Raw genomic sequence first — 1,022,850 nt, 5'->3', positions numbered from 1 at the left:
AGAAGAATTCTTTTGAAGACCATCGGAAAATTCCATAAGTGTTCGAGAAGAATTCTTTTAGAGGTTTCTAGAAACTCCATACATGTTTGGGAAAAATTCTTTTTGGAGCAATCGATAGTAAGTTTTGTACAAAGAGCAGTATAAACGGAGTACGATTTATCTAAGAAACTCAGCCTTAAACACGACGTTTTTTGTTAATCGACAGCTTATTCGGACATAATTTATTCCAATTGTTCAAATAATCGAGTCTTGTTTAAGGTAGGGTCTGTTGTCTCGATAAAACTTTCCGAAGAGTCCAGATAGAAGTTGCAGTAGTACTCTTTATACAAAAGTGTTACTTTTTATTGCTAATTTATCGCGACATAATTACCACACAAATTTTTTATTTATCTACTTTGGTAAATTTGAGTTGCAAATACGAGCCCCCTTTTTTAATACGATTAAAAGGAATTATGATTCATTGTTCGAACGATAATTTGAAAGTGTACGGGGTTGTACAATTTGTACGGCATAGTTGTATCTGTCGCGAAGTGTATTGCAAATTTGAGAGGTTAGGACGAACCAATTGGATCGATTCTCCGTACGATTTCAGATCCGTGACAGAAACGATGAAGCGTGAATAGAAGCCAGGGACGCAACGATTTTTCGCGCAATAATTTTCACGCGCTGATACGACAGTTCGAAATATAATTGTAAAGCGTGGGGGGTTGCGCATTTTGTCGTACAACACGGCCATATTGGATTTGCAGCACGGCGCTATCGTACGAGTATCGTTGCAACTCGAGGCACGACTCATCGCGCAATAAATCGTTACATCTATGGCCTCTACGAGTTCTTCTCGTTACGGTCGAGTGTACTACTTTTCGACAAGACTCGTTGAACGATCGTCTCGCTAGAAAAGAAAAAAAAACGTACGATCGTCGGAAATGGGAAAAATTCTCATTTAAATACAAATTTAGAATAACGAATAAAAGATGGACTGTCCGTTACTCGTTCGTTCACAATTGCAATTCGAACAGCAGAATTCAATTGTATTTCGCGTCGTAGAATAAAATTTTATCTCCCGTTGGCCGAAAACACATTTCTCCGAATAAATTGTTACATTTTTATTCGTTGTTCGAGTAAAATTTTACCCATCTCCTGCATTTATCGCGTCGTACGATAAACGAATCGCGTCCGTGACCCGTATCGCGAATACGAAAATCGATACGAAAAACCAAACGGTCGTGGTCGTCATCGATGAAATTGCGTTTCGTGGTTCCCCGAGTACGCGCGTCGATCGAACGAGCGTTTCAACGATACGTTTAATTGTGTTCGTCGCGAACGTCGACTTGACCGCTTGCCTCGTTGTTTAATTCGTGACCGTGTGCATCACAGTTGGGAATTTCTCACGCGGCGGAACAAACGTCCAATCTGTCTTTGCCGATCTTCTGGAAACCGACGCAACGAAAAAGTGCGAAAAATAAAGCGCAACTCGTGGTACTTTACATTCGATTCGTAACAAATAAACACACCCCCTTAGAAGTCATAGAACACTTGAATTAAACATACTTTACAAAGACAAAAAACAAATGGAAATTGTTGAAACATTTAACGGGAATAATTTCTTTCAACATTCCACATTATTCCGTATGGAAGAAGAAATACGTGCAATAATTTGCACGAAACGTGTTAACGATAAGAAAACATCGTTAATAATAATTAAATCTCTTGTTTTCGCAATCAATTTTTTATAACTTCTTGATTAACACCGTTTCGTTCATAACCCTATGACTTTGAACATTTTCTTCCTTCAACGGTTAGAATACATTTTCCGTTACTTGAAACATTCAAACGACCAAATATTTCTTATCTATGCTAATATTGAATGTCCGTAAGTACGCACGCAAATAAAGAAAAATAATTTCAATAATTTACATTATACGATGGATTAAAATAATTTCAACAAGTCGCCATTACTAAATTTAATAATTTACATTATACGATGGATTAAAATAATTTCAACAAGTCGTCGTTATTAAATTTAATAATTCACATTATACGATGGATTAAAATAATTTCAATAAGTCGCCATTACTAAATTTAATACTCTACATTATACAATGGATTAAAATAATTTCAATAAGTCGCCAGTACTAAATTTAATAATTCACATTATACGATCGATTAACGATCGAGTTAAAGTGATTCGAATGATATAAAACAGACAATTTTGATCGTTTACATTGAACGATCGAAGTACGTTAAAACGAACAAGTGTCGAATGACTTTCCAGCGAGGGTGTGCGCCCAGATCAGAAGCGTGACTCGACATCGCGAGGCAAGTGGTTAAACTCGCGAACGTTCGAACGAGAATGGAACAGAGTACAAAACCAGCGTCGCGGTGCTGTAGGTTTCGAAGGGCCGCGCGCCACCATCGAATCGCGAGCTCTCTCGCGAGGGTACAAACCGTTGAAGAGGAGATCGCCCGATGGAGATCGATCGTCGTTTCGCACGGCGTCGATCGGAATTCCCGGCTCGCAATTCCCGCGTTGTTACGCGACACCGATCGGGACGCGTTGTCTCGCGGAGAACGTTCGCGACGACGACAACGACGATTCCTCGGCGTGTACACTGATAAGTGCCGTTAGAATCCGACCGCAGAGAACTACGAGGCGCGGAACGACCTCGAGTGCCGTAGCGAGGAGAACGGCGTGCAAAAGCGTGTTGCGTTTAGATTCGGTGCAATAAAAAAAGAGTACGTGTGCGTGTATAATTTAAGACGAAGCTCCCTCAGTTCCTAAATTGCGCGTAGAGCGAGTGAATTTACGAGAGATGAGCGTAAAACGACGCAGCTGGACGAAAGTGTCGCTCGCGTGTGACCGTTCGAACGCATTCGGCTGTAGGACGCAACGCGCGCGGCACCGTTACTCGCGCGAGTTTATCTCACCGTTCGTAGAATCCGCGCGAGTCGTTCGCGCTAACGGAGGGCACAAACACGAGTGAAATAAGAGAGAGAAAAGAAAATATGAGAGACGATGGAAAAGAGGAAAGAATATGGAAAGAAAGAACGGAAAGAAAGGTTCGTCGAAAACGTTTCGAACGGTCCGCGATTTTCCATCGTTGACCAATCGAACGACGATCAGTGGTGGGGGGTACACACGTGCGCGCGCACGCGCGTCAACTTCGACTCGTCACGCTTTCGTCGGGTTTCGCGGAATAATGGAACGCGGACCGTGATGGACGATGCGCGAACGGACTCGTGGCGCGAGAGAAACGAACAGTGAAATAGAACGAGCGAGCACCGTTTAAAGGGGACGACAAAAAAATGATGCAAAATGAAAAAATGGAAAGAAAGAGTCCGTAGAATTTTACTAGCCGTTACTAGTCTCGGTGCAAGCCACGGGGGATCGATCCGAGTGCACCGTGGACAGAGCGATCGTAATCCCCCGTAATGCGTGTACATATTGCACCGGGCCCCCTCCTGAACCCCCGTACCCCCCGACCCACGCCACCACCCCCACCTCACCCGCCCTTCCAAAAAAAACCCCTAGCACGTAAGCCGTAAATGAAGAAATCTGTGTAAAATACGATATTGTGATAAGAGTGTAAAGAAATGAGAACGCGCGCGAAAGAGAGAGAGAGAGAGAGAGAGAGAGAGAGAGAGAGAGAGAGAGAAAGAGAGAAGCCAGAAATCGTCTATATACATATAGGTTAACAACACGGCAGACCCCAATTTATCAATTTTATCGAGTACCCTTGTACGAATATAGATATTACGAGGACTAAAATACCTTAATTATGATTACTATTGTATAAAATATGAATAATAACTAATTAATTCAATTTAAATCGGCGACCGTGTCGGCCTTATTTCTCGTCTCTCCTCTTACATTTCCTTCCAAACCTGTCGGTAATTTTCTGGTGTTTCTTTTTGTGTATTTACTACGGGAAAGTAAAAGCTCGGATACTTTGATGCAAAAGAAACGGAACGAGATGCGTGTAAAGAACAAGAGATGCAGGTAAAGAAGCTGTTCGTTGAAAACTAACCTCACGGTACGATTCTCATCGAAATTGAAAAGAGTGAAGTGTATAAGAATACACAAGTCGAATTTACGCCATAGACAATTTCCACGGACATTTTAAACAAATTCTTCGTACTTGGTAGCGAGAATTCGTTTTCAGATTCTCTATCGCGCGTACGATTGTGCAGCGATAAGAAAAATCGAATAGTGAAATGACTGAAAAATATATAGAGCGAAATAAAATTGTTCGATCATCGTTTTGTCGGTTACCATCGATCCGGGGTAAATTGTATTTCGCGTTTGTCTTTTTTAACATCTTTATTACGCAAGTGCGGAGGTACGGATACGCGAACACGGGACAAAGAAAAGAAAAAATACGCGAATCGCGTAAGAGGCTAGCTACAGTGGAAATGCTGTTATTAAAACACAACTTCAACGTTTTTATCTTGTCTCCTTAATAAAGCATTTATGGGTTACGTTTACGCAACGTTTCTTTATCTCTGCTCGTAGAAAACGTCGACACAGTTTGACCGGAAAATCCCGTGGCACTCTGTATAATGATCCAAAGGAACCGCGCGAATTTTTAGTTATTTAATATTGAGTCATTTTGTAACATCGCGTCTTCTTTCTTCGAGTAGATTTTATTCGTGGAAAGTGAGCGTGCATACGTAAAAAGGCATCGTAGCCATCTTCTTGTACGATTGGAATAAAAATTGAAACAATCGCCTGCTCGTGAAAATTTTATATTCGTTGTAGACAATAGTCTCGGTTCTCTTCGGTAAATTATGTAATAATCTGTGACATCTATTTCGTATACATATATACATATTCAGCGTCGCATCAATTGCACCGAGGTGATTATTAGCGACGATTGTTTCATACTTTGCGATCAAATACCACCGAGAAGTATTATGTCTTTCAAAAACAATATTATCTCGTAAATTTCGCGATTATCGTTGAAAGTGTTTCGTAAACTTGGTTCTGGGTGGTCTTGAAATGTTGATACTGCAATCTCAAATACATTGTTCAAACGACGGTCACTTGATCATAAATTTTAGTTCTATAAGAAACCTCGATCGGCCGATATTATCGCTACCAGAGATAAGTGATAACACTAATAAAGTATTTTTAGTATTTATTTTTTTCACGCAGTAGTATATTTTTCGACGATATCGACATCATCAGAGACATTAACATAAAATAAAATTCTTTTCTCAGGAGTAAAATATTTTTCAATCGACATCAATGCTACCAGAGATTAATATACTATAAAATTTTCTCCCCTCGGATGTTCTTCTTTCTGTTCGACGACACCTTCGATAGAGTCAATGCGTTTTAATTATTTTTCTTTTTTCATTTTACGACTCCGGAGAATGAATTTTTAACGCGTTAATAAATGAAGCCAGAAACATAATTATCCAGCTGGAAGATAAATTACAGAAGACGACCTTACTTTACGACCCTGATCGCTCGCCTTAACTTCCCGACATGTATTTTTTTGCCCGTGAAAGAGATGCGACGAAACCCTCGATATCGTCAGTTTTTCAACAAGTAGCTGCGTTTTCGTGCGAGCCGCTCAATTATTCAATCATTTCGGAAGAACGAACGCCAAACGGACACAGTGTCCCAATGGTAGGTTCGAGTTCCTTTTTTTTTTCCTTTTCTCTTTGTTCAGCGGTAGCGGACACCACCTGCCGTTCTAGAGCCGGCGTACGCATGCTCTACTTTTATGGATAACTGTACTTCTATCTCGCTTAAAGCGAAGCCACCGGCTATCCCACGTCTTGCCGGGTGTCTACCCGGTGTCTTGGAAAAGTCATATCCGCGGGAAGTTCGCGGGGACCGTGACTCTCTAGAGTTTCCGCTACAAAATCGACAACGTGGACAATGGTGCGTTTATTGACGAACCGTAAGTATTTTATCGTACGAAAAATTTGGATAATTTAGCGATAAGTGGTACCGATTGAAAAAACGAGAAAATCGAAACTTGGAATATTCGTATCGATGAAGAAAAGGAAGATTGTCGAGGAGTAGAGAATTTTCGAAAAATAGAACACTTTTGACGAATTTAGTATTCTGAATTTGAAGTAAGTGTAGTAGATCATTCATTATTTATATCGATAGAGGGACAAGATACGCAACAGTATCTGCTACAAAATCGACAACGTGGACAATGTGCGCTCATCGACGAACCGTAAGTATTTTATTATCGTACGAAAAATTTGGATAATTTAGCGATGAGTGGTACCGATTGAAAAAACGAGAAAATCGAAACTTGGAATATTCGTATCGATGAAGAAAAGGAAAATTGTCAAGGAGTAGAGAATTTTCGAAACATAGAACACATTTGACGAATTTAGTATTCTGAATCTCGAGTAAGTGTAGTAGGATCTTTGTTATTTATATCGATAGAGGGACAAGAGTATCCGCTACAAAATCGACAACGTGGACAATGTTGCGTTTATTGACGAACCGTAAGTATTTCATTATCGTACGAAAAATTTGGATAATTTAGCGATGAGTGATACTGTTGGAAAAAAGGAGAAAATTAAAATTTGCAATATTCGTATTTATGAAGAAAAGGAAAATTGTCTAGGATTAGAGAATTTTCGAAAAATAGAACACTTTTGACGAATTTAGTATTCTGAATTTCGAGTAAGTGTTGTAGAACCTTTGTTATTTATATCGATAAAGGACAAGTGTATCGAGGGTTAGGGAATTTTCGAAGAGTAGAATATTTCTATTATTCTCAAATTATTTTGTATTTCGAGTAAAATATAAACGAAGTTTCGTTATACATATTAATAGGGAGATAAGAGTATCGACTGTTAGAGAATTTTTTTCACAGATTGATTATTTTGTATTTTAAATAAGTTAGAATAAAATCGCCATTATTTGTATCGACAACCAGGCAAGACTGTTCGATTAAGAAACTATTTAAGCAATAGAACGTCAGCTTTTCCAACATATATAGATTCTTACGTGTATTGGGTATTACTACCACAAACGTAAATAACAGAAATGAAAAAATAAGCGGAAATGGAAACCATTTTCTTATCGACTTACGAATATGGTATCGCTTGCTAAATGGAACGAGTTCTTTTCGCATATTTATTCAACTGTGTGAAATTAAATTTTATCCCGTCTTTGACCACTTAATTCCTTCCTTGGATACCACTAATGCTTCGAAGATTGTTAATAAAGATGTTTCTAATATCTGTAACCGTAGCTTTCTCGATATATCATACGTATTTGCTCGTGGTATTATCCATCGTTTAGGATGTTGTACTTGTCCGATTTCTCGTCACACTTGATCAAATAAACTGTAATCAGGTTGCGAATAATTCCGCGATAATAAGTTAGTACCAATCGGTAACGTTTAACGACAACTACATTTCTTAATGAATATAAATAATATTGTGACATAATTAGATACGATAAGATGAAACGAGCGAACGTTAATTTTATTTATTAGACCAATGACTCGTTTAAGTATTCCATGGATAAATCAGCAATTCGCAGTCCATCTTTCAAAACATTACACAGCATATGGCGCTATTTTCCTTGTTTCATATACCGACCATCTGTTTTTAAAAATTTCACAATTGTTACAGAGCTGCGAGTGAAATCTTTTAAATTACAATACTCTGCCTTAATCTATATACATCGATCGCTACTTGCAATGAACATCGTTGCGATATAATTCCACGTGTAAAAATATAAATCTCCACGACAGAACCCATTACTATGATTCGTTCAGTGTTCGACATAAAAATGTTACAAAATTTCTACCACTCCAATTCGTTTATTTTCCTATCAAAAATCAACGGTGTATCGAAAGAGAACCAAATCTAACGAAAACGATCTTTGTCGATCTTTGCATCGCTCTGGATTATTAATTGCGAAATTACACCAGCGTGGACACTACCTTCCCGCGAAATTATTCTTGAAAATCCGTCAACGTTATTCATCGAATCAACTTTACACAAAATTACCACGGAATCGGCCACGGAAATTATCCGAGTCTCCCCCACCCGGTGGAACAGCCGAGCAAACGTCTCGAGGAGGCTTTCGGCCGCGATTTAGCCAAGTGAATGCATCGACCGGGATGTTTCCATTCTTCGTTGGACGGTTATTGGCTCTGAATTTGAATTCAACGGCGGAACCTTTTTTTCTTTCTTTTTTTTTCTAGTCGACCGATGCCGTGGTAAAAAAATCGATCGCCGTTGATCCGAATGTACCGGTGATTCTGTAATGCGCGCCGTTACCACTTCTGGCCCGACGCTAATAACCGTGACAGAGCTTAATAAGGCGATTATCTATCCGGGTGATTAAATCGTTCGTTTATCTGGATATTGATTTTTCGCGAGACAAAGACCAACAACCACTCTTCCCGACAAAAGCGGCCATGTTCAACGGAGCTCCCGGTCGTTCGCTACGCGCGACTACGTCTGCCCGTCCGTGCGGGACCATCGGCAGAAAAAGGTGTACCGATGTACCATCGATGAATGCAGGCGTGCGCGCCTCACCGCGGTTTCCAAACGTAAACTTATACTCGGTGAAAAGGGAAAATAAAAAGAAGAAAAAAAAAGAAACGGACCGAGAGACCGAGAGAGGAAGAGAGAGATCACCGTGGCACGACAATGCAGCGGCACAAAGTCTCGCAAGACGCACGGGAAACCTCCTTTGCAACCGGGGGACAAAAACTTATAATGGACACAATGGCCGATGGATCTCCGAGAAGGCGCCGGTATTCTATCATCCTGGTACGAAAGATTACTTCGAGTGGATGTTTGCCGCTTTTCAATCGTCCCCTGGAATCCCCACTGTCGATGGATTCGATGTTGTCCAGGAGTTCGATCTTGATCGTTGTTGAGAGCTACAGGGGTGAAACTATTTCGATTAATTGTAGAATTTGTCCTTGAGTTTTCGTCGAACTTTGTGTACACTTCTGCTGGTAATAGTAGTCCAAACGTGACAATATTGTCGCCCCTTTAGGGTGCTCCAAAAAGAGGGGGCTGGATTTACGTTGGCTTGGTACGAGAGGATGAAGGATTTACGTTGGGTTGGTTTTGTTTCTTAGATCGTTTTATGTGTATAATGGATTTTCGAGGCAGTAGTTCGAAATCGTTTGCATCGTAACGACAATGACTCGTTGAATTTTTTGGTAGTAAGAACGGTATTATAATGTTACAAGGAAATATAATTTACCGTAACGTTTAGTTAACAGTGCAATTAATATATATTATTTTATTGTAATTTTATAGATATTACGTAGAGGGAAGGTTAAATGTAAAAATAATGTTTTTAAAATAATGTTATTGGTATTATAATGTTACAAGGAAATATAGTTTAACGTTTAGTTGACAGTGCAATTGATATTTATTATAATATGGTAATTTTATAGATATTACGTAGAGGGAAGGTTAAATGTAAAAATAATGTTTTAAAAATAATGTTATTGGTATTATAATGTTACAAGGAAATATAGTTTAACGTTTAGTTGACAGTGCAATTGATATTTATTATATTATGGTAATTTTATAGACGTTGAGGAATATTACGTAGAGGAAAGGTTAAATGTAAAAATAATCTTTTAAAAATAACGTTATTGGTATTTTTAAGCAAGAATAATTAACAAAGAATAACAACCATTTTGGTTCTTCCAATATAGCCCTCATTAAGTAAAAAGTTTCCTTTCTTTTCAGTCGCAGGTATAATAAATTTAAAACAATTTTCTTTCAATTCTTCTTTAAGTACAAATAAACTGAAGTAGCAGAGATTATGTTATCGTGGACAGCGAGAATATAATCGTTCAGATGGTTCTTATAGTAATTGGAAAAGGACGATCGTCTAATTTTGGAAACAGTTTATTTTATAATTTGTACCGATTATAGTCTCTTCGTTTACATCTCGTATGAAAACAATTTCTGAAACTATAATATTTTCTTGAAAACCTCACAGTAATGTTCTCAGACTCTGTCGCTTTGTTAACGTTTAAAAACTTTCCCACGTTGTAATCGTTTTCAGGGAAACTGCGTTTCCTTAAAGGGGGTCTACATCCGAGGTTGAAGCATCGAGATCGAAGGAAACTTCGTACGAAACCTCGATGTCAACGAACGTAGAATAATTTATCCGATGTGACCGCAAAAATGGCAGTAAAATATTGACTGAACGCGAATCCACGAATCAACCCCGAGGAGTGTGCAATTTTCCATAACAGTCGAGCCTGCGACGATGCTGACTTTCGTTCCTCAAATGTTACAATCTCAGGGACGAGTAACATTATTACCAGTTACGTCAGATTCTGTTATTATTTCTCGTGTTTCTGTTTTTGCGATAATTGTTTTCACGGAGTTTCTTGCTATCAATCATACGACGGTGTTTTAAATGCATAAAGCTGACCTTTACTTACGCGCAACGTTCGAAGGCTAAAAGGAAGTCACTCGCGTTGCACGAAGTAGAAAGTTGCGAACAGAGTTCGCCGTTAGATGTTAACCGAATACGTTTCGTTTATTTTTGTAAATACCTTGCGTGTCTCTTTTATCTTATATCTATAACACGAAATTTCGATGAAAAATTTCTCGATGAAAGAACCAACATTTGACTTTAAATAGGGAGATACATTTCGCCCTGCATCTATGCAAGATCTAAAGATCTTGTAAGACACCCTGTAAGATAAAATCACGATAAGTCGATCGTTCTCGTAGAAAAAGTTAATATTTGACTTTAAACTTCAGAACATATCGAACATTGATTAGCAACAATGCTAGTAAGATCGACGAGTGAGATTAGAAATGATCGAAGCGATATTAAAGAATGAATACTTGCAGCGAACTTGTGCAATACGCTGGATAAATGGAAAGCTTCTTCGAAGAGCAATTGAAATATAAAATCTCTTTAAAAATAAAATCGAAACGATATTCTCTTCGTTTCGATTCTAGGACTGTCTTGCACCGTCTTTATTATCGGAAAACTCGAAATATTGTATTAATTTTGCAGACACAGATATACCAGTAAGATCAGGTTTAACAAGTTCATCGATGCGATGTGTTCATGGCATATTATTTCATTACGCACAAGGCTCCGACAGCCGGTAAATTCGCGAGTACCTGAGTTTATGTCTTCCCGAGAGATCGAGTTTATGTCGTTTGCACGGGTGTATCGGTCGATTTGCACATCTCGAGTATCGTCGCGGGATCGACGTCGTTGAATATGCGAATTCCGTTGCGAGATAACAGTGAAAACGAATCGAAACGATAATGCACGGTGTCGGGAGTACAGCGATTAACTCTTCCGTGCTCGTTGGCGAGATATCCCGCGACCAGATGTTCGTTCGACGCTCGTTAGGCTATACACTGGGGGACAGAAGTATCGATATTTAACCTAAACTCGTTCTCCATTGAAGAGTCGAACACGTCCCGAATGTAAGGAACTCGTGTTTTTAATTTCATGATACAGTGTGACTATTGATGAAATGCAAGAATATCTGGTTACATCTATTATAGTAACTTTAATTACAGGGAAATAATATATTAGGAAGATGGGTTGAAAAGGACTTTGGAGGAAAAATATCCCGGACGTATGGAACTCGTGTTTTCAATTTTATAACACAACGAGAAGATTGAAGTAGTACTGATGTAAACAGTAATTATAGAGAAATAATATATTGCAAGAATGGGTCGAAAAAAAAATTGGTCGCAGCACTATAATGTATTATATTTATTTTTCGTTTATGCAAACGTTATTAAATTCCAACGACACGTTTCTCACTTATCGTTGTATTTTTACGAAATATTTTCGTCAATTTTTAAAAGCGACTAATTTCTTTCTATTTCATTTGCAACTTTTGAAAGAAAAAAAAAATTGTACAAGGTTTAACAAGGATTATTCACAAAGCGTTCTCCACTCCCCAATTTTGACAAAACTTTACAGATTTGCAGAGCGATCGAAAACACGGGGACTCAATTGTAAGGGATGACCCTTCCAAGTTTCACCTTCTAATATTTTGAAGACTAACGGAGATACAAGGAATCTTTTGAACAAATTCTTCGTAGTTTCTAACGGAAAATAATATCGGTGAATCAAATCGATAAAAATATCGAGGAATCGCTTTTACAGATGCGTTGTTAACTCTTTTAGTGTCGAACGACGATACTGTTCGTATCGTGAGAGAATTGTCTTTCAAAATATATTTATCAAACGTTATAAATGGTTTAATTTCATTGTAGAATACCGTGTATGGATTTAACTTTTTGTTATATTCTATGCTGGTTGTTGCCGAGACTACGTATACGCTAGAACGATATGATAGAAACTCGACACGGGCCATTTTCTTGAGTAAATATTAACAAATAATTGAGTAAATATTACAGATTTTAAGTAAGTATGAATGTTTACAATAATACTAAAATTTTATTTCAGTAACATTATACTAGCTACACCAATCACTTGCATTATGGAATTATCCTTTAGTTTTGTTGTCCGATATCAGTTATTTTGTTACAAATGATTGAAAATTCAATATCTATACTTCATACTACGTGGTCTACCATATATAAAACTGTATTGTTTATAAAAGAGAAATTAATTTTCACGTTTCTCATAAGGTTTTACATTTACGTTGTTCGTATGATTTTCAACAAATATTAAAATACAATAAGCATTACTTTATTCTTTCTTTATTTCGCAATACGCTTCTTTCTGAATTTCGTAAATATCATTCTTATTTGATTCTTTACAAACTTTCTCCCAAACCTTAACAAATCCGATTTATCCGATATTCTTTGCACAGGTATGCTACTTTCGTTCAGCAATCCAATCGACGATGTAGCGAATCGAATTTTTTTTTTAACTCGAAGGAAGAAAATGAAAACGCAACAAAATAATGGTTAATAAGTAGCAGGTTCGTTTCGAAAGTGGTAATTTCGAGCCGCGTGACTCACAGCGATCTCAACGCCCGGTGGTGTTCGACATCTTTGATTCTCGTTTCGATCGGGCTCGCGCGGGAATCCGTGTATCGAGCTTCCGAAATTTTCTCCATTGATTGTAGGTGAGAAACAATTGTGCTCTGGTCACGATCCATCTGCTATGTCGATTCACGTGTCGTTTGGCGGTTGTCTCCTCGGAGAAGAACCTCTAGGCGTTCTTCTTCGAAGTCCATCGGGCGTCCGGATCGAGGAGAGTCACGCAGCTCGAAATTGCTCTCTGAGAAGCGGGCACACCACCTATTAAACGTCATTTCGTTAGTGACGTTTTCTCCGTAGACTGTACAAACGTCTCGAACGAAATCTGCACAGTTTGAGCCATTTGTGATCTCGGAAAAAAATAGAATGATTTTGGTCGACTCGAAGCTCGGTAATCTTTTCTATAAAATAGAATAGTTTATCGTGCTAAATTAAAAAATCTATAAACGTCATTTCGTTAGTGACGTTTTCTCCGTAGACTGTACAAACGTCTCGAACGAAATCTGCACAGTTTGAGCCATTTGTGATCTCGGAAAAAAATAGAATGATTTTGGTCGACTCGAAGCTCGGTAATCTTTTCTATAAAATAGAATACTTTATCGCGCTAAATTAAAAAATCAAAAACGTCATTTTATTAGTGACGTTTTCTTCGTAGACTGTACAAACGTTTCGAACGACATCTGCACAGTTTGAGCCATTTGTGATCTCGGAAAAAAATAGAATGATTTTGGTCGACTCGAAGCTCGGTATTCTTTTCTATAAAGAAGAATACTTTATCGCGCTAGATTAAAAAATCGATAACCGTTCTGAAAGTGAAAACAACAGGCTTCGAATTCGTGCATACTCATCAACCCTCTTGTAACACGGAACTCTAAAAACACGGTACAAAATTGCGAGAATCCCCCTGTAATACGATATTCTATAGGTAACAGGTTTTCATACAGCACGAATGCGTCCATTGTACTGTTTTTGTTGCAATTAGGTTTCGTTTAAAACAATTAACCGTGTCGTAAGCGTATTCGATGCATAACTCTAGATCCCTGCAAGGTAGAAATTCTAAAATAACCCCTTAGATTTTTATTTCGATGTTTACTTGGAACAATTAAGTTCCATACGATCGATTGTAGGAAAAGTTCTGTAGGGTCTATCGCTCGTGAAACAAATGCTCCCTCTAATCGTGAAAAACATTTCTTAAAAAAAAAATATCAAACTAGACTTTAACATACGAAACTTTAATTATTTAAAATAAAGTACAGCCGGGAGCTTGAAAGGCGACTCCTGAATCAAAGAGAAAGTGGTATCGTATAAGAGGAATGTAAACAGCTTCGAGAAAATACTTTTTTAATTTAATTTTATTCCATTGACAATGAAACTTACATCCACGACGATACTATAACTTGGACGTCAGATCACCGAAGCAACAATATCGATTAATCTAAGGGATATCCTTATTCTAAGGATTCTAAGAGACTCGTTACTTCACTCCTTGTCTTACGAATTAAGTTTCGATGATACGTGTTATAATCAAAAACACGGTCGACCATAACTCTCACTGTCCTCGTGAGGACATGCTAAATTTTCTTCTAGAAGACAAGGTTCCCTTCTAATATTTAAAAAAAAATATATCCAAACTTAAAAATGTGGACAAAACTCACCTGTGGCTCTCATATTTCACCCGATTTCCTTACCACGAGTCTCTCACGATAGTGTAGACGAAGAGGTTAGAAAGAATGGTACCTCGAGATCGAGGACCGCGCGATCGTTTCCGTTTAATCGAAATTCGTGTCGGTTCGCGTTCCAGACGAATCTCTGGGTTTATAAAACCTCGTTTAATTCAACTTCCCTCAACATCCCCTATTCTATTAACCGCTCCTCTGTCCTTCCCTTCCTCTCTCTCACTCTCTCTCCTTTAATTGCGTTCCCGAAGATGAGATCCGAATCTTCGGCCAGAGAACAAACAGGAGGCGAGCAGAGAATTAAACTATTAAAGTGCTCGAGAAGTTAAGTATCGCGCGTCGCGATCATCTTGGCCAGGCCCCCGGGTACGTAGGCGAGGAGAAGAACGCGCGGACTTCGTGTAGTTTCCCTCTTATCGTGGTCGGCGATCGTGCCACGACCCGGCCACGCGGGGTTGCTCGACTTTAACCAATTAGCATTTAACCCACATCGGATTTCGCTTCGGCCTGGCCCGGAACCGAATTTGTCCGTGAGACGATCCCCGGCTCGCTGGAGAGAGTTACATCGATCACGCTCGCGATCGAGCTTCCACGTGAACACGTACACGTGTAACATATCTGCACACGGTATATAGACGTACACAGAAGCGTGAATACAACAGATGCGGTGTATTTTCGCGGTTTTTGTATCCTTTTTTGCGATGCTCCCGCGAGAAAACGATACGGGGTGGAAGACCCAAACGAGAAGACACTCACTTTGAGGATCGAGCGTAACATTGTTCTATGGTTCTTTTTATGGGCAAAACGTACATTTCTTGCTATTACATTTCTTTGGTTACCACTTGGAGAAATAATTTCTAGAGAGTTCAAAATCTGTGTCGTTTATCAATTTCGAAAAGTAGTTTTGAACGCTTCGAAGGAGCAACTGGTAACATTGTTGCACGATTTTCGATCAAACGCATATTTCTTGTCATTTGTTACTATTCGGTATTTTTATCGACGAAACGTACATTTCTTGTTATTTGGTTACCATTTGGAGAAATAATTTCTAGAAAGTTGAAAGTTTGTGTCGTTTATCAATTTCGAAAAGGACTTTTGAACGCTTCGAAGGAGCGACTGGTAACATTGTTGCACGATTTTCGACCAAATGCATATTTCTTCTCATTTGTTACTATTCGGTATTTTAATCGATGAAATCATTTTTGCGACGTTTAAATTTTGTATTATCGTTTACAGATTCACTAATTTAACGAAAGCGTTCAAAAAGGTGCTTTGAACACTTTTAAGAATCAGCTGGTAACATTATTGCATGATTTTCTTTATCGATAAAACGCATATTTTTTTATTATTTATTGCCATTCGGTGTACTTACTCGGTGAAATAATTTTCGCGACATTAAAATTTTGTATTATCGTTGAAAAGTTCGCTAATTTAAAGAAAATAATGAAAAAGCTATTATTGTCACTCATAAACGTCGTTGAATTACGATCGTTGATAGTTTCCACGGTGTTTCTTGTTAAGTGCAATATAAAGTGTCCATTTAAAGAATTATATTTTATTACGTCGATAACTAAAACATTGTAATTATAGCATTCTCTTTATCTTGTTTTATCTTTCGCCAACAAGAAAATCGTAGTTTTTGTTCTTTCGGTCGATTTGATATTCTTGACCGTTTTATACGAAATTGATGACACAAAAAGTTACTACCTTTTTTATCGTATTAATTGCACTTGTAACTGCCGGTTAGATATTTTTTGTGCGTAACTTTTTAAGCTTTATTCGATATTTTTAAGTAACACGGCTTAAGGTGACGGTAATTAGGTGGGTAGCGATAATTAGGCCTTTTATCGTAGCGCACCTTGGAATTCTTAGAGAATTTTCATTTTGTAACAGAAAGAGTTCAATACGTTGGTGTAATGGTCGAGCAGAAGAATCTCTAACCCCGTTTATGCCTACGGTAAGTTAAGAGAGACGAATACGTCGCAATACTTTCCATGACATCACTTCAATACTATTTTACTTCAAGATGAAAGCCAGAGGGCACACTTCGAGCCAAGTTTAACTTTGCATTCCTCAAAGACGAAAATTTATCACACGAAGTCTAACAAATAGAACGCGTTAACGGTCATTGTAAACAGTTAATCCGATTTTAATCGTATTTTAATTTTACATTGAAAAAAATTGACGTCAAAGATGGAATCGTTGATCTCAAATGGTAACCATTTTGTTACAGGTTATAGGTACAATAAATGAGAAAGTTGGACAAAATGGCGTCGTTTGAAAGTGTAAAATTCGATTTTCGACATTAACGTTTCAACGTTCGCCAGCTGCAAAATAAAATATCGTCGATATAGCGAAAGAGCGATGTCTTCATCGTACGGCTTTACTTTCAACAAAGCTTGAAACGTCTTAAGGGGGACCACAGTTGTATCGATTTATTCTACGATGACTCGTATGTCGAGTTGTAATAATAGTCGTCATTCAACAAGGCCACATCGAACGACAGGTTGTACAACAACCCCGCACACACTTTACTGTTATCGTTCAAGCAGTCGGATCAACAATGTACAAATTATTGTACCGAAAGTCGTTACCTCTGCGCTCGTAATATCGTTGCAATCCTCGACGTATTGTGCGTAGCTGAAAAGAGTGCATTTGAGCAACGTTCACGATGCGAGGAAAATTTATTGTTTCGTCTATAAATTACATTTTCACGACGAAAATTCATTGTTTCGTCCATAAATTACATTTTCACGACGAAAATTCATTGTTTCGTCCATAAATTACATTTTCACGACGAAAATTCATTGTTTCGTCCATAAATTACATTTTCACGACGAGAATTCATTGTTTCGTCCATAAATTACATTTTCACGACGAAAATGCTATTAACCAGTAGTTTGAGCGTTTAATTCTAATTGAAACTAATCTTTTCAAGATTTTCGATCTAGTGGTATTTTTTCCAATCTTTCTCTGTACGTAAACGATACACAATACACACGCGATAAAAAATTTACGCGATCGTAAATTCGTTATTTCGTTAAATTTGAATCGAATACTTCGACAACGTGCGTTTCCAAGATCTTAAATTATACAAAATTACAAATCGTTTCGTTACTTTGTCAAATTTTAATGGAATCCTTCGAGAACGTATATTTCCAAGGGAACTGTACAAAAGTACACGAGAATTCATTTTTACAGAGTACTGGTACGGAATGTCCCCTTAAATAAGCTGCTTCGTTATTTTGCCCAATTTTAATAATGAAATATTCTATCAACGAAATTTCCAGGATCGAAATTGCACGATAGTAGGATAGAATAATTTTTGCGAACCGCTGGCGTGGAATATCCCCTTGAATAACCCGTTTAGGCAGTTTCGGAGATAATCGCGTGTAAAAATTAAAATGGGACACCCTGTACGTGTACACGTATTCGTAGACGTATTGTAGAGCAGGAAAGGGAATTAGTATCGTGCAAGGGGTCAGGAAGAGCGAGCCACGGCCTCGTAAGACGGCGGACGATATCGAATAAACAAACGAACGAGTGGGAGTGCGGAGGAAGTGGCGGATATTAAGGTCTTCGTGACGGAACTTGGCTCGTATTATAGCGAGCTAAGTGAGGAGGCCTCCTCGTCTGGTCGAACTAATTCTATTACTACGTCCCTTCCTTCCACCACCGTGCGCGACGTTCTATCTACCGTGGATCATCGTTAGACGAGGGGCCTCTTTCGGTCGTCGTCGTTAGATTGTCTTTGGGACGGCACAGTTCCGTGACGGTCGGTGACAAGTGGCTGATAAATGTGTCCTTCGTTTCAATCGGCGAGCCCCGATGTTTCGGAAGGGCGGTCTCTCCGAGTCGGTGGTAAATACAAACGATGGAAAGTGTACCGAATCGATACCGTGAATACCGGCTCGTAAATTATAATCCGGTATTAGGGTTACCTACCGGTGCTCTTTTAAGAGTACGCGTGACCCAACTCTTCTACAAGTGATCGAACAACTTCTTATATTTATCGTATCGAAGTCGAAGCGATAAATTCAACTAAATTTATTGGATTACGTTTACTGTTCGTATCACCGAATTTATCCAAGTTCCAATTATCGATTTCTATCGTGTACGTTTATCGCTGTGTACACGGTTACTCGAGTACTTTATTCGCGATTTAATTTAATTTCATTCAATCTAATTTAATAACGATCGTAGGTCGATCGATTACAATTTTGTATTCGCAACGCTAAATTTTCTATTTCATCGCATTCGAATAAGCGATTTGAATAATATTGATAGAATGTTCGAGTATCACCGAATATTTTATCGTATTCGAATGGAGAAAACTATTCGTTCGATTAAAATGTTGTATTCGTCGTATATATTACGTTCCCAAGCATTGTTCCCTTATTACATTCCTTACTCAAACTTTCGAACGCTAATCGAATTCAGTTGACTCGATGTTCGAATCACCGAAATCGAATTTCGAATATCGAACACGAAAAAGTGATCGCTCGATTAGAATTTTATATTTACCTTCGTACACATTGTATTCCAGACAATTTTTAACTCCGTTACATTCGTTATTCAAACTTTCCAAATCTACTCGAATTCCGTTGACTCGATGTTCGAATCACCGAAATCGAATTTCGAGTATCGTACACGAAAAAGTGACCTAACCCAGACCTAATCCATACAATTTTTTACCCTGTTACATTCGTTATTCAAACTTTCCAAATCTACTCGAATTCCGTTGACTCGATGTTCGAATCACCGAAATCGAATTTCGAGTATCGTACACGAAAAAGTGACCTAACCCAGACCTAATCCATACAATTTTTTACCCTGTTACATTCGTTATTCAAACTTTCCAAATCTACTCGAATTCCGTTGACTCAATGTTCGAATCACCGAAATCGAATTTTCTATTTACCTTCGTACACATCGTATTCCAGACAATTTTTTACCCCGTTACATTCGTTATTCAAACTTTCCAAATCTACTCGAACTCCATTGACCCGATGTTCGAATCATCGAAACTTTCACAAATTCGAATACACATAGAATCTGCAAATAATCCCAATTGTATTTCAGTGTGGATCGTTGGTCACCATCGATGCTTAATCGCATCGGTCCCGTTATCGGTAAATGGGAATCGTGGGTCGATTCGAATTCGTCGATCGTGGCTCGCGAGCGGTGAAAGGGGTGGCGTTCGGCCGGCAGAAAAAGAGGAAAAGTTAGAGGCGGAAGAAGCAAGAGGCGGTCAGGTTGGGGGTGCCAATTTGCGATTCCACGCAGCAAGAAGGGCGTGGCGGGCTCGCGCATGGGGTGGCTCGTTCGTTTGCGCGACATTGTCGACCGACCCTAACCTTCTGGCCGCCCCTGCCATCTTTCTCTCGACGACCCTCGCGCGCTAATCCCGTAATTCTCTTATGTGGATGAAAACCAATGAATTCGCCCTTGAAGACCGCAACTCGAGGAAACGACGTTTACGAGCGTGCGGGAGCGACGGTGTCACAGTTGCTTTCGCAATTACAGGTATTAAACTAAACTCGACCGGCCGACAGAACTGATAAAAAGGTAGGACATCGTCTTAATAAACGACCGAGATGAATTATCTGTTCTCGAAGCCGAGTTTTCTTTTCGAAACGTTCGCGCGTTAATTGCGAAACGAGGACCGATCGCAAGCACGCCTCGACCTCGCTTTGCATTCGTTTTATTATACGGTGAATTGACCAACGACTAAATAATATTCGTCGAGGTCAAAATACGCTTAATCTCGAGGAATCGTCGCAAAGGTGATCGTTTGAAAAGTACCTCGAAATCCATGACTTGCCGATTTTTGCGATACCGGATGGTATGAATAAATTTTTATCTCTGGGACTGTAAGTTGTAGCGAGTTCTTTTGTATTTTATTTTCTTCGAGAAGAACCGGGATTTCGGAATGAATTTTCTTTCAAGCCGAACGAATGTTTTTACAACGTGAAATTTATAAACGAATTCTTGCCTCGTAAGTTTTGGATTGAAGTTCATTGGTCAAAAATCCACGAAAATGTGAGTCGATTTTTCGAAGATTTATCCACAAGATATGTAAGTTCCAAAGTGGGTATTTCGTAATTAACATCTTAATGAATTGTTAAATATGGTGGTGCTGCTTGTTCGAGGTAACTGACCCACGAGCTCGACTACTATATTGCCAGTGTTATATTGCTTCAACGAGGTCTACGATAAAATTGAAATCGGCAGGGTCTCGTAGCCTATATTAATTTAAACAAGGGGCGTACCGGGAATTGTCGATTCCGCGTAATAAAACGCTTTACGGTGAATTTACAGTGTTACCATTCCATCGTCTAGAATCTCCGCTATAGGAGTAACAAATTAAACGGTTGTCGAGACCTTATCTATATATTATCAAGTATCGTAACTAAATATTACTATTAATTGAAATAACTTTAACGCCGTCTATTTTGTAAACAACTTCGAAACCAGCAAAGCGATAATTTACACCCATGTCCTGGATTAAAAGAGTTGATCCATATAAATACAGATTCATAAATGTACTTTCTCCATTGATAAAAGTTTCTCGAATAAATGAAAATACAAAAACCGTGCAAATAAACACAAAACCACCGTTCTTACAATTAAGTGCAAGTACATTTTCCCCCTAAAAACGTTAAGCACGTAAGACAGTACATAATTCAATCAGTAAGAAAATTTGCTTCAAGCGGAGACCGTAAACGAAGAGAAGCGTTCAGAAAAGAGTGTTCTATTGTGAACTTTCGAGCGTGTACGAGTACCTACACGTGTTTCGAAAACGTACAAGTTTTTCTGTCAAGGTTCAACCGTATCTACGGTCTTCTCGAATCAAAGATTTAGTCACTTGTATCGCTTTTAACTTCGGGGCCCCCTGAATTCGACCCCGAAATCATGCCCGCTAACAACGAAACACCCTGTATAATGGGTCGAACGTCGAGACGCCTTCTGGACATCCAGCTGGCGAAGTTGCACGGCACAGGAGCACAAAGGTCGAAAGGAAACGAACGCGGAACTCCGCCCAGCGGATCGTTTGTCTCGCAAGGGTTGAAGCCACGTGGCGGAAAGACGTAGACGAGTTTCGACGAATTCAAACAGGGAGCTACGACACGATACGATACGACACGATAATCGAACTTGGCCGTTTTTTCAATCTCCACCGCCGAGATAATGTGTGGTAATAATAATCATTTATTTCTTACGGTCCAATATACGAACACACCCCCCTGGTACCAGTCGACACTTAGTAGCGATCGAAATCAACTCTCGTTTCAATTTAAAGGAGAAAGAAGTTAGTAGATAGTATACAGAGGTCATTGAGCAACGAAGAAACCACTAAGTGTATTATGTCTAAAGAACTATTCAACGAAAAACGAGTGAAATAAAAAAGAAATGATATTTATATAAAATTATATGCGAAATTTTATTTCACATATAAATGTATCCAATGCGAAGTCTGAGAACATGTACAATGCGCAAACTAAGAAAATATTAATTATTCTATGGTGATGTTTGTAGAAATAAATTTTAAATAATACTATTCTGTATTGATGTATGAATTATCGTAAATATGTTTTGGTAATATTTTATTAACATTATTATGATTAGAATGATAATCATTTAACGCGAATGTGTCCATTGTACTGTTTAGGTTTCGCTTAACACGATTTCACTCAACACTGTTTCGATACGACACTAAACGAATTAATCGTGTTACAGGTTTGTGCGTAGTTACTTTAAAATGTGATTTGTTCACTCGATTCCAGTTCGTGTTAAGTATATATTATGAAAGTATGCTTGGCATCCGTGCAACATAAATTCTTACAATATGTTACATTCAAATCTTGTTATAAGACAAGTTACCTACCTTGAGACCACTCAGACTGGATACTTTGACGAACAAAAAGAAAATAACTGATTATTTATTTATTTACAAGTATTTAATACCGTTGGTACAAATATTTAATATTCTATAATCAGGATATCATTCTTGTTAACTAATCTCAGATCCTATAACTAGGATATCATACTTGTACACTAATCTCGGATTTTGTAACCAGGATATCATCCTTATTAACACTTACAGCATGGAAGCAGATATTTTTCCCATGTATTTAACATTAAATTTACCACGTAACTCCAATATACCACGCCCTCTCTGACTCTCTCTGTTTTAATTTTTTCTTTCCGTTATTTCTTATTTTTTCTCGTCTTTCTGTGCACGGTAATTGCATCCCGGTGTATTTAGAATTTTCTTCCCTTTTATAATAATAACAATAACATTATTTCCATTTACCGATTTACCGAACGCAGACTCCGAACAGAACGAAATAAAAATCAATGTAAATACAGATCGATCGATTCTCCAAGAAAATACGATTCTCGGGTACGTTACAATTGCAAAACAAATTCGTCGTTACTGTAATGCACTTGACGGATACGTAACGCAGGCGCTGAAAAAATAGGCATAAAATAACAATAAAAATTCACGACAATTACCCGCGAGAGAATTATCCACGGCGTTGCAAAAGAAAACGGGGAAAAAAGATATAAGAATGTCGGACGAATCGACATAATACGGAGAGTATATCGGATAAATTGGTTTTTATTGTTCTCCACTGTCCACGGCGACGAGTTATGCGCATGGTGATCGTTAAGGTGATTAAGAAATCACGTGCCATTAACGCTCATTAAGGAGCCAGGGCTAATCCCGTCGTATCGAGTCTCGGTCCGCTTCTTATTACCAGCAAGTACTCGTTCCTCGTAAATTTTTACGTCTTTCCATCCTCGTAAAACGCTTGCGGTTTATCACATTTTTTATTTCACTTATACCGGTAGAAATCTGTATCGTTCGACGTTCATTCCGTGACGACTGTTTCCGTGACTCTTACGGATGCTAGGTTTTTCACGCGTCGCGTCGCCCGCGTCGCCTCGCGTCGACAAGAAATTACGGAACTACGCGACTCGCTTACGTTGCCCCGGTGCTTACATAAACAACGATACCGTAATACAGATCGTTTAGATTACTCTTTCGATGATGTGTCTACGCACAGTGTCGCGTACGAATCGCGCACGAATCGTGTACGAATCGCAATATCGGGGAAACAATTCAACATTTTCTCGATCGAAAATTTTCATCGCTGTTGACCATCGATATCCCAGAATATCGTGTTTCTCTTCTAAGAATCGATTGTTTATCTCGCTGTTGCGGAATCCAGCTGTGATAATGACCAAGTCACGAGCATTTACTTTAAATACGACGCCGCTGTTCATCGCAACTCCCGTCGAAGCAGGAATACTTGTGCGTTGAGTTTAACCGAACTTCAGGGATAAAAAGAAAAGTATATTTATATTTTTAAAAATGTTTTATTATTCCTGGTTAGCTAACTAAAGTTTCCATGTGGGTGCAACGTCGCTAAGTCGATATTTGAAGAACCATTTTTATTCAAATATTTTAAAAATTTGATAAATGTTTGGAATAATTTGTAGTAGTAACTTCGTTGAGTTAAAATGGAAATGAAATAGTTTTAGAGAATTATTTTAAACGAAATGACAAATCTCTTGTCCCTGGAGCTAGCACAAAACTATTTACTTCTATTGGTGTTATGTACTGTTGCTACATATTGTTAATGGGACTATTACTGTATATTTCAATCGTCGGGTTAACCTCACTTCCGACCCAGAGGTTTGTAATATAATCCGTTTTGACTAAAGTTTCTTGACGCATTTTCTCCTTTCAAAATGTCGCAGAATCTTAGGGTTGTGACATCATCCCCAAGAAATTCTAAGAATCGAAATTATTCGACTTTTTCAACAAAGTTTCGGTTTTTCGTACTTTGGCAATAAAACACAAAGTGCGAGGAAGTATTCATACTTCATAATTCACAAAAAGAAAAAGATTTTTTGATTTTCTTACTTTGGTATAAAAGATAATATATTTCATTATTTAAGGAGATAAGTGAAGGAAACAGAATATGATTAAAAAATACTTGGATTATATTTTATACATATTTTAAATGTAGATAATTCGACATTATTCTCTTTTCGAAAAGTTGTTGACCGAGGCAAGAACCGAGTAGGACGTGATATGTTTGCAAAAAATTCAATTTCAATGTCTGCTCGGGCTGTTAGCATAATTTGTAAGGAACGACAATCTTGCGCGTACTGGTAACGACAATCCCACACACCCAGCAAGGGGCGAGGCCTTTTACGTTCCCCCGAATTCGGGTGGTTGCTTCGAGTATGGTTCCAGAGACACCGGTTTTGACCTTGGACGAGCCACGAGTTCCCGAGGCCGGTACACCAGTTCGCGTGTCACCGACTCCCACAAAATTTATTGTCGAATGTCATCTGGAACGAAATATCGTAACACATCAAACATAGAAACGGTAATAAAAACTTAGAGTTTGGCTGAAGCAAGTACAAAGAGTTTCGTACAAACTTAAAACAATATTGTAATACTAAAAATGTTATACTAAAAACAACGCCAAATGTTTTCCTTACGAGAAATATATAATAATTTTCCTGCCAAAGATCAACAAATAATCGGTACATTACACAAATCAATATATACTTACAAACTTGTAAAGTTCGATTTTACAATTTACAATTTATTAGGTTGTTCGGGAAGTCATTTCGTTTTCTTTTTGATGAAAATGAAACACGATCTTTTTAGAGTGTATAAACATTTTATTAAATTATATATTCTCCATTTTAGAAAACGAAATTACGTTCCGAACAACCCGATACATTAACAGCTCCGCACTGAATAAATTCATAGGATTGCGAAAGACACCGAGAAAGGAGCAACAAGTTTTACAACCGTTCGTTTAATTAAACTAATTATCTCTTATTCCTGTCGTGCCTCAAACAGTGTCGATTCAATCTTCCTTGCACTGGAGCGTTATTGAAAGATTAGTGCCCCGAGCAAATAATAATAGCGGTTCCAATAAAAGGGTCAAGCGGGCCACGAAATCTAATGGATCGGATCGCGTATCCGACGCGACTGGGTTACGAAATACGAATCTTACGAGTTTCTCTACGTCCCGAGGGATTCGAGCCGGGAGTTCGAACCAGTGGAACCAATCGGAAGTCGAGAAACTTGTTCGCCGATTTCGTTTTGCGTGGCGGTGGAGAGAGGGGGAAATTGAAAGAGAGACAGAAAGAGAGAGGTAAATAGGAAGAGGGGAGAGAAAGATAAATATGTAGATAGGTAGGTAAACAGATTAATAGAAAGATAGGTAAAAAGATACATAGATAAATAGATAGGTAGATAGATGGATGGATAGATAGATAGATAGATAGATATATAGATGGATAGATAGATAGATGAATGGATAGATAGATGGATAGATAGATAGATAGATAGATGGATAGATAGATAGATGGATAGACAGATAGATGGATAGATAGATAGATAGATGGATGGATAGGTAGATAGATGGATAGATAGATGGATAGGTAGATAGATGGATAGATAAATGGATAGATAGATAGATGGATAGACAGATAGATAGATCTTAGATAGATAGATAGATAGATAGATATATAGATGGATAGACAGATAGATAGATCTTAGATAGATAGATAGATAGATAGATAGATGGATAGACAGATAGACAGATAGATAGATCTTAAATAGATAGATAGATAGATAGATAGATGGATAGACAGATAGACAGATAGATAGATCTTAGATAGATAGAAAGATAGATAGATAATCTAAAGAGCGAGAGAGAGAGAAAGTCGAGCTCGTCGAGCCGATCGGTCGACGTCTCCTTTATTTCCGACGTTAAGAAGGGTTAAGGGGATTAGGACCGTGGCTCCTCCGAACGCGAGCGGCTTCCAGAGGACACGAGGCCCTCTTTCGGGTGGACTTGAACGGTCCTACCTGTCGACCGAAAGCCGCGCAAAAATAAACAGATTTGAGTGGAAGGTTCATCTGACCAGGACGACAACGACAACGACGGTAGTCGTAAAGCCGGGTGAATTTAAAGCCCATTGGACAGCGGGCGCGCGTCCGACCCTCTGACCCACTCTCTCTCGAGTGGGGTCACTTCGGGAAAGGGCTGGTGACACTAATCTGACGTTAACGGGGCCCGCGGTGATCTTAGATCTTATCTGGCCGTCGGGCCTGAAACGAGGACGAAATTGAGGCCTCGATAACGACCAGCCTGGGGCCACACTCCGGCTCCTCGATTTATCGAGGGAACTCGATGAATTGACCTCTTCGAGGGCACCCCTTCGGAGAGACAGAGAGAATCCTGGATAGAACGATCGGGATTCTTTTGGAGAAGATTACTTTCTTACCGGTCAGAATTTTTTAAACGATAATATTATTTATTCACTCGAATACTTGAAAGCAGTTAGTCTACTATGGATCAGGATTTCGTGTCTCACGAACTAAAGATTGCTTCGACAAAGGCACATTTCACGAAGGAAAGTTGGAATTCTCTCACATTTATTACGGTGCATTTTTGTACTTTTTCGAATCTTTTCTTAATACGAATATATATTATAAATGTCTAATATTTCATTTGTATAGTTTACCGAGCCTTTTTCTGAACTTGTTAACTTTTCAAGACGAAATCTCCACAAAATCGAACTATTTTGTACGTTCGATACCTTTCTTCCCTTCATTCGCAAAAATTATTTCGTAAACGATCGTCCATACATACTTCTTTAAATCCAATAGAACGGTTCGTTGTTAGTTGAGTTAGATTGGCGGAGACGTCTGTTTGTTCTCCATGCATGTTTTAGGCGATCTAAACGAACGTTCTGTACACTATGCGTTTTTCTTATATCAATACTTGGCCTGTCGTGCAGGAAAGACCAACATTCCATGTATTATTCACTCGCAAAGTGGACGATGGCGATCATCTACTTGCGGGTGTTCTTGAAATTTTCTTATTCCTGAACTCTTCTTAGTCCATTGTTTACATTTATTACAAAGTTGTTGGATGTTGTTTCTCAGTTTATTTTTAAACAAGGAAACCAGCAATTCGTTCCACGAGATCGGTCTAGAAAATGTTACGGAAATTCTACACGATACGCGAAATTTTAATCTTCAGAGTCGCTAATTTCTTTTTTTCTTTTTTTTATCGATCCGCACAATTTGCTGACGATATCGTAGCCGTGGTCGAATCGAATGCGATAAACTATAGCAACACGGCCTTCGTACGACGTACGTTACTAAGAGTCCGTACCAGGATCGATATATATAGCGAAACTACCGCTCCTCGCTAATGTTGATCATTAGAAATTCGCATTAATTTTTGAACAAGTTCCATAAATATCAATAAAACTATCAGACGTTGCAATTTATTCAGCAGCAGGAAGAAAGGTCAACGTTTAAAATCGAGGGGATGGAATCGTAGCTCGTCACCCCTGCCTTTGATATTCTATACTCCCATAGAGGCACCCTAAGCGTCTTCGAGGCTCGTGCTAGAGCTCCCAAAGCTCCGTCGACTTGAAAATCGTACGTGGAAAAGAAGAAAAAGGAACGGAAAGCAAACGGGCGATTATACGCTAAATAAATGATCGTGGAAGTTGGAGTTTTCCTTGTTCGTTTTATTTCGTGGACAAAATCAAAGGAAAGGAGATCGAAGAAGACAATTACACGCTTTTTTTTGCGAGGGATGACCGTACGAGAAATCGAAGACGTCATCGTCTGGAATTATTATTTCAGGTGAGGAACACGAATTGATTGTAAAATAGTGTAGAGTGGGAGCGAATATACGAGCCTATCGCGATGGGTGAAATAGGTGGGATAAATTAGGATATTTGTAAGAATTGAGCAAGAAGGGAAACTGATTCCATCGAACGAGGAAAGTTGGTGGTAATGAGGTGACAAAGAGCAAAATTAAGCTCTAATGGTTTCATTTGATAATTACCGGAAAGTTACGAATGAGAATATATCGTAAGAATTCTTTTTTTTTCAAATATTAAATTACTCTTGTTCGCGGACTGTTCCTTTTCAATTTTATCGACACTGATATTTTTTGTAAAGTTACATTTTCTGTTTCGATGAATTTTAACAAAGATACGACAATTCGAAGGTTTCTCCATATTTTAAAATAGTTTTAACCAGGTTTTCGACATAAATACTCCACTGTGTCCCGTTTTCTTTCCATCTCCCTCCAAAATGGTTTCCTTTAAAATCGAACAAATATTAACAAAGATACGACAATTCGAAGGTTTCTCCATATTAAATATAAAATAGTTTAAACCAGGTTTTCTAAATACTCCACTGTGTCCCATTTCCTCTCCATCTTTCTCCAAAATGGTTTCCCTTTAAAATCGAACGAATATTAACAAAGATGTGTCAATTCGAAGATTCGTCCATACGTTAAAAACATTCTGGTCAGGTTTTCGACATAAATACTCCACCGTGCTCCGTTTCCTCTCCATCTCCCTCCAAAATGGTTTCCTTTAAAATCGAACGAATATTAACAAAGATACGACAATTCGAAGGTTTCTCCATATTAAATATAAAATAGTTTAAACCAAGTTTTCTAAATACTCCACTGTGTCCCGTTTCCTCTCCATCTCCCTCCAAAATGGTTTCCCTTTAAAATCGAACAAATATAAACAAAGACGCGACAATTCGAAGCTTCTTTCACATTTGAAAACTCTTTCGGCCAGAATACTCCACTGTACATCGTTTCTCCTCTACATTCCGGAAACGTGATGATCTAAAAAATGTGTTCTCGTTCGCAGAGCGATCCGGTGAAACCGTAAGGCGAATCTCGTGGAGCGATTCGCGCGCGCGCCGCCAGCTGGACGTGCCCTCGCGAACGCCAACGGTCCTTCGGGGCGCTTGTAAATGCGAAAAACGCCTCGAGGGCCAGTGCCGGCATCGACGAGTTCACGCCCCCGGTGTCTCGGACACAATCGCGATCGGGTCGCGGCCGAAAGAAAGGAGGGTGGAAAATAAAAAAGGAGACGAAGAAAAAAAGCTCGAGATGAAAAAGCCGACCGGTGTCGAGAGTGCAGGGGTACTTTACAATGTGGGAGGAATTCGTGCGCGCCCACTGAGTTTTTTTTTCACCCTGCCACGCACTCCTCCCCCTACTACTCTCCCTCTCTGTCTTTTCTGTGTTCTGTGTTCGGGTGCACAACCTTCCCCTCACCCCCTCCGGCAGTAAGTCGGTCGCTCGTTGCCGTACAGTACCGGGTGCTTCCGGTGTAACCGGATATCGTCGTTCGCATTGACATTAATTTATAAAATATTCCAGCCGACACCCCCTCCCCACCACCCCTTGCCACGCCCGCGTCGGATCGACCGAGATCGTTTCGAACTCTCTTGTCGGGCACGTGGTACACATCGTCTTTAATTTCTCTGTTTTCTCACCGGTTGGGAACTCGAGAAATCGAGAACTGGATTTGCTCTAAACGTGAGTTTCTCGGTAGTTACGAGACTTTTGTAATTTGGATCTAGACCAGGGGTAGTTACGAGACTTTTGTAATTTGGATCTAGACCAGGGGTAGTTACGAGACTTTTGTAATTTGGATCTAGACCAGGGGTAGTTACGAGACTTTTGCAATTTGGATGTAAATCAGGGGTTGGAAAGCTTTTTCAGCGAAATTTCATGTTGTAAAGTTCAGATTATAATATCTAGTTTATTATAAGGGATTTAGTATGCAGGGATCTCGCGTATCTAGTAGTATAGTAATTGTATATATAAATAAGAATATTAAGTTCGAAGAAATGCGTATACAGTGATGTGTCTTGATATGAACGACGACAGTGTCGTGTGGTCTTTCTGACTCTGGACTTGGAACTCGACTAAAAAGAAAAACCAAAAAGGAAAACTTCCGCGCCAATACGGAGACAGTTCTTAAAACTGACATCGATATCTGCCACCCTTAAGATCGTTGTTGCATTCATTCCAATATTTCAAATGAGTCGTTCGTTTTAACGTCGATAGTACAATGTTGCACTCGTTTGAATATTCTTAATAAGTAAAGTAAGGTAGTAAGAGGATTGTGAATATGAAAATTAGATTCTTTTCTTAAATGTCTGGAAATACTTAAACAATTGTCGGAGTCCTACATATCTCACCGTATTATATAGGTGATAAAATAATCATCGTAAAAATTGGTAAGTAGAAAAGAGGAGAAGTTTGGTAATTAAATGAGAGAAATAGAGAAGAAGGAAAACTTACGTGTTTTTTTTTTCTTAAACACACACGTGTGAATAAAATCTCGTGTCAAGACGAAACAAAATAGAACATGGAAAACACAAGTACGACAGAGATGTGTCCTTCGAAACTGATCAGATTGTTTCTCGGTATCGGATCGTCATCTCGGAGATAACGAGGTTTTCCGCCTCTGACCAAGTACTCTGTGCACTGTATTCTAATTAACACGTATTCGATTTAATCGTATCGCTGTCTAGGTGTCTTTCGGAACAACCTTGCATTTTCTAAACGCGGACTTAATTTGGTAAGCTCAAGTTCGTTCGGTGCGTGACATTTTACGCGTGAACGTTGTTCGACGTTAAGACCGAGGTGAAGCTGTAAAAATTTTCCTCGCGATCGCGGACTCGACGTTGAAATTTCACTCGATTCGAACCTGCTAAAATCCATGCTCCCGACGGTGTCAAAGTGCCAAATCCAGACATCTAACGTTACAAAGCTCACGCTCCAGTTAACCCATTGACATCAACAGACGTTCGAGGGACGACCGGAGCAGTTAAGTCCGTTTATCAACGATGCTCTCTCGGACGCTCGCGATACAATTATTGCTTCTTAATTACTTTCGCCCTCTTTACGAGGAAACGACGGTACGCGCGAATATATAATTTTGCAGTGTACAATATTAAAAATTTCATCGTAATTCCGTTTATCAGAATTTTACGTTTACACGAATTACAGTGTACAATTTTAAAATCTTCACCGTAATTCTGTGTATTAGAATTTTATGTTTACACGAATCACAGTGTACAATTTTAAAAACTTCACCGTAATTCTATGTATCGGAATTTTACGTTTACACGAATTACAGTGTACAATTTAAAAAATTTCACCGTAATTCTGTGTATCGACAGGAAAATAATTCCAAGAAAAAGAAAAGAAAATGATAAAAACACTCATTTTCATTATTTACATACGAAGAGAATGACGAGGAAAACACCTCGTCGTCACCATTTCTTGTCCTCTTTTTCCAGTTTCTTTCCTTTTTGTTATTCTGTAAAACGATGTTTGCAAATTTGTAAATAATCAACGAACGTGGTTCGCGGTCCACGGAAGGCTCGATATATTTCTAACGCAAATCTTCTTGCTGCGAAACCGACTCGTTGCGAATAAACATTGTTACGCGATAAACACGACTCGTAGATCTTCTTCTCGAATACGTTCTCAATGGTACGGACAATGAAACAAGATAGACGCGTCAATGGGTTAACATTGAGAAACCATCGCGAGCATCGTGCGTACATTCCGCCGTTGGACCTTTTCTTGGTTACTACGGTCGAGCTATTGTATTTAACGTATTCACACGGATGGCATACGTTAGCTGCAAACGAGCAAGCGTCGAACGAAAGTCACGAGCGTCCACATGCTCCTGCAGCCTTACACATTCCAGGTGCCCCCATCTTCGGATATTTCTGTCCAGGTTCTAACCTTCTTACGCGCGCAGACGGTGTTCAAGCGCGTCCGTTTATGCCCGTGGAGCTGATAAGGCAAGGTGCGTGCTCCGTGCACGGACGACATCGTGCAAACGAGTTTAACGTTCAAACGACTCCGGGGTCCCGCGTAAGATGAAAAATTAAGGGGCGTCGAATACAGGGATCCCTTCGTGCCGCCCCGATAACGAAACAGTCGGAACTCTACGACGACGGATCACCGTTTCAACCTATCATCGCCTCCGATTTCAGGGTTCGGGTGGCACGCGCCAACCCCTCTTACGCGGCGCCCTTCGGCCTTTGTCGGACACACGCATCGCGCGTTTTATTTTACAACGGGACCCCCCCTTGTACTGTTATTTTCGAATTTATCGGGCAACGAGATTAGCAACGACGCGCGACTCAAGACTCGTTAGCTAACGGCCGACAATGAAATTTCAGAGCGATCTCCTCCAAGAGGAGATTATTGGATCATTACTTCGGGTTTTGGCATCGCGAGAAATATTTAATTTGGAAATTATTGTATTCGACGTGTGACGTTTCCCGTGAAGTTACGAATTTGGAAACATTGCTTCGAAGGGGAATTACTTTGATAGTTTCTTCGGGTTTCAATGTTATAAGAAATATTTATTTTAGAAATTATACTTGGAGACATTGCCTCGAAGAAGAATTAAACGAATTAAAATTCTCGTTCTTAAAAGAATACTATTATTTATTCTCTTACTCCATTGCTTCTTTCACTTTACTCTCTAGTTACGAACTTGGTGACATTGCCTCGAAGAAGAATTAAACGTATTAAAATTCCCCTTCTTAAAAGAGTACTATTATTTATTCTCTTACTCCATTGCTTCTTTCACTTTACTCCCTTTTCGATTCCATATTTATTTTACCTATATTCCGTAACGGCGCAACGAAGTCGTTAAACGAGAATAAAACTAAACGGAGGACCCATCGAGGACGCGGCTCGTAAAGGCAACTGTAATAGAATTCAATTCTAACCGGAAAGTCGACTCGATGCGTAACTCTAAACGGTTAATATCGGTGACAAAGAATTTTACGACACCTTGGTTCATTATCGCGTTCATATTCCTGTTTAAACATTTACTTTCGAGCGGTGTTCTATTTCCACCTTCTCGAGACACGATGAAAAGAGAACATCTTAACTCCATCGCAGTCTCTTTCCTCTATAAAAAATATTTCTCCGTAGAATCGACCGGAGAATTCCTCCGATGAGACCCAACAATCAATAGATACAAACTATAGCAACAATAATATCGTTCTCGGACAACTGATCGTTAATATCGCGTCTCGGTCGAGTGCTCCTGTTTGTAATTCAGCACGAGGCGGGAATTCATTATAGCGAGGATATGTCGTCGAATTGAATTCGGCGCGCGGAGCTCGAGAGGGTTAATTACTACAAAACAACGCGTGAACTTCTTTACCCCCGGAAAGGCAGGTCCTGCTGTTGGCGAAAGACAAAACGGACGCGTACAGCGAAACGAGTAGCACGCGACTCGAATGTAATTGACGCGTGGTTCCGTTTGCAGAAAGCCACCCGATGCGGTGGCTCGGCTAAGCAAGGATGGGCCCCCGTTCGTTCCATAATACGCTTAATGAGGGACCGTTAATTACGCTAATGAATCCCAGAATCCCATCGGCTTATATACCTGGCCACGGTGGAGTTGCGCCTGCTTCACCGGCGAAGCAGATCTACTCTCCTCTCTCCGTCTTTCTCGCGCGTCGCGCCAGCCTATTATGATCCGTTTCTTTCGCGCTGCTGTTGCTCGCTTCAGTTGCGAAATGTACCTCGAAAGTCGCCATTGACGCTTCAATTATTTCTCCTTTTTTCGTTTTCGTTTCCTTTTTTCTTTTTTTTTTTTTCTTTCTTTCTTCCTTTCGTCGTCCACCCGTCGATTTTCTTATCGGCAGGTGGACGACAACGAAGCTCGAAAGGGTGCGCTTCGCAGCGTCTCCTTCGTTTTCGATTGTAGGTCGACGAGAAAGGCGCGTCCACGGTACTTAATTAGACCGCGATCGACCGGTTTAATAACGCGAGGAATCTCTTTTCGTCTTTTCCTTCGTTATCGAGAGAATTTTACAACGATGCGCGATGGCGGCTCGTGACGTTTCGCCGGTGATCACGGTGGTGATCGAACTTTCGAGGAAGGTGAGCTATAAACTTTTTAGGGGATTCGTTGGTTCGATAGTTTTGAGTATTGATACCTCTTGAGTAATATAAGAGGTGTGTCTTGCTTATTCTCGAAACGAGTAACGTTTGATGGGAACTTGAGATACCATGGTGGTAAATTTATCGTAAGTTTTTATGTTTGTTTCCTTCTCTTATCGTCCAGCATTGTTTCAAGTATTCGTTTAGAGCCTTCATTACGTTCTTTTATGCGATCCTTTTAGTTTAATAACGGTTTTGTAACGTCTTTTCAAGTATCGTAAAAACTAAGTTTGTACTTGAAGACTTGTACTTGAATATACAAAGAGGAAATCGTTTAAATGTAGCAATTCAATTTTTCTTCATAATCAACGGACGAATCGAAATTTTTTTCATACGAATGACGAGATTTCGAAGCACCTTCGAGGCGATGACGTTTAATCTTTCGTACGTTTTTTCAAGTGACGATCACCGACTGCATTTTTGTACGTCTACCGCGAGTTTAAATAAGTTCGAGTCCAAGATTACGACATCGCGTGTCATCCAGTTCGTGCAAAATTACTCGCTCGAATGTTTTTATCGTCGTATCGTTCCATTACGTAAGAAAATGCTTGTTTTTCAACTCGTAGAATTCGTCTCGATACCTGCTGGCCGGTAAGCGAACAAAATTGTAGGGTTACGAGGAAGAAAGTCGACGATGACCTTGAAAATTTACATAAGAAAAACACAAACGTCATCGTCTCGAAGGTTCTTCGAAATCGTGGCTTTCGTGATAAAAGAAATTTTGATTCGTCCTCTAGTTACGAAAAATATTAAATCGATCGAGTTAAGTGGGCCACCCTGTATACATTTCATCACATTGTACTTCTCTTCAGGTATAAATCTAATGTTTACGATACAAAATTAATAAATTACACTCAGTATTTACATTATGTTATATTATATAAAATTAATACAACGTTTTCTTTCGTTTTTCCTTGTCGAGTTTCTTTTTGGTAGTATTTCTCTTTCACTTGTCCAATATTTGAATTGACGAAAGTATATTTAAAATTTCTGTTTCAAATTTTAGGTATAACGCTATTCACGGTATCGTTTGTTTATCCAACCGAGTTAACTCGAGTACGACAATAAAGTGGTTAACGCATTGACCGGCCAGCGAATTTCGTATGCCTTGCTCTCCCCACCGCAGTGAAATATTCACCATTGTAGGCACGTAATGATAAAATATTATATAATATGATTGAATTAAACTATATCATCGTGCGTGGTATAGTTATCTCATTGAGAATCACCGGTGACCACTGCGGCGCACGAATGCGCCCAATTGATATTGCAGCGTTCTATTTACGTATGTACAGTTTGAAATTTTCAACCATTGCCATTCCAGCCTGCACGTTATCGTTATTGTGACTCTGCCTTTTAGAATTGTTAAATGATATTTCAATTGCATTCGGTGTATTTAATCCTATTATCCCTAAAGTAACAAAGAACACGAAACGAGAAGAGATTTCTCAATCGACGTATCCAATACACCACATTCACAATTTGCATACAAAACTTGTATCAAAATGGTACAAAAATTACTGCAACAATTACAATAATAAATTATACTTCGTGTCATAATTTAATAAAGCACAACGTACTATGAAACTTACTTCCTGTGTCTCCTAAAATAATGTATATTATTAACGATAAAGATATTTAATTCTACACTGAGTACCAACATTTTTGGGATTAAAGACTTCACAAGTGTTGTTTATTAGCAATTAGGAATAAATTCGAAATAATCTCACACATCTGTGTACCAAAAATCATATTTTTTATCTCGATAACTGAAACGGTTAAACACGTTCACGATCGTGAATATTTTCGAGGGATAATAATTCTCAACGATCACGAGAGGTATCGAAACGTACTGTAAATCGACCCTGTTTCTCGTTAATCGAACGTTTCCTGTTTATTCGATTTCGTTTTTACGCGATCTTCGCATCGAGCGAAATCGTCACGGGTACTCGTGGCATAATTACACGGGTGGACACAAGGCGGAAAGACAGGCAACGAAATCGAAATCGTGGGGTCGTTACGTCCACTTCCGTCAGGATGTGGTTAACCCCGAATAACCTGGAGTACCAAACACTTAGTTAGTATCAACTGTATGTAAAAATAACGCGGCCTTAGAAGGGTGCAATTTTCTTAAAATTCTTTGCTCAATTTGCATACTTACGCTCGCTGTTATTTGTACGGAACTAGATACGAAAAAATGGTCTTTTGAAATTTATATCGAGAACGAAAAATTTTGGAGAGACTTCTTGTAAAATAATCTTAAACTGTATTAATACGTTCGAATTGTTGAACGAGCTTGTTTGCGACGAGCACCATTGCGACGACTTAAAATTACGATGCATTGCGCATAGAACACTGCTTCGAGATTATGCTTGCAAAATTTCAATGGAAAATATTTGTCGTCGTTCTTTATGATTTTTCTAAAGTTTACGCGCACTTGTGACTTCTTACGGGACATTTAAATCCAACTACTAGGGGCACTATGGGTCATTTGAATACGATACAAATGAATCGATTAACTGTCGTATTAAATTATATGGGAGATCTGTACAGGGTGTCCCGTAATTTATAGGCTCCACTTCAGAAGTTGATTATATATTGGTGAATATATTATATTATATATTAATTTGAAACAGAAATTTTTAAATATACTTTTGTCAATTCAAATATTGTGTGACAAGTGAAATAGAAATAGTAGCAAAAAAAAACTTGACTTGATCGAATAACGTTGTATTAATATAGAACCTTATACCAAGGCACAAAAGCAACGAAGAAAGTTTATATAAACGTATGTACTATTCATCTTTGTTTACAAGATATAACAGACTTTATGTTATCGGAGTACTTTTATAAAAAAATATTCAAAATTACCACCTTCCATTTCCCAACAAGCAACCTGTTGTAAAGTTAAGATTGTAATATGTAGTTTATTATAATATGTAGGGATCTCGTGTATCCAGTAGTATAGTATAGATTGTACATATTAGAATATAAAGGGATAAAGAAATATGCAGTAATACAATTTAGTATGAAAAACGACACAATGGTGTGCTTTTTGTGATTCTCGACTTGGAACTGAATGGAAAAACCAAAAAGGAAAATACAGCCTAACCATTGACCTCGTAACTTACGACCTTTCTGCGCCAATATGAATACAGTTCTTAAAACTTAACACTCTCCATTTGCTATCGACATCTGGCACTCCCTAGATCATTGTTGCATTCGTTCCAACCAACCTCTTGTCAACTATCCGGTTATCCTTTCGATAGTCGTACAAAACATAGTCGTACAAATGGTCGTACAAAACACATCAAATATTATCTGTAAACAGATTAATTTCTTTCTTATAAAATATAACAATTGATCAAGTTTAACGAAGAGTCCATTCTGTTTACAAAATTTCTTATAATCTCGCGAACGAAGACCAGACAGCACATTTGTTTGTACAAACCATTTTATCGTTTTTGACTGTGCAACACTTCGAGTAGGTCCCATGAATTACAAGACACCCTATATCGATCCAGTAAAATCGTTAAAATTTGGATTCTCACGGATTTTTATTAACCGAAGAACGACCGTCGACTTTTACATAACACGAAACAACAAGGTACGCTCGTTGTTTATTTCCTCGGCGAGTTTCTCCCACAAAATCTGTTCTAATTTGCTTCCGTTTCGGCGCGCTTTTTAAAACGATACTCCTTAGCCGCGTTACGTGAAATATTTCGTCCGTGCACCGACACGGAGAAGGAAACACCGGCGGCTCCGTATCGTGCAGAAATGACAATGGCCGAAAGGCAAATTGCGTATGCGTGGCTCGGCACGAAAAGTCGGAGAGCCACAGCCTTGAGAGACCTCGCGAGTTCCTTCGGTAACGTGGAATAAAGGTGAGAGTAAAAAGAAACGAACGAACGCGATGCACAACCAGCGAGTGTGCACGCTACAATTTTTCCCGAGCGTTCATCGTACTCGCGGCTCCCTTTCGTTCCTCTCTTGTATCCCTTCGCAACTCCGACACTTTTTCTCGCGTTTCGTTCCGCCGGCTACGAACTATACCGAGAGAGGATTCCACGGAAACGCGGAGCGTTAACGATGAAATTTCGAAAATTCGAAAATTCGAGAATCGTGCAGTTTTGGATACGAAAGATCGATAGAGGGAATTATCGTGGAATCGGATATCGCTCTTTCGAAATCGATCGTTTATACTTGAAGATATTTATACAGTTTGGTGAAAATATAGATTAATGTACACGTGTAATTTGGAATCGAGAAGTTTCGTATAGGTTTGCTAATTCCACGGAAACACGGAGCGTTAACGATGAAATTTGGAAAATTCAAAAATCGTGCAGTTTTGGATAGGAAAGATTGACAGAGGGAATTATCGGATATCACTATGTCGAAATCGATCGTTTATACTTGAAGATATTTATACAGTTTGGTGAAATATAAATTAATGTACACGTGTAATTTGGAATCGAGAAGTTTCGTATAGGTTTGTCAATTCCACGGTAATGCGGGCCCTTAACGATAACATTTCGAAAATTCGAGAATCGTGCAGTTTTGGATACGAAAGATCAGTAGAGGGAATTAACGTGGAATTGGATATCGAGTTCAATTGTTCTCTTTCGAAATCGATCGTTTATACTTGAAGATATTTATACAGTTTGGTAAAATATAAATTAATGTGAATTTGCCAATTCCACGGAAACGTGGGTCGTTAACGATGAAATTTCGAAAATTCGAGAATCGTGCAGTTTCGGATACGAAAGATCAGTAGAGGGAATTATCGGATATCATTCTGTCGAAATCGATCGTTTATATTTGAAGATATTTATACAGTTTGGTGAAGTATAAATTAATGTACACGTGTAATTTGGAATTGAGAAGTTTCGTATAGGTTTGCTAATAAATATAAATATAAAATTCGAGACTCGTGCAGTTTTGGATACGAAAGATCAGTAGAGGGAATTATTGTAGAATCGGATATCGTTCTTTCGAAATCGATCGTTTATACTTGAAGATATTTATACAGTTTGGTAAAATATAAATTAATGTGAATTTGCCAATTCCACGGAAACGTGGGTCGTTAACGATGAAATTTCGAAAATTCGAGAATCGTGCAGTTTCGGATACGAAAGATCAGCAGAGGAAATTATCGCTTTGTCGAAATCGATCGTTTATACTTGAAGATATTTATAGTTTGGTAAAATATAAATTAATGTACACGTGTAATTTGGAATCGAGAAGTCTCGTACAGTTTTGCCGACAAAAAATCTCAATGTAGATCATTCTTTAGGATTTCAAAACTAAATGGATTTGACAGATTGAGAACAAACGACGAGTCTCCAAAATAGAAATTGTTACCATGCTACAATCCTGTCACTCGACAAGTATAATTCTCATCCCTTTTTTTTTATTCGCGTCGTTTCTTTTTATAATTTTACCGTACCGGTTCCAAATAGTTTTGATACATTCGTGGATAAATTTAATACAAATTAGAATACTTTGGTCCACGATTTCGAATATTTGTTCTCTTCGTTGTAATTGTACACACGCTCGATAAAATCAAATAAGCTGTACAGGCACGTTCGTTTAAAAATTTATCGCAACACGTGTGCTCCAAAATGGTGATCGAAATGAACTATCCCGAAAACGAAGCTCCGTGCACGTGTAAAAAAGATATCCAAAACCGTTTGAACGAAAGTGAATCGCTGAAAATAGTAACCGCGTTACGATCTATCGGCGATTCGATGAATCGATCGTACCTACGTGTCGTAACAAAGTTGATAACGAACGAAAGAGGTACACCATCCCCGCAGGGAAAGGTAGATGTAAATTTATGGAAAACCGTTATTTTTTTAATGAAAATTGAGCAACGAGACGCAATGTGCGGCATTAAACGGCCATAAAACTCTACCGAGTTGGAAGGAAACACGATGACGACTCTCCCTCGACGTAGAAATGCAAAAGGTTATCCCTCGGCACGTCCAGGGAGCAGAGAAATAATTGCGAAAGGAGAATGTTGCCTAAGCGTTACGTTTGATCTTTTTCTCTGGACAGTAAACCATCTTGAAAACGATTGACGAGAAAATTGGGTAATCGGTGATCGGTTAAAATCGAGCAAAACCTAAGTGTCACGCGTCCACGAACTTTGCATCCAAGAATGGCTTCCAATTTCCTTTTTTTCTGTATTTATGGTGCTTAATGATACTCTTCCTGTCATTTTCGCGCGTCTTGTATCGTTTTATAGACTCAGCCGGCCACGATTGTCTTAAACCGATCGTTTCGAATTGCTACATTCTCCAAAGGTTTCATCGATGGAAATTCACACACATTGATCACAATTTTCAATCGACGAAACATCGTTCAACGACAAAAGTATACATCGTAGATACTAGTAACATTTTAATTTCGTCGAGAGCTGGAATTTACAAATTTCTAATAAAGAAACATTCAGAGAACGTCGACTCGTTGAAACACTTGCGAAAGTTGCCGGTGGCGAGCAACAGTCTTCGTGAGAAACTTGCGGCAGTCGAAGTGTCAAATGATGGTCGAATTGTTCTGTTTGGAATTGTACGAAAAATGAACGTTCTCGAAGATCCTCTTTTCCGTCGGTTGCTCGCATCGCGCGCGGAACGAGCGGATAAGTCGATCGACGAACGTTAAGTAACGCTGTGTGTCCTTGCTTGTCGCGAGTTTCGCGGGAAAATATCCGTTCGTTCGCGGGAAAACCGTCTCTCGTGATTTCATCTGTGTTACGCAACCACGAACGGATTCTTTTCCTTCTTTCGTTCCCCCGCCGGTGGTAAGCGTACACGCGGGCGTTTGTGTGCTAATGCGATTACCCGTGGGGCACCATTAGAATCGATTCCTTACTGTATCGGGCAGGGACTAAAGGACACACCGGCTGACAATGATGGATTAGAATTCCAGGACTAATGAAGTAATTACAACGATCCCCGCGAGCTTCCCGGTGAAATAAATTATCGGTGATTGATACTTTCGACGTGTTTACGGGCGATACGCGTTCCCCCTCTCCTTCGTCACCACCTATGAAACGAGCGGGCAAGACGTTCGATAAAATATCGTTCGCTCGTTCAAGGACGAAAAATCAACGTCGAGTCTTATTGGTGAACGCCGAACGCGTTTATTGTGGCCGCAAACGGGATCAAGTTCGGTTGAAGACACGTATATGCGAATTCGAGTCAGTTCCGACATCTTCGGTTCGTTCGGTTCGTTTGTTACGATGTAACCTAACCTAAGATCGAGGACGCGCTCGTTCGCAATATCGACGAGTAATACAGTAAACGAAATGTAAGGTGTAAATTTTTCTGTCTTGGTTTTGTATACTTCCTAGGTGTATTGGTCTACGATAAGAGAAGACTGTGTAATAGGAGGGGGATAAGGAGAAATAATTTATCTATTCAAGTAGAATAAATCGGTGAGAATCTATCGGTAATATTTCATTTTGTATTGTACTTACGAACTAGGTACAAGCTACTTTTGAATCTTAGAAGGAGAACTTAGAAGATCATGGAAGTATACTTACAAGTACTTTGATACTTGAGAAGATGGAACCTCTTGCAAGTAGTTCTCATAGAAGAAACTATTCGATTTGGTAATTAAATAAATTAAATAGATGTCTTATTGATAATGGAGCAACATGGAAAATGTATTTCAATTTAGATTATCTTTGAAAAATCATCGTGGTACGAATAATTGGAAATATTATTATTATTTATTTATTTATGCAGTGTATTCTAATAGTGGACGAACAAGGGTAATATATTCAATCTTGTAGTATGAATTGAATGAAAGTCTGAGGAAAAACGTAGAATGAAATAGAGAGAATCTCTGTTGAGAGATGACAATTTGAAAAATATGACTGGAAAAATCCAAGGTAGAGGAGAAATAAATTCTCAAGTCCTTTACTTCTGTTATTGATGAAAGAATACAGTTATTGAGACAATAAGGACAAATATAAGATTGAGAACGACGGGAGGATCTCACGACATAGTATTTTTTAATACCGAGATCCATGTCGTTACTGTGACATCATTCGCAGAAAATATTCGATCGATATTCCACTCAGTTATGATACTTTTGTTCCTCCAAGTGGTTACAGAGTCCTTCAAACGCTAAATTCGAAGCAACTCGTAAAGTAAGTCTCTACACACTGGTTTCTCGAACCTTAGAACAAGTGTCTACAAGGTTACGAAAGTGTACTTACAAGTACTTTGATACTTAGACGAATCGAAGCTATTGCTACTCGAAGAATCAACACTCTTACAAGTAGTTCTCGCAAAAGTTTAGAACCTTTTGTAATTAAATAAAACTTTTGTCGGTAAAAGAATAACATAGAAAATATATTTCAATGCAAACCCATTTCATAAAATCACTGTGTTACGAATAAGTAAACACATGAAAATATTCCATCGATATTCCACTCGGTTACTATATTTTCGTTCCTCCAAGTGGTTACAGAGTCCTCCAAAAGCTAGACTCGAAGCAACTCGCAAAGTAAGTCTCTACACACTGGTTTCTCGAATCTTAGAACAAGTGTCTACAAGGTTACGAAAGTGTACTTACAAGTACTTTGATACTTAGACGAATCGAAGCTATCGATACTCGAAGAATCAACACTCTTACAAGTAGTTCTCGCAAAAGTTTAGAACCTGCTGTAATTAAATAAAACTTTTGTCGATAAAAGAACAATGTGGAAAATATATTTCAATGCAAACCCATTTCCATTACCCCCCAGTAGAAATATGAAAATATTCCACTCGGTTACGATATTTTCCTCTAACTGGTTACAGAGTCCTCCAAGCTAGATTCAAAGCAACTGGCAAGGTGGTTGATCCTGTCTCTGGTCTGGGCTACACGTCTCTCGCGTTTGTAACGGAGAAGCGACTCGCGGCCCGTTACTACTCGATCACCCAGTATTATCGCGTGGTGTGACCATCAGTTGCGTGGGTTCGCGTCTTTACAGGCCGCTTCCGACCTTCGTAACAATTAGCCGCAATTAAAGTCGTCGCGGCAAAGGCCGAACGCTGGTTGTCTTAATTTCTGAATGAACTTCCTGACAGCCGTTGTCGATCAATGCACACTCGAACCCGTACGCTCGAACCGCGTCGCACGAAATTTCCTGCGAACGTACGACGCACGAAATAATTAACGTATCAGCGAGCTCGGATGACTGTATCGCTTCGGCGAGGTGTTCGATGCTTGGAAACCTCCGACACGCTACACCGATTGGTTGCACGATAAATGTATCGCCATTGGGCCCGATGGAACGGCCCCGTCATTTTGGTATCGGCACTTCCCATAGCGATGGGACGATACCGAATCGATACCATCGATACCATCCTGTGAATTACGTTGGATCGAACGATAACGAACCAGCCGATTTATCTCGTCGAAAATATGAATATTTAACGAAGGGAGTACGCGATAATTGATCGCAGCCACGATCCAGAGTCTCGTTCCTCGTTCGTTCGAAAAACAAATTCTTATCGCTGAATTACGTGACACGGAGAAGGAAGACGGAGACCCGCTACGTCTTTGTCACGTAAACGTGCAGATGCGGGCAGTCGTGTATGCCCATAATTGTAACCTAACATTGGATAACATCGAACTAAGTAGGTAACAAACGATCTTTAAATTACTCGAGTATTGATACCTAATGGTATTCGTCTGCTTGGTGGATGAACCTTTAGATGAATATCATTTTGGACGGAAGTTCACAAGAAGCAGCTTTGAATAACCACAATTATAACCTAGTAGATAACAATTGTAATCTAAGTAGATATCAAAGAGTAGTGTGCACGGTTGACAAAAAGTCTCACGAAAGGTATACGGGTCTAATTGACTGGAGTATAGCAAGAGACGTACGTATTTTTGGTTGTGGCGTATTATTGATCAAAACTCAACACGCATACTAATTGTGAGCGATGAAAAAAGTATCGAAAGCGAACGAGATAGCGTAAGCGAGTTCTTGTATCGTCTCGAGGGAATTTTTATGAGCTGTGCACAGTACTTTGATATCGACTCGCTTAAATGTCGTTGATAGTTGATCATATTAGTCTCAGTACTGGATAAATGTTTGGATGAACAATCACAGAAGATAGATTTGGATACTCACAATTATAACCTAGCATTGGATAGTGTCAAACTAAATAGGTATCGAGCAATACTTGGTACCAAATTACTCTAATATCGTTCATACCTAATGCTATCGATCCCATTGAGGGATACATCTTCAGACGAATATCATTTAGAACGGATGTTCACACAAAACAGATGTACATACAATTATAATCTAAATAGAAAGGTCAAACTAAATAGAAGGAAAACAGTACTTTGGTGCTCAATGAATTATTTTCGATATCTAATATTATCGACTCTATCACTGGATAAATCTTTGGACGAATACCATTTAAGACGAAAATTCACAGGAAGTAACCAAGCCTGTCTACAATTATAACTCCGCATCGGATATTGTCAAACCAAATAGGTAACAAACAATACTTTGGTATCCAATTGACAATCGTCGATAGCTAATATTATCGATCCTATCGTTACATACATTTTTGAACGTGTACTATTTAAGACGAAAATTAAGTAACTAAGGCTGTCTACAATTATAACTCAGCATCGAACAGTGTCAAACCAAATAGGTAAGAAACAGTACTTTGGTATCCGATTGACAATCGTCGATAGCTAATATTATCGATCCCATCCTTAGATAAATTTTTAAACGTATACCATTTAAAACGAAAATTAAGTAACTAAGGCTGTCTACAATTATAACTCAGCATCGAACAGTGTCAAACCAAATAGGTAAGAAACAGTACTTTGGTATCCGATTGACAATCGTCGATAGCTAATATTATCGATCCTATCGTTAGATAAATTTTTGAACGTGTACCATTTAAGATGAAAATTCGCAGGAAGTAACTAAGGCTGTCTACAATTATAACTCAGCATCAAACAGTGTCAAACTAAATACGTAACAAACAATATTTTGTTATCCAATTGACAATCGTCGATAGCTAATATTATCGATCCTATCGTTAGATAAATTTTTGAACGTGTACCATTTAAGATGAAAATTCGCACGAGGCAGCTGCCTGTTGCTCCAAATTTTGTTCACCATCTTACAGTTCCTGTTCCGCGGACGATGTCACCGTAAGAACTCGAAGAGATCACGCCCCGTGCACCCCGCGGCGTTAAACTTTCCTGTATCCCCCCCTCTCTCACCACGGGGTTCCGGCAGAGCAGCACTCTTTCCCGTTGCAATGGATATGCACGGGGTAATCCCTTTCTATTGGGACCCGGTAAACATCGGCTATTGAGAAGGGCATCCGCCCTCGGTAAATCCCTGGGCGCGTTTAACGCGATCATTTCGAAAATCGGATTTAGCCTCCATTGTCCCCACTTAAGGGGATGACACCGATTTTACCCTCGACGGGTAAGCTACTTTCGTTTGGCGATGCATACCGCAACACGCCGCGAGAACCGAATACCCTTCAGGGACATTCCTAAGGACCAACGCGAACCACATGCCGCGATATTTAGACGAACTCGGCAGGGTTTACGAGACACCATCGCGAAACATAACAACGTATCGATGTGATTCTAATTGTTTGAATTTCATTTGTTTCGTTTGCGGGATTAATTCTTTCTATGTATAGAAAACTAATATTCGTAGGGTAACAGTATTTGTCTGTACTCGTTATCGCGAGTTCGATTATTAGATTAGTAATAATTGTTAGAAAAATGACAAAAGACGATTGCGCGTTTAAATGAACTACATAGTAACAGAAGTGATGAAACGTAAAAATGAATTAACATGTGATTTTAATTTTGATCGAACGTTTTTCAAATTTTCTTCCTCGAATTTACAGTATTGACCAATTTTAGATATTGGAAAAAGAGTACGTAGATAAGGGGATACCTGTAAATAGAAAGTTTGAAGAAACTAACCCAGCGATCAACGAAATCGAGAAAATTAAATCGATCGTTAGCAAAATTTCACAATCTTGTAGCAAGAGCAGTGTAAAAAAAACTCCAATACTTCCTGTTTGAAAAAGAAAGTGTGTTCGCAACGACTTTGAATAAGCATTAGAACAAATCGATTCCAATATTGCAAAACCATCGACAAAACCATTAACGATTTTAAATAAAAAAAATAGCTTCGGTCGAATGTCTTCCTTCTTCCAAAGTGTTTCGTTCCCTGTAGGTATCCATTTTCTGTATTTTAATTTCCACTTTTTCTATGATTAACTACGTTTCAAAATAGAAAATTACAACGAGTTTTACTTTATCGTTTCGTCTATACCCGTTAGGTTTCCTTGTTGTATATTTGAATCTCCATTTTTCTAAATTCGTTTCATAATGCTACAACTGTCGCATACTTTCCTACTTTTTCACCAACTTCTCGAAATATTCTACTTGAACGACGCTCGATGTTAATACGTTCGAGGAACGCGTTTCCCGCTTCGCGATTTAATCGTCGGCTTCGTTCTCCACCGTTTGAAAAGTCGGTCGTTTCTACCGATGAAACGTTATCATCCAATAGATATTTCGAGGATACATCGAGATTCTAAATGCAGGGAAGGCAGCGACGATAATGGAGCGCGGAGCGTGGATGGATATCGCTACACTTTCGAAAGAGATACACGGGGAATACTGTCGAGAGACGCGAAAGAGGCGAGAGAGCACTTTCGAAAATCTCGTGACTCGCCTCTTCCCTGTCATGGTAATACCATCTAGGTAGAAAGGAGAGACCGCGAGGACGGGAGGAAGGAAGAAGAGAGACGGTAAGAGTGGCTCGTAAAAGGAAAACGGAATCGAGGGTGAGCCAGAGCGTGGCCATTTTGTCTGTTTAGTTCCACACGGAGACACTCGATGTATGGGCTCCACGGTGCGTATAATCGCTAATGCTCAAACCCCCTTATCCATTCATGGGGAGGGTTGAGGCCGAACCCCCGCTAATCTCGTACGTGCCTCTCGCTCTTCCGATGGCACTGCGGACCCCGTGAGATTTTCGGAGACACGATCGGTTCAGCTCGTTTCTTTGGCCTCTGTGCTCTCTATTACCTAGCGACGAACTCTTAACTTCTAGCTAAATAAAACGAGTTAACAAAGTCTTCATCGTTGAAATTTCTTCAGAGATTTCGTTACATTTCGGAGTCACGATCGACTCCAACTTGTCTCTTTGATCTCTGTGCTCTCTTTAGTACGAAGTCTCAACTTCTGGCTATGTATGAAGAATTAAAAAATTCTTTAGCGTTCTTTTTCGATACAATTTTTGAAAACTGAACAAGAATAGACTAAGAACTCCTAGCTAATACTGACAAAAATATTAAAAACTGAGCAAGAATAGGTAAAGACTCCTTAGCTGAATAAAGTCTTCATTTTGAGTACAAGTTTCAAGAGAATTTCGACTATAGTACACATTTAAGGTGAATATCAATCGTCAATTATCAGGATAAAACAGGCACCGTTCTACGTGCCATGGTAATACAAATACCAATTAGCCTACTCTCTTCTTTCTTTCCTCTTCTAAAAAATACAAAACAATGACGTTCGTTACAAAGTGAAGAACCGCGCGAAATATTAACTTTCACGCTCGAATGGAAACGTAGAGATAAACGGTTCGCTGCAACAGTTTCGTCCTTATCAACGCGGTTCAAATAAGGCGAGCTACCCCTAATTACCGTGGACAACGAACTCGAAATTACAGGTTGGATGAAATCGAATCGACACCGGTCGGAGATTATACATGCATCGTCGATTGTTGAGCAAACCACCGTGTTTACAAACGGCTCAACTCCGTGATCGCTCAACCGAGTCTCGATCACCTCTTTTAGAATCTGTCAAAAACGATGTTCCCGATCAGCGATTTTGAATCGGCCTGTGGGGCCATTTTTTCCCGTTCCCCCGTTCCCCTTTTCACGACCGATCGTTGCGGCCATTTTGCGGTCTTTCTGTGGCCTTTTGTAAGAAACACGTTGCCCGAAAATCCACTTGGTTCGTGTCACAGACTTCACGGTCCATTGGACAGCTAGACGCTCTCTGGCCATTCGCAGGGTGGCGAGCCCCAAGGATCAGCCGAATTGGCATTTTCCATTTTCGCGTGGACTGTCCCGTAGTACCCGATCGAGAACTCTTCCCAACGAGTGAAACAAATAATCCTGCACGCACAAAAATGAAACGCGCGTAGTAGACGAAGACCAGCTGGGATATCTTCTAGTTCAACGAAAGTGCAAGTGATCGTGGATCGTTTCAAATTTGATATATTTTGACGATAAATAAGATTTCCGAGTCTCGTCGAATTAATTTTGAGGAATGAATTCGTCGAGTAATATTATAGTTTCAAGAGGGATATCATTTTTATGCCAATTATTTTTGCAGGCAACGGAGGAAAGGGGATACGAGAATTCAACGTAGAGAATTATTGAAAATGCATTCTGCAAATAACGTTTCTCATTTGTTTCTTACAATACACCTATAATACACTGTCATCCTGATCTAAACTGTTTACAATATATTGTAAGTATATTCACTCTGTTGAAATTACATTGAGCTCTATTTCTTATGTATGGAGAAACACGATGATAAAATTAAACATAGCTTATGTCATTACCAGTGTTAGAAAATGTGTCTAAATGTGTAAGATTATTAAAATTATATGTATGTGTCAGACAAACGTTTACATAATGATATTTAAGATTACTGTTTTCTTATCAATAAAATAACGTATAAGAGAGAGAGAGAGAGAGAGAGAGTAAAAGCATTGTCTTAATTGATTTAATAAATTTTAACAGAAAGACAGATTTTTTTAATAACGAACGAATATGCGAATGGAAAAGTATTCCGCTTAACATTGTAGTGTACGATGTTGTTGTTCGTAACATTGTTAAATACCTAATGTCGAAAGAATTAGGAAACTAGTAATTACCTTATCTTCCTAATAGCTTCCCCTTTCTTCTTATACTCCACTGGAATTGGGTCAATTTTGGTTAATTTACATAGTAAACATAGTACATCATCAAGGTTAGGATTCTCAGGCAACAAAGTCTCTTGTCGTTGATTGGTACGCGACGATGAAGATCGGATGTTTCTCGAAAGAAATTTATATTTTCGTTACGTTTGCAAGTTGCCGTATGGGACCAGGTGGAAAATATTTCTGAAAACTTCAACTCGATAAAAACAAGAATGAAATGAAAAATTGATTCGTTCAACCCCTCGTAGCGATATAATTCCTTAAAAGAGGATTTTCATTTGGTCATCCTGAAACTTCAAATCTTTGCAAAAAAAAAACTACAGAAACGATTGTTTGAAAATTTGTCACAATTATTCACCAATTATCGTAGAATCTTTACAAATTTTCTTACATCGATACGGTTAATATTTTATACAAAACAGTTAACAAACCTACACATGTATTTCAAAATATTGATTTTCAATGTTACCAACTCAAATAAAATACAAACAAACTTCCCTTCGATGCAAGCTTGGCGATTTCATCTCAGAACCATAATAAATGCATAGAATAAAATATTCACAAAGCAGCGTAATTTTAAAAATAAAATTCCAGTAAGAGTAACTAGAACCACTTCTTTCCGTATTAAAAACAAAAGAAGCATGACAAATATAGTTATAATTAAAATTCATCGGATGGACATATTTTCAGAGTTACTAAAACGTCAACTCGAAATCTTTATCGCGTTTCGAAACTGCTTCCACGAACAAACGGAAAAATACGCGGAGGGAAAACCATCATTTGAAATATTCTCAACTCTGTCAATTCTTCGAATTTTCTTTAAAACTTCACACCTGCGTCAACATCTCTTCGAACCCGTAATCTTCGAACGAGGAATGAAAAATCGATTTTTCGATCGCGCAAATGTAAAAACCACCCTTCGATCGTGGCTCTCCCCGAACACGATCACAAACGAGTGTTCTTGACCCGATGCGACTCGAAGCTTCGCGAAAGCGAGGAATTCGTCCACAAATATTCCGTCTTCCGAGCCGAAAAGATCCGAAGGCGAAGTCCCTCGGTCGATCCGTTTAGCCATCAGAGGAGTAGTAGGTACTCGTCTCTGGTCGCCGTCGGCCTCTGATTGTCCTTTATTGGGTTAAATTGAACTTCCTTCTCGTGATACGCGGCTCGCATCAACTCACTCGCTCTGAGTAGTTGCTTAGCTCTTAAACATCTGTGTAGGTACGGGGTGTTCTTGAAGTATCGCGATTTATCTTCGACGAGGCACTGCGGAGAGTTTCATCTTGGTCAGGAAAATCAAAAATCAACGATCGAGTCTCGTGATTACGAAATTCGTAAAACTATGTACCGAACGAGATTCCCTCGATGGTACTCGTTCCAGAGACTGTTTTCCACGTTTGTAAAAAGTAACGCGTTCTCGGTGACAAAATCGAACAATTTATTCGCGCGCGAAAATAGAAAAATTCTACACTCGGTGCAACACTATTGACAGTGAATACGTAGGTTGCGTGTTCGAAATCGAACGATCGACCGCGTAAAATCCCGTGAATCGAATCGTCGCGGGACACCCGTTAGATCGCTAGGCGGGCGAGTCATGCGAGCTTAAGAGTTAAGAGTTTGGGTTTGCGCTGCGCAACAATTCGCGAGGGGGCGAACCGCGGACTCAGGAATTCAGAGCGGGTAAATACGGTGGGCGTCTTATTCTTACGTGCGGAGAACGCGAATCCCGCGACCTGTGAACCAACGCTTAATGTCGTGCCATCGCGTCAAAGGCGTCGCTTCGTTCTCTCCTTCTCTCTTTCTCTCTGTTTCTCTCTCTCCATGTGTATGTCGGCCTCTCGCCTATCCACAGAGGACTCGGGCAAGTTTAACGACGTTAACAATGTCGGCACTTCGCCGAGAGGAGGCCCTGGCTGAATTGGAACGTTCTTGTTCCGGTGTACGGTTACGCGGATCGAGTCCTCGAATTCTCGTATCGACGAATATCGAGGATCGATACGAAATTCCGTTACGAAATTCGAAGCAGTGAGGACCAATCGGGGCGATCGTCGCGCCAACGAACCGCACCGGTGGTTGAGAATCCCTGCTTGAGGGAATCGTACTGATAAGAATGAATTATGCAGATGAATGTTGCGGCGATGTCGCCGATGTATCAAACCGCCTCAACTAGCTCATTCTCCTTCGTTATCTATTCGTTGACGAGCCCGACGTGCGCGACGTGATCGTGGACCAGAAATCCGGACTGTTCCCATGTTCCACTTATAGCATTTGGTCCAATCGCACGCGTCTGACTTTAGACGATGTCTGATAGCCCACGGAATCAACACACCCGGCTTCGACACATTCGCGAACATCCCTGTCGCGCGCTCGAAACATCCGCGGATGGACCGCGTTCATTGGTCTACGGGTAAAAAAAAAAAGAAAAAAAATGAAAAGAAAAACGCGCGATAATGCTCCAGATTCGATCGATCTCGTTCCGGTACGGTGAAACTTTCTTTTGGGACGAACCTCCGTTACCCGAATGCTCCGCCATCGGAACACCTCCGACGTTCCAGCGTTCTGTTATTCGCGTGCCCCCGATGAATATCGCTTCTCTGCGCGAGCTGTACTTACCCGACCATTGACTCGTACGCGCCGAAATACGTACTCATCGAGTGGATTTACGAGCCTTCGAGATACGAGACTGGAGGAAAAATTGTAAAAATACTCGCAATCCGGTTTTTTAAATTATTGCAAAGTCTTTCGCGATCTTGGATCATCGAACGTTCGTTGGATCATTTTGAAGGTTCACGAGAGAATTGGGTTTTACTTTTCCTGGTGTTTTTTCTTTCTACGTTGGAAAATATCGTAATATCGAGAAAAGTGTGCAATTGGGGAAAGCTACGGTTAGCGAGGTTAAAATATCTTTGTCGAGAATCTTTGAAAAGGAGACTGTGTAGTTTGAGATGGAAATAATCTCCTTTCATTAGAAAAGGAGACTGTGTAGTTTGAGATGGAAGAGAAAGTTTCGTTTTGGGGAGTGTGATATTTGGATAAATTTTACGCGATTCGAGAAAGGTTGAAAAAATCGTTCCCTTGTGAATGAGAAAGTGGAGCGAAGGAAGCCACAAGGCGTAAACTTTTGTTCGATTTGCTTCTCGGTTGTAAGTATCGCTCTCCGCACCGCATTAGCTCGTTTCCAAGAGAGTGGAATATTAACGAGCGAAAAGTTATATATACTTTCCTCGGAAAATGTAAGTCAAGAATCTGGCTATGTAATCAGTAAATATCTTGCGATCGTTATAATTATTGTATACTGTCTAAGCAGTGGACAGTTGAAGATAATAAATTGTTAAAAAGTAAATCGTCCTCTTAGATTATATTTTATTTTTGTTATTGATACAAGTCTGCCTCGAGACTCGTGTTACATGTCTTCGCTGTATTTTTAGTTGTAAAAATTGTACGCGAGAAAAACAAAGACACTACAAATATTTTCTTTTATGTTATTAGCCTAAATTTATTAAATATTGTTAACGGCAATGTCCCTGTCACATTTTGCTCGAAATAAAGGGAAACTTGTCGATCTTGAAACGAAATTGACGCGTTGCATTATTAAAAAATGTAATTCTGAATATTTATTTGGACCTTTAGCAAAGAAAATTTCCCAAAGAAAGAAAGTTTATTCAGACTTTAGAGAATAAAATTTCCTTAATCTCGTTTCCTTAGTGGTCACAGTAATGTAATAACTGCATATGCCAATTTCGAGTTTAAATTTGTTAAAGATTAAAGACAAAACTAATTGAACAACCCAGTATATTATTTTACCAAAAATCTCGGAATACTGGGTGTTCTACCATCCAAAAAGAAAGTTTCTTTACTCGATTTCGTCTTCCTAGTGATTAGAATAATTCAAACACTACGTGTCAATTTTCAGATCAATAAATTCATTAAAAACTTCAAAAAGTAACCTAATACACTCTTTTACTCGAAATCTCGTGTTCCATTATCCGACAAGAAACTTCTCTTACCCAGTCTCGTCTCTCTCGTAATTAAAACAAATCAAATATCTACGCGCGTGTAAATTTCCAGTCTGAATCTATAAAAGATTTACAAAATAATCTAAAATTTTATCCAGAGACTCGGAATACCGAGTGTTCCACTATCCGGCAAGAAAATTCTCTTACCCAGTCTCGTCTGTCTCGTAATTAAAACAAATCAAATATTTACGCGCGTGTAAATTTCCAGTCCGAATTTATGAAAAATAAAGAAAATAATCTAAAATTTCTAAAATAAATCAAAATAAATCAAAATTAGTAAAAATAATCTAAATTCCCTTACCTATTCACGCCTCTGCGATATAATCTGAACAAAGAACACTTCCACTGTCCTCAACGTCGAACGTTTTCATCGACGATGTTTCCATCGTCGTGGCGAGGAGATATCCGTCAGCTCGACGTAGCAACCGTCAAAGTTGCCTAAAATAGCTGGCGATCCATCGAACCCGACCGTGGTCGTTCCGTCCTTGATTCGTTTTCGACGAGGTAGCCGGTAACGATGTTCAAACAAGTCGTACGTCAATTCCCAGGTGGCCGATTCGCCGGCTAACAGGTGGAATAAAAGTAACGAGGAGCCAAAACGCGACGAGTTCTCCCGGCTACTCCCGTTCCTCGAACGGAAAAGGACATGGTAGGGGGAGATACGGGGGAGAGCCTGGAGGTGACGATAGACCATTAGGCCGGTTGACTCGGTTTAAGCAACGGTGGCTAATTACCCCGAGCGAGAGTTAATAACCCAGCGAAAGGAAGAGAAACGGGAGGTCACGAGCCCGGGCGTCGATATTCGATTCCGCGTCGGTTCGGGCAACGCGTGTTGCAAAAGTTCCGCGGCGGAACAGACGAAGAAGAAGAAGAAGGGCGAACGGGAAGGCGAGGAGGAGAGGTGACTTAATGATGCCGCATCCGGGAGTCGCCAGGACATTGTACCGCGCAAAAAAGGATCTTATAACGCGTTCACAGCTGGACCCGCATTCTACGTTCCCCGCGCTCGAATGGGAGACCCCGATCCATTAACGACCCGACGCAAACATTAATAATCCGCAGCTTCGCCTCGATTGCCCGACGCGAGCTGCAAGGTGGCAGCCTTGGCCAGGTGACGTAATAGCGGCCGATCTTTCGTCTCAGCTTCCTGGACTTGGCCGCCGATGCGGTGAGACCGTCTCCCTTTTCTTCGTTGCTTCTGCCGAATATCTACGATCGTTTCGTTCAATTTTCAGGAATTTACAAACAGGCTGCTACCGGACACGATCGTCGATTTCTAGTCATCTCGATTTTCGAGGGAACCGATACGAAACGGAACTTTTTACACCGGAGAGTTTCAACGGATCGGTACCAACCTATATCGCAGAGATGAGCAATATTTCATCGTAGCGATTAAACGAACGTATCGCACTCTGAATCGCGATACCGATTCCATTGAATAGTCGCGCAGGTTTCTAGTCGTTGAATATGAATTTTATTATAATTTTGTTCTATTTACGTCCCTTCGCCTTGTCAACGTGATCCTTATTAACCTCTTACGGACAGTTGGACAACGTTTTATAGGAATAATAGATGAACGAAGACGTTGTATTGAGAGTTATTCGTAATGTTGACTCGAGCTAGAACGCAGAATGTTCGAACGAATGGTAGATATAGACGCAAGTTGTTTTACTCGTTGAACGTGAATTATAACTTCGTTCTCTCGTTTGAATTTTAATTCAAATTACTTTAGGTGGGAATTTTACTCCGACGGAAGAAAGCCTTATCGAATATTATGGTACACTTTTGTATATTCTGGTAGATTTTCATGGTTACTTTTATTCGAAGAATTCTTTTCTTTTTTTTATTTCATTTAGACGAAGATATACGGCAACAGATACTTTTTGCAAAAGTGACACGACGACAAAGTCAAAACGTATCGAGTTCGATATATAATCTTTTTTAGACTGGGAATTACCGTATTGAGCGTTCAAAATGCTGTTGCTTTACTGCCACACATTTATCAATTCTTTTCTTAATATCGCGTCGGACAGCTGTCAGCGTCTGTACAGTTACACAAGTAACTACTTCCTACTAAGCAACACAGTCGTTACCAGACAACTAGTATTTGTCACAATATTTTAACTATACAAATGGATAATGTTATTCGTTTGTATAAAAAGCCCCGCTGAATCATGAAAGGTGGAAATAATTCGTGGCTAACTGTTTATAATTTTTGTTTGGTAATGCCTCAAGTAGAACACACTGTACACTCTCTCGCTAATACAATTCCTTTCTTTTAGAAATACGAGTTCCTCCGACCTAGTCCACATTTAAACGCGACACCGGACATTTTATTCTTTGGAATTCCGCGTTAAACGCTTACATGTTTCAGGTTAGATTTAAAAGCAGCGTTCAGCCTTCACCTTTACACAATTATGTAACTAATCTGGTACTGTGTGTACACATTACTGCGTACAACGATTATGAGGATACTCTTACGATAACATTTTCGTTACTCCGCATATAAATGAAATAGAATTGAACCGTGTAATATTAATAACAGCTGTATTACAAACGATACACTTTTTTCAGAGAGAAAGAAAAGAAAAAGAAATTCTGGGTATTGAAGATTCAGGAACAGATACGTATAAGAAAGATTTGGTTAAAAGAAAGGAGGATGATTCGGGATAATGGTTCTGCCCTTTTGTTTAAAAGAACAAAGCGTGGGGAGCGAAGGAATATAATCAGGTAAAAGATTGAAATAGTCAAGTGCAGCGTATGAGAAAGAACCGTGAAATTTGGTGAAGCGAAAGACTGAATGAATAGAAAGGATTCAGCTCGAGTGCAGTCGGAGTTGTTAGTGTGAAATTCAAAATTAAGATGTGATTACATTGCGTAGGATAGAAAATAAGACGAAAGTAAAAATTTGGAATATATTTACAGCAATTTTCGTATTCGAGTAACAAAAATCGAGTTCATAGATTCGCTCGAAAACGGGGTAGGTATCGATTTTGATATCGAGTCTATCCTCGCGTGGACTGTCCAATGAGGAAAGAAATAAGGATTCAAAGAGGTTCGCATTATGTGCACACAGTAATGGAAACTCGAAAGCGGGAAGTGAATAATTAATGTGGAATAATGATGTTTATACTTTTCAGATACGTTTATTAGAGTATTATCGATGGATTGGTGAAATTCCCCGACCAATATTGCCCAAAAGCCACCTTACTCGAACTATTTTCAATTGTACGTAATAGAAAGTTTTCTGAAAATTATTCGAGTAGAATATACATTAATTAAAACTACTTTGAATACTATTCAAGTATTCTTAACGAATAGGGGTAGTTCAACCGTTTCGATATTAACTATTTTAAATATTGTGCGTTCAAAAAACTCGCTAAACTTATAAATAAATATTCATAACTAAATTTCCCAATGATATATTACGGCAAAGTAATCGCAAGATTGAAAATTTGAAAATGTCAGGGATCAGGGACTAGTATTAATTTCTTTCACGAAACAGGATACACGTTTAGAATCGTACCTAGATAATTATTTAGAAACGATGTTTCAATTCTCTGGATAAAAGTGCCAACGCGTATGAAATACTTTCGAGTATCATCGTGTTCTTTAAAAACAGTATCGCTCGATGGATCTTTCGGTGCATAATTCGTTCAATGGAAACCACGAGAAGAATTACGCGATCGAAACGATACATAACCTCAAACGAATAGAACGTTGTCTATCACGAGTAAACAGTTGCGCGAAATCTTCTTTACTCGTCCATTGTTCGAGTAAATTCGTACAAAAGTCTCTGTTCGCGATACTGGGCGAGAGACGTGAAAACTAATCGACGAAACGTTCATTAACTATGGATATCACGAATACCGAAATTAGTTCCAGGCTCATGGGAACAGTTCCATCGTATCGTCGGCTCGAACCCGTGTGGAAAATCAACGAGCCGGAGTCGCGGGGATCGGTGGAGTCGATTCGGTTCGATTTCAAAAAAGCATCGGCCTCCCGCGGCGAGCATTCTCGTTCATCCATTCATCCAGCGGCGTGTTACGTTGTCTTCCGCCGCGCGTTGAAAGAGGAGGACGACGCCGAGGTAGAAGAAACAGAGGCGAAGGAGAATAGAGCGTACAATCACGATGAGTAGCGGCCCTGAGGTGCGAGCCGCGAGTGGAAAGGCTCCCGGGCTGCCAACCTAATAAAGCAATTTGTCACGGTTGTCGTCCGAATGCCAGCCATACATTAACACACAATCTCGCCTCCGAGATAGTCGACTCCGTCGTCCTCTTCCTTCCTCCGCTTGGACCCGGTCTCTTCCCTCCTGTTTTCCTCCTTTCCCCCGTCCATTCCGCGGCTTTCTTTTTCCACGACATCGGGCCCCCTTTCGACACGGCTCGAAAATCTCCAAGAATCTGGTGACCAAGTTAATCCCTCTCGGTAATAAAAATTAGTTATCGCCTCGCTTGTTCCAACCCTCATTTATCAATCGGGGCAGAATAAACGCATCGAAAGTCCTTTGATCGCGGCAACCAAAGATTCTTCCATTCCCTCTGTTGGGCGTAGCGCGAGAAACGAGGTCGGACGCGTGGGGGGCTATTTGGGCCGGTAATTACCAGAACGGTCTAAGCCGAGAATCTGGAAGAACCGAATTTATCACCGATTTCGTATTACTTCTATCGGATCGTTTAACGAGTCTGTATATTATTAAGTACCGTGAAAATATCGATCGTCCATTCGGTAACCATTTGCGCGAATCCTTGCGCGTTAATTTGTAACTACTTTTTGTAGAAATTTGTTTGCTATTTTCGAAAGATATATGGACACTATTTCTTGTCGTTGCGAGAGCTTACGATTAAATTCGAGAAGCAGAGCATGCTCAATGTAAATTTCTTTTACGTAGAACATGGATTCATCTTGGAGAACAGAACGCACGATTTTGATTTCTACTATGTATTGCCAAGGAATCGGCAGATATTGGTTACTTGGACAAAATGTAACGCTTGTGTCGTGATAACTGTTGATCATCAGTGATTGTGCTTAATTGAATAAGTTTCTACCATGTATAGATTTAAGAAACTAAATGTCTTGAGCAGAACGATCTTATAAGAACCGAACGAGACTGAAAGACTTACTTAAAAGATTAAGAGAAGAGTATCGATAAATATTAAAATTGATAGATATATTCCGTTCGATAAAACTTAATAGAACTTCCCGAATGAAATGTAATTAAGTCCAATACAACGATTACTAAACGGAACAAACTTTCGCCAAAATCCAAAATCCAATAATGGTATTCGAATGAAAGTTATCTTCTAAATAAAGATTCCTTCGATACGCTAGAATTTCGCTGTAGCTCGCATACTTGCAAAGCCAAGAAAGGGAAATTAAATTACCCAAATTTTCTAAACACAAAGTCGATGAAAATCAGATTCTTCTTAGACTTTTAAAAATCGACTTTTACCCAATACAGAGCAAGAACGTACAAGGTGTCTCGACCTAAGAATCACACCTATACAAAAATACACCTTTGTCCATTACGAAATAGCAACGAAAAATGAAAAGAAATTAGGAACAAATTATACTTCCACGTTAATCCTTTTCCAAAATCATCGAAATCGCCCCGTAAACATATTTCTTATCTCTAAAAGCAAAGATACCCAAGTGACTTCGAGACACCCTGTAGAATGCTCGCTGCGACCGAAGCGTTTACATCTCTACGCGATTCAATTTTAGATTTCTCGTATCCTCTAAGATCCAAATTTCCCCCGAAATTCGTACCGCGTGTAAAATCCGTGAAATTTTCCTCCGATCGTGAGTCACTTTCCAAAAAGGAACTTACGAACGCGGTATCGGAGGATATTTCCCTGCGCGGCGGCGCAAAGAAATTTCCAACCGAACGCCTCGAAAACCGAACGATATTATCCCGTTCTGGGCTCGGGGTACAACGGCCGATGGATTATTACGCGGTTTTTGCCCGGCGACCCTGGAACGACCGAGCCGGGAGGATGGATTCTGACTTCCTCCGCGACGTCGTTGCAAAAGCTACTACGGTTCTGCAGGTTCTTGCTACCGGCGAGAAACAGCACTCTCGAGGTGCGGGACATTCGTGATTGATGGATCCTCTCTCCGAGTGGTCTCCGGGCGAATCGGACGGTGTTGGTGCTCGGTCTCTCGTCTCGCAACGTTCGTTCTCCTCCCTTCTTCTTCTGTTGCTTCGCGTTCCTCGGTGTGTACGCCTTCGCATCCGATGAAGGCGACCGGCTTTCTAATCAAGAATTATTGGTCACACTCGGCCCCGCGGATCCCGGGGATAGGCGTTCTCCGCCGCCACTACCGCTTCTGTTGCTGCCGCTGCTGTTGCTGCTGCTGCTTCTGGTAACGCGACCGCAGCACGCGAAACCGCGCTCCGGGACCGCATGCAGATTCGCGGAACCGTTGGACGATACCGTGTAATACAATGTGGCGTAACGTGTAATTTCGTCTCCGGACATTGTATCGTTCGTTGATCGTTTTTTCGCGTTTCGAGATTCGCGGCATGAAGATATTAAACATGTTACGCGCCACGCCACGGTAATTCAATTCCCAGAATCGGCAACGTACTCTTTATCGGAGTCTGCGAAGAGATGATTGCACCCCAAAATCACGCGCGCCGTGGTCCAAGCCTCGCTTTTCTTGTAAACGTTTAAGGTACCGTACGAACGCAATCAACTCTCGTCTTCGTCGTGTACCGTCCGTGTGTAGACGTCGCCGTCCCCGAGACCGCCGATCGACTTCGTCCCGACGAACTCGCGTCGCGTCGCGTCCCGTCGAAATTGCCACGGAATTTCTTACGCGCCGAGGAAGGGAAATCGGGATCGATTTAGGCTGCCCGCGCGATATCGACTTTTTGCGACACCGGCTTTTGTTTTTACATACTTTTTTTGCCAGACAGAACATATCCGTGCTGAGAGTCAGATCACGACACGATGGGAGAAATATATATATATATAATATATTCTTGCGGTAAACGGGGCGAGATTTCGTTCGAATCTAAGACGACGTGAAACAAAAGCGATCTTCCAGGGTGGATACATTTTTATTCGGTCACTGTAAAATAGTTCTTTTATTCTTTGTTCGACGTTTTCATCGGGATACAAATTTCGACCATCTTCGTCTTACAGATGTTGAATTTCCGATGATCGACAGGTTAGGTTACTTCGAACGAAACTCGCTACAGTGTTTTCTGCGACGTTTTCTCCTTTTTCGATGCTCAACTTGCGTTACATATACGTATTGTCTTTTAAGACAAACGACAAGTAACGAATACCTAAATATGTAAATGGTTGCTCGACCATTGTCGTTAAATACGCCCATTGTGCTCTGCTCCGGACTAAACAGCACTCCCAGAAAGTCATTGACCGATCGGTCCACGCACGACTGTTTCGTCGATAGCATGCGCGTACCAATAGAATGGTGTTTTTTCCTGAGGAATTTGTTTCTCTGTTGATTTTCTGTTGTAGGGCAGTCGGGCGATTGTTCCTTCAAGAAGCTGACCAATCTCTGACTTATCGAGCCGGAGAGAAGTTGGAGAAGTATGCGCTCTTGAATATACAAAGTCTTTTTCCATATCGACTAAACTGTCGCATGACAGAAAGTCGACGATGTACATAAGTATACGTTTTTCTAAATAGTATTCGTCCGCAACAAGGAGGCAACCGAGTGTTTACATCCCCACTCTAGTTTACGATCTACCAATTTCCCTAGAATCACACCCATTGTCGCCAGTAGTCGAGGACGGTGAAGAAAATCAACAGTGGCCAATAACGACAACACGAGCAACGGTAGCGAGGATGTAAACATTAGCACGCATTCTTGTCACGGATGGACAGAACGTTCATGACTTTTGGTAGATCGACTGAACTGTCAAATTACAGAAACTATGCACAAGTATATCTTGACTAAACTGTCGCGCGACGAATAGTCCACAATGTACGCAAGTATATCCTCTCCGATATACGCTCGTGACTTTCAAACACATCGACTTAAATGTCGCGCGAAGAATAGTCCACAATGTACGCAAGTATATCCTCTCCGATATACGCTCGTGACTTTTTATATCTCGACTAAACTGTTGCACTACGAATAGTCCACAATATACGCAAGTATATCCTCTCCGATATACGCTCGCGACTTTCAAACACATCGATTTAAATGTCGCGCGAAGAATAGTCCACAATATACGCAAGTATATCCTCTCCGATATACGCTCGTGACCTTCTATACCTCGACTAAACTTTCGCGCGACGAAAAGTTCACAATATACGCAAGTATATCCTCTCCGATATACGCTCGTGACTTTCTATACCTCGACTAAACTGTTGCGCCCTAGAAATTCCACAATATACCCAAGTATACATCTATATACTCGTGACTTTCAACAACACGACTAAACTTTCGCGCGAAGAATAGTCCACAATATACGCAAGTATATCCTCTCCGATATACGCTCGTGACTTTCTATACCTCGACTAAACTGTTGCGCCCTAGAAATTCCACAATATACCCAAGTATACATCTATACACTCGTGACTTTCAACATCTCGACTAAACTGTCGCGCGAAGAATAGTCCACAATGTACGCAAGTATATCCTCTCCGATATATGCTCGTGACTTTCTATACCTCGACTAAACTGTTGCGCTCTAGAAATTCCACAAAATACCCAAGTATACACCTATATACTCGTGACTTTCAACAACACGACTAAACTTTCGCGCGAAGAATAGTCCACAATATACGTAAGTATATCCTCTCCGATATACGCTCGTGACTTTCAAACACATCCACTTAAATGTCGCGCGACGAAAAGTCCACAATACACGCAAGTATATCCTCTCCAATATACGCTCGTGACTTTCAAACACATCAACCTAAATATCGCGCAACAAATAGTCGACAGTGTACACCCTCTTCGATATACGCTCGTGACTTTCAAACACATCGACTAAACTGTTGCGCTCTAGAAATTCCACAATACACCCAAGTCTACACCTATACACTCCAGACTTTCAACATATTAACCAACCTCTCGCTCTTGGATACACCTTCGTGATTTTCAACAACTCGACTAAACCGTCGCACGACGAATAGTCCACAATATACGCGAGTATATCCTCTCCGATATACGCTCGTGACTTTCTATACCTCATCTAAACTGTTGCGCTCTAGAAATTCCACAATACACCCAACTCTACACCTATACATTTGTGACTTTCAACATATTAACCAAACTCTCGCTCTTGGATACACCTTCGTGACTTTCAACAACTCGACTAAACAGTCGCGCGACGAAAATTAAATCGATACTCGTCTCTCGTTTCGTCCGATCGAGGAACACTGAAGTATAGATTCTCGCCGCGCATCCGTCTATGGTTTTTCATCGCATCGATCGAACCATTGTGCAACAATCTCACGATGCGAGCTTTGTTCCGACGAGGAGGGAAGTTTCGTGCGAGTTGCACGCGTGGTTGCACGGGGTCGGGGGTGGGTTTCGTGCCGGCGATGTTGTTGGCGTGGATCCGCGCTGTCGTCCGGCGGTTTCGAGTTCAAGGTCACCCGGTAATCTAGGATGCTCGCATGTCCCAAGGAACGAAGCGACGACGTATCGGCGTTCGGTGGCCGGCCACATGGGCGAATTAAGGGTCAGCCCATTACCGATTTGACCTCCGATGACCCGACTGTGTATACAGAGCTGGTTGCGTGCTGCTTGATTCAATTAACCCCACGACACACAAACACGCCCGGGCTCGGTCGCACGCGCGCGCGCGCGCACCCGCCCGCTCGCTTCTCTCGTGCGCGTACACGCGTGTGGACGTTGTTCGCTCGGTCGAGGAGAACGAAGCGCAACCGATGCCCCGCGAGAAATTGCCGGGCCTCGTTGTCCTCTCCCACGAGGACAAGCGAATCAGAAGAAGAAGATTCCGCGAGGAATCGAGCGAATCCAAGACCGGCCGATTAGATCGTGGCGTCGAGTTTCGTTTTAAACGAGTCGAGAGTGCCCAACGCGTCGAGAACGTCGGTTGAACGAGTCGTAAACTCGTCCGACACCGTCGAGTATCGTGCATCGAATTAACGCAACGGAACCATACTGAAACGCAGGGCTGGGATTGCTCGACGAATCGCGCTATTCGAGTTGCCACGGGAAGGATACTCGAAAACAGCATCTCGATGCTGCCGAATATTTGGACAATATTTCAATTCCATTCGCCGAATATTCGAACAACATCTCGATTGTGTTCGGTAAATACTCGAATAGCATTTCGATTGTATTTGTCGAATTATTAGAGCAGTATTAGGATCGTATTCGTTGAATATTTGAACGGTATCTCGATCGTGTTCGGCAAATAATCGAATAGCGTCTCGGTTGTATTCGTCGAATTATTAGAACAGTATGTGGCGGCGCTACCCACGCTTGCCACCAGAGGGAAACTCACCACCAACCGTTTCCCGCAAGTTCCCGTACCTGCTCCGATCGGTATATATACGACCTCTTACCAATCTTCCAATGTCCCGGCGTATAAGGCAGGGCCTGCTAGGATGTCTTACCGACGAGTCCACTAGCAGGCCCGGGATGAAACGCTCTCCCCACTCCTATTATTTCCTCTCTCAAACATTTCAAATATAGAGCCGCCAAAAGTATCTCGATCGTATTCGTTGAATATTCGAACGGTGTCTCGATCGTGTTCGGCAAATAATCGAATAGCGTCTCGGTTGTATTCGTTGAATTATTAGAACAGTATCTGGATTCGTTGAATATTTGAACGGTATCTCAATCGTATTCACCGAATACTCGAACAGTATTTCGATTCTATTCTCCGAATATTAGAATAGCATCTCGATCGTATTCGTTGAATATTTAAATGGTATCTCGATTGTGTTCGGCAAATAATCGAATAGCATCTCGGTTGTATTCGTCGAATTATTAGAACAGTATCTGGATCGTATTCGTTGAATATTCGAACGGTATCTTGATCGTATTCGCCGAATACTCGAAACAGTATTTCGATTCTATTCTCCGAATATTAGAATAGCATCTCGATCGTATTCACCGAATATTCGAACGGTATCTCGATCGTATTCACCGAATATTCGAACAGTATTTCGATTCTATTCTCCGAATATTAGAACAGTGTCTCGATCATGTTCACCGAATATTGCAGGAGCATCTCGTATTCGCCGAACATTCAAACCATGGAAACGTCCGAATATTCGAATACGAGAAGCTTCGACGAGTTCCTAGGTCAAAGCACTTCGAGAACGTTAAACGTCGAACGTTAGAAGTTTGGGAACTAGTTTAAATTTCAATATATATATACATACGTATATGTACATATATATATATATATATATATATATATATATATATATATATGTATAAATTGTTTCGAATTAGCAGTTTAACAAACCGTGTCCAATGCCATTAACTAGAACGTTAGCGGTGGAACGCGGGTGTTAAGCAGATCGGAAAGTCGTTGGGCGGATCGATAAGGTTAAATCGCTCTCTCGTGTTCCGTCTGCAATTTGCGAAAGGACCTCTTAATTCGATGTGGTTTTCTGATCTCACCGAGCCGGTCGGCCGGCACGAACAACGTGTAAATATGTAACGAGTTCATTAGGCTGCCGGGTCCGACGAACTTTCGTGCCCGCCATAACGACGATCGTCCCGCTAATTACGGTTTCACCGAATTTCCTCGATTAACGGCCGCCGACTCTTTGGCCGTCCCTCGATGCCGGACATCGACGCCTCAACGACGAACTGCCTCCATAATGGAACTGATTAATCGTGCTGCTTACCCTCGACCCGTAACCCAGAATTAAATTTCGCGAAACGAGCGGACGTCTACCTTGTACTTATCCGAGGGAGCAGAGGGTTCAAAAAGAAGCCCGCGCACCGCGAGCTCGATTCGGTCACAATTAATCCGCGACGCATCACGTGCAATTTTGCGCAACCATAACCTTCGCGAACGATCGTCCACCGCGGCAGTCTGTTGCAACATTGATGAAAATTCACAAAATTCGACGCTCGATACCCCAATTACGTCGATAATGGCGATGCATCGGTGGCACATTCGAACGCTTCCAGCGAACGAAACAATTTTCTGGATCGGAACACGAAACGTTTCGCGAAATATTCACGATAAATACACCTTTGTACTTTTGCGCGCGGAATAACGAGAAAAATCGATCCACGCGAAAAGAAAGCGCGCACGGTTCCGTTAAAAAAGGAACAAGTGCAACATTTAAGTAAGTGCAATTGCACTTACGGTGCATTATTGTACTTTCGATAAGAGGACACAGGAATGGACCTTCTTGTACCGTACAATATTTCTTGTATCGTGTTTCGGAACGCACAGCAAAGAAGAAAACGCGGTGTGTCTCATCTTTGTACCCCAAAAATCTGTTTCGTACTTTGTTAATTAAATAATTAATACAACTTATCCGTCTTGTATTCGTGCGAATACATAACGTTCTCGATTTTGCTTCTCGCGCCGCGAAGCACTAGAAATATTTACAGTGGTTCGCGACGATGTTAAAATACTTTCGAAAGGTCCAGAAAATAAATTATGGTCGCTATCTTTGTAGTACTTTTATGTTACACACAAGCACCAAGATTACACGCGCAGAGGCTGACAAATTCCTTCAAACGTATCATTAAATACAACTTCGCGTTCTTTGTAGGTTTCCCAGTATCGATCAACGAAAGTTCGTAAAGTCGATCGCGTCAATCTGTGTATTTCATCGTGACAAATCATCCGCAATGTCTTCGATCTTACTACGTACAAACCTGACACTTGTACTACTCCTTCAAAATTCTACATTAATTTTCTCAAGCGTGAAACATTCGTATCGAAAGTGTTCGATTACAATTGGCGACCCGGTGTATCGCTCGGCCCACGTTGAAAAATATTTACCGACCTCTCGATTCGAACTGCGCCGATCCGCTATTTAAATATAACGCTTTGCCAACTGTGCGGTTCAAAGTTCAAATCGTACCTTGCGTTCAGTTATCTCCTCGGTTCTTGCGATACGTATCTCGTCGCGTGTGGCAGAACTGCGCCACACAAATCCCATGAAGACGTTTATTCGTCTCGATCCGTCATCGCCGCGGGTAGACGGATTTAATTCATTCGACCTCGCGGCTACCTACATACGTGTGCACCGAAGAACGCGGGCGACTCGTTCATTCGACCGACAAGGGTTCAAAAGGGAGTTCCTTTCGCGCGTAATTGTCTAATTTACGCGCGGACCCGCTCGTGAACGAGGGAAGAAAAGGAGCCCTACGAAAGGGCCGAATTTATCGCTCGAGAGACAATCGCATCGCGCAATCACCGCCGTGTTTCCCCCTTGTTCGTTCCCTTTATGCAACGTTAACGCCCAACAAATGGACCTCTCGACTCGTATCGCGTCAACGCGTTTGATAAGAGGCGAGGTCACCCGGTTACCAGTCAACAGATGCGACCAATTGCTCGGTCTAATGCCAATCCGACGTGACCGGCGATGAACGCGCGCAGAAAGTCTGGGTGTTCGTGACAGCGAGAAGCGATCCCTCGTTTCGATCCGCGAACATCGCCCGTTTAACCTCAAACCGTTCTTTCGTTGTACGCTCGAAGTCTGTCGACATAAATTAATTGAGAAAATATAGAAACATCTAGCTCTCTAGAATTCTAGAATAGATAGAACAGAGTTTCTTGTATTCGAACACTCTAACTTACGATAATTTGTGTAATTGATCAGGTGGTATTAAAATATGAATTCTTTCGATATTTATCGTCGAACTCTTCGAATAAATGAGCTTCCATATTGGAAAAGTTACTCTATTATCGGAAAAGTTACTCTATTGCTGGATGACTTGTGTCTACCGTCAAGAGATCATAAATTGGTCTTTTAAGGATACTTTTTATAAGTGTACAGGACAGGACATTAAAACGAGGTGTAACGATAGCTTCAGTAGGGACGTAGAGACGATACGAAGGTTGAAATCGTTCCTCTTTTAAGGAAACGATACATTTTCATTTTAGAAGTGAATTAATTTCCTTCGAACTTGGATTTCAGCGACTGTGAATTACTTTCATTCGTAATGCATTTTAATGCAAAGGAGATGCACAAAATTTGATTACTCGTCTTCTTATTAGAATCATCCGTATATAAAATCGATATTTATCAATCTTTTATAAACGATAGTGGCTATAAAATCAGCTCCATGGATGTACAAAAGTATCATTGCAAATTTTCTGTTAAGAACCGATAGAATGGTACCGACTCGAAGTTAAACCCGTTCGTTTGCAAGTTCCAGTCTACAACTGTTGTAGCATAGATTTCTCTTTGATAGGAATAATACCACTCAGATCGCCGTCAATTGGCCGCTCGAGACCACTCCCCGACTCTAAATCACGCTGGGAGAGACGAGAGCGGGGGTTGGCCTAACCGTGCAACGGGGATTTCCCTTCACCGGCCTCGAGCGACCGATAAATCTTACCGTAGCCCCTCTCGAGACTCGATTCTTCCCCAATATTTGCGTAGCGAGGAGAAAATTCGATCAGGAACGCGGTTTAAGTCGATACGGGGGGAAAAAGTGTCTCGTAATAATTTAATATCGGTATTCCACGGTGACGGGACTGGTCCGTTTAATTCGCGTTCCCGTTCAACGATACGCACTCGGCTATGCGCGCGAGTGCGTGCATTAACGTGTCGTACGTAATCCTGTTCAACGACAATCCTTGAGTGTAAGTTAACTTAACGCGCGAGGCACCCCAACGATATTAGGGAGCGCGCGCAGAGACGAAACGGAGCTCGACGGAGGCTGCGCGGAGCCACGTAGTTCGTCCTTCTTCCACGCACGCCTCGAGCATGCAGTGTACGCGCACGCATTTACGAGGCCCTTCGGTTTTGCACTTCAACCGACTGCCTCTCGCAACAGCACTCTCCCCATCGAGTCCGCGTTCCCCCTACCCGTTCTCCTAAACCCCCGTCACCTCCCTGGACCCCTCGTCGAACCACCTCGTGCCCTGATTGAATCTACTCCGCGCGGCTTTTATTTCGCGCCGTGGAAACCCGAGCCAATCCGTTCTCGTTCCACGAACTGCGGCGCGCCGAAAGTCACGTTTTGTTACTGGAGCGACGTCCGTCGAGATTTTTTCAATTAGGTGCGCGTATCCCCGCGCGCGAGTACAGTGGAGTGGGGATGCAGGGGCGGTGGCGCTTCTCTTCTTTTCCAGAAAGGTATTATTTTCCTGTTGGAGAAAATCGGGTAAGAATCATAGAACGAACCCGAATCGTGGATCAACCCTTTGGTGGTGTAAGGATATCTGGAAGAAACTCGAGGGAATACGGGGTTGAGACGGTTCGATGTGGACGAGATGCGACAAAGGGCAGGAATGCTGATTGTTATTGTACAGGGAACGTAGGCTTAGATGGACGAGAAACGTGTAAATTCACCCCTGCTGATTCGAGTGTTAACGGATCGATTGAAATACTTGTAGCGAGGATTATCGTGATCTCAAGAGACCCTTCGATGTGATAAGGTTTTTAGTATTATTTATTGGGAGATAAGGTCAAGGAACTGTAACGGTATGATCTTGAAACAGACTAGAGTAAGAGAATTCGTGTTGGTGAAATCGATTAAAATTTGTGTATTCGAGGTCTTTTGAAGGTTATATTCTTATAGCTCTGATATCTGATGTATCCAGGTCAAATAAATAGAGATGAAGATATGGAGAGATAGAGATAGAAATAGAGATAGAGGTAAAGATAGAAATAGAAATAGAGATAGAGATAAAGATAGAGATAGAGATAGAGATAGAGATAGAGATAGAGATACAGATAGAAATAGAAATAGAGATAAAGATAGAGATAGAGAGATAGAGATAGAGAGATAGAGAGATAGAGAGATAGAGAGATAGAGAGATAGAGAGATAGAGATACAGATAGAAATAGAAATAGAGATAAAGATAGAGAGATAGAGAGATAGAGAGATAGAGAGATAGAGAGATAGAGAGATAGAGATAGAGATAGAGATAGAGATAGAGATACAGATAGAAATAGAAATAGAGATAAAGATAGAGATAGAGAGATAGAGAGATAGAGAGATAGAGAGATAGAGAGATAGAGAGATAGAGAGATAGAGAGATAGAGAGATAGAGAGATAGAGAGATAGAGAGATAGAGAGATAGAGAGATAGAGAGATAGAGAGATAGAGAGATAGAGAGATAGAGAGATAGAGAGATAGAGAGATAGAGAGATAGAGAGATAGAGAGATAGAGAGATAGAGAGATAGAGAGATAGAGAGATAGAGAGATAGAGAGATAGAGAGATAGAGAGATAGAGAGATAGAGAGATAGAGAGATAGAGAGATAGAGAGATAGAGAGATAGAGAGATAGAGAGATAGAGAGATAGAGAGATAGAGAGATACAGAGATAAAGATACAGAGATAGAGAGATAGAGATACAGAGATAGAGATACAGAGATAGAGATACAGAGATAGAGATAGAGAGATAGAGAGATAGAGAGATAGAGAGATACAGAGATAGAGAGATAGAGATAGAGATACAGAAATAGAGATAGAGTTACAGAGATATAGAGATAGAGATACAGAGATAGTGGTAGAGATACAGAGATAGAGATATAGAGATAGAGATACAGAGATAGTGGTAGAGATACAGAGATAGTGGTAGAGATACAGAGATAGAGATAGAGATAGAGATAGAGATAGAGATAGAGATAGAGATAGAGATAGAGATAGAGATAGAGATAGAGATAGAGATAGAGATAGAGATAGAGATAGAGATAGAGATAGAGATAGAGATAGAGATAGAAACAGAGATAGAGATGGAGTCAGAAATAGAGCCGAGCAAAACGTCGCGCGGATTCCTCGGTGGGGAGACGAGCCAGAGCTTCGATTCAGGGTATTCAGGAGTCTCTCTCTCTTGACGAATCGCGGAGTCGGCAATCCGCGTACTCGGCCGAAGTTTTGATGTCACAAGTTTCTCCTGGATGTCGAGAGTGGTTGTTAAAAGGAGTGTCGCAATCGTCGTCGGCGAGCCACCGTGCGGCTGAGCCCGACTGCGCAACACGACGTCTTTCCGTAATCTCTCGAATATGTACGGGACACGTATTACGACGCGCACACAAGGTCGTAAAACATTGTACGTGTGCCCGAAACGCGTTATTGCGTTTTTACCTACTCCGCGCGCAATTATCATTTTCGTGGTTTACCGGTTGGGCGAGGTGCAACCGCGTCGTTCTTTATTCCAGCCCCGAATTCCATCAGCTGAATCTACCTCTGACGAATATTACGCGCGCAATCACGAAGGTACCTCTACGCGAGTAATAATATCGAAGCAATAATATCAAAAAGCGTTTCGAACACTTCGATATTATCTAGAGAATTTTTCCAATTTTTCTCCTTCCACTATAGACACACGATGCAATGGAGCAGTGCTCCGTATGCAAACATTTCGCCCGAATACATCAAAAAGTATCTTTCCTATTACTTTGAATTTCATTCGTTGAATTATCTTCATGAAAATATTATCGATTAATCTCGTTGAGGTTACCTCATTGAAAATGAATCCAAACACGACCTTATTTGGAATACTTTTATTTACACGCGTTTAAATGCTTTTCGAAAATAATTTGGTCTCATTTTCATCGGAAAAATCTCATCTGTCGATCGATAGAACTCTCATAAAGATACATCGAGAAATATTGAAGTTTTTAGTTTTAGGCGATTGTGAAACAAAGTTATTCTATAATAAATATTGTAAAAATATACCGACGTAATAAGAAGATTGAAACGATGTCCTTTTATATAAACAAATTTTCCAATAAAACCGTATTTCGCGTTTGCTATGTTGCTGGTAGCCTCCTCGGTGAAACTTGTCTAGCAACCCTTGCCCGATACGCAATTCCTGCTTGCTCAGATTGACTTTTATACGAAATTCATTTGCTTAATAAAACCTGCGGGGAACAGGTTCAAGCACTTAGCTGTCTACCGGTATCATTCAGAGGATGTAAATTTTACAACCATACCATAAAATTTATTTGGTTAAAAAACAATAAACGCACTATTTTATCCGTCGTAAATTGTGAAAACAAACATTGGTAATGGGCGTTAAAACCGGTGCACAATTTTTCGAGAATATAAACGATGCTTTTCTTCGAAGACAGTTGATTTTCTAATGAAAGAGCGTTTCGTTCTAGATCTGCGTGGATCGTTTGATAATTTTTTCAATCTGGCCCAGATATGTGAAAAAGCATATATTATACCCTTTATTTTTAAAATTGCGGTGAAGTGTCTAACGTTTCCTGTCCAATTATTTTCTTCCTATATTTACCGATAGCCAATAAATTATTCGATTTATGCAAATACTGCCACCACGAACCATTCAAGCAAACGTCAAATTATTCTTCTCGCACTACTGTATTAAAAAACAGAGATCCTAAATTCTCTCCCTTGCAAACACTGCCAACTAATATACCTTCGATTAAATTGTACGAACAAATCTTATCCAAACAAAAAAAAATAAAGCAGTTATATAATTTACATACAGAATAAACATTTACCGAATATCTATTATAATTCGTTTTAACTGTCAAGTACTCGTGTTTCTCTGGTAAAACATTTGTCGTTCGTTACCTCGTGAAAAAAAAATTCCTCGCTACGGACGACATTACACCCCCGTGAATTCGACTCGCGCACAAAGTAGCAAACAAACTCTTCGCTCGGTTGGTTCCCAATAGCAAAATCTTCGCGATGAATCACCGGTGAATGTTCTGAAAGCAGCCACAAGCCCGAGATGCGTCGCTATAGAAGTCAAATTGCAAATTAAGCGCGTTTACGCGGCGGTCCACTCGACGGGGTGCCGCGCGCGGGTTCACTCGTGCGGAATTGCGTCCTTTCCCTAGAGAATTGGTCGTCGTGGAAGCCAACGGATGATTCGCAGCGTCACCTTCGCGGGACAATTAAACTATCCGTTGAACGAGTCGACCACCCGATCCATCCGAGACGCATTCACGTTCGCGGAACTATGCGAACGAGCATTTCCCGCTCGAACGCGTGCACGTAATCGCACGTGCGTGCGAATCGGCTCCGTGCCCTCTCGCTGGTCATTTCGCTCCTTTCTTCGTACATCGACCGATTCGGATTCAATTACCATATTCATTAGAAAACGTTTTGCAAGCCGACCATTAGCGCGGTACCGAGCACTGCTCGAACGTTCCCTGAACGAAACGGAGAACCTACCGATATTCCGATATTTATTGGGCTAGGCCAATTTCGGGGAGAAAAGAACGAAAAAAATATTGTGTTCTCGAAGAAAACGACACTTTGTATCATTGAGAATAATGTGGAAGTGGTCTTGGAAATATCGTAAGTGTGACAAAAATATAACAAGGAGAAGGAACGAAAGACTGTTATCGAAATTTTCAAGGAAATAATATTTCTCTTGAGGATAGCGTGGAAGAGCTCTCCTTGAAAATATCATAAGAATGAGGAAAGTATAATAATGGATATACTTGTTCTGGACTATATGCGAAGAGAAAATAAATTCAATTATGGAAATTGTAACGCGTAAGTTAAATTTTAAGTATGTCTCAATGTCACCTTCGAGGCATATTCTTCCCCCTGAAGAATTTAATTTCTTTTATGAAAAATATAATAAAATATAATAGATATTTCCTACAGAAAATACGTACAAACAAATGTGCAAAGTTTGAGATAGCTATACCAATCACTATTTTAGTAAAAAATTCGCCTTAATTAGTAGCGTCGACTTGGCGAGTCGCTGGTCCCCTCTCGCGATTCCGCGCTCGCTCGCGGAAACGCAGAGAGGGGACCAGACACGGAATCCTCCCTGTTTGTCGCGAAAATGTCCCGCGCCGACCGCGATTCCGCTCGGAGATAATCCTCCCGACCCATAAAATCCTCAGCATCGTATTAGGCTAATGTACGTAAGCTTCGACACCGGGGATAGAGAAACGCGGGGAGTCGGCGAGAGAGACTAGACGAGAAGAGGGTGAGCTTTGATTGGTCCATTGAGGACACGTGCTGGCAACCCCGACGTGGGCCAGCCCTCTGGCTGTGCATCTCGTTACGAACTCATTCAGGAACTCCAACGTCGCCAATGACGGAATCAAGTGGGATTGTTAACGGGGGCACCGTAGGTGGTTGGGACAGAGAGAACGCGATAGAGATCGGGACCTAATGACAATGACAATATAATCGGATGGGATAATTCACTTTACACGATCGCCACGAGGCCCGGAGAGCTCATCCTGACGAGGAACGGGGTTTAAGAACCTGGAAACCTTTTCATCCTGGCCAGACGTCGCCCAAGTAACGAAGAGACACATTGAACCTCTGACAATGATTTTCACCGAGGAATTGATCGATCGTCGAGAAAACATTGTCCTTGCTCTAAAAATACACTATCGACGGTTTAGTCCAGGTGATACAGTCGATGAAACAAATACAAACATCTCGTAAAAGCTAGAGTGCTAAGGCAGTAGCTTGATTGACTGCAGAGGTATTGGACCGAAGAAACGCGTTGACCCTCTGATAAAGCTTTTCGCCAAGGAGTTGGTTGGTTGAAGGGAGAACACAGCCCTCGGGCTAGAAACATACTGTTGACAGTTTGGTCCAAACGATATGGTCAAAGGAGCAAACACAAACGTCTCGTGAAGACTGCAGGGTGCCAAAGCGGTAGCCCCCCTAATTGCAATGCATCGACGAATCAAAAGTGATCCAAAGAGATCCTTCTACGCAGCTACAACACGACGAATCCCAAGACGAGTTCGTCTCCCACACGCAGTAGAAACAGCCCTGTAGGCAGCCGACTGCTGTCACGAAGATGCGGTTTGCATCGAGGGTGTTGCTCAACGCTCGAAACTGACAGATTTTCACGAAGGAGTCGGGTTACGAGCAACGAAGGGAGAAACTAAAAGACTGCCTCGGGCTAGAAACACGCTATCGACTTTCCCTCGTGGGACAGTTTAGTCAGATGGTACGTGTCACTGGAACAGATACTAACATCTCGTAAAAACGACTGACTGGTAAAGCGATGACAGCCTGGATCTCAGAATATCGAAAACTCTGGGCCTGCCTGCAGAGTATCCACAACTCTGGACATGCAAAAATTCTTTCAGGTCGCCACAAGTCCAGTCCCAAGACTAACAGTAGAAGCAGTCCTGTAGCTACCAGACCGCTATCATAAGCGGTTTCCATCCAACAGATATCGCTCGATGAAACGCTCGAAACCGAGTTAAGTCACTGTACTCGTTCCATCATCGGTGATTAAAGGACATGGTCGATCAGGTACGTACACTTCCGCGCAGAGCCATGGTTTCTTTCACCATCCGAAAACTGTTGCCGTCAAAGTCGGTGGTACACGTTCCTAGCCTTAGAGGCGAACACCGGATGGGAACAAAGCGGTAGGGAATAGAAGTGAGAAAAATAGAGCGAACGCGAGAGGACGCAGAGATGGAGAAACGGTCGACGTTCCCATGTGTTCCTACGAAGTCGATCAACCTGGTTTGTTCGAGCGAGCATGTGGGCCAACAATGCCCACTTCGGGAGCAACCGCGACGCACTTCACTTCGTCCATTATTCCGTCCACGTTTCCATGTGGTCGGGGGTGCCGGACGGGGGCTAGGGTTGGGTGGAGAGGGGGGTAGTCCCCGTCGCAAGCGTTGCCAACAACATCGTACCGGAGCTGCAGGCCTCACGGTGTACGAAGGGTTCTCCACCGCACCGGCCACTGTTGAAAGACCCTGGAGTGCACTCCTCGAAATTCGCTACGCGGCAAGTAGCGTCGAGTCGCATGGCGCTACCTGCGTCCTCGAGCGGTGATGAAGTCGAGGGAGACCCTTCAGGCGGACAAGGGGGGGTTGGGTGACCAAATTTTTGGTTCCTGCCCAGACTCATCTCTACGTCGTGCTGTTCACTATTTATGCATATTCCTTCGGCCCTCCGAGCGTGAGTCGGATTACAAGATCGTCTCGGTTACGCGTTGCTTAAACATTCGTCGATGTTGTTACTCTGTCGATCGAAACGAGCACTTCATTCTCCGGACAGTCTCTTGGAATTCCTTCAACGCGAAAAGAAAAATATTACCCCGCGAATTGCTCAGAAATGGAAGCTCAATATCGACCAGAGGGAGGGTTCACCAAGGTTTAAGTCAAGAAGGGGAATCTTCGATCCTTGTATATTTTTATCAATTGCGTATATTCTTTCAGAAATTGTACATTAGAATTGAACAATCAGAATTTCAAGGTATATTGTCGACGAGTTAACCGATCTTGTCTACTGTTCCATGGTTGGTGTCTTGTTCTTTTATTTCTCCGGACCCTGAACAAGACGCAGAAGAGAAACTCGAATCAAGGGGTTCTTGAGTGATTGTTGATCGAAATAGTATCTCGTCGCGATTTTACGAGAACTTTCCGAAAGGATAGATCTTCCAATGTCGATAGGTTCCCCTCGTCTCTGATCCAACCGATCGGAGACAGGTTCGAGAAAGAGTACAAGCTTAACGCAAACGGGAATTCTCCTAAAGAACGATTAACCTCGATCGAGACTCATCGAGCGCAACACGACCTTTGATATACCCTAGAAAGTTCCCCAATAACCTGGCTAGAAGGTTCATCGACAGTCTGCTACACTCGGAGACGCTAAGTCTATTATTTTCGTTGCGAACCACTCCTCCGTATCTAGAGAGTATATTTTTTTTTGATCCGCAACGACAGTTACGTTCTTAGCGGGCTGCCCTGGACCCTCCGGTCTGGGCCTCCTTTAGGCCGGTTAGAGGTGCGGGTACGGATGTGAAAGAGAAACGTACGTATGTACATTCGTCGGTACCCGAACGAAGGGTGAAACAATAAGCGACGAACGACAATGAGGATTTAAGTGGCGACCTCAATGATATCAACTGCACGCTGGAATAGAATTAAATTGAATTGAAGGAACAGCAAGGGGGAGTCCTCCTCCTCCCCCCTCCCGTTCTGTCTCTCTTCTGGACAACGTTTTGTAAGCACTTCATCAACGTGTTTGGTGCTTTCCGTGTAACAATTCAACGACCAACGTGATTTTCAGCTTCGAGCCTTCTTTGCGGTCGCGTAGGTTCGTGGATCGTTTAAAATTTTGGAATATTGCAAACCAGTTAACGGGTTTGGTGATTCACATGCGATGAGACTCTTACAGTTTAGAACTACTGTAAGATTGCCAACCAACGAAAAGGTTGCGTAAAATATTCTTGGAAAGATGATAATACATAAGTAGAGTGGTAAATAATATTTTTATCCGAGTAATGTTAACGTAAATATAACATTTCAATCGAACGATCGAAACTTTCTATCGTCGTTAAAATAATAATTAAATCGCAAATTGAAATAGGTGTCCAATGCTTTTGCACGAAATATACACGAAAATGACCAATAATCAGAGCTTTCTGAAGAAAACCTGTATCGTGAGAATAAAATTCTACTCGAACGAATATTATATCTTAGATTGAACTTCGGTTAACGATTTTTTATTCTCCGTACAATAGTTGTAAAATTGTAAACACAAAGAATACCTTTGACCCTAACTTAGAATGTTCTTCCGTTTGACTATACACTCAACCTCTGGGACAAAGATATCTCTAATCTATAGAATTCGTGTTTTTAGACTTATGATAGTTTTCTCAACCAAGAATATACAGGAGCAATTGAGTCGTATCTATCGTAATAGTTTTAATTATAAAAAGAAGACCTCCTTAAATCTCCTTAGATTTAAGGAGATATAACCTCCTTAAAAAATTGTGGAGGAGGTATAACCTCTTTAATTATAAAAAGAAGCAATACATTGCAAAGTTGGTACGGGTCAAAAGGGACCCGAGAAACGCATCAAGATTAAGGGGATACTTGTCCATTTCCAGAAAAAATCAATTTCTCCAAAAGAAATTTTATTTTAATAAACGAGTTATTCAAAACAGATCACCTAAATAATTAGGATATTTTTGACGGTAGACGCGTAATGGGGATGTTATTCGATGTCAATAGTCTGTTGTGGACAACGTGCAGAAGATACAAAGGTCAATATCGTCCTTTTTTCAACCCCAATGGACCACAGATCATGGAGTTTCGATAAATAAGCATTCCCTTCGATTTATGGGAATTGAAACCCCGTTGACTCGTTTAGCAAAACATGGACGTCCAATTCCACGTTTTATCGTACACTTGTCCAGAATCTCCGATTATCGGTGGCCCAATTTCTAGGCATTTCTCTTTTCAGGAAACGTCATCCACCTCGGATACATGGCAATCCGGCTATACATTTCGAGCGTCAATCCCCCGTGACGCAACAACATCATCGTTTGTATAATTAATGGCACCGTTGATGCGTCCACGTATAGCTACAAACAGGGCTGGCATGTAGTTAATACGTCGTGTCGAGAGATCGCGCGCGATTATGATTTCATTGCTGGAAGTTGCGTACGCTTTGTCGAGTCGTATATAAGCTTTATCAGCCGTGTTATCCAGTTATTAGCTAAACGCACGCAAAAATAAATACCAGAGAAGCTCGTACAGGAAACAGAAACTATTCGCACGAACGTTTCGTCCAGTTGTACGTGTTAACCTCTATCTACGATTTTATAGCGACGATCATTTTTAATTGGATCGTTCCGAAATCCTGTCGCGCCGGTGTGCACGTACACGCACGTTAAACGATTGAAATTTTTGTTATCCCTATGGTTAATGTCGGGCAGCTCGTTAGCCCAACGTAGTACTTACTCGTTCAAGTACTATTTCTAATCTCTTCCACCATGACACGCGTAGTACCGTGGAAGATGTATCGACCGCTATGGTGGCGCCATCTCCCCAAGAAATGAGGAACCAAAGCATCGCGCGCGCCAGAATCGGTTCGTGCCGGCGGAACATCGCCTTTATCTCGCATAGAAGGTGGCTCGTAAAAATCGCCGAGCACGTATCGCGTACGATCGCGCGTGAAACGTATTACGGAGCTTTCACGGGTCCCCCGATTAATCGAGCCGCATTTTAAACGCCGCGAACAGCGTGCTAACGTGGCGATTTATCCACGTCAAATATGCCCGCGCGAACGCTCCATCCAACGAGCCCTGTTCACCGAAGAAGCTCACCTTAACTAATTGGGTCCCCGATTTTCAACTTAACTCCGCGTCTTAATGCACGAGCCGTCGGGTCGACGATTGCCTGCGACGACCCTCGTTAAATACTTCCCGTGGCATTCGGCACAGCTCGCGATTTATGACTGATCGCCAACGACGTTATTCGTTCCGCGTGTAATTGACCGGTAAACAGCGAACGGGTGTATTCGGTGGCCCTTGGGACCATAATTCGTGACCGGGGGCCCCGAACTCTGGTATTCTTCAATGAAAACTCTCTTTCCGCACTGTTTTCACGCCGCGAACGCGATCACGCGATCTTTTGTGAATATAGATTTCTTGGTTTATCCGTGAAGGATTGTCGCGCAAGAGGGACCCTCAGATACCCCATGTGATTTTTCAATAAATGCTTCTTTTCACATTCTTTGCACTCCATGAATGCGATAACGCGATCTTTTGTGAAAATAGATTTCTTGGTTTATCCCTAAAGAATTGTTGCGCAAGAGAGAAGAGGGACTCTAAGAGACCCCTTGCGATTTTTCAACGAATGCTTCCTCCGCACTGCATCTATCCACTCCGTGAATGCGATTATCTTTTGTGAAAATAGATTTTTTGGTTTACCAATCAAGAATTGTTACGTAAGAGGGGGACCCTCTTGGACCCTCAGAAACCCTGAGAGAGTGGGATTTTTCACACTCCCAATCAGAGAGTGGGATTTTTCAACGAATGCCTCTTTCCGCGCTATTCGTACTCCGTGAATTACTTCTTGTAAAAATAGTTCTCGTAAAAATAGTTCTTGTAAAAATAGTTCTCGTAAAAATAGTTCTTGTAAAAACAGTTCTTGTAAAAATAGTTCTTGTAAAAATAGTTGGTTGAAGAATTGTCGCGTGATAGGTGGAGGAGGTCTTGGAACCTAGAGACCCTCCGAATTTTCAACGAGATAAGTTACCATTTCTTTTCAAAGCTTTATTTTAACTCGAAAAGTTTAATATTTTATCGATGATGTTTACTGAAAATAACTGTACCGAACAATTGAATTATGGAAATATTCCGTATAAACTTACCGCTTTATAAAACACGGAAGATAATTACTTGTTACACATTTTTGCTTTATCAATCGATATTAATAACTTTATTCTGTTTTTTGTTTTAATATAGAAGTGAAAAATTTGAGTAAAAGTTCGTGTTTTGTATTCATCTAAATTTCAAGAGGAGTTGTCAATAATTCGGCATTGTTAATACAAAATTTATTATGTGAATTAAAAATTTATCATTAATACACGCGTATCGACCATTTGAATACAGTGATAGACTTTTGTGCGATGTTTTCAGAACGGAACGATTCGTTGGAAAATTCATCTCGGAGAACAAACGCGCGACTTTTCATTAAAAATGGAAGAAACGCTACAGCGAATTTGATGTCCACGATCCTGATAAAGAAACGCTACAATGTGGCGAGCTCGATCTCTGGAAATTGTAACAATCGGGTTACAAAGTTCCTTCTCATGCGCCTTTCTCAGCGGACCACTCTCTCACAGATTATCATCTATTTAGAAGCCTGGACAACTTTCTCGAAGAAAAGTGGCCATGTATGGCTTACGAAGAAAGCGTGGAAAATACGTTCTCAGAGTCAGTCAAATTCAAAAACGAAGATTACAAATTTTAGTTTCCATGAGAGAAAGGAGGAGGAATTTATGGAGCCAATAATGGAATAATCAGAGTTAGTCAAATTCAAAAACGAAGATTACAAATTTTAGTTTCCATGAGAGAAAGGAGGAGGAATTTATGGAGCCAATAATGGAATAATCAGAGTCAGTCAAATTCAAAAACGAAGATTACAAATTTTAGTTTCCATGAGAGAAAGGAGGAGGAATTTATGGAGCCAATAATGGAATAATCAGAGTTAGTCAAATTCAAAAACGAAGATTACAAATTTTAGTTTCCATGAGAGAAAGGAGGAGGAATTTATGGAGCCAATAATGGAATAATCAGAGTCAGTCAAATTCAAAAACGAAGATTACAAATTTTAGTTTCCATGAGAGAAAGGAGGAGGAATTTATAGAGCTAATAATGGAATAATCACTTCTTACTCTTAACTAATACTGTGTACAGTGTAAGCGATCGTACTTTGTTAAAGCATCGTGTTTCTTTTATTATGATACATCCGACTATAAACAATGTACACATACACAGAAATTAAAATATATTGCAATTTATGCTAATTACAGCAAATAAGTGTAACAGTATTTGATAAATTTATAATATCAAACGTAATAAGTTCTTATCATACGTCAGGTTGGATTTAAACGTACAATTCCAACCAAATTGTTTCCATATACACGATTGCAAATTGTAGATAAAGTTTACTAAAAAAATGAATACGTTCTTTCTAAAGGTACAGTATCGAATACGAACAATAACATTGACCATCTGGAAACGGTATTACGAATCGATAAAATGTGTCAAAACGATCAAAGAAATGTTCGACATTATCCAAGACCTGCAAAAACATTAAAACGTGTGTATTTAATACCGAGAAATATACCAAGATCGAATCTAGAAATATTTCATTCGAAACAAAGATACGAAATAATAATTTAAAATTTATTTTACTATTTTACTATTTCATACTTTAAAATTTATTTTACTTATTTACTATCTTTTTATTCCTCGCTACGGAAAAAAAATGTTTCTCGAAGTCTCGTGTGTAGATACTTAAGTGTTTCGATAACGTTGAATTGTCATCCCAATGATGTTTCGAGTCTTCGCGATGACTCGCATTCAGGGTTAATAATGTCATATCGTCTGGACGTTCTCGTCGCTAACGAACAAGAAGTTGGCACGACGTTGATCTACGTTTGCGAAGAAATAAGGAAACATCTAGATAAAGAACCAATATCGAATATTTCAAATACGTTGTAAATTACACCGCAGCTGCGTCATCCTAGACACGAAGCACGCGTAACTCTCTGTGACACCCGGGGGTGAGTTCTCATTTGTGTTTTTTACTTCGGTCCATCGTGAACTGAGAAAAGGCGTCGGCGCGCGCATACCGTAAAAGTCGAAAGCCGAGAGTACGCTCGTAACGAACCGGGGCGCTACTATTTCATTTTCGCCGTAGTTGAACCTCGTAAAGGTTAGTCGTAACGTGGCCCGAAGAATGTCAACCGTCGTCGTTTCACCTGAGCAGCGGAGTTACGCACATACGCGGCGCACCACACGACGAACGACGAACGACGACGAGCAACGACGAGTGACGACGACGAGAACCGCGTAGCAAAAGAGTTGCTGCACCGTAGCCGCGGGAGAGACACAGAGGCTCGACGCGCGCGGTCCGACGTCTGTTTAAGTCGTCCCACGGGGCACCTACGATCCTGTTGGAAAGGACCAATGACCGATCGGGGGCCCATGGAAGGAGCCAATCGTTGCCGTAGGAACGCACGGTATCCAGGACTCCCGGTAAAAACCATCAAACGAAGCCGCCGGCATTCACGGAAAGCACCGACCCTGCTGCACCCTCTCTTCGACCGTGTCCACCTTGCGTCCTTCCTGCCGCATCGACCGCATTTTTTCGCTCGGCATCGATCGTGCCGTTCACCGTGCGCGAAAAAGATCGTCTCGGAGAAGGGAAAGTTATCGCGACTCGGCGGGATCTCGTCAACGCGCGCGCCAGATTTCACGATACCCACGGACACTCGATCTCTCGACGATTTGCCTCGGCAAAAGTTACTTGTAACCGACTCTTTATCTCGTTAACATCCACAGTGGATTTTACGATGGCCACAATGCCCCTATTTCTCGACCGATTACCTTCGCCAAAGTTACTCAACGTTGACTATTGGGCGATCTACTTTGAGGCGTGTAGTGGATTGCACAATTCTCGATTTGTCCCAGACAAAGTTACTTGTAACCGACTGATCGTCTCGTCACCGATTTCACGATATCTGCGATGCCTTATCTTTCTACGATTTGCCTCGGCAAAAGTTACTTGTAACCGACTCTTTATCTCGTTAACATCTACAGTGGATTTTACGATGGCCACAATGTCCCTATTTCTCGACCGATTACCTTCGCCAAAGTTACTCAACGTTGACGATTGGGCGATCTACTTTGAGGCGTGTAGTGGATTGCACAATTCTCGATTTGTCTCAAAGTTACTTGTAACCGACTGGTCGTCTCGTCATCAATAACAACCGATTTCACGATATCTGCGATGCCATATCTTTCTACGATTTGCCTCCGCAAAAGTTACTTCTAACCGACTGTTTATCTCGTCGAGGTGAGCGTTACATACAATGTCGTATTTATCGACGATTTGCTTTGTCAATATTTATTTGTAAGCGACTGTTCCGGCCGATGGATTTCACTATGAGTTAACTTTGGACGTCTTGCCTCGGCAAAAGTTACTTGTAACCGACTGTTTATCTCGTCGAGGTGAGCGTTACATACAATGTCGTATTTATCGACGATTTGCTTTGTCAATATTTATTTGTAAGCGACTGTTCCGACCGATGGATTTCACTATGGGTTAACTTTGGACGTCTTGCCTCGGCAAAAGTTACTTGTAATCGATCGTTTACCTCGTCAACTTCTGCAGTGAATTCTACGATACCCACAATACCCTATCTCTCGACGATTACCTCCGTTAAGGTCACCTAAAATCAACTATGACGCAATCTACTTCAACGCACGTAGTGAATTTCACAATGCCTGATTTATCAACGATTTGCCCCAGCCAAAGTTACTTGCAACCGACTGTTCGTCTCGTCACCGCGCACAGCCGATTTCACGATACCTACGATGCCCTATCTCTTTACGATCTGCCTCCGCAAAAGTAACTTGTAACCGACTGTTTCGATCGGTGATTTCACGATACCAACGACCCGATCTTACAATTAGAACGATTTACCTACGCAGAAGTTACTTGTAACCGACTGTTTCGATCAGCGATTTCACGATACCCACGACCCGATCTTAGAACGATTTACCTCCGCAGAAGTTACTTGTAACCGACTTTACCGCGATCTCGTGAACGTGCAAGCTGATTTCACGATACCTGTGATGTCCAATCTCTCGATAATCAACTTCCACAAAAGTTACTTGAAACCGACCGTTTATCTCGTCCACTCGTCCGGCATATTTTACGATATCCACGATGTCCGATTCTTCGACGATTTACCTCGGTTAAAGTTACTTAAAACCGAGCGTGCCGCGATCTCTCGCCTCTCGCCACTTCTATGCAAATGTCCCCACGATACGTTCCGTGCTCACGACTCCTTAAACACACGGAAGAAAGTCAGATTTATTTCCACCATGGACGCGCCACGAACCGCTATAAAATGTTTATCGTCCACGGTTTTACTAGCTCCATTCGGCGCGGACGTTGTGAATTTGCAGAATGCCCGCCGTCGGTGTCGATAAACCGCAATTTCACCGGCGCCGGGAGAATTTCAGAAAGTTTCCTTTCACTTTCGATTTCCTCGGTTTCTGCCCGGGAAACTATACTGGCCCCCTACGGCGACGTCCTCCTTGGCCCCCCTCGACGAACACCAGGGAGGCCCCAGTAGCCCCTAAACGCGTCCAAAAGAGTCGATTACGAGATTCTTCAAACGACTAACGATCGATGACGAAAGTTTCGGGACCTGGTCGATGCTCGTGCGACTCTCAATGATCGATCGCGTTTACCCAAAACAAAATTTACATCGAGTAGGAAATTATTTTAAAGTGATTTAATACAAATTTAGCGAAAATATTGACTTTTTATTCATTTTAGTAGTAGTTTTCATAAAGAAAATTGTCACAGTCGAGCTGATTTGTTTGTGAAATTTTAGAATGTGTACAGGATGTCTTGGTCAAAGACTATCTACCCTGTTTTTAAAGATACGAAATATGTTTATGGCAGAATTTAAGTGGTCTCGAAGAAGAAATACCACAGAAGACGAATTCTTCTAAACGTTTTTTCGTTAAAGTCGTTAAAGTCAAAAATTTTTTTACTACGAAAGCATATATTTTTTGTTAAGGTATACTTAACTGTATACTTTGGTCAAGCCCTAATAGTGTTCGTAACGTTAAATATTTCGAAACATGCAGAAAGGATTTCAATTACCCAATGATATTATTTATTATTGGATAACTGAGATTTTCCACGTACATCTGCCGTGTTTGTTATATTTTCTGTTACCTCGTAGTCTAACGATAAATTGAAAATCCTGAAAATTTCAGCCACAAGCTTTTATAATTGGAAGACCTTCCAGTCATTGCTCACGGGACAGCCGAGATATATCTAAAAGATGTTTCGTGGTTTTATTCCACCGTTTCTTCTGTTCATAAAATACCGATTCATGGACCTGTCATCGTATCGCGAGCTTTCTTACCCGTTGACCAATTATCCGAGGAAGCTCAGGAAGCCAGAGACAAAGGCCCAAAAGAAGAGTTACAAACGATTTGTTGCGCGCGTTTCTTACTCCTTTGAAGCCTGTCATAAGGTTAATTTTGATTCTTTGATTTATTAAACGAATTTATGTTACCGGATCTCGTGTTACGAATCCACTTGGTTTGTCGCATTAAAATAAGTTTTTTCAGAACATTTGATCGTCTACTATTATTTTTTATTTTTATTAAATTCTTCTACCCCTCTTGTGTCAAGTACCTTCTCGATTACTTTCTTTTAATTTTCACACAATTTTACCTGTAACACGTATTAGTGGTTTTGTACGTCTTGTTGATACTTCTCCAAATACTTTGATCATTCATTTCTCTGCGACTAAATTTAGTCTCTCAAACATTAATGTTTTGCTTAAACTAAAAAACTATCATAAATTTATTACAATTTATTTTGAGTTACAAACGATGTCCCTTTTGTAGAAGTAAGTTCTGCGATTGCTTTTCCTTCTTTATTAAAAAAAAATAAAACGATACAATAAAAATATTTTTTACATTTATTTTCCGCACTTTTTACTTTCCCTCGACCCCTCTCCCCTTTTATAAATAATTACAAATCCGACGAGAGCTCCAAAGAAGGTTACCATCGACGACTTAAATTACCCTCTATGCGTTTCCGTAATTTCTTTATTCACTCGTACATATTAACAAGGATTTAAACATTTCCTAATCACATAGGTTTACGTACATCCTACACATCAATTCGGTGCGCAAGAAATAAATTCCATTGACCAAGAAGAGAAGCGAAAGTCAACTCAATTATAACAATGATGATTGATATTTAACCGTTATCGATGCTTCTTTTACCATATTTTCCACGCGCGATCCATCACTTTTCCCATTAATTAACGTTCGTGTACGGAAGATCGATAAATCACGTTTCGAGAAGTCCACGAGATGGTAGACGATCGAGAATTCGTCTCGGAGATCGCGAGAATACCGCGCGAGTACTTCCCCGCTAGCCCTGGGACGCGTTATAATTTATTAACCGAATTCGCGATTGTTGTGTAAGAATGCACACCGCGGCTCTTCTTGTCCCGGTCGACTGCATTCTTGCCGTCGCGTCCATCATGCCGTTTACCCGGAAAAAGCACGATAAAATGAAGACAAGACGACCGCCGAACCTTAATGTATTATTCTCAGCGTCGCGTCGCGGTGAATCGTCTTTCTTCACAAAATTCTTTACCCCAATGGGGGTCGCCGTTAACCCAATTTACACGGATTCGAATTAATTCGCGCATCAATTCACCCCGCTTCTGTTTCACGACGACCCTGTACAGGTAACGTCTCGATCGTCTCCGAATCGGAGGCCATTTTGAACACTCTTGTGGAAATGTAACGAAATATACGCATGGTTCTGAGAACATGTGAAGAGTGTTCGGGATAGACGAGTGAAGGTGTTTTCGAGGCGTGAAAGAAGAGTGCTTGAACAGAATGACAGAATGTTCGAAGTAAGGTGTGAAAGACGAAGGATTGTGATGGCGTCAGATTGAGGAATTTTTGGTGAACGTGACCAGATGCATGGAGTGAGAAAGGTTAAGGATCAGAATGAATGGGAATGAATGTGTGTGAGAATACAGGGCGCACTTGTGTGTGTATATTATGTATATTATGGATTGATACAACATATCGAAACTATCAATAAGTGTTCAATATTATTGTAACCCTGTCAATAGATCAAGACCTACTTCTTTAATCGACAGATTGTTCTTGTTAGATCGATTTATACAATGCAAAAACTCACACTCTTGACGTTGATGTCTGTGATTCGACCTCGCTTGCACAAATGTTTCGAAATGAAAATACTTTTCTCCATTTGTGAGAAAAGTCGTTCCAAAGATACAATCGAAGGATTCGATGGCCATGTGACAAATCTGGGTCCGAATAGATCATAGTATTGCACGACTAGAATGAAACCTTCGATGAATTCATGTAGCAGACGGTAGTCGGAAGTCTACGACGAACCGATTAGGATCTATTAACATTTTCGAGTCACTAGAAATGCAAAAGCCTTTTACATCTCGAAACAGAGATGGATGGACTTACTACGCACCACTTTCGTAAATGAACGGCTCGCGTTCTTCTCGTGTTCGTTTATTTGGAATTTTTTTACTCAGCAGGGATCGCCGTTTACGCTATTAACGCTGGACCACGCGAATTCGTTGACCCCGTTGCGAGTTTCGTCCAAAAATTTTGCACGCGGTTCGGCGAGCTCTTAACGCGAACCGGAACGCGAGGATTCACCCTAGCTGAAAAGTCTCTCGTTAGGGTTACCTATTATCTCGGACGTTGGGCTAAAAATCAAAAATGTCGATTATGGTCGAGACTCCAGAGAAAGAAATAGAGAAAGAGAGAGAGAGAAAGAGAGAAAGAAATAGAGAGATAGAGATAGAGAGATAGAGAGATAGAGTGATAGAGTGATAGAGAGATAGAGAGATAGAGAGATAGAGAGATAGAGAGATAGAGAGATAGAGAGATAGAGAGATAGAGAGATAGAGAGATAGAGAGATAGAGAGATAGAGAGATAGAGAGATAGAGAGATAGAGAGATAGAGAGATAGATAGAGAGATAGAGAGATAGAGAGATAGAGAGATAGAGAGATAGAGAGATAGAGAGATAGAGAGATAGAGAGATAGAGAGATAGAGAGATAGAGAGATAGAGAGATAGAGAGATAGAGAGATAGAGAGATAGAGAGATAGAGAGATAGAGATATAGAAAGATAGAGAGATAGAGAGATAGAGAGATAGAGAGATAGAGAGATAGAGAGATAGAGAAAGAGAGAGAGAGAAAGAGAATACTCCCGATCACCAAGTGGCGATCGTCGAATCCATGGTGTCTTTGATCTTCGTGGACTAGGAATCCTCGAGCCGTCTCCGGCGGACTGTCATTACGGGAAAACAAGTCGGGCTTTAATATTAGGGTTGCCACGGAGCTGGTCCGATTCCGAAATTCCCGGCAACAGAACAAAGAACGGTTGGAGTACGCGAACGCACCGAGACAAACAGGATGCAGCTAACAATTTTAAAAAGGAAGCTTTTAAATCGTGTCTCTTAGGTGGGGCGGTAAGTACGAAAACGTTTGAGGTTAAATGATAAATAATCGAGATATTTATCGCTATTCAGAAATTGAAACAGAAGCAATACAATTGTACAAAGTATTAATGGAGACTTATATACAAATATACTTTCTTTTGTTGAGTTCTACGATATATCGTTTTGTCGAAATTTCTCATTTCTTCGCTTCTTTCGAACGTTCAACTTTAAACGACTTTTTTAATGAGACATTGTATTAGAAAGAAACAGATATTTTCTTTAGGATGCTCGTAGACGACAGATACTTGCATATGATGAAATTTTTCTAAAAATTTGGCATTCGATACTAATTGACGAGAAATTTAACGAAGAATCAAGCGAATTGATTGAAAAGCACTAGGGGTTAGACTTACTTCAATGAACATTGATCAAAAACAGTAACAGCAACAATTTACTGACAAGTTCTCGAAAAGTTGCGAACCGACCGAATACGACAATTTCCAGTTTCAAGTGACAATTTTTACGCCGGTTTTGAGTAACAATTTTCACGCCGGTTTCAAGTAACGAAATCATTCCCACCATCACTGTGTATATTTATGTAGTGTGAACGACCCATCGATTCACACGACCAGTGGCCACCAAGCGAGAACGAATTTGATTGGTCGTAGTTTTCTATAAAAATTCTCGCCTACCCCGCTTACAAGCAAATTTGGCAATTTCGTCTTTGTCTCTTGAAAACGAGAACTCTGTAATTTTGACAATTATTCTAGCAAAAGGTAACGTACAGAAATCGCTCGAAATTTTTTAATTTTATAATTATCAATGTTCGATGAAATAACTCACGACAATATCAATAGATAATCATAGTAACGCGACAAAAACTAAGGTAACTATAAATCGGTGTTAGGGGTGAATGAAGAACGATCTGCTTGCCCTCGGTTCGATATAAAAATTGCTACCTACCCCGCTTAATTGGCATCTCTCTGAGTAGCAATTTCACCCCTCGTGCACCTGAGTGCATTCCATTGACAATTACGACACACCGACAATTACGACATTAGAAATTTTCACAACGTTAGTTGTCAGAACTACAGTAATACCCGCTTTCAAGAGACGAATACGGGATCGTTCGATTGACCTGTAAACACCAAGTCCCCCCATATTTGTCTCTCGAAAATGGGTATTACTACTTTTGAATACGGATCGCTCGATTGACTTATAAACGCCATATCGTCTCATACTCGACTCTCGAAAGCGGGTATTACCAGTTCTGACTACTACCTTACCGAAAATTTCTAATTTTATAAACGTCGGTTTTCAACCGTACATAACCGTATATATATACGTAAAGTGAAATTGCTACTCGTAATAGATGAATTATGGTAACAAGTGACGCGACGAAGGTCCAGAGAATGTTACACCATTCAGGTTCACGATCGAACGAATCCTCCAGTACCTTTTTGCCTTTTCGCGCTCGAAATTGCTCGCCGATAATTTACGATGAATCGAGGCTTACCACGGTACTCACTTAGCGCCGCTTACGCTCGCGGACGTAATTGCAGAGATCAATTAGCCGGCCCGTCCTTGCCGTTAATTTCACTCGGTATTAGCCAGCAGCGAGACTAATGCCTTTACGCTATTCACAACAATGCGTAACGATAATCAACGTTGTCGGTTCGTGACGTTCTAACGTCTCCATTCGTATCCCGGCGTGGCTCGGAAAACAAAAACACGACCAATTGTAACGGACAGCTTCAACGATAACAATTTACACCTAGTTCGTTGCCAGCGCACGCGAATTTGACGTAATTGAACGACAGACGACCTGTTATCGCCGCTTCGTTCCGAAATCGCGAAAAAAAGAGCGACGGTACCATAATTTTAAACAAACGTCCTCCAAAAATTGAGAGTCTCCGTGTCGAAGATTCACGAACAAATATCTTTCTCGCATTTATTGCATTTGACACTCATTGAATATACAATATTATTTAGCGAAACTTTCCGATCGAATAAATGCTTGAAGAACTCTTGAAAATAATATACAAATTGTTTTCACTCCACGTTGCGAACATTGCGAGACAAATTAAAATGTTTCGACTACAGAAAGAGCAGTTATTAAAGAAGACGAGTGAAACAATACAAGAAAGATACACTCCTACGATTGTATTCTAATATTCGATAAAAAGAATTATTCATCCAAATTTTTCTATGTCAAAACTTATCCAACCTGTTTCGGTTGTATAACAACCTTCCCCCTACTTTGGAAAAATATGATCGATCGACGACACAACTCTACGTTACGAGAGAAGCATATCCATTCTTCGTGAAAATTTCTAAATAAACAATTACGTACTGTTTCCAGTTACTCGTTGCATGGAATACGTTTCTTCCCAACCGGTGTATAATTTATCACCACTGGTGTTTCCAATGCACCTTTCAGTCTCGATATTAGAGGGCTTTTGTTCGTGGGGGTAGAAACGATACCAGCATTAATTCTCACCTGCTTCGGAGGACGTCGATGACTATCTCCGAGTATTGTTGGTGAAAATTTCTGAACAAACGACAATTACGCGAACATTCGTTTCCAGTTACTCGTTGCACGGAATACCCTTTTCCCCGAGCGGTGTATAATTTATCACCGCCGCGTTTCCGATGTTCGTTCAGTTTCGATATTAGAGGGCGGTGTCGGTCGTTCTCGTTATCCTCCGATCGTCACGTCGTTGTCGTCGGGCGAAACAATTTTATGAATTATATTGTTAGATCGTAGGTACGTACCGGGTGAAACGGCACGGTATCCCCGTGTCCGACTCGGTCATGGTAAATACACGGATGCGCAACAATGTTGAACCGCGCGTTAGTATAATTAAGATAACGAGTAACGAACTCCTAATTGGCGCCCATCGACGAAAATGTTGGCCGCAAAGCGACCGCCGGAGGAGATTAGAAAAGTAGAACGTTTACGACGCTCATTTCGAGTTAATTATCGCCAGCGTTGTGTAATAGCACGGTTCTGGGCCTACCGTGACGATTCGCGTTCACCTGTTACGGTTATTGCGGGAACGCGAAACTCATCGGCGAATATTATCAATCGTTCGACGAGATCGATGAATTCGGTACAACCGGCCGGTATCTTACAAATTGCTCGCGCTTCCTGCTCACAGTGAGTTGATCGTTTTATCATCGGTGTACGTATCGTTTTCGAAACGATAACCGCCCTGGCAACATCGTTGTACGTAACGACGTTGCACTATTTCTTCGCGACCCTTTTTACGTAACAGTGTAATCGCACGAGGAAAAATACGGCCAAGAGGAAGCGCGTGTACCGCTATAAATTCATGAAATCGAACGAGATTCTTCGAGAGTCCGCCACGTTTGAAAGGTCGCTGACGTTACTCTTTCCACGGTTGTTATTTGTATATTATGGTACACTGGTTGCTATGATTACAGGATAACCAGCCTGGACGTCTTTATCACGCAAAGTATACAATAATTTAACCCTCGTTTTCTGTTTGCTTTTAACCGACGCGAGACCATTCTTATTTTTGCGCCGATAGAAGCGACTATAAAATTCTATAGGATCTTAAAGTCCGCGAATGTAATCCAAGCTGCTCGGAAGTAGAATTCAATCGGTGGTTAATAACGAAGATAGCTTGGACTTTTTCCAATTTTTTTTTTTTATTTTTTTACCGAGGTCTACAATTCAAAGATTATGCTATCTTTGTACAGGAGGAACAGATATTTAAATATTCATGGGGGCAATGTAGACTTTGAGTCTGGGTCTAAATATACTCGATGTTTTGCATACTTTGTACAACCTACGCGTTTTGCATATCATCGTTTGAAAACGTGTATAAAAATATACACTTCGTATCTCGTATACGATTGTCAACTGAAACGAGATATTCAATTTTTAAGAATATTCACCGTTGCAAGGATTCCCGATGGAAGCCATTCTGATCGTTTCTCTCGGTACTGGAATTTTAATTGGTTGTAATGCGAACCGAAAGGTTTAAAACACTACTTTCGGACCGAACAAAAGTGTATCGTGCGATTCTAATTATTAGAAACTGTCTGGTGAAAATTACATCGAAGAAAAATCCATGCTCGAACGAAATAACAATCGAGGAAAATTTGGAAAAGTAAAACTACAATTGAGTTTATTTTACGTTCTGTTTAAATTACCCGTTGAAATATTTCTACATTTCTCTTTATACTCCACTTAAATACAGTTTTCGTTATCGGTTAATTAACAAGTAAATAAATTCAAAACCTTCGTGGTAATAAGCTTCTACGTATATTTCCATTCTGCGACCGTAAATTACCACAAAATTCTCCAAAGAACAATCCAGATCGGTTTGGCGATATTTGGAACCAAATTTTCGAACGAGAAAAAACGATATACCAAAGTACTCGGTTATTGACACGAAGGTTAAAGGACGATCTCCCCGTTTCTCCGTACAACCGTGTGCCCTGTGTTACTCCCGAACCCCACGTCCCCCACCTGAAGATTTACAGGCTCGAGTCGTATGATTCGCGTACGTCGCGACGCCACCACGGCGTGTTCGAGCGTCTTGATTCGAGATTTCCCGACACCCACCGAGTGCTTGCACGTTCCTTGCTCCTTTGTTGCGTGTACACTTTCTGTCTTCGCTCCCATTAATTAACTCCGCGGTGTACACGGTTGTTCTCCCGTTTGGAGAACGAGGAGCGACCCTCGGCACTGTATCGCCGGCCTACAACATCCGCCTTGAATTAATTGAATATGTACCGTCCGCGTTTACACGCGATACGACCCTGCCCCCGGCCACGTTTACCGACACGACCCCCGTGCCGGTAGCCGGCGATGAAATTAAAAATTCATTGGAAATCGCGCGTAGAACCGCCTCCCGGTTTCCCGCGAAACGTTGATGATCGTTGCGAGACTCCATCCCGCGCTGCACCCACATTCGTTCGGAAAGGACAGCAGAGTTCTTGGAAACGAATCCCCTGTAATTATTAATAAATTTCTAAGCATCGTCTTGGGAACAGCAATTCTCCGAACCGAAGCCCGGATTAGCCTCTGAAACCCGAGACCAGCAATGGGCACGTTCCAGTGGTTTTGTAATTGAAATGCATTCGAAACAGCGAATAACTGCATACGTGTCTCGGATGCTCGGAACAATTAACGTGTAACCTGCGCGTGGAAAATTTGTATCTTTCGAATGATCGCGATGGACAATATTTATCGTTGATATTCGGATTTTGGTCGAGATAGGAAATATAAATTTTAAGTATGCTTTTAGGAGTGATGTACACTGTTTTATGAACGTTTGAAGCATCTCTTGATTTTTATTTAAATAAAGTATACGAACGTGGAAAGATACGCAATATTTGTTGGTAGGTTTCTATCGATTACTATATGTAATACCATTGAAATTTGGATTTTCTTAGAGAAAACAAATGTAAATTTTAAGTAAGCTTTTAATATTGATATACCTACCGCTGCTCGAAAGTTTGAAGCATCGTTTGATTTTTATCCAAATAAAATTCCTTTACGCCTATACTTGTCTCTTCAAAAATTGTACATAAAAGACATCAATCGCAACGGAAGATAAGAATTTCACGTCGTGTATATTCTTCGGTAAAACACGACGAGTATTACAGACTCTCTCTATGGTGATTCACGACTAAGCATTTCTCGCTGGAATACTTTTACGGAATACTTTTGCTTCGGCTTAAAAACTAGAATTACGGAAAATTTAACCCGTCACACCTTCGGCCGGTTCTCTAAGGTAGCTCTCCAGTAACGGAATCGTGACGATCGGACCTTTACGTTCTACCGGGCAGTGTGTAGAACAACCGGAAACGAGGGCAGCTCTATTATCGCCCCGGAGGTTGTACGAGCTAGCCGAAGTTTCATCGCCGCGGAGTTCCAGGTACGGCAATATGTTGTTTTATGGTGCAATCATCGCCGCGGTAATAATCATTAAATCCGTTGGTCGAAGCCGAGCGAAGCTGCGGGCACCTCACGGTCACTCGAACGAGCTCGTCGTTAGGCGGAGATTGATTCGTTTGGTCTCGTTAGTGTACCGTTTGTAAACGATCGCGGGTTACGTTTGTTGGCGCATCGATGGGAGCAACGTTATCTTCGCTTTCCCGAAAAGTGATAAAAAGAACAACGTCGCTGTACGTCGTACACTGACGCTCGAAATTTGGAAACACAGTTGTTCAAAATAAATTAATCTCCTTTCGAAGATACAGGTACGAATGCTAGAAATATTTTCCTATTAACCGAGCATTACTCGAGTACAATTCGAGATACCAAAGTGATACGAAAGAAACCGTAGTTGATAGCAAATTAATGGAAGGAAAATTTGTAAATATAGTATTTAAAATTGATGGAGAGTATTTACAAATTTTCCTTTATTATTTGTAAATATAATATTTAAAATTGATGGAGAGTATTTATCAATTTTCCTTTATTATTTGTATGTATAGTATTTGAAATTGATGGAGAGTATTTATAAGTTTTCCTTTATTATTTGTATATATAGTATTTAAAATTGATGGAGAGTATTTATAAATTTTCCTTTTTGGCGGCGGTTTGAAGATGCTTAAGGTAGGAGAGAACGGAAAATAGGAAAAGGAGTGGGGATAAGCGTTTCATCCCGGGCCTGCTAGTGGACTCGTCAGTAAGGCATCCTAGCAGGCCCTGCCTTATACGCCGGGACATTGGAAGATCGGTAAGAGGTCGTATATATAGCGATCGGAGCAGGTACGGGAACTTGCGGGAAACGGTTGGTGGTGAGTTTTCCCTCTGGTGGCAAGCGTGGGTAGTGCCGCCACATAACCCCCTTGCCAGTGGTAAACGATACTTTGAAGTTCCGTCCTGATGTCCCAGTGGCGTAGGTATTTTTGTTCCGTTGTTCGGTGGCACAACAAGGCACAGGAGGAGGTTGTCTAGAGTAGTGGACGAGAGGAATGGTTCTTTTTCGTAGTAAGGCCCAGCTGCTGTCGATTACGAAATACGCATGGCGAGCCTTGTATGCTCAAGCCGCGATTTTACTTGTTGTCCGACGTTGATGCGTGAGCGTACCGGTACTTATGAAACGCATCCCTGTGGTCGGTGAATAATGTCGACTAAAGCTGCCTGCTGTCCTCCTGGGGTTGATCCTGATGGTTAGCCGGAAGTATAGCGTCATATCGTCGCTGGCAGGTAAAGGAGTCAACCCTCGGAGAGGGGGATTTACGAAAAATCGGCCTTTACACGTTGCGTTCCATCCATCGTCTTGTGCTGCACCTCTACTGCTGCTGTGCTGTTGTCCAGAAGGTTGCGTGTTACTAGACGGGGTCACCACTTTGGCGGCGGTTTGAAGATGCTTAAGGTAGGAGAGAACGGAAAATAGGAAAAGGAGTGGGGATAAGCGTTTCATCCCGGGCCTGCTAGTGGACTCGTCAGTAAGGCATCCTAGCAGGCCCTGCCTTATACGCCGGGACATTGGAAGATCGGTAAGAGGTCGTATATATAGCGATCGGAGCAGGTACGGGAACTTGCGGGAAACGGTTGGTGGTGAGTTTTCCCTCTGGTGGCAAGCGTGGGTAGTGCCGCCACACCTTTATTATTTGTAAACATAATATTTAAAATTGATGGAGAGTATTTATAAATTTTCCTTTATTATGTGTAAATATAATATTTAAAATTGATGGAGAGTATTTATAAATTTTCCTTTATTATTTGTAAATATAATATTTGAAATTGATGGAGAGTATTTATAAGTTTTCCTTTTCTTACCTCAATTGCTATGGTACCATTATTTTCTCCTTATACAAAATCAGACGTTTACCAAATAAGCAAACCTTCTTTGTACATACATGGTCGTTTCATTGAAAATATAATCTGCAATATTAATTCGGCATCTATTGAACTATATCTCTACCTCCACACTTTGTTGAACTTCCAAATCGTCGAACTTACCCCGTCGATTCACTTACCGACAAAGAACAACATATTAAATATTTCATTTGGGTACACTTCCTGTGTGCAGCTCCTGAGGGTACATTATACATTTTCTTAAATCGAGTTCTCTGTCTAGAAATAAATAATTAAAATTTGGTCCGTTTAAAGACCATTGCCCTCTTGAAAATACACGGTAACAACAATCGGACATTTTTCTTTCCGATCCAAAATTTATGCGAGCGACGATTGCCCCGAAACCCTTTTCCTTGATTCACTCCAGCAAGGAAAGAATACAGGGGAAGTCTAAAAATATCGTGATCGGCGACCACAAGGCGGGTAGTTAGTCGGTTATACGGTGACCATAATTGCGGTTTATTGTCTCAATAAATATATACGACACACGCCGGCTGAGTCAAGATAAAAGGAATCTTGATCGGGGATCCTTCCCGGGATTTGAAATCAAGCGGCTCGTAGACACGTGCGTAAGGGTGAGTGTTACGGACCTGATTAATATGGTTTATGGTGTTTTGTCCTGCTTACGTCGGCTCCCCGCGGAACCGGAAGACGCCTAATGATCCCCCGAACCGTAGGGAGACGAGAACCGAGAGATCAAATAACGCAGCATCGGTAACAAGAATTCGTTACCGTAAAATATTGTCGGCAGAAAATATAAATTAATCGAACCAACGACGCGTAACAATAGAACCTTATCCAAATGGACAACCTTATCCAATAGGAAGATTCGATTAAATAGGCGGAACGTTACATTTTCTTTGCATTTTCGTATAGTCGGCAGCTTAGATAAAAAATATCGCAAAGTAACAAAGATACAAAATAGAAGAGATTGGAATAAAAATTGTACATTATTTCCTTGAACGAAACTATATCTGTCCGTAAGATAGACAAACGAAAGAACACGCAAGTTCCAGAAAATAAGAAAGATAAATTGTAATTAACTTTATGCAGTGACAATGCTTGTAAGAGGATCAATCTTTTTCGTTCGATCCAAGTAAAAATACTGTTTCTTTACTCGAAGTACTTATAATGTGGGTTTGGATCTAGCTAGTTAGGATTCGACGCTCGTAAGATGCTCTCATCTCTAACAATAGATACTCGAAGCAAAATTTCGTGTCAAGTCGTGACGATAATATCGATAACTGAGTCACGATGAAAAAAAAGGTACAAAGACGATAATGCGCGTCCTTGTCTGTATTCCACACAGTGGATCGTAGAAATTACAATTGTAATCATGATTGCAACACAAAATCCAATGTGCGCCGTGTAACGAGGGTAGGAGTCGTTGCGAGTCAAGTCGTGTCAGTAATGCCAATAGATGGATCGCGATAAAAAACAAATGTACGAAGACGGTGAAATATATACATACGGCCTTGTATGTATTACATACAGTGGATTGTATGTATTACATACAGTGGATCGTAGAGATTACAATTGTAATCGTCGTTGCGAGAAAGAAACCGACGTAGACCCTGTAACGAGGATAGTAGTCGTTACGATTGTGTTCGCAATGTTCGATCGTTATCGTTGTTCATTTGAATATTTCGCGTTTGGTATTTTTCAAGAATCGATAAAAAGAATTTATTTACATCTAATTGTCACGATAATAAAGAACATAACCGAGTGAAGCAACGGGGGATGAAGAATATCTAGAGAACAAGGAATGTCAACTTGCACTTTAAAGCGACTCGTAACAGCAAGCGGTGAGAAAGAGTCGAAGCTGAACACGGCGTCGAATCGTCGCATGTTCGACGAAAAGACGATCGAGCTCGAACGGAATGACGAGAACTATCGCTGGAAACCAGAACGAAGAAACAGCAAGGAGGAACGAACCTCCGGGACAAGGTAAAAAGGAAGGGGGCCGGGTTTCAGGGGGTTGGGGCAATAGCTATCGTAGAAACGGGCGCAATGCCACAAGAAACTGACTAACTGGTAATTAGCATATTTCCAGAATATTTCGGCAGCACGCGATGTTCCGGTAACTCGCTCCGAAAATGCTCCCCATCGTTCGGATTCCAACGAAATAGGCCTCGACGAATGCACATTACAACGACGTCACACGACTCTATTTCTGACGGTCGAGATTATTACCAGGATTCCGGTTTAATCCGCGTGGAAATTTTATTTCTCCCCATGGCGAGGGCCTTCCTCTTACCTACCGCGTGTCATCTAGCGATGGGAACGATACCGAGTCAATTGTGGTGGACTACCATTGAACAATTTTTCATTTCTTATACTCTCGAAAGAAACTTCTATTTACGATCTGTTCACAATATACGCGTTCGATTACTCGACCTCCATCATACGTGTGTAAATATGTAAGGATAGAACTGAGATAAATTACTGTTGGGAAATTTTCATTTGAAAAAATGTAAGGTGTGCTCGAAAGTACTTTTGAACACCATTCGATATTTTATATAAAACTACGTGAATGTTAACGCGATGGTAGACCATCGTGCAAGATGGCTGCTCCATGGACGATTCATATTTTGTACGTATTGTATATATATGTTTCCTCGCGTACAATTCGCATAAAATATGCAACGACGTTCGAAATGACCTGGTAAACTTACTGCACAAGTACCCGAGATTTTGACACTATTATAATTTCTACCAAGCAACATAGTTGTGAAATTATTCGACTAACATCGATACTTTATTTCATCTTGATTTTGACACGTTCTGGTACTACCTGCAAAGTGACATTGCTACCAAATTATTCAACCAATTTGTCTCCCCTTGGTAACACTTTCTACCGACTGACATTAGCTTTTACCAAACTTACTCGACTTACGTCGACACTCAAGTTTATCAGTCCCATAGCCAGCGACGTCCTCGATTTTGTTCAGTAACCTTCCCATGTAGTAACATTACTACCAAATTATTCAACTAAAATCAACGCCTAAGATTTCTTCCCTTAGTAACACTTCCCAACGACTAACATCAGTTTTTACCAAAATTACTCAACTAACTTTAACACTCAACTCGATCAATCCTGTTGAACTTCCATATGGTCTAAAGTGATACAAAAGTCATCACCTGTGACTGTATATGTAATCTACATATATAAATAAGTCTTTATTCTTGTAAAACATCAATTCTACGGACACACAGCGTTTATTAAACAAAGATGAGTGTTCGTTACCATGTCGAACTGCGAATCACATTTGTCCTCTTCAACAGTCCTCACCTCCCAGAACAGAACAAAGTTTGATTTATCGATAGAAACTAAATATTGAACATTCATTTAACTGCACCCATGACCTTAAACTCCGATCGATTTCCTAGCGAACGACGTTCTCGATTTCATTTAATCGTTCGTACATTTCGCGATACTTGGCACGTACATAGTAACATTGCTACCAAATTACTCGAACAACATCGATACCCGGTGTTATCGGTCCCATCGCTGGTGTCATCTTCGGTTCTTTTTTCATCGCGTTTTCCGCTCGACGGATAATTTCCTCTGTAGATTTTTATCGTCGCAATCGATCTTGCAAAACCAGTCAAGGTCGGTGTTCTAACCGATCGCTCGGCGTGCAATCATTCTTTTACCGACAGTGGCCGATTATCGGCGTGGGTAATTGAGCGTAATTGGACACCGATCTACGTAGAGATCTTCGGGGCCCTGTGACGTATTTTCCCGCGCGACATCCCAGCGAGCGTACCGACGAGCGACGGAGAAAGAAATACGTGCAACGTTTGCACGACGCGGCGATTATTACGCCGCTCGTGACACGATGACTCAATTAGAAGGCAACGTCCAATCGGAATTCAGGCGCCTCGCGATTGTCTCTTACGCCCATTCACGGTCCACGGCGTCTTTCAGCCGCGTGCGCGATATCATTTTCTTCTTCGGTGTATCCTGCGCAACACGGTCCCGAACGTGGGCCGAGCACTGCCCGTGGTAGGAGCGTGGCACGAATCTAGCCGCGGCGCGCGCAGATCGTATCTAACATTATACGCGCGCTATTAAGATGATTAACGGTACTCCTGTGTAATCGAGTCAAGGGGTATTGTCCGCGGAGCGTCAACGTTGAACCTCGTAGCGGGTCCCCGATCGCTCGAGGTGCGACCCGAGCTTAGAATCCTTTCTCGTGGGCGCGGCCATCGTTTCCGACTCGGTTTACGTTTTGCGAAACTGTGCTCGGAAACTATGCTGCGTCAAGGGGATTTTCTACTGTAAACCACCGAAAAAATAATTTTCTTTTTTTTTTTTGCATCTTCTTTGAGGAAGGTCTTGGAAATACGTGTGCAGAAGCATATCGCCGAACTTGTGAAATTAACAAAGTTGTAGGTATTGTTCGAGCTGTTCAGTTTGTTGTTCGATATCGCAACATTGATCATACAATACGTGGAAAGCAAAGATAGATGAGACAGTTGACGAGTAGGACAGCTGGTAAGAAAACTATAAGGATACCTGCACTATAAATCGTACTGGTGGTGCTGGCAAAATGGAGATTGAAGGAAATGTTCATCTGAAATGAGGAACTGTATGGTGTTCAATAAGTTTTGACGCTTGTTCCATTGTAAAAATATACTATGGCATTTCAACTTTGAACAACTGTACGTATACGAATGAGTCGACAGATCTACATGAAACTTCATAGATGTTCATCGATCAGTAGTATCATCTTTAGAAAAATAAAACGACGAACCTAATAGGATTGGTCTGGAGAAAATTAATAAATGTGCACATTACATAACAAAAAATGGATTCATTTTTCAGTATGATAATGCTGTTATTCACCGTGCAAAAGTTATACAAACGTATTTTGAGCAAAGTATATCTATTTTACTATGGCCTGCACGCTCTCCTGATTTAAATATTATAGAGAATTGTTGAGGAGAGCTTACACGAGCAGTTTACAAAAATGGAAGACAATACCAACAACACAGTATTTAAAAAATCCATTATCACGAAATGGATCAATTTATTTAAAAATACAATTAATGCTGTTATTCACCGTGCAAAAATTATACAAATGTATTTTGAGCAAAATATATCTATTTTACTATGGCCTGCACGCTCTCCTGATTTAAATATTATAGAGAATTGTTGAGGAGAGTTTACACGAGCAGTTTACAAAAATGGAAGACAATACCAACAACACAGTATTTAAAAAATCCATTATCACAGAATGGATCAATTTATTTCAAAATACAATCCAACCTTTGTATAAATCATTACCAAAGCGAATGATCGAGGTAATTGAGAACAAAGCTTGATGTACACATTATTAGTATCAATATATAAACATGCAAGTTTTCTTTTAGTAAATTTTATGAGTGTGCTCTCACTTCGCCCCAATATTTTCTCCTGGTTAACGTGTCGTCCTTCGACTTTTACAGAATGTAGAAAAAAAGGATTCAAGACTTCAAGAGTTTACCCATTGAGAGAAATAAAAAGTGTCTAATCGATCTGGACTCTACAATTAATCATTTCGGTGTAAAATTAGTTCTTGTTGTTTACGAACATTCGATATCGTAAACAAATCTCTTTGCAGCACGTTGAATTTGAACAGAAATTGGTCCATTAAAAGTAAATTAGTTCAAGGACGTTCATGCAAGGTCATTAATATCGACCAAGATTACATACTTCATTGATCGTACTGTTATAAGTACCATTGTTATACCGTGTACCTACCGTGTTGCGCCCTTAAAATTAATTATCAAGCCAGATATAACAAAACAGATAACATAAGACGATCAAAACAGTTCTTGGCCCAGCTTGCATGGCTTTTCCATGCAAACCTCCATTTTGCAGTCAGGCTTTCTTTGTTATCGAATAATATAAAAGACTCTTCGAAAACCTTGGGCGTGAATTTTTAAGTTGTGCCCAAGAGCTATACATAAGGGTGAAAATCTGTCATTGTCATGTTTATTATAATAAAAAACCTCAATGAAGTGTCAAAAGATTTCCAAGTTGCACAAGTGTTTTATACATGACAGTACAAACCCTTTTTAGTCATTGTAGATGTTTGATACGTCTTCCTTCCATTTGAGGTATGTTGATCATCTTTGTGGTACGTTTTTTTCTTTGCATCTAGGAAATAATTCTTTGTTGGTATTAGTTATCTTGTATCGACAATCTTGAACCGATACTTCTAAACCAATTCCTTTGTTCATGAATATTTGTAAGTAACAGAAGTTAATTGGACGCCAAAAAGATCAATTGTAGTTTTAATCCCTTGACGAGCACTATAAGGATGTCCGTTAACACGTGGAAAATAACACAGATATGTATTTTGGATATGAAAATAAGGAAAGAAGCGCGTTTAAACAAATTTTCAATATGAGATTGTTTCGATTCTTGATGCAGACTATCGAGTTCCTTTAAATTAGAGAACTACTTGGTTTTTAAAAATAATATTAGAGTACTCTATTATTCGAAATTTAGTTGTAGCATTCGAATATTCAATTATTCGATCGGTCCCAGCCCTAACTAAAAGCACTCATAATATCAGGTTGCGACGTAATATCAGCTCAAAGAAATGTATACACACTTTGGTTATTAATAGCTCACGTGTACATTCTTTTATTTTTATCTTAACAATTGTATAACATGGAGCAATACGTTAGACTAGAGATTGGAAACGAAATCGATCAATTTCTTTCATTCTGGTGAAACAATTACCGACATCGTTGAACACTCGATCTGTAAGCATCGATTAACATGTTTGTTGTAATTGCGGAGCAATTGTCTTAGATTTCTTGCCCTAACTGTGCGAGCATTGTAGATTTCGTAGTATAAACTTAGTCTTTCAAATACCTTGTAAGAAATAATTCGAAAAAGAAACAAACAATCGAAGATATAGCGTTTCTATCTGAATGAAAAATAAACGTCCATTTTTTCAGAGCAGATGCAATTTTGTTAATTCTCCAACGAAGTACTCATCTTTTCTGCTTGAAACATTGTATTAATGTTAGATGAAACTCTTTCGTTCGCGTGTCTTATATTTAGAAGTTGTTCCGTGTATCATTTGCAACAGACATTGCGTCGATATTACAGAAGATTGAAAAACTCTCTCGTTTTGTGTATCTTGTATTTAGAAAGATGTTCGAAGTTGTTCGGTGTATCTTTTCTAACGGTACGATGAACACGTGCGATATTGGAGTTACTTCTCTTTACGAGTTTAAACTCGATCATTCTGCGGTCAAAACCGCACGTATTAGCTTCTGTGGAGGGAAGTGCCAATGAAAGTACCATTGTTCGTTGGTTTTCTAAATTTCCTTCCGGCGAAAACAGCGCCTTGAATACGAAAAGCACGCTAGTTCTACGAAAAGGATGAGAAACGAAGATTCGAGGAGTTCACTTCGTGCAAAAGAAACGGACATTTTAATTGTTAGAAAATGTATGTCGAGTATACGAAACTACAAATCTATCATCACTGTAGATACAAGAGACAAGTGTTTGAGAATTTTATTTTATCAAAGATAAAATTAATTATCAAATTATCAAATTATCGCTTTTGAATGAGTTTAATACACTTTTGTAGGTATTCGCTTTCTCTAGTTAGGGTAACATGACTCTTTTCTATTGACGAGAAAATAATGCTCTAAATGAAGTATTCAATATTCTAAACTTTACTCAATACTTAAACTTACTTAGTAAATTTTCTATGCTTAATAAAAATGTTTAGTAAAAATATTACTGCATTAACTGAACAGTTTCTTTCCTTGATACGTGGTTTATTCTTCCAAGCTGTCCAGAAGTATAATTCTCCAGTAATAAGTGTATATAGTCGCGTAGTATAACTTTGATCTTCGTCTATTATTCTTGAATTTTTAAATTCGAGGAAAAATCATTTTTCTCTTATCGGTATACGTAGCGGTTATGTGTCCCAGTATGATATCGTAATTCAACGATATAAATTATACTTGCTCTACAAACACTCAAGAATTTTATTTTTATCTTCATTATCCATTACATGAAAATTCATTTACAATACGCGTTTACAAAATAGATCTCTCTACAATATCCAATATTCGACGTTTTAAAATACAGTAAACTTAATCTGTAACCACAAAAGGATACGAGAAGTATTCCCAAAATTTATGACACTTGGATCACTGTTCTGTGCCATATACCTTTCCATCTTTATCGAACAATCATTATTCGAAAGTACAGCTACCTTTCGGTCGAAGAGCGTTTCAATTGCAATGTACATAGATGGTGTTACAGTGTCGAGTGTAAATTAAAAGAAATACAGCAACGTTACGTGTTTACTATATACCAGGTTCCATTTGTATCTCAACAATGTTACAAAACTAGAACGAAGCTCATCGATGACCGTTATACTCGAGCATCTTCGAAGAACACGGTTAATGCGTCGTTTCGTTTTGCAGCCACCCCGAAGAAATATGCAATCTACGTAGTAATAAATTGTTGTTCAAGATGAAAAGATTCCAGGTACCGTCGCTCCGCGGAATAAATGACATTCCTTTATTAAAACCACGTCAGAAAATAATGCACACTGGCGAGCTTTCATCAATCACCCGGCGCATTGCCCAAGGATGTTTCCGATGGAAATCTTTAAGTCAATGGTCCCGTCCGCGATTCTGAAGCAAGCCGAACGTCGTTAGGGTAATGCGGCGCTAAGCGTCGTCCGTGTATCTTCATTCATAATCTGGTAAATAAGCCAATCCAACGGAACACCGATTATTTGTATCCGGGCACGGTTTCGATGCTCGACGATCTATATAAAATAAATATTTACATCGACGAATAATAGCAACGACAATAATGCGAAAGGAAATTCATCCAACTTGTACAACCGTTCTCAACAATCCAACCGTTTGTTAAATTGAAATTAAACGTGTCATTGATCGTTGTGAGTATATTCTTAATAACCTACGTAGCTTTTGGATCATCGTAGCTTTAGATCATTGTTCCCTTCGGTGGTAGTAAATGGTAATGCTTAACAGGAATTGATACAATATTTTATAAATATAAAGTAAGGAGGAAAATGTAAGATGACTTGTTTTAACACGAGAAACGAAAAGTATTAATATGAAATTTGCACGAAAGAAAATGAATGAAAAATGAACATTTGAATGAAAGAAAAATTTAGAAGAACCTAAAATAGGTAGAGGACGTTTCAAGATTTTTCTTGTATTAGTTTAATTTTAACTGTTAGTAGATTACCATTGGTTTCTCCTTATATTAATTAACAATTGTAAGAAAAGTATGAAATCGTGACAAACTTCCCCTTAATATATTACAGCGAATGAGTAAGTCGATAATGTTTGTGTAATGAGTTTATGCTCGTTGTATTTACTGTTTGAAATCGTTGAAATGAATCATCCATGTTGTTTCTATTAGTAGTTGTATTATAACTATCGGTTAGTTGTTGTACAACCTAACTCCATTGTTCAACGATGTCAGTTTTGTATCGACAAGTATTGCCAGCAGTTTGAAACAGTAAGAATTTAATAGAAGCTACATCTATCATCTTCAACAACGTCAAATAGTGAACCCAACGCGAATAAATAAATTGCACAAGTATAATCAATTTATTCTTACGCTAAAATATACTAAAATAAAATATTCTTATTTCTATTCGTAGGTCATACTGGCAACGGTTGACCGTTAAATCTTGGAACACTTTGTATAGGAAATATTGTATCCGTTCCGTGTCAAGGATTATTAATCACTGCCATCGGAGAGAACCAAAATATAACGGTGAAAAGATACTAGGTTATCGAGGACATCGCGCATATATTTCCAGTGATGCAACTGGATAAAGTAAGTTCTTTAGGAAGACGAGAAACTATAATATTTGCGTGTTCAACGGTAAATTATTTTAACGGAAATTTAAACTCTAAGAAACAAGGATCGAATGTAATTTTTGATCAACGTTCGCTATTCGTTTCAGTTTTCCAACCTAAAAATTTGTAATTTTTATACAAGCTGTTGCGATGTCGTTTGGAAAGACTGGAATTAGATAATTACAGATCTTTGAATAAAGTGTTACAGAAATGACAGATACCCGAGTTGGTGCACTTTCGATGACTGATAAAAGAGCATTTATCAAACTCCTTCGTGTTAGTAATTTCTATTGGCAAAAAATTATTTACTAAAAAATAATACTAGTAAAAAGAATATATTCTAGTGCTACGAATTCTTAAGTTAGCGCAGTGTCGGCGACTAATAGAATTAATTCTCGTGTTAAAGAGAACAGATCTCGTGTTAGAAGTTTATCGAATTGTTTCGTGTTGGTAACTCGAAAATCACGTTTCTCGTTGCTTTACGAAAACACGTACGATACGCCTCTAACGACTAATAACCAGCGACGGACGTTTGTCCAATCTTAACTTGGAAGCAATTCGAAATTTTGTTCGGGACAGTGAAGATTCGAATCACACGGAACGTGTATAATAAACAGGTGTAATAGCAGGTGTAATTCTTTTCGGACGAGTTGGTACAACGTATTCTATTTCGGTGGTGTTTCTCCTTGCGAGCGAGTGAGGCTATTCGCTAGGCGAGAAACGAGATCCCTCGTTCCGATTTACAGGTCGATAATTTCGTGGCTCGCGCGCTCTTCTGGGAAAACCGCGGAGACCGACCGCTTTCACTCCGCGCCATTTACGATTGGTTCAAGGTTCTCCTCGGTCTCCTTTTTTTTTCCGTCCATGCGTCGGCGCTGCACCTGCAACAGAAAAGAACACGGAAACGTGATTGCCGTGTCGCCGTACCGCGCGCCATTTTTCCAATACCGACGCGCGACCGTAAAATACGGAATCGCGCGAAAAGAAACACTCGATACCAATCGAGGTAGCTCCACATCGATCGTCGCAATTATACCCGAAGAGCGTCCATCTTGGACCAATTCAGATTCGGTGATGAAAATTTTTAAAAATAGTTGCTTTAACTACGCTAGTCGGTCAAATTAGGTCGCTTTGACCGTGCCTAATTTCGAGGCGAGTCATCGAAACTTTGAATTTATTTCGTTAGGATTATCAACTGTTCGATGAGAGTCGTCTTTTGTGTTTATGTTTGTTATTTTTGATGAACTATGTACTTAGCGATTGCAAGCAATTTTGTTACAATTTTACAGCGAGTGAGAAACCTAAAGTGGAATACTCGGATATAGATATTACTAACCGAACGATTTAAATACAAAATAAACTAATAGATATTTTTCGTCCTTTACGAATTACTATTCCGGTATAGTAATGTAGGCGAAAATACCCAACGTTTTTAAATATCGTTGAAAGTAACACTTAGCGCAAAATGTGTCGATCGTAGGTACACTTGTCTTATTTCGTTATTGGTGAAAACTTCGAGTAACTAAAACCGGTAACATCGCTCTAGCTGGGAACAGATGGATTTCTCTCCCAACACCGTTCAACGGCATTCTTTGCGACTCCTCGTTGCAATTTTCGCAATTTTTCCCCGTTTTTTCCTCGTTCGCGTCGCGTACACGACGAAAAATAAAATTAATTGCTCGTGAACTTACAAACAAGCTCTAATCGGTTTCTTATATCGCCGGTGGAACACGCACTACGGGCCGGCACCCGCGTGAAAAATAAAGTATTACGCGAGTTTGAGGAAAAACGCGCGACGTACCGATAACATTGGTCTGCATCGGAAAGGAAGGTGGCAGGTGATGTGGCACGCGATCCGAAAATTACGGTCACATCGATCGATACACGCAAGAATCAACGGAAGGCGCGCGACTGCATCAATGGCTGCTTTTCTCCTCTTTCTTCCTTCGCTCGCGCGATCCACGCGTTTCGTGCAGAAATGCCGACGCGTCTTCTTCCTCGCGACCGACACCACGAGCTCTTAATGCGTTTGCTTCGGGATACGAGACACGTATCGTCTTTTCGTGTCTAACGCTGGCTTCCAGACATACGTACAACGAGGAATCGGTGATATTTCGAACGTAAATCTTTGAAAAGAATTTGGAAGATTTGCGAAAGAATTTGGAAGATTTACGAAAGAATTTGGAAGATTTACGAAAGAATTTGGAAGATTTACGAAAGAATTTGGAAGATTTACAAAAGAATTTGGAAGATTTACAAAAGAAGTTGGAAGATTTACAAAAGAATTTGGAAGATTTACAAAAGAATTTGGAAGATTTACGAAAGAATTTGGAAGATTTACAAAAGAACTTGGAAGATTTACGAAAGAATTTAGAAGATTTACAAAAGAATTTGGAAGATTTACAAAAGAATTTGGAAGATTTACAAAAGAAGTTGGAAGATTTACAAAAGAATTTGGAAGATTTACAAAAGAATTTGGAAGATTTACGAAAGAATTTGGAAGATTTACAAAAGAACTTGGAAGATTTACGAAAGAATTTAGAAGATTTACAAAAGAATTTGGAAGATTTACAAAAGAATTTGGAAGATTTACAAAAGAACTTGGAAGATTTACAAAAGAATTTGGAAGATTTACAAAAGAATTTGGAAGATTTACGAAAGAATTTGGAAGACTTACGAAAGAATTTGGAAGATTTACAAAAGAATTTGGAAGATTCACAAAAGAATTCGAAGATTTACAAAAGAATTTGAAGGCTTACAAAAGAATTTGGAAGATTTACAAAAGAATTTGGAAGATTTACGAAAGAATTTGGAAGACTTACGAAAGAATTTGGAAGATTTACGAAAGAATTTGGAAGATTTACAAAAGAATTTGGAAGATTTACGAAAGAATTTGGAAGATTTACAAAAGAATTTGGAAGATTTACAAAAGAATTTACTAGATGTACAAAAGAATTCGAAGATTTACAAAAGAATTTGGAAGATTTACGAAAGAATTTGGAAGATTTACAAAAGAATTTGGAAGACTTACGAAAGAATTTGGAAGATTTACAAAAGAACTTGGAAGATTTACAAAAGAACTTGAAAAACTTACAAAAGAATTTGGAAGACTTACAAAAGAATTTGGAAGATTCACAAAAGAATTCGAAGATTTACAAAAGAATTCGAAGATTTACAAAAGAATTTGGAAGATTTACAAAAGAATTCGAAGATTTACAAAAGAATTCGAAGATTTACGAAAGAATTTGGAAGACTTACGAAAGAATTTGGAAGATTTACAAAAGAACTTGGAAGATTTACAAAAGAAGTTGGAAGATTTACAAAAGAATTTGCTAGATTTACGAAAGAATTTGGAAGACTTACAAAAGAATTTAGAAGATTCACAAAAGAATTTGGAAGGTTTACAAAAGAATTTGGAAGATTTACAAAAGAATTTGGAAGATTTACAAAAGAATTTTTGACACAATTTTTCTTATCATCTTGGTTAGGATTTCGATATCAATGCGGAACTAATACGATATAGTAACGTTATTAGAATGAAAACGAAATTTATGAACGAAATATAACACAATTGGAATATAGATATAATTTATAGGCGAGATATAATATAATTAGAACGGAGATGTAACTTGTAGGTGAAATAATGTATTTTTATAACATTGTGAACCTCACTCGGTGGTACTTCTACTTTTTTGCAATAGGTACACTACTTTCGACGGATTTAAATGTAGTCGGAGCAATTTCAACTATCCACGATGCAAAAATTACGGTTGTTACAGAGGTGATCAGAAAAAAAACTCGAAGAACATGTGTATAACCTGTTGGTACTGCCGATTTTAATTAACGTACGAAATGAGTGAACTCTAGATGACCGCTACTTGTCTTATTATTCTCACTTGAGGAAAACAACGAAATGGCGTAAAGAATCCACGTTGTACTTGATCGGTACAGTTCTTCGAAATTGTTTTACGATAATGCTTCGAAACTTGATAAATATTTCACGATATATCAATTTTTTGCCAAGAAAAGTCGCGAGTGGCTCGCGAACGAACGAAGATATCGAGATTCAACCTTCGACATCTCGGTACAAGGATCGAGCGAACAGATTGTCTAAGAATATGAAGTTGCACACGCTGGAGAGAATAGCTAACCATGCGCTGGCATACTTTTCGCGAGGAAAACGGATACCGTATGGAAAGAATGTTAATTAGCGCACTACGAAAGGATTTTTATCGTTTCGCGTACCTTCACGATTGCTACAAGCTCTCCGTTAGTGAGCAACGAAAAGATTATGTTCCTCCGGTGTATCGAGAAGATACGACAGTTAAAAAAAGTAAGACGAAAATCAACGAGAAAGTTTACGAATCGGAAACGACGCAATTATATATTTCTTTGACTTTAAAGAGAGTAATGGTTGGAAATATGACATGCTTTCCTCGTCTCAAAATATCAGTCTATGGCTGGCCAATACGAAGCATGAAGAAGAATATACTTGAAAAGTTTCTAAAGAAAGAACGTCAAGTTTACAATACCTACTCGTGAAAAGAGTTTAGTATTTTAAGTTAGGTTAAAGAGAATATTCTAACAGCAGAGTTTGAAGACTTCTCGAAAGTGATTCGAGAGAAATGCATTAAGGGAGAAAGAAAAGCATCCTGCTGCAGCAGCCTCGTTGAATCGAGCCCTCGAACGGATCGTACGGTGGTAAATAAAAGCGTTGATTAATGCGCTAACGCTCTTGTAGCTAATTAATAATTAACGATATCAGCGCGGTCGTCCGTGTAAAGATTGCGGATTAATCGGACTTGGGATGGGGCACGCGAGAAACGCATTGTCACGTGATTGTTATTCAGGAGTAAACGACAGGATCACGCGATCGCTAGAGAAATCTGTCGCTCGTGTTTAACAAGTTTTTCGTATTTATAATTTAACGGAGATCACCATGAGATCGAGCGCTGTTCCGCGAATAGAACTGAACAACGTGGAAAACAAGAGTTACGGGTACGAAGCACGAAAATGATTTTCAACGAAGGTGTGATGTACAAAGAGAGAACGACATCCATGGTCATTCGTAATACATACTTTAACCGTGTAGGGTTGATCAAGTTCGTTGTTAAAAATATTCGAACAGCCAAATATTCGAACGTCAGTACTCGGATGTTTCATTCTACATGCGTGTTTAGTTTTCTAATTATTTTACATATCGTATCACTTAAGTTGCGAATACATATTTACGATTGCATTTCCCAATTGTGCAACATGGAAACATCGTCGCAAGTTTCACGTATATTTCAATATCATTTGTGTTGACACCTGATATATTCATAGATTCAATTCTCTACATAATCATCAACTATGCTCAAGATAAAAAAAGAAAGAAAATAAATCCAATGGTAACATCAAACGTACGAGATGGTTTCTCACTGTGGACGAAATTTCCGCAATATTCTCTCGAAACGTACGTACATTTCTAATCGCTTTCGCACTTCGTCTCGGATCTACTCATCGGTTTTGTCGTTAGTTGCTCGACTAATTTCCCATTCGTGGAACCTTCCAGTCGAACTTGCCACCGAGAAACACATTTATCACCGAGCATCTTCTGGCGTGTACTCGAAGCATTTTTCAACCGATAGCTAACACACATATATATATATACACACATACAGCTCTAGGTTTCTCGTTTTTTCAATAAAATTCCCCCAAGAAATCCGTTCGTCCGACGTCGCTAATTATCTGTAATCGACAGATCCGCAGCATCGACAATCCCGCGAGAGTTTCTCGGTCTTCGAGGAGCTCCTCCACTTCCCACGTCTTCGAACGTACCCCGTAATTTCTTCTACTCGAAAGGAATTGCGAAACGCTTTGTTCGGTATTGACAGAAGAGAAGGGTATTGCGCGCAGCGCGGTTAAGCAGTAACACAGAAGAATGTAATTAGAGTTCTCGGCGTATCGATGGCCGATAACCCGATTATTAGGACAGGAGTAGCAGAAGCTGCGAAGTTAAAATCCAACCCAACGGTAATACCGCCGTAACCAGATATCGACAGAAGTATCTTGTACGCGAAACGTTTCCCTCGTCGGCCAATTGCGACTGCGAATCAAACCGATGCACGGAATTATCCGGGTAGGTACCGGGTCTATCGGGGATTTATATCGCCTCCCGTGAGCCGTTCAACGGAATCTAAGATCGAGGATGTGTTTCGAAATATTCGATCGCGTTGCCTCGAACCACAGCTGGCAAATTGACGACAAGTATAGATCTTGTGCCAATAGAATGTGTAAAACACAGTGATCGGTCGTCCACGGGAGGCACCGAGAATAAGGATTGTCTTTAGAACCGGAGTCTCCAAAAGGCAAATTAACCACAAGTATAGATCTTGTAGAATTTGTAGAGCACTATGATCGATCTTCGGTGAGAACAACGATCTTCGAAACTGGAGTCTCGAAAAGGCAAATAGACGACAAGTATAGTTATATCTTGATGTCTAGAACACTGTGATCGATTTTCGGAGAGAGCAACGATCATCTTTAGAACTAGATTCTCTAAATTGACGACAAGTGTAGCTCTTAGACAATGTGCAAAACACTGTGATCCTTCCACGAAGAGGTTCGGAAAGAAGGATCGTCTTTGAGATTAGAGTCTCCAAAAGGTAAATAGATGAGAAGTATGTATCTCGTACAATGTGTGAAGCACTGTGATCGATCTTCGTGGAAAACGATGATCGTCTTTGGAGCGAGAGTCTCCAGGAGACAGACGACAGTATAGATCTTACACAATGTGTAAAACACTGTGATTCTTCCAAGAAGAGCTTCGAGGAGATTGATCGTTTTTAAGATGAGATTTTCTTCGAATCTTCAAAAATTCAAATTAATCACCACGATTGAAAGATATTCATCCGAGTTTTACATTTCTAATCAGTTGCGAAACGAAGAAGTACCTACTCGCTCCGAATTAATTGCCATGAACGAAAAATATCCAAGCGAGTTCTATATCTCAGACTAGCAGCCATAAAGACAGGTTTATCGAGTTACTCTATTTCGAGTATAGATAATATAGAGTATTCTCTAGAGTATAGATAATTCGAGTATAGAAAGAAAGACCCAACTGTCTTTACCAGAGACAGAAAACATCAAATCCAACCCAATAATATTCGAACACCCAAATATTCGAACGTTAGTACTCGGATGTTTCCTTCTATATGCGCGTTTAATTTTCCAGTTATTTTACATATTGTAACGCGAGAGCAATCACTTAAGTTGCGAATAAATATCTACGATTACATTTCCCAATTGTACAACATGGAAACATCGTCGCAAGTTTCACGTATCTTTAAATATCATTTGTGCCGACCCCTGATACATTTATGGATTCAATTCTCTACACAATCGTCAACTATGCTCAAGATAACGTAAGACAAGATAAAGTATATTCGAAGACTCAACTGTCTTCGTTAAAGACCGAAAACCAAAATTGGATTCGAGGATCCAAGTGTGTTCGTTGGAACCAGAAAACGAAAAGTGTCGCTCGAGTGTATCGACGAAACGTCTCGACGGTTCCATGAATCGAGTCGGGCGACCATTCCTTTGCCAGTGTGATATATACGATTCCTGGTAAAAGATATCCACTAGCGATAGCCAGCCCTCTCCTGGTAAACTCGGCTCATTTGTATTCGCGATAGCGGTTTACTTATCTCGATGTTTCGCGTTGCGTTCTCGTCCTAAAACGAAAGCAATGCTAAGTATACAGGGAACGCGGTGTATATACCCTTCTCGGGATCGAGGATCGGAAGGGCGAAGGAGGCGATGACGGAGCGATGAAAGAAGAAGAAGAAGAGGTGGAGAACACCGAGCGAAAAAGTGCAGGTACCGAAGAAGTAGAAGAAGAAGAAGAAGAAGAAGAAAAAAGGTGGAAGAGGTGGGGGCAGACGAAGAAGAAGAAGAAATGCCCGACGTCGATCGAAGAGTCGGAGCCCCACCTCTTGCAAGAGCGATGCCGTGCCGGGACAGGCCCGTCGAATGTTAAGGAGACGCGGGGAGCGAACATAACCTCACCTAACCTAACTTCACCTCCACTCTCGGGGGCCGCCGCGCGGCCTGCGATCCCGCGTATGATTTCCAGCCGGGCTCCCATTGGTCGGCTGGTCTATGCGCGGTTACCGCCTTCGCCATTAAATAAAACCTTGCGAGAAGAGAGCGATATTAAAAAACGAAGGGTCCGCGGGCCTTCCTCGATACGTTCCCGACCTTGCCCCGGCACTGTTTCGGTGCCTCCGCGCCAATTGTGATTTCCTCGCGACGCGTCTATCCACCACGCTACGCAACCCCATCGATCCGAGTCAGAAATCACCGACACTCGTTTTTCTCTCTTCATCGTTTTTGTCGAGACACCGTCAGTGGAAGGTCGATCGTTCCCTGCGTCCGAGGTGCACCGTGTTTCGTTATTCCGAATCCGATGGATCCGAGAATCGAGTATTTTAATCGTTAGGGCGGAGGTACTATTGGTTATGGAATCTCGAGCTGCTGCTAGTTCCGAACGAGGAGATAAGGGACGAATTTAACGCGTTCGTTCAGGATCCTTCGTTACGGATTCGAAACGAGTTCGAAACTTCGTATTACAGACTGTGATTCCACGGAAGTGTTCTCCGTGGTATGTTTTGGGATGTGGGGTTTCGATGTTTGCTACATTTCCAGCAAGTCGTGACGAGGTTCGATCAACGAGACGAGAATTAGACACTTGGACGATAGAAGGTATCGGTGAATATCGACGTTGGATAGAAGAACGCGGTGAGGAATTATTCTTTGGACGAGAGCTTTGTACTTCGTGTCACGTCGGATGAAATTCGCTACTGGACGATCCGAAGACGTGGCGTTGGTACCGCGATACAAGGAACTACAATTCGATCGGAGTGATTCTTCGAAAAGGTTGCTCTAAATTTGAAAAGGATCCGTCCACCGTTAGTCGCGAATCTGGTTACCGTCAGGCTCGATCACGAGAGTTAACGAGAGCGTCACGACGCCCTCTTCCGATGCCGAAGACAGCTGGCTAGCCGGAGAGGGTTCCTTGGTCAATTTTCTGGCCGACAGATTCGCGAATCCGCGTCGCCAATGTGCTCCCCGATCCAAAGCCTTCGGCCTCACCCTCTGCTCCGCTCTACTCTCTCTATCTTTCTCTCTCTCTCTCTCTCTTTCTCCCTGTGGCTGTCTTTTTTTCCTTTTCTCTCACTCCGTGGCCCAGACTCTCTCTCGCTTTCTCCTCCTGGCCAGTAATTGATATTATTATGGGCCGGTGAGGCCCTCCCATTACGTTATAAATGTTACACGGGTCGATTACCGCTCTTTGTTCCGGACATACTTACAATGTCCGCGAACAATGCTGGACCCTCTTCCTCCTCCGCCTCCTACGCCTCCACCTTCACCTCCTTCTCCTCGATCTCCTCCTCTACCTCCTTCGGCCCGGATTGCATCGTACGCGAAGGAAGGAGACGACAACAACGACGACGAAGAGTTAACCCTCGATTTAACCTACTCGAAGATACGGAGATAAGAGAGGCGATCGTTCTCGGTTCACCGTGATGGTGGCGCTACCTCCGACCACCCTGAAATTAAACCGCAAATGACGAACTTTCCCATAAATCGGGTCCCTTTCGAAGTAGAGCCGGCGACCGCGAGACCGGTTCGAAGTCGAATTACTTTTTCGGGGGAGCACGATGGAGCAACGGGTACTGTTCCGGCGGGACCAACGACGATGGGCTTTACACGCGGCCCCCGCTTCGGTTTCGCCCGCCATTTTGAGACGAAGCCAAGCCAGGACTTCCTTCTGCTCCTCTTTTTTTCCACGGACCGTTCGTCGTCCTAATCATTGTTATTACGACCGGTCGCCCGTTCGCACACGTGCTTTTTTCTCCTTCGTTCATCCCCCGGCATCCCTCTGCGCTCGTTCTGCTCTCCCTCCTCCTCCTCCTCCTCCTCCTTCTACCCGCGGTCCTACGAGCAACGGCGATAGATTTCGGTCGGGACCAATTACATTTTTTCCCCGACCGTGGAAGGAATAAAACTATGATACGGATCGGTATCGCACGTCCGTTCCCCACCTGCCTTCGTACCTATCGGCGTCAGCCTCAAAAGAACCCTCCCTCCAACCCCCGTACGGGCAAAAAAAAAAGAGAAAGAAAAAGGAAAAATTCGTAGGCGCGACGGACAACGCTCGATCCCCGATAATCATTCGGCCCTGCGCTCATTTTCTCATGACCCGGGCCGGGGGAAACTTTTTAATCCGCCTTCGTTGGTCGGCCACCGCCCGATAAACGTTTCGCGAAAACGACGCGGAAGATCGACACACGGGGGTGCCCCGATTGTCGGCAATTTGCAGTCCGAGCGAACAGAGAACCGCAATCTGGCCCGTGGCGGGTTCAAGGGGGAGGATTTTTTGGAGAAACACTCGAAAGCGTTACGATGGTCGAGAATCGAGATCGATAACCGTGTACTTTATAGCTATTATGTATCACTGGTCGTGTATCAATTCTTTCGTCGCGATGATAAATGTTTTGGTTCAAAGGATTTTGGAAATATAATTAACTATAGCTGTAGTTAAGTGTAGCTTAAAATATGATTGACTATAGCTAAGTATTGATCTGTATAGGCTTTATTGGAATTGTTCACGCGATGAAAAAAATGTCTTAAATTGCGATTTGACGATGCGGAATATGCAAGGAATACTCCGATCGTTGATAATTTGGAGCCAGAGAGAATCTAGAATTACATCTGAACCGAGACTGGCTGCAAAAAAACAATTTTTGGAATAATATTTGGGCCATTATAGACAAATAAATTGTATCGTTGGTCCAATATGCAAGGAATACTCTGATCGTCGACGATTTGGAGCCAGAGAGAATCTAGAATCATATCTGCACCGAGACTTGCTGCAAAGAAACAATTTTTGGAACAACATTTGGGCCATTATAGACAAATAAATTGTATCGTTGGTCCAATATTTTGCTTTGTAATGTGTCATTGGACGTAGACAATTCTTTTGTTTTGTTAACGCGTTCCCTGCTCCAACACTCGCTAAATATTCGCTCGTAGACGCTTCATCGACCTTATTTGCGCGAGAAAAAAAGAAAGTCTCGTTGAAATATAATTAACTTACTTTTGTATCGTGAAACTCGTTTTTCGAACGGTAAAAGTGTCGGAATGTTAGACAAAACTTAGTCGCGGTTTTTGAATTTTTACAAAAAGAGACACGAGCAATAATGACCGTATTTATCGTTAAGTAATATTCTATTGAATAACTTGTTCGTATTTACCGTTGCATTCAACCGTTATTGCATAGTGCATCACGGGTAATACGTATGAAAATCTTTTCGTATCTTTTGGTTTTCTAATTTTCTTATTATTTTTCTGACCTTGGAAGGAAATTTCCGTTTTGAAAACATTTTCTTCGATAAGATATAAAACCTTATGCAGTTTAATATTCTTTTTACAAACTAGGTAACGTGTAAGAGCGTACCATCAAAATGGAGCTCTTTTAGAAAGTTCGATATCCGAAGACAGGTCACCTTGGTGTAATTGTTTATCTACAACGATGCGACGACGTCTAAATTTTTGATTATTACCATATGAGTTTGTAACCATTTTTCTAGGATACTATTAAATTCTTCAGTTGTGTCTTTTAATATGTATGCATTTATCGAGAATACAGTTACATATCGTAAAAAGATAGCGAAAGTAATATAAATAATTGCGAAAGGTGAGAAAGATTCTAGTATATGAGACAGTAATAGATAAAAAAAAAAGTTAAATTTTCGTTCTTATAATTTTTCCTTTCCATTTTGCAAACTCGCATACGGTTCCTTTCGAATATTTCTACCACGATGATCATTTTTATTTAAATATATCTCAACGTTGGAAGCTACCTTGAGAGTACTTAAACTATTTCGCAACTATCCTAGGTTTTCTTGTGCATTTGTCCGTACTTCGACCGCGATAAATAATTCCTCTAATTTCGCTCGAATCTCCTCCTTTCTTCTGACGATAAATAGCTAACTTACACTACGCTGTAGCACGTCTTTCGTTCCCCTACTAATTTTTTGGTACATTAATACGTAGCACGAAGCTTATCTAATTTAACTGTAGTCGATTAAATAAAAGAAACTCGGGGAATTCGATGAGTTTTTGTAACGTCACTAATGCGTACGATTATTACCAACAATAGTCTCCTGCAACTTGTTCTTTTCTTCCAACGATAAATAGCTAACTCACACTCTGCTCCAACATACACTTACTCTGCTTTACCACACAAAGTAATACATAACACAAAGCTCGTCGATTTCAATTATTATTAAACGAGAGAAAAGCCCAAAATTCGTCGAGAATTTCTAACGTCAGCAATAATTGTACAGGTATTACCAGTTACTAATTATTAATTTCTCCTGTAATCCCTTCTTTTCTTCCAACGATAAATAGCTAACTCACACTCTGCTCTAACATACACTTACTCTGCTTTACCACACAAAGTAATACATAACACAAAGCTCGTCGATTTCAATTATTATTAAACGAGAGAAAACCTCAAAATTCGTCGAGAATTCCTAACGTGAGCAATAATCGTACAGATATTACCAGTTACTAATTATTAATTTCAACTGTAACCCCTTCTTTTCTTCCAACGATAAATAGCTAACTCACACTTTGCTCCAACATACTCTTACTCTACTTTACCACACAAAGCTCGTCGATTCCAATTATTATTAAACGAGAGAAAACCTCAAAATTCGTCGAGAATTTCTAACGTCAGCAATAATGATACAGATATTACCAATTACTAATTATTAATTTCTCCTGTAATCCCTTCTTTTCTTCCAAAGATAAATAGCTAACTACACACACTCCAACTCCAACGTACCCCTATTCTACTTTACTGCACAAAGTAATACATAACCCAAAGCTCATCGGTTCCAATTACTATTAAACAAGAGAAAACCCCAAAATTCATCGAGAATTCCTAACGTCAGCAATAATCGTCAATGATAAATAGCTAACTGACACTCTGCTCCAATATACTCTTACTCTGCTTTACCACACAAAGTAATACATAACCCAAAGCTCGTCGATTCCAATTACTATTAAACGAGAGAAAACCCCAAAATTCATCGAGAATTTCTAACGTCAGCAATAATCGTACAATCATTACCAGCAGTAGTTTCCACGCGAACGAAAACTTCCATTCGAACCTGAAGTACTCGTAACGTCGCGACGTTACGCGAGAGCGGCGTTCTCCTTAAAAATCTTCCAAACGTTACAACGTCGACGAAAAATCGGAACGATCGGGCTTTCTCTCGACTGGTTCGCTCGCTCCCGCTCCCGCGAACGCGCGCTCGCGCTCGATTTCGCACGAGCGAGCGAGCGAGCGAGCGATTCCGAGCACTTCTGGATAAAAGGAGGGTAGGGCGTGCCGGCGCCGTCGACTTTCTTGCAAAACGCGATTCCGCCGGCAAGAAAGTGGAGCGCGCTCGTTGCATATAATGTATTCACGCGATTTTCTGCCCGCGCGCCTTTTCCTTTCCTCTCCGCAACACCCGGGGATCGTTAAAAATACACGAGCGCAACCACGACGACGACAACAACGACAACAACCACGACGACGACGACGACACCGAACGCGACACCGTCGGCCGATATTTCGGCTTTCCGCGAAGTGCATTCGACGACGAACGACCGACACTCCGCGAGGCGAGCGCGCGTAAAAACCGCGCAAGAGGCGGGAGGGGAAAAAAGGCGAACGAGCGGCGCAGTTATGTCACTATTAAAAACGCATTAATCTCGGATTCGCCTTGGATCGGGCCGCGGTCGCTCGGCGTGCAACCGTGCGATTTAAACGCTCAGGTTTCCCGGACGGCGATTTCGCGCGCGTCGGACGCGCATTATTGCTCCGTCCCGTTTTTACCCCGCGTCGAGTCGGAAACGCGTGAGGATTTCAGGGAACGTGTCTTCTGCTGGAAACACTTAACGCCCGACGCCCGAGCTCGATGCAACGAAGAAAATACAATTAAAATTAATGGATCGCCGACGAGAACGACTTCACGGTGGTATTCGAGTTTAGAGCTTTTGAAAAATCGAGCTTTTTCATTCTCCCGCGTTTTCTTGCAATTTGCGGATTCGAAGGTAAGTCCCGCCGTGGAGCGTTATTTTCATCGCTCAGGGAGAGACGACTTCAGAGCGGTATTCCGGTTCAGGATTTTTGACAAACGGAGTTTTGTTTCGAGAGAAATTTTTTCCGATTCGAGGATTTGACAATACGCTGTCGAATGGTTTTGTTACGATTTTGTGTTAACGAGGTGTATGCAATTGTTTCAAGAGTTGTTGAGTATTGTACATCGAATGACGAAAGTAACGAATAATTTGAAATGTGTTAGAGATACTTACGTATGTGTTGGGTACGGAACGAGGAAGAATAATAATCGAAAAGTATGCTTCGATGATCTAATCTGTATAGGTAGAGGACACGTGCAGTTGACAAAGTAACTTTTCCATTTTTGAAAGTTTCTGCTCTTTGGTGATTTCTATTTGTAACGAAGAAATTTCCATTGCAAGTACATGCTTCTCCTTCCTTTTAATTTTCTCACTTGGCACTTTATCGATGAGAATTTTTAACGAAAATTAAGAAACACGATTTGGGAACTATTGAACTCTAAGAACCAATCTAAATGATTTCTTACATTTCGCGTAATTGCGATTCGGAGTCGTCTTTGTTCAGAGTAAATGCCATAAGTGTACCGTACACGTTGAAAATGCAATCGAAACTTGAATCGTGTTTTCCTGAAACCAAGAGATCTCAAAAACGACCGGATCGATCGACTTGAAATTTTGAAAAATAAAAATATCTCTGAACTCTACTCACAACATATATTCATGTACAAATACAAACTTCTCGAACGCACAACTCCGCCGCGATAAATGTTTTTTTTTTTTTCTTTAACGATCATACGAGACTTTCAACCGTAACTCCTCTGAGCTCTACGATCCTCGGAAGAATTTCGATTCGAGAGTCGCGAAATCGGTGAATCGATAAAGAAAAAAAGAAGAAGACAACGATTCGAATAACCCCTCGCGAGAGAATCAGGGAATGGATGCAATATCGTGAACGTCATTGACGATAAGAGAACAACGACCACGACGACATCGTGTCTCCGTACTCGAAAGCTCGGTGATGCAACGGCGGGGAAGCTGGAAGCTTCTAAAGTAAGTACTCGCCGCCGCCGCTAATGGCACTCCTCCAGCCAACGAGGGGGAGATTTTAAGCTCGTTTCGTGGAAAAACTGTTGATTTTCCACGAACGAGAAATTACTTTTCCCGCGCGTATTCTTCTCTCGGTTCGCCCCCGTTCGCTTGAGAATCGATGGAATCGGAGGGGACGAGCGAGGGAGGTTGGAGAATATTAAACATCGAGATGAACGCCGGAGAACGCGGTCTCCGCGAGTCGGGTCGATCCGGTCGAACAAAGAATCTCGTATCTCGAGAAAGAATCGCGGCGTTGTTCCACGCGCTCGGTGAATACTCGGTCCGTTTTCACGACACACGTTTTTCTCACCACGCCTATCGATCGCCCCGAAACGAGCGTAATCGGACCGCCAAACGAAACGACCGCGTCGCGTCTGTCTACCTACCCCCGCTTCTTTTTTCTTTTCACCAATTAGAAAATCATCCGAACGTAACGACGTCTCTGGTCTAATATCGGTGGGGGCACGAGGGACGACGCTTCCCTGAATCGTTTTTAATATCAGGCCGTGAAACAAGAGCGAGACGACGTGAAAGGGACCGAAAGGGGTTGTCCACAACGGCGTTACCCATACGAATCGCGGGCGTCTTCGACGCGTAATGATGCCCGAGCCCCCGTGAAAAAGTATCGAAACTCCCCGAGAAAACGAGACGAAAAAGTGACGACACACTAAGGAGGAGCGAGAAAGACTAACGGGAGATCTTGGAGAGAGAGTCAACCGCCTTCCTAATTCGATCGAAGGCTCATTATGATCTTAGAGCTCCGGTCTCGGTGGAACCTAGCATTAGTATAAACACGGATGGAGAGTACCATTAGCCCCGGCCGTGGCGGTGGCCCATTTTGAATACGAAAGGAGCAGAGATATTATGTTAATAGAGCCGACGATATTACAATATTACTATCGCCACCACCCCGGGGGCCGTTCCCCCGGACGAGACTTTTCGCCTACGTCTGGTCCGCGGTCGCACTATGCATATATGTATATATGTATGGCCCGACGTACGCTCCTCGCGCAATAAAACTTCGCGAAATATAATCGAGCGACTCCAGCTTGGACCAACCACTCGAAGAATCCCACAGAGAGCTTTCCGCTACGCTCGAAATGAACTCGCGACTCGCGAGAGCCAGCCTCATGAATATTTATACGGGCGAGACTTGACCGATTTCCCGATTAAAGCGGCGTTTTGACGCTTCGTTAGACACCCCGACAAAGGATCCAGACGATGGCCGCTGTCAACCGCGCCCTTTTTAACTCCTCGCCTAATTAGACGTCGTTAAGACCCATGCCCCGAACGCTTGTCCCTGTTCGACTTGTGTCGAACTTTCTCGCGCGATTCGAATTTATTATTTATATTTGTACCCGCCTGTGGGGTTCTGTTCATACGTGTGTGTACATTTGGAAAAAAAATGACGGGTGTTAGTCGTATTTCGATCGTCGATGAGAATATTCTTGCAGTCGTTGGAATTACGAGAATCAAGGAGAATAATGTGGCTTCGTTAACTGTGATGTGTGTATATTGTCGATTTGAAATTCATACCATCTTTGGAATTTTATGGAAATAACACTTTCCAAGCTTCTGTGCTTGAACTGGATATCTTACTTTTTTCTATTGTAAGTTGGGTACGACATAAGTGAAAATTGTGTTTCGTGAATATTTATTAGAAAAATAGGAAAAGTTTAGAAATTGAAAAAGGATGAAAACTCCTCTCTCTCTCTCTCTCTCTCTCTCTCTCTCTTTCTCTCTAGGAAAAACGATTTTGATTGCTTTGTGGAATATATTCTGAGTATTTATTATAGTTTCAATTGACAACGATGTGGTTTTATATAATATCTATAGCTTATCTTTATTAAGTGATACTTTGTATCGACGAATTTGTACCTTTTTGAAGAGGAATTGTTGAAAAGTCGTAAACAGAAGTATAATTTTCGTCTGAAATTAGTCCCAAGCAATGCCCAATTAATATGTTAGGATGGTATCTTTCGATTTGAATAATGTCCCGATCGTTGTAGATGAAGCGACAACAGCCTTCCGTTATTAAATTCCACTTTGGGCGCTGCCTACAAAGTAGCTACACATTACTGCGAGATAAAAACGGCCATAACTTGGAAACAAGGTTAAATATGGCATAGATTATGCGAACTTTTTTCATTGTAGATCCACCTACGCCTCGAACGCAAATTTTTGCGTCATGTTGTACAGTTTCTCGATCTTTCAAGAATTCTAATTATTTGTTGGCAGTCTTGTTGTATACCGTTTACGAATCTATCCCCTCTAGCAATGGATGTTGAATAAACAGATATTTTTAAGTGTATTTAGTATTATTTTAAGTGTATACATAAAGTATATACAACGTACAACATACAGTGGAACGTCTTTCAATAACTCCTGTAATTGATTATCAAAGAAATTGACATAACATTAACTCGTTAATCTCCCATTGAAGAAACGAGGTACGATTACATTATCGTCGATTATTTCTGCTCGTACATTTATACTGAATTGTTGTTAGCGATCGAAGAATAATATAAGTAAAGCAAGTAATAACAATATCGATAAGCAACATTTTAAGTTACGAAGCGTTGCGTACAATTTGATAGAATCAATTATACCGACTTTACGATTAAGAATACAAAATGGCGATATAATGTCGAAACGAGGTCAAACGGAGCACGCGTTGAAACGAAACTTTTTTATTGTTTTTCTGTCCCCAATTTATCGTCGAAGTTATTTCTACACGTTACGCAACGCCCTGTAAGTACATACTGCCGCGCAAAAGTTTGGAACACCTTTCGATCTTTAAAACGAACATCTTTTCTTGCAAACGCAGACATTCTACAGAAAATATCCTTATATATAAATCGGACATTACTCGAGTATAATTTAAGTTAAAAATGATAATCGAATGGGTATCTAGAAGTAGAGCGTATGTTAAATTTTTGGAAATAATTTTTTCCATGAAACAGCAGCCACAACTTTCTCGTTACTGGATTATCATTTATTTTTCAAAGTGAAAGAGGAGCGCATGTTACGCAAGCTGTTTCTTTAATTGCTACAGCGAGGGATAAAATATTTTTAAATTCTTTTTTAAGAAATGTAACGTACTAGACTCTCGAGAAAGTGAAAATTTATCGATGTCAACTGTTTCTTAACTTTACCCGAGAGAATACAGGGTCCAGTCGGACCTGTGTTCACAAATAGTCGAACGTTGACAGTCGTCTCGATTAGGTCATAGTGACAACCACCGTAACGACAGGAAGAGATAATTAAAGAGAAAAGAATCAAAGAGTATTCTACAATTTTTCGAAAGAGTCTCAGATGCTATATTTGCATTGGCAACCGTAATAAATACCGAGAAACTTGTAACGGATGTTCAGAGCATATTTCTAATATTTACGGAATATACAAAGCACGTACTCTGACGTGCATTACTACAAAAACCCATAAATGGTTTCAATATATTTTTAAACATTATATAATAATAATATTTCTAGAAATTAAGATTCCATAGACAGGAAAGCATAGAAATGTTATCGAGAAACTAGTTTGCAACGACCGAAACGATGACTTCTTCCTATGGGTCAGAATTGACCCTATGTACGCTGTACGGTCGCTGGACGATTCGTCGTTCAAAGTTTAACGACGTAAGTCTGTTATCGCGTGTCTGTAAAAATGTATATACGCAATAGAAACGAAATAGCAACGATGACAACGAAAAAGAAATTGGAACGTTTAAAGCCACGATTGACTGCAAACGGCGGCCAATCGTAGGGCCGCGTCTCGATCGATCGAATCGGGGGACGTCGATTTCGTCGAGCGGACGTTCGATCGTGGAGGTTCTCGCTTTCTTGGCGGATATTCCGCTCCGATCCCTCGAGAGGCATCGTCGAAACGCGTATCCTCTCATGAGAATTGCGTAGTGGCTGTCTTCGAGTTCGAGCGGATTACAGGGGTGGCAGAGTTGAATGAAGGGTGTAGGAGGGCTCGGCTACTGAGGGATCGTTGTTGCCATGGCGACACCAACCCCGTCCTCCGGCAGCTCACCGTTTCCCCGTGCGCCAGAGCGATCCCTCCGACCTCCGGGGAGAGCACGATCCATATCTGCTAACGCCGAATCGCGTTTGAATGGCCATTTTGAATTCGGATGCGAAAGAAGAGGTCTTCGAGCCGCTACAATGCCCCGAAGTGCTTCGTAACGCGCCAAAAGTCACTCTACGACATTGCTCGGGCCTCGTTTAAACCGCGCCTCGGTTATTTGGTCTTGTACCTTTTCCACATGGGAATCTCGCATAATCGATACTGAGAAATTATTGCGTTTGCCTTGAACAATTAAAATTAACCTAACGATCCACTGTTATTGTCTCGTATTCGGTCTCGTCGGAACTATTTTCTATACGGAACAATTGCATAACCGACTTGGACATTTTACAGTGGGTTTAACTTGAAATATTAAAATAGTTTACGCGCGCCTCGGTTACTTGTGTCTGTCGTGTACACGTATCTCGTATAACCTGACACTGAGACATTTGTTATTGTGTTTGCTTTGGAAAATTAAAATCAATGTAACGGTTCTCTATTATTCGGTCCCGTGTCTTTTCTCAACGGAACAATTGCATAACTGTGCCTGAGAAATTTTTTGCTGTATTTACCTTGAAAAATTAAAATTAATGTAACGCCCCTTATCTGGTCTCGTGTCTTTTCTAAGCGGAAAACACGCATAATTGACTCTGAGAAATTTTGTACTGTGTTACTTACCTTGATAAATTAAAATTACATAATGTAACGCGCCTCGATTGCTTGTTCTCGTTCCTTTTCTATAGAGGACATAATTGACGGTGAGAAATTTTTTACTGCGTTTGCTTTGAAAAATTGAAACAAATTGCGCGCGGCTCGGTTATTCGCTCTCGTGTCTTTCCTATGCGGGAAACACGCATAACTTCGTGACAATGAGAAATTTGTTGCCGTGTTTACTTTGAAAAATGAAAATAAATTATAGAGTTGTAGAGTTATGTAAAATTCAGGTATCGAACTGTCGCACAGGTCTAGTTGTCTGTCTCCTTTTCATATTTAAGTAAAGAAACTGGTCATGGTAGTCGATGCTAATTGCAATAAATATTGCAACACGAAAATGTTAATATACTGTATGCAAATTTTACGTCTATTCTATTCGTTTACATGTAATATCCAACACTTTTACACAAACACTGTTACGACGAAATTATACTTGCGTAAACTGATCTCTTAATCAAGCATTATAAGATTCGTCTTTTATTATTCAATGAATAAGCTCTGTTCAAATTATTGGGAAATGAACCATAGCACAAAATTATTCGAGTCTTCGTTGTACTAGGTTGCTACATATATTCTCTACGTTAATTTTTCGTTCGATAAAATGTGATCTGTGTTAAATAGAAGTCTTATTATTTATAAGAAAATACCACTTACGAATTTTTCAGGGTGTGAAGAACAGCTGAGAAGAATTATCTGTATGTTGAGATTCTGTATGTTGAGATTCTGTATGTTGAGATTCTTAACACTATGCTGCACAATATTATAAACTCACAATCGTTGCACAAATTTCTACTAAATTATGAGTAAAACTATAGCTTCGTGTCTGTAAAGCAATGTACATAATACAATACACTAAAGCAGTCTACATTACGAGATTAATAAAACAATTGTCTTTCAAAAGTAAAACCGAATCTTTTAATTATTTTTTAAAACGAATACAGTTTATTTGTATTGCAGTACTTTTTGAACATTTTTCTAACATGTTCATATTTCGATTCTGTCCATTGATAATCTTTTCAAATCACGACACATTTGTTACATCTGTACGAAATTGTTCGAACACAAGCATTTGTCGTCGCACTGAACTCCCTTTGCGTTAGAATATTTAAATAAGTCACGCACGGCCGTTAAGGTCTTAATCTGTCGAATGCCTAAACAGTTGTACGTTTCTCATGTTTGCCTGTCACTGAAGTTCGTTTTAACATTTAGCGTAATGTCACGCATTATTTTCAGCCGTGTCATTACGTCGAATGTGAACCCGTGGGAGAGAGTTGCATCGTTGAAGAGTCAAATAGCGGCGTGACAGGGAAACACGCCGGTGTATAAAGAGTACGGCATTGCGTTCGGATAATGAACGCATCGAAAGACCGAAGATAATGCGCGAGGACGCTTGGGAATGATATTTGAAACAAAGAACGTGGAAGCAACGGTTACGAACAATGTTGCATGCAACTTGTTGTTACGTGCACCCGCGTTTACGTAATTCCATTTCATTTGAGAGCTTACAATAGTGATATATGTTTAAGTTCCATTTAGAATATTTAGTTTGTCGAATCAAATTCGCGTTAGAGCCTCGGTAAGGTGCTAGTAAGTACATCCTTACGAAGGATAATGGGCACTACTATCTTCGTTTTGCATACTGCTGTCTCACATTATCAAAGACAGAGTGGTTCGGTACGGAACGAAGATGGACTTTTCATTTTTGTTGTTTTCTTCGCGAGACAATTCCTACCTGTTCTCCATCTTACCTCTTCAGCCCGATCTGTGGTAACTTGTACCGAGATAGGTAATATTTCATTCGAAGGACAGACGAGGAATCAGAACACTGTATTGTGATTTATTCCCGGCTTGGAATATAGTACTAAATATAGTACTATATTTACTAATTCTTATATTTTGGATTGCGTATTTTTTCATTCAATTCCGATATTCTACTCATTCTTTGAGAAATATATATTTACTTCTCGTTATTAGCGTTGCCATCGTAATTAAGATTATTTAAATAATCATTGTGCAGAAACTCTAGATTTCATCGATGTTGTGTCGCAAGAATGTATAATAAAATACACCATTTTCATAACCAAAGTATTTCTCATTCTATTCAACGATTACACTCCAGTCCGATAAGTGAATTTCATTTCGTTTACATTGACGCTCTTATAAAGAACTCAATAAAATTCTTAAAAACATTGCAACCACTTTTCCAAAAATCGTTCAAAAATTCTAACGAAAGAAACTCTTAAGAACGTGTATGCAAATTCTACTTACACCTCGTCCGTACATTACCCCGAAATTGCCTCTAAAATGAAACTTTCGTAACTTGTCTTTATCCAATTACCCAAGTACCAATTCACACCGGTATGAAGTTTCTTCGGATTCGTGTAAAACGTTGGGACAAATAAAGTCCAGAATTCCCATATCTGAACGAAAGTGACACGTGCGTTCCGTCAATATTTTCCGAGATCGCGAAAACGACGAGCGGAGCCCAATAACGAAGAGCAATTCTTTCCGAGGCATTAGACACGGGTCTCTCCGCGTTAGTCGAAGTGCTTTCGACGGTATCCCTAGGACCCTTGAACTCACCCCACATGTAACCCGGCGCCCTCTCGACGGTGCATAGGGGTGTACTGTCGCGACACTCGCGCATTGGTACTCGAGGGCCGATTTAAGAGTCACGGCCCTACAGTCGCTTGTAGCGTTAAGAGGATACAGTGGTCTGGATCGGTAATTAAACGGCAAGAACGGAGGGAACACTCGAGTCGCGCACCCGCGTCGATTCCTCCTCAACGTCGGAGGACGCGTAAAAAAAATCGACGATCTGCATCGCGTGTCCATCGTGTTTCCCTGATCAAAGGATTGCGGGTACGCGATGCAATTGACGTCGTGAGATTCGTCGATTCTTCCAGCGGTGACGTTTACACGCGTTTGGATTGAATTAAGACTGGGTCAGTGGCAAAACAAAATGGACGACCGGATCGAAAGAGGAAAGAAATGAAAAACTTGGAAAGCATCTTTGTGGTATCTGTATCGCTGTGGGTGGAACGCTCGGCATTCTAATTTCGATATTATTGTAATCGCGGGTAGGCTTACACCCTCGATGCCTGGAATTCAAAATGGAGGTGGTGCTCGCGCCCGTTCTCTCTCTTTCTCTGTCTCTCTCGTATACACACACGTTCCTCCATCGCTCGCGCATCCCTCGTCGAATTTCGGACCTTGGGGTCTACCTATCTCGTTCGTTCTCGTAATTATTTTTTCGCGAAATCTGGGGATCTCGATCGGGCGATTCGGCTTGCCCCTCGACGATCGCCGATTCGTCGAGGGGTGCGAGAGAAAGGGCGTACATACGTATATCCTTCCGAGACTCGGGGCTGAGCTGCGTGGCGGAGACCCATTTGCGATGCAGGTAACTCCGGGCACACCGACACCACCACCGACACCGCCCGTCGCCCCTTCCCCTCCCCCCGTTACCCCCTCCTCGCGGCCAACGAGCCCTCCTCACCCTTCTCACCTCCCTCCACGTCGAGGTATCATCCAGCTTCGGTGGGCCGCTTCCTGTACGTGTGAACACGCGCGCATCGGTACCGCGATGGTGTTGCGTGTCGAGGCGAGGGCCCCCTTCCTCCTCCTCCACCTCCACCACCACCACCATCCCTCTGTGTACGTGTACGTGTACGTGTACGCGTCTGCGACTGTGGCGGACGCCCGATGCACATGCAGACACCGGGTAAAACCTATCTGCCATGCACGATCGCTCGGTTGCATATAAGCCGAGACGCGCAGCACGTCATTACGCGGCCAGAAAGCAAAAAGACGATAGCCTGCCGGCCGGCCAATCGGCGTTCGCGTGCTAATGAATCCGAACCGAGCCGACCAATGGCGGGACCCGGGCGCGCTCCCGGTGAACCCGGTGTAACCCTCGTGGCGATGCCACGGCGGACACCAGGGGAACCACGGGGTGTGGTGGTGCGGTGGTCTGGTGGTGTGCCGGCCGCCCGATCGAGAAATCCTCCTCTTTTTCTGCGATCGGAATCTGCAACGCCGCGCCGCTGTGCGCTGGATTTTTCGAAAAATTTACGAATGGTTATTACGCAATGCCCCGCACGCGGCCCCCCACCACCACCGCCACCACCCCGTCCCATGGTTAATTTATCGACTGCGGCGAATCTCATCCGCGTGCGCGCCCGCGATGGAGGATCAACCCCTCGAGCGGGGAAACCGCTCTCTGCGCGATTATTTACAGGTTTGGAGCGGGCGAGGAGCTCGCTGACGGTTTTATGGAAAGTATTCGGATCTCGAATTTGAGAGTAGGTTCTAAACGGGAGCGAAGTGGCGCGTCACGGGGTGTAAATGCGTAGGTGGGGGTTGTAGGTGGGGTACGAGAGTTGGAACGCGCGAAAGATCCCGATAGGATGCGTTTCGCGATGTCGAGGGGACAGTTTGGGGATTAGTTTGTTTAGTTATTGTTGGAACGAGGAATTGCGAACCGAGGTGTTTTTTTTTTAGGAAAAAAATTACGAATGCTTGCCTTTTTCGAAAGTGGGAGAATTAGTGCATTTGGTATATCTCGATACGGTGGAATATTTCGCGAAGAACATGAAGGTATCTTCGTAAAATAAATTTGGTAGCGAGGGGGATTATGTAGTAGGAATGAGTTTGAAGGAACATCTTTTTTGTACGATGTAATAAGGCACTTTATATTTTATGAATCGTATGTTTGAATAATTTTTAAAGGTATCTTTAAAATGTAGTTTGTCGAGTTTTAACGAATCTAGCGGTTAGTTTATTCCACTTGTGTCTAGCTAAGGGTTTACCGCGAGAAGTTTGAAAATGATGCTTTTAAAACGAATGAATCGAATGCAGTCGCTAAAGTTTGTGCTTCATCAGAGTCTATTCAACGAAAAGATTTCAACGGAACAGAACCAAACGCAAACCTTCCCTCAAAGGAAACATTTACAGTGCTGTTGACTATTGCTCTCCGTTTCCGTACACATTGTACAAGAATACCGATTATTAATAAACAAAACCAAAAGAATTTAAGTTCGTCTTGTAAATCGAACATTGTTCTAACACTATCAGAAATGCGTCGAGTAATTTTAATTCGACAAAAACGAGTAGCTCGATACGATTCTCAATTCTTTCCAGGGCCTCCTTTTCTTTCTCTGTACAATACATTTGCTATACAATCTCAGTTTGAAAAGTATTCAATGTATTCGTAGATATAAAATATGTGTTGAAAAGTAAGTGAGAGTACAACGCGTAACTTGAGAATTTTTTGTACCGTCAATTTTAGAGAAAAAATTAAACTTCACGGACAAAACTCGCGCAGAACTCTAGCAGGAGAAGACAGAATATTAAAATCATATTTTAATCAAAATAAATTGCGGTGATCATCCATCGATGTCTCGGAAAAAAGAATTTTACACATTTCTTTTATGCATCTCTCAAATAGTTTCATTTCACCGAATGTCTTTTAGTAATACTAATTTCAATGGCAAAGAATTTTTATTTCATTTTTATTTGTCTCATTCCCATAAATACCTAATTTCTAGACTTTCAAACTTTAATGCTCGATTTATCAGAAATAACTATTTCTGTACATTCCCATTTTTCTCGATAGTCATCGTTCGTATACTTTCAACCTGTTATATTCTGTTATCTCTGGCGTTACATTTATTCGTTAAATAACTCGCTGTCAAAGGCTTCGTCCATTCACTGGTCAAAATTTCGCCATAAATCGAACGAGTGCGCATATCGCCGCAACCATGCGTAGCAATTTATTGACAATCTCGCTAAATTCATAGAGAAAATCACGGTACTTCGACGAAACAGCGTTCAAACTTTAAATCGTTACTAGTTTTTTTCTACATCGTCATCGTATTAACTGTTTGCGAACGCGTGTCGACATATATCCGACAACGTGCCTACGTTTGCTGTTCTCGACTCGCGTTGGAAAATGCTCGACAAACTCGTCGTTGAAATCACGAATCGACAAAAATTAATTTCCTCCGTGTGTACGCAATAGTTCATTAAATGTACATGAGAGAAAGTAACTTTTAGATATGTATTAATTGTCTGCCATTTACTTCTATATAACGTTTGTACTCCAAAATGTCAATTTCTAAAGGGTTAACTGTGAAAGTATTCACGCACCGATATTCGTATTGAACGATCAAAAAGTGTTCGATATTATCGAAATCCTGTCAATTCATTGATACGTGCATAGACAATATTGAACAACACACCAAGATGATATTGTATATACAAGATGGTTCGTAATTCATGGTATAAATGAGACCAGAGAGATTCTATGGTTCGAGAAAAGATGAAAATCAAAAATAACGAAATTACATTGAAGATTACAAACGTTTAAAGTGTTTCCTGTGCGTCTCAAGGATGCGTTAATAGACAAGCATCGAGAATAAAAACCGTCATTGTCATAGTGGAATCTCTAATGTCGATCATTGATGAGATCCAGAAATAATCGACTAATTTTCAAATCAATTTTTCTTGAAAACAATGCCTTTGATTTAATTTCAATATTCTAGATTTCCATCTTATTTCGAGCCATGAAATTTCCCTTGTCTGAATATTATTAATACAATGTCGTTGTTTTAATAATATTTATCAATACCTTAACCCCAGTGTTTTCCCTAGAGTCCTTTTTAACCTATCGTATCCTCGTACTCTACTACATTATTTTTCAAAAGCTCCTTAGTCCTTTCATTGTACGATAAACTACCAAAGAACCAATTTGTAACTCAATCGGGATCTCTCAAAGATCTCCTTAATGTCCTTCCTATTGTTATCATTATCATTAATCATCGAACATTATCTAATCCCAAATATGTATCGAAAGCAAAACATTGAGAAAAACGGAATACTCAAAAGAAGAAATAACAGAAGAAAACTTAATCGTTGCATCCAAGATATAAACAACTGCTTGAAAATGATAAAGAAACTCTAAACGGCGAAAATCTCCACATTTTCCCCAATCCACCCGAAACATCCACTCTCTCTAACGTTCCAACCCCAAAATGTCGATATCAAACATTCGAGCTTTCGTTCGAGTCAGTCTCGAGACGTCGAATGTCCCTCTCGGTCGAAAATCGGGAAGATCTTGTCTTGACCCCGAATTGTTTTCGACGCGGTGTCTGCGCCCGGTGTTAATCGGCGCGTTGCGGAACAAAGTCCATCCGCTTAAAGCGGGCCGACAATGTGTTAACTTTTGCGGGCTACCTATCCATTACGCCATTAAGCGAGCTCCGAAGCTCGCAAACAACGTGGATCCGAGCGCGTAATTCCGCGGCTCCGGCTCGTTCATCGGGAACGTCGGCAATTGGACGAGCGCGGCGCGGTACGGTTCTCGTATTCCTCGTAAATAAATAGATCTACCGTGCGCGAAGGCTCACCCCCCACCCGGGGCCTGTTGCCTCCTCCCCTCCCCTGTCCTCCCCTCCCCACCCTATCGGTGCCTCGGTCCGCGGGACGCATGCAACGCGCGCCGCGTGGGTAGCCGGACGCGAAACCGAGGTGCGTGCACGAATACGGGGTGGTGGATGGTTCGCGCGAAGAAGAGGGGAGGGGGCAGGAGGTTCCTGGAGGCGCGGGAGAGCCTCGTCCGTGGACAAGAAACGCTCGGGCTCGTTGTTTCCCTCCGCGTCTCGGGTGCACACGTTCTCGACCGGCGACACGTAAAGTGCGTGTGCACGCGTGCATGCGTGCATGCGTGCCTGGATGCCGTGCACGCTGGATGCATGTGCACACACGACGAGCCACGGCGAGCCGGGACCACCGCACATAGTCGTCGCGACGTGCACACCGCGCGCGGCTCGGTGCACCGTGTACCGGAGTCAGAGAGCCGCTCAGGGCTATTATTATGGCGGCAGTAGACACTCCCTCCTTATCGCCGGTTTCCAACGCCGAGTCCCGACCGTACGAACGAACGAACGAACGAACGAACGCTCGCCATCATTATATTTTCCGCGGCGAGAAAGGACGCGCGCACACGAGCAGGAACGCGCCCAGAATACGCGCGCACGTGTGTGCGCCCCGTCTCTCGTAAACCTGGCTGGTGAATCCGGTCACCAATCTCTTCTTCTTGCGTGCTGGAGCGCGTGCACCTCGTGACTCGCTTTGATACTTTGTAACCGATACTTTCAGATGAAACTGGATTAAACAGAGCGGGACCAACCTGAACGAGGTTTGCTGTCTTAGAGTTTTGTGGAAATATCGACGACGGCCTACGCCGCACAGAACGATCATCGACGAATGGCGATCATGGCGAACGAAAGGGACGATTCCAAGGAAAATTCTGTAACACGCGAATGGCAAACGGTGGAACAGGAGTGAAAGTCAGGGATACAATTTTTAATCGTGAACGAGCTGGTGTAGGTAGGAATGAGAGAGTTATTACAGTTAAAGGATATTTACAGTTAAAGGATCACATCAAGGGATAAAACGATCGTAAAGGAGGAGCTCTCAGGCGCGGGGGTCAAACCGTGAGAGAGAAATAAAACTAGGGGGATAAGATTTTGAAATTTTCATAATTGAACTGGTAACGAGTAGGAAAGTTGCTAGTAAAAATTATATCACAGGAGGATGATCGTAGGGGATGAAACGATCGCAAAGAATCTCTGAAGCGCGGGTGTCACACGATAAGATAGAATTAAAAATCGGGGGTCAAAATTTTGAGAGAAATGGGTAAATTGCTAACAAAAATTAATTCGTCAAAAGGAGTGTATTATAGAAGGTAGAAATAAATGAATAAAAATACTCCAAAAACATTCCAGGCGTATTCGCAATAGGTAGGCAATAAGCAATTCCGGAAAAAATTATGAGCGGAGCTCGTCAAACTAATCTAACAAATCGATATATATTAAATTAAAATTTTAATGTACGGTGCTTTAAAATCACTTTAATACCTATAATTATTCACTGCAAAAACAGTAAGGCAAATTTTAATCAATCGAAGAAAGAAAATACGATACAACGCTGTAGAAACTAACTAATAGAGTTCAGTATAGGTACGGTATAATAAAAATGAAATTTTGACCGCGATTTTCTAATTCAGAATCAGTGTGCGACAATTGGATGTTGGTCCCGCGCGATGGATGCCTCACTTCGCGAAGTACAATCTGCTTTTTTGTCGCGCTGTTTCCTGTAATCTGTTCTTTCGGCACTACCGGTTAAATCCCAACCGGTCTTGCAATGACGTTTTTACGGGTGAAGTCAGAGTTTCGCGAGAATGCAATTTTTATGTTCCTGGAAGACTCTTTACGGAATGCACAATTATTTACGCCGACCTTTTACGGATATAAACCATCGATCGATTATAAAATTAATCGCAATTAATTTTAATCGCGACTGAAAATGCATCGTTCAAATGCAATTAAGCAGTTACTCGTTGGTTTTCGATCGCGCGAAATAATTACATCTTTCTCAGCAATGGACAAAGGAGACAAAAACAAGCGTCGGTTAATTGTTACACAAACACGCCCATACGGACGCACACATTCAGCGTACGAAAATCTGCGAAAATAACGATACCTGTCGATTTCCTCGGATCGCGTCTCGATATAAACGATTTAAGCAGAACTCGAATTAGGCTACTCGCACAGTGTATGCTGGTTCGTGAGTTTTTACGAGCCAAGATTCAATGCAAGACCGTTCTTTACAATATGCGAACGAAGTTCTTGTACAAATGGCCCCGAGTGAATCAATTTTTTAGTCGTCAGCCACAATTCCGATTAATAATTGATCGATCGTAATGATTAATTGTTGCGCACATTTGTGCATTCGCATTATATGCGCAGACAACGAACACACCTACCGAACAAAAAACTCATATTCGACGCGCAGAAAACGCATTTCGCGCAAAAAATGCATCGTTTAGAAAAAAAATGCATTGCATACAAGGATCGTAAAATCATACTGTACGCATACCACGTACAATATTTAATGCATAAACGCAATAATGTACGAGTAGGTCCGTCACGGGTAACTTTAATTTCGCCATTTTTTATTGTCAATTGCGATTTGCAATTGCTGATAAATAATTAATTTTCACCGTTGAAGAAAGTTAATCGAGACTTCGATTAACGATCGATCGATTGTAATTGCTGTAGGTAACTGATGTTTGCGATTAAAGTTAATTGTCAATTGCGATTCGAATTGATCATTTTAACTGCAGTTGTCAATTGTCGCATTAATTCCATCTGGTTCGACAGTGAACTAGATTAGATTATTTATACAGTACGAAGATATCATTCAGATTTGGAATATTTGAATCAGTTATCGGGCTCTGCTTTTTTAAAAATGTCTCTGAAGAGACATTTTAAAATCTCATTCAACAACTAAATATCTGTTGATCTAAATATCTCCCTTTCTCTTTCTTTTTTTCTTTTCAGTCAATTCATGACATTAAAGCATTCTTTCGTTCGATTGTACGTTTAAAATCTTCGAGTCAAGAGTGTACCGAATGTATCGAAATTCGTGCTGTTAACTTTATAACACAAGTAGAGAACTAAGGAAACACACGAGCATCCATTTGTGCCTCTTATAGCTTCAATAAAATTAAAAAAAAATATAATGTGAAGACTCGATGAGTCGAAAAAGTCACGAGGAACGCATCAGAGTTAATACAGTCGCAATTCTCGTTTGCTATTTCAAACTCTTACAATCTGTACAGACTGTACCACTTTTGTATCCCAATACGTATATACTCGTTTAATAAATAAATAAAGAAATAATAACTCACGAAAGGAAGAAGAAACTTATTCGTGGAATGAGAATACAGTCGCAATTCTCCTTTGCTATTTCAAACTCTTACAATCTGTACAGACTGTACCACTTTTGTATCCTAATACGTATATACCCGTTTAATAAATAAATAAATAAATGAATAAATAATAACTCACGAAAGAAAGAAGAAACTTATTCGTGAAATGAGAATACAGTCGCAATTCTCCTTTGCTATTTCAAACTCTTACAATCTGTACAGACTGTACCACTTTTGTATCCTAATACGTATATACCCGTTTAATAAATAAATAAATAAATGAATAAATAATAACTCACGAAAGAAAGAAGAAACTTATTCGTGCAATGAGAATACAGTCGTAATTCTCGTTTGCTATTTCATACTTGTACAATCTGTGCAGACTGTATAATTTGTGTACCCTAATGCGTCCATACTCGTTTAATAAATAAATAAATGATAACTCGCTCACGAAAGGAGAAACACAACAGTCGGGATGGATTTATTCGTCGAACGAGATTACAAAATTTAATTACACCATCGTTTAAAAACAAACAACAGAGCCTGAGAACAGATGTTATAATTTCCAAGAAACGCAGGGGTTACGTTGGATCTCTAATCAACGTCGGTCGTTACGTTCCGGGGCAGGTAGTCGAGGACAGCGGACTTAGCGGTTCTTAACGAGCATTTCGTATTTTTATCGGTGATGAAATTGATACCCGGTTGTCTCGTCGCCTCGAATATTACGCGCATCCGTCGAATTTACGCGCTGGAATATCGACTCGCGTCGTTATTGCGATTAACTTACCGATAACGTTGGCATCTCGCTGCCTGTGAGGACGCAGGAGACCCTGGAGTCCAGGAAACGATCGGTTTTCAAACGACAATTAGCGGCCAACACCGCGAGTCGCGGATGCTGCGTCTCGATTGCTCAGCGAAGTTTCGGCAAACTTGGCGGGTCTCCAACGACTGACGCAGCTAAACGGAGATACAATAATAATCATACTCGTTCAGCCTGGTACAATCGACAAGAAAGAATCCGTTCCACAGAGAGTGTATCGGCGATATCTTGGAAAGTTGGTACCCGATATAAGGTAGGTGGTGAACATTTGAACGCATACGATCTTCTCGAGGATATGTTCACTAGAATTCTTTCAAAATTGTGTTACCGTAGAGGACAGAGATATCTTGGAAAGTTGGTACTCGATAAAAGGTAGATGGTGAAAATTTAAACGCATACGATCTTCTCGAGGATATGTTGGCTAGAATTCTTTCAAAATTGTGTGACCATAGAGGACAGAGATATCTTGGAATTCTTTCAAAATTGTGTGACCATAGAGGACAGAGATATCTTGGAATTCTTTCAAAATTGTGTGACCATAGAGGACAGAGATATCTTGAAAAGTTGGTACCTGATAAAAGGTACGTGGTGAACATTTGAACGCATACGATCTTCTCGAGGATTTGTTGGCTAGAATTCTTTCAAAATTGTGTTACCGTAGTGGACAGAGATATCTTGGAAAGTTGGTACCCGATAAAAGGTATGTGGTGAAAATTTAAACGCATACGATCTTCTCGAGGATATGTTGGCTAGAATTCTTTCAAAATTGTGTGATCATAGAGGACAGAGATATCTTGGAATTCTTTCAAAATTGTGTGACCATAGAGGACAGAGATATCTTGGAAAGTTGGTACCCGATAAAAGATACGTGGTGAAAATTTAAACGCATACGATCTTCTCGAGGATTTGTTGGCTAGAATTCTTTCAAAATTGTGTTACCGTAAAGGACAGAGATATCTTGGAAATTTGGTAACCAATAAAAGGTAAATGGTGATAATCTGAACATACACGGTCTTCTCGAGAACCCATTGGCCAAAATTCTCTCAAAATCGTATCACTGAAGAAACCAGAATTGTTCACAATGAATGTCACGTATGCAAATCGATTCGAAGCATGAGAATGGAAAATGAAAAATGGAATCGTATTGTCTTGGTCGTTCGGTTCTTCGATGCAAGTTCGATAGAAAATGTATTATCCATAATAAAGTACAAACGTAATGGAAAATATATTTCTGAATTAAGAAGTCCAAGAGACTGTATTGGACAAATATAGTATTATTTCTATCGTACGTTAAAAAATTGAGAGAAAGCACACGGAGGTTTCATTAAGCTGTAATTGCTATTGGAGGTTATTGGATTCGTTGTTAAGAGCGTATTGATGTTTTAGATGTACGCACAATCCGTGTAAAACTTGTTACAAATAAATTTATATTTATAGAGATATCGCCGACACGTTCTTGTGGGACGAATTATACATTGAATCGATGCACGCGAAATGGCCGATTTGTCGATTTCGCGAAAGGAACTACATTGTTTTATTACCTGTACCAGTACGTAGTACTTGTTACACACAAAATACAAGAATATTCGTTGCACATGTTCGTAATGGCAAAATCGAGAAATATATTAGGTCGCAATGTACGAAATGGCCGGTTTGTTGATTTCGCGAAGCGATCTACGTTTATTTATTACCTGTACCAGTACACGGTACTCGTTACACGTAAATTTAACACGTTAACTGCCGCGTGACCAGCCGGTAGATCGTGTTTTTTTATACTAGAAATTTGCGTCAGTGATCGATAATTCGTCAGTAGGCACGCAAAAGAAATCTACCAACTCTAAATGTACAGTCGAGTATGCACTCTTCCAATATTAAACTCTGTTTATTCCAATAGAAACGAAGAGAATAGACAATTTGTTTAAATACTTAAGAATCCTACGTTTTCACCATAGCTATATTACGTGAACAATCTTATATTAGATCATCAAGATATGGGAGGCTCTACTGCACTTTACTGAATATATTCACTCAAAAATACTCCAAATTGAATTTAGAATTACCAACAACTCTTTAGTTTGTATTTTATTGAAATGTTCCGGTGGTCGACGTATTCGAGCATTTGTTTATTCGCAAGTTTGTTCCTACGACGAATTGAAACTTGAATACAGCCACGGCAACTCGAAACTTGAACGCGATATTTGACAAGAGCACAACTAACGAACGAAGAAATGAAAAAAATACAGAAACGAAAGAAATGGAAAAGGAACCATAGAAACTGTTAAATTTATTTCTATTCAATTTACGCGTAAAAGATTACACATTCAACAGCCATCGTTAATCGTACAATATTCTATAATATCCAATCGATCCGGAAAATAAACCAGCTCCGATACAAAACATGTGCAATCTAATCACCAGACCTGTCGCCAACTAATTGTTTCTTTTCGAATTTGAATCGAAATTCTCAAAAAAAAAAGAAGAATCAAGGACGAAACATCGATCAAGGAAAGTCTTCTAACTCGTCGTCTCCGGTAAGTGAAATTTTTATAAAAACGTTTGGATGGAGAACCCGTACCCGTAACGCAACTACGAAAGTTTAAAGTCTCCCCGAACAATCGACCATTTCGTAGACAAAAAGCTAATAAAAAAATGCGTGGATTCGTGGAACGACAACGAACGTTCGACGAACATTAAACTCGGTAACGCGGTCACCTCGTTACCGCGAGCAGGTTACTTTATAAATATCTCGCTCACCTTAAACATCCAAGTATGCGTTTTCTTCCATGCCTACGTGCGAGTCACGTGGTGTCTCGAGCGACCGCCATATTCTTCTGCCAGCTCGATCCCGTCGCCCAAGGAACCATCGCATCGGCAAGTTATTTTTCACTATTGTTCCAAACACCATGCTCTCCTCTCGAACGATCTCCCCGAACGTCAATTTTCCATCGAAACTCGAAACACTGTTTCCATCTTGCAAACGTTCACACGACCGTCGGCCTCTTCGTTCGCACAAATCCTTTTTGATCCTCTCCAAATCTGAAATTCCTCTTACAATCGTAACCACATTCCCGTGTTCACAGTCTTTCTACTCCTTCGGTTCGACACTCGTAGAAGCAACGATTCGAGGCGACGAAACGTCCTCGTTGAAAATCCCCACTGAAAATCCACGCGATCGGAGGGTGTTGTCGATCGATAAGATCTAGCGAGGATCGCGAACGACACCGGTACGAGGAGCTCGTGTCGTAATTCGATGAGCGCGGGCCGTTCTCCGTTTCTCGAAGGTGTTTTCCCATCCCATGTTTCACGGTCCGCGTGCAACCGGGAAAAAGGATCCTTTTTCTCACACCGCGTCCCGAACGAAGTAAGGCCGGGACGAAGAGGAAACACTTTGCCGCACCGGGAGCATGTGACAATCCGCTCGCATCGAGGACCGAGGAGAGACTCTATAAGGTGGTTTCCATCCCCCAATAGCGGCTGGCGCGCTGGCGGACCCGACGCTGCAATCATTCCCCGTAATGATTGTCATTACCGGGAACGGGAGGGCGAGCGAGCGAGCGGGTGGACGAACGGGGCAGAGGGATTGGCCTGCATTGCGATTGCGTTTCTGTCTGGTCCCATTGGCCGACAAACTGCGACTACGGACGGAGTCCTCTCTGTTCCGGTAGACCGCGACCTCCAGTCCCGCGTTCCAGACGTAATTTCGCTCTTTTGGTAGTCCTTTTCCGAGCGTGTCAAAAAACGGTTTTCGGAATCGATCGAACCGATATCCCCCTTGGGGTACCAATTGCCGTGGACTCTCCGTTGCCTCGTTGTTTAATGGAACGATACAGGGGGCTCGAGAGCAAACTCGATAAATAGAGATCCGCGCGCGCCCGTTCGGGAGGCATCGTAATGACGTAGCGGATGATGGGCAGGAACTCGCGGCGGAAATTGCAGCGTGCACCGGTGATCCAGTTGGACGCACGAACGCGACGGCATTAGAAAATAAAACTCACCCCTTTCCCTTCCCTTCCCTTCCCTTCGCTTCCCTTCGCCAACCTCACCACCCGTGGGGCTTCTTGTTCCGCGTGGACATTCGTTACGCTGAATGCGACGCGCGCGAACCAGCGAGAACGCGCGCACATACACGCGCCCGATCCAGACGTCTGGTCGACTTTTTTCGCGAAATAGCTCGTTCCATTTAACCCTTTGCGTTCGAGGCAATGGGTTTTCCACCGGTCGTAACTATTCTCGGACGCGTGACGGCCGGTAAATGGTTTTTTTTTTTTTTTTTACTTAAATGTACAAAAAATTCAGCAATAACGCTCATGGGAGTGGTCGTTGTTACGCTGTGTCCGTGGCTAGTGCGTTTCGAAAGAAGGTTTGGAATTTATGGAATTTTCTTCATCTTTTCTTTTTATATTTTCGACAGGGGCGGTTGCATATGTTGGTTATTTTTAAGGAAGCTGGGGTTGTAATTTATTTGGTTCATATTCGGTTTCTTGTTGAGCATCTGGTTTTCTTTTTACTTAAATGTATACAAAATTCAGCAATAACGCTCATGGGAGTGGTCGTTGTTCTGCTTTGTCGTTGTTGGTGCATTTTGGAATTTATGGAATTTTCTTGATCTTTTCTTTTTATATTTTTGACAGGAGCGGTTGCATAAATTGGTTGTTTTTAAGGAAGCTGGGGTGGTAATTTATTTTTTCTTAAATAGTTTGTAAGGTTTGGCGAAGATTGAAAGGTTGTTGGAACGTTTTCTTACTTCATTCTAAATTTCAAGAAATTCAATTTACAGGAGATGATTTTTCTCTTTTTGATATTTTACGGTTAATAATTCTTGGAGAAATTTTTACTGGGTAATTTGTTAGGAGGACGTTTCATCTCTTTATTAGGAATGACGAAGGAGAATAAGGAAATTGTGTTACTACCGATGAAACTTTTAAACTCGAGAAATTATTTTAAATCAGGAGGAAAACCGTTATAAGAAATTTCTTTTCGAAACCATTAATATCAAAAGTGTCGCACGAAAGATAAATTCATCGTTGAAGAATGTTGATCCGAATAACAACTATAATTATCTAATAAATAAATTAGAATAATAGTTTACGAAACCAAAGCATCATAGATATGGAATTTTGTATTTATAAATACATTATTCCGTTGTTATCGAATTACTATTAAGAATCATTAATCATGGTTAGGTATTTGAACATTCCTGGTATTTTCTTAGGTTATCCGTATGTTAATTTGAATTTTCCGCCATTGTGTACCTAAGGTGTTGCATATTAGCGCTGCATTAGCACAGTTACATTATCTACGATCTGGTAATATCTTACAAACAAATTCCATAAATACTTGTAGGTAATTATTACCTACATTGTAGGTAATATTACAATGTGTTGTTTATCTTTAACGCAAAATAATTGTACTTACATTTCACCTAGAACATGCAATACCAATTATTTTAAATTAATATTCTCTTCCTAAATATATAGTATATAATACTAGTTCAAGGAGATTTCAATTTTTCATTTTATATCTGCAAATTTTATTGTTCCACATTTGTTCTACCTAAATGTTAAAATACTGAACTACCTTTTCATTGTTTTAACTCGCGATTGTTCTTAAGTACTGATACACATTCTTTACGTACTCAAACAAACCTAGATCTCCTACAATATTTTGCAATTCTCATATTGTAGAGTAACAGAATTTATCAAAATTGCACAAGCAGAGTTACACATTATCAGAGTTACGCAAAATATATGCTTGAAGTAACTCATGACGAAACGAGTTATTTTTATTAATTTTGTCCAGCAACCCGTTACACTCTAAAGTAACTAAGCCTACAATATCTTTGATAACAATCGTCCAGCGATCGATTGGTAAGATTAATAACGATGCTCTGTCGACTCTGACTCGCTTCGCAACGTAAATAGTAAAAATGTCCCAGCTCGGTTAAATATAAATCATCGCGCGTCGCGATAAACATCAAGTGTTTCGACTTTGAGCAAATCCATTGCACGGTGCTTACGTTTAATTACTCGTCCGGGGTTACCGTTCGAGTAGAAGGCACTTGCCTCTATTGAGATCATTATGTCATCCAGATCGTAATAAAGCGTCGATCGATGGAACCGGAGCACCGTCCGGCCTGTGCGTCGGTTCAAGGTTTGAAAGTGTTAGTGAAAAGAATGGATTTTGAAGCGAGAAGCCTCGGTGAGAGGACATCAAAGCACCAGATATCACGGTGGGGCCTTTCATGGCTGCCATTATCGCGTTACTTCCGCGTGGCCGAACGTCATTTGCCTCACACCCCCGTGATGATTTGAGGGCAACCGAGCCACCGACCCAACCCCTCGTGGCTTGTTGGGGCCATTATATTACTACATCGTGGCGGATCTGCATTCGAGTCGAACGTACCGATGCAGATTCCAGACGGGACGATACAAACGACGAAAACGAGCGTGGAAAATAACCATTAGAACTTTTTCACGTGTCGATTCGATCGCAATATTCCTAATTAAACCGAAAGAACACGGTGCCAACGTACACGAACGTCTCCTTGGCTCTCCCCATTTCCCTATCCAGAAGAGAAACCAATGGAAGAACCCATTCCCGTCACGAACCATCCAAACGACGAAAGCGAGCGTGGCAAATGTGTATTAGAACATTGCGGCGACTCCATTCGATCGAAATATTTCCAATTAAACCGAAAGAATCGAGGGCCGCGTAAACTGAAGAAACAGAAACGACTTCTCGAAGCTTTCGGTTTTATCATCGAGGAGAGGAGTCTGTGAAAGAACACATTTTCATTCCGAACGACACCAACGATGAAAACTAGGGTGACGAGTATGTAGTGGAACATTTTGGTAACTCGATTCGATCGCATTGTTCCCGATTAAAGGTCCATTTATATTACCAACGAGTCGAATTCGGAATAACTGCACCACCAAAACACGAGTCGATAGTGTTTTGTCATTATTTTCGATTGTGTATTTGCGCAATTCGGACAAGCGTAGTGAAAGATTCGTTAACAATGATTTTTCAACGAGCGCGTTCAGTCCTTATTCGGGATGATACAATTGGAAATAATGACGAAACATTGTCAACTTGTATTCTACCTCGACTTATTGATAGTATAAATGGTTTACCTTAAACTAAAAGGAACTAACTCCACGTACGTTGTTAACAGTAAGAATACCACCATACAGGATTCTCTGTTTCTCCATCGAGAAGAGAAATCTATGGAAAAAAGTTGACAACAGTGGATGTAGGTACACAGTGATCGTACTCTACGGAGAAACTAACAATGTTTAATTTATTGTTAATACAGCGCGAGAGAGAAGTAAGATGTTGGGGAAAATTACGATTTCGTTTTGCACGAAAGAACACATTATTTGCGCAGCCATTACAGAACCATTTCCATTGGCAAAGTAGAGAAATATCTGTTAGAAATTCTGGCGACACGATTCGACCGTGATACTCTCGATTAGATCTAAAACATTCGGAACCAATTTACCTCGATAAAAGAGGAATGTTTCGTATCGTCCTGTTTCCCCGTTCAAGAGAAAGAAAAACCCATGGAAGAACCCATTTTTACCTCAAATTACGCAAATGAACTAGACTGATATCCTTTGGAATCTTTGGCGACACGATTCGACCGTGATACTTTGGATTAAATCTAAAAAATCCGGAACCAATTTACCTCGATAAAAGAGGAATGTTTCAAATCTTCCTATTTCCCTATTCAAGAGAAAGAAAAACCTAGGGAAGAATTCTTTTTCGCCTCAAACAACGCAAAGGAACTAGACTAATATCCGTCGATATAGAGAACCATTTCCATTGGTTCGATATTCTTAATATCGATAAAAGAGGAATGTTTCAGATCCTCCTGTTCCCCATTCAAGAAACCAAGAGAGGTTTATTTCATAAACACGCACAAAAGAACCCATTTTCGCCTCAAACAACGCAAACGAGCCTGAAAAATATGGATTACAATTCTTCAGCGACTCGATGCAATGACAATATTCTCCATTGCACCGAAACAAGTAAACGCGAATGTCAGGGAAACAAGAACGGACAGCAGGTCGAGGCCCTCGATTCCCCCATCCAAGAGAAAGAGAAATCCATGGAAGAACCCATTTTCGTCCCGAACGAGGCGCGTCGCGCCTCTATTTACCGAGGAAGCGGCGGAGAGAAAAACAATTCGAGAACGTCACCGGCAGCAAGACCTCAAAGAACGCTCCATCATGAAGTGCACTCTCTTGATGACAGACGCTCGCTCGCGCTCAGCGGCGGCGGCGGCGGTGGTGGCGGCGGTGGCGGTGTAACGCGGACCAGTCCCGGAGGCGGAAAATCATTTCCTCGCGACGTGATTCGCGGTCCCATGGAGAATTCGCGCGGAAGAAAGCCGACGGTCGAAGATCTCACGGTCGATTATCTTTACGGGCGACATTACCGAACCATTAGGAACATCGTCGTCGTTCTCGTTGCCGTCAGCCAGCGCCGATGACGGTTCCGCTACGCCTCCGACGTCACCAGCCTCGAATTCGAGCGTGGGCGGGCACGTCGAAATGGCTCGTCTCCCTTCGTCTAAGAGCGTCCCCGCTACTCGCCCCAATCCTGGCCCGCGTCCTCCGCCACCTCGACGGCCACCGCCTCTCGCCTCCTGCATTAAGCACTTCGCAACGACAATTTGCGATACATTTGCAAGAGCGCCGCGACTTCGCGTTTCCATCCTACTCCGCGGAAAATTTCTGAAAAGCAACGACGCGCTATACCTGATGTCTGCATCCTGCTCGAGAGAACGAGAGAGACGAACCGAGAGAGAGAGAGAGAGAGAGAGAGAGAGAGAGAGAGAGAGAGAGAGAGAGAGAGAGCAACCTCGAGTCTTCGGAGAGAGTCCAACGTTCCTCGAGAGTTTCCGTTCGAACGATTCCACGGATGACTGAAGCCAGGTTTTGTTCCGACATTTTACGGCGTCATGGTTCTTTAATCGAGGGTCCTACTCCTCGACCGTGTATTGTCAACTTAATGTACAATTGATATTTTATACAACGGTATTCCACACCACCACTTCTATCTTGCGTTTAAAGGTGTCTGACTTGCGTACAACGTAGAGAAGTTATTCACTTGCTCCGTTTAGTAGATACGATTGTGCACAATTTGTATCGCGATTTCTTGAATTTTCTTAAAGCACCGGTATTATTTTCGTAATTGATTTCTTCGTAGATTCGATATTTTGTATTACGTATGCATTTTAGTAGTAGATTATTTTTAGTACGCGTTATTTACGTAACTTTTATCTAATTTCCTTTTTCAATTGTAGAGTTCCACTTGAATTTTTCTTGTTAGTTTTCGTCATTTCTTCTACTCTCGCTGTTTTTGTAGTATTTTAATCGTGAAACGTTCGAAAGAGGGCCTTCGTGCGGGCCAAAAACGTTAAACGCACCAATGAGTATTCACTGGCTACGTTAGACGAGACAATTTAATAAATTACTTCTGGTCGTCCAAGATACACGTTCTTGCGGTTACCACGGAGCCCCGTTCGCTTTTTTCGCAACGCGACCAAATACTCCAAATCGATCTGCTTCGAACGGGGATTGAAAAAATGCTCGCCGGGAGAGAAACGATCTAGAAAAATGGTAAAAGTAAATTCTAGGAATATTGGACCGCGAGAAGTATTAATTTATAATAAAGCTATTTCAAGGCTGGGTTATGAAGAAACTTTATCAGCGGTTGAATTACAGAACTCGTTTTCGGTGCACCGAACCGCGAACCCATGAAAGCGGTAATTTAAGCAACGAATGCGTCCGTGGATCGTTAATTAGGATCGTAACTTTCCAAGTAATCTGGAATCGCATTTCACGGTGTACCGATGTGCCGCGCACGAAGTCGATTTATCAGCGAAGCCAACGGTTGTCATGGGGATGCGACCCGCCCCCTTAAACCAGCTTGCAACCCCCATGCAAACTGCTCATGGAGTCTCGAAAATAGTCTTATTCGTCAATCCAGGAAAATGAAATCGGATGGAAAATTTGACCATCGAATTATCTCGAAAAGGGCTCTTTCTAACCCTAATGAGAGCCCTTTTTGGAAAGCATTTCTTCTTCGAGAAACTACGAAACAAATTGTATACAAAAGTGAAAATAAATGATGTTCATCATGGCGAAAAATAGTTGTGACAGTAGTTGTTTGACAGTAACCTATATTTACTGTTAGAATAATCGGTCATCGCATAAAACATACAACCCCGTGCATAAATCACCGGATATTTACTAATTGTAAATTCGAAGTAAGAACAAATTGACAACGTGCAAATGTATAACTTATGAAATAAAAACGAGACTCGTCCTGTATTTTTAACGTTCTTAAAATCCTTCTTTTCTTCAAAAATAACAAACAAAAATCGTATCTATATTTTAATTCTCACTTTTCAAGCTGAACGAATATTCTGTGACTTATAGATAACAATTTAAGTGTGTGACCACATAGCTATTTGTAAAGTGTATACTATTATAAACGTTACGAATACTTGTTACATCTGTTTCTTTTGTTTTCCTTTGTCCCAAGTTATAGCTCTATTGTAAGAATTTTGTTGCAGTAAAAGAGACATCTTGAAGAACTAGAATATGATTTTGACCGAATATGCTTACAATCCTGTCAGAACGCTGTGAAACAAGACTGAAGAAACCATTAAGCAACTTCCTGATTCGGACCCCAGTGTCTCAATAATAATACCTGTCCATCGAACGTAAATCCCTCGAACGTCTCTTTCGTTCGCCAAAAGAGAAGAGCGTACACCAACAACGAACGATAAGAACGATAACTCTATCTCTTGTCGTTAAAATGGTTGAAACCCAGTAACGAAACAGTTCGAACGCTTGCGAAAGAAATTTCGTTCCCAACGATACAAGGTACGGTAATTAAAGGAATATCCTTGGTCGTAGCATTAAAAACTCCCAGCGGTGAATCCTGGAAACGCTTCTGTCCGCGTTTAAAGGCTTCCGGACGCTTTCTCACGAAAGTCAACGGCTTATCTGCCGGTTAGGATCTGGTTCGCACGAGGATTTCCCAAGATAAGGATCTGAGCTAATCTCAATCGGTCTAAAAGTTCTGCCGCGGCCGAGCTGAAAACGATCGACGAGAGGCAGCCAGTCGACCAGCCGGCCAGCTTTCTCTTCTCTCCCGTTTGGAATTTCTTCTTTCCGATAACACGTGGATAAAGTAATCCACGATACGGGAGCACGCGAGACCACTTCCATGTCGAGTGGATGATGAATTGTCGAGGTAATTAGAAGCCGCGGTATGTGGAAATCGGGGGTAGGCCCCGTTCAAGCCCGATCGTTCGGATTTAATAACTCTTTCGCGAGCGATCATCGATCTACTCGAAAACCATCGCGTTTCGTTTAACCGGCGGTAATTGCAGGACAATCGTAAACCCGTTCGTGAAGCTAATCGTTTGCCTCCTGGTCGTGGAGAATTATTCGTTCCGTTTCTGGCGCGAAGGTCCCGCGATCCTCGCCTACGCGACGAAGTCTCGTACGTACCGAGTAACTCGTAACTGAACCGAGTTTCTCGTGTCTTGCACCGGGTACTCTCGCTCGGGAACGAAGAGAAGAAACTTCGACGACTTTGCTCCTCCTTCGTGTTTTTTATTATTTTTTTTTTCCACGTCACGTTACCGCGGCTCTCCCACGGACTCGGCCCCCGCGAAAGATATCCCCCCGCGGCACTCCCACTTAATTGTTGTTTATATCGAGCAATTTTTCCCTTACGAGCCGCCTCGATTCGACGTACGCGCGCGAAACACGCACGTCCAGCAACCACTGCTCGAGAGGAGACTCTCGCGATGGCGCCCTTTTGTCGCTGAGGGCCCCCGTATTTTTAACCTCTGAACCCCGAAGCGCTGACGTTCAACGCCACTTTGCGGCCCGACGTTTGCAAATACGCCACTCTACTCCGCGTTCTGTAATCTCCGTCGCGGCGAATGGAGTGTTTTCCTTTCTCCACGGCGATGCACTCGCCCTTTGTCCGCCTCTTTACCCCGTTCAAACGAACGCGCGACGTTCGTTACTCCGTGAGGGCCGTTTGTGAAATTTTCGCGGCCCTCGAGTGCCGCCGGATCGTTGCGAGTTCGACGCCATTACTTGGTTGTGCACCGCCACTCTTCAGATGAGGAAAACTGATTTTTGATGGGAATCACGCTCTTCAACGAAGGAGGAGAACATTTTTGTCGTTTCTACCCCGTATATTCTTGCTGTGATTCCGTTCATCGAATCTGAGAAGAACCGATAGTCGATGATCGATGAACGACGATCGACGAGGTGACTTTCGTTAGTACAAATGCTATTGAAGTCGAGATTGAAATAAAGGTACACCGATGTGGTATATAAATCGTAAAATAATATATATTCAGATACTTTACTATATTTATTTATACTGCTTGGAATATGATTTTGGTCCAATTCCTAAAATAAGGCGAAGGTATGTTTGTATACTATTGTGTAAGTGTATGTATGGCTAGTCCACTTTGATGGTTATGTTCTTTTAATTATTGAACAGATGACGGTATTGGTATGTCTTTTAGGATTTTGGTCATTTTCAAATTTACAGCAGTCGATTTTACTTTTGGACAGGAATCATTTTGAAAGGGGGACCGAGAAAACGATTTCTCGTAGTTAGAATAGTCGCGATTGCTAGGTAGGTAATTGTAAACGATCGCTGTAGTGGAAATCGATAGCTGTTGTATGGAAATTAGATGTAATTAGACGCAAGCGATATCTTTGTGTAATTATGTAAACTATATGTATGCTTTCTATAATGTTTTTTCGAACATGATGATTAACGTTTCGTTACATTCGAATTAGATATGAGATAGCCTTTGCGACGATTGGACGTACATGTACATATGTACTCCAAAATGTGATAAAAATAATGTCAAAATTATTCGCGTGTTATATTCCATTAACAATATATAAAATATAAAAAAATCTGAGAAGAGAGCATCATTGATAGCAAACGATGTCACTTTTGTCATTTTCAAATTCGCGGCAGGCGATTTTCATTTAAGATTGAAATCATTTCGAATACGCGATTAAAGAAAATAATTTCTCAACGTTGTAATAATCGCGACGGTTTCCCTTCTTTCTGGACGTGAAAACATTTTAACGAGTATTTGTAGAAAACTATGTTGTGAATTTTATTATTTTAGGATATCTAGAAAACCAAGATATACGAGAATATTTCGAAGAATTTCTTAAAAGAGTTTATTTCGATCTACAAAGACCATCCTACCTTATGGCAAATAGAAAAGTTTCTATAATTATACAAATTTGAAGGAAGAGGCAATAACGCTCGAAGTATTGAACTATTTCTAAAGATCGTATCTTCCTTTAATGTACGGAGCAATTAATGTAAGCAATTCATTAAATATTGCAACGTGCAACAACATTTTGAAAATCTTTCGATTTGTGGACTTCTAATTCTTTCAACGAGTTATATGCTCCGTTCAAAAAGTCACTGTTTCATTCACTTGCGTCTTTTTTCCCTTGTAAATGATAGTTCGTTCGCAAGGCCAACGATAGCGATAGATCTTTTTCTTATGTTCATTATACCGATGCAGAAACTGTTTTGTGCCTTGGTAATATACGAATCGGTGAATCTTCTCGAAGACTATAAATATTCGAGGAAAAATTCACTGTAAGAGGAATAACTGTCGAAAACGAATCATCTGTTAATGAACAACTGGAGAAATTGTATTTCTTTCGTATATTGAGAGGATAAAGTAACAGGAAAAAATTACGTAAAAATCAACGTAAAATTTTCAAATCGACAAACCGCAACGTAATTAAAATTCGTTTGATTTTATTGAAGAAAAGTAACAACTGAAAAGTGAAACACTCCTCGCGGAAAGAATGCTAGTGTAGATATTGTAAACGTTCAATCGTTTCACGAAGTCAAATTTGTTTCTAAAATGAAACACCAGTTCTTTGTTCTATGAAAAGAAAAATATATTGTTTCCTTGGGATCGCAGTACCAATTTTTAATCGATACCAGACATTTTATACTCGTCTGGCATGGCTCCGTCGGACTTCTCACTTTTCCTAAACTGAACAAATTTCTACCAAGACGATAATCTTTCTTTCTTAATTCATAATTATACATATTAACAAATATTACGACCGAACGATACGCGTTGTTTCAGTCCCGATGAGACATTATCGAGATATAAATTAACGAACATAAAATGGAACAACGTATCTCTTTGAAATCTCAAGAGTCGTCCAATTCCATTCATTAATACATCCAGTGAAACATTAGTAGAGCACAATAAAATATTATAAATATATACATCAATACAAACAGACACGTTTCGCACCAGATACGCTTGTACCCGAATTAATATTATGGTTATTTCTTAGTACACTTCCAGTCACGAAACTAAATTAATATCAGAATTAATTGTCATTCTCATCGATATGAAATTTCCTAAATTTTTCAATTCGACGTCCCAAACCCGAAACAATTCGTGCAAACACTCGCGGTAAGATTCTCTCGATTTTTTAATTTCGGAAAATTAATTTCACCGAAGAAACGATAGATTCGGTGCAAAGCTATTTCGCAATTCCTGACAAATCGTACTACACGAATCAGTAATTCCCCTTTCTCCTCGTCGACGAGCAATGTTCCATTAACGGAACATTGTGCACGCGTGTCTTTTTATGCGCGTTTAAAACCGTGGTCCCCGTTTTAAATCGAGCGTACTCCGTGATCGACCAACGGCTTCGAAGACATCAGCCGAGAGATACGTCTTCTCACCGAAAATGTAAAGCTCGAGCTGTTTATAAATACGTCACAGAGCGGATTCCATCAAGAGACACCGGACCCCCCGAATTCGGGCAAACGGAAGCGTGTTTCTTCTTTGAAATCGGTGCCACCGAACAGAGGTGAAAAGAACCCCCTGCTGCGTGTTGTCGGCTACTCGGCTACCTACCATTCCGCCGGTGAGGTCCGCCTAAGGCCCCGCATTCATCATCGGGGACCACCCCCGGTGACACTCGTCGCCTCTCCATTAACGCTAGATTTGACGTTTCGAGTTCTTTTCCAAGTACCACGGTAGCATCCGGACACTTCCAAGTACATCTAGATCGATTACAGACATTCTTGTACGAATAAAGACCAACGAAATTGATACGTGTCGATTCCAGGAAGAAGATCGTTTTAGCAATTACACCGAGATCTGATAACTTTGAGTAACTTGATTTGAACATTCATAAATAACCTAAAGCTTTAAACATTGAAAATATGATCTAGATCGATTACAGCCATTTTTGTCTGAATAAAGACCAACGAAATTGATACGTGTCGATTCCAGGAAGAAGATCGTTTTAGCAATTACACCGAGGTCTGATAACTTCGAGTAACTTGATTTGAACATTCATAAATAACTCAAAGCCTTAAACATTGAAAATATGATCTTTGGGAAAAGAGACACTGGATATTTTAAGTTCTTTTTTCAAATAGCATCTGAACGTGTACATGGACATCTAGATCGAATAAACATCAACGAAATTGATACGTGTCGATTTCATGAAGAAGATCACTCGCTTAGCAATTCTTATGAACAACCTACATCGAGGTCTGATAACTTCGAATACCTTGACTTAAACATTGACAAATAACCCAAAGCCTTAAACATTGAAAATATGATCTTTGGGAATAGAGACACTGGATGAAGATATTTTAAGTTCTTTTTTCAAATAGCATCTGAACGCGTACATAGACATCTAGATCGATTACATCTTATCGAATAAAGATCAATGAAATTGATACGTGTCGACTCCACGAAGAAGATCACTCGCTTAGCAATTCTTATGAACAACCTACATCGAGGTCTGATAACTTCGAATACCTTGACTTAAACATTGACAAATAACCCAAAACCTTAAACATTGAAAATATGATCTTTGGTAAGGGAGACACTGGATGAAGATATTTTAAGTTCTTTTTTCAGATAGCATCTGAACGTGTTCATGGACATTTAGATCGATTACATCTTATCGAATAAAGATCAACGAAATTGGTGCGTGTCGATTTCACGAAGATCATTCGCTCAGCAATTCTTATGAACAATCTACACCGAGGTCTGATAACCTCGAGTACATTGACAAATAACCCAAAGCCTTAAACATTGAAAATATGATCTTTGGCAAAAGTGACACTGGATGAAGATATTGTAAACTCTTTTTTCAAATAGCATCTGAACGCGTACACGGACATGTATATTGATTACATCTTATCGAATAAAGATCAACGAAATTGGTACGTGTCGATTCCACGATGAAGATCACTCGCTTAGCAATTCTTATGAACAATCTACATCGAATACACTTAATGACGTAACTTCGAATATCTTGACTTAAACATTGATGAATGACCCGGAGATATCATTTTCGGTAAAGGAGATACGGATAGAAAGTGCAAAAAATGGCTACCGAGTTGTCAAAGAGAACAAATTGCTCGTATACATGATCGTTTTAAAAGTAGTACAAATCCATGGAATAGAACTCTGGGACTGTGTTAAGTCGATCGAGGGAAACTATTAACTAAATAGTTAATCTATCGCGATGAATGCATTATATTGTACTGGCAATTATGCTATTCGTAAAGGTTTCAATATACATTAAGGTCGAAAAGTTTACAAATAACCACCTTGCGATAAGAAGATTATACCAAAAATGTCTTGGTAGCATACGATTGATTGTTAAGGTACTCGAATATTGACTGTCCATGAACAATTTTGTGGATCGATGCAATACATATATATATAATCAAATAATCTAAAATGTTACCAAAGTTCTGTCGATATATCGAGACCTGTAGACAGTAACATGCAAGAAACCAAAAAGGAAAATTGGAAATATTGTCTCGATAATATTAAACCTTCTGTAGGAACCTTCTCGATATTTTTTACACAATATTATTACTTGGACAATTTTGCCTCGATATTATTTTGCTTTGATAATATTACTTTATAATAAGGTTCCTGCTCCGACAATATTACTTTATAACAAGATTATTGCCTCAATAACGTTACTTTATAATAAGATTATTGCCTCAAGAATACTACTTTACAATGAGATTACTGCCTCGATAATATCGACCGTGTGCGAGTACCTGCAGTCAGAAGTTGCGCCTTAGAAACGAGGGCGTACTTAAGGGCGGCAAGAGCGTCTCGAGACCTCGACGAATACGATTGGTTAACCGCCGGATGCCTGTACTTCCATCGCCCCAAGAACACATCGCACGGTCGTAGTCGCACCGCTGTGAATCTAGTGACATCGATGGATGATTTCTCATTCCAGAGCCGCATACCGCTATACAATTTACTTATTGCGTTCATATTTCGCAAATCTCGAGGGTCAGCTTCGTTAATGACAATAATAAAAACCAAAAAAAAGGAAGAAAGTAAGAAACGAAAGAAACGAATTCCATTGAAAATCAAAGAACGACGAACACAGGATCAGGATGGATGTGCTCGATATTCGGAGCGCGATTCGCTATTCCTGGAAGGAACTTTTCTCAAGCAGCGTGTCTAATAGCGTTTAATAACACTGTCGATTCGCCTAAAAACCGGTCGGCGACATCGAAACGTACCATAGGCAGAGATTGATGCCGGACAACGTTGTTAATTCTTCGTTTTTCCCGGTGTATATCGTGTACCATCCCGTGTACTTACATACACGCGTAATCTCTAATATGCATAAATAAGATTGATGGGCCCCACGTGCACGCCGGAATTTCGATGGGACTTCCGCGCGCGGACGGACGCCTTCGTCCTTCGTCCCCTACCCTCTCTCTCCCCCCTCCACCGCCCCGTTCACCGAAGGATACCAACGGGAGACCCCGTGGCGGTCCCTGGAGGTGGAAATTAATCCTTCTTCCAGGATTTTTCATTGTCGTCACCGACCGTCTCGTTCGAGAACCCAATAATTACGAGAGCCCTCGATCGGCTCGACCTCGCCCGGCGAAACGACAGGCGTTACGTTCCCTCTCTTCGATCTTTGTTCGTTTTTCCTTCTATTTCGCGTCGCGGGGCCCGCATCAAGATACTCGGGGTATAATGGAGGAACTGACGGCGATCACCGTGAGACGCTCACCGACATCGGACAACGAATAAAGATACCGCCAGTTTTTCACCAGTTTTCCACACGACTCGCAACACGAGTCGCATAAAAACCCTTATTGGGGCAATTAAATGCCATTAATGGACGCGTTATTAAGCGCCATCGCCCGGCACACGCACCGTTATCGTTTAAAACGATTTTCGTTTCGGTCATACGCCGAGAAAACCTATCACCGATCGGAAACTATTTATTATCGATTTGAATAATTCACGAGACCAGACGTACATTACCGATCCCGGTCCTACGAGACCACCGTATGGATTATTTTATGGAAATTTGATAAGACGCACGAAAAGTGTCCCGTAAGTCTTAAATGATTTGTTTCGTTTTATCGCGAGCGACGCCTATAATAGTTCTCGTCTTTAACAATTGGTCTAGGGGATTTCTTTCGGAGAAGAGGTTTGATGGTTATTGGATGGTTTTGAATTTTTTACGAGTACGTTTATTTACATATTTATATAGTTTACGTATGCGTTTACTTACGATTCGACGAACTTCTGAAATTGCGTTGAGTACGAACGATCGAGTTTGTGGCGCGTGAAAAAGACTCGTGTTTGATAAAACGAATGAAATTCTCGTAAATGTAATTTTAGAGTATGTAGGTAAGTCGATTTAAAGTTTTCTAAGTTTGGTAATATTTCAATTTCAGTACGACACCTTACAATTATATTTTCGAGACTTTAAAATTTAAAGAAATGCAAAAATAGAAAATCGACCTTTTTATACCTCGAAACTATCGTAAATGAGCCTCGTTACTTGCTACCACCGGCATGAGTTACTAAATTACATTATTTAGTGCATTAAATATTCAAAATGGCACCATTCAGCAGTAATAGATACTCTCTTCGAAGTCATCGAAGAATTTATCTTAATATTTACGACAAGATGAAAAAAAGGAAAATACATAGTTCCGTGCAACAAAAGCAAGCTGGTCTTCGAAACTTAGAAAGTATTGACCTCGAGAAAAACAAACTTCCATTTGCGTCATATTTACACCTTATAATTATGTAAATTATATCGTTAACATTTTTCGATATCTTGAAAACTAATAAAGTAATTCAGATGTTCTCTGTCAAGTGGACCACCTTATATGTCATTTCGTACGCAATAAATCCCCCTGTGCGCATAATTGATGACCGTTGTTGAAAATAAAGTGGTATCATTTATAATACGTTCAGGTATTAAATAACACATCGATGGACACATCGTTTATACAAGAATAACATCATGTTTCTTGATAGACCAGGTGATTCATATATCAATGGCGGGTATTATTATCTAAAAATATGTGTCACTCGAAGTACAAATAAAATCGATATTTTATAGGATGACGAACACCATGGTGCGCTTGACTCGAGATTATAAATCTGTTATCGAAAGTCAGAAGGGAGTAAGTTTTAAAGTGGAAATTTACAAAACTATGGCGTTAGGACCAAAGAGATGGTCATGTTGGCCTCCAGTGTCATCTGTACGTATTTTAAACTTTATTATAACTATAATAAATTATTATTTATATTTATGTTTATATTGAGTGGGGTATTTAAGGCGGGTATAAATATAATTTACTTGGCACGCCATATGTCCATAAAATCCATTTTTACCATTACAAATGACTCGAGAAGTCACCATTGAAATAACAAAGACGTCAGTGTCGATACAATTGTGTAATTATATATTTGACTTTTCTCTAATTTCAAAGTTTAAACCAAAACACTCCGTTGTTAATCCAGACCGGAGAACACAAAAGTATAACTGTAGAATAGATTACCAAAAAGACTAAGTGCTAAAATTAAATAAATTGGGATTTTTTCATAATTAGGTGTTACGTACCTGCCATTATCCAAAAAGCGATTCGTCATCAAACGAACGTGATATGTTTAACGCTATTCCCTTGTTAAACATTCTTTAGTTGTTTCGTAACAGTACTTCATTTTAATCGAACGTTCCCTTTTCGTAATTAATGAACTCTCATTCGTCATTTCTACTCCACAGTCCTAATCTCGTCCCAGCGTGTTCAGTGTTCCAAAATATATACCAAGAGCAATACAGGTCCTCCAAATCCGATAACCACCGAGTTTAAGTTGGCTAAATAACCCTAGAAAAGAACGATCTGTCGCGTGAGATCATCAACACTGTTCCTTTATTAAATATTGTTTTATTTTTCAATTTTAATTAAACGTTTCATTCTCATAATTAACAAGCTCTAGTCGATCGATTCCACTTCACAACTCTAGCCTCGAAACAACGCGTCCAGTTTTCTAAAATACTTACCAAGAGCAAAGTAAGTGCTTCAAATACGATACCCACCGAGTATAAAAATTTTAAGTTACCCAAATAACCCTAGAAAAGAACGACCTGTCGCGTGAGATGATCGACACACTTCATTTATTAAATATCATTTTATTTTTCAAGTTTCATCAAACGTTCCCTTCTCATAATTAACAAGCTCTAGTCGATCGATTCCACTTCACAACTCTAGCCTCGAAACAACGACAGTTTTCTACAATACGTACCAAGAACGATGTAAGTGCTCCAAATACGATACCCACCGAGTATAAAAATTTTAAGTTAACCAAATGACCCTAGAAAAGAACGATCCGTCGCGTGAGATGATCGACACACTTCATTTATTAAATATCATTTTATTTTTCAAGTTTCATCAAAGGTTCCCTTCTCGTAATTAACAAGCTTTCATCGTTCACTTTCACTCGACAGTTCTAACCTGGTTCCAGCGCGTCCAGTTTTCCAAAGTACGTACCAAGAGCGAAGCAGGTGTTCCCAACCTGATGGCCATCGGTAGTAAAAATCTTAACGACGAGGGCGACGCGAAAGCTCGAAAAATGTGCCACGGGGTACACTTTATCTTTAATGTTTACGAATCACGAAGTGAACCGAGCAATCAAAGTATGCTTGAAAGTCGACGTACGAAGCCGCACCGCCGTCAACCCCGGGGCGGAATTCCGATTGCAATGGCACGGATTAGCTCCGAGACGCGCGACACAAAGTGGGTAACCGCGATTGAAAACGGGCCGGTCGGTAATAAACGCAATTACAAATTTAACGCGTTCGGTTGACGGCCGTGGAATCGAACGACGCGAGGCGCGTCCTTTTCTGCGGAATCGTCGAGATCTATACGCAAATGAACCGCGTCGAATCGCGGAAGAATCGAGCTCCCGTCGCGGTATCGTTCGGGGAAAAGTGCTCTCTTAGACGGGATAAGGAAGAAGAAAAAAGAAAAGAGAAAAAAAAAACGGGGGAGAAAAATAAAGAAAACGAGGAAAAAGAATGGAAGGAAGAAGAAACGTGGAACGACGGTAGGTAGCCAGGACGCTCCAGCAGCGGAGAACAAAAGAACGACGACTTTAGTTCCGCATGGACCTTTCACGACCGCCGCGCGGTGACGCTCGTTCTTCATCTTGTTCTCTTTCGTTCTCCTCCCGTTTCGACTCCTCGAGTCTATCATCCCGCGCTTCCGCCGCGAGCCATACCGCGCTGCCTGCAAAGAGATACGCCGATGATGATGATTAATCGTTCTACCTTTGTCTCGCGATAATGAGATTTTCGTTTGCGCAATGCGTCCACCTGTGAGAGTCTTTCATTCGGGGGTCTCTCCGCTCGTCTTCTCTCTCGCTATCTTTCGCTTTGGTTGTGAATTCACGAGCACCGTTCGCGACGACTGCTCTGCATTCCGCCGATAAAGAGATACGATCGAGATGGGACGATCCGTGAACGATGATCGGTTTCGATCGATGCGAAACGAAGAACGGAATGTTCGAGGTATGAAAGACACCAGTCGCTTGCAACGATATAATACAATACATTTCGATAGTTTCTTTTTTCAATGGAATAGTGTACAATGAGAAACTGTCGGGTGGTAGGTGACCATTATAGTCACGTTTGAGGAATATAAGACGCGAGTAGATTGTAACGATAAAATAAGTTTTGGTAGATTTTTGGAATAGAACTGAGAATGGCAAGTAGTGGGTGACTGTTATAGTTACGTTTGAGAAATAAAAGGTAGGAGTATATTGTAACGATAAAATACGTTTCGGTAGATTTTTAGAATAGAACTGAGAATGTCAAGTAGTGGGTGACTGTTATAGTTACGTTTGAGAAATAAAAGGTACGAGTATATTGTAACAATAAAATATGTTTCGATAGTTTTCCAAAGTAGAACTGAGACTGTCAGGTAGTAGGTGACTATTAGAGTCACGTTTGAAAAATAAAAGACACGAGTAGGTGGTAACCATAAAATATGTTTCGATAGTTTCTTTTTGCAGTAGAATGGAATACGATGAGAGATTGTCAGGTCATAGGTAACAATAATTTGATCGATATAAGTGAAATCGATAAGTACCTATTGTATGCAAATGAGGCGATTCAAGGTTACCAGTAATAGAAAGAACGACATGAACATTATTGTCAGAAATTTCGATAATGGTCGACACTTACGGACTAACCGGAACCATTTGCAAAGATATCGTTATCACCGTACGGTGGCGCCATCTACAACACGCGGCCTTCAACTTCTACAGTTTCGGGTATAATTAAAATACTGATAATTACCGAACCACTTTGCATATTATATCAAAACACTCGACGAACAGAAGATGACCTTCTCCCTGTGTTATAAAGTACACGAACAAATAAACTAAACATTTATAATTGAGAAGTATTTTGGAAAAAAGGCACACAAGACAAAACGATGAATCAAGTAGATTGCGTTGAAAGTTTTCGTTTCAGTCTGTTTCGACAGATGCTTCCATTTCAAAAAATTACTAAATAGCTCTAAAAGAACTTTGTCGTTTTCATGAATTATAAAATATAAATTTATTACTCCCAATAATGACATTTGATTTATTAAAGTCTCGTTTGAAAACTCATCTGCCTCTTCAACTGTGCGCACACGATTCAACGATAAGTAGTGCTCTAATCTTAATTGGTGGAATATTGAAACCAAATTTCTGGAAAAAATTCTTAGACATATGACGGTTAAAGACGATTTACTAAAAAGACTCAGTTCCAAACGGAAAACGAATATTCGAACGAATAATTGGCAAAATAACCGTTACAGCGATATTTTCGAGCAAACATACGGAAAAGATCGAAAACTTAAGATCGTTTAAACGAAATGGAATCGAATATCAGAAGCCTAACGCCGCGTGAAACAAGTGTATAGTTCCGCGACACGCGTATATGCCTCGAAAAGGAGAAGTCGCTTAGGGAAGCAGGCATGTACATATAGAGATACAATGGGGACGCAGACGCGAACGCAAGGGAGCGTGGAACATTTGACTACGGGCTGTCAGAGTGTCAGCCAAGCCCATCCTCTTTCACAACGTAGGAAATATTGTAATTGGCCGTGTGGAGTTTCCTCTGCGACATACGCCACCCGAACATTATCCGATTCGATTCCCAAGGGGTTCAGAAACCTCGTGCCCTTGACCAAAAATAATTTCAATGCTCTATCGTCGCCTAACCAGTGACCGCAAAAGAGTTCACAGTGTCGATGATCAAATTTAGAACCATCGAGCCAACTTGTACAAACCTTGGAAAACCTACTTCTATGTCACTCTAATTATCGCACACTGCAATAACATTTACATAATTTCCTGATCTTCTTGTAGTTTTGAATCGAACATTTCTTAGAGGAAGGATCATCTTCTTTTCTTGGGTGTATATAACAATCGGGTTCACGTTTCGTATCTTTTAGAATGTACAAATAATCCTGGATATTCTTACTAAAAATCTCTACGGAGAAAACTGTTTTGAATATCCATTGGATTTTCATAGAATTATTCGTATTGGTAATATCCTATCTCAGAACGTCAGACCGCAACGAACGAAACATTAGTACAGTAGAATCGTACAAAAGAAGTATGACAGTCGATGTATTAAACGATCAAGAGACAAAATTGAAAAATTTAGTAACGAATGACGCGTAATTTACTCCGAATTGAAGAAACATCGTTACTTTGTATATTGTAACATGGAGCCTCTAGAATTTTGAATAAACATTCGCGATTAAACTTCTCGATGAAATGAGAGAGAAACATTGTCAGATCATCGACAGATGATACGAGTAGATATTGGTATCAATGTTTGTTAAACAATTCGCCTTTCTGAAGAAATTACAGCGCCGTTGTATACACAAATGGATGTCAACGTCGACGAAGGTCTCGAAGTCGCATGGATAAATATTATAATAAAAAAGCGTGCAACGTGAATGGGTCGCTGTAAATGAACAATTTCTCGCAAAATGCTGCATCTTCGAACGACAAACTCCTTAAGGTTTCTTACAAAAGCGTGCGTTTTGTTCGTTCCCATAGACACGGGACGCTGCGGCCGAATCGCACGAAACGGGAGGCGAATAAGAGAGGAAAAAAGAAAAGGTGGAACGAAGAAAGAGAACGAAAAACACGGGAGAGAACAGGGAGGACACGAAGAACACGGAGTCCGCTTGTAGAGGCACGTCGCTTGCCCGATTGTTCTCTTCTTCCCGGCCCTCTCCTAAAACGGGCTCGCGAAGTTAAGAGATTCACCGGCTTGGCGGGCGCGAGCAAAGCGATTCCTTAAGCCTGCCGATCGATTGTCCGATAATATCGGCCTCATTTGTCAACCGCGGCAAGCCGTTTAAATGCAACTAGAGCAAACCGAACGAATATCCACGAAAACTCGCCAGGTGGAAATTAGAATTCGTACCCTGACGAGAGCCCTAAACCACCTTGACGTCGCGAACACGCGCGGAATTGATACGTTCGCCACCAGAATTGACCCAGAGCTAACCCGGACCACCTTGACGTCGCGAAGATGTCCCGAATTAACAAGTTCGCTGTCCAGACCTAATCTAAAGCTAATCCAGGGTACTTTGATTACGATTAATACGTTATGGAATTAACACGTTTGCTACCAGATCTAACCCAAACCTGACACAAACCACCCGATTTCGTTAATTAACGCGTTAGTCTCCTAACATAAATTTAACTTATGGTAGATCGTATAGATACTGCAAACATTTCCTGAATTGATAAGTTCGACTCCAGAATTAACCCAGACCTAATCCGGATCATTTCGATGTTGCGAAGATGTCTCGAATTAACAAGTTTGCTGTCCAGACCTGATCTAAAGCTAATCCAGGGTACTTTGATTACGATTAATACGTTATGGAATTAACACGTTTGCTACCAGATCTAACCCAAACCTGATCCAAACCACCCGATTTCGTTAATTAACGCGTTAGTCTCCTAACATAAGTTTAACTTATGTTAGATCGTCTAGATGCTGCAAACATTCTCTGAATTGATAAATTCGACTCCAGAATTAACCCAGACCTAATCCGGATCATTTTGACGTCGCGAAGATGTCCCGAATTAACAAGTTCGTCAACAAACTTGATCTAAAGCTAACTCAGACTACCTTAAAATATTGATTAACACGTTCGCTACTAAATTTAACCCGAACCACCTCAATTTTGCAAATTAACACGTTAGTCTCTTAACATAAATCTAACCTGCATCATCTCGATGCTGCGAACATTCCCCGAATATTAACACGTTTGACACTAAATTGAACCTAGACCACCACGATACCATGAACATTCTCCGAATTAACAAATTCCCCATTGCACCTTATATACACTCACGAATGAAAATTAAGAAACAAATTGCACAGATGCATAGTTCTAGTTACAGCGTGATTTCTTCAACAGAGTCTATTCGCACATTTATCAGATTTCGATAAATTTCTAACACGACATTGAGCCGAAATTGCACGACTCTGAAAGCGATGAATTCGAAACGCTGGAATTTTTATTTAAAAACCAAAATTTAGCATTTCTTAAGCAATCAGTTGATATCAAATTAAAGTTTTCCAGGCAGGAATACAGGATTTCACGAGTAATGAATCTTAGCTATCGAATTAGAGTCTTCTAAAAATCCATTTATTTAAGAAAATCGTTTAACCTACCAAAGAAGATTAATGGTAACTTTCATCTTATTTCGACAAAAATTCACTCTAAATATTGTTCCACGAAGTGACTGCGAATTTATACATACTGATCTACGTGCCAAACATTCTTTTAAGAACGATTTAAGATATTCAAACGATACATCGACCTCTCTTGTCGAATATCAAAGAGGTTCTGCATCGTTATTTCGAAGTATAAAAAATTTCATCATACCACTGAATTCTTCGACCATAAATGTCAAGATGCTACCTAGAGAGCCAATTACGCTGCTCTCACGAAATCTGGACACCTGTTCCCCGTTTCGTCCGTTTTAGACGACCTAGAAATGGCGGACGTAGAAAGAGACACGGCCATTGATGAATGGCCTCCTATAAAAATAATAAATTATCGCCTCCAGAGGGGGTCTTCGCATCAAAGACGGGCCGACATTGTACTCGGCGTGCACACGGCTACTGTTAATTATATTGTGCCGGTGCTGTGAGTACCGCTGCGTGGAATATCATGATTATTATTCGACGGTTCAAACATTCAGCTCAGTTCTTCCACGAACAACGGATCGCGTTATCCACATTAGCTAGAAACAGCACATTGTAATACACGCGTGTTCGTTCGAACGTTTTGGCATCGTTGAACGCAATTAACGTATCGAGACAATAATATCAAATACTTTGAAAGTTCGCCACGCTTTCGAAATTGGACAGAAAAATATTTCTGTATCGAATGGACAATTATTTCTTTCATTTTTGATACTTTGATTGTTTTGAGAAATTTTGCTTAACAAAAATATCGATCTTAAGAAACACTATTATCAAAGGAGACGCTAAGCCCTTTCGGTCTACTCTTAAATTGTTCAGATGTGAAAAGAATCACAGTTTGATCTCACATAAATGTGATAATACTACATTGTAATCTCATTTGACAATCTGATACAAAAGAAAACGGAGATTTAATACGTTACGAGTACTTATGCACGTACCTAATATTTCTCTAGAAGTGTCTTGCATCGTTGTTAAAATAGTCTCGTCTCGATGAGAGAGAAAAACGTCTACGATGACCCCCGGGTTCAACCGTGACAAAGATCGGTCGTGTCGGTTGAGAAAAACTAACGATAATCCGATTCCTGAAATAGGAAAATTCGAAAGCGTGACTCGCGGGATTCTGTCACCCGTCGTTTGTCACCGACACTTGCTCCCCTGGACTCATTGTTTCGTTCCATTCTGAAAACGAGGATTCGAAGAAAGGTCGATGGGTATGCAGATTTGTACCTGTGAGCGTTGCGAATTTCCGGTATGGCGAAATAGGTATCCTCCAAGTCGTCGTTTCTAGGGGCGTAAAAAATGTTGACAGTTACAGACACAATCTGTTTACATTCGCGAAACACTATAATGGACGAGTGTCGAGCTTATACGAGCAATTACAGTAATTTCCATATAAGAGGAAGTTATAAAACTTATTGTAACCATTATATTTCTGTCTTACTTTTAGTAATGTTTGGTAGACACGTTAACGAAGGAGTCCTTTAAATATTCAAATACAACCAAGATCTCGTTAAATTGTAGCTGTAAGGCTATCTACCTCTTTAACTCTTCGATTCTGATTCTTTGTACTTCACAATTCCCAACTCTTGTCATACCGATAAAATATGGTATCTGTGTTATTGAACGTTATCTAATACGTAGCAATAGTTGAACGTTGTTTCTATATCGATAGTGAAATTAGATCAAAGCTATGGAATTAAAGTTTTCCAGCTAGAAGCATGAAACATGCATCTAAGAAAGGTGTATGACGTATCGCGAAAGATTAATGACAGCTTACGTTTTACGTCCAGAACAATATATCTATTCTAAATATCCTCTCAAGAGTCATTTCAATTCCAAATACTTATCATTTGCATCCAATCGATCCACAGTCGATCCATCCAGTAACTGTTACAGCGATGTTGTCGATCGAGCAAACTTAAAGACTCGTTGGTTAGCTCTGAATCGATCCACAATGGATCCAGATGTGACAATATTATGGCAATATTATCTAACGCGTGGCAAAAATTGATTTGTCAATTTAGAATTTCATCAGAATTGAATCATCGAGCATTTTTTCAGCAATTAACACCACGAAGGAAAGGAACCTCACTCGTGTGGGCTAAATACACTTTAATACCATTTCGGTAGTTCATAACAATTTATGGCGACTAGGTTCACTACTGAAGTGATTCGATCAGAATTTAAACACAGATCTTTCGCTCTACAACTGTTCTGCCAATTACACTACAAATGATGAATTCATTCGTACAAAATGTAATTTTCAATAAACGTAGTTCTCTGTACAATCCAAGTTGAGAATCGTAGCAGCTCGAATCACTTCACCAGAGGTAGTTTCGAACTTAAAAAATTAGAGTTAATTTAATTATCGGATTCCTTATCCTTACTTTCCTTTCTTCGATTATTGACTCTTGCTTAATACATAATTTTCTTAATTATAACTATCTTGCCAGCATCTAAATTGTTATGTTGCATTAAAAGTTAAAATAATAAGAAATGTAAATATTCTAATGTATTACCTAAGGAATTGATATATGTGGATAATAATATAGTGCAGTAATTACTACCTTGAAATGACGTGACGCAAAAACAAACTTCGAACTAATTTTATTGCTCTCTTTCCTGTATAGGTATGCAATGTATAACAAGAACGAAGAATTAATTGGATTTTTCGTGCAAACGCAGGAAGCAAGCGTAATAGTAATTACTTATCGACAGCTATGACGTTTCGATCACGAGGGAGTATTATGCCGAGTATAATAAAAAGCTACAACATACACATATAAAAACAGTAACCAGAAATCAAGTTTAAATTCTTATACTTTCATATTCCATTTCGTTATAATAACTAAATTAATCGGATAAATAGATAAAAAATGAATAAAAATATTCCACAATATTCCAAATCGTTACCTCTCCACCAGAAACGAACAAAATCTACAGGAAAGTTCTCAGAGCAATGTGTTAAGGAACAATTATATTATCTCGAAACTATTTTAAGTCCAGGTCAGAAATTACCTTCTCCATTTTTAGTAATCAGTATTTGAATTCTGAAAACAATTCTTCCATAATGTTCCACGATGATTAAAATCCGATACAGTTCCACAGGGGTCTCGAATGACCCCCAGAGGCGGAACACTGGACAACTCGACCCCGGGGTGAAATTTACGTACACAAAGACGTGTGCGTAAAGGACGCCGGGAGTGTAGCGAGCGGAAAAGATGAAGTTGAAGGGAAGAAGGGAACGAAAAGGAATAGGAACTGGCAACGGCGGCGGCTCGATTGATTGCGCTGCAAGAAGTCAGGCCCTTGCCTTCCCAGCGATGGTACGGGTGGACAGATGAACGCACGGTTACGTGCTACAGGTGCTGCCCACAGTCGTCCTCTTTCCTGATCCCGCAGGAACGCGAGCTCCGCGATATCCTCTCGTACTGCTCCTATCTGGTACCGCCAAAGCAGGGGAAAGGGAGGACGTCACCGCTTTTTCTACGTCCCACATTCCGGCCACGTCGGGCATCGCCGAGGATTTTGCTTTCCGTCACTCTTTCGTGCTCCTTTGATCGACATGTCGATACGCACTCGTATCGCTTCTCGGCGTCCAAAACACATCTCCATCGAGGAACGCGGGAGGAACGATCGTCGATTCGAGAAGAAATTTTCACTTCGATTACGTTCCACTTGTTCTTTGAATTTTTCTTTTTTTTTTCTTTTTTTTCTCTGCACTCGACGGAGGAGACTCTCGATATATTCGAATTCGGAATTAACGACTCGGTTACGCGATGCAACGGGCAACGATGCAATTCGGTGAAACCTCGATCGTTATCGAAACATCGATCAACGAAACGATTATTATTCGAGAGATGTGAGAAAGAAGAGCACGGTATACACCGAGTGTTTCTTATCGTTCCGAATGTGCATTTATTTACTCTTGGCATTTATTAGTCGGATACTTTTGCCAAATCGACTCCGCTCGCATCGAGAGATGAGAACTCGTTGACTTATCGTTTGAAACGAAACACGAGATGATAAATAAATTAGAAAGTGGTGAAATGAGGATCGAATTGGTAGCTGAATATGGATTTCCGAGGGAATAATGAAAAGACGACTAGGAGTTAGGAACGAAGATCGAAGGAAATTGTAAAATTTGAATTTAACAGCATTTTGAGTAAACATTTGAATGCTTCGAAATATATGATCGATTTCGAGAAATCGAAGTTACCAGATCGTCCGAACAGCGTGTACCAGGATTAATTCGGATAATTGAGTCTCTACCGTTGCAATGGTACCAGTAAATGTTTATTGTAGGAGAATTGTGTGCCATATGAAACGAAATATCGAGTAAAAAGAATGTAATTCATAGAAGTAAAAATAAGTATACTTTTGCGGTGCACGGACGAGGTATATCCTATTATTAATCTAACGACGAGTCAGATATGTTAAATTAGAAACTTCCCTTTCCTTAAATTGAAATTTATCACGTCGTTCCTATTATAAGAATAAAGATATAATCTAACGAACAATTATTGTTAATACCTGGTATTGAGTGGCCCGTGTTACCGTATGCGATCAGAATTACTTGGAGAGGTGTCTTTAAATCGTTACTAATTATTACTCAGTTAAGCAAGATTGTGTCTAAAATAATAGACTACTTGAGTTACAAACCAGTGAGGTTCGTACATTCGTCGGAAATAACCGATTTCATGAATCGATCGGAACTCTAACTGTACATATCGGATAGAGAAGTATTTTTCTTCGGACGAAGGTGTTACATCGAATATTTCATAGTGTTTGGTCGTATCAATAGAGCGATAGTGTGAATTTAATGAACAAACAGTGTAAAAAATTAAATTTTCATACGTAGGACTTGGTTTTGACGTAGATAATACTCGTGGAGGCATAAATTTTTGATAAGTACACGTATCGTGTATTGGGAAATTGCCCAGTGCACAATAATACGATTTTATTTATATTGACTAGTAAATATGGATTAACTCGTGACCAACGATCTGTCATTGAACGTTGTCTATAAGTACCTAACGAATAATGCACATTTTAAAAAGAATAGAAATCAGTGTATATTGGAGAATCGAATGTTCATTCGTAAGAATATAAAATAAATAACAAATTATCTCGAAGCAAGTACGGTAAGCAACCGACGAAACGCATATGATAAATCTCGAAATGGAACATCACTTCGTTTCTCGTTTACATTATGCAAATACGACAAGGTGCGCACTCAATATACCTAGTATACTCTCGAAGAGAAATGTGAAACGCCATAAGTCCCAAAGTACTTACCAATTACTATCTCACCTTGTCAATATCATGCAAATACCTCAAGCTACATCCGAATTCACCTGGTAAATATCAAAGATGAACATCGAACACCTCGAGTTCCATATACTGCCCAATTACACGCGATAATTCTCCAAGAGGAACGTAAACCGCTACAAGTCCCAAATTACTGTTCAGTGACACGTTGTAATTCTCAAAGAAGACCATGAACTGTCATAAGTCCCAAAATACGTATCGTATCCCATCGCTCATCCTCGATGCTATACGGACGCAGCAATTTGCCCGGGAAAACTCAATTTAAAGAACTTCCACCACTCTGAGTCCCAAAATAGTCCGAAATCTCCATCGTTCCTCGTCAACCATCTAATACCAGATACTACACGATATATTCGTAACGCACTCGATAATTCCCGATAAAAGAGAGTCAGCCGCCCATAGGTCCCAAAATACTACGCGATTACACATGCCAATTTCCAAAGAAGACCATAAACCGCCGTAAGTCCCAAAATACTTATCACTTATCCTCGATACTAAACAGACGCAGCAAGTTGCCCAGAAAACTCAATTTAAGGAATCTTCCACTACTCTGAGTCCCAAAATACTCCGAAATCTCCGTCGTTCTTCGTCAACCTTATGATACCAGATACTACACGATACATACGCACTATACTACACGATACTACACGATAACGCACTCGATAATTCCCGATAAAAGAGAGTCTGCCGCCCATAGGTCCCAAAATACTAGGCGATTAGACATGACAATTCCCAAAGAAGACCACAAACCGCCATAAGTCCCAAAATACTTATCGCTCCTGCTCGATACTAAACAGACACAGCAAGTTGCTCTGGAAAACTCAATTTAAGGAACTCCCACCACTCTGAGTCCCAAAATACTCCGAAATCCCCCTCGTTTCTCGTCAACCTTATGCAGATGCGGCGCGCCGCGTACAGAATACGCTCGGTCGAATCTCGACACGGCCACCGCGGGTCCCGAAAAACGCTCCGCGATTCGCTTCGTCCCCCGGTCAACCCTCGGACCCACTCGGCTCGGAAGCATCGCGAAAAAATTCCCAGCGTCACACGGAAGGAGAGGGCGTCACACTCGGCCGCCGCGGCAGGGGGTGAAGTTCAGGCCCGCGAGGACGCCGCGGACACCGAGATGAATTGCGGAACGAAGCCCCCGTGAGCGTTGGTGCACCGGTACAAGGTAGGAGAGAAAGCGAAAGAGGACGTGGCTGCGCGGGTAGGACAACGGGAAAGAAAGAGGGAGAGCAGCGGAGCGAGATATAAAGGTATTCAGGGTGGCGAAGGTAGCGGCGGCGGCGGCGGCGGCGGCGGTGGCGGCGGCAGCGGCGGCGGCGGCAGCGGCAGCGGCGGCGGCCACATCAAAGCGTTCACCGACTGCCGGGCTTTGGCTTCGACTTTCCGCGCGTGTTCCCGCGTGCGTGCGTGTACGTGCCCGTGCATGAGTGCACGCGCTCCACGGTCCCTCGTGAGAGATCGAGCCGCGGAGCGGAGCGGACCGGCCGTGGCTTCGACGAGAGCTTCGATTCCGGTCGAACCGGTGCGCTCGGCAGGCCGCGTGCGTGCGATTCCGTGCGGCTGTGTCAGCGGCCGCGTATGCTCCTCCAACACGCTCGCGTACCGCTTGCATTCGTCGCCGTTGCCCCGCTACATGGAAAGGATAATGTCGCAGCATCCTTCCGAACACCGTGGAACGACCGTGTCGCCGCGTCTCTCCGCGCCACCGTTCTTGGGGGACCTCTCTCCCACCCCACCTCTTCCTTGCCCCCTCCTTGCCCTCCGTGCACCGTGGCCCCCTCTTAGACAAGAGGAGACCGAGTCTCACGACTTATACTCACCGTGGACGTCCGGGAAGGAGCGCTTCCAGGTGAAACACAATGAATCCGACCGTGGTATTCCCGGTATTTTTATCGACGTTCCGCGTCCACCGGTGCTCTTATCGTGCAGCGCCAAGCGACTAGTCCGAAAAATCGGCCGCGCGCGATCGCGGCCGTTAAGCGAATATCGAGCGGCAGTTCAAGGCTCGGGGCACCCATCGAAAACAGTATTTTCTCAACAATGGAAAACGATAATAGACATTGGTATTCTTCGCGACAGGGAAGGACATTTCGTGGAGAAAAGAACGCTGGTTTGGAGCGGTACGAAGGAATTTTTATCGGTTTTTGTACCATCACGGTTTTCTCATAGTTTTTTTTGAGAGGTTAGGATAGGGGAAAAAGTACGCGAAAATCGAGGGAGAAGTTTTCGAATCCGTAGTAGACGACCATAATTTCTTTAAGAATAGGTGTACACTGGCATTCGGTTTCAAAAAAATAGAAAAGACGCTAATTTAATAGAAAAGGATTTCCATCGTTTGATGTACCATTGTAATTGTTCCAAATTCTCTGTTAGCGGAGAGCGTACGATTCCTCTCGTATATCGAGAAGACATCAACGGGAAGAATGAGGCAAAGTTCAAAAAAGGTCCCGTGTTTGCGGGCGACGATTAGCGCTCCTTTGATTTTACCGAAGAAAAGTAACGACCGGAAAGATGACGTGCTTTTCTTGCGGAAAGTGTGTCACTGGCTGGCCATTCTTTCCGCGAGGAAAACGGATTCCATGGTGCAAAGAAGAAGATATCTCGCTGGTCAGCGCGGTACGAAAGAATTTTTATCGTTTCGACTAGCGTCGCGATTGTTTCGAGTTTTCTATTAACGGGACGAGATTGTGTTCTTCTCGTGTATCGAGGGGATACAGTGACAGGGAAAAACGACGCGAAAATCAACGAGAAAATTATCGAGTTAGTGGGTGACGACGCGATTGTAATTCCTTTGACTCTACCGAAGGAAAGTAATGACGGGTAAGATGGCATACTTTTCTTGTTGGAATGAATGCCAATATTGCACATCGCGCGATGTCGGATTGACTCGCGCGATACGGAAACGATAAATGGATTCGATTTCTCAAGAATCACGATTTCGAAGGTACGGTAATTGCGAAATATTACCGCGTAACGACTCAAATTTTATTTTCGCTATTAATGCCACGTTGACTTTTTCGGTGACTGTTTACCGTTCCAAGTGGATTTTCCACGGAATTAATCGCATTACACAGGTGAAATTCATCAAAGTGGTACACAGAACTACTAAACGTTTCGTTATCAAAGTGCATACAATTTGGAAAAGTTTGATGGTATGATACTGAAAAAGAACCTAAACCAGACCTAACCCTATTGAACGAGTCACGACGTCCAATCGACGAATGTTTCGAGATCGCGCCACATTAGGCTAACGGCGCCACCGGACACCCTTATTTATAAGTTTCCGACAGTTAACGTTTCCAGATAAGGGAAAATTCTTATTCCAACATCGTATAACAAAACAATGATTACGTCGGATCGTTCCATAAACAATGGGGAGTATATTTCCCTCTTCAAAAATGGGTCATTAATCATCGGTATATTTTCCCTGTTTTATACAACGATCCACCGATGCGTTCCTTTTATCGAAATTCTACGATATGTACAACAAACGAGGGAAACAAAAATTTATTCCAAGAAACTCTTTGAATACTTACGGAGTGTGTACTATTTTTCGAGGTCTGCAAAAGTCAATACATACACACTCCTAGCGCTGCCATCTTGTTCTTAAACTTATACTGTATGCTGAAGACTATTCTTAAGTATTTTTTCGATACTCGGCTACACAATAAAAAAGTAACAATATTAACGAAAGATGTATTTCGTTAATACATAAATAAAATACACAAATACATAAATAAAATTTCAAAAATTGCCCCCGATAGACAAGTAAATTCGTACGAAACGAATCACACTCCTAGCGCTGCCATCTTGTTCTTAAACTTATACTGTATGCTGAAGACTATTCTTAAGTATTTTTCCGATACTCGGCTACACAATAAAAAAGTAACAATATTAACGAAAGATGTATTTCGTTAAAATACACAAATACACAAATAAAATTCCAAAAATTGCCCCCGATAGACAAGTAAATTCGCACGAAACGAAGTTGCGTTGAACAGCGCGCGATTCGAAGCACTGCGATGCGCTTTTCGGGGTAACCGCGTTGCGTCGCTCTGCGACATCCCGCGTTCGATGAACGTCTAGTGAAAAAACTGGCGCCTCGTTTGGAAATATATTTCGACGGGGCGATTTCTCGGCTGGCCGTGCTCGTCAAGAATCACGGACACGAGTACGCGTCGGACCACGGCTAATTTGAATTTCACCCGAATTGAAAGGCACTGCGCGTCGCGCTACGCGTCAAAAAGATTACGGTTACTGGGCGCTGTGAAGCCGTGACAATAGTAATTTGCCGTAATAACTCGTCCACGTATAGAAACACTTCAAATAATGCCCAACCGTGGCCGCACGGCTGTTGGGAATCCTAGAATTTCCGTGGCACTGCGAACGCCGCGTCGGGGGCGCTATATTTTCTACAGCGGTGGTGATTAATGACAGGGCAAACATACCGAAATTGCCGCGGCTCGTTCGTTTATAATAAAATTCAGATACGTGCGTTTCACCGCGACGTTTCTACGTTTCCAAGCTCCGCTGAACATTTCGGGGCACCGTTGAACTAGGTTAGGTTCGCGTTTGCGAGGACCACGTGACTGTTCGCGACGGTTTGATCGTAATAGTAGTAGTTGGAATAATTGAAAATTAATTATCGCGCCGTTGGAAAATTTCAAAGAACAGAGTCACGGTTATTGACGATATTTGTAAAAATTAGATACGTGTATTAAAGCGTTTAGAGTGGGGATAAGGTGACAGGTGTCACAGTTTCCCTGTGAAAGAATTTTAAGAAAATTTGTCGTTCTTTTACACGTTTTATACAAACTAATAATATTGATGGGGAAAAGGAAGATTGGATCGGGCACTATGGAAAGGTGATGATTTATTTGAAATTTCTAGCTGTAACGCCGGTGAGTAATCAAGTTATTCGAATAGATGATTAATTGTATGTAACAGTCTACGCAGAGAAAATTCTACGAGATGCGTTAAAGTAATACTATACTCCTTCGGAAGTTCAATTTTCAGAATATTTGCGGAAATAAGAATAAAACAATATGGCGACGATTCATCGACCAACTACAGTCACCAGAGGGCTATGAATCAGGATCAGCTGTCGTTTTGTGAAAGCTATCGACGATTACCCGTATACGAGTGAATGTACGAAATGTATAAATTCGACTTCGTTTCCTGTTTGGGCCACGAAGTAAATCTCCAGCATTAATAAGGAGTACAACAAAAAATTGAGTTTTCAGTATTAACACTGATACATCTTAAATATAATTAATATATCGGTACTGAATCAAGATGTCTGAAATATCCTACCGTCGATTCACACTTTGATTATCGATTAATCGTGTCCTCGAGTCTAATTACATCTATAATGGTATCAATAACATCTATAAATTTGACTTTCACAATTTTATTTTTCTATCCCAGGTCTATTTGTTCTTTTAGTAACCGTATGTATGTATTTATGTACATAGTATATATGTACGTATTTTAGTAACCGTATATATATATTATATTTGTATGTATATACATTTCTATAACAGTGTGTGTATCTCCTTTGGTAAAATGCACGTTAAAAATTGTACAATTGTTCAAAGGAGATGCACACACAGTTCCAGGTTAAAGTTAAAACTGTTCCAACCTAACCTAGCCACGTACGCGCACGAAGAATTAACCTCAACTTTCAAGTTGCTCGGAACTTTGTCAAAACTGCTATCACGTGTCGCTAGTGTCGTCCCCCAAGTTGTATCGCAACAATTTCGAAGTTGGGGACGACGGTTGGTTCGGCAAATGGAAATAAATCCCACTTAATCGATCAGAGTCGGTGACAAGCGGGAACTGGCGAGTGAAACTGTTTATAAATTTATCCGCGGAGCGACACGGCGTGGGCGTACGCGCGCCTATCGTTAATTTACCGAAACGAGGAGAAAGGACGGCCGGCGGAGAGGAGAGAGAAGAAAAAGTGAACAAACGGGGTAGGAGAGAAGTGGATAGAGGAGATTGACGAAGAGGACGAGGACGCCGATCCTGACCACCGCGCTGGGTTACTCCCGATCGTAAAGTAACCGAGGCGCAGAAACCCGACGAAACGTGCAATTGAAGCGTCGAGCGAACGTGATTACCGTCATCAGCGAAGTTCAAATACCGGTGTAAACGCTTCGCACTTTCGACTCGCTTGGATATGCGATTGTACGAGATCGTGAGCAGCTCCACACTTTGATTGGGGTGGGCAGAGTAGGGGTGGGGTGGGGGGTATGGGGATAGGGACCCGTATTACGAGAATCGTTCGCAGCGCGGCGTCAAGAGGGGAAAGAAGAGAAATTGAAATCGCTTCGTAGCGCAAAATCATTTGCCACGTAGGTACCGATAAACCTCGGATAATCGGGATCTGTGCCCCATCGGGCGCAACGAACGTAGCGTCGCTTCGTGTTCCACCGTGGTGGTGTAGATTTAAAGAACATCCGACTGGTTTATCGACAACGGAACGGTGTTTCGTTGCCGCGTGTCCATCGAAATTCTAAGTTGAAGATCGCATGTCGAACACGAACGTGCGCATTTTCCACTCCGTACGTGTTACTTTAACAAGGATAACGTAATGCATCCGTTAAGAGCGTGGCGATCAACTTAAACGCCGCTCTAAATTACTCGAGTTAATTTTTCAGTTACTCCGCCGCTGTAATAGCACCGCGATAAGTAATAACGCGGCTGTGGTGCAAAAGAACCGTTCATTTGCTAAATAGAAGGCATCATTGTCTTTCATTATTTTTGTTTTCCTTTTTCCTTTCGCCTTCCACTTTAATCCGCGTCCCTCGGGTAGCAATTTCGCGTGTACATATTCATTCCACGTTAACGTAGTTTCTGTTATCGAGTTATCAATGCTCGGGGCTACCGGTTAGTTTCTTTTATTTCGTCTGTGCACGCGTGGAAAAATTTACCGTATTTTCGTCGTTGCTCGGTGTTCCTCTTCGGTGGTCGTTGATGAGATTGCGAGTATGCGGTACCGCCAGCGCCATCTGTCGGCTGGTTCAGTAAACGTAACCGTAAGGCGTGCATCGTGGCGGCCTCTGAAGGAATACCTTCGAAACGCTTCGTTGAGGTCGATGGGAAAAGTATTGACCTCGAAAGTATACTTCAAAGTATGCTTGACTGCGTTGTAACGACTTGTCCTCGAAGAGTGTGGTAAAAAAAAAAAAAAAACAAGATTCTCCGAACGATGTCTTGAACAACGTATCGCGCGTTTGCAGGTACGAAGTAAGGCGAAGATAATCAAACGAAGCTTTTATTCATCTTTAAGAACATACGTTGACAAAAGTTGTAATTCTTTTTATAAGCTACGAATTCGTCGACGATGATTGTTACGCTTATTTTGTAACACGGACGACGTACAGAAAATATACATTTGTCGAAACTATACGTCTACGGAACACCGAATCGAAGTACTATAATTTCACGGAGCAGGTTTACGAGGTTAAGATTTTCCAAGCTTCAATCTCATGTTTCGTGTAACAATCTGCCGATTGAAAGAAGATCAATTACTTAGCACAATTTACGATTCTAAACGATCGGTCTCGGTTTCCATTATTCAATTACGACCATCCACTTGCTTTCGGCCAAACGATTCACACGGGGGCACGCAATTAACGTCTGCAAGCTACTTAATAATATAACGGTCAATTTGTCACGATTAGCTACCGTAATGATAGCTCCCGCGGATAATTTATTGTTAATTATTCCCCGTACGGTTGTACGTATATATCCTGAGGCACGTCCATCAGGCGCCGACAACTAAATTGACAACTAATGGAAATATTGCACGCGCCCATAATCAGTGGAAAAATTATCTCGCCGTCGCCACAGTGCTAAAGCTTCGGGTGTACTTAAACTCCCCCTCCTTCTTTACGGCACATCGTAACAACAACTCTGCCTGATATTATGTAGTAATTAGGTTATCTCCGCGATCGTCAGTAGCAATTTGCTGCCGGCGTTAATTGTAGTAAAATTTAGTAGCTTCGGAATGGAAAAAATTGCAGCATTTAATGCGGCGCCACTGGAGATTCCATCTCCGCGTAGTCTTAACCTACAAAATCACGGTTGCAACAAAGTATACCGATCGATCTTATCTTATAATTAACAGCGTTAATCATTTTGATCGATCTATTGATATTTTTCTCTAACGAAATTAACCATTGCGATTAAAGTGTCTAAAGTGAAACAAGCTCGTAAAAACCATAAAAAAACAATGTAACATGAAAACGATCGACATTGATCTTAGGTATGGAAGTGCAACAGACCACGGTCGACAAAAATTCATTTATAAATTGAATGAGAAGAGAACAGTAACGCGCAAGATTTTGTGTATCTTCCGAGCATCTCACTGTGCACTTGTTAAACACATTAGCAGAGTGTCTGTATCATTTAAACAAAAGAATTGTTGCTGAAATTTACACAACCAGATTCAACCTCGTCGTCAAGCTATTCGTGTTTGTAAATCACTTATATTTTTATTTATTATGAAATATTCTTACTTTTTACATTAAATATTGTATTATTACTATTCCTAAATGTTTTACAAAATGTTGCTATACTAATGCTAGAATGTTATCTCTAAAATTTCGTAGATAAATTTCGTAGAAAAATGTAGAAAAAAAATATAGAACACAAGCCCAGTATTGCTAAGATGGAGTTTGCGTTTTTCTTTCGAAAACACGATAATCGTAAGAATCTTATTTATTTAGTGTATGTTATTCTAAGGGAGACTATACAACTACTTTATATGAATTTATAATGCAGTCGTGAACGTAAATAAGAAGACACTTATATACACTGACCTAACAGTAAGGTCTGGGTTAGGTCGAATTACACCTCCTTATACATCTACATATGTACTTACAAATTATATCACATATTAAATGTTTTTTCTTTCTTCGACGTTTCTTTTCGCAAAAGGATCACTCCAATGTCGAACTCCAATTTACTTTTGGTACCAACATTGTACACCGCACCTATGTACTCACACAACTGTATTTACGCGAAACTGACCGCGTAAACGGAGGACTTACTGTACACGATATCGTGGTGGCTGACAATCCGCTCGAGCAACCGTCTTCCTCCTCGCGCGGCGGTTTTCAACGGCGGTTCACCTTGAGAAGTACCGTCCACGCGATTCCTGAGGCTCTATAGCTGGACATGCCGCGTCATGACGACCGAAAAGAAGAAGAAGAAGAAGAAGAAGAAGAAGAAAAGAAAAAATGAAGAGGAGAAAAAAAAAGAAGAAAAAGAATATGCAGGAACTGGCATTACACGAGGTGCGCATAAAGTTCCATGAATTATCGCGTGGCTTGGCGTGCCCCGAGAGTGCGGGACTTACGTGTTCGGGGAAGCAATGCTCCTGGTATGGCCGCAAGATGGGCTAGAGTGGCCGATCTAACCTATACTTACCGTCACTGAGATAATCTAGCGCTAGGACTAACCCACTGTAATCCGAGCGCCGGCGCAGTCGTGTCGGGGACTCCTCGATCTTCTCTTCCTGCTCGGACCCGCTAAGAGTACTTCCAGCACGTTCATTGAACAAGAATTGGCAACACAGTGTCAGCCGTTTACAACCGAATTCGTTTTTAACCTTCATCTCTACAACCCACTCTACGTATCTAATTTAGGTTAAGCGCGTACTGCGCGTTCCATACGTAGCGCTCGCGATGCAAGATCATTCTCTCACCAGTGGACTCGAGGACACAGTATAGCTGTTCAAACACTCCGATGATAATCCAGCGAGTCTGGTTTTTAACTCACAGGCTAAACTTACAAATAGAACAATCTCCGTTACGGTAGTCGTCATCGTCCACCGATGACGCAATAGAGACATTTATTGCTTCATTGTTATATGCAAACACAAGATGGTATCGCTGGGGTGTTTACGCGGCGGCACTGTCTTTGAGTCTGTTGGCAAATCACCGTGGAGAAGCTTTCTCTTATCATCGTATTGATCTCACGAACAGAATTATTTACCCTGCAGCAACCATTCTCTGCCAGGTTTCCGACTCGGGCTAACCGATCCTCTCATCGTATTCGAATCATCGAAGTTGGGCACGGAGGATCCTCTAGTCTCTAGAAATTGCAAGGAAGTTTACTTTCGAGTCATTTTCGTCATTCAAGTTTAGCACAATTCGACGACAGTTTGATCCAAGCATGTCCACGAGTGATGCCCAACTCGTTCTTCATTTTATACGTCACTATCCGAGAAAAAAGGGATCGACCAAGTCGTGCGTTTCTATTAGATATTTATTTTACGAAATAAAAGAAGATTTATTAATTTTGATACACGCGTCATGGTAATCGTGATAAAGGAATCGAGCTGGAGAAGGTGTTCAAAGTAGACATGCTTGGTTTAGACGACGTGATATTAGCACAGGCCTGTTGGGAGTCTGCATACTTGTTGACTGCTCTTGGAGGAAACAATCAAAGTGGCAGTTGACTGTTGAGAAATCGTGAACGGTGCTTAACTCGACGAAACGGTTTAGTCGATAGTAGTATGCGCCTAACCTCAACTTCTTGCCTTATAATACCGAACTATACTCGTGGTTTATGCTAAAGTAAGGTCTTTCAGAAATCGAGAGGGTCCTAGGTCACTTACCTTTTAAAAACCTTCGATACATCAAACAGAAAGAACTTTTCATGCAATAATTCATATTTTTTATAGAGAGAAAAAGTTCCAATTAAACTTCTGTTTATCGTTATTCATTTCTCAAATTTATTTTCTATTCTATCTTTAATTTTCTCAATAAATACTACTGTTGTACAAGGAGTGTAGGACAGGTTAATGAATTTACAAATGACGAATAAATTATTTTTATTTCATTTCGGTGCATCTAGTACATGAAATTATACGTGACAATGGATTTTATACAATCTATAATCGGAAATAATTTTTATTACCGATCGTAAAGATTTTTATTATTATTTTTAAATTTTCTTGAAAGGTGAGCAATATGGCAAGGACATCATTGTTACGAAAAGAAAGTCTGAAAGTGATTTTGAAAATAAGGAAGAAGAAACGTTTCGAAATCCAAAGAAACATTAGATTGAGTCGGATGATAACTTCACGATACTCATCGACGAAAAACTTAGTTTAATTCCTAAGGAAAGAATTTATTGTTCGATAAAATGTCAAATGCAGTAAGTTTTTGTCTGCAGTTAATTTGTTCTAGAACTTTTCGTACAAGTTGAATCGTACAAATACAATGTGTTCCATGGGAAATATATTAACTCGTCGTAGTTTAAGGGGAATGTGCTACTATCGATAAGTAGAATTGGACAGTGACGAGTAATTTTCACCTACTCGCGAACCTAACAAAGGCTGACTAAAACGTCTGACCTAATACAACAGTTCTTTTCCAAACTGTTCTTTCTTTCTTTCTGTAATTCCTTTGGTATACGATCTTAGTCTCAAAAGCTAAACAGATCTGTATATAATTCTATATAAAAATAAGAAACGAAGATAAGAAAATTTTATTATAAAATATTGATCGTAAAGTGTGTATAAGAACATGACAAGTGCGAACACAACTACACATTTACGATTCCACGTAACTCGAGGACTTACTATCCTACCAGAGCTTTGTATGTAAAAGTATTACTATCTTTTGAACTAACAACATTTTGTCGTATTCAAAACTCTCCTAATAATGTAAGTCTATAAGTGTTTTTAGCAGTGTTGTATTAGAAGCTAGAAAAATTAAAGACTGTCCTCCATGTAAAATAATCAAGTAACTAAATAGTCTTTCCTCTTACCAATTAAGTGGACAATTTCTAAATCGATAGTATTCAAACTATATTTTGCAACTAACTACTAAGTGTGTCGTAAAAAGTAAAAATAGTAATATCTACAACGTGATTCACTAAGTAGCAATTCTCTAAAATTATCATGAGACTTTCAGTCTTTGAACGGTAACAATTCAACAATGATAAAAAGAAAGAAATAACAAAATTACGCTAAATCTTGCACTGATAAACACCTACAGTTTACACCTATTTCTCACGAATATACCCACAAGTTCATCTTTATGACAAAACTGATGATATGCAACGACAAGAAATCACCTACTATTCAACTCGTGCTTGCAAGTCCTGTTAAGGATGACCAAATAGTAAAAGTTTGTTTACACGAGTATATCGTACACTTGTAATAGAGTTCTTAAATCTCTGTCAACCTACACATTCAACTACAAACGAGATCATTATTTGGATCACGCTCCTATGTTTCATATAAATTTCGTTGTCGCGGGCCAGTCACGTGATCTACACTTCGAGAACACCCCGTATACTTGTAAACACGTACACGAGTCACCTTGTACGTAATTACAATTGAATCCTCGACGTTTGTCTTAATCCGTCAATTGCAAACGAGATCGTAGTTTCGGTTAGATTTCTTTCCGTAAGTTGTCGCGTATCGATCACGTTCGTAGTCTGTACTTCGAGGCCACCCCGTAGAATCTGACAGTGACCTGTACGGGGTCCGTGGACCGTGGGTGGTGTGGTATCCTATGGGTGAGGAGAGCTCAGCCAATGGGAATGGAACGTGGGTGGTTGTAGTGACCCGAGTTTTCTCAACGGCCTTACCTTTGCGTGGGTGTAGGTTGCACGGCTTGCAGGATGCACCATCTTTCAAAATGGTGGCCGTGTGCCCCCCCATCGCTTCCAAGTCACGCCGTTCTTTCTGTCCGATATGGCCGTCGTTTCTCGAATTCGCAACGGTATAAAATACCGAACCCGTGCACGCGCGATCGGCTACGAATATAATTCTCCACGGGACGAAATTGTTTTCCAAGAATCGGTATCGTATCGGGTTGCGACATCTACGAGTCGTGCGTACGTATGCACATACTCTCGCCATTGGGACACCCGTTTACTATGACGGAACGAGATAAAGAGAGAAAAAGGAAAAAAATATTCTCCAGCTGTAAATGCAACCGAACGGGCAATATTGCTTCCAGGAAACACGCCGGCGTTATTACGGCGCCATCGATTATCGATTTTTCCACCGCGAAGAGTGAAAATTACAATCGCGATGCACGCAGACGCGCGCGATAATGGAATCGGCGTGCAACGACGGTTGCGAACCCGCGGAACGTTCCGATCGATCGCGTTGTCCCTCGTTGGAAAATTGGAAAACGATTCGATGTATAGAAAAAAAATGTTGGGAAGGAAACAAAGAAACGAATCGTGTTACTGAAAACGCGAACGAACGTCTCGAAGGCATCATCGTAAGCAGCAACACGTCGGGAACGTGGTTGGTTGCAGGTTGATTACAGAGTTGCGCGACGGAGGTAACGATTTGCGCGACTCACTGCGCGGACAACGATTTAGCCCTAGTCGATAAATATATATTCAGTTTTTACTTCTTTCGTTGTCACGGCCGCGAGAATTTTTGCAATTAGAACCCCAATCGATAACCGTCCTCGTACATCCTTTTACGCGATGCATCGCGATCGATTACCTTCAACGCCTGAGAAAATAGATAAATTATTGGTCGGCAGATAGAATGGCGACTCAAGTGAATAACTAGACCACCGGTGGTAATTAAATGAGATCATCGTGGACCAGAGTCGCTGCGTGCCCGCCCTGTAGCGAAAATATTTCCCTCGAGCTGAAACTGGTTTCCAGGAATTTTTTCCAATTTTAATTGCACCTTATACGTATCACAGGTAGGCGCAGAAATAGGGTTCGGGATGGATAAACTCGCTATCTAGTACGATCATGATGTAACAGGTACGCGATGCAACGTACTATGGGCGTGCCAAGATTAAATGGGTATGCCGCCATTTCGGATTCGCGGCCTAAATTCTCGTTTTTCGATGTTCTTCGTATTTTCCGTGTCCCTTCCGTTTTATTAATAGCTCGCCGAACAGGAAGGGGCGACAGTCTATAAATATCAAAATCAACGGTAACTGTACTCCGTGCACGAGAATGTTTATTATCGACTCCAAAAGCTCAAAATCGATGCTACATAGGTTAGGATACTAATATCGTCTTATCGATGATGGTCTACTGCTTAAAATTTTGTTTTTACTCAAGTCACGTTGTTCTCTACGTGGAAGAAATTTGGAAAGAATCGAATTTCGAAACTGTTTTTCAACATCGGACTAGTTTTCCTATCGAAGATTTAAATAAAATGAGTGTAGCAGTCAATTGGGTAAACGAAAAAGAAATTAAAAAGAGGGATAGACGAACACGAAACTATTGTTTTTAGACTCGTTACGTAACACCCAGCATTCATGGAATACAGTACAAATTTGTATAGAAGATTTTGATTTCAATAATATTAAAACTATAGAATTTTCAGCACTGTAAATTACAGAAATGTAGCCACAATCCCTGACAGTCTTCACCACATATAATTGCTATTGTACAATAGTAAGTATTTTTAATTGGAAATACGTTCTAACGATCTCTAGTTAAGACTAGTACATAATACAACCGAAATTTCGTTGAAAATTATTTGAATAATAACGAACGAAAATCTGTGTACATACAAGTATATCGAGTTTCAGTTTGTACCCTGTTTGATATCGTTATTTTTTGTTCAAATTCAATTAGTACGGTCATTTCGCAATTTTTGTTCTGTCAATTTGTTTTTACAAATTCGAAACTTGCCGAAAACCAGAAGACCGAAAGAAAATATAATTTCTTTAAGTCTACATTCGTCTACTTTATCATTTTATAATTGAATTACAATTCAATTATATACGATGACTAGAAGAACAGTGCAAGTCATATTTCGAGATATTCGAAATAGTTTTTTGCACTCGTTGAACTCAAGGAATTACTTTTGCACTCTTCGTGCCAAAGTTTATCCACTTTACATATACTTTCGAGGAGATTTAAAAATTGCTAATTTTGAGCTCGTACTGTTTCTCGACTCATCGATTCAATTCTATTCTTTTAATTCGAATCGCACGTCCAGTCGACGAAGTAACCAATATCTGATCGAAACAAGATAGATAAAAAAACTATTCTTCTGCGATCGTTGCAAAATCTCGATCGGTGAACGACGATGGTAAATCTCTAACTGTGCTCGTAACCACATTGTGTATCGAGTTCCGCGCATAGTACTGATGGGTCTGGAAGCTTTTGCTTATCACCACATTGATTCGAAGATCACGAAGAGAATTATCTACACCAAGATCCATCCTCTGCCAAGGAGTCCGGCTTGGAATAACTAGCCTCTGACAATTGCAAGGAAGTTTACTCGTGGCCTATTTTTGTTGCTGAAGTTTAACACAACTCCATCGAGGACAAAACCCGGAGCGCGTAACCACAACCGCGAAGAGGGAAATTTTCAAACGGTGCGCACGAACAAAAACAGAACAAAAACGAAGGAGAGCTGCTTCTAATTTTCAATTCCATGCTTCACCGTGGACTTTCGAACCTACTTGGAAATTGTAATTTATCTAATACGATTTCTTTTTCTTCTCACACCTGAAAAAATGATTCGATGGAAAGAGATTGATGTGAAACGAAGTCATTGTCAAAAACAGATGCCTATTTCGGAGAGTTTTCGGTAAAACCTTCTTTTCAGATGTCTTTAAAAAGTTAGAATTTGCTAGACCAAGAACAAGGAGTTAAAAGGAAACTATGTTGAATAGTAAATAAAAAAATTTTGTTTAAACTCGTTTCTTCCCCTTGACACAATTACTTATCGTCGATCAGTCTTCTTCTCTGCGCTCTTCGCGCGAAATTCAAATTGCAGAGACGTAATTCTCGACAGTGTAGACGATTTTCACACGTAACAGAAGAAACAAAAGCCGCTTCTAATTTTCAATTTTGTGTTTTTCCGTGTATTATCGAGCCTGCTTGGAAATCTTAATTTATCTAATCGCGATGTAGATGTAACAGAAGCAACAAAAGCAAGGTCCGCTTCTAATTTTCAATTTTGTGTTTTTCCGTGTATTATCGAGCCTACTTGAATCTTCTTCTCTGCGCTCTTGGCGCGCAATTCAAATTACAGAGACGTAATTTTCGACGTTGTAGACGATTTCCACGTGTGTAGGTGTAACAGAAGAAACAAAAGCCGCTTCTAATTTTCAATTTTGTGTTTTTCCGTGTATTATCGAGCCTGCTTGGAAATCGTAATTTATCTACTTACGATGTAGGTGTAACAAAAGAAACAAAAGCAAGGGCCGCTTCCAATTTTCAATTATCTGTTTTTCCGTGTATTATCGAGCCTGCTTGGAAATCGTAATTTATCTAATCGCGATGTAGGTGTAACAGAAGAAACAAACGCAAGGGCCGTTTCTAATTTTCAATTTTGTGTTTTTCCATGTACTATCGAACCTGCTCTTGGAAATCGTAATTTATCTAATCGCGATCTACGCGTGGACTCACGCTCGCCGCGTAAGTTTCTTCTGCGGTCGTCCTCGTCTTCGTGTTCTTCTCAACGATACGTCGACGGAAACCCGAACTCGCGACACGGGAGCACTACTCGGAACGAGTAGATTAGAATCGCCCGTGGCGCTCATGACTGTGGCGACTCTATCGATGAAACGTCCTGTAGAACGCGGCCAACACTTCGACGTTCCCAGGCAAGGTCCTCGCCGTGTCGGTTCCTTGGAAACAATTACGCCCCGTGGCTTATAATAACGAGCCCGTTCTTCTGGAATCGTAGGTACATTCGTATACGTGCATCACTCACACAACGACGAGCTTTCCTCGCGTACACGCGCGGACTCGGCGCGCACTACGAAGACGGATAGCCTCGTAAATCTATTGGCAGAGCGCATTCTCTCGTTTTCGCATCCCGATAGTTTCTTTTTCTTCTCTCTCGATCTCTCTCTATCTTTCCTCGTGCGTCGGTACCACCATCAGGGCCCACCTCGTTTCGAGATTTATCGCCTAATGTCAAAACGCCGAAGGCGTCCGATTCAAAATGGCCCGGAATCAAGTCGCTTCACCCCTTTCCAGAATTCCGAAACATTCCGAGGCGAAACATTCTCGTGGACGAAGGTTTGTATACCGCTTACGAGACGTAGATTTTTAACTTTTTTAATTTTTCCGATTAACTAAAGATATTTTATTTGTCTCGTACAATGAGAAATAAGTTTCTAAATTCAGAGATCGATTGGTTGGTTCGGGTCGTTGGTATCCTCGTAACAATCGTAACGTTACACGTGAAATAATAAGTTTGATACTTAAATAGAGAAACTTATTTATTTATTTTTTGGATATCGTGCCCCTCGGAGGCTCCAAAGCCTAAGGAAAGAAGTTATTATTTTATTCCGAAGCATCAACTCGTAGAAAGATTTTATTTATACGAAGTGTCAGAACACTGTGCACACCTTTTATGTATTTCTTTTCTCGATCGTTGCTTATCGTAATTTTCTTCTATTTTGCATTTAAATTTTTAAATATTCGGCGAAACGTTTGACGGGGCTCCGTGACGTATACCTGCACATTTATCGTGAGTAGTTTACGAGTAATACATTCAATTGTTTTTTTTTTCTATACAGATTGTTCCAGTAATCGTAACACGACTGTGGACTATTAGTTGAAAGCTTCTTCTAAACTGTTGGGTACACGATACCATAGACAAAGTTTGTGTTCATTCAATCGAGGATTATAGTTCGATCGCTAACTTTCAATTATTATGTAAATTAGATATACGATAAATATATCAAATATTAAAATATTCACCGTTGCAGAATTACCATGTGGGTAAACTTAATATTACATTAACTCCTCGAAATAAGATACAATTCATAAAAGTTGACCACACCTCACGTTTGAAACACGTGCAATAAACAACGTATTTAACAACGTGGTCCGAATAAAGTCATCTTTCCCACAAAGTATCGAGCAAAGTATCTGGATAAACATTGAAAAATTCTAATTCAACCTGACTCGTTGTAGCATCCATCGATAGGATTGTTCTTCAAAAATGGCGCCCAATTCGTCGATAATGCTATTGTCAGGCATTCGAGCATAAACTATTCACTCGTCGGATAATTGGTGCCAGAGGGACAGCGATAAATTATTTATCCAAATATTTTATTGTCCGGTACATGACGCGCGTGCAATTCTCCGTTACTTTATTATTCTACAGTCCATCGGTTCCAACCGGTGTTTACCGAAACAACCGTTGTTTTAAGGAACGCGCCGCCATTATGGGACAATGTACTATTACGATAATGGCGGTTGACAAGGAACGATATAATCGGTCTCCTCTACCATTTTAAGAAGAAAAAAAAATTATTAGGATCCTACCGTTTCAATGGCGTATCCGTACACCGTCATAAGCAGCCTGTCACTCAAACGGACAATTGTATGTCGCGAACGTTTTTCGTAAAATATTGGCTGTCACTCTCAACCAACGATTCAGCCCGCTCGCGTTTCGTGGAAAAATACCCCCTTTCGATCGATACCGAACGAAATCAATTTTCGAACGAAGCGAAAATTCGGTAACGGTCTCTTGCGTTCACATTTCCGCTGAACGCGTGTACTTTCGTTTTAAATTCGAAAGTCCACGCGTCGAGTAGTGATTTTTAGCGCGCTGGATCGCGCCATCTTGAACGCCACGGAGATATCCGCGTGGCGAAAGAAATCCATACACCACGCGCTCGAACTTTTCTTACGCAGGATCCGTAATAACCCAATAAATCAGAGCAGCCTGCCGGTGCAATTACGTCCTATGGCTGAAACTCGCCGAAGCCAACCCTTCTCGTAAATATTGCCCTCCGCGGCGGCGCAGTATCTTTTCTGCGGTGTTCCTTTCTTTTCTACTCGGTCTTTTTTCTCGCTGCTCTCACGACCCCGGCGCAACCGTAGGATCTTCGTGTACCCCGTGGTGCGCCGGGGTTGTCGATGATGTCTGTCTTCCCCCGTCCCGTTCCCCGATGACCGCTCACGCCCGAGAGAACCTCCCCCCGTTTCCACCATTTCGGTGCTTTCCTTTTGCGTGCGCCAAGATCCGGGCACACATAGTGCAACCATGGGAACCGACGGGAGGCAGAGAGAGTTGCTCTTTGGGGGATTTAATTGCCACCGAGCGATCTGTTAATTCCCGAGTGTCAGCTCGTGGAAGCGGTACGAGAATGAAAAAAAAAGGTACGCGAGGATCAACCGCGATAAAGCCGGGCGGCTCACCGCTTTCGAGCGGCGCCGCTCCGTAAAAAATCGTGCAACTCGGTGCAAGTGTAAATACTTTCTTCCGCTTGACGGATAGCGAAAATTTACGATCGGGAGCAAGATACGTTGCAACCCGGCTCGTATCTAGACGGAAAATGCAATAAATACTGCGGCGTTATCTGTTCAACCTGTTACCACGCGAAGTAAATGAAGATCGACAACGTGGCGCTCGCGTCTCTATACCTGACGGTATAACGTCGGTTAAGTGACCAAAATTACAGAGTCATTACATTGCATTGTGACATTTATTGCCCGCGGATAATACCGTGTCATTTAACTGCCAATAATACCGTGCATCTTCCACGGCGTCTTAATACGTTAACTAACAATTTATCGCGCATCAACGTTACACAACTGACGAAAAAACGATAGCAAAGAATACCCGTGAACAACAAGATCGTTTCTAACGGTTTTTATATTTTCTAACGATCAACCACGGTTTGAACGAAGAAATAGAGAACGGTTGATCGTTTTCGGGACCAATTAAGTATTTTTTTCACCGTATGAAAAATGTTCACGCGCCGGTTACATTGTTCGATCAAATGGATTTTCGCCGAGAGCGCGTCGGCAGTGTCGGTCAACCTAACCTTAAATCGCGCTGCGTACGCCACGGATTTTGCACGCGGCAAATAAAACGAGCGGCAGTCGACATCGAAATTATACGTATAGATGGCATTGATGTATGGCCGAGCGGGTTTTGATAGACCGGACGGCCCTCGCGGCCGAGTATAATCGCGCCGCAGCGCATCGTTTTCTCGCCGTCTCGGCTAAGTCCTCCATTTTGAGTCTGGGCTCGGTAACCTCGACGTCACGGTCGTAAAGGTAGCTGATTATTGGCACTGGGTATTCTATCAGTCCCGATAGATGAATTTCGTCCCTTCGTGTATCATTATCATAGTCCCCCGTATATAAACCCACGTGTCTCCCTATTACACGGATGAAGAATTAGATCAAAACACAGAGTCTGTAAGACGCAAGTTCGGTTGGCGAGAGAGTCGGTTGATAGTACGAATTAGACTAAATTTTAACTACAATTTGTTAACTTCGATCTTTCTTGCGCGTATCGCTACTATTTTTAACAGAATTGTGTCGAGTATCCCTTTGTCGGTGCATATCTGCGGTAGTAGTTTAAAAATCTATATTCTCAAAATGTAATTTCATATTTTCATCGCTGTGCGCCACTATCACTCGGATACGCATTCATTGAATACAAAATTTACCTCGCAATTCAGATCCCATTATCGATGCTTCTATAGTACGCGACCGAATTTCAGATAAAATGTAATTTATTTAAGAATTTAACGAACATGAAAATTTATGAAAATAAAACGTGTAAAACGGAACTATTTTGCGATAGTTGCACGAATCTGTCGAGAGAATATATTCCATCGTGTTCTGGTAGTGCAGATACATTGTACGTCGATATGCTAAATATCGCTTTTCTACGGGATCATAGTAAGGTATGTTCAATCTAACAACATTGTGTATATTAAGTTGTGTACAACTTAATCTTTGACATTGTGTAATTATTTTCACGCAGAGTTTTAGTAGCTCAAATTAAATATATTACCGCAGAATGTTACCTTCTTGAAAAATTTAAAAGGATCGAAGTATATAAATATGTTGCACACATTTTACAAAATATATTCGGAATCTTTGATTTCGATTCTACGTGTAAAAGTTAGGTCCTGTTCTATCACGATTAAAACCTTTTTCAGAAATCAAAAATAATTCGAATTACACAACTTTGATTGTTTAACGAATTGGGCGAATGTTGCGCAAGTACCATTGGAAAAAATGCTCGAGCTATCTTTCGAATGTTTCCAATTAGTTAATAGCTCGGCGCAACAATTCTTAGTACGGCAACTGGGTTGGACAATACTTGAAATTCGAAGCGAAGTATGTTCAGTTGGCGTGCCTAACGCAGGTAACACTGGTAACGGGCAAGTCTGTGGAAGGAACCACGGCCTCGGGATATAAATCTTCCGCCGACAGATGCGCCGCCCTCAACGTTCACCATCGACCAACCAACCGACCAGAATTTCCGAGGGTAACGCCCTGAAAAACCAGACTCGCCTTGGATGCCCACTGCATTTGCATGTCATTTCGTAAGCGATTACACCCACCCTAAAGCCGCTGTAGTACATTCGAGAAACGCGAGAATCCCATTGAATCCTTAGATCTTACGTAGCTGGTCTTTCTATACTCTGACCGTTACCAAAGAACCATGGATATTAATTTCTAAACCTCCTCTGCGTAACTAGGTGCGCGAATAACACGTCAGTTAGCACCAATTCTAAATTCTATTTCGATAAAAATTGACGAAAATAGTATCCCGAACTGTACGATTTCTAGGTTTCGAATCCGAAAAGTGAGCGAGTAGCTCTCTTGGTTGTTTGGAATCGCGTGTGAACCACGCATTTACAAATCCACAGGGAAGGATAAGGTTCCCGTATATATATACAATAGCGTGCGTATTACACGCTGGTAGTTTCGCGCATAACGCGAACAGACATTGCTCCGATAATATTTTTCAACCGCGGGATACACACGCATCCCAGCCGACGAGCTATCACGAATGGGAGTATAACGAAGGCTGAGCTCAACCGCAGGGAATTCACGAATCACGCAACGCAACTTCGTTCCGAGGTTAATCTCCTCTTAGACCTATGATAATTTCATTACTCTCGTTATGGACGATATACGCGGAACGAGTTTGTCGGGACTCCAAAGGAAACACGAACTGCTCCCGTTGAGATCTAGCGGAAACTTCGTTCTTCGACTGTTTGCATTAGGTCGACACACGTTCCTACGAGCCCCACGCTTCTTTCGAGCATGCACTTCGTTGTTTTATTCATTCCCGTTTCCCCCCGCGGTACTAAATTTTCGCTTCCTTCTTGTACTCAGCAATATTTTATCGTACGTCTTATCTTTACGTTGGATTATGAATCTACGGTTAGGTTGCGAAACCTACAGCAATTCACCGAACCTCGCCTTATTTTTTTTTTTTTTTTTTTTTTTTTAACTTGCTCCGTCCACAATACTTTGCGATACGATTACATCTCCGTGAACACGAGCTTCGATTTTGTTCCTTTACGGCGGATAAACTCGTTGAATAAAATAAACAGAAATAAAATATCGCGCGGCTTCGGTCACTTTGCTTCTTGATTACCGAGTGAGCGTTTATTTGAGTTTTCGTCGTTCGTTTCATTCATCTTTGGAGGGAGTTGCGAAATGAAGGTTCTGGAAGCAAATATTATTCTACGATTGAAACTATAATTCAACCAGTTCAGACCATCTCGTGTTCGACTATCACCGCTTCCGCGCAATGGCGCACTTTTCAGAGTAGATTCAGTTTTGCACGTAAGAACTAAGTACGATATTAGAACAATCGAAGAAAACAACGAATCGTCTGCTTGAAATTACTCTTAGTTACGATCGTGACTTGATAAATTACCATTTAGAAATACGCGATATTTTTGGGTACCCTTGATATTCCCTATAATAACAGTAGTCATTAAGCTACCTAAAAATAATTACGAAAATACGTTTAAACATTTCTGCTCTATATTCTGCATTCCTTTTTTCATTTTACACTTAACAATTTCACTCACTGATTTCCTTTTTCACCCTTTATGATTTCAATGATTTTAGTCCGTTGAACACTGATGATGGTGTTCTCCAAGTTCGTTCAAGCACAGTGCTTACACAGTTAATAGCTCTATAAATGTTCCAGGTGCTCTATCAATAGCATCTCGTTCGTAGGACATAAAGTTGTTGCATCTAAGCAACGAATCGTGGCAATATCAACAATCGTTTATCCAACGAATCTAGTCCCTTCTCGCTCGATGCCTCTGTACGATGAGGCCACGATCAATGAATATTCAAGAGGCGAACGAGCTCGATCGCTTTAACTTATATGCATCGTCGAATTTTTCATTATACCGTGCTGTCCGAGATAAAGCACGGACGTACAGTTTCCTGGGCCATCTTGCCGTCATATTTCTCTTCCCCCTCAATGCCAACGTTGCGTACCTTACTTTTACATTGATGCGTAATTTATCCACGTTGTTACACTTTGTACGTCCATACACTCCTCTACGTCTTCCACCGATCCAGTCTTGCATTCGTTCCGAAGACCCACTGTGGCGTGGAGATTATTTTTTCTTACGTTCGATCGTAATTTACAATCAAGTCGGCAAACCGAACACTTTGCAAAACGAGCACGCCCTTTCGCGGACTGTGCGCCAATAACACGTTCGTAACGTAAACGTGTGCAATTTCTACGATACGAAGTTTAATCGCGCGACATTTTTAAATAATCGTCCCCCTGGAACGACTCAACGACAAAGTTTCTTGAAATATTATATACATTTAGCTCCCGACGGTCGTAAAATATCAAACAACGTTTCGTTGGCTACGGTTACATCAAATTCTTCAACGAGACTATGTTGCGGATAATGTTACCAATATCGAAAACCATCGTTCCAAACTAAATTAATCACAAACAACTATGCTTTCTAAATCATTTTTAAATAATCGTCCCCCTGGAACGACTCAACGACAAAGTTTCTTGAAATATTATACTAATATACATTTAGCTCCCGACGGTCATAAAATATCAAACGTTTCGTTGGCTACGGTTACATAAAATTCTTCAATAAGACTATATTGCGGATAATGTTACCAATATCGAAAACCATCGTTCCAAACTAAATTAATTACAAACAACTACGCTTTCTAAATCTAAAAAGAAATGATCACGAATTGTATCCAATCGAGATTCGAAAAAGATTAAAAGACTCCTCGCATTAATGCCACAAGTGATCGTTAAACATTTACGAGCAGTGTTTACGACCAAGGTTTACGGCCATATATGATTCTAGGTGTCTATTAATGTTATCTTTTGATATTAGGTTCTCTGAAATCATTGAAAATATACGCTTTATTCGATCTAGTCGATCGGTCGGCAACGTATTAACCGACAGAAAGGTACGATGTAACGCGTAATAATTCGAGACACCAAGGGGGTTCGCACCGTTCTAGCTACTTTTCCTAGAAGGGATTCACACTTTCCTCGGGTAAGTACGGTTCGGTTCGTGCCGGATCGTGTGCAGTTGCGGAATTTTCGTGCGCGCGATCGTTCAGCGGGAGCTTAAGGTCCAGCGTCGGGCTTGGAGGTCGTGCATCACAAGAGTCTGGCAGGATAATAGCTCCCTCCTTCGAGAAGTCTTATTGCCGGACCATGCGCCAAGTGATTGATAGGCACCGAACTATAGAGCGGGGCAACGTGATATTTCGAAAGCTGCGCACGCGGTTGAGAACCAAACCGAGGTGCATAACGTTGAAACGCGTGGCCTCGCGACTCCTGCACGCGGAAATTCGCGTGAGAAATCAGCCACGTTTCAGCCGACTCGACACTCGTACGTAACTTTCTTCGATTGGAGGACCACGTTCTTCCAACCGCGGTGGAAAAGCACGTTGTTCCGCCATTGGAAAAACGCGAGCTGCCCAACGGTGTGATCACAGTCGAGGTAATTGCGAGATTCGATATTGGGGTGTGACGCTTTGCTATTTTAACAAAATACTCGTACACTACACAGTGAGTCCTTTGTTACGAGGATTCGTAAATACGCGCATATAACTTGCACGGGGTTGCTATGGATAGTACTTATGTCCTTGTATATGTTTTAGATTCTATATGTGAGCAAGAACTCGCGTATTAAATCTAATTTTCTTTTCGTAAAGGAGTACGGGCCTGATTAATTTTAATTGGCTTTTGTAAGAAAGATTGTATAGCAAATATAGCCTAGGAAAAAGAAAATATCCTGACAGATCCTAATTGGATCTGATAATAATACGAAGAATATTTTTAAGAAGGAGTCTCTATATTCGGCAACAGTGATACCAATGCGAGTTATGAAATTTTTATAATTTTTTATCTCAGATAATTCGTTAACGATACATTTTTCGTCAATTCAACTAGAATGACTCCGCACGATTAACTATAACTTTTACATAAATCAACATTTTTGAATAAAATTTGAAGCACATTTAATTTAATGTGTACACTTTTAGATAATTGCTAAATATTTTACAAAATCACATATCCGTGTTGAAGAAAAATTTCCGAAATCTACCTTACTCTTCAGCCCGCCACTCTGGCAAAAACCAACTTACTAGTTTTTACAACGTCATTATAATTAAGTAATTGACAATCCGTTGACACAAAAGTTAACGAACATTACGTAAAAAAATAACCGTCCATTTGTTTATATTTCCACCACTCTGGCGTCGCCAGAAAAATAAAATAAAGCTACCAGAAATTTAATTACCGAAAGGAACACGTCGTTCTTTCTTTGCAAAAAAGCTTATTCTCTTTTCTTAGTCCCTAACCATGAACGTTTGAATATTCAGAGCATCGAAACGTAAAATACAAACGAGACAATGTCAAAGACGAACGTAATTCGCGGGAAAGAGTACGATCGGTAGGGCCCATTATTCCAGAATCGAAGTGTACGAGCTCGAAAGCGTATAATACTGAAAGGTGGACGTCGATTGGACAGCTGGTACCTTATTTCACTCTGTGCGCCAGGTGGAGCCACGCAACAGACCGTGTGTATCGCGTACACTTCGCATATCATTACAAAAATTGTATTCAAAAGGTGTAACCCGCGAATGCAATGACGAATTACCGTACATATGAGCGAATCGTACACGCGGTAACCTGACACGTGATTGAACGACAACGGAAAAAAAAAAAAAAAACAGGGAAAGAAGGTGCGGTTACTCGCGGGAAAATGCACGAAAATAATCCGTCGAATTCCCTCTGTGAAACACGGAAGTACCTTTTCGTGGACACGCGAACGTTAAACGCATCTTGCGTGCAACGAAGAAAAAAAGAAAGAAAAAAAGAAAAAGAAAAAGGAATGTTTATCTCGTCCAACCTTCGAACGTGTTTGCATTGGCTGGATATCATTACTATTTCAGGCTGGCACGCGTATCGACCCGGTGGATGTAGGCTCCGAAGCTAGAAGCTACCGCCGGAAACCATTCCTCCACCGACCGCCCTCTCGGTATCCTTTCCGGTGCGGAGACTGTAAATCTTTTCCAGCACGCCAACCGGCACGAGGTCCGCCCGAGTCCTCGAAACTGCCCTATTTTCATCGCGCTATCGTTCCTCGCCCTTCCTACCTTGAAGTGCTTTAGATCGCAGCAACGATCGGTGAAAGGTTAGCAGATACCGCGAAGAACTACGCCCTTCGAGCGAAAGCAGGGTGCTCTGTCAGTCTACGGTAAACTATACCGTGGTTAGACCGTTTCAGCCGGGGTGGTTATGAATATATTATTCGGTTTCGCTTTCGCTTCGATGGATCGGTTAATATCAGGTATCGCGTACAACGAAGGGTATTTCTAATTACACCACGCGAACTGGAACAGTGTTTTCTACGAGTTGATCGCCGAAGTTCGCTGAACACTGTTAGCATTCCGTTTAACGTTACTTCTCAACGGGGTAATTACAGAGAAGATGGTCTCGCACCTCGAGCACACTACGATTCCATCGAACGGAATCGTCGAAAGAATTATTACCGGATCGAAGAGTAGCGAGACGATCGAAAGCGAGCAACTCGGTCGTGAAAATTAATTCCTAACGGTTTTCACCTGGCTCGACCTCCTTTCGCCGTGATTGGATCGGCGGTGTCCCGATCTGCGGTCACGGAAATAGCCATGCATCGCAACCCCTCGCGAGTCGAATCGGTCGCATGCCTTGCGGTCGTGCGGTCCGCGAGAAATGCATACAGCCCGAGAAAACCGAAACGTGCCCGCCGGATCGATCCGTTTCTGACGCCAGACGCCACATAATGGATCGTTGGTACATTCTGAAAGTCTCCGGCGGAGCCAGCAGCGCAGGGCCTTTGTCTCCCGTTTCTTTCGTAGTTTACGTGGACGTACGGGTCGCGATGCCTCGCGGTGGCTCTCGCGCGTCTCTCGCCCGGAGGGGCCCCGAAAACCTAACCTCAAAACGCACGCGGATAATTGGGGATAATGCCGGGGTTGCCGGGGCCCCGTAATTGCACGAGGCCAGGCCCTTTCGAGGCTTCCCTTCCTTCCCCAGCCCCGAAACCCCCTCCCCCAACAGTTCCTCGTTCTTCGGCACGCTGGCCTCTCGCGCTAGCTGTCTGTCCATCCGTCCCGTCCTGCTACGTCCGTCTGTCGACCGCTTTCGCAGAACCCGATAGTACCTAATTCGTCGGTTTGTTTCGTGCTGCCGTGTTATTACGCGGTCCTGGCCCGTGTAGCCGGGCTTATGCGATCCGTTGGCCATCCACGATCCATCGCGAAAGACAGCCGGCTGTGACCTCGAAAGTGAACCTCCGAGACACGTTTCGGACATCGTGACTACAACGGGGCAATCGGATAATTTCAGATCGAAATATCCATTTTTCCTTCTCGCGCCGCCTTTTTCTAACGGAGTTTGGTCTTGGAAGTACGGTCTCGAGGAGATTGCAGCGAAATTCGAAGAATTAGCAATGTTCTGCTACTTGAGATCGAACTCTGTAGGTTCCAGCGTTGAACACCGAAATTGTACAACTCTGGGACACACCTAGCGACTACAAGTCGGATAATTTTGAATCGAGAAATCAATTTTTCCTTCTCCCGCGTTTTTCTATCGGAGTTTGGTCTTGGAAGTACGGTCTCGAGGAGATTGCAGCGAAATTCGAAGAATTAGCAATGTTCTACTACTTGAGATCGAACTCTGTAAGCTTCAGCATTGAACACCGAAATTGTACAACTCTGGGACACACCTAGCGACTACAAGTCGGATAATTTTGAATCGAGAAATCAATTTTTCCTTCTCGCGCCTTTTTCTAGGGGAGTTTGATTTTGATAATATGGTGTAGAAGAGATTGTAGCAAAATTTTAGAAATTAACAATATTACACGACTTTCAACCGAACCCTCTGTAGGAAGATTTTTAACAATGGACGCCGAATCCGTATAATTCTAGGACACATATCGTGATTATAAATCGGTTGATTTTGAATTAAAAATTCAATTCTTCCTTCTCGCGCCTTTTCTACTGAAGTTTGGTCTTGGAAGTATGGTCTACAAGAGATTGTAGCAAAATTTCAGAAATTAACAATATTACACGACTTTCGACCGAACCCTCTGTAGGAAGATTTTTAACAATGGACGCCGAGTCCGTATAATTCTAGAACACATATCGTGATTATAAATCGGTTAATTTTGAATTAAAATTTGAATTGTTTCTTTGTGCGCGTTTTCTGGAAGAGTTAGGTCTTAAAAGTATTATTCTTGATAGGACTGTAGAGAAATTTGAAAATTGGCAATGTTACGCAACTTTTGATCGAACTCTCTGTACACTTGTGAACACTGGAACCATAGCCGTTTTTCTGGAACTGACATTTTTCCGCGTAGCGTGCACGATATCTCGACAGTTACATAACCGATCAATGTAAAATTTGAATACGTTATCGAGAAGATATTTATCGAAAGAGTGAACCGCCGTCGACTCAACGTTTTATTTCCACTTTTGATCGATTCAAGAATAAGAAAAACAATCGAAATACTAAATAATTTTGCTCAGTGTACCATTTCCATAATTTGGAAAATTGTTACTTCACAGTGGCTCGTTCTTGGACTTTTATCTGTCAGATTAACACTGTTAAAGCCAAAGTTACCGACGCGAGGATACCGTGCATATCGTGGATGAGATCAACGCCATTTTGTTTGCTCGCGGGTAATACACACAAAAAAGATAACGTTTCGAAGCTTATATGTTTCATTCTTAGTAAAAATTCATTTCCATATAACCTATAGCATCGTAAAATTTGTAAAACCACCTTCTGTTTCGTCATCGAAGAAAGTAGCGCGACTCCTGAACAGTCTGGAAGATATCCACTCTAACGTGTTTATCCCTAACGTCTCCATCTTTGTTACAAAGCATTGTGCTCAAAGAAATAACCTAAACCGATATTATAATCGTATGAAACAACTTGTCTACTGAACTGATAACCAGTTACAGAAGATGTCTCTGCGAGGTGGACCTATGCCGAAAGCATGTTTATGGGGCTATCTTCTCGAAGAAAACGAAAAAGAAGGACAACTTCCGTCCGTAAAATGAAAGTTCGTGACTGATAATTACCGGTTCGTACCGAACTGAGTAAATTGCAACTATAAAACGACAGTCCAACTACTCCGGTGGGGTAAATTTTGTTAAAGAAGCAATTTTGAGAAATTCTGGTAGCTTCTGTATTTAAACGCGCCCCTTACGCGTCCACAGATTGCAAATTGCATTCCTGTTGCGAATTGGAACACGTCACGACGGGATAGAGCAGGTCGGAACGTGGGAAGCCACGCGAGTAATGCAATGTAGTTATTATTCCCGTAAATTATATTGAAATGTTATATATCAGTTGATTATGAGGCACAGATCTATTCATTGTTTCGTCGCGATTAGAGCACGGTGCCAAGATTGCATTCAACAACCTCAAATTACGTTGTCCCCATCAGATCAAGTTTGATACAATTATCCAATCCACGAACAAGACGAGGGTAAACATTAACCCCCTCTGCTCTCGCGCGGAGTTACTACCTACGCGTCTACGATGCTGTTTATTAACGAGTAAAATGGAACTTTGATGCTGGTGCTACACACAGAGCTGTTTAATCAATTTTTAAGTGTACCGATAAAAGTACAATTTTAAGAAAAACTCTAAAACACGAGGAATACCTTAAGAACGCTATTTAAATAACGTAAATTAATGTTTAATTGTTTCGTCCGATAGAAGAGTTCGGATCTACATCGAAATATTCAAAAAATTCACACATTTACGAAAACAAGATGCCACACGTCAGTGTGTAGAGCTGAGGATATTTGACATCGGAAGTCGACACCAATTAAATAATATTAATTAACGTTTAATTGTTTCGTCAGTTGAAAGAGTCCCAGATCTGAACGCAAATGTTCAAAATGGAACACACTTACGAAAACATTCGTCGGTGTAGAGAGCGAAAGAACTTGATACCAGAAGCCGTCGCAACGATGATTCTCGGCGTGTTCTAAGCAGGGAACGTTACAAATTAGCAGATAATCAATTAGCTGAAACTTCCGGCGTGCTTGAACAAACAAATGACAGAACTGAACGCGCGGCTCGTAAAATTTTTGGTAATTAGAGGCTGCTGGAGAGGCAGGGCGGGCTCGGGACCAACTCCAACGTCGCGTCCTCGTCCTTGTGGACAGAGACGGTTGTAAGTGCCGCGCGCAAAAAGACCGTGAACATTTAATTTCAACGTGAGATAGAAAACATACAGGTAAATCTGCATATAGATGGAATCGCTTGTATAATAGAGACGTTGGAACGAATTCTGTAAAGTTCCACACTTTTTATGGAAACTACGCTCGAGCGACGTTACTATTTTCGCTCGTGCAAAATCCTCGCGTTACGCGAAATGGCCGTTCGAAGAGTCCTTGCACGGAAAAGAATCATTCCTTCTTTCGTATCTCTCTGTACAACGTCCTCTTAGAATTAATGTATTTAAACCGACGAGACGCCAACGTAGTTATAGTCTCTTTACGATCCGACGCTTCGAGATCCGTGAAGTGGTTGAGTCTATTATTGGTCAATTCCTCGTTTGATGACAATGTACGCCCAGTGAAGAAGATTTTCTGTTTGGAGAACGACCAGAAGTCCGACGGGACCGTATCGAGCAAATATAGGGTGTGAATTATCAATTGAAAAGCAATTTTATGAAGATTGGTCGTCGCAAGTATGGGCACTGTTGCGACGAAACAATAGTTTCTTCCTTGTTAGAGTGGACTCGTAACAGCTAAATATTTACGATAGCGTTCGATTTGCAACGACTTGAACTATTTTTAGTCGAATATTAGTAGAATTTTCTACATTCTCGTATGTAGTTCGTGATTGTCTGTAGACGTTGGGCAGATCAGATTCAATGTGTACTCACGTTCAATACCCAAGACTCGTTTCACAGATCCGAATACCACTTACAAAAAGCAATGTTTCGTTAGCTGCACTCGGAATAATTTGAAAGGATTCAAGAATTTAAGTGCTTACAGATACTTCGATGCTCGAAAGCATCAAATCTCTTGCAATTGGTAGTAAAATCATGACGCGTAGTTCATTCTTCTTAATCCTTGCTACGTAAGAAGTAACCAGTACAATTTACAAGATACTAAACCTATCGAGTGAAGAGTATCGAACTTACTCGATGAAGACTCAGTTCTACTCGGATGTACCGTTCTCGTTTCTCAAGACACGTATAGAGATTTGGAATCTACTTGTAAGGTACTTGTCATCGTCAATGTTCGGTAACTCTGTCAACGGAGGAAATTCTGGAGACGTACACCCTCCAATGTTGATACAGTACCGTTTCATTCCCAAGTATACGTTTCATTTCAAATTCGATGCTATCGGCCATTGAGAGATCGAAATTACCGATCGATGGGACTTGGAATGACCCCAATGATACCGATCCCAGAAACCTGGATGCGTCCTTTTGGAAACAAGACACATTGCCACATTTAGGTTATCATTATCCACATCTGCGGCGGCTGTCCCACAGGATAGAGCATGGTCTGTAATTACAGTCTTAAACGATGTATATTCTTCCATTCTTACGTCTTAGTCTTTGTTTCCGCAGCTTGGGGGTCATCGTATCGTCGTTAGTGCCTTCTCGCGGCTGAACTAATTCAAAGGTGCCCATTTGGAATCCTGAAAGCGACTTGCGTCGCTGTAGGTTTCTTCGTATTACGAACGGGGAATTGCTCGGCGTTCTTTCCGATTTCGAGGAAACAGGACATCAGCGTGTCCTGTCGTCCCTGGAAACGGTCGAACTAATTCGGCCTCTTCTCCTTTTTTTTATCAACTCCGAAACAGAACAGAGGAAACGAAATCTTCCGACACACTGATACGTTTAGGCACAACGATGGACACATTCGAACGATCTTGTAATTCGAAAACAACTAAACACTTTACGCTTGTAACAAATGTTGAACGTTTTGTATTTTTCAAAGAAACGTCAGCTTCTATTTTGCGAACAAAGATCAAGTAAGTATCAAGATGTTTACGACACAAATACGTTGGTTAAAAACGTTTATTCAAACGTAACTATTCGATCACGTTTTTGTGGTAATTCTACACACATGTTGTATAGGTATATTCGTACGAAAAAAGTAGTTTTGTAAGGAAGCTTTCTCTATCTTTTGTTTTTGTTTGATATTTTTTATATATCAACTCCTCCACCGATAGCGTAAAACTTAAACAATACGTTGCACGACGTACAGTCATCTTTTCTCTTCTTCGTACACTTCTTTTTTTCTCGTATTATGAGCTTTCTAAAATACATTTATACAAATTGTATAACATTACGTACGAAGTACAACAAGAAAGAAGATCAAAACTTTGCTCCTTGATAAACGCGTTCAACCATTTTGACGAAGAAACATCATCGTGAACTAAATTGCTACTTGACCTAAACGACATTGTTTTCAAGCACAATGACCGCAAAGAACCTTTCAACATTCTTGTACTTTGAATTCAATCGTGTTGTCGAGAGTAAAGAACGCGTCAATAAAGTAGCAGTGTACCTAATAATACTCTTTGGTACACGAAAATATAAGACAAACTTAGTTCGCACGAAGAGAATAAAACAAACGAATAAAAGGATTTACTTTACTTACTCGGATATTGAACATGGCTGATCGTTCGTCATCCATTGGCGTAAAAATGATAAAATACTCGCGTGCACCGTATTCGACGTAGAAATCGAATAAAAATATAGTATTTTCAAGTATCCGACTATAGAACGATATACAAATTAATATTCGTCGTTCGAATACATTTCTTCAGTCTCTAATTGCTCTCGTATCGTCGAAATATTACGAAAATTCGTATACACGCGAGATGCGCCGATAAAATGTTTCGAAAAGCTCGCGGAAGCGTTCTGCCGTCGGACAACCGCAAAATTTTGCTCGATCGCGAATATATCACAATGGCGTGGTTCGAGAACACTTCGAAGAAAAGCCTACCGACGCACACACGGGCGATTTTTAAGAAGAAGCGTCCTTGTGGACGACCAAGGCCACATTTCTAAGGCAGAACGAAATGAAAAGGTGGAAGGATCGGGGCTCGCCTGCGGGAATATCGAAACCCGCGGACGGGTTCTGGTACATCGATCGTGAACGGGAGTCCGTTCGATAACTAGGAGGATCTTATCTCCGGGGCTCCCAGTTTCGACGGTCCTTGTACCTCGAACTCTTAAAAGGTGTACCCTCGAGGGGCGATCGTGCTTTGAGGGCGCCGCATCGCGCCAACCACGCCTTCTCCACCGTTATTTACCTCCGTCCTTTTCACCCTTGCGGTTTTATTGCCTCTTTCTTCCCCTTTTTCAACGTTGGTCCAGCAAGCCCGGGAGCGATAGATATCCTCGGCATCAATAAGGATCCGACGGCTTCGCGAATTCTGGTCGCCTGTATCGAGCGTCCTTTTTACACTTCGCGCGAAAGAAATATTGCGTTCTTTGGAATTTATCAACAATGACCAAACACGCCTGGTACCATTCTGTTGTAACGTACGAAACGTTCCATCGAGCATCCTCTTCTTACACTTTGTAAATTGTGCTTCAACACTTTGCGTCAAGAGATTACTCTACTTCTAATAATTTATCAACAACGATTAAACACGCCTGGTACCATTCGGTTGTAACACTTGTAACGTTCCATCGAGCATCCCCTTTTTACAATTTGTAAATTGTGTTTCAACACTTTGCGTCAAGAGATTACTCTACTTCTAATAATTTATCAACAACGATTAAACACGCCTGGTACCATTCGGTTGTAACACTTATAACGTTCCATCGAGCATCCCCTTCTTACACTTTGTAAATTGTGTTTCGACACTTTGCGTCAAGAGATTATTGTACTTCTAATAATTTATCAACAACGATTAAACACGCCTGGTACCATTCGGTTGTAACATTTGTAACGTTCCATCGAGCATCCCCCTTCTTACACTTTGTAAATTGTGTTTCAACACTTTGCGTCAAGAGATTATTGTACTTCTAATAATTTACCAACAACGACTAAACACACCTGGTACCAGTCGCTCGTAACGTGCGAAACGTTCCATCGTCCTTTTTATACCTTACGTTGAATAAATAATGTACTTTTCGGAATTTATGAAGAACGATCAAACCTAGACATCTCCAAATATAAAATATTTTTACATACTGTGTCAAAATAATATCGTGCTTCTTAGAATTCATAGACAAACACGCTTAATACAATTCCGTTGCAATGTACGGAACATCCGTTCCGTCGTTCTGCGTTCTTTAACTCTTTAACTACCTGGGCGAAACTGGTATATGTGTCACTCGGGCCAGATGTTTACAGAGGTGTACACATCACTATTAGTCGTGTGACATATTGAAGCACACGATGCAAAACGATCGCTTATTGCGTGGGCAATAAGGCATACACGGCAGTTAAAGTGTTAACACACATTAAGTATTAACACGTTGACTGTCACACCATGCGTACGTGCATGACACTAATGTTTCGGTTATTGCGACGTAATTTTTGAAGCATGACACCCGAGAGCGAATAATGTGTTAAAGTCCAATGGGCGTTTGACATTGCGTTCGATATTGGAGTATAGCGAAAACTTTTGGACAAATTGGACAAAATGAAGTAGAAGTTTTTGCTTCGCGTATAACCGAGTAATCTCGTAAGCTCTACAAGATATCTTAAAAGTAGACAATGGCGGAGCAAGTATTGTACGTGTAGAAAGAAATCTACCTAAACCACATCGATGTAAATAAACCATTGATCTCGTTCGTAACTGTGCTGTAACGGCAACAAAGATATAAAAATATATTTCGTAACTGTCACGCTTGTGCAAACTAGAGGTGTCTATCTGTATTGTGCTCAACTAATTTGATTCGTGGAATTTTGAATACACAAGTTCGAGTATTATTCGTTCAAGTAAATGTACGTATGAGTACACGGGACGAAGAGGTACAAACATAATTTATATTAATAAAATTAGCGGAACAAGTGCGAGTAATAATTACAATGAGTGAAAAGTAACCAATATTGAATTGTTTTCAGGAAAACTAATCTCACGTATTTGAATTTATACTGTACTCGTACAGAAAAGTAATAGCCAGCAAACACGTGTGCAGTAACAAATACAAACGTAAATATACGTGTATCTGTATACACGGAAAGTAAAATACATAATTACCCGTGTGTTAAGAATACAAATTTTTAATTTTCCTAATACACGTTTCACGAGTCTCGTGTACACGTGCATATACGTGTACTTCTTTGACTGTGGTTTCTGAGATAAAGTTATTAACTTAAAAGTATAAATTATGGAAACACCTAGAGCGATAAAAAAGGAAAAGCTTTGTGAAATCGGTTCGGTGGTCAACGTGCTAAGACATATATCGTTTGCCTGCGATATAAGTCACATAACGTTGAATTTTTTCAGTATTTTCCTTGTAACCGCACGATAATCAAGTCCTTTTTCTTCACGAGTATAAATTTTGCCGGAACCGCGCATAATATTAACCTATTTGTATCGAGAAGCGTAATGTCCACCGCATATTACCGGGTACGAAATAATCGGCGAGCGTCGATGCAGCTACCTGCATCATCGAATGGAGAAAATCCTTGAACAGTGTAGCGATAAAATGACGATAAATTTATTGGCGATACGGGCCGATTGTCAACCAACAGTTTGACTGGTAGATTACTTGTACAAATAAGTTTGAAAGGAGCCGTCGCTAGAGAATTATTCCATATTCGGTGATAAAGGTAATTGAATGCATTCTACTCGTCGATGAAAATTATTCATCGTTCATTTTCCAAAGTTTCTTCCAGCAATACCAATCTCGAAGACGAAGAACAAGGTAGATCTGCGAGGATGAGGAATGAAATTAGAATGGAGGAATGAAGATTCGAAAACCTTAATCGATACAGTTTCACACCAAATTGACATACAACTTCCAGAACATTTAGATAAAAATATCGTGGCACTTTCCAGGCATTTGAAAAGAAATTAATTAAGGAGCTTGAAAAGTAGATGCCACGTGAGTCGAACTAGGATTGAAAATATTCACTGCTCATTTTTGCATCGATAAATAAGACGAGATGAAAATAGGATTCTTTATAATTGTATCGAAAATCTACTCAATGTCTGGACTCGAACCAAACGGTCCTTTCAAAACTAAATTTGCATTCTAAGAAGATGATGTGACAGTTGGTAGTACATGACTTGTGTTGTTCGTTATCATTTTTTACAATAAGGACAATCAATTACCAAATATACTATCGGAAGTTTAATCGTACAATTGGACGTTTGTCGTGAAAAATTGAGGTAAGAATATTTGGAATTGGTGAACACCTATGGCTCCGTTCTCCTGTACAATAATCCGCGATCATGTATTTCATTGTAGTATTAAAAATGTTTAATGGACGAAAATACTAAGTTTTATCTATTCGCCAGATTTATCCCCTAGTGTACGCCATTTTTTTCCCTCACTTGAATAGCTTTCTAAAAGACAACGCCTACCCAAATCGAGAAGTAATAGAACGTGTTTGTTTTGAATTTACTGAATCCAAGAACCCATCGTTTTATGTAAATGGCGTTGCAAATATCACGAATTCAAATAGTGCACATCTCGATGGACAAAGTTATTGCGGTCAAAAGTAGAAGTTTACTTCGAGCGAAAAAGTTACAACTTAATGCGATACAACTTGCAAGAATTGTAGTAGAAGTCAAGTTACGACACTTATTCGTAGAATTTAAATATTATAACAATTTCTTTAATTTTTCAGCATTAAAGTAATTGGAAATTGAAGAAAATTGTACGAGAATATTACGTTTATTTTATATTGTACCAACGTCGTAACGTGAAATGTGGATTAACTTGTTCAATACCACTCTTGGGACACGTAACGTTATTCCGACTCTATTACGTTTAAATCTTTGCCCGTTGAGAGCAACACGAAGCGACATCTAGATAAATAAAGAAACAAATGCTTCAAGCAGAAAAGTGCATAGCGCTGCACGCCCGCGCAAGCATGTAGTTTTCGAAGAGTATAAATCTTTCGTGACAGTGATGTCTGTGCCCGGGGCAAGTTGGAGGAGTAGAAGAATTTATCTGAAGTATAAACCGAGCCAAAGAAGATGACAGTAGTGTGGTAGTTAGGAATTGGAAAATAAATTTAGCACCGTCGTAGTATTCCACGAAGCAACAATTGCGACACGATTAATTGATCCACCGTATCAACTTTCTATTATCGTGTTCGCTGAATTGTTCATTTTTCGAGTGTCCGATTATCGCACGGAATATGAAAAAAAATAAAAATTCGTCTATTCCAAATCCTGAACACTCACGTGATTAACATATTGGACATCTCCCGGCATTGTTTCACTTTTCTTCCAATGAAAAGTAAATACGTTATCTCGGAGAAGTAAATCTCCTTCGTAGAGTCTTCTGTGTGTTCAGCGATGATTCGTTCACTTGGAGCGTCACTGTACGTTGCGTAAAATCCGATATCATCGAGGGAAAGAATCGTGGTCACCAAAATGGCGGCTATTCACCTTCACAGTACGCATTTTGCCATATAATCGATCACTCGTTTCGGTAGCCCAAACGGGATGGAATTTTACAAAGGCACGAAATTCTTTAAACGCGCACGAAATATCACACGTACATGAACAAAGAAAACGAATGCACTTCCATAAATGCGTCACTTTCTATTAGGGTGCATACAGAGCGAAAGATCGAAAATATGTGTAACGTGGACTTCGAAGAAACCTTGGTCAAGGTCACCAAAATGGCGGCCATATAAACGAACGTCGATAGATAGAGTGTACGACACCGACGTGTTACCTTTCGGACTCGTAACAATGCGAAACCCTTTCGAAACGAAGGAGGTGACAAACGGAGCACTCGTTGATACAAAGTCGAGAGCGGAGCACACGGGACAGGCAGGTGTAACGCGCAGCGGCAGTAGACACCAACTGATCTCACATAACAACGGCCGATAAAATTGTTGCGTTTCCACCAAAAATTATCCTCTTTTTTTCCCTCGCGGTATAAAAAGTACAAAATTGTGGTAATTTAGTCCCCACCGCTGTGGCGGCGATGCTCCGCTCGCTTCAGCGGAGAGAGGCAACAAGCGCGCAAGAACGAGAAAGAGAAGCAGAAGAGGTGAAAGGGAAGAAGAGGGGCGGAAGAAGAGGAAAGCAAAACGGGGGCCTTTTGCTCGTGAATACGCCGCACTAACAACACAGGACAATTATGGTCCAATACAGCTGACGTTAATAGCAATAGCTGAAGTGGCTTCACACGCTCACGCGTATTCGTATTTCTCTCTCTCTCTCTTTCTCCTTTAACCCAAAGGAGAAAAAGTACCCTGCGTGAAATATATAGCGATCGTACCGCATCGCGATTGTATGCGCGAAAGGTGGTCAACATGTGTCACATATTAGGTGAAATGTTACGTGCGAACGTTTTGACGTGCAACAGTGACATCGATCGAACTCGAGCATTTCACTGTACCGACGTACACGAAATTACGTAAATAATATCAGCTTACGAATCATTATTACGACACTGGTATCGCGTGCACATTGAATTGTCTAATCGGAACCGTTGGGTCGGTGACTGTGTAACCGTACGATCAACGTGTCTACGTGAAATATTCGGTCGGGCCGGTATGTTGATGCACTGACGTTAACTACGGGCACACAAAATCACTGTAACGCACCTCGAGAGGAATCCTACGGACCGCGTTCGATTTCGCGAGTACGGATACTCTTGGCTTGTACTGCTGCTCGTGTGAACTCACCCAGTGCTTAAAGCCACCAAGAAGGGGTATACTATGAAATTAGTATAATCACGATCAAAATTACTCGCACCGGGCTGTGCTGGAACCACCAACCGCCGCTCAAATAGCCCGCCCCGTCATCGCCAATCAGCGATCGCGAGTCGGCGGCCATCTTGCGCAATGCAGTATGCGCGTCGGAAGCTACGAATTACCGCAAAAGTGGATAATCTCTGCTCGCGAGGTGCGTACTGTACCGGCGAGTACGTTTCGCAGCTTCGACCGTAACGTTTTCACGAACAGAAACATTTTCGAACACGATTGCTCAATCACCTCCCCCTCCCCCCTCCCTCTGATCCGGTGACACGTTCGTTCGATCCGCGCGATACATATTACACGTAAAACAAATGTAACCGCGCGAAGATTAAGATAAGATACGAATCGTTCATTTTCGGTGTTACAATGGGAGCCTCGGTTCCGTTCCACGTATATGATAATCTGCTCCATTAAGTTCCCTTTGTATCTTCATACTCAGTCATTGCCCAGAACCTTCCTTCTGCGTTGTTCTGTCGCGTTCAGAGAACGTTTTCCTTTACGTGTTTCGTTACAGGGAACGAAAAGAAAGAAAAAAAAAAGAAAAAAAATGAATAAACTGCACGCAAGCCGAGACCGCGAAACGCAATCGCGCTTCGAAGTCTCTCACGCAGGCCGCTACAAGGTTGTCGTCTTCCATTTATGGCCACAGTCGTGCACCGTGTAATTATAAGAACAAAATATTTAGACCGCTGTTACACCATGGCGCAGAAACGAAGAATCGTGCACGGTGTGGTATCAACGTCAATGTTCGCACGAATCCATCCCGAACTCCCGACCGTGCCTCGTCGTTGTCTTTGTTCCCGCTGCGAGATCCTCTCTCTTGAAATTAGTTAATAACGCAACACGCGTTAACGCGACCGTAATATATCACGCACCGTTAGCAAGACCAGTGGACGTATATCTCGTCACGAGGTAATTAGCGTCATCTGATAAGTTTGAACATTTTTGTTCCTTTTTTTTTTCGGTGTTTTCCACGTCGATACACCAAACGCGCGTGTGCAACACGCGCAACTCGTCGTTGTACGCAAACCGGGTGGATGTGCATTCATCTTAGTGCACACGCCTCACCCGCAAGGTATATCCGGAGCGCCATGTTACGTTTCGTTACGTTGCGTCACGTGGGCTAACCCCCTGATTATGGTCGTTAATTATCGGTGGCTGCGGCTCACCGAAATTAGAGGACTCGGGATCGCTACTCCTGTCGTATTAAACATTACAATGACAGATCTCTTATGGTTTACACGTTGTAAAAAGAAACATCGCTCGACAACCACACGTTTGCGCCTACAAAGTTCCGGGACTGATTTTTCCGAGAGAGTACCATTTAAACCATCCAGCACCCGTTCTTGCTCTTAATTGACATCCAAACTCAGTTTGCGCCAAGTTTCATCCGTGTAATTGCACGCGTTTGTAAGTAGCTATTCGTTGAACGTAACGTTGCAACACCGTGTTGTCGTTGATACGAAAGATTGGTCCTCATCATTCGTTCTCGTAACACAGTCGTTATTATGGAACTTTTTCAGTCCCAGAAGAGTGTTGCAAGTCGGTTAACCATCCCTCTTGTTCACCCTCTTGTTCACTGAGTTGAAATATCACTCGAGAGGACGTTGTTTCTGTTGTAATAATGCACTGCAAGAGAAGCGGTCTCGGAGTAACGAGAGTGAGTACTAGGTTGTTCAATCAATTTTGTCGTTTCTACCATTGTAAAAAAATACTATGACACTTGAACATTTGAACAACTGTAAATGTACGAACGAGTCGACAGATCTACGTAATACTTCGCACATGTTCATCAAACAGTAGTTAGCACCTTTAGAAAAATAAAACGAGGAACCTAATAGCTCCATTTCTTATCGAGCAACCTATTATTTACTCTGTATCAAATACTATTAAAGGAAGAGGTCGGTCGAATAAATGCAGTTTAACTGCAAATAAAAGTTACATCGAACTAAAGTCATCTGAGTTGTTACAGTTTCGACTCCGTTGAGAACAATCGGATCGATGTAACGTCCGAGTTCAATTTACTAGTTTCCAAGCGTCCGATACCTACAAAGGAATTCGGAAACTTCACGACCGTGTCATTCGATACATAGATCTAGAACACTATGCGAAGAACTAAAGAGAGACAAAGTTGTTCCCTGGAGAGTTCGATGTTTCGTTGACCCGATCCTAAAACTTCATAGACGCATCGTGTACCACAGCCGATAAGTTAACAACTCTAGAAAATGCTGTGGGATTCACTGTTATCGAGATAAATTCTGCGCAATTACAATTTTCGAAAACTGTAATCTTCAGATTCTTTCACTCAAACACCGTGTCTACGGTTTCTTCAAAAATCCAACCACTGGAATCCTTCTCGGCCCAGTGACATCTTGCTCACCAGTGACCCTACGATACACCAAAGCATATGCCCGTAAGCCAGGGAAGTTGAAACCAGTTCTCGCTTGTGGACCAGCGACGAGGACCGTGACGAATTACAAGCGAGTTTCACAATTTTTTAAAATAAATATCGACGTGGCGCACGAAAAATGTTCCGCCCGCGTTTCGTCAGAATCACGGAATACGCGGATTACCGTTGACCATCGGGATTTGCATTGCTAAACCGAGATAAGAAGAAAGCGGTGGATAGGGAGCAGGGCGTAGCATAGGAGATCCCTGCCAGTCCTTCCGCCGTTTTTCGAGGCATATACTATCTGTTACACCCGGGGCACGAATACGAATTAGGACCAAGTCGCAACAGGATCGAGCCCGGCCGATTTCGAGTATGCTGGCGCCTTGGGCAACGATAAGTTGCTGTAGCGGGTCTAGCCACTGCTCTGCCCTCTGTAATTATACCGTATACAACCGAGCGCTGGCTTGCTCTTTCTTTCTGCGTTACTTTCTCCTTCGTTTTCCGCCGTTCTTTCTTTCTTCACCGATACTTCTTATTGTTCAACGCGTGTTTCGCCGACCGCGGTCCCGCCGGGGGCGAAGGTTGCACTCGGACAGCCGTCTTCGAGACTTCCCTTTCCATCCACCTTGTCCGTTCCATTTGGCTTTGTTCGAGTTGCCCTGCTCTCCTTTTCACTGTTCGATAATCGTCGCCATGGTTCTCTCGTGAGCGTTTACACGAGCACGGTCGCGCTTGCACCGGCGTAATGACGCTCACCGAGAAAAGTTTCTTAAATTTGACATCGGGTTATTTATCAACACCGTTGATGGTATAATCGGAGCGAATTAAATATTCGCTCGCAAGCCCACCGATACGGGTATCGGCGATTGGATACTGTCACTGGGTTCGATCCACCGGCAACCGTGTTATTTGCATCCCCGATGCCCGGAGCGCAAGATGCTTCTTTGCTTCTTGGATAGTTGAAAGACGATAATTGGTTCGGGAACAACGTTCCGTTCACGCGATCGCATCGATACGTATCTCGACGCGCATCTTGAGCTCTGTTTCGCGATCGTGCCTTCGTATCGCGTTTATAATGTTCGCGAGAGAAAGAAGGAGTTCGCAGGTGGTTGGTCGCCGACGGACAGTTCCGCGACGACTACTCGAACCTTCCTTTTCTGCGTATTAGATTGTTCGGTGAGTTCGTTTTAAATTTTTTACAAGAATTTCAGACACGATATTTTATCGAACGTGTAACTTTATCGAATCGAACGCGCATCGTTTCGTTTCTCGACTTGGACCACCATCTTTTGGGTTGATACTTTTGTTTCGAAATGAAGGTTCTTTCGAAGAACAAATCCAAGTGACTTTCTAGAAGAAGTCTAAGCGGATTTAACAAGAAGCTCTTCCACGAACCTGAATATTTGAAGACAATTTTTTTAACGAAAGGAACAGACGGTAATCGAATAAGGCAAGATAGGTAGAATAAGACGGGTGAGGAACGTTCCGGTTAAAGTCCAGCAATTTCTTCCAAACGAAATAGAAGTAGAAGCCTCCGCATTGGCTTCAAACATTTGGTACCACTTCCAAATTATCTGCTAGGTCACACGGGCATCTTCATTTACAGAGATCATCTCACTCGATATCTGTGAAGTAATAAAACGTTACATTATTATTATTATTCACTTATTTATTAACGTACAAACAAGAGCCCTTATATATACATTATTCTAACACAATATGTACACATGGCTGCAGTGTAGAGACTGAGTGAAAAATAGCGAAACAGCACGTCGTTCATTAGTCGAGTAAGAATATACGAACGTGAGACGAAATTAGTAATATTATAGAAATAGGTGAAAATGTAATCAACACAACTGGAAATGAACTTCACGAAATTTGAAATGAACTTACCGCAACAACCTAATAATGTCCGGAGTAGTATTCACTCCCGACTGTTCGTTCACAGACCATGTCAAACACATCGCACTATTGGCCTTCGGACCTCTTAGTTTCATCGGAAGAATATCAACGCACTTCAAGAACCCTGGCACATTAAGAATCCTCTATAACGTTCTAATTCTTCCAAATCTCAAATACTGTTCCCTCATTCTGAGCCCTAGCCACTGCACCTACCTAGACTCCATTGAAAGAATCCAATATAAATTCCTACGTATTGTCACCTGTAAGCTAGGCAATCCTATTCCATTAAATTGTAACTACTACGGCCCAATTTTATCAAAATTAAGGTTTCTCGCACTGGAACAACGCAGAGCTTTCATCCGAAATGTTATTTCTCTATAAAATCTCCAACATTCGTACAAATTGTCCAGAAATTCTCATGCTCGAAGTGCTCCAGCGAGGACTACTCACAATACGCAATTGTTCCCTATTTCGTCGTGCAAATGTCACTATACGTCCAACAATTGTATCAATCGGATCTACAAACGAGCCAACCTGCTTAACCATTTACAAAATTCCTTCAAACGCTCGTTGTATTCGTTCAAAAAGCATGTCACCAACGTTGTACGCAGCTTACATCGAAACATACGAGATCAGACGCGACTACTCTCCACGTTACGTATTTGTTTCTCATCAAAGGGGGATTATGCATAAACGAATAAAGAAACAAAAGAAACACTTATCCCGTAAATTACGCGTTGTTCTTTTCGCGGGAGATTCTCTCGTAGGGACGACAATCGAGAATCATTCGAACGACGAGGACACACATCAAAGAAGACAGACACTGTGTCAATCGGTTTACCGGTTCGGTCGAATAAAACTGTCGGCCACCGCGGGGCTTCGTAATGGTCCCCGTGCCTACGGCAGCCTTGATAAATTGTAGTAATCCCGGCTAAACGCCATGACTCATGCGACGGGACATCATCGGCGAACATTACGTTGGGACACGAGTCGTGGCCGCGAACCAGGTTCTGTTACGTACGATGTTTACGTACATACGCGATGCGCAAACGCATTTATACGAATACACGAGCGTGGATATCTCCCGGCGCGTAGACGCGTGCACGCGCGCTCGCGCGCACAGATGCACAACCAATTGCACCGGGGCCCGTGTAAGTACCTCGATTTTCCAGCTATGTACGCTCGCTGGCCGCGAGATTTATGATTTGTTACGTAACGACGTCTCTGGTAAATTTCGTTTCGTACACACGCTCTCTCTGTATACGTACAATCATTTCACAGACTAGTGAACGCGCATTATCCCGAGACATCCGATAGTAGATAATGTACACCGTGTACGGAAGGATGGTGATGCACTGCCTGTTAACACGAATCCGAGGGTGCGTTAAATAATTAAACTCGAAACTTACCGGTTTAATGAATTCGGGACCAGTGCGCGCCATTTTTTTTCGAGCCAAGGAGCATCTCGTCCTTTACCGGGGAATATTTTTCACAGAGTCGTTGTTACCTTCGTACAAAGAGCGTTGTTATTTATACAGGATGATTCATAAATACGTGATCGGAGGATGAATCTACAGATTGAAACAAGTAAAACAAGTCTTACGAACGTGTATTCTGCATTCCTTGCTTTTACGAAGGATTAAAGACACTGTCAACGACCCTCGAGAATTGTTGCAAGATATGCTCTTAAATATCGCACAAAACTTGCAGTTTATAGACAATAGTGCCTCCATTTCCTTCAATGAAAATACTTTTGAACGACACCTTCGCAAATCGATGGACAGAGCAATATGGATCCGTAACTACCACGATCCCCCAATTTGGATCAGTTAGATTTTTACTCGCGGGTCCATTTGAAATCTATCGCGTACACAACACGAGCGAACAATATGGAGGATCTACGAGAAAGGATGCGTTGCGATTTGGGGTAATTCGGGAAACACTTGAGGTCTTTACGCGAGTTTGAAACTCAGCGGTAAGGTGAACAGCAACGTGTGTCGAGACACTAGGCAGACGAATATAAGACATACGTTCATAGGACGTTTTTTACCCACTTCACTGTGCAGACTCACCCCCGTGAAATCTAGATGTGCATTCGTGAATCACCCTGTATATTCCGTGTTCGACGTAGGCTCGAATTCGTCGAAGAAACCGCGAGCAGATCGCATCGCTGGCTCCTGGAAAAGATCGCACTATGACGCGTAGGTACGTACGTATGTATGTACAACACGATTCCCAAAGTGTTATCGGCCCACGAAAGGCCACTTTCAGGCGAGAAAAGGAAGAGCTGTGACCACCAACTCCATATAATATGCAAACAGTACGTCCATCACGACGTGCAACACACGAGAAGGTTTCGATCGCCGAAGGCTTGCGTGCCAGATACCCCGGCGATCAGACCTAGAGTGTTAGGAGCAGGCGTGATACCGCTTTTTGCGGGTTAACCGACGACGATACCACGGCATGCTAACGGTCATGCGATACAGTAGGTCACGCATACAAAATGAAAAAGAAAAAAAAAACTCGTCGCGCGAGTCCACGTGCATGCTATATATTTTTGCATTCGATATCGCGAATTCACCGTGGCTTCGAAGTATCGCTCTGTTTCGCTCAATTCGTCTTCATCGGGTGCCAAGTCACCAAGAATCGACTCGATTCGCGAAAACTCTTCTGTCTTGATTGCGGTGAACCATCGGGTCGGAAGGGTGCAAAGGTAATCCACTTTGCCCGTTACACCTCGCGCGCCATGCTCTGGAATTGATTTTGCATTATCGTTACCGATTGGCTGTCCTTCGCACGGTGTACGTGGAACACAGACACGAAACGCGATGTGCTCACGAGTGCACGCGTGTCCACGTCGATCCCCCGTGTTGGTGTTCGCGTACGTACGGAGGGAGCCGAGCTTTAACGGGGGTAGGGTGGTAGCACGCAAAGTCGAGGGCGGCGGCAACCGCAATATTAGATTAATGGCGGATGTACTTCAGTTTCGGGTGCCATACCGTTTCTCGACACGGATCCACGCGGAAATGAAACTTCTCGAGTAGTCATCGACCACTTGGCCGTGGAAATGATATCTCGTTAATCGAGCGTGGCTCGTCGTATCGTGACCGTTCGCACGATCGTCGACGTGGCGCGTCAATTAGCAAAAACTAACCGGTGTGATGTATAGGTACACCTCGTGTACCGGTAATTTATGTAAGAATTCAATTCAGGGAGATAGAAATTTCGAGACGGTTCCTTTTATCTCGGATCTGAGATCCGGGAGATACGGGATGCAGATGCTTCGCTAAATTTTAAGAGATCCACTGTACCGCACGGCGACGTATCGTCGCGCGGCATAAAGAAGCATAAATCAGCGTGAAAAAAGTAGAAAGTTATAGCCACCGAGACGTCGAGGCAACGTCTTTGCTTGAACAAGCGGCAGCACCGGGATGGCCTCGAGGGCTGAACGAGGTAGAGGAGCAGAATGGGAGATCCCGAGACTTGATCGTGATAAGATGCAGCGGCGTCATCGGTTGACAAAGGGTCGTAGGAACGCCCCCTCAGATCCGACGTGCAACCGCTTGCGGGGGCGTACATATTAAAATTGGACCCCCACCTCTGACCCTCTATCAACCATTCGCCGATCTTGTTTATTACTGGTACGTACAATCACGTTACCAGAAAATACGATCCCCTTTAACCGAGACATTCCTCTGTTTACATCCACGTCTTACATTCTTGTTTAACGACGCTCTCTCGATGCATTCCCAATCGGTGCGAGTACATTCGCTCCACGCGACATCTCACGTTTGCGAATATACACTACAAGCAGGTAGACACTAAAATCAAAGAAAACGTTAACAGACACTAGAACTTATCTTTGAAGGACATTTATCTTTTATCACATATATCGAATACGCGTGTATGTATACGAGTCCAGGACACCGTGTATATCAATTCACTTGTATACACACACTTGTTCGTTAGATGTAAATAATTGTAACGTAACAAACGCAAATCCAATACGAACAAATGATATTTCGAAAATTTCGAATGATAATACTGGCTGAAAACTGTATCGGTACGATCGAAGATATTACAATAGAAACAAATAGGTGAGGATACAATATGCGTTATTTTTTATCCGCGATGTACATAGGTAAGTGTGCGAGTAAGGTTACGCTTGTACGAAGGAAATATGTTTTACGAGGAAAAAGAGATAAGTAGAGCTTTTTTGTTACTTTTCACGAATTTCGTTGTACGAATAAACGATCGATCTTGTTTTTTTCGAAATTCTTTGTTTATTACCGTAGTTTATGTATTCACGACTTTGAGTTTCCGTGTGGTAATTGTTTCGTAATCGCTAACCCCAAATAATGTTGCATACTCGGATCAATATTTTGTAAAGTTACCTTTTACTTACTGAAAATTCTACTGTCTGCTTTAGTCACAATTATTTCTTGTAACAATACTTTCGTAAATATTCACACTAAGTATCGCACATTTGATACAGAATTAATAATACGTACCGTTTTATCGAAAACTCTAACCTCTGTTAGATTTACGATCTTGTATCCTTAATATCTTCTTTACACTATATTTGAAAGTATTACATACCAAAAGACAATACGTAATATTGTTTGTTGAAAACGCAATTTAGAACTAAGAAACAAAAATATGTTACTGACTGTATGAGCCTAGATACATAAGCATCTACGTGGAGGCTTTGTTTCTTCTTGTTAAAACATTATTTTAAAGAAAATAATATTAGAGAATAAATAAGACATAACATACAAAAATGAAATATATCTTCGTGCTCATTTGTTCCCCGGTGCTTTTTGAAAACAACCATAAAGTGAATATGTATATTCTTACCTGCTACGGGAACAAAACTTTTCCTGCAACGTAGAAATACGATGTGCTATTACGTAGTTCGCTAGTATACCGACTTGAAATTATATTCGAACTTGTACCTAATGCTGCCCTCTTTAGTCTGCTGGCCTAAACATCACATTTGTGAACCGCCGCGAAAGTGTATCGCTTGTTTTTACCGCGTTAACTCACGGTAGGTTGTTTACGAATGTTATAGTGTTAAAGTTTTTGAGTCCACTCGTCAAAAACGGAACGACAATGTTCCCGCAAAGTTCACAGAAAAGGTATTGGGTATTTAGCGATGAAAATGATTTGACAGTGCTGAGGGAGAAAACAAATGCCGAGTTTATCGAAAGACATGGTACAAACATGACGGTAAGTGATGCTACTTTTCACGTTGAATCATTATTTTTATTTTATATACCAATTTTCGAACGCATGTTTCATCGTACATCGTGTACTTAAAGATAGAATTTATTTTCAATTAAATATCGTTTCAGTTTTATAGGTTATACATGTTTTTATCTCCATCGATAAATCGAAACCTTTGTAGATCGAATTTGCCGGTACATACGTACACTGTTTTATATTATTATTTTCGAATCTCGTATTTCACATTGTCTTCCATTATGTATTTATTTTAAAACTAGCAATAAGTTTACATCATTGCTAGCTGGAGAATGGTAATTATAGTGTAGGTAAATATATTTTCCAAAGCCAGAGGAAAGGGAGGAATACTTTCTATCGCATACAGAGGAGCGTACGTTACTTCGTTTTTATGAATCGCAATTAAGAGATTTTTGTCGTCGCTTCAGCCCTCCGATGCCACGTGCTACTATAGCAACTGCATTGCATTACTTTAAAAGGTTTTACCTCAGAAACAGTGTTATGGATTATCATCCAAAAGAGATTCTAGTCACGTGTGTTTACTTGGCCTGTAAAGTAATTATTCTTTTACTTTTTTCTCAATCGGTTGCAAATTTATGCATCCTGTTACAGTGTTTTATTTTAGGTAGAGGAATTCAATGTGTCTATATGTCAATTTGTTGCTAACATTAAAGGTGATAGAGAAAAAGCATCCGATATTATACTTAATAACGAATTGCTTCTTATGCAACAGTTGAACTATAATTTAACGGTACATAATCCGTTTAGACCTGTCGAGGGATTGATGATCGATATCAAGGTATATGGTCGATGCCAGTTTATCGCAACTAATGTAGCATTTAGATAAATTCAACTTGTATACTTTCAGACGAGGTACACTTCTTTGGAAAATCCAGAAAGATTGAGGCCGTACATAGATGAATTTTTGGAAAGAGTTTTCTTAACCGATAGTGTTTTACTTTATGCACCGAGTCAAGTTGCTTTAGCAGCAACATTACATGCTGCATCCAGAGCTTCTGCCAATCTAGATAATTATGTGACCGATATATTGTTTTCAAAGGAACACTTAGGATGTATTATCGAAGCAGTAAGAAGTAAATATAGATCCTTTTGTTTACAGTACTTACAAATATTCTTGCGTTATATTGTAACTGGGATATCTAATAATGAATATTATAGAAATAAGGTCTATGGCTAAATGCGTAGAATCTCCTTCGAGAGATGTGGTAAGGGCTTTGGAAAAAAAATTAGAAAAATGTAGGAATCAGGAAAATAATCCTGACAGTGAGATGTAAGTATAGCTTTGAGACAGCTTTTTTATAATATGTGAATAAGTTAATTTTCAATTTAGCTAAGTTTTATATGTTATACAATTATAGATATAAACAAAGAATGCAAGAAATGTTGGACGAAGAAGATTTGCAGGATAACGAGAAATATGCAAAAATAATGCAGGACCAGGCAGCAAACGATGAAAAGATTTTGGGAGTCAGTAAAGTCCTTTCTCCTTCTGCACTTTAATAAATATTTCATCTAGTATAAGAATCCATCCGTATCATTCTCATACCTCGACCCATTGTATAGTTATAATAAATAATTTATTAGTTTATTTTTTATAATAGTATACAACAAAAAAGTTACAATATTATTTATTAATACTATTCGTACATTATTTGGAGATAAAAATGTATTTGTTCACTTTTTTCGTTAAAAACGGGGGTGTATACTTATTGTGACTCCTTATAATAAATGCAAATAAAATTTATACGATTTCTATGTTTCCCTTAAATTCTTATTGTAATTTAATCACGAATCTCGATTGCTCAGAGTTTCGACTTTCAAACGTGATAATTACTGTTTCAGTGACACCACATTTGGCACGATTTACGAACCGTTTCGAATCCATTGTCCATCCATACGATACAAAATTTGATAATTGAACGGAATTCCGAGTACTTGGAAACACCAACATAAATTACAGTACAAAGCGCTACGGCTAAAGTTTTCCAAAATATGTATCACACGTGATCCCAATTCTTCGTGATTCGATCATGCACCGTAATTAAAATCGAACATTTAGACTCGTAGGTTTCACTTAAATACCGACACTACTTGTTTCCGTATTTACGAGTCTTGATGCCTGAAGTCCAACCTTTGACTCAAATGATACGTTGGATTGTTCGTGGGTATATTTTGAAAAATCGATGTCTGCTGTCCCATTGACAAGTTACTCGGCAGTGGTTGTACAATAGGCAAAGCGGGTGGTAGAGGGACTGTTGTTAAATGCTGCGGAAAGATCGGTGTCGCCGGTTGTGGTTGTCCTGGATAGTTAAAGAACCTGCACAACATTTCCACTGTTTATGGTAGAGAAAATATGCACAAATAAAAAAAAAAAGAAGAGGAAAGTACATTCACCATAAACGGTCACCGACAAAAATCGGTCGCGGTGCAGGAATCCCCAAACTGGAATAATATTGTTGCGCCAATAACTCCACATCGTTTGTGTACTTTCTTTTCCACTTGGTGCGTCTGTTTTGAAACCAAATCTTAATCTGTGAAAAGAAATACAAGGATTTCTGACAAGTACGCGATGACAAGGAATCGTATTGGTCTTAACACAATACGTATACCCGGAATAAAGAAAAGGGATCGAATAAAACGAATAACTGGAGAAAAATTCGTCGTCGAACGCATCCCCTGTTCCTTTGCTACATAGAATATCAAAAAGTATTGCCCCGGGTGAGGATCGAACTCACGACCTTAAGATTATGAGACTTACGCGCTGCCTACTGCGCTACCGAGGCGCTTGCAAGCTCATTGCCCCAAGCATCAGAACAACGAACTCTGAAATCAATGCTTTCAGGGGTTGTGTGAGTAAATCAGATGATGCAACAATCCGATGAATACACCGTGAACGGGAAGCAATGTAAATTCGATGTGAATCTCGTATGGAAGTGGACAGCCACAACTGTTGGAGAAAACGAACGAACACGTGAAACGATCCGGGGGAAAAAATGATCTCGGAATTTTCTGAGGGCAAACCGGATTCGGAACATTCGAGCGGTAATATATCCTAATTAAAAAATCGACGCCTCTTCGGGCCGTCGCCTCGGGAGCATCCGTCGTCCGGGACGTTTCGTTCTTGTGGCATGCTGGAACGTACGCACGGATCGGAGAAACACCAAGAAGAAGGGGACTCCCGGAGTTGGCTCGTTAACTACGAGAAATATTGTGACATTTATGTCCACGGCACGACACGTCTCCTTCTTCCCTCTGATCCGTCGTCTGATCGTCTTCCCTTTTGCCGCGATCGCGAAGATAATTATCTGCCTCGTTCGCGGTCCCACCACGATATTTCTACCGTTCTGGCAATTACCACCGTTCGCAACGTTGCATGCCCGGCCGATTGCAACCCAACGGAACGAGAAATATCTAGGGCATTATCGTAAATTAATTAATTTAAAGCGTACGCGACCCCATAGCCGCGACACGCGCCACAAAGTGAATGGGTGGACTTACGCAACAGCCTTAATCTATTTTACAACGTTCGGTGCAGTTAACACGGAGATTACTTAAATCTTCGCTTGAAAACACGAGTTTCGAGTGCCAGGGTAATATTAGATACCCGACGAAATCGCAAAAAGATCCGCATAGTTTGGCGGTTCTCGTTGCCACTGGGAGCACCGAATAGGGATCGAACCTCCAAGTGGAAATCCAAACTCGCGCCGAGTGAACCTTACGCGGTTAGGTCCAGGTTAGGTTCTTTCAGACTCGAGGATTCAAATGTCTGAACGTCGTTTCGATCGATACTTACGCCAAAGAAGTACCATTTATCGATATTTATTTAAAATAAGCGAAACTGGTATCAATGAGGTGTCAAGATGTCCAAGAGAGTATCGCGTATTTAAAAATTTTCATTTATTGTTATTCAATTGGAATGAAAAGTAATTTTAAGTACGTTTGTCGTCTGCAAAGTCGTTCGATATCGTGTCGTTGTTGAATCACGCATGTCCGCCATTTGTCGGAAGAGATGATCATTGGACGAAGTTAGGTCTGGATTCTACACCGAGTGAATTACAGTTTTAACGAGAGAATTATTGGTTTGTTTCCAATAATGGCGCAAAAGCGGCAGAATTTCGATATTATCGGAACTCGTTCTAAAAATAAACGAAAACGAACAATGAAAACGCAAACAAATGCAAGATACACTTTCGTAATCAGCGCAGATAGAGGTTTGTTGATACATTTATATCGATAGACTGTTTTGAAAACAAGAGGAGGCAACGTAACGAAAGTAACGCGATACTTTCTGGGACATCCTGATACTATAGGGTGGTTACTCACACAATAACAGAGAATCTATATTAATTTCTACCGGTACTTGTCAAACTTTATAAAAATAGCTTGGAATTAGTCAGTGTAGTGTTTCACGTAGCCTTCTTCTTGTATTTCCATGTACCCTTCGTGTTTCAAAAGATGATAAGGGTGACAATATTGATTTTTTGATCTACGTTGATTCAAAGAATTTTTTACTCAGGTTAGGGAGTACTAAAGCTATAATTCGGATTATTTCGTAATTATGGAATAAATGTTTACCGTTTAGGTAAGTTTCATTGAATGTGAGCAATACAAGGTACATTTATCGAATCATCACTTAGGTTGTTCTGACTGGTCTAGTTTCATTGTTACACTCGTTTGAACAATATGTCTATGTCGATCAATATTTGCACGCAAATTATAATGACCATTGTAAAAATCGCAGTAAATATTTTAATACGAGCATTGTTAAAATATACTTTAACACAAGCATTGTTAAAATATATTTCAACACAAAAATTGTTAAAATATTTTGCCGAACTTGCTATTATATTTATGATTGCCAAAAAACCAACGTTTTTGTACCGAAAGAAAACAAAATTTTGTTTAACTTATCTTTGAATATTTAAAATTTTAAGAAAGGTAAACAACCGACGAACAAATATCAATGTTTTGCATTGCACGAGACTGATTATTACGAAATTACATCAATATAAATTGACACTACTGTTGACCAATTGCTGCAAGATAACAAGACGATTTAACAATATCTCGGTATTATTTAACGAATTAACTTTTTTTGAACCACCACAAAATTACAGACAGGACGAAGTTGTTAGAATTACCATTGTGCTTTTACAATCTAGAAACACATTTTTTAGCACCCCGTGTATTATTATTTCATTTGCGTGAGTCACAGTACAGAAATGTCGTGCCAAAGGGTAACAATTTGAAACAACCATTAAGTAAATCAGTCCTACTTAGGGGACACTCAAAATAACATTCTTTTTACCAGTAAATAATAAAATTTACTTAAAGATCGTGTGATTTTTAAGGTATGAAATTAAAACCCGAATAAAGTTAACGATATCATGTTCACAATTTTTTTTGTAATAGATTACAAAGACAAAAAAAATATGTTCAGCAATAATTGTCTTCGTTATACTCCACCTTCCCATTATCATGATTTTTCAATCGAAAAAATATTTCCAGAAGCTTAGTGTTGTTTTACACTATACGCTGTACAAGTATCTCGATATTATTAGATATTTTTACGTGTCAGTGTTCTATTTATAGAACACGTCGTAACTTAAAACAAAATGTTCTTCGTGAGAAAATTATTTTTCCTGTTTGTAAAATATTTTTGAACGCAACGTGTGAAAAGAAAGCATCGAATTTGAAAAAGATTAACGTTCGATGTTTAATGAGAAGAGAAACTTTCGTACGGGTCGCAAATGACCCAACTTTAGCCGTACAGAGTTTGGGAATTAATTACAAAATTTCTGCGAAAGATGAAGCAACCGTTTTGTCCTCTTATTCTCTCGTTGGTTGCGGTAAGAAAGGGCGTACAAGTGCTAATTGGTCTTAAAGGGCGATCTTCGCCCTATGGCGCCACGATGCGGCGCCTACACATATGGTGGGCCTCGAAGTCATAATTCAGAGGGCAGTTGATTATGAGGAACTCGGGTACATGGAACTTGAACTATTTCAGGTGGCAAAGCCTACGGAAGTCCCAGCGGACGTTATCGCGATTTATCGTGTGCAGTGCGTCTTGTTCGAAGCGACTTCCGTAAAACGTGTTTCTCTTCAATCTTAGGGAGATCTTGCTTCGTTCTCTCGTTATTATGAAACACAGTGAAGAACAAATCTGAACCGGTGATCACACTTCTTTCCGAGAAGTATTACCTATATTTGTAAATAATAGGCGATTGGAACAATAAACGTAAATAATATATCGCTATGTACACTTTCTTTGGAGAACTATTACCTATCTTTGTAAATAATAGGCGATTGGAACAATAAACGTAAATAATATATGTACACTTCTTTTGGAGAACTATTACCTATCTTTGTAAATAATAGGCGATTGGAACAATAAACGTAAATAATATATTGCTATGTACACTTTCTTTGGAGAACTATTACCTATCTTCGTAAATAATAGGCGATTGGAACAATAAACGTAAATAATATATTGCTATGTACACTTTCTTTGGAGAACTATTACCTATCTTTGTAAATAATAGGCGATTGGAACAATAAACGTAAATAATATATTGCTATGGTCACTTTACGTATTTGTTATTTTCACCTACGAATAACGGTTTTTCATCGATATGAATTTTGCATAGATTAGCGAAATCTTCACGTTTAATAGTCACGTCTGGTACATCAAGATGGAAAAAAACAAAAATAATAAGAAAAGAATTTTCACTAAGGGAATCGACTGTTCGACGTTTGTGAAAAACATTCGGAAGACATACTGTCTGTAGGAAATATCTACAAATGATATCGAGTTAAGATGAATGAAAAATTGTGCGATACCTCACGACCAATAAAACATCTACAACTGTGAACACTTAATGATTAAAACGTGTTACAAGAATAGAATTAAGCAAGTGGGTGGTTCAAAGATCCCTTAGAAAGATCAATGTAAAAGCTATTGAAAAGAAGAGAGAATCTATGCTTAAAAAAAAACAATATCGAAGTTTATGGTAGTATTTGCAAAAAGATACAAGACATCGATTTCTATGTGACTCGTTTGGTCGAATGGAGTCAAAATGAGTAGAAGTTCATTAAACGGATTTACACTATCTCCAATATGTTATAGAGATAAACATACGATATAGAACGAATTCATTTCATCCTATAGCAGATATTACGACTCTATAATAAATCCGTGGCCGCCATTGAAAAGACAAATTACCTACAATTAACCATCATAGTCGATCATGGAACCGTACACGAAAATCTCGGAACAACTGAAACAAATTTCGTTGAACTGTTATCAAAGTTTCAAAATTTGTTTGCTCGAAACACGGTATCGAGCTGAGTTTATCAGTTTCTATCGATAAGGGCGAATAAACGAACATTTGAAGTGTTAGAATATTCGAGTACACCGTGAGCGTTAGCAATAGTGAAACGTTAATAACGGTGCGACACAATTCTAACGTCAGCATTAGCGATATAATGGTATAACGTAATAACAGCGTTAGGGATAATATTTAATTTTTGTAAATAATGTTTACGGATTGTACGGTTATTAGTTCCAGTTACGCTCCACACTGCATAACGGTGGTAATTTTTCTCTCTCGGTGGTGACAGGATGTTTACTCATCGGATCACAGCATCCGTCGGTCGAGAGTCGAGGATGAATAACGACGCGTGCATTGCGCAATATATACCTGGGTTTCGGTCAGTTTCAGGCTCTTGCTGAGTTGCAACCTCTTTGCCACGATCAGGTATTTGTTCCTCTCGAATTCTGCCTCCAACGACTTAATTTGCGCCGCGGTGAACGCCGTGCGGGGTCTCTTCTTCCTTTCGTCATCGCTAATCGCGGCGGTAGTTTTTTCTTGAACGTCTCTGTCCACACCTGTCGTAGAGTTGGCACCGCTACTGCTGGTGCACGCTTCTGCAACACAGTAGGAAAAGAGACGAGTCTCGTTACGCGAGCCACGGAGCGGTAATAATAATTAAAACAACGTTTCCTTATCGTCTGATTATCAAATAATTGCGTCACCGTGGTCGTGTTACCTCACCGCGATTAAATCGAACGATACCGTGCCGTAATTGAATAAGCTCTAATAACACGCCCGTCAAGAGAGATTAAACGAGATGCAAATTACAAGCCGTGATAACGTTGTGTTTCGATGCTTAATCCGGCAACTAACGGAATTGGTTGTCATTAACCTTTGCGTCGGTGACGAAAATATCCACTGTTGTTCGATGTAACCTTGCTGTTCGATATAACGTTCTACGTAGATTTATTTGACATACAGCGATAACATACCAACCATATACTTTTCCTAATCCCTCTCTCGGTCTTTCCACGACACACAATGTACTTTTTTAAAGATTTCAGCGAAGAATATAACAAAAGTATAATCTATAATATTTTACTCTTCTCGAAAATGTTAAAATCTTCTAATCTTTTAGAACCTTTTTCCACTCTGAATGCGTTACTATGATCTTGACAAAGAATATAGAAACAATCAGCAGGTAAATTTATTTAAAAGACGAACGAGAACGAACGATCAGTTTTAATCGAGAATTTTACGTTTTGTATAATTTAATTACAAAATGTTTCTATATTTCTGTTTACAATCTAACTACAATTTTCTTTACACTTGCTTGAAAGTTTCTCCGTAAATTTTCACATTGAAACACAAATCGACGTTAAATTACCCAAAGACGAGGATCGAGAATGGTTTCCTTCGACGAAAATATCGAGAATTTTACATCTTGTATAATTTAATTACAAAATGTTTCTATATTTCTGTTTACAATCTAACTACAATTTTCTTTACACTTGCTTGAAAGTTTCTCCATAAATTTTCACATTGATACGCAAATCGACGTTAAATTACCCAAAGACGAGGATCGAGAGTGGTTTCCTTCGACGAAAATATCGAGAATTTTACATCTTGTATAATTTAATTACAAAATATTCTTATATTTCTGTTTACAATCTAACTACAACTTTCTCTACACTTGCTTGAAAGTTTCTCCGTAAATTTTCACATTGAAACACAAATCGACGTTAAATTACCCAAAGACGAGGATCGAGAATGGTTTCCTTCGACGAAAATATCGCGAATTTTACGTCTTGTATAATTTAATTACAAAATGTTTCTATATTTCTGTTTACAATCTAACTACAATTTTCTTTACACTTGCTTGAAAGTTTCTCCATAAATTTTCACATTGAAACGCAAATCGACGTTAAATTACCCAAAGACGAGGATCTAGAATGGTTTCCTTCGACGAAAATATCGAGAATTTTACATCTTGTATAATTTAATTACAAAATGTTTCTATATTTCTGTTTACAATCTAACTACAATTTTCTTTACACTTGCTTGAAAGTTTCTCCATAAATTTTCACATTGAAACGCAAATCGACGTTAAAATACCCAAAGACGAAGATCTAGAATGGTTTCCTTCGACAAAAATATCGCGAATTTTACGTCTTGTATAATTTAATTACAAAATGTTTCTATATTTCTGTTTACAATCTAACTACAATTTTCTTTACACTTGCTTGAAAGTTTCTCCGTAAATTTTCACATTGAAACACAAATCGACGTTAAATTACCCAAAGACGAGGATCTAGAATGGTTTCCTTCGACGAAAATATCGAGAATTTTACATCTTGTATAATTTAATTACAAAATGTTTCTATATTTCTGTTTACAATCTAACTACAATTTTCTTTAGACTTGCTTGAAAGTTTCTCCATAAATTTTCACATTGATACGCAAATCGACGTTAAATTACCCAAAGACGAAGATCTAGAATGGTTTCCTTCGACAAAAATATCGCGAATTTTACGTCTTGTATAATTTAATTACAAAATGTTTCTATATTTCTGTTTACAATCTAACTACAGTTTTCTTTACACTTGCTTGAAAGTTTCTCCGTAAATTTTCACATTGATACGCAAATCGACGTTAAATTACCCAAAGACGAGGATCGAGAGTGGTTTCCTTCGACGAAAATATCGCGAATTTTACGTCTTGTATAATTTAATTACAAAATGTTCCTATATTTCTGTTTACAATCTAACTACAATTTTCTTTACACTTGCTTGAAAGTTTCTCCGTAAATTTTCACATTGAAACACAAATCGACGTTAAATTACCCAAAGACGAGGATCTAGAATGGTTTCCTTCGACGAAAATATCGCGAATTTTGCAACGAAACACGGAAAAGTGTATCCGGTTCCACGTACAAGGGTTAATCGCGGGCGCGTTTCCTGCGGGACCGTTTCCCTTCGTTTTTCATTGCTTTTACGAAATCGGCTCGAGAGCAACGCGAACACCGACTCGTTCAGACCCGACGAGGCCCAATTACCCCCACGAAATTTTCCTCCTCATCAATCTCCGTACTTTTTTGCCCCCGTCGAAGTTGTTTATATTTATATTTATCCCGAGTGTACAAGCCGACCGTACAAGACGTCGCGTCTCAGCCGTGAGGAATGTCTTCGGAGTCTCTTTTAGTCGACTGGTAACAGAACCGCGCTCTAAGCAGCGGGGATCATCTTCTAATTATCTGCCCATTCGTCATCCGACGAAAAACCGTGGCACCGCGACGCTCGACTACTGGATATATGTCTGCTACTTCGGAGAAGAAGAAGAAGAAAAAAAAAGAAAGATACTCGCCGCGAAGCTGTGCCATCCCCTCTCATAAAACACGCATCCCGCGTGCTCCATTTTATCACCTTCGTGAGAATAATCCGAAGCGGGAATTAAACGGGGAATTGTTGCTGCGAACGTACGAAGTATATTAAATTGTCGCTTAATTTCGAACACTTTCGACATAATTCTTTCGACGAAGAATGATTCTCGCATTGTCAATTCCGACGAGGACAATCGAGGTTTCAATTTGAATCGAATTTATGAAAAATGAACATAAAGATTCTCGCGAAACGGAAACGGATATTTTGTTCATCGACACCAAAGAAGTTCTTCGTTCGTGCGATTTCACGTTGTAAAATTCCAAGTTTTTTCACTGGAGAAATTGTTCACTCGTAAAAATGATACCAGTTACCTGTTACGTAATTAACTGTAAACACAGTATTTTTAATATTACGCACCGTACTCTCGACGTTCCAATTACCATTGTCGGTTTGTAACCAAACTTCGAAGTAACAGTTTACACAATACTTCGATTTTGCAAATACCGAAATGTTAACGCTTCGACGTTCAATTTTTCTTCGACGAAAAAAGAAACATTCGTTACGAGAAAGTTTTCGTTCGACGAGAACAAAACGGTGAGGTCGAGCTTCATCGGAACCGAATAAATCACGGCCGGAGCTTTCGGTCGTGTAGCGTCGTTGAAATTTTCTGGGACACCGTAATATACTAACGGACGACGCGAAATCAAGCGGTTGGCTCGTGAATTTCGAACGATGCCTGCAACTCATCCGTCGAGCGATCAAACCTGAAGAGAGCATCGGTTATTTTAGCACCAATAAATCGATGAGTCGAAGCTTCCTTGTTCGCGAGGAGAATGGATCGGGTGGAGCGACCCTCGCGTTTCGTTGGGCAATAAATATCCCGAAAAAAGTATTTGCGGCGTGGTTACTGGGACCGCGGAGTGTCGTTTACCGGCTACTAATTGTCAGATGGCGACGTAATTGTCGCGTATCTCGCGCGTTTTTCGAGACTTCTCTTCAGCCCGTACTACCGAGTCGTCGGCTAAAACCGTACCGCCTCTAATTCACTCGACGTGAACACCACGTCATGAGACGTGCACGTTCGTGCACGTGTAAATTCAGGAAAGATTCCAACTCTGACGCTTGAATATCAGTGCCCGTGGATAATAATATCAAATTGTTCTACATGTTGCACATGTTTACGTTTCGTTGTAAAACGATAAACTGGCCGAAGAGAACTTTTCGCATACGAGGGTCCAGAATTTGTTTAACCAAAGCTCATTTAACTCGCGTGGGGAGTAATTTAACGTAATATATGTAATAAATACATAGTCTAGATAGTCTAGATAGTCTAGATAGTCTAGAATATAATAAAAGATTGATTGGATGGAGAACCTTTTCACATAGGAGGGTCCAGAATTTGTTTAACCAAAGCTCATTTAACTCGCGTGGGGAGTAATTTAACGTATTATATGTAATAGATAAACGATTGTCTAGAATATAATAAACGATAGTCTAGAATATAATAAACGATAGTCTAGAATATAATAAACGATAGTCTAGAATATAATAAACGATAGACTGTATGGAGAATCTTTTCACATAGGAGGGTCCAGAATTTGTTTAACCAAAGCTCATTTAACTCGCGTGGGGAGTAATTTAACGTAATATATGTAATAAATAAACTATAGTCTAGAATATAATAAACGATAGACTGGATGGAGAACATTTTCACATAGGAAGGTCCTATGTGATTTGTTTAACGAAAACCCAGTTAGCTCGCGTTGGGAAGTAATTTAACGTAATATATGTAATAAATAAACGATAGTCTAGAGTATAATAAAAGATTGATTGGATGGAGAACCTTTTCACATTGGAGGGTCCTATGTGATTTGTTTAACCAAAACCCAGTTAGCTCGTATGGAAAGTAATTTAACGTAATATATGTAATAAATAAACGATAGACTGGATAGAGAACCTTTTCACATAGGAGAGTCCAGAATTTGTTTAACCAAAGTCCTGTTAGCTCGTATGGGAGTAACGTAACGTACAGGACGAAATGTTGTATTTTTGTTACCGTATTTGTTAACTTTCGTCGAAGTCTGTTTGATGAGAAATTTAAAAGAAATAAAGTTAGCAAAGATGTTCGTTTCGCGAGTTATCAATGGAATTAAACAGTAAAGAACCGAATTGGATAAGAAACTAGTTAATGATTCTTTCGTGATCGCTTGTTACTAGATAGAAATTTAATATTTTATTTCAGAGTTGAACAATAATTGATTCAGCGTACGAGATTTCGAGCATCGATTCAGGGTTGCGTATGAAAATTTTGATTCACAATAGTAGTTTGTGAGAAAACAAAACAGCATTCGAGCATGTTGATTTTCCATGTTTGTGTTCCATATTTCCATAGTTCTGGGAACACGATTAATTCCATCTGTTAGTTATTAAATGCTTTGAACACATCGACCAGCTGAAAAATTGGCAAATTTTTCATAGTGTTCTTCGATCGGGGAATCTAGAGCAGCTGTGTACTCTTACGTATCGTGTTTTCTTGATGGCTTTTTTGTATCCTGTTCATTAATCACTTTTACCAGTCGAGGAAAGTGCTCGCATGATCCAATCAAAGACAAATTTAATATTTACTAATAAATTAACGTGCACGTTGTAGTCCCGCATATTAAGAAAACGTTTCTCTTTCTTTTCTGTTTGTACCTTATCTTATATATTGTATACTATTTCACGTATCAATGAATTTACATTCTTTCCATACAATTACTTATGGGTTAGGTTCAACATTCTTGTACCAAAGTGGATTCGAATCGTAAATCGAAACATTTAACTATTTAAACAAACGAGTTACAAACCAAGTTTAAACAATGCTGTGGAATCGTGTTTGCCTAGTCTTTTCTATGAAAAGTGTAATATTCTGATTAAAGTGATCGTTACTCTGGAGAAAACAAAGTGTGATATACTTTTTAACATGATCGTTACTTTGGAGAAAGAAAAGCGTGATATTCTTCTCAACATGATCTTTACTTCGAAGAAAGCAAAGTGTGATATTCTTCTCAACATGATCGTTACTTCGAAGAAAGCAAAGTGTGATATTCTTCTCAACGTGAGTGTTTCTTAGGACAAAGAAAAGCGTGATATTCTTCTCAACGTGATCTTTACTTCGAAGAAAGCAAAGTGTGATATTCTTCTCAACGTGATCGTTACTTCGAAGAAAGCAATGTGTGATATTCTTCTCAACGTGAGTGTTACTTCGGATAAAGCACAGCGTGATATTCTTCTCAACGTGACCGTTACTTTGAGAAAGAAAAGCATGATATTCTTCTCAACGTGATCGCTACTTTGGAAAAAGAAAAGCGTGATATTCTTCTCAATATGATTGTTACTTCGGATAAAGTACAGCGTGATATTCTTCTCAACGTGATCATTACTTCGACTAAAGCAAAGCGTGATATTCTTCTCAACGTGATCGTTACTTTGGAGAAAGAAAAACTTGATATTCTTCTCAACGTGATCTTTACTTTCAAGAAAGCAAAGTGTGATATTCTTCTAAACATGATTATTTCTTAAGACAAAGCAAAGCTTGATATTCTCCTCAACGTGATCGTCACTCCGACTAAACCAAAGCTTGATATTCTTCTCAACGTGCTCGTCACTTCTTCTAAACCAAATCGTGATATTCTTCTCAACGTGATCGTTACACCGTAGAAAGAAGTCGTAGCCAGGATCCATCGGCGCTACATTCTTTGCCGGAAGCGTCCGTAGCGAACGGAAGAGGAAAATATTTTCGGAGGGTGCCCGTTCTCTCGCGCTCCCGGCTCATTTGTCGTCGACTTTCTGACTCGGTTGCATTGACGAACGAGCTCCGCGAAGAAGGAAGAAAGGGTTAACCCCGTGGAAGTGAACGCCACGCAAAAAGGAACTCGAGCCGGCCGTGAAGCACGCCGTAAGAACCCCGATGCGGAGGAGCGACTCGCCGAACGCGTACGTCGCCGAAATAGAACACCACGCCCTCTAGTTTACCTAATTGCCGCGAGCAGCGGTGAACTTGTCTCCTAATTATTCGGTGATGAATGGCGGGAGCGCGGGCAGAAATGCGCGATAAAGCGTGGCTAATTTTCATTCGTTCGGCGTTGCACGATTTCACGCGCGCGGGGCCAAACTGGCTGCGCCCGGGACAATTAATTCGCGCGCGAGCCGCGACGATTGGTCAACCGGAGCTCGGGGGACAGAACAGATGACTAGGCCCTTTGTTATGATTTAAGATTAGCGGTTCCATGGAACGCACCACCGAGAAGAGACTTCAACGAAAACGGTGTCGGCCGTTTCAACGCCTCGATGAGCGAAAAAATTTCGACCGCTCCAGTTGCCGAAACAAGCTGACGCGAGATTCCTGTCGTCGAGAGGGTTCACGGTTTGCAACTGACGATCGAACACTACGAAACAGATTTATAATAACGCGAATTCCGCTCGAGAATTCCGTTCGAACGCGTCTTGTGGGATGATAGAAACAACTTCGAGTATCGTGGATGCGGATTTGCGGTGAAATGATGGTTGAGGCGAAAGTGAGTCAATTATTAATTTTGTGGAGTTACAATGGCGTAAGGAGAAAGCAAAGGTTCGTTTGTATTCTTATCGATTGTAGGGGAAATAGGAAGAATCTTCCGAAGAGTAAGTATTAACTGTGTAACCACGACTATACGAGTCGGAAGTTAAATTTCTATTGTTATGTATTGTCGTTAATTATTTTGAAAATAATTATAAAAGGGGTTGGTCCACCAACGGTTGAATTTAATCATCGTTTCTTTCCCTAGATTAATTGTCAGAGCGGATCAGTTAACATCTAAAGTATGATTTCTAGTGTATCCTCCAGTTTCTCAGGATCGTTGCATCAACGCATTCGAAAACGAAAATAATACTCTTAATGGTATTTTCCCGTAAATACGGAAATATCGGAGGTTAATATCGAACTAATAGGTTGGTAGGAAGAACCGCATCGTGCAAACGGAATTATTTAACGCGCGTCGCGATATTATTTTCGTTCTCCCGGCCGGCGAAGGTGCACGGATTTATGGCGCGCGCGATAAACCGAATCGTACAGAAAACAAACGGCTCATTAGAAATCAGAAAGCTGAATTCGTTTAAAAGGACAGCATCTTTTGGACGACTTTACTCGGTCGCGGTGCTGCTTCACGCGGAAGATTTACGGGTCGCGTTGACGGCTTTGTAGTTGGACGCGACGTCCCACATATCTCAGTCCGAGCTCATGGCGCAAACGAGAATTGTCCTTTCCTTAGATCTCGAATTTATCGCGGCGACCATTATGCCGTGTAAATCACGCAGACCGCGGGTCCTTGGAAATTAGTCGTCGGGGAACTTAGCCATCCCGGTGGAATGGAATTAAGTTGCGTGAGTCGTCGATAGTTGTCCGTAAATCGCGAACCGTTCTGTCAGCGTGTTGTAACGTTCGTCTTGTACCAGCGCTGAACCCGGCTGGAAGATGGACGATCGAAAAGTCCGTGTGTCCAACAGGTTTGCCACTTTTCCTCGTTCTTACCTTCTCCTATCGACCGAATTATTTCAACGTTTTTCACACGAAAACAAATAATTTTAGATCGTTTCGGATGTTGACTGCTAACCTACGAGTCGACTCGTAGTCGACGATTTGTCACCGGGCGTCGTCTACGAGTAATTAATGGACGTCGTTTGAAAGAATGAATATTAGTGTTCGCATTTGAGAATTAAATATTCGAAAGAATAGAATAAGTAACGCGTTACCTCGTAAGTAGCGTGGAATATCGTTTTGTTTAACAACACTGTGGCAAAGAGTGTGTCAAATTGGTGTTGTTCAAAATAGGGAACACTACCCTTAGATGGGGTGCAAGAAGAATCGTGAAAAGAAATTTATAATGGAGGAAAATGTGGAGAATTTAAGTATCTATTTCTATCGATACACGGATCATCGGAGTTTGATAACTGTAGGGGTAGTTCTACCTCGTATCGTTTTATTCCTTCGGGAATAAATTTTGTACAAAGTTTAGTACAAAGTAAACTAAAATTTTAACTTTGGCTCGTGTGAAACATTGCTGATGAAAAGCCAAGTTGCACCTTCTGTTCCTACTGAATTATCAAATTCATCTTCACCGAGCGAAGGATCAAACTAGTTGGTACTTTATTTATTGAGAATTTCATCGAAAAGATTAAATATCTCACTTGTGTCGTTTAATAGAGTTCGGTAACAGTTAAATGTACTATTCGCAACTGTAGTATATACTATAAACTCTAAAATAAACACCAATTGGACCCAACCTTTGAAAAAGGTTTCAATAATGGTTGCAACATTTATCGTATAATATTGTTCTTGAAAAATACAATGCTTTTCTGAATCTTAAAATGAGATAACAACTTTTTCTTGGTTTTGGAGCACGTGAGGTCCAAGGCGTGTGCATCTACCGTCTCTGAGATAATCTGTTACTACGAATTTACAAAAAAAGGTTAATTTATTTTAAAGATTGAAGAGTACTATTCCAATCTTTTGACAGTATATCTACGACACTAATATTTCAGTCACAGCGACATAATTTTCTAAAACGTACCGTGTAAATACCAATAACGTTATACAGAAATTCAATATATTTCTCCGAGCAGTCCTCAGTGCAAACTTCTGCTCAAATTGATGTCAAAATAACGATATTAATGTAACCCCAATTGAAGCTATCATAATACACACAACCCGATGTTTCTATATTCCCCATTTCCCTTCACTATTATTATAAACCAAAATCACGACTCGTATACATTCGGAGCAATTTCCACCCAAAAAACTTTACCGTACAGTCCAACCAAAAGTATCCATTACGACGAAGATTTTCACTGTTAAACGAACCGATAATAGGAAAGCTTCTATATCGAATCAACCGCAACTGAGTCGCAAATATCCATAAAAATCCATGAAAACGAAGAAGCGATAAATCGTCCAAAATCACGAACAGTTCGCGTAACCGGGTTTTCCTTCGACTCGAGTGTCCAGAATAATATTGTTGACCACGGTTACTCGAACGCGGCAGTCGAACGCTTAAAAGTGTAAATTACGAAGGAACATGGCGGCGACGTGCGCGTAAACTTGCACGAAATCGGCTCGGCAGTAAACGGTGCCCCGTGGCGTTCAAAGAAGCGAAATGAAATGAAGCAACGCGTAAGATGCCCGCAGAATGGTCTAGGTCCACGGTGTCCTTTTTCATTCTGTGCTAGGTACCGGGCGAACGCACATTTTGCTGCATTTCCATGGCAGAATTAGCAGGAGACAGATAAATAGTGGACGAGAAGCAGGAACATTGAGTGGGCGTGGACCCTGCAGGAAGTAATGGATCAAACTCACGGGGCAACGGTCCTCACCGCGAACTTACGAATTCGTTACCAAGTGGAGGGGGAGCACGCCGACTCTGTAACAATTACTCCCTTTCACGCCGGTAACAATATACGAATTAAGTGGAAACGATTACTCTTTATCGCGCACTATGTAATATAAACGCGGGCACGAAAGACTTCAAAGTGTTTGTCGCTTTTCCGCCGACACGTTGAAATACTCGCTACTCGCGGCGCTAACTACGATTGTTTTCCACAATTGACGAAATTTCGAACGATAGGGCGCGATCGGTTCAACGACGACTTCTAACCTCCCCCTTTCCAATAGTACTCATCTTTTACAATAGTTCCCAATAATACTCATCTTTTACAATAGTTCCCAATAGTACTCATCTTTTACAATAGTTCCCAATAGTACTCATCTTTTACAATAGTTCCCAATAATACTCATCTTTTACAATAGTTCCCAATAGTACTCATCTTTTACAATAGTTCCCAATAGTACTCATCTTTTACAATAGTTCCCAATAATACTCATCTTTTACAATAGTTCCCAATAATACTCATCTTTAACAATAGTTCCCAATAGTACTCATCTTTTACAATAGTTCCCAATAGTACTCATCTTTTACATTCGTGTTTCTAATAGCTCATCTTTTACATTCGCGTTCTTTTATTTTCTTCGTCTCGGTACTTGGTCCCTCTCCGTGGACAAACCTAGCGCAACAAAGACGCGTTACTATTCTTAACGCGAAGCATCGAATTATTTTCGGCGTTTATATGCGTATAGATTAACCCCTTACCACTCCTATGTCGACTATGTCGAGTGTGACTCGACATCGCGTTTCCTACACCAACTTTCAATATCGAGCTAGACTCGACGTTACACGACCACCTTACCCCTTAATATAAATGAGAAATATATACGACTACTATACTACTTAATGTAAATGAGATGTGTGTTTATTACACGCTGCTACAATGATGTGATACAACATTTTAGCGAGGCTCTCTTTTCTTGTCTATTTTGTAAATTGATCGAGGGGATGTTGATAAAAAAAAAAATACAAAATTAAGGGTTGCAGAGGGTTAGGGTGCCACGCAAACTGCAATCGCGAATATTTCATCGCGGCTGTTACTCGTAACGTTTATCTCGACGCTTCCTGCCCGATTGAGATACTTTTGTTAATCGAACGATTGAAAAAAATGCAAACACGGGACAGACACCGGCCAATGTCTTAATAGAAATTATTTCGCCAAAAATAACTTCATTGCGCGTCGCCATCGAATCCAAACACTTCCCGAGCCCCCGTCCTTGCGTTTCCTCTCGAGATATGCCTTTATTAACTAAGTAATTTGACAAAGCAAACACAAGTGCGGAACACCTGTATAATTTCAAAGTTCTGCACCGTGGTCTCGCAAAACATTGTACGCCATTAAATTCGATAACACAATAAAGGTTGTTTCGTCGCGTCGACGTTACGATGCTTTCTTCGTAACGGAAACGGTTACATCGAAAAATCAGGTTCCCTAAACGCGTTCATCGATACTCTCTGTCTTCGTACGTGTAACCGCGATCGATATCGACAATTTCAAGATCCGATCGGACTCACCGTAACACATTTCCGGTTCGCGCGATGTGGAGCAAACCATGTCGGAATCGTCGAACTCGACTTCCTCCGTGACAGACATCGAGGAATCTGGCGCTACCAGCTTCCGTCCCTCCGAGTCGTTCGCTGTTCAACATAATTAACGTGACTTTCACGACGATTTTTCGACTGATCGACAACGCTCCACTCTCTCTCTCTCTCTCTCTCTCTTATTCTTTCTCTTTACTTACATTCGTGACCGTGCAAATAGACCTCGTTCAGAACGGACGAACGTCCCTCGTCGTCCACGATTTTTTTGCTAGGCGCTAAAAGACTCTCGATGCTGAACGAGCATAATTTCGGATTTTCGGCCAACTCGGTCGATTCTTTTGTAGACTCGGACGTTTTTACGTGTTCCTCCGACATACTGGATTCTCTCTAAGGACGCGCGCCAGCGTCGTTTTAACGTTGTTCGATGTCCCGATCGAACCGGTCGCGTACCACCTTCGTAAGCTTTCGAAGGTGTGTTCAATTTTTGATGAAAAAAAAAAGAAAACTCGATCACGAACGAAACAATTTTACCAACTGATTCATGTTCTTGTTCATGATTCACTCGCACATATAGTTCCGGCACTGTCGCGTCGCGAACAACCCGGTGTACTTCGGTTCCCGTCGTTGAAGCGAGTTAGAAACTTGCTCGAGAGTTTCCGTTGTTGGAAAGATTATCAACGATCGTTGCAACGCGGGATCGATTCGTGGCATCGATACGGTTGGCACCCTGGCGATCCGTTCGCGGGATTAGAGTCGAAACCAGCGACTGTTTGTCGGGGTTGCTCGCCGATGTCCAACAATATTTTTTTTTGGCAGCCAAGTCAAATTCTTCGCTCCTCGAGGCGGTCTCGGTGTGCCACGTGCTCACGACGTCATTCAGCGGGCGGCCAATACCGCGCCGGCTTGGGCGGTTCTTGGCAAGCACGTGCGTTTCTGGAAGGAGCCCCCTAATGATCTCGTACAGTGCGACGGTAGCAGTCACTAAACGGTGGTAATGAGGTGTCCATAAATTTCTGTCACCGCCATGAAACGCTATTTAATAATTGCCTAGACAGCGACCGGTCGAGATTTTCGAAATCAATTTTCGATCTGTATCGCGCGCGCGCGCGAAACCAACCAGATGATCCGAGAGGGGGATTTCCCGGTTCTCGTCGATCGGGAATCCCAAGTTGACGGTAGGTAACGAGTAGGGAATATTTTTTATTCGTATTATTTATTTATATTTTTTATTCCACCTGTCGACGATCGAACTTTCTTTCCATTGATTCGTTACAGTAGAATGTATCGGGTACTCGTTAAAGATCGAAGTACAATGGCGGTGGGACGCGCAACGAGGGAACCGTTGATCGCACGCGCGTGTGTGTATACGTAACTTGTAAATTTGTAGCGCATCCGCTCGTAAAGGATGAAAAACTGAATGGTCGTGGATGTATTATTAGACGCTTAGCCAACGGTCCGCGTGGTTCGAATTCCTATGGATTCGTACAAAACCCTACGATGCGGTGAAGTTCGCGCGCGTTTCCACGACGCGGCGTACAGCGCACAATCGGCGGTAAGTTTAATGAGATTATTAGACGCACAATTGCGTGTATTAACGCGACGATGATAGGGATGACAGAGTGATACAAGAACTGTTGACAGATGTGGAACTTGGCTGCGATTATGCGAACTAGCTAAATACACTGCAGAAATTTGTTTCAAAGGCTTACGGTAGCCAAGTTGCGATTCTTCCGTATAAATCAGACCCGGGAACACGTCGGTGGCAACAATTCCACGCAAGTTCCAATTAAAATTTATTTATGCGCACTCGCGTTTGATTTATCGCGCCTCGAGTTCCCTGCCATTTTTTCTTATTCTTTCGAATCTGGGGATGTAAAGTTAATGTGGTTAATCGGACGATAAATGTGCAGCGTCGAAAATAGGGTGAGGATTGGAAACGTTGAACGTTACCCTCTCGTGTGCAAGGAACGTCATCGTTGAGCTAAGTGGACGATAGACGGTTGAAAGGACCAAGTAGGTGTGTCTGCGAGATCACGTTACTAGAACGACACTCCCTCTTCTCGCAGGTTCCGCGATACGTTACATTGCCAGAAAGCCGAAACCTTTGAAGGAACAAGTCGGCCAAAATGTTTGTCAATTTTACGCTTAATTGGTGCCACGATCGACAGTTCGTGAAATAGGAAGAGTGTGAATTATTGGTTCCCGCGGACGTGTCTACCGCAGAACACGAGGACCGAGACGTTTCCCTTGGCGTTTGTTTTCCCTCGCCTTGAACATATTTTCGGAGTCGTGTTTCGTCAGATGAAAAATCGCGCGACGCTATTCCGTGTTCTCACCGTTGTAATAAACCGTTTCGTATCGTCTCGTTTTCGGTGGACATCGTTCATCGTAACGTGCACCGTGCATCCTTCTTCGGGTGGGTTCGAACGCAACAGAGACCAGAATTGGTGTGAGTTTTTTTTTTTTTTTATATCTTTATTTATATATTAACAGAATAAAGGCCCTCTGTTCGGTGCATTTCGCCTTTTATTATAAAATAAAACATAATATATTTGCAATGCTCGATACAATTCTTGTTACCATCCATGATCGTATAGAGTACTTACTTCGATTAGAACGGTACGGGGTAAAATGATTGTTACGGGAATTATCTGAACGTAAATCAACTTCAAATTTCCGATAAGTTTCGACACTCGTCTAGAGATATGGGGTACACCGATCGAGATGTTTCCTTTCTTCGCGATGTAATTTTGTCACAACGCAGCTAGACGACTGCGTTTGGTCCGTATATCGCTTGTAACTTGTCGAAACAAGTTACCAAATCGATAAGGTGATATAGAACTGTAGAACGTTGATCGATTTTTCACCGTATATTTTCACGCAAATAAACGTTTCTTTTCGAATAAAATATTTAGTTGTGCAACTAAAATGTATTATCGTTGTTGCATTGTTGAACGCAACATTTGATTTCATTACAATGAAACGGAAAGTTGTAAAAGCTTAACAGAATACAGTTTTAATTAAAGGTAGTATATCCGTTGCGCACTAAAAATCCTCGTCAATTAAGAAATGTATCGGAACTTAAACAATCTGCGGTAATCTACATTTGTTGCGTTGAATTACCATTCCACGTGTTATTTTCATCATTATCATCCCCACCTGAATGAAGTTTATGTATATTCCCCTCCGCTTTGATGGTTGTCCCCCCTTGATTACCCAAATATCTTCTGACCAAACTAAATACCACAAATAATGTTTTAATAAACCCTATATTGATATTCCATTGATGAGAAACGTCTTCAAAAACGTTAGACCTACCCTGATGAGTTAGCAACATTTTGAAGGTTCTGTATATGTGTTCCGTCGGAACTACTCGCTGTGTCTCTATTTTCGGTAGAGTTGTTCTGCGGCATCTGTGTATTTATCTGTGTTTCTCCTGAGAAGTAACCTACTAGATAATTGTAAACACCTAAGATCGGTGCAAAAAAGGACCACATGAATCGTGACAAGAAACCAACGTCCGGTGTTGTGGTTACAGCTGCCGTGATATTAGACTGAAACCATAGATTAGGATAATGAAAAATGTGCATCGTGAGATTATTCCAAGTATATCTTTGAAACGTAAATTTTAATTACATTTTTTAGAGGCAGAATTAAAATCACAGCAGTAGGAACTAGCTCCAGTTCTAAGAGTGTTTTATTATCCTCTTCTTGTGTAAGATCTCTTCTAGGGAATGAGATAGACATTGCAAATTGACGGAATGGTAAATCAATGTTCTGAACAACATACATACGCAAATCGCGTAAAGTACTTGTCGATTCAAAATGTCCCATATGAGGACTGCCAGATGGCAATCTAAACTGAATTCGAGTTATAGGTGCATCATTTGCCACAGACACATATGGTTTAGGTACTTCTTGACCGGGTTGTTTCTGTATTTGCTGCTGCACTCGGTAAGGATAAATTTTTTTGATATACAAAAATATAACTCTAGCAATTGTTTTTGTTAAAAAGAAAACATACAAACCTGTAGGGCTTGTTCCTTTTGTTTTCGTTCTAATTTGTCTTGAGCAATTTGTTGTCTAACCTTTTCTCTAGCTGCTGCATCCGCAGCTTTTTCTTTCATTTTCTCCTCGTGAGCTTGTTTCATTTCCAAATCGTGCAACTTTTGTCTTCTTTTCTGCATATCGCGTCCAATTTTACGGCGCTCTATTTCTCTTTCTCTCTCCTTCTGTTCTTCTTCTTCGATACGTTGTTTACGTTGCAACTCTATCAATTGCCGTGCTCTTTCTACTTTTTCCTAAAAGTACATAATACGTTAGTATCGTTTCTTCAATATTGTACGATCGTAAGAAATCTATGGTGTAAACATACTTCTGGTGTCAATTCTTTGGTACCTGCGTCTTCTGTCTCGTTACTTATTTTTGGTGTTTCGGTGGGTTTTGAACTAGCAGCAGGTTCTACCTTTATACTGTTCGTACCTACATTGTCGCTCTCTTTTTCTGACGTTTGCATCAATACCACTTCTGCATTTGATTTTACATTATTATCGCTTTCATTGGAATTTGCACCAGAATTATTAACTGCATTGCTACTGACATTAACTTCTTTTTCTGCATCTATCAAATTGGTAGAAGAATTTTTATTCTTTCCTGCTTTTGTTAAAACTAAATCAATTTTAGTTAATAGATCAGCTGCTGTTGTTCTGCCAGCAATAATTTCCAATGGTATGCCATTTTCACCAATAAAGAATAAAGATGGAACAGGTATCAATTGATCTTATTAAAACGTTCAAGAAAATATAAAATTTCAATGAGATTTAAAAAAAAATTATTTTTAATAAATCACCTAATGGCTGTAGTAACTGCCAATGTATTATATAAAAGGATACAAATTTGGGCAAAGAACCTATAGGTCTCAGATCCACTTTCTAATCGAATTGCTACAAAATCTTCTTGTTCCAAACGACAAGAAACTTCCGAAGCATTGATTGCTTCAGCAACCTCTGCCGATGTGTCATCTTTTCCTATAAATAGGTTGCGATACAATTTAATTAGTAACATTAATAAAAAATAAAAAATAAATAATTGTTACGATTTAATGTTTTACTCTTATGCAAATACAACTGTGTGAATATAATTTTAAGCAACGGTATAAGTTGATGTCGATAGAATATAAGTAATAACAGAATGAATGAAAGCTTAACCTAAAATTATAAATATATACCTTCGACAAAAACGACGAAAATTGCTTTCTTCGATTTTGATGTTGCGACTGCTTCATTGATACTACCGTCGAACCACTTCATTTTTTTATGAAGTTAAAAATATTTGTGTTCTATTGTACTATCAATTGATAATGACGTAATGAAAAAGTAGTTTAATCACTAGAAATTTTTGTATAACTTGACGTTTCAAAATCCAAGTAAGGTTTGGATAGGTAACTTTGATCAGTGAATTAGTTCAATGCAACAAGCACAGTAAGCGCAACGAGCGCCTGTGATTCTATTAGGCTACTTTAAATTACCTAAATTATAATGGTGTAAATAACATATCATTAATAATGTTAAATAAATCGATAACACTATTTAATACATAATACAAATCATTATTGTATGTATACATTGTATATTTGTTCTAGATGCGTTACATTGTTAAATCGATGAAAATATAACTCATTGAAAGTCAGCCTTTACGATCCAAGGTTAAATAGGAACCAACGGATATGAACCATTTTAGTGTGGTTATGGTGTAAATTAGGATGCAAAGAAGAAGTTGAAGAAGACGTAAAACTTACGTGTGAACCAGTTATTGTCCTTTCCTTAAGAATAATATCGTTAAACAATGGCGCATCTTGTAAAGAAAGGTAAGTGTTCCTTGTATAATTTTTCACTTATTATTGTTAAATTGCATTTCTTTAAATATTGCAAGATGAAAGCGGTATATTGGATTATTTTGTTGGCCGCACTGTTTGTATCACCATGTTTCTCGTTTTCCGTTGGATTGTCATAAGGAATAGTGGAATAAAATGTGGTAATGGCGAGTGCGTCTGTTCCGCATATTTGATGTTGTGATAAAGTTGGGCGTACGCGTTCGCCTTATCAATTGTGACGAAGTTTTTTGTTTCGAATATGTTCACTTGATTTTGGCATATACGCTTTCTTTTTAAACAAGAATAACCGACAATAGAAAGATCAAAGTGTCCAGTGTACAATGTCGGTGATTCATTATCGGAATATGGAAGTACACGACAGATAATAGAAGATAATCGTACTATACAAGAAAAATTTACAACTTTATATATCTTGCAACACGTGCATTTATATCATTGTATACGTTTACTAATACAGTAGAAACAATTTTAAGCGTGTTACAACGTCACGAATAATCAATACGCGCTCGTAAACGTATAACACGATAATATGAAATCGGAGCGAACATGAAGGTGACTGTGTGTTTCGATAACGTTCGAGTGGTGGTTCCTTGCGGGGATGGAACCCTACTGGTTAAGGACTTGATGCACGAGGCTATTCTAAGGTATAAAAAAGCAACTGGAAAAAATGATAATGCATTGTCTATAAACAGCTTATCCTCCTTAACCGGAGGTGGTCTGTTGGATCCAGATGATAGGTTATGTGATGTAGCTGACGATAGAGAGCAGATTGTTGCTCATTTTGTAAGTACAGATACTACTCACGCTGGTGGTGATGGGGCAAGTTCGGTCGGGACAAACAGTCCTGACTTTTTTCACTCGGACGGCAAAGAACTATCTTATGCAATTGATACACATTCCTCCATATCTACCAGTAGTATTAAAAGGGAAAGTACGAAAAGATTGTCAATGCATGCTTTGTCGACTAGAGAACCTTGTTTAACCACGTATTCTGCTCAATCCCTTCCCAGAGAATCTCGACGTAGAGAACCACTGGGACAAGATGCCAAAGCGTCATTTGAATACGCAAATGCCAATATTGAACCTGGGGATCAGGGAGAAATTAGAGATATTGTGATAAAGAATGAAGCAGGACCACTGGGGCTTCATGTGGTGCCATGTTATGACTTATTGGGTAATGATCAAGGACTTAGAGTCGAAGGTATCGAGCCCAATGGTCGAATTGCTAGAGATGGACAAATTGATTTGCATGACAAAATCATTAAAATAAATGGCCACAATCTGTTGCATATACCATTCTCCAAAGTGCAAGAAATCTTTCGAACCTGTATGACCGAATTGTGTTTACAAATTTCAGTGGTAAAGCATAAAAAACCACGTAAAAAGTCGTTGCATAAAAATCATGGAAATACTAGCGGAGGATCAGAAAAAACAGAAACAGATGAAAATGTTAAAAGACTTCAATGTAGCAATTACAACTTATTACAAACTGCTAACACTCGTAAAATTGGACGTATGATAGAAATAGAATTAACTAAAGGAAGCAATGGTTTAGGATTTAGTGTCACCACGCGTGATAATCCAGCAGGAGGACATTGTCCCATTTATATTAAGAATATTTTACCAAAAGGTGCTGCAGTTGAGGACGGCAGATTGAGGTCTGGTGACAGGCTGCTGGAAGTAAATAATAAAGAAATGACGGGCAAAAGTCAAGCAGAAGTAGTTTCACTTCTAAGAAGTATACCACCCGGTGGAAAGGTGAGAATAGTGGTATCGCGCCAAGAAGAAATTTCCTCCAATGTTCCAGAGTCTCATTCTCATATTACCACTGCCAACCAAGTCACAGAAACTACAGACAATTCAAAGTATTGGAACACATTGAATACGTCACCGGTAAAAAAGAATACAGAAGTACAAGATAAAATTAATGCCCGTAATTACGATAAATGTACATTTAAGCCAGTCAAATCTTCGGAAGATGTTGTTTTATCACCACGTAAAAATCGTATGATATTAACCTTGGATATACCGGTGCACGATTCGGAAAAAGCAGGATTAGGTGTCAGCGTGAAAGGAAAGACTACCAATACGGATGAAAATACTAACATGGATTTGGGAATTTTTATAAAAAGTGTCCTTCATGGGGGTGCAGCTTCAAGGGATGGGCGGTTAAGGACAAACGATCAGTTGCTCAATGTTAATGGAGTATCTTTGTTGGGATTATCCAATTCCGATGCAATGGAAACCCTCAGAAGGGCAATGCTCAATACAAATAGCTCTGTAGCAGGTGTAATTACCCTCACGATAGCGAGGAGGATATCTTCTTACGATGGGAACGAAAAGAATCTTTCTGAAAATTTAACTCCTCATTGTAAATTGGAATCTGCTAACAGTATATACATATCCGATTCCACAAAAGCCAATGAGGGCAGGGTGAAAGAAAAGAATAACTTAAATTCTCAGGCAGATATCTTGGATAACGGTGGTTTGTTGTCTTGCGTGACGGCGTCTCCTTGGAATCCAGTCATTGATAGATTAACAGAACAGTATAATAAGAACAGTTTAAGAAACGAAAGTTATTGCATCGCGACTAATAAAACTTGGATAGAACCTGCCAGTAATGTGAAAAAGATCACCATAGGACAGCGCGACGATCGTGTAGAGCAAGTATTGCTAGAAGATTCCAGTGAACCACAGTGCAATGATACTAAAAGAAACACAGACGACAAAGACAGTCAGTATTCCGGGGACCCAACTTACGACAGTCAGTTATCCTTGGAGGAATTTAACTCTTCTTGCAATAAATTTTCCCGCGACGCTTTAGGTAGGCAGAGTATGTCGGAGAAACGGCACGCTGCCCTCGATGCAAAGAACACGGATACTTACAAGAGGAACAAGAAATTGCGGGAGGGACGCGAGAATAAAAATCAAGAACAAGCTAATCAAAAAGTCGCGAACCAGTTGACAGAGTCGGAGGATCAGACAAGACGAGGAGGCAAATCGGAAAGTTTCGAAAAGAATAAAAGCAAAAGTACCACCGATGGGAGCACGGCGAGCGATAGTAATGTAAAACGATACGAGAAGTCCGTGGACCCTACCCAGTCGGAGTACGTGTATACTATACCTGGATGCAATAATAAGTTCACGTCACCGCGAAAACATTGGCTCGTGGATGATGTACACGGCGAGATAACGAGTAGCAATAATTTTAAAGACGATCGCGAAGGTTTCCCAAATACTCGGGGAGACGTGAAACAGGCTTCCCTTAATTCAGCTTTAGATGTTCGATACAAAGGTTCGCGAAAGAAAGGGGGCATTCGCTCGATGCTCCGATTAGGAAAGAATAGGAAATCGCTCAACTTCGGTGACAGTATAGAAGCCCGGCACGAATCCAGCAATTATTGCAGCGGAACGATCAATTATATCGCATAATATTAGAAGGGTATTTATAACGTAGATATGGAATTCACGATATACATAAACGTACTTGTACATCTAGAAACACATATTATACACGAACACACATTTTAACATCCATCGCACGCTACGCGTGTACACGTACACGTACACGCGTCCATATAGTATATACTTACATGTATGATTTGTTCCAAAGTGCCTTATATCGTTGCAAAAAGTAATTAATTCTGTATATATAATTTTTGTACTCGTCCTCAATTCGTACCGATCATGTATCTATTTTTAAAATAAAAAAAAACGTGCACGTAATTCCTCCAATGTGTAAATTAAATAACCAATAGTTCCAAAACAGGAACTATTCCGTTGTTACCGATATATTTAGTTTCCCAGAAGATATTTTTACGACTTTGATAATATTGACTGACTTGTAAATTCTAATTTCTACACGAAAAAGCCTGCCATTGATAAAAATAGTGTGTACTGGAGCCCGAAAACATAATGGTAGGTAATTTAGCTAAGTAGGTAATAAATAAGTTTATTCTGTACGAATAACGTGTTTTTCTGTTTCAGCATTTCAGTTAACGCCAAATCAGTTGATGTACCAGCAGAAGCGTTACAGAGGCAAAATAAATCTTAAAAAACCGAAAGTGTTTTATAACAGGAAGGTACTGAACACACTTCTAACGCCATTCTTTGAAGATCCCAATAAGGATAAGACTTTGGCCGATCTATGCTTTAAACATGTGTTCGTAGAAAAAAAAGATGAACTTAACCCCTATGAAAAAATTATATCGAAAGACGTTCGTAATTGGTTCGTCAATTCGAAAATGGTTGCCTGTTTGCATGTAAATAGTATATGTGCGAACGATTTATTTGATGTTCGGGTTCCATTGAAAATGGCAAATATGTACTACAAGTGGTATTCGCCTAAGATTATACGCGCAGCAATAAAAGATTCATCTTACGAAAGCCTTGACCCGTTAATTCATACTCACACTGGATACGTGTTCAGTCCCGATATAAATGTAATTACTTTACAGAAAATTATTAAGAAGAGTTATAAATTATATGTGCTGGGTAAGTAACGGAAGTATTTCGTGTTAAACACGTTGATCAATTGACTTTTTATTTCAGGGGGAGTAATAGATGGGTATGTGTTGAAATATGATGATTTTCTAAAATACGGATCCATGGATATATTAGCGACGCAGTTCGGTCTAGTTCAAATACTACAAAATGCGAGTGGCGTTAATATAAATCGACAACTAACGCATCATCAGACAACACTGGTGAATCGACTGAAACAGATCGGTACAGATGAGACAACCTCGAAAAAGGACGAAGAACAATCGGTGCCTGTATAATTGCAAAACTACCTGTATCAATAATTTATTATACGTTTATGATGCACACGAAGCTTTAAGTAAAGTACAACTCATTTTTCCGAATCCTTATTTTCAGATAGAAAATAAGAATAATCGTTAGAAACCGAGGTGCGCACCTCTTTTATTATCTCATTACTTCCAATTCCAAGAAGGACGGTTCCGCGATAAGGTTAATCGTTGAGCAAGCAGCGTGTAACCTATACATGTAACATATCAGTATTAGTTTATCGAATTCAACATTAAACACATATCAAAAGTTTTGTGTGCTTTGAGTATTGGTTGAACTCGATACGCGAGTATTTGTTAACGATATACAAAAATTTCGCCCGGTACATATTTCTTCTATCGTGTACATTGTTGCACGTTATTGCAATAACTGTATCTTTTGATGGTTCTCCTCAGTGACAGTAATTGCAGCGTGGATGACACTTGACTCCATTTTCGCCGCATCTACAGCCTCCGGACGTGTCCCCTTTTCCCTGCAAAAAGCGAGAAAAGAACGATCAATATAGAAATAAAACGGTCAAGTAATTACCAAGTACATTAGTGTTTCAATAGTACGGATAACCTATCGATTACTCACTCCTGGACCCCAACGTGGACCTCTTGTTGCCCAGCATATCTCGGTCTTGCACATTGAACAACGTAACCAATCGCAACCCAATCTCTTCATCAGTACAACCGCACATGTGGGACACGCAAGGGCTTCACCTCTGTCTACCATTTCCTCGAGCATCGCCGCTGTTCTTCTTGATTCTTGATCCGTTTCTTTCGAGAATCTTAATTCTTGCTGGTACTGTTTGCAATTTTTGCCAGTATGTATTACCTACGGTGTGACAGTTAATTGGTAATCTTTATTAACACACGAGGATAACTAATTGCTACTAATACATATATATTACAGTCTTCGTGTTTCGTTTTCTCACCTGACAAGTGAGACAATTGTTTGCGTCACACACAGGACAAAGGAAATTATTCACGTCGTCGTCGTAAATGCACCAACCGGGGCAGTCTGGAGTTTTGCAGTGAAACGCATTGTTCCCAGCATTGTTTTCCGCTTGCGCGATCGACTTCGCAAGATGTTGCTGGTAGACCTCCGGCTCGACAAGCTAAACAGATATAACGTACTTAGGACCAAGAACCGATAGTTCTAGATCTCTGATTATTATGCGGGCAGGTAGTTTTGGCGATGCATAAAAAAACAAAGTAGATCGAAATGTTGAACATCATTTTCCCAACTGTACATTTATCGTGAATTACGGACATTAACCAAAAATAGGTTACCTCAAATTTTTATGACTTCTGTAATGTAAAGATTAATAACATGAAAGATTTTTAATAATTTTGCAGCGCTGTAAACACGCATAGGGTATTTCACGTTAAATCAATTATTTTGGTACTCAATGCCAAGGATTCGATTGAAACTGAAATATGTGGTTGCAGCCCATGTGAAAATTGAGTAGGAAGTTTAAGTTAGTATTTTACTGTTTTCAAAATTGTGTAAAAGATACAAAATTTTTGAGTCGGTAGTTTTCACTAATTTTTACGAAAATTGCCTTCGGAAAAAATACGTTTACTTTCGCAAGTAAGTAAATATATTTATATACATTATATATATTATTACAATATATACATTATATATGTTAAACATATATAAACTTCGATTTTTTTTTGTTCTAATTGCAAATGATGATCCTTTTCAACTAATTTTGTGTTTTGTTCATTTTTATTACAGATAAGTAATTTCTTCAATCCGAAGATATTAAAAATACTTTTATTTTGCAAATTTGATCTTCGATTCAAGTTTCAAATAATTTGAAAAATAGTTTCATATTTCGTGTTATACTTTCTCTTTTGATTGAGCTTTTTTTAGCTGTAAACAGTCTAAAATTATGATCAGGGCAGGCCGACAAAGGTTGCAGTGTTCGATGACTCAGGTAGGCGCGTCGGGCGTTCAACCTTGTACTTTGTACTATAAACGGTATTAATAAAACGGTACGGTAATACTATTTGACCTGAAGTTTTATTGGAGTTTATAGATTTGTAAACCATTTAAAAGCATCGGTATATATTGGTCCTCTATGTTTGGAAATTAGTCTTTGAGCAGCTCTTGTCGCGTTAAGTGCGGGATTCCAAAAAGTTGTTCGACGTTTCTGTTGTAATATTTTTCAACGACTCGAGTCAAATGTTACACAGGCTTCTTTGAGTTTCTTATTTTTACATATTTCTAAACAACATCATATGATCATCGTGGATTATCGATACTGCGTACAAAACGACACCAAGATCAGAAAAGAGTTTTCAATATCTTTTGTAATTTAAAAGTTACTCAGATACAGATAAAATGGATGGCGTTGATATAGAAGGGATGATTTCTCCCTTAAAGTCAAAAAGTAGCAACAACGAAATATGGCATATTTATTGAATTGGACCAATGAACATTTGTGCAAAGTTTTGTATTTTCAACGTTCGATAGTTCGCAGTCTTCCCTTGTAAGATAAGAGCGAACCGTTATGGTGTAAGAATAGCAAGAATTCGTTCGTCTTGTTTGAAATCGTCGATTGAGTTTAAACCGATTACGAGATAGAGTGCAAAATGGCGTAATTATGGTAAGGAATAATATCCTATATTACTTCGTGCGTTAATCGAATTTAATCCTACTATATAACATTGATCGTCCTTGCGTCTCATCACTAGCAGATTTTAACGATAAACTTACCACTTTGATCTCACGTTCCTGAAGAGTCGATTCGCAGGTGTACTCAGAATCTCTGTAAGGACATTTCACCTCGGCATCTTCGCAGTATCTAATCGTATTGGCAATACACGATCTGAAACGAAAATTAATCGAGTAACCGGTGCATCGAATCATAATTTAACAATGATTCTTCGTACCTGCAAAACATATGTAAGCAATCTCTCAATATCACGCCCTCACGTGGACCGTACGTGATAAAACATACGGGACACTCAATTGGCTCGGAATTGGGTATAACGTCACAGTTTTCTAAGGAGATCAATTCCTCGTATCGTTCCATTTTCACTTCCTCTGGTGTATCTCTTTCCCCTGTCTCCTGTTTGTGGTCATTTTATAAATGATATACACTATAAGTATTTAGCAAATCTTATTTCGAGCCAATTAACATTAACGTTCGTGACTTTTTACTTTTTGGGTCCATTGTAGAAAGTAAGTGCATCAGGATCCAAAATAAAATTTATTTAATTAGAGTAACTCAACGGAATTTCTATATGCTCACATTGTACAAATGTTTGGGTATAGAAGTACCTCTATGAAGGTACGCGTGTTTAAAATATGTTGCAAGTTGCATCGCGGTCCCCCAATTTTACGAATTTTATTTTTACTACTATTTTGTTTTAAACATTTGCTCAAAAATGGCGTTAAAATAATTTAACGACCTCACAATTCGTTGACTATTATCATAAGTAATTTACCGCAGGTGTTGCTTTGTCGGGATTCCATTGTTGGAACGATAGTTTCGGTGCAACATTCAGTTGTTTTAATTCCTCGGTGAGTAAACAAGAATGGCCATTCTCCGCCGCTCGATAAGAATATTCGAGTTCGCGTAGTGACGTTAGAGCAATGAAAGAGGGGGAATGATAAGAAGAACGGGTACATAGATAAGATAATGAGTACGCGTTGTCGAAGTCGACGAGGTACAGTCAGTTAGCAACAGATAATAGCTTGCTCGATAAGTTTTGTCGTCCCATAAAAAATGAAGCTATTAAGGCCATTTTATTTCTCTAAAGATGGTACTACTGTTTGATGAACACGTGTGAAGTTTCATGCAGATCTCTCGACTCGTTCGTGTATTTACAGTTGTTCAAAGTTCAAGTGTCATAGTATTTTTTTACAATGGAAAAAATGACAAAACTTATCGAACAATCTAGTATTCGTCCAGAGCACTTCGGTTTTCCATTGTATTCCATTGTATTTCTTCCAGTTTCTTGCGATCTGTTCTTTTGACGTGCTCGAGAAGCACTCGAGCTTTATTCGATGCATTGAGATTTCCGTTTCTGGATCGAGTGTTATTCGATATAAAGGCTACCCGGAGACCATTCCTTGGATTATCACTCGCTGATCATAAATGTTCGGATCGTTTTCTTCAAATCCTTTGACGTTGACGTTGCTTTTTAACATCGTCTGTTAATGTTGCCAGTGCGATGAATAGAAAATAACTATTGCACACTTGTGCAGTGGATGTAGCGTTACAGAAAAAGTTCATCAACTGAGAGACTGCACGGTGAATAAGTATTCACTATCAGCCACCGAGACTAGTTTTGCTTACTAGTACACTTGCTTACTAGTACACTTGCTTACTAGTGCACTTGCTTACTAGTACACTTGCTTACTAGTACACTTGCTTACTAGTACACTTGCTTACTAGTGCACTTGCTTACTAGTACACTTGCTTACTAGTACACTTGCTTACTAGTATACTTGCTTATTAGTACACTTGCTTACTAGTGCACTTGCTTACTAGTGCACTTGCTTACTAGTACACTTGTTTACTAGTACACTTGCTTACTAGTACACTTGCTTACTAGTACACTTGCTTACTAGTTTTGTTTACTAACAGGTGTTACTACACCAGGTGGAGATTCACAACCTCTGCTTGCAAGTGTTTCGTTCGAGGGCACTCTGGAAAGCATTGCATTCACCAGTAATAGAGACGAGGTTAGATTCGACTTTGTGCGCTTCTAGTCTATTGGACGCTTCTACGGAATTTCCGAAGCGTCGATAATACAGTCGACTTGATTACTTGTATGACGTAACAGCTTCCTCTCATGGTGCCATAACACTATGTCGTTGAGTGAACAAAGGACTGACGTCTAAGAACGAAGACAATTATTGCAATGTGTCGGTGTTGTCACCTCGACGTTCTTTTGCTACAGATACCCTAGACTTTAGAAATTGGACCTCACACGCAGAGGTTCCCGAAGAGAAACTTGAATTAAAAATACTAAACGATTGTCCTTTCCAAGACAATCAAAAGTGTGTTAATCGTACCATTGGTTTCTTTCGTATTATTTTTTCCTTTATGCGAGCCACCGTTTAGATCTCTCTCTGGACAATATTAATGCACTCGTGTTTCGCAGTTTTGTCTCAAAAGAAAAATTATCAAATACGTTAATGTTAATTGACTCATATTAGGAATATTGATATTATTATTTCGAGATTATACGTCATTGGCGCAAAGAAAGTACCGTTATTTTCGTTTCCAGGTGACAATTCCTGGAAAAATAGTACGCGAGTAAAAATAAAAATTTTTATCGAATCATCGTAATGGTATTGGCACTTGTATGACGAAGTTTTCCAAAACGATCTTATTCGAACTATTTTTAGTTGTACGTACAGTCGATTTCGGTTATAATAAGCAGGAAGTCAGAAAATGTCCACCATTACTGTGTCAGTAACGAATTAAATATACCTTCTACTTTTATTAATTCTTCATAACTTGATAAAATGATAACTAAATCTGTATTGAAATGCTTGCACAAATTATACTACTCTTAATATTAAATACAATTTATTTCTCCATAATTTCAAAATCTTAACGAGCAACGTTAATTCACAATAAAGACGATTTCGATAGAAGTTTTTACCGCGATTTTAAAATATTCGACGTTTGTTTCAAAGATTTCGTTCCGGTATTTCCTAAATTTGTTTTCGAAAAGGAAAACTTTCACGGAAATAAATCGTTTGCTTGTTACAACCGTGATCTCATTGTATCTGTCCTGGTTATAACAGAGTTCGATCGCTATTCGAATCACTTCTAAAAAAAACCTTCGAACTTCGTACAATTAAAAATAGTCGGAAGAAAATCGCGTTTGGTCTCATTTTCAACGCGAAAATCTTGTCGATCGGCTGATAATAATTTCACTAATCATACATTCACCAAAATTTCCAACTATTTATTTTACATCGAGCATCGACACACCGACACACGTACACACTGTACGCTTTGAGGTCACAACTATCGTGCGCGCGTGTCTCGTTCGCTCTCGATGTATTCCATCCGTTTTCTTCGTTGGGCGGTACTCGCGCGATCTCGACTCGGGTTAAAAATCGCTACCTACCCCGTTTTCGAGCGAATCGATACCGGTTTGGTCGCTCGAAAGCAAGAATTACCTCACCGCGTTACTAACGTTGCTATACCTGGAGTTCCACGATCGATTCGCGATCTTCTTTCACAGCCTGCAGCACTTCCTTGGACGAAGCTGCTTCGTCGTTTATCACATTTGGCAGTCTCTCCGTGCTACCTTTTTCCACTTGTGTCGCGTTCTCGGGCTTCAACTCTAAGAATCAAAGACGAACGTATACAAACACACGATACTGGATCTCGTTTCTCGATCTCATTTTTCTATCTCGATTCTCAATCTTTACCTGGGGCCACGAGATACAAAAATATCGGCGATCCTGGCTGTAACTCGGTCAGTGTCGACGCATCGCGATCGGCGAGGTTTTTACCGATGATCCATCGCTGGACGTTCGTCGGTATTTCGAATTCCGCGTGTATCTTTTCCTTGAGCTCGGCCACCGTCATCCTGCTCGGTAGCTGTTATCGTATCTCGACTCAGTAAATGCATCTAATATCAATCTTACGGAAGCGGGTACCTCGATTCGGGATAGGTACCGCTATTTACCTGAAGAGGTATGGGTCCCTGGTGAGCGAAATTGTCCTCAATGTACATATTGACTTTAATCAACTGATCTTTGAGACGGGTTGATCGTTGTCGAATCACGGAACAGTGGATCTTCAACCGGGCTAGCTCCTTCGCCAAACCGGCAGCTTGTTGATGATGGCCGGACGCAATCGCGGCTTCCAGCTTCCTGAGTAATCGGTTTATGGCCAGCGTGTTCATGTTCTTCTCCGTTGAATTGTCTTCTGTAACAAACGAGAGAAAAGAGAAAGATATATATACAGGAGGGGGGCATAAACGTTAGCGGAGTAATAGGGAAAAACGAACGACACCGTGTAATAAATTTAGGCGAGTGATTCACCCGGGGTCGTACAACTGTCCGCGTGGTTTGATTAACTATTTCGCGTTACCTTCTTCGCTACCCCGGAACGCGTCTTCGTTCGTGTTTAGCGTTCGTTCAGTCGCTGGAGACTTGGGCGTTAGATCGTCGTTACGAATCTTTTCGACGTCGTTGCTTCGCGGGGGATTGGCACGTTGTTTCGGTGACGGTGGAACGTGAGCGTTCGCGTACAACGATTGCTCGATCACATTCGCGTAAGTGTTCTCACGATGCGCGCCCCTGGTGGTCTTGGTGGCTTCGATCTCGGCGAAATCGCGCGGTCTGATCAGCTGGAAAGTGTTCTTCACCAGACCGGAGCCGGCGTTCCTTCCGGACGTTTTGTAGAGGACGTTCTCCTGGGTCCATCCCGAGGTGGATGGTCGATCCGCGGAGGTTGACGGTTGGTTCAATCGGCGTACGTTTCCACTAGTTTGCACCGAGCACGACACCTTCTGTTTGTCCGTATCGTAGTCGTTGCGCAGCGCGATGTTCTCAACCTTTGTCACCGCTGACACGAAGTACGTGGTTTTCTCCGCGTCGGGTGTCGTTTCTTTCTCACCGATCGGTTTCTCGTCATCGGGACGCGTCGCCACCTTGCCGGATTTCGGTCGTTTGGGCAACGAGTGTTTCATCTCCTTCAGCATCTCCTTCAGATCCGTGGTGATCGGATCTTCGACGGTGTTCAACACCGGGGACTTGGTCTTGGCCGATTTCGTCTTCGGGTCGGCCGAACGCCCTGCAATCGCTACCGGTATCGATTTCTCCGGCTGTTGAGCATTCGTCGTCTTCGTCTTGGCGTCCTTTTCCGCTTCTACGAGGATGTCGAGCACTTTGGTCACCTTGCTCGATATTCCGGCTTCCTCCTCGCTGGGAACTTTGTCCCTCTGATTGACGGCAGTTGCGTTCGCGCGAGTCGTCCGCCGATCGATGAATTTCGAGAATTCCTTCGTACGCAACTGCTTGTCGATCTCCTCGAATATCTCGGAGAACTCCTTTTGCACACCTTCCAGATGATGCTTGTCCAGTTTTCCGGGCTCATCTAGCGCGTTGGCCGTAGCGGCACCTTCACGGGAGAACAGATACCCCCTGGGGTCTTCGGTGTTCGGTTTGCTCCCTTTGTCCTTCCTCTCGTCTAGGACCTCCTGCCCCGATCGATTCTTCCCTTCCATAACAGTGTCCTTTCGCGTGGTCGTCGGATCGTTTGCTCGATTCGCGACCAGTTGGCTCTGCAGGAACGATATCCGAGTGGAGGTTTCCGTGGCAAGACGATCGTTTTGTTCCTTCACCGTGGGGATCCTTGTCGCCCCACCCGGTAGCTTCCCAACCGGATGCTCCGTTTTGCTCCTCGTGGACTTCTGTTGCGGTAGAAAGTACCTAGAGATGTCTTTCTCCGCATGGCCGCTGTAGCTGGCGACTGACGGAGCCGAGAATCTCGAACGATCCTTCGAATCTAGTTGCTCGAAGGGTCTGGCGTTCCTCACGACGTCCCTCTCGAACTTGGAGGCCTGTGGCTGCTGATCCCTGCCTCCTTTCGCGAAGAAGTTCGCGTTCACGGTGACCTTGGTGATGTTGCTGATAGCGTTGAACTTGGAGATCAGGGCACGGGTGCCCCGTCTCGGTGACGAGTTCTCCATCGCGGACGCCACGATGTCCTGGACGATCACCTCGTTCACCTCGTTCCTCTTCTCGAGCGCGTCGACGAACCGTGACGATTTCAACAACATGGAGGCACGAGCTCGCGCCTGTTCCTCCTGAACGATAGCGGCTGCTTCTTTGTCGAGCTCGCTGATGTTCGTCAATATCGACAACCCGGACTTTCGTTTCGCTTCCCTCTTTCTCTCCTCCGACGGTCCCCCTCGATGGAAGAAGCTCAGCCTCGACAAAGAGGCGTCCACGGAGTAGGAAGGCGAAGAGGCGCTCGTCGTCGCGCATTCTTCCTTCGACTCGAGCGTCGAGGTCGCGGGACCCCGGAGAACATCGCCCCGCCTGGACGGCCCGGAATCTCGGGAATGCTCGAAGACGCTCCGTTTGTACCAAGGTCGCGGCATCGCGGCGCTCAGAGTGGCAACGGCCGGTGCCGGAGTCGGACTGTCGCGAGGAATGGCGTGGTCCGACGCCGCGGTGCTCGCGTCCCTCGCGTGCTTCTCGCGCGCGGTTCTCGTCTCTCGTCTCGACAACAGAACGCCCCGTTGGAGCACCAGGGTGTCGTTGCTGATGGTTTGCGGGTCCTCGAGGTCTTTGGATCCAACTATGTCCATTCCTCCATCATCGGTGACCGGGGTCGTGTCCCGTTTCACCGGCGGTTTCGGGGCGCGACGTTTGCGTCGGTTACTGTTACGGGGTGTACCACGGGCGTCCAGATCGGCCGCGTCCACCACGGATACCGCTGGTGGATTCGGGGCGCGTCGTTTGCCCTTTACGTGTACCCTTCGGCGGGTCGAGGCACCGCTGCGACTCGGTCTGTCGTCGAGTCTTCTCACCGAACCCAATCGTCTCTCCGGAAAGGGTAGATTCCCACAGGAGGTGAACGTAGCCGACGGTTGCAACGAGTATCTAGCGGTGATGTCCCGTCTGCGAGAGTGAACGTTCGCCGGCAACGTGTACGCCACGTCACCTAGATCGTTCTCTTTGTTGATCTTGGAGGCACCAGCCGCGAACGGACCGACCTCGGCCGCCTGCTCGAGTATGTCCAACGAGAGACCGTTGCATCTGCCCACGGTGCCCGTGTGAAAGGCGAAGCTACGCACAGTGGTGGTGCTGTAGAAGGTGTCGACGCTCTCGGCGCTCGAGGAGACGCTAGGCGCGGGACCCTCGTCGTTTTCGTCGTCCAACCGGCGACACTTGTCGGCGTTGGTTTTTCGTCGTTTCTCGAGGCTCGCGTCCCGATTCCCGGACCGTTTGAACCACTTGAACAACGAGAACCTCGGGTTCCCGCGTACCTCGTCCACCGCGCGCAACACTACTCGGTCCACGCTCGCGTCCGTCGCGGCGACGACGTTCGACCCTCTGCCATCCCGGTCGGTGATCCGTACGCCATTGGGGAATGTGTTCGCCTCGACGCTGCATGCGGCCCGCTGTACCATTCTTACTCACCACGCATACCCCTCTTCGCCCCCCGTAAGCACACCCCGGCTCCGCCTCATCCGCTGCTCCTCCGCATAGTTCTTTATTTAGATTCACTCGAATGTGGTTTTAACTTCCTTCCAGTTCGTCTATAGGTGAACCTCGCCGAGAAACTCCGCACGGAGAGAAAGAAGAACCCCTCGAAGAATCTCGCGGTTATACTATACCGTGAGCGTGCCCCGTGCATCCGGCCGCGCTCTCTTCCACTCTAGTTTCTCGTTCGGGTTTCGAACTCGTCGTTACACCTCTCCGCCACCTCCTTGGTCTTCGAGACCTCTCGTCGTGCCCACTGCCTCTCTCGTCCACCTGTCCGACTACGATACCAGCCCCAGCTTCTCTAGTTTTCCCGATCTGCGGGCCAACGACGACGCGGCCCGCCACCACCGGGACCCGAAACTTCCACGGCCCTTGGCTTCTTCTCGTTCTACGATTCGTCTACCACGCGTACCACCTTTGTCACCGTTCACGCGCGAACAATGTATCGCGGAACGGTAAATCGACCGACGAATTTTGCTGCGAAACCGCGACGGGGACGCTGCCGAACGCACGACAAAGATACTCTCCGGTTCGCTATTAATAGACGGGCCTTCTCCTGCCGTCGGTTATTTTCAAGTCCACTCTCTCGGCTGTCTGCGCGCCGCTGTCCGAAATCAAAACAGAGAAATACGGGTTCACGCGGCCGCGCGCGTCTTTCAACCACCGGGAATCGGTGTTTCGTCGAGCGCGTACGCCGGAAGCCTCGATTCAACGGTTCAAGGGTCGACACGCTACGTTATCGTACAAAATATTTATTCTTTTTCAGCGAACGGACGTTTTTATCGTCGTTTATAGATGCTCGATGCGTTCAATCGAAGAACATAGTTTTCTCCGAGAGAGTTCTCCATACTTTTTTTTCAGATTTATTACAAGCGTTCGACTCATTTCTATCGTTAACGTACACGGGACATTTTGCTGGATATTATCACCAGAGAGTATATATACACGTGTGCGTTCACGTTGCGAATAATGGAGGAGAAAAAGATGACACGGTTAAATCGAGTTTTTTCAATTTTCTATTTTATACTTTAACGACGTCAAAATTGAGTGCTTTTTATTGTATTAACACTGCACTTATAAGTGCACTTACAACGTTGGATTTTTTGTATAATTTTAGAAGGTTTGTTCGATTTTTTGAGCAGGAACACTCAGGGTGACGATTAATGGATCCTTTGCCCTGTGCTCTTCTTGCTTCGATTCGTGACATCGATTTCGTATTCACGGTTCTTTCGTGTACGTAACAAGTCAAAAGAAAGAAATAGGTATGAAAGAATCTCAAGAATAGTTTCTCTAGCGACACTGGTACCCACGCGAGTGTTACGATTCGTTGCTTCAAATTTGAATCCAATTATCATGATCGTGAAACGAACGATATAGAAATATTAGTTTCTTCCAATAGATGGAGTTACAATAGCATACACTGTCTGCCAAAAGTTTGGGACCATCGCGCAAGATGAATATTGAACGTTACTTGTTTTATTATTTAAGACATTTTTCTTTATTTTGGCAAGGATATTCAAGGTGGAAAGAAAAAAGAGCTTGTAACTTTTAGGACGGATAGAACTTCCCAAATGGAGCAAAAATGGATAGAAATTCTAATATTTACAATCTTACGGACAGTTTTCTATTTTTGTTTAAGTAAGTGACTTTCTCGTTTCAGGAGCTGTTTTACCGTATAGAAACAATGGATTATTTGTCTTTTCATTCTACGTCCGTATCTTGACACAGGATTATCTTACTACGAGACGTTGCATCGCAATAGAAATGTTTTCACACGTTTCGGTGATGGAAAAGCTCCCGAAACAAGCAGTTACTTACTTAAATGGAAACAAAAAACTGTATTAATTTTTCGATCCATGTTTATTATAACTTCTTTGCTCCGTTTGGCGAGTACTATCTACCTTCAAATTTACGAACCATTTTCTCTTTTCACTCTGTACATAGCCCACGTAAGAATCGAGGCTGTATAATAATTTTCTGCCCATGTTTCCTTGAACAGCCTTTTCGTCGAAGTATCCTCCTTTGGACATCTTTTTATCGTTGAAATCATTTTAGGAATCCTTTGAATTAATTTTCCGATCTTGTAACCGATAACGTTCTTCCAACGTTCGTTTAGCAGCTTTCACGAGTATTCTTTTGACGGTGGTAATTCCCAATCGTCGAATATATGCTTTTGAGAGGATTAACCGCTCACACTGATATTTATGAACAAAACGAAGAATACACGAACAGGGAACGGTAACAAAATAATCCGCTCTGCAGATTTCTAGACGCGGATTAAAATAACGGTTGGAATTATCTGTCGGTGATTATGTTATAGATGATAAAAAAAGATAAGGAAGTTCCACACTTTTGGCAGTGTACACCCGAATGTGTCACAGACACTGTTCATCTTGAATATTCTTATTTATTTTTTGGTATCTTTGAATTCGTGAAAGTTGTTTAGTTTTCGAGCTTTCTTTCGTTAAATTGTACACTCAAAGTCTTCTGATCAAAAATATCTTATATATACGAAACTCGTGTTTGAACTTCATAGTACAACGAAAGGGCTGAGGAAATGCAGGAACATCGATGGTACCAGTAATTTTCAAGGTTTGGAAATAGCAATTTTGACGTAGATGATCGCGAACGCTTATGGTCAATTTTGTTAGAACGATAACAACCGTATTTTGGATAACGTGCCACAGAATCCTTACATCGACTTAGAAGATGTGGTGTGTGATTCAAAAATCTCAAGAAACGGTAACTTGTGATCACTTAAGAAAATTGGGAACAGAGATGAGTTTACTGCAACGAATCGGTGTGCGCTTTACTTTTAAATAAGAACTGACCTGTTTTTAAAGAATTTACAACAACGGGGAACGAAAATTGGATTCGGTATGAAAATTCGAAGCGAGAAAGTAATTGGTCTCGACGTGGTGTGAGTCCAACTACCACCGCAAGAACAGGTCTATCCCCTAAGTAGGTACTATTGAGCATTTGTTAGGATTATCGAGTACTTTTTCACGAATTTCTTCGAAACGACATCGATTCTGGAAAATACTGCAGCTAACTTGATAAATTGCAGGATACTCTCGTACAATAGATGCTTTGTAACAAAGTACGTGAATGCTTAAAAAACAAGGCGCAGCTGAAAAGGCTGTTATTAAAACCTAACCTCAATGCTACGAATATAAGCACGGAACAATGTTGGTACAACGACATCGACAATCGTATCTGTTTCGAATTTTCAAGTTTCTGTTTGTCCGATGCTTTGACCATTGACGACAAAAAACTTTCTAACGTGTTCTTAATTAATGAAACATTACCAGTAGCGTCGTTTAATTAATTTCAGCATGTAACGTGCTCGTTTCTTTTCGAAACTCACAGACCGGTGATGCTCTTCAAAGGACCACAGCTTGAGAAACACTGGCTCGGATTATGAAATCACGGCTATTCGGGTGTTTGTAAGTGTATGTGCGCCCGTCGTTGTATTTGTTATTCTTGATCAAAGGGATCGTGAAAAATCGCATAAGCGAGAAATTGTTTCGTCGAGTCGCGTTTCAGAAGTTAGTTGTTTTTATCGAGTGAACGCAAAGACAGAGGTTGCTGATACCGTAGCTAGTAACATAAATTTCGCCCGACGGAAATATTTAATAGACTGCGCGTTAGATTTACGTCCAAATAGCTTAAAGCGTCCGATTTACATCGTTGTGGAGATTTGTACCGCAGTATGCGCAAACACCGCTCGCCCACGGTATTATTTTGGGATTTGACTAATCCCGTGTGAGGGCATGGACCAGCGAAGTAATGACCAGCATCTCGTTACGGGTTAGACCATACTGTTGGCGACACTTATTCACCAGCGAATCAACGTCGTTTTGAAAACTGTCCAAAATACAACGTTCGATATCGAGGTCATATTCCGTGGTAATTTGATTGGAACGTTCGAGGCTTCGAATACAGGACTCGGTGATGGATAAATTGTGATCTTTGTGGTGCTCGGTGCGTGGTTTTTTTTGAATACTTTCTCGTGTAGGTATCTTCTTTGTTTATTGATTGAACTGGTGTTTAGATGGAGGGTATATGTTCCGTTTTGTTAAATATAGAGGAAAATTGAAAAATTTGAAAAATTGCTTGATTAATATTAAAGGTAAAGAGTAGCTGGCGTAATGGGTGTTTTTCTTCCACTTTGAAAAATAATCCAATAATGAGAAGGTAATTTATTATAATTTTCTACATCACATTGGCTCTTGTTTCAAAAACTTATTTTGAAAATTTGTAATGGCAGATATTTTAAATAACCCGCTCGCAGCGACTGACGTCGTGCTAGGTCTGAGAAGTTTTCTTCGAATCGACTACAAGTTTAACAAAATTTCTTTTTAACATTTTATCAGCTCTTCAAAGTTGAACCAATCTATATACTTCATATATGGATCACTCCGTATAAAATAATTCTCGCTTAGATGCACCGAAGTTACATCCGTCATTGTTATTTTTGATTTTTGATTAACTGGAATCAAATTTCACTTCTGAAAATTAAAAAATCTTCATTAATAAACTTTCATTTGCAAACGCATAAAAAGTACTAAATGTAAATTTTTGTCATTGGATGATTAATGGGCTATTAACCGCTGAACGCAAATAATCCGAGACTCGCTCGTTGTTGCTCTGTCTCGCTCACTCTCGGTATACTCTGCTCACTCTCCTTGTGAACGATACGTGCGAGCAGCGGTCTTTGTTCGAGGTAAAGAAAGCTCGGTGTCTATAAAAAAAGGTCCTACCCTCTACGAGTGTATCTAAACTGTCTGTTGACGTACAAGGGAGACTTATTGTACCAAACGTACAAAAAGTTGAAATTCATACTCGTTGAATTAAAATCGTTTCATAACTGCATCAATAATTTGTTTAATTCAACCTATAGGAACACAATGAAGAAAAAAAACGACATTAATTTATATTTAGTACCTCTTTATAAATGTGACAAAATATATTACACGAACGAATTTACAAGGAATACGTGAAGTGGATGGAAGCCCTTCGATAGCAAAAGGGCTCTTGGTAAACGGAGTTCGTTACAAATTCGATAGATGGCTTTCATGCATTGAGCATGAAATTTTCCGAAAATAACGCTCAGTCTGATTTTCCGCGATATTTACTATCGCGGTTCCTAAAAATAAACGAAACGTCAGGCTCGATTTTCGCGCGTTAAACGACACCGTTCGTTCTAAATAAACCTCCGGTTAGAAACGCTTTCGTTGCCACGACCTCTGCACTTTTAAGCTCGATTTCAACTAACGCTCTCGAAGATGCGACGCTCAGTCACGGTCACGCCACACTAGCGCCATATTCGTGATCACGAGACTTATACGGAGGTACGGAGAATACTTGCGAGCGATAATTGCGGTCATTCATTTTTTCGTGAGTAAATTTCTATTGGGTTGTAATAAATAATTCGTAGAATATCGCCAAACACGACATATGAGTTTCAAGCAAACCAAATCGTAAACCGTTTGTAGGGAACATTAGAAAAGCTAAACGTGTTCAATTTCCAGTATTTTTTTTTATCGTTTAGTTTCAAGCAAACCAAATCGTAAACCGTTTCTAGGCAACATTGGAAAAGCTAAACGTGTTCAATTTCCAGTATTTTTTTTTAATGTTTAGTTCTCGACCGATCTTCCACCCTCCAATGTTTTCTTATCCCTAACGATTTTCTCTTGCTTGGAACACCAAGCTTAAAGCAATTACTTTCTAGCTTTCGTACAGTTACCACCGTACTTTCGACAAATACGTTAAAACGTACAGTTTTTCAATAAACCATTGAGCATCATAAAGTATCATTGTAATGAATTTTCCTCGCGGACGTACATCAATTTCAACGTGGCTCTATTACATCAATTTATAGCAGAGACAGTGTATTTGCATCATAGCACGGTAGATTATAGTGTATCGAATGGATTTGTTATCCGAAATGATTCTCAACAATTCCATTTTCACGATACTAATGCTGTTAATTATTAATTTATGCGATACAAAATCCTGACCAACAGTGAAATAACCATTACTATCAATGGTAAATATTGTAACCGAATGACGTTTGTAACTTCGATAATTAACAGTCGGCCATTTCTATTTACCGACATATTCAATGAAACATTGATAGAACATAAAATATTATAATGTGTACAACATTATTTTTCCTCTTTTGAGGAGCGGTTGTTTTGACGTGTCGTTGACACAAGACATGTTGTGAAACATTTTCACAAACATACGTCCTCTTTAAATCCACTTCAGACATTGTATACCTCGGTTTCGTTCGATCGAAATTGGCCAACTTCTCGCTATGATAGACCCTTGCTCTTCCTCTTGAGTTTCGAGACACGACTTGTAAAGTCTTCTCCAACGGAACCGTGGCCTTGTCTTCCGCGACGAAACACCCTCTTCTCGAGCTAAGACCAACAGAGCGATTTTCGTAGAAGCTCGTACGCCTTCTTCTCGTTTCATTAATTTTTAACAATTAAATATTCCCTACTAAGTTCCAGCTTAATTCTAAATTCGGTTTTTTAACACTTCGAATAATGTCCCTTCAGCCATGGTATTAACGGATGTACGTACGTCGCAGGCTAAAATTCACGGTGAAAATTGGCTCGCGGAGATTCTATAACTCGAAATAAAACATTCTGAATAAAGTTAATGTCGAATAATGTCGAAAATAAAGAATAATGCAACTGCATCGATGGTTTTGTTTTCGGGAGAAAAATGCATTCGAAAATTAATCCGGTATGTGTGCACTTAACTGTATTTGTCCACATCGTGATAAAAAATTCGCGGTGAAAACGGAGTCAGGGAAATTCAATGACTCGAAACAAGGGAGAAATATGCGATAAAAAAAGTTTCGAATGCATTTCTCTCTAAAAATGCGAAACCTACGATGCAATTTTAATGTTCGATTATTTTCGTTTTATTTCGAGCCATAGACTCTACTTGCACTACGAATGCAAGTTTCATTTGGTCCACGGTGTATCACCCACACGAATGGTTAAACGCGGAATAAAAAGATCCCATCTTCAACTTCCGATCTGGTCTGTTCTCCTCACCCTGAATGTCTTTCTGTTGAGCGGGATTTGCGAAAATTTTTTCGGTGTTAACGTAGCTCTCCGCGCTAGGCACGCGCCCGCGCGCGACTATTTGGAAATTAACCGAGCGAGTATTTTTAATTACATCTGCCCCGCGAAGAAAGTCGACGACGAGAGGGAGCCAACCACCAGACTTCAACCACATCGCCCGAGTACGTTTCCACGAGAGTTACGTCGGCGGGTATCTCGAAAGGCAAAGCCCGTTTCTATAAACACTCGCGCGCGCAGCACGAAGCGAGCCCGTGCTCGCGCGGCGGAGTATTTACGCTCGACGCGAACCTCGATGATGCACAATAGCGTCTAAATCGCTTCCTAAAGAGATTCGCGAGGAGGGACAAGGTTCTAAAGAAGCGTCGGGTGTTTCTGTGCTTTATTTAATTACTCGTCGGCATTCAAAGTCGTTTTGCCTGGATACGTTGCCACACTCCGTTAAAGGGTTTCATTTAAACGAACCACGAGCCCCACGGTTTTTCTCAACGCCTTCAAAGGGGGCCGACCGTTGAACAACCCCGGTTGCACACCGGGAGTCGGCATTATTCCGGTTCGTCCGTGTTCGCATCTCCGTGGAGCTTTTAAATTGGCCCGCGGAGGGTTTCTTCTCATCCACCTGCTCTTTCTCTTCGTCTCTCTCGACCCGTATCGTTCATGGTGATCGATAACAATGACGCGCTGTTTGCCCGAGAGCTTCTGGTCTTATCGCTGATGGAATTGTGTTAAACTGCAGTAGCAAAAATGAGTAAAGGGTAAACAGCCTTGCAATGGCTGGAGACTTCCGTATACGTTCACGATGATACGATAAAAGACGAGAGGACTTGTTATTTTCAGATGGCTACTAGGGCTAGATGTATTCGGTTCGTGATCTTCGATCAATGGCTAAGTGGTTTAGGTAAACGTTTATGGTACTATCTCTGGTGGAATCGTGTCAAAGTTCAAAAATGACCCAAGAATAAAACATTCTTGCTGCTGAAATCCGGAGTCAAAGATCTTTCTTGCTCGTTCTTGATAATTCGATTGTGACGAGAGATCTAATTATACTAAGTCAAACATTTTTGATAAAGGTTACCAGGGTGTAGATATATTTAGTTCGCGATCTTCGATCAATGATGGTGTGGCGGTACTTTCCACACTTGCCACCAGAGGGAAACTAAGCGCCGACAAGTGCCCGTACCTGCTCTCATCGGTATGTATACGATCCTTTACCGATCTCCCAATTTCCAGCGTATAAGGCACGACCTGCAGAGTGCCTTACCGATGAGTCCACTAGCAGACTCGTGATGAAACGCTCTCCTTTTTTTTCTACTTATCTCCTATCTTCGCTACATTTTCAGCGCTCCAAAGTGGTAAAGGTTAAGTGGCCTACCATGAGCGCTACGCGCGGAACTCTTCGTTCACGTCCATCGAGAGTATCGTGCCGCCATATTGGTAAGTTGTATTACCGATATTTAAACGATAATTTATCTTACTGAGTGTAAACTCGATGGCCAAGTGTTATATACGAATTTAAAGCTTCCTTCTTCACAATCGTTTATTAATTCTCTGTAACAATACTTTTATTTTATAGGAAAGATTGCGATGCTTCAAATCGACCGAAATCAACATCTTCGACACCTGTTTGAAACATTTGTACCGTCTACGTGGAATGCTTCACGAACGAGACGAGGTTTAATAGGTGATATGCGTATTTTTGATAAATAAATTTGAAACAGTATCCCTTAAAGATTGATACGAGTTTCCCTATTTCTATAAAACCTCTACGAAAACTCTTACGATAAAAATTACACAGTCTACGTGGAATGCTTCACGAAAGAGACGAGGTTTAATAGGTGATACGCGCATTTTTGACAAACAAATTTTTAACAGTACCCCTTAAAGATTGATACGAGTTTCCCTATTTCTATAAAACCTCTAGAAAAACTCTCACGATAAAAATTACACAGTCTTTCGTACTTCATAAATTCCAAAAATGTTCGTACCGAAAGACCGAAAGCTGTGAAAATAAATTGTCCGAGCCAGTACGCCTCATAGTTCCTTCCATGGCTCTTCTTTTTAGCTACTTGGGATACTTCGATATGAAACTGCTCGAGTATCATTGATACCGGAGTATCGGTCCCATTGCTAAGTGTATATGTCTCTGATACACCCCCATTTAAACCCTCTACCCAACGTCCCCGTAAAAATTATCATCCGTTCTCGATTTCGTTCGATTATAGCGTGCAATGAAACGGCGAGTAGCGAGCGACGTCGCCAAATAAAGTCTCGGAAAGGGCGTCCTCGAGTGTTCCACGCTCAAACAGAGAAACGAGGCAGACAGTTAGTGTACGTTCACGTTCGAATGACGCCACGACGGACTCGTGTGAGTGGTCTTAGCTCACTTTTATTGTCGGAAGCCGAACTGGAGCGCAAGAGTCTACCCCGTGGACCCTGTTCTCGCTCTCCAACCCCGTTCTCCCGTTCGGGAGTTTATTTCGCGAATCCACCCACCGCCCCGGCTTGGCTCGAACCCTGTTCCACGCTACGTACCAGCGCCATATCGCGTCCTGAATACAAATCGCGATGTTTCCTTTCGCGAGTTCCCGAAGACTTTTAGAATGCGATCATTACCATTAATGAAGAAGTCAACGTTGCATCGTCGCTTCTTGCTTCCCTTTCCCCTCCATCTTGCTCGATCTTGCCAGCGTGAACGTAGCCACGAAGCTTTTCGATTTTCGGCCTATCATTGACTCCTCGTCGTCTTTATTTACTGTTAGGGACGGGCCTTCGTGAGTCTCAGCCGCGAGTTTCCAAGCAAATCGAAATTGTGGAGTTTCGTTGCGAATATTTTGAAAATGTAGAATATTTCGAATTCGTAGTTTCGTTTCTGATCTTTGAAAAGTTCTACGCTCGAATATTTTCTTTTAGTTTATTTTGTTTTATGTGATATTATAGAATAATTTTCATTCAATGTAGACTTTATATCTTCTCTGTACCATCTATACCTTCGATTTGCGACGAACTTTCGAGAATGTTGCTCGCAAGTTTTTAAGTAAGTCGAGATTATAAAATTTTATTGAGAATATCTTGGAAATGTTAAAAGTATCGTTTTCGATCCTCGAAAAGTTCTAGGCTCGAATATTTTCTTTTAGTTTATTTTGTTTTATGTGATATTATAGAATAATTTTCATTCAATGTAGACTTTATACCTTCTATATACCATCTATACCTTCGATTTGCGACGAACTTTCGAGAATGTTGCTAGTAAGTTTTTAAGTAAGTCGAGATTATAAAATTTTATTGAGAATACCTTGGAAATGTTAAAAGTATCGTTTTCGATCCTCGAAAAGTTGCAAGCTCGAAACGTATAATTTACAAGGTGTAAGAATTTAAGATTTGTACGAAAAATATTTTCTTTTAATTCCATGTTTTGTACAGAATACTTTCTACCGTGGAGAACACTCGTTCGGATGGAATAGAAATTGCTATTATGCGAAAAAAGTTTTCAGCCAGTTGCGATAACAGCGAGTATTTGGTATTAAAATAATGTGCTTCGGTTTGTCGAAGATATGGGATGCCAAGTAGTATGCTGCGGAGCGAAATTTTGTCGTAAATAAAATTTTAAACGCGACTCGAAATTTCAGCCAAACGTATAGTATGAATTCAGTTTTGGAACGAATTAGAATTAACACGATATTTGAAAAATTCATTTTGTAATGGCAAAATAGGGACCAAAAATTATAGAAAAAATCATGGCATTTAATTTTTAATGCCACCATTTCTTTAATACCACCGGGTCATTATTGATAACTCGTGTATTATTGGAGTAAATCACATAAAACAATTCATAGAACGTCTTCGCGAGTATATTAGAAAATTTAAACACTTTTGGTCTAATATATCGTCTAGCTTGCTTTAAAAAAAAAATTCCTAAAGATTACCAATTTCACGACCCGTGACACGAGGAACTTTCTTAAGGGACTCTTTTTAACTCAAGATATTGAAAAAAGAATCGATTTTTTTTATTCTCTGCACGTCTTCGAAGTTTTGGGCGTTAAAGGTACGTTTCCAAATGATCGGATTGAAGTTTAAAAAATTGACGAAATTACGGCAATTGGAAGGTAATGTGCAGATCAAAATCAAAATGCTGGTTGCACACGTAAGAGCTCGCTCGAAGTTTTAACATAAAGATAACTCAATTTATCTCTTACCATCCTTATTTGCATTTAGCAAAGGTCACGGTACGATTGAACTAATCACCGAACATCGTCGGTAAACTTTATCCAAAAATATAATATATACATACAGTTACTCGCGCGAATGGAACTCGAGATTCCCGACTTTATCCTCATATTTCTCAAAAAAGATTCTTCCTTTTCGATGTAATTCTTTTCAAAAAGTTATTTCACTCTTCCCCCATGAAATTAAACTTTTTTTACCCATTATAATTCCAGTGGCAGTGGTTACACTCGTACATGCCGGGAAACAATGGAATCTTTTAAAATTAAAAATGATGAATAGAATTTAAAAAATTTCTTACACCAGAGATGAACAAATTCTTCGTTACACCGATTCTCCACCATCGGTATATTTCTTCGCTGAATCGATACGTGTGTATTTCTCTACATCGAAAGATCGCGGTGTCTTCTCGACGAGCGCGTAAAAGTGGAAAGTTTGAGAAAGTTGTCGACGTGGAAAAAAATATTCTTAAAAAAAAAATGCCTCACCGTGAACTGTTCGTAGAGTTCGAAGAGGTCCGTTCGAATCCCATTCGACAACCTTCGTCCACACCCATGTCGGTGGATCTCTTCTTTCCGTGTAACTCACGGACCTCTATAGCTCTAGCACTCGCTCTCGAGCGGTAGGGCGAAGTTTCGTGGCCGATCGTAATGCACGATTATTCCCTCCGGTATCGAGCCACCGTTGCGGGTATATCCGCGATTTACAATTTTTATGCCAGATTCCCCAGCAGAGCGCTACAAGTCGCGCACGCCGCCAGGCTCCGAGTGTCGTTGAACTTTCGAAAGGTCGTGGCTGCGGCGCCGTGCCATTGCTTAAAATTTAGTTACTCCTGTTGGAACCGGCCGATGTTTTATTCAGCTACGCGCAGGCCCGTTCCTCCCCTCGTCTCGCCCGGTCCATTCCGTCCGCACTTGCAGGGACAGGATATAAATTAATCGTGATCCGGGACAATTTTTCCCTCCATCTTCTCCATCTCCTCCACCCACTGTCGGACCAAAAAGTTTTCCGGTATGTAAAACGGGATGTCGATCGCGGAACGACGCCGCTTCATTTAGACGGGGATCCTTCTTTTGGGATCTTAAATTGAAATTAAAAGCCCAGAATGTGGCTCTCGACGTACACCGTGAGCGTTTTGTCCCGTGTTCGGTGACCGGGCTGTCCGTGCGAGAACACTGATAACGCATCGTCCCGTATTATCCACGGAGGTGTGCAAATTATTCCACTCGACGCGATGTTTCCGTGTGTATGTTGGTCCACTGTTCGTATATGAGGAAATCGTGGTTAAACGGTACCGTTCTCGTTCATTAACGCGTACACGGTTCCCTGATCGTTGAAGCTTTTTCGAATGTACGTTGGGTGATCATATTATTACGAACACTTTGAAATTACTAGTTATTCGAAGTTTGGTCGAGAATGGAATCGAAGATGTTCTTGAAACGATACTTTGGTTTTCTAAAAATGTATCAGTATATTCGTAACGACATCTTACAATTATTTTAAAGCGTTTACATTAAATATATATATATTTTTATTTATTTATTTATTGCAGATGGATGCAGAGGGTGTGATCAAATATTCATACGATACATGTACAATACTTACGTGTGCAATAAACATCAACTGATTGAGAAAGATATATTCATTTGACATCACGGCCCGGAAAAAGTGTCAAAATTATAAATGAAAAAGTCCAATTCCATTCTTGACCAAACTTCAGGTAGGTAGTAGTTTTAGTGTTCATAATAATTTGACTCCTACTAAATATCGCGAGGGATAATGACGAGTGTTGTTCGAGAAGGTGTATTTATTGTTACGATGATTGATTAAACTTGATAAAGATTTGTGCAGAATTGGTGATATTTTGTATGAAAGTTGAGCTCCAACGTGTCTCTGAACGAAGCTCAGCGATATCAAACTTAAATCGTGCCAAGAATAAAAATTCGGTTTAAAATACTTGCACAAACGAAGATAGACTAACGGAACTAACCGGAGACGTATGAAAAATTAATTCTCCCAAAGATGGAAACTCAGTTCGAAATACTCGTACAAATTGAAAATGTCACGGGTCACTTGTGCGTTCGGTAAACAATAGAAGTGTTTGGTGGTTGGTCGTACTTCAAAGTTTACGGTACTCGCAAAGTATTTCACGGTTGACATCTAAGAGTATTCGAGTGTGCTCGAACTCCCAGGATATTTTAAAGTGTGTCGTTCGTTGGCAGTAGCGATTCAGTCAAAACGCAAGGTTATTCCGATCTTTTTTCATGAAACTCGGCTCGACCTGGTTTTAAGTGGAGGCACGTTAAGGCCAATGAAAATTGGGGCGGTTTCCTCGTTATGTAACGCCAACAAGTCCAAGTGCAATCGTCCTGTAAGAAGACTGCAAAGGGACGTTGCGCGGAAAGCTCTTTGTTCGAGGAAACCGTTTTGTGACGTTGCCATAATTCTTTCGTCCTACGGTGTGTCAAGTGGCGTTGAGAGTGGTACGACTGGACTCGTTCTCGGAGAAAGTTAGTCGATATTTTTCAACTGTACTCGAGTCCTTGAAAATATGGACCGATTCTGAATGTTAGAACGACGGTCCTAAAAACGACACAGTTCTCGTCGACGTAGGATGTAAACCCAGTCATATGACTTTAACACTTACAAAGGGAATATCGATATAAATTTTTACTGATTTTAAATTAGACAGAGTTATACGTTAGAGTGTATGACAATCGTAACGAGAATTTAAAACATTAACGTAAAGTTTGGAAAAAACTATTTAGCCAGATATACTAGAATAATAGAGCTTGGTAGTCAAACAATGGTAACTGTGACACAAAGAGTAGTAAGCGTAAGAATTTGGGTGAAATTCGTCGTAAAAATAATAATAATATAAGTGTTTAGTATTATGCATCACGAACGTCTTGTGTTAAAATATTACCAGACTTCTATGCTTTTTGTTTGTCACAGTTACTGTCGGTTAGGATACTCTATGACTCGAGTATATCCGACTAAGCGGTTTTTCCATCTGACGAACGGTAACTATGACGCAGTGCAAGCGACATAAATGTATATTAGACCAGGAATATCTTGCGCTAAAATATTACTAATCTTTGATTCTCTTAAACTTGATGCTTTCTCTTTTTATAATTAATTGGTTACCTACGACTACAATTCCGATTACGATCATCATAGACGTGAATCTATAAATGTGTCAAATTTCATTAAAATTGGTGAAAATCGGTATATAGATATTCTCTTTGTTAGCGTACCACAAATTAGTCGTTCTGAGAACAAGAATTCAATTCAAGTACAGACGAAGATGCTGAGACTCCTCAGAAGAACCAACCTGGGCGATACAAAAAGATTAATCGTTTCAAAGATGGAAACTCGGTTTGAAACATTTTTAAAAATGATTCTTCACGGGTCCAAGCCGATTCTAGACACAATGGTACGATAGAAATAACCTTATCGTTGGTTTTTGCAGTGGAAACTCAGTTTGAAATATTTCTAAAAATGATTCTTCACAGTTTCGAACCGGCCCTGGACATTCTAGCTCGATAGAAATGATTTTAACATTGGCTTCTTCAATAGGAATTCAATTCAAAATATTTCTACATACAATTCTTCTTCAAACCGACCCTAGACACATTAACTGGATAGAAACGATCTTAACGTTAGCTTCTCGGAAAGCTCAACACGAAATACTTGCAAAAATGAACCGTGTCGGATCTGAAACAACTTTAAATACATGTAGAACGGTTCGCGTTGGTTTCTCGAGATCGATTTTCACGCATTGGGAATATAAACTTTGTGCCGTTCAGAAAATTAATTTTTCACATTTGTTCGGGGGAACGTGTACTTATGTTGCGGCACGCAAAAATCGGCGCAGTCCGTCGAGCCCTACGTTTTATGGCGGGATTAGTGCGGGTGCCGAGCATGTCATCGGCGCACGTGCTATCCACCGTCAACTAACTACCCTACCTGGGTTCTTGGAAGGCTGCTAAGCAGCTGCAGGTAATTAAGGCGACTTTCGCCGTTTTCTGATTTTTAGTAATTTTGACTTCCAAGAACCCACGGTTTAAACTAACAATCCCACTCCTGGGATCCCTTTCCTGCACCTCCGCTGTCCACCTCCAAATTTCCTCGACCAATCACATCCTGAGCCGAGTGTATAAAACGGAGGGCAGTGACGCGAAAAGGGGCATTACACACTTGAACATTACACCATTACACTATTACAAGTTACAAGACTCTTACAAGTTTGCCACAAGTCACTTGATACCGTAACACTCGTACACTTCGCTTACACAAGTCAGACTTGAAATACAAGTTCGCCAACAAGTCAGGCACTCCAACTCAAAGCTTGAATTACAACTGTGCCAACAAGTTAGAACAACAATCTTCACCATCATTGTACAAATATATTATTGTTGAACCACATCGACAATAGTGCATTTTTTAATCACCAACCATCTCGAGACCTCTAACGAGCTGTCGAGAAGCGCGGACGACGAGAAGCTCCAACATCAACACCTCCCGTCGTCCAAGGCGCAACACTTAAATACAGTAGTCTAGGTTACCAGCTCGTCGCTATCACGAGGTACAGAAGTCGCGAACGGATATTTCAAGTTCCGATCGATCTTCCCGAGAAGCGTTACGTCGGAGGAAGCGGCGTTTCCTCGAGCGTACAGCTTGGGAACCGCGAAAGGGAAGCCACGTAACCTGCACGATCTGTTCATCTTAGCTCGAGAACAGAAGGACCTGCGATACGCGGGGGAAAGTACTTCTTAGACGGACTTCGACTTGCGCTTGGGTCTCGAACCCTTTGGCTATCTCCTTAGTTACAGCGTTGTTCCGTACGTGAGCAAGATAGTTAGATTGTCTTCCCGAAGTTACCTACCGCACGCGAGATTAGACCTCCGCTTCCCTCCGTGTCCATACGTAACGCAAGCTGCGAGAAACCAAGCTCCTGCAATATCCGCAGCCGCTCGCTGACGAATACACGCGAGCGTGTCAAGCGCGCGGTATCTGGCTCACGGCGCGCGGATTTGCGAAACGATCGCCGATACGCACCCGCCGAATTGCGTTCAAGCCGCAAAATTTGTATTGTCGCGACGCCCGCGAAGTAAATTACGAAACGAACGACGCGTTCGTTCCACGAAAATTCGATTTCTCCGCCGTTAATGTTGTCACATTCCGGCCGCGCTTATCACCAATTACCCCGATAATCGTAAAATTGAGAACACAATGGCGGCTTAACCGCCACGCGGATCGACGTTACTTTAAATCGAAATTATCGGTAATCGTCTTCGAAAGATCGTTTGAAAAATGAGTACACCTTCTTCGGAATCTTTTCGCATCTTCGCATCACTTCTTGCATTTTTTCTTCAGTTGTTCCCTTCAATAAATATCAGCGATGAATTTTTCGTCGAGTATACATACTGGTCTCATCGAGGATCGTTGAATTTGTCGAAAAGTTTCTTTTCGTTTCCCGTCGATAACGCTCCCATTTTTTAGGATCGTTTAACCACCTTGAACTTGCGCGATTTTTCATCCTACGACTCGCGTCGGTTCTCGCGTTCAACTATCCTGAACTCGCGCGATTTTTCATTGTACAACGATTCGCGTTCGTTTCTCGTGATCGATTTTCATGCATTGGGAGTATAAACTTTGTACCGTTCAGTTACGCGAAATTAATTCTTGACATTTGTTCGGGGAACGTGTACTTATTTTTCGAACGGTCCTTCGTAAAGTGTTATGAATCATTTCGGTTCCAAATTTCCGTGGATTGATTAAAAACGAAGTACGGTAAGCGCGAGATCGTAGAAACGAAAATCAATTATCGCACGATGAGAAAATTTCGGTTTCGATCTATATTCGTTGGGCAACTGTAAGAAAATTAAATACTTTAAACATTTTTATCGCGTCTGTATGGAGTCAATTTGAAGTTTCTCGGAAATTTCGCGAGGAATTGTTCATTCTGCGATCAGGTGTATTCTGTAGGATTTGGATTTTTCGATAGTTAATTCGTTGTGACACTTAAGGGATGCGATTGAAAAACTTTTCATTCGATTACACTCTGTAATTCATCTACCAATTTTCTGGTCTTCGATCAGTTGTTTATGAACGTTCGTTAATCGCTCGAAAGACAATGGTAAGGAACACTCGTGTCTATTGTATTTAATAAAATGACACATGTGATAAACTGTCTAATTTCTCGACTATTCTCTTGTAATAACATTTTTCTTGATCATTCATCAACGATGAATATGATATTCCGTGTTTCATCGAACACGAACAACCAGAAACGCGAGAAACTGTAGTAGAAAATTGTATTCGAAAATTTCAAATAAGAAGAGCAGTTCAAAATTTTCTTTTTCGCAGAGACAGAACTTACCCTGCACAAATTTTCCTGTTCGTTAAATAATGAAAATAATTTCTTAAATTTGTTCACCCTTACACAATCGATCTCTTTGCAACGATTCGACTGAAATCGATCGACGCGTCGTCCCGGTGCACCCACTTTTCCATCTTTCGTCCCTTCGCACGAATAATCAGATTTAGTAATATAATAACCCCTACAAGCGTAAAAAAAGCCTACGCGTAACGAATGCTCTATACGTTAATAATGCAACGCTATGGCGGACGAACGAGCTCTATTCCTTCTATCGAATAATGTAGCGAATTTTATCAATACACGGTGAACACAGATACTCACGAATACGCGTTACACGGGCGAGTAAATAATTCAAATAATTCACGTCGCCGGTGAAAATGTTCTCAAGTGTGAACGCAAGTACAAATTTTGGGCTTACCCCGGTAACGTATCAGATTCTGGCTAATTCCGGGACTGTTTAAATCCCCTCCCCATTGAATCGGATACTCCGATCGGGTATGAAATTGATTTCCAGTAAATCTTCCTCTTCAATTTCACAACACGCTTTAATGCGCTTTGCGTTCCACGCCGCGGATTGGTCGTAGTCTTTCGAACGCATTAACTGGAACGCGAGCGATCAACAGAAGGACGGATGGTCATTTATCAGAAACAGTAGTAAATCGATTCCGATAATCGTCGAGGAGCGCGCACGAGGTGGGGAACGGTGCAAGGGGTTGAGCAAACCGGTACGAGAGGGAGAGGTAGCGAGCGTAATCGCGCTTATCGTTGTTGTTTGTTCTATTTACCGATGAAAACAGGCCGGCTGCCTATTATTCCATCGTTTGTTACCGAACGGTGATACTCGACATGTCACGGATAATAATCGGGCCGAAAAGCGCGCTACAACCTATTACGTTGGCACACCGACATTTCGCGTCTGCAACGCAGAGCTATTCGATTCGCAAATATTCGTCTGTCCTCGAATTAATTGTTATCCGAACGCTTGTTGAAATCCGCCATCCTCCCCTCGTACGCGTCCTCCACTCGTTTCTCCGAATCTGTAATGAAACAAAATTTATGTCATCGCCAGTACTCGTTTCTTTTTTTCGCGAAACGAACGTCGTCACGTCGTCACGGTTTTATCAGCAGCGTCGATTCATTTATCGTACATTAATTAGCGTGAACGTTAAACGAACGATGGAACCGTGCACGGTGTTTCGTTTAGTCGAAGGTTAACAATTCGAATAATTTCTGTTCATTTTAACGTGCTTAAGCGGAAAGCAGCCGCGCTAATAACGTATCGGTACAGATCGGTGCGGTGTATAGGGTGATTTTGAATTGTTAATCTCGTAGATCGGTCCGATCGTTAAATCCAAATCCGTCGAGGAGTTAAAAATTCGAGAGGCATTGATGCAGCGGTACACGCGTACACAATTCCATAAGCTTTCTGTGAAACGAGATAATTCGGTCTCGTATAAGCGATCATTTTACAGAACGAAAATCAATTGACCGCTCGAGGTCTTCATAGCGGGCATCCCCATCCCATCGTTCGATTATCCGTGTTATTTTATTTCGTGTTTCTTCGCGCGATTGGAAGCTAGCGAGAATCATGGCTGTACAAACAGAGTCTTGGTTGTTTGAAATATAGTAGGTTGTTCGATAAGTTTTGTCACTTTTTCCATTGTAAAAGAATACTATGACACTTCAACGTTTGAACAATTGTAAATATACGAAGGAATCGACAGATCAACACGAAACTTTGTACACGTTCATCGAACAGTAGTATTGTCTTTAGAAAAATAAAACGACGAACTTAATAGTTCCATTTCTTATCGAACGACAATACTTATTGAATCGAGTGTTCACGTTCTTTGACATTCTTGAAATTTAAAGTTGGAAAAATATTTATCGTAAAGTTTCGATTTATAATATTCTTCAGTGTATTCGAAAAGAAGTACTCTTTGAAATAAGATTACAACGACTGGTCTCACGGGTCTATAAAGGAAACTTTGAATTCCTTGTGTAATATAGTATACTCTCTTTCAAGACCGAGTTTTTCTTGAAACTCAAGGTCAAAAAAATATTTACCCTAAAGTTCCAACTTAATTTTCAAGATATTCAAAGATAAATGCTCTTTGAAATAAGCTTGGAGCAACTGGTCTCACAGGTATATAACAGAAAGAAACTTTGAATTCCTTGTGTAATATAGTATACCCTCTTTCAAGACCGAGTTTTTCTTGAAAAGGAAAGTTTTTCTTTGACTCAAGGTCAAAAAAATATTTACCCTAAAGTTCCAACTTAATTTTCAAGATGTTCAAAGATAAATGCTCTTTGAAATAAGTTTGGAGCAACTGGTCTCACAGGTATATAACAGAAAGAAACTTTGAATTCCTTGTGTAATATAGTATACCCTCTTTCAAGACCGAGTTTTTCTTGAAAAGGAAAGTTTTTCTTTGACTCAAGGTCAAAAAAATATTTACCCTAAAGTTCCAACTTAATTTTCAAGATGTTCAAAGATAAATGCTCTTTGAAATAAGTTTGGAGCAACTGGTCTCACGGGTACATAACAGAAGGAAATACAGTATACCCGGTTTCAAGATCAAATTTGCCCCACGTATTGAACACACAGTGTTATCACTATTTATACCGTTACCGTGCAAAAGGTCACTGGAAAGAATCGATTAATCGAACATACAATCCTTGTATCTTTTAATGCATCTCTACAAGAGTATTACCAATAGATTTGTGAAATCGTTCCAATGAAAATGAATATTCACACGTGTCTATACCGAGCTCTTCGCTTCCAAGATCATTTAAAAATCACGATATCCTACATTATAGAAATCGTTTCAAGACCAGCTACATCGAAGTTAAAAGTAGACAGTTCCGTTAAAAATACAATGCTCTTCAAGTAACCTTGAAAATAACGTTGATTCGTTCATAAGATAATGTTCGTTCACTCGAACGATACAACTCCGCTCTAAAAATTGTTCCCCTATCTTCGTTCGTGAAACAAACGTGTCGTTTATGGATCCTAGTTTTCGCAACACATCTCGTGTTGCGTCGATCACCCGGTAGAAGCGTTCGTACATCGCGCGAGTTCATGAGCAGGCGTAAATCCGCGTATATCCGTTCGTGTCCTGTACGCGAAACCGATCGTTTTGCATATGAAATGCCGGCGTCGTTCGCAAATGATTATTAGAAGCGGGACGGGTCAGCTCGTACGTGGCATGTCCCTTCCAGCACTTCGGCATGAAATAATTGTATCCCGTTGCGGTGATCGAACTGAATTAATCAACTGAATGGACGTGCTGGATTCAATTAAGCTCCTCCGTTTCTCTTCTCTATCCCCACCCGAGATCCGTTCCGCTCTCTTTACGGTACACGTACAATCGTTCACTTTTCAGCTTCCACCGGCGTCGTTTGTACATTTGCCTTTTTTCTTGGTTTTTGCGGTACGGTAATTACGACTTGTTTGTTCGCGCACCGTCGCAAATCGCTATCCCATTTTCCCCGCTTCGGAAGATTGTTTTTCTATAGGAGAGACTCGTAGCGCTCATTTAAATCGTAACCACGCAAGTTCTCCGTTACCATCGAATACGGGGTATAATATGGGTAATATGGGTTCAGATGCGAGTGTACGAAATGGAACAATGAAAATTGCGAACGAAATCTTGACGGATATTTCATTTGGCTGTACAGGTACGAACATTTTGGAAAATAACGTAAAAATCACGATACAACGTTTTGCCTATATTTGTACAGCTTACGCGCGATGCAATTATTTATTTTTTAAATACTTTACGTTTTCATCGTAGTTGGTTCATCGTTGAATCATCGTATTGTAGGGATACTGTTGCATCGAATTAAAGTGAATAGAGTTTCGGATTATACGTATATTAAATATAGGAATAAAATAACAGCAACTCGTACAAATTATAACTATGTTGGCTACGCGGTACTTGGTTCGACGCTGGCCATGCAAACTCTCTCTTTACTCGACTCGACTCGTTTCGACTAATTTCCAACTAATAGTGCCTCAATTGTGCTTCTCTCGCACTCTACATTCTCACACGTATTAATTCTTGTAGGGAATGTTGTAAAGTTCAGATTATAATATCTAGTTTATTATAATATGCAGGGAACCTGTATCTAGTAGTATAGTTTTTGTACATATAAGAATACAAAGTGACATCCACGCCCTTCACGACGTATTGTTTCTGGGCCCATATTGGCCTAAATTGTGGTATTCCAACAATTCCATTTCGTTCTGATTCTTAATCTTTCTCACTGGATAAATCTGGTCACGTTCATCCAAAATTCCTTAGTTTGGTACCATCTCAATTGTTCGTCTTTCATACCTTAGTTCGGGCACCTTGATCCACTCAAACGCTCTATTTTCACGCCTCAGAAATACTTTGCTCACTCGTCTATCCCAAATAGAGTATTGTCTCGTTATAGATCGTCATTCTTGTTTCGTTGTAACTAGTCTTTCTATCCTCTTCAATTTTTGTAGTTGCCACGAGTGCAACAGACTGAGATCGAACGAAAGGGAACGTAATGGCGACAAACCATAAAGTTCCCTCGAGTCTTTGACGGTTTTGATAACTGATCTTATATTGTGACAATCTTTGAATTTCGTTAACTAAACTCTACTATTATTGAACGAAGACGATATCTCAATTTCATTTTCTACTACTTCCAATATTTTCTCTGTAATAATAAATCTGTGAGTGAATGTTTCATTGTCCCCTGTTCTGAAAACTATGTTTGAAAGCAGTTCTCCAAATCCTCAAAACTGCATATCCTTCGTTTTTTTTTTTTTTCATTTTAATTCACAGATTCCTTTAGCTACATAGCTTCTTAATTTACTTTCCTCACGTTGAATGTTTCGAACGTAATATTTTTCAAAATTTAAATAACCTTTTCTTTAAAAAAAAAAAACGATATTTATCTTCCTGTAACTCTATACGAACGAAACCGCTGAAACTCGAAACTTGATGGTTTATTACTGTCATTTACTATCTCGTTCACTAGCAGTCTGTCGCATTGTAAGTCGTACTTGTTCCTCAAGTGAACAATCTATAACGAAACAGTACAATACCTCCCATTCTCTCCTAACCACGCGCAAGACCATACGTTCCCACGCATTGCCACAATATTTTTCCAAAATTTATCGTAATTCGTAAATCGTATCGGTGATATATGTGTAGAGAACACGATGCAGAGTATAAAATGTACATTATGAGATGGTAAAAGCTGCGCGAGATTACGAAAGGAGTACAAAATTATATTTCCAACTACGGTTTATAAAATAAACGCAAATAAATTATTCAATAAGTATCAACATAGGTTTAATAATTTTCGAAGTTTTTATTAATAAAATATGTAAACGTCAATACGAATAAACTCGATTTAATCGATATTTCGACAACATTTAAACAATTACCGTGCGATTGACCCGGTCACGAACATGTACAGTTTACTAGCCTTCGATTGGCAAATCTCGATAACATTAAGCTTTCCGGTCGAGTGGGACAGGTTCAATCGGTGAATCGCCACCAATTTCGCAATAATGATATGGATAGGGTGTCATTATACTCCGTTATAGATAGCGAGTACCACGCTTCCCATCGATCGTAAATTCTCCTACGGTTAATAATTGAATGAATTTCTCAAACGATTAGCTACGCGTCGTTGGACCAACGTACGAAAGAATACCGTGTTTCTCCCTGTTATAATTTATCGTGGCTCGATTCTCCGATTTTTTCGCTCGCTCGTGCTAATATTGAACGACACATCGCGATTACTTCTCTGCAATTTATTTCCGTCGTTGTATCGAGTCCCGTGTCATTTGCAATACGAGGTATGGGGAATGCCGCCGTTCGTATTTCATTCGAGATACTTTAATGCCAGCCGAGATATCCATCAGGCTGCGCCACGTCGTTCCCGACATCTCGAGGCGTCGCGACGCGTAACAACTGGAATTTTTCTCGGTGCCATTCCACCGCGACCGATACACCCTCGCCATAAGCTTTCGCGATAACTTACCGTTGCGTAAAGACAACGTTGTACTGTCGATCCGGGAAGAAGTGTGACGTATCGCGGCAGTTTCACCGATACGTTGTGCAACGGACCGTTATAAATACGTTGTTCTCTTAATATTGGACAATACCCAGATTAATCGATTTGTATCCAGAAACGGAGTACCTCGAGTTCATTCGGAATAACGCGACAGTCTCGTTGAAACTTATTTGTGTCGGTGATACAAATTGAATTACACTATTGACCCGTGTCGTTTGACAATGTTACTTTTTCCAAATCATAGGTGTACGTATACCCATATATATACCATAAGAATTAGGACCTCTTATATTTTTGTAAAAAAAGGGTGAAAATTGATTCGAGAAAAGTATGATTCTTCTTTTCTTTTCCATATTATTCTTTTGTATCTGTGAAACAAATTTCGATCTTTCTCTTGTAGCAAAGGTGACGCTATAATATTTAATTCCAGTGAAGTATCAAATATCGTTTCGAGTCCTTCGATAAGTGTGTAACGGTTTCAGATACATTTTCCATAAATGTCCAAATATTTCTGGACAGGGTTGTAACTCAACACCTGCAAATTATTTCATGTCTGGTGATACGGCCCAGAAACCGCACGCGGAATATTCCGCTTTTCGATGCAAATAGGTTAAATGGATAGGAACCTCGTAGTGAGACTGTTGAAGTTCGCGCGGCAGCAGTAGTATAAGTCGTGTTAAACGTATCCAAAACGAGAGACATGCTACTGCCGTGGAGTGAACGTCAGTAGTGCAAGGCTTTTACTTTTGATGCTTTCAGACACGCTTTACCCGTATCTTCAGCAATTAACAACTCTGACGCGAAGCCCTAAACGTATATTCGTTATTCTTAATTTTCGTCTTATTTTGATACGTAGAATCACCAGTTAAGGTCTGACACCTGTTGCCAAACACCGTTGAGTATAAATGTGTAAAAGGCGTGGCGTAGCTGGAAACGTTTCATAATCTAAACTGAATAGAACATAACTGAATCGATAACGAAAAACGACGATACGAACAAATGGAAATACAGAAGTAGTGTATTTGGTCGTTGGATGGATGTGGTAAGATTGGAAAGTGCAAATAGCAGAAATAAATCTCACATTCGGGTATTGATTCATCAGGATGAGGTTAAATTAAATGTAAGTGGAAATATAGGAATGATACATGGAGTTTAATTTAAGAATAAGTAGAAACACAGGAGTAGTACATTTTGGTAGTTCTGATAGATTGGGAAATTAATTTATAAATCTGCAGGGGAAAGAATTGCACGAGAAAGACGAGCTTAGCTTTGGTTCATCATTTTTGCTGTAAGTGTAGATGACGTGCTGAACAATTGTATTAGTTGTTCCTATTGATACGTTTCTGTATAGTTTTCTACTAAATATTTCAATTCTCCTTTTTGACAATAGGTATCGTTTCTTGTAACGATGTACGATTGAAACAACACACGATCGAATACAGACATTTATCGACCGTCTAAGAATTCTAGTTTATGATGTTCTCGGCAATAATGTAATTTCTAACGCACGAGGGTCTTCGTTGACCCCGTCTGTTTAATTCGATCAGGAACAGATACAATTGCAACATCGTAGGACTTCACCGTATTCTCGCATAAATAGAAATTGAACTGTCCGCAGTGGTTGAGTATAGACCGAGGTTCGCGTTAGGGATTAAATCCGTTGGTTAAGCTTGGTCTAGTTTTGGTTGGATCTTTGTTGAACTTGGGTTACGTACCGGGTGGGTCCTGGTTAAGTCTTAGGTAGCTTTGGGTTAGGCGCTGGTTACATCCGGATTCTATAGACAGATGTACAAACAGATGTCCGAATTGGAGCTTACACGTGTATCAACAGTTGTTCTAGGGGCTGGTTTCGTGTAGGGATAAAAATACGATGTGCTACGGCTCGCTATATTTCGTTGCTCGCTTCTTTCACGGTTTCGATAACCAACCGAAACAAGTATTTGATCATCGAATGCTCTTATAAAAATAAAAACACACTTTTTGTGCGTTTAACCATTGTGCATTTACGTATTAGGGTATTAGGTATTACGTATTCGATTCTGGTTGTAGATCTTCGGTAAAATAATTCTATAAAATTGATACACGTTCAATAATTCTGTAGACAATAGGAGCGATATCAAATTATTATAAAATTGCTAATACTTTGAATTAAATATAACAACAAAATCAAAAGATTCTTTCTTTCGATACTTCGATTTGTTATCTATTTGTATTTTTGCGTAATGTCTCTTACAAGAATTTTATTACTTTTACCATTTACCAGATAGTCCAAGCTAGAAAATCACTGGTCGGTTGCACGACATTAATACACCTTTTTTATTGCTTAAGAATATTTAATTTTCTACGTATTAAAAATATGCAAAGTGATCTAAGTTCAGTGATTTTTCTCTCCTGTTCCCCCAACACCCACACTCACATACACACATATATTTATACATATTATTATACTTATATACACACATATATTTATACATATTATTATACATATACACATACATATTATTATACATATTATTATACATATATGCATACATATATTTATACATATTATTATACATATATACATACATATATGCATACATATATTTATACATATTATTATACATATATACATACATATATTTGTACATATTCTTATACATACAAACATACATACATATTTATTTATTTACATACGAAAATCTACAACGGGAAAATCGAAAATATTATTGTAAATTTATTTTTTTGTCTGTACACATACCTGACCGAGCTTATTTCAGACGCATCGTAGCATTTTCAAGAGAAGAAACGCTGACAATCGCATTAACTACGGGGGTAGGTAGCTGCGAGTTCTGTGTACACCTCGGGCTGCACGCGCATATTAATGTGCAGAGTTAAACGTAAGCAAACGCACATGCGACCCGCGTTAAATAACACGTTGAAGAGAGGAGGAGGGAAAGGTCCTGCGAGCGTGAAAGCAACACTGCCGGTCCGCGCGTGAATTTTTATACGTCGGATTTTATGTTCTGCTGAGCGTTTGTTTGCTAGGTCCCTCCGGCTTCGTACCAAGCATTTTATGGTCCGCGTATCCGCAATCCGGGTATTACCCGAGTATGGCGTTCCCTTAGGCTATTCGCGCCTGAAATTGTACAACCGCTTGCGCGCTTTTCCTCTTCGGGCCACAGGGCCGATTACTGCGGTTACCATTCTTATGTCTCGCGATATACATTACCATTTTTCCGGGAACACACCTGCTCTTTGTCCGGACTTATGGAAAATTAATTAGCGCTTTACTATACCCGAAGATTTTTCACGAATAGACACGAAAGACGCGATGAACGATCTAGGTAGACAACGAAAATTGAAAATCGTATATTTGACGTTGTATCATTGCGAGAATATTATCAATAGATTGTTAGGTTTCTCCCGATGAAAATGAGTATAAACACGACCTTATTCGGACCATTTATAATTATGTGTCATTTAATGGTTTTGGAAAATGATTCGTACAACGTGTAATAAAAATAGTTGAAGTATGGCCATGTTTGGTGGCGTCTTCACGAATTTACGATCACCCTGTATTGTAAAGTAGTGTTTGAAATATAGCAGTGGAAGTTGGAATTCAATTTCAATTCCTCCTACTGATAGAAGTATTAAGATTCACGATTTGGTAATAATAATACTGTCCGACACGATTTTACCTTCCAATAACCAGTCGGTGATCTTTGTACAGCAACACTTCCCAAATAGGAATTCGGAAGTCGAATTGTTGTATCACCCCCGGTTTTCGAAAAACAAGAGTTTTTATCAAAATCGAGAATTTTCGACACGAATGAGGTATTACACGAAAAGTAGAAACATTAGAAAGTACTAATTGGTTTTCAAAAATAGAGGAGACCAATTGAAACTTTCTAACATTTTTCCTTTTCGTGCAATACCTCATTATTGTTGAAAATTCCGGGTTGTTACAAAAATTTCTGTTTTTTGAAAACTAGGGATGATACAGCAATTCGACTTCCGGATTCTTATTTAGGGAGTGTGGCTGTACAAGCATCAGCAACTGGTTATTGGAAGGCAAAAAAAAGTTTCAATTTGTCGAACATCTATTTCGTTTGTCTCGTAGATTTTATTGATTATCCGTGCTCCTCTATTGAATTATTATTGTACAATAATTTATTACAATAATTATTTTGATTAAGAAGAGGTATTGAACTATGTTAGGTTACACAATGTTAATTTCACGTACGACACGTGTCAGATATTACATCGAACGAGAAACACTTGGTCCTTCGAGCCGGATTTGACACGATGCCGAATTTTCTCATTTAATTTTGGTCTTATAATTTGCATGATTTATATAATATAATACGGGATATTCGTGAACAATTTCTGCCAGTCTCCCATGTTGATGGAAGGGCTAAACCGTACCTTCGAAGTCTCTCAAATCAAGATTGACGAAGCGCGTCAGAAGCAGGAAACTGTGCCTCATCTACAAGCATCACGCAAGCTTTTGTGTTAGACCTGCATCACGTGAGTCATGCGACACTGTACGGTGAGTAATTATTTTCCATTGTTTACAGAATGCTGCACTGCAACATGTTGCGCTCAATATGCGCTTAACCCTGGCCCTAAAACACTAACAATAAGTGCGTTACACTTTCAATCATTGATGTACAATTCCCGCTTATATGTCACCGAATATGTGACAGTGTCTGTTCGTTGTTTCACATTTAAAAAATGTACCACTTTTTTTTATAGGCATAGATCTATAGTACGCTATTGTATCGTACTATAACCGAAATTTTCATCTACAGTAATGCCCGCTTTCGAGCAACCATAGTTGAGACTCTAGTTGTCCTCGTGTGTGTCGTTCGATGATAGAAGTGAATGGGACACATCGAGAGGGAGCGAGACAGAGCAACAGCGAGCAAGTCTCGCATTACATGCGTTTGATGATAAAATAACGTAAAATAAAAATGGTTCATAATATTCGTAAGAATATCACCAATAGATCGACGAGGTTTATTAGATTAATTTCAATTCAAACACAATCTGATTCCGATTATTTTTAATTGTACACAACTGGAAGTTTTTCAAAGCTATTTAAGATGACATATAATTGAAAACAGTCCGAACGGAGCTGTATTCGAACCTGTTTCCCTCGAGTGAACTTCGTTACCTCACTGGTACAATTTTCATGAAAATACATATATCGATGGATATAAACATTTTAATGTTCAGCAGCAAACATTCGATTCCGCGTGAATCCATGAGCGATATTTTTCGTTACTTTAACATTTGGAATTGATTTCCCGGAAATGTTGAATATTTTTGTACACACCCTGCGCATAGCAACTCTCCCGTATACGGTGCTCTTGTTTCAATAACGCGCCCGAGAGGATACGTCGATCAGAATGAAAGTAAAAATCTTGAAATATCGTGCCGGTTGCACACTGACAGTCCTAACCCCTGAACATCAAGTAACCAAGACTTCTCGCATAATCCGATTCCCGAATTGCTTCCATTAATTCTCGATTGCTTGCTCGATCTTCCATCGCAAAATTACTCGCGCGATGCAAAGTATACATTACTTATATCAGTATCGTACGTATCGTTAAAAAAACGCGATTCGTCTTTCTTACGCATCACGATAATTAAAATTCGTATCAGAGTACAAAATACACTACAATGAATAATTAAGGATCGACTTGTTCGTTGGAAACTTCTCGCACGATCCGATTTCCGAAGTGTTTCCATTAATCCTCGATCGCATGCTCGATTTTCGATCGCAAAATTACTCGCGCGATGCAAAGTATATATTATTTATATCAGTATCGTCGAAAAAACTCACGATTCTTCATTCTCGCGCATCGCGATAATTAAATCTCGTCCCGAGGTACAAAATACACCACCGCGGATAATTAAGGGTCGATTTGTTTTTTTTTTTTTTTCTTTTCTCCCCTCCTCCTGCGCATCGAGGTGAATCGCCAGAGCTTCGATCGAAGAAGATGGATGGGCTTACGAGTGTTTGGTCTCGAGATTGTGGTCGTTCGTGGGAGCAAAAATTCGCGCACGAAAGACACAAATAGAGAAAGGGGAAGATGGAGGGGCGGGGAGCGGAGGGAACCAAGAGGAGCGGATAGATAGCGTCTTCCTGTCCACCTCTCGCACGAATCCGGACATCCACATAGACGTTCCTTCCAATAACGCAATCGCGGAGGATCGATTTTCAATCCAATCATCAGAGAATGCAACGTGTAAACCGTGGCGGAAAGTGCAATATACTTTCATGAGTACCCACCTATGATCAGCTAGGATGTTGGGTAGAGGGGAGCAATGCGGATACGTACGTCGGTTATGCGGGACGTTCGGCCGGAGAGGGTGGAACGCTTGAAAATCGAATACTCGAACAAACCCTTGTACCAACCGCGGGAACCCGGTATAAACTCATAATCCCACATTTTTCCTTCTCTCGGTCGCTACCCTCTCCACTGCAATCCTTTCTATTCTTTCTCGTTTCATTTGTATCCCCTTCTGCTGCTTTCCCTTACCTTTCTCTCTCTCTCTCTCTCTCTCTCTCTCTCTTTCTCTGTTTCCGTATAATGTTATTCCAGATGATCTTACACACGTATATACTGTATTTGCAGTACGATTAATTATTTTCTTCGTCAGCTGAACTTCGATAAAAAAAAAAAGGAAAAAAATACACGAACTTTCGCGCACGCGAACCGTTAGTTACCAGTCATTCCCGGTGAGGTTATTAACAGCAGGTACGTATATATGGTTTCTCGCTTTGTAATGCGAATTTACGGTCACCTCTGTTTTTACGTATACAATTTTGTCCCAAGATTCGTGATTAGGAGCAATCCTCGGCACTGTTTAGAAAAAGTGTGTGTGTATGCAAAAATTAAGTTCTGCTGGTTGAATTACTTTTCAGAAAAATGTACGAGCTCGATCAGTGGCGACAAAACATTCTCTAGCCGTGTTTCGCGTATTGATAATCGGCGCTTCCGATCTTTAAACATTATATACGAGCTGTACTTAATGTCATATTGTTTACAACCGTGGTGCAATGAAGATGTGTTGTTATTATTATATATTTTATTTCCTTTTTCCGGTTACTTGCGAGGTGTACACGAGTTTCATCACGTGTTCCTTAATTTAAATTGTTTGGAATCTTTGAATATACACTATACTGTATATGTTCAAGGCGGTAGCTTCTTCCATTTCCAAGTACTTACACGTTTCGCGATACTTTTGTGCGATTTTAACAGTAGAACTTCTGTTACGGAGATTACTACAAGTGCTCTAAATAATACGAATTAAAGTTAAATGGTAAAACTGTGTCGTGTGGAAAATAGCATAACAAGGTATTGGAGAAGACACGTATCTTTGTAGAACATTCCATCGGTGAATAAATATGTTTACTAATGAACGAAGAAAATTATCCGGAAAATTATCCGAAAATTATCTGAAAATTATCCGAAAATTATCCAAAAATTATCCGAAAACTATAAGACCAAAAAAAGACCAAATTATATTTTTTATGTCTTTCAATGTTTTTGAGAAGATGTCGAACACGAAACAGATTTTACCCTTGTATATTTTATTTCTGTCTTATAAACATTTTGCAAACGTTTTATTAGTACGTGCCACTACAAGTCCGCGTATGAAAAATAAACACGGTGTAAACTAAGTTTGTTATTATCCTGGGCCAATGAGCATTTCTCAATCTATTTATCTACTCCGCTCGTAGAAACGTTTTACTTCCAAGTGCAATCACCGACGCATCAAACTGAATCTCTATGGATCCATCTGCGTCACCTATTCCGCGAGTGTTGACGTGCACCGAAGATCGAGGGATCGATACGTGCTCAATTTGACGAGTCGAGGAAATTGAACGACGCTCGCGCTCGCGACAGGAATTGCTTTTTTCATTGCGCTCGACCGTTCGTCGAGGAAACGCACGACGAAACAGAAACGTTTCCGGCGAGAGTTCGCGGACCGCGCGCGGTTAAAGGTGGAATTTCCTAGTCAAACGTGCACGTCCAACGAGAGTTAGAAAATGTCACTACTTCCGGAGAGTCAACTGGGTATACATCAGAGCTGGAAACACGTTTAGGTGATAACAGTGTAATTACTTTTGGGGAACATTCTTTCGAAAGCATCTTGCACCGATACCAAATATCCTAAATCTGACCAAAGAAAATACAGATACATTTATTAATTGAATATAATTTTTTATATACGATATATATAATATATACAATAATACAGTATATATATAATATATACAATTTTTTGAATGTTCATTAATTCACCTTGGCAACAATAGCATTATTACTTTCGGAGAGTATTCTTTTAAAAGCACTTTGTACTGGTACCAGATCTAAACTTGGCCAAAGATAAGACATATATATTTATTAGTATACTAGGTTGTTAGTATACTATACTATATAGTGTGGTACTGTTCAATAAGTTTTGTCGAACGACAAAAAACTCTCACCGAAGCTGAGAAAAAACCTAGAATTACCGACGATATACACACGATTCGAAATCATGAGCACCAGGGGGCCCCCCACGATCCGATTTCATATTCGCGAGAATCTTTCTCACTGTACATCGACGTCTAGGGATACTGACTTCTCTCACCGAAGCTGAGAAACACCTAGAATTACCGACAGCACGCACACGATTAGAAATCACGAGTACCAGGGGGCCCCCCACGATCCGATTTCTCATTCGCGAAAATCTTTCTCGCTGTACATCGACGTCTAGGGATAAAGACTCCTCTCACCGAAGCTGAGAAAAAACCTAGAATTACCAACGACACGCACACGATTCGAAATCACGAGCATCAGGGGGCCCCCCACGATCCGATTTCATATTCGCGAGAATCTTTCTCGCTATACATTGACGTCTAGGGATACTGTTTTCTCTCACCGAAGCTGAAAAAAAACCTAGAATTACCGACAATACGCACACGATTCGAAATCACGAGTACCAGGGGGCCCCCCTCGATTCGATTTCATATTTGCGAGAATCTTTCTCGCTGTACATCGACGTCTAGGGATACTGACTTCTCTCACCGAAGCTGAGAAAAACCTAGAATTACCGACGATACGCACACGATTCGAAATCATGAGCACCAGGGGGCCCCCCACGATCCGATTTCATATTCGCGAGAATCTTTCTTGCTGTACATCGACGTCTAGGGATACTGAGTTCTTTCACCAAAGCTGAGAAATACCTAGAATTACCAACGACACGCACACGATTAGAAATCACGAGTACCAGGGGGCCCCCCTCGATTCGATTTCATATTTGCGAGAATCTTTCTCGCTGTACATCGACGTCTAGGGATACTGACTTCTCTCACCGAAGCTGAGAAAAACCTAGAATTACCGACGATACGCACACGATTCGAAATCATGAGCACCAGGGGGCCCCCCACGATCCGATTTCATATTCGCGAGAATCTTTCTTGCTGTACATCGACGTCTAGGGATACTGAGTTCTTTCACCAAAGCTGAGAAATACCTAGAATTACCGACGATACGCACACGTTTCGAAATCACAAGCACTAGGGGGCCCCCCACGATCCGATTTCTTATTCGCAAAATTGTTCTCGCTACGCGACGCTTTCCAAAGACCCTAAGTTGTCTGGTCGACATTAAACAAAACTTGCAATCACCGATAACGTGCACACAATCCGAAATTACACCAGGGGGCCCCCCCATGGTCCGATTTCTTATTGGCGAGAATCCTTTCCGCTGTACATCGACGCCTAGGGATACCGACTTCTCTCACCGAAGCTGAAAAAAAAAACCTAGAATTATCAACGACACGCACACGATTAGAAATCACGAGCACCAGGGGGCCCCCCACGATCCGATTTCTCATTCGCGAAATTTATCTCGCTGGTCGTCGATTTTTCCCAAGATCATCGATTTCGCGTATCACCGGCAACGGGCGCGCGATTCGAAATTACGACGACGGGACCCTTGGCATCGCGGGGGCGGTGCTCGGAACAACCCCTCCCCTTCATCCGCGCGCCAGACTGCATTAAGAGCGGGTGCACACGCCATCCGTCGAAATTCCCCGGGATAATGAAAGAAAAGGCTGCGGAGACAGGCCGGGGTGAGAATAAAGTATGGATTGCTTTTAACGGGCTCGCGAAGAATGGAGGCGATAGATGGAATAGAGCCGAGCCGCGATAGTGGCCTACGAGGGGGCGGGGGGAAGAGTCCCGGAGGTTTGGCGACGCCAATGGAAGTGCAGGCCGAGGGAAACACGAAAGGAGGAAGAAGTACACGCACACACACGCCACGAACGCCCAAGGAACCCACGGATTGTTACACACAGACAACCCACGAGGAAGAGGTAGCAGCTAGGGGCCAGTGGAGTAGCGGGAGGTTCACCAACTGCTCGCCGCAGCCCCGATAAAACATTCAGTTCGAAAAATGCCGTTCCATAAAAATTCCATTCACTATTATGCCGCGCAATCTTCGGTTGGATATCGGTTACCGCTATCCAACGGCCGTATCGCAGCCCAGATTTACGTACGGACGCTTGTAATACACGCTGTTGCCCGTTGATTTGCCACTCGAACCCCGTTCGCGCGGCGTGGCTTGACGCGATTCGATCGTATCGTGTATTCCCCTCCTCCTTCCCCACTCGCCCGCCCCCACTCATTCGATCCTCGTGCCCCGTGTACACGGTCCGTTCGTGTCCGTAGATTTCACTTGTACGCTTCGATTTTTAATAACGCGTGCATATCGCCGGGGGATGGTTATTAACAATTTAATATCGCGTATCGACCGGTTCGGTCTTCGGACGATGCACGAGCGCGAAAAATATTACAGGAGAGAAATCTTGCTTCGGGTGTGGTGGAACGGGGCCCGAACGGGGGTTGACGTTGATATCGTAATGAGTGGAGGCATCAAAGGCCCTTGAAATTACCGGTTTAGCGGAGTCTCGATGAAACGTGAGACCGAGTACTCGGCGAATACACGTATCGACTGGTTAATCGCTGCTATTAACCCGAGTAATAAGTAACTACCAACGAACCCTTGCGTTGTTATCGATGAACACACCAGGAAGCGATAACGACGTTTTTCGTAGAACCAAGGTGTGGAGTACGGCTGTAAATTTGTCGACACTGCATCCAGTAACGGCCTGCATGACGACGATTAACGAGAGGTGTTTTTTTTTTTCTTTTTTTTTCCCCCACCGTGCTATTACACTCGTATAGTACCGGGACCGATCAAACGTCGTATTCATTAACCCTTGAATGACCGCGAGATTTTTTTTTTCCCGCGCGAAGTATCACGGCACCATAATTGAACCGCGATGGAAAACGTTACACGTCGACAGCTTTTTCTCGGCGATGCAAATATTAATATTAATGCGTTCGTTAGTCGGAGGCTTGTTTGTATCGTGACGAACAAACATTGGATTAATCGAAACATTGTTTATTGAAATTAATAATATTGTAAACATTTCGGGGGAAAAATATTTGTAGAAATGATAATACGCGAATGTTTCATGTACTCCGTGAGTTATTGAATGGTATAATTAACCGAATTAGTTTTCAGGAAATATAAATTGGGAATTATTATAAATATTGTGTAATGTTATAATTAATTTGAAAAGTAACCGTGTGAAAATATCGATTTCACCGCTACGTGCACAAGACGCGTTTCTCGAGCCATCGTACAATGCGTTAAATACAACATAAAGCTCAACGTGGGATGTTTAACCGACCTCGAGCCTAAATTATTTAGTTGCAGCCGGTTCAAGATAATCTAGAAACATGTAACGACAGCGTAGAATTAAAGAGATTAAAAGAGCGGATTATCTACAATAGCAACTATTAATTCAATTAAGTCAATGAATTATTAACGTAATAATGAGGTCGGGATTACGACCTTACCCGATGGTCTAAAAGTTAATACTGGTACGTATCAATTCCCAAGAATCGTGTTATCAAGCTTATATCGAGATAGTTTGTTATCAATATCAGTAAGATGTATTTGTTGGTATTCTTTGTACCATCGATACTATTTCAACAATTTTCGTAGTTTCCACTACGTCGAATATTCCGGAAGACATTGTAGATATTTTCGGTTAATTAAAACAACGCCTCTTTGATGTGAGTTTGTGTTTAACGTGTGTACCGGCACGGTGATTAGTGCTAAAAATTCGTACATAAAAAGGTAATTATAATTACAGCAACACGCTGGACAAATATCTACGTAGAAATCAACAGAATAGAAATAAAGGATATCTTTGGTTAGTCATAAATGAAATTACACGCATCGAGTAAAATTTAAATTAAATTAATATTGGTAAAAAAAGAATACGTGTAACATGGAAATGTTATTATTCTTGTTTGTAACTCCACTTTCCTTTATCGATATACACAAGCAAGGTTGCATAAAATAGAGTTAATAATAGTAAACAAGTAATTAAAATCGTTTAACAGCACTGTTTGTCAGACCCTTCAAAAGGGGTGGTCCTTTGGAAGGTATCGGTCGATACCAATGAAAATTTCTCGCAATATCTGAAAGAAGCAATTGATCCACGAATAATTAACACCTACTCTCGCAACTTTTTCACCTCCTCGTTATTCAGCTCTCAAATACTTTTCCGCGAAGCAACGGAAACAACGAGAACACGGCTCAATGAATCCCTTCGAACACGCTGGCCTGATTCTCTGAAATTGCAAACACCGTGGAGCGTGGAAGTTTTTTTACAATACGTGCGAACCAACCCAAAGGCCACACATTAAAAAGATATACTACAGTTAACGCATCGAAATTAAAGTTCTTTTCCAGGTGCTATAAAAACGAATAATTACACGGAAGATCTTAGTACTTCTTTTTCTTTTTATTAGAACAACGAACATTTGAGTATATTTTTCTCTTCAAAAAGTATCATAAATAATTTGTGGCGAGTTAAACTATACCAGGATGGAATGCACATTCGAAGTAATTTTTCAACGTTAAAAATTGTCGTAAATAATTTGTGACGAGGTAAACTATACCAGGATGGAATGCACATTCGAAGTAATTTTTCAACGTTAAAAATTGTCCTAAATAATTTGTGACGAGTTAAACTATACCAGGATGGAATGCACATTCGAAATAATTATTCAATGTTGAAAATTGTCACAAATAATTCGCGACAAGTTAAATTATGCCAGGAATTAGATAATTATGTAATTATACAATACATTAACGTCGTTCTCGTAAATAGGAAATATATTTTACAAATTTTTGCGTTTTATAATGACCACATTGAAGTTTCAAAAGAATATTGTTGAATAACGAAGGTGAACGAAGATCTTCGTAGAACGAATATACATATTTTTCTTTTCAAATAGCCACACAACTGCTACTACATGCTACTATCGTTACTATCACTAGTAAAGAACACGCAGGAGAAGATGAGTATTAGGTTAAGGGAACTATCGTCCGTGTTGCAGGGGGAATGTGAATGCAGCGCTTTATTTTTGTTAGTAACAGGACTTAGGAAGGCTGATTAGAACGTCTGACCCAGTACGACCTGCAATTTCTTTCGAGGTTCACCTTTCCAGCTCCCTGCAACGTTACTGTTACTGTTATCATGACTAAGGGAACTCTTATTAGCAGTGTTAGTTATTAGTACCGTCGTTATTTAGTCTAATAAGTATCTGTACTTTTCTCGGGCCCAGATTTTTGTTCGTGATCTTTTAACGAACCAGAAGCTATCCAAAATCAAACGAAATTTTTAAAAAATTGGGTATCGAGAGATGAAGGACAATGCCCCAGAACGCGTTGGAATTTTGCGGATTCCTGAAATGACGATGCCAGTTCCAAATGTTTTCATGAAATCGATAATGTCGGAATTTTCGAACCTTTTTGTTTTTTCGTACTCAGGAAATGTCACGGTACGCGAATTGGTATTTGAATTGCTCGCTTTCCTGAAAATCGGTTCGAAAAAATTGCGTAAAATACGAATTACCGGAATTCGTTTCAATTTCCGGGATTTTTAAGAAATTGATCGAGAAAGTGTCTAATTAAAAACCACACGAGATACTATAAATTTCTAACGTTTATTACATTAAATGTACATCGTGTATAGAGTAATAAATGGTTTGTATAAATATTTGTGCAACGATAGGTACATATTGTACGTTCTCGTAAATAAATATTGAGAACGTTTTATAGGCACACAGTTCGTCAGTTATACTTTCTATGGGTTTATAACTCGTTCAAGAGTTGAATGGGTCCCTGATATAAGCCATGCATCCTCGTAGGCCATCTAAAGGCTGGCTGATCACTTGCAGTGGCGTAGTTATTGGGTCTCGGATGATATTGTTTAGGAACCTTGTTTAGGAATATCGACACGTTCGTAGGAAATACGATTTCGGTGTCTGCTGGGCCTGTCAGCGTACTGTTTGTACGAAACGGTAATCCTATATGTACTAGTAACAGCAACCCTGCACACTCTGTAGCAGCGAAGAGAAAGGGGCTTTGTACGTTATCCAACTTATAGATTTCGGTGGCTGGGTAAAATACGATTCCTGATCTCGAACTTGATGTGTAAATTCGAACGAAAAATAAATACCTAAAACATATTTAAAAAGAAAGAAATTAAACCTTGAAAACTGGTCGTTGAATTGAAACTTTTCCCTCAAGTGACGCCATTTTGTAAATTCCCATTCTGTTTCCACAAACACGAGTTCGGTTATCGGTGTTTCGTACAGACGGTTAACCGACTCGATGATTTTCGAGCGTTCATCGAATCGTGGCCAACGCTAAAGACACGTTTGTCCAGTCGCGTTTCAAACGCGATTGTCCATCGATTTTCAATCTGTAAAAATCATCAAACCTTCTCCAACGATCTATCTAAACGTGCGCAAAATTCGAGGCAAATTCGTTTTATATCTTCCTTGATAAAAATTCTCAAAGACACCTCCCCGTGTGTCGTAAACGCTAGAGCTTGGAAGACGGAGAAGGAACGACGCCGGTCAGCCGTACATTTTTCGCGTCGCGACGCCGCCGCCATGGGAGGGGGTGGTTCTGTGGGTGCGTCAGTTGCGCGGTCGGGTTATGATCTTCCGCGAGGTCGACCGGAAAAATGAAAATTCCAGTATGTGCCAGGCTCTATTATGTTTGCTCCTGCCGGGGGTGCACGATACGCGGCCTCGGGGTCGGCTGAAACGCGCGTTAAGGTCCTGCTCGTAGCCCCGGTGCATTCTTGCCGTGGCGTTTTATGTGGTTTTTACGGCGTCGTTCTTTCTGGACGAATCATGCAACGTGATATCCTAAGGCATCTGCCTATCGTGAATGCGGAAAAACCTTTATTCGGGAACGAAGAAACATTGAGCTGGGTCTGGTTCCGTGCTAGGAGTCGGTGTGTGTAAGGCGTATCATTGAAGAAGGGTGGGTGCCGTGGGGGACCGAATATTTCCTTTCCCATACGGGAACCATTATCGAGGAACTCCGATATGATCGAAGATTGAAAGGGAGATACGCAAGGGAGAGCGCATTGTTGATATTGTTGATTTCTGCCGGGGATTCGGAATCATTACGTGCTCCAAATCTTGTTTACAGTTCTCGAAAAGGTTTATCCTCGATATACAACGGTGTTGTCTCTCTAGAATTTCTCTATTTCCCACCGATTCCCACGCGTTCCTTTTACCTGCCGGTTATGTCATTCTCGTTTGTAACGGTCGAGTGACGACGATTCCACGCTTTCGAAATTTAAGTTTCGTGACGAATATCAAAATTTTATACACTAAAGATTCGTTGGAATTCCTTTTCTTTATTTCTTGTATTTAATTCGGAGATTCTTGTGTTCAAATTTTTGCGCCTAACAGTCGAAGAAACCATGTTCTGCAACCGTTCAAAGAATGTACTGTAGATCGATGAAAAGATGACTTCGGGGATACACCTAGAAAGATGACACGTAAGCATTTTTCTAATTGATCGAATGATGATTTAACAACTGTAGTAACGCAATAATAGATGATACCAACTGAGCAATATTTGACTATAAACCACCTTTTGTGCAATCTTTCCATCGACTCACAGTACTGTCCGCCCATGACAAGAAGGCAAACGAGTGTTTCCATCCCCACTCTATTGGCCACTGTCGATATTCTTCACTGTTCTTAGCCAATAGCATCAATGCACGTTATGCTATGGAAACTGATAGTTTGTACACTAGAATGAGAATGGAAACACTTGCTTGTCTTCTTGTTGCGGACCGACAGTACTTAATTCTGTTAGAGGTTATGTTACACGTATTTAGCGATTTTACAGTATTGATTGTTTACATAAGGTAAAGGATCGTCATTTCAAAGGAAGATCCGTGCAATGTACCCGTCCCATTGTAGTAGTAACGATTATACATCACGTAGCATAACCATCAATTGCACGTCCTCCCTGAGGGACTTCTCTAACGATTCAGCACCAAAAACACACGTTCCAATCGTAGCATAATTTACAAGCATGAATCCGGCGTATCAATTGATCGGAGTTTGGCAGCAGTGGAACGCGTATAAACAATTTACCGTTGCGGTCAATCGAGCCGATTGACAGTTCGTTCAATCTTTGGGTTATCTGTCGTTGAGCGATCAATTGAAACTGTTCGTAGCACGATTGTTGGTATTTTAGAAAGTCATCGCTTTCTATGCGTGAATAACGACATCGAGTGTTACGATTTGCATAATTATATTGTCGAATAACGAAGTCCCCGTCGCGTGTTATTTTTACAATAGACGGTTACACGCTTTTAATTGGATCTCTTCTGAAAGATAATTCTTCAAGTGGATTCTCTCATTCGGGAATTAACCTTAATGCGTTTTTTGTTCGACTGCACGGTCAAGGTTTACGGTTAAAAAATATCTCGTATGTATGGAAGTCATGTTCTTCGTTTTATAATACAACGAGAGGTTTAAAGAAGCACAGAAGCATTTGTAATAGCTTTAATTGCAGAAAAGTAATATGTTACGATGATGGGTCGAAAGAGATCCGAGGAAGGCATTGGTGTTGAATACTCGTGGTACGTTCCTTGGGTCATTTTTAACCCATCGCGTCCTCATTGTATTATAAAGTTAAAAATACGAGTTCTACGTATAAAGAATATTTTTATTAATATATCTGAACTATATAGTCAAAAGTATAATAAAAAGGTACAGATGAAAGATTGCTTTATGGTTAAGCAAAGTGTTTACCATAGACTACAGAATTGTTTCGATGTTGCTCGGTCGAGACTATAAGACTGACTTGAAAAATGCGTAGACCTTTTAACGAAAATTAAAAATAGTAGGGTTGTAATTTGTGATTTTTATTTTTCGAATTCAGTTGGTCGATGGTGTGCACCAATTTTTGGGAACTGGGGATGCTCGAAGTCGTCATAGGGGTGCCAACAGAGGGATACGTGGGTTCTGTCAGGTTTTTCCACTTTTTTCCATTGTATAAGCGTTAGAGCTGTAAATTAATTACGTGCACGCTTGCCGTACGCGTCGCTCGAGATGGTCGTGCCAACGGTTGAAAGTATTCGCTTAACCTGTCTACGGGCTTTCACGTCGCAACAATATGAGATAGTCTTTCCCTGAATGAATGAAATGGAATCCTCCCTGCTACAGATGGTCTCCGACGTACGCGATATCGAATTTCATCCACCGGAGAAAATAAAAATTGTTATATTTGTCATTGTTTCTTTGTCAGAGGATCGCTGAAACCTTCCTGATGAAAATAAAGAAGTAGAAAATAAAGTAGTATAAATAATAAATTATGATTAAATTTCGGCTTCGAATTCGTCGTATTCCAGAAGAAACGGAAACTTTTCATTTACGTAAAAATGACACTTCGTGTTCGGAATAGAAATCAGGTACTTTTTACAATTATCCAAGATCACCGATAAATTGTTAATTTGGGAGGTTGTAACAATGACGTATTTTACATACTGTAAAATTGCTAAATATGAATTAGAAAGATGATACAGATATGTGGAAATATTCTCAAGGTTACAATTTTTAAAAAGGAGTATTCTTACTATATGAATTAAAAAGATAATACAGATATGTGGAAATATTCTCAAGGTTACAATTTTTTAAAAAGGAGTATTCTTACCCAACGAATGTGTAATATGATAAATTAATTGCGCGAATAAATATAAACCGATTAATCGGATTAAGAAAAATGAAATGCACGACGAAGGTGAAAAGGAAGAAATTATTTTCATAGAAAAAAAAATCATTTTAAAGGGAAAACAATTGCAGACTCATGCGTGACGAATAGCAGCGCGTATTCTTTAGGGACGAAGATAATATTTCATTGCAAATTACTCGTAATCACCCCTCTGTTACTCGTTACACCCCACCGTGCATTAATCGAAAAATTTTTTTTTCACGAACTGAATGAAAGTGTCGAAGTGAATGCAACAATGATCAAAAGAGTGACAAATGTCGATAGTAACTAATCGATGTTAGTTTCAAAGACTGTCTCCATATTAACACAGAAGGATCGTGATCAACAATTTGGCTATTTTCCTTTTGGCTTTTTCTTTTCAATCCAACACCAAGAGTCACGAAGAGCATACGACACTGTAATCGTCAACACAAAATTATATTCCTATAATAAATTGTTCAATAAGTTTCGTCGTTCGATAAAATATTTTATGAAAGATTATTGAATTCTTGAATTTTCCTCATAATTGAAGAACCTAGTATATTTCTTTACCTCAAATTTATATTCTTGTACGTAAAATTACTATACTACCAAATACACGAGATTCCTGGATATCGTAGTAAACTACATATCACAATTTAAACTTTCCAATACGGACAATTCGCCACTCGAATGTCGCGTACGCGGTATCGAGTGTTCGACCAGCCACTGTAATTTGTAATGCATCGGTGGTGTTGTAGGGGGGACAACGAGAATCGACGCGAACCATTTTTCCCGACGTACCTTTGATTAATAACCCGGGGAAATTTGACGCGTCCATAGTAGTTCGTCGTTACCCACCTTCGTGTCGATGCCTCGATGTCTTAAGTGTAATCAATTTCCCGACGCTGGTCTGCAGAGGACGGCGCGTAATTTTTTACCCCCCACCCCTCCTCTTCCAAAACCGATGGAGCTCTCGTTCCACCCTCGAGATCACCTTTTCCTATGCGAGCGTGACACCTGTGTCCGCCTTGCGATTGGGTTGCGGAGTCAATCGCAAAAAAGCTCAGATACCGAACCGGAAACGTCATCGGCTTCCTGCCAGAGTTCGTTCGTGTTTGCTTTCCTCGTTCCCGAATCGAAAAAAGAACGAGTGAAGAGGGACGATCGCGTTCTTGAAACATTGAATTATTATCCTCGTTTCCTATGAACATCAGCCCGACGAAACACTCATGTCCGGTTTATCCGGCTGCTCGTGGGAGGAAGAAAAAAAGAAAAGAGAACAGCGCTCTCGCCTCGTTAGAACACCGAGGAAAATGATGCTTTCCATCTGGCGCGCGAACATTTCCGTATGGCCGATGTCCTCGATCGTTTGCTCGTTCGTGCGTAGAAAATGGCCGCGGAGCAACGGGGAATGAAATTAAAGACGAGGACGCGAATTGGAACGGTCGCTCGAGGCGCGACGGCCATCTAAATCGTGCCTTTTCAATTTCTTCGTTATAATATCGCCATTAACGGTGAATAACCGGTGAACGAAAATTTCGAACGCAATACGGACACATGGACTTTGGATTTCGATTTGTGTGGATGGATTCGACCGCGTACGCGACATTCGAGTGGAGAATTGTCCGTATTGGAAAGTTTAAATTGTGATATGTAGTTTACTATAATATCGAGGAATTTCGCGTGTTCAGTAGTATAGTAATTTTACGTACAAGAATATCAAGTTGGGGTAAAGAAATATACGAGGTTTTTCAATAATGAAGAAAATTCAATAATCTTCAATAAAATATTTTATCGACACTGTATGGATTTAATAGACGTTTAATATGGGTTTTGGTACCATATTTGTGTAATTGTACCATACTTGCAAAATGTTTTTTTTTTCTTAATAAGCTTGCACAAGTTTGTAAAAGTATAATTTCGTTCGACGTTTTGTTTCGTGTTTATTGTAAATTCCAAGACGATCGATACATCATTTTTCACCATATTTATGCAACTTACAATAGTGTGTAGCTTCTTCAATAAGTGTCCTGACGTGCGGTGCGAAATAATTGCTCTGGAGAATGATGAACTTGGTGAAAGATGCTTTCTGGTATCGCACCACTTCACGTCGAGGAATTAATCGCAAGTGAATATTTAAAATAAATCAGTCGAGTTACAGGGTTGGTTAAATTTAATAAAAGTGTTTCGAACAACTGAGGTTGAATGTTACAAAAAATTGACAGCAATATTGATCGTTACGGTGGTTGTTGTTCTCTCTTTCTGGTCGAGTTTTTTGCACTTTATGGTATATATCATTTGGTGACCAAAGGGTGCACCAATCAGAGTTTAGTATTTTTCACTGAAGCAAAATGCCTAAGTTTTGGGTTTTTTCCAGAGCTCGCACGACCTGGAATTTACTAAATGTTATATGGAATATACTAAATATTTACTAAATAGCTCTGTTGAACCTAATACATAATTATGTATTTGGTTTATATAATCAAGTTTATATAATTACATAATTGCTCTTTTCTGCATTGAACGTTTCACTGTTTCTATGGATTTTACAATATGTTGTTATGCCGTAGCAATAAGCTAACACTTTTGTAAAGGTAGGTTCGATATAGAATATTGTACATTTGTGTTATGTACGTATGTATTACCATTGTTAAAAAGATTCAATTGGTATTTTATCGTTTAAAAGTTTTCACGATTTGTTTAATCGTGCCTCCAGAAATTGTACGACACCTATAGAATGCAAAGTGCATAAAATTTGCATCACAGATTTACGTGATTTATGAGCAAGCGTACGAAAAAGATACAAACTATATTATTGCTCGAACTGTGATTTGTGAAATAAACATAAATATCGTTATTTAGAAATTATTAATACACGTTGGCTTGTTTTCTATTTAGCATTCATAAAATATATCGTCATTGAAATCAATAAATGGCATTTAATGATTATTTATTGGACGTTGAGTTTATTTACGAATATGTGTATATCGTTATTTAATTATCATTATCGCGTATTGAACGTCTCTCGTATTTTTCAGTATTTGATAAAATATGTATTAACAAAGCAGTATGTCCTTTTCTTAAAAAAATATGTCCTTTCTCAATTTACCACATTTACCACTTTCAAACGAGATACGATTTAGAATATCAGTGGCTCAAATTATTGTGAATTAATTTCACCTCAATAATGATAGATATCTTTAAGATCGAGTTACAATTTCCAATACTAATTACCATACATTTTACCATCGAATAGAAAATATATGATAGAATATATTACGATTCCCATAACTCTCCCCTCGTAGCTGTGTCAACATCGTAACGTAAACCGGACGTGTATAATAAATTCATTTCTCCCTCAGGTTTTCGCTCGGAATTCGAAACGTACCACTTAATGTTAATATTAATAGACACGGAGTAGTTTCGGATACGGAATATTTACCCGGAATTGTTAATCACGACGCAATATTCCGTACTGGAGAACGGATCGGGTTCAGTAGAAAAAGGCAGCGAGTGGTCAGACGTTCGTTGTAACATCCGCGCACGAAGCTCGATTTTTGCCAGGTTTAAAGGGTTATTAACGCCGTTTCTGGAAGCGAATATTTATCTTTATAACTGTCCACACTCGACGTTGGTGGGGGTAGGATCTGCAATCTTCACTTTTTCTTGGTTATTTTAGTTTAAGTGGACCCTTCGCAAATACGTATTAATGGGAAAATTATACGAGAGTTATCTCGTACACTGATGCATGGTTTGCTGGCCTCTGGTTTGCGGGGTCGCCTCGTCGAAACGAGAATGAGAAACCAGTGAAAATAACCGTATTCTCGTATCGTTGAAGAAAGAAAGAAAAAGAGAAAGAAAGAGAGAGAGAGAGAAATATAAAAAAAAAAGGAATAAACGAGTTGCGCGCGCAATCGTGCAAATGAGAAGATCACGGCACCGCGGCGGCAATGGCTTCAAAACGAAAAAGCTATTAGGTCTTGCCAGAAGCGGCGCACGGGCTACGTTTTCGTTCGGGCAATTTCTACACCCACACGCCGCTTTACGATGAAAGTCGGTCGAGCAGTAAATCACAAAGATATGATTTTTTTCTACCGCCGGTGGAAGACGAGTATCCGACCGGAAGAGGCGAGAAAGTCCTTGCTTACTCAGCGACGTTAGCAACGCGCTAGGTGGCGAGTTTGCAGCGTTTTCCCTCAAAATGGAATGGCTTATTGCACGAAAATCGAGACAAAAGATTTGTTTAATGGACGGAGTGGTGGAAGTCCCGTTTTTGTATCCGTGAACACGCGACCTTTGAGTAAAAAAATTCAATCGAAACAATACCCACAACACCCTGAACTTTACGAGACTGCGCGCGCTCTCTTTTGAATGAAACTTTCCGCGATACTAAAATTTTACGAAGTGGATAAATTATTTTAGGTGCTCTTGTTTTTTCCGTCGCGTTATTCGGAAGTATAAGTTACTTTTGTCGGTGCCAGGGGCAGTGGAGCTTGACAGAAAATAGAAAAGACTCGGTCTCGAGTGCAGCCCGTATAACTTCAAAAGGGGGTAGTAAACTTAGTACGCGCATGAAATTTTAATAAATGAACGTAACAATATGCAAGTAACAAACGATGTACTGAAAAAAAACATTGCACAGTTGGTGTGGTGTACAGTACGCGAATGGAAAACTTCTGACGTCGTATAAGGAGTTCAATATAATGGAAAAATGTTCCGCTTATATTTCTGCGATTGTTATAAATTTGGAAAATATTTTTGTTTCTTCTTTTCAAGAATAAAGAAACAAAATATAACGAAAAGAAAGAAGGAGACCATTGTAAATCGTAATAGAATGTTCTATCAAGCGCTGAGAAAAGTTAGGTTATGTATTGAAAACCGTAGGAAAAGTTTCTTAAAAAAAGGGATACAAAGAATTTCAGAGAATTAAGGTAATTTTAAGTCCGTGTGATGAAGTATAAAATTGATCGATTAGGTCAAATGAAAGAAAAAAGATCGTTGGTATCTTTTCGAAGAGCGGAAACATTTTATCAAATGCTCGAGCGTGACCTAACTAAGCCTAGGCAGCTGGTACGTACCATTTATAATTATGATATGTTTGCGAAAATAGTTGTCAAGGGTAAACGTATATTAAGCTCGGTCAACGTCGAATTTCGAGTGTACAAACTGATCGTACAAACTGATACAAATAATTTGAATCCTAACTACGAGAACCTAATATTGAAATTCAAATCTGCCCGCGTTTAATATACGTTTACTCTTGGATACTATTTCCGTAAGCACATCATAATTACAGTTTACGCGTTTCGACCGTTGCTGGATCACACGATTGAATGTTTTCCCTCGAGAAGTTTATAAGTTATCCCAAGAGGATAAATTATAATTTGTCTGTAATACTGGTTTTTCTAGAAATTATAATATTTGTCGACGGTTTCATAAATCGATCCAGTATAAAGTTAAAACGAAAGAAATTCAAAGAACTGTTTCAACTTAAGACGAAACTCTGGTATCGATTTATTCGCAACGGTATTCGATCAAAGATAATTTCTTTGTCCATAATGTATTTTTTTTTCAAACGTATCGTTCGAAGAGATGTAATTCGATTCGTTTCAATAAAATAATTATTATTGCCTAAAATATTAATTTTGTAAGTTTTATTAAAATTACTCACACCAACTAAATCTATGTAGCCTTTAATATAAATTTACTACACGAATAGTATCTCAATTTCATCTTCTATGGTTTCTAACTGAAATTTTTACAAATAGTTCCAAAAGACTGTTCAAAAAAAAAAAAATTGGACGCCACTGTTGTTACGACTACACTCGTTTATTTTTGACAAAATGTGGTGGTAACCATCGACAAGTACAAATATTCCTAACCATCTTCTTGGTCGCAGAACGTACACTCTGTGCGGAAGATCTTTTCGCGTATCATGAACACGTACACGTTGAACACCCATAGGCCGTTTTGCCCTTGTCCAGGTAGTCGATGTAGATCACACCTTTTGAATCCCAAAAAACGGTGGCCATCAGCTTTCCGGCCGATAGGACAGACTTCACCTTCTTCGGAGCACGTTCGCCGGGTGAAGTCCACTGTTTCGACTGTTCCTTGGTCTCTGGTGTGTACCAGTGGATCCATGTTTCATCGACGGTCACGAAACGACGCAGAAACTCCTTCGAATTGCGCCTAAACAGCATCAAACACTGCTCCGAAGTGGTCTCACGTTTGCGCGTGTTGTCCGGAGTAAGCAAACGCGGCACCCATCGCGCCGACAGCTTTCTCATGCCCGATATTTCATGCAGGATACGACCCACGTGGTCTTTTCAGATGCCTACTGTCTCAGCTATCTCGCGCACCTTCGATCGGCGGTCTGCCAATACCAGATCGTGAATTTTGTTTACGTTATCCTCCGTGGTAGCCGTTTTCGGGCCACTTGGACGTGGCTCGTCAAAAACCGACCTACGACCACGTTAAAACTCGTTGAACCAATTTTTGACGGTCGCCATCGAAGGAGAAGAGTCTCCGTACACAGCATCCAAGCGCTCGTTGATTTCGCTGCGCGATTTCCCTTCAAAAAACAAGAACCGAATCACCGACCGATATTGCTCTTTTCCCATTTTTCTAAAATACACGGACACGCCGCTTCCACACGCGGTCAAAAAAAACCAAAAGTCCTATTTGGCTGAAATTTTGACAGTAGCTGTCTACAAGAATGTACTACAAGATAGTAAATTTTTCTTGCGATCGTGGTGACCATCGCGACCATAGTGTAGCTAAGTAATTATCGGATCGCTCTCGTAATACCTACCTATGTGGATAGGTAGGACGTGGGTCCCCAAAGGTTAAACGTACCTTCAAGGTAGTGGGCATTGGTAAACAAAGTCAGTCGATTCTAATACCATGGATAAACCCGTGTAGGTGTTAGATATGTATCACGGGGCACCGTTTGAGAAGACAATCTCTCTTCGTACGACGTCGTGGCACCCAGAGGAGTAGGGTGTACGTTCTCGTGCGTGTGAAATGTTTCACAGAGTGGCGATGGCGCGGGGTAGGGATCTGCGGGGTACATCGGCTCAAGCGCACGCGGCCTGGGATCGTCGTTCGACGTCGAAATGAATGACATTAAATTTAACGCTGCCAATTTGTCGAGCTGCACGCACCGGCGAATCCTGACGCGCGCACACGCGCCGCGTTTCCGCATGCATCGGCGAGCCCTACCCGAATCCAGCGGCGCGCACACGGAAACCTCAGAGACGTGCACGAACGATGCATAAAGCACGGCCGTGCAAACACGTAGGTATCATTTGAGGGGACATTCGATGTGCTGCATAATATATGGACTGCGGCATGACGCCATCGTAATTGATTGTAGCGCCCTGCGGTTTGGCACCCGCTGGTCGGAAGTGTTCGCAATTACTACAATGGAATCGCGCAAAGTTAATGGTAAAATATTCATTTCCGGCACAGCAGAGGCTCCCCGCTACCACCGTCGCCGTCTACCCCCGTGACCGCCGTCGACGATTCTCCCCCTTCTGTCCCCTCATCCCCGGGAATCCATTTTCGTCCGCGCCTTCTCGTGACTGCGCGGCTTCCACGTCGAAAATCCCGCCGGATGCAGCCTACGGGCGCGCGAAGCGCGTGTTTCCTTGAATTTTGATAGGTCGATTACCCGCGCGCTATTAAAATCAGGCCATCCACTTCGAACGGCGGTGGTGATTCAAACCGTTACCGTTGTGGCGTTTAGCGAATTAAATTGGCGTCGTGTCGATCGCGATAAGCCATCTCGTCTGGATCGCCACCGGAAATCGAATCCGATTCGATTAAATGCGCAAAAGTTGCTTAGTCACAACTCGAGGAGTCACTTGACTATTCTTGTACAAGAATTTCAGGTTAGGTCCGTCATTTTTAGAAATATATTGCGCGAGATTCGATTGATAGCTTCTGCGAATGTTTAAGGTTAGGTTGACAAGGTACGAGTATTTGAGGTTAGGTTAACAACTCGTACGAGTATTTGAGGTTAGGTTAGTATCTTGTATGAATATTTGAGGTTACGTTAGTAAGCTTGGCTGTCTGCGTAATTTGTGTACTTGTGTCTACACTATGCTCTGTGTAAAGTATCTAATTCAGAAACAGTCAACTAAAGTCATAGTCAAGTAGACTGTCAAGGACTTTGAGAGATCCACCTCTGCCACGTATCTGTCCCTTTGACCCGTATTCTTTATTCCTAGATCGCTTCAGAAAGAAATCACAAACCAGCAAGCACCTAGTTTCTTTTTACAAAATGGTGGATCTTTTGATCTCGACACCACTGATGTTGCAAGAAGACAGGAAGCAGAAGAGGACGGTCTTCGTCGGCAAAGAAGTGTCCTAGACAATCTACTTGACTACGAGTTTAGCCTTGTTGCGAGCTCGGGCACTCACCTGTGTCTCAGGGCAAGTCTCGAGCTCAATGTTGGCCAAGTGACGTCACAAAAGCGGAGAAGCAACATTGTGCATTTGCAATTTGACTGTGTATTAAAATATTACAGTAACGTCTCGGGTATCGATACAGCATCATTTTCTCAAGTTCACATCCGTTAATTTGGGTCAGAGATTATCTGTTATCGACTACTATTACGACCTAATAACCTACAAACTGTTTAATTCGTTTAAACGGTCTTCTCCGCTCTTACAACTGCACGAAATTAGTCTCAGTTTATTTTATAATAGCATTTTTCTTTTATCGTTCAAAATAGGATTCATTATTAATGTATACTTTTTATAAAAATTTACCTTATTTCATCTCAGTACTATTCTTCTATCGTCAATGTACACTTTTCGCAGGAGAGCGTCCTTCGCGTTGATATCGGTAAACTGTTTTATTATTATTACCATTATTATTATATACAATTAATGGTTGTAATTTTTCGAACATTAAACGAGGTAGTGACGTAGAAAGTAAGATTCCTAATCGGATTGAGATTTAAAGGTTTCGTCTCGACGGCCAACGGGTAGATATCGAACATTACCGGAGAAATTAGAACGGGTATAAATAACCAAGTGTCCGACATCGTGCGCTATAATAAATAAGAGAATATTCGCCGGTGTCGACGTCGACAAATAAAAAGGAATATTTTACAGAGCACCGACGAACGCCTCGACTGTAATCCGCGCGCGTGATCGTAGCGCCGTTTAAAATTTAAGCCGAACTTCGATTCAGTGTCAACCAATTACCAGCGGCGAATTGACATTAATTCCGTAGCTTAATGCGCGGATCAATTTTCGAACGTGGAGCCGCGAGTGAAAATTCTTCTGGGACGGATGGGCTTTTCGCGCCGTGAAAGCGTGTTTCGTTGATGTTTGCCCTGGCAAATGAATGTTCTTCAACGTTCGTAAACAAATTACCTTCTAACGCGCATTTCCAGCGAAACGTTTATTTCGATTTATGTGGAACTGCGTGATACGACGCGGTTGCTGGAGAAATTTGTTTTTTCAAGTGCTAGCTACTAATTCATTGCTACGGGTTTTCAGATCGCCAACGACGCGCTCCATGGTACACGATATTTTATTTTCTTGGACAGAAATTCCCGTCGATGATTAATAATTTAACGCAAGATAATTTGCGTTTTGTTTGATTTTTAATTTTCTATACCCTTGTTATACGTTTCAATCTTATTGTCAATTTGTGTATTACGTTATTTTCTACGGTACCATTTGCTTGTGATTTTACACTTCTTTCGAACGATTCCATCCAATGACCAACGTGAACCAGGAATAGATAAAATTTATATCCGGATAAAAATGATTAATAATTTAACGCAAGATAATTTGCGTTTTGTTTGATTTTTAATTTTCTATACCCTTGTTATACGTTTCAATCTTAACGTCAATTTGTGTATCACGTTATTTTCTACGGTACCATTTGCTTGTGATTTTACATTTCTTTCGAACGATTCCATCCAATGACCAACGTGAACCAGGAATAGATAAAATTTATATCCGGATAAAAATTTCCAACAACGAATAAAAGATGAGCAAGCTTTTTGCGTTATCCGCTGGATAAAGCTTAGAATTTGAACTGTACAATAGAATATTTTACAATGAACTAATAAAAATTTAACCGTCCAATCGAACATGTAGCTACAGATTGGTTTTATTTTCGATTTTCTATTGGAATAAAATTTTGCTCGTTTCTAGGCAAAGAAACCCATACACGATTGTATAAACGAAATTGTGCACAATTTAGTTCGTAACTTCAACGAGATCTCAATCATAAACCAAAAGGTTAATTATAATAAAGATTACCATACGATGTACTGGAGTCGGTTGAACGAGTTCACCGAGTTTTTGTTTGCAAACATCGTCGAGCGAAGTACTGTCTGCGTGAGAAAGTGTGGCAAACACATGCTCTGAGACGAGCAAACTTTCTCTGCCAGATGCTTGTGAATTATTCAGCCTAAGGGCGGTTATATCCGACAATAAACTGGTCTCAGAGGTGTTGAGGTAATCTTTTGCACTTTTCGTGTGATGACGTACATCGCGGCGTCAAAAACAATCCAACGCTATCGATTCGTTGTGTCGAAAATAAATGTAGAATTCTAAAATAACTTTCTGAAAAGGAACACCATTGTAATTAAAAACATAATTGGTCCAACTATATTCAAGTCAAAAGCCAGCAACATAACCACGACTGCACCGGTCGAAAGTTAAATTTCTAATTATCAAATATTTAAATTGAAAAAGTTTCTTGAAACTCAAAATAATTCAACACTATGATTGCCATCCATGTGACAGGTACATTGAACCTATTCGTTCTACCTTTCTCTAACATACCAATTTCCTTTTTTTCTCTTCTAACAAATTGTACTCACTGAATCCTATGGGTACTATAATAATAATAATCAAAATTCAAACCACTTTTCAACCAGTTTCTCTTTGAAACATTTTCAAGCATTCTAGTCAAAAGGGTCTGTATTAAAGTAACTGTGATTCGAACAATTTTGATTATTTTCACACGAAAAAAATTCTCTATTCCCTTGACACCTAGTTGAGAAATATATTTGTACAAATCCAATACAAACTGCGTTACTTTTTTTTCGTTTCGGGAAACACGTAAAAAATAGCAGCAGCCTAGGTTGCAATACCCCCTAAGATCCCCACTAGGGGGACGAGTTCGCAAAGATTTACAGGGAGCTCCCTGTTCTCGATTGTCCATTTCACGCTCGAAACACGCTCGAAAATATCGCGAGTCGATCGTCAAACTCTCGGCTTGGAATGCTACGGGTACGATTTTTCCCCCGAGTGGGATTGGCGGGAGAGATTCGGACGGTTCGGACGCATTAATCAAGATTCGAAATCCCCGCTTTCGCGTGGCACGGTTGCAGGTGCACGTGGCCATAACGCGGCTCGAAACTTCACCGGGAACTATTCGTTCGACGAGGGGAGCCGCGACAGAAGCGTTTAAACTTACGCCGGAATCCTTCGTGTTGCCCCGTGGGCCAACTCTGTCGCGCATAAATCAGCCAACTTTACATAACGTTCAACGCCGACGACAACGTCGTCGCCGTCTCGTAAAGTCGTTCCACGGAAGCTGTACCGCGACGTGCCTACGGCAACTTCGCGATTTTCAAGTTTCGCCTAATAAGTCAGCCAAGGGTTCCGCTTCCGACGGCGGGCCCCTCCTAACCCCCTTCTGTTCTTTTTCGCGGTGCCCTGAACGAAACATGTTCCCGGATGTCCGAGTCGAGAGATCCGTGAATCGGTTCCAGGTGTGATTCATTTCGATCACGATAGTCGATTTGCGCGCAATTCCGTGCTGACGCGCGCGGTAAATACGATAACAGTTCACACGACGCTATTAGGAGTAAATTTTCCCGTATTTTTGAAGTATTTTAGTATTAAGATGTTTCAATATTTAAATATCGTTGTTCGAATATTATCGTTCGAATGTGAAGATACTGCGTAATTTTATGGTACGAATAACCAAAGACTCAATGAGTGGGAAAAGAAATATTCGAATACTTAAGAATTCGTGTAATCGTGTATTAGGCTATTATTGTTCGAGTATTAATACGTTAATACTAAAAAGTAACAATACATAAAATGTTCGAGTATTGAGGAAATCGTGTATTCGAATATTATCATTTAAATATCAATACATCGCTAGGTACTGCATGGTACGAATAACCAAAGACTCAATGAGTGGGAAAAGAAATATTCGAATACTTAAGAATTCGTATAATCGTGTATTCGAATACTATCGTTCGAGTATTAATACGTTAATAGTAAAAAATAACAATACATAAAATGTTCGAGTACTCAAGAAATCGTGTATTCGAATATTATTATTTAAATATCAATACATCGTTAGATACTTATTTAGGTATCACTGATAACCAAATGCTTGATCAGTGGACAAAAGATAGGAGTACTCACTATTTGTGATCAGCATATTGTTCACGAAGAAAATAATCTCTCGTAAAAACAAAATTTGTTCAAAATGTTCGGCTTACTTTTGCGCGAGAAATTATCTCTCTACCTTTTGGTATCATGAATTTCACCGATAATATCGCTGTTCACCCAAAGAGCTGCATTAAATTATTTGGCCGTCTCTTAGCTTATCCGGGAGTTTGTTGCGCCGTGTCGTTAATCTGTGTTGCACCGCTTATACTCGTCTACGTATTCTATATTCTTCGTGTTAGCTTCTCTTCTCTAAGCTACTTGATTATCGCGATGTACTGCATGGTCGTTGTTTCTCTTCTTGTCTTGCAACCGGTGTTCAACGTGTCCAAACCGTTGCACAGTGGTTTCGACTCTGTTGTAAGCATCTGAAAATTGTACATTATAATAATGTTCGATCATTTATCGACTGCGTAAGTTTTGTTTTCCCAGAAGATGTTTGCAAATTATTGTAACTTCTCTTTGTAACTACTGAACAAATCAATTTTTTTTTATCATCTAAGATCAAGGTGAAGACATTTGATTTTTGTAAGTTTTCTTTTAAAGGTAGTACATTTCTTTTAAAGTAGTTAAGGTCACCTTCAACATCTGAAAATTGTACATTATAATAATGTTTGATCATTCATCGAGTGTGTAAGTTTTGCTTTCCCAGAAGATGTTTGCAAATTATTGTAAGACTTTAAAAGTATGAAAAGAACAAAACATCGGAAGTTTTACACACATATATATGTATACCAGGTGGACCATTTAACTTGATCGATTCAATTCTCTTTGTAACAACTGAACAAATCAATTTTTTTTATCATCTAAGATCAAGGTGAAGACATTTGATTTTTGTAAGTTTTCTTTTAAAGGTGGTACTTTTCTTTTAAAGTAGTTAAGGTCACCTTCAACATCTGAAAATTGTACATTATAATAATGTTTGATCATTCATCGACTGTGTAAGTTTTGCTTTCCCAGAAGATATTTGCAAATTATTGTAAGGCTTTAAAAGTATGAAAAGAACAAAACATCGGAAGTTTTACACACATATATATGTATACCAGGTGGACCATTTAACTTGATCGATTCAATTCTCTTTGTAACTACTGAACAAATCAATTTTTTTTTATCATCTAAGATCAAGGTGAAGACATTTGATTTTTGTAAGTTTTCTTTTAAAGGTAGTACTTTTCTTTTAAAGTAGTTAAAGTTACCTTCAACTTTTTTATCTTACTAAAAAAGTGTTTGTTTCTTAGCTCGTTGGATTTATCTCAATACCTACTAGCTACAGGTAAACCAAAATTATAAGTTAATGCATGAAAAAAAAGTTGAAGATGACCTTGAAAACTTATATAAAAAGAAGGTATATGAAAAATCAAATATATTTACCTTGACACCTTAAAGTCCCTTCAAAATCGTGTCATCTGTCATAATCAAAATTCTCATTCGTCCACTAGTTACGAAAATAAATTGAGTTTGTCGAGTTAGGTGTTATGATATCCTTTACCATAATTACGCGATTTTATTCCTTTTTAAATTCAACGAATAATCGTTCGTTGTACTCTTGTAACGTCACTCCAGTTACTTCATTCACGTAAACATTTATCCCAATTTACCTTACGTTCAAATTTCGAGTCTTGTATCCCATATGTTTGCATAATACTACTCTTCGAAATATATGCAATTACCTGTCTAACATTTTATCGTTCAAACATGCTGCCAATCCATTATCCTACTACACTTTTCCTAATGTTTCCACCTAATCTCGTTCATTCTTCTCGCTCGATATATTATTGAACCACTACAATTACCGTTTATTTGGATAGTCTAAGAATACATCTAAGGTTAGGCTGGAACAAAAATATTTCACACACTGGTATACTTCTTGGTTTATTCGTTTTTATATTCTATATTAATTTTCCTAATGTTTCCATCTCGTTAATTCCCCTTAAATATTTCATCGTACTACGACCGCCATCGCTGTTCATTCGCATAGTTCCAAGTATATCCTACTTTGTGTTCAATAACATTTCAACTACATCTCGAACGTCACACAGACTCTTCCACGCCCATTGATTTGTCAATTTTTTATTCTCGTGTATCCGTGGCTCCGTGCATTTGCGTAATAAAAAAGTTAAATAGAAAATGAAGCGGAAAGAAATTTTGCCGCGTCGTGCACAGTCTACCGGAAATGTTGCACTCTATGGCCGACAAATCAACTTCTAGGTCCTCGACTTCCCGTTTAACCGCGAAGTGAAATTTATTTGAAAATCGCTCGGTTCATAAACTTTTCCCCTCAGCTGGTTTTCAGGAATAGCGGTATTCCAGGAGTTTCGATCTCGCTGCATTCATTTTACACGTAAAATGTTCGTGTATCCAGAAAACACCCGGAGCGCCGTATTAAACGCGTATTTGATTTCGAAATTGTGGTCAAACGAGCAGCCGTCCCTGTGTAACTCGCCTCGGTTAATGATATCGATACATTATTTAAGCGTAGATAGCTCAAACGAAATGGGAGCATATTTGCGAACGTATCGTATCAACCGTACCGGGAAATTGATATCGTCAACGAGCGAGCTACACGCGGAGAGGGTTGCTAGGAAACGAACGCGCGGAATCAACTCTTTGCGGCGCGAAGTAGGCGGCCGATCATCGCGAAAAACTCTCGCATTCGTGAAATCGGTTCTCGGTGCTCGTACGTCGTGCACAGCGCGACCGTAAACTTCCCTGGATTGAACGAATAAAAAGGAAAAAAGAGTAAAATGTTCGATCGAAGAATTTATCGCTAAAACTATTCAATGTAGACCCCCTCCTCTACCTCGTAATGCAAGCTTCGCGATATCGGTGGTTGGTACAGGGTGTATCGTAACACCTGGGAACCACTTCAACCGATGTGGAACAAAAAATTAAAAACGCTCGTGTAAATACGAGTGGTAGGTGCGCCCTACTCGACCTTGTTTCCGAGTTAGCCATTTTTGTACTCCGGTAACGCGCAGCTACTTACCTTTGTGAGAAGTGCTCGAGCTACCTTTGGCCTCGATGCAAACCCGCGAATCTCGTATCGTAGAGTTTGCCCAATTTTTCGAATATTCCACCAGTTTTTTTGCACCCGATGGCACCCCTTTCGCGAACGTTGCAGAGGTATTTCAATATTGGTAATGGTCGTTGCATAAACAAACGGTTTCGAGTGGTCCGGCTAGAAATAAACGTCTGAGAGGATTTAAATTTGGGGAATTTATATATAAGAGGACTTATGTATAATTATGGACGGGTTGTAGGTCCTGCACGATACGTTCATCTGTTGGTGAGTCTCGTTGGAGAACTGTCTGGTTATTCGACTGAAATATTGCGGGACATCGTGTGTGGACTATGGGTAAGCATCGAGTGAGACTTCTTGAAGAAAGATGAATGGAATCAGAGGTTAGATGTCCCAATTACTGTCACTTTGAGCTTATTACGTAACTTGGTTTCATTATTTTAGAAGTCATCCAATCTAAAAATCGTTACAGATTGGAGCATAACACTGCTTAACGTCTCTTTTATTTTTGAAAATTTTGTTTACACGTTGAATCAATTAATCGAAAATTTACAAGGAATTCCAATGTCCTTATTATTGTCACTCGAGTGTTAGCGATCCAGTTTGTGTAACAGGTATCGGATAAATAATAAAATTATTGCCTTTGTTATGTTACAATTCCTATACTTCCTAGTTACATTAATTACGTCTTTCTTTGTGCTCAAATGGCACATTCGTCTGCCAATATTTATATTTAAGTATAAAGTATAAAAAAATACGCAATGTCTAAGCATTGTTAAGTGAAAACGAAGCTTAAATTTAGTATTGAAATTATTTTACTCACGATTCATCGTGTGTTATTCCGTTACTAAATAAAATAATTTGAATAGCAGTTACAAGGACACTGACAGTTATCGGCGAGAGAATCACCGTCTGCATTAAAGAGTTATCGAACAATTCAGGCAAATAGTAGAATCAATTACGTTAATTCGGGTCGAGGTTAACACGGATTAAAACAGATTAAACGGAGTAAGTGAATTTTAATTCACGTACACGTTTTGTAAACGTTTATGGCATCTAGATAACACCACAAAGGGGGGCACTGGATGTTGCGCCGCTGGCGTGTTTAGTGTTCACCCCAATCGCGTCAAAGGCAGGTCACCATGGGGGTTTTAGCGGGTAGTCTCCACACTCGGTGTATTTCAGACCGAGGGGAATCACACACGACTCTAAACCTCCCCCAAGAGGTCAAGAGGGTCTTTAGAAGATTTTTCTCGCGTGCTAAAAAAAGAAATATACCACTGGAGATGACTATACCCTTAATACCTACTTTCGCAGATTTATCGAACACTTGATTCCTCTGTAAGGTGTCCATTTTAGCTCGATACAGTGGAGTGTTTCGTGAAACGTCAAATATGTTTCTCAAAGAACATTATATGGTACAAATAATATGTTCGTACCCTTCCATACGAAATATCATTTGTAAGAACAATTTTTTGATACCGTCGGCTACCTCGTGAGATATTCCACCGTTTCTAGATAAAACAGACACTTTGCATTCGGTTCTATCGGCAGCCATCTGTTGTCGCTAAATTTCTCTTAAAATGTTAGAAAAAGAAAATGCAATGACAATATCATCTCCCTTATACCAAGACCGTGAATGTGAAAATGTTCACTTCCTGAGTAAAGATGCGCATCGAATATCTAACTTTGCACCGAAACGATAAATGCATACGTTGCATAACAATGTTGATTATACTCTAAGCTCGAATACATACATTGTTATTATCTGATTGCATTTTATGTCCAATCGCGAGTTTACAGAATCGATCGAATCGCACATTCATGATTCTGGTAGAAGGGAGACGATATGCATATTGCGGTGCAACGGTAGACTCGTAAGCCAGGTGAGATTTTTAAAAATTAGAAATTTATTTATAGCCTGTACCGTAACTTTTTGACTAATATGTCCTCTGACACATTTTTCATGTGTATTTAGTTCAATTAGTTCCATTCGAGGATTCAATGCAAAATATAAGATAATAGGTTGTTCAATAGGTTTTGTCGTTTGATAAAATTTGCACTTAACTAAACAGCAACATAGATATATACTAGGTTGTTCAATAAGTTTTGTCGTTTGATAAAATTTATCGAACAACCTAGTATATATCTATGTTGATGTTTAGTTAAGTGCAAATTATATTTAAGTTCTGTATTTGTATGTTCAATAAAGGTTAATACAATTTTAGCACTAGTTTTTATTCACAACATACGTTGTACTTTGTTCAACTATAGAAATAGAATAATTCCAAAAATGTTTGTATCCTCATTACTTTTTTATTACCTACTTCAGAAGTTTTTATCGAATTTTTACACATCATTCGCCATAATGATGCTGGAAAATTCAAAGATTGCACTATACGTCTAATAAGAAAATTAAAAATTAGATGGAAACAAACCCAATATTATTGTGACACTGTGTAAACAAAGCCTGCATATAGGTAATTGTTTCCAAAGATACGATACATTAGGGCACTTTAAACTACGAAATTAAGTGTATTATTAATAAATACTTTCGTTAAAATATCACCGATGCATACTTCTTATTCACAACATGCATTGTACTTTGTTCAACTATAGAAATAGTATAATTCCAAAAATGTTTGTATCCTCATTACTTCTTTATTACCTACTTCAGAAGTTTTTATCGAATTTTTACACATCATTCGCCGTAATGATGCTGGAAAATTCAAAGATTGCATTGTACGTCCAATAAGAAAATTAAAAATTAGATAGAAACAAACCCAATATTACTGCGACACTGTTTCCAATGATACGATACAATAGGGCACTTTAAACTCTGAAATTAAGTGTATCATTAATAAATACTTTCGTTAAAATATCACCGATGCATACTTCTTATTCACAACATACATTGTACTTTGTTCAACTATAGAAATAGTATAATTCCAAAAATGTTTGTATCCTCATTACTTCCTTATTACCTACTTCAGAAGTTTTTATCGAATTTTTACACATCATTCGCCATAATGATGCTGGAAAATGCAAAGATTGCACTGTATGTCGAATAAGAAAATTAAAGATCAGATGGAAACAAACCCAATATTACTGCGACACTGTTTCCAATGATACGATACAATAGGGCACTTTAAACTCTGAAATTAAGTGTATCATTAATAAATACTTTTGTTAAAATATCACCGATGCATACTTTTTATTCACATCATGCATTGTACTTTGTTCAACTATAGAAATAGAATAATTCCAAAAATGTTTGTATCCTCATTACTTCTTTATTACCTACTTCAGAAGTTTTTATCTATTATGGTCTTTTACACATCATTCGCCATAATAATGCTGGAAAATTCAAAGATTGCATTGTACGTCCAATAAGAAAATTAAAAATTAGATAGAAACAAACCCAATATTACTGCGACACTGTTTCCAATGATACGATACAATAGGGTACTTCAAACTCCGAAATAAGTGTATCATTGATAAATACTTTTGTTAAAATATCACCGACATACATTTGGAAAGTTCTTTGCGATCAAATTTACATTACGATAGTATTGTCAAGGCGTGTATAGTTTCTTTTCCGCAAACTTTCGAAACTTCTCGTTTACCCGAAAAGTTCCGCTCACAGAGGATTAAAATCCGTTTCAGCGCGGCGCGGCCTATTTTCCCTCGACCGGTTTCCGAGATAATTCTATCGCGAAAGTGGCGGTGTATCACGAGCCAAGTCACGGATCGCGAGTCTGTGCATCAACAAGCTTCGCAGCTAATAACACGTGTACATAACACCGTTTCACGTGGACCGAAGGTCCTCGAATCGTATTCGTCCTGAGGATAATCCGTTCTCGAGGGCCACCGGTTACCGTGTCACTGTGCTAAATTGAAGAAGAAGAAGAAGGGAACGTACCGTCCATCAGCTAAAAGAAGACACAGTTGTGTTTACATCTCCACTCCAGTTACAATACTACCAGGCGTTGTTTACTATTAGCCGAAGACGATGACGAAGATCAACGTTACTCGTTTGAAGATCCTACGAGACAGAATAATTCGCAGTAACGTTAACGTAGCCTTCGAACGAAAACATCGAAACAGAATGATTTCCTTACTATTACTATTCTATTACTATTACTATTAATATTCCTTACTATTATACTATACATTACCATCGAATCGGTGCTACTAATGAAAAAATGAATTTAATTCAACGTTCTTACTAATCATCGATCTTTTAAATTTATTTACAGCTAAAACAGTTGACTTGTACTCGTTGAAAATAATTGTACTCAGCACAGTTACAATTTACACAAAAACAACTTAAAATTGAAAGCGTCACTTTTACGTTTCCATTGGATGACAGCTTCTCGACGAATTGATAACGTAGGAGAATACAAAAGTTACCCTTTTAATTTCATCGCGACTTAGTTTTGCGTAAATTGTAACGAAGCGGGACGGTAAACATTTCTTTCCGCGGACGAGTCTTCTCGTCTTCCGTCGAGTCAATCTTCAAATCGTGTCTCGTCTCGTTTTTTTTTTCCCCATCCCTTGTGTTTCTTCTACACCGTTCACCGGGAACACGGATGTGTTTCCTCTATAGCTGTCGTTCTTCTACCGATTGCCCGCTAGTTGGTAATTGGATCTCTCGTTCGACCGAACATTTCGGCTAATGAACTGTAATCGCATTTCAATTTGATCAGCCCGTCGGTTCCCATCTCGTGGCCGACGAACGCGGTGCTCCGCCGGATCACCGAAACATTTCGATTATTCGATCGAACATGTGGATTATTTTTCCGATCGGTTACAGTCGCGTGCACGTTTATCACGACCGCGACCGAAATATGATTAGGGGTGCAAAGCAGTCCTCCGTGTTCGCTTGATCCGCGATCTGAAATTGGCTCGAATCGCGGGGCTAACAAGGAACGCGGAATATACCTGTCCTGATTTCGATGAAAGTTTGCCGAGCGTTTGCGAAACGGTCGAAATCGGCTGATACGTATTTTCGTTTGAGTATGCGGGGAGATTTGAATCCAAGGTATAGAAAAATAGAAATCTGACAGTAACGCGTCAAAATATAACGTGGCAAGAGACGTTATTTACCTGGTAGAAGGAGATTGGATGTTTAACTTCGAAGAAAATTTTATAAAGACTTTGATGGAAAATAATGTAATTTACACACGGGCAGAAAGAAATTAACGAACAACTTGTAAACGTGGACTGTTCGTTGTAGCTCTGGATAGAGTAATTAACAGTAATTAATATTAACGGTTTGGAAGTCCCACAACGAGATTACGATTATGGTAATAAACAACGGTGGATAATAATTAACGAAATTGAAGCGCGAAACACAGTAATTGATTCAATGGACGATGTATGGATGTGAAATCTTAATGGTTTCTATGGTTGTTGAATCGCTTGGGATTAATAACGGTGACGATCCTTTCAGAATTTCGCGGTATTCGTAATGGTGGTGAACCTTCCAGGATTTCGCGGTATTTATAATTCAAAGCGATCCGGGAACGAGATGGGTCCAGGTATCCCCGATTGGCGGAGAGTAAACCCTCGTGGCCGAGCTCTCGCGCTTTTATTTTATGAAATTTCCTTTGTTTTTCGAAATTGGTTTAGTGTAGCACCCTATTAAGGTGATTTACGGCGCGGTTTATTCAAAGTGGTTCCAAACCCTCGCGTCTCGATTCTGGGTGATCGATAATTCATCGAGCGGAGACGATCAATTATTACCAATCTCTGGGGCAAATTCTTTTTACGGAACTCGTGCGGTGACGTAATATTGACCTTTTCGTAAGAGAAGTAGTTCCTGAATGAAAATAATTTCAAAAGAAATAGAAAAAAAAAGAACAATATAATAACGTACTGTGCACGGTTTGTAAAACGACCTACGATACGGTACAAGGACTCGTTTCGAACTATCTCGATTGGTTTCTATACGTCTCATTTATTCTTTTCGATATCGTCAATTATCACGTGCAAGTATATTGATCGATAATAGGCGAGACGAAGTGTGTACCTTGCACTTTGACCAATTAAACTCGTATTTCTTTCACAGGACTTTTTCTCAATCGCACACAATACTATGGAGAACTGGAAAGACATCACCTGGCAAAAATTACGAATCTTATTGGGTCAAATGGTTTAGTGGACCTTTAAAGGCTTGTGACTGGGCAAATATTGCTCAATGTTGTTCACATTCTCCTTACACATGATGCATTTTCTTTAATCCAAGAGTCATCTTTCCAGTTCTGAACTATACATGGCAAGTGCAACGAATGTAACTTTATTTTGTACGAGTAGTAAATTTGGGATACTAAATACTAAATGAGTACAAATCAGTACTCATTTTGGGGTTCAGAACTGACGTTCTGATTGGGCTACGAATACCTGCGACTGAGCAAAAATTGTTCGACACTGTCCACATTCTCTTTACATGATACCTGGTTACTACATTCCCCTCAATTGTTTTCAAGTTCCCAACTGTATGTACTGTCCGTTTGCGACAAGAAGGCAGACGAGTGTTTCCCTCTCCACACTTGTTTGCACCTCATTAGTTCCCCTACCATTCCACATAAAAATTACAAATCGTATTGGGTCAAATGGTTTAGTGGATCTTTAAAGGCTTGTGACTGGGCAAATATTGCTCAATGTTGTTTACATTATCTTTACACATAACGCATTTCCCTTAATTCAAGAGTCATCTTCCCAGTTCTGAGCTATACTTGGTAAGTGCAACGAATAAAACAGCTCTCTATTGGCCACAGACGTTGAAGAAGATCGACAGCGACCAGTCGACATTGAGCACAATGGTAAACCATAAACTGGAGTGGGTATGGAAACACTCGCATGCTTTCTTGTCGCGGACGGATAGTACATCGCCCGACGAACCATGCGGGAAGAGTATAAACACGCGCGACCACAAATCGTTGACACAATTGAGTTACTCCTGCGACATTAAATTGGGCAAATGTCAAGTCCGAACTAAACGCATCCATCAGTGTCAATCCCGAATCTCGCGAAGGTTCCTCCTGGCCGCAACACCGAGAGTATCGAAACAAAAATCCACGCAGTAATCTCCACAAAACGTAAAAAATCAGATACAATGCTTTCTCGTGTTCGATATAACGCAACGTAGGCCCGGAATAATTTGTTTACGCTCGAGGATCGATCCAGCGCGTCGCTTTTCGCGCAGGTTGACCAAGGATCGGGGTGTGTTCCGAGCGATTCGGAAAGTAAGTCAATTTTGTCACGGTCTAAGTTAGCGCTGCGATAAATACGGATTATACGCGAGTGAAACTGTAACGGGACGTGCGATGATTACTCGCGCGAACGCCCCCGAGCATCGTGTCGAATTTACGGCCCGTAGCCAGGGGTGGGGACTAGGGTGAGCAACAGAGAGTAACCAGTTCGATCCTTAGGTTCGGCATTAAACGTTCCGAAAGTCGTTAAGCGCGAGCCGGGCCAACAAATTGCACGACGACAGCGAGTTGCAGCCGTAGCGACGGCAGTTTAATCTCACAATTAAGCCTCGCGTCACTCCCTATGCGCCTCCCACTCACCCCCCACTCCCACCGGTCCGGCCGCTGCGCCATTCAGGACACCGACCGATACGGACGACCGCGGACGAAAATTTTGGCGACGTCGAAGCATTTTTCCAGCGTTGCTCGAGGCTCGCGAACGAGTGTAAATAAAATATAATGAAAATAAACAAAACGAATTACCATGGGAATGGCGGACGACCGTTGGAACGCGGAAAGACGAGGAACGTCCCCCGTGGTGAAGGGAGACGCGTAACGGTGGTGATGGTAGTGGTGGTGATAGTAATGGCGATGGTGGTGACGGTGGTGGTGGTGGTGGTGGCACGATCGCGCGAAATACGAAAAAACAACTCGGTCAATATTGTTTCCCGCCACAGAATTTTAACGCACCACGAAACCCTCGTTACCGTTGACAGGATTTTGCCGGTGGGTTGCGCTCTTTGTAACGCAATGTAACGGAGACCGTGTTCGAGGGACGAGGCACCGAACCAACCCCATCTCTCCACAGACCTCTTCCCTCCATTCGTTCCTGCTGTTCCCCTGAACCTTTTCGGCTAGCACCGCCGCCCCCAAAACCGCCTACTCTTTGTGTTCGGGTATTCAACGATGCGAGCCAGGCACGGTCGCGCCCCCACCCCCTCCCCACCCTCGGTTCTCCACATACCCACACTCCCGACTCATCCTCCCGATCCACCGTCTCTACCGCACCCCTACAAACTCTCTCGCGGAACGCTTCATAACGCCGCGACGGGGTCCGGGTTTCCCTGTTGCGGCCGGGGACATCGCGACGCCGCTACTTTGTTCGATGCTCTCGTGTAATCGGTCGACTCCAACCGTCGATGCTTCCTTTGATCGGACGACGAGGTGCGAAATTTGTTCTTTGTTTTTTTCCTTCTGTTTTCCTATTCTTTGCCACTGATAGCGGTGTTTCCGGTGTTTCAACGGAACGTTCCCGGTGTTTTTGGTGTCCCGACGAAGAGAGAAACGACCGAGTTTCATTTCGATGAAGAAATACGAACCATCCTCGAAATAAGTATTCCGGTGTAACGAGCAGTTCGTTGATCATTCGAAAGGAAATTCACGAACGATTCGGCCCGCTTAGGATTCCTCTCGCGTTTCATCGATCGTAATGTTTCCTCGAAACTTGAGGGAAATAACTATTCGGGTATCACGAACGGCAGTTTATTCGCTCGACGAGGCGAAAATTGATTGCATTAACACAATGTGCTATAAAATTTATTTTATTAATACAATGTCCTGGGAAATTGATTGTATCAGCCAAGGACAATTTACTGTACCAACACTGTACGATATCGAATTTATTACTTATTTGTACAAAACGATGCATATTTTCAGTTTGTAGAATTGTTCGTAGCATTTTTTCTATGGAGAGAGTTGTGGTAATTGGACAATTGCTTACGTTACATCGGTTTGATTAACAAACACAGATTGCCTACATTCGAAAGTAAACGATGAAACCATCCAATTCGTCTTAGTAATTATTTATCGCGATTGGGAATTAGCAACAGCGTCACGTTGGTTTCGATGAAAAATTTAAATATTATAACGGATAAAAAGGTTCACAGTCGTTCTACCGTAAGTAACAAATCGTTATATCGTTGCATTGGAAAGTCCATTTATTCGATTCTATTCGATCGTTTTGTTTATCGACAATTTTATTACAATTTCGAATCAAGCTTGGGGTATATTTTTTCAGTTATTCGATAAAATTCCCGTTATTTCTATTTGCAGCGTATTTGCAAAATATGCCCATAAAACGAACACTGAAACTTTCTCGATCTATCCTCGATCGTATACCACGACACATCATAATACTCTCGTAATACTCCCGAAGGATTATTGTACGTTCGAACCATATGGTATCACTTGCTGGAATCAATTCTTGCTAAAATCAATATCAGCGGAGTTATGGGAGGTGGTTTCTGTTAGATAGAAATTTTCTCCGTGTATTTCTGAGCGTTTTCTCTTTTCATAAGTTTGTATCGAGCGGGAAATGAAAAAAGTTATATACGTTCAATATCGTAGTTCTCATTCTTAGCGAATGAATAGATCGAGATCGAATTCGGCTAAATCTCCGCCGCTGTATTATTATTATTATTATTATTTTTCCATTGCGAGATTACGGTCTCGCGTGCTTTTCGACAAATTATGCGGTTTTATTCGCAGATATCATGGCTCAAGAGCGACCCGTGTAATCTTATTACAGTGATACAGAGAAAGAACCGTGTACACGTTCTTCTTTTTTTTTCCGTTTCAGCTCAGCAGTGTCGGGTGACGTAATACGCCAAGGCTGAAATAAATTCTGCACGAAACTAGCGAGAACGAAGCTTCGTCCTCCTTAATCTTCAAGATTTGTCTTCATTTGCTTTCGAGATGACGAACAGTCGGATTCGTGATAGACAGTAGATAAAGACTGTATCGGATCAGACGCTCCCTTTATTCGCGAGACGTGGCCATAAATGGGTCGTTTCTACGTACCACTAGTTGCTGTTGTTTTATCACACGGTTGTTTTAGTATTATTACGATTGATTTATACGCTGATTAACCCCTCTGTTCCTTCTTCGTGGCATACAGCCTCTCTTCGTTGAGAACGATGCGGAGTAAATAGAGTCGCGCGTCTTTTACTGTGGACGTGAACGAAAAAAAAAAAGAAACGGCTTTCGGATGATGTATCACGTGTCTCTTCCTCCCTTGCCTTGAAAATCCATGATATACAGGGTGGGTGAACACGAACGATATAATTCGTCCAATGTTATTCTTCGCTGAAAGATAAATCGAAAATTGGGAAAGAAACTTTTGCACATCGTGTACTAATTTATTCTCTACTTTGATCGAGTCTAATAGCTTAGAAAATGGTAGGCGATATCACAACGTGTTTACAAATATCTGTGCAAGTGGAAAATACAAGTTGCATCGTATTCGATCGTACACGTACACGACGAATTTTTGAAATCAATTTTCTCGAAAACGAAGCCTCGTGCGTACAAATTTTATTCAACGTTTTCGATTCATTTTTACACGACGATTCGCTTCACGATCGATTTCAACATCTATTTTCACCCACGTTGTACAACAGTGTTCTCCAAAGTAGGGGACGGTTTATCGTTCAAGGTAAACGCAAAAGAAAAAGTTCTCTCGTAGAAAGATATGGGCAATTTAACCATTTATTCGCATTAAAACATTGATCATTGGAATGTAAAAATTACAGAGGTACATTGTTCGTGTAGCAACCTCTGTGTGTAATTGTAGTAACCTCTCCAGAGATAATGTAATAATCCCTTGAAGAACGAATCGTGCGGTATAAAGTAGAATACTTGTTCGTTATTCGAGAACATTTCTAATTCCGTCGATCGACCGCAAGTATAAATTGTCTCGAACCGAATCACTGTAGTATCGTATACCGTATTCGAAACATAAATCCTGCCTCGTGGCTCGTAGCGTATTTCAACGTACCCTTGCGTTATGAGGTAGCGAGGAATGACGCAATGAAATACAGGGAACGACATACTTGATTATTCCCTCGCTTACATAACCTGTATTTCGCGATTGCAGTTCCAAGAATACCGAAGCGTCCAAGTGTTTTACTATCCAGAAATCGTAAAAGTTGTACGGCTTATCGCGAGAAAGGAGCATCCCACGATACGATGTTTCGGAGATTAGGTTTACGATACGAATGTACGAAGCGTATTATTTTCGAGCAACGTCTGTGAAGAAAGTTTAAGGATCGATTAATTGAACGATAAACCAATTGTACGATTGGAAGTCGTTCCTTCGTTTCAAATTTTCCACGTTTCAATCGAGTACGAGAATACCTAGCGTTTGATCGTTTTGTTTCGATGTAGCGATTGACGGATCGTGAATTTTAATTTTTCACTATTGCGCGTGCATTATATCCTCGACGAACAACGACAGTTCTTTAACAACGACAGTTCCATGCTCTCTCTCTTTTTCGCTAGTTCTATCGCAAGTTTCCCAAATGATTTCCCGAACGAACGTTTCGAAAAGGATTGTCGTTCGAAGGAATCGAGAACGATACGCGTTAATTAGATTCACTCTAATCGGATCAATATTCCAGTCTTTACGGTAAATAAAATTTCTTAAAAAACGAAATAATTCTTTTGTATCTCCTTCTCTTTCAAATATCATTACAATTGATATTTATCAATTAGAAACTCACCTGGAAGAGTTACCGACTTCTTTACGTCTCTTTTATCCACCCAGGTAACTTACCCTCTTGTAAAATATTTATTTATTAGAAACTCTCCCGGAAAGCTTTCCAGTTTATTATTTATTTCCCTTTCACTTGGGTACAACTTATTCCTTCTTCGACGATATAAAATTTTAAATATTGTCGTCTTTAATATCTATCCATTCGAGATTTACCCGGGAAGCTTCCGAGAGTTGATTATTAATTTCTCCCTCGTTCCCCGTAACTCGTCCACTTTGACGATTTAATTTTCGGAATGTCCCGTCGTACGAACTGTCCACTTATTGAAAGTACCCGGAAAGGTTTCCGTGTTTTTTAATCTATTCCCGTAACTCGTAGTCTTTGACGGTTTAATTTTCCCCCCCGGAGGGGTTCTCAAAATACGGTATCCGGTGCAAAGCTTCGGAATTCTGGTCGCTCGTCGTCGCGTCGTTTCTCACGAACGAAGGAATCTCCAACGCGGTCGGTATTTCTTCGCAACTTCGGTAAACGATACGCCAACTCTTTCGAAACCCCGTCACCGAGTAAAACGAGCGAAAGATGGCGGCGCACGCGTCGCAGTTCGCGCAAGCTTAATCCCAAATTCCGCGAAGTTCTCCGTAATCTTGATGCGAGGCGGCGTTTACCTTCCTCTTCGTTCTTGTTGTTCCCGCTAGCGTCGATCCAGTGGCGACAAATCGTCGCCGGAACGTTAAATAACCGATAAAGTTGGCGCGCCGTGTGCCGGTCATAACTCAGGAGGTAGTGTATCAGAGGTGCCCCGAGGTTCCAGGATTCTCGAGGTTGCATCCGGGTCTGTTCACCTCGTCCAGGCTCACCTGCGAGTCGAGTCTCCGCCCCTTACCTCGTTCTTCTTCGTTCGAAGCTCCCGCCGTGGAAAGTCGCGTGTAGGGGGATCGAGGATAGGGGAGGGGACACGGAATAAAAAAGAGAATATTACGGGAGCCAACGTGGAATCGAGCCGCGCCATAAAACCGCCGTTACTTCCATATAAGCCGAGCACGACCGGCTCCTAACGCGGATCGATGAATAGAAATCACCCACGTTTCGCGCACACGTACTGCTCCGGGACGATGTCGCGCGACACGCGTGCAGAATATGGGAACCCATAAGGCGGCGTCGCGCAACCGAGTAAGACCTCCCCGACGATACGTGCTTACACGCGTGCACGCTGCGGAATCGGATGATTTATCCTGGTTACCCCTTAGTACGGATAAAACCGTCGCGACGACGATTTTCTTAGGATAATACGACGCGGGGGACGCAGTCTATCTTTCTATCTCTCTCTCTCTCTCTCTCTCTCTTTCTCTCTCGTTTTTTCTTCCGGGATTTAAAATTATTGGTCGAGGAATCGCGTCGCGTTTTAAGGATGCTACAGTTCAGAGTTAACGCGGGAGGGGACGACGTTGAATATTTAAATGTACGTCCTCAACATCTCGGACATTTTAAACGTTTTGAACGTTTTGATCTGTTGTAAAGTTTAGATTATAGTGTCTAGTTTATCATAATATGCAGGGATCTCGCGTATCTGGTAGTATAGTTTCTAGTAGTATCTAGTAGTATACTATCTAGTAGTTTTTGTACATATGAGAATACAAAGTCCGAAGAAACAAGTATACAGTGATATGTCTTGATGTGAACGACGACAGTGTGGTCTTTGAGGTACATCCTCAACATCTCGGACATTTCAAATGCCTTGAACGTTTTGATCTGTTGTAAAGTTCAGATTATAGTGTCTAGTTTGTTATAATATGCAGGGATCTCGGGTATCTAGTAGTATCTAGTAGTATACTATCTAGTAGTATAGTTTTTGTACATATGAGAATACAAAGTCCGAAGAAACAAGTATACAGTGATATGTCTTCATGTGAACGACGACAGTGTGGTCTTTGAGGTACATCCTCAACATCTCGGACATTTTAAATGCTTTGAACGTTTTGATCTGTTGTAAAGTTTAGATTATAAAATCTAGTTTATTATAATATGCAGGGATCTCGGGTATCTAGTAGTATAGTTTCTAGTAGTATCTAGTAGTATACTATCTAGTAGTTTTTGTACATATGAGAATACAAAGTCCGAAGAAACAAGTATACAGTGATATGTCTTCATGTGAACGACGACAGTGTGGTCTTCGTGACTCTGGACTTGGAACCGAATTAGAAAGAAAAGCCAAAAGGAAAACGGCCAAACCGTGGACGATCCTTCCACGCTAATACGGAGACAGTTCTTAAAACTGACATCGACATCTGGCACCCTTTAGATCGTTGTTGCATTCATTCCAACACGATCGTATTAAGTATTTTGAATTACTCGAATTACTCAAATTACTCGAATGACTTGAACGAGTAACGCTACTTGAATCTCCCGAGTGATCCAAAAGGCTCGAATAGGAGATTTGAAACTATTGGTCGAGTTATCGTGTCGCGTTTTAGGGATCCAACAGTTGAGAGTCCACGTGGAAGGAGACAACGTTGTATGTATCTTGAATTCGTTTCAAATTTCGCGCTCTTTCTCCTTTTCGCTAGTTCTATCGCAGGTTTCCCAAATGATTTCCCGAACGACCGCTTCGAAAAGGGATTATCGTTCGATGGATTATTCGGTCTAATCGGATCAATATTCCAGTCTTTACGGTAAATAAAATTTCTTAAAAAACGAAATAATTCTTTTGTATCTCCTTCTCCTTTAAATATCGTTGCAATTGATATTTATCTATTAGAAACTCACCTGGAAGAGTTATCGACTTCTTTACGTCTCTTTTATCCTCCCGGGTAACTTCCGGTATATCTATTCTATACATCTTGAACGTTTCGAACAACTTATATAAAATTTCTTAAAAAACGAAATAATTCTTTTGTATCTCCTTCTCCTTTAAATATCGTTGCAATTGATATTTATCTATTAGAAACTCACCTGGAAGAGTTATCGACTTCTTTACGTCTCTTTTACCCTCCCGGGTAACTTCCGGTATATCTATTCTACACATCTTGAACGTTTCGAACAACTTAACTGCCTCGAACGTTTCGAACGGATTAAATATCTTAAATGACTCGAATGACAGGATACTTTTGAATCTTTTTACCCGTGGATGAGCACTGGCGGTGAAATTACTTTCAATTCGGAAGAATTATACGGTCGTCGATTTCCTCGGGAGAAGCAGACGTGGTAGCTCAGTTTTCCGTTGGCCTAACTGTTGATCCAATACTCGAGTGGTTTCGTGCGCTCTCGAAATCTTATTAAATTTTTCCGCCCGCAGTTTGATAAGTCTCTTAAAACCATACCGGTTTCATCTGGAAAGTTTTTCTTCGTCCCTTTCGGTCGACGAGGCACATCGAGGGAAATAAAACCTGTAAAAAGTTTCGAGGGTGGGTCACCCCTCGTACCGGCCTTCCCCCGGGAGAAAGTCGCCTTGTTTACACACTTGGATGTAATCCGCGTTCCCATAAAGCTTCATCAAGGTCAGAAAATTTTCGATCGGGGAAAGGCCTCGTCCCGTAACTGCTTCTCCTCCCCCTCGTGCGTCACAGTGCTGGGGAAATTTTCCACCCCTCGGTGACACAAGTAAATTCGTGGAACCTGACAAAGTAATCCTTGTTATTCCGCCTCGAAGCGTATAACCTGTTCACTTGAGCAGCAAGAAATATTGTCGCGGGTGAGAACGAGAAAGGAAAAAAAAAAGAAAAGAAGAAGAAAAAAAGAAAAGAAACGACGTTTCACCTCTATTTTCTCTTTCCGTCCATTTTCTCCCGATCGGCCGTTTCTTCGTACGATTTCCATCTACCCCCTCTCTCTCTCCGACCGCAGTGACTTCGTTGTTTCCACGAAAACTCGTTACGTATTAAGGCACGGGGCCGGAGTTTCTTCTCCTTTATGTTCTGTTAAGGCATAAAAGAACTGCCGTAAAACGAGGTATCGTAAATAGAATCGAGCGTGGACCGTCTCGGAGAATGGTGCACCTTGCGTGTCCGAACGTTTTCGGTGCGTTACGCCGCGTTTTATGTGCGCGGACGATCGGATACGCCACGAGGATTTATTCGAAAGATTTACAACTAGCCCCTAACCGACTCCTGGTTCCCCGCTCCATTCGTGATAGTTGGTCTACCAGGGTAGGATCCAGCTCGTGATACTTTCCGAACTTAATTGTCGTATATGTCTTCGTGAAGCCGGTGGTCGAGAAACTGTAGTTTACCGCGCGATATGAGACAGAGCCGTAGACGGAAGTATCAATGAATCGGTATTTCTATACCACCCACTCCTCGATTACTCTTCGTGATCGAGCTACGGAGGTATTCGATTTCTTAGCACACCAGTCATCCGGACCGTGTGTACCGGCTGTAACGTTATTGAGTATGCAGCTGTGGTCGTGCGGCTTTTTACCGTGGCATCGTACGTCCGTGTGCCGCCAATAAAAAGGAACCGGAAGACGTGGATGGAGTGTAGAAGTGGCGAACGACAATACTTTCCTGCGGTCGCCTCTACCTGCCCCGTCGATGTCTGATACGCGCACGAAGTCATAGAAACTTTTTTTCTCTCCCCCATGCCTCGTATTTCGTCCACTCTTCCCCCACCCCACCCCCCCTGACCGAATTGCTCGATCCAACGACGATCGAAGTAACAACGCTCGAAACTTACTTATTTCCTGCTGGCGAGACTCCGGTAAATAATGCGGGCTCGTGTCGAAAAACGTATCGAGGAGTTTGCACTCGGACACTCGGCTGGAGATCACGGTCGTGGAGCTGGAAAAAAATCTGATCTGCGCGGGAGGGAGGGAGTATTGTTGTTGTCGCGGAGGATGCGCTCCGAACGAGCGTTGTTTTCACCCCGTTGGACGAGGGCTGGCAACAAGTATTATTATTCGCGCAAAGTTCCGGAATATAGATATCCGGCAATCGTTTTCGTGTTTGTAAGCGAGGCGGGATTGAGACGCGTGAGAAGGACGTTTCGCGGCACTCGATCTTAATGTTTCCAGGTACACCGAAAGGGACGAGCTGTTAACGACGATCCGAGATAGGCGAGTCGTATGAATTGACAATGACGATGCTCGGATGAACGAGCCGGTGAGAGACAAGTTCGAGCGGTGGGGGTCGGTAGGGACGATTTCGAGCGCAGTGAGGAGGTAGTAACGACCCAGTGGCGTCACTAAGTAGAATGAGTCGTTAGAGACGACCCAGTGACGCTACTAAGAGTCGCTAGTGACGACACCGTGACAATATTAAGTAGAACGAGTTGGTAGCGACGACCCAGTTACGTTACTAAGTAGAATGAGTCGTTAGAGACGACCCAGTGACGTTACTAAGTAGAATGAGTCGCTAGCGACGACACCGCGACGACGTTAAGTAGAACGAGTCGCTAGCGACGACACCGCAGCGGTATTAAGTAGAACGAGTCGGCAGCGACGACCCAGTGACGTTACTAAGTAGAATGAGTCGTTAGCGACGACCCAGTGACACTACTAAGTAGAATGAGTCGCTAGCGACGGCACCGCGACGATATTAAGTAGAACGAGTCGGTAGCGACGATTCTGTGACGATACTAAGTAGAATGAGTCGCTAGCGACGGCACCGCGACGACATTAAGCAGAACGAGTCGGTAGCGACGATTCTGTGACGATACTAAGTAGAATGAGTCGTTAGCGACGACACCGCGACGATGTTAAGTAGAACGAGTCGCTAGCGACGACACCGCAGCGATATTAAGTAGAACGAGTCGGTAGCGACGACCCAGTGACGTTACTAAGTAGAATGAGTCGTTAGCGACGACCCAGTGACGTTACTAAGTAGAACGAGTCGGTAGCGACGATCCAGTGACGATACTAAGTAGAATGAGTCGTTAGCGACGACCCAGTGACACTACTAAGTAGAATGAGTCGCTAGCGACGACACTGCGACGATGTTAAGTAGAACGAGTCGGTAGCGACGATCCAGTGACGATACTAAGTAGAATGAGTCGTTAGCGACGACACCGCGACGATAATAAGTAGAACGAGTCGGTAGCGACGATCCAGTGACGATACTAAGTAGAATGAGTCGGTTACGACGACCCAGAGTCATATGAGTGATAGCAGTGACATACGGTAGAATTGGAGAGTAGCGATAAAATTAAGTAGAATTGGTCAATAGTGACGACTCAGGATTGTACGAATTGCTATCGACGATATTAGATAGAATTAGCGAGTAGCAACAAGATTAAGTAGAGTAGGCCAGTACTGATGATACTAAGTAGAATAGCTCGGCAGCAGCGACACGGAGTCATACGACTCGGTAGCGACGATATTGAGTAGAATGTGTCGTTAGTAACAGTTTGAATAATATGAGTCGATACCGATTATTTAAGCAGAATAAGTGAGTTACTAAGTAGAATGAGTGGTTAGCGACGACACCGCGACCATGTTAAGTAGAACGAGTCGGTAGCAACGATCCAGTGACGATACTGAGTAGAATGAGTCGGTTACGACGACCCAGAGTCGTATAAATGGTAGCGGTGACATTCGGTAGAATTGGAGAGTAGCGATAAAATTAAATAGAATTAGTCAATAGTGACGACTCAGGATCATATGAATTGTTAACGACGATATTAGGTATAATTAACGAGTAGCAACAAGATTAAGTAGAGTTGGCCAGTATCGATGATACTAAGTAGAATGGCTCGGTAGCGACGAAACTGAATAGAATGTGTCGTTAGTAACAGTTTGAATGATATGAATCTATAACGATTATTTGAGCAGAATAAGTGAGTACCGATGAATCCAGGCTTGCACGAGTCAGACCAACGAGACGCCGATAAATAGGATCTATCGGTAGCGACAACTCTGAGTCGTCTAACCGAATACTGACAATTCCAAGTTAAACGAGTTGGTAACGACGACTTCAAATCCCAGAGGCAGAAATCGCGCGGTTCGACAGACACGATCTCGGCCAGCGTAGCGATGGTTAGCACCGACCCGAAATTCCGCGACACGATAGCTACGACCGTGGTAGCGATAACCCCGTCTTATACTAATCGATAACGACCGCTCTTCCTGTAATCCGGTAACGCAGATTGCAAAGTCGCGTGACTCGGTAGCGACTCGAAACTTTCTGCAATCGAATTCCTCGATTCAATAACACTTCCCAATAGGGGTTGCGAATATGTATACTTAGTTTTACATTTTTAAGGGTCGTTTCGGCGAACGTAATTTCCTCGCGATGGTATCGGTTCTGTAATCGTCGCGTTGTTTCCCTAACCGTCACATGCATCGTTGACAGGCATTCGTTCGCCCGATCTTCCCGCGTTACGCTAGCAAAATGCAAATCTTATCGCGAAATTTCAAGGGGAAATGACGAAGGGAGGGGGTGGCCGATACACAAACGGAAGTTACGTTTGATATCTGCGCCCGACGAGCATCCCGTCCAACTCATCCCCGCCTCGGGGGTTTTATCTTGGCGAGTGGATACTGGAACGCGCCGCGATAAATACCCACTCGATATAATGGATGGTACACGCATCCACCAATGGCGACAGCGGAATAAATCCTATTTGTTTCGCGAAGGTTCGCGTACAAGCGGCCCACACGAGTATCGATTGTGAATTCGTATCACCGAAATTGATATTAGTAATAAATTGATAAGCTCTTTGTAAAGCTCTACAAAATATCTCGTTCGACTTTTAATGCCCGACTATTTATTTACATTCGCGTTCGGTTCGTTTATTTTTACGCGACGATCGAACACGTAGAATCGCGCGCTCGCGAGCTCGGGACCGAGCTCCCTCCGAAACCGGTTCGTGCGCTCGTATTTTCGTTAATAAATTAACCACGGAAGATAAGCGATCGACGATCACGCACCAAATACGTTAACGATCGTCGACAGCCGGTTAATCGCGATACGCCATTAACGAATATACGTTCCAGTTACGTTCAATCATTTCAAGTTAATTCCGATACGGGGACGAAGTAGCGCCATGATAAAAAAGCTGGACAGCTCCAGTAAATTTGAAATCAATCCTCGGCCGCGTGTTTGCAACCGTTCTCGGTTACACGGCCGAATACCACGGGCCATTGAGTTTTCCATACGATCCCTCTACAGGGGCTGCTACCCCTCGCGAAATCCTTTCGAAATCGTGCGGTAAGTGATCCCCTGATCCACCCGTCGCGTACCAGACCTATAACTCTGCCAGCACGACTTGGCCGGTTTCCATTCGCGGAAACACCACTGCTGCCATCGTAGAACACCCTTACCCAGGGCTAGGGATCGTGAACTTCACGGTTAGTGTTGTGTTTTCACCGGACGGTTGCTTTACGATCGCGGTCAGCTCTGTCAGGTCGCGTTTCACATTTATGTTCCACCTACTTTTACACAAATCCGACCATGTAACGATTATTAATCAATTTTACGTTCCGTGACGTGTTCGTTTGTGTTCAACATCAACACGTTTGTGATCAATGGTCGTCTCTATTTTCTATGGTTTGAAATGAAATCACTATTCGTAGAGGTTTTGGATTATTTTTTAGAATCATTTTACCTAACGTTGCTCGAAACTCGTGGATCAATTTGTAGAAACATTTGTTAATAATTCCGGTTGATTAACTTTGATGGTTATCGTGTACAGTGATTTCGCAATGGCTACTTATTTAGTTTCTAGGAGATCGCAGAAAAACAAACAGGAAATAGGGGAAGTTAGAATTAGAAATGAAATAACAGTTTCTACGAATTGCCATGTTTGCGATATAATTTCCATCGCAAGGAAATGTGCACGATATCGTGCACGAGTCCAATGCCTTGTGCCTTCGTGTACTCCGCGCTACTTTGCTAAAAGCTCGCTCCGAAGATTGACATGAGAATTGAAATGTGGTTTAACATAGGTAGCGGGTTGTGCAATTGTAGATCGAGGGATAACCGTGAATGTATTTTTTATTCGAGGTTTGGTTAATAACAGCTTATACCTACACTTCGCTTTTGATACTTCGTGTTCATTCTGCGCAGACTTCTCTCTCTCTCTTTTTCTACTCGATGGTTTATTTCTTAATCCTACTGCAATAAAGATGTATTACTGTTATTAATACAATTTTATGTCTCGGTGGCAAAATATGTGAAAATTTCATGCAATACTCGTAGAATAGTCGGTGAAAAGATATTTCAAATAGAAGTAACGAAGAACTGGTTAAAAAAATATCAAATTTTAAACGTTGAGTTCTACACAGAACTTTTACCACAAAATTATTTATAGAATGGATGATGAATTATTACGAACATTTTAAAACAACTGGTTATTTGAAATTTGGTCGAGTATGGAATTGAAAATACATTCAAAACGATACTGTAGTTCTTAAAGTCAGCTTGTCACAAAATCAACGTCCAATTGCACAACAACCGAACAAATGATTCCTGCTAACACAGAAAACTACAATCGAGCAGAAGAAAACGTATATTTCACTATCATCGAGGATCAAATACCACCGAAAACGTGAAACGTGTATTGTTTCTAAATGTTCGTAACAATTTGATCACGCAGTGTAAGCCTCGAACTCTTCGAGTCCATCGCTGGCGTTTGGGAATTCTCGATGCAACGAGCTTTAAATTCACCACGGTGCGGTGTTTCTTTTTGTCGTGCTGTTCAATTTTCCGGAACACGAGACACGGGACTGAAACAACACCGAAACCCATGAAGTTTATACCGACGCTGGCTATAATGTAGAGTCGTCGTCGCGACGCGATATTACGTCTTGACTAGACGACTGGCTTATGATTCCAGACAGTCGCGTCTTGCGTGACGTTAGGTCTGTTTTCCCGTCTCTCCTCCTGGTACCTCCGCGCCATTAAACTCGGTCGTACTGAATCAGCGTTACGATTTTTTAATCGATTCACGGAAGTCCAAGTTTGCATCGAGTCAGTTGCGCGTAGAATAATTCAAGTCTCTCTATATATCCTTCGACTGTCTCTTCGTTCCATAAATTTTCACATTTCAGAATTTATGATAAATTTAATAACACAGGAAGGGGAGACTCGTCATCCGTAACGTGAGATACTCCCCTCGTCCATCGACGACGTATCGATTCATTCGCTCTATTTCGAAAGGATAATTAATTTGTAAGAATTCGTGCGCGAATATCTTAACCTGGACGCGAGAGACAATAGATGCATCGCGTGCTCGAAATACTTGGATGCATCGAGAGTCTGGGAAGGTGACTGGAAAGCTTTCGGAGCACGTCTGGTAGGTTACTTTGAATCGATGGGGTTGCGCGTATTATGGGTTTATTGTCATCTGTTATCGAGACACATATTGTTCGGTGCGGATGACAAGTGTGGCGATATACAGTGCGAACCAATGGAAACTGCCGACTGAAATTATATTTCATTCTATTTGTTCATTTCGCAAAATATTTAACCGTCGATAACTTATGTGTACAGAGGAACTTTAGCAACGCTGAGCATTATTTGGTTTTAATTATCGCGACATTACTTTCCAAACGCTGTGTTATCGATCGAGAGTCCATATGACACATTTGGTTCAGAGCGAATTGCCAAAGACACTGGAAAAGTTTCTCGGTTACCTCATGGGACAATCTGTCTTGTCTGTCTGAAATTCGAAGCTTCTCACCAACATTACAATAATTAAATTTCAACCGGATAAGAAAACTTTGGGATTCCTTAACAGCTTGACTATCGAGTCGATTTTATCAAACTTTCTTAGAGAGTTGCTCCAGGTTTCTGCCAGCTTGTACCTTTATCCCCATAAACATTCTTTACTAATTTTGTCAAAACTATCTTCAGAAGATACATTTTCAAACATCGGTATTTAAATCTCATCTCAAAAAAAAAAAAAAATGAAACAATATCTTTACGTAGGATCAAATATTTCGATTCTGATTTTAGGTCGATTTAATAAATCGAAGAATAAAAAAATACTTCAGCATGTATTGATCCAAATTAAGAATAAATTTTGAATTTCATACGATCCTTATACGTAAAATTAATTTCACAACCAGTTTCACTGGCAAGGGTGTATATAAATCAACGAACACTTTCTAGAAAAACAACACCTCGTAGACTTGTTAAAAAATTCGCCTGATAAATTAATTGAAAAGAAATATCTCGTTCGTTCGCGAACCACTCTCGTACGTGTCCATTTGAAGAAAATAGCGTCAGTTAGTTTTGCTACTTCTGGCACGAAACGCGATACAGGGAGTCTGGGTGAATAGCGTAGGGTATATGAACGAGATATTCATCGTTTATGAAGTGAACAAGAGTACGCGCGGAAAGAGCTATCTGCGTATCGAGAGCTCCGAACTCGTAGTAAATTGTAGTCGGTTGTAAATTATCAGGCACACTGGCCGTGCTGGTGATCACGCATTCACAGAAACACGACTCGCCCCGCTGGGGGGTTGTTCATAATATACGTTGCATCAAGTTCGGACAAATTAACTCCGCGCACGCTATGAAATTAGCGATCTCAACATTAACTGTATGACGCTCTAATCCGCCTAGTTGTGCACAATCGACCCCCAATTACCGAGGCGAGATTTAATTAACTCGTTCGGCTTTTGTTCTCAAGGAACGACACTCGTGAAATTATAACCACGATGTTTCGAGAGCTCGACTTCTTCTTTCGCGATAATTCCAACCAAAGGAACGTATCGACGCGCGAACAGACCCTGCAAAGAATCTGGTTTCTATCTGTTGCGCCTTTTTGTGTCGTCGATATACGCGAGACACGGGCGAAGTATTTCGAACGAACGGGAGCAAACTTTTATTCGGTACAAGTTTTCAATCGACCCTATCGATGCTTCGCGAAAACGAAAACGAAAACGAAGGAAAAAATGGTACGTGCACTGCGCGGAACTATAGTCGTATCGGGATCAATTGGACACTCAAGGTCTCTCCCTAGTATTGCGAGCCAAATCGAACGAGATGCGATGTTGCACCGTGCCTGTCTGAGAGAAAGCTTGGTACAGAATGGCGAGTGTAAACTCGGTGATTATTAACCATCGTCGATTCCGCTTATCGTGGAATTGGTGGTGCTCGCACGTGGCCGAATAATCGAAACAACATCGAAAACCAGCCAGAAGGATCATTACTATCGAGGAAACTAATGACGAAACGTTGAGAATGTTTCAAACGTTTCAAACGCAGTATAAATATCTTTGTTTCGATTCAACGTATCTGTGTTGTGTCACGGTAACCAAAAACTATATTAGTAATTGTAATATGTGTTGATTATATTTAATTACTCTATTTTTAATTATATCGTTCTTCTTATATAGAACGTTCGAGAATATGTAGTGTCAGAGATCGTATCAAGATAAGAGTTCGTATCAAAATAAGAAAGAAAATTTATGTGAACGTATACGAACTGGTACGATTGTTTTCCAGTTGTAACTATCTTCTTTATTCTCTGTTCGAAACGTGCGTGACGAGGTGCACGTAGTGGGGAGACGTCGAACTACCACGTTGTGGTGGGGGAAGTAACTCGATAGCCTTGAGCGATCAACGGATTCCGGTGCGACCTTATTCGCGACAATGTTGTTACAACTCGTAGATTACGATTTCTTTTTGACGAGCGTGATAGACTAAACGACAAAGCGTCGAAATACAAGCGAAGCATTCAACGATTGAGTACTTTGTGTTCGAGTTCCGGAGTCGGGTGCACCGTGATTGAACGCACCAGGAGATGTCACGCTTTGACGACCCGGGATTGATATAAAAGACATCATTACCGGCGATTTGCGGGCACAGAAACGATCCGGTGGAAGTACGTGCGTTTCAACGAGATCGAATCTCTCGTTGCTGCTATCAACCCAACGACGATATGACGTTTAATACTTCGATTGTGACACCGTTGACGCGCGACGGTGAAAGAGGAAGCGGTATTAACCGTGTTTCAGAGTTTGAAGAGATTCCAACTGTATCCACATTTTTGTGAAAACAATTTTCTCGATGGCTCCGGTCCGTTAAATTCTATCGCGCCGTGTTCGAAAATTTAATATTACGTAGTAATAGGTAGGCACTAAGCCGGACAGAAATTAGATACTTTGTTTAAAATTCATAGCGTCGCTTTTAAGTAACCGTAAAGAATCTGTTTAATTATGTAGGAACACGGGGAAACGAGAAATTATTCGATGAAATCTCCAGCTTCCTGTTACTTTTTCAACGATACGTGCGTAAATGTAACCGTGCCACGAATTCACAGCGGATAGATACAATTTTCTTTCGAACGAGAATAAAAAGTAACTCGTGTGATATAATGTTACAATTTTTAGTCGTTGCATCGGCGCGAAAGTATTTTTGATGGAAAACGGAGGGAAATAACTCCGAACGGGATCTTTGTAAATAGGAATATTTTTAATAACACGAGACCGAAAATTTTATAGAAACTCATTACGCGATTGGACTAATTTTTACCGGAGAAAACCACGTCGCTGCATCGATTATATTCTCACAAAGATACATCGTGCGTGTCTCCCTTCGCTGTTGTTTTATTTCTCTTGTTCTCAGTCACTTTTCGGCTGGAGACAAGAATCGCTGCTCGCGCTATTTTCAGCGCTCCCTAAACTGTTTAGTGATGTTCCATGTGAAATGATGTCTCCTTATTCGGTCGAAAGAAACGCAGATATGGTATGGATTTATTATAAATACAATGTCGATAAAAGATGCAGCAGAGTTAGGTATCAAGAAGAGTATCCAGATAAAGTACATCCAAATGAAAATACATTTGTTTTTGTGGCAAAACATTTTAAGGAAACAGAATTTTTGCAAAATAAGTGTCATAATCGGAAATCTCTTATTTCTAATGGTACGAAACTAGATGTTCTCTTACATTTTGAAAAAAATCCGAAAATTTCAATCAGAAAATATCTTCTATAAGCAGTGTTCCAGTGAGATCCGTTCGTAAAATTTTAAAAGCACTTAAGTACAAACCTTTTAAATATTGCACAGTACAAGGATTACAAGAAAGTGATTTTTCGCGACGGATAGAATTTTGTAATTGATTTCTTGTACTAAATAATAGAAACGATAATGACTTTTACAAAATAATTATTTGGATTGACGAATCATGTTTCGACAATAATATGACGAACAACATACATAATGCAGACATATGGTGTACTGAAAACCCAAAAAGAAAAAGAGAAACTAACTTTCAAATACAATTTTGTATAAATATATGGTGCGACATAATTAATAGTGTGTTATAGGACTTTATTTTTATAGTGATACATTAAATGGAAATAAATACTGTAGTATCGACCGTGGGCCTAAACAAGGCAGCACGTGCGGACAGACCTGGGTCAAGGTAAACATTTGGTGCAGATCTGTCCGTTAGCTTTTATGATAGGCCCGAGGAGCCCTTTACAGGGGGTCCTGCACGACGACCAGGTGTAAGGATGCATGGGGATGAAAGAGAGTAGATGTGGTGGAGAAAGTTAGGTATGCTTGGAAAAACGAACGATTAGGATGGCCGAACGTGACCGAGTGTCTGAAGTGAGAGAGACTGAGGAATAGAATGAAAGAGAATGAATGGGCATGACTATATAAAGTGCGAAAGGGACGGTTGACAGGACAGTATGTCACAGACGGTTGACAGGACAGTATGTCACAGACGGTTGAGAGGACAGTATGTCACAGACGGTTGACAGGACAGTATGTCACAGACGGTTTACAGGACAGTATGTCACAGACGATTGAGAGGACAGTATGTCACAGACGGTTGAGAGGACAGTATGTCACAGACGGTTGACAGGACAGTATGTCGTAGACGGTTTACAGGACAGTATGTCACAGACGGTTGACAGGACAGTATGTCATAGACGGTTTACAGGACAGTATGTCACAGACGGTTGACAGGACAGTATGTCACAGACGGTTGACAGGACAGTATGTCACAGACGGTTGAGAGGACAGTATGTCACAGACGGTTGACAGGACAGTATGTCACAGACGGTTGACAGGACAGTATGTCACAGACGGTTGACAGGACAGCATGTCACAGACGGTTGACAGGACAGCATGTCACAGACGGTTGACAGGACAGTATGTCACAGACGGTTGACAGGACAGTAAGTCACAGACGGTTGAGAGGACAGTATGTCACAGACGGTTGACAGGACAGTATGTCACAGACGGTTTACAGGACAGTATATCACAGACGGTTGACAGGACAGTATGTCACAGACGGTTGACAGGACAGTATGACACAGACGGTTGAGAGGACAGTATGTCACAGACGGTTGACAGGACAGTATGTCACAGACGGTTGACAGGACAGTATGTCACAGACGGTTGACAGGACAGTATGTCACAGACGGTTGACAGGACAGTATGTCGTAGACGGTTGACAGGACAGTATGTCACAAACGGTTGACAGGACAGACGGTTGATAGGACAGTATGTCACAGACGGTTGTCAGGACAGTATGTCACAGACGGTTGTCAGGACAGTATGTCACAGACGGTTGACAGGACAGTATGACACAGACGGTTGAGAGGACAGTATGTCACAGACGGTTGGCAGGACAGTATGTCACAGACGGTACAACACAGTGTGTCCAGAAGTTAGGACAGGACAGTGTGTCCTAAATGTAAGAGTACGACGTCGAGGGTATGTCCGGAGAGTGTGTCGCGGACAGTATGAGTAAGAAGACAATAAGACAATTAAAAGACGCACTAAGACGAAAAACCGGTACAAGACTTAAGCAACAAATACGATCAAGACGCGTGCCGAGGGCACAAAGACGGTTAGCTTAGTTCAATACGCGGTCGATCTACTTTAGTGGAAAGCGAAACCAATCTCCAACACTACGTTTAATACTAATATCACTGTAATATATAATATCCTTAAATATACTTCAATATACCGCACGAGTACAACAGTTATTTGGGGGCTCGTACGGGGATTAATAACTTCAAGATTCCTTCTCCAGTGATCCAAGGAGAAGGAAGAGAACAACAGTATCATCGTTTGAAGATCAGAAAATTATCAAAACTTATCTCGATCCGTAGATGGAAATTAAAGTTCCACGCGTAGGATTAAATCTCGTTCAAATTCTGAGAATGTCCACGGTGAATTTGGAATCGCAATCGTTTGACATTCGGTTGAAAAAAAAAGAAATTACGGCGAACAGGCCGAATGTTCCGTGAACACGAGAATGCATCCGTTCCGAAAGGCATGTGTGTCTCTTTAATGTCGCGAGGGTGTGTGCATTCTTATCGTAACGACAGCGGTAAAATAAATTCACGACTCTCGAAAATGTTGCTGCGGTGTACGGAACGTGGGTAGTCGTACGAGCAACTGCGTGGCAGCACGTACGCGGATCTAATTTGAATCGTGGCCGAAATATTAGGTGGATTTTACGAGGATCGTAGGTTCGTCCGGCTGTCGTCTTGGCCATTCGTTCATCCACCGTGTTACAGTTTATGGTATCGCCTTTACGACGCCAGCATCTGGTGTACGTGACACCTTCGATGTTCACCGGGTATTAAATCAACGGCTCGTAGCCCGTGTTTCAGGTATTCGGCCAGAAGAAACCGGTCGTCCAGTTTACAGGGTGGATACACACGTGATTCCGTGTCCAAAATTTCCTCCACGTTCATGGACACACACCCTCGGACGGTGATAGATTCCGTTCGACCGAACATACACATCCCGGGCCCAGATACATCGGTCCTCCATCGGGATATCTATCACCCGGTCACGGCGATCGAATAAAATAAATAATATTACCAATCGTATCTCAGTCGTGTTATTCGACAGTCGCGTTACTTATCCCGGTAAGGAATCCGGAGACTTCGAAGCTATTCTCAGGTGGTCAACGATGCTTGTTCTTCGTTTTCTCGCAGCACATACACAGGCTTAAATCTCACTGGCGTTTGAATCGTATCACGAACAGGATTTCGAATCAATTGGACTCTGCAACATTGCTGGGAGCAAAAAATCACCCGGCCGTGTTGCGCGACACCTAGGTGCTTTCGTTTGAAAGATACTTGGAAAATTCATGTTTAGCGTTTAAAAGATATATTGTATTAGCGAATATTGTATACTTTCGAACATTTAGTATTTGTAGGATTGATTCTGTTTCTAAAAACGTAAGTTCTTCGTGTCTGATTTGTTGATCCCCGTACGAGCCTCCAAAAATTTCTTATACCCGTGTGGTGTGTTGGTGTATATTTACGTATATTATATGTTACAGTGTTATTAGTATTAGACGCGGCATTGGCAATTAGTTTCTCTTTTCACTAAAGATGGATTGACTGTGTATAAGACTGAGCTAATCGTCTCGATGCCCTGGACACGCGTCTTTATCGTCTTCGTTGTTTACGTCTTTTTCAAGTCTCTCGTCTTAGCCCGCCTTTTCAACTCTCCTTTCTTACTACGTCTTTAATCGTGCTGTTACCCATTCACACTGTTACATACTCTTCGTTCTTATTACGACATACTACGACGTACTACGACATACTATGACATGCTACGACATGCTACGACATGCTACGACATGCTACGACATGCTACGACATGCTACGACATGCTACGACATGCTACGACATGCTACGACATGCTACGGCATGCTACGATATGCTACGACATGCTACGACATCCTACGACATGCTACGACATGCTACGACATGCTACGACATGCTACAATATGCTACGACATGCTACGACATGCTATGACATCCTACGGCATCCTACGACATGCTACGATATGCTACGACATGCTACAATATGCTACGACATGCTACGACATTCTACGACATTCTACGACATGCTACGACATGCTACGACATGCTACGACATCCTACGGCATCCTATGACATGCTACGACATGCTACGACATGCTACGACATCCTACGACATGCTACGACATGCTACGACATGCTACGACATGCTACGACATGCTACGACATGCTACGACATACTGTGGCATACTGTTTCCAAAACGTTTCTCTCGCACCCTATATAGCCACACGAATTCATTCCCTTTCATTCTAATCCTCAGTCCCTCTCACTTCAGACATCCGGTCACGTTCGCCCATCCTAATCGTTCGTCTTTTCCAAACACTCTTCATTTTCTCCGAACCACATGTATTTCCTTTCGTTCTCCTCCATTCCCACGTTCGGTCGTCTCGCAAGACCCCCTGTAAAGGTACACTCGTGCCTTCCAGGAAACCTAGCGAACAGATCGGCGCCAAGTGTTCACCTTAACGCAGGTCTATTCACACACCATATCTCTTCTAAGCCTGCGCTCGAAGCAGGCCCAAGCGAACACGGAAAATCCGATACCACAGATCACCATTGATCAGTGCTCACCCTTGTACATTTGAAAAATCTAAAAATAACCATCAATGTTACAGCAATAATCAAACTTTCGACTCACAATTTTCGTAATTTAGTTCGACCAACATTTCAACCGAAGTGAAAAGTCAAAAATTTCCGTAGCTAGGTTTAAACGCGATTTCCCTTGTTGAACTGCAGGCAGAATCCACGCCATCCGAGGATCCATAATTCTCGTGTGTATTCGCGAGCGGAGCATCGTAAAGCCAAGCTCGTATGCGCGCACGCATGAATGCACGTGAAAATGCGCGATAAGAATCGGTTCCTTTTCTTTCTTTCTTTTCTTTTTTTTTTTTTTCTTCTTTTTTTTCACTCTTCCGCCGCCGACGAACCGACCGTTGGTATTTTTCACTCGGAGAAACGGCTGCAGTAGTAAAAGCGTTTCTTGGTCAGACGTCGGTGGTTAGTTTTATGGAGAGACTACGCCACGTCGGCGCATTCGAGCGGATTTCATCGAGGTGCGTTTTCAGATTTTTTTTCTTTCTTTTCTTTCGCCCCGAATCTCGACGCTCGGCGTTTTACCGGGCGCACGAAATCATTTGCGTTATCGTAAAATTTCGGACAACTTAGCCAAAAAAGCACGAGAGAGAGAGAATTCCTCGGCCGGTGGGGCTCCTTTGTGCCGGCCACGTGATCCTTGATCTTTCCTTTCTCCTTTTTCGCCCTTACTTCATTCCCTCTGCAGTCCGGCCCTTTTCAATTGCTACTCCCCGTTTCTCTCGTCTCTCGGCATTCCTTCGCACATCTTCCCGACGTACAAAGGACTCGGATCCTTGTATAGAAAATACCAAAGCTTCTGTGGATTGCTAAAGGGCCGCGCTGAAAAGCATACCTCAGATTCAGGAGCAGTATTTACGCGCAAATAATATCTGGTGATTTTCCGGCACCCTTAAGGGGCTTTGCACGCCAAAGGAGAAAGTGTAATTGCACGGAAAACGTTAACAAATTGGTGAAATATTATCGATACGTCGAATCGAAATCGTGTTTACTTGTTTCTACAATTAAGCAACAGCCGCGTGAAGAACGACATTTTACGTAATTTTTTAAAATTATGTTTTTAATAACGAGAAGACAATAGGACTGAAACGCTGCTCCTCAGTTTTCGGGAACGAAAAGAAATTGTAACGTTACTTTTTTTAACGATATTGGTTATCAAATACAAGTGAACGATCACAAAATAATGGGCAAGTAGCAATTTGAGTAATTAATTGTCTGTACTGATACGGAGAATCTAAATTGCTCGCATATTTTTTTAATCTTAAATGAGTAACTATAAATTTCATTCTCGTTTCACGTTCTTACGTATCGTTGAAACCATGGCTCGAATTAAACGCAATATTCCGTGGATTAATATTTTTAATATTTTTGGATAATACTGTTTTGGTATCGGACACGTTCATCGTAGTACTTCACTTGCGCGTGTAATTTTACTTATCGCATATTTATTTAGGTTACACACGCATGGTGAATTTTACGGTAAAATAATAAATTAAAATAAATATGTACAGAAAATTGTACATGGTATCGCTGTCCCAATCGCTCGAATTGGTGGGGGGATAAGAGGAGAATTTTAAATAATATTCATCGTGTCTCTCTGAAACCGTCAAAGGATAACACGTTAAAAAATTTCATATTATATTTAATTTTCGATGGTGATAACAATATTAAACAATATTCCCTTGATTTTTGTCGCACGGAACTGTTAAATAAGAAAAATAAAAATAATTTCTCAAACATTCGTGAGAGTAAAGCAGTCCACACACTGACGATGCAAAGTATCTCAAATATGTACATTCCCTAAGTGAACCCTTTTCTAGTTCCTGTTAATATTATCTTCCATGTTTGTGTACAGTTAGTGTAAACATGTTCACAGTGTGTACTTGTAAGCACTCGATGCAATGTAATGTAAAGAGGTACATATATCTACTCGTTCAAGGATGTGTCATGAAACGTGTTAGATCTGGCCGATCTGTAGGCATGTATTAATATTCATTTCCCAAATCGGACAAACAAACGTCCGTTGATATATGGACGGCCGTTTGTATAGGTACGACAGTCACGTGTCTCAATAAGGTTCAAATTGTTTCTAAATATAACATAGAATTGATTCGTACAGGAATGTAAATTTCAAACGCAACGTTTCAATGTTTACTTAGTCCTGTACAATTATGTATCGTTTACGTTGAATAGAAAGAATATTACCAAAGAGGACCGAAAAAATTACACGATAAAAATGTTCACAATAATCGACACTACGTTGTTTCTAGAGTTCGCGAACTCGTAAATAAGGATCTAGCGTGTGTCAATGACCATTTATATCCTACAGCAAATTTTTTTAATTATTACACAAGAAGCTCCACTTCTCACAATTGAACGTGAGTCGAATGTAAGAGCGTGTCTTAACATTGCGAGTTGGTTCTTCGTTAGCACTGAAAGTGTTTTCTTTGTGTTCGATACGAGAGTTTTTACTCCGATCTGGTCTTACAGCAGTCTCGACTAGTCTTGCAAGAAAATGATACAATTCTTTCTGCACCGAGTATTAAATATTCATTCGTTGAGAGCTCGATTTTGACCTACACGCTAAGAGCTCGACGCTCTCCCAACCGTTTCTCGACCACCTCTGGCCTACAGAGGTCAGTGCGACATAAAACTATACAAAGTATATAGTTCTATAGTATATAGTCCTCCGAAGAGGACTCTGCGAAATAGTATTTTCGACGGACACTAATCCTGCGAATAGGATTTTCCACAGTTCCAGCGAGCGAGAGAGATTTCTAATCGGTTCGTTTCTCGAGGTAATTTATTTAGTCGGTGGTGAATTACAGAAAATTCCTCTTGCGGAGCAACGAATACACCCGCAAGTGTACAAGAATAGAGAACAAGAAAATCGAGTATGTACAGGCAATGTCGTAGCGCGCCCTTACAAAGCGCTACAACCAGCGACAGATGTTTCATTCGTGTTCACGATTTAATCGCAGACACGGAGCAAACGGTTTGATCGCGATAGTAAACCAAATTACGTGCAGGGACGGAACAGACTACTAAAACACATCTTGGCCTTGTCATTGCTGCCGGCAGTGATTCGTACTTATAACGTAGAGAAGTCTTCGACACCCCTCCTATGAACGAACTCGCTTTGGACAAGTTCTCGAAGCAACAATGATTCGGAGGAGTCCGTTGAAATACATATTACTAATACAGATGACTAATCGAGTCATCTGTCTACAGTCTAACCAATCCGTAACTTAATATATGTATATCCGTAAGAACCGTTTGTTGTGTCTTATACTCGGTCTTATTTCTTTCTTCTTGTTTCGGAAAATACAGCGATTGTACAGATTTTTGTACAGTTTCTAATAATGTACAATATTGTACTCTGGTGGTTATTAAAACTCGATGAGTTTATTTAAGCAAAATTGAACCGAGTCCACGATTCGAGTACGATTCGAAGACATGAAAAGTGGTCGGTTCAAAGGGAACCGTCGAGTCTTCTTTCGAATCGATTCGATTTTTCTTGTACAATTTCCTCGCGGCCGGAACAAAGAAATTTCCATTCATACGGGAGGAGAACGTCCACCGAGTCGCTGGACAAGCGGTAAACGCGTTAAGAGCCGGCACAAAGAAACAACACCGACAAACGTGGTCCCGTGTGGCTTCGAGTGAATTCCAGACGTGGTCACTTGACTCGAGGTATGCCCTTTATCCCACCGTAACACGTACAGAGACGAGCGGGCTCGAGTCCCGCCGCGTGCTTGCCACGAGCCGATCCTCGTTCCTCTTTCCTCGAACGATCGATCGATCGCGCCAGGAAGCAGACGGCCACTTTAGAATGACTGTGCCGCGACAAATTATTCAGTGGTCGCCGATGTCTCCTTGTTAACGATGTATGCGCGTTGGATATTTCAGCCATATGGCGGTTCCGTGGCGGTGGTTTTCGTAAGAATTATATCGAGAACGGAATCGACTGCTTTCGATCGTTCCCGTTGAACGGAAAATCTGATCACCGGAAGTGGCTACGGAACAGAGAAAGGAACATCGTACCTCTCGGCCGTGTAAAACTCATTGTGGCCAGTTTGCGATTCACCGACCACGATCGCAGATGCATTATACGAGTACGATTAATTTGAGACGAAACGAAATATTTCAAAGAACATTTTTTCGGTATACCAATCGTTGTGTAACGTTACGCGACGTGTGTATATGCGTGGAATCGAGGATATAAAATTTGTATTAACTTTGGAATTATAAATGTCAATTTGGTATATTTTAATTTATACTCTTATTACCGCAATTTTTCGGGAGAATTATTCAAATGGAGAACTAATTATATTCTCTTACTAGTTCTGATGTTAGAGAGAAATTGTTCTTTTGAATAACATTGTGTAATTTTTCTTGGCACCGATTTGCAGACACCAAGACCAAATATTTGAAGAAACGTGTGGTTAATATTATATGACGAAAAAAAATGTGTTTTAAGTACGCACTATTGGTTATTTTTAATTTAAAGCATGTTATTTCGTGAAAGAAATTTCTATTGAAACTTTTTTTTATTAAAACACTCCGATTGATTTATGAGGTACACAAATAATTAAGAATAATAAAAATAGACTGCAAAATTGAACACATCGTACCGTGGATTTAACACGCATGTCTATCCTAAGGGTTGAAACGGTGAAGATTCAATGCGTTGCAATTTGCTTACGGCGAATTGGAGCTGCGCAGATTTCGCTTTGTAAATCTGATATGCGTAATATTAATTTAGTCCTGATCGGTTATTAGTGTAATTACACGGTCATCGATAAAGGCGGTGTATGTAAATTTAACCGAATTATTGGTGCGCTGTACACACAGCTGTGTCGCTGTGAAACGCACACTGGTGCAGCTACGATGTGGCAATAATGTTCACGAATGTTTCTTGCAATGAATAATATACGTACCTTTGTGAATTATTAACGATGTGGCTAGCGCGCGTATAGGGTGATTTTTATAAAGTTACTCGTCCCAATGTCCGATGAGGTAATCAATTTCGGATCAATTTCTTTGTTCTAAATAATATGTGGTATAATTTATTATGTTGTAAATGATTAATACTTTGACAATAGCTGGATAACAGTAAATAACGCGACTACGATACAATTCTTTACAACGCTTCACGACTCTTTGCTCGATTTGACACTGCCCTTTCTTCTGAAAAAGAAGAGGCCCTTACCCTCTTTTTCATTGGGTCTGCTCAGACCCCTACTTTCTCTTTTATTACTCTCGATCGTTGCTCGTCAAATGCTGTCTTAAAGCTACGTTTTTCTAAACTTACAGTAAGCTAAAATTACGATACTACAAATATATACTTTTCAGTGTGTAAACAGATTTAGACAGTTTGTGAAACAAATTCGACGACCAATGGTACAATATTGATTAACGTAACAAGCACACCAAAGAATGATTGTAAAGTTACACGTACTGAAGAGCTAAAAGGAATTTAGCTAAAACCTCTGGATGGAATTCAGATTCAGTGACTAGAATTTTTAAACAAAGTCATTTTCCTGTCTGTTAGAAATTCGTATTATGTAAACTAAACGTTTATTAGCATTTTTTGAAGTTCTCTGTAGTACCTTTATATTATTGTCAGATTGGAAATTAAAATTTTCAGGTGTATGTATTTTCATCAATATGTATTTTTTAGATTACTTCATTGTGTTTGTATAATTATGAGAATGATATCACATCAGTACCAACCAGTTAATTAACTAGTATTAAAATATATCAAATATATCAATGCATTTTACACTTTTACAAAAATATCGATACATTGTTTATGAAGGGGATCTTTTAACGAGTCCTCGTATAATCAAGACATCTGATCCAATGCAGATCGTAATTCTTTCCAAAACATTTTCAGTTTTCCACTTTATCCATTTGATACTTTCTCAAAAGTATCGTTAAGTTTATATCGTGTACCGATGTGTTTTTAAAGAATGCGATACCTATTAAAATGTTACGTAATTATATATTTTAGTTACAAACGTTTCTTTCATCCATGCCGTGATTTTGTACCGAATAGATTTTTTTATTTATGTTGTTGCATTTACAATAGCATCTATAGCTACTCGGTATTGTATAATATAAGCATCGATCGATCGTTCATTAGGAAACTACGAGTATCCAAAATTGCTACCTTGTGTCCGATATTTCGACTCCTTTAAATACTCCCTGATAAATATTTTAGCATAGAATTGTTCGAGTGTCATCGATATCTAATCGTATCGGTTTCAGTCGTACATCCAATCCGCTAGAATATAATATCATAACGTAAACGCTACTGGATGGATACCGGATAATAATGGAGACGGCGGTATTGTTCTGGCATTAGTCATAACGTAATTGAACGATTGTCAATAAAGACGTTGGATTTCTGTGTTACCGTCACTCACTCCCTTATGTGTGAAACGGGCATTTATGTCACCCGTTCGGTGCAGTGTGTCATGATTTTGAATCTATTCGCGAACCAGTACTGTCGTTCTCATCGCTATGCAATACCTAACTCCGATTGTTCACTGTGGGTTCTAGTAATATCTATGCTTTAGGAGCTGTACGACTAAATGATACTGACAAGTGTTTCGAGCGACAAAATCGAGTAAATGTTTACATCGAGGTACCGCCGGCGAAAGAAGAGTAATGAAGAATGAATGGATTCTAATAATACACGTGACACGAATCAGAGATGGACAGAATTTCACCCGAATAATAGACGACGAATACAAGCTCTGCATAGCGATTTATCAACAAGGTTTATTCGATGGAACAATTATGAGGATAAGTTTTTATTTGTTCGACGTGAAACATAATTCGATCGTACGAATCAGATTGTAATTTTCACTAAACGAATATCTACATCGGATATCTTTCATCTTTAATCCTTGAACGAAATTTTTGTCCAGATAAGAACTTTGCAAGTCTCGGACACGAGTGCGCAAGATGTTCGAAAGTGCAGTGCAATCGAGAATCGAGAGCAGAGGATTAACCGAGAGTCAAAGAAAGAGTTAGTTGCCAGTTTAGGAGAGTCAGTAGTGGTCCGAGGGTTCTGGAGTGCACTGTCAGAGAGTTACAAATAGTTGTTCGACTTGAAATTTATTAAAATGTAGTTCAGGTTTGTCATTGTACATTGTTATCAAAACAAAAAAGTTCTTTTGCTCGAACCTGTCTACGAGACAAGCGTTTTTCTACATCACGAATTAAGGTCGTATATACGGACACTCGTATTTAAGTATAAAAACCTAAACTGTCGGTTCATTCTAGGCGGGGTTGGTAGCGATTTTTATCTCGAGCGACAGCTGAGCGTCACGTGTACTGTCTGACGAGGTAACAGAACACACCGAGAGTAAGCGAGATGGTGCAACATTAGACGAGTCTCGCATTACATATGCTTGTGGCCAGAATTTCAAAACGATATTATTCACACATATGTTGGTGTATCAACGTCTAATGTGGAATACAAATTTTCACGTTTCATTGTATTTTTATAATAATATCAGTAGATTGACACATTGTCGTTAAAAATGATTTCAAACACGACCTTACCAAATTATTTTTAACGGTACATTGCACAAATCATTTCTGTGCAATATTGCATTGAAATTTCGGTCGTATCCAATGCAAGACTCGCTCACTATTGCTCTATCTCGTTAACTCTCGGTGCTTTCTCACTTTCTTCTGTTTATAGCTACACGCAATACTTAATTCCAGTTTGAGATCAAAATCGCTACCTACCCCGTATTCGAGTAAACTTCGTTCCGTCGTTATCACTCGAAAGCGGGGTACAGTAATACGAAAATCATTTCAAAGGTTCCTGAACCTACTTACATTTACACAATGCTTTTTCCTTCGTTAAGCTAACTGCCACCAAAGTACGGCGGCTCTTCTTTGGGTACACACTGTACATTATTATTTCTCCAGTCCCCGTATTGGTTTAATATCGCTTCAGCAACGCGCAATAATTTGTCAGATGTGTACCGGTGCGCTCTCGGTGCTTCCGACCGATCCGTATTAATCCCCAATTACACTACAATTATAACGAACTAACCGAGTTTGCTTTGACTAGCGCTCTTCGATTAATGGAGCTGCGTGAAACGCGATTTCGCTATGACGAGGTAGATTCGTAGATAGAAAAGGCCACGAGTGGATCGCTCAATTTTGTCGTACGGGTTTCGTACGGTGTCGAAGCTAATAAATCCGAACAGTAACCCCTACCTCTTACTAGCTCTTCTAAACATCTGAGCCGTGTCTTCGTCACGACCTTGAACCGACCATTCCCGTTCATCACGAGTCAGATCGATGGATACAGGTGATGTCGGCTCGGGAGTCCTCGCGTCGTACGGTGAAGTTCTTTATCAAGCGTTTTCAAAAGAGTAAGGACTCGAAGAGATCCCAGGATTCTCTCATCCAGCCCTCCGTCCCCCTCCCTAGGCCGTTGGCTGTCTATCAAGCCTCCTTTTTCACCGCTTCCCTATCTGTTTCCGTTCGTTTCTCTCAGCTCGCCCTGCGAGAATTGGGGATTTGCGGTTTACCGGGAGCGTCGCGAGTGCCAGACGCAAAAAACAAATGAACGAGCCACGAAGGGTAGCGCGCGAAAGGGTGGCGCGGGGGTGGTGTAGGGGGGTGATGGAAGCGCGGGAGCCCGGATCTGGAAACTCGTATCGTCTCACTTCTTTCCGTTCCTTTTTTTCTTCGACCCCTCCTCCCTCCGGCTCGTTTCTTTCTCTTCTCGCGAACTCGCCCGTTCTTCCCCCTCCTTACCTCCCTCCATCTCAACGTCTTCGTGCGATGCAGGTTCGGTTCTCCAAGAAACACCTCTCTTCTATTTCTGTTTCAACTTCGACTCCATCCAACCACCTCCGCCGCCACCCTTGGTGCCTCTGTTTCCGCGAGTTATCGCCGCCGGCCGATAAATTCGAAACAAACGAAAGGAAAACAACGGCTGCACTTTGCAGGCGTTCGCCGCGCGCGCAAGGTTTAACAATTATTTTAATTTTATTCCTATTGTCGGGCCAACCGCGTTTAAACGACCTCCCGCTGAATCGTTTCGGCCCTCCTCAGAGTGTAGTTTCCATCGACCTTGGAGTCTTGGTCGAATGGTTCAATGGGCTGACTGTAAGGTTATTTATAGCTTCGAGACTTGACTCTTCGAAGAAAGCCGCGAAGAATTCGACAATAAATTCTTTCACGAATTATCGTGCAAGCGAATCGAAATTAAGGAACGAGCTGGTCGTTGCGTTTATGTTCAATATGAGCGTGCTTATATATGTGTGTTCTTTAATCCTTGATGTACCATTTCTGGGTCTTTTCGGACCCAGAGTTTTGCATTGCTCGATTATATTGATACAATTTTCTTTTAGGAAGTAAGAAAGTCACTATAAAGTGATCGAATTTTTGTTCGAAATATTTGCGCGAGTAAGATCAGGTTATGGGTCCGTTTGGACCCACGCGTGGTCTGGATCTATTGCGAGGATTAAACGTTTCGATCTCGTTTGGTTCACGGACCATTTTCAGTGACGATTAGGAACTCTAATTCGTAGTGTATCAATCACGATTTTAATCGGTCAATTAAATTCCTTTTCCCGGAGCTGACAACGCTTCCGAGCTGAAGGGATTAAAAAGCAAGGACGGGAGATAGGGAATTGCGTTTAGCTCTGACACTGTTATTGGATATGTCAGCGAGGATTTTCCAGCAGAGCTTGTCTCAGACGCCTGGACACTTGGTATTAGGGCAAAAGAGCTGTTCGAAGGAATCGGAGATTGCTCGAAAACTGCGGATACAAGGACTCGTGGAAAACGAAGTCGTTCTCAGTTTGAAGTAAATATTTCACGACGTGTAGCCTCGTTGCAGATATCGAACGTATTGAAGTAGAAATTTCGAAACCTTGCGTTGCTTCATCAACTCTTGTACCTCTTCCAAAACAGCTTTACAACTCAAATACTCGACATTCGATAGTCACTTCGGAAACCAGAAACTGTTCGCGTTTATTGCAAACTCTAGTCTATACTCGTTACAATGCTGCACCAGATTGTCACGATTTCTGTCTATCGGGAGTCGTGAACTTACCATTTTCCAGAACCGATGACTCACTGAAAGTATAATAAAATTTGTATATATTTTGCTTTGTAATTGTGAAATTGTTTTAATAGAATGGATCAAATTCTTTCTATGGAAATGATACTAGACGTAATCGTATTAGAATGTTTCTAATTTGAACGAACAATATGTAACTAGCAAAGGACCTGTGAGGTGTGTAATATATTTGCACAGATATAACATCTATGTAACCGAACGACGAATATACACTATGGACATTGTTATTAGTACGAATAAATTTTACCGAAATCTGTTAACCTTCGATAGAGACGTTTATCGATGAAAAAAGTTTGCGTCGAACATGCTTGTTAGAACTGCATCGTACATGTTTCGACAAAACTGGCGATTGTCGGTTCGGGATTGTTTTCTTAAAAAATGAAAATTGTATTCAATATTATTTTAACTAGAGAAAATTATATTTTATTTAGTAAGAGAAAATATAATTTATATATTGTATAATTTTTTCTTATTAACATAATACTGACATACTCAAATGTAGTAAAAAGTATCAGTTGTATAACCTTTCGCAATGAAGTTTAAATCAATTCGATTAACTTTATCTCGCTCACTGTTACTATTAGGTGGACCGGAATGTAATGTCGTTTCTGCGCATGTCACTATTTGATTGTCATTTGTCAGCTCATTGTGTACATTAAAGTCGTAGCAAAGACATTCTGAGGTTATAGTGACTTGTTTAGTTGTAAATAATTAAATTTAAAATTTATGTATTTGAATTTAATGTCGGGAAACGACATTACTTTCCGGTCCCCCTAATAAATATAATATTATAAATATAATATTAGGTGGACCGGAATGTAATGTCGTTTCTGCGCATGTCACTATTTGATTGTCATTTGTCAGCTCATTGTGTACATTAAAGTCGTAGCAAAGACATTCTGAGGTTATAGTGACTTGTTTAGTTGTAAATAATTAAATTTAAAATTTATGTATTTGAATTTAATGTCGGGAAACGACATTACTTTCCGGTCCCCCTAATACTTTCCACTCTCATTCTCGATGTATGAAAATTGAATTTTCAATAACGTAACCCTCTCTCGTAAGGTCACGTTTCAATGCCACGCCTGTGACAACCCGATTGGCGGTACAGTGTTTAGAAATAAACCCTGATAGAGGAGCATCGTTGTTGAATATTCGTGGAGCGTTTGTGCGTTGCTGGAAAGTTTTTCGACATTTTTTGGGAATCCGGTGCCTCAATCGCGCGTGACTCCAAACATGTTTTCCATACGGTGGCCTACGAATCGTAATACATTGAACGCGACCGCACGTAAACGGGTACGTGAGGATTCGCTGGCGGCCGTCAATGGACAAATATTTCCCCAGTGTATCCGATCAAGTGTCGTGCGGCAAACCGGTGAAAGGAAATTAAACAGAGCCAATATTAAAAACGGGTCGATCAATCTGATCGCGTGTCGCGTCGCAGCGTTCCAAGCTGGCGGAACAATCAGACTGACGGAACCGCAGGAGGACGTGGAATATTTCTATTGATTTTCGAACAAACAGAGAGATAAATGCGCGCCGTGTCCACGCACCGATAGATAAACTACGTGCCTACGTTACTGTACTCCTCCAGCATGCACAAGGTTTATTAAATTCGGACTTTTAACGAAACGTATCGTCCGAAGAAATGCAAAAACTTGGCGAGAGGCAACGGTTTGAAAACTACTTGAACCGAAACGCAACGATTAAAAATAAACCTGTACTCGATCAGAGTTCAAACGTTGATGTAAAAATTGGCGCATTCTCGTCAGCTTACAGCATCACTCGGTAAACACTGTCTCCTGATCTTATTCCGTTTTGCTTCCAAAATCCTGAAATTTCTCGGCATTTCCTCGATCCCCGATAGCCTATCAATTTATTTCTATATCGACGTTCAAATTCTAACAGAGTACACTCAGCCGATGGATTCTTGCCAGCTAAGTGGCGAATGGCTCTGTTCACGCTATCCCCATTCCTTCTAGCCGCGCGTTTGTGTTTCGCGCGCCAACGATGCGCGACACGGATGCGCGACGTTAACCTTAAAATGAAAGCGAAGTATGCATATGCAGAGTCTCGTGTATATTGCATATTCTATACACTTCGATGTATTCCACACGTTCGATTCTGCATATTCTAATACGTTCGATATATACAAACGTATCGAATACGTGTAGTATATTTGCGGGTGTATCGTTTAAGTAAAATGTGCAAAATATTGATATTGGAATTTACTCTCGAAACGAAACGTATTTCGAAAATAATAATTTAGTTAACGGATCTCTGATTTTCTATAGGCGATACGTTTTACAGTGCTTATTTTTAAACCGAAACTCTGAATTAACTGAAAATTGTTTCAATAACTGCAAATTGTTTCTGTTGCTGCAGAAATTCATGTTTCGTTTCACTCTTTACCGGAAACTGACCATTAGTCGGGGACTTATAATTGTAGGTGAGGTCGAAAATGCCGAGTTTACTAACAGCACGGCGAAAGTTCTGTCGGATGACTGTACGTCTGACGTAGGACGTCAGACTGTTTTTCGAACAATTTTCAACCACCGCCTATATTTAACATTCTCATATAAGTTAGTTGAAACCAGTTTCTCGCCGGTACAGAATAGGTACGATTCGAGTAACGTCGGTTAATATTTCACAGTTAATTGTCTTTGTTATTTCCAGTACAAGAACGGTTTTAATAGTTTATCTTTTAGTCATTTGTTGGGACCACGTATTCTTGAATCTACTGTTGTAATTTATACAAATCACCGTTGATCCAGTGTAACGTACTTGCCTGTACGGACTTTTTATCGTCAATATAATTATCCCAATCGCTTTAAACAACTTGAAAAACATGTTAGAAATCAGCCAGGACTCGATTGCAATCTCACAAAAAACACCGTGCAATTAAGAATGAAAATACACATAATGTGTTATTAGAAAATTGTTATTAGAAAAAGTTGAAGTGTTTCGAAGGCTACACGATATATGTTACATTTTCGTTCGCGAAAGTACCAAAGAGATTTCAAGGTCGTCAATTTCGTTTCAAAGAAATTTCAACGACCGTAGCCAATCTGGATCGTTCAAGTTACAGGTAACAATGTTACTAAAAACACCACAACTTCTTATAGTAACATTTTTCGATACAGTCGATATTTCTGAAAATATTCGGTCGCCTTGCTTCACGCGATCCCATTTCCCGACATCGATGTACTCGTTCATGGCGATCTGGGACACAACGATTAAAAATCGCTCGGGAATCGTCTCGCGGCGAGTTCCAGACGCTAGGAAACAACAAGAACTCGTCGCACTCGAAAACGTTTAACGTTGAAACGTCCGTTTCGAGTTTCCGCCACGGTGTGCGTGTAACCCGTTCAGGAAGATAGCGCAAAGTGGCAGAGAAACGGGAAATGGTTATTACTCGCACGCATTTTAGTCGTGGCCAGGTATCCTCTAGTAGGTAGGGTAGCGCGAGGGTAGGAGGACGACGGTCATAGCTTCCCGAGAGTACATCATAAAAATGGAGACGCTCATAAAATTGAGGGAGTGCAACGGCATTCATGAAACGGGATCCTGGGCTCCGCTCGGTTGCCCGGCCTTTCAGACAGACGTTCCGGAAAGCAACATCGATAAATACAAACGCTTTTCGCACCGGTGGCAATCGGCCTTTATGAAATCGGCGTCGAGGAATCGAGCGGTCCCTCCGCTACCATCACCACTCTCCCTCGCTCACTACGTTTCTACTACTCCTCCTCCTCCTCCTCCACAAACCGACGCTACGTGTGCCAGCACTCGGGGGCTCTGGCCTGCCTCGAGATTATCGATTCGACGGCGTTTTCTGGAATACAAACGACAGCCACTTAGTCTTCTATCTCTTACGTAATTCCTGGCGGCGCTCTTATTGGGTTATTACTTTGATTTGTCGCTTCTTACATGGTTCCGTTTACGGACCACCGCGTTGGTACGCGTTCTGCGGGGGTAACGGCAGTTTTGGCACGTGTCGCCACTCGATATCGGGACATTGCATGCTCGCGCGGAGAGCGTAATGATTTTTGCTGGAACGAGCCGATGTACGCGAAAAGTCGGTATATGGTATGGTATATACTCCATGGGGTATGTCAGGTAGGACGGGTGTAAGCGCTAGAGAGTCTTCATCTGTAAGAGTTCCGATCCTGGAGTAGTTGGTATCTATTGTTCACTTATGATTATTTATTAATGGTTCAACTATTTATTTTAAATTTTTGAACTTCGAAAATCGATAAGTTAATGTACGGTCGTTTAAGGGAGATGTCAGGTAAGATAAGTGTCAACGTTAGAGGGCTCAGAGTTATCGTTTGTAAGAGGGCCATCTGATTCTGAAATAGTCTTTTTATTGTCTATTATTTATCAATGATTCAAGTATTTAGTTAAAAGTTTGAAAACTTGAATATCAGAATAGTAATTTTTTGCTCACCAATACGCTGTATTAGCAGAGTTTCAAATCATAGAAAGTAATAATTATTTACTAAAGACGTTAATTTAACATTTGTTTTATTTTGATTTCATTGCTTTCATAAACTTTTACTTCGAATCTCGATCAAAATTAATTTCTGTAGTTTATTTAATCGTTAATAATGTACAAATAAATGCGTATTGCAACAATAACATTCGGAACGTATGTACATATTAATAACAATCGCGTTTAAAAACAGACATTCACTGAAACTGTACACCTTTCCGGATTTCTCAATATTTTGATGTTTATTTATCACAATTATTAACAACCGTCATTGAACCATTCAATGATTATTGAAACAATAGCCTATTACAAATAAATGCTTAAAAGCCATCAATTTGTTGAAACATTCATTGAATATTTGTTGAAACAAAGGCAGTCGAAGTAATGGTAAATCACCTCCGGGGGAGTATAAATAGACTCCCCGATTGCCGAGAGTTTCATTCTCTCGGGAGTCTCCGAGGTGGACGGACGTCTCCACTTTGGGCATCTGGGCCCTCCATGAATCATTTGTAACCGGTGCTAATTGCTGATAGGTGGTGGTCAGTACTGACAACCATTCTATAATTTTTTTTATCTTAATTTTCTGTTTCATTCATTTGTTTTATTTATTCAGACATATCTGTATTTATTTTATGATTTTAATTTGTACTCGTTTTTCCATGTTTATTTTTTCTGTTACTACATCAATGTATTTAACCATTAACTCACATATACTGTATTAACTTTTTGTTCGTGTTTTGATTTGTTTAATATGTATTGTATATTTAATTTGATCCTCTTAGCTAGGTGTATCAGGAAACAATGACCGAAGAGGACGAAACTTTGATTCCATCTTCATCTAGATCGAACCTAGTAGAACAATAATTCTTCGTTGCGAGTAGTACCGATCTAACTGACTGTGAATTTAGAATATTATATTAATGAAATTTTTGTTGATTGAAATTTATTAAGAAATGCATCGCATAGTTTGGTGATTGGTGCTTACAGAAATATATGAAAAAAAGAAACAGGACCTTGAAGTATTGAAAAAAAGTCAAACATTATTTACACAAAGTGGACGTCCCCATTAAACCCCTCCATCGGCGTTGGTTATGTATATCTACGGTCCTGCTGTATCGAAACGAGCGAACAGTGGAACACATGGCGGCAAATCGCTGTACATGCGTTGTCAATGACTATTTTCTCGGCCTGCTCGAAATGTAAGTCGTTCTGACAATTTTTCCGGGCAGTTCTTCTTCGGAAATATCCTAGGTAAAGAACTTTTTGTAAAAATACAAGAATAATTCCGAGAAACTACACAAATCGATACTTTTTTAAACTTTGACGTTACTTTATAACTATTTAGGACCAAAAACATTAATAAATTGTATAGCACTATATTTGAGAAACTCTCCTCTATTTTTGAAGACCAATTGAAACTTTCTAACATTTTTCCTTTTGTGTAATACATTATTGTTGAAAATTCCGGGTTTTTACAAAAACTTCTGTTTTTCGAAAACCGGGGATGATGCAGCAACTCGACTTCCGGATTCTTGTTTGGGGAGTGTGGCTGTACAAGCATCATCAACTGGTTATTGGAAGGCACAAAAAAGTTTCAATTTGTCGGACAGTGTTTGATAGTGAGCGAATAAGGTACAGTATTAAATGTTTGTTACAAATACGACGGATATCAGAAACTATAGCCCTCCTCGATTGGACAGAAAACTATGTGCAAACATAATATATATATAATAATTATATAATAAAACGTATGCATAATAATTGTCGAAAAATATTAACAAAGAAACATTAGGATATGAGAATTAACCTCAAAATGTAACGTAGACTAAGAATCTGTGTTGAATCGATGAAGGTGCACGAGATCAATAATGATTACGAAAATGAATGAAAATCCAGGAATTGGATCCATTATGGTCCGGATAGAGGAAATAATCTATTTCTGCTTTGCGTTTATGTTATCGATGTCGCTAGAACAATGGTTCAAATATTCGTTCATTTCAAACAAAATAATTTGTTCCCGAAGAGGATAACCTTTAAACTCGTACATAATCCGATCGAGTAAATTTTACCTCTTATTGTTTCTTTAGATGCGAGCATTCTGTAATTTCGGTACTGATGAAAGATAAAACTAAAATCAATTTGTTTCAAGTGTGAAATAATCGATGTTCGTACGTGACGAGGGGGAGAACAGGTATCAATCAATCAACGCGCCGTAAATATCCGGAACTGTTTCGAACGCAATAGTCTGTTCATTAGGAGTTCTATAACGAAACACGTTCACCCTTTCGTGTCTTTCTCCTCTTCGGCGTTTGCATTGGGAATTAATCAGGCCTTTTAGAGCGCCAATAAACAGCTCGTTCAACCGGTCCGTTTCTTTTTTGTTTTTGTTTTTTTTTTCGTTTAAATTAGAGAACGAGCCCAGGAGGGCTTTGTATCTCAGTCGCGTGGAATCGTTCCACTCGAAACGTTAATTCCTCTCGATTACCGGGAACGTTTCAATAAAAACACAAGGAAAATTCTCGGCAAACGGTCATTAGCGAGCACGCATGTATCATTCATAACTCGGTAACGGGAACGAGTGGCGCGACAATTAGCCAGCTCCTGGCGCACGATCTGGTACCTGGTTAACGAATCCCAGCACGTAGGAAACGAGCAGGTTTTAAGCTCCACGTGAGACGCTAACCGCGACGATCTAATTATGCAATTTAAATTTGAATCAACGCGCGCGACCGATGTTAGAGACTCGGCCCACCGCATCTACATGTAGCGACGCTCGCTCGTTTCTAAGTGACCATAACGTGGCTGTCTGCGGGTTTTTGAACTAAGTCGATTCGAAGAAATAAAATACCAATGTTTAACATCAACGTCTGCGCGATTAATTATTATTAAATGATCTGTAAAGTTGTTGGTCTATTTTCTTCGAGCTCTGAGAAGAGGACTCTTATTTAGTTATAGGTTTTTTCTCTAGTCAGAATAAAGCTTTGGTGCTTGTATAAGGTATACGAAGGTAGGAAAAGAAAGGGAGAGTTTCATATCTCAGGCCTGCTAGTGGAATCATCGGTAAGGCATCCCAGCAGGGTCTGGTTTATACGCAGTGATATTGGAAGATTGGTAAGGATCGTTTGTATATAGATCGAAGCTGATACTTACGGGAAACGGTCGGTTTCCCTCTGGTGGCAAGTGTGGAAAGTGCAGCCACAAACCGAACGGTTTGAAAGAACTTTTGGTATCTGCACTGCATTTCTTCTTTCGAGCCGCTTGGCTCAATTCGAAACGTTCGATTTCTCTCAAGTTGCTCGGTTTATTCGAACGGTTTGATCCTTTACGAACAAACCGAACATTATTCGGTCGATGGTGGTGGTCGTAGTAATAGCAGTCGTAGTTTAAACAGTGATTCAAAATAAACTTCAAAAGAACACAAAAATTATTTTGTCTAACTTATTTCATTTATTCCATTGATTTTTTCATTTTTATTTTATTTTATACTTCTTTAAGAAGTGATTATTCGAAAACATAATTTCTTTATTATGTGCGCCGTTGATTATACAAGTTATTTAATTGTAAGTCGAATAATTTGCATTACAAAAAATGACCATGAAATTTAGAAAAAATGTTCTACGTAATCAATGGGTCCGAGTATTGTGAAGTCGATCCTGATCTGATCACTCACTCGTCACGTGCAGTCGTTGTATTCTGTACCTCGGCTCATTGTACGAACTATACTTTTACCTCGGTTTCTTTTTCAACCGACGTGACAATTTTCAAAAACGCGAAATCGATCGACGAAATGATTGAGATTTCGATCAGCATAGTCGTAAAAGTAAGCCGAATTTCATAAGTAAGGAGTGGTGAGCACTGTGCAATAGAATGGACCAAATAACCAGTGTTCCTATTGTATTGTAACGAAGTATACTGTTATATCAATATATTATAATTATTATTATCATAATATAATCATGTTACACCAAGTGTACTAGGTTGTTCGGAAACTCATTTCGTTTTTTCTTGGTGAAAATGAAACACGATTTTTTCAGAGCGTATAAACATTTTATTCAATTATATATTCTCCATTTTGGAGAACGAAATCACTTTCCGAACAACCCAATAATTAAGTGTACAGTTACACCTTATACCTGGTATACCAATTGTAGTTAGGTATACTGTTACACCTTTATATTTGGTGTACTAATACAGTAGGTGTACAAGTTACTTTAGAAGTCCCTTAGAAGTTACTTTAGAAGTGTAGAAGTCCCCCTTCTCCTTACACATGGGATTCACCTTATTTTTTCAGCTACGCTGGTTACGATTTATTTCTGTTGGGATTTGAGATACATTTTCTATTTCATGCGAGTCGAGCAATCTAGCCTTGCACGGTATTAAGTGGCATGCATACTGGCTGGAGCGAAGAGAAAATAAACACACAATAAAGTTACAGCGTGACGTTCGAGGTTATGTGCGAGGCAAAAGCGATGTAACTCATGTATCTTCGTGTACAATTTGCTTTTTCATTTATAATTCAATGATAAATATTTTGCGTGCTAAGTGAGTGCCTGTTTCTCCTAACGATTTCCAAGTTTTAAATTGTACACGTATGCGAGTTAAGTTGAATTGTTTCGATTAACCCTCGCTGTACCAAACCTGGGTCTTTTCGGACCCAGAGGGACTTGCGCATTGCTCAATTATTAGTGCGACTTTTTTGTAGAAATTAAGAAAGGTGAAATTACGGATCTCTTTGGACTCAGAAGTTTCTCTTGAAACGTTGGTACTGCGTTTTAATCGTACGAGTACTTTTTTCTCGAGTCTTCTCGAGAAAGACGAGATTAAGCAATTCCTTTGGAACACGTCCATCGTCGACACATTTGTCCTCGTTTTCCATAATGGTGTTCACCGTTTGTGTAATGTTTAGAGACCACGGGATCCTGGTGGACGTTGTTGGATTTTTGCTCCCGCCACCGCACCGGTGCCCCTAAGATCGAATTTACGACATCGGAGCATACGGAGGTTCATGGGAAAAGAGAAGAAATGGGAATGGCGAAAAAGGGAAGGTGCCAAGAGTCATCGGTAGGGCTACAGCTCATGGTTCCTGTCCCAGTTACGAGCGACTGGAGGATTTCTTTTGGAATTTGTATTTATGCGAAGTAGAATAGGAACAAGTTGGTTGGCCAGGAACGTGACAGTCTGTCTACTAATTTTTCCTTCCTTCTTTTAGAAAAATTGTCCAATTCCGATGCGAAGAGTTCTTCGCCATGAAAAGTGGAGAGATATTGTTTGGTTGCGATACTGGCTGCAATAGTTTCAATTGTTAATAATAGGTTTTTGCATCGATCAGTGTATTAGGCTTCAGCGACTCGAAATGGATTATTGCTTCTACGTACCAAATTGATTTCGTGTACGACTACAATGTAAGCCAGCACACGATTAAAAATTGATGAATTCCACGATAGCAAAGAATGATTTACTTTTATTTTACCATGTATGTATGTCTTTATACATATTTCGTAGGAATACATGTATCTATATATTAAATAAAATTTGTCATAAAATTTATCAGACTGCATCTGCTCAGCTTTAATTATTTTTTTATATTTAAATTATATATATAATAATAGAATTATAGTAGAATCGTTATTATTATTTCTGTTCGAATTATTGGGTTGTTCGGAAAGTCATTTCGTTTTTTTTTCTGGTGTAAATGAAACACGATTTTTTTAGAGTGTACAAACATTTTATTAAATTAGATATTCTCCAAAACGAAATTACTTTAGGTACTATTGGAACAATCCAATAGTATAGAGATATGATTGTTCGGTTAAGGAAATTTTTGGATAATAAATTATTGATTTTTCTAACATCTTTTGTAAAATATGACGCTAACAGCTTTATGTAAAATAAGAAAAATAGTAATCATAAAATAATAAATCGACTATATTCTTAACAGCTGATGAATTTCGCCCCTTTTTGAAGTCTACTTCCCACAAATTTTTTCATTCGCGTGAAATTGCACTCGTTTTGTCTTCTCATATCTCGACCAAACTATAAAATCTTTCATGGATATAGCTCCCGGTTTCGCCTCTAATGTAAACGGTTGGCCATCACTTTAGGCAAAAATTGATAAATTCTACGATGGTGAAGAATGATTCGCTCCTCTTATTCTTTATACATAACTCCGTCGGAATATTACTTATTCAGAAGTTTGCAAAAGTATCTCCCTGGAACGGAGTTAAGTAATGTTGATGCAGTCAAAAGGTGTCTGGGTTAGGTCTGGGCTGAAGTTTTCGCATGAAAATTGAAGAATTTTTATGAAATCCGAATTGAGAAATTAGTAAACGGACGGAGAACCATTATAGAAATGTACATACATTTTTTTCATTCACTCTTTTCGAAAGTAGAAAAGTACTCTCGTTACTTGTTGACTGGTGGAAATTAGACTCTCGTAGAAAGATAAAGTTTGCTTTGCAATTTAAAGTAAAACGTCATTTATAGAAAATAATAACGAAAACGAAATATTTTCGGTAAACGAATTTTCAGTAATCGATTAATTTTCGAACGAAAATAAAAGTGTCGAATGTTCAAAGAGTAGGTACAATTTTTGTTATTAAATACAGTACCGATACACCAATACACCTAGCTACTGATGTATGTTGAAAGATACTGAATTTTTTCTTGAATTAAAATATATTAAGATTAAATTAGAAGAGTTTACGTCACATCTCTACTGATAATCGATTTTTTCGATAATAAGCTTTTTGAAATTAGCGTACTTCGGTTGGTAGATATTCTTGATAAATTTTATCGACTCTAACACATTTCGATCGTAGACATTGTCTACGTAAAATCATTAGATTTTATTTACTACAAAATTTTATCTACTACAAGATTTTATCTACTACAAGATTTTATCTACTACAAGATTTTATCTACTACAAGATTTTATCTACTACAAGATTTTATCTACTACAAGATTTTACCCTACTACAAGATTTTATCCACTACAAGATTTTATCCACTACAAGATTTTATCCACTACAAGATTTTATCCACTACAAGATTTTATCCACTACAAGATTTTATCCACTACAAGATTTTATCCACTACAAGATTTTATCCACTACAAGATTTTATCTACTACTTGTGTTGTAGATTTTGTACCAGTAGATTTTGTCGCGTGGCAAATTAGCCGAACGAAACGACGATTGCAGAAATTGCTTTATTGTCTGTAGAGTTACCAACTGGCCAGTCGGAAGACACATTTGGCCGGCAGATTTGGCTGAGCAACACGGGTCATTTTGAAGTTTAAGCACCGTTAGGCCATTCGCGCGGCGTCCGAGCACGCCAAACAATACGTTCGAGGAAATTTAGAAAACTTCCCTATCCAACTCCGCTTTACTTCTGTCGGGCGCATTAAGGGGAAATTCTCGCTTGAAAGCGTATAAAAAATGGACAGCTTTTATGAATTTTTCTCGTTCGTACTAAAAGCTCTAAATAATTCTTGTCTCTTACATTGATTTATTGAATACTTTATTAAGATTTTAACGCTACCATATTAAACCGTATTTGCCAAAATAGACGTACCAATATGCAGTTACTTCCAAAAATTCATTTTTCATGGTTGATGCGATCTACGTTCGTTGTCATTATCACAACTGAAATCTAATCTACCTTTATTTAGATTGGTAACTTTCCCTGTATATTTTTGGGTCAATTATTTTTTGAAATTGGAGGAAAAACTAGTAGCGGTCAAGTGTTAGCGAAAAATAGATTTTATACAAAATATTTTTTGTTTGATCCGTCGTGAAAGATGAAAATATTGTTGGTGGTTTTATAATACTTGGATAGTGATTTGACACTCAACAGTCGATTAATTAATGGGAAATCGTGTCGGCCAATTTGAAAAACGTAGTTTCGAGGAAATAGCGTTTATGATTTATTTGCACGTTTAGCTTCAGACTCGTCTAATTTTACTAATATTTGGAATATCTCAAACATTTTTCCGGGGAAATATTCTAGAATTTCTACAGTAACGGAAAATATAAGCAAATAAAATTGAAGCGAATATTTCCGTACGATATGAATTCTAGCAATCATACAGATGCAATCGAGATATAGTTTTAACTCAGAGAAAACTTGATATAGTTATATTCTGTAGTTTTGCAATAAATAATTCAAAACAGAAAACACGACGTGCTAGAAATGTCTTATCGATGACACATATTGAGTATAGCCATCTTGAGCAATATATATTTTAACGTTTCGATCCTCCGATGCGAGCCGTCTTCGGAATGCATAAAATATATTGAAATATAGATAGAAAGAGAAAATGGAGATAGAGAGAAATATAATAATTTCAATACATTATATAGTTTCAATGAATGTGAAATCATGTATTATTGATAATAGCACGGTAAAATATATATTTACTTTAATTAATTTTACCAATATGTGTTTCATCGACATTTCAACGAATGATACGGGAACAGATTCGAAATGAAATATAATTATATTTTTTTACTCTTAGCAGAAATATAAATAAATTAAAACCTCGCCCACAGTTTATACAAAATTTCGATTTTCGAATTTTGTAGTATTCATTCCTATTGATTTGATAAAAAATACTGCAATTTCTTCTTTTCAACAGTAAACGTACATAGTGTGTCGTTAAGTTTTGTCACCATTTTGTAGGAATTTGTGATAGTGCAATTAGAAAATGTTTCAGACAAAATTTTTTTAGTATTTGGGTCTGCTACATGTTTCCATATGCTCAAATCTCAAAAAATGCCTTTTACGAATAAAAAAGTCAAACCTTGGTTCACCTTGACTTCTTTTAATATTTTTGATATCATAGAATTATTGTTGACGTCAAAACGAATTGAACAGTTACAATTTGATCTTGGAATGACCTTAAACTCGAAAATTTAATATTCATGAGAGTATATGATAAATACATGAAGATAATATGGGAAACGATGAAAGTAAATAGAGAGGCCTTCTAATTTCAGAAACAACGAAAATTCTAACACAAAGAACAGAGCTCTGTATCATAAAAAATGGATCGCAATTCGAACATCTAATGCAATCTGATTCTTTTGTAACAAATAATTCTTCCTTAAAATTACGTTCGTACAAAATTGTCGAGTTAAGGTCGTTTCAAAATTATAGTATAAAATGTACCGTTCAATTTGTCCCGACCACAAGCCTCCACATCAAAAACATGTAGCGCTATTAAAAATAGTCAAGGTCACTTGATGATAAAAAAATTTTCTCTAAAACATTTTCTAATAGCACTACCATACTGATAGTTCCAATTGCACTATATACAAATCGTTACACAAAATTATAAGTTTGCTCGTATTGCTTCCTGCACTTCGATTTTCGAATCCTATGACATTCGATTCACAAATTATGTTATTCTCTCGCCGAGAAATCTTAGTTCTTCTCCATTTATCCTTCATTTAACGCGTTGGAGAACGATTAGCCGTCCCCAGCAATTCGATCGAAAATACCCACGGTGATTGACCCACGGCGTAGTAAAATCCAACGATTTTCCATCGGGTGTAAACGGTTGAGGAGGGTGCGGTGGCTTTTGATGGGAACGGTCGAGAAGGGACGAAGACGGAAACGAGTTGCGAGAAGAGCACGTTGAAGCTGGCGACGCTTGTTGTACGTTGGATGAAACGTGCAGATCCCCTGGCACAGTTCCGGCTTATACGTTTGACAGCTGAGGAAATTATATTTCTCAACTGCCATTTAAGTTCGTGCGTCGCTTCGTTCATCAGCTCGAATAGGCAACCGGGATGCCCCCGGTGGATTTACCCTCCTTCTTCCTCTTTTCGTTACGCCGACAGGCGTCCTTTTCATTCGTATTCACAGCGTCTCCGTTTTCGTTATCCCCCTCAGATCCCCAGCAATCCAACTTCGTAGCTTAATCCCTCGATGGTAACGCGATCCAGATCCAACGTTCGTGCAAGAGAGCGAGAGGACCAGTGAGTTACCGCGCAATCCTTGCTGTCGTTCGACCATGTTGTTACTGACAATCGTCTAATGTATCGCGAATATTCCTTCGCAGGGACGATATGCCCCGGGGGTAACCTACAGTTCGGTGTTCGATTTTACCGACTAACTTCGTTGCAACGTTAATTAATCGTTGATGGTTGGACGAAGTTGTCCGTTCTCCGCTATGGAAACTTTTTAAGGTGTAAAGACCTTAAAAGATTGTAAAGTTTCATTGTAGTGGACGCGATATCGGTGGATTTTCTACTGGGTAGTGTTTGTTTTTGCATTAGGAAGAGGTTTTGAAAATTGGCTGAAAGAAAGTGTGAACAAGAATCACCGATTTTGGATACAAATTATGCTCTCTTAATTTTAGGGCGTTGGGTCTTTTTCGATCAGTCGCGTTTTGTTCGATAATGGATGCAATTGAATCTTCTTGTATTTTGTTCGTCGAAAAGAAAATGTAATCGGTACAAGACAAATTCATTGACGGTAAAAATCTTCGAAAATTAAGTATAAGACACTGTTCTTGAAACTACGTAGTATTGTAATGTATGCTACATTCTTTGAAATCTCATTGGTTCGATGGGTATACGAATTTAATGATTCTTTGGAGTAAGTATCGAATACGTGTTAGTGGTTTTCGTAAAAACGTCAAATGTATATCGATGCTTTCCTACAAGTATCCAATTGGTATCGATTCTGTTCGATATTAACCTGTTCGATACTGCCCGACACTAGATTATAATTTACTGGTATCGACACTATTGATCCAGTATTATTCCCACAAGTAGTGTAGTCTACTATGTAGCATCTGTTGGAGAACCTGTTGACTAAACAGTTCATAGTAAAATAACCTACTTAGTCGGGTAGATACATCTGTGAATCTCTCACCCTTAAATTTAACCTGTCACCATTTTTCAATGTTTCGAAAGAACATGAAAGAAAATTATTTTTTCTACTGTTAAACCGAAGAGGAAATGCTTCTACAAAGGTGAACCGTGTCGAGAAAGTGGTCGATACTAAAAGATCGTTAACAATTACGTAAAAAACGTCGAGAATTAATTTAAAAGACCTCGAATCAAAAATCCAGTCGAATTCGTTTTGAAAGATCGTACGAAATACCAATAAAAAATATTTCCACTTAAAAAGAAACACCTCCATTGGACAATGTTTCGTAATTCTCGAAAGGGAGGAACGGTTTCATTTGTTAGAATTGCAGGTCTCTCGGTATACCACCTTAATTGAACAGATTTTCCAGTGTTATTTCTTCGTGTCTCCTATATCCTCGTAGGTACGAGATCTGTTTCAACGGTAATGAGACTGTATTTATAAAAGCTTTTATACGTTATATTTTTATTAATCAAGGTGATCCTCCTCAAAGTGGTTTCCTCGGGGAGTAACACACCGATGGAGACGTTTCTCCTGGTCTTTGAAGCCGCGCTGGAGGTCTTCGTCTTCCATGGCGTTTACTTGGTCGGTTGCCCGGACGTTTCGAATATTATCAACTACGTGGAAACGATGGCGTTGAGCGAGTTTTAAATTTTTCAAATTAAAAATTTCTTTCGTGCAATTTTAAAGAACCATTCGCGTTCAATAAAATACGTTTGTTTGCTAAAAATATTCGATCGAGTCGATAGACCTTCTCCATCATTCACAACCTATCATCCAAAGACAAACGCGGTACAATATACCATAAAAAGTAAGACAGTATTCTTACAAAAAATGGTAGACTTCAGAATTCACGATGCACAATATAATAACAATGTGGTATTCCTAAAAAATGAATACACCTTCTCTAGAGTTCACAGTACAACGAACAAAAGCAATATTCAAGCACAATTGGAAAATATTCTCCAGCAATCACAATGCACTACACAAAAATAATTCTATATATATAAAAAATTGATAGATCTTCACAGAGTTCATAATATAACACACAAAAGCGATGCAGTATTCTCGTACAAATTCATGTACCTTTAAAATTCACAATACACTAGAAAACAACAGTGTGGTACTCCTACCAAATTAATACACCTTCTCCAAAATGCACAATGCGTTATACGGAAAACAACGCGGTATTCGTACACAAATCGACGGACCACGTCGACCAAATCGGTCGTGAACCTCCAAAGTTCACAATATACGTAAAAAAGACACAATGTGTACAATCGCTAGGACCGTGTCGTGTACACACGTCGGTCCAGACCCACATAACCGCGCGTCCGATGAACACACACGGCGGTCGACCAGTTAACACTGTTCGAAGATCGCAGTGTCTCTCGCGTGTTGTTTTTAGCTGTACGCTACCGTGGACCCTACGAGTTATCGAAGAGGATTTTAACGAGTGATCCTACGTTAAAATAGTCTCGTTACTTTCGAAACGGAGCAAGCGCGGATCCGATCGCGATACCTTAACTTTTAATTTTCCAAACGCCGCGCGGCTTTACTGTCGGGCGTGGAATGCTCTTTTATACGATCTTATCAGCGAGGGAATTTGACGAGGCAACGCGGCAAGACAAGATCGAAAGACTGGCGCAGTCGGATCGTGACAGCGGCTTCCCCTCTACACCAGTGAAGTCAATCCGAAACGCCGACAGTCAGATCGTAACCTTGCCTTTTAAGGGTATGAAAGGAATCAGCATTGAAAGTGTCGTCGGATTTAAGCTCGGCTCGGTTTCCCTCCACTCCGTATCCCACGATTCACTCCCCACTCTTCACCGCTCTTCACCGGAGTATTCAGGAAGTATGGCGCGCGCTCGTTGTCTAGCGTTACGTGGGGTAAGGTCGAAAGGTGAAACGGGCCACGGGAGCCGATGCAACGTGAAACCGGAACATCTAACGAACTTGGAAAAGTACGTCGTAAAACCTTGCCATCCGCTGATTGTCCCGTGGGCTTCGGGTAAACCATGATGACCGATTCGGAATTCAAGATAGTGGCGATAAAGATTAAAGAGAACAACGCTGGAATAACTTATTCTCGTGGCTAGCCTGCAACTACGATGAAACAGGAACGGTCACGTAGCTTTTGAAACACTACTGGGATATTAAAGCTCGCTCGGTTTCTTCCTTGTTGCTAATTTCAACGTTTACGATCGCTGGGATTTTTGCGGGATTGTCGCTGCCGAATGTACGATCGCTAATTGTAATTTTTCGAACCGTCTTCGATCGTGAGATGCTTCTCCATAGTGATGGGTTCAGGGGAAATTTTGATTTTTTACGTAGAATCTGGGATCGTGAGAGTTATGGATTAAACGGTGATTCGTTTCGTTCGAAGACGTCCGGTATTTCATTCGAATAATAAAAGAATTATGCAAACATGGTACAGCGATTTATTCCCGATGATTGTTCCGTACAACAGTGTTCGAGATCGGCTTTTATTTGTTCCGTGACTCGAGTTGTCATTTTTGTCGAACAAAGAACGGACAGAAACAGATTCTCGATCTTTCATTCGGGTTTGGAGGTTTTCGAAATTCTACTTGTTCGATTTCGGTAGAATTTTTCGGATTTGTAGAGGTGCGAAAGTAAAAGTGATAATTGTAATCGTTAACGATGTTTCGTGAATTTATTTCAAGACAGGAGAACAATGAATCTAAATAACGCACACGAGCTACGTGTAAAATTGCAAAGGTATTGCAATTTGTGAGTTACTTATTACGATATGTAAAGAAAAATTCAATGGTAAATAAAGTTTTATATATATATTTCAAGAGAGGAAAACGAAGAATCTGAATTACTCAGATATGAAATTGCAAACATATTGCAATTTGTGAGTTACTTATTACGATATGTAAAGAAAAATTCAATGCTTAATAAAGTTTTACACATATATTTCAAGACAGGAAAACGAAGAATCTGAATTACCCAGATATGAAATTGCAAACATATTGCAATTCGTGAGTTACTTATTACGATATGTAAAGAAAAATTCAATGGTAAATAAAGTTTTATATATATATTTCAAGAGAGGAAAACGAAGAATCTGAATTACCCAGATATGAAATTGCAAACATATTGCAATTCGTGAGTTACTTATTACGATATGTAAAGAAAAATTCAATGCTTAATAAAGTTTTACACATATATTTCAAGAGAGGAAAACGAAGAATCTGAATTACCCACATATGAAATTGCAAATATATTGCAATTATGCTAACTCGTGAATCGTCAGTTACGAAATCTCCAAAAAGAAATTTGATCAGTAATATTATGTTACACATTTGTTTCGAGATAGGAATCTGGATGATCCACACGTAAAATTGTAAACATATTAAAATTACTCTAGCTTGCGTGTCACGTGTTACGCGACCATATCTCTAAAGAGAAATTTAATCATTCATCAATAGCGTCTTACGTATTTAATTCAAGTCAGAAGATCAAAGAACCCGAACGACGCACACGATCCACATATGCAGTTCTAACTACGAGTTAGAATTAATTCGCGAGTAACCTGTTATATCTCTAAAGAGAAATCGACCATCGACAGTGTTCTGTGCATTGATTTCGAGGGAAAAGTGCATAGAATCCGAACGACGTGTGCATCGTCCAGCACCGATGCGTCGATACAATGCATTTCGTGCATCCACTCGCTCAATTACGCGGCATTAATCGGGCGACGAGAAGACGCTCGACAATCCCACTTCACCGTGCAATCGTCCGCTTCGAAACGGACCAAAGATCAAAGCACCTCAGAAGGAGAGATAGAAGGAGGATCTCCGTGCCACTACACAGAGGAACACCTTCGTTATCTCGTTTGGGAATTTCCGTGGTCGGACGTTACCATTTTTCCCTTTAAACGTATTTTCCTAGCCGCGTGTTCGCGTGCTCCGAGCAGACCCTTCATATTTTCTGTACGAACACGACATGCTCGTTGGCTGACGTAGTAATTCATGTGCCCGCGGACCCACTACTGGCTCGTGTGCACGTACGACGCCAGCCTGAAAACCGAATCGTCCTGTTCAACGTCCACGTTGCAACGTTCCTCGTTCTATTTTTATTCGCGGTGTGTGGAAGGTGGGAGGATGGTCGGCGGTAGGAGACTCTAACGTCCACGAAAATATCGGATGACCACTTTTACCCGGACGAAAGTAGACGGGCAATTCCAATCCCCTTGCCCTTCCCCATATTCGTATGCAGAAAGGGATACGCACGCGTGCACTTGGTTCGCGCATATGTTACATGCTTAGCTTGCTGTCTATCTAGCCCCCGCTGCTACGGAATTCTGCGTGGATCTATCGGCCAGCTGGACCTAATGGTCATTTCACGGACGAACACGTATCCGTTTCGCGTACAGTTACTCTCAAAACTTCGTCCCTTCCCCCTGTCCCGTACCATCTACTCTTCCTCCTCGTCTGTCCCCTCCACGCTGTTCCACCTGTCTTGGGTGCCCGGCTGGCTTCCTAATCAGCGTGAAATTAACTGTCTCCGTTGGACCAAACTCTCGGACGCTGTTACGTGACCGTGAGATAGGATTTTAGCCGGAAATGGCGACCAGTTACGAGTCACGTTGCTCGGTGAAGTCCGCATTGAACCGGAGATCAAAGGACCGTATTATCACCTTCTGGGAAACGACGTACCGGTGATAGCCGGGTACCATTCCGGAAGTAGATTTCGCGGTGCAGAAGGCAACGAAAAGAAATTGCTCGTTGAGGAACTGGGAGGAACTCGAGGAAGTGCTCCGCGATCGGTCCCCTTTTCGTTTTGCGAAACGATGTTGCGCGTTCAGGTTTCTTTTTTGTACATTGCAGAGAGAGGGTAGACGCATTCGCCTTGTATTAAACGTTACTGGTGTGTCGGGTATTTTGACACATCGGTCCCTGATGACTCATCGCTGGGACGTTTTCGAGCCCGACGAATACGGTAGGATTAAATTGGAAACTTTTTGAAAATTGTAAAACGTTGGTACATCGTACGGGGATAACCCATACGGTTACAAGACGAGAGACGATTGAATATTGTTACGAAAATCGCTCAAATTTCCCGCGATTGTATTCGCGTTAATACGTTAATTCGCGATGCGGAAAACATATCGATATTATTATACGCGTTAATGATTTACCACGTTATCGATATTCGATCGAGTGTGACGATAAATTCAGACGGACAGCTGTTAGTCGTCGGTGGGGCAATTAATGAGATGTTTGATTGTCCCTCTCGAGATTCCAAACAGATACAATGTTTTATTCCTCGTTCACCGATTTATGTATCCAATAATATCGCGACAGGGTCTAAATAACGCGGGTTGTGTGGGTCACGATACGTTGCAGTAAGTCCTAGACTTAGCGGTTAATTCGTTCCTAAGCTTCCGGTGTAAGTTGCATTGTGCGAATACGATGTATGTAGGGAGAAGGAAAGATCAGTTACGGTTATTTCTCACTCGATCTCGATGTATCTGTACATACTCTACCGATCAAAAGTTTGGGTATGTGAATTAATATGTAAAATACTTTTTATATTTATTAGCAATTTAATATGAATGTTTTATTACATTTACAGACACAAAAATTATAAAAGTAAATATATATTACTAAACTTATTACAAAATAACTACTTTTCTTCTTGTTTAATATTTTACATAATTTGGGCATTCTCGAAACTAATTTTTGCAGATTTTCTGTTGGCATGTTTTTACGAACAAATAAACAAGTGTGGAAATGAATATTTACGTCGTAGACATGTAGTATCATAAACGATATTGGTTATTAAAACAGTTTATTTTGAGGGAAGAAGCTATGAATCTTCCTTCTGGTAATAGTAAAATTATACAAATAATGTATAAAGATTAAGAAATGGTAAAATTCAACCTTGTACTGTATATTTATACCCTTTAAACTGTATATAATTAATTTAATCTATATATATACTTTTATTTCATTTAAATGTATTATACATTTTGAAAGTAATAATGAAATTGAATATAGTTGAATTTAGTATGTATATATTATTTGCTTATTTGGAATATATTTATACGTTTAAATAACTATATTTAATCAAGTATCTTACATTTAAATACATGTATATTGAATCAAATATTTAAGATAATCATAAATATGATACATTATTGTATTAATTTAAACGATTACTTTGGCCGCTTTCGAATATTGCGGTGTTGCATCAGCGTTACGAATATAAAAACGAAAAAGAAAAAAAGAAACGTTTTCTCGATTTAAAAAGGTTATATATTTATCGTCGCGATAATAAAATACCAGATCGTTGAATGAGTTCTTCTCGATTCTGTATTTCAACTGCAAATAAACGTAGCTCTGTGACGAATATAAATTTTTAATTGAAATACGTGTCATTCGCTTCGATACATTTCCGTAAACACGATGCGTCTGCATCAATACTGCATAAAAACCAATTTTTTTGTAAATACTTTCAAACACGTGAACGCTTATTCCGCGACAGCACCGCTGATAAAAGTTTTCTTCGTCAAAAAATGATGCGCACATTTAAATGAATGGTAATCCAGGGGTCGTTGACCGTTAAATGCGCTAGGAGGGGTTAAACATTCCGCGTCGAATACATTTAACATTCGTAGAATTTTCTACGTTATGTTAAGCGGTGCATTCGTAAAGCACAATAGTGAGTGCATCGACCGTGAGCCAGTAACTTTTTATTACTAGCAAAATTTTAACTACCAGATATACAAATGGATATGTAAATATTTATTAACCGAAGATTATAATACCCTTCAAAGGCATTGAAAATATATTACAGACTCTTTTTCGAACCGCTATACGACTCGCTAGTAACTCGCTCGATCCAAATTTTATGGTGCCATAAACATGATTTTTATTACTCAATGTCGTTCGAAGATTATTTCTTCACGAGCTTCATCGTTGCGGTAATGGATATATATCACCTCGTTTAAAAAAGGTATCGATGACCATGAAATCTCGCAAAATGTGTCTTCGAAGAAACAAGTTTCGCTTATTGTGATATTTAACCTGTCAAAATGAATTTCTTCTTCGACTATTTTATTTCGCTTTATAATAAACGTAAGCGTATACACCAGTGTGAGGAAATACACTGAAACTATTGTTTCGACAATATTCGTCTGTCCGCGCAGCTCACTGCTTTTTAATATTATTGATAGATGCTTTAATAGTATCATTGATGCAATAGTATGATTCCAATAGTATTACTGTGGTAATGCGAGAGAATAAAAGGGACTGCGTGTTGTCTGGAGAGTATTTGAAGTGTTTGGAAGAGACGAGCAAGTGAAGTGTGAAAGAAGAGCGATTGAGATAGCGCCATATTGGAAAATTTTGAGCGTACGTGACCAGAGGCGTCGAGTGAGAGAGATTAAGAATTAGAATAAAAGGAAATGAATGCGTGGGAGGATATAAGGTGCGAAAGAATAGCGTTTGGGCCAGTCATGAGCAGTTAAGAGCAGTCAAGAGCAGTCAAGAGCAGTCAAGAGCAGTCATTGTTGGAAAATTGTCAAAGAGTGTCGTGTAAAGAAAGAATAACATAGTCAGTGTAGTTAGCGTAGTCTTTTTTAATGTTTTAATCCTACTACTAGGATTAAATTCGATACACATATATCCTAGAACATTCTTCACCTTCATTTCAAAATAACCACCGCCATTATTAGATAATTCATACATTACTAACACGATATTATCGTTCTGATAGTATTCTTAATACAATCTCATTACATAGATAATATTTCTGATCAGATATTGTTGCTTGGATAATATTCTTGCCACGCTATAATCGTATCAATAACATTCTCGTGTCAAGTAATAATTAAGGATTCGATAGAAAAACTGTTGATCTCCAATGAGAGATCGAACTCTTTATTATTTTCTTTTGTATTACACTTTAATTGCGGTACCGTCGGTCATAGATTCGTGCGGATTTAATCACGGGTCAAGACTGATCTGTCTCCTATGTGTCGGGTTTTTGTATCTGTTCTTGTCCCGAGTGTCCTGCGTTATGTAACGAGTGCGTCATTATGAGAACGGAAAGAGTCTCGTGAGTTGTTATGGGAACGTATGCAAAAGGAATTTCAATTATCAGGGGTCTGTCGTATGGAGTGTCGTGCGTTGTTACGAGAGCGGAAAGAGTCTCAGGCGTTGTTGTGGGAACGTGTACGAAAAGGAACGTTATCGTTTTTGGTAGGGTTACACTCGACACGATATTATTGTTTAACCCTTTGCGGACGGGACGGTTCAAAGTGAACCGTACAGTGGTGCCGAGCTCCTGCCGCGATAGTCATTTAAAATTGCCAGCGCATATTTCTGCTTAACCTCGGCCATCGACATGCATTTAGGTGGGACACATATATGCGTTTCTCGGCTCTATCAACTGTTTTCGCCAAACGCATATATGAGTTCTTCGGCCAATTTAATGATTTGCGTAAAACGCATATATGCGGCACTCGTCCGCAAAGGGTTAATTCACACTATCGACATTCCGTTTCACCGACACTTCCATCGAAACAAGTCAATCCATACTTTCCAGTACCCTTTCCGAAAAAGTGTCACCTTCGGTGTCCACACCTTGGAATCCAACGCTCACCGATCCCAAGATTTCACATTTGGTCCCCCTTTGTCGTTCTATTCGGTTGCACGATAACGCGTCGCCGAGATTGAACACTCGACGACTCGAACTACGTAGGAAACTCGTCCGGTTGGTTCTCCGTGGCAGGTCCCTCCCGTTAGGGACGAGACTTACGACCCTGAACTTGAGAGTTACGCGGTTCGCCCTTGCGGAGAATAAAACACAACGTCGTGGAGGGAAAGAGAGAACGAGAACGTCGAGTCTCCGCGAGCCTCGGGGAGCGATAAAAAAGTAGGCGTCGCCGCGCGATACCCTGGCAAATATACACCGGTTCTATTCTTCTCGGGATTGCTACGGTCCCGCGGCGCGTGCTTTATGAATCTCGTCCCTCGATCACGAGTCTCGATCGCTTTCGCGAAGGACGCGGTTCTGTCTGTCCGAAATGGCCCGGGCAACGGTGTTTAATGCGCTCCGTGTGCGGCCGTATTAGGGTCGTATTTTCGTTAGCCATTACGTTTTACGGGCCGTTATGTCGCGGCACGCAGCGTTCGGGGGACGATGGCGGCGTGGCGGTGACGGTGGAGGGCAGACTCGCTGGAAAAGGGGTTTCTCGGCTCTCCTCGTCGAGGCACGGGTTCGCACGGAGGGTTGCTCGGTCTGGCTAATGCGTCCCTCGCGCGAGCTTTCTTGTCCGGGAAATTACCCGTACCCTTCTGTACCTCGTATCCACTCCGTACTTCCCCTTTGCCCGGGTCTCGCGAACTTCACTTTTATCTCTTTTCGTCGCCTCCTTGTAATTGTTTCCCCCGTATATAAGGAGACGCTGCGGGGAATTTTTCGTTCCTGTACGACGGACCCGTGGTACGGCTACGTGATTCGTTTTTATCCGATGGTAAGGTGCGCCGGCCGCGTGAAACTTGTGCCGAATTAAACGCCCGACGAATACCCGCGGGGACAAACGACGCTCGCCCGTGCGGGAGCGCGACGTAATTAAACGGGTTCCTACGGGTGTCTCGGATGTTTCGGAAATGGCCGATTGGGAGTTTTCTGGAGAAGAAGGGGAGGAAGTACGCGACGGTTCGAGGCGAATAGTTTTTCTCGAGGGAACTTTTTTTTGGGCTGTTGAATTTCCATCTAGAGACGATACAACAAAAATCATCTCTAGTAGCTATATGGGTGTATGTGTATATATATATGAATATATGAATGTGTGTATGTTTAAATGCATGTGTATATTTAGAATATCTTTCTAAAATCTTCTAGAGTCTTCTGGAATATAAACGAATAGGCGAAGAGATCTTTATTATATATGCATGTGTATATATAGAATATCTTTCTGAAATCTTCTAGAATCTTCTAGAATATAAACGAGTAGGCGTACGAACTTTATTACTGAGTCGTTGTAGATATAATTCTCAAAATTATATCTCAAATTATACCATAACTCAAAATTCCAATAGGAACATTTTCCGGGGTAAGGAACAAGTGGTTGTTAATATTCAGGGGGATGGAAGGAAAGGAGCATCCTAATCAGTGAATATCATTGTGCCTTATTTGATAGTGAAAGATGAGAAATACAGTTATTTTAGGCGATATGTAGAATTTTTTGTTTTTTTTTTTTTAAAGAGAGGGGGTGAAAGTATGTGACAGTGTGAGACGAAAGTTTTTTCTCGTGCGCGAATTATTATACTTGCGAGGATACCTGGAATTTTTGGGGGAAAATTTTTCGAAGTAAAGAACAAGTGATTATTAATATTTAGAGGGAAGTGGAGGGAGGGAAAATAGCATCGTAATTGGCAAAGGTTATCGTTATTTAGTTGGCAGTTAGAAACAAAAAATATAGTTATTTTGTTGGAACTGGAAGAAATTGAAAAATTTTGAAATCGAGAAATTGAAAGGGAGGAAGTGGGTTTTGATCTATTTTTGGGACGTATTACCCTAATTTTATACCTTACTTTTGTACTATTTTATATGTAACTAAAAATCGTTGATTAGGTTCTGAGATTTTTCTCATGAAACATAAGAAAACACCCAACTGACATTGACTTTTTTACATTTTTATTAGAGTTTTATACGCGAAAAGAACATATATGGTGTTTGCTCGAAGACTTTGTCTTACATAGTTTCAATATGTACATATATTTGCTCTGTGTAGAATATTAAAAGTATATAACTTTTAGAACGAGGAAAAAAAAACTTCATTTTATACGTAGAATATGCATTCCTCATTGGTATGCATATCAAATAAACGAGTTATTACCATTATAATACTTCTTCGTTCGACGATATTATTTAAACATAATTTTTTATAAAACAGAGCACCAGAAAATTGATAAGTAATTGTGCTTTTTATCTACGACGCTATACCTTTCACTGTTCTCAACGTATTTCCCTTTTTCTTTATACAACTATTTTTACCACCTTATGTTTTTTTAAATCCGAGTAGCGCATTGTATTAATGTATCTCACGAACGATTATTTAATCGGTTAAATTTAATCGAATGATTTTATCTTAATGTCTACTAAAATCTAGGCCAAAAAAGAAACTGCAGCGGTGTAAGCGAATCGAAGACGACCCAATAAGTTTGAATCGCTCGAGAGACGGTTGAAGTAACGTTATTATTTTAATACAAAAGCTATCTTTTAGTCCTTGTCGATTTAAACTTTCTTTTTAAGATTATTATTGGTCTTATTGACAGCGCTCGAATCTTGAGTTTAATTGGTCTCGATCATTTCACGAGACTCTTACGTTGTATACCACTTCTTCGTTACAGTTTTTATAAAACTAAATCAATCGACTCAGATTATATTACAAGAATTTCCACAAAAGCATACTTTTCGTGTCGTCTCGTTTTTAAAGTTAACCACCGCTACTTAACTTTATCGATAAATCTGTTCGTTCTTTTAAATACTCGGTAGTATTTACGTTTACCATAAATCTCGCCAATTAATTTTCTGTATGGAAAATAAATAGCGGCCAACGACGCGAAAAATTAAACGTCGTCACATTGGAAGTTTTTTAAAATCGTATCATTCATAATCAAAAAAATATCGACTCGTTCACTAGTTACGAAAAAATTGAGTCGGTTAAGTTAGGTGATCCACTCTGTATAATTTATCATTTATAAATGTCTACGTACTCTTCTGACGACGTACTATCAGTACCCTGTATGTTATATAAAAGGACCTATTGCTCGTTATAATATTGAGCAAAACTTTATTTTTATCAAATTTGAATTTTAAAGTTAATCTACGAGCAAAGAATTAAGAAATGATCCCTCGAGAATCAGTGGAGAATCCATTTACTGGAGAATCATCGAGAAGGTATTTTTAATTGACAGAACAAGTGTAGGGAAAGGTTTGTTGTGTTTGACTCATTAATTGTCAAACTTTTGCGTTCAAAATATGAAACATTTAAAATTTGTTACTTTTAAAGACATTAGCTTACTACTGAATGACTAAAGTTGATGAAATTCATATTTAAATACGAAAAGAGTTCATCGACTTTTACGATATTCAACGAAAATTCGATCGATAACATCAATTTGTTACTTTTAAAGACATTAGCTTACTACTGAATGATTAAAGTTGATTAAATTCAAATTTAAATACGGAAAAGAGTTCATCGACTTTTACGATATTCAACGAAAATTCGATCGATAACATCAATTTGTTACTTTTAAAGACATTAGCTTACTACTGAATGATTAAAGTTGATTAAATTCAAATTTAAATACGGAAAAGAGTTCATCGACTTTTACGATATTCAACGAAAATTCGATCGATAACATCAATTTGTTACTTTTAAAGACATTAGCTTACTACTGAATGATTAAAGTTGATTAAATTCAAATTTAAATACGAAAAGAGTTCATCCACTTTTACGATATTCAACAAAAATTTGATCGATAACATAAATTTGTTACTTTTAAAGACATTAGCTTACTACTGAATGATTAAAGTTGATTAAATTCAAATTTAAATACGGAAAAGAGTTCATCGACTTTTACGATATTGAACGTAATTTTGATCGATAACATCAACGGTTCCCAAGAGAATACTTAAGAACAGTTCACACGGTTCACCCTGTATATCGACCCTCAGTCACGTTTCGATGAAATTGCTGAAAAAATTCGAATTTTAGAGGTAAACTACGAGAAAAGAATTAAGATGTCAACGGGTTACCAATGAGGCACGAGTCGTACGCGAGAGGATCCTTTCGAAATGGAAAGGATCTCGATCTTGGATCGATCAGCGCTGCTCGGTAATAAAGATCTCTTCGCCCACTCGTTTGCCGCCCCCGTCCTTATTATTATACGGTGGCGAGCGAATTTGCATTATCGAGTTTCACCACGGGCGAATTTCTAACCGGGTATCGATTATTCTTTAAAACGCTTACCGCGGCGTGAACGCAGCAAACGGGCAGCTGTTTCCTTAGTAACCAGTAATTTCGTAGATCCTCATATTGCTGCCGTTTATCGAGAAATTAGCGATTTTATTCTGTCCAGGTTGTAATTATTTTTCGATACCGATCGTTCGTTTAACGTTCGACTTTTTTTTGCCCCCCCCCCCCCCCCCCCCAAGCGTCATCGCAAGCACGGTCGTCGTTAGTAATGTAAATTGTTACCTCTCTTTGGATCTCTCTTCGGTCATCTGAATTATTTATCGTAGAACTCCGGTCTCGCGAACGTTTATGAATTTCCAAGTTGACTAATTTGGACAACACGACACGGTGGGTATATTTCATCGAGAAAGAAATTGTATATCGACGCGTCGGGAACCTATGTTCGTTCGAAATTCAAGCTTATTATTCGACGATATTAGTTCATAACTGAAATTAATTGAAATTGGTACGTTAATTGGTTCATACCGTTCCTCTGTTACCCCGTATCGTTTGCTTCCTTTTATTCCAGATCGATATATCGAAAAAGACCAGACTCGAAACGTTTGCACGATATTATTATTTTACACGAATATAGAATCGATTATTATTCTATTTATCGATGTCACGAACAGGTACGTTATCGATTTCGTTCAACGGTAATTATAAATTAATTGGTAAACAAGGAAACATTTATAGCCGTTGCGTCGAAAAATCTTGTTAATTGACAAATACCCATTGATGGCTGCTATTTGCTGATTATTTTTCATTGGTACTTTTTCGAAAGTATTCGGATCGTAAATCGGTCGATGTTTTCCGAACGCTTTTAACGACAAAGTGCATTCGATCGTTCACAATGTATTTGTATACGTTTAATAAATTGCGATATTTGTCGCGTTAGTTCGCGTCGTTATCATTCACGAATCGCATTCGCCCAGACGTCTCCTGTATCCCAAAGCGTCTTGAAAGACGATGCAGCCTGTGCCCCAGCATTATGTGGATATCGAATGTCGCAACTAGTGGTGGGATCAAGTTCAATACGTACTCATGAATATCAGTCTATTCAATACCAAAGTAACGTTTCTTTAGAATCGAGCAATACTCGTAAAAATAAACTCTCGGCCATATTGTGGTCTCCCCTTGATAGAGGGACAAAATTTTGTCAAGAGACTTGCATACTTCGAATGATTAAAATAGTCGATATACGAGTTCAAATTTTGAGCCGGTAATTTGATCATTTTCGTTTCTTCATAAAGTTCGAAAATATAATTATAATCCATTCTTGGTCATTTAGTTCCTTAAAACTATCTCATACATATGTAATAAAAGTTCTTGGTGAAATCGTTGTATACAAATTACGTTTCTAATATTGGTTCTCGATTCGATACTGTGACAATAGTTTTATAACTTGTTAAGTGTATATTGTGCACATTTGGTATTGCTATAGAGTTCACTCCTCACATATTTGATAGGAAAATAAATAAATGTACAAGGATGTCATTTTTCTATCTAATTACAAATCGTTTTTATAATTGTATAAATTTTCTGATTTTTATAATTGTACTTGTAAAGATTTTTGATACATTTACAAGTACGATAAATAGACTAGATATTTTTATATATTTTTAATTTTTTTACCAATTTATTACAAATTTATAGAAAATATACTACTCAAAATGTTTGTTCGTTTCGACTCATTCGTTTATATATACGAAACTTATGATTTAGGAAAAAGTTGCATACCAATCGTCACACTAATACCACACATTCGCGATATCTATTTAATAGTTTCATTCTCTAAGGCATCGATGGGTAGAACCATTACAGAATCGTTACGGGAACCGATATAACCGTTATGGGACCGATACAGAGGCGTAACTGGAATCGATATGCTTCCATTTTTCAATTCTCCATAACAGTTACTCCGAATAACGATTCTTCCAAACCATTTCCAACCTCTTGCTCCAAATTAATATTCAAACCTTAACGGATCTCGTCAAAAGCAATTCGATCATCTCCATACTCGGAAAACAAGTATCTGGAATAAAAATCGAACGAGTCAATTTACTATCTAATGGACAATAGGAAGCAAGAAATTAGCGTTTTAAATAAATCGACGAGTCGAAGAACCTCACGAGTCCGAAAACCACATTTTGAGACTTGAAAAAACAGTTACGTACAAATTCTTTGTATCAAACTTAACCGAAACACGGGTATAAGGTACTCCTTTTGTACTGTTCTCGATTCCAACGTGTGGTTCTATACATTTTACATTTAGTTTCCAGGTTATGCGAAAGCGGTTAAATTCCTACTTGTATTATTATTCGATACATCGATTCGATTCGCATTTACATCGTAGCTCCTTTCGATCCTCGTGTCATTTCCAAACGAGACCCTGAAACTCCTCTAACTTTCCTTTCATTGAACAAATTTGAAAGTAGTCAATTTTGGACTTTATATAATTCGATTCAATTCTATTACATTAGAGTTTCCTTCGGTGGTGTACCCATTTCCAAAAGAAACTCCAAAAATTCTCCAATCTCCTTTCACCGAAGATTTGCAATCGTCTAATTTACGTTCGAGTTTCCATCGGTCCTGTTTCGAAACTGGTCTCCAAAAATTCTCTGCTCTTCCCTCCATCGAAAATGTCAAATCTGTTCTTGCACCGTTCTCCAATTCATGGACTCGGTTTCTGTTTACATTCTAGTTCCCTTCGGTCCCCGGTACCATTTCCAAAAGAAACTCCAAAAATTCTCCAATCTCCTTTCACCGAAGATTTGCAATCGTCTAATTTACGTTCGAGTTTCCATCGGTCCTGTTTCGAAACTGGTCTCCAAAAATTCTCTGCTCTTCCCTCCATCGAAAATGTCAAATCTCTGATTCTCTCCTTGCACCGTTCTCCGATTCATGGACTCTGTTTCTGTTTAGATCCTAGTTCCCTTCGGTCGTGTACCCATTCCCAAAAATTCTCTAATCTCTTTTCACCGAAGATTTGCAATCGTCTAATTTACGTCCGAGTTTCCATCGGTCCTGTACCCGTTTCGAATCCAGCCTCCAAAAATTCTCTGCTCTTCCCTACTCGGTTTCTGTTTAGATCCTAGTTCCCTCCGGTCGTGTACCATTTCCAAAAGAAACTCCAAAAACTCTCCAATCTCCTTTCACCGAAGATTTGCAATCGTCTAATTTACGTTCGAGTTTCCATCGGTCCTGTACCCGTTTCGAATCTAGCCTCCAAAAATTCTCTGCTCTTCCCTACTCGGTTTCTGTTTAGATCCTAGTTCCCTTCGGTCCCCGGTACCGTTTCCAAAAGAGACTCAAAAAAATTCCTCCATGTTTCGTTTCGTTGAAAATTTTCGAGCAATCGCAACGAAACATTTCGCGTCTCACTGGTAGCAACAGCTCGTTCCCAAGAAAAAGTACCTCCTCCTGCGAGCGACTCGTGTAGGGGGGAGCAGGAAAACTAGCGCGTTCGCAGTCGGGCGCACGGGGCACCCGACGTCCCGAAAATTTAAGCAACCCGCACGACGCACGAAACCGACGAAATTGAAGTGGCGCATGGAAATGGCGGAGACACCCCGTGACAGAGACGCATATACACACAACAAGGGGTGGTTGTGGGGTGGAACGGTACGAGGAGAGGAGAGATGGTTCGAGTCGCGTGAGCGGTTGAACCCTATAGAAGGCAGCTTCAACCGAGGTTCGCGATCGATCGTGGTACCCGCGGCGGGGCGCGTCGCACAGCTTGGTACGGGGATGTATTTTATCAATTTTTACATTCGCCACGCGTTTCATCGCCGGTCTGGTCCCAATTGCGCCGTTGAATTTGCATGATTAATCATTCGACGTCGCGTGCTGGTAACACGGCCGACCGATCGCTCGAACGAATGACGAACGCGCTTACGATCCGGCTTGTATATCGAATCGAGCGTTCTATAATACGAACCCGCGCGACACAATGTTTCCCTTGCTGATATTATTCCAACGTTAAGCCTTGTCGTATCAAGGTGGGATCCAAGTATGTTTTTTTTTTCGTGGAATTTTGTATAATAATTGTCGGACAAAGCTTGCCATTTTTATGCGTGTTTTATCATTGAGCTTTATCGGTAACGGCGAAAACGGAAGTAATCGAGTAAAATGATTTTTGCGATAAACGTGAAAATTTAAATGTTAACCTTCATCCGTACCAAGACAGGGTGTTTCTACTTAAATATATTTTATCGATAACATTTTATCAATGTTGAAAATACATAGCTTGGAATTTTTCTATGTGTTTTATCACTACTTTCGATCGGTAAGGGCAAAAAAGAAAGAAATCGACTAAAATGATTTTTGCGATAAACATGAAAACTTAAATGTCAACCTTCATCCGTACCAAGACAGGGTTCCTACTTAAATATATTTTATCGATGACATTTTGTCAATGTTAGAAATACATAGCTTGGAATTTTTCTGTGTTTTATCACAAGTTTCGATCGGTAAGGGCAAAAAAGAAAGAAATCGACTAAAATGATTTTTGCGATAAACATGAAAACTTAAATGTCAACCTTCATCCGTACCAAGACAGGGTTCCTACTTAAATATATTTTATCGATGACATTTTGTCAATGTTAGAAATACATAGCTTGGAATTTTTCTGTGTTTTATCACAAGTTTCGATCGGTAAGGGCAAGAAAGAAAGAAATCGTCTAAAATGATTTTTGCGATCAAATAAAAAACTTACGAAAAAATCTCTACGATCTTCGTGTAGCGTGTTCTCTCGTGTTTCTTTCCTTTCACTTTTCTCGGTAACTGAGTTGTATCGGTAATAAGTCGAGATTGTATCGAAATAAACTAGCAGCACAGAGTACACAATGCGTATCTGCATCCGCACGTGCGATAACGAGTCATTCGATACTGCGACCGTTGCAGAAATCGTGGCAAGTGTGCAGGCATGGTCGATCGAAGGGCACTGCTAACCTAGTTTATTTAAGTGCTTCGTTTTAAATACTATTTCTTTAAAGAAATAGCGTACGCTTCTTAAGTATAGGTAACCCAAACCGTGTTACGAATCCCGACACGATATTGTTATGGTATTTGAAGAAAGGAAAAAAAAAACGAAATAGCATCTTAAAAATTCACCTCTAGACTAGAATATCCCGTTAAGGGTGGAACAGGAAGTGAACCGGGCCCGCCCAAGTACGGAAACCAGTAAAAGTAACGCGCGTGCCAGCAACGGGGGAAAAGTTCTGATTGGCTGGAGGTGTCTACCGAAAGTGTTGTAAAGGGACCGTTTTTCACCCCCTTTTTTTGCCCCGTGAAGTCAATCGGGTTCCTGTTTTACGTAAAACGTAATACTCGTGTCTCGCGTGACTGGCAGAAAAATTTAACGAACTTCGCATTCGTGCATGGATTGACCGTTAGCTTTTTTTTTCGACCGATCGATCGAATTAGAGAGATAACGTTTATTCGGACGAACGAACTGCTATTGCTCCGATTGAACGAAAGAATATTCGTCTCGACTCGAACCGTGCATTCGACGAGTCTGTGACGTTAATTGTAATTTTACTTCTGACGCGAGAAATTTTAAATAATTTATACTTTCGACGGGATTGACGTTAAATTACGGAGAATTGACAGAAGGTTTTTCAGTTGACCGAGAAAACATGGCGCGTTAATTTTTAAACTGTCGCATTTAAAATCGATCACGATTCAACATCGAGGTCACATTTATAATGATATATGTTTTTTCCTTTTTATGAACATTGCGTTGTTGTCAAAGCTTGGTGAATTTAAGTATCCTCCTGATGAAATTAATATAAATACTACATATGTATTTATAAAATTCTATACGGATCTTTTGTACCTCAATTATATTCAATCAGGTTATAGAATTCAACGAAATCCCTGTCTCATCGTTTGTAAATATCTTGAACTTTGTATAAGAATTATATGATAAATATCATTCGACAGGACTCTTTACTCGTGAAATTATTAAATACTTTAGGCGTTTATAAGATCCGCCGTTATTATATACAACAAGCTAATACAATATATTCTCTTTAACGCGTTTCGAACTATAGCTCCCAGCTATAGTCTGAGACGAGCGAACATAAGATGGGGAGCAAAGCGTGAAAGCTTCCGACAGGACCTGCCAACCCAGTCTTTGGAGAAGTTCGTGTTAGAAATTGGCGTCCAATGTGGGGCTCAAAAGAGAAGTTCGTGTTAGGAGGTTGCCTTAATTCCTGAAGTACAACGATGTCTAATGAATGATACTACGTGACAATTTTTACCAAGTCGTAAAATTCCGTTGATACGCGGTAAGTATAAAAATTTGGTCAGTTCAATTCGTAACCATTGCTCAAACTCGGCATTACGTACTATTTAAGTTTTTAATCGTTGTTCGAAAATTGAAACGAAAGAAATTATACAAAGCGTCATTACCAGTGCGTCACGATTTTATATATATATATATACGAAATTTCATTACAGAACTTTCAAAGTGTAATTATGTTTTCAATAAATGACATAATATTCGTTCTAGATTTGAAACTTCGATCTAAAGAAATTAGCAAACCTTAGCTAGAACGCTATTTAATTTTGTATAATTCTTTTATATCGGAGTTCCAAATCTGGAACGAATATTATGTAACTTATTGGAAATATGATTACGCCCTGAGAATTTTAAAATAGAATTTCTGGAATACTGTGTCACCAGAAAGTATGCTTGGGTATAGCTTTTCCTTTTAATTTTAAATTACTTTTTTAATAGAAATGCTTTCCGGTGTCCATACTCTTCTTTTCGAATAACAAATTATCATAATGTAAATTTTGGCTATTCAATCATCGAAACGGTTCGATTCGTCTAGCCTACTCTTCTGATAATTCCATTATTAGTATTTCTATTCCTTTTATTTTTCTTTAGCAAAGTATTTTTTTACACTTCTTCCAGTTCTTCTTGTCTTTCCATATTTTTCTAGTACTATAGATGAAATTGAATAGTAACTTTTTAGAGAAAATAGTTTGAAAAATTAATAATATAAATTTAATATAAATATGTAGTATATGTAATATAAATGTAATATAAATGTAATATAAATATGTAATATATGTAATATAAATGTAATATAAATAATGTGACCTAAAGCTTCATTTCCAAATGCTTGTCGACAATAACTATGAAAATCTTTCAGGTATAAATGCACTTCGCTAAGTGTACGTTTTGTTTTAATGAATTTCAGAATAGACTTTATTCGATTAAGCTGGTTTAGTAAATAAAGGTAAGAAACTTTAAGATTAATCTTGTCAAAGAATCTGTCTAAACTGTTATTATGTTTCTGCAAATAATATCGTATTAAAGATTTAAAGTCATACTCTTAAAGTTTCCTTTCTTGATTACCAAAGATGATACAAAAAAATGTTATTCTGTATTCTTTTTTTGATTAAAAAATAGTAAATAGAGACATTCAATCCATTACTTATATGCTACGGACAACACAAATAAAAACTGTTATATAAACACGTATATAATAAATATATCTTTGTACGGTTGTAACACGTATGTACATATATGTGTATATTGTCCAGGTGACCTAATTATCATATGGAACTGATTCTCGAATTCTCATCGTTGCTATAGAAATCGAACATCATAATCTTAGATGAAAGACATAATCTGCTCGGCATTGTTTAATAGCTACAAAATATGTAGGATGTCCTACATAACTTAATCACCTTACGTAATTCACTTGCTTTTGACGATCGAAAAAAATGTCAAATAAAAACATTTATTTGGAAGGGGAAAATATTATGATAAGCAAAAATTATTTTTTTTCAAGGTCATATTTTTCGAAATTTCAAGGTCATCTGTACTTTTTTTTACGAGACTATGTAGTTTTATCGTCAGCAGGATCTTTATGTGACTTTGAGTACAAAATATCTAAAAATGTATGAAAATGGACATAATTAACGATATAATTACGACAGTGTATTAAAATGTATAATAATTCGCTAACTTTGCTAATTTAGAAATGTATCAAAGTCTATGGATCACGCTTTAACCATTTGTTAAATAAAAAATGTTTTGTTCATTGTAATATTTGTCCCCTCCGAACAAATACTGTTTTCCTTTGACACTTTTCCCATCATCAAATACAAATGATATATTTAAGATAGTTCACTTAGGACACCCTGTATATATCGACCCACCTGTGACACGTTTTCACAAAAAAACAAAAAGAATCGCAAATTGCCATTATCGTTACAACAAGGATTTTCAGGAAGGATTTTCAATTTGCTCATTGTTGAGTGATAGCTGCAATTAGATCGTAATAAAATGCCTGCTGACATGCTCGCAACATATATATGTTGTTTAATTTTCCCAATTTTCACACGTAAAGAATCTCGAATTGCCATCACCGTTGAAAAAAAAAAATACACATCAATTGTAATCCTGGCCAAAGGATTTTCAATCTGCTCTTGTACAGTAGCTACAATTAGATCGTAACTAAATATATATTGGCGCGCACGTGACACATATACGTTGTCCAATTTTCCCAATTTTCACATGCTGGAAAATTCTCGAATACCCATCACGGTGGAAAAGAATACACATAAATCGTAATCCTGACCAAAGGATTTTCAATCTGCTCTTGCAGTAGCTAGAATTAGATCGTGACTAAATATACCTATATTGCCATCTTCGTGACGTATATTAACTAAATATATACTAATATACAGTAACATATAGATATTCTAGTTTGTTCGATAATATTTTGTCGTTTTCTCCATTGTAAAAAAAACCATGACACTTGAACTTTGACCAACAAGATCGAAGTTTCAAATCTAGAACGAATATTATCTCATTTATTGAAAACATAATTACACTTTGAAAGTTCTGTAATGAAATTTCGTATATATATACAGTCGTGACGCACTGGTAATGACGCTTTTGTACAAAAGTAAACATACGAATGAGTCGACAGATCTACATAAAACTTTGCACATGTCCGTCAAACAGTAGTCCCATCTTAAGAAAAAAATAATACGACGAACTTAATAACTCCATTTCTTATTAAACGACAAAACTTATCGAGCAACCTATTATTATATATAGCCAATTTGTCCAATGTTCGCCCAGAAAAGTTTCTCGAACCTCCATTATCGTTACAGAGAACGCAGATTAAAGGATTTTCAATCTCTTGTACGGGTAGTTACGGAATGGACACCTGTGTACCAACCCCCGTTTACAAGTTTTGCAGATGGCGGTGGTCTCGTACGTGAGAGAGACGTAGGCACGCATACCGCGGTGGAGAAAGGGACAGGGGAGGCGAAATGGAACGAGGTTTATGGCTTTTTAACGACGATCGTTAAGTCGAGGATCCTGGTGGGAATTCGGTGCGTTAGGATTGGCAATTGCGGGTCGAGTGTTCTTATATGTACGCTTTATACGCACGATGCTTTCGGTGCACGGCGGTCTACTTAATGGAGTGGTTGTTAGCCGCGATATCCGCACGATGATACACTTTGGCGCGGTAACGAGATTTCCCGCGCAAAATTCATTGCCACGGTCGCGTTCAACATTTTGACAATGAGCCCGGGGAACGTGTTGGTAACTCTCGCCGGTTACCGACCCCTCGCACGACAAATGGAATAAGTTAAAGAGCGACGAACGTCGTGGAAATATTCCGCGACAAAACACTCGCTGTTCGAGAGTTTGCTTAACTCGAACGAACCGTTTCTTTTCCCGTGGATAGAGACACTCTCCGGATTGAATTTTAAAAGCCCCGCGTTTTGCATGCGCGTCGCACAGCGCAGACAGAAATATTCACGAACGCGGGCTACGGGAATTTAAATATTTTTCGTGCTCTTTCTACTCTCGAGTCTCTTTGTATACCACGCTCGATGGAAATGTACGTATGTAGATACGCGTTTGCCTGTTTATCGAGACACGAAACGTCCCACGATTTTCCTAGCTGTTTCGCGTCGAATTCCTCCGCGTGCTAGCAAGACCAAATGTTTCCGCTCCGATGTAATATTCGACGCGCGACAAGATTAATCTCGGCCGATGAACAAGGATCGTAGAATTGTAGAGAATTTATGGAATTGTTATCGTTGTTGCAATTTATCGATATTAAACGTAAATGCTACTTAAGCAAAACCTATAAAGGGTAAACACGAAGGTAGACGACTGTCCGATAAGTAGTTTAGAACGTGAATTTTGTATTTTCGTTTGCGAGCTAATAAGAATAAAGTTGAGAGTGGTCGGTACAAGATTGGATTTACAAGTAAAGTAGAAATTGAGGAAAAGAGTCGTTAAATCGGTGTAAGGTACATTTGAAAAAAGGTCAAGGGGAGGTCAAATGAGACGAAGAAAAAATTTCACAAAATATTCAAAGGAAAATAGGTAAGGTTTCGGGATGCTCGAACGACGTTTCCTAATTTATAATCGTGGACCGATTTAAGGATCGTCGACTCTGTAGCGTCTGTACGATTTTATTGCATTTGAAGCGGTTTCGAACGTCTACACACGCGGAGGATTCGCGACGCGACACGATTCAACGTGTTGAAGGCGGGAGCTTGGACGGTATTATTTTAACGAGTCTGTTTAACGGACAAATGATTTAATTGGTCCATTACAGCGCGGAGTAATTTCGACGAAAGATACGGAACCGGCGCCAACTCGTTCGCGCGAGATTCTTTGAGAATAACTCGGCCACCGCGTCGTGGAACGCACCCTCAAGACCACGAGAATTGTTTTGGCTGTAAGCTCGCGGTTAAATGCTCACTCAACCTACATTCAGTAACTCCGCGAAGTAATTGCTACTCCGAACTGTCAAGGTCCTAAAGCGTTTCACGAAGTACCTGAGGAACTGTTGTTCAAGCACCGTGGGGAACAAAGGAAGATTGTTTATCGTAGAACTACTACATTATTATCGTTCCACGCGAACGAGCGAAACTTCACGATCAAACGGGTTATGATGCTCGAGAATAAAAGAAAAGTAGTTCCGGACAGAACTCGGAACAATTTGTACGTATCGCTTAGAAACCGTAAACTCAATGTTTGACACATCGTGTGACAATCGGTATTGTGCAATTGGTAAGAATTTGAAGAGAAAGATTCGGACGATTTCGAAAGTACGTGTTTTGTGTACTCGATAGTCGAGATTCGTAGGAAATAATTATTGTCGAAATATTGTAGTCGATTGTGACTTAATTATGGCTTGTGATCGCTTTGACTTTAAAAATCTTAGTCCAGTGAACATTTTCTGGTATATCATCGTTTTGATTATACTTCAGAGTTGATTGGATTATGAAATTAAAGATACAACCCTTCGAGTTGTATTCTGTTCTTTGACACATCCTTTGTGCGCGTATTTTCACTGCTAAATTCATTTCTCAATTTGTTTGTCAATAATTCTGCTCTACAAATATATGTACACGTTAGATAAAGAAGTAAAAGGTTTTACAGATCTGTCTAGAAAAGCTAATAAGTTTATGTACCCTCTGCTTTCTGTAACTCGAGTTTCTCAAAGGGCACCACATCATTTATTCCCATTGTAAATCGGATTGAAGAAAATTGAATAATAATGCAACATCATTCTTCCTCGACCTTTTATAAAGAAAAAGCATACGAAACGTACAATATTGTAGCTCGATCGAGTAGTAATAATATTCTGTTATATCGAGGAGCGTCTAATTGAATAAATAACCGATTCTTCTAATTACTTTCTTCACAATTTTCACAATTTTTTACCTTTGACTGTAAAAATACACTTTATAGACTGTTATATATGAACGATTGGTACAAATGAATAAAATTTCGTGTTGCACGAAACTTTTAAGCAAGTTCAATAATAATTTCGAACGTTCGTGGTATTGGTCTATCGAGCTGAAATTAAGATCAATATGTTCAATATTAACAGTTCAATATTAACGATTCGATAATCGTGGATTTAACACAATTATTTGTCGTATTTTCTATTTTATATTAACATCGTTATCCGAAATATCTTATAACGTAAAGCTACCCACGTTAGAAGTTTCAGCTTGCTCTTCCGCCAGTTTTCGAAATTCCTGAAATATTAAGCGAAAAATTGCATTTTAACCAGGCAACTACTGCAAATGTACTCGTATTCCTCGAAGTTTGGATTCTACTCTTACGATGTTTCCGTAACACGTCTAATATCCTTGTAACATACGTTATATTAACCCACTCTTACGATGTTTCCGTAACAGGTCTATTATCCTTGTAACATGTTGTTTCTCGATATATCAAAAAGATCGTAGCACCTCGTTCGCACCATTTTACACTTCCGTTGTAGGAACGAACGTGTGCACGAGTTTCGACCGTGATTACAATAGCGTTAAACAGAAACTAGGAGACCAAGTAATCTCCACACTTGGGTAAGGTTGAGTATATTTACGAGCCAACCAAAGAAGCTCACGGTAACTTGAAACGCAGGTAGTAACACAATTAATATGTCTGACAAAAAGCTAATTGTCGATACTTGCTAATCGTATTAAAAAGAATTTTTTTTCTGCACAGAGTTAACATTGAATTTTGTGCAAGACTGTTCAGAGATGGCATACCTTGTATTTACCGGGTTAGTGGAAAAGTTTTGTAATTTAAAGAAAGGATTAACATCACAAAGGTATTAAAAGGGTATTAAGTAATAAAGGGTATTAAAAGTAGTCCTTTTATATCATACGAGAAATGGATAAAATAACAATTCTTCAAATGACACGTTCTCTCTTTGTTTGTCTTCAATTGAACGGTAAAATTACCTATACATTTTAAAATACGAGAGAACTTTTCCAGCAATCTAATATAATAATGCTAGGTATAGTCACCTAATAGTATCGTACGAACAGATACAGTAATATCTTCGTTGAAGGGAACAAATAGAGTATCAATAGTTTCACAATTGTTAATTTCACTCCAGCCATTATAAAATCGCATTTGCTTGAAACAATTGCAAAAGAATAATGAAGGAATATTCTTCTGTCTGCTGAAACTTTTATTCGGTACTCAGGTGTCTTTACTGTAAACATCCAGAAACTCGTTCTCGTCTGTTTGTTGGTTCAACGATTATAATTTATTGAAGAAAAGTTAGAGCGATATTTCAAACAGCTGTGAGATGTGGGGTAACGTTTCCATAGACTGCGTTCGTCGAGAAAGGGTCTTATCACTGATGGAATTGTGTTAAACTCGAGCAGCAAGAATGATCCAAGAGTAAACTTCCTTGCAATTGTTGGAAACTGGAGTTAAGTGTCCGTACCCGTCCTCGATGATTCGAATCTGATGAGAGTGTTAAGCCCATGTGGCTGGTTTTGAACTGAATCGATGAGAATCGTGTCGTTTCAACATTGAGAATTGGTCTACGTTTAAAGGACTTGGGTATGGTTGGAAAATATCAGCTAATGTTCTTTAAGTTAAGGGAAATTAATTCTTAAATTAAGGGAAAGAATCGTACCACTTGACGCAGCCAAGGAATAATGGCAATGTCACAGGACGGTTTCTTCGAACAAAGGACCTCCTGTACAACGTCCTTTCACAGTCTTCTCGCAGGACGATTGTGTTAGGTCTTGTAGGCGTTACGTAACGATGAATCTGCCCCATTCTCATCGGTCTTAACATGGTCCCATAGTTAAATACACGTTCCTTCAAGAATTGGTGGGAGGGACCTGGACCTTGATCGGATCGAATCAGGTTTGAGTTTAACTGCGGCAAATTGGAGTACCCTAAAAATTCAAATACTATACTTTGCAATAGGAACAGATCGTGGATACTGTAAAATTTCAAATACTGTGAATCGATTAACACTTTCATCGTTTATTGCACGCAAAAGTTATCGGAAACATTGCTTTTCTAATTGTTTTACATTTATTTATTATTGTTAATAATTATTATTCGGTGACAATATAAGCTCCATTTGCTAAATAATCAGCTTGACGAACTTTGTGGAAGATAATAGTAGAGTCTAGTTAATCCAAGTTAAAGGTAACTGGTAGAGATAGCTACTAGGGGGTAGACAATTTTTAATTCTTAATCTTTGGATTAATATAATTAAAAGCATAGCGATTTAGGTACGTATGCCTGGGTACATGACGATCATCCACGATCCTCAGTAACTGTCTTTGATGTTTTGAAAATAATAAGAGTTATCAATTATACCAAGTTAAACTCTTGGGTAGTGATAGCTACCAGGATGTAGATATTTTTATTTCGTAATCTTTGTAGCAATGAAGTTAACGACACATCGGTCTAGGTACCCATGAACGCAATGCGCGGAAATCTTCGTTCCCTGTAATAAAAAACAAGTCGTATCTCTGACGCAGCGGTATTAAACTCCAGCAACAAACATCCTTACAACTGCTGAAGACTAAGGTATAGAGTAGATGAAGTCTTCCGTATCCGTTTTCGATGATTTGTAAATGACAGGTAGTTTAGTCCTTCAAAATAAAACACTCTGGTAGTGATGTATACCAAAATATTGATACTACCATGGTTCTATGATCAGTGGAGCTATGAACAAAAGCTTTGATACACATGGGCTACTAGAGGGTAGATAATTTTCATTCGACGAGACGATAGACCTCTTAATTCGTGAACGTTACAGTGTAGAACATTCAACAGTCAACACATACACTTTGCGTGTACCCGTGTCCTTTCACCAGAAGGAGAAAAATACACCTAAAAGTTTAAACAACGTGTGAATTCGCGCGAACGTATGCACTCTGGATTGTGCGTGTAACGAATGCCAGCGGAAACGAGCGTGTTTTCTTTCGCGCGTCCCTTTCTGCGTTTTATGGTTTATTAGCTCGTTGCGAGTTTGTCCGTGTCGTAACTTTTTCACGGTAATCCGTACGGTTCCATTTTACGGCTCTCTGTAATATCGTCGAGCGGAGTTCTGGCTGTTTCTCTGTTTTTTTTTCTCTCTATTGGTTAACTTATTTCACAGAGTGGAGGGGGTACCTGAATATTTTCCTCTTACAAGGAACTTGCAGAACCGTGCGGATAAGCCGATGGATTCTATGCAACGATATCGACGACACGCGACCATTACGTGCTATAAGATATCAGGGATAACGTGAAATCGTCTTCAGACTTGTACTCGATCGATCTCGGGTCATCGAATACGTATCGATAAGAGGATAAAAAGCCGAACGTCGTTCGCGAGATTATACCTCGATCGACTATACCGCTTGATATGTCCTACTTGTTGAGATTTAGCCCGTTTTGTTATTAACGACGAAATGTACAAACATTTTTCGCAGTTAGAAACGCGCAGTTTGTAATTATTCGTAAAATCATCATCGCAAATCGTCATTTTGCGGCATCCTCGTTAGCAAGTTTTCCGTTTGTGATTTTTAAACCTTCAGGTATGTCGTGGAATTCTATTTTCCCATCCTAGCGGTTGACGCGTGTATTGTATCTACTATCGAAGTGTACGTCTGTAATAGCATTATTATTATTATTAATACACGAATTAAGAGGTCGAATGAAAATTGTCGAATGAATATCGTCTTGTCAAATGAAAATTATCTACGCTCTAGTAGCCCATGTGTATCAAAGCTTTTGTTCATAGCTCCACTGATCAGAGAATTATGGTAGTATCAATATTTTCGTATCCATCACTACCAGAGTGTTTTATTCCGAATGACTAATTTGCATTCGATCGATCGTTACGTTGCTAAATTCGGTTTCCAAATTCAAAGATTCTCTACAATTGCTTACAATTTCGAATTATATCGCGGTGATAACTTTGTTTCTCGAAGCTGTGACTACGAAGCAAATGAGCTACACTTTGACAGAGTGTCTCGAGCCACGTGTTTTATGTACAGACAATTCCAAAAATTTGGCTATCTTGATGTACTGTCTGTTCGTGAAAAGAAGGCCAACTAAGATTGCCGACAAAATAATCTGAAACAAACATTGTTACTTAAACTTAGCACAAATATCGAGTTTCATCGATAACAAACTATCTTCATTCGTAACCAAGTTGAATCTTGTTATTTTGTCGCAAATCCTTGGCGGTTGAACGCATCTGGAACTATTTACTTCAACTATTTCTAGATGATCGACGTACACGGTTCAACATCATAGAGAACCTATCGTAGCCGAGTGACACTATCGGAAATTTTCCTGTTCGAGTGATGTGTACATCTATGTTTACACTTGCTAGAAGTGTTTTTAGGTTAATTTCGCAATTATGAGCCAAATATTAATTATTTCGAATATTATATTTGAAACACTTGCCTCCAAGAAGGCTAATCCTTGGAAATGAATTCTTGACTCCAATAAAGACCTCGACTACGTCTACACAACAGTTGGTACTGGACGTTTCGGTTTCTGTTCAACATTCGATTGAGCACATGTCGCGCAAAGATGATCTCCTCTTTTTCTACTAACGCAAAAATCCGATTTGTTCGCCCCACTCGTTCTGTCCCACGGTGAAACGCGCGGAGAACGAATGGGAGAACGAGTTCGAGGTGTTCGACGAGCGTTTACCTTCTCGAGAATAGCGTGAAAAATATTTCCGCGCGTCAAAGGACTGCTCGTTCGTAACGCTTTCCCAGAACGTGGGCGAAGCAACGACGCCACTCGATAGAAAAGTTTCCTGTCAGGAAATATCGAGTATCGTAACGCTAACCCCTTCTTCCTCCCTGCCTCGATTCCGCGGCGCGACTCGAAAACGGTGATAAAGCAAAATCAAATAAAACTCGAATAAGGTGAAAAGATAGAAGGACTTTTCTTACGAACCTCGGAGCCGTTTCAATAGCAAAACGATTGTCGATTTATGTGTTTCGCATATACGCAAGGTGTACCCGTGTAACGCGTACGAGTAGACGTCCAGTGATTCTTTGTGCAGAAAATGAGAAAAAAATATTGCGTGGAATTTTGTAGTCCGTGGCTTAGTTTTCGAGAAGATCGAGTTTCTAAGAAAAAAAATATTGCATAGAATGTTGTAGTCCGTGGCTTAGTTTTCGAGAAGATCGAGTTTCCAAATTTGTGAAACAAAGGAATTTGAAACGAAACTAAAGAAATATATTTAAGTGGACAATGTGAAGTTTTTGAATCCATAATACGTGGACTCGAAAACCAATACCGAAAAGAGATTCTGTTGCTGGGTGTACAAGTCACGATGATGAAAAAGAGGGACGATCTGCGTGTTTTTACTAGGACACGGTTTTTGTAACGTCGTGCGAACACCTGACACGAAAATAAAAAAAAAAAGGGAACGTACGAACAAATGACTCGAAATGAAACCCTCCGTTGACCAAGTATCCTTTTTCCCTTTTTCATCGATCTGGTAACTCGTAAACATTGCGTAGGTATTGTTTACAAACACGATAGGTACAGTATACGTCGTCTCGTGGATATTCGAACTCGATTTCCTCGGATACTCTATGCCTGGGACGAACAAATTTTACTCTATACTATGTGTATTCTGTTCTTTCGTAAGGAATCGCGTCGTGATTGTATACCTTTTTCAGTCTCGTTCTGTATCAATCGAGATCGTGAAAGAACAATCGCCAGGCCCTTGAGATTATCAGATAATACAGTCCTCGATTTCATTTATTGGATGAAAGGATTTACAGGGATGATCTAGAAAATTTGGAGTAATCGATACGAAGTGTTGATCGCGAATCGTTTTCGCGTTCGAAGATTTGAAAAATCAGAAACTATTATCGAAAGTAGGTGCATCTTTAGGTGATTCTCTCATCGGTGGACTTAAAGACAGTGTTACCACCTAAACGCCTTAACAATGATCTCGCGTGAGTCTCGTTTTTAGTTCACAGAAGTGATTTTTTAGTTCACAGTGGTTACAATGCATTAGTCTCTGCTGTAATAGTCGTTGTCGTTGATTAACCAATAACGCAACAGAGACATCGATTGCTCTATTACTATGTATATTATGCAAACACTGGATTCTCGATGGAGTGTTTAGGCCAAGAGTACTGTCTTTGAGATCACTGGCGAGAGAGTCACCTTCTACAATTAAACGGACACAGCTCTGCATGCAAAAACGGAACCATAATCGGTACGGTTGTTGAAAGTTGAAAGTAGTTGAAAAATATTCTTTTCCTTCTTTCTCGAACCTAATACTTTGTAATCGTTCCGTATATATTGCTTATAAACACGATAGACGTTACATACGTCGCCTCGTGATGTTCTTTCCTTACATTTTTACAAGGAATCATATCGTGCCCGTTCGTATACGTTATTCGGCCGCATCCTGTATAAATCCAGACAGATCCAAGAGACCCAGGGGCGTAAAACGTTTGTGTCACGACACGGCTCCGCTCGAGCGCGCAAATTCACCCCCGCTAAAATGCTCCGCGTAAAATATCGGCTCGATCTGCCCCCGGGACCGCTAACATACTTTCCTCCGTTTTGATCGACGCGAAAGGCTTTGTTGCCCTATTGTGGTTTTTCGGTTGTACGGTTCGACCGGTGCCGGAACGCATTTGAGTGGTCACCGGAGAGAGTGGTCAAACGTTGATCGAGCGTGGAAAACGCATCGGTGGACGATAAAAGCCGCGAAACATTTGAAAGTGCAACGCACCAAAAGGTAAAATCGATAGACGAACCGTTTCTATGTCCATTGCACGGAACCGATGAACAACGCCACTCCGTGCATTAGGCTTGCGAGGGTCTCGAAGAGCTCGTGTATTTTGAAAATATAACTTTGACCAACTGGAATTCGTTGCTGAGCTATAAAATTGCGCAATCTGGGCTGAACAACGCCACTCCGTGCATTAGGCTTGCGAGGGTCTCTAAGAGCTCGTAGATTTTCAAAATATAACTTTGGCGAACTGGAATTCGTTGCTGAGCTACAAAATTGCGCAATCTGGGCTGAACAACGCCACTCCGTGCATTAGGCTTGCGAGGGTCTCGAAGAGCTCGTGTATTTTGAAAATATAACTTTGGCCAACTGGAATTCGTTGCTGAGCTACAAAATTGCGCAATCTGGGCTGAACAACGTCACTCCGTGCATTATGCTTGCGAGGGTCTCGAAGAGCTCGTGTATTTTGAAAATATAACTTTGGCGAACTGGAATTCGTTGCTGAGCTATAAAATTGCGCAATCTGGGCTGAACAACGCCACTCCGTGCATTAGGCTTGCGAGGGTCTCGAAGAGCTCGTGCGTTTTCAAAATATAATTTTAGCGAACTGGAATTCGTTGCTGAGCTATAAAATTGCGCAATCTGGGCTGAACAACGTCACTCCGTGCATTAGGCTTGCGAGGGTCTCGAAGAGCTCGTGTATTTTGAAAATATAACTTTGGCGAACTGGAATTCGTTGCTGAGCTATAAAATTGCGCAATCTGGGCTGAACAACGTCACTCCGTGCATTATGCTTGCGAGGGTCTCGAAGAGCTCGTAGATTTTCAAAATATAACTTTGGCGAACTGGAATTCGTTGCTGAGCTATAAAATTGCGCAATCTGGGCTGAACAACGCCACTCCGTGCATTAGGCTTGCGAGGGTCTCGAAGAGCTCGTGCGTTTTGAAAATATAACTTTGGCGAACTGGAATTCGTTGCTGAGCTATAAAATTGCGCAATCTGGGCTGAACAACATCACTCCGTGCATTAGGCTTGCGAGGGTCTCGAAGAGCTCGTAGATTTTCAAAATATAACTTTGGCCAACTGGAATTCGTTGCTGAGCTATAAAATTTCGCAATCTGGGCTGAACAACGCCACTCCGTGCGTTAGGCTTGCGAGGGTCTCGAAGACCTCGTGTATTTTGAAAATATACCTTTGGCGAACTGGAATTCGTTGCTGAGCTATAAAATTGCGCAATCTGGGCTGAACAACGCCACTCCGTGCATTAGGCTTGCGAGGGTCTCGAAGAGCTCGTAGATTTTCAAAATATAACTTTGGCGAACTGGAATTCGTTGCTGAGCTATAAAATTGCGCAATCTGGGCTCTTCAGAAAATACACCACTGAGCTTGTCACACGTAGCAAGACACATTCAGTTGTGGGCACTATGTGAAAAGTGTGTACCGAATATTGGTATGGTCGTAAATTTGTTCGAAGAAACATTTTTTGTTTTCGGCTGAGGTTCACTATACGCGTGACTTATCCGACGAAGGGAGATATAATATAGAATATAATAAGAGTGAACGCAATAGTGAGCCAAGCTTATATTACAGAGCTCAGTTGTCGAACCTCAAAGCGGTATTACGAATTAAAAACTTTGTTGTTTCTCATTGTACCTTCACGAGAGTAGTAACAATAAATTGGTGAGATTGTCCCGTTGAAAATACGACCAAACGGAGCGAATTGTATAAGCGTTGCACCGTACATTGAGTATTATTTTGAGCAGGTTCTCGGAAAGGTTTTTCGCCAGAAGGGATAAGTAAAGGTCCGATACATATTTTGACTCTTTTGATACAGATTTTTAATTTTTTAAAATGTTTAATGTATAATGGTATAAAATATTTCGTGTTATTCTATTTATATTAATACATCGATTGTTGGAGTTTCACAATTGTAGGAATATATTCTTCTTGTATAATTTGAAATGAATCTTACGACGATGCTGCGATATTATATCAATGGGAAATTTAATTACGAATATTTATTCACAATTGTGGCGATTACCTCCGTATTGGAGTATTTAAAATAACTTAAGAACTAAACGGACACGTATACATGTGTCTATATTCTTGAGAAGATTAAAAATACCACTTGTCTTGTTCAATAAATGCTCCTGTTTCTACATTTTAGTTCCAGAAATTGATGTACGTATGTTACATGAATTTTCGTGTTTTTGTTTCTTTGTTTATATTTGCAATATACAGTGTAATAAATATAAAGTATTTATCAGTACAAGCGTTTTGTGAGTACTTAATTTGTCCAAAGCCTTTCTTTACATACTTGTTTTTATTTTCGATGAATAAAACTTAATGAGAATTACTTAATTATGGAGATATTCATATCGGTTCAGTTCATTGTTGGTTTTTGTCATTCTTTCGTAGCCTTCTTTCTTTTAAATAGTATCGGATGACACCCAAAGTTAGGCTAAAAGCCTAAGCGATAGTTTCAGTTCTAGCTCCTCGCCTAAATTACTTCCTCTGGAGTCTTATTAATATGATTAGATACTATATACTACTTCGATGAAAGATCCTATGTAGCGATGACATCCAGCATGCTTATTTACTTTTACGAGTTCTACTTCGACGAAATAAACTTTACGATTTTACTCGTCATTGTGTTATACCTATTTTCAATAATTCCTACAATATTACCAGTACTCAACTGCAACAGTTGCAATCTTCGTTCATTTATGGCGACTACAAAGAGCTCTCTATAAAGAGCTGTAAAAGCACTTACCTGATGTTGACAATGTTTTTGTGAACGATAAGCTGATCTGTGTGCATCGATGACAATTGAAAACAATATTTCTTTCACGACAAATGGGAGCAATACTTCTTTGTTGACAATTGTAACTTATTTGATTACGAATAAGACTGGAATGTTTGCAAGAAGTTTTTATTCGGATTTTCTTTTCGCATTCTTTTAAACAAAAGGAATTGTATTAAAACGGGAAAAAGGACGTTTGTTTAAAGGAGCTAGAGGTATTTAAAAAATACAATCGATCCAGAACACTGTGATGTATCTTATCATTTGGACCAAGTTAATTCACATCGATCCAAGGATCAAACTCTAATTCCTTAATATAAATATATACAGAGTATCCAAATTTAGACAATGCAGCTGATTGTATAATAGAACTATTAGTTATACGCTAACAACTAATAAATACTACATTATAAATAATAGTTCCCACAAGTCAATATAAGCCTCTCGATACCACATTTTGGGCCATTTCGTACATTTAGTCTAATCTTTACAAAAATCCTAAAAAACATTTCGAACAAATAAAAAGGAAACGTTACAGAATATATTACTTTTCGTCGTAATTGTACAAGTTCGATACTCATTTTAAAAACTATATTCCTTTCTTCCAAAAAATAAAAAAAACCGAATTTTAATCTTAGTACAATCACAGTACCGCCTTTCCAATAACGTTTAAAAAACATGGTACTTCTAGTACGACTAACTGCGTTAATAAAAATTGATTATCGAAACGACTCAAGTTTCTCGAACGATCCCGTCCAAGCACCGCTCGACAAGTGGAGCATGAAAATGAACTTTCTCGAGGTTTGTGTCGCGCGACAGATTTTATTCGAACGGGTTTGATCAAGTTAAGTACACGGTTCGAAGCTTATTGTGTCCGACCATTTCGCACGATTTTACGACACGGCTCGCCAGAATGCGCGTCCCTCTCGAAATTCTCTTCCGCGAGTCGTGGACGTCGACCTACTCCCGACCAGCGAGAATTCCGCGAGAAGCATTCCGCCATCACGGTCTATGGGTTTCAAGAGTTTGGTCGGACGAGGCAACGGATAGACGCGGACACCTATCCGCTGTAACAACGCCCATTGTTTTCCTTTGTAACGCGAAACGAATCTCAAGCATTAAATTGAATATTTTCCGCTCGGATTTCCCAAAGGCGGCTTCGTCCCGTATCTTTTACGACGAATCGATCAATTTTGATATCTATGATCCTCTTGGAATTTTTAGTTGGAATTATCCAGGGTTAGAATTATTCTACCCACCGTGTCTCTGTCACTGGTTCACGATTCTCTCGCTAGGGTAAGGCCCAATCTGTCCCCTTCCAATTTCAACGTAATTTTGCAGAACGATACAAGACAGCTTTCTGCAGCAACGTGTGAAATATTAGGCGAATACTCTCGATGATTATAAAGATATGAATAATGAAAGTTGCGCAAAATGTAACTCGAGTTGAAAATTGAGAAATATTTGTTTCGTTGAAATCGCAGTGACGCGAATGGTATAAAAATTCACGGTTGTATTATTTTTCTCTTTCATCCGCAAACGAAGTATTCTTCTCTTGCAAATGTATAAATATCTCTGACAGTGGCTTTCCAGGTGTCGTTATTTAACATTGCACGAGAGTATGTTGGTTTTTATTTTCAACGGAGGCTTCTCTGGATTTATCACCGTGGTATCATTAAATGTATTTACGCTACAACTATTTTAGGTGAATGTAAACGTTTAACTTTATTTATATCTTTAAAATTATCGAGTATCCACGTCTAATTCTTTACCTACTGCAATAGGGATCTATACTTCACTGTCGTGCGAAAGAACATTAAAATTGGAGGGAGACAAGTTGGAATTTTTTCTTCTCAGTTTGGGAACGTTGTTTGAAACAAACTGCTACGTAAGTGCAATGACTTTTGCCGATACTTCATTGAATAGTCTATTTACGATCAAAGTTTATAATTTATAGAAGGTTTTACCTTTCTCACGCAAAAGATAAGTGAGAAAGATTATTTCATGATCGACCAAATCCGCAAGTCTTTAGCGTTTCATAGTCGAGATTTAGAAAAGTCTTGCTCGAATGCCTGATTGACTATTCTTTCTCTAAACATTATCAGTGACAACTTCCGGATTAACCTCTAATAATCTTAGAAGGTATTTGTAATCCTCAGCGTATATGAGACCAATTCCCAATCGAGGTTTACAAAAGGCTTGCCTACAGGTGTGACTTCCTACCATTTCCACGAAAATTACCATTGACGATTCACGAATAAACCTCCAATAATCCAATCGGAGTCTATAAGGCCCATTCACAATATTTATCAGAGGCCTGGCCATCGACGAGACTTCCTACCATTTCCACGAAAATTACCATTGACGATTCACGAATGAACCTCCAATAATCCAATCGGAGTCTATAAGGCCCATTCACAATATTTATCAGAGGCCTGGCCATCGACGAGACTTCCTACAATTCCTACGAAAATGACCAATGACAATTCACGAATAAACTTTCAATAATCCAATCGGAGTCTATAAGGCCCATTCGCAATATTTATCAGAGGCCTGGCTATCGACGTGACTTCCTACCATTCCTACGAAAATGACCAATGACAATTCACGAATAAACTTTCAATAATCCAATCGGAGTCTATAAGGCCCATTCGCAATATTTATCGAAGGCCTGGCTATCGACGTGACTTCCTACCATTCCTACGAAAATTACCAGTGAAGATTCACGAATGAACCTCCAATAATCCAATCGGAGCCTATAAGGCCCATTCGCAATATTTATCGAAGGCCTGGCTATCGACGTGACTTCCTACCATTCCTACGAAAATTACCAGTGAAGATTCACGAATGAACCTCCAATAATCCAATCGGAGCCTATAAGGCCCATTCGCAATATTTATCAGATGCCTGGCCATCAAAGTGACTGCCTACAATTCCAACGAAAATTACCAGTGAAGATTCACGAATGAACCTCCAATAATCCAATCGGAGCCTATAAGGCCCATTCGCAACATTTACTAAAGATCTGGCCGCAGTCGTGACTTCCTACCAATCCCAAGAAAACAACCAACGACCATCCGCGAATAAACCATCGGTAATGATCCGTCCCTAGTAGCCGCTTAGCCCGCGAGTTGAACGCGTCCACTCGTCCCGACGCTCTTGAAAACGACTTCAACTTCTCGTCGTTTCTACGAGAAACTTTCAGAATCCGAATCGTCGATCTCTCTCCGAAGACGGGTATGGTCGCGTTCGTGTAAAAACGAAGAGCCTCGGTTCGCCGATAAGGAAGGTGTCTTCTCTTGGATGGTCGGTCGAAAAACGTAACGGTGGCCGGGAACACCGATTCGGTCCTGATCTTCGTGTGCCGTCGTGTCGGGAACTACGAGCGCCGAAGGAACCCGAACTTTCGACTTTATGCTCGTTCACGCCGCCCATTCCGTGCCAGGGTTGAAGAGTCTGCGGGCGAGGGCGTAACAGGTGGCAGGTTCCATCTCGCTCTCGCTCACGGTCGACGACGTGCGATTTCGCGCCGCACCGTCATTATTGACGCTCACCCACGAAGAAGGGAACGCGCTCCACACCACACCACACCACGCCACACCACCCTCCACCACCACCAACCCGGCCCATCACCGTTCTCCTTCTACTGCCACTACCGCGCTCTTAAAATCCTCTCCAGAGGAATTCCTGTTCGCGCTCGATCGAGGCCGCAAGCCGCCGTAACCGCTCGCTCGCCTTACGATTCTGCTCGCAATAAAGCTTCTCCCTGGGCCGCGCGCGTGCACCGATCGGAATAGAAATTGCACTTTTCGCGAAGGAAATGCATGGGCCTGTTCACGAGGCGTCGTTACCGCGTCGAAACGCGCCACCGCGTTCCATTATACTTCAAAATGTAATATCGCGAGTCGATTGGCCGAGAGCGAGTGAGATCGTATCGATGACCTTTTCTCGTGATTTCGGTTACACCGCCGATCGAGTTGTCATTTTTTTGATTTCAGAAGTCGAGGGGCCGAGTCACGTTGAAGATCTCGAGGCGTGCACGTTTCAAGGGATGGGAAATTTGTAACGAACGTAGGTGTTGGTAGCGATTGTTTTGGAGCGAAGATTGCGATTGAATCTTCGTTGTTCGTGTTAACGAGGAAACGAATAGGTTCAATTATTTTTGTAATTACACTGACGAAAAGATATTTATGTTTCTTTTAGACGTTTAAAAATAAAATCCACCAACTCGAAACACACGGTTTAGTTAGAAACGTGTTCGATGTTTTCAGCAGGTGTAACAGAATTTTTACAAAACTTACTTTTTAATTAGTTACATCCGAGGTGTGTAATGTATCTTCTTTTGTACAAAACTGTCGCACTGTTGAACTCGTTTCTGAAAGTTCCACCGACCTCTTTTATCACGTTGAACAATCTCTGCTGCAGTAGTTAGTTTAACGATGCAAGCTTATGCTTCGCACCTATATTCCTGGGTCCATGGTTATTTCATACCAATTAGACTTTGTAATTTACAATGCTATCGATACCAACTCGGTTTACAAGGTATTGGTTTCGATATTATTATAACGTTAAAAGTATCGATATCGAGAATCGATATCAAGTACGTGCTGTACGTAATTGATACGTATCGATAGTTTCGTGTACGTATCAAAATGGTGCGATACGAAATGATACTTTATTACCCAATACTGACGGTATCGATTCGGTATTAGTCCCATCGCTGGCTATAGTCATCATTCGCATCGAAAGGACTAAATCATTATTTCACAGCGAACGTTCCAAGTTTGCCTCTATTTATCGATCGAATTCACTTCACCTCGATACGCGATGAACTGATATTACGACTACAAATAGCTATTTAGGTTACGCGAGAGACGGTTAATTAAACTTGTCGATAAGATTTCCTTGCATTTATTCTACTCCCCGTGTCGATGTCGAAACCTCGAGCATAATTCGTGCCACAACTTAAAGTGGCTGCAGAGAAAATTACTCTCAAGATTCATATTTATTGCTACTACTTAAAGCGACTGCATCCGAAACGATTACTTTTAGAATCCACGTTCGTTGAATTTTCTTTACCATTCTTGCCATTTCGATGTGAAAAATATTATTCAAAATTTTATTCCGGGTCTTCGAATTTGCATAGTTGAATAAATGGAAGAATCGTCACTTCGGATAGTATTAAAATGTCTCTGAAATCGACAAATTTCATTTGGTAAATGTTTCTTTCAAAGAAGAGTTTCTCACCCATTTTATATTACATATTTGTACAATCTTCTGCAAGACAATTGATTAAATTTCTTACTGGTTCAATATTTTAATGCATTCGATCCTATTCTCTTAGGTTCCTCTTAGATAATTGTCACAAATAATCTACAACCAAAATCTCGCACAATATTGAACACATAATTACCTCTTTCGTTTCAAGGGATGGAAAATTTGTTCTTAGCCCTGAAGATTTCAAGTTACTTCTAAAGAGGATCCAAGACACAAGGATCAAAAGTATTAAAATTTTAATTCGCAATATGTTTCTGTATCGTACAAAACCATTCGATCCGATTTCTCCGTGAAACTTAATTTCACAAAACTGATCCGTCGTTGATAAAACAGTGATGATCGATCAAAGGGGCGTTCCATAAGAAATTTCAACCGATCGTGTACATCTTTTTTTTCCCCCTCCCTAGGTTTCTTTGGTAGCGTGCCCTTTCACGTTTATGAGCGACGGAGTGTATACGAAAGAGGGCGGTTTAAAGGGGGTGAAATATGGTGGAAAGAAGGGCGGAATGATCGATGAAAGGCTTGAACGTGAGAAGGCCGAAGGCAAGGGTGAGGAAGCGTGATTTGGTTCGTGCGCCTTCGGCGGTTCGTGGCCAATTAGTATTCCGCGCGGCCCTAGCCTGCGGAGGACGAGAATCGGCGTTCTTCCGCGAGACGACACGGGGCGTCACAAACACCCTGGAAACATAATTCCACGGCGTCCACTGTTTACCAGGAGACGCCGGTCGCTGAAATATTCATGAAACAAATTCTCGTTGGATCGCGAGGTTGTTCGCTCCTTCCTGGCTACAGTCGCTCTAGGACGGTACCTATTGTATCCACTCAGCGTTACGCGCGCTCATTTTCATCATCTTTGTCTCTTTCGTCGAACGCTTGACACGCTCGTCGCTCGCGCGTGTACACGCGTTTTTGTCCGGGAAAAACGTTCTCCCGCGACCAATAACCCCGCCTTCTCCGTTTCACTCGTTGGATTTCGAGGTAACCGGTTTCATCCCCCTCGACGAGATTCTCTTTCATCCCTCCGTCACGTACACGCGCGTATCGATGAATCTGCACTTACAGCGAGCACTCACGCGAGAGATCGTGTTTTGCGTCGTGTCGGGGATGGATGTCGGTCAATGGTAACCTCATGGAGAACCGTGACAAAATTGGGAGAGGGTGGTAGAAAGGGCACGTGACACCTGAAAATTATGTTACAATAATGTCAAAAAATGTCCTTGAAGCAATGGAGGAAATTATTAAAGTAATTTGTGAACTATTAAAGTAATTTGTATAATATGGTTTTTGTATAATATTATGGTTTTTGTCTCTAAAGATTTGAAATTACAAATTTTCTACAGAAAGAATACGAGATACTTGGGTATGTATATACATCGTGTCCCTGGTCGCTGTACAAGGATGTCGAAAAACCATTTTCAAATAACAGAAACGAGTCAGTTATTTCTGAATTGTTGAAACAATTGATCTACTTTGGTTTTTCCTCTAAAAATTCACAAACAAAAATTTTGTACAAAGACAACGTAGGAAGACTTGTACGAAGGCAAAGACAAATGCCTTTAAAAGTAACGAGAGCGAATTAAACATTGTATTTCTAAACTGTTCAAATGATTCTTATCCATTTCGGTATTTTTTCGTAAAAATTCGAGATCAAACACTTTTATTACGGTGATTGAAAATACCCATACGTGTGTGTCTAACGCGAGGTGAACAGAGCGAAGGGTACTATATTTCAATGTTGTTCCAGGCCACGAAATAGCTAAGCAGAGCTATGTCTCGTCGTGTATCTCGGATCAGGGTACTATCGTGTATCGCGTCTGTGTTTTCCTTTTTCAAGGAAAAATCGCATCGATCGGAACGAAGTACATCGCTATCCATCAATCACTGGACGTTTGTTCGGCTCGGGGAATGTAAATTTACCCTCTTGGACCCGAATTTTAAGCGATAATTTGTTTCGGAGCAGTTTTGAACAAATTACAGGCGTATCGTGTACAACATCGGTATTGGGAAAATGTTACAAGAATGTGTGCGTGAATCACGAGGGCCGTTTCAAGTGTTTTAATCGAATTATTAAACGTTACTTATTCGTTCGAATTGCTTCGAAAAAATTGCACAACTTTAATGTTTATTTCACGTTAGAAATCATTACTCAGAAACGGAGTTCGATGAGAATCAATGGAAAAATTTAATCATGTTTTCGTAATTTATAACGATAAGATTGTTCGCTATCTTTCTCGTGAAATTCCTAATGTACAATATGATTTGCATTTACTGTACAGGGTGAGTCAATAGAGAGACACGTTTACCGAAATAAGCCATATGTTACATCTGCTTTTCATCGGAGCTACGTACACCCAACTGCGTCAATTACGTAGCGATGTTATCGATTATAGGTCGACAACAAAAGGTGTATTACGTCGACGATAGAGTTGGGCGTTATTCCAAAGAACGGTGCTCGTCGGTCGTAAACAAATTCCAGTTTCATTCGCTCACGATGCCATTCCAATCATTCGTGACTTCCCGCGCAGGAGCATCCTTAGGAAAACGATGCGAGCGATCCTGTGTATTTTCATTAAAAGGAATTGCTTTTACGTTCACTCGTTATTTTATTTCTTGATCTATCTGATTCCGTGTACCAGTTTCAGAGATAATGGATATAAGGGGAGGCGTCAAAAGGATCAGTATCTTCGTTACGTGTCTGAATTGTTATCCAATCACAACGCATTGTCTTTCGGCATGTATACCAGTGTATTTACAAAATTACATATATATTTATGTATCGAATATCGCTGCAAATAAGTATCACGGGTGTGTGTATGTGTATGTATATATATGTTTGTACGCGTATACGTATGTATATGTGTCGTGTGTACATGTACGTGTGTAAGTCTCGTGTGTCCTTAAGCAATTACACATCGTGCACGTGGGTAATTCACCCACGCGGTCGCTATGTAGGAAACCTTCTAAACGTTACAATTTTAATTGTATTCCTTTTTATTCGGTTTTTCGATTTTTAATAAATCTAAATCTACGCGGTAGGATCGTGCCCCTTTTAAACGGGCCACGCGTATCGTCGGCAGCTCCTCCATTTTGGCAACGTGTTCTCGACTGGTATCGCTTTCTTTTGTCCGATCGTTATCACACTCGCAATCGAGCAGCGATGGAATCTTTGGTACAAAATTGGCAGGAATCGTTTTCTCGATCTTCTGCACGCGTTTCACCGACGCGTCCCTTCGATTCGTAGATCTGTGATGCAATTATCGCGAGAAAAATCGAAAAGTAAAGGAAATTTTGCAATTTTTTTAAGTAACACTATTGACAATGTTTTTATCGTTTTATCGTAGCATCGTATAACTCGGTAGCGTAATCGAAGGGGGCACGGTAACGAATCTCCCCCTCCTCTCTCCTTAAATACAGAAAAAAATTTCTCTCGTTCCTTTACACGTTGACGAACACATCGAAATTTACAAAACGACGAATACATTGCCGAGAAACGAAAGGAAAGGTAATTGGATTTATTTATAAGTACAGATATACAACAATTTTGCCCCTTTATCCGGTTTGAACATTCTGGGTCGCGATAGTGGTACCGTTCCTATCATGCGATAGGAATATGCGCGCTAATATCGAAATACTACAGAAATTCCTGCGAATCCGTTGAGTGAAACATAAAATACTGTGTCGATATTGAAAATACTTTATTGACGATCGAAATTCGCAGTATCGGTCCCTATCGACGAACAAAGGATCATTCGAGACCTCGTTCGTAATATCGTTTTCAGATTCTACGAATTATTCGAACATATTTCAAACTTTATCGTGAGTATTACTTAAATTATCTCAACCTTTTACGTATAATGTTCCTCGCGGAGACGTTACAGACTATTTGAAATAATCGAGACCCTCGATGAATGGATCGATAAAGAGATGGAAACAACGAGTTGGTTTTCACGAAACGTGTTACACGCACGGGAATCGTCGAAATTGGCCAGATCTCTTTGATCATTTTCACGCACGGATTGTTTCAAATGGAATTCCCAAAATTGTCAAGTGTACTCTACACTTTGAATTTAACAAAATTATGCTCACGAGCGTGGGAAGGTAAACCTCTTGTGAAATATAATCGACTTAATTTTTAGATATACTGTAACATTCGAGAGAGTACGATCGTATCTTCGATAAAACTTAAGATAGGATTCTAGGTCTTTGAGAGTCGAGAGAGGCACAACCAGAGGCTAAAGAATCGTACAATCCCTTAGAAAGGAATTATAAAAATTTAATGCTTAACTCAACTATTACAATATTCGATAAAAGTCGAATATCCGATACATTTTACCGCGCTATTCATCGAATTCCGAATCTCCGAATGATAAAACGAAAAAATCGGATTCCTCGTTATAGAAAGATAATTATTTCGCATTAAAAGGTACGTCGTACTTAACCTCGCAATATCCAATAATAAAAATCGAATATCCGGTACCTTTAATCGCGATATTCATCGAGTTACGAATTTCTCGACGATGGAAACGAGAAGATTAGATTGGTCTTCTAAAGAGGTAATTATTTTTAATATTGAACATTACGATATCCAATAATAGAAATCGAATATCCGGTACCTTTTATCGCGATACTGTTCGAGTTACGAATCTCCCGACGATGAAACGAAAAAATTGGGTTCCTCGTAAAAAAAAATAACGATTTATATTTCTAACACGTATTCTGGTTGCGTCAACGAGTCTACGCGACTCTAATGATTACGTCTCGAGTGTCTCAATTTACAAACTATCTTTCCATCGCGACGAATCGAACAAAAAAAAAAAAAAAAAAAAAAAACAAGTCGCGTTGCAAGTCGAGGCTTCGTTGCGTAGAAAAATAACATCATGTCTCACCGCCTCTCGTCAATAAACGGAACATTTCCATACAGAAACGTCGTTCTCTCGCTCCATCTTTCGACGTTTCCTCGCGCGTGAAAAACGATAACGACTCCCATCGTCACGATCGACGACGTCCCCTTCTGAACCTCTGGACGAAAACGCAAGAAACGAAAAGGAATTCCTTCGTCACGGGCACCACGATGCCCAGACCTAACCGTACGATTCGCTCGATCAGCAGGCGGTCGCGTAATTAGCGCGTGCACTCACTCGACGATTAGGCGGTCTATCCGGGCCGGTAATTAACGTTGGCATCGTTAGCGCGTTAGTCTCGTTTACCCTCCTCCCCTTTGCTGTACCTAATAGAGGGGTTGAAAGGGACGAGCGCGCACACGAGATAGAGTGAGAGAGAGAACCTGTGTGTGTGTTCATATGTGTACATTTGTACGTGTGTTTATACATGCACGTGTGTTGGTAGACGAGCGCAGAGGGTCGGCCAGGTTGGCCCGTACGGATTAAAAATAATAACCGGTGACCCTTCGCTTTCGAGCCGGAGACGTTAAGCGTTCCATTCTCCTTGAAAAGGGCCGTGAAAACGACGCGAGTTAATTAAAATTCCCGAGACCTCTTGGAGGGGTACGTCGACCATGAGGACGTAGAACCGCTTCGCGTTTCCATCTTCGATCCAACGAGGTTCCGTTCTCTCGTAAATCCGCGTCGAGGGTTCGACGAATAGGCTCGCATCACGATTTTCACGTAACAATGCGTAACCGCCGGACCGCGGTGAAAAAAAATAAAGAAACAAGAACGGGGCCCGTAGCTCGAGGATAATTTCACGGTAACACGCGACCATGAGCGACCAGAATTCACGGGGGTCGGAGTTTCGTGACTCTTCGCGGTCGGGGGTTCTCTCGCCGTGCAAAAGTTTCTCGTTGGTTCGTTGGTTCGTCTCCAGTGAACAGGATTCTTCGATTCCATTCGATCGTAGGAAAAATCGTATCGAGGAGGATTCAAAGTCGCTTTTCCATACACGAATCCGCGCTCTCCGTTTTCGTTCCCGCGTGATTTTTCGTTTTTACCCAGGAATCGGTACTAACCGCGTGTCACGTCCATTAATCCTTCCACCGCGAAGTAACGCAGAGACAGAAACTCTTCCGGGCCACTTGACGTCGAAATTGCGCTAATTCCGATGATTTACCGCGGCTAGGGGAACCGTGCTGTCAGAAAAGACAGATACAAATACACAAGACCGTTCTAATTCGCGGAGAGCACGCGAGGACGCGTGCGTGTGCCCGACGCGGCATTCATGAACTTTCTACTCGCCGCGAACCCCCCCGCACTCCGACCCTCGTTGTCCGACAACGTTTCTGTTTGCTTCCTTCGACCACCACCACCACCACCGTCACCACCACCACCGCTCCCCTGGGTTGTATTCTTCCTTAATTTATCTTCCAGTAACAACCGCTACCATGACTTCCTCCGCGGTGTGGAACTTCGTGCCGAAGAAAAATCTGGGGCTGGCCCCTCTGTATCCGGTAAATAGACCGGGTGAAACTGCGCTGAGGAGGGGGTGGGGGACGGAAACGACCTTTCTCGCGTGCTCGAGCGAAACGAGAGCGGATTGTCCCGGTACGGTCGATGTCCTGGACGCTCTTCAACGTGAAGTGTATCAACCGATCGAACGCGTTTCGTCGCGGTCCGTGATACCGTTCAATGGCGCGCTAAAGATCCTCCTGGTGTCCAGGTCCCTTCTACGCTGACAGCGATACGCAGCACGGAAACTTTCGTTTCCCGATTTACGGATACGAGGACTCCGTGTACGAATGTTTATGCTACTCGAGAGGAACGAAATGTCTCGGAGTCTTCTCAATCCGGAGCGTATCGATCGATCGAACGCGTTTCGTCGTCGCCTGCGATGTTCTTCGACGGTGTTCTAGGTGTTCTCGAGGTGTCCAGGTCCCTTGCAAGCTGAGTATCGCACACAGTACGGAAACTTTCGTTTCCCGATTCACGGACGCGAGGACTCCATACGAATGGTTATTCTACTCGAGGGAAATGAAAAGTTGGCTCGGTGAGTCGGTACACTGGAGTCTCTGTAAGTTTACAGTGTATCGATCCATCGATACGCGTTTCTTTTCAGGTTACGATACTCTTGGTCGGTGTGTTAGAGGTTTTCGGGGTGTCCAGGTCCCTTCTGCGTTGATGGTGACGCGTAGCTTTTCAAACTTCCATTTCGGTTCTACGAATGCCAGGACTTCACCATATCTCGGAGATGATTATGTACTCGAGAGAAACGAATAATTGTACCGGTGTAGTAGACTCTTTTCGAGCTCAAGGTATCGTCCGACCGAACGCGTCCATTCGTGAAACATGGTGTTGTTCATCGGAGAGTCGAGGATTCTTGTGATGTCCAGGTCCCTTCTGCGTTGATGGCGACGCGTAGCTTTTCAAACTTCCATTTCGGTTCTACGAATGCCAGGACTCCGCGATATCTCGGAGGTGATTATGTACTCGAGAGAGAGGAAAAATTGTACCGGTGTAGTCGACGTGCCAGACTCTTTTCGAGCTCGAGGTATCGAACGCGTCCATTCGTGAAACATGGTGTTGTTCATCGGAGAGTCGAGGATTCTTGTGATGTCCTGGATCTACGCTGTCAGCGACGTGACACGTGCGCGTTGTACGGAATCCTCCGACCGACACATTCTGCGGATTCGAGGAGAATGATGATCGTCACGGTCCTGTTGACGTCCTGGACGCTTCTCGATCCGATGTATCATCCGATCAAAGGCGCCTCTTCCCGAACCATGACACCGATCGATGGCGAGCAAGGTGTCCTCCCGATGTCCATGTCCCTTCTGCGCTGACAGTGATACGCAACTCGGAATCTTTGATTTCCCGATCGACGCGTTCCACGAATGCGAAGACCCTTTCACGGTGGCTGGATGATTGTGTGCTAGGGAGAAACGAAGATGAGTCGAACCGGTATGATTGAAGCTCGTCCACTCGGAGAATCGTCCAATCCTACCTGTTTCTTCGCGTGGAACGATAACATTCGTTAATAATCCAGGTGTTCCATTGATACACATGTCCTTTCCATGTTCTCGACTATTTAATTCTTCGATTGACAGGTATTTCGGTTCCAAGGAGATTCTAATGGTACTTGCATGCTCATGTGGTGTCTTGACGTGCTTAACCTGACATTTCTTAACCTGGAATACGATCTAATTGGATGCTTCCTCTTCCGAACCACGTTATTCATCGATAACAAGCAAGGTATTCCGACGTTTAGATCCATTCTACGCTAACAACCTGTGTCGTAGACTCTTGTGTGTCACCATCGATACATTTCGCAGATTATATGCTCATGTGCTCGAGAGAGACAAAAGAGAATCAGTCGGTGTCCTGGACACTCCTCAACCTAGTACCATCTGTATAATCCGAGTATCATCTAATCGGGCCTGTCCCTTTTTGAATCACGCTATCGTTCGATAGCCAGCAAGCTATTCTCCAGATGTCCATCGTACGATCGTAGTAACCTAAACCGTACGATCTTCCCCGATCGATACATTCCACGGATAAGATCTTCGGCATCGTCGAAACGATCACGTGACGCGGAGAGACGAGAGACAATCGTCGTGCTACGATCGAGACGTCCTGGTGGCTCCTCGACCTGGGTTATCATCTGATCGGACACGTTTCCTCGCGTATCGCGCTATTGTTAAATCGCGTCGTGGTGGGTGTACTCGTGATGTCCGGGAACCTTGTACTGTGACAGTGACGCGCAGCGCGGAATCTTCGATTTTCTGATCGACGCATTCCGCGGCCGCGAAGACGCTTCCACGGCATCCGGATAATTCCCGGTAGGATCGTCGTGCGTCCAGATGCCTCCAGTCGGACGTGGACACGCGCTGGATACGGTGCTCGGGCGAATAGCTTTTGTCGGCGTCGCTGCCACCGGCATTCGTGCTGTCGCTGCTGCCGTTGCTGTTGCTTCGCTCGTTGTCGGCCAGGGGAGAACAATGGGTCGCGACGGCTAGGTCGCCAGGTTCTGCAACACACAATGACACGCAATGATGAACGATGCCTGGTGCGCTCGGTCCTCGTTAAAACGGTTAAAACGCCTAGTGCGTGAAACACGCGAATTCAACCTCGATCGTGTGCGTGTCTCTGTGTCGGTTCCTCTTTCTGTCTGTTTTATGTTTTTTTTTTTGTTTTTTGTTTCGTTTTTTTTTTTCTTTCATCCTGCTTTTTTTTCTATTGCGTGTGCCGAGTCAGCCTCCACGCATTGTTCGAGAATTAAAGGGACGTCCATGACGAACGAACAAAGAGAAATCGTCCTCTAATTTCGCGCGACAATATCCGTTAACGAGTGGCGAAGAATTCCGATCGTCGACGAAACATCGCGCGCCTTTCGAACTCGCTAATTCTTGGCTCGTCGTCCACCGGGATATTCATCGGTCGAACGTTGGGCGTAACTCGAAAGAGGTGGCTCGTCCTGGATTGGCGGAGTTGGTACAATTCATTTGAGTAACGGGGGTAAAAGGAGGACTACCACCGAGTAACCGTACGGGGTCGTGAACTTTAACGCGAGGGAAATTTTCTGCGCAGTCGTGCTAGGGGAACGAAGAAACCGCGGTTGAATCTTCGATGGTTACTAATTCCTCCATACGGATGTTTGGAAGAGCGATCGATGTTCGCGAGAGCGGCTTTTCTAGCAAGGTTCTACGTTTCAATCTCGAGTATAGGTTTCCAAGAGGGAATATTCTATACCGTGTGCCCCTCAAGTGATACTATTATAACGATGGTAATACGTCTTCGCTGTATCAAAATTGTACACGTGCATCGAAAAGGGAAACAAATAATGCATTATTAAACGAAAGAAAGAAAGGAAAATGAAGTATACGCTCGGTACAGCTGGGTACGATTGTGAGTTGTTAGTAACCTGGTGAAACTGATAAATTTATTTACGTAAAAATACAAATACTCTTTGATACGTGAACAATGTAAATAAAGAGAAACGATGGATGCAGAGGACAATGTATGATAATAATGTTGTAACGAATAATAATTGAGATTTTTGTGATTCTTTATATTTTTCAAATGGCGAAGTTAGAGGTGCTTTTTTTTTTTATATTCTATTCTTTATCTATCAGATTACAATCATTTTAATGATATAGTTTTCATATTAGTGTCACATCTTTGAGATGTGGCAATACTAATGTTGGAGAAGAGAATTTCGATCTGCTGATATTTCTGAAGTCTTTGATTATACGTTTTAAAAATTCAAAAGACAATGGCGTCGAAAAGATGATCTCTGAGTCTCGAATATCGTTAACTTCTGTTGCTGTCGAGCATACAATGACAAAGGATGACTAATTTCTTATAGTAGTTTATTACTTTCGAGTTGTAGATTTTAGTAGATCATAAATTCTTGGGCGAGATTATGTACCTCTGGATGATAGAAAATAGTAAATCACAGATGACAAAATAAACCCGGTGTAACATTAATATTTGCGTTTCAGTGGCAGTCGACGTCGAATCAATCAAATACCAAACAGAACACAGTGATACATCATCCAGAGTACACAGCACTGTGCACTTGTATCTATTTGTACGGTAACCAAAACACGTACGGAAACATTAACTGAAATAAGATAATATTTTGATCGACACCGATACTAACAATTAAACTGTGTATGTTCCTTGTGAATATATAAGGTGTCGTTGAACTCTATTTCATTTTGGGATTCGACGAGGGATCCAATCTTAATGATTGCTATGAACATTTTATCGAGTCTTAAATAGACGTAAAAGTAACATAGTCTTTGTTTTTAGGTGAAAAATGCAAGGAAGAATTAAACTACCGTCACTTTTTGAATTTTTTTTGAAAGAATCTTACGCGAACATGTATCCAAAGAATATATTCTTAATGAAGAATCTTTTTGAACGAGGAACTATCTACAATGTTGTAACATGTACGAGAAAACACCACTCTGAACAAGGTCACCATCTTGAATAAGAAATCGACATCTTGTTGAAATAAGAATATTTGTATACTCGACAAATAGCTAATGTATATTCGTGTATTACGAGTACTGGAATAAATTCTTCAAGAACTATGAATATTTTACGTCCCCTTCTTGAAACTCTCAACTCATTACTGCATAAAGATTGTGTGTACATCTTTGTTGATTTTTTAATCAAGACTCGTACAGCTGCGTTCATTGCAAAACGTAGTATCTTTGAAGCATACTATTATACATCAATCGTGGGAATATTGTTATCACGTAATCGAGTAAATATCAATAGTATGCTGTTTGAAGTATTCTTCAGTTTCTCAACAATACAATAGACAATATTTGAAAAAAAGAATCGTACCTAAAAAAATTTGAAAATACATTGTACCTCGTCCTCTATTTGTCGAGCAATTGTTCGGTATAAACGTAGAATCTTTCAAAAGGATAGATTAATGTAACATCTGTGCGTTACCAGTGCAAATTCAAAATTTTTACGTCTTTTTATCAATGTAACGTATCTGTGTATTACGGAGAGCTGGAAATTGCCAATCCTATTAGTAAGATATTTTAATCACGCTTCTATAGTTTGCGACGAAATAAAAATTGCTGAATTCTAATCACCTTTTCTTTACACACGGTACAACATTCCCCTTAATCGAAATGATATTCTTCCATCACTCCGTAGTACGTTTTTATCGATTCTTTGAACAAAAATGTTATCCACTGCGATTGAAAATCTAAAAATAATATTTGAAATAGATATTCTATTTCTCGTCTAATAAATGATCGGAGGACCGTTGCCAAGTATGCTTCTCGATGAGCGCGAAACGTTTGAAAATTCGCGGCAATCGAGGGCAGCGACTCGTTCTTTACCTATTGGACAACCTATTGGACATTCGTTGGAAATTGACAAAAATTCTTCCTCCGCGAAAGGAAGCTCGAACTTGGTCTCACGATACGTCCGCTCGTCGACTAATTTTACACCCGTGTGCCACCGGGGCAAATGAAAAACGGACATCCTATAAATCCCGCGCGGCCGGATACGAAGATCTCCGTAGCCGATCGCAATTTGCGCGATCTCCGATATTGCTGCCGGCTCGTTTCGCGTCGTGAGATATTAACGCCGGTCGAACCCTGTCCCCGCCGCCCCTAACGCCCCCAATCTCGATCACCCTGTCGCATCTACGGCCGCTGTCTGCCCCTTCCGGCGTATCGAGTCCGTCTCCGGGGTTCCCGAATTAACCGTGGCGAGGCGATCTGCGGTGGGTACCGAGTTCTACCGTGGACTGTACGCAATCAGCTGCTAATTGGGAAATGATTGGAGCCACCTACACCGATAGCATCGTGTGCCTCTAACTATCCCCACGGTCGCCGTGCGGCTCGTAACACGATATAAATGCCCCCCGGTAAATGCCAAAATGGACGCACTGTGCGAGTACGCACGAGTGGGGACCGTGACGCAGCGGAATCGCGTTGCGGATCGTCGTGTCTTGCGACGAACGGTCAGGTCTTCTCACTGACTTCGTGTACGCGAGGTGATTCGGGATACGTGGTGTGAACGAGGCCAGGGAGATCTTACCACACGAAGAGTATCAGGTGTGACGAAATTGCGTTCGGTGGTATCGTTTTAGAGAAAAATGTATTCGAAGATTGGTTGAATACACTTAAGTACTGTGTGTGTGTTACGAATTCAATTGCAGAAGTTTGTGTCTTCTGGACAGATTGGTAGATCGATAAACATGTGTTCTCGAGAATAGGTATTCTTCGAAGTAATGAGTGCATAGATGTTTTGGAAATGGTCTAGACGACACTTGATTTTCAGAAGACGTGTAAGATATGTATTTTACAATATTGGAAATTAAGTATTGTAAAAAGAATGCTAAAAGGAAAGTTTAAACGATTTATCTTTTCTTTATTACTTATACTTTTCTTTTCTCTTGATCATATATGAGTGACACCATGTTGCGGACAATTACGCACGTAACTTGAACGAAAAAGAAGAAGTATACCTAGAAAACGTAAATCGAGAATCTTCTACCATCAGTGACTCGAAATTGAAAAACGCTCGGTTCTCAACCGTCTTCGATAACGAAAGACTAATTTTAACGTCACCAATGTATCAAGTACGCGTTAATAGGACAGTATCGATAATAAACACGATATTGTATCGTGCACCAAAATGGCCACAGCAACGACCCGACACCGTGATCCGTAACACCTGTCAATGGTTAGACGCGCGCGATTTTCAAAGGTATTTTTCTCAAAAGGCAAACCCTCTGACGCAATTTACGTCACTCTTAATCCTCGTCTTATCTCGAGCCCTAGAATCTCCCTGGCACCCTTTGTAGCATAACTCACGGACAACTCGGTTCTATATATATTTCTACTCAGCAGTGTTCTTTTAGATCTCCCCATCGACGTTTCGGCGAAACGAATCGCTGTGGACCGCTCTCTGCCCGGTTGTAATTTCATGAAAGATCAGACCCGGGGAATTAAAGAAATTCCTTTGAACCGTGGACGCCCAAAGGGTCGGTCCCGGAATACGTAACCGGCATAAATATTTACCATCGTGATATATCTCGTGGTCTCTCAAAATTCTCTTTTTCTTTCTCTCTCTCACTCACCAACACGGGATAAATGTTTTATGAGGCCGCTAATCAAACGGAAGGATCCTCTCTTTCTTCCTGTGTCCAACCTATTCGCCCTTCCCTATTCCATCGGACGTGTGAACCACGAAATTGGAACGTATCGGTTGCTCTCGAGACGACGGTTTCAGTCGTTTAAAGATCCATAGCGCGGTGTTCGTCAAAATTTCTAGAACCCACCCTCTTGGAACTTCAACGGTCCAAGACGTACTGTTCATTTGTGATAAGGTTGGAAAAATAAAAGGCAGGTCTAAAAAATAGAGAATACTTGGTAAACTGAGAAGGTGAGTTAATGTTTAATTATTGGTACGTCCACGGATGATGTGTAGGAAGTAGAGGTAGGCATTAAATCTTCGAAAAAGTAAGATAAAAGGCAGGTATAAAAAATAGAGAATACTGATAAGCTGAGAAGGTGAGTTAATGTTTAATTATTGGTACGTCCACGGATGATGTGTAGGAAGTAGAGGTAGGCATTAAATCTTCGAAAAAGGAAGTACCTCGAATGTGCTCAATAATGGCTCATAATTGTGATCTTCTCTAGGTAGAGGTTGGCCCATTTTAAAATAGTGAATCTTTACACTAAGATGAGTAAAAATATGTCCTGTGAATATACGTTCTGCATACCTTAGTTTTCGAGTGGTAGACGATCGAAGAAAATATTCAATGTCTCCTTCGTTCATTTTTATTTCGGGAGATGTTTAAAACCTATCGTGTGTTCAACGATAGCCGATAATGTGCTGTACAGAGCTGAGAAACTGACCTCTGGAAGAAATTGAGAATGCAGCACGTTCTTCTATAATACGGTACATTCCCCTCAAGTGGATATTCTGATAATCCAGTTTCGACAAATTCGTTCTTTTTTCACAGGGAACATTCTCTTCGGTCATCCATAAGTCGAAAATTGAAGTACAGTGACTTACAAAAATATTCGTACATTGTATTACAAGAAAATTCTCCTAACCTATATGTTAGATATCAATGATAATTTGTGCGAGTCTATATATACGTTCAAATATCACGGACATTCTTTTACTCATTCTAATACGTAGATTTAAGATATATATATCTTACTATACGTAGATTATTACGTATTAAGTAAGTTAGTATTGTATTATGTAGTTATTATTACTTACTACATACATATATATGTAGAGGAAAATAATATACGTATAGGAAAATATACCTATTCCTCTGTTATAATAATATATTCCCTCTGGATTACAAATGAAAATATAGGGTCTGCGCAAGGTCACGACGCGTACAAAAGGAAAAGACACACACACACGTTTCCTTGAAAACTCTTTTTAACCTTTCCCAATACCAATCGACTCACGTCCGTATCGGTCACTGGTTACATTACAACTCATCTTTTGTCTATCGCAACTGGACTTCAATGAGCTATCGATTTACCAAAACAGTCGCTCACTCGATCGAAACTTCACGCGATTCGCTCGCTTAAAACTCGTCCCTACATATACTCTGAATCATCTTGTATTATACTCTACTGTCCGTTCGCGACAAGAAGGCAAACGAGTATCCCCAATCTGATTCATAGTCTACCAGTTCCCCCACCATCGCGCGTGCTCGTCGCTACAGGTCGCTGTCGATCTTCTTCACCGCTCACGGCCAATAGCGACAGTGTTTGCTTTCTTGTCGCGAACAGACAGTATCCGTCCCGTGAATTCTTAACGAGGCGCTATCAGCGAGTTGCTCTCGTTGGAAAAGATTCCGTGGATACTCGAGTAGGGAGGGTGTGGAGCTGGAGACGAAGAAAAAGGAACGAAGGGGGACCCTCGGCGTAGACGCGCTATTAACCTTCGTTACTCGTGTTTGAATTTTCCCAAAGAGGTGTACAGGGAACGAGAACGGGAGCTTTTAAAGGGGAGAGCGAAAACGGCTGATCATCGTTTCTCCTGCAAAGGAGAGCCCCGTAAAACTAATTGTGGCCGACACCGCCCCCCTCTCGTCCTCGTTCCTCGAACTTAACCCGTTCCCGTAATAGCGTGCGGTTATTATGGAGGAACGACAGGCGGCGGCGATTACACGCACCCCCTTTCTCGCTGTTCTTCGTTATCGCTAACCCTTTCGTTCCTAATTTTCACCTATTCGCCGGGAGGAGAAACGCTCGAGGGATTTCACGAACGTTACAAGCTTCAGGAGAGGGGAGAGAACAAAGGATGTACAGCAATTTTAAAATTTCCCGAGGTCGTAAATCCCCTTCGCTTGCATGCTACACGATGGTACTCTTCTACGGTTCGCGTCGATTTAATTGCAAAAACTGTTTCTGGAATAGGAGAGAATTGTTTAGCACGATCTAACGATAAATTTTGATTCAAGCACCGAATTTAATTATTTTACGCAATTATTGACACAACGATGTTTTTACATAGCGTAAGAAGAAGTCGGAGCGGAACTTTTACAACGTGTTAACGAGATCGAGTAGGTAAACAGAGTTTTTGTGAATTTATATTGAAAAAAAAAGAAAGTTCTTTTTTCGAGAATGTATTTCATTCGTCGAACTAACGACTGTAGAACTTATTTAATATATTTCTACTGTATTCGGGATAGCGGTGAACGCATTTCGAATGTATTCCCTGGTTCTCCGTTCTTATCAAATTTTCATAAACCAACTGTTTCACGCGACCTCATAAATAGAAGTCAATACGCGATACATCTGATGCCTAGGGAGCCGAAATGATTGGTTCGCCGCAACCGATCCGATGGCTGATACAAGTCCAAAGGCTGTAGGTCAGGATATGTAAACAGTAATTGAGAATTATTTGTACCTATTTACGATTCTATGTGACAAGTAACAGGGACAATCTTTCACCGTTTGTAACTTTTCAATACGTTCTCGAATATGAATTTATGTGGGAAGATTAATAAACTATGTGCACGTGTTTAATCTATAATAGATAAGATGAAGTTTGATATATACTAGCGAATTCTTTTATTGCCAAAAATTCAATTCATTCAGTTTCTTAATAAATTAATACGAATAATTCGCAACGTTAGACTTTGTTCGGTTTTCTTAAACCGAAGTTACTTAGTTACTTCTTAGTTACTTCTTAAGTTACTTTAAGAACTTAGTTTTCTAAACTAAGTTTTCTTAAAAATACCTACAAATATTTATACAATTATATGGTATTCTGCAGACTCCACCATACCGTGTATGTCACAAAGTAATCATTATATCAGTTAATGGTTAAACTATTCTTGACGATAGAGAATAGATTGTGGAGCAAAGTGGTTGGAACTGTGCAGAAGAGACCGAGCGCGTGTTCATTTCTAAGGAGCGCGTGTGACCCTTTCAAAGTACGACGAGATTGTGTGTGTATGTGTGTGGTGGATTTAGAACGAATGCGGCAAGTGAAAAGGCAGTGCATAATGTTATACTACTCATTACTAACCCTTTTTGTTTTCTTTACTCGTTATTATTCCTCATCTGTTTGAGATATTTTCTCAATTCTATATTCCGAGCTGATAATATCTATTTATATTTATATAAATTTTTTGTATTCAATCGACTTCGTTAACGCGTTGCATAAATTTAACCTCGACTTCTCTGAACACATATATCACAGAGTTAAATTGCAATGTCTAGCTATTTGGAGGATTATCCACAAAGATTTATACTTGAAACAATGTTTCTTTCTCCCTCCACGATCCGTGGAGAGATCGTGAGAGATATTAGAAGCTAATTAGAAATTTGTTACAAAGTTATAGTTATCTGTTTTTCTCAGATGATAGCCAGAACGAAGTTTACAATGCTTCTTTGTTATCGAGATCAAGAAATTTAACCTCGAAGGTGAGTATTTTCGTCGACGAATGAAATATCACATAGTGACGAATTAGTCGTCAGAACTTGCCTAGGAAAATAACATATTCACGTCTGTGACGTGGACACCATCTCACAAGCTTGTGGATTATAATTCGTGAATTCGCCAACGCTTTGAATATATGTATTGGGATCGTTCGGTCGTGACCGAACAGAGAACTGCAAATGTCTCCCACGATTCAATGGCCAGACTCCTGGTCCTTCAAAGGGTGATCCAGTCGCCTCTGAGAAAACACGAGACAAGGTCTAGATCCCTAGAGGAGTTCCTTGTAGCCAAGGGACAACGTCTCTGCAGAGGGTGCATGCAGAATGCATCAGGCCTGTAGGCGTTGCACATTTCGGAAACCGCCCTAAGATGCAGCTGGTATTGCAGAGAGAACGAAAGGACAGTCTCGGTTTAACCTTTTCGCTATTGAATTAATCAATGGTAGGAGAAATCTTGCTGCTGAATTAATTTCACAATTTATTTACTGCTAATAACGATCTTACAGTGTTACAAGAATCAAAGAATATTACGTGTTTCCTTTAACTCGAGAATCTGGAATAATATTGTAAAACAGTAGCTTGCTAATAACGATGAATGTAAATGTTTAAAAAAATTGAACAAAGAAGCAAAGACTTTTAGAGTATTGCAAAAACTAAGAAATATTGTACGCTTATTCTTTTCTTTAAATCAAACATCTGGAATAATATTCTTGATGGTGTAAAATGTTTAAGGCGAATGTTGTACTATGCGCAAGTAGAATGTGGACATGTTAGGGTCATTTTGCCTTACGACAGGCTAACCGTAACGTTTGACCCAATTTGTTCTCGCGGTATTTCTTTTGTTCTCGAACAAAATACGTCTTCTATTTCCACCTACGCAGAATTAGTCTCACGAGTAGATTATTTCCATTCATGAAACTGTACGTATGGTCTTATTTTGAATTACAACATTGAACACACCGTACCGTTAAAAATTCAAATATTTCACTTTACAATCTTTTCTGAAATGTTTTACGAAAGAAAAATATTATTACAAAAATACTTCGAATCTTCTATAATTATATTACCTCTCCCCTGGTTGTATCGTTAAGTTATAAAACATACTACACAGAGAAAACTTACATATACACAGTCTTGTGTGAGAGAATTCTCAATAAAAAAATTGATGAGAATATCTGCCGTTATTTCTTCAAAAATTTCAGTTTCTCTATCGATAAGTTTGCGAACGTTAAGCTTTAAATAAGATTACGAAAAAAACGATGTGGTTATTTACTCGATACATATACGCAGTCTTGTGTGAAAGAATTCTCAATAAAAAAATTGATGAAAATATCTACCGTTATTTTTTTTAAAATTCCAGTTTCTCTTAATCGATAAGTTTGCAAACGTTAAGCTTTAAATAAGATTACGAAAAAAACGATGTGGTGATTTACTCGATACATATACACAGTCTTGTGTGAAAGAATTCTCAATAAAAAAATTGATGAGAATATCTGCCGTTATTTCTTAAAAAATTCCAGTTTCTCTATGGATAAGTTTGCGAACGTTAAACTTTAAATAAAATTACGAAAAAAACGATGTGTTGATTTACTCGATACATATACACAGTCTTGTGTGAAAGAATTCTCAATAAAAAAATTGATGAGAATATCTGCCATCATTTCTTCAAAAATTCCAGTTTCTCTATGGATAAATTTGCGAACGTTAAGCTTTAAATAAAATTACGAAAAAACGATGTGGTTATTTACTCGATACGTATTCTTTTCCAAGTACAACACTTTTTCTTCCATGTTTAGGAATAGTAGCCGGAGCAACGGATCGACAAATAAGTTCTCCGAGCCCCTTTTCACCGGAAGCTTCATTAGTCTCGTGCCAGATTCGCCTCTGGCTCGGAGGCTGAGTGAAAAAATGACGGAATCGCTTAGCACGAATGGGCGCGAGTATCGCACGAGTTTCGGAGATTGTATTAAAATACATCGGGCACTCTAAGATATTGCGGTGTTAAATTTGACAGAAGTTTCTGGCACGCGCGACCATGAATCACCGTGGCGCAATCATTTTAGCGATGGAGCGAGCCGCGCGCTTCTTTTGTCTCGCGCGATGTTCGTCGAGCGTGTTTTCTTCGGCCCGCGGTGGAATAAAAATGATATTCGGTAAATCTTTCCGGATGGTTCGTGTATTCCTGCTGGATAGGATGGATTAGACTGGAATCGCGGTTCAAAAAGTACGGCTTTCCAGCCATTCTTTGCCTTTCCATTTCCCGACGCGTTTCTATCCAATCGAATTCAATTTACATGTTAATTAGAGAAAGGTTGCGTAAATTAGACCGTGTCGAGAAATATTAAATTACGGTAGAACTTCTATGCTCTACTGAACGTTCCATTGTCCGAACAGAGAATCTTCCAAGCATCGATGGTATCGTAAATGACCTAAATGCAAACGAATAAAATTTCTTTGCAAATGTTACAAAAGTTAATGCACTTAGCGACCAAATTATCTATCTGTGAATTTGTAAGAAAATCATTTGTTTCTCTTATTGTTTAACTCCCGTTATTATTACTTTTGTCATCGTATTGAAAATATGAAATTATCAATGTCAGAAAAGCAAGTATGTTTTTATTCCAATATTTTATTCTCAAATGTAACGTATGATTGTTATTGATACAATGTCTGCGTATCGTTCTTGATTACTTTTAAAATGCTCGCATTAAGATTTTTATCAAAATTGTAAAATTATCTGTACTCGATGTTATTAGAGAGTTCATTAAAGCTTTCTTTCGGGTCGGTGATCTATTTGCAGAAAATCTCTAATATTTCTCTTAAACGGAAGTACATTAATATTTCCCGCAAATGATATTCTTCCGCTCCTCCCGAGACGCTGAAAACTAATCAGACTTAAGTCTGTTGAAATTTCATTCCGAGGGGTTTCTCAAATGACTTCGAAAGTCGGATTCGGAGGTAAAAGTCGTGGCAAGGTTTTCGAAATATCGTTGGAAAAATCGAAACCCGTGAATTGCCTTCAAAACCCAATCACACAAGGCTGCTCATTAGTTTCTTTCTCTCCCGACTGAAGAGTACTTTCGTTCTGATCTTCGTCTTCGATGGGAGACGTGACTCGGCGTTCGAAACGCTCGCAGGACACCTAGTTAAAATTTGTTCAAATTCGTTGAAAGAGGCTTAAACTTCTGCCGTTCGGTTAGTTTGTAATTGCACGGTCCCGTGACGCACTGAAACAAGTTCTGCACTCCTGACGTCTTCTACGCGATTTACGTGGGATTCGTAGAGGTCTCTTGGGCTACCTTCGACGGATAGAGAGAGAGAGCAAGGTAAAAAGATTAAGAGAGAGAGAGAGCAAGGCAAAAAGATTAACAGAGAGAGAAAACGAAAGAGAGAACAAGATAGAGAGATGGAGAGAAAAAAAAAGAGAAAGAAACAAGGGTAGAAGAGGAAAGAGGGAGAGGGAGAAGGAGAAACCAAACACTCGCCAAATTGCCCCGACGATTATCCGCGAAATTAACTCCAACATTCTGACACGCGTCGGTACGCTGTTCCGTGGTTAATTATTTTTTTCAGAGTTACGAAACTCGAGATGGACTCGCGCTAGAATAAACAAACTTTCGCATTCCTGGACGTTCTGGTAAATTCCGCGATTACATTCTTCCGTAATCAACTTCCCATCACACCCGATGAAACTCCAATTCGAAGCGTTGCGATAGGTAACACCGTTAATCTTATTGGAACGTTGTCTGTGTCGTTGCTGATACAATCATACTTAGCTTCTTTTTAACAATGGATACACGCACGATTGATCCTCAGGATCATACTCTAATAACATCGTAGAGACGATCCTCTACGAAATTGTACAAAAATTGACTCGAATTGGGAGAAGAACGTTAATGGTGTAAAATATGTAGCACGAATGGTGTCGTTGATATAATAATCATGAATTTGATTTTTACGACGCGGTATCTGGATTACTCGAACAGTGAAAATACACGAGTCCATTCTCTTATATGGACAATTGTCCACAAGTTATATCCATGTCCATTGTTATATCCACAAGTTGGTTGCAAAAAAGTCCCAAGAAAAGTTGCATTGAAAGAATAAAAGAAACATTAAATCCTTCGAGACTTGATTTCAACCTTAAAAAAATTTCCTGTGAAACGAGAACTTTCACAAACATTCCTTAAAACGAGTATTACAGGTAATACTCATAACCGTACTCGTACAGGTAATACTCGATTGGTATCGTTCCACTTTACGTTGTGAAATGAATCGCAAGTGAATATTGAATTAAATCAGTCAAGTTCAAACACTAATAACTTTAATACAAATAGTAATATTCAATACAATAGCGGTATACTAGTCGTTACGATGGTTGTTGATCGAGTTTGCTGGTTTCAAGTCTTATGTCAGGTTTAAGTCTTTATGCTCTTTATATAGGACTTTGGTGACCAAAAGACGCATCGATCAGCTATCAGCATTTTCCTCCTTCGAAAAATACTTTGTTTATGGGTTTTGTCCAATTCGCGTGAGCGTTAATGGACCACGCAGATGGTCAGATGTGACTCCTGTTATCTGAATCATCTCAGCTGGGATATTCCAAGTCACCATTGTTTAAAGGTTTTTCGAATCTACTAAAGCGCGTTATTAAAGCTATTAAGGTAATCACACCTTTGAGCAGTGAACCCCTCGCTGTCTCCAAAGACGTTATTTTCTATTGTTACTTCGTAATAATAATTGTATTCGAATAATAGTACTGGAACAATGGTATTGGAACGATGAAGTTAGAATACTTGAATATTCGAATTTTATTCATGGTATTTCTCAAATATTCGAATATTCGATAAAAATAAAATGGCGCATTCGAAACTAAATAAGAGTTTGAATTAATCAATTGAAGGTTTTGAGAAGTTTATGGTAGATTAACAAATCACTAAAACTAATTATTTCCAGGAAAAGAATTAGTAGTCTGAATTCGTAAAGATAATAAATATTCAATAAAAATAAAATGGCGCATTCGAATATTGCGTATCGAATACGCAAGCTGGTCTTGAGAAATCACCGGATGAGTGTCAAGCCATTTGTAAATAGTTTTCGGGCACGCGTTTAGGTGCGACAATATCCAAACCCCGCGATCAGGATCGTAGTTTAATTTATGAGTCTCCAAATCAGCGTCGGACATCGCGTCGAGGTTTCCCAGACTATCGACTTTACTTGCCCTTTCCTCGGTGACAAAAGTAACGTCTTTGGAAAAGGGCAGGTTGAAGTCGAATGATAGCCCAATTTACAAACGCTAAATCCACCCTGAGCGAGTCTTCGTCACGAAGAACAGTGGTTCGAAAGTGGAAAGAAGTTCAATTTTTTTAATGTTAAGAAACGAATTTTTTAATGCAGTTTTGTAGTAGGATAGTCGACGTGTAAATACCAATAAAAATTTTTGAAAAATGTCTTGCAGTTTGTAAGAAATATAATGTCAAAGTTGGCGTACAGAATAGATGTTACTTTTAGAGTATAGATGTTACGTTAAGATTATAAGTAACTGACAATATTTAATGAAAGAAAGTCTTAATAATTTAATTATATACTTCAAAATGAAATATGAACATACATTAAATCAACAATTTTGTTATTGGTTTTAGTAGAACAGAAATTTTACAGAAGTAAATTTGTATGTTTTTAATTAGATTTCATTTTTTAGCGTTAGCGAGCTGTGTTGTTTGTCTTGGTACTGATCGTTCAATAAATCTTACGGAACATAATTAAACAAGTTTCAGCTACCTAAAGTTGCGGGTTCTGTAATACGATTAGTTTTTCTGAAAAATGTCAGAATCTACGCTTCAATAGTACGTAGTTAAATGTTTAAATAAATGAATATTCTTTTCCTGGAAATAAATAGTTTTAGTGCTTTGTTAGTGTACCATAAACTTCTCAAAACTCTCAATTGATTAATTCAAACTCTTATTTAGTTTCGAACGCGCCATTTTATTTTTATTGAATATTTATTATCTTTATGAATTCAGACTACTAATTCTTTTCCTGAAAATAATTAGTTTTAGTGCTTTGTTAGTGTACCATAAACTTCTCAAAACTCTCAATTGATTAATTCAAACTCTTATTTAGTTTCGAACGCGCCATTTTATTTTTATTGAATATTTATTATCTTTATGAATTCAGAATACTAATTCGTAATAAATAAATTCGATATCTCTCGAATACTAAAGTAAACATGACAATAAAATATGACAATTATTTAAAATATGTAGTCAACAAACTGGGTCTACCATTTCGTTCGCAGCAATTTTAATTTCAGATTCGTAATCAGCGATCTCGACAAAATTCAGATACCAATTTTACTACATCAATACAAATCAGTGCTTTCATATTGATGTTGTATAATTTTTTCCAGAATCACTGTGCGACGAATTCGTTCGAACGAGATCAAAAATTTATACAATTTTGTAATAACACGATCATACAAAATATCGTACAAGAGCCTAATGTTACTCTCTATCATCAGGATCGAACAAGAGATCCTTAAACAAGTTTGTACAATAACGATCACAAGACCTGACACAATACAGAAGCTATAGTTAAAGTTGTATTTTAAATCAGTCCATCTTCATTCACAATTTATTATTTCGAAACCTCTCCAACGTCATTAATTTATCGTTGGAGGCGTAACCTTTGAGTATGCACAAGAGTATCAGCTATGCGCATACGGTGCAATCTTTATTGGAACTTGTGTGAAGACAATTTATATTAATTTACAAGAATACCCTGCAGAAAGTACTGTACCTAAACTTGCAACGCGTTCTTATTTACCGAGAAACAATAACACTTCGTTCTCACGATCTGTTACTTGTTATCAAACGACGATCTGCAGTGGATCAAAGAATTATTCGTACGCTATATTATAAGGAAATTCCCTTAACCTACAAGTCTGATTTTAATAAAAGTTTGCGTGCATGTAAAATATACCTGGCCACACAAAACATAATTTTTTTGTCGACAAAAAATATTCTCGAGAGGATAAAATCAAGATCTGAAAATTCAACGTCTCTTCATTTCTTTAATGCAATTTTTTGGGGGAAGTTTTTCACAGTTGAATAATACAGCACTAAAAACTGAACATTTTTACAGGAGAATTTTTGTTGTATCTCGCACGATTACGAAGTTGTAAAGAAAATGAAAGTTGTTGCAAGCTCTCTAAGGGTCTGAAATCGACTGAAATCAGCTTTTACAGTGGCACTTTCTCTTCGACTTTTCAAATATAACTTCGTAATAACACGGAATAGAGCAAAACTTTTTTATATGAAAAATGTTCATCTCTTAGTGCCCATTTGCAACATCATTCTCTTGCAAAAGTGTTCCAAGAGAAGTTGTTTCAAAATTTATTAAAATCTATTCAAAAGTTGTTTTAAATAGATTGGTGCGAAAATATACAGTCGCTGGAAAAAGTATTCGTACGGTATATTATAAGAAAATTCTTCTTACCTGTAATACTCATTTTAAGGAATCTTTGTAAAAGTTTCCGTTTCACAGGAAATTTTTTCAAGACGGTGAATTCAAGTCTCGAAGGATTTAATGTTTCTTTTATTCTTTTAATGCAACTTTTCTTGGGACTTTTTTGCAACCGAGAGATAGAGCACTAAGAGCTGAACATTTTTCATACGAAAAGTTTTCCTCTCTAAAAATTGAAGAGAAAGTACCACTGTAAAAGCTGATTTCAGTCGATTTCAGAAGCTTGGAGAGCTTGCAACGACTTTCATTTTTTTTATAACTTTATACTCGTGCGAGATACAACAAAAATTTTTCTATAAAGAATGTTCAATTTTTAGTGTTCTATCGTTCAATAGTGAAAACCTTCCCCTAAAAAATTGCATTAAAAAATTACAAAACATTGAATTTTCGAATCTTGATTTTATCCTCTCGAAAAAATTTTTTGTCGACAAAAAAATTATGTTCTGTGTGACCCTATATATTTCACATGAACACACAAATTTTAATTAAAACCAGTCTCACAGATAAGAAACATTTCCTTATTATATAACGTACTTATATAACGTTCCTTATTAAAATCAGTCCCATGGATAAGAAAAATTTCCTTATTGTATAACGTACAAATACATTTCGAAACCAGTGTATATTCTCTAAACATTCTATTTAAAACACGACGAAAGCGGTTTGTTTCCAAGCGAGCCATCACTCGTCGTCAGTACATAATCTAATTTCTCAGCGCGGGGTATCTTTCAATCTTCATCTTTTTTTTATTATTTCCGGTGCTATTTTGAATAGCACATTGAATATTTTGAATGCCAATACGTGAAATGGGGATGTTTCGTAAAATTATCGTCCCCGATATCAACCGTATCGAAACAAGAACGCGCCCCCCGTGCGGAGGTTCCAGAGGGTGCGCGCCATAAACGCGTAACTCGGCTCGATCTTTCGTATGTAGTCGCATTTTCGTACGGGGTTTCATTCGGTCGGAGCAGTCTCCGCGACACCGACAAGTGCACCGAGCAGGATATGAGATTGTAGTGCCAACTGTGCCCACCTCCAGCAAGGTTTCACAAGTGCGGCAGGTACAGTGCGCGGCGTATGTCGCGACTGCGTGTTTCCAACGCGCACGACGTTCATCGGTTCGCATCGCGGGCTCTGACTAGGGGGAGGGGGCTCTGCCATGGAAACGAGGGGGGACAGACAACGGATATAATCGCGCAGATAACGCGTTTAACCGCTACAGACAGGAAGCGTTTAATTGCCTAAATTGATACCACGCGGCGTTAGAAACGGGCTAGCTTTGCCCGGAGAGTCGTTGCTCTTACCCGTGCGAACCCTTTGAGCAATCTTACGTCGAGATTCATTGAATTTTCGCGCGTTAGCTCGTTCTCCGTGCACGAACACTGTCCCGAACGAGCCACGTCGATCGACAATGCGCTCGCGTGAGATCGAACCTCGAGTGACGTACGCGTGGAGTTTTCACCAAGTGGACTTTTCAGAGGCACGGACTCGCGGAAAGTGCACTTAAAACTAGGTGAAAAAATTATGATAGTTTTTCTATAACACGACTTCTTTTTGTATTACTGTTTTCATATAGGGTTGGCAAGCTTGGATAATTCTTGTATAGAAACCAAATTGTTGCGTCACAAGTGGCCAAGGGTACGTTGGAGGTGGCCGTCGTAAATAAAACCCTCGGGTCGAGCTTTTGGCGCCATAAAAGACCATACGCGCGACCACCCTGTGAGGCACCGAGTTCGTTGATTCATTAGTAAATGTTGCATGCCACCTCCAGCGGACTCTTGCAAAATTGTCTATTGGTTAGGCTTAGACGAAAAATACGCCCTCCGCGCCTGGCCAGCAACAGCGTCAACGAATCACCGACGAGCACGGGCCCAGCCGAGCCTTCCTCGGCGCAACTGACCTTAGGCAGGTCAGTCACAATTGATTGTCATAACATCAAGCTGCAGCGTCGCACCAGACTTCACAAACTCTAAGTTCGGCCTGTGCCCGTCGGTTGTGATTCAAAACCATTTCAAATAGGCTGCACTCCGTTAAGTTCGAAGTGCGGCCACGAAGAGCGAAACGAAGCTCAACACAAATATTGTATAGAAACGTATCCACTCTCTGGGTGCTGCTTAGACATACGTTTTGGATACGACACGTGTCAAAGGAGGGTTTAGTATGCGTACACAGGTTTCGTCTCAAGGAAGATTCTTTGTCACGCGATTTATCGTTAGACTGAGATATCCGATCGCGAATACTTATTAAGTGTTTTTTAAGTTTCTTCGGGATTAAGGACACACTTTGAATTTAATAAGATTCTTACGACGTGCAACGATTTTTGGAATGAGAATGTTTAAAATTATCACAATCGCAATACACTTTCGTATATATTTCTTTTTATTACGAAAGAAATAATTGTGTCAAATATAATGGAAGCGAGTATTTTTACAAAAAGTTATTTATTTATTTAACGAGAACCATCAAAAGTATCGTAGAATGTTAAAAACATAGAATATTTCCGCAATAAACCGCAATAAATATTTTAGACATAGAATACTCTTGTAAAAATCGTTGAAAACAATGTTGATTGAGTGATGCACTTTTCAGAGAAAGAAACAATTATATTATTTTCAAGAAGTAGTTAGTTTTTTAATAGATCAACATTTTATGTTTTATTTATTCATTTATAGACGGTGAAAATATTCATGCACTTGAAAAGTAATCTTCGTATTAAGAGAATGTTTAATAGTTTTGCAAGAATATGGTATCAGGTGCACGTTTCAAGAATAATTCGTTCGAGGCCCAAATACGTGACGCAGAATTCGAGAAAATTGACACAGCCATTATACAGGTACTTTACACTCAGGAGGAGAGTACAGATTTGGATAAACAAAGCAACAAATCGTACATAATTTTATATCGAAATGTAGATGCATAGCTAAGAATGCAATTTCTTTTTGGAGCATCGAGTATTACTCTACAGGAATGATTTTTTTTATGCAAAAATACATAAAACATGTAAAATAAATTTCTTCGATATCAATCTTCGCTTTGAAGAAAATCTAGCTCGAAAGTTTGTTCAATACGCGATGCAATTGATCACGAGTAGGATTTGGCTAATATGTCCGACCATTATTCATTATTGCTACTTGCATTGGAACTGATCAATATTAACTATGATATTGCATTATCGACTTTCCGTCGATCTTACTATCCTTTAATTAATTAAAACCGATTAAATTCCACTGTCAATGTTTGTAAGCATCGATACAAGTATAAATAACGAGTAATGGACAGACGCATCAGCAATGTCGTATTTAATCGTGCGCACAATCGACAAATGTTCGTAATCGATTTTTTTTTAAAACAATTTCTCGTATAAAAAAAAATGGTTTCATTCTATATTTTCAATTTAGTTTCATGCGAAATATCCACTCTATGTTCAAGAGGTAACACCAGTTTTCACTTATCTGTATACAGAGTGAGGGATTCAAAATCAGCGACGAATAGGTTTGTACGTTTGGCGGTGGAAAAATAAAATTCGGACAAATTTGACTCGGTTTCAAAGAGGGCACGATCATTTTTTTTTTTTGCAAATAAAAGTGAAGTGTCACATTTGCTCCTCCACGTAGAATAAACGATACGCTCTTCATTTCTCTTTTAACAACACCTTCTTAAAATGGGCACAATGATCTATGATCAAAGAGTGTTTAAAATTCTCAAAATTAATTACGCAGAAATATATATATATATATATATATGATTTCGAGAAATAAATTTAAAATTATCTCTCTCGGTCATTGCTATATGGATCCAGGATTGTACAATGGTAAACTATAATATATATATATATATGATTTCGAGAAATAAATTTAAAATTATCTCTCTCGGTCATTACTATATGGATCCAGGATTGTACAATGGGTAAACTATAATATGATAATGACCAAAGTACGAGTTCCAAAATTTATTCAAACTTCCATATTGCGTCTTATGGAAACGGAGCAAGTTGATACAGTATTCATTTATGGCGAATGTCGCCAAAGTATGAGATAAGCAGTGCGCTTGGATGCTGAAAGATTTTTCGATCGTGCCAGATTCGGTAATATGAATAAAGTCCAGTATTATCTATATCGAATTGCTTTGGAGCATACATCGATTACTTTGACAACGTGTATTAGCAGAAAATTAAATTAAAGAAAATTATTGAATTATTCGAGCTATTTATCGAAGTGGAATACTTTTGTTCGTAGTCGACCTTCAACAACTCTGAACATCTTTTGATAATAGGTCATTGAGAGCATATTAAAATATTTTTTTAGTAAGTAAAAAAAGTTATTATTTCATCTAGAAAAACTATATGAACCATCCTATCTCCTATGAAAGATTTTTGTTCATCAAAATGATGTGGAATAAGACTTGTAATATTAAAATCCACGAGCCATTTATTTTTCTTTAACATTTCCAACATAATTTCTTTGTTTTGGGAATTTAATATACGCAATACTCTACAATAAAAAAAATATATATGATTAAATAATGTATCTATTATGATATTACAATTTATAATTTATAAATTATGATTTTAATCTATACAAGAAAACATATACGATTAAATAATATATTACGATATAATTGAAGCTTTAAGATTTTATAATTGAAGCAATTCATAATTTACAAGTTTGAGGTATCTCCGTGTAAATTTTGCTCGATGATTCCTATATATTAACTGTTCATATACATTGTTTCTTTTATAAGAAACGGAGCTTTGTTTTCAGAAACAAAGGAAGAAGTTACGTGCCCCACCGAGTCGGACGTTCTAATCAGCCCTCGTGAGGCATGTGAGTAAGAAATGTGACTCGCGGTGTTCACATTCCACGAGAAAGGGGAATGTGGACAATGTGGATTAATTTTTGCTTAAGCACAGGCCTTACAAAGTCCGAGTGAAACGTTTGACGCGCACCGTCCACATTCCCTTTACACGTGCATCATACTTCCCTTAACCTTAAGCTCATCTTCTCGTATAGGATGTCCCAATCATCACCGGTCGATTTACTTTTTGAATAAAACTCAAACGGTTTAAGTAATCTCGATATTTTTATTTTATTTAAAATTACAAACTTGGGAGTTAATAATGGTATAAGAAATCTTTCAAATGGTCGCCTCGACGGTTTTTACAGACCACCGATTTTATCCCAAAATTTTTCACGACGTTTTCGCGCAAACTCGAATCAATTTCACCAATGACACGTTCGATATTGTGTTTCGGCTTTGGAATTTTTTCTGGATTGTTGGCATAAACCTTACCTTTGACACGACCCCAAAGAAAAACATCACCTATTCGAGAAATTACGCGTTGCGGAAATTTTGTTTGTAAAAGTATCATTGTTTCATTCTCTGTATTACAAGGAGCATCATCTTGCTGAAATTAAATATCAGCCAAGTTAAGACCTTCCCATTGATACCAGAAATAGTCAGTCAACATGTCGCGATATCGTTTCTCATTCACAGTAACCATTTCGCTACCATAATTTTTGAAGAAAAATAGTCAAATCGCGCCTTTTGACCAAAAATGGCACCAAACAGACTCGCTTTGGATGCATTATCAATTGTTCAACCTGTCATGGATATTCCGAGCTCCATATGCGACAATTTTGTTTATTTACAGTGCTTTTCGCCTGCGTATGATTTCCAGGGAAATGATTACAATATCAATCGATGATCGAATAATCGTAGTTCCTCGTATAATGTTCAAAAATCACGATCGTCGATTATCAATACACGAAGCAAATCTAGAGAATGAGATATCGTAGAATAAAATTCACGCCTTCCTTTCACTTGCATAATTTTACATATTTCAGAAATGACGATAAACTATCCGATTTCCTTTATACATCCACTAATAAAGAACCATTGACTTTAAAATACGGTCCCCTTGAAATCGAGGAAGATTTATTCGAAGGATTTTTGTTCATCGAAATTATGTGGAATAAGGCTTGTAATATTAAAATCTACGAGCCATTTATTTTTTTTCAACATTTCCAATATAATTTCTTTGTTTTGGGAATGTAATATACGCAATACTCTGCAATAAAAAAATATATATGATTAAATAATGTATCGAATGCTCCAGAAGGTACGCAAACAGTGACGAGGATGACTCCCGATCCTAATAAGAAATTTTCTCAGTACTCGTGACACTACACCGCGGAAACTTTGTCGAGAATGTAATCTCGCTTCGCTGATTGCTATATTATTTCGTGCAGTCGGCGGAATGAGCAATTTTCTTTGAATTGTTTAAGGCACCGATCCTCCATCGATCAAAGTCCAGACCGATTGTCCACGGTAAGCGGCTCGAAACGAATGCCAATTTAACCGTCGCGTGCGAAACCACAATTCTTCGTAGCGACTGACTGACGATTGAACAATTACAGTCGCGGAACCGTTGCCTCGTGTATGCAAAGCAGCGATTAAAAATAAATTCTCGATGCGGTCGGATTTTCACCGCGCGCTGTTTCGCTCGAAATGCATCGTCGCCCCGTTGCGTTTGATTCGCGCGACTATTCGACGAGCGAGGGACGATACAAAAGAGAGAGAAAAAAAAAAAACAAAAAAAAAAAAACAAACGAAATAAAAAATATTCGAATCTGCGACAACGAGTTTTTCTAGACTCCCGGGGGTAGTGGAGTGGAAGAAACCCGAATCTCATGAATACACCGGTCCCGTATAAAAATTGAAACTGATACATTTGGACGCGCTGTCATTGTAGTTCAGCGTGAAGTATCCGCAATGCCGATAGAATCCAATAATATGCAATTTCAAGTTTGAAAGTGACTCCGTCCCGTCGAATCGATACCATACGGCATCGCAAAATCGTCAAGTTCCCGAGGCAAAAACCGACGAAACGGCAAAGGTGTTCCGAACGGATGAGAGACCAATGGCAAGTTCGATAATCAATTTTTATCCCCCACCAGTTTTGTAATTTCGTTACGCCTTCCCGTCACGGAAGTTTCAGGTCCGATGCGTCGGACGAACGTCGCTTTACGTACCTCGGCCGGCTTGTATAGTGGAAATTACGTTGCTTCCTTTTAAGGACGTAATGCAGCGTAACACTTCGGAAAAATCGTTTCACTCTTTTTCTCTCTTTACAGTCTAGGGTCCTGGGAATACGCTCCTACGGGATTTTATTAAAATCCGTAGAAATAACGGAGTTACAAACGTTCTACCGTGCACGTGTCTAATGTACTGTTAGCTTACTAATCAGATCGGAGACGAAACGGTCGAATTGTTATTGAATATTTTAACAGCTACCATTTTAGCGAAAATAGTACTTACTAAAGGTATAACATAGTGTGTTCAGAACGCTCTAAATATCGAGCAATAAATGCATTTTTACATTGGATTATCGAAATAAATAGTATTTATTTAAAATATTATACTTACTTAATATTACGAGTACTACATTGTATACTAATTTAAATTATTATATTAATAATAGTAGGTGAAAACACTTATAGCGATATGAAATTTATCTTGCAATCTCGTACGAAACATTTATACAATTTTGCAAAAATTGTGCAAGTGACGTTTTAAACTTTCGAAAAAATACTTCGAGTAATCGTTGCTTCGTAAAATTCCAAAATATTCAACTTTTTCTCAATCTTCTCCCTACGTTGCCTCGTTAACTTCGGAACCAGTCTTCTTTCCATCGTTTCGAAATAGTTTTACCTCGAGAGGTTTCCAATTCGAAGAACGAACAATCGGTTGATTCGAGGGACGAAAAAATTGTTCGCGAACAGACAAACGACAACACGCTCATTTCTCGGGCGCGCTTACCAGATTGATAGCGAGCACGATGCAGCGAATATATTTGTTCCCTGCAGGCTTTGGGAAGTACCCGATTCGAATATCGATATTCTCGATACACGACTTCTACGCTCGGCATATGCCCGAACGACCACGATAACGACGACGTCCAGGTCTTGGCCACGTGCCTGAATCTTTCGGGAATATTCTCGAGTAAACGAAATGCGCACGACTAGAAATGAATAGGAATCGACGGGATTTTTGTTAAAAAGAGGACGCAGATTGCCTCCGCGCCGTCGTTGGGAGGTTAGGTTTTCCCGACGTGAAAAAACTTCGGTTAATACGACGCCAATGAATGAAGCGTAAGTTAAATATTTTACGTAATGTATAGTAACGCGTGGAATGCATGGAGTCAATGAAGAGCACTTTGGACGTACTCTCTGAATAAATATTGTGCGTTATTTTGATGTGGATTTTTAACGGGAATCGGGTGCGTTGTGTCTATACAAAGATAAATGGAGGATACTTTACGAAGAATTAAACATTACGCCAGAGTAAACTGTTCGTTTCGAATATTGGAACATTTATTATCAAATACTTGACAGGAGAATAGAGTAATCAGAAATAAGGTAGACGTACAATTTTTATTTTGCTTCTAAACTATCGAAAGAACAACGAAGTTTTTTAAATAAAGACTCTATAGTTTCTGGATTTAAATAATTTTAGATCCAATTAATTCGATATTATTCTTCGTGATTATTTGAATAACGTATCGAGAAACGAACAATTACGATTACTTGCTTCGTTTGAATAGACACGACAAAATGAAAGCGATGAGAATATGTTAGAATGTCGGTAATAAATGTGTCAAACAGAGAAATATAAGACAAATAAATCTGTAAGAGTGTTGAGATAAGCGAAACTTACATTTCAACGAAGGAATATAAGATTTCAGCGCCATAAGCTACCGTTTATGAAGCGTGAGGGAATGACGTACTTCTACGTCACCCACAGTTTGACGGCAGTCCATGAAAGACGCACTTTTACGTCTCTGGCACATAATGTGTTGCAATAAAAGAAGTCATTATTTTTGAAGTACAATATTAAACGGTTAACGGCATCTATCGATCTACCCAGGATTTTACAGTTGACGTTTATACACAATTGTAACTTATTCTTTTCTAACTGCAACATTTTTTAATCGATAATTTTGCTTACATTTATAAATATGTTTACTAACATTTCCTAGCATTGTTGGCAATTAGTGCCTCAAGATCTACTAATAAAACAACTGGTCGGTACCGAGACAAAAATTGTTCGTTTTTTACGAACTACATTTGTATCATTGCGAAATACTGATCTGTATTATTAAATTTCCAAACACAAATTTTCTTCCTATTATCAAGTACCATTTGCGCTACAAATCGCACTTTAAAAAGTTGTATTTTATCGACTCTTGCCCAAGCTACGACATTGTTACAACCATGAATTACAAAATTTCTGATTCTGCAAATTATTAATCCGTATTATTAAAATTTCGAAAACAAAGTTTCCTCCTTTCGATATATAGAATTTACGCTACAAATTGCTTTTTAAAGATTGTATTTTACCGACTCTTGCCCAAGCTATGACAATGTTACATCCATGAATTACAAAATTTCTGATTCTGCAAATTATTAACCTATATTATTAAATTTCTAAACACAAATTTTCTCTCTATTATCAAGTACCATTTACGTTACAAATCGCTCTTTAAAAAGTTGTATTTTACCAACTCTTGCCCAAGCTACAACATTGTTACATCCATGAATTAAAAAATTTCTGATTCTGCAAATTATTAATCCCTATTATTAAATTTCTAAACACAAATTTTCTCTCTATTATCAAGTACCATTTACGTTACAAATCGTTCTTTAAAAAGTTGTATTTTACCAACTCTTGCCCAAGCTACAACATTCTTACACCCATGAATTAAAAAATTTCTGATTCTGCAAATTATCAATCCGTATTATTAAAATTTCAAAAACAAAGTTTCCTGCTTTCGATATGCTACAATTTTCGCTTTTTAAAGATTGTATTTTACCGACTCTTGCCCAAGCTGCAACATTCTTACACCCATGAATTAAAAAATTTCTGATTCTGCAAATTATCAATCCGTATTATTAAAATGTCAAAAACAAAGTTTCCTCCTTTCGATACGTAGAATTCACGCTACAAATTCCTATTTAAAAATTATATTTTACCGTTTCTAAGTCTTGATAACTTAAGAAATAATTGACCCGCCCCGATGGACATATCTCCGCTTATAGAAACTCTAAAAAGAAAAGAAAATCGACAAAAGAGAAAAGAAAAAAAAACACAACCCTCTCGAATGGTTAATCGCGGCGCAATAAAATGCGCGGGACTATCGAGTTCTTGTAACTAAATCGCTATTTCGCTCCGACCGTGTCCCCCGCTCCACGGCATCGCGTCGGCCGCGTCGGCCGCGTCGAGCGGATCACCGACGTTGAATCGACGGAGCAATTTATACCAGCGCGATACCCCTAAAGGGACCGTGCGACGCAAAGGGTTGCAGCATGTATTTTGATCGAGCGGAGCTGATCGACTCGTCGAACCGGTCAACCGAACGGTATCGAGCTCCGGCGTCGCGGAACGTAACACGGGAGAATATTGCTTCCGGACGGAAGCTGCCGCGACGGTCTCGAGATAAGAACGCGCTAATGAATTCCGTGCCGCCGATACGGCCGAGCTTCGTGCATATTTTAATATTAATTTCGCGTGGTTCCATCCCACTCGTCCCACCGGTTTCGTACATCCCTCCTTTATACGTGTGTACACCTGTATGGACGTGTACGTACGTCGCACGAGCGTGGCGTCGATAGTGTGACGACTCTCACGGCCTATCATCTCAGACCACCCGGAACAGTACCCAGCATAGTGCCACCCGATTCCCATGGTCAAATTCGACGAACGATAAGACTTACTCCGAAAACTAACCGTGCGAAACCTTTGGCTCATGCTTCGCATGGCACCATCGAACATTCCTCAAGACGACACTATGTAAATATTAGGTGGACCGGAATGTAATGTCGTTTCTGCGCATGTCACTATTTGATTGTCATTTGTCAGCTCATTGTGTACATTAAAGTCGTAGCAAAGACATTCTGAGGTTATAGTGACTTGTTTAGTTGTAAATAATTAAATTTAAAATTTTTCTTTACAATTTTGGGTGAAATGGCCAGCCAAATACCAGAAGAGGTACATATCCGGCATTGCATGCTTTTTGAGTTTCGCAAGGGTAGTAACGCAACAGTTGCTACCAAAAACATTTGCGATGTTTATCCAAATGCATTAGACGTTCGTAAATGCCAAAGGTGGTTTTCCAAGTTCAAATCCGGTAATTTTGATCTTTCCGACTCGTATCGATCAGGAAGACCAACAACGTTAGACAATGACGTGTTAAGTGCGGAAGTGGAAGCAAATCCGTGTCAGACAATCGAGGAATTGTCAAACAGTCTTAACCAACCTTGGTCGACCATCCAAGAACATTTGCAGCAGATTGGGAAAGTAAGCAGAGCAGGTGTTTGGGTCCCGCATAATCTGTCCGAAGAGAACAAGGCTAACCGATCCACCACATGCAACTTATAGTATTGCTTCAACGGCACAATACAGAAGCGTTTTTTGATCGCTTGATCACCGGAGATGAAAAGTGGGTTCTTTATGATAATCCAAAACGCAAAAGGCAGTGGCTCTCTCCAAATGAATCGCCACAAAGTACTGCTAAGCCAGGTTTACACCCCAAAAAGGCCCTTTTGTGTGTTTGGTGGAGTATTCGCGGCGTTGTTCATTTTGAAGTGCTGAAACCTGGACAGACTGTGAATGCAGACCTTTACTGTGAACAATTAGATCGTGTAAATAAATCTTTAATTGAAAAGTGGCCAGCGATTGTCAACAGAAAAGGCGTTATTCTGCAACACGATAATGCAAGACCGCACTGCGCAAGACGAACCTTGGCAAAAATTAATGAATTGGGGTGGGAGGTACTGCCTCACCCACCATACTCGCCCGATGTTGCACCATCGGATTTCCATTTATTCCGATCGCTTCAACACTTTCTAAGTGGCAAAAGATTTGCAAATTTGGATGATATTCAAAATGCCATCTCTGTATATTTTGCTCAAAAACCAATTGATTTTTATCGATCCGGCATTGAAAATTTGCACACTAGATGGCAAAAGGTTGTTGATAATGAGGGTGATTATATCATTGATTAAAAATAAAAACTCGTTAAAAATTTATGTTTGAATTTAATGTAAGGAAACGACATTACTTTCCGGTCCCCCTAATATATAAACCCTCCAAGCTCTCGAATAAACCAGTCTGCATTTTGAAGCCTACCCGTTGCCACGTCGTTACGCTGTTCATTTTTTAAACCACTGTTTCCCGATTCCGAGTAATTTCAAGTGAAAGTTCTTAGTTCGGATTCAGTGATCGCCGCGACTCTCACCAATCCTCACTATTTTTAATTTCTACGAGTTAGGATTCGAGTGCGACTCGAATCCTTCACTAATAAGTGACAGTTCGGAGTTTGCCCCGTCACAATAGCGTAACCTTTCGGGCAGACCGAACGCCGCACAGGACCGCGCACAAAGGGGCGACCAACAACGGCGGTGTCCTTCTCGCGAGGAACGCTGATCAAAGCAACAAGAAGGCCCCCGTAGTTGCGGAGGAGCGATATCGAGACAAGCACGATGAATCGTAATACGGGAATTTCGCTTCCGGCGAGACGCGTGCGTGGTACGCGTGCGCGGCCGTGACACACCATTGTGAAAAGAATACGATGCGACGCCACATTGCCAAAGGGCCATCGGGATTGGTTCTGCTGGAATTGTCATCAAGGGATTCGCCCTGTGGCGCTAAATGTTTCCACCTGGCTGATTTCTAGCCCCGGTCCCCATTCTGACCGTATCGTTCTCTCTTCTTCTCGGCCCTGCTCTCTTTGAACCGCGCGCGTTATTGCTGTACCCCTCCCCCCCTTGTTCTCGTCCCCTTGTTCTTTCACTCATCCTCCTTCCACGGTGCTGCGTTATCAACCACTCCGTGAACCACCGACGCTGCGATTTCTGAGCTCCCATCGTACGCTCCCTCCCTCGAACGAGGGATGAAGAGTGCGTGTGTGCGTGCAACGCGGGTCCTTTGAGGTCTTCTGTTTTTTTTTTTTTTTTTTTTTTTTTATTATCGGTCTTCGATAAATTATAGAAACCGTCTCGCGACGCAGGATGATTTTTAATTACGCGAAGCGCAGAGGGGATACGTTATCGATGCGGTGGACGTCTAAGCCTTTGTGTCTGTGCCGCGCGACGTCTCCATGTTAACGATGAAGATATAGAAGCAACGACGCCCGAGGTATTCACTCGTTTCGTTAGCCACGAAACTCACTGTCCTTGTAAAAGCTAAATTTTCTTTTCGGAGACATTGGGTTTCTTAGTAATATTTTTCAGAAAATATATTTCAACGTACGAATGTGGATATGATTCAACCGTGATTCTTACGTTCGGCTCGATTTTCTTATCACGAGTCTCACGTGGTATTATAGGCGAAAGGGTTTTGGAAGATTCTGGTTGAATAAAATACTACGTGTTCGATATGTGCTAGTATCATAGTTTATTGGTGGCAGTGTACACTCGCATCGTTTTTCCAGTTGTACCAAGTCCAGCGTCTGATATTTTTATTAAAAATAAAAATTCTAATTCTCCTAATTGTTGCGACTATATATCCTCTAGCAAGTTTCCCTTTCCACTCTAAAATTTCTCTCGCTTTCGCCTATTTCTTGCGCCCTTAGCACCCTTCCTATGACAGTTTTCAGAGCCCTCTGGAAATCCTTGGTTCATGACAACCGTAATTAACTATTAAGGCAACGATGAGAAAGCTACATACCCATGTTTGAAGGAAAGTTTGGAAAATGATGCTTCCTAAAAAATCATTTTCGCCTGTCAAAATCATATTTCGTCATAAACCGTGCTGGCCTTTTGCACGGCAGATGTTTGTAAAGCTGTACGACAACAAAAAGAAAATCATTTTAATTAATTGACAACAATCATAATGTTCATATAGTTCCAAACTTTATTGTATATGTGAATTAACAGAGTATAATTTTATCAAATATATAACAGAAAAGACTGTAATAAATTATGAACTATTTTGTTTTAAATTCAATCATAACACAAAATCAAAAGTGGATAAAATTAAGTCGACGCTATAAATATTTACTAAATTATATAATTATTACTTGGTATTGTAACTTCTTGCATTTATGACCACTTGTAATCTTCATGGTACACTTTCTAAAAGTTTTTCCAAATAAGCTTTGTCTATTCGTTCACCACCTAAACGAGACCTAAGCCAATAATCAGGCACATATATGTAGAACAATGAAATTGTTATAATTTTATATACTGAATAAATGCTTTCGATATATAAGAAGATATTATATGCTGAAACTTTCAAATGTACACACCTCGTCACAATGAAACAAAGTATATTTAAAGATTCTTGTTATATCCTCTCAATTTTATCCACGAAAGTATTTTCCATTATTCTTTGACAAAGAAATTCATAAATATCTTTCTCCAGTTTCTTTCTCCTTATAATATTACAAGAAGATAACCACTGGATAGAATATTTCCCGCTTTCGATCAATTAAACCCTAACAAACAAATGCATGAAATTACCCATTGGACTTCAACTTCAGCACCAGCTATATTTCATCAATCTGCAGGATAATACAACGTATCGCCTCGTAGCGCGAATCGGAGTTCTAAATTCGCGCTAGTCGCGGTGTCACGGGCATCGACGACTCGTAGCAATTGATCTCTTTCAATCTCGACGAGGCATCCTGGCAATTGTACGATTGCCACGCGTTTCCCGGTGAAATTCGCGCGGCTGATAATTTCGTAGGATCGAAGTCAGTCAAATTTCTCAATGAAAGTTCTCCACTGTGTCTGGCTCGCATTGTGTCGGTTGCGTGTTCGCGTTCCAACTTTCGGTCCCTCTCCGCCTATTCCCACCCCGTTCCTTCCAAACAGGCGACGAGAGTTAATTAATTATCGCGCTAGCTACCGCCACCCGACGGTGTCGCTTCATCGGGATCACCGACGCGTGTCGAGGACACGCCTCGCGTACCCGTGGACGATCGCGCGGCCAAAACGAGCACGGATGCGATTCCGTTTACGCCCGTGACTCGAATCGAACGACGACGACGACAACGACGAGCTGTGCACACCACCGTGCGTAATTACGCTCCGGTCGATCATTTAGTTTCGTCGGCGGTTCCAACCGATCGGTGCACACGCGTGAAATTCGTTTTCGATCGCGACGCGAACCAAAATTGCAGACCAGTCGGGGCGAATGAGAATTAAGTCGGTTCAGAAACGCGGCTCGAAGAGAGAAATACTTAACTACGATATTTTCGACGATCCTCGACTAACGATATTTTCGTACCGAAAATAAAAGATCAACGACCGAAAACGGTTCGAACGAAAATTCGAATTCGAATCATCGTCGTAACGAGTAAATAAAAATCGAATCGAGAAACGAACGCGAACAAATCGCTATTACGGTGATTTCGTTCGTTGTTTTCGACTCGAATCGAATTTTTCTGTAGCGTGCTCAAGCGCCGAGAGGGTAGTTTGCTTTGAAATAGATAAAAATTAAGGAATTTTTGAGAATTTTTTTCTTAAAAGAAACTGTATGTATTGTAAGGACGAGTTTTGCGCGAGCGAAAGGAACAGAGAATATACGCGAGCACAGGGAATATATTATTATAACAGAGGAATAGGTATACTACTATATTATAGGTATACTATATTTTCCTCTACAATATCGGTAATATTTTCCTACAAACTGTGTAGACTATACGAAAATTATATGTCATGTGCAACTATCTAAGAACTACATCAGAAAAGGAATAAAAATGACAAAATAACATTTCAATTTTCTTTGAAATATTTCTTCGGTAACGTTCTAGCGAGCGTATTTATATATATTGAATAGTTGTATGAATTTTTGCGAGTTTGTATATGTATGTATAATGTAGCAGATCGACATGCCTTCCAGGGAATATTATGTCGTCTCGTTGACACAATTACATTGATCGTAGTCATCAGAAATGCGAAAAGAAATCGTACGATTAAATTAGAAAAGCTGCTGTATCGTTGAAGTATTTGCTACGAGAAAAATATCGAGAATCGTTGAAACGACGATGTCTCGACGTGAAATTTCACTTTTTATCCACAAATATGATTGATTTCTTTTTAATATAGCAACAGATTTTAACCAACATTTCCGAGATTCCAGTAACGAAGGGATATTTTCCGAATTTACGTGCAAAATTCCAAATCGATCGAAACACTAGTTTTCGAAATGTTCTGTCGGAACACCGTTCCGAGAAAAATACATTTGAAGTTTTCAACTTGATGTGGTCGCGCCTCGGTGGAGTTACGTTGGTTGTGGTATTGCCACTGCATAAAGTTAACCACAGTTTACTCTCTCTATTTTCTGGAACTCGTGTGTTCCTTCGTTTGTCTACCACACTGGTAGATATAGTTTCGTTCAAAGGAGTTGTAATACAATGTTCGTACAACGTTATTTTCGGAGCCACGTCGCGCATTGTTTCCACTTTGCATGATTTTTGTAAAATATCCTCGTCACTGTATGCAAATGCAAATGAGAACAAAAATCGATTATTTTTAGACAAAAAACTAGAATACACCCTTAAAGGGGAAGAAGTATACATTGGGCCCAAAATTGAGGGTTATTTGCTATTTTATTTTACTCAGGAAGAACGACTTGTATACACAGTATACCTTGTATTATACAAAGTGATTTAATAAAATAGAGTAACTGCACTTAATTCCGTCTACCAAAATTCAAACGATTTTCTGTTAAACGATATTAATATTATTCTACTTTCCTAAACGTGTTTAGTGACTAGAGCAGTTCGTTCCAACAAATTTTACTACTTTGTTCTAAGTCTAGATTAATCTAGAATAATTTTTCAATCATTGACAAACTGACCACTCAAAACAGTAATAATTGTTTTCTCTGTCTTGTTTCATTTTCTTAAAACAACTGGAGGAAAATTTTCAAAATTTCCTGCCGATCGTGATTGATTCAGAAGACATCTTCTACCTACTATATAACAACCCATCTGTAACAACTAAAAGACTCCTTCTACCTACAACGTATTCCTAATTCAAGTCGATCGATCGAGTAACTTTCGATAAGGGAAAAGTAATTTTCTCGTCTCGAGGAACATTATAAATTTTCAATATTTACGGTGCACCAAGAGTTCGTTTCAAAGTCCCAGGGTATCGTCAATTACTCGCAATTTTACGGCAACATTTTCGAGGCAACGTGCTCGAGTCTTTAAGAAAACGCGGACAAAGAAGAATCCATTTTTTAATTTTTTTTTTAATCTAAAATTGCCCGACTGGTCACCTTTGGAAATTTTGTTCACCCGGTCCGACCGATTCCGTTCAAGTGTCCCGTGGAGAATGAAACGACGGTCTGGGGTTACGGATCTCCGACGAGGGTTTCGGTATTTAATACCGAGGGAAGTTTCGAATGCCACTTTTACCCGCGAATTAACGAGGGACAAACTTCCCCGAAGAATACCGTATCGAAACGCGCGTTAATTAACGAGTGGAGATCCGTCGAAAGCGGCCTGGCCCGATGCGGTACGTTCGAGGCGTGTTTCGTTTTAAATTCATTTCGACGAGTGGCGCCTCTCACCCTCTCGACCCTCTCCCCGGCCGTGTCCACGAAATACGATGTATTTAATGTTAGACAGAAAGTTGAGCGGTGTCGTGGCGTCAGCTGTGTTGCTTCGAAACGGGTAACGAGGGAACAGATTGCGGGCTTAATTAACACCCTCTCCCGCCCCACTCGCCCCGGGTAACTCGAAAAGTGCGAATTATGCAAGAAGTACGGAAAAGTGGCGGCAACTTCTTTTCCTCCGGAGGAGTTCCTTATTACATCCTTCCGCTGCTTTATCAAGAATTTAAACTTCCATTCTGCAAATATTCGGGCGGATGCGCGATCCCGTGATACACGGTGCCACTTCGTGCCGGAGCGAGGGAAGAATAAATAATGCGTCGATGATACGAGGAACCCCCGTCGAACGAGGATCCTGTTCGTGGAACCGAGGGCCTTCTAGAAAAATTTCGTTCCACGAAGCAATCCGATCGATCTTCTTCGGTCACGACGACGTTGCTTTCACGTTCCATCAATACTGCACCGGTTCTAGTCGGACTAAAGATTTTCAAACATTATCAAATATTCGCAAACACTCGCAAACATTTCCAAACATTCCCGAACAAGCGACAGGGTTCCAAGACCCGTCAATTTTTTATTATCCGTGGTGCTCGAACATTTTCAAATTCGGTTGAATTTAATCGGACCTCCTTCCTCGTAAACAACGAAGGGGAACTCGATCAATGGCGATAGGAATGCGAGCAACGATGAAACGGACCAATAAATTCTACCAAAGATACGAAGAAGTTCGGAAATTCGAGAAAATTGCACGACAAAAGCGACGGGAACAATTTTAAACAACCAGCTAGCTTCTTCCGTTAATTCGGTGAGCTCGGAATAGTTTACCTCGGATTAAGCTCGTTTTGAACTCTCGAGGAAGCTTTCATTATCGGGAAGCTCGAGTATTTTTAAACTCGGTTTCGGCCGGCGATAATTTCTTCTTCTTCATTTTGTTAACAGAAGTTGAACTATTCAACCTTTCGAGACTTCGAAACGTAACGTCTCTAATCGAATAAATTAAACTCAGAGGAAAGATATACATAGCTTCGGCCAGTTGCATAAAATATTGTATCTCTTCTACCAATTTTTCTTTTCCGTTCCTTTCGATAATTGCACCATTTTAGCGACGCAAAGAGATCAACCGTTAACCCGTGACGATATTTCCGAATATTATATTTTCAGAACGCGTCGATCATTTCCAAAATTATCTCGTTACTTCGGTAACACGATTATCATCCGCGAAAGTGTTCAACGAAACGAACGAACGCGATCCTCTTTCGAGTATAAATGAAACGCGAAGTAAGTTACCGTGTCGTTCCAAATGTAATTTCGACCCCGACAGCGGTACACACTTAAAATCTGTAGAAAGTTTCGGTACACGAGAACACCTAACGGATAAATAAAAATGTTGCATTTTTGTTATTCCGTTTCAGTTTGGAGTATAAAGTTAAGCCGCGTCCGTATCACCGCGACGTTTCTCCTTTATATGGAAATGTCGAGTCTTGATTGCGACGGGTCGCGGACAAACCTTACATCGGTAACCCAGTTTTCCAATTCGGGGTTACGCAACGACCATGATTCTCAGGACTCGGAGCTTTTTACGAAATATAGTTCCCATCTGATCGATTTATTAAAAAAAAAAAGGCACTTATCCAACGACTGAACCCGCCCGGAATAATTTCAAGCAGTCATCGAGTAGCCATTTTCACTCGTGGCTAGTCCCCTCGAAAACGGGCTACGGTAGAGAAAGAAAGAAAAATAGAAACGAGAGTGAATCCGAAACGAGGCTCTCTAAAACGTCCGGTCCACGTGGCAGGCTGCGCGGCTGGCGTATCGTTTATTTTCCATCGGCGCACCCTCGCCTGCATCAGCCGTTCTCTGCCTCTATTTTGCAATACGCGCACGGTGCTCCACGTCAGCACTAGCACCCCTCCCCACCCACGGTTGGATGCAAGAACCATTCCCCCACCACCACTCGGGCCACCAGCGGCCTCTTCTCTTTCCTCCATACGGTTCGACCTCGATGCAGTTGCAGTCACGGGCGTCGCTGCAGCTGCCGCCAGAGCCCTACGTAGATCGGCTCGACGTTCGCCGCTGGCACCGATTCTGGTACCCGGGCTCGTTTGCCACTCTCGTCAGGCGATACCGAAATTGTCCGCGTCGCTCGCTCGCTCGTCTCGTCGTTTTATCGTCGTCCGTGGACTGGCCTGAACGGCGACAGGGACGCGCGGCGCGTGACGTTTCAACGAAATCGTATTTTCACGGGGTGCATGTAGGCCGAAGGGAATCGGAGAATCGGCCACGCGACGGGACGATCGTCTTTCCAACCGGGAGCAATTAAAATTCATTGCCAGGATCAAGAATTTTTACCACCTTTGCGCGGCGACGAAACACGGGGCATCTTTACGAATTTTTTCTGAGAATTATACACGCTCGTGTAACCATACCAAATATCGATAACATTCCTTTTCGCACACGTTCTCGTAACAACGCACGACACTCCGTACGACAGACCACTGATAACCGAAATTCCTTTTGCATACGTTCCCATAACAACTCACGAGACTCTTTTCGTTCCCATAATGACGCACTCGTTACACAACGCAGGACACTCGGGACAAGAACAGATACAAAAACCCGACACTTAGGAGACAGATCAGTCTTGACCCGTGATTAGATCCGCACGAATCTATGACCGACGGTACCGCAATTCAAGTGTAATACAAAAGAAAATAATAAAGAGTTCGATCACCCGTTGGAGATCATTTTTTGTATCAAATCCTTAATTATTACGTGACTCTCGATTGAAACGAATTTTTCGTTTCACCACGAATCGAGTATACGATTAGCTTTGCGATGGATTTTTTGATACGCGAAATTGAGGCGAGCAATTAACAACCGAGTTAGAAATTTACGCTAACCTGACGAAACAGAGGGTATTATCATTACGAAGTTTTACAATTCTATACAACCGATTGGAATGAATTTTGTTCTATTAGGAATAAAATACACAGTAAGCTTTCCGAGGAAATTTTTGATACGCGTAATTGAGGCGAGCAATTAACAACCGAGTTAGAAATTTACGCTAACCTGACGAAACAGAGGGTATTATTATTACGAAGTTTTGCAATTCTATACAACCGATTGGAATGAATTTTGTTCTATTAGGAATAAAATACACAGTAAGCTTTCCGAGGAAATTTTTGACGCGTATAATTGAGGCAAGTAATTAACGGCTGGTCGGATTAAGGGTTCGCGTCATCTGGACGGTGTCGAAATAGAGCATACCGTTGGGAACTTTTTATAAGAATTCTATACGCTCGATTGAAATGGATTTTTATTATTACAATATACAATAAGCTTTGGAAAGCAATTTTTTACGCGTATAATCGAGGCGAGCAATTAACAGTTGGGGAATTAAAGGATCGCGCTACATTGACAAACTTTTTTATAGTATTTCTATACACCCGATTTAAGTGAATTTTATTTATTACGAATAAAATGTATAATGAGCTTTTTATGGATACTTTTTGCGCGTGTAATAGTGGCAATCAATTAACGGCTGACCGGTTTAAGGATTTACGTCAGTTTGGCGACGACGAAACAGAGGGTACCTTTACGAATTTTTTATAATAATTCTGTATCTACGACTGGAAAGAATTTGTTTCCTATGAATAAAATATATAATACGTTTTACATATTTGTTGTTACATGTAGGATAAATGCGAGCGAATAAAATAGCGTTGAATTCATCCGCAGACGTGCTTGGTATGCGAACTAACGAAATGCGATACACGATATTAGTTCAATTCCCAGAGATTTAGAAAATGCAATATACACAAGTACATATTTTATTGTATCAATGGACGTGTTTCGATATATGTAAATTTAACGTATTCCATTTTTTAGAAACGAATTTACAGAGAAGGCACAAAAAATATTGATATAAGTGTTTGTATTATACTATATCACCGCAATATTTTTCATTTAAAACAATTAGATTCTGTATAACACACTACGAGAAATAGGATCAGAGAAGCACAGTGTTTCGAAGTTTGACCACAAAAATAATTTTTAACGGTTCTAATCGCTAATGAAAATAGAAATTGTTGCATTCGATATTGAATCTCCGTGAAACTATTATCAATTTCATTCGTGCTACTTTTAATTATATTCGATTGATAGTTTTTCAAAAATGGTCGCCTCCAACACGTGACTTTCTCGCCACTGCCTTCTCTCTTGCTGTAACTCGTTCGTTCTTCTCGTCGAATTCACTCTGTCACAAGATAAAAACAAAAATCGATTGCAAGAATGAATTCGCTACCAACCCCGACTATACGCCATGTTTGGTCCCTATTCCTCGCACTGGTACACATCAGAGACCAAGGAACAGTCGTAACAGTGGACTTCACCCGGCGAACGTGCTCCGAAGAAGGCGAAGTCTGTCCTATCGGCCGGAAAGCTGAGGGCCACCGTTTTTTGGGATTCAAAAGGTGTGATCTACGTCGACTACCTGGACAAGGGCAAAACGGTCACAGGGCTCTACTATGCCGGTTTATTGGGCCGATTCGACGCCGAATTGCAGGAAAAACGGCCCCACTTGGCGAAGAAAAAAGTGCTCTTCCACCATGACAACGCACCGGCTCACACCTCCGTCGTCGCCTAGGCCAAATTGGTCGAATTAGGCTACGAACTCCTGCTCCATCCACAGTATTCTCCAGATTTGGCCCCGAGCGACTTCTTTTTGTTTCCAAACTTGAAAAAGTCACTCGCCGGGCAGAAATTTGAGTCGAACGAGGAGGTTATCGCCGCCACGGAGGCCTACTTTGCACACCTCCAGAAAACGTATTTCTCAGACGGGTTAAAGAAGTTGGAGCATCGCTGGGTCAAGTGTATCGAGCCGAAAGGAGACTGTATAGAGAAATAAATCGCTACTTTTCCAAAATTTTCCTTTTTCTTTTGCAGGTTAAGTACTTATCGGAGCGCCCTCGTGTTCGTGTACTCTCGAACCCGTGCGAAAGTACCTTTTCCCTCTGTGCTGTGTTCGCTAGAGGTCTTCGCTCCTCATAGCGACTGCCAAGAGTAAAACTTTCAAATGGACACCTTGGCATCACGCGCGTATACGAGCGACGAATTTCCCGCGACGCGTAATTCACGGCGCAGCAACTTTCTCTGGTCGTCTCGACGCCTCGACGAAGTTGCTGTGCGCCTCGCGTCGCGTCGCGTCGGTTCGGCGTTAAAGCGGCGGATCCGTCGCGTTATAAATTTTCCAGCCACGGTGTAACTTGGCGTTACCCGACGCGATTAACGAACCGCCAAACTGCGCCTGAAACGACCACCGCGAGGTTTAATGTTGCGCGTGATTTTATTACGTAAGAAGACGTGTGGCGTCTGCCCCCGACAGTTTTCCAAAACTCTTGGAAACGAATTTCTTGTATCCCGATGTTAAGCCGCGATTAAAACCGAGTAACTCCCATCGAGGCGTTCTCTGATTGGACGTAGCGTTCGGGATTAGTTGGAGAAATACGGTAACTCTCTGAGAGGCGAACCATTTCGGTTCGCGTAAAAGAAACTTTAAAGCGACGTTACTGGTGGCGCACATCCCGTGAAAGGTAACTATTTTTGTCATTCGATCGTTGAAAAGCAGAAAAATATTTACATAACTTACGCAATTATTAACGCAAGATGGGAAAAGATACACAATCCAAACGAGTACCATCTCCTGGATGCGTGTCACGGGTAACATCGCTTTAAAGTTTCGGTTCCACGAACCAAAATAGTTTGCCCCTGAGAGGATTATCGTGTTTCTCCAACCAGTTCCAAACGCTTCGGCCAATTAGAAAACACTTCGGTAGAAAGTTAGCCGGCTTTGATCGCGGATTAACATCAGAATACGAGAAACTTTGCGAAAATTGTCGAAAATAATCTACACCGCGTATTGGACATTCATTTTCAAAACTTGTCGAAAACTGTCGATAGTTGTCTACATCGTGTGTTGGAAGTTCGTTTTCAAAATTCCTTCAAAACTGACGGGAATGATCCACACCTCGTTTTGGAGTTTCGTTAAAGACAATAGGCACCGAAAACTTTCGAGCGTCGACTTACGCAATCATTGTCCATTGTAAGTCAACGAAAATCTGCTTCGGGTAAGAATTAATGCAATCACCATTAATTCTCCGTCTCGGCCGATTCTTCCGACTAATCCTTTCGGTTGGAAAGTCCATTAAAGGCCGCGTTCCGCGAACCGTAATAAGCAACAATTATATCCAAGATTACGCTTAACGAATACCTACGTGATCTAATTACTGGTTACGAAACCTGAACGGTTGGGTACATTATGCGGTACACCGGATATAACCAGCAGGGAATGCGGAAAGTGGACGCGCAAAAAGAGATTCTAATACCTGGATTCCGGGATCTAATCGAGTTCAAGGCCATTTACTCCCGGCATTCTCGTCGGGCAGTTTCCTCCGGGATCTCGGTCAATGGTGTAGCTTGGTTTTCGGGAATGCCTGCAGCGAGGCGCGAGGATAATGGAGTTCTCAAGTTCCCGTAAACGGGAGGACGAAAACCGTAACGGCTGAACTTGCTGGGATAACGGTGTCGTTTCAAAGGAACGCTATCGATAAGAACGGTTTATAACGAGTATCGAACGAGACCGAACTAATTAACCGGTGTGGTTCACGGCCAGAGACTCTACGGGGGAAACACGAATACCACCGATACGAGGAAAATGGTTCGCCGCGCGGCGAACGAAATCCGCGATTTTAATTAGCGCCAGTTTGTTAGAATATATGGAGCGTAATATTTCCTGAATGCTTAAACGTTTTCAACGTTTTAAACATGGTCCCCGGGCCTTCGAGGGAACTTGTATAGATTGGATCAACACGTGGCTCTCTTGTACGAATACAATAGTTACTTTTTCAACGAACGATAAATATTTATTGATACACTCGGGGAATAGTAATTCCTAAATGCTTAAACGTTTTTGAGCTTTCGAATCATAGTTTCGCGTTTATGATAACCAACGGAGCGATCAACGATTTAAAACTTACGTTATTTAATGAATATAAATGACATGGCTTGTTCCCTTTTGAAAATAAGTATTTTATGTTTTGGGTAATAACAGTCGAGCGGTACAAAGGGAAGTGTCCATCGTCATGCGAGCCTTGTGTTTAAGTTACGGGTTTTGTACCATGGGAAACTCCTCGAGTGCTTTTGATCAAATGCTTTATTGTCCCGATTAATTAATTCGATTAATACACACACGGTTTGCCTCTCTTTCAGAAGAACGAGATATTTTTGCACGGGTTACGATATTCAATTAATGTATCGCGGTTCGCACAGAAGACGACCTGAAATTAATAGATCGAAAACAACGATACGTTTCACTGTTGTACGAAAATGTGCGCGAACGAAAGACCAGGATATACAAAACGTTGTACTGTTTATAATTAATTGGAAGTGCACCGCGAATATGGGAATTGAATAATTCTCTCGGGTAAAAGGCAGGTAATTCGATTTTCTTGCGATAGATTTTTCTTCGAAACGAAATTAATCGGTCGAAAAACGTTAACTGCGTAACAAACTCGATGTTTCGTCGACGAACGAAACGTTTCCTCGGAAGAACGTCGTTTTTATATCGTTTAAAATTAATTGGAACTACAACCGCGAATACGGGTTTAATAATTCCCACGGGGGTGTCGGGGGGACGGGAAAATAATTCTATTTCCCCGTACATATTTGTCTTCGCAGCGTCGACGATGAATTCCGCGGAAATTTCGCGAACAAAAGCGCGTACACTCGCGTCGCGGCGCGCGCGAACCGCCATGCGCCTTCGCGTGTTTCGAAGCGTCTGCAACGCTGCGGCGCGCGGCTAAGAATATTTCATAAATAGAGGCGGTGAATTGTAGTAATGGGTTCGTCGGATCTCGCTATTTTACTATTTATTCGACCCGCTGCATCGCTCCCGTCTCTCTCATAATATTATCAAATTACACGAGTCTTCACGGGGGTGAGCACAGAGGGAACGTAATCAATTTTAATGGCGGCGCGGGGCTTCGTGAATGGTCCGTTTCTTCTCTCGTTTTCTTTCTTTCACTTTCGTCCTGTTGTTCGAAGGGATATCCGGATTCCCGCGTTAAGAGTCGCGGCGTAATTCCTCGCCAGAAATTTGAGAAATTATTTCTCGTTTCGTCTCGCGTAGAAGAATTCAACTCTCGAGGCGAAAGTGAATCGGGGTGTTCGATAACCGTTGGTGATAATCCGTGACGTTTATCGAGTAGAATGAAACGATCTTGGGCGGAGTACAGAGTGTCTCGCCTAACTTGGCCGGTTCGATCTTTCGTTCGCTGCGTTCGGGTATACTGGGGTGTACTAATATTATTTCAGAAGCTTCGGTTGGAGAGAGCACCGGGTATGTAAACTTGTCAGTTTTCGTGGACGTTTGTGTGGAATTTGTTACCTCTGTATTTAATTTCAACGAATATTAACAAGTGTAACGAGTACGAAATAAATTGTGAAATTAACAGAACTGTTTTTATCGCGAATTAATTTAGCGATGAAAATGTTAAACGTACGATTTACTTTTATCCATCGACAGTATCAATTTTTTTCTAAACGATGTACGAACGATTTTCATTTTAATCGGGTTCGGACTAATATTGACACATACTATTTTGATACGTTCTCTCGTGTCGTACAGAGTTGTGGGTTTATTCTCATAAGCGGTTTCGTTAACAGCTCCCCATGGAATCGGGGTATCGAAGTCGATAGGGCATCAATTCGAGCAATCGTTGAAATAAATTTTCATCGTTGGTACCTCGCTCTCGTCGAGTATAGTCCGTAGGAATTATACAAAATTCAACTCCACTTTTCACTGGTCGAAATGAATTTTACAACAGATTTCTCTTTAACGAATCTCCACCAACTATGGCTAGATTAATTCTTCAGAACCGGAAACAATACGTTGCGGTAGTAAAACGAACACATCGCGATACAAAAATACCTCTACGAGCAGATAAAAAATATAGTGATCATAGTATTCAGTTCTTTCATAAACCGGTCACGAGTTCGTTACGTTTTTACGTGGAAAACGAAATATCGTAACAAGGCGTACGAAATTTAAAAGGCGTTTATTCAATGGGCCCCCTTCGTACGGAATCCTTTTTTCATTGAATTGATAAATAACAAGATATTTCGAATAACAGTTCTTATTGACTCACTTGTAACCCATAGACGCGAGCCTAACATGTAGTTTTGCATTATAATATATGAATCTTATATCAATTGCCTATCGACGATCCAAAAAATCTCCACACACCGTCTCAGAACCAATCATTACACATCGAGAAGCTTATTTTACACGAAATACGACAAGTAGAGTCAACGTAAACGACAAACAAGGTAAACATTTTCCGTACCGCGTGTCCTTACTTCGGTAAGCAGCAAATGGTTCAATACCCGTACATTGCAACGAATACTCTCCCCCGTAACGAACAATTCATCGTCGCGTTCCGAATTTCGCGTTACGGGGTATATAAAGGGAACGTGGATGAAATTTGGCCGATGGATAAAAGGGCGACGCGACACCGGTCCGGATTGGTTCGTTGTTACAAAACGATATTCAATTCCGTCCGTGCGTTTAGCTTACGCCTACGGTCGGCTCAGGGATGGAAGGATTCGCGATTGTCTCGGAGAATATCGAACAGTTGCCCTATCGGGCCGGTGTAACAGCTGCCGTATTCTGGATCAGCGAATAAAAAGGCGGCAGACGCGATGTGTGAGAGAACAGAGGAAAAGGAGAACGAGACAGAGAAAAGTAACCGAGGCGGAACAGATAGACGAGAGAGAGATTGGAACCGGTGGAGGAGGGGAGAGGTGTGGGGGGAAAACGAAAGCGAGAAGAAGAGGAGAAACGTCGAGAGGCCTCGACGCCCGAGAAAACATCGACGCTGCATTTACGTAGGGAATATTCCTGGGTAACCGTGCATCTCTAGGAAGCGTATGCAGTCAGACGAAGGGCCGGGGGTTCGAAGGGAGACAGCTGTAGGTCGTGGAAGAGGGCGAGTTGGGGGTGAGGGGGGGTAGGTGGGATACGATACCGGTCTACGGCAGCTTGCTGGCAGCTATATCAGGTTACGCTCTAGCGCCCATCCACCCATTCGACCCATCCGACGAACCAACCCCCGACTCACTCTTTCACCACCCGTGCTCTCTTCCTTCCTGCGTCACTCTCTATCCATCTTCCTCTCTCTCTTTCTCTCTTTCTCTTTCTCTCTCTCATTTTCTATTTACGCTATTCTATCCTCCTACTCCTCTTCGCTCTCAACCTTTTATGTCACCGAGGCTCGACATTATCGCAGAACATTGCATGCTACTAACACCACCGAGTACAGGATCCTTCAGCGTCGCGATATAGAGGGACACACGGGCTGCTGCGCAGATTTCATATCGACGATACGATTCCACGCGCGATGTATTAATTGTATTATGTTTCTCTTTCTCTTTTTCTTTCTCTTTCTCTTTCTCTCTCTCTTTCTCTTTCTCTTTTTCTTTCTCTTTCTCTATCTCTTTTTTTCTCTTTCTCTTTCTCATTTTCTTTCTCTTTCTCTCTCTCTCTCTTTCTCTTTCTCTTTTTCTCTCTCTCTCTCTTTCTCTCTTTCACTTTCTCTTTCTCATTTTCTTTCTTTCTCTCTCTCTCTCTCTTTCTCTTTTCCTTTTTCTTTCTCTCTCTCTTTCTCTTTCTCTTTCTCTTTTTCTTCCTCTTTTTCTTTCTCTCTCTCTCTCTCTCTTTTTCTTTCTCTCTCTCTCTTTCTCTTTTTCTTCCTCTTTTTCTTTCTCTCTCTCTCTTCTCTTTCTCTTTTTCTTTCTCTGTTTCTTTCCCGACGCCATTTCACCAATTTTTCACCGAATCGGTTCCAAAGCTTCCAAACGGCTCGGTTTTTAATTTCACGGTGAAAAGTCACGATTCAGGGACCCGCGCCTTTTAAATCGAACTGTAGGAGCCCGCGCGCGTGCGAACCTACTGCAGGGAACTTTAGAGGTTCTTGACCAGCCATTTTTATGGAACGACTTTTTCGCCAGTTTCATCTTTATGAACTCCGCGAAGTTCTTTGAAATTCACACCGTTCCGAACAGCTGCGTTAAGGGGTTGATCGATAGGTATTGCATCGGAATTTCGGATATTGTCCTGTTATTTTCTTCATCAGATTGATCCTCGATTTTTGAATTTATTTTTCGAAAATATTCGAATTATGTGGAGAAAGCAACATGTAATATTCAAATTGTACATTTGTGATACATATTAAACGAACGCAACGTGTAATATTTACACGGTACGTATGTAATAAATATTAAACGTATTCTATATATATATAATATTCACATTGTACAATTATATCAAATATTACAAATAAGACGTTTCATTAACGGTTATTTCCTATGAAATTGGATACTCTTAACGTGTCTTGAGAAGATCGATCTCACGATCGTTTAAAATAAGTCCACTTTTCTTCGATAAATCATATCAATTGAACCAGCAAATGGAACGAAAAGTATCGACTACAAATTATTTCAATTTGCAAACACTTTTCTTTCACCATTTTTTGTTTCGCGATTGTTTACGAATGCAATTTTGTAACGATTAGAGTAAATCGAACAATTCAATGAAATCTAAGAATATAGTTTTCTTTGTTCTCTCGACGAATATTCAAAAATACATTCTAAAATCAACGATACGAATATCAATAGAATTCAACGCTCCAAACTCATTCCGCGATTAACACTTATTGTTAGAAATAATTACGTGCACACAATTTCCACGACCGTGGTCACTAGAGATTATCTATCCACGATGATCATCCTTATAGCATCCACGGTGCAACTTGTACCTCCAGTCTAACGAACAGCTGTTTCCTCAAAGACACTTGCGTCGGTTTAAATCCTTTTTTCAAACCCTTGGGACCATCCAAACGCATTCCCGCGCACAGATTCCACGACCATAGTCACCAGGGATTGTCCGTCTGCACCGATCGTCCTCGCAAGCTCCGAAGACGATTCGATCTTCTTTCAAAGTTTTCGAGTCTCGTTGTAAGTTGCACCTCCAGTGTAACGAACATCTGTTTCGCGAAAGTTTGATGCGGACGAACGGTTGTAACGGAACGAACCTCATATTTCTGTTTCCCAAAGGTCACGGAAGATTCGTAGTAAGCTATCGACCGTGCTCGAATCCCGCAACATCTCCTCGGGTAATTCGTAGACGGAAGATTCGCAGAAGTTTCGTTTGGCTCCGGAAAGAAGATAATTTAAACGTTGTACCAAGATCCCGTGTACCACACTTTTCCTCTCCCCCACCAGCGAGAAAACCGTTCGGTGCTAAAATGAAAATTCATAGCGCGGAGAGGAGTTCTCCGTTCGCGAAACTTCGAAATTGGTCTCCCTTGATTTCTTCGTCCGACGAAGTTATTGCCCCCGCAATTTTGATAAAGCACGGAACTTTCGTCCCTCGTTGGGCCTGATAACCCTCGAACCGCAGAACAGCACGTGGCGGTCGAATGTCGCAAAGTCAGCGAACGAATTGACGTTCGAAGGCTCGATTTCTCGGCCCACGGCGATGGCGGAGGGGTTCTGGGGGGTAGATAGGTCGAGGACAGGGTAGATTTACTCGGAGAACGATCACCAGCTGCCACGAATCCCCCCCGTTGGTGCTTCAACCCCCGTCAACCCTTTCCCGCGCCATCTACCTTCTCTTTCACTGGTTCGTTTCCGTCGCGGTAATCACGGAAACGGGATTTGAAATTCGAGTTCCCGCTAATGGCCGGTGACACCCGTCCACGCGGTAATCGGATCGACCGTGGCTCGTTCGGGAAACGTTTCTCCATTTACATTCGTTTTTCTAGCGTTGAGAACCCAACGAATCGGTCTGGCGTCGTCCCGCCATCGTCATCTCGAGCCCTCGATCCCGCGACAGGAAACGAAACAAGGTCCCGCGGAAACCTCTCTTCCTTTACCAGAATTGAGCACGATTCTCTTTGGTACTCGAGCTGCACGTCCTGGTTCCAATTTCGTCACTGTGCGTCTCTATTATTTTCGCTATTTTTGGCCCAATGACGACGTCTAACTACTGAGAGGTATTCCGAGCGAAGCGTTGGGAATTTTTCGAGGCACGTTTCGATCCTTGTCCGAACTGGTGAAATTGTCTTAAGGGGCTACTCTGCTCTGGCGTTTCTGTACGTACGGAGATGTTTTTCTTTCGCATGTTCTCATAGCTCAGAGACTTTGGGAAGATGGAAAGGATTTTATTGAGATTCTTCAAGATGTACAGTGCACGCTAGTCCATCGAAGATTGTACAATTTTTCGAACTTTGTCGAAAGTAAAATTGTCCAAGTTATTAGGGTTATGGAAAAGCAACGCGGAGAGTACTTTGGAAAAATGTCCTATAATTTATTAAAAAAAAAAAAAAAAACACAGAATCGGCGGAAAAGGCTAATTGAAAACTTCCTTTTACTTTAACGAGCCAAATAAAGCGATTCGAAATAATCGCGTTAACCTTAGATTTATTCACGGCTCTCTAAGTGTTACTCTCGCGATTGTTCAAGAAAAGTTACATTTTCAACTGAATCGTTCAGAATTTAAAAAAAATCGATTTTGCGTTTTTGTTTGTTTACATTTTCTTGTATCGAAGAATCTTGAAAAGAAACGATCTTTCGAATTACATACAAATTCTTTAGGGTGTCGAGTATAGTACTCGTTAGAATTGATAGCGAAAGTTTTGAATTTTGTTAAAAATGAAACTATACGATGTTTCTGCCACGGAAGTGCAACACGGAGAGTATTTTGGGACAATATTCCTAAGAGATCGGTAATTCCTTTTAAGAAATCGTAGAAACGGTGGAAGAAGCTAACGACAAAACTCCCTCTGAACTTAACGAGCCAAATAAAGCGATTCGAAACAATCCTCGAGTTAACTCTAGATTTATTCGCAACGTCCCGGGAGTTACTCCAGCAACTGTTTCTGGAAACTTCAGTCTTCAACCGGATCGTTCCACATCAGAGTGGGACCGTATTCAACCGCGGAAATTTACAGCACCACGGCTTGTAACGTCCGAGCTAATACTCCTTAACAACTTCCTTAAATATCGGTCCGCGACTAGTTAGCGAACTAGTCGGTACCCTGTGGATGTTGGCGATACGTTCTGTTTGAGGTTAAGTTTCTGTTTGTTACGGTACGAAGTGTTTCTCGCGACTCGCTCGGCGATCTTCCAAGATGGCCGCAGCTCGAGGTGCATTTTCCTTTCGAGAACGTCTTGCTCTCCGTCAACTGTTCACCGAGCGATACGTCGAGACTGATCAACGAGAGTGGTCGAAACGCGTTGATCGGTGAGCAGTGTTCCTCGAACAGTTGCAGCCGATGTGCATACGGACGAATCGGAACGAAAGTCGTAAACTCATCAAGGTTATTGCACGTGGAACGCGGGGTGTTCGCGACGCATCGATCCCAATCGAGCACGAAGAAACGAGACCTGGAAAATAGGACGCGTGAACTCGAAAGTCCCTTTATGACGAACGTCTATAGCTGCGCGGGTTTCGTTGTTCCGCCGAAAAGTGAAATCCTCCACGGTGTTATTTGTTCCGTCCATCCCTAAAAAATAGCGGTCCCTCAGACATCCGTATAGCGCGCCCGAGATCCTAACAAAATGAGTACATTAGCGAAATTGGACTCGTTCGTTCCCTCTTCTTTGTAGTTTTGTTGATTAACCCCCGGGAGCGGTGAGTTCGAACGATGGGGACCGCAGGGCAAATTAATGCATTAATTAATTAGAAGCCACGGAGACGAATACGCCACGACGAGTAGTTATGGGGATCATATTCGTGACACGACTGACGGACACATCACACGGCTAGCCGAGGTTTAGCCCGAAATTCTGCTGGCCTGTGTGAACCTGTCCGCGAGTCTGAGGTGATTTCTAGTTGATTCGCACGCAATGCTCGACAGCATGGATGCCACCTGTCCTTTCTAACAAGTCGTGCACCCGCCTGTTCTCACGCGGTGGTTTCTAGAATTAATCGTCGACTTCTTAACATGTTCGATCTAGCGTCAAAAAATCGAGAGATGGTTCCTTGATGGTGAAAACGAATTTTTCTACGAAATATAGACCTGTGGACAGGAAATCGTGTTCGTGTTATCTGCATCGAAAGTGTTACGTGTGATTTTCTTAAATACGATCGTACGTTACTTAAATATTTCTTTTTGGCATTTTACTACCTTTTGATTATAGAAAACAGAATTAGAAGATTTTGTAATATAAATAGTATGTTTTGTAATATAAAAAATCGGTTGCTTACGATATGGAATTACGTTCATAGAAGGAATATTCTAATTAAAGAACAAGAACGCACTTATATACAATATCCCGTTTAACGAAACGACAGTTTATTCGAGAAATTACTCCGAAGTGGAAACTGTCAGATGTTGTGCAGTTTGTAGAAGAGAGTGAAAAATAAGATACAAAATACTGAAGCGAAAAGTGTGACGCTGGAGTGTGGTGTGCATAGATGACTGCTTTGAAGTTCACCACATAACACTTCTACGGTAAATTATTTACTTACTGCGTAGTACAGTTTCCGCGACTTCGGTCGTCGAGAAGTTAACCTACTTGCAATGTATTTAAATGCCCGTGGCAACCCTGGTAGTCGGGTTCAAGTGTCCCGTAGGAAGTCAAAAATGCGACTGGACTTCTAAAAACCGATAAAAAAACTGAATAATAAATATTTCACGTTGAAATTTCGCACGCGTATTTATACACACCACTGCAATAACATTGCAGCCATATTATGATTTTACAGTGGCCCGACGAGCTCAACTCGTCAAATGATACGAATGGGTTAATTTAGACCATGGCTTTCACTCGCTACGTATAGCGATATCCTTTGCCCTTTGAGTCAGGTACTCTATTAGAACATGTGGTTATATGTCGAAAGTGTAAAATAATATTTGTTCTCGAAGTAGCTTCCTTTCCAAATAAATCGACGAAGATTCGTCGAGTATGCGTACACTTGCACGATCTCGCCTACGTCTACAAGATATTAGGATCAAATTGAAAAACAGCTGTTTATGCATCGTGGCATAACAGTCGTATATTTATAACATCGTATATTGTATATTTTCACGATGAAATAAAGACATGGAATAAAATAACACCAAAGTGTCTGCATCACCGTTTGGATCGATGCATTGTCAAAGGATGGAATGAAATGGCAAGGATGAACAATGAAATGTAATTTTTCGATCGATGTGAAAATTTCTAGAAACAACACACGTTCTTTTACCAATAAAATTATACCTTACATGCTACATATTTGCGAACGTTTTCTCGAGTATGTTTTCTTTTCAAATCGTATCGCGCAAGAATAATTGTCTTCTTTAACAGAGGAGAATGGAGACTTTCAACGAAAAACAACACGTCGTAGTTAGTCGTATTTACGTACATACTCGACAAACATTCGATATCCATTTATTCAGAAATTGAAACATCTCGGACACACCTTGTATATTGAAAACAAGAGTGAACCAGATAAGTTAATGAAACCGATCGTTCCATTTGACAACGATTTGATCGTCGGGCAGGATTCGAATACTATTTTATGGAAAGTATTGGTTTTCGCTATGTTTCATATTTTGAAAAAAAAATATTACTTTCTTTCACTATTTAGAAGGAAAGAATTGGGTCTGAGAAAGCACACTTTGTTGTCACGATTCCGTGAACAATATGTAACGGCTAACACGCATCGACAAAAGCTATTTTTGAGGAAATATATTTTGTTAAACTTCCTCTCAGGTAACTTTCTCGTCGTTGCTTCAATAGCTAATTGCAGGCGTCATAAACCGAGAGTTCTGGAAGGCACGTGCGGCCCAAAAGGGCTGCAATCGGTTAGTCACAAGCAACTGGCCGGAAGGGAACTCCGCTACGTCATCAAACTTCCTTTTTCTATCTGAGAAAGCGCGCTACGAGTGCAAGGAACAAGCAAAGGTGAAGGAAATTCTCATAGTTATAAGAGGACTAGCAAGAGTCTTCCCAGAGATTTTTTTAGTCAGTAACGAATCCAGTAACCAGCGCGCGCGAACTGCATCAGTATATTCCGCGATAGAATTGTAAGCAACGACTCTGTGCAACTACCGATTACGTATACTTCAGCCGCGATCAATAAACATACCGTGGTCGATAAATAATACAGAACACGATTTGGTTGATTGTGTAACAACCCAATCCTTCAAATAAAAGAGAAAATATGGAATATATATTCCACGATTAATAGATGAAATGTTAAATGCACTTTACGTAATTGTTTTCAACGAAACTCTTGCACGAAGTAATTCTCATGAAAATATTCGACGCTTGTTATCTTTATCGACACACATACGATTACTGTGTACCACAAAATCGTTCCAATATATTCTTCGATATGTGTGTCTCGTAGATTGGTTCAAAGTAGTCTTCTAATGACAAAACAGAAAATATAAAAATTTCACAAAATTTCTACAAGAAACATCTTTCTCTACTTGCGAACGAGAATACGTTAACTTTGTTGCCTCACAGTTTCGTCCAACATCTTCCAATCCTATTGTTTCATATCCACGCAATGGAAACACTTATTTCAAGCAATACACTGAAAGTTCTGGTCACGAGAATCGAGATTTACGGAATAATGAACCAGATCGATCCGATTCGAACAATTGGTCGCGTTTCGATCGAACTCGAAGATCCTGTAAAATGTCTGACTCGGTACGTTCCGTGACTCCTTCCACGAATCTTCTCTCCAGTTCTCTCCAACGACTGTAATGTGTTCCAGTTCCAGTTCCAGGAAATGGTGGGGCACGAACTTCGTAACAACCCGAGGGACAAAATTCGTAACAACCCGAAAGACGTTAACTCTATTTTCATCGCTGTATAACATAAATTTAGAGCGGAACCGCTGGCAATCGGGGATCTACGAAACACGAGTACACGGTCATCGAACGAATATATCAGGTGGACCGGAAAGTAATGTCGTTTCTGCGCATGTCACTATTTGATTGTCATTTGTCAGCTCATTGTGTACATTAAAGTCGTAGCAAAGACATTCTGAGGTTATAGTGACTTGTTTAGTTGTAAATAATTAAATTAAAAATTTTTCTTTACAATTTTGGGTGAAATGGCCAGCCAAATACCAGAAGAGGTACATATCCGGCATTGCATGCTTTTTGAGTTTCGCAAGGGTAGTAACGCAACAGTTGCTACCAAAAACATTTGCGATGTTTATCCAAATGCATTAGACGTTCGTAAATGCCAAAGGTGGTTTTCCAAGTTCAAATCCGGTAATTTTGATCTTTCCGACTCGTATCGATCAGGAAGACCAACAACGTTAGACAATGACGTGTTAAGTGCGGAAGTGGAAGCAAATCCGTGTCAGACAATCGAGGAATTGTCAAACAGTCTTAACCAACCTTGGTCGACCATCCAAGAACATTTGCAGCAGATTGGGAAAGTAAGCAGAGCAGGTGTTTGGGTCCCGCATAATCTGTCCGAAGAGAACAAGGCTAACCGATCCACCACATGCAACTTATAGTATTGCTTCAACGGCACAATACAGAAGCGTTTTTTGATCGCTTGATCACCGGAGATGAAAAGTGGGTTCTTTATGATAATCCAAAACGCAAAAGGCAGTGGCTCTCTCCAAATGAATCGCCACAAAGTACTGCTAAGCCAGGTTTACACCCCAAAAAGGCCCTTTTGTGTGTTTGGTGGAGTATTCGCGGCGTTGTTCATTTTGAAGTGCTGAAACCTGGACAGACTGTGAATGCAGACCTTTACTGTGAACAATTAGATCGTGTAAATAAATCTTTAATTGAAAAGTGGCCAGCGATTGTCAACAGAAAAGGCGTTATTCTGCAACACGATAATGCAAGACCGCACTGCGCAAGACGAACCTTGGCAAAAATTAATGAATTGGGGTGGGAGGTACTGCCTCACCCACCATACTCGCCCGATGTTGCACCATCGGATTTCCATTTATTCCGATCGCTTCAACACTTTCTAAGTGGCAAAAGATTTGCAAATTTGGATGATATTCAAAATGCCATCTCTGTATATTTTGCTCAAAAACCAATTGATTTTTATCGATCCGGCATTGAAAATTTGCACACTAGATGGCAAAAGGTTGTTGATAATGAGGGTGATTATATCATTGATTAAAAATAAAAACTCGTTAAAAATTTATGTGTTTGAATTTAATGTAAGGAAACGACATTACTTTCCGGTCCCCCTAATATATATATATATATATATATATACGTACGTGCACACGTGCGTGTATCGAATCGTGCGAAAAGCTCGTCACGGACGGATAAAAACCTCTCCGCGCTTAAGGAGTTAATTCGAGTACCCTTCGGGGTGAATATCCTTCGTGACTAAGTGTCGTTCAACGACGAAGCGCAAATATACACCGCGTGGCACTCGTTGGGCGGATCTTTCGTTTCGCGGGGTGGATCGTGGCTGAGAGAGAGAGAGAGAGAGAGAGAGAGAGAGAGAGAGAGAAAGAGAGAAAGAGAGAGAGAGAGAGAGAGAGAGAGAGAGAGAGAGAGAGAGAGAGAGAGAGAGAGAGAGAGCCTAATGAAAAATATCGTCTCGTTTTGTAGAATATTCCGCGTATCGCCCCGGTGATTTAGCATCGTCCCCGGATCTCGTTGCGAATTTTTCGCTCGAGAAGATCCAATTAAAAGGGTATATACACACCCGTGCACGTAGCCACGCGTATCGTTTTCTCCGTCCCCGCTGGGAAACGCGATTTTATTTCGAGGGACCGGGCGCGTGTTTGTTGCGAAATTATTGCGACCGTGATACCATGACCGCAATTTCGGAAAATGTCCTGTACAATGTGTCGCGAAATGATACGTCACGATCACAACGCGATGCGATTCTACATATTTGGATCGATGGAGATCCGCTCTGAGATTCCGCTCCGAAATTACATCTGGAAAGTTCGCACCTTCACCGACTTTTCCAGATTAAATTTATTTACGATCATATTTTGCTAATTTCAAGGAACAAAAGTCTCGTGTACCGTGACTCGATTGTTCGTTTCAAGTATATTGAAATCTTATTAGTTTACGATTACACATTTGTCACATTTTGTGGAAACTATTGTCTAAAAAATTCGATCCTTGATCAGTTTTTTCAAGATCGAATTCGTTTACGATCATACTTCGCTAATTTCAAGGAACAAAAGTCTCGTACACCGTGACTCGATCGTTCGTTCTTTTTAAGTATATTGAAATCATTAGTTTACGATTACACATTTGTCACATTTTATGGAAACTATTGTCTAAAAAATTCGATCCTTGACCAGTTTTTTCAAGATGAAATTCGTTTACGATCATACTTCGATCGTTCGTTCGTTCCAAATATATTGAAATCTTATTAGTTTAGAATTACATATTTGTCACATTTCTTGGAAACAATTATCTGGAAAATTCAATCCTTGACCAGTCTTTTCAACATTAAATTTATCTACGATCATATTTCGCTAATTTCAAGGAACAAAAGTCTCGTACACCGTGACTCGATCGTTCCTTCGTTCCAAGTATATTGAAATCTTATTAGTTTACGATTACACATTTGTCACATTTTATGGAAACTATTGTCTGGAAAATTCGATCCTTGACCAGTCTTTTCAAGATTAAATTTACCTACGATTATATTTCGCCAATTGCAAGGAACAAAAGTCTCGAAGCGACCATATTTCGCGACTCGATCGCAATCCCGAAGAATTGCATCAAAGTTTCATTCATTTGTAAATTTACATTCACAACATTCGCACATTCTCGACACTGACTTCGAAATACAAACAAAATCGGTTCACTGGCAACATGTTTATATTTCTAAATACGAATACCGATACAGCTTCAATAAATAACCGTCCAGTTTGTCTTTCACAGTGTACAAAATGTAAATTTATAAATTAACGAGTCTTTCGTGCAATTCTTCCAAAGAACGATCGAATCACAGCGTAGAGTTCCTCCGATACTTTTGTTCCTCATAACCGGAGAAACACGGTAAAATCGTAAACGAATTTGACTTCGAAAGAGCCAGTCAAGGAGAATTTTCAATGAAAATTCTGGATCTCCACCGCGTCAGAGGCGTCAGAATTCGGTGGTCGTGACACATAATTTTGCGACACCCGGTACATCGAGGCGTGCATTCAACTCGACTAGCGCGTGTTGCGGCGTTGTGCTTCGAAACCGTGCACACGCCACGCACGATGAGGAACGAACGGAATCATAAATGTCCGATTTCTGCTAGGGATGACACGGTTGCGGGAACACAAGCGAGACATGACACTGCGAGAAGGTATCTATGGAACAACGTGTACCCTCTGCACATCCCTTTCTCCCGTAGGGGGACGGAGAGGGGTTCAGCCGGCGGAGAAATTTATGCCCTCCCCGTGATGGGATTTGACGGCGTAGACATGGATTTTCAACGTCGAATCGCCAACGGAAACGCACCCAACCGGTGAACAGTGCCCCGCTGCACCATTGTTTCGCGCTACCTTCGTACTCTCGTTACGTAATTCCCAGAACTCAAGGTTTTTCTTTCCGAGCGGAAAAGAACGTCTTCTTCTCTTTGCTCTAGGAACTTTTACGTCGATTGTGACAGAACAGAGAAAATTGCGATTAAAATAGTTCTCCAAGGACGGTTTCACAATTCTACGCGACCAGAATATCGATTTTGTTTCCTTGTTATAGGGTATGAGACAAATATCGGTACGAGTGACTATAAATGAAGTCTTTGGGACAGAGTGAACGAGCTGATGTTTATAGTTTACAGTATGATATTGTAGGGCTCTAGCGAATAGGGTTTGTGTGCGTGTGAGGGGGGAGGGGGTCGTAATAGACAAAAGGGGACTGGTCTCCACTGAGGCAGTGAAGTTTTCTAGAGATGACGATATGATCTAGGTCACGTAGACTCAAAACCTTAGGTATAAGAAGGGCAGTCGTTCTGTACAGGGGATTGGTTGAGTCTGGCGTGTCTTAGGGTGTGATCGATTATAGTGACTTTAGACGAGGACAGTACGTCGCGAGGTAGAGAATACCGTGTAGTTGATTACGATTGTGGAATATCTAGAGAAGTGCTGTCTACTTTAGATACGGTATGGTTGATGATTGCGGAGTATCTAGAAAAGTGCTGTCTAGTTTAGATACGGCATAGTTGTTTGTCATCACGTGTTTTATAAAGAGAGAGAGTTTAGGAACGTGTGACCCTACGCGGAGGGTCGTAACCGACGAAAGAGGACTGGTTGCTGAGACAGTGGAGTTTAAGGGCAATGACGATACGAAACACACCCATCGTCTGTTTATCGTCCCAACGACCACCCTAAAAGATAAGTAAGCACGTCCTACCCTTATAATCGCATCCCCTGAGACTGTCATGACCTCATGACCTAGGTCACGTAGGCCCAGAATTGGAGTTAAAAAGGGGACCATAGCGTTGAACAGGGGATTGTTGTATAACGTGTGACTCTCTGGTCGAGAGTCGTTGTTGGTAATTGTTGATGAACGTTTTTGATCAGTGTTAAATTTAGTCACGATAGCCTTACACATATACTTTCATAATCATAATGATTATTATATCTTCCACAATATCAGTTTCGAGAATGGATCATTGGGAACGCGTCAGAGATTTTTAATCTGCTGGAGACAAATGTGACAGTTGAAGAAGAGCTTTATCAAGCGTGGTCAGAAAACGTGTGGATTGTAGAGTAGGCGTTTCGTTCTTAAATATATTTTGCATTGTTGTTATCAAAGAAATGTATCGTCGTAACCAGCTTGAATGCCTAACATTTCTCCACAGTATTGTTAATAGTGCTTGTAATGTAGAGGTAATTCCACTCGTGATGTGGAATGCACGGAATGATAATTCTAACACAGTTTCATTAGTATGTTGTATGCAAAGTGGTTGAAAAAAGGAAGTAAGATTTCAAAGGGTTTTTAGTACTAATTCAAGTGAATAAAAAATTTTACAGAAATAAACTTCTTAAAAAGAGAACAGAACTTCCGCTGCTCTCTCGAATTGAAATAAAACTCTGGTAAATAACATTATTTATAGCTTATATATAGCATGCGGATAGAAAGTGTCTTTCCGATACGTTCGTTGCAAATCTGTTCCAAATTTTCGACTCGTCTTAACTTCCTCGTTTAAAACGAAAAATCTCGGACAGATGTCTATCAATTAGTCCATGCGATATATCGGTTGGAATCTATTCGAGTTTCTCGATACGTCTCGAATTGTGAAAACGCAAAGTCGTTAATCTACATTCGAAACAGTAAATAAGTAATTAATGAGAACGAATTTCAAAATTGAACCTTCCCTACCTTACGGTGAACTCTTATTGCCATTTTATTTAAATTAGTTACTCGAGTCTCAATTATATTATCGATGTGAATAACGTTGTAACTTAATATATCGTAGTAAAGTTGGCAGACATTCAAATAGCCTCGAGAGCAAAGTGTGAAGGCCGCGTTGCCACGCGTACATCGCGCGGCGTAAAACACAATTAAGGCGCCCTTTTGATACATGCTGCATTTTAAAAGCGACCCTTTTTAAGTGCTTCGAGCGTATTCTGTGAAGAGTTCCGCACATACGGGAACGTAGTTCAAGAGGCGATGGTAATATTAGTGGCGGAAAAGATATCCTCGTTCAAATCTACAGGTATACTCTTTCTAATAAAGATGCACGTCTTACAAGAAAGAGTGATATAATAAATTTGATCGAATCGAGAATAAATTTGATCACTGGACAGCTGCCACTACTCCAATTCAAAGTAACCATATAATTACAAATTTAAAGGTTTTCATTTTCAATTCAATGAAATACGAATTATCAATTACAGGTACTCTTTCTAATAAAGATGCACGCCTTACGAGAAAGAGTGATAGTTGGCGAATTGAGAATAAATTTGATTATTGGACAGCTGTCACTATTCCAATTCAAAGTAACCATATAATTACAAATTTAAAGGTTTTCATTTTCAATTCAATGAAATACAAATTATCAGTTACAGGTACTCTTTCTAATAAAGATGCACGCCTTATGAGAAAGAGTGATAGTTGGCGAATCGAGAATAAATTTGATTATTGGACAGCTGCCACTACTCCAATTCAAAGTAACCATATAATTACAAATTTAATGGTTTTCATTTTCAATTCAATGAAATACGAATTATCAATTACACGGAAAACAAGGAACAGAGTTTCATGATAAAATTAACAATTTGATCGATACTCTTGTCTACCGACTATAGCGAGTTTGCTTTACACGATCTCCTCGTACACAATCTGTGTATACGTATTTATATATTAAAAATAGTTTTCTTTTCTTCAATTTTTCTCATGCAAAGAAGCTTATATGGGTTACCTTTCCTTTTTAAGATTAAAATTGTATTTATATTAAAAGTACAGTATATTTATACCATTCAAGGTTTCACAATTTTCTTGAAAAATTCTTTTTCTCCATATTGTAAGATATCCAAAATCAAACAATTTTGAATTCAACTTTTCTTCGATGTCTACAGTTTCGTTGATATTCACGATAATACGAAAACTCACAATTTTTGCGAGATCATTGACATCGCTTGGACTACAATGCTGAAATTCTTTAAACGTTTCCAGTACAGAGAGAAAGGAATATCAATCTCGAGTTAAGAGTAACGTGGCATCTAACCAAACCGCGTAATTTTTACTCAATCACAGACCTTAGAAATGTTGACCGAACCGTCTGACTCGATTCGATTCGTAATTCTTTCCAGGATTGATCTTTCTTTCTACTTACAATACAATCTGTATACACTTTTACTTTCCAAAGTTAATCAAAGTCGATCCACACTCCGTTCGCCAATAATTTCCAAACAAAACACTCTCCTTTCCATTATCAAGCAGAAGTTTCTCGATCGAAGGGTCAGTCGTCGAAAGACGCCTCGACGATCGAGAGGATCACCTCCCCCACGTCGTCCAATTTTAAACGTCTCTTCTCCGACCGGTCCCCGTTTACAACGATGTTCACGGCCTCAACGCTATTATGTTTCACGGTGATCCAGCTACTTTGGATTTCACGGTCCACTACCGGTATCCTCCATCCCCCGGGCCACCTAACCGAATATCCATCCGCGTCCATCAAGCGTAGAGAGAGATAGCGTTAACAAGCTGTATGTAAGCGATGGCTCGGCGACCGATCTGCCCGCCGACATCAAAGAGACTCCTCTGTTTCCTGCTCCGATCTATCGGGACGTCGATGCTCGAGTCAAGACCCCGGTTGAAAAGGGAAGGGAGAGGAGGATGGAGGGGAGGGGGACAGGGTGGTAACATCGCCAACGTAACCGTCCAAGGGGTGAAAAGGAGAACGCCAAAGGTGGATCGGTAACACGTCGAAAGGTTTCATCGAAGCCCGTGGGGCAATGTTTCTGACCGCCAATCAGTCGGTCGGCCGATGATCACGGGTCGGCTTCGTGCCCCGTCGGTGAAAATCGCTACCAATCCGGCCGACAATTCAAAGGGTGAACTTTCCAAGTTGCGGTTATTGCGACCGATCGATCGACCGGTAACTGTATAGCTTATGGAGAGCAGTAAGCTGCAACACTCCCGGCCCGCTACTTCCACTCTTATCCTCGAGCTCCGAATTCGCTCGTGTTCGACGTATCTATCTCTCTTTACCCGAAGGGACAATGGAACAGCTTTGTTCCCGAGGGAATATCAGAGGATAGGAGAGTAGTGCTTCTCTAGCCAGCCGGCGATGTAGCCACCCGCCCATTGGCCAGCGGTGAGAGAGCACTTCCTGTTAGCCTCGACCCTCGTCCGCAACCAGCCGCAGGCCGCAAGCCTCGGCTCCTGCGAGCCGTAACCTCTAACCTCACGCTGTTCGGCCTGACCTCCTGCCGACAGCGTAATTGTTTAGAAACCCCTTGATCTGTAATTTCAGCGCCCGGCCTCCTCTCTACACGAAACATCGTTAACACGGTTTGCCCTTTCTCTTCCTCTTGTCCCTCTCTGTGTGTGTACGTGTCTCTATCTCTCTCCATCTTTCTCTCTCTTAGTTGCCTCGTTTCTTGTCTTGCCTTCTAGATCCCTCTCCGGAATGACTCCCTCGATACTCTCTCTCTCTCTTTCTCTCTCTTACTCCGTCTTACTTTACCATCCAGTTCTCCTTTCTCTGTTCCCCACGACCAGTCGATATCCCGCGCATGCACGTCGTACCGTATGCGGTTGCACCGCGGACAACTACAAGCGGAAAGTTTGTGTACGAGCGGAGAGAGAGGTCGGAGAACCAATGAGTCGTCACGCGAAAGGTCGCGCTTAATTGTGTGTCTCTACTCGGTCAGCAGAATTTTGCCCTGTGACTGCGTTACCGACGGTGATTACCGACCGAACCGGGAGGTTCGAATCGGAGGTATTTCGTTACGATTGGTTCTCTGCAAGGTGCTCAATTGATCTTAACTCGACTCGTAATTTCGCGAATACGAGTCCCGGGGCTGCAACGGAAAATTTTATTTTTACGTCGATTTTGTTCCACTCGGCTGATCGGTGGAAATCTCCATGATTTCCGGTAGACGTTTCGGGCACGGTTGTTATAATTTTACCCGCGCGAATTCTGATTCGAATGCACGTGACGCGTTTAAAAGTTTCGAGCAGCTTCGAATTTATTCACGGTGAAAATCCAGCAATTGCTCGGAGTTATACATTTTTTTAATTATGCGTCGGTCCATCCCTCTTCCCTATTAACAATTTTAATATTTTATTTTTTTCCTCCTGCAACTGACGAGCGTAATAATATTTCCCGCCCGGGGGCAGAAATGAAGCGAACGCGAGTCTCGTTTCGAGTTCTACCTACACGGTCTTACACGCAGAAGAAATTTCGAAAAGAGATTGAACTGTTACGATCTTGGACTATAGAATTTGTAGAAATGAACATCGCGAGAATCTATCGCTTCGTTGAATTGTTTAATGTCGTCTCGTTACAAACTCGTGGTGCAAAAGAATTAACTTAAAAAATCTGCTGCTGCATTCACGTGTGTCCGTATTTATTAGAAAGTAATTCCATGTAAGGTCGTATAAATTATGGACTGGTTAATCCAATAATTGAAACGATAGTAAGGAATGTAAATTTGTAAATTTAGTTCGATAAAAACTAAAATTAACGAGAGAGCTATGTATTTAAATATAATTACTAATATGTAAGACAATACATTTATTTGAGCTAAAGTAAAGCAGTAAAAATGTTTGTATCGACCAATTGTTTTCGTGTTAAAAGAAATGTGACCTGTTAAAGCGGAGACCGGATAATTGAGAGTCTACTCTAATGCTGTTGAAGACAGGTCGGATCAAGGCTCGTTTAAAACGACATAAAAGGAAGACCATCGATCGGATAATCTGTTTGAATGTGAACTTCGATTAAGTTTGCCTAATAGACAAACTCTGGCGGTGAAAAGAATGCCCGTGTCGCTATAATTACTATAAAACGGTATTTAGTAGAAAATATCTGAAATCGAATGACAAGGATTCAGAATAAAATTAATCGTGATCGAAGCGATGTTGTTTCCTCTTTTAGGTATTACTTTCTACGCAACAATTTTAATTTTCTTTAAAAAATACAGTAATCCAACGAACCGTGAAGCATCCAATAAGAGCTCATGGTTGTGTTCGTTTCAATTCCCGATTATACGTTACTTTGCGTCGATTTATATTTTACTAATTAAAATCCATAAAAGTAACCGTATATTTCGCACACGATCTTAGCTCGAAAAGTTAATTAAAGTCAAACAAGCTCACGTGTCCACCGTGAAATGAAAACTCGATTAAATATGTAAATCTACGCGTAGATATAAAGCGCAATACGTTCTCGACTTATGCGGTTAATTCGTTCCGATTTTTTCCGCGTGAGTGGAATACTGCTTAAGTCGCACCGTATAAATTCAATGTACGTTTCGCGATCCCGGTTTGAAGAATTTAATAAAATTTAAATTTTATTAAAGAGTAAACTCGATTCGACGTGGTGGGTAAATGTGTATATACATGTATAGAATTCAAAATATGTACGAGGACACATGTAAGTGGAGATGCAGCGTAACTCCAGAACTTACCGTGCTTGTTTATTATACAACTACGTGCATATTGTATATTGTATATATAAAGCGAGTTCAAAACTTTAAACCTGATTTTCGCCCCTGCATTCTGTGTATGCGTTCGGTGCATTGTTACACACGATCTGTACTACCCGGTGCACAATTTGAATGAAATTGGAGAACCTGTTATTAAAATGGTAGGTGTTGAAGAGAACTGGACGCGGGTACCACTGTTGTGGACTTTTGTACAAATGTACAACGAGAAACTCTTTTTCTAGTCGTATTATAAATATCTAAGAGCGGAATAAAATTGTGGATAAAGTTTCTTTCCAAATTTGAAGATCGTTTTTACATTTTTGAATATCGCTTTACGATGCGACAGAGGCATCCCGAACGAGTTCAGAAACCTAAACGCATAATGGATTCTCTTCGACCATACTTTCAAATTTCTTCGCGCGTACAGAAACTCCGCTACTTATTCCCATTTACGAGCTTTCGCGTAAATGCACGCACCTATGTAATCCCCTTCATCAGTATGTATAACGTTGCGGCGCAACAAAGAGTCTCAAAGCTGTCTTCAATGGCCCTAGACTCGCAGATGCTTGAATTTTACTGAAAAGCTTCCATCATGCTTTAAAGAAAGGGATATAAACGTTTCATTTAACACGTTCATTGCCAAGCCGATTTCACGAAACTTTCACCGGGCACTGTTCTAGGTTTTCTCACAATTTATACATTTAACCCGGGACGTTTATTCCGTCCAATTTGACCGAAAGTTTCTGCAGAGGACACTTTCAAACACCCGTTGCATTTTCCAGGAGACGTTGTCCGTATTTGATTATAGCGTTTTCAAAAATTACACCGCGATACCGTGTGCGACCCTACCATTGAAAAGTTGATTTCATGCGTTTCGTGAAATAAAAGTTATTTTCATTAACAGAGAGCCCGTAGTAGTAATTTTTGAGCTTGCACTCGTAATTTTATCACGAGTCTTCAATTACCATAATTATAACGAGAAATTTAATATTTTTTCAGTGATAGTGTACACGCGATATGTACAAGTAAAAATATTGAGAGGCTTCTTGAAGTTTCAGGTGTTGAAACGTGCACCTAAATTTTTTAATCGAACATGTGGGAATTGAAAGGTAACCACGCGTAGGTAAAGTTACAGTACAAACGTGACTCGGTTTATCGATTGGTATTTTTATTTTTTCTGTAAGAAGAACGCGATACCATTGCGTTAATCACTGATTTTCAATAGAGAACTCGATCACTCTAGATATAGTTACTAACGTTAATGAAACCGTCATGTGTCTAACTTTAACGTCGTTTTTCCCGAAACCACTTTTTTCGACGCCCATAAAAACTCCGCCACTAATTAACCGATCGCAAAATTCAGCTTACGTCACGAAGTGTAAATTTATATTAATCGACGTGGCCATAATACATCCAATTATTTTCCTTCGATTTACCAAAAAATATTTCACTTGCTTCTATAAAGTTTTGCTACCTTCTCTAAGCGTTGTTGGTTCGAGAATGTTCAATATTTTTTCTTAGTTTCCAACTACAGATATTCGTATTTAATACCCGTACTCTACATTAACAATGTTTTTATATCAAATCAATCAAATTTAAAAAGACAGAAAGTTCATAAAATCGTGTTCTATTCTTCGGTTTAGTACTTTTATGTACGGAAAAAATTTTATTTTCACGATTAACTTTAATATTTTTAAATGTTGATTTCAATATTTCTTCACGAGGAGAGTATACATTTGCTCGAAATATGTATAAATAAATATGGAAAATTTGAATATTCTTCGGAGTTCTAGATTGAAAAACCTCTTTAAAAACACGATAGAATTTGTTGCATTCTCGTTAAATAAATTCTCCGATGAATCTGAGAATTTCACGAGTGACAATTTAAATGTGGTAATAATTACTGGATCACGGTATATACACCATCGACCATAAGTTTAAGATCAGCCCTTGGTAATTTACATATTCATGGAAATTTCGTACTTCGCGGAGTTTCTTCATTGTTTTACTTGGGAAGAGAAACATTAAAGAAAACTAATAGAGTGAATGTCTAAAGTACGGTAAACAGTTATAAAAGTTAAGAATGGGTATTTCAATGAGAACAATATAAGAGCACTGTCATGATGGAATAACTAATACATCATGACTATGTAAATAACTTCACGGTCCGTAATTTACATAGTTATGACGTATTATTTATTTCATTATAATAGGGTATCCGCCTTATTCTCGTTGCAGCATCTACCTCCACCCTTCGATAACAGTTTCCGGTACTCCAGACATCCCGTCTATTAGTTTTTCCATCGTAACCCAATGCATAACTAAAGAATTTCACGTCATGCGATAATAATTTTGTACGCGGACAAATGATAATTATATATACTCGTGTGCTGATAAATGGTAATTATACCTCTTTGTTCGTTGGATTTTAAAACGTAACGTTGGGAGAGACAATCTCAAAAGCGAGCCGTAATTTATAAAGACAATATTCCATGTTAATAAATCGGTGACCCGAACGTTATCGAAATTATTCATAAAAATCGCAAAATGGTTCGGACGAATATTAAAGGCTGCAACGTGGACATTACTTGTAACCATAATTTTTTTATGAATATTTTTATTTTTATGATGAATATTTGGGGCATTTGAAAATCCTCCTTGTTTTCTTTACATGGAACTTAAAATGAAAATAAAGATAATATTTTAAAAATCAAATCTACAACCAAAATTAAGCAAACTGTAACGATATTGCGAGATTTAAATACAATAGTGTCGAATTATTTAAACGTATTCAGGACAAGGAACGAAATTTTTGATTGAAAATCTCGCAAGGTTTAAATTAAAATTTGTGAGTGAATATACCGATTATAGAACGGAAATAAGTTTTGTTTACCGACGAGATAAAATTTGTGACTAAACACAATTGTAGAAGCCAAATTTCAACAATTAAGCACAATGGTGGATTGTTTTGGCATGGAGTACGATCTCCGAAAAATTTGGAACTTCGTATTAGTCGACTTTAATAATATAGGAGAAAACAGTGTTGCAATAAGCCAAGAAAAATATGCCACGTAATTCGTTTTTTTGACACGACCGATGTCGAAGCATACCGCAAAAGTAGCGAGATACTGATTACGTGTTAGAAACGAGCAAGTTTTACCTCGGTCAGCTCAATCAGCTGACCTAAATCCCATCGAATGTATTGGACGAACTGGGAAACGGCGTTGGCATCGCAAAACATAGCGAGAAAAACGATCTGTCACATTCTGTAAAAGATGAATAGAGGGAAACCCCGAATCGATACATCAACCGTCTTAACGAATCACGAAGAGCATAGAATCGTAATTATAGTTCGTGATATTGGTAAATTCGTTTCAAGAACTGTTCCTGATTCCTACCGAAATATATATTCGTAATTATCGATATTCGATAATTGTCTATCGTCGCAACTGCTGTCAGAAATTAAATAAATTTCAACCTTTTTAAAATAAATTTCTTGCATAATTCTTTATTCAGAGAATTAGAAGTTACTAGGGGAAAATATTGCGACTCCATACTTTTGCACTCTGTAACGTTGGAGTTTTCTTTATTTTTCAATCGATCCCTTAGAAAATTACGCGATCGTTCTTACTTTACTCGTACCTACACTCGACCCTTCTACAACACTCTTAATTTGTTTCTTGTGTCGAAATCGTGTTAAATGAAACTTAGAGAGTGCAATGGAAATATTCAAATTACACGAGAGTTTTCCAAGCTTATTAAATGTTAATAAATGTTAGACTGAAGAAATTTTTGCAACGTGTTTATATGGAAACTGTGTTTTTGGAGTGCCGTGTTACAAGAGAGTCGAGTGTATTTGTATTCTCTGGATATTAAAACTAACAAAAAGTTCGAAATGCAGCAAAACCGTGGCAAAGACACTCGTAATAACACTTTGATAATTTTTTGAGCAAAACGTAGACAACACGATGGAAACATTTACACTGTACGAGAGTTTTCCAAGTTTATTAAACCGTGCTACAGGAACACCAGTGCAATTTCTCCACCGTGTTACATCGACATTGTATTTTCAAAATATCGTATTAAAAAACGGTCGAGCGAATTCGTATTCGCTGGATACCAAAATTAACAGAAATTTCGTAATACACCATTACAAATTTTTCAAGCGAAACTTAGAAAATGGAAATCATGTTATGAAAGAACTACCATTCTACACCGAAGCTGTGTTTTCCAATTGTCACCTTGCAAGACGATTGACTATATTCTTATTCAAAATTAACAAAAATTTCAAAACGGAGCAAAACCGTAGCAAAGATACTTCTAGTACTCTTTTCATAATTTTTTAAGAGAAACCTAGACAACAGAATGGAAACCATTTAGTGAAAGAACTGTCAAAATTTTTGCACCATTCTACACCGATACTGTGTTTTCCAATCGTCACGTAGCAAGACGATTGACTATATTCGTATTGAAAATTAACTGAAATTTCAAAACGGAGCAAAACCGTAGCAAAGATACCTGTAGTACTCTTTTCATAATTTTTTAAGAGAAACTTAGACAACAGAGTGGAAACCATTTATGAAAGAACTGTCAAAATTTTTGCACCATTCTACACCGAAGCTGTGTTTTCCAATTGTCACGTAGCAAGACAATTGACTATATTCGTATTGAAAATTAACAAAAATTTCAAAACGGAGCAAAACCGTAGCAAAGATACCTGTAGTACTCTTTTTCATAATTTTTTAAAAGAAACTTAGACAACAGAATGGAAACCATTTAGTGAAAGAACTGTCACAATTTTTGCACCATTCTACACCGAAACTGTGTTTTCCAATTGTCACGTTGCAAGACAATTGACTATATTCGTATTGAAAATTAACTGAAATTTCAAAACGGAGCAAAATCGTAGCAAAGATACCTGTAGTACTCTCTTCATAATTTTTTAAGAGAAACCTGGACAACAGAATGGAAACCATTTAGTGAAAGAACTGTCACAAATTTTGCACCATTCTACACCAAAACTGTGTTTTCCAATTGTCACGTTGCAAGACGATTGACTATATTCTTATTCAAAATTAACCGAAATTTCAAAACGGAGCAAAACCGTAGCAAAGATACCTGTAGTACTCTTTTCATAATTTTTTAAAAGAAACTTAGACAACAGAATGGAGACCATTTAATGAAAGAACTGTCACAATTTTTTCACCATTCTACACGAAAACTGTGTGTTCAAAACGTCGCGTTACGAGAGAATCGAGCGTATTCGTATTCCCCGTGTCCCGGAGCTAACAGAAATTTCCAAACGGTGGAAAATCGTTACGAGGGTATTACCCTCGTAATACCCTTTAAATAATTTTGCGGGTCCGGATCGCCCGTACGAGAACTGGCCACCGGTAGCGGTGTCCTCGATTATCAAATTTACTCGGGGCTCTACTTACGATCTCCTCCAGTTTCGAGCAGCCTTTCCTCGCGGTGCAAGCCCACGCGACGATCACACCGCCGCAGAACATCAGCAGAAGGAATACCGCCAATTTCCATCCGTGATCCCTCTGCGGAATGAGCTTCTTGGCGGTGGGCAGCCTGGCGACCTCCGTCGTCGAGACGCCGAGACGGGACGCCTTCACCAGTACCGTTCTGAGCCGTCTGCTCGCTTTCTCGCACGCCATTTTCGTTGGGTTGCTCTTCGAGGCCGACCTCGACTTCACTTGCACGTGATCCATACCTCGAAAGGTGTTCAAGCGTCGCCTGCGATAGAACGAAAGGACCGCGTACGCGCGGGCATAACAATGGCCCCGACGACAATTCACGATACTCGACACTCGTCCAACGAGACTCTAACCGTGAGTTTCGCTCTTCTTGACGCGCGAGGACTTTACAGCCTCCGAAAGAGTCCCTTGTAATACTAAATAGAATAACGGTGTCTATTGTACCGACTTTACGATCCCCGGTAAAAGTGCCTTGCAATAGAGTAGAGATGTCTATCTAAGACACCAACTTTAAGGTTTTCGAAAGAGTCCAATGTAATACCAGAGTAGTGATATCTGTTGCATCAACTTCGCGATCTCCGGAAGAGCTTCGTAACACCGGAACAGAAGTGTCTACTTTACCACACCGACTTCATAGCTTTCAAAGGAGTCCCTTCTAACACCGGAATAGAGATGCCGATCTATTATACACGCATTCGGTACCGGGTTAAACTCTCCGAGAGAGAGTCTCTTCTCTCGAAACAGAGTGTCTATTGTACACCGTGCATCGGTAGCACCGGCTCGAACTCTCCCGAGAAGTTTCTTCTTAACCGACTTCGGATTCCGCGGCTTTCGAAAGAGTCTCTCGGAACAAGGAGGAGGACGTCTATTATACACCGCGCATCGGTAACACCGGTTTAAATTCACCCGTGAAATTCCTCGCGGAGTTTAATTCGATGACGAGTCTCTCGTCAACGGATTTCACCTAGCGTCGGGTGAGAGGCGTCGGGTCACGAAATTCCCAGGAACGTCGTCGTCCTCGTCGTCGTCGTCGACGATAGCGTTACCCTCTCGCGTGGATGGACGTCTTCTCGGTGAGTTTTACGAGATTCTACCGGGCGTTCGCGCGGTATCACGCGTGCCCCGCGCTCCGTCCAACGCTCACTTCCCCGTGCCAAGGGACCCCATAAGCCACGGCCACCCTGCTTTCGAGTCGTTATATTTTTATGCTCGCGCGCCTCAAGCGCTCGGTCGCGTTTCTCGAGCAACGAATCGTCCGTGATAAAACGAAACGAGCCAGGATAACCGAACGAAACCAACAGAATCTTCTTCGCGATTCCTTTCGCGTTCACTTTGCGTTTGGGGGTGGTTACTCGCTGAAAGATCGAACGAGGAATCACGATATTGTCTCGATCTCTCTATCTCGAAGTTCCACTCGCTCTTTTTGCGTACGAGTCGTTTAGAAGTCCGTGATCAAGATCGCGAGTATGCCTCGGTTTTCGATCGAAACGAAAATAATTGGTCAGCGAGTTGTGAAGCGCGAAGTGCCGCGACTTCCCATTCTTTCCTCGCGATTCTTCTCCAACGAAGATCCTTCCACGTGGTCCTCCTCACTGGTTCATTATCTTTCTCACGTGCACGACGATCGCCACGGTTTAACGTTTTTACGGACCTTTGGGCGAGGGACGATTCGTGTTCTACTTTTTGGGGTTGTTTCTCGGTTTACGGGAATGGCGCTCCAACGGGCGATCGTTCGCATCGACGCAGCGTGTGTCCTTTTTTCACGACCTCAGACCTGCAAATAAAACACCAGTCAGAACATCGTGACCGTCCACTTGCGGCGGATCGCGAGATTAAGGGAGTATTCTTTCCCGGAGATCTTCCTTTCCGCCGGTTTTCGCGATAAGAAATTATTAGGATTGTTAAAAAATGTAATATTACGCGTTTGAATAAATTTGGAAAAAGAATAGTATCGTTTTTATGCGTTTCATTTTACCATTTCCTCGACACAGAGTCAACCTATTACGAAACAATCGAAAATTGTATCTTCATCTTCCAAACTAGAACTATATTGATTTCACCCGCTCGAAATGAAATTTAGTGCGGAAGAAAAATACTTTCGTGTAACCGGGGACTCTTACACTTTCGTGCAAGCTACGTGTATACATTTCGGAATTTTTTACATTTTTTAATGCATCTTGTCAATTCGAAGGGTGATTACCGTGTTGGTATAACATCGACGAGGAACTCAGAGTAGAACGACCGTCATCGTGTTAGCACTATATCGGAAAAGGAGCTACTGTGCAGTGACGCATCCGTGTGGGTCAAAAGTGACTCCAGCACCGTACTGCGTGCTTCAGCGGCGCCAGGGTTAATTGCCAGACCCTCCCGATCGTCCGGTGGAAATCGCGGCACGGTCGAGGACGAGGACAGTTTATTGCCCCGCATTCCGCGCGGGATTATTCGCTACGACTGGCAACGTTTGCGGGATCGTTTCGCGGCGTGCACCGACGACACGGGTGTAAGAAGAGCACGAGCGAATTCCTCGAATCCTCCGAGCGCAAATGGATCCCTCGTGCGTTAAGACGCGAATCGCGAGCGTACGTGGGACAGTTTCGAGGAGATCCAACCCGACTATTTAAGATCGCGGTTTAAGTGAAATACGTATGTCGGGAAATTCCGAGAATCACGGGATCAATTAACGCGGCGCGCGACAACCGTGATTTAGCGTATACTTATACAGTAGGGGAAGTACGGATAATCGATTATACAGGATGTTTCAAAATATACGAGAGTAACCTCAGATGCGGATTCAGTACACCGAAATAGATCGTTTTCTTTCGTAACGTTTTACATTCGCGATTCAATTTACATTTATACGGTGGGGAAAGAATGGATAATTGAATGTACAGGGTGCTTCAAAACATGCGAGGATAACGTTAGAGGTGAATTGAGTAGAGTAAAATAAGATCTTTTCCTTTCGTGACATTTTATATCTGCAATTTAGCGTATACTTATACAGTAGAGGAAGTACGAGTAATTGATTATACAGGATGTTCCAAAATATAGGAGGGTAACCTTAGAGAAAAATTTAACACACTAAAATATGATCTTTTCCTTTCGTGACACTTTATATTCGCGATTTAGTGTATATTTATACGGTGGTGGATGATAATCGATTATACAGGGTGTTCCAAAACATGTGAGGATAACCTTAGTGGCGAATTGAGTAGAGTAAAATAAGATCTTTTCCTTTCGTGACATTTTATATCTGCGAATTAGCGTATACTTATACAGTAGAGGAAGTATGAGTAATTGATTATACAGGATGTTCCAAAATATACGAGGGTAACCTTAGAGAAAAATTTAACACACTAAAATATGATCTTTTCCTTTCGTGACACTTTATATTCGCGATTTAGTGTATATTTATACGGTGGTGGATGATAATCGATTATACAGGGTGTTCCAAAACATGTGAGGATAACCTTAGTGGCGAATTGAGTAGAGTAAAATAAGATCTTTTCCTTTCGTGACATTTTATATCTGCGAATTAGCGTATACTTATACAGTAGAGGAAGTATGAGTAATTGATTATACAGGATGTTCCAAAATATACGAGAGTAACCTCAGAGGCGAATTCAGTACACTGAAATAGATCTTTTTCTTTCGTAACATTTTACATTCGCGATTCAGTTTACATTTATACGGTGGGGAAAGAATGGACAATCGAATATATAGGGTGTTCCAAAATATGCGAGGGTAACCTTAGAGATAAATTTTATACACTAAAGTATGATCTTTTCCTTTCGTGACATTTTATATTCGCGATTTAGTGTATATTTATACGATAGAGGAAGTACGAATAATCGATTATACAGGGTGCTCCAAAACATGCGAGAATAATCTCAGAGGTGAATTCAGTACACTGAAATAAATCTGTTTCTTCTGTGACATTTTACATTCACGATTTAGTGTATATTTATACAGTAGAAGAAGCAAGAATAATCGATTACAGAGGGTGTTCCAAAATATGCAAACTTTTCGTCAATAAAAAAATTACATCATACACGACCCAATCTGCTTTATGTGCATATGAACTTTCATTGCAATCAGACTTGCAAAAAAAAATATTTTCTGAATCCACTCTACATTTATACGAGCTTTGTTCTTATTTCAGTGTGCTAAACGCGCCACTGCAGTTACTCCTATGCGTTTTACAATAATTAATTATCGTTATTAATTTCACGTATGCAGTTTGCAATTGCAGGTCGCGCTAACGGCGCGAAATCGTTTTCCCGCGCAATTCACGAGCTGGACGAAACGAGGGGGGAGGGGGGAGAATAATCGAGGATCGATAGACGACCGTAGGAACGATCGGTCTTTGTGGAAAAGTTTCCCGTAGCTACGTAAGTCGCCAGCGATCTTATTTCTGTCGATACCAAACTGGACGTGCACGTCGATGGGGATAGATTTTTAGTGCATTAAAGATGGAAGCAATATCGGGTATGGGATTATCTTTTGGACAGGCGATATTACGATGAAAATACTCTCGTTGCGCTCGAACGGAACGAACGGCTCATCGTAGGACCGTGTCCAAGGATTAAGCGAGAATTACCTTGGATTCTGGCTCTCGAATTCTGCGCACTTAATCCTGTTTCCGTCGGTCTACGTACACGCGGAAAACTTGAATGCCATTTTCTTTTCCGTAATTCTTCCACGGTGGATCTCCAATCCCCTGTTAATTGCGTTACAAACATTGGCGGTGGACTCGAGGGCAACGTGCACGTTAATTTTTGCGCGTTATTAACACCTAGCGTTTGAACCATCGACGAACAGTGCTCTCATCGGTGAGGAGTTTATCTCGTGGTTAATTTGGGACGTTGTAAGAGGCTGTTGTAGCTCCGTGTGATGCCTCAACGGTTCAATAGTTAACGGAAGAGACGGTGGTTAACAATGTAGAAGCTGGAGTTGGAGAAATGACAATGGAAGAAGATGAATGGTTCAATGATTATATATACTATATTTCTATGATTTTTTTCTTCATTCGTGTGGATATCTATTTAACAATTGTACGATGTTTCGATAGAAGTATATTTTCTTTTCTGGGTCCAATCCTCTTATCGTTTCGAATAAAAATGTATTGGGTGAAGTAGTGAAACAATGATCAGTTTGTAAGATATTTTAAATAAGTATCTTTATCAAACGTGGTATTACTATCCGTTTAAAGTACCATTGTCGAAAAAAGTATGGACCAATGATACCTAATTTGGTTTACCTTGATTCAGATATGAAAATAATTAACAAGGATTGTATGAAATCTCTACAATGCAATGGAATATCTACAGAAAAGATGTATTTCCATTTTAAAAAGCAATGTGTTATTGTATTCGTAAGTAGACACGATACTACAAATGTAGTATACTTTGAACTATACATTTCCTTCGGTTAACATGTTTCTCTAACTATACTGTTAACGAAATTCTGATCTTAAACAATTGCCTAGTTTACCTTGCAGTCATATTGTCTCTAATATCGATACTAATATTCTATACTAAAAACTTTAAAATTAGAGTCGATTGTGGACTCTATTAGATACTTATAGATCTGGACGAAATTTATACCTTTCTAACATTTTCAAAAGTTATGTTAGGACGACCGATTAAAGTCGCTTACTCGAGCTTAAGACGATTTTGAAGTTTATTTACAATTAATTGTGGCACACGATGTTCGAATTATGCAACAGAATCTTACGAATAATTGAGCAATTATATCTTACGGAGGATCCTCGTTTATTAGGTAATTTTTCAATATCGAGGAAAATCAAAATCCTCCAAAAATAAATCTAATGACATCCTGCTTCCATGTCTGATTTTCGGTTTATTTCAGTTTATTTCAACTGAGCTATTCTTCGTAACATTATTATCTCGATAAGTGTATTTTCCGTCTGGTACTTCGTACCAACCGTTCCTCGAGCATTGAATACTAAAAGTGTGGTACGGTTTCTTCTTTTTTAAATTTTTTTTCGGTTTTTTATATCCGAGAGAGGACAGTCGAGACAACTTTAGAATGTGGCAGAAAGCACCTCTCCTTCTTTTTTTGACAAATAAATTCTCCAGAAAACGAAAATTTCAATTGTTGAACGTTGACCGTGTAGTACTTTACAGAAATAGTAGCCTACGGAAAAGACAGTTTTAATGAAAATAGAACGAACAAAAAAGAATTAACGTAGGTAGAATGCTACGGTACATTTGCTACAAGAGTCTCATTTGCATGCTCGACATTCAACGACTAAGAGTTTTGCATTCTAAAGAAAAATGAAAAGAATCTCCAACCATGGTACGAATAATTCTAGATACTCTTTAAGAAATGTACAACTTTAACCGAACGGAAAAAGTTTCAAGAGTACTTAATAAATACAGAACACAAATCACATTTGTAATGTGTAGTCGACTTTCGAGAATAACATGTGTTCCTTTTTTTGTAAGAAGACAATGAAATGTTATTTTTCATACAGTTACAACAGATGTGACTGTAAAACAGTTACAGTAATACTATATGGAATCATAGTTGAATATTTATACAAGCAAAGTTACTAAAGAGCCCGAAGTGACCATCGTCAACAGGGAAAAGATCAACGTATTCTCAATCGGAGCAATTTTCATCGAATACCACGCGTACGATTGAACTGGCAGTTTTTCCAAAATTGCAAATTATAATTGGAGAAGATTGATAAACCAATTGTCTGTGTACTCGTATTTAATCTATTCTCGACAACGGAAAATCGAATGTGGATTCGTACCGATAGCTTTCTCTGAACGAGTATATACATCCATAAGTCTCAAAGCGTTAAGAGAAAAAGGAGTAGAAAATGAATCGCTAGGAAGATCCATAAGTTCCTTTGACGCGAGTTCAAGGGGTAGTACCGGGTTATAACCGACCGCGAAAACGTCGAGAAGGACCCCGAGATCTAATAGATATCACGGGAAAGTGTAGTTACAAACCCCCTCTAAGCTCACCGGATCCCTTGTAAATGAAAAAGATGACGGACAACCGTCGTTCCCGATACGATCGCCGGGATTAAAAACGTTACCGCCACACCACCCCCAGCCCCATCGCGCGTACGTAGGAAATTTTCCACGGTAGTCTGGGCTCGTATCTAAATCACTTGGCCCTAACGATAATCTCGATCCAAGAACGTAAGCTTAATTGCACCGAGCTAATTCTCGCTCGAAACTCCCTAGACTGCAATAGTCGTAACATTCGCATGAAAGCCCGCGTATGAGAACGTGCCAAGAAAGCTCACCGTTTTCAGACCCGGTACCCACTCGGAACTTGAAAGTACTTTCCTTTTAATCGCGAATGTATGTAACTTCGAGTTAAAAGCATGTTAAAGGCTCAGCCAATCCGCGGGACTTGCGTCTCGCGCCCTATCCCGAAGATTCGAGTGTCATGACCCTCTTGCTCACTCCCCACCCCAGCCGACACTCCTCGTGTTCCACTTCCCTTTCAGACGACGGCTAATTAGCACGATCTAATGCAGACCCGACGTTACGATTCGGATAGTATTTTCCTCGTAATTCCGGACGGTCGTGTTTGCTAATCTACGAGAATTAACCACTGCTGGTGCGAGCTACGAGAATCACACAAACCCCCTTCGACGTCGTCCACGGCTATCTGAGTCCGCGTCCGTTTGGCCATAGTTCCCGAAACGGATCTGTAAATCTTGCTGCGTAAAAGTACCGGCGTGTTGGCATTGTGTCAACCCCGAGTGACGAATAAAGTTTGCCCGTGAACGCGAAAAATGGCTACGACAGAGTTTCCGCGGAACTAAAAGTAGGAAGCTGCCGACGAACAACAGAAGCAGCTCCAAAACGGGATCGAATTTACGAACGCTACGCGGTTACGGGGGGCTGGGCCTGAAAGTAGCGGACTTGGATTCTAGGTAGTGGTATGGTTTGAAAATTTCTTAAGCCTTCATGTCACAATGGTGTTTAAATAGAATTTTAGGTAACGATATATGTTCGATTGAAATGAATTTTTGTTGCACGAATAATATTTAGAGTAAGCTTTCAAAAAATATTTTTTCTATTTGAAATTGAAAGGTATCTAAATAGTTTTAAAATTTCTTAGGGGAATTATATCGCAACGGTATTTAAATAGAATTTTAGGTAACGATATATGTTCGATTGAAATGAATTTTTGTTACAGGAATAAAATTTAGAGTAAGCTTTCAAAAAATATTTTTTCTGTTTAAAATTGAAAGGTATCTATACAGTTTCAAAATTTCTTAGGGGAATTATATAGTAAGAGTATCTAAACAGAATTTTTCGTAGTGATGTATGTTCGATGGAAATGAATTTTTGTTGCACGAATAATATTTAGAGTAAGCTTTCAAAAAATATTTTTTCTATTTGAAATTGAAAGGTATCTAAATAGTTTTAAAATTTCTTAGGGGAATTATATCGCAACGGTATTTAAATAGAATTTTAGGTAACGATATATGTTCGATTGAAATGAATTTTTGTTGCACGAATAATATTTAGAGTAAGCTTTCAAAAAATATTTTTTCTGTTTAAAATTGAAAGGTATCTATACAGTTTCAAAATTTCTTAGGGGAATTAGATAGTAAGAGTATCTAAACAGAATTTTTCGTAATGATGTATGTTCGATTGAAATGAATTTTTGTTGCACGAATCAAATTTAGAGTAAGCTTTCAAATAATATTTTTTCTGTTTAAGATTGAAAGGTATCTATACAGTTTCAAAATTTCTTAGGGGAATTATATAGTAAGAGTATCTAAACAGAATTTTTCGTAATGATGTATGTTCGATTAAAATGAATTTTTGTTGCACGAATAAAATGTGATGTCAAAAAGTATCTTTTGTATGTGAAATCGAACGAAACATTGTAGAGAGTATAATATTTAGAAACTAAATTATTTTCACAATGTTATACACCATATAGTGAACAATATGGTTACAAAAATTACTAACAAATTTCATTCAAATCAAATAAACAGTTTTCGAGTTATTTGTCACGCCAGCAAGTAAAACATAGTTTCGAGAAAAACATTTGCATACTGACATTTTTATCTCGTTTTTTTTTCAGCTTCAATTCTAATATTTTTGACAAGTTTTACAAAAGTAAACCATTTATTGAAATTTAAAGTTGAAAAAAGCGAAGAAAGAACTAATTCTACTATTCTTGACGAGTCTTGTGAAAGTGAACCAGTTATTGGAATTTAGTTTGTTCATTTTACGATCAATTTTCGAAGTATTTGAACACGAATGCATTTAGTTTAGATTATTTTTTAAAATATTATACAAATTCGAACTTTTTGTCAGTATTGAGTTGTAGTATACACCGACAAATTTTGCGACACTATTTTGGATTCATTTTGTGCAATAAAATTTCCTCGATCGTTAATTTCAAATCACTCCAAATTCTAAATTTAAAGGAATTCCTTTGGTCGAAAAGTTCAAAGAAATAAGTTAATTTTCCTTATATTTTTTTTTCTCCAAATTCAGGAATTGTTTACAATTCAAGAAATCGAAGATATAACGTAACCTGGAAGGTCACCGGTTGGAAATCAAATGCAGTGTTTGTTCAAAAGTTGACTAGATATGCGACTCGGTTTATTTTCTGTTATTTTCATTCTCTTTTAACGAAGAGCGCGAGGTTGTTAAACTAATCGCTGAATTTTAACAGCAAACTTTATTACATACAGTTGCTTGCTCGAGTAAAACCGTCGCGTGACGCGATATCCAACTCCAACGTGGTTTTTCTCAAAACTACTTTTTCCAAGCTGGTGGTCCTAAAAACTCCAACAGTAATGAACCAATCATCATGAAACGCAGGACACGCATAAAGTAATTGTATCTTATTTGCCAGGCGTACCTGAAATTCATTTTCCATTTGAACAAACGTTTCAATAATTTCCTAAAAATTTTCTTTTCTTTATTGTCGGTACTGCTAAAATATTCCGCATTTAATTTTTTTTTTCATCATCTTGTTACAGCTACTCTTGCCCCGAATACGAAACTGCAGTGTTTTTTCATTCTTCAGCGATCAACTTTAAAGAACCAAGAAAACGAAACTTGTTTTCTCTCAGGTAGGGATCCTTCGGTCGACATATTACTTCGACAAATTAATTTTTCGTTACGATACGAAAAGAATACATTTTCCAAAAATATGTGCAAACAATCGAAGTTTATTATCCGCAGTGTTCGAGCAAAAAATTCGCAACGAAACGATTTCTTTGGCTAGTTCGGATTGGAAGTCTCTCGTAATGGACGCTAATTGGTATAGTTGTCGATTAAAATTCGATGGTCGTCGTTTCATACGGCGATGCACGATTCTAATTCCAAATTCGTTCGGGGCTGATTGCCACGGTTGCAATCGAAGCGCATCGAGGAATTCGCCCGCGTTGTTAACAAGATCGTCGTCTACGTCCGACGTAATTCAATTCCAAGATGCCCGCTCGTTTCGAGGAAGTTCGAGCCCGGGTCCCCAGACCGTCGGACGAAAGCTAACTAAACCTGAAAAGGTGCTTTTTGCCGGTGGTATTAGCCGTCGATGTTGACCGTCGTGGGTTCCACGGTCGTGACTTCCAGGATCTGCTCGTATTTTCCAGCAGGAGGATCGGTGAACCTTTATTGGATAAAACTCGATGAAGAACTACGGTGCCGAAGTCATCGACCAGCTTTACTCCCACTCCTTGGTGGCCCCCGAAGAAAATGAGATACCTTAATAAGGCGGCGTCGTCCCCGGGTGTAATTACGCGTTCCAAGTTCCACGCTATTTTCGTGCTGCGAGTAATTAGAATACCGATAGCTTCGACGAACGTACTTGCAGCCGGTGAGCCCCTCGCCCCTCGCCCGCCCGCTTCGCGCGCTCCTCTTTTTACTTCCGGCCAAGAATGCGTCCAGGAATCACCGAGCGCGCAACTTCGCGCAATGCTCCTCGAGCGAACAGGAAACACGAAAACGGCTCGGAGAATCGGAAGCTCTGCCATTGTACGACACACGAGGCAATTATTTTTCGTGGCTTTCGTGAACGAGTTCGTGGCTTTTGAGAAAAATGTTAAATAAATGCCAAGGAATACATCTCGGTCTCCAGTTCACCTTTTCGGGGGCTGTTTTTAAAGTTTTTTGAAATTCAATTGGGCAAATGTTAATGATATAGTGAACGAGTTCGTGGCTTTTGAGAAAAATGTTAAGTAAATGACAAGGAATACATTTCGGTCTCCTGTTCACTTTTTCGGGGGCTGTTTTTAAAGTTTTTGAAATTCAATTAAGCAAATGTTAATGATATAGAAAAGGGATGCAAAGTTTTACCGAGGAAGCAAAAATTAATTTATGCTTTTGGGAAAAATATAGACAAATGCTGAGGAATTTGGTCTACTGTTGATTTTTTTGGGAGGTTATTTATAAAGTTTTTGAAATTGAATTAGGCAGACAGAAAATGAACACAAAGTCGACACGAGAAAAAAACAAAGAGGAATAATTAAAATATCAAGTTAAACGTTACAAACCTCCAGTGAAATTTGTATAAGAAATTACGTTTTGTATTATATTTATCGATTAGCATTAAAGTATTGTTTTTCGTTACGAAAAAGAATAAAATTGAAGAAAAATCAGAAACAGATAAATTATTCGTCCCGTAAGAAACACAATGTGAGGCTCGAAACGATTATTTATTATTGTCAACGGAAAATAATTCGATCAATCTCGTCATGGGTCGCGTGGATTTTCATTAACCCTGAAAAAGTACGAGGAACAAGGTCGCGATACGAACGAATGAGAGATAATTAATCAATGAGCTCGTGTACACACAAGGGAGGAACGTTACACCGACAACCGCGCCCCTTTGCTTGTTAATGCACTGCTAAAACGTATAACATTGGGTAACGGCGTGCTCGGTCGAATTTACGAATTTTCCGGGCATCAGGGTAACGCGCGAGTGAAATCGAAGCGATGTTTACCAATACTTATCTTGTCGAAAGTTACTTTCCTGTCAACGAAATTTATTTTCTAAAACACTGTTCTTCGGAAACACGCGATACAAAATGCACGTGTACAACGTTGGCTCAGTTTTTTTAACAAGTTTCGCAAATGTACTCCAAACATGTATAATATTTTATGTTAAATTTATCATTGCTTCCAACGTCATGTCTCGGAAATTTTTTAAGTAATATTGGCTTTAAGAATGTCTTTTCGTCACTCCCTAAGAAATGTATTTATTCAACGCAGATCGCTTTCAAAATTCCGAAATTATTTCATTCCTTTTTATTTCTCTATCTACAATTTCAATGATAACGATCTTTAAGAAGCATTGGTCTTGGAGTTTCAAAATCGAACAAACTGAAACGTATTTTCTGATTGCTGGAGGCACTCTAATATGATTTGGGGATGAAACAATCTGTTGCAGGATATAAGAGGAACTATGATTGTGGCTTCTTGTACTGTTTATAGAAATTGTTTCATTGTACTTGGTTATTATACTTGTGTGTCTAAATTCGACACTCGCCACTCTTTGCGAGCTTTGTTCTTATAATTAAAAGAAAGTAAAAATTCTGTCGCACAGGACCTGCATTCCTGACAGAATCGAATTCTCCAAAATTCTATCAGTAGTAACGATTTCGTTACAAATTTCAGAATTAAACGGTAGTTGTAGAAATCTGCGGGTAAAATAACGAGATACAATAATGTTAAACACGGAAAGTCCTGCTTCATTCAAATCCGGCTTCAAAGGACCGTACATTGTGCAAACACACTTTCCCCGGAGCGATGGGAAAAAAACATTCTTAAATCAAACGTTACTTAAGAAATTCTTGATTTATATAGACGTTGAATCCCTCGAACACGAGACTGAACGACATTAGCAATCACCAATCTACGGATTGATAAAATAAACTTCTCCCACTTTTCTTGTTCTCGGGGAACACCGCGTTTCGCTTTTCAGAACGAGAGTGGACTCTCTCTCTCTCTCTCTCTCTCCTTTCTCTCTTTCTCTGTCTCTATCGCGAGCGCAATCACGATCGCGCATAATATCGTGGCAATCACATTTAAAAGTAAAACCGTAGAAAAATACGGCCGAGATAAAATACACCTTACCGCGCGATACGGATCAGGAAGATTCACTCTAACCCGTCGTTCCGCGCTTCGTTACGCAGTCATAAAGGGAGAAGTACGAAACCGCCATTACGTAAAATTTTATACCGCCTCTTACTTATCCGTAAAACGATTCCCGGCTGCGTTGAAGGAGCAATACCTGCAATTCCTTTCGCTCGCGTCCCTCTCCAGGATTGCTGCTTCCACTTCCGTCTCGTGTCTACCCATTCATTCTACTCCCCCTACTCGCGCTGCTTCCCCTACCAGGACGGTCTAGTTCGTCATTTATTCAGTCCCGTTCTAAGACAGATATCCTGAAACTTTCAGAAGCTTCACCCGCCACTCGAGACAATGGCCGCACACGTGTCTACACCTATACGCATAGATATATACACACAGAGACACACGGAGGCACAGAAATACACAACTCCACAAGTCCGTCCCGTATTTTTCTCCAGTGACAGCAAACCGATGCCGCTGGCGTCTTTATCCGATCGGAGGAGCAGAGTTTACTTCGCCTCGTAATTCCCAACGCGGCTCCTCCCTCCCCCTCTACGTCCCATAGCGGCCAATACCCCCCACCATTTCGAATCCGTCCCTGCGTGTGCGCTTGGCCCATAACGCGAGACTTCGTTTTTCCCGCGTTGCCGGGATGAATAAATAAAAATCGGCCCGGAGAATCTGCCGGGCGTAATTTATCGACGCGCTATCGGCTTCCCGATCCGAGAGCCGCACTCGAGAAGATCGAGGACATTTCGCTGGTACATCCGGAACGCGCGCCCCGGAATCGGAAAAGTGGCAGAGAGACGACCGGAGAGATATTTCGCTCCGATATCACCGGTGAATTCCCTGTCGCTTCGTCTCTTGGATTCCTCTCTCTCTCTCTCTCTTTCTCTCTGTCTCTGTTTCTCTCTGTCTGTGTCTTCATTTCCCTCCCTCTATATCTCTGACTCTCTCTATGTCACTCGGTCTCCATCTCTGACTCTGTCTCTGACTCTGTCTCTGACTCTGACTCTGACTCTGACTCTGACTCTGTCTCTGACTCTGACTTTGTCTCTGTCTCTGACTCTGTCTTTGTTTCGGTCTATCTCTTCACTGTCTCTCGCTGCCTTTCTTTGTTTCTGTTTTTCTTTTATTGTCTCTGTCTCTGTCTCTTACTCTGTCTTTGTTTCTGTTTTTCTTTTATTTTCTCTGTCTCTGTCTCAGACTCTGTCTCTGACTCTGACTCTGTCTCTGACTCTGTCTTTGTTTCTGTCTATCTCCTCACTGTCTCTCGCTGTCTTTCTTTGTTTCTCTTTTTCTTTTATTGTCTCTGTCTCTGTCTCTTACTCTGTCTTTGTTTCTGTTTATCTCTCACTGTATCTCGCTGTCTTCCTTTATTTCTGTTTTTCTTTTATTGTCTCTGTCTCTTACTCTGTCTTTGTTTCTGTCTATTTCTCCACTGTCTCTCGCTGCCTTCTTTGTTTCTGTTTTTCTTTTATTGTCTCTGTCTCTTACTCTGTCTTTGTTTCTGTTTATCTCTCACTGTCCCTGGCTGTCTTTCTTTGTTTCTGTTTTTCTTTTATTGTCTCTGTCTCTTACTCTGTCTTTGTTTCTGTTTATCTCTCATTGTCTCTCGCTGTCTTTCTTTGTTTCTCTTTTTCTTTTATTGTCTCTGTCTCTGTCTCTTACTCTGTCTTTGTTTCTGTTTATCTCTCACTGTCTCCCGCTGTCTTCCTTTGTTTCTGTTTTGTCTTTCTCTGTCTCTCCCTCTGCCTCTGTCTCAGTCTTTCTCTGTCTCTCGTTCTACCTCTGTCTCTCGTTCTACCTCTGTCTCTACCTTTCACTGTCTCTCGCTCTGCCTCTGTCTCTCTTTCTCTCCCGTTGCTGCAAGGATTATTAATGCCTCGTCTCGCGTCTGCCACGCCGACGTGACCGGGGAAGTTATATCATTTTCTCGTTACCACGGCGCGGGCACGGCGTTGTGTGCACCCGTCCCGCGGAAGGAACATGGAGAACCGTGCTCGCGGACAAGACCGTGTCGAGTCATTCGTAAGGATTTGACGAGGGAATTACGTCTACTTAAGTGCGTTTGGAAATTGAGATCGCGGATAAATGAGGACCACGACGGCTGGTAGAGCGTCGGCGGGGTGGGGGTATCGCCAAGAGGAAAGAGAAATTTGTCCAGAGCCACGTGTCCCCATTGATATACGTCGTCCCGTTACAGCCGCGGTCATGGGACTTCGAGGGCTTAATGTGATTTACAGGAGGGACAGAAGTTCCTCGCGATGGACCCCGTATGCTTCGAAAGCCTCCGGAGAATTATTGGATACGTGACATCGCGGACCGCCTTCGAGCATGCTCGCGACACCGAAAGTAGCGAGAATCGATAAGACGCCCCGCGACGCCCGCGAGATAACGTATGCCCACCGCGTCGGTTGTATCGTAATCAAATATTTCGCCACCCCGAGTCCTCGCGCTCCATCCGGCAATCGAACTGTCAGCAAATCCGTACACACTTCGCCGGACACCGCGCGAAGAATGCGACGACTTCCGCTCTTCTTCCTTACCCTTCGAGATATGCCGGGGCGAAGGAAAGTTGAACAACGATTGGAAGGGGATCGAGTGGGCAACGAATTCTCGTTTTTTGTTTTCCATGTTTCACGAAGAGAAGAAAGTATCGAATCGGGATTCGAACGCTTCGAGGAGCAATCATGTCGAGTGCACTTTAAACCGATAATTGAGGATTCTTTATAATTTTTTTCCCGTGAAACGTACCTCGTTCAATGCTATATACATGCTATGTACCTCGTTATTTAACGAGATACATAGTATTCTAGACCGATATCGAGAAGGGATTTTCGATAATCGATTATTTTAGGGAGGAAACTGTTCAGACAGAAAATTTATTTTATATTCATATTTAGTTTTTGTTAAAAAAGAACCGTCCCACTTTCGGTTGTATTGTAAGTTACGGGATATACCATATACAGCGAAGTGAAGGGACCGAGTATATTATTCTTATTAAAAGTACCCTTTAAAAAGTTCTCTGTTGTCGGTAGGGAGCACACGGAAGAAGACCTTGTAACTAAAAAGCTTGAAAGTTTCAACTGCTCGCTAAAGGCCATCGAGAGTGTCATATACTCTTTATAAGGTGTTGCAGAACTTCTGGAGTATAAATCCAGAAATATTGAATTTAAAGGAAACAAGTCAAGTGTGAATACTTTGAGACATTATCCTCTGCTCGATTGGATTTATCCACTTGACTTGTTGTTATCGAAGAGGTCACCTAGTCGGATGTTAACGCCCCGTATAGAGAGCAGGATAAGAACGAGTGGATATCAAAGAAGTAATCTCGTATCCTGAATTACGTACAACATACGTAGAAAGAAAAACTAAATATATTCGAAACGCTTAATTTGCAGGGATATTCTTTGACGTTTATCGTGACATTAGCCTATAGAACCTATAGCCTCTACTAGCCTATAGAATTTGAAGCTATAATTCCGCAATATTCTGTACGTGTCTAATACTGTGAAGCACAACGCAAAAGTAGACATCTCAATACTCTGAGCAACGGCCATGAGCGGCCAGTTGATTTTGTTCCAACTATAGCCGCAACATAGACGGACTCCTCCTTAAGCCTGATACAATAGAACACCGGTTGACCCGATACTGATTATGTAGGGGTGCGATTATACTACCTCTATATAGACATTGATTCCATATCTCTCGATTATCCAGACAGGTAAACACAGATCCTCGTACTTATCATGTGGAAACAGCACCATGTTTGCATTACGGATCGTCAGATCATTCAGTTCCAATATACTATGATCTGTGGAACATCCTACGGGTCTATTTTGTGTGCAATAAACCAAATAAAGCGTTGCTGCGTATAAATGACAAAATCGATACCACCACCTAAACAGAAACTAAAATACCACAATGACAGCCCGTTACGAAATAGACGCACACAATAGCTCAGGGCCATCTAACGAGCAGATATCGATATGTAACAGGTGTGACATTTGCGTCACGGAGATGTTGATGACACCTGTGATTGAAATAAGTATTGGGTACCGTGACGTTACAAATCTGCCGAATCGATGATTCGAAATTCAAAGATAACCGAAAGAACGAAGGAAAAATTAAATTACAACTTAACAATCCGGTTCGTAAAGGAAACACGTTTAATTGATAAATGCATATGGTGCAGGACTGCTACACATTTGTTTCTCGTTCTTACTGATGTTATTAGGTACCAGCGATGTGTATTAGTTTGTGTATTTAATTGTAATTTACTTGCCATCCAATATTTAAAGTGTTAAAAAAATGTTTTCGGACAAACAGTATATTTGTCGTTCACGATCTCGCGTATTGTTACATCCACCTTTCGCTTGAAACCTACCCGAGAGATTTATTTATTTATCATTCCGTTCTCTGCGCGCAATTTTATCGATTCGGTGCCAGCCGAATAACAATTCGAAACGCCACCAGGCACCAATATCGTGTTTATTATAACGAGAGAAATAATATCTTCCATTTGAGCACCTGTTCGATGCTGTACCTACAACAAGAGAAATAATTTCTTCAATTTTAACACCCCTGTTCGATACTGTGCCCGTTCCAGCGAGAGAAATAATTCCTTCGATTTTATTCGCAACCTTTTCAAAAATAACCATACCGGGTTAATTTTCAGCATCAACGAAAACGTGTTAGAGTTAGCCTGTTCGAGTTGAGAGAATCCTCGTTCGGGATCGAGCGGAGAATAATCGTTGGAAAATTCACGGGAGCGAGAATTCTCGAACTGGTGTCTTGAGAACGTCTTCGAGTCTTCGGGTGTCCCGTCGACCGGAAGCCGAAGGCCGGACAAGCGGAACAGCGTTATTAAAAAGACGTTCGTGGAGCGACACGTGGACAGCAGTCGCAGAAAGATCCGTAGATCCGCGACAGGTGACTGAAAACGGCTGCAAAACGATATCGAACGGTGACACGGCATCTAGCGTCGTCCCAGCGTTGAAAGGGTCGAAAGGGAACTTTCCCTCGAAACGATTGCCATTCCCCCACCCTCCTCGTTGACGCGCTCGCGCGTGACCGAATCTCCTCTTTGTTGCCTCTCGTTTACCCGCGGGACTTTCCGTCGCAGCAAATTTTCGCGTGGACGTAAAATCTCCCGCCCTTTCCCCGTGCCATCTCGGTGTACAGTTAGAAATTTTCTCGCCACGGTCTCTCGCGGAGTTCTCGACAGATGGAATAAAGCGCTCTTTAGTTCATGGAACGGAACAGGAGCAAACATTCGCGCGCGCACGCGCATGCGCGTCGCCGATCCCCGTATCACGAAACATACAGCACATCCCCTCCCTCGGTTAATGTTCGCCCTCTGGCGCAGTTTCGCGCGGTAATTGATACAAATTCTGCTCGTAATATGTATTCTTCTGCTGTATATTTTCTTCTCCTCCCTTTTTCCCACTCTGGTTGAGACTGTCCGAAAGAGTCTCGTTGCCGGATATTTTTCGAAAATCTTGCTCGATAAATACATTTTTCGATGCGTTTCGCGTGTGAATTTTTGTCATAGTTGTATTAAATTACATTTTTTCTGTAACAAAATCGACGAAACAAAAGCCAATGTATATGTACATTCTCACGTATTACACGTTTATAGAATTGTTTCATATCGTTTTTGTATGTTCTTGCACATATACAAGATCATAAGTATATCTTATGCTACTTATCATTTTCATCGTACATTATTTTTTTATTATACTTGAGAATTGTATTATATTCAATGTAATGTATTACGTTATGGATGTAATGAAACAGGCAGAACGAAAATTAAAACGCATGGGCTGACCGGTGAGGGGTTCGATGAATTTTGTTCCAGCGTTCAGCAGATGCTAAAGAATACTTTTAGTAAGTTTTGGTCTTTTGTTTTTTTAACAGGTTCGTATTCGTAGAGACACATTAAGCGAGAGTGAAAATGATAGAACGATTATGGAAATATTGAATTCTTCTCGAAGGATCGAAAGCTGCTATTGCAAGAATCTACGACATCCAGAGCTAAGAGATGTTCGTTAGAAAAGAAATAAAGAAAAAGTGTTGAGTAATATTTTACTATGCATTAGTCTCTCTTTATTTTTCGAGCCATTTTCAAATTTTTAAAAACAAATTAAGAGAAGTGAAACGATACGCACGGTATTGACGTGAAAAGAATACGCATGGAATACTACTTGAACTCGAAACAAAGGAAAAAGAATAATAAAAATCAGCTTGAACGGTATGAAATATTTATAGAAGCTGAATAGAAAATTTCAAATTATTTCTGTCTATAGATTATCATTGAATTATTGTACTTCGCTATAAAAATTTCTCATTTGTCGAGGTAGTATCGATGGTCTACCTAACGAATTTGAAAACTTTGACAAAATTTGTCCAGATTGCGATACTTTTCTTTATCGCGAGATCGAAAAGTAAAAAGAGAATGCGCATCGATGGATGTGCCGCGCTCGTGCACGATGAGAGCTCGAGATTTTTATTCCAAGCGTTAATTTCGCGGAGAAATACGAGTACGAGAGACAACGGGTCGAATACAGGTCGTTTTCAGATTTTATGCTCTAAAATTTCAATATGTTACACGGCGGATAAAAAGAGATTTAAATTCTTTTCTAGCTATCTAGGACGGTAAACCCGCGAATGATAAATTTTAATCGTACATTTTGATCAAGACGAGATTTTCTCGCGTCGGATACCGACGGATAATGAAACCTATTTACATAAAATACTCGTTAGTCCTGCGACTCGGTGCTCGCTCAGCATTTTGATAACAATGTGGTCGATTATCCGGAGTCTGCTCGAAGCTTTCAGAGATTCGGGATCACCTCGAGATGCTTTTAAACCCGGTTAAAAACCGACGAAACTCTCCTGCGATACAGACTTGTTTATCGTTCGCGCGGTAAATTGAGAAACATTGATAGTAACAAACAAACTTTGATAATAATACTCGTTCGAAATATCGAATGAACTATGAATAAATTACAAATGTTTTCGACATCGTCGATCGTCTTCGGTCATTACATGTACCCTTAAGGAAATAAAATTTAATATTAAACGATAAACATAATAATTTTCTTCCGTCACGTACACGTTTATAGAATTGTTTCATATCGTTTTTGTATGTTCTTGTAGATATACAAGATCATAAGTATATCTTATGCTACTTATCATTTTCATCGTACATTATTTTATTACTATACTTGAGAATTGTATTATATCTAAATAATCATGGAATAGTCGACTGGTCGAAGTAAAATATTTGTTCATCGATGATAGAAAACGAGAGGAAACTTTTTCAAAAGAGTGCCTCAACTTATATTCTCCTATTGCTCAATTATATACTTGTCAAAAGTTCAGCTCGTGAGTTACTTCGCTGATCTATAATATACGAATAAACTTGTTTCTTGCAGGTTCATAAAATTAAATCTCTGTAAAGTTAGTTTATTAAAATGTAATTTACTCGAAACCGAAACTACTTTTCTTTGGACCATGAACGATCGATTCGAGCACTTTTGCGTTCATAACTTTCTTAATACTTCATGCGGTATAAGCACGAAGCTCACGGTACAGAATTAAGAGGTTAATGCAGCTCGCGTTATTGTTACGGGCACAATTTTCCATCGCGTGAGTTTTCAGTGTTCTTATACTCGGTATACTGAAATTGCTGTCTAAACAGACGAAGACGAGGTCTTTGCGTACAACGTAAAACGACGGACAAGGGTAAACACGGACAGAGACACAGCCGAACAAAGATAAATAAGGACAAGTGTAGACTAACGTACAACACAGGTAGCATAAGAACGAATCGAATGCATTTTGTCCAGCGAATGGTCTAACAGACTGGTGCTTTAAACAAACGCAGTTAGGTGGAACGAAGAATCGATAGAACAAAATCAATAGTACCGAAACGATAAAAATCAAGAATTTCCCAACGATGATGGGAAACGAAATGTTCAAAAATGGCCTCTGTTGACCATAGTCGAAAAAGAGCATTTTTTTTGCGTGGAATGCATCTGTACATTTGAATCCATTGCTGCATGAAGTTTGTGCATACATTTTGGGCGATTCTTTCTAATGGAAAAAATACCATTGCGCTCGTTTCGAGATGTAAAGTATTTCAGAAGAGAAATTATTCATTTTTTCGGATCAATTTCGAGAAGAGATTATTAATTATTATTTATATGAGAAATATTAGTATTATTTATTATTAGAGTATATATGCAAGGCTATCGTGACTAAATGTAACATTTATCTATAATGCTTACCGACAACTATCAACAACGACTCTCGATTAAAGACACTTTACTTTCTTTGAACGACACGCTATACAACAATAACTCTGTTCAACGCTACGGTCCCCTTTGTATCCTCGATTCTGGGCCTACGTGATCTAGGTCAGGAAGCTATGATCGTTTAGGGGGTGCACTTGTCGTCTAAGGTGGTTGCTGGGAAGTCGCACGAAAACTCCACTGTCCCAGCGACCAGTCCTCTCATCGATTACGACCCCCCGTGTAGGGTCACACGTTGCTATAGTTGTTCTCATACTCTCTCTCTTTCTCTCTCTATCAGTCGTGTTGACAACGAGTTCGACAGTGTATCGCGATACAACCTTCTCACGATCTCGTTCTTAAAAATTCAGCAAAATTTTCCAACTCGTTGAAGAACGCCGCTTTGAAAGCCTAATTCGAAAAAAATTACTCGAAAGGGAAGAACAAAAGGGAAGGAAGTTGTGGCAAATAATTCGATAGTAAGCTGAGCGAATATATATAAAATAATACGACTACGATTTTGATCTCTCTTATACACACATATCTGACACTCAAACCAATTATTTGTCCCATGACTTATAATATTACAATAGTTAAGTCAACATTACAAGTATGCTTATTGAAGAATACCAATATATTCGACAAAAATAAATTATTCTTGACAAATTTTAATATTCTCTGTTTAAGGAAATCGTACGTCCATTAAATAGTTATTCTCAGGTTCATTACTTTGCATAAGTGTGCGTTACGTGAAAATGTTTTTCCCGAAATGTAATTGAAACGGCTCTTCTCGAATATTGTCCTTTTCTAGCGACAAATCGAGAAGACGTCGGGCATTGATAAATGCCACTGACCTGACAAATGTCGAGTCCCAGAAAGAAAACGGATCCCCATAAACATGACAAATAGCACAATCCTTTATACCCTTCTATCTCTGGATTGGAGTCATCAACTTCTCTACCCCAACTTTAGAACTAAACAACTTTTTGACAAACTTTGGCCACTGCGACAGCAGTCACGCTCCTTTAGTGTCTTTTATCCTTCGTCTCTTAGATCATTTATTTTCTTTTCTCGAACTTAAAAATCGGACAATTATTCTATCGATCGAATAATATCACAAACGAGTGCTATGCAGTGAGCATATTTAAGATACGAATATATTTTAATCGTCCAATTCTCGTACTTTACATAAAAGTAGAGGATTCGACTGTTAAACTGACCTCACGAAAATTATTGTACAACTATTGTAGAAATTATCTAGTACTGGTGGTTATAAAATAAGGGTGAATAAAGTTCTGGGATAAACGTGTATCGAATTAGATAGTAGTAGGAAGAAAACATTAACAAAGCACATAATTAGTAACTATGTTAACTACGTTGACTACGCTGAATACGCTATTCAGTTTAACAACAGTCACTGTGTGCATAAAACACGAAAAGTTCGAAGGGTAAAATTAGATTCCAACGATACTTCGAATATATTAATCTTTTAATTTTCTCGTGTAAGATAAATATTTGGAAAATCAATGATTAACGACTATGCTTTGCCTAACTAAAAAACATCGCAAATTTTAATTTCGTATACCAACTTTTAGGGGGTCATTGTAACTAGAAAATTTCGATTTTCAAATTCATGGTAATTTTAGATGGGTAGAAAATTTTTTAAAGAATTGGAAGCGGTTTGCAATTTGTCAATCTTTTCAAGAAAACCATTTTCATTCTTTCGATCGGTTTTTGGTATAGAAGAATTTTCAGGGAAATTTAGCTACTTCACATAAAAATAGAGGATTCGACTTTTAAAATGACCCCACAAAAATTATTCTACAACTATTGTAGAAATTATCTAGTACTGGTGGTTATAAAACAAGGGTGAATAAAGTTCTGGGATATACGTGTATCTTTATAGGAAGATACATTAACAATGCACATAATTAGTAACTATGTTAACTACGCTGACTACGCTGAATACGCTATTCTTATTTCACGCGACACGACACGTTTCGACAATTTTCCAACAATGACTACCGCCCTAAACACTCTTCTCTCGTACCTTATATCCTCACACGTATTCGTTCCCTTTTACTCTAATTCTTAATCTCTCTCACTCGATGTCTCTGGTCACGTAGACCGAAAATTTCCCAGCATGGCGTTATCTCGATCGCTCTTCGTTCACACTTCGCTCGCTCGTCTATTCCAAACACTTCAGATTCTCTCCGCACCACACGCAATCCTTTTCGCTCTCGCGTATTACCACGCTACCTTTCGCGAAGTTACAATAGTTCAAAGTTTGATAGCATCTCGGTCAAGTGTCGAAAACTGCTATTGCGCACGTACACGTAAAAGAAACGTATACAAATACGTGTTACGCTCTTGAAACGTAAATATTTATTTATTTATTCTATAAACGGGAGGACCGTTTAGCGCAAAAAAATGAAAAAATACCGAACGCCTCGCCACGAGTACCAATACTCTCAATTACATCATTTGTACAGTTATATTTACCGTATTGCGATAAAATTCCTATCAATGAAGCATGTTACTTCTTCCACACCTCGGTGAAAAGCTTTGTCAAAGATTCGTTACAGGATATTGCTGTACCCCGACAAAAATCAACGCTTAATTACTCTAACTGATCCACGTTCAACTATTCTCGGTTGAATAATCGTACACGGTTCGAAAATCGTGAATACCGATAAACAGCCTTCGTAAAGCGTAAATTCAGAAACACGCGCGGGCGCGTACACACATACTTAAGGCTATGAAAGCTCTAAACTAAACCCATTTCGCTAAGTTGGACCGCTCTGTGCGGCCTAGGCTCTTGAACCAACCACTAATCAATTCCACAACGCTACTAGACGTCTAGACGTTTAATTGACCGATTCGCTGCGAGGAGGCATATTATTAATAAACATGGCCGTGTGTCGCACTCCTCCCGAGAGAACGTGGAAACATCAACGATTGCGTTCCGTTCGTTCCAGAATTGACGAAGTTCCATCGGTTCGTAAAACGCTCTCTCTGTTTTACTTTCTCTCGCTCTGGTCGTTGGAAATTTTACGCCACTATTTTTTTTCTCTTTTTTTTTTTCCACCCATTCGCAACGAACAAACGCACTTCACGGAATACGCGCGACTTCGCCCCGAAACGCATCACGATATGCACGAATCGTTTCAATCCGAAACGTCATTGGTCGGGACACACCGTCCTAAATCGCAAGCTCTTTACGAGCGTTGTCGCGATCCCCATCCGCCATCGCTGCCCCCACTCACGTTGGTCATTGATTGTCTCCCTTATTTCTATTTCCCAGCGAAACAGTGTCGATACACGGGGCTGTTTTCACCGCTCGAGAGATCGTTTCATTTCTGATTCGGCTATCGTCGCCAGCGGCTGGATAGATTGAATAAAAATAAACGGCCGCCGGATGTGTTTTCCTCGCCGTTCGCCGCGCGTGCGCGTTCTGTTGTCGAACCCGCATGTCGAACGTCCGAAAAACGTTGCACATCTGTGTGATCCAGATCGACGTTTCCTTTTTATTTTTTTCCGATTTTGTTTTGTCCTCCCCCATCGCCGGCCATCTCTCGCCCCGAGGACTTTTTATATCCCCCATTTTTTTTTTTTTTTTTTCTTTTTTTTTCGGCTACAAATTGAATCGATTACGGGATACCTTTCTGTCAACGGATACGCGACTCGCGTTTCAGCGGCGCAATAAAAACACCCGTAAACAGCGTATCGCGATCGTTGTTCGCAATGCTACGTGTTCACGTCGTTCCGGGCGCGAAAACGTTTTGTTCCGTATTCCACGTTGTTGTTGTTACACCAGCCGAGGCGTTTTCAAATTCATCGTCCCCCCACCACGTCGCGTGTTCCCAATCTTGGCTACTAATAGGGAAAGGTTGTCCTACTTTATTCGCCAGCTAAATTGGATCTGGTTGATAAATAGTTGATTAGTATAATAACGTCATTTATCGCGTGTATTTTCAACGTTGCGCTATTAACGGTGTGTCTACGTATGGGTGTATATATGTACGTGGGTGTGGACAACTTTCGCGTTTCGGAAGTGCAACAGTTGGTTTGTTACGCGGGAAAATCTAATTCCGCGGAGTTTGATGTAATATTAAGACCACCGTGGCTCGGTAGATTTTGCAACCTGGGAGGTAATGATGTTTTGGTATTTTGCACCGAGGGGAGTTTGAGTTCCGCGGAGAAATAAGCGAAAAAAGAATCGAGCAAACGTAAGTTCGATTTTCGACCGTTAGCGGTGTGGCATCTTGACGTTGACACTGTGTCTAAACTCCAAATAAATATAAAGACGGCTTATTTGGTCTAAAACTCCGAGTAAATGCAAAGACTGTCTATCTAGGCTGAAACTTCAAGTAAATGTAAAGAGAACCTACTCAGTTTCAATTCCAAGTGAACTACCTTAACAGGTAGACGCATCTGCAGTCACGTACACCACAAACACCTCTCCAAAAACATCGTGCAAAAACCCCATGATCTCGAATAAAGCAGTTCAGTTCTGCTTCCAACTTGAAAATTGTCTCGTTTATTTGCACCGACCCTAAACCTATACCACGGTTAATATTAAAGCGATTGCGTGCGTTACTTCGTTTTCTATATTTGTAAGAAAAAAATCCTTATTTTCTTACAGAAAGAAGTCCGATAAACAAACTAAAATTTCGAGTTAAGCCAAGGCTGACTCCTATTTCCTTTAAAATTTTCTTTAAGTGACAAAAGTCTCGTCACATCAGCATGTCTCTTGTTCCTCATTTTCAAAGTTATCACGAATATCTGGAGTATATCACAGGAGACTCTAGTTCCTTTTATATATAATTTCACTTTTCTGGCATTCTGGTATTTTATGTTTTCTGTTTTTTGTTTCCCACTTTCGATGATTTCTCGTTTCGTTCACGAGCGATTTTGGACGCAAACATGTGGCGACCAGACTAGCACCAAAGCGAACGAGCAGCAGTTTCCAATCCTACCCTGTTGCTTTCCCTATTTTCCTGTGATTTTCTCCATTTTCCTTTCTGGTCTTGTTTTCCATCTTTTACTATCCTATATCTGTCTTCCTTGATACGCAATTTTGGTCCAGAGTTTCGTTTTTATTATTCTTTTCCTACGAGCTTTAAGAACGCGTTCTTTGGTGCCAGAAGGCAGATCAGGAGAGATCAAAGTTTGGCACAGTAGAGTCCAGTTTGCTCTAGAGTTTCGTTTATCAGTACCGTGGTCACGTGTGTAGCAATAAGACAACCTAGATTAAATAAATCGAAGTATTTCTAAGAAACGAAGGTGCAGTTACTTTTAGGGTTCCCACCTTTTATACTCCAGCAGAGATAATGGGTGTTGAAGTTAACAAAGCGGAGGATTTGCTTCGAGGATCGTTACTAGGGATGTTTTTCGGGTCAGTAATCGTAACTACCCCGATAACGCAATTGTTGTTCCCTTTATCCTAGTAATAATTCGGTCAAGTAAATATGTACACTTGAGTGTACGACCGGTAGATTTTCGAAATTATTTTCCTCGATAAGGAACTCTTTTCTTCGAGTTTCCTTTTTATTATTCTTAGGTGCTCGGCACGGGTAATCGGTAACAACGAAGATTTCCTGCTTACCAGTGAAATACGCGACACAGTCTGGGAAAAAACATTTCGGTTTGGAAAATTTGCGACGACTTGTATTTTTCAACGCGTGTGCTCACGGCGTTCTTTACGACGACGTTAAACGTTTCTAAATAATAACTGAAGCGGAAAGGTATTTTTTGACAAAGGAAAGTAGGAGACGATATTTTCCTGCACAGCGAGGAAGACGTGTACGCTATAGGAAAGAGAATTATTCAGCAACACATGAAAATACAAAAATAAAAAGGAACAGGGTTATTAATAAGTAAAAAGACACTGTAAAATAGTACAATAGATTTTCTAACGTATTATTATCTACACTATTATATCGTTAAATATCACTCCCCACCGAGAGAACACAATTCGAAAATTTTATTCCCGCTCAAGGGGGATTGTTTGTTTAGTGACAGTTTAAAGGCGCAAACTGATTTCTATTACGCTGAAGGGATTGGCCGAATCTTTGATCGTTAGATTTGTTTGTTTAGCGGCAGTTTAAAGGCGCAAACAGATTTCTATTACGCGGTACCACATTGACGAGGGGAAACTCGACGCTATTCGCTCTCCGTCGATCCGATTCGACGATCTTAACTGCCACGGCTCACGCGAGCATAGATCGTAATCGCGTAATAAAAACCCCACTATATCCAGCTCCCCGTTTGTTCACCGTCTCTGGTGTATATAACTTAATTACTCGGGCAGAAAACTAACGATAAAGTCGTGCTTCAGCGTCGCCCCGGTGCTGTACTGCCGAGACAATTAAATTGAATCACCACCGCCGGCTAATTCGACGTGGACGAATTCCGCTCGACAAATGTTTTCCTCGAGAAGTTCGCGCTTGTCACTGCGAGAAGCAACGCGGCTACCGGCCGTCTCAAGATTTTCCGCTTTTATTTACTCGCCGGAAGTGGATCACGCAAATTCGGCAAACAACGCTCTCGAGGAAAGAGTTGCACCGTAAGGTCACAACCAACTGCGCCGTGCAACTCAAATTTTGCAAACGAAACTAACCGGATTTCAACGAAATACATTTAAATTCGAGTCGATTCACGGTGAACTTTAACAAGGAGAACTCGTTGCACTTGTCATTTCTGCGTAAAAATGTTTCTCGATGTTCTTCTTTTGTTTTGTTTGAAGAAGAGCATCGTTTTCGAAAAACAGTTTACTTTGTGGGTTATTCGAAGTTACTATTCGGTTTATTCTTAAGGGTGTTAAATTTTCGAGAATATTTGCGATAATTTTTATAAAAAGTTGTTTGCTGTATTGTTAACTTTAATTCTGGTGTTATATCGATGGGGGACAGAAAACACAAAACATAAAAAAATTGTAATTCGGGAATATCGATTTTTACAATTCGACGAAATTAAAGAAGTACACGAAAATTTGTCCTCTCGTTGAGCTTAATATTGCATCTGTCTCTTTCTTTGTTGTATCCTCTCTCTTCTCACACGTAGAGGTGTCTTGAAGGTAGATGAAGACAGGAAAAGTGTAAGTAACAGTGGAGACGCAACTTCTGAGAAGTCCTAATTTTAAAGGGGCAAAAGTTAGAGAGAGTCGACTGTATATTATTGTTATCGTCAAGGTGGGTAAATCAATTAAACGATACTATATCTACCCGAAAACACGTGTAATACGATCGATGCATTAGCGAGATTACTTTGTTGCGCTACATTGGCAAGTGAAGGTTCGTTGCTTAACAAACGAAATTACAGGGAAACGAAGGAAATAATGAACATTAATACTGAAAACAATGGATAAGTAAGACTCCTCGTTGAATTGGTTGAAAGAAATATAATTCTTCTTCAATTTATATATATATATATACTTTTGAAAAACTGCTGCTGGAAACAGATTGATATCAACAGTCTTGAACTACACATTGTCAATCAACGAATATGTATCGTACATGTAACTTTGTACTTTAAATTGTATTCGGAGATAAATCAAGCGTTACGAAATACAACTCACCTGTTTGTACCTAACCTGGAGTGAATTATACTCTTTTCAACCAATGCAACGAGGAGTCTTACTTACACATTATTTTCAGTATTAATGTTATTCATTACATATATTATACATATATTACATATAGTAGGAAAATACTAGAATAGGAGTTATCTTTATGCTTGAGTTTAGTCGAAGATGAGGTGGCGAGTTCAAAGTTTGGATGAGTAATAGGATGAGGTGATGGATCTGAGAAAAGATTTTCAGTTGGTTAGGAAAAATAATTTGGATTCTATTATCAAAAATAAACGTTGGTATACGACAATTTGTACAATATTCAAAACCTCCGCTACGTACAAATTAATGTAAGAGAACCATGTTGAGATGGAGGTACGTTCGCAAGAAATACTCGATACTGTGGTATAATACTATGGTTTATCGGAAGCGTATAGCGAACAATTTGGAGATGTCGATGGTAAATTGGTTCGAACGTAATTAGTAGAAAGATAATTGCATCGGTTCGAATATATGGAAATTAATATTTAGAAACAAGCAACTAGTCGAAAATAATATTGAAGGCATGCAGAGTCGTGTTCAGGAAATTATAGACAAGTAGTGTGATTAAATATCAACACGACAGTATATATTTTCTTTATCGTAAAGGTTTTACAGTTGTAAAATGTAGTTGTAAGAAAGCATTAGTTGTAAAATTCTGTTATAAATGTAACAATAGAATTCTTAAAAAAACAAAATAACGTTTTAAATGCATTTTCAGTTCCATTCTTGACTAAACTTCAAACAAGTAGTATATTTTGTAAGAAGTGTAAGCTTCGACACGAGGAGAGAAACATTTCTCGTTATTATCCTCAGTATCGATGAATGATTAATAGAAGTCCTCTGGATCGATGACCTTTTTGTTTAAATGATAAGTCGAGACGCATTCGACCTCGTTGACAAGGAGAGACTCTTGATCAAGCTCTCGTCAAAATTAGTCGCATCAATGGGAGACCACTTGGTTTTAGAGTTTTTATATTCTTTATGTATTTTCGTTTTTTTATTGCCAGAATATTTCTTTAAATTTTGTTTAATAGTCTACACATGTATACGTAGTGAATTAAATAACGTTAAGAATACTATGTCGGCTATAAGCTAGTACAGTCAACGCTCCGAGGATTTCTGTTTGAATGGTCCCGTTTCTTCGCTCTCGTGTCCGAGTAAGCCTCTTCGGTCCAATTCTTATCTCGGTACGCGAGCCTGGTGTATAAACATCCACATCGACCTGTGGTCCTAATCTCTCAATGGCCTCTTCTACGAAATCGTCCAGGAGTCTGTTTTCCCGGCAAAGAGGGAGCACGTATCAATAACACGCGTCAACACACACGCGCAGACGCATACATATTAACCCTACAGGTACGACCTTCGTAAGTTTGTACATTGAAATGACTAAACTTTTAGAATTGTTTATACGAAGAGCACATAGTTCGATAACTATATTGTCGAAATAAAAGGAATGCAGAAATGATATTAAAAATTGAAAACTGATTAACTTTGGTTATAACTTTTCTTTTCTTTTCTTGTCAGATTAATGGAAGTACTTTAAAAATCTTTATTACCGTTTATGGACCGCATGTATTTAATGTGTAGTTTATATTTTATAACTAGTATTATTAATATTATGAACTTTATAATAAACATTGTTATATCCTCCATGCGTTGTACACTAAAGATGTAAAGAAAGTCGAAGACAAGAGATATAAGTTACTAGGAATTATACAAATCAAATACACACGTTGGCCGCTAGGATAGAGACATAGAATTTTCTGCCATACCTAAAGTGTTAAAAACGCGTCTGAAATTTGTTCGAGTCTCCAATTAACCATTCTTCGCGCCTCAAAATCTAAACACCATTTACGAACCTCGAACGAACTTCTTCGTCATCGTTGAACATGTGACGAATTCCTCGATATCTAATTTCTACGAATGGCTTCGTCACCTCAGATCATCTGGAAAGGTTCATCCTGATTCTCAAGCTCGAATTTGACGAACACTCTCACGATAAGACTTACCCCGAAAACCAACCGTGCTGTTATGCAGGAGGGAAGGGTTGAAGGAACACTTGTGTAGAATTCAACGATCCCTTGGCACTTTACCGAGGTTTTATTAAAATAGACCGATTGACAAGAATTTCGCGAACGTACTTAGCACTTATTGATGTCTTAGAGAAGAGTCACTCTCGGGGTCTTCGACGGGTCTTTATATGGTTCGGTGACAAAGAAGGAGTTCGATCTCAGCATGAGGTTCCCACGGGGAGTCACGTAGGCTGGTCCAAGAAATGTTTTGGCTGACTTACGTTATCTGACTTCTGTGAATTGGCTCGCATGGGAACAGAGATTAATCCTAAGGATGCAACGCGGTAGGTATCGTATCATGATTACGGTTTTGGTATAACAGTGCGAAACTTTTCAGCCCGTACTATTCTTTAAGATAACAACATGTACGTAAACCCATCAAGCTCTCGAACAAAGCAGTCTACATTTTGAAGTCTACCGGTCGCCACGTCGTTACGCTGTCCGTTTCAACTCATCGTTTCTCCAGTCAGAATAATTTTCAAGTAAAGTTCTTAGTTTGGATTAGATGATCGTCGCGACTCTCGCCAATCCTCACTATATTTAACTTCGAGGAATCAGGTGTGAGGACCACCGAGCACGCCGATAAGACCAGCGCGAAACCCAAACACCAGGATCACCGATAAACTAAACTCATGTATATAAGCCGCTGCCCTCTGAATAAAAATTCATTGATTGTTCCAACCTAGTCAAGTGTGAATCTCTGTCACCCGCTGCGCACCTTTGATCATTACACCGATTCGTCGATATACTCTCCACGGAAGTATTTCGCTAAAACGGTAACTTTCGCTAAATCGACATATTCTCTACGGAGGTATTCGCCTAAGCAGTGAATTTCGGTACTTGTTTCGTTATTCAACGGAGCGAAGAATAAGCTAAATCATTCTCACTTAAGTACTTCTGTTGCGATCCCGTGCGTTGTAGTGGAAAGACTTTTTCTGTTTATATTTTTGTTCGTTGCTTCGATACGGTTCCGTGACACAGGATTGTAGTGCGTGAGTGAAAAGACTTTTTCTGTTTATATTTTTGTTCGTTGCTCCGATACGATCCCGTGACACTCGAATCCTTCGCTAAAAAGTGACAGTTTGGAATTTGTTCCGTTACAAACACAATGACACCGGATCGACATTTTCCCTTAAGAAATTACCCATGCGGTGTTCATTTTCAAACCGGGGATCAATTTCGTAACGTACGCTCGGTGAGAAACACACTTAATCGCGAAGCAATATCTGTCCAGCGATCAGTGTACACCACCAGAAGCGCACCACGGTTCAGGGAATCGTTTCAGGTCGGTGCCGCGAAACGCTTCGTTTTCAGCATAACGGGGAAAAGCGAGGGGTGGGGATGGGGAGGGGAGGGGTCAGATATAGCTCACCGGTGGAAATCCGATACATCGATAATGACTGCGACGGGGAGGACGGAGAAGAAAGAAGGCAGAAAATGAGGAGAGGGCATCGGCTCGTAAATAAAAATGAATCGGCGTCGCGAGGGGACGATAGATCAAAAGGTAGCTGCGGGCCAGCCAGCGGCGAGCGACAGAGAAAATAAAAGAGAATTATTGAGGAGCGAAATAAATCAAGGCCTGGTGTGCGTTCGACGGTGGTGTGTACGCGACGGTGGTAGGAGTGCGCGTGCACACACCGCCGATGGTGTCGGATGGTCTGCAGCACTCCACGCTTCGAAATGAACGCGATAAGAGAAACACGTGTTGAGCACGCTTTCTCACCCTCCTCCGGCAATCTTCTCTTCCCCCACTCTCTCTCTCACTCTCTTCCCCCACTCTCTCTCACTCTCTTCCCCCACTCTCTCGCTCTCTCGCTCGCTCGCCCGTGCGCACCCCCCACTCTGTGTCTCGCGCCGATATATACATCCCCTCCCTTCTACCTTCTCCTCGCTCGCGCTCTCGTATCGCTTTCTCGAATCCTCTTGTGTTTTTCCGGCTTGTCTTCGGATCAGTGAAACACCCGTTCGTCTACTAATGCACGTCTGACAACGCGGAAACGCGACTTCGCTGATGTTTCATTGATATCGCGCGCTAAGGGTGCAGAACCCCTACTTGTCGATGGACGATGCTTGAACGCGATTCGAGTCAAAGAACAATGAACGGGGAGTGGGAGAACGGTAGCTTCCGTTGGAGAAATTCGCACGATGGCTCGTGCTCCCTGCTATCTACGTTCGATGCAATTCGTTTACTTTGAAAATTTCCAAGGGGACTTTTGTTTCCTCGTTATCGTAATATTATTCTTTCCTTATATTTTTCACGGGTAACTGTGTGCACAATTTTCGAGCTCCTGCGCACGGACCAGGTGCTTACAAGGTTGAATACCACTCGAACGCGCGGAAACTTTTATCGATTTTCACGAGCGATAAATATTCCACGCGCATTGTTGCGTCGGTGATGTATACACGTTTCGCGGTTTCAGAGAAGCTTTTTGTTGAATTTAAAAAGATTACTCGCTGGTTTCGCGGGGATTCTGGGGGATGAAATAGGTTCGAAGGAGCACGGAGGAGAAAAAATGAAATTTTTCTCTTCGGGTTTCCCGAAATGTTTAAACTGCGGTGGAAAAATTTATTCTTTGCTGATAAAAAAGTCGATATTTGTTGGGAATACGGAGACGAGATTAATTGTACAAGGCTCGTATCATTTATACCGGTAAATAGTTAAGTATTATCCGTAACGCGTTTTATGTATTTATAACTATTCGATGTCTTGTTTCAATGTTACGAATGCTTAAAAAATTATTGCTCGGAATGCTTTTTATACCAACAATTGTATCTTCCTCGATATCTTACATTTTTATTAATTTTATCCTAAATTCCACTTTAAGAATTGTTCGGTCGGTCCACTGTCAATTTCTCGCTAAACCGTGTAAATAATTTACTCGATTCGATCGACCAAGTATACTTACCATCGAGAACTTACCAAAATTATTTTTCTCGACACAGAATAATTTTGTTCCACAGTTTTGTTCCTATTTCTTGCACGTAGAATTCCACACAATCGACAAAGAGTCAAAGTTAGGTGTTTTTAAAATTCTTCTTCTTGACAAAGAATTCTCTAGCGTTTGAAATTCGGTTTCGTCAGATTCCTCGGTTTTATTTTCTACAGTTACCTTAATTTCCACCGTGTAATTACGATGAAAAATAGCGAACGAAAAAGAACGTTTTTAAGCATAAAAATACATTTTTCTATTTAACGTTGAAAGGTAGAGAGTGGGAGTAATTCGGAGCGTTAAAAAACGAAAGAATAACTGTGAAGCTCGTATTAATGAGCTACATTCGGATAAAACCCCACAAGGGGTATACTCCATGCTTTCCTTCTTATTACGTTGCTCGAAAGATCCCTGGCACCGCGTTTCAAAATGAACGCGATAAGAGGGGACACGTGTTGAACATGATTTCTCACCCTCTCTGAATCAGCTTTCTGCTTTCTTTTGTCTCCGTTTCTCCACTGTCTCGACCCCTTTTTCTCCCCAGTTTCCATATATAAATCCACGCCTTGCCTTTTTCCACACCCTCCCCACCTCTTTTCTCTCCCTCTCCCACTCCCTCTCTCTCTCTCTCTCTCTCTCTCCGCTTGCGCGTCATCTTTTTCGTTACTTCAATCACAATAGCCCGTCTTTTCGTGAGTCTTTCTTACCGGAATACGAAAAAAGACCCATTCTTTTCGTCACGCGCAACTGGGTCGAGTATGGTATCGAGGAGACGTGTTCCAACAATTGATATTTTCCACGCGTTTAAACCGGGCACGTACGTATTTTATTTCATTGGCGTTCAATCTATGAAATGCATTACACGGAACGAAATTAACCGATACGAGTAACACGATAAATGTCGAATTTCCCGAGGAAATGTAACGTGTCTCTATATTTTGCAAACAGAAGCAAACTGTAGCGATGAAATTGTCAAAAATCGATGACTAAATAAAAATTAACCTTCAGCGATTGACAACGAATCGAACTAGTCGGGTATTCTTGTCTTATCTCGTCAAGTGTAACCGTTCTACTTGTACATTTGTTGCTTACGTGTTGTTTGCCTTATTATTACGTTATTTGGGTCATTGAACATTTAAAGTTACATCGCAACTGTACACCATTGTCTCTGGTCTTTATTTCATTTATTTCTTATTGTTTCTCCTACCAATTAATATTGAATTTTACGCGCTCGTTGAGTTAAAATAAAATAAATATTGTTTAAATAAAATATTCACACGTTCTTACGCGTTTTTATCGGAAGATTAGAATCTCGTACTTTAAAATTTGAGAGCTTTTAACTTCAGTCAAGTATTACAGTTACGTAGAATCAATATTTTCTCGTTTTCATTTATTTTATATTAAATTCTATATTTTCTGTTGTTTATAAATATCTACAGTTTATGTTAGCTGTTCGCTCGCGTAATTGCAATACAAACTTGTTTACTCGAGAATATTGATAAAAGGTATTACGTTCAAGGTCAGGGAAAATGGCGAGGAGAATGTTTGTAGATTTTGACAGATCTGCCAATTGTATAATATCGATAAAGAGGGAGAGTGCAATATGCAGCGATTGAACGTTTCGAGTAATACCGAACAATAGACCAATTAGGAATCCATCGCTCAGCGCGTTCTGATCGCTCAACCAATGGGGCAAGTGCTCCTTTGCTTAGCACGCTTCGACCACAAAAAGTTGATACTTGTAATTTTCAACGACTATTATCAGAAATTTTGTAACCTCGTTTCACCCTACCAATTGCGTAAATTGTGTAGCCGACAGGAATAGAAATTTTCTACTTTACCTAATTGGTATTTACTTAATACGTTGCGTGTCATGATGGACACTGTTAATCGGCACCCTAACCTCAAAATGTTTCTCTAAAACATTTACGAGGAACGAACTGTATAATATTTGTGGATATTTAAATAAGATCACTGTTATTAGCAATGTTATAAAATAATCAGTGCATCGACAAACTATTTATAAGTAAACAATTTTTGTTACTTTTCCTGCTAAGTTTGAACAAATGTCGAGAACCTGCTTAAATTTAAAAGACTGGAATTTAAACGAATCAGCTAGGTAGCTGCGTTAGAAAAGATAAAATTTATTACATAGGTACAATTTGTTCAGAAATTTCGAAATATTAATGTATCGTCGATTCGATGATTCTCGTTGATCTTTTTACGTAGAAACTTGGGGAAAAATTCGTTTCGTGTTACACGAGAGCAAAACATGAATATGATGCACTGAATGTAACAAGGATGCGGTGCAAAGTCTTCACAAAAATCTGCTTTAAAGTAAAAATTGCCTATTCGAGCGTAACATTCAAATATTCGTATTCGGTTGGAAACAATCGAGACTTCCTTTCCCGAAACGACTCCACGAATTTCTCCGTTTCAACGCGCATGAGCATCGGTAACTTATTCGATACTAAACTTCCAAAATAGTTTGGACTTTCCAAACTGAAAATACTGCGCTTAGTTCCACCTGAAAACGAATACGCTTGTTCGAAATAACCAAAAATTTCAAACCGAGAGTAATCAATGGCGTGTAGCGAGAATAACATTGGAAAATTTTATTACGAATATATATTCCTAGTTTCTAGCGAGTACTTCACTGTTAAAATATTCAAAATCACGCAAACAGGATACGTGAATGTATTATTTATTAACGAGCTACCTCGTCGCGCGGGAATGTGTGCGTTAGTAACAGTATGAAACTTGTATAATACTAAAGACACAGTATTCCTTTCATCTGTGTAATTTGGGCAATTCTTCTGAATTATCCCTTAATTTGGAAACCTCTAATTTTGCGGAGTGTAACGGAGAGCAGGACGAGAAAACTACTTATCCAAATACATTTGAATTGCCGACAACGAGAGCAACGTAATCCAATTTTACTCCATTTTTAAGAATACGTACTTCAATGTGGAGAACACGAATACGAATAATCCATTTCCTCGATATTGTTGACTTACCGCTGATTTCATTCTCAGAATTCTCTCATTCGTGCAATAATACAGGTTGGGACAGAATTCGCAATTCGAGCGAGGGTGGGAGTAATTTTTTTGCATACAAATAAATCGAAAATATGGGCTAACATGTTTTCATACAATGGTATGCTCTTAGGAAAATCGATCTCAACAATCCACACGAGAGATAGGTACCATCGGACGTAGATTTTTATGAAACTCGGTACGAATGTTCGTTGGTCCAAACAAATAACTATGCGATTAATTTCGGTCGAATATATATCATTCAAATTAATTAACGCGAACCCTATTTGAAATACAAATATTAGGTTACGAATAAAAGTAAAACAAAATGAATATATGGGATAGATATACATATTATTTGTTGTTGCGAATAGTTGAGAAATATGTACATTTTTTCCCAATATTTGTTCCTATTTCCTATTAATTCCTATTAATTTACAGGTCTTCGTACAGGTCAATTCCTATTAATTATTTCCTATTAATTTACAGGTCTGTGTACAGGTCAATTCCTATTAATTTATAGGTCTGTGTACAGGTCAATTCCTATTAATTTACAGGTCTTTGTACAGGTCAATTCCTATTAATTATTTCCTATTAATTTACAGGTCTTCAGAAACAATGAAACTTTTATCAGGAAAATTTTCTTATATGTTTTGTAATTTAAGAAATAAATAGAATGGGCGACTTTGATATAAGAAGTAATTTTTCTCTTAAAGTTAAATAACCGGAACAACGAAATACGGTTGTTCTTGGATCAATATATATTTGTAGAAAGTTTCATTTATTCGGTATCTGACAGTTCGCAGCCTTCCCTTGTTAGCGAATGTCTGACCATTACTCGTTATTACTACTTGTGTGTGTGTTCGTAACCAGCGACGATAATATTGTATTATCTGGTGCCTGGTGTAACAGGTGCTACTTAGAAGACAATTAAATTAAAGAAAAACAGACATCGGTGACCATTAACTTGGTGACCATTTACAAACAACGACGCGAGTAAAAATAATGAGCAATTATTAGACACGGTCCCCAAGTCGCATTTAATCGAACGTAAATTCGATGAATATTCGAGATCCACTTTATCGAAAAACATGGCCCGCTACGAACAAAATTTTATTCTATATTTTTCATCTAGCCAGAAGGTAATATGTCAATATTTTCCGAACGAATTCGAGAACGACAGATTTTATTCCGACTCTGTTATGATTTTTAACTAAAAATCTATCGATTAATTCTACGGATCCCGTATTTTTGCAAGTAATTTTTACAGAGAAGCTCTCAAATATTTTTCTGATAAAATGATTCGATATTTTCCGCCGTTTTGTTTGAAGGGTTTAACGCCACCAAACATCGAGAAAAACAGAAATAAAGATAATAGGAACACACCGTTGTACGTGTAATATACATACTACATATGTATCTCTTTTTTGACATAAAATACGGTGTGCACCACGTACGAGGCAAGAATTAATACAGATCCTTTTTCGTATTATCCAAGACAATAATAATTTCACAAATACGTGATAGCGCAAATTGTGAAACAAATAATTTGTATAAGTGGTTGTATTTAAATCAAATAAAAAAATTCTCCACTTGAGACGACCTTTTATGCGCAATTGTCATTGAATTTATATTTGTTCCAATATAGAAATAGTTTCACGATTTCAGTTCGGTGAGACTCGAAATTTTACTTATCATTACACCCAATATTTATATCATTATATCGATTTGTAAACCTTGTAATTTTCCTTGATTTTAATGACAGTTATCGTATCGTTTCCAACATTTCGACGAAAACATTGCGTTTTCTAAATTGCAATGGTACAGCATTATTGCATCGTTGTGGTACTTTCTTACACACCTCGTGCTACAGAGTGGGCTTGAAAATTACCATCTTCGGGAAACCAACCCCACCAACGATGTAATTTTTTACTCGATTCGTTGTCGGATCCTCCCACCTTGAACCACACTTCTGCACGACAGTTTGAAGGAAGAAAACCGAGCTCGAGTTAAGAGTTTTTCCACAGACGGGTTCGTAGGTGGGTGTTCATCGATCACCTAAGTGCAACGAGCTCCAATCGAGCAGAATTCCACGAGACTTCGTATAAGTCGACGAATATTTCGTCACTCGGACACATCAGAGTTCTTTTGGTTTACGATTCGATACGTTAACTCGGTAGTCAACAACCTAATCACGCGTGTATCAGGATTCAATCCCAAGATACGACCAGGTCTCAAAGAGTGTGCTTCGATAAAGGATCGAAACGTAATTACGTTACCGAATTCGTGTGCACGCACTACCGATATTAAGTACAGCTACTATTGGAATTCTGGTCTACAGTTCGTGTTTCCAATCAAACGAGACAAATTTTTTCCGTCTTTTATCAGAACACCGGTCACACGACGATCCAATTAAGGCAATTCTTCTCTCTACTCGTTACTTTCGTTTCGTACAAAGTTAGTTCTTTCGTACACATCGCGCATCTTTTGTAAGATCGTGTGCGATTATTGCACAGTGTTACGAACACTGGGGAATACATAGCTTTTGTCACGCTTAGAGTTACAACAACGTATACAGTGGTACAATCGAGCAAGAGACAATTCTACGCGTGAAAATAAATCGAAAAAAGAGAAACAAATGTTACTTTTTTTTCGAGGTTTTATTTTTGAGAAAATCGATCGAGAAAATCACAGAGTTCCGTGAGAGTATGAGTATAATTGAAAGGTAACGAGAGAGTTTTAAGTTTTTTTTCTCGAAAACGAAGTTTCGAACGAAAAAACTTTCTTTTCTTTTTTTCGACTTATTTTTACACGTTAAATGACTTTCTACTTGGTTGTATCACGATTTTCGATACACTCTGTATAACGATCTTTCTTAAAGGGATCTTCCAGTTGAGAGGGTACCAAAAATTGATATTTCTTTTTTACATTTTCTTAACACTGAAACTACCAAAGGTGTCAAATTTAATTTTGAGATTTAACAATAAATTACTCGATTATTGACCGTGCTTTTATCAGCAATGTTTGGAGATAATTATCGAAATACAGAACCAATTCGTAAATTAATTTGAAGATACGTGTATGGTACGATACAAATAGTAATTCATCGTCGATCGTTTTAATATCAAAGTTTGGAGACTCGAAATACGTTGCACGATTCCTTTAGACCTGTATAATACGTGCGCGAAGCCATTTGGTGGAATTCATAAAAGCAGCGATGTTATAGACGTTTGAAAGAAAGAATACGCCGCTCGCAATAATGTACGAATAACAAACGATCGCACTTTAGAATATCTTATTGAGGAAAACTCCATTGAAGTGAGATCCTTCAAAGACACTTTAGTCTTTTGTAGGTATATTTTTCAATATTTAACATTTAAATTCCGATTAGCGAGCAAAATAGACACGTTTCGGAGTCTTGTGAAATAATATATTCATTTTATATAAAAATAGATAGTAGAAAACAAAACGTCGAGCAAGTCAGCGGAAAAAAGTCGTTTCACGAAAATTATTTTACCATTGAAGCTGAAAATCATTTCCATCGTTCGTGCACAAGCACGTCACGTGAAAATCTTCGAAACAAGGGAGATTTCAATGACTTCTAAAAATTGTGTACACAAATTTGTGAAACTTAAGCACCCGAGATAAATCAAAGAACAAGTCATATCAATAACGAGATTTTTAGAAATATATCTCAAAGAATTCTATTCATTTTACGATATTACATCCTTCTGTCAAAGATGAGCCGAACAAATATTATAATAAATTTACCTCCAAAATATACAACGTGCTTCCTAACTTGTCTACAATCACGTTACGTAAAAAATCCACGAGGAAGATTCCCATACAGTACTTAAATAACAAAATCAACAATTTCTTAATTTGTCCTATCCCCCTACGTACAATAACAATACTTCTTCCTCTATCAACCAAAAAAAACACTTGGAATTACAATTACGAATTTCATTCCTCCTTCGAAACCTTCGATCGTTCACTTCTATTGCATCCTACCTCCCGATAATTTATTAATCATCCAAAACACTCTCGAGTGCCTCTCCGGATGAACGGTGAACATCGAAATAGTAATCGATCCTCCTGAGGCGATTCGAATGATTCATTTCCATCGATTCCCAACACTCTACCGAGAGAAGTCATTCGTTGAACGTTAAGCCGTGTTCTCCTCTCTCTCTCTGGGCGTTAGATTTCAATTAGAAAATTACACGTCCCGATGGAACGAATGCGTCGAATACCTAACATCCGGCGGGGATGCACGGTATTCGCGGAGCGTGTAAAAGTTATGCGCGGAAACCGGGGATTGGAAAACAGCGAGGCGTCTGAGGAAGGGGTCACGGACCTTCGGATCGTTCTCAAACTTCGCTCCGCGCTCATCAAATACGTTCCGCGTCTGCGGCGTCTAACTTGACTAATTGGCTTCCTGTTGGAGCTGAATAATAATTGAATAATGGAATATTGAGAGTGCGAGGAGGCAACGGCGCGAGGAACGAAATTCGCGCACGTCGCCACCACCGCCGCCAACAGCGAATCGCGAAACGAACGCGTATTTACATCAAACGACGCCCCATCCACCCCCTTCCGATCCAACCTACGTCCTCTCTAGTGTCCTCTACGGAAAGTTTCGATGATCGTGGACAATTTGTTTATTTTTTTTTGTTTCTTTTACGGGCCACTCTATGCACGAAATAATTGGATTTCTCCGAGAACAGCAATTAAGTTGTACTACACGTGCGCGAGAAACTGCACGCGACTACTCGTAATTCCAGGGAACTGATTACGCGGGATCAGAAACGACGATGCGAAACTCTTTCACTTTACCCAGGTTCCGAAATCGACTACGTAACACGGGCTACTCGATCCCTACTACCGCCCTACTCAATCGAGTTCTTCGTAAGTAAACTGCACATTGCTCCTCTACTGTGCATTCGCAAATTTCTGAAAGACCATGGCGTTAATCTCTGACTGCCAGTGAGGTCTGTCTGTTTGATACCGATCCGAAAATTTATGAATTCATTTATACAAAGTATTTCATATTTACAAACCGCTACAAGTTACAAGCATCTAGTAATGAGTATTATATATTGCCAATAGTTATAAGTATGCAATTATAAGCACTATGTACAATCGCTAGTAATAAGCATTTATTTACGTATAACGATACGTAACGATGTATCTTCGGGTAATCTCAACTTGTGTATTCCATTTCTTGCTTCGTACTGTTAGTACGCACATCAATGTGCATGCTGCTGATAACCCTGTACTGGGGTTATTTAAATAAAAAAAAAAAAAAATAAAAATACCCACGTTCCGGCACCAACCGAGCGAGCGGGAAAGAGCCAGGACCGATTTCTCGTTCGTCCCAAGGGCGAAAAGTTGACGCCGAGTTTTTGCGGTTACGTGCGAACGGATCGTGTAATGGCCACGATTCGACGAGCCGCCATTAACACCGGGGTAATCCTGAATCGGCAATCAGGAATTGAAAACCTTAATCGGGCCGTCGATTCGACGTTTGACGGACAAGAAACGTTTCGCTGAGATCGCGGAAAAAGAAGGTGGAGGGATTTTTCCACGGACGAGCATCCGATGAAATATGGTAGCGCGAAACTTTTCAAAACGTTTCGTTTAACTCGATTCGAAATTTCTCGTGAACGTCGAACGCTTGTAAGGTGAGCGCCGCTCGTTTTGTAACATCTAGCGAGATCATTCCCCTCCTCTCCCTCTGTCGTACTCTGAGTCTTTCGCTTTTCTCGGATTGAACGTTTGAAATATGGAATTTTTCTTCTTTTTTTAGAAATTTATCCACCTTTTGGAGCGCGATTTTTCCACGAGTGTTTATTTCGTTACGACGTGACGGCCTTGTGCACGAGGTTGTCGGATAAATTGTGATAAAATTTCGAAAAATGTGGAAAGATAACAGAAAGTAACGAACCAATTTTTTTATGAACAAAAATTTACATCGTACACGTAACTACAAGAAGTAAGAATATTGGTAGAACATTACATATCGGTGCCAGTATATTGATATTGTTTTAATTCGGGAAACTTTTGAGTTATTTGGAAGGAGGGTTAAGAATCCTTGAAAATTATATTAAATCAACGTTAATCCGAAATTGGTAAGTAGATTGTAAAAAAATAAACGTTATGGACAGCATATTATCGTACTGCCAGCAATAGTACAAAAGCAAATACAAATACAGATATCACCTGTTCAAATTAAGTGGGAAATTGTCAACTCGAATGACTTCATTGTTTAAGTATTTAATTCTCTAAGAACCTCGTGCGTTATGCAATTTGTGTACGCGTATATATTATTCCCGTAGACGGTGTTATCGCATATCTTGATGTGTATTTAAGAAAAATAACCGACAAAGTGCAAGATATCTCGGTAATGTTTATACAGAGTATTATCAGACGAGTGGTATCAATGAACAAGTGGTGATTTTACCTATGAAAATAAGTGGAAACAAATGTATAACATTTTTCCGTTTGAAGCTTCGTTTACAAAGAGATCGAGTTTGAGTGTAAATAATACATGTGTTATCATTGAGTAATACTTAATCGTCGAGTTTGAAAATTTGTAGTTAATACATTTTTAATTACTATCGTGTAACACTCAGCCGTCGAGTTTGAAAATTTGTGGACAATACATATTTATTATTATCGGATAATACGAGCACCGAATGTATTCATTGTGTCAACGTATTCGCGATCACTATAGCGAGACACTATTACAATTCAACTGACGCGAACGTATTGACATAGTTGGAGTAATTGATAACCATACGGTTGAAAACAGAATGTAAATATTATGGAAGACAATAAATACGAAAGTGAAAAGAATTTTGGTTCGTGCCAAAATTTTCGAACTCGTTCTTCTTGTAAACGAAGCTTAAAATGGAAAAATATTATTCTAATTTTTCGACTTCTTTTCACACGTAAAATTACCACCTGCTGGAAGACACCACTCGTCCAATAAATAATTTATCCACACTATGTATTGTATAAATGTAATATAATATTACACTCTCTTGTCATTTTTTCGGATTGTGATTAACAGAAACATTGAGTAGTTCCTTCGATCAGCTCTAGATCATTGTGTATATTTAACAAATATGCTAGTTCAAGCGTTCACGTGTAACTATATTCGACTAACAGCTTATAGGAGACAGTTTCTAACGCATAAACTCGTTTAAGCAGGATAAGTTGGAATAGCATTACCGAAAAGTCACCTCGAGGATTCGGGACAAAATGATGTAACATTTGCTATTGAAACTTAATAAAATAAACCTGCTATGTACAAATTTTTTTGCTTATTCTAAGAGGAAATCATTTTTTTTCAAATTCACACGAAGCAAAAATTGTATTTTCCCTTAAAAATATAATTTGTCGAGTACTTGCACACACTGCAAGTGTAGCTACTATATGAAATTGTTTTACGATAATAAGCTATGTTTCTTTATAACTAAATCGAATCTTGAATGCTCGGTAACACCAACGGTTCACGCGCGGATTAAAATAAAAATATTCATTGTTTCAGGTGCTGCAAATTTCTACAGCCACTATACTATTCTTTACAGCGATATAATAATCTCACGTGTAACGTTTTTTCAAGGATTTGGTTCCATTTCCATCCGAAACGTTTCGACTGCCATATTTTGTTCTGTGTCAAAAGTAAATGTAAAACCATACGTAAAATTTACAAAAACTTCTTTTGTGTATTTTAGTTTCACAGGAAAAAATGGGTTTCGCATCCACTGTCGAAACACAGTAGTTAAAATATTCCGATAAAAAAAGAAAAAAAAAAGAATAGAATGCTCGGAGAAACGTACACGTCGGATTACTATCTATAATTTATCCTCGAGCGAGTCTTTTCGAATTTTGTACAACCGAGGTGAGAGAATTTATTGCTTCGTCTATCGTGTCCAAATGCTCCATAAATATTACCGAAATTTGCGTCGAAATGTGACTTAATTGGACAGTTTTACGGTCGCATTAATTCACAAAATGTACCTTGTAATAGAAATCTTTGGTTCGGTTAATGTTTCAACCGCAAGGAGCTGCAATTACGGTTGGAAGATTAACGAATTAACCCTTAACTGATACAGTAGTTATTTCGTCTGAGGTATATCGAGGTCTGTAGTACCCTGTGTAATTATTTAAATATTCCAAGGTATTTAGAAAAGAACCCTAATGTTTCAATTTTCTCTTATTAATTCGCTAAGAAACTGTGTTCAATTTTCGACAATAAAATTCGTTGTGGTCTGTCGAATTCCACTTCATCGTTTACGGATTAACGGGTTCGTGGGAAGCGAGCCAATCGAGTCGCGTTTAAACAATAATTTGAGAAACAGGTAGGGGGAGAAGTTTCTAATTTCCAGCGTGTGTAATCTCCGGGGATTCTCGTAAATTAGGCTGCGACTGGTAACGATTAAAATGACCGATGGTCAGGCCTAGGTACCTGCCGCGTACAGGTGTCCAAGAATCTCAATTTGTAACGCTTCTGGCAATAACTAATTTCCCAGGGTTTCGTGGCCTCCGGGAGCTTAATTAGCCCCGCAATAAGGGGCAGAAACGGGACAGAACTATTTTCAACGATTTATGCGTAAGATAGACGGCTGGAAAATGAACCATCTTCCCGTCGAAAGCTTTAAATATTTAAACGCGCAAGCCACGCGGAAGTTACATTCTTAAGAAGACAAACAACACAAATGAAACAAAACCGCGAAGCTCGGGAATAATTACTGGGTCGTAGCAGTTCCCCGCAAAACCTGAATCTCGCTCGCGAAAAATGTTGTTCCGTTTTAGTCGTCGTTTCGTAACCGTTTCGTTCTCATTATTATTTAAAAGCCGCGAAAACGAATCCCGTGTACTTATTCTTGGACACGATAAACGATTCAATCGATCGGTGGAAACATTTCGAGAATCGTTTCCGTATTATTCTCATTGCGTGTACATTCGATCGTGAGTATTGCGTTTCTGCGTGTAACGAAAAGTTTGCCTTTTTGGTCGCCCGGTCGGTAACTCTCTGGAAATATTTCCACCGCTTTACATTTTTCCACGCTCTCGTGATATCCGTAATAATTTTAATTACCCGACTTTAACGTCGCACTAGACGATAATTACGTTACACTTGCTCGAGAATTGTCTCGAATATACGTCGAAACGTACCATAGCACCTTTTATATAAATCTAAAAATAGATCCATCATTTATCTATTCGCAAATATGAAAATCATACCTTTGTTTTCTAATTCTAAATATTCAACCGTACAACTACAGTTCGAACGAAACGAATGCGGAAATGCGCGTGCGAGTGTAAATATCCGCGAAATGATTCCCCGGATGATTTCTCTTTCTATCAAGGAAGCTTTCTATCGTTATTCGTTCTTTCGTGTAGTTGCGTAAATATTTACCGATTATCGTGTAATTTTCACTCGACAAGAAACGTTCCACGGTGTATCTCCGCGTCAACGGGCTCGGGCTCGTGTCATCTTACTTATTTTTCTTTCATTCCAATTATACTGACCCCACAGCGCGAAGTACTTCCGTTTGCCCGCTCTCGCAAAATAACTCCTTGTTCGAGGTGCTATCGACGCGGTTGGATATATCGCGCGATGTTGCACGAGATCTACGAAATGTTCTAACGGTGAAACGTCAAGCGTACGAAAAATGGCAGCGCAATTTTTCTCAAAAAAAAAAGAAGAAGAAAAAAAAGGAACGCCACCGGTTTTCCGGCCGCACTAATATCGGCACGTGACTGCGAATAATTTCCCAACGTCACTGGCAAAAACATCGCCGCGCCAGCCACGTCACGTTCGCCCGTATGAGATATTGCTGATCACTCCGCGATTCAGTTATCGGGGATCGTTTCAATTTCCCGTGCGTCGGCCTCTTGTTCTCCGTCTTGAACCACGAGCGTATCATGACGGACGGCTCTGCCCGTGGCCATTTTTCTCCGACGTAAAATTACTTCTGGGTCCTTAGCAAACGTCGAGTCATTGTTATCGCGTGGCCGAACGACGTGCCCGTTGTTTCTCTTCGTTTCTTGTTTCTTTGTATTTTTTCCGCTTTTTTTTTCGTTTCGGTAGAATCGTGGCAAATCGAGACGATACGACCTGGCGAACCGAGAGTAACCGCTGCGCGATCTTCGATTTCGTCTCGCTTCTCGATCTCTCGTTACCCTCGAAACGAGGCAAACGCGAACCTCGGATCGGATTCGTGCTACAGAACACAGGCTACTCGGTGTTCCGAGAAGGTACAAAGATAGGGACAATACGAGTAGCAATTTCTACCGTGGGACTATCCGGTCTGACCACGCGCGACTTACTCCCCTTAGACGAGAATACGTCAAAGAGCGTAGACTGTAGGTAGAAAAGAATGATCTCCGGGTTACCGTGAACGTGGTGTCACGGTTATGAGCAGGACCAAGCCGGACAGATTAGTTTGTTTCTCGCGAAAAGTTGGCTAGCGCTCGAAATTCTTATTAAAAACGAATCTTTTCGTTCCAAAGTCTCTGTTTTCTATCCGAGGTGTACACGCACGGTCGATTCGATTTTTCGAAATCGGTCCTACCAATTAAGCGAACATGTTTAATTGACGCCTCGGTATGAATGATTCATCGAGACCGCCTTGGAGAGACAAATCCTTCGTGTCGATCCACTTTGTGAACCAGCTCTGCCAACTGAATGGAAGTTTAATTGACATCCCTCGCGAGTGACTGATCGCATTTATTAGCGAGACCGAGACCGAATTTACGGACGAGAACAACGGGAGATAATTTCAAACGAGGGGATATCGCGTTCTCAAGCGCGTCCACGGTCGATCGAACCGGAACGTTTACGAAACGACGGTTGTTTCGTACGACGAAGTTTTCTACGACCGTGGTGCACCGCGGGATGCACTGTAAATACAATCTCGTTTCATCGTCGAGGAATCTCTCGGTTCCATTCGATATCAATGTCAAAAAACTCGTACGTACCTATCGGTCTCGAGGAACACCGTGAACATCCTTCAGGTCCCGAATCTTCATTCTTGGAGAACGCCGGTTTTCGATGTCGAACGAAACGCAACCACGGCCCTGGCAAACCTTGGGACGGTCTTCTCTTCGATTTCAATCTCGTCGCTCCTCTCGAGAACAGAACCAAATCAATCACAAAACACAAGCACAAATCGTGACCGAGTTGAACGCCTCGTGTTACCGGCGATCACCGATCGACCGTTCCGTCCGATACGTCTCCGAAGGCGTCGCGACGCTCACTGCGGAGACTTCGCTGCGTACCCGCCCTTATAGCATCGTGTTGCGCTCGCACCGCACCCCCTCCTCTAGTTCCCCTTCCACGCTCGCTTCTCGCGCTCCTCACCCCTTCGTTTCGAACCCCCTACCCCCGTACACCGCGAGAACCAAGCGGCCCCTCGTCGTCTCTACCCCGTCGCCCTCTTCTTTTCTACCTACCTCGTCGTCACCGACGACATTGCCACGCACCTCGCAGGATAAACGCGGTCGTTTCGTGGAATAAGGCGTAGATGCGTTCCAAGAAGTGTGTTTTTCGAAATGCGACTGAAAATTCAGAACACATGCAGCGAACTTTGTTTCGTTTTCGAACACTTGGGCTTTTGATTCTATTCGTACGAGTCGTTTGTTCTGGAGGATTGTACATTAGAAATGATACGAGAGTGTAAAGGGAACGCGATGCGATGGAATTGTAAAAGAGAACTGTATTGATTTGTTTGGCGAACGATGAAAATAAGGAATGAAAATAAGGGATGAAAGTAAGGAATGAAAATAAGGAAAGAACTGTATTGACTTGTTTTGCGAACGCTTCGAACATTTGTGCACTTAACGTTCTTGGGTGCGTACAATTCGATTTTCTTGAGAAAATATAAATAAGAAATAATACATCGGTGTGAGAGAATTCGATACAAAGAAATTAAAGAAACGAATTCTACTTATTGAAAAGAAACAAAATTGAGCGTAGTTGAATTTTGGAAAAAATACAAAGAACTCTGAGATACGTTCAAATTATCTCCCGGTATGCGATTAATATAATTTTTTACAATAGTTTCAATCTTTCGCGCAAGAGAATACACCGAGGAATTTAAATAATACGATATTTGTGTAAGTGCGTACATTGTCCGTTATGTAGTGCTCGATGTTACGTCCTATGCTGCAGTGTGTATTATTGTACTAAACATACATATTGTAGTATTAGCCGTTACATAACATCCGCAACCCAGACAAATACCACGTGTGTACGTTTTCCATATTATGTATACAAACAAGCGCATAATTTTCTCGATCGAACGCTGTCCAAGAATATTTCATTATTTCTATCGCTTCTTTCGATTTCTAACTTCTAGGAATATTTTACCAATTCGACTAAAATAACCCAAAAGTATCTAACCGGTTCGATCACACAACAACGTGCCCACCTACACAAATATCGTATTATTTAAATTCCTCGGTGTATTCTCTTGCACGAAAAATTGAAACTATTATAAAAAAATTATATTAATCGCATACCGGGAGATAATTTGAAAATTCAACTACCCTCAATTTTGTTTCTTTTCAATAAATAGAATATTTCAAGAATATTTTATTATTTCACTATCTCAGACACACGGTATCATCATCTTACAATTATTATTACACTGACGACTTTTTATCGTACGATCGCATATTTTTCCTTACCCTTCCAATTAAAAACGCCTGAAAACAACAAAGACATACCATCGTAACGAAAAAAATCGCACGTTTGGATCAACCCTTGTTACAACACCGATGATTGTCAATCTCCTTCTCAAGTAACACCGTAAAGATACAAATGAACTTTACACCATATCCAACAACAAAACGATCCAGTCGTTGAATCTCGATCCGCGAAAATCTCGTGGACGCAACGCGACACTTGCCCGGAATCAAAGAGGCAACAATCTGTGAGAATAAAAGGAGACGTTTCCGATCGTCGCGCGAGTTGTTCTCGTCGACGTCACTTGCAAAGAATTCCCGGCGACGAGCAACGCCGTTGAGATTGAACGACGAATTGAATCCTCCTTGGATCCGACTGGATTTTTCCTCCAAGTTCTCCAGGGATGTCCCCGAGGTGAGACGACACGCACCGAGCCACGTACATACGTCGTGTACCATCTAGCTGTATAACGGTGCGTACAGGTCCACGTGACGCAGATGTATGTCGGACTGTCGGTGGTGAGGTCCCCGCATCATTAATTTATCCATCGCCGGTGACTGCTTCGGGGCAAACGGGTCGTGACATCCGCAGGAGGAAAGCCCAAGGGGTCACGGCTTAAGAAAACATTCCTTTCGAGCGTCTTCAACCTCTAGTGATCTTTCCTTCCTTGTTTCAAACATCTGGGAGAGGGCGCCTCCCCCTTCTCGAGGCTCCCTTCTTTCTCTACGTACATCCCCCGCTCTCGACCTTCCTTTTTCCAGCCCGACCGATTCTTTCTTCTTCTCTACCGGCACGAGAGCCGGAAGAAATTTCAGAAAGGGAAACGAGTATCGTTTAAAAAGATGACGCCACTGTTACGAGATACCGAGTGTTCCACTGACTCTCTTGACCCCTTTCTCACCGACGCGGAACCGTTCCGCGAGATTCGCGCGAGTGGTATTTAGGTGACGGAGACACCCTCTTCTAGATTCCCGGAATCGTTTTCGGATTTGTTGTTCGCGGATTCTTGTGAAATGTAACCGGTATATGCGACTCGAGAGAACATACGGGGTGCTTTGTGCTTCGAAAGGAAGGATTGATCATCGAAGAGCGAACAATTGCGAGGCTTGAACAATTTTTAGAAAGAATTACTGTCTTTGGGGGTTTGTGATCCTTTTTCTTTCTTTTTTTTTTTTTTTGACTATTTGGAATTTTTGACGCGAATATTTCGTATGGGTGTTAAAAGTGAATGCTTTGGACTATATTTCTGGGAAGTTTTATAAAACAATGTCCTTAAATAACGCTTTAGTATTTCTATAGTTTTAGAGGTCAGTATTGAGTAAACTGGAATTTTTAAGAACCAGATGAACGTTGTTATTGTGTGGATTTTTGAAAATACTTAGAGGTTTAGGGATGGCACGGTCTTTAAGAAAAAAGGTAAATTTTGCTTGGAAATTTTCTCGGAAAAATATTTAAAAGAAACGAAAATCCGTACGTTGCAACGAGAAAGAATATTATCGCGAATGTATGATTTAAATTCAAGCCAATCGAACACGATTCATAGTAGTTCGAAAGAAGCTATAGACTAGTTCGATAAAAACTGAAAAAAGCGTTTAATGTTTAAAATTTATAACGTTTCAGGCCTGAGCGTTTGGACGCGTATTGGAAACGTTATATATGTTCGTTAATATTTCAAATTTTGCCTCGACACTTCAGAGCAGAATTCGTAACATATTCGATTAAAAAAAACAATACCACAAAAAACAATTTTCAATATCTCAAAACGGTGTTCTCCTGCAAATTGAAAATAATCGTTCGTCACATTTCTGCTTTTCTTCTACGACTTTCTATTCTCAATGTTCCGTTTTCATTCTTTCACAAGTGTAGAAACATAAACTATCTACTATTTCGTTCAAATAATACAAATTGATCTCGTTAAGATCTTACGAAATTCCAGATAAAATTTAAAATATTCACCACAAGGAAGGATCGAAGAGGAATCTGTCGATCGGAGGATTCTGAATCCGTACGGAGGATCCTTGGCGATTTCTCTTTATTCTCGGTCCAAGGGATGAAAGAGAATATTTAACAAGGCTGGTAACAAAGATCTCGTTTATTCGACAACCATCCACGAGTGTTGCGCTCGCGCGTGACACACGATCGCATTAGGCCGCGAGCACGGAACGAAATCTACAAAATTGTTCCCGTTCGTGTACACAACTGGCACCCAAGTGGGCTCGTTAAATCTCGAGCCCCGACGTCCTCGCCGTTATAAATGCTTCCGCGATACACGAGGAGGCTGAAATATTTACCGAACGCGCGACTTCCAGACTCTATTCTCGGACAAATTTATTACGGCTAATATTCCGAATGCGCTTCTCCCCCGGGGTCGTAAAGCCGGTGCCAGATAGATAAAAAAAGGTGGTGGGAGTAGGTGGGGAGAAAAAAAAAGAAGAAAAAAAGAAGAAGAAGAAATGTATGATGAATTATTGTCTCGACGCACGCATAATATTCGTGTCTGCACGAATGCACCGCGAGCCGTTTACGCGAGCTAAGTCGCGAGCTCCGAGAATTTACGAGTCTCGTTCACGATCGAGCGCGCACAACAGCCGCTCGAACGGTAAAATTCCTTTTAAACTGTCTCGCGACTAAAACACACGGAATCGCGTATCAACGGCGAAGAGTATCGCGAAAAAATACTCATCGCGTCGAATCGCAAAATAATACGATCGATGTGGGACAACAAACGTCTTCGCCGTGGTTTCGGAGCATTCGAATTTTAGCGACTTGATGGGAGGGGCTGGGGTAAAACCGATTCAAATAAAACTTATTTTTTATAAGATTCTCGTATCATAAAACATCGATGAAACTTTTCATTTTTCATATATATATATGTGTGTACATATATATTGGTACAAATTTTCTTAAAATATTGAAAATATATAATACCAGCTATAAGTATACATATGGTATATATGTTTGTCAATATTTTAAGAAAATTTGTACCTTGAAATATTTTCAAGAAAAATATATATCTCGAAATCTTAAGGAATATGCGTATGGAAAATAACGAGAAGCTTCTTCCATGTCTCACGTTGTAAAAAAATTGCCGAGAATCACTTTTATTCGAACGTTTTACTCAAGTCTTCCCCCTTGGAGTAGTGGTAATCTCGCTAAAAGAATATAGAAAAGAAAACACAGGAAACCATGCAAAAATTGAACACAAGTAAAATGCACCAAAAAGAAAACGAAGAATCTTTAAAAACCGGATGGTACGAAAGTGAGCGTCTTGCGACTAAAACTTGAGTACAATGGTATATATGGATTATTAAAACACGCTTATTCTACGAATTCGTAAACAAGAGGAAACAAGTGATCGTTCTCGAACGAAGTCGAAACCATTGATTTTCTTTCATAATTTCACTGTATAGTTCCGCTCACGGTGGTTCGCCTTACGAGGCGAGAATCAAACCGGGACGCGTTAATACTTAAGGCACTTTGCTTATGATTTCGACTCGTTCTCGGCATCGTTCGATCTTCCAATTCGATGAGAACGAAAATTTGCGCGACACGATAGAAAAAATAGTGTTTTGTATGAACTTCGCGCATGTCGTAGGCTGCTGATCATAGATATGGATCGATGATACGCGTTCGACGAACGCGTGGTACGATCGAAAAGAATTTCTTTCTCTCTTCTCGTCTCTCCCTGGGCGTTGTTTCGCGTCCAAGTTCGTTCTATACGGCCGAGTAATCCTCGACCAGTATTTGGCCGAAGTGGGTTATCACATAATCGTGGTAATACATCATTATGCAAAGTGGCTGTCCGATAATGAGACTCGCCCACACCATGATATTGCCCCATCTGGCACCGCAATGCTGTTCCACCTTCTTACTAAGCAGCGATAATGGTATCTGGAAAATCAGTTAAAAAGTTTCAGCCGTGTGACGTGCTGCTGGAAATTGGTATCAATCCGTCGTCGTCGCGGGAATCGTTTTGGAAACGAAGCAATTGCTCGCTCGAGAAATATTTCAACAGACATTTCGATACAAATTGGTCAACAAAGTAATTCGAAGTTGTACTTGCTTAAAATTCGAAGATAAAATTCCAAGATAATTTCGTCTTCGGGATAAATTTAATTTAAGAGCGACGGTAATACTTGACTTTTAATCTTTTCGTTCTAATTACGAGCTAAGTATTGGTAAAATTTTACATTCAGAAGTTTTCATGTCACCTTTCTATAAACGATACCGATATATTCTTCCAATTTTTCCGATTAAAGTGAGTCCAAACACGATACAAATCAGATTACTTTTAATCGACTATGCAGTATTACACGATATGTAAAGTGTCTTTTGTTCTAATCGTGTAGATTTTAGTGAAAATTAACCATACATTAATGGTTACATGAATTACGAAAGAAAATACTACCGATGCCTGTATTTTTATATCTTCGAATGTAAAGAGTTTTGGCAACAGGTGTTCAGAAAACTTTAAGGGGTGGTTTTTCGTGCCAAAAAAAGACGAAAAGTAAGAATGACGAAATTGGGTTTAAGGCATTGGAGTTATTAATTGTTGAAAAATAATCGTAAAACGTGTCTGACGTTGTCAGAAGTAGCAGACTTATACTACTGACGCTCATGTGCCGGCAGTAGTATATGTCATTAAGTTCAGACACGTTCTCACTCGTGCACATCAGTAGTGCCTTTAGATTTTAACATCTTCGAGCCCTGAAGAACATTTTTGAACATTCTTCAAGTTTAAACTCATTGTACGTGTACTTTCAGCAATTAATAGTTCGGCCACAAAGCTTTAAACGCAATTTCGTCATTCTTGATTTTCGTCTTACTTTTATGTAGATACCGCGTAAGGTATCGGACACCTGTTGCCGAACTCCTTGTATAATAGTCTTTTTAGTTTTGCATAAACAGCGCTAACACATATTTTAATGTATATATAAACACTTCCCTGTGAAAGAGGTATAGATGTAGTTACATTTCGGTTCTGAGAGCCGGTTTAAGTAGAAGAAAAACTTAGCAACATTGCGACATGCTTGAAATATTTCAAATGGATCTCTAAGGAGTATAAAAGAAAGGGTTTTGATTACGTATAATAAATTTTCGATGCAAAATATTCACATTGAGAAATTGACAATTTCGAAATATCAAAATGTGTACACGAATCGATTGTTTGTAGTATGATATGTATAAAAATACCATGAAATATATTTCTTTGATAGTTATGATAGTTTGAACGTGAAAATTTATATCGAGACCCGTCTCAATGTTTCTTTCAAGATAAAGAGAATTTATACTTCTCCGGCAGCTTTCATTTCTTGCAAATGAAAGAATAATAATATTTTACAGGAAGGTATTTGAGCCTGTAATTTCACTATATCTTTTAGTTATTCTTTGAACAAGCTTACTCGTCATTTATTATTTGAAAATATATTGTTCCGTGTAAGAAAAGCTGATTTAAAACTTTCTGAAAGTATCGAATTTAAAATAAAAATTCTGTATGCATCAAATTCGTCTGTTAAAATTACACAAATTAGATCGAATTCTTCGAAGCTAAGAAAATTTATTGGTTGCAGGTGGAGCGGTCTATAAATGTGCTCGGACAAAAATAATCGATAACATTTGAATATCGGAAAATTGGTTGTGTTAAAAGCGATTTGTCGATTTGACAAAAACAATTTATTCTTCGGTTCATTTATTCCATCGTCAAAAGTGACGCGGGCTGTTTGAGAAATCGTGTCAAGCGTTTTGCTTCGTAATTTATTCCATACCGAGGTAATAATATATTATACATGAACAACGTTCGAGAATTCTAATTTCCGTAATCGTGAAAAAACGACTCTTTGAACACGATATAATCTTAGGCTTTACTTAATTCTAAAATAGAACGCGCGGTATACACTTTTGAAGTATTCTCAAATAAATTGACCATCTTCCAATAATCTTCCATTATTATTAACTTAATTTTTCCAGCTCATGAATATCTCTCCTTTCCATCGATTCGTCAAAAAATCAATTTATTTATATATTTTCTTACAGCAAAACTTGAAATATTTCCGGTAAAATTTCAAACCGAAGCCATTCTCTCAAAACTATATTTTTTGTCAAGTTTGCAGAAGTGATATCTTAAAAATTAATACAACATTCGTCTTTTAAAATAAATAACTAATAAAAACTTTTCACACTTCTTTAATATTTAAATGTCTGCACGAATTAAAAATTTTGTATACCTACTGTATTTCTACTTTTACTTTTTCGTCCCACCTGACATTAATGTAAGAAAATTTGCAAATATTATTTGATATTTAATAAAACTGTGTAAAATATTTCGCAACAAATTTATCCAGTAATTTTTTTCTTCATAAATTATTAAAAATTATTTTTTCTTTTAGAGGGTTGGAAGAAGAATGTTTACTCGAATCATCAAATTATTCGCAAACACTTCAAAAGGTCGAGAGATCACAGATTCGATATCAACGAAGAAATAAAACTGTTCTACCTGTCCCATCATTCCCATGAACGCCCAAGTCTTGAAGGTCTTCAACGGCACACTGACCAGATACTCGTGGAAGAAGGCGCTGATGAAGAACACGGTAACAGAAGCCGCAGATCTCCCGTAGCCCATCTCGATGATAGGAATATAGAGGTGCCTGCAATCCATTGCGTCGTAACTTTAATTCAACAATTAGCCGGTAAATTATGTGTTGCGTGCCGTTACGGGACGCGTTGTAAATTCGTTCGATCCTACGGCACATCGCGTGCTGAGACGAGTAACAGTATCTCTGCTACAATATAATGCGATAGGGCCCACAGTGAAGAATAAAACTACAATTGTTCCGTAGCGGCGTATCGTAAACAATCGAAGGCGTGAGGTGTAACTGGACAAAGTGGAACGCAACTCGGCTCGATGTGTAGAATAAGGGTTTACGAACGTTACCTGCGACAAATAAAAAAAAAACCGCGGCACGCTGCGTAGTTCATCGACCGGAGATCGTTCGACGTTGAAAAATTGATTAAGGAATCTATATTCGTCGAGTTGCGCACCCGTAATTTTGTCGTATTTAAATTTTTACGATGATTCTGACTCGTGACACGAAGACAAGTTTGCGGGTTATAAATAATTTTGAATTTTTTTATTTAAACGGACAAGCAATGTGAATTTTTAAAAATTGACTTGCCTACATAAATCTGTTAAGAATGTAAGTTTCTTTCGATTTCAATTACTTTAAAATTCATTGAAAATTATTCAAATTCAAGATACGACGATCGTAAAAATATTACTGTAGAGTTTGTTACGATTAAACTTACATCTATATGACTTTTATACCAAAACATGGTTTGCATTACAGTTTATTTCGTCAATTCTTCAAAAATTACTTCCATATAGAAGATACTCGGAACGAACCTATTACATCCTAACGTAAACAGTTAATGAGTCACAGCTGTTCGAAAATTGACAATTTATCCCTCGAAGTACATCGATCCTTTAATTTCGTTTCTAAGTGTATAAATAAACAAAATGAATAAATATCGTTCGATAACGCGCAACAATATCGACCTCGTTGGTGAAGTATCCACACCATTCGTACGGTGCTCTCTCAATCGCTAATCACCGCAATAAAGTGATCTCGAGATCGCGCGAGGTCTTCGTGATTCTCAGCCGCCTAGTTTGCCCCACGAGTCAGAGGATCGGGACTCTCGTTTCCACCCCTACCCCTAGAAGCCTCCTTTCAGCCCCTCCAACCCCCGAGAGCCCGTTCCATCCCTTTCAGCCCGTAGAGAGCGTTCCCAGGCCGGTGCGGCCACCGCTTTGCGACGCGAGAACACGAGAAAGGGGTAGCGGGCAGGCAGATAAGAACGGGTCTCGGCGCATTCAAGGATCAACGGAGCGGCGAGAAAACGGCTGGAAAAATTAAAGCAATAGCCGCGGAAGTTTCCCGGAATAGCGACACTTTGGTTGTCGGCCTCGACAACGGAACGACGTCGCCGGGAAGGGAAAGGATCGTTAGTCGGCCGGTTATCAGCATCGTCGTCGCATCGGAAAGAAGAAAAGGAAACACGGCCAGAGAAGCGAGACGGAGAGACGAAAAATAAATGCGACCGGAGAGAGCGAGAGGGACGGAGAAAAAGAAACGTAACCGAGAGGAGGGAAGGAGAAAGAACCAAAAAAAAAAGAAGAAACGAAGGAAGCCCCCGTGCAAGGAACGAAGGGGGTTGAAAACGAAGAAAATTCAAAGATTCGCGGTAGACGATGCCTGAGAATTTCAGCCGCGTTTCCACCGCCACGGAGAGATTCCTTTCTTACGAAGGTCCGACTGGAGGTACCTCCTCGAAACAGCCCCCTTACACCTCCTTCCAGTTACCTCGTCTACGCGGTGCCTTCTCACAGCCCTCGCGAAATAGACGCTTCGGAATATCTTCCAGTTATAGAGGCATTATAAGTGCCGCGGGGAATAAACAGCCTTAAGTGCGCGCACCGCGATGCGTATCGGCTTTTCCCATTACAAACCTGAAAAGACGTCTCTCGTAGACGAGAGACGGCCGACTACTTGCCCCCCTGTTCCCCTTCCAGCTTGAAAACCCACCAATCCGTTTGCCCCCACAGACGACGTCTCCTTCGTTGCGTCGTCTAAGTCCTCCACCTCTCGTCGTCATCGTCGTCGTCTGTGCAGCTTTTCCATTTTGCACCTCGCGCCTCTCTTCTGGTACCCACTCCACGAGTCGAACGCGCGGTCGCATGGCCGTGTGCCAGTTGCAGCTCGCAATTGCCGCTGCATAACTCGACACGGAGGTGGGACCAAAAGGAAAAAATCAAACGGGATTTGGGAAGCGCAGGTGCGACCAGAAACGGGGTACGGGGACTCTGAGAGAGAAACGGAGGGGGGGCGATGAAATTCGAGCGTGTATATGTACACGCGTTTGCGGCGTTCGCGCGGACGAGGTCGATTAACCTGAAGGATGTCGTTATAGCTTACTACGAGTAGTTATTCGTAGTTACGTGTTCAGTATCGTTTTATGATCACGGTGTTTCATTCGGTCGGACTTACGAGGGCGATCCGATAATTACTCAGCTTCACCACCCGATGGTCACCACGATCCCAAGACAAATTTACTATTTTGTAGTACATTCTTGTAGACAGCTACTGCCAAAATTTCAGCCAAATAGGACTTTTGGTTTTTTTTGACCGCGTGTGGAAGCGGCGTGTCCGCGTATTTTAGAAAAATGGGAAAAGAGCAATATCGGTCGGTGATTCGATTCTTGTTTTCGGAAGGGAAATCGCGCAGCGAAATCAACGAGCGCTTGGATGCTGTGTACGGTGACTATTCTCCTTCGATGGCGACCGTCAAAAATTGGTTCAACGAGTTTTAACGTGGTCGTACGTCGGTTTTTGACGAGCCACGTCCAGGTGGCCCGAAAACGGCTACCACGGAGGATAACGTAACAAAAATTCAAGATCTGGTATTGGCAGACCGCCGATCGAAGGTGCGCGAGATAGCTGAGACAGTAAGCATCTGAAAAGATCACGTGGGTCGTATCCTGCATGAAATATCGGGCATGAGAAAGCTGTCGGCGCGATGGGTGCCGCGTTTGCTTACTCCGAACAACACGCGCAACCGTGAGACCACTTCGGAGCAGTGTTTGATGCTGTTTAGGCGCAATTCGAAGGAGTTTCTGCGTCGTTTCGTGACCGTTGATGAAACATGGATCCACTGGTACACACCAGAGAACAAAGAACAGTCGAAACAGTGGACTTCACCCGGCGAACGTGCTCCGAAGAGGGCGAAGTCTGTCCTATCGGCCGGAAAGCTGAGGGCCACTGTTTTTTGGGATTCAAAAGGTGTGATCTACATCGACTACCTGGACAAGGGCGCAACGGTCACAGGGCTCTACTGTGCCGGTTCATTGGGCCGATTCGACGCCGAATTGCAGGAAAAACGGCCCCACTTGGCGAAGAAAAAAGTGCTCTTCCACCATGACAACGCACCGGCTAACACCTCCGTCGTCGCCTAGGCCAAATTGGTCGAATTAGGCTACGAACTGCTGCTCCATCCACCGTATTCTCCAGATTTGGCCCCGTGCAACTTCTTTTTGTTTCCAAACTTGAAAAAGTCACTCGCCGGGCAGAAATTTGAGTCGAACGAGGAGGTTATCGCCGCCACGGAGGCCTACTTTGCAGACCTCCAGAAAACGTATTTCTCAGACGGGTTAAAGAAGTTGGAGCATCGCTGGGTCAAGTGTATCGAGCTGAAAGGAGACTATATAGAGAAATAAATTGCTACTTTTCCAAAATTTTCCTTTTTCTTTTCTAGGCTAAGTACTTATCGGAGCGTCCTCGTATATACAGATGGATGTAGATTCGCGAATACGGACTGTCACGAGCGTGAACTGCACGCGATAAAGACTCGTGACGAAAAAGCCCTTTTGGAGACTCGTTTCTCTTTCTTATATCGCGCCTCGCTTCCCTCACACTTGCCTATTCCTAACGCTGCTTTTCGCGCTTTTTCGGAAAGACAAGCTCGAGTGCGGAACGAGAAAGTTTCGTGACGTAGCGGGGCTTCCTCTGGGCCTCATGTGTCTTCCAGAGCCCTTGGTTTATCACTCCTGCAATTAGCTATTGAGGCAGCGACAGGAAAGCTACGTAAAACATGAACTACGTACAGCCTGGTGAAAGTTTCAAAAAATATGCTTCCTCACAAACAGCTTTGGTTGACGCGCCAACCATAAACCAACCATGGTGGCTACTTGCACACCAGACGTTTCATCAAGGTGTACGGCTAGCCGCTACAAACCGTTCAAGTCGGAGTTCATTTGTGAACAAATTTCGTGGATCACCAGTGGAGGATCTGATGCGGTTTTAGACGCTCCCGAAAAGGAATCGAGGATTCTTTCGATGCTTTCTGAACAACGTTATGGGACTCGCTGAAAGATTCCCGGTGATAGGACGATCGAAGAAATCGTTACGAGAACTAGATAATTTTTCGTAGAAAAACGATGCTTCGGGGAGAGTTTGTCAGTTTACACAGACTATTCTATTTGTCAAAAAGGATTTATTCGTTGTGAATAGGTGAATACGTATAACGTTTGAAATATGAATATGAATCATTGTGCGATCAATTTATCCACAGAATGTTTATACGAAGCGTTTAGAAAATAAATAAAAATCACCAGTGCGATCAATGAACGCATTCTCTATTCGGTGAAAAGAAGATCGATAAAAACTAATAGAATCGTGAATAAAAACATAGAAATAATATAATAATGCGTATTTTTGTAAACATTCGTCCACACATAAAGCTCTTTTTTTTCACTTTTTAGTTATTCTGCATCGTAGTTAATTTTCGCGACATTGAGGAAAAACATCGAAATTGTTTGTACACAAAACTACACGGTCGGGGGAAAAATACAACGCTTACAGCGATAACTGTATTTTTTCCAAACGATTTTCACTCTTTTTTAATGAAAAATATAATATATTCTAACACTGATATATATTCACACGCCAACGGTCGTCGTTGTGAACATCTTCAGTCTATCCGAGTAAAAAGAGACAAGAAATATGCGAAAAATAAACAGGTATTACTCTTCTCCAATTATATACGCGCGAAATGTATTTTTCGAAATAGATAAAAACCAAACGAATAAAAACCCATAGTGTCTACGATTTTTTATCGTTCAGAATGAGCTATCAAATATACAGCTAATGATATTCGGTTTCCTTCTGGGATACCCTGCACGATACGTTTCCACGTCCCTGCGGCCAAATCGAAAATTTCCTTTTTTTTGCCCCCATTTTGAAACCAGTCGGACCACCGTGCGATATCTCTTCCGAGCATAGAAGAATTATCGCTGTTTCGGTATCGCTCTCGCGAGAACCCTTCGATCCACGAATTGCAACCGGCTCTTGCGACACGGAAAGCTCTCTCCCCGTGGTCGCGCAATAACAACTTTTCCGCGGCTACTTTCCCGAGGATTTAAACTTTCCTCGCTGCTCTCGAAGTAAAAAAAAAAAAAAAAGAAAAATCCGCACTGGTTCGCGCAAGAAGGTCGTCACCGTGGACGCGAGTTGTTAGCGGCACGTGCACCGCCGGGGACACGGAAAACCCTATATGGAAAGTTTTCACGGAACTTTGGTGATTGTATTGAGCTAGTCGGGATGCATAATCCGATGTAACGATGACAAGGAAGACGTATGGGGATAAAAAGCGTTCAGCCAGCGGCAACCTTGCGCTTGTCTTGGCCAGGAGTTCCTAAGATTTTCGCAAGTGGGATCGTCTGCATTATCGCGTATGTTTGTTCTGCCTTGCCTTTTCTTGCTGGAATTATCTCTTTCTTTTTCATTCTTACTACAAAGACGATTTTGGTTACCGTGAAGGGTATACTGGGTCGATTTGGACCCGTGGCATCTTGTACAAATATTTTTAATTAAGATTCTATCGGTGGAACGACTAAAGTTTTCCTCGATAATCGAACGATACGGTAAACAGAACATATCTACTAGGTTGTTCGATAAATTTTGTTTGTTTCTTCCATTGTAAACAAATACTATGACACTTCGACTTTGACCAACTGTATATGTACAAATGAGTCCACAGATCGGATGTCATAATGATATCTATAGGAATATGGAATAGATACTAGGTTGTTCGATAAGTTTCGTCGTTTTCTCCATTGTAAAAAAATACCATGACACTTCGACGTTTGAACAACTGTAAATATACAAATGAGTCCACAGATCTACATGAAACTTTGTACATGTTTATCAAATAGTAGTACCATCGTTAGAAAAATAAAACAACGAACTCGATAGCTCTATTTCTTATCGAACGACAACATTTATTGAGCAACCTATTATAAGATTTATTTCAGCGCCTTACAATATGTAGAAAAAATGTAAGATTTATTGAATGGCCTTATGATAGATAAAAAAAATATAAGATTTATCGAATGGCCTTATAATAGATAAAAAAAATGTAAGATTTATTGAATGGCCTTATGATAGATAAAAAAAAATAATAAGATTTATTTTACCGCCTTAGAGTACACATGTATCTAGTAAGAATATTATTCTTGAAACTCGAATGGATAATACGTACCGCTAACTTACGAGAAGAATACCGCTGGGCATCTGGGTAATTTTTTCTGTGTGAGCAAACACTAACCAGCTAGTATCAACCATATGGGTTAGTTTCTACTCATGCGGAAAAAATACTCGGCGTTCTTCTGCGGCGCGGTACATACATGTTTTTGATAAACCGTTAAGTTCTGTATTTATTACCATTGCTAACCTAGTGTGAAACACCTGAAACGCTTTCTATGTAATATTGAAGTTTCGCGTTTCTTAAAAAATGTCTAAAATTATTTATAGAAATATTTTCAATTTAATAACTTATAATGGTTACTTCTATTTTCTTTCTTACGTTAAAAAAGACCCAACCACAATAGAGTATGACTCAACTCGATTTAATGTATCGCAAGCCTTTTAATTATCAGTCATAACTATCACACTATCATACTACATACAAGAATAGAATTAAAAATACACAATTTGCATCAGGATTATGTACACATTGATCATTAACATTTTTGGAAAACAGTTTCCACTCTAAGTACAGTAAAACGTTCATAAAATAATTTCAATTTTTCTCATTTCTCGTGCAAATCGTCTCGGCTTGCGTTCGTATATTAAAAAAGAAACTTCTTTTACATTTTCTCATCGATTACTTGTTGTTCCTTTCGTCTATTCGCGTACTCTGTAGCAAAAAAGAAACTTTTCTTCGTATTCTTCATTGGTTAATTTTTGCTATCTTCTCGCGTACATTTTTCATACTCTAGACATTCACCGAAGTAAAATCTCCAGTGTCGAAATGCTGTTCGAAAACCGTTCACATCTTCGTCATTTATTATTATCTTCGTTGAAATCTCCTCGTCGTTCGATAGTCCCGACTTGCGACGCAACGTAAGAAAATCGCGAACGAAAGAAAATCGGAAACGCGGTGCTAAAAATGGGAAAAATTCACCGCGGACTCCGCGGTCCTCGGGGTAGTCGACGATTTACCGCGTTACCTGTGCAGCCCGTGGCCGAATGAAAATTAATTAAAGACTGCGTCGGGAGCCGAGTGTTCATAAACGCGTCTGCGAATTAATTTTCGGAAATAAACGGTAAAATGGAAGATTTTCGTCGCTACGGTACCTGTGGGTAGTTCCATTTCGCGGTAGAATAGTTTTCAAACACGAGCTGCCCCGCCCGATACCCTTTTCAGTTACACGGACATTAAAAGTAGTACTTAGAGTGGCAGTAGTTATATAATATATATATATATATAAATGTATGTATATATGTATATCGTATTATTTCATATATATCTAATACACGTATACGTACATACAGATATGTACATGGAAAAGGTGGAGTCGAGGGGAGAAGGGGCAGGTAAAACAATTAGCCGCGTAGCAGTTTCCACGGGGGTTAAAAGGGACGGCGACCGAGGGGTGAGCAGGTGGCGGGGAAAGTCTCTGATTCACGGAAATTTCTCTTCCTTTTCGGAGGCTAGACAGGAGCCAGGTTCTCGCGAAAAATGTAATTAAATCTCCTTAAAGCGGAGCACACTCGTTAACGAAGTTTAGCCGCTTAGGCGGAAAGGAGCTCGATCAAAAGTGCGACTCGCGGCTGGATACCGACTTCTTTTCTCGCTTTCGTTCCCTTCCTTTGCTCACTATTTACCTCACCTCCGTCGTCGCCTTCGTTGCTTCGTTCGTGCCATTCAAAGCGAGAAAAGTAAGATTCCATCTTCGTGTACACCTTCTACTACTCCACCTCCTCCTCCTACTACTCCTCTATCTCCTTCCCCTCTTGTCTCGTGTACTTCGAGTCGCGATTCGAACATCGAACGAAAAAGCGACTCCTGTCGAACACCGAGCGTAATAGCGAGCTTAGAGGGCGACAATTTATCATACGACGAGTAGACGCGACGAACACCAACGACCGGTAGCTCGCCTCCTTTTTCTCGCGAACGTAACGACCTGCCGTTCGATAAATCTTACAGAAAAGTAGTACACTTAACTATAATAGAATCCGCGGCATGTATCGATTTTTCCGCGAGTAATTTGTACCGAGCTATCGTTGATACGTTTCTTCGGAAAACGTGTACCAAGTTGTACAATTTATTACTGGCTACGGAGAAGGGGAAACGTTTCTAGAATACACCTAGGTTTACCGTGATTATCTTCGGGAAACGATATTTAATAACGAGCATCGTAAGATAACTAGTAAGAATTATAGTAGTTTTCTAGTTTAGGAGAGAAATAATACGAACTTGTCGTAAGTAATAGTAATTTATACTAATACCTATGTAACGCTATGTACATTTAATTTGGATGCTGAAATAAAGCTCATTTGAGGTTTCGAAGAATACAAAATTTACAACGATAATAATGCGAATTAAGCTTCGTGGTAAATTTTGTACGATTCGATTTAAATGGAATAATGCGTAGCTTTGATTAAAAAAAAAAATTGTACTTTTATGCTGCGAATATATAATTAACCTTAAAAACAAGAAAACCGTAGAAAGATTTGCACGGATCAACAATAGAAGAATATCACGGAATATGCGATATTATTTCTATACTGTACCTCTGTATATAATATAATTAATAGTAACATGTAAACCTATTAAATTATCACAAATTTAATGGCGAAATATGGTAACCTTACAATAGTCTCGTACGGGAACAATAGATTGAATTAGTTTATGCGAAACAAGCTAAATTATAGCAGAGGTACTATACTTAATATTATTTCGAATAAGAATATACGAGACGTTGGATAATTCGTTTCCTTTAAGTCTAAAACAACGCATGCGAAAATTATTTATATCTCAAGTTGCTCTTCTAACCTTTCAAAATTCGTGCCACTTTCGCAGTGACATGACATTTTACCATAAAAAACGACGTTGCACAGAACATATCGATGTACGCATTAATTTCGCGAATTTGTCGATAAATGTTTGCGAGCTATGAAAAGAAAAAGAAGGAACTCTTATTAAAAGCACCTGTTAAAAAGTAATAAAGAAAACGTTTTAAAAAAGGTAACAGGGAATTAAAAAGTTTGAAAGTTTGGAATGTCGAAAACTTTTTGAATAGTTCGTCATGCATTGTTTTATACTTGTGCTGTGTAAGATATTATATATGTGCCACGGGGAAAACTTTACCGACAAAATATGACGGATAATAGGTAGTATAACCGCTTCGGAGAGGGCAACTTTAAACTACGCGAGTTTTCTTGATTCGAACGGTTAGAATTCAATTAAAACTCATGAAATTTGATAAGAACGTAATTAAAACTCGCGGAGAACGTACGTGAGTATTTTATCGAGATATTTCGGAGGTGATTCTGACCAAAGTTCGAAAGTAAACAACACGTATTTAAATCAAAGAATGATAAAATTTTACTCATAAACAATAACTTGTATGTGTAAAAGCGTTTTAATAAAGCGAGCAAAGTTTTAGAGTGGACATACAGTGAGTATTGGATCTCAGAAATATTTTCTCGTACTCTTTTTCTTTTATAACATTTAAATGGATTCCTTAGAACACGGTAACTCGTGATTCACAATTTATGATTCACAATTTATTAATCTTCGTAAGGCGGATGACGAAACAGTCTCGTGGAGAGCGAATGTCGGGTCAGTTGTGACCCATAGCGAATCGTTTCTAATACGTTTTTCAAAACTAACTTTTAAATAGATATTTGAGTAGTCTTGTCCATTTATTAGCTACATCTATCCAAAGCGAATACTGGTTGCAAATATAATAAATAAATATAATGAATAAGAATATAATGTTATATTTGAAATAAAATATATTTATATTTCTATAATTATATGCAATTTGTACATAATACTGTTATTTCAATATGTACGTGGTTAGTGTATTTGTTATCGTTGCCGATGTTCTTTGGTTTTAAAAGATTTAAATATCTAATAAAGTTTTAAATATCTAAAATTTTATAATTTTCCCAAGTAACAGACGTATTCACCTGTATCGTAAACTTGGCCTAGTTCTAAGTAATATCCTTGTATATAAACTTTATTTCTTTTACTTGCTGCTGCAAAGAATACTGTCTAATAGTTGAGAGGGGGAAGCTGCAGTATTATGTTTCAAGAAACCAATAATAACCAAACGTAAACAAAAATGTGAATGCACGAGTCTCTCGAGACCCGGAATGTTAATCGCTATGCAGCTTTCTTTTTCAAACTGCAAGATCGCACCGATTGTACCAAAAACATCCAGCTCATAGTATAAACATGTTGCGATCAAATATGAAGAAAATCCAGGTATTTCAACAATCCACAAAAACATAAAAGATGGAAGAGAGGAAGAGAAGGGAATCATAACCATAGCGGGAGTTGAGGGGTATGTAAATTTAAAATATTTGAAAACATTCCAATCGTAACAAATATCATATTTCAACGTTAGCGATATAACAGACACTCTTATATTGTTGTAACGGAGATAAACGCGAACGAAAATCGGAAAAAATTTGTCGGGTTCGGGACTCTTCGTGGACAAACTCCCTTTTTTAAAATTTATTTTTACAGAATTATTCGTTGCAAACATGTACCGTGTAAACGTGTGTAAAGCAACGAATTCGTGACAAACAAGAGATATACCAGTATGGAGTATATTTCACGTTTTTCGGTAACATATTGAAATTAATGGAACACGCTACTACGAGTAGCTGTAAAGAATGTCTACGAATCGGGTCTTTTCGCCCATAAATTGCGGTTCATATTGTGAAATATTATAAATTAGGAACGAGTAGCGACATCTGCCATTTTGGTTTTTGAGAAACAGCGGTAACTGAATTAAAAAGAAAAGAAATGAAACTCTGACCATAATTTACGCACGTATGTTTTTAAGATCAAATTCACAAACATCACCTTTCCTGCACCTAGTTAAACGAATTTTTATTCCGTGTGTTGCAAGCTCGGTGTAATAAAAACGTTAAATAAAATTATTTAAATCGGTTAAAGAAGCCCGGTATTTATACTCGTTAATTAGTTCCAGTGACTGATGAAAGCAACATCGCGTCGAAATGTCAAAGAAATTGATTATCGAATGTGTTTCTAAGCGAGGCTCTCGTCGAAATCGGTCAATTATTTTTATCGCGTTGCGAATACGTTCTGGTCCATTCTGCGCCGCGTTCAATTTACGATCCGTCGTATATTTACGATATTTTTCGTTTCGCTCGATGTACAGGGGGGTTAAACGTCATTTACCTTGTCGAAATGTAGCTCGTCGGACCCGACGCGACCGTGTATCGTAGATAGCGAATAGCGAATCAAACAGCACTTACCGTACAGCCCATCGATGCACCGGCATGTTCCATGTTCTCCAGAAAGTGTCGATGTTATTCGCGTTCCACCAGTCGCAGTAGAAATTCCGATCGGCGAAATGCAGCAGTTCGCCCATCAGATTGAGGGTCGAATGGAATAACAAGTAGAAGAAGCACAACCAGACCAGGTGGTTTGGTATCTGTAAAGCAGACGCATCCGTTCGGAGTATTAAATCGCGAATCATATTTCACAGTGGAGTGTTCATTCAAGAACAGCTACATACGTCAAAGTCGACTTCCGTTTATTTTTTTTCTATCGTTCAAAACATTCCACGTTTTATTCGTTTTATTTATTTTTTTTTTAGGTAACGTTTAAAATCGTACCAATAGCCTAAATCGGGTTAACGACTACACAAATATTTATTAGTCGATATTTTGTACACCCTTAAGGTGTACTTGATATTTCCCCAAATTTCAATTATATCTTCCTAATATTCCAATATTCCACAAATATTTAGAATTATGGTTGTTTGATATTTCATATATCGAAATAAAATTTCATATTCTCTCTAAATTTTAATTAGAAGAGCAAATTTTTTAATCAGTGAGAAAAGCAAAATTATAGATAATACTAAGATTTTGCCTCTTTTGGATTCTAGATGCAAATATTGAATCAAAATTTACTTTTATCAAAACGTCGTAGGTGTGTTCAGTTTTTCTTCTTACTGTTTCTACGTTCGTATAGATGATTGTACATTAACAAAGAAAAAAGAATCATGCAATTTTAAATACGTTCAGCACCATCGAGTTTTCAAAAACGGGAAAGGAGATTTTAACGTCACGAAAAACAGCAGCGTACAGACTCGGTATGCGGGTAGAGAGTTTCGTAAGAACCGTCGCGTTTCGTTATTTTTTTATTTTTTTCACTCACCGTGAACAATTTTTTTCACGCGGCTACCCGTTCGTCGGTCGATCTTTGTTAGTTCACACTGTGTATAACACGCGAGCAGCATGGCCGACGGCTACGAGCACCAATATTTTGCTTCTTTTTGTTTCGTATTCTTCATTCGGGGCTCGTTAAACCGACGCGAATTCGTGTCTCTCGCTGCGTTCCATTCCCGTAGCCCGGAGGCAGCGGCGCAATTTCGCGTAATTCTTAACCACTGTTAGTACACTGGAGGGAAAGGAACAACGACGGAAGAAAGGAAATATGATAGCCGCTGAAAGGTACCAGGAAGAACAGTCGAAGCTCTTTCGCACCGTATAATACACAAGGTGTTTATATATTACGGCTAGAAGCTTTACAGTCTGACAGAGCTCATCGAAAGAACCAGAAAGCTCTTAGCTCTCTACACAGACCCTGTAATTCGACGTCTTACCTGGACCGCGTTTTTAGCCACAGTGGGATGCACACAGTGTTTTTATAGTATTTCCAAAACTATGTCCGAGTATCTTTGAACAATACGCGAAAATATTACGAACAAAAATATTAAAGTAACGTTTAAAGAAATACCTAACACGATAATGGATATTTTACAGGTGAATGTGATCTAGAGGTTGAGAATGTTTTTTTTTCTTCAATGATACTACCAATGCTCGATTTTGATTTGAGTACAAAAGTAGTAATATACAATTCTCGTAAAATTTACCGTTTTTTAAATATTTGTCTCTGTTCGTTCTATTACTTTCTCTGTGAAACACGTTAAAAGATATACTTGTGCTTCAAATGTACACAAATAGGGGATAAATAATAGGATGAACAAAGACAATATATTAAAAATTAAAAGTTTTATATCCTCGCACTGTTATACTCTAAATTGGCTATTCTATTTAAGAAATTAGCTCTTCCGTTTAAACAGACTCGAACTCTGAATTTATTTTATGCCTCTATTTGTAAAAGAAAAACAATCTAACCATATTATGTATTTCTTCAAAACTTACAACTCTAGTAACATTTTCACGTACTGTTTGATATCTCTTTAAAAGTAACTTTTTCATTCATAAATTATTTATACAGTTTTGCAGCGGTTCTTTCAGCGAAAGCGTTCTACTGGAGAGAATCGTCGTGGTTAAAGGATCAAGAACGATGTACTCGGTTTCAACAAGATGGTTAACTTCCGAAATAAATCGTAACACAATTTCTGATTTTCTAAGTTTTTTATTTTCCAAACCATTCATATCCTATATAAATATTCTCAGACTTCGGATAAGGTATACATGATTGATAACTCGACTGGAAGGTCGACCGTTTTGGAACGTCTACAACCATGATCGTCCAACAACAGTTACTCGACGTTTTACCTAGACCCAGTATTTTATCCTCGAACATAGAAGATGTTGGAAATTAAAATTCCTCTTTCCTAAAATTCTCTAAATTTAATTGAAACGCACAAAGAAAGCGATCGCACAATAGTGCGTTTAACCGATACAGAATAATAAAGAGAGAAAATCGTTCGATCGGTTTTTCGCGTAATTGTGAGGGTGGTTTGTCGCGTTCAAAGTCGCTCGAAACCAAACGAACTCGAAATCCCAAACCGCGCACAATGGCGGAGCCAACCAACCACCGGGGCAGAAAACAGAATCGCGTATTATTTACACACTACGCCCGCGGGCTGTCCCCGGGCTGTAATCCCACGGTCGAATTGCGTCTCGTTAAGACGCGTTTTAGATACAAAGTTCGTCGGAACAACATCGCGCTGGGTTCCAATTTCGAGAGGGAACGAAAGGAAAGTCAACCTGCGCCTTGCAATCGCGGCCAAAAGATCAGACGGATTCCTCTGTGGCGAGTACAACGTTCCCACTCTCTTTCTCTCTCTCTAATTTGTCTTGTCCCCTCCACGTTGGTCCGAGAAGAAGAATTTTGAAGTTATTTCGTTTCGAATGTCTTTTGTAATTCGCCCTCGAGCAACCTTCGTGCTTCCGTCGGCTGTTTGCGTCGCTCCAAAGGACTTAATAATGTTGCCAAGCACAAAGGTCAAGTCTCCCGCGCCGCCAGGCATTCGTGGCACTTTTATGGAAAGAGAGACAAAGACACCCGTCACCGTGGCTGTCTCCGCTCTTTCATCTAACCCCTTTTCGCCACACCAGGCTTCTGCAACGAGTCCACGTACTTCGCAAAAACTTACCTCGACGTTTTAATTTCGTTTATCCCGACATGCTGCCGACGTTCGAAGAGCAGCCAAGAGGAGGACCGAGGGGGCCAAGCAGTGGCGTTGGGCCGCCGTGAGGTCGGATAAAACCTGGTGAACCGTTTGAGACACGCCGATGATACCACAAAGGAAAAAGCGGCAGCGTAAACTTTCAGCCGACTTCCTGGCCAGAGGCTATCTCGGAAAGAAACGCCTTCCTTCACCCTCCACGAGAGGCTTTCATCGAGGGGAAAAATCTTGGCGGATGATACGCGACACGGTAAAGCGAAAGACGAGGGGAATTTGAATTTTCTCGGCTCGTTTGCCCGTGCCGTGGCGCAACCAACTTCTCCTATTAAAGGTCGATTTTTCAATGAACTTCGAACTTTGCCTGTTCTCGGAGTGTCTCGAAACCCTTTCGTTCAACGGGACCGGTGTTGTTCCGCCGTTACGACCAAGGGTGAAGATCGATCATGGAACTGATACGATTAGATGGCGATTGGATCGAAAACTGTTCCGCCATCGATACATTCGCGTTTGGAATCGACATTGTGCTGTCGAACCGAGGAAGATTTTCGAACGATTCGTGACTCGCGCTGATGCACGAATATGGACGTTGCACCGAGTTCTCTGACGTTTCTTTCGCGAGTTATTGGAAAGTTACACGGGAATTTGTTTGTTTCCATTTTTGTGTATATGTATCAATTACTGTCACTTTGGAAGTAACAATGAAAAGTACAATAGAGAGGCAAAGATGTTCAGCGAGAGCGATTTTAATTACAAAATTAAAATTCAACCAGATGTATAAAAATTGATAACGTCTACGTTGATATTAGTAGATGTTGCGCTCCTGGGTATCTCGTTCAGAGATTGTCGGTAATTTAACGATCCCAGGCAGTGGATAGATTTCTGATAGAACGATACAAGTTCTCCGGTATCACGTTCTCCAGCGAGAAACAATGACAAAACGATCGAGCAATTTCGTTGTCCCCGCGAGCCACAGTCTACGAAGTTTGCTCAATTCCACCCCGATTCCTGATTGTTATTCTTACATCCCGCTCTGTTCATACGATAACAGCTACTCCCTAGATTACACGGGGGGCGCTCAGACCTCGCTGCAGTAAATACTGCGCGACGTGCTCCCGAGAGGCTCGGGGCGTGCACAAAAAAAAAGAAAGAGAAAAGAAAAAGAAAAAGAGCACGAGAACGTCGTACGCGGCACGGAGGGAGCACCGATTGAGAAGAAAATGGAAAATATCGATTAGCAGCTTAACACATTCGAGACCGTCGGTGTTTCGTTAAAAATTGCCTTCGCTTTTTCAATTCGTTTCGGCTCGAACAGTCGCGACCGAGTAACACCGGCTGGCTTATTTCTGTAATACACGATTGCGAATAAATGAGAAATTTACGATGTTGCGTTTCTATCGATATCTGTGTTACATGTACGTTAAACAGGGCGGGGCATGCAGAGTATCGTAACCGAATACTTTGAAAAGTATTAACGATATAAACAAATCTTATCGGACAACACACTTTCCGATAATAATTTATCGGAACACACTTTCCGGATAAATTAGCCTCTTTTTACGCGAAGGTGTTTCAAACCAAAATGGGCGGGGAGACATATTTTCCTGCCATGCTTCTCCGTCTTTGGTACTACGATAAACCATACCAGTACGAGTATTCCTCAACGTGGCTCTCTTACATTAATTTCTAGCCACAGTGTATTCGCATAATCGCCCGGTACACTGGATAATGTCGAACGACCTCGTAACCAGTTAGCCGAAACGAGGCTCTCACGGAACAACGAATCGGTGGGGCGTTCAACGCTGTCTTTTTACGCGACGTGGTAACGATAGCACCGGATCCCCCTGTCCACGTTGCATTCAGCCATCGCGGTAAATACATATCGGAAATTCGAAGGACTCCCCCCACCCTTTCTCTCCCCACTCCGAACCGGCTTGTATTACCGTCGAATCCAATATGTCTGCGTCATTGATGGAAATCGATCTATCGGGCGCGGTGTGTATGCATGAAGCACACATAACGGGCCACGCATCTATCCGACGGGACACTGCGGGCAAGGTCGTCGTATAAAAGTGGAAAGGAAGCTACCACCACGTGGTGGTCCCTGTATCCCCCACCCCTTGGTATCCTTTCTCCCCCACTTCTGTCACCTTTCTCTTTTTCGTCGCGGAAGTGGGGATGGTAGCTCGCGTCAAAGAGATTCCGAAACGAGCGACGAGTGGACGGAGCGAAGGGACGTGCTCGTATAAAGCAGATCGATCTAAGGAAACGACCTCGTTGGCAGCGAGCTGCAGGAAAATTGCGTTTCCCCATTACGACGAGATTAAAGTCTCGTCCTACATTGCAGTTCCGCCCCTGCTTTTCACCGATCCGCTTCGCCCTTCGTCGTTCTCCGAGTAGGGCCGGTCCACCCTTCTGTCTTCGACGTTTCGATATAAGAACCGCAATTAACCCCTCGACGGTCACAAGGGTCGTGCCCGATGCGACGAGCCTTGCAGTTATTTGCGGTGTAAACGAAAATAAGGGCTCGCGGCACCGAGGGTTGCTCGTATACCCCTACCACCAGCCCCAGCCCTTCTTTCGTGGGTCCTTAGACGAGTCTCTCTCCCCTTTTCCCGCGACGAGTCTCTCCCCCTTTTTCTCTTCTCTCTTCTCGCCCTCCAATTTTTCCCCTCGATCGACAAACAATTCTTTTTCCTTTCTCTTTTTCTCTTCTCCTTCCGCGGCGTGCGCGCGCGAAAGAGAGGGAGGAGGGTGGGGGAGAGAGAAACAAGAGGGCACGAAAAGAAGCGTCCCGAGAATGAGCAATTCTTCTTGCGGCGCGACTTATGAGATTGAAAGAGGAGCTTTCGTTACGGCGTACTTGCCCCGAGGAACGCGGATTCTACTCAGATTTTCCGGTTCGAGCTTACCACGCTGTTCAACGTCGATATCGCTTTTAGCGACGACGGTTACGTTCGTTTGTTAACGCTGTCCGGGGACTTTCTGTCCCGTCGCTCGTTGTTTATTTTCACTTCCCGAGCCACGAGGGGTAAAAGTATCGTAATCGAGGAAAACGTCGAAAAATTTGTTTCGCGGAAAGTATACCGAGCGGTTGCGTGCCGATTATTAAACGAGAGAAATGTTTTTCGATATTTTATCGAACGTATCACAATCGCTTCTGAACGGGCCGAGTGGATCTCGCGATGAAACTTCGTATTCGTGTTTTCTATTTCCGATTCGAAATTCAATTTTGCGAAATCACTTCATGAAAAATAGCAATTACACTGTACTTAGTTACAAGAGTAACTTCTTGGTTTTTCTAATTTAAATTTGTTACTCGTAAAAATTCAAAAGAACGTTTCGACGCGAATCGAGTGTTGAACGACATTGTTCGATAAACTTTTGTCGATGAAAAAATAATTCGATATTAAGGTTGAGAGCACGGAGCTAGGTGACCTACGAAACAAGGGCCATCTTCTCGATGTAAATAAAAAGATAGTATTCACCTTCGTCGAAGATCCACCGAGTGCGTCTAGCAGATGTCCATGCGATAAAGTTTGCATTAGAGAAACTAGGAACAGCATGAATACCTAACTCGGGACACATGAGACGCGCGCCGGATTAAGCTATGCATAGTCGGCCGTAGCTGAACGTCAAAAGACTGCGTGACATAAAATTCCGTTTGATAAAACTGGCGTCATAGTGAAACGAAAGAGACACCTTCCCAGGAAGTACAGAGAAACTCCGGAAATACTGGAACAACCCGGTGACACCGAGAGACAATTCTCCTTTGCTCGAAACCTACCTGGATTACTCTCGTCTCGTTCTTCGCTCGATCGGCCGAATTATTAAAAACTGTGAGAGATCCCTCGAGTTGTCCATTCTCGTTAAATAATCATCGAGCGTAGACCGATATCTGTGCATGTCCTAGCTTCGTTAAGAGATGCACCGATATTGGTCTCTTTTGTAATTCTCCAGAAAGTACAGAACAATTCTGGAAATGTTCAAACAACCCGGTAACACCGAGAGACATTTCTTCGTTACTCGAAACTTGTCCGGGTCACTCTCGTCTCGTTCTCGATTGGTCGAATTATTAAAAACTGTGAGAGATCCCTCGAGTTGTCCATTCTCGTCAAATAATCATCGAGCGTAGACCGATATCTGTGCATGTCCTAGCTTCGTTAAGAGATGCACCGATATTGGTCTCTTTTGTAATTCTCCAGAAAGTACAGAACAATTCTGGAAATGTTCAAACAACCCAGTAACAACAAGAGACATTTCTTCGTTACTCGAAACTCGTCCGAGTCACTCTCGTCTCGTTCTCGATTGGTCGAATTATTAAAAACTGTGAGACTTCCTTCGAGTTTTCCATTTTCGTAAAATAATCATCCGGTATAGATAAATATCGGTGTATCCTCCAACAAAGATAGCAATTGACGCGCCGTGTTTTTTCGCGCTTGTCCAAGAAGTGCAAAGAAACTCTGAAAACACTGAAACGACCCAACCACACCAAGAGACGATTCTCCGTTGCTCGAATCCTGCTTGAATAATTCTCGTCCGATTCTTCGTTCGGTCGATGAAATTATCCGAAACTATGGTCATTGATCGACGAGAGATCCCTCGAGTTGTCCATTTTCGTAAAATAATCATCCGGCATAGATAAATATCGGTGTATCCTCCAACAAAGATAGCAATTGACGCGCCGTGTTTTTTCGCGCTTGTCCAAGAAGTGCAAAGAAACTCTGAAAACACTGAAACGACCCAACAACACCAAGAGACGATTCTCCGTTGCTCGAATCCTGCTTGAATAATTCTCGTCCGATTCTTCGTTCGGTCGATGAAATTATCCGAAACTATGGCCATCGATCGACGAGAGATCCCTCGAGTTGTCCAGCCTCGTAAAATAGCTCTCCAGCGTGGACCAATATCGGTGCATCCCCTAACGAAGCTAGCAATCGACGCGGCGGAATGCTTTTTCTGCGTCGAAAAAAAATTTCGAAACTGTTTCAACGCGGATTCTCGACGATTCTCCGCCGTTAATTCGGTCCGAAATTATTGAATGGAAAATTGCGATGGGTGGTGAGGGGTATACGAGGATCGAATGTTCGCCGACGATTCCGAGAGACACTCAGTATTTTTCCACGCGCGACCAGCCACGCGGTTGTTTGCACCGCGTCAGACGTCGGTAATTAATGACGCGATGGATCCAATTAACTGGCGCGCGGAAAAAATTTGTTAACGAAGCTCGTCGATCCGTGGCTTTTGGCCGGCGCTTTAATCGCGAACAACCAACCAACGACGCAGCCTCGAAAAGGGCGCTATTATACACGCTCCAGGAGGACGGATCGGTGGCAGTCGCTTTGGGGACGGAAGTCATATAATTGAATTCGGTTCACCGAGTCCAGCTCACTGATCGAAACACTACGGCTGGCTAGTTTCGATCCACAGCATTCGGACTAACGAGAGAATAACGAGCACTAGTAACGACGGTCGAATAAAATCGGTCTCGATGGACGTCATATTCGAGTGCCTCCCCTGAACACAACAGGGGAAGACGCTTATACATAAATGTACCCTACGAACTGCTAGAGAAATCGCTCCCACGGTTTCTCGACACGTTCATGTTTTATCGGCCGTTTGTTCTGTTAGTTCGCTGACACCTTGAGTTAGTAGAGAGTCTGTTCGTTGAACTGTCAGAATCTTGGGTACCTTTTTGCCAAAAATATTCCCAGTCTTGTACAGGGTGAACATGATAGAACACCTGGTTTAGGGGTACGTGAGAAAATAAAAAAGAAATTTGATACAATATTGTGTCATCTGGAGCTTTGTTTTCGGGAAAATCGACTTTAAAATTTGTTCAACTGTCCAAACGATTAAGTACGGTTTGATTATGTTGTATTCTTGTTGGATCAACCATTTGTTCTGTTAGTTCCTTGATACCCTGAGAGAGTAAATATATAGTAAGAAAATCGTGTTTCGTTTCATAATTTAGTACATTCATTTCGGGTAGGCACCGAACTTTGAATACACAATGCAATTTACGATTAATGTTAGCACGCGTTTTATCAACGAAAGAGCGCGTAGATCCAAAGTATTGTTATGATTTTCGCAACAGTTTCAAAACATATTACTCGCGCGATACGCTTTCCAGTTCGATGGTCGATTCCCTGCAAAGTCCAACTTCCATCTCACCTAACAGGGCTAGGATCATCCTCTCGTCCGTAGATACTGCATCGAGCAAAGTGTATGTATACGAATACTTATATTGTGATATTTCGAATTGTTGTTTGCCTTGCTGAATCGATAAAATTGCGCACAGAAGACGGAATGATACGTAAATTTTCTCAGCAGATACGATAAATTATAACAGAAATATAGATTTTGCATAATAATTAAAAAAAGAAAATGAAAATGATGAAGTAATGAAAGTATTCCACTCAAAACCATTCGATCCGAATACATTTGTTCAGTACTATCATACATACTATATAATATGACCCATTTAAATAGATCAACGCGAATATCCTCGAAACTAGCAACGATATCGAAATATATTTCGATGTTAAATGCTTTCGAGAGGAATATAATCCGTTGTCGATAGTTTTTTTTTTCGATGAAAATGCAGAATCTGTACGATCGACAACGTCTTTTAAAACGAAATCGTATACTGTTTAATATATTTGTCGATGCAATTATTCATTCGCTACAAGAAAGTATTACAGTATTTGTGTAGAAAAGTTACTAGTTTAAAATGTGAAAATATGTTAATTTTAATACCATGATATAATATTAGTACATACAAGTGTTTTTTATAGAATCGTGTTACTTGTCTGGGCAGATCGCATTAAATCTCATTCATAAAGCAAAAAATGACAATGCAAGCTGTATTTTTTAAGTAACTTCATTGTGTATTTGTAATCTTTACTTTAAACGATCTCGTTTGCAGAACATTGAATTTTAAATCCATTGATCGGTCTATACATTGCAAGGTATAACATTTTCTATTGTATTTAATTTCTAACATGAAGGGTGAAATATTCACCCATGATGCAACCATGTGATCAAGGTGAGAATATAGACTCCAAAGCACACGACTACCATAATCGGTGAGATACAAATGATACAAATCCAAAGTATAGAATAAACATATATATCATTTTAACCAAACTCTACTACTCGTGCATTTAGAAAATGAATTCAAAGCCTTTAAAGCAATCGTTCATACCGTCGTCTATTTCTGAATTAAACATATTTCCTTTCGAAAGTTCTTTCATTCTGTTTCGAGTGTAGCAGTCAATCACGTCGGTCGCTTTATAAAACCTGCCTTCCGTGTACACAAAACGTGTGCAACCTTATACCATTCGTGAATGCTCAACGATATTTACCTAAGCGAAGTACTATTTTTTGCCACGATCCAATTGCTCTCTCCTTTATTGGATGTTCGTACGCCGGCAATTGATCGGCGAACTTTAAACGAGACCACTCGCGTTAAAAGACGAACGATTCTGGAAATCGTAACCCACTCGTTGGTAGCTCGAATAATATAAATTATTTGATATTGCATAATAGTATCCCACTGTGTGAGACCATTTTACCCGAATGTATGCGAAAGAATCATCCCTACCACTGTTTATACTTCTTCGACTCGAGAAGATCAAGAAAGAGCGAGAAGAAGTTAAAATTTGTACAGTCAACATTATATCTTTATGAGAATATTTTCATACAGTTGAAAATTTATCCAAACATGTCCCTATTCGTACTAAGTATTTTCAATTATACACAACAAAAAAGCTTTTTTGAAAACTATTCATATAACATAGAAATTTATTTTCATGATAAATGAAAATAATTCAAGTATACATAATTGTATTCCATCCTAGTTTTAGAACCCCGTGAAAACACAGATTATATTCTTATAAAGATACAATGGAAAATATACAATTTTTTAATTTCTACTCGTTGCTGGATCTTGCTCTTGTGTATTTTTATTTGAAACCAATATTAAATTGGTTTCAATCAAGCTTCTGAACCAAGCTTCATCGAAATTAGAATTAAGGAATATTTACATATACAGGGTACCTTAGTGAAATGGAATCACCTAAACATCTGGCTTATTTTTTTTCTATATGTAAAAACTTCCCAGCATAAAGTTGCACTATTTTATGGGCTGAGTTAGGTCACCCACACTATATTTCCACTTTAACGAGACTGTCGCGGTAATACGTATCTCGCTATGACTACGAACCCGTGTTTCCGCTCTCCACGTAAATTAAAAATCTTTCGTCCATTATCAGAGCTGCTTGTTTGCACAACACTTGTTTTTCTAGCAGTGTGGCTTTCACATTAACACGGTAAACCTCAGGGAGCCATTCTTCTGATTACTTTTCCATTAATGCAATCGACCACTCCAACTCTACCCTCCTCCCTACCGTCCAACGGCCGCTTCCGTACGCAAATAATGTTCCATGATATTGCATTGTACGTAATTAATTTCATGGTTTTTGTAACAAATGGACGTCGCTCCTTTGACACACGTTCACGCGTTTTAATGGTCGTAACACGTCGAGTCGAGTCGAGTCGAGTCGAGTCGTGTTGTGTCGCGTAAACCGCGTCGGAGTCGAGTTGTGATGTATCGCGCGAATCGCATCGAGTCGAGCCGAGCCGAGTCGAGTCGAGTCGAGTCGAGTCGAGTCGTGTTGTGTCGCGCAAACCGCGTCGGAGTCGAGTCATGTTGTATCGCGCGAGCCGAGTCGAACCGAGTCGAGTCGAGTCGAGTCGTGTTGTGTCGCGCAAACCGCGTCGGAGTCGAGTCGTGTTGTATCGCGCGAGCCGAGTCGAGTCGAGTCGAGTCGAGTCGTGCTGTGTCACGTGAACCGCGGTCGAGTTGAGTCGAGTCGAGTCGAGCCGAGCCGAATCGAGTCGAGTCGAGTCGAGCCGAGTCGAGCCGAGCCGAATCGAGTCTAGTCGAGTCGTGCTGTGTCACGTGAACCGCGGTCGAGTTGAGTCGAGTCGAGTCGAGTCGAGTCGAGTCGCGTGAACCGCGAAAAGACGTTAATGTGTGCGTGAGCGGATGTATGCGAACCACGTCGTGCGAACTTCAAGTGGAAATTTTAATCAACGAATTGGAAGCACAGACGCGAATATCGGAGGCGCGGCTGCAACAGCGCCCCGAAAATGTTGCGCGTCAAATTAACCGTGCCGTGTTTTCGAAGTTTACGTTCCCGTTTAGGGGACAGCGCGGTTACTCCGCAGCGCGGAGAATCCGATAAAATCAGCGTAACGACGGTAACGGTTTATGTCCTATCTCAATCGTAAACGGAAAAAGGAAGCGTTGTTTCGTACAATTATCTTTTTTTTGCGAGAAAACTATAAACGCGAATAATTTAAGATCATAATACGAGATTGTAGAGTGTATTTACCACGACTTGACATTTCTCAATGTACGTAATGTAACGAAAATTGAGTAATGAAACGAACATTGAAAATATTGTCTGCACGTTGACGGAAACGAAATTTTCAAACGAATTCTTGTTTAACAGGAACGTGGCAAATGGCGGTACCGGAACAAATATTTAAACGAACAAAGAAAAAAGCTTCAAAATTGAAAAGCAAATTCTCCGAAATGACAAATATCGATAATTTGATCAACTGTTTCGAGTTTCCAACGAAATATCGAGACTACGGTGACGGTTTCCGCACGGTCGTCCAAGGTTTCTCGGATCGATTCTTTCGATTCTCCAATGGCGGAACGATCCTTTAAAGTCCCGCCACGCTGTCCATCCGTGGACGTGCACCATCGAGGAATCTCCATCATCTCGGGATTCACGATCGCGTAACGCCTCGCCACACGCGAAACAATCGGAATCCAAGTGGCGAGGATCCCGTTCCCATCTCCTATCCACTGCTCAGTGAAAAGTTGGAGAGAGCGGATTCACGGACGCGGAACTTCCGCGGGACGCTCGAGCGCGGACGAAACCGGTGGAAATACGACACTGAATTTTGTCCCAGCTATTAAACATCCGGCTGCGTGAACCGACTCGCGAACGTTGCGTCTGAAGTTCCCTCAAGAGCCGAAGGAAATACGAACTTTGTAAGAGAATTATACGCGTCGCATCGAGGTTCCAATGCCCTCCCGTTTCCGGATTCCCTGAAATAACTCCCCCCTAGACACCGATTGAGACTCAAGTGGAGGGAGACGGAGACCGGAAAGGAAAGAATATCTTATCGCGAGAGAGACGGTGTACGTCCCACGAAGCAATTCCTCGAATCGAACGAGACGATTATTGACAGAAGCAACGTTACAGGAAAACTTCGTTATAAGCTGCGGCGCGTATAATTCACATGGAAACGTCAGCTACCAACGGCTGTACGAGCGACGAAAGTTCAATCACGAATTCATACATTCCGCGAAACTTTCAGGATGCATTCAAACGGTCGTTGTTGCCGCACGTTTCGCGGACCGACACTGTAGCGCTGCACTCGTTGTTAATCAGCGATAGGATCGACCATTTTCCACGCAGATTCGAATCCTTGTCATTTGGTTTCTCGAAGCTTCTGTAACGGGATGCAAGGAGAACGATCGCTCGTGGACCAGTTCCTGAGTTGCAAAGTTTCAGCGACCTTGACTAAAGATTTACGACCTTGAGATCACCTTGGCGATTACTTCTTATACAAAATATTGAATTTCAACTTCGTTTAATGATATTTTTTGAACTTGTCATTATTTGTTGTAACCAGGGTCGAATTTACTTAATAATGAAGGCAGTTACCCAGGGGCATCGAATAAAATGAGACATTGGATACTATTGATCGTAAACAATTTTTTGCTTGTTCTCATACTCGTGTCGAGTTACGTGAACTTCCTATTTGTTATTACTCGTTACTAATACTTGTAATATTTTATATTTTGTATTGTGGAGGGGGCGTAACAATATTTTTTGGTTTAGGGACTATCCACATTTCCCTTATACACAGTTCTATGTGCTCCTTCATTCAGTAGTCATTTTTCCAGCTCTCAGCTGTACTTTGCAAGTGTAAAGCCTCGTCCAGGCGGATTTTTATCCGCAGACACTGTGCACAGACAGTTTACGTGCATTGTCCACGGACAAATGGCGGACAATGCAAAAGTTTGAAGGTAGTCCGCGGATAAATGGTGGCTCCTATTTCATCCTAACCTTGTCCAGATTGAGAACGAACTGTCCGCAGACGCGTGTTCTGACGCAGTTGGTCGACAGTTTATTGTACATTATAGACAATTTATAGGTAGAGAAGGACGAGGTGAAACGACGAAGAGAGTTCACGGACAGATATTGACCTGTATTTCGTTTTTCGTTACGATGGGATACAAGAGACTTGTCCGTGGACAAGAGCTGAAGTCAATATTTATCAAAGTGCATTCCAAGAGCTCGAAACTTGAGAGTATAAACGTTGATATCGTCACAGGGAATGAATCGAAATATTAAAGACGTATAAACGAGGTAGAGTATTCGGTGTCGAGAGATCGTAGAAAGTGGAACGTGACGGTACTTCCAGAGATTTGTATTTCGAAATTTTTCTTTTCGTTATATAATCAATACGTTACATAATCAATTTCGTTATATTATCAATATGTGGACGAACGAGAAAATATTGTCACTTATCGAAGACTTACATATGAATGAATGTTTACGGAAGATTACTAGCGAAGAATACAAGAACGGAAATTAAAGAATGATAAAATGGTACTTCTGTCGGAAAAATATGAATGCGAAATCAGAGAAACAGAACGAATGATAAACGATTTACGAAGCTAATTTTGTAAAGAACACAACAAAGTAGCGAGTACTGAAAGTGGATCATTGCCGAAAAAATGTACGTGGTTCGCGTACGAAGATTTATTGTTTGTGATAAAGGAAGTAAAGTCAATGATGCATATTGTTCAATAAATCAAAATACCGAAGTAAGTAAGTATTCATCTATTATTATCAATGATGCACATTGTTCGATAAATCAAAATACCGAAGTAAGTATTCATCTATTATTAATAAGTTTATTTTTTATAAATCTATTTTACCTTAGTGTTACCAAATAAGAAGCATTAATATTGTCACCATTTCATTTTGACATATATAATTCTGCCAACCTACGAATGTTAGAATCCGAAAGTATAACAAAATCGTTATCAAAGTTTTACAATCGTTATAAAAGTCATTGAATTATTAATTATTTTCAAATTTTGATACACGTGGAAATGTAAATGATATCTAAGTATAACCTGTTTGTAGGTATACTATATAACCATATATAAAGCTTCCATAATGAACAAAAAATGTACGATTTATTTAAAACTTTAAAAATATTACTATACATGAATGAAGTTTTGGAATACAAATTAAAAAAAGAAACGCATGCCATGAAACCTCTCAACTTTTGATGAAAGAACAAAAAAAATAAAATTTGACCAGCAACAAGAAACAAATGTTCGTTTGTTGCTCTTCATACATTTAACTACCCAGGATACAAAAATTTTACAGTAATCGCGTAAAATTTGCAGAATCATCATTTGTCCACCTTTTTCGCGGCAAATATCCCATTGTATAGCGTTCAATAACGCGAATGCGTGTACCAGTAGGGGAAGATTATAAATCGTACCGGTAGATTATAAATTGAATCGGGAACGGTGAACACTCGTTTGCTTTCTTCTCGTGGACGAACAGTACATTCCCTTTAATTGAAATTTCATTTTACCAATTCTCAACGAACCTCGGATACTGGAATTGACTCGTATACGCTAGTATATATATTGAACTTGATCCCATTCCTATTGTTGACTACCGTCATCCTCTGGGGAGATCCGCAACGACGCTCTGTATTAAGCGCGACACTTATCGAAGACACGGTTCCGCTTCAAATTGAATGACGAGACGCCTCGACGCGACGAACTTCATGTGGAACACGACCACCGCCAAAAGGAGATTGAGTACGCAAATATTGCTTCGAAGCTCTTCGTCTGAAAGGTCTCCACGCAAACGAGGAAACAATTCCGGAACGCGATGAGTACGGAAAAAACGCACGCGGATATATTTTACGAGCCGTGTACACGTTTCTATACTATTGTCCAAGAGTTGTCTCTCGTGTTCTCAGAAAACGTAATCCGAAAAAAGAAGGAAGAGCTTTTTCTTGTAAACTCGTTAAAAGTATTTATGCCCGCAAACGATTAAGTTATCAAGACTTTTTCAAACGAACGTTCGCAACCACGCTAAGCTTCTATGATAGAAAAATTATTATATTTCGTTACAGATTTATGATACGAATTGAAATTAAAATTAAAAATAATTAAACTCAAGTTACACACTTTATTGTTCAAATACGTTTTAGAAGTTTCTCGTTCGTAGTGTAAGATCTATATGTTAAGTAATTATCTCTTACTCCCCCACTCTTCTCTTACATATATATAATATAATGCAATAAAATAAAGTGTAAACAAGAATAAAAGAAAAATGGAAGAAGAGGAATTTTATAATTCCCTCTCTTTCTCTTTCTCTAATCTCTCTGCAGCCAAGAAAGAGAAAAAGTTAAATAATCCTCCTTCCTTGATTGCTGTTTTATTACGGCTCACGCTTTACTTTATTATATTCGCTTCGGTCGTAAATTTTAATTCAATACCACATCTGAACAACAAACTACCCCTATCGTATTATTCAACTACCCTTCGTTCGTGCCGCGCACACATTTTCGATGTACAAAATAGACAAGTAATCTAATCTCGAAACATTTTCGGAGCCTTCTCTGATATCCGATACCGTGCTACCCTCGAGTAGCTCCGTGTAGCCGTGTTAGTTTCTTTTTACATAACCCCTATTTACCAACAGCATCGGTAACTGTTAAGCGGTATACTAGACTATTTTGCTTTCAAATATATCGTATTATACTCACGGCCAGCTTCAGCAGACGTTCGGAGGCCTTTGCCACGTCCATGTTCTGCAAAACAAACGAGGTTCGATTATTAATTTAAGGAGGGTGTGCCCGAACGAGCAAATACAACAGGGATGGAAGTTGGATCGTGAATAGGGGTGGTTTCGATAAAACAGAGGTACGAAAAGAAAGTTCCTAATTGGATCCGAACTGTAAAATGTGTAGCGCGAATTTACACAGTTCGCGCGGAAATTTTTGCGCAGTGATTACGGCGAACAAGGGAAGGGAATAGTTGAAAAAAAAAAGAAAAAAAAAATCAAGGTAATCAACGACGAGGTTCTTGTAATTTTACGATACGAGTTCAATTACTGGAGAATTGAAAAACGCGTCAAAATAATTAAACGATGAACCGTTCCCGTTCGCGTTCAGAGAGCTACGGAAGCCAATTGTAACAACTTATATTAATACCAAAGTTGATCTCTCCGTCTGTGTTTATTTTTAACCAAGTGTTTATATTGTATATTTATGTTTTCCGGCGAACGTAGGTCACCGTTTCGATCGAAAGATTCATTTGTTCTCCCCAAACAACGGGAACAAATACCCATCCGTTATGGGGCAAATATTACAGGCACTTCTTGGGTTTGTCACGTTGTACATTGCATATTTATTGCCATTTCACCGTGTTCGTTGACACAAAAGTTTAGATTCTCGTGCTCTATTGCTTCGTATACAGAGGTATGTATCGGGATTACAATGAAATAAATTATAACAGAGAGCGTAACGTTACTAAGGTCATCTCTCTTCTTCCAACTATCACCTGCTACACCTGTTTAAGCTCACAATGTTAAAATATATTTCTGAAAACTTTACACTCGATTGTACAATTTATTTCATCTATGATTGACAAAATCTTTTTGTCTCGAAGTAAAGAATTTTTCATGTTCTATCGTTATTGAAAATAAAATACGTCCAAACGTATTTATGTACAAAAATGTATCTCTTCGGAGAGATATACGTCAGATTGGCAGAACGGAAGAACCATTTGTTCCTTTGTCTTCTTTGAATTTTTCTAATTTTCACATAAATAGATTCTCGATTCGTTATCCATTGTTACAGAGTTCACGACCGGACGAAACAGTAAATAAAGCTTTGTCGCAACGAAAATTCAAAAATACAGAACGCCCCATTTAAATCGACACAACGGAATTCAAGCGAAATTATTAGTTTCTCAATGCACGTGTATTTTTAAGATCATTTCGAGGTAAATTTTTTTTTCTATTCAGAAATCAATATCTTTTATCCTAGGAATATTTTTTATAAAAAACATTCTCGATTCGTTATCTATTGTTACAGAGTTCACGATCGGACGAAGTAGTAAATAAACTTTGTCGCAACGAAAATTCAAAAATACAGAATGCCCCATTTAAGTCGACACAACGGAATTCAAGCGAAATTATTAGTTTCTCGAAGCACGTATATTTTTAAGATCATTTCCAAGTAAATTTTTTTTTCTATTCAGAAATCTATATCTTTTATTCCAAGAATATTTCTTATTACCCATTTTTACGTGAAATTTTAATATTCAAAAATAAAAAATATAGATTTATGATTAAAAAAAAAAGAAAAAAACCAAGTTGACTTGGAAATAACTTTAAAAACGTTCACCCATTAAGAAACTAATACCATTTGAATCCTCCCTCGAAATCATGAAAAACGAGTTCCACATTTTCTCCTTTTAATTTATTGTCTACGAGATATTTCGTCGCATTGACACAAACGGAATACCCTGTACGATAAAACGTACAAATACTCGGAGATTAACAACAGTTCAATGGCGGTATCCTCTTATTTCCCCATATTCGAAAACGTCGAAGGAGCTTTCCAGCGATGGAATTGATATTTCGTGCGGTGTACTAATTGAATACAGGGGAAGGAAGGCACCCCTCCGGCGTTCCGCTTAAGTGGCGGTTGTCGAGGTCTCTCCGAATGGCACAACACGAGAACCCACGGTGCTTATATACCAGGCTTACAAATAAATACCTAAAGAGCCTCCTGTCGATTTCAACACGCCATTTGCACGCTCGCAACAGGACACACGTATGCACACGCGACCACACAACTCGGTCTTGGACTCCGCTGGAATTATAACGGTTCAAACGTAAAGGGAAAAGGCAGGCGCAACGCAAAACGATGAATTATCTAAACCAATGGCTAACGGAGAGAAAGAGCGAATTTATAGACCGGAAATTCACAAACAAAGAATTCGCGTTACCTTCGACGTAACTAATTTAAAACGAACTTGTTTCCCTTTGATTTCGATCGAATAGATTCTTCATTCGTCGAACGTAGGAGACTATTCGAGTCTCTGTGGATAAATTAAAATCATTAAAAAATTAACTAAAATAACTAAAATTTAGGACTCGGGCCACCTGAATGGTACACGTTTAGTTTTTAAGTTAACTACTGTATGATTGATGTAATAAGCCCCGAACGAAATAAATGCATCGTATGTTTGGCATGGTTTAATATTACGATCCAGTTAAATCATTTATTTTCCTTTTGAATTATGAAATTCCATTGTCGACGGATGTATTAAGGATTCAAGAAATGTTTATAATGCTTACGGTGAAAAAGTTCGGATAAAAGTTAATGCGATTTTAGAAGTGAATGTTGGCTTTTGTGTCGCGAGCATTTTAAAGGGCGAAAATATGGTAGGGCGACGTATTACATCAGTACGCTGTTGTAGTACGTTTAAATATATGCTCATTACCCTTTGTGATGTAAAATGCTCGTTTTCAGTGTACAAATTGATATTAACTTTATATACGTCTACGTTAGATCTGTTAAGCCAACACTAACTGTCTCAAATTCAGAAGAATTCAATTCCTTGTTATTTTTTTTAGAAAAAATGACTTTCTATCAAAAGTTGTTAATAATCAAAAATCTACACGACAAATGTGTCACCGATTCTAATTTAACCTATGTACATACTAATATACAACATTCCGATAGTTTCTTGTATAGGATAAAGGAAAAATTGTTACAAAAACGAATATGAATTAAATTGAATAAAAATTAAAATGGAAATAAGAACAAAAATATGAAGAAAATTCAAGAAACAAGTAATTAATACATAAGCTAAGAATACGAGGTATAGAAGTATACAATCAGGGTATAAAAATGTTTGTACAAACATCTAATAAAGCTATCGTTGAATATGTATTTCAACATTGTTGAATATTTGTCCATGCTATTGATATCGCCGATTCGGTATTGCCGATCGGTGTAATCGCTTTTAAAGATCATATACTTACTATAAACAAATTAACAACTACGCTGATGTATGTAACACGTAAATATTACATATGTGCAAATGAAGCACATTTTGATTTCGTTTCGGAGACGAAATTTCATTGATGTTTCGGAGATGGAACAAAACTATGTATTATATATTTCAATTTGAGGTTCAAGTATGTTCGAACAGCTCGAATATATATGAACTCGAATATATATAAAACGAAATGTTTTATAGATCGTTTTAACGGTTTACTGATCGTTTCTATCGGAAAATTGAAAGTTTTGCAAATGAAATAATTGGCATCGGCTGGCTCTGCGAAAACATCGAAATATCGTGACGAGGGAGTAGTATTATGTAGGAAACTCGTATCTTTGTGTTGACATATGTATTGGATGCGTCGACAAACGGAAAGGTAACCGAAGAAGCTTTTCGTTGAACAGCATTGTAACGTTGAATCGAGATCGCTAGAATTTCATAAGGAAACACAGGCAAAGACGACAACCCTTAGTTACGAGTACAATTTCTCGTGCGTACGCACAGTTCAAAGAATATTTCAATGCACTACTTATGTATTTCTGTTTTTTAAATTTAGTATGGTTCGTGAAACTGTAAAAAAGGTAATTTATTTACAAATTCTTTTCCATGACAGGTATGTGTTTTTATCAAATTGTCTGAAAGTATGTATGTACACGAAAATACACATATACAATGTTTGATCAATATCTATTGATTTTGTAAAAATTATGATTGAAGAAAGTCTGTTCTAGCAGGAAGAACACCTAATCTTCAACTAATGTAAAATAAAAAGAAGGAAATTTTATCACTCGAATTTGTATCGCTATCGTATATGAATTATATTCTTTAATTTATTTCTTCTTTAATATTTTGTATTAGTTCCAAATTAAACATTAGATTCTTACCCTACGTTTTAAGTGTTTCAGATTACAAATATTTTTTTATTTCCATCCAATTAATTAGATCTGAGCCCGGATCGAAGTGCTCCGCGCGATAGACGATAATTTTTACAAAAATCATCGCGTTCTTGATCAAATTTAGTAGATTTGTAATTCAATAGACATTTTTGGACTTCAAGGAAATAGATTCGACGAAATCGTAAATCCTCTTTGAAAACAAATTTTCAAACCCATTCTCATTTGTCAGCCCATCGCTCTGACGTAACTTTTCGATGCAAACATAAAACTTCGCGAAACGTACACAACCGCTCCATAAAATGCATTATTATCTCGAAAGATGTGCAAACTGACACGACGAAGGGTCGTTCGTTCGCAGCTTGAATATGTACCGAAAAGAGAACCGCGTTATTTATGGGGATGATCCAATAAAATAGCGGGTGTACAGTGGGTTCACGGACAGCTGCGTTTAAAACAGCTCACGTAGGTGACACGCTGCATCGAGCTCATTCTTCGTCTTTTCTTCTTCTACTGCTTTCCCGCGAACGTGAGACGTTGCACAATGATCGATCGTCCGGTCGGATCAAAGGCCAGAAACCTTCGCCAGAGAAGCCTTGGCGGGCTTCACAAAGGATTATAATAAGCCGACCCGGGGCGAGAACGCGGACACTCGAGTTCGAAGGAGTCGTAACTCGAACCATCGACGTCGTTGTTTACGTCACTGAAACTGAACACTTGCCACGGTAGTCGGACGAATTTGTTACTCGTGGAAGAAACTATAGTCGGAAGAAAATTAACTCTCGGTCAAGATCACTCTGTCCTACTCTATCATTTCGCTACCCCCACCAATTGGGCTACTTGACGACTCTGAACCTCAAAAACGCCTCCAATTTGCATAGGAAAGATTGAATTGAAAATATTTTTTGTTCCGGATCATTCGTGGATCGGTGATACTGATTTGTGGAGTAAGAGCAGCATTACAATATCATTTATGTAATTACTATTTTTTATCGATTGCAGATTACTGCGAATCGCTTGTATTTATTATTTTTATCAGCCGAGGACTTCAAACTCAATTGCATTTTAATCTAATTGCGTTTGTGTCGATTAAATTATATACGGAAAATATTCGCTAAACGTATCGAAATTCATTCTCAAAATACTAGGATATATAAAAATACGCTGACAGCCCTTATTTCGCAATACTCGTCGTGTTCAGATTAAACGTATCGGAATTTAATCTCCAAAATGTAACAATAGATCTTTAACAAAACGGGATTTAATCCTCGGAACGACAACCTATTTTAAATTTTATACAGTGCTGGACGAAAGTATTGGCACAGCATCATTGTTCTGATACAAGTGCTTATAACTATGAAACAAATTGATAAAAAGGAGAAATTTTTTAATACATTTATTTATTTATTATTCTAGATTATTATTTAACAGAAACAGTAATATAAATAAAGTGATATGCGAAATAATAACAAAAACATATTTATTGAGCGTTTTAAGCGTGGACAAAAGTATTGGCACATTATACAAAATTTAGTGTAGTTGTATCTCTCGGAAAAAAATCCGATTGTTACTTGATGGTATAGGTAGGGGATTCCCTGATAGTCATTTTTTCTAACAGTCATCCTTAAGTTCAGTCGATTAGCAACATAGGAAATATAACAAGCAACAATGTCAAGAAGAGGGAAAGAAACTACAAGTGAAGAGAGAAAAATAATATTAAATTTGCACAAAATGCGAAAATCTTATAGTGAAATAGCAAAAAGTGTTAATAGAAGTCGATTCACTATTAGAAGTGTCGTAAAACGATTTGAGAATCAATCAGATTTCAAAAGTAGGAATCGAAGTGGACGTCCCTCAAAGTTAACAGTTAGAGAAAAACGGAAAATTGTAAAGGAAGTGAAAATAAATTGTAAATTAAACTCATCGCAACTTAGAGCAAAGTTAAATGAAGAAAATCAAAAAGAAGTAAGTTCGAAAACTATACTGAGAGTGTTAAAAGATGCGGGATATTCTGCGTGTGTCGCAAGAAGGAAACCATACATATCCAAGAAGAATCGGAAGATGAGAAAAGAATTTGCAAAAGAATTTATAAAAAAGGATCCCACATTCTGGAATAACGTATTATTTTCAGATGAAAGTAAATTTAATATATTTAAATCAGATGGCAGAGTATTAGTTTGGAGAAAGCCAAATACGGAAATGGATCCACAACATTTACAAGCCACTGTGAAACATGGAGGAGGTGGAGTCATGGTATGGGGTTCCATTGCAGCGTCTGGGGTTGGCGAATTAGTATTCATAGATGAGATTATGGACAAATATGTATATTTAAATATATTAAAGGAAAACTTATTTAAAAGTGCTAATAAATTAAATCTCCCGCGTGATTTTTATTTTCAACAAGACCATGATCCAAAACATACTGCCTATATTGTACGACAATGGATCGTTTACAATACCGCACACACGTTAAATACCCCACCCCAGAGTCCAGACATGAATCCCATCGAACATGTTTGGAATGAATTAGAAAAAAGAATTAGAAAATATAATATAACAAACAAAAACCAATTAAAAGCTATTATTTTACAAGAATGGAACAATATAGAGCCGGATTTTACAAAAAAATTGGTAACTTCAATGCCAAAACGATTGAAGGAAGTTATCATGAGGAATGGAGGGCCAACCAAATATTAATTTTTAATTTCTAAGTACTTTCAATCATTTGTGCCAATACTTTTGTCCACGCTTAAAACGCTCAATAAATATGTTTTTGTTATTATTTCGCATATCACTTTATTTATATTACTGTTTCTGTTAAATAATAATCTAGAATAATAAATAAATAAATGTATTAAAAAATTTCTCCTTTTTATCAATTTGTTTCATAGTTATAAGCACTTGTATCAGAACAATGATGCTGTGCCAATACTTTCGTCCGGCACTGTATATCGCGAGACAAAATATTCAATAACCGATAAGACGACTATTTTACAAATAAAACGATCGAATTTTACAAGAAGAGTATTTTTAAAGAATTTAGAGATTGCAGTTAAAGAGATTTACTACAACCTACCGGAAAAAACGCAAGAGCTTTCCGCGAGATCCAACACCACGTAAGCTCAGTATCGCGCGATCTTCGTTTTCTAAAAATACGGATTTACGACTGTTTGGAAATAAACTCTTCGACTCGTGGTACGTGAAACTCTCGTGGTCTTTCAGCGGTGTGTGTTTCTCGAACGCAACGATCGAGAGTCACGCCCAGAATGATTCGCAGTGGTAGGATTAACCTTGGGCGGCCGGTTGATTTTATTCCGACTATAAACGAAGCTACGGAACGAAGAGGGACGGGAAAGAGGTCAGAGAAGGCATGAAAAACGGCTGGAAGAAGCGTGCCCTCTTTCTTCTCTTCTCCTCTTCTCATCGTAGCGACACGGGACAGTTCCGTGGAACCTCTTGCGCTATCGTTTCCTTCTTTCGACGTCGTTTCAATTAGCGGCCGGAGATTTACGGCTTTGCATCCACGAACACCTTCTTGTCGCGTTTCCGCGAGTGTTCTCGAGATACTGAGAATTCACTGGACTCGAATTGAATTCCAAGCGGGGCCGACAATGGCGCGGGGAACCGTAGAGTACGGGCCAAGTTCAACCCTACCTTCATCTCCGTCACTCGTGGTAGAAAAATTACGGGTAATTTCAAACGAGGGTCGTGGCACATCTGATGTTGGACGCAACGCGGGAAACGCTTACCCTTATTTTTCCTCGAATCAATTTTCGTCGCTCTTGTCATTTATTAAACGTCATAAACGACGCAACGTTTCCACGCGCACCGTGCACCGTCCCCTCTTCGTTGAAAGAGGGTGAAGATCGACGAATTCGGTCTCGATGATCGTAAAATTATACCGGCTACGATGCGTCCAGGGGATTTTTCTGGTTTTTGGAAGGAAAATAAGTACTTCTTTGGTAATTTTTTTTCAGTAGAAACCGTAGTACATACTTTCAAACGCAGTGGTTTTCGTCACAGGTTGGTATATTTTCCGAGAGTGCTTGCAAATTTTTTCAATAGAAAATAATAATAATTGTAAAAGTCAAGGAATGATAGTTAAGGGGTGCTTTAAAAGATTGCTTAGGGCGTTGGCACGGTTGCGACACTCCTGCGAATCTAAGAATGAAATTAAACAAAACAAATTAAAAAATTTTAAATTAGAAAAAGAATCTGAGAATAAAATAATAATACAAAAATTAAAAAATTTTAAATTAGAAAAAGAATCTAAGAATAAGATAATAAAAAGAAATTAAAAAATTTTAAATTAGAAAAAGAATCTAAGAATATAATAAGAAAAGAAACATTAAAAAAATTTAAATTAGGAAAAAATGACAACACTTTAAAGTTGAGACATCCATAATTTTTGTTTTGAGTTTTTTAAATCCGAAGATGTTTGATTCCTTTCAGTTTTGATCATAACAGTACCCTTCCTGAATGTTTTTTGATTTGTCTGATCTATTTAAAAACATTCTACTATGAGAGTGGATAATGGAATCGCAATAATTATAATTGATGCCAGATCGTGCGCTGATGTACACTTAGTTCGGTCGATAATTGTTCCTTATTTTACTTCCGCTAGATAACTACGTTTCCAAATCTTGCTCATCTTTGCGCAAATCCTAGTGTTCAGTTCTTGGCGAACAATATTAGACACAACGTTACTTGTATTTAATAATTGTAATATTGTTGTTCCGTTCTCTCCTCCTATCACTTGGATCTCTGGAGAAGAGGTCTTTGAATGATTTATCCCCGTACGAGCCCCCAAATAACTATTGCTCTGATGTGGTATATTAAAGTATATTTAATAATATTATATATTACAATGATGGTAGTGTTAGATGTAGTGTCAGTGGTTAGTTTCGCTGGATACGTCTTTTAGTTGTCTCGTCTTATCGTCTTTTTAGTCATACTATCCGCGACACACTCTTCGGACATACTCTCGTCGTCATACTTTGTCATACTATGTTCCTACGTTCTTCTCGCGCTCTATATAGTCATTCCCATTCATTCTCTTTCATTCCAATCCTCAGTCTCTCTCATTTCAGACATTCGGCCACGCTCGGCCATCCCAATCACCCGTCTTTTCTAAACACTCTTCACTTTCTCCGAACCACATGTATTTCCTTTCATCCCCATGCATTCTCACGCTCGGTCGTCGCACAAGACCCCTTGTAAAGGATACTCGTGCCTTCCAGGAAAGCTAGCGGGCCGATCGGCGCTAAATGTTTACTTCAACTCGAGTCCAACCGCGCACGTTATCTTGTTTAGGTCTACGCTCGAAGCAGGCCTAAGCGGACGCCGAAAATCCGATACTACAATATCGTACCGCTGTTGGAGAAATATTCGGTCGTCGAGCAACGATCCGGTCCATTTCGTTCGTTCCGATCAATAACAAGAGAATATTCACGGATGCTCCGTTAACGAGCGAATAAACGGAACACGACTTTTCAGATAGTCGGCGCGCAGAGAATAGCATCGGGTCGACGAGCTAAGATACGTTCTCCACGCGTCAAGAACGAAATTATCAACGATACGTCAGTCAACGGTTATCGGGCCGACAAGACGTATCGACTTTTCCGCTGAAAGGAGTTGAAACATTTTTACCTGTCGAGTATCGGATCGAGCGTCCCTTCAACCGTGAGCTGTTCTCGGTCTTGTGTACGACCGGGAGGAACCGGACCGACGTCCGACACACACTGAAAATTCCATTCTAACGACTACAAAAGCCGCGAGCACCTGGCCGGGCTCTCTCTCGGCCAAAGGAAAACGCTAACGAAAATAAAAACAACCACGTGAACCGGTAACCGGAGAAAACGGACACACATGATCCGTTTCTCTCTCACTCTATCTCTCTATCTCTATCTTTCTCTCGTTTCAGCTTCGTCGACCGACTGCTCGTTGACCCATGCATTTCCAGTCTCTGAAGAAGATTCCGCGCGATACCAGGGAAAAAAGAGAGGAAATGACAGACAGGGAAAATAGTAGAGGGGTTTACGAGCATTCACGATGGGAAATCGATACGATATTTCATCCGTTTCGCCGTCAACGGCCTCGAAGGTGCGAGCTGCGAAGTTGCACAGACTGCGCCCCGTCCGCCCATCCCCCTCTTAACACCCTCGAAAATCCTTTAAACGTTCATCCCTTTAAGGAGTAGCACGTCGTCGAGCCGATAAGCCGACGCTCGATGCAACCCCGCCGTCACCTTTCGATCGCTCGATTGCCCTACAGTGTGAAGTCATCCGTGTGCTGGAACCCCGTGAAAGATAGGCGAAACGTGCCGCCCATTTGCATTTCACCGGGGAGAGCAAATTTTCGACGATCCATAATTTGAATTAGTATCGTCCCGCTTTCTACCGATCGGGTTAACCGCATCGAGTTGCTCGAATACAGACTCGTACCAGCCGCAAACCGAACGCGGGATTTCACCGCGAAACGAGTAGTCTTTGACGATTATAACGAAATGAAAGGGAAGAAGAAAAGGGAATAACGACGTAACGTGTAGAGGTAAAATTAAATATACGTTTGTTCGAAGTTACTTGGACACGAGTAAGGTGTGATCATTTTAATAGAGAGAAGAAACAAAATGAGGAAAAGGGAACAACGAGTTTACGTGTTGAAGTAAGATTAAATGAACGTAGGAAGCAAGTTGCGTAAGAAAGAAAAAATAAAAGAACGACACGAAAATAACGAATTAAAGTACACTTATGTAGGTGTACTGGATTTTTTGTCGGAAATCTTCACGACTTGTAATTTCTCCCACCGTAACACGAAATTTCAAAGATTCACCTCTTCGTACGTATATCCAACTTTGCTTCTGTACTTTAACTCGTTGTTCTCGTTTCTTTCTTTTCTCTCTTTCGTCGCTCGATACCGGATTATCGCTATTCTCCTTCTTAGCATATACGAGCTTGCCACGATAAAGTATCATTACTCGAATCTCTCCGAATCGCTTATAGTTCGCTCGTATTTTAACCACAGCCCCGATCGATGCAAATCTCGAACGTTAGAGGTGTCGAGGTACGTCTTGATGGCGCAAGACTGGAAAATGAAAAGAATACCTCCGTCGACCCCACCCTGCCTCGTCGTCGATGTAATCGATTGTACGCGTTCTGGCAGATTGCACCGTTTGACTATTTTACAGTTAACCGTATACCAGGGAAACCCTTTGAAAAATCTCTCGACGGTGGAACAGAATCGATAAGCCAACGTGACACACGACGCCTGTCGACGCCTTTCGATCGGTCGACTGCACGAGAACGTAGACGACGTACACGTGATAGGGTTCTACGGACTATGGCGGTCTCGTTAACCCCTTAATCGACGAGATATTAATTAATAAACAAGGAGAAATACGCGCGAAAATAGAATCGGTGATTCGATTCGATTAAACGACGGATCGCGCGCACAAGTGGACGCATTACGACGCTCGTACGCGATAACGCTTGTCACCGTCTCGCGATAACAAGCTAGAAATAATTAATTGAAATAAAATTCAACGATCGCGAGGAATCGCGGGCCGCGAGCGATGCGTTAACATCTGCGAGCGATAACTTTATTAATCGCCGCCCGTTCGCGCATGTAACCCTCGTATTAATTAATGATAACAAGTTCCCCATCGATGTTGTTGATAGCTCGTAACGCAAAGTTTCGCTCGGTTCTCGGTGCGGGGCTACTCTTGTTTTGTAATCTCGATTCAACGGCCTCCCCAGTCGACCCGGAACCAACGAACAGGAAGGAGATAAATTGCATTGTTAATTGAAAAGATGCCGTTGTAACGAGCGCCTGGTGAAATTAAAAATCCGATATCGAGCGTGAAGTCCTGTAATGAGCGAACAGTGATCGTTACATCGAAATGGGAATAAGAAACTTTCGATAATAATAGTGACGAATGTTGTCTATTTATGGCAGAGTCGTCGAATTTCTACCCATTTCGGATATTTCAATTTTATACTTTCTTTCCGTACCAATTCGTGCGCAAATCGAGAGCGAAAATTGAATATTGTTCTTCAAATGTTTTACCAAGTACAATTTAACCGACACACTTTTCTTTAATACAGTGTAATAGGTACAATTCGAGCAATTGGTTCTCTAACTCTTATCAACTTCGAAAGTAGACGAAATGAACGAACCATACGTTAACAAATATTCTTTTCTTTCCTATTCCACGACTTTCGTCTGTTACAAATTACATTTTAATTTTCATTTACAATTCCATTCTGGTAAATCTCCAAAAGTAAATTTTCTTTTTAAGTACTATTTACACAAGTCGTTTTCTTAAAAGTTGTACTTCACCGACTCTAAGCAGCAACGAAAGAATTTTAAGTGATGTACACCGGAGGATCTTCGACTACGTTATCCGACTAATGCATCCTTTGATCATCTTTTTACGAGGGACGAATCAACGCTCATCGATGTTATCAGTAGTCAGAGCCTTAAACAAGGACCTTCTTGCGCGTTTTACACCCTCCGCCCCTATTTGATGTTCAATGGTGTCAAACAGCGTTTCAGCTTCGCGTAATGCTTCCCTTGTCCGTGAATGACGGTCGGGACTCTAAATGTGAGCGTAACCTTAAACAGTTGCATAGAAACCGGACACTTTGCCACGGAACTTGGTAACAACAAGACCGGCTCCACGGCCCAAGAACTTGCGCATTCGCGATTAGATAGTTCGGTCACTCCCATTTGCCAATCCACCCGGTCCCTTTCATACACCAGTCCCCGTTTCTCTCCAGTCGCTCGTCGCTCGATTATTAAGCGTTTCCATACCATCTAATCGACGAGAGATCGACACAAGTGGCGACGTTTACGTCACTGGAAGAGATTTCGCGGCGACTCGAAGACAGACAGCTCACCGTTCACGATTTTCCACCGCGGACAAATTGTCGCCCGGTAAATCGTTCGAGACGGTCGTCTGGAGAATACCGTGCTAGCAAACGGGGAAGAAACAGCGAATCCGTTAACCCCTTTACCTCGCGATTCCATTCGTAACCACGTGTGGCATAGTCAAACATTGAATTTCTCTTGCGTTCAATCCGGTTTTACCGATCGGTTAGAAAGAGTGACGAAACTGTGAAAAGAAAGTTGGAAAATGTATTTTTTGAAACATGAAAATTCTTTTAAAAAATATTAGGGTTGATCGATTATAATGCGACGAAATTACTAAAAGAAAGTTTGAAAATTGTACATTCCTTCAAAAAATATTAGGGTGGGTCGATTATAATGCGACGAAATCGCTAAAAGAAAGTTTGAGAATTTATTTTTTGAAAAATGAAAATTCTTTCAGAAAATATTATATTAGAGTTGATTGATTATAATGCGACGAAATCGCTAAAAGAAAGTTTGACAATTTATTTTTCGAAAAATGAAAATTCTTTTAAAAAATATTAGGGTGGATCGATTATAATGCGACAAAATTGCTAAAAGAAAGTTTGAAAATTTACTTTTTGAAAAATGAAAATTCTTTTAAAAATATTAGGGTAGATCGATTATAATGCGACGAAATCGCTGAAAGAAAGTTTGAAAATTTACTTTTTGAAAAATGAAAATTCTTTTAAAGAATATTAGAGTGGATCGATTATAATGCGACGAAATCGCTAAAAGAAAGTTTGAAAATTTATTTTTCGAAAAATGAAAATTCTTTCAGAAAATATTAGGGTTGATTGATTATAATGCGACGAAATCGCTGAAAGAAAGTTTGAAAATTTACTTTTTGAAAAATGAAAATTCTTTTAAAGAATATTAGAGTGGATCGATTATAATGCGACGAAATCGCTAAAAGAAAGTTTGAAAATTTACTTTTCGAAAAATGAAAATTCTTTTAAAAAATATTAGGGTGGATCGATTATAATGCGACGAAATTACTAAAAGAAAGTTTGAAAATTTATGTTTTGAAAAATTAAAATTCTTTTAAAAAATATTAGGGTTGATTGATTATAATGCGACGAAATCGCTAAAAGAAAGTTTGAAAATTTATTTTTTGAAAAATGAAAATTCTTTTAAAAAATATTAGGGTGGATCGATCATAATGCGACGAAATTACTAAAAGAAAGTTTGAAAATTTATTTTTCGAAAAATGAAAATTCTTTTAGAAAATATTAGGGTTGATTGATTATAATGCAACGAAATTACTAAAAGAAAGTTTGAAAATTTATTTTTCGAAACATGAAAATTCTTTTAAAGAATATTAGGATGGGTCGATTATAATGCGACGAAATTACTAAAAGAAAGTTTGAAAATTTATGTTTTGAAAAATTAAAATTCTTTTAAAAAATATTAGGGTGGATCGATCATAATGCGAGAAAATTACTAAAAGAAAGTTTGAAAATTTATTTTTTGAAAAATGAGAATTCTTTCAAAAAATATTAGGGTGGATCGATTATAATGCGACGAAACCGCGAAAAAAGAGTTTGAAAATTTAATTTTTGAAACATGAAAATTCTTTTAAAAAATATTAGAGTGGATCGATTATAATGCGAGAAAATTACTAAAAGAAAGTTTGAAAATTTATTTTTGAAAAATGAGAATTCTTTCAAAAATATTAGGGTAGATCGATTATAATGCGACGAAATCGTGAAAAGAAAGTTTGAGAATTAGATATTTGAAAAATGTACATTCCTTCAAAAGCTATTAAGTATAAAATAGAAATATACAACGCAATTTTACTACGAGTGGAAATTTGTCTCGATATTCTAAGACGTCGAATTAACCTCGTGTATCGTTTTTGATACTCACCTGTTTCGAACAATAGGACAAAATGATCGACACTTTTCCCTTGGAGAACTCATTCGTCAAAACGAATGGAGTCATTTAAAACGATACACTTCGACAAACATGTAACCACCCTAGTAGCAATAAATACAAGTACATAAAAACCGTACTGTCCTTCCTTCAAACATACTCGAATCCCACTACTCGAAAAATATTAAATTCCTTAATCTATTAGCGACATCTCCGATGTATTATCCGCTCAATCGTTTCCAACGGTCGCAGAGCCACGTTTCTCGTAAAATTCGTACGCGAGTAACGCAACAACGGATACAGCGGTTTGACAGAATCGTTTCGTCGACAGAGCGGTACGCAGCTACCCCGGATTATTGTTCCCCCTTGTTCTTTCTTCGGGTCGCGTGTACCGGTGGGGTGCCGCGCTCGAATTCATGATATCGATCGGACGTAAAGTAATTACCGTGCAAGGTGCACTAGAGTTAATTCCGGGGTGGCGAGCTCTTTCTCTCTCCATTTTCACGTCGTCCGCCTCGTCATTTTCTCTGCGTTCGATTGCCCCGTTCCCGCTCTTTTTCTACGTTTTCTCGTACCCCGACGCCCACTCCCTTCTCCACGGTCGCTCGGCCCGCGCCTTTCTGACGGACAAATTGGATTCGATAATTGCGAATCACGATGGCAGAGACGACAGTCACGTCGCCGATCGGCCGGCCAGCTGGCAGGGGAAAATGTCTCCGTCTTTCGATCTACTTCGCGATGGTCTATCACTGTCCCGAGAAGCCCGACACGGCGGCTCTGGGTAGCCAGCCCCGTGAAGAAATCGATTTCGAGGATATTGCTTTCCCGTCGATGAATCGCGCGGATCCGCGGGAATTGATAACTACAGTTGCCAGTGTTCGTCGCATTGTAATCAAGTCTCCGCCGTTTCTTCGTGTTTTTTTTTTTTTTTTCCCACCCCGGTCTTTTTCATCTTCCTTTTCTCTTTTACAACGTCTCGAATGGACACACCCCCCACGGAGCGCGCGTCGTCGCTTTCTCATAAGCCGAGTCGCTACAGTTACCTCGGATGGTGTTTCCTTGTCGGAAATGGCACCGACGACGGGAAAGAGACGTTCGAAGAAAAATATACACCCCCGCTCGCGAGAATATTGGACAAGCCACGGCCCCCCGCGCGATAAATTACACCGTCTCGGCGTGCTTACGCTTGCTTTATTTCATCGAACGCCCATCTGGATCTACCTCCGCCCACTCGTTTCTGAGTTGCTTTTTGAACGGAGAAAGAAAAATAGTCCCGGTGCGGTGAATAAAATATATTCACTTCGATGCATCTTTTATGCGACTTTATTTTTTTCCCTCGCGACACCAGCGGTTTGAGTAGAGGAAGAACCACGCTTGGGTCTAAACAGACCCATTTATATCATAGGATAAAATAGAGGGGGTCGTTGTAATTCTGACGTTGCGTAAATATTTCGTTTTTATTGACGAATAGAACCTTGAGAAATTGTACGAGCGAAAGAGTGGTTCTGTAGGTCAAATTTTACCAGCTGTGTATATATTGCAAATTGACAGAGTTTCAGTGTGAAGAAATTCACGCTACAATTGATCCCCAAAAAGTGTGTTTAAAAAAGGACATATTTCGAATAAACATTCTATTATTTGATTGTATCTTTATTAATTGTATTACTTGTACTAAGGGTATAAATGAGCAAAAGTTTCTACGTCTAAAAGGACCCAGTGTTAAGTCGAGAGTTAAGTGGCTCTCTGATTATCGACTCACTTGAAATTGTTACTTGACCGACGTATTCCTTTAACAATGCTTGATACGGAGTAGACGATTACTGTCCTAACTCATATTTACTTATTTCGTTATTCTTCTGTTCTCGTCATCTGTATTTAATTACATTATTACACCGTGGCCATCTCGAAAAACTCAGGGTTCGGTAGACACGTTTAAGCAACAAAAGTTGAAAAAACGTTCATTGTTAGTGCTAATTCTCGAGCTACAATCTTTATCGACTTGTTTCTAAACGTTCGTCTGAATGTAAATTAATGCGTTCCAGTGGGTAAATTATTTTTAACGATTATTGAGATAAATGCCGCAAGAAACGTTTAAACGGAGATCGACGAACACGCAATAATTATTATTTTGACAAACTAATTATTTTCTGTTCAATAATAATCTTGATGTTTAGGTATCTACGTTACAATACCCAGCGGGCCAGAGGAGGGTAAATTATAGTTCACGTATTGAGGTTTCAATACATAATTGATTAACCTCTAATATTGTAATTAATATTATACACAAATAATATCAATATTCGTGGAATAATAACGTTAGTAAAGCTTATGTTACGATTGTGTTACTGAGTATGTAAATATCAGGAAATCAGCGGTTGGCGGTTTTTGATGACATTATTCGAATAAATTAATATCTTCGAGAGATGCAAAATGCTTAGGCGGTCTGCTTCTCGTAACTCGGTCTGTATATTGTTAGTTTGTTTTATTTTGTGGCACACAACGATGTTTTTATAAATGCAAAATTTCAGAAAAAGAAACAGCAGTAAAAGAGTAGAATGTTATTATAAAGCAAGAACAGTATATAGGAAAATAGTTAATAGTTGAGACTTTTCCAACAATAGAATATATAATCAGAAAATATAACACGGATCGTTTAATAATAAGCAACTATCAAATTAGTGGTCCAAAAATCTTAGAGTTTTCGAAGAGAGAAAGTCGTTAACACGATAAAAGAATATTAGTGAAACATTGCAGTCACCAATGTTGCTAATATTGTTGAAACAATGGAACAATTCGAAGAACGTCTTGTAGTAAGAAATAGAACAGTCGGACAGCGAGTAAATAATTATTTATAATAGACAAGAGGAAACGTGAAGAATTCACGAAAAATTATTTAAATCAGCCACCACGGTTTTAGAATCGAGTAATAATTAACAACGAATGTAAATTTAACGCATCTAAGCCGTAGATTCAATATTCTATTTAGAGAAAATCAGGAGAAGCTTTGCACGAAGTAAATTTAAAATCGATTTCGAAACCGATTGAAGAGTCCTTTCAGGGTGTAGGGTTTTTTTTTTAAAATCACTTTCAGGGATCCTTTCTTCTTTCAAAATTGTTAAAAGATGTAAACACTAACGTAGAAAATCGAACTGAGAAATATACTAAAAATACTAACACCCACGAACGATTATCCTGTGATCGTCGATTTTCAAAGCTATAAAACAGTACAAGATAAGAAAAATTGCATACACATAATTTCGTGTAGAAACAAAATTCCTAACAAGAAAATCTATAAGAATGTCAAACTGTACGATACAAAATTCTACTTCTCTATCTGGAAAATACACTTATATCGACAATAAGTTTACAGAAAATCAATTTTAAATCAAATTAAAAAACAAGTAAGCGGTTATTCCCACAAAAGATATTTTTCTTCCAATTTTTCTTCTGGAGAGTTAAGAAATCAATAATCGAAGCTTCTTTACTTTCGTATCGTCATCGTATTACTTTCCTCTCTTTTACAAGTAATTATTTCTCAATTCCTATCATTTTCTTGAAATTTCGTATGTCTTAGTCAGCTCATCGGGCAATATTTAAAATTCGATCCGAAAAACGCCACAATACAGGCGACCGCAAACAATGTCGTTCCATTTCGGTAAATTTCTCCGCTCCCGCACTGACGGTTTTCTTTTTCAACGGTGAATTCGATAAGTAACGAATCAGGATCCATTCTGTCAAAGTCTCGTCCCTCTCGATAGAAGAGAAGACAAAACTCCGGTCGGTCGGTGATTCGAAACGTGTCCATCGAAAATTCAAACCACTCGCAATGGCCGTGCACAGATAACGTACTACATTACACGGCGATCTATGGATATAGGTGGTAAACCGCGGATGTCCGGCGCGGATCAGTCGCGGTTAAAACTGTCCGCGTAAAAGGATCCATTTAAATCTACGAAGCCGGTGAACACGCGCGGCAAATTTCCGCCCCAGCGCCAACAGCAAATCTATCCATTTTCCCTCGTTAACGAACAACCAAAACGACGGTGAAATTTTTCAATTAATGTCGCGAAATTAAACGAATAAACGTCAGATCGTTAGTCAGCCCGCGTAGTTTTCTAAACGGACTCAACGTCTGCGATTCGAGCCTGAATGGAGCAAAGTTACGCTTTTGAAAAGAGTGGAAGAGAGAAAAAAACAAATAACGAGAGAGAAAGAGAGAAAGAGAGAGAGAAATGACAGGAGAATTGTTTGCCGACTCCTCGTGTTGTCTTCGCCGCAATTGCCACCCCCGTGCAACGGTAATTTCCACTGCGTGCAGCTGAAATTGCCGGCGACTCATTACGTGCACGGGATCACCGTTGTCTTTATCGCGACGTTTTCGCGACGGCCCTTTCGTGTCCGCCGTCGGATGAAAAACAATTTCGTGACATTAGAGTTCGTTTCTAAATTGGCGCCAGTCACGGGGCATAAAAACGACCGAACTTCTGCGCTACTACCACCGTCATCGAGTTCGTCGTAGCCATCTTGTCCGAAGTCGGTGGAATCGCTCGCTGTGAATAACGCGACCGGGCGAAACAACGACGTTCGATTCGGTAAACGAATATTTAGGCGATAAGCAAATTCGCGCGCCATTCGGACGAATAAACGAGCTTAAAGAGGGTTGGAGGAGGTTACCTCGTCGTTTTGTCGTTTTGACCGGCGACCAAACAACGCAGGATGTCTTTTTAACGATTCTACGCACAATTGGTGATTGAATTATTATGAACACTTCCAAATTGGTACTTATTCCAAGTTTGATGGACTTAATTAATATAAAAAATATATGTGTATGTTTTATTTCATATTTTGTCGTTTTGACCGGCGACCAAACAATGGAGGATGTCTTCGAATCTTTTTTAACGATTCTACGCACAATTGGTGATTGAATTATTATGAACACTTTCAAATTGGTACTTATTCGAAGTTTGATGGTCTTAATTAATATAAAGGATATATATGTATGTTTTATTTCATATTTTTTCGATAGTTTCCTTATATTTCTGGATGATTATGTTATATGGATATAACTTTCTCGATCGATCGATCTTTATTGGATACCTGTGCAAAAGGCGGTGTAATTAAATATTCGTGTGTATATTTTCTTTTTTATTGGAAAAATTTTAAAATTGTTCTAAGATGTTTTAATATTACAGTAAATTTTTTAGAAACCAAAGTATCGTTTTGAGGATATTTTGAATTTAATTCTTGAGCAAACTTCAAATGAGTATAATAGTAGTTTTAAAGTGTGCCTCATAATTATTTTAACATTAATATTCAAAAGGTCAAACGCGAAGAATATTATTTCTTTTTATTATATTTTTAATAACATGGAATTTTATGTATACGAAAAATTATAGAAATTACCGCGTTTAAGATGAAAACCTTCTTTACCGTGTGAGCATGTTTTTGTTACATTATCTTAGCTTATTATTTTAATTCCCTCCTAGTTGATATACGTTTCATAGATTTTTACGTTTCCTAGAAACGCGCAAGGTGTTTCGTTTTTTCCCATTTTTCATAATACTTTCGTCTTTCTCTTGCGCATTGCAGCGTCGTACCGTAAATCTTATGTTTAACTTAGTTTATAAGTTTTGGGATTAAGTTGGGTTAAGCTGTGGACCAGCCATGTTGTATATTCGCTAAACCTCGCCCGTTCACCTAGCTTCTATGATGTACAATTTTTCTTTAGCCTTCTGATATTCTATTTTTGTTCTTTTTAATAAAATAAGTAAATACGTTAGGTAGGAATATATATAACAAATATTTAATGATTAAATGTCAGTGTCAAACGAACTATTTATGAAATAATTTCACCAAACAATCTGAAATAGCAATTCGAATCATCTTCAGTTTAACATAAACATTATATATCTACACTAGGTTCAACTTCTTCCTTTCACTTTTCCACTTATATTGTTCTGGTAAAATAATACTTTGAAGTACGTTGGTTTAAACATCTTTATTTTAAAACATTTTTAATTCACCGTTGAACTTATCTTCGTTAATTGCTTTTGTAATAAAATAATCTAAAAGCAATGCTCAAGTTACCCACATACACGATCAATATTATCGAAGTTACGTTTTATCGGTAATATTGAAAAACGGTGGTTCCCCCAGACGATTCAATATTATAGAAACAATATTCCCAATTTTTTTCCCCGCGAGATATATGTATGCTTGAAATATTGGGCTTCAACAGTAATCGAAAACTTTGTATTTATTTGAATATATTGCATCAATCCACAATATCATTTTGTTATCATCCCTGGATGGTCAATATTCTTGGCAATATGTGATATCGCATAAATCTATCGATGGTGTATAGATACCTTTATGTAAAAAGAAATTCATATGCAGAGTTTTTAATTAATTCTCTCGTACGTTTGTTGTTTTTGCATTTCTACTTATACATACCTATAGATAAATAAATCGTGATAAGGACGAATTCATCTTACATTTCGTACAAATCGTGTTATCTCGCTCGAACAAACCTTTCGTATACGATACAACTTTCTCCTTTCTTTTCCAAACCAAAGATTACTCTTCATTCCTACATCTACACTCCAATTTTACACGTATTCGTCTCCCTTAATTTATTCTCCTACTTCGACCAATTACATTTATCGTATCACCGAAAATTAAAAAAAAAAAGTAGGCCAGCTCGCCCCAAATCGACCCAGTGTTCGGTGTGAAACAAACACTTAACCTTTTTCCATCCCAAACGATTCTTCCCTCGTGGCAAAAAAATATTCGGTCACGTTCCACCAAAACCTGCCAGACTGCTCCAGGATTAATCCTCGAGAACCGACGATCACGGTTCTCGTTGTTCCCGCGATCGATGAGTCCGGGGCAGAGGGAAAAAGAACAAAAAAAAAAAAAAACAAGAAAAAAAAAGACCCCGAAAAAACACCGAGACCGGGAATTATAAAAGACAGTTGCAATTCTCGAATACCGGATCGTCCATCAAGGTCGCAGAGCGTTTTCATTTTTATCGGTCGAAGCTCGACCATCGTTGCTCGTGCCGCGACGCGCTAGAATGGCAACAGATACAATCGCGTCGTAATATTCTCGAAGTTGCATTCCGTCCAAATTGTCCCGGGCCGGCTTATCCCGAATATTTACCGTCGCGTACTGATTACACGCGACCGTGTCGCGATAGGCGTGGGCGTAACACGTGAACGTTTCCCGTGGCGTTCGCGAAATGCGACCACGGTTCCCTAACAAATGATCGAGCCCGTCAAATATCACTGGGGTGAAAAAAAGAGGGGAAAAACGAAGAGGGGGACGGGCTTAACGGGCGTCGAAATAAAAACCGATGAGTCGTCGGGGCTATTATTGTGCGGCATGCGTAGAAACACATCATTACCAGTGACAGAGTGGGCGGGGAGTGGGGGTGAGCGAGTGGGTGGGGCGAGAGAATCGGCGGGCGAGGATTTTCTGAGAGCGGTGGTGGGGGGAGTACGAGGCGTGTTGGGGGGAGAGCAGTTGGCCTCTGTCGGCCATATATTTGTGCGTATCGTACCTCCGCCCGGGGAATTACGAGAAAGATTGATCGCACCTATTTGCCGAAACCAAATTACACTTCTGTTCACCGGCTCTCTCTATCTTAGAAGCCATTTCGCTCCCGTGGCCGGTCCGGACTTATTTACGACCGCCTCTATAAATAATTAGCCCCCTTAATAACGTCCATCGGTATCGATGTATCGGTTGCCCCGATAGATTATTATTTATTTCCAGGCTGGAGAGAGAGACAGAGAGAGAAAGAGGAGGGTCGGGAATAAAAGGGATAAACGCGTGATGCATGGTGCAACGATGACGCCCCGGTAATGCCGGATAGGAAAGCGGAAAATTGTTTCCCATGATGGACGGGTCTGTGCGCGGCTCCCGGTTCATGAAGCGTAATGAAATTTTTGCGGTGAGATTTCATACGGTTTCCTGGCCGAGATAAAAAGCGAGCGAACGAGAGAGAGAACGAGAGGGCGAAACACTTACGCTGAACGGGACCAGGGAGTTCTTCACGGACGGGATCATCCACTGTTGAAACAACGACATGACCACTTGGCAGCCGACCACAACCTCCAGGATGCGTTTAATCAGGAATCTGGAAGGAACAAACGAGGCTCTTGTTCATATAACGTCGTCGAAAATACACCGCGAGTCCAGAGAGTGTTTTACGAGTGACCGTGTCTATTGAAAACGTACTATCACGTTCTGTGAATTGTCGTAGAGACGATTTACAAATCGTCTTACATTTGTATTTTTTCATTTATACTCGGAGCTTTCAATGCTGTATATTGAAAACGCGATTTGTAAATATAGGATTACTCTCCGTGAAACCGTTTGGATTACTCTCTTAAATGCAAAAGAATTTTATTTTCAAAACGATTCGTATCTGATTGTCGTTTCGATGCATTCTTACGACAAAGTTGACGGTTAGTCAGGTCGTTCTATTGGATGATCGATAGTTGTAAAATCATTCTAGTAGAGACGTTCCATCGTAATGGATAATATTATTGATATCCTATTAATAATTATACGGATAGATAATTATACGAGTAGATAGATTACTATAGTCAAAGTACCAAATGACACCATTTCTCGTTCAGAAATATCCCGATCTGAATGAAAGTGTCAGACGATGAAACACTTTGTTTCGTATTTTCTAATCCAAGTCGAAGCGTTTGGATGTTCGATTTTCCGTGAGACACTCCGCGTATTAAGGTAATACTCTCGACCTAACGACCCCCGTTAATTTTCGATAAACCGCGCGTTAAATACGCGTCAGCCGGTTAAGCCTTTCCGGGTTCACTGTTTCCTCGTCGTTGTCGAATTTCATCGAGTAGTCGCGTCGCGGGATATCCGGAAAGAGGTTTTCGGTGGAGTGTCGGGCGATATGACATCCCTTCTCCGCTGCAATTTGTTCCCGAGATTCTCGAAGCCAACAACTGCTGGTGGCAAGAAACGTCGGCCAGTCAGACTCGAAGCACTTTCGAGGCGCATCCAGGCCGCGTGCATCGTAGAAAATACGCCCGCGCATTCGGAAGAAAGTGTTCCATGAAAATCTCTGGAATCCCGGATACAATCGGAAGTACGAGTCGGAAGCATAGAAAGGAATACATCACCTTACCCTCGGAGTCCATCCAAACGTACCCTCCTCCATTTTCCCAACAATAGCCCACTTAAATCTAATTTCGCGAACACTCCGTTCGCCAACTTTGCCTTCTTTCCTCCGTTTTCCTTCCGATGGAAGCCCATAGAAACGAAACCGAACGAAAAAGAAAACGACTTCTTCCGAAAATACACACATGCACATCGACGTGCACCGAGGCTGATCAAATTATTATGAACACTTTGAAGTTACTTATTTGAAGTTGGATCAAGAATGGAATTGAAAATGCATTTAATTCGTCGTACAAATATTTTCATGCGAGAATAAACTCATATTATAACCGGTAAAGAGTCGATGTTTTGTGCAAATCCAAATTGAAAATTGAAAATAGAACTGTTTTGTACGAATGTCCACTTTCGAGCAAATCGATTTTAAAGTCGTCCGATGCGTGTACAATTGAGTACAAATCCGACCAATGTGATCATTGTTTGACATTAATTGGTTCTAAACTAGTTTTGAAATAGTAAGATCGATGGAAAAGTGATACCACCTTCATGATGAATATTTAGAAAATTTAATGTAAACAGAAATAACGCATAATAAAGTAATAGCGTTAACCAATTTGTACTCAATCGCACGTGTAGTCCAGGAATTATAAAGGTCGAATTTTTCGAAACGATAGAACGAAAATATGTTATGTACATTTTTTATTAATTTTTTCACGAAGAATCATCCTCTGGTCTGCTAGTAATATATTTTACGGGACACCTTTTATTTATTAAGTTCTGACCTCCTTTTTCCTGGTTTCCTCTTCGGATATAGATGAAAGCTAAATTACTGTGCATAGCTGTGTGTATCGAGGAATGAAAACGTTGTATAGAAGAAGTAGACAGTTACGTTGAAAAGATTTATGTAGGTTAATCCCAAAATACTATCGCGACTTTTAACGAAACGGAAACATTGACCGATTTTAATTTAAAAAGATGAAACGGAACTAATAATTTACATCTTTCGATCTACACTTGTGATTGATACCAGAGTACGTATTCGAATCGAAAATCCTTCATAGCGCCACTTGAAGGTTAAATGATAGAAATAATAACGCAAATGAAATTCGAAAATGTATAATGAAATCAGATTCTTTGTAAAGGTATATGAAGTATAACACAAATAGTATTGACTCTAATTTTTCCATATTATTTTCCACGCGTTTATTTCAATCTTAATATAGTATATTCTTTCGTTCGATAATATTCTCAACTCTAATATTTTAACTCTATAAACCAACTAGAGATCTAAGGAAATACAGAAGCGTAAATCCAGTCTGTCTTAACAGCTTTTATCAAATAAAAAGATATATTGCAAGAACGTGATGGGTCGAGAAAGACCCGAGGAACACGCTACAGTTAAATTCATCAACACTCGATATCCGAAAACGATCGTTCGTAGATGGAGAAAAATGATTTCGTACCTTTGTGAAACCATAATTGCTCGTTCGAGCGTATTGATCTCTGTTATTTCGAACTATTTAATTTGATCCGGGTCGGTAACGTCGAAGATTGCGCACCACCGAGGTAAAGTGTTTCTTCTCCCGGTTAATAAAACAACGGAACCGCGTTGTGACAATTTTCCAGCGGAATGCTCGAAAGCTGAATCAAGAAGCTGTTACAGGTGAGCTCGCGAGTGAAGCGCGAGTCTTATCATTATTTACCTTTTCCGTATCCTTTGTGTTCGGGGAAAATTCAGTTCGTAGCAGAGCGTAGGCGCTAGTATGTAGTAGTAAAGATCACGGAGATTCAAGTTGTCCGGATATTGCACCAAAGCCGTACCAGCCCCATCTACTTCGTGCTTCGAGTCATCGACCTCCGCGCCGTTTTGTTTCGCGCTGGAAGCTGCAACGAGGAATCGTATCCGCATTAGATGAGGGGTGGAGAGAGGAGGATGCTGAAAAAGAAAGAGGGAGAGAGAGAGAGAGAGAGAAGAGAGAAGAAAAAAAAACAAATTACAGCGATGAATCACACGCGCCTGGCAAGCAACAGGAATTTCACCAACCCTCGGCTCCGAGTCTCTGGCCAAGAGGGAAAGGAAAACAAAAATCGAAAAGTGAAAGCCGAGACGGAGTTTGATGAAAAGGTACCGGAGAAGTTACTTCGTCGTGCCAGAGAATCAGCCAGACCGTCTACCGGGACTAGAAACGGTATAGTTTAATCTTCCAAGAAAAACCAAGAAGTATTTAAACTTCGATCCCCTGCGCGACGTAAGCTCGGATTGCTTCGCGGCGATAACAATTATTATTTTCCCAGTCGAGCGTCGTCGAGACGTAGTCCCCGTGGTTATGGCTCGCCTCTAGACTCTTACGAGTTTAACAGGTCGCTTCTATAAATGTCGGTACAACTTCCAAGGAGGAACCCGCCAAGTGTTACGCACCGATTTAACGAAACTTCGCGAGCAGATGGAAAACCGATAAATATTACAACAGCACGTACGCCGGTCGATACTTTACGAGATTGTTTTCGGTATTCCGAGTGGGAATTTTCAAACGATGCAGTACATCCGGGATCCTAAAAGTATTCCGGAAAATATTGCGGATTTGTTTCTTATTTGTGTATTATTTGTAAATTGTCTTTTGAAATTTAGGATTCGTATCGATACTTTGTTGTAAAATTTATTTTATATCTTGTATTTATTCTGGAATTTTCGTTGTTCGTTTCGTTTACGTTTGGGGCACGTTGCGAAAGTATCAAGGTTTCGTTATTTTTGCTACATTACCGAGGAAAAAAAGTTTTGCAATTAAAGCTATGTAATTCGCCCGGTGTACAGTTTAAATTTTATTTCGTGTATTAATGGTGCATTTTTTCAGCGGATGGCGGTTAACGGTGCAATAATAATTGGATTCACCACCCACCCCGGGTTGAAAATATTTTCTTTCATCTTTAAGCGAGGAACTGTATTATGAAATTATCAAATGTCTCATCCCGGTTTGAAGATACTCTTTAAGCGGGGAAATTCGAGAAAATTTCGAGACGCGTCGGTTCCACGTCCGTAACAAGGTGTTATCGCGACGTAGCGGCGAATTTTCGTCGATTTGAAGAAAAAATTCTCTACCCATCCCAGATTGATCACTTATCAATTTTAAGCTAGGAACTGTACTTTGATATTTCGAGACGTGTCGGTTTCATGTTCGTGACAAGGTGTTATCGCGACATCGTGGCGAATTTTCGACGATTCCGGGAAAAAAAAATTCTCTACCCATTCCCGGATTGATCGTAACAGTTTTCACTTTTAAGCGGGGAACTGTACTTTGATATTTCGAGACGTGTCGGTTCCACGTCCATAACAAGGTGTTATCGCGACGTAGCGGTGAATTTTCGTCGATTTTAAGAAAAAATTCTCTACCCATCCCAGATTGATCACTTATCAATTTTAAGCTAGAAACTGTACTTTGATATTTCGAGACGCGTCGGTTCCACGTCCGTAACAATGCCTTATCGCGAAGTAGCGGCGAATTTTCATCAATTTTAAAAAAAATTCTCTACCCATCCCAGATTGATCGTAAAAGTTTTCACTTTTAAGCGGGGAACTGTACATTTGATATTTCGAGACGAATCGGTTCCACGTTCGTGACAAGGTGCAATCGCAACATCGTGGCGAATTTTCGACGATTCCGGGAAAAAAAATTCTCTACCCATTCCCGGATTGATCGTAACAGTTTTTACTTTTAAGCGGGGAACTGTACTTTGATATTTCGAGACGCGTCGGTTCCACGTCCGTGACAAGGTGCAATCGCGACATCGTGGCGAATTTTCGACGATTCCGGGGGAAAAAATTCTCTACCCATTCCCGGATTGTAACAGTTTTCACTTTTAAGCGGGGAACTGAACTTCGAAATCTCGAAACGCATCCGTCGTTTCGCAGTCTCGTTCGGGGGTTCGTAACTGTAGATCGCGACGGATTTTCGTCGGTTACTCGACTCGAACGAGAACCCGATTCTCTTGTCTATGCATGTAATTCCACGCCGGTACGAATAGGTAACTGATAGAATCCCCTCATTTATCCAAATCCGACGGATAATCCAATCTGGAATTCAAATAAGCTCAGTTGCGCCGGCTGTTACCGGGAGCCGAAGAACGGGCCGATCGGAACCGGATTCGCCTGACTCGTCGCGACGCCGAACGTCGGCTCGTCGATTCTGTTTGCGAGCACCAGAAATCGACGTCTCGCTCGCGAGTCGTCGTCGAGACGACGGACGTTCGAGCGACGTCTGGCGACGTTCCATATCACCCCTCCATCCACCTCTGGCCCTCGTAATAAGTGCCGAAGAATTCGTCCAAATTAAATTCCTGCTGCCTCTTTTTCGTTTGTCGGTTCGTTCGCTCGTTCGCTCGCTTTTCTTTCGTTCGTTTCTCGCTGCTTCATTTATTCTCCCCGCTGTGTTTGCTGTCCGCCACCACTCCCCACCCCCGACCCCCGGGAGTACTCAATAACCGAGCATGGAATTTCTTGTTACGTCGAGTCGCGGCGAAGTTAACGCATTATACCGCGATGCTCGTATAACGCGAAAAACCGCGAGATCTCGAGGATTCCACGTGGTTAATGGCCAGAGAGTGGGAGACGAGACACCAAGAGGAATTTTTAATACGCGATCGCAGATCGCGTATTATCTCTCGATCGGAGCTCCTCGATCGGTATCGCTCGGACCCCCTCAACAGGTGAACAACGTATTATCGTTGCGTCGCGTCGCGAATTAACCTACGAGTCCACTCGAGAGTAAAACTGTCGCGAGTTGTTCTCGAGAGTGTTCCTCGTCAATGGAAACTGCCTCCGAGTTCGACGATCGCTTTCGAACACAGTTTTCATTGATGGAAAGAGCAACTCGCGACTGTTTTACAATGGAGTGAAGACTGTCTTAAACACTCGAGAATCTTGTTCCATCTATTGTCGAAAAGACAGCTTTGAATGGTCCCTGTATATCCATTTATTGATACAAATAATTGTATCAATTATAGAGTAGAGTAAAGAGGACGAAACGATTGATTATGAATATCGCGAAACATATCGATACATGAATTATTAGTCTACTTTTGAACGATTGGTTTACTTCGAGCGTAAAAAGCGTAACTAATGTAAGTGAAAACTATGGGGATTGTCGTAACGTAGCAAAGCGAATAATTTTAGTATTCATCTTATAGCCGTTGCGCAAGCTGGATCGTTAATACGTAAGTATAGTTTCTGGAGCGACAATAGCAGGAACATTGAACTTCGTTGTACATTTTTGATTGGTTGGTAATCGATCCATCGGATTCAACGTGAAAAACTTTTCACAAGTATCTAAAAGAGACGTCGAGCAATGCGATAATCGAGTCTCGAACGATTTTTAGGTTAAGTCACTTAGAAAATAATTGAACGAAGTTGCGCGATAAGCTTAAAGTGGCGGTAATTGGGACATCCACCCTATACATATATTTAAGTTTTTATAAGAATCTACGTTAAACTCTCTCGATGATCTTTCGACGTGGCTTCTTCGAAAGAGTTTCCAATCGATACTATCGTCTCTAACTACCACTTACGGAATCTGCGTTGGATAATATTTTAAACCGACCCGTTCGACCGGACCCACGGGAGAATTTAGCGAGAAAATGTTCTGCAAACGACGCAACGACTAGGATTGGAAACGTCCTCGGGCTAATGGATCACCGACGTTTCGAGGATCCGATGAAAACACCTTCAGTTTATCGGGCAAATAAATTGCCAGAATTAGATCTCCATGTCGTCGGGAAATTGTGGCCAACTGGTATCGAGACAGTTGGGGTCTGTTAGGCTCGGTTCGCGCTGTTCCAGGAAATTTACGAGTCCGCCGGATTGCCTTGTCGAAGATTGCAGCCAATCCTATCGGTCGGAAAGCTTCGTCCTCTTGTACAGCTCGAGCTTAATTTGTGAGATTTCCTGTTCGCTTTGCGATCCACCCGCCTACGCCTTCGCCATCTCGGTCTTCGTTCCTTTCTCGGCGACGCGGTCTTCGTTTCGATCGTGTTACTCTTATTACCTTTTTCCACGGTGTCGCGACTCGTTGCAATAAGGTAGCGTCTAGCTTTATGCAAAAGAATCGTCACCTTCACTGTTTACGTTTCTTCGGTTCGAACGTTCGAGTCGAAGTCCGAGGAAGAACGAACAGATACGCAGGAATTTCGAGTTTCACTTACCAGTGAAAATTTAAATTTGTATTTTTGAGAATATTGTCGATAGATTACTGTGGTTCTTCCACCGGAAATGAGTCTAAATACGACTTTATATTTTATTTTTGAGATTCTGTCTTCGTGAGTGCATCGTCGACGAAATGCTGAGGTCCTAACGCTGAAAATTAGTCCAAATACAATCTCATGTTTAATCATTCAAATTGTACATTACTGAGAATATTATCAGTGTATTGCTGCAGTTCTTCCACCGAAAATGAGTCCAAACACGATCTTGTAGAGAAGTGAGTATATATTTTTAATTATGTGTAATTATATGATTTTCCAAAACAATTAGTGTAACTTATTAGGAAAAAAATAATCGGGAAGAAGGTCGTTTTTTAATCAAAAGATGGTCTCATTCTCATCGGGAGAATCTTGCCAATTCATTGCTAATGCTCTCATGCACGGTTCTTGATTTACATAATCTCCGGTAATACGAGACCCGCTATTACGCTCGCTCCGAGTATACTAGTTTCACTTTCGTCGGTTCGTGCGCGGTTGGTTCTCGAGATAAAAAAGAATCAATTTTTAGAACGAATTCGCGCCAACCCCGACTACGTGAGAATGTCTGCTCCCGATATTTTGAATAACGCACGAAGAAAAAGTTAACGCGTTTATTGTGTATATTGATAAAAAATCCGTGGCTACCTCAGAAACACGGGGTGCAATATTCGCGCTGAGGGGTGCAATATTCGGAATATATTTCGGAAAAATGGAGAGAAAAAAACACGCAAAGGAGGGTCATTTACAGAAACTAAAAAAAGTACGCACACGTAACCAGTGGAGCGGAGTGACGACATTAGTGCGCGAACATCGACATACGTGGACCTGAATTTGCTTTCGCGCGAAAAATAGCGAACGAACGTGGTATCGTCCAAAAACTCGGTTTTCCAGATTTTTAAATCCTGAAATCTCTACCAGAACCATTATTCCACGGAGCAGACTTTGCACACCGAAGATACTTCACAAAGAACATGGTTTTGCTGATTTTTCCTACAGCGGGAAGAAAAATGCGCGAACTTTGTTTGAAAAATTTCACACGCTTGGACGAGTCCACTCTTCGCCAACGTTGAAACGTTTAATCGGCGTAACGAGCATACGCGGTGCGGGCAAAATTTTAGTCTTACACAGGGTAAATTATTACAGTCGATAATAGATAAAAATGGACAGCTGTGATTGTCGACGAGACAACAGAGATTACTCTTGAAATTTCAAAGAGATGTGTTCTATTTCTTATTTTCTAATTTATATAGCGTTTCTCTGTAATCGCTGTATAACCAAGTGGAGGGGGAGGAGTGTATTTCTCGTGAAAAAATAAATCAAAAGTACGAAATAAAATTTTTGGTTGAGAAGCTTCGCACATAGGTCGGAAAACACTGAAATAAATTATAACGTACCTCGATTTCTATTACATTAATCTGTAATATTTATGAAGTCTAACAGTTATTATGTGCTAGCCTTTGTTCCAACGTATTGAAATTCGAAACAGTTTGCTATAGATATACCCCAATCCTTGTTTGCTATAGCCTATCAATAAATCATAGTATTACGGTAACGAATATTGCTTGCGAGCGTACCTCGATTTCAATTTGGAGATATTATGTTAAATTCTAGTAGAGAGAGTGTATTCGCATCGTTACACGATACGCTACAAAATGTCGGACGACTTTACAAACGGTTACCTGAAACGAAGTTGAACACTCGTCATTTGATCGAAAAGTGTAGTACCACCCTTAATACAAGGCAAATGGGAGCACTTGCCACGGGCCCAGCGCACTTTTCAGTTACTTTTATATTTTATAAAAAAAATTATTAATATGATCGAACTGGCCAAAGCATCCTATTTTTTAAAGTACTTCGAGAATTATATTATTCTTATGGTAATTTGTGAGAATGAAAGGAATTGCGTGTGGTCTGGGGAGAATCTGAAGTGTTTGGAATAGACGAACGAGCGAAGTGTGAAAGAAGAGCGATTGAGATGGCGCCATATTGGAAAATTTTTGGCGTACGTGACCGGATGCATGGAGTGAAACAGATTAAAAATTAGAATGAAAGGGAAAGAATATGTGTGAGGATATAAGGTACGAAAGAAGAGTGTTTAGGGCGGCATAATTCTATTTCTTATTTTCTTAATTTCTGTTTCTATTTCTTAAATGGAAAACCATTTTTATATCGGCATTGTTGGAAAATTGTCGAAGCGTGTCGTGTCGCGTAAAGAAAGAATAGCGTAGTTAGCGTAGTTATTAATTGTGTACTTTGTTAATGTTTCGTTCCTACCACTACCTTATTCTATACACGTATATTCTATAATTTCATTCACCCTTATTTTATAACCACCAGCACTAAATAAATTCCTAATTAAATCCTTGTACTTAACTTAAAACAAAAATTACAAGAATGTAGTTTTCTCAAGAATATAGATTTTGTAAGTACATTATATACTATGGCAACCAACATCTAAAAATTTGTTGATTGTACAGCAATAGAAATAACACACAATCAAAAGGCCTTGTACTTATTGTTAGTTACTCTCATATTTTATAAAAAAATAAATTAAATTATCTTTTAACTTACTTTTGAATCTGTATTATTCTTGTAGTAAATCTCTAAATTGAAACTCTAAATTGAGACGCATCGTAGAATAAAATTTTCTAAAAAATGTAAATTTCGAAAGTACATTACACATCGTAATAACCAACATTTGAAAATTATCCAATACTATTAAAACAGGAATAAAAGTTCCCTCTACCTTTGGTTACCCCGAGCCCCGCGATCTCTAAAAATGAAACTGAAAATACACACATTATTCATCTCTCTTTAACAGAATCGTAATATTTTATCCTCGCGATGTGTCCACGATCCACCTAGTCGATGCGACTTCCAAGCGTTAAAATACACCCCGTATACGAATCCGCTCGCTTCTGCGCGGCATCGATGTCCCATGGCGCAAAGGCGAAATTACGTTAAAGCCCCTCCTCCGCAGACACCACGGGCGAGATTGAAAAAAATAGAAATTACTTCCGTGAACGAAAGCCTTCTCGATCCCGTCGCATCCATCTCGAAACTACCCTCCACGCGAATCGGGCCTGGGTGCGAATTTGTCGGGTTCCCGTTCCGCGACGTAGCTGCGGTGCTCGTGATACCGGCACGTAAGAAGATTTCAGACACGTTGGTGCTTCCGCGAACTTGGAGCATGAAAGGTTGGACGTCAACGGAGTAATAAATTAGAGGGGAAATTCGTCCGACAGTGGCATTAGACCCTCCATCTCCCTGTCCCTTCCTCTCTCCCTCTCTCTTTCTCTCCCTCTTTCTCTCCAGAGGCATGATATATGACATCACGTTTAACATCGTACTAATATTTGAAACCGTAAACGACGAGGATTTCGAGTAACGTCAGCGAGACTGCGAGACGAGCGAGGCAAATATGAATATTAACTGCGCGACTGTTTTACGAGTTCGTATAAAATAAACGTTCGGTATGCGATAACGCGAGGGGCAAGTAACGCAATAAACGTGGCATCAAATGTCGCCAAATGAAATCTTATTTCGAAACGCGAGACAATAACACGGTTACGAAACCGAAGACGCGAAGCGTTCATGGTGCTCTCGGAGCTAAGGTTGCACAAAGGGATATCGTAGATCACCGGATCGGTCTTGGCCTAACCGTTGCGCCACGATCCGGAAGTTTCGAGAAATATTACCGCGTGACAAATTCGGTAGTCGGAATACTTGCCACTTGCGAATAAATAATGGTGTCGCGCGGATTCAAAAATGGTAAAGATAAATGCACTCTTAAACGAACACGTTTTATCACGTTTTCGCGAAAACGTGAACGAGTAGAACGAAAAATATAGAATCACTGTAGAAATTGATTATGATTGAAATCGAGCGTAATAGAAATTCAATTTATACCTTTTATAATTTATATTCTCTTAATTTCTTCTGGAAATCAAGTCTGGAATCAACTGTGCTTGCTCGACAATGCATTCGTCCTTATTATTTTTGGAACAATGCATCCCCCCGACATTTGTTTTCATTTTCGGAATAATATATTTCCTCTGACGTTCTTCGTTGTTTATTCTGTTTATACGTCAAATTGACAGGACAAACAAACACTTTTTGGTATCCAAACGAATAGTACAGGGTGGTCACTGAAAGACTAAATATTCTTATTCTTTATCAAATTTCGAGCAATATTTCTCCTTTCGATAACGTTAACCGACAAATAAATAGTTCCACATTCTATAAGTTTCTCAATTTTCGTTAAATTAATATTCCTGTTCGTCTTCGATCTGGACGTAGTTTGACAGACGCTCGCAAGCCGAATGTGATACAACGTCCGCATAACGTGTGTTCACACGTATTGTACGAACGTGTGCTCGCACAATTTCCACTGTATTGCATTTGGTCGAGGAATTCATAAAGAAACGTCTCGTTTCGTGTTCCGTGAGTGGAAGACTCCCTCAACAGGTCACCGCGAACGATTTCCAAAGCCCGCTCGAAACGCTCGGAACGCGATCGTCCTACGGAATCGTGCGCACGCGACATGGCTCGACGACCGAAAAAGTATTGCCCATCCCCCACTCCACATCACCCCCCACTCCACATCACCCCCCACTCCATCTAACCCCCCACTCCACCTCACCCCCACTCCTCCGTAGAAACTAAAACGTTCCCGCGGTAACGTAGCCGACTCGAACGGTGTCGTGGCACGCGAAACTCGTAACCGTGCGCGTTACGTATGCCCAATAGCTGGCCCCTTTCAGCCTCGAGTCGGTCTCTCCCCCACCACCGCATCGAGAGGGTTTTCTCTCGTTACGCGGGCTAACAGAGACATTACGGAAGATTGCTTATTGAAAGTTACGCGGGAGACTCCTCCGGTCGTCGAACTCGATTTGCTGGGAAATCGATCCGTAGCCCGACACTGGATAGGACAAAAAGCTGCCACGAAAAGAGAAGAGGAGTTCCGCGTACGCGTGACTACCGTCTGCCCGAGAAAAGTCAACGTCGTCATTAAATGAGACGCAATAATACCGCATGCCTCGATGGAGACACGAGGACGAAAATTACACGGTATAACGGTACGGAGAGGATTATACACGCTGGTCGGGGCTACGAACCGGGTAAACGACTAGCGGCCGGGCACACTCGTCGATCGACCGAATCGATCATCGACGATCGATCGTTGGTGCGCGAGCGAGCGAGCGTGCATTCCCGCGCCGCAACCGAGGCGTCCCATCGAATTTCGATAATCATATTACCCCCCACCCCAGCCGCGTCGCGCTTTTTATACTTCGTCACGGTGTTGCTGCACGATCGAAGAGCGCTCCGAACGGATCGGTCGAGCACGGAATTAACAATCATTCAATTATTCTTCGCAGACTGACGTTCGCTCCACCCACTGATCTCTTTGTCTTCCTGCCGACCGAGGAACAAATTGTGTATTCAAGGACGCTGGTAACCGTGGCACGTTTCGGTCAATGAGAACTGGCGAACCCGAACGTTCGAACGACTACATTATCCCGTTTCGCGATACTTACCGGTTCGACCATCCCTCAACATCTGCTCCATGGACTTCCGGGGAAAGGTATCAGCCCCGCGATGCACCATTCGCATGCATACCCCATTATGTCTTCCTCCCGCATTATCTTGGCATTGATTAACGAGCCACAGCCGCGAACAAGAACTCAGGAAACGACGGGAGGGACCGGCATGGTGGAGTGGGGAACGGGAGGGGAACAGGGGGGGTAGGAGTTGCGCCTCTGATACGACGAAATGGACTCGAACCGAATTTGCAAACAGCCACGCCAACTATGCGACTCACCCTGCTCGCGTCTATGCACCCGGTGGTGTTTTGCAAAGTAGGCGACTCCTGATCGCCAACGAGCGCGAAATCGTGACACAAAAGGGTCGCGATGGAACACTTTACGGTTCAACTACCTAAAAGGTTGATTCCGAGCTGCTATGAATTTATTATTTCAATTGCTCGATTATCAACGGTTAGAATTCATTGTGTTTGGAAATTAATCTGCTTTTTTTTCTTCCCGTCGAATACATACATCGTCGATAATTATGGTATTTAAGAAACGAGGGAATGACATATTTTTGTATTTTATTTTAAACGCAACGATAATAATTGTAATTGATGGTATTTAATGATAATTAGGGTATTTAAGAAACGAGGGAATGATATATTTTTGTATTTTATTTTAAACGCAACGGAAAACTATACAAGTGCGTTACGTTACGTTTTTCCTTCTTTTTTTTCATTTCCATCGCATTATTTGGAAATGTATATTATTTATTTGTCAAGAAGTTTGCTTTCTTTAAACCGTTCTTAATATTGTCTCTCGAGGGAAATATTTAATCTGATTTCGAATTATTGAAATAAACGTAACAAAAGTCTTTCTTCGTGGAAATATTTTATACTTATAGAATTTGATAATATTTTTGATAATTTTCTTTAAACGAATAAATAACTATTTTTACGTATACTTGCCTTCATTACGTCTGATACGATTATTTCTTTTGTAAGAATCAGAAGCGTATGTACACGAAAGTGTATTACGATCGTGACAATTTTAAACTTTCCTATTTTAAACATTGTTGCTCGCCGTCAGGAATCTTATCAAATTCAAAGTACGTTGTCGATCGAAGAAGGTTGGAAAACATTGCTACAAACTATCGTCAAACCTCTAAGTTTCTCTAGATATCGAGGGGTCAGAACTGGTCAGGGGATCAGAAAATAAGGTAGTTTTTGAAAGCTTCTTTCGACTACATCGCCGATAAACAAATTGTAATCGCGGTCAAATAAATAGAGTTCGAATTTCCACGAAGACTTCCTTTCCAATCTTGTTTGAACTACTCGCGCTGCAAATTGATCAACGCCGGTCCACGACCAATCCGTCGACTATATTTCACAAGGGAAATCATACCGAAATCCTTCAATAATCTTATACAACGCGAGCAACTTCGAAACAAAGCGGTGCACTCGAAGTGACTGCACAGTTTTTACAGTCCCGGTTAGTTCCATTTCGTCGTTTATGTTTCAAACGCTCGTCACACCTCCCTCGGGGCTTTAATTTTCCCGGTGTAGATGGAATGCGTCGCGAATTGCTCCGCCCGATGGACTTAGAATTAAGTACATAGAATTATATTACGGTTGAATATAAGCAAACTGAATCATTTAACCCTTTGCGGTTCGTCTGTCCCGCGCAGCGGACTGTAGGGTAAGTCCGAGTTACTTTGGAGCAATGCTACAGGTAGAAAATAAGATATTTCGAAATTGTGAAGTAGTTAATAAGAATAATAATAGAAAATATTTTCTAAAATTAATCTTCTATCGCTGAAACATTGTTCTGTTTAGTATTCGATTGATTAATTATGTTTTCCGAAAATGTCTACTTTCCTTTCGGTCGTAATTACTAGCGAGTATTAAAATAAAGATAAGAAAACATTGACAAACACTTCCAATATTCGTGATCCTTTTCAAACTATATATTAGATTTCAGAGCATGGAGAAAGTAAAGGAAATTAGTAGATTGAATGGTATTGACAGAATATGAACAGTAGTACGAAGATGTAAAAAATGAAACATAATTCAGAGATAACTTAAATCGAAACTTCGATATGCTTTCCAGGTGCGGTTGGACCACAACATTGGACTTTGTACGTACGAGTCACATATGGAACCGTCAAAGGATAATCACGGCAAAATGAACGTAATATAATACGGTGTTGTATTATGCTGAATAACTGCTCTATCGATTGAACTATCTCGAGCAGGGTTTCTCAAATATTCCTAATTCCAATCTACTCGGATAAAGCATATAACTCAATGGGTTCGCTGATCTCTCATGTATTCTCTCCTTCCTCGTAGATAAATTATATTTTCCTACCGGAAGCTCCGAAATGTAAAATTGTGAAGCATCGAGCTCTGCATTTACTGTCAGCTATAACATGATTTCGATTAAAAATTAAGTCGAATCAAAATCGAACTTCGTGAAAGCAACTGTGGGTGTCGTGACAATTTTTGTCGAAATATATATTAATTAAAATTAACAATCGAAAACGAGCTGAGTTTAAATTTTTCGTTTTAAACGTTTCAATAGTGATCTGAATTTCAACTAAAAATGAAGTACAATAATATTTGAACTCAACCGAAAGAATTCTTGGTCGTTGTGAAAAATTGTTGAGAAAGTATTTTTCAAAATATATTTTAATCGAATTCAACAATTATACGTATGTAGGTACATAGTTAAAATAAGTCGAATTCAAATTTATTTATTCCAAACGTTTCGACCGTAATTTTTGTCGCTCGTGTTTGATAACAATTGGTCTCATATATCGCGAACAATATATAATAGTACAAATGTGAGCGATAAGATCCTTTGTCGAAAGAAAGAAAATAGGACAAACGACACAAGTGAAAAAATATGTAGGTACACGAAACGAGGTAACTTACAAAATTCAAATCTCAATTGAATCGTTCCATGTATCAATTTAACGCTCAAAGCTTATATTTTAACCCTTTAACTACGGCGCGCTCGAAACTAAAAGCGCTCGCAATGTATGGAACGAGACAGTTACTATTCTACGTTGGATTATGGAACGTTCTGCCGCTAGCGAAATGTTTCAAATGTTTCGGGCATTTCAGTGTTGCCACATTTTCTGTGTTGAAAATGACATCTTACGAGCAAAGTGAAACGATAAATTTAGTATATAGAATGTAATGTACGGGCGTATACTTCGTGCACGATCGTGAACCTCGACGAGCGTATATACTTTTGTACGTGAGTGTAATTTGAGACGAAAAGTATATAATTATGTATCAAATTCAAACACAATTGGCTGTTTGTGTTTAAACGTTTTGTCTTTACGAATTTTACACGCGTAAAATTTTAGAAATATACACTGCTGCTTACTAAGGGAAAATTGTTATCGAAGATAAAACAACTAAATAATCGTTCGTTAGGAGAATTCTCAAGAATGAACAGTTCGTAAACTGTTCGTGTTTTTCTAACAGATATTTACAAATTACGATTTTTATTTTATACTATAACCAAGTAACGTGCTTTTAACATGGAAAAATAAAATTTGCAACGAAACAAATAGACTGTCCATCGATAAGTGTCGTTTGGAATAACTGCTAAACGGTTGACTCTATAGAAAAAGTGTCAATTAATAGTTTCTTTACGTAGAATAAATGTAAGATAAAATATTTTTTCATAGAAAACGTTATTTCTATAAAGAGCGAAAGATAACCCAAATTTTTGATCAGCAGCGTATAAAAGCTCCGTAAAGGGCTGCCAACTTTTAAAGAACCTGGAAGCACGTTTTTCCTAAATTACTATCTAGTCTTAAAGGGCGCACATAATACGTCTTTCGTGGTCAAAGGGTTAATAGAATTCTTTCGTCTCATCAATGTCTTCAGCTACAGTTCAGCTCCGATGGTCGAGATGCAAAAGCTTGAACCTTTTATTTTTCGCGAGCTCACGCGAATTTAAAAAGAACCCCAAATGTTCAATTTTCCATATTACATAGACCATAATGAATAGAATCTAATACATTCTTGATTATCTGTAAATATTCCTAAAATAAGCACCCAAAATACCCTTCGCTATTTACACACACATTTTGCTCTTAATTCTCAAGACACGATCATTACAAACCTCTTACTTTTCGTACATTAAATCTGTTTACCTCAACGATCGTAAGCTCCGCGTGATTCGAGACAGAAATTACTCTATTCTCTGAAAGCATTCGTAAAGTTTCATAATCGTAAATTTCCGTAAATAATTCCCAACCGATGCGGCCATTCATCTGTTCGCTCCGTCGAAGGATTCCCTTTAAGTAAAAATTCACGGGACACGCGACTTTAAGAGCATGAAGTATTTATGCTCGTAACGTCGGAGGGAAGTCATATTCCCTGATTGATCCTTCCTCAAGTACTTCTACGACCCCTCGAGGCTCCTTTAAAGCGGGCTCCGAGGAACCAGAAGTGTTATATAACAGATTTCCACTGCACGAAAGAGGGCCATAACGCGTCAGAATGATACATGCGGTCCTCCGCTACGCTACATGTTTCTCGAACGAGGGAGAGGGGTGGGGGGAGGGGGACGACAGACCGGAAGGGTTAATATTCAATGCGGTGAGTTTATTGGAGAAAGGTCGCTCGTATAATTTGACTTCACCAGGTCTGAATAATCGATACACCGGCATCTCCGAGCGCCCGATATCCGGAAACAGAGGCGAGGCTGATCGGGAGTTTAAATTGGCTGGAAATTATTCGCCTCTTCTACTCCAGCCACGTTCAGCGCCAGGAAACTGGAGTGGACTGAGGAGTATGCACACGCGTCGTGGCCAGCCACGACAGTGTGTATGCGCCTTCAGAAGCGAACAAACACCTCGGACACAAGCAAGTGGATTACCGGCCCAAAGGACGTGTGTACACTGCGAGCGAGTACATGCGTGTCAAAGTACACCATGCGTGACGAATATTTACCGTAAGTTTTCTTGTACTACTTGTACAAGAACTGTACACTGTCAATACATTTATTAAACACTTATCTTCCTCGTGCCCTCGTGATTGAATCGAAACCGAATTTCGAGGAATCTCCGATTCCTTTGTTCCGTTACGGTACCTACCTTTTCGGGTAATTGTTAGCGATTCGAAGGATCCCGCGCGAAAATAAAAGGAACGTGAAATTGGATCGACTTCGTTCAGAGTATTTTAGGAAAAATAACTCGGAGATTACCACGTTTCCATTTTGATTTTCTTATTATTTTCTTTCGACTTGCAAGGTGAACGATTTTTCCGGGGGAGAAAAGAATGTTTTTCTTTTTCAAGTTTGGTCGTTAAGTTAAACCTCCGGTTGTTTGGAAGGTTTCACAATCTATCTTGAAATTTTGTAGATTTGTAGTTCAGTGTGTATACTTTAGGTTGACATTCGATAAAGTTGCATTACTATGCTGAGTTGTATTATCAATAAAATCTATTGAACAACCTATTGTAAATATTTACTACTGTAAATATACGAATGAGTCGTCAGATCTATATGAAACTTCACACATGTTCATCAAACAGGGGTACCACTTTTAGAAAAATAAAACGAACTTAATAGTGTAATTTCTTATCGAACGACAAAACTTATCGAGCAACCTATTACTCGCCTTCAAACAAAATTTCTAAATATCACCTTGCGTAGGAACAATTTTTCGGTAAAAATATTGTTTCATTTCAAGCAATATGGACTTTAAATAAAATTTCCGGTAGTCCACAATGGTTCTACGCGATTGGCCACAGCGTTTGCAAAAATAGAAATTTTATCCTACAATTTTGTAAATTCATAGTTCAACCTGTAAGTACCCTTTATATTGACATTCGATAAAGTTACATTACTCGTCTTGGAATATAATCGAATCGACGTTCGAAAAAAATGACATCCCTGAACTTAGAGCAAAATTTCCAAACACTCTCTCATTCTTCCACTTTCTCGCAATCCTCAACGCAACCATTTTAATCATCATCCGTACAACCATTCATCCGTATAATATTAAACGTGGTGTACGCGTCGTATCCGATAAATAAATTATCCCACGCTGCGCTACTTGTGTTCCTTGATAAGTGATAATAATTCTTCGATGGGTGAATTTCGATCGATTTTCGTCCAACTGGAAACACGGTAGGTGACTCTTTGGTTGTTAAATACGGTGCGCGGATACGGCTATTCGGCAACAAAAATTCGACAAAAGCATTTCGCGGGATGCAACGTGGTGTGACGTCATAGAAACGGGGGCGGCCGAAAATATCGCGCGACCGAGCCTGGATAACGTTTTTCAGAATTCGCCCTAAATTAAAGGACGCTGCGCCGAAGCACGAAACGATGTAAAGGGAATGCGTAATACGTGTCACGAAAATACTCGAGCGCTCGTTATATGCATTGGAAAATAACGTTTTCCCGTGCATTTCGCAGCGATAAATTGACGTCATCCCGATCGAAATGAACGCGTTCCCCGCGCGTTATTATGCGACGATAAACTGATACGAAGTGTGTCCGCGGACGCGGAACGGGAAATACAACCGAATAGGAAGGCAATTGGAAACATCCACAGACGCATACACACACACACATACGGATGGATAGTGTTACACGCTCGCATTGTCTACTTACAGTGGAGATTGTTGTACGATAGAGATTGCCGTCGCATTCTACCCTGGCTCGTTGTCATTCTTCGACTGCACAGCCGACACCACATGTTCACCTGCACGTACGACCATAGCTTCAGGAACAGGATGGCGTACAGCATGCACACGTACATGGCGCCGACTGGAACAACGGGGAATTAATTATATGTATAACGTTGCAAACTATTGTGGCAGCCTGTCTTCGAACGTAACGCCTGCATCCTCCCTGTCGCGATACAAAGCCAAAGTGCAAGTTTCGCGCTAATCTCGTCAAGGTACGCCCGCATTGATCAGGAACGAGTGATACTAACGACGATGTTCGTTCCGAAGAGACTCGAATCGATTCGAGTCGATACCATCTTTTTCGAATTGTTCAAAAATTGAAAGGAAAAGCAGCATTTTTCGGTGTCCACGACACAGGATATTTTACCAGGATTTTGTCCCGTATTATTTTTAACGGGAACGTGAACAAGAATTTGCATCGAAATTTTTGGATGAATATTTTAATTGCCTCGTTGTAAATCTTCTTGAAATATTTAAAGGATGCTATAGTTTCAGTTGTATTGTATTTGATATATTTCATTCTTCCAAGAAGTATTTAAATTTCTATTAATGTATACGATAACACTATTTATACGAAACCGAAAGAATTAATACATATTTACGGATTTGAAAGCATAGGTGACCGTAATATTTTCTTGTATATATCTAAATACGTTGACGTGTAGCTACAATGGAAATGGAAGAGTCAAGGGGTCTGTTATTTTCAGAGTCCGAGGAAATAGGGCTTATTTTAAATCCTTTTTCAAATAACTGGGAATTTGACCGGATTCAAACTTTACATCCGTATCTCTCATATTTCTAATAAGTAAACAATACGCACCGGAATACGAAATATTTTTTAAAATTATTCACTTTGAATACTGCCAATATGAAAAACAGGTATTTTCGACGTGCAAATTTTCTCGTTACAAAATCGTCCGAATCGAACATTCGACTAGAAATTTATTTATTAAGAGTATATCCGGGAATTCCAAGTACGCAGCATATTAAAAACTGACAAAATGGCATCGGTTTGAAGTGAAAATATTGACAAAATAATATATACGCGCACTCTGAATGCAAATACATCGAAGATATACTCAAAGTTAAAAATTAATCGATCGAGTAATTCTCGAGAAGGTTTGTAAGTTATCGTTTTAAGAAAATTGCATCGAAAGTTTCGAAACAATTCTTTTTAAAAAATTTTACTACTTTGGCTGTTCCGGGGCTGGATCATAAACCCCCGTGTTGCAAAAAGAAAGTTTATTTGTTGCGATTTGGCTTCAGGGCGGATAGTTTTTACCTCCTTTGAAGCGTTAAAGTGACGTCTCTTCGCAACATCAAGGCGCTTCTGATCCTCGTACTTTGCAAAATGTTGTGCTTCTGGCCTCGTTGTAAGTCCCGTTACTTTTATAATCTTTAATACCTATCAGAAACCTTCGTTAAAAAGTGTTCTTCCAATATAGGAAGCTATTTCAACAATTTTTAAGCCGTTGTATAAACACTCGGGCAGGATGTACCAATAGTGGCCTTACTATTTCATGTGTTTCCTTTCATACACATTTCCGTTTATCTCGCGATAAAATTGATCTTTTGATAAACCTTCGCAAATCAGCTTTAAAATATCTGGCACAGCTTTGAAACTGTCATACAAGCATTGCAGCAGTGTTTCTCAAACCGTGTTCGCTACAATGTGAACGAATATACCGTGAAAAATTGGAAAGAAGAAATAAATTAAAAAATAAAATAAAATAAATCGATTTTTCGCTTACGGTTGTTCATTTTAGTACACTTTATCGAAATTAAAACGCATTTTAACATTGATTGTATGTTATTCGATTCAAAATCTAAATGCCTACAAATGAATCTATGCATTTCGTAGATATATCGCGAGATAAAAAATGATCGGTGACTAAAAAAGTTTGAAAAACGTACATTTTCAAAAATTCAAACCGATATGATACGTTCAGTACCGCTCAACGATTTTTGAATTTGAACGAGACACGTAAATGCCTACAAATCTTTGAACTGCTATAACTTTGTGAAAAATACTCGTAGAATAATCATCGTGGAGTCATTTTAAGGTTAAATTTCCCTACTTTCGTGTCCTTAAGTTAAATTCTCCTAAAAATGCTCTTACACTAGGAAATAATTGAAAAAGTAAAAATAATTTTCTCAAAAAAAAAAATAGAAAAACTTCAAACCGTTTCCAATTGTTTACAAAACTTTTCACATATTTAAGATCTTAAGATCACCGCGAATTTGGAGATCAAAATCTTCTCTTTATAATGATTCCGAAAAAAATTGGTATACGTACTATTTTGAGGAAACAATCTTCACTTTTTCAATTGCTTCCTGATGTAAGAAGACTTTAAATAGAATTCACCTTAAGGACACGAAAATAGAGGGTTCAATGTTTAAATCGACCCCATGAAGATTATCGTACGATTATTTTTCCCAAAGTAACAACAGTTCAAAGATCGATAGCATTTCGGTCAAGGATTCAGAAACTGTTGAACAATGGTGTATATCACTAGCAAATCTATTCGTAATTTTCATAATCAACGACGTACTACGATATTAAGAATAACCTACAAATTAAAACATACATTTTGTGTTTCAATTAAACGATCTTCGTACTTTGCAAAATGTACTTTAAATGTAATTTGATGCCAACGTAAGCACCCACATCCTTCGATAGATTATACCCTCGATGTTTTGTTCGATGAAGCCTGAACACGTTCAATGTTGTTAACCTTCGATTAATCCCGACATTCTGCGTTCCAATTCGCGTACATTATAGTTTTCTAACTACTAAAGTTCACCTCGTGGGCAAGCCAAGTGTTTCCCTCGGTTCCTATCCTGCAACATCTCTCAAAGCTACTAATCAGAGATCCTGAACATTCATCCCGAGCGGTATAGTAACCGAACCGGGCAAGTCCACCGTCCGCGTTTGAAATTCCGTGACCACCGCACGCTCGTGAAATCGACGGGGAACAAATAATAAATCGGGGGAGCGGAGCCAGGAGGAGCAAACCGCGCACGCGCGCGTATAAAACTTATTATCGCGAGAAATTTAATTAAACAAATTCTGAAAGCCGTCTCTCTATTCGTTATCTGCGCGCGTACAGCGTTCCTCGCCCGGGTTAATGAAACAGGGAAGAAAGGACGCAAGAAAGAAAAGAGGAACGTGGAACGGTGGCGCTGAGCAAGTACATTTTAATCATTGCAATTTCGCACGCCTCCGGGGACGTGACAGTGGATACGTCTGCATAAATAAAACAGACGCTGCGTTACGCGGAATGGTACGTGTCCGAACGTGGCAATTAAAGGGTTTATAAAACACGGCATTACGCATTCGCGCGCACCCACGCTGGCAGTTTCATCCCGGCGGTGAATTTATCTTTTTCGCGACCACTCGGTGCTCTCGGGCGCCGGGAGCTGGTCCGTAATGATTAAAGGTTCAAAGCACTCCTCGCCTGTTCCCCTGACCGGAACCTCCATACGAACCCGCTTCTTTTCCCGGCCACGTTTCATCAGCCCCGGCTGTGTTTAATTATCGCCATGGTATTTGCATCGCGATCTTGGGAATGTCAGTTATTATTATGCGGTGGCAGTAACGGCTGCCAGCTAATGGCACAGAATGTATAGACGGTGACGAAGCCCGGCATAATATCCATATTTTCCGATATTTCCATCGAACCTCGCGGATTTCTTGGACCTGCATTCTTCGTACCTTAATTAAATCATGCTCGCTACCGGTTACCCCGATTCTAGAGCGTGACGAAAGTCCGCGCGCGTTCGAGGGTAGATACTCTCACTGAGGGCCGAGAAGAGAGTCAGTTCTGTCGCTTTTCGTGTACGGTTCGTCCGCGAGAAGATGACAAACGAGTGTTACATCTCCACTCTGGTTCACGGACTGGTGATTCCCCCACCATCGCGACAATTGTCGCTGTTGAGTGGGGGGAGCTAGTAGACCTTAGGGAGCGATGCATCCCCACTCTCGTTCACGACCTAGCTCCCCCACCACCGTGCGCATTGTCGCTAATGTGCGATGGTAGGGGAGATAGTAGATTGTAAATGAAACTGGAGGTGTGAACTTTCGTTTGCCTTCTTTTCGTGAACGGACAGTACACTCGCTTCAAACCACTCTGTTCTTGGTACTACAGAAGCACGGAAGGTACGAGTCTTCTCGACCAATTTGCATCATTAAGGTATATATATTTGCGGGTATATATATAGTATCAGTAGTGAGGACAGTAGTTGGTAGCCGAGAACAGAATAACACGCTTAAATTGCATTCATCAATTTTTTCCTTCCATATTTAGGAATTCCCTTGACAATTCTTTCTATACAAAGAAAAAATGAAAATAACACACACGTATGTATGTATGAACTTTTTCTCTATTTTTAACCTTCAGAAACATTGAGTTTGTGATATTTTTTGAAATATTTGTACGTAGCAAAAAAATGATTTTTTCATTCCCTTGTAATGGGTAGAACGAAATCGACGATGTCCATTTTATTCCTTAGGACAGAATCGTTTAAATTATACGTATTCTAATAGAAGAGAATACTTCAGTAAGGAAGTAAGTTGTGACAAGGTACATAGCAATTTTTTTATTACGATTACTCGTACAATGACTGTCGATACGATCGAGCGATAATTATAAAATGCACAGAGGTTGTTTGTACAATCTGACGTACGAAAAAGCCATACTGGTTGGAAGTATGGCGCTGTACCGTGCATATTCTAAAAACAGAGAGTGTCCTAGCTAGGGAGTGAGTAGTGACAAGGTACGTAGCAACTTTTTATTACGATAATTCGTACAACTGTCGACGATACAATTGCAGCGATAATTTTAAAATGTACAAAAGTTGTACATTTTGACGTACGACGCAGCCATGTTGGTTGTAAGTACGGCGCTGCTATGCGACTATCGTTTCAATTCGTCCTACGATCCCATCGTACGATAAATCATTATGTCTATGGCTCCTGTAAGAGGAATGCTTCTCGACTCCACCCGTGCCTCGACAACGGCCCGGCCCAGTGACGTATCCGTGTACAACCGGTTTGGTAGTTGTGTCTCAGGAACGGAGCAAAGTAGGTGCGCTTGTATCTAAGACAATACGGTACATCGTTCGATAGGTGACATTGTTTATGGTTATCGCTCGGTGACGAACGTAACAAAGGCGGTGTCAAATATCTTCGCGAATCGACCCGCCTACCCGCAGAAAGTATCTTCCTTTGTACCATACACCGGATATAGTGCACGGTTGAAAAGATGAGACTTGAAAGTTACGCGGGTCCTATTGGTCGGAATTTCCTAACGCGTCGTCTTAGTCCGCAAGTACGAAGCAAGTATCCGCTACCCCTTCTCCTTCTTGTGGCTGCGCGAGACGAATGCGCAGAATCATTGTGCCGCTGACCGTGCAACGGAACGGTTCGTACCTCCTGAAACGTCTAACGGCGGAACTAATTAATTACGACATAAGAATATTTTTGTACTGTGAGAAACTGAAAAGATATCGTCTATCAGGAATTGGGAATCGTAGTCGAACGTTTCACGAGCTTCGAGGTCCACTATTGAACAAAAATTACTCGACGATGTCCACATTCCTTTTGTACGTGGTATTAATGTTTATCCGTGAGAATAAGGCCAACGAGTATTTACATCCCTTACTACCACACGCATTGTCGCTATTGGCCGTTGTCAATCTTCGTCCTTGGTCCATAGCAAGAAGGAAGCTAACGAGTGTTTATATCCCTACTCCAGTTTACGGTCTACTAGCATCACACGCATTGCCGCTATTAGCCACTGTCGATCTTCATCGCCGTTCTTGGCTCATAACGAGAAGGGAGCTAACGAGTGTTTATATCCCCACCCTAGTTTACGATCTCCTACCAACACGCACATTGTCGCTACTGGCCATTCAACGTCGACAAATATCGACAACGGCCAATAGCAACAATACGTACCATACTAGCAGAGTCAGTAGACCTTAAACTATAGATGGAAACGCTCGTTAGTCTCCTTCTCGTGGACGAACAGTAGATTACCTATCATCGAAACATCTAACTCCCTATAGTACAGTTTTACGCTGTGATAACATATTCATAATGCTTCATTCTTGCGTATATACCGTTCGAGTAGAACACGCATCGGCTCGCGAATCAGAATCCGCGATCAAAACACGAACCCATTTAATAAACAATAGTTTAATATTTAACCGACCTATTTAAATAATCTATTGCGGCTCTTTCGTTACGAGGAACCGCGTACAGATAAAAAGAATCACTTTTTATTCCATAGTCTATCACGCAACTCGTACCGCGTGTCTTCCGAGAAGACTACTCCGTTGGACGATCAGAGGCATAATGATTCCACGCGCAGGTATGTCGCGCAGCCGTCGAGCGCCTTAGCATAGAAAATGAGATGTAGTGGAGGGGAGGGGGCAGCGTTAAACGGACCATTCCCCTAAGCAGCCTCATACACAGGGAAGTTTATTGGGGATTTACCCGCGGGTTTGGTCGATCGTCTTCCTCGCTGGTCTTTTTGCTATTGAAGTTTAAGCGGCCCCATACACACTGGAGGTTTACTGCAGATTTGCCCGCAGGTTTGATCGACCGTCTTTCATAGCAAAAAGATCAACGAGATGATCGACCAAACCCGCGGGTAAACCTTCAATAATCCTCCGCGCGTACGGGCCGCTTTAAGTTGGCACAAATTTCTGTTACCGTGGTTTACGCGCTCACGTTTGTTCGCTGTCGTCGACCCGCATGAACTTTTCCAGCCATCGGTACAGATCGTCACCGATGACTATTCGAGTAAATATTTACTTAAATGGACGTTTTATTAGCATACAAATAACCGCCCGATGACGCGGAGCATACGCGCGAACGAAATAAGACCATAGTTGGCGCATCAACGTCAAACAGATGTTTAATTAATTAGGAAAATGCGTCACGTGGTTCTGCGGTTTATTCCGGCAGAGAGCGTTAAACTCTCTTGAACAGCTGGATGACCCAGTTGTTGAATGAAATATCGAATTCGTTCCAGCATCAAGAGGGGTAAGTATTTGGAACAACGGGAACGGGAAACTTACAATGTGTAACACGGCTGCGAGTAATGTTACTAAAGCACACGATTTTAATTGGTTTCTTCGTTTCATTTTTTTTTTTTTCTTGTTCGGTAGAATCGAACGGAATTTTCGGGCTCAAAAATGGCGCGCGCCACGTGTTTCAACGAGACCGTTACGGTACTTATTCTACTAAAATTGATCTTGGTCTGTCAGTGCTAGGTTTTTAAACTAGATGAGAACACAACAATTCCGGGCTACTCTTTCGAATCGTCCACGGTAAAAAATCACAACGCCCAGAGTGGCGGAAAAACTTATTATCAGATCGGTTGTTATCGTTTTAAAGTTCTCGCGAAAAAAGTGTCCTTTTCGTGTATTTTAGCAGTGAACTTTAATTGTCGCGACGGAAACTCCCCAATGGACGCTAACCGATTACGTTTGTAATATACTTGTATAATTACCGCAGCAATTGACGATTAATTTCACGTAAACTGTATAACAAACTGTATTTACGCAGCAGTAAGTACAACTACCGTAATACGATTGTGTTATTATTTTACGAACTGTCCGCGTATTCTCGAAAATTAACTCGCGATAACGAACAGGTTAATGGATCATTAATGAAACGTAAATGATAAATTGCATACGTTAGAAGTAAGATACAACGTTATAATTAAATTTTCCATGGTAGATTGAAATACCTGTGAAAAGATAGATCTATTTCCCTTTTAGTATAAAAAAGAAGGTTACAGTGCCCTACAATGCTGGTACGAAGTTACTTCGATCAATTACAATGTTGCAAAACGTATCAGATATTACACGATCTTGTGAAACGTACACTTGCGTTCATTAATTCGCAGAGTCTGTTCTTGTTTGGCCACATCCTTCAACTTTCACTACTTCGAACTTTCTTGCTTGTTCGCGATGTCTTAAGATATTCTTTCTTCAGCTGGCGCCACAAGTTTTCACCGGGGGCCTCGTTGTATTTGATTATAAAATAACGACGCAGTCATTAGACCCAAGTATTATTCAACGTTACATAAACATAACCTATTTAAAAAGCTAATATCGTTCGTTCGCGAAATAAACTTCTCCAATTGCGCACGACGATACGTATCTACAGAAATTTGTATACCACGAACAAAATTGCAAAGGAAGTCCTTCGTGTCGTGTATCGAGAGCCACAATACCGAATTTCTTGTAGTTTATTGTAAAAAAAAAAAAAGAAACGCAAAACGCGTAAAATATCGTTAATAGGGGCACGAAATAAAGCTGTCGAAAGCGAATGAAAATAGAAAGGGCGCTAATTTAAAATAATGTAAGCGATGTATCAGTTCTCGAGGTGCTGAGGCGTTCGTGACACTCTGCACGCTTAATTTGCGCAGCGACGCTAATCAACTTTCTCCGGGCACGACATCAGCGCGAACATAAATTTCGCTTCAACCCCTCGTGGTCAGCCGAACGTTCATAAAATATATCAGCGTCGCTTTAACGGGCCTCCGTTTAAATTATTCGAAAGAATATAATTAATGCATCGAATTTGGTCTCGTTGCAGTTTGCCAACCCGCAGATGATGCCGCGATAATGGGAAAGCGAGAAAGCTTGTAGCAAGTATGACCGGCCGATATTATCGTTCGTTAATGGCTACAATGTACAACGACCCCACGGAAGGGCCACGATATTTCCACGAAATATGCGCGAATGCGTGGATCCGATCGGCCCTTTCAGGGTTGCAGTTGTTCGAGTGAGCCTGTAGAACCATCGTGAAAATATTCTTTGCAACGTAGCCGTGATAACCACCGAATAAATGCAGTGTTCGTCGATCACGATACTGGACAAAAATATAAAGTTTGCACGAATAGCGAGTACGATGGCATCCGTTATGCGAACACTCGTTCTGTGGACGTTCTTTCTACGAAGCGAAATATAAATATTAATTAATAAATAAATATTTATTAAGCTTCAGTTTTGTTAATGTTTCGTTGTTATAAAATATTTTTCTATGTACGAAGTTATCTACAAAAAAATTATATTCGTCTTGTGTCACGATGTGAAGATTCTCTTGTGCGAACAGTAGTGACCCTCGATTAGTTCATATAACGGAAGTTCTACGGTAATACGTTAGATTTATAAATAATCGATTAAATAAAACAGGCAGGGACTATACTTTTCAAGAAAATAATAGCACTATTCATACCGTGAAAACGGGGCAATCATTGTTTATTCCAAGTTAAAGTTTTAGAATGGCCGCTCGTTCACTCGACCTAAATAACATCGAAAGTATTGTTCGAGGCGATATATTTATTTGTGTCTGTGCAGGTGGAAAGCAATTCAAAAATATTAACGAACTAAAAGAGTGTATTGTTCAAAATGGGAACGCGCTGCTACAAAGATGAAGAAAAAAATTACACAAAATAATCCGAAACATTTGTTAGGACTGGAAGGAGATCTCTCGAAAAATGTTAATGCAATATTTAATCGAACAATTTCGTTCAAAAGGTATCAATCTTTTATTATTATCTTATACTAAGATGTATAAGATGTTATCTTATACTATTCACTAATGTGAACCGTTAACATTCTTTTCTTTAACCTTTCTGTTATAAGTTCTTCGAACAGAAGAAAATGCATTTTCAAAAATGTCTTTAGTACATTATACCATCGTATACCGTGTTAAAATTTGGTGTACTCAAAATTAAAACCATAATGATTCAGCACACGGAAAATGATTAAGGACAAATTATGACATCTTATTCGTCCCTAACGAACAGTCGTGATGGTTTCTTACTCACGTCGAAAGAATAGTTTGCGAATAGTTCAGTACAGCTACCTAAGTCCAGTATCGTAATTCGAAAACGATGTGTCGTTAAAAAAATTTGTTCAAGTCAAATTTAAGAGCGAGTTAAGTCTATTAATACACATGTCCAAGCAACAATAAAGAAACAACAACGATGGAACTACAGCGCGTACATTTTTTACAAATGCAGAATAACTAGTGTCAATTTTGAATTAATTAAACGTTTTCGTGTTGTATTGAAATATCTAAACTCTGGTTTAACAAAAGATTTAGAAAACTTTGAAGTATACACTAAAGAGACACTGGAATTATATCTTATACGTAAAAATGTTAAATAGTGTTCTAATTATATATTATTATCGATATTAAACTGAAAGCTAACGTTAAACTGAAAGCTAACGTTAAACTGAAAGCTAACGTTAAACTGAAAGCTAATGTTAAACTGAAAGCTAACGTTAACGTTAAATATTTCTTTGGTGTAACAATTTTGTCCCGCTGGATGGCTGAAATATCACACTGTGTCTTAGAAATCGAAAACGTCGATTTCTGGAAGAAATTCGCGACAGATCCCGATTACGCGCGAAAATCTGCTCGCGATTTTTCGCGCACGTCTAATTTGCTCTTTAAGTACTAATTTGCTCTTTTCTCAGTCCGTTCTTTCTCATCGTTCTCCGCGGAAGAAATATATCCTTCGCGGCGCGTGCTCGAAGCGAGGTGCTAATTAGGGAGATTTTCAGAATTCTGCGGGAACCGCGCATTTAAGTATCCATCCGTTGCTTGATGTTGCGTCTCCTTTGACGAGGAAACGAGTCTTGCGTGGCTCGTACACGATATCGAACGAGCTATGACCTAAATGACGCTAAATTGAAATTTTCGATTCTGATCTTGTTTTCGCACGCAAACGTGACAGACCTCGCTCTTGATCGATATACAGGATGTCTGTTGACACATGAAAAGTATAGCTATGGATTCCAGGTATAAAAATAAGAAAAACAATTCCTACAAACATATGCCCGATAGGACACTTGAATAGACGATCAAGTTTATTCTATGTTGCAATAATCCGTTTTATTTATGAGATACATACGACGTAAATATCGATTCAATGTTCGTCACGAATTGAGCCAATTTCCGGGAAATAAATAGATATCGGTGGTTCAATACAAGAGACTTAAATATTGGCTAAAAATTAGATCGCTATTCGATGATTCTGTGACTAACGTACGCACAGTGTACGTTATCGTTCGTTATAGAGATAAAGAGTAACAATTTCCAAGTGACTTTAGTGTAGCATACACAGAGTCTATGAATAGTACTGTCAAATCCGTACAACACTCGACTTATTCGTACACATTCGAAATACAACGTACACGTGTCTGTGTAGAAGCTGTTGCTCGTAACAAACAAGCTGTAACTTGAGAAGAAATTCGTATCGAGTATTCGTTCGAACTTTCTTTCTTATTTTCGCGTCTAGAGTATCCACGCAAAACTTTCCATCTGCCACGAACTTTCCATCCGTAGTCGAAATTCCATCGTTTCTCGATTCGAGGACCTCGTGTTTTCGTTTAAGAACCGTCAGGATTAATCAAATATTAATTCACCGTGTCCATTATCACGTCTCCGACGAATCAATCTTTCTCCACGCAAGAAATTGATTAACGAGATCGGGGGACAGTTGTAAATCAAACGCGCAGATTAGCATTCCCGTTCCGTTTTATCCGTAGGGATTTATCAGCTGTTAATGCAGCCAAAGAGGAAATTCCGCAAGAAACTGGAAAAGAACACGCGCGGAGCCGCTCGCGTGGCGATTATCTCGGACCTTCGTTGGAAGTACATCTGCGTCCCTGTTTGTCGCTTATACCGTTCCTAGATTATCGCTCGCACGAGAGTTTTCGCGCGTGGAACCTCGGGACGTAATGCACGTACGGTGTATATACGTACGGTGCAAGATAATTGCCAAATGCCGTGACGCGTGTACACGTTTGCCTATAGTTCGGCACGGTGCACGTTGAAAATGAATCTATCTTGCCGAGGGAGGCGCGCAACGCGACATCAAACAGACTGTGTGAGCGTACAAGTGTGAGCGTATGTGTGTGTGTGTGTGCGTCCCTTATTCGACTTTTACCACGATCGTGAGAATCGTGGCCGATCGATATCACGGTAAACAGGAAATAGACACAAAGAGAGGTTACACCGATGTAGATCTCGGATAATCGACGTCATCGTTCTTCGGCGTTCTCCGACGTCTCGAACCTTAAGCTGCGTCTACACCGAAGCAACATCGAGGAATTCGTTTCATCGATGTACCATGTTTTTCGAAAGAGTCGTCGCTCGTTGGCTGTTTTCGTTCCATTCGGTAAGGATCGAGGAAAAATTGCAAACGCGCCGTAATGGAAACAAATGCTCCTCCAGTGTGGACTGTTCGTTATCCAGTCTGGAAACGCATTGTCATCGTCAACGCGGATAGAATCAAGTAATCCCTCGATTATCCGACCAACTGATCGTAATGCAAAGAATTAATTTACCGTGATAATGATGCAATTTAAAGCGACTCTACTTGATATTTGAACCGTTCAACAGCTTGATTTATAATCGTAAATCGGGAGTTTTTTGAGCCGAGTCACCAATGCGGTGAATATTCGCGTGATTTGTTCTTGAAATGTACGTTGAAATGATACGTATTATGCCGATGTATGTATTTATTCTCATCAGTTATTCTAAGAAATATAATCACTCAATATTCCGACTGCTTTGATTATTCAACCAACCTCTCACTCTTATTAGATCGAGTAATCGAAACGACTAATGTGTATGCAAAAATTATTGTGACGCGGAGTGAGAAACTCAAAATGTTCCTCGAATTATGTTACTTCGATGTGGACGGAATGTTTGTACACGTTGTCGAATGTTGAACACGTTTTGGAACACGCAACAAGAGGCGACAAAACCTTCCTCGATGTTGCCTCAGTGTAGATGCAGCTTTAGGCCGAGTTCCTATGCGCGCGACACGGATCGCGATTAACCCCTTTTCAAGCCTCTACCTTAGTATTTTACATGCAATAACTATACCGTGAGTAAAATATTCCTTTGATTTGGGTCGAACACGTGTTTTCTAATCTGCATCGCAGATTCTTCCAAGGGGCTGGTCCCGTATATGAATCGAAACATTAAAGTTTACAAAAATGAATGTCCATCCGACAGGAAGAGGATAAATTTTCAATGTTTGTAAATACGAACGGTGAATTATTTCGTACAAACACTATCCACGAATTCACAATTATTAACAAATCTGGCCTGCGAAGTTTCCGAGATTGTTCGAAACTTCCCGTTGTAGTTTCTCAAAAATAACAACTTTGAAATAGACGTTCAACGTCTTCCATTTAACCGTATCGAAACGGTGAAAGTTTTCGATCCATATCTTCGAGTCGATCTGAATAAATGAATTCTTCGATAACGAACCGAACGAACGAACATCGTTGCGTCGTTTTTCGTCGATGAACGAGACCACGCTCGAAAGATCACGAAGCAACGTGTTATTCGAAAATGATTATTCCCCAGACGTTGTTCTCGGGGCCCCGATTCGCTCACCGGGGATCTCGATGCGATTAAATAGCGACAAGTCGGGCGCGTGTACCGGCTAGTGACGTTACGCGCCGTCACGAGAGATTTATGTACATCGAACGGTTCCCCGTCGTCGTCGCGATTTTTCAATGATAGCATTATGCTCGCGGTAGATTTACCAGTAACGGTGGTGTCACCATGAAACGACGGACAATCTAAACCGTAGTCTTTTCCTGCGCGAACGATCGCCGCTCGAACAATGGACAGTTATAAACCGACCGCCGAAGACAGGAGTGCAAAACTATTTATATGCAAACACGCTCTTTCACCGGGCTCGAACGGGGATCAATGATTTTATTACCCGCCCTCGATTCAGCTGTCCGAAAGAGATAAATCAGAGAAGATATATCGCTCGGATGGGGAAACAATTTTCCGAAATTTTTTAAGACACCGTCATATTTCATTCTCGACAAAAGGAACAGCCCCCGAACCGGGGGGCGGGGACGGCGGTGGACGATGGAGAGGTGGTAGACAGAGAGGACGAAAAAATCCACGTTAACGTATAGAATTATTCTAGCGATTTCGGGGCAGTACGAACCCCGTGTTCACGATGAAGCGACCACGCTCGCATTGTGCAGCCACCGTGCAACAATGGCGGAAGTTCCACCACTGAAAATAGTTTCTCCATTTTCTTCGGCCGCTCGCCGAGCTGAGGAATTGCCAGTTTTCAACCTCGGACCCCATTGTCGCCCCCGGTACACTCCGAGATCCGCAACTCTCGATCTCCTCCGCCATCCCATTTTCCACCCCCGCCGATTTCCAACCCCGTCCTCTCACCTCATCCTAGACTCGTACCACGGCGATTCTACCACGATCCTTCTTCCCTCTATCGAACACCACTCTCTCCCTCTCTTTCTCTCCAAGTTTTCACCCTTCCCTCGTTCGTCCTTTCGATCGTGCTGATACCAGAAAAAGCAGACTGATGCATTTTGATCAGGATCCATTTCCGCGTGCCGCCTCGAACGGAAGAGACTCGAGACTCTTTCACCCTCGCCCGGAAAACGTGTCATCGAGAACGGCCCCTCTTTGAGACAAGCTCATACCCACCGGCTTAGTTTCTTCATCTTTTATAGGCTACCCGCACACATCCGTGTCGATGGTGTTCGTTTCGAGGGAATAAGCGTGCCCGGTGAGAGCTTTCTTCGAGGGATTTCGATAACGTGTGAACGGAGTATCGTTATTAAATTACCACTCAGGGGTGCGTACATGCGGTAAACAATGGAGTGAAGAAAAAAGAACGAAAAATGGTACGTAAATTCGAAAAATATGGATTCTTTTACGATGTGTTTATCGTTTCAAATGAGCCACGATACGAAACGAATAAGTATCTATACATCGTTCGTATCGATCCTATCACTTTTCTCGTGTCAGTTCTCCAATGATTCGAACGTTTATCTTTTCATGTTCGGTTGCATTTGTAAAAATATTTCACCGTGGAGAATACTCGCGAAGGTACACGTACTCATTACCGCGTATATTTATGTTACGAACAGATTCAGGTTTCACAGTCACGAGTCATTTTAATGGAATCTTCAATCGTTATCGATTTCAAGTCAAATTGTAAGAAAAAAAACAGAAACGGGGAAAAATATCTTGTAGTTTTTATACTTTGCATTCTTCGATTCATTTATTTTAAGAATTCCATCATTTTTCCTGACTCAAACTGCTACGCTTTTATTAATTCTATCCGAAAGTGAAGTCTTTTCAATACTTCGTTTTTTGTTTAGTACCAAATTCGGAGTACAAATTTCAAATTTAACAGACACATGGATCTCGAGCGATAAATCGAAGAAAGTGAAAAAAGTTCTCAATAAATTGAAGACAATTTTGAATACAAACCATATCGTTTTTCGTATTTTTTCATTTTATTTATTTCACGACTATAATAGTTCTACTGTAAATTACAATATTAATATAATTACAATTTGTCTCTAGATATACTGGAATTTGCATTTTGCAAAACTTTATGAGTTCTCGACCGTGTTTAAAAAAAAAATGCTACATCTATCATCCCACGTTCTTCTTTAGATTCCCATAATGACCTCGCTAACACAAACAACATTTTTCAAGAGATACATTCATCGTTTGGAACTCTTAAAATATCATTTGCCTGTGACAGAACGAATACAATCCAAATTAATTTTCTACGTACAATTTAACATCATTTATTTAATACGAATTATAAACGAATTCGTAAAATGTTCTTACGAATTTTCAAACGAATTTTTCTTTCGACTATATTGTACAAATGACGCAGTATGTTCGATTCGTGGAGTGTGTACTCGAATACCTACACGCAACTCTGCGAATCCACACGGTCGCGTATCCAATTAGATCCGCAAAGCGGTGAACGTGTTAAGCCGCGATTGTTTTGTTCTCCACCCCATAAGACATTGTCTCGCGGTAGTGGAATAGTCCAACGTCGGTCAGACTCCCAAATACCACATTGTCAAGAAAACAATTTCAATAATTTCGTAGGTGTCGCGTTGCACTTCGCCGACGATCAAATTCGCTCGCACGAAAACAGCACGAAATTGCTTCGATATTTTTTAATTATTTTCCCCGGCTGTAATCCGAACACTCGGATTTACGAGCGAGGGTGGCGGTTCTGTTTTTTTTTCCTTTTTAATTTATATTTTTCATTAAATTTAAAAAAACTCATGCATTTCCAAGGTATCTCCGGCTGCGGGTTATAGGACGTATGGATCCGTCCGGTACATCGGCCGGCGATTAATTAAAATACAAATTTCATGCTCAATTTCACATTCTAAATATTGCACCGAGTGAAACGTGCGGCGCGCTTCGACGCGTTCCAGGTCCAGCGTGTCGGTTGTTCGACCAATCGTACGGTGATTCAGAAACAGGAAACAAATAGAGCTATTTCGGTGAGGAAGAAAGAAGAAAATCCTGGATCGGAATCGCGAACCGATCGCACGACGAAAAGCAAAAATTACTCTCTATTCGTGTTCTACTTACACGTGACATCAATTTTTCTCTATCTGGGATTGATCTTTTGCCGAGAGTCGTTTCGATCGATAGATTGTACGGCTGATCGACACTCTCGTAGTGTGAGATACGATGACACGAATATGCTATCTCTGCTACAAATTAATATAATAGAGCTACGTTGAGATCGAGGTACACTCGTTAAAAAATACTCGTTATTGCGAGGGTGACAATTTTTAATTTTAGACGTTTTTGTCTTGAAAATTAGTCGCAGAAATCTTATTAAACTCAAAGTGTGTGGTTGATTCAAACAAGTTGGAAAACACTGGTTTATTGGAATAGTAGCGAACAAGAATTTAGCGATGTCTATTTCTAAGCTGGCTCCTATCTATCGCGAGTTTAATCTTATTAAACTTAAAGTGTATGGTTGATTCAAACAAGTTGGAAAACACTGGTTTATTGGAATAGTAGCGAACAAGAATTTGGCGATGTCTATTTCTAAGCTAGCTCCTATCTATCGCGAGTTTAATCTTATTAAACTCAAAGTGTGTGGTTGATTCGAAAAAGTTGGAAAACACTGGTTTATTGGAAGAGTAGCGAACAAGAATTTAACGATGTCTGTTTCTAAGCTGGCTCGTATCTATCGGACAGTTTCATCGATTCCAAAGCTGGAAGGTAATTTTTTTCATTTTCGTGTACTATATAAGGGAAAGTCATTGATATGAGAGGTCACGAAATTAGAAAATTTAAAAAACTGAACGTACCTAGAGAATGTTCCGCAAACCTTATCCTAAACCTGCAAGTGTCGGTTACGACCTGCGTTGAAATTCAGAACTGGTGCCTTCGACGAGATATTGCGCAATATTTCGTTTTTTCTATCCACGTGTAAACTCGCAAACGTGACATCTTTCCACCTGTGATAACTTTTGGACAGATTCACGAGCTGTGTCCCGTTCAACTCGGTGGACGATATTCGATCCCTGTCGAGGTGATGCGAGCACGCTCGGTGAATTAATCGTTTCGTCGAGAACATTAGACCTAACTGGGAACTCGTGGAACGATGTAACGCGTCTGCGTCGAACAGGGTTACAATCTTGTTTCGCCTCGCGTGCACGCTGCGTTTGGCGTGACAACCTGTGCTGCATGTAGCCGACACACCTGAGCGACGCCGGGTGTACAAATCGAGCATGTTGCACGGCATACAAAGCGAATAGAAAAAAAAAGAAAAGAAAAAAACGAAACAACAGACAAAAAGAAACGAAGGAAGGGGTGAAAAAGGAAAAACGGGGGGGGAAACGGGGCAAGAAAGAGTGAACGTAAAAACCTCGAAGCGGGATCTGAAAAGAACCGCCGCGCGTGTACGCCTGCGCATGCGCGGCTTCTTCAAACCGTGCACTCGTACGCAACGCGAACGGTTACATTCTCAATGCGATCGTAATCAGAAACAGCGACTGCATTTCCAATTCCACGTATTCGCCGCGAGTGTACCGTCAGAATTCGTAAGTAAGACGGCGGCTCGTCGTTATCGTCGTTAAAATTTCCGCGATACGTATCTACTGAATTTCGATGAGCCGCCGCAGGACCGAACGCGAACGATCGAACGATCGGTGTGCTCGCAATTGAATGGAATTGACAAATAAATAGAGCAGGTAGTCGGGGCTAGTGACGCGCAACCGTGAAATTAACTGACGAGAATCGATGTTAATTGACAATAATACACGTCTGCACGGTGAATCGAAATAAAATTCAAATTTGTTTGCGTTATTCCCGTGCGCCCATATAATAATTGTTCGAGCGACAATTACCGACCCACGTATCGATACAACTGTTTACCGTATTCCGAAAGAATTGTTTTTCTTTCGAGTGCTTCGTATTTACTCGACGGTTCCATTTGTGAATTTAAATTAGTAAATTAAATTTAATCTCCCGAATATATTACATCTATTCGAGGGTACCTTTCGCGAATTTAAATTAGTAAAATCAATTTAATCTGCCGAATGTGTTATATTTATGCGAGAGTTATCCTTCTTTTGTAAATTTTAATTGAGAAGCTTAAATCAAGCGTCAAAGACACTTTTTACGTTTTTCATTTTTAAGAGAATCGTGAAGGGACGATCACGAATTAAGCGAAATGGTGTCGAATACGTGTAAATAAAATGTGAACAGTGTTGAGTTCTACTGGTTGGCAAATTATCCCGTAGACGATGGAGGAGAACATATTGGGACAAACTAACAAAAAAATGTATAATTTTTAACACCGCATGCGTAATAATACTTTATATCTATTATTATATATTATACAGGTATATTTTGCCTTATATCGCCCCCTTGGTCTAGCTACTAGATTAACCCTTTGCACTCGAAGCGTTTTTGCTACCTGAAACTGGCGTCTCGATGAAATCTTTGAAATCGCAAAATTAATACGGAATGGAATATTTTTATTTAATTTCCAATTTGAATTTCAAGTCACAAAATTTTCCCGAATTGAAGGAAGTACGCTAAATCGAGTGGCGATCGATGGTCTCCTCTCGAGTTCAAAGGGTTAACGCGCAATCTCATCTAAGAATTTATCACACCGGTAAATTTTTATTATTCCACGTGCCACGAAATACAACAAATTTGTCACGCGCATTCAGTTTCCCCTCGCGTTAATTATTCCTCCGCGAGAGCAAAACGAATATAGAATACCACAGTTGGACCCAGATATTCTCCTCTAATTTGTATTCTCTTCGCCATCTTGTCCCTCCACGATACATCGAATTCGGAATTTATTCTACGAAAATGTTTCATTAAGAAAATTTTGCCCGAGCGTGGATACAACCGAATCGAATATCGTGGACATTACGATTTGAAAAAAATTCATAATGTTCGGAATAAAAATATTAAAAGTGTTTCACGGATGAAGAACGAGGAACATTCCACCGCGGCGCTCGAATACGCCGGTGAAATTGTTTCTTTTTGTTTCCACGGTGACAAAAGACAACGACGAAAAACATTTCCATCCGTACTGGTCCGGCGTTAACGTGTCACCGTTACTCCATCCATTAGCGTGTCGAGTGTGATTCGATGTCATGCTTTTTTCGCGGCCATCGTCCGGCTCGGTGCACCCCGAATATCGAAAGGTTAAACGTTTACCCGGAAGTCCGTTCAAGCTGCGCACAATTCTGATTAACAAAATTCGGCTATCACGTTCCCGGCTCGAATTTCATTCACGAGCGAATTTAATAAAACATAAGATTTGATCGTGACCGTTACGCGATACAGCTGCTCACCGATTGGAAATCGTCGTTAATCGACGGAGGAATAATTATTGCGCGAAAGGATGCCACATGTCGCCTAACCACGCGAATGATTCGCGTCCGTATCGTCGCTCGGACGCATCTCGATGGAACACAACGAGTGTGTCACGGACCGTATCGGAGCGACGAACAAAAATATAAACAATAGAGTTTCTTTCGCTCGCGCACTAAAATGCACGGGATCGCAACAGAACTACTTAAATGAAACCGGCTTAACTAATTCTTTACACCGTAGAATAATTGAACAGATACCGAAATTCACTGCTTTGGGCGAATACCCCCGTAGAGAATATACGACTAGCGAAAGTGACTGTTTCAACGAAATACTTCCGTAGAATGTATAACGGACAACCGGCGTAATAATTAAAAGGTGTGTGGCGAGTGACGGACAGAGATTCACACTTGACTAAGGTGGAACAATCGATGCTAATTTATTCAGAGGGCGGCGGCATATATACATGATTTTTGGTTATCGATGATCCTGGTGTTTAAGCTTCGTGGCGGTCTTATCGGAGTGCTAGGTGGTCCTCACAAGAGCAACGTGACATATGACGATTAGTTGTAACAATTCCGCGATATCGACGACTGAATCAGTAACAGTAGTTCTTTACTTTACTTCTTTACTTACTCGAGACCTTTTTCTCGACGAAATTAGCGCTGAACAGGCCGCGTGACTCGCGAAAAGATCTTAATTATTCGATTCCGTGAAATACGTTATTGTAGGACTGAACGACGTTCTTGTGAAGTCGTCCATTTTTGTTTTACTATAAAACTGGTTGATGATGGACGAAATTTTTATTCGTATAATTTTCTTAATTAGCGCGAGTCACAGAGGGAATAAATTGAAAATGTAACTGTCCTATCGAATAAGGATTGTGTACGAATCCCTACGACGTCGTGGAAAAAGAACAAATTTAACGATAAGACGAACGAAAATGTAAGTAAGGGATTGTTTGGCCATTGCACAGTATCTTATAAGAAAAGTGATTAATTTTTCTATATAATAATATCGGTTACTTCGTTGCGTATATAATTCGTTTATTTTTAACAATTCCGTGAAACTTTACCGCAAAGGTTGACAGTAGTGACTCGACGAGCATGGATTTTTCGACAACTATCTCCATGCAGTTTCGTCGATGTGAAAAAAGAACGCAATGTTTGTTTAAATTTCGTTCTCGATATCCTTCACCGTTTTCTAGCTAGTTATTTCGTAGAAAACAAAAATCTGCATTTTTTTCAAAGTGTAATTTCATTCTCCTCAAGCCGCATTAAAGTATCCACGAAAAGTATTTCTTTCGTTACGAATGAACTACTGCGCTTGCGCAAATTGTTACGAAATTTTTTAAATTTCCTGCTGCGTGAACTTCACTTGTTAGCTCGCCTCTTCAAAAATTTTATAACGACGCAACTTTTGATAAATGCCGAAACAACACCGTTTGTTAATTTCCTCTTCGAGTAGTACTAATAAAAATTGTTGGAATACAACGACATTGAACCATGCAGTACTTGAGAAGTCAAGGAATGGTGGATGAGCTCGATACCAGCTTCCTATTTTTTCCATTGGTGTGCCAACGTAATCGTTACTCATACTCCGCAACACGACTGTATTATATTTATCTAAAAATAAACGTCCTATTTACATTTTCTCTTGTACTAAACAATTCCATAATCCGTCAGAGATAATTATCAATATATTTTTCTTTTTCTTCATACGCACTGTCATTCCTTTCGCTACAAAGTACGATAGAATCCTATCGTGTGTTTCTCCGTACGGTGCACTTCCTTCTGTTGGAATGAATGCAACAACGATCTTAAGGGTGTCAGATGTCGATGTCAGTTTTAAGAACTGTCTCCGTATCGACTTGGAAGAGTCGTCCGACGCGGTCAACGGTTTGGCCACTTTTCCTTTAGACTTTTCTTTTTAGTCGAGTTCCAAGTCGAGAGTCAGAAAGACCACACGACACTGTCGTCGTTCACATCGAGACATATCACTGTATACGCATTTCTTCGAACTTGTTGCGGCACGCATAATCGGCGCAGTCCGTCGAGCTTTACCGTTTTATGGCAGGATTAGTGCGGGTGCCGAGCATGTCATCGGCGCACGTGCTATCCACCGTCAACTAACTACCCTCCCTGGGTTCTTGGAAGGCTGCTAAGCAGCTGCAGGTAATTAAGGCGACTTTCGCCGTTTTATGATTTTTAGTAATTTTGACTTCCGAGAACCCACGGTTTAAACTAACAATCCCACTCCTGGGATCCCTCTCCTGCAACTCCGCTGTCCACCTCCAAATTTCCTCGACCAATCACATCCTGAGCCGAGTGTATAAAACGGAGGGTTGAGACGCGGAAAAATCACTTAGACCTTTTGACTTTAACACTTACAACTTTGCCACAAATCACACTTGAACTACAACTGTGCCAGCAAGTTACAATAACAATCTTTGCCGACACTGTACTAAATATATTATTGTTGAACCACATCGACAATAGTGCATTTATAGATCACCAACCATCTCGATACCTCTAACGAGCTGTCGAGAAGTGCGGACGACGAGAAGCTCCAACATCAACACCTCCCGTCGTCCAAAGCGCAACAGAACTTTATATTCTTATATATACAATTACTATACTGCTAGATACGCGAGATCCCTGCATATTATAATAAACTAGATATTATAATCTGAACTTTACAACACCTTCGATTCGATGTACCATCGCACATATCTGCTTTCCTCGTTTCAATCGTACGAAGAGCGTAGCAAACTCTTGCCCCTTTCTCTTTCTCTCTCCATGTGCCTGATAAAACCTTCTCCGCGCTAAGAATACCTGAAAGAACGCAAAAACCGGTTCAATCTTTATCGTCGAAGGACGCTCGAGGATGGCCAATAAATTCGCCCCGACGACTTTCCCGCCCGCGCTTTCGGAAATCGTGGCTTTTATACAGACGTATATATATATTTCTAGGATCGATCGTCGACCGTAATTCACCAGGCACGCGTAATTCCCTACTTATGTCTTGACAATTCCTTCGCTCGTTCCTTCGATTCTCCACGGTGGGCCCCGTCCCATTCTCTCGTCCAGCTCCGCCACTTCCTCTGTAACTCCCACCACCGCGGTCTTCTCGGGACATTTCTGATCCTGGCACGGTATCCAGTTGGCACGGGCTTGTAATCACCTCGCGAAGTTACCGTGCGTGAAGCCAGATCTTGGCAGACTGCGTGCATTCGTTTCACGCACGGCTATGCAAACGCGTGTGTACGTAGCCGAAGGATAGTCGTTCTTTTTACCCCACACACGTCCCCTCCATCCATCCCCCGAACGAGGAAGTCAATAGACGGCCGCGGATATCGTACACAGAGGATTCGCATTTTGCGTCCTCGTGCACAGAGGACTCGCATTTTGCATCCTCGTGCACAGAGGATTCGCATTTTGCATCCTCGTGCACAGAGGATTCGTATTTTGCATCCTCGTGCACAGAGTATTCGTATTTTGCATCCTCGTGCACAGAGGATTCGTATTTTGCATCCTCGTGCACAGAGGATTCGTATTTTATAGCCTCTTGCACAGAGGATTCGCATTTTGCATCCTCGTGCACAGAGGATTCGTATTTTGCATCCTCGTGCACAGAGGATTCGTATTTTGCATCCTCGTGCACAGAGGATTCGTATTTTGCATCCTCGTGCACAGAGGATTCGTATTTTATAGCCTCGTGCACAGAGGATTCGTATTTTGCAGCCTCGTACACAGAGGATTCGCATTTTGCATCTTCATACACAGAGGATTCGTATTTTGCATCCTCGTACACAGAGGATTCGTATTTTGCATCCTCGTACACAGAGGATTCGCATCTTGCATCCTCGTGCACAGAGGATTCGCATTCTGCATCTTCGTGGATAGAGGATTCGCATTTTGCATCCTCGTGGATAGAGAATTCGCATTTTGCATCCTCCTACACAGAGGATTCGTATTTTGCATCCTCGTGCACATTTTGCATCCTCGTGCACAGAGGACTCGCATTTTGCATCCTCCTACACAGAGGATTCGCATTTTGCATCCTTCTACACAGAGGATTCGAATTTTACAGCCTCATGCACAGAGGATTCGTATTTTGCATCCTCGTGCACAGAGGACTCGCATTTTGCATCCTCCTACACAGAGGATTCGTATTTTGCATCCTCGTGCACAGAGGACTCGCATTTTGCATCCTCCTACACAGAGGATTCGTATTTTGCATCCTCGTGCACAGAGGACTCGCATTTTGCATCCTCCTACACAGAGGATTCGCATTTTGCATCCTCCCCTCTTCGTGGCTGGCGCTGAATCGCTCGCGCACCACCAGCAATCGTATTCTTCCGCGTTGCGTTAACGGACGCGTATAACTGGCCGCGTTCGCTTTCGAAAGTTCGACAATCCCGTAAATTCTCTTGCGCGTTATTTCCAATTGGCTACCGGTTCCCATTTTCGCGACAGAGAAGACGTTTCGATGCAGCTCTCTATCGGAGTCTCGATCGATTTTTGATTATTTTACGTTCCTCGAGAAGTCACTTGGAAGAGCACACAGACGAGAAGATTCGTGTACTTGGGTGTGTACACGACTCCTTTGCATCGTTTCTTTTACGATTGTTCACCAATCTTTATCGGAGAAGATGGAACTGTAACCGGTTAAACCTGTGTTTCTGTTGCGACCTCTTGCGAACCGTGCACAGTACACTGAGCGATTAAATTATTATGGATACTTTTAAAACACTACTTACTTGAAATTTGATTGAGAATGGAATTGAAAATGCTTTTATATATATATGTGTGTGTATGTATAAATTACAAGATGTCGTTGTGAATATAATAGTAGATTTACGAATATAATAGTACACAGATTACGATGATTATTAATGGTACTTATTATTAGAGTATATGTGTAAGTCTGTCGTGACTAAATTTAACACTGATCTACAATGTTTATCGACAACTGTCAACAATGATACTCGATCAAAGACAGATTGTTTTCTTCGAACGACACGCTATACAACAATCCTCCGCGAGATGCTACGGTCCCTTTTATATTTCCGATTTTGGGTCTACGTGACTTAGGTCAGGAGGTTATGTCTGTTTCGGAGAAAGCAAGAGACTTAGCCTGGGTGAATTTATTTATTTTCTAGGGTGGTCGCTGGGACCATAAACAAACGATGGGTCGAAAATTTCCCAGCACCAGTCCTCTTCCGTCGTTTTCAAGCCCCCCTCCTTTCCCTCTATCTCAAACTATCATTTGCCCCATTATTTATGATACTATATATCTACATAATAGGTTTCTCCATAAGTTTCGTCGTTCGATAAGAAATGGCGCTACTAGGTTCGTTGTTTTATTTTTCTAAAGATGATACTACTATTTGACGAACATGTATGAAATTTCACATAGATTTATCGACTCGTTCGTATATTTACAGTTGTTCAAACGTTGAAGTGTCATAATATTTTTTTACAATGGAGAAAACGACGAAACTTATCGAACAACCTAGTATCTATTCCACATTCATATAGATATCATTATGACATCCGTATCTTTTCTAAACCGACAGCATACAAAATACACAGTGAAGCAAGTAAGTTTATTCGAGTAATTTACATCGAAACGAAATATACAGGACAGCATGGGGCAAAGGAGCCAGTAATTCAGGATTCTGTGTCTAGATAATCATTGTCGCATCTCGTGACAATTTTCCTATCATTTATCACAACTCTACCACCCTTAGAACGCTCGACTCTGATTTTCAATGGATACGTCGTTCCTCTCGTTGAGAATTTTTCCGTTTCTCCACAGTTTCGAACTCTCCCTTTGGATCTCTCCGTAGCACATACTCGTACCTAGCTTGAAAAAGATTTTACAATCTACACGGTATTCTCCGAAACGCTCGGGCGAATTCGAATTAACTTTCAAGTATCCCTCCCGCAGCTCGAACTTCTCCAAGAATTTCCGAGCGCGAAGGGCTTCGGGATAAATCTTCGAATCTTATCCAAAGATATCGATTTCGTCTCCGATTTTATACTTCGACTTCTCAACGTACCGATTCGTCGCGAGAGCAAACCGGCCACGTCGAAAGGTCTCGAATCGTTCGTGTTGTCTCGAGACACGAGCAAGGGTCCGTTTCGGTTCACTTTCCGACGAACGTTCCCCGCTCACGGACACCGTGGACAACGCTTAAAAATGCATCGGATTAAATCGACGCGGAGAACGACGATCAAAGCGAAACGTGGATCCGGGCGCGGTCGTACACGTGACCGCATTAGCGTGCAGCTCGCTTTGTAGATCTCCCTACGGCTCGAGCCCGAACCAGGACCCGTGGACGACTATTCCTGAGAGAAGCGGTTTCAACGCGACGTTCTTGGCCTAGTCGAATCCCTTTGGAAATTCAGGATATCCTCCTGCGAGGTACTTACGCTGTCATCTCTAGGCGACTAACTCGAACGTTTGCGAGAAGAAAGCATTCCACCGAGCATCCGACCGTATACTCGGGATTCGATGTACTCAACTTGCACCGACCTACGAAACGAACGATTCGACGCGATGCACGTACGATTTCGAAACGTAACGTGTCAGAGACAGGAGAGTAATACCTAACGCACGCGCTACCGAAAACTTTGATTTCGATCGGGGAAAAACGTTTCGACAAACATCTGTCCCGTATCGATGAGAAAAAAGACGATAGGGTGGATTTACGGAATACTACCATTTTAAGCTCATCGCGTATAATTTTTATTTAATATAAAAATCACTCCAAAGATCGAAGCGTAACTATGTCCGATGTCTTTTTAATTTGTGTAAATTTTTGTATAAGTTGAATACGATGATTGCTAGTCAATCGGAAATGTATTGTACTACGAAGTGTAGTATCCTGTTACTCAAAAAGTTGTCGCTCGTATGGATTTACGGAATACTACCATTTTAAGCTCATCGCGTATAATTTTTATTTAACATAAAAATCGCTCCAAAGATCGAAGCGTAACATTGTCCGATGTCTTTTTAATTTGTGTAAATTTTTGTATAAGTTGAATACGATGATTGCTAATCGATCGAAAATGTATTACTATATACTACGAAGTGTAGTATTCTTGTTACCGTCACTCGAAAAGTTGCTCGTATGGAAATGAAAGTTTGACCAATGATACAACTGAACGATGCGAGCGCTAGGAATAGGCAATGGCGAGGGAAACCAGGCGCGATATAAAAAGGAGAAACGAGTCTCCAAAAGAGCTTTTTCTGACGAGTCTCTATCAAGTACAGTTCGCGCCCGTGACAGTCCGTATTCGCGAAGCTACATCTGTATGCAAGTCCGACCGAATAAAACACCGTGATCATAAAACGATACTGAACACGCAGTTATTCGTAGTAACCTGTAACAACTACGAGATCCTTCAGACCCAGAAATGACACCACGAGGATCGAAACAACGATTCTAATTTCTGACAAAGAAACGGTAAAATAAATTCTCTCCGACTGGGAAAAGACCCAAGTCTGGCACAGCAAAGGTTAACGCTCGAACAAAGAATCATCGAACGACCACTCGAGAGGCAGCCGGTTGAGTTCACTCTGGTCTCCGAGAGTGTTCGATTTTTGAGCGGAAATCGTCACTGGACGCGTCTCCCATGGCGTTAATATTTCAGCGTCGAAACTCGTTGTCCGTCCCCCGGTGTTACAAAGCACCTCTATCCGAGGTATCGTTGTTACATCTTCCCAGGACAAACTCTACGCGAGTCGACCTCACCATCCCAAGCCCAACTCTCAACGCTACCCGTCGGCCCTGCTGTATCCACAAAGCACGGCATCCGGTATCAAGTCAGCCGCTTCCGACGTGTTATCCGCGACGTTCCCCATTCCGCTCTCCCACTCTCTCATCGTGTTCCCCACCCCCGGGAGCACTCAGGCAACGGTGCTCGAGACCGTGACTTCGTTCGCATTACTCGCGCGGAAACCAATTTACCATCCTAATTTCGTGCGGATTATCCGGTGTAAACGGCAGACCCGGCCTCCTTTGTGCATTCGGCTGCCGCGAGCTAGTTAGCCTAACGGCGTCTGGCGAGGCTCCAGTCGGCCCCCGTTTTCGCTACCGCCCCTTCTCCTTCGGTAACCCCCCATCTACCCCCTCTCTCTCTCTTTCGGTTATGCATGGAATTCTTGCGCCCGGTAATCGCCATTACGGTGCACGAAAGTGGGCTCGGGAGCACGCAACGCGTCCCTCCTGCGTCGTTCTCCGGCCTGACGACGACGACGACGGAGATCGTCCGCGTCTTTTTCGTTTCGACGCGACGCGGCACCGCGACGACGACGACGACGGCGCGTTTCACGCTACGTCGAGTCCCGTGCTCGTTTGAAGTCAACGAAATTGGCTGCGTACCCTTCTTATAACCCCCGGACGACTCGAGGGTGTGAGGAGCTGAATTCATCGCGTCACTCGTCGTTTGAACGCCCCCCACAGAGATCGGCCCGGTTCTCGTCAGCCACTCTTTCTTCCGCGGTTCGGTGGACCGTTTCCTCTTTCTTCTCCCTTGGAATCCTATCGGCCACTTCGTATTCCTTGCTATTCTTCGGAATTACGAATTATGCAACGAACGCTCCCCTGAAGCCAACCCCTCTTCGTCTGCGGGACGAATTCCTCGGGAATTACGAATCGCACATCGAGCCACCGTCACCGTGGAACGTGTAGCGAGAGAGACGCGGACACCAGGGGAAGGATAGGTTAGGACGAAGGACCGTGTGTTGGTTTAGGCAAGAACGAGTCGGATTGTTAGGGACAAAGAACGCGCCGGTTGGAAACCAGATTTAACAGCTCCGTGGAGTCGAGGTGAGAGGGAGATGGTTGATGTACTTACAAGGATTTGCGGACGCACGCGTGACGCAACGTGGATGGGGTGCACGGTGTGTTTGCACGCGTCGAACGGTTGCACGAACGGACGCGCGAACAACGCCCAAAGGAGAACGGGGCTTTGCATAATTTTCGGTGAACGTCTGGACGAGGATCGCGTGACCGACTCGCACGTTACGAAACGTCCAGCGTCGCCGATGAGCGTCGTTCGCTTCGTGTTTGCCCACACCCCAGTAGACGACGACGACCACGGACTTCTACCAGGGAGACGATCATTTACGAGGGTCAAAGAATCGTGACACTTTCACCCCGACGGGTGATCGTAGTCGCTTACGTGTTCAATTTATCGAGAGCTTGCGAGTAATGTAAATATTAACCCATTTGCATCATCCGTCCGTTTAGGCTGCTACCTTCGAACATCAGACGTTCAACCGACGACTGACCCGTATCACCGCGAGAGGTTTATCGTGTGTAACGAACATCGAAATTATTTATGGAGTTTATTAACGATTGTACTATCGGATTTTCCGCGTCTGCTTGGGCCTGCTTCGAGTGCAGGCCTAAACAAGATTGTCGAACTTGCGGTCAAACTTGAGTTGAGCTAAACATTTGGCGCAGATTGGTCCGCTAGCTTTCCTGGAAGACAGGAAAAAAGGAGTATCCTTTACAGTGGGTCTTGCGCGACGACCGAGCGTGAGAATGCATGGAGATGAAAGGAAATACATGTGGTTTGGAGAAAGTGAAGAGTGTTTGGGAAAGACGAACGATTAGGATGGCCGAACGTGACCGAATGTCTCAAGTGAGAGACTGAGGATTGGAATGAAAGAGAATGAATGGGAATGACTATATAGAGTGCGAGAAGAACGTTAAGGGACATAGTATGACACAGTATGACAAAGTATGACGACGAGAGTATGCCCCAAGAGTGTGTCGCGGACAGTGTGACTGAAAAGACGATAAGACGAGACAATTAAAGACGTACCAAGCGAAACTAACCACTGACATTACGTCCAACACTATTAACACTGTAATTTATAATAAATATATATATATATATATACATAAACCACGCACGAGTACAACAGTTATTTGGAGGCTCGTACGGGGATCGATCACTCAAAGATCTCTTCTCAAGCGATTCGAAGAGAAAAAAACAACACAATATATTATTTAAAAGGATTAATACACAATATTATATAGCAAAATATTTTTTTATAGCCTTTGTTGCGTGCCGCGCGGATTTTTGCGTCCCGCGACACTCATAGTGGCAGTTTGAAAGATCTTCACAAAAGAGTAAAACTTATTTAGAATACACTGATGTATATTAAACTAACGGAACCAAAAAGTTCTCAAAAATGGTTAAACGTACCAGTTGCAACTGGTAAAATGGGAGTCGTAGGCTCGAGGATTATTCCGCGCTTTGATGCAAATGGATCAATGAACGATGTAAGTTCACGATGTACGATTGAAGCGATGCAAAGTGATATAAAACAATACGTGGACCGAAATACTACGGTAGTATTTGTAAATAAACCTCTAATTTATTTCAAACGAGCCAAGAATTAATTTCTACGGATCCCTGAAAGGAATCTCGAGGGTTCGACAATGTTCCAATTTCAAACAGTACAAAGATCTAATATAAATTTCGACGCGAGACGTTCACCGACCAATTCGACGAACACGTTTCTAAAATTGTAAAATTCCAGGGCGTACCTGAAGGGCTGGATGCGTAGATGGGGACGGAAGATATATACCGCCGGAGAAAATAAAAAAAAAAAGGAATTCCGTGCGAGAGTATTGGGTCGGACGTTACAGTCAGCCTTTGTAAGGAAAAATGATTCGTCCTCGTTCTACTTACGCGCGGCGTCACATTTCCCATAAACGGAGACTGCCGTTTCTTTCATTCTGCAATAACAGTTATATCTTTGCATGGTTTTCGAATGGTGCAGCGCCAACTGGATTGACGTCACTCGTGTTGCACGTTTCGCAGAGACGTTGCACGAGAGTCCCTTGTCTGAAAAGAACTCACAGCTTGTATCGTTGTCCCTTTTACGACGCGGCAATCGCCAACCTTGTAACGTAAATTTGAAAAATATTTCTAGATTTACGCAGATCAACGTAAATTTAACGCGAACGTAGTTTTCAATATTGTGATTTGTACAATTGCGTAGATCTTGGATTTTATAAATTACAAAGCGAAACACTACTATTCGTAGTTGTAGACGCTGTACGTATACAATTAGAGAAATTATTATCAATTTCATTTTGCTATTCTACAATGGAGCATTGCTGTTATCGATTCACTCGATCTAAGGCAAGTTCGAAAAATCATAGTTTTTGGCTCAAGATTCGTAGATTCGTAAATGAGATAAAAAATCCATAGATCTACTTGTAAAGTTTAGATTATAATATCTCAGTTTATTGTAATATGCAGGGATCTCGCGTATGCAGTAGTATAATTTTTGTACATATGAGAATACAAAGTTTGAACAAACAAGTATACAGTGAACTTGATGTGAACAACGACAGTATCGTATGGTCTTCGTGACTCTCGACTTGGAACTGACTAAAAAGAAAAACCAAAAGGAAAACAGCCAAACTATTAATCGCGCAGCAAATGACCCTTCCGCGCCAATATGAAGACAGTACTTAAAACTGACATCGACATCTGACACTCTTAGGTTAGGACGATTTTAGAAACGTGTTCGTCGAATTGATCGGTGAACGTCTCGCGTCGAAATTTATATTAGATCTTCGTACTGTTTGAAATTGGAACATTGTCGAACCCTCAAAATCCCTTTCAGGGATCCGTTAGCCGTAGAAATTGATTCTTGGTTCGTTTGAAATAAATTAGAGGTTTATTTACAATTACTACCGTAGTATATCTGTCCGCGTATCGTTATTGTTGCATTCATTCCAACACTACTGCAAAATTTGTAGAGGTGGCATCGCTAGAATCACCGTATACCAATTGCGTCGCTTGACAAAGTGGAGGAACGAAATGCACCGAGACGAAACGAAAAAGTAAACAATACCTAATGGTGGACGGAAGAAAGTGGGGGTTGGTGTAAGTCAGCGTATCATTCTCACCCCTGTACCCTCCCCCTAATAATTTTTCTAGTAACGCAAGATACATCGTCCCGCGATGTTAACCGCCATCTTCGTATCGCTTCGAAAACTCGGAAAACGAAACTGGCCCGTTTTCATTCGCTTTTCCTCGAGCCTCGTTATCCGTATATCGATGACGCCGGCACGTAATTCGGAATCCTAATTTTCCCGTGAGTATTTATACCTTTTGAATTATGAATGTTGTTCCACGTAGGTAATGCGAGAGCTCCAACCGACTAGAACGCTGCAGGCTTACACCGGAGTTGGGAGCTTTACGTGGAACGGAAATTACGTTCGAACGCAGCCGGATATGTGGCCAGATGGCCGCCTTTCCGCGAATTTTGAATAACAAATCATGGACCGCCGACTAATTCGCTGAGCCGCTTGGCTCCCTCGAGAGGACGGAACACCCGGAATAACTACTTCGTTATCGTGCCGTAATCCACTAGGATCTAGTTGAGCAAACGAGAACATCTATCGTGAATGGGGGTAGGGTCGGGGACCGTTTTGCTCGCCGCATTTTCACAGAATCTGTGTCACAGGTATAGTTACCGACGTTTCCGCGACGACGTAAAACAATTTATCCCCAGGTAACTCGGTCTACCTCAAAGATCGCGAGATTCCTTTCAATTTCTACGCGTTACACCGATCCTGGAACTTCGTCGCCTCGTGCGTTTGGAACACACTCACTGTCCGGATCTTTACGAGGGACATCACGATATTATTTCTTCGAATTAAAATTCTCTCTCAGGAAGCCGTGGTATCCCCTTCGTGGCTTTATTTGACGATCGTTGCATTTTCGACCCCATTTTGGCTACTCTTCGACGAAGAAATAGATAAAGAGGAGAAAACACGATCGTTTATCGAGGTAACGAGAAAGAATTAAAAATCGATTATAAAAACTTTGAGATACGAAACCACACGAAGCCACGCTAATGAACAACGACGTGTTGTACAATCTATAAATATTTACGTTACTGGACATATTTACATATCTACACATATGTACGTTAATGTGAAAACGATAAGATTGATCGTCGTGTATCGTTGCAGAATGTACTCGTTTCTTTCTTACTCTCTTTTCGTATTCCTGCTCTCAAACCCGTCACGAAGTTTCGTACTCTTATTTTTCTTCACAATTCTTTAAATAAACGAATACAATAATGGCACGAGACTTCTAATAACGATTTTTTAATTCCATTCGCACAATTCGAACATCTGTAAAACGTTGCTCCGGGTCATCACATTCTGTACTGTGCATCGCTGGAAGAATGATTTGCGGGACGGCAGAGAGGCAAGGTAAACACCTCGCTGACTCCACCCAATCGCTACCTTTCACTCCCTCGTAGCCCCCACCCTATCACCGCTTGCTTCGCGCTATCTTGATCTCGACGCGAGCCCTTCCCCCTTTTTCTCAAGCGACGCGATTGGTAGCAGACGAAAACTATTTCGACCCAATAATACACCACGCCTGAAACCACCTGTGCGTACAAGCGCGGTTAATCCACTACGACCAATAGTCCTCGCGTTCCTTCCACTCGTCATCTTTCCAGCAGCGCACACTACTTCCCTGTCTCTGCATTTCCGCGAGATTTCATCGTTTTTGTATAAATTAGATCTTGTCCACGTACACGACACAACACGTCTTACCGCGTACTTCTTTTCCGAAAGAGACACCTCGCGCCACAGACTGTTCCCTCTCAGTCTCTCTGTTGTTGCTTTTCCAAAATGTACCTATTTTATTCATATCCAATATCCATCCCTCGGTCGCGTTCCTCGAAACATCTGAAAACTACGGCGAGACTCGAAATAACGGGCGAAGAGAACGGAACGCTTTATTCACGACACGATCCTGAAATACGTCGCGCCGTCTTTGGACCCCGCGCGTGTACCGTCGCGAGCGCGGTCGGGGGACGGATGCGGTAGATAGAAGGAACATGATTAAATTTTCCAGACGGACGCGCGAGTCAACGATACGACGCTAAGTGACGCCACAGCGGGGCCCGATTCGTAAAAGAGGTTGCTTCCGGTATGTCTCGATCCCTTTGTTTCGCGCGACCGTTACGTTATTACGTTTCCATTCGACGATTCGCGGGTGGGAGGTGCGAGGGGCGTGGTTTCGCGCGCTCGTTACAACTTCACGTCGTCGTACCGACGGCCTGTGACGGCACATCGAAGCGACGATGCGTGCAAGGTGCATACTTCGGGACGAATTTATGGCTCGGGAGCGAAATTGAAAGGGCGAATACCGAGAATTATTAGAACCGCGCAAACGGTCGGAGGTGGTTGTTGTAGACACGATTCGAGGGCGCTTGTACGTTCGGTGACAACAGCGGCAAGAATACGCAAACAAACGACCAAAACGAGTAATTTCGAGCGGCTAGATTGTTGCGCTACAGCGCAGGCGCGAGTGATCGCAACGCGTCGAATTATACCGTCGACGGGCACTGTGCACGGCTTACGAGAAGTCACTTGCAATGACACAGAGAAGGGTACAGTACTAGTATTACTGTATACCTGTGCATCCGGCTTTGTATATTTTCGTTTTCTACGGTTTCTACCAGTATTTACAATTGCACTGTTATACAGCAAGCTCGATCTTGATCGAGAATCGAAAATGTACAGGATGAGAATGATTGGAAGTTCCGAGGTGCGCGAAAATATTAGGTTTTAGATATATGTATATATTTACACGAGAAGTTACGACCTTAAGTTATAGAGCAATGTTGTAGTTCAGGACTGCACAACTTACTCCTTTAGTTACGCTCGAGTATTACGTTTATTTTACTTTCTTTCGTGGTAGACACGCCGTCAGTGGTAAGAATGTCACTTTGGCTACTACGACCAGCTCGAGTTGCGCGCCTCTAGTCCAGTTTAACGATCCTAGAGCCTAACTGATTAGGCCTTCTGCGCAAGACTTATATTGTAGCTTTTCGATCCTTTCGTTACATCATTCCTTAGAAAAGTACTATCCCATCAACTCACAATGATAGTTTTCTTCATTATCGGACGAACCTTTTATTAAGACTATCGTTTATTGAAAGTGCTTGTAAAGGTATATGGCGTTGCAATGTTTCCCATTGCAGTGTTTCCCAACCTGTGTATCGCAAAAGTGCCTCAGGTATCTCACGGAAATATTTTACGTTTTCAAAAATTTCATATTACTTTTTTGGTCATTTTCGTTAAACAAATAAGTAATTTTTCTTGAAGTATACTTGGCTCCGTTACAATCCATACGATTACGTCCTTCGTAATAAACGGAAAACATATATGGAGAATGGATCGTAATTCTGGCAATTTTGAACATTTTATTTTAACTTTATGGTTCGTCGTCGACGTGTGCCCTCTCGCTCGCTCGCAGTCTGTCGCGTTTGCCGTGGCCAAAGCAGTGGAGGGGATAGATACTTACAACGAGGCACGAACGACGATTTACAACGAGACGATACTCTACTCCAAAACACTTCCAGTCTCGTTTCTCCCAATTATATCCGAACACGTGACACACCCGTTGCTCGTTGCGCAGAAATTGCAAACGAGCAAGATTTTTAAATCAAACATGCCACATATCCGGAAAATAGCGTTGTCGTTATCCGGAAAATTTCCCGCTTTCGACCGTTTCGTCGCGCCATTCGAGGACTATGCGCGTTTTAGAAACTGATTTACAAAAATTCCGGAAAGTAGAACCGAAGTCGTGTCCCGCATAGAAATAGCGCGGCGCGTGGCTGTAACGGTGTAAAAATTTCCTCATTACCATGGAAATTATTTTTACAACGGCGGAGCGGGTTATGGTAATCACGTCTGGAATAACAATCGTCCGTACTCCTTTAAGAGACGCTGGTTTCAGTTTCCCGCCCCGGTATTGTCCGGTTATCGCCGCCGTTTTCATTCCACGATGCACGAGTTACTTCTTTGTTTTTTTTTTATTATTATTTTCCAGGCGATTTTCGCCTAGCGTATTTTCCACCGGCGTCGACGAGAGCAGCGAAGAGAGTCGCGTACTATGCACGGCTTAGGAGAACTCGCTCGAAAAGAACGCGGATCTAACTGGTTACAGGCTCATCTTCTCCGATACAATCGTAAAGACAGGTCACATAATTGTAAAGATTGGTCAAAACCATGAAAAACGAAGAAAATATATCCAGATACACAGGTGCCGTACGAGAAGCTGGTTGTGGTTCTACAAGCTAAAAAGGTACAGGAGAAAGGGAAATCGTTATAGAGAGAAGAGAACCATATATAATACTTGTGTATCTAGGTTTCTTCGTTTTTTTATAGTATCGGTCAATCTTTACATTCGTGTGATCTATCTTTACAATTGTATCGGAGAATTTAGGCCTGTAGTCTCGCGTTCCCTGCAAGTGACTTCTTGCGAATCGTGAACAGTACCTTGACTGCGCGAAAAGCTGTCAGTGGTGTTACGGAACTGACTGGTGATAGGCTCGTCTTCTCCGATACAATTGTAAAGGTCGGGGCTCGAAGTGTTTCGGAATAGAGTATCGTCTCGTTGTAAATCGTCGTTCGTGCCTCGTTGTAAGTATCTATCCCCTCCACTGCTTTGGCCACGCAAGCGCGACAGACTGCGAGCGAGCGAGAGGGCACACGTCGACGACGAACCATAAAGTTAAAATAAAATGTTCAAAATTGCCAGAATTACGATCCATTCTCCATATATGTTTTCCGTTTATTACGAAGGACGCAATCGTATGGATTATAACGGAGCCAAGTATACTTCAAGAAAAATTACTTATTTCTTTAACGAAAATTACCAAAAATAGTAATACGAAATTTTTGAGAACGTAAAATATTTCCGTGAGATACCTGAGGCACTTTCGCGATACATAGGTTGGGAAACACTGCAATGAACCATTGTACCACGGTATCGAGGATTTCTTGCGAGCGTACCTCTATTTCAATGTAGCTCTATTACGTTAATTCGTAGTAGAGATAGTGTATTCGCGTCGTCACACGGTACACTAGAGAATGTCGTACGGTCTTACAACCCACTAAGCGAAACCACGCTCAACAGGGTGTTCTGTAGGAAGTATAGATCTTTGGATTAGGCTTTTGGTTCCGAGTCGTCGTACGTGTCGACGAAAAAATTAACTGATATCATCGATATCTTCTAGCAGATCATCGTAGTATGATACATGAGCAACGAATAGAAATTAATAGAATTTATTTAAATACCTATTTGTTTCATTGTGGTTACGTCGAATGAAAAATATATACTAATTGAACAACTCGAGATTATTTACGACGTACAGCTCGAATTATGTAAGGAAATTATAAAAAGTAGCAACTCCCATACTTCGATCTTATCATATACTCAATCTTATCGAATTATAAATAGTGTGAGACTGAAGTTGGGGATGTGAATATTGCATCACCAATTAGTAATAAAATAGTAATATATTTTAAATATATGCTATGCTTCTCTCCTTCTTCTAGTCTAGAGACACGCTGCAATCGCTTATTTCATATTTTCTATCCAGAGACACACTATAACAACAATACCCTGTTTAGGGCAATGGCCTTTTTTATATGCAAGGATTTTTTAGGCCTACATGTAGGGATCGGTTCAATACCAAATTGATACGTATCGATACCAGCCCACAAATTATAATACCGAATCGAATGGTATCAAAGATGTAGGTATCAAAAGTATCGATACCAGTTTGATATTTTACGAAAATATCGATATTTGTTTGATATCTTACAAAGGTATTGATACCTCTTTGATATCTTAAAAAAGTATCGATACTTCTTTGATACTTTACAAAAGTATCGATACTCGTTTGAGACAATCTATGAGATTTTCAATACACGGTTCATCAAACATTTGAATTAACAGAAAATTTGAGTGGCTATGACAATATCTAATTTTTTGCATGGAGTATTTGTGTGTATATATATTAGATGCTTTAATTTCAAATTAAAATTATTCAATGGAACTGAAATCGAAGTATCGGAAACATTGTGCATTTAAAACAGCTTCCAACCGTGCAAAAAAACATTCGTGTTTTCGTACCCGGCGAGATCTCTTCGTTGTTATTAATTCGCAGAAATAATTGTAGCTATGAAAAAGACGGCGCGAAATCGCATTTGAAATCAACTCACTGATTACATCCCTTGACCAATTCGGTTGATACAATTATAGTACGGCATTATAAATTTTGAAAAAGCACACGAGCGACAAATAAACCGTGAGACAGTGATTTTAATAAAATTGTTATTTTATCACTGATTTATCAACGGATTGGTACATCTGTCGGCGTGTTTCATATCTGTTAGCATTTCGCAGTCCCCTATAACTCGCAATAATTCGTCACAATCAAATCGCATACGCGCTGTCGCATTAAAAACACAAGTCTCGATATTCGCCGCGCGCAAATGCGATTATACGCACAAGGATCGGTTTTTCGCGCGTTCGTTCTCACGCTCGCCCGCGATAATGAAACATTCAAACGTCGCTCGATAAACACGCCACTCGTCGCGCTAATTAATCCCAACGAAATCGCGATTCGCGCGAACCAGAACGTTTTATTTTCGTAGCGTGTTTTCCATCGGTTTTCTCGATTATGTGACGCGTAACTTCGATCGTTGTTCATCTATCTCTATCGTGTATATTTATCTCTCTCTCTCCCTTTTTTTTTTTTTTTTTTTAACTTTTCACGATTGGACAAGAAATCACGAAAATTCCAGCGAGTGTCGCGCGTCACGAAGCATCGGCGGGGGCGTTCGATCTGGCGTCACCGAAAACGAGAATGCTTGTCCCGCGACAATATGATACCGAGTGCCACTTAACGGCGCGAGTAAACACTCGACGCCTTTTATTGCATTTGCGGGCAGCGGCTATGCGAACGGTAGAGAGAAACCGAAGGAAACAAAGACGAGAGGGAACAGAGAATGAAAATCGCGTATGAACGCCGATAAAGAGAGCGAGGTGACGCGGGGACCGGACGTACATACGTACATACGCGCGCGGGTCAATAGCTCGATGTCGCGTTTCTACTGGGTGTCGCGTTTTCAAACTACGAATATCCATCGAATAGAATTCGGTGGGGATCCCCGCGTCGCGTCGGTTGCTTTCCGACCCGTATGGTATGCACGTGTACGCGCGTGTGCGTGTGTCGGTTGTTTTTTTTCCCCCTATGAAATTCGTCGCGCGACACAACGCTTTTTTTCGCGGCCATTTCGCGCGTTTTACGAACGAGTCGGTCCGTGTTATTGGAAACGACGCGAACCGTTGACGAAGTGCACGAGCGCGAAAATTAAATCGTCGATTAGCCGCGAGCCGCTCTTTCGAATGTCCCGCGCGCCCTGCGTCGCCCCGCCCCCTATCCCCACTCCTGTCGCTCGCTCTCTCTCTCTGTCTGTGCATTGGTCGCGCGCCAAAAAGGGAAACTCTTCGAGCGGACTCGCGTTAAAAGTGGTAATCACAGCGACGAGACGAACGACTGGACAATTCCGGCACTGTTTGCCGAAAATACAGCGAGACGATTCGATACGAACGGAAGACCGCCGGCGGTTCAATATTCGCCGCGATTGTTTCGTGTTCCCCGACAAAAGTGGGAACGTTCGCACGCCGATGAGGACCACGTGCCGCCGCACTGGACAATTTTACAGAGCACGATGCTAACTACGCTCCGAGAGGGTGCTCTTTATACGCTGATTTCGAAATAATTCTCGGGCACGTTTTTCGATGGTTCTCTCGTGTTCGGAATGTTCCAAATATTTCGTTGAAAATTAGGGAACTACGAATATTTCCCCGATTGGGAAATAGTGAAATTTGAAAGTCCTTTTCAAAGTAAAATCGTACACGGATATTTTCGAGTTTCTGGAATATTCTAGAGATTGTATCGAAAGTAAAGAAACTATATAAATACTTCAAATAGTTGAAGTTTTGTTTTTTACTCTCATTTTTACACATTTTCGTGTTCGGAATGTTCCAAATATTTCGTTGAAAATTAGGGAACTACGAATATTTCCCCGATTGGGAAATAGTGAAATTTGAAAGTCCTTTTCAAAGTAAAATCGTACACGGATATTTTCGAGTTTCTGGAATATTCTAGAGATTGTATCGAAAGTAAAGAAACTATATAAATACTTCAAATAGTTGAAGTTTTGTTTTTTACTCTCATTTTTACACATTTTCGTGTTCGGAATGTTCCAAATATTTCGTTGAAAATTAGGGAACTACGAATACTTCCCCGATTGGGAAATAGTGAAATTTGAAAGTCCTTTTCAAAGTAAAATCGTACACGGATATTTTCGAGTTTCTGGAATATTCTAGAGATTGTATCGAAAGTAAAGAAACTATATAAATACTTCAAATAGTTGAAGTTTTGTTTTTTAAATGAAACTATATGAAATAGTTTTCTAGCTCAACGCTTTGGGCCAATTTTTATACGCTTTACCTAGAATTTAAATACCGTTCGGTATTTTGAAACTGTTCTCGATACTTTATACGCTATATGGACATCACTCATGTGTATTTTCACACGTGTTCATCCGAAAGAGGCGATAGTACAGAAAATGCAGTTTTACGTAGGTGTGTGTGCATTATGAGAAGTGAGATAAGAAATCCATTCACAAGGTACGGTTCCCGACCACTTGTAAAAAAAACTACATTTTATACGACGTATGAATCCCGACCGACATTATCAATAACCTGTGAGTAGCGCTTATCGCACTCGATACTAAACGGATACCGAAGATTTGTGTCATGTTCGCGTCTATAACGTAATCTTTGTCGATATTAGCGATCTTGTGTCGACAATCTTAAACCGACCCTTCTGAACCAATTCTTCCGTTTGTATTCAATTAGCTGCGAAGAGGCTCGCGACATCGAATGTTCGTAAATAACAAAAGTTAATAATAAAAGTAAAATCTATATCGATTAGACATTTTTGTTTCTCTCTATGTGTACCTAATCTTCATGAAATCTTGGTTCATTTTATTTTACAACCTTGTATCCATCGAATGAAAAATATTACAGTTACAACTGTAGTATTACTCCCGTTTTAAAAATATCGAAGTGAAAAGTTGTTAAAAATCGTTGATTCGCAAAATAGAATATTTCTGAAGGTCGAACGAATTAAAGAAAAATAATTTGGAAAGCACATTGGAAAAATGGATGAATCGAAGTTTCAAGATATTATGTTCTGTAAAAAACCACGTTTTTCGTAGATCTTGCTTATTGTTAGTCAAAAACGTCACTGAGACGATTTTAGTGTTATACGGTATCTCGTACGGGCGATTTTCTCGGACGTGTACTACATACTCGTATATCTTTGACAGTAAATGCAAATAATATTTCTATAGAAACAGCCCTTGCACGGTACGAGAGATATTTATTCGCCGTGGATCGTACGACCAACTGAGAATGACAAGTGTTTGAGACAGAACAGAGGGGATAGAGCCAATGTTTAGATTGGAGTACTGGTCGCGAGTGAAATGCGCGTGGGAATGATTTTTTAGAACGCATCTGGGGATTTTAGCTGCAAGAGAACGAACGAGTCGATCCTGAAAAGAGAATCGAAGCGAAAGTAGTTTAGTTTACTATTTTTACCATTTCCTCTCTACGCCCAAAGATGTTGTCTCGCCTTCGAATTACAATTCTGTAATTATTGTACAATTTCTTTCTAGTAAATTTCTTTATTAAAACGATTCTAAGAAATACAGCCAAAACATCGACTGTATAAATAATTTTCTAGGTACCTTTGACAAATTTATTTCCCCTTATATTTAATTACCCTTATACTTCCCTTACACTCCCTTAATCTTCATGGGTTCAGTAAAGCTTGAACCCTCTGCTTTCGAGCTCCTGAGTTGAATTACTCTGAAAATCTTGCAACAAAAAACCATTGAAAAAGTGAAAATCAAGTTTCTTTTCTCGGAAAACATTGAAAAATATCGAACCTCTCTCAATTGTTTACAAAACCTTTTACAAATCTAAAATTACCATGCGCTTGAAAATCATAAGTCCTTTGTAATATGTCCTTTGTAACAACTCTTCAAAAACCGGTACACGATTTTTGTTTTTTCAAAGTGTTACTATACTTTGAATGAGATTTTTCAATTTTTCACTTTCCTTTGAGAAAATCATTTTTAATTTTTTAATCACTTCCTGGTGTAAGAGGATTTTCGGGAAAATTCAAGTTATAAGGATAAAAGTAAAATGTTCAACCTTTAAAACGACCCTACGAAGATTATCGTACAATTATTTTTTCACAAAGTTACAACGGTTCAAAGCTTGATAACACATCGATCGAGTGTTCAAAAACTTTTAAACAGTGGTGTATATCGACATGCAACGAATAATTAACTCCTGTATCCGTTCCATATTTATTTACCAATGAGTAACCAACTTTGCTTAATTCCATTTCAAATTACTTCCTTCATTCGAGTTACTCTCGATCCGATCATCCGTCGTAATAAAACCGTAGTAAAACTAAAACAGCCGGTTACTAATTTAAAGCCTAACCATCAGTTTCCGTAAGTCGTGTATAATTTGGCTCATTTTTTCCGAGAAGTTCCTTAGTCGATCACCTCCACAATCCATTTGCTTCTTTTCCGCTGAAAATTATCCGAACTAACTCGAGGATTAAACTCGGGCCTTTGGTCCGAAACGATCCAGGCTGTGTTGGGATGGATCGCTTTATCGGTGGAGGGTTTGGGGCGGGGGAGGGGAGGCGTTAATGAAATTGGTCTTCATTTTGCATCGTTCGCACGACGCTGCTAATTGGGAGGAGTTACTTCTCGGAGTTACAAAAAAAAATCACTCCGCGCTTTATGCAATTCCAGACGAGCCCCGACAAATGGAACCTTCCTCCCCTTCTCTACCACCCCCTCCACCTCTTTCATTAAATTTACACTCCCTTGAAAGGCCACGCTTTCCGAGTCGCAACCGTAAGTGGGGAGCATCGACGTCTTTAATTCCGCGGGCGCGCAAAGAGAACTCGAATAAAACCGCTCGTCGATCATTACCAGACCTCGACGACAATGTTGCTTTGGATCCTTTCGCGCGAACACGATCGAAAGACGAATACTACTTTGGCTTGCGCCGCGACGCTGACACGCTCGTCGAGTGTTCGCGCGAAAGACGTCGTCGGTGGCCTCGGTGTCTCTACAAGTGAGTAGTTTCGGCTTGTATGCAGGACTTGTACAAAATGTGTAAGAGTATGTTGCCTCTCGACCATCAGGGGAGGATTTTACAGCTTTGGATCGGTGAAGAGTCGTTGAAAATCTCGACGCTGAGATTGACTTCCATTGACACTTCCAATGTCAAATTTTACTACTATCGCGTCGTATTCTACTAGTCGAGGGAAACAAACTTGCAAAAGTGATCGTAATCGTTCGCGTGAAAAATGGTAGAAATGTTTTATTATTACTTGAGCCGATCTTGTTCGCGCAAAAGACGTCATCGTTGGTCTCGGTGTCTGTACAAGTGACCATACTCTCAAGTGCACACCTTCTCGCGAGTTGTTTCGGCTTATGTGCAGGACTTGTACAAAATGTGTAAAAGTATGTTGCGTCTCGACCATCAGGGGAGGATTCTACACCTTTGGATCGGTGAAGAATCGTCGAAAATCTCGACGCTGAGAGAAGCGTTGTGAGAAACAAACTTTCAAAAGTGATCGTAATTGTAGAATTATGGAATTGTTTAGCACAAGAGAAAATGTAAATAGGACGTTTATTTTTAGATAAATGTAATACAGTCGTGCAGCGGAGTATGGTTATGAACAACTGAATAGATTGTAACGATCACGTCGGCACACTAACCGAAAAAATAGGAAAGCCGGTATCGAGTTCATCCACCATTCCTTGACTTCTCAAGTACTGCATGGTTCAATGTCGTTGTATTCAAACAGTAATCGTTCGCATGAAAAATGGTAGAAAAGTTTTATTATTACTTGACTCGATCTTGTTCGCGTAATATTTACATACCGAACGAAACACGTGATTTATGTTACCGTGCAATCGTTTGTCAACACAGATCGATGTAATTACGACGAACTCTAACGTTTCAACGACTTTCGTACGCTTACTAAGTAGAATATTCGATAATTTTCTTCTATCCACACATCCCAGTGAGAAAACATTCTACGTTCTCGCCACGAGCAATAATAACGGTCGTTCTAGTGAAAAAAATTAGCCTCCCCCAATAGTCATGACACAACGTTTCCATGCATCTCGTAGAAACCGTTTTATGGAATTTTGATCGCAATATTAAATAGTATATCAGATCCAATATTTAAATAGAATTTAGACGAAATAACCGAACCGTTTAAGATTTATGATGTGAAGAAACCGTTTAAGATTTTGAAAGCAAGAGAGTAAGTGAAAAAATATACGACGAAAGAATACGATTGGATTGTATAAAAATTTGATCTCGAGAAAGTCAATGAAGATTAATTCTGGGGTAAAATTTTTCGAAGGCTCTTCACCGAATCCTCCACCGATAATACGATATTTTTACACACCGTGTAGATCTCAACGCGAAGCGAGGAAAGATGGCGAACAGAGGACCGTGAAAGAACCGAGAGCCCGAAGAAGAAAGAAGGGCGAGCGCCACTGCACTCGCGGTGCAGACACTTCACGTGCTACTTTCAGGCTGCAGGCACACTCGCGCGGGACTTCAGAACTTTTAAGAAGCGCTTACACAACCGGATGTAGGGACTAGTTGACGTATGAATCTCTACGTGGCTTACGTGCCGCGATGTGTCGACCTCCCTCGAGACTTCAGAGATTTGTCCGAGAAACGAGAAGAGCGCCATTGTATTTTTAATATTGTAGGACGCAAGCCATCGCGAGGGAAGCAATGGAATCTTTAAGTGCTCGAGACGGGGAAAGCGAGACGAAATGGAACAACAAAATAACAATACCCCGGGCGCTGTGAAATCGATGCCCCGATCTTTCGGTACGTCGGGAGGAGTTTACCTCGAGAGAATTTGTTTTGCACCGAACGCGTTGAAAGTATTACATATATGAAATTATTATCAAAAATATTACCTTATTAAATTTAAATTTAAATCTCTTATTAAATCTGTATGTACCTTTTTAGAAATCGATGAAAATAAATGATCAAACAGAGGGTTTCAGAACTTTCTTCTCGTTGGGAGAATACTTATTTAAATTATTCAATAAATGAGTAGGTTTCTTAGTACACCCTTTTGAGAAGAAGATGACCCTTTTGATTTCGAGATGAGTCAATTTGAAGGTTTGGTCGCACTTTTTATCGCGACAAAAGGCAATCTTTTTGCGTTACCTGTGCCCATACATTGTTCAACAATTGAGGATTCAATAAAAATCCTCTCGAGACGTGCCACTCTGTCCTATTTTCGAAAAGATGCAATTTCGTGCCTCTTTCAAGTTTCTGGCAACCTTTTCGTTAGGTGCTCGAAGTTCACTGCGCGTTCAATTTTCGACATAAATTCGAGTTTCAAAATTTTCTTAATTCTCGATACAAATGCAACCAAGAGATGTTTTCGCGAGCGAGTCTTTTCAGCAGTATCTTCGAAATGGCTCCATTTTCTTTATACGATGGCCAAACTTCCTGAGAAATAAGGAAAGAACTTGGAATTCTCGAGAATGTGAGAATTTTAAGAAACGTGGCGAAACGCGTCCATCGAAACAAAGACGGGCAAAATTCCTATCCGGATGAAAATTTTGTACGACGGACAAAAGATAAACAATTTCGTAATTCGTTCGATAATAATTCAACGAATGCTACGTATAGGGAAAGAGCGACACGAACGGGACACTTTTGTTCAGAATAAAAAAATAATAAGAATGTAGAATGATAATTCCAGTTCTAATTTATACCATTAGCAAAATCAATTATTTAACTAGAATAATTTCTAGAATAATTTAACTAGAAGTATTTAACAAAATACAAATAAGTTTCTCTCCACGTTTGGTTTAGCAATCTCGAAACATTTATGACGGTAGCAAAAAAAATAATACTTTTACTAAACAAAAAATAATACTTAATACTAAACAAAAAAAAAAAAAAGGGAGTAATGCCATCGAAGCAATGTTCATCGATGAAAGGTATCAGGTGTGCATATAATTCCTAGCTTCCAAATTAATTTAACCGCAGTTCTTGTTCGAATTGAAATTTTTCACAAAGTGACGAAATTTATACGGACCAAAGTTATAGATTTTTATTATACAAAATATCTGTTTGCAAATAGGACTGTTGATATATATTACTCGTTCGAATATAATTTTGTTTGTTAGTTTTCATAAATATGCTCGATTCTCCATCTCGAATTTCATTTTTTTATTTTAATACAGAAAAGTTAACAAACTATGTGCGCATGGTTACGCATTCGAACGCTATAACGGAAATAATCCCTAGCAGATGACTTTAGGCAACCAATTAATTTCGATTTTAACGCAAGAGGAACGCCGAGACGATTTGAAAACTTCCTATTCGACGCAAGAACCTATCGCAATAGATTTATATGAAATCTATATCCGATGAAATCACCGAGGGATCGAGTTCGCGTAGTTCTCGAGAACTTCTCTTCACGCCTGTGTATATATTAACGAACGAACGATTCGACCGAACGCGAATACTCAGAGATCATTATGGACGCAAGAATGTTTGTCCCGGGTAGCGTCGGATAACTTAATTAACAATTTTTCCGATCGAGCGACGAATTGGACAACGAAAGTTTGTCGAACAAGCTCCGAGGTGCGCGCGAAGCTTCTTATTATAGTTGTCGTCGTTCGTCGCTTTAATCCGGGCTTCTTTAATTAACGCGAAAATTGCCAAGGGATCTCTCTGTGGAACTTTCGAATGACTATCTTTATCAAAATACACACGTCAGAACGTTCGAGGTGGATCGAGTTTCGGATGAATAATACTCGGTATCGAGCACATCCCCCCGTAATTCGCGGTACGCGCCCGATTCCCGAGAAGATGTTTTAATTCGAAATCCTGTAATTAGAGAGCCACCCTTCGCGGGGTTCTTCGATGCGCTTACTCTTTAATTGCTTTTCTTCGATCGTTCCCGGCGCGCTTCGCATGCTTCCCGGCGATTCCCAAAGTCGCGCCAATAAAATCTCTTTTAATTGAGATTCGCGACCAACTGGATCCGCGAGAAACTTTTTTCAGTTCCGGAGTTTAATTGTTTGTTTGGGTCTCGCCCAGCTACAGGTAGAGTGTATATCTTTTGAATCGAGAAAGAAAAAAAGGGAAAGAGAGAGAGAGAGAGAGAGAGAGAGAGAGAGAGAGAGAGAGAGAGTGTTGGAAATTTAAGAAGCTTCTGAATTCGATCAGATATCAACACTGTGCACGATCATTGTTTATCGCTTAATTTATTGAAATTTTTGTCATTTTTGAACACGCAAGACGATTTGATACGAAAGATATACGAAAGAATACATTGGCCTCGTGTTTCTATGGTTCGAGCCATTCGTTGTTACGAGTGTTTGTGAAAATGTTCAAATTTAAAGTTTCGTAATTTTGTTAATATTCGTCGCAAAGTACTACAAATGGGGAGTAAATTAAAGCTTAAATATTCTATTTTGATCATTCTGACCGATTTACTTTTTATCAACGCCCAAGAGACGAAATCCACCCTTGAAGGGGGAGCTGTCGAATCATAACAATTTCTCGATCCATTGAATCTGTCAGTATTTTTTACCAATGAAACAATCTCGTAACACAAAAATAGAATTAGATTACAATGGAAAGAGTCAGAATGTGTTTTTTATAAGTCTCATTTTCGTTTTTCGTAAACAATAACCTGTAGCATAAGAATGATTAACATATTCATCGATATCCATTATTAATTCCATAAAAAAATTTCACTGCCATTCAAATTGTTGTTCTTTACGAATTTCATACACGTATATCGTAATACAAGTCACGACTGAAACAATGTAACAATGGTATATTACTCTTTCAATCTGTTACTATGCCAACACTTTATCTGCATTCCACAAGTACATACATTAAGACCACAAGTACATGAAATTCATCACACGACCTTTAACCTACGGAAGACTTATTTGTAGCTTGGTAAAATATGATCATTTCCCTTTAAAATAAGCGAAACGTCCAGAACAGTTTAAACGCGAGCGCAGAGTTTGCTAATCTCTTCGGGCTAAACTAATTAAAACTTTCCATCGAAGATCGTAGAGACAATTCATCAAAACGTATCTACAACGAATGAAATATAGATTATTCCTCGTCGATCCTCATTTCCTGTGCAATTGCGTTTGCCTGCGTGCACAGTGACGCTCAGCCAACGTGTCTCACGGGTCACCGTACGAATTGCATTTAAATAGAATTTTTGATACGATGCCATGCAGCTCTGGAATCCATAACGAGAATTAAACTGGTGATAAGGATTCGAGTAGAATCCTACAGACGGTTGGGTTTACGACACGGACGTGATTTCTTCGATATTTTTCAGATTGACAACTTTTGTGCACGCTCGCGTTCTTTATAATCGTACCAAGGAATCTTCGAATTATACTCGGGACTTGGAATCTTTGGAGCTGTTTTGTTGTACGTTATTTCGGTTAATTTATTGACGACAGTCACCACTTGACGTTGACTTGCTCCGGAAACTGTGGTAGTCATGTACTGACTTCCTAGTTATGAGAAAGTGTATTGACACACTTAAAGTGTCGGTGGCCATTCATGAGAAAGCGTACTGGTACACTTGCTATCGTTAACGTGTTAACGAGTTGTGAGATCGTTCGAGGCTTTATTGTGCACCCCGCTAATAAACCATTTCGATTCTAAATTAACGTAATAAAGCCACATGTACGAAAGTACGTTACGATTGCGAGAATTTGAAATATTTTTATTTGAAAAATTATTGCTTGTCGCGCGTTGAGCGTACCTTGGTCTCAATGTGTCTCTATTTCGTTAATTTGTAACGCAAATAGTGTATTCACGTGTTTTCTTCGTTACGACCCGTTGAACGAAACGCAGCTCAATATTTCGAAATGGAATTTAAAATTGTTCGAGACGATCTTGCACAGACTAGATTCGAAGCATCGGGCTTCGAACAATTACACGGTACTTATGTTAACAAAGTTATCGTTTTCTCGTAAAATCGTCGGTCCGTTGAATCTCCGATGCACAGGAAATGTAATTCGCATTACCGCGCATTTTAATACGGAAAAATTATCTCGCGTCACGTAACGCGCCAGCAGAAACGACCAATCAAAATTGTCCGAAAATTGATAATTCTTGCTAATGAGTGTAAATCAGCGGTATCTCGTTAATCAGTGCATATTGGTAATCCGGATAGCGAACGCGGCAAATACACAGAAAGACCGTGGTAAACAACACGCGACGAGACAGACACGATCCGCGCTCGGTGGGTTAATTAAAAAAATTTTCAAACCGGCATTAACTAACTTTAATGACATTCTTCGCTACGGAGAATTAAATGCTACACACAAACGGCGTTACGCGATACGGCTATGATAATTAAACAGCACAGTAAATGCCAATTTCACACGGGACGAGACACGACATTGAAAATTCACAGAAACACGGTGAATTTGATCAGTGTCGACAGATTCAACTCGAAACGTTCTCTGTCTTTCCGTGTACTTGAAACAAAGATTTAAATATTTCGAATATCGTGACAAAACGAAAAAGATGAAGCAAAAAGTTGAAGCACCCTTTGAATCGTTAAAATACGTGTACCTGTTTTCATAGATACGCAAACGTTTTATAGAAAATATTTCAAACAATTAGATATTACTTATGTACAATTTAAACAAAAATCTCTTTCCGTGAATTTCTTCGAAAAACCCTTTGAATCGTTAAAATATGTGTATCTGTTTTCATAGATACGCAAACGTTTTATAGAAAATATTTCAAACAATTAGATATTACTTATGTACAATTTAAACAAAAATCTCTTTCCGTGAATTTCTTCGAAGAACCCTTTGAATCGTTAAAATATGTGTACCTGTTTTCATAGATACGCAAACGTTTTATAGAAAATATTTCAAACAATTAGATATTACTTATGTACAATTTAAACAAAAATCTCTTTCCGTGAATTTCTTCGAAGAACCCTTTGAATCGTTAAAATATGTGTACCTGTTTTCATAGATACGCAAACGTGTTACAGAAAATATTTGAAACAATTAGATATTACTTATGTACAATGTCAAACAAAAATCTCTTTATATGAATTTCTTCGAAGAAGTGATAATTTGTTGACACATTTATACTGTTACTAAATAGAAGGTTCCAATTGATTATCTAACGAATTAAAATAACTACATAATTAAGTATCCAAAGTGATTCTTAAAATAAGGCGAATGTTAAGAACGATGGAATTGTCCGAAGCGAAGAGTTTTAGACTATTGCTAGTATAAATCTTTCACTGCTATCATCTTTTATGAATCATTCGACAAAGTGACGAAATTTAATATTTTATGTATGTGGAATTTATTCCGACAATTCGCGGAATTTATACGGGCCAAAGTTATCGTTTTTTATTATACAAAATATCTGTTTGCAAATAGGACTGTTGATATGTATTACTCGTTCGAATATAATTTTGTTTGTTGATTTTCATAAATATGCTCGATTCTCCATCTCGAATTTGACACCATTGAATGATTCCAGTTTCGCAATTGTACACGCGGCTACAATAGAGTTATTTTCGTTAACATATTCGTTTATCGATTAACGATGGGAGACCAAAAAAAAAATGTAATTACGTTTCGTAATTAACGATAAGGCAAAAGAACACGAACCATATGATGTACAGTAATACGATAAATTTAATTATTTCGTGTTCCTTTTATTATTACATATGTTGTATTACATTTTTTTGTATTTATGTACATGGTGTTCGGCAACAGGTGTCCGAAACCATATGAGATGATTCTACGTGCCGAAATAAAACAAAAATGAAAAATGACGGAAGTACGTTTCAGGTTTTGCGTCCGAGTTATTAATTAGACTACTTGCATTCGCGTGACGACAGTAGTGTAAAACCATTCGCTTCGGACACGTTTTACGCGTATTTTCAGTAATTAATAACTCGAACGCAAAGTCTCGAACGCAATTTCATCGTTCTTGACTTTAGTCTTACTTTAGCATGTAGAATCACTTTGGATACTTTCGGACACCTGTTGCCGAACACCCGGTATAGACTATATTGTTGTACATCATCTTATTCGTGTAATTTTATATTTCTTGCATTATTTTCTTTGTACAAATTTGACGATTATGTTTCTATATAAATAAAGTTATAAATAATTATACATAATTGTACCCCCGTACATTCCTTAATCCTACACCATTTTTACCATTTTCACTATTAGACACCCACCGACCAAAAATTTGAAAAAATCAACATTTTTGCAAAGTACAGACCAGACTTCAACACATACTCGAGCAACAAATATTACACATATAATTTTACACAGTCTAGTCTTCAACATCTCCTTACAAATACAGTGTTAATACCTACCAGTCCTTTCAATCTTCACTACGAATTTAACGCGTTAATTACCACTTTTTTAATCACTACACTCTAAAATTTGAAATATCTGTTGTAGGAACATTTCGACACATATTATTTGTTTTGATCTAGAATTTCAAATATTGTACATTTTTTTTGTAATATTTGAGAATTATATGGTTTATCAATACAAATTATTTTATCTTAAATCAAATCCAACGCCAATTTTCCACATTCAAGAATGTTCTCGACATTCGTTTAAACTGTAACATGAAAAGTAAAAATATTCAACAGTTTGTCGCAAATATTGTGGTAATGCGTGAAAATTAATGGGATTGTGGTCCAGAGAGAATTTTAAGTGTTTCAAATAGACAAACGAGCGAAGTGTGAAAGAAGAGCGATTGAGATGGCGCCATATTGGAAAATTTGGGGCGTACGTGACTAGACGCATGGACTGAAACAGATTAAGAATTAGAATGAAAGGGAAAGAATATGTGTGAGGATAAAAGTGCGAGAGAAGAGTGTTTAAGGCGGCAGTCATTGTTGGAAAATTGTCGAAGTCGCGTGAAATAAAAATAGCGTAGTCAGTGTAGTTATTAATTGTCTGCTTTGTTAATGTTTTGTTCCTACGACTACCTCATTCGATACACGTGTACCCTAGAACTTTACTCACCCTTATTTTGTAACCACCGGCACTAAATAAATTCCTACAAAATTATAACTTGTATCCTGCTCGTTGATCGTGTACAGGACGCACGTTCGTTCGACATTCTTCACTCATCGCAGTGCATAAATTTATCACCTGAAGTATGAACACGTATCTTCGAAACACCTTGTACACTCTATATTATTTCTACAACTAGCACTCGCAACACCGAAACCGTGGGCCAAAAAGTCGATCCCGGTCGCTAAATAACAGTTTATAACCGGTGTGCCGTAAAAACTCGGGAAATAATCGAGAAACGACCGACACGGCGAGTAACTCCGTGAAACAAGTCCATCGACATCGATCTGGAATCGATCCACCTCCAAAGTATCGGCGATCGGGCGCGAAAGACATTACCACGAGCATTGTTTGCCAATTGCTATATTTCATTCCCGAATAGGTCGCCGAGACGCGCTGGTAGGTATCGACGAGCACGGTAACGAGAACCGCGTGGATGAAATGATACGTAAAATGGCGCTTACTCAGGCTGAATCCGGAATCCTTCACGTGGATGACCACCATCGGCATCAGTACCATCACGATGAGGTTTACGACGTGGAACACCATTCCTGGCTCGTGAGCTATGATATCCTGCGGCACAAAATAGAGAGGTACAAGTTACGAGCGGAAGTTGCTCGCAGAGAGCGCGTGAAACACGAACACGGGACAGAGGGAACGGGAAACCGTTGGTACCCTCGTCGAGGATCACGAGGAGGGGGTGTAGCGAGTTTGAGTGGAAGATGAGCGGACAGCGCTGTCCGTAGGACCGTGGAGCTTCTCAAAATACGAAGCTTGAAAACGCAGCCCGTGGAACTACCGAAAGTCGTTTATTATCCATGCGGGGCCTCCGTATATCCGACTGTGTTCGTTGCGAAATTCAATACAAAACGAAACGTTCTTGCCACGAGAGCCAGTTATTTAAATATGGCGCTAGCTACGGGGACGCGAACCTCGGGAAAATTAAATGGACGTTCGTGTTCGGTAGCATCGTTATAGGGACGGCTGGTATTAATTTTCATATTGAATTCGCGCGTCATACACCTACCCCCGACTACCCGGTCCACTTTTGTACGTTGTTCGTTTCAACGAACAACGAAAATATTAGGTTAAGTGATACATTCGTTTGAATTTTCCAGATGCGGATGTTTCGAGACGCGGTTGCATCGAAACGTAACTTCCGAGGGCTAGTAGGGAATTTCGTATATTTTTAACTTGGGTTTTTTCGTTTCATATTTCTCGTTTCCTCGATATGTATTTTTATTAATAGTAATTACTCACTCTTGTAAAAATTACATAGCACTGACAATCGAATTAATACGAAACTTCTTTTATAGTTGTAGCTAGGGTTTTTTGGACTCATTTTCCTTTTTTTTAGACATTTAATTTTATTGATACTATTCCCTTATTTCGATAATATTATGCTACGTTCTTTACAGTTTAAGCAGAACCAACGATCGAACTGATACGAACATTCGTATATTTTTAACTTGAGTTTTTTCGTTTCATATTTCTCGTTTCCTCGATATGTATTTTTATTAATAGTATTTACTCACTTTTGTAAAAATTACATAGGACCGACAATCGAATTAATATGAAACTTTTTTATAGTTGTAGTTCGGGATTTTTGGACCCATTTTCCTTTTTCTAGATATTTAATTTTATTGATACTATTCCCTTATTTCGATAATGTTATGCTACGTTCTTTACAGTTTAAGCAGAACCAACGATCGAACTGATACGAACATTCGTATATTTTTAACTTGGGTTTTTTCGTTTCATATTTTTCGTTTCCTCGATATGTACTTTTATTCATAGTATTTACTCACTTTTGTAAAAATTACATAGGACCGAGAATCGAATTAATATGAAACTTCTTTTATAGTTGTAGCTAGGGTTTTTTGGACTCATTTTCCTTTTTTTTAGACATTTAATTTTATTGATACTATTCCCTTATTTCGATACTATTATGTTACGTTGTTTACTGTTTAAGCAAAACCAACGATCGAACTAATACGAACATTCGTATATTTTTAACTTGGGTGTTTTCGTTTCCTCGATATGTACTTTTATTAATAGTATTTACTCACTCTTGTAAAAATTACATAGGACCGACAATCGAATTAATACGAAACTTCTTTTATAGTTGTAGCTAGGGTTTTTTGGACTCATTTTCCTTTTTTTTAGACATTTAATTTTATTGATACTATTCCCTTATTTCGTTACTATTATATTACGTTGCTTACAGTTTAAGCAGAATCAACGATCGAACTAATACGAACATTCGTATATTTTTATACGATATATGTAATTTATTGTATATTATATGTATAGATATAAAATTTTATTGATACTATTCCCTTATTTCGATACTATTATATTACGTTGTTTAAGCAGAACCAACGATCAAACTAATACGAACATTCGTATATTTTTGAGTTAGGTTTCTTCGTCCAATTTCCTTTTTTGTCAATACTATTCGCTTACTCTGACAGCATTATATTCCTTTATTTACGTTAAATAGCACCAATGATTCTAGATATAAATCACGGTAAGCTTTCAAGTATTGCTTCTATTTTTATGCAATGTAACGTCGCATCGACGATAAAGCCATTAACGACTTATCGACGCGGTTTCTTTCGCATTTGACTTGCTAAAAAGTGGCGTTTCTTTTAGATAATTAAGGGTACGTTTCGTCTGTTCTTGGAATATCAGCGCAGTGTTTCCATTTATTCTGTATTTTCGTACGTGTGTCCATTAAGTTGGAAAGTAAAATGCGAAACGATAGACGACCAAAAGAACGTCACGACGTTCATTAAATACTATTTTTACCCGCGCAATATGCGTTAATCGGACCTCGTGTAAACGAAAAATAGAAAATGAAATCACTCGACCGAATACTCGTAATGCGATTACAAAGCGTGGATTTGCGATCGGAAAAATTATGCACTCGTCGGACGCTCGTGAATCACCGCGTGTTATTACGGCATTTGGAAAATCAGACGCGCGGAGATATCGTGCATCCGGTGATTCGGTACAAAATTTTACCACCACCGACAAATGAACAACGTTAACGTAAACGTACAAATAGCTGATCATTTTGGAGAAACTCGTCGCAAAAACTTGCACGCCTCTTTCAGTTCTTACGGAACAGTTGCACCGAATTTGTATAAATTATCGGTACAAAATTTTACCACCACCGTCAAATGAACAACGTTAACGTAAACGTACAAATAGCTGATCATTTTGGAGAAACTCGTCGCAAAAACTTGCACGCCTCTTTCAGTTCTTACGGAACAGTTGCACCGAATTTGTATAAATTATCGGTACAAAATTTTACCACCAACGTCAAATGAACAACGTTAACGTAAACGTACAAATAGCTGATCATTTTAGAGAAACTCGTCGCAAAAACTTGCACGCCTCTTTCAGTTCTTACGGAACAGTTGCACCGAATTTGTATAAATTATCGGTACAAAATTTTACCACCACCGTCAAATGAACAACGTTAACGTAAACGTACAAATAGCTGATCATTTTGGAGAAACTCGTCGCAAAAACTTGCACGCCTCTTTCAGTTCTTACGAAACAGTTGCACCGAATTTGTATAACCTTGCGCCATCTGTTTCTTTACTGTCTTCGAAAATTAAAAACTTTCCATATTTGGGATACCTAATTGTATCGAACCTTCCGCGAAAACTGTGAAACGGTTGACACCTGCAGTTGAAAATTTTACTAATTGATTCGTTTCTGACTCGATAGTTGTTCTCTAGTGATGATGAAGAAAGGATGTAAAGAAAGTAAATATTAAGATTAAGAGCATTGAAAAAGAATTGATTCGTTTCGACGAATGAAATTGTAAACAGTAGCATTTTCCGAACAAAGAATTAGACAAGTGTAATTAAACGTATAAATGAGTATTTTTAAAAAAACATTTCACTGCCTGATCTAAAAGTCGAGCATCGACAGAACTTGAACATTCTTCAAAATCGAAACTCAATAATTGCATCAGTTGATCACAGACGTACAAAGATGTTCCAAATGATAACGTTTCGCTGATACAAGTATGGAAGAAAATGAAATATATTTTTTCAAACATCCTTAAATAATTATGAAATACGACACCTCTTTCGCTGCAAAGATTTACCGTTACTACACACAATGCAATTGTTCAGAAACAAATGTAAAAAGAATTGCAGACACTGTGGTCTGCCCCATGATGTTTTTTTTTTTTTATCACGAACATGATCACCGAGGCTTTTATTTTCATTCGTTTTTCCTAAGAGCGACAACTATCGGATATTTTTACCGGCATTATTTAAACACATCGTTCAGCGGGTTTAATAAAGCATCGCGTGTGCCGATGCGATCCCGCGATATAAACACCGCGATACGACGTGTAAACAAACACGATGAAACACTTCCATCTGATAGAAAATATTCCGTGGCACGCTTTCGCGTTATATTTTCCACCGATGGCCTTAACATTTACTTTGCCTAACGTTCACTCGTAGCCGGATCGTTGACCAGGGAAAAGGGACGAAGAAGGGCCGTTGATTACGCGTTCAACGTACACGCGAATACGAGACTCGAAATGGACAGTTTCACTGAAATTTCGCGAGATAAAGCCACGGTTTTTTTAAACTTCGCGCGGTCGTAAATCCGCCGCCATTATACGCGAGCGAATTGACTCTCTCGACACGTTCACGATCCCCTAATTCTACGGGGCGAGTCAGGGCGTTTCTGAGTTCAATGAATATTAACCCGTGCGAGTAAACCGCAAACTTTTCGAAAATTGAATAGGTATGGGACTTATGCGACAATACGTATCGTTCGAAAAAGTAAAAAGAATAAATTAACCCTTTGAACTCGAGAGGAGTCAACTCGAGGTCACCACACAATTCAGTGTACTTGTTCCAATTGGGGAAAATTTCGTTACTTGAAATTTGAAATTGGAAATTAGGTATTACACTTTTTTAAGATGTAAACATATGTACGTCGAGTATTGGAACAAAAATGTTGCATTGCGTATTAATTTTTCCAATTTAAAAGATTTCATCGAGGCGCCAGTTTCAAGTAGCAAAAACGCTTCGAGTGCAAAGGGTTAAATGAACGAAGGAAAGCAAAAAATTAGAAAAATTAACGAACTGGTCACGTAACAAAGTTCGTTACATTTTACAACAGACTTTACTCCAAGTGAGATTTAAATGTTTAATACGGCCGGTACAATAGTTTTATTACTGAGACTTCGACAGGGAACATTTATCAAGTGTCGATGAAACTTTGGAAATTCTTAGAGGTGAAAATAAAGTCGTGAAAAACCATCTGAACTTTCATTCTCTGATACTGAAAAAGCTCGATTTGCGGTACTACGAAGATACGCTATTTATGTTTCATACTACGTGTTCAACAACAAACCATAACCCAATGACGGTATTTCGTAAATACAGTTCATAAAAAATAACCGAGTTTTCGACTTATTCTTAATAATTTCGACTAAACGAATCATCGGTACAATTTCCAACCAATAATCCGATCCATCTCTCTCTCGTTTCTTAAAACGCAATCTTGAACACCGTAACAATCATTTTCAAAATACACAAAATTTGTATACTTTCCTCCTCGGACCTTACCAAACAACCAGAACTCGACTCGTTATTTTTCACTCGTGTAAAATTTGTTCAGTCCGGTACTAAAGGGTCTAAAGGAGTCTTCTAACGATGAAACAAAACGAAACAAAAGTGTTACTTCTCCGCTTCGCTGACTCGTTAGTAACCCGAGTCATCGTCTGGCTCCGTTGTGTCCGGTAGTTTCAGGAAGCAGCGGGGGATGAGACAACTTTCTAACAACCAAGTGGACAAAATTCGCGAACAGCCCGACGAACGTTACCGTGGCTCGTATCTCGTGATGCTGCTGGAACCGTTTAATTTCAAACGTGGTGACAGAGACTCGATAATCGACGAACCTTCGTCGACGTGACGTAACCGAAAGGGCGCGTTTGTCCATCCCGCAACTAAACCGACGGCAACCGGCACGCCGGAGCAAATATTTACGAAGCGCTTGACCCAATTACACGGTACAAAAGAATACCATGAATTTCAAGCGAGGTCCGGCAAATTGCACAACTGAAACATTCATGGTTGTGTCGTTCGTTCGTTCGTCCGTCCGTCCGTGGCGTTTGTACGGAGGGCCACGAAGCAGGCCCCGGGTTCGTCTTCGCGCACAAAGAGGAACGAGCCAGCCATAATAACTCACCGCGCCGCGAGCCTTTGATCGCGTCGAACGAATACAGGACAGAAAGGAATTAACAGGAAATGGAATTCCGGGCTGATAGAATTAACAGGACATGTTAATCGAGACAAATGGATCTATCGAGATAATCAGCCGAGGTAAAAGCCGCGCTAATACTCGACCGTAAAACCGTGACATTACTTACGACACGTTCACCGCCTCGTCACTCTCTCTTTCTCTCTCGACGTTAATAAAAATCCGGGCATTTGCATTTTAATTAGTACGACGACGACAAGGACGACGACGACGCTTCGATCGTGCGTTTGTTCTTCTTTTTTTCGCGCGAACTACCCTGTACGCTTTCACACGTCAGTGTTTCGGATAGAGTAACAGGGATGAGAACGGATCGTCGTCTATCGACGCAAGATACAGGACGGATCGAAAGTCACCTCGGCTCGTGTTAGTTTTGAGGATTAATTTACCATGTATTATTCATACCCGATGATTATTCGTATCGTCGGATTATTCACACAACGTTGTTATTATGCGATCGTCATTAGCCAAATTATTACTCGATTAGCGAACGTCGATTAATCAGTGTATGGTAATTATCAAGTTCAGCAGGCCGCGTTTGCTGTTTGCAACGGCCAGCAAATCAGCTGCCAGAAGAATGCAATTTCGACCGGTGACTTCACCCGACATACTAATTACACGTTAAAATATATCGTTTGCGGGGAGAGCGCTCTGTGCATACGTCCCGTCGATTTTACGCGACAAAATTTCATTAAACCGCGGCGCCCGTATAAAACATAAATTCGACTATGGTCGTTTCCATAAAAGTCGGTCAATTTTCTGGAACAAGGAGCCTGCACGCGCGGAGGTTTATTCGACGCTTCTACCGCGAGTTTCGATCGTCTTTTTCTAAAAAAAAAAAAAATAAATACAACGATCGGACGAGCCTGTGGGGACACATCCATGTACGAGCTCTCAAATGGTAAATTTCGAGGTGTATAAAAATGTGGAACGATTGAAAAATTTTTGCCTAGGAAATTATTAAACGAGAAATTTAAACTGCTCTGGAAGATGTAAGTGGAATTCTCTATTTCGGTTTCCAATGTTCCAAAAGGGAAAATGTTCCAAGAGGGAAAATGTTCCAAAAGGGAAAATGTTCCAAAAAGGAAAATGTTTCAAAAGGGAAAATATTCCAAAAGGAAAAATGTTTCAAAAGGGAAAATGTTCCAAAAGGGAAAATGTTCCAAAAGGAAAAATGTTCCAAAAGGGAAAATGTTTCAAGAAGGGAAAATGTTCCAAAAGGGAAAATGTTCCAAAAGAGAAAATGTTCCAAAAGGAAAAATGTTCCAAGAGGGAAAATGTTCCGAAAGGGAAAATGTTCCGAAAGGGAAAATGTTCCGAAAGGGAAAATGTTCCAAGAGGGAAAATGTTCCGAAAGGGAAAATGTTCCGAAAGGGAAAATGTTCCAAGAGGGAAAATGTTCCAAAAGGGAAAATGTTCCAAAAGGGAAAATGTTTCAAGAGGGAAAATGTTCCAAAAGGAAAAATGTTTCAAGAGGGAAAATGTTCCAAAAGGGAAAATGTTCCAAAAGGGAAAATGTTCCAAAAGGGAAAATGTTTCAAGAGGGAAAATGTTCCAAAAGGAAAAATGTTTCAAGAGGGAAAATGTTCCAAAAGGGAAAATGTTCCAAAAGGAAAAATGTTCCAAAAGGGAAAATGTCCCAAAAGGAAAAATGTTCCAAAAGGGAAATTTTTCCAAAAGGAAAAATGTTCCAAAAGGGAAAATGTTCCAAAAGAGAAAATGTTCCAAAAGGGAAAATGTTCCAAAAGGGAAAATGTTCCAAAAGGAAAAATGTTCCAAAAGGGAAAATGTTCCAAAAGAGAAAATGTTCCAAAAGGGAAAATGTTCCAAAAGAGAAAATGTTCCAAAAGGGAAAATGTTCCAAAAGAGAAAATGTTACAAAATGGAGGAATTGTTCGCTATTCCCGAAACTCTGCTAACACCGGGATAATCTAAACTCGTTATCAAATTTTTCGTTTCTTGCATTAACAATACACGAATTTGTGAAAAAAAAGAATTCTATTTGTAGAAGAAGCCTGTATACGCGATATCTTAGCTGTAGGAAGTATCATCGAGTACCGTTCCTTCAAATCTGCAAACACTGTGTGTACCAAACTTGATCGTTCGCGACCGATGTACTTTCAAATCAAAGAGAAATACGATACCAGGTGACTTGAAAACGTCCGATCTACTTTCAGATTAAAGAGAAATGCGATACTGGACGTTCATCGACTATTTCCACAGTAAACTGGTTAACCGACAAGTCACCTGATCCAAACAAAGAACTTTACTTGAAAATAATTCGGACGGGAGAAATAATGGTTTGAAACCGACAGCGTAACAATGTGACTAGTTGACTTCAGAATATAGACTGCTTTATTCGAGAATTTGACGAGTTTATATACAATTGCTATCTTAAAGAATAGTACAAGCGGAAAAGTTTCACACGGTTGGTTTTCGGGCTAACTCTTATCAAGAGGATTTTCGTCTAATTCGAGCTTGAGAATCGGGATGCACTGTTCCGGGTGGTCCGAGATGACAAAACCATTCGTAGAAATTAGATATCGCGAAATTCGTCACAGTAACAATATTGTGATGGTACGAGTACTAGCGGACTGTGATCAAAATGAGCATATAAACGCAATTGTGCCTTCATCTAGTCGATGGACGGTAATGTCACGTAATAATGAAGGATTTGATAGAAAAAATGTTGATCTCCAACGGGAGATCGAACTCTTTATTATTGTCTTCTGTATTACACTTTAATTGCGGTACCGTCGGTCACAGATTCGTGCGGATCTAATCACGGGTCTAGACTGATCTGTCTCTTATGTGTCGGCTTTTTATATCTCTTCCTGTCCTGAGTGTCCTGCGTTACGTAATGACGCACATTATGGGAACGGAAAGAGTCTCGTGAATTATTACGGGAACGTATGCAAAATGAATTTCGGTTATCAGCGATCTCGTACGGAGTGTCATGCGTTGTTATGGGAACGTGTGCGAAAAGGAGTGTTACCAGTTTTTGGTATGGTTACAGTAACACCGCGAATTGTACGTCTCGCTCGATCTTGAAACGACTAACGTCGAACCTTCTCGTCTTCGACCAACAGCGAACAATGACTGTAACGCATCAGGGTTAGACTTACAGTCTACGACTATAGTGGAGATCCAAACGCAACTGCGTCTTCTTCTCGTGGTAATCTCGCACGCGTAGAAGCGTTCATCGGAGTTATCCCCGCGGATTTCGTTCGATCGCCTATGTCGGTGGTCGTTCTCTCGAGAAATAGGATCGGTGGTGGCTGGGGGCAAACCTCTGATAAAACCTCGAGAATCTATGAACGGTTCTCGAGTCGCGACGACGCCGAGAACGCGGACGTGGATCTCTGCAGCAGTGATCGATCGCGCGCCGCGGTCCCCGCGGAACAGGAGCCAGCACGAGGGATGTTTACGCTGACACGATACCGCACGGCAGCCGTGTATTTGCGCCGCCGCCGTGGGGGAATATACGATATAACGTATATAGACATTAGCCAGAGCATCGCTAATTCGCGTCGACGTAGAGGCGAACCGGGCTTTGCAACGTAATCGTCACGCTACGCCGATCATCAAACCCTGGCTGCGCGTTTCATCGGCCGGCTAGACCATCTTTATGGCGCTACGATAAGGGAAGACCGCTGGATCCGACGTTAAACTCGCCATTATCGGTTCACATAATGTCCCATCGTATATGACACCGTCGCTCTTCTTTCGACGAAGAGAAAAATACCGCTGGTGTTACCCGCGGCCACGTACCCGAACAATTCAATCGATTCGACCGTGAAACCTTTATCGTCTCGACTTATCATCGTTCGTACGACGCATCAATTTATACGGATTGTTCCTCCGGTTCGAGGGAATCTTTCGAAAGAATCGTTTTTTGTTTTTATTGTTTTTTTCTAGCGCGGTAAAGGCAAAGAAGACACGAGTTAATCGATAGTCGAACTTCAAAGGCCTGTATTTTTTTCATTTTTAAGATTTCTTTTACCGTAATTCGGGTTATAGTTATTGTGACGCTAATATTTGTTTTTTTTTTTCGTTTCGTGTAAGCAAAATGACAGGAATCATGAGATACGTTTGGGCCAGTTTGATACGAGAGGTCAAACGGAATGTCACTCCTCCGATTTTGTAACTTCTACCAAAGGTGTATCTCTGAATTGAAGAATAACGATGAAAATAGTTTACTAGTAAAATTTATCATAATTGCTAGTAAAAATCTTACTTAAGTCTATAGAAGTGCCAAACGTCGATTCTTCAATTACGAGCAATTTTTATCGCACATTTTCGATACGTATTCACTGCTGGAATTAATTACAAAATCTACGATATTAATTAACCCATCAAATTACTGAAGAAGCTAGTATAACGCAATTAATTCACCGGTGAACTTTTCACGGATCTCTGAATCCTTTACCAGCGTTAAGTGTAATCATTTATATAGTACGCAGAAGATAAATTTCATTTCATTTTAACTGTTCATAGGTTAAATAAATTGAAATTCGTTCCGTGAACTGTACTATAGTTTAAAGGAGATCCCACGACCGCGGTGATGTTTAATTGATATCGACATGTACTCGCTCCGAGTTGGAATCTAGCATTCGTCCGTACCCGTCGCGCGTCAACTTAATAATGTACAAGCTAACTCGAGCGAGAATCAACAAGCTTTCGCTTTATAAACATTGTTTGATCCACGAGTTTTCACAGAATGTATCATTTATACCGATCTGACTCGGTGCAAGACGTTGCCTCGAGTTAGATTGATTTTCCAACCGATCTGATCGGCACTTGGATATTTAGATCAGAAATGGATGACACCTTTGGATATAGTTCTTAGTCTTTCGATGCAATTATTAATCTTTGGACGTAGCTTTTGGGTGTTTTATACGTACTGTTGAATTTCCAATATTATTTAAAGATGATGCAACAAAAATCGTCTCTGGTAGCCGTGTGTATGTATATGTATATGCATGTGTATACATAGAATCTTTTAGAAGATTCTATTCTACGAATAAGTTATGTTTATTAAAGAAAATAAGAGTTTGTTCGTTACTATGACAAACTACGATTCGCAGTTAGTTTGAAAGCCGATCTCGTAAAGAACGCAGCGCAAAATATACCTTCCGGAATATTAACAAATTTTGATTTATTAATAAAATGAAAATACCGAGCTATTATTAAATTGCACGCATAACCCAAAATTCCAATACGTACGAATGGCTTGAAATTTAAATCAATAAAATTGAATAAGAAATTTAACTACAGATTCAACTAAACCTACAAAATTTCAACCAACAAATTGAGAAATACAATACAAAAGGTGTCTCATACGGAAGACCATACTCAGTCCAACGAGTCAGTAAAGAAAAAAAAATGTCGCGTGAAATTCGTATGATAGAAAAAAACAAACTCTGAATTTGGTCTTACCTCGCCTACGTATCAAACACACGCATTTGTTTACATCTGCTGACTCGTCACCTTGAACCGAGTATACTCAGTTGCGCTTCGTACGTCGACTGCTAAGGATCCCCTACCACCTGGAAACCCGAAGTAACCCGAAGTAACCCGAAGTAACCCGAACTAATCTAAACGTTGATGACGTCACGATAGCACGCTCTCCAGTGTCGCCGCGAGGCCCGTGATTCGATCGGCTCGAGAGGAAAGCGATGAAAAGAGAAGGGGAGTCAAGGTCAACTAAATACGAGGAAAAACAAGGAATCATAGACCATAATTGTCGTCACCACCCTAGTGACAACCTGCGTGCATAAAACGATGCGTATACAATTCCTCTTTCTCCTGTATCATTTTCCTTTACAGAATCTCGGTAAATTTCCCACGCGTTAACTGTACAAGTGTCTCTGAACTTTCGTTCGACGGTTCACGTCTGTTGATTTTACGACTCCGCTTCGATAGCAACGTAACAATTTCCACGTTCGTTACAATAGCAGGAATGAAAAATTGAATTTCATCCGGGTAATTCTATCGCGACAATTATCGCGTCGGCTCGCTGCTCGGTTCGTTCGATCGAGAACGTTCGCGGTCGGTCGACTGTTTGCTGGAAAAATAAAGGAAGACCAACGACGACGACGACGACGACGACGACGGGCCCGTTAACGTTTCGCGTCGATCGGTGGACCGGTGACGCGGAATCGACAACTCGGTGATACGTTGTGTAAAAGTCGCTCCCGGACCGGAAGCGGTGCTCGGCCGCCGATACGAGAAAAATACAACACGACCCCGTTCCCGTCCTCGTCGCTTGTCCTCGTTCGCCATTTTTACCCACGGCCGTGCAAAGTTTTCACCGGCGACGCCATATGCCCAGGATATTATTATTAGTTTAGTTCAGCTGCGCTCGCGCGCCTCTCGCAAGAAGCTGAAGAAAAAAAAAACGAACGAACCAACGAACGAACGTGGCAACGCCACGAAGGATGAAAAATATTTTCTCAACTTTCGTGTCATTTTCCTTAACGTCCGCTCCGCTGGACCGATTTCGACATTGTTCGCTTGATTTACCTTTTTTCACCCCCGCCTCGTTTCCTTTTTTTCTTTCTTTGTTTCCACCGGAGGTCCGTGCGGTAAAAAATAAAAACTGCACGGACATTACCACGCTGACGGGGGAAAGTTTTTTAATATCCTCGCGCGTCTCCCGTTATTTGTATATTAGCACTGGAATATATTGCTTTCGCGTAGTTTCGTACCACCTCTGTACTGCCCGCCCGCGCATCGGTGGAAAACCATACCCGAAACAACTACTCACCACCGACAATCCCTTTTCGATCAGCAGACAAAGGCCCACGGGCACCGTGGAATCTGTAACAGAAGAGAAAAGAAGAGATCGAAAATATCATTCGTTGATACCACGGACGGAACAACTCTACGGAATTGTTAACGATTCACAGGTAACTTCTCTGAAATGTCACATCTGTCCTTCGTCGCTCAAGTTGGACAGATTTCTCGAAATGACAAATTTCCGAAAGGTCGGTCACCCGAGCGGTCAAACGAACGAGAAAGCGACGAGTACGTCACACGATGTGACATTCCAGAGGGCAAACGAAAGGCCAGGAATAGAAAACGTGGAAGAGAGAGATGGAAAGTGAGAGAAGAGAACGAAACGGAGCTGAGGAAGGCTGTACAGCGGGGATAAACGCTACCGGTGATCGAGAGCCTCGCTCGAATGGTCGGGAGGGATAACAGAATAAAAAACAAAAAAAAAAGAAAGAAAAGGAAAAAAAGAAAGGGGCGAAAACCGATATCGAGCCACCAGCGACGAAAGCAACTCGGCGATAAATCAGCCAAAATAGCACTCGCTACAAAACGGAAGTTCGATTGAACGTCGTGTACCTGCGAGTTAACGCGAAGCACCGGGGGCAGGGTGGAGGCTCTGGAAAACTGTAACAGCTTCCGGATCGCGTCTTCGACCATTCTCGCGATAGATAAAAAGTACGGGGGTTTCGTAAAACGTATCTTTTTACTGCGCTTCGTGACAACCGTTGAAAGCTTACGGTGCCGGCAACGAGAACCATACGATTGTACACCGATGGTGCTCGGCCAATTACATGCCGGAGTATTCAACGAATACACGGTCGCGATTACTTGTCAGATTTTTTTATTTCGATACTGGACACTTTGGTCATTCAAATATTCACTGAATAGAATTCGAACGGTACTATAATCAGTTTTGAGACAGTTTTATTTACGTTTGTGCATTCAAAATTAATAAGTACGGTATTTTAGATATCGAAATTCGTTACGGATGAATAATAAGTGAAGCAGTGAAACTGATACAATATTTGCGGATTGTTTTATTTTTGATGATATTAAATAGTATCGAGAAGATACCGATTTTGGTATCGATGAGTATTGGAAAGTATCGATTCGAAGAATCGATCGTATACGGTGCTACGTATCGATACTTTTTATTTAGATCTCGAAAGAGTTTGATACTAAATGAAACTTTCTAGGTACGACGGTTATTAAAATTATACAAAAAATGTATTATGTACTGAAATGGGTTATAAAGAACGCTCTTGAGCAACCAATAATGAAATAACTTTTTTAAAAGTTTCATTACTGAATCTGAATTCCGTTCTCCCAGAACTCGCTGCAGTTCTTCGCTAAACAATGCAGAAAGAACTTTGCACCACAATTTGTGGAAATAGTATGCGATTAATAATTAAAGAAAAAAGAGAGAACCTTCTGACGTTACGGCTGTCTGACAAACAAATCGTAACCGCGCATGAAACGAAATTAAACGATTTCGTTGAAACTGAAAACTCGATTCAATATTCAAAATAGTAATTTGTTAAATCACAGTTAAATCTAATTAATTGAGTCGTGTAAATCAGAAAACATTAAACAGATCACTATTTTGAAATATTAAACGACCTTTTTTAACGTGATTTTTGAATGAGATCGTGCGATTGGAAGATGTTCCATTTGAACAAAAATGACGTTTAACATTGTACAATGTGTACTATTACTTTTAACGTAAAACGAAAAAGAAGTAGAACAATTTATTGTGTAAAAAATTGAAGAAGCAAAGGAAGAAAATAAATGTGACTAAATCTGATCCGAAATTAGCAATACGCGAAAACAAGATTTCTTATCATGCTACACTGAAAAAGAATCGAATAACAAAAGAACGCAAGAGGAAGCTCACGCGGTTGACATTTTTCGAAATACAATCTCACGTGGAACTTGAAATTTTTCGTCTTCCCCGGTATTCGAAATCAACCGACAGCCAGGCAGAAATGAACGACAATTGAAACATCTGTAAAATAAGAATTCCATTCCGCGTTCGTTCTTTTATCAGTCCCTAAACTGTTTTCAGAATCCACGGAGCCAGGACACTCCGGTAGATTATACGAAATTCGACGCAGACGAGCATGATAGCGCAGGTATAGCCGTACGATTTCATTTCAAGCGGTTCGTCCCCGTATTCTTCGAAGTATCGTCCAACCCCGGATAAAATATGGCGAAACTTAAATAAGTTTAAGAGATGCAACCGTACGATAGGCAAACTCGTGAAATTGGGAGCCGCGGGATCTTCCTGGAAACAGGTCATAGTCTTCGAATGCGCCGGCATAAATTCAAAAATAAAAGTATTCGTTGCATTCGGAATAGCGACGCGAATGTTTAAACTATCGCGTTCAATTTACCGACGTTTACCGAATATAAATATAAAAAAATTTTCCAATCGTGCACCCTGTGTACTTTGGTTATTTACTTGAAATAGTCAACAGTTTCCACGATTAAGACCGGCTGTATTTAAATATTCCGCTTGTAGTCGGAACGAGATTAAATGGCCGCTCAAGGTCACGGAGGCGGAGCTACCTCCTACCGTTGTCTCTCTGTGTACATAGGCCTGTAATTGCACATTTTCTATCCATCAATTAGGCAGACTGCCGTGCTATAAAAACTCTGTCATTTGGACATTGTTTCAAACAGAGTGTTTCACAACAGAGACAAATAAAAACGTCAGTTGGTGGGCAAAAGTGACCGCGAGCGATCAATTGGTTTTGTCTCGAATATAAAATTACTATGTATATATTGTGATCAAGTATGATCAATATTATTGTCGCGCTAGTTGTACAAAGTGTCTCACCATATTTAATCACGATCTCGCTCGATTTTAACAATAAGAAAAAATAATTTGGGAAAAAAATTGTACGCTTATCGTAATATTTCCTTCTTCGGAAGAAATAACATTTTCCTTTGATAGTTTGTTTTATTATTAAAAACATGTAAGGTATTTTCGGTGATTAAATTACGCACGGTACCTTGTACGTGTTGCTAATTTAAATTCCACAATAATAATACCGCTACTCTGGATTCAGAGTGTTGAATCTCGTATAACGATCTTGATATTACCTGGTGTTGAATAACGAAAAGCCAAGAAGGTGGAAGCATTGACTTTCCATCGCTTCGGCAAAAAGATTCAAGCACCCACTTGTGGGTGTAATATTAGCGTTACCGGGAAATGTAAAGTAGGCAATTAAAAACAAATTAGGAGCAATTAGAAGCTTTTCAGCAAAAAACCAGAGTATCTAGACAGCGCTGTAACTTTCTTCTATTTTATGCACGACTCGGCGTCGACGTATTATCATTCGCGATCGAATTCACGCCCGAACTAATAGCAAACGTCAAAGAAATGACATCTGAAAATTGAAAGAGCATATAACCGGCGAGACGGGAGTGAACCAGAAGTATTCCGGTTAAACTTCCGTCAATTTCCGATTAGTCATCTGCATAGTGAGCGAAATAGTTCAACGAGACGGTTCACCGTTCCATTTCGGTGCAACAAACCTCCGAATTGACGAGTATATCCGTGCAGCTTACAATTATGCGGTTCAATTGTTTTTCTTCCTTTTCGTTCGATTAAAATATTGACGTGTGCAGTTTTCCCAGCCGAGATGCGTCAAAATAAATTATACTCACGGATTCGAATCGATATCGACGTCCGACCGAAATGGAACCGTGCTTAGAGTTCAACATTGTTCCAATAATTTTTTATGAATATTTATGTAAAATTTGTACAATAATTTTTGCTAAATATTCATTAAAAATTATTGGAACGAGTGAACAAATAACATTGCTGCAATTTTTAACGAATATGTACCTAAAATAATTCTACGACTGGATGAATAATTACTCGCCTCGAAAATAATTACACGAGATGGAAGCAATAAGATGAACACGAAAGGGTCGAAAGATTTTTAATTACACGTTGTTGAAACATTTCGAAAATGATTCGGATAATTTATAATTAAAAATAGCCCGAACAAGATAGACGTTCATTTTTATCGGAATATCAACATCGTTCGATTGGTAATATTCTCTTGTTGAAACGATTAAAACTATACAAATTTTAAATTTTATTGTAAAGAGTCTACGGACGTAACGATTTATCATACGAAAAATGTACAAATATTGTCGATGAGATTACTTAAACGATCATTTTTAAATGTACCGTTATTGTACATTTTTTCATAGAACAACGACCGAATGCACCATGTGTATCGGTTCAGGAACCAATGAAAATAAACCGTGTAATAATAAAATAGAAAACAAACAGATCCAGATACTATTTAATTTAACGATACATCATTAATCGAAACAGGAGGATAAATATTTGCATTGGCAGACTAAAACTTTAAAGGGTAGTTTCAACCCTTAGACTCAAATTATCAACGATAAAACAAATACGCATCCCTTATTTTTGGCCACTCTACAAACTCGCAAAGTTTCATCAAAATCCATTCGGAGACACTTACCGAATTTTTCTTCTTAAATTCAAGTGTCGTTACACGACACTTCGATGTTGCAAACTTTTCTTCGGACTTATTTACCACCAACCAAAGAAAAAATTACTCATTATTCGTATCCATTATCCGCGTACAATTACGTCCAATATTGATGAAAATCGAATGCGTGATCCGACAGAAAGATAAATTCGTTCGTCGGTGCACACAATACGTGTTCCTTCTCTATCAATATTTAATTTCACCCGATGCAATTCAACGTGTCAAATGGAGAGACGGACAGTCGTACGGGTTGTATGCGGTCGCGTAAAAACTTTTCGGCAACATACGTTATCACACGCTTTTGTCAAAAAGAATTTTGAACCTCGCTTATACAGCACTCGCAAAAAACGGGAAAAGAGCTCGATTGTTTCATCATGACCGACACACGTTCGTGTCAACTAATTACCAGGCTTTTTTAATTCGAACGCGTTTTACGAATTTCCAGAATTTTCCTGACCCGTACCGAGAAATTCGAACACGCGCTTTCATCACACTGAATTACACGCACGTGCACTCGCTCGAAGAAAAACAAATAAACTTGATCGACGAATCAAATATATGTATTGCAGTTAACGTTGAGGGACAAAAAAAATATACTAATTATAGCACCGTGGATTTTTTCAATGAATAACATTTAAGGTTTTCGCGTTGGTACGGAAAATGATTGAAATTTCAGAACGCGAACAATAATATTCCTTTCAATGCCGTTTAATTAAATTTGCCACAATAATTGCACGTGGATTTAATGCAAAATTAATTTTTTCTTTATTCGGATTGTATGTAGCTTTAGCAATTTATAAAATCCATTGTACCGATATCGGATAAAATTCCCCGAATTCATGATTCGTTGGTAATTTGTATAACTTTCGTTGTTCATTGTTTCATTGTTCCGTGGATCGTAAACAACGTAGGGCCAATAGGTAGATCCTTTGATTATGAAAGTACACATTTTCGAGAAAATAATTTGATTTATTTTTTAATATCAGTCATTTGTTGGCTTTCTTGGAGAGATATACAATTATTATATACTCATAAAGTCTTAAGTATCGTATAATTAAAATAATTATTTATGTAAATTATAATGACGCGATAAAAGTGACGATCTTTTTGTTTTAGGAGAAACGAAATGATCTAACATAAAACGGAAACAAATTTCAAATCACTTAAAACGGCGATGCTACATACTATCGTATATTTAAAATATTTAGTTTTAAATTTTATATTTCTCCATTTATTTTACTCTTCAATATTTAAGTCACCGAGCATAGCGTTTACTTGCTTATCCAACGACTACGTTCCCCAAGTTTACTCGAACAGGGAAGTGATTCATTGAAAATGATCAAATGCTGCAGGTATTTTACTTGCTTGATTGAACCGATTGTAACACTTGATTATTAAACATTTATTACAGTTCATGTGCACGCCTATTTAGGAAAGCATGTTTTTAGCTTTCCGCTCAAACATGTTACAAAATTCATTCCACGTGAAGGTTATATGAACTCTTTGACGTTACCCCTTCTCCTTTACGATACGCATGATGCTCGCGCGTGCGCTCACTGTCTGCGCGGCACAAGTGCGCAGAGTCACTACAACGTCGACCACACGGCCGTTCAGACGTACCCGTGCTTCGCGCACGTTCGATTTCGACGAAATGCAATTTAGTAAACGTCGAAACATTTAACGGTACGAATTTGACACGACAAAAGCCACAAACAGTTAATTCGATCAACGCTTCCAATAACAATATTATCGCTAGGGGGGATGTTTATAACAAGAGTTCTATTTGGATAAAGGTTTCGCCGATTTCTGTCACGAGATGTGTCGATAATCGAATAAACGTATCGGCTGGTCGGGTAGCATCGACGTATCGCCGTTCCAATCGCCGTTATTAATGGAAACGAACGATTCCCTGTATTTCAGAATACATCCGAATCCTTTTTCACTCTTCGACTCTTCTCAACGTTATGGAAAGGCACGGGAAGAAGGACGGAGAAAAAACGAATCCAACAGACATCGAGCACGGCTTGCTAATAGATATTAATGGAACCCCTTTCGCCGTGGAAATACGCTCGTTTTTTCGCACGAACGAAAAGGCATCTTCGTCGCATTGTCGCGATAACGAATAAAAGGAGGAAGCGGAAGCGGACGAGAAAGAGAGCGGTGAGGCGGCTGCGATAGACAAAGAGGTGCACTAACGAAGGAAGAATATGCTGTCGAGGCTCGCATCCGCTCCGACAAAATGAATTAAACGAAATAATAGCCTTTGATGAGTGCCGTAGAAGGAAGAAAAAAAAAAAGGGATTATCCATAGACGCAATACCATCGCATCGCGTTGCGTTCGCGAGCTCGATGTATTTGCATAACGCGTGGATCGCGCTTCGTAGATTCGAGTCCAAGTGCACGCGCCTCGCTTTGATCATTTTCGATTTTATTTGACCCACGCTGGAAACTTTACTTTCGCAACCGGGGCGTTTACATAGCAAACGCGACAAATATTTCGACGATACGCTATCGCCCGATCGAATGTTGTGACATTCGCGTGAAATTCGTTACAATATTGCCGATCTCCGCGCGTTTACGCTCGCAATTTCCTAGTCGGCGTTCCCGTCGCGCTTTTGTTTTCGCGTCTAACGCTGACAACACGACCAAATTTAATTCCCCCGCGAAGAATGTTCGAATGTTACTTTAATGAATAATTCAATTCGACGTTAAAATGCGACTGAAAGAATTTACGAGACAAAAAAAAAAGAAACACACAAGGCTCGTATAATTTCACCGCGCAGTTGCGTAAAAACGATTCTACGGAAATGTTACGATGACATGTCGGTATAATTATCGGTGTACGATAAATCGTATCGCGAATGGCTCGGTCCAATTACAAGGGAAAATTACCATTTGTAGAACGACAATATGGTGAAGATTCTTTAAAAATTCGGATAGACGAGTGCTACGGGTCACGAAGGAAACACTTAACCTTTTTTTGCTAGAACGCTTCCCGTTGAACTAGTTGCCGCGTCGAAAGTGAACACATTGTGCCTGAACAGTATTTAGATTTACGTCTTGCGTCTGAAAAAATTTGTGAAAGAAGAACTTGAAAAAATATCGAAAAACTACAAGTGAGGTATTTGTATAATAGTTTCTCAATAGACTTATTTTAATGAAACATCGAAAACTGCAAGTTCAAAGTAAATATACAGAGAACAGTGTCGAGTGATTATAGTCGCTCGTCGAATGTACTATGCGTTGCTGGAAAGATGATTCGCGAGATGACACAAAGGCAAGAGGGGTCCCTCACGGACTCTACTTAATCTCTAGATTTGACTCTCCTGTATCCACCACTATCGCACCGCTTAGTAAATAAAATCATTTCGAACGATAATACACTACGTAGCTAATCCACTACGACCAATTGTACTCGCATTCGTCCTATTTGTCAACTTTCCAGCAATTCCCAGTAAGTGGTATCTCGAAGAGAGGGACAACACCTGCCCGTCGTGTATTTACGAACGGTGTCTCGTAGAAAGCGATTATGGTCGTCCATTCTATCGAGTGGGTGTAATTCTCGCTCTATGAATTACAAAAGATTGCAATCTTGTCGTAGAAATTACAAAAAAAAATGCAATCTCCGTTTACGAATTACGAAGAATTGTACTTTTGCTCTACCCAATTATGAAAAATTGTAACTTAGACTTACGAAAAATTGTAAGTAAATATACACTCTGAATGATAAAAATAGTAACTTCGCCCAAAGAAGTACAAAAAGATTTTAACCTTTCCCGGAAAATTACAAAAAGTTGTACTTTTATTGTAACTAATTACGATGAATTGTAATTTAGTTCTACCCAATTATGGAAAATTGTAACTTAGTTCCACTATTTGCGAAAAATTGTAAGTAAATATACACTCTGAATGATGAAAATTGTAACTTCGCCCAAAGAAGTACAAAAAGATTTTAATCTCTCCCGGAAAATTACAAAAAGTTGTACTTTTGCTGTAATTAATTACGATGAATTGTAATTTAGTTCTACCCAATTATGAAAAATTGTAACTCAGTTCCACTATTTGCGAAAAATTGTAAGTAAATATACACTCTGAATGATGAAAATAGTAACTTCGCCCAAAGAAATACAAAAAATTTTAATCTCTCCCGGAAAATTACAAAAAGTTGTACTTTTGCTCTAATTACGATGAATTGTAATTTACTTCTATGAATTACAAAAACATTGCAACTTTGCCCTAGGAACTACGGAAAATTGCAACTTCGTCCTAGAAACTACAACGGAAAAAAAAAACCCGTTCTTTAAAGTCTGGAAGATCCCTCGACCGTAGAAACGCGCCGACGCGGTACACGGTAAATTTTCCGAGCGCGAAACAGTCGCCAGATCCCTAACCCAAACACTGGTCGTTCGCACCCGACGCGCGAAGGAAGTTCGTTCGCGCATAAAATACCCCGACGTCCGCATTCCCGCGTGCCGGTGTTCCGCAAATTTCCTAAATGAGTCACGGTAGTTTGCTTCCTAACGAGCCGGACCGTCGTATTAACGAGATCAAATTTTTCCGGAAATTCATTGGGACGAGCGAGCGAGCAGAGGGACGGCTGGCGGACGAGCGAAATTCGTTCATCCTGGTGTTGGAGGGACAGAGACCGAGAGAGTAGCAGTGGTATCCGGAGCCTCGAGGGTAATCGACCTCCACTCTTGAGCACCTCTCGGATCTCGGCCGCTAATTAAGACTTTTACTTTTTCCTCGGTAAGTCTCTTCTATCTCCTCGAGTGTCTCGGGCCATGGAACGCGCGCCAGGGTGAAGGGAAACACGACGACAACCACGGGGACGCTCGGTTACGGACGCGGCTCGTGAAAAACCGAGTCGAGTAACCGGGGGTATGGAGCGGGCACAGCTGTCGGGAACGGGAGCAAAGAAGAAAATCTCTCGGGGATAAGATCAAATCCAAGGAGGCAAATTTTAATTATATTCCGACATCGAGTTGGCAACATTCCTCCGCTTTTTAATAAAACTTTAATGGAAAAAAGAGCCGGAGTGTGGGTTAGGAGGGGTGTGGGCGATGCGTTCCTGCCGGACGCTCGAGGAGCCAAAGAATTTTCGTTCGTCCCGAGAACGATCCTCGATGCTGCTGTTTTTACGGCCAGCCTCGACGGAATCGGTAAATTATAATTCGCGACGATATCGTTAATAATATCGCATGCTCGATTGACTAATTACCACCCGCGGGAGCATGAATCATTAATAAATCATCTCCCTCCCTCTCCCCTATGGTCACATTGGTAACTATTTCAATTCGGATCACGATGTAATTTATTATTATCTTCGCGCCCCGATCCGTTGTAAATACACAAGGGTAACGAATTTCGAAATTATAGCCGTTTTATCGAAAACGGTTAAAAATTTCACCGAACGAATAAACGATAAATCACTTTCGATCTGTCACCTGTTCGTTGGAAGTTACGAAATCCGAGTTACAAAATGAAATTACACTTCGCGTTGGACGAATCGAAGTTTATCCGAATAACCGTGCGATGGAACGAACGTGACAAATGAATCGCTGTACGTTGTTTCTATTGGTTATCTATTATTCCGTACCGCTGAAAAATGAGAGGAAACTTTTTGTGAATGGATTTACCAAAACGATTTTAAAAGTCAAGGAGACTTTGTGAGAAATAATATATGTTCAAAAAATTTTATTTTTTTGAAAGGAAGACAAAATTTGTCCGACTTTAAATTAAATATTTACAAAATCTGATGTATTTATAGCGCTTGGGACATTTTACAAGAAGAGAAACACGATTGTTTTCAATTTTTGCACTAGCGTTACATTCTGTAAAGACTCTCTTCGATCGTTGAACCAATTATCGTACAAGGATATCGATCCTTTTAAGTATTTCGTTCTCAATGAATGTTTCGATCGTTCTGTTTGGGTTCTCCTCGGCAAAGGTATACAATATTAATCCAGAAACCGGTATAGTTGATCCGAATGAATATTACACAGTGTGTTTGGCAACAGATGCTCGAAGGTTGTATCTACGTGCCAAAATAAGACGAAAATCAAGAACGACGAAATTGCGTTCGGGGCTTTGTGTCCGAGTTATTAATAAATTGTTGTATACATGTATGTACATCTATGTAAATAGGTCGGTTGTCTCGTACAGGGGCAATAGCAATCTGGAAGGGATTTCGTAGTCGACGTAATAATTTATTTAGGTATTTTGTAAAATTTTCGAAAGAACTATAGCAATATCACGCAATGTCATAAGTTACTGCGTCGACTACACGATATCTACCTACTATGCAGAGATCGTAAGTTGCCATACCTCTGCAAACAGAAGGACAGAGGGCCAAGGGGATCAGGCCCTTGCTCGATCCAATCCCCATCAGAAATCTTCACATTTAGGTGCTAAGTGGTTTTCATGTCATAAGAGTAGAAACTCTTGATATATATAATTATGAGTGTTGATATATAAACTATTGATATATAAAATCGTGGACACGGAGATCTCATTGCGTAACAAAGTATCTCGTGTACACTTATAAAATTAAGGGTATCTTTCGTACAAATCTGAAGAAAAATATAGTACAGTCATTTATGGCACACTCTTCTAAGGAAGAATATTAAAAAGTGATCAAAATGTGGGTAACGTTGCGTAAAATATTAACCCTTTGCACTCGAAGCGTTTTCGCTAACTGAAACTTTAAAATCGCAAAATTAATACGGAATGGAATATTTTTATTTCAATACTTGACGTACATATGTTTACATCTTAAAAGTGTGTAATATCTAATTTCCAATTTGAATTTCAAGTCACAAAATTTTCCCCAATTGGAAGAAGTACATTGAATTGTGTAGTGACCGAGGGTCTCCTCTCGAGTTCAAAGGGTTAATAAGACATTGCTTCGTAGGATCGTTATCGCATAAGACCTATCGAGATAACATTACGAAAGGAAATCTTTTGTTCGGCGAAATATTCTGAATCTATATCTACGCCAATGCGTTACAATCGCCGCTTGTTATAGCTTCGTCTCGCTCTGTTTCGTATATGTGAAAGGCGATTGACTCGCATATGCGATCGTCTTACCCCAATAACGAAAATACGTGTAATTCGAAGTAGAACAACTAATCCAATTCCTTGGCAACTTATGATCTCTGTACAATGCTATTCGTTCGTTTCTTGTTCGATCTGCCTACTTACGAAGAGAGAAACTGAGGTGCGAAGTTTACTTATTACTTCTGTACGTATCTAGGCGATCTTCGAAACGATCGCCACAATTAAGCAACGAGTGATATAGTATTTTTGATCGTTTGTGTGGTAATGCATGGAAACGAATAGTCTTGCATATGGTTCGGAGAAACTGTGAAGTATTTAAGATAAACGAGCGAGTAAAGTGTTTTCGAGGCGTGAAAGAAGAGCGTTTGAACTGAACAACGAGGTGTTTGAACTAAGGCGCGAAAAACGAGCAAGTGAGATGGCGTCAGACTAAAGAATTTAAGAATTTTTTGTGAAGGTGACCAAATGCACGGTACGAGAAAGGTTAAGGATTAGAATGAAAGGGAACGAATGCGAGAATATAAGGTGCGAGAGAAGCTCGATTGGAGCACTTATTATTGGAAATTAAGCAAAGTGTGTTTAAGATCAGTTGTTGGAATTTTGTCCAAGTGAGTAGGAGTCGTATAAAGACCTTTTACGAAACCCATCACCCTTTAATTACATATCTTGTGTCGATTATATGTATACCTCGTAAAGTGTAACTTCGTTCACCAAATGAGGACATGACACGGTTGGTATGGCGTCGCCCAATTCGCTAGAATTTCTTCTTGTCGCGGGTTTGTGTCTTGCTGATAAAATGTTGCAACATATTATTTCTATTAGACAACACGACTATATTGCTAACAGATACGACGCTTTGAGTCAAAGTTTTTGATCGATAGTCGCTAGAATTGAAATTCTGTGTTAATAGAGGCGAAACTTGCGGCCGCTGTTGCGTCGCAAATCCTCGATTTTGCATCGATGAATGCATTTGGAACCACTTTAACCGTAATATCAGCTCTGCGTCAGGATACAGGCACTGCAGATTCGACGATCTGGGTTTGGTCTGGGTCACTAGTCGACGATTATAGACTAAGAGGCGAGGTTCAATCACTCTGAAACTTTATACGTTTTACTTCCAACATTTTGTGTACATTTTGGTCTTCTCACTCGCGTTTCCTTTTCCCTGATCTTTCCTCAGATGCACCTTCCATTTCACGACTCCTTCCTTTCGATTGTTTTCACTACTTCTCACAGTTTCTACAATTCTTGAACATCCAATCTTGTACCGATCACTCTCAATTTTACTTTTATTTGCTGCGACTCCTCCCCCAGTTAGAAGCTCCAAGAGCTCATAATCGAAGGCAAAAGAAATCGGAGCAGGGCTCAGAATCGAAGACGAAGAAAATATTAGAACACATACGTAATACAATACACGTGTGTTCGCTAGAAATACGACATTCTACGCCATACCGTAAGGGTTGATGTATTTACGCAGATTCGTTTTATCTTCTTCAAAAATATAACAATATACGAGGCCAACGAAAGATATTTTACATCTACAATTTTTGGATACATCGATCGACATAAAATCGCACAACATACAACCACCAGCAGCCGTTTGGTCGTTCATTCACCCGCGGTATCATCGACGGTCGTTTTCGATCCTTCGATATCGATCGATCGCGATTGGAACGTCGTCGAGGCGACCTTCGGTCCCGATATCGAACCGAGATGCTAAATTGCGCTAAATCTTCCCGGATCGTGGCGCGGTTCGCGAAAGCGTGGCCGGAAAAGCGGCGGGTTAAAGTCGCACGTGATCGCGAAAGCCTTGGTTCGAACGAGCGTGAGCACTCGGTTCAGGATCAAGGATATACGAAGAAGAATAGAGTGGAAAAATAGGCCGTAGAGAGAGCCGAGCGGGGAGACGAGATGCCTTGCGATGAGGTGGGGTTGAGTGGGCCGCGTGGTGGGGGCTAGTGGCTCGCGTGGTGGGGGTAGGTGAAAGTGGAGGGGGCTAGTGGCTCGCGTGGTGGGGATAGGTGAAAGTGGTGGGGACGCGCACGTGATATAAATACTCGGTTGAACTCGAGAGATGAGGAGCGACGGCAACGATTTTCAGTCGGTAGTTTCTTTTCCTCTCCGCGTACCGTTTCCCTTTCACGCTCCCCGCGAAGCGAGAAGCGGGGCGTCACCGTCAACCGGAAGAGCTTCACGAGTACCCTAAACCGCGGACCGCCGAGTGCTAATTACGAATAATTATGAGTACTAATTAAGGCTTCCCTTTGCAACGGGCGCACGAACTGCGAGCAAAGACGTACGTGTAATTCAGCCGCGCTTTACCGGCGCTATTAAACGCATGCTAACACCATAGAAACGATCGGCTTTGAAGACACGCAATGCACCCGCAGACATGAAACTTTCTCGATGAGGCTCTCTCATGCGGGGCCCACGCTATATAGGTACATATACCCGTTGCTTTACGCGGAATTATGTAAATTCGGTTCAACGTAATCGTTAGTATACACACACTGTTACCCCGACGTTTTTCAATTTTCTCGCAACTATATCGAGATATTCCGGATCAGGGTATAGAGATATCCGGGGGAACACGTCCGCTGTTGGTTGGATTTTAACAACTTTCGAGACGATGACTCGTGGATAACGGTGGCAAGAGATTTAGATCGTTTCGAAGTAACGTTTAAGTAGCATTAATTTATCCCGAAGTTGAAGTAAGGACGCCCAATTTCGTCGACGGCGCAGCTTTTAATTTGTTTTATTACTATGTTATTAGCTCTTGGGAAAGAGCATTAGTTTTTATTTTTATTTTTAGCAGATTGCACGGTTCAAATTTATTGACAACGGCAACATTGTAATCATTGTTTTAGGCACGTGGAGTAAGGGTATAATATTCGCGACAACGGTGAAAAGTTGGGCGGAGGAACGAAGGTAGCGAGGTTAATAATTGATTCTTCGTAAAGTTACAAATTTTATTTCAATTCAATGAATAAATGTTAGAAAGGTGATTATCGTACTGTCGATTACACCGTCGAATATTGATACGACGATAAGTGGTACACTTGTATTCGAATATTAGGACGATAGTGACTTGTTAAATATAAAATAAATGATTATTTTAATTTAAGAAAAAATAAAATAAAAAGCTATCTCTTCTCATGTTATAATACAGTGACAGAAAATAATAGAGAAGTTTCTCCCATCGATAAAACAATATGTTTATGAACATTGCAGTTAGAAAAAAATACATTGAACAAAGTTACACAATGGTGATGCGTAGGTGGATATATTTTTGCACTTAACATCCGATACTGACCCTTAAGAGATTCCCATCAGACGCGTTAAAAATCCATTTCTTTTTCATTGAATTTTCCAAAAGTATCCTCGAAAATAGATCTCGTATTATGTCGATACACAAAAATAATTGAACAATTTAATACTTCGTGACGGTCGACTCGATATCTTCGGAATTACCAAACCAATCGATTCAAAATTTGTTGCACACGTATGATACCTAGATGCTTGTTCGTCGTCTCTACAAGACTTAAGTCGACACGCTCAAAACTCGTACCATGCGCAACAACATCGGAACCATTGCTCAAAATTTCGTCGGTTCGTTAAATTATAAACTTTCAGCGACTAAACGGAATCGTAATATCGGCTTTCCACCGAAAATAAATCCTCCCTGCGTAGCTGATTCGTATTCGACGCGATCGAAAAGCCGACTAACTATAACAACGCAAAGTCGACAAGCGTTCCTGATAAGCGTCGTATTTAGCCGGATGCGTCGCCCACGATAGACATTTAACCGGATACGCAGATGGTGGATGCGTGAAAGGCTTTTCGCTGGCGCAATCTCGCATTTAATTCAATTATTATAGCCTGCTTCACGCAATAGGCGGTAGATTAAGTAATTCATACGTAGATTCGTGGAACGTACCTCGCTTTACCGTTTCCTGTGGTCCCCGTGTGTTTGCCTCGCGCAACACGAAAACCTGTTTCCACGATTTATCCTTCGCCGTGACTGCGACGACGATTTATACAGGTTATTTAAAAAAAGTGGGTCCGGAGACCTCGAATAAAATTAATAAAATAACAGAAAATATTTCTATATCGATTTTATTTTGTTTTTCCACAAGGTCGCTCGTTTGTTTCTTGGTTCTTGTTAGAGCGTTACAACTGTACCAATCGCGATTTTTATTATGTCAGCGTACACGTAATGACAAACTGTTAAGTTTGAACGTAGCTATTAATTTTGATATGTACTTTTGTTTGTACTCCTCGTGTCGTCAATCGTGGAGAATACACGTTTCTTTTTTTTTTGTGCATTTATGTATAATAATGTGAAATACAGCAATTTGTGAATTGTACATTTGTGCAATTGTGAATTCAATAGTACTCAGTGGTAATAAATCGGTAATGAGAGTAATATTGCTTAATTAAAAATTATTAACGTCGTAGTTTGTCGATAAATTTGTTTGGTAAATACTTTCCAGCAAATCCAGTCTTAGACGCGATTAATCGTTTCGACTGTCTCCGATACGAGAAGAATACAGAGTAATCTTCGCGTTGAAAAAAATCTCACAATAGTTATCCGGCGGGAAATCCTCGAAACAAAGAAGGAAATGTTGAAACGTAATCGAAAATCGATAGAAAAAGAGAACCGTTGCGGTAGAGCATTTCTTTCGAGCGATACTGAATCCCAAATTAAACGCAATTATCGCCATTTTGCTCTTACAAGTATATCGATATTTTCGGTCGATTTTTTCTCTTACATTAATTACAATCAAATTGTAAACGTACACGGTAAAATACATTAATAAAGATCCTCGTGTAATTTTCCAATTACAGAACGTATGTTATCGCAAAATTATTGACCTTGCACATACACGACCATCATATCCGGCAGAATTGATAACCAGTGATATATTTCAGTGCCACGAGCAATACGACTACGTTTATTAACAAATTATTAACCTTCCAATCTGTGTTTGTTATCAAACTCGTTAATATCGATAATTCCTTAATAAAAACGGTAATACCGCTTTCGAAATCGAATAATATTACTCATTATTATTACTCATATTAGTATTTTTAAATCGATAACGATCGGTTCTCTTCGAAATTCGTATTTTTCTTCGCTCGGCGAGAAGTATGCCGAATTCGTCGAGACACGAGACTCATCGTTTCTGAAACAACAATTCTCGATACACGCTGAGCCAGTTTCCACCCTTACATTCGATACAGGGTACGAATAAATAAATAAATACCCGTCTCTCGAATTTTCGATGCTCAGCAGTATATTTCACGGTGGGGAGAAGAGAGGGGGCAGACCAGGGGGGAGGAAAAATTAATTTCGCGCGTTTGTTACTTCAACGAGGCGCTATTGTGCGTTCACCGAGAGTCCCGCGCCCTTATTTCTCAAGCGCTCTGTACGCCGCGCAAACTCACGAGCGAACCGCTGAACTCTTTCATCGCCCGCCAATATTGGCGTTGCGGTTTTTTTCGTTATCCCTCTTCATCGAGACTTTATTACGTTCTATTGTCCGAGACGCTTCGCGCGGAGGAAGTCGAAAATTTTAATATCCGCGTCAATTACGAGAGGCCCTCCCTGGTGGAAGTTTTGCATCACGCTCGACGAAGAATAATGCGAGATCACCGGACCGCTCTTTTTTTTTCGATTCTCTCTCTCTTTCTTTTATCTTCCGCGCACGACCGCGCAGAAGTTGCCGCCGGTGGTTAAATACGCGAATTCGATTGAAAGCAAAATTTCTCGGCTCGAGTTCCCACATTGCGCGAACGGACCCCAACTTTTCTCAACCGCTGAGAAAATGCTTCGTAGTACGTTGAACGGATCATTACCGCGTTAGGCGGAAAATTAATAAAAAAAAAAAGAATCTCGAATTTCCTTTCAACGACCGTTTCCGCGGTTGCAACTTTTAGCCGATAATAGCGGGGATTGCAAATTCAACGAGTTTTTCAATTACCGGTGATTCGGGAAAATTTTCTATTGATACCGATTTACCGTTAATTTGCCGTGTTGTTTTTTTTTTTTCTTTGTTTGCGGAAAGAGTGGCAATATTGTCCGCGAGAGTTCGGTACCGAGTTTGTAGTTACGTTAGAAACAGTTTTAACCTTGAGTCTTTGCAGTAGGGGGATATTTTTATATTTTCTTTTACCAACTTGACACTTGTACATGTAATTTATCATCGTGGAAAATTTTAGGTGAAAAAGGAAACATTAAAATTGCTTATTTGTAGATTTCTTGACACAATTTATACTATTTTGTTTCTTTTTTAATTTTTTAAATCACGATAACGTTTGAAACAATATTCCAACTACAGCGAGAGTCAATTTGTCTCCAATATATTTCTTATGTGTTAATATTTATAAGACGGTAGATTTTATACGAATTGAATATTTTGTTTAAACTTGTTTCGTCAAATTTCTTTTCTATCAAAAATATTTTTGCAAATATTCAGTTGTACCACTTTACATGGTTCATAATCCTCTATATAATTCCTTCGCCGAACTATAAGTCTCACTTATCTTAATTTGCGTCTAAATTCGTTGGTCTTATCCTGTCTCGCCGCTACACTTGTTTATCGGTGACTTTGTAACGCCTACCCATGCTTCTTATTTTCTTATCATTTTCGGTCTATCAGGTTCGTCCAAACAAAACATTCACGATCGTTTGTTTCTCGTTAGAGTATCGTTTAAGCACTGGCGTATAATTCTATTTAAATGGATCTGTATCATTTAAACGTACTTTAAATTAAGTTTACTGTATTTAAAACGTACATTGTATTTTAAAAGTACATTGTAATTTGACAAACAGACGTGTCAATAATTTAAACTTCTTTATAGAATATATTACTTGAAATGAAACTATAATGCCTTCTGCTAGAAGAATCTTTTTAAATAAAGGATTCTTCCGTTTCTGACTAAATAAATAAATGATCGATAAAATTTGAACAGAAATTCTTCATCATTTACCCGGTATTACAATATTGAATCATCGAGAAAAAAATTACTTGAAATGAAACTATAATGCCTTCTGCTAGAAGAATCTTTTTAAATAAAGGATTCTTCCGTTTCTGACTAAATAAATGATCGATAAAATTTGAAAAGAAATTCTTCATCATTTACCCGGTATTACAATATTGAATCATCGAGAAAAAAATTACTTGAAATGAAACTATAATGTCTTCTGCTAGAAGAATCTTTTTAAATAAAGGATTCTTCCGTTTCTGACTAAATAAATAATCGATAAAATTTGAAAAGAAATTCTTCATCATTTACCCGGTATTACAATATTGAATCATCGAGAAAAAAATTACTTGAAATGAAACTATAATGCCTTCTGCTAGAAGAATCTTTTTAAATAAAGGATTCTTCCGTTTCTGACTAAATAAATAAATGATCGATAAAATTTGAAAAGAAATTCTTCATCATTTACCCGGTATTACAATATTGAATCATCGAGGAAAAAGTTTTAAAGTAATAGTGCTCTCGCGGTTGCAGTACCGGATTTCACCCCCACCGATCGCTGAAAAGTAAATTTCGATATGACCCGTATTCTGGTACGCGAGAGCACCGGCAACATTAATCCTTTGCACTCCAACAATTTTTTTTTACTATACGAAAGTAGCAACTTGAAGCTTTTCGGCTAAAAATCTCGATGAAATTCAGTAAAAGCAACGTAACGTTAAATCGTACGTACACCAACGAATACAACCATTTCGTTTCAATATTTCGTATATTTTCACACCGTGCTTAATCTTCGAATCTTTTCGTAATTTTGCTACGCGTAATTTGTCGACTTTTCGTACCGGTGACGCAATGTCACAGTTCGCGCGGCTATTGTACTTTTCGCTAAATTGAAACGTGTCATTTGCAACATTACGTTCTTCGTTTCTAAAGAACGTGAAAATCAAACTCATCTCCGCCGTTGTTCATTTCGTCGTTTAACGCCACTTTTGCAACCGTTTAAACTAAATTTAATAATTTTACACATAATGCTGTACAGTGAAAAGCGCATAGACAATAGGCAACAGTTATCGTCGCCACTCGGTCGCTGTTCGAGTTGCAGCGTTAATACCGAATGGCGAGCGACAGTCGCCTCTCGAGTGCAACGGGTTAATTCTGTGTCCCGTTTACGGTAAAAATCTGTTCGAAGTGGCCGATATCAGCCGCGCTGATAATTACTTGGATTTTTCATGCGCGAGGCTGCATTCGATAACACCGTTCCCCCGCGAATCTAGGTTATCCGTGCAGCCCCTTGAATGGATCCCACCGAGGGAGAATTATTGATTCCAAACATCAATTTGTCTCTGTTCGTTTATTGTGTCTTTCAATTTCATTTAAACCGTACCAATAATTCCATTCCGTCGTTTTTACTTCGCGCGGAAAACCTGGCTGAAAATAATTTCGCGTTTACTGGAGCGTACGCAATCGCGATCGCGGGATTCGCGCGTCGTTTTCAAACAATGTGAACAAAATTTAGAATCCTCTGGATGATCGAGTCTCGTTCCAGAGAGGGGAGACTCGAGTGAAACGTTCGAACCAAAATCATTCCCTGAAAGTTTTTTTCGCAAGGTACCACCGTGACGAAACTTTTCCTCGCTCTCGACAGTACATATATTCATTGATATTTCGAAATATAAATCGTCGTTGTTACTATTTATCGGCTTTTTGCGAAATAATCAATGTCCCTCTCGGTGAAACGTCGATCGCAAGAATTTTTTTTACGTAATGAATAGGTTCGTACTTAACGCGTTAGTATTGTATAGAGTGGCTCGTAAAAATATTTAATATTATAAGGAAATTCTCCGGACCTCCAAGTCCGATTTTAGTGAAAATTTGCGTGCATGTACAGTATAATAGTGTATATATGGAGTAATTTTTTTGTACAAAATTTCTTTTAGTAGGTGAAATCGACGTTTCGGGGTTTCTTTTATTTTTGGAATGCAATTCTTCTCGGGACTTTTTTACGACAGATGGATAAAGTGCTAAAAGTGAAACATTTCTCGTATGAAAGTTTTCCTTTATTTCGCATCATTAGGAAGTTGCATTTGAAAAATCGAAGAGACAATGGTACTGTAAAGGCTGATTTCGTCCAGAAAGCTCGCAACGATTTTCATTTTCTTTATCACTACGCAATCGTGCGAGATGGAGCAAAAATTTTCTTGCAAAAAATGTTCAGCTTTTAGTACCGTGTCGCTTCATTGTGAGAAAGTTTCGAAAAAATTGTATCGAACGAATGAAAAAGTATCGAATTTTCGTGGCCCGATTTCATTTCCTCTAGAACAATTTTCGTCGAGAAGAAGTTTTATTAAAGCAAAACTTGTACGTTAGGAGAATTTCCTTGTAATAGATACTCTTTCGTTAGCCAGTGTTATTTAATTCGTACATCTACCCCGTCCATTTCTGTCTTCCATATTTTACTTCCGTTCGCATGCGAAATAAACGTGATTGCGAACGTTTCGCGATACTTGGCAACCGTCGAAAGCCAGATCATAGGAGAACTCGCTAGAGTAGTGGGTGTTGCACCCTTTCGCACTTGCTCTTGACTCGTTACGTCACCCAAGGACCACGAGCATTGAGTTATAGTTAACTTTAAGTTTCCCCGAACTTGCTGTACCGAAACTTCCGCAAAACCGCGAAACGGACGCTCGGTATAGGTGCCCTCGCGAAGAAGCATTTCCTTCGAGAGAAATACAAGGGAAGGCTGGCGAAAGTGCGTCTGTTCTCCTTTACCTTTTTCGTCGAGTTAAAGTTCCGCGGTTTCCGTGCCGGGACACACGAATTCAAAGAAAAGGATACAAAGCCGAAGACAGTTTTATTATTTCGAAATTTCCGAGCGGAATTCAATTATTCTTTTTATACCGTCGCTGCACACATCGAACTTCTACACTCTGTGATGTCTCTGGCCTCTCGATGCTTGTTCCGGAACAAATTGTAGAAACGTGTTTAACTTTTGTAAGAACACTCGAATAATAGCTTCAATTCCTCACTTGTTTCAACTGATAAGTAAAATAGTACGAGTACACTCTATTAGTGTAATAACAGTAACATATAAATATTTTCACCCAGATTTTGAATCATCTTCGATGTATCAATTGCAAGAGATCAAAGAGTAAAACGTATACTTAAACGTATAAATTACGAATAAGTTTGTAAATTTTATTCGTAATAGGTTTAATTCCTCACTTGTTTCAACTGATAAGTAAAGTAGTACCAGTACACTCTATTAGTGTAATAAAAGTAACATATAAATATTTTCACCCTGATTTTGAATCATCTTCGATGTATCAATTGCAAGAGGTCAAAGAGTAAAACGTATACTTAAACGTATAAATTACGAATAAGTTTGTAAATTTTATTCGTAATAGGTTTAATTCCTCACTTGTTTCAACTGATAAGTAAAGTAGTACCAGTACACTCTATTAGTGTAATAATAGTAACATATAAGTATTTTCACCCTGATTTTGAATCATCGATGTATCAATTGCAAGAGATCAAAGAGTAAAACGTATACTTAAACGTATAAATTACGAATAAGTTTGTAAATTTTATTCGTAATAGGTTTAATTCCTCACTTGTTTCAACTGATAAGTAAAATAGTACGAGTACACTCTATTAGTGTAATAACAGTAACATATAAATATTTTCACCCTGATTTTGAATCATCTTCGATGTATCAATTGCAAGAGATCAAAGAGTAAAACGTATACTTAAACGTATAAATTACGAATAAGTTTGTAAATTTTATTCGTAACAGTAGAAGTTATTCGTAATAGGTTTAATTCCTCACTTGTTTTAACTGATAAGTAAAATGGTACGAGTATACTCTATTAGTGTAATAATAGTAACATATAAATATTTTCACCCTGATTTTGAATCATCGATGTATCAATTGCAAGAGATCAAAGAATAAAACGTATACTTAAACGTATAAATTACGAATAGGTTTGTAAATTTTATTCGTAACAGTAGAAGTTATTCGTAATAGGTTTAATTCCTTACTTGTTTCAACTGATAAGTAAAATGGTACGAGTATACTCTATTAGTGTAATAATAGTAACATATAAATATTTTCACCCTGATTTTGAATCATCGATGTATCAATTGCAAGAGATCAAAGAATAAAACGTATACTTAAACGTATAAATTACGAATAGGTTTGTAAATTTTATTCGTAACAGTAGAAGTTATTCGTAATAGGTTTAATTCCTCATTTGTTTTAACTGATAAGTAAAATAGTACGAGTACACTCTATTAGTGTAGTAATAGTAACATATAAATATTTTCACCCTGATTTTGAATCATCTTCGACGTACCAATTGCAAGAGATCAAAGAGTAAAACGTATACTTAAACGTATAAATTACGAATAAGTTTGTAAATTTTATTCGTAACAGTAGAAGTTATTCATAATAGGTTTAATTCCTCACTTATTTTAACTGATAAGTAAAATAGTACGAGTACACTCTATTAGTGTAATAACAGTAACATATAAATATTTTCACCCTGATTTTGAATCATCTTCGATGTATCAATTGCAAGAGGTCATAAAGTAAAACTTATATTTAAACGTATGAATTACGAATAAGTTTGTAAATTTTATTCGTAACAGTAGAAGTTCAACGCTAGAAGGAATTCTTAATTTTTTTAAATTCTATACAAAAAGATTATTTTATTAAAAAGACTGTTTCAAACCGATCATGTACAGATCTTTATACATGTATATAGATATGTTGGACTGTCGTCTACAAAATTTACAAACTTATTCGTAATTCAGTTCAACGTTTAACAACGTTTGCGTTTTATTCTTCGATGCCTTACTATGATATTGATGCACAATAATTACACCGATTATTTTCGTTATTATTTTATTCGTCGACGCAACAAGCAACTACGCTCTTGACTATATTTACTTATTTAAATCGTTAAAACATAAAGGTAAGCACTAAAATTGTGGATAAATATTTACCGTGAAATTTTTCAATGAAATAACAAATTAAAACCGTCCTGAAATTCCAAATATCGTAATTAATATCGCTTGAAATACTTCCAGTATTATTTTAAACCTGACACTTGTCTCGAACGCATAAATCGATTACAATCGACGACAAAACTCGACGTTTGTTCCTCGTCTCCAACGCGCTCACTTAAAACATTCTTCCATCTTAATAGTCAAACTATACTGGAAGTAATATTCGGAAAATTAATCGTGATTTTGTCCGTTAACCGTTGTTCATAAAATACTTGCTTGTAGGCCTTCTCTCGGGTCGCAAGCTCTTTTATTGACCAATTTCCCGAGGAAGTTTAGAAAGTCCAAAACAAAGATCGCGAAAGTTTTTGTTGAAATTTCACAAGGAAAACTTCACAAACAGTCGCAAACGAGTGTCTTACGCATGCTCGTTATATACCGTGAGACAAAATTCGTAGTACAAAGGGGGTCAGGGATATTCCTTGGCTCAAAATAAGACGAGAATACAAGATAGCAAAATTGCATCGGAGACTTCATTTTCGAGGAAAGTGCATTTGAAAATCATCCAGTACGCGTGCATCTAACTATATATATATTCATAGTACGTAAAAGGTTTCGTTCCCTTATCAAAAGCGCTCATATTTTTTCTGAAATTCTTCAGTGTGCAAATCTAAATTGTTTGCTCATTTTTTTTTTATTATTGAGTCAATTAATATTGCGAAGTAGGTAGATTATTGCGTTAATAAATAAACGAACATATTTTCCGTATCCTCTACACACCATGGAATAAAAAATTGATGGTACAAATGGAGTCAAGAGAATTCTATGGCTCAAAATCAGACGAAGATATAGAATAACAAAATTGCATCGAAAGCTTCGTTTTCGAGAAAAATGCATTTGAAAATGAATTCAGAACTTACATGTGCACCTAAGTGATAATTATCATTATGGATTTCACTACAGATGTTTAATGTATCTTCTGCACACATTCAGAACAATAATTTAATAGGTAAGTATCGATAGTGAAGAGTGCACAACATTGTATCTCGTACGAAAACAATCACAGTAGCTGTCTGTAACGAAATACGTAACGCCAGTTATCGATTAGGTGCACGCGTGCTAAATTGACCTCTTGCGATCGGGGCTCTAACGTATGAGCGTCCAGCTGGACGAAAGATTAGGGTGCGTATGAAGAAGAAACGATACACGCTTGAGAGTACTGTCATAACTACAATATATTGAATTGCACTTAAGAAGGTCAACATTAATCGTACCAGCAGTTTATATATACATATTTGAATAACTAACCGTGTGTTCGATTATCGTTACTATTGACGTAAATAATATCCGATGGAAATACTTCGAATTGTAACGGATAATATTTTATTCTTCTATACATGTAATATATATTAAATAAAGTGTCTGTATATACAACGTCTATACATATTTTTACCATAGCCGGTCATTTGATCGGTTATGGAATAAAGATCATATTTTTCCGAAAGAAATGCAGCTGATCCCGAACTACGTAAAATAACGTAAAGTGAAACAAATGAAAGAACTAACAATTAATGGAGAACTTTAAATCAAATTTTAAAACGCTCGTTCGACTGAGTATAGTACGGTTAGTATTAAAGTATATACTAACAAAACTTGACAAGTCGTTACGAATGATGATTTCAAGCTCTGCATTTTTTATCTGTACAACAATTTACAAAACAATCTCCAAGAAGCATTCTAACTTTATCGGGACAAATATCGCAATAATATTTACGCTGTTTCGTGTTCGTGTCTTTCACCGAGCTTGCTTCTGCAAAAACAAACCTTGCAACAGTTGCAAACATTCTTTATCCCTGTTAGAATAACACAAAGTTTTCCATTCAAACGGATTTCATTGAAAGTGGAGATCAAAGTAGAAACTCGACCACAAGTTCATCGGAAATGTCTCAATTGATCGATAAGAATCGTTACGTATCGTAGACGACCACACGATTATTCGCTTCGTTTATACGACTTGTTTCGCCAATTTCCACAAAATATACAAATCGATTGAAGATATTTCTAACCCCCGAGCGTATAGTTTCAACAGTGGCTCGCAAAAATATTCGTATGCTGTATCATAAGTAAATTCCTCGAGCCTGTAAATTTGATTTTAATGAAAGTACACGCATGTTGAGCAAAATAGTAGATATACTACAGAGCAATCTTTATAACCGAAAAAATTTCTTTAAGAATTTTCGTTGTCAATAGAGACACTTCACTTAATATATATTACACGTATAGAAGAATAAAATATTATCCGTTACAATTCGAAGTATTTCCATCGGATATTATTCACGTGAATAGTAACGATAATCGAACACACGGTTAGTTATTCAAACAAAATGTGGTACAACTTTATCGCTGGAATGATTCAGTTCAAGCCATACCATACACCGTTACACGTTATTTGACGCGATTTGAGCCAATGGTACTCGTGAAAGGTTTAACGAACGATTTTGTCGCTCGACGCTACTTGGGATCCGATTCGAGGCGTTACTTTTCTCGGTAATTGATTACGTTCGCGTTCGTCGTATCGATGAATCGACGTTTCGAATGTCGAGCGCGTTCGTTGCGCGCGCACGTACGAACCCGGCCTGGAAATCGCAACAACGAAAATTCACTGACCGAAACGAGCTCACTTCGCGTCCCGCTCCACGCCCCGTGCAATTTCTACTTCGTGGGAAATTAATTAAACTCGAAAAAAATGAGGGTCTGGGTGAGCCCTGCGAACCGGATGGAACCACAGCGAAATATGTCAGGCGGCTGCTAATCAACGCGGCACCGAATAAATCACGAGGCGTGCCGTTAAACGGCCCGATTCCTGCTCCACACCGTCCACGGAATAATTAATCCCCTAATCGTGAAACAGCGAGCCGCGAAGGCCGAGAGATCCTAGCTGGAGGGCCGTTTAAAAAGCAATCTCGGTACGGCCCGGCCAGCCGCCATGAAAATTATTACGCGAGTGAGCGAACGAACCAGAGAGACAGAGGCTAAGAACGAAAGAGAGAAAAGTACAGAGAGAGAGAGAGAGAGAGAGAGAGAGAGAGACCACGAGATACCACCGGGATACAAGAAACATGCTCGGAGTAGGGTGCATTCGCTCGAACGAATGGACAAGAAGGGTACGAAAAGAGGGTTCGGGGGAGAAACGAAGGTCCTGCAGCAAGGAAAGAAGGGCCGAGGGGCAGCCGTGGCGAAGATTCTAAAATATGAAAGCTATTAACCGTACTTCCCTATGAGTATTACCTTCCCTCGCGTGTAAATAATGCAAGGCCAACTCCTCCCTTTTTTACCATCCCCATCAGTGACGGATTTACGCACAGGCGGTAGACAAACACGATACGATAACACGAGTCGTTCTAAACTCTAAATGACAAATGTTTAGGTCATGACGAAATAGAATCCGATGGGTCACGATGATTGTTTTCATAAGTTTCTTACGATTAATCGGTTCGACGTTCAAGCGAAAATAATAATATTTCATATCACAATGAAGTAACTATAGTGTCTCTTAAAGAGATCTCTTCATAAACGAGAGAATTAAAGAACCTCGATATCCCATCTTGGTACCGTAACCGATCCGGAATTATTACTTAACCCTTTGCACTCGAGGCCTTTTTCGCTGGGGCCTATAAGTAACTCGAGACGATTTGACTCACATTTGGTGTATACCTTACAGCTAACTTAAAATGATTTCACATACAAAGAGTATTTGAATTCGAGTATATAGAAATTTATTACATCTTAAATCTCAAAAAAAAAAAAATTACTTGAATTTTATTCCCTCAATTGGTTAACTAAAGTTTTTACGTACTGCGGACAACCAAGCGGTTGTTCTTTTCTCGTTTTTTTTTTACCACTTTAGACAATATACGAATTAATGAAACATATTTCTAAACGTCTCTCTATCGTCAAGTGCTCTACTCACAGACGTAATTTCATCGTTTAACAGGGAAAAATCAAACTCATCTTCGCTCGAGATAATTTCGTTACCACATTCCATGCTCATAGGGCTCGAAAAATTTGAAAATAATATTTTTATTGCCACGACTGCCAAGCTCAGACTGACGCCGAAAACGCAGATCCGTGATCACGGATTAATTTGAAATAAAAAAAATCTTATAACCGTTTGAGGGTACATCGTTCCACACTTTGTAAGGTTACGCATAGATAGCTTGGAAACCCATCCGCGAAGCTTCATTGGCATCGACGCTTCAAGTTCCGAAGAAATCAAACTTAAATAAAAATCGTCACCACTCGACTTACCGCGTCAAACCTAATGATGACCGAGAGTCGCCTCTCGAATTACCGCATCGAATCAAATGGTGAACGAGAGTCACCTCTCGAGTGCAAAGGGTTAACAGGGATCGGAAAATTTCCAAACGCCTCGGGCCTCCCGAAGTATAAATCCGCCACTGATTCTCATCCGTAGTTACCTCGGTACTTCGCAGCCCCTTTTCAGCCCATGTGCCTCCACACTCCGCCCGTACGTGGAATCCTAACCGGCCTCCACGTGCGAGTTTGCACAATCTACCTACAACCACCTATCCCCGATGCAGCTGCGGAACGAGAGTTTAAACGGCGTTCACGAGGTGTTCCCGAAATCATCGACCCACAGAATCGGGGCCACAAGGTTCTTTGTAAAGGCACAGAGGGAGAAAGTTTCCACGGAGAAATTAATTTCGGAACCTAATCGCCAGGGATAATTAGCTTTGAGAGTCGAGGAGTATCGGGAAATTGGCGCAACTTACCGGGACGGTTTCTAGTAGGTCACTTGCCGCTACTTGTTGTGTTGGGTCGTGTTCGAGCGGAAGTTACCCCGTAAGCGGAGTGTTTGAAACGTTGCACCCTTAATCGAGTGAGTCAACGACGACCAGAAATTCCGCGCTCGATTGTTCGCGAAAATTAATGACGAAACACCGAGCCGCTGATAAATTATCAGCACCGAGTTCATCGGGTCGATGGAAGACACTGGAACGTCGTTGGTGAGAAACCGAAACAGGTCTCGATAATGCTACGCCATTGAGGTTTAACCTTAGGGACGTCGATGCATTCGTGAGTCGTTGTTTGGAATCGGATCGAGGAGTTTGACGCGATTTGTCGACGCATTATATAGAGACTACGAGCATGGAATGGATTAATTCAATATTTGACTTTTTCAAACAAAATCGATTCATCTTGGAACTCTTTAATGTTTCGGAAGGATTTGTTCCGAGTCCTCGTGAAAAATTGAAATTGTGGATCTAATGAATAATATTTTTGCGAATGTTCGTTGTCGAATTAGAATAGTATCGAAAATTGTATAAGTCAGGGTTATCGAAATTTTGGAATATTTTATAACGAAGTAATCTTACGGTTTGAAATTTAATAATTGTTGAATCTTTGATTAGTGTTTGAACTTACTTCGTTAACAACGATCTGTTGTAGATGTCTCCTGTTGTCGTCCTTTATTTTGAAAAACACCGATCCAGAGTGAAACGTGTGTGAGAAGGTTAACAAACTGTGTGTACGTATGTGCGTGTTCGAACTATTCTGGAATCGGTTGCGAAACCGAGTGTTTGGAACTGGACAGAAGAGACCGAGCGTGTGTTTATTTCCAAGGAGTGTACACGACCTTTTCCAAAATACGACGAGAGTGTATGTGTACGTGTGTATGTAGAATTTAGGACGAATACAACGAGCAAAGAATCGGTCGAAACGCGAGCGTGGAACAAACTGCGGTGAAATACTCGTTATCGATCCTTTTTGTTTTATCTGTTTGAAATATATCGTCGACCCTGTTCTAACTTTACAAATATCGATCCCTATGCGTATTTTCCAACTATTTGGATAACTGCGAGAAAGGAACTACGGGGTAGTTATCTTTTTTAACAAATCTTTTTATCAACGAAACTTCGACCAGCGTACTCGTGAGCTTTTTCTAATTAAAATAAGCTCAAGAACCACATAATTTGATGAATTATAAATTTTAGTATATATAATGAAACGATATTTAATGAATTAAATAAGTAAATACAATCTGAATTATAACGCGCCCGGTTTCATTTTAGTTGAAAAACTTCGGAAATAGAATGGTGGAAATTTTGTTAAAAAATAAGGTACCATAAAAAAGTTTGATCATTGCATTAGTATTATTTCTCGACTCTCCGGACTTTTTTCTCTTCACTTGTTCTTCTCTACGGTCTCCACAAACAAAGACGAACTTCGACGAACAATTCGTGCCGTATCGGGTCTAAAAATCACCACCTTCATTGGATAGCAAGGATGCTGAATCACGTTATAATAAAAATCAATTTCTCGAATCGATACTGATCGAGGATTAAAAAATCTATTTGCCAAAAATTCAGTCGCGAAAAAATCGATACACAAAGTCGATTTACCGGTACAAAAAAATTGATTTTTGAAGAAATCGATTAAACATCGACATCACTAGGCAATCTCATTTATAAATACGATTTTCTTACACGTGCTTCGATACGTGAAGAAAAGCTGTTAGAAGAAAGTTTCTTGAATTGAAAAAAATTGCGTTCATGTATCAAAATAATTGTATACTAAGTAAATAAATAATTATATATACGAATATTTGATTATGCCATCCGCATGGTATGACGACCCATAAATATACGGAAACTGTCGAAAAAATACCAAAAGCATGTAGAGACGTGTTCGAGCAATTATAGATGAAAAAGACGACACGATCAAATGTTGACACGTATATATTTGTTCGGTTGGAAAAGTTTTGAAACATTTTTCTCGAAAATCTCGGGAACCAAATCCAACTGATGATTATACGTATAAGAAACAGATGTTTGAAATGTTAATCTCTGTTTGAATACAACCACATTGAACCATGCAGTACTTGATAAGTCAAGGAATGGTGAATAAGCTCGATACCGGCTTTCCTATTTTTTCCATTGGTGTGCCGACGCGATCGTTACAATCTATTCAGTTGTTCATAACCATACTCCGCTGCACGACTGTATTATATTTATCCAAAAAATAAACGTCCTATTTACATTTTCTCTTGTGCTAAACAATTCCATAATCCCACAATCTCTACAACGTATTCAACAAATTATTCTATACAATCACTAGTTATAAGCATCTATTTATGTATCGTTTTGTATGATCGGTTAATCTTTAATTCATGTATACCATTCTTTTTTCGTTCTGTTAGTACACACACCAATGTGCATGCTGCTAATAACCCTGTACTGAGTAAATAAAAAAGAAAAAAAAAAACGTATTAAAAAATCATCGAAATTGGTAAGACCCTTTTCTAAATAATTACCAACATCCGCGAGGACAGCCTGTGTCACGATTCAGGACGAGAACGCGGATAACCACGTGCACCGCGCGGTAGTAAAAAGACAATACACGTCGAGTAGGGCTCGTGTCCGTGGCTAGAGCAGATAGAGCGTCGAAATTTATACCCGACGCGACGCCGTCCGCGCTAAATTTCGAGCCTTTAAAGTCGAGCTTAAACGACGCTTTAGCGGCTCGCGTTTAACGATAAATTTGAATTTAACCGGACGCCCAGGGTCGTCGGTTATCTACAGACCGGACCCTCCCGTCGTCTCTTTGAACTTTCGTGTTACAATGGACAAGTAGGGGAGTGTTAAATATACCTTGGCGAATTATGAGTATCTTTGAAATTTAACAAGTAACCGCGCCGCACCTCTAAAGAGACCGTGCACGTTATTTCGGAACATCCACGGCCGGTGGACGTCACAACGTTAATTACTTTAACATTTAAATTAGCACTTTTTGTTCGCGCTCCTCAGACGTATTACCTTTTCAGAACGAGTCACTTTTCACCCACATTTTCCCTCCGTCCTCTGCCACCGGTCTCGCGAACGAACAGAAGCCAAGGAATAATGTAATCGTGCGAGATGAATGTCCCCGTCTCGATAAAACCGAGTAAATATAACGAGGAAGAGTTCAAGGTTAATTTCGAAGGAATTTTTCATTTCTCGACCAATCTTGGGGAAATTAAAAACCACGAGACATATGTTTAAAGTCAAATCGGAGTGGAATTTAAACCAAGAGAAAAATCGTTACTATCACTGGAACTATGTATCCTTACTATGTACCTTTCTATTGTGTCGAGGAATCCATAGCCCTTCAATTGTTCATTCGAGATCCATCGAAACGTTCATTTAGCCAAAATGTAGAAATTTAAAGAGTAATACGTATATAAGAGATATGAGACACGCAATAAGTGGTTACTTGAAAAATACTCTCTAGTGACAAAAACGAGTAAAAACAAGCGACAAGTTGAAAGGAGCAATTTTGTTTCCACGATCGATCGTACCTTAACGATGCAAGTTCCTTCGAAATGTAAGCAAATTATTGCAAGGATGTGTGTGTGCACGCGTGCACGTTTATTCACGAGAGGAAAGAAATTAAAGAATAAAGAAAAAGTTTCGTCGTCGAAAGTTACAAATTCTATCCTATAAATTAAACTTTATGAACCGGATAATCGAAAGTCGAATAATCGATGTATTGAATATTGCGTTCGTTACAACCCGTACGGTTTTCAATTTTGACAAATCACGAAAGAAAAATTGCTGGCCACTGACTCTTCAAAGTTAGTCTTCAGCTTCGTCGGTTTCCAAAAATGCACCGAAAGGGCCCGAAACTTCGAAGGATAGTTTCTCGAAATTTGAACCGCTCGATGAAAACGAAACCAACAGTCCCGAAAGCGAGGTTACATCTTAAAACGAAAGAGTAACACAATGACTTACAGATGATGAGCAGAATCGACGGATGTTCCTCACCGCCCTCGTATTTGCCGCTGAGGAATAAAATCCATTGCCTCGGATCCACCCTAATCCCGTATCTACGACAGAAGAAGAGAAAAAAGCATGTAAACACTTAGAGAAAAAGAGTACACCACTCCATCCGTTATTATCGCGCCCCTGTCTCTCTACCAGCTTTATCTTCAAAGTCGCGTTAAGCAAGTGTTTACACTGCAACACGGGTCGAAGAGCAAAGGCGTCGTTATTAGCGTCTGTCTTCGATGCTCTTCACCAGGGTCCTAGAAAAAGAACGAGAAGAAAGAAACGAGGGGCTGGTGAAACAAAAAGTCACGGATTCCACGATCCCTTTGTTCTAAGGGCAAATAATAAACGTCGTTTCCGCGTTTGCTTCTCTCGAAATGTAAACAAAAATAATCGAACAGTTGAGCAGGACAGATACGATGTTCCTTGTCAGGTTACCGCAAAATGGCGAACTAAGCTTTGAAGGAGGTAAGCGAAATTCGATGTTAAAGAGACGAGCTGTCGAGGCACGATCCTTGAACGCGTTTCGTGCAACTACGATTATTAACGCAGTATTTAAATACAGTTTGAAAGAAACAATGCAAATATTTCGTAAGATCCAGACGCACAAATTCTGAATTTCGATAACAACCCTCTTATAAATCGATGCTCGTGGAACACTCAAAACGTCAAATACGTTCAACATGAACACATTATTGATTTTTTTTTTTTTTATTGAATCTAGGGTCAGTTTCCGTAATTTTTCAAATTCCATGTGCTAACAATCGACTTCCCAACCTTAATTATTTCTTACCCCTAACGACCGTCCTTTATTCCGTACACGAAATTAAAAAGCTGCGTCCTAACCTCCGAACCAATATTGCCAAATTCTTGTCCGCTGTATTCTTCCAATAAACCAATATTTCTCAATCGTCTTGAATGTAATTTACGCTTTGAATTTAATATGATACCTGCGACACAATAATGTCTGAAAGAAAAATGTTTAAAATCGATAGAATCGTACTACACTTTTGCATACGTTTCTGTTTACTAGGAAAAAAATAACTGCATCGAATATAAAGTAACCAAGTATAGTTTAAGAAAACAAGTTATTTATTTCCGTAACGAAAATTACGAAGAGCGCGATAAAATTTGAAAAATCTATAAAATATTTCTACGCGTGGTTTGAGAAACACTGCGATAAATCATAGTGCCGCGATATCGAGAATTCCTTGTGAGCGTATCTCGATCTCAACGTAGCTTCATTAGGTTAATTTGTAACAGAGATAGTGTATTCGCGTCGTCGTACGATGCACTGCTCAGCGTAGAACAGTGTTAGAACTCGTTAACCGAAACGACGCTCAACGCGCAGTTTGAACGTATTTTCGCAGTAACGATAATCTCTGCTCGCATGTCGCCAAACGGGTCCATTTGTTTACCGATTTTTGTCGGGGTAACCTTTTTATCTTGGGTCGAGGGCGAAGCTCGCATGCACTGGTCGACGAAGAGAATAAACGGGTTACTTTGGGAGTAAATAAGACAGAGAATCGCGAAACGAGTCCGATCTTCCTGCGTTTGACAGTTGACGACCAACAGGGATAGACACTCTGACGTACCGATTATCGTACGTTACGATCGCTGCTTTTATTTTCGACAAATTGTAAATGTAACCAAATTAGCAACCATACGTTGCGCAATCGATAACAATGTCCTCGATACGCTAGCAATGTGTCTCAATCGGTCTCAACTGGTTTGAAGACATTCTATGGAATGATACGATACAAGAGTATCGATTTCAGAAGTAAGTGTACAATATGGAGAGTATCGAAACGTGTCTCGTTCACAGTCCAATCGCCACTGTTCACATTTCCTTTGTACGTGGCATCGCGTCCCCTTTAACGCGTTTGCATCCCGCGAGAGAATGAAAAATACGCTGCGATCGCCAATTTCCTTTTATTAAACCTAAATATTTTAATATTTCAGAAACTATTGCAAACTTAATATTTTAGCGATTTTCTCTAGAATGAGAATAAAGAAGTTCATGTGTATGATATATATTATAGAGAATAAAGTTCATGTGTGTATATATTTTTTTTTCTCTCCTCTTTTTTGGTTAGAAAATATATTCACCGTGTATGTACATCGGATGTCGGCTACTTCGTGATAAGAATTCAGTGTTCCGTAATAGAAAGAAAAAGGAACAAAGATGATAAACACGTGAGATGAAAAAGTCTCGAAGAAACATTTGTTTATATATTTGTTGATAACAACGAGAGCAAACAACTTTGCTAGAGTACGATAGTATTTAAATGGTCAATGAAGACACTTGATAATTATCGTACCGATAAATCGTTTCTTTTTCTCTTTTTTGTGATAAACAAATTACACAACACTTCTGAACGCTTTGCTTACAATGTGAACGCGCGTAAAAAATATACATCTTGGTGATAACGGCTAGGTAAAGAGTGCGTATACATATGTATATATAAAAAGGTTTCACGGTATCTACCGGCACTCAATATCGTGCAAAAAAATTCTCACTTCGATGACTAAAAAAACTACAGACAGATAAAAAGAAACAAGATAATATTAGTAAATAATATACAAAAGTACTTGAGTGACAAAGTCACCCAATGAATTATGCCTAAGAATCACTCAACGAAGATTGGATGCAATGCATCCAATGTGAAGGTTGAATACTTGTGTACTGCACTAGAAAGATATTAATTATTTTATTTGTGATGTTTGTAAAAATAAATTTTAAATAATGCCATTCTATATTAACGTAAAAACGTCTTTTGCTAATATTTCCTAGTACTGTTAATCACTTGATAACTAAAAATCAACGAACCAAATAATCGGTCGATCAGATTAATAGACTTTTAGGTATTAAGTGGTCAATAATGCTCGGGTAATTTTTCATTTGCAATAAATCACATTTCCATTTTTAAGAATTATTAATCCTTGTTCAATTTTCAAAAACAAATTCTCCTCCGTACGTTAAATAACGTTTATGTTACAAATCACTTTTTAGAAGCTCTATTTTACCAACAACAGCTTTTGAAATTTACAATTTTCAAAAACAAATTCTGCTCCTTACATTAAATAACGTTTACGTTACAAATCACTTTTTAGAAGCTCTATTTTACCAACAACAAATTCGATTTTACCAACAACATTTTTTGAAATTTACAATTTTCAAAAACAAATTCTGCTCCTTACATTAAATAACGTTTACGTTACAAATCACTTTTTAGAAGCTCTATTTTACCAACTTTAGCCCAAGTTACGACAAAAAAAACTGAAAGTGGTGGTCGATATTGGGTTACCGAGTGGTCGATATTTCCCCTATAATACTAGGATGCAAATGGGTTAACTCAGGAATCGGATAGCGATCCATAGATGACAGATGATGCTTTCAAGTGTATACTCGGTCCAACGAGACGAATCGGTAAAGAAAAACAAACGTTCGCGTGGAATTCAATACGATAGAAGAAGACAGATTGTTAATTCGGTCTTGTTTTATCCATGGGTCGATCACATGCATTTATTCATATCCGCTGACTCATCTGGTTGGTTCAAGTATAGTTCCCGCATCTTTTCTCAAAGTGGCTACCGATACTTGATATTTTATTTGTAACCTACTTTTAACCCTTATTTATAACCTTGTAAATTCGACAAACCGTTCAAGACCGTTTTGGTAATTATTTATATTGGGTTTTTGGGTTATGGGTGCCATTAAATAATAGCTCGGTATTTCTATTTTATTTCTATTATATTTCTATTTCATTTCTATTTCATTTCTATTATATTTCTATTATATTTCTATTCTATTTCTATTTTATTTCTATTTCTATTATCTTTAAATCAAATTTTACTAATATTCTGCAAGGTACATCTTTTACGTGCGTTCTTTACAAGATTACCTTTCAGACTAACTAAATTGCTATTGGTCATGATAACGAACTTTTATATTGTTTAATAAACAACACGTACCCGTGGAATTGAATCTTCTAGAAAATTCTAGAAAGACATTCTATATATACACATACATACATTCATATATACATATATATACACATACATGCATACGACTACTAGAAATAATTTTTGTTGTATCATCTTTAGATGGTATCGGAAATTCAACAATTCAGAACAATCGATGATTTTCAAACGCCTTGTAAAAATCGATACTTTCAATATTCTTTTTCTATACCATACATCCATTGCTCAAATTTAGTTTCCGAAGTTCTTTAAACAAACGATTACTACTACTAGATACAACACTTAAATTTGAGTAATGTTCAGGTTAGTTGCTTTATTCCCCACTACTCAAATCGACGTGCTTGATACAAACAGCAGACAATCGACGATCCAACGCTTGCACACGTACTACTACGGGCACAAACCTACAGAAGGCATCCGTTCCAGTAGTATTAAAAAATCATTAAAAATCAGTGAGACCTCCCCTTTTTTCTTTTTTTTTTTTTTAATAATTACCAACCGTTTCTCCGTCCGTGAACAACATCGATACGTTGTTAGTAAATCTCACCCCGTATTCGTTTACACTCGAGCGAGAGAGGGCGCGTGTTCGCGGGATTTGCACGCAAGGGATAAGAAACAGGAGAGGGGTGTTGAGAGTAGCTTAAACGGTTTAAACGGGGTTAACACTTGGTACGTCCTTGACCGGATGCATTTGCGTTTAAAGGGGAACGATTCGCCGTCTACTGGTTGTTCGCGACAGATTCTCGTGGCCGTATACCGCGGGATTTATCGCAGGTTACCATCGTATCAATCTGAGCCATCGGGAAACGTTTGTTGCACACGGTGGCCGTCCATGGGGACAAACGAACTGCATTCGCGGCTCGGGAACGCGAAGAAAAAAACGGAAAGAGGTGGGTAACCGACACTAATGGCTTCGGGTCGAACGTGCCGACTAACGATGATAAACGAGGCTTATAGGCGAAGTAATTAAAGTATTTGAAGTGGGCGCGGTTCGACACGAGCGAAGGATATTTATTGGGACGCGATCGTCGGCCTGTTCCAGCCTTTTTTTTTCTTTTTTCTATTGTTTTTTTTTTCTTTCTTTTTTTTTTTAACCTCTCTCACCTCCTCTGTCGACACAAACGCAATCAGTCACGTTGACGTAGTCCGCGATAATTGAAGAGCAAGCCGGAAAAATCAAACGTTTATAATTGATAGCTACTGTGCGCTCTATGCGCTGGCAAGTCAAAAGTGATTCGAAAGGGAACAGCAATTCCCTTGTATTACCGACCGGTAAATCACTGTCTGCATCTCTCTCTTTCTCTCTCTTTCTCTTTCTCACTCTCTCTCAATCCACCATTACGTATATCTTTTGCGCTGCTTCGCCAATTGAATTGTTAAACACTTTCGAAATGGATGCGAGACCGCCATTCATCCGAGGTTCGCGGTAAGGCGGCCTACGCATGATCGATTTTATCATGGCAATAATACCGTGCTGACAATATCGTAACGCGGTGGTTCACAAGGGTGGCTCGATATCACTGAGACGATATTTTCAATTTTGTCACCTAATTGAGTATACAATGTATCCATAAGACGTGTGAAATCGATTCAAAAATTAAAAAGTGTGTATTTTCAATTTTGTCACCTAATTGAGCATACAATGTATCCACGAGACGTGTTAAATCGATTCAAAAATTAAAAAGTGTGTATTTTCAATTTTGTCACCTAATTGAGTATATAATGTATCCACGAGACGTGTCAAATCGATTCAAAAATTAAAAAGTGTGTATTTTCAATTTTGTCACCTAATTGAGTATATAATGTATCCACGAGACGATTCAAAAATTAAAAAGTGTGTATTTTCAATTTTGTCACCTAATTGAGTATATAATGTATCCATAAGACGTGTTAAATCGATTCAAAAATTAAAAAGTGTGTATTTTCAATTTTGTCACCTAATTGAGTATACAATGTATCCACGAGACGTGTTAAATCGATTCAAAAATTAAAAGGTGTGTATTTTCAATTTTGTCACCTAATTGAATATACAATGTATCCACGAGACGTGTGAAATCGATTCAAAAATTAAAAAGTGTGTATTTTCAATTTTGTCACCTAATTGAGTATATAATGTATCCACGAGACGATTCAAAAATTAAAAAGTGTGTATTTTCAATTTTATCACCTAATTGAATATATAATGTATCCACGAGACGATTCAAAAATTAAAAAGTATGTATTTTAAATTTTGTCACCTACTTGAGTATACAATGTATCCACGAGACATGTTAAATCGATTCAAAAATTAAAAAGTGTGTATTTTCAATTTTGTCACCTAATTGAGTATATAATGTATCCACGAGACGTGTTAAATCGATTCAAAAATTCAAAAGTGTGTATTTTCAATTTTGTCACCTAATTGAGTATATAATGTATCCATAAGACGTGTTAAATCGATTCAAAAATTAAAAGGTGTGTATTTTCAATTTTGTCGCCTAATTGAGTATACAATGTATCCACGAGACGTGTTAAATCGATTCAAAAATTCAAAAGTGTGTATTTTCAATTTTGTCACCTAATTGAGTATATAATGTATCCACGAGACGTGTTAAATCGATTCAAAAATTCAAAAGTGTGTATTTTCAATTTTGTCACCTAATTGAGTATACAATGTATCCATAAGACGTGTTAAATCGATTCAAAAATTCAAAAGTGTGTATTTTCAATTTTGTCACCTAATTGAGTACATAATGTATCCATAAGACGTGTTAAATCGATTCAAAAATTCAAAAGTGTGTATTTTCAATTTTGTCACCTAATTGAGTATATAATGTATCCACGAGACGTGTTAAATCGATTCAAAAATTCAAAAGTGTGTATTTTCAATTTTGTCACCTAATTGAGTATCTAATGTATCCATAAGACGTGTCAAATCGATTCAAAAATTAAAAAGTGTTTCATATGTATCATCGAGTATATAATATAATAATAAATGTATATAATCTTTTCTTTACGGTCGTTGGGATTGCACGATATCGAATCTTGGCGATAATATTGAATATATTTACCTAATATATTTTATTACCATACGGCGTATTAAAACCATTGAAAAGTGAAAAAATGTTTAAGTGCACGATGCAACAAACATTGGCGGGGATGACTTGGTTGCTTGAATCCGGTGCAGAAATTATCATTCGAACGAGGGAATTACCGTGCTCGAATTGAACAATAATTCAAGCTGCAGATTGTTTGTCTCCGCAAAGAAACATCCCCCGACATTTTCCTCGACGTACTGTTTTTTCGCTGGAATTACTTTTTACAAGATTTTCGGTCGTATTGTACACTAGAAGGTGAACACACGTCTAAACAAAAGGCGTTTGTTTGTTCGTTATCGTGTTACAAGGAAGGACAACCGTAACAATCCGGCTGAAACTTGAAACGCACGTGTAAAGTAGCCAAGCTTCAAACGTGAGCTACCAATCGTTGCGAAATTCCCGCCAGAATTGGCTCGGGAGTAGCGAGTATCTATAAAAAAGTACAATATTCCGCTTGCAGTTACCTTTACAGCGGAAGCGCAGAAAAAGGAAAAAGAAAATGTAGGAAATTTAATTTGGACATTTTTTTTTTTTCTTTTTTGTTCCATAAAAGCATTCGACGGAATCGATAATAACCGAGATATCGACCGGGGGCTTTTTCGCTTTTAGTGCCGGACGAGAGGACGGCGAAACACTTGTTTATTTGTTCCTGAGAATTTTACAACGAAACTCAACGCTGAAATACTCTTCCAATTTGATCGATACGCGCGTTCCGCAAAGCACTGTGTAATTCGGCCGGTTTCTCGCAAAAGTACGAAACGCTCGAAGAATCGAACACCGCCTCCTGTTTCCGCGTTTCGAGAAATCCAATCAAAAAGGGCTCCGTACAGCGTCGATCGTATTTCCGACTCCTTTTCGCCGCGAAGTCGGAAGTAGGTTTGTAAACAAAGCTTCCAATCGTCCGTGTCCCTCCAGTGTTTCGAAGACCACGGTTTCCGGGCACGGTGTGCTTTCAGCGTCGTATCTGTGACGAGAACTCGGCGGCTGGTACCTGTTTATTTCGGATAAGCCGCTCACCCTGTGATAAGGCGGTCGAAACGGTCAAGGACTTGCTAGTGGATATCGGAGCCATCGAAACTCATCGGTTCAAGGCGTGAGTGGAAACGATATTAAATTTCTTTCCCCTCTCTCCGGACGAGAATGGCCGCTTTGATCCGAGCACACCCGTTAAATCCGCGCCCGTTCTTCGCTCGTCGAACTTCGTTAATACAGCAGTCACGATAAAATCCCCAATTCCACGTCGACCGAAAAGAAGAACGGAGATGGATAGAAGGTGGACCAGGAGGGAGGGTCGTGCGCCCTTGTGAGGCAGAAAGGGAAGGAAAAGGGAGTGAAAGAGTGAGAGAGAAAGAGAGAGAGAGCTTGATAACTCCAGATTGAAAGAGTTACGGCGCCAATATGGAACGATTCCATATTGTAAGAACGCGACCGCGAAAGATTCGAGTTAAATATTAATAAACGACGACGAAAACGTTTATCTTATTTAAGCAGCCGTTGAACAGGTCCGCGTTGCTTTTATCGTTGAAAAAAACCGTACCGTTCGCGACACGCTTGGTCGATTTCATAGCTTAATAAACGATCGAGCTATAAATGAGCGAGGGCATAATATTGGCACACGTTAACGGCGTTTCTCGCGTAAACGTCAAACGGAGCGAGTGATTTTTTCATCGAATCAGCCGATTCGAGAGCAAGAGAGAAGAGAAGATACAGAGAGCGAGAAAGTGAGAAAGAGAGAGAGAGAATAGAGATAGAGTTCCGTGTAATCGTTCGACTTTACAAAAGCTCGCTCAAAGCGAAAAGATCGGTGACCTGTATGGCCGTTCGCGGCATCATTAATACGATTTAAAACCTTGCTCGGGAGTGTAAGCCGGTGACCTGAATTTTGTCCAGCAGCACGATTATCTAATGGAATTTCAAGTTCATAGTGTAATTGCCACGATCCGATTACCAAGTACAAAGGTTTACCGTGCAATCTGTCAGTTTAAATCACTTCCCGCGGTATCGTTAATCGGATTAAAGTGGAATGTGCGCGCAACTCACTGTAAACATCCGACAACAGTATCCTCAATTAGATTTAAAATCGTGTCCGCGGTAATTCGCGATATAATCGATCCGTTAATGGAAACGCGTGGACAGATTTTTGAAACGAGTACACGGCCGCGTTGGAAACGCGAGTCCTGTGATCCTTGCGAATCTACCTCGACGTTTCCAAAGATACCTTCGACACGAACGATTTTCACCGTTCGATGGAAACGAAAATGCGTAACGATTTTACATTTCAAACAACGAATTCGAATAAACAACCTCTTGCGTTTCACTCGTTAAATGAAAATTTGAATTTCGATTATCGGGATAAAATATTGCGCAACCGAACCAGTGAAAATGTAACTGTCGGTTTCGCGTTCGTAAAATTGTCAAATTTCAAAGAGAATCCGACAGATACGATTCAAATGTGTAAAGAATATTGTAGAAGCCACGCACGATAAATATCTTACCGATAAACGGATTCCAGGACAACGAAGATTTATGTACTCGTTCTCAGAATTCGTCGAGTTTTTGAATCTTGACAGAAAAAAAATATGATCCGTTCGAAACAACGAAGCTGACCCTTGAATGTCTAAAATTCCATCGATCATAAAAAAAACGTGTATACACGGTAAAGGTAAATATTTGTGTAATGCTCCCTTGGAACCGTATAACTTTTCCGTACCTACAACACTTTTTCATACGATGCATAATTTACGAATAATTCAAGGTGTTCGTGGTTAGGTACTTCATCGTGTATGTACGGAGTGTATCCAGACGGGTAATAAAAGAGGATAGGGAATGATTCGACATGGAAGGATAAATTGAAAATGTAGAATAGAGTTTTATCGTACAAGGCTTCGTTTTCGAGAAAATTGCTATTGAAAATTCGTCCAATACGTGTGCGATCGAATACGATATGAGTTGAAGCAACGTGATCGTTCGTTAATCGAGAGTTTTATTCGCGTTAGAGTTTGTAAACATTGACAATATAGTATTATCTGTCTTCCATCGATCCTGTAACTGTTCAGTTGGAATCAATTAAAACAGATATCGTATCAATGTTTACAAACATTGACACCAGAAGAAACGATACGTAATAGACAAACACTTTAGACGAGAGTACTTAAAAGCACGCATAACGGGCGAATTTTCAAAACTAATTTTTTCGAAAACGAACATTCATGTAGGACGAAATTTTATTTAACAATTTCGGTTTCTTTTTACTCTTCAACAGACCTTGTATTATACGGAGTGAGTGAAAAATCGTGGTACAACCGGTCTGGAAAATATAAAGAAAAAATATGGCATACGTGTAAGTTTACTCAACTACACAATACGATTCACTTATCATGTATTCTATTACCGGTTGTCTCTGATCGTGTGTGTGTGTGTGTTTATAAACATTGATAACGATAGGATGCTGTAGGAAATATCCAAATAGTTCGATGTCTGACAGAAGTCACGTTTTATCTAAGCAAGTGGCATCTTATTTCGTTTCGCTTGTTACGTTGTTAAATTATCAAGTTATGGCAAAGTATTCTAATCGAGAGTATGTTTATATATTTGGGAGTTTGTGGAAGTAATGCTTCTGCTGCAAGTACATATTATGCAGAAAAATTTCCGATTTACGACTTCCGGATTGGAGAGAGCACAGCAAACGATAAGGGAGACTGGCTCACTTATATCGTGTCATGAAAATTGTGGTCGTCGTCGTCGATTGTGCAACATCGTTGAAGAAAATGTTCTTCAGAGTGTAAATGTGACACCTAGTATTGGTACAAGAAACCTTAGTTCTACGCATAATGTTAGTACGTAAATACATAAACAATCCGTCGTATTCTCCACAATAACCACATGCACCTATATCGTATTAAGTGTATACAAAATATTCTGAAACAGGATTATGGGATTCATTGCAAAGAATCAATTTTTATCAGTGATTAGTTGAATGTCACGCTACGAATCAACAGTTTCTATTATGGTTCGACGAGTCCAAGTTTACACGAGATGGAATTGTAGATGTGCACAATATGATTCATTGATGATCAAAGAGAAATCCTCACATTTATCGTGACACTCACTTTTAAGAGAAGTGGAGCGTCAATGTTTGAACAGGGATAATTGCGAATCAAATTGTAGGACATTATTTTCTGCCAGACAACCTAAATGGAAGCAGATATTTAGAGCTTTTACGTTAGAAGAACTACCTTTAGATATCAGATCTAGAAGAATTTTTCAACGTGACGGTGCCCCGTGACATTTCACGGGATCAGTTTTAAATTTCTTAAATGAAAAGTATTCGTGCTGGATAGGTCGTGGCGATAAGGTACACTGGCCTCTCAGGTCTCCGAACCTCACTTTCTTGGACCTTTATTTATGGAGACATGTCAAAGAAGAAGTGTACAAAGAAAATATTTATAAAATTGCACAGCTGAAGCTAGAAATTCTTCACGTGGCTGAGAAACTAAAAAATTGTACACCATATATTTTCCTTATTTTTTAATATAGAATGGTAATTGGACCTGAGGTATCCTGGCTGGTTGTACTACGATTTTTCACCCACTCTGTATATACACTGTTGCTCGAAAGCTTGAAGTACCCTCTCATCTTTGAAATAAATCATTCTTTTTTCGTTCATACACACTTAACCCTCGATTAAGGACAACTGACGCCAATTTTTGATCACGAAAAGAGACAATTCTGTACTCTTCGCTTAATTTAGTATTTTCGTGTGTTTCGATCGCGATTATTCAGCGATTACCAACAATTGTCGACAAGACAACAGCTGTCTATCACTACCTATTGATACACTCAGCGTAACATTAGTAGAGCACAATAAATCATTGACCTAATAAATCATTGACAGTGGAACATTAGTAGAGCATAATACATCATTGACATACTCAGTGGAACGTTAATAGAGCGTAATGCATCATTGACATAATCAGTGAAACATTGGTAAAGCATAATAAATAATTAACATACTCGGTGGAGCATCGGTAGAGCACATTAAATAATTGACATACTCAGTGGAACATTAGTATAGCACATTAAATGATCGATAGTGTAACACTCAGTGTAATATTAGTATAACACAATAAATAATCGACGTACGCAGTGGAACATTGGTAAAGCATAATAAACGATCGACATACTCGGTGGAACATTGGTAGAGCATATTAAATAATTGACATACTCGGTGTGTCAATTACCATTCTATATTAAAAAATATGGAAAAAATATGGTACACAATTTTTTCGTTTGAGGCTTCGTTTCCGAGAAAATTGAATTTGAAGTTTATTACTTTCATTTTAGTTGTTTACTTTACAAATACTGTTAAAAATGCCCTCCTCGTTGCTGCACACATAACTGTGCTCGACAAATTGAAGATAACTCAAATGATTGTAACGAAGTATCATTTTTTAATTTCTCAACCACGTGAAGAATTTCTAGCTTCAGCTGTACTCAGTGGAACATTAGTATAGCACATTAGATGATTGACATACTCAGTGTGTCAATTACCATTCTAGATTAAGAAATAAAGAAAATGTATGGTGTACAATTTTTTCGTTCGAGGCTTTGTTTTCGAGAAAATTGAATTTGAAGTTTATTACTTTACAAATACTGTTAGAAATGGCCTCCTCGTTGCTGCACACATAACTGTGCTCGACGAATTAAAGATAACTCAACGAATTGTAACGAAGTATAATTTTTTAATTTCTCAACCCCTTGAAGAATTTCTAGCTTCAGCTGTACTCAGTGGAACATTAGTATAGCACATTAAATGATTGGCATACTCGGTGTGTCAATTACCATTCTATATTAAAAAATAAGGAAAAAATATGGTATACAATTTTTTCGTTCGAGGCTTCGTTTTCGAGAAAATTGAATTTGAAGTTTAGTACTTTCATTTTAGTTTCTCAACCACGTGAAGAATTTCTAGCTTCAGCTGTACTCAGTGGAACATTAGTATAGCACATTAAATGATTGACATACTCGGTGTGTCAATTACCATTCTATATTAAAAAATAAGGAAAAAATATGGTATACAATTTTTTCGTTCGAGGCTTCGTTTTCGAGAAAATTGAATTTGAAGTTTATTACTTTCATTTTAGTTTCTCAACCACGTGAAGAATTTCTAGCTTCAGCTGTACTCAGTGGAACATTAGTATAGCGCATCAAATGATCGACATACTCAGTGTAACATTAGTATAACACAATAAATAATCGACGTACGCAGTGGAACATCGGTAAAGCATAATAAACGATCGATACACTCGGTGGAACATTGATAGAAGATAAATCATATCGCGATTGCTAACCCTCGCATCGAAGCTTCCTCGATCGTTCCGCGACTACAGCCCATCGGGGTTGAAGGTACACCATACAATGCTGTACGATAGTCTGTCGAAACTATCACGATGTCAGAAACGTTAATGCCATTTTTCGCGCGGTAATACCGAGCGACGGCGCAGTTCCGAGGATTCTCCGACTATAGCTCGTGTAATCCGGATGAGCGGTGGACGAGTTTTATTTCTCGGCATGACGTGAATCCTTGCGAAAATCGCGAGCAAAATAGAACGACGAGGATGAACGTGACACGACGGATTCGGTCGTCTCTTCGCAACGTGCCGGCCCGATATCGAATCGCTGAAAATTTTCGAAGCCGGACATTGTAATCGTTCCTACGAATATAAAGCTTGGCAAAGGGCTTTAAAAATATACCGTTGAAACTTTATCGCGAACCGATATCTTCCTCCGTGTTCAAGGATATTTGTTGTCAGATAGAATATAAATACTATTTTTTTTTTTCCGTGTTCTCGTCCTGCTTCGACGTACATACACGCGTTTAAAAACGAACGAGTATACATGTTTCGCGACACCGATGGAAAAGTGAATAAAATTCTGTGTAAAAACAAAAACACCCGTGATTTCTAGTAACGAGATCAGTGTATCCTTGTATCCTTTGAAAATAATTTTTTAACGACGAACGGTAGAAAATACAAAAGTTGCGTTATTTGCAGCGATTATGATCAACGAGTGTTATATTTTGAAACGACGCGATTAGAAATTGAAGACGCGCTATTTAAAGAGAGAACTTAAATCTTTTCCGAGAAGGATTGGATTCGATTGAACCAAATTTCGGTTGAATCAAGTTCTCGTGCCAATCGTACGCGATAATACGATATAGAGCGCAATAGCGACAAATTTTTCGACACAAAAATAGTATATTGCTACAAACTCTGATAACAAGTCGATATGAGTTTACTTCAAAAAAGAGGGAGGATATAAGTTATTTGTAACGTTGTTACGATCCGAAAACTGATTCGCGTTAATTCGCCTTTTCGAAATTAAAAAATTCTATGCCCAATAATGTGCGAGAAAAACGAAATATGAAACGTATCGAAAAATTTCGTACCGATCGGTGTCCCGTCGCATACAATATAATTTCATTTTTGGAATTTCATGGACTCGTAAATTCCGCTTACACACGGACGTCTCACGGCAAATTAATTTCATGCGACCGGACCGATAGAAGGATTCAATTGCGATGAAACGCGGAACCTCGTGTAACGGACAAAATATAATATTTGGCTGGCCATTTCACCCAAAATTGTAAAGAAAAATTTTAAATTTAATTATTTACAACTAAACAAGTCACTATAACCTCAAAATGTCTTTGCTACGACTTTAATGTACACAATGAGCTGACAAATGACAATCAAATAGTGACATGCGCAGAAACGACATTACTTTCCGGTCCACCTAATATATTATAAACGGATAACGATGTAAATCGGAAAACGAACGTATCGTTCGAACAGGATCGACCGTTTTTTAACAAAGTCGTTCAAAAATCATTTTTAACAGTATTTACCTTCTCCGACTTCAGAATTATTCTATCACCATTTTCGATGATTCTACGTAGACCGAGTCTGGATCTATTTTAACTCACATTCCCAAAAATCATATCGATCTCCACGACTCGCCATGAATAATTTCAACCGGGAACTGTTTATTTCGGAACTGATAAGACGATCGATGGAATGACAAAATAGAAAGAAAAATGTAGATTCGGGTTTATACTGACCCAAGCACGATTGCCAACATTATATTGGTATTAACCATATTTTAGTTAATACCAAAAAATATTACGTTACGGATCGTTGAAATCGTTTAAACTTTGCAACAACACGGAGAACGGAAGGCAAGAACTACCAGCATGTCTGGTAGAGAACAATACGTTTAACAATGTAACAAGCGTGTAATGCGTGTATTTAACCGAATAAGTTTAAAGATAAAAGAACAAAACAAACACCGGGAATTAAATAAGCTCCTATTTTCAAGTTTTACAATCTTTGTTGAAATAACCTACTCTAATTCTCACAAGTATCTTTAAAATACAATAGTATTCAATAGTGTGCAATTTCCCCCGGATATATGTGAAAGAATCATCCCCACCACTTTTTATGTTTTCCCAGCTTGGTATAGTTTTTTACTCGAAACTGTATCTTCTGAATAATTATTAGCGAATCAATATTTTTCCGTGGAATATAAGTTCGAATACGAACTGCTTCGGGCTATATTTTCATTAAACGCAATTGAAAGTTTTTCAATGGAAAACAGTTTTCCATTCTCAACGGGAGAATCTCGTCCATCCGTTCGATAATACTCTTATGAAAATACAACGAGAAACATCAAAGTTCATAGTTGCATTAACGGTCACCTATCGATACACGCGCGGCGTCGCTTTGAAGTTCGGTAACCGAACGCCCGTAATACGAGATCTGTTCACTGTTGCGCTCGCTTCTGTTGTATCTATTAGATTGTTCGGACGGTCATTTCGTTTTTTTTTTTGGTGAAAATGAAACACGATTCTTTTAGAGTGTACAAACATTTTATTAAATTATATATTCACCATTTTGGAAAACGAACGACTTCGAACATCGAAATAGATCGCTCTTCTCGTGGAATAATTCACGATGCTGGCCCCTGCGCGCAAAAAGTCGATTCTTGGACAAATTTCGCGACCAACCCCGACCACAAGCCCTATACACGATTTTTCACGACCAACCCCGACCACAAGCCCTATACACGATTTTTCGCGACCAACCCCGACCACAAGCCCTATACACGATTTTTCGCGACCAACCCCGACCACAAGCCCTATACACGATTTTTCGTGACCAACCCCGACCACAAGCCCTATACACGATTTCTCGCGTACAACCTAGCGCTACCGTGCACGTTCCTCTTTTAAAGGCAAGAATCAAACTTCGTAATTAACGTTTCGTTTCACCGGCAAGAGTGGCATATTGAAACGGTTATTAGAAACGAGCGAAATCCTTTCCGCGATCAATTTATAAAAGTTTTAAAGCGCCCCCGCGAGAAATTCCGTGGCTCTCGTTTCGAGTATACTTTAATACTTTCAATTTATCGGTGCCCGCAGCGTCTTTGATTCCTCGCCACGATTCCTCGATTCTCCACCCCGCCACCCCCTCTTCCGGTAAACTCGGCCCATTAAGATTTGCGCGAAGCATCGTACAGTTCCAGTTTAAGTGCATAAATTATGACCGGATCGCGAACCTTTCGAAAAAGTTTCTCCGGACGAAGCTGCCAAAAAGGATAAAAATGAGGAAAGGAGAAGGGGTGGGGGAGAAGGAGGCAGGGAAACTTCGATATACCCTGTCTCTCTGTCTCCGAACCTTTCCACGGACTTTTATCGATAGAACCTAGAGTCTTTCGTCGAGAGTCCGATTAATTGAGCTCTCTTCCTACCCTTTTTTTCACCAAGAGGAGAACCATCCTCCCACTTTCTTGCCGGCGTGTCTCTTTCAACCACCGTCAATTCTCCATCCAAGTCTCCCGTTTTCCCCCGTGCAACGATTCCGCGCGTCGATTAATCTCGATCGTCGTGGAATCGCGTTGCCTGCTTCGTTCTATAGCCATGATTCGACGACCGAAACGGTTCTTCTTCTTGTACCCCGCTCAACGGTGGAACGGATTTCTTGCGAATCGAATTACCATAGAACACGTCGGAATTAAATGGACGCGGAATCTCTTTGATACCACGCGAACTAGCAGTGTCGTTGGTCAACCGAGCTCGCGGCTCTCGTCGCAAAATTCTACTATTTACACACGTTAGGGTGGCTCGCGGCTGGTATATTCCCCGCTGTTTTAATCACTTTGCCACCTGTTATTTTTAACCCTTTGCGGGCATAACAGTTCGAAGCACCGTGCGATCGCTGCGGTGGTCGGAGGTACCTCTTTTTTTTTTTTCTTTTTTTTTCTCCTGCATACCGCAAACCCCCGAAAAACGAATAAAAGAAAAAATAAACAAGAAAAAGCGGGGAAAAATCAAATAAAATCGAGTTTATCACGGTCGCTATGGTGACTGCCAAGCATACGTATACGTGTCTATCGGGTACGTTGATCATTTTCGCTGGTATACCGAACATAATCTAAAAATATTCGTCCAATGCGTACACCGGGATGGTACAAATATGAACGAGACTTTCCTTTTTTTAGAAATTTGTTCCACGAATATTTCAGCAAATTAACGAAGGGTTATTTGCCGACACGGTGTCCGCTAACTCCCGTGCACGTTTTTCGACAAATTTACGATATTTTAATGCCGGTATCGGAAAAATAGCGGGTTAGCTATCGAGCCAATTCTTCCGAATCGATGTTGTTCGTTGAATATACGCGTTGATACGTTGTACGAGTGATCTTTTTGCGTTGATTATTGTAAATATGTCACGCGTTTGTTTGCGTTTTCATCGTTCGATAAAGGAGTGAAAAAGGGAGGAATTTTATCCATTCGAAGAAATTCGTAGAAACAGTGATACGCGAAACTGAAATAGAGTCAAACGATCGATGAAAAATTTAATATTAACTCCATAATATTTACTCGTGGTGTTCACAATACCCCGTTTCATCGTTAATAAAATACTACCTAGGTGTTCAAGGGTTAACGAGTATGGAACTGGTTTGGTCCTATCGCTGGTATTGAATAATGTTTAAATGGATACTAATTACACAAGATTATAACCGTAACAATATCATCGATGTATTCTACACTGGCCGAATATCGAGTTAAATAATATCGGTCTACCCCAAACGAAACAAATAAAATATCTGGGATTACATTTGAATTTAAAACTCGCGTGGAAGCGGAGTATTAAATCTGTGGTGAAAAAATATAGGAATAAAAATATTGAAAACTGGCTGAAAATTTACTAATCAATCATAAAGCCCATCTGGACCTATGGAGTTCCATTATTGGGACCAACAGCGGTGAGCCGTATATCGAAACTAAATAGTATTATTACGATGAAAAATATTCAAAGCGGGGAGGAAAAATTCGAGCACGTCCCGACCAATTAACCGTGGAGGGCGAAACTTTTAAAAAGAAAAGACCAGAACCGTACAGATTCGATGAATAAAATGAGAAATACATCGAAAATATAAGCGAAGGGACAAATCGTAAAATTGCAACTGAAAATAGAATAAAAAGAAAATCTCTTCAGCGAACAACTTGAAAACTCTCCACGGCAATCCGATATGATTGAACTTGCACGGAACGCTATCACCGGCGGTAACAACAGCACTCCGAAATAATAACATCGAAGTAACGTAAAAACTTCGGGAAAGTTTCACGTTCAACGATCAGGGAATAATTTGTTCGACTTTCCGCAGCCTCGAGAACAATTCTCGCTACTGGTCACGCATGGAATCACTTCCATCGTTGATTCGGTGGACTTCGAGTGACCTGCAGCCGCGTTTGTTTCAGAAACACTTCGAGACTACCCCGAGCAATTACGTCGCGAAAGTTTCCTTGGAAAGTTTTTCCACGCTTAACGAGCGTGATAAATTTCTGTTACGCGCCCCCAGGAGCCGCTGGACGCGAGGCCAAGAGTTTACAACGGCGATAAAAATCTCGTTGAAATTATTCATGGGCCGAGCTTGTACTTCGCCCTTCAGGATTCGAAGGGGAAGCGAAATTGGTATAGGAGCTGTCTCTCTCCGTGTAGCGAAATCTTCCGTTGGAGAGGACCGGACTGGCGACACGCTGTTAATTTTAATCGGGTAAAGAAAGGGGAGATGGTATTCCCCGAGCGTTCCCATAAATTACTCATTTTTAATGCGGAATTAGTATGCGACGGGACTCTTTCTTCTTCGAGATACGAATATAACAGGTTCGAACCGAGTTATCGAAACTATCGACGATAGAGACTGATGTTAAACCTTCTAACGTAATCAGTTATTTCGCTTGAGAAATGATAAATAAATATCGAGGGGAGCATGATTTAACGCGAGTAATTCTTTTACAGGTAGATATGTGGAAAACTCATCGAAGAGCAATTTTATTGTTTTATATGGACCTGTGTAGTTTGTAAACAAAGTATCGATCTACACTCTAATCTTATGGATTTTACAAAAGAAATAAAATTTTCTTAAATTATTGTCACGTATGACACTGTCACACATCAATAAGAAGTGTTCGGGTAATCTCCTGGACACTAAATCCAATATAGATTCGAGTTAATTAATTTCATTAATTGTCATCCATTTCCCCCTTTCGTATCACGTTATTATTACCTATATTCTTAGACTTGTGTTTCCCAAATAAATTATTCGTTTCTTGTTATTATACCACGAATACACCGGATGACGTACAATTTTTCTACACTCTAATCTTATCGATCTTACAAAAGAAATAAAATTTTCTTAAATTATTCTCACGTATGACATTGTCGTACATCAATAAGGAGTGTTCGATATCCTGAACACTAAATCCAATATAGATTCAAGTTAATTAATTTCATTAATTGTCAATTGTTAATTAATTTCATTCCCTCTTCTCGATCGGCACAATTTGACACTTTCGAAGACACTGTTACGATATTTGCGAAAATCGATGAAATAATTAATAGGAAATGTAGCCGTTTTTCCTTCCTTAGAAAAAAGTATTTCCCTTGTAAAAAAATAACTGCAACTTACTTATTGTTATCTAACGGCGAAGAAAGACGGTAGAAATGTATAGAAAACTATTTAATGGACAACGTATATAAATCTCTCTGTATATAAATAACTGTATAAATAACTAAAAAGGGCGAGTGGAAGTTTAGACACAAGTATAAAAATATAAAAAGAATGTGATGTGAGAAGAGAAAAAATATATACAGAGTGTAGGAAAAAACTGAATAATAAGAAAGAAAAGCATTCCTAAAAGACCAGGAAACTTTCTCGAATAAAGGGAAAGGTTCTAATTATAATTCAAGATCGTGAACACAAATTTATTCGGAGACTGGAAATTAGTCACTCTGTGCTTCCTAAGTAGCTACCTAAATTTTTATTTCTCGAATTCTTTTGCGACAAGTGTGAAATAATAAAGTACAGAACGATAAAATCGGAGAGACCGAATCTTTATCGTTTTGGACATGGTTGAAACAATACGAGAAATAAAGAATTAGATAACTATCGTAGATTGGCTAATCTCCGGTCTCCAAAGAAATTTATGTTACATGATCTTGCGTCATAATCTACAAGATCTTATCTTTTATTGGACTAAGTTTTCTGCTCCCTTTCACTTATCAACTCGATCGAAACTCGGTACTTTAGGAATATTTTTATTTTTCACTATTTGCGTGTTTTCTCGCATCGTACACATATTATTACTACTTACATTCTTACACTTGTGTTTCCCAAATAAATTATTCCTTTCTTGTTATTATACCACGAATACACCAGATGACGTACAATTTCCCTACACTCTAATCTTATCGATCTTACAAAGCAAATAAAATATTCTTAAATCATTGTCACGCATGACACTGTCACACATCGATAAGGAATTTTCGAGTAATCTCCTGGACACTAAATCCAATACAGATTCGAGTTAATCAATTCCATTAATTGTCATCAATTCCCTCTCTCGATCGACACAATTCGACACTTTCGAAGACACTGTTACGATACTCGTGAAAATCGATGAAACAATTAATACGAAATTCAGTTCCGTGAAATAAATTCTATTGACCTCCGAAATGCATTTACTGCGATTGATACGGACGTATTAGCTAACTTGAATAATATTCGGGTGCATTGATTAACGCGCACACACGTGCACGTCTGACAATAATCTGTAGAATCGGCAGAAAGGTTTGAACGGTATCGCAAGAGCCACTGATAATGATGTAGTTATCAACATAGATTAGACTGTCACGGTGACTTTGATTTCCAATGAGAACGGCGTCGATAAACCGAACGAGGAATTCTACATTGTACCCCGAATGACAGGCGGATCTCATTTTTCACTATCGATCTGATTATTCCTCTTTTTGTTTCCGTCGATCGATGCACCGCGCCGCGCCGGCTCGAATTTCCCGTGGAAAAATTCTCCGCTCTTACGAAAGCCGATTCGTCCGAATCAGCGCAAAAACTTCTACTCGGACAATCGATTCACTAATTAAATGAAATTCATTTATCGTTCAAAAGGGGTTTTTCTACTTCATCAAAATTACGTTTGCCCAAGTTTTTTTTTTCCCCATCCCCTTATACCTTTCCCCTTCGTTCTATCCAGGATCCTATGACAGCTTGATGAAGCTATCGTTTCTTCGACCGTGTTCCCCCTCGTGGAATTATACGACGCTCCGACTAAATCGTTCATATCTAGGATCTTTCTTTCGTGTTTTTTCACACTCTGTCCCCGGTACGAGTTCCATGATCGAGAGGTTCACCGACCCCTATCGTACGTACATTGGAACAAATACTCGGGGGACGCATCTAACGGTGGAGCACGTAGTATCTTCGCGGTGTATAGAGACATCGGTGTCACGGGGATGATACACCGGTTTCTCTTTTCTTTGATAAATAACGTCGAAAACGCGTCAGGTAAATTGCCACAAATGACGGACCGATGAGATTCGAGAACGTTTCGATTTCTTCCCGCGTCGCTCCACCTATAAATCACTTTTTCTTCCGGGTCGTGCTCGTTCCCCATTGCCGTTTCAGGGATGAAACAAAAATTCTAACATTGTTTCTGACGCTCGATTACCCACGGGCGATCTTTCGTTAGTATTACTAGCGATCTATAGTATTATATTTTTGCGTCTATTGAGTATTTTCTGGCGATTTTTGGATCTCGAAACGGGGGAAAAAAAAACTCGATAGAACTCGACGAATTGTGAATTATTCGAACACTGTTTACGTTTTTTGGGTTGGAGCGATCCTCGTTGAGTTCACCAGCTTTAATTGGAAGTGAAAATGTTTTAATTTGTCATTATTTCTTCGTGAGAGTACCGTCGATAGACTGACGATGTTTTTTCGGTGAAGGTAAGTCCAAACACTATCGAATTTGCGTTATAGTAGAATTAACTGGCAGTAGATTAATTGGTTTAATCGAGAGACAGTCGAGATAAATCGAGGTCCGTATTTTTTAAAAAAATTATCTCTTTATTCTTAATTAGAAGATATACTTTTTTTTATGATTCACTCGTAATCGAATTTTGTATATTTGCTTCAATTTTATTTTGTTAATTTTTCACTTTTTCACGTCAATGTTTCACCGTCGATCAATTTTCTTTTAATATATCGCCTTGGTGGTCTAACATTGAACAGTACGATTAAAAATTGGAACTTTAATAATTTTACACATATAAGTGCTCTTCGTGCTAATTTTTCACTCTCGTTCAATTTTCTATCAATATAGCCCCTCGTTGCTTTAAATATCGAAGAGCCCGATACAAAATTGAAACGCTCTTTCTATAACTAATTTTCTTAATTTTTTATACTTTTATTCTCGGACTCGTTTCGAGCAACAATTCTATTCACTTCGATGACCTCTGTATTATAATATTTTTAGGTAGCTATTCTTATACGCGTTGAAAATATTGTAGGACATTTCTCAGAAATAGTTCGAGCAATGAAAAATTAAAAATAAATTACTTGTGGACGCGTTTGTAATTAATCTATCGGTAACACTCGTATAAAAATACAATGTAACATATACAAAATTTGATTTCATTAAACTTTCGATGACAAACATTAAGATATTCGTGCATGATCAAATTTCCGGCTATCGAACATACGAGTTAGTATATCTCTCCGTGTATCTCCGATAAAAGTATCTTAAAAATTAATCAAAGAGACGTTTTCAAGCCTGAATCGCTACAAAAGGTACTTAGAACGATACAATTATTGTTCTTTCGTTATTAACTGAAAATAAATTTCCAATTAGACAAATCTAATATTTTTACCTTCTTACAATAGTACCGTAAACGTACGGTAAAAAATAGCCAAGATCATCTAACGAATCTTTACGATAATCCTCCCTTATGGGAATCGTCTTTCGCGTTCCTTGAACTTTAGTGGGAATCGAACTGCACAATGTAGCCAACCGCGAGCTTTCAGTTTCAACGAAACATATCACGTATCACGGGCGGTCGGGTTTGATGAGGGAGCGGTTCTATCAAGATTCTCGACATACTCACTTTATGAAATTTTCTAGGAGCAATCGGATTCCACCGATGCCCAACAAGAGGAAGCCCCAGTTGACGAATCCCGTAAAGTTGTCGAAACCCGAGCTCCAGGAGAACAGACTATCTCTAGGACGATGACATCTGTAAGGAGAAAGAACGGTCCGAGTTAAAAAGAAATTGTCGTTTCAGACCGATGGCACACTCGTCGTCCGCGATATAAAGGAAGAAAGGCGCCATGAAAACATCACTAGAATAAGAATGGAACAATAAAGCCGCTTCCATATCGTACGGTTATATGCATTTCCATTTCAATTTACGAAGGAACACGCGATTTATGCAACGTATTGAAAACATTTGTTCAAGCTATTCTTGTTTCCACCGATCCCGTACCACGTTTCCTTTTTCAACCCCTTTTTAAAGGAAACGGAAACGTTGGTCGGCGATGCATTCCACTCGAAATAAACGTACCACTGACGGACAAGCGTCGACCACATAGGCATCTTAAGGACGGTAAATATTACGTCGCTCGGTAAATATCGTAGATACTCTGTTATCCGAACGGAACATGTCTCCTTAGAGGGAAAACTATCTCTTCTCGACGCATTCGTTCGTAATGTTACGCAAATAAGATATGTAATTAGTACAAAGTTTATTTCTACTTTAAGAGAAAGGTATAAGTTTATTTCTACTTGAAGAAAAAGGTACAAGTTTATTTCTACTTTAAAAAAAAGGTATAACTTTACTATATGTCAATAGAACGTGTACGGTGAATAGGAAACTAACGTATCGTAGATACTCCGTTATCCGAACGGAACATGTCTCCGTAGAGGGAAAACTATCTCTTCTCGACGCATTCGTTTGTAATGTTACGCAAATAACATATGTAATTAATACAAAGTTTCTTTCTACTTTAAGATAAAGGTATAAGTCTATTTCTACTTTAAGAAAAAGGTATGTTTATTTCTACTTTAAGAAAAAGGTATAAGTTTATTTCAACTTTAAGAAAAAGGTATAACTTTACTATCGTATTTGAAAATAAACACTCGTCGCGCGGATATATAAATATATGTCAATAGAACGTGTACGGTGAATAGGAAACTAACGTATCGTAGATACTCCGTTATCCGAATAGAACATGTCTCTCCTTAGAAGGAAAACTATTATATTTCTTCTCAACGCATTCGTTCGTAATGTTACGCAAATAACATATGTAATTAATACAAAGTTTCTTTCTACTTTAAGAAAAAGGTATAAGTTTATTTCTACTTTAAGAAAAAGGTGTAAGTTTTTTCTACTTTAAGAAAAAGGTGTAAGTTTTTTCTACTTGAAGAAAAAGGTACAAGTTTATTTCTACTTTAAGAAAAAGGTATAACTTTGTTATCGTATTTGAAAATAAACACTCGTCGCGCAGATATACAAATATATGTCAATAGAACGTCTACGGTGAATAGGAAAATATAGTATCTTTATCGATTTACTTTACTTATTGGAGAAAAGGGAGCTATTAACTTTTACACGATTATGTTGAAATAAATAATTCATTGTAGTCTTCGCTAACTGAACGTTTTCGATAAATAATTCGAGGCATATAATAATAATCTACAAATACAATTGTACAGTGAAAACGTACCACAGGCTTTGTGTTCAAACGTAGGGAATTATAATTAACAGTAAAGCGGAGACTGCAACGAATTTTCGTAATTTAAGGACTTTAATGTTCCGAAACATTGTCCAAGTTTTGGAACGAAGACTCACGTTACGCAAGATATTCTCGTTTGTTCGAATATGCAAAACAGAGTGCGTTTGATATTAATTTTCTTACGTAGAATTACGTTTATCGTTTATTCGCTCGTTTAACGTCAAGAAACCGTGTGAAATATGCGAACAAATTAATGCACCATTGTTAACATCCATTTGGACATTTGTTTGGTGAGAATCTATGGGCCTCACACTTAATCCTTCCGACAACGATAAATCTTCCCTTGAGAGCTCGTATTTACGAAAACAATGTACGGAACAACGAAACGAGCAAGGCTGGTATTCAACCGGAGAAGAACTACGAGACAAAACGAGCGTAACGGTGTGAGGGTAACACGATCGTAAGAATTATAACATTACGTATCGAACGACCTAATACCAGCGTGAATTAAGGTGTCGGAATGTCGAACCGAACCGAGACTCTGTGAAACGTTCAATGTTGATGTTCTCGACATTTTTCCAACCCATTGCGCGAAAAGTAGAAATATTCGATAGTTTATCGACGTACTTGTTATTTTATAGCTTCGCTAAGAACAGTAGTGGAAATATTGATACAAGTTTTCAGGTATATAGTGTAAAATGTCATTTGGAGCACACTCATCTATCATATTCGTGTAGATGCAAAATGGACATCTGTACGATGAAGCGAATAGTTTTGCGGAAAAGTAGAACTATTCAATAGTCTATCGGCGTATTTGTTATTTTATAGCTTCGCTAAGAACAGTAGTGGAAATATTGATACAAGTTTTCAGGTATATAGTGTAAAATGTCATTTGGAGCACACTCATCTATCATATTCGTGTAGATGCAAAATGGACATCTGTACGATGAAGCGAATAGTTTTGCGGAAAAGTAGAAATATTCCATAGTTTATCGGCGTATTGGTTATTTTATAGCTTCGCGAAGAACAGTAGTGGAAATATTGATACAAGTTTTCTGGTATATAGTGTAAAATGACATTTGGAGCACACTCATCTATCATATTCGTGTAGATGCAAAATGGACATCTGTACGATGAAGCGAATAGTTTTGCGGAAAAGTAGAAATATTCGATAGTTTATCGGGGTATTTGTTATTTTATAGCTTCGCGAAGAACAGTAGTGGAAATATTGATACAAGTTTTCAGGTATATAGTGTAAAATGACATTTGGAGCACACTCATCTATCATATTTATGTAGATGCAAAATGGGCATCTGTACGATGAAGCGAATAGTTTTGTGGAAAAGTAGAAATATTCGATAGTTTATCGGCGTATTTGTTATTTTATAGCTTCGCTAAGAACAGTAGTGGAAATATTGATACAAGTTTTCAGGTATATAGTGTAAAATGTCATTTGGAGCACACTCATCTATTATATTCGTGTAGATGCAAAATGGGTATTTGTATGATAAAGCAAATAGTTTTGCGGAAAAGTAGAAATATTCGATAGTTTATTGGCGTACTTGTTATTTTATAGCTTCGCGAAGAACAGTAGTGGAAATATTGATACAAGTTTTCAGGTATATAGTGTAAAATGACATTTGGAGCACACTCATCTATTATATTCGTGTAGATGCAAAATGGGTATTTGTACGATGAAGCGAATAGTTTTGCGGAAAAGTAGAAATATTCGATAGTTTATCGGCGTATTTGTTATTTTATAGCTTCGCTAAGAACAGTAGTGGAAATATTGATACAAGTTTTCAGGTATATAGTGTAAAATGTCATTTGGAGCACACTCATCTATCATATTCGTGTAGATGCAAAATGGACATCTGTACGATGAAGCGAATAGTTTTGCGGAAAAGTAGAAATATTCCATAGTTTATCGGCGTATTGGTTATTTTATAGCTTCGCTAAGAACAGTAGTGGAAATATTGATACAAGTTTTCAGGTATATAGTGTAAAATGTCATTTGGAGCACACTCATCTATCATATTCGTGTAGATGCAAAATGGACATCTGTACGATGAAGCGAATAGTTTTGCGGAAAAGTAGAAATATTCCATAGTTTATCGGCGTATTGGTTATTTTATAGCTTCGCTAAGAACAGTAGTGGAAATATTGATACAAGTTTTCAGGTATATAGTGTAAAATGTCATTTGGAGCACACTCATCTATCATATTCGTGTAGATGCAAAATGGGTATTTGTACGATGAAGCGAATAGTTTTGCGGAAAAGTAGAAATATTCCATAGTTTATCGGCGTATTTGTTATTTTATAGCTTCGCTAAGAACAGTAGTGGAAATATTGATACAAGTTTTCAGGTATATAGTGTAAAATGACATTTGGAGCACACTCATCTATCATATTTATGTAGATGCAAAATGGGTATTTGTACGATGAAGCGAATAGTTTTGCGGAAAAGTAGAAATATTCAATAGTTTATCGGCGTATTTGTTATTTTATAGCTTCGCTAAGAACAGTAGTGGAAATATTGATACAAGTTTTCAGGTATATAGTGTAAAATGTCATTTGGAGCACACTCATCTATCATATTCGTGTAGATGCAAAATGGACATCTGTACGATGAAGCGAATAGTTTTGCGGAAAAGTAGAAATATTCCATAGTTTATCGGCGTATTGGTTATTTTATAGCTTCGCTAAGAACAGTAGTGGAAATATTGATACAAGTTTTCAGGTATATAGTGTAAAATGTCATTTGGAGCACACTCATCTATCATATTCGTGTAGATGCAAAATGGACATCTGTACGATGAAGCGAATAGTTTTGCGGAAAAGTAGAAATATTCCATAGTTTATCGGCGTATTGGTTATTTTATAGCTTCGCTAAGAACAGTAGTGGAAATATTGATACAAGTTTTCTGGTATATAGTGTAAAATGACATTTGGAGCACACTCATCTATCATATTCGTGTAGATGCAAAATGGACATCTGTACGATGAAGCGAATAGTTTTGCGGAAAAGTAGAAATATTCGATAGTTTATCGGGGTATTTGTTATTTTATAGCTTCGCGAAGAACAGTAGTGGAAATATTGATACAAGTTTTCTGGTATATAGTGTAAAATGACATTTGGAGCACACTCATCTATCATATTCGTGTAGATGCAAAATGGGTATTTGTACGATGAAGCGAATAGTTTTGCGGAAAAGTAGAAATATTCGATAGTTTATCGGGGTATTTGTTATTTTATAGCTTCGCTAAGAACAGTAGTGGAAATATTGATACAAGTTTTCTGGTATATAGTGTAAAATGACATTTGGAGCACACTCATCTATCATATTCGTGTAGATGCAAAATGGGTATTTGTACGATGAAGCAAATAGTTTTGCGATACACAAAACTTAATTTTTCTTGTTATTGTAAAATTGTAATGTAAACGCTCTTTCAGCAAACATTTTTTTGTTTTCTGCTTTGAAACTTCAATTCGATCTTTCTTAAAGAAATGCTGGTCGTCGCGTAGCATTCGTAAACATGTTGTTAATGAAAATAGAATTATTTTTACTCGAAAAGAGTAAAAGTTAAAGAGGAAAATACTAATATTTCTGTAACAATGATTTGCAGGGCTTGGAAGAAAATTTTAACGAATAGGCGAAAAATGAAACTTTATTGATAAAAATGAAATTTTATTGACAAAAAATGAAGAGACAAATCCATGTAGAGAAACCCACGGAATGTACAGAATTTGTGCAAGCGTTTAATAAAGCTTTGCCACGACAGGTTTCAATTAAACGTAGAACGAAGCGAACGTCTACTATATGCACCGATTCCTCTGAAAAGGAAAAGATTGAAAAGAATTGCGAAAAAAAAAATAAACAAAAATATACAAAAATCAAAAGGGAAAGAGAAAGAAAATAAAAGATATTATTGCCTGATGTGCAATGAATCCTATAATAAAAATAAACCTAATGAGAAATGGGTGCAATACTGTAACTGTGTAATGATTGGTCACACGAAGAATGTACCGATCGAAACGATTTATTTACGTATTTGTCATAATTGCAATTTTCTCTAATAATGGCAAAAGTATATCATAATTCTTTTTTTTTTTGTTTCTTTACCTTTCTATGTATCAAAATACAAATTTTGTCTTTCTTTTTCATACACTATTACAATTTAGTTAAATAAATATCTTGATTTTCTAAAAAATCCGGGACGGTTGTAACAATTTCTCTGCTTGTCGTTTCTTGTTAATATCTTTAATATCACTTGTCGTATAGCAAAATTGCTACGCCTGAAGAATGTCAGATAATTATGTACGTAACATATTTATACAAGAATTTTTGTTACAAATGTAATAGCTTTCGCGTAATCGTGTTCCAAAGTCAAAGTGTTGCTACTGACCCCTCTCTCCCTTAAAGTTATTTAAAAGTTCTCGAGTATTGATTTTTCGTAAACGGTTTAAAGATACATTGTAAGTTCGGAGCACCGATCACCAGTGACCACCATCGCATCCAACGCATTAAATTCACTACTTACGTCGAAGTCATTACTCACGTTCGAATAGCTCGCTTTCTTTCGAACCGTTTGTTTCTCTCGAAACCGTTCAGCTTATTCAAGACGTTCAATATTTTCTCTAATTACTCGATTCTTCCGAACCGTCCTATTTCATCGAGTTCTCGAATCAGGTCAGTCGCACCGTGTCACACACGGTTCTCCCGAACATTTTTCCTCAATTTTTCCCCAAAGTTTCCAACACCTCTATCGTGCAATCTCTGTTCCGTGGGCTCGCGTTTTCGCGTGTCCCGAGAAACGCTTCGAACGTCCGAGATATCTCTTTCCGCGCGGCAATTAAGTGGACACTGTTAACAATAAACCGTGTACCAGGTCTCGTAAAATTTGAATAGCGTACACGAGAGATCGCGGCGAGTGGCGGATACAAAACCCTCTCCGTGCTGGGTATCTCTCGCCGGGAGATAATACACCGGGTGAGCCTAAGTAATCGGCTTCCGCGGACTACCGGGTATCATCCCTCCGTGACTGCGAGGCACGTCGAGGGCCCCGACAAGGACCATCGTATAAACTTTTCAAAAGCGTTTTGTCTCGTAGCATAAAGCGTTCGAGGAGGCCCTTGTTTCCTTCTCCCGGATAAGACGTGCTCACCGGAGTGCGAGAATTTAGGGAGACGAAACAAAGTGTCGTCGTTCGCGGTGCGGATCGTTCGAAGGTAAAACACGCGCGGTCACACGCTCGTAGATCCACGCGCGTAGATCCACGCGTGTAGATTCACGCGTGTAAATTTACGCGAGAATCCATACTCTCCAGCGGGCCTCGGTTCGCCGATTCTTGTTTTCCACCCGACAAAACCGACCTGCCGTTTAAACTTTGATCCTAGGGGCTATCTACGACGGTCTTCCTGCTTTTTACATTAGGACGCGATTAAGGCTGAAACTAGTAGGGCTTCTAAGCCACCATCGCAGGAAGCCACCGATCTTAAGTATTTACGGGGAAGATCCCACCACGGCCAACTCGAGCCAGTTCAATCCTCCGGACGTTAAGTCTTCCGAGTCTCAAAGGGGCCGCGCGATACTGACCGAAACAATCGGAGCAGAGATAAAAATTGCGAGTGAGCAGCCACGTTGGGAGGGCAACGAGGAGGCGGGATGTAACATTGTGAAACTTCACCGCTAAAAGGAACACGGGATTAAGGTAAAGATTAAAGACAACCGACCGTCGGGAAACCTTTTCTGAAACACAATACCCTCTCCTCGGATTCGTGACGCGCAACTGGCCCGCGTGTATGTGCGTTTAATGCGATCGTGTTACGTAATAATTATGGATTTTATACAAAAAATGTTGATCGCCAATGGGAGACGAACTCTTCATTAGTTTCTTTTGTATCACACTTTAATTGCGGTACCGTCGGTCATAGATTCGTGCGAATCTAATCACGGGTCAAGATTGAACTGTCTCCTATGTGTTGGGTTTTTACGAGGGCGCTCAGATAAGTACTCAGCCTAGAAAAGAAAAAGGAAAATTTTGGAAAAGTAGCGAGTTATTTCTCTATATAGTCTCCTTTCAGCTCGATACACTTGACTTAGCGATGCTCCAACTTCTTTAACCCGTCTGAAAAATACGTTTTCTGGAGGTGTGCAAAGTAGGCCTCCGTGGCGGCGATAACCTCCTCGTTCGACTCAAATTTCTGCCCGGCGAGTGACTTTTTCAAGTTTGGAAACAAAAAGAAGTCGCACGGGGCCAAATCTGGAGAATACGGTGGATGGAGCAGCAGTTCGTAGCCTAATTCGACCAATTTGGCCTAAGCGACGCCGGAGGTGTGAGCCGGTACGTTGTCATGGTGGAAGAGCATTTTTTTCTTCGCCAAGTGGGGCCGTTTTTCCTGCAATTCGGCGTCGAATCGGCCCAATAAACCGGCACAGTAGAGCCCTGTGACCGTTGCGCCCTTGTCCAGGTAGTCGATGTAGATCACACCTTTTGAATCCCAAAAAACGATGGCCCTCAGCTTTCCGGCCGATAGGACAGACTTCGCCTTCTTCGGAGCAGGTTCGCCGGGTGAAGTCCACCGTTTCGACTGTTCCTTGGTCTCTGGTGTGTACCAGTAGATCCATGTTTCATCGACGGTCACGAAACGACGCAGAAACTCCTTCGAATTGCGCCTAAACAGCATCAAACACTGCTCCGAAGTGGTCTCACGTTTGTGCGTGTTGTCCATAGTAAGCAAACGCGGCACCCATCGCGCCGACAGCTTTCTCATGCCCGATATTTCATGCAGGATACGACCCACGCGGTCTTTTCAGATGCCTACTGTCTCAGCTATCTCGCGCACCTTCGATCGGCGGTCTGCCAATACCAGATCGTGAATTTTTTTTACGTTATCCTCCGTGGTAGCCGTTTTCGGGCCATCTGGACGTGGCTCGTCAAAAACCGACGTACGACCACGTTAAAACTCGTTGAACCAATTTTTGACGGTCGCCATCGAAGGAGAAGAGTCACCGTACACAACATCCAAGCGCTCGTTGATTTCGCTGCGCGATTTCCCTTCCAAAAACAAGAATCGAATCACCGACCGATATTGCTCTTTTCCCATTTGTCTAAAATACGCGGACACGCCCGCTTCCACACGCGGTCAAAACAAAACTACGAGTCCTATTCGGCTGAAATTTTCACAGTAGCTGTCTACAAGAATGTACTACAAGGTAGTAAATTTTTCTTGCGATCGTGGTGACCATCGGGTGGTGAAGCTCAGTAATTATCGGATCGCCCTCGTATATCTGTTCCTGTCCTGATTGTCCTGCGTTACGTAAGGAGTGTGTCATTATGGAAACGGAAAGAGTCTCATGAGTTGTTACGGGAACGTATTCAAAAGGAATTTCGGTTATCAGTGGTCTGTCGTATGGAGTGTCATACTTTGTTACGAGAACGAAAAGAGTCTCATTCGTTGTTATAAGAACGTGTGCGAAAGGAATGTTATCAGTTTTTAGGGTAGGGTTACAATCGCTCGACCTACCGGTCGTCTCGGGTAAATCCTAACTGTTACTACAAATTCAAGAAATGGCGTTTTAGAAACCTTTTCTAAATACCTCCGTAGAGGATCCCTCACGTGTAATTGCGCCTGGAGCTCTCCCTGTCCTTACGTCCGGCAACTACGTGCGTTTAATGCGATCGTTTAACCTCCCGGCTGTCTCGAGTAAATCCTAACTATTACTACGAATTTATGGCAGATCGCGGTAATTAATAGAGTCGCGATAAAGCCATGCCGGGCCGAGAACCGCGCAGGAAGAGCTATCTCACACTTCTGATACTGCTCCGCGCTCGGCTGCATGGCAGGATGCAGACGTGTCGCCGGAGAAATTCCATATGCATGAGTACTGGGTGTACTGGGTGTCCGAAGTGTCACGTTCAACTTATCCAGTAACACGTGACAGAGCAATAAACGCTCGAACGATCTCCCGGACGGTTCTACATCGGTACCAACGACACAATTAGGTACCGAACGACCGAGAGATCTTTGATGGTCCACCACGTTGCTCACACTGCTGTATTATCACTAACATCTGTGTTTTCAAAGTTGTGAATTACTTTATTTCCTTTCTCCTGATATTCTACAATTGTTTAAACTCTATGCTTCTGCTCGTAACATTAGTAATCTTTCTATTTCGAAACAGATTAAACGCTTTACGGTTACAACAATTGTGTATATCGTACTTGGAAAAAGTTTGAGTTATAATCATTTTGGAAACATTCTTGAATTTTTGCTAATGAAAACATTTAGATTGGCCATTACCGTGATACGAAACTCAGCTTTAATTGTTGTTCTCAAGGTATATGCGTTTCGTATATTGCTTTTGTAACGAATCTTTTTTTTCTCTCTGTAGATATCTATATTATTGTTATAATACTCTTCAGTTTCGTGGAAACGATCGATTATCGAGTGATCATATTATCGTCACGTGCAATCGAATCAATTGCACGCGAAAGTAATATTTTTTGTACTTTTGCTGTCGGTCACATTTATCGAATCTCTGACGCGTTGGACGATGCTCTTCCTACTCGCTATAAGCTCTCCTTATCCGTTCACCAGCCGTAAGAATGCACCCGATTCAGCCATGGTTCGATCGGTCCGAAGCACGCACATTCCCGGAATCCTCATTTTCCGAACATATCGCGTTAACGTCGGTATGCAACGCTGGACGTGATCCTATCGACGCTCGGCTCGTAGCCTAGCTATGATTCAGAACTACGCTATCTCTGTCGTAAATTAATGTGATATAGCTGCGTTGAGATGCGAGTTAGATCGTGACGAAGAAGAGTGAATTGTGGCCTGCCTGTTTATTCGAAACAGATTACGAACCGAAGCGACAAGCAATGCAAAACCGACGAGAAAATACGAGGATATGGATACACGGTCTTTCAACGAATCGAGTTCGATATTCTTCATTCCGTCGAGTTCTTTAACAATGTTCACAATTTTTCCACGTTACAAATTTTCTTTCTCTTTTCTTTTTCAGATTAGTCAGGGTGCAATGTTTTTTTTTTTAAGTAGAGAACGCGACGATTAAAAGAGACGATGATGGAATAATATTAATAGAGAATAATATTAATGAATTAATAGAGATGAAACGGAAAATTTTTAACGTAGAAAAACTGTGAACATTTTTAGCGTTTTATTTGAAACTGAACGCTGTCGAGCATCAATTTTCGATCATTAGATTATAAATTGACGCGGTAAACTATGCAAAATCGACGAGAAAATACGAGAACATCGAAACACGGTCTTTTAACGAACTAGGTTGGAATTTTTAAATCCCGTTGAGTTTTTTAACATCTTGGATGCAATGTTTTTTTAAGTAGGCAACGAGACGGTAAAGAGAAACGACTTTTAATCTGGAAAAGAAAAGAGGAAGAAAACTTTTAACGTGGAAAAATTGTGAACAATGTTTTCGTTTCACTTGAAATTGAACGTTGTCGACCACCAATTTTAGATCTTCCAACTAAATATACTATAATTGTTCCATATTTTGAACAAATATGTGCGATAGTATTAAGAGTAGTCTTTGTGTATAGAAATTGGTCGTTAAATACCACAGAGTGCTGAACTAAATACAGTAAATTCTGTTTTCGTGTATCGAAATCGAGACCGCCGGTTCGATTATTCTCCATCCTTTAATAATCGCAATAATGATATGTGTTTATTACGCGCAACGACGCGCTAATTACAATGAAACGGAAAGAAAAGAACAAAAAACAATGAGAACGAGAGAAAATAATGAAAATGTTACCACAAGCGTCCTTTATTATTTTGGGATAGTTATTCGCGGACCAGGTATGAAAATGAAGATAATTTAGTAATTATAATTATGCGTGGAATTAACAAACATAAAAATAAATCCGCGATAACAAATTTCCTCCGTATACGGATCTCGAAATCTGTTGCAAGAACTCGCGATGCTAATTATCATTTCGTTCAATAAATTCTGATCAATGTAGAATTTTTATTTCATCAAAAATATTTAACAACGTTCGATCCACTATATATTCTCCACTATTATTTACGATATCTTCCTCCAGGTTTTGACAATTTTTTAAATTTGCTTCTTGAGAAATTTCGTTCAAATCATTTCAAAAAGAACGGAGAAGGTGAAATTAATAAATAATTAGACGATTCGAAGAAAAATTGCCCTCCTTAACCTTGCAAATTATTTTTGCGCTATTCTTACAACAAAACATCCTTCGTCCTAAACATTTCAAACATTTTGAACCTCGATTAAACTCATAGCAACACGTATCAAAGATGTACATTTTCATTCCCTCGAAATTCCATGATTGTTAACCCAAAGTTTTATCATTACACCAATAGGAAATAAAAACTTCCAGGGCATTTCTAATGCGAAAAGAATACAAACTATCGAATCGTACATAATACAGTACCTACGAGCAATTATTATCAGAATAAATTTATTACGAAACGATGATCGCACGAACGTATTGGACAACCTAATAATATTATTAATTTCGCGCCAATGCACACTTCCTTCTAATGAACTCGCTCCCTAGAAATTCGAGAGATGGTTCCAACAATTGGTAGGCCGAAACTCGGATTTTTTATTTCAACCGAGGTCTGTGTTGCCTGGAAATAGTTCCCAAGCTCGGACGCGGTCGGTTTCGAATAATTTACGCTTCGAATTACGCTTCGAGCCGTCGAGTCGCGTCGCTTCGGAGTTCCTCCTTTGTCCGACGAATTCCACGACAATTAAAGTAATCTCGAATATTCGTCGGAGAAAATTGCCGACGACGGACGAAAACAGAAACGTTCTGCGCGCGATATCGTTTGGAAACTACGGATTTCGGATCTGGTCACGAGGGACGGTTCGCTACGCCTTTTTTGACAAGAAGACACAAGTTACCGACTACTTTTCCAAGTTGGGATACTCCGTGTACCGTGTTTGGACAAGCGCGCGCGGTTTCTTGTCACTGGACGCGAACCAGTTGTCGGATATCTTCCGGCTAACGCTTCGCAATGCTCGAAAAAAGTTCGTCCACGAAACGTGTGGAAGTTCGCGACACGCGCGCAACTTCTCGACGCAAAGTCGTCCGCGTCATGAGCACCCCCTCGATTATCGATGTCGTGAAGTATTTCGTCTAGTTGTGTTTTACGTGGCTGTGCCTGCCGCGAGGGCTCAACAAACACGACTCCCATAGGCGTGGGATTGAAATACGATCAATCAGCGCGTCGACGTGAAGTTGCTCCACATGGACTACCAATTTGATGCCAGAGTGCAAGCTCCAGTCATCCCTTTTGGTGTAGGCGTTTCTAAATCTGTACCGGCTCTGCAGGTCGGTACCCGAACTGATAGTGCACCTCACCCATCAAGGTTGTAGCTGCTCGTGGTAGATCTCGAAGATCTTTCGAGCATTGAGTGTGTTTGCACGATGGTGGTGACTATAAGTTGCTCGAAGGACCACCTTCCCGTTGGAAGGACTAACTGTTGTTGATCGTTGTCCGATAGGCTCGACCAATGTAGAATGTAATGCCGCCTTCGAGGTCTCCGCCGTTTACTGCTATCACGTCCAAGGGAGTGTTGAGCGTTGTCCTCGCACACGGTGCCTCACTGGATGTACAAGCCGACTGCCGAACTTCCTCCAAGGTCCAAGATTACGTTGAAGCTCGAGGAATTGCTGGTAATTCCCTCGAGGAGTGCAAGTTCTTGGTGGGAACTAACGCAGGAAGCTGCACACGTCAATCCGTGCGTTCAGGCCAAAACTCTAGCCGTGGTCTCTTAGCTGTACACTCTTGGCTGTACTCTGTACACTCTAGCGGTAGACCCTTGGCTGTATTGTCTTGGTAGTATCCTGTACACCGATCTAAAACTTCTCGGGTCAGTGCAAACGTCACCTCGGTTCGCCCTACTCCCTTAATCAAGGGTGGGTGGCGACGAATGACTGACCAATTACGGCGGGTCCTAGTCCCGCCGAATTTAAGACATGCCCATCGCTATGGGGCTTAAGTGGGGGCGTCGCGACGTAGACAGGGTGTCCAAACCCCTGCAGGCCTGGGCTGGAATTTTCCAGCATCTCGAATGACGCAACAAGGCCGCGCTAGGGCCTCGCGTGCCAGACTGTGCAGAGGGTCCCTGTCCAAGTGCTTGCAGTGTTTTATGACGGGAAATATCCATCACTTGCTCCGTGCCTCGGCTTGAAGAACAAATAAACCTGACCTTCGGTAACAGGCCCTTGCGATAGCCATGTGGACAATCTCTCTAACAAACCCGAAGCACGGACCCGTTATAAAACGCAGCTGCAAGCCTCTACAGAGGTATTACCTCTAGCCCGCGATATAGGGTATACCACTGCCCCCGCGAGTCCAACCCATGGTCGGCAACAATGAGGAATTTCTCCTCCTTTGTGGGCTGCGCCAGATCCCCGCGGTACCAGTTTAAACTACTGGTGGAGTTTTCGCACTTATTGTACTCCCCGTTGTGGGTCTTGCACCCCTCGGCACAGGTGGGCCAACTCGGATGCATGGTGGCGTCACTCACCAAAGGATTCCAGTCACAGACTATGTCGGTCGACATGGCTTCCCTCCTGTGCTTGGAAAAGGGGGAAAAGGAAAAGGAGTAGCTGGGAAAGGAAGGTTGGGAGGGGGTGTCGTGAAGTATGTCGCGGCGAGCGGTTTTTGCTCGTAACGTAGACGAGAACAAACAACGGTTGTGTCCAAAATAATGACGCGAGACGCGCAGTAAATAAACAGAGACCGATAAACAGAGTTCCCTGCTTACATTGATTGTCTACCAGTTTCCCTGGCATCGAGTGCGCAAGCTGTGTCGTACCAAGGCTTTCTGTTGGAATTAATGCAACAACGATCTTAAGGGTGCCAGATGTCGATGTCAGTTTTAAGAACTGTCTCCGTATTGACGTGGAAGGGTCGTCCGACGCGGTCAACGGTTTGGCTGTTTTCCTTTTGGTTTTTCTTTTTAGTCGAGTTCCAAGTCCAGAGTCAGAAAGACCACACGACACTGTCGTTGTTCACATCAAGACATATCACTGTATACGCATTTCTTCGGACTTTATATTCTTATATATACAATAACTATACTACTGGATACGCGAGATCCCTGCATATTATGATAAACTAGATATTATAATCTGAACTTTACAACACTTTCGCCTAAACCGAACGGTGTTGGGGCTAGCTTGCAACCGCTGCCAACGGTCACGCACGTAGGTATTTTGTGCGGCGAGCATGGAAAAACCCCTCCTTCACCGCTCAAGGATCATAAGGAGAGTAGACTGTCACGTTGGGGAGGTGATCCACTTCACCGTTTGGCAATTGATTACTGTGCAAGCACGTCGAGTTAAGGTCGTTTCAAAATTATAGTATAAAATGTACCGTTCAATTGGCCCGACGACAAGCCTTCACATCAAAAACATGTAGCGTTATTTAAATAAGTCAAGGTCACTTGATGATACAACAATTTTCTCTAAAACATTTTCTAATAGCACAACGACGAAACGTTACCAGCGGGAGCCCCGAGGAGGCGAGATCGCTAGCTCGAAGCTCATTCTCGTACGGGCTCGCGGATCTCTCAGCGAATGTTTGACATCGGGTGCCATAACATCCGGTGTCTCCTGTCATGGCACACTTCTTTCTGATGGAAGCAGTGCCCGTGATACCATGTACAGGTAGTTCCCTGTTTATAAGGAAAGGGTCAGAAGTGACTCTCGCGATACTGCCGGACCGATAAACAAGGTTTCCTGCTTACAAGGAAAGGGTCAGAAGTGACCCTCGCCGATTGGAACGAAATTTGACAGACTCGTAGGTTTAGGCGTACAGCAATCGTAATTGGAATTATAGCTGCAGATGACCAGTCAGATATGAGAAAAATAAGTGTAAAGTTTGGAACAATTGCTTGGTCGAATATACAACAGAGTTTTCTGGTTACAAGGAAAGGGTCAGAAGTGACCCTCGCCGATTGGAACGAAATTTGACAGACTCGTAGGTTTAGGCGTACAGCAATCGTAATTGGAATTATAGCTGCAGATGACCAGTCAGATATGAGAAAAATAAGTGTAAAGTTTGGAACAATTGCATAGTCAAATATAAGTGAACGGAGAATCGTTACCAATAATAACCGTAGCACAGTGATAATAACAGATTGGTAATATTTTGACACTAGATGTTCACAGTGTAAAATCCACTTATATCTTTATTGTTTCCACGCTATTGTTATTGTTCGTTATTCTGCTATCCAAATATACCCAACTGTTGTAAGCGATTTTTCGAAACTTTGCACAGTTTTTCATAACTGACCAGCCATCGGTTATAATTCCGGTTGTATGCGTAAACTTACGAGCCAAATTTCCACAAAATCGGTGAGAGTCACTTCTGACATTCTCCGCTTAGAGGCACCGGAGTTGTTCCGGCTATTATGTTTGCAACAGTCAGCGAATTGTAGAGAACAATTTTTCCTCGGCTGGATGGAACGGAATCGTCCCCGTCGCTATTTATGTTTCTCCGAGAGGCATCTTGAGTCGACTGACGGCGAAAAGAGATCGATAAAATTATGAGCGCGAAACGCAAATAAAGATTCTCCCATTCAGCGTTTTATCTTCGCGAAAGTATTGTCGATGAATTGCAAATAATGAAAGTAGTTTATTATTTCTCATTGTACGCGGTGGAAAGATTTTCCAAATACTACTCGAATAACACAATTGAAAGCAACTGAAACAAGATTGGATTCGAACTCATTTCCGTCGGAGAGACATCGTCGAACCGTTGATAATATACGCGCGTATAATGAGAAATATGAAACTTAATATTTTCATTGGCAGACCGATAATATAATTTTGTAATAAATAAACTGTGCGTTGCTTTTACATTCTTCAAAGGAAAGTAAACATTTTTGTACAATATATCGATATCAAATCGTGTAAGATAAACGTTAAGTAACATAAATTCGTTCTTCGATTTACATAAATTGAGACTACTAAAAGACATCCCGAACTTGTGTGGGATTCTCCGCTTTCTGCAATACCGGATGCGGAGCCTACCCATTAAAGCTACCATGGTGGCCATCTTCGCGCAAGGTCTAGGAAAGACACAGGGTACAAAATGTCAACACGATTCTCATTTGTTCTAAATCCTCCTTCAAATTTTTTATCTCTCGGAACGAGAATCACTCGGAACGCCGAGCTAAGATGGGTAAATTAAAAGTTTGGTGACGTAACGAGATTCCCATCAGGCCCACTACCCATAGCTAATCGGTTGCATCTTTTTGGGTCTTGCACAGTGCCTTCCAGAGTCCTCGGTTCGTGACCCCTGTAATTTATCTACCGAGCCAATGCTACGAAAGCTACGTAACCATACTTGGGAGAAAATTCGAAAAAGTATACTTTCTCGAAAACAAAAAATAGCACACAACTAACAACACAAGCCGTGCCGGCTGTTACACGCCGGACCTTTCATCGAATCGTATAGACAGCCGCTACATCCTTGTTTCCGAGAGGTCGAAGGGCAGCCGTGAGCCCCAAATCTCACGATCGTTCGCAGTACCCTAATAGGGAGTCGTTCCGTTGGAAGTAGCGCCCGCGGCAACCGTCTTCTGCAGCACTGGAGGCCCTATAATGACCCTCGCAGGTCTAACTACCGGGGCTGCCAATGTGCAACTACTCACAGAGACAGTTAGCAAAGGCATCCACTAACGCGGAACGCGTGCCTCCGCGCCGTTTACCCTGGAATCTTGTCCGTTTTCCTTCCACAAGTTTGTGTCCTTTTCCTTGATCTCATTTCCCTTTCCGCGACCTTTCTTTAAATACTCGTTCGCGAGAGCTCCTCGCGCGCTTCCGCGAGTTGCAACCGCAACTGGACGTTGTTGCGCTCCCAGTCATCTTTCATCGTCTCAACTCTCGTCGCACGTCGCATCCCCTCGATAGCTTCTCACAGGACCCTCGTTCTAGCTCCGCTCAACCATCGCGAAAAGGAGACAGCCTGCTTCATGACGAGACAACACGTTCCACACGATACCACCTCGGTGGTATCCCCGTCCTCGAGGCTCTCCTCTTCGCTCAAAGATGGAGAAGCAGCGAGGAGAGGGAGGAGCAGCGAGGAGAGAAAGGAACACTCTCCTCCAGCTTCCGTTTCTCCTCCATCTTCCTTCTCATCGCGTCCACGACGTTAGCCGCGACCAGATTCTCCTCCTCGCTAGCTGTCCTTTTCAAAACCGTAAGCTCCCCTCTCCTACCCTTTTTAGTTTGACCACAGGATTCATATTAGTCCCACGAGTGTGGCCGGGATCTTAAGTCCACCCGGGTAAAGCCGCCTCACCTAAGCCCAATACTCTGGGGTGTCGACAGGTCCTCCCCGGCCACGCACCTTAACTTAAGAGTGCGACTATGGAGTTGTCGTTCTCACAATCCGAGCGATTAAGCCAAGATCCCCGTCTCTCCTGTCGTCACGTACCATTCGCAAAGCCAAACGAGGAATTGCGAATGGATCGTTGAGACCACCAATGGGAATCTTACGGTATGTGTGGTATCAGGAACATTGGGTTTGCTAAACCCGTACTCCAGCACAGCAAGGTGTAGCCTTTGGAGGTAGACTGCTTGAAACAATTTTTTCCGTTTATCGACGAATTTCGAATTAGGACGTAAAGTACAACCTTTCTTGATTAGAAGCTCGGATGAATGGAACACGAATCAAGAAGAATTATTTGCAATAAATGTTTCACCGTTTACGAACTGACTACGTATAGACTACAAATGTTAGGAAACTATTTAATTAGTTATGTTTTATTAGCGTACCATCTACGCGTGGACAATCGTAGATAATCGGAGACTCGTTCGTTTGTCGATCCATCTCGCTCGTTCTTGCTGTATCTCGTTTACTATCCTCGTTAGACTATACACCAGCTTGGCAAATACTCGACCGTACCACCGCAAATGCACCGGAGTAATCGCGAATCAGCTTACGCATCCAACCGCATTCTATCAATCGGAAGTCGAAGCGCTTCGATGCAATTGTAGTGCACCGGAAAGCCGAAGAAAATGTTCTCGGACGGAATTCCGATATGGTGATCAGTTTCGTTTAGAATAACGACCAACAGCACCGGCATCGTAAATTCGCAAATTATTGGGGAAGAGTCGCATTTGGAAACACTTTAAATGTCGTAAAATCAGGTCCGCGCGAAACTAGAGGCACAGTAGATTCGACAATCATAGTAGACCGACGATCATAAATTAGAAGGCGCCGTTCACCCTGGAATCTTGTCCGTTTTCCTTCCACTAGTTTGTGTCCTTTTCCTTGATCTCATTTCCATTTCCCTTTCCGCGACCTTTCTTTAAATACTCCTTACCGAGCTTCCTCGATTTTATTCTCATTCGTTGCCAATCCTCCACCAATTACGAATTACAAGAGTTCACAAGTGAAAACAAAGTATCCAATAACATCTTTCACGTTCCCTTACCATCCAGTTTAACAGACCTTTAGGGGTTCGAATCATCCGCAGTCATCTAACTTTGCGTTATCCTTGTGGCTAGCTTTACAAATGTATAATAGATTTTTATCAAACATTTTCGCAACACGTGTGAAACACTCTTAGTTGCGCTTCAGTCTAACAACGTTAGTTCCTTGACAACTTTATAAATACATAATATAACATTTTGCATAAAATATTTTCGCGATATCCTAGATGCTCTTATTAGTTATATTTTAGTTCTCAAACCGATATATTCATTCTTCCAATAGATACGTTCAAACCAGGTTACTATAAGTTTCTTCAAATTTTGGTTCTCCACACTCCTTTCCAATAAACAATAGTGTAGGAAAAATCTAATACTGATGGTGGTTATTATGAAATAAAGGTGAATAAAGTTCTAGGATATACGTGTATCGAATATACGAATGAGGTAGTAGTAGGAACGAAACATTAACAAAACACACAATTAATAACCACGTTAACTACGCTATTCTTATTTTACGCGACACGACACGCTTCGACAATTTTCCAACAATGGCCGTCCTTAAACACAGATACTCTCGCACTTTATATCCTCACACACATTCGTTCCCTTTCGTTCTAATCCTTAATCTCTCTCACTTCATGCATTTGGTCACGTATGCCCAAAATTTCCAATATGGCGCTATCTCAATTGGTCTTCTTTCACAATTCACTCACTCGTCTATTCCAAACACTTTAGATTCTCTCTGGATCACACGCAATCTCTTACATTTTCACGCGTTACTACAATAATAATAGATTGTTCAGTAAATTTTGTCGTTCGATAAAACTTATTGAAGAGTTCAATGTAGTACTGTTCAAAGTATGTACTACTATATGATAAAGCTTGTTGAACAGTATAGTACTAGGTTGCTCAATAAGTTATGTAGTTCGATAAAACTTATCGAAGAGTGCTGTTCATTGTACTACTGTTCAAAACATGTACTGTGATAAAACTTATTGAACAGTATAGTACTAGGTTGCACAGTAAGTTTTGTAGTTCGATCAAACTTATCAAATAGTGTTGTTCAATATAGTACTGTTCAAAACATGTACTGTGATAAAACGTGTTGAACAGTATAGTACTAGGTTGCTCAATAAGCTTTGTCGTTCAATAAAACTTATTGAACAGTATAGTAATAAGTTGCTCAATAAGTTATGTAGTTCAATAAAACTTATCGAATAATGCTGTTCAATGTAGTACTGTTCAAAACATGTACTGCTTAAAACTTAATGAACAGTATAGTACTAGGTTGCTCAATAAGTTTTATAGTTCGATAAAACTTATCGAAGAGTGCTGTTCAATGTAGTACTGTTCAAAACATGTACTGTGATCAAACTTATTGAACAGTATAGTACTAGGTTGCTCAATAAGTTTTGTAGTTCGATCAAACTTATCAAATAGTGTTGTTCAATATAGTACTGTTCAAAACATGTACTGTGATAAAACGTGTTGAACAGTATAGTACTAGGTTGCTCAATAAGTTATGTCGTTCGATAAAACTTATCGAAGAGTGCTGTTAGTGTAGTACTGTTCAAAATATGTACTGTGATCAAACTTATTGAACAGTATAGTACTAGGTTGCTCAATAAGATTTGTAGTTCGATAAAACTTATTGAAGAGTGATGTTCAATGTAGTACTGTTCAAAACTTATTGAACAATATAGTACAAGGTTGCTCAATAAGTTTTGTAGTTCGATAAAACTTATCGAATAGTGCTGTTCAATGTAGTACTGTTCAAAAAGTTTTATCGAACTACAAAACTTATCGAGCAACCTAGTACTATACTGTTCAATATGTTTTATCGAACGACAAAACTTATTGAACAACTTAGTACCATGAACCTCCATCTCAACGTGGCTCTGTCACGTTAATTTGCGAGCAGAGATTCTGTACTCGTTCCATTGGACGTTACGGCTACAAAATGGCGGCGTTGCGTCGCAACTAGCGAGAAACAAATTACCATTAACGCTCGTAAAAAGAAAAACCTTCATTTTCAAAAATCTGACGAGCATCCGTTTATAGTTTAAATATGATATATCATCACCACCGAAAAGTCGCATAATTTCCTATTGACGAGACTTGGTAAAAATATCCGTCCTTGGCACTCCGACACCGACCGAATTGACCAATGACAAACAATCACTGAAGACGACTGAACTTTTCTCAACGAGACCGAGTCAGTCGCGACAAAATCATCGAATCAACAAGAAAACTCCTCCTCGCACCTCGTACAAATAAATCAAAGTTTACGGTAAACACGTGGACGTGAGTCAATCTTCCTCTGAACTAGACTACACTTCGTTAATTCAAAGTCGTCAACATTGTCGCTCAACAGCCCAAAATACAAGATGTTTCCTGCTCGCAAAAAGGAGAAGTCACGCTCGTATTTTTGACATAAATGAATTTTTTGCGAATTAAACAATTACGCACAGATTTCATCGTGTCGAACCTTTCGTCTAACAATAGACCGAATCGAAGGCTGGATAAATTTTTATTCGATGCCCAACGACTTTCTTCAATTTACAGTAAGATAAAATTTGTTTAATCAAGCGCTGTTCGTCCAACATGGACAGAATATCACCCAACAGACACACTTTTGCATTTTCGACGCTTGAAATTTTTCTACAAAGTCAATTCACCTCGATCGTTAATTATTTCGCATCCACTCGATACTCATCCGTTAACCGGAAACGACGCTCAAAACGCGCGAACCGAACAAAACTAATTTCGTTGTACATAATCCTAGAACACTGTATTCCCTTCACTGGAGACGTTCCAGCGAAGACAATACTCGAATTATTATTCACCATTTGTTCTTCGTAGAAATATTCATTTAACGCAATCGCGAGGACATAATCGGAGGACGTCGTTAAAATTAATTCCCGTCTGATTCGAAACACGGCGTTCTCCATGGAAAATCGCGAACGAGCTACTTATTTTAACGCTTGAATTTTACGCGCGCGCCACCAACTGCGAAACGGTAAACAGAGGGGCGTAAAAGCCGCGTTAACGTTGTCGGCGTTATTGTAACCGCTAATTCAAAAATGTGGCCGCCGACCGATCGTTGTTTTTCCGGATAGCGGGGGTTATCACCCGCCAGAGAAGTCGACGCGAAAAAGAAAAATATTTCGCTCGTTCCGGTCGCGCATCGCGCGTCCCACGTGAAACAACCGCGGATACGAGAGGGAATAATCGGCGCACACCGGCGCTGCTCGCGCGAAACGAAATAAAGAATGGAAACACGTTTTTCCATCGCGGGGTCGCGTGAATGGTGACGGCCCAGACAATGTTTCGGCATAATTATACCAGCGCGCTCGACCACCGTGTAATATGATTCGGTTCCGATGTGTTTTTGCGCCCGGTGCAGCGCGATTCGCGTTAATCCGGTCGAAAATTTCGATCGCCAACGTTTCGGTTATCCATTTTACTCTCGGAGAGACGATACGGAAGTTTTTTCAACTGTTTCTCAAATATTCGTCAAATGGTGATCAACGAAACCGCGGTACTCGACGATTAAACGATTTTAATTCGCAGCGAGGAGATAGCGAATTATTACACGGGAAAGTAAAGGAATTTTCACGTGGGGACGTGAACTGTGTAAGAATTTCTCTATTGTTTTCTGAAAAAATGGGTCCATTTGGTTTGTGGGTTTTTACGATACGGGGATAGTGTAACTGCTTTTCCTTGTGTACTTTGTGTGAAATTTTATTGTGATCTTATGTACGAATCATGGTCAAAGCGTGAACTTTGCGAGTGTTATTGTTTTTGTTGGTGAGTTTGATCTATATTGTTGCAGAAAAAATGAGACCATTTGGTTTGTAGGTTTTTGCGATACGGATGGAATTGTAACAGGTCGTTTCGTGAGCTTTTGCTTGTGTTCCCTGTGCAAGCTTTTAATATAATTTTATACACGAGTTACGGTGAAAGTGTCAACTTGGTACGTGTATGCTTTTCGTTGGTAAGTTTACTCCCGAGTAGATTAGGTTTTAATTGGTCCCATCGGTTAAAAAATACAGCCATTTTTTGCTCAATAAGTTATGTAGTTCGATAAAACTTATCGAAGAGTGCTGTTCAATGTAGTACTGTTCAAAACATGTACTGTGATAAAACTAATTGAACAGTATAGTACTAGGTTGCTTCGTAAATTATGTAGTTCGATAAAACTTATTGAACAGTATAGTACTAGGTTGCTCAATAAGTTATGTAGTTCGATAAAACTTATTGAACAGTATAGTACTAGGTTGTTTAATAAGTTATGTAGTTCGATAAAATTTATCGAAGAGTGCTGTTCAATGTAGCACTGTTCAAAACATGTACTGTGATGAAACTTATTGAACAGTATAGTACTAAGTTGCTTCATAGGTTATGTAGTTTGATAAAACTTATCGAAGAGTGCTGTTCAATGTAGTACTGTTCAAAACATGTACTGTGATGAAACTTATTGAACAGTATAGTACTAGGTTGCTTAATAAGTTATGTAGTTCGATAAAATTTATCGAAGAGTGCTGTTCAATGTAGTACTGTTCAAAACATGTACTGTGATGAAACTTATTGAACAGTGTAGTACTAAGTTGCTTCATAGGTTATGTAGTTCGATAAAACTTATTGAACAGTATAGTACTAAGTTGCTTCATAGGTTATGTAGTTCGATAAAACTTATTGAACAGTATAGTACTAGGTTGCTTAATAAGTTATGTAGTTCGATAAAACTTATCGAAGAGTACTGTTCAATCTAGTACTGTTCAAAACATGTACTGTGATGAAACTTATTGAACAGTATAGTACTAGGTTGCTTCATAAGTTATGTAGTTCGATAAAATTGATTGAAGAGTGCTGTTCGTGCAAGTCACTTTGAGCATTGTAATCGAATTTTGGGTTAAAAACGAGAAATAGTATTGCGAATATCGACAAAATTATTAGTAACATTTATTCGCAAGCTGAGATAACTTTTTAAAAAAGGAAAACTTTCACGATTTTGTCGTGTTGAAACTGAGATTTCGAATAGAAAGAGATTTCGTGGCCAATTAGTCTTTGTGTACGCGTTGGTAAATATTTTCTTTGTTTATGAAATATCTCCTTGAAATTTACTTGCGCAAACAGTTTCTAATTTATGGATAATAATTTTTAATATAAAATTATACAAAAAGATAAAATCCATATGTCTGGTGTGCCAGTTATGTAACATTGTGTTAAGAAAATTCGTTTCCATTTGTTGCGAAATTAAAAGCTACGAAAGGAAACGTAATTGCTTATTCGTCGGCCTGACTGAATGCTTTTCTATAACAGAATGATAAACGATATTTTTAACCAACGATGCGTGCATAAAATGGGCGGCTCGGTTGAACAAATATGTGAATGCATTTAACGTTAATGAGAGATAAACTTGTTGCGAAACTGTGGACTACAAAGTCAATGCACGAAATTGCCAATAATTAACATTACTTAAAATGATTAATGGATCAATTACTGAAACCAGTTTATCGTTGAACATGGTATCCAGCACTCTAAAAGCTCGAACGTGCTACAAAAATTGTACAGTTAGCAAAAATTAGTATTCCGTATTCGTTTCGATTCTGATATTCGATTCGTTTCACTGGATATTTGTAAAATCGTTAATTATCGACGAACCCGACTTTTTCTCGTTTTGCGTAACGCTCAATGGTAAATGCAAAATGTATTATGGAACACGGTAAGTCGTTTAGCTCGTAACATAATAATCGTGCGTTACAAGAAACAAATCAAAACAATAGACACTCGTGTATTTAAATCGTTAGTATTAAGAGTAACGATCAATAAATATAATAAAGAACGTTTTATAGTAAAATTGAAAAAAAATGATGTTACAAAGAAAGAAGAATAAATATAATTATTTAACGTTAATTTATTTAATAAAATATATTTAATATTTATACGTATATTCTATCGTCGTTACGAAGTTACTAGAAGTTAAAAAAAATTTTCTTTCAGTTTATCAAAAGTATTTTCAATTATTGTAACAATAATAACGAAGAATGGTATCGCGGTATTACGAATAAATAAAAAAAGACACCGAAATTGATGGGTTTTTATGCGAGTTATTTCCTAAAGACAATCCCTCGCATTAATGCGACCGTGCGTCTCGAAGCTATTAAAACTCTTTGTTATTCGATTCCAGTGCAGCATTCTGTCCCCAATCGTTAAAGTCTAATTTGAAAAACTCGTGACCTACGAACGGCGTCGTTAGTTAATTACACGCTCGTTAAAATTATCGATACTGATAACGGAGTGCGACGTGCACCGCAATAGCAACGTGAGTAATTGTAGTTCTGTCTGCGTAATTAATATTCGGTCCCGCGTACACAGGCTAACATTTTCTCTGTGCCGGTGAATTATGCCTGCATTTTGTACGCATTTCAATCCATATTCGACGCGTCGTGAATTACAAAGTTAATGGCAGCCGTTCGCGCGACGTCACAAAAATTCACATTATATGCAAAGATGCGAGTAACGACCAAGTTACCGTGCGTATACAGCGCGATACTAAAACACAAAAAAAAAAAGAAAAAAGAACGCGAGTATCATTTCGGTGATGAATTCGACATGCAAAAATAATGAAAAATATTCACATGAGCCGGGAGCCGGAACCTCTCGGGTCAAAAGAGCCAAAATGACACATTTAAAAACAAACGAAAACAAAGTGCCGCGCATACGCTTAACGCGATATACAAGATGCTCCATTTGAAACCTTTCCCTCGAATATCTCTGAAACGAAAAATAAGCGAAATTTGTATACACAACATAGAAATTTCGAATAACAAACGAAAGATAAACATCTTTTTATTCCTTACTCGTTGAATAAAAATTCGAATTTTCGTTACAAAATCAAATATTTCACGAGGAATAAATCAAAATTTAAGTGTTCGATCGAACAGACGTCGCGAATAAATCGATACGTATATTGACTTTCTTCGACTTCTATTTTAATCAAATTATTGACGATCTTGAAAACGAGAAATAGTATTGCGACTATTGTCAAAATAGTCGCTAAATAGACTTAGTAGTCTTAGACTACTTACGATATCGATAAATATTTCGAACAAAATGTTACTACGCAACAATTTTTGAAACGTTGTCAAACTTTTACGCGTCACCGCAAAAGCGAAATTTCGAAAGGAACGTTCGAATAGTTTTTCCGTAAAGAACTTCGCTTTCCTCAATAAAAACAGTTTTCCTAATGAAAAATTTCTTTAATCTTCGATTAATCCCTTCCCTGCGATTTAAGTTTCAATAACACGTGTCACAATTAGCAAAATCGATCGTAACGTTCACTGTTCTCGTGAACGCTAAATTTTCTTTTCGGAAACATTGTACAAGGATTTCTTTCTTTAGATATTTTTTTCAAGGTTTTTCTTTCAAGTGTTTTATTTATACGAATGTGAACAGAACTCACTGGTGGTTCTTATCACTTATCAATTATCTGATTTCCTTACCACGAATTTCGCACGATATTGTACACAAAGGGGTTAATATCGACGTATCTCGTCGTTCCCTTTGGAAATAGAAAAAAAAATCACGTTCACGAGTCTTCGTAATCGATCGCAACGTTCACTGTTCTCGTGAACGCTAAATTTTCTTTTTGGAAACATTGTACAAGGGTTTCTTTCTTTAGATTTTTTTTTAAGGGTTTCATTTATACGAATGCGAACAGAACTCACTGGTGGTTCTTATCACTTATCAATTATCTGATTTCCTTACCACGAGTCTCGCACGATATTGTACACAAAAGGGTTAATATCGACGTATCTCGTCGTTCCCTTTGGAAACAGAAAAAAAACCTCACGTTCACGAGTTTTCGTAGCCCGTGTACGTCGTCGACCGGTAATTCGGTTGGCGATAAGCGCCAGAATCCAAGTACCGTTATCTAAACCGGATGGACCGGTGAAAAATATATTGCACGCTGTCAACATTGTCGTCTCCATTATACGTCGGAGATTGAAAGCGTGCCAGATCGTCCGACGACGGTCATGGTGAATTCCAAGGCGAATGGCTCGACGGAACGACCCCCACGGATCGTGTAACGATAACCGTGGGGCTTAACTCGGCGTGTTCACTCCTCGGCGAGGAGTTGTTCCCACGAAAGCGCGTCTCCGCGCGAAAATACAGGTGCCGAATCTTTTGTTTCGGGATCAGTCTGAGAGGCAGTTCGGGTTGGACGAGAGGGAGGTCCCGGAGAGCACCCACTCGTCTTACCCTTGTGTTCCCCTCTCAGACCTCGAGTCCAAAGTCAGCCCTGTCTGCCACGGAAACGGAGAAGCCGTTGTACATACAAGGGCAGACACGAAGATGAGAGGGTGAAAAAGGAACGTTACGAAGGGAGCCGTGGAATGGCAGAAAGGGGCTGACGGTACGTAGGATTCCCGTATCTGCCTCGCGAATCTTCCCGACACCGGAACTCTCGTGAATATTTAAACGATAGACGGATATACATATATTACCCGTGTAATGAGGAGGGAAACTCGCCTACCCGGGCTCACGGCTCCGAATCGGGAACGAACGAAAGAGAACAAGGAGTGGCAGGAGAAACCCCGCGGAGGCCCGGTAGCTAGAAGAATACCTTAAATGATTCATGAAGGAAAATTAAACGGCGCTTTAAACAGGTCTTCTTGCTAGCCCGGTTCACCTCGTCTTCCATCGTCCCCGGCCACTTCTTCCCCGACTGGGAGCACCGCCGAAATCGATTACCAACTCCGCCGTTCCGTCTTCCTCGCTCCCTGTCTGTCTGTCGGTTCCGTCCGCTTGTCTGTCTGTCTGTTTTATTGTCTCCTCGCTTTCATCGAGACATCCCCCGACTTTCGGCCTCGCATTCTCCGCGCACGATCCTCCTAGTTCATCAAGCGATCCTCTCACCTGTTGTGAGCCGTCTCCTCGACCGGAAATAGAAATTCTCCTCGTCCACCGAGAACGAGGCTGCGTTAAGAATCGTTGGGACCTCGACGTTGCTGTAGTAATTTTCCTTGTAGCCCAAGACTTTTTTCTTTCTTTCTTCTTCCATTTTTTTTTTTTTTGTCTCGGTATTACGAGGTTGCGTTCCCGATCCGCGTAAACTACGCTACGCTTTTTAGAGTAACGAGGCTCCATAAATAATGAAATTGAAGACGCACTTGTGCCCGACACACCGTTACGTCCTCGAACGGAATAACTTCCAGGAAGAAGAACTCTCGTCTCGAGACGAGTTTGTTCGGTAAACTGGGACACCCTTTTCTCACGGATTGTATTTCGATCGTCCAAATCGAGATTTTCGGAGTTTCCGATTTTACAACCATTTTAGTATTGATCGTGTTGGTTCGTAGATTGTACAGGGCGGTTCCACTGGGCTCGAAGAGAGTACTGTGTAAACGCACTAAAGATAATCTCGTGTTTGTTGCGTCATTGGGTAGTCAGCGATCGTTATTGCAGCGCAGATTGGTACATTTGTATTGTTTATGAATCAAGAACCGGGCTCACATGGTATTATCACTGAGGTATTTAGGCGGTGACACTGTTTTCGAGTTCGATGAGAGAATCTCTATACAATTGATGTACCTGGTGGTGTGTTGGTGATGGATGGTGTATATATTAGGTCATCCTATAAGTAATGTCGTTTTTTGACGGTGACTTTCGGTGAAAGAATTTATATTTACATTTATTTTCAATCATCGATCTATTGACCATCAGTTTCGATGACCTTTTCCCATATATCGGTCGACTTTCTTATTCCATTTCAATAAGTGGTATTCTTTTATAGAATTTCGTGACGCTGGTTTCGGAGAACCTGGACCATTTACGTAAAATCGTAACGAGAAGTTGTACGAAGAATTTAGTCTGCAGGTTTAATGGGAATTTATCGGTTGAGATATCGGTTGAAATGTATCGTCGGGGTCATATGGGAGATTTAAGACTTGCTTAAGGCTGAGGGCACACTAACCTTGTAACGACGTGTATTGCAACGGACGTCATAAAGTTCGCTGTAGGAATACATTGTTGTACATTAAAAAGTCCACACGCTGAGAACTTGCGTTGCTTTCATCGTACGATGCAACGTGCGTTAATTCTTCATCGACGTATTTATGCTAAAACGCACGTTGGGATACGTCGACTCACGTTTTCCATTGTTTATCGATAAATGCAGTAGGTCACACGAGCGTTCAACATCGAACGTACTGTTAGCGGTTTGTCGCGTGGTAATTGTGGTAGACAATGGACATTTATTGAATTTATACATTCAGTATATAATGAATAAAAAATGTCGCGTAACATCGATGCGGGATTACTAAATAGTGCGGTACGAAAAAAGAGAAACGCTACGGGACACAGTTCTCTGTGAAGTGTTTAGTAATATCTATATCGTTCTTCATTTATGGAAAGCAACTACAATTTTCTCTTTCGTGTACCTTTCAAATAGAGATACGTCATGTATAAAAACTGTTCATATTTTCTGCCTTTTCTTGGCCAAATGACGCAAAAGTAGCAACGCTGCTGGAACTATAGTTGTTACGATCAACGTTCGTTGCAATGTACGTCGTCTCGACGCTCGTGTGGCCCCAGCCACACAAGAGTTAACACGGATTGCGTCAAGGAGTCACGAATCGCTTAAGAGTCAAAGTGTATTGCGTCAGAGAGTTAAGAGTCACTTAAGAGTCAAAGTGTATTGCGTCAAAGAGTCGAGAGTCACTTAAGAGTCAAAGTGTATTGCGTCAGAGAGTTGAGAGTCACTTAAGAGTCAAAGTGTATTGTATCAGAGAGTTGAGAGTCATTTAAGAGTCAAAGTGTATTGCGTCAGAGAGTTGAGAGTCACTTAAGAGTCAAAGTGTATTGTATCAAAGAGTTGAGAGTCACTTAAGAGTCAAAGTGTATTGCGTCAGGGAGTCACGAATCGCTTAAGAGTCCAAGTGTATTGTATCAGAGAGTTGAGAGTCACTTAAGAGTCAAAGTGTATTGCGTCAGAGAGTTGAGAGTCACTTAAGAGTCAAAGTGTATTGCGTCAGGGAGTCACGAATCACTTAAGAGTCAAAGTGTATTGTATCAGAGAGTTGAGAGTCACTTAAGAGTCAAAGTGTATTGCGTCAGGGAGTCACGAATCACTTAAGAGTCAAAGTGTATTGTATCAGAGGGTCGAGAGTCACTTAAGAAACAGCACGTGCAAACGTATGGTTCGAACAATTTTAAAGTTATTAATTTACGTTTATATTTTGTATGTTCGTCTCTTAAATACACAATTGTTTAGTTTAAATGCATATTCGTACATTGATTTTTCACAATGGTAAAATAAGTGTATATTAATATACGTATCGTTTTCTTTTTTTTTCCCCCTATCGCATACCTACATAAATTATCATTTTCTACGAAAACTATTCGAACAGATAAGACGAACCGAGGTCAGATCGGTTCCCTGATTTCATTAACGACGTTTCGTGGTGTTTCGTGGAGAATAATCTACGTTAGGCGACTAGGAAGCTAGGAAAGAGATTCAACGCTTCGCAATCAACCGAGGCTAGCCATCTTCGCAAACAGGGAAAAGTCAACCTGTTGACTATGTGGGTTTCTCGTTGACAGAACGAACAAAACAAGGAAATTATAACGGTCGTTCCGACAAATCTGTTGTCCCGTAAATGAAACGAATCTTTCTCGAATTAAATCGCGACCGAAGATAAAAAATGGATCGCGTACGCAAATGTTGTTTGAAAAATACTGGCTAGACGAGGGTGAATATTCTAAAACGAATGCTGAAGAAATCATTTCGAGTTAGGAAACCGAAATAACTTCTCGTACAAAATCTACGTTGAGCTGATGGAGCAAATATGACGAGAACCTTGAAAAAATCACCCAGTACTCGTCAATAGGAAAAATTTAATGTCAAATTTGAAATACTAAGACGTAACTAGGAAGAAATTTTGATACTTGGCTGATTTGCATCACCTTTTTTCAGTATTACGAATTAAATCGAATAAGAAGTACTTCTAGCTGTTTCAAATACATTTTTATATTCTTACAATTTCATCTTTTTATCATTTGACATCTTTTGTACTTAAATAAACCGATTTTAAAAGTACGTATTAGAGTTTGAGTCAGGTGTCAAGTGCATAGCGTTTATTGTAACTTGTAAGTTTATTTTAACGTGGGAACATACAATCAGATTTACTTGGAAAATGAATCGAGATCTACTATGTAAATTTAATTTGTCAATTTTTACCGATATTAATTAAATTTCTATGTCTGCGTCTTCTATCATTCTCAAGAGTTCCTTTCGAAATGAGTCAATGTTTTCGATCGAAAGATTAGAAGATTTCTACACATCGTATTGCTCTTAACAAACCTGTTTTCTACTATGGTTCAATTTACATAACGCGTGGGGCGATATTTCATAAATTCAGTTAACCAATATACACATTTTATGTACAGAGTGTCCCGAGTTTTTTCCCGACAAACTTGCGAGAACTTAATCTATAGGCAAAAATAAATAAAAAATATTATATAAAATTTGGCAACAAATACTCTGTTGTAAACAAATATTGTACGCACAAAATACGTAACAATATTTTCCATTGCAGCGCACAGAAGTTTGCGCGTTTATCTTGTCCGGGTAATTGCACGTTTTTTTATCATCTGGCAACAACTCAGTGTTGTTAATATCCGGAATAATAAAAAACGATTACTCGATATTTTTATTCGTCGTTTCAAAATATTGTTTCTGTGCGCAAATACAAGCTCGACATCGACGAACAATAGAATTTATTACACCACGTAATACCTAGATATTTTATCGAGTTTCGGTAACTGTGTTTTAATTCTTTGCATCATTTTTTAATGGGAAATAATTTTTGCACGATAAACCTTTCGTTTCGTAATTCCTCGTAAGTAAGAATCAAAATATTTCATGCGCAAAATATTTGTTTACAACTCTGCAACAAAGCATTTGAAGTCAAAGTTTATATTGCACAATTTTCTTATGTTTGTCTACAGTTTCTCGCAATTTATTAGAAAAAAAACCAGAACACCTTGTAACTATCAACGACACAAACTCATTAGCAGATGATAAAAAAGACGTATAATTACGCAGATTGTATAAACACGTAAATTTTCTCTGCATTGCAATGGAAAACGCGTTGTTACGCACATATTTTATGCGTGCAACATTTGTTTATAACTCTACGACAAAGCGTTTATTGCCACACATTATGCATATTTTTACGTAAAATAGGATTCCGAAATACAGAATATAGATTAGCAATAGAAACAAAAATAACTTTGTTTCTATTGCTAAACTCGAAATAACTTTGAAAATGTTCATCTGTCACAAAATTAATAATATAATTCGAATCCCTTTTCAAAATCATGAAAAATATATTCCAATTTGATCTTTTTCAATCAGTCATCCACGAAATAATTCCTTCTGTCAATTTACGTGGAAAATACCTTGTGGATTAATTTCTCGCACTTAAATCGGAAAAAGTAGATAAAATTCCCGCTATTTAACATAGAAAAACCACAACTTGTATAGTTACGTCTAGCATCCAAGTGCATCCATACGTGTACTTTCGGTGCAACTACGATGCAGAAACGTAAGCAGCAGCCTGTATTCTCGTTACGTTTGATTACGTTACGGTGACCCGTAGAGTTAATTCCGGTAGTCACTTTCTATAATCGATTCTGACGAGTGCATTATACGAATGAACGGTTCCCGGGGCCGAATCGACCGCAACCGAGGATATGGACGTCCCGAGCAACACCGCATTCCCCTCAAAAACCGCAATCGTCTTCGTGTCGAATCGAAACGGTCGATCGCTCCTTTCCGTCCGTGTAATCGTTTTCTATTGTTCTTTCGGGCGATTTCGCGCGCGAGATTCGACCACGACGTCGCAATCTTCGCGCAGAGAACGGTCCACGGACGAAAAGGGTGGAAACAAGGGCGAGACAGAACACGGTGAAAGGATTGACAGCACAATACCGTTAATCCTCATTCGTTTCGAAGGCGCGTCAGCCGAAAACGCCACACACCGTACGCCACCCGTCCCGCGCAGTGAAGATTAAAAAGTTTTTGCGGAACTCGACGAAACGCAAAAAATCCACAATGGAACCGGGAACAGAGCGGAAGGAACGACCATGTTGGTAATAAGAGAAGTGAGAAAGCTGACGCGCGTCATGGAACATCTGTCCCGGTGGATCTCCGAGCGTTAAACTAAGATTTTACGAATCTAGGAATTAGATTTTAGATTTTTTTTTTTTATATTTATCAGTCACGATTTCACGAAATAAGTAGCGTTACGAAAGGGGTCGTTGTTACAAAGGTGTCGACAGAAGCATTGCTGGGAGTAACAAAATTAAGAGAGTTACTTCAAAATTGTTAATTCGTGTGAAAAATTGTTTATACAGATATGATTGTATCATAATGATACAAAACTCCCATGAGTATAGTCCACGTAATTGTTTCAGATTGTAACTCCGTTATTAATGTATTTAGGAAAAATGTAAATGGCTCGAAGAGCGTTGCATTTATAAGACCTTGGATTTTTTCAAATTTAACAATGCATATGTAATTAAGAATTGCATACTTTCTTTAAATGGAAATTCATATCTTTTGTTGCACAGATCCAATCTCCTGACCACTTTACGTAAAAAATTATGAAGGTATTGTGGCAAAAAATTGTTTTACTAGTTATTAGTTATTAGTTTTCGAGATATTTTCAAAAAAAAACTTCATCGAAGAACCGTGTTTACGTTTACAACATAGTCACGAAGCGTTTGAGCATCTTCTTCGATAAAGATATTTTTTGAAAATATTCTCGAGAACGAAGTCATTTTCTTGCCACAATACCTTAATAATTTTTCGCGTAGGACGAATAGAGGAACAAGAAATATGCATTTCTATTTAGAAATAATATTTCTAATATTTTCTTCTAATATAGAATTCATCATTCTATAAAAAAAGAAGGCAATTCTTAATTGCACGTGCGCTATGGAATTTGAAAAAAATCTAAGGTCCTACAGATGTAGCGTTCTTCGAACCATTCACCTTTTTCCTTTGACATTCTTTCGTAAATGCATTAATAACGGAGTTATGACCTGAAACAATTGAGGGATCACCCAGTATACTATGAAACAAATCTATGAATTGTGTGCTTGAAAATCAAAGACCGAGATACCAACAAGTGTCTTCGAAATTACTTTTTACTTGGTAATACGTGCATTCGATAATGTAGAAAATTCGAAGAATTTATATACTGTTAAAAAGTATCATTCGACAGTACCTAGTGATCAAACACTGAACTTCTTCGTTTAGCCAAAATTGTATACCAAAACTTGTACAAAAATGAAATTGCATACAGTGAACTTCACAACGAATGCTAATTTTCTTCTGAGAAGATTTATACAGTCACAGCCTTTTAGATTACGTCGTTATTACAGTAAACACACAATATCGTAAAACGTTAATAAATTGTATAATCATCATTCTCCTGTTCACGTTTCTACGCAAAATTCAACTTCTGACGTATGTATTTCTACATACCTGCCAGTTGCCCTAAGAAAATAAATCCCACCATTTTTCAACCATTTTTTTGCCCTTATTCGAATAATGACCTAGATTGAATAATCGAACCACTGTACTCTGTAATTATTTTCTCTCAAACGTCCCATCCTGTCCCAAATTCCCTTACAACTTTACGTACAAGTTTAAACCCTATTCATTAATTTCATTCCCAAAAATTTCAAGTAAATCCGCAAAACATCATCGATACTTCGCAATAATCAATTCGCGCGATTGCGCGTCGCAAGACCGATCGGTCGACGAATGATCAACGAGGGAACCTTCCATTTCGATCGGCTCTGGTATTATTTAGGTTAACGGGCCAGTGTGAAGCTCGTACGAAGCGTATCGTGCGTTCACCGTGCGAAACACGGGCCTGTGCCTTTTGGACGGTTGACCGAACCCATGTGGGACACGAGATTGTACGTTAAAGGGTTAAGAGCTTTTTACAGAGAACTGTCCAGACGGTTCGAAGGAGGCCCGGATAGAAGGTGATGTAAACGTAGATACAAATACGCCCGATGATGATACCAGCGCTAATGACGGCGGTGAATGATCACGGTGGACCGCAAATTAAAATCCTGGCAGGAGAAATCTCGCGCATCCCGTTCGTAGGTCGTTCAATATCGTCGCGCGGACGAGGCTTGACGATTATTTGCATTTGCCGCGGAGCAGGCGAGGGGAGAAACTCCGCGAGATGATCCTTCCGTTCGCTACATCCTACTCCCTCGCATAAAACACCGTCCGAAGTTATTAGCCATTCGAATATCAACCGCCGTTGGTAGAGAGCAGTCCGTTACCACTGCTGCAGGAATATTGGCACAATATAGATCCGTGTGCTGGAGATAGATCGTAAGCATGGACCGATGGCCGGCTAAAGCAGAGAGAATAATACTCGAGGCGGAATCGATATATGGGAGAAAGAGCTCGAGGGGGAAAAAAAAAAAAAGAAAATTGCCGGGGATATCGTTATTGTCCACCCGGTTCGACTTCGTATTACCCAATAATTAGTCTTCCCTGGGAAAATCGTTTCCGCGATGAACATTAATGAGATTCTTTCTTGGCCAAGGAGTTGTTAACGATGATTCAGCTTCCCGAGGAACGTTTATCGCGTTTTATTGTCATGCTTGTAATATCGTAATACCGTTTTGTATTTCGCGATCGTATTCTCTCAATTCGTGGCATACGTACAGTCCCAGAATTCGATGGTCGACCGGTGCTAGGATGTTTCGTGAGTAGAAATGGAGAAGAAAAGATAAGTAAACAGAGTCGACGAACACCGATTTTTCAAAACGATTACCATACTTGTCGATACAAGACATCGTTTAAAGATAGTTAGCTTTTCTGTACGACTGATCGATACTTAACGGTACCAATGGAAAACGTTACGCAAACATTATCGATGTAATTTCATAGTTTTGTTACAACTTTTTATACGACACATTTTTCTTATTTCTACACATAAAATATACCGACACCGTTTGATCGGTAATAATTTTCATCGAATCACGTCCGTCTTCATTTTATTGTCAGTTTCACCCCCATTTACACTTATTGGCATTTATTACCAAAATACCAAAATTGGCATTTATTTCGATCAAAGGAAATTGGCATTTATTTCGATCAAAGGAAATTGAAAAATCGTTACTTTGAAAGCACAGTGTCGAAAAGTTATCGATCTATCATTGTACGATCGTTGGGTCGCCCCTTTTTCTCGCCGGTCGATGAAACGCGGGGAAAGAAACCTGGTGTAAAAAATCGTTGGCTCGTTTACGGGCTTCCGGAGGGACATTAATTTATATTTAATTAAACGTTTCTTTACAATATCCGTTGGAAAAAGTTTCGCGCGAAGTGTGTGTGGCTTCGCGAGAAGTCCGTGAAGTGACACTCGGTCGTCTAACGCCAAATGCTTCTCCATCCCTGATACATCGAGGTACGGTGTAGAAAATTAGTTAACGTTTAATGAAATTCTCGATCGCGTAACCATCGTCCGTTTACATTTAATAACGTTATAACCGGTGAAATTTCTCCTCGAGACTTTCTGTTGTGTAAACACCCTCCCACGGGTAGATGTAAATCCAGCCGGTTCCCCTCCAAATAGAAGTCGTTGAGGATTAGATTGAATTCGGGAACAAACACACAGGAAGGGTTTCGAATCGAAGGATCGTACAAACGAGAACTTTAAAATCAATCCGGAACTGAAAGATCCGTACGAGCCAGACATAGCTTTACGCGCGAATTCCCCGTACCCAAAGGGGTGGATCATCCGATATTCAACGCGTCCAACGAACCCAGCGCGCCCAGCCTAATTGCAAAGTTGGCGAAAACAAGAAGTATCCGGCAAACACGGAACGAGTAAATACAGTAGGGTTCGTTTGTTCAAGGGACGGAGAAGTGGTGCCATCTCTGATTCTCCGGCATAATGGACGGATCCGGGAGCAAGAAAGTGAGGGGGCGCGAAGATGGGGAGAAGAAACAACCGAAGGTAGAAAAGTGTTCCTTACTGAAGAGCAAAAAAAAAAGAAAAAAGAAGAAGGGGGAAAAAAAACTCTTGTTTGCAGGTCATTATAGCATGTCAAAAGGGGGGATGAAGATTTCGCTGTTTTTCCCTAGCCGACCTCTCGCTAATAAAACAGAGCTCGTCGGAAGGATACGTTTGGGAAGGTGAAGCGCCTCTAGCATCATCAACCCCTACCGGTCGCACAGTTTTCGTCTCGGTGCTAATTAACGTTTATTTGTACGAACTGACCGCCTCGAGTGGATTGTGTTTATGTTTTATTTTTTATTCAGCTGTAAACGCTTCCGTGTATCTTCTATCGGGCCGATATTACGCAATAAGGTCGCCACGATCTCTCGCGGTCATTGTTTCTCGAGAATTTTTAATCGATCCACCGAAACATCCGTAAAAAGTGTGCTTTGAACCGTTGCTGTATTAACCGTAATATACTGTACCAACATCTTTCATTTTACGATAAAAAGACGAGTTCCCATCTTGCCCTCGTCGAGCGTACTCTTCCTTTCTTTTCAGAAAAGAAAATGACATTGCTCGAGAGCTTTCTATCGCACACTTCGTACTCGTATCGATACTTACCGATAACTTTATCCACTTGCGTTTCTTACTTGCGCTGCACCGTTACGTCAATTTTTCCTTTTCTTCGTTGTTACGTTTTCTAATGTTTTTTAAAATTAACGACTGTTCTACCATAGGTCTTGTACTTTATTACTTTGATAATTCTGTAATCGAGTTTTAATCTCTGAAACAAAATATCCATTTGCTACAGAGAGACAAAAATAAGTAAATAATACGTCGAGAGAAATTTAAATATAAGAAATAATAATTCTCGGAATGACTATGTAATCGCTGTATTATTCGTTTTTTTCTGACAAGTATTAAACTACTTTACCATACTTAAATGGTAAGAAACATTACTAGAGAAATAAGTTACAAAAAAAAACAAAAGAAACGCTTTACGTAAATTTAATGTAAAAATTACTGTTTTATACTAGAAGCCACGTTTCAACAGTTTTACGAATAGTAATTATTGTTTCCACTCGCGACTACGTTGTAACATCTTCCTTGTTCACCGTAATAATTAAAAAAAAAACAATACACTTCGAAAAACGCCATCATCTTTACCGAAACGCGAAACAAGAAACTTCGTTCGTTTCTCCTCTTGCAATATTTATTTGTCTTTACTTTTATTGCCTACTTTCGAAACACTCCGACAACGTTTTGCAAGATCGACTCTCGTTTTTCCGTTTATTAATATTTCATCGTGGACTCGATTAGACCGTGGACTTGATTAAATTTTTTTTCCAATCCACGGCGCTTCATAAATCTGGACAAATGGAATTCGTTCGTTCGTGCTTTTCGCAACCACTCCGTTTGTTTACGGAGAAATATTAACACGAATTAGCTCTTCCTCCGGAAATTCCGCAAAGATCGGATTCTTTGATTAGCGATTCCGATTGTGCATCGTGCACGGGCCCTCCGGTTGCGAATTGGATACACTGCGAACCAATCATAAATTTATAATACTTCATCCAGCCGCAGAACGTGCACGAATCGCTGGAAGTATTTGCGCGATACGTTCAGTTATCGTGCTAACCTGCCACCAACCTCGTTCCTGCTTCGTCACTCGCATTAACATTTTAATTAACGACGCGCGCGGGCAAACACGACGGCCGCCTTACGACTCGGAACTCGTCAACGGTTTTAACAAATGCTGTGTGGAAAAAAAGAAAGAAAAAAAAGGGAACGACGCGAGTTAATAAAACCACATCTTACACTCGATATCGGGGATGTTGAAAAATACTGAAACACGATATCGTCAACGTGAAACTATACCGAATTAAAATTTTCATTTCGTTGCTTTCGAAAACATGGAACACGGAAGCGACTTTCGCCTATTTTTACAAAAACGAACCGTATAAATGAATTTCCATCTGCAAAATTCTATCGATCGTGTTGATTTCTTTTTGTTTTTCTTCTTATCGAAAAATATCGATATTTCGGAATAAATTTCCCTGCACGTCGAAACGTAATGTTTGCACAACATGTATAAAAATTCTTCGTTTACGAGTTTCGAATTGTATGGTTTCAAAAATCTAGAAATATATGATTGAATTCTTCGAAGTTTTTTCCACGAAATAAGGTTATTTCTAGGGTAGTTTAAATATTGATACCGCGAGGAAGTGTCGAAGATTACGTTGTACCTTGTTATTTGAATTAAAAAGAACGTAGTACTGAGTCAACTGAAACACCTGATCCATTATAACTTTCAATTGTTTCCAAGGCTCCCCCATCTATTACACAATTAATGCACAATGGCCAATTTAAACCATCTAGAAGGACAAAATTGTAAACGAGAGAATTATGAATGTTCCTGTTCCAATTTGATCCGTTGTGAAAGTTAGTTTTAAGAAATAAATCGTGTCGTTTTCATACGTGTCGATTTACATTATCCAAAAATTCATTTATCCTCTCCTTTGTCGATTGATTCGTATAATCGCGGTTCTGCTGTATTTTCAGCGCGATCGCGTAGAAAGCGCACAATATCGTTCAGTTTCGATACGCTCGTGTATCAATATTCTCGAAATTCGTGACATCGAATGTAAAAAATGATCGTTTCCGCGCGGGATGACGTGGCAGTGTCGTTCGTTGACCCAATTAAATGCCACGACACTCGTTAATACGCGCCACGTTTTAATTACTTCCAGACTCGTGTTATTGCGGAACTGATACGGTAAATCTTGAACTTCGAACGCGTTTCGTAAGCGGCCAGAATTCGAAGATTCGGTGACGAGCAGTTTCGATAACGATAAAGAATGCGAGAGGTAAAAAAAGAGAAGAAAAAGAAATGACATCGTTGCGTAAACACTTTGAACAAGTGTACGTAGAAGAGACTTATTAATTACGGTGAACGAGTTACTCGTTTCACGCTACCGTGTCCAAGGGAATTATACAGTCCGTAATTGTTGCAAAGAGAACACTCAATAATACGTTTCGATTCGCATTACTCGAAGGGTGTACCGAAACGTGTGTGGTTTTTGAATATTCAATCGGTTAATTAATAGAAATCCATTTTCGTAGACGTTGTATTGTACATAGTTTGCTTTATTCTTGTGCGTCAATACCCAAACCTTTGTCACGCGCTTATAATACGCATGTAAGTATAATAAATAGATTTCAAGTATCTAGTATTCGGTGAAATATCGACGAAAATGTCACCGGCACGTAATATCGAACATATTATACTTTCCATTGGTAAACATTATTCATTGTTCCCGTATCGCTTCAACTATTCGCACGAATGAATTCTTTGATTAATTCTCGAAACACGGAACTCGTGTTTGTAACCATTGATTAGATTTCGTAGCCACGGTAATAAAGTTTATTCGAGCACGCTAATATTTCATTTCGCAACCGAATATCATCAAGCTCAGACGCAGACGATTTTCTGCTCGTGCAACGTAACCGAGTCACGATTAAACTTGATATATTGCTATTTATATATCAGCGAATTCTAATCTAATAACATGCAAATATATCTTAAGACGACTCAGCGCATAAACCAACAACGTTATCGCCGGAACATGATAGAACTCTGTGCACATACAATCTTCTGGGCAAAGAAACCCAAGCACTATTTCAGGATTATTAACGACCGGTAAGTTACAGTTTATATCAGCGTATTCCCCGATCCTTTGTAATCTGCGATATACAGACCGATTCTTAATTGTATATCCCCGAAGGTTAATACAGAATGTATCACGAACGAAAGCGTGATACGCAAGTGTTATTTTTAATCACGAGGACTTAACGAGAACACGGACGTGACCCGATCCGATGTTATATTTACCAGCAGTATATCTCGCTATTAATACAAATGTTATGTCAATCGCTTTCACCCGTAGATATTTAAGTTCACCGAAACTTAAACGACAAACATTACGTCGACTAATGGAGCGATGAGTCGATGGCACTTTTGGTTCATTTTTCACAAGCGTGAAACGAAATGTTCGGTGAAATCGAAAAGATGGCGATTCTGTGTGCAAAGATGAACCGAAAATGTCGAATAAAATGTTTTCCCGCGAAACTTCATTTTCGTGAAAATCGATTTTGAAAATTCATGAGGTACGCGAGTGAGTACGACACGGCTTGCGCGGTTCTAAATACGTCGTTAAAAAATAGCAAGATGGACAAAAAACAGATAATATTGTACCGTCATTAATATTTACAAATGCTAGCACAAATATAAATAACGATACAAAATAGTGTTTCTTTATTTTGCTCTTTAATTACTTCCTTAGAATAAGTTATGTTATAGTTAGATTATATTAGATTTAATAATTGATATCTGTGTAAGTGGATTTAATAATTAATATTGATATATTATTGTATAAGTAGATAATATTAGAATTAATAATAAACCTTATGTTCAATGTTATGGTTAATAAGAGTTTATTCGATTCTATCTAACCGAAAGTATTATTTATCGTTCTATTATGACTTTTTCCTAGTTTTCTCATTTGTTCTCACTTTATGTTTCGATAATCGGGATATTTTATGTCAGAAGCAACATTTTTAACTTTAAATAGCCGTCATTTCTTCATAAAGAATTATTTCTTTCTTTATAAGAATTATTTCTCGCTTTATAAAGAATTATTCATTTGTTATTTTATAAAAAGCTGTGATCGATCATAGACAATACTAATAAAGAATATCAAGTCACAATAATTTTCTTCTCGGATGTTTTAAACGACCAAAAACTTGCCAAACACAAAACAATGTTGTTTTCGATTCATCAACTTCAACAAGTAACATTAAGTAAAATTAATATTTTTTACTTACTTTTCTTTTTAAAGAATGAGTTTGTAGTATACTAACAAATTAAAGTAAAAAAATAATCACCAAGCTTAAAAGATAAATTACAAAGGTGACCTTAATTTTCGTCCCAACAGCTTAGTTATTCCCCTTAGAGTAACCTGAAGATTCATTATACCTTCTCAATGTCTGATGAGATTTCATTGATCTTGTAGCCGAAACGGCCACCTTGTGATTCACTTTAATAAATTTCATATATAACTAAAGCAGACATTTCTATCGTTTTTGAACACGAAGCCACAGTACTACTATCGGTTACCGTGAAGCTCCACAATCTTAACGTAAAAGAACGAAACAAATACTGTACAAAATGTAACTGAAATAGGTGACTAAACTTTAGGAACATATTCTTGTATTGTACAAAATGTAACTGAAATAGGTGACTAAACTTTAGGAACATATTCTTATATTGTACAAAATGTAACTGAAATAGGTGACTAAACTTTAGAAACATATTCTTCGTTTTATAAATGAAAATCGTTGTCTGTAAAATTTTGATTTTGAAGTTCATTTTTTCTCCGATAAAAGTGTGCAATAATAGCTCTTAAGATCGGACGAGGGACATTAGAATCAGCGTACATTGCAGTAAGTACGAAAATGATCATTCCATATGTAAGAGTTTAATAATTACAAAGCATTTATTCAAATGGTAGTTTAATCTAACTGTTTTAATCCAGCGAACGGACATCCACGTATGGGTAAGCTAATCGAAAGTTCAGAAAAGGTTATAGTTTCTATCGAGAAACTTTTCCTCAAAGACGATGCCAAAAGTACATTTAGTTCGATCCACTGTCACATTACAATTAGAGAAACTAGAACACTCTTGTACAGTACAGTTATGAACATATTCTCGTTCATACGGTAATTTTCCAGACGATTTTTGTAAATTAAAGAAAAGAGAACTACTGAACCCAAACCACCAAGATTTTATACAGATGATTATTCATGTTTCGACTAATTACAAGAAGAAAAAATATCAAATAATTATCGTAGATATTTACATACCGATATTTTGTATTCTTATTTCAAGACCTGGTTAAGTTTTGAGTAATATCGATTCCTAAATAATTATGATTATTTCTTATACTTTTTGAATTTTTTATATATATGTACGTACAATATTTGTAACAATTTTTAAAAATGGTTTCAACAAGTTAAATATATTATTCTCTATCTTCTTTAATAAAATTCACAATTTAATCAAATCCTATTTATTGCACACTTAAATCCATATTCTTTTCGCTAGAAATCATTGTAACGTTTTCATTTTTATTAATTTTTCTAAGAGCTTGCAGGCCATATTGACACATTCATAAACCCCCAAGTTTCTGGTAGATAAAAAGTTGAAAAACACTGCTCCAAATTTCAAACAGAAGTGTACTCTAAGAATTGTTGAATGTCAACAAAGACATTTGGTTGATCGTCAACAGTGTTTATATCTCGAAATGGAGTAACTACCGGACCGTACTATCACGATATTAATACGAACTGTTTTCATTCTTCGAATAAGTAAAATACGGTCATAAAATTCGGCCACCTGTTTCAGTTTCACCCTGTATATAGTAAGGATGTAAAATTCAATAATTATGGCATCGTTGCACACGAATTATACCTATCGTATATCTACCCGCGTTTTCTTGACGTAGTGTTCTACACCGATCTCCAGTAGTTCCGTTAGAAATGGCGAACAGCTCGTTAAGAAAGTTTTCGTTTCCGTGACGCGTACTCGGGCTGGATTCAGTTGTCTGTTCTCATGTCCATTCCCGTGAATGAACTTTACACCATTCATTCGCCTCGAGCGTCGACTATAGAATAGTCGACGTTGGTGTAAATATTAGTTATTTTCAGAAATCTGATTCTCAGTTGATACATATATCGCGCGTTCTAGAACATAAATTCTTAATACCATATTGAAAGATATGACATTAAGGAAATTCCTGATATTTGGAAATTTTATTTACGAGACGTCTGATAATAATTTTGCACACCTATATTAAAAGTACATACTTTGAACGATATCTCTGACAATCATCATTGGAGAAGTTTGATTTTATAGAAAATACGAGCGTTCTCGTATGACACAGTTTAAATCTCAAAAATATAATAAATAAAATTAGAAGTTTTTTGCACTAATACAAAGGATAAAATTTCCTTGTTTGTTATTTCTCATTTTGATACCTACGTTCATAAAACTTTTCTGAAGAGATACCTTTCTAATCGTGATTTCTATTCAAATTAAAATCGTGCACAATTAAAATGATATTTTTTTTCCAATTTTCAAAATAGCAATAGAAGATTGGATTTCTTTTCAGCGAAAAGTTTTCATTTTTTAATACCTTTATCTTTTCACGCGACACGTTACCTGATACCCGATACATATATCACCTCTACTCCCTAGTTGTCGCACGGTGACCAAGTACGACCACCCGTAACGATTGGATAGCTTTATTATAACGAGATGCATGGTAATACCTCGATATTATTTATACAACGAGCGTAACAGGTGACATGACGCAGCTTAGACTCAATGCAGACATGCTTTTACCTTTGGGAGCAAGGACCTCCGTACACTGAACAGGATATTATTTTCCTGTTCAATTTCGAAACTTAATCTTTTGTACTTCGCGACTTTCCCCATATTTCGTTGCGGCAGCTCCAAAGAATATTAAGAGGATTTCACGGAGACGGTGTACACGTTGCTTCTGTTAGAGTTTTTAAAGAAGTGGAGTTACATATATACATTCCTAAATATGTATACACGAACATATTAGGTGTTTCTATCTATACATACATATCTATAAAAAGTTTATCATTGCAAGCATCTAGAGTTCTAGAAGAAAAATCAAAAATATTTATTTTGAAGAGATTTTTTCAACGTCAATTTTGACAATATTTTAAGGTCATCGACATATTTTCAAATGAGTGCTATCTCAACGGTGTGCACGATTTCAGATAAACTGTTCATTTGACGAACAAAAAGCCACGAGATTAATTTATCATTGGATGAAAATTTGAAAAATTAGAAAATGGAAATTGTTTTGATCGGAAACATTCAATTTTTCGGTCATTTTTCCTTTTCTCGAATCAATTAAAAGAAAAATGGGAATATTCGACATTTCAGGCCGATGGTGGTTCACTTTTTATATAAATACTTTTTCTATAACATATTCAAAGTTCGAGTCAATCGATCGGATAATATTGGAGATAGTATACATCGCATGCCGAAAAACGTTGGTTTGACCACGGGTCTTGGTGTGCAGGATTTCTCAAAATGGAGCCGAAAAAAAACAAATTGAATTAAATCGAGTTCGATTCTTTTGATCTTTCATCCGGCCGAGCCGGATCTATCATTTACCTTCTGTTTTACAAATGTTTCGGTACACGAACACGACCACCGGTGCCTACCGCGTTGTGTTTATTTCCCATCTCGAGAAACGGAGCTCGAGTCAGCATCACCGACCCGAAAAAACTAGGTCGACTCTACTGAAGCTCATCGTCGACGCTATCCAATTAAGGCAGTCGGTCACATCTTTCCGGCGTGTCCTTTTCCAATAGGAACAGATCGTCCACACCGTTCGGTTCGTTAACTCGGCATAAAGTCGAAGGCCGCCCAACGAGGACTTGTAAAACCAGCTATGGAAAACCAAGCACGAGCGATACTACCGGCGGATCTCCGTATCGATCATTATACGCGATAAAACGGCGTGAATGAGCGTAAGCTAAAACGAGAAGAGGAATGCATCGCGGATAGGAGGGGATCGCGTGTTCACAGTTGCGCTCGATCTAAAGCCTGTCGCGCATGCGTGTTTTCCCTCCTCGAGTCGGTTGTTACGTCAGTATACTTGGAAGGCCCTGAAAATTTCGTGTCGTCGCGTTCACGTAGGCGTAGATTTCGTATTACCGGCGAATTTCCGTCGCCGTGGATTCAAACGTTCGTCGAGGGACGATCGAAACGCGTTCGAACAGTTCAGAAACAAACCAATATTGACCGTGCAGCGATGTGAAACGTGTCCATGACCAATCGTGTACGGGTTAAGAGCACTCACGGTTTGTCGGGCTGCGATCTGCGCACCAGCATCTCGGCTTTCTGGATCTCCTCAGCCCTGGTGACGCTCTTTGTCCGCCTTAATCTTACCCTCGTCTCGTTTTCTTGATCCACCGTCATGTTGTTCCGCGAGGAGGGACGAGTACTACGCGCACTGTACACCACAGGACGCACAAGCAAACACGGATGGACACACGCGCACACAAACGCACTCACGCAAGGGGAACGTGGACGGGTTATTCACCGAGCCGGTACACCGTTTGCGCTCGCACGACGAAAAAAGAAACTGACCGATGCCAACGAGACAAAGACCGATCGAAACGAGGTTTTCCCTTTCACTGTCGCCGCGTTGAACGATGGGAATTTATCCGTTTCGACCGCGCGTGAATACGGAGCGTCTTGAGTGGCGCGGTCTTATCACCCAGTGTTAGCTTTGCTTGCACGCGACCGTGTTTACCACCAGACAGCCGCAATGATACTACCGACTGCCATCGGTGACCGTTCTCCTCGACCGGCTTTGTGTTTATCTCCGTGTTTCTTCTAGATAGCAACATCGTTACCAATCGTGGCACGTTTTTGTACGAGAACGCCATGGACGTGATCGGTCGTCGAGTGACGCGGAGAATTTTTTGACACAGAGGGCGCGAACGTGTTTATCTATACTTTCGGCAGATTGCGTAAAATCGGCGATATCGTGCGGTGACAGCTGACTTCGAGTAAGAGTGTTATGGTCGAGCAAAAACTATAGGCGATTCAATGTCTTTTCGTTCAATTACTCGGTTTAATGACCAATTGTATAATCAGTTACTGAGTTGTTTCGCCAATCTCGTTACAGGGTGTCCAATAAAGAGGTGTCCACTGATTAAATACGGTTTTCGAGGAAACTGATTCGAACACGCAACTATTGTATTCTTAGTTGATTACGAGTATGTTTAAGATACTTTTTTACGCGCCTTTTAATTTCGTTGTACAATATATCAGTTGTAGGTATTCGTTACGAAAAATTACATTCTCTGTTGTAATAACACAACGCGCGTGTTAGTAAAAAACCAAATAAACATCGAGAGTACATCTATAATATAGATTTATAAAACTCGCGATAATTTTATGCGCAATGATATGTTTCTTGCTCCGATTACGATTCACTGAACACTCTGTACGATCGTGCTGCAACCGATGTATAATTTAATTGCGCGAAGGTTATTTCTATGAATCCAAGCGTGTTCGAACAGTTTTACAAGTGCTCTTTCGGGATTCGTCGCAAAACGGAGCTGCATAGACGTTTAGGAGCAAACATACGCGTAATTACGCATTATGAATAATTTTCTCAACTGAAAATGTCGACACGGAATCGCGGGTCAAGGCGCGCTACGTCGCGTTCATTTTTAAGAGCATTCGGATAACAGCGAATGCAGTCTGCAATTAAAATGGGTAATCACCGCGTATCGTAATCCAACTTTACGGAGCTGAAACTTCGTATTTTACAGCGGTAGTTACAATTTAATGGTACTTTTGTCCCTCGCCGGTCGTAATGAAATGTAATTCCCTCACCTGCGTTTTACGACCGTATAAGAAAACCAATGATGTTTTGTTTCGTGCGCCGTATTCACTCCATTATTGCGTTGCCCGCCGCACTGATTTTTGTAAGAAGTCTTCCGGCGCCATTATTATTTTGTGCTCAATTTCCACAAAGTGCGAATTGATATTTGACTTCTTGATGGAGTAAAAAGTTCACACAGGGGGGGGGGGGGACAAATAGCATTCTTACACTGTAAAATCAATCTAAAGACACACATCTGTCATTGCCTGACCATCTCTGACATTTTCATAATATCTTCGATAACATACGCAAAGTTTTTCGTCGGATATTTTCATCATTTGGAATTCTTGGAACATAATTTGCTAGTAACGGGCATTTCTTATTGTTCGCCTTCAATTTAAAATCACTTTTGTATTATTGTAGATTTAATAAATTTTTTACATTAAAATACAATTTCCAACGAAATATGTTTCTTTACTATGATTCTTCGGCTTAGTTGATAGACCCTTATCAGAATTCACGTTATACCGTGTAAAAATAATTCAGTGCTCGTACCTGAGGAAGTGGGATATTTTAAGAGGCGTTTAAATCGATACGTATAGCAATCGGCGCACTTTGAACTCTCATACCTATAAGGAGAAGAAGCATTGTAATTTTGAAACAATTCTTCCGACCGTTTGAAAAATACAATTGCTCGTTGCATTGCATAAATCATTATTTTCTTCCATGGAAGTGACATTTACAGCCATACGTTGAAAGATATTGCATCGTACACGTCTACCGATAATTGGCATCATTAGTCAGACAGAGATCGATCTTTCGATACGTTACTCAACATGACGTTTACGACACATTTAAATATCGTTAACGGTTATTTAAGGATACTCTTTCACCACACAGTAATTATCCTGTCAAAATATCCATTAAGACTTCGGATGTCGTAAGCTTTGCTCTTCGAGTTTACCGACTGAAGGAACTTTGGTTCGGTTCGTCGTGGAACTCGTGGCGCAGAAACCGGAAACTCCGTGGAACGCTCGAAAGTTCAGAAGTAAACAAACCCGAGCGCAAACACGCGAGACAATTTCGCGTGTCAATTACGCGACTCTTCGAATCTTCGGCCGAGCCCGAAGATCCGTGCCCCGAAGAAAGACGAGATACACGCGAAGAAAAGCTAATTACTGTAGCTGCACTCCGCGCGGAAACCCCCTACGCAGATGCCTTGGAAACGCATAGGAAATCCACACCATTAAATTGTCAGCTAATGCCACGCTGCATCATCCGCGTGCTACGACTCGCTATTAAATGTATGTCCCGAATGCTCCGAATCTCGTTGCAAATTATCTTCACCCGCGATGCATCAAAGTCTTACAGAGCCAGAACGGAGTTACGCTATCTACAAGTTCGACGTAACTTCCTTTGCTGTTGCATTTCGTAATATAGAAAGCTGAAAGCTGTAAATTACCAGTTCACAGAACGGTAACTTCGCTTCTGTTACCGAAACAGGTCTCCTCGTTTACGTGGAGCAAAATCCTAACCAAGGAACTTTCGCCTTTGCGAATAAAGTATTTGTCGAATGAATCATTATTTTAACGGCCGGTAAAACGAAAGAGATAAAAGCAACGAGCATCTCTGAGGTAGATTGTGAGTTTGGAAAGAATGATTCCTCTTGCGGAATTGTATTTGACCGCGTGAACCGGACGTTTATTTAAGAGGCATCCGAGAAACTTCTATAATTAAAGCATCGTGGTATCGAGTTTAGAAAACTTCTGATTATGTTGGAGTTGGTCCAATCTTTTTGTAACCGATGTGTATATCGGAATGAAATCTTAAATATAGTTCGACTATCTTCTGAGACGTTCCGCGTTGTTAAAATAGTCTCGCTTCGTTTTCGTTGTGCAATTAATAATTAATACTTTCAGGGGATTATCCTATTATTTGCTGTAATGTCGGTCGGTAAAGTGATTAATATATTCCAAGAATAACAGTACTTAAAATATCGAATAAAGTTTTACGAAGCTTCGTTGCGACCACGTCTAAATTTTGAGGTACATTTATATATATAATAATAATAATTCAACGCACCCGCATCGCTGATTAAAATATCTATCCTCGTTTTGTTTCTGCTACACGAATAATTTACCTCTACGAGCTATAATACGTGGTGGACGAAAGTATTGGCGTAAAAGAATTTTTAGAATAAAAATGCCAAAACTGCTACAAAAAATGAATTGCAATTCATATTTCCACGAATAATTTCTTTACATATTCTGACTTATTATACACAAACTCATTTTCTACATATTTCTACGGCCACCAAACACATGTATTAGTATACTTAAATAATAATATGGTTATATGATTGAATACGAACATTGAGTATTTTATTGCTCATTTCTTTCTCTTAAAAACATCGTAACAGTATTTTGGTGGACAACGAACCATACTTTGTGCATAAAACCCTTAGAAAGCGTGTTTCTACTATTATTTTTTTACCACTTTACTTTCTGTTACTGCTTCTCCTTGTACAATGAATTAATACGTGCAAAGCACTTATCAAGAAATAAACTTCGTACTGCAATTTTCTTTACAGATACTTGTGTCCTAAACACTATGATGTACAATAGTTGATGCACAATACTATGATGCACGAATTACACTTTTGATAAGCTTGATCCAAAAAAACACTAAAAAATGTATTTTTCATTATCTTTTTCATCACCTTAGTAATATTATTCTGCAAACTAATCCTATCACCTTGGTAATGCAATGCAAACAAAAAGGCTATCAAATGGTGAATTCTACGATACAATTATTTTCAGCTCTTTCTATCCTAAACACTATACTGTGCTAAGTGTCACTAATGGTACCGCGAAACACACCTTGAATAACGTTTAAAAACTGTATTATCATTACTCTTTTTACCATTTTAATAATGTCACAGCCTCCCTCGTACAATCGACCAAAACGCACCAAAAAAAAAAATAGGTCATCAAGGTGAAGCCCGCGTTCCAATTATTTTCGTAGCATTTACGATACATATATCCCGAGCGATGTGTCAATACATTCGTTCAACGTTGTATAATTCAGACAGCGGAATGGACTTGGGCGATCGCATGTTTGACGATCCATCCGCAGCAAATATAGTCGGCACCGCGTTTGAGAACGAAGTGTTCACAGTATTCCCGCGAAACCTTACGCTCAGGTACGTCGTCACGTACAAGCAGCGCACGGCAAAGTCTATATTCATTCTCTGTTTCGCGTCGTTTTCTTAACGTGCAGCTACGTGCACGGGTGCACGTCCGTATGGTCGTTGCAGGCGGGAAAATACAGGAGGAGAAAAGCCGTACTAGCCGTTTACGAACTCCCTTTATGGCTAACCACGGATATTACTGAGCACGCCAGCAAGTACGTTACTCTACATACGTAGTTACACGTCGCCAGGATCTCCGCGGACATCTGCCGAGTCGACTGGCTGCGACTTTCCACGGATTCGTAACCGTGCTTATGCTCCCAGGACCCATTCACCGGACACTCTCCGCCGACCTACGGATCTAATATTCCAAGAGACGATTTTTAAAAAGCTGGCCACGGGACGATCGTAATAAAAGCCGGGGTTAGGGAGAATTCTGAAAATTACGCAACGTGTAAGATCCAACAAAGATCCTCGTTACGCGGCAAACCGTTCACCCTTATTCCCCATTCGGATTTTTGTGTTTAATCTCGCAAGGTTCGATTTGGAAACGATACCACGATGGGTAAGTTTCGGCAACCGGGTGCTTGTGTCATCGATGTCAGAAATACTTGGAAACAGTTGTCATTTGCGATGGAATTAAAAGAATTACGTCGTCTCGTAAACTATGTAGATATTACAAAATGGAAAATTTAAATTTCTGTAAGTGGATGATTCGTGTGTGCGGCATTTCTTTAAAATGCCCTCTTTGTGTATTGTATACGAGATGCATATGTAGTACATTTTTCGTACTTTTCCTTGAAGGTAAACTTTGCATAAACTGAGTTTCAATTTCATTGCATTTTAGTTAAAGATTCCGTAAAATGTTTCGAAGAACAATAGCGCAACACAATCCTTGTGATAATAACAAGATGTCATGCATTCTTACGCGCATAATTAAAATAGTATGAAAGTTTGTTTATCGGAAAGAAACGTCTAAGAGTAGCATATGTGAAACAATGTCGTTCGATGGTAATGTATCATGAAAAAACATTTAAGCCATCATGAAAATTCAACCTATGCGTGATTATTGTTAATAAATTACTTTCTAAACATTTTATATATAGCTGTATTCTGTAAAGTATGCATTTTAAAAATATCTTGTAGTTGGTTTCATGATATATTAATTTATAGTCGCAATGTACAAGAATGTACAAAAATGTATAATCAAATTCCAAGTTCAGTCTATCCCATGTCAGTAGCCAGCGATTATACGTGAATTAATTAATTTACTAATGGATTTATTTACAAAAACAAAACATGAATTCTTTTTTGATGAATAAAAAAGAAAATAAAATAAAACAATTTTCTTTCAATGCGTATAATAGAAGATGAGACTAAAAAATTTATAGTACTTTAAAAAATCAACACAATAAACAAATAAATAATTCAGTTTGGATATCGTTATAAGATTGGCCTACGAATGTTGTGCATTTAACGTGAAATTATGCAAGGCATTCGTCGCCTCTTACATTTTTTTCATTGTCATTTTCTGCATCACTATATAAATCGTTAATGCACACTTTGCACTTTTATTTGATATCAGCTTTTGGTGTAACCTTTTTGTCTTTTCCTTCAACTATTTTCTTTTTAATTATTTGCTTCCTCGCATATTTGTCGTCAATTACTTTTTCTTTCTTTCTTCCTGTCTTTGTAGCTTTCGTTCTTTTTCTTTTATTTTTAGTTGATTTATTAATAAGTATAAGGAAAAATAAATGCTTCATGAAAGAAGAGTTTATCACATCGCTATCAGTTTCCTTCTTTATTTCTTCTTGCGATGATGGAAGTGATAATAGTTCTGTGACAACATTGTCATCCATTCTTTCCTTACTTATAACAATTGTAGATCGAACGTAATTCGGATCTTTATTTTCCTTTACAAATTCTTCTGTCTTGTGAATATCTTGACTTTCAGTTAAATTTTCATTTTATGATTAGCTTTCGATACATCTTTGCGTTTCAAAATTTCAAACAATGCGTTTATTCGAAAATTCGAAATATTCAATTTATTGGCGGCTAACTATGTATTATTAAATTCAATCCACGGCTGTTTTGTATTTTGACAGCCGACTACTGGTTGTACATCAATTTTGAACACTATCGAATAGTCCACCGTGGTCGTTTATTAGTTTTGCTTATATTTTTTACTAATAATCAACCCTACCGAAAAAAACGTACATATTAACCGCTTAATACTATTCTAATTTCAAAAACTTTTCATTTAAATATTACTAATTGCGTATGTAAAATATTAACATTTCAAACTTACGTTTGTTAACCATAGACACTGTTTTAAATCCCTGTTTCAGTTACTAAATTCATTGAAATTTCGCCACGTGAAATTAGTCAGCCAATCATCGTCAGAACAAGAATTTTTGTTGTTCACAGTATTGTCATTAGAGACACGAAATATTTATCTGAAGGGACATTTATTTTAGAAGATGCTGATTACTGGCCAAGTGTCAACTATTAGCACATTTGCTCTAAAATCCATCAAAAACCATAGAGCATGGAAGATCGGTCTCGAGCATTTTAAAGAAATGCCGCACACACGAATCATACACTTACATAAATTTAAATTTTTCTTTTTCTTGTTTTATCTTTGTAAGAATGGTATCAATGGATCAGTGAAATTCTCCCGATTAAAATGAGTCCAAACACGATGTGAATAGAATGAATTTTATTCGTAAAAAAATTTTAATACTCAAGTACAATAGGATAGTAATCAAATTTTAATTTTTTGATTTATGTCGTGTTTGGACTCATTCGAATCGGGAGAACTTTACCGATCTATCGACACTACTACTATAAAGATAATGTGAAGAACGTAGAAATTTGAATATTTTGCAATTGGACGATTCGTCACGACACGCGAGGCGTTTCTTCGAAGTACTGGAGTTTGATCGTCACTGCTTGGCACACTATTTTTTTCTCGTTCACTCTTGCTATACCTATTCACCATCTCTGTTCGTAGGATCAAATTACGAGCTCAGATCGAGATACAGTAGTAAGAGAATGGCGGAGACGAATCATTGAAATTTAGACGAGACGATTCTAAGCGAGTACTACTGTATTACGGAGAAAGTACTCCAAGTGTCCGATTACTCGAGCTAGCTATTCACGCCGATTATAACCACGAAGAATACTTTTTGTTTCGTACGATCGAAATACAAGAAACCAGGATCATGACAACCTGTACAAGTTCTTTAAACAAATATTCGCTATTCATACTTCCCCTTAAAGTAACTCTTTTCGAATAATTTATGCAAATAATCATTTCTTGTAGTAGGTTGCTCATGATCACGAAGGAAAGTATAAGATCAACTGTAACCTCCAAAAGTGGAGCATTGTCTCTTCTTTGTACCTGAAAAAAAAAACATTTTTCACTTAAATAATTACTTAAATAAAATTACGACCACGAAGAATATTTTTTGTTGTTTTGTGTTTCGTACGATCGAAATACAAGAAACCAGGATCATCACAACCTGTACAAGTTCTCTAAACAAATATTCGCAATTCATACTTCCCCTTAAAGTGACTCTTTTCGAATAATTTATGCAAATATTCATTTCTTCATGATCACAAAGGAAAATATAAGATCAACTGTAACCGGCGAAAGTGGAGCATTGTCTCTTCTTTGTACCTAAAAAAAAAAACATTTTTCTCTTAAAATTTCTCTTAAATTAAATTTCATTTAAACAGTACCCAACACTCTGGCCACTCTCGGTGAAATTACACTGTACATTACACTGCGATTCGATTTCCTTTTGTAATCTTGAAAACTCGATGAAATGAAAACCTTTGGATAATTACGTCGACGTACATTCAACCGATAGTAGTCGGTAACGTTACGCGGGATCTCGTAGCAGTTATGTTCCATAATCCGAATAATGGTTAAACGTTGCGAACGTGGTCGTCCCACGGGTGATCGTTCTCCGACGCGTTTTAAATTACATAGCACGATTCTCGTCTCCTTGTTGAATCACGGAAGAAAAAATAAGTTCCAATTTATCTTCCATTAGAACAACGACTCGCGGAGCAGACATACCGATAAGTAATACAGTGAAGAGAGGAGAACTCGTTCTGAAACGTGATTTTTATCGAAACTCGTGTATAGTACAGCTGTTCCGCTCGGTACAGCTCGTTAACGACCATCAAAAGTAATACATCGAGGCTCGTAATTTTTCGTGAGTTCTGGCACCAAACGATGTCAACGACAGCGACAAAGAAGTGCACGTTATACATTTCCTGCTACGTGATCGTGGTATCTGGGCACTAAGCGGTTCGTTAAGCAGCTTTCATGACCGTCTTGGAGTCAATCGTTTTCGAAAACGGTCGTGCGCCGTTCCGACCGTTTACAACCGATTACGTGCCCGATGATCTTGCGTGATTAAACGTCGCGTACGTGCCCTGACCGAGAGAAATAATAACAGGTTCGAGCGGGTCGAGGCGACGACGATACAATCTTACCGTGGTACACGGTTTGATCGTAACGATCGAATGATAGAGCTTGAACCTCGAATAGGGCTTCAATTTGTAACGAAAACGACTTTCCCAGCACGGTGGAACACCGCCTAAATTCCAAATCGGAATCTACTTGGTTCTTGAACGCTTCGAAATACGTTTTACAAATCGAAACGACCTTCCAACCGTTGGAAATTGGTAAAAACTTTGTTCCTTTGATTTTTCACCTAAAAACGTTACTCACGATTCGTTCGTGACTATTTACTTTGTAAACCGAAGAAATTACTGGTGAACAAATTGTATTTTATTTTGCGAAAGAAATGCAAATATATGTAACATTTTTTTGTTTCAATTATTAATTATATACCGTGTTCTATGAAAAACGTAAGTGAGTAAATTCTAAATTGGAATCTACTTGGATCTTGAACACTTGGAAATACGTTTTACAAATCGAAACGACCTTCCAACCGTTGGAGATTGGTAAAAACTTTGTTCCTTTGATTTTTCACCTAAAAACGTTAGTCACGATTCGTTCGTGACTATTTACTTTGTAAATCGAAGAAGTTACTAGTGAACAAATTATATTTTATTTTGCGAATGAAATGCGAATATACTTAACACTTTTTTTTTTTATTATTAATTGTATACCGTGTTCTATGAAAAATGTAAGTGAGTACTGATGTAACGTTTCCACGACGATTTTAAAACACTACAAGAACCGTTTTACGAAAACTTATCGAAAGATAATCTGTTTCAAAGCTGTTTGTATCGGGAAACACACACGGAATAATAACGAAAGCTTTAATGCTACTATTTTGGTACATTGTGCCTAAGTACTTGTACACAGAATTGAAAACTGTAGAAGTAGCTTCCCGTAATGGAATATTAATAACCAACAAAGGTGCTTGCACGATAGTGAAGATTCTAGGAGTATCGAGATTTACTACAGAGCTGAAAGCAAAAAGTTTTCGAACGTCACTCGAACGTTTCAAAGGAGATGATAACAAAAACTACATTTTTTAATGCAATAGAGAGTCCGTGATACGGTCAGGGAATAACTGAACGAGTAAGACTCTTAAAGAAAGCTCATCCTTAAAGTAATCGCGTCTAAAACATCAAATACAATTTTCTCAAATAGATATTTCGACAAATAGAGCCGCAGACTTGAAATATTAAAATTCTGAGAAGTATAAAATTATGTTTCATTTTTCGTTACAGAGAAATCAAATTTTGATGTAATGAATCAATATTTTCACTCTAAAACCGATGCCATTTCGTCAGTTTTTAATATTTTGCCAAATTCAAGCTCTACACTCCTAAGAAGTAAATTCCTTTTTAAATGTTTGTTTCCAAACGATCCCGCGCCGAGAGAACTCGCACACCGAAAATAAATTTCATTGTAATATTTTTATATATCCGTAAAGATACGAGGAATACGTGTATAAAGTTTCAAACTGCTCGACTTTACAATCCGGGAAAAAAAGAAATTTTAAAAGAGACCCCTTCCATTCAGACCGTGAAAGCCTTAAATCTCGAGTGCTCGGAAATACGTTTCATAAACTCGCGAAAAGTTCAACGCCCGCGGTTATTGTTCTCACGTGCGAAAGTAGCGTGTACGCAATTTCTATACCGGTATTAGACATCGATCGATAAGTTGAGATAAGTTTCGATCCCATCGAACATCCAGGGTCGATTCTATCCTCCCACTTCCATTCGTGTGTCAACCGTCCGAGAAAAGGAGGATTGGGTGAACTTTAACGGTCCAGGAGCGGGCTTGGGAACTTTCGCAATATTGGTCGAACCATTTCCATTCTTGGATTATTGCCTCCTTGTTCTGTAAACCACCCTTGAGCGGATTCAGTGACCGACTGTATGCGCACTTTGTATTCAGAAACCGTCTCGCGCAACGTGACACCGCTCCGCGCCCCTGCAACCCCTCGCCACCTTGTCGAAATACTCTCAATACCGAAACTTGCGACTTGATGTATCGCAATTGCCATTGCAGAATCACAAATAATCGCGCCATCGCGAGTTCCACCTTATCTGTGAATTTCGCGTCCGAATCAAACGAATTCGAATCGGAAAAATTAAAAAGCGATCTCGATGTAACTTATCCTTATTTAACTTACGAGGAATATTCGGCAACAGGAAAATTCAAACAAGTTTGAAACTTTGCACATACGTAGTTCGAGTGATCATTTAACCCATTTGCATCAAAACGCGGAATAATCCGCGAGCCTACGATTCCCATTTTACCAATTGCAACTGGTACGTTTAATCATTTCTGAGAATTTTTTGGTTCCATTAGTTTAATATATACTTAGTTTAATATTTTTATCCGTCTTACATATATCATCACTGATATATATTAGTGTATTCTAAATAAGTTTGACTATTTTGTGAAAATCTTTCAAACTGCCACTATGAGTATCGCGGCACGCAAAAAAGGCTATAAAAAAATATTTTGCTATATAATATTGTGTATTAATCGTTTTAAACGGTATATTGTTGATAAACTCCACAAATAATTTTGATGCTCGTTAGTGCACATACGATCAACCACAAGCGGTGATACAGGTCAGTCGTCAACGTCGCTGATGTTTGAATGCGACAGCCTAAACAGATCGATGATGCAAATGGGTTAATGGGTCCATTTTTTGTTTCGGTGAAAGAAACGATTGTAAGGGTGGAAAATATTATCGTCACTCTTCTTTTAATCCATGGTTCTCACGCAAGAATCTTACCAGAGAGTTTATTTACTGAACGAACAAGCTTCGGGCTAACTACTTTCAGTTAGCCGCATCTCTGTTTAAGATTAATCTCGCTCCGGACACAAAGTGTGGATGGCTAGTGCAGGATCCCAACCATGTGATATGGCAGTACTCCATACTTAACAATAACAGGAATATACTAGTAAATCGACTGTGTAACATGGGCTACTTCCCGCTGTATACAATCGACTTCTTTCTAAGTAAACTGCACATTGCTCCCTTAGTGTGCATTCACAAATTTCTTAAAGATTATAGTCTAAATCTTTGTCTGCCTGTGAGGACTGCTTGGTACTGATCCAAAAATTATGAATTTATATAACACAGACACTAGTTATAAGCACTATACACAACTACAAGTTATAAGTATCTAGTTATAAGTATTATATACCGCCACTAGTTATAAGTATTTAATTATAAGTTTTCTGTACAATCACTGTATAAGCACTATATACAGCTATAAGTTATAAGTATGTAGTTATAAGTATTGTATACCGCTACTAGTTATAAGTATTTAATTATAAGTTTTCTGTACAATCACTAGTTATAAGGACTATATACCGCTACAAGTTATAAGTATCTAGTTATAAGTATTATATACTGTCACTAGTTATAAGTATTATATACTGTCACTAGTTATAAGTATTATATACTGTCACTAGTTATAAGTATTATATACTGTCACTAGTTATAAGTATTATAAACTGTCACTAGTTATAAGTATTATATACGGTCACTAGTTATAAGTATTATATACTGTCACTAGTTATAAGTATTATATATTGTCACTAGTTATAATTATTATATACTGTCACTAGTTATAAGTATTTAATTATAAGTTTTCTGTACAATCACTAGTTATAAGGACTATATACCGCTACAAGTTATAAGTATCTAGTTATAAGTATTATATACTGTCACTAGTTATAAGTATTATATACTGTCACTAGTTATAAGTATTATATACTGTCACTAGTTATAAGTATTATATACTGTCACTAGTTATAAGTATTATATACTGTCACTAGTTATAAGTATTATATACTGTCACTAGTTATAAGTCTTATAAACTGTTATTAGTTATAAGTATTATATACTGTCACTAGTTATAAGTATTATATACTGTCACTAGTTATAAGTATGTAATTATAAGTTTTCTGTACAATCACTAGTTATAAGGACTATATACCGCTACAAGTTATAAGTATCTAGTTATAAGTATTATATACTGTCACTAGTTATAAGTATTATATACTGTCACTAGTTATAAGTATTATATACTGTCACTAGTTATAAGTATTATATACTGTCACTAGTTATAAGTATTATATACTGTCACTAGTTATAAGTATTATAAACTGTTATTAGTTATAAGTATTATATACTGTCACTAGTTATAAGTAGTATATACTGTCACTAGTTAGAGGTATTATATACTGTCACTAGTTATAAGTATTATATACTGTCACTAGTCATAAGTATTTAATTATAAGTTTTCTGTACAATCACTAGTTATAAGCATCTATTTATGTATCGTTTTGTATGTTCGGGTAATCTTTGACTCATGTATACCATTCTTTTTTTGTTCTGTTAGTATACACATCAATATGCATACTGTTAATAACCCTGTACCGGGTTCATAGCGTAAATAAAAAAAAGGGTAGAAAATCTTCCTTGAAGGAAACGTGAGTTTACGTATTATTGTAAATATCTTCGAAACCATTTACAATACGGAAGAAAAGACAATAGATAGTTTTACGATATTCGATAACTCACAGCATGACTGCAAATCTTGAAAAAAATAGAATTTTTGAAAATTCTTCGCGGTGATATTGTGAATCATCAAATACCATAAAACTTTGTATTAAATTTTTTTTTGCCATACTTTATATAGCTTTAAAAATTGTTTTGATAATATAAATTAATTTTTTTTAAGGAAGTCTTCTCACCCCTAGAATCGCTTCTCTGCCAAAACAAACAATAAATCCATTAATAGAATCACTCGAACTACGTTTGTATAAAGTTTCCATTTCTCTTGAATTTCCAAGCTGCCAAACATTTCTCATTAGTCTTTGGTATAATTACCAAGCAATTGTCAATTATTCACCGATAACTCGAAAATATTGAAACACACAATTAACGCGACTTAGAAATTTTCTCTCGATCGCACGCTCTTGCAAGAATTTTATTTCGTTTCATTTTATATATTCAAGAGAATGCGTTTTTCGATAAAAAAAAATACGAAATATCGGAAAACGTATAGAAATACAAATAAACGAAAAATAAACAAACGTCGGCTACAATTAGCGTCGAAACGTCATCTTTGTTTGAAATGGCTTACATTTATCGGCTCGTGGTAATAACTCCGAAAGTGGCTACGCCGATGTTTCATTGTGGTCTCGATAACACTCGATGTGGACGTTGCAAGAAATTGCACCGAGTATATTTCACCGATACCAGGAACGAGTTGTTTCGATGTCTGTATAATATCTCCGCACAATGCCCGAGAATTGATACGTATCGGTATTAACGCGTGAATTTGTGTGTTCCACTGATACCTAATCGCATCGATTCGGTCTAGAAATTTATTTCCATTTTCGAGTTAACGTCCGAGTTTCTCGTTTACAAAAGAACCAGCGACCGAGGGTGGGGATTAGCAAAACAGTGGATCGCGTCGGCGGACAGTTGTTTCTTCGCGAAACGAATTGGAGCTCGCGAGATCGTGGCACGGGGGCCGAACAGGTTCGCGAGACGATATTTCAACACGTTGAAAACCTGCCGATACAATGGTACCAGGAGTTTCCCTCCTCTTCGTGGCCGCTAAATAAATTAGACCGAGTAACGCCCAATTGGGATCCCCGTTGGTTGGCTCAAAGTGGGCAAAAAGTCCCGCATACAAGTGCCTCGCGTCTTTACATCGAGCACGGAGCACGCGTGTCCTCTGGAGCAACGCGTTCGCATAATTGTGTGCGCGCAATTCCTGGGTCGAGCTTAGTACCGTATCGACTAAACGGATCTCTCCGCGACCGGTTTCCGTATTTATGAGTTTTCGATATATTTACCGCTGGTACCGAGCTAGCGACCGTCCGACCGATATCTGCGGAACGAAAGGAAACGGTTCCCGCTATCCGCGAGGGATTTGAAAAATACGCGAGCGCATACAGAGCGAGCGGTTACCGCAAATCCAGCGATTGAGCTTTCGCTGAAAGTCCGCTTATGGCGGAAAAGTATAGCTGGGCTTTTCTTTCCCTGAACCGTACCCCGGGGGGGTAAATCTCCTTCGGTCTGTTTCGTCTCCCGATGGTAAATGTAAATTTTACGAAAGTCCCTCGTAACAGCTTCATTTGTACCGTACAACCGGGGCGAGTGGGGGTGAGCAAAGGGGAAGTAAAATAAGCAAACACCCTCTCCTCCCAACGGGATGAAAATCTCGGCCGCGAGTCAAGCGTGAATTTATTACGTTCAATCTATTTGTTTGCAAGAATGAAAACCAGAATCCGCGCCGGTTTAATCAAGTCCCCGATACCTTGATCCGTTCTAATGAAAAGATTTCACGTACAATGTATGCATCAGGGTCCCTTGTTTTAAGTTGAACTTGTATACACGGGGTGCACGTGCGTGTCGATGTATCCCTATTTTAATTTATTGCGATTGTTAACACACGGAGCACTCGTCTGATCGAAAATAAAATACGCGTTTTACCTTGTTGGAAGACAGCTCCTTAAATTTCGTATCGACGCCTATGGTTGGTATTTTAATCGTTGTAAGTATCGTAACGTGACAGTAGCGAAGAAATGTTTAGAATTACATTTCTCAGTAATGTAACACGGAATCAATTATTTTACACAGCAAATAACTAATTCAAGTATACACCAATCGTACCTTTCGACGTCTAACGCTCGTTCTCCACACGTAGAATTTTCTTTGGAGGATAAATGTTTTCTTTGAAGGATAAATGTTTTCTTTGGAGGATAAATGTTTTCTTTGGAGGGAATGTCACGATCTAATGTAGAATACTCGTAATTTATCGTAATTTCAATTACAATTTTTACCTGCGTTAGTTACAAATCTCGCGAAGGCTGACCAAAACATCCGACTCGATGTATTAATTCCTTCCAAAACTCGTATTTCTTTCTCCCTGCGGTACACGTGTCTCTAAGTTGAAAACCGTAACCTCTGGTAGGTGTACAGAGTGTCCCTGCAAGTTAGTGGCAAACTTTGGGGGCACGTAGTACTCGTTGAAATACACAACAAAGTGTTGATAAACACGAGTCCAAATATCGTTAGTTTCGGAGTTACGAGACGTTTTCAACAATAAAGCATTATCTAACTCTCTGTCTACTACTAGTCTACAGCATATATTCGATACGACCTCCTAAACTTTTGCTACCGAATGACATCGATGCTACTATGTATTTAATAACCGTGCATATTGCGTTTACTTTGTTCGACCTAACAACTCACTCGACAAGTTGCAAATAGACAAACGGTAATTTCGTGCGCTGTTAAAAGCTCTTGGTACAAAATATCTTGTAACATTGAAACTAACGATATTTGAACACGGTTTATCAAAACTCTTTTTGCTTATATTGACGAACAATACAACAAAGATACTACAGGTTCTCAAAGCTTGGTACCAACTTTTAGAAACATTCTCAACCAGATACCATCATGTTTGCGCAAGTTTGGGTTAGGTAGACGATCACCGTCCGGTTGATCATTTTTTCAATCATCGTGGAATAAGATCTGCTACCGCGTATTAATAATCGAACAAGTAGAGTTTCAAAACTCAAAGGTTGGCTCATCTCTTAGCAACCTTGGTTGTATTTCCAATTACTAAATTCAAACGTTCAGAAATTGATACGAATCGAAGATTTCGTAAAATGAGACTTCTGTGTCTCTTTTAACTTCACCAAACCGATGTATGACAGTGATAGAAAGTTTTAATTTGCCATCTACCGATATCGTTCCTTTTTTCGGTTATACATTGTTATTCACGGGAAAATTTGTGCAAAGATATAAGTTACTCCATGGAAAATTACCGAAAGAATTGGGCCGAAATCGATGAAAAATAAATCGCTCGACTCGACCGATTTCGAGATTGATCAAGCTCGACCGTATTATTAACCATTAGCTATACCTTTAGCAATTAACTGCGCCTTTAGTCATTAACCAACCATGATAACTTAGTCCCTACGAGTCGTCTCGATCGTTTCTATCATCTCTAAAAAGCGAGGAATCGATATGAAAACAGAAACAATGCTCAATTGACCATCGATGATCTTGTCAATCCTCCTGGTATCTAACCAGACAAAATTTCAACTCTTCGAGACACCTTGCAGTCCTCAGCTTCTCGTGACCAATTACACGGATTTACAACGAAACGATGATACGAGAAAGAAGCGTTAAAATGGACGACGTCTCAAATGGTTTACATTATCCGTAGTGTCAATATTTGCGCGGCCCTCCGAGAGCGTCGCGCGTGGACCGGATCGTTAACGAAAATATGTTCGGCCAACTTGCTTAATACTCTGTACAAGCAACATTTGTAGCGAGGATCTCGCGGAGGCGATGGCTCTTAATTTGTATCCGAGAAATCCGAGAAACTTGAACGCGGCTGAACCGAGACGAATTATTCAAGGTTCGTTCCTATATGTAAAAGTGACTCGAGACCGATCGATCATTATTGTTAATCCATCGTTAGCGTTAGAGGAGATCGGTTGTTTGCAGGCTCGACGTGGCTTAAGGATCGCACTAAGGGCTGACGGTGTATGGTCGGAGTCTTAGAGCAAAGGAGGGTGCGGCTGCCTGTAGCATGATCCTCCCTAAGCCGAGGCTAAGAGGCTATTAGTTAGCTCTGCGAGCAGCGACGTAACCCCAAAGACTAACACGGTACTTACACCTTCCTGCTTCGTAGAGATCGCAAGATATTCAAGCAACTAGTTCGCGGAGTATGTTTGCACGATATGGAGACCGGCGATACTCAGGGAATAGCGTCGCCGAGCAAGATCAACGATAAGAAATTAATATTAAAACAAACTTCACGCGAATCGGTAACGGTGCTCACCGCGAAGCAATTAAAGATCAAATCTACTGCCTCCCACCGGCTCCCATCCGGATTACGTGTAAACGAATTCACGACGGAACCTGGTCGTGGACGAAGGTAATTAAAAAAAATTACAGATTCCTGGTCATGTTCGCGTTTGTGACGCTAGGTAGCAATTTTTGTCGTCGCACGATTTCGTCCTCGAGGTCGAGCTTGATCAATTTCGAAATCGATCGAGACTTTATCGGGCGAGTCGAGCGATTTATTTTTCATCGATTTCGGCCCAATTCTTTCGGTAATTTTCCGTGGAGGAACTTATATCTTTGTACAAATTTTTCTGCTAATAACTATATATAACCGAAAAGAGGAACGATATCGGTTGATGAAAAATTTCATTTATAGACTCGAAGCACAGTTGGTCGAATGTACTCTGCTCAACTGTACCATTTTATGCAATTATGAAAGAAAAAAAGACACAAAATTGTGCTACTAATTCTGGTAAGTTTGTAAGTTTCACTTTTCCATAAGTTTGGATTTTTCACATATTTTTTATCCCCTTGCGTCACATTTATACTGTTCCGGATTATCGCGAAAGTTTCTCTACCATTGATGAACGAATCGATCGAAAGTGTTAGACAGAGCTTCTCGATGTCGATTAACAATGCATCGATTTGTTACTAATAACAATACAATAAATTTGAAAACCTATTCGTGAGAATTTGAAAAATTCCGATCAAAGAGAGAGAAATTACTTGTACGATACGAAACGCAATAATTCGAATCTCGGTGGAATTGGTCTCGCGAATCGATAAAACGTAGTCTACTTTGTCCGCATCGGTGAAGGTTATAAATTTCATGTACGCGCATATCCTAAGAGGATGAAGCGTCATTTTGAATCGACCAACTATCGAAGGATATGCATTATGCACAACTTCTCCAGAAGTCCGTTGCAAGCATCTAATCTTGTCCTTTGACCCTTCTCCCAGCGGTATTTAACCCATATTCCCTCCAACCCCTTTTGCAGCAGGAAATCTCTGTAAAGTCGATTAGTAGTCAGAGCACGTCCGTTATTAGCCAGTCGGTCGGATGTGGTCTAAAACTAGTAAAATCAAACTTGCAACGTTCCAACGATCCTTTCGGCTGATTCATAACCCGATTCGAGATCGTATGGTAAACATTTTCTCGTAAATTCTTCTGTTACACGGTCTGTGGAGCGCGGTAGTAAAACACCGGTAAACGTTCGAAGGAGGTATTCGGTTTCGATGAGTCGAAAAAATCGATTCCGTTCTTTTATCGTCGCATTTCTCGATATTTCATCTTCTTAGAACGTGATCCTAAGGTATCGCATCGAAATATAAAAAAAAAAAATTGAACAAAAGGAAATTGAAACGATTTGAATAAATCGACGTATCGTTGGTAACATAGGTAAAAATTCGTTCCAAAAATATTACGAGCCACGTAAATCGAAAAGTTGGGGAAATTGATCCATATTTTAGAAATTGTCTTTGCTGGTGTTATGAAATAAAAAGTGAATACAGTTTCGGGATATGCGTCTGTTGATTAAAATAGTAGTAAAAATGAAACATTAACAGACACACAAATTATAATTACACTAACTACACTATGCCTTTCTCACGCGACACGACATACTTCGACTAATTTCCAACTGATCTCAAACACGCTTCTCTCGCACCCTGTATCCTCACACGCGTTCACTCCCTTTAATTCTAATCCTTAACCTTTATCACTCCGTGCATCTGGTCACGTTCGACCAAAATTTCTCAGTCTGGCGCCATCTTGATTGCTCGTCTTTCGCACCTTAGTCCTGACACCTCGCAATTCAGGACTAACGAAAGTTAGTACAAAGAAGTACAAACGAAAACGTTTTGTAAGAAAAATCTTTCACACCTCGAAAACATTTCACTCGCTCGTCTATTCCAAACACTTCGCATTCTCTTCAAACCGTACGCAATTCCTTTCGTTCCCACGCATTACCATAGTCTATATAAATATATCGTACAAGCACATAAAATATTGAAGATTGAAATTCGTTAATTCGAAACTCCGTAATACAACATCTATATTGCGAGAACAAAGTAGTGGAAAATGCATAGAGAATGGAAAGTTCAACAGATGTTACGTTCGATGAAAAGCACCATTGGTTCGCAAACAACAATTTTTGCCGATTCATGAACCAAGGAGATTCGGAAATGCTAGAATCAGACACGTAACACGACAAAACACAATAGCTCATCGATTTGGAAAAATCGATTCGTACGAAATTTCGAAAACAATGGGGGTTCTTTTATAGCGTAGGAATAGAAGATTAACAGTGTCACGAATACATTGTTAAATATATAATTCGAAAAACATGTCCGATTAATATTCGATAATACTTGCCTATTCGATATTAGCCAAAAATATTGCTTATGTATGAATCGGTGTAAACACTTGACGATAAAAAGAGGCTGAATTGTTCGTATCCTCGTGTTTATTCAATTCCTGAATATTTAGAAAAATTTCAATTTTGCAAGTTGTTGAAATATTCCACGATAGGACAACATTTCTATTCGGAATAACAGAATAAATTTAAAATGCATGCACATACACACGGATATACAGAAATATACAACGAGAAATATAAGCTTTGGAATATAACAGAATTAAACTTTTGTTACAATTTAAAACAGCTGAACTATCTACTCGAGTAATAATAAGAAAATTTGCGGATTTATAGTTACTAAGAGTGTTTTCCTAGTTTTGAGTACAAAGTAAAGGAAGCTTTAAAGTCAATTTATTTTTACAGAGAATACATTTCGAGTTTTCTTTTATGTACCGACGATGGGATACCACAAACGTCGCACTAAATTCTTATTAAATTTAACAACTTGATACCAGGAGAGAGTAACGCGACCAAGCGATAAAACGAATCCACTATTTGGAAAATTTCGACGCGTGGACGAAAACAATGCTCCGAAATAAAGAAAAATCGACAAGTACGAGTCCAGTCCGCACGACTATGGCGAATTCGCGTTTCGTCAAAAATAAAGTCCAAATGGCCGCGAAATAAAGGCCGGGAATGGGGGGCTCGCGTGCAGCTGCAAATGGATCTGCATTAATTAAATTAATGGTCAGTCGTAGCCGGTAGCAATAGCGGGTCATTGGTACCGCGATCGTACCCATAGACCGTACAAAATGGTACGGCACTGGGGGGACACGCAGCTACGTTATCGACCTTTGTTGCTTTGATTTTTCGCGCGACGCAAACGACACACAATTTCTATGCCTGAAACACTAGGGAAACTTCCAATGTCTTCCGTTGAACGAAATCGTTGTTCATTCGCTCACTCGGACACGTAATTTCACCCTTAGACAAATATTTCGAACGAGATATCGTTCTATCGTGGAATATTTCAACAATTTGCAAAATTGAAATTTTTCTAAATATCCAGGAATTGAATAAACACGAGTATAAGAACAATTCAGCCTCTTTTTTATCGTCAAGTGTTTACACCTAACAGGTATATTCTATTAAATCGAGTTCTTCACAAGCAAACTGCACATTGCTCCTCTACTGTGCATTCGCAAATTTCTAAAAGACCATGGCGTAAATCTCTGACTGCCAGTGAGGTCTGTCTGTTTGATACCGATCCAAAAAATTATGAATTTATTTATACAAAGTATACCATATTTATAAACCGCTACAAGTTATAAGCATCTAGTAATAAGTATTATATATTGCCAATAGTTATAAGTATGCAATTATAAGCACTATGTACAATCGCTAGTAATAAGCATTTATTTACGTATAACGATACGTAACGATGTATCTTCGGGTAATCTTAACTTATGTATTCCATTTCTTGCTTTGTACTATTAGTACGCACATCAATGTGCATGCTGCTAATAACCCTGTACTGGGTTCATAGCCTAAATAAAAAAAAAAAGTGTTTACACAGATTCATACATACACAATATTTTTAGCTAAGTATATTAACGAAAATTCTATTATTTTATCGTACAATTCTCAATGTCCAAAACCAGCCGATAATCGATACGATAAAATTGAATAAAATTATACTCATGTTCCTTCCGGACCATCGCGAGGACCCGAATCGTGCGAATAATACAGCTGTGCCCGTACTACAGACATGCACGGAATTTAATTTACAGAAAATTAATTTACTCCGTATTTGCTTATACGTAAATTCGACGATTCTTTCAAACCGCCTGGAATACGTGTCTCTCGGAATGAATAAAAATCAAATCGTTGAGTAATTTCTCTCGAATAAACATCCGAAGTATTTCGGTCACGATGACAAAGGTATCTGTTCCCTCGATCCGGAAACAAATATCTGTACAACATGGCGCAGTGATTCCTGCCGACAAAAAGTCGAGCAAGCTTCCCCGTGATCGGCTGCTCCGTCTTTTCTGAAACGGTCGCAATCGATAGCGGTTGTTGATTTTCGGCGCGTACGACAACAAATTCTCGCGGTGTACCTCCGGGCGCAGCGTGGATATATTTACAAAAGCACGTTTAGCAAGAATGGCGGCGGCGGTGAACGGTGGAGAAACGACGATAAGAAGCGAACGTTAAGTTTTCGAAACAAGCGCGATCGTAAAAGTTGCGAACTTGGAGCTACGCCGGCCGACGAAGCGAAAACCGGGCGAAACTGCCACTAAATATGAATCATAAAAGAAGCATAAAGATAATTGTATGCTAATAGGCGGAGCGTATGCGCCACGTCGCCCGGAACAGCTCAACATCCACCGTTATTACCTACGTAGCTGCGTTATAGCGCATATACACCGTGCACGTTCACCGTTTCTCATCGTAAACTTCCCCGTGATACGACGTTGACACGATCTAATTCCGTATGATCAACTCCGCCGAAACTACATCCGCCATGGGAGTGCACAACCGTCTGTATCCGATCTTTCTTTTACAACGTCTCTGTCGTTCCGTCGTTACGCACTCTGCGTTTCATTTTTCTTACCTAGGTACGTCTTCCCTATTCGAAGAATCAAACCACGAGTGCTTTATGCACACGATGCTGTAATACTTTTTATTCGACGATATCGTACGTGGATACGATCCGACTTCGAGGCAGAGTATCAGGGGCTAGGAGCAACACACGTTGTTCGTGTACTACCCGATCGAACTTTACCAACGTACTTTAGCGACCGTGTCAACGACAATATACATATCGCGAATGCGTGGAGAAATGGTTTGTACATCGCGCGTTAAAGAACATTAACCCGTCGCTACTTCTTATCGTTACTCTTGTGAAGGAAAAAACATTGAAATACGTCATCTTGGGTCATTTGTCGGAAGAATAGCTTTCAAGTCGTGAATTTTTGCAATTTAACGATTTCGAATGCAACGAAATGCTACCAATAGCGATAAATTGAAGGTGTATGATCGAAGAAAAATAAAAAATTGGAATGCTTCTACTAAAACTGTTCATAATTACATTAATGAAACAAGATTACGAATAAACGTATTTGAAATAAAATGAACGTTTCGATCGCTCTCTTTGGGTCTTCTTCAGGAAACCTAATCGAAGGAAATTCAATCTAAACTAATTCTATCGTTTTTCTAAAATGGATTCAAGTAGAAGGATTCAAGAAGTCGTAATGTCGATGTTATTTCAAATAAGCTCGTATAAATTAAGAAAGCTTTACACCACGTAACGAACCGTTTTTTATATTCCATTATCAATGGATGCCGAAAAGAACAATCGAACAATATATTCGTTCGAATTTATTAAAATTTAACGAAGCGAAAGCATCGATGACCGAGTTAACGTCGAAATTGGATTCACTTACCTTGTGACATTTTTTTGGGACGTTTCACCAACGATTTATAAACCTCTCGAAAACACTACGCACACGCGTACCGGTTAAAGGTAAAACAAACGAATTACCAATGTTCGTTGAATACTCAACATCCACTAATGTTAAAACCGGGCGATCGAGTCACTGCCGCTGGCTTCGGCAAACGATTTTTGTTCGCGGCAATAACTTTTTTCGGAAAAAATGCGTTCACGGGCGCGTGAGGAATTCGAATTTCACGGAGAGCTGATCCCGTTTATTCGAACAATTAACTTCGTCGACGAGCTGTATCCTCGAAAGTCTGAAAAATTTTAGGAGTGGGGGTGGAAAACGGAAACTTACCTTGCACAAGGATCATTTAGATTTCCAGCCACTCTCGAGATCGTTCGGAGCGAAAAAGCCAGGTTGAATTTATTGCCTCGAACAAAACGTTTGGATATCCTTGAACAGAGTTTGCGATCCTCTTGTGAATTCGAAGGACGCAGGATTCAAGCTGGTAGGACGAAAAGCCCGGTTGGAGGAAGGAAGAAATACAAGACAGTGGCCACGAATGTGGAGAGTTGGTCTTTCACGAGGTCGTGAATCGAGGAGCAAGAGAAACCAAGAAGAATCTCTCCTTGACCGTGTCGCCGACTTTTACAGTCGATCGTCTCCGAGAGCTTTTACGGATCTTGACGAGAGAATACCGTGGCGATGTGTAAACCATGAACCTCTTCGACGGCCTCCTCGAGCCTTTGAAACTCTCCTTTTCTTCCGGAAGCGGAACTAAAGGGATGGAAAATGGACTGGTCAGCTCGGCCTTGAAAATCGTACATCTCTTTCGAGATGCCAAATGGTTTTCGAACCGAGTAATTCGAATACTTTTCATCCTTTATGGTCGTTGCGCGCACAGATTTCGGAAAACTGGTGAACGTAGATCGTGCGTGTACGATTAAATCTGAAAATAAAAGGGGTGCATATTTTCAAACGATAAATACCCACCTCTTTTATTTTTATAACGAAAGTAATCGTTAAAAGAGAAGTACAAGGGAAAACTCGATGCTCGAGTATTTTTTCATACACTTTTTCACCTTTTGGTGTAAGTTTTTCTTTAATATATTAAAATATGTATAGAGCACGCGTTTCTCGAAATCCTTGCTAATTCTAAACACGAAATACCTTTCGAGTACGTTTTGTTTAGTTTTCTTATTGTCAAAATAGAAGGGATGCGCATTTAAGATGACAGAATAACGACAACAAAAGAGAAAAATAATATTATTTTAATACACTTACATCTATTTGTATCCACCAACTTCGTCCACTGTACTTCTGACACGAATTTCGCGAGCTCGTGAATCTGATTACGTTGTCGCGACAATAAACGTAACGAATTGTCTTATGGCGAATGAATGAAATAAAACTACTACGGTAGACGGAGCGGATGACGTCACGCTGATTAAAATATAATATAATATAGCAATTAAGAAAATTTAACACTGAATTTGATATTTAAACACATGGTGCATTGCAGGTAACAAAATCAAGCCTCTAACTGCTTATTAGCTCGCGCAGCTGGCAGTCGCAGTCCAGAATAACTTTCTCGTGCATAGTAACGAAAGTAATCCAGTAATGAAAAATGGAAATGTTTCTATTTGACGCTGCTGCATTATTCCAGAAGTATCATCGATGAATCGATGCTGAGGTTTTCCTGATAAAGATGAACCCAATTCGACCTTGTTGGGATTAATTTTTAATTACGTGTAAAACGAACGAAGATGGATTCATAAAAAAAAAGATGTTAAGATGTCGAATAAAAAGTAAACCACCTTCGATGCTCAGAAGTATATTCGTTCGATAAAATTTCCGATTTAAATTATAAAACGATATTATATTTCACGATTGAACGTATAAAAGTTCATCTGTGAAAACAACAATATGATTTTTTACTGATGTATCATTTGAATAACATTTTGTCTATTTTCTATTTGGACTTATTTCTACGAGGAAACATCTTCCAATCTATCGATAACACTCTAGCAGAGATACAATAAAAAGTATACAAATGTTTATTTTACTCACGGTTACGCGTGAGGCATCGTTTTATTCGTATTTCTTTTATTTTATGTTATATCCAGTCGTGGCTTTATACATTTTTCGTATTAAGTGTTTGTTGTTTCTCACTCTCCTAATTTCAGAAAGTCTTTCGAAATATTCTAATATGGTGGGATTGGAATGTTTTGTCGCTCTATCTCGCTCACTCTCGATGTCTCTCGTTGACCGTCAAAATTGTTAACTGCCCCGCTTATAAACGAACCGTTATCTGTATTCTCGTCGCTTCCAAGTACTAATTAATACGTGCTCGATTTGTACGACAATATCGACCAATATTCCTTACAGAAATATCCACATTGCAAAATTAATACGGTAATTAAGATTCAATGGTAATCGATAGTTTCGCACGGATATCGAAACAATTTGTTCGAAAGAAATGATTATCCAATATAGTTGGTATCGATACGATTTCCCATCGCTACCTATAACCGTAAACTCTTGGTCTCTCGATTCGGGCCAACTGACGTTACAAAGCCGTGTCTGACGCTATTCGCAAAGCGTTAAGGAAGTGGCCTTGAGCGAACAATTGATTCCGTCCTGGCTGTAACTTTTCAGAGCGAGCGATTACACGGATCGTAGGAACATTAAACAGACCGATAACAGGCATTCCTTTGTCTCGCCGCAAACGATCGGACCAATCTGGACGCATAGACGAAAAGCACGCCTGACGGAATTTTGCGAAACTTGTTACGGAGCGACTTACAAGAAGAGGGGTTGCCTTTGTAGACGTATTCTCCGCGAAATACCGAAGTGAGAACCGTACAGACAATTAAAGATGAACAATGCGACCAAGGAGAACATCGATATCCTCGAAACTATGCTCAGTGCCGAGCTGGTTCGTCCGTTTGTCCCCTCCACCCTCTATTCAAGCGCCAAAGTCCTTCGAGTTCCCCGTACTTAAGTTTCCGATTGTAATATCCAAGCCCTGGTCGTCTCGCGATAAAATTGCTCCCTGGATGAGAAAAACCGTTCTGTTGGTTCTCGAAGCTGGTAACGTAACGTCACGGGCAACGAACGAACGCTGACCGAGGGCCGATAGCTCTTTTGCAGAGAGCGCACACGCGGCCACTTTAATTTACGAAACTTGCTCGACATGCACGTCCAGTCGGGGACGTTGATTTACTAACGTACGAGGGACTAAGCGAACCGATTCGACAGGAAAACCGAACAGACATCGAGTAGCTCGTGTGCGCGCGAGCCACGTACAAAGGGTTACCGGCCGCTCTGTGATCGGAAGCTGTCAATATTTGTCCATGTCCGGTAACCGAGTAGCGAGCGATGAACCGTAACGTCATCAATTATCTCTTACATACCGGGGCTCGTGCCCGTTGTCAAATTTCGTCTGTTACCTGCCCGATGCTGTTGCTGCTACGACTTCGTGCTGCGGGACCAGCCCTCGCACGCGTGCCACCATTCCCTCTCCATTGTCTCTTTCTACTTACCTAGAGAGCCGACCGGCCGACCAGATTTGAGTAAACCGATGGAAATTGTCTCTGGACCGTGGAGAACAATAATGACCTGCTCGAAATTCCGTTCCGGTGGAAATTGCTCGAGCGGAATTTCGAGACCGGTCCTCCATCGTTGAATCGATACTCGGCCCGTATGATACCACCGCGGTTGGTCCTCGACGCGTGGAACCACTCGCTGACTCGCGCGAATATTCTCCGGGGTTTAATCGGGGAATCGTGGACACGAAGAACAGGGAAGATAGAACGAGAGAAATAACGGGGTTATTCCCGCGATTTCGAACAATACGAATATCGCGGAGAAACCACCCGGGACGACATTTTCCAACGCGAGATTTTCTTATTCCTCGCGGATCACCGTCTAGAGCAAACAGGATCGGACCGGAGATGGCCCATGATTGTTTACACGCGGTGCTTAGCGAGAGACTCATTGTTCTTGCAATTTACTTTGCGATCGCGCGTGCCACTGTTAACCGCCCGATCGCTCGTGCACCAGGCCAAACAAAGACCTAGGACGCTTTAATCTTGTCCCGGCCAATCGTCTGGAAGACAACGGGACCGTGACGAGAAAGCAAAGTTTACGGGTTTGAACGGTTCTATCAGTTTGGAAAAAACTGTACAGAGAATTCACGTTTTCCAGCGAAGGAATATCGAGGACTTTTGATTCGAGCGGACGAAGATAGGGTATGGTCCCGCGTAGAAAGCGAAGGGGATATTGCGAGAGCGAGCAAGACGGAGTAACGACCAGCGAGTCTCGCTTTACATGGCCCTTGGTGAGCGAAAGTTCGAAACATCGCAACACGTGTACCGGAGAGTCGATTATTGATGTAACGGTTCGTATAGGTTTCTTTATATTTTGATGAAGGTGTTTCCTAAAAATATAAAAGGAAGTTCTTCCAATGAACGAGCGATTCGTTTGATTCGTACTTGGAAAGAAACTGAATAAGGTCTTGTCTGGACTCATTTTCATCGAGAAAACGAGTACATTAGTTCTAGTGCCACGAAGACGTAACGAAAACTTTGGATTTTCATTGCTGGATGAAATTTAAACAAACTCGCAAGAATTATCCTTTGTTTGTACAGATGTTGTAACGCTCAACGTACATTACTTAGGAGTTTAACGTACCAAAAATGAAATTTACGAAATTGTCACACGTGTTTCCTAAACAATGGTTTCAAGCAGCTGCCCGCCATTGTTATAGGAAAGTGTACGTTAAGGAATTGGAATATATATATGTATGTATGTATGTATGTACTGTGTGTCGACCATACGGCCGACAATTTGGAACAATTTTGTTACCTGGAAACAAATAAAATACTCAACATTATATATTTTGTTTCATGCAAAACAGCTATATTTCATTATTTTCAAACGAAGAGAAACAATTATAATCTCGCATCTATGGCTTCCTTTTTTTTTTGTGATATTATGCAACAGCTATTTTAATAAATAAAAATTCTAAAGCAGAAGGTTACATTGTACACGGCGGAGAGAAGCGAAACGAGATTAATTTAAAAATTCATATATATTTGACTCTGTCGTTTTGTGTCTTTTTACAAATTTATCGTTATGAAAGTAGACGAACTGTAAAGCTGTAGCTACGCTCCGGTAAGATAACATTATAAAATGTACACTAAGTCTTGTGTGACTTTGGGTAGAATTTTCTATCGGATTCGTTTTCATTTCGTTATTTACGTTGCATTTATTGGCTAAATCCACTTAACTATCACTAAGCTACTGTACGAACCACGTGTAAAAATGAGTAGTTACCCGTTAACGGGATTTCGTATTCAACAGCAACTTAGTCTAATTCTAATTCTAATATAATCAAACCTAAGCTTGGTACGAGTCACGAGGTAAACACAGATATCAAATAATTTAAAGATCTTGTAATTCCTTTCAGAACACAACATCTTGAAGCACTCGATAGATGCAGTATTGTGGCACGAGTGAAGCTGAAAAATAAGCAGTTCATTGATCGCTTGGTAATTATCGAATCTCGCAGAAACTTATCTTGCGAATATTGTACTGACACAGTTCCTCAAATTTTCCTATCCAAATGTTTCTCCTCTGGTTCGTAAGCTCGTTGCAGAAAATTGTTCTTTCGATAGCAGGACGTTGGCGTTAAATCAGTGTCTCCGGAATCGCTTTAATCACTTTAATTGCTCGCCGAAGCTACGTCTCTTTCGCTAAAGCGACTTTTACGGAACGATCGACAACGCTGAAGTTCTTTTTTTTTTTTTTTTTTTTTCATTCGTATGTAAAAGTAATGGACAAACACGCGTTTGTAGATCCACTGGTCCGCTTGTTACCTTAATGTACGTACCTCTGTTTGCTCGTTTTAAGGATATTACACACATTTGATCGCCCTCTTTACGCTCATGGGAAACGTATCGAACATTTGAATGAAAGATCTGCGCAAACAATTTCTTCCTTGCGCGTTTCTGCGCTATAAGCCACTACCAACCGATTGCACTTTATTAAATGCAATTGTACCGTTCAATAATGTAACAAATTATGTAACAATTTTGCATCGACGCTGCTCGTGATATTAATATTCGATTCCTCCTCCTGGTTCCGTTTCAGAGACCGATCGCGATTAATAGTTTCAGTCCGATCCTGATCGTTCCACCGAAGTTCTACACGACGTTAGGTAAAGAGATCAAAGCTAACGTGAAATATTAGCTACAATTTTGGTATCGATTGTGTCGGTGGTGGCACTGTTAGATTCTGAAACTCGTCGAACGATTTTCTCGCTACGTTTTGAAGATCGTCTATACCTCGTTTGGTAATATTCGTGATATCGTCGATCTGACGACGCGTCTGATTGAGCAAGTCGTCCGTCGACTTCACCGCGGTGTTCGCGATACCTTTCATGTCTTCGTGAATCTTCTCGATGACCCATTCGACCGCTTGCCGTCCCTGAAACCCAATTGTGCAGAAAACACTCGGTTATCGTGCAAACGCGATGATCGCTCGCACTCTTTACGCGCTCACTGCTCCGAAGCCAAGATCATTCATAATTTTTGCAACGCGAGTCAGCACCACTCGAGGAGAAAATTCTCTACTATCCATCATTTTACACACTTCAGATAGGCAAATATTTCACGAAACGTATGAACCTGAATGTCGTGCACGTAACAATGATTTCATGCATCGATGAGCCTTGCTAAACTCTGTCATACCTATTTTCTCTCTCTCTCTCTCTCTCTCTCTCTCTCATCTAGATCGTTTCACCAATTGCATTTGTTTCACCAACAACCAATCAATTCGTCCCAAACAAGCACAACTTCGAACCAATATCGACCGATGACATTCATCGTACGTTTATTCAACGAATGTTTATTCAAACTTTCAACGGTTTCTCTCAGATCACGGTGCAACTTGAACTTAACAGATTCGCAGCCGCTGACGTAATGATACCGCGTTTTTCGATATTTCCTAAAAAAAAAACCCCCCGATGAGGAGCAATCTTTGTATAATAAAATCAAACGAACCGTTGTAAAATAATTTTCTATCGATTCGTTTCACCGTAGACACCTGAAATCCAAATTTTCCCCGAATGCAAGTATCGCGCTACGCCACGGACGATTTTCTTTATCGATATCGCATTTTATCGGTTTCGGTACAACATTACTCGTATGACACCGGTTTGAACATGCACACATGCATACATTTTTTCATAATACCCAAAAGTCTCTCTGATACTTCTCGTGTGATCCATCGCGATTCCAACATTCATTCGATTTCTCGCAAACGGTCTCCAATTATAGTCAACAACCTCAAACAACCTCCTCTTGGAGGTTAAATAGATCTAACGTTCAATGGACCTACCTTTTTCGCGTTTTGTTCGATCATCGCCGTCAGTCGCTGCTCGAAGTAATCCATGAGTGGTAATCCTGTGATAGAAATGACAGCATGTTGCTTTAATAATGTTCTCTGGGGGTCATCCGGGTCCGGCATATACCTAACTTCTTCACCGACGCAGACGTGTTTCCCCAGACTGACCTGCAAATAAAATACGAGTCGGTCCCACTTTGAACGACTTCTTGCAATTCTTGTGATTAGATGCCTGGGCGGTGGGTCTCTCGTTTCAACTACGTGTTCTCGTATCGACCGTGTTGTGTAACGCGCAGGGTTAGCAACCTTCAGATAGATGGTTAGCTGCTATTATCGAGATAAAACGTTTCCACGAAAGTGACGTAGAGCCTTGAATAATCGATTCAACGAAATAAGCTTGCCAGCGGACTCGCAATGGTCCTCGTGACGGAGCAAAATCGCTGGCTCGCCGACCGCTGTTCTAGCATTGTCGAGGCTCCTTACCCTATCCATTGACTGCTAAATAAAACGCTCGTGCATTCCACGATTACTCAAGAGACAACAATTCCCAGTGTTCTCATTTCTGCTCGTCAACGTGGCGTATTTTATGAAAGTCCAACAATTTTTACCATTACTTGTTTAGGTACGAATAGCAACGTACAACAAAAAGTAAAGATTTTACCTAACGTATGTAAAACGAGTCCTCGAGTTACAAGGATGTCTAGATTCGAAGCTGATCGAATTACTTCGACGATACTTCTTCGTGAAACAATTTGTCGTTGAGATTTGTATATGTAGATCAAAGCAAACGAGACAATTTTTAGTAAAAGAAACGATAAATATTTGAACAACAATAACAGTATGTCGTGTGAGTTTATGTCGTTGCGAGTGGGCCACTATTTTATGGCCATCTTCGGAGGAACAGTACACTTTAATAACGAGATATAGTTTCTTTAAAAAATGTAACTTAGGATCATCGAAGCTTGATCGGTACACGCATCGTTGAGTATTTTTATCGTAAGTCAGGCGTAAGAAATTTGCGACGAATCGGGTATAAGTATAATAATTTTGTAAAAATCGTCTGCTTGAAGCTACGAAAAGGTTTCGTGACAAAAATATAAAAGTGGGCTCAGTCTAGATCCATTAGATACGACTCCCCAAAAAAATTCATATCTGACTCACGTCGTGCTAATTAATATCGTTCTACGGGGTTAAAAACCCCTTAAACCGTAACCGTCGCGAATGGTTGATTCCGTTGAAAGAATAGATGGTGGTGAAAAATTATTTTCGTGTACACATTTCAGTTTGGGCGACGATTCGAGGCCGCGCGACAAAGATAATTAGCTGTTCCACTTTTATTGGATCGCTCTGCGGATGGGCTAAAGTACAATGGTCGCCCGTTAACAAGAGCTCGCACGCGACATATAGTATCCGCGATGAAAGACAAACGCGTCGCAACGATTGCACGTTTCGAATATCTCGGGTTCACTTTTACTCGGTTGCCGTCGAGGTAGCGAGCGTTCCGGGTAATGATGATGACGCGCTCGCCACACCGAAAATTGCATCATTATGAGCTGCGTGCGACTCATTCGTAGCGGTGCAGCGTGAAGCACTGTGGCCGTAGAGCTGGAACAATTGAATCGCGGGGGTGCAATACGTTTCACGGGGGAATTAACGCCCGCGGCGCATTGTGGAACCACCCTGGTCGAGATAGAGAGACGCAGTCCTCTATGCTCTCCGCCATATTGGCAATCAGTGAAGTCGACTGTGTTACATCGCGACCGACTATCTCGTCCCCCCATCTCTCCTCCGCTTCGCGGTCCCACCAACCCTTTATGTACCCCCAATCTTGCGACCTCGTCGCTCCCGTACAATCGGAGGAATCTGAAAAATTAACGCTCCGCTTCGAATAGCGTTTCCATCGATTACGCAGATCGCGGGATTTTCGAAAACGGTTTAAATCGTCGACCACCGAGGATCGCTACCGATCCTCGACACCAACGGACGCGGTTCTTTGTCCTCGCTATTGGCGGGATCGTTGTTGACGATACAAGAACATTACTTCCGTTTGGAAGTTCCGATTCGTTTCGTTCGCTCGAAGAAACGGATATTTCGGGATATCTCGGGAAACGTGGAGAGAGAAAGAAAGAAAGAGAAAGTTGGGTGAGCGTGGGAGTGAATTAGTGAGTATTGAAAGAAAATAAATGAGCGAATGAGTGAATAAGAGAGAAAGAGAGAGAAAGAGAGACGCATGTCGCGTGTAATTTTGTTTCAAGGATTTTTCACGTCTTGCGCGACCGAGGAATCAAATCTTTTCGTTCACATTTTCTCACGAGAAACTTTTAAGCCGTTTTTCTCCAAACTACATTTTTTAAGCTTACGTAAGTACATCGTGAAGAAGTAAACGACTTTCCACTGAAAATTTTAATAGCTTGTAGAAAATAGATCCAACCTTCCGTGGCAATAGTGTTATAACTATATTCGATCACAATTTGATATGACGCTATTTTATAAATCTTCGTTTCTTTGCGTTTAATACTTAAGAAAATTTTATGTATATTCTCACTTCGACTGATAACGTTAACGAATTCTTTTTACAAATTTCTTGGAAAAAACGGCTTGTGAAAAACTAGTACGCGTCGAATAAATGTAAAAATATTCGATCGAATAGTGTTTCCATAATAAATTCTCAACTATGCCAATTATTTCGTAAAGTTCGAACGTAAAACCTCCCTTAATTCGCAAGGGCGGTTTACGATCCAGTAGAGCGTTTTTTTTTTTAACGTAACCGAGCTCAAACTCTAAAGACCGATAACCGTAAACATAGTGCGCAACGCTAGTCGTATTTGGCCGAGTATTTTCTTTTTTTTTTATATAAAATGTCGCATTAAACATTGAAACGTAAACGGCGTCCACAAGACCTAATGCATTTGAGTCATTTACGACAGTCGCGTTGAGTAGCTCGCTAACATCGAGGAAACTTATAATTAGAAAGTTCCGAGTTCGTATTATTCGTATTCGCTTTAACAATCTCCGCTTCTTCGTTTCTCTGCACTTGCATTTCCTGCTTACCGAAACCGTAGGTAAATTTCAAAACTGCTCTACAGCGAAACAATCCGTAAATATCTTCTGTCCAAGTTTACCCGCTGTGAATTCTTAAAATAGGTACTGCGCGACGATCTTGGTGACACGTAATGAACGACAAACCGAAAGTAAGCTAATAAAATTTCAGCAATTCGTAGCCCGGATTACGAGCTTCCAACTATAGTATTCGTAGACAGCTGGTGTTGACGGTCGATTTTCGAAAAACTAAACAAAGTTCTCCTAACTCGAACGCAGTACCATTTCTAAAAACTATATTTGTTCAAGGATCAGAGTTTCGCACGTGGAGTTACGATTTTCCAACCACTCGAGAAACGAAGTTAAAAGTATTACAATTTTATCGTGAAAACTGCGCGACGAGTAAACACGGTTCTTTTCAGTGGAAGTAATTAACACTTTACGGCTGGTTCGCGCCCTCATCGGTGTCGCGGATCGGAAACTCGAAGATATACATGGAACACGGAAAACGAGCCGAGAAAAAGACAGATGGCAAAGGTCGTAATTGGCAAGACGAACAGTCTCGTTTCTTTCAGCTTCCGCAACAAGGAACTGTGAACGCGATAAGATCGTGTTTTTAAACGCGATAATGAGAACGTACTTAGAACTCAATGCCAGCGGAAATCACCGTGATTCTACAATTGCGTCAAAGAACGCGTCTCTTTTTACGATTTGGATTGAAATTCGCGATGAAGGAGCCCCAAGAAGACGACGTGTACGTACAGTGCCTCTTCGAGAGCTCGACGAGGATATTTTTGAACGTTGATAACCAATGAAGGGGAGATTACGATATTCGAAACGTTTATTTTTCTCGAGCAAGTGTTGGTTGCAATTCTCTCAAATTTGTGTCATTGAAAGCGAGAAACATCTTTGATGTATTGCCTTGGCCGCCTCAATTTCTCGATCCATGTTCAATAAAAAATATATAGTCCGTAATAAGGCATAAGCTCAAAGAGAAACGTATTTTACAATTGTGAACTGTAATGGACCGTATGCGAGAAATATGGAGTTACTTACAAAATGAAAAATCAATGTGCTAAGAAATCGATACAAAACATCGATCTAGAGGTGTAAAAGATTTTCCTAGATGTGTTTCGATATAAAAACAAAGTGTTTTGAAATGGAAAAAGAAAATTGTTTTGTTTTTTTCTTCAAATGGATCTGATCTTGTGTTGAAAAAGATCTATCCACTGATGTAAAAAATCGATCTTCTGAAAAATCCCTAAGCTGTTATTAACCCTTTGTAACTATTCCCCTCGAGAAGGTTAACGCACCCAGTAACGAAAGTGTTAGTCGCAATTGATCAAATAATGATCCAATTCTCGTGACACTATCGTAAATGCGCAATGAAAACTATAGAAACAAGGGACTCACCCGACCGTGAATACGATAAGTGAAATATCAATGTGTGTCAGAAATGACTCACGGAACTGCAATAATCGGAGAGTTAACGAAGAACGTGTTAGTGTTTTAAGTGTAGATTCGATGCGCGTAAAACTTTACGGAAATAAATTTTGATTTACCCAGAAACATTCGTGGAACGGACACTACGATACGAGAACTCGAGCATTGAGAATCGAACGGGAATAATAGATACCGAAACTTTGAGGAAAGTTCTCTGAAATCGTACCGAGAATTCAAGCACGAATATAAGCATTTTAGCGTCCCGAACATCTACTCCGAGTTAAGTCCAGTTTCGCAGAAGAGCCTTTGAAACGCGAGTATCGCTCGAACATCGCGATAAATCCCTTTTCCATCGGTACAGTCCAATGAAGAACGTCGTCCACGGGACAGGGATCTCCTCTCTTGACTGTTCCGGCACAAGGAACAGATCGTAATCGTCTTTGTTGCGTCTCAACGGACGGAAGTGAAAAACAAGAGCGATGCGTCGGTATCAACCGGCGACACGGGTAAAAAGAAACGCGGAAAAAAAGAGTAAACGACTGGTGCGCGATTTAATCCTATCAAGCGGACAACCGATCCCCCTCTCGGATCTGGCGTCAACGGCGAAGTAATTAATTTTCACCTTTTTTTTTTTTTCGGACCAGAGTAGAGTACGAAAAGCGTACATCGTCGATCCCATTCCCGCACCCTCTCCGATCCTAGTGCATCGGTTAATTGAAATTTTTCTCGTCAGCCGAGCGTCGAAACCGATGTTTGCCAATCCCTCGGTCTCTGCAGCAGGCACGGCGTTTGCTTTTCATTTACCGCAACATTGCGGTACGGTCACGTTTAGTAGTGCGGTTAGGCCGAAAGTCGTTAACTAAAATCGAAACTTTGCGAACGCAAAGGGAAAGAAGAATACACCAACGGGCCGATACACGCCCGGAACTTAGGATCGAATTATTAGAATGTTCGAGTACGATTGTTCCTTGCGAATTATTTTTATTCGACGATGCTGGAATGTGAATTATTCGTGAAAGGAGAGGAGTTTCTTTTCGAATTTTGTATTTACGGGCAAGCGAAAAATTGAATTTCGCGCGATAAAATCGGAATCTTCGGTTGGCTACTAAGCGGGGTAGGTAACGATTTTTATCTTCTGCTTCGCGCGTACTCTCCGTCGAGAAAAGTGAATGGGATACACCGAAACTGAGCGAGATGGAGCAACGACGAACGAGTCTCTCGTTAGATGAACTATTATGATATTTAATTCAAATTAATAAGCGTTTCTTCTACGTTGATTTGCACGTTAAGGAATATTCGAATATATGAATTACGGGTCTTTTATTACCATTTCCCGGCAATATTAACCATTTAATACATCAAGATTTAGCAACAGAATAACTGATTAGTACTGTGACACAATGTTTCGTCCGCTATGAATTACATGTCCATTTTTATAAATTGTCAGTTGTTATTATTAAATTTCCCAAAAGAAATTTTCCTCCTTTTATCAAGTACCATTTACATTATACATTACTTTTTCCAAAGCTGTAATTTACCTCTGATACTGTACTTACACTCTGATTCGAGTCTCGCAATTAGAATGAAAAGTGATCGATGCCCAAACGAAGATCAACGTATTTCTCGCATCGAAACTAATCGATTCACACGGGGCAGGGTTTACCCTATTCCCGAAATAAGGAACCTTAAATCTCGGGGAAAGATGGTAATGGCGTTGTTAGGAAAGGAAGGTCGCGCTGTCGTGCGAAACACCGGGCGCTGATGCTCCTCTCCAATCAAGAATTCTCGTGATTCCGTTTCATCCTTCGTCGATATAACGAGGAGAGAACGGAAAGATAGACCGGGCACCGTGAAGGGTCGTTGTGCGGATTAAAGAGCCTTCTTCGGTGTGCACTCGCGAGTAATTAGCATCGCCGCATAATTGAGAGGACTTTACAATCTGGCCGGAGGCAGCATTGTTCGAGGCTGGGTTACGTTCCCAATTCAGCCGTACCATTCGATGCCTCGAGAGGGTGCCACGGCCGGAAGCCCAAATCTACCACGACGTAACGTCGGAAGCTGGATCGACCTCGATGGAGTTCGACCTCGGGCTTTCTCTCGCTTGGGGTAATCGGCGATTTCAGCGGATTTCGGGGAGATTGGGAATCGTGTGCTGACAAATCCGTATTAGATCGTGTAAACGGGGGCTTCCAGTCATCTACTCTTGGCTGAATGGATACCCGCGGTTTCCTTGCACATTCGATTCAATTACTTGTTTCCACGTCTATGTACATTTCTGAACAAACAGAGAACCGCGTTCGTGGCCTAAATCGATACGCTCGACGGTCCCTCGATCCGTATGAAATATTAAAAATGGCGCGCGAACCCTACCGTATTTTCCGCTTGGAATTATTTTCCTTGTTTCTCGCGCGACGAAAGTATCCGTGAAAATTCGCGCGATACAGGATACGAGTAAATCCGTATGAAATATTAGAGACTGCGCGCAAGCCCTAGTGTATTTTCGAGTTGGAATTTTTTTTTTTTTTGTTCTTTTTCGTACGACGAAAGTATCCGTGAAAATTCGCGCGATACGGGATAACGGTAGATCCGTATGAAATATTAGAGACTGCGCGCGAGCTCTAGTGTATTTTCGAGTTGGAAATCTGAGTGTTTCGTCACACGAGGAGAGTATCCGTGAAAATTTGCACGGTACAGGATCAGAGTAGAGTACAGAGAAAAAATACTTTCTTTCAATGGTTTTTTACCACGTTGGGTGTACGCGATCGTTAATATTGTTGTTCTTTCTCTCTTCGAATCACTTGAGAAGAGACCTTTGAGTGATTGATCCCCGTACGAGCCCCCAAATAACTGTTGTCCTCGTGCGGTATATTAAAGTATATTTAATGATATTATATATTACAATGATACAAGTATTAAACGTAGTGTTGGTGATTGGTTTCGCTTTCTACTAAGGTAGATCGACCGCGTATTAAACTAAGTTAACCGTCTTTGTACCTTCGGCACGCGTCTTGATCGTCTTTGTTGCTTAAGTCTTAGTACGTCTTTTAATTGTCTCGTCTTATCGTCTTCGTTGTACTGTCCGCGACACACTCCTCGGACATACTCCCGTCGTCAAACTTTGTCATACTGTCCCATACTGCGTGACACCGTCTTACCGTTACTGTCCCTCTTAACGTTCTTCTCGCGCTCTATATAGTCATTCCCATTAATTCTCTTTCATTCCAATCCTCAGTCTCTCTCACTTGAGACATTCGGTCACGTTCGGCCATCCTAATCGTTCGTCTTTTCCAAACACTCTTCACTTTCTCCAAACCACATGTATTCCCTTTCATCCCCGTGCATTCTCACGCTCGGTCGTCGCGCAAGAGCAAGACCCTCTGTAAAGGATACTCGTGCCTTCCAGGAAAGCTAGCGGACCGATCGGCGCCAAATGTTTAGTTTAACTCAAGTCCGACCTTGCGCGTTATCTTGTTTAGGCCTACACTCGAAGCAGGTCTAAACGAACGCCGAAAATCCGATACTACAATATCGAAACCCCGAAACTTGCGAATACACCGTGGATCGCGTAACATTTCACCCGACAAGAATTCAACCGTGATCAAGAGTGTTTCAAATCGAATCTCGTACGCGAAGCGTCGTAGAACGCGCGTACGTTACTCCAAAGTTACCATTTTTCATTAAGCCGACCACGTTCTCTTCCGACTCCATATTTCAATCGGTCGAGAAGTGCTGGCGTTGCCCTCTGTACGGTGATCACACGACCGCGTAAAAATGCGCGTAAATGGCCGGCAGGCAAGCCTGGTACGCGACCGGGCGCGGGAATTTTGGGGAAACAGAAGCCGAGCCTGTACATCCGCTCGGCGTTCAGCCGCGCGCAATTTGTTCTTTTTATGATTTAGTGGGCCTCGCGTACAATAATTCAGTCGCCAGGCACATCCAGTCGGCCCCGTCGCGCTACCCAAACGCAACCCTCTCGAGTTCTCCATCAGCAAAGTCCACGGGGAGTCCCCGAACACGGCCAGGATACATCACCGATACACGCGTCCGTTATTAATTCTCGTGCGATGGCACCCGCCCGCCGGCCCACCGCCACCTACCATCCTTCTATCTCTCCCGTGTCTCGGGTTTTCGCGCCTGCACGCACGGAAATTCGTGCCAGAACGAAGGAGGGATTGTTAGAGAGAATACACGAGTCGTCGCTGGTAAAATATCGTTCCGGTTTCCTTCGTGCCCGGCAACGTATTGCGGTGTGCCCGAACGGAGACCCGTTTCTACGTGCGCGAGCTTGATTGATCTATTGACTTCTGTTCCTCTACGATTACGGAAAACTCGAGATTAATGCCGGTAATCTACAAGGCCGTGCCCGAAAATGGGACGACGTAATATTTCGGCTAAGGGTGATGGCTACAGAATCAAAAAATGTATTATAGGATGATGGATGGTTTAAAGGTAAATACCTTTTTCAGCAGACTTTAAACCCACTTCGTTCTACCGGAGGAACCGAGGGAAGGTTCGACTCGATTGGTATATTACAGGAAGAAGACATTCTTCTTTAATTCGTTGGTACGATAGTGTTTCTAAGAGACTGGAGAATATTTTAAGTACTTCTATATTAATTTAACGAAGTTGCAACGGTACTCTGACAATTGATCCGTAGAAGTGAATACATTTTCTGAACTCGATTGGTATATTACAGGGAGAAGACATTCTTCTTTAATTCGTTGGTACGATAGTGTTTCCAAGAGACTGGAGAATATTTTAAGTACTTTTATATTAATTTAACGAAGTTGCAACGGTACTCTGACAATTGATCCGTAGAAGTGAATACATTTTCTGAACTCGATTGGTATATTACAGGAAGAAGACATTCTTTTTTAATTCGTTGGTACTATAGTGTTTTCAAGAGACTGGAGAATATTTTAAGTACTTTTATATTAATTTAACGAAGTTGCAATGAAACTCTGACAATTGATCCGTGGAAGTGAATACATTTTCTGTACTCGATTGGTATTACAGGGAGAAGGAAGAGTATAGTCTCGGATTACTTCATGGATAAAGTGGACGCTGGAAAATTTCAAATTTTGTTTAATATGTTAGTAATACCGTATTCCTAGGAGACTGGAGAATATTTAGAAACTATTTCCATGTTAACTCAACGACGCACTGTGGTTCGAAACGGTCAAACTTTGAAAAAAATGATAGAACATCAATATGGAAGCACTGATTTACATCAAAATTGGTATCTGAATGTTTTCGAGGTCGCTGATTATAAATATGAAACGAAAATTGCTGAAAACAAAATGGTAGACCCAGTTTCTTGAATGCATATTTTAAATAATTATATTTTCATATTTTATTGTCATATTTACTTTAGTATTTTGGAGAATTTATTGAATTTATTTACTACGAATTAGTAATTCGAATTCATGAAAATAATAAATATTCAATAAAAACAAAATGGCCGACCCAAAATTAAATAAGAGTTTGAATTAATCAGTTGAAAATTTGGAAAAATTTATGGTAGACTGACAAAACACTAAAACTAATTATTTCCGAGAAAAAAATATTCATTTGTTTAAACACTTAACTACGTACTATTGAAGCATAGATTCTGACACATTTCAGAAAAATTGAACGCATTACTTGTCTAGTTACGTTCTGTAAGGTTTATTGAACAATCAGTAGTAAGTCAAACAACGCCACTCGCTAACGTTGAAAAGTTATATCTAATTAAAGTCAAATAAAAATCGCTTTTGTGACATTTGTGTTCTACTGAAAAGAATAACAAAATCTTTGATTTAATATACGTTAAATATTTCATTTTGATGTATAGTATATAATTCAATTAGTAACACTTTTCTTCATTAAATGTTTTCAGTTACTTGTAATCTTAACATTACATCTTCCGCTAAAAGTAGCATCTATTCTGTACTCCAACTTTGACATTATATTCCTCATAAACTATAAAACATTTTTCAAAAATTTTATTGCCTTTTGTACACCAACTATCCTACTATAAAACTGCATTTTAAAAAATTCGTTCTTTAACATTGAAAAAATTGGACTTTTTCCACCTTCGAACCACTGTGTGACGCTGTAACGATACTTAGGGAATTGATCTCGAAAAGAAAATACGTCCTCAAACCTGTACAACTGTATCGAATTCATTTAAAAATAACGAGTTTTGCAAAACGTACCCCAATGTTACGCAACAACGGTTCAAGAGAAAAGAAAGGGACGAGATAGCTTAGATCGTTTTCCTCGGAAAAGTCAATTGCAATCTACTACTCGTGTTTACCTTAGAGGTATCAATGCAGATAAATGTTACTTCAAACAATCATTCACTCTGAAGAAAATAAACTTGGAGCGAAAAATATTGCTGGGTCAAGATAATGCCCCTGTACTAATCCAGTACCACTCCATCTTTACCGACTAAATATCTCTTACTAAAATCCTCCCCTAAACTTTACACCAGCAATTATCCAAAGAGTTCACGAGCAAATATCCAAAACGAACTCTCTTATAACCGAACTGTAAAATACGACTCTTACATCAATTGTATCGTTTCGCACACACACACACATATAACAGATTGTTGAATAAATTTTATCAAACGACAAACCTTATCGAACAACCTATTATATATAAACACTTTTACAAGATTAACGCGATGAAAATTGTAATGAAGCGCGCACGGTACACCCGGAGCGTGAAACCCCTCGATTCCCGAAAGTCGGGCACGCGTTGCAGCGGGATTTAAATAATAACACGATTAACTTAACGCGATCAGGCGTCACGTGTAGCAATGTTGTAATACGTCTCTTTGATAATCCGATAATATCCATTCGCGCGGACGAACGCACCGCCGGTAGAATGTTTCATTGTTTTTCCGGCGATGCAGTTCCTATTCGTTGCAACGCGATTCCCCGTACGCGTACAGGGCGGCATTGTTTCGGACATCGTGATATTCACGGGCCAGTGGGGCGTGACGGGTATCGAAACGGAGATAATAATCGACGATAGTTTCCCCCTTTAAGGTTCGTCCGATCGGTGGAAAATCTCTGAAAAGTAGCGAACGGTTCGAAAATACGGGGGTACCTGGCGCACCGTGTCCGGTGAGGGAGACTTTGGCTCCATTATGTTCCGGTTGCACCGGATGCATACACACCGGATGCGTTTAGGTTGAACGATACGATGCCGCATTACGTACCAACAGCGGCACGATACGTATGCATCCCGCGTAACGTATGCAGCGCGCGGCCCCTGCCACGAAAGGGGCGCGAGGAACAGTTCACGGGGGGAGGAAGGGTGAGAGGGGGAGGTAAATTGCTAAAAGATATCTCCCCCTTGGGATTCGACGGGATAGGTTATAACCTGGTCCGGACTCTGCCGAGCTTATGCAGAATACATTGCCTACGGTACGCTTCTCCGCAATGTCTGTATTCGTTCGCCTCGCGTGCGTAGCTCGCGTGCGTATATTTCAACGCGGGTACGGGGATACGCGCGCGCACCACGGCATCCTCGGGCGCGTTCTCGCCAAACAGATGGTATAGGCAGAGAAAGCGTCGACATCCCGCAGGGAATTGTTCAATTTTAGTTGAAGCTCATCTCCAGCCCTCGGCGTGCAGGAAACTCGGAAACGCGTCCCCGTAGATTACGCAGGCGTGGGACGATCAACGGAGAAATATCACGCGGCTGCTTCCTACTGCCGCCTGACCTTAATTGGAAAGATGACAACGGGAAAGAGGACGTCGAGGATCTTGAACGACGACGGTTGCTTCCTGCGACCTTCGAATGATCAACGATCCTCCACGAATCGAGAAAACTACCGTACGTATAATACAGTCTGTCTAACAGGAGTGTGTACGGACTCCTATGAATTTTTCCTATGAATTTTTCCTATTAACTTTTTCCTATTAACTTTTTCCTATGAATTGTTAGCTGAGAAATTACCACTTGGGCAGGTACCCTGACCCTTCCTCTAAGATGCTTTGTACAAGAATACTCAGTTATCGCCTATTCTTGGTCAGAGCATTAGATATTTTGAGAGTTACGCGTTACGATTGTCGCATACGCATCACGTTACCAAGCAGTGTTTCTGTGTTCGCATCCGAAAGGACCAAAAATGTCATACTCAGCGGCTGCTAAGTACATAAGAAAGTCGAAAACATTTGTTAGTAAGTGGGTGAATCGATTGGAGGTAAAAAACGTCGTTGAGCTGCCAGATCGTGACATTACACCAAAGACATCGAAAAAGGAAGACAAACTTATACCACGGACATTCGAGAAAAATCCTGGTCTATCCTTACTTTGGGGGCAAGTAATCTTACGCAAAAAGGTGTGAATATATCACGCGAAACCGTAAGAAGACGTTTATTGGCCAATGATGTGAAATTTCGTAGCACATTTAAAAAAAAACGTGTCGAAAAAAGACTCGTTTGGGCGAGAGCAAATTCGGACCGCGATTAGGACAACGTCATTTTTTCCGACGAGGATTCTTTTTGGGCATGTTCTTCGGTAACTCGTACCTGGTGTACTCCTGCAAACAGATTCGTGCAACGAACCGTTAAACACTCGGTAAAGGTGGACGTTTGGGGTTGTTTCTCGAAACAGGGATTCGGGACTTTACACATGCTTACAGACAACCTGAATGCTCCCAAAATGGTTAAAATCTACCAGAGGGCTTTATTACCGTCTGCTCAAAGGTGGTTTACAAGGAGAAATGAAAATTGGTTATTACAAGAAGACAACGACCCGAAGCATCGAAACCAACCGTGCACTGCGTGGAACGAAGAAAATGGTGTCGATGTGCTCGATTGGCCTTCACGATCGTCAGATGCAAATTCGATCGAAAATGTTTGGGCTATTATAAAATTCAAGCTTAAAAGAAAGAAAATCTACACGTTTGAGCAGCTGTTCCGACAAATTCGACCGGTGTGGAGATCTTTGTCCCAAAATTATGCAATGAAACTAGTAGAAAGTATGCCTCGGAGATGTCAATTAATTATTGATAACGAGGACGATTGGACACCATATTAATAATAAAGCGTCTTAGTCCGTATCGTGAAGAATATGTGTATTTTTTTTCAACTCGATATCCCAAATAGTTTTCGAGTTTTGCCGTACACGCTCTTGTTAGACAGACTGTAGGTTGCTCGATAAATTTTTTCGATAAGAAACGAAGCTATTAAGTTTGTCGTTTTATTTTTCTAATTACGGTGCTATCGTTTCACGAACACTTGTGAAATTTCATGTAGATCCGTCGACTCGTTCGTATATATTTTTTCTTGCTCAAAGTTCAAGTATCATAGTATTTTTTTTACAATGGAAAAACGACAAAACTTATCGAACAAACTAGTACTGTCCATCCGCCAGAAGAAGGTTAACCTGTGTTTGGCTACTTATTCTAGTTTAGAGATTACGATAAAGTAACAAGTGTTTAGGTGAAAAAGATGTTTGAGAATCAAATTTATATCATTATTAGAGGGATACTCGAATATCTTTGCGAAGGGAACTAAGATATGCTTAATGTTACTTAAAGAGAAGTTACGTTCACTGTTATTTGAAAAGAAAGGAATTATATCCTCTGAGCAACAGTAATTGTCATCGTTCTCGACCAATAGCGACTGCAGAGGACTGAAAACTGGAAACTTTAAAGGGATGTAAACAATTAATAGCATTCTTCTCGCGGACGGACAGTAGTGTCTCGTTTCTCACGCTACCATAATGGATTTCTTCGGCGAGTCGAGCCGTATCCGAAGTCGATCGTGTACGGTCACATTCCTTGGCACTATTTCATCTCAAAATTGGAACTGGTATTTCCGTTGTAATCGAGCCACAAGTCCATATTGCCAATTTTGGAGCGATCGGACTACGTTTCCGCGTTCAGAGAACAGATTCCTTTGGCAATCTACGCCAGTGTTTCTCGTATTTTATCTTCTCGTGGAAGTCAATTAGGAAAAACTTTTGACGAAACCACCTTCCCAAAATCGAACCGAATTATTATTTTTTTAAATATATTTTGAACTTGTTTTCTTCAAATCGAATTTATTTCCTTTAAAAATGTTCATCAACCCTTTTATCCTCGACACTGCGTTCTAAGGAAAAGTTGCTCTTGCAACGATGTTACTGGGTTAATGTAAAAATATAGGACTATTCGATCGATGACTGTTGAAAATATTAATTCGTTACAATTATGGAACACCGTTGTAAGAGCAGCTTTATAAAGTACGACGAAAGTACAAGTGAAATTCCAAGTACGAAGGGTTGGATTGAAATCGATTCGATGAAGAGTTCCAAGAGTCCATTTTGAGCAGAAAATGGTAAAATTTTTAGAAAAGCGCACTATTTCTATTACGTATTTCTATAATGTTAATTTTGTCAGAAATATGTTAATCGAAGAGATCAAAAGTAATTAGAAATTAAGAGTTATTTGATTCAGAAAACTTAGTGAAAAGTTAAAAAATTCAAGCACCATGTTATTCGAGACCTCGCACGATTCAAGTACCGTGTTGTTTGAGGTTAGGGCTATAATACAGCAGTATCTTGATTCTCTTCTCTTACTGTACGATGTTTTAGTACAAACAACGTACACTGAAAGCCGGTGGATACAAGCTCTCTGTAAATGACTGTCCACTTCTAGAGGACGTGTTTACATCGTTCCCAGTCAAAGGGTTAACGTTGACAAGTCTAGTTGCGAGCTTCTGAATAATTCCTACAACGACGACACTTTTTTCTCGTGTACAAACTGCTTTCAATTTTTCCCCAGCAATCGCATTAATCGAACCGAAGAGGTTCAAAACACATTACATTATCGCTCGAAGATAAAAAATGAAACCCAAGATCATCCATCCTCTACAACGATTCCCATTTTCGCACATTACTTATACTTAGCCTATATTTACAAAAGGGAAATGTAAACTCAACGAACCGAAGATTAGTTCCATCGAATGTACGCGTAATTCGTAACGAAACATCTTAATGTCTCCAAATATTTACCGTCTGTAAACAGTAATCGGTAAAGAAAAAAAAAAAAGAAAGAAAAAAAGAAAACCCGTAAAACAAGTAATGTATTCAGACGTGCCGTTTCAGCAATGAGCACGTACCGGTGGATTTCGTGTTGTATCTCGTTTCGCGATAGCCAACCCCGAGAAACGTACGTTAACGCTTCGTACTTGATGCATGGGAGCAAACAGGGAAGTTACACATAAAACTGCTGATAAATTGCCAGGCGATGGTCCCGTAGGGGTTAACTGTTAATATTTACACGATGAAAATAACAATCTTCACCGCGATGTTTTTCCGCAAATCTCTCGTAAAATGTTACACTTTACCGGGGAGTTTACGTTCTGCAAACATTACACGGAAACACCACGAGCTTTAACGATTCTAACGCAGACGTTTCGTACACCAGACAGCGGAGAGGTGAGTAATCGTCGAATTATGACGTGTTCTCGCGAGAAGAGAAAAAAAAAAAACTTGCGTAAAAATTCACGGATACACGGCGTGATACTCGATACCACAGGTACGAGGAGTGTACATCTCTCGATGAGTAAAAACGATCGACGCAGGAGCGAGTTCCTCGTAGACGAAAGGGGCCTCCTCTGCTTTTTCCACGGAGCCACCTGCGGATCGTTCATCATATCGGTAATGCATCGAGCATCCTGGTTTCTCTTTTCTCTCTTTTCGACCGAGGATCGAGCAAGGAGCAAGAGAACGATCTTTGACGCGTACAAGGAGCCACGACCAATGCTCCTGCTCCCTTTCCTTCGCCGTTTTCCGCCCCGTCTTCCTGAAACCCTCCTGGCGCATCCCTCCGAGGAGACCATGAAGCTATGCAACCCCCGGTAATGCGCGCATCAATAACCTATCATATCCAGCCTTCCAGATGCGATGCGATGCTACGCCACCCCGTCGCCCACCCGCTCCCTTCGACCCTAAGACGTGCCGATCTCTTCTAGTCTGTAACTCGAGTAAATGTATCTGCTTCTCGAACTGGAAAGTCCACCATCTATAATCCTTCGCGTGGATATTACAACCGGGGAATAAAAGAACAGGGCTCGTATACTGTGGCCACTTTTACAAACGTCTCGTGATGTATAGACGGTTTTTTCATTACAGTATACTTGAAATTGAGTCGTGGAACAGGCTCTGTCGAGCTGAGCCTATTGTGTGATATTTTTTGTAGATATTTTCCTTTTTTGTTACAAGTCCGACTCGGAATTTGATCGTAAAACAGCTTTCATCGAGTCTTTTGTTAAGGACAGATATCTTTTTGTAATTACACTCGAATCAGATTGTAAAACAGCTTCTGCCGAGTCTATCGTGAAATATAGACACTTTTTGATTATAAGTATATTAAATGTCAAATTGTGAAATAACTTTCGTGCGATACACAGATGTTTGTTTCGTTACAAGTATGTTAGGAGTTAGGTGTAAAGAGAAATCCGCTGCTGTGGCCACTTTTACAAACGTCTCGTGATGTAGACTGTTTTTTCGTTACAGTATACTTGAAATTGAGTCGTGGAACAGTCTCTGTCGAGCTGAGCCTATTGTGTGATATCTTTTGTAGATATTTTCCTTTTTTGTTACAAGTCCGACTTGGAATTTTATCGTAAAATAGCTTTTATCGAGTCATTTGTTAAGGACAGATATCTTTTTGTAATTACACTCGAATCAGATTGTAAAACAGCTTCTGCCGAGTCTATCGTGAAATATAGACACTTTTTGATTATAAGTATAGTAAATGTCAAATTGTGAAATAACTTTTGTGCGATACACAGATGTTTGTTTCGTTACAAGTATGTTAGGAGTTAGGTGTAAAGAGCCTAGCCCATAGCGTAATTTAATTTTCTTTCTTTTTTCGTTTCCATGTTCTGTTCTGTTACCCATTCGTCAACGCGTTGTAAATTATTCGGTAACCTCGAGAAAACAAGCTTCCGTGTTAAACGTTGTTTAACGCAAATACGATATTTCGATTCTCCGCAGGTGAATGAAAATAAATTTTGCACGGAGAAAAAAAACGTTGAATTAATCCAAGACCATGGAAATCGATATACAGGGTGCGGAAAATGTTCTGTCCACTTATAAAAGATGTTCATATGTCTTTTTTTGCAAATTTAATTCTATAAAGTACAGGTAATCACCCTAATATTTCCTTAGTTGCACAACGTAGTTAAATACGAAAAAAACAGGACTAAAATAAAAATTTTTTGCCCGATTTGATCGTTATCGAGTTAATTAATTCTGTGAAGTACAGGTCATTGCCTTGATATCTCCCTGGCTCTACAAAGTAGCTAAATACGAATATAAAAAGAGACAGAACTTTCTTCACGACCAGTATATACGAATCTAACTAAAGTATCTGAATAACAAATGCGTCGAAACGAGTGAAAGCTACATATGTATGCCGAATGATCGATTTCGAAAAGAATAGAAATGAGAATCAACTTGGAAAAAACCGTATCGATCGAAGTTCGAGCGAATGGTACATGTATATGCAATTATAAGCATTACACTAGCGACGAACACCGACGTCAAAAAGATCGTGTATAAATTCTACAGGTGAAATTCCATCGTTCTGTTTCCAATTACCCTCGCTGATCTCGATTCGTTTGGAATTGGGTGTATATCGATTATTCGATTACGGTTGTACACGTGTACCGGCTACGTACGCGACGCGAGTGCACACGTGTGTTACCCCTTCGTTCGTCAAATTTATTTTTAGTCGCTAAATCAATCGCTAATACAATACCGTAAAAGTACAGTGTTTCACCGTGGTGCGAAACATCGAATCGTGGGAACACGTTCGTCAAAGGAAATATTTTACTTACTAATTATCAGCAGAATTTGTTTTTTTTTTCCCCTCCCTCCCCCTGTCCGAAATTATGCATTCTATATTCGTTTCATTTCGATGCGTCGCGTAACACAATTTCCCAATTTCGCGGGAAGTGCAAAACAAGATTTGCAAATTGAATATCGGCTCGTTCGTCCGTCCTCAATTTATCTCGCTTTAGGAAGATAAATTACAAATGCGGTCGAAATACTTTGTCGAGTAATATGTGTGTAATAAAGTGCAATTGTAATGCAATAATCATACGAGCGTGCTACACAGAAGTTCGTATTCGACTGATTAAACGCTACGCGCGATATTTCGATCGAGGACACGAATTAAGTGGAAATGACCAGCGAAACTATTTCTGCGTTACAAATCCACGTGTGTGTCGGTGTGTCTCGCAAATGGACGAACGCGACGGTAAATATGAATTTATACCGCGACCGGACATTTTTCGACATCGACGTAATTCACGGTTAAATTGTCCAATAAACGATCGACGTTCGGAATAACGAAATGAAATCTAATCGACAAGCGTAATACGCTCCACTTTAAAGACCAGCAACTAAGAGATAGAATTGAATTTCGTTAACTATAATAACAATTAAGTTATTGTCGAGGATTAGCACGTACAAACGGATGTACTTACGTTCACTGTTTTCACCACCATTTCTCTGCACTCCGGATTAATTTCGCTCCATTCGCTGGCGTAATACGGACCTTTGTGGCTCAAAAGCTGAAACAAAAACGAAACAAATTCGTTAACACTTTTCGTTACGACGAACGAGTACACTAGGTTGTTCGATAAGTTTCGTCGTTCGATAAAATTTTACTAAAATTCACTAAGATTCATAAGATCATAAAATTTACTAAAATATTAGTGATGGGGTAAAGTTTACTATAAGTGTAATAATTCTGCTTATAAATGTTCAGAATGTATATACGCGAGATCTTCTGCACGCGGTGTACAGTTGGCGCGCGAGAAGTTAGTCAGAATCCTATAAGCTAAAATGGTAAAGAGGAAAAGGAAATCGTCCATTCGCATCGCTCTACACGGGCACATTGTCCCTACTGGCTACATTGGGCAAGCGTGCAAGTCTCGAACGCGAACTCTATCGTTGCATCTCACTTTATCGTGTTTCGTTTCGTTTCGTTCGCATTCCTAGTCACGCGGTGCACTCCTACACGTGCCCAACTTAATCAATAGTAACATTGTATTTGCACGAGGTTCAGAGGTGGAAAATAATCGATAGTACTATCGAAACTATCCATGGTTTTCGACCATCGAACGAGTTTCTGTGGGATGGTGGAATTGTTGACCACAAGAGAAAAAGTAAATAGGACGGATTATTTATCGCTATTATTTTAGAGATAAATATAATACAGTCGTGCAGCGGAGCATGGTTATGAACAACTGAACAGAGTGTAACGATCACGTCGGCACATCAATTGAAAAAATACGAAGATCGGTATCGAGATCATCCCTCAAGTCTTGACTTCTCAAACACTGCATGGGTTCATGTCATTGTATTCTAACAATTTCGATAATCAATGTCTACTATCGATAGTTTCTGATAGTCGAAAATTCACACTATAGCATCTAAGCTCTGTACTCTTTCATGTCGATACATTTTACCAGTGTTTCAAACTAAAATAGGGGACATTTTTATTAAAGAAACCTAATTGTAGTCGCAAGCAAATGTCATTTTTATATAATATTCCTGATAGAGTAGAACAAATAGTAACGGGCAAACGAGCCTGTTTAAATGGAAATAAATGTTGATATTCTTATGTTTGCAAACTCATTGTAACCTGGAATGTTACAACTGTCGTTATAACGAATAAGGAAAACTGAAAGTTTGTTATATGTAAATCAGACGACATTTCCCGTAAAAAGAACCATTACAATTTTAGTTTTTCAAGCTCTATCATCGAGTAAAAGATCGATTGCTCATTGACCGATTAAACTTTTACCTCGGGGACCTTGTAAGATAGTACATGCCCGTATCGAAATGTTCGCGCAACTGGAAATCCCTGAAGATTTCTATACTTGGAGTAAACTGCACCGGCTTATGCGAATTCGTATTGCAAATCTGCCATCCACACCACGCGTCTTACGTTCGCATTTTCCGCAGCGAAATGAACAATTTATGACGATAAATATTCGTGTTCGTGCATAACGACATACTGGCCCTTACACGGCCATTTTGTATGCAAAAGTTATATTAAATTTATTTGTTTGTTTAAGCGGTTGTATGCAACATGCATGCATACATACATATATACATATATACATGCATATACACATGCATACATACATATATACATATATACATGCATATACACATGCATACATACATATATACATATATACATGCATATACACATGCATACATACATCATACATGCATGCATATGTACATACATACATACATACATCATACATACATCATACATGCATACATACATCATACATACATCATACATACATCATACATACATCATACGTACATCATACATACATCATACATACATCATACATACATCATACATACATCATACATACATCATACATACATCATACATACATACATACATATATGCATACATACATCATACATACATCATACATACATCATACATACATACATACATATATGCATACATACATACATATATGCATACATACATACATACATATATGCATACATACATACATCATACGTACATCATACATACATCATATATACATCATACATCATACATACATCATACATACACACATACATACACACACATACACACAGATGTCTGTAACATATATTATATTAATCATCAAAACGAAAAGAAAAAAAAAAGAAAGGGAACGTATCACAAAGTTCTTATATTAGTTTAACAATTAAGTTTCTAAATGATCAAAGCAGTTACGTGCATGTGACTAATAAGATTTCAGTAGCCAAAGTTAAGAAAAATAGCGATTAGGGAGAAAAGTTTGCACATATCCAAAGGTTCTAAAGCATAGAAGTATATTATTAATTAGCTTAAAAAGGAAGAGTGTATTATTACAACCTTTTCTGGATTCTAGTGATTTTACTTTTAGTGAACTCATGATTGGTATGTAATCATACATGTTGTACGAAGTTCAGATTTATACGCACGGAACCTCAGAAATCTGTGCCAAACTCTCACTAATCGTCTGATAAACTCCAACAATCCATAAGAATTATTTATAACGCGTTAATAGCGAATCAAAAAGTCCATATGTAAATAAAACATCCGTGTCACAATTTTTTTAAATCTGAAATAGAATTACCGTGTTCGTATTCATTCTCAATTGGATGCATATTTCTGTACGATCTCATTACGCGATATTTATTATCATATTTGCACCATATTTCAGAATAACATCGCGAGTCGCGATAAGTCGCAATCCTCGATGCAGATAATTACTTAAAAAATTTTGAGAACGTTCGCGTGTAGTAATTGACAATGGCGAAAGACGAACAGTGGATCGTTAATGAATAATACAAAACGTAAATAATAATAATAATAATAATGAACGCTTCGATTGAAAGGATTCCATCGGCGTCGATGCAAGAACAGTATCCATACTATAATAAAAATTCAACGACATAATTTATTATAGAAACGAATAAATCGACAAAAACGTCAACATAATTAGCCTACGTCGAATATCCATGGGTTGTCGTTTGTACGTAATTGATAATGAATTTCGGTGATTAATAATACCTTAATTACGAGACCGTGGGAATTATCGCAATCGTCCCGCGTAATGCACAAATATTTCGCGAATAATGAATTTATTAAGCCTTTCGTTTCATTGAACATCACCATATTCGACCGATTCGAGAGGCGAAACTTATTGTTAGCTACCAGTGATCATTCCGTAATTTTCGTCGATTTCGCGTTGGTGGTTGGCCGTGAGGTGGCGACGTGGAAACGGTTTCGAGGAAGAAAAAATTACAAAAAAAATTAATAATAATAATAAATAAAAAAAAAGACAGTGGTCGACTAATTCAAATTGGGACGAGCCTTTGCACTTTCCTTCCCGGCGAGTAATTTCAAGAGTGCCTAAACGCGGAGGCTATCTCCTCCTCCCGCCTTCCAGCTGCTGTGCATTCGTTATATACGGGACTGTGATTCGAGGCATTCGTGCGAGCGAGCCGGCACAACGGAACGGCTTTGCGAAATGGCCAAGCTTATAGAAAATCCTGCGAAAGGAAGCAATTCGCCGAGCCGAAAAGGATTCGAAGCTAGAATCTCCGCCCACCTCCCGTTGGCTAGGGAAGAACCCGGGGATGCACAGAGAGGCTGTAAGAGAGCCGATGTGTATTCCAAAACGCAGGCGTCTAGCTGGATGATTGCCAAAGAGCGGGAGCATCGAGGGGAGTAGGGGACGCTCATTATGAAAGTTGATACCGTCGATGTCGTTGTTTTGTAATTCTCTGTCTCGTGCCATCCCTGTCCCCTCCCCTCTACCCCGACCTCATCCACGCCCCTCCGTACCTTTTTCTTGCACGCTCCCCACTCTCATCCCACCAGTTGTGGAAAGTTTCCGAATTTCCAGCTGTATCGCTGCCGGTGTTTGTACAGTTATTGCTCGGTCAAACGGTGCAAAACTGTTTTGTTCGTAAACTGGCGTCGAGCAAAGAAATGACGCACAACCCCGGCGTGTGGATTAATTTCTTACGCGATGTCGAACCGTCGGTAAATAAGAGAACCGGTTCAGCCATACCCACGGTAATCTTTAAATGAAAGTCGCAGAGAGTAATCTTTGAGAACGTAAGTATCGACCCTTCGATCGGTTAAGCGATGTCGAATCATGATGGATTATGGAGAAGTTATTTACCTGAACCCCTTGCACCCTTCCACCTCCTCTCCTTATGATCAGTCTGTTACGAAACTTCGAAGAAATCTTTCGTATCGAGTTTGCGATTTCGCGATAAATTACTTTAAGGTATTAATGCGAATACGTTCAATTCTTTCGAGGTCGAATAAATCCCACTCCGTCGGTTATGTAACAACCTGCGCTACAATCGAGGATTATCGACGTACAGTGTGGTTATAGAATCGTATAAACTACTTACGAGCCACGATCGAAACAACGAAAACCTCGACCGCGTAATCTGGCGTTCCACCGACCCTCTTATCCGCGCAAAAATGAAATATTATGCAACCGCGGGTATCTTCTTAATTTGTATTCGGCGGCATATCCCAAATTATCTTCCGCGTACCCGATTAACGTCACAAACTCGTGATACCGCGTCTTTGTATCTGTCGGTTATCGCAACTACACGAGAATTATGTAACGTCTGCTATAATTTAATTAGAAAAATATACAAATAAAATGTTTAAGGATACGGGTTGAAAGAAGATCGAAGAGTCTGACCTGATAAAATCGTATACGAACGAACAACTTCGTTATCCCTCCACGAGAGCGCGCTGTTACAATCTATAAACCGAACCATAGATAAGCTATTGCAAAGTAACGTTACTCTATTCTTCTTTGATCAACCAGTGAAATCGAGCTTAAATTTTCCAACCTTCTACGATACCAGTGCTCACGTTGCTGTAGCGTGTACTAAAACAAAATTGCTGAAAAATTTTTAATTATGACCAGAAGGATATCTTTACTTATGTAATTAATCGTTAATTATACATAAGCTTTGTACAATTTGATAAAGATTGTTAATAGCGTATAATTATTTTCAAATAAATTATGGTTCCGAATCATTAGTATATAATGCAACATTATACGATTCAAATTATTTACAATTAATATGCCAAAGGCCATTTTTTATGTCAGCCGATAAAGCTTGAAACGGAGAAGAAAATCAAGATTTTAGTAAAAATATATCACCATAGCAGATAATACTGAGAAACTGGTTGGATAATAAGATAATAAAATAAATTAATTAAGAAAATCCTGTATCTTTTGATATAAATATGTGAGAAATAGAGTATATTGCATTTCGATATAAACACTGTCATTTTGTAAAGAATGTAAACCAAATTTGTAATTGGAAGAATGATGATAAAATATATTGTATTGCAGCATTCCCTTTGCGAACTATGTTTAAAACTTATTGATAGTTTATCAAAGAAAATATATGCACTAATGCTTTGCTTAAACTTTGTTCAAATAATTATATTAATTTAAGCGACACGTGATTAAAGTGCAAATAAAGATCTCATGCTCTAATCAAGGAGGTTATGTTCAACACTGTGTAGAACGAATAACCTTAATAATTATCAGAAACTTACTGGTGCTATCCATGAAGGAAAACGCCAAATACTGGTGACCAATCTATGTGAATACAAAATACCGCCTTCAACTCGTCTCTGAATGACATCTGTTCCCAAAATTGATGGGTTTACGGGGTTCGGATACTTTCTGGAGACTGCTTTTACGACCGTTTCCCAAGGATGCCTGCAAATTGCATGCATTTTAAGATAAAATTTTTTCATAAACACAAAGATATTATAAAATATTTTCCTATCCTAGCCTTGAAAGTTATAAATAAATAAATTATGCATGACACTCACTCAAATGTGTGATACGACGTCCAAATCCTCATATTTATACAATTTATTCTGTAAGACCCAACGTTAAGACTGTAATTTAAATTACGTACGGTGATACGAAAAATGACATACAACTCAACTACAGCAAGGTGAGTCAACCGACTACGAAACCTAATGTTACTTAAAAGCCAACAAAATGATTGCAATGAACTTCAACCCACAATCATTCATCAACAGTTGGTACCTTAGACATTGATCGAGCGCCGCGCACTAAATTTGGCGCGTAAAATTCAAATCAAATTTCTTGCACCAACCCGCATTCTGTTCAGCCGAAATATTATTTCAATATAATGACACAATATATGACTTCCTTTAAATCATGTAATGTAATATATAACTTTCCATAAGTTTAAAATTACGCTTCTACATCATACGTAGATTGTTACAACACAAATAAAAACTTCATTTTAATTTTCAAATAATTCGTATTTACTTTGTATAATAAATTGTGCGATCACTTTATCTTGCAGATCTCTTTGAACCTAACTAAATTGTAGTGTCATAAAAGAAAATAAATTATAGTTAAAAATAATAAGTCATGGTAAAAATTAATTTATATTTAAACGTCAAATGAACTTTTACAAACATGGGTGGTTTTATGCCGTAGATAGTATTTTATCGGTGAAAATGCTATCCGAAAGTTTGTTTTCTGATGGAAAAAGCTCAGAGATCATCCAGAAAGAAATTCTTATGCTGAAGACCAAATGGTAAGTAAGTTTTAATACTCTCCTCTTTTCTGACTAAATTCTCCTTCTTGTGTCCTGAAAAAAATATCTTGAAAATTATTGCAATTTAACTCTAGACTGACAATACTTAGAGTCCTTTTAGCTCTTTTATTAATTGTCATATGATATTTATACTAATTTTTTTTTTTTTTATATTATAACAAGGGCCCTGTCACACAAGCATTTGCTGCAGGGCTCTAAGGAAACACACATTTGTTCTCATTAAAATACAAACATAACATTTATATAAAGTCAGTATTATTCAATTTATATAAATTTCATTTGTATAGATTATATCTTAAAACATTAATACTACGTGCCCGACGAAATTATAAGAAAATAATTTATTATAAACTGTTGCAAGTGAACAAAATAATTAAATAATTTAAGGGTAAATAGCTGTCTACTCGTGACATCTTACCGAAAATAGCTTGAAGTTTTCTTTCTCCTGATCTGTCTTTAATGTGTAATGGTACTGCAGGTTGTGGACCTTTATGCCTCGTAATAATACTTTTAGCAGATTCTAATGCATTATGTATAAGGCGTGATTTTGACGTTTTAGTTAGATATACAACACATTGTCCTAAAAGTACATCACACTCTGGCATTCCAATCATTTGACATCCATGCATAGTATGAACAGCTATTCCTAATATTAAAAAATTCCAAATATTATTCATTATTGTAACTAGTGTTTAACAATAGTTTATTTATACAAAAATATATCTCATATTCTTCAAAATACACACCCAAAGCTTCTGAATCTGCTAAACCAATATCTTCGCTAGATATTCTTACCAATCGTCTTGCTATGTTTACAGGATCTTCTTTGACAGCCATAATTCTTGCTAACCAATATAAAGATGCATTTGCATTACCACCTTTAATCGATTTATGTAATGCAAAATACAAATGATGTGTATTATTAGTTTGTTTATCAGATAACATATGTGCTTGTTTAAGACTTTCTTTAACATCTTCAAGAGTTATTGGCACAAAATGAGAAGGATTTGGTTTATTTAATACTTTAGTCTTAACTGCTAGTTCTAAACCATTTAATGCAACACGTGCATCTCCATCGCATACTTCTGCTAACCATTCAGTTACTGTTTTACTGATAGTAAAATCTGGCTTAGAAGTAGAGTTTGGTTTGTCCTGTGAATTATTTGATAATTTTTTATTTTGAGGATCATATATTTCTCCATTAATAGACGAAATTGCTTTATAAAGGATTTCCATTACATTTAACGTTGTTAATTTATTTAAAACAAATACACGGCATCTACTTAATAAAGCAGAATTCAAACTGTAAGATGGATTTTCTGTAGTAGTGCCGATCAAAGTAAATGTGCCTGCCTCTACATGTGGCAGAAAAATATCTTGTTGGAGTTTATTGAAGCGATGTATTTCATCCATAAATACAATAGTTTGGCGATATAATTTAAATCCATTTTTTGCTTTATTAACGATATCCTTTATATTACTGACACCAGATGACGTTGCAGAGAGTTTTATAACATGAATTTGGTCTGCATGTATTTCTTTGCATAAACGTGATATAACATGGGCCAAAGATGACTAAAAAAAGTTTAAACAATATGTACTATTAGAAATTAAAAACACTATAGCAATTAATAATTATGTTACCTTTCCACACCCTGGTGGACCCCAAAATACCATGCTCGGAATACATCCTTTTGTTAATAATTGTTGTAATACTGTATTAGAACCAATTACTTGTTCTTGGCCTACATAATCATCAAGGCACACGGGCCGCATTTTTTCAGCAAGGGGAACATATTCTTTATTTGTAGTTATTTTATGTTGATTTATATTTGACATATTTTTCACAGGGCTTGCTTTATATTTTTTTGATACATTTGTTTCCACAATTTCTTCATTAATAAAAGGTCTTTTTGAAGTTGACGACTCCTGTGGAGTTACATTAACTAATGAAAGACACGAATCAACATGTTTTCCTATATCTTCTACAGTGTATTCTTTTCTGCATAATGGACACAGCATACTTGCATCAAATCATATTCTTTTTACATGTTTAAATTATAATGATTATTAAAACATAATAGCTTATTTTGAATATCTTAGCCTATCTATGAATAGTTAATTACACTTTTCATTTTTGGTATAGAGCAATTTGTTATTTATTGTCAAATGCTATAATTACTTGTAACAAACAAAATCACATAAAGAATATATTTCAAAGTGTACCGTTATGTTAATTTAACTTTCGGTAGCCTATGACCATGTAACCGGAATCAAGTGCGATTGCTGTGTGAACCGGCAATAAAGTAGCACCATCTACCGTTGACAGATGAATGTGATATAAAATCTGTACAAACATGTATTGTTTATTAACGTATATTATTTATTTAATTTAAAAGAAATGTTCGTTTAAGTAAGTATATATATTAATAAGGAAATTCACGTCATCATATTCTGCAAATTTTACTTACATAAAACTAATTCAGAATATTTTTTTCAGAAATTTGTACATTAAGAGAAGTAAATATTTATTTAACAAATATGTCAAATATATGGAACAGAGACATTTATCGTCAAGAACAAGAAGCATTTATTTCTAACCATGGTGGAACAACAGCCAGAGAAGTTGTTTATGTAATCATGCCAAATATATGTACCATTCTTTTAACCACAACTACATTAGGTCTTCTAGGAAGGTTCATTCATAGAAATGTTAGAGTTATCATAGAATTTATACTACTTGTAATCCCGTCTATTTTATGCTGTACTATATTGTCCGAGTACATTGTTACTGTTTGCTGTGCTATGATGTTGATATCTATTATTAATATTTTATTATTGGGAATTAATTCAAATCCTATATCAAGTTATAATATGAAACCTAATCATGGCAAAAAGCCTTTTATTACAAATTTTAGAGCATTAACCAATATTGTAACAACAATATGTATATTAGCCATAGACTTTCGTATTTTTCCTCGCAAATTTGCCAAGACTGAGGTATTTGGATACAGTTTAATGGACACTGGTGTTGGATTATTTATATTGGCAAATGCTTTAGTAGCACCAGAAGCTAGAGACTTTGCTCCCAAACCAAGGATAGGTTTCTTTCATACTTTATCAATGAATATAAAACAATCGGCTAAAAGTTGTATTCTACTTTTAATATTAGGTTTTGGTCGTTCTATTGCTATTGAAGTTATAGGGTATCAAAAGCATGTAACCGAATATGGATTTCATTGGAACTTTTTCATAACTCTTGCTTTTGTTAAAATATTTACAAGTTCTATCACAAGTACTATTAATTCACGGTATTCATTATTATCGGGTTTTTGGATTTTAATAATGCACGAATATATTTTAAGTACTAAGGGATTGAAGGAATGGGTTTTAAGTGACAGTCCAAGGGATGATTTTATTTCTGCTAATCGAGAAGGAGTAGTCTCTGTACCTGGATATGTAGGTCTTTATTTAGTAGGTGTAGCAGTTGGTAGGTTAATACATTCTACTTATTATAACTCGTTTGCACAAAATTCAATGCAATGGAAGCACAAAACTTTTCATATGACAATTTTTGGATATGAAATCGATGCAAGTTACAACGAATCTATGATATTGTGTATCAGATTATCCCTGATAGCGGCACAAACGTGTGCAGCCACTTTGTTTTGCGATGCATACTTTAAAGTCTCAAGGCGCTTAGCAAATGCAGGGTATTGTATGTGGATACTTACATTGGGTGTTATGATACTTACATTATTATTATTGATGGAAGTAATTATCGACATATTAATTCGTACAACCACAACAGATTCGGAATATGTGGAAAAGAAGCCTAAAGTACGTAAATCAAACTTAAAAAAAAAACGAGAATGTGTGGCTAACAAGTGTGAGAAAAGTGCAATCAGCAACACATTTGAAATATTCGAAGCTGTTAATTATAATGGTTTATTCTTCTTTTTACTGGCAAATTTGATGACTGGTGGTATTAATATGTTAGTACGTACATTGTATGTAAATCAGTTAAAAGCTTTGCAAATTTTAATTGCATATATGGCTGTAAATATAACATCGGTTTTATTTTTCTACAGAAAACAGGTACAAATTAAATTATAAAATGTATAATTTGTTGCATCACTTATTTATCAGGGATTATGATTTTGTATATTGTATCCTGTAAATATTTGTAGGCCAAATATACTTATATCATTAGAAGTAGCAAACTATTATCACTGCCATTATGTATAAATATGAAAGTGTATTCCGTATTTATTACTTTTTTTTATTAAAATAAGTATGTACATGTATCAGTATAAAAATAAGTAAAAAGCTTAATTGGTAACAAGTCGTTTGTTCGGTTCAATTTAACTATAACATTCATCAATCTAACAAACATTAAAACGATTCGTTGATATCGAAATTATTTGTCTAAGAATTCATTATAATTCATCTTTGGGTTGAACATCAGGCTTCAGTTCGGTCGATTCTTTTGACTTAGGAGTTTCGACGTCTTTAACGTCGCTTGTTCTAGTTTCGTTTTTTACTTCCGATCTCTTCGCTTGCGTTCTTTTAGTGATGAATTTTTTAAAAGCGTTATGATTTTTTACGTGATCCCTAGCAAGTGAAACTATACGCAGGAATTCTTTAACATCAAAGCTGTAATTCGTGAACTTTGCGTGAGCCCCTCCATCAGGATGTGTACCCTATGTAACATTTAAATTATACTTGTAACAAATATTAATTTTAAATATTAGTTTATTTTTTTAAAATACATATAACTTGAACCATTACTTACAGGATCTTGTTGCACTAATTTTGAAATATTTTTCCACGTGAAATACTTCACGCCGCGTAAACGGGCGAGATCCTTGTAACATCCTGGATCTTCACAGTTATATCTAAACGATAATTATATCTAAGAAGTACAGTTTTTGAGAGGAAAATTTTGTATACATACATCTCGAATACAGCTGCCCAATCCGGTAAAAACATCAAGTGTGACAATCCAGCTCCATGAATACCGATCAAAATATCCGAGTTTCTTGTAATTTCTAGTTGCTTTTTGAACGAAATCTTCTTATTGTAGACTACCTGCAAAAATAATATTTTTGTCACATATATCAACGACTATACGTGAAATTTGTCTATTTATTAGATCAGTTACTTTTTTAACTCTATATTCTGTATTCTCCTTCAGAGCTTTTACCAACTCGTCTTCGTTTAAAATTTTTCTGTATTGTGTGTCTCTGCTGAGCAAAGTCACGCGTATCCTTTGGTTTTTTCTCTCGTGAAGAGGTATGTGCAATCTATGCAACACGTGATCGCCGAAAGCCTTAAATAATCCACTTTTCTCACAGCCGTAAATCTAAAATATTATTCGGTCAATCAAAAATTTACAATGATAGATTTTCCGGTTAAGGAACATGCGATACCATGTAAGATGAAACTTTTGCACGTTTATAGAGTAAATTGAAATAAAAGACACGTATTTCTTATAGCTGTGGATGCTGAGTTTTAAAAGCTGAAATTACCCTCTAAAATTACGGCCCTTTAATGCTGTACCAAAAATACGAATACACAATTATTTATGGTTTTTAACCAAAAATATACACATCGGTAAAAAAAATTAATAAAAACAGTCAATAAATCACTAGTACAATTACTCGTTTCTTACATTTTTTATACACATTTTGTGTCTATAATCAGTGTCCAATAAGAAATACATACTGATTTTGTTTATCGATATGTGTTTACTTTGAGAGATGAAATTAGTTAAATGTTGTCTAATTTTGAGAGCTCTATAAACCTACAATGTTTCGTAAAAATCGGCATCGAACACTTTGCGGGTGTTCCTTGTGCGTAACGAAATCGAAAAATAAAAAGAATCGTACAAGAGGTGTGTTGTAATAAAGACCAAAGATCATGCGCGGCAGTAATGGGAACACGAGATTCTTGAAGCAGACAATTTCTCCGCGGAACGTTTTTAAATCCCACAGCGGGTTTCTCGAGAAAGCCTCGAAGGTGTCTTGGAACGCTGAACGGTAACTGAAAGTGAGAGAACGATTGGTATCTAATATCTCGTAGTTTTTTTATTGCGCCCGTGTCAGTTACCTGTAAGTTTCCCAGATCATTATGTGATTATCAGTGCTGAAGGCGGTGGGGTGCGAGAGGTTTACGTGTAATGACGTGTACAAGTTGAAAAAGTCGCAGAAATGATGATACATGTTTACTACTGAAACAGAACGACTTCGGCAAATGAGCGGGTGCCTAAAACTTGAGTATTCACCGGCACGAAATTCGGTGTCGAATCTTTGTTTTGTGACTTACTAGCATCTATTTTCATTATGTACGTTGGCTTCTCGATAACGATATCACAGTCGCCGTTCACAATCGGTGGTCGTGGTAACTTCCGGAAATTTCGTAATTCGGGTCCCCAGGACTGCAATGGACTAATGTGATCCGCATTGTCTTGCAGTCGTTTCTCATTTAATCTGATTCAGAGATGCAGCACAATTCTTAAGTTCGTAATAATAATAACGGTACGTCGTACGGTTCGTGGTTTTTTTTTACGTACGTGCAATATCCGCCAATTTGGCCTTCCTTTAAAACATCCATTTTGTAACGTATTGGGTCTTTTCTTTGGAGCAGCTTTGTGAAATTTATCATTATGTTTCTTGCTCTACAAAATCTCATGTGTTCCGAGCATTCGAGGGACGAGTCATCCTAAAATGAAAAACATCGGTTAAATAAAAAGCAAACGAAATATTCTATTATCTGCTTTCAAATCGTGTGTTATACAAATTGAACTTACCACAAATAATGGCTCGCAGAAAATCGACATTTCCTTCCTTTGATCGCGCACGTAGCCGAAATCGCCTTGAGCGTAAAACGTGTCTAATTGAGCTTTTTTCGTCGTCACCCATCCTTTGTGATCACCTGGACATTGAGGAATGGAAAAAGAATTTTCGGCTTTGCAATTCGGCTCGTAACCCCAACAAGCTTTGGTATCAAGGCTATCCTAAGTTTTTCCAAGAAAAATTCTTCGTTAATATCCGTCTTTTGCGATCCCGAGATTTTAATATTTGTGTCCGACCCGTGTAAAGTCCCCAAAGTTTTATGCGCAACTTTCGTACAAATTTACGCGAGCGAAAGTAGAAAAAGAAATGAAAAACGTGGAAATTCATCCTTTAATTATCGTAACATTTTTTTTTTTTTTATATAACCGAGTTATTAATACACCGCATATTTACCTTGTACGGACAGGCGGTATCATTGCGGCACTCTTCGGCTACCGTGGGAAAGGAGTTGAAGTAATACTTCATGTGATCAGGCGGCAGATCAATGTCCGTGTAATTACTATGAGTGACAGTGATCGTAAACACCAGAACGACCGACACTGAGAATTTTCTAAATAATGTGTTATCGATCATCGTAAAATATAATAACGAAATGAACTGGAATTCCCTGAGATGGTTTCGTGCACTTGCTTTACAGAGTGACTGTACAGTGTGAATGGAGGAGGAACCACCTCTGCGAGTGATGGGTATATGACCTCACCTACTGTGTGCGCTTTGTCACACAAACGCGATCGTCCATACACCCACACCACTGCGAGTGTATTTCCTTAAAAGAATTGGTGAAAGTCAATGCTAGAATCATTACACACACGGTGCCTTACATCATTCATTATGCTGATGCGTACCTACCAAGTTATCCTTGAAAATTTCTCAGCAACAGAACAAATCTCATAGAGAGCCCCCTCTTTGTTTTCGAAATCATACCGGCATTTTAAATCCTATTAACCCAATCGGTAATATAGCAAAGAGTATAGTATTTTTTTATTGTAGAGCATATCGAGTAATTACATACTTACGTGTTCAACGAGTGGAATTCACCTCTCGTAAGTATGAGACAAGGAACTTTGGAGCACGAACATCTGACTTTCTTGCCTTACACACACGCGCCACTACTTTAGCTGGGGATAGCTTCAATATGGCCGACCACTGTCACAAATCCTCGAAGGACTCTTTTTCACGTAGACACAGCACTTTCCGCATTATTGATGTTCCAATGACACAGCAAATTGTAATGCACACTTGTGTTCTTGTATGATTCAAAACGTAACTACTGCACAACAATTTTAATATAGCCGATGTAACATTCAAATCTCCATCTCTGCGTCTCGCACGTGATGGAGTGAGTCTTTCTAATAGGCCATCTTTAGGTGGATTGGAAGAATTTAGATTTTAATATTAGGTGATCTGGTACTGCAGACAAATTACATTGCCTATATTACCAATATTCGGTAACTGGTCCACTTTAAAATCAATTAAAGATGAAACTAGCAAAATGCTCCTTATATTATCGTTAGTAAATATATCAACATTTATTCAACTGAGATTCTTGATACTGTCAAATTATGAAAGCTGATGTGCAACGTTTTAAAATCTGAAATACCGACCCAGTAAAATATCTGCCATTTCGCAGCGACCTCTTTGTTTAAAAAGATCGATTCTAGAAACTATACTCAACTAAACTACCAAAGTCAATAAAGGTCGTAAATAAGATACATATTGTAACATTAGTATTCGAAACATGCGTAAATGTTAATAACAATGGCTTAAAATAACATTTCGTTGAAATATTCTTTGTTCCACGAACAAAATTTTTCATTATGATCCAATAGACATTGTCAAGGCTACACGTATCGATTATTGATTCACAAGTCTTCCTCGCAATGAGTTTTCTATCTAGAAAAATAGTTAATTGACTTTCAGTTCTTTTAAGTAAAAAACCAAAATAAACTCACCAGAGAACAAAAATTTATAAACTACCCGTTACATAAAAAGTAAAATTTGAATTATAAAATTAAATATACATGCTAACGAACAAATAAAAATTGCCCACTCCTGAAAGAATACACGTTGTACGTTACTTTTATTCGAATTGTAGTGGACTTTTGTTGACATTACCCATTGTTGCCAGCGAGGCGCTGCAAGGTAATTGACCGCTGTCCGAGAAGGCGATCACAAGAATCGGCCTTGGAAACAGCGGAACGACGGTCGATCTCCCACCTTCGAAGAACTAAACTGATCAACAAAACTATTCAAGTTGATCTAATGAATTAAACGTAACTTACCCTAGGTACATACTCTGAAATGATGTTCAACTTATATTAAACCATAGAAGGAGGATCTCAGTCGATTTGCTCATATTGTTTACCATATAATTAACAATTCGATTACACTGCTACAGATGGTACAATTGTTAATTACATTCTAAATAATGTCGATTGCCCACGTTTCATCTCGTGGAGGTTGTCTAGCCAATCTCCTTTTCTACAGAATTTTTATTTATATATTTGGATCGCTGTTCGAAGAACAAATAAAGAAGGGAGTTTTCAAAAGAATTTTTCAATCTAATTCTTAAATAATTTGATAGGCGCCCTACTTACGCAATATTTAGAATAATACAGACAAAGACAGAAAACAATTTACATGTTTCCTTGCTCCGTCGGTCATTGATGTCACGAAGATTTTCCTGAAATATAAACAGAAAAATATTAAATTCGTGTTATAACGTGGCTTTTCAAGAATGATAAAGTTTAAGATCCGTATTGCAAACACTTTCACTACTTCTCTTCCAGCTTATTTTTGCTCGTTTCCTCGATTGGTTTCTCAGTCCAGTCACAACTGCTTGTTGCATAAGCAAGTGACGGGTCGTGCAGCTGGTCCGAACGGTCGATTGTCGTCTCGTTTGGTGTGTCCTCTTTCAGAGAAAGATGTCGCGAACCCAAAGAGTTGAGACACATCTTTTTCACTATGGAAGCCACTTATTCCAGAATGAGACCCTCTTCTTCGTCATCCTTCGTGAGTTAGGTCCATACTTGCATTTGCTCCTGACGCGAAGCTGGGAGAAACGGGGCACTTCTGTAGCAAAATGGGGGCGTCGTGTATTTTCTCTTAAATTGGGCCCACTATGGGGAAACGGGACCTAGTAAGACCAATTCCACGGTTCGCGTCGTGCGTTTTTCAATTTTCCCTCATTTGGTTTAATTCCTTTTATCTCCTCGATTTAGTAATTTCGTTTGTATCGCATGTCGAGGTAGATCGATGGAACTGTGACTCCATCTATCTCCTTTCTGCTCGCAACAACTTGTGGCGGCACTTTCCACGCTTGCCACCAGAGGGAGACTGCCTGCCGACCGTTTCCTGCAAGTTCCCGTACCTGTTCCGATCGGTATATATACGATCCCTTACTAACCTCCCAATATCTTGGCGTATAAAGCATGGCTAGTATGCCTTACCGATGGGTCCACTAGTTAAGGCCCGGGATGATAACAGCGCCCTCCCTTCCTTTTTTTCTACCTTCTACCTACCCGCACTACATTTTCAGCGCGCCAAAAACCTCCACGTAAAATGAGCTTAGTAAATCAGTGATATTATTTGCGACGATCAATAATTCTTCGTCGTGGGTAGTACCGAGAAGCTATATAATGAGCTGTGAATTTAGATTAGTTACTTGATATATAAGAATAAATAATTGAATATTGCAACGTAGAAAATTGTTGTAACGCACATGAAAGTCTGAATATATTTATGAAACTTGAGAATACGAATTAACTTTGATGCATTTCCATAAATTCATTACATTACAACGCGAGTAGCTTTCTTTCCTTCTGTTCTTTACTTTCATTCTCACCATGTGATCATAAATTATAAGTCGAAATAGATGATATGAAAGTTTCTAGTATTGTATGATAATTTATCCCTGAAGCTTTTTACGTTTAGTATCTTTCTCGACTTCGATTTTTAAATTGAAAATGAATTCTAGAATCACTGGAATTTTACTCGAGCAGTATTTCCATATGTCACCGTCTATGCTATATCTCACTCGATTTCTGATTGTTACAAAATAATTAACGTCATAATTATTTGTTCTTACACCTAATGCGCTTGAAATTTGATTCTAGTGAATATCGATAACGTTGGAAGTAATACAGAATTAGCTTATCTAGAACTAATATACATGGATATAAAATACATAATTTATCTCACGTGAATCGGATCACAATCTGAAATACCGACCTCGAAAGATATCACTGATTTGTGGTGCACTCTATGTTCGAGGATATGTACTAGACACGAATTTGATGTTGCAGGTAATGCTTTTTGTGTCTTCAGAATATGAATCTCTATCCGTGCGAACAAATTCATTTCGATTGATGAATGTAGTTCTTTTCTGTCTTTGTTTCCATTCTCTTTAAGTGATCCTATATTTCAATATATTGTAAAAGATATAAAAATGTTAAGTGTTGAATCGTTCTTCCCTTAGAGTATAAAATGCATATTGTGGAATCGAGGTGTGGGAATAAATTGGATTTGGAAAATCTATTCAAATTCTGAGGTTAGTTGTAACTTCAAGAATATTCTTAATTTCGTGTTGATATAATGTTCGTAATTCCACTTACGTGAATAAATGGAACTTATTTTTACAACATTTCGTGAGATTGTTTGGTTTAATAAATTTACGGATGAATTCAGTTCAGTTGCATAAATTAAATGTAGTTACTAGAGTCACTACTTCTAAACGAAGCGGACGTTCCATAATTACTGATATTTAACACATCGTTATTTTAGATTATGTGACACCAACTCCCGCAAAATGCAGACGTCTAATGTATTTCTCTTCTCCTCGTTTATCGATCTTATGCCTCGTCTGTGATGGTCTGGATTGTTACGTAAGTAATTAATTAATACTTGCCATATTTAGTTGCAATCCTCACACATTCTACCTCTGTACTTCTATTTGAGGTTAAATCGACAAAAACTCGTCGTAAAGTAAATGCATTCGATCCACTTGTGCGGTGTGTTTAAGTACTTTTGTATCCTTTAAACAATATAGCATGACTTAATCGTTTTTCAAACTTGTAAGTAAAACTGTTTAAAATGTAGAATGAAATTTATGATTTTTTCGGTCCGCCGCCGTGATTATTCCCCTTAAAAGATTCAAATCAGATCGTCGCGTTTAATAATTCGATCGATACATTATTTTTGTTATTGTTTTTACAAATATTGTTGTATTTCCTTTTCGTTAATGGAGGACGTTTTAAGATTTTAGCAGGACCTTGTCCGGAGAAAGAAAAGGTTAATAATCAAAATTTTTGGAAGGATGGATTTTCATCCTTTCATGGAAAGTTATTCTTACAAGTACTTTTTTTATGTTTTGTTAAAAGAATTTTCTACACTATCGCTGCACTCGCTATATTTTGCACTACATTATTATTAGTGATATAAAATAACAGGAATGGTAATTGTATAAAATATTTTTTATAATAAATTAGACAGAATACTGAGTTCAAAATTTTGTTATCAATATATTTATCTACATCTTAAAACTGTAAATTTCTAGTAGGAGTGTTACGCGTATTAAATATTATTTTCATTGTTTTTATTTTATTTTCAAGTTTTAACTGTGTACTTTGTGTGTTATATGATTTACCAGGCTTTGCAATTTACTTTTTATGTTTCCCAAACTATACTTGTTTATACGTATTGCAGTGATATGTCAATTTTTAACAAGATTTTTAGTCTCGTGTTGTTAAAGTTTTCCGAGTTCCATTTATCGTTACATTGACGATACACTCTGTTACGAAAAGATATACTCTGTTTCGTATTTAGACTTAACCCTTTATAGTATCACGTTTGGTTTCTACTATTATCGTGCTCGACATTTTAGATTTTGTGACACCACTTATGTAAAATTAAGCATCTATTCTACAGAGTTAAGTATCTGTGGATATATCGTCTGTGCTAAATCTACGTAATAGAACTATATATATAGTGTCTGTGTAGAGATGAGAATTAAACGCCGACGATTAAATTTCGAGATAACCGTGGTACTAGTTCGTGTGGCTCACGTCAGATGGCGCCACTATGACGATATTGTACTCACTTCATATATGATAATGGAAACTACCGTTCCAGTTAATAATCACATCACCTACATAGTTTCTATAGGATCAGAGTATTTTCCATTTGGACATTTATTTTGCGTGGTCACTTTTTAGAAATAAAAAATTGCTGGTCTCTCTTATTTTCATTATATGATAATATAACTCATACCGAGAATCTCAAATCCATAAGAAATTTGTAGATTTCACTCAATTGTTTAAAAAAGTCGACCGAACCGTTCTTAGAATTGTTAATCCTCTTATGAAATTTTCTTTAGCTTCAAAATTGAAAATTAAAAATTAAGATACTCTCTAAAGTCCAAAACCAGAATAAATTTGTTTTGTAAAAATTTTCTCAAAAACTGTGAGTGCATTGAATAAAATCTCGCTAGAATTAGTTTATTCTATATAATTGGATACGGGACCGTTGGAAACCACGGTATTCTCGATCGCAGATCTAACAGTTAAAAATGACACAGTTTTTACAGTTGAAATATTTTATTTTTTCGTGCAAGCAATGGTACACAGACTGGTTACCCTGTCAATAATGCTTAGGAATCGGATGGACTTTCAAATATGAATAAACTTCACTTTTATTCGAATAACTATCCCGATAAAGATTTGTTCGAGTAACACCCATTTTCGTAGTCAACTGCATTTCATTGGTTTTATTTATTGTAGAATCTATAAAAAATGCTAATAATTTTGAATTTTTACCCTGATGATCGAACAATTTACCCCTCTTGGGTATTAGGTGGATCGGAAAGTAATGTCGTTTCTGCGCATGTCACTATTTGATTGTCATTTGTCAGCTCATTGTGTACATTAAAGTCGTAGCAAAGACATTCTGAGGTTATAGTGACTTGTTTAGTTGTAAATAATTAAATTTAAAATTTATGTATTTGAATTTAATGTCGTTTCTGCGCATGTCACTATTTGATTGTCATTTGTCAGCTCATTGTGTACATTAAAGTCGTAGCAAAGACATTCTGAGGTTGTAGTGACTTGTTTAGTTGTAAATAATTAAATTTAAAATTTATGTATTTGAATTTAATGTCGTTTCTGCGCATGTCACTATTTGATTGTCATTTGTCAGCTCATTGTGTACATTAAAGTCGTAGCAAAGACATTCTGAGGTTATAGTGACTTGTTTAGTTGTAAATAATTAAATTTAAAATTTATGTATTTGAATTTAATGTCGTTTCCCGACATTACTTTCCGGTCCCCCTAATATAAATATCTTTGTGATTCTCGGGAACAATCGAATTTTTATTTAAATTTCTAATGTTTCCGATCGTCGAAAGAGATTTCGCTCTTAGAAATTTTTTCCCTGGGGATTTCTTCTCTAGAGATTTCCTCCCTAGAGATTTCGTCCCTAGAGATTATTATCCTAGAGATTTCTTCCCTAGAGATTTCTTCTCTAGAAATTTCCTCCCTAGAGATTTCGTCTCTAGAGATTTCGTCCCTAGAGATTTCTTTCCTAGAGATTTCTTCCCTAGAGATTTCTTCCCTAGAGATTTCTTCTCTAGAAATTTCCTCTCTAGATATTTCGTCCCTAGAGATTTCATCCCTAGAGATTTCTTCTCTAGAAATTTCCTCCCTAGAGATTTCTTTCCTAGAGATTTCGTCTCTAGAGATTTCGTCCCTAGAGATTTCTTCCCTAGAGATTTCTTGTCTAGAAATTTCGTTTCTAGAAATTTCTTCCCTAGAGATTTCCCCCTAGAGATTTCGTCCCTAGAGATTTCTTCCCTAGAGATTTCTTCCCTAAAGATTTCTTCTCTAGAAATTTTCTTCCTAGAGATTTCGTCCCTAGAGATTTCGTCCTTAGAAATTTCCTCCCTAGAGATTTCGTCCCTAGAGATTTCGTCCCCAGGTATTTCTTCCCTAGAGATTTCTTCCCTAGAGATTTCGTCTCTAGAAATTTCCCCCTAGAGATTTCTTCTCTAGAAATTTCCCCCTTAGAGATTCCCCCCCTAGAGATTTCCCCCCTAAAAACTTCACCATTAGAAATCACGCCACGATATCACCATTTCGTCGAAATCGTTCGATTCCCGCGTTCCCACTCAACAGATAAACTCTTTCGTGCAAGAAAAGAGGCAAGTTCCGCGAAAGCGCAAGAATGTCAGCGCCCCTGCGCAAAAGGAGGAGAGGAGGTTTCCGCCAGCGGGGCCCATTAATTTTCTCGAAAAAACGCTGGGTCCGGGCGCATATGCGGGTCCCCCTGAGAGCACCCAAGACGGCCCCGAGATTTTCGCGATAATAACGGGAACTCGGCGCCTCGCGCGTCCACTCACGCGATATTTTCGCACAGCCGCGAGCCGAACGGGAGGAGATCAAAAGCCGATCCGGCGGCTCGCTCGGCTCGCTTCTCTAGCCCGTGATAGATGAAGATAACATCTGACGTCGGCGAACGCAGGCTGCGGGGGGTCCGTTCTCTCGTAACAGGTCTCCCGAGTATGTTCCTACCTGTTACGAGTGTTCTCTCGGAGGCCTCGTCATTATAATGTTAAACGATTCGGGATAGGAACGAGATCGACGCTTGCAACAGCTGCCAGAAACAGTTCCCTCGATACGGAGCGGGAATTTCTTCGTTCTATTTATTTTCTCTTCTCTTGGCCGACCGTGGACATTTTCTCGCCGCGTTTGTTGCGCAATGTCCGATTATTCGTTTCGTAATCCTCTTCAGCGTTTACGAACTCGTTGAGACGAGCGTAGCGACGATACTCGAGTTGTTTGACATCGAAAGAGAAATATATCTCGTCACCGAGTCCGAGTTTCTTCTATATTGATCGGTTGACCGTCACGTTGATTTTCCATATTCGAGGAAATTGTCTTCGACATTTTTTCAAATTGAAAAGTAGAAATATTCGATAGTTTGTCTCTCTACTTGTTATTTTGTGGTATTGTCAGGGACAGTAACCTTGTTTAAAAATGTACAAGTGTTAGGGTTAGGTTTGGGTCTTTCTGTGTACCAAAATAATAATTTTGCGCTTTTTTCATATACTGTTACAATTTAGTTAGACAAATTTCTTGATTTTCGGAAATTGAACTTGCGTTATTGTAGTCTCCACGTGTACACTGTTACAACCGACCGTCCCGGACATCGGACTGTAACATTTTGTTACATTTTTATTAATGCTTGCCGTTTTTTATTAATATCTTGAATATTACCTGACGTACAGCAAAATTACCGTGGCTGAAGAATGTCAGATAATTAAGTAGCAAGTTTGTACAACTTCACTTTTACTCGAATAATTATCGCGATAAAGATTTATTCGAATAACATCCATTTTCGTCGTCAACTGCGTTTCATTGGCTTTATTTATTGTAGAATCTGTAAAAAATGCTAATAATTTTGAATTTTGACCCTGATGATCGAACAATTTACCCCTTTTGGGTATAAATATCTTTGTGATTTTCGGGAACAACCGAATTTTTAATTAAATATTTAAAAATTAGAAATTTAGAATTATTTAATCTAGAAATTTAGAATTATTTAATCTAGAAATTTAGAATTATTTAATCTAGAAATTTACAATTATTTAATCTAGAAATTTACAATTATTTAATCTAGAAATTTACAATTATTTAATCTAGAAATTTACAATTATTTAATCTAGAAATTTACAATTATTTAATCTAGAAATTTAGAATTATTTAATCTAGAAATTTAGAATTTCTAATTTTGTGTTACAAATGCAATAGCTTTCGCGTAATCGTGTTCCAAAGTCAAAGTGTTGCTACTGACTCCGCTCTCCCTTAAGATTATTTAAAAGTTCTCGAGTGTTCGTTTCTTGTAAACTCTTTAAAGAAACATAAATTTGGACCGCCGATCACCAATGTTAACGCATACCGAGCATGAGTTCTGTTCGAGCTGTACACGAAAGACGATACTCGTTAAATGCACGAAATGTCGTTTTTTTTTCGATCGAGTTTCAAAGTCACGTAGCTATTTTAACGTTCCGTGTATATTTAACACTAGCCCCACCGACAGATTCCAGTATATTAAGGTACACCTCGTACGTACCTCGGGGAAACAGATGCTCGAGGAAAAAGAGGAATTTCTAAAATTGATCGTACATATAGAATAGAAAGTCCTAATGTGTTTAGAAAACGTGTTATGGAATATAAAGTAAATTTCTTTATAACATCGGTTGGAACCGGTCATTTCGACCGGTTGGTAAATTTAATGTTGGTCGAAGTAATTTTTATGTGATATTTCATTCTTTTTCCCAACGAACTGATTACAAATAAAAAATTACAAAAAACTGATTACAAAAAAAGAGCTGTCGAAAACTTTTTCGAACGCTCTTATTGCGAATTCATGTTAGAACGTGTGAAAAATCAAAAATCTATAACCGCGACATTTTTTTACTTCGCTTTTATCATTATTACGAAAGTATATTTAAAAATTTTCGACCTAAAATTCAAGTTACTCTAATCTTACTATTTATTATTTCAATCGTTGAATATAAGCACGATGTTACTCGATTACCCGTAGGTTACAAGATGGTTAAATGATAAATCGACTTGGAATTGATGGAATTAATCGACTTATCGTATTATCGTCTATAGGAATTGTCCGTGAAATTTTGCATGTTGTGTTTTCGAACGGTTGCTCATCTTTGAATTAATCGTTATCGTTTATACGTCACTGGGTATTTACATCGATCTTTTCCCCACCGTTTCGATGATCGAGTACTCTAATCGATCGTTACATCTATCCTATTTGATCCCAGCTGCTCAGAACGAAACGTCTCGTAATAAGTTGTTCGATATTGTTTTGTCGTTCGATAAAACTCATCGAACCACCCAGTATCGAGGGAAAGATACGTTTCAAAAGCCTACAAAATTATAATTCTTAACTTTACCGGCCACGTCAAAATCGTAACAGTAAAGTTTGTTTCGATGATCGATATAGAAATATTTGACCGCGTCGATTCTGGACCACGGTTACCGAACTATTTCATAACGATTGTTATCGTAACGGGAGTACGGTCCGAGTTTCGGTTGCACAACTCACGTAAACTCACCGTGCGTATTCGATCATCGATCGAGAATCGAATCGACACCGCTCGACGATCGGGAGTAAATTTTTTCCGATGGTTCGTCGCTCCGGTTAACCGGGAATTGGTTTGAATAATCACCTTTCAAGGGTTGTGTTTCCCAATCGATTAACACGAGCAGGTTCCCGGGCTCGCTACACGCCGAAATTAATTCCGCGGTATGTTCACTCGATTCTCCGTAGCAGACATTTACTTCTTTCAACGGCGGATATCATTAATTATTCAGCATGCGTGCGTGACGCAAGTCGATCGCGACAACACACCGTTGTCGTCCAGTGTCTAGCAGGTCTTAGTATGCCACTATCGCGCATGATCATTGTGTTACCAGCGAGCAGCAATTACCCCGCGTTCCCGATTGTCACGTCGTGATAATCTCTTAATCCGATGACATTTTGTCATACGGAAATTCTGCGCGTCGTTACTCTCGGGTAATTAATTGAAATCTCGTTTCCCTGTATCGCGAGGAAATACTCGTGTCACGGCCACGTCGACAAACGTTTCGATGCAACGATAAATTAACATTTTGTAACGAGGCTATTACGAACGAGTAACCGTTCGAGGTTTATCAACATTTTACAAAGGCGCCACCCTGAGAGAAGGAGAGAGATTTTGAGCCCTTTGAAATAATTTATAAATTTGCGACTGCGACTTTTTGAAACTGGGCACTACAATCGATTCGAAATTGAGTCATTTTTATCGATTGAATATTTCACACGTCGACTGTAGAAGATCGTGAAAGCTCCTAGCGAGATGAAATACTTGTAAAACGTTCGTGATGATGAATAAATTATATTCAACGCACCGTATGAAATAAAATCCAAGTAACTTTGTGTTTTGTTTCGAATACACCGATTTAAAAATTCGCGTATTCTCGGACTAGGTATGTGTACACAAATATACATTTTCATAAATATATATTTAGAAGAGTGGAATTTGGTTCGAAATTGTTTAAAGATATGGTTATTTTGCACATTTCTGTTAAACGACGTATGCACGAATGTTTTGCATACTTTGTGCAATATGGAGTATATTCATCTCGCGAGATTCGTTTCGTGTTTTGCACGACCACGTCAATGGGTATCGCTAGTATGCTATCAAAGATACGGACCACGCCCAAATTGACATTTATCATACTAAACAATGTAGAGTCAGAAAGGATTAGTCTGACATTGATTAGGGCACGTGCCCCGGCAAAGGTTGGCTAGCATGAAAACCGGCCACGGCAACATACATAGTTGCGTTGTTCGATGGCTTATGCGACGTTGTGACGAAACAATTGCGCGGCTCGTGTCGTGATTATTAATCGGAATAATTTGCTTACTGTACGTAACTTGTTAATTGCAAAAATATTGAGACATACCCCCTTGGTACTACATTCGTTCTGTTAAATTTTGTTAATTTTAATTACGAGTTTACATTACGTTGCTAAATAACGCTAGAACGATTTAAATATTTTTAACAATTACATACAATGTTACAATAATTCGAATATTATTTTGCACTGTGCACGTACATCGTACATATTCCTTACATATTTTACACACTCTTCGTATCTACGAACATATATACATACTAAATATGCATACGTGTATATTTTTCGTACATAATGTATATTTATATATTTATAAATGTCCTATATTCTTTTGCATATCTTATACGGATAAACATCCACGGTCAAACGGTTATTTGTCCGTTGTATGTAATTTTTAGGCGGTACTTGTCCACACACGGTACAATGCCAAACGAACCACAGAAAAATCATGAACGCCGCGCAAATATCACACACCCACGTATACGCGTATATATTGTCTCCCCTTTTTGCGTGGAAAGGAAAGCTTAAAGTGCCGTATACAGCAAAAAAATGAAAGAATGTGCGCAAACACCCGTATAGGGCAGGACCATCTTTTACGTTCGCAAGAACTTGTGGTGTCTACATACATATTAACGCGCACCATCGTCTCCCTTCTTCACGGAGAAAGAGAAACTTAAAAGACCACGCGCAACAAGGAAATTAAAACAACACCGACAAACACGTTCAAACAGTCACACGCACGTCGTAACACGCGCTCGGTTACGTAAGACCGTGCGGGTGTTTGCTTTTATCTGATTGCCTCCGTGGACCCCGCCAGCGGTCGTTTCACGAAAGTTATGCGAGCGTCATTACTACGTGGGAATGCAAAAAGAAAAATGAATATTATAATTGCGCAAAGGGACGCTCCGAAACTGCGTCCCCCTGTTCTTTCCTCCTCCTCGTCGTCAAATTCCTCGTTTAAAATTTCATTCTGAAAATATTGGAGAAATGAACAATTCTAAGAGAGTATTCCTTCGATTCAAAATTAATCCAGAAATTAATTTCGATTCGTAACTAAAAGAGCCCAAAATTTTCGATTCGATTGAATTGTTATTCTAATCGAAAATATTGGATAAGTCGAAAATATAAAGTCGGTAGACTATATTCGTGATATTTTAATCGATCCATTAAAGACAATTGTAAACGGTATAATAGTTGAAAATGATTTTTAACGTATTATCTGGTGAAAATGTAAAAATTCGTTTTTCGATCGCCCTATTCCTTTATTGGAAATATTATAATTCTTTGCTTAATTTGTGTCTCTTATTCTATCTGCTTGTTCGAGTTGTTTATTAAATTTTACTTTCTACGATTGTCTTTTTTCATCGTTCTCAGACCATCACGTTTGTTCGTACATTCGCGATCGTTAATATTATCGTAATAATTTAAATCGTTACGTTCAAGTAAAAGCTGAACAACGAATAGACTCGTTTCGGTACAGTAACGATGAAATTTCTGCGTATAAATTGTCAGAAATTTCAATTGAAAATTATATACTTGGACATGGTACAATAAAAATATCATTCTTTCTCTAAAAAAATTTAAGCAATGTCCTCGTTACAAGTGTCCATATATAATTTCGTAACAATATGTGGCATGATTTTGTAACTGGAACAATTCTACTATTAACAATTGCCCGAAATAACTTGTTATTATCGATTATATATCGATTATAGGAGAAATATATAGGACTTTTACGCGTCACTTGGTAAACTAAATATTTAAAACAAAAATAATTCCAACTATGGATTATTAAAGAGACGAATCCTCTTTTGTTTCCTTACACATTGCAACCGATAAGAAGACAAGTTCAATAACCGGTAACAAAGCGCAATTATTTCAAAATATATAACAACAAACTTGCCAATTCACTGCCAAAAATGTATAGAAGTTACCAAGCACACTGTACATAAAAATAATTCTTCTTAACGCGCTGAAATCGATGCGAGAAAAAAGTCTCGTTCGCATTCGAGACGGTCTTCGTAGTCATCGAAATTCCGCGAAACCATTGTCTATCGTATCGAGGATCATTTCGCAAGTCGTTGCGTATTTAACCACGCGAATCGATCGAACGACACGTTTGTGAAGCATCAAACGATTCATCGTTCAAAGATTATCTATCACCAGATGACATCAGCTGAACCTTGCCCTTGCGATTCACCAAAAACAGCCCATTGCCCAGGAATGACAGTACCTGGATGACATCGACTGAACTTTGCCCTAATCCCCACTCTCACCTACCGTACAAAGCTATCTAAAAGGATAAGACTGTATATATAGACCCAAATGCGAATAAACTGGAGAATCTAAGTCTAACCTTCAAACTGAAATCATTTGTGTCTCGCTTAACTTTCTTTTACTACGGTTCAACAAAGTATTGAAGAGTAGATTCACGTGACGGCAGAATCTTTTCTTAGTTGAAAAGATTCATCTCTTTAATAATCCTTAGCTGAAGAATCTAAGTGTAGATTTACGTGACGACAGAACCTTTTCTTAGTTGAAAAGATTAATCTGTTTAATAATCCTTAATTGGAGAATCTAAGTCTAGATTTATGCGACGACAGAACCTTTTCTTAGTTGAAAATATTAATTTCTTTAATAATCCCTAGATGGAGAATCTAAGTCTAGATTTACGCAAGGACAGAACCTTTTCTTAGTTGAAAAGATTCATCTCTTTAATAATCCTTAGTTGAAGAATCTAAGTCTAGATTCATGCGACGACAGAATCTTTTCTTAGTTGAAAATATTAATTTCTTTAATAATCCTTAGATGAAGAATCTAAGTCTAGATGCACGCGACGACAGAATCTTTTCTTAGTTGAAAAGATTCATCTGTTTAATAATCCTTAGTTGAAGAATCTAAGTCTAGATTTACACGAGGACAGAATCTTTTCTTAGTTCAAAAGATTCATCTCTTTAGTAATCCTTAGTTGAAGAATCTAAGTCTAGATTCACGCGACGACATCTTTTCTCAGTTGAAAAGATTCATCTCTTTAATAATCCACAGTTGGTATTATTTTTCGTTGAAATATTTAATTTACCGCAAGTGACGCGTAAAAGCCCCGTCACACGTTCATTGTCAAGCAACGAACCGTCGCAGTGACACGAATCACCCCTGTCGCGATTTGCGTAATAAGCGGGACCGCCGTGCAGGAAGGCGAGCACGCCGAAAGTTTTCCTCCGGCCGGGAACGAGCCAGCGACAAGATCGTTTCGAACAAATTACCGCGGCAGGGTCGTAAAGTATGACGCTAGTTTAATTACACAGTGTCGTGGTCACCGTGAATGTTCTGTCGCAACACCGAGCCAATAAACCCGCGGGAAATCTTTGTTAAAAGATCGCCATGAACCAGATAAATCTCAATACAAAGTCAATTACAGTTGGCAGCTATGGTCGCGAAGGTGGGCGTGAATAGGTCGGGCGACGCGTTTGCATCACACGCACGAGCGTGTACGCCGCTTCCACCCGTTGATTTACAAATTCTAGGTAAGCCGTGTTGGGAAATCCCCGTTTCACCGACACTTCCACCAGCCACGTCCTCGTTAATGTCCTTTTTCCCGCCCCTAACTGCCGCGTAAACGTTATTTATCCGTAAACTCTGCCTCTTTGCACCTAGCTCGCAACAGAGGATTACGAGGTGTTCGTTACCAGTCGCGCGGAATTTTTGCCAAACTGCGAAACAACCGCGTGGTTGCTTTCGCGAATAGATACATATTTTTGGTGAACACGGACGTTTTAACGAATACTCCGCCGTAAATACGGCTGTGAAACGAGATAGATCTACTAGCTGGCTCGCGACAATGTAGCGAGCGGTTAGGGTGCACGGAACGAGGGTATTCCGAACACCACTCGACTCGAATCGGTTGTTTCTAACGATTAATAGATAGTAATGATTGTAAAACACGACAGATCTACTAGCTTGTTTCGTTACCGCGAGCAGGCAAGGTAGACGAGATGAGAAAATTCTCGATAGTGAGTTCAAACGACTGCAGAGTGATTCTGATACAATGGAGAGGAGAGCTAGAATCTTCGAGTTACAGAGGATTCGACTTATAGATGTTCTCGAGGAAGAAGTTCAACGAACGAGAATTCGACGTACGGAGATTTTGTACGAAGATTGGTAATTTTTTAATTGTGAGCTTCGAATGAAAGAGAAATTCAATTTCTGAAATCATTTGTCTTATGTAAACGTAATCGTAAGACGAATGCTAGGTTATTGTTTGTTGTTATTAAGAAAGTCTTGTCGGGAGGGGTGGTTGAGAGACGCCAACTATAAAACGACACCTTTCTAACAGATACTTTCATCGCAAATGTAACAATTTTGTTACAAATACTTGTCTTTCCAAATCTTTTCTCTTTTTCAAATAGTAATTTCGTTTCAGTACCGATTGGACACTCTCTGTTTTTCACCAGTAGATCAAATCATTAATGCTGTCTTATGCAGACGATTTTAAACATTTCAATTACTATTTAATAGCATTGTGATCCCAGTTTTCGCGAACAAAATCTGCTGCAAAACGAAAGATTACGAAAAATACATTTCTCGTTTTTTCCCTTTACTCATCTTAGAACACTTAGAATATTCCTTATCGGTTTAAAGAGTAATATACTTCCTGTAAGTGAATTCGTTTTAACAATTCGTAAATTTCGAAGCTGGTTCGAAGATTCGAAGGAAACGCTTCGATCGTTTGACGATTGGCGAAGTATTGTGCTGTAAGCTGTTTGTATACATGTGGCGATATTTAGGTTCGATTGGGACAACTCATGGTCTCCACTAAATAAGCAGGGTCGTCAAAATGCGACAGTTGAAGTTTTAGAAGAATCGAGAAACTGTAAACAGCTTTGGAGAAACGGAAGATACGACTTAACCCGAAAAAGGCAGTCGATCTTTGGTATGCGAGCAGTCGACAGAATAAAGCATATATACGGATATTAAGAGTCAATCTTAGCCTTTGATTTTTCCAATCGATTCACCTTACAGTGCGAAGAGTGCAGGTTGCGTGGCGACGCAACGAGCAGCGCGGTCAGTTGCTCCGTTTCGAACCGATCACCCGGAGAAACCTGAGCGAGACCGTAGTCAAAGAAGCTAAATTGAAACGTAAAAGCGAACTAGGAAATAATCAAGGATCTTCCGTGCACTTCTTCTTCTACAAACAGGGCATAAAACCCGGCTGGCCATAAATCCGCGACCTACGGACGGCAGCAGCGACCGAGACTCGCTTTGCTCGCTCCAGCTCGCCTCGTCTCTTTACGTTGCTTGTTGCATTACGTTCGCCATACGTGTAGAACTAATTTCGTCCTCTAATAGACCGCCAGCTCTTCTTCCCCTTCTCTGTCTCTTCGTGGGCATCACCAGGACGTAAAAGAGATCCGAGGTCTCTTTGTTCCTTTCTGGTGTCGAGTTATAACCCCTTCCTCGTGTTGACGAATCTCCTATAACGCAATTCTGTGTTGAAACTTTCGATACGTTCTTTGAAGGGATAGTTAAAAAATTTTGAACTTGGCGCTCGAAATATACGCTAGCTTTAAAATTGTAGGATAGTACATGCGTACGTATCGTGTGCAACGAACGAAGCAGCTCGAGTATGTATTATGGAGCGTGTGTGTATTGTACATTTGTGTACGTGCGTTTATAAGTATGGTAACAAAAGGTCCTGACTATTAGCACGAATGTGTCACTAATCTCAACAATCGATATATTCGGTGAAAAAATCCTGTAAACGATACAGGAAAAATCTACTCTTACGGTTGTTAAACTCGGATTCTTAATGAAAATTTCACAGTCGTAGCTTCGCTGCTCGTGATATTTGTTAGTCGAAATTTCACGGCTGTAGTTTCACCGTAAATAATGTCTATTTCTTAACAAAAATTTCATTATTATAGTTTTACCGTAAATAATATTTGTTGGTCAAAATACGATCCAACGTACTCGGTTGTCGCGCGAAATGTATGTTTCGTTGTACCTTATTAATCGATACGTGTCGGTTGCGTTAATTTACTTTTTTCTTTTTTTATTTCCGTTACGTTTCAATATTTCATAACGAAAGATACGTTTTTCAAGGATAAGGAATATGGAAGTTTCCTGTCGTTTCTGAAATTTTACAGCGTGCCCGGCGAATGCGTGGGCGATGCTTTCTCTTCCGTCTGTAGATACGTTGGCAGAAGAGGCGACGGGTGTGCGCTCGCCGACGACCGATATAAACGGGAGACAAAACTAATTAGCCGGGATTATTAGAGACAATATGGCAAATTGCGCTTACTCACGGCCTGCGGCACGATCGTGCGCCGCGATAGACAACACTCGGAGCGTCAGCACGATTCAGTTCATTAATTATACCCGGCTTACGATTACAAGATCGCTTTAATTGCAATTACGCAATCGGCGTCCCGATCGATATACATACATACATATTGCTGCACGTCTGTATCGCTGGAGGGCCCCTCTCGAACGGCTGTACACACCGCGCGCCTTTTTCCAAGCGGGCCTCATGATGTTTACAAACAGCCGGTAAAAGGTTTCAGCTGAATCCGATAAATGCTGCTAAATGGCTCATTAAAGTAACAGAGGTAATGTCTTTAGAGCGCTGTCCGTTGCTTCAAAGCGGCTCGAAACCTTTCGGTTTCTCTCGTAAATCACGTGACGAAAAATCCTTCCTCGGACGTTCATTTCGTTACTCGATCGTTGAATGATTGCACGAGGTGTCGTAAAGTAAGTCGTAAACAGCACGGTACATTGCACGTTACACGAAACGTACCTATAATCCTCAAATTCGACGCGATTTGCTCGCACCGGAGAACGATATCCGACACCCTCCAGGGCTTCTAATTGGAAACGATCGAACACTATTTCACTCTTGTAGAATTTTCACTCAACATGTTCATTCGTGGTGTTATCTCCTGAATTTATGCGCTCGGCCCACTCATTTTAGCACCAAAGACTTGTAAAAGTGTGGATTATATTGCACACCGGTTGGGTCGTTCGATGTTGCTCGGAATACGAAAGATCCTTCGAATTTAACAAATACGATATTTCGATAGTTTTTTCATATGCAACTTTTTTTCTTTTATTTTCTAAAGTACACGTAACTAGGGATATCTGTTGTTACTCGATCTCGTAGGGGATTGGAGGCAGAACGGTTCGGGTGGACCTTTCTGTTACTATCGAATTTATGGAAAATTTGAATATAACGAAAAGATTTCAAAATTTCATTTCCAGCATCTTTTGCTATGTACGAATATGCGGTAAAATTAGATTAGAGGAGTATCGCAGATTATAGTTCACGCACTGCAAAACTTCCCCTTCTGACAATAATTAAATTTTATATCGTGAAAAAAATCTTCGTTGAAAAATGGTGTTGTAAAACATTTAACTTTATTAATTCTTGAGTTAAGGAGAATGTGATGTATAAGAGGAACGAGGACAGTGTCAAATAATTTTTACATAGAATTACAATACGATTCGTAATTCTAACCACGACTGATTTTTCTTTCTTCCTAGAATTAATTCTAGACCACTTCTGTTAATTGCATCGGATCGTATAATGAATCTTTGCGCTTAACTATACGAAATTTTGTACAAGTTCGAAAAATATCACGTCCATTGCTGTTTGATTGTCAGAGTTCTATCAATTGCTGAAACAAGTTTGAACAAGACGGTTGATATTTTGCAGTCGTAAATAAACGTAAGAAAAATATCTATTGACACAGTACTCTGTTTTTCGACTTTGATAAAGTAGAACACACTGCGCTGTCTGTTGCGAGTATCGATCAAACTCTACGGTAACATTTATTTCGAAGTCGAGACAACTTTCTGAAAACGAAAAACTTCAAGGACTTGGTAAGAACGTGACTAATTTCTACGGAACGAGCATCGATAAATTCGATCAGTGACAGGAGAATATCGTGCATGAAAATGGTAAATCGGTAGATTGATATCATTTTACGTATACCTGTACAAATTTTCCACGAATACAATTTACTCGAAACGACTCGATATAACGATCGAGCAAAAACTCCGCACGATCGGCGCAACGTCAACGATAAATCGATTTAAAATTTTCATCGACGTTCCACCATTGTAGATATTAGTCATTCTCGATTACACCTCGGCGATCTCATTGCGGTCGGTTTCACGAACACGGACAATTATACCGATCGAATCGTATCAATGCTCGTTGCGATTTAATTGGAGCGTTTTACGCGTGATGCGATACGTCACGGATAACGTCCAGCTCGAGCCATTGAAAGCCGTCGAATAGACGAACGCCGAATAAGTTAATCACTGCCTCGTTGCCGGGCAAATAGTTCGCGGTGAATTAACAAAGCCGGCGCCGCGGCACCTCCGGCTGAAACGAGAGGCGAGAAAAAGAAAAACGGTGCGAAAAAAGTGAAAAACGTTTTCGCGAGACGTATCTATAATGAGATCGGTGGCATTGATTCGAGACAATGTTGAAAATCACTTTGGCCAAACGCTCGGGATCGGAAGGTACGCCCACGGGCCGGGAACGGGCGCGAGTGATCTATTTACGATCAGGTGTGATCTATCGGCGATCGACGGCCGTGGGTGGCGGACATTCGATCCACGGGTACTGGATGCCGGGTACTCGACGCCGTGCCGGTGAGAGGTCATTCTGACTCATTTGAGCCACCGACGTGACGTATTGCAGTACACAGCGACGACGTTTGGCATCGCGCTCGTGTCTCGCGATCGTACAGGGTCTCCCAGCGATCGCGGTGCAACCGGCAATCGGTGGATTCGACTCGCAAAATCGAATCGAAAATGTGGAATAAAAATTTGGAAATTTGGAACACTGAAGGTTTCTTTCACAGCGTATGTTCCAAAAGTAGAGAAAGTATAATGAAATAAGTATTTTTCACGACTCGTTTCAGTCATCTACGCAATGTATCGCATCGCACGATCGCAACCGGTAACCGGTGAATTCGACTCGCAAAATCGAATCGAAAATATGGAACAAACATTTTGACGTATCACCGAGACTGAAGGTTTCTTTCACAGCGTACGCTCCAAAAGTGAAGAAAGTATAATGAAACAAATGGAACAAAAATTTTGTCATATCACCGACACTGAAGGTTTCTTTCACAGCGTACGCTCCAAAAGTAGAGAGAGTATAATGAAATAAATATTTTTCACGACTCATTTCAGTCATCTACGCAACGTATCGTGTCGCACGATCGTACAGGGTGACCCAGTGATCCTAGTGTTATCGATAAGAGGTGGATTTTTCGTGCAAAGTCGACTCGAAAATATGAAATAAAATTTTACAGTATCATCGAGATTGTAGAGATTTCAGATTATCGTATGTTCCAAAAGTGAAGAAAGAATAATAAAATAAAGAAAGTTGCACCGACCAGTCCGGTCTACTTCTAAAAACATGTTAAATACAGAATCCAGAAATTGATCACTATCGGAATCTATACCTTTCTGCATAATTGAAATTTAGTATTAAGTGTCGACTACTGGCACACGGTCACTGGTACTTTTATCGCGGTCAAGTGCGTGCATATCCGATTTATTTGCAAACTTGTTTCTCTCCATGTCGAAGATCGTGCGAAAAAATTTCATCGTATATTTTCGATTAATTTTTGCGCGAAGAAACCTTTCTCGGTTGTACTACGATTATCGAGACTCCCTGTATATAGCATGCATCGAGACGGGATGAGGTGCACGACGCGCGGAAAAAATAATTAGCAAGCATTAGCAACGATGCATTACTTTGGCCGCGTATCGGTCGTGCGCTAATTGATGTCGAAGAGGCATTGTAGTATTGTAACGCTGTTGCGTAAGATTTATCGATGCAGTCTGCTCGAACGTTCATGAACAAGGAAGCTAAGTTCGTGGGTTACGTTCTCAAAATTAACATATTCAAATAATTAACCGAATATTCGAAGTTTATTTACAACATTCGAAAACCTGTTACTGGTATTTTTATTTTCGGATATTCCAATCACGAGTATCCTAAAATTAGCCATGACTCTTATATCAAGTTACGTAGTTTTTAAACACAATAGGTACTAGATTTGATAAAAGTATTCACTCGGCCCGGTTCCTTAAAAGTATCGTTGAGTTTATGCACGTATCCAAGTATCCACATATTTAACGTAGCAAAGAATTTACATATTTTCCCTCTCTTTGTTTCCTACCGATTATATTTTGATTCGTATTTCTTATACATTCGTAAGTCTTTGCATCTCCTCTGTAATATATCCATATCCGTATCGATCGGCTATTCGTTACAAAAGTATCGCCATCGAAAATCGATATCGCCTGAAATTTCGACATCTTCGCTACTTCTTACGAAGTACTTCGATCTCGAATCGCTCGATCATCGTCGATGGCTAATCGCGTCAGTGGCATCGCCGGTATTCGCAACGAAATACCTCGACGTCGCTCGAACACCCCGACGCGCGATGTTAGCCAAGCCAGCCATCGTCCAAAGGTGATCATTATTGAATCGAATCGGATGAGTAGGTTCTAACGAGCCTACGGTCCAGATATCGATCGATACCGCTCTCCCGATCGATCCCCCGGGAAATAATACCGAGGCACGCGCGCTCGATGGGGGTTGGCGAAAATTATTATGCAGCGTTAACGACCTGCGGATAAGGGGATTGTTTACGATCGTCGTAAGTCAGCCATTGTTTGCTCAGGAGAGAATATTGTCTCTCTATCGTTTGCTTTATGGCCGTTCTCCCGGTTACCCTGTATTGTGGCACGCCACAACCGGCGCGAAGGGGGGGAAAAAAGACACGAAGGGAAAAAGGAGATGGAGGAGAAGGAGAGGTGAAATCGTGGAGGCAAGATCGAACTCCGTGCTTCGCGGGATATCGAGAAATCTCGTATCCAGGAACGTCGAATAATTCTCTCCGGGTCCGTGTTGCATCGCCGGTCCGATCGACGGAAACGTACTTACGTGCGAATTTTTTATGCGCACGGCCCTCGCGGAATTTCGTTGCTCTTTATTTTTTCCTTTTCTACCACGCGCGGTGTATCGTGGGCGGCGAATGAAACGGGCGAATGAAAGGGGTGGTTTTCGGCGTTGACGTACGATTGAACGCGGAGACGTGGGAAAATGCGCGGCGATACGCGAGTTTCACAATTTCTCAAACTATCTCGGTGCCCGATGTGTATTTCGAGCAGGATCGTTCCTTCGTGCAACCAGAGTTCAATTATTCGATAAAGAACGTTGGTTAATTGTACACTTTTGCGTCGAAGAGACGTGTTCCTCGTAAGCTTTTCACAATCGTGATGTTACAGATCGTATTCGTTGCACTCGAGAAGAGCAAATTCTTGCTGCAACCTCTCTCTCACTTCGTTCGACTGTATCGAAATGCATCGATTAAAACGCGCGATTACCTTTTTCAGTGAAAAAAAAATGTTCTTCTTTTCCTTTCGACGATGTTCGACAACTCTGAGTCACCAAATCTTCAAGTTAAACAGCATTTTTCGTCTGGTAGCTAAATGCTCATCCTTGCTCGACAATTTTGGTATATTTTTCGTTCGTATATCGAAACGCTTCGAACAAAATGAACGGTGGGTAATTCGTCGCTTGATTTGGCAAATGTCTATTAACCCTCGCGTGTTCCCGAGTACCTCATTAACGTTCCTAATTGTACGATGCAATTACGGACGCTTGCCCTTTCCCCGCGCCGAATCTCGGCGGGATTCTGGTTTACCATCGTCGAATCCCAGTTTCACCGTGGCGCGCGGATGAAAAATCGTGACACGAACACAGGGGAGGCATTAACGACGTATTGTCTTAACGGACGAACCATTGTTCGACGTTTGTTCACCGGCTGCAAGTGTGTGACGCATTGTCTGGCCCGGCCGAGGCGCCAGGAAGCAGTAAAACGAAACTTTTCTCCTGGTTCGTTTCTTGATTTACGAATTCCAAACGTGACGGATGGACTTCTGTGCGACAGTACTTTCGTTTCGAAGCGAGATGTAAGTTATTGTTCGCCGCGCGTCCCTTTCTCACGTGGAACACAACCTACCAGTTCGACGAACATGTACAAATTCGCGAACGTCGATAAAACAAGTCCCCGGATATCGCGAGAAGCCTTCGAATTCGTAGCGCATCGTTTCTAAATTTACAGTTTCCATTTCTCTAAACTTCTCGCGAACAATTCTTCCTCGTACGGTAACGCTTTATTCCTTCTCTCCTTTCTCTTCTACCACGTTTCGTCATCCAAACGGAAGGAATCTTAAAGAGAAATTTGAATTCTTCTTGTTAATATACCGATACAGGTAACACGTCAATTGTTCTGTGCAACTTACTCAAGTAATACAGGACTAATGTACATCGAACGGTAACTCGATTTTACAATAGAAGCGATATCAAATCGGTGATTACGAATGTGTCACGTTCGGTAATTGTATTCAAGAGGCAAGGAGTAAATTATTACTTTGTACGACTCTAAATTCAATTCTTAGCGAAATGAATTGATAACAGTCGAAGATAATGAAATTTTGGTACTTTGAAGAAATATAGAAATATACTAGGTTGTTCGATAAGTTTTCTCGTGTTTTTCATTGTAAAAAAATACTATGACATTTTAACTTTGTAAATATACGAATGAGTAGACAGATCTACGTGAAACTTCACACATGTTCGTCAAACGGTAGTACCATTTTTAGAAAAATAAAACGACGAACCTAATAGCTCTGTTTCTTATCGAACGACAAAACTTATTGAGCAACCTATTAGTTACAACTTTTGTTCGTATTGAAAGAAAATATAATATTTATAACACTCTATATTGGGACAAATGCAACAATGATTTGAGTAGTGCCATATGTTGGTGGCAAACAATCTATGTTAGGTTTTAAGAATTGTATTGCCGAAAAAGGGTCGTCTGCTGCACGATCGACGGTTTGCCCGTTACTTTCCTTCAGTTTCTTCAGTTCAGTCACAAGCAGAGTCACGAGCATATCAGGTTAAATCATTATAATATATTACTGGATACGCGAGATATCTGTGTATTATAATAAACCAGATATTATAATCTGAACTTTTAAAACACTCTATTGCATTATGCAAAATCGAGCATTCGATAAAAACGTTCCTTGTAAATTTTGCAAAGGTAGTTTAATGAAAATTGTAAACGATGTTTCTTTTTATAGAGAGATCTACCAACCGTGTAAATTTCGTCACTTGCTCGGTTTGAGTATTAATGAATTCATGAACGTATAAATAATACTAAATTAATTTTACGTTTGTAAAATGAAATAAAATAGTCGTCATCTTTTAAGAGCTTCACAGATTTACAGTTTTCCAATTTGTCTTCGAATATTTGTTCGGAATTTACTGCTACTCGTCTGTTCTCTCTGTCACTATGTTTTAACGCTGGATCATGGTTATGGACGATAGTATACGCTCGTAATCCTAGATGATAAAGCGACGTAAATTTCTATGGACTTCGGGAGACCTAGGCCTTCGTAATTGATCCATAGAGATCGTGAAATCACCGGATACAGAATGCATTAAGATTTATAGCTCGAATTCGCATTATAGGTCGAATATTGCATATACGTTCTTCACCCTCTCCTCGGGCGGCTGTGTTCGTTGATGTAAATGGCGGGAAAGAAATGCGGCAGTAGGTAGAACGTCAGCTACCAGCAACCACGGAGCTTTATCGGGCCGAACAAATTTTCAGCGGTCTCAGCCAACGCGATCAATGGTGTACTTAGCGCGTAGAATGCCATTACAAAAGTAGAGGTGGCAATGTCGACGGTGTGGCGTATGCCTACCACCGCGGAGGTGGTTTCAAACGTGAAATAATCACGCGTGGTCGAGCAAGAGACGTCGAATGAGTCACGCTTTGCAATATCGTAAGCGAGTCGCGCGCGCGCATGCGTTTTGCCATCGCGAGGACCGTTAGCGAGAAAAGAATGGTCGATTGCGGAGGAAAAGCAGGATTAATCGATCGAAAGATCCTACGGAACGGTGTCGTCGATTTCGCGAAGCGTTCGTTAACCCCTTCGCTCCCGGCGTGTTAAATTTATCGCATTCAATTTCGTCTGTTGCAAAATAGAATGGAATGCAATTTTACGCGTCGTTTCACGTTTTCCGACATTTCGTACATTTGTGCTAACCATATGAAGCGCGCATTGTTAATCATCTTCGTCGACGAAAAGGATACAATTCGAAAGATCGTTAACGTATGCCTGTTTAAAATTGCCGCGCGTGCGCGACAAGAAGTCTACTTTTATTCTTGCACCGATACACGTGGCACAGGAATGTCGAACGAAAGATGTAAATTTTAGATCATTTATCGATTGACACGTATTTTAACAAAGTTTGGCGGACAATGTACGATCAGAGGCCTCTGTAGAGAAATCCACATGGGGTGTTAAGAGTGTGTCTTAAATTTCATTTATCGTACCTATCTAAGAAAATATTCTAAATTCTATCGATCCGTGTCTAAGGAAATATTCAATTTGCATCGACATCTTGATAAAGTATTCTAAATTCCATCTTACTTAACAAACTTTTCCATCCACCTTAGAAACCTTATCGAATATTTGGAAGTGTGGAATTATTGAAATTGGAGACAGAAAACACATTTACTTTCAGTTATTTCAGATATAAGCTGTTTACACTTGGAAAGGTTACAAGGAAGTGAGGCAAGCAGGCAAAACACGGCAATACAAGTTATAAACAAGAAATACCAATACTACTCATCGATCGTACAAGTATTGTCAAGTATTGACAGAGGACGCGACTACGGTACTTTAACATCGCTGAAATCTCGTCGCGAGAAAAATTCGATCGGTTGTGTACGCGTGAAAAAACCTCGGTGCTCCAATTTCTCGAGATCGCGATGAAGGAACGGTCATCGAGTACCGTATCAGAGGGAAATAAAGCACAGCTTACGGCGATGCGGCGTCAATCGTTCTCGCCTCCCCGGATTCCCCGGGAGCCGCCATAAATTTGCAATTAGCGGAATCCGATCGTACCGTGTCGGATCGATTGTACACGCACTCCGGACTTCCTCGCGATACCCTCCTCGAGCCGTGCACGTGGGTGTCCCATTAAGATTACCGATCCTTCACGACCATCGATCGCGACAAGTGTCCCGCGCCTCGTTCCTCGAACGATCCACGGAACGAAAAAACTAATAATCGTACTCGTCCGCGCGGAGATTAGATTGCGAGCTCTCCTCGATCCGGCGGTTCACGATCGTGAAATACCTTTATTTCGACGGCGTCCACGATCGGCACGACGGACTTTTGCCACGAACTTTATAAGCCCGATCGAATCACGGTGATCCTGTCCAGGAGTCGCTCATAAACGAGATCGTTATCGGGGGACCCCCCGAGTTATCGTAATCGTTTATTCGCGGTACACGTATAGCTACCGATCGTGATACCGGCGATAGACCCCGATGACATCCCCGGGACAACAATAGTGATAAGTATATGCCTAGTATCGGATCACGATCCGCAATTGTGTTCCACGGCCGTGGCCGTAACTCGTTATTAATATATACGTTCCGCGGGGACTTAATGTTGATGAGTAAACACTGACGTTTGACATTTCCCACGTGTACGCCCCGATCGGGACCGTAATTCGACGAACTTTACGACGATACTCCCGAAATGTCACTCTCGTTAGGCGCTCAGCGATCGGAGATCGCGAATGCCTTTTCTTCTCCGAGTTCCGAATCAAGTTTAACACGTGTCTTATTACTGGGACCAGACAAGTTGATTTTTATTTCCTCGTAACGATCGTATCCCTCTCGCCTTTAATTAAGATCCATTCCTTCCTGACGTTAAAAACGTCTTTAGAATCGTTTCGGAGAAGATGATCGGATATAATTATCGACTACTTTTTTCCTTAGCGGTTAGTTTTATTATTTTACCTTCCAATTGAAATTTCAACTTTCTTTCACTCTCTATACGATCAATTGTTGTTATTTCATTCTCCAATCGACGTGATTTTGATTGTTTTCGGTACGCCTTACCACACTCAACTGCTTTATTAATCATATTGGTATTTTGATTTTCAAAATTGTTGCCGATGCGTCGACTATTAAGATGAAAAATATTCGACGATTTTCTCTAAAAGTGCTCTATCTAAAAATGTTTTCCGCGTCGAAAAAACATACGATATTCTCAAAATCGAATATCGTTCTCAAAGTTCCATCGAGAGTCTATGTTTCGTGCGTCGATGGAAGTTTAGTTTTTTCGAAAATACATGTCGGTTATTTTGTCCGGTCGAATGATCGCCGAAATCAATTCCCAGGTTTTAAATAAACTCATTAAGGCAGTTCTTCAAACAAGCCGCTAGACGAGAATCGGTGGAGATCCGTGACTCGACTGGCTGGAGATTTGCGAAGGTGGCGGGAGTCGCACCGTAAACCGTACAGTGTAAACTACTCATCATGGTTACCCCGTGTAGGCTGCCGGGGCATTGTCATTATGAAAATGACGGCGTGGTCCGAGGTTAAAGAGTGGTAGTCCCGCACGAACACCTTACCAGACATACTTCAGCGTGCAGCGCAGCCGCAAAATCAATGTACCGCAATCTTATACAAATTTTCGTCCGGTTTCAGTCCTTGTAATTTCAAAGAGAACCTTGCAACATGCTTTTTCTCGAGATGGCGGATACCTTTCTATTTTCCCTTACGTTTCACGTATTTCAAGTACTAGATACCGATCGTGATAAACAGATGTAATTTTCAATGTAATCGTTTAGAGATCAGTTTGTTTTTATACGTGTACACGCTTCGGCGAATGTACCTACACGTATAAGAAAAGAATTTTTGCAAATCGGTTATTTCGACGTGTTTGCGCCACCGTGAAAGTCAATACTTGTTTGCACAACCGTACACGTTGATTCATAGATATCCATGATCACTCTGAGTGATCAGAGTTTAAGTATACTAATCTACAAGTTTAAGTATACTAATTTATTGGGGCATCCCGGAAAATATTACGCGCTGTTAGTCACGTAGCTTCCTTTTTAAACCATCCATCAAAATCGAGTATATGCGCAAACTCATTGTTGGAAAGTTTTCTCGAGGCTGATTTCGAAAATATATTTTGCATTCGTTTTAATTCATTCGACTCGTTTGTCGTTCAGAACGAGAACTTTTGCACCATTATTCGGAACAAAATTATAATTCCGCGAATATAGTAACGCTTTGTAATAATTCACTCGGTGCATAGGCCAGACTTTACTCCGTTCGATTATCACTTCTTCCGAGCAACGTCGTACTTTTTGAGCGGCAGGTGATTCAACAATAATGACGACGTCAAATGCAGACGTCTGGGGTTTCTGCTTCCAAAGAACCAGCATGTTATTGCAAAGGAATACAATTCCTTTCAGAACGATGGCAGAAGACCGTATTACGTGCGTCGAGAAACTTGTTCAATAATTTACGATATTGTGCAAAATGTTTGATCTTAAAATAGCGTTCGAACGTTTGAATAAACTCGATCGTTCTCGGTAAAGATAAAATCAATAATCCAGACAAAATACATGGCCAGAGAAAAATGGAATTACAAATTAGGGTGAAAGAATATAGTATATGTAAGTAGCATTTTGAAATGTAATCAAGGGTTATCGAAGAACATTGCGTCCAATACGGAGACACGATCGGACTTTTGAAACAATTTTCATAAAGGACTAATTTCCGAAGTGCTGTGTATAGAATCCCCCTAAAATGGAACCGTAGACAAATACACAAATAGATACCAACGAACTGAGTATAATTTACAACAAGCTCTCTTCTTTAAAACTTACTACCAGGAACTTCAATCGTATCGATACTTTCTATCAGAAAGATAATAGAATCTCCACTTTACTATATAGTTCACGATTCGTGGCTTCTCTGTCACATTTTTGGTCGTCGTCAACTTGACACCCTCGCTACAACTTTAGTCTACAATCTCCATTCTATTATGTAGCTTACGATTCGTGGCTTCCCTGTCATATTTTTGGTCATCGTCAACTTGACACCCTCGCTACAACTTTAGTCTACAATCTCCATTCTATTATATAGCTCACAATTCGTGGCTTCCCTGTCACATTTTCGATCGTCGTCAACTTCACACCCTCACTATAATTTTACTTTCACGTTTCTCGAATTTGATACTCTTAATCGCAAGAAAATTGACAGTCGATCGATAGACTACGCAAAAGAAGTTTACGCGTAATTCTTCGCGATCCTATACGTCTCTCGATGGAATCCATTTTACATTTTTCATCTCCAAGTGTACACTTGGCTCGGTGTACATCGCGGCGAGTCGCGTTCGAACGTTTCATCGACGTCGACCTCGCCGCGATTTCTTCCTTCCTGAAAATCTGACCCTCGTCCTCGAATCGTGTGCCTGAAAACTTCTGAAACGTATTCACCGGTGCGCAAATCATTTCCCAACAAAGCCGTCCCACATCGTGCGTTATCGCACGCAGCGATTTCGAGGTCGATCGGGCCTGAAAGTGGAGGAGCGTCGGTGAGAGACGGCTCGAGGCTTTCTCGATTTGCATTCTGCGTTCGAGGAGGCACGTGGGCCCGCGGTGTCGGTGAGACCTCCGTAATGAGTCGCGTTTATGCATACAACCAGTGACACCTTCTCCGGCCAGGAGTGTGAATCATCGGGCCGGTTCGGCCCGAGAGTTTCTCTATCCCGTCTTTCTCCGTCTTCGCTTACCTAGCCGCGTTGCTCGCCTCTCCGTCGCGGCGTACAATGCACGTGCATCGCGCGGCGCCCCGGTCCGACCGGCAACTAGTTATTATAACGCTAAATTACAGGTATCCACGTAGGTGACACGCAACGCCGTCGGTGCGTGAGCCTGCGATTTATTCGACGTGTTTTGTCTCGCGGCGCCGAACACAACAAGTGGGTTGGGAAGATTCACGCTCAAGGCCCCTTGCGGTAATTAATTAATGAGTGCCGCGGTCCCTCGCGCTGCCGAGGGACGAGTGGGTGGGTCCCACGATCGGAATACGTGTATCGGACGGGGTGCGCGAGAACCTTGTGCGTTTCAAGTCGGGTCAGAATCTCGAAAGTGTATCTCGCGGTGAGGAGAGTCGCCAAATTTGGACCACTTTGCGAAGTTTTGATCGTACGGCGCGGTGGTCCGAATAGATCGTGGGAATATTTCGAAACGTTGTCACGAGAAATGGAAAATATGGTTCGTCGTGCTTTCGAGCGTTAGTTCGCGAATTTTGCGCAAAATGTATCGATTTTCTCAGTAGGAAGAATACAATGCGGTTCGTCGAAACGAGGATTTCAATACCTACGATTGTTAGATCCTTTTCGAGAGACTTCGACCACGATGGTTTTTTGGTAACTTCGAAGAGAACCGAGGTAGAGTTTTCGGAGTTCAGATCCTGACACGGAAGAAATTGGAGCGTCGAGGTGACTCCGAGTAGAAGGGGAAGTTCACCGACGCCCATTTTGGGTATCGGTTGTCGATCGAACAAGTTGGTTCCTCGATCTGGAACGTATCGTAGTACTCCACTTCGGATACTTTGGTAGAAAGTCTTTCAGCGAATTCCAAGGGTAAACTGTACATAAGTGGAAAAGTTTCCCGATGTTTCACCTGCATTGCAGCTGAACAGCATCATCAGGGTTGACAATGGTCTCATTTCGCCTCCTGTGAGCAGTGTTGATTCACCGTTACTATTATGCACTTTGCGATGTTTAAGATAATTACGGCCATGTATTATTTTTCGCAAATCATAGATTTTCAGCTGGTCGATAGGAGGAGTATTTATTATCTATCTCTGTATTTTCTGGAAAGTATTTCTTCGTTCTGGGCGTGATTTCGATTCTATTGAATAGTATTTCGTATTTCGTGGGCATTCGATATTTTCCTACAATTCTATGCGTCGTTCCTCTTATTGTAATCTGCGCGACCAATTTTATACATTATCCTTAATACTTACTGTATCCTTCGGTCTGCGCCAGCGACATAATCGTGCCCTTTACAATTATTATATTATCGAGCTTCCACGTTTCGAAGCAAACGTCGACGTTCAACGTTCCCCTGTATTTATTCGAACGTTCACCCGATTTCCATTTACGCGCACTTTGATTTCCATATCGCTCGGCCTGGTTGATCCAGCAGACGTACGTACAAAACTATGTTACAATCTGTGTACCTCGTATCGAAGAGCGCGATTCTTGCTCTGTTCGCGCAATAGAGAGTAACATCCCGAACAAAGCACGATCAATTATCGGAGCACACCCATACACATCCGAGACCGAATCTCGCATCGCATAAGGATGCCAATTTGAACAAAAACTCCATTCCGCCTTCGTTAATCGGAAAAAATCTGCCCCTACGGTACGACTTCGGGACGGAGTCTAATTCGTTAAACGGACCTTAGCCGGGATTCATTGTACCAAAGGATGCTGCTATCACCGCGGTACCATCCGGCGAACAAAGCACCTGCGTTCAAATAATAAGGATCTCGAAAGGAAAGGTCGTCGATAGCCGTTAGTGTCCGGGTGCGCGAGGTTATCCGTGCCATGGATCGGGCAATGGCGTTCTGAATTCCCCCGCGAGCACTGATCCAGTAGAAAAGGAGGATAAATGGAGAGGAAAACAGGGGGGTATGTCACCGCGAGAGAAAAGGGGAAACGGAGAGAGAAACAGTGACACTCGGTTGCGTTTCATGCGACCGTGGCCCGGGTAAACGTGTAATAATGCACGCGCAACCGGATCGTCGCGTCGCGGTGCAGCGCGGTGCGACGGGACGCAAGGATGCATATAAATCGAGGTGACATAATTTGCTTAATTCGCTCGGGGAAAGGGAACAGAACGGTCAGGCATTCAGCGGCGACCATTTCAGCGCCAGGCCTCGCGATAAGGAATTAGACTGGACGTATTTGAACCGAGAAGAAATTCGAACAATTTCGGGCTACCGTTAATCTTACATCACGAATAAAACCGATTCGTTAAATAATGGTACACATGTGCTGCGATTATGTATTATTTTTATGCATATCCATGCAGATATTTCCACATGTGCGTAACGAAGACGTTTAACGAAGACAATTAAATACAGGACAATTTGAAACAAGTTGTAAATATGCGAATACCTACGATTGTAGTCTAAGAATCGACTGCTTGGTAGTAAAATCAGGATATATAGAAAGAACGATTATTGCACACATTTAAATCTAATTTGAACTCAAGTAAGATATTCGAGGCAATAAATACGAACGATGAATTCGGAAGAATGAAATACGATCAACCGAATTTCACTCGTCAAACGTTGCGTGCTTCAGCCAAATTCCAGCAGGGAGAAGAGGACTACTAGACACAGGGATATTATGCAACGAAGAACCAGAGAATCTTAGACGATTTTTCTATAATAAAACTACACCGAGTACACAAAGTGTTCTTAGCCTTTGAGATTTGAAAATATTCGTCGATAATTTGAATCGAGGATGGTTTTTATTCCTCGAACACGAATATCAGCCGACGAAAGCAAATGTGTCCAATATTTTTCAATGCTCCATCTGTGTGTCACGTTTCCCGAGCGGGACATGTAGCGATTTTTATCTCTCTTCTTTTCTCAGGAAAACTGAGAGGTCGATGGAACTTTTACTTTATCCGTCTCGTTTGTCTTCTCCGTTTGGAATTTTGGGAGTATCGTTTGCTCGCAGTAGAATACGATCTAAGACTTTTGTACAACTCTTTTACAAGAATTCGTAAAACCTCGTTACACGATACAATTTGAGTAAATTTCTCGCATTGAAGTACAGTTTTCGATAAAAATCGAACCTTCGAACGTATAAACGCGACGTCGTAGAATCGCATAGATGTCCAATCGAATACGCAATGGCGGCCAACGCGTCAAGTCGTAAGGGTAGATCGAGCTGGTATTGTTATCGATCGTAAAATTGTTTCTTAGATCGCCAACAGAGATGGACAGAATTTTTTCATCGCTCGTGGCTTCGGAGAAGTCGTGATTCATTATCGTAAGACGTATTAAATCTATGCGACGCATTTGCCAGGCGGTGAACCGTGTTAACTACCATGGTCGCGTGATTCAGTATCAAAGACAAGAATAAACCTGGCGATTCCGGTAGCGATCGGGTCTGGACGATGTCGACGATCATTACGTCGACGACGGTGTCGCGGCCAGTTCGTCGAACGCTACCAGCGGTTGCACACTTCGCTCTAGCCATGAATGAATGTGGCGCCAAGTGAATGGAGTGCGTCTGTTCGAGCGTGCCTACGCACTTGCAACGAGGTCCCTGTGTCCTGGCCGGTCGCGTGCACGCGTACAGTATCTACGTGTAGCCGGCGTTCTCTTGCGGGGATCGCTGACTAATTTGCACGCACTTTACCTCCACACCTTCGTTGTTGGCCATTTGTCCGACTCGATGGACCTCCGTCGTAGCGTGCAGATAATTCCCGCCCGATATATTTCGTCGCCCCGAATGATTTGTCCGACCGGTCGCTTCTTTTGCTCGCGGCTTCATTCCATGTTATTCTTTTCCTTCATCCTTTTTTTCCCTTCCATTTTTCCTTCTTCTTTTTTTTTCTTTTCTTTCTCGTTCACCGTCGGCCTGGGAATATTTCGGAGTGGCTCGCCGGATCGTGTGACGACTTATCGACTCGATTATCGGTTATTAGATCCGTTCGATTCTACGGTGAGCGCGTTCAGTGACTCCTTAATCATGGCGATAGTCGATCGCTCTAAGCGACAGCCACGAACAGCGGTATCGTGCCGGCGAAATGCCAACCGGTCGATATCTAAAACCCAAGCGGTCGAGCAACTTTGATGTGACGTGACCAAATTGATTCATGGTTCATTGTCACGCACGGCTTAGAACGATTGCGAGCTAATTATCTGCGACGCTGCTCGGGACGGGTGTTGCTTGTTGTTTTTGGGGATGTATCTTTTACTCGTGATTCCTTGTTCGTCTTCTTCTTTTACGACGGGTTCTCCGATAGGTGGTAATTTGTTGCGAGTCGCCACGAGTGGAGTGCCGTCGACAGTCTGTATGTTATCCTCGTTAATGCCGATAGTAGCAACGATAGTTCTGGTATTACTAATAATATTGTAGCAATAATATTACGGACACTGTTACGGAGAATACCGGATCTATTCGCAATATAGAGGTGCGACTATTTTCCGAATTTTTCTCCATTCGAATATACGAATACTTTAAAATAGTTACCTAAATCTTCAAAGATATTTCGACAGTAACTACTATGCTTATTTTCTTATACAAAAATTTAGAAATCTCTTTCCTAGAAAATAGTTCCTTATTCCAATAAGTCCAGAGTAACGTCAATAATTTCGCCAATAGAATTAGTAGCAATGTTGATAATGTACCATTATGAAATTAATATCGTACTATGATATAACTTCTGTAGGGAACTCGATACCTATCGTTAGAGCTAAATATACCTTAGTTCAGCTGCAGCTCGATGTTTGCGCACTTACCGGTAATTTTCATTTTATTTTGGTATTTACATTCGTGTATTTATATTTTTACATCGGCGTAATAAAGTCGTTAAACGGAAAAAGAAAGGAATCTCTTTGGTAGCCGAGAATACGAAATAGGAAGAATACAATAATACAGGCTTGGCTCATTTTCTAGGCTTCGATTTCTTATTCTAATAAATTCCCTTCCACGTTTCTCCTTGATGATGTTATACGGGCAGTTTATCTGCTGCGACATTCATTAGCTGACGAGACTAATTCCTAACATTAAGGAAGATTCGTGCAGCTATGCGGTTGTTCCGCACGGTACAGCATCCTCCGTTGCATGATGACCCAAGCCGGTTATTCAGCGTGGACGAATCCCATGGAAGCCACCGATCGCAGGAACTTGTGCACTGCAAAATGCAATATGGAATGCATCGACCTCGTGTCCGAGGTGTGCAGCCTGCGGATAGATCTCGCGTCGATCCTGTAGGTAAATATCGATCGGATATATTTCGTCGATACATTGAAGAAACGATGAAAGGAAATTCGCTGCAACGTTCGATTTTAATCCACGAGTTTTATTTTTCTCAACGGAAACGATTTATCCCTATCTCACGCAAGAGGTTTCTCGAATAACATTTTGAATTTTCACCATCTTACATTGGTAATTATAATCATCGCTCTGTTTTATACGGTACGTTAATCAATAAGCGCGATGTACGATAAAACTTCGCGGTTACTAGTCGCATTTTTTTACAGCTTTCGTGTTTCTCGTCCAGATTGCCCGATAGTATTGCGTACACGTATTCTCGGTAGAGGAAACAATCTGCGAACATGGTCTCGCGCGGTAAAGATCCCGATGACGTATGATCGAACGCCACGGGAACGGTTCCTATTCGTAAAATTAACACACTCATCCTCGTCGGTGGAACTTGAAAAAAACAAGGGCTCCCTGCTACCTGCTGAACAGATAAGGCCCACGAAGGAGGGCCCACGGAGAAATCAACCGGTCAGATATACATATACACATTTAACGATTACTCGGAGGTTGGCCGGCGATCTTATCGAACGACGGGCCGCGGTCGGATGACGGGCAGGAATTAGGCAATTACGCGCCGCTTAATTGCTAATTACTCAGGGGCGCAACGGTCCGACACTAATTACTCCCGCTGACAATTTATATCGTGCGTCCGACGCGCGATAATTGTCACTGTTACCGCGACCCGAGAACGGAGTTTTCAAAATGGAAGGGCGAGAGCCGTTCGTACGATCCTCTCGAGCGACTCTCTCGTCTCGGACGTACAAAATACCGAAAGGGTGATGCGCGGCGCGGATTACCGGGAATCATCGAAAATCGTAATTCATCGATCACGATCGGGGGAAACGAGAGCCCCTATAATCTACGTGATTGCCGGTTTTTTGGAAGGTAAGAACGGGTCAATGAACTCGGAGGAGACGGGCCTGCGTGGCAACCAGGATGGAATCCGGGCAACGAGACTTCCTACTTTGAAAACGCCAATTGGTCCCTCCAAGACCGTTTGCTCGGGAATTGTAACCGAGACGCGTGCCGAAAGAAACGTTCGGGGAATTCACTCGCGAATGAGGAGAATAGATGATCGATTATACTTGGAAATTATGTGCTACGAACTGGTACGAGAATCTTGAATAAGGGGGAAAAATTTGTCACTGAAAAGCAGAAATTTCTGCTTGGGTGATCCTAGCAACTCAGCCAGAATTAAGCTCTGTTATAAATGAAATTACACGAAACTTTTAAAGGAATATGTTGATTTTTTGGTTTGGACTAACGAGTTCAAATATAATAATATTAACGCAAGACCAATATCACTTTCCTATCGATATTCGATACGAGTTCTAACGAACTTGCACATATACTCTGTTTCAAGGGGTAATCTCACCCCCGTGATAAACTCTCCTTTTCGTTTTTCGTCTCGTTCTTCGTCTCTTTGTCGTTCTCTTACGCTAACATCGCGAAAGGTAATCAACGAAACAGAAGTCAAGGCCAATTACGACAGGTTTAAGTCGTCGGGTGCAATTGAAAACAGTTGGGTGGTAGGAAATGAAAACGCCCACGCGATATTAGCACGATCGTCCACCGAAGTTTAGCCCTGTGACGTTCGCGCGTGCGCATCGCAAATTCGCACATATGTACATCCATACATGCATACATACATACCAGTATGTACGGTGGAGCGTAGCCGCGTATTCCATTAACGTGATCCATTGCGTCAAGGGGAAGGATACTCGCTGGTGCTGCGTTATTTATGTGACGTTCCATTACAAACTCTTAATTGTTTGACTAATGTGCGGCTAAGTGTGCCACACCGTTCGAGAATACCTGCTCGAGCTACCGGTGACTTTCTTTTCTTCTTCTTTTATTAATTCTCGCGAAGACGATTTCTGGTTACGAGCGGCTCCCTTTTGTTGCCCAATTAAAGGGAACACCCTTTGGGGACGTAATATCGCGCCGGACGAAATTGCGTTTCGGTGACTGAATTCATAAACTTTATTTAATAAACGATTAACATATTTATGAAGAACGCGCGCGTTACGTGCGTTTGTGTTTACTAGAGGCCACGGATTCGAACGTACACTAAGGAGACACGTGTACACGGGACGTGAAACGCGTATCGGGGAATTAAAAAACCGTCTTCTTAATTCACCAGTAAATATGCATTTCAGTATTCGTATATAGTATGTAGACGTACAACGAGTCGCAAAAGTATTTGTACAGTTATGATTACGGTCAACCCTTGAATAACTATTTCATTATGTACACATAATTTGAAGATTCTTCTAACTCGGTTGTTTCGAACCAATGTCATTTTGGTAGTGTGTTTTTGGATTGTTAATCTACTACAAGTAATAAGTCTTGTTCGTATCTAATGTAACTAATAAACAATCTAATGTAAATATTTCGCAGCACCTTGATATACCATTCAATATCTATGTTTAGTATTATTGACAAAAACCAGTGTGTACCTTTGCACTTTGTACATCTGTACCTTACACACGTTTACACTACGATCTCGGAATAAAAATACTTTGCCATCTCAGAGTTTCCATCTGGTCTCCGCCATATTTTCCTTCGCGCGTACAGAGTTTCGGTCCGTCGTGGTTCTTGAAATTTTAATGGACCGAGAATCTTCGCTGCGCTAAATCTTGAAGAAGCCCATTAGTCTTTCAATTATTTTCGCTGCCCACTTCCACCGGAGCAGGGTTTTGCAATTTAATTCGATGCTCTCCCCGGGTACGATCTATCGACGAGCACACGTTCCATCAACATATTCAATGGTCTATTAGCCGCGAACGAAAGACTGACGAAGCGAGGTCACGGAGAGGGGTATAGAGGCCAAGAAGACGGAGCACCCACACTCCATTATTGATGTATCGATAAGCGTATAACCTGCAGAGACCACGGGGCGCCGGAGCCGGAGCCGGAGCTGGAGCCGAAGTCGGAGTCGGTGAGGTCGCAAAAACAATAGCCCTGGAAAACCGGTCGCAAAGTCATCTTCCGAAATTGGCAGGTGCCTCCAGCGTCTTCTTTCCTCTGGGCGTCCGTGTTTCTTGTTACTTAGCCCCGCTGCTTTCTCCGCCATCCTGCCCGGTGAATTCCTAGCTAAAATCAATATTTAATCGGACTTCCAGCTTGCGCGCAACCGTCAGCCAGGTGCGAGAACCACCGAACGCATTGTTTTATCCAACTGGATATAATGATTCGCCGCTACGGGGAATCTCGACCGTTTTCCTGGTTGCCCCTTCGTTTTGGTTAACCTCGATAACGATCGCCACGGAATAACGAGGAAAAGGATAATTGACGGTGTATCTTTTGGGGATCTTCGCGGCGTTCACTTTGAAACCGTGACGCCTCCCCTTTTTCGCACCTTGGAGAACCCTCCATTGGGCCTCTACCGGGAGAATAACTGGATGTCGAAGTCACGAACCGATACCAAATACTAGGTTGTTCGATAAGTTTTGTCGTTTGATAAAACGTAGTAGTACTAGGTTGCTCGGACGACAAAACTTATCGAACAACCTATTACTAGCGATTGAAACGATACGATTAGCTACCTAGATAGTACTCGAGCAATTCCATATCATTGTATTATAATTACAATGATATAATATAATTATCGGTGATTGAAAAATTCAGTAAATTTACAATCCCTATTTTCAGGTATTTGGTAATAAATATTTGGATAAACATTTACTAGGACAAAGTGGATGTTTTTCATACACAACGAACAACGTTTCGAACAGTATTTCGTTTGTATGAATTTTTATTCAAAGTTATTACCTAAAATAAATCAATTCTCCATCGAGAATGGGAACATTACTCGTTAACGAAATCACTTATCTTTCAAATCTTACCACAAATAGATCCTAATACTAGTAAGTTTCTGGATGACATTTATTTCATTAGGAATAGTGTACAAAATAATATGTACACCACCGAAATATCGAATGTTTCTATTTTCCATATAATCATATTCCAATTCGCGGCAACGTCGAGGAAAACCTTACACTCAGCGCGAATAGAATGACACGAGTAACTCACTTGGCACTCGACGTGATAAGCAATACGCGATACACGATACAGGTTGAAAATAGCTGAAGAATTTACGATGAAAAACTTCCCGTAAGATTTCACAAAACCGGTAATAATAATTCGGAGCAGACTTTCTTATAATTTTCATTCGATGCAGAAAAATGAACCCAACAAATTCAAGCGTGACGAAGAAATCGTACATTGCAGCGGCGTTCGTAGAAGAAAGCCTTGCTTGCCTTTCGTTTTCAATTTTTGTCGGGCTTCAGGGTCGGGTTCTTTTGCAACTGATCTTCGATCGCCTTCGGCACTGGGTCTCCCCGACAGGTGGGGACGTGTAGGACGATCATGGTTTATGGCAATAGCGCGCGAGCCTCGCCCATTACGTGCCATGATACATTCATTCGTTTAATACAACACCGATTTTACATACAAGGAGGCCAGCAGCCGTCTATCTGCTCTTTGGCTACCGGAAGGGGCCGTGCTCGATGATGATGTCACTGGGACTTTGATTTTAATTCTTATCGCGCTAATAAGTCTGTCAGTCAAGTATGACAATTTTTCTTTAACAGTAATCTTCTCTATAGGAGTACTTAAGAATCTTTTTATACATACATTATCCTTTTCATTTATAAGTGAAAGTTACTATTGTACGCACAATGGAGTTTCTACTGCCGACTGTGTTTTGTCAAAGAAATTGTGAAACATAGTTCGAATTCCAGTCTGGTAATCCTTGACTAAATATTGTAACAGGGTTTCTTTAATGGGGGTTTGTCTGACATCAAAAATAATTTTTAGACACTTATCGATCGTTTCGATCGGACTGGTTACATCTAAAATTTATCAAATTTAATTAAACACATAACTATTTTAAATTTTGTTTAATTTATCGGGGGAATATACTTTGCGTTGGAACAAACGAGATAATCGCGACATCTTTGCTTTACCGAATATAGTATTTACGCATGTAACGTAAATAGGTGTGTGTGTGTGTGTGTGTGTATGTATGTAAATCACAAGTGATTTGAATGAAGTGTACAATACACTTCTGTATTGTAAATCAAGCGAACATTTGCCTAAGATTCCAAAAGTGAAATATAAGTGACTAATGAAAAGTCATTGGTACATTATTTAAAACCCAACACTTTGTCCAGTACAAACTTTGCCAAGTATCAACCAAGAATTATAATTTCTTAAAAAGAAATTCGTAAGAATCTCCGCAGAGATACAATAATTTACCTCGGTTCTTGCACGTTGGTGTCAAATCGTTTTCATTCTGGAAGCAAGGAAATTAATAATTTTGACGAGTCACGTGTGAGCTGCCGATTCACTTCCTTCTTGTTCCTTCCTGTTGCGTGTAACGATCTCAAAGATCCCCCAACAGGGTTTACACGGCACCCGTGAAATCCTTGTGTCAAGGATCGGTCTCAGCATCCTGCGCGAAAGGATAACTGATTTCAAGGTTCGTTGTTATGTGAAATTCAAGTTCCTGTTCGAGACGATAGTGTAACATTTCGATCTTCGGTTGAAAATTGGTTCCACGATTACTCTTCAGCTTTTGTACGAATCTAACAATCATACAATCGTTCGATAACGTAACATAATTTTCTGTTATCCCGGAATGGAATATTTCTGATCTATAATTTAGTTTTTAGTTACACGGAAAATTACAAGTATTGTTAAGTACGATTCTTGAAGCTCTTAAGGTTCATTTTATTCGTGTAAAATAAAGGCTACGGAACTGTGTACGTGCGTTTGAAATTACAGAACAAGAAAAAGGTTCGATTGTACGTATATTTTGTCTCTGTTGTATGATTGTTGTACGATTATTCAGAATCCTGTGTAAGACGTTTGCAAGAAATTTAGCGAATTTCGTACACGCTTCTCTGATTTCGTTTCTTTTACGTACAATGAGAAGAAAGTCATTTTGCGCGACATTTTGGAGCAACCACAAAAGAGGGCCGCTATTTTTGGAGCACGTGCTGAAACTTGTCGTGCAGTCGATGGCCGTCGCGCCGAATAATACGACGACTGCGATATCTTGTCGATCGTATACGGTTCGAGTTCGGGTTCGGGTTCGGGTTCGGGTTTCCGGGTAGCGTGTCAGCCTTGACTCGGGCCGATAAGGCACGAAAACAGGAAGAGATCGAAGTACATACTGTTGACCCAGACCTGATTCTACGACAGCCAGCGGTGAATACCTTTTGTACACCAGGATATTCCACGAGTAACGCAGATTTCGCATTATTTTTCATTTCTAATACAGAAAACACTTATTTACAATTTCACGATAGAATTTACTATCCTCGTTAACGTTTATTTTGTCGATACCGATCATTTTAGATTTGAGACAATAAACATAGTAACAAACAAATTCGTATGAACGAATAAGAAAAAGGAACGATTTTCTTAGAAATTTACAAACATCGTTTTGCATTTTCGCAAATATTTTTTAACACAAGCAAGTACTTTAAATTTTGCATTACACCTCGAAACATTTAAGTCCTACTTTTGATAATAAGGAATATTCCAATGACCTAATCGAGATTTGAAAAATCGATGTACTCTTCATTTCCTATACTCGAATCACGAGTATCTAAGAACTTTTCCAAAACAAACGATACAATGACTTTCTAATATCTTTCTCGAACAAGTGTATCTATGTTCGAGTAAACCTTACAAAAACGAGTAAGTTGCTACGAACTTTACGATTTGAAAATCGATTTTCCAAACTCTCTGGACCGGTATATATACACACCAGAGTCCCAAATAATTCATAAAATTCCCAAACGGTCAATTCCAAGTAACAGTCGACAAAAGGTGACAAAAGTTGGTCTTTGATGCGACAACGAATCACGAGATCGCTCGTAATTCCCCGCGTGCCACGCGGTTACGCGCGCGCGCGCGCCGCAGCGAAAAGAATGCGAAGGATACGGTTGAACGGTTCCGACAATATGGCCGTTATTACATCGTTTTGTTATCTACCGATCGTTGCATGGAAACGGGCGTGTGTGGTTCCAGAAGCTATAACGCGTTTCACTCGAGCGACCGATTCAGGCCCGATGGAGTTGAATTCCTAATAAACGTGCAATGAAGACCGCGATTTATGCTTCTCGCCTCTATTGGAAGTTTTTACTCCCGATTTAAATGCACCGTCGACATCCGGTCAACCGGCGACACTTTCGAGATTGAATTTCCCCCGAGGTCGTAAATTCGTTCCACAAAAAAACGCAGGTAATAATGATCGGACCGATTTCAAGCCTCGAATCATTTTCATTTTATTAACGCGTTCGTTCGAAATTATCACGGATTCTGTGCGAATCGTCGTTTCGCAAGGCAATTTTCCCTCGCGAGTGATTTGGAATCTCGGTTCAGTGACTGTGCGTATAAATGGCAAAGCGTACAGTGCAGACACGCGTGCATGTCTCCAAACGAGACATTTAAATTTAGACCTGGAACGTATCATGAAAACCACTTTTCGCTAAAAGCTTACGGTTACTGTATTTTCCTTCGACTCTCGCGCAGTAATGTACACGTTCGAATCGTTTTAAATTATTAATAGTTTCGAAACAGAATCTTCGTGATTTTAACGACGCGCAGAGATTTGTAGTATCTTCTGTTAAAAGATTTCGGGTAGTTAGATTTTCAGAACGCTTCGGTCATCTCCAAGAGTATTGTTTCCGTTGTTTCGAAAAGAGAACGTGAAATTATTTCGAGAATTATTTCACGAAACAACGCGATTGCAATTCGAATAATGAAATACCCGCGAAAAACGAGACAACGTTACATTCGAAGCAATATTACAAAATTGTTCGAGTCCGCTGTAGGTCGTTGTGCTTACACGCTGCAGTCCGATGTCGTAGTTTTTCGTTTCGCAATGTACCGTGTACGGGGAACTTTCGGTTGTATTTATTTTCGAGACCCCGTTCACGTAGCAGCACGGTATCGCGTTATTCGATTGCTCGTAGGCTACGTCCCGCTCGCGGCCGAACAACGAATTTACATACACACGGTGATCCTCGTCATTGTTCGTGGAATTATATCCGCGTGGTTCGAGCGGTGTTCAACGTACCGATCGGTCGATCACCGCTTCTTCCCGCGAGTTGGAAAATCCACGAGCGAAACGAGCCTGCATCCGAATTTTAGCCACCGCGTTGCGTCAGCGAGTGCCGGTAAACGAATAAACAAGAGAGGGCCGATCAACGCATAGATCAGCATAAATTCGAATGATAATGCGCGCTTCCACCGATACACGGCGCAGATAAGCGACGCGCATACGTGTTAAACGTGCGACGACCACGGGTCCAGGTGTCATTCGAGCTGGTATTCGTCGAGGTCCCCGACGGTTCTCTCTCTCTGTTTCTCTCTTCGGTGCTCGGTTGCTCTCGCTCTCTCACTTTCTGGAGTCTCCGTGTGTTTACAACGGCGACGACACCTCTGTTCGCGCCTTGGTGCATCGTCTCGAGTTTCGTCCGCGCGTGCTCCGGCCGGCGAAATATTCACGACACGTGCAGATTATCGCCACCTTCTGGCACCGTTTTCCCCGCGGGAACGTATCCCGCCGAGGCATTGAAGATTGGATCGAATGTCCTCGACGAAGCGTTCTCGGTACGGCCGCGAGCGATTCCCGTTGCTTTTATCTGGAGCTTTACCTGCAGTCAGGGCTGTACTGGCGCATTTCAGATGCATTTATGCGTACGCAGACTGCGTCGTTCCATCTGCTCTCCTCGGGTCGGTCGGTCGGTCGCTCGCTCGCTCGCTCGCTTTCTCGCTCGCGCGTTCGTTGGCGCGCGCGTGCACCGCCTCTCTGACAGGTTAGATCGTTATATCGGATCAATTACAATGTACACCGTTCGAGAACACGCATCGCGATCGGTTTGGTGCGTGTTTCTACCGGGGCGGGTTTGTTCAATTATCTTTGGACGGAACGATAATGGACGCGGGACATTTCGCGTTCTGGTCGCGCGACTGGTTTTGCATAAAATGGCGACTACGTCGCGGTAGAGGCGGTCGTCGATAAAATTGCGTTTAATGCTACACACGGGGATGGTTCGATTACAAACGAGATTTCTTTTTCACGAAATTATCTCTTGTAAGAGATAGATTGTAAAATCTTGGTTGTTACAATACACAGAGGTCTCGCGTGTTCGGTAATGTAACGATTTAACGCGATGAGAATGACGAACAGAGTTGTGTGCTTTTCGAGATTTTCTGTTTGCGACTGAATCGAAGGAAATTGAAGGAGAGTGACGGCTAAACTGTTGTACGACCAATACGAATACAGTAAAACCCAGTAAGATCAATAGCATAAACTGTTCTTCATCAACGTGTAATCAATAACGATAGTTCGTCATCACTAGTCATTGATTTGACGAGGAGCGATTATTCTTTATCCAAACCACTCGTAAAACCATTGAGAGGGAAACAATTTTAAACGATACTAGATCCACTCAATACTCGCTCTACGATTTCTTACGCCGTATGTAAAAGTTAATGGACAGTACGTAGAATATCGCATAGTTTAAAAATAGTTCTGACTTACGTTCGAACTATCTCGTAATAACCCTACTCGATAAATAGTGGATCGTTTCGTAGGTAAAGCGAGTAAGGTAAAATCTTTAGAATCCGTGCCATTTAACAAGAAGAGTTCGATTGTAGGAATTTTCGAATAATAGTAGCGTAATGAAAAATAAGTAAATTCTCACAGATCTACGTTACTATTGCCTTCTTCTCTTCTCATCGAGTTTCATGTTCCAAAAAATTTCACCGAACACTTTGCGACAAATTAAATTCCATCGATCTTCGGTATCTCCGTACGAAGTATCGATATTGTATCATTATTATTGTTATCCTCTGCTACTTTAAACGGGCTTCGTAATTTTAGGCGTGGCGTTGTGCAACAACGTTGAAGATGCGCAACAAGCCCCGTGTGCACTTTTTAAACCGTCGAGTCGGCGACGATGACGTCGAGGACACCATGAAATCGAGAAGGGATCGCTCGAGCACGTACGCATATCAGCAGATTAAATTCCTCGCGAATCTTCAGCGTTGCTAGACGTCGCTGTTGGAGAATCGTACGACTGGCGTTCCTCGACTCTGACTAACAGTAGCTTGGATAAACAGTCGATTATGTGCAATATTATCGTTCGACGTTCACCTGTGTTGTTTAATCGACCCTGATGCATCCTCGATAAGACGCAATAAGCAAACAGAAAACTTTTGGTTCGTTTCGAACCGTCGTTCTGTGCAAATAACGTAACAATTAATTCGTATATTGATCAAATTGATTTACAAGTTACTACATGTAACTTCTTTGAGTTAAACAGAATTACGAGATCAATTTTATTTCGATGCCTCTCACGGTTAAGAATTTTAACATTTCTAAAGAGAAAGACTACTCAAACGTTCAAAATTTTGAAGATTTTCCAAGATAAGAGTTTCACGGTTAGTCGGATCTTTCGAGAATTACTGATTTTGAATAATATTCGAGAAGATTCGAATCTTCGTTGGTTTCTACCGTTTGGAAAATGTCCGAGTCGGAGATTCAAACGCTAGCAATCATTCGTAGCAACGGGCGATACTTATTCGATATCGTGTATCGCGGAACGCGTCACGCGTCGCAGTAAATTCGATCGCCGGCTCATTGTCGGTCGGTCAGGTGTTAACAGGGCTTACTTATGAGTATGGAATCCACGATATCCAGCGTTTACATATAGAAGTGTAGGATTCGCGGGGACGAAACCAGCCACGCGAGATATTCCGCACGCAGCGGTGTATGCTCGCATCTGAATGCAGGTAAGCGGTAAGCGCGCATACATTAGGAGGCGCGTTGGTAGGCAGAGATACGTAAAGAGTGACTAACAACGTCGAAGTCTCGGCGACGGTAATCTAATCTGATCGAGAAAGCGCCGAGGATCGGCCACGATGCTCTCGAACATCGAGCGAATTGGTAAATTAATCGTTTCCGGACGTAAATACAGAAACGATCTGTGCTCGAAGCGATTTTTCCAAATAAAATTTTCTTAGAACTTAAAAAAAGCTTTCCCACGAATTTCGAACCGAACGTTGATTTCATTATTCCCTCTGTCGTCGATATTTGTACCTTCGAAAACGTACAAAAATTACCGAAGGAAAATTCGATCGTTCGAAGATCTGTTGTTCGAGAAATCGTTTGTTCGTGCAGTCGCGTTGACCGATTAGTTTGTGTTGGAATTAATGCAACAATGATCCTAAGAGTGCTGGATGTCGATAGCGAATGGTCGATGTCAGTTTTAAGGAGTGTCTCCATATTGGCGCGGAAGGGTCGTCAACGTTTTGGCTATTTTTCTTTTGGCTTTTTTCTGTTCAGTTCCAAGTCGAGAGTCACGAAGACCACGTGACACTCGTCGTTCACATCAAGACATATCACTGTACACTTGTTTCTTCCGACTTTGTATTCTCATATCTACAAAAACTATACTACCGGATACGCGAAGTCCCTGCATATTACTATATATGTATATGTATGTATAACAAACTACATATTACAATCTGAACTTTACAACAGAGACATATCGAAAAAGTTTAAAAAAAAGTTGTAAATTTATTTCACCAATTTATATCACACAGACGTGTAATCGACTTGTGTGCTCTATTTCGCGGTAAAATGGTTGTATTTTAAACATTCTCTTCGAACGTAGCGATTTCAATTAATTTTACAACAGTCAGGACAATCGAGATTCGGTTACCGCGTATCGATGGTATTCGTCGACTAGATTCGACGAGTGGTCGCTATCCTAGTCGTTCCGTATCTGGTCCCCGTCGTGGCCCCGAACCCATGGCGGATTAATCCGACGCTAAGGAGACGAGCCCGAGTCAAAATATCCCCGGTGAAACAGGTAGCCTCTTAAGCCCTTTCACGCGTCGCGGGCTCATTCTTCGCGCGAGACCGTGCGGCGATATTAAAAGTCAGCCGGCCAATCGTTCGGACAGCGGGCGCGAAGCGGCGCTAATCAGTGTCCCTTCACCGGGCAAAGGGTTACATACCTGCTGCCGTTGTGCTCGCCGGATCGTGACGAGAGACATTTTTCACGCGGCGTTCTGGTCACTGGCACCTGCCACGTCGCATCGACGGGGATCATCGGGCGGTGCGCGATCGGTACCGGAGGAGAATCGAGCCGAGCACAATGGCACCGTGAATCGACGGATCGATCCGTCGATTGCGGCTGAAAAGCGCGGAGGAGAACCGAGAGAGAGACAGAAGTAGGGAGGGAACGAACGGTGGTGTCGGAGGGAGAAGAGACGCGTGGGCGAGGGCCTTTGTAACGGTAAATTACGGCACGAAAAGGTGGTAAAAAGAGGACGTATAGCGAAAGAAAGGACAGGGTGGAGGAGGCGCTGATTTGAATATCGACGTTGAAGAACAGTGAAGGATCACGAGGCGTGGGCAACCCGTTGCCGCGCTATATGGCTGCACCTTACGATCCGTCTTCCTTCTCCTACTCCCCCGTTCGCAGCGGGCGCGCGAGATTTAATGCAGTCGCACGTGCTTTCGTAACGGTAAAAGCCAGCGCCGCTTGGAAAACGATACACGAGCACGGAGAATGTCCACGGGGACGTTCTACACGAGAAAAAGGCCCCCGGAGTCTACGGACGGTAATTTGCGAGGAAATTCGCGGACGATATTAAATCTGGCCGCGAAACGACTTTCTACGGGGACCGTAAACCTGTACTCGACCCTGCCCCCACCTCCGTCTCGTTCCCCGGTACGTGAAAGCCGTCGTGGTTAATTAATCGATCAATAATTTTGTTATTTATCGGCGGCTTTGAGCTTCCGCCGTTGAAGGAAATTGCTTCATCGCGACGATGCTGGTGCAACGGTTGTAAAACCGAGTTTTCGATGGCTACTCGGTTCGGAGTTATTTCAAACCGTTACGATACAAGGCTTCGGTAATGTTTCATCGAACGACGCAAATTCAACGCAGAGGTGTAATCGAAACGATAGTGTTGTTCCGAGTTGCGCGTAGATGTATACCCAAATGGCTCGTTTTTTCTTCCGAGCTGGTTTCAGAGTTTTCCAACGTAGCAAATGTGTCGGTTGTAAGTTCTCCCTTTGTTACATTCTTGAATCGTGCTTCTCGAAATTCATAGTCTTCGAACTCGATAGCGATAGGATTTACAAAGTTGCACGGTCGTGTTCTAGCTTCTGTTCCGATCAAAACTTTCCCACATAATTACTCGAATCTTCACAACCAACCGTATCCAACTACCCGAGCATTCGAAACTCGTTCAAAGTTTCCAAATTCGAGATCTACACGATAAAACCAGCACATTCGCGCGGATTCGAGTTCCTACTTTTGCCCGATAACAATTTTTCGCTCGATCGTTAAAGTAACGTCGAATCATCCGATGCTCGACCCCGCGACAGCGACGTGACTCTCTCAGTTTCTCGAAACCTCTCTTCCTATTATCTCTCGGTGTGTTTCCAGCCGAGTTGGTCTTCGATTCTCCCTTCCGGAGTGAGAAACATCGCGCGTACGGCTGGAAATTGGCCCGGTCGATTCAATTTCACGGAACCAGTCGTAAAGTCCTGGTAACAAGAAACGCGAACCGACGTCCTACCAGGTTCAGCGTGCGTTTTCTCCGCCGCTCCACCGCCCTCGTCCGTCACTTAACGACCGACTGCCACACCTGTACGTGGACCAGGGAGACGGAAGACTTCCGTTAGCGGCGGCAAACGATACAAGCGAAACTCGTCGCGGTCGTTAAACGCCACGCAAATCCATTCACTCCGCGTGGCGCAAGGATTCATTCAAGCTCGTACGAGCCGCGGCCGCCCACGTGTCGTTATTTGCATAGATCCGCACCATATGAACGCTCTCATACGTACACAGAGCCGTGAGGTGAGTTTACATGCGGTCTAACATTTACCATTGGCCGCTCGATCGGACGACACGAGCGGGCGAAAAGCCGAGCCTCGCGGATATTTACATACTAGATTTGCTATCGGCAACGCGCCATACGACCACGGATAGGGAACAGGGCCGGCCCTGCGGGCTCCCTCGGGCCACCGGCACGGTTCTCGATTATTCGGATCGTTTCGGATCAATCTTTATCCGGACAATTACTCGAATCGTTTACTCCGGTAATCGTTATTCGTTATTCGGTCAATAAAACGTGTCATTTCTTAGTGGCAAAAGCGTGACGTAGAGCTCGATAATAATGATCCGTACATTTTTCATACGTCAGAGTATTTTCGAAAAGTAAATGGTTCCTAGGGAGGTGATTTAAAAGAGGATTGGAAGAATATTTTTAACGTGGACAAATACGGATCGTTTAAATGTTTTTCATACGCCACAGTATTTTCGAAAAGTAAACGGTTCTTAGGTGATTCAAGAGAGGACTGGAAGAACATTTTTAACGTGGACAAATACGGATCGCTTAAATGTTTTTCATACGCCACAGTATTTTCGAAAAGTAAACTGTTCTTAGGGAGGTGATTCAAGGGAGGATTGGAAGAACATTTTTAATGTGGACAAATACGAATCGCTTAAATGTTTTTCATACGCTACATATCTTCGAAAAGTAAACTGTTCTTAGGGAGGTGATTCAAGAGAGGATTGGAAGAACATTTTTAACGTGGACAAATACGGATCGTTTAAATGTTTTTCATACGCCACAGTATCTTCGAAAAGTAAACGGTTCTTAGGGAGGTGATTCAAGAGAGTCTTGGAAGAACATTTTTAACGTCATTCCTTATTAATACTCTTGCGGTGGGGGTACACGTTTCTTGCATTATTTTTAATATATTGCTCATCTTACGTAGTTGAACGACTTTGTTTTTAAATTTCGGTTTGAGGAAATTACATACAAATGATTTACTTCTGCGATTTCTGGTTTCGTAACGCATTCTTCCCAATTTGCGTCTGTGGATATAATCTAGAAAGTACCATTTATTCAACGTTTCTTCTGGATGAGAAAGTAAATTACTGTAAAATATTGGAAATATTGTAACAAATTGGATGCGCGAGTGCATAGAAGAAATAACCCTTTGCAAACGGAGCGGTGTGGAGCAATTTCTCGTCTACTGCGAAAAAGAAAATAAATAGAAATAAAATTGGGTTTTTACGGTTACTGCGTTAAATCTCGAAACGTATGTACGGATATATATTCGTTGCAAATCGTTAGTAATTTTTTGCATCGAGAGCATATAGTAAGTTAATGGTATTTGTCATGCGCATATCAAGATTGTTACAATGGACTTCCTCGAACGCATGCGTAGATGGGTTCGTCGTCTTCAAATTTAACAATGATCAAATTGTAATATCACATGTGACTTATAATCATTGTTGTTCGATAATAGTAATGCATTTCTTGATTATAGTTAGATATTTTATTTTCTATTTTGGAAAGTACTATTCGTTTCTTAAAGTGAAAATTCAAACAAGAATTACGCGTGTCGTGTATATTTCATAAATATCATACTTGGTAAATAAATATCGTGTACACCACATACCCGCGCTCGCGTGCGTAACAAATAATTTATCGTTTATGTAACGAATAAATACGTCCGTACACGTTATCGAACGAACTGCTATCGGATGCCTCTTATTTGGATAAACTTTCGTGTACGCATGTAAAAATTTATTCGTAACTCATAAACGAAACGTTATGTTTTATTTGTTATCCAGTTTAAAATACACTCGATACAAGGTTCCCTGTCAGTTTATCGATTCTTCTGACGTCAGTTGTCCGGAAGCTCGTCGCTTTATTGTAGTTTCTAGAATTGTTTTCTTGCGATTTCGTTTAACAATTAGTGCGCTTACTTAGACAGTTGAATCGACGATTCCTTTTCGATATCACTCGTTCGATTAGTTTCTTTTCATAAAACCAGCTCGAACGGAAACGTAGATCTTTTTTAAATTATTCAATTTCCCTTCAACGTACGAAAAATACGAAGACATAGTTTAAAAGGACGTACTCGATTGCGTGTAAATTTTTCAGTGGGTAAATTTGTATCGCTGAAGAGAAATAAATTACTACGAGGAGACAAGTTATCATGACTTGACAACGAAAATAGTCGAAGCAACTTTGATTAGTCTCTCGATTAATTTATCCATTCAACGTAAGCGTATTTTATTGTCTCGGACAGAAACGATGGACTTGTCGTCACGAGTAACTTTCACATTTCTTACCCCTTTGAGGTTTCGCGTGTAATGGACAATTACCCAGTATACTATCAAAAATTCACATAATAAACATTTTCAAAAGACTCGGTTACGACAAAAATATATACATTTCTCTCCTATATATAGGATCGTAAAATAATGAGAAAAACATTGATCGAAATGATTATAGTTTCTAAAACAAAAATTATTCTTCGACGAAAAAAGATAACCAAATCTTTAAGTATCCGTAGCTTTCAAAGTTCCGCGAGATGTAAAAACTTGTGCACGAATCGGATATTAGACGTAGAATCATTAGAAATTCCACGTTTCGTCCAAGACTTTGAATCTCAAATGATAAAACAATATTCGCAGGGTTCGAACACGGCGCGAACCCTGATCGAGCCGGCCCTGGCTGCGAGAATTCTCCCTCGTAATCTCGTCGAGCACAAAACCGATATTCCTCCGGGTACGAGAATCTCGAAGTTCGCTCGTGTGAATAGCTCGTTTAGATGTTAATGGAAAAGTACGGGGGTTATGTCATAGCTAGCGACGTTTGAAGCATAAGCCGGTGACTCGAAATTCCTATTGTGACATTAAACCGACGACGTTCCCTGTCCGCGAGGAGACACGGTCCCGACGCTGTATAACGCGCCTCTGCTTAACCCCTTTGCCCGTGGTGCGTTCAATTTACCACTTTGAATTCCATATATTTTGAAACAGAGTGGAATTCCGCAATTTTGCGAACGCACGTCGGAGCTCGAGTACAACGTTACGAAAAACTCGAGGCAATTCGATATTTCGAGAGAAAATATTCCTCGCGCTGAAATCGATCGTTTAGGTGTTCATTTTGTTGGAACGAATGCAACAATCATCTAAGTAGTGCCAGAGCGAAGGTCAATGTTACATTTTGAAGATTATTCATATTGGCATAGAAGGGTCGTCCGCGATTAACGGTTTGGTTGTATTTTTCTTTTGTCGTCGTTTGCGCCAAATTATATTATTGTATATTTATTTATGCTGAATTTATACTCTCGTATGTACAATTGCTACGTTACTGGATACGCGAGATCCCTGCGTATTATAATAAACTACATATAATCTGAACTTTGCAATATTTTTTACCGTGAATCCCCGTTTGACGCGAACGAGAATTTACAACTGATGCGTTCACCCTCGATGATGAATCTATCGCGATAAGCGTGTCTGATTTACGAGTGTCCAATATGATGCAACCGATCGCGAACTATCGTAATTCAATTTATGTCTCAATAACGCTAGGCTCGACAGTGTTCTCCGGTATCGATATTCCGATCGAAATCGAATCATTAAACAACAAGTCGCAGTTGCTGGAAACGATTGCGCGGATGTTCGAGTTATTGAAAACTTAAAAAATCCTGTCGTTCTGTACAGAATGCATCGCTGCAATTTTACACATTTCAAATTGTAAAATTTGAAATTTTTCATTGTTTTTGTGTGCACTTTTATTTCCCTTGCTAACAAAACGTTCTACTGTGCCCTGTTTTAGACTCAGAAATTGATTTCGACGTTGTTGGTATCCCAGTTTTCAATTCGTATTTCAACATTTCTCGTTTTCAGTACACCTAGGTGTATTTTACTTTATTAATTTTATTCTTTACTATATTTCTATTTTAACAAAGAAAAACTAATGTGCTTATATATTTCGGCTCTGAACAGTTTCTTTTTGGAATGTTATATTCGAATACTCGAATATTCGAGAGGAATATTAGGTTAGGAGTAATAATAGGTTAGCGATTCGGTGCAGGAGAAAATGAACTTTTAACGAGGCGACTTTCCAGCCTATTTTCATCGCCCTCTGGTGGGTCATTTGAAACTCAATATCCCACATAACCTATTCTTGGGTCGTGCTAGAATTTCGCGACCCATCGATGGATCGTGTGGGAGTTAAAGTGTCAAGTATATAGCGTACGTTTTGCAAAGCCGTAAAACTTATATTGGCAGTGAAGAGTCGACGGTTTATCTCCGAATAGTATACCAATGGGGAAGTAACACGCATTGGAAATAACATCGCACGGTCTTACGGTGAAAAATCAGAATCCACCATTTTGTATCCGATAGAACCGTAATACCTGTGACTTTGCATTTTAGAGGATAAAAATTGTAACACGGCGCGCAAAACACCAGAAATTCTACAGTATATCCGATGATCTCCTATCGAACGAATATAGAACTTACGACGGATTTACTAAAATCGATATCGCTTTGTATCCCCCTAGACGAACGCCCCAAAGAACTCGAAAGTCCGCGACACCGTGCAGCAGGTTGCAAACTTTACATTAAAACAAAGAAAATAAGTCGATTCGAGTGGCCGCGTAACAGCCGTTAGAACAGGTACCAGAATTATTACCAATTTCTCGTTTGGAACCGTCACTCGACTTATCTACCGAATCCCGCTTTACCACTCAACTCGGCCGAACCGGATGAACCTCGAACCTGCAGAACGACCCAACGGGTCACGCGTTCGTCGTACAACAGAGTAAACAAGTTACCGTTTGAGCAACCGCTATTAAAGCGTAACGTATAATATCACCGATTTGTTCGATCGAATTCGAGTACCTCGTATTTCGTTGGAAAAATCGTGAAACGGGCGACACGTGAGGCGTCCTCGTCCGTTCGATCGTGGCCGAAGCGATTCGCAGCGTGCGCGCGCCGGGTGATCCACGGGGATCTACCATCGGTGGCGTTCCGAATCAATTAATCGTCACGAATCGCTTAATCCCTGGCGATTAAATCGATACATCAACCGAGGCGGATCGAAGCACGGGGGCGAAACGATTTACGGTCGGAAGGTGTCGCAATCGCGGTGAGTCTTCGTCGTCCACATTCTTGTCGCGCGGCTCTGGTGACCCGCGACAGCTGGGAGGAGCGTGCGTCGTAACGGTGGCTGCCGATTGGCCGACCGGGGTGCACCGGAGCCGGTAGACAGCGAGATAATTATCCCGGTGCGATAAATTAGCCCGGTGTGTCACCCATCGCGTGAAACCTGTCCCCGGACGGCTGTCCGGTCTGCGGGATTTCGCGCCGACCAATCGAGGCGCTCCAATGGCTTTAACCGGTCGAGATACGTCGACCGATCTGAACTTTATCAATTTATAACGTCGCCCGGACCCGGCGCGGCGAGTGCGTGCTACCGAGAAATCGTGCGCCCGAGGAATCTCGCGCGGGGAAACCAAATGCCTCGCCCGATAGATCGTTCTACGCGCGGAATGGACTCCGATCGACCACGGAGACGCGCGGCACGGTTCTTACGCGGTTACGTTTTGCGCATCGCGGAATGGAAAACGCGCCCATTGGAACGGAGGGAGAATTTCTTACGGAACGATCGTCTGACGAGAAAAAAGAAGAGAAGAAAGAGAAGAATCGTCTGCGAGGAGAAAGAATATCGCGATCGAACGAATGTATTTCAAAGGATTTGAGCAATCTGTCTGATATTATAATCGAACATTGCTCGAATAAACGTATTTCGGTCGATTTACGTAACTGTGTATTTTTGATCTTATCAATTTGGAATATTCTCGACCGCAACTTTTGTCGATTATCTTCGGCGAGGTAATGGTTGTAAATGAAAAATGTAATGAATAATTTTGAAAAGAATATATCGAAGAAGAAAAAGATTCTTACAGTAATGTACGATTAGTTAAATATACGCGGCCGGATGTGTAACGGGGCAACACTGAAATTTATCGTTGGTGCACTAGATCTTGAACACAATTTTTAGTTTCTATGGAACGATCGTATCAAATTTGTAGCTCCGCGTGGCAACTGTCCAAGGCTTACCAGACGTGTGTGTACCTCTATATGTCGCAATTGAAATTGTAAACGAGTTCTTGAACCCCTGTTTTTCTTTCACGTACTACGGAATGGGTTTCAAATAATTTTATCCACGAAACGAAGTTACTCTTTCCCAAACCTTTCGTGTATACGAACGTATTCGTTGGATCAACTGGAAGAGTGAGGCCTGAACAATTTATCTCGTTCGGTCGTCATGTACCCCAAATAATAAGGTGCCGCCCGTTTCATCGAACGACAAAACTTATCGACCAACCTAGTAGTACTCTTCGTTTCATCCGTGCGGAGTAAATCGTAAACGGGTTAAATCCTCGTGGAAAACAACGAAACCGCGTAGATCCTCTGGCGCAGGATCAAGATCCCCGAGCGTCTCCCGTAGCTCGAGGAATTCGAGACGCGCGGACGCTCGACGGAAGAGAAATTTTTCGGTCACACGATACGAGGCGTACTCGCGTCGCGAATTTATTCAAACAATTATCAAATCTCGAGTCCGAAGTTCTCGGCAAGTGTTCGTCAGAAGGAAGACGTTCACCGGCGTGGTTTTTCACGAAATTTACGCGCGAACGTAACGCGAGACGATCCGCGTAACGCGGTACGGAGAAATGTTGGAAAAAAGTTGGCGATATCCTCGAGTTGTTCGTTCTCTACCCTGTTGATTCACGCGACGATTTTAGAATGGTTCGTGTACGAGCACACGGCGAATCCCGAACCGTTATTATCGTGGCACGTGTCAACGTCGAGTACCATTGCACAAGGTGCATAACGTGCACGGTTGTATATCGCACATAATAATCCGCGATGTATTCAGCGAACGGTGTAGTAACAACGGGATCGTAATCTTCCGGCGAACTACGTCGTTTTGTACATTCGGCGTTGTATATTCAAATTGTCTTGCGGATTCAGCGCGTGAAATTCCGTCCGGCGCCGACGATAAATATTCCAGCGCGCGTTAATATCGGGATAATAAAGTCCCGGGACAGCGGTAGAAACTTTCTTTCCTTTCGTTGGAAAATATGGCGATAAAATAACGGCCGGTATTTATAGCGCGCCCGAACCAATTGAAATCTCGCGCGAGAAACTGCCGTAAATCACTGGGGATCGAAGATCACCGAACGATAACTACGGAGTTTAGAGCGGATACAACGAATCGAGACTTAAGAAAAATTCTATTCTCTAGAGATCTTCCTTGTCGCAACGAGTGTCGAGATACGCGATATCGATTGAATGTCTCTGACGAGGGATCGATAGGAACGATTCAAAAGAAGATGGACAAATTGGATTCGAGTAGTTGTCAATTTGTATCAATTACGTTGTCAAATACAGAAGCGGGGGATTTTGTAATTACTTTGTCAGCTCTGACATAGAAAACATTATCGATGCGGGTGATTTTGTACAAAATAATATGTTGGAAATTTTGAAATACTTTTTCTGTAGTTTTCATTGAAGATTCCACTCTAAGAAGAACGTTAATTCGTTAGTTACGTTCGTAACTAACTACGTACGACTATTTGTCGTAGAATTCGATCTGCAAAAAAATTATTTTTTCAAAGTACGCAAGAAAAAATTGTTGTTATTGTCTCTGACTCGGGATCGATAGTAACGATTCAAAGGGGACAAATTAGATTCGAGTAATTGTCAATTTGTATCAATTTCGTTGTCGAATACAGAACCAGGGGGATTTTGTAATTACTTCGTCAGCTCTGACGTAGAAAACGTTATCGATGCGGGTGATTTTGTATAAAGTAATACAAAGTAATTGTAGGAAATTTTGAAATACTTTTTCTGTATTTTTCATTGAAGATTCCACTCTAAGAAGAACGTTAATTCGTTAGTTACGTTATTCGTCGTAGAGTTCGATCAGCGAAAAAATTGTTTTTTCAAAGTACACAAGAAAAAAGTGTTGCCACTGTTGTTTGCGATATAATTAAATGCGAAAAAATACCTGCCATTTAAAGTCGAAGGTTTCATTTTCATGTACAGTTTCTCGGTTCTTTAAAGTAGAAACACGTGAACAAATGAGAAAGCATCAAGATCGAACGAACTACAATTGTATTGTACAAGACAAATTTGAAATGAACGCGTTCGGTACACTTGAAAGAATCTCGCTAGACGTTACAGTTCAAATAATGTGACGTGTTTTCAAAAGTAAACTGTAGCTTCGTTACTTTTTGGAATTCGAGAAATGAAAAAGAAATTTTCGTTTCGTTCGATTCTGTATTCTCTTCAACACGACGGAGAAATATGTAAAACGTTTTTCCAACGATTCGGTAAACGCAAAACCGGATACGAGATCGGGATCTCGGGCGAGGAAAAAATAAGGTCACCCTTTGTGGTACCGTATAATGCCATAAAGGACGATCAAATCTTGAGTGTCAATTATCGATATCGATGGCTAACGGTTCGCCCCACCCATAACTGTCGGTATCCTGCATTCAAGGGGCCCAGGAAGTTCGTCCCGCCTGGGAGTTTATTAATATTTCGTCCCTTTGCTGACGCACCTCGAGTGTGACCGAGTTTCGGGGTACACGAGGTACGTATTAAAAGTAGAATCTTTTCGCGAGCCGGGTGCTCCCAACTTAGTGGGACTCCTTACGGTCGTCGTGTATTTCCGCTCCGGAAGAAAACGGTAAAAGTAGGTCAGGATGCATCACCGAGATCCGTTATGAATTTTCATAAGAGGATTTCCTCGGAGACAAATAATAGAGCGCCGGGACAATGGTGCAGGTGGTTTAAGTGGCACACGTTGAACGAAAACAATCACAGTCGAACCTCCATTGTCCGAACTAACAAAGCGATGAACGCTAAAGAAAGTATTATTTTCGAATAATGTTTCTACGATATCGAGAATTTTCTAATAAATTCCGAATGAAGCAACAGAGAGTCAACGAGAACGAAGAAATAATACAGATCGAACGACTTTTTTTAGACAAGTTTACGAATTCCGCATCATTTCGAACGTCAGGTCAGCGCCACTCGATTTAGGTCGAAAAAATCGGTGAATTGCAAATGAACTCATCAACGACGGTTCATTGGAACACTACTCTGACAAACTACAAACATCACAAGCGCGAAACACGAGTCAACTCGTCTCGGCCGGTTAAACGTGTCTTATTTATCTGAATACAAGCACCGTGTACAACTGCAACAAGCGTCCAATATATCATACGCATATTCGACTATCTTTTTCTATATCGCCGCGTGTCAATTCAACCTCGTCCAAACCGAGGCGTTTATACCAGTCGCCTGTGCCCGAACGCTGCGCCAAACAGCCCACGATCTGTCCGGTATCGCGAGCAAACGATACGACAGAAATATCGTCACGCTGGCGACGGTGTCCCATAGAATTTTTCGAGAGCACTTCGAGTTCTACCACGGTTCTAGATCATTGTCAAGCAAGATCATTGGCTCTCCGGTCTCGTTATCGACGTAATTAACGTGCATCGTGCCGGCGACGTAAAACTACGAGAATCGTGTAAAATTCTATTTTCTCTCTTCCTCTCTTATAAAGAGAGAAAAGAAATTCTATTTCTCTCTCTTCCTCTCTTATAAAGAGAGAAAAGAAATTCTATTTTCTCTCTTCCTCTCTTATAAAGAGAGAAAAGAAATTCTATTTTCCCTCTTCCTCTCTTATAAAGAGAGAAAAGAAATTCTATTTTCTCTCTTCCTCTCTTATAAAGTGTCTATCATTCTTTTTTTTTTTTAAAGATCGAACATCGAAATCGTTTCGTGTCTCGAATCACAGATTTCGTGGATCAAAGTTCGGAGAATAGCGTGGAATTTTTTTGCGATAAAAACCGTTTCGAATAACTGCAAAACACCGGTTTGTCCATTTTCCTAACATTTTGATCGTTCGATTTTCCCGAAGTAGAGATTTTACGAAAGAAGTTTCGAGAAGGACAGTGTTGAGAAGAATGCTTCAAAAGAAACTGAAATTCCAATCCCCAAAACTCTCGTGGAATACTTGAACGAAAATAATCGAAACAATTTACTGTTTTAATATTTCATAGGTATTCGAGTGCCACGAATACACTTGGAATATTATTATTAAGCGGTTTACAATCTAAAAATGTAAACGCATAGTTCTCCTTCATTAAAATAAAAGTATTTTACAGAGTATCGTTAACGAAAACTTTGACTCGAAATAACGTTTAAAAAAGAGCGACCGACTTAAAGAACTGTATTCATAATATACAACCCACAGTTCGAATTCCTCACATTGGTAATCACCAAAGTGTTAGAATATTCCCATAAAGACAAAATTCGCAAACTTTGCGAAAAAAATTCGAAAACAGTCACGATCCGCGATTGTTACGATAAAAATGTATCGAAGAGCGAGAGATAATTTGGTAGTTTCGCGTCGGTTCCCACCGGATAGATTTGCGTTCGGGCAATTAAAAGAAAATTCACGCGCGCAAGGGGTTAATGGAGACACTTTCGAAGAAAGAGAAACGATATCAGATGCAGCGCGCCGTATAAATACTGTTCAGCTAAAATCGGGCGCTGTCACCGGGTCATTGTGTCGTGTCGTGACGATAAGCCGGCTTTTCTTTGTGCGCGAGAAACAGGTACGGCGCCACGGAATTGATCGATCATTCGACATCTCGCGCGCAAGTTCGCTGGCCGTTGGAGACCAGCGAGTCGAGAGAGGCAGCAACTCTCTGAACGCTCCATTTAGCCCGGATCTATCGGTGTCCATGATAGAGCGCGCGCCACGATTTTTGCCCACCATTCCCGGAGATAAGCGAGGTCGTGGTAGCAGTCTCGTTTCTAATTATTACGTCTCGATGGGAAGCCTAGTCGAGAATTGGTCTGGGTGGCGCGCACCTCTGATCCGTACGTTGATGCAATCGCGATTAATCCTTTGCCACCCTTTCTCAACTTCGCGGCGTACGGTTTAACGTCGCCATTCCACGGTAACATTCTTGAGTCACGACATTGTCATCGATACTCATTCAAGACCAGAGATCTCGCACCGGTAAGTAAATGATCGAGTTTCTGAACACCGATTGGTCTTTCGTTTCAAAGACTTTCATACTGGGTAAGGGTAACCGAGAGGTACCTTTGAAAGAGTATCGGGTAGGATTTAATCGGATTGATGAACAATTCGACTTTTTAATTGCGAAAATGTACAATTGCTCGTAGCAGTTGTAAAATTGAACGATTGTTAAGCGAATCTGCCATTAAGGAGTGAACAAGTGTTCGACCCGAACACGAGAACGATTGTACAAAGTGTCAAAGGTGAAATTATAGATATAATTTAGAAGAAAGTTCTTCGAAGAGTATGTCCTTATTTTGATAAAACGTTGCGAGTTTGTACAACGGTGAAAAATAAGAGATACGTATATTTTCAGCCACGGTAACTCAAGGTTACGAAACGAAACTATTCACCGATGCTATCTTCGAAACTATCGATTATACGAGAAAAGGAATCTTTTAAATAAATTCTTTGTCCTTTAAGCTTGGGTTATCTCTTATTTTTCGCCATCTTATAAATCTACAGTTTCGTAAAAATCAAGGGAGAATACACTTTTCTTCTTTGTTAGCTGCATTTCTCAGTAAGGCTAAAACTGTACTTATTCATTTAGATACTAAGTTTTTCAAAGTGAATGCGTTCAAACCTGCCGGACGGAGTGCTCGAGTCATCTAACGCGAAAATGTTCTACAACTTGGCAATCGTTTCTCGTTTTACAACGAAACTTTAGCAATATAGTATATCGTTGCACGCGTTGCAACGTTTTATTCCCTTCCACTAACATTCTACCGGGTACGTCGATAAATGGAGATGGACAGTTAGTCGTCGACGAGACAAGAAGTCGTTTGACGGCCTGCTCTCGAGATTCCAAAGTGATACGTTGTTCCGTTGCTTGTTCACCGATTTATATATCCGAAGTAACGTCGTTCGGTAACGATATTTTTGAACGATCGAAGAAAAATTGAAAAAACAAAAATTAAATAATTTTTCCAACTCTTCGTTTCAACAGTACGGTCACGTTTCTCGATCGATTCGGGAAACGACACCTGGGATGGGTTCGAGTTCCCTGTAGCCATCGAGAGAGGCTGATCGATCACGATCTATGGCGGTAACGGTCGCCAGTGGATCTACCCGGCGATCGAGAGCATAACTGAAACGCACAGCGAGGCAACACGCGTGTCTCGCGGCAATTGTTGCCACGCTGAACGGTCCACTTAACCCGAGCGTATTGGCATTGGAGATACCGGTGCCCGATACCGTCTCGCACATTGGCGTACGCGATTTAATTATCCCGGCCGGGTTGTCGACGTGCCTCCAAAAAGGTCACCGTTGTTCTCGCCGGATTTCTTTTCCAGCGTGTTTCCGTGTTTCAAGTCGTCGGTTAGCCGCGCGTTGCGAAACTGGAATGAGATACACGGATTTGGAGATACAGGCTCTCGGTGTCTTAATTATGAAGCAATGTTACGTTTCCAGGGCGAAAAGAATCGGGCCGATCGGATCGCTGGACCCAGGATATTTCGAACCCGGATCTTTCGCTCGCCGGACAATTGCTCCATTTCCCTAGTCCTGATATTCGAAAGTGACTGTCGCCCGCAGCTCGAACAGCCTGACAAATGTTAATCGTCCCCGGCCACGCACCGAACTCGAAATAATTCGAAGGATGGAATGCAAAGCCACGAGGCTGGCCCTACCTTCGAAGAGTCCAGCGATCGTTTTACCAATCGAGCTATTCGATTCGCGGGTCACTTCCACGTGTTTCGAACAGTCGAAAACGTTCACGTGTTTTTAACCGAGACTTTAGATACGGTAAAGTCCTCGACTTGCACGGTCGATTCTTTCCGGAACTTACCGCGTAAATCGAATGATAGAGATACTGTTGGAACGAATGCAACAATGATCTTAAGGGTGCCAAATGTCGATGTCAGTTTTAAGAACTGTCTCCATATTGGAGCGGAAGGGTCGTCCGCCCCGCGGTCAATGATTTGGCTAGTTTCCTTTTGGTTTTTCTTTTTAGTCGAGTTCCAAGTCCAGAGTCGGAAAGACCACACGACACTGACGTCGTTCACATCGAGACATATCACTGTATACTCATTTGTTCGGACTTTGTATTCTTATAGGTACAATTACTATACTACTAGATACGCGAGATCCTTGCATATTATAATAAATTAGATATTATAATCTGAACTTTACAACAGATACGATGTATCGTAAGTATCGTAACGAGTGTAGAGGAAAAGCGTGGACAGTGTCGGTTAACTTTTACTAGATCGCAGGTCTCGCAAAGGTTCATCGAAACGTTCAACTCGATACAATTCGTAATTTCTTTAGGAATTGATTCTTTTTTCACCCTACGATACATTTGTACAATCTTTTAACCTCGAAAGTTAATTCGAGACTTGCAGATCGTTGCAACGTTAACGCACGGATTGTGATGAAGATAAACGAAGAACGAACGAAAAGGATCCTTCAAAACGAGAAATCGATTCGCAAGGCTCGTTTTCCCTCTAATCTGAACAAATCGAAAAATTCGTATATTTCAAATATATTCGAAATCCGCGAAACAACTGAAACCCTCTCATAATTTTACCCGAACGACATCGTATTCCAGTTTCACAAAAATCCATTTCTGACATCGAGCGCGCAAAGAACGATCAATTTGTCGCGGAACGACTCCTTGTGTTTTCTCGAAGGCGACCGGATGTCGCTGTAAAGAACCAGGCGTCCCGTCGCTATTTACCGGAGGACCACCTGCGAACTCCGCGTCGAATTGCGCTTCAACGATGTTCTTTATACGAGGTTTCGAGATCGTTGCGCTGGAAGTTTCCAAAAGACGGGTCGAAACGCTACTTCACTCGGTCCATAGGACGATCAGAAACCAGGATGGTTTTTATCCCGCTCGGAGATCTCCCGAGGGCGATTTCACTCCGAATCAATCGGGTCTCCCCTTATCCGATGGGGTCATCGGTCGATGCGAAACCCTCGGCCGTCGTTAATTCACGATTTACGCAATCCTCTTTTGTAACGGTGCCCCGTACATCTGCCACCCACACGCCTTGGGACAGAAATTATCCTAATGACGGTCGAGGGCTGTTTATAACACCGTAAATTGATTCCAGTGCCTTGTGGTTTCGGGCCGCTTACACCTCCGAGCAGTCAATCACTCGCCGACTTCCCTTGAAAATTCCTCCTCTCTGTTACCGCGAAAACACCGACAAGTACCATCGTACGATTCCCTCGAGGTACACCTCTAGTCTCAGTCGAGAGGGGTAAACGAACTGCAATCCTGTCCATAGAAATCATCGCTACCGTCTTATGTGCTTCTGCGCTGCCGCATTTCGTTTCATCGCCTATTAACCGCGAGAGAACCGAACACGAGGGGAACTCGAACAGTGGAAGAAAGGAAAGATCTGATACGTGATTCGCATTAACGTTTTTTTAAACACTGCGCGCGTCTATCAACGGAATTGACGCGATCGATTTTGTTTGTTTGGAAGGGATTGCGAATCGTACTGGGTCGGACGTGTTAATCGATCTTCGAAGACTCGAGACTAAGTAAAAGTTGACCAATGGTGTCCACATTACTCTTGCCCACAGTACTGCGTTCTCCTTGATCCAAAAGTCATCTTTCCAGCTTCCAGTTACACGCGCAACGCTCAGAGTTACTTGTCACGATATCTGCACACGCTGTAAATAGTAATTGTCGCGCGTACAGGGTGTCGCTTCGTTTTTAAGAAAATCAATTTCAAACATTCGTCCGATAAGCGCGCCATTGAGTACCACTTGGCCAAGTTTGTCCATTACTCACGATTTCTACTCACGTTGGTGCGTGTCAAGATCGACACCGGTGTGGTATTTCTATCCGTTTTATCTGCTTCTAACTAATTAGAGTAATTAGACGGGAAAGAGATAATACCGTACCACCATCCGTGATTACCAACACGAATAGAAATATCGATTAACTAATAGACGCGCGTTGGGCAAGCTGTACTCGATCGCGTGCGCGGGGAAAGAATTTTCAAAATCGATATTCTCGACAACGCGACTCTGCGTCGTTGATTTATTTTTTTTTCCAATGATTCGCTTCTCCGGTTGTTGGTGGCACACTTTACGGGTCACGAATCGAATACCGATACGAGAGTCGAAAATGTACAATAACTCGAGAAATATCATAGGGACGGATTTTCATGGCTGAAGTCGATAAACAAACGGCAGAGTTTGAATTGAAAGGTTCGAAAGAAATTTTCAGAAACATGTGCGTTCCACAGTGTACACTGGGTTGCCTTTTTTTTCCTTTTTGTACGTGTGGCGAGCTTCTAGTGCAGACCCGATATTCCGTCGTTAAACTAAGGGGAGTATACATTTATATTCAGGGAAAAACGCATATTGAATCCGTAAACATATTTTTTCCTCACAGTATGTATCACGGATATAAATATGTTGCAATTCGAATCTCCCGCAAAGTATACATTGATCTACAATCGATAAGTCGATAAGAATCTACCTCGAAGTTTTCAGTACGTAGAATAATAAACCGAAGCGATACTCCGTGAATTCTGCGAGTTATTCTTCATCCAACGATCAAAATATACCAATACACGTTCGAATATTCGAAAACGTAGAAAATTCTTAACCGAAAGAATTATAGGTAAAACGAGAGGCAAGTTCGTCACGTAGTAGTCGTGTAACGACGCGCGCAACCAAGTGGCGACAGCTCGTTCGCTTTGTTTGTCGAGCAAACAAAGTATCTCTCGTCGACACTGAAGATGTCCGATCTCCTCGTGAAGTTCGTTCTATAGCGAACGAACGTCTCAATTCGTGCGAGGAGGAGCCAACCGTTCCCTCCCCGTTTCCTCTCGCCGGTCCTCGAGGTTTTCTTCAACTTTGTAATAATTATATCCGTGTTGACCGCGACGATGTCGTGAGCGGCACGAACAAAGAACGCCGACACCGTAAGAAATGTTTCTCATTACGGCGAACCACCGCTCTCGCGCCGTTGCATTAAATAGGACGCGTGCACGTGCTCGTAATTAACTCATTACTAGCGCAACGAGTCGCTAAACTTTCGAATTACCGGCGAATTAGCATCGTCCTCTGGCGGTAGTCACCCCTCGGTGAACGTGTAATAAAGCGCGTCGGTTGGTCCTTGAATGTCGTCGAATCTTCAAGATTCTCGTGCCACGTTCGACACCTGTACTTAGTGTTGTGCAGGAGGGAAGGGTTGAAGGAACACTCGTGTAGAATTCAACGATCCCTTGGTACTTTACCGAGGTTTTATTGAAATAGAACGACTGACTAGAATTTCACGGACGTACTTGGCACTTAGATACGACTCAGAGAAGAGTGACTCTTGGGGTCTTCGACGGGTCTTTGTATCGTTCGGTGACAAAGAAAGAGTTCGATCGCAGCACGATGTTCACACGGGGAGTCACGTAGGCTGGTCCAAGAAGTGTTTTGGCTGCCGAACGTTAGCTGACTCCTATGAATTGACTCGCATGGGAACACAGATTAATCTTAAGAACGCAATGAGGTAGGTATCGTAGCATTATTACGGTTTGGTATAACATTACGATCACTGGTATCGTACGCATCGCCAATCAATTCGGCGGATCGAACGAGGAGAGACGGGGATTTTGGAAATTTGGAAAACGTCGAAACATAGCGTGCGATCAGTCCATCTCGTACCACAGAACCGTTTTCCATTACGAAACGAGATTGTTGGAACGAGTGCAACAATGATTCTAAGAGTGCTAGATGTCGATGTGAGTTTGAAGGACTGTCTCCATATTGGCGCAGAAGGGTCGTTCGCCACGCGGTCAATGCTTTGGCTGTTTTTATTTTGGTTTTTCTTTCTAGTCAGTTCCAAGTCGAGAGTCACGAAGACCAGACGACACTATCGTCGTTCATGTCAAGGCATATCACTGTATACTTGTTTCTTCGAGCTTTGTATTCTTATATGTACAAAAACTATACTACCGGACACGCGAGATCCCTGCGTATTATAATAAACTGTATATTATAATCTGAACTTTACAACAGAGATATATCGAAAAAGTTCAAAGAAAAGTTGTAAATTTATTTTCCCAATTTATATCACGCAGACGTGTAATCGACTTGTGTGCTCCATTTCGCGGTAAAATCGTTGTATTTTAAATATTGTCTTCAAACGTAGCGATTTCAATTAATCGAAATAAGAGAACGCGCGATTTACGAGTAACGAAGAAGGTGGATACGTAATTGACGAAATATGCGAAAAGGATCGAAGATCTCTAAAGGCCGCAGGTACCCCGGCGACGTCTCTGGTTTAGAACAATGTGCATTGTGCGTGTTATCGTTCCAGCGACGTGGATCTTTTTTCAGACGAAGAGGCAGATACGTATGAAACGTAGAGGCGCAGGCAGAGCAGGAGAAAGCGTGAAAGAAGGCTTCACGGCCGCGAGACCACGTTTCGCTCAAAGACGTCGATTACACCAGGTGATTTGTCCAATGAATAAGCTACTATTAATTTCACGAAACGAGCTGCTCTTCCCGTTTCGCTCCTCGAGTCCGTCGTGATCCACTCGGACTGGTAGTTGCTCGATGATCCGGCCGAAAGAACATCGATTACCGTCGATTATTCGCACGGTCGACTGGACTTCCGTGGCGGGCTGATTGTCGGCCGATTAGCGCCGCGATGAACGCCGCTAAGCCGAGAAGAATCTCACGTTTGATCCTCTTCGAGGTGTCCATTATGCGGTGTAGATCTGTACGCGGGGGATAGAAACGGTCCACCTGTCCGGCGCTCGGCATCGAATAATAAATCACACGGTTTTTAAAGAAGACGACCGCGCTATATAGGTGGATATAGCGAGCATGGTAAAAAAGGAAGAAAAAAGAAAACAGAAAGAGAAAGAAAAGGAAGAAAAAAGAAAGAAAGAAGAAAATGCCGGGAACCGTAGGAGGCACGCTGAACGCGGACGAGGATGGATGACACGAGTAAACTTACGAAGCGACGAGGACAGAGCGAGGGTGTAACGAGAGAAAAAAGAAGCGATATCGTTCTCTCTCGCTACGTGGAGTCTCTTTTGCGAGACGCGGTGATCACACGGCGATTCACCGCGTGTGTATTCAACGGTGATCATTAACCGACCATTATACGGTGCTCTCGTGAAGCGACTATTTTTTCGTACAGTCACTACGGTCCCGCTTCTCGCGACTAGCACCGACGGGAGAAAGCGAGACGGAGAGACCGTTCAGGGTATTCAGGCAACGCGTTACACTTGTTGGCCTCGCTTTGTCCAGGATCGCACGCCGCGTTACCGCGTCCATTACTCATCCTAAGGGGTTGTCTACCCGGATATATCTCGCGCGGGTAACCCTCTCCTTAGGCGCGACTCTCTCGTCCGGACATTTTTCACCGGTGGTTTCGTTATACGGATTAATTTTCGATACCGTTGGTCCAATTTTTCCGCGTACGAATATACGAACGTTCCGTTGATTCGAATGTTCGACGTGCGCGTTAAAAAAATGTGTGTTTCAAAAAATTGTATTTTTCTTAAATTTCGTTTCTCTTTCCGCGATTCTTTCGTTAACGTCAAACACGAAACGAAGTTCCCGCGCGTATCGTTTTTGCTTCGTTGAGACACGATTTCGATACGGTAGAACTGTTTTCTCGATCTTAGTATCTTTCTGTTATCTGTCCGGCTTATTCGGTGTACACTGTGAAACTTCACTGAAAAAGTAATTACGAGGCAAATTTTTTAACAACGTTAACCTCGCGTTCTTTGAAAATCTTTAATAAGATGGTCTCAGAGGCGCCAGTTTGTATCGAGAATCAACGCAACCTTCCCGATGAATTTTGTATTCGATTTTTCCGAGTGATACACGGTTTTTCCGGTTTCACTTCCTGTTTTCCAAAAGAGACCACGGCTCCAGATTCCACGAGGCGTGCGTCAGCCAACGCACCACGTAAAGAAACGCGTGCTTCTGGGGAACCTTTAAGCATACGTAGGTAATGACAGGGTGTGGAGAGCTGCCAAGGTCGTACGTATAAATATCCCGGCCCGAGTGGAGGCAATGATTTCGGGCGCGTGTAGGCCCGGCCATAAATTCTGGGCCCATTTACAGGACAGATGCGCCGATAACTCGAACGCACGGCCTCGCGTCGGCAACCCCTTTCGAATTTGGATCTCGTCGAGTGCCGGGTATCCGAGACCGATAATTATTAAGGATGGTTAAGGGAACGATGGTTAAAACGCGGCTGTCGAGAGGAACAGGGTCGAGGCTTGCGCGACGATCGACCCTGCAACGTTTTCATTAGAGAACAATATTTCATTAGAGCGCGAAGGATAGGCTACTTCGCTATCGTCGTTGAGTCTGTCAGCTTTGGTAGGAGAATTGTCCAGGTTCTGAAATTTTCGTTTCGCGTGGTATATAATTTGTCACGGCTGTGTTTTACAAAATAACATACTTGCCGAACTCGAAACGACGATAAAATAGGGCACTTGTCGTTTAGATTTCCTACACGAGATTATTCTTTTATCTTTGTCACGGATTTTCTCAATCTAAATTTCTATTTCGATCGAATATCAAATTTCAGAACCAGACTCTGTCGAGAATTTTTATTTCCAATGAGATTTGTCCATCGATGACGTTTCAAAAATTATGAGCTGCTCCGAAAATTATTCTCGTTGCGAAAGTGACGGCCGATGGTTCTCGAATCGAAAGATCGTTAACCTGTAAACCAAGAGTGACGAAATATTTTAGCTTCAACGGTCGTGACGACTCTTTTCGTCATGGAATTTTTGAAAAGCGATATGTGGATTATATTTGTTGCATTACGAAATGAAAATGAAACAAAAATGAAATTTATGTTGCATTACGTTTTACGTCGTTCTTACCTATTAAAACCTAGCGTAACCAACACTTCGACTTTACACAGTTTCAAGCGGCGCTACAAGTTTTTATAAACGAGTAGAATAAAACTAAATTACCCAATTAATAGGTCAACTCTTTGAGACACGGTTGCTAAACGCGTGAAATCATACAAAACAGCTAAAACTACAAAATAGATTAATTAGATATTTAACACCAGAACTACCAAAGTAGTCAATTTCACCTGTTTCGAACTTCTTTTTCAAATTATTCAATTACTAACTCGGTCTTTGCCTACAATATTCATGGACATTTATCAAAATAGAAAACTAACTCGTAAATCAATTTACCCTTCTCCCATCTAACTTCAAAGATAGATACCCGGTTCGATACAAATAATAATACGTTCACCATCGGTATTTCCAGCATCGATCACAAAACAGAATATCAACAGTCTCCCAGTTGCAACCTGTACGGAGTTATTTTGATTTTTCATTGTAAGTTGGCGAATATCTCACCGTGGATATCACGGTACGAACTTACTAAAAAGGTGGGAGATTTCTTAACTCGCTATGCCTCGAAGAAATAAAGCGTAACCTGAACGTAGGTAATTGTTCCGACTAGGGGGCTCGTCGAGTCTGTTCGTGTTCTCGGACGGCGCGCAGCTATGGAAACTCGTTACATAAAACAGCAGTTGCGTCGCCGGTCTCGGTAACTTGGTACCAAATCGAAGCAAGAGCGCCGCGCGCAATGTTAATCGCGCGTTTAACCACGCGGCAATCAACGTGTATTTACATACAAATCCTCGCGGGCTCGCGACGAGAAAAAAAGCCGAACGGGCAATTTCCTTGTCCCGTTGCGAGAACTCCCGATAAAGAATGGCCGATCGAAGATGCACCTGCGCGAGTCCCACGCAGCATCGTGCGACGAGTCATCGCGGAAAAATCTCTCCGCGTGCGCACGTGCACGTGTATACTCGGTTCCGGCGAAAGGTAAAACGCAGGCGTAACGATCCCACAGTTTTAATTACGCCAACGTGGCCGGGGACGCGCCCCTGCGGTTAGACGCGAGCATCACCGGGGGAATATTTCCAATTATTCGACGGTTAATTAAATATCATTCCTAATGATGCACGTGTCGCGGTACCGTGAAACTAATAGACTCCGCGCGGCACGCGGCTAATGAAGACGTGGGTCGAACCGACGAAGGTGTTGCGCTTATTAATGACGCCTGGGTATCTTCTTTTTCCCCGCATCGAACTCTAACCAATCGGGAAACTTCCCTACACAGCACGAGGAAAGAAACATCGACCCGGTGAGTTCGCACAAACGAACGATTACGGCATTGGAATCCGATCGTAGACAACAACGATATCTCGAGTTCGCGCACACTTGGGAAAAACGATGCGTCGAAATATCTTCTATTGTATGGTATGTACAATATGCACGAGCCTCGAAGATTTCGAGGCAGACCATCTTGTAAATTGATGCTCGGGGAGTGCTCGAGTACAGTTTCTGGAATTTTCAAATTCGGTGCTTTAATTAGCGACCTTCCATTTCTAACGATTTCTTACCAACTTCATTTAGTTCCAGAAAATCATCAGAGAGGGTTAAATATGGCGAATAGGGTACACGAGGAAGTAATTTGAACTTTAAATCATTGATTTTCGCCATTGCGATAACGGATGAGAACACTGGTGCATTTTCTTGACGAAACGAAACTTTCTTTTTTGCCAAATATTGCCAAATATTGCCAAATATTGCCAAATATTGCTAAATATTGCCAAATATTGCTAAATATTGCCAAATATTGTCAAATATTGCCAAATGGTTTTTCTCGATTTCATCGCTCGAACGTTGCAATAAGTTCGCACAACACTAGTCGTTGATTGTTTTTCTTTTTTGAAAATAATCAATGAAAATTATCCCACGTGCATCCCAAAAAACTGACGCCATGACTTTGCCTACAGATGGAACTATCTTCGTTTTCTTTGAAGCCACTTCTCTCATTTCAGTCCTTTGTTTTCACTATTCCTTCGTCTCAGGTATGAAACGATGGAGCCATGTTTCATCCATAATTATGAATCGACGCAAAAACTCGGCTTTATTGCTGTGAAACCTTGTCAAACACTCGATTGGAACAACCTTGCGATGTTGTTTTTGTTTCGTTGCGAGTAATCGTGGCAACCATCTTGAACACAGTGTTCTCGTGTCCAAATTTTCAGTCAATGTGCAATGTTCAACACTTTTTGATATGCATATCGTGTCTGTTGGTTCGCGCATTTTTAGTTGACCATTTTGTGGATTATTGTCACCATTTTAGACATAGTTACCTTCTTTGGTCGACCACTGCGACCACCACTGTTTAAACTCTGCCATTCAATATTTTACTGTTGCAAACGAAGGAACAGACTCCTCCAAATTAGAATCTAGCTCCACTTTGATATCGGTTGGAGCGAGGCTCTTCAAGCGAAAGTATTGTATCGCATAATGATAACCAATTTTTTCCATGTTTACAAATTCACTGAAAACATTCACTATTGATGGCTGTAAAAGAAATACTAAACAATACTAGCCTCTACAACCTTCAAACTCAAGCTTTATAAGGTCGCTACTTTCTCCCTTGGCTACTTTCGTTCTTTTAAAAAAAATACCACCATCTATACATCAGCTTGAATACTTCTGGGACTATCCTCGAAACTTTCAAATCGATACAAGCAATACTTCAGATACGTTTGTACCAGTTCGTTGTAGAAATTGTTAAATTCTTGTTTGCTGTATTCTTCCAATAAATTATAATATCACAGTATCGAATATCCCGTGTTCGATATACACTTTTAATTTGTAGCAGAAATTATATTCGCGTCATCGCGAAATACACTACGGAGTGTCTGGCTACCTTAAAACGTGTATTTCAGAAACGAGGCACGATGAAAAGAAGCAATACGTTTCGAAAATACCGATTTGTCATAAAGATGCTTTTTCCACACCGAGCTCCACTGTAAATTAACAATTACGATTGTAAACGATAAAGTGGAATTGTAGAAGAGCAAAATTTATAAACCTCGTCACATCGACAGTTTAAGAGCGCGTTCTGATGGAAACGATTATTTTCGACGCAAGGTTTGCGACTTAACCGAACGAGAATTACTCGACACTGGCTTCGCAAGTACTGGTGTTAAAACTAATCGCTCATAAAATCTCAAGTAATTATCTTGAATACTTTACGAGGTAGCCAAGTTTTCTTTTAATCGTACATTCGCCGCTACCGCGCGACGCAGCCACGAATAACTTCCGTTTCCTTTTTTGTCGCCGTCTCGTTTAAAGATGTCGAATTAACAATCGCGCTGACGATTTTCTTGTCCAAGCGTGGTACCGTTGGCGCCCGAGAAGAAACCTCTGTGAGCAACCGCAGGAATCCAAGAATTAATGGATCCCCGTGGTAGCGCAGAGACATCCTTAGGCGAGTTGCACTCGCGAGTTGCACTCTTGAGCGAAACTTGAGTGCGTTCGTTGCATATTCCGTACCGTGCGTCGATTAAACGATTCTCGTTTTCTGAATACTTACACACCGCGATCACGTGAAAACTTTTGTTTATTCGTAACTAGCGAGAGGCAAATCACCATTGCCCCTCGTAAAGGGAGAAGCCTTCGTTTCTAAAAATCTAGTTAACAGCTGCCTGGAGATCGAGGTTTACTTCGTGAACTAGGAATCGAGTTCGTAGGAATCGAGATTACTTCGTAAACCGACCATCCACGCAGCATCCCTGCGATACGTGACGTTAAATCGTTTATAGTTTAAATATTGTACACCATCGCCACTGGAAAGGCGCATAATTTCTTATTGGCGAGACTTGTAGAAATATCTACTCCCAGCATCCTAACACAACAGAATCGACCAATTATCGAAGACGACCGAAATTTTCTCAGTGAGATTGAGACGAGACGAGTCATCACGAAATCACCTTTACATCGAGAAAACTCTCTTCCTCGCACCGTGTATACACAAATCGAAGTTTACGGTAACGTAACTTCAATCTTCTTCTCAACTTGACCACACTCCGTTAAGTAGAGGCGCAGTCATCGGTGCGACACAACGCTCGACGACAGAATCGACCAATTATCGAAGACGAGGAAATTCCCTCAGCGAGATTGAGACGAGACGAGTCATCACGAAATCATCTTTACATCGAGAAAACTCTCTTCCTCGCACCGTGTATACACAAATCGAAGTTTACGGTAACGTAACTTCAATCTTCGTGATTCAATCTTCTTCTCAACTCGACCACACTCCGTTAAGTCGAGGCGCAGTCATCGGTGCGACACAACGCTCAACGACTTTGCGTTATCGAGAGTAACTATTGTAGAGTAATATATACATATATATGTATAGGAAAATATACTATTCCTCTGTTATAATAATATATTCCCTCTAGATTACAGATGGAAATATAGAGTCTGCTTAAGGTCACGACGCGTACAAAAGGAAAAGTCAAACCCGCTCGCACCGCGAAACACACACACGTTTTCTCAAAAACTCTTTTTTAACATTTTCTCGATACCGGTCGACTCACATCCGTATCGGTCGTTGATTACATTACAACTCCTCTTTTGTCTTTCGCACTGGGCTACAATGAACTCTCGATTTACCGAAACAGTCACTCGATCGAAAATTCACGCGATTCGTTCGCGCAAAACTCGTCCCTACACTATTTTCCAAAATCGACCGTTCCATTCGATCCAATCGGAAGTAGAATTTCCATTCGAGATGTGCTTCGTATTTCCTTACCTTCCTCGTACGATTCTAATTTAACCAGGGAACCGCCACTTCTGCTTCCGCGTAAAAGGCTCAGCCCGGAGGATCCTCTCGTTCGTACGAAAACGATAAAAAGGCCAAGAGCCGTTACACCTACCGGTAAGCGGATTGGTATCTCGGTCCCCTATCAGCTCCACCTTCCATCCTCCGTTTTCTTATTGTTCCACAGGAGGATCTTCCTGTATCGTGGTGCGTCCCGTTCGCTGCCGGGCTCGCAAAGAACCGGAGGATTGCGTGCGCCGCGAAGGTGAAACTAATAACAGCGGCACGCCGCTCGGGCTCTCGGCCTGCGAAACACGCAATTACGCCTCGACGATGTGCCATGAATCGAGCTACCGCATTACGGGACACCCGGACGAAATCTCGTTTTCGCATCGCGGCCACGAAGAAAAAGCAAACGCCCCGTCCCCTTCTGACATCGGACCGGGACAAGGTTTAAAGATTTCCGCGGTACACGGGCCCACTCCTCGTACGCCGATAAAATTTTTGCTCCCGCGGCGGAATCGTTTAGGCGAATTCTGATAATTAAAGTCCCGGTGAAAAAGCAGGACGTGTCTCTCTCGTAAACCTGCGATGCGACCGAGTTTCTTAAGAACTTTATTACGTTGAAAGTTTCGTCGTAAATTCGGTTACGAGTGTATCGGGTTATTGTGAAACGAATAAAAAGACGCTACCGTTTCTGGGAGTTTTTCACGACCGGTAATTCCATTCGAACGTTTTCATCGACGTTTCGCCTGCATTCGATTCGTAGGAAAAATTCTCCATTTTGTATTTCGATCGTGGACGTGATTCAAAGATCGTTGAACAATAACGACGATAAAAACCAACCGGTGATCTACGAGTGCTAATCGTTTCTTCACGGGTACCAACAGCTTCCCCGTTGATTTCACTCTTTACATAACTCTACTTTACATAATACGTTCAAACTTGCGCGACAAGAATCGCCAACAGGTGGCACACGCTACTTCTGTTTGCCTCCTATGTCGACTTTATACACGTGTAATACACCAGATTAAATTTAATTTTAAAACCTGTTTTAACTTCGCTTTGGGTTAGTCCCCACAAATGTTCCTTTCGGGTCAAACTTTGCGTCAATTCGGTTTTGCATATCTGTATGATTTACTTGTTGTTATTCATCACTGTTTCCGCTTTTTGTACAAGTACTATTATAATATAGATTGGAAAATATCTTCGCAGGAAAGAGAAACAATCCTGTAGAAAAATACAAATTAGGCTCGAATTAGTCGTTTGTATTTATTTTGCAAGACTTGGGTTTTATTCAGTGGCAGTAATCGGTAAAGGTCTTTTGATGCATGTATGTAAAAGACAGTCTTGGATACGTAACGTAGCCATAGTGGGTGTATAACCAACTGGTCGTTCAATGTCACTAACGTGCTACCTCCATCGTATCGTTTCACTATCCCCACTATACCGTTTAATTTACCCGCCTCTCTATTTCTTGTTTCCTTACACCAAGTTATTCGTATCGACAAAGAAAATTGACACGAACAATTTATGACAGGTGAGATAACATCCTTGAGTAGCGAATCCATCTTGTTCCGTTTATAGTCTCATCTTTGCACGAACGTTTGTAAGAAAGAGCTGGGTCGCTAGTAACACTTTGGTTTTGGAATACGATTGCGCAAAAGGTATTGCATTTATAACAAAAATTCTTGTACAAACATGCTATCTAATTATTTGACATTCTTCAGCCACAGTAATTTTGATGGGCGTCAAGTAATATTCGAGATATTAATAAAAAATGGCAAGCGAAGAAAATGTTACCACCGTCTCGAACCTTGATTGTGAAACTGTACAGGGACGACATAATGCAAGTTTAATTTTATAAAATGAAGGTATTTATTTAACTAAATTTTAATAGTGTATGGGAAAAGGCGAAATTAGTATTTTAGTACATAGAAAGATGGAAAAGTAAAAACAAAGAATAATAAATTATGATATTTTTTCTTCATTATTGGGCCTCCTAATTATTGCAAATATGTATATAAATCGTTTTGGTCAATGCACTCTTCGTGTGACCAATTATTACAGTTACAATATTGCACTCATTTTTCATTAGGTTTACTTTCATCATAGGGTTCATTGCACACCAGACAATAGTACTCTTTATCTTTTTTCTCTTTCCCTTTTAATTTTTGTATATTCTTTTTTTTGCATTCTTTCTTAATCTTTTCCTTTTTAGAGGAATCGGTATATATAGTTGTTGTAGATTTAAGGTTAAAAAACACACAGTTTACACGTATTTAGTAAAGTAGTAATTTAATTAAGGACAGAAAATAAGAAATACAATTATAAAGCGGATGTGTTCTCTTCGATGTTTGGAACATAACTTTGGAAACTGGAAGTCAAAAGAAGAGACGGTTAGTCCGTTGCAGCTCTCAAGTGTTTATATTTGACCCCACTATCGCCAGGGTTCCAAATGTCGGAAACGCAATACGACAATGTATAACGTGTAACGTGTAACGTGTAACGTGTAACGTGTAACGTGTAACGTGTAACGTGTAACGTGTAACGTGTAACGTGTAACGTGTAACGTATAACGTATAACGTATAACGTATAACGTATAACGTATAAAGTATAACGTATAACGTATAACGAATAACGTATAACGTATAACGTGTAACGTATATCGTATAACGTATACCTAATTACGTATAACGTATATCGTATAACGTATACCTAATTACGTATAACGTATATCGTATAACGTATACCTAATTACGTATAACGTATATCGTCTAACGTATACCTAATTACGTATAACGTGTATCGTATAACGTATATCGTATAACGTATACCTAATTACGTATAACGTATATCGTATAACGTATACCTAATTACGTATAACGTATATCGTATAACGTATACCTAATTACGTATAACGTATATCGTATAACGTATACCTAATTACGTATAACGAATAATGTATAACGTATAACGTATAACGTATAACGTATAACGTATAACGTACAACGTGTAACGTGTAACGTGTAACGTGTAACGTGTAACGTGTAACGTGTAACGTGTAACGTGTAACGTATAACGTACAACGTATAACGTATACCTAATTACGTATAACGAATAATGTATAACGTATAACGTATATCGTATAACGTATACCTAATTACGTATAACGTATATCGTATAACGTATACCTAATTACGTATAACGAATAATGTATAACGTATTTCGTATAACGTATAACGTATAACGTATAATGTATAACGTATAACGTATAAGTAGTATAGTAATTCTATATATAAGAATATAAAGTTCGAACAAATGCGTATACAGTGATATGTCTTAATGTAAACAACGACAGTGTCGTGTGGTCTTTCTGACTCTGGATTTGGAACTCGACTAAAAAGAAAAACCAAAAGGAAGATGCCATATCATTGACCGCGTGGCGGATGACTCTTCCGCGTCAATACGAAGACAGTTCTTAAAACTGACATCGACATCTGGCCCCCTTAAGATCGTTGTTGCATTCATTCCAACCCAAAGTCGAAGTGTCACAGTATTTTTTTGCAATGGAAAATACGAGAAAAGCTATCGAACAACCTAGGTTGAAACTTATTAAACGGTACACAACGAAACGAAGGTCTCGTCGAATTCGCAATTACGTTCATTTCGGTGTCTCGATTGGTCGATCTCCACCGTTACACTTTTCCTCCGCGCGGTCGTCATCGTGAATCACGATTCCCCCCGTGCGAATGTGGGTGATTTCCTCTTACGAAATGAACGTCCCACGTACAGTTATTCGCGGCATGCATTTAACAGAGCGACATTTAATCCGGCCCCCGATCGGGTCAACCGGCTGTATTGCATAATGCACAGGTGACATCGCGGTGCCCTCACGGCGTGCCTGCGTTTAATACGTACGCGTTTCTTCTCGTCGCGTGCGTGTATGTCACGTCATTACCATGCTCGAGAGGGGACCTCACACTCGGTGCTATGTCGCGCGATCTCCGCGTGGGCTAGAACTATCTGCAATCTGATGTCGCATAATACCGCGGCTCGCCGTTCTTGCGGCATCACGTGACTCTCGTTTCGAAACGGCCGCCTTCCTTCCGGTTCGCGGTTCACCTCTTGCCCGATAAGAGCCGTTGTTGACTGTCGACCGTGTCTTTATATTCGTTTCTCGGTTCACGGTGCTAACAAACCTCGTTTCGCAAACTCTTTCCCGACCTTATATTTTTCGGCTCTCTACGGTACAACCGGGATTACCAAACGCGCTGCGACGCGGTGAAACAAAGTGTTCTTACTTTTAACGAATACGGGCCTTTTCGAAACTACGAAACAAAGAATCGGTTTATTTTGCGAGTAATGTTTGCGAGAAAAATTACCTTAACACTGGAACTACTAAACGGTTCATTTGACGTGCATCGAACTTCTTTTTAAATTTGCGCGATTATTAACGAGGCTCTTACCGAAATATTTGGTGACGATAATGGAATTAGAAGAATAATTGTACGCGTAAATTAAACTGTCTTTTTCTCTTCTCGATTTCGAAGACATGCACGTCATCAAGTACAAATAGGAATATGTTCACCGTTGGTAGTTCCAGGGTTAAAACTCTAATTATTAATCCGTTTCGTATACATTTACCAAGATAGTATTTGCAACGTTCGCGTTACCTAGTTCTCTACTTTAATTTGTGATTGAATTTGATTTTTTTCTCGGTAGTATTGATCGATCGATCGTTCGATTCGAACGTTAGATCTCGTTCGCGCGTTTAAATCGCGCAAAATTGCTTCGTATTATAAAAAGACATTGTTCATCTGGAACGAACTCTTGAGAGACAAGTCTAGCCTAGTTTCTGTATCGTTATAGACGAGATACGTTGCAAAGCAACATTTGCTGAATCCAACTATGTATTTGCCATTTACAATGACTTAGCTAATATTTACGTTTACCCTTTATTCTTTCCTCTTCTTTTACGAATATATTCCCAAGAATATTTATACTCTTACGACGTAACAAAATAGTCAAAGTGTCGTCAGTTGAAGAAACAAATGTAATTATTTTCAGAGATAAATGTGTTATTTTGAAAATTGGAACACACAGACTAGGAGCTCATTTTATACCGAAACGAGTAAAATTTAACGAGTCGTTCACCGCGACCGGTGTTACGATCGGTGGATTTCGTATCGAGCATTTCGAACGTAGAATTGATCAGTTATCTGGAGCAAGGTAAATCGCAGGTCTGATGCGTTTTCAGAACCATCTTATCTGTCACGGTCCGATAAATCGAGGCAGAAAGCGAGTCTGAATAAACGAGACAGGCTCGTAATACACGCTACACCGTCGTGCATGTGGATACGCGAAATAAACGATCCACGGGTTAGGCATCGCCAACATCGGTGTGTAGGCGACTTACGTGGATTAAGTTATGGTGGACCTTGCTGCGTGCATGGTGCAACACCCGTGATCTTTTGCACCGTGTTGCTAGTCGATACCTTGGATGCTCGTAGATCGATCGTTCGTGATAACTCGTTTCCTCTCTCGTCCCTCCACCTAGCGTGGCTAGCTAAGGAAGAATGAAATTTCACTGAATGAAGATTGTGAATCGCAGAGACTGATGCAGAAACTACAGTACTCTCGAAACATTTGGAACAGAACTTCACCGACAGGAATGGAATCCGATTGAAATCTCGCTCCGTAGTATCGTAATTCTTAAACCATATATTTCAATATTTCGATCTTATTAACGATCTTATTAACATTTTCGTAACACGGGTTAACTCTACGAAATTTTCGAGAATTAATAATTCATTAACGAAGTACCTCTGACAGAGGCTGCTTCTCGTCACGGTTTAAAATTCTTGAGATCGTCCGTACGCGGAACAGTTAATAAATTTACGAGCTAAAAAGTCCATAATTATCGAAATATTGAAAAAATAATCTCCAACGTGGATACTCGAAACGTTGTCGATCGCGCTCGATGCAAGTGTACGATCGATCAACGAAGGAGACTGACACGCGTTGATGTCTCTCTGCGGTTACATGCTCGAAAACATGCAAGAACGTGTAACGCTATATATAACTGCAGAAACACTTCGACGCGTGTCACTCTCGCTCGTTAACCGAGTATGCACTCGCAACGAACGCGATAGACAGGATTTCGAGCATCGTTTACAATAGAAATTGTGTCGAGAATATCTTCGTAATTATCGTATATCTACGTATAACTATCGTATTATATATTCTTTCTCATTGGGAATTCGAGACTGTTTCGAATTTCACGTTAAAATATCGGGTGTTCTCTATAAAAATGCTGTACAGTAGAAAATTAACGACCGTACCGTATCAGTCGTTTTTCGTACCATGCGACTTAAATTAGAAATAAATTTTTCTAGAGGACAGTTCACGAATAATTTCAAAGTATACGTAAATTGTCGTTGCTCACGTTTCTCCAAAGGTTTTAATTTCCCTGTCTGTCGACCAACGTTTCTGGCAATCTTTCGATCGTGTCGCAACGTCTTTACGGTGAAGGTAAGCTCGTAAATTCGATCGATAACGAAAACGATAGGATTTCGTCGACAGAGATCTCCTCGAATCGAAATCGTACGCGTTACAGTCACAGAAACGGTAACGACTGTGGGTGCCGCTAACCGCGATCGCAATCACTCAGCTCCCACAATTTTCAATAAACGTTCCAACCGTTATCGTAATAAGCGGAAACGATACCCGCCAAAGTTTCGCAATTCCGTTCGTACCTGCCGCGAACCGGGATTACAATTCTTTTGCAACGTTGCGGTAAAAATTGTGATTGCTTTCTTTAATAAGTGAACGTCCAGTTCGTTCTAGGTATCGCGAACGGGACGAAGATTCCTGAGACACTCCTGATATTTCACTTTGTTTCACTTTGTGATCGCTTTTGAAAGCTTCACCTTCTCCATCGGCGTATAAATTACTAACAAACGCGCGGCTAACGCGGCCGCCATTGGAAAACGTTTCGTACACCGTTCACTCGTTCTGGGTCGTAAAGTCCACGATAGAAGCCAATTGCGTGCTGTCAATTATATCATCGGTGTAATTAAAGTAAATAAAGGGGTGGACGGTGGTTACGCATCGTCGAGATTCGCGCGTGTAGGTGTCGCGCGTCAAAGAGCAGCCATAAAATAGAAACGATCTTCATTAATTGGTATTACTCGTTTCGAGAGGATGACGCTTCTGTATAAATATTTATCAAGACCTCCCGGAAAATATTGCGCGAATTTAATCGCTCTGCTTCGTATTATAACTATCGATCGAAACAAAGTATACCTATCGACGTGTCGTACATCGCTATCTTTCATTTACATTTTCATCGTTTGATTTATCATCGATCGAGTCGACAGTCTTGCGCCATTGTTGCGAAAGAATAATTTTTTAATCGAAACCGTAATTCACCCAGTGTTATACTCCCAACCGTGTTCCGTACGACACCTCTACCGAGCAATGTCGTATTTCTCGATCGGGAGATGATTCAACGACCATGACAACGTAAAACGTGGATGTCCGTAGTTTTTTGCATCGAAAGAACCGGGATCGTACAACAGAGGGGTAGAATTGCTTCCCGAACAATGGCGGAGGATCGTTGCGCTTAAAGTTGCTTTTTGTCGTATTCGCGATTCGCCAAGTCGCAGTTCTGCGCGATATATTCCGGGCTAAGTCTAACCCGTTCCATCGATGCTTCGAAAACGACGTATCGTCGGTTAACGCGTACAGAATTTCTTATTAATTATCGTATCGTCCAATCATTGAGATTGCTCGGAGGTCGAGAGCCGGCGGTTCGGTTCGCGGATTTCTTTGCACCGCATTCCCAAGCTCCGTCGGGTCGCAGGTGTGATCGAGAAAGTCATCGATCGGATCGATAGGCATCTCGTGGAAAAGTTCAATTCTCTGGCGCCACGTACACGTGACCGTAGGTGGGAGTAAAACGGTGAACACGCACGCTCGAAACGCGGCGATTCCCCATGGACAGCGCGTACGCGGCGCGGGCGCGGGCGCGGAGACACCTGGGTCACGGAGCCATGGCGCTTTGGAAAGGTAACTCGCGAACGATGATATATGCCGAGGCAAAAGTTGACCGCCCAGACGCCGGGAAACGCCTTTTAAAACAATACCGCCGTCGCTTCGCCGACGGTTCTCTCTCTCTCCTTCTCTCGTGGGCATCATTTCTCAATGAGTTCCGCGCGGAGAAAGCGTGGGCCGTTTCTTCGACCTGCCCAGTCGTTTACCGCTAACGTCGACTTAATTTCGCTCCTTTGTAGCGGGACTCGTCCCTCTACCGAGGACGATATCCCGGACGAATATTTCTGGAGATTCGAGGAGATTGCGCACTCATCGCCGAAAGTGAGTCGACCACCGGGAAATATAGAAATACGATCGATGTTTGGTGCGCATCGACTACTTCTGTGCAACGAATCTTTTACGCTGGAATTATTTTTCGCAAAATTTATTTCGGATAGAAAGATGATTCTTTTCAGGCGGTTGTCACATTTGTTAGTATTTTTATACGTTAGGAAAATTAACGCAGAACGATTTCGTACAGTCACAAAGTGGACGATAAATACTGATACCGAAATAGTTTTATCGCGAATAGTCACAAAATTTAATTTTCTTTGTATTGTGTACAATACAAAGATGACAGTTTTGCTCGATCCGAGCAATGTGTTTCAATTTCGATTGAAATGAAAATATTTGAAAAATATTCGACGATCGACGCGTGTTGCGTTAATAAACGGTTCCGAGCTTCTCGCGGGAGGACGCTCAGATTCGAAGGAGACACATGTAGGAAGTAATGAGTTACGCATCGCGTCAGTATCTCGACAATCTCGCAATGCCCTGAGTCCTTAACCTTAGAGCATTATGGGCTCGCGTTTACCAGCGCGAGTGGTAATGAGAGCACACCAACGCTGCGTCGATAGAAACCATTGGCGGCAATCTTCCGTTTACACATAGAAAACGAGAAGTATCCATTTGCTCGAAATCGTTATCATTTATCGTCTCTTTCTCACATCAGAGGTACTCAATATACTCGAGGTGGTACTTCGGTGTTGCGCCTTGTACGTATATCTTGTAAATTTCTTGGACGAACTGTACAGGGATTGTTTTTACCAGGTATCGGATCGATTGCATTGTGCAATAGAGATTTAATTTAATTTTACAATAAACTCACAAGTAGCTGTGATTATACGTCTGGGATATTACAGCTGATATTAATTATACATCGCGATATTCAACACGATATTTAATAAGTTGTAGATATATAATATATCTTATATACGATATATAATAAGATATATAATTCCCGTGTATACACGGGAATAATAAGTTGTTCGATAAGTTTTATCGTTCGATAAAACTTATCGAACAACCTAGTACTTTTTCCGTTAGAAATTTTTGAAAATACCGCTCATTCTACAACGTCCAAGCATTAAACTCTCTTTAAAGGAAGTCTGGTACTTTCGGTTGAAAATTTAGAGTTTCTTATCACTATTCTTTTACCAAGAAATAATTAATAGACTAGAAAAATGATTAAACGATAAAAAAAAGATCTATTGCAATGGTTTACACGATTTCAGTCGATCTACAAACCGAACAGATGCGAATAAAGTATTAATCCATGCAACAATAGTTTCCATCGAGTCAACAACTATGAAGAATTAACGAAATCTCGTCCGATCTTGGTTAACTCGGTAATCGAAGGATTTTTTCTGCAATATATTACAATTTCAAAACGACCGAGTAACTTTCAAAATATCATGCATCATGCCGAAATATATTTCGAGAAAAATGACTTTAAAGTATATAGAACATAAAGAGAGTTCGAATCAACGTCCTGGAATGTTTCAAATTTGTCGAATTTCACTAAAATCTTTTCGGAATAACGCTTTCGTGGAAAGTGTTCAAGAAACCACAAAAGGAAAAGAAGATTCTATCTTTCGATCGAAAATATTATCGCTTCTTCGATTCTTTCCCATTGGAAGAATATAAAGCATTAAATGCAAACGAAAAACAAGAATCGATCTTTCCATCGGAAATCACCGGTTCTTCGATTTCTTCCAATTGTGAACGTAAACCATTAAGTAAAATAGGAAAAGAAGACTCGATCTTTCGATCGAAAATTACCGCTTCTTCGATTCTTTCCCATTGGAAGAATATAAAGCGTTAAATGCAAACGAAAAACAAGAATCGATCTTTCCATCGGAAATCACCGGTTCTTCGATTTCTTCCAATTGTGAACGTAAACCATTAAGTAAAATAGGAAAAGAAGACTCGATCTTTCGATCGAAAATTACCGCTTCTTCGATTCTTTCCCATTGGAAGAATATAAAGCGTTAAATGCAAACGAAAAACAAGAACCGATCTTTCAATCGGAGATCACCGGTTCTTCGATTTCTTCCAATTGTAAACGTAAACCATTAAGTAAAATAGGAAAAGAAGACTGTGTCGTACTCTTGGCGATCACCGGTTGTTCGATTCGTTTCTATCGTAAGAACAGAAGTCGCGATGTTGTCCACTGGTGTACGCGGCGTATCGCGGAGTCCCCGCGCGTCGGCGCCGATGGCACGACGCGAGTTCTAGCTTAACACGAGCTCGCTAGCGGCCGGTTATCGGCTCTATCGGGCATGATAGATGGCGGGCGGTGGCGCGATAAATCACCGGATCGCGCCGCGAGGAGGATCTACGGACGATCCATTCCGCGGTCGGTCCGTTCGGCTGTCGATCAGCGGCGGCCGTGGCCGGAACGCGCGGTTCGATAACGATCGACGACGAAAGTATTAATTATCATTTGCTGCTCGTGGCTTTCAATTTGTTTTGCTCTCGGGACTCACGGCGCGGGCACCGTTTCACTTTGCGCCGCGAAAGTGACGAAACCCCGCCGAAGCGATTTCACTCGCCGCAGATAAATCATCTCCGTGGATTCCGCGTTTACCGCTCGCGCCGAGAGTAACCGAGACGGACCTTTTCCAATTCGCGGTCGATGATGAACGACACGGTGCAGGTGTCGAAAGTGAAAGAGAGAGGATCGTTCGTTCACCACGCGGGGATCAACCCGATCGGGGGTGCTTGTGCCTTATTGCGGCGTTTACGAGCTGAACGCGACGTTCGAGTGATCTTTCGGACCTAAAACGAGATGTGCGAATAATTTAGTCTCGTATAGGGGTTTACCAGATTTTATAGATATTTAATTATAAATAACCTCCTCACGAACGGTAACGCGAACAACTCGAGTACAGTTTTCGAACGTACGCGCGATATTTGCTTTGGAATACGTGTAGTCGATTCGAAACAACTACCCAACATTCACGACACTGTAGCAAGAGAAAGAATTCTCTCTGTTACTAGGTTGTTCAATAAGTTTTGTCGTTCGACAGTATAGTACTAGGTTGCTCGATAAGTTTTAACGAACGAGGAAACTTATCGAACAACATATTATATGTATTATATAATGTCTTATTTCGTCTGCAGGTTCTTGGTGGAAAATGGGTTGAATTGTTTCTATAATAACAAAGAAACAACATTCAATGTTATTACTCACACCGTTCTTTTCCCGATAACTCTTCTCACGTGTCTCTATCCTTTACACTTTTTCTTCTCCTCTCTCACTCCCGCCACATGTCTACTCATTCACTTGTCTTCCTACCAATCGAGATCTAACTTATCGACGCTAACTTCACTATAACTGAGGGTGCTTTCCTTACATATGTATACGAACCTTATAGGAAGTATCGTATAGGAAATTTTCTACGAATACGCAGGGGTCGAGTGACAAAGTGTACCGACACTGACGCGAGTAGAAATAGTAAGCAATGGACAGACGCGTTGGCCAAGTGTTGAATTGTACACTAGATGAGAACTTTTCAAGTGGTTTTCCTTAAAAACGAAGCCACTTTCGAACAAATTGTAGGGACGAGTTTTGCGCGAGCGAATCGCGTGAATTTTCGATCGAGTGAGCGACTGTTTCGGTAAATCGATAGCTCATTGAAGCCCAGTGCGAAAGACAAAACATGAGTTGTAATGTAATCAACGACCGATACGAACGTGAGTCGACCGGTATCGAGAAAATGTTAAAAAAGAGTTTTCGAAAAAACGCGCGCGCGTGTGTGTGTGTGTGTGTGTGTGTGTGTGTGTGTGTGTTCCGCGGTGCGAGTGGGTTTGACTTTTCCTTTTGTACGCGTCGTGACCTTAAGTAGACCCTATATTTCCATCTGTAATCCAGAGGGAATATATTATTATAATAGAGGAATAGGCATATTTTCCTATACATATATATATTACTCTACAAAATTTTATTCTACATTATTTATTTCTCGTCACGCGACAGAATCACCCCCTTGTTCGATCGTACGATCTGTCTCGAAACATTTTGTACACGTGAGATTTAATTGCACACGTATATATTCTTTTGGAGCATGTTAAAGGAAAGAAGAACAAGAGAACGAAAAGAAAAAATAGAAATGTCAAAGCGTTTCACAACATATAGGGAAATACAAACGCAGGAATTATCGATTTATCTAAATTAGAGAAAGAATGCAAAAGATAGAAGCTTGTTAACAAGGTTCAAGTGTGGGAACGAATGTAGGGGAGGACTTTTAAAGTGGTTTTCCTCAAAAACGAAGCCACTTTCCAACAAATTTTATTCTACATTATTTATTTCTCAACACATGACAGAATCACCCCCTTGCTCGATTGTACGATTAGTCTCGAAATATTCTGTACACGTGAGATTTAATTGCTCACGTATATATTCTTTTCGAGCATGTTAAAGAAAAGAAGAACAAGAGAACGAAGGGAAAAATAGAAACTTCAAGGTGTTTCACAACATGTAGGGAAATACAGAATACAGAATCGCAGGAATTATCGATTTATCTAAAAGAGAGGAAGAAGAATGATAATTGGCAAAGGATAGAAGCCTGATGGCAAGGTTCAGGTGTGGGAACGAATGTAGGGGAGGACGGCATTAGAGAGAAGAAGAAGAGAGGAAGAGTCGATGGCAGACTTGGCAAGGGGGTGTAGGGAAGGAGAAATAGTGTAAGGAGTGTAATAGTGAGAAGAGTGTAAGGAGAACCAGTACACGAAGACAGAAGAGGACCGATTAAGTTAAAGAGGGTGATGGAGAAAAGGAGAAGAACAGAAGGCAGATGAAAAGTTAAAGTTACCAAAGGAAATGTGCAAAATATAGTATTAGAATTGGATATATATAGGATTAGACATAGAAAAGAATCAGAATTAGAACTATAATTATAAATTATAGACTAGTAGAAATAGGATAGGTTATTTAAGCAATATTAGAACAGGTTAATGTAAGAAGTACGATAAGGAATCACAGTAATCTGGAAGTCTTTCAAAATCGAAAGAAAAGAAATAAAGAACTAAGTAACTAATTTTTCAAGCACATTGCCCGCCAAAAATATTGGAATAGTTGCCAATTTACAAGAATATTGTCTCGTTCAGTGTTCTTAAATTTTAGCCATCCGACGCGTACCAATAAACACTGTCGAGAACAAGTTCGAAACAACCATTCGAGAAATTAAAGCCTCGTAGCACGATGGTTCTCGTTTTCTAATAGCTCTTGGAAGTGCAGTTGCGTTCTCGACACCTTGGCACTCGCTGTTAGTTCCAGCGGAAGATTTTCCGCCCTGTGATCATGCCTCGACTATAATAACTCAATCTTCGTGGCGCGAAGACCATCCGTTCAAATTGCAAAAAGAAACAAAGGCCGTAGAACATTCTGTTTTACGATTCGCACCTTTCCAGCTTTAATTGCATCTCAAAGCTTGTTCGACCCTCTAATCGATCGGTAACGAAAACCAAAAAGAGTCTCGACTTTTGTTAATCTGAAATGAATTTTGCAAATTTGGTATCGTTACCTGTCAAATTACAATCGAGAAGAAACGAAGGTGTTGAAATACAACATTGAACCATGCAGTACTTGAGAAGTCAAGGAATGGTGGACGAGCTCGATACCAGCTTTCCTATTTTTTCCATTTGTGTGTCGACGTGATCGTTACAATCTATTCAGTTGTTTATAACCATACTCCGCTGCACGACTGTATTACATTTATCTAAAAATAAACGTCCTATTTACATATTCTCTTGCGCTGAACAATTCCCTAATCCCACATAAGGAAACGTTGAAAATACAGAAACGTAAATACAAAACGCAAAACTGAAGTTATCGCGCAGATGGTTCCGCGATAATTGGCAAACCCTTCGGCGGTAGATTTTAACAGCGATACTTTTATTACCGTCTTCACGGTGTTCTCCTCGAACGTTCGTGTACAATGTCGTCGAGGTGATTTCCGTTAATTGCACGTTTAAAATCCACCGAGCCCTAACGACATAATCGTCCGTGTAATGACAGGTTTCGCGCGGCGACGTAGAGGCAACGCTGTCGCTGCTACGGTGTTTATTGAATTAGTTAATTACACAGAGACGCCGGCGACGTTCGAGCAAGTGGTGCCATTCGATTCGTTCGTGCTCGGCAATTTCGGCACGCCTAATCTCGTTCCTTTTTCCTCGGACGTTCCCTGCGTCTCGATTTACGAGTCGGTACGATTGCTCGCGACTGTTGTTCACGATCGTAACTTTCGCGATTTGTTGGATCGTTCGATCGACGAAACATCGAGAACAGTCTGTTCCATAAGAGTGCTTCGATAACTTCGAAAATTGAAATTCGAAATTCCGACGATCATAAACGCGTACAGATTAAAATTCTCTCGAATTCGTATCACCGAAAGATACAGAGTTTCTCGAGACGATGGCTGTATATGTAAAACAGTTCGAAGCTTGAAAATGGAAAACGAAAAACTCGCAGCGAGTGCAATAAAAAATGTACGATCCGTAAAGAAGCACAAGCTTAAAGAAAGATACATTTTAAAATTAATAATTTGTCGATGCCAAGCTACAGTTCCTAATGGAAGAGATGGATCTCATTATTGAGTAAGAACGTATCACTTTTTTTTTTACACGTTTAATACTTTCGATTTGTGCAAAGCTAGTTACAAGTAAATTTGTATCAAGCTAGAGAACAATTCTGATCTATTTCGATACGTGCAGGTAATTCTATCGTTCGGTTGAAAACAAACAGATAGAATACGTCGTTTGAGGACTAATTATTTCTCGTACGATATAAAAAAACTACTTCCAAGATTTCACCTCGGTTACTTGATATGTTAATCTTTCCCTTGAAATGCGACTAGACTTTTCCATCGCCCTTATGGTTACAAAAATATTACCGATATATTCTTACGGGATAGATTGTACCTCGTTCAAGGTACCTCTTCTCCTTGCACTAAATTCATTTCATTCTCTTTCGCGGACTATGATCCAGAAAATGGTCCATCCTCCAAAATCGAGTCATTTTTAATTCTTGTAAACATCCTATTTCTATTTGCATTGCCCTACGCGTACGCGTGCTCACACCTAACATACCAACCCTCCCGAGTCGTTGTTTTCAATTACGAAACTAACGAAGAGTAAATATAGAAATTCAGAGAAGATCGTGTGTCGATAATTCCACGAGGATGAAAATTGCAGACTAAGTATGTATCTTCGAATATAAAATTATTCAAATAGTTCCAGCCTTAACCATACACCTAAGTTACGGAAGATCGTAACGTAAAACTCGTCATCGTTCGACGATTCTATCGGTATCGGTAATTTACGCGATCGACACCTCGAAACTAATTATCCAGATCGGTAATTGGTAGCCGGAGCAATCTAATTTCCAGACAGGGCGTGGTGAGCCTCTTCGAGCACGCTTCTCAACAACACCGGATGCCTCTCTTGCTCCGATTATGCGCGCGTTTATTGCTCTTTCGTTCCCGAGGGATCGTTTCGTTCCTCGGTTATTGCAACCCGTCCACGTGAGTGCTTATCGAGTCATTAGGTCGCAGTTACGCCCGTGGCAACGTTTGTTTAACCCGATTCCGGGATTCTCGATCCACCAGAAATTTTTTACCAAACAATGATCGTCGTTGATCACGATCCACGTCTCCGTGTTTCGCTCCGAAAGCATCGGGCGAACTTCGTTGAAGCGTATCAAACGATTCGCTCGATAATGCTGCGCGCCGGGAAAGCTTCCCACGCTATAATTAAAGGGTCAGAGGGCAATTATTGTCTGGCGAACATTGAAAAAGCGAACGTCGATATCGGATAGTTTCGCTGAGTTTTCGGTAAACTCGAGCAGATTTCCGTTACCAATTGGAATCGAAGTTCTTGTGACAGAGGCGCGTGAAAATTCGATGCAACGGTCTTGCATTTTTGTTGGCTGTCTGTAGAAATACTAGCAGAGTGTATAAAATATTTACGAATTCGAACGTTCGAGGGTAAAATTGGCAATGAAAAATATAATCGAACCTTCGTGAATCGAGAATCTCTACGAGTCTACAATTTCGTTCGTTCTCTTCCGCTTCTTTGCAAAAATCTGCAGAAGTCGTAATAAAACTTGTTCCAACTGGAATTATTTACCAATGGTTAATCGTTTTTTTGTTGGTAGAACGCATAACTGTCAGTGTCTATAACTTTCGCGTTTATGTTGAAAGAATGAATTCTAACAGGAAGCTCGAAATGCTAACACTTTTCCGAAAGGTGAATGTTGTATACCGATACATAACAGAGAGCCAGCTTATAGACTGTTTTAACAATGAAGAGTAACGATCCAGCATTTTACGATTACGTTTAAATAATTTTGAACGTAATTTAGAACGTTGAATTTTTTATTCCTTGAACCGTTACAATTGAAAAATTCTCTACCTTCCTAAAAATCTTTATACATCGAATTCTCGTTGAATCTCTTTCGCTCGAAAACATTGATAAGTCGAAACTTACGCAACTCGAAGATTCCATCTGTTCCCTCAAAGTTTGAATTCTCGAGTTTTGTTTCTTACATACAAAATTGAAAAGAACACAGGGGTGGTTAACCCCGAGGAAATCTGATCCGCGTTCGATCTAAACGTGGAATCGGTAATCTGGAAACACCGAAAGAATGTATTTCGATGCGTCGTTAAGAACCAAGAGCACGGTAACCAACGTTAAAAAAACGTCCCACGATGGCTAAACATCTCGAGAAACATCTTCCGAATCAACCGTTTCGTTCAATCCGCGATAATTGTTTCGAGCGGTGACGTTTCGCAAGAATCACGACCGGTGAACAGCGATTCGAATCTCGTTGAAGGAAACATCGAGGAAAGGTGTCTTTCAAAACAATGACACGGTCGTTCCGAGCCCCCCTCGGAGCCACCGCCGCGAAGTCGCACAAAATGGGACAAGTAACGCTGAATGGAACCGTGAAGCGACACAATAGCGTTTCAAAATCATATCGAACGGTCAGAGCAACCCGGCCGGACGAAATCCACGGTTCGTTCGGTTCTCGTGGAAAAAAGCCTCGGGAGGGGGGCCCCCTTCACCCTCCGAGTGTTCCAGCAGCATTGTCGCGGCTGCACGGATAACGAGATATCAATACATCATCGATTCTACACGGTGTACCGAGCGATCCCGTGAGTTTCTAATTCCCCCTGCCCCGTAACACCGAGTACGCCGTGAGCCGAGCGTTGTTCGTAACTCCTACGTTCGTAATCCTGTGTTCACCGACGGTGTTTCGCCGTCGTTCCGCACGAGCGACCTGTACACGATCCTGTTGTGGCCGACGATGGAAAAAGGTGGCCGCCGGTGCGCGCACGTAGGAAGTAAACACGCCGGATCTCGACGAGACCACGGAAATCGACGACAGCCGGCCGTGGACCCTCGCAAAAACCGCAAACGCGGTAACGATCTCGCGGACGGATGCAACCAGATACGCCGCGGCGATAACAGGAATCGGCATGGACTGGGACTCGCGCGAGCATCGATTCGCGCACGCGATAACCAGTAGTCCTCGAGATTCGTGTCGAAACTCGAAAACCGTCTTTGTAGATCTCGCCAAGCTTCGTTCGAGACGCGACACGCGCAACCGCACCCGCGCCCTTGTCACGGGACCGTATCGGAGCAACGGACAAAAATATAAACAGAAAGAGTCTTTTCACTCATGCACTACAATCCTGTGTCACGGGACCGTATCGGAGCAACGAACAAAAATATATAACGGAAAAAGTCTTTTCACTCGAGCACTAGAACGCACGGGATCTTAACACAAGTACTTTTTTTTTTTTTTTTTATTTACGCTATGAACCCAGTACAGGGTTATTAGCAGCATGCATGTTGATATGCATACTAACAGTACGAAGCATGAAATGGAATACATAAGTTAAGATTACCCGAAGATACATCGTTACGTATCGTTATACGTAAATAAATGCTTATTACTAGCGATTGTACATAGTGCTTATAATTACATACTTATAACTATTGGCAATATATAATACTTATTACTAGATGCTTATAACTTGTAGCGGTTTGTAAATATGGTATACTTTCTATAAATAAATTCATAATTTTTTGGATCGGTATCAAACAGACAGACCTCACTGGCAGTCAGAGATTTACGCCACGGTCTTTCAGAAATTTGCGAATGCACAGTAGAGGAGCAATGTGCAGTTTACTTCTGAAGAACTCGATTGAGTAGGGCGGGTGGTAGCCCATGTTACGTAGTCGATTTAATAGAATATACCTGTTACTGTTAAGTATGGGGCATTGCCATATCACCTGGTTGGGATCCTGGACTGGCCATCCACACTGGCACTTTGCGTCCGGAGCGAGGTTGATCTTAAACAAGGATGCGGCTAACTGGAAGTAACAGAAGTACTTAAGTGAGAGTGGTTTAGTTTATTCTTCGCTCCGTAGAATAACGAAACAAGTACCGAAATTCACTGCTTAGGCGAATACCTCCGTAGAGAATATGTCGATTTAGCGAAAGTTGCTGTTTTAACGAAATACTTCCGTGGAGAGTATATCGGCGAATCGGCGTAACGATCAAAGGTGCGTGGCGGGTGACGGACAGAGATTCACACTTGACTAAGTTGGAACGATCGATGAATTTTTATTCAGAGGGCAGCGGCTTATAAACATAAGTTCAGTTTATCGGTGAATCTGGTGTTTGGGTTTCGCGCTGGTCTTCGATTCGCGTTCGATTAGATTCGCGACACGATTATTCGGTTTCTCTCTATTCTTTCGTCGCGACGATCTTCTTCGCTGTTGGAACCAGGCGCCGCGTTGTGGCCCGATATCACGATTTGACAATTCGAAATCGACGAAAGTGATTTTTCCAAAAGTTCAAACAGCTCCCTCTTTGCGGATAATCTTCACCGCTGGAACGAAACGCCACATTGCGGTTCAATTTTACCATTTGGCAATTCAAAATCGATGAAAGTGACTTTTCCAAAAGTTCAAACAGCTCCCTCTTTGCGATAATCTTCACCGCTGGAACGGAGCGCCGCATTTCGGTTCGATTTTACCATTTGGCAATTCAAAATCGATGAAAGTCTTCCAAAAATTCGAAAAGCATATCGACATCGATGCGAAGCGATTTGTTGACGAGTAACAGTGGCTCGACGCAAAGTCGGTCAAAAGTTCTTAACGTATATCACGATCTACGTTTCCACCGCGATTTAAAAAATTAACAAATTACAGTCGGTTTCGTTTCGCAACGTCTGTTCGTTCCAAAAATTCAAAAAGCATATCGACATCGATGCGAAGCGATTCGTTGACAAGAATGACTCGACGCAAAGTCGGCCAAAAGTTCTTAACGTACATTACGATCTACGTTAATTTAAAAAATTAACAAATTATAGTCGGTTTCGTTTCGCAACGTCTGTTCGTTCCTATTTCGCGTCTACCGGCAACTCGTAGACGAGAGTGTACGATTAGACGCACCGCTTTGCAGCTCGATAGGCGTTGAAATCTCCGACAATACGGCCCGCGGTCGATACGGAAAACCGCGTTTCATCTTGCCCACCGTTTCACCGTAGAAATCCCGCGTTCCGTATCTGCGCCGCAACGCTGGAAACGCTCCCGGCGTTATACTTGGAGCCGATTTTATTCATTCGCGCGCGTCCTCGATGCGTTTTCTCGCGGACGTAACGCGGCGGTGCGTACGCTCGAACGCGTACGGCGTGGAAAGACGCCCGGAGGGTCCCTATTGTGCTCGCAATCTAGATCGGGGGATTACTTTTATCATTGGCGAGCATTCGAGCACGTTCGTTAAGCGCTACGCGGACGCGTGTGCAACGATCGCCTTTATGCGGTGTGAAAAGCGCGCGTAACGGTGCGTGCCGTGCTCGATCGACGTACCAAAGTACACGTGCACGCGAATATAATAACAATCGTTGGTACGAGCGAGTTGCTCGCCGTCGAGTCGTCGGAAAATCGCGCATGCGGCTTCACCGTCCGGAAAGACCCGAACGAAATTCCGCATCGGACACGGTGTTATATATCGCGGCCGAATGATCGACAGGTACAATTCGCACGATTTCGCGGCCGAGAAATTCCACCCCGATACGATCTAGGGTACGCGGCGATTTCCACCGCTAAGTGGATTTAATATCGAGACTCCGATACGGTTGATACGGGCCAATGGGTTATTTGCAATCCAATGATAATAGAACTAGCTGGAATCTAGCCCGAGTCGGACACCGAGCCGGCGTTAATCCCCGCGGCACCCTGAGAACTTAAAAACGCGGGAGAAAAAAATCGATGGAATGCCGCTCGGTCTGCGAGACAGGTGAATTGTCTATGTTTGGAGCGGTGAAACGCCGAACTCGGGATCTAGCTTTTTATACGCGGTCGATCAACGTCAAGGTAATTGAGTTTTACAGTCGTGCACGTTACCAAATTTCCGAGTAAGGAATAGTACGATCTTATTTGGTTGTAACGTACAGTGACGCAGAAAAGTTTCTGCACGCTGTATTATAAGGAAATTCTTGTTACCTGTAAGATTGATTTTAATGAAAGTTTCCGTGCAGGTAGAGTACAATGGTGGGGATATAGAGGAATTGGTTTGTGCGCGGGAAATTTCTTCAAGAAGGTGAACTCGAGTGTAAAAGGTTCTAATGTTTTATTTTTATGTTTTAACGCAATTTTTCTTGGGACTTTTATGAAACATAATGATAGAGCACTAAGAGCTGTACATTTTTCGTGCGAAAAGTTTTGCTCTATTTCACACTGTTACGAAATTGTATTTGAAAAGTCGACGAGAATGTGGCACTGTAAAGGTTGTTTTCAATTGATTTCGGACGATCGAAAAGCTTGCAAGGATTTTCATTTTATTTATAACTTTCTCGCACAAATCTGTAAAAATTTTCTCATAAACAATTTCAGTTTTTAGTGCTCTATCGATCGTCTCTACGTCCAAAAAGTTGTATTAAAACAATGAAGAAATTTTGACTTTTCGTGTCTTAATTCTAGCTTTCCGAGAAGACATTTTATTGACAAAAAAATTATGTCATATATGGGCGAGTATGCTTTATACGCGCACAAATTTTTATCAAAATCGGACTTGTAAGTTAGGAGAATTCCTCATAATATAGTGTACAAATACTTTTTTGATCCACTGTTATGCGCGTGTAACAAGATGGCGACTGTAACGAGCGAAAAGTTTTAGTATACGACAGTTTTAATATACGATTTGGCAATTTGAAATCGATGAAAGTAATTTTTCCAAAAGTTACGGAAAAATATCCATTTCAGCGTAAAATTGTTCTCTTTTGAAACGAGCGTGTTACTAGATAAAAAGTGAACTCGATAAAAGGAACACCAATTTTATACGTAAAAGTAACAGAAATCCTGTTTATATTACATAGTTTTATAACGAAATATAATCGGTAGACAGTACATTCTAACGGTGCAATTACGAATATCGTCCACCCAAAATGTTCCAAAAGTTACAATATTAAAATTGAACAAAATTAATCCGTATTATATTCCGATACTAAATTTGTATTCTGCAACAGTCGTCGAATCAAAATTTACCAATTCCAACTGTACGATTACTCGACTATGTAATTTAAAAATTCAGTCTCCTTAACACAAAGGCATTTGTAGCGTCGATCGAAGAGCAGACGACACGTACTTCCGCTGTAATATTTACAAGCTGTTTCTAACGATCGTAAAATATTGAACGTGTCGTTGAAAAAACGAAAGACAGGAGACGCGCGCTGTCTTCGTACACAGGAGCGTAGACGAGGTTGAACGCTGCTATTATTCTGTCGAGGTTATCGAAAAATTCGGTCCACCGTACACGGAGCCCAGAATTTGTAGCATCGATCTAGGAGCGGGTTACATGTACGTGCCCTCGACGTAATTTACGCATTGTTCGGGTTACGATCGGGAAATATTGCGCGTCGCGGAACCAAAGACAGCAGACACGTGCTCATGGGACGTTCGAGGCAGCGTTCGATCGATCTCGTCGTTCCCACCACCCTCCTAGATCCCAACCGCTACTCGTGCACCGATCTATGTGCACTTATTGCGTACGGTGTGCCGCTACCGGTCGAAAAACCGCACGTTCACGGATCAGGAAAAATAATAACAGGCGACACGCGCGTGTTACGCGACGTGTACCGTTTAACCGTGAGATTTGCAGAATGTTGATCGATTATCGGTCCCGGTACGCGCGGGTGATTATCTCCGCGGGTTTAATTAATTTTCTGTAATCGCGGTAACGACGTGGCGATCGGTTTCCTAGGTATCGGGCAGCGAGCGACACACGCGCGTACGCGCCGCGGATGGAAAACGGTGCACGGCCGGAGACGGAGAGAGACAGAGAGGGAGGCGCCATGCGGAGGCGGAAAATATCGCCTTCTGGCGAAACGGGTTCCTCGGATTAACCCACACACACGGTGCAAGATCGATCTTTTGCGAAACACGGCCAATAATACGTCCGCGGAGCACCGTCACGGCACCGGTTCGTACACATCCGTGCGTGTAGCTCGAACTCTTTCGAAAATATCGCCGCGCAGCCGGTCGGTACACGCCGGACTGCTGACCGGCCAGAACTCGGCGCGGGTCTTTTCATCGTCGATTAACTTTAACCAATAGACGACCGACCCGTGACAAATCAATTATAACGTAGGCAATGGTAGAAAGTAGCTCCACCGAGGAATTGCCTCGATGCAGCGTTGGCTCAAATGTCATTGCTGTTTAACGTTCGTCCGGCTGTCGGTGGTCGTTCGGCTCGATGCACGAAACGAGTCGCCGTCGTCTCGCTTCCAGCGCGAGATTTAGAGCCGATCCTGTCCGTTCGGATAACCGCCATCGAACAATTTCGAGATGCGGATCGTACGCGAGCATCTCGACGAATCTGTCGTTCCCTTGGTCGCGCCAACAGTTGCGGACTAGCGTGCAAGATCATCGCACGATGATCGAAACTCGCCGCTCGAACGGAGAATTGAAAAATATTGCACGATCATTCTCTTATCGATCGGTATTCCCACTCGAGGAACGAAGACCGCTCTGGAAGTTATGGACGAAATGCACGTTCGGTTCAGAAGCGAGATTCTTGGGACATCGTCGCTACCTGCCCCGGGTAACTGCGCAGAAACGGACTCGATTCGCGTTCAGTTATCCGGGTGACGTTACAAAACCCACATATTTTCGTAAAAACGCATCTATCTCGAAACACGCTTAACGCGCAATAATTGTACACTCGTTCGTTGTTGGTGCCTGTATATCACATGTCTGCAAACCGTAAAGAATTTTTAGTTTCAACAGCGAAGGTAACAATGACTGAATTTATTTTTCGAAGACACGTCGTAAGAATGTTGCTTTGTAGTTTCCATAGGATATCCTTGCGAACGTTCAATAGAACGGTTCCCCATTGAGCGAGTAAAAGCCACCCACCTATGAACGGGTGACGGGGCCCTTGCGGAAACGCACGCGTGACTCAAATACGAGTAACGCGACAGTCGAAGCGTCGAGGAAAAAGTCCTCGCCTTCTACTTCCTCGGTATTCTCGAAACTACGAACGACTGGAACTCGACAACGTTCGAGATCGGGTACACTGGAAATCTGTTAAGAAGAAAGAACGGCACAATGAACCTCGAAGGAGAAAAATCGCTCCAACTCTCACCGACGTCTACCATCTCGCACTCTTCGCTCGCTCGGTCCAATTTAATGGAACAATCAACGGCGGGATCGGTAATATCGACGCACCGGTGCACGCTACAATTACCAGATGACGACGATAACGTCGCGATTACAATAATTATCGTATCATCGGCGTTTCGTCACGGCACGGCGATCCGATTCTACCCAGAGGCCATTCGTAGGCGGTTTTCGATACCGATCGAAATCTCCGATCAGATTAATTATCACTCTAATCGTATTATCGGCCGATTTGTCGAGGGGGGCGTTTCAATGCTCGCGCCACACCGCCGACGCAAACACGGCGCACGGTGCGTGCCGCCCGTTGCACTTTCTTGCGTAAACGCATTGCGTCGCGCGCTCGACGATTTATGGGACTCGCGGTCTCGACCGGCTAATCGACGCCCGATATTCCAGGAATCGCGAGACGGACGCGTGGTCGTGCCGTGAGAGACCTTTTCCGAACGGGAGATGTGAAAAACTCGCGTGAAATGCCAGACAACGAAACGAACGCCCGCGCGTTTTCAAATCGAAGAAATCTCGTCAACGTTCGACCCTGAACCGTGATTCGAATATCGTAAGATTTTTTGTTGTACCTATTTAGACATTACAAAAGCATCGATGCTCGACTACAGGGAAGAAAACACGAAATTGGAAATTTTATTCACCTACGTGTCTTCGTTTCAACTCTCGTTACCCGTAGTCGTTGTATTCTTTGTTCACGGATGAATGCAGGGTGTAGAAATTCTTCCCAATTTTTTTTTCCATTAATCGAGTAATCTTCGCGCCCTCTCTGAACCATTAATCGAACGCAATCTTGCCACTTTCTCTTGGACACTTTTTATAAATACGGTTTTTTACAACCAGTATTATTTTCTCCACTCGCGTAAATTGAATTTGACGCGCGAGGACGCGACACTTTATTATCGCCTTGAGGATTACGCAATAAATACGCTACATCTATTCAACCCCAGTGCGTCCCTTGGGTCTTTCCAGACACATTGTTCACGCGCAATATATTGTTTCTCCCGTGTTTCATTTCAACCCATTCGTAAACACGAGTTTCGTACATTCGAGACACTATTGACTAAAAGTGTTCAAGTTTATCGTCGAACGTAAGAACGCTGTAAGGTCAATCGCGTTCCGTGTACACTTTTTCAATTTCGTTTCTCGTTCGTAATCTCGTTACAGTTTTGCTAAAAACTATCGATACGATAAAGAAAAAAAGGGTACAACGTTTATTGCATCTGGGTGTAGGCACGAAGCGGTTAACGCGGCTGGTAATGAATTACGGGCACGGTTTCCAGTCCATGCGTTACCCCGCGTCGAAGTCTCCGGCGGTACGCAGCGCGCGCGGACACCGCGTCGAAATCTCCAGGCCTGCGCGGGCCGTGTTACGATCGCTATTATTCGTCTCTTACGACACCTCGTGCGTGTCAGATATCGGCCAAAGATACCCCGGGCGGATTGTTACGACCGGGAAAAATTGCCCGCGCGAACTGTGCCACGTTTTCGTATTGTAGTCCGCCTAATGTTTCTATCGCGGGTTCGTGCGACTTATCGTCGAACGTGTAACACAGAAAAACAGAGCAATTCTTACGAGCGTCTATTACCGGTATACGTTACCCGTGATTTTCTGGTCGTATTAAAATACCAACTCCGGTCGCTTTGACCGATGATAATATTAGCCGTCCGCTCAACACTTATATGCTAAGCAGGTGTCGATAAAAATTCGAGACTGAAAAGTTAATCTCCCGAGACCCGGTACGAGCTGGAGGCACGATAGCGAAGGTGGTTTTATAAACTGCCGCGAGCGGAAAAGCCGTCACGGTATCCGGTGTTCGCGATATATCTGCTACGGAGGAGGTATATTCCAATCCGATGGCGAATGCACCTGCAGCTGCAACCTGGAACGGTTCTCGTTCTTCGCTCCTCGACCCTTTGAGCTCTTCGATGTTTCGCATCGGGTGACGTAAATTGTTCCGAGAGAGAGAGAGAAACGGTGAATATCGCGTCGAGGTTCTTGACACGGCGTGCCACGTTTCCGTTGCTCGCGAACAATACTTTTCCATCGCGTTGTGATTGAAATCGAGCCGGATCGAAGAAAATATGTTAATCTCGGAATGGGATCGCGAAAGGTTAACGAACGTTGCAAAGTAGACTACCAACGCTTAAGAAACTATCGCGCCTAATCGCGGGTTCCTTGTCCGTTGTTAGAAGCAATATCAAAGTCAATTTTTAACGCGATCGACGGACGTAATATCGTTCCCAGGGTTCCCAGCAACCGTGTGTCGTGAATTGACCGAAAGTGTTCTTGGAATTCGTCGTGAAACGTACATTACGATAAATCTCTGACACGAAAAAAGAAATTCAGAGCTTGAAATTTACATGAACGATACTTATATCGGACTCGAGCGATCTCTAAAACCTATCAATATTTGCATTTTCTATTCTACCACCGATCGTCGAAGAATATCGAAACTCTTTCCAATCGTTTATCGATAAGTATCTGCTCTACTACCGATCGTCACAGAATATCGAAACTCTTTCCAATCGTTTATCGATAAGTATCTGCACTACCACTAATCGTCAGAGAATATCGAAATTCTTTTCAGTAGTTAACGATAAGTATCCGTTCGAGTAATTTCGTCTAAAATTCATAGGAGAAGCATTCGCGACAAAGGCTGCAAGGCGACATTTTTGAAAAATGACTCGCGTACGTAAGAAGCGAGGATTCGATCGCGTAAATCGACAGTACCGTGATCGGTAACGGAGGGCCGTGTAGAGGAAAGAAACGTGCCTTGGAAAAAATCGAACCTCGTGGGGAAGCAATTTCCTATGTGGGCATCTGGGTTAATCGGTTTCCACTAGCGCGGCTCTCCACCGAAGTGTGAAAGTGAAATAGTGATACAATAACGATAAATAAACCCCGGGCTTATCTCTGTGTTAATTTCGCCCGGACTACAAAGAGGGTAATCGGTGAATTTTTTTTGTTAGGCGAGCAGTGGGTACCTACGTACCGCGGACGAGAACGAGACGTACGGGAGCACGGCGTGCACCGTTGAACACTGAAAAAATCCCACTGTTGCTCAGCGTGCGGTATCATATCGAGCCCGGCAACCTTATATTTTCTCGTCATATTAAAGTACACTCGCTGCAGGCAGATAAAGACCATTATTCTCTATCCGTTACGACACGACACGCGAACCGTATGTCGGCCACGGTGAAACTGTCGCTTCTGATACCTTTAATTTCTAAACATCCTAATAGCCCGGCCAACGGAGTATTTTCGAATACAACGTACGGGAAAATACCTATCGATTTCGAAGAGAAGAATTTCGCATTTAACGGCACGGGTAGAAATTCGTTCACTTCGATTTTCAGCGCAGCTGTTGTCGTCGCGTACGCGACGATTCTCGTCAATCGACGACCAGGAGGGTTCAAGAATCGCTGGAAGGTTCTCTGCGATCGGAGGATGAGACCACGAGCGAGAGAAGAGCAAAAGAATTCGCGACGCGAAGAGATCCTCCGAGCAGATCCGGTCCTTTATTAAATTTCATTTCGAGAGAAATATTGCCCGGTGGGAGGGGCGGGGTACGAATGAAAGAAGCAATCCGCGATTGTCCCGCAATATCTTACTTCGATCGGTATCCGGTAATACGTTCTTTTGCTATACGAGGCCCGTGACAAGGGGGGGAAAAAAGTAGGGACGAGGGGAAGGGCCCGGGAGGAGAAAAAGAGACGGTGCTCAGTGTGTGGTATCTGGCCCGCGACCTTATATTTTTTTATTATGCTACAACGTCGGTGTACTGCTGCTGCAGATAGCGCCCATTATTCTGCCTCTTACGAACGACATGCGGACAATGAGAAACATGGGCCCACCCGCGGTTTAAGTGTCCCCATTGAAACGTGCAAATTCTGTTGCGATTACGTTTCCCTTGCGCCCCGTACGTGCCAATCATAGACGCTCCAATTATCTCGTTCGATGACTGTCGTCGACACGTTTCGACAACCATGATAAAACAATCGAACGATAGACGAAACTTTTATCGTTACTCTCGACTCTTCATTTTTAATCGTCGTTCGGTCGAGTCGAGCATCTTTCTCGATCGGTGCGGTGTCTCGATACGCCCGAGAATATCTTTAACGGTTTACAGGTGTCTGGTTAACCATTTGTATCATTAGCGTATATACACGCTCATTGCAAGCGAATAATGGTGGCCAGGAACAAGCCGACACGGTTAAATTGTTTTTCAAATTTTCCATTTCGTGTTCAGAGAATTCTCCTAAATTCTTACCACAATAATTATTTTCTCGACATTTCGAGGAGACAAAATTGCATGCGCAATACCCAAAAAGTACCAAAATAAAAGTGAAAATAAAAAGAACAAGACTAAGTGAAAGATTGCGAGTGAAAAACATCCTTTGATCGAAACGTCGAGAAAATTGTTATTAATCTTATCGATAAATGTTCACCTGTTCGAAAAAATAGTCGAACGTTTGGCAATTAAACTGGAATGATAAAATTTCATGGAAAGACACCAGCGGTTCGTTGCTGCGCGAGACGTATTCTGAAAAATACAGGAAGCGGATTGATAGGTAGCTGAGTGAAATTGTGACTTCCGTCCGAATAAAGCGGTTCGCAAATGGACGCGGGTAAATTTCAAGAGGTTGTCGTACGTTACATTTCCACGACCTTAAATCGTGCGATTCGAACGTCCCGCGAATATGAATCATTATTACATATCCATTACGGTCTTCGAATGGCACGGAATCTGCTGGTACGTTCGCGGCCATGTTAACTAACTGGTTCTACGAGAAGAATCGATAATCTAGGATGCGGTGGCCGGAGAAGGACGAGACGATATCGTTGCCCGCGGTCCCGTAAATCACGAGCTCCGGTTGACAGTCGCAATTAACCGATGAGATAACGCGAGGCCGAGTATTCTCGTCCCTCCACCGATCCACGGGTCCTTACCAGGAAAATCCAGGAAGAGCGGCTCGCGTGTATCCGCCTGTAAATTCAAATTTAACGCAACGACCTCGCGCGGAAAGGGGAGACGGGAAGAGAAAAAGTAATATTCGCGAGCAGCCGACTTTTTTCCACCCGGAAAGTGTTTTACGGTCGACGCGTTTATCGCGAAACGCGGTTGGTTCGAAGGAGCCACGTGTAAAATTAAGTGCGGGGTATAATGATCGAACCGCAATTAATTAGTATGCCGGCGGATACCGGTAATCGTCGGCCCGTGCGAGGATTATCAATTCACCGCGTGAAATACTACCCACCATCGCGGACGTAAATCGTTGCAAGGATATCGGCCGGACGATCCTTAATGAGCCGACGATATTCGTGTATCGGTCCAATATTATTGTTATGGAGTTAATGCGGTCGTATAAAACCGGCTAATTAAGTCCACGCTTGAGCGAAAATTTCTGAAATAATTACCGATCGAAATATAAACTGAACATTTGTTTCGACTAGGCCGAGACGGCGGAGAATCTTAGAATCTTTTATCCATCGATTGGAAGCGATTAGGTTCTATTTTTGATCGATGAAACGATCATCTATCGAAGCGATGAAACGTTGCAGGAATTATTTACTGTTTTTGCTTTCCATTTCAAAGTCTACACTCGCATAAACTCTAAACACTCGCATTTATTCGTCCGAATAATAACTAAAGGGTAAGATCGTTCCCTCTTTCCACTTAGTGAACACTAATACACAGGGTGAGGCAAAAACTCTCTAATCAAAATATCTCCGTTAGCTTTTGACATAGAAAAAATTCCTTTCGATCGGAGACACAGAGGAAACGATTCCATTTTTTGTTGTAAATGTAACCAATTCCAAAAATTTTTAAGTATTCACGAAGTGAAATTTAATTTCTTCAGAAGAAAATATATAACCATACGTGATGATATTTTCCACAGAAATTGAAATTTCGTTAGTTACTTAGCTGTGAAAGTTCACAACCGAAGAATCATGATGTTTAAATCGAAATAGAACTGCCACGAAAATCAGGACAATTAGGTTAGCTTTTCATGATTTTGGAAAGGTAGCAATTGGTCAAAGATTTATTGCATACAATCCAAAGAGAACGAGAGACATACTTACGTTTCTCGAAATGTGTATTGTCGTTTAATAATCATATTGTCGAAAAGAAATTTTTATTCACGTCAAGATACATTAAGTGGATACGTTCTAATTCGGTTCGTTCACCTCTTTGGATTCCAACATTGAAAATCGTGCTCGATACCGATAGACGATTTCATTAAGTCGATGTGAAACACTTATTCGGCGGATCCGCCAAACGAGGAACATTTAATTCGTTGAACCGTCCCATTATGCAGCATCTATGCACCCCGATGGGAATACTATGCAAGAACACAGTGCTCTTTGATACTCAAAAGTCCCTTGCAGTACCGCCGGCCCCGAATGCCCCTTGAATGGACCCATTTCACTCCACGGGGGTTCCACCGGTAATACGCGGTCATCTTAACGGACGCACGAGCCGCAGACGCGTACAATCACGACGAGATATTACGTCCGTTATGTTATTCCGTGTCTCGAAACGCGGGACGAACGAGGTCCGTCGTTCTGGACGATCGTCCTCGAGGAATATTAGATTCGTTCGTAAGTAATTTCCGATCGTGCAGCGTGATTTTCGAAAAACCGAAACAAGTTGTGGCTCTTTTCCAAACGAGGTACAACGAAAACATTCACAGTGGAAAAAATCGAACGCCGTAATGGGCGACTGATCTTTTCGCGATATCGTTTTTCTTTCGAGTGCTGCGGTGCAAATGTAATATGCGTATAGGTCCACTTTTTAAATAGAACTAGTAGAGAAACCGATCCGATAAAACGTACTCATTAATACCGATACGTAGATATCGATTTCCAAGCATCGCGTCAAGGTGTCAAACAGGTATCGAAATAAGTTGTCATTGATATTTTAAGATACGTTTTGTTCAAATTATGCACGGTGCCCGATATTTCCAGTTGTTTTCGCGTTCACTGAGCGGTTCTAGTAATTTTCCAGAATCGATCACGATCGGTTCGTTTCGTAGCACGCGTTGCTGCGAGACAAGATTTATAAATTGTCTTTAACGAAGCACGTTACTTTGCGTATATTGTTTCCGAAATTTATTCATCGCATTATTGATTGTACATAATTGCACGTTGAGGTGTTCTGTGAGTATTTTTCTTAATAAGTGTTTATCTTTTGTGTGTTACTATTAGTAAAAGAGGGGATTGTTATTTTTTTTTTTACAAGAGTGTCGAACGTATAAATAACAAATTGAATCGAAAAGGTGAACAGGTCCGTTAATTGGTACGTATACACGGTGTCTCTTCGCGAAAAGAAGTTTACTCAAGGTCCTTTTTCTACGAGACTTCAAGTTTATTCTCTCATCTTTGCAGTGCATAAAATAAAAAATTCGAGAATTAATGAACCGACTATTCCTGTCGTTAAATTTGTCTTCTTATGTTCCATAATAACAAAAAAAGAAATCTAGAATCTCGTTTAAAGAAACGATCTTGAAATCTCGTAAAAGAGAAACCTCGAGAAAAACTTCTTTCCGTGATTACACGTAGCCCTTGAAACGGTGCAACTTTGCACGGAGAAGTTTTCTCGTAGAGCAAAAACTAAGATAGTTATTTAGGTGAACTCGTTCAATCGCCACGCCTTGTACAATTACCCATTTCCAGTGTCTCGAATACGAAAGTTAACGACTCGTGTGTACCAAGTAGGTTTTAGTAATCGACCGAGGAAGACCTGGAACGTACATCGGAACGTGACGAACAATATTCTATTCACGGTGGACAATCGCCAATTACGAAAAAGCTCTCGTGACTTATTCGCGTTAGAAAAGAAGCTGTTAACGACTCGTGTGTACTAAGTAGGTTTTAGTAATCGACCGAGGAAGACCTGGAAGGTACATCGGAACGTGACGAACAATATTCTATTCACGGTGGACAATCGCCAATTACGAAAAAGCTCTCGTGACTTATTCGCGTTAGAAAAGAAGCTGTTAACGACTCGTGTGTACTAAGTAGGTTTTAGTAATCGACCGAGGAAGACCTGGAAGGTACATCGGAACGTGACGAACAATATTCTATTCACGGTGGACAATCGCCAATTACGAAAAAGCTCTCGTGACTTATTCGCGTTGGAAAAGAAGCTGTAAACACTGGCCGAGCCAGGTCCGGCGAATTGCATCGTTCGAGGCGACGATACGTCGAGAAAGATCGTCGATGTTGGAAATTGGAAGCGAGCACGCGCGCTCGGTTGTCCGCGTGCAACGGTCGGATGTCGATACGATATAAATTTAATTACCGGAGCCGTTCATGCTCGAGGGAGCAGACCCCGGTGGCCCGAGCCAAACAATCACTTTACGTGAAAGTATGAAAATAATTCCAGGACGAAGGAAGCGGACGGTAGTAGGCGGGATCGCCGGCGTGCATGCACGTATATAAGTCTCTCTGTTCACCCGCGGCGATCGCCGATTGAATCGATCTCGAGTAGGTGCACACGGGCTCGCGTTCGCGCGTGGCTGTTGCAACGTACGACGACGATCCTCTTCTAGACTCAGGTGTCTCTTTCACCTGCTCCAAATTCCAGCGGTGCAATTTCACGGCGATCGTACGCCATTGTACCGCTCGTATCCGCCATTAGATCGTTACGTGTCGCGGTTATTTGTATTATTATATTAATTACGCCGCGCGCGGCCGAGATCTCGCCGCCGAGTCAAGGATAACGTCGTTTCGTGGTGCATTACGACGTTGCCTCACGGACACCAACAACGTGCTATTGTCGGAAACCAGAAAAGATATCGCGAGTACCAACGTAACACGACTGGGGAATTTTATTAGATCGTGACGTATGAAATTGTGGTTTCGGTAGGTCGAAAGGAGGAAGTTGTATTTTAGAAAAATTAATTTCTTCTTTTCATTTACGACGACGATGGTATATTCGAAGAGAGGCGTAAATTAAATATTACGGAGAAGTGTTCTATTTTTCGGGAAAGATGTGCGATCGATTTTGCGACTGAAATTTTCGCTTAAATTCGAGGTGCTTGTTATCTCGAACCGGGACTCTTCGTATTTATTTAATGGCGGATTTGGGTCGATCGTTTTTCCGATTCCGAGGGGAAAATTGGAGATTATAAAAACAACTCTATAATTGAATATAATAGAAGAGCACAGTACTGTACAGGTGTTTAGTACTTTATGCGGGTTCGACTATCGATGTAAACACGAACTGCTTAATAAATTACAAACCTTCGTATAGAAGAGGACTCTTGGAATTTCTCTTACAGAAATTCAACCTATACTTTCTTACAATTTAAATATCGATATAGAAGTGAACCAATTGCTTTTGAAGATCAAGGAAACAGTTACACTAGATTTCAAGTATTTTCAGAGCGAGTTGGAAGAAACGGTCCCCATCCAGCTACAATTATAATCGATCGATCGACGAATAACCATTGGAGAAAATGAGAGGAAATTTTTCAACGATCAACAACCGCGAATAAACCGTTACGTTTGGTTCTTTCCGCTCAGAGGAAACTACTCGCGTTACTTACGGTAATTCGTACAGAGACGAGCCGATAGGCATGGCCGCGTACGATCCGCGTGGCGTTGAACAAGTTAACGAGTAAAATATGATAATATCGCGATATTGTCGTTCCCATCGATCGACCCAATTACCCGAATACGAGGACACGCGATCACGGACCGGTGTCATAGTGGTACCGGTTGTTTTGTTCAAGTGGCTCGCTGGCAGCACGTGAGAAATAACTCCGTAGGGCACGTGGGCGTGGATCCTTTCGCGAACGCATCGGTGCGTCTCTTATCGCGCCCGCGGAAGATAAAAGCGCCTCTTCCTGAATGGAGTCGATCGATCGCCCGATCCACCTACCACGATCATCGATCCTTCGGGATCCGGTCGGCTCTCGCGAAAGAATCGACCACGTACGGATAAGGCAGATGTAAACAGAAGATAACGCGCGACGATTTATCGACGGATCGGGAATCGTAACCGTGAAGTTTAATGGACTCGCGCACGAGCGCGTGGAATAAATTAATTCCCCGGGAAGAATAGGGGAAAATGGTAACGGAACAAAGTGTTTTATGCACGCTTCCTACACGTGTTCGGGCCCGATATACCCGTTATACGGAGCCCCGTTGGTGGTGTCCTCGATGAAAAATATTATGAAACAATCAAGCCGCGCCGCGGCGCGATAGTTACGGAGGGAATTGCGACTGATTTATCTTCGCCGGGGGAGAACACCGGTAATACGTTCCGCAGCGAGGGCCGCGAGCGGAACACTAATGCCGTGTTTCACGGTAAGTGAATTCGAAAAATGATCGAGCCCCTCGGACCGAACCTTGATCGTTCGAATTAAAAATACACTCGCGCTGGAAACGTGTTGCGCGCGGTACACGTGCCACGAGCGTTGCCATTTTTTACAATTCAACCCCACGGTGTCCGGCGAAGTCATCGGACAACGGACCCTGTACACGCGCTACGTACAATAAACGGAATTGCACGGAATTAATCCTTTCGAACGTGTTGCAAAGTTCAGATTGTAATATCTAGTTTATTATAATATTCAGGGATCTCGCGTATCTAGTAGTATAGTTATTGTATGTATAAGAATATATATGTCTATGAGAAGATATATCTTGATGTGAACGACGACAGTGTCGTGTGGTCTTTCTGGCTCTGGACTTGGAACTCGACTAAAGAGAAAAGCCAAAAAAGGAAAATGGCCAAACCATTGACCGCATGGCGGACGACCCTTCCGCGCCGATACGGAGACAGTTCTTAAAACTGACATCGACATCTGCCACCCTTAAGATCATTGTTGCTTTCACTCCAACAGAACGGATAGGTTAAAATAGCGTTATCGCGCAAAGAGAAAAAGAAGAAAGCTAACGAAGCCAATTTGACGGTACTTGATTACGTATAAACGATTATTTTTCAATTACTTCGCACAAACACCAACAGTGTCGTACACTGAACGCTACGACGAATAGAGATCGCGACGAAAGCATGACGTTGCCACTTCGTGAACGGGCGTGCATTGTTTTACATTGCTTGCACGGAAGCGTACGGCGAGAGACGCGTCGCGACGTTTCGTAGACAAACGACCTTAGTTAACTTCTCTTGTCGCGTTGTTTTATTCTACCGTGCTATTTCATTTTACCGCGCTCGAGCACGTAGTACGTTTATTCTTAGCTACGTGTAAATATTTAAGGAATGAAACGATAACGCGCGCTGCTTTTATCTCGCTCGGTTTAAACTACCAGTCAGATTCGTAGTGCACGAACTGAATCGAAGTACGCTTCTTGAAGTTTGACTTGTAATTGTCAGTTTTGGACAATTTTACTTCCCAATTTGTATTTATACTATTATACTATTTATATTACTGTTATTACTGTTGTTGGGATAAATGCAACAATGACTTGGTTAGTGATACATGTTGACGTCAATGATATTACTATGTTGGGTTTCAGGGACTGTAATAGGTTGCTCGATAAGTTTTGTCGTTCGATTAGAAATGGAGCTATTAGCTTCGTCGTTTTATTTTTCTAAAGATGGTACTATTGTGAAATTTCGTGTAGATCTGTCGACTCATTCGTATATTTACAGTTGTTCAAAGTTAAAGTGTCATAGTCTTTCTTACAATGGAAAAAACGAGAAAACTTATCGAACAACCTATATTCGTACTGTCAAAAAACGGTCATTCGCTGCAAGGTTTGGCCGTTATTTTCCTTTCTAGTTTTCTTCAGTCAGTCACAAGCACACGACACTGTTCGTCATTCATATTAGGTTTAATCGAGATACATGTGTATTACAATAAACCAGGTATTATAATCTGAACCTTTACAAAAACTAATATTACTCTCATCTTACGAACATTGAAGTAAAATTTCAAAAATTATCAAGACAGTACCCAAAGGATGAATGGAATAAGATGGATAATCGAAAGAAAGAAAAATACTCGACAGAGAAACGGTTTAATATAATTTTCCAGCGAGCATACGAGTAATAAAAGACTCTTATATAGTTTCTTTTATATTTTTCTGTAAACAAGGGTCTCCGGCTCGTTAATGAAATAAAATTAAAGTCAAACTTAAATACTTTCTAAAAAAATTCGCAAAACGTTGAGTTTCGTTACATGAAATTTTAGAAACATTTTTTCTTTCCTTCGAATCATCGATGTGAAACGTCCCTTCGAGCAAGCCGGAGAGAAAACAGAGAAAGATGCGGAACGGGTGTATAAGACGACGACGACGAGTTTCGCGGGGTGTTTCTCGATGTGAATGAGAAGGAAGTTACCTTAGCTCGCTTCGAACGAGTCAAAATGACTTATAAGATGTTCATGGAATAGACCACGCGCGTATAACGTTTACGCGGAGACGCGTTAAGGTTAGAAAGGGACAGAAAGAGGGAGAGCCCTGAGTACATTGACGACACGTGGTGGGCGTCGTGAAGATTCAGTGCCGGACGAACGCGCCAAGCCCAAACGGCATTTCATTCGATTCCTACCACCGCCGGCAAACATTAAACTCAACCTGTTTCAGTTCGGTCTTAACCGCGTTACGAGACACTTCCCTCTGCGCGCAATGTAGACACCTATATACACACTTCAAGATGGAAGAGAAACAGAGACGGCCGATCCGATCCGAGATCTCTCAATTATCTCGCGATACGGTGTCAGACTCGAAGTTTGATCACGGGCGTAATTTAAAAATTGAATAAAAACGGAATTCGATCGAATGAATGTGCAACGTAGAAAAATGTAACGTAATAGAAATCAAACAGCAAATATCGGGTCGTTTCGTAAGTCTTTGTTGTTTTTTGAAATTATACTCGAGGTAAATGTGTACGTACACGAAAGACTGTCCAGGAATATCATCGAAGACATCCAGGAATTGATCATTTCGGTTTATCCGGCAAACCTTCGCAAATGTTTACGATCGAGACTCGATACGATTGAGTTTTTAAAAATGGAATCTGGAACAATTATGTAATTGCCCGATAATACTCGAGTAATTTGAGACGAAAGTATCGCGAGAAAGATGAAGCTTTAAAAATCTTTCGAACGATACCCAACTTGTGTATTTTGAAGCACGTACTAGGTTCAATACACGGTGCCACGATATTTTTCTTATTCTTTTAACAGCCTTTTTGTGTTCGACTATACGCTCGAATTTTGGGTCGAAAATATTCCGAATGTACGAAACTCGTGTTTCTAATTTTATAATAGAACGAAAGGACTGAAGAAATGCATCCAACTGCATTTATTGCAATAGTGTCTTCGATGGGTCGAAAACGACTCGAGGATCGTCTCAGGATGAAATATACCCGTCCCTAAATTTATGTGGCACATTTTTACACAGTCAGATATGTACATGCGTACATATTTATATTTTTACATACGTACAAAATTTATAGTTTTATACAGTCGGTATTGTAAGATCGATTGGCGGAACGTGTGACGCAGAAAGAAACTTTGTTGCATACATTGAGTAGCAAATAAACAGTCATGGATTATTGATGCGATTTTTCGTAATTGGTTTTACAACTGTTTCGTTGTAAAAGTAGAAAATTACATAAAGTAAAAATAGTCAAATGCTTTAATCCAGCCTTTAGATCGAGGAATAATTGCTACCTTCTAAATTAATTGTATTAAACGTATTTTCCAGGGTATGTATAATAAACTGGGAAACGATGAACATTTGACGATTTTAGAAGCGTTGAAACAATATAATATGTACTTTAAATCGTGTTAAGAATATTGCTTTGGATTTAAGTGATGTAAAACATTCAACTCTAGATGCTTGCTGGAAACAAATAATTGCACCAGGAAATACTGTTCCAATAACTGAAGAAGGAGTATCCAATGTTATTACTTTATCAAAAGAGATTCAAACAGAATGCTTTGCCAATTTAAAAATATGTGACAGTAGTGATTTACCAGCAGATCGTGAATTAACCGATATTGAATTAATAAATATCATATCTGAAATCCAGATGCAGGTGACGTCTCGTCACATACAAAGAAACAGATTCATTAACTGTGGAAAATCTGTTTGCGATTTTCTTAGTAACAAGCTCTTGACTTAGTCAAAAAATTGGAATACGCTATAATAGACATTGATCCAAATATTCGACGAGCCTTAAAATTTCGTCGAAATTTAACGAATTGTAGCAAATATCAGAAAATTTATGCAAACAGAAAATATTGAGAAAAATTCGTCCGAAAGAATTTACATTCGCAATGAAAATGAAGACGAACTTCCAAACATTTCAAGCGACAAAGATAGCGAGTTTCTTTCAATTAAAAAGAAAAGTCTTATTGTTTTGAATTACGGTAACGATAGTGACATCGAATAAAACTTACATACCTAATTCTATTTTTTAAAATGTCTTACTTATTTTGTTGTCGAGTTATGTGAAATAAGTACGTACACACGTATTGTTAAAACTTTCGCTACCTTTAATTTCCAATATTTTTTCTTCTATACCGACAGATGCGATTCACGCAATTTTTATTCGTGGGAATGAAATCTACGTGGAACGAATATTCGCGTAAATCAAAGGACAGGTATAGTTTATTTAAAATTCGCCGATTGGTCGTTTGCTCGAGGTTCGTCGTTGGATGTTCTTTCGGTCATTGAAAATCGGAAATGCAGGGTCGGTAGCTCCCGATTTCGTCCTCGTCGTCGTCGTTGTCGTCGTTGTCGTCGTTGTCGTCGTTGTCGTCGTCGTCGTCGTTCTCGTCGTCGTCGTCGTCGTCCTCGTCGTCCTCGTCGTCCTCGTCGTCCTCGTCCTCGTCGTCCTCGTCCTCGTCCTCGTCGTCGTCGTCGTCGTTGTCGTCGTCATCGTCGTCGTCATTGTTGTCGACGTCGTCCTCGTCGTCCTCGTCCTCGTCGTCGTCGTCGTCGTCGTTGTCGTCGTCGTCCTCGTCCTCGTCCTCGTCCTCGTCCTCGTCCTCGTCGTCGTCGTCGTCGTCGTCGTCGTTCTCGTCGTCGTCGTCGTCGTCCTCGTCGTCCTCGTCGTCCTCGTCGTCCTCGTCGTCCTCGTCCTCGTCGTCCTCGTCCTCGTCCTCGTCGTCCTCGTCCTCGTCCTCGTCGTCGTCGTCGTCGTTGTCGTCGTCATCGTCGTCGTCATTGTTGTCGACGTCGTCCTCGTTGTCGTCGTCGTCGTCCTCGTCGTCGTCGTCGTCCTCGTCGTCATCCTCGTCGTCGTCTCGAATTTCAAAGAGGCGTAGTCGCCAGAGGAACGATCCGCCTCGGTGGCGAAACGACGGGTAAAGGGCCGCGTGTAAACAGGGAAGGTTTCCTCATAACGCTGGATATCATTACCCGTATCCGCGAGCACGGCAATTTATTCGATGGCCGATCGAGTTTTCAGATAGCCGATACTACCGGGGCGAGCGTGATTTACACGTGATAGGAATAAGAGCGGCTCTCCTACGTTCGCGTGCGCGGTCTTACGCGGCACCGCGCGTACGTATACAGGTACGCGAGATCAATTTGACACAATCTGTTAAGCGGTGAGCTAAACCATTGTGATTTGCTGCCACGGCCAGGCCCGGTTCGCCCGGCGTTGTTTAACGGGTGTGCGAGCTGAAACCGAGCGCTGCGATAATCCGACGCGGTATTTCGGTGTTTTATCGAGACATCGGGCCGATCGAGCTGAGCAATTATTTACACGGAATTCCTTTATCCGCCAGCGGAGGATTACGGGCACAGTGACACGGATTTATGATTCGCGGGGAACGCGGCGAGTTTGCACAACCGCGTGGCCGCGGAAAAATTCATTCGCCCCGGAGGAAACGCCTATTGGCTTAATCACGCTCGAGTTTCTCGGCCGCGCGACGTTTTAATTATTGTCGAAGCAACGTGTGTTTATTCCGACATCCCCCGTTGCTTTCCCCGGTATCCCCTCTGGCGGTCGTATGCAAATCTACAACGAGTATTTATTCAAGTGTTGCTCAATCGCACCGAATCTCGCGCGATTCAACCGATGGAAAAATTCAAGACGAGGCTGCTTTGAATTCTTAGTTTGCTCTAGAAGAGGAGGGGGGATGGTTAAAGCGTTTAGATCGAGCCGTATAAAATGATACGACAACGACTGATTTAAACAACGATACTTTGAACGACGAGACGAAAGGAGAAGCAGAGGAAGCTGTGTTGAATTTCCAATTTGTTACAATGAGAAATTTTTTGAGACTTAAAAGATTCATACCTTGTTAATCGCAGAAAGTTTTATAACTAATATCTAAGAATCATTTCCATTCGAGGAACATCTTTTCGAGCAATAGCGGTAGGGACTTTGTTGTACATTTTAGATCAATTGATAATCAATTTGTTGTATTCAAAGTATAAAAAAATATTCGCAAATATAGGAGACATTAACCGAAGTTACGCTCCGATCTGGAACGATTTTTAGGTTATGTAGCATTTAAAATAATTAAACAAAGTTACACGATAAGCTTCAAATGGTGATAATTGAAACACTTACCTTACAGGTTCAGAGTTTTGGTAAAACGTTGTCAAATACTTTCATTCCTTCATTGAAGTATCCTCGGGTAACGTACGTTTTCCATGTTGGAGAAAAGCGTTCTTCGAAATTAAAGGCGAACGATACTTTCGCGCCGCGATTTTGCGAGAAACGCGATTTTCCAGAGGATCGCGAAATCCACGCGAGTATACGATTTTCCAGAGGATCGCGAAATCCACGCCAGTATACGATTTTCCAGAGAATCGCGAAATCCACGCGAGTATACGATTTTCCAGAGGATCGCGAAATCCACGTGAAAACGCGATTTTCCAGAGGATCGCGAAATCCACGAGAGAAACGCGATTTTTCAGAGGATCGTGAAATTGACACTAGAACGCGATTTTCCAGGTGATCGCGAAATCCACGCGAGTATACAATTTTCCAGAGGATCGCGAAATCCACGCGAGTATACGATTTTCCAGAGGATCGCGAAATCCACGTGAAAAAAGCGATTTTCCAGAGGATCGCGAAATCCACGCGAGAATGCGATTTTCCAGAGGATCGCGAAATCCACGCAAAAACACGATTTTCCAGAGGATCGCGAAATCCATGAGAGAAACGCGATTTTCCAGAGGATCGCGAAATCCACGTGAAAACGCGATTTTCCAGAGGATCGCGAAATCCACGCGAGAAATGCGATTTTCCAGAGGATCGCGAAATCCACGCGAGTATACGATTTTCCAGAGGATCGCGAAATTCACGCAAAAACGCGATTTTCCAGAAGATCGCGAAATCCACGCGAGTATACGATTTTCCAGAGGATCGCGAAATCCACCCGAGAAACGCGATTTTCCAGAGGATCGCGAAATTGACACTAGAACGCGATTTTCCAGAAGATCGCGAAATCCACGTGAAAAACGCAATTTTCCAGAGGATCGCGTAATCCACGCGAGTATACGATTTTCCAGAGGATCGCGAAATCCACGCAAAAACGCGATTTTCCAGAGGATCGCGAAATTGACGCGAGTATACGATTTTCCAGAGGATCGCGAAATTGACACTAGAACGCGATTTTCCAGAAGATCGCGAAATCCACGTGAAAAACGCAATTTTCCAGAGGATCGCGTAATCCACGCGAGTATACGATTTTCCAGAGGATCGCGAAATCCACGCAAAAACGCGATTTTCCAGAGGATCGCGAAATCCACGCGAGTATACGATTTTCCAGAGGATCGCGAAATCCACGCAAAAACGTGATTTTCCAGAAGATCGCGAAATCCACGCGAGAACGCGTCGGTGAACGCTCGGAAGTCGAGCGTAACTCCGTTACTCCTTGTGTAACTGACCCTTAACCATGGCGCCGTTTACGCGTCACCGATAGGTGATCGTGGGAGAGACAGAGACCGTTGGCGTTCGTTGCTGGTGAACAAGGAACGTATCAACCTGCGTGCGTCGGCAAGATCGGGACACCGATTCGCGACGCCGAGAGCAAGAGAAGGATAAGACACGCATTGCTCGCTTATCGAGCTCTAGTCGCGATCTGACACTCCCGCGGGAAAATAATGAGCGTCGATAGAGTGCACTTAGCTGGTCCTCCTTATACGTTACACCGTCTATATTTATGCGCATACTTACCCGCGCGATTCCTCTTGAAACGTTTCTGATCGCCGGGATGCGATTTCCGGGGATCGAGTGAGCTGTAATGTATCCACCCTTGCCACGAACACGAGTGTTTTCCTTGAAAGTACACGCGCCTCGAATTCTAAACGGTCTTACCGGTGTTTTATCACCTTGGTCCGGATAGATCGCAAATTGCAGCGAACCGTTGCTCCTCGAACGTTGCGTCCACGTATTCGCGTTCACTCCGAAAACTTCCAAAATCTTCAGCGAAGTGTTTCTCGAAGTTTTCCAACGTCTTCACCGCGAGCTGGAATTCATTGTCGAGAAAAGATCTTGCAAATCTTGCGACGCGTTGTCGCGTTTGATTTAAAATCTTCGAAAGATTCTCGAAACTGAATTTCATCTGTACACCTTATATATATGTATGACTCTTTGCTATCTCCTGACGAATTACTTACCGAGTACCTATAATTTTCAGAATTACACAGGGTTCGTCGTCCCGATTTGTCCGGTATTTATACTGATTCGATAGAAAAAGTATATAAATTACAATGTTACAAATTTTCAAAAAACTTCACTCGACTCAATGATTCTGATTACAATTCTATATGCAAGAACTTTCGACTTTTTCTCTCGTATACCGTTTCGAATCCTTCGATAAGTTTACAATAGTTTCGTATTGACTTTCGATCACCTGTTATAAATTCACTTTCATCGAGTGTCCTGATGCTCCTAGAGGGTAGTTTACATCGCAAAGTTGTTGACCGACGATTCATATTCGGTGATCGAGCTCGCGGGGAAGCGTGTCGCGAAGTTTTCACGGGATTTGTTCCGCGTACGAGACGCCTGACCATCTCCGTTAAGGTGTCCCGATCATGAGAGGAGCAAGACAAATTGTCGGCGCACGATCCCGTCGGCCGAGAGATCGAGATCGTGATCGTGACGGCGCCGACGACGTTTGTAAATCAATTAAGCCGCGCAGCCGATTACCACGGCGTTAATTAAGTACCGTCGGCCGGCAGGCCTGTCGAACTGTCCTCTAATTTCGTGCCTGCCTCTCCAACAGGGACGATAATAAAGATCGCTTCCTGCTAAATGGCTGCCACTTATCTCGAGCAGATAACGACGTAACGAAGCGATTCCGTGCAAGAAGAATAATGATTACGGTCACGGTGATTCGTCGAGACGTTATCGTGTCGTTCGATTCGTTGATCTTCGTGGAAATTCTCACAATTTTACTGGAAAATCAAAACCACGTTTTACCAAAACGCACTTTTGTTCCGTGTTGATAAAAGGTTAGAGGTTTCGAACGATATTTCAACCAACGTCGTATAATACAATCTCAACGAGTTGGAAAATCATTGGTTACGCGAGGAGAGGAAGGTTAACATAATTAATCGTTGATCGAGTCATCGAGAAAGTGACGGAGTTACTTTTGAGACAACGAAGAAAAAGACACGTCTCGTGTGACAAATCAATTCGAGTTCGATGAGCTATAGTACTCGTAGAGAGGTAGACGAAATGTCTAATCGATCCTTTCGGTGTACAATTAACTTTTGTTATTCGTGAACATTCGATCGAACGTAGAGGTAAGTTTACACCGAAAGTGTCGAACGTAGGCCAATGTTGATCGGATATATTTGATACGTTTTAATTGATTTAATAAAGCACTAAATCTTGATGAATAGACGTCTGTAAATTTGTGGAATTTTATTCGTCGAATCTCAGTATCGGTATCGATCGTTCGAAATAGAGCTATTATTCACCGACAACAAACAGAAAATAATCCTAGTTCGGTGCAGAGTCAAACGATTCGGCGCGATCGTCCATTTATATTATTAAATAGAGATATTTTGCTCGTTTTCCGTCTATCTCGTTCGCTTTCCCCGTGAAACGATTCACCTCGAGACGCAAATCGCCATCTACTCCGTTTTCGAACGAACGGACAATCCCGATTTTGTAGCTCTCCGAGCAGACGATATTTAAATCTTTGCTCAATGGGAAGAGACATAGTCGAGACGAGATGTTTTCCAATCTTTGCATCAGAAAATTTCCGATCGGTGCACACGTGCCGTGTGTAATTCGCTTCCACAGACGACAACTCGGTTTTCATTACCGAGTACCTATAATTTTCAGAACCGTCAACGTTCGTTAGGTTCTCTGGTCGAATTTCCGTTAGTTTCTCTGGTTGAAAGCTTGACGAGGAACGCGGCCGTGCAATGAGTTATGGAATTGCAACAGAAGTGGCGCTAAGCTTGACTTTTCCAATCGTTAATTTTGACGCTCAGTCCCCTCGTAACGAATAGCCATCGTATATCTTCCCAACATGCCGCGGACTCGCTTATGGGGAGCCGACAAGTGACACCGTAAGTACCGTTAATCCTATTAAAGGAAGGACTACTAGCTCTCTGTAGTCTCTTGGACACCGGGCCGGTAGTCGTCTGAAATCGATATCCACCAGGGGTAATCGCATTGGGTCCTGAGAACGCGGCTGTTATTCCTCTAATCCACCTGCACCGCGATCCGATATAAAACCGAGTAAATACCGCTGATTCTCGATCCCACACTTTCCACCTCCTTCGTCGATAGACGAGGAGAGCTGTGGGTCACGATCGATCGGAACCAGATTGGGATCGTTCTTGTGTAATTAAGAAGAAGCGGGTCGGAATTCTCGCTTCCGCGAATGTGAGGCAATATTCGCGTAACAAATAGCTAGGTACTCGTTAGACGTTCGCGTTCGTTGGGTAACTCCGAAGACATTTCTCGAATTAGGAATTAGTTCTCAGAGACGTTAATAAGCTTCGATGGAAAGGATACTTCGATGGAAAGGATACTTCGATACGATTTCTCTTTAATTGCCACCGATTCTGTACGCGAAAGAATAGGAAAAGTTTAACGTTTTCTTTCGTGGACATTTTTTTGCGATTTTGATACGAAAATCGAAGCAACTTTTGTACGTACGGGACGTTTCGTGGCACGTGGAACACACTTCGGTGATGAACAATGGATACAGAATTGTCCTGTTCGATTTTCTTCCCGAGTGATTACTAATTTAGTACCACGGTGTAATTTCTACCGACAAACCGAAGCAATTATTTACCGATGCTACCGAACTGTTCCCAGTACCCGATAATCTCTCGATGTTCGTCGATCTCGTTGGCCGGTCTGCGCCACGGGTTTTCTCGATAAGAGTACTAATTTGTTGCGCGTTAGAAACGATAGTGAATAATGTAAGTGCTCGGACCAGGAAATGGCAAACGCGTATTTGATGTATGTACCTTCCAAGTGTAATTCAGCCGAGCTAGATGACTATATGCGGATCGTTTCTCCAACCGACGTCTGCCAAATAAGAAAACATTTCGAAGATTACACGAACGCCTACTGGAGGATACTGGTTCGTTTAAAAAGCGATTGTTAGGCGACGGTAAACCAGTCAGTATCGGAACTGTTAACACGTTCCTTACCACCGAAGGAACCCGTCTGCCACTGACCGAGCTATATTTGTAGAAATTTTATTCCGCGTGCTTTCAACCGACTACGAATAAAACGCGTTAAATAGCCCGATTGAAAATTCTCGAATAATACGTCGAGTTGCACACGTGTGACATTGGTCTCTCGCGACGCGTGACACACACGCGACACGCGGTAACCAACGCGTCGATCTAACCATTAAGGTGACCATTTCGAGAAGTTTCTTTATATGCGAACAGCTGCGCATTAACGGAGTACAAAAATGGCTATAACTCGGGAACAAGGTCAGATAAGGCATATGTTTATACGAACCTTTTTCCATTGTTTTCGTGTCCCCCGTATATACGTACACGATCCAAGTGGGTCCCACGTGTCGTGAAACGCCCTGTACGCGCGATCATACTCACGGTCTATAGAATTATATAGAAATTCCTCTCTTATTGTTAAACGACTGGATGGTAGGCGAAGGATGGCTAAGCGAGCTGGAGAGGAGATGGTTGGCAGGAAAGGGGGAAGAGAATTGACCGAGAGAGGCCTACGGAATGGGATAAAAATGGCACGTTACAGAGCCGGATCAAGTTAATGGAGAAGTAAGTCAAGACAGAAACAAATAGCGAAATAGATACGAATTGTAAATAGTGCAAGAAATAAGCGATTATTATCTTAAAAGAGACAATACAGAGTACGAGTACAGTCCAGGACAAAACGATAGTGCGCTCGAATTAATTTTATCGAACGTCGTATCAACGATGATAATTTCATAGTATAGAAAAATGATCTTATATAGATGTCTCGGATGTAACGTGCGTTGATTGCGATGAAATTTGGCAGAGAAATAAATTTGTATCTACGATAAGTGTAAGTGTAATTTTAACAGATCGACCAATTTTGAGAAAAGTAGGTGTACAAATTTGGGACAACCCTGAAAACAATTATTATTAATAAAATATTATACAAAAAAATTATAGCTACTACACTGCGACGAGTACTGGTGCGAAATTTTTTCAAGTTTTTATACTCATTTTTCTCAAAATTGGCCGATCGTCTACGGTTAAAATCACACTTAGGCTTATCGTAAATATAGATCTATCGCTGTGTCAAATTTCATCGCAATCGGCGAGAAGTCGTCTTCGAAACTTCCCTAATCGAGATTCTCTCACAAGTTACGATTCGCGGGACGAATTTTCTTCTGCGATCGCGGCGAACGATTCGAAGCGAAAATTACGCGCGACTCGGAGCAGTGATAGAAACCCAACGGCCGAGGCGAAGGTTTCGAATGAAATTTCCAACGACGATGTACCCCATTTTCTCCCACGTCAAAGCCACGAAGCTAATTCCTATTTAACGAAGATTTACGGTGTGTGCGAAAATTAGATCGCCTCATTGTAGTTCCCGGCGAAGAACCAGCGGGCAAGAGATCGCTCCATTCTAGTTGCGCGTCGATCAATCACCGGACTGGTTTGCGAAAGCAAAGTCTGGAACACACGCGGCGAACTTGCGCGGGTCCTCGTAAAATTCGAACAATCGCACGCATTATACCGCGCACCGACTACCAACCGGGTGGGACTTTGGTGAGCACTCGCGGCAAACCGATCGCGAAACAATCGATCCCTTGTATCATCCCCCGGGCGGGTTAGGGCAACACACCGGCACCGTGCATACCCGTTCCTTCATTAAAAAATAATTACAGCCCGTGATTGATACCGGCGCGCGGTTTATTACCGTTCGACCGGCCTTTTATACGTTCGGGCGCAATGATAAAGACAATATAGTCGTTGTTATTAGCCCCGGCCGCCGGAGTACCGTTACGTCGATAATTGTTATCGACAAAAGGATTTCGTGTTAATAATACACGAAGACGCGACGCTCCCGTCCACGCGGACCGTACCGGTGATATATATTTTTTAATCGCTCGAGCGGTGGTCGAGTCGCTGTACCGTACGGTCGATAATTATCGTCGCAATCGAGTATTTTCAGGTGAACCCGACGACGTGCTTTACTGCCGCTTCGGACGATATTTTTTCCACCGATATTACCGTGTACCGTACGCGGAGGACCGCCACGGCCGTATATCAGCCGGCTATAGACCGGTGTTGAAACACGTAATTAAGAACTCGCGCGAATATGGTGGCCTGCCAGTCGCGAGTTCCGCCGCCAACTTATTAGGGTGCTCGACGCCATTGTGCGTCGGTACGTACGCCGCCGCGATAGCACAATGGCCACGTTCACGTGCGCCCGTTCGTTATGCGGGTCAACGCGCTAATAACGTTAATATTGCGACAGAAAAATTACGCTCGCGCACGGAACGCGTTCCCCGACGCGGATCGCTCGAACGAACTGCAACACGGAGGACACGGCGTGTTCGGTCCTCGGGCCGACCACCGGTTCGTTTACACGGTTTCTAACCTCGGTGTAGCGCAACGCTAATGTTACAACCGCTACTTAACCGAGCGGGAAAATTGATCGCATTGGATACTCGATGCGTTTTAAGGTCGAGGTTCAAGGTCTTTCCGCAACTCGAAACGCGTCTCACGGATAGTTTCGAGTTCTCGTCAATTTTGTAAACAGCTTCGTCCGAGAGTACAACCATCCAGGGGAAATTTGAACAATTTCGCGATACAGAGGACCACTTCGATGTTTCTCGGTTGCCGTGAATTAAAATAAATACGTACAGGTAACTCGCGTTACACGCGGGTAACACGAGGTTCGTCTACCGAGCCATCGCTTATGCAATTGAGGCCACGAAAGCCCGCAAGCCTCTACTTTGAGCGATCGCATGATTCTCTAACGGCCTATCTCTTCGAATCGATCAATTTTAACATTTGCATTAAAAGTGAGAGCTGCACAATGAAATATCGCCACGCTATAAATTACGAATTTACATTGTTTGCATTTCGTTAACTGTTACACGTCTATAGTTTCGTGACAATTTACGGTAAGATGTACACTCAAATATGTAAGGATTTCGCGCAAATTCTGGTACATATTTTAATACAAATTAACGTATTACATAAAGTGTATTTACTTTATTTATTTTATTTACATTATTTTGCTAAACGGCGAAACAGGTATAAATATTTTACGTTGCACAAAGTTAATTATCGTCAAACTACATCGACCCAAACTTCCCCTATCGATCGTCAATACGACCCTCAGGGAGCCAACTACAATGAATGCAACGATATTATATTGTATATATGATACAATGCCTAGGGTCATTCCCTAAGTAACGTTAACTTAACGAAGACACATCGAAAACCAGAGGCGAAACAAGTTCAATTGTTATAAGAAAATTCAGATCAACGTCGATGATTACCTTCAATAATGAATATTGAATACCAATTCTTCGGGAATCTTGTCTTTCGCGAACGAAAATTCGAGAAGAATATTCGATGTAATTATCTATGTAAAGCGAATAAAGAGTTCAAGAAATACTTCAAATTTTTGAAAGTATTTAATTCCTTTTTGGATCACTGACTATAATCGAGTTTAAACGTAAACGAGAACAGAAGCAAAGCGACGACACGACTTTGAATCAACGAAACGACACCACAGATTCTTTTATAATTGTAACAACGACTTTCACAATTTTTCGGGGTTTGAATTACCCTCGATGGCGAGCGAAACTATACTATGGAGATTCCTTTGTAATTTTAACAACGACTCTGTATCTCGGAGCTTCTATTACGATACGTTTACTATCACTAATAAATAACGAAAAAAATGTGAATTTCTTCTCGATTTGGATCTTTGTCTCTCCGTTTGTATCACGTACTCTCTCTCGAAGAGTACCACACGATGGATTCGTTTTCACGTTTGACAATCGGAGCATCGAGCGTTCGCCGTGTAGTCGAGCGAACCGTTTAAAATGAATTCGTCCCGGCATCATCGCGTTTAGAAGCTCCGAGCGAAACGATGTGAAACGCTCGTCTGCTATCGACAATGATGAATCGAATGCACCCCGCGCGAGATGCACGCGCTACGTGCGTGGGAGTGTTACATTAGAAAATGCTCCGTGCGCCCGTACCACGCGGGATGTAACGGTTCTTTCGTTACAAAATAACGCCGGTCATCATCGGGCTGTCGTCAGGTGGAAAATTCCACGGTTGCTATAGGGATGCTCCTATCGTTCCACGGGTTCGCGGGTAAAGGGCCAGAAGCGGAATCGATTAAATTCTCCGAACGAAATGAATTACAGCTGCGATAAATTATATCCACCGTCCCGGGAAAATTTACTCGACAATATTACGAACCACTAAATTATCCATTCGCTATAACTGCTCCAACAGCGAGGGTAAAACGTTGCCGGTATTAATTTACGTCGAGTTTTCTTAATCGAACCATCTTCGAGATTTTCTTCAATTGTAACGTCCTTAACGAACAGGTCGGGAATATTCTTACCGATTTCTATATTCGTGAACGATAGAGCGAAATAAGAGATTCTGTATCGAAGAAATTTTAACGTCAATTTATTTCCAAAAATACGTCCAATGGTTTCTTTTGTATTTTTGTCCTATATTGTAAACACAGTCATTCATTCTTTCGTAAGTTTTGCTTTCTTCTGCTCGAACATCGTTTCACTTTAACATGTGTCACGGTGGATACGAATGGCTCGTTTAAAAAATGTGAATCGTAATCGTTTTCGATGGAGAACAGTGACTCGGTAAACGATGAACTGGGATCGGTGTATGGAGTGTTCGGTGATTTAAAAGCCGATTCTTCTTTCGATGCCAAACATTGTGACAGGTAGAGTCGAACGAAGAAAGACGTAAAAGTGTTTAATCTTTAAACGATGGAAGAGATAATCGCGGAGGTATCTTCGTCGAATAATTCGTTCGATTACCTTGTTACGTGCAGCTTCTTCGTGGCACCGAAGGAAGTGATGAAACGCCAGGATATAAGGTACTGTTTCGCAGATGGGATTCTTTCGCAAACTCTCCGAGCCACGATTTCCGCATCGCGGACTATCAATCATCCGCCATCGCGGATGCGATTCTGAACTACTGATTGGCCCGAATCATTCACGCGTCATTAGTGCACCGCGGCTGTTCGTTCTAATTAATTGTCGTACGTCAAGATACCATCGCGAGCATTTCTACTCCCGTCAACCTGGTTCGTTGGACAAAGAACTCTTTTCGTTATTACGCGAATTGACGGCTCAAAAATCGTAAAATCGGACGCGTCGATCTTCGAGGATATCGATAACGAATAAATAACTACGGAATAATCGTTTTAACATTCCGTAACGTGGTTCCGTAACGAAACATCGGCACGGTTGCACGAATCGAAATTCTCGAGCAAATATTATTTCACCGTTGAAAACGAACCGAGTCAAAACCAATCTCTAATCCCTTCTTTCGAACGTGTGAACTACTTCTGTTTCGTTCTTATCGACCAGTCGAAGATCTTCAACGCAACGCGAAGTAATTTTAACGGTACGAGTAACACGATTGCTCGTTCTAAAATTCCATAGAATCCTGGACGAATCGTTCCAACGTTACTCCGTTGGAGAAAAAGTTGAAATTCCTCGATTGGCCATTAATATCAATTGCGAGCAGTTGTGTTCCTGGAAGCCACCTTATCTCCCACATAATTGCGCGCTCATTTCATTCACCTTTATTAGAGAATCGTTTCGGTCAATTTCGTCCAATCAAACGATACGGGTCCACCTCGATCGTTATCTACCAATCTGTCGTTGCGATGTCGAATTCGGCGCTCCATGGACCACACCTGGATGCATGCGGGTCGATTCCATCGAGAGTGTACCGTGGACGATTTAACTCGTTTATAGATGCAAGCCCGCAGGTAAACATGCAGGTAGGGTTACCGTGGAATTTTCGTATCCCTCTTCACTTTTTTATTGGGCCAAATATTTTCACGACAGACCGAATGACTAAGAGCTCGTGAAACACGAGACGATCCAAAGGATTCCTATTCATATAGATGCTTTACACATTTATCGTTTTAACACCGTGCCCTCTGACCCAAAAACTGTGACCCCGAAACACTGGTATTCGTATCGTTGTTATTATTATTCTTGACGGCGATAAAATGGACACGTATGATAACACTGGATCAATCGCGAGAATTTTCATATACAGAAAAATGATCAAAACAGAATATAAATGGAAAAATATAGTGTCTTTGTAAAAGAGACAGAACCTTATCGTACAATTAGAAGTTTGCTACATTCGTCTTCGTAATCGACGATTAAATTACTAAAATAAAATTTCTTGTATAATTTCCAGCGCATGCATCGCCTGTCAAACTTAGTACACGTGACATTTGTTTGTTTCGACGCGAAGGAATAGTTTTCGGTCGAAAACCATCCAATCTCTAAATGTCGACACTTACGACTATCGTTTCGAAGTGTTACACGCGCGACAGAACAAGCTAGAAAAGAATCTAAGATCGATCGAAATCCGTAACGTTGTAAAGATCGTCACGCCGCCTAGGTAATGTGATTTTATTTCACGCAGCCTCTCGAAACAACTCGACGAGCGCGAAGACGGACGAGTGTTTTAGAAAAATATTCACGAGGTTTTGACCCTTGGTCTCTTTCCCATGCGGATGGTGGTAAAACGCGACTCGATAATACTTGTGGACCGGTTTCGGTGAAAACCGGGCACCATGGCCGTTAGGGTGGAAACATCGAGGGGGTAAATGGGACTCGTGCAATATGCCTCGTGCCAATATTATCGGGTCTCCACCCTCTTCTCAGTAAACCTTTAACGACCGACGACGATGATGCACCAGTCCCACGCTTCTGAGGTCACGTGCCACATTCGGGACCTGCATGGTGCACCGGTCCGTGTGATTTCACGAAAAACGCTTTCCACCGGCTCCAGCGTCCCTCTCGGCACCAACAGTCACCCCTTCGCTGCACGAGATTTATCGTTCTACCCCCTCCTATTCGCGACCGGTACTAATACCGCTTCATCGACCGATGACATAATAAGAGACTTCGTTTCTTTCAATTGTTTCCTGATTGTACCCGTTCTTTGCGCAATACCGTTTCATTATTTCGGGCAAAACGGTTCAGAAGAATTCATTAGCGAGCACTCGACACTTTCACAGCCGGTGGCTCTTGCACGATCTCGAAGCTGTGGTTTCGCCTCGCAGAATTCCATTCTTGCAGCAACGATACAAATCGGAAGATTTATTGCCAAATACCGACTGTTCGTGCTCGCTTTTGACAAATCAAATTTTGGAGAGCACGATGAACATCCTTGTTTCACCGTAACCTTTCCGACACTATGTCGAAGTCGTCTTGTATCATTTGTATCCGTATCGATACGAAAGAAGAATACATTTAGTTGTCGATCAAACGGAAAAAGTAGAATTGCTAATTTCACGATTCGAGTCAAGTTCGAACTAAACACGATATTCGGAAATATAGTAACTCGCGCGTTACAATTCGACGAGACAAGTCCACACGTGTATCGTTACGAACGATTTGTTAAGTACAATTAGGTAGAGATAACGTGATTAAATTGCAGTCTGGTGAAAAGCTCTGTTCAAAATAAAAGCTCCGTTCGACCAAGCTGGAAACCATCTGTGGGTAATGAGAGAACTATAATTATTTAAGGTCCACGTGATTGTTAACCCCACAATTTAACCCAAAACTTTCTCCCACAATCGCATCTCCAGATCTCACTCGGTCTAACGCGAGTACTATGCGTAGAAACGTCGATAAAACGTAAAAGTCGGTAGATTTCCTCGAATAGTGGTGACAAACAGCTTACTTGCAGCTCGAGGATAGAACATTCGGTGTCGCGTAATATTTTCCAGTTAAGGGTGGTGGAATCGAGTATCGTGCAAAAGTTGTACACACATCGAAGCGTTAGGTCGCCGCCCAACGGCCGTGGCCGGGAGAAGTCTAGCGCGTCAAAGGAATTGAATGAAACGATCTCACAATACCGACTTCCGGCGCACGATCGCGGGGCACGCACGCACGCACGCACGCACGTACGCACGTATGCACGCATGCACGCATTTACTGTACGCGCGAGCTGCAAAGTGAATCGTAGTTAATCTATCAGCCACCCTGCTGCCCAGACGCAGCACGGAAAAGGGAGAGCTAGGGTGGTACGCGCGGAACAACCAGCTTCCGATTGGTACGAGTGGCCGATTCTCTTCTTTTGCTTCTCTCTCTCTCTCTATCTCTCTCTCTTTCTTTCTCTCGTTCCTTCCCCTGTTCCCTTTCGGACCGTAACAGCGAAACTCGCGCAGATTCGTACGAGAGGCGCGCCGTCATCTGATTCACCGGCGGATGTGCGTCATAGAGGATTTCTAGACGATTGAACTAAGTGCCCGTTCCACGACGGCTCGCCCTTTTCCTACGAGAATTTATCTCGCGCCATTTACGAGACACGCGGTCTACGTTCAGGGAAAACGTGTGTCCGTCCCAGGACCAATCGATTCGAGACGATCGCTACGCCCTGTCCCAATTAGTTCTACCAGCGTCAGATTCGAGCGGAATTTCCAAAAGTATGGAAGCTGTGAGTAAATGTGTGAAAATCGATGTTTCCAAAAGTACCGAGCTTTCGAAAATACTTTTCGTTCGATTTCGAAAATTATACCGGGTCGTAGATTCTTCGATGATTATCCTCGACATCGGCTGAGCGGGCGACAAAGTTTAGCGCGCAAGAGTTTTGCGCAAACTTAAGAATTTACTCTTTAAACAATCAATATCTTTGGAAAATCCTATCTTTGGAAAAGATTCAAGTCCTGAGACATTACTTGTCTTTAATACGTTCTCCTATCGGGTTTTTCAAAGGTAGAGCTTTCAAGAATCCTCTTCATTTTCCTAAAATTACCCTAAAATAATCCTCGACGTCGATCTAATTTTCAACAAGGTCTGGTACGTAGAAATTTTGTTTAACTTTAAGAATTTACTATCCGAACAAATCTATCTTTGGAAAAGATTCAAGTCCTGAGCCATTACTTGTCTTTAATACGTTCTCCTATCTGGTTTTCCAAGAGAATGGAGCTTTCAAGAATCCTCTTCATTTTCCTAAAATTACCCCAAAATAATCCTCGACATTGATCGAACTTTCAACAAGATTTGGTATGTAGAAAGTTCCTTGAATTTTAAGAATTTACTATCCAAAAAGGGTACTTGTAAAAATAAGAGTCCTACTCATTTCGAATACACTCCTCTGACGCACAACTCCCCACTGTGTCAAGCACCGAATTTTCAATATTAAGAAAAATTCCGTCGCAAATCGTACGGTAATGGTCGATAGTTTGATCTTCGAAATTTGTTACTCCATCGAACGTTATTATCCTCTATTGGCAGAATCGTTGCCATCGTTATCCGTCGTTCTGGATCTCGTCTATCCCTTTTACACTTCTTCTTAACATTTCGAAATAACGGTAATATTACGGAGATCCGTGTCCGGTGAATCACCCTGCAGTGTTATAAAGTCGGCGTAAAATTAGAGTTCCGAGTCGATTCCCTCGAGTAAGGGGGTAAAAACAGGTTCCGTTGACTGGCTCGCTATGTACGTTTCGTAGGAAGCACGGTGGGATCCCTTGGTTCGACTACTCATCGGCCCTGAGCTATTTGACGAAGGCCCGCCGACAACGCGATACAACGTCTCCCCCGTAACACGAGCTATCTGCCAGCTAATAAAGTTTGACAGTCGGTCAAACCGCCACGCCACCGGGACCCCACGGGAACGCGGTGTATACCTTTCCCACACGCGACTACGGATTCCGTGCTCATTATTGCTTTTAAGGACGGGGCACAATGCGCGCGTACAGGACGCATATGCCGCGCGACACCGGGCACTCTGCAAACTGCCCCTGAAATCGAATCCAAACCAGACCCTCGGGGGACACCGGAGTCCTTTTAATTCGGAGGCTGCAGTTACCGATAACGACCAATGTCCCGCGCCCCTTGCGGCCCCGAGGGGAAAAAAACGCTACACCCGTTTCTAATTGAACATCCTCCGTTCCGTGGATGGCAATCCGATATTCCTTCGGGTTACGTGCCTTCGACCGTATTCCTTTGGCCTTTGGTTCCCGCGGTAGATGACTTTCGAGGATTTCATACTCATCGCTGGGAACCGATCGAGAATACGTACGTTTCGCGGAATATTCATTTACTCGTTGAAAATGGAGATTTCCTCGAGATCGATTTCAAGAATTCTCCGAAACAGTGTATTACGTCCACTCGTATTGTTTCTATTGGAAATCGAATGGATATCCAGGTCAAGTAGCCTTGAAAATGAAACGCTTTTGCAAGTACTTCGAGAGTTTCCTTTTTCCATCAATCCCTCAGCGACCACCTTCGTACAGACATTCTGTACGATACATTCTCGTATCTTGTTTGCGCTCGGTCCTATGTCCGCGTAAACAATTTATATACGTGTTTTTTCATTCTTCTCCGATCCAAGGGGAAGAAAGGTTTTTCCAGCTAAGAAGAAAGCTGTTTTTACCGCTACGTCTATCTTTTTTTCCCCAGCTTGGAAAAAGAAAAATAGGTAACGAACGTCAGTCGTTTCCACGCTCGTCCGATAGAGATGCTCATTATCGGTGGGTGTCTGGTCACGACGATCGCATCAATCTTGCCGAATCGCGGGATCGTCGGTCCGGAACGATTTCGAGGATGATGCTGGCAAAAATGGCCGGATGCGTCTCGCGGGCGCACGTGGCGGAAGACTCGTGCGTCCGTGATAGCGGATGCGCGGATCGTTTCCGCGATTTTCCATCCCCGGCGGTCACGTTCCGGCGCGATAAAAGCGGACAATGCCGAACGATGCTCGCTGTTCTCAGAGGGTGCACGTGAATCCGTGGTTCTCGTTCGGCTTTGCGTTCCAGAATTGAATTATACGAGTCCAACCACTTCTCGCCACGTGCCGTGGCGACGCGCGCACGTTTCTTGCTAACCTATGGTCTATCGGCAAACAATGGGACGAAGATAAGGTGGACCCCTGGCAAAATCAGAGCTACGAACGGAACGAAACGAGACGCGTGGTACCGTTTCACCCTCTACGAGACGCGCGCGCTTCATTTTACACGCTTGTGCGCCGGCACAGATTATTCATTTGCTCCGCCGGAGGAATATTTATCCCCGATGAAACCACATCGTCGATTTTTTTCACTAACGGGTATCGGGCTTTCCGTTTTTCCGATCTTAATTCCAGATACTCCCTCGAGATATCGACGAATTCTTTATTTACGACCAACGGTGTTCCCAACGATCGAGATCGCAGACATTAATAATGGTCGTTGAAACTGCCGTGGCAGTTTCATTTTTTAAGACGAGTTTCAAAGATGCTTCTCCGCCCGGAGCAAGTCTCGCCGGACGAGGCACGAAGAGAGGTAACGTTTTTCTTGTAATTCTTTTCGAGAATTCTTTACCGAGGAATAGTTCAATTTACGAAGCCGTGATTCTCAAGAATTAGTTTGTACGTTTAATTTCGGGAGGTTAGCCGAGAATCATCGAGAAATTCGATACGAGTGCTCGTTTCTCGATAAGTAGATCTTAAAGAATCGGAAACAATAGCGAGGATCGGCAACTTTCGTTGCAACGCTCTATTATTATTTCAATTTTCTTTAAACACCGATGCAAAGATGCTACCAGTCATTATCGATGTTTCTTGCAACAATCTATAGTGGTTCGAGTATCGTGTTTGTCAATGTTTGAAGAAATGGAATTGTTCTTTATTATGTTCGGTTATCCACGCTTCCCAGTCGAAGCGGTACTGTATCGAATCTCGGAGCGGGTCGGCGACTACTTGACACATCGAGGTCGCGCAATCGATCGCGATGCAGCGACGTTGGAACGAATTTCAAAGCGTGAACTTGCTTGTGGATCGTTCGAATAAAAACATTCATCGACGAGAAGAATATTCTTGGAAATGTACAACCGTTCGACAAAACGGTATCTTGGCGCGGTATCTTCTATTACTTCGTCGAATAGAAGACAATTACTGTATTATTAAAACGATCGTCGATCTACGGGTTTACTTTTCTCGGTGCGATACAGAGTCCTCAACTTTCAGCGACCGAGAGAAATAAGTCGCGAGTCCAGGAAGAACAATAGAGGACACGGTAAAGGCAAGTCATTTGCCATCGCAGGTAGCGTGGCCGATTAATCGATTTCCTGGCGAGTTTCTTTTTTCTTTTTTTGGTAGACCGAGACTAATGGGATGAAAATAAGAATTGGGTCCGTTTGTTGCATCGCGATAAAAACGAGTACTTCGATTGTTCGAATTACCTGTCCCTCTCCATCGTACCTACCGCAGTAACCCGTTAATGCTCATACGTTGTCTCGTACGTTGTCCATACAAAAGAACATAATCTTTTCGTTGTCAGAGAATTTTGACAGTAGGAGAAACGATGCAAATAATTTCGAACCGTGCCAACTAGCTTTCTTTCGAGCCATCTTAGCGTAGCTTTAGCTATCGATTTCATCGCGGTAAAAATACTCGAAATATTCGATCGATCCGCAACGTACCGAACGGTGCCTCATTGGTAGATTTTTTTCGACTACCAATTACCAGGGTCCCCCGAAATAAGAAACCGGTGTAAATCGTTCACACGCGAGATCAGGATGCACGCCGGTGACCGGCTAGATCGTACCCCATTGCAATTACATAATTCGATGCACCCTAGAGCGTCAAGGACCTGCGGCACACGCAACCCCAGTGCTTGCACGCGCAACCCATGGGAACCGGTAATGAGATGGTGGTCACGGTTTCCCACCCTTTGCGAAGGTGGACTGCGCGGGGATGCGCCCGATGATGCTGCTCGTTGCTGGCCGCTCCGTTGGATCCTCGTCGCGGGGATGATACGGGCCCAACGGACCCCCTACGGGCTTTGTCAACAACAGCAATATGCTAGTGCTCGACGAGCGACGATTTATGCGAACGGTCCTGTGGGAACCGTAGTGTCCCGATGGGTTTGATATTCCGGCTCGCTCCTTGACACGAATCGAATTGACACGTGTTTTTATTAAGTGGCTTCTGCGAGTGGGAAAAATACCGGTCCGGAATTTGGTGCTTCCTGTCGCAGATTGAAACACGGACGAGTGGACAGAGACACTCTCGGAACGATGCACGAATTTGAAACTTTTGAGCATTTGGAGGGATTACGTGGGGTAACTTCGACGCGACGACGAGACAGTGGAAGATCTGCTAGACGTTGCTCGAAATATTTTTGGTGGTCTTGATCGTTACGATAGGCTCGGGTCAGAGGGAGGTGTAGACAATTTTGCAGTAACTGCAATTTCTTTTGCAATTTCTCGATAACGATCCGTACCTGCCGTGTATCTTAATTATTTCTCAATAAACAGCCATTATTCTCGCGATACATTCTGTATTATTATTTTGTATTATTATTTTATTCTCTTTGGCGCACAATGGACAGAATGTTTACAATCTCCATGAATCGAAGGATCTCTTCTAACTTTAGAAAATTTCGAATAAATTTCCAAGTGTTTGAGCTTACGTTGAACAACATTGAACTTGTACCTGTCATTCTATTAGCTAAGCGAAGTAGGTCAAAATTAATTATCTACACCGAACGGCAGAATTTCGTTGACAATGACAGGTGTTCCGAGAGCTTTGAGCGACGATACATGTGCACGATATCGTTGAAAAGGAGTCGAGGTCACCGCTGCGCGGGTAAAATTATGACCCGACCCGCATCTGTTATAAATATCTGTTATTCGAATTTCAGCGAATTATTCACTCGCGGGAATAAGTGGCGCGCGATTCTTGGACGTCGAGAATAAAAGATCGGCGATCCCCGACACGTTCTCACCTACATCGATATATTGTACAAATTGGGCATATTTTCTTCGGAATATTTCATCCGGCGTCAACTGAATTTTAAGATCGGAGATACTTCTCTCCCGCGTGAATTTCGCAAGAGTTCGCGTTAGTCGATTGCCATCTGCTCGCTCGGAGAGTAACGAGGATCGATAAGTAATCGGCGATCGCCAGACACCGCCGCGAGCTCTCGGTATTACCACATTTTTTTCCCACCGGCATAAATCACTCGTTTTATCTCATCGGCAGCCAGAGTTCCCGCGGAATCTCCTCGCAGCGGAGTCGTTGAAAGAAGATTGGATGGCGACGAGGACATCCGGTCAAGGCACGAGCGAACGGTTTCCCTCTCTCTTTGTTCGCGCGCGTTTCGCGTAGGAGAAGAAGAGGAGGAAAGAAAAATGAGAGAAACACGAGGCGGCCACTAAATAATCGAAATGCCCCGCGGTGCTCTTATTATGACTTCTCGAAAAGCGGTTCTGCCAGAACAGAATTCAATGAGCATAAATTAATTCAGCTCGTTAGTGGCTGTCCGGCGCCGCTGCCGGTTTCTATGTGAGCGTTACCACCGTCGCGGGACCTCTATAAGACGAACGAGGGTGAGGCGTTGAACGCGTATATATCGCGTTCGTTGCGAACTGTCGTTGCAGGATCTCGACCGGTGACATCGATGCGCGCACAGGTGTTACGCGTATCGTTACGTCCCTCGTAAATCTATTTATCGTTTTTAACGCTAACGAGAGAACTCTTTGCCGCGAAATGTATGTACCACGAGGTTGTAAATACGAAATAAGAAAATATGCAAAGCCAAGAAACGTTCGTACGTACGAAAAATAAATAGTGACAGACTTTGTAATCTCGTCGTGAATCTACTTCTTTTTACTCACCGTAACGAGACAACCCGTTGGTACGAAGGTATAAATACGAAAGGAGAAAAAATACGAAGCAAAGGAAACGAAAAATATAATCGAGAAAACATCGAACGAGAAAAATAAAAATTTCGAAACTAACGAGACTCCGATGTTGCGCAACGAATCCGCGTTGTGATGAAAATTACTTCGCAAAGACTATTTTCGGTGGCAACGTTTCGTTGGATTCGTCGAAACGAATTGTCGAGTGTAATTTTCGTTGTCGATATTTTTGAATGTTCACAGTGTTCGATGCTCGATACTACAAAATGTACGAACTCGAACACCGACGAAACTTTCTTCGATGCACGTGAACGAACTAAATACGACCGTGCGAATATTTGACTCGCAATTTCACATCGCGAGATTTACTTTGTCGTAAGTGTATACACGGGTTTATGGTCGAGAGCGAACGCGCGAATACGAGGCGCCGCGCAACACGTTGGCAAAGGGCCAGCGGTAAACTGGGTCACGTTATCGGGTTAATTAGCCTCGGTTACGTGTATTGCTATCGATCTTATAACGATCGCCGTGCAACGTGTACCGATAGACTATCGGAAAATCTGAGACGGAGATAGCGTTAACTGGGGAATCGAGAATGTTTGCGAGCGTGGTACCCGTGTAACGATAAATTACCATTAATTAGGGAACGAAAGCGAGTAATACTCCGACGGGAAAAATTCTAATATCTTCGCGACAACGCTGCGACAATATCCGGTGTCTCTCGGAGTTGAATCTCGGAAGTTTATATCATCGAAATAATAAAAAATACGGTGCGTACTTCGAGTTCCAGAAATATACAAACGGATCTCCTCGAGGAACTGTACGCGTTTAATACGATCGTTGATAGTTTTGTAAAAAAAGATCATACGGTTGATGTTCTTATCGTAAGTTCGAGAACATCCCCACACAACGATTCTAACAGAGTTTTAAATTGTCAACGCGCAACAAAGGGTTCGCGTTTGTAAAGCTCTCTCGATATCACGAATTTCACGAAACTCCAGAGGTGGATACGATGATTCTCGATGTAAAATTTCATTGTAAAATGTATCGTTCGCAATCACCGTTGTACTTGAATGAAAAAATAGGGTAACTGATTCTCTCGTAGAAGGTGATTTTTAAAAATTTTTATATGTAGACTCAATTTTACAATTAGAGGAATGTTCGAAAGATGGTCGAAAATGGTGGTTGAAGCAAACTACAGTACGTTCGTCGTATAGAAATGATTGTCCACGATGGAAGCCATTTTAACCGCGCATTCTGTACGGTTAATTTTACATTTCGAGGAATATTCGAAAGATGGTCGAAAATGGCGATCGAAACGGACGATATTACCTTCGTCGTATAGAAATCACCATTCACGATGGAAGCCATTTTATTCACGCACTTTGTACGATTAATTTTACATTTCGAGGAATATTCGAAAGATGGTCGAAGCGAACGACAGTACGTTTGTTGTATAAAAATCACCGTCCACGATGGAAGCCATTTTATTCGCGTACTCTGTACGATTAATTTTACATTTCGAGGACTATTCGAAAGATGGTCGAAAATGGCGATCGAAGCGAACGACAGTACGTTTGTCGTATAAAAATCACCGTCCACGACGGAAGCTATTTGAGCCGTGGATTCTGTACAATTAATTTTACATTTCGTGGAATAATCTAAAGATGGTCGAAAATGGCAATTGAAGCAAATGACAGTACGTTTGTCGTATAAAAATCACCGTCCACGATGGAAGCCATTTTATTCACGCACTCTGTACGATTAATTTTACATTTCGAGGAATATTCGAAAGATGGTCGAAGCGAACGACAGTACGTTTGTCGTATAAAAATCACCATCCACAATGAAAGCCATTTTAGCCATGCATTCTGTACTATTAATTTTACATTTCGAGGAATATTCGAAAGATGGTCGAAAATGGCGCTCGAAACGAACTATATTACGTTCGTCGTATAGAAATGATCGTCCACGAAAGAAGCCATTACTCTCCCTCCTTATCTGCGTAAAATTGGTCGCTGAACTACGGTGACAGTACATTCGAGTGGCAGACGAAGTGGCTACGATTGCCCGTGACAATCGTTGGAATACCACCGGTCGTTCGGCTCGATTGTGCAAACCCCGCGAACTGGGTCATATCTCGAGATTAATTAAAGCCGGTTACACCGTACCGCGAGCGATCTCATAACGGGCTGTTAATGGAGTATCGATACCCGATCGAGAAATCTCGAGGAGATACCATTAAACCGGCGCAACGTCCGCGTTGTAAGACAACCGCGCGGCGCTACTGTCAGCGTATATCGCCGGACGCTAATGAAGCCGTATTAATTAAAAACGCGACGCCGGGCGGCGTGTAACAGCGCCGCGACACGATGTAACGCCGCCTCAACGGCGACAGGACCGCCGTTCGTTTTTCGTTCGACGATTCGTCCCGATAAGATACGAGTGTTTTTCGCGCCGCGAGCGCGCCAATGGGTTGCGATCCCCGTGGATCAATCGCGGCGTACGATCCGTTCCATCGTCGACGAAACCGTTATGGCGCCGTGAGTTTACTCCCCAATAATTTACAGCAACGATACCCGCGGTTCTTTACGGTATCGTAAATCAAATTAGAATATTTACGAGAAAATTCGAGAGTCACGCTCGTTGCTCTCGATAGATACAATCTGCGTTAACCGTCGCAACGGACGGTCGTTGACCGGCTGAACGAACGATATTGAAAAACGATGTTCCACGAATATAAACATCGTCGTCGATAGTGGACACGATGTGGGAAGTTACGCGGGTTTGACGCGTAGGAATTCGTTTCGCGGTATGCAAACGCTCGTTGCCGCCAGCTGGGGTATAAAGAATGGCCGATGCGAGCGATGCGAGAGAAATTCAAGTTTTTGCTCGTAAATTGCGTTTTCGCGATAACGACGCTATTGGTAGTCGATTGGTGGTCGCACGATACCAGTTTCGGACCGATCGCGGAGTAACCTTTTTTCGAAAATTCTCTATCCTAAATCTGAATTCCAGTCAGGGGCATTCTCTCCGGTTCTCCAATGTACACGCGTACGTTGGCAGATGGAATGTCTCGGTTCGTTCATCGGACCGTCGTGCGTTGAACGATGCGCGTAGGTAGAAATTCCAAAGCTCGAGAAAGTCTTGCAACGAAATTCCATCGAGTTGCGATTCAGTATTTTAGGTAGAACATTCAGGAACGATTATCACGGTAATAACGAAACCTGAGAAAGGTGTAATCGATCGCGTAAATTATTCGGAGAAACACCTACGTACTGAATAGGAAATTAAAGATATCGCGAGTTAACGTCCATAACACTGAAGAAGTCAGATACATCATTTTCAGCATGAGGATTTGCTTCGAAGAATCGTTTAAATAATTCTTATTGTATACTTTAGAATAAGGAATAGATTTTGGAACGTTTTACGTGCCTCGTAGAAATTCCTATTCGTCTAAATCGAAGATTCTTCGAAAATGTTGAAAAAATAAAATAAAATAAACTTACCAACCGATCGTTTCTAATCCTCGATCGTCAGTTTTACCTGTTTTCTCCTACGTACAGGTTTTTCCCGGTGAAAATGGCAAGCCTATCGTTACCATTTACGAAAGATACAAACGCAAGAAGAATCTCGTAACTATTAATTTTACATTTCGAGGAATATTCGAAAGATGGTCGAAAATGGCGATCGAAGCGAACTACGGTACGATAAAAGCCATTTTAGCTGCGCACTCTGTACCATTAATTTTACATTTCGAGGAATATTCGGAAGATGGTCGAAAACGGCGATCGAAATGGACGATATTACATTCGTCGTATAGAAATTAGTACGTTAATTTTTTAAAGAGTACGTCCCCTGTACGCAGCGTCGATTACAAGAGCACCCGAAACGCGGCTAGCATCGTAAACAGAACCGCCTCACTCGCTATCGTGCAAACGATATCCGTTTCGCGAGCATCGCTGTTCCTGACGTTTCTGGCGATATAATTTGCGTTCGAAGGTTTCACGCAGCTCGATCCTCGTTTGTCCTGTCACGTGTCACGCGGAGTCAACTGTCATCCGCAGCACGCGATGGCCACGTGTCCATTGTCGTGGCACGAGACCGGCCCGTACCCTTTTTCAGAAACTATTGTCTGCAAATCAGCGACCGATCGAACCTCATGAGCGGGAGCTCCTCCAGCGATTGTCTATCCTCCAGCATCGGTCCCAGCGTTTCTTCCGATCGCGGAAAACCTTCTCGTTAGTCACAGTAACCGTACGTTTCGGACGAGAGGACTTGTTTCGTGAAAGACTCGATCGAAGCTGCATGCATTTCAAAGTCGCGGGCAATTTGAAAACGAACCGGTCGAGACGAAGCTAGGTAACCTACTTGGATAACGAGAGAAGAATTCGCAAGATGCAAGAGTACGATTTTTCATCATCCTGCAAAGGTAACTGTGTCGACTCACAAGATAAAGGCTTGGGCACTTTAAACGGAACTTGAATTTCGAGATTCAATAACAGTAATACACACGTATCAATTTTAAATCGGGTTAGTTATTTAGTTATTTGAGGAAACAGCTTTCCCCCAGAATCGATACTTTTCACATACACCAAAAGTAAGGAAAATATAGTAACAGCGATGAAGACTCCGGAGGGACAATTCGATCGGTTGCCCTGGGAATTCTGAATGTTCTTGAAAATACCCTCGGGGAATCGTCGAAACTTAGACTAAAACGTTGGCGAATTACGTTCGAAGAAGGAATTCAACTATTCGAACAGCCGCACCACACATTTTGTACCCAAGCAAACGGTAATTATTTTCACTCGAATAGACACGAACGGAACAGGAGGATCGAACAATTGCGTAATTAGTGCAATCCGATATCATCGTCGAGTATCTTACTTATGTCGAATTACCCGCGAAACCTCGAATTAAAAACGAATTTACGTACTTTCGAAACGCCTCGACTTCGAGGAACGTTCCTTCGAAACACCGCGAAGCCTCGTATCGCGTATCCGTCTTTAACTCGCGATCAATTATCTTTTAACGAAATAAATCTGCGATACAAGCAGAGTGTGCCCTCGCGACGTTCATCTGTACCGAGCCCTGCGTGTTTCGAAACGCACTTAAACTCGCTAAACACACGTTCTAGCTGCGCCTCGATTGCCGCGTAATTATATTGTTCTGAATTCAATAAAATGCTCGTTATTTATTGCACCGACTGTTGTAATAAAATGTAATGACACGGTATCGCGCAGATTCGTATCTGTTCCCGCTGCGCGCGCACTACCTGCCCACAAATTGCTCCATCGCGCACCACGGCGAGGGGAAATTACAAGCGCACCATTCAACGTGGAAAAATTACTCTCGGTAATGGGCAACTTTCTTTCCAAATTTGTATGAAAGCATTGATTCAATTGGATGGTCGCCAACGTTGGACCGTAACGTGCAATTTCAGGAAAATTAGAATTCACACGAGTTTTAAATTGTCCCGTGTCGATTAATGATCGCGTATACTCATTGATTTTAAATCGTCTGAACCCAACGACACTTATAATGTTTAAACGTAGACACCTGATGCTCGATTAACTTTTGCACGGAAAATATTAAACGACCCGTCTTAAGCAGAAATTTCACCGAAATTATAGTCGATTTAATCGTACGATTAAAATCATCGATAAGGTTAATCGGCGCTGCGAGAGAATGAACTTCTTTTGTTCTTACCTGTATTTTTATTTTTTATACCTACAAACTAACTATCTTTCTAACGTAACAAAAGATGCGTATTAAAGAGTTTACAGCCCGTATAAAAATATACGTATAATATACGTGATGTAAAATATACGTAAAAATAATAAATAAATTCGGGTTATCTTTACTTCGGTCGTATTACACGTTCTCGATTCATATTTGTATTTTGTTTTTCAAAAATAGAATTGTATATTTGGAAATCGTGCACAACCATCGAATTATTTTCCTTCTTACGATAATTAATTCTCCACGAACGATTGAAAATGCAGCGGTCGAAATTCGATGCATCATTCCCATAAGGTTTAGCTCGGGTGCAAAGCAGCGACGGAAACTCGAGTTCCCGCGAGCTCGAGCATCGCAAAGGGGGCCGAGCATATGTTTTCGGTCCATGGGGGAGCAACTATGGGGACGTTCCGGAGACTCACCTGTGGGAAAGACAGTCGAGCCCGGATCGGTGGCGCGCGTTGTGGGAAAGGTCATCGTCGATTTTCGCAACACGACAATGGTCTCGAACCTTTCAATGGTCTCAATGATTTTCGAGCATCCCCAGTACGGTTCGTGAAAATCTCGAAACACGGGAACTCCCACGACGATCGTTCGATCGTTGACTCGCACCTGCCTCGCGTCGAGTTTCTTCGCGGCGATGGTTAGTCGCAAGGCGTTGAAAAATATGGAGACCGATCGCCGTCGGTGTAATTACCTTTCTCTACGTTCGTTTCTCGGCGTCGTTTGCATAAATAACAGGAGGTGGGAAGGATGGGGGACCGAGAAGAAAAATGAACAGACGGAGTGGCTCCTCGTGATGGATGTCATTGCGAAGAGAGACTTATAACGCGTTACCGTGTTTGCGGGCCTGTGATGAATCGCACCCACTCTCGTCTGATACTCGAGCTGCCCACCTCTTGTCCACCTCTGTCCACGACTTTGCGCTACCCACTTGGTCAAGTTTACGGTTTCCCCGGTTTCTTTTCCCCGTTTCTACAGGCTGACACAGATCCGAGGAAAAGTACGGTACACGCGCCCGAGGTCTTAGGGGAGAGTTACCGTAATAGGCACCTATCTCGGACCGGCGTTGCAACGCGAGGTTTAGAGGAAATTTGCTCAATTCTCTTCAGCAATTATCCGTATCCGTTGGCGATATCGTTGCAACGATTAACGGTTAAATATTTGTACGGATCTCGTAATTTACAGTGATACTGTTGCAAGTATACGTCGCACTATCGAATTCTTGGAAAGTGCGTTCGGTCATCGTTTCGGTGATTATACTCTGGAATTAAAGTCGAGCCATATTTTTGGTTATTCGGTAACATTGTCTACTTTAAAGTACAACCTGTGAATATATGAAAATGTTTTGTACACATAATAATTGAAATATTACCACTTCTCCTATCCGGAATCCAGTTATAGATACTCTCCTATCAGAGACATTGAGAGAATTTAAACGCTAAATGTTGTTGCGAGATATTACTCGATTCGTTTTATATTTTCATAATTTTCCCAGAGAAAATGGAATCGCGTGTGTAAGGACTACCACCGCACCGGTCCGATACTTGAAACCAGTTGCCTCGATTGGATCGATTATGTGTTTTCGATTTATCTTCTTGCTCATCGATCTTGAAAAATATTTAATTTGTCACGTACGATCGATAAAGGGGCGCAGCGATTGAATTCGGTAACGTCGCCTCAATTTTCGCGAAACGATGAATGAAAGACGATATCGAGTCGCGATCAACTAACGCATCTCTGTCGTTGCTTCGTGAAAGTTGGATACGGTGTGTCCGTGGTATTATCAGCGCGACGATCCAAGTGATTTTTTCGTCGGTTGTCTCCGTCTGGACGTTAGGAACGATGCGGCCCCGGAGCCGTTGAATTATACGTCGCATCGTCCAGACGCACAAATCTCGAGCGGCTTGGAAACCTTCCGCTCGGCCAGCTCAACGGGCCAGGTAATTTTAACCAACTAACCGGTAATTACCGTGAAATTAATCATTTCTGTGGCTCGTTACACGAGCCACTCGACGACGCCACTAAATCAAACCTGCTGCCTTGTACTCTCGTTGCCTATGCTTCCTTCGGTAGATTCTGGCGTTGCGAGAGGGTGGAACTACGAACGATGGAGCTCGTTGCTCAAGAAACTAAAAAGCTACCGATTTTTCACCGGCTCGTGAACCTCGCTGCACAATTTCACGAATTCGTGGAACGCAGAACTGCCTACCGCTCCGACGGACTTGCCAAGGTTAATTAATGTTTCGAAAATTTTAGTCTCGCGAAAAAACTCTACCTCTGAACGATACAGCCTTGAGAGATACAAGATCTGGAAGGTACTGTTCTTTCAATCTTTCCCGATGGCTTTGTTTTATATTCGTTACGTGTCTACGTTGATTTTTTTTAAATGGAAACTCTTTAAATCTAATTCACAATATCGAAAAATTGTTTACCGATTTTTAGATTTAAATACCACGTTCTTCGTTAAGTCGAAAACCGATTCGATTGGGAGCAAATTTGGAAGGTACTCTTCTTTCAATCTTTCTCGATGGCTTTGTTTTATATTCGTTACGCGTCGACGTTGATTCTTTCTAAATGGAAACTCTTTAAATCTAATTCCCAATATCGAAAAATTGTTTACCGATTTTTAGATTTAAATACCACGTTCTTCGTTAAGTCGAAAACCGATTCGATTGGGAGCAAATTTTTAAATCGTCGACTATCGATGGTCTATCGACGTTTGATGATAGATCGACGATCGATATTTCACAATTTCGTCGAAATATTGTCTCTGCGATGATTAACACGATCGTCGAAGAAGAATACGCGGAATCGTTCCAGTACAATTTCCACGTATATCGGTATCGAGTTGTCGATCGTTGGAGAATATTTTCAGTCTGGTTCGCCGGCGTGAAATTCAAACAGAAGCGTTTCTATCTCGTGACAATGTTCTCGTCGACGTACGACTTGATAAATCGGCATAAACTCGGTTTCCACTTTCAACGCGTTCACTGTCAAACGTCTCCGCGTGGCTCTCGCTCGGCATCCACGTCGTCGATGCAAGCGACGTTTACCGATAACACGGGCCCCGAGAATCGAGAAACTGCTGTCTGCCCCGCGGCTCACAATGGGGCCCGACAATATACGAACATTGCGATACAATAATATTGTCTATATTACCATTTGCACGCAATAGTAAATTATTGGTTTCCAAGCGGATCGATGGTCACCGTGGCGCCAGCGGAGACTTCGATGCCTGTGTGGTGCCCACACGTGGCTGCGTAAACGCACAGGCGCCATTTCCGTCACGGCTTTCGACCGCGATAACTTAGGAAACACCGCCTTTTATTTCTGTGATCCGCTCGAGCGTTCAGATCGGAATTATTCAATCTTAGAAAGCAACACCCGGTGGAACGCAAAGACTGGATTCTTTCCTTGTCTCGCGCTGGAAATGATATTTACACAACCGAAGAGTTTCGCGTTGTTGAACTATGACAATCGCGGCATCTATTGACACTTGAGAATACACATTCGAACGATGAGTGAGATTGCAAATATTGCTTTTTTTTATACATATATTACGTGCTACCGCGGTAAGTCTGCCGAGTACTCTGTTCTATGTAATCTTTTTAAGAGAAAATTGATCTGTGCGTGTAATAGCAGAGAAATAAATCCACCGAGTATTTTGTCTTCAATTTTCAATTATTCCACGCTCTGCGTGCAACACATGCGTTTCGACGTGACTTTGCTTATTACGATTATACGTACGTGTGTTACAATGAAACTGTGATCGATAAGCAGCTTCTTGACAATCGCTGTTTGAAGTCGTTCGCATCGTTTTTGTTGTCGATTATCGACAATTTTGTTTCGCGTTATCGTGGAATAAAATTGACACACAGATACGTCACAAAACGGTCGCAACGGCGATCTGTAATGAAATCCGCAACATCGGTTATTAACTATGCGCGAACCGATACTGAAATTCAATTTTCTCAAAAATGAAGCTTCTCGCGCGATTTCGTTGCTCTTGATTTTTATCTTATTTGGAGTCGTAGAATCTCTTCGACCCAATTTGTACCACGAATTTTGAGAAATCCTGTACGTACAGCGTTAAACGTACATTAGAACAGATTACATCTGTACGTAGAGCAGTCGTACAGATTGCATAGAAGTATTTTACTGTTATATACATTTTTTTCATCTGTTATAAATTGGCCCAGAAAAAGTTTCAGGAAAGTAGGAAAGTGAAATCACCGCTTGACTAGGTCGTTCAATAAGTTTGGTCATTCGATAAAGGAAACACGATTTCATGGTTTGAGGTACACTTTATTATTCAATGTACTCTCCCTGAACTTTAATATATTTGTTCCAGTAATGTTTTAATTTATGGATTCCATACTTGAAGTGAGAATTCGACAAACTGTCGAAATACGCATCCACGACTGCTATTACCTCTTCGATGAAAATCATTTCTTACGTAAAAATTTTTTGAGATGTGAGAACAGCCAGAAGTCAAAAGGAGCTAAATCTAGCGAATAGGATGGATGTTGCAACAATTCGTACTTTAATTCACCGATTTTCGCGATGGTTTTTCGAGCTGTGCGAGAGGGTGCGTTGTCTCGATGAAAAATGATCTTTTCTTCTGTAAACCAAGTCTTTTCCCACGAATTTTTACATCCAGCTGATCCAAAAGGTTACAATAATAATCTGTTGGTTTATTGTTTTACCAGTTTGGAAGTAATCCACGAACAAAATTCCTTTTGCATCACAAAAAACTGATGCTAACACTTTCTTGCCCGATTTCCGGACTCTAACTGGCCTTGGAGTCCTCTTGTTTTGATTCAGAATCATGGTGGTAGATCCTTCTCATCCATAGCGATGAAACGACGCATAAAATCCTTTTTATTTTTTCTAAACCGCTCCAAATGTTGCTGAGAAAGTCGCATTCGAATGTGTTTCTGTTCTATTGTTAGCGAATGCGGCACCCATTGTGCACACAGCTTTCTGAAACCCAAAACTTCGGCAAAAATATTGCTCACGCTGCCTAATAACCAGCCACACCCTTGAGCTTCTACTAAACTGTTGGAATACAACGACATTGAACCATGTAGTATTTGAGAAGTCAAGACATGGGGGATGTGCTCGATACCGATCTTCGTATTTTTTGGTTGGTGTGTCGACGTGATCGTTACAATCTATTCAGTTGTTGATAACCATATTCCGTTGCATGACTGTATTATATTTATCTAAAAATAAACGTCCTATTTACATTTTCTCTTGTGCTAAACAATTCCATAATCCCACATAAATCTCTCTCGGTTAATCGACAATCTGCCAAAACCATATCCTATATTTTTGCTATGATTTGTGACGTTGATGCACTTTTTGGACGACTTTCGCGTGGATCGTCTTGAAGGCTTCTACGACAATGTTTAAATTCAGCAATCCATCTTTCCACTGTTCTAATTGAAATCGAAGAGTCCTTGTACACTTTTAACAATCGTTCATGAATATGTGACACCTTCCAAAAATAAAAATTTTATCATTACTCGATATTCAATGTTTTCCATCGTAAAAAAATACTATGACTCTTCAACGTTTGAACAACTGTAAGTATACGGACAAGTCAACGAATCAACACAAAACTTCACACATGTTCCTCAAACAGTAATACCATCTTTAAAATAATAAAACAACGAACCTAACAACGCCATTTCTTATCGAACGACGAAACGTATCGAGCAACCTAGTATATCATAATTAATGATTAACGTCATATCCAATTAATATTGAACAGCGACGAAAATATCGATTAGCTGTTTACGCAAGGATAAATGCAACAGATCGAACAATGAAACGTCGTACACAAAAAAAAAACAACGAACTCTCCAAGGACGCGGGTAGCCGATATTTTCGCGTTCGTGGCCGGTATTCGAGTTCTCGACGATTGAACCACAGAGGCGCGAGGTTAAACTCGGCCACGGAATTATGATATACATCGGATCCCGGGCAGAAATCGTTCGTATCGAACGGCGGTGAATCACGGGCCGAGCGTCGTGCCGCCACGGGGCAACAGAATCGCGGACAAAGGGGCAACAAGGGGGCCGTGGGGCCGGGACGAAAGAAGTATGCAAGATGGTGCGGCAGCGTATGCTTTATGGCGCGGACGGCGGCGTGCGTGCCACCGCGGCCGATAATTGATAGCCACGCGACGGATTTCGTCGAGCTTTCGCCATCGATAACAGCCTCTCCGGTTTCCCGCTTCTCGTGCATCGAAACACCACGGACAGAGATAAAGGACAAGGGAATCGCGACGCGAGGAACGGCTGAAAACCGACGGTGGAACGAACACGGGAAAGAGAGGTTCCGCGGGGTTCAGGGTCCTCCATCGACGGCCAGAGACCGCTCTTCTGACTGTAATAACTCGCTACACCCATCCAGATACTATCTCGACAAATAGCAATGCCTACCGATCGTCTACCATCCCTCTACGGATACTCCTACAGTAGGGATTTCGCATGCCGCTTAACAGTCACGTGTGCTTACCTTATTCCTCTACCATCGACATCGATGTACGCCTTTCTGGACAGACAAGCGCGGGATCCTTCGGTTACGTAAGACGACGATCGTTTCCCGATCGGGAGAAGACCCGCGACCAGCTCCGAAAGATTACACGGGGACTCCCTAATATTTTTGCTTTAATTGAAAATTTCGTTGGTTTTGTTCTGGATGGAGGTTCTCGTCTCTGAAAATAGATCAGAAATTTGTTTTCGAGTTTCGAAATGTTTTCTTAACCCTAGTGCGTTCTTCGCGTATTTTTCGACTCACCGCATTCTTGGTATACATATTCTTTTTTTGTACAAAAGCTATTGTAGGAATTTTATTTAAGCAAGTAAAAGTGGTTATAGAATAAGGGTGAATAAAGTTCTAGGATATGCGTGTATTGAGTGATGTAGTAATAGGAAGGAAATATTAGCGAAACATACAATTAATGACTACATTAACTACACTAACTATGCTGACTACGTTGCCTACGCTGTTCTTTCGCAACACGATGCACTTCCACGATTTTCCAACGACTGTTCTTCATTGACAATAACTGCCAATGATTACCCAAAAGACTGTTCGAACGCTCTTTTTTCTCACCTTATATCCTCAAACGCATTCATTCCCTTTCATTCTAATTCTCAATCTCTCTCACTCAATGCATCTGGCAACGTACACCGAAAATTTCTTAGTATTCTCGATCGCTCTTCTTTCACTCTTCACTCGCTCGTCTATTCCAAACACTTCGGATTCTCTCCGGACAACTACATCAAATCAGAGGTTAGATTTCCTCGGTTCTGTCATTCCAACGAAATGTTAAAAACACGAGTTACATTTGGAATACTTTCACCAAAATATCTCGAAAGTGTACTCGATAGTCAGAACGCGTTAACCCTTTCGATACTAACGATTACAGTCGTCCAACGTTGAACGCTCGCTATTTACCACCGGCGAGCCTGGTCGTAAAATGTCGCATTAATTCGTAAGTAACTTAAAGCGAGGAATTCTTTCCATCGATACCTTACACGGAAAAATTGAACCAAACTCCCTTTCCGAGGAAATGAATATCTCCCGTACAATATCGACGTATTCGTGATCGATAAGCACGGATGCAGTTTCGAGCGTGTAACGAGAGCAGAGTGCAGAAAAGCAAAGCAGTGTCCAAAAGGTTATAAAATCGTGCAAACTCGCGTCCTCTTCTCCCGACGAAAGTTTCGTCCAAGGTTGAAAAAGAAATCGCGCGTCCGTTGGTCGAACTCCTTCTAGAAACATTGGTCAAAAATCCGCTCGCGAGACACGGCGAGGCGAGAAACTGCTTTGGAAAGTGCTTCGCGCAGCCCCGCCGCACGCGGAGAAAAGGGTCGAGTCCTGGTCGCTGAAACGGTGATTAACTACGATGTTACGGAGACCAGGAAATAATACTCGTTACGCAACCGACCAGCAGAAAAGAGTAATTTATAGAAATGCTTGGTATTTAATTATCCGACTCCCGGCCACGAGCGTTAACACCGTCAATCGAAACCACGGCCGATTGTGTACCCGTTAAATCATTCCTTGCTCTAATTCATCCGTCACGGGAACGTTTCATTTACCGGGTGAACAACGGGTTTCCGCGCGTTCCGGCGACGGTGAGGCGGGTGTACGATTTATTTCCACGGAATGGCGGAGTTTCAGGCTGATTGGTGCGAAATCACGGTCGGGCACCGGGTCGCGTACACGTGGACATGGGAAGAAAACCGCGTGGACGGGGCGGGGGAACGAGGCCGCGTATGGGGTTTTGTGCGGGGCCGCCGATTACCGATACCGCGTAATTTATTGCTCCTTATTCGCGAAACGTGACGCCGGGCTCTCCGTCTCGTAAAGTGCTTCCAGTTCTGAGTCACGGGGCCCGGCTCTGAATTTTTGTCCAATCGGGAATGTCGATAGCTCTCTGGCGCGCGGCCGCCGCGCGGCACCGTTCGTTCGACTCGAACGAGCCCCGCACAATATACCACACGCGTACGTCTACACTGCGCGTACGTACGTGTGACACACAGACGGTTACGCGGACCGATCGTCAAAGATAAAGACACAATAACTTTCTAATATTCGCCCGGAACGCTCTGATTCTGCCGGGATATATCGCTTCGTTACCGTTCCCTCGGAATCGCCCGATCGCCGCGCGCACGAGCCCTCGGTGTTGCTCGATACCAAGAGAGCGTCGTTAGGGCACCGTCCGTTTCGGACACGACGAAAAATCACATTTCTTTCTACTGTGCGTTTACCTCGAGTTTATAGCGGTCGTGGCGATTTTACTACCACGAGTTTCGAAAAATTAACAACGTTGCGAAACATTGCACCGAATTGTGTACAATCTCGTAGCGGACACTGGATCGATAAGGTCTAGGAATAAGAGTATAGATACTTTTGCAACTTTGTCGGGAATCGTAGAAAGAGGCGCGAAAACATTTGTTAAAAGTATCGAGCAACCGTCGAGATTATTTACTAAAAGTATCGAGCAACCGTCGAGATTATTTATGAAAAGTATTAAAAGTATCGAGCAACCGTCGAGATTATTTATTAGAAGTATTAAAAGTATCGAGCAACCGTCGAGATTATTTGTTAGAAGTATTAAAAGTATCGAGCAACCGTCGAGATTATTTACTAAAAGTATCGAGCAACCGTCGAGATTATTTACTAAAAGTATCGAGCAACCATCGAGATTATTTGTTAAAAGTATCGAGCAACCGTCGAGATTATTTATTAAAAGTATCGAGCAACCGTCGAGATTATTTATTAAAAGTATCGAGCAACCGTCGAGATTATTTAGATCGTTATCGTTTCGCGTTCTACTTCACGCTTCATTTGAAAGGGATGATGGAAAACATCTTCATGGTTTGTACGCGTAACATTTATATCGAGGAACAGTCTCCCATTTTTGTTTAAATAGCTCGAATACAACGAAGGGTTAACCGATGAAACACAGTGTGACCGTTTAGTATACTGTGGTCGGTACTGGTACTCGATCGAACGTAATCATTCGAGAGATCTCTGCGTTTGTTGCGAGATACTTTTAATTCGTTTCTTATATTTTCAGAGACGTTTTTCGTATTTTAACAATTCGTAACGTAAAATTAATTTTATTTGGAACAAATACTGCCAATTTGAGCGCACGTGTCACGAATTCGCCATCCAGAGAGTAGGCTCAAGTTTAACGTTAGAATTACCGATAGATTTAAGTGTATTAAAGTGTTCCTCGCACGTGTCTCAAGAAAGTGAACGATTATGGAAAGAGAGGAACTCGTGAAATTGATTATATCTATAAAACAGAAAAAGTCGTAAAGTCTTTCGAAAATATGCGATGGAATTTAAAGTAAATTTTTTCGTCCAAGCAGTCGAAACCAGTCGTTTTGACTGGTTGGTGAATCTAGTGTTTAGGAGGCGTCCATGATAAGACGAAATAATATTTCGAAGGGTGGACGATGAATTTAGATGACTGTTTCCATTACCAATAATCCGTAGATTTGTGAGAAACCGTGCTTGGGTCAATGTGCGTATGATATATAATAATTAATAAGTCGTTGAATAAGTTTTATCGAACGACAAAACTTCTTGAACAAGCTAGTATATTGGTAGGCGGTTCGCTCCAAAGTACAGGGAGATACTTCACTTATCCGTTGGTATTAAAATGCAAGTATCGGGGTCGGCTGTCCGCGAGGACATCAGGAAAATCGAGAACCGACCAGGAAAGGCAGGATCCTCTATCTGCGTACAACGGGTGTATCGTGGCAGGAAGGGAACCCGAACGTCATCGCAGTCGGCTCAAAGAGTCTCGTGCTATCAATGAGAAGTGTTTTACAATGTAGAACCAGTAATGGTGCGTCGAGCGGAGCTCCACACTGCGGGCGATACGCAACAAAACAATTACTAAATCCGCTTCGTTAGCCAGCGCCGCGTCGGGCCGACTCCGCTCGCTGCGGAGTTTCTCTCTCGCACGCCACCATAAGTTAACTCCCGCTCGTGGCCGTTGCGTTGTTACCGGTATCGAAGCTGCTCCGGGACTCGCGGAGCTAATAGGCTGCCTGTAATTTTAATTAGATCAACACCCGACGCTGTATCTCCTTTCGAAGCGTGTTGAACGTTTTTGCCGCGGGCTGCGATTTTTGCCACGTTTCGATCGGTTTCGTGTCGCCGCGGTTCTATTTATACGTTAGGGTGCCCCGGATCAACGACGAAATCAACCCCTCGACGACTGTGCGCTCGCGTGCACGGGACAATTGCTGTTACGCGGATGAAGTCTTATTCTGGACGTTTTCTCGTGCACAACCATCCCTGGTAAAAAAGTACTCGAGTGTACGAGCCGATGAAAATAGAGCAAAAGTTGTTTCGTACACGTATCGCTAACACTGTAGCGTAGGCGCTGAAACAATCAACGCGGTCTCTTTATTTCTGCGATATACTTTTTTTTATACAATTATCGATACTCGCGTGTGTTTACAGAGTACGCGACAGATATTGTGAAACAAGAAATTTTCACACGGTGCGTAATTAATTTCGAAGCTGTTACCGGATAAAAATAGAGGACTATCTGAACTTATTGTTCGTAATTCTTACGATGTAGGGAAACACTTACTTTGCAAGGATTCTTTGTTCGCGTTAAATAGTATTATTTAGCAAATGTTTCTAAGCGTTTAATGATTTATACAGCGAGTGAAAAGTAATTTCCGGGATATATTTTACGACGTTTATTAAGGGTGAAAAGAATCTATAATAGCATTGTATTTTACGTACAATCTTTTTAAAGCTCAAAGTGTCAAATTTTAACTTTAAAGTAAAGTGTTTGGGAAAAGTAAAATTAATCCAGGAAAAATGATTAATTGTTATATTCTAGGTACAATGTATCTATCTATAATACATATCCAATGAACGGACCGTTTGCGTAATATCTATTTCTTTAACATTAAATATCTATCTTAGATCTTGAATTCTATATTAATTTCAATAACCGAATGTATTTTAACACTACGGTAAAGACGATCAAAATCTTATCGTCAATGCGTTAAAATGAAACTGTCCAAGTTTCGACAATTTTTGCAATTTCAACGTAGAAGTACAAAATAATTAATTCTCGAATAATTCCCGCTACAACGAACTAATTTATTCCCGACGAAAGTTTCAACGAGTAATAATAGATATCCTAAACATCCAGTCGCAATTTCGAATTAATCAATTCGCGTACGCACTAATCTAAACAATAAAACACTATTAAAATGAGTTATTTAATTAATAATAAAAAACTATAAAATATCTCGAACGACACGATATTCCCGACTCTCTATGCACACACGTGATCTTCTCCGCTCCCACAACCCATCCACGATCATCCCCCGTGTTCGAGAGTGATAAACCTCGGGCACTCGTCACGGACCTCCCGGGACGGTTCATTGTTCCCATTCACGGTTTTGAATTTACAATGCTATTAATTGGCCATGTTTCCGCCCTTGTATTTCAATCCCCGGCTCCCTCCGCGTGGCTGTCTGCACGCGCGCGCTTCGAGACTCGATACGTACCTGTCGATCGGTATCCAGGCCACGGATACCACCTAGCCACCTAGCGTTTGAGATACCGCGTTTTCCGTCATGAATTGCGAGCATGCGCAGGTAGGTAAGTACTCTCGTGTCTCCGACCTCTTCCCTGACCACGTTGTCCCGAGGTTTATGCGTTGTTCGCGGCCACGGCGTTAAGAAGCACGGAACGTTGCTTCGGTTACCCGGTGCGGCTGGTTCGTCCTATTCGCTATACCGGTCGATCTTCCGATTTATCGTGTTGTTAATTGAACCGCTGTTACGCTCTGGAATCGTTGAACGGGACGTTACGCTAGCCGCGAGCCGATCGGGCATTAAGATCGTCGGTTTATCGGGCCACGCGGATCGTTTGTCGACGAGGATTATCATAAACGGACCGGCGCGCGAATTTCAAATTCGAACGGAACGCGAAGAAACGCGTTACGAAAGACGCGATAAATCAAGGATTTAATTAGCCGAGCCGCGATGCCCACGATACGATCTCCGCTTCGTCCCGTGTGTTTCCATCGGGTCGGCCGGTTCTAATCACGGATATTTTATGCGGGAGATAATTTTCACGGATTTTTAAACCGGACGTAATAATCCTCCGGCGGTAGCGGCGGCCTGTTTCCCCGCCGCCGCGTAGAAATCGAAAAACGAAATCGATTCGGTCGGGCACCCGTGACCGACCGCGATCGCGCCTAATCGATCTCGAGCGAGATTGATTTCAGTTCTAACGCCGTACAGCGACCGCCGTGAGCCGGTAATACGCCCCGACTCATTCGACGGTAATTAAATGCGGCCGGCGTTGGCGTATCCGAGAAAATGAGCCGGCGATAACGTACGAAGATCGCGATAAGAATCGGTATGAATGCGATCCGGCAGAAACGCGGTTCGGCTCCGAGTAATTGGCCGACGATAATTACAGGTGTCAACGAAGCTTTTTATAGCGAAAGACTGCGGTCACCGCGCGGCGAATGTTTAATTTAGCGCAAACTGTCGGGCAAAAATCGAGAAATACGAGATCGAGGGGAGTACTCCGATCCGGAGAGTCCCAAAGAAAAAAGAAACAAAAAAAAAAAGAAAAAAATACCACGGTTAATTGGCGCGATAACGACTTGCGCAATATTGTCACCTTCCCCATTATCGGTAGTGTCGAGAAACATAGTGGCAAATTCTTAGTCTGTTCCATTCGGTGTACACTATGGAACAAAAGTCGAGAAATACGAAACCGATGAATGTTTATAAAGAAAACCAACGTTTATTAACACGGTAACCACTTGTGCGAATTTGTCACCAATTGCATTGCCTCTGAGTGTCGAGAAACGTAGCGGTAAGTTCATTCGGCGTATATTACCGGGAGAAAGTCGAGAAATATAAGAACGAAGGATGTATTTCCATCTATAGAGTCCACAAAAAAAAAAAAATTGGTGTAATATCGACTTACGCAATTTTGTCATCCTCTCTATTATTGTTAAGCGTCGAAGAACACAGCGGCGAGTTCTAAGTCTGCTTCGAGATCTCGTGCAGTTTGCGAGTCATCTTCCACCGTTAACCCTCTCGCTCCTAATTTCATATCTTAAAGGAAAAATTTTATTCCTCGTAACTTGACTTTTGCCATTATAATCCTGAATTTACATCGATGAGAGAAAGATTACATTCTTGTAACCGATTCTTTCTCAATGCTTTTCGATCGCGTTTTTTTTTGGTATTTTACCCACCAATCTGATCAATTTGAACACTTCCGTTTCGTATCGACAAAAATGAAGGAAAAAAAAAAACTCGCTTAATAAAAAACGAGGCTATATTTACCGCACCCATTACCATCATCACTATCTTACCGAGTATCAATTCTATGCACTCACTTTAAGGATGTAAATCTTGCACAATAGTAAAAATAGTTGCACGTTAATCGATTGTTATCACCAAAGTTGCTCTTTTACAGCTAACGAATACGGTAACGACATTTGATTCGTATCCTTTGCAAAAAGTTTCGTTGCAAAGAATTCACGATATTTCTCTCGAGATAGAACTCTTATCAATAAACGAAAAACCGTCGCTGGCAGGTTGCTCGAATTCTTTGATTCGAAGCTCAAAAAATAACTGAAAATTATTTCCGTCCACAGTGTCCTGGGAACATTCAACAAATACGTATCGTGTACTTGGAAAATGAATGAATCGATCAAAACTTTTGCGAGAGTAGAGGCCGAAATATGAAAATTACTGTAATTTACGGTAAACTGAAATTTCTTTAAGAAATCTTTTCGTAATATCGAACAATTATTTCGCTATCGAGTTCTTTTACTTCCTTCTTCCCCGTAATAATTCGTACTCGTTGGACCGTGTGATTGCTATAATAAATATAATACGATTATCGAAATTTTTACCTCTTTTTAACCACTCCTATCCGTGGGCGGTCTTACGAAAGTTTGCAGAAGGGCGGCTCATACCCACGCGGCGGTACCGAGTAGACGTTATCTGTCACGAAAAGTATTTATATGTTGGATAGCCTGACACTCTTGGCCGATAGTGCACGCCGGGGAAATCATTAAACGGTACGGCTACGTCGTGTTTTAATTTCAAATGAGATATCAACTTTTACGCGAAACAGTTCGCGAAATAACCTCGGTGAACCGTGCGCCGTTCTAGCGCGTGGCACCTTGGATTAACATGTCCTAGTCGTGTTTGCAGGAGTGGCAGCTTTTTTCGCGCGCGATCAATGGCGTCCGACCACGACGTAATTGGAATGTAATCGATGTAATTACCGAACGCGAACGATCGATCGACCGATCGATCGAAACGATCCCGTTCGAGGAGGCTGGCCCGATATACCGGTGAAACCGTGCGTCAAGTGGCACGCGCATGATTTATCGATCCACCGACGGTCGCGTGAGAGAAAGATGCGTTTTAGCGTGGCAATGTTAGCCACGTGTAAAACACACCGCGTTACAGAATCGACGCGCAACCGAATCGAAAACGAGCCAAGCTGTTCCCTGTGCTCGCTCGAAGCCGAGAACCGTGCAACGTGATGCAGCGATTGGTTCGGTAGCTCTGTAGAAACGAGTATCGTTGCAAACGCGAGTTTCGAGTCTGCAAAATTTGTATCCCGGATCGTTGAATTTCTAGAACGATTTTCTCAAACTATCGCTTCGCGTCCATGCTTGACGCTCTCTTTTAAAAGTGTAAAACGTGCGATCGATTACAACGATAAGTAAGTAAAGTACAAACGAAATAGAGGATAAGTTATTATAAATCGTAAGATAAAATATTTATTGGAAAATTTCGCTTCGTTGAGATGCGAATAGATCGATCGAAGAAAAAGAAAGATTATTTAGAAATGGCGAGTATCTTTTGGCCTGCTGCTCCAAATTGCGAATATTTTTAGAAAATTTCTTTGAAATTTGCAGAAAATTTCTTTCAAATTTGCAGAAAATTTAAACGATGCTTCCATTGAAAATCGAGAATTTTCGAATACTCTGAGAAGAGTTCTCGAAAGGGACTTTCGATGACGAAAGATTTGACCCAATTCCGAGTATTCGAAAATTAAACCACGAATAATAAACACTCGCGAGTTTGTTTAAACGAATTCCTTCGTCACCGAAGCCCCTGCACGGGTGTCGCAACCGGCATTGGTCGCGATCATTAACAATGCATATTAGGAAGGGTACTGCGGAGGATAGAAAAATGAATCACGCAGAGAGAACGTGCTCTTCATTGTCTGTTCGTTGAACCGTGGAGCCACAGTTATTCATGCTATAGTACAAACAATACGTGGAACGCGTTGACGTAGGAAAGAGGGTGGGTGTAACAGGGCGAGATACGCTGAACGCGGCGCGCAATTAATTATAATAATTAGTGTCTGGTCTAGAGGACAAGTCGACGCGTGTAAGCACGAACGCAATGCGTCTGCGCGATGCGATCGTTTAATTGCAACTTCAATGCGGTCGTTCGAGTCCAGCGCGGAGGATTAATCGAGTGGTATTAAAGCTTTTTACATTTGTAGCGTTGGCTCGCTATAACCGAGGGATTAAAGAGGATTGAATTTTCCTCGCGATCTCGACGATATCGAAGTTTATCCATGCTGGAGTATTATCGTTGAAACATTTGCTCTCGTAACCCGATATTCTCTCTCGTGAACAATCGATCGTTTCTGTTTCGATTATCGTGCACGTAGATCGGTGTATACTAGACTGATGTTCCGTGCAATGCGAACGAATATTACGAAAAGAATAGCAATCAACCGTTAAGGAGATAAAACAAATCGACCAAGTGGGTCTCTTTTGTATTATTACAGTTTTTGATACCATTTGTTTCGATTATTTTTCATAATACTTTCCAATTACATGCGTCTTCCTGTTCAAATTCTACGAGTACCTAGATACTCAATAGTCGTTCAAAATATTTTAATACGATCGGTATTCGAATAGTACTCGAATTACATTCATCGAACATTCGAATCGCTAAAATGTTCGAGTACTGGAATACCAAAGAATTCGACGAGTAATCCCACCCATGGTCATCGTGCTATAATTTTAGTAAACGCAACTGATAGCAAGAAGTCTATCACCGATAGAAGCAGTTTCCCTAGATGGCAAAGGTCTATTAGGAAAATGTTCGGCGCACAGGTGCCTTGTCAAAATGGTGTTGCAATCGGCAGGTTCATACGTTAAATGCATACCCGCGTTTGTATTTAGTATCTGTCATGATCGTTTCGCGGAGAAAATCTCGTATACCCGTATCGGAAACGTTAGACGCGTATTGCGCTTATCCAGCGAGTAGATTACGATTCGTAAAATATTACGAAAGTATTTCAGGCGGCAAAGTCGTACAGGAGGTACGGAAAACGTCGTTCTCTCGAACTACACGGTCGTGTATTACCGTTTTGCGAGCAATCGATGGTAAACCATCGAACGGAACCAGTTCGCGACGAGGATGTCCGAATTGTATAAATTATCGTGGTCGAGACACAAGGTCGCGAGGTACGAATGCTTCTAGGAGCTTTAATTCGCGAGTTTAACGCATCGAATTCACCATTGCGATGCTCGCGTACTCTGCTGCAACCTGTACCCGTGTAATTTACAACACGCGCGATGCAGATAACGCTAAAGATAATATTACGAACCGTTGACAGCCCGAATACGAAACTCTACGGCGCATTAAAATCCAGGATTACTCTCGAATGTGACCGCGAACGGTTTCCATCGGACAGCGAGCGTTCCAGTGGATCCGCGCGCGAGACAGAAAACGCGTTTCCACTCGCTGGTTTAATCGACCGCGGCAGAATGTCATCGACTAATCCACTTACAACAATTCACCGCCAATACGCTGCGCGTAACGATGAAACAAGTGACCGTGCCCGCTCGTCCTCGTTATCGCGTCTCAGCCGGTCGTCCTCGGCCGCGCGAAAGAGGCGCGATCAGGATCGCCTCGAGGAGAGCGCTTTTCGCCGAGTACCCGGCGCTCCTATATTTAGAAATCACCCAGCTGGAATCGAGGAATCTAATAAATTCCGGGGAAAGACGTTAATGCACGTCCGTTCCCGAGGTGTACCGGAGCAACCGTACCCTCGCAAGGAAGAGAAGGAAGACGCAAGGAAAAGAAAAGAAAAAAAAAAGAAAAAGAAAAAGAAAGAACAGCCTCCTCCAACGACGACGAGGACGACGACGACGAGGACGACGACGACGACGATATCCCTGCGAAGAGGCGAAGGACAGCTAGGTCGGTCTCGGTGAAAACGAGATGGAAACTTGGATATCGGGCGGCGGTGAAAGGGAGACGAAACGATCGCGGGCAGAGGGACGAGCGGAAGAACACGGGGCCCGCTATCTCGCGGGGGAGTAGTCCCGAGTAGTACTTACTCAAAGAGCAAGTCAACAGCGGCAGCTCGTTGCTAACTTATGAGCGCGCGGAGATCCCCCGGCCGACTACTAATGGGACTAGTACTACCAGTATAAACTCACCACCGACGGAGAGGACGCACGAAGATGGAAGAACCACGATGGTTCTCCTCTTCCATTCGAGCTCTCCCGTTTCTTGCTCCCTTTATTCACCGTGTTTCCGATCCGTTCCTCCCGGCCGGTTCTCTCTCAACTCTCCACCTCCTTACTCCCGGTTACTCCGCCGTTCCGGAACGCGTCTACCTGCTTCTACCTGCTATTTTAATAAATACGCGCAACGTCGCGGCGCAACGCGCTCTTGCCGAGCACTTTTAGAAACCTAACAAATGGTTACACGTCAGGCACGAGGTACTTAAGAAAGGCCCGAGCTGCCGCACTAAATCATAGAAATCGTACGGTATAAATTACGCGGACCGAGCGAACGGGGCTGGCGAGAGCCGCGAACGCGAAACGTTGAACGCTCGCGCCCGCGCAATGCTAGCGAGCTAGCGAGCGTAGAACGCGCCGCGATTTCGCTCGGTTCGGCCCGTAGAACACCGTTGTCGGAAAGCTCCGCGACGATAATCCCCCGACGCGAGCGAGGGATCGTAAAGCAACGCTCACTTAGCCCCGTGGAGACGTTTGCGGGCGCAGTTCGGGCCGCGCATGCGCTCGTGCACGCGCACGCGCACCAGCGACCGAGACTCGGCAGCCTGAAATTATCGTAGCACCACGGGCCACGGCGCGGTATCTCGGCGCGGACGATACGCGCGCAATACGTTGATTCTCCTCTCAGGGATCCGTCCGCGTGTGGGTGACCGAGCGGAGCGGGTTCGAGCGTTCCACGTACGTAATACCATTACAGACGCGCGGCGAGCTCGCGTGAGCGTTAACGCGTCGAGGAGGCACACCCGCGCCCGAGGCACGCGCTGCGTGGACACGCAATCCGGTGCACGCCGGGAATCGAGGAAACCGTATGGTCGTGCGCTTACCGGGGGAAAAGATCAGGTGGTTGAGAAACTCGCGACCGGAATCGGCTACTCTCGTAACGGAGAATCGGGGAACCGGAGGACCCGCGAGCAATTAATTCGACCAGCAGTTGTGTCATTTTTTTCGAGACACGACGATTTATTCGTTCCACTGGAATCCAGGCGAGAAGGAACTGGGCCAAGGTGTAACGTAACAGCGTAACGTATTTCGACGACAATTTCTTGCGAAACGTGGCATCGTAATCGAGAATAATGGTCATCGACCGTAGGAGAACAGTGATAACGAGATTTTAGATAAGTCCACTGTTCAGGGACGATGAGCGAGAACAGATCTTCTGGGTGGAATTTTGGCACGGGTATAGCAACGTGTACGGTAATGCGCGAAACTAATGTTTAGGAATACAGTTGTAATAAAAAATGTTCGTACGAATATAATAGAAAACGTTCTTTGCGTTGAGAATTTATTTTGCGTCCATATTTCAATGTTTCGCGGGAGGAGGACCATTTTAGCCTTCAGTTACTGGGTGACTGATGAACTTTAAAATGGAGAGTGAGGTGGTTAACGAATATAAAGAGTAACGTACTTCAAAACTTTGGCTTGCGGAACATCGTCAACTAATTATGGTTCTGAATAGTGAATCGTGATGGAAAATAACGATAATAGGTTAGAGGCATTATCACTGATAATTGTATGAAACAAGAGTAATTTTAACGGCAAATGGGATGCAGGACCGGGGAGAAAGATATGGAAAATGTATTCGAACGTTAATTCTACAACAGAAAACAAATTTTTCAAAGACAAGAGCAAGATAGTAAACAGGATCGAAAGAGTCGAAGTTGATTCGAGAATCGTTGCAAGAACCTTTCTTGGATCTTGGTGATTCAGAATTGAAAGAACAGAGGACAAGTGGTTACTTCGAGAGTTTTCGAGAGCGTTCTTTTCCCTCAAAACGAACGATTCATTCGAAGTCGCAAAATGGCAAACCATTTTGTTCGAGAATCGAGGAAACGCGAGGTTCGAGGTTGATTCGAGAAGTGAGACGATGGACGCAAAATGGACGGAGCGATTTAAAATGGAGTTGCAAGTTCACGCGCGTTTACGCACACAGGATACGGTTAGAAAGTATCAGTTTGGGCCATTAGCGCGGAGCAAACGTTCGTTAAACTTCGGACTTTCTCTCGCGGGTCTAATGAGTGCCATGTGACGAGTTCATTTCGTATTACACGCTTGTTCTCTTGCAACTCGCGAGGCCAGATCTCGGCGCGGACAAACAGAGAGAGAAATTGAGAAAAGGAGAATGATCAATTTCAAGGACTAGCGAAAACGAATAATGTATCGCTCGTTTAACACAAGATCTGATAGAGCTCGTGTTCGAAGGTGGTATATGAACCTGCCACGCTCTCGTGATATCGAGACTTTCCGTTTGTGTAAATTATTTCGCTCGTTTCCAGCCTTCATACATGGAAATTAAACGTTCGAAGTTGTACTAACCGTTCCGATTGAAAAATAGAAAATATTACGCGACAGGTTTGTCTCGCGACTAAAGTTCACGTTAATATAGTACATCTCGTTTCGTGGTTCTATTCGGAGATAAATTACACGCGTTTCGATTTCTTTTCGAACGAGGGCGCGAAACCGAGCGAAATTTAGACTCGTTCTTTCGAAATTAGAAATTTCTACGCTCCTAGCTTAGTATATCTCTCTAGGAGAAGGAGACCCGTTCGAGAGCTTCCAATTGCGATCTCAAATTCTAAAAGACCAATACCACTCTGTTCGATGCGTTCAATGATGTTTCAATGACACCTACGATTATTCAGTCTTCTACTTACTCGACAAAGATTCTTTATTATTTTCATTGTATCTTAGCGAGGCTATCATCGATATTTGACAATCATTTCCGAATAAAATCGTATTGCTCTCCAACGTATTCGAATCACGCTCTTAACGAACTGACCCGTCTAACTAAACCACTCCGAATTAGTTCGTTTGGACCGATTTTCATCCAGACATCGTCACCGATCCGTTAGTAACGCGTTAGCGAAGATACCGAAGATACAAAGAAAAGATAGAAAAATGGAAATTCTCGTTTCGTGGTTCGTCTCGGTTGGAAGTCGACGAGCTCGAGTAATCCGAGACTCGTTCGCTGTTAGCCTGTCGCGCTCGCTCTTAGGGTACCACATTCGCTGTCCTAGTCGAACGGTACACGCGAACCTCGGCTTCGGCCCGAGATAAGAAAGCAGTCGCCTCCATATGGCGACAATTAAACGGGGATTACCGCGAATCGCGCCGTATTTGGTGTGAATTTTTACCGCTAAGATCGTTGCAATGTTATTCCTTTACGAAGCGATATCGTTTGCACTCGACACGGAAATGGTAAGGGATTTCCGATGCCCTCGAGTCGCGTGACAGATTCTTCCATTGGACGTACCGGGTCTGTCTTACGGTCGGTCCGTGCCCTCGCGTTTCACGTGTCCCACGATCGATCCATCGGCATCTCCCCGAGCGGAGAGCGTACGTCGAGAGGAAGTCGTCCGCGGGCAGGCCCATAGATTTAATCGCGGCGCGTGATTCGTTTCTCCGGCGAAGCCATCGTGCCGGACGTCGATCCACGGGCATAGATCGCACATACTTACCGTCTGATCGCCGATATCCGCTCGTCGCTCAGGATCGAACGCGAACGAATGCGTGGCGCCGAGTCCGGGAACGAATGTCGACCGTCGAGCGACGTCTTTCGGTCCACCTTCCGCCTTCGAGACGCGATCGAGAGAAGATCGTGTCGTGCCGTACCGGACACCGAAACGTCGACTAATCGCCGAGGCCTTGGCGCTTGATGAATCGCAGGAATCGTATTCTCTTTCCAGGACTCCCTCGTTTCTAGGTAGTTAGCAACTAAGCATTCGATGGTTGGATCACGCTCTCGGGAAGCGAATAATTCTCGCGAATTTTAAATAAAGACCGTTTTGCTCGATATATAATATTTCGGTACAAAGACTAGTAAAAGTATCAGTATTTCTAGTTTAACTCGTCGCTAAGAAATTGACATATTCTGTCTTGAACGTGGACCTATTAAACTTTTCGGCAATCGTTCGATGATGAAGTGGATGAAGCACAATGGGAAAGTGGATGAAAAATGGAAACAATTTTAAATGCGTTTCCACCTAATAGTAAACTCGTTGCAAAGAGAACACCCAACAGCTCTTCTCCAAAGGTCGGAATACTCGATGGTTCGCGTAGAACCATGTTACCTTCTGGTAAGTAACGAGTATAGAAAGTACCCCAACGGTTTTCCAGTACGCAATTAGTTGAACAGATTTTTTAAACAATTACCAGCATCGCGATTCGAAACAGGTGGAGAAGCCTCGTCAACGGAGTACAACTGTCTGAAATTCTGTAACGTTGCTCCTTGTATCGAAATGATAAATATTAAGAAATGATGTATCGATTACGAGAACGTGACAATTTCTCAACTATCTTATTTCTGTAAACTGGAGACCCGGTCGGTTTACCCTGTGATAGGGTCTGCACGAGAATATCGTGTTCGTTGATCTTTAACGCGGATGTTGAAGCATCGCGGGCGACCGATCGGCCAGTGGCGATATGCACGAGATGAAATAGAATCTGCCGCGATAGGAACCGTTACACGGTGTGATCCCATAGTAACCGGGGAAATCGGGATGCATCGACGACTGTCGATGCGGTTCCTATCGCTGGTTCCCGCTCGAAGCTTGTAGCGTTGTTACCGGTTACTCGGTTGCTCGCTCGACACCATCGATCCGAATAGATCGAATTGAGAACGTACGTTTGCTCGGACTGAACCAAATCAATGTGCACGGTTAACGTACACACGGTGACACGGATTCGTTCCGTCGTAGGGGCAAACGTTTCAGCTCGAGATAACCCTTCTCCTTTTCGGCACGCTTCTCGGTTTCGCGCGACGGCTGCGCGTTATGGCTGCGCGGAATCGTTACGTGGCTAATTTCCAAACGTTCGACTTTACCGTTTAATTTCAGTACGGGTAAACTTGTACCTTGTTTTTTTTTTTTTTAATTAACGTAGTTTTAATGTTCGTTGAAATTATTTTGCGTTACACAGTGCGATATAGGTTGTTCGATAAGTTTTGTCGTTTTTTCCAACGTCGTCTGAAGACACTTTTCCTCGTCACTGTACTAGGTTGTTCGATCAATTTTGTCGTTTCTTCCATTGTAAAAAAATAGTGTGACACTTCAACTTTGAACAACTGTAAATACACGAACGAGTCCACAGATCTACACGAAATTTTGCATATGTTCATCAAACAGTAGTATCATTTTTAGAAAAATAAAACGACGAACTTAATAGCTTTCGAGGGTACACTACCCTTTCTAAAATGGTTAAACAACGTACACTAACCTCTGATACATCAAAACCAGAAGTAGCTCGCAATTTTACAATTATTGAACGAGGAACAGGAAATTGCCCGTGAAAATTCAATGTGAAGACAAACATTCGCTCGATCGAAGATTTGTATTTATATTCGTATTGCAGGTCGTTTTGTCAAAACTATAATTATCGATCGCTTTCGTGCATAGTAAATCCTGGAGTTACGCGAGATTGTACCTCCACCTATATACTTACAGTTACTCTCTATATGTACTTATATCTACGTATTGATCAAACTCTTCATTTCTATTAATTTTCTTTTTGGTGGCGAGGTATACACGGATTTACCGTTAATCGATCGTTGAAAATCAAATTGTAAATACATCGTAGGGAAAAAAAGGTTCTGGAAGTAACACGAAATTGTCCGAGTTTTCCCTGTTCGAAGGCCCTCGAAGCACAATTGATCGAAGCAATGGATTCTAAATTGAAAGTAACACGAAATTGTCCGAGTTTTCCCTGTTGGAAGGCCCTCGAAGCACAATCGGTCGAGGCAATGGATTCTAAATTGAAAGTAACACGAAATTGTCCGAGTTTTCCCTGTTGGAAGGTCCTCGAAGCACAATCGGTCGAGGCGATCGATTTTAAATTGGAAGTAACACGAAATTGTCCGAGTTTTCCCTGTTCAAAGGTCCTCGAAGCACAATCGGTCGAGGCGATCGATTCTAAATTGGAAGTAACACGAAATTGTCCGAGTTTTCCCTGTTGGAAGGTCCTCGAAGCACAATCGATCGAAGCAATCGATTCTAAATTGGTAAGTCGACGACGATTTTTGGTTCGACACGGTTTAGAGTACTTCGAAGGTGGTTCCGCGGTACAACTATGGCAAACAGCTTCGTCGAAACGGTGGCCAGCATAGACCGAGTTACGGGTAATTTCGAGCGGTACGAAATAATTGTTGCGAGTGATTGTACGGTTCTTAAGGCGCGTTGACACGAGGGGGTGGGGCTGGATTTATCGTGATTTTAAAGCGGATTACGCCACGCGGCTTAATTACCATGCACGTCGCGCACCGTTTAACGAAGCCGCGCGATTATAAACCGAACGAGCCGGCCACGGTGTCGATTATCCTGATCCTTTTTAACTCCGCGCGCACGAGTCTACCAGTTCCCGTGCACGGAGCCTTGAAAAACATTTAAATTCAACTTTCTAATACGTGCAAATTGGTATTCTCCCCTCGGCTGAATTTTGGGACTCATTCGAGCACATTGTCGGGGACGTAGCACGTCCTTTGTACTCGATGTTCTTGAATTAATTAAAATCTGTTAAACTAATTGTGTACTCGTTACTTACCAGAAGGTATGAAATTTTAATTCTTCACACAAGTACTTAAAGTAAAACTTAAATAAACATCGTCAGCCTATTCTTAATCTGTACCGTATTAAAAGTAAAAACAATTCCATTATCCTTTATTTCGGAATTCCTACACTCGTAACTCGTTAACAAAGCATTTACGAATCTACTGGTATGATTAATTACATTTTTTCTTATGTTCGCGCCTAAAACATACCGGTACAATTTAACCGAAAAATCCAGAAACACTGAATAGTACCACGATTCGCGTTAGAAAAATATTTCGCATGTTGAAGGATATTTCTACAGCCTATTCGACTCGTTTTGTACGAATTTCCTTTGGAAATTTAAAAAATATCTCTCGTTGTCCTTATCGAATAATCGAACCGTCACACTCGTTTGCAAATTTGTTGCAAGGCTTCCTGCACGGAGGGTGAAAATTGTAAATTAATTTCGAGGGAAGTTTCCAGTTTCTGGATTTAATCCGCGATCAAAGTTTCTTTCGGTCGCGTGTAAACTCAATGTTGGTGTTACAGAGAAGAGCGTGTTATCGGCGATAATAAATGCTCGACAGCCCGGTACAGTGGTCGGAAGGGACTGTTGGTCGTTTCGCACGAGACTCGCGGAATTTATCGGTCGGATCATCGGCGAGGTAAGAAGGTCGGGATTAACGGTGGTCGCGTCCAGTACAAAAATAAAACGCTCCTTAAAAAGCCACTTCGCTGACCCGATGTGTAAGCCGCCACGTTGAGAAATGCTGGCAGCGCCGGACGAAACCTTTACGAGCATGTTACCGAGCCGTTCCTCCTCTTGTCTTTCGTAATATAATTAAGAATCAAATTACTAGAACACGGTGAGACGTCGCGATCTCGTGATACGAGAACCCGTCATGGGTTGGCATCGAGGACGTACGAAAGCGCAACGCGATGCTCCTTGCTGGATTTTCGTTGCAAAAGATGGAGAGATTTCTATTAAGCTTAATGCCTCCAATCGTATCAATATACACAGCTAATTACAATACTTCGTTCGCGCGATAACACCTGCACCCGCGTTTCCTTGATAGATCAAAATAACTGATTTCGATTTTATGGAACGGAGTTATTGCACCGTGGAAATGCCGTTTTCTCGGTAGATTAAGATTAGCCTTTGATTTGTATTTTAGAGACACGTGTTTATTGCAGTGTAGAAACGCTGTTCCTTTACCGGATTAAGATTAGCAGCTAATTAGTATTTTATCGAGATAAGTTCGTCGCAATGTAGAATTGCACGCGAGTCGCGGACACTAGCGAGGATATTTCCATTTTCTCTGCTATTACTTAATATGCGTTTACCGTGCGTAATGTCCAATGTAGAAGTTTTTGCGAACGGGCTAAGGATTTTTCCAGATCTCCTCGGGATATCGAAGTAAATTACGTAATTTATAACCCGTGTACCAGAACGAAGGGGTATAGAGGCTGGTCGTGAAAAATACCCACCCTCCTATCCAGTACTTTCGATCGAGCAAATCTATTAAATTTCTTGTTCCAATATGGAGCTAATAAAAATGGACGTATAGGAAAACTTCTATTACCTGAACATAGTTTAATCGAACGTTCGATTATCCGAACAGCGCCACTAAAAATAGTTGGGATCAAAACGATGAAAAGGAATCCTACATATAAACTACGACATTGCTGATGATGAAATTATCAATACGATCAAGGTTTAAATAAGAAACAAGAATGCCTGAAAATAATATCTCCAACCATTTGAAACGATTCTATGTTCTATAATCTATGGTTTAAATGCAGAGAGAATACAGAGAAAATTTTCGTTTCGTTTCATCGACCAACTGTCATCTAATAAACAACGCGTCGTTATTTTAAAATTATTACAATTGTAAAAGAAACCGATCGAACAAAAATATTTTAAGCGGGTAAATGGAACTCGAACCCGCGACCTCGAGTATACACGAACAATGGTGAACGCACAATGCTTCTTCCTTAAATTTCTTTCTTCCATCCTTTCTCTCAAACTTCTCTTCAAAATCGTTGGAAAGTTTTATACTTTACAACTGCTAAAATTTATTAGTGTCCACGACGTTCTGCCAATTTACCAATTTGGTTTTCGTAGCAATCGCGTTACTACAACACTGTTATCGCATATTTCCAATACTTTGACTCCCACCATGTTGCATTGTAGTCTTCGTAAGTGTTTGCAACTACTTTTTCTATAGTTTCGATCGTGTTTCTCGGTTAAGTTTCCCCACTCCGGAAAAACAGTTTTGCGGAAGATCGTTGCGCGGACTTGTTCATTTTCTGTCGTTAATTTTGTACACTTAACAGAAAGTAAGTAAAAAATGTACAGTTTTAACAAACTTTTGTATCACGAGCGTAATATTTCTTTCAACAAAGTATAATTATCGCTATGCGAATTGGGCGTGCAATTTACAGGGGGTAAATTCAACTATATAAAAAAGGAAAAAGAAATAACAATATACGTACATATTAATTTATTCTTAATTCCATACGTTCAATTACTTCCTCTCTCTCCCTCTCTCTCTCACGCGCAATGTATCTCGAGAATTTGTCCTTGGATGTAATAACTGTCAGGTGTACATATACGTACTCTGGTGCTACTCGATTGATTAAGATTTCGATCCACGTTTCGTCGGATCTGCTAAGTACGAGATAGAAGATGACCTTAGCACGCTTTCGCATTGGAGCAACTTACACGATCCGCGACGTTCCAAATCCTCCGTGTTGGTTGTCAGCTCGCCTGCCACCAGGATCCATCTTGGTGTTTCGGGTGTCGTGTTGCTGCGCCGTACCTTTCAGATTTTTCTCGTTTACATATTTTATATCCTCCTCGTCGTGTTTCGTGTTCGATTATTACGATACGGTTTATGGTGCTTGTTTTTCTTCAAACTATCACCGGATTCTGTCCAAATCGTCACCGTACCCTCTCGTCGCGCTATTAAATTTCAACTTCCTCTCCTTTTTCGTACTTCTTTTTCTTATTTTTTTTTTTTTTGTTCAATAAAAAGAAAAACAAACATACGTATCGATAATAACATCGTACCCGGTTGTAAAGTTCAGATTGTAATATGTAGTTTATTATAATATGCAGGGATCTCGCGTATCCAACGGTATAAGAATATAAACTCGAGATAAAGAAATATACATTAACGTTATAATAAACATTATATTGTACATATAAGAATATAAAATCGAGATAAAGAAATATACGGCGGAATAATTTGGCGTGAACGACGACAGTGTCGTGTGCTCTTCGTAACCCTCGGCTAGGACTTGAATGGAGAAACCAAAAAGAAAATGACAGCCAAATCATTGATTGCGTAGTGGACGACCCTTCTGCGCCAATACGAACACAGAATTTAAAACTTACCATTGACCGTTCGCTATTGACATCTGACATTCCCTAGATCATTGTTGCATTCGTTCCAACGTACCCAATAATTTACGTAAAAAAACAGGAGCATCGAATCCACCGAAAAATAGCTTTAGAAAAGTAGCTTGAAATCGAATCGGAACAAACTTTGCGTTTTCCTTCAAAAATCTCGCTCCGTTGCTGAATAGGTATCTCGAACCTAAAACCATAGACCCCTGGCGAACGATCGGTATTGGTCGATGCCGTAGTCGAGAATAAAACAGAAACCGAGGAGAATTCTCCAACGAGCAATACGGTATCAAAGTCGTTCATCTTCGATCCCACGCCCACCGTTATCTCCCCCAATTTCGTTTCCGACACGAACATCAAGGACGTCTCTTCTATAAATACATCCAGTCAGCAGCCCGAGTAACACCGCACCGACAAAGATCCTTTTCCCGATCGTGCAGCCCGAGCCGGACAACCGAGTTCGCGGTCTATCGCTCGCCGGGCGTCTCGGGACGCATTGTTCGATAATGCAGTGCCGCTTAAATCGCGCCGCGGAGGCCCGATTTCATGGGGGACACATTCCCAGACGGTCGGTGGTCTTGGCGCCCGCCTATCACCGGCCAGCAAACCGTGGCGAATAACTTATCGGGCGCGAAACCGCGCAGCCGCCGCCGCCGGCAGCCGGGGACACTCGCGCGGAGCCCGCGCGTATCGTGATCCGAGATTCGAGCGATCGTTGCGGAACGAAGGGGGATCAGGGGCACCCTTAGTCACCCGAACCTCGATAGCGTTTCCGTCTTCTATCGCGCGACTTCCATTCTACCTGAACAGCCGTGGCTCCTGCCAGTTCCTTCTCGAGATTTGCGATACGAGCCTCCCGCAGATACGAGATTCGTACGCACCGTCGCGTACAAGGTGTGTCTGAAAACGTTTCTCCGCCCGTACGGCCCGAACCGGATCGATACGGACGGGTGTCTATTAATTGAGGCCTCAACGGGGTTGGGAGTGTCACGATTTTACGAAAAACAAAAAACAAACAAAAAGAAACAAAACTATCGCGAGGAAAGGGTGGACGCGATAAAGTTTATAGCGCGAGATAGTAGTAGGTTCGCTTCCCCGTGGAAGAATCTTTTACGTTTATTTATTTATTCGCTGACGGGAAACGGTCCGCGCTTATCGGTGGTGTGCGAGTTTGTTCGTTGGTAGGATAAATAAAACGGAAATAAAATACTCGATGTACTTCGATGAGATTTATTTTAGAAAATATAGGTACGGATTCGTGGATAGATACGCGTTAAGGTAGTTTCTATCGGTTTCTCGAGTCGAAGCACACGAGTCAGACCGGGTACGGAAGAACGAAGGAACCGGATTGGCCCGTGGCTCGAATTTTGTATAAAATCAAAAATCGTTGTACTTGCCTACGTAGGAATAATTTCGGACAATTGCGAAAAGATTATCCAAGCGAGTAAACGCCAGTTTACGCAATAACGGAACTTAATCGTATCGAATCGTGGCTGCCTACTTAATTTGCAACCGAGGAACGAGAGGCGCGAGCGCACGACGGACAGACGTACAATTTCAAGCCACGCACCGGAAGCGTTCCGCGAATCCAATTTGCTCGAGCTCTTTGAGAAGCAACGGTCTGTCGACACCTCGGTCAAAAATACGAGGTGGCACTTCCTCCTCCGATCGCGGGACGCACTTGAAGCCGGTTCTCGCTCACAATGGACGCGTTACGACACGCGCGATTATACGTGGCCGTCGCGCGGATACGTTTAACCGGCACGTTAATTTATTCCCGTTGCTGCCTATCGAGGGCGGCCACGCGAGTCCGCCAGGATCGGCGAAAAATTCGCGCCGATCGGACGACACAATGGGCCATTCAGAACGAGCCGCGCGTCGCCGGGCGCCGATAGCGCTTATGCAGGCGTTGAAGTCGCCTGGAAACCGCTCCCGGCCGCTCTCGCCCCGCCATTTTTCCGACGATACCTATACCGACGCGCGCCAGCCGCGTAAAACGTGCAATAAGGTATTTCGTCGGATAACCTTGCGGTAATCTGGCACCTTCGAATTTATTTCAACGATTCTTGCGAATAAAGTGCGACGAGAACTGCGACGGGAATCATCGATACCTACGACGATTTTTCCTCCATTTTTAGCGTCCTCGGTGAACGAGGAATTTCGCATACCGTTTCTCCCTCTCTGTCTCTCTGCTTCTCCGTCGAGACACTCGAAAAAGGTCAAAGGATGCACGGTACGAAGCGAACGCCGCGCCCCGTTCCCGGTGCTGACTGGTCCCGCTAATAAAATAACGTGTTTATACGTCGAACGTACACTATAATTGGCGATATAAGGGACCCACGGGACCCCAGTAGGCGATGCCTACAAGTGTAATCCATTAAGATGCGCCCACTTTGTTTCCTGTCGCTGATCGGCCGTGCGCCGCTGCCAGCGTTACCGCTGACACTGTCTACGCAAACTTGTACGCGAATTCGCGATCGAACGTTATCGTTCGGCAAGCGAATCGGAATACGAGATAAAAATTCGAGGCCGAGTTCACGCGTAAAGGAACAGGAGAAGCGTGTACGAGGACTCGCAAAATTCGAATATTTACCATGTGCGAGTGTTTTCGAAATACCGATTACTTTTTTCATTTCTATTTGCCAAAAGTACCAAATACTCTTTCAATTTCGTATGGAAGTCGTACAGTTATTTACTCTCCGATGGATGAATAAAATTACTCGAAGAGAACGCAACGATTCCTTCCTTGTTGGTATTTTAGAGCAATATATAGTATTTTAAAGCATTGATAGTTTTCCGACCTTTTCAGCACAATATGCTAATAGAAATATTATAAAATGCAACTAAATACATATTAACGCAAAAGTAACGATTCGATCGAAAGAAATGAAAATTAAAAAAATAGAGGAAAGCAAATTGGAGCGCAAGTTGAAACACTTTGCTCGTATCGGAATCAATTCTCATTTTCGCGTCGCACGCGTACAATTACTTTCGAGTATATTTCTTTCGCAGTATCGTAACCGAATACGAAGGGAGCCGGAACGTTGTCACGAATAAATCAATTTCCAACGCTGTCCGTTGATTCTCGTTACTTTAAATACCAACAAGTACGAAACGATTGCCTTCCCTCTGCGTAACTTCTCTCTTTTAATTTATTCAATTTATGTGCATACATTCCGTGCCATTCGTTCGCGACTAACGGAGTATTAAATCGGTCTTTAAGAATTAACAGTCGGAACGAATTAGTTCGGATTCGGAATGCGTAAAATTTGACGTACACCTGGCAATTAGGAAACGAGAGAATAAATTTATCCTGGAGAATCTCCGCGAAACGAGCGCCGACGCATTTTCGTTTCCATCGGACTCGCTCCACTCGATATCGTTCGTTACAGCGAGCGGCAAACGCTGCGTAACTTGTCGAAAATTGAAATTCTGATCCCTCGACCACCAAAGTATCGCGCGAAACCCCCCAAGGAACGCGTAACCACGACTGTCCATTATTCAGTGATTTCGCTGGCGCTATTTGTATTTTCAGGCACTCCATTTCGCTCCGTTTCGTCGAGTTCGCCTCGGAAGCCGAACGGAGAACGTATTGTAAACTACGGAGAACGTCGGCTCGCGAGTGTGGGCAACAATGTGTGCTGCTTATGCATTGCATCTATGCACTCGTTCGTGCATAGGCGTGAGCAGGTCGCAGACGGCGGAGTCGTGTGTCAACGTGCACCGCGTTTCGCAAGTCTCTACTAGACTATGTCTAGCACGGATCCCGCGTAATCGAATACCCGCGGTCGTTAGTCATCGAGAGAACAGAGCGTTCCATTCATTAAACGCGACACGCGATTCATCGAAAGAAATAGGGGTTCGATTATTTCCCCCCGCGCCTAAGCGAAACAATCCCGGCCCCGGTATGCAAATCTCAAAGATCCCTCTCCTTCGAATATCAACGCCGAGCACGAGTTTCGAATACCGCGTCGGCTGCGAATCGATTCGCGAAACTCCCAAGACTTTCTAGCAAAATTCAAATAGACGCGAAAATGTACAAAAATTCTAATAAAAAGGTATGTGTTAATTTAATATTTTTAATACAATTTAATGCAATTATTGTGATAATCGATATCCCTATCGATCGTACGCGTAAAATTTATCAGGTAGACCGTGTGAAATCAAAAACTCGATAGAACGCGGTAGAATAATTTAACACACTCGCATATTAATATTTGTAATAAATATAAGCGACGTTGATTCTTTTCTATTTTTTATTTCTAAATATTTTATTTCTCTTTTTTTAATTTTCTCGGTGATACGGCCCAGCGAACTACCCATTCACGCTGGTCCACGGAGGTATTTCGTATATTCGAAACTTCTCGCGCGGCTCGGCATCGAGCGCGAAATCCGCAGGTCGACGGTCCCGGGGGGTCCGGCGCGGCAATTAGGCGTATTTTTCTCGCGGTCCCGTTGACAAACGTTCGCAACAGGATCCCGAGCTTTTACAAGACGCCCAACGTCCGTAGCCCGATGAATAGTGGCCCGCGAGCGTGTACGATGCGTGTACCGCGTAAGCGCGTACGAGCGGCACGGAGCACGTATTACAGGCTTGGGTCTCGCGGCGCCGAGCCAAAGCGGCGGTCCACGATAAAGAGCGGCACGGTCCCGGACGGCGAAGAGCCGCAGTGGCCCATTTTCGTTGCTGTTACAACTCGGTTATTACCATTATTACCATCGTCGATTACCATAACGGAGATGTTATTTAAATAAGTCGCGCGAGCAACCCCGCGAGCGATGTCCTTGCGGAATAGAGTCGGCTAACAGCGACTCCTTCGGACGCCTGCGGCCGAACCCGCTGAGGGGAAAGGGAGACCGGAGGATTTATGTGCGCCTCGCGCCACGATGGTAGGGAGGTTTTAATGAGGCTGCCGCGGTGTAGCCCCGAGAAAAAATGATTGTAAGCGGAAAGAGATTCTTGTTAATTGATATCGTATTGCGGATTCGAGGCGGAACTTGTGCGAATGTGTTTTACACGCGTCCGGAACGTTGGCGCGTTTCGACTCCCGTGGAACAGGAACGACGCAGGTAAACGAACAAACTCGGGAAATTGAGTATCGTTCGATCGAGTTGTCCGTGCAACGAGACTTGTGTATTTCAGACACTCTTTTGATTATTTCGTTCTTACAGAATTATTGCAAATGTAACGCTGCGAACGAATTCGACTCGATTGTTTAAGAGCAGTCGCGAAAACGCGTTGTTATCGAAGTGAAGTTGCCAAACGCGATAGGAGAAATAGAAAGTAACAACAATAGTATGTTTTAATATTTCTGACATGAAATTTAAATGTACTAGGTTGTTCGATAAGTTTTGTTGTTCGATAAATCTTATTGAACAGTATAGTACTAGGATGCTCGATAAGTTTTGTCGTTCTATAAATCTTATTGAACAGTATAGTACTAGGATGCTCGATAAGTTTTATCGAAGGACAAAACTTATCGAACAACCTATTACGTGTTTCTCGTTATCGTTACTGCAAGTTTCTTCTCGTAATAACGAAAGTTTGCAAAATTCCAAGAATCTCGCAAAAATAGAACTACTCCGAGTAGATTGACCAGTTTGAGCCTAAAATCATTTTTTGTCTTAATTTAATTCGAACCAAACGAACGAAACGGATCCACTCGCCGACTTTATTCGATATTCGAGTTCAATTTGTCGAGGGTTTCAATTAACCTCTTCGCGCGTGGTAAATTAATTTCCGACGAATGGAAAATGGTTCGCACCGCGGGCGAAAAATGTGTTGAAAAACGCGACGCGTTACCTTAATGTTGAAATGGATTAGAAAACTCTTAATCCTATTTTCCGTAACAATTTACGCTTCCTTGAAATTATACCAATTGCAACGGTACCAATACCACCGAGAACCCTGATTTACACCGCTCATTCTCCGAATTGTTTTTATTTCGTCGCGCAGTTGTTCTAGTTAGCCTCGGCCGCTCTCGATTCGTTCGAGCTCCCCTTGCGCGTCTATCGAATAGATCTCGGACGTTTTCGTTAAAAGTGAAGCGCCTCCGAGGACGCCTAGCGCGTCTCGCAGCAGCGCGCAAGATGCGTATCGTGGGTACGCGCTTCGCGGTTGCGTCGGAAACGCCCCCGCGTCCGCGATGTCAGATTGCGCGCCGACTTTACGCTCGGACGGTGCGGCCTGCACTCGAAAGATTTCGTCTTATTGCGGCCGACCGACTCGCTCGACTCGATTACGCTTGTTTGTTAGCAGAAGCGCCGCGGCGCGACTATCGCTGCCCGAACGACCGTTAATAAAATTTATGTACAGGAAATTCTCGTTGTACGATCGTTGGACTTCGCTCGTTCTACGATCGTCGTTATCCCCACCGATCGAGAGGATCCCCCACCCTACCGGCGATCGACACGAGCTGGTATTTAAAGACTCGAAAACGGATGAAATTTAAACACGCTCGATTTTCTTCTTACGAAACAAATTCTTAACTCGTTATCGAGATTTTTTGAGGTAAAATAAAACCAAGCACGATACGATTTCGGATAACTTTTAGTTACTTTAACGTTAACGTTAATTTTCTTTCGCAATCGCTTTTGGTAAATCATAAGAACGATTTGTTTTTTTTTTATAAATTTCCAAGTGTCTTTACAATTTGTTCAGCAAGAACATTCGGTGTATTGTGTTATCGGGTGAGGTCGATTAACACTTGGATGTTATCCCTATGGAGTACATCTGTATAGGTAAAGTGCCTTTAGGATAGTAAATCCTTAGGATGTTTCTAGCTTTTTGCTAGTTCGTTGGGGTGATTGTTTATTCTTTTCTTGTAACTCTTGCAGCGACTGTTGATTTCGTCGGTAACTGTTTTCACTCGGAGGTCCTTCCGGATTTCGTCGTTTCGAAAATACCAAGGGGCATTAGTTATTGTTCCAAGGATCATGGACTGTAGCGACTCGAGCTTAGAAATATGGCTTTTGGCGGCAATGCCCCACATCTCGATACCGTATGTCCAAATGGGCTTTGTAATTGATTTGTATATTAAAAGTTTATCGTCAAGACTTAGTTTAGATTTCCTGCACGTGAGCCAGTACATGTTTCTCCTTTTGATGCGAGTTTGATCGGTTTTAGAGCGTATGTGACGTTTCCAGGTTAATTTTCAGTCCAAGTGAAGTCCCAAGTATTTAACCGATTTGGTTCGAGAAACAGGAGTATTGTTAAGTTTTATTTCAGGAACAGTACCTTTCTTTAGGGTGAAGGTAATGCGTTTACACTTGTCCGTGTTCACTGTTATTTTCCATCGGTGCAGCCATTCTTCAAGTTTTGAAATACGTTGTTGTAAAATATTGGACGCTGCCGTTGGGTCATTATGGGCGGATAATATAACTGTGTCGTCTGCGAATGTAAATCCATTGGTTTCACTGATGGATGTAATATCTAATGTATATAGTGTATACAAGAAAGAGCCTAAAACACTACCCTGTGGTACGCCTGTTTCTATGTCGTGAATTTCGGAATACTCTTCTCGATATTTGACAAAAAAGGTCCTTCGATGAGTTTATAGTATGGCCTAGGGAATCTTTGTTCAATTTTGTGTAGAATACCCTTGTGCCAGACTTTGTCAAATGCTTTTTCTACATCTAGAAAGAGACCTGTGCAGTATAGCTTATGTTCGAGAGCATTTGTAATCTTATTTATAAGTCTGTGTATCTGTTCTATTGTAAGAACGATTTGTGGCTTGGTACGACATAATTCTGGTACGACAAGGTTAATTGGTACGGTTCAACGAGATTCAGAAGTAAAATTATAAATTATGTACATACAGGTGTGCGTGTACGTTACGAAAAGTCAGATAAAACGTCCATAGGACGTATGTAGTCTAATCGCTCGCAGAGAAGAACTACAGTTCATACGATGTATGAATCCAAACTGCACTCGAAGAT

At 40.5% G+C, this 1,022,850-nt stretch overlaps 14 protein-coding genes, 5 long non-coding RNA genes and 1 other non-coding gene across 35 annotated transcripts; 8 read left to right on the top strand and 12 right to left on the bottom strand.

Annotated features, from left to right (window-relative positions):
* The first annotated feature begins 212,511 nt into the window (after nucleotides 1–212,511).
* On the top strand, nucleotides 212,512–213,047 carry LOC143153020 (uncharacterized). Its single transcript, XM_076323767.1, has 2 exons — nucleotides 212,512–212,871; nucleotides 212,916–213,047. The coding sequence occupies exons 1-2, from the start codon at nucleotides 212,512–212,514 to the stop codon at nucleotides 213,045–213,047; spliced, it is 492 nt and encodes a 163-aa protein (XP_076179882.1).
* Nucleotides 213,048–217,485: 4,438 nt separating this feature from the next.
* Nucleotides 217,486–219,499, top strand: Cych (cyclin H). Its single transcript, XM_076323979.1, has 6 exons — nucleotides 217,486–217,734; nucleotides 218,077–218,301; nucleotides 218,372–218,545; nucleotides 218,615–218,840; nucleotides 218,926–219,037; nucleotides 219,126–219,499. Exons 1-6 carry the CDS (start codon nucleotides 217,618–217,620, stop codon nucleotides 219,265–219,267), a joined length of 996 nt encoding a protein of 331 aa, XP_076180094.1. The 5' UTR covers nucleotides 217,486–217,617; the 3' UTR covers nucleotides 219,268–219,499.
* On the bottom strand, nucleotides 219,338–238,203 carry LOC143153117 (uncharacterized). Its single transcript, XM_076323980.1, has 5 exons — nucleotides 237,657–238,203; nucleotides 237,430–237,552; nucleotides 225,468–225,694; nucleotides 220,162–220,298; nucleotides 219,338–220,084 (listed from the first exon to the last, which is right to left on the bottom strand). Exons 1-5 carry the CDS (start codon nucleotides 237,829–237,831, stop codon nucleotides 219,871–219,873), a joined length of 876 nt encoding a protein of 291 aa, XP_076180095.1. The 5' UTR covers nucleotides 237,832–238,203; the 3' UTR covers nucleotides 219,338–219,870.
* On the bottom strand, nucleotides 220,478–220,550 carry Trnam-cau (transfer RNA methionine (anticodon CAU)). Its single transcript has one exon. It is a non-coding gene; the product is annotated as a tRNA-Met (tRNA).
* Nucleotides 238,204–240,311: 2,108 nt separating the features above from the next.
* LOC143153342 (UBX domain-containing protein 4) lies at nucleotides 240,312–243,352 on the bottom strand. Its single transcript, XM_076324415.1, has 8 exons — nucleotides 243,254–243,352; nucleotides 242,684–242,983; nucleotides 242,349–242,483; nucleotides 241,832–242,235; nucleotides 241,485–241,757; nucleotides 241,093–241,401; nucleotides 240,775–241,010; nucleotides 240,312–240,692 (listed from the first exon to the last, which is right to left on the bottom strand). The coding sequence occupies exons 2-8, from the start codon at nucleotides 242,763–242,765 to the stop codon at nucleotides 240,557–240,559; spliced, it is 1,575 nt and encodes a 524-aa protein (XP_076180530.1). The 5' UTR covers nucleotides 242,766–242,983; nucleotides 243,254–243,352; the 3' UTR covers nucleotides 240,312–240,556.
* On the top strand, nucleotides 243,098–248,178 carry LOC143153345 (large ribosomal subunit protein uL10m-like). 2 transcript variants are annotated; one of them, XM_076324418.1, is made up of 3 exons: nucleotides 243,098–243,322; nucleotides 247,337–247,843; nucleotides 247,901–248,178. In XM_076324418.1, exons 1-3 carry the CDS (start codon nucleotides 243,301–243,303, stop codon nucleotides 248,128–248,130), a joined length of 759 nt encoding a protein of 252 aa, XP_076180533.1. In that variant the 5' UTR covers nucleotides 243,098–243,300; the 3' UTR covers nucleotides 248,131–248,178. The 2 variants fall into 2 exon arrangements, with proteins under 2 accessions (XP_076180533.1, XP_076180534.1); XM_076324419.1 differs by lacking the exon at nucleotides 243,098–243,322 and adding an exon at nucleotides 247,130–247,267.
* Nucleotides 243,505–246,781, top strand: LOC143153341 (partitioning defective 3 homolog). The gene has a single exon (XM_076324414.1). The coding sequence runs from the start codon at nucleotides 243,896–243,898 to the stop codon at nucleotides 246,779–246,781; it is 2,886 nt and encodes a 961-aa protein (XP_076180529.1). The 5' UTR covers nucleotides 243,505–243,895.
* Nucleotides 247,948–258,622, bottom strand: LOC143153340 (uncharacterized). Its single transcript, XM_076324413.1, has 9 exons — nucleotides 255,225–258,622; nucleotides 254,818–255,059; nucleotides 254,558–254,729; nucleotides 254,330–254,469; nucleotides 251,047–251,225; nucleotides 250,871–250,982; nucleotides 249,078–249,260; nucleotides 248,735–248,977; nucleotides 247,948–248,630 (listed from the first exon to the last, which is right to left on the bottom strand). The coding sequence occupies exons 1-9, from the start codon at nucleotides 258,274–258,276 to the stop codon at nucleotides 248,550–248,552; spliced, it is 4,404 nt and encodes a 1,467-aa protein (XP_076180528.1). The 5' UTR covers nucleotides 258,277–258,622; the 3' UTR covers nucleotides 247,948–248,549.
* A 3,923-nt stretch (nucleotides 258,623–262,545) lies between these two features.
* Nucleotides 262,546–265,564, bottom strand: LOC143153348 (uncharacterized). Of its 2 annotated transcripts, none has more exons than XR_012993775.1 (3): nucleotides 265,429–265,564; nucleotides 264,637–264,780; nucleotides 262,546–262,863 (listed from the first exon to the last, which is right to left on the bottom strand). It is a non-coding gene; the product is annotated as an uncharacterized LOC143153348 (long non-coding RNA). The 2 variants fall into 2 exon arrangements; XR_012993774.1 differs by lacking the exon at nucleotides 265,429–265,564 and adding an exon at nucleotides 265,262–265,387 and having other exon boundaries at nucleotides 264,637–264,989.
* Nucleotides 263,022–543,281, top strand: LOC143153346 (uncharacterized). Of its 6 annotated transcripts, none has more exons than XM_076324423.1 (8): nucleotides 263,022–263,752; nucleotides 266,293–266,353; nucleotides 266,526–266,647; nucleotides 266,796–266,889; nucleotides 267,029–267,136; nucleotides 271,229–271,396; nucleotides 440,573–440,635; nucleotides 543,212–543,281. In XM_076324423.1, exons 2-6 carry the CDS (start codon nucleotides 266,293–266,295, stop codon nucleotides 271,324–271,326), a joined length of 483 nt encoding a protein of 160 aa, XP_076180538.1. In that variant the 5' UTR covers nucleotides 263,022–263,752; the 3' UTR covers nucleotides 271,327–271,396; nucleotides 440,573–440,635; nucleotides 543,212–543,281. The 6 variants fall into 6 exon arrangements, with proteins under 6 accessions (XP_076180538.1, XP_076180535.1, XP_076180536.1 ...); XM_076324420.1 differs by lacking the exons at nucleotides 440,573–440,635; nucleotides 543,212–543,281 and adding exons at nucleotides 365,336–365,490; nucleotides 365,639–365,866; XM_076324421.1 differs by lacking the exons at nucleotides 440,573–440,635; nucleotides 543,212–543,281 and adding exons at nucleotides 365,336–365,554; nucleotides 365,639–365,866.
* Nucleotides 316,931–488,831, bottom strand: LOC143153347 (uncharacterized). 2 transcript variants are annotated; one of them, XM_076324426.1, is made up of 2 exons: nucleotides 487,035–487,332; nucleotides 316,931–316,990 (listed from the first exon to the last, which is right to left on the bottom strand). In XM_076324426.1, exons 1-2 carry the CDS (start codon nucleotides 487,314–487,316, stop codon nucleotides 316,970–316,972), a joined length of 303 nt encoding a protein of 100 aa, XP_076180541.1. In that variant the 5' UTR covers nucleotides 487,317–487,332; the 3' UTR covers nucleotides 316,931–316,969. The 2 variants fall into 2 exon arrangements, with proteins under 2 accessions (XP_076180541.1, XP_076180542.1); XM_076324427.1 differs by lacking the exon at nucleotides 316,931–316,990 and adding an exon at nucleotides 419,707–419,851 and having other exon boundaries at nucleotides 487,035–488,831.
* Nucleotides 538,898–782,031, bottom strand: Mdy (diacylglycerol O-acyltransferase). 3 transcript variants are annotated; one of them, XR_012993772.1, is made up of 13 exons: nucleotides 781,896–782,031; nucleotides 735,777–735,905; nucleotides 712,157–712,251; nucleotides 679,772–679,824; nucleotides 667,164–667,272; nucleotides 614,748–614,903; nucleotides 598,053–598,233; nucleotides 595,225–595,333; nucleotides 572,206–572,250; nucleotides 555,176–555,354; nucleotides 543,319–543,469; nucleotides 539,811–540,716; nucleotides 538,898–539,727 (listed from the first exon to the last, which is right to left on the bottom strand). XR_012993772.1 is itself a non-coding variant. In XM_076324416.1 (12 exons), the coding sequence occupies exons 1-12, from the start codon at nucleotides 782,012–782,014 to the stop codon at nucleotides 540,540–540,542; spliced, it is 1,503 nt and encodes a 500-aa protein (XP_076180531.1). In that variant the 5' UTR covers nucleotides 782,015–782,031; the 3' UTR covers nucleotides 538,898–540,539. The 3 variants fall into 3 exon arrangements, 2 of the variants coding, with proteins under 2 accessions (XP_076180531.1, XP_076180532.1); XM_076324416.1 differs by having other exon boundaries at nucleotides 538,898–540,716; XM_076324417.1 differs by lacking the exon at nucleotides 614,748–614,903 and having other exon boundaries at nucleotides 538,898–540,716.
* Nucleotides 619,598–622,844, bottom strand: LOC143153350 (uncharacterized). The gene is made up of 2 exons (XR_012993776.1): nucleotides 622,722–622,844; nucleotides 619,598–619,923 (listed from the first exon to the last, which is right to left on the bottom strand). It is a non-coding gene; the product is annotated as an uncharacterized LOC143153350 (long non-coding RNA).
* On the top strand, nucleotides 775,833–777,252 carry LOC143153284 (uncharacterized). The gene is made up of 2 exons (XR_012993751.1): nucleotides 775,833–776,632; nucleotides 776,718–777,252. It is a non-coding gene; the product is annotated as an uncharacterized LOC143153284 (long non-coding RNA).
* Nucleotides 782,032–807,017: 24,986 nt separating the features above from the next.
* On the bottom strand, nucleotides 807,018–838,240 carry Slmo (PRELI domain containing slowmo). The gene is made up of 5 exons (XM_076323989.1): nucleotides 838,058–838,240; nucleotides 837,776–837,941; nucleotides 832,140–832,226; nucleotides 813,169–813,342; nucleotides 807,018–812,256 (listed from the first exon to the last, which is right to left on the bottom strand). The coding sequence occupies exons 1-5, from the start codon at nucleotides 838,087–838,089 to the stop codon at nucleotides 812,020–812,022; spliced, it is 696 nt and encodes a 231-aa protein (XP_076180104.1). The 5' UTR covers nucleotides 838,090–838,240; the 3' UTR covers nucleotides 807,018–812,019.
* On the bottom strand, nucleotides 836,380–837,100 carry LOC143153125 (uncharacterized). The gene is made up of 3 exons (XR_012993721.1): nucleotides 836,901–837,100; nucleotides 836,599–836,823; nucleotides 836,380–836,541 (listed from the first exon to the last, which is right to left on the bottom strand). It is a non-coding gene; the product is annotated as an uncharacterized LOC143153125 (long non-coding RNA).
* A 392-nt stretch (nucleotides 838,241–838,632) lies between the features above and the next one.
* On the bottom strand, nucleotides 838,633–841,106 carry LOC143153276 (ATPase WRNIP1). Of its 3 annotated transcripts, none has more exons than XM_076324285.1 (5): nucleotides 841,051–841,106; nucleotides 840,469–840,753; nucleotides 839,571–840,399; nucleotides 839,243–839,470; nucleotides 838,633–838,857 (listed from the first exon to the last, which is right to left on the bottom strand). In XM_076324285.1, exons 2-5 carry the CDS (start codon nucleotides 840,661–840,663, stop codon nucleotides 838,760–838,762), a joined length of 1,350 nt encoding a protein of 449 aa, XP_076180400.1. In that variant the 5' UTR covers nucleotides 840,664–840,753; nucleotides 841,051–841,106; the 3' UTR covers nucleotides 838,633–838,759. The 3 variants fall into 3 exon arrangements, with proteins under 3 accessions (XP_076180400.1, XP_076180401.1, XP_076180399.1); XM_076324286.1 differs by lacking the exon at nucleotides 841,051–841,106 and adding an exon at nucleotides 841,007–841,022; XM_076324284.1 differs by lacking the exon at nucleotides 841,051–841,106 and having other exon boundaries at nucleotides 840,469–841,043.
* LOC143153275 (uncharacterized) lies at nucleotides 841,107–843,056 on the top strand. Its single transcript, XM_076324283.1, has 2 exons — nucleotides 841,107–841,237; nucleotides 841,325–843,056. The coding sequence occupies exon 2, from the start codon at nucleotides 841,366–841,368 to the stop codon at nucleotides 842,938–842,940; it is 1,575 nt and encodes a 524-aa protein (XP_076180398.1). The 5' UTR covers nucleotides 841,107–841,237; nucleotides 841,325–841,365; the 3' UTR covers nucleotides 842,941–843,056.
* On the bottom strand, nucleotides 843,019–847,087 carry Eogt (EGF-domain O-GlcNAc transferase). Of its 4 annotated transcripts, none has more exons than XM_076324282.1 (12): nucleotides 846,698–847,087; nucleotides 846,531–846,619; nucleotides 846,075–846,447; nucleotides 845,636–845,842; nucleotides 845,399–845,547; nucleotides 845,152–845,315; nucleotides 844,936–845,053; nucleotides 844,716–844,869; nucleotides 843,989–844,189; nucleotides 843,782–843,915; nucleotides 843,620–843,722; nucleotides 843,019–843,527 (listed from the first exon to the last, which is right to left on the bottom strand). In XM_076324282.1, the coding sequence occupies exons 3-12, from the start codon at nucleotides 846,252–846,254 to the stop codon at nucleotides 843,264–843,266; spliced, it is 1,674 nt and encodes a 557-aa protein (XP_076180397.1). In that variant the 5' UTR covers nucleotides 846,255–846,447; nucleotides 846,531–846,619; nucleotides 846,698–847,087; the 3' UTR covers nucleotides 843,019–843,263. The 4 variants fall into 4 exon arrangements, with proteins under 4 accessions (XP_076180397.1, XP_076180396.1, XP_076180395.1 ...); XM_076324281.1 differs by having other exon boundaries at nucleotides 843,023–843,527; nucleotides 844,936–845,056; nucleotides 846,694–847,085; XM_076324280.1 differs by having other exon boundaries at nucleotides 843,023–843,527; nucleotides 844,936–845,056; nucleotides 846,527–846,619; nucleotides 846,698–847,085.
* A 2,976-nt stretch (nucleotides 847,088–850,063) lies between these two features.
* LOC143153523 (uncharacterized) lies at nucleotides 850,064–892,156 on the top strand. The gene is made up of 3 exons (XR_012993838.1): nucleotides 850,064–850,230; nucleotides 850,464–850,564; nucleotides 892,065–892,156. It is a non-coding gene; the product is annotated as an uncharacterized LOC143153523 (long non-coding RNA).
* Nucleotides 892,157–1,022,850: the final 130,694 nt, after the last annotated feature.

Source organism: Ptiloglossa arizonensis, chromosome 12 (assembly GCF_051014685.1).
Source record: "Ptiloglossa arizonensis isolate GNS036 chromosome 12, iyPtiAriz1_principal, whole genome shotgun sequence".
Taxonomy (NCBI): domain Eukaryota; kingdom Metazoa; phylum Arthropoda; class Insecta; order Hymenoptera; family Colletidae; genus Ptiloglossa; species Ptiloglossa arizonensis.
This window is presented reverse-complemented; position numbering and strand designations above follow the sequence as displayed.

Excerpts from the sequence above, each read along its gene's own strand:
- LOC143153020 (XM_076323767.1), top strand. The coding sequence starts at position 212,512 with ATGTCCGGAGTAGTATTCACTCCCGACTGTTCGTTCACAGACCATGTC. Across the intron at positions 212,872-212,915 it reads GCAGAGCTTTCATCCGAAAT|AAATTCTCATGCTCGAAGTG; the intron begins GTTATTTCTCTA and ends CAAATTGTCCAG.
- Cych (XM_076323979.1), top strand. The coding sequence starts at position 217,618 with ATGTTCCCGCAAAGTTCACAGAAAAGGTATTGGGTATTTAGCGATGAA. Across the intron at positions 217,735-218,076 it reads GACATGGTACAAACATGACG|CCAGAGGAAAGGGAGGAATA; the intron begins GTAAGTGATGCT and ends TATTTTCCAAAG. Across the intron at positions 218,302-218,371 it reads GTGTTTACTTGGCCTGTAAA|GTAGAGGAATTCAATGTGTC; the intron begins GTAATTATTCTT and ends GTTTTATTTTAG.
- LOC143153117 (XM_076323980.1), bottom strand. The coding sequence starts at position 237,831 with ATGTCGGAGGAACACGTAAAAACGTCCGAGTCTACAAAAGAATCGACC. Across the intron at positions 225,695-237,429 it reads CGAACCGGAAATGTGTTACG|AAGCGTGCACCAGCAGTAGC; the intron begins GTGAGTCCGATC and ends ACTGTGTTGCAG. Across the intron at positions 220,299-225,467 it reads TGAAACTGACCGAAACCCAG|ATTAAGATTTGGTTTCAAAA; the intron begins GTATATATTGCG and ends TTCTTTTCACAG.
- LOC143153342 (XM_076324415.1), bottom strand. The coding sequence starts at position 242,765 with ATGAAGTGGTTCGACGGTAGTATCAATGAAGCAGTCGCAACATCAAAA. Across the intron at positions 242,484-242,683 it reads TTTCGTCGTTTTTGTCGAAG|GAAAAGATGACACATCGGCA; the intron begins GTATATATTTAT and ends ACCTATTTATAG. Across the intron at positions 241,011-241,092 it reads TAATTCTGCCTCTAAAAAAT|TCTAATATCACGGCAGCTGT; the intron begins GTAATTAAAATT and ends CTATGGTTTCAG.
- LOC143153345 (XM_076324418.1), top strand. The coding sequence starts at position 243,301 with ATGGCGCATCTTGTAAAGAAAG. Across the intron at positions 243,323-247,336 it reads GGCGCATCTTGTAAAGAAAG|CATTTCAGTTAACGCCAAAT; the intron begins GTAAGTGTTCCT and ends TTTCTGTTTCAG. Across the intron at positions 247,844-247,900 it reads TTATAAATTATATGTGCTGG|GGGGAGTAATAGATGGGTAT; the intron begins GTAAGTAACGGA and ends TTTTTATTTCAG.
- LOC143153341 (XM_076324414.1), top strand. The coding sequence starts at position 243,896 with ATGAAGGTGACTGTGTGTTTCGATAACGTTCGAGTGGTGGTTCCTTGC.
- LOC143153340 (XM_076324413.1), bottom strand. The coding sequence starts at position 258,276 with ATGGTACAGCGGGCCGCATGCAGCGTCGAGGCGAACACATTCCCCAAT. Across the intron at positions 255,060-255,224 it reads GTTCCGGGGTAGCGAAGAAG|AAGACAATTCAACGGAGAAG; the intron begins GTAACGCGAAAT and ends CGTTTGTTACAG. Across the intron at positions 254,730-254,817 it reads AGGGACCCATACCTCTTCAG|CTACCGAGCAGGATGACGGT; the intron begins GTAAATAGCGGT and ends ATACGATAACAG.
- LOC143153346 (XM_076324423.1), top strand. The coding sequence starts at position 266,293 with ATGGCTACTAGGGCTAGATGTATTCGGTTCGTGATCTTCGATCAATGG. Across the intron at positions 266,354-266,525 it reads TCAATGGCTAAGTGGTTTAG|GTTACCAGGGTGTAGATATA; the intron begins GTAAACGTTTAT and ends TTTTTGATAAAG. Across the intron at positions 266,890-267,028 it reads AGTATCGTGCCGCCATATTG|GAAAGATTGCGATGCTTCAA; the intron begins GTAAGTTGTATT and ends TTTATTTTATAG.
- LOC143153347 (XM_076324426.1), bottom strand. The coding sequence starts at position 487,316 with ATGGATCACGTGCAAGTGAAGTCGAGGTCGGCCTCGAAGAGCAACCCA. Across the intron at positions 316,991-487,034 it reads GCTCGAAACTGGAGGAGATC|CACGCGAGAAAAATCTTCTA; the intron begins GTAAGTAGAGCC and ends TTCTTTTTTTAG.
- Mdy (XM_076324416.1), bottom strand. The coding sequence starts at position 782,014 with ATGACGGTGGATCAAGAAAACGAGACGAGGGTAAGATTAAGGCGGACA. Across the intron at positions 735,906-781,895 it reads AGATCGCAGCCCGACAAACC|ATGTCATCGTCCTAGAGATA; the intron begins GTGAGTGCTCTT and ends TTCTCCTTACAG. Across the intron at positions 614,904-667,163 it reads GGATTCCGGATTCAGCCTGA|TCGGCGCCATGTACGTGTGC; the intron begins GTAAGCGCCATT and ends CCGTTGTTCCAG.
- Slmo (XM_076323989.1), bottom strand. The coding sequence starts at position 838,089 with ATGAGGATTTGGACGTCGTATCACACATTTGA. Across the intron at positions 837,942-838,057 it reads ACGTCGTATCACACATTTGA|GCATCCTTGGGAAACGGTCG; the intron begins GTGAGTGTCATG and ends TGCAATTTGCAG. Across the intron at positions 813,343-832,139 it reads TGGTGGTGAAAACAGTGAAC|GTCAGTCTGGGGAAACACGT; the intron begins GTAAGTACATCC and ends TTTTATTTGCAG.
- LOC143153276 (XM_076324284.1), bottom strand. The coding sequence starts at position 840,846 with ATGCTGTGTCCATTATGCAGAAAAGAATACACTGTAGAAGATATAGGA. Across the intron at positions 840,400-840,468 it reads GTCCACCAGGGTGTGGAAAG|TCATCTTTGGCCCATGTTAT; the intron begins GTAACATAATTA and ends AACTTTTTTTAG. Across the intron at positions 838,858-839,242 it reads AAAACTTCAAGCTATTTTCG|GACACAAGAAGGAGAATTTA; the intron begins GTAAGATGTCAC and ends TATTTTTTTCAG.
- LOC143153275 (XM_076324283.1), top strand. The coding sequence starts at position 841,366 with ATGTCAAATATATGGAACAGAGACATTTATCGTCAAGAACAAGAAGCA.
- Eogt (XM_076324281.1), bottom strand. The coding sequence starts at position 846,254 with ATGATCGATAACACATTATTTAGAAAATTCTCAGTGTCGGTCGTTCTG. Across the intron at positions 843,916-843,988 it reads CAGAATATAGAGTTAAAAAA|GTAGTCTACAATAAGAAGAT; the intron begins GTAACTGATCTA and ends TTATTTTTGCAG. Across the intron at positions 843,723-843,781 it reads TGGGCAGCTGTATTCGAGAT|ATATAACTGTGAAGATCCAG; the intron begins GTATGTATACAA and ends ATTATCGTTTAG.